The sequence below is a fragment of the Lissotriton helveticus genome, chromosome 2_1 (genome assembly GCF_964261635.1).
Source record: "Lissotriton helveticus chromosome 2_1, aLisHel1.1, whole genome shotgun sequence".
NCBI classification, from domain to species: Eukaryota; Metazoa; Chordata; class Amphibia; order Caudata; family Salamandridae; genus Lissotriton; species Lissotriton helveticus.
The window spans coordinates 1,057,003,253-1,058,156,685 of NC_136059.1; the positions used below are offsets into that span (position 1 = coordinate 1,057,003,253).

The following is a 1,153,433-nucleotide window of genomic DNA, read 5'->3' on the forward strand; positions in this document are numbered from 1 at the left end:
GCTGATGGCACAGCGTGCAGCAATATCCATTCCAATGCATATGCATTGTAGACTGTGCAGCCTGAACAATGTCATAAAAAAGCTGCTTGTGCAGAAACAGCACTTCACTAGAGTTACAAATTTGACTCCACACTTAAGGCACATAACTCGCTAGCCACAGATTTCATTACAATTCCAAGCTGTATTTTATGAAACTTACATGGCAATAACACTAATTGTAGTAGGAGTTCACCAACAAGGTGTAGCTTGCCTTTAAAGCACATTTCCAGAAGATGTAGGAACGTGCATAAGAGCACAACACGCCTGGAATGGGGCTGTCCGATTCGAGGGACACTGGTGGGGCTGCGAGGCGTGTTGCTCCAGTTTCTCTTGTTACTTGTGATGCTCCATTTCATTAGTTTCTTGTGTATCGTTTGCCTTCTGGGTCCACACTTCCTCCATTGTCTCTTTTGGACCATTTCCTCCAGGAAATGTACTTGCGCTGACTGTGTGGTCATTTGTAAACTACTACATTTTCCATGTGATCTCTGCGGTTCTAGTTTCTATAGGTTCCTTCCAACCTGAAGACATCCTTGGCATGTCATCTTTAACTTTCTTGAGACCACTTGTAGAGTGTGAATAAGTCTCCAAAATGTAGTAATGATGTTCCATGCATATACGTCATGAAGTAGATGTAGCCGAGTAGTGTCTTTATATGAAATTCACTAAGCCCATAAGAACAGTGGTATCAACCCCTCCAGGAGCAGCCTTCCTGCTGCTCAGCCCTTCTTCCAACTGTCAACACTCACACCAGGCACCCATGCATCCCACACATGTCCATCACACCAACATTCCATACAGAACACTCACAGTAGCTGAGCAGCTAGGAACCAAATAACAGGGGTCATTATAAACATAACAAGAAGATACTACATAACAACACACTGACTCACCCATGAAGACACTCCTTCAGCTACTTACCTTACTAAATATATATTTAACAATCAATAACTTCAGGAAAACACTAACAATCACTGGATGATGTCATACGTAAGGGTGGATGGAGCAGGCGTATTGCCTCTATGCAAAGTTCCACAGAGTTGGAAAACAACTCAGTGGAACTTCACTCCGCTCTGCTATGCACCCTCCCAAATTAATTATAATGTTTAAAAAAAGGCACTTACCTGCCGTGGCTGCCTCCGCCTTGCCATGGCTGCTCTCCTTCCTGGTCCTCGCCATCCTTCTTCTTAGGTAACCCCTACATTGTACGTCTTGCGGTTGCGCTTGCACAAGGGCACGAGGGACTCCGGAACGTGTAACCTGGTGAAATAACATTTTTAGGTGGTGAAACTTTACCCTGAGTGAGTGCCATTTTGGGGAAAAAATTGCCATTTGAAGGTCAGCGGGCTTCGCCGACATGACGCTCCAACTGCCACGGGTGAGAGAAGGGCAGTAGAAGCAAGCCGTATATATTACGCACACACACATATATATATATTTAAAATGTATTTATTATTCGGTGACAGGGATGTTATAGTTAGGAAATATGCAAGATGTCCGCACTCTGAGTGGGCTCTGCCGGCTAAGCTTGTCAATCCGCAATAATCCTGAAGGCATCCTCACCTTACCTGCACACCAACGCTGATTCCTGCCTCCCCTGCTTGCGAGGCGCCGGTTCATCGCACTGCTGTCCATCTGCGAGGTCCCGGGGTGGAGATATGCCATACTCGGCTGACGATGGGCCTGCGTTCCTGGGCCCGCGTGGGTCGGCCCTTCATGCTCCGGAGTGTGGAGGCCTCCTGTTGTCGCAGCTGTGGCGCATACCGGGGACGGTTACCGTCATCACCGGGTGAGTGGCGCCGCATCTGTGGCTTTATTGGCGGAGTAGAGGGCCCGCGGGCTGTTCTGTCCTGCCCGGGGTGCTGCGGCCTGGGCGCTAACGTCCTGACACCTCCACGCTCGCTGCCTGTTGCGGCTGCGGGCACCCGGGCTGGGCGACGTGAGCGGCGGGCCCCACGCGGTTCCCCGCTGGTTCTGCCTCTGTCTGGTGGGCACCCCCGCTAATCGGCCTCCCATCAGCCCAGCCGAGTGGGCGCGGCCTACGGCCGGCGCCCAACTGCCCAGATCCTGGCTCATCTGGAGTACCTGACTCCCCTGGGCTTTGGACCCTCCCCTGGGCGCTGTGTAGCGGGAATCGGGCTTTGGCCTGTGGCGGCCCAGCTGCACCCTCCACTGGACCGATACCTGCCTGGGGGGATGCCGCTGGAGCTTGGTCTTCCCCCCCTCATGGGAGCAGGTTCTTCATTCCCGCCATTGGGGCCTGTGCACCGCGCCCCCTTCCTGCTTGCTTCCCGCTGGGGGGGACACTGCTGGAGCCTGGTGCTCCCGCCTCTACGCCTGCGCTGCTCTTCTTCTGCCGCCATTGCTGCCTGCACACACGAGCTGCTGTTTGGAGCACCCTGCCTCCTTCACGGATGGGCACCTTGGTTCCTGTGAGTCCCTAGGGTGGCGCGGGACCCCGGGACTGCCCTGCAATCAATGCCGATGCCCGGAGGTGCCTTCCTTGACTTTGCCTGATCCCCTGAAGTTTGTGGAGCACCTAACATTATTCCGGCCCTCGGCGTGATGTGGCCCAGTCCTTCGGCCTAGTGCATGTCGAGCGGCCGTCTTCAAAACTCTCAAAAGCGTGCTGGCTGTTGGCTCCTCTGCACCCTCCATAATCTCTGTATTTGTGACTTTGGGGGGCTGGGGTCTGCCGGTGGTATACCTGTCTGACCCGGGCTTGGGCCCCTGCTCGCATTCCTTAGTTGCCGGTCGTTCCAGTGGGAGGCTGTAAAGAGGGGACACTGAATGCTCCACTAACTCACTACCTTGGAGGGCCATACTATCCCCGGGGCCTTTCTTCCGGACTGCAGCGGTCTTCATTGGGGGGGTTCTGTTTGACACTTATTTGCCTTCTAATGTCGGCTCTTGAAGGGCGGCATGCCCCTGTCCTTGTGATGTATTTCTATAGGAACTGTATCGATCCCCCTATTCCTGACCCTGGTTTGGTTAATAATTAACTAGCAGCCATCCAACGGTGCAAAAACCGTTATCTGATTAAGCCACACCACGGCACAGAAGCGCGTTATCTGATTAGGTCATAACGCATGCCATCTAATTAGACAAGCGATATTCCTCCAGCCCCTGATAAGGAATACGGAGTTCTCAAAACAAATCAAACCTACAGCGACCTGGGAAATTCCCGTAGCCATTGTTTTGATTTCACCGAGAACTTCAGTAAAAGAATGTGCGAACGAACCCGTTCGTATGACATCCTTATTGACGTATATATGTCCATCCTTACGTCAATCTCGGCACCTTTAAGGTATAAATATTACCAACATTGCCTTAAGCAAACACACGCGGTGGTGACGAGATTGGAGCAGCGAGACTTGCCGAGGAGCCCAGCAGAGAGCGAAGCCCACAGGCGCTGCCCCGCCTTCCTGACGCGCTGAGAACGAGACACTGCTTTTCTCCTGCCGAGAAATCCAGCTCCGGCGCTTCCACGCAGCCCTCGCAGGCAGCTAGAATATCAAGACCTGGGATAAGAGATACCAGCCCTCCACCATTCTAGATCTCAGGTACAGAACTGAATAACCCCTTGCAGAGAATTCTTGAGTCAGTCCCTTGGCAAAACAAACTTAACTGAAACTGCTACTTATCTACTACCGCCCACGTAGTAGGCTTAGGTCAGGTACACTGGGGTAGGCGTGGTTAGAAGCACCAGTTGAGTACGATTAGTCAAATGTATATATGTATGTATCTATTTTATCCATTTTAAAGTATCATATGGCTCAGAAACCATATCAATGCTTTTTCAGTATTATTTTATAATTCTGTCTTTACTGTATGCACTTTACTTAACTATAAGTATTGCAATAATAGCGATTCATTTCTCTTGTACGAGAAAAGAGACTGATCAATAAATACCATCTTTTATTGAACACGCCCGTCTCTTCCTTTTCTCTACAATCTGGTGAAACTAAGAATGCACTGAACTGACTGAGTAAAATAAGTTGTCTTTTGTTTTCACACGACTCTAGAGATACACTCTTGATTAGGGGAGAGCAAAGTTGTCATGTTCTATGGTTGTCAGAAACTAAATCCCTTCTTGTCCATCCAGGGAGGTTAAAATCCTCCTTGCCTATTCGAGAAAGTTTCTAGTGAACTCTGAGGTAGCTGGCAAACACAAAACTTTAAGTCTAATATCGTCAGTAGAAGACCTAGTTAACCTCCGTCCTAGGTCTATACTATTGAAGATATTATTCCAATGCGCAGAGCCTATTGGGATGATAGGAACTACACTACATGGCGCCCAACCGTTTGGATAGGCGATAAAACTAACGCAAGACACTAGAGTAACTCAGTCGTGCTTTTTCACACAGAACCCCTTTTTCCCCATAATACTCCAAAGACGTCTGGAGTGGGTGAAAGGTCATATCCGCCAAACTTCGCAGGAGGAGACTCCTATGTATGGTTCTTGGTTTATTCAACGTTGAAGGATATACTGTTCCAAAATATTGTGCATCTAATCTTTGTTTCCATAAAAACCTGATCTGCAAACAAACAAAAGAACCTTCCTGTCGGTAAAATGACAGACAGTGAAGAAGAAAGAGAGACAGTTAGAATAGCAGCTGAACTAGTAGCAGCTGATACTACTATGCAGGGAAATGACCCGGATATAATACTCATCTCGGTCAACATAAGAAAATCTATAACTTTAAAACTTATAGAAAATGGACTGACATCGAGAGGTGGTACAGTCATATTCGTAATTGAGGCACACGAATATCGGCAGACAGAGGTATTCTATTCATGGATAAATTTTCCAGCAGCAAACGCTGTAACAAAGGTCTTCCACTATTACAAAACAGAGGAACCTCCTGATGAGTACATTCCTTTTGAGGAGGTGGAAATACCACTCAAATTCCAAGAGCACCTGCTCTTGTTTAATGGCGCCCTAAAACATAATAATCACATCACAAGGCTCGGTCCACTAGGTAGACCAGGAGCAACGTGGCCGGTCCTAGCCGGATACACACCACATCCAGACATTGAAGAAATGTCTGCACCAAATCTTTTAGCACAGCTTAAACAACTAATTAAAATACATAGACAATTAGTCCAATATGTAATGCGGACTTCAACAGTCCAACCAGCAATTAAAATTCCACAGCTGACCCCTACTCAGGGGAACACAAATAAAATTACACCACAGAACATACAGTCCTGTCTAGGTAAAGTACCCGCAAAACGGGAACAAATACCTTTCTGGCTAGCACAAAAAATCACTCAAATAGAGGCTGTGTTTCCGGATACCACCTCTGTTGAGAAACACAGGATCCTGACTATCTGTCTTCCAATGGGAATCGCACCACACGTGGAGGACTGTGACACTTGGGGAACAGTCTTTGCTTCCATTTACACAAAAACACATGGTGTTCCATCCATGTCAGTAATACCAGATGTGCTAAAACAAATTCAAGATGAATACGGTCCAGAACCCGCTTTACTCTCGGTATGAAATTACTGAAAGACTTCAAGCAGGTCTCGGCAATATTACTAGCCAACATAAAGGGAGAAGCAGCAAATGTGGCGATCCGCCAGAGGTTAAAAGAGACAGATATAGCAGACCAACCATCTGAAATTGCCAGAATCATAGAAAAATCCTATGAAGAACTAGGAATAGATAGTTTGGGTGGAATACCAGTGAAACCCCAACTAGTTGAAAGTCCTGAAAAGGTATTTATCAAAAATAATCAGAACACTCAAAAAAAGAGCTGGGATGGAAATAAACAATCCAATCCTAAAGAAAAAAGATTCCAGTCCAGATGAAGGTCTCCTCGGCGGAGAGAAAGATCTCCTGACCAAGGACGCAAGTCTCCCCAAAGGGAGCCCTCTGTGAAAAAATACAACCTTAGAAATAGGGATAATATAAAAAAACCTGATAGATATCAAGATATTGATACACGTCCCTCTCAATCTTTTCAGACTTCCTCGCAGAAATCGGAAAGAAGAGGACGATCAGAACACAGGGAAGAGCACGTCAACTCCAAAGACAAGGAACCTGCTCATCAAAATAAAAAATTACAATTTCCAAAGAAGAAGGTAGCCAGTATTAAAGTAATAAATCATGCCGAGAATACTGAGGACACAGCTGAAAAACGGAGAATGGGCTCAGACAATGCTAGACAGCGCAGCAGAAGTGAGCATAGCAAGCAAAGTCCTTATGAATCATCTGGAGACAGTGGACACGAATGAATACATTCAAGTGGAAACTGCAGATACCAGAGTTAGCAAACCTCATAAAATATATGAAATAACATTGCGTATAGAGGGGGATAAGACTAGAAAAATAAGGGGTCTATTTTGGGATAATCTCTCCAAGGGCTATGACATCCTTCTAGCTGAACAAGACTGGCCACCCGAGTTTGTCAGGGAGTGCCCACATGGCGAAGAAATAATTATGCCTGCCTTCTCAAATCATATCCCAATTCATAAAAAATATACACTTGCAAGAAAGTGGGCAGTAGCTCAAGCCCCTGCCTTATATAAAAATCATGTGGGATGGGATGAGGACTCTCCTCCTCACAAAATCCAGTTAAAATCACAACCTACTGCACAGAGGCAGTACCCAATTAAGCAAGAATCTAAAAAACAGGTAAAAGAGATCCTAGATCAACTTGAATACCAGGGGGTGATTGAAACTTGCACCTCACAAATGAACAACCCTTTGTTTCCTGTCTCCAAACCAGACAATTCATATCGTCTTGTTTTGGACTACAGACACCTTAACTCATGTTGCAAAACCTTTGCAGTACAAAACTCGCATAGTGCTGCACTAATGAATAACATAGTGCGCAAAAAATACAAAACAACATTAGACATCTCTAATGGATTCTTTTGTCAAAATATAGCACCAGAGAGCAGATATTTGACGGCGTTCTCAATAAATGGCGCGCAAAAAAATGTTTGTCGTTTGCCCCAGGGGTTCAAGAACAGCCCAGGATTATTCTCAGCGAGAGTAACAGAATTACTACAAAAGTATGATGACGAGGCATTATCTTATGTCGACGACATTTATCTAACAGATGATGACTTGGATACTCACTTGAAGCGAGTGAACACCATAATACTTGGGTTCGCAGCAGAGGGTTACAAATTCAACTTTAAAAAGTCAAGAATTGCCCATCTAACAGTCCTATTTTTAGGATATGAACTATCAAGTGAATGCAAAAGCCTGGCTGACAATTTCCTAGAGAAATGTGCTGTAATCCAAGCACCTAGAACACTAAAAAACCTACAATCAATTCTAGGCTTCCTAAATTTCGGAAGAACATACATTATAAATTACGCAGAAAGGGTCAAACCCCTCTATGATCTAATAAAACCAGATTTTAAAAGAATCAATTGGACTCAAAAACACACAGAAATTTTGAGATCTTTACAAACAGACATGTTAATTAAAACAAAATTACAAACACGTGATAACACACGCAACCTTGTGATTCGAGTCATCCCAGGAAGATGCGGATTCACATACCTGACCTCTAATGAGGGAGAAAAGGTGCCAATTGCATACAAATCACACTTGTACACAAAAGCTGAAATGAAATTTAGCCCAACGGAAAAAATTCTGACCGCGGTACAGACTGCTGTGGCAAAGGAACGGGCCCTAGCACAAGGTAAACGAATAATCATCGTGACACCGATACCAGCCCTGGAGGCAGTAACAAAGGCAAGCATTCCGAATGCTAAAGCACTCCATCCAAGGTGGATACAGTGGGCTAACTCTCTTGCTGCAACAGACGTGGTATACGAATTTGATCCCAACTTAAAAACACAAGAATTTCTCCAATATGAATTTGAATGTCCTCCGCCAACCGAAATTCTGCCTCTAGAACATTACGGCTGTATAATATATACAGACAGATCAGCACAACCCGCAGTGGGGGGTAAACAAGCTTACAGTGCTGCGTGCGCGATTGTTAAAGGTCACTGGCACGAAGGAAAATTTAAACCACTGGTCACTAAAACGCAATCTCTAGGAGATTGTACAGCTCAGCGAGCAGAACTACTAGCATTTAAGATGGCGCTTGAAAATACCGATCGAGAATTCCCCACACTCATAATGTGTGATTCGTATTATTGCGTTCAATCATACAATGAATACTTGCAGATCTGGGTTCAGAATGGTTTTAAAGACGCAAAAGGTGGCACAACCAAGCATAAGATGCTTTGGGAACAAGTAGTTCTTTTACAAAAGGAACTACCAAAGACTCACGTGATACATACGCTGAGTCATCAACGTGATGTCGTTCACGTTGCAGGGAATTCATTGGCTGATGAGGCCGCGAAGGCAGCTGTGCAAACGGCTTCCGTAGCTGCCATCACCCGGTCAAAAACGAAAATAGACAGCAAAATATTACAGGCTGTCAGCGCTACAGTAAAAGAAGCTATAGAAACACTCCCCAAAGGCTTTCCAGTAAAGTACTCATACATAACTGATGCAAATAATGTTCTGTTTGCTCGAATCCCTGGAGTGGGGGATAGGGCAATTCCAAACATGGAACATAGGTTAGGACTCATCATAGCGGCACACGAAGGGCTTGCTTCTGTACATGCTGGCGTTTCAGCCACAGTATCATTATTAAAGCAGAGATACTGGTGGCCACAAATGAGAAGACAGACAAGGAACTATGTTCTAGAATGTGAAATATGTCAAAGAATGAAGGTATCAACAGTGAGACGACCAGCACAGACGCCCCTTCTAATCTCAGATAAACCATTAGCCTGTGTTTATCTGGACCATTGTGGTCCCTTACAAAGGGATGGTAACTATAAATATATCTTGGTCGCAGTGGATTCATGTACGAGATTCATATGGATGTGGCCCCAGCGATCGGCTGACGCCAGAACTGTTATAAAAGATTTGCGAGTCTTTATCGGCACATACGCAATTGGCATGCTACATTCTGACCAGGGTCCTGCTTTTAGCTCTCGAGCTTATAAGGAGGCCATGACCAGCATGGGCATTGCATTGCGGTACTCTTGTCCATTTCATCCTGAGGGAAACGGAATCGTAGAAAGAAAAAAACGTGACATAAAGCAATCTATAACAGCAAAGGTATTAGGTTCGGGAGCTGGGTGGGTCAAACATCTAATAAGTGTCCAACGTAGTCTAAATAACCTGCCAAGAGATTCTCTGAGGGGATTCAGTCCGTACGAACTATTGTTCGGGACTAGAATGATGATCCAAGATCTTGACAGTCAGACTTCAGTGGTTAAAGACAAAAGCTTTGATATCAAAGATCGTTTGGCTATTTTGCAGGACTTAAACGAAACAAGAAAAGACCTGAGCAACATAAAGCTGAAACAGCAGCCAAAGACCACTGAAGAGAAACCACCTGTCCCAGCAAGGCCTGTCTGGATTCCAAAAGTCGGGGATCTAGTCAGAGAAAAGATCGCGGTAAAGAAGGAATTTGGGCCTTCTTACAGAAAAGCAGTTCCTGTCTTGTCTGTCAACGGGACAAGATCAGTAGTACTACCGCCCCTTGCTGGTAAAAAGGAGAACCGAGTTGTATCCATCGACCTGGTAAAACCACAATCATGTGGCCGATAACAAACAGTAGGCCAAGTGGACTCCCAAGAAGTAGTAGAACACCAATGTTTGCTACAAATCCAGAGGTTCAAACTAAAAGGCTAATCACATTCGAAACGCCCACAGAACATCAACAAGGAATATGCAACAAAGCAATGGAACTTGAACCTCTAAAAGCCCAAATAAAAACATTTAGTCGAGACACACCAACCTACAATGAAGTAACATATGAGTATGCTGATAAAACAAAGGAAACTTCTAGAACAAAAAGTAATCCAGAAGCAATTGGAACAATTGACAGAACAGCATCCGGCTACTTCATCAACTTCGATGATTCATCTGAAGATCTGAGTGAATCTAAGAAACAGCCATCAACAAAAACTTTTAAAGATAAAGCTAAGGAACTTTTTCAACAGCTGAAAGAAACCTATCTGATTTCTCCATGGATTGAATTTTGGGTGGCATTAGGTGTATTTATCCTCATACTTTGGCTCATCATGGTACTATGCTTGGGACATTTCATTGAGGGAAAATATGCAACAATGGACACAGCAAGCCAGAAAATCAACTTGGTCCTTAAACCACACACATCTTCACACGTCAAGAAAAGAGAACTTTCTTCAGTGAACTTCACAGCCAATCCTATACCAGGCGGTGTAGCATGGGACAAAACTGATTATGAAATCTATGGTCCGGTTGAAATCCTGAAGTATCCACACCAATTCAAGATCTCATTGAGTGACTTTGTAAAACCAAGCACATTTGCTGATGATTGGGACTTTGAAAGTATTAATGATATGATGTCTGATCTAGTGATGTCAGCTAAATTTACAGAACATGATTATTTGCAGGGTTATTATGATCAAATGTTCTGCTACAACCACTATGGTAACCATTATCTACACAAATCTGCACAACCTAGAAATGTTTTAAATTATAACCAATGGGAACATTGTGCTACTCCTCCAAAAGGTAGCTCGAAAACATTTTGGGATAAATATTCATACTTTTCAGGGTTTAACACAAGTAACGCAGAAACATTTTATTTCAAATTGTCAAATAAGACAGGTATGAAGACCATGCTTACAAACACAAAATTGATATATTCAGATTCATTTTTTGAGCGAATGAATACATTTGGTTTTGATTTCTGGAACAATAATATTGAAGCAAAAACTGTTTGGGGTACAAGAGATTGGCAAGTACAAGGTATAGAATCATTGTTTAGAGCCTGTATGATCCCAGAACAAATTATATTTTTGAATGACACTATTCAACAAACTACCTGTCTTGGCTTAGCCAAAATCAAAGATTTAAACAAACCGTCTATTCCGAAGCCAACAGTGAATGATAATAGCTCTATAGATGTTGAGATAGACGTAAACCATATACTAAACCAAAACAGAACACATCCTGAATGGAAACAATGGTTGATCTGGCCCACAGATACAAATAACTGTCAAGACAGATTCCTGAACAAAATACCGGGGTTCACATTGACCAGGCCAGACCCTAGATATTCCCAAAGACAACATCCAGGGATAGTAACCACCTACAGCGTGGGCAAGCTCTGCCTTCAATGGCTACAAACGTCCACACTGGCAGAAATTAAGCAACACCTAACTTTACTTACAGAAGGTGCTGACTTGCGTGATTTCATTATGGGACCACGCAAACAGCGTCAAAAATGTTTCATAAGCGGCCTCTATATATGCAGCTTATAACGAAGCCTGGAAAGAAACTCAAATTGAGACAGCAGAGAAAATACGGGAAATTGACCGTATTAATTTGGAAAAATCACTTTCTGTGGTGGACAATGGGTTAATGACTCTGTCCTCCAGAATATATTCTCTAGACAGCATTGTGTCGTCAGCAATCGATATAATATCACAAGACTTACTGATGTTACAACACGGTCAGTCCCAATTGCGTTCTATTGTACAGCTTGGCTGGACGTTACAAAATCTGCGTTCAGGCTATGTGCCTTGGTGTTTAATCAACACAACGTCATTATTTTATATCTTTAACCTTACTGATAAACAAATCAGTTTGGCACAGAAGGGTGCTGACTATACAATTCTGAGCATTGAAAAACTTGAGAGATTACCATTGACAATGTCAGAACGACCTGTCATTGAATGGATAATACATGGAATTATAAATATTCCGATAACTACTTTCCGGTTTCAATACTGCCAAAAATATATACAGGCAGGCCAGTATGAAAGGTTGGGTAAAGGATACATTAAGTCAACATGGAACTTGCCCTATACACACGAATGTGTCAGTAATAAAGGCCAGAAAGTGTTTCTTAGTGGCGATAATTGTGCAAGATCACTAAGCGGTACACTTCTGTGTCAGGGTATTAGCTTGCATGGAGCCTGTGAAGGGACTTCAAATAACCTTTCATGTTACCAGCTAGGCACACCTGCAACACAAATAGAACCATCCTTTAGGAGACTCTCGAACGGGAGTTACATTCTAATAGTAGATCGCAGATGTTGTAGTTTGCTGCCCGGAAAACCTTATCTCATAACCGTGACTAGGAAGGTCATGTGCTGTGGACGGGTATTGTTCCCGAACGATTCCCCAGACAGGGAGGCAAGGTTATGGCCCGATTTGAAAATTGCTTCTATTCGAATTGATACTTTAAGCAGAATGAAGACAGTGCTCCTACAGACGCCGACCAGGCTAACGTCATCAAAAGAAACGTATGATCTCCAAGTTGCAAGGACAACGGCAGAGATTCATTTATTGTTATCAACAAATTCCCCCATACATTTCGCAGAAATCTTAAATATTTCTGATACCAGTGGTGTCTCAAGTGTATTTAAGACAGTGTTTTCTGGAATTTTGACACCATTCAAAGCCATCCTGGGTATTTTTCCAGACTTTGTCCATTCCATCTTTGGCGGACTTCCTCTCCTTTTGGGACTGGTGGCAGGCATCCTATTTTTGATCCTGTTATTTCGCTATGGCAAACCATGTCACAGACAAAACACCTGCGACAAGGGAAGAAACGATCCTAGCCATTGGCTACCGGGACCGCATAACTAGAGTCCTTGGACTAGCACGGCTACGGGACTTGAACATGACTTGGTTTCTTTCATTTAGACCAATGTGGCAACGTTGTGTTATGCCTGTATTAAGGTGCTTGCTATGCGGCGAAGAATGCGTGTTGGACACCTGTTTGACACTACAATCGGATGTGCCATTGGACGCAGAAACCTTGTTGGGTCCGGTAACGGCTCATGCATTGTGCTGCCCCCAGCGGCTACCTATCCTGATGACGGCATTCGTGGAGACTTCACCACTACGATTGAGGGGTAGTGAAGTATGAGATGAAAGCAGCATCGATCAGGTACGACCTTCAGTCAGCTATGCTGATCAAAACATCAATGAAGGCAATCATGCTCATGAATGCATGGTAACAACTTTTACAGACTTAGTGGAACTTTCGCAAGAAGCTGTTGACAGTTTTTTCAATAGTCTAAATGATATGATGTTTTCACCAGAGCAGAAGGAATGACTTTGAGCAAACTAGCACACGGAGTTCCCTGCAGACTTGAATTTGGCCTTCAACTTTAAAAATAGAGCAATGAAATGGAACAATTTTTTTTTTCCTCTCACCTCCCTCAATTCCAAAATATTTACAATTTTTTGGGACACTTATCTTCTGCTTAAAGTAGACATTATTCTTAGAGAACTGAATTTCTATTTTAGGTAGTCAAGAGACATTAGCTACCCTCTAGCATTTTCGTACAATACTTTATGATTGTGATGGAATGGTCTCGCACTTTTCTTCTGTATAAAAGAGCCATTTCATGTGTAGTTTTCGCAATTTATTCATGCTGGGTTGAAATATGCGTTATATGTTTAGCATTATTATACTGCTTATGCATACAGTACATGTGATTGTGTTTCGTATATTTCATAATTCCAAATTTTCAGAATGCATATGAATGTATTTTGGGGTGGTACGGTATACACATACGCTACTAGTTTCACTATGCCTAGATTTGTAAATATGGACATAGTCTACGTGGAGTGGGTGTGATGTATTTCTATAGGTACTGTATCGATCCCCCTATTCCTGACCCTGGTTTGGTTAATAATTAACTAGCAGCCATCCAACGGTGCAAAAACCGTTATCTGATTAAGCCACACCACGGCACAGAAGCGCGTTATCTGATTAGGTCATAACGCATGCCATCTAATTAGACAAGCGATATTCCTCCAGCCCCTGATAAGGAATACGGAGTTCTCAAAACAAATCAAACCTACAGCGACCTGGGAAATTCCCGTAGCCATTGTTTTGATTTCACCGAGAACTTCAGTAAAAGAATGTGCGAACGAACCCGTTCGTATGACATCCTTATTGACGTATATATGTCCATCCTTACGTCAATCTCGGCACCTTTAAGGTATAAATATTACCGACATTGCCTTAAGCAAACACACGCGGTGGTGACGAGATTGGAGCAGCGAGACTTGCCGAGGAGCCCAGCAGAGAGCGAAGCCCACAGGCGCTGCCCCGCCTTCCTGACGCGCTGAGAACAAGATGCTATTCGTACCACTCTGGCTAAGCTCGAGGAGGAAATTAAAGATCTGGATGCTGCCCAGGCGGCACCCCCAAGTCCTGAGACGCTGGCGTTACTATGCCAAAAACACACTGAATTCACGGATGAGGCTGGTTGTGAACTGTCTTTTTTGGGCAGAGTGGGTCGGGCGCATTCGCTTAGGGGAGGGGGACCGCCCGGGGTGTACTCTTGCCAACCTTCTTCGTCCACCGCGAGCTGCCTCCTATATAACGGCCCTCAGTGATGGTAGCCCGGATGGAACTACCTCCCCGGAGGACATAAAATCCTGCTGTCTCGATTTCTATTCACAACTCTATTCTGCCTGTACTCCTCTGCCACGGGAGGATTTTGATCAATACTTTGAATCTATTGCGCTGGTCTGGCTGGAAGACAACCACCATAAATTCCTTGATGAACCGTTTTCCAGGGAGGAAATACTGGCTGCCATCAGTAGTCTACCCGGAGACAAGGCCCCTGGCCTGGATGGCTTGCCAGCCTTGTTCTACAAAATGTTCACCCATCTCTTGGAACCACATCTGGCGGCTATGTACAACGAATCTTTTGATACCGGTCTCTTCCCGCCATCCTTGCGTGAGGCGATGATAACCTTGCTTCTCAAACCCGACAAGCCTGTCGACCGTCGCGACTCCTACTGCCCCCTTTCCCTTCTAAACATAGATAACAACATTTTTGCTAAATTGATCGCCTCCCGCCTTCTTTTACTTATGCCCCTCATTGCTCTCCCCGATCAATTAGATTTTATTCCTGGTAGGGCAACCTCGCACAACCTTCATACAATCTTCTCAGTTCTGCATCAAATTAATCCTAACCTACCGGCTGTAGATGCCCTGCTGGATGCCACTAAAGCGTTCGATACGCTGGAGTGGCCCTTTTTATTTTACATCTTGCCGCGTATGGGCTTCAGTGAAATCTTTCTGCGTAAGGTTAAACTCCTTTACACCAATCCCTCGGCAAGTCTCTGCATTAATGATCATGTCTCCGACCCTATTAGTATTGCTCGTGGCACACGCCAGGGGTGCCCGTTATCGCCCATGCCCTTTGCCATCGCAATGGAGCCACTGGCTGCCAGGCTTTGGCAGCACCACACTCACAGCGGTATTGGTTTCTCGTCCCGCTCCCTGCTCGTCTCAATGTACGCGGACGATTTTACCCTATGTGTCCACCATCCTTAGGAGAACCTCAGCCCCTTGGTCCGGGAAATCATACGCTTTGGCGGGCTTTTGGGCATCCAGGTGAACTAGAGCAAGTCTGTTCTATTCCCCTTGACGGATGCCACCATGCCATTCCCACCTGACTTTACGTCTGTGTGGGCTTCTGGCCCCACGTGCTATTTGGGCATCTGGCTAGGTAGGGATCTGGATGAACTGTGGAGGTCTAACTTTGGGTGTGCGGTAGACTGGCTGGAATCCAGGATTTCATAATGGAGTCGACTTCCGTTACCTCTGGCGGGCCAAATCGCAATCGCCAAAATGGTGGTCCTTCCTAAATTTCTCTGTCTGTTTTTAAACATCCTTATCACTTCTCATTTCTTTCGCAAAGTACGCTCCCTAATCATTTCGCTCATTTGGGCAGGTAAACAGCCAAGAGTAGCTTATGATATCCTTACTCTCCCCATGTCTGCCGGTGGTATGGGCGCGCCTGACTTCAGGATCTATGCCTTGTGTGCCCAGGCCAGCTTCCTGCATTTTTGGATTCACCCTACCCCTTATCAGCCTCACGTCGCAGTTGCGACAGACGTAGCTTCTCCGGGCGGAGGTGGAGATGCTGTGATGGGCCTGGTCTGGTCTGCGTCGGCTTTCCAGCATCCCTCGGCTTTCTGCCAACTCCGTGCCAATAGTGAATCACCCAGATTTCGCCTCACTTCAGTCTTCTAGCATGTCTAGACATGCGACGCGGTTGGGTTTGAGGACGGAGGTGGATCTATATCCAGAGAACACCTTCTACTCTCTTCCTGACTCCTCAGGGCCACTGGACATGCTGTTATTCTACCTGCTGCGTGCCACTTGCCGGAAACTTCATCCCACATTCCCTCAGAACTCGCCCACCATGTCGGCTCTGGATTTCGTATATACTTCCCCGTCGCCGCACAAATTGGGCACCAAATTATACGCTCTCACCCTAGTGTCCACACTCGTTTCCTTGGATCGTGCACGGGAGGCATGGGGTGCGGATCTCGGTATCGACATTTTGAAGGCCGACTGGCTATATTGCTGTAATCAGACGAAGAAGCTGTCACCGAACTACCGGCTCCGTCTTATCCATTTCAAGTATTTGCATAGGCTGTACCGCACCCCAGTGCAACTCCACAGGTTCGGGCTAATTCCTGGGGACAATTGTGTGCGTTGCGCTGCTCCTCCCGTGGACTTTGCCCATTTAGCGTGCCTATGCCCTAAGGTCTCTGAGTTCTGGTGGGCGGTGTGTTCCACCATTTCTGACATCACCGGTGCTGTAGTGCACCCCGATCCACCCCTGTGCCTTCTCGGCTTTGTTAAATTCTGTCCAAATGCTTCTCGACATCTGATCTCGATGCTGCTGGTCCTTGCTAGGTGCAGGGTGGCCATGTGTTGGGGTCATCGGCCTGCTCCCAAAGCCGAGAGTTGGCTGGAGGATGCCTTTCGCTGCCAGACTCTCCTATCGGAGTTCTGGGATTTAAGGCCTGCCAGGTCTCAAAATGTTGACATTTGGGGCCCTCTGCTTACCTATCTCCTTTCCCGTTCCCATCCAAGTGGCGCTGCCTCTCCGGCGCTCCCCGCCGGCCCTGTTTCCGCGGCGGCTGCCAGCGCTGGTCAGTGACTGCTCTCTCCAACTAATGTTGCTATTTTGTGTGTGTTCCCCCTGGGGGGGAGGGACCTCGGTGTAGTGGAGCTGTGATTTCAAATTTCACGTTTTTTCAATTTGCTGCAAGATGTAATCTACTTGTTACTAAACGCTTGACCTGCTCTGTATTATGTCGATTTGAGCTGCAGTATTGCACGGTGTATTGTGTCTGCCATGATTTTCCTCAATAAAGGTTTTTGAAAACTTAAAAAAAAGAAAAATCACTGGAAAAAAAGGTAACAGGGAAGCTAGAGTTAGGCTTAGATACATATATAGAATAGAGTGGAGTGGCGTTGCTTATAGTGGAGTAAGTGTTATACAGTGACGTGGCATTGTGTGTCGTACACTGGAGTAGAGTATCGTTGAGTGAAATGGCATGTTGTACTGTGGAGTGCTGTGCATTGCAGTACAGTTAAGTGTCCTACAGTGTAGTGCCACTGACTGCAGTGTTGAGGAGTCAAGTGTTGTGGAGTTTAGTAGAGTGAAGTGTTGTTGAGTATAGTGTCAACCAGTGGCATACAGTGGTGAAGAGTGTTGTACAATTTGGTGGCATAAAATGGAGTACAGTTCAGTAAAGTGTGGTACAGTTCAGTCTCGTGGAGTGGAGTGGAGTGTCCAGTAGAGTGGCAGTGAGCTTTGTACAGTGTAGTGTTATACTGTGGAGTGTTGTAGAGTGGTGTGCCATACAGTGGCCAGTGGTACAGTGCCGTACAGTATAGCAGAGTGGCATAGAGTGAAGTGCCTTGTTATATAGTGGAGGGGCATGTCATAGACAGTAGTAGAGTGGCGTTTGCTATAATGTCATACAGTGTAGTACACTGGCGTAGAGTGGAAGGGTATAGAGTGGAGTAAAGTGTCATAAAGTAGTATGGAGTGAAGTAGAGTCTTGTAGAGTGGAGTTGCATAAAGTACAGTAGGGTGTTGTATAGTAGACCGGCATAGAGTGGAGTGGTGAACAATGGCGTAGAATGGGCTAAGCTGCTGTGGAGTGGAATGGAGTTCAATGAAGTCCTGTAGGATACAGTGTATTAACCTGTACAGTGGAGCGTTATGTTGTACAGTACAGTGGCATGGAGTAGAGTAGAGTTGCCTGGCATATCATACAGTGTAGTAAAGTGTCACAGAGTGGAGTGCTATCTATGTGGTACAGTGGAGTGAAGTGGTGTGTTGTATACTGTTGGAAAGAGCTGTACAGGCAGAGTACAGTTGAGTGGCAAAGAGTGGAGTAGAGTGCTGTAGAGTGGAGTGGCATACAGTACAGTGTTGTAGAGTGTGGTAGACTGCAGTGGTTTAGTGTGTTGTAGAATGGAATAGCATAGAGTCTCATAGAATGGAGTGGCATACAGTTGAGTAGTGGAGTACAGAGGAGTAGAATGGAACAGTGTATCATAGAGTACAGTGGAGTTAGGTGTGGTGGAGTCGCCTAGACTTAGATGCGTAGAGCATCTTAGAATGGCATAGAGTTGAGGAGAGTGTTGTATTTTGGCACAGAGTAGAGTAGAGTATACAGTGGAGTTTAGAGGTATATAGTGTAGTACAGTGTCATACAGTGGCATAGAGTGTAGAATAGTGTTGTACAGTGCACTTTATAGAGTGTTGTAGAGTGGAGAAGAATACACTGGAGTGTGGTACAGTGGCGTAGAGTGGAGTAAACTGTTGTACAGTGGAGTTGAGTGGAGTGGCATAGCGTAAAGTGGATTAAAGTGTCAAATGCTGGAGTATGGTATAGTACAGTGACATGGATTGAAGTACAGTGTAGTGGCTTAGGATAGAGTGGAGTAAAGTGTTGTGGCGTTTCATACCGTGGAACGGTATGCCGTGTCGTAGAGTGTGGTAAACTGTCATATTTTGGATTTAAGTGGAGTGGCATAGAGTGGAGTAGAGTTGAGTGTCATACAGTGCCATTGAGTGGAGTGGTGTACAGTAGAGTGGTAGAATTGAGTGGAGTAGTGTGTTCTAGAGTAGAGTGGAGTAAATTCTAGTGGGGTGACGCAGAGGGTGTTGAGTAGAGTGTTGTAGAGTGGACCACAGTGTTGTATAGTGACAGACTGGAGTGCAGTGTTGCACAGGGGAGTATTTTAGAGTGGAAAATAGTTTGGTAGAGTAGAGGTTCATAGAGCAGAGTAGACTTGAGTGGCATAGACTGGAGTGGTGTAGAGTGCAGTGTTGTATAGTGTTGCATCGTAGAGTACTGTGGCATACAGTATCATGGTGCAGCGTGTTGTGGTGTAGAGTGTTGTGGCATACAGTGGAGTGGTGTAGACAGGAATGGCGTACACTGGAACAGGGTATAGTGGAGTGGCATACCGTTGAGTGACGTACAGTGCAGTGACATACAGTGGAATGGCACACAGTTTAGCAGCATAAAGTGAAATAGAGTAAAGTTGAGTAGCGTATAGTGGAGTGGTGTGCAGTGGAATGGGTTTCAGTGTGGTGGCATACACTGGAGTGGCATACAGGAGAGCGAGATAGAGTAAAATAGCATTGAGTGGAGCAGCGTAGAGTGGAGTTGCAGACAGTGAAATAGCATAGAGTAGATTGGCGCAGAGTGTAGTAATTTACAGTGGAGTAGCGTAAAGTGTAGAGGCATCAGTTGAGTGGCATCTAGTGCAGTGGCATACAGGGGAACAGCGTAGAATGTAGTGGCATACAGTGGAATAGCATAGAGTGGCCTGGAATACAGTTCAAAGACATAGAGTGGAATAGCAGAGTGCGAAGTACCATACAGTGAAGTGGCAGTGAAGTGGCATATACTGGACGTACCGAGAATGGAGTGGCGTACAGTGGAGTGGGAAATAGCGGAATAGCATAAAGAGGAGTGTTGTGCGGGTGCAAGCAATTTTTTCATCTTCACTGGGGGCAGGGAAAAAGAAGGAAAGTCGACAGATGGTAGCATTTTTTATCCTCCTGCCAACTGGGAGTGGACTTAATGTTTGCTCTCGTGTAGCGGGAGCTTAAAATTGCTCCCGCAAAGAAAGAGCAAACACAGGTTTCCCTGCCCATGCCTGTTCAGGCAGGGATACAGCTATGTCCCAGGGGTGGGGTTTATAAGCTACAACATGTACTGTTGAGTGGCACAATACTCTAACAAAAAAATGTGTAGGATGTTGAACTTTCAACATATGTACCAAAGGGTGGAAATACCATCCCTTTATCCAACATAAGAAGGAGGTTACTCTTATTCCTCCCCTGTCATCAAATGAAAACAACATGTACAGCACCTTTTTGAAAAAACACACAACACAACAACAAAAACTTGTTCTGATTTGGTATATTTAACGTCATATATCAAATACTGTTTCAAGCAAATCTTTTTTTTCATGTTTTTCTTATAAGCTGACCAAAGCACATTCAAAACATATAATAAATTAAACTACATGACTTAATCACATTGTGGGAGATTAAGCAATATTGTCTACGTTTCAACAACAAAGTATCCACAGGGACCTCGACCAGGGTTCGCTTAGAAAGCTCATGGGTAAATATATTCATCCAAGATGTCTTAAAGTAAAGTATCCTTCCAGTACATTTATAATTCTGCTCCCATCTTGCCAACACAACGCTTCTCTCCAGTAATTTTAAGATGCAGCTCTCAGCTTGCCAACACAACTCTTAACTTAGTCGGTAATCATCCTGGTCGGGGTCTCTGTGAATACTTTGTAATTGTTGATGTTGGATACATGTGGATCCTCTGGTAGGACCCCATTGTGGCTTAGAGGAATTGTTTTGTTCTCATAAATCACACATTTTAAAGGCTATCCTTTTTTCTCTTTAGTCCTGAGGAAAACCAGCCGTGATGCTTAGTCATTAAACACATACACATAGGGTTGGAACATTGATGGCATTGCTTCATGTTAGATGTCCCTATCAATAATCTTAGGAAAGTTTAGAAAACAAATTCAAAGGAAAGTTTCAACTTTGAATTTATGGGGAACAGACAGTTATGTTTTTCCATTGTTATTTGTATGTTCTCATATGTGCTATGTTGTTAATTATTCTTGTGTCTATATTGTCAATATTTCTTTTTTCACCATGCATCAAAATGCCATAATGTGGAAAATGAAAATGTATATGTACATAAGCGGCGTTCATTTGTGTTCACCCTCACCACTGTTGGAGTTAAAGCGAAAGTCACGGCACAGTGGCCCCACCATCTTGCCCCCTTTTAGGCCCCATCACGAACATAGATAGCAGCCATTTCGTGTGCCATTTCCTCTCTGATCACTGCCAATAGCCTACATCTCTCTGTCTCTCTCCCCCCCGCGCCCCGACAGCCCCCGGCCTCTCCTACTTGGGCCCTAAAACGCACCTCCAGCGCGGCCCTGCTTCCGAGCCACATCCCGCGCGGAACCCCCCCACACCCTTTTCATCTCATTCATAGAGCAGGCCCTTTTGGTAACCTCTTGCTCCCTGCCCGATTGCCCGGCCTGATCCCAGGCCATCACCTAGTCCAACAGATGCAGTTTATTGCTCCCTACAGTTGGACCTCGCATCACACTAGAGGAGCGGTGATTAATTAAGACCTTCACACCCATAGATTCGACCGACACCCCTGCTTTCCTCCCAGGAACATCCTTCCTCTCTTCTGATGACACCCCCCCCCCGGCTACACCTGGCCTCTCGACCCAGCCCCATGTCATAAACCTAGGTCTCGTGGATGTACCCCCCACAGCAATTACGGAGAATAGAGGACGATCGGGCGCTGGAAATGGAAGACGAGAAACTGTCCATACGGTCCGCGTAAGGTCGTGTATACACGACAAATTGCGAATTGATTGTTTGATTGTCATTGGAAAATACTAGTATTACGCGGTTGAATTGTTTCGTTCTGAGAGATTCTCTGTCTACAAACGGGGAAGGATAGGAGTATTCTCCCTTTGCAGATAGTGAAAGGTGGGTAGCGCAGGCTTTTGCCCCCGTTGTAACCCGTCGCGCCTACTTCCCTCTCCATTTGATTGATTGTTATCCAAGCATTTATTGTGTTGGAATTGATTCTCTTTGGATCATTCTCTATTTGCAAACAAGCACAGAGTCGCCATACTCTGTTTAGTCTTTGCAGATAGTGAAGGATAGGTAATGCAGGCTTTTGCCCCCGTTGTAATCCGTCGTGCCTATTTTTATCCCCCACTGATTGATTGTTTGACCGAACATTGATCGTTCGGAATTGGTTCTCGGAAAGGATCTTCTCTGCCTACAAACAGAGAGGAACAGGAAGACCTCTCTCTTTGCAGATAGTGAAGGGTAGGTAGCGCAGGCTTTTGCCCCCGTTGTAACCCGTCGCGCCTATTTTATTCTTCATTTGATTGATTGATTGTTTGTCCGAACTTGACTGTTTGGATTTGGTTCTCTCTTTGGGTATTCCCTATTTGCGAATACTGTAGAATAGAAAATTCTACCTAGTCTCCGCAAAATAGTGAAGGATAGGTAGTGCTGACTTTTGTCCCCGTTGTAACCCGTCATGCCTATCTTCCCCCCATTGCTCAGTAGTTGGTTCAGCCCGGACCATTTATTAGAGGCAGACCATCTGGCTCCACCGGAGGACACCCCTAATAGAAAGGACATATATAAAGAAAATGCGGATTAGCCGCTGTATTGTGCTAGCAAATAAAAGAACATAAAAATCGTTAGGAAAAACAAAAAGGAATCGAGTGAAATCAGTAGGCCACTGATGAGATCTCTTTTCAACCTCACTGAAATGGAAGCATTAGGAACAACCCCTCAGGGAAATATGAAACTAGTGAGGAAAATCGAACTCAATGTCATGATGACTGCGAGACAACTCGGCTCCACCGAACACCCCGCCCAATTAACGACAAACCCTAGACAAATATTAGAAATATACCACACGACAGCAAAATAACAGGTTAAAACGTTTTTATTTTTGAACAAAAATATATTAAACAACTATTTACATGACAAACGGCCGCAGCAACAAACCCACAATGCATTTCGCCGTCTGCTTGACGCCGTCCCTGTCCCTCCTTCCCCAAAGTAGCAATGTTGGGCTACTTTGGGCTGCTTTCTAGTAGGGTTTTTGGGCGTCAGAAAGTCTACAAAAGCCGCCGGCAACGGCCTGGGGTGGAGAACCATTACGCGAATAGTCCGGAGGCGACACCACGCGCCAAGGCCTGTCCCCAGGATGAACCAAGGGATCCGTTCCTGGGGCCGTGGGAAAGAGCGGCCGGCCGCCATCGGCCGGAGAAGGCATGGGCCCGACCCGAGATGTACTGGTCTTCCCATTCCCTTCCTCTTTCGGCGCCTTGCAGGCCATGAGGGGGGGATGTCTTGCATATGCCTCCGACCCCCCCCCTTCATCGCCTGGTCCGGCCATAACAAATGTCAGCAAGACGCCGTGGGGTGCACTGGGAGGGAGAGGCGGCGCGGACGAGCCTCTCCCGCCTCCCCAGGTGGAGGCCCCTCAGCTGCACCCCCAACGCTCCACGCACCCGACAAAGGGTTCGTCCACTGTGGCGGTATAGGGACGCTCCACGCGCCCGGCAAAGGACTCGTCCACTCTTGCGGTGCAGCGACGCTCCACTCACCCAGCAGGGTCTCGTCCACTGTGGCGGTGCAACGATGCTTCGCCCGACAGGCTGGAGTCCATCTGCTCTTGCAACCCAGTGACTGCCGGTGGTTGCAGATCTCCTAAAAATGGCGGTCGACTTTGCAGGAATGGGCCTGGCGTGAAAAGTTGGCCTGGTTGCCTGTTAACCAGAAAATGGGCCCCTGTCCAGAGGCGTTCTCCTCAACTTTGAAGATTCTACGAGAACTGCGGAGGGCCCTCGGCCTCAGCGGGCCTCCGACCGCCCCCGATGGGAAAGGACTGCCATGATTGCCCGCAGAACGACCAAAGCGTAGCCACGAGACGTTGGCGCTCTCATGCTGACGCCAGCCTCAGTTTGAATGACCAAAAATCCTGCAGACTACTGATTCGATCGGCTCCGGTGGAACATCAGTATGACCCGGTAGGAAAGATTGTTGCCCCTCCCTTTTCTTTGATTGATGGTTCATGTCACCGGTCCCTTCTGTTGCCCCTTAACGGAACTTCTGGACTGCCGAAAGAGATTCTGGTCCAACCCCGAGTTGGTGGAGACATTTTGACTATACTTGGGCCCGCCTGACCCCACCCAAAATGGCGCCGGTATAAACGAAACTCACAATTCCCCGTTGTGTTCCGGATGCTCAGACTTGAGATCATGAAATATGGATGCAGTTCTTGAAGCACATGGCGGGAGGGGATGAGTATTGCTTGAACATTTGGACAATTAATTGATATTAAGTTCTGACGCATCATTAATTTCAGTATTATTGAAAGGTCGATTTTTCAACACTGATGGTACTTGCCCACAATGAATTTTCGATATGATTCTATTGCACTTATCGTACCTTGATGAAATAAAATGACCACCGACTCAGTTATGTTTTCCTCAGATAAATATGCCCTCATGTACAGCCCCAGTCTGCTCCGTGGCTGGCCCACGTGGTTTTAGGCCTGCATTTGTGCGTCATCACTTACGTGGTTGTATGCCTGCATTTGTACGTCATCATTTTTAAATAAAGATTTTGTGAAAACCAAATATAATAGTAGCTCTTGGATTGGTAAGTTCGAATACATAGCCATTGTTTCCGATCTACGTAAAATACAGGCGAAATAAAGCAAGTCGGTTACTGAAAGGTCAAAAAGCAAAGTGCCCAGAAATAGTGAAAATGTGAATGATCCAAGTCTGTTACGTGTATTTTTTTTCTTTTGTGCAACATAAGGCAATCGGTAAAGGTCCCGGTGTTCTGTTTTACCTTGTATGCCACATATCTCAGGGAAATTGTTTCAGATGTCCCTAAACCAGACCCGGTACCACTGTAGACTGCCCCGCCTCCTCGAAGGAGAACACGAGTTCAACCCCACCCTACACTGACTGCCCTTTTGTGTCGAAGACCCCCCCCACACAAGATCCGCAATACCACACGTGGACGATCTATGCAATGTACAGTCCATCAATCATTATGCCCCCCCCCGCACTACCAGTCCCTCTAGGCTTAAAACGCCGAGATGGAAGAGACTGCACCCCGGGGAGATAGGTCGAGTACGCGGTAAGTAAAAACCTTTTTGGGTTTATGCGCGCGGATGTGTCTTAAAACGCTGCCCCCACCCCCTCTTGTTCCCCTACTCACTGCAGGTCACATCGGAACATCGACTAAGGTATGGAGAAGACCTAAGCAACGAGCCATGGTTCCGCGGGGAAAAATGATACATTATCCATGGGGACTGCCCCTGAGGACATGACGACTTTGGGTGATATGAATGCACGCGTGTATGACCAAATGTGTACAACTCGTTGACTCGATAAGAGAGATGTTTTTGTACGACTTGAGTGATGATCGAACGACCGATGGAATGGGGAAAGAGGGGGTCTGAACATGGTGCCTCTTTGTTTATGACGAACAAACATAGATATAACACTCCCTTACTTAGAAACGACTCTCTCTCTGAACCCCACGACTGGAAGGGGAGGCCGAAACAGAAACTTGACGGGTTACTACAGTATGACAAAATATGACTCCAACCGGCCCCCGAATATTGCAACCCAGAAGGACTTGCACCTACGAGTAGGATCATGCGATAACTAAATAGGGGAAGGTCCAGGGCTATTCCAGGGTGAGGTTTACCCATGTACCCTCCTCCTGGAAGATTAAGAAAATTGTCAATGTATAAGAATTGCCACCTCCTTCTTGCACCCTCATAGACATGAAACTCGAAGCCATCCCATTGTTCCCCCGACTAACACCCTCCGTTACCTCAGCCTGAATACCCACTCGCTAATAACGATTCCAAGATCCCACCGTAAGTACTAGCCCGACTAGGTTAGTTCCCGAACAATTACCGAAAGTGTAAGTATCTGCAGCAGAGGTCAACAGCCAAAGACAGCCAAACGAATTAAATAGGATACAAAGGATGCGCAGCATGCAGGAGGAAATATCTTTGGCCAAGTACTGTTCTATGTGTTGTCCGGAGTTCTGTGTATAATACATGTACCCCCCCCCCCCCGAATTATGTGTACGTAGTGTATGGATTTACGTTGTCCCTCAGTCTGTGTTTCTATATAACTTGACCCTACTGTTTTGTGTTGTGTGCGCATTAAATGACCTATTATTGTACACGTTTTCCTCTCACTCTCTCTCTCTCTCTCTTTTTCTCTCTTCATGTTCTACGTGTACCGAGTAGTTCATTTAAAGTGCGGACGACTCTCCCTCCGAGGGTCCCCCTGTTCCCTCTTTTTTTTATGGTAACATTGTGCCCCGCCGGCACAAGCTCAATTGGTTTTCCAACACATAGGTGTTCGGCAAAATTGACAGCAACTAAACAAATTGTAAAACTGCCATGTTACTACCTCTCCTTTCCGTAAAATGATGAAACTTGAATTGGTTAAGAAAGAAAGGACAGGTAAGACGACTGACGTCCCCTCATTTGGCCTTTTATAAAGGGACTATATGTCAGTGGCCCTCTGTTCTCAGTCCGTTAGAAAAACAACACCCAATGCTTAGGCTGCCCCACCCCTCTGCACCCCAGAACAGATGTCCAAAACGTCCTCGTTTCTCCCGATTGACCCCAGCTCCATGTCCCGAAGTGTAACTGATGTCCCTGAGCAACAATTGTTCCCCGAGAATAGAATGTTTAGCCTCTGTTCCTCTCATGAGGACAGAAGACTGCCAGGGCTTGTGTTAAGAAAGACGAGCCTCTACTGTAGGACCCGATTTTCGAGGTTGATGAAATGATAGGTCTGTTTTCTCTCCAATATACGTCATGAATGAACGCCAGATAGACTTAGAACAAACTCGGTAGGGATGTCCGCATACATACTCCATAATGATAACTTCTGACTGTGACCGATGAATGTATCCCCAACTACTTAAGGTTGAGGGTGGAATTGAAATGAATAAATGTATCTCCTGCCAGTTCTCTAAAGCTTGTTTTGTACCCATTCAAAGATACACAACCACCGGAGGGGAGGGGCCGGGCGAGACGCACAGCCTAGCCGCAGATTATGAAACACGTGTGACCTCGACCAAAGGTGGAGCTGCAGAACTACGAGACGCGGGACAAGGCACCACCCGTAAACGTGGGACATGAAAGGATAAGAGAGCTGTTTTGAAGCCCTCTGCTCGCTGACCCACGCGTGCCAGAAGTCCACGCCCCTCTTAGCCCGATCAATGGGCCTGCCTGCTCGTCACCTTTTGCTCCCTTGATCTGTCTTAAAGATCTGATCCCACTCCGCCCTCTCCTCCCTAGATTATCCGACAGAACCCTTTCTATCCTTTCCACATGGATTGTGACTCCGAGAAAGAAATACAGGTGCCCCGCATGAGGCACCCTTTAAAAGAGACTAACAGGACTGTGACCTAACGACAAAGGACAGATCACACCCTGCGACGTGTAAAGAAGGACCCGAGCTGGACTTATAGCTCCACAGCCGGTGCTCAACAGCGCCAACGAAAGAAAACGAACTACCAGAGCTTACCAGTGATGGCTCGCTACGGAACTTTCTGCACCCCCTTGACTAAATTGCTGGCATTGGACTAAATTCCTCCCTCGACCACTTTTTTTCCTGTAAAATGTTTCAGCTATGTCCCAGGGGTCCGCACCCTGGGACATAGCTGGAGCTGGCCCTGGGGGATGGGGTCTTCATAACCATTAATGGCTCTCCCTTTTGTTTGCCTTGGCTGGGCCTCAGCTGTGGTGGTCCTCGGGCCGAAATTGGTTCAGCAGGGGTTGTGCATGACCACCTTCCAATATTATAAAATGCTGGGCCCCAGGGGATGGGGTCTCCAGGGCCAAAATCAGCCAGGGGAGGGCATGTGATTCCACTTCCCTGGTAAATTACAGCTGTGCCCCGGGAGGGTGGCAGTCCCTGGGGCCAAAAGCAGCTGGGGGAGTGGGGATGCATCCACCCCATTTCCCCCAAATTTATAGAAAGAATTGTCCTTGTGACCTGGCCCGCCTAGAGAGCCAATTTAAAACAAGTGCAGGAGACAGCGCTTGTTTTTTAATTAATATTTGCCCGGATTCCCAGATCCTCAATGAATAAGTGGCAAATATTTTGTTTTTAAAGTTTTTGGCCCCCAACGGGTTTCTGTGGGATTTCACCACCTGGTCTGGGGGTCAGGATATTCCTAACAAACACCCTTTTGGTTGTTTAGAGTTTCTTTTGGGACTCGGGCTGAGTCCCGAAATTGCTGTCAATACTTCCTGGTTGAAGTGTTGGCAGCCAATCGGATCTCACCATGAGATCTGTCGAATCCACGGACGGTCCACATCCCTAGATATATTTAAATAGTTTTTCTTTAATTACTTAAAAACTGCTGACTGTAGTTACACCAAATTACAAAAAGCACTCTTTCTGGACCAAGATCCAGCTTTCAGCCAAATTTGGTGTAACTCCATTCAGCGGTTCGAGCTGTAGTCATGTCTAAAAGCCTTATGGAAAATTACATGGGGAAAACAGAATTTGGGACACCCCCCCATTTTCCTCGGCCCCCGCTAGATGAATCACCCCAAAACTTTCAGGACAGCAGCTAAAGTGTGGTCAAACTAGTGTTGAACATTTCGCCAGTGGGTAGTTACTACGTTTCCATAGAAAAAGCAATTTTTGTTTCGCTAATAACTTTTGCGCCGTTTGACAAATCTTCATGAAAGTTTACCAAAAAAAATCCTTTAACCTCAGCTCCTAGTTGGAGAGTTTCTGGAAGATCCATCAAGCAGGAGCCATGATAAAGGGGAATACCAGAGAGCATTTGCCCGATTACTTTTTCCATAGGAACTTTAGACATACCTACAGGCCAAATCCCTGAACGGATTTACACCAAATTTCTGAGAAAGCTACAGAGCTAGATCTTGGTCCAGCAAGAGTGCTTTTTGTGCTTTTTGAGTAAATCGGTTCAGTATTCTCAAAAACGTTGTATATATCACACAGCGGAGGATCTGCAGAGCTGACAGATCTCATGGAGAGATCCGATTGGCTGCCCCCACATCAGGATAAAAAACGTGGTATCCCATGCTACAACTAAAAAACAAAAGCCAGGGTGGGTCAAGGCCTGGGGGGTGGGGACCCAAACAATTCCTTAAGGATGGAAGGGGCATGGCCCTCTCCCCAATGCTCTCTGAGGCCCAGGGGCCTCATCCCCTAGAGCTGATGTGTGAAATGAGTGGAGAGGGATGCACGCCCCCCCCCCCAAGCCTTTCTTAGGCCCGGGGACCCTTCCTCGGAGGCTGGCTTACATACTGTGTCTTTGGGGAGCCCGCCCACCAGGAAACAGTAGTTTCCCTGCCAGTATCAGGGAGGGCAGGGAACCATCTGTTTGTTCCCAATCAGTTGACACATTTTTAAATCTCCTGACACATGTATTTCCTTCCTGCCGGAGCTTTGTAGGAGCAAACAAAAACAGCAGCTTCTGCAGGCAGGAGCAATGCTGGCTCTGCAGTGTGCTGGGAGCTGGTTGGTTTGGCTGGGGCAACGGGGCTCCATGAACGCCACTCAACTTGCTGTTTAGTGTGTCCCTTGGTGAGCACTGCGACATCCACCTAAAAAAACCTACAGGCCCCAGCGGATATGGGGCCACAATAGGCACAGGGAGGGGGGCTCAACGTCCTTGCTCAGGCCCCCTCTCTTTTTATATATCATTTGGTCCCAGGATATGGCATTCAGCCTAGGGGGATGGGGCCTGTGCGAGTAGATTAAGGCTCAGGGAGGGGTTGTAAGTCTCCCTTCCTTATATTTAAGTAATTGTCCTGGGTGATAGGGTCCCTGGGCCACTACTGGCATGAGGAGGGGGGCCATGAGCCCCTTCCCCTGAAAGCATCCAGCAGTTGAGTTCACTTGGGCCATTTGTGGCTCAGGAAGGGGTCCAGCTCCCACTCCCCTTTACAAATATCCTTTGGTCTCCGGGGATGTGGTCGCAGAGACCCAAAGTAGCTAGTTATGGGGGTTAGGTGCCTTCTTCCTTTTAAAAAGAAAGTCTTCTAGGTTTGGAGTCCCCAGGGCCTGAAGTGACTTTGGAAGGGGGGCTGCACTAAAGGGTTGGATGCCGGGCTCAGCGGCATGGAGTAGGTTGGCTGAGTGCGGGGGTTGGAAACTGGGTGTAGCCGCAGATCAGGCCTTGCTGCCAACCCATGCCTGCGACGTGAGGTTAGCTTTGCGTATCGTAATAAACCGCTGCTAACTACCTCACATACCCCACATGATACATCACTCATGACATCGTCTACATCATTAATAATATCACTGCAACTTTGCAGTGAAATTATTGATGTGAAAGCTGAGCATGAAGGGGGTGCAAGTAATAACTATTTTACGTCACAAGTTTTAGTTACTTGAGGTATAGCTATATATATATATATATATATATATAAATTCACTGAAAGAACCATAGGTTATAGACCATATATAGTTAGGAATTAGCATTTAAAAAACCTTATTTTACTCACACAAAACCATTGAAATTCCATATATAGTTAGTTGCACTAACTATATATCGCGCACCCGCAATCCACTGCTGATGATGTCACATATTACATCATTCATGACATGGTCAGTGACATCACTGATGACATCACTGATGACATCTCAAATGACATCACTGATGACATCACTGATGACAACTCATTTGACATCATTCTTGTGCTAATACGATAAACCTCTTCAGACTCTAATATAACCTTAGATACACTCAGTGTATACAGACACTCACACACTGTCACTCATCCATGGAGTTACTCACACACCTAGTCAGTCATGCAAAGAAACAATCTCACCTCCATTTCCTCAACTATACAGTTATACACACCTTACTTATTCAAACATATACTAACACATATTTACTCTCTTATACAATCCCTGATACAAGTTCACAATGATCCATACAGCCACTCACACATTCAGTGGCTCTCATGCACAGTTATTTATATATGCCAACTCTCACATGTACTGTGTTTTACATATGTACTTACTATGACATGTATCATTGAGATATCCATTCACTCATCAATACACTCATGCACACAGTCAACCGCCCATGTAGCTGTTTCCACATGCACTCTTGAACTCATACACCTAGTGAATCAACTGCTCACACATCTATGCACAGAGTCACACACCTCCCAGCCACCCCCACACAAACTCAATCTCCCATACAAATACTTGGGCAACCAATCAATAACACATATAACCTCTCGTATAGCTAATGATCAACACATGCAGCAGTTTACATCACAACAGACATACTGATGCACACATTCAGACAGTTTAGTCACTAACCCATGCATTTAGTACGACACATTTATTCACTCACTCATACAGTCAGTCACGCACCTACTAAATCCTTCATCCAGACACTTATACATCCACTCATTCTTCAATATATCAAACATATTTAAACTTTACAGAAACACACAGTCACTGGATGATGTCATCAGTGATGTCATCAGTGAGGTCATTTGAGATGTCATCAGTGATGTCATCAGTGATGTCATTTGAGATGTTATCAGTGATGTCATTTGAGATGTCATCAGTGATGTCATCAGTGATGTCATCAGTGATGTCACTGACCATGTCATGAATGATGTAATATGTGACATCATCAGCAGTGGATTGCGGGTGCGCGATATATAGTTAGTGCAACTAACTATATATGGAATTTCAATGGTTTTGTGTGAGTAAAATAAGGTTTTTTAAATGCTAATTCCTAACTATATATGGTCTATAACCTATGGTTTTTTCAGTGAATTTTCGAGGTTTTTTAAATGCTAATTCCTAACTATATATGGTCTCTAACCTATGGTTTTTTCAGTGAATATATATATATATATATATAACATCTCTATGGCAAAATGAAACCCCTCATTTTGTTCCTTTGCAAATTAAATGTTTTAAGTGTTAACACTTTATTCCAATCAAGATGACTTCAGGTGTGCCATACTTTTGTCATAAGTAAGACTGTTAGCGCTCTAGTTGTCCTTTAGAACACTCTGGGACATTCTGTCACTGAGCTATAGTTGGGCTACATCTGGCTGATATTTGGGCTACATTTGGGCTCTTTTGTCTCTGGTGGCCATCTTTGGGCTACATTGGGCTACATTGGGCTACATTGGGCTCCAACATATATATAGCCCAATGTAGCCCAATATATATTTTTCAAAGTTAATTTTCGTAAAAACCACTGGAGCATATATCTTGAGACATAGCAAAGGCACATCGGGCTACCAGTTCCTACAATTTTGCCAGGTTTTGTGGAAATCCATTCAGCCGTTCGAGCTAAAAGTGAGTCCAACCGCCCTATGGAAAACTCAATGTTAAAAACACGTTTTGGGACCCCCCTGTTTTCTCGGCCCCCGCTTGACGAAACCCCCCCAGATTTTTAGTGGCTGCTCAGAAACAAAATGTGCCATTTTCCTGAAAATTTCAGCCAATTCCATCAACAAACGCCAAAGTTATTAGACATAGAATTTTCAGAAATCCCATAGAGAAAAAAATCCTAACTATATATACCTACTGGCTATCGCCAGTAGGTAATATATAATATATATATATATATATATATATATATATATATATATATATATATATATATATATATATATATATATATATATATATATATATATATATATATATATATATATTTATCAAAATAATAACAACATTCAGCAAGAATGGCTGTGTAGGGGGGGAGGAGCCAAGCTCGCGACCGAGATGGCCGCTCTGTAACTCGGCTCCGCCAGCCTTCCTGCCCAACACACAAATCCTGTCTAATATCCTGCCTCGAGACGACACACCCTGGAAGGAAAAGGAAGGGGAAACAACGCTGGTACTCACCGTCTGGCCCGTGGGCCCATACGTGCTGTGGATCCGCTGCTGGGCTCTTGCTTGCTCCGGGGCCTTCGCGGTGTAGAGACCGGGGACTTGCCTGTGTGGGTCAGCCGGTGCTGCGGTGTCGGCGGCGGGCCCCGGTGCGGGGGCGGAGCCGGCTGTGAGGGCCATTGTGCGGATAGACCGGTGGATCCTGGCCGGGCCGGTCCTGTGGCCGGTGGACCCCTTGTTGGAGGACGGAGCACCGTGGCGGTGGGAGGTCTGTGCAGGATGACCCCCCTTTGATGCCTTGTCCGGCCATCTTGAAGCCCTGCGACCGGAGTCAGCGGGAGGCGCCCTCGGGTGCTCGAACAACGGGCCCCCGAATTTGATGGCGCTTTTTCTGCACCAAGATTGCCATTAGCGTGTCCCGGTGACCCCCGGCGGTGTCCCTGCGTGAGAGCCCGTCCCGGGCGTCGTGGAGTGTGGTGACGCAGCTGACCCCACAAGATGGCGGCTGACGCCCAGGAATACGGATTTCATCGGGGCTGCGGATCTGTGTCGCTGACGTGTGCGGGGGCCTGGTCATATGAACGTGAGCCCACGATCGGCGATGTCTTGGCTGCCCTGCAGTCTTTGCGTGCGGCCTTGGCCCCCGGTGCCCCTGTGGGGGTTGGACGGTCCGCCGCCATCTTTGAAGGACCGTTCTCCATGGTCTCCCCTCGACTTTGTGATGGCGTTGCTTTGTCCCCCTTGGTCACTACAAGGAGTGCTTCCGCTGTGCGTGGACAGGATTGCCGCCATACGGCCCGACTCTCCTGGCAGCTGTGAATGTGGAGTGCGAGGGCATGGGCTCCATGTCAGGCTCGTATGCTGCTCGAGGGTTCAAGGAACGTCATGGAGTGCTGATCCTATCTGCTATGGGGAGGCCCCGCTGTTGTGCTGCAGGGGGGACTCCACTTTCCTGTACTGCGAGGCGAGACTCCTACATCTTGCTGCTCATTGTGTTACTGTCGAGGGTCCTGGACTCCCGTGACTGGTCCTTGTTTTATTGCTGGCTGCCGGAACCCTTTGATCTGCGCCCTAGTCCTGGTCTGTTTCGACCGTGGAGCAGCTTCACTTTAAAATGCTTGCCTTTCCTTGCTATATCGCATATGGTGGTGAAGACGAAGACAGGCCAGGGATGAGCCGATGCTGCACCCGGAGGACTACCGGTTAATGGCTTGCTATGCTGATGGCCCCCGCTTGTGATACTGTGGTCGGTTTCCTTTACAAGTTTATAATACCTAAGGTTGTGTCGATCTCGTCTGGACGTTGCATATTCGTATGGGTGGGCGGGAGGCTGGGGCTCACCAACTTGCCTTATGTTCTCCACCCCCCCCTTTTTGGGTTCTTTCCCCCCTCTTTTTTGCCTTCTTATTCCTTTCTCTTTTCTTGACTTCTCTATATTTCGGGTTCTGATTTAGGGCGGCTGGCACGCTGCTGGGGGGGTAGGCCGTAGCCTTCTGCAGGGGTGCAGGGTGGGGTGGCTGGGGTAGGGCTTTTTTCTCTTCTTCCTTTTCCTTTAGTTCTATGGCTCTTTTGTATCCCTTTATCGGAGCGCCGCGTCTGTGCTTGTCTCCCGTGGTATGATTGCGGGTGGTAACTGGGGATGTGTTGTTCTCCCTTCTACTGCATTGTCACGTTGCTATTGCGACTCGCGTGTTCACCTCGCTGGCTGTACCCTCACTCTTTTTGCATGCTCCGTTGCTGTGGGGCGCGTGCCGCAGCGCGGCGTTCTCCCCCTTTCTGATTTATTTTATTTTTCCCCCTTTATTCTCTTCTTTTCTTATTATTTGGGTTAGTATGGCGGATGATTGTATTTCTTGCTGCTGTTCTGGTTCCTCCGTTCACTCTCAGTATGTGCCTGGTTGGTGGGGTGACTAAAGGCGGGCCAAGGTGACCATTGATTTCTTATATGGCGTATATATCCTAATTGATGTACACTGTTGCTGATGATAGTTTTCTCTGCTGCCTTTCTGTTTTGCTGTCTGATTTGTGTCCCGCTATGGGAATTCGGATGACCATACACTGCAATTAATCCTGCTATACTTCCTAATATAAAATTAACCTTCTTTGCTCCTGCTTTCGGTTGTCGTATATGGCCGTTCTCATATTGACTGCTTACCTACATAATGTAATGTACATCCCGGCACACTTCCCTTCGGATATATTGGCTTATTGTATTGTGTCGTGGCCTACCTGAGCGGTTGTTGGCCCCGTATTTGTATATCCTTAACTGTACAATAAAGGTTTTAAAAAAAAAAAAAAAGAATGGCTGTGTAACCCCCTGCCCCCTGATACCACCCAGCAGTAAGGCGTGCACAACGACGAGTCAGAGGACCTGGCCCGTGCAGCTAGAAGACTGTGGAGGAGTGAGGTATGAGTGGGTTGGAAGGTTTTCCCTGAGAAATTGTATGTTGAAGTGGGATCAATAATTGGAGCACAGTGACTGCCCAATGCACTGCGGATAACGTATTTGATTATGTACCTGAAACCGGCAGTGGTAATCAGCTGTGTACAGCGATGGCAGTCTCAAGTGGAGAAAATATTAAGGTCAAATTAAGACTATTGTAAAAAGTGTTGAAATGTCAAATGGTAGGAGCGGAAATCACTGCAAAAATACCTTGAAGTATGTTGCAGCCCCCAGGATTTAAAGATTTTAATAGCCCCAAACTTTGAAAATCCTAATCCGCAAATGTTAAAGGAATGGGGGGATAGCAATATTAAAGTCTCAACCTGTTTTGTGCAAATCTTAGTGAAGTATGCGGAAATAGATCGGAGTGCCCTACAAGAACAAATAGTTCAACTTAATGGGGAGATTAATGCACAAGAACAGCAGGACACAGGCCCACATACATCAAGCATTTTTGGAGTCGCAAACGGTGCGATTCCTTAAAATCGGCCGTTTGCGAATGCAAAAGTGCTGTTTGGGATGCATCATGCTATTTTAGAAATTGCAATTTTTTTGCAAATTCTAAAATTGCGATAGCACATAAGAAATCGCAATTGTGCAATTTCTAAAATGCTATGCATCATTTCATAAAAATGTGCGATATTTCAAATTGGAAGTGCAAATTACCATGAAGTTCAACCTCGTGGTAATTTGCGAAATTGTTCAAAAATGCACAAAAATGCATTTTTTAAACTGTTAAGTTACAGTCACACATGTCCTTAGGACATGTGTGTATGTAACTTATACTGAAAAGTACATTTCATGGGTGCAGGGGGGGGTCATTTGCACCCCCCTCTCCACCCTTGAAATGCATTGATGAATTTCGATTTCAAATTGCGAATTCGCAATTCCCATTCATTCCTATGGGCATTTTGGCCCATAGGAATGAATGGGAATTGTGAATTCGCAATTGAAAATTTGCATTTTTTATGCAATTCGGTAAAAATAGTGATTTTTACCGACTTGCAAAAAAAAAGCTAAAATATTCAGGCATAGGCTTTGCGATTTCTAAATTGCGAATCGTTATTTTTCGCAATTTAGAAATCGCAAAAGCCGATATTGATGCATGTGGGCCACAGTGCCTAAATACTGAAAAGAAATGGTTGCTCGCCTAAAAACACAAGAAGAAATTATGAAGTCCAGAAAAGCACAAAAATTCCATCGAAACAAAATTGATTATGAGCAGGGCCAGATATTTATGTTTGCAAGGCAGGTTGACAACCTGACAAGGCAAAGGATGACGGAAGGTAGCAGGGCACTCTAGGACAACAAACTTAGTGAAATGGACTTAGACCAGATCTCTGAAATTGAGAGTGATTCAGATGATGGAAGAGCTACAGCAAGCTCATTAAGTGGACTCAGCAAGCGATCTCTTATTGAGGAATTTGATTTTTTACAGCTAGTTCGACTCGAAATGCTCAGGCTGAGGGGTAAAAAATTCAAGCTCCATACAGAAGGAACAAAAGAAGACAAGAGTGCAGGAGGCACAGTAGAGGACTCAAAGCAAAAATGGAAGAGAAAGTGGTTTATGGGAACTCAAAGTCTGTCATCAATCTTTCAGGAATTGTGCTTAAAAAGGCGGAACAACAAATACTATTGCTTGGCTTGTCCTTTTGACCGGAAAGTTTGCTCAATTATTGTCGAGCAAAAGTTAACATATATTCAGAAGTTAAACTGGCAAAGTATCACCTTCAAAGAGTCAAGCGTAATACTATTCATGCATCAGTTAGTAAAACTGATCAGGAGCACTTAAAGATTTCAGATATACGAATTATGCAAGAACAATCGGAGAATGAGACTTTGAATATATTTGAACCAGACTCGTAGCAATACATTATTGACACTATGGATCCCCATTCAAACCTACTTCATGCTTTGCACCTATACCTTTCAAGGACACCATAGATCTGTTCAATGAGCGGGTTGTTGATGAACTGAAAAACTGAATAAAACAATGAGTAAAGTACATAAAAAGTATGATCATCAAGAGAAATTGTATTATGATCTAATTAAAAAACTACAATCCCAGGAGCAAGTAGTAATCCGCAATTCAGACAAAGTAGGCAACAGTGTTTTATGGTCCATCGAGATGTATAAAATAGAAGCATACAAAGAGTTGAATGATGAGCAATGTTATGCCAAGAGCAATTGGGAGTGTATGCGCCAAGTTAGGATCCAATGCCAATCAGAAATATTAGAATGGATAAGTGTAGGTTTGTTAAACCTGGATGAGTACTTTTTCTATGGAATGATTTTACAAACACACCAACTTTATATTTGATTCCAAACATATTTAAACATCTGTCACAGCCATTGGGATGGCCTATCACTTCAGCTAAAGAAAGCCTTTTTGCAGCACATACATCGAGGTATATCAATTTTTTTCTGCAAGAACATGTGCGTAACTTACTGTCATTCATTAAAGATACTGGAGGTTTCCTTAAAAAAATATATATGACATACCATGGAATGAGGACTACTCTTACTTTTGCTTGATGTGAGTTCTCTATACACCAGCATTAGGCACAATGATCGATTACAGGCGGTTGAGCATTATCTGAGAGGCAGACCTCTCAGATTGTACAAAGACACACACGTTTTACTATCCATGTGTTGCGGGGCAGGCTGGGCTATTGGAACTGACGCAGATGCTACAGAGGGATGCGGGGCAGGCTGGGTTATAGGAACTGACGCAGATGCTACAGAGGGATGCTTAAGAGAAGGTTTTATTTTGATGAGTACACGTTTCTGTCTTTGCTGCCTGCTGGTCAGTCTTTCACGAGCAAACTTTGCAGGGTCCATCGTGGGGTGCGGATGGGGCTCCTGGCCCTGAAAGGCTTACTGGGACGTCTTTCTTCTTCTCTGTGTTAGCGTCCTAGGACCTCCGGTGTTTGATGCCCCAAAGAGAGAAATGAAACCAAGAATTAGGACAACCGTCCTCTAATGTACAACTCAGGGGCCGGGGGTGAGGGAAACCAAGTGTTCAAGTGCTCCGGGAAACTAGTGAGGACAAATGCGGTCTGGTGCTCGTGCAGCGATATTCACACTAGTACATGCAGCGGGAAATTGCAGCGTATAACGATATGCTCACTGGCACTAGATATCAGGATACGGGAAATTACAGTGGGGGTTGCCTCCTCCCCACCCAGCCCGCTACTTTCCCCCGTACCTGCTCAAGCAACGCTCCTCCCGTGGGAACGTGGCAGGGCGGCTCGTGGATACGTTGGGATCCTGGCTTGTTGCGGACGCTCTTCCCGGCTTCACTCTCGATCACGCCTTCTTCCTTCGGTCTCGCTCCTCTCTCCGTCCTCTCACCTTCCGCCTCCAGGGAAACGCCGTCCGCCATCTTCCAGGTTCCGTCTTCCTTTGAGTCGTCCTGCGCGATGACGTCCCAGGAAGGGGGTGGGGCCTGCTTAAAGGCGCCGTACTGTTTTGCCGCTTCTTCTTCGTGACCGCAAGGGAACTGCTGACTCCACTCGTCCACGAGTGCTGGAGGCTGCTGTATAGAGAGCACAGAGGTGGGTGAGAAGGGGACGGGAGACCACCAGTCCTGCAGACCTTCCGATGACTCGCCTGTCCATCCCGCCCCGTCACACCATGATTATATGGTGCCTTGATGTATCCTTTTTAATAAGGAGATTCCCTCCCCCCCCCCCCGCTACGCGGTACAGCGATGGGCACCTGTTTCGTCCCCAGCTATGCTTTTTTAGTATATGGGCTGGTGGGAGCAGCAGGTGCTTATCAACAAAAATTGGCACTACGTGGGGTGGACATGTTATATGTTTGTTGACTAATATTGACGATCTAGTCATGTTTTGGAAGGGCACACAATAAACAGCTGAGGCATTTGTAGAGGTAATCAACCATAACATCATCAACTTGCATTTCAGAAGTGACATTAGCAAGGCACAAATAGATTTCTTAGATCTGCAAATGTTCATTCAGGATAATAAAATAGAAACAGGACTATTTAGGAACAAAGTGCTGGTAATTCTACTCTAAGTGCATGTAGTTTCCATCCCTGCCACCTGAAATCCATCATCCCCTATGGGGAAATGCTTTGATTGAAAAGAAATTGTAGTTGCACCACAGATTTGGAGAGATTTCAGGAAGAGTCGGTTAATAGATTCTTAGAACGGGGATAAACAAAAGAGTCCTTAAAGAAAACAGTGGCCATCGTAAACCAAGAGTAGAGAATCCTTACTCCTCTGTAATAAGCAAAGGAGGGAAGATAAACCAGTTATCAGGCTAATAACAACATACAGTAAGCATGAAAAGGAATTGGGAGCCATCATTTGGAAGCACTGGCTCTTAATCCATGGGGATCCAATACTAAGGGCCTGATGTTCCTAGTTCACCTTCCATTACATACAGGAGAGCTTATTCTATAAGGGATGCCATGGTTAAGAGTAGTCCAGAGGATATTAGGCAGAAAAACTGGTTACATCAAGCTAAAGGCTTCCGTAAATGCAATAAGTGCAAAGCTTGTGGCTTTAGGGTGAATACTTTTTAAAAATATTGTGGGGGCTGCAGGGATTGTAAACAACTCCCAACAACATTAAAAAACATATTAAGTATCCTAGGTCATTGAATCCATGACCCCCGGAGAGCTTACCATATCATATGCTTTTTAAAACACACCGAGCTGGAGCTGCATGCGCTTCAGCTCTAGTGCAGAGATCTCTGGTGGTTGGTTTGATGGTTGCACTTTGTGGCCTTTTTTTAAAAACCCTCAAACATATTAAAGAATTTTTTTAGATGGCTTTATTGATAACATTTTTTCACAATCACTATTATTAGTCATTGCAATGTGTTATACATTTGATAATGGTTATTAGTGACTTTTTGACAAAGCTACGCGGTATGCTTCAAATATGTTAATGTGCTGATCCCTGGATAAAGCCAATAGGCCCTGCCAACATGGTTCACTGACAAAATATCAATGTTAAAAAATAGAAGAAAAAAATGTATTCAAAAATATAGAATGTAAAAATATTGCCTATATCCCTATACTTAAACAGGTAAGTACAAAAATATCAGGAAAGAAATATCAATGTAAAAAATATAGTTGGTCAATGTATCAAATTTTATATATGTAGCTAAAATAAATAAATAATATTAAATGTTAAATAATAAAATGTATATAAAAAATAAAGTAGATTTAATATAAATTACAAAAATATAATAAATAGACATAATAAAATAATAATTCCTATATACTTACTTTAAAACAATTAATAAACTATTAATTTTTAATCATTTTTATAATTTTAAAATGATATACAATTTACAAATATATATATATATGTGTGTGTGTGTACCAATAACATAAAATCTAATTAAAAAACATTCTAATATACATTAAAACATTAAACTATTTGAAAATCTTCAAACTTAAATTTCCCACTCCAGTGAGTGCAACAGTAGGGAAAGTGTTGGATAGCGGAGGGGTAAAAATTACTATTCCCACTCCAGTGAGTGCAATAGTAGGGAAATTGTTGGATAGCGGAGGAGTACAAATTACTATTTCCTCTCCAATGAGTGTAACAGTAGAGAACGTTTTGGATAGCGGAGGGGTAAAAATTACTATTCCCAATCTAGTGAGTGTAACAGTAAGGAAAGTGTTAGACAGCGTAGGGGTACAAATTGCTATTCCCACTCCAGTGAGTGCAACAGTGGAGAAAGTGTTGGATAGCAGTGGGATCAAATTTACTATTACCACTCAAATAATTGTAGGGAAAGTGTTAGATAGCGGAGGGGTAAAAATTACTTTTCAAACAACAGTGAGTGCAACAGTAGGAAAAGCGTTGGATCACAGAGGAGTAACAATTAATATTCTCACTCCAGTCAGTTCCAAATTAAAAACAAACAATATTTTAATAACAATAAAATATTTAAATTAAAAAATACATAAATATGTTAAAATTCTAATACAAATATATTTAATATTACAAATTTAAAAAAGCATACTATAATGTTAAATACATATAACAAATACCTACAAATATTATATTAAATAAAATAAAAAATAATTTCCCCCAAAAAATACAAATTTTGAATTTAAAATTATTTGGAAACAAAAACATCGCATAAATATACTTTTTTAACACTTAAATACATATTTTTATTTAATAAATAAATTAAAACGTATAAAAATGATTTAACTTCCCACACTTTACCCCTATAATCCCCACAACCCACAGTTAAAATTAAACTGTAAAAAAATTACTGGAACATGGCGGCCGTGAGGTAAACGGCCGTGGACTGCCGGAGTGAGGAGCGACGGAGAAAAGCAGTCGTGCAAATGTGGCCCCCCCCCCGCTCTCCTGCCAGTAAAAATGTACCGCATTGTGGACCAGCTTGAACCCGACTATGGATCTATGCCGCTTCCCCTGCCTCCTTCGACACCATACGGGAGCCCACTGCAAGAAGACGCCGCTTTGACGTGAGCAGAGCGGCAGCTGAGCTGCGTCGTGTATGGGCAGTTCGTGTTTTCACATGCAGAGGCAGCACAGGTCGGTCAGTGGGTTATGAAGGTAGCGTTTCCAACCACCAGGACTGTCAGGATCACACTCCACAGGATCCGCACGCAGCAACAATGCTCCACCTCCGGACCCTCCGAACACCCTGAAGTATAAACACAGGGTGTTCAGACGATACGGCGAGGGAAAAAACCCCAAAAGGGGAAAAACCCAAAAGAATAAAGAGGAGAAGGAAAGGGCAGCAGGGATAAAGAAACTGGAAGACAAAAACACAAAGGTTAATACATTCCTTAAGTACTACACTCATTAATGTCTCACTAAAATGTAACCGTAGATTCACCTGATAAGAAATGTGCCCATACACCTAACTGCTGATCCTCTCCTTCCTTTCACCCTAGAGAAAACAAATAAACACATAAGGTATGAACATGAAGTGTGGCCCACCATCTGCCTACAATATGTTAACCCTATCTAGTAACATACCCTATGGCCTAGACAGCAACCTCTAAAGAAAACAGGTTCATGGCAGATGAATGGAAGCACCAACAGAAGAAAAACAGCGTTGTTGGAAAGGTAGAGAGGCTCCCCTTTTAAGTAGATCCATACTCCTATGCTTCCACAAAGGTGAATAAAGTTCCTTTAAACAAAACGTTATTCCTTGTAATATAAACCAAATACGGTATGATGTAGTTCCTTCACTACCATCATCCGCTTTGGTATTTGCAAAATCCAATATAAACCAATGGTACTCCAAATGTCACTTTTCGTGACGGTAGTGTGGAGGTCCTTCAATTCCCCCCCTACACTCCGCCACTGCCAAACAGATAGGGAAATAAGAATGGCAGAACGTCAGCTGATAGCGGTATCAGCGCGAGACCAAACAAGCCTCTGGCCCCCAACACAGAAAGTAATCCTCGCAGCCGCGAGGCATACACAAACACGGAGAACTCCGGTAATAATTCAAATGAACGCGCTAGCCAGCGTGTTTAACACAAATACCAGGACGAAAGAGCTTTTCTCCTCCAAACTTGACTCTCAGCTGGGGAATCACTGGAAACGGACTGGAACGAACAGAGGAGCAGCCGCGCCTCCGCACACAGAATCACGAGCACTGGGTTCCTGGCTCTACCCCGTGATATCCTGCTCGCCGGGGATTCTGGGTACTGTAGTTCCTGGCCCAGTAAAGCTGGGTGATGTAGTCTATTGCAGGCGTGGTGACCTGCTACCTGACAGCAGGCCCTCCTCCCAAGCGCCTGCTAGGCCCCGGCTTCGCAGGAAACCGAGAATGGAATGACCGGATCGCCCTGGGTGCATTAATATTACTCACAGGTTCCCACGAGTCTTCCTCTGGCCCATATCCTTTCCATGAAACCAGATACCACAACTCCCCCCTGCGGACCTTGGAGTCACGGATAGACCGTACCTCATACTCCTGACTCCCATCACCAGCGACGGCAGGAGGACCAGAGCGACGCGAAGTTAGGGCTTTCTTCAACAGTTGTACATGAAATACTGGATGGATTCTCAATGCCGCAGGCAGCTTCAATTTATATGCGACTGGATTGATGCGTCGCACCACTGGGTAGGGCCCTATGAATCTCGGATGAAATATGCTCCTCAGCCTGAAACGTATGTACCTGGTCGACAGCCACACCTTATCCCCTGCTTTGAACTGAGGACCAGGTGCTCAATGTCTGTCCTCCCATCTTTTGTACACTTCCTTGGCCTTAAGCAAGTGTTTCTGCACACCTCTATGCACCTTCCTTAGAATCCGTACATGTTCTTTAACAGAGGGCTGATTACTCAGGTCGGCAGGGATAGTGATCGGCAATGTGCTAGCATCATAACCAAAGTTGGCTTTGAAAGGAGACATGCCTATGGAACTGTGCCAGGCATTGTTGTATGCCAACTCTGCCATCCACAAGAGATCCACCCAGGATTCGTGTGCTTCCTTGGAGTAGCAGCGCAGATACTTTTTTAGGGTCTGGTTCAGCCGTTCAGTCTGTCCATCAGTCTGAGGATGGAAGCTGGTAGATAGCGCCGACTCAATTCCTAACGCCTTGCACCACATGCGCCAAAAATGGGCGATAAATTGAGGCCCCCTATCCGACACGATAACTCTTGGAACGCCATGCAAACGTATAACGTGAGAGGCTAATAACTGAGCTGTCTGGCTAGCAGTGGGAAGGTTCACACATGGTATAAAGTGTCCCATCTTTGTCAGGTTATCTACCACCACCAGCACTGCGGTTTTTCCCTGGTCAGATGACAGACCCGTAATGAAATCTAAACTGATGTTCTGCCATGGCCGATCAGGTGTGGGCATAGGCATCAACAGACCTTTCCTTTTGGTATTTTCCCCTTTTGCTCTTGCGCAGGTATCGCACTTCGCTACCGACTGGTTTACATCCTTAGCCAAGGACTCCCACCAGAAATGTCTCCTAAGCAAACACACAGTCTTGGTCACCCCAGGATGTCCGGCTGCCGGAGCTTCATGACACCACCGGAAGGCTTTCCTTCGAATCTCTTCAGTCGGCAGGAACAAACACTCCCCCTGGAAAGGCAAGCCCTGTCTCATCTTCCGACCTGATTTGGCCGCTGCCCACTGGGCCCAAGAACCCAATGATCTGGAGCCCTTAATGTCATCCAGGAATTGCTCGGCCCTGACCACACACACCACCTTAGTCAAAGGGATAATGGATTGCTCATCTTCCTTCGGTTTCGTGGGACTCTCCTGTCTGGAAAGGGCATCCGCCTTCCTATTTTCCGAGCCAGGACGGAAAGTAACCACAAAGTTATACTCAGAGAAAAACAACATCCACCTCATTTGTCTTTGTGTCAAATGCCTAGCGGAGGACATATATTGAAGGTTCCTATGATCGGTGTATACCGTCACCGCATGACAAGCCCCCCACAGGTAAGGTCTCCACTCTTGAAAAGCCTTCTTGATGGCCAGGAGTTCCTTTTCTGCGATAGAATAGTTGACCTCCGCCGAGCTCAACTTCTGTGACAGATAGGCGACGGGATGAAGCTGACCCGTGTGTGCGTCCCTCTGGGACAGAACAGCCCCTATGGCCTCATCTGAAGCATCCGCCTCAACTATGAATGGATGTTCCATCACTGGATGGGCTAACACGGGTGCTGTTATAAACGCCTTTTTTAGTTCTTGAAACGCTTCCTCTGCCTCCCCTGTCCACACAAACGGCTTCCCCTTTCTTAGCAACCTGGTGATGGGAACAGCTGTCAGGGAAAAATGTGAGATAAACCGACGGTAGTAATTGGCGAACCCCAAGAAGCTTTGCACCTCCTTTACACTCCTTGGGGCTGGCCAATCCCTCACCGCCCGGACCTTTCTCTCGGACATCTGTAAGCCATTGGGACTAAGGTTTACTCCCAAGAATTCCACCTCTGGTACCCCAAACTCGCATTTACTCAGTTTTACAAATAAACTGTATTCTCTCAGTTTCTCCAGTACCATGCAAACATGACGTCGATGACAAGAGACGTCTTGTGAGTATATTAAGATGTCATCGATGTACATCACAACAAACTGATCCACGTATTCCTCCATAACATCATTAATAAAAAACTGAAAAGCTGCTGGAGCGTTACAAAGCCCGAAAGGCATCACCAGGTACTCGTATAGACCAAATCGCGTCTTGAATGCCGTCTTCCACTCATCCCCTTCTCTTACTCTGACCAGGTGATACGCCCCACGGAGGTCCAAACGAGTGTAGATGTTAGCCTCCCTCACCTGATCAAGCAATACTGAGATGAGGGGAAGAGGGTAACGATTACGGATGGTGTTCTTGTTCAAGACGCGATAGTCTACACAAGCCCTCAAGTCACCATTAGCCTTAGCTATGAAAAAGAGAGGAGAAGCAGCTGGAGAGCGGGAGGGACGGCTGAATCCCAACTTGGAGTAATGCTCTATGTATTCTTTTAAATGTGTGGTTTCGGGCACTGACAATGCATATACTCTACAGGACGGAAGAGTAGCCCCCTCCACCAAATCAATGCGGCAATCGTACTCCCTGTGAGGGGGTAATGTTTCTGCCTTTGCCTCACTGAACACATCACTATAGGCCAAATACTCGACAGGTAATGTGACGTTCTTCTCCACAGCAGTAGCTGCCAAAAAAGGGGTGGCTAACACCGTGACATTGGCAGATACACATGGGGTCAAATGATCTTTACAATGCTCTGGAGAAAACCTAACCGTTTTCGACTGCCAATCCACCGCAGGGTTGCTTTTACGTAGCCAAGGCATACCCAGAATGACTTCGTACTGCGGGGCAGCAATGATGTTCAACGACAAAACTTCAGAATGCACACAGCCTTGTACCACCAACGACAATCCCAACTCTCCGGTTCTCTCAGTGATCTGTCCGGACGTTAATGGTTTCCCGTCAACTGCCAACACTACCTCAGGCTTCTCCCTAGAGACTCTAGGCGAAGCTAATCTTCGTACTAATCCTTCATCCACGAAATTACCAGTAGCCCCGGAATCTACCATCACCAATACCTTACTTCTTTCTAGTTCATGCTCCAGCGTCATGACAATTACCAAGTGCGGCTCCGATTCCACATCACCCAAAGAGGCCAAGGATGTGAGTTTCCACTCCTGCCTCTCTTCGGTACTGGCCTGACTTTCTTCCTTACGCATACCGTCCTGCCCTGTCGTGGATACAGCAACCCGTTTGAACCTACCGACAGTCCCTGAAGATTTTGGTTTAGAAGGGCATTCCCTAACGTAATGTCCCTTCTTCCCACAGTACATACATAAACCCTGTACTCTTCTGGATTTCCTCTCTTCCCTTGACAAAGGCGCTCTAAGCGCTCCTATCTCCATTGGTTCTGGAGGAGAACTTTCAAGTCCCCCCGTAGTTTTACGCTGGGATTTGTCGCCACCATAAAACCCTTTTTCCCATCTTCTCCTGTTGCTACCTCTGTCTCACAGACGACTGTCCAACCGCAACACCAAATTCACCATATCAACAAAGGAAGTGGGCTGAGGGTCAACCTGGGCCACTACGTCTTTTAATTCATCATGTAACCCCTGATAGAAGAGGGACATCCTTTTTTCCTCAGGCCATCCTGTTTCGGCCACTAGTCTATTGAAAGCAGTCAGATAAGTGACCAGTTCACCTCTTCCCTGTCTTAAAGTTAACAGTTCCCGATCAGCGCTAAAAGTTGTAGCCCTTCGGTCGAAAACCCTCTCGAATTCTGTTTTAAATGCAGACCAATCCGATAAAATGGCATTGTCACGTTTGACCAATGGCACTGCCCAATCAGCCGCATCCCCCACCAAATAGGAAATCAAAAAGGCCACTCTTGAATGGTTAGTAGGAAACGACGAGGGTTTACAAGAAAAGTGCATTAGGATCTGCGTCATGAACACATGTACCTTACGGGGGTCCCCTGAGAACCTCTCAGGAGTAGCCAGTGGAATGGGTGGAGGCACATTGACTTGAACATTAGAAGAAGGGGCGGAAGCACTGAAAGGGTTACTACTCAAACGTTCCACCTTTTCCCGTAAAGCAGCGGTCTCTGCTTTAGAGGAGGCTAACTCCTGCTGCACCAAGACTAAGGCATGTAACACATCCTCCATAGACGCCATTGTTGCTGCACATGGATCGGGCAGAGTGAAAATCTTGGGCTCGTGATTCTGTCAGGATCACACTCCACAGGATCCGCACGCAGCAACAATGCTCCACCTCCGGACCCTCCGAACACCCTGAAGTATAAACACAGGGTGTTCAGACGATACGGCGCGGGAAAAAACCCCAAAAGGGGAAAAACCCAAAAGAATAAAGAGGAGAAGGAAAGGGCAGCAGGGATAAAGAAAGTGGAAGACAAAAACACAAAGGTTAATATATTCCTTAAGTACTACACTCATTAATGTCTCACTAAAATGTAACCGTAGGTTCACCTGATAAGAAATGTGCCCATACACCTAACTGCTGATCCTCTCCTTCCTTTCACCCTAGAGAACACAAATAAACACATAAGGTATGAACATGAAGTGTGGCCCACCATCTGCCTACAATATGTTAACCCTATCTAGTAACATACCCTATGGCCTAGACAGCAACCTCTAAAGAAAACAGGTTCATGGCAGATGAATGGAAGCACCAACAGAAGAAAAACAGCGTTGTTGGAAAGGTAGAGAGGCTCCCCTTTTAAGTAGATCCATACTCCTATGCTTCCACAAAGGTGAATAAAGTTCCTTTAAACAAAACGTTATTCCTTGTAATATAAACCAAATACGGTATGATGTAGTTCCTTCACTACCATCATCCGCTTTGGTATTTGCAAAATCCAATATAAACCAATGGTACTCCAAATGTCACTTTTCGTGACGGTAGTGTGGAGGTCCTTCAATTCCCCCCCTACACTCCGCCACTGCCAAACAGATAGGGAAATAAGAATGGCAGAACGTCAGCTGATAGCGGTATCAGCGTGAGACCAAACAAGCCTCTGGCCCCCAACACAGAAAGTAATCCTCGCAGCCGCGAGGCATACACAAACACGGAGAACTCCGGTAATAATTCAAATGAACGCGCTAGCCAGCGTGTTTAACACAAATACCAGGACGAAAGAGCTTTTCTCCTCCAAACTTGACTCTCAGCTGGGGAATCACTGGAAACGGACCGGAACGAACAGAGGAGCAGCCGCGCCTCCGCACACAGAATCACGAGCACTGGGTTCCTGGCTCTACCCCGTGATATCCTGCTCGCCGGGGATTCTGGGTACTGTAGTTCCTGGCCCAGTAAAGCTGGGTGATGTAGTTTATTGCAGGCGCGGTGACCTGCTACCTGACAAGGACAGCAGGAATTTGGAGGTACAGAGGGTCGAGGTCGTTTTTGAGGTGAGAGATGGACATTTTTGTGAATGCTATATTTAAGCAGCAGCACAGCGATTTAAGGGGCTCAGGTCATTTTAGTGGAGAGGGGAGAACTTACATGGAGGAATACACAGGGCCACTGGATAAAACTGACGCCCTACCAGAGAAAATCTCTAAATATACTCTCTGCGCTCGTGCAGTGGGAAAACCTGGACCAGGCACGGACCTGTTTACACCAATAACCTTAGAAGCTCAAACTGCGTCGGGTGTAAAAGGGGTGGTGCAACCCAAAATGTCAAAAACAGGAAGGCCAGAAAACAACAGGGGAAGAGCCCCCGGGGTAGGGGGAAGAAAATCTCACCCCCCAGGTCAGAGTAACCCCCTCGCTTAAAACGTTTTATAAAGTCATGTCCCACTCTACTTCTCTTCCAACCTCGCCTCCTACCTCAAATGGGGTTTGTAAGGAGAACCTGGTGGCTAAGATCCAGGAGAGATTAGGAGGGGAAGAAAATACAGGCAAAGCCCCCGAAAAGTCCATCTCAATGCCAGTAAGTGGAGGTGATGAGGAAGTTAGGAATGTTCTCAAGGACTCCATTCGAGGTAATTTCCAGCTATCAACCCAAAATAGGGTTGCCGCCCTTGAAATTGGGGAGGAAGCCGAAGATGGAGAAGAGGAAGTGAATGTGGGCAGGAATACCGATGGAAGCCCTGCCCAAGAGAGCTATCTTCAGGCAGCACTATCTACATCGATTATATCGGTTACATCAGACTCAGCAGTCACATCAGGCACTGAATTCGAGACTGAAGCTGGGTATGGGTCTGGGAACCCAAACCTATCCACAGAAACTAGCTTGGAAACTAACCTGGCCACCATACTACTAGGATTGAAAGAGGAGATTAGCTCCAGATTCAAGAAATCGGAAGCAAACCAAGTCGACATTCAAGCTTCCTGTACTTCCTTGGCATAGAAATTGGATGAAGTTGCAGTACGTACCAAAGTACTGGAGGAGGAAGTAGAGATGCTGAGACACGACATTGCCATAAACTCTGAGGAGGTGGGAGAGCTAACTAAGGAAAATGTAAGACTCAGGGCAGATCTAGTGAGAATAGAGAACCATACCCGGAGAAATAATCTGAGACTCTTAAATATCCACGAGGCAGAAGAAGGGATATATATTAAGGGCTTTGTAATTAAAATGCTCCGTGAAACAGCTTTAAAAGATAGGCCAGATATTAATCTGGAATGCGAGATTCAGTGAGTTCATCGTGATCCCTTCAGACGGAATTCTCAGAGGCAGAGGCTGAGGAAAATTCTCATAAATTTTCTCTTGTATTCTGTTAAGGAGTTAATACTATCGGTAGCCCTCAGAAGCGGCACACACTCATATCACCATTTTTCTTTCAGTCTCAGGTCAGATGTTTGTCGTGCCACGGACTTGAAACAATGGGAACTTGGCAAAAGGATGGATGAACTGAACAAACTTGGGGCTAAGGCCCAGCTAAACTTCCCGGCAATGCTGAGAGTAATGTTGGACAATCAAAAGCAGAATTTTAGGTCAGTGGAAGTGGCAGATGATCTAATAGCCACTATAAAAAAGAGGGGCACACTCTGAAAAATCCCTGGAAGGCGTATAATTGACTAAATTGAGTAAAAGAAAGTGCACGACTCTAGAATTGAATATAGGGCAGTATAACTAGAGGAGCACTTCATATTGCAAGGGGCGGGTAACAAAAGGATGGGGCAGGGTGAAGGGGAACCACTTACTTACTTTTTGAGTTTGTTTTTCTATTTTTCTCTTTCCCTTTTTTAGTTTTTCATATCGTTAATCTGGAAAATCCTCACTCCGGAGGTTCAAATAGGCATTTGTATGCCTGAAGAGCAAGGGAGGGTTCCCAAGGGTAGGAGAAGGGGGAGGGAAAGGGGTGGGGGGGGTACAGGGTGGGTAGCAGGGGGAGAAAAAAAAAATAGATCCTCATGACAATTTTCTAGTTTTAAATAAGGACATGTCTCATAATCCATACAGAGATGAGTGGCCGTGAGACTATTCTACGGGCGTTAACTTGGAACGTAAATGGTCTTAGATCCAAGGCTAGGCTGAGGTTAGTTTTGAAATATTTGGAGGAGGAGTCTGAAGCACAAGTCACTCACCTAATTGCAAGCGAAAGTAGGGAAGTGTATGCCAAGACAAAGTGGATTGAGGGCTTCGCAGTTTCAGATCAAGTATTGTAAGGGAGTGTCTATTATGATCAGGGCGGGCTCGGGAAATGATTTAATAGCCTCAAAAAACGATAGTTCAGGTAGGTGGGTTATAGCGGCTATAAGATGTGCTGGCATAGTATTCACATGAGTGTGGCCTATTACGAGCCAAATTTGGATGACCCCCAATATATAATTAATCTGCATCTGCTATTAGCTGGAGCTTCCACTCCCATTATTATCGGAGGAGATTTTAGCACCCTACTGGATCCCTTATCAGATAGATACACCTACAGGGCTAATGGACAGACTCAGGCACCTAGAACAAGGCAGGCATTGAAACTTATGATCTATAAAAATGAGTTTGGTGGACGTATGGAGACAGTTAAAAGGGCAAAAAATAGGGTACACCTTCCATAGTAAAAAATACTCCCACTACTCCCGATTAGACTACCTATTTGTAGACCGAGTTTGATCGGTGAAACTAAAAGACATAAACATATTACCAGCTCATATCTCAGATCACGCCCCGGTAAGCATTATATTAGTTGGAGTGAGAGTAGGTTTAAGCACAAGATGGACCTTAAAAAGGTCGATTTTATTAAAGGCAGAGTTGTCCACCATTGTGAGAGAAAGGGCTATGGAGTTCTTTTTAGAGAATGCCCGGTCTGCCCCCTTAAATATAATATGGGACGCCTTTAAGGCATACATGCGAGGGATATTACAAAATCAAGTATCGTACCTTAATAAATGCGATAAAGCTGAACTGAAATATCAGGAAGGAATTGTTGTAGACGAATCTAGGACCCTATTTAAATATTCCCGATTTATGCCCTTATGTGGTTATATCAAATCATATCCTTATAAAGGCATAAGAATCATACCCTTATTAAGTCATAGCCAATGCAGTCCAAATACGGCAAGGCTACTCCCATAGACTCCTAGAAAGCACAACGCGTTCTTAAACAAACCAAGACTCCAGCAGCCCGGGAATTCCCCCTGCTTCTGTATTGATTTGTCCTAGAACTCCTGGAGTCCTGTAAGAACTGCGAGTTCTTAGTGACGTCTTATGTCCAACCTTACGTCAAACTCTGCACCTTTCAGGTATAAATATACCAGCATCTGCCCTAGCAAAAGACACAGTGGTTTGGAGCAGATGGGCTATCTACTTGCCTGACACCCTGCTGAAGCGAGTGCCGAAGGAAGCCGACCCTCCCATTGACGCACTGAGAGAGACGCTGTCTTTTCTCCTGCCGTGAAATCCAGCTCCAGTGTTTCCCTGTCACCCTTGCGGGTTGCTGGGAGATCGAGTCCTGAGAGAGAGATACAAGACCTCCTTCATTCTATAACCAAGGTACAGAGCCGATTAGACCCTTAGAGAATTCTTGATCTAGATTCTTGGCAGAAACTATCTTAACTCAAACTACAACTCATTTACTCCTTCCCATGTACTAGGCTTAGGTTAGGTACACCAGGGTAGGCGTATCTTAGAAGCACCAGTTGAGTACATTTAGTCATTATTTTATCATTGCATGCATTTTATCCATTTTAAGTATCTTATGGCTTAGAAACCATATAAATGCTTTTACAGTATTATTTCATAATACTCCTTTTACTGTACGCACTTTACTTTATGACAAGTATTACAATTGTGGCAATCCACTTCTCTTGCATGAGAAAGAAGACTGCTCAATAAATAAGCACTTTTATTGAAAACGCCCGTCTCTCTATTGCTCTGCACTTCTGGTGAAACTAAGCATGCACGATTGACTGAGTGAAATAGCCATCTATTGTTTCCGCGACTCTGGAGATATACTCCTTATTCTTGGGGGAGCAAAGTTGTCATGTTTATGCGATTGTCAGAAACTAATCCCTTCTTGTGAATTCGAGAATGTTTCTAGTGACCTCTGAGCAGGCTGGCATTCACAATTAAGTCTAACATATTTAATAGAGACCTAGTCGAACTAAGTCCTACGTCTAAACTATTGTTTATGTTATTCCAATGCGCAGAGCCTATTGGGATATAGGAACTACATTACAGAATAGTGGCGGAGCTGTAAATAAAGATGCAGTCTCTTGATCCCTCTCAAAATGCAGAGTCCTTAATTAAACAATTGGAAGAGGCAAGACTAAATTATAGGATAACCATTGAGATTAAGGGGCCGATTCCGATCTGGGTCGGAAAGCACTCCGACCGAGCCGGATCCGGGGTGTTTTCCGATCGATCCGGACTCCTTCAGTCCGACCGAGCGAGTACGATGCGGCTGTATGTTGTTGGACATAGAAGTCAATGGGAGCCGGTCTTACGACGCATACACGGGCTCCCATTGACTGAATGGGTACGTCGCGGACAAGTGCGCCCCCTACAGTGGGTACGCGTTGGTGCCATCTGCACCGTACACGGCTGTATTGGTGAGACCCATGGGTCTCCCCCTGTGTCCGAGTTGTAAGGCTGCGGGTAACAGGGGATCCGACGTGGACTCCCGTAGTCCAACTCCGGGAGCGATTGCGAGCCGGATGCTCCGCCTCGATCCGGCTGTCCGAATCGAGCATCGTACTAGCTCGGTCGTGAAACGTCTCCATCCATGCTTGTGACCGAGTCGTACGGAGCGGTTCGGATCTGGAAACGATTCTGATGGAGATTTTGCACTTGTTCGCATCGTACTTCAACGTCCGGACCCGTATACGACTCGGACGGAAATCTAGCCTCCGAATCGGATCCGCTAATGCCGAACCCGATTCGGTGCCCTTCCGACTGAGATCAGAATCGGCCCCACAGTGCCGGGAGAAGTGGGTGACTGGTAACATGGATTTATTTGAGTATGGGGAGAAGGCCGGCGCACTGTTAGCCTGGAAGTCCAGGGCCGACAGGCCTCGGAATCATATTAAAGAACTGGTCTCTCTCTTTTCTGTGCTAATTAAATATAAATTAACTAATTAATATTAATGATCAACACATTTTTTATTAAATAAACAAAAATGACTTCCCACCCTTCACCCCTATAAACCCCACACCTAAAATTAATTACAGAAATTCCATATTAAATTTTCAATTAATTTATTAATATTAATTAACAACTAATTATTAATTAAACATAAATTTCTTCCCACCCTTTGCCCCATAAACCCCACAACCCACACATAAAAAGAATCACACAATTACCATAAATAATTATCAATTAATTAGTTAATTTAAATTAACAACTAATCGTTAATTGATTAAACATTAATTACTTCCCACCCTTTACCCCTATAAGCCCCACAATCTGCACCTAAAATTAATAACACAGTTTCCATAATCAATGTTCAATACATAATTAATATAAATGAACAACTAATTATTAATTAATCAAAAATAAATTACTTCCCATCCTTTACCCCTATAAACCCTACAACCTGCACCCAAAAAAATATTACACAATTACCATAATTAATCAATTAAGTAATATTAATTAACAACCAATTAATAATTAATTACAAATAAATGACTTCCCATAAATAATACTATAAAATCTAAATTAAATAAATAAAAAATAATAATTTATAATAATTAAATTACTTCCCACCCTATTCCCCTATAAACCGACAACCCACTACGCAACTAAAAAATGCAAAATGTAATTCAAATAAAATTCATAACTACTAAAAATGTAACACATATATTAAAAAACATAAACAATACTTATACAAAGAACATACATCACATACATTTAAAATATAAACTAAAATACATAACACTAATTAAAAAATCGATATTTTAAACATCGAAATTTTTGCAAACAATATTAATGACTTCTATATTTGTAAAAAACGATCTTTTTTTCCTTAAATTCGATATTCTTGACCACAATATTCTTGCCGTCGATATTTCTGAATCACGATATTTTCAACTCGATATTTGTGTAAGTCGACATTTCCAACTCAATATGATGCCCCAGCACCTTAAATGATATAGACAGCCATGCATGGGGGGAGGTGGGCGTTGGGCCTGGCCACAGAATATGCCCTATGCCCAACCACATGCCATGCATGAAAATGGACATCTTGCTTTACATTACAAAAACCACATTAATTCACTGAAGAAAACAAAGGTTAAAATGATGTTATATTTAGGTAGAAATGTCAGTTAAAGTATACTGTTTTAACTTGACAAAACCACTGAAATTCATCAATAATATAACAGAAACCAGTGCCCTAAAGTAACTCAATCAAATGCTGGATCATTGGCCCCAGAACAGGATGAAGCTCTCCTTGACTTTGCATCAAAACTGTAGCCTCTTGTGCATTTTTTGGTATGGGGAGAGGGCCACAGACTGACTGTTCCCTATGGGCTCACCATAGGTATGTCTTGAGGGAATCCTGAGACCCCACCACTTCCGCAAATGTGATGCCACTTCAGCAGGGATACTCCAGTCCTGCTTACTGTTTGTAGTCCTGGGAAGTAGAGCATCACCTAGTGCCTCACAGGAACATGTTTACTATGAAGTCCTGCTTGCATTACCCACAAAGCACATTATATGTTACTGTGATTTTGTAATACTAATTAATAGTCCTATTGCAGCCCAGCAGCTTCTGCAAATATATTTCAGGCTATAACATTTTGGCTCTTGCTTCTTAGATGGTGGGCTGCAGCTTGGTCTTGAAGGAAGTGGCCCAAAAATTGGTTCACCTGGGTCACTGATGACCACCTCTTTGCCTTCCAAACAATGAGGAGTCTGTCAGACAGTAGAGAATACAAACCAAGGATATTTATTAATAATAGACAGCTGTGGAGCCCGATCTGACCAGCCTCATGAAAAGACCGTAAAGGAACTACCTTTTACAAGTATAAAGGTGACAATTATACATTTCAGCATGAGCACAAGTCACACCCACCCAGTAACTTTCCACAGTGAACAGCATAGAACAAAGGGGCACACAGAGATAAGCTAAGAGTCTGAGACCAGGCACATACTATCTGTGTGCCAAGGTCATTTTGTCTGCCTTCACAGAAGAGTCAGGGAAGCAAGCTTCTGTCTCATGGGGAAGGTATGCAGAAGTACTAACAATGTATTATTCAGAACAGCGAAGCCCAACATTGGAGAGAAAATGCATCATAGCAGTTTTCTAGCTGTGAGAGCAGAAGAGAGACAGAAGTTTAGTTTCAATCATAGAGCAACATGGTGGCTACTAATAAAATGGCGCCATGAATGCTAACATAACATAGTAATAAGCATGGACAAGGGGCAATACCATTTTCAATTCCAACAGTCTTCGTCTGCCAGTCTTCCCCTCCTCTGAAATACTTCTTTGGTCTATATATATAAACTCATTATTATGCTCTCTTGTTCTGCAGCCACTACTACCACAAAATGCACTTCTCACTACTTATACTCTCTGACTGTATACCTCTACTTCCCTGTGTATCTGACTTTTACCCCAACTATATCCCTTCCACTTTCATCTCTTTGTACTTTGTACTTTATTTATGACAATGTCACCTGCTTCTCTAAACCTGATGTCTCTCCTTACATCACATGCTTCTCATTCTCAACTCTAGCTCCCTTTCCCTCTACTTCATCTCATTTGCTGTACAATTCCATTTTCCATTACCTCTCTAATCTCTGTCCTCCCCGTCACTCATACCATCACATTTTTCTTACTCCGCAGTGGCCGCTGTGTATGTTGTACGTGCTGTGTATGTAATGTGTAGAAAACAGGAGACAAGGGATAAAACTGGAAAAGAGAAATAAAGTGAAAATTGCCCGAGTGGTGAACATCCTCTGAGCGGTGTTTTAATTTTCACTACTGCAGAGAGAATGGCAATTGTGGGAGGTATTTGTGATTTATGGATATCCAGCAATTAAACATACAGTTGTAGCACTTGGGCCCAGATGTACGAAGCAATTTAGCATTTCTTAACAGGTTGAATCATTATTGTTGAGAAATGCTAAATGGCCTTTTCAGAAGTGCAAAGGTACAAAACCGGTCGCAATTGCAACCGCGATATAGGAATCGCAAATAGGGATTACCTATTTGCGATTCCTAAAGTACATGTACAAAGCATTTCTTAAATACGACTTGGGGCATTTAGGAAATGCAATTACCATCAACTTCAAGTCGATGGTAACCATGTGCAAAATAAAAAAATGCATTAAAAAAATATATATATTGTAACATGAAGCACACATTTGCCCCTACGGCATATGTGCACTTACATAAACACTAGGAAATTCAGGGTGACTCCAGGGGGGCCTTCAGCCCAGAGATTCCTATTAGGAAATCGCAATTTAGGATATGCAAACCATTTCCCATTTTGCCCATAGCCTCTAATGCAATCGCCTTTCCTATTTGCGATTTCCTAATAGCGATTCCTAATCTGTCAGAAACACTATTAAGGAATTGCAAATGTTGTACATATCCTTTTGCATTTCTTAAATAGCGATTCCTACGGAGTCGCTATTTAAGAAATGCAAAAGGGAACATTATTAAATCTTGCCCTTGGTGCTTATGTATTTTTGTATTAGGCAACAGTTCACTAAACATCCACTAGGCCACCCATAACGTATCTTTCCCACAATAGGAGGGCAGTCAAGAACTGAATTCCTTCTAAAATGCTGTTGCGAGACACAAAAAAAAAATCTAGATTCAAGTACAAAAAATAATTGGCTTTATTAAGGCTTGCTCAAGTTTTCTTTTCATACTATTTGGCTGGTGCACACTGATCAACTTGAGCTTTTTGCTGTTTTTGACTGCCACTGTCTCCGATAGTTTAATGTATTACTGAATATTGTTTGGCACCATAAGGGCTTTAATTAACTGAGAAAGGTTAATAAATGTGAAGTTCTTCCAAACAGAGGCCTGAAATATGACTTGGCCAGGGCCACAAAAGTCCTTAAGATGGAGCATTGGTAACATTAAGTCATATATCTTAAGGTGATATCCGTGGTGGATATCCACTTAATTAGGGAATGTTTCAATACACACAAAAAAGTTCCTTAAGTGGATCCATCTAAAAACGATGTTCTGTTGTTCAATATTTGACTGTCTTGACTGTCTAGGCAAGCCTAGCTTTCCTCTACTTCATGTCACCACTGCTCTCATTCCAGTCTCTCATACTGTTGGGCTTTACCCTCTATTCTACTGTGAACATGTGAACATTAATTCACATGTTGCTAAGCTGAAGAAGCTTGGTGCTACCAACTTGGATTTGGATGTTAAAGCAAACCTTTTCTTCTTTTCTACTCGGATATGTTTTCTCTATGAATTTCTACACAGGACTGCAAAAATTCACTTTTTAGGTCTGGCTTGACATCGCAGCTGTCTGCATGACCGATTGTTACCAATTCTTCAAAATATATGCATATTGGACATTGGTTTCACACTGAGGAAAATGTACCTCTCCCCTCATGTTGTTAGCTGTTTGGTGTATCATTCTACTTCCTATGTTGTACTGTCATAACACTACATGAGGGACTATTTCACATCTCAAAAACACACCTTGTTATCACAAATTAGATTTTTTATATTTCGGTGCAGTATACTTTTTTAGTGTTTAAGGCCATATGTAGGTAGCCCCATTGTGATCGCAAATGCTGAAATTCGCAGAATTTCAGCGTTTGCAATCGCAATTTGGGCTATGTAGCACACAAAAAGCCACAAAATAAGGAATCGCTAAATTTGTGATTCCTTATTTTGCGATTGCATTTAAGGAATTGCAAATTGCGATTCCTTAAATGCAATGTAGGAAGCACCCAAGTTGTGCGAATTGTGGGTTAAGGAATCGCAAAATACCACCAACTTCAGGTTGGTGGTAAATTGCGATTTCTTTGAAAAATGCACATTTTTCAAAGTGCCATGTGGGTCACATACATGCCCTTAGGGCATGTATGTGGGCCACATGTGCACACATGTTAATTTCAGGGGTGCAACAGGGTGTCCTATTGACACCCTTGCAACCCGGAAATTGCATTCTCAATTTGCTATTCTCTAATTGAGAATCGCAAATTGAGAATGTCTTCCAATTCAATCCTATGGGCCTTCTAGTCTCCTACTCTTTCAAGTTTAATAGAACGTTATTATGATATAAATAATTCAAATAAAGTCACAGATACAGTCACAATAAAAGGTGAATAAATCGTAAGTGAATACAATTAGTTCTATATGAGTAACTGAATTAAATGTGATATAATTAAACACAAAATAAACAATAAAAGAAAAAGAAAGTAAACGCGAAAATAAAAACATTCCTTGTTCCATAGAAATATAATGACAATGTGGGTTAAAGTATACCTATTGTACAATTAATATTAGATTAATTAAAATGGAAGGAAAATTAAGGAGGTTTGGGAACTTCTTCAGTACTGGATTGATACAAGTTAGTCACTAAAGCTTAAGAATTTAGTATAGCAGTTACAGGCGACCAAAGAACATCCCTCTTAATAGCCAGAGACATTGGAGTAACAAAATTCCTGTCTAGCTTGTGGTTATAACAAACACCATACCACCAATCTTATAAGGAGATATTAAGAGCATTTTTCCTGTTCTTTGTTATCTGTTGAAATGCTACAGCAATTAATAAGTCTATCATTTATATATTAGGATTACAATTCTTCTATGCTTCAGAAAGACTCCCTAAAAATACATTTAAGAATGAAAAAGGGACATGCATATGGAAAATTCAGTTGATTTGTGACCTTACTTGAAACCAGAATTGGTATGGGTGAGGGGATTCAAATTACATAAGTTTCAATGTTCAGTTAGATCATGGGTACTCACAAACTTTCTCTCGGGGCCAAATTTACAGTGTGGTTTGTGGCCAAGGGCCGCACCGGTGGGGGCAGGGTCAGAGGGGGAGGAGGCAGGGCTAAAGCAAAAAACAATTGTGACCATGAGGTTGAACACAGGTCCCTGCAGCAGACGCCTTTGTCCACTGAGGCACCTGACCTGGTATACACATCTCTCTCTCTCTCTCTCTCTCTCTCTCCCCCTCTCTCTCTCTCCCTCTCTCTCTCTCTCCCGCTCCCTCTCTCCCTCTCTCTCTCCCTCTCTCTCCCACCCTCTCATCCCCCCCTCTCCCTCCCTCTCTCTCTCTCCCTCTCTGTCTCCCTCTCTCTCCCTCCCTCCAACCGTCTCCCTCCCTCTGTCTCCCTCCATCTGTCTCCCTCCGTTTGTCTCCCTCTGTCTGTCTCCTTCCATTGCCCTCCCTCCCTCCGTCGCCCTCCCTCTTTCGCCTTCCTCTCTCTGTCTCTCTCTCTCTGTCTCCCTCTCTCTGTCTCCCTCTCTCTGTCTCATCCCTCGCTGTCTCCCTCTCTCACTGTCTCCCTCCCTCAGTCTCCCTCCCTCTCTGTCTCCCTCGCTCTATGTCTCCCTCCCTCTCTGTCTCCCTCTCTCTGTCTCCCACTCTCTCTGTCTCCCACTCTCTCTGTCTCCCTCCGTCTCTGTCTCCCTCCTTCTGTCTCCCTCCGTCTCCCTCCCTCTGTCTCCCTCCCTCTGTCTCCCTCCCTGTCTCCCTTTCCCTCCCCCCTCTGTCTCCCACTCTCTCTGTCTCCCACTCTCTGTCTCCCACTCTCTCTGTCTCCCTCCCCCTCTCTCCCTCCCTCTGTGTCTCTCTCCCTCTGTCTCCCTCCCTCTGTCTCCCTCCTTCTGTCTCCCTCCCTCTGCCTCCCTCTCTCTCTGTCTCCCTCTCTCTGTCTCCCTCTGTCTCCTTCCCTCTGTCTCCCTCTGTCTCTCTCCCTGTCTCTCTCCCTGTCTCTCTCCCTCCCTCTCTCCCTCCCTCTGTCTCCCTCCCTCTCCCTCCGTCTCTCTCCCTCCCTCCCTGTCTCCCTGTCTCCCTCCCTCTGTCTCCCTCTGTCTGTCTCCCTCCCTCTCCCTCCCTCCTTCTCCCTCCCTCTGTCTTCCTCCCCCTCTGCCTCCCTCTCTCTGTCTCTCTGTTTCCCTTCCTCTTCCTCCCTCTGTCACCCTGTCTCCCTCCCTCCCTCTGTCACCCTCTGTCTCCCTCCCTCTGTCACCCTCTGTCTCCCTCCCTCTCCTTCTGTGTCCCTCCCTCGGTCTCCCCCTGACTGCCTCTCTCTGTCTCCCTCTCTGTCTCCCTCTCTTGGTCACCCTCTATCAACCTCTGTCTCCCTTCCTCCCTCCCTCTCCCTCTGTCTCTCTCTCTCTCCTTCCCTTTGTCACCCTCTGTCATCTCATCCCCTGTGTGTGTCAGCCCTCAGCCCGGCCGAGACAGCTTCCCTGCGCACACACACAGCCACACCCGAGTACTTCACAGGTCTTTAAAAGACCATTTACATGTTAATGAGGCTTTGTTGTGTTTCACCTCTTAGCACCCCTGCATCTCCACTCTGACAATCACTGGAATCCCCCGCCCCCACAGAGCAGAGTCTCTCAGATTCCGTTCAGCTGCAACCAGCAGTGTTAGCTAACACTATTTAATTATTTTTTTTAAAACACAGGTAGGATGTCTGCAAGGTCCCCGGGCCACCAAGAAAGGCTTGCCAGGCCGCTGGCGGCCCGCTGGCCGTACTATGAGTACCCGTGAGTTCAATAAATGATATGTGCAACAAGTTGATGATATGTTAAAATTAATTTTACCTAAGTATCTGGAATAAACATTAATCTGTTATATATGAAGAATAATGTTTGAGTAGCATTAGAAGCACTGGAAGTTTTACGAATCTTTATCCAAATCTTATTCCATAAAGGAATATAGAGAGAAGTTTGCAAATCAGTTTCCCATTGTAGTTCCAAGGACGTTTTCTGCCTAGGCTGGGGTGAGGCAGTGAGATGTGCATATATTTTGGAAGCAGAGGAAAATGTTGGCAATAATTGTTGTTAGGAGAGGTTATAGGAGTTTGGGAACTATTGGAAGAGAGGGAATTGTAAGATTCAAAAAGGGTTGCGCATAAGATTTGATATTTGGATCGATATGAATTATGAAAATTGACTGTTGCTTTGGCTTGAGAGAAAGAAATCACTGAACGGTTTTGCAATAACTGATAGGTCCATAACAAACTGTTATTAATCTTAATGAGTTTATTGTGCTAGATGGCTGATTGAAGAAATTGTACTAAAGTGGAGAGAGTAGAAATGTGGATGGGTTGTAATATCTTAGAAGCGTTTTTTTAAATGGGTAATGACATGTTAGAGGTACAATGAGTGAAAGACAAAAATTCAGAAAAAGTAAAAGGATGAATAAAGGATAGTTCTAAATCCACCCACAAAAGGACAATAATGTAAATTATCTTCATGATAAAAATGCAGTATGATAAGATTGAAGCTTTGGAGAGTTAATCCCTTCTTGTTGCTTAGTACATTGAAGTTTGATAAATGACATTCAAGATTAAAAAGGGGATTAAGATAGAAATATATTTTTTAAAGATGAAAGTCAGAATATCAATGGGAATGGTCCGTCAGTCAAACAAGCATTATTGGATTTAAATAAATCAGAAAAACTCACAACACAAAAATTCATCATAAAATCACAATAAGTATTTAAATAACATCACCCCAACTTGTTCAATGCAATTTGGATCACCCATAGAGAAAACACCAAACCTTCCTGTACCATATTTCTTTCTTATTACAATTGCTACTCTTATAAAATGTAAAACTGCACAGCAGACCACCATTGAGTCCAAAGAGAATAGAAACATATAACCTTTTATATATGAGCACGGTCGGAGAGACTTTAATATTGGAAGTGGATATTTAGCTCTAACTGACTTGTATAAAGGACAAAAGAGAATAAAGTACAAAGTGCTCTGTGCTGTGAAATGATCACAGGGGCATTGACAAACGGAATTGGAACAAATACATTGCTAAGGGAAAGCAACCAGAAAATGAACCTAGCCAGTGTGGTCTAATAAAATCTTTATTGAGAATTCATCAGACATATAAGGTAAAAATGGGGATGATTGGTCACATTAGTTACATCTAAATTACTTAGTGATTTCTGCTGATTCAGCACCTGCAAGTGGCGTCATTTTTCCCTAGTCAAAAAATCTGTTTTAATAATAACTTTAGCTTGATGGGGCATATATGTAGGATTATTAAACAAATCAATCAGATCCAGCTCCTGAAACAGATGCTTGAAGTAGTTAGACCACAGAATATTATAAACGTGGTCGTGAGAAAAACAGTCCAATATAATGGATCTAGTAAATTCCAATTCAGGTATATTCCACATCTTACCCCATAGCAATAAAGAAGCAAGACCTACTTGATCATCCACTAACTCCAGGCCCAGTTCTAAATGAAAAAAGAGAGTTCACACACTTTTTTGTACCATCACAAGTCTCCTGATAAAGTTATTCTCTATTATCTGGAGCTTGGAGTAGTTAGTATGTTCCCATCCCCTACACCATAAGAAGTAATTGCAAAACACTTTGCCCTGCAGAGAGTCAAAAACTCTTTCACTGGCTTCTGACCCAATTGGGCTGCTAATCTAAAAAGTGCCTCCACTACTCTTGAAGTTTGCAGTGCTCTTGGGTGAGTAAAGAGTTCCAGGAATGCTGAGAGTTAAAAAAAAATTCTAAATAGGAAAAGCTGCTGACCTTCTCAACCTCATTCCCCTGGACCACAAATACTTTAGACTTTGTTATTTTGGGTCCACACACCACAACATATGATGTTTTATAATTTACTTTAAGATCGAAAGAAGCCATAAAACCTACAAAAGCGTCCAGGGATTTCTGTAGACTGTTTGCTGTCCTTGCAATGAGGATGGCAGTGTGTGTGTATAATAAGGGTGCAATAACATTTTCCCAACCATAGGAAAATCAAGATTTTTTCCAAACACATGCGCATCTAACCCTTTTATATAAATGAGAAACATGGGGAAAGGATACATCCTTGACAGACTACTTCCATAGATAATATGGACCTCGTTTTCTCCCCAGTAATGCCACAGCGAATTTTAACTGTGGCGTTTGAATTAAGCCTACGTAATAAAATGACTGAGGTGCCTCAACACCCATATCCCTCAACATGGCCCACAATCTGTCACGATTGACAGAGTCAAACGAACAGGATGTACTGAGCACTTCATCGACTTAGTGTACTTGCTGTCAATCAGTGACAAATTGAGCCACTGTTGTACTGTGCCCATTCCTCATCTAAAACCATATTGGGTTTTTGACAATGTATTATTCTCAGCAGCCTAATCTTTCAATAGTTGAAAGGTAAAAAAGAATTATGGAAACTAACATGATTTTTTTGGGGGTAAAATTTTTATTTTGTATTTTGTGGAGAAAAACAGAAAAAAAAACAAGCGACAGTCCCGCAGTGCTTCCCACACAGGGGTATTGAAGAGGCATAAAGCATAGGCAAGGCGTTATAGAGAGTTACCACAGTGCAGTTCGAAAGAGCAGTCCCTGAGGGCAGTAAGACAGGTGTTCAAAGTCAATCCCCCTCCAGAATCCCGGAGGAGTAGAAGCTCTGCGAAGAAGGGGTAGTGGAATCAAGGTGAGTGATTCAGTGCAGAAGATTTTCGAGGCCTCCAAGTGCCCTGTGGGCATCGCAACAATAACACAACTACATTACCCCACCCAACCCCCCGCCCTACCCACCCACCAGGTGGTGGTGACAACCATATACATTCATTCCTACATTCATATGACCGTGGTTATATCTGAAAGAGGTGGAGCGCGCGTACTGAGGATGGGCAGACTGCAGATGGTAATCCCCGTGAGAGAAAGCGGACCAAGGGACCCCATCGGAACATGACATTTTTGAAGTTGCCTAGAATGATGTCCGCCACTCGTTCCACGCTCAGTAATCTCCACAGTCTCGCGTGCCACAGGGATATTGCCGGGGCGTCCGGCTTCTTCCAGGCTGCTGCCAAGGTGAGTTTGGCCGCTCCAAGACAGAGCCACAAGATCTGTTTGTCAGCTCTGGTTTGATGTTCGAGAACTGGGTCCCGGAGACCCAGTAGGACGTGGGCCATGGAATCAGCTAACGGGTATCCGAGAATGTCTTTGATATGGGACAAAATCTCTTCCCAGTATGGGCGGATGACCGGGCAATCCCACCAGATGTGGCAGAAGTCTCCTAACAGACCACAGCCCCTCCAACATCGGTCCGAGGAGGCCGGGAATATGCGATGTAACTTGGACGGGTACAAGTACCAATCCATAAGGGTCTTAAGATGGGCCTCCCGCAAATCTACTGAGTGGTTGTGCGCCGTAATGTCTCGCCAGAGGCCCGACCACTCTTCATCTGTATATCCCTCCCGAGAAGTTCCTCCCAGTGCCCCATTTAACGGGGACGGGGTGCCACAGCAGTGGTAAGCAGCAGATTATAAAGGAAGGAAATAGTATCTTTCATAGTGTTGGTTCGCAGGATGAAGGCCGCAAATGGGGACGGAGGTCTGGTGGCTGCGTCGCCAACCCCAGATGAGGTAGCCCAGTGGAGGAGCTGGACGTGGTGAAACCGCTCAGAGGCCAGGACCCCATAGTCCCTCATGCAGTTGGCAAAAGTGAGCGGCGTGGAACAAGTGTGTAAGGGCCCTACAGCCCCCCTCTCTCCACAGTTGAAAGGGGCCTTCCTGCATCGCCGGCGGGAAGGCCGGGTTGAAGTGTATTGGTGTAAAGGGGGATGGAAACGTAGTCCAGCGATCATCACCAGAGACCGTGTCCCAGACTTTCAGGACAGTGCTAGTGGGTGTACTGATGTATGCGTTCTTGGGCCTATCTACCTTAGGTTTCCAAGCCAGGTCCCAAATGGACCTCCCTGCGACACTCAGTGTTTTTTTCCGAGAGTTGCTGGGACCACTCCACCAGAACCCGTAGTTGCGCAGCTTTATAGTACAGGTGCATATCGGGGAAGCCCACCCCCCCCCCTCCTTCCGTGGCCGCCATAGAGTAGTGAAGGAGAAGCGCGCTCGTCCCCCCTGCCAGATGAAGCGCAGCATCAAGGACTTGAGGTGTAGGAAGAAGTCCATGTCTATCGGAATGGGAAGAGCTTGGAAGAGGTATACAAATTTGGGGAGGAGAACCATCTTTAGAGCGTGGATCCTACCCAGCCACGAGATATACTTTGGTTTCCAACGATCCAAGTCTGCCCGCACTGACGCCAGCAGCGGGGGGTAGTTCGCGGAGAACAGTTTCTCTATGGAAGGCGTCAGCCGAACTCCCAGATATAAGAGAGAGGCGGTCGTCCAAGACAGCGGTGTTAGTAGCCGCACACGATCCACCTCAGCAGGAGGAAGAGTGAGATTGAGGATATATGATATATCAAAGTTGACTCTGAAACCGGCCACCCCCTCAAAGCGAGATAGGACTGCTTGAATGTGCGGGAGTGAGTGAGCCGGATCCCCAACGGATAACAAAACGTCATCCGCAAACAGGGAGATTTTGTACTGCTCACCGGTAAAGGGGAGACCCCGGATCTCCTCGTGCTCCCTCACCGGCAGTGCCAACGGCTCAATGCTCAGCGCGAAGAGCAGGGGGGAGAGGGGACAGCCCTGTCTGGTACCCCGGGAGTGCGAGAAAAAGGTGGATAGGTGTCCATTAACCATCACTCTAGAGCGGGGATCGCTATAGTTTGCCCTTATCATTGTTATAAACTTATCCGAAAAGCCAAAGGCGACCAGGGTGTGGAACAGTGATCCCCAGTCAACGCGGTCGAAGGCCTTTTCCGCGTCAAGGCCCACCAGCACTGCTGGTATGCGAAACCTATTGGCCTTTTCTATCAGGTGGATCACTTGTCTCATATTATCATGGGTCTGCCGGCCCTTGATGAAGCCAGACTGGTCCGGATGAATGAGGACCGGCATTAAGTCCTGGAGTCTACGTGCAATGATAGAAGATTATAACTTAGCATCAATATTGAGGAGGGCTATCGGGCGATACGAGGAGCATTTGGACGGGTCTTTCCCCGCTTTAGGAATAACGGAGATCACCGCCTCAGCCATAGATCCCGAAGTTCTCCCAGTCTCTGCCATTTCATTAAAGAGGGAGACCAGATAGTCACACACCTCTGCCGCGGACGTCTGATAGAAAAGGGCGGTATAGCCATCTGGACCCGGTGCTTTATGGAGTTTCAGGGCTTTGATAGCATCCAGCACTTCTGTTCTGGAGATGGGGGCAGCTAAGAGATCATTCCATTCCTTCGAAACCTGGGGTATGGGAAGTTCTGCCAGATATCTCTTCTGGGCCTCATGATCGAGGGCAAGAGCGGCATAAAAGCGGCCAAAAAGGGCTGCCTTATCCCCATCCCGGTGTTGCAGGTCCCCTGTCGAATCTCAGATACCCCCAATGTAATCCCTTTCTCTCTTGTCCCGAAGCTGGCGGGCCAAGTGCCTTCTCACTTTGTTCCCCTGAGAGTACGAGAGGTTCCGCAGCCTCAGCAGGGTGAACTCTGCTTGGTTATTGTAGTGGGCCTTCAGTTTTCCCCTGACCGCCGTCAGCGGGCGAAGGGTAAGTCTAGACGGGTGCAATTTGTGCGCTCGTTCCAAAGTGGCGAGCTCCGCCTCCAACCCTTCCCGCTCCCTCCTCCTCAGGCAGGTGCCCCACAGTGAAGCTTTGCATGCGTCCCAGGTAGTGAATCCGGACGTGTCCGAAACGGGGTTGAGGGCCAGGAAGTCCCGAATGGCTTTCCGCAGTTCCTTACATGATGTGTCGTCTCGGACTAGCGCGGCTGGAAAGTACCATTTGCGCAGGCCGTCACCTTTCGCCGACCAGTGTAACCCGAGGACTAGCAAGCTATGATCAGACACAGAGAGTGGAAAAACGCTGGAGTCGCGGACATCTCCCCTGAGGGCTTGGCTCAAAAAAATGTGGTCTAGGCGGGAATAGGAATGGTGGACATGAGAGAAGAAGGTGTAATCCCGGGACTGGGGGTGCAGAGAACGCCAGCCATCAATCAAGCCCAATTCACCCACCATTCGCTGCGTTTCAGTGGAGAACAGACCGGCATCGGGTCTTTGAGTGCGGGAGCTATCCAGATACCTGTCCAAAACCAAATTAAAGTCTCCCAGAAGAAACAAGTGCCCCTCAACAAAGTCCCCAACCCTATGTAGCAGACCCTGTAGAAAGCTATTCTGTCCCGCATTGGGGACATACACCACCACAAAAGTGCACAGCCTACCATGCAGCATCCCCTTAACCATCAACCAGCGGCCTTCCTTATCGCAACTCACCCCTATAGGCTGAAAGTGAAGGGACGCACGGAACAAAAGGGCCACCCCCCGGTGTTTAGTGGAGGCAGAGGACCTGTAAATGAGGGGGAAATGTCTGTGTCTAAGGCGAAGTTCATCCTTGCGCGCCAAAAGGGTCTCCTGGAGGCCCACCACATCCAGTTGATGATCAGTCAGGTATTTCCAAATTTTCTGGCGCTTTTGCGGGGAGTTCAGACCTTTCACATTCCAAGTACTAATACTAAGTGGCATTGCAACACAGTGAGTCCACTCTCGCTACCCCCACCTTGTCAATGGGCTCCAGCGTTCCTCCCACCTCCCATGACCGAACCCCCCCCAGCACCCCATCCCCACATCCCGTCCCGCTGGTATGCCACGTCCCCCTCCTGAGCAACTTCCAGATCCAGTCCTCAAGGCTCACCGGAGACCCTGCCAACAGCAGCGCCAAATCGACACCATCAGAACGAGGAGCGCAGCTAACACCACGGCCGAGGCCCAAGTCAAGAGAACGCATACATAGCACAAATTCAGAAGCAACAGTCACATCAAACCACGCTTTCCGGTCACCACCACCCCCTAGTGCAGCCCCCCCCCCCTTCCCCATGTCCCCCCCTCCCCATTCCCTCAACACACCATCCCGGATCCCATCCCTCCCAAAAAACTGCAAGGATCTCCATCACATTGTAAGCAATGGAAAAAAGTAAAACAAACAATACTGGCAAACATGACAGTCCCCATGTGTGGACATTCGTAGTCGCCCTTAAGGGGCGGGGGACAGGGCACCAGGAGGTGTGCTCTCCGAAGGCCGGATCGGGGTGTCTTCTCAAAAGTACAAAATTACCCACAGTACCTGATGGAGAAGGGCCCCTCTGGCGCCATGCAAGCTCCGCTGCAAGGCTCAAGCTGCCCCAGAGCTATCTTGTGATGATGGCACCATCACAGATGCGACAGATGCAACCGCTGCCCCCCGTTCCTGCAAGCTAGTCGTACGATCAGGCCTCCTCAGATCCGTCTCTCGCCCCACTCTCTGCCAGGACGGCGACCGCCGTCTCCGCCTCGAAGGGGAGCCCCCGTCACCCGGGGCGGGGGCCGCATCATCAAGGCCCAGGATGTCCCTCGCCGCTTGAAGAGACCGGACCTGCACCAATCTGTTCTGCCACCTGAAGATGAGGCGAAAGTGGAGGCCCCAGGAGTAGGATACATTTTGTTCTCGCAGATAGGAGGTGACAGGGTGAAACTTGCGTCTCTTCTGGAGCGTCGAAGCCGCCAAGTCCTGGAATAACTGGGGGCGGTGGTCTCGGAATTGCAAAGATGGGATCTCCCGTGCCTTCCGGAGAATGCGCTCCTTCAGTTGGAAGTCGTGGACGCAAACCAAAATATCGGGGGGAGGGCCCCCTCCGCGTCTAGGCAGGCCGACCCTGTGGACCCTGTCCATCCTGATTTCGCTCACGTCCTCGTCATTGAGGATCTGCAAGAAGAGCGCTCCTACATACTCCCTTAGATCACCAGCTTCCCCGTCCCATGGCACAGCTCGGATGCGGATGTTGTTCCGGCAGGAACGGTTCTCCAAGTCCTCCGTGTGTGCCTGGAGGTCCAGGTTCTGTTCCGTGAGTCGGATCACATCTTGCTGCAGCTGGTGCACATCGCCCGCCATGCTCAGGTCATGATCCTCCAGAGTAGCTACCCGCTCTCCGATGCCATCCACATCTCTCCGCACCTCGCAAAGGTCCGAAGCCAACTGAGAGCGGAGTTCAGAGATGTCCTCTTTAATGGAAGCGAAAGTTCCATCATAAAGGCCTTAGTGGCGGGAGCCTCATCGTCCTTTGGCTTAGGGGAAACGCTGGGCCCCGGAGATGCCGGCTGCTGGGTCCCATTCTGAGGTGCATCCTTACCAGGATTTCCTTTACGCTGTGATGCGGACATTGTGGCGTCGCTGGGCCTCCCACCCTCCGAAGGCGGCACTGCAGCGCCGGAGCGGTGCGTCGCGGGTCTTCTCGTAAATACCGTCGCTTCAGCAGCGATGGAAACCAGCTCCAGCCCGGGGAACAATCCCTCCGCGACCACAGCAGCGGTCTCCCCGGGCCTGTCCCCAATGGCTAATCCTCTCACCGTCTCAAGTCAGCTTCTGGCCCCGGCGCAAGCCGTAAGTGCTCCGCGGTCCGCCGGCTGGTATCGTGCTCCCCACGCGGCATAGGCCGCTCGTCACCACTCACACTGCCCAGGCACCTGCGCAAGTCCACCACTCCGCGTGTGCAGCCAGGCCTCTGCGTCGGGAGCCGGTCCAAGCACAGTCCGCCGGGGGATGCTGGGGGGGGCCGCTAGGATACGACCACCCAGCGAGAGCTCTCCTGCAAACTAGTCGGGCCAGGGCCCCGAGCCAACGTCCTGGCACAGTCACCTGCAGCCGGGGCCCACAACTCGCCTCTACGTCCCCCGCTCTTCAAACTGTGTCCATCCGGGCACCCCGACAGGTAGGGCAGCCACGAGGAATCAGCCCCCAGGGAGGATCTGCAATGCTGGGTAGGTCACAGCTCTCCCGCGGTGATCTGGAAGGCCCTCCGCCGGCCCTCAGGTATGCCAGACGCTCTCAGGGCCAGGCTCTCCAACGGCGGCTCCCCTCAGCAAGGCAGCCCACTGACTACCGGAGGGGGAAGGGCGGCGAAGGGCACCTCTGGCCGCCCCCAGCAGGACACCTCCGCAGTGGGGCCGCCGCAAGATGTAGCAGGGCCGCTCCGGCCGCAAAATCAGCCCACTTGATCGAGGAATGGGGGAGGGGCAGCGCGGCAGCGGCTCCGGCCGTCCCCAGCAGGCCTCCGGTCTCAGCTCCTTCTCACCGGGCCCCGGTGCAGCCGTCCGGCAGCTCCCCACGCTTCCAGGAGCACTCCGCAGCAGCCGCCGCGGAAAGGCGATCACAGCGCTGGCTGGTCCGGGGACACCGCAGCGCTCAGCTCCTCGACAGCGCCCGCTCTCCGTGCCGTCACGCTCATTCCCCGGCCACTCCCCCAACTCCAGGCCGGGGATCTCAGGGCCTCACCACGCCTCAACGCTGCCTGCAAAGCTCCGCCGCCACAGCGCGTCCGTTGGGCAAACCCCGTCACCGGACCGTGCCCTCACGCCCCGGGAAGCACAGCGGGCAGGAAGGGGGCTAAAAGCACACTGCTCTGGGGGCTATATCAAGGCGAAGCTAATTTCGGCGCCGGAGGGACTCTGCAACACGTCTCACTCCGACGCCATCTTGGCCACGCCCCACTAACATGACTTTTATTGAATCTAATCTACCCCATCATGAAAGAAACAAGAGATGCCATCGCATTGTGAGAAGTGGAAAAGGGAGTCGTGAACTTAACAGAAACCGTATCTTTCACAAAATTAGTGAGCCAAAGACCTAAATATTTAATTTCGACAGGGTTGCAAAGAAAATGTGATGATTTGAATTCATGTTTAACATACCATTTATTGGGGGCGTTGCTAACCGCCGATCAAGGCGGACGCTGCTTAGGAGAGCTCCGGAGCCGGGGCACATTTGTCCTGAATAATCACAGTGTGCCGGGCCCATCGAGCTGTGCTGTGCGACCAGAGTGGAGGACAGACAATAAACAACATGATCTGGCACTGGGAGGCTGTGGTGCCAAAGCTGCACATTGAAAATCGTAACACGGCCTTCCGCCCACTACTGAAACCTGTGTGCCGCTGCGGCTGTCCCGTGTTGCCTGCGCTGCGCCCTGTGGAGTCGGCTGGACGCCCTGTGCCGTCGCTTCACCCTGCTGCTCCTGGACTACTTGGCTGGGCGCTTGAAGTGGCGCTGGGAGTCCCCGGGCGCTCTGATCCCAGAGTTGCGCGTGCAAGGCCGCTCCTATAACTGAGTATCCCGGCGGCAGCACCGCATCCCAAGCGGAGGATACTGAAAGGCGGAGCGCCCATGGAGGCAGTCGGGCACCCCAGCGCACCCCTGGTAAATCCTGTGCTGAGCCTTGGCGGGCCTTGTGGCCATGGCCCTTGCTTTCCTTGGAGTCCTCATCATTCCCCACCTCACTGCAGACAGGGTGAGGGGTGCGTTACAGGTAGCGGCTGGGAACACATAGGAGGTCCACCCTGTGTGCTCGCAGTTCGGTGGCCAGTATCTACTCTGCCTACACCTCCCCATACAACCAGAAGCAGCGGGTGCCCCGGGGGCATGTGGATGAGAACATGATGGATGGTGCACACGTCGTGGATCAAGTTACGGCCTACGGGGCAGCAGCGATGGTGTTTAGAGCTCCAAGTGAATTTTCCCGATTCATGCCCTTATACAGGTACAATTCACATTGCCCTTATATAGGCATAGAAATCAATCCCTTATTTAGGCATAGCCCATGTTCCCCAAATACTGGCATGGCTACTTCCACCCGTACCAAACGTCACAATGATTTCGTGGAAAATCGGCTTAAGCAGTTAGGGAACTTCCCCTTGCTTGAATATTGATTTGTCCAAGAACTCATGTACTTTGCAAAGAACAACTATTCCCTAGGGGTTCTTTCCTGCCGTTCATATGCCCGACTTTACGTCAAACTATGGCATTCCTAAACACCTTCAAGTATAAATATACCTTCTCTTGCTCTAGCAAGACACGGGGGTTCGGAGCAGTTCGACTATCTACTTGCCCGACGCAGCTCGCTACAGCAAGTGCCGAAGGAAGCCGACTCTCCAGCTGACGCACTGATTAAGAGGCTGTCCTTCTCTTGCCGAGACTCCAGCTCCAGTGTTTCCAAGCTCCCCTTGCGGGGTGTTGGGAAATCGAGTCCCTAGACTGAGACACCAGACCTCCTTCATTCTAACTAAGGTATGGAGCTGATTAGAACCTAGAGAAACCTTTGGTAGATTCTTGGCAAAAACAACTAAACCTATGCTACACAATACTTACTTCTTCCCGCGTACTAGACTTAAGTTAGGTACATTGGGGTAGGCGTATTTTAGAAGAACCAGTTGAGTATTTTAGCCTGTATATTTATGTATGTATTTTTATATGGCTATATTCTCGCTGGACGCATTATACTTTGCAGTCTGCATAACGATTGTAGCAGTTCACTTCTCTTGTATGAGAAAGAAGACTGTTCAATAAACTGTTTCTATTGAAAACGCCCATCTCTCTATTTCTCTACAACTCTGTTGAAACGAAGCATGCACGATTGACTGAGTAAAATACTTATCTATTGTTTCTACGACTCTGAGAGATATATTTCTTATTCTTGGGAAACAAAGTTGTCATGTTTATGCGGTTGTCAGAAACGAATCCCTTCTTGTGAATTCGAGAAAGTTTCTAGTGACCTCTGAGCTAGCTGGCACTCACTATTAAGTTTAGTATATCCGATAGAGACCTAGTCGACCTCAGTCCTACGTCAAATCTATAGGATATTATTCCAATGCGCAGAGCCTATTGGGAATATAGAAAGTACACTACATGGCACCCAACGTTTGGTAAGGCACTAATTTAACGCTAGATACTAAAGTAACTCAGTTGTGCTTTTCTCAGTGACCCCTTTTCCCGTAAAATACTCCAATAGATGTCTGGAGTGGGTAAAGGGATAAAATATCAGCCATAGCTGAGTCGGACGAAAATCCTATGTATTAGTTTTTGCTTTTTCAACGTTGAAGGATACAGTGTTCCAAAATATTGTGCACCTTATCTTTGTTTCCTTGAAAACTTGCTCTGCAACTTTCATTAAGCAATGTCGAATAACGGCAACAGCACCGAGGCCGGTGGAGCTACAGATGAAAACACTGTACGAGCTCTTAATGCATCAGGGCTTAATGAAGCCGACGACGATGATGCTATAGGCATTCCAGAAAATCTAAGGAGAGCCATCACTATGAAACTTATAAGAACTGGCCTATCAGCAAGAGGTGGTAGGGTAGTTTTTGTGATAGAGGCACATGAATATCATAAGACAGAGGTATTCTATTCATGGATAGTCTTCCCTGAAGCAAATCCAGTAACTAAATTGTTTCACTTCTACAAAGAAGATGAACCTACAACGGAATACATTCCTTTCGAGGATGTTGAAATTCCACTAACACACCAAGAGCATGCGCTCTGGTTTAAAGGCACCCTAAATCATATTAAACACGTTACCAGGCTCAGTCCACTAGGTAGACCAGGAGCAAAATGGCCGGTATTAGCCAGCTATACACCACATCCTGCCATTGAAGAAATGACAAATGAGGAACTATTAGTTCAACTAAAGGAGCTAATTAAAATTCACAGACAATTGGTCCAATATGTCATGCGGACTCTTACAACCCAGCCGGCAATTAGGATTCCGCAACACACCCCTTACCAGGGAACACAAATAAAATTACACCACAGACTATACAATCGATCATTGGTAAATTACCCGCAAAACGGGAACAAATTCCATTCTGGATAGCTCCAAAAATGACTCAAATCGCGGCAGTATTTCTTGATACTACCCCTCATGAGAAACACAGAATTCTAACAATCTGTTTACCAACAGGGATCGCACCACATCTGGAGGACTGCAACACGTGGGGTACAGTCTTTGCTGCAATATACACCAAAAACACATGGTATTCCGTCCTGAAACAGATTCAAAGTGAATACGGGGCACAGCCTGCTTTAAATCTAGGTATGAAATTACTGAAGGATTTTAAACAGGTCTCAACAATAATATTAGCTAATATTAAAGGTGAAGCAGCATCCGTGGCGATCTGCCAAAAGTTAAGAGAATTTGATGTAACTGAGCAACCTCAGGAACTAGCCAGAATAATTGAAAAATCCTATGAAGAACTAGGTAGAGACAGTTTGGGTGGTAAACCAGTGAAACCACAACTGACTGAAAGTCCTGTAAAAGGTCTTTATTAAAAACACTCCTACTCCCAAGAAGAAGGGGGAGAACACTAAACAAACTTCTAAAGAGAAGAGTTCTCAATCTGGAGGTAGGTCTCCTCAAAAGGAGCCCTCCGAAAGGAGGTATAACCCCAGGAATAGGGATAATTTGAGAAAACCTAATAGATATCAAGATACTGATACACGTTCCTCTCGTACCTTTCAGACTTCCTCACAGAAATCTGAAAGAAGAGGACGATCAGAACACAAGGAAGAACGTGTGAAGTCCAAAGACGATAAACACGTTCCAAAAAATAAGAAAACTCAATTCACCAAGAAAAAGGTAGCGGGTCTAAAAATCAGACATGCCGAGGATCTTAAGGACACAACTCAAGAACGGGGAATGGGCTCAAACGATGTTGGACAGCGCAGCAGACGTCCCCATAGCTCGCAAGAACATGAAGGATCATCTGGAGACAGTGGCCTTGAATGAGTACATCCAAGTTGAAACTGCAAAACACCAGGGTTAGTGTCCCACTTAAGTTGTATGAAGTAGCACTCCGGATGTAGGGGGACATAACTAGACAAATTAGGGCACTCTTTTGGGTGAAGCTCTCTCAGGGTCATGACTTCCTTCTAGCTGAACAAGACTGGCCACCTGAATTTGTCACGGAGTGCCCACGTGGCAAAAACGGTACAAAAGGGGGTGGCAGTTCGGGCTGGACTGTTCCCATGAGGCACAGGGTCAGACTGATTTGCATATAGCCATGTCTGAACTGGGGTGGCAGAGTGGGCTAAAGAACGGCGATAGATTAAACCCAGATCTTTAGACTGGGTGTGAGTGTTTGATTGATTCAGATGCTCCGTCCATCACCACCCCCTTTTGTACCGCTTTTGGCCGCCATAAGTGTGGCAGGGTATGCTCAGATGTGAGTCCCTTGCTCACTTTGCCACTGGATTCAAGCAAGCCGGGCTGAAGACGGCTGGAATGCCAGAAACCGGTCCTCGGAAGCTTGTTTCCGGTCCAGGGAAGACATGGCTTGGCAGTTCGGGCTGGACTGTTCCCATGAGGCACAGGGTCAGACTGATTTGCATATAGCCATGTCTGAACTGGGGTGGCAGAGTGGGCTAAAGAACGGTGATGGATTAAACCCAGATCTTTTGACTGGGTGTGAGTGTTTGATTGATTCAGATGCTCCGTCCATCACCACCCCCTTTTGTACCGCTTTTGGCTGCCATAAGTGTGGCAGGGTATGCTCAGACGTGAGTCCCTTGCTCACTTTGCCACTGGATTCCAGCAAGCTGGGCTGAAGACGGCTGGAATGCCAGAAACCGGTCCTCGGAAGCTTGTTTCCGGTCCAGGGAAGACATGGCTTGGCAGTTCGGGCTGGACTGTTCCCATGAGGCACAGGGTCAGACTGATTTGCATGTAGCCATGTCGCTGAGTCCCACGCTTTTTAATCTGTACGTGCAGCCGCTGGCTGAAGTCGCCAGGCAATGGGGCCTAACCATGGTCTCCTATGCCGACGACACTCAGCTGGCGGTTACGATCAGCGGGGATGCCAAGAAGGATGCCCTCAGGTTCCGCAGTGGACTGAGAGAGGTGGCCAGCTGGATGAATAACAACTGTCTCCAGCTGAACGCATCAAAAACGGAGGTGATGATCGTTGGAAGGGATGCGGACCTCTGGGGAGATGGATGGTGGCCTTCTGAGCTGGGAACAGCGCCAGCCCCTGTCCTGGAACTCAGGAATTTGGGAGTATGGCTTGACCATACGTTAAGCTTTGTGACTCACACGAAGAGAGTGGCGGCCTGCTGTTTTGGAGTATTACGTGGGCTAAGACCCCTGCTCAAATTCTTCGATGCTCCTACAAGACAGCTGGTCATTCAAGCGATGATTATTTCTCGCCTGGACTATGCTAGTTCACTCCTTTTAGGAGCGAACCAAGCTGAGATTCTCCGTTTACAGCGAGTCCAGAATGCTGCGGCTAGGGCGGTGGTCGGCTTGCCTCGGGCTTGCCCTACCTCCAACACTCTGCGGTCCCTACATTGGCTCCCGATGAATAAGCGAATCCAATTTAAAGCCCTCAGCATGGTTTTTAAAATTCTTCGTGAGTCGGCACCTTTGCTACTTAATAATTTGATTTCTCCTTATGTGCCAACTCGCTCACTTCGCTCCCTTGGACAATCCTTGGTGGTTGTGCCTCGGTTCAGACTCAGCCGGATGGGAGGACGCTCCTTCCGAGTGAAAGCTGCAGTTCTCTGGAATGCGCTCCCCCTGGAAATCCGTCTTCTGGATGATCTAACATCTTTCCGTAGGGCCTTGAAAACTTTTCTGTTTTAAACTCCCCCTGTTTTAAGTGCTCTGTTTTTGGTGCTGGTTTTAGTGTTGTGTTGTGTCTGCCTTTCCCTGCGCCAGGACGCTCCTTTGCTGGAGCATCTGTGCGCATTAAAAATGTTACAAAAAAAAAAAAAAAACTGGGGTGGCAGAGTGGGCTAAAGAACGGTGATGGATTAAACCCAGATCTTTTGACTGGGTGTGAGTGTTTGATTGATTCAGATGCTCCGTCCATCACCACCCCCTTTTGTACCGCTTTTGGCTGCCATAAGTGTGGCAGGGTATGCTCAGACGTGAGTCCCTTGCTCACTTTGCCACTGGATTCAAGCAAGCTGGGCTGAAGACGGCTGGAATGCCAGAAACCGGTCCTCGGAAGCTTGTTTCCGGTCCAGGGAAGACATAGCTTGGCAGTTCGGGCTGGACTGTTCCCATGAGGCACAGGGTCAGACTGATTTGCATATAGCCATGTCTGAACTGGGGTGGCAGAGTGAGCTAAAGAATGGTGATGGATTAAACCCAGATCTTTTGACTGGGTGTGAGTGTTTGATTGATTCAGATGCTCCGTCCATCACCACCCCCTTTTGTACCGCTTTTGGCCGCCATAAGTGTGGCAGGCTATGCTCAGACGTGAGTCCCTTGCTCATTTTGCCACTGGATTCAAGCAAGCCGGGCTGAAGGCGGCTGGAATGCCAGAAACCGGTCCTCGGAAGCTTGTTTCCGGTCCAGGGAAGACATGGCTTGGCAGTTCGGGCTGGACTGTTTCCATGAGGCACAGGGTCAGACTGATTTGCATATAGCCATGTCTGAACTGGGGTGGCAGAGTGGGCTAAAGAACGGTGATGGATTAAACCCAGATCTTTTGACTGGGTGTGAGTGTTTGATTGATTCAGATGCTCCGTCCATCACCACCCCCTTTTGTACCGCTTTTGGCCGCCATAAGTGTGGCAGGGTATGCTCAGACGTGAGTCCCTTGCTCACTTTGCCACTGGATTCAAGCAAGCCGGGCTGAAGACGGCTGTAATAACAGAAACCGGTCCTCGGAAGCTTGTTTCCGGTCCAGGGAAGACATGGCTTGGCAGTTCGGGATGGACTGTTCCCATGAGGCACAGGGTCAGACTGATTTGCATATAGCCATGTCTGAACTGGGGTGGCAGAGTGGGCTAAAGAACGGTGATGGATTAAACCCAGATCTTTTGACTAGGTGTGAGTGTTTGTTTGATTCAGATGCTCCGTCCATCAACACCCCCTTTTGTACCGCTTTTGGCCGCCATAAGTGTTGCAGGGTATGCTCAGACGTGAGTCCCTTGCTCACTTTGCCACTGGATTCAAGCAAGCCGGGCTGAAGACGGCTGGAATGCCAGAAACCGGTCCGCGGAAGCTTGTTTCCGGTCCAGGGAAGACATGGCTTGGCAGTTCGGGCTGGACTGTTCCCATGAGGCACAGGGTCAGACTGATTTGCATATAGACATGTCTGAACTGGGGTGGCAGAGTGGTCTAAAGAACGGTGATGGATTAAACCCAGATCTTTTGACTGGGTGTGAGTGTTTGATTGATTCAGATGCTCCGTCCATCACCACCCCCTTTTGTACCGCTTTTGGCCGCCCTAAGTGTGGCAGGGTATGCTCAGACGTGAGTCCCTTGCTCACTTTGCCACTGGATTCAAGCAAGCCGGGCTGAAGACGGCTGGAATGCCAGAAACCGGTCCTCGGAAGCTTGTTTCCGGTCCAGGGAAGACATGGCTTGGCAGTTCGGGCTGGACTGTTCCCATGAGGCACAGGGTCAGACTGATTTGCATATAGCCATGTATGAACTGGGGTGGCAGAGAGGGCTAAAGAACGGTGATGGATTAAACCCAGATCTTTTGACTGGTGCGTGAGTGTTTGATTGATTCAGATCTTCCGTCCATCACCACCCCCTTTTGTACCACATGGCAAAAACATCATTATGCCAGCTTTCTCCAACCATATTCCAATTCATTTAAAATACACTTATGCCAGGAAATGGGCAGTAGCCCAGGCTCCAGCATTATACAAAAATCATGTAGGATGGGATGAGGATTCTCCTCAACATAAAATCCAGTTAAAAAATCAACCAACTGCACAAAGGCAGTATCCAGTTAAGCAAGAAGCAAAAAACAGGTCATGGAGATATTAGATCAACTTGAATACCAAGGGGTGATTGAAACACCTCGTCCATGAACAATCCTTTGTTTCCTGTCTCCAAACCAGACAATACATATCGTCTAGTTTTGGATTACAGACATTTAAACTCTTGTTGCAAAACTTTTGCAGTACAAAATGCACACAGTGCAGCACTAATGAATAACATTGTGCATAAAAAATATAAAACTACATTAGATATTTCTAAAGGTTTCTTCTGTCAAAACATTGCAAATGAAAGTAGGTATTTGACCACTTTCTCAATTATGGGGACACAGCGTCAATTCTGTCGTTCAGGGTTATTTTCAGCCAGAGTAACAGAGTTACTACAAACCTATGATGATGAGGCATTATCATATGTCGGTGACATCTATCTAACAGACGATGACTTGGATAGGCACTTGAACAGGGTGAACACCATAATTTTGGGGTTCGCCTCTGAAGGGTACAAATTCAATTTTAAGAAATCAAGAATTTCCCACCTCAAAGTCCTTTTCCTAGGATATGAGTTATCAAGTGAAGGCAGAAGCCTGGCAGCCAACTTTTTAGAAAAGTGTGCACTGCTCCAACTTCTAAAAACGCTGAAAAACTTACAGTCAATTTTAGGTTTCCTAAATTTCGGAAGAACATACATTCTAAATTACGCAGAAAGGGTCAAACCTCTCTACGAATTAATCAAACCTGATTTTAAAATGTATTTATTTATTTATTTTATTTATTTTACGTAATTTGTATTGCGCAACAAATACCCTAAGGTGTCTCAGCGCATTAAGGACTTCATGGGACAAGAGCCAACTGGAGGAATCATTGGTCAAATAACCAGGTCTTCAATGATCTGCGGAAGGAGATGAGAGTGGGGCAGGTTTTGATTGATATGGGTAGGGAGTTCCAGAGTCTGGGGGTTGCCACCAAGAAACGTCTGTCTCCCCAGGTGACAGTTCTGGTGCGAGGGACAGGTATTAGAAAGGTGGAGGCTGATCGCAACGATCTTCTAGGCACATAGATCCGGAAGGCTTTCCTAAGAAAACCAGGTCCAGTCTCGTGTATGGCCTTATAGGCAATACAGAGTGCCTTGAACTTAATCCTGCTTCTGATTCGCAGCCAGTGGAGGTGGCGTATGGCCAAGGAGGTAGAATGATGTTTAGGAATACCGAGCAGGACCAGGGCCGCTGCATTCTGAATAGACTGCAGCTTATTTAGGATTTGTTCTTGTGAGTTGAGGAAGAGGGCATTACTATAATCAATTTTAGAAAAGACCAGGGTGGTTATCAGTGTTTTACCTGCTGAGGCTGGAAGATATGGAAGCAGCTTTTTAATTTTTCTCAGCATGAAAAAAGATGACGAGACCATTGTGTTCACGTGCTGTTTAAAAGACAATTTGTTGTCAAACAGGACTCCTAGGTTTCTGACCTTGGTCACCGGGACCGGAGGGGGTCCCATTTGCTTTGGCCACCAAATGGGAGACCAGTCCGGAGAGAGGTTGCCAAAGGTCATCACCTCGGTCTTATCAGAGTTTAGTTTCAAGCAGTTCCTCGACATCCAGGAGCAGATGGCTAGCATCCCCTCCTGGAATCTCGAGGCAACTGCTGGACCATCCAGACCAAAACAGTTAATTGGACTAAAAAACACACAGAAATGTTGCGTTCAGTCGAAACAGACATGTTAGCAACACAACATTTACAAACACGTGTAAACGTACGCACCTTAGTGATCCGAATTATTCCAGGAAGATGCGGATTCACATACTGAACCTTGAATGAAAGAGAAAAAGTACCAAAAGAGAGAGCCCTCGCACAGAGTTAGCGCATTATGGTCGTTATACCTGTACCTGCCTTAGAGGCAGTGACAAAAGCGAGCATTCCGAATGCTAGGGCTTTACATCCGAGATGGATACAATGGGTTAATTCTCTTGCTGCAACAGACGTTGAATATGTTTTTTGACCCATATTTGAAAACACAAGAATTTCTACAATATGAACAAGAATGTTCTCTGCCTACTGAGATTCTGCCTCTAGAGCAGTATGAATGTATCATTTATACTGACAGATTAGCACAGCCCGCTATTGGGGGTAAACAAGCCTATAGTGCTGCGTGCGCGATTGTTAAAGGTCGCTGGCGCGATGGTAAATTCCGACCTATGGTCACTAAAACACAATCTCTAGGAGATTGTACAGCTCAGCGAGCTGAACTACAAGCCTTCAAGATGACGCTTGAAAATACTGATTGCGAATTCCCCACACTTATAATGTGCGATTCATATTATTGCGTTCAATCTTACAATGAATACTTGCAGAACTGGATTGAAAACGGTTTCAAAGATGCAAAAGGTGGCACAATCAAGCATAAGTTGCTTTGGGAACAAGTAGTTCAGTTACGACAAGAACTACAAAAGGCTCACGTGATACATACACTGAGTCATCAACGTGATGGCGTTCACATTGCAAGGAATTCATTGGCTGATGAAGCCAAGAAGTCAGCTGTGCAAACGGCTTCCGTAGCTGCAATCACTCTTTCAAAAAACGAAAATAGACAGCAAAATATTGCTAGCTGTCAATGCTTCGTGCAAATGCAGCGGTGCAGCGTTACCTAATAAATTTCCACTAAAATATTCATACATAATTGATGCAAACTCTGTTTCTTTTGCTCGAATTCCTGGAGTGGGGGATAGAGTGATTCCAAACAGTAAATGTAGAGTAGCTTTGATGCACGAAGCACATTTGGGAGAGGGTCTGATACATCAAGGGATTTCTAAATCTATACTAGAATTAAAAGAGACGTACTGGTGGCCAGGGATCAATGGTCACATTCACACATTTGAAATTAATTGCCACAACTGCAACAGAGATCGCAACAGAGAACGCCGCCAGATACCTGACTACAGTGTAGCCAGCCCAGTACAGACACCGTTGTTAGACAGCATTAGACTTTCTACACGCAGACGTCTCTATGGACAAGTGCGGTCCCACAAATATTAAAACAAGATTCATTTGGATGTGGCCTCATCGCTCGGCTGACGCTCGAACTGTTATAAAAGATTTGTGAGTCTTTATCGACACATATGCAGTCGGCACGCTAGATTCGGACCAGGGGCCTGCATTTAGCTCTCGAGCTTACAAGGAGGCCATGGCCAATATGGGCGTTGCATTGTGGTACTCTAGTCCATTCCATCCTGAGGGAAATTCGGCGGTGGAGAGAAAAAAATGTGACATAAAGCAATCTATAACAGCAGCTAGGATATAAGGCTCGGGTGATGGGTGGGTCAAACATCAATTAAGTGTCCAACGTACTCTTAACAATCTGCCAAGAAGTTCTCTATGGGGTATCACTCCATATGAAATCCTCTTTGGTACCAGAATGATTGTGCCAGACCTCGATTTTCACACTTCAGTGGTAGAACAAAAACCCTTTGATATCAAAGAACGTTTGTCTGTTTTGCAGGACTTAAATGAAACAAGATCCAGACAAAGTAACCTACTCCTGAAGCCAACAACCACTGAAGAAAAACCATCCGTCCCAGCAAGACCTGACTCGATTCCAAAGACTGGGGATCTAGTCAGAGTAAAGATCGCAGACAAGAAGGAATTTGGGCCTTCTTACAGACAACCAGTATCTGTACTAGCCATCCACGGATCCAGATCAGTATTACTGCCGCCCCTTGCTGGTAAAAAAGAGAACAGGTTTGTGTCCATTGATCTGGTAAAACCACATCATGTGGCCAATCATAAGCAGTGGGCCAAGTGGACTCCAAAGATGTAGCAGACGCCCGAATCTAGCTACCATCCAAGAGGTTCAAACTGAGAGACTCATCACCTTTGAAGAATCTGCAGTACGAAAAGAAGGACTATGCAACAAAGCCATGGAACTTGTACCCCTTGAGACCCAAATAACAGTTCGTCAAGAAACGCCTGTCTACAATGAAATAGCATCTGACTATACAAATGTAACAAGTGATCGAGTGGTTCCCGCGATTTCAACAAATCCTGATGTAATCCCTAGAATTTACAGAACTACCTCTGGCTATTTCATTAGCTTTGATACATTTTCCGTGGATCCCAGCGAACCTGAAACGACGCCAGCTGAAAAACTTTTAAAGAACAAGCAACAGAACGTTTTCATCAACTGGAAAAGACTTATCTGGTTTCACCATGGATTGAACTTTGGATTGTGTTGGGTGTACTTTTTCTTCTACTTTGGTTGACTATTGTATTTTCTTTGGGAATGCTGATAAATGGAAGATATGTTAAAAAGGACACAGCAAGTAAGAACATCAACTTACTCCTCAAGCCACACAAATCATCTCATCGTGAACAAAGAAACTTGTCATCAGTAAACATCACAGCTGTTCTTATACCTGATGGTATAGCTTGGGACAGAACTGAATATGACATTCTTGGTCCGGCGGAGCTGTTGAAAATACCACACCAATCAACATTTCCTTGAGTGACTTTGTTTCATCTAGTACCTTTTCTGATGATTGGGACTTCGAGACTGTTAATAATATGATGTCAGACTTAGAAATGTCTGCAAAATTTACAAATCATGAATACTTACAAGGTTCATCTGATTATGAACAAATGTACTGTTATAATCACTACGGTCATCATTTCTTGCATAAATCTGCAAATCCTAGAAATGTATTAACTTATAACCAATGGGAACATTGTCTACGCCACCAAAGGGTAGCTCAAAAACATTTTTTGGCAAATTTCCATACTTTTCAGGGGATAATGTTTCAAACCAGAATCATTTTACTTTAAAAATGTTAAGAGGACAGGAATTAAAAGTATGTTGACAAATACAAAGCAAATGTATTCTGCGGCCTTTTATGCTCAGCTGTCTAAATTAGGTTTTGATTTTTGGAAAGACACCATTGAGACAAAAACTGTCTGGGGCACAAAAGACTGGCAGGTGCAGGGATTAGAAGCTTTATTTAGGTCCTGCATCCTCCGAGAGCAAATAATGTTTTTGAATGACACTGTCCAACAGACATCTTGTCTTAGGTGAGCCAAGATAATAGATTTACACAAACCATCAATACCTACACCTGATAGCAGTAACACTTCAGAGGGGGAGGTCGACATACATACTATTTTGCTTCAAAATAAAACAGATCCTGATTGGAAAAAATGGTTAATCTGACCCACAGACACAAACACCTGTCAAGATAGATTCCTGAATAAGACACAAGGGTTCACATTCACTAGGCCAGATCCAAGATATTTTAAGAGACAGTATCCAGGGATAGTAACAACATACAGTGTAGGAAAACTGTGCCTTGAGTGGCTACACAAGTCTAAGTTAAAGATGGCGCTGACCTGAGGTACTTCTTACAAGGACCTACTAAACCTCGTCATAAACGTTTTATATACGCTGGTATCTATGCTCTATATAACGAAGTGTGTAAGATTACGTAAGCAGAGACTGCAGAACTGATACGAGAAACTGATCGTATTAATTTAGAGAAATCGCTCTCTGTAGTTGACAATGGGTTAACGACTCAGTCATCCAGGATATATTCTTTGGACAGCATAGTATCCTCTATCATAGAAATAATGGAATAGGACGTGGTCATGTTACAACATGGTCAGTCGCAATTATGTTCCATAATGCTATTAGGCTGGACGTTACAAAACCTTTGTTCAGGCAATGTGCCTTGGCGCTTAATCAACACAACGTCACTGTTTTCTGAATTTAATCTCACAGATAAACAAATCAAATTGGCACAGCGGGGAGCAGACTATACGGTGCTGAGCATTGAAAAACTGGAAAGATTGCCATTTACAGTCGCTGAAAAACCAGCTATTGAATGGATAATACACGGTACAATCACTCTGCCTGTTACAATTTTCCCTTTTCAGTATTGCTTAAAACGTATACCAGCAGGCCTATGTGAAAGGTTGGGTAAAGAATACATCAAGACATCCTGGGATTTACCTTACACACACAGATGTTGTAGTGGGGGAAAGAACTGTTTCTTAGTGGTATTAATTGTGAAAACGAACTAAGCGGTTCTCTCCTATGTCAGGGTATAAACGTACACGGGGCCTGCCATGGTTCCTCTAACAATTTATCCTGCCACCTGCAAGGTTCACCAGCTGCAGTGATTGATCCAGTTTTTAGGCAACTTTCTAAGTTACATTATGTTGAATGATCACAGTTGCTGTGGCATGTTGCCAGGTTTAGCCTATTGTGTAACTGTGTCAGCCAGGGTCACTTGCTGTATGCAAGTATTGTTTCCAAAAACCAAGACAGACCGCGATTTGCCGTTATGGCCTTCACTGAACATCTCTTCTATACGAATTGATACTTTAAGCAGAATGAAAGCCGTTCTTTTACAAAAATCTGTGCCTTTGACCTAGGCCAAAGAAACCTATGATCGCAAGGACTTCTGCAGAGATACACACCCTATTAACTACAAACTGCCCTGTACATTTCTCAGAAATGTTAGGTCATATCTTAAACATGTCTGATACAAGTGGTATTGCACATGTATTTAAGACGATTTTTTCGGGACTGTTAGCACCCTTTGAAGCAGTCCTTGGAATATTTCCAAACTTCGTGCACTCTGTGTTTGGCGGACTGCCTCTCGTTTTGGGACTCGCAGCAGGGATACTATTTTTGCTCCTTCTGCTCCGATATGGCAAGCCAAATCACCAGCGATACCCAGTTCACCGTGGAGAACACTCTTCTGGCGATGAAGTGTCGTGAGCGCATAGTCCAAATTTTGGGATTAACTCGTTTGAGGGAATTGAATACCACATGGTTTATGTCATTCAGACCGACCTGGCAAGATTGCATCTTACCTCTTCTACGATGCTTGCTATGTGGAGAAGAATGCGTGTTAGACATCTGTCTCACACTCCCATCAGTCATGCCAACGAATGTTAATACTTTGCTGGACCCGGTAAAGGCCCATGCGCAGTGTTGTCCCCAGGGGCTACCAATTGTGATGACGGCATTCATACATATTTCAGTTCATCTATATACAAAGCATACTCATTGTATTTCTTATAGCACAGCTAAAAACCAATTCGAAAACACACAACTTGTGCTATAAGAAATACAATGAGTATGCTTTGTATATAGATGCCCAAGAAAGTTTGGAACAAATCTGATTATGAGAATTGATACGTGGAATAGTGTGTATAAATAGTTGTTTTTTTATATTGTAGGTTTTGCATATATAATTGTTGATCGGAAGCCCTAGTCCTGATGAGGCTCGCAAGTTGATGGGTTGAAACGCGTCCACATTATTTTCATGGACACCCAATGAACTGAAATATCTGTGAAATCCATCTGTGGCGCCGGTACATTGATGATATTCTACTAATTTGGAACGGAACATCAGACACTCTTGTACTTTTTGTCGACTGGTTGAATACTGCCCAGGAACACTTAAAATTCACCAGCGAATGGACCAAGAATGACCTACCATTCCTTGATGTCACCATTCATGCCGAAGACGGCGCCCTTGGTACAATGCTTTTTCGAAAACCCACGGAACGCAATACTCTTTTGCATTACTCAAGCTACCACCCTAGAGGCTTACGAGACGGCCTACCCTACGGACAGTTCCTAAGAATTCGCCTCAATTGTAAATGGCGTAAAGACTATTTTCGGGAGGCAGACATACTGGTCACCAAATTAACCAACAGAGGCTACCCCAGACGCCTTGTCACCAAAGCCAAGAAGCGAGCCTGGTACAATCATCGCGAGGATCTACTAGTTCCCAACATCAACAAGAAGACCATGACCCGAATTCCCTTCGTGTCTGTATACAGCCCGGACAGCAACAAAGTGTCCAAAATAATTAAGAAGAACTGGCCGATTTTACGCTCTGAGGAACAATTTCGGGAGCCCCCCCTTTTTTCCTACCAGAGGGGCAACAACATCGCCAACCACCTGGTACGAGCAATCACATGGGCGACCACCTCAACCCATAGACACACCATCACCGCTGCATGGGGACTGGATCCAGTTATTGGACATTTCAAATGCCAATCCTGCAGTGTATGTGAGTTGACTGCAAACACTAAAGAATTCCTGTTCAATGGACAGAGCCATCAACTCACACACCATTCTAACTGCAAAACCCAGAATGTCATCTATGCCATCCGTTGTCCGTGTGACCTACTCTACATCGGCCAAACCACCCAAATGGTCAAACAACGCATAATCCAACACAAAAGTAGGATAAATTGCAAGGTACTAACAGCTCCCCTAGTTGCGCATTTTTTGGAGAAATCACATGCGGACACAGATCTTAGATGGACGGTCATCGAGAAACCTACACTACCTGTTAGAGGTGGCAACATGACCGCCCTCCTCAACAGAGCGGAATGCAAATGGATCTCAAAAGTGGACTCGGTGAACCATGGGTTGAACACCTTTGATGAGTGGAACAATACAATTCTCATCTGAAGTGTAGCACGAGTCCTTGGCATCCTGTAAATCCCCATGTCCATTCCTCTGAAAAGTATAATTAGGCATCCTGTCTCAAATGTTTAAATGTTTAAATGTTTAAATCTTGCCTGTCTATCCGAAATTTCCACAATATAATGGTGCCTGCATGGGTCCAACATGACTGTTGACTCTGCTTTCCCTCACACTCAAGACTTGATGCGGAAAACTGTACCTTCATCTATATAGCTGCTCACCGCTTGCGCATGGTTGAAATTAATGCAATTGACTGATGCTAACAAGTACAAATGCCTGAGTCTAGGAGGTGTCTATACAAGAAGACTTGATGCCTTTAACAACTGTACCTTCACTTACATTGCTTTTAAAATCAATGCTTTTTACCTGATGTCTACAAATGTAAATGTTTCATAGTAATTATGCACCGTTTTTCATGGGTTTTGCTCTTACTTTGGCTGTATAACCCTCGATGCATACCAATTGCATCTGACTAACTTCTGCCCCGTTTCATCTTAATACTGGCATTACGCCCCGGCACCTTTTCCTGTTTCCTTGGTTGTCATACCAACCGACACGCCTCTGCCCTGAGAGTGCGCGCGGTTTTCCTCTTCCTGTTTACTCGAGTTGCCGCGGAAACCGGCAGTCACACCCCTAACCCCGCCTCTCCACAGTGCGCGCGCAGTGCCTCGCCCCCGCCCCGCCCCCTTCCCACGGCTACTTTCCGCAGCGCTGTCGTCCGACCGCGCTCAGCTCCCGCATTCACTGCTAGAAGCTGTCCTTCGGATTAGCCCACCAGTAGAACTCCTGATTCAATCAGGTAAGCCGCTCACATGCCCTGTGAAACCCCCCCCCCCGCTCGTGACTCTACCACCCGAGTTACCCGTATTCTAATGATCCTCAACTTTTCACAGACGCAGATCATCCCCGCTGACTCAAGCCACTCAAATCTTCTTTCAGGTAAATTTCGATGCCACCTGGGGTTAACTTTTTTCCCCGCTGTACCGCTTGCTCTAATATTAATTCCCTTTCTGTGCAGCAATTGGATCCACCAATCCAGCCCCTCCATCCGCACGAAATTGATAGTGGCGGACATGTAAGTCTACCATCATTATCTACCCGCTGTAGAGCCAGGCGCCAGTGTATTGCCACACGCTTCTCCTCCTGCTCAGCTCCCGTGCCTGTCCCTTAGTGTTTATTGTAGCGCAATATCTGGGCTTTAACTCTAGCCGTCTGCCGCCCTGCAGAGACCACAGCTAGTTTAACTTGCTTATTATCCTGTTAGACCCCTTAGCTAGCCTCTATAGTGGTTCTAGTTACCTACCTGCAACCCACGCTGGTCCCTCTCTCAGTCAGTAGCTAACCGACTGCTAGCCACTCGCGCGTCCTTAAGTTCATAGGTCCATCCTTGATTCGTCCTTTTCCTTACCCTACAGCACTGTTTTTCCCCGACAACTCAGTCCTGATGATGATCCCGATTGATGAGGATCGAAACGCCGTCGACCACACAGCCTAATTTTATGGCGCCCTACTTGTTTTGTACTCCTGAAATTGACTCACTCTTGTTTTAAGTGATTATAACTTAATCCCTGGAGCCATTACTCTGTATTTTTCACTGTCACTACGCGCTGACCACGCTGTTTTCACCCCAGCACTTGCACCACCATCACTATTCACTGTATATATTCATCTATATATCACCTTCACCAAGTGCCACCGGGTTGTCACCCCATTTATTGTGTACAGTGCTGTTTAACTGTATAATTTTGCAATAGACCCGCCTTGCTTTCTAAATGGTGAATAATACCCGTTTTTGCAAAAAATTGCAGTGACTCCTTATTTTCTTTCTTTTGTAATGCATATTGCATACATCCGTTGAAATTGCCTTCCTATTGAAACCTGTTGGGAATTGTTTATATTTACTGAAATATGTAAACATTTACAACAGCAGTTGGTAAAAGAAAAGGATAGAATTGTTGATCTGGTAATACTGCTGATATAGGGTGATCCTATAGGGTAGGAATGCTCAGTTGTAATATATGGTAGAGCATCCGGTTAGACTAATAGGGGCTACGAGAAACAATACGTGAAATTATAACTTTTTGTTTCTATTTTTCAGTTTTCAGATGAAATGATAAATGGTTGTATATGTTTGTAAATGGTTGTATATGTTTGTATATGTTCATGTATATATATGCAAAACAGTAGAACCCACAGATTTTGGGTTCAGAGACCTAGCTCGTGTAGTGGCCCCTGATCAAATTAATCAGTAGTGACCATAAAGAAAGAAAAATTTCTTTCTAGTGTCCCCTCACTCACCGGGGTTGCCCCACGGTGACATGCTTCATCATTGGGGCCATCCCAGTTCTCTACGAAAAGGGGCGTGCTACGACTCGCGGACTACGCAGGAGCACTTAGTAGTGAAGGACTATATGTAGTGCAAGTGAGAATGGTGGAGTGGGTGTGGGTGATTAAAAATACCGTGCTAGTGGGCCTCAACAAATTTATTTAATGCTCCTAGGTAGGTATATTAAAAGGGGTGACACTGTTTTTAACCTACAATGATGGCTAAATCAGTGTTTGGTCGACATGTTTCAAGCTCCCCAAGCTTTTCTTCAGGACCATACAGGGACCCGCCCTGTATATGCCACTCCTGTCAATTCTTACATTTAAGAGGTGATTTTTGCATATGTTAATAATATTAAACGCTGTCTAAATAAAACATGCATATCATACATACGTTTTGTACTATTCTCTGGTTTACTTTGTAAGGCTTATTCGCACTTCATGATCACTGGAGGGGGGGCAGGGTCACCTAATGGAATCATTGTTCCTTCGCGGTGAGACCGCACGGAGTTACCTATGTGGTTCCCCTCCGGACCGGTATACCTACCTAGGAGCATTAAATAAATTTGTTGAGGCCCACTAGCACGGTATTTTTAATCACCCACACCCACTCCACCATTCTCACTTGCACCACACATAGTCCTTCACTACTAAGTGATCCTGCGTAGTCCGCGAGTCGTAGCACGCACCTTTTCGTAGAGAACTGGGATGGCCCCAATGATGAAGCATGTCACCGTGGGGCAACCCCGGTGAGTGAGGGGACACTAGAAATAAATTTTTCTTTCTTTATGGTCACTACTGATTAATTTGATCAGGGGCCACTACACGAGCTAGGTCTCTGAACCCAAAATCTGTGGGTTCTACTGTTTTGAATACGTACTTGGAGGTCGACCTAGTCTTATGTTCCTCCTTCTCTCCCCCCTTTTTTTGACTACTCATGTATATATATGTAAATGTCATTTTCATATGCATTTTAAATAATAGTCTGATAAAAATAGAAAAAGCAAAGTGATAATAAATGATACACTTGCAAACAAAGAAAGGAACTGTATTCTTATAAAGATTTGCTTTTGAGGTAACGTTTGGGGAGTGACTAAAACCAGAAGATTAATGTTCATATCATTAATAGGTTCGGATATGTAGTTAACAAACCTGTCCGTCCTAGTTTGATTTAATTTGTCCCGAGGCATCATTGTGTTTTGTTGTATTATGGTTATCCCAGATGCCTATAGGGGTATATAGGGAATCCCCTGTTGAAATATACATTTGATAACACTTCTTCAAGTGTGAGGGTTATAGATTTAAGGATCTAGTTTCAGTAACAACACAAAAATATACGATTGTGGTGTTCATTACCCAAGGTTGCCCCAATGAAATAATTGGTAGCTGACGGTACCTTGGGGTCTATATGCAAAGTTAATGTAATGACTATAGCTTATTGTGGATGTATTGTTGATTTGTTTAATTTTTTAATTTTTTTTTTTAGTGTTTGGAGATGTCAGAACCAGTAACAGTTACTTACACTGAAGAGGAAATCAGTAATTTATGTAAAATTCCATCGCTTCTGAGCGGTGAACAACAAGCAACACAAGTAATGAATGTTGACAAAGTCGAAAGACTTAAACAACTTAAAAAGAAGAACATTAGAACACAATTATGTGCATAGGTTTTACTAGAACACCTTAAAAACCACACTATCCCCGTGGGACTCCAAGTCAAAAACATACCAGTGATATTTACAACTGATAAAGCGTATTTGGGCAAGTTCGGAGGGGTAGGTACTAAATGCTTCATGGATTGGATGGCACTGTCTATAGAAACTGCATTAAGACTGAATGACGAAGAGCTGAGGGAAATTCAGGATTTGGAACAAGAAATATTGGGTGATAATACTATTAAAGACTCGAAGAATGTAATAGAGTCTGTGCAAAAGACTATGGCAGATTTTGAAACACACACTACCAATGTTAAGATTTCCAAGGTTGCACGAGACATTAAAAACTTTAAACTAGAGGAAATTTACCACTACCTCAAGGAAGAATTTTCTGTAAAAAATAATCCGAGTTCTTTAAATTTACAATATAGGGGCAGATCACAGAATAAATGTATCACCTTCTCGGATACTTCTTCCGACTCAGATCAAGGATCAAATAGTGGATACCATCCATATTTTCACTACCCATGAGCGCAACCACCTTTTTTTGGCAGAGGCGGGTACAGAGACAGAGGGGTGGACAAATATGGAGAGGATACAACCAACAAGGAGGTCATTTCCCACAACAAGGACAGTACCAACCCCCAGTAGCATATCAGAACCAAGACCAAGAACCCTTCCGTACACGGAGGAGGACATACAGACGTTGAGCACAAATAGAATAAATGAGATGGATAAATCGGGATTTGTTGCCATTTATAACCTATCCAATTACTTACAGAAACTGAAATATCAGTATTGTCCAAAGGACTCTCATTCGTACCTACCAATTTACAAAATCCGGTAGATACCAAGACCGAAAGATTAAATTTCCTGAGAAAAGTGTGGTTAAAAGCTTTCTTTTTAGCTAAAGTAATGCCAGAACAAACCAATATTAGTGGCTTGCGAAACAAATCAACCTTTATCCCAGAAAGTATCACATTACCAACAGAAATTTTAGTGTTTGAAGATCAAGTATTGAGGGAATTAGATACTTTGCATAAACAGAAAATTTACTACAATGACAACTGTAGTAAACAAGAAAAAATGGCACTTAAAGATTTATCTGAGAACCCAGCCATTATAATTAAACCAGCAGACAAGGGGGGAGGGATTGTGCTTTGGGACGGGGACGAAATGATGAAGAGGTTACTCGTCAATTGTCCAACCCCATTCATTATAGAGTTTTACAACATAATCCAACACGAGAATTACAATCGGAAATCCAAGAAATAACTAAAGAGGGACTTGAAGAAGGTTGGATTTGTCGTAATGAGTACGATTTTCTGAACAGTAATAACAATAAAACCCCTAATATTTATGTCCTACCAAAGGTGCACAAGTCCACTAATAAGCCACCGGGTAGACCGATAGTATCGGCATGTAGTAAGCTTTTGGAACCACTAGCCAAATACATCGACACCTTTTTGTTGCCATTGGTTAAAGAAACTCGATCATATGTCCGTGATACAATGGACTTTATTGCACAAATTGAAGGCATGCCGTTCAATCATCAAAAACAGTGGTTGGTATCTTACGATATAGAATCGTTATATACCAATATTCCCCAAGACGAGGCATTGGCAGTGTTGAAACAAGCCTTAGAGATTCGAGAACGTCCCCACCAAGTGCCCACGGACTTTATTACATCATTAGCATATTTATGTTTGAAGAATAATTTCTTTAATTTTAAAGGCACTTTGTTTTTGCAAGTTTCGGGAGTGGCAATGGGTTGTAGCTTCTCACCAGAAATAGCGAATTTGGTTATGTCGGAATTTGAAGAAAAGTAGATCTATGGCGACACCAACCCTTTTAAATCCAAAGTGGGATATTGGTGTCGTTACATAGATGATATTTTTCTAATTTGGGATGGAGATGAAACTGACCTTAATGAGTTTCACATGTGGCTTAATCAAAGGATTATGGAGTTTAAGTTTACGGTTTCCAAAAATCAAGAGAAATTAAATTTCCTGGACATTAATGTCCAGCATGACAATGGTTGTTTATCCGTCAGTTTATATACTAAACCGACCGATCGGAACACTCTTTTGCATTTTAGGAGCAGTCACCCCAGGACATTGAAAGAATATCTGCCATATGGCCAGTTCCTCCGGATTAGGAGGAACTATACCCACAAGGATGACTAATTCTACAATGCTTACATTTTAAATGACAAATTAGTGTCACGAGGCTATCCGAAGAAGTTAGTAAAATCAGCCCTCAAGAGAGTGTGGTACACGCCGAGAGAGACACTTCTCATACCAAAAGAGTCTAATAAAGAAACACCTTTGACATGCGTCCTTACCTTTGATCCCAAAGCGAACAGAGTTAAAAAAATAATCCAAAACAATTGAAAGTTGATTGAACCACTAGGCCTAGAGAAACCTCTTTTTGCATTTAAAAAAGGTAGAAACATTAGGCAACAATTGGTTAAAGCAGACACACAAAAAGAATCCTCCAATAAAGATCTGAGAAGTCTACTGTGTCTACCACCAGCCACTGGACATTATCGCTGTCATACTTGTACAGCATGTAGATTTACTGCTGATACTAAACAACTTAATATAAATGGACAAACTCACCATCAAAAAGTCTTTTCAAATTGTAACACGAACAATACCGTGTACTGTATAAAATGCCCATATGAGAAATATTATATAGGGCAAACAACACCAAATGTTAAAAAACGAGTGCTACAACACAAATCCAGAATTAAATGTAAAGTACATGGGGCTCCATTGGTACAACATTTTATTGATGCAGGTCATTCGGAAAATAAAATTCACTGGTCAATCCTAAGTGTAATATCTAACACTATGGGAGAAGACTTACAGAGGAAATTAAACAAACTGAAAGCGAGATTCATAGAGAAATTTCATACAGCTAGCGAAGGGCTCAATGATAAGGATGAGATGTGGGCCTTAATACAAACGTAAAACTCGACTAGGATTAACTTACTGTTTTGAATGATTCTGTGGATTTGTATATATACGGCTAACTATTACTGTTTCTCATTGACACATTTTCTTTAAAAAAATCTGTTTTCTTTAAAAAAATCTGTTTATTAGTTTCATTTTTTATTTGTTACATTAGAATGTGAGGAGTGACGGCATGTGCACTGGGTGTCTTTGGTCTTGCCTGAGTGGAATCTATAAGAAAGAAATGTTGTTTCAAAATTGTTTCAGGAATTTATAGTGTATTCTTATGCCCCAGTACATTGTAATATACCTACTAGGAGACGTGGTTTGAAAACAGAGATTTTCGTTCAATATTTTGGATTCAGTTTCGGGTTTGTGTGACTCGGAATTATTACCCAATCTACCTAGCTTGGGCCATTGATGATCGGGACCACTAGGTTGTTTTTCAAATAGGTCATTGTGTTGACCCTGTTTTTTTCCGTTCTCCACTCGGATTAGTGTTTATTCACTGTATTTTCGAATTAATAGTAATTTTAATATGACAATATAGATTTAAAATATACCCAGTTGGAGGATACTGGCATACCTCTTTGTTTATAGCCACGGTTTAGCAACGCTGTAGTATTTTGTCTATGTCTCACGCAGTTGTATTTAATCGCCGCTTCCGCGTCACGTGATTTGACGTGTATGCGGAAGACGGCTATGGTGTTCTTTTGAAACAGTGTTGAGCATCGCGTTAGACTCGAAAAGTGAGCTACGCTGATTTCTCTCAGGTCCGGTTTGAAATTACAATGATGTGGAGTAACTTACACAAAAATGCACGAACAGCGCCAAAATAATGAGTGGCCTTCCCTTTATTTTAGAGTATCCTACTTAGACGGGGAGAACGAGAATTTAAATTGGAAGAGTGGAATGTTTCATTCTTGACTCGGTGTACAAGTAAGTACGCATAGCTATATTTGAGGACTCAAGAGACTAGCGATGATAGCTTTTGGCTATTAGATAAATAGTTATAACATTAGAATTTACTTTTGCCTCTTCAGTTAACAGAGGAGAATTCATTGGGAAGGGCTGCATTATATTTTAACTGAGACAGCCCATTATCGACAGGATTTGCAACCTGGGACCTAGGATACCAATAGGAACGTGGATAGAGGTAACCCCCAAATTTGAATGAGTTTTCTCTTGGTTTTGGTAGTGCATGGTACTTTGGAAATTGGCGTTTTATTCTATTATGCACGGGGAGCACTTTCCATTGAACCACACAGTGTGTTTAGGATAAAACCACATTTGGGACACCTAGAGAAAGAGAGATTTTTCAAGTGTAAGCACATTTATTAATAGTTTCTTGCTGCCGTCACTTCAGGTTGTGTGTTTTCGAATTGGTTTTTAGCTGTGCTATAAGAAATACAATCAGTATGCTTTGTATATAGATGCCCAAGAAAGTTTGGAACAAATCTGATTATGAGAATTGATACGTGGAATAGTGTGTATAAATAGATGTTTTTTTATATTGTAGGTTTTGCATATATAATTGTTGATCGGAAGCCCTAGGCCTGATGAGGCGCACAAGTTGATGGGCTGAAACGCGTCGACATTATTTTCATTCATAAAAGGGGGTGGTGATGGACAGAGCATCTGAATTAAGCAGAACACTCCTACCCAGTCAAAAGATCAGGGCTAGATCCATCACCGTTTTTTAGCTCACTGCACCATCCCAGTTCAGAACCTGGCTACATGCAAATTAGTCTGTCCCTGGCCCAGTGCATCATGGGAACAGGGCAGACCAAACTACCAAGCCAATTCTTTACTGGAAAGGAAACAAGCTTCCGGGGACCGGTTTCTGGCATTGCAGCCGTCTTCGGCCCGGCTTGCTTGAATCCTGATGGTGCAGTGAGCAAGGGACTCATGTCTGAGCATACCCTTCCACTCCTATAGTGGCCAAAACGATTCATAAAAGGGGGTGGTGATGGACAGAGCATCTGAATTAAGCAGAACACTCCTACCCAGTCAAAAGATCAGGGCTAGATCCATCACCGTTTTTTAGCTCACTGCACCATCCCAGTTCAGAACCTGGCTACATGCAAATTAGTCTGTCCCTGGCCCAGTGCATCATGGGAACAGGGCAGACCAAACTACCAAGCCAATTCTTTACTGGAAAGGAAACAAGCTTCCGGGGACCGGTTTCTGGCATTGCAGCCGTCTTCGGCCCGGCTTGCTTGAATCCTGATGGTGCAGTGAGCAAGGGACTCATGTCTGAGCATACCTTTCCACTCCTATAGTGGCCAAAACGATTCATAAAAGGGGGTGGTGATGGACAGAGCATCTGAATTAAGCAGAACACTCCTACCCAGTCAAAAGATCAGGGCTAGATCCATCACCGACATTATTTTCATGGACACCCAATGAACTGAAATATGTAAACATTTACAACAGCAGTTGGTAAAAGAAAAGGATAGAATTGTTGATCTGGTAATACTGCTGATATAGGGTGATCTTACAGGGAAGGAATGCTCAGTTGTAATATATGGTAGAGCATCCGGTTAGACTAATAGGGGCTACGAGAAACAATATGTGAAATTATAACTTTACCTGATATTGTGCAAGGTCCAGGAATCTAGAAGAGCGATAGAGCAACAACTTGGAACATTAACGACTGGCTTTACCTGCTCAAAGCAAACCACGCCAAGCTGGCAACTACAGTAAAGGATAATACCACAGCACTGGAAGAACTACTGCCTCAAAATAAAGAACATACGGTGCAAATCCAAATGCTACAGAGGCAAGTCACAGTTCTCCTGGACAGGGTTGAAGACGTGGAGGGCAGAGCAAGAAGGAATAATATACACGTGATTGGGCTCCCGGAACGAAGAGAGGGGTCAGACGCCACTGCCTTCATGGAACGCTGGTTCTGCACACATATAGCCCCTGATGGTCTATCGGATTTTTCTGCATCGACGGGGCTCACAGAATCCCTACTGGGCGACCGGAGGTTGGAAATCCGCCGAGGCCACTCAACGTCAGGGTCCTAAATTACTAGGATCGAGATGTCCTCCTCCAGACAGCACATGAGCGGTCCCAGATCCATATCAAGATCAGCCAGATCTCCCTGTATCCTGAATACACACTGATGGTCCAATACCATAGATCCCCTTATTAAGCGGTTAAAAAAAAGCAACAAGACCTGAACTTAAAATATGCACCGCTGTTCCCTGCCCGCGTGAAAATAATTTATGACCAAAAGACATACTTCTTTGAGAGTCCGGAAGATGTGGAGGAGTGGATCAAAGTCATGGATCGGACCTACTGTCTGGGCAGACCACACAGATGCCACCCAACAGTCTCAAACGATCACAAGGCCGACGTTCACTTCGAAACACAAAGGCTCCTGGTAACTCGTCACTCCCTGGCCCCACTCAAGAGCAGGTGCAGAGAATCAAGGACGTTGCCCTGGCAGCCGCAACTACATACAGAGACAAGGTCATACGATGGGACTCAGAATCTTTGGAGGACAGCACAGTTTGTTCCGACTCGGAAAACAGCTTGACGTCGATCCCCACAGTAACACCACAAACTGAATATGATCTGCTGGGACCATGAATGGAAAAATCGATTATTCAGCTCATACCCAAGGCATGGGGCTTGTTGGCGCCAGCAAGAGAACTCATGGACACGTATATCCTTTTTACTCTCTGAAAATGTGATAGGATAATGATAAAAGTATTAGCTCGGGCTCAGATGAGCTGTTACATGTGATTGTTTTGACATGTTTGGCGTGGAATCTAGTCCCCTACTTGTGAGTGCTAGAGTTTACTATATCAAAGATCAATGTAATTTGGTTTTGGTTAGGCTTTGTTTAGTTCCCAAACAGGGCCTTATATTAACGTTTAAATGGGAATTTACAGGCTCTGGCAGGCAACAGTTAACATGTCTTGTTTGGGGTTGGTATCCCCCAGACCCAGATGACTACACCACATTTAACACGCAATGCACACGCTAGACAAGTATAACTTAATCACATCGAATGCCTGAGGCCTGGGCTCAGTGCAGAAACGACACTGGGTACACTAACAATTACTGCAAAGACAGGCACACATTGTCTTTCTTCAGGAATCACATCTGATGGACACAGAAGCTGCAAAGATGTAAAAGAAATGAAGGTCAGATCTTTACTACTAATTACTTGGCCTCTGCTAGGGGAGTGACAATATGGGTTAGATACGGCGTCCCGTTCGCAATGCTGGATAACTGTATAGATGCGCAGGGCAGATACATATTTTTACGTGGCACACTGGACGGAGTGCCCATAGTGTCAGGGTCTTTATATGCTCCAAATTTTGATCAGAAGAAATATTTCTTGGGACTAAACAAGATACTGGCAGGCTGGGAGTCATAACCATGGATCTTGGGGGGAGATTTTAATGTGGTCATGGATATTGGGCTTTACCGGTCACATCCTCCTCTCCATGGCACTTTGGCTAGTAAACAAGTGGCAACGCTGCTCAGTTGGGTGGAGGGGTGGTCCCTCTGTGATATGTGGATACGACACAATCAAATGACCAAAGAATACTCCTATTACTACCCGATGCACCATTTTCATACCAGGATTGATAGAACCCTATGCTCTCTCTCCATAGCAGATCAGGTCACTCACACCACATATTTACCAAAAATGTTCTCAGATCACAACCCACTGGAGATTTCCCTCACTGGGGCAGGATACCCACCCCGTGCCCATGTGGAAGCTCCGGCCCCAACTATTGGAGGACACATTGTTCTGCAGTACGCTGTCAAATTCACACACCCATTACTTCTCTGAAAATAGAAACACTGCATCCACAATGCTGATTGAATGGTACGCATTACAGGCAGTAATGCGAGGCACAGCGATCAGCGCCATGGTGGAAGCAAGGCAGGAGGTACACAAGAACCTAAAAACTGTTGAGGACACCATGGGAGGACTTGAACAAGAAGCAGCAATAAATCCCACCAAACTGGCTGCGTTACAGGAGGCACGCATACAACACGCGGAGCTATTGGAAACCCTTAGAATAATCGATCACAGGACACACCCAGACAAAACACTGAGAAGCAGACAAATCGGGGGCACTGTTGGCTAAGATTTTTTGGGATGATCCACTGGCCACTGTCATCAGCCAGATCATCACCCCCGTGGGTGGTGTGGAGTACACACAATATGATATTAATGAGCCTTCAGCTCATACTATGAAACACTGTACAAGTAGCCGCCGATGCTGGACGAAGCCTTAATGGATATATTTCTTGAAAACCTACCTTACCAGCAAGCCCCTGCGGACATGGAAGACGCCTTGGCGGGCCCTATCACCAGGGCCAAAATAAAGGCAGCTATTAATGGACTCCCGCGTAATAAAGCACCGGGACTAGATGGCTTGCCGGTGGAATTCTTCGACACTTACTCGGAGATTCTTTTGTCTCATTTTCGTTATTGGCAACCGAGTACAAAATATTGAGTACAATTTTGGCGAATAGATTACAACCTTACTTAAACAGGTTAATACATAATGACCAGTGTGTTTTTCTACCAGCCCGCAGCACATCATTAAATATAAGAAGGTCACACCATATAATGGCATCAGACCTAGAGAGATTCCACCATGCTAGCTGTATTGCACTAGACCTAAGACAGGCGTTTGACACTCTATTCTGGGATTATTTGTTTAAGGCAATTGCTCAATTTGGGCTGCCCCCGACTATATTAGATGGCTACGCTTACTCTATGATACCCCGGCGGCGAGGGTTAGGACTGGTATGCACATCTCTTGGGAATATCCAATATACAGGGGCTTGAGACAAGTACTAGCCCTGGAGCCATTGGCTCTCCATCTGAAGCAGGACGCCATACAATGTGGGATATCAAAAGGCACAACCACACATCTGATCTCTGTGCATGATATCATTATTTATGTGAAGGATCTTCTGAGGGGCCTAGACCTGATTCCGGAAATATTGGCTGACTTTGGACATGCTGGAAGGAAATCTAAACAAGGCCATCAGGGGAATACGCTCACAGGTTGCTTTCTGGACTACGTTGCCTCTTTCAGCAATGGGTCGAATTGCAGTGTCTAAGATGGTGGTGCTACCAAGGCTTCATTATTATTTTACCAATTTGCCAATTTTAGTATTCCCAATAATTTTAATGCACTCAATACCATACTAACAGATCTCATTTGGGGTACAGGTCGTCACAGAGTGAGACTTAAGAAATGACAAATAGACATGAGGGGAGGGGGCCTGTGCACGCTGGACTTCCGGGCCTAGTATTATGCGAGTCAACTGCAGTGGCGCCCCACTGTCCTACTGGACGGTGGGGCGCAACTTGCAAGAGATCGGCTTCACTAACAGAAATATTGAACAAGGACAGCTACACGCAATGTTATTGCCACAATGTAAAATCCCCATGACAGTACCGCCTTTATTGCACGCCGCACTGACATGCTGAAAGAAAGCTCTGAAATACGCGTCTCGTTGCAGCCCTTACGCAGGTAACATCCCGTTAGTGGAGATCCCCACGAAACACAAAACTCGGACCGTAGCTAGATGCTAGGGTGAGTAAATTAGGGACACTCTTTAGCAGGGAGACCCTGATGGACCACAATAATTTCATACAGGAAACGGGGGCGCCAAACACATTGTATATGGTTCACGCTGGTATACTGCAATATGTTAAGAAACACTGGTCTCCACACCGGGAACAACCCAAGACGCACAAATTAGTTAAATCACTCAGAAGGGTAGCCTGGATGCTATTTTTGAGCATCCGGGCACACGTTAAACTGCCCCTGGTCGCCCTTCGGGCTCATTGGGTGGCAGATGCAGACAGGGAACTCACGGATAGGGAATGGATGGATATCCTGGAGCACCCACGGAAGGTGTCCCATAATGCCAAGTTTAAGTTCATACAATATATGGTCCTGCACAGAGCTTACTTAAAACCACGCCTCTTACAGAAGATGTACCCAGACACAACACATCCCTGTCTCTGTTGCAAATTAATGGAAGTGGACCTCATACATATGCTATGGGCTTGCCTGTGCCTTGAAAAGTTCAGGGGTGGGGTTAAACAAATAATAGAAGAGACCACGCACCTTTCAATAGAGGGCTCGATACTGGAGTGCTTATTGGGCCTCCAGAATCGTAGGAAGTCGCAGAAGAATTTAACATTTATAGTAGCCAAGAGATCCATCACCATGCGCTGGAAATCAGCTAAACCTCCTGCGCGTGTGAGGCTGCTCCTATCACCGAGTGTGCCGGCGGCACAGCAAACTCATGAGCTGGGGGAAGCCGAAAGTATTACTCTGCATAGGGAGGAGGACCAAGGGCTTAGGAAGAACCCGATTTCATTGGACTAGAACACACTGCTAGAAGCCTTCAAAGGCACTAACCGGGCAGACATTTCTGACACCCCGAACACACACTAGGCTTTGACAATGAGGAAGTGTACATAGTTCCTGTATAATAGGTGAGCAGGGGTTCGAAGTACAAGTTTGTGCCCAGCACTGGATGAACAACATGTATACAGGACGAAATAGTAGTCTATTATGCGAAAACGACTGCCAGGGCCTGGGCGGGAGGGAGTGGGATATGTAGGATGGGGTTAGATGTTCAAAGTTAATGATCACTGTACATACTTGTTGTTGATACTGCACACAGATATATTCAGATTAAATACCTGTGTTTCTTTTTTTTTTACTGCATCAGGCAAAAAGTTATGAACGCAATGTATACAATGCCATGTTGAAAATTGCAATTGCACAACTGAACCAAGTTGATAGTATGTAAAGGTATGAAATGAAAGTATTTTTAGGAAGAAAAAAAACACAATTTATTAGGGGGAAGAATTGCACTCACACTTCTCTGCATTACGTTTGTAGTCGGAAAGTTTTGCAAAATTAGAAACAGTATCTAAGAAAGATTTAGAGAGGAAGCAAGAGAAGACAAATAAAAAAGAATATCAGCCGCATACAACGAACATTTGATATGTATCAAACACCAAACCTTCAATTTGCAGGCGACACCCTTTTAGTCTCCATGACCCGCGCGACCTCCAGAAGCTTCTGGTATGCTTCAAGACATTTGTACTGCTAGGGGTCTGGGGATCAATACACCTAAAACTAAGTTAATGACAATTTACCCCACAATTCCTTTAAAAGAGCTTAACACTTGGGGGGGGACACCCCTCGAACCTGTTCACAACTTTAGCTACCTGGGCATTACTTTTAGCAGAAACATGTCTTGGAAGCCTCACTTGATTAAAGCAGCTTTAAAACTCAAGCAACTAATGGGAGCACTTCATAAAGAGTGCAAAGCCTTTTATACCAAACCTACACGGCCTGCCCTCTATCTATACGAGGTTAGGGTATTGGGTTTAGCTCTTCACAGGGCTGAGTTGTGGGGACATACAAAACACTGACATACTTACAGCCACTGAAAATAAATTATTTTCTAAACTTGTCTCCCTTTCTCCTAGTATGCCCTTGGTAACACTCTTTATGGATCTGAGTGTAAGAAGTCTCCACCACAAAGCTATACTCCGTCCCCTGTTATATTGGAGGGAGTTATGGTCTTCCCAGAACTTGCACACTACTCTTCAGCCCTTCAGGAGGTCATGCTAGCAGTAAATTCAGTTAAAATTCCTTGGCTCTTGCACTTTAAAGAGATGTCATACTGCATGGCGGCCCCTGGACTTTGAACCCATGCAGCTACTACTTCCTTCCCACTAAAAAAAGTCTCTAAAAAAATCTCTATTGGTCAGCGTTGAGGCAAAGATTCTAACCAGAGCTGATCTTCCCATATTAGTTCGAGAACTTCTTGACTTTAAGCCTCGGATTGGTTACAGTCCTTATTGAGACCAACTGACAGTATTGCATTTCCAATTTAGAGTAGGCACCCTTCCCCTGAGAGCAAAAGAGCTGGTCCATTGAGGCTACCGATACACATCCTCTATGCTTGTCTATGGTTGAGACTGTTTTGTAAGTCTTCTTTGTTTCTCCCACTCACGCTCGCCCTTGCAGGCATCTATGTCAGTGCAGTCAATTAGTTGCACTCTATATTCAGAGGTCTGACTATAGCTTACCACTTACCATACATGCTGCTAAGATTCACGGGGTTATGTGGACTCTGCGCAGAAAGCTCTTACCCCCTGTTTAACTTCCTGAGATTTTTTACCTTATGGGGTTTGCACTTAGAATGTATTGTGCCAACTTTTAACATCAACATTTATATGTGTTATATTTTACATTTTTATCATTCATTTGCGATATTTTAAGATAAACTGTATTGTATTGGAATGCTTTTATCTCTTATATATTGTTCTTTATTTGTGTACTGCATTTGTAATTTTATGGCCTGGTGACCAAAATAAAGTTATCTTGAATTGAATTGGTATGTCAAACCCCTCCAGGAGAAAGAGAAGAGGAAGTTAAACCATTAGCAAAGACTGATGCCTTAGGAGACAAATATAAAATATAAATTAAGTTAGCACATTTTTTACCAAATCCAAACCAAGAGAGAGTAGAAAAAAGTAATTTCCAGTGAACATGATCTAAAGCCTTCTCAGCGTCCAGAGATATAGCTGCGAATGATTGTAAGTATGTTTTGAATTTGCTTAAAATGTTAACTAAACCAGATTGTTCTTTACTTATTAAAGTAGGAAGGAGTCAGAGTTAACACGAGAAATCAGCTGATAATTTTTAAATGATTTAATGTCTTTATCTTCTTCGGAATAAAACAAATTAAAGTGTCTTGAAATGTACCAGAGGTGGGAGTAGCAGTAGTGAAGGATGTAAAGAGTTTGTGTAATTGAGGGACTAATATTTTTGCAAAGTGTATGGAAAATTAAATGGGGAACCAATTTGGCCCCGGCGCTTTATTTATTTTTTATGGAATGAATTGCTTTGTGAATATCCTGGATCAATATATCAGGATCAAGAGAAGAAAAATCTTTATGTCGAATTCTTTTTAAATAGATGACAAATATTGATCAATATCAACAGAAGATCGGTTAACTTCCGGAGTATAATGATTTTTCAAATACTCTGAGAATTCTTCTAAAATGTATCTATCTTTAGTTACCAGAATTTAACCATCACAAAATATTGTTTCAATGTTCACCCATTCTTTTTAAACTTTCAAATATTTTGCTAAGAGTTTGCCAGCTTTGTTTTGCCCATAATATTTAGTGCTTGGCCCAAGGAGGTAAGAAGCAGCATTATCTGTGGAGATTCTATTAAATTCAAATTTAGCTTTAACTAACTCATGACTTATATTTGAATGCATAATAAGTTAATTCAAAGAGTTTAATATGTTTTATAATGCCTAAGGCTTTTTAATCCACATTTTCTTTTTATTAGGGCATATGATAAAATAAAGTCAAGTGAAGTAGCTTTAAAAGTGTCCCAAATAATTGTAAAGGATAATTCTGGTGATTCAATTAAAAGTAAAATATTCTTGAATAATATTTTGAAGATATTGAGTAAAATTAGTGTCTAATGAAAGATTTGTATTAAAACACCAATGCCTAATCTTGGGAGCAATGGGAAACAATTCTAAATCTAAAGTAACTGGAGCATGATCTGAAATTAAAATTGCTCCAATATCTGCATGTAAGATGTGTTAAGATAATGATTTGGAAAAGGATAAACAATCCTGGATTGGGAGAAATGGACAGGAGAAAATAAGGTTTATTCTTGTAGACAGGGATTACTAAGCCTCTATGTCTCTATAAGGGCTCACTGTTTGATATTCGTAGTGAATTGCCTATGCATGGACGAAGGGATAAAATTAGCTTTTGAAGAGCAATCCGAAAATGGGGCGAAAACAAGATTACAATCTCCCCAAATATTTAGATAATCAGCGGTAATAGACATAGATGTATTTGTAATGGTGGGCCAGAAGGACATGTCTAAATGTGTAGGTGCATAAACATTGAAGATTGTTATTGGTTTGTTATTATGGTGAGCTGTAAAAGGAGTCATAAACCTGCTGTGTCCAATACCAACTTAACATCTAAGGTTTTTTACACAGGACAACTCCATTACGTTTACAAATTCCTGGCAAAGATAAAGATAGATATATGTATCGACATGAAGTTTCAACAAGTATCACTGATGACATCACTGATGACATCATCCAGTGACTGTGTGTTTCTGTAAAGTTTAAATATGTTTGATATATTGAAGAATGAGTGGATGTATAAGTGTCTGGATGAAGGATTTAGTAGGTGCGTGACTGACTGTATGAGTGAGTGAATAAATGTGTCGTACTAAATGCATGGGTTAGTGACTAAACTGTCTGAATGTGTGCATCAGTATGTCTGTTGTGATGTAAACTGCTGCATGTGTTGATCATTAGCTATACGAGAGGCTATATGTGTTATTGATTGGTTGCCCAAGTATTTGTATGGGAGATTGAGTTTGTGTGGGGGTGGCTGGGAGGTGTGTGACTCTGTGCATAGATGTGTGAGCAGTTGATTCACTAGGTGTATGAGTTCAAGAGTGCATGTGGAAACAGCTACATGGGCGGTTGAGTGTATTGATGAGTGAATGGATATCTCAATGCTACATGTCATAGTAAGTACATATGTAAAACACAGTACATGTGAGAGTTGGCATATATAAATAACTGTGCATGAGAGCCACTGAATGTGTGAGTGGCTGTATGGATCATTGTGAACTTGTATCAGGGATTGTATAAGAGAGTAAATATGTGTTAGTATATGTTTGAATAAGTAAGGTGTGTATAACTGTATAGTTGAGGAAATGGAGGTGAGATTGTTTCTTTGCATGACTGACTAGGTGTGTGAGTAACTCCATGGATGAGTGACAGTGTGTGAGTGTCTGTATACACTGAGTGTATCTAAGGTTATATTAGAGTCTGAAGAGGTTCATCGTATTAGCACAAGAATGATGTCAAATGAGATGTCATCAGTGATGTCATTTGAGATGTCATCAGTGATGTCATCAGTGATGTCACTGACCATGTCATGAATGATGTAATATGTGACATCATCAGCAGTGGATTGCGGGTGCGCGATATATAGTTAGCGCAACTAACTATATATGCGAATTTCAATGGTTTTGTGCGAGTAAAATAAGGTTTTGTAAATGCTAATCCCTAACTATATATGGTCTATAACCTATGGTTTTTTCAGTGAATTTTCAAGGTTTTGTAAATGCTAATTCCTAACTATATATGGTCTCTAACCTATGGTTTTTTCAGTGAATTTCAATGGTTTTTTAATAGCAAATATCATAAGCTGTCGAATGTCAAGTATGTGGTAAGTAAAAACATTTTCGTGTTTATGCACACTGATCTGCTTTGAATGCTGCCCCCCCCTTCTCATTTCTATTAGGAGTACTCTCTCTTTGCAGATAGTGAAGGGTAGTTAACGCAGGCCTTTGCCCCCGTTGTAATCCGTCGTGCCTGCTTCTCTCTCCATTTGATTGATTGTTATCCAAGCATTTACTGTTTTAGAATTGGTTCTCTTTGGTTCATTCTCTATTTACAAACAAGCACAGAGTCGCAATACTCTGTTTAGTCTTTGCAGATAGTGAAAAATCGTGTAAAAAAACAAAAGGAATCGAGCAAAATCAGTAGGCCACTAATGGGATCTCTTTTTGACCTCGCTAAAATAGAAACATTAGGAACAACCCCTCATGAGAAATACGAAACTAGTGAGATGAACTGAGCTCCACACCATGATGGCTGCAAGACAGCTCGGCTCCGCCACCCCCCCGCCCAAAATAACGATAAACTCTATGCAAATATTACAAATATATACAACACACCAGCAAAGTAACAGGGTAAAACATTTTATTAAATAACTATTTACATAACTATTTTATACTTTTTGTTGCCCGATCCGGCTAGCTCAATCGATAGAGCATGAAACTCATGCACTCTGATAGTTCAAAGTTTTGAGGAGTGCTTGTTAGACTGTCTGAAGCTTATTTGCACATGCTACAGCTTCACTATTCTCAATGTAAGTGGGGGCTGTTTGAGGACGTGACTGCATTTGAAAACAATGTGATGCGGTGCCTCCCTGAACCGCTTGACGGAGGCCCCCGAGGGACGGTGTGATGGCGCGGACTCGGAGGGGGCGCTTGGCTCCGGCCCCCTCCCCAAGTCGTGTTGCCCTGGTGTGGCCTGAGATCGCCCCCGACATAGGTGGCCGGCTCCCGGGGTCAAGCGGAACTTTTTGCCTTTTGGTGACTCTTCCATTCTTGACCTTGTCCCACAATCCGTTTGACCTAAAGACACGCTGTAGTGGGACGCCCCTTTACCGTTTCAGTTGCCATTCCGCCCGCTTTTGCTACACTGTGCCTCTTCCGCTATTCAGCTGTTGCGACTACAGCGTCTCGCTCACCATGTAGTTGAGTTGCTCCCGCTCTTGCGGTGCAGCGATAGGCGGCTGCCACAGGACTCTCAAAATGGCGGCCGGCTCTTCAGATTTGGGCGTGGTCCACTAAAATGGCCCTGCGACACCTTGGAACTCGGACGCTTGTCTGCTAGGGCTTGGGCTCCATTCTCGAAAGCGTCCCCTCAGCCTTGAAGATTCTACAAAAGTCTTGGGGGCCCCCGACTCCCGCAGGCTTCTGGTGGGGATCGGCTGCCATGATTGCTCGTGGAATGGCCACGACGGAGCTACGAGATGGTGGTGCTCTCATGCTGACGCCAGCTTCAGTCTGAAACATCCAGAAACAAGGTGGGGCTTTCATCGTTTGGGAAAAAAAAAAATTTTAATCCAATGAAAAGTGTTATTTTTAGGTCATATGATCAAGCCTTCCATCATTAGGAAACCAAAAGTAAAATGAACCAATGAAAAGTTTTATAAACAAGTCACATGACCTGTTATGCGGCATAGGGCTATAAAAAGCGTAGAAAATCCGTTGGCACGTGAGGCGGCGTCAGTAGCGGACCGATGTGCGAATAGGCCGAAGGCAGCACAACGCGCCAAGATCCGGATGGCACCGAGGTGGTGTCCAGCAAGTTGCCGCACTGGTGTGGCCATCCTACAATGCTGCGCCGAAAGTCGGCGTGGGGCGCCCTGTTGGCCTGTGAGTTCGCGTCAGTCAGTGGGGGCTGTTTGAGGATCTGACTGCATTGGAAAGCAATGTGATGCTGTGCGTCGCCCCCAAGATGGAGGTTCCTCGGCTGCAGTGGTTGCCCCTTGGTGTTTCACTCGCTATGCAGCTGAGTTGCGTGCGCACTTGCGGCGAATAGGCCGAAGGCAGCACAACGCGCCGATATATATATATATATATATATATATATATATATATATATATATATATATATATATATATATATATATATATATATATATATATATATATTACCTACTGGCGATAGTTAGGATTTTTTCTCTATGGGATTTCTGAAAATTCTATGTCTAATAACATTGGCGTTTGTGGACGGAATTGGCTGAAATTTCCTGGAAAATGGCACATTTTGTTTCTGAGCAGCCCCTGAAAATTTAGGGGGGTTTCGTCAAGCGGGGGCCGAGAAAAAAGGGGGGTCCCAAAACGTGTTTTTAACATTGAGTTTTCCATAGGGCGGTTGGACTCACTTTTAGCTCGAATGGCTGAATGGATTTCCACAAAACTTGGCAAAATTGTAGGGACTGGTAGCCCGATGTGCCTTTGCTATGTCTCAAGATATATGCTCCAGTGGTTTTTACGAAAATTAACTTTGAAAAATATATATTGGGCTACATTGGGCTATATATATGTTGGAGCCCAATGTAGCCCAATGTAGCCCAATGTAGCCCAAAGATGGCCACCAGAGACAAAAGAGCCCAAATGTAGCCCAAATAACAGCCAGATGTAGCCCAACTATAGCCCAGTGAAAGTATGTCCCAGAGTGTTCTAAAGAACAACTAGAGCGCTAACAGTCTTACTTATGACAAAAGTATGGCACACCTGAAGTCATCTTGATTGAAATAAAGTGTTAACACTTAAAACATTTAATTTGCAAAGGAACAAAATGAGGGGTTTCATTTTGCCATAGAAATGTTATATATATATATATATATATATATATATATATATATATATATATATATATATATATATATATATATAAAAATATATATACATATATATATATACATATATATATATATATATATATATATATATATATATATATATATATATATATATATATATATTCACTGAAAAAACCATAGGTTATAGACCATATATAGTTAGGAATTAGCATTTACAAAACCTTGAAAATTCACTGAAAAAACCATAGGTTATACACCATATATAGTTAGGAATTAGCATTTAAAAAACCTTATTTTACTCACACAAAACCATTGAAATTCCATATATAGTTAGTTGTACTAACTATATATCGCGCACCCGCAATCCACTGCTGATCATGTCACATATTACATCATTCATGACATGGTCAGTGACATCACTGATGACATCACTGATGACATCTCAAATGACATCACTGATGACATCACTGATGACATCTCAAATGACATCACTGATGACATCACTGATGACAACTCAAATGACATCACTGATGACATCACTGATGACATCTCAAATGACATCACTGATGACATCACTGATGACATCTCAAATGACATCACTGATGACATCACTGATGACATCTCATTTGACATTACTGATCACATCACTGATGACATCATTCATGTGATAATACGATGAACCTCTTCAGACTCTAATATAACCTTAGATACACTCAGTGTAAACACAGACTCGCAGATTGTCACTCATCCATGAAGTTACACACACACCTAGTCAGTCATGCAAACAATCAATCACACCTCCATTTCCTTAACTATACAGTTAAACACACCTTACTTATTCAAACATATACTAAAACATATTTACTCACTTATACAATCCTGGATACAAGTTCACAATGATCCATACAGCCACTCACACATTCACTGGCTCTTATGCACAGTTATTTATATATGTCAACTCTCACATGTACTGTATTTTACATATGTACTTACTTTGACATGTAGCACTGAGATATCTATTCACTCACCAATACAGTCATGCACACAGTCAACCGCCCATACAGCTGTTTCCACATGCACTTTTGAACCCATACATCTATGCAGAGAGTCATGCACCTCCCAGCCACCCATACACACTCTCAGTCTCCCATACAAATACTTGGGCAACCAATCAATAACCCATATAGTTAATCATATAGCTACTGATCAACACATGCAGCAGTTTACAGAACAACAGACATAATGATGCACAAATTAAGACAGTTTAGTCACTAACCCATGCACTCAGTGAGACACATTTAATCACTCACTCATACAGTCAGTCATGCACCTACTAAATCCTTTGTTCAGACACTTCTACATCCACTCATTCTTCAATATGTAAGACATATTTTAACTTTACAGAAACATACAGTCACTGGATGTTGTCATCAGTGATGTCATCAGTGATGTCATTTGAGATGTCATCAGTGATGTCATCAATGATGTCATTTAAGATGTCATCAGTGATGTCATCAGTGATGTCACTGACCATGTCATGAATGATGTAATATGTGACATGATCAGCAGTGGATTGCGGGTGCGCGATATATAGTTAGTACAACTAACTATATATGGAATTTCAATGGTTTTGTGTGAGTAAAATAAGGTTTTTTAAATGCTAATTCCTAACTATATATGGTGTATAACCTATGGTTTTTTCAGTGAATTTTCAAGGTTTTGTAAATGCTAATTGCTAACTATATATGGTCTATAACCTATGGTTTTTTCAGTGAATTTCATTGGTTTTTTAAAAGCTAATATCTATAGCTGTAAAATGTATTCTTCTTTAAATCCAAAAATATATTTTATATGTTTATTAATAATTTTTTTTAAATATTTTTTTTGTTTAGCTCCCGGTCCGCGAACCGGGAAGCTTCCCGTTAGCTCAATTTGATGCCGCGACCCGGTCCGCGAACCGGTAAGAAATCAACATAGTGACGGTATCGCGTTGCCGCGTAATGCGTCTTATGACGTACTGCGTTAGCGCACCCGGAAGTGCCCCGGGGCGCGGACCGAGGCGCGAAACGCAGCTCCCCGGAAGCGATCCGCGGCGCGTCGCGAAAGCGCGACGTATCGCGTTGCCGCGTAATGCGTCTTGTGACGTACCGCGTTACGCACCCGGAAGTGTCCCGGGGCGCGGACCGAGGCGCGAAGCTCAGCGACCCGGAAGCTAACCGGGGCGCGTTCCGCAGCGCGTAACATGAGCGTGAGAGGTCATGTGACTTGTTAATAAAACTTTTCATTGGTTCATTTCACTTTTGGTTTCATAATGATGTAAGGCTAGGTCAGGTGACCTAAAAATAACACTTTTCATTGGTTGAGAAGTATTGTTTTTCCCAAATGATGAAAACCCCTCCTTCTTTCCTCACTCTGACTTTCATCATTGTGAGAGGAAGACCTTCATTACTATATCAGAAATGGCTTCATTGGTAGCTTCAGCTGGTGGACCCCCACCACCACCACCACCTCCTCATGGGAAGAGAGGACCACCTCCCCAGGTCATGACCAACACTGAGGAGGAAGAGGAAGAAATGGATGAGGAGGGAGAAGAACCACAGTTCTTAGAAGAGGTGCCCCGGGTTTCCAGAAAGAAAGCCAGTTTCATCTGGCAGTTTTATTCGATCCCTCGTGGCCAAAAAAAAGTCAATGCGAGGTATGTCACCTGCCTCATATGCAAAGAACAATTATCCAGAGGGACGGACAAGAAATATAGTTACGGAAATCACACAATGCACAGGCACATGACAAGGAAGCATCCACTCAATTACAGCCGGGCGGAAATAAGGGATTTGCAGGACAATCCAAGATCAACTCCTGTGGCCAGACCAAGAATACCAATTTCATTAACACCAGAAGAGGCACGGGAAACTGTGCCAAATATACAAGAAAATTTTGGCCACATGATACACTCTTGTATGCACTGTCGTGCGTTGTTAGCATGTGGCAACATGAGCATAAATGCTATAAACCTGGCGTATGAACACCATAATTGCCCTAACCGCCCCCAGTAATTTTTTTTTTGCTCCTGTTGAGCCCTTTTCAACGCCTGTTTTTTGTTGTTTCCCCCCCCCAAAAAAAACCAAAAAAAATATAAAATCGTTCAAAAAATACAAAAAAAACAAAAAATGTTAAAAAAATATATATATATAAAACAACAAAAATATTTTTTAAAAAGTTCTTTTCAGAACTACCTTCCCTTTCAAAAAAAATTGCTAGAATGTTTAGCACTCTGGCAAGCTCTATTTCTATTTTGGTTCGCTCCCCGGTTAGCTTCCCGGTACGCGGACCGGGAGCTAACCAAAAAAAAAAAAAAAAAAAAGAGTAAGTATAAGGAAAGTAAACAGAGAGTGATGTTAAAAGAAAGACAGCTATAGGGAGTAAAGAAGACATACTGTTTAATAGATCTATTTACCGAAGAAAAGACGGAAGAGGGTATAATTGTGAAAAACAAAATAGATAACGAAGTGAAAGAAAAAAAAAGAGAGTATAACATTAACAAAGAAGAGTTTCTTGGAGAATGTGAGTGAATGTTCAAAATAAGATTAAAACATGAGGAATAACAGAGAGAAAAAATAGAAAACAGAAAACAAAAAATAACAGAAAAAGATTAATTGAAACAGCAAAGAAATGTAAGTAACATAGAGCCATATCATCAACATAGGCAATAAAAGTTTTGCAGCTTTTATTGGCAGAAATGTGTCGCTAAAGCTGCTTTTGCGGCAGAAAACTGCCGCTAAAACTACTTTTGCACCAGTTTTCTGCCAATAAAAAGAGCAATAATTTTATTGGCTGTGTTCATAATATGCCCCTTAGTGTGCTTCAACTACACAGAGAAAGCATTATGAACAAGTAGTGATAGAGTGATCAGTCAAAGACACTAAGAGTAATAGAGACGGAGTGAGTGAACAAGAGTGAGGAACTATGAGAAGAGAGGGACTGAGAAAAAGAGTGGAAGGAGTTGAGTAAGTAGGTAATAGAGAAAGGAATGAGGGAAGTAGCAAAGGCAGGAAACTGAGGGTTAAAGAAATGAAGCAGTGGAACTAATAGTAGGTGAATGTGATAGAAATGTAACGAAAAGAGTACAAAGCATTTACCTTATAATTGTCGTTAAATTACTCACTTTTTGTTTTTATACTTTCAATCTGTGAAAGAGAGAACAAACATTTCAAAAATATTAAAACATGTATTTAAAAATTACAAAAGACAAGGGAAAAGATTGAAGGACAAACAGTTTTTCAACAACTTTGACACTTACAGAAGCTTCTGCTTCTCCAGGCCCCCTACACAGTCCTAAAGATATACATTTTAAACTAACAGTATCTTGATGCAGATGAAGTGGGGCCTATCTTAAAACATGGTGCATCTTTTGCATTGCTGTTGTCTCAGAAAAGTGTCGCAAGACACTAAAATTTTAAATAATTGCTTCAGGATGCCAATAAGATGTGTCCTATCCAGAGGTTTGTTTGAGGTGAGGCCTACTCAGGGTTGCAGATGAAATTTCGAGTTGTTGAAGAGAATAGAGGACATAATACCTGTGAAGGTCTACCAATGAAGTGAGTCATGTCCACTGCACTCTTGAACAAAGTCCAAACCTCCTATGTTTCCCTGGACAGACCTAAACTTGATCTGCACAATGTGATTCGTAATGATAGGAAACACAGGTGATGTAATTGAAATACGTGCAATTTATTTTGCTCATTTCACAATCACATCACTTGTGTTTCCTTTGCTTAGGTATCTCATTGTGCAGATGTAGTCTAGCATATGAAAGAATACGCAGAAGTGCAGCACTGCATGCAACAACTTTGACACTTACAGAAGCCTCACCTTCTCCATGCCTCCTACACAGTTCTACATATACATCATAAATGCAAACAGTACAGAATTAATTATACATGTTAAATGGTTTATTTTTGCTGTTCTCAGAATGTATCAAAATTCACTAAAAACAGTGACTTGAAGGTATTCATCATATAACAGCGGGGAAAAAAAAACACAATCAAAATGATTGTGTTTAAAAAACCCATACAACATAAGAAATCAGAATTCAGAACTCCTTAAAGTTAACTTACTTTCCATGACGTCAAAGGATGTCCTATGAACAGCTTACACTCTTTTGTGCTGTTATTACTTTCAGCCCGCCACTTTCTGAAAGAAAATCTCCATCGTTTTTAAAAACATGTTACATGCAATAAATGACTTCTTGCTCTCTACCACAAGTTTCCACAAGGCCAAATCTTGTCAGACCCATTTATAACTCTTGGATTTCTTGTAAGCCAATCCCGTCATTTGGCATTTCCGCAACTTTCAGAATTAAAATGTTGAAGATCATTTTCACAATCCTGGAATAGTAATATCTTCCCCTTCTTGCTCAGTCATGTTCTACATTTCCTATGACACTGATACTGCTTACTATGAAGCAGACTTACACTAACTCTATGACTACTACAATTATTTAATTCTCTACATCACTTTCAATCACAAAGCAATGTAAAACAGTAGACAGCGTTGCAGACTTACATTCCCTCTACTCTATGTTTTGATTGGCTGCTTCAATTAGCTTATAAAAAGAAATAGTTTTTCTGAACTCATTCAAAGTGCACTTATTTCTCCATGACGTCCAGTCTTATGGTTAGAAGTTATGTCTCTGAACTACACTTATCCTCAAGGCCAAATTGTGTAGGAGCCATTAGAACTTCTTGAAATTCCACAGAGCACATCCCGAGATTATTTCCCTAAAATTTTGGTTTTAAAAACACCAGGTAAGAGTTTTTAAGGTCATACGGCAATTTGTTTTTTGAAAATTAAAACAGAATCGTTGCAGAATGACCAGCCATTTCTAGACTTTAAATAAGCTGTGTAATGTCCTGATGTTATTGAAGGGCCGTCATGATATATAATTGCTGCAGTTACAAAAGTCCTTCCTGATATTGACAACTGCGAAGCTACAACATTTTTAATTAAAGTTGTCAATTTTGTTCCATCAGGCCTACATCGTTGGAACATTAAAATGACATACTGGCCATATGTTCGTATAAATAATGTGGACATCATTTCAGATTTACATTGGCTACACTCCATGTTGTGATCAGCTGCTTTTACTAGCTTATTAAAGGAGACTGATTTACTGTCTGGCAAAGTTAAATATATAAATCTTTCTGAGTCTACACTAGTAGTACTTGATACCATACAGTTCTCGCAGTCATGCTGCCATTGATAAGAAAGCCCAAACAGCTGATCTACATCTACACCTTCAGCATGCAATACATCAAGCATATACATTAAAAACTCCTGACAATCTTGCTGAATATTTTGAGAGAATTGTGTTTGGCCTGAACATCTGTCTAACAGATTTCGAATTTCAGACACACTTTCTATGTTTCTTCTATCAGTGCTACATTTCTCTAACACAGAATTTAACAAACTGCAAAATCTTTGATCAGAATTGACCACAATCTCTTCTTTTACATTTTCTAGAGAAAACAAAACATTAACCACTACATTAGCATAGCAGTTGACACCTGAACTGTTTTCAAATTGAAAACCAACAACATCTTCAACAGAATCCTTTTTGTTTCTGCTTGTAATTTTAGGTTCATCGACTTTTCGTCTTTTTGCTACAACCTCCCCAGTATTGGTCACATTTCTTCGTTTCCGGCCTACCACACGTTTCTCAAACAAAGGATACTGAAGCAAATGTGGCGCATACTCTCTTCTTAACCTATTGTATTCCTTAACACAATCTAGATCCGCACAAATGTTTGTGACATCACACTCAATCAAGTACAATCCCGATAAAGTTCTAACTCGTGACAATGCCACATATGCCATACCCTCCTTGAACACAGAACTGCCAATATTCACCAATGCACAGTCTACACTTAAACCTTGCGATTTATGGATTGTCACCGCATATGCCAAGCAAACAGGAAACTGCTTACGGCGAACATATAAGTCTTTTACAAGCAAAAATCTAGCAGAGCAACGACCAATTAGCTGTACTTCCTCAATGCCAACAAATTTAATTTTTAAAAATTCAATTCCATCTCTATTTCTGTATTTCACAAAATCAACAACATTACCCATTGATCCATTTACCAGACCTCTTTCAACATGTAAATTCCTTCTTAAAATTATACGGCAGTTTAAGCACACATTCAGAGTCTTTTCAAAACCTGCAGTTTTAGATATACTCTTCTCTAATGAATCCAATTTTGTTTTCAGATTCTCAGACAAAATAATTGTTGATCCCATATGCTCTACTCTGTCAATAGCTTCCAGTTTCACAATCTCTTGCTTTTCTAAATGCAACATTTTGTTGTTAAATTTGGCACATTCTGCAAGAGTTGGCATCAAACATATTCCAGATTTCTTCACAGTAATTTTCTGAAAAATATTCTCAGGCACAACATCTTGTTCTGGATATAAATTTGACAGTAATCGTGCATGTAAAGCTTCTTTCCCATGCTCGGTCACTTTTCCAATTCTAACATCTTGTAGAATAGTCTTGTAAACTTCATCCTTCGCCTGACGCATATTTTCATGCAGTTCAGCATAATTGAAGTTTAACCATATATTGACGTTGCCAATGCTGCCTAGGCACTTCCTGGTATCTTCATGCGTGAGCATTTTGAACACAGGTTGCCCTTTCACTGGTGTCAGCTGCAGAAGATCTCCGAAAACAATGATGTGTTTGCCACCAAATAACACATCATACTCTGTTTTGAGAACTTCTTGCATTCTCAAATGCACAAAGGCAAGCATGACATTGGAAACCATGCTTACTTCGTCAATGATAAGAAGTTTCATTTTCCTCAAGATTCTTGAAACTTCAAAACAAGCATCTCCAGATAGCTTGTGATATTGTAATTTGTTGTCATGCTCCACTGGCAGCATCAGTAAACGATGTAAAGTAATCCCTTTAATATTATGTGCTGCCAGTCCAGTTGGAGCAGTGACAACACAAGACAGCGATGACTCTGTCCTTTCCTGCAAATAGCATGAAATTGCTTTAATGAGGAAACTTTTTCCAGTTCCCGCTTCTCCACTCACGTACAGTCGGACAGGCTTCAACGACGTACATGAGCACTCTTTCTTATCATGACTTAATCCATGATCAATTTGCATGGTAACTTCGTCATATATTTTCCTCTGCTCAACGTTGAGTTGTCTTTCCAACTCTTCTAAGTTAACCGCATCCTCTTGAGCATGTGCCATGGCTCTTTCCACTTCATTCATAGCAGTGGCAGCTTCATTTTCAATAACAGGTCCTCCTAGTGGATCCTGACTCAATGAAGCAGAACTCTGACTGTCCTGAGAACTGTCTCTGGCAATCTCGGCTGCAATCGTTGCTTCCTGCTCAATTTCCGCATTCAACATTTCTACATATTTGGGAAAAGCAGGACATTCTATGGTCTCCTTGGCGGCATTGAAAGAGTCTTCGTAACAGAGAAAATCTCCAAGCAGTTCCTCTTCTGCACGCCAAGGCTTGAAAAGTTGCAAAAGTGCTAAATAGAAAAACTCCTTTTTTTCAGGAGATTCGCCACTCAATTTTCGATGGTTTACCAAGTGGCATTTTCTTTGCTTGACCAGACATCCCTCACTTCCTATTACAGCATACACTCCTTTCTCAGTATCTTCTTTGATGTTCCTCTTGAATATGTAATTTTGAAGAACCTCATACAGACAAACATTCTCGAGGTGAATGCTTCGATTTGGATAATATGTATCCAACATGTTGGTCTTCAAAATGTCGGTACTGTTTGGCTCCTTTTCCGCCAAATACTCAATTTCCCGGACAGGTTTGAGAACTCGATTACGCGTTGCAGCAAGACCAAGACTCGCCCAAACGATACTCCTGGACTTGGCATAGAGACTTGCTGAAGACAACCGGTCAGAACATTCGTACGCTCCGATTTCTCGATGCGACAACATCTTCAGACTGAAACTGTACAACTTCTTGCTGAGGCTCTTTTCATGGGAAATGTCCTCCCACATATCCTTCAATTCTGTCTTCTCTTTTTTGGTGATGTAAGACGTCACATACCGAGCCACAGCCATACAGTTATCAGCCACAAACTGTATATCCATGTTAGCATTCCACATGGACAAAATCACCGGGTTGTAGTCATTGATGTACTTGGACTCTTCGTTCCTCTTCAAATTGTATGTGTTTTTAGGTGATTTCTTCATGACATTGTGTCGCAGCGAAGACATCAAACTGTTTACTCTTCCTTTAGAAATCACCGGTCGTGGAAAGCCGAAACGACATTTGGTGTAGAACTTGTCCTTGTTTCGGAATTTACGACGGCAGTACTTTCCACATCGATGGCTTTGGAAACGCAGAACTTTTTCTCTTAGGCTTTTCTTCTCCTTTGCGTTTGGAACAACACACGTAGAATACTGTTGGATGAAACTCATCACTGAGTCTTCTGGATCCGTTCCAAATTTAGGTGCATCCTTGATCCACAGCAACATATGTATATGAGGAGCACCTCTTGCTTGGTACTCCTTTCTCCAGAAGAAATCCAACACCTCTCCAAGAGGTGGATTCTTCTTATTCATGATGAAAGACATCATAGCTTCAAATCTATGATTGAAGTACCTACATACATTGACTGGATCCAAAGAGCACAGTTCTCCGGGTGTCTTGAATTCGATGTTATCTACGTTAGCATTTGCCTCTCGTAGAAATTCAAGTAAGTCTTCCCAGCCATACTCGGCACAGCTCAGAGTGAGGAACCATGTGGGAGTACCTAAGTTCCTCAGCATACATTTTAAATCACCATGACGACGGTACCAGTACTCATTAGTACCACGCTGACACGCCATGAGATTAATCAGGTGAGAATCCAAAATACTGTCTTGGACATTGACTTTATCCATAAAGTCACTTGCCGAGATGTTTTGCATGTGTATACCACTTTTCAAGATGTGGTTCACTGCATATGACAGTCCAGACAGATCGCTTTCAAACAGGAGATGAAACAAATAAGGAATGCATTGTCGAAACCTAGCATCTCCTGCATACAATCGCAAAGTCCGGTATTCAGAAGCAGGAATTTGATGAGGTCGCTCATCATATCTTCCTCCCTGACCTGTTGGAAAAAGCTGTGGGAAACACCGAGCTTCCAAACTTTCCTCCCAAACACTAATGGGACTCCCTTTGGCTTGTTTCATTTGAAACAACTCAATAGCATTCCCCATGACTTCCTTGGAATGCAAAGGATGAACACTATAATGTTCATATATTTCTTCACTAGTAGAGGGTTCTACTTTCTCAATTTGACCAGCACACAAATCGCTATCCTCTTCCTCACTTACTTCCTCTTCTGCAACATATACATTCTTATAGTATTTATTTTTTTTTTTCAAATACAATGTTGCCTTTTTAACTTTCCTAACATCTACTAAATCTTGCCATATTTTCTTATTCTTTGTCGGAACCCCATTAACTAAGATAACCAGAGGTTCCTCTTCCACTTTTTTTACTCCAATTGTGTTAATGTTTTTCTTCAAATCTAGAGGCAAATAAACAACTCTTCCCTTTAATCCTCTCTGTAAATCTGATGGAGGCAATTTCCCTGTCTTTGGCTCCATTCTTACAATAGCCTGAAAGGGATGGATACTTTGAATCAAAATAGATTCATAAGTATTTAAATCCTTCAATTCAGAAGGAATCTCAACCAATTCCAGATTATTATGAACTGCTCTAGCAGGCATCTGGTTTTGATTTAATTTGCAACAACAATAAGTACACACACGTTGATCGAATCCCAAATCAAAACAATTTTCTACCATCAAGTATGTTGCAAAATCCTTCCATTCACTATTATTTTCCCTTTCACTTTTTGCATATAAATCCACTAACTTAGTCTGATTCTTATAATAAGTGCGTCGACAACACACACAAGTGAAATTAGGCCTCTCACTTGATTTCACCTGAAACGTCGCAATTTCCCTCTGGAAATTATCTGTACTGGAAACCTGTACACTATCTTCCACATTACCCTCTTCTTCTGGGTCAATTTCAACATTCTCCTCTTTACTTCCAAAGTAACAAAACTCAATTTCTTCACATATGTTCTTCACATCTATTTCAGAACCATGCAAAAGAGCAGCGCATAATTGTTTAAGCATAATTGCTGGACTCTTAGCATAATACAACATTCTAACTAATTTCCTCACTTTATTATGATGCACTGCTAGCATCCTGAAATGATGAAAAACACTCTGGCATACTCTCCTGGAAAGACAAGCCAGTGAATGACCATGCAAACCTGTCACTTCTCTCACTCTGCAAGGATCTAATTCTTGCAACAACCTTATTTTCTGCTTCAAACTTTTCTTATTAAATGACCGTACAAAATCACAAAGCAAATTGATGGAATCCTGTCGCACACTACAAATACTACTACACTTCCAGGTGTACACAGGACCCTTAGCACGTCTTCCTAAAACCTCATTACCTAACACCTCTTCTGTCTCTGTTGTCACAAGTTTTTCTTTTTCAACTGGACAACCATCTTTCACTTCATAAGCACGACCACTGGTGTCAACTGCATGCACCAAATCATTATCCTGGAAATAACTCTCCTCATTAAAAAATGCCTCACAGCTTGAACTATGCATCCATTCTCCAGAAAAAACTTCACAAAAATTACTACGATTAACTATTCTCTTCCATCTACTATTTCTTTTGAAATCATAAATTGCCTTGTTTAGCTTCCTAATTCTATTGATTATCAAAATAAATAACTTACGTTTAATTTCAAATGCCTGATCAATAACTTTCTCAACTTTTTTTTTTCTCTTATAAAAAACCAGTTTCTGTTGACCTTTCTTAATATTTTTTAACAAATTGCCAATTATCCTGTTGCGGAACATTCGTTTACGAATGTCCCTAAACTGTTGTTTCCTTCTACTATCATGCACAGAGTTATCTCTTGCTCTAGCAGTAACATTTTTGATTGGCCTTTCCTTTCCATTTGAATTGCTTCTCTTTTTATGGACTGAAACATTTTCTGTACTAATATTTTTTTTACTACACATATTTCTTATGAAATATTTTGTGCTCTTACCCGGTGCTTTCTTCGTGACTTGACAAATCTTTTTGTTAGAGGACTGCTGCTTATTTTGTTTCACCTGCTGTCTTTGACGTTTTGCAGCCTTTCTCTGTCTTTCTATTGTTGGCATGGTGAAATCTTGAAATGATCTGCAGTTGAATCTGTGGTAAAATATAATAAAAAATGTTATTAACCATTATTACCAAACAGTAAATCAATAACAGTGATCAAAAACTTAACACACTACTTGACATTTTAAATAGAAGATTTTTTAGTCCTTGGCAAATTTACAATACAGAAATAGCAGAAAAGAAATGACATTTATATTTATGTTACCTGTGCTATTTTATATGTGAATCTGATCTAATTTTATGAGCATATTTTAATATTTTATTGAAGACACTACACATAACCTGTTTTTGAAGGTGTCTTTATTTTTAAATTAAACGGTTTACATTTTTACTTTTATTAATTATAAATTTTAAAAATAAATGTTTATATTTCCATAGGCTCAAGCAGGTCAGCTTCCCACCCTATGTCATATAATTCGGACAAATCTGCATCCTCATCACGCTCTTCTTCATCCTCAGGATTTAAATCATCCAATGGATCAACATCCACTGATGTTTCAATTACAAGTTCAATGATGAGGTCAAAATCAACTGATTGCAGATTGTCGCTCATGTTGATGTTGTCTTTATCTTTAAAGAAAGATAACAACAATGAGATGTTGCAGAGTAAGAGACAAATCTCAGAGATTATAATAGTAAAATTGTTTAACAAGAGTAATATTTTGCAGCTATTATTTAGCCATGTCCAGCAATGCTGATCAGGGGAAGACTATGTCTAATTTTTCAGTGAACAGGACTCATCTCTTCTTAACCTTGGATAAGCCTCACCGACTCTGTGTGTCCTGCACATACTTAAATGTAAAGGGGCAGATTTATGTTAAATGGCACATCCCCAGGCATGCACCAGTTAACGTGCACCGCTGCTCTGCCACCCATGGTGTGCCGTATTTACAATCAGATAGGAGAAAGCTGCATCAAAACCCTGCGCCTGCTTTAAGCAGGCATAGGTCTTGACGCAACATGGTGGAGATGGGGCACCCCTGAGCCTTGCTTGAGCTGCATCGCACTTGCGATACAACTCCAGCAATCACTACCTTTACAGCACAGATACATCACGCATCTGTGCCATTTTTGCCCCATGATGCCCCGCATTGTAAATGCAGCACACCATGGGTGGCGGAACAGCGGCGCAGGATGACTGACACATCCCTGGTGATGCACCAGTCATCATAAATCTATCCCTAAGCTTCTTATCTTGTTACAGATGAACCGCCATATGTACCATCAAACTATTTTGCATTTCCTAAATAGCGAATTTTAAGGAATAAATAGCAATTCTTTACCATTCCTAATTTGCAATGAGCAAATTGCTAATTGCAAGTTACCCATTCATTTCCATGGGCTAGGAGGCTCATAGGAATGAAGGTTTAATTTGCGATTAGCAATTTGCTCATCACAAATTAGGAATTTTTCCAAGGGTGCAGGGGTGTCTCAAGAACACCCTGCTGCACCCCTGAAAAAGAAATTTGGGGGCATATGGCACACATACATGCCCTAAGGGCATGTGTTGGCGTCATATGGGACCTTTTGTTTTTTTGAAAAAAAGCTTTTTGAAAAGAATTCACAAATTACCACCAATTTACCACAATAGTTTCCAAATCCTTAATGTCATTTTTTACATATTTTTTGTTTGATACATTGCATTTAAGTAATCGCAAAATTTGCAAATCCTTCAGTGCAATCGCAAAATAAGGAATAGCAAATTTTGCTACTCCTTATTTTGCATCAAACTTGTTTGATACATACCATTTGTCTAATTAACATTCGCAAAGGCCGAAATTCGCAGAATTTTGATCTTTGCGAATGCTAATTAGCTTGATACATATGGCCCCAAGTGAGGCCTGCCTTGCAACATGGTGCATCTTTTGCATCACTGCTGCATTGGTTTCATGTGGTACGTTTTTTTTACACCATGACATATCTGCCTAAATGCATCAATTTGTAATTTTGTCGCCTCATAGCAAATCTTTTGCACCGCCGCTGCATCATAAAAGTGACGCACAGTGGCGCAAAAGAGGCATACACCTATCATAAATCTGTCCCTAGCATTTTAAATGATTAATCCAGGATGACGATAAGGTGTGGCCTACCCAAAGGTTTGTTTAAGGTGAGGCCTACTCAGGATTGCAGATTAAAGTTACGCTTGATGAAGAATACAGAGGAGATAATACATGTAAAGGCCTACCAATGAAGTAAGTAATGTGCACTTTATTTCGCCAGTCATCATAAATGTATCCCTAAGCTTCTTATCTTGTTACAGATGAACCACCATATGTACCATCAAACTATTTTGCATTTCCTAAATAGCGAATTTTAAGGAATAAATAGCAATTCTTTACCATTCCTAATTTGCAATGAGCAAATTGCTAATTGCAAATTACCCATTCATTTCCATGGGCTAGGAGGCTCATAGGAATGAAGGTATAATTTGCGATTAGCAATTTGCTCATCACAAATTAGGAATTTTTTCAAGGGTGCAGAGGTATCTCAAGAACACCCTGCTGCACCCCTGAAAAAGAAATTTGGGGGCATATGGCGCACATACATGCCCTAAGGACATGTATTGGCGTCAAATGGTACCTTTTGTTTTTTGGAAAAAAATGCTTTTTGAAAAGAATTCGCAAATTACCACAAACTAGAAGTTGGTGGTAGTTTCCAAATCCTTAATGTTATTTTTTACATATTTTTTGTTTGATACATTGCATTTAAGGAATCGCAAAATTTGCAAATCTTTCAGTGCAATCGCAAAATAAGGAATAGCAAATTTTGAATTAAGGACATTTTAAGTCATTTCCACATGTGCAGTGTTTTCAAATTATGATTTGAAAATCGTTTTTGGGGAAAAGTAATGGTTTGCAAATTTATGACAAGGACATAATGGTGTATGCTTCTCTATAAGGCATTTCAGTGTCTCTGATGTCATTTTTCCCATATTACATTATAAGACCTTTCCCCATGGAGCACATTCCTTGTAAATATGCTCCCACCTGTGCATGGTGAATTTAGATTTTGACTGTTTGAGTCACATAGCCATGTTAAAAGTGACCCAAAAAAATTGGAAACGCTTTAAAAAAACACATTCATGTGTCTTAAGGACATTTTAAGTCATTTCCCCGTGGACAGTGTTTTGTAAGTGGCGCAAAAGAGTCATACACCTATCATAAATCTGTCCCTAGCATTTTAAATGATTAATTCATGATGACGATAAGGTGTGGCCTATCCAGAGGTTTGTTTAAGGTGAGGCCTACTCAGGATTGCAGATTAAAGTTACGCTTGATGAAGAATTCAGAGGAGATAATACATGTAAAGGCCTACCAATGAAGTAAGTGATTTGCACTTTATTTCGCCAGTCATCATAAATGTATCCCTAAGCTTCTTATCTTGTTACAGATGAACCACCATATGTACCATCAAACTATTTTGCATTTCCTAAATAGCGAATTTTAAGGAATAAATAGCAATTCTTTACCATTCCTAATTTGCAATGAGCAAATTGCTAATTGCAAATTACCCATTCATTTCCATGGGCTAGGAGGCTCATAGGAATGAAGGTGCAATTTGCGATTAGCAATTAGCTCATCACAAAATAGGAATTTTTCCAAGGGTGCAGGGGTGTCTCAAGAACACCCTGCTGCACCCCCTGAAAAAGAAATTTGGGGGCATATGGCGCACATACATGCCCTAAGGGCATGTATGGGCGTCATATGGCACCTTTTGTTTTTTGGAAAAAAAGCTTTTTGAAAAGAATTCACAAATTACCACCAACTAGAAGTTGGTGGTAGTTTCCAAATCCTTAATGTCATTTTTTTACATATTTTTTGTTTGATACATTGCATTTAAGTAATCGCAAAATTTGCAAATCCTTCAGTGCAATCGCAAAATAAGGAATAGCAAATTTTGCTATTCCTTATTTTGCATCAAACTTGTTTGATACATACCATTTGTCTAATTAGCATTCGCAAAGGCCGAAATTCGCAGAATTTTGATCTTTGCGAATGCTAATTAGCTTGATACATATGTCCCCAAGTGAGGCCTGTCTTGCAACATGGTGCATCTTTTGCATCACTGCTGCATCGGTTTCATGTGGTACGTTTTTTTTACACCATGACATATCTGCCTAAATGCATCAATTTGTAATTTTGTCGCCTCATAGCAAATCTTTTGCACCGCCGCTGCATCATAAAAGTGACGCACAGTGGCGCAAAAGAGGCATACACCTATCATAAATCTGTCCCTAGCATTTTAAATGATTAATCCAGGATGACGATAAGGTGTGGCCTATCCAGAGGTTTGTTTAAGGTGAGGCCTACTCAGGATTGCAGATTAAAGTTACGCTTGATGAAGAATACAGAAGAGATAATACATGTAAAGGCCTACCAATGAAGTAAGTGATTTGCACTTTATTTTGCCAGTCATCATAAATGTATCCCTAAGCTTCTTATCTTGTTACAGATGAACCACCATATGTACCATCAAACTATTTTGCATTTCCTAAATAGCAAATTTTAAGGAATAAATAGCAATTCTTTACCATTCCTAATTTGCAATGAGCAAATTGCTAATTGCAAATTACCCATTCATTTCCATGGGCTAGGAGGCTCATAGGAATGAAGGTTGCAATTTGCGATTAGCAATTAGCTCATCACAAAATAGGAATTTTTTCAAGGGTGCAGGGGTATCTCAAGAACACCCTGCTGCACCCCTGAAAAAGAAATTTGGGGGCATATGGCACACATACATGCCCTAAGGACATGTATTGGCGTCATATGGCACCTTTTGTTTTTTGGAAAAAAATGCTTTTTGAAAAGAATTCGCAAATTACCACAAACTAGAAGTTGGTGGTAGTTTCCAAATCCTTAATGTCATTTTTTACATATTTTTTGTTTGATACATTGCATTTAAGGAATCGCAAAATTTGCAAATCCTTCAGTGCAATCGCAAAATAAGGAATAGCAAATTTTGAATTAAGGACATTTTAAGTCATTTCCACATGTGCAGTGTTTTCAAATTATGATTTGAAAATCGTTTTTGGGGAAAAGTAATGGTTTGCAAATTTATGACAAGGACATAATGGTGTATGCTTCTCTATAAGGCATTTCAGTGTCTCTGATGTCATTTTTCCCATATTACATTATAAGACCTTTCCCCATGGAGCACATTCCTTGTAAATATGCTCCAACCTGTGCATGGTGAATTTAGATTTTGACTGTTTGAGTCACATAGCCATGTTAAAAGTGACCCAAAAAAATTGCAATCGCTTTAAAAAAACACATTCATGTGTCTTAAGGACATTTTAAGTCATTTCCCCATGGACAGTGTTTTGTAAGTGGCGCAAAAGAGGCATACACCTATCATAAATCTGTCCCTAGCATTTTAAATGATTAATTCAGGATGACGATAAGATGTGGCCTATCCAGAGGTTTGTTTAAGGTGAGGCCTACTCAGGATTGCAGATTAAAGTTACGCTTGATGAAGAATACAGAGGACATAATACATGTAAAGCTCTACCAATGAAGTAAGTGATGTCCACTTCATTGCGCCAGTCATCATAAATGTATCCCTAAGCTTCTTATCTTGTTAGACATCAACCGCCATATGTATCATATAACTATTTTGCATTTCCAAAATAGCGAATTTTAAGGAATAAATAGCGATTCTTTACCATTCCAAATTTGCGATGAGCAAATTGCTAATTGCAAATTACCCATTCATTTCCATGCGCCAGGATGCCCATATGAAAGAAGGTGCAATTTGCGATTAGCAATTAGCTCATCGCAAATTAGGAATTTTTCCAAAGGTGCAGGGGTGTCTCAATAACACCCTGCTGCACCCCTGAAAAAGAAATTTGGGGGCATATGGCGCACATAAATTTTAACAACATTCCTTTACCTCAAAAACGATTTTCAATTCATAATTTGAAAACACTGCCCACAGGGAAATTACTTAAAATGTCCTTAAGACACATGAAAGTGTTTTTTTATTGCCTTTCCAGCATGGTTGGGTCACTTTTAACATGGCTATGTAACACAAACATTTAAAATCTAAATTTGCCATGCACAGGTGGGAGCATATTTACAAGCAATTTGCGCCACAGAGAAAGGTCTTACATTAAAATGGGAAAAATAACATCAGGGACAGTCAATTGCCTTATAAAGAAGCATACACCATTATGTCCTTCTCATAAATTTAAAAACAATTCCTTTTCCCCAAAAACGATTTTCAAATCATAATTTCAAAACACTGCACATGGGAAAATTACTTAAAATGTCCTTAAGACACATAAAAACGTTTTTTAATTGCCTTTGCAGCATGTTTGTATCACTTTTAACATGGCTATGTAACACAAACATTCAAAATCTAAATTTTCCATGCACAGGTGGGAGCATATTTACAAGCAATTTGCGCCACATAATTCATAATTTTCTCCTTAAAGCACACTATTCTCTATCTAAATTAAAGAAATATTTTCTCACCTTAGCAAATACTTTGAGTTTGAAAACAGTCTCAGAAACACACCAATTTGTCTTCAGCAGAGCAAAAGGTATGCACTCCAGAGTCTGCAGCTATCAAAAGCACAGAAATGCTGTAATTCTTCACACATATCTCTCATGTCACCCAATCAAAACTCTTCCCTCACTTTTTTTCAAATGAAAACCCTTCCCCCCTCTGCCCTTTCTGCCTTTTTTGCATAGCAACCACCTCTTGGAAGACCTCTAGTGTTTGCAAGTTCACACAACAATGTTGCAATTGAACTCTGAACTCTCAGTGCACCTGCATATCCAGTGCATTCTTTCATTTAATGATTTTTTATTGACCATTCAAAATACATCTTTCAAATAACTCATCCGTGCACCCTAACTTTCTGTTTTCAGCAATCAAAATCCACCAATCACTGTTACTGCTTCATGAACACAGAAACTCCACAGTTTTTTTCATTTTAAACTCTCATTTTTTCAACTGCCATTTCATTGCCACACTTCATCTGACTGCAGGAGAACCTTCTCTCACCATGTTTTCTGTCTGGATTGTTGGACATAGTTATATTCACTGGGCTCAAAGGTACGCTGAAAACAGGAATTTACCTAACCTCAATTTACAAGATGTGGAAATTAAGTGGTTTGGCCACAGAGGATTAAAATGTCACCAATTGATACCATTGGTGAAAACCTTTATGCATTTGCCCAAACCTGACCTGTTAATTGTGCACTGTGGAGGTAATGATTTGGGCACTTTGACTGGGGTAGGTCTGGAAATGCTTTTAAAGGACACCTTTGAGCAATTGATGGCACTTTTTCCTCAGACTGCCTTGGTATATTCAAATATATGCCAAAGACAGAAATGGAGGTGGTCAAACCAATTTTGTCCACAAATTGAGAAGTCGAGGAAGCATGTAAACAAATCTGTTTCAGCTTACATGAGAGACCATGGAATGGGCTCCATGTACAACAATAACTTGCGTTACTACATGCAAGATATCTACAGAGGAGATGGAGTTCACTTCTCAGATGAGGGCAACAGAATTTTCACTCTGAATTTAAGACTGTGCATTGGTACCTACTTATAAGTACCTAAATGTACCATAAACCCAAAAGCTCTTCTCAGAGCTACCCTACATCTGATCACTCACAATTATTATTTTACTCTAACATTTTTCACTAATTTTCAACAAAGTACGCTCCCTGGGGCGCTACCCGGTACGCGAACCGGGAGCTAACCTCGCGAAATTTTTAAAAAAAATGTTTTTTTTTCGCACATATAAGCCTCCTCAGCCACCCTCACAAAACCTAGGGGGTCAAGATAAGTCTACCGTGCCCCCTTCTACCCATTCTGAACATTATTTGCCCTCCATCTTGTATCTTAATTCGACCGAAACACAAAATGGTGGACTCCCGTAACGCTTAAGGTTCGCGAACCGGGGCGCTCAACGGTTCGCGTACCGGGTCGCTCCCTGGGAAGCGCACCATCAAAAAAGGTGGGAAAGTAGTTCACAGAAAAGCCACTGGAGACAATTTCACCAAATATAGATTAGCTCATACTACATACCAATCCCTACCATTTTCACAAATTTGATTGGAATTCCATTTAGCCATTTAGCCTGTAGACCTCTCTAAATACCGTGAGGTAAATTACTTCACAAAACACATCTGAAGTGTTGGAATTGACAACCAATTAATATGTTACTTTCATTTTCTACTTTTTTTACCTGACATTTCATTGGTTATATACCTGAATATATATAAAGGAAGAGAAGAAAACACAGCCATTTTGACTACTACTTCTTGGTGTACATTTCAATAGGATTTTCACTAATTCCTTCAACTTCTTTCTAAAGGTAAGTTTTTATTTTTAAAACTGAAGTATATTGTGCACTATAAGTTAATATGGTAAACTTTTTCTGATAGTTATATACTATCCCTCTGTAGTAGTTATAGATTTAGATAGACTTCTCTGTTATAGTTATGGATGGAGTTAGGCTTCTCTTGTATAATTATGAATTTACTTACGTTAAATCACATACACTTTTTTATATTCCTACTTCCACTCTGATACTATACACTGCCCAAAGATAAATTCACTGATAAAAACTGCCTATCTAAAATTAATCCCAACAGTGCCCTATCTCTACTAATATATATTTTTTTAATCTAAATTTCAGGCAAAATGGAAGGCGAACAGAAAGTTGAATTTCAAATTGTCCTGCAAGAGAGCAGCCAAGAAATCATTGATGAAAATGATATTGAATTTTTCGATGAAACTTTAGACAAAGAACTACTGCAATGTGTACAAGCAGTAGATAACCTCCTTGAAAATGAGGACATTTTACACCCTCAGAGACTACAATGTATATTCAATGATAATTATGAAATTTCTGACAATGAAATGTTAGAAAGTTTAATAAATTATGAAACACAATCACAATAAAAAAAAATGCTTAAAAAATAAAGAATATAAAAAATATTCAACAAAACCAACAATCAATTAACATACAGCATTTGAAAAGTCTATCATTCATTTTTCATTGTAGTACGCTGCCTAGAACGCTTCCTGGTTCGCGGACCGGGCGCTACCCACGCAAAAAAAAGCCTCCACATTAAACCTAGGGGGTCAGGGAGGATCTACTATGCCCCCTTATGGTTATTTCCCCCTTTGTTTTGGCCTCCTCTTGTCTCTCAATCCTACCGAGAGACAAGATGGCGGCCGCTCCGGACTGTTTAGAATGTTGACAGACACCGGAGAGCCAATCAGCTTCGCTACGCGAAGTTCCGGTACGCGCCCCGGTCCGCGAACCGGGGCGCTGCCCGGTCCGCTGTTACAGATATATATCTTTTTTTAAACGTTAATTTCTCAAAATCCACTGGAGCACATATATTGAGACCTACAAAAGGCACATCGGGCTACCAGTCCCTACAATTTTGCCAAGTTTCGTGCAAATCCATTCAGCCGTTCGGCCTAAAAGTGAGGCCAACCGCCCTATGGAAAACTCAATGTTAAAAACACGTTTTGGGACCCCCCTTTTTTCTGGGCCCCCCCTTGACGAAACCCCCCCAAATTTTCAAGGGCTGCTCAGAAACAAAATGTTCCATTTTCCAGAAAATTTCAGCCAATTCCGTCCACAAACGCAAAAGTTATTAGACATAGAATTTTCAAAAATCCCATAGGGAAAAAATCCTAACTATATATACCTACTGGCCACCGCCAGTAGGTAATATATATATATATATATATATATATATATATATATATATATATATATATATATATATATATATATAACCTACTGGCGGTGGCCAGTAGGTATATATAGTTAGGATTTTTTTGAATAGGGATGTCTGAAAATTCTATGTTGAATAACTTTGGCGAAAATGGCACATTTTGTTTCTGAGCGTCCCCTGAAAGTTTGGGGGGGTTTCGTCAAGCGGGGGCCGAGAAAAAGGGGGGTCCCAAAACGTGTTTTTAACATTGAGTTTTCCATAGGGCGGTTGGACTCACTTTTAGCTCGAACGGCTGAATGGATTTCTATGAAACTTGGCAAAATTGTAGAGACTGTTTGCCCGATGTGCCTTTGCTAGGTCTCAAGATATGTGCTCCAGTGGAGTTTGAGAAATTAACGTTAAAAAAAATATATATATCTGTGACAGCGTCCCGGTTAGCGCCCCGGTTCGCGTACCAGACGCGAAACGGAACTTCGCGAGGAGAAGCGGATTGGCTCTCCGGTGACTCTCAACATTCTAAACAGTCCGGAGCGGCCGCCATCTTGTCTCTCGGTAGGATCGAGAGACAAGAGGTGGAAATAAACAAAGGGGGAAATGAATGAAAGGGGCAGGGTAGACCCCTCCTGACCCCCTAGGATTGATGTGGGGGCTATTAAAGGGCCCCGCGGGGCAAAAGAATAAAATACATTTTTTTTCGATTTTTCGCGGTGGAAGCGCTACCCGGTACGCGAACCGGGTAGCTCACCGGTAGCGTAACGGGAGTCCGCCATCTTGTGTTTCGGACGAATTTAGTCACAAGACGGAGGATAAACAATGTTGGGAATGGGTATAAGGGGGCACGGGAGACATATCCTGACCCCCTAGGTTTTCTGAGGGTGGCTGAGGAGGCCCATATATGTTAAAAAAACAACACTTTTTTTCCCAAATTTTCGCACGGTTAGCGCCCGGACCGCGCACCGGGTAGCGATCCGGAAAGCGTAACAAGGGGAAAACCAAGGGAAATAGTAAAATAATATTTTAGAGTGCTTTGAGGTAGGGTAGCTCTGAATAGAGCTGTTGTGTTGTGTGGGTGATGTAAGTACCAACATGTGGGTACCAATGAAGAGTCTAAAATTCAATGTACACCGTCTCCTCTGTAGATATTTTGTATGTTCTAATATGGGTTATTTAAATGTAAATGTGTGGAAAAGCACTTCATGCTTTAAAGCAATTGTATTTTTGAACTGATTGTTCTTTCCTCTTAGTCCTCCTCTTTGTTTTTTTTTCCCCACACTCTTCTTCAGCATGATAGTTGATAAATTCGTTCCCTCAAAAAATGTATATACATAAAAAAATTATATTAAATACATATAAAATATATTTTTCCTTTAAAAGAAGAATACATTGTACAGCTTTTGATATTTGCTATTAAAAAACCATTGAAATTCACTGAAAAAACCATAGGTTATAGACCATATATAGTTAGGAATTAGCATTTACAAAACCTTGAAAATTCACTGAAAAAACCATAGGTTATAGACCATATATAGTTAGGAATTAGCATTTACAAAACCTTATTTTACTCACACAACACCATTGAAATTCGCATATATAGTTAGTTGCACTAACTATATATCGCGCACCCGCAATCCCCTGCTGATCATGTCACATATTACATCATTCATGACATGGTCAGTGACATCACTGATGACATCACTGATGACATCTCAAATGACATCACTGATGACATCACTGATGACAACATCCAGTGACTGTATGTTTCTGTAAAGTTAAAATATGTCTTACATATTGAAGAATGAGTGGATGTATAAGTGTCTGGATGAAGGATTTAGTAGGTGCATGACTGACTGTATGAGTGAGTGATTAAATGTGTCTCACTGAGTGCATGGGTTAGTGACTAAACTGTCTCAATTTGTGCATCATTATGTCTGTTGTTCTGTAAACTGCTGCATGTGTTGATCATTAGCTATATGATTAACTATATGGGTTATTGATTGGTTGCCCAAGTATTTGTATGGGAGACTGAGAGTGTGTATGGGTGGCTGGGAGGTGTATGACTCTGTGCATAGATGTGTGAGCAGTTGATTCCCTAGATGTATGGGTTCAAAAGTGCATGTGGAAACAACTGTATGGGCGGTTGACTGTGTGCATGAGTGTATTGGTGAGTGAATGGATATCTCAGTGCTACATGTCAAAGTAAGTACATATGTAAAACACAGTACATGTGAGAGTTGACATATATAAATAACTGTTCATAAGAGCAAGTGAATGTGTGAGTGGCTGTATGGATCATTCTGAACTTGTATCAGGGATTGTATAAGAGAGTAAATATGTGTTAGTATATGTTTGAATAAGTAAGGTGTGTATAACTGTATAGTTGAGGAAATGGAGGTGTGATTGATTCTTTGCATGACTGACTAGGTGTGTGAGTAACTCCATGGATGAGTGACAATCTGTGAGTGTATGTTTACACTGAGTGTATCTAAGGTTATATTAGAGTCTGAAGAGGTTCATCGTATTATCACATGAATGATGTCATCAGTGATGTGATCAGTAATGTCAAATGAGATGTCATCAGTGATGTCATCAGTGATGTCATTTGAGATGTCATCAGTGATGTCATCAGTGATGTCATTTGAGATGTCATCAGTGATGTCATCAGTGATGTCACTGACCATGTCATGAATGATGTAATATGTGACATGATCAGCAGTGGATTGCGGGTGCGCGATATATAGTTAGTGCAACTAACTATATATGCGAATTTCAATGGTTTTGTGTGAGTAAAATAAGGTTTTGTAAATGCTAATTCCTAACTATATATGGTCTATAACCTATGGTTTTTTCAGTGAATATATATATATATACAAGCACTCCGCCGCCGCTGCTGCTAAGGCACTTCAATTTCCAGAAGAAAGGAGCACGGACCACATCTTTGCGCGTTCAAATATTTTTATTTTCCGTGAGGTAAGTCAGCCATAACGCGTTTCAACTCCGTAGAGCCTTGATCACATGGTACGCTTTTAGAAGTCACATGACTGTTTAAATTCCATTTCGTGTGTTTTTTTCCCTCTTTTTTCTCTGTGGGTATTAAAGTGACAGTGCTTGTGATGTATTTCTATAGGTACTGTATCGATTCCCCTATTCCTGACCCTGGTTTGGTTAATAATTAACTAGCAGCCATCCAACGGTGCAAAAACCGTTATCTGATTAAGCCACACCACGGCACAGAAGCGCGTTATCTGATTAGGTCATAATGCATGCCATCTAATTAGGCAAGCGATATTCCTCCAGCCCCTGATAAGGAATACGGAGTTCTCAAAACAAATCAAACCTACAGCGACCTGGGAAATTCCCGTAGCCATTGTTTTGATTTCACCGAGAACTTCAGTAAAAGAATGTGCGAACGAACCCGTTCGTATGACATCCTTATTGACGTATATATGTCCATCCTTACGTCAATCTCGGCACCTTTCAGGTATAAATATTACCGACATTGCCTTAAGCAAACACACGCGGTGGTGACGAGATTGGAGCAGCGAGACTTGCCGAGGAGACCAGCAGAGAGCGAAGCCCACAGGCGCTGCCCCGCCTTCCTGACGCGCTGAGAACGAGACGCTGCCTTTCTCCTGCCGAGAAATCCAGCTCCGGCGCTTCCAAGCAGCCCTCGCAGGCAGCTGGAATATCAAGACCTGGGATAAGAGATACCAGCCCTCCACCATTCTAGATCTCAGGTACAGAACTGAATAACCCCTTGCAGAGAATTCTTGAGTCAGTCCCTTGGCAAAACAAACTTAACTTAAAACTGCTACTTATCTACTCCCGCCCACGTATTAGGCTTAGGTCAGGTACACTGGGGTAGGCGTGGTTAGAAGCACCAGTTGAGTACGATTAGTCAAATGTATATATGTATGTATCTATTTTATCCATTTTAAAGTATCATATGGCTCAGAAACCATATCAATGCTTTTTCAGTATTATTTTATAATTCTGTCTTTACTGTATGCACTTTACTTAACTATAAGTATTGCAATAATAGCGATTCATTTCTCTTGTACGAGAAAAGAGACTGATCAATAAATACCATCTTTTATTGAACACGCCCGTCTCTTCTTTTTCTCTACAATCTGGTGAAATTAAGAATGCACTGAACTGACTGAGTAAAATAAGTTGTCTTTTGTTTTCACACGACTCTAGAGATACACTCTTGATTAGGGGAGAGCAAAGTTGTCATGTTCTATGGTTGTCAGAAACTAAATCCCATCTTGTCCATCCAGGGAGGTTAAAATCCTCCTTGCCTATTCGAGAAAGTTTCTAGTGAACTCTGAGCTAGCTGGCAAACACAAAACTTTAAGTCTAATATCGTCAGTAGAAGACCTAGTTAACCTCCGTCCTAGGTCTATACTATTGAAGATATTATTCCAATGCGCAGAGCCTATTGGGATGATAGGAACTACACTACATGGCGCCCAACGGTTTGGATAGGCGATAAAACTAATGCAAGACATTAGAGTAACTCAGTCGTGCTTTTTCACACAGAGCCCCTTTTTTCCCATAATACTCCAAAGACGTCTGGAGTGGGTGAAAGGTCATATCCGCCAAACTTCGCAGGAGGAGACTCCTATGTATGATTCTTGGTTTATTCAACGTTGAAGGATACACTGTTCCAAAATATTGTGCATCTAATCTTTGTTTCCGTAGAAACCTGATCTGTAAACAAACAGAAGAACCTTCCTGTCGGTAAAATGACAGACAGTGAAGAAGAAAGAGAGACAGTTAGAATAGCAGCTGAACTAGTAGCAGCTGATACTACTATGCAGGGAAATGACCCGGATTTAATACTCATCCCGGTCAACATAAGAAAATCTATAACTTTAAAACGTATAGAAAATGGACTGACATCGAGAGGTGGTACAGTCATATTCGTAATTGAGGCACACGAATATCGGCAGACAGAGGTATTCTATTCATGGATAAATTTTCCAGCAGCTAACGCTGTAACAAAGGTCTTCCACTATTACAAAACAGAGGAACCTCCTCTTGTCTCTCAATCCTACCGAGAGACAAGATGGCGGCCGCTCCGGACTGTTTAGAATGTTGACAGACACCGGAGAGCCAATCAGCTTCGCTACGCGAAGTTCCGGTACGCGCCCCGGTCCGCGAACCGGGGCGCTGCCCGGTCCGCTGTTACAGATATATATCTTTTTTTAAACGTTAATTTCTCAAAATCCACTGGAGCACATATATTGAGACCTACAAAAGGCACATCGGGCTACCAGTCCCTACAATTTTACCAAGTTTCGTGCAAATCCATTCAGCCGTTCGGCCTAAAAGTGAGGCCAACCGCCCTATGGAAAACTCAATGTTAAAAACACGTTTTGGGACCCCCCTTTTTTCTGGGCCCCCCCTTGACGAAACCCCCCCAAATTTTCAAGGGCTGCTCAGAAACAAAATGTTCCATTTTCCAGAAAATTTCAGCCAATTCCGTCCACAAACGCAAAAGTTATTAGACATAGAATTTTCAAAAATCCCATAGGGAAAAAATCCTAACTATATATACCTACTGGCCACCGCCAGTAGGTAATATATATATATATATATATATATATATATATATATTCACTGAAAAAACCATAGGTTATAGACCATATATAGTTAGGAATTAGCATTTAAAAAACCTTATTTTACTCACACAAAACCATTGAAATTCCATATATAGTTAGTTGCACTAACTATATATCGCGCACCTGCAATCCACTGCTGATGATGTCACATATTACATCATTCATGACATGGTCAGTGACATCACTGATGACATCACTGATGACATCTCAAATGACATCACTGATGACATCACTGATGACATCTCATTTGACATCATTCTTGTGCTAATACGATAAACCTCTTCAGACTCTAATATAACCTTAGATGCACTCAGTGTATACAGACACTCACACACTGTCACTCATCCATGGAGTTACTCACACACCTAGTCAGTCATGCAAAGAAACAATCTCACCTCCATTTCTTCAACTATACAGTTATACACACCTTACTTATTCAAACATATACTAACACATATTTACTCTCTTATACAATCCCTGATACAAGTTCACAATGATCCATACAACCACTCACACATTCAGTGGCTCTCATGCACAGTTATTTATATATGCCAACTCTCACATGTACTGTGTTTTACATATGTACTTACTATGACATGTAGCATTGAGATATCCATTCACTCATCAATACACTCATGCACACAGTCAACTGCCCATGTAGCTGTTTCCACATGCACTCTTGAACTCATACACCTAGTGAATCAACTGCTCACACATCTATGCACAGAGTCACACACCTCCCAGCCACCCCCACACAAACTCAATCTCCCATACAAATACTTGGGCAACCAATCAATAACACATATAGCCTCTCGTATAGCTAATGATCAACACATGCAGCAGTTTACATCACAACAGACATAATGATGCACAAATTAAGACAGTTTAGTCACTAACCCATGCATTCAGTGAGACACATTTAATCACTCACTCATACAGTCAGTCACGCACCTACTAAATCCTTCATCCAGACACTTATACATCCACTCATTCTTCAATATGTAAGACATATTTTAACTTTACAGAAACATACAGTCACTGGATGTTGTCATCAGTGATGTCATCAGTGATGTCATTTGAGATGTCATCAGTGATGTCATCAGTGATGTCACTGACCATGTCATGAATGATGTAATATGTGACATCATCAGCAGTGGATTGCAGGTGCGCGATATATAGTTAGTGCAACTAACTATATATGGAATTTCAATGGTTTTGTGTGAGTAAAATAAGGTTTTTTAAATGCTAATTCCTAACTATATATGGTCTATAACCTATGGTTTTTTCAGTGAATTTTCAAGGTTTTGTAAATGCTAATTCCTAACTATATATGGTCTATAACCTATGGTTTTTTCAGTGAATTTCAATGGTTTTTTAATAGCAAATATCATAAGCTGTCGAATGTCAAGTACGTGGTAAGTGAAAACATTTTCGTGTTTATGCACACTGATCTGCTTTGAATGGTGCCCCCCCCCCTCATTTCTATTAGGAGTACTCTCTCTTTGCAGATAGTGAAAGGTAGTTAACGCAGGTCTTTGCCCCCATTGTAATCCGTCGTGCCTGCTTCTCTCTCCATTTGATTCATTGTTATCCAAGTATTTACTGTTTTAGAATTAGTTCTCTTTGGTTCATTCTCTATTTACAAACAAACACAGAGTCGCAATACTCTGTTTAGTCTTTGCAGATAACGAAAAATCGTGTAAAAAAAAAGAAAAAGAATCGAGCAAAATCAGTAGGCCACTAATGGGATCTCTTTTTGACCTCGCAAAAATAGAAACATTAGGAACAACCCCTCATGACAAATACAAAACTAGTGAGATGAACTGAACTCCACACAATGATGGCTGCAAAACAGCTCGGCTCCGCCACCCACCCCGCCCAAAATAACGATAAAGAACGGCTGCCATGATTGGTTGCGGAATGACCACGACGGAGCTACGAAATGGTGCTGCTCTCATGCTAACCCCAGCTTCAGTCTGAAACATCCAGAAACACTGTAGACTACCAATTCGATCAGTTCCGGTAGCGCCCCAATGTAACCCGGTAGAGAAGAACTAGCCCTCCCCTCTTTGACTGATGGTTCTTGTTGCCTGTCCCTTCTGTTGTCATTTAACAGAACTATTTAGCCTGCTGAAAGGGGTTGTGTTCCGACCGCTGGTTGGTGGAGACATTTTGACTATATTCTGTACCTGCGTTGTCGCGTAATGCGTCATATGACGCGCCGCGTTAGCGCATCCGGAAGTCATCCGGGGCGCGCAGCGCGTAACGTAAGCATAACAAGTCATGTGACTTGTTAATAAAACTTTTCATTGGTTCATTTTACTTTTCTTATTGTAATGATGAAAGGCTTGATCATATGACCTAAAAATTACGCTTTTCATTACTTCCGAACATTATTTTTTCTTAAATATATGTTATAATGTTCCAGGCTAATGTACTTTCCCGGAAATTTTACAACTGTCCTGCAAGTAAAATATATTCTTTTTTCGAGAAAAAGAGCGTTTCTTCGTCCCATGACGGAGCCGTTGAGCAAAAGAGGGTCGACCTGCTGTCTTAGTCGCCGATACGCCTGAATATGAGATTCTTATCGATCACTTTATGTTGCAGGAATAGAAAACACAACAGCCCTTGACCATTTATCTTTACTGCGTTCCTTCGTATTATACCTTTTACCCTTCATGTAATTGGTCTGCTTTATTTCACTTGCCTTTTAATGATTCTAAAACAGTGACTATTATTAAAAACTTTACCAATGTATATACTACTACCATGTTTTCTTTTAAAAACCTTTATTGTGAAAATTTCATTATACAAATACGAGCCTATAACCACGTGGGCCGGCCACGGAGCAAACTGTAATCGTATATGATGAATAGACATTTACACTGTAGAGGAACGTAACGGGCGGGCCATTAGGTTGCAAGAACTAAGGTGTCTAACAGTTACGGAATCGGTGGACGTACATTTTATAATTAAAATACGACAGGGCCAGTTACAATAAAATTATCTAGATATACATTTGCGGGCAAGTACCATGGGTGACGTTAATTCGAACTTTCAACAGTACAGTAATCAATAACACATCAGAACTTAATATCAATAGGGATGTCGAAATATTCAATCAATTCTCGTCCCCGCCCGCCATGTGCTTCAAAACTGCATACGTATCTCGTGATTTCAAGGTTCTGCAACCAGTACACAACAAGGAGTTACGAGTCCCATTTATTCTGGCGCCATTTTGGGCGAGGACGGGCAGGTCCAGGATATAGTCAAAATGTCTCTACCAACCATCGACTATGATGATGTTCATATGCTGTATTTATTAGAGTAACACTCAGATGTCCACATGAAATAAATTTGCCACAATCTAAACATGTCATTTTAATCTTTCCAAAGTTCTTCTAAATATTTGGGACCGTTTCCCTTGCCTCTGAAGCTCTCAGTGCCACTTCTTTGATGAATATACTAGCAGGTCAGGGGTTCTCCTCCAAATCTCTCTTTTATGCAGCACTATAATTAATTGTTGCCACCTCTCCATATGACGATGCATGGTATAGTTACCACAACTATATTTTTTTTCGGTTCCTCTAGAGAGTTCATCGTGGCAGATGAAGCGTGTAACGTACCGGGCATTTACCTTTTTTTGCATGTACAGGAAAGGAAAAAAAAATCGAGCGTCCGAGTTCTAAGGTGTCCCAGGGCCATTTTAGTGGACCAGGCCCAAATCCAAAGAACAGGCCGCCATTTTGAGAGTCCTGTTGCAGCCGCCTGTCGCTGTAGCATCAAGAGCAGCCGAAACTCAGCTGAATGGCAACTGAAACGGTAAAGGGGCGCCCCACTACAGCAGACGAGCCAGGCCCAAATCCAAAGAACTGCTATCTCACAGGCTAATGGGGCGACCCACGCCGAGTTTCAGCATTGTAGGATGACCACACAAGTACAGCAACTTGCTAGACATCACCTCGGTGCCATCCGGATCTCGGCGCCCCACTGCAGATGAAGTGCCTCTCAACTATGAAACCACCACGGTGACATCCGGATCTTGGCGCGTTGTGCTGCCTTCGGCCTATTCGCACATCGGTCCGCTACTGACGCCATCTCACAGGCTAATGGGGTGACCCACGCCGAGTTTCAGCATTGTAGGATGACCACAGCAACTTGCTAGACATCACCTCAGTGCCATCCGAATCTTGGCATCTCAACGCCTAGTGGTATCTTCCATACAAAAAATATTGTTACGCTGCCTTTGGCCCCATTCGCACACCAGTCCGCAACTTAGACATCACCTCGGTGCCATCCGGATCTTGGCATCTCAGCGCCTTGTGGTGTCAGTCAGAAAATATTGTTGTGCTGCCTTCGGCCTATTCGCAAATCCAAAGAACTGCTATCTCACAGGCTAATGGGGCGACCCACGCCGAGTTTCAGCATTGTAGGATGACCACACAAGTACAGCAACTTGCTAGACATCACCTCGGTGCCATCCGGATCTCGGCGCCCCACTGCAGATGAAGTGCCTCTCAACTATGAAACCACCACGGTGACATCCGGATCTTGGCGCGTTGTGCTGCCTTCGGCCTATTCGCACATCGGTCCGCTACTGACGCCATCTCACAGGCTAATGGGGTGACCCACGCCGAGTTTCAGCATTGTAGGATGACCACACCAACTTGCTAGACATCACCTCAGTGCCATCCGAATCTTGGCATCTCAACGCCTAGTGGTATCTTCCATACAAAAAATATTGTTACGCTGCCTTTGGCCCCATTCGCACACCAGTCCGCAACTTAGACATCACCTCGGTGCCATCCGGATCTTGGCATCTCAGCGCCTTGTGGTGTCAGTCAGAAAATATTGTTGTGCTGCCTTCGGCCTATTCGCACATCGGTCCGCTACTGACGCCATCTCACAGGCCAACGGGGCGCCCCACGCCGACTTTCAGCATTGTAGGATGGCCACACCAGTACCACAACTTGCAAGACACCACCTCGGTGCCATCCGGATCTTGGCATCTCAGCGCCTTGTGGTCTCTTCTACACCGGAAATATAGTAGAAAATATTGTTGCGCTGCCTTTAGCCCCATTCACACATCAGTCCGCTACTGACACCATCTCACAGGCCAACGGGGCGCCCCACGCCGACTTTCAACATTGTAGGATGGCCACAGAAGTGCGACAACTTACTAGACACCACCTCGGTGCCATCCGGATCTTGGCGCGTTGTGCTGCCTTCGGCCTATTCGCACATCGGTCCGCTACTGACGCAAACTCACAGGCCAACGGGGCGCCCCACGCCGACTTTCAGCATTGTAGGATGGCCACACCAGTGCGGCAACTTCCTACACACCACCTCGGTGCCATCCGGATCTTCGCGCGTAGTGAAGCTGCAGCAGCTGCAAATAAGCTTCAGACAGTGTTACAACCGCTGCTCAGAACTCTCAACTATGACACCACCTCGATGCCATCCGGATCTTGGCGCGTTGTGTTGCCTTCGGCCTATTCGCACATCGGTCCGCTACTGACACCGCCTCACGTGCCAACGTATTTTCTCCACATTTTATACCCTATGCCGCATAACAGGTCATGTGACTTCTTTATAAAACTTTTCATTGGTTCATTTTACTTTTGGTTTCCTAATGATGGAAGGCTTGATCATATGACCTAAAAACAACACTTTTCATTGGATGAAAACTTTTTTTTCCCCCCAAACGATGAAAGCCCCACCTTGTTTCTGGATGTTTCAGACTGAAGCTGGCGTCACCATGAGAGCACCACCATCTCGTAGCTCCGTCGTGGTCATTCCGCGAGCAATCATGGCAGCCGCTCCCCACCAGAAGCCTGCAGGAGTCGGGGCCCCCAAAACTTTTGATGAATTCTCAAGGCGGAGGGGACGCTTTCGAGAATGGGGTCCAAGACCTAGCAGACAAGCGTCCGATTTCCAAGGTGTCCCAGGGCCATTTCAGTGGACCAGGCCCAAAAAGGAAACAGCCTGCCGCCATTTTGAGAGTCCTGTGGCAGCCGCCTATCGCTGCACCGCAAGAGTGGGCGCAACTCAGCTGAATGGCGGATTTTGACACAGTGGACCAAAAGCGGACGGAATGGCAACTGAAACGGTAAAGGGGCGCCCCACTACAACAGATGACACTCCACCTGGAGAGGCCCGTTCACGCCGCCTCCCCCGGGGCGCCCCACGCCGTTATTCGGAGCAGCATTGTAGGATACCAAAACCAGTGCGGCAACTTACTGGACATCACCTTGGTGCCATCGTTCTGCTGCCTTGGAACTATTCGCACAACAGTTTGCTACTGATGACCCACCCCCCGCGACGCCCCACGCCGTTATTTGCTGGGTGGCAACTTACTAGACATCACTTTTGTGTCATCTAGATTTCGGCGCGTTCTGCTGCCTTGGAACTATTCGCACAACAGTTTGCTACTGATCACCCACCCCCCGCGACGCCCCACGCCGGAAATCTGGACGTTGTGCTGCGTTGGGACTATTCGCACAGCCGACCGCTACTTCGTTGTTTTTCTCTAAAAATGTTTATATGTTATTACTATTTTTGTTTTCTTGTATATATTTATAAATTATTAAAGTTTTATAATCTTACTACTTTGTCGGAGTGCTATATATTTTTAATGTGACACATAATTGTAAAAACTTTGATGTACAAAGAGTCATCCCTGGAATCTTCCGCTTCACGCTCGGTCCCCTCCCCAATCACAATACAGGATGGTTTTCAGATAATAGCAACGCTTCTGCTGTGACGGATCTCATCGAGTGTGGGCCTTGATCTACTATAACTCCTTTGAAGACGGGTGATTCTTTACAGCTGTGGCCATAAACTACATCTGCAGGGCTAGCTGATAGCCTAGGACCGGCCTGGACAATCGGACACAGAGGAAAAGGAGTGTCAGAGGGTGCGGTAGTGAATAGGGCGAAAGGGAGGTGTCGGGCGGGCACAGGGTGTGATTCTCAGGGAAGAACAGCGCAGATGGGGGGAGGTTTATTACCCATGCATAAAACAGAGAGCGGGGGTGACCACTGCCTGGGGGAGATGCTTGCGAGGGTGGGGAGCCATGGTAAGGATCGACAGCGTTCACAGAGTGGATCTGGTCAAGGCATCTAAAATGGCTGCCGTGCACGACAAAAGTGTGGCATTTGAAAAAAGACAAGATGGCGCACACAATGTTTTTCAACAATTCCTGATTTCCTTCGAATCGAACGTTAACAGACGTTGGGGCATATTACCAAAGTTAAGCGATATTTATCCCTAACGATGCATTGCAAAGATTTTTTTACCGTCAGAAATTATCGCAGATAAACCTTGCTATTATCAAGGTTTATCGCAAATACGATAAAAAACGAGCGCAATGCATTAATGTCGCTGAAAACTCCGCGATATTCATGCATTACCGAGCTAATGCTCTTAGCCATGTTATCCACCTCCCATTGGATAACATGGCTAAGAACTGCTCAGGGCAGCTGTTACTTTTTGGAGATATTCGCGCTTATCTCGAATATTTCCAAAAGTTGATAATAGGAGATAGCGATGTTAGCGACTGTTTCCAGTCGCTAACATCTTGGCATGCCCACTTTGCATGTCATTAGTGATAAATATCACTCACATGCAAAGTGGGACCCAAGATGGTCGCTATCTCCTACTAGCCGTCGCTAACTGGTGTTAGCAACAGCTAGGTAATACACATATAATTTTATCTCCGCGAAGCGGAGCGCTGTTACAGATATATATCTTGTTTTTGAACGTTAATTTCTCAAAATGCACTGAAGCACATATATTGAGACATAGCAAAGGCACATCGGGCTACCAGTCCCTAATATTTTACCAAGTTTCGTGCAAATCCATTCAGCCGTTCGATTATTATTATTATTATTTTTTTTTGCCCCGCGGGGCCCTTTTAAAACCTCCACATCAAACCTAGGGGGTCAGCGAGGATCTACTATGCCCCCTTATGGTCATCAGCCGTTCGATTATTATTATTATTTTTTTTTTTGCCCCGCGGGGCCCTTTTAAAACCTCCACATCAAACCTAGGGGGTCAGCGAGGATCTACTATGCCCCCTTATGGTCATTTGCCCCTTCGCTTTGGCCTCCTCTTGTCTCTCGATCCTACCGAGAGACAAGATGGCGGCCGCTACGTACTGTTTGGAATGTTTACAGACACCGGAGAGCCAATCAGCTTCGCTTCGCAAAGCTCCGTAACGCGAAAAGTACGCGAAGCGGTGCGCTGTTACAGATATATATCTTTTTTTGAACGTTAATTTCTCAAAATCCACTGAAGCACATATATTGAGACCTAGCAAAGGCACATCGGGCTACCAGTCCCTACAATTTTGCCAAGTTTCGTGCAAATCCATTCAGCCGTTCGATTATTATTATTATTATTTTTTTTTGCCCCGCGGGGCCCTTTTAAAACCTCCACATCAAACCTAGGGGGTCAGCGAGGATCTACTATGCCCCCTTATAGTTATTTCCCCCTTTGTTTTGACCTCCTCTTGTCTCTCGATCCTACCGAGAGACAAGATGGCGGCCGCTACGGACTGTTTGGAATGTTGACAGACGCCGGAGAACCAATCAGCTTCGCTTCACAAAGCTCCGTTGCGCGAAAAGTACGCGTCCTGGGCCGCTGCCCAGTCCGCTGTTACAGATATATATCTTTTTTTAAACGTTAATTTCTCAAAATCCACTGGAGCACATATATTGAGACCTACAAAAGGCACATCGGGCTACCAGTCCCTACAATTTTGCCAAGTTTCGTGCAAATCCATTCAGCCGTTCGGGCTAAAAGTGAGGCCAACCGCCCTATGGAAAACTCAATGTTAAAAACACGTTTTGGGACCCCCCTTTTTTCTCGACCCCCCCTGGACGAAACCCCCCCCAATTTTCAGGGGCTGCTCAGAAACAAAATGTGCCATTTTCCTGAAAATTTCAGCCAATTCCGTCCACAAACGCCAAAGTTATTAGACATAGAATTTTCAAAAAACCCATAGAGAAAAAATCCTAACTATATATACCTACTGGCGACCGCCAGTAGGTAATATATATATATATATATATATATATATATATATATATATATATATATATATATATATATATATATAACCTACTGGCGGTGGCCAGTAGGTATATATAGTTAGGATTTTTTTGAATAGGGATGTCTGAAAATTCTATGTTGAATAACTTTGGCGAAAATGGCACATTTTGTTTCTGAGCGTCCCCTGAAAGTTTGGGGGGGTTTCGTCAAGCGGGGGCCGAGAAAAAGGGGGGTCCCAAAACGTGTTTTTAACATTGAGTTTTCCATAGGGCGGTTGGACTCACTTTTAGCTCGAACGGCTGAATGGATTTCTATGAAACTTGGCAAAATTGTAGAGACTGTTTGCCCGATGTGCCTTTGCTAGGTCTCAAGATATGTGCTCCAGTGGAGTTTGAGAAATTAACGTTAAAAAAAATATATATATCTGTGACAGCGTCCCGGTTAGCGCCCCGGTTCGCGTACCAGACGCGAAACGGAACTTCGCGAGGAGAAGCGGATTGGCTCTCCGGTGACTCTCAACATTCTAAACAGTCCGGAGCGGCCGCCATCTTGTCTCTCGGTAGGATCGAGAGACAAGAGGTGGAAATAAACAAAGGGGGAAATGAATGAAAGGGGCAGGGTAGACCCCTCCTGACCCCCTAGGATTGATGTGGGGGCTATTAAAGGGCCCCGCGGGGCAAAAGAATAAAATACATTTTTTTTCGATTTTTCGCGGTGGAAGCGCTACCCGGTACGCGAACCGGGTAGCTCACCGGTAGCGTAACGGGAGTCCGCCATCTTGTGTTTCGGACGAATTTAGTCACAAGACGGAGGATAAACAATGTTGGGAATGGGTATAAGGGGGCACGGGAGACATATCCTGACCCCCTAGGTTTTCTGAGGGTGGCTGAGGAGGCCCATATATGTTAAAAAAACAACACTTTTTTTCCCAAATTTTCGCACGGTTAGCGCCCGGACCGCGCACCGGGTAGCGATCCGGAAAGCGTAACAAGGGGAAAACCAAGGGAAATAGTAAAATAATATTTTAGAGTGCTTTGAGGTAGGGTAGCTCTGAATAGAGCTGTTGTGTTGTGTGGGTGATGTAAGTACCAACATGTGGGTACCAATGAAGAGTCTAAAATTCAATGTACACCGTCTCCTCTGTAGATATTTTGTATGTTCTAATATGGGTTATTTAAATGTAAATGTGTGGAAAAGCACTTCATGCTTTAAAGCAATTGTATTTTTGAACTGATTGTTCTTTCCTCTTAGTCCTCCTCTTTGTTTTTTTTTCCCCACACTCTTCTTCAGCATGATAGTTGATAAATTCGTTCCCTCAAAAAATTTATATACATAAAAAAATTATATTAAATACATATAAAATATATTTTTCCTTTAAAAGAAGAATACATTGTACAGCTTTTGATATTTGCTATTAAAAAACCATTGAAATTCACTGAAAAAACCATAGGTTATAGACCATATATAGTTAGGAATTAGCATTTACAAAACCTTGAAAATTCACTGAAAAAACCATAGGTTATAGACCATATATAGTTAGGAATTAGCATTTACAAAACCTTATTTTACTCACACAACACCATTGAAATTCGCATATATAGTTAGTTGCACTAACTATATATCGCGCACCCGCAATCCACTGCTGATCATGTCACATATTACATCATTCATGACATGGTCAGTGACATCACTGATGACATCACTGATGACATCTCAAATGACATCACTGATGACATCACTGATGACAACATCCAGTGACTGTATGTTTCTGTAAAGTTAAAATATGTCTTACATATTGAAGAATGAGTGGATGTATAAGTGTCTGGATGAAGGATTTAGTAGGTGCATGACTGACTGTATGAGTGAGTGATTAAATGTGTCTCACTGAGTGCATGGGTTAGTGACTAAACTGTCTCAATTTGTGCATCATTATGTCTGTTGTTCTGTAAACTGCTGCATGTGTTGATCATTAGCTATATGATTAACTATATGGGTTATTGATTGGTTGCCCAAGTATTTGTATGGGAGACTGAGAGTGTGTATGGGTGGCTGGGAGGTGTATGACTCTGTGCATAGATGTGTGAGCAGTTGATTCCCTAGATGTATGGGTTCAAAAGTGCATGTGGAAACAACTGTATGGGCGGTTGACTGTGTGCATGAGTGTATTGGTGAGTGAATGGATATCTCAGTGCTACATGTCAAAGTAAGTACATATGTAAAACACAGTACATGTGAGAGTTGACATATATAAATAACTGTTCATAAGAGCAAGTGAATGTGTGAGTGGCTGTATGGATCATTCTGAACTTGTATCAGGGATTGTATAAGAGAGTAAATATGTGTTAGTATATGTTTGAATAAGTAAGGTGTGTATAACTGTATAGTTGAGGAAATGGAGGTGTGATTGATTCTTTGCATGACTGACTAGGTGTGTGAGTAACTCCATGGATGAGTGACAATCTGTGAGTGTATGTTTACACTGAGTGTATCTAAGGTTATATTAGAGTCTGAAGAGGTTCATCGTATTATCACATGAATGATGTCATCAGTGATGTGATCAGTAATGTCAAATGAGATGTCATCAGTGATGTCATCAGTGATGTCATTTGAGATGTCATCAGTGATGTCATCAGTGATGTCATTTGAGATGTCATCAGTGATGTCATCAGTGATGTCACTGACCATGTCATGAATGATGTAATATGTGACATGATCAGCAGTGGATTGCGGGTGCGCGATATATAGTTAGTGCAACTAACTATATATGCGAATTTCAATGGTTTTGTGTGAGTAAAATAAGGTTTTGTAAATGCTAATTCCTAACTATATATGGTCTATAACCTATGGTTTTTTCAGTGAATATATATATATATACAAGCACTCCGCCGCCGCTGCTGCTAAGGCACTTCAATTTCCAGAAGAAAGGAGCACGGACCACATCTTTGCGCGTTCAAATATTTTTATTTTCCGTGAGGTAAGTCAGCCATAACGCGTTTCAACTCCGTAGAGCCTTGATCACATGGTACGCTTTTAGAAGTCACATGACTGTTTAAATTCCATTTCGTGTGTTTTTTTCCCTCTTTTTTCTCTGTGGGTATTAAAGTGACAGTGCTTGTGATGTATTTCTATAGGTACTGTATCGATTCCCCTATTCCTGACCCTGGTTTGGTTAATAATTAACTAGCAGCCATCCAACGGTGCAAAAACCGTTATCTGATTAAGCCACACCACGGCACAGAAGCGCGTTATCTGATTAGGTCATAATGCATGCCATCTAATTAGGCAAGCGATATTCCTCCAGCCCCTGATAAGGAATACGGAGTTCTCAAAACAAATCAAACCTACAGCGACCTGGGAAATTCCCGTAGCCATTGTTTTGATTTCACCGAGAACTTCAGTAAAAGAATGTGCGAACGAACCCGTTCGTATGACATCCTTATTGACGTATATATGTCCATCCTTACGTCAATCTCGGCACCTTTCAGGTATAAATATTACCGACATTGCCTTAAGCAAACACACGCGGTGGTGACGAGATTGGAGCAGCGAGACTTGCCGAGGAGACCAGCAGAGAGCGAAGCCCACAGGCGCTGCCCCGCCTTCCTGACGCGCTGAGAACGAGACGCTGCCTTTCTCCTGCCGAGAAATCCAGCTCCGGCGCTTCCAAGCAGCCCTCGCAGGCAGCTGGAATATCAAGACCTGGGATAAGAGATACCAGCCCTCCACCATTCTAGATCTCAGGTACAGAACTGAATAACCCCTTGCAGAGAATTCTTGAGTCAGTCCCTTGGCAAAACAAACTTAACTTAAAACTGCTACTTATCTACTCCCGCCCACGTATTAGGCTTAGGTCAGGTACACTGGGGTAGGCGTGGTTAGAAGCACCAGTTGAGTACGATTAGTCAAATGTATATATGTATGTATCTATTTTATCCATTTTAAAGTATCATATGGCTCAGAAACCATATCAATGCTTTTTCAGTATTATTTTATAATTCTGTCTTTACTGTATGCACTTTACTTAACTATAAGTATTGCAATAATAGCGATTCATTTCTCTTGTACGAGAAAAGAGACTGATCAATAAATACCATCTTTTATTGAACACGCCCGTCTCTTCTTTTTCTCTACAATCTGGTGAAATTAAGAATGCACTGAACTGACTGAGTAAAATAAGTTGTCTTTTGTTTTCACACGACTCTAGAGATACACTCTTGATTAGGGGAGAGCAAAGTTGTCATGTTCTATGGTTGTCAGAAACTAAATCCCATCTTGTCCATCCAGGGAGGTTAAAATCCTCCTTGCCTATTCGAGAAAGTTTCTAGTGAACTCTGAGCTAGCTGGCAAACACAAAACTTTAAGTCTAATATCGTCAGTAGAAGACCTAGTTAACCTCCGTCCTAGGTCTATACTATTGAAGATATTATTCCAATGCGCAGAGCCTATTGGGATGATAGGAACTACACTACATGGCGCCCAACGGTTTGGATAGGCGATAAAACTAATGCAAGACATTAGAGTAACTCAGTCGTGCTTTTTCACACAGAGCCCCTTTTTTCCCATAATACTCCAAAGACGTCTGGAGTGGGTGAAAGGTCATATCCGCCAAACTTCGCAGGAGGAGACTCCTATGTATGATTCTTGGTTTATTCAACGTTGAAGGATACACTGTTCCAAAATATTGTGCATCTAATCTTTGTTTCCGTAGAAACCTGATCTGTAAACAAACAGAAGAACCTTCCTGTCGGTAAAATGACAGACAGTGAAGAAGAAAGAGAGACAGTTAGAATAGCAGCTGAACTAGTAGCAGCTGATACTACTATGCAGGGAAATGACCCGGATTTAATACTCATCCCGGTCAACATAAGAAAATCTATAACTTTAAAACGTATAGAAAATGGACTGACATCGAGAGGTGGTACAGTCATATTCGTAATTGAGGCACACGAATATCGGCAGACAGAGGTATTCTATTCATGGATAAATTTTCCAGCAGCTAACGCTGTAACAAAGGTCTTCCACTATTACAAAACAGAGGAACCTCCTAATGAGTACATTCCTTTTGAGGAGGTGGAAATACCACTCAAATTCCAAGAGCACCTGCTCTTGTTTAATGGCGCCCTAAAACATAATAATCCCATCACCAGGCTCGGTCCACTAGGTAGACCAGGAGCAACGTGGCCGGTCCTAGCCGGATACACACCACATCCAGACATTGAAGAAATGCCTGCAGCAGACCTTTTAGCACAGCTAAAACAATTAATAAAAATACATAGTCCAATATGTAATGCGGACTTCAACAGTCCAACCAGCAATTAAAATTCCACAGCTGACCCCTCATCAGGGGAACACAAATAAAATTACACCACAGAACAGACAGTCCTGTCTAGGTAAAGTGCCCGCAAAACGGGAACAAATACCTTTCTGGCTAGCACAAAAAATCACTCAAATAGAGGCTGTGTTCCCAGATACCACCTCTGTTGAGAAACACAGGATTCTGACTATCTGTCTTCCAATGGGAATCGCACCACATGTGGAGGACTGTGACACTTGGGGAACAGTCTTTGCTTCCATTTACACAAAAACACATGGTCTACCATCCATGTCAGTAATTCCAGATGTGCTAAAACAAATTCAAGATGAATACGGTCCAGAACCCGCTTTAACTCTCGGTATGAAATTACTGAAAGACTTCAAGCAGGTCTCGGCAATATTACTAGCCAACATATAGGGAGAAGCAGCAAATGTGGCGAGCAAAAAGAGACAAATATAGCAGACCAACCATCTGAAATTGCCAGAATCATAGAAAAATCCTATGAAGAACTAGGAAGAGATAGTTTGGGTGGAATACCAGTGAAACCCCAACTAGTTGAAAGTCCTGAAAAGGTATTTATTAAAAATAATTTAAACACTCAAAAAGAGAACTGGGATTTAAATAAACAATCCAATCCTAAAGAAAAAAGATTCCAGTCCAGAGGAAGGTCTCCTCGGCGGAGAGAAAGATCTCCTGACCAAGGACGCAAGTCTCCCCAAAGGGAGCCCTCTGTGAAAAAATACAACCTTAGAAATAGGGATAATATAAAAAAAACTGATAGATATCAAGATATTGATACACGTCCCTCTCAATCTTTTCAGACTTCCTCGCAGAAATCGGAAAGAAAAGGACGATCAGAACACAGGGAAGAGCACGTCAAGTCCAAGGACAAGGAACCTGCTCATCTGAATAAAAAATTACAATTTCCAAAAAAGAAGGTAGCCAGTATTAAAGTAATCAACAATGCCGAGAATACTGAGGACACAGCTGAAAAACGGAGAATGGGCTCAGACAATGCTAGACAGCGCAGCAGAAGTGAGCATAGCTCGCAAAGTCCTTATGAATCATCTGGAGACAGTGGACACGAATGAATACATTCTGGTGGAAACTGCCGATACCAGAGTTAGCAAACCTCATAAAATATATGAAATAACATTACGTATAGAGGGGGATAAGACTAGAAAAATAAGGGGTCTATTTTGGGATAATCTCTCCGAGGGCTATGACATCCTTCTAGCTGAACGAGACTGGCCACCCGAGTTTGTCAGGGAGTGCCCACATGGCGAAGAAATAATTATGCCTGCCTTCTCAAATCATATTCCAATTCATAAAAAATATACACTTGCAAGAAAGTGGGCAGTAGCTCAAGCTCCTGCTTTATATAAAAATCATGTGGGATGGGATGAGGACTCTCCTCCTCACAAAATCCAGTTAAAATCACAACCTACTGCACAGAGGCAGTACCCGATTAAGCAAGAAGCTAAAAAACAGGTAAAAGAGATCCTAGATCAACTTGAATACCAGGGGGTGATTGAAACTTGCACCTCACAAATGAACAACCCTTTGTTTCCTGTCTCCAAACCAGACAATTCATATCGTCTTGTTTTGGACTACAGACACCTGAACTCATGTTGCAAAACCTTTGCAGTACAAAACTCGCATAGTGCTGCACTAATGAATAACATAGTGCGCAAAAAATACAAAACAACATTAGACATCTCTAATGGATTCTTTTGTCAGAATATAGCACCAGAAAGCAGATATTTGACCGCGTTCTCAATAAATGGCGCGCAAAAAAAATTCTGTCGTTTACCCCAGGGGTTCAAGAACAGCCCAGGATTATTCTCAGCGAGAGTAACAGAATTACTACAAACATATGATGACGAGGCATTATCTTATGTCGACGACATCTATCTAACAGACGATGACTTGGATACTCACTTGAAGAGAGTGAACACCATAATACTTGGGTTCGCAGCAGAGGGTTACAAATTCAACTTTAAAAAATCAAGAATTGCCCATCTAACAGTCCTGTTTTTAGGATATGAACTATCAAGTGAAGGCAAAAGCCTGGCTGACAATTTCCTAGAGAAATGTGCTGTAATCCAAGCACCTAGAACACTAAAAAACCTACAATCAATTCTAGGCTTCCTAAATTTCGGAAGAACTTACATTATAAATTACGCAGAAAGGGTCAAACCCCTTTATGATCTAATAAAACCAGATTTTAAAAGAATCGATTGGACTCAATAACACACAGAAATTTTGAGATCTTTACAAACAGACATGTTAATTAAAACAAAATTACAAACACGTGATAACACACGCAACCTTGTGATTCGAGTCATCCCAGGAAGATGTGGATTCACATACCTGACCTCTAATGAGGGAGAAAAGGTACCAATTGCATACAAATCACACTTATACACAGAAGCGGAAAAAACGTTCAGCATAAAAGAAAACATTGTTCATGCGGTTCAAACGGCTGTAGCAAGAGAAAAAGACAAAGCTGACGGTAGACGTATTACAGTCAGAACAGCAGAATCAGCCTTTGAGGCATTAACAACCCCATGTAATTTACCGACTACAGCATTGAATCCAGAATGGATACAATGGGTAAATTCAATTGCTACGGACAAAATAAAATACTATTTCGATCCAGAACTGAAAGAATTAAAATATCTAGAATATGAGAGACAATACCCTCTGCCAATCAACATTCTGCCCTTACAACAGTACGCCTGTGTAATTTATACAGACGGCCATGCTCAACCACCTGGGTGGGGAGAACAAGCGTACAACCCCACATGTGAAATTACAAAAGAAGTATGGCGTGGAGGAAAACTGAGACCTCTATTAATAAAAACACACTCAGTAGAAACTAATTCAGAACAACAGACTGAAATAATAGCATTGAAAATGGCGCTATATAATGCCGATCGCGAATTCCCGACACTTATAGTGTCCAATTCGCATTACTGCGTCAAATCATACAATAACGATTTGCAGAAATGGATTCTGAATGGTTACAAAGATGACACAGGTGCCACAATAAAGCAGAAAGCGCTTTGGGAACAAGTAGTTCTTTTAAAGAAAGAACTACCAAAAACTCACGTGATACATTCAGTGAGTCATCAGCGTGATGGCGTTCACGTTGCAGGGAATTCATTGGCTGAGACAGCCACAGCGGGAGCAACTAAACCGGCTTCCGTAGCTACAAAAAAGCGTACAGTAAAAAACATTGACGGTGAAACAGTGCTGGCGGTGAAAACGTCATCAAAGGGCGACTGCTCAGCGCTACCGATCAATTACCCACTCAACTATACATACGTAATCGATGCAAACTCCGTTCCTTTTGCTCGAATCCCTGGAGTGGGGTATAGAGTAATTCCAAACACGGACAGGAGAAGCTTGTTAATAGCGGACGCACACATGGGTGAGGGTCTTAGTCACCTCAAGCTTAAAGATTCTCTGGAAGAATTACAAACAGTGTACTGGTGGCCAGGCATGAGCCTGCATCACCACATTTTTGTAAAAAACTGCCCAGACTGCAACAGAGATCGCAGCGGCGAGAGAAACGGTGTATTAACATGGCGTTTCGCTCCAGACGGGCTAGACAATAGTCAATAAAACCAACAAAAAAGAATATATATAAAAAAAAAAAAAGCGTCAGATTAACATAAAAAGACTAACTTTCACTTATAATGTAGACCCCAGCGCTCGGCTGACGTCTGGACTGTTATAAAAAGATTTGCGAGTTTATAATGGCATATACGCTAGGAGCATGCTACGTTTTGACTAATAATTTCCCTTTAGCCCTGAAGCTTATGGGGAAGCATGGCCAAATGAGCATTGCATAGCGGGACTATTCTCACTTCCTTCCTGAGGGATACGGGATGGTGTAAAGAAAAAACCAAGGCATAAAGCTATCTATAATGGAAAAGGTATTAGGTTCGGGAGCTGGGTGGGTCAAACATCAAATAAGTGTCCAACGTAGTCTAAATAACCTGCCAAGAGATTCTCTGAGGGGATTCAGTCTGTACGAACTACTGTTCGGGACTAGAATGATGATCCAAGATCTTGACAGTCAGACTTCAGTGGTTAAAGATAAATGCTTTGACATCAAAGATCGTTAGGCTATTTTGCAGGACTTAAATGAAACAAGAAAAGACCTGAGCAACATAAAGTTGAAACAACAGCCAACAACCACTGAAGAGAAACCACCTGTCCCAGCAAGACCTGTCTGGATTCCAAAAGTCGGGGATCTAGTCAGAGAGAAGATCGCGGTAAAGAAGGAATTTGGGCCTTCTTACAGGAAAACAGTTCCTGTCTTGTCTATCAACGGGACAAGATCAGTAGTACTACCGCCCCTTGCTGGTAAAAAGGAGAACAGAGTTGTATCCATCGACTTCGTAAAACCACAATCATGTGGCCGATAACAAACAGTAGGCCAAGTGGACTCCCAAGAAGTAGTAGAACACCGATGTTTGCTACAAATCCAGAGGTTCAAACTAAGAGGCTAATCACATTCGAAATGCCCACAGAACATCAACAAGGAATATGCAACAAAGCAATGGAACTTGAACCTCTAAAAACCCAAATAAAAACATTTAGTCGAGACACACAAACCTACAATGAAGTAACATATGAGTATGCTGATAAAACAAAGGAAACTTCTAGAACAAAAAGTAATCCAGAAGCAATTGGAACAATTGACAGAACAGCATCCGGCTACTTCATCAACTTCGATGATTCATCTGAAGATCTGAGTGAATCTAAGAAACAGCCATCAACAAAAACTTTTAAAGATAAAGCTAAGGAACTTTTTCAACAGCTGAAAGAAACCTATCTGATTTCCCCATGGATTGAATTTTGGGTGGCCTTAGGTGCATTTATCCTCATACTTTGGCTCATCATGGTACTATGCTTGGGACATTTCATTGAAGGAAAATATGCTAAAATGGACACAGCAAGCCAGAAAATCAACTTGGTCCTTAAACCACAAACATCTTCACACGTCGAGAAAAGAGAACTTTCTTCAGTGAACTTCACAGCCAATCCTATACCAGGCGGTGTAGCATGGGACAAAACTGATTATGAAATCTATGGTCCGGTTGAAATCCTGAAGTATCCACACCAATTCAAGATCTCATTGAGTGACTTTGTAAAACCAAGCACATTTGCTTATGATTGGGACTTTGAAAGTATTAATGATATGATGTCTGATCTTGTGATGTCTGCTAAATTTACAGAACATGATTATTTGCAGGGTTCGTCTAATTATGATCAAATGTTCTGCTACAACCACTATGGTAACCATTATCTACACAAATCTGCACAACCTAGAAATGTTTTAAATTATAACCAATGGGAACATTGTGCTACTCCTCCAAAAGGTAGCTCGAAAACATTTTATGATAAATATTCATACTTTTCAGGGTTTAACACAAGTAATGCAGAAACATTTTATTTCAAATTGTCAAATAAGACAGGTATGAAGACCATGCTTACAAACACAAAATGGATATATTCAGATTCATTTTTTGAGCGAATGAATACATTTGGTTTTGATTTCTGGAACAATAATATTGAAGCAAAAACTGTTTGGGGTACAAGAGATTGGCAAGTACAAGGTATAGAATCATTGTTTAGAGCCTGTATGATCCCAGAACAAATTATATTTTTGAATGACACTATTCAACAAACTACCTGTCTTGGCTTAGCCAAAATCAAAGATTTAAACAAACCGTCTATTCCAAAGCCAACAGTGAACGATAATAGCTCTATAGATGTTGAGATAGACGTAAACCATATACTAAACCAAAACAGAACACATCCTGAATGGAAACAATGGTTGATCTGGCCCACAGATACAAATAACTGTCAAGACAGATTCCTGAACAAAATACAGGGGTTCACATTGACCAGGCCAGACCCTAGATATTCCCAAAGACAACATCCAGGGATAGTAACCACCTACAGCGTGGGCAAGCTCTGCCTTCCATGGCTGCAAACGTCCACACTGGCAGAAATTAAGCAACACCTAACTTTACTTACAGAAGGTGCTGACTTGCGTGATTTCATTATGGGACCACGCAAACAGCGTCAAAAACTTTTTATAGCGGCCTCTATATATGCAGCTTATAACGAAGCCTGGAAAGAAACTCAAATTGAGACAGCAGAGAAAATACGGGAAATTGACCGTATTAATTTGGAAAAATCACTTTCTGTGGTGGACAATGGGTTAATGACTCTGTCCTTCAGAATATATTCTCTGGACAGCATTGTGTCTTCAGCAATCGATATAATATCGCAAGACTTACTGTTGTTACAACACAGTCAGTCCCAGCTGCGTTCTATTGTACAGCTTGGCTGGACGTTACAAAATCTGCGTTCAGGCTATGTGCCTTGGCGTTTAATCAACACAACGTCATTATTTTATATCTTTAACCTTACTGATAAACAAATCAGTTTGGCACAGAAGGGTGCTGACTATACAATTCTGAGCATTGAAAAACTTGAGAGATTACCATTGACAATGTCAGAACGACCTGTCATTGAATGGATAATACATGGAATAATAAATATTCCGATAACTAATTTCCAGTTTCAATACTGCCAAAAATATATACAGGCAGGCCAGTAAGAAAGGTTGGGTAAAGGGTACATTAAGTCAACATGGAACTTGCCCTATACACACGAATGTGTCAGTAATAAAGGCCAGAAAGTGTTTCTTAGTGGCGATAATTGTGCAAGATCACTAAGCGGTACACTTCTGTGTCAGGGTATTAGCTTGCATGGAGCCTGTGAAGGGACTTCAAATAACCTTTCATGTTACCAGCTAGGCACACCTGCAACACAAATAGAACCATTCTTTAGGAGACTCTCGAACGGGAGTTACATTCTAATAGTAGATCGCAGATGTTGTAGTTTGCTGCCCGGAAAACCTTATCTCATAACCGTGACTAGGAAGGTCATGTGCTGTGAACAGGTATTGTTCCCGAATGATTCCCCAGACAGGGGGGCAAGGTTATGGCCCGATTTGAAAATTGCTTCTATTCGAATTGATACTTTAAGCAGAATGAAGACAGTGCTCCTACAGACGCCGACCAGGCTAACGTCATCAAAAGAAACGTATGATCTCCAAGTTGCAAGGACAACGGCAGAGATTCATTTATTGTTATCAACAAATTCCCCCATACATTTCGCAGAAATACTGAACGAAATCTTAAATATTTCTGATACCAGTGGTGTCTCAAGTGTATTTAAGACAGTGTTTTCAGGAATTTTGACACCATTCAAAGCCATCCTGGGTATTTTTCCAGACTTTGTCCATTTCATCTTTGGCGGACTTCCTCTCCTTTTGGGACTAGTGGCAGGCATCCTATTTTTGATCCTGTTATTTCGCTATGGCAAACCATGTCACACACAAAACACCTGCGACAAGGGAAGAAACGATCCTAGCCATTGGCTACCGGGACCGCATAACTAGAGTCCTTGGACTCGCACGGCTACGGGACTTGAACATGACTTGGTTTCTTTCATTTAGACCAATGTGGCAACGTTGTGTTATGCCTGTATTAAGGTGCTTGCTATGCGGCGAAGAATGCGTGTTGGACACCTGTTTGACACTACAATCGGATGTGCCATTGGACGCAGAAACCTTGTTGGGTCCGGTAACGGCTCATGCATTGTGCTGCCCCCAGCGGCTACCTATCCTGATGACGGCATTCGTGGAGACTTCACCACTACGATTGAGGGGTAGTGAAGTACGGGATGAAAGCAGCATCGATCAGGTACGACCTTCAGTCAGCTATGCTGATCAAAACATCAATGAAGGCAATCATGCTCATGAATGCATGGTAACAACTTTTTCAGACTTAGTGGAACTTTCGCAAGAAGCTGTTGACAGTTTTTTCAACAGTCTAAATGATATGATGTTTTCACCAGAGCAGAAGGAATGACTTTGAGCGAGCTAGCACACGGAGTTCCCTGCAGACTTGAATTTGGCCTTCAACTTTAAAAGTAGAGCAATGAAATGGAACAATTTTTTTTTCCTCTCACCTCCCTCAATTCCAAAATATTTACAATTTTTTGGGACACTTATCTTCTGCTTAAAGTAGACATTATTCTTAGAGAACTGAATTTCTATTTTAGGTAGTCAAGAGACATTAGCTACCCTCTAGCATTTTCATACAAAACTTTATGATTGTGATGAAATGGTATCGCACTTTTCTTCTGTATTAAGAGCCATTTCATGTGTAGTTTTCGCATTTATTCATGCTGAGTTTGAAATATGCGTTATATGTTTAGCATTATTATACTGCTTATGCATACAGTACATGTGATTGTGTTTCGTATATTTCATAAATCCAAATTTTCAGAATGCATATGAATGTATTTTGGGGTGGTACGGTATACACAAACGCTACTAGTTTCACTATGCCTAGATTTGTAAATATGGACATAGTCTACGTGGAGTGGGTGTGATGTATTTCTATAGGTACTGTATCGATTCCCCTATTCCTGACCCTGGTTTGGTTAATAATTAACTAGCAGCCATCCAACGGTGCAAAAACCGTTATCTGATTAAGCCACACCACGGCACAGAAGCGCGTTATCTGATTAGGTCATAACGCATGCCATCTAATTAGGCAAGCGATATTCCTCCAGCCCCTGATAAGGAATACGGAGTTCTCAAAACAAATCAAACCTACAGCGACCTGGGAAATTCCCGTAGCCATTGTTTTGATTTCACCGAGAACTTCAGTAAAAGAATGTGCGAACGAACCCGTTCGTATGACATCCTTATTGACGTATATATGTCCATCCTTACGTCAATCTCGGCACCTTTCAGGTATAAATATTACCGACATTGCCTTAAGCAAACACACGCGGTGGTGACGAGATTGGAGCAGCGAGACTTGCCGAGGAGCCCAGCAGAGAGCGAAGCCCACAGGCGCTGCCCCGCCTTCCTGACGCGCTGAGAACGAGACGCTGCCTTTCTCCTGCCGAGAAATCCAGCTCCGGCGCTTCCAAGCAGCCCTCGCAGGCAGCTGGAATATCAAGACCTGGGATAAGAGATACCAGCCCTCCACCATTCTAGATCTCAGGTACAGAACTGAATAACCCCTTGCAGAGAATTCTTGAGTCAGTCCCTTGGCAAAACAAACTTAACTTAAAACTGCTACTTATCTACTCCCGCCCACGTATTAGGCTTAGGTCAGGTACACTGGGGTAGGCGTGGTTAGAAGCACCAGTTGAGTACGATTAGTCAAATGTATATATGTATGTATCTATTTATCCATTTTAAAGTATCATATGGCTCAGAAACCATATCAATGCTTTTTCAGTATTATTTTATAATTCTGTCTTTACTGTATGCACTTTACTTAACTATAAGTATTGCAATAATAGCGATTCATTTCTCTTGTACGAGAAAAGAGACTGATCAATAAATACCATCTTTTATTGAACACGCCCGTCTCTTCCTTTTCTCTACAATCTGGTGAAACTAAGAATGCACTGAACTGACTGAGTAAAATAAGTTGTCTTTTGTTTTCACACGACTCTAGAGATACACTCTTGATTAGGGGAGAGCAAAGTTGTCATGTTCTATGGTTGTCAGAAACTAAATCCCTTCTTGTCTATCCAGGGAGGTTAAAATCCTCCTTGCCTATTCGAGAAAGTTTCTAGTGAACTCTGAGCTATCTGGCAAACACAAAACTTTAAGTCTAATATCGTCAGTAGAAGACCTAGTTAACCTCCGTCCTAGGTCTATACTATTGAAGATATTATTCCAATGCGCAGAGCCTATTGGGATGATAGGAACTACACTACATGCTCAAAAATCTATTTCTTTTGTTTGTTCACATTGCCTAGTTGTTCATTATGTGGTTAGTTGTATCTTGGTATAAATACCTGGACATTGCATTGCCCCTTCGTTTTCTGCACAATGTTAACGGTATGCGTAACTTATATCATCTGTTTTGTTTACAGTCATTTGTGCAAAATAGTGCAAACAGTATATTCATTTACTTAAATACATAAATAAATACATATGTATATAAATATAAACACTATAATGTATATATCACAATAGGGTATATTATATAAAAATACAGATTTTAGCATTTATAAAATCCAGAAATAGAAACAAGAAAAAATGTATTAAAAAACAATCCTGGTATAAATACCTCGTTGATTCAATTTTTTCAATGTTTGTCTCTTTAGCTGTCGCACTGTTTAGACAGATGATAATTATACCCAACATTTTCTTAAAACATTTGCTGAAGGGACATGCGACCTCATGAGTCCTACCATCTTTGTGTTCTACAATGGTGTCTCTGAAACATCCATTGGGTATCTGAGCTTAACAAACAATTTTTGTGCAAATTAGTGCAAAGTGTGTGCAAGTCACCCCAAAAAACTCAAAAATATCTGTAAAATGTTAAAAACACACCGAGATATAACTTATATCTTGTGTCAACTCCTGTATTTTGTGGGGTTCAATTTGGCTGCTGTATAACAGTTTGTAGCTCAGATATGTTACTAGTTACATTTCTTAAAAATAAAAAAGAATGTTTTCCTTTTATAATGAAATCAATACTAGATTAGCAGTCATAAAATAGAAGAAGAGAGAGAGAGAGGGAGAGTATACATGTTGAAAAGTAAAGTAAAATGGATGTGATTTTAGAAGTCCAAACCTCGTTAATTTTAATGTTTTAGGCATTTTATAGATAGGTGTGCAGATCTTCTGTGACGTTGAGCCCGTTAGGATTTTTTTAAATCTAATTCTAAGATGTAGCGGATTTCTAACTGTCTTAGTGTCTTTTCTCTGTTGCCGCCACGCCTGCTGAATGGAACACAATCTGTAATGTAATATTTGAGATGTTTTGGGTCTGATTGATGGTGTTCCATAAAATGCCGAGCCACAGGATATACAGGGTCTTTATTGGTTATAGCTCTTATGTGTTGTAAAATCCTCTTGTGCCCCTGCCGCTTAGTACTTCCCACGTACTTGAGTCCGCAGGAGCACAAGAAAACATACACTACATATTCAGTTTTACATGAAAGGGCTTTATCAATCGTGTATTCCTGATCACTAAATGCAGTTTTGTATGTTGATGTATTAGTGCCAAATTGTCACGCCTTGCAAGTTCTGCATTTAAAAAAACCTTTCATTGGCTTAACCAATGACCTTGTGGTTTGTCTACCGGATTATTCTGTACCATCTTGTCTTGCATGCTAGGAGCTCTTCTGTGAGTGATGGAGAGTCTGGTTGGTAATGTGGGGCCCAAGATGGGATCGTTTTTTACTAAGGGCCATTTTTTTTGTATAATGCGGTTGACTTCCCTGCTTTGTTTACTGTATCCGATTATCATCCGAAATTGATAATTTGGTATAGATTTTGGTTCGCATAGTGTCATAGGTGGCTCTGTGGTATTGGCTTTCAGAAGGGTATTCCTGTCCACTAGCCTACTTTTCTGAATTGCTGCATCTATACATTTTTAGTGTATCCTCATTGGAGGAATCGCGACTGACTAATCTGTTGGGCCTTTACTAGTTCAGCTTCCGTACTACAGATTCTTTTTAGTCGGATCATCTAACCGTAGGGGATACTTTGTATAAGATGTTTGGGGTGCAGGCTGGTTGCAAGAAGCACCGAATTTACTGCTGTGGGTTTTCTGTGGATTTTAGTTTCAATTTGTCCCTTCTCAATGTATACTTCTACATCTAAGAATGTAACCTTTTTTTATTTTTTTTATTTTTTTTATTTTTGTGAAACCTTTATAGGCAACAAGGAAAAAGCAATACACAGCTTCACGCCTACAACCTGTGACATCAGGCCGGCAGCAACTATGAAATCGGTTTATAATATGGTCAGCATTAGAAGGATACTACTACAGAAGTTAGACACAGCATGCCGCCTACAACTCTACCGGGCCGGCCGCGATAAAAACTGGCAGAATTTGATGACATGCAAAGTAGAAAAAAAAACTCTGGAAGCACCGTATATTCGGGCAACCTGCTTTGAGGTTTCGTTTGTAATTTTTTGTAAAACACTCAACATAAACATCAAACGAAACTAAACTCCCACATGATATACCACCATATCTTGTGTGTGGACAGGGGGGGGCAATGAGGCGGGGCGGGCTATGCGATTGTCTTAAGGAGAAGGCGATGCCGTCGTCACCAGGGTTAGTGTCGCTTCACACCAGTGTTGTGCATCAGGCTGATACGGGAGGAGGACGGACAGGGAGGGAGAGGAGGGGGGGGGGGGGGGGAAAATCGATGGAACGCTGAAAGTCCAGCTCACGAGGTGGAAACAGTTCCAAGGTCGCAACGGTGGTGATCTGTGCAACGTGTCTGTGAGACGAGTATGAAATCATGCAAGGGGAACGTGTCGCAGGGCCTCTCGGGGCTAGGCGTTATAATCGGACAGGGTATGCAGTGCAGCGCTCTGCGCGTTAGAACGTCTCAAGTATCCGAAGAGTCGTCACATTGCTCACGAAGAAGATAGGCTAACAGGGGTCCCCAGAGATCTTTGGGGCGGGACATGTGTGGCAGGAGGTCAGCATAATTGTGTATATTTTCTTGCCATGTGATCATTGTATTGAGCCATATTTTGAACTTAGGCGCGCGGCCTCTGCCCCATTTACACGCCACTTGGCGTTTAGCTAACAAGAGTCCTAGTGCAAAAAATTTCCTATGTGATTTCAGCGTCGGGGCTGAGTGACCCAGCAGAGCTATCTTGGGACAGGGAGCGATATCTGCCCCGACCATGTTGGACAGCGCCTCGAAAACTTCACGCCAGTATTTCGCCACAGCGGGACAAGTCCATGCTAGGTGAAGAAAGTCAGCCCCATCGCCTCTGCATCGGAGGCAGCAATCGTCAGCGCGCAGTCCGAGTCGGAACAATTTAGAGGGAGTGAAATAGATTCGGTGCAAGAATTTGAAATGCAGCATACTGAGACGGGCATTACCGGTGACTGCATTAGTGTGGGAGCAACTTTCCTCCCACTGTTCGTCCGAAAGCGGGGCGTCCAGATCGGCACCCCAGTCTCTGCGGGATCTGAGTGGGAGGGGGGGATGGAGCTGGCTGTGCATGTCGGTATAGCATAGACACAACGTGCTTCGGGGAGTCTGCCTGTAGGAGCGTGTGGAGGGGGGCCAGTGTATCTGGCTCCTCAGGGAAAGAAGGCGTAACCGCCTTAACATTTTGACGAAGCCGCACATAAAGGAAGGTGTCCATTACAGAGGGGGTATGTCGCCGTTCGGAATTGCCCCTGGAGGTAAAGGTCACCCCATGCGTTGATTGCCAGTTTCACTAGCAATTTACGGCCGATCTCTTCACAAGCCACACGTAACCGCGGATCGTGTGCTAGGGGCATAAGCGGAGAGTAGAGAAATGCGATTCCCATGTGTTTTGCTAATCGCTGCCAAGCTAGAACCGTGCAGTCAACCGTGGTCGGGTCACGGTCAGTGACCCGGGGCGAGGTGTATAAGTAACCCGATGGCTGCTCAGGTCTCATATAACCGTCCTCAACCGCCAAGCGGGCCATAAAGGGGGGGGGGGGCGAAGCCAGTAGGCGGCAAAGTGACCCTGGGCGCAATCGTAGTAGCGCTGAAAGTTTGGCACATCGAACCCGCCTTGGTGGTATGGTAGCATGAGTGTCTGTAAACTAATCCTGGGCTGCTTTCCGCCCCATATGAGGCGTGATAATTGGGAGGTAAGGGAACGGAAAAAATGTGGTCCCGGACTGTACGGAATGTTGGTGAAGAAATACAGAAATTTGGGAAGGATGACCATCTTGATGAGGGATATACGCCCTGCCATGGAAAGTGGAAGATGAATCCACCTAGTGATAGTATCAGTCAATTTATCCAGGACCGTACCATAGTTAGCCCTGATGAGTTCCTCTCGGTTTCGGGAGACGATGACGCCCAGGTATTTAAGCTCCTCCGATTCCCACACCAGGGGGTAGTCAAGGGGGAACTCCACAGTCTTGTCCGTCAAGGGGAAGAGAGCGGATTTCGACCAGTTGATCTGTACGCCCGATATGGCTCCAAATTTAGTAATTTCGCGCAGGACAGGGTTAAGGTTCTCGCGCGGTTTGTGTATGTACTGAGTTATATCATCCGCATACAGTGCCACTAGCAGCTGACGCTCTGGATATATCAGGGAGCGGTGATTGTGGTGTTGCCGAAGTTTAGCCGCTAGCGGTTCAATGGCGAGCGCAAAGAGGACAGGGGAAAGGGGGCAGCCCTGTCTAGTGCCTCTATGAATGACGAAGGGAGCCGACCTAGCACCGTTCAGTGGGACTGAGGCACATGGGTTATTATATAGTAGTTTGATCCAATCTAAAAAGCTGTACGGAATCCCCATCCGCTCAAGAAGAGACAGGAGGTAGTCCCATTCAAGAGAATCAAACGCTTTGGTAGCGTCGAGGAACACAGCAGCTGCTTCGCAACGGGGAGTAATGTCCTGGAGGACAGCATGAAGGGTACGTAAGTTATGGGAGGTCGCCCTGTTGGGGACAAGCCCTGCTTGGTCCGGTAAGACCAGGCGCTCCATCAGCAGGTTGAGGCGCGTTGCAAGCACTTTTGCTAATATTTTAACATCAGTATTGAGCAGCGAGAGAGGCCTGTAAGAGTCACAGCTATCAGGCGGCTTGCCAGGCTTCAAAAGAGATGCTATAAGGGCTTCGCGCATAGAGGGCGGCAGGGTACCGTCTTCGAGGGCAGCGTAATACACCTGTTGTAAGAGTGGGGCAAGTAAATGAATGTAGGCCTTGTAAAAGTCGATTGGTAACCCGTCAGAACCGGGTGCTTTGCCCGACTTCATGGACATGATAGCGTCTTTTATCTCATCTAGTTCAAGAGTGTGGTGTAGAAATTTTTGCTGGGTTGGGCCTAGCCATGCGATGGCGGTGTCATCTAGGTATTGGTGTAGGTCTATAGGTGTCGATCTATGAGACGTGTATAGCGTGGAATAGTGATGTGTGAGTATGCGGAGTTGTTCTGTGAGGTCTCTTTGTGGAGTGTGGTGTTCATCCAATAGGGTGGCAACAAAGTTGTTGTACCTAGGGGGTTTGACAGCCGATGCGAGTGCCTTGCCAGGCCTGTCTCCCTCGCCGTAAATGCGCGCAGTATGCTGTTTGCCGAGGAACTTGCACTCCTTATCTGCCGCCTCCGTATATTCGGATAGTTTTTCCCTAAGCAGGGCATCAGCAGCATTATCGCGGGAGTTGCGGGTTCTACTCCGTTCTAGGTCTCGAAGCTCGGACTCAAGTTTACGTAATTCGCCCCGTAGTGATTTAAGAACGCCACCTCCCTTCGCGATGCACCAACCTCGCACCGTAACTTTAAAGGCCTCCCAGACTGTAGTGAGATCTGAAACCGACCCCACATTACGCTCAAAGAAGTCCTGAATGTCTTGTTCCAGTTCAGCTCGGAAAACAGAGTCTGTGAGGTGGGCAGGGTTGAGGCGCCAGCTCAGGTAGGGGGAGCTCAATGGGTATACGCAGCGATATGAGGACTGGGGAATGGTCAGAGAAAGTCCTAGCCAGGTGTAGGGTGCTGGTTAGCCAGGAAGTGAGACCAGCCAAGAGGAACACATAGTCCAGCCGAGCCCAAGTGGAGTGTACAGCAGAGTGATGAGTACCCTGCTTGAGGGAAGGGTGCAAGTGTCGCCATGCATCTACATAATGGTGTTCAGCAGTGATAGAGGCCAGTGCGCGTTGGGTATGGGAGAAGTGCGCTGCCTGGGGGTGAGACCTATCGTGGGACGGATCAATTGCAGTATTATAGTCTCCACCCAGTATGACGTGGCCTATTCCCAGTGTTTGAATCTTGCCCCACATTGTGAGCAGAGGGGAGGTGTCATCAGTGTTGGGGCCGTAATAGCATGCAAACAGGACGGTATGTGAATATAATTGCCCCCAGATCATGCAGTATCTGCCACTGGAATCCGCCTCCGTCCCGGCAGGTGTAAACTTTAGCCCTCGCCTAACAAGGATCGTGACCCCCCCTGGCATAGTTAGAGTAGGAAGAAAAAACTTTGCAGGAGGCCCACCTGGACGCAAAGAGGGGAGAGCTATCTGGCAGTAAATGAGTTTCCTGAAGCATGGCGACTGACACCCCTTGTCTGTCTACATATCCCAAGATTTGCCTCTTCTTTCTCGGGTTATTCAATCCGTGAATGTTCCACGACACTAGCCTTAACTGTTGTGATGGTTGCAGGTTGTCTACGTCACCCATTCAAAAACATAACAGATTCTATGACATGTTATACTGTAGATAAGTACCTTGGCACAGTTAGCGATATGGCAATGAACCCTCCCTCCCAGTACCCCCCCAAGTAGCCCTCCCAACGACCACACATTGAGTACATTAAGGACAGTGGTACATGTGTTGAGGTTCGTCCCACCCACACCGGCAACCCCAACTCGCCGGGAATACATCACCCACCCTTCTACCCAAACCCATAATAAACCAACAACTAAAACTAGTTCGACATCAGCCCCTACCCGCAGGTGGGAGGGGGCGTGCAGGGGGTCGCCCAGTGGAGAACACAGAACTAGGGGGCACCAGACCCACCAACCACCTCCTTACTTGCACCCACAGACACCAGGTAGTCCTGGGTATCCCTCGTGGGACGGAGGTGGGTGACCAAGCACTCAGTATGTCCATGGACCGGTAAGTGTAGTACAGTCAGAGCACCACAGCTGCTGTATGGAAGGAGCCTGGAAGTGCACAGCCAGTAGCCAAGAGCGGAAGGTGACAAGGGTTAGTGTCTCGCTGTTCCCACTCAGTCTTGTTGCGAAAGGGGTGAGTGAGATCTGGAGCGGCGGTCGTGAGGGTCAGCAGTGTCATCATCGCCCCGATCTCTCCCGCCACGTTTGAGAAAGTCCTCCACTTGTTGCGGGTTTTGGAAGAAATGCTGCCTACCCTGACACGTCACCTTCAATTTGGCCGGGTATAACATGGCATATGGGAGCTCCAGCGCCTGAAGTTTCTTTTTTACCACTGAAAATTTGCGTCTGGCGTCCTGGACGGTGGCAGTAAAGTCCGGAAAGAAGGAGAGAGACGTGTTGCAGTAGTTCACAGTACCCAATTCTCTCGAACGCTTCAGCACCGCATCACGGTCTCTATAATTCAGAAAGCGCGCAATAATAGGGCGCGGTGGAGCCCCAGTGGGTGGGCGCGCTGCCAGAGACCTGTGGGCCCTTTCAACAATGAAGTGCGGAGAAAAGGATTCTTTCCCAAAGAGTTCTATGAGGAGATTCTCCACAAACGTCTCCATTTTGGCAGTGTTGGTGGTCTCCGCAAGGCCCAAAATGCAGACATTGTTGCGGAGGGACCGCACTTCTAGGTCCTCGTTCTTGTCGGCGATGATTTTGAGCAGCCTGTCCATCTGGGTGACCTGTTTATGGGAGGAAGTGGCTCCGTCCTCCAGACTAGATATCCTGTCCTCAGCCTCCTTGATGCGAGTGTCGTGCTGACCCAGCTTGGCCACTACGCTGTCCATGCGCAAGTTCATGGTGTCTATTTTGGCGTCAATCGAGGAGAGACTTTGTTTCATGCCCAGTAGTAAAGCCTTCCAGTCCTCCTCCTGAGGGGCCGAGGCCGCAGAACCACCCTCCGACTCCCGCGTCGCTCCGGTGGACTTTTTGGATTCGAATGGAATCTTGGACTGTCGGGCATCGGCGCGCCCCATGTTGCGTCTGGGCGTCAGCGATGCAGGTGGGGAAATGGGCGCCAGCTCGTTGTAGTGCCGATGTGGATATAAGGGGGAAGGAGCGCCCCAGGAAACTTCACCGGAGGTGGTACAGAATCGAAAGCAGCTGCAGCCGTAGAAGTCCAACCGTCAAGGCCCCAGGCAGGGGGAGGGCAGACCACCCTGCAGGCACTGGTACCAGGACCGCTGTGGCTCCCCACGTCGCAGGGTGGTCTCATATGGCGCAGGACATGGGCAGCGCCGCAGTGATCGAGCGGTCCCGGGGCAGCAGGCAGGAGAGAGTCCGGAAAACAATGTGGCGCCTTCCGTGGGAAGAGAGGGAGACCACGGGCCAGTGCGCCGTCGGAGGGGGGGGGGGCAACCACAGCCCTCGGGACCCAACACAGGTGGACAGTGCAGCCACGGAGCTTCGCTGTGCATACGATGGCACAGGTGGCTGTGAGGTAGAAGGCATGCGATGGTAAGTCCCCGAGGTCGAGGAAGCAGGCACCAGGTGTATTGCCGCCCCGGCGGACAAGAAAGTGGTGGGAGCGTTGCCGTGGGGGTGGTGGGGGGCGCCGCCGCTCCCCGCAGTGTCTGACCGGGCAGTGCGTGGGTCAACGGCGGCGGCGTTTACACAGCCGGCGTCCGCCTTTCCACTGCAGCACAGCTTGTGCGGCCGTTAAGCGAGCCTCTCAAGATGGCGGTTAGCGGGAGAATCCCTCAGACCGTTGGTGCGTCAATGTGGTGGCCTTGTGCTGGAGGGACAAGGGCAGGGATGCAGCGGCACCCCGCAGGCAGCGCTCACCTGGTGCTAGTAGCGTGGAGTCTCCCTCAGGCACACGATGCGGTCTCTGGCCGTCCGAAGACGGATCACCCCAGCGATCTGGGCTCCACCAGCAGTGTCGGAGAAGGCCTCTGAGCACCGGCCTTTCCCAGTAGGGCGAGCCGGCGGGCGAGGGCTGCCGGGGCAGCGATGGGCCCGCTCAGATTTCCGCGGCCGCTAGCTCCGCGCTCAATGGTGCTCTCCGGGAAAGATAGACACCGCCGTGATCAGCTCGGCAGTGCGAGGGCAGGCAGTCGGTTTTTGGGGCTATGCGCCCGGTCAGGATCGCTGCAGGATAGGGGAGAGTGCTCGGTCGAGCGGGAGCCTCACTCCAGTGCGGCAATCTTGGTCCGGCGCCACCTAGCGCCCCTCTAAGAATGTAACCTTTTCAGCACTGATGTCAGATGTAAAATTCAAATTAATGTCATTCACGTTCAGTTCATCAATAATTTGTTTGGCCTCAGTTTCTGAACCATCCCATATAGAAACAGGTCATCGATGTAACGCCACCAACATTTCACTTTCTCTTGTAGGGTGTTAGCGAAATTTCTATGGAGGACCAGATCCTCCCACCAACCCATATGAAGGCAGGCGTAACTGGGGGAGAAACTGGCTCCCATAGCTACACCCCGCAACTGTTGGTAAACCGTATTCTGAAACAAAAACAAATTATTGTGTAGACAAAAGTCAATTATTTCAATTAGCATCCGATTGTGTGGTTCATGCTTGACATCCCTTTTTCCCAGGTAGTATTTTATTGCTCGCAGACCATCCTTATGATTGATGCTCGTATATAAAGCAGAGATGTCCATAGTTATCAATAAGTACCCCTGTTGCCATTGAAAATTCTGTATCTTTGTTAATAAATCACCAGTGTCTCTCAAATATGATGGCAATGCTTGGACGTAATCCTGGAGAAAATAATCTATGTACTGCGATGTATTTGATGTCAGGCTGTTGATAGCAGAGATGATCGGACGTCCGGGAGGGTTAGTAGGGTTTTTGTGTAATTTGGGTATGAAGTAGATGACTGGGGTAGTAGGTGTGTTGTTCCTAAAAAATCCATATTCGTCTTTGTTGATTAGCCCCAGGCTCCTTCAGGCCAGAAGTTTACTGTAATAGCTATCGTATGTTGCCTTCAGCATTAGTTGGTCACTTCTACGATAGCATTGATGGTCTGTGAGTTGACTTAGTGCTTCTTTATTATAATCTTCCTTTGCCCAAAATACTAAATTTCCACCCTTGTCTGCATTCCTTATAATGATGTCTTTATTGCTTGCCAGTTTTTCCATTAGTTGTTGGTATTGAATTCTCTGTTTGTTCCTTTTTGTCCTCTGGGTTTCTTTATTCATTTTCTTGACTTTGATGTTTAGATCCTTAAGTCCCATTATAATTTGCTCATGGCATGCGTCTATGGCATCGATAGGCATGACTGGAACATAGGTCGAACGTGGTTTGAACTTGGTATTTGAATCTGCATCTTCTGTGCGTGTTGCTTTGGTTACCGTCTGTCCATTTTGTTATGAAGGAGCGGATGCCAACACTTGCATGTCTTTAAAGAGTGGCATGTCTTCATCGGTTAGTCCATAAATCGAGGGAGAACAACTGGGAGGAGAAGATGTAGTTGCATTTTTAGCAGCGCTTGCTGCTTTTATTAATTGATATTTTTTTAGCTTTAGCTTTCTTATTGCCTTCTATACATCTATCCTGGTTGCAGCGTAGTTGAATGAACTTTCTGGGCAAAATGAGAGTCCTAGTGAGAGCAACTGATTTTCTGCTGAGTTTAAAGTCATCGTTGTCAAATTAGTTACCGTGATGTTCTTTATATTGCCCTGCGTCTCATTCATTTGCGGTTCGTTCGACGTGTCTGATACCGTCTGGTTTGTTCTCCTTTGTTTTGCCCTTCTCCTTTCTCTTCGCTTGGCTGTTTTCTTGTTGGTTGTTGTTGTTGCTGACTTTTTGGTCGAAGTGTTTGTTTTCTTTCTTCGACTAAAAAAATCAAGTTCTTCAGCGAGAGAAATGGCAACTGGGACTCTCTTGTCTCTAGTTTCTGCTTCAGTTTCACTTTCGATTGCTGAGCTTAAGTCTGAAACTGATTACATGATTTGCTTGGAACTGGTTTTACCTTTGGGTGGCAGCTGCGAATTTCCACTGTATTTTTATATTTTCATATCTTCATATATTTTTTGGCAAAGGTACAAATGCATCCACATTCATAATCGGCTTTGTCCCGATGATATTTGTATGTTTTGTGCTCCCTTATTTTGTCTTCTTCTATCTTTAAGCGTTGTGTCCTCGCCTCTTTCAGTTTTCCCTTTCTTCACTCTGCCCCATGGTTTCTATTTCTTTGGTTAGAGTGTCTATCTGTTCTTGCAGCTTCAGACGATCCGACTGAGTATTTTACTAGCAAAATCACTAGTCTCCTTGATGATTCCAGATTCGTCTCTGCCCACTTCTTCATCATCTGTGGGTCTGGCGTCTCGTAGCTTGGGGCAATTAGTATGCGCAATCCGCGCGGAATCCTTCTGACATCTAAATATCGTTGGAGGAACCGACCCTCCCACCACTTGCTCTGCTCGCTCTTCATCAATATATCCGAATTCCAGTATTTGTCTCGGAGACTTGTATTCCTAGCCACTGTTGGTGCATTCTGGGATGTGTAGTTCATGCTTGGCGTGTTGAATTCATCAAACATTGCTGTTGCAGCCGCCTCACGATCTCTAAGTGTATCGGCTGACAGTGCCTCAAGGTTTTAATGTAAATGTCTATAATGTTAAACAGACTATAGAGTTAGTAGAGTCTTTACTTCAAAAATTAATTCGTTTCAGTTAGCATTCTCTGACTCTGACTCGAGTCTGTAGCGCACCCCTCTACCCAGCTATTTCTCTTGCTTTGCCATTCCTACATCCAGCCTCCGTCTTCAGCACTTCCTGAATCCTCCGACCTGGGTCCGTCCTGCTTGGCTTAGGCTTTACTTCCGTAGGTCACAGCATCCGTTTCTGCGCTGCTGGGGGGCTGAACATGCAGTAATCCTCCTGGAGTCAAACAATGGCGTCTGTTGCCAGACAGTGTCTTCCTTTTGCTCTGTCAGCCCACGTTGAGGGGGGGGGTCCGTGTATAACCGGGGAAGGCGAAAAAATGGTTCAGAATATCCAAGCACTCTGCTGCTGCTAAGGCACTTCAATTTCCAGAAGAAAGAAGCACGGACCACATCTCTGCGCATTCAAATATTTTTATTTTCCGTGAGGTAAGTCAGCCATAACGCGTTTCAACTCCGTAGAGTCTTGATCACATGGTACGCTTTTAGAAGTCACATGACTGTTTAAATACCCTTTTGTGTGTTTTTTCCCTCTTTTTTCTCTGTGGATATTAAAGTGACAGTGCTCAAAAATCAATTTCATTTCTTTGTTTACATTGCCTAGTTGCTCAGTATGTGGTTAGTTGTATCTTGGTATAAATACCTGGATTTTGCATTGCCCCTTCGTTTTCTGCACAATGTTAACGGTATGTGTAACTTATATCATCTGTTTGTTTACATCTATTTCTGCAAAATAGTGCAAACAGTACATTCATTTACTTAAATACACAACTAAATAAATAAATATGTATATAAATGTAAACACTATAATGGCGGTCACCAGTTATAGTCATAGTTACAGTTAGGACCTAGTTTCCATAGTAAAAGCGTTTTTTGTTTTCCCATTAACTTTGGTTGACGAATCTTCGCGAAATTTTCAAAACTAGTTGGACGCTCTGGTCTGCTCTTATCTCGAAAATTTCAATGATTCGGCAAGCGGGGGCTGAGAAAAAACGTGTTTTCTCCATGTCAATCCCCATAGGAAACTTTAGACACGGCTACAGCCCGAACTGCTGAACGGAATTACACCAAATTTGGCAAAAAGGTCGCCCTTGGTTCAGAAATAACTTTTTTTGTTAAATGGTGTAAATCCGTTCAGTAGTTCCTGAGAAATAAAAAAAAGAGGTCAACAATGCATTTACCATAGCAAACTTTAGACATGGCTACAGCTCGAACTGCTGAACGGAATTACACCAAATTTGGCATAAAGGTAGCCTTTGCCTCAGAAAGAACTCTTTTTCTTAAATGGTGTAAATCCATTCAGTAGTTGCTGAGAAAATCAAAAAATTAAAATATCGCTATATAGAGGCACGGTGGACCCGCGCACACTGCCGATCGCAAGCTGCATTCTAATTGGCTGTCAACCCTCCAAACCAGGAAGTGTTGGCAGCCATCTTGTGCCTTGGTAGAACCGAGGCACAAGAAAACAGAAAAAGAAACGAGCAAAACAAGAAAAGAGGGCAGGTTAGAAACACCATGACCCACTAGGCCTGCTCAGGGGGCCCCACAAGGACCTTTCAAAGGTTTTTTTAATGATCATTTCTAATTATACTGTTCATTAAGCCTATAGTTTTTCGACTGATTTTAAATTATCATTCCATTCTCAACCTGGTGAAAACAGCCAATATCGCCAGTTTTCCAGCAATAGCTTCCACAAAAAAATTGCCACAAATGAGTGCACCAAGTAACACTAACAAAATGAAGAGTAGGTGTTCCTGTGCAACAATAACACAAAACCACCACTTCCGGATATTTTCAACGAGCAGACAAATCTGCGGTGCGATCCAAAAACAGGCGATAAGCTGCGTCAGCAGTAGGAATGTAACATCTGCATTTTACTAGTGTAAAGTAGGACGACTACCTACAGTGTGAAAAGGAGCCCAGCCCAGAATCACATCTGAAGACCAACACGTCATAGAGCTACTGATCATGCACCTCCGACCCCCAAGAAGGCCACAAAACCCACTGCCAGCACCCTCAGGACCTCCCCCTGGACCACCCCCCCTACCACCGAGGCAGCGCAGAACAAGACAGCAGGCTTTCCAAAAACAGCATGGCCCCTCAGCCACACAATAGCTGAATGTTGCGAGATGTGGCAACCAAACATGTGTGAAGGATGCAAGTCACCCACCAATAATAATGCACATAATACCAAGTGTAGCTGTGATGTGCTGGAAAGTGGACGCAACCATGTTACCTCAGGCAGTGGGAAGATCTCGGTCATGTACCTGTGTCGTTGTCCCCTGTAAGCGGAAGCACAGTGGGCTGGTCCAACGTATGCCACTCCAGCGTAGAAGCGTGAATAAATAGGTCGGGGCTCTGGGCGTGGTTCACTGGTGTGAAGGCCAACGTGTCTGCCAGAGCCGCAGCCTGCACCCTACAACTTGGCTGCAGCCATGACCGCGCACCTCCTCTACACAGGCCCCCTGCGAACACAGCGGCACAGCACCGCAGACTTTTGTCTGTACAGACCACTGCCTTCGATCTACACTGCGGACAGCAGGGCTCACAATTCAGATGGAGTGGCGATTGCAGATGACGCAGTCCAGTAGGCAAGACACATTGCTCCCAGTGCGGTCCGCCCGGACCACGCATCATTGCAGGGTGCGCACACGCTGAGTTTTCCAGGTGCCACTAACTCAGTACACCATAAGTCATCACCACTTACCCTTACTAAGGCAGAATTCATTAGACAAAAGACATTGCTAATAGTGCGGCCTGCCCGGACCGCGCATCATTGCAGGGTGTGCACACGCTGTGTGCTTCAGGTGCCACTAACTCAGTGCACCATGAGTCATCACCACATACCCTTATTAAGGCAGAATTCATTAGACAAAAGACATTGCTACTAGTGCGGCCCTCCCGGACCACGCATTATCGCAGGACTCGGCACACACTGAATGCTTCTGATGCCACTAACTCTGCAGCTCAACTCAATGCCGCGTGGCTGTGGGCCCTTGCTGACCACTGCCTCCAGTCTACACTGTGGTCAGCAGAGCTCACAATTAAAATTGAGTCTTGATTCATTAAGTACAGAGTCCAGTAGGCAACTAACTACAATGTCCCAAAAACCTACATAATATCCTTTTAGTATCCTTGCTTCAAGAACTTTTTTTTAATCAATTATAGCTTTAGTACAATGACCAAATTCAATGGAACACTTAATGGCAGTCTACACTGCGGACAGCAGAGCTCACAATTTGAATTCAGTTTTGATTTATTTATTGAAGAGTGAACTGTAATCTATATTGTTGGAATTTCTCAAGAGGAAGTCACAAAAAGCATTCCTCGATGTCTGTGCTGACTACTGCCTTCGATCTACACTGTGGACAGCAGGGTTCACAATTCAGTTCAGATGGATTCGCGATTGCAGATGACACAGTCCAGTAGGCAAGAGACATTGCTCCCAGTGCGGCCCGCCCACACCACGCATCATCGCTGGCTGTGCACACGCTGAGCGCCACACCTACCACTAACTCTATACAGCTCAACTCAACACCACTTGGCTGTGGGCTCTTCCTGACCACTGCCTCATGTCTACATTGTGGTCAGCAGGGCTCACAATTCAAGATTAGTACCGATGCAAATTGTGTAAGCGACTATAATCGGTTAAGAAAATCAAATGCTCCCAATCTGTGCAGCTCAAATGAACGCCACATGGCTGTGGGTCTTCACTGACCGCTGCCTCCCGCCTACACTGTGGTCAGCAGGGCTCACAATTTAAATTCCGTCTTGATTCACTAATTTCAGAGTCCAGTAGGCAACTAACTATAACATCCCCGAAACCTACACATTTCGACAATGTATTCCATACATATTTAATCTTTTATTACCTACACTGCAGTCAGCAGAGCTCACAATTTGAATTCAGTCTTGATTTATTACTTGCAGACAGAATTGTACTCTATATCCTTGGATTTTGTCAAGAGGAAGTGACAAAAGGCATTCCTCGATGTCTGTGCTGACTACTGCCTTCCATCTACATTGCAGGCTGCAGGGCTCACAATTCAGATCGAGTTGTGATTGCAGATGACCCAGTCCAGTAGGCAACTGACATTGCTACCAGTGCAGCCCTCCCGGACCACGCATCATCGCTAGCTATGCAAGCGTAGAATGCTTCTGATGCCCCTATCTCAGTGCACCACAACTCATGGATCCTTTATGATAGAATCTTTTGTGTAGGATTTTACATCTGCTGCCCCTATCTCAGTGTACCACAAGTCATGAACCATTTACGATAGAACCTTTGGTGTATTATTTCACATCTAGTGCCCCTAACTTAGTGCAGCACAAGTCATGGACCCTTTATGATTGAATCTCTGTGTGTGATCCGATGATTACTGTTGTACTTGTTGCCGGCACCAGCCATTCCCTTAGGGGTGACTTACACTCCCACACGCATCCAGCACAGACGTCACTGGACATGAAAAGGGGCAGAGTGCACGGGCCCGTACCCAGTTCCACTATCTATCTAACTGTGTCTTTGTGTTCATTATGTTTGCATGATGCTGCCCCTGGGCCCTACCACATTACATTCTGATGTGCACAGCGCTCGTAACCATGTTACCTCTGGCAGTGGTGGAAAACTTTGGTTATGTAACTTTGTCTCGGAGGCGTGGCTTGGATGCCGAGGAGGTAGGCTGCGTGAGCTCGGAGCTCCGTGCCCGATCCCGGATAATATCCTGATAATTCATTTGAACCCCGAGATACAGAACATAATCCGATACTAGACGATACTGCGGAGGGTCCGGAACCCACGGAGGGCGACACCGAGCCTTCCCACAGCAGTAACTCGACTCTGAAAGCTAAACTTGGCCGGGAAGTCGCGGACCCCAAAATGGCGGCGAGGGCAGGAGATAGCTAGAGACGGAGACGTCTGCTCGGAGACCCACCGCAGATTATTCCTACCCACGCTAGAGGCGTTGGTGGCTGCATCGCGCCCCTCCCCGGGTGCCAGTTGGACAATAGGCGCGCCCTTGGACGGTGGTTGAGGACCGTCTCAGGCTTGGGGCAATAGCGGTGCGGCAGTGACCCGGAGGAGAGGACCCCGGCCCTCTAGCGCGACGGGCGCGGGCTGGGCCGCGGACGCTTGGTGCTGCCTGCTTCTTGGTGACATTTCTGGGCCTGAGCACTAGGCCGGAGATCGGTGCCCGGCGACGTTCGGAGGAAGACCTGGTGCGCACTTGCAGACCGTCACCCGTCCAGGCCCCAATGGGGAAGCCGAAGGGGAAGAGTGATGGCGTGACTGACGCTGAGACGGCGGACGGAGCGGAGAGAGACCAAGCGGCGTTACAGCGGATGCAGGACCGTATCTTGGAAGCCATCGCTACCACGAAGGATGCCCTGCAGCGAGATATAGCTCAGGTGGCAACGGGCTTGGGTCTCTTGAAGGCCGACCACGACAAACTGAAGGACAGGGTGAAATCTGTGGAATCTACGATCAAAGACTTGGCCCCGGCCCAGGCAACGGTGAAGGCCCAGATGGCCGACGTGATGGACCGTCTGAAGGTGTTAGAAAGGAGGGCCGAGGATGCGGAAAACAGGAACAGGCGCAACAACGTACGCCTGGTGGGCCTGCCGGAGAAAATTGAGGGCGACGACATGGTGGGCTATTTAGATAACTGGCTGCGGACGGAGGTGGCGCCTGAAGGTCTGTCCCCCTTCTTCTCCCTGGAGCGGGCGCATAGAGTTCCGGCGCGTCCGCCAGCATTGGGCCTTCCACCTCGCCCGGTGGTGTTCAAGTTGCTCCATTACCGGGACAGGGACTGGCTTCTGCAGAGGGCGAGAGAGGCAGGGCCCTTCCAAGTGGAAAATAGCAGAGTCACCATGTTCCCGGACTACACATTTGAGACTCAGCGACTCCGGGCAAACTTCCTGTCCCTCAAGCGGGAGCTCCGCCAGGAAGGCATCAAGTACTCCCTGTTTTTCCCTGCCAAGCTCAGAGTGGTGGTGGATGAAAAATCTTTATTCTTCACGTCTTCCGCGGACGCATGGGAATGGTGGGACACTTATAAGGCTGGTACGGACGGTGCTAAGGCCAGGGAGGAAGAGGCTAAGATGGACAGGCCGATCAGGCAATCGCAACGGATCAGGAGGAACCGCAAGAGGACCGGGAAACCATCGATGTCGCAGACGGAGGCGGAGAGGCAGGCGGCCCTGCAGGCGGTGGTGGACTTATCCAGAGCCGCCAGAACTCAGTCTGAGAAGGGTACGGATTCGGAGGCCCCGGGCACGGGCTCAGAGACAGGACAATCGGAATTTGGCGGAGCCCGGGGCCCTAGTGTGACGCCGCAGACCTCGGGAGAAATCCTGGAGGCGTGCTGAACTGGTTTGGCGGAATGGACTAGCTGGATGGACACCGGGGCGATGGACCCGCATCGGATGTTGACTGAGGTTTTGGGGGGCTGTAATGTGGGGATTGTGGGATGGAGATCGCGGGGCTGATTTGTTGGAAGTTTTCTAGCATTGAGCCGCGCCTTACTGGCCCCTAAGGTCATCGCAGTGGAGACTGCGAACATTACCACCTTTCCTTGAGGGGTGGTCGGGAGTGTTGGTTTGGATGGGGGTACTTCCAGCTGTGGGGGGGCCTGTCCTGGGGGGGTGGGAGTTGCGAGCGGTTGGGGTTGCTCGGGGGGTTGTGGTTCTTGGAGGGGTATGGCTTCCTGTTTGGGGGGGATGGGGGGAGGGCCCGTGGTCGCGGGATTTATACGACCACTGTTCTTTACTGTTTGGTCCGGTTGTGTAGGGGGAAATGGCTAGTACCGGAGCGTTGAAATGTGTGACCTGGAATGTGCGGGGTATGCAGTCCATGACGCGCAGGCATAAGATTCAGGCGTACCTCAAGCGTAGGGGGGTTCACATAGCGTTCCTGCAGGAGACGCACCTAAATAAGCAAGAGGGGGCGGCTCTCCAAAGGCGCTGGAGGGGGCAGTTATTCTATACGACATTCTCGGCATTTGCGAGGGGGACTTTGATTTGGATACGGGCGGGGGTCCCCTTCCAGGTATCGAAGTCGTCGATAGACCCAGAGGGCAGGTATGTGGCGGTGGAGGGACGGCTGAGAGGCAGGATGATTTCTCTCTGTAATGTGTATGCTCCTAATGTAGATCTGCCTGCTTTCTTGTCTACCATATCGGGCAAATTGGCGGGTTATTTGGCGGGGCCGGTCCTCTTGGGGGGAGACTTCAACTCAGTTGAGGATGTGCTACTAGATAGATCCCATCCCCCGCTGCGCGCGTCCCCGGCACATAGGATCGCCAAGCGTAGAATGGAATGGCGGGAGAGCTGGGCCCTTACGGATGCATGGAGGGCGTTGCACCCCACCGTTAGGGACTACTCCTTTCACTCGCACCTACATGATTTGCATGTGAGGCTGGATGCGTTTCTGTGTGCGGAATGTGTGCTCCCAGCGGTGGGAGGGGCGGAATACTTGGCCAGGACGATATCAGACCACAACCCCTTGTTGATGTCTCTGGACTGGATGGTGACTGTTAACTGCGTGCCAACCTGGCGCCTGCAACCTGATACCCTGGACGACCTGTTGTTCAGGGAGGCCCTGAGTGAACGTATTGAGGGGTACTTTGAGGAGAACGGTGGCTCGGCTTCCACGAGGGCGGTTGAATGGGACACTTTCAAGGTGGTGGTGCGGGGACACTGTATAGGGCACACGGCGGGAGCGCGGAAGACTCTGTTGGATGATTTAGACAAGGCTGAGACGCGGCTGAGAGATTTTGAGAGGAGACGCCCGAATCACCCTGAACTGCAGGAGGAGCTTAGCGGGGCGCGGGAAGGGATGGCGGTGGAGCTGGAGCGGCTGCGTAGCTTCGACCATAAGGCGTACGTGACGAGGGCGCATGCGGAAGGTGATAAGGCGGGGGCGATGTTGGCTTGGCTTGCTAACCCTATCCGGGGGGGAGGGCCGATCATGAGGATCCAGGAGCCAGGGGAGGAGCCTTGCCACTCCCAACCCGGGATCCTGAACAAGTTCCGAGCTTATTATGAAGGGCTTTATCTAAGTGGTGAAACGGGTGGGACGGATGAGCTTGGGGAGTTTTTAGACGGGTTGGAGTTGCCACGAGTGGAGGACTCGGAGGCAGAAGAATTAGGACGGCCCATCTCCCTCGGAGAAATAGGCTGTGCTGTAAAACAGATGGCTAGGAACAAGACCCCGGGCCTCGACGGTCTACCGATCGAATTTTATGGCAAATTCCTAGAACGTCTTGCTCCACGGCTGCGCGAGGTATATAATGAGGCGCAGGAGATAGGCCGACTCCCGGGCTCTATGCGCGAGGCCCTCATGATTCCACTATTAAAGCCGGGCAGGGAGAGTGCGGCACTGTCCTCGTATCGTCCGTTATCTATGTTGACGACGGACTATAAGATCCTCAGTAAAATTCTGGCCAACAGATTACTAGTGCACATGACGAGCCTGGTTCATGGTGACCAGTGCGGTTTCATACCAACGCGCAATACCACTCATAACATCCGTAGACTCACGAGACTGATGGGTGCGGAGTGGCCGGACACCGTCTCCCCATTTGTCCTATCCATCGATATTGAGAAGGCATTTGACAGCCTCGAATGGGGATATCTGTATGAGGTGATGCGTCGCTTTGGGTTGGGTGACGGTTATATACGGTGGACCAAGGTACTCTACACTGAGGCGGTAGCTAGGGTCCGGGTGGGGGCACTGATCTCGAGCCAATACCCGATTAGGCGTGGTACTAGACAGGGTTGCTCCCTGTCCCCGCTGCTGTTTGCGTTGGCAATGGAACCCTTCGCTGCGGTAGCCAGACTGGGCCGCCACTATGCAGGCCTGTCTTTTAGGGGGAGGCCACACCTCATATCCCTATATGCGGATGACTTGTTGATGTTTTTGGCCGATGCCGGCGCCGACCTTCAGGGGGCACGGAAGCTACTGGAGCAGTTCGGTGGGCTGTCGGGACTGAGGGTCAACTGGCCCAAATCCTGTCTATTTCCCCTGAGGTCGGGAGAGCTGTGTCCACTCACTGCTCAGGAACTCCGTTGGGAGCCGCGCTGCCTACATTATCTAGGGGTTTATGTTTACCACACCCCATCCGACCTGCTGGAAGGCAACATAATTCGCTGTATTAACGCCTTGCGTGGGTCTATGGACTTCTGGGCGTCTCTACCGCTCTCCCTGGCTGGTAGAATTTCCCTGCTTAAAATGGTAGCTCTACCCAGGCTACTATATTATTTTAGGACACTGCCGGTATGGATCCCGAGTTCGATTTTCAAACGTCTGAGGTCACTGGTTATAGCGTTCCTGTGGGGCACGGGTAGGAGACGCATAGCGCTCGATACGCTGTTGCGCCCCAAAGATGAGGGAGGTATGGCAGTGCCCGACTTCGAGGGCTATTACCTCGCCGCGCAGCTGCAGACTTTTACTCAGGAAGTGGCTAGAGCGTATAGAGGCCCCGAAGACATGAGAGCCGTAGGCACCCCACGACACGTTCTAGCTTATATTACGCTACACCAGAAACTCCGAGTGGGAGACCTGACGACAGAGGAACGGACTTTCCGTCTATGTTGGGATCGAGCCCGTAAACGGGCGGGTGTCCGCCTTATGTATGCCCCCGAAATACCGCTGGGAATGGTCACTGCCCTCCCACATGGAGGTGATTGGTCACGCTTGTTAGAGTGGGAGGAGGCGGGAGTGCACGTGCTCGGAGACCTCTACGAAGATGGGGTGTTACTCCCATTTCAGGACCTGCAGGAGAGATTTGACCTACCGAGGGGCGACTACCTGCTGCATGCGGCAGTCACGGGCGCCATGCGAGCCCATTGGGGGGATGGGCTGAAAGAACCGGGCACCGCGATGGCCTGCCAGTACGCCATGATGGCAGCCGGAACCTTTAAGGCCGTCACGTGCCTGTACTCGAGAATGCAGCGGGAGGCCTTACAGCCTTTAGCAGCTCTAAAAGCCAAGTGGGAGCTGGACCTCCAGATGGAGATACCAGACACGACCTGGGGCCAACTGCTGAGGAGAGCGCGGAAGAGCTCGAGGAATGCAAGGTTTCAATTGATCCACTTTTATGTTGTCCACAGGGCGTATCTCACGCCCGGGAAACTCCGCCAGTACTTTGGGACGACCGACGCTGCTTGCCCCAGGTGTACTACAGCGGGGGCGGACCTATGTCATATGCTGTGGGACTGCCCTACGTTGGGCGACTATTGGCAGGAAGTTGGGCGGGCCCTTAACGGCGCGACGGACAGGAATATCCACTATACCAAAGCTGTTGGCATCCTTCACTGGTTCCCACACACACCTAGGAATACGCTGTCGAGTAAATTCATAGACTTAGGGCTTATCTTAGCCAAGCGGGAGATCACACGTAATTGGAAGTCCAAAGTGGGGCCCACGTATAAAAGATGGTATGGGGAGTGTCTGAGATGGGCCGCGTGTGATAGTACCTTACGATACCAGATGGCTTGGAGGTCGAATGACGAGAAAGCGCTGGAAAGGGCGACTGCATGGGAGGTGATGGTGCAGGCGCTCAGGGATGTAGACGATGGGGGGCAGGAAGGCGAAAGCGAACTAGATGGAGCGGACCCTGACACTACACAGGAGAACACATCTTAGTGAATGTTTGCTTCCTCCTTGACACACCGGGCACTAATGCATGGTTACCCAAGCGCAACGCGACCACGGGGGAGGGTGGGTAGGAAGCTAGATTGGAGGGTTGTTGGGGTACCGAAATTAAGAGTGGTGGGGGGGAGTAAATTGCGAAAGCATTCCAGGGATGTATGCATAATGAAGCGGTCAGACACTGTAAAAGAACGGAACCAGAATGGTTATGGAGCCACACATTTCAAGAGCGGGATGACTTCCCCGGATGGAGAACAATTGTCTTTAATGATGTCGGCTCTTGTCATGCTACTTTTGATGCATACCATGTCTGTACATTTATACTGGTGATGCAATAAAAATGATGTTATAAAAAAAATGTAACTTTGTCTCGGTCATTGTATAAATAGCTAGAGACTGGATCATTAGACTACTGCAAGGAGAGTGTATAGTGAATTTATAAGTGCTTAAGAATTGGCATATATATATATATATATATTACCTACTGGCGGTCGCCAGTAGGTAGTTATAGTTAGGATTGATTTCCATAGGGAAATCGCAACATTCTATTGGGAATAACTTTGGCGCCGGTTGAGGAATCTGCCTGAAATTTTGGGGGGGATCCGTCAAGCGGGGGCCGAGATAAAAGAGGGGTCCCAAAACGTGTTTCCCCATGTTAATTTCCATAGGGCGGTCGGTCTCACTTTTAGCTCGAACGGCTGAATGGATTTTCACCAAACTTGGCAAAATTGTAGGGACTGGTAGCCCTTTGCTATGTCTCAAGATATGTGCTCCAGAGGATTTTGAGTAATTTAGGTTCCCAAAAATTTATATATCTATAGCCACGCCCCGGTACGCGCACTGGGGAGCGCTCCGGGCGCGCCACGCGACTTGCGCACGGAAAGCTGATTGGCTCTCGGGTGTCTGTAAACATTCGAAACAGTCCGGAGCGGCCGCCATCTTGTGTCTCGGTAGGATCGAGACACAAGAGGTGGTAAAAACAAAGGGGGAAATAATCAAAAGGGGGCAGGGTAGACCCCCCCCCCTGACCCCCTAGGTTTGATGTGGGGGCCATAAAAGGGTCCCTCGGGTAAAAAAATTGTTTTTATTTTTTTCCGATTTTCGCGGGGGGAGCGCCCGGTACGCGCACCGGGGAGCGTACCAGGGAGCGTACTTTGGTGAAAAATTGTTAAAATAATAGTGTAAAATAATCATTTTGAGTGATTACAGGTAGGGTAGCTCTGAAAAGAGCTTTTGGGTTCTGTGGCTGTTTTAGGTATCTACAAGTACGTCCCACACACACCCACACGCCCACAACCCCACACCCCCACACCCACACAGTCCCCACACACACCTCACACATGCACACCTCCACCTACACTCAAACACCCCACACACCCACACACACACCTTACACCCCCACACCCCCACCCACATACCCCATACACCTACATACACCTATACACCCCACCCCCCCAGACACATACACACACACACACCTCACAGACACACCCCACCATCCCCCACACACACCTCCCCCCCCACACATGGGGAAAACTCAGTGAAACAGTAAAATGATAATTTAAAGTGCTTAGAGGTAGGGTAGCTCTGAATAGAGTTGTTGTGTTGTGTGGGTGATTTAAGTACCAACATGTAGGTACCAATGCAGAGTTTTAAATTCAATGTACACCTTTTTTATGTAGATATCTAGCATGTTGTTACAGAAGTTATTGTAGTATATGGAATCCATACCATAGTCTGTCAGGAAAGCAGAAATAGATCCTTTAAGTACTCCCTGAGAAGACCTAGGGGATCATGGGTAGTCTACCCTGCTCCCTTATGATGTTTTAAAATTGCACAGTATACTGTAAGTTTCACTTTATACTATAATATAAACATAATTATTTTGGTAGTACTTCATGAATTAGATATAAAAATGAATAATGTCTCAAACAATTTTTAATTATTAAATAAAAATGTATTGGTTAGAGTTTTCATAGTTCAATAAAACTTCCAGCATTAGATCATCTGGAATCTCCTCAAAAATGCATGTTTCTATATCTTGTAAACATTCAATAAATTGTTGATCCAAAGACTGATCCATAAAATCTTCTTCAACAAAATCTTCGTTAAGAATCTCTTCATATGTAATCTCGAAGGAAACATTGATATTTTCTTGCTACCCTTCCATTTTTTTGCTGTAAATTGCATAAAAAATAACTATATCAGTAGAGTTAGGGCACTGTTGGGTTTAAGTTCAGACAGGTAGTTCTGATTTTTTAACAGTGAAGTTAACTTTGGGCAGTGTATGGTAACAGGCAGGAAGTAGAAATATAAAAAAGTGCCTGTGAAGAAGCGTAAGTAAATTCATAATTATAGCAGAGAAGCCTAAGTCAATCCATAAATATAACAGAGGAGCCTATCTCTATCTATAACTATAGCAGAGGGACAGTAAATAATTATCAGAAAACGTTTTTACAAATTAACTTAAAGTGCCCCTTACAATTTATCAACTTACTTTACAGAGAGGTGAAGAAGAAAAAATGCGAAAATCCTTTCAAGATGTACCTCAGGTAGTTGTAGTCAAAATGGCCGTGTTTCCCTCTCATTTTTCATTTATATTCATGTATATAACCAATCAAATGTCAGGAAAAAAAGTAGAAAATGAAAGTAACATTTTAATTGGTTGTAAATTCTAACACTTCAGATGTGTTTTTGTCATGTAATTTACCTCAGGATATTTAGACAGTGCTACAGCTCAAATGGCTCAATGGAATTCCACCAAATTTGGGAAAATGGTTGGGACTGGTATGTAGTATGGCCTATTCGATATGTGGTGAAAGTGTCTCCAGTGGTTTTTATGTAAATTAACTTTTAACATTTTTGGGAGCGCTTCCCGGTGCGCGCCCCGGTACGCGTACCAGCAGCGCTACGGCAGTCCTCCATTTTGTGTTTGGGTAGATTTGAGACAGAAAATGGAGGAGAAACAACGTTGGGAATGGGTATAAGGGGGCATGGTAGGCACTCCCAGACCCTCTAGGTTTTCTAAGGGGGTCTTAGGAGGCCCATATAGGCGAAAAATTATTATTATTTTTTTCGCGGGGGGAGCGCCCGGTACGCGCACCAGGAAGCGTACCGGGGAGCGTACTTTGGTGAGAAAAGTTAGAAAAAGATAATCATTTAGAGTGATCAGAGGTAGGGTAGCCCTGAAAAGAGCTTTTGGGTTCTGTGGCTGATTTAGGTACCTACAAGTAGGTACCAATGCACAGTCTTAAATTCAGGAGCAATATTCTATTCCCCTCATCTGAGAAGTGCATACCATCTCCTCTGTAGATATCTTGCATGTTGTAACGCAAGTTGTTGTTGTATATTGAACCCATTCCATAGTCTCTCATGTAAGCAGAAACAGATTTATTCACATGTTTCCGTGCTTTCTCAAATTGTGGACAAAATTGGTTGGACCACTTCCATTTCTGTCCTTGGCATATATTGGAATATACCATGGCAGTTTGTTGAAAAAGTGTCATCAATTGCCCAAAGGTGTCCTTTAAAACCATCTCCAGACCTACCCCAGTCAAAGTGCCTAGGTCATTTCCACCACAGTGCAAAATTATGAGGTCAGGGTGCGGCAGATGGTAAAAGGTTTTCACCAATGGTATCAATTGATGACATCTCAATCCTCTTTGGCCAATCCATTTTATGTGCACATTTGGTAAATCAAGGTTGTGGAAATTTCTGGTAGCTGCATACCTTTGAGCCCAGTGGATATAGCTATGTCCAATAATCCAGACAGAGTACATGGTGAGAGGAGGTTCTGGTGCAGTCAGATAAAGTGTAGGAATGAAATGGCAGTTGGAACAGTTTTGCAAAACAAAAACTGTGGAGTTTCAGTGCTCGTGAATCACAAGCAATGATTGATGGATTCAGATAGTTGAAAACTGAAAGTTAGGGTGCATGGTTCTGTTATGTGAAAGAAGTACTTTGAGTGGTTAAGAAAAAGTAATTTAAAGAAAGATTGCAGTGGATAAGCTGGTGTATTGAGAGGTCAAACATGCTTGCTGATTTGATTTGCAACATTGTAGAATACACTTTTAACCCTGGGAGCTCAGTGAGGAGGGAGTGGCTATGGTAACAGGTAGAAAGGGCTGAGGGAGGGAAGGGTGTTGGTTTGAAAATACAGAGGGAAGAGTTTTGATTGGTTACCATGAGCAATATGTGTGTAGAATTAGAGGTTTTCTGTGTCATTAATGGTTGCAGTGCCTGGAGAACATACCTTTTGCTCTGCTAAAGAAATATTGGTGTGTGTATCTGACACTGTTCTGAATCTCCTAAAGCATTTGTAAAGGTGAGTTATGATTCATTTAGATAGAGAGTTCAGATTAAGAAGCAGATTGATTTTCTTTGCTGTTGGTTTGTGTGATGCTTTTTGAAAATGCAGTGTTTCTATATTTGTAAAATAGAGGATTTGTATTTTGTGAAATAGTGATGTTTCAGTAGTGAAGTTGAATGGTTGTACATAGGACTTGCACTGTGTATCTAAAATGTTATTTTAAAAATCAATTTTAGGGTAAATGAATGGGTTTCAGTAGTGAAAATGAATGCTTGTACATAGGACCTGTGTTGTGTTCCTAAAATGGTAATTGAAAAATGATTTTAGTGCAAATCAATGGGTTTCAGTAGTGAAAATGAATGCTTGTATATAGGATCTGTGCAGTGTTTCTAAAATGTTAATTGAAAACGATTTTAGTGCAAAACAATGGGTTTTAGTAGTGAAAATGAATGCTTGTAAATAGGATCTGTGCTCTGTTCATAAAATATTAAATAAAAAACGATTTTAGGGCAAATTAATGGCTTTCAGTAGTGAAAATGAATGCTTGTACATAGGACCTGTGTTCTGTTCATAAAATGGTAATTGAAAAAGATTTTAGTGCAAATCAATGGCTTTAACATTTTTAAGAAGGAATAAATAGTGTGTGCATAATTATATAAAAATATTTGAATCTTTTACAAACATGTTACGTGTTTTACCTCAGATTGGGAAGCAGACTGAGTTTCTTTGCTGTTGGCTTGTTTAATTTTTTGGGTAATGCTTGGTAGGAATGTTTGCAAGAGATAGGAAATGTATTTTGTAAAATAGTGACTTTTCAAGACTGAAATGGAATGATTGTACATAGGACCTGCACTGTGTTTCTAAAATGTTATTGAAAAATCGATTTTGGTGCAAATTAATAGCTTTTACATTTTTGAGAAAGAATAAAAAGTGTGTGCATGATTAAATAAAAAAATTTGAAGCTTTCACAATCATGTCACCTGTGTTACCTCAGATTAGGAAGCACACTGAGAGCCTTATTTATGAAAACAGCGATGCGTCACTTTTAACTGTGCACTCCTTGTGACACCAATGGTGCATTATATTTAATGTATGACGCATCATGTTTCTAGGACTTACAGATAAGTCAGTATTTCTGATGTATCTGTAAGCGCAAAAGTGACGAATTGCTGGAGTGTGTCACAAAAATGACGCAACTCTAGCAATGCATCCTTTCACATGGGGAAAGCCCCATGTGAAAGCGTTTGCCTCAGTCTTACGCCTGCTGTGAGGCAGGTGCAAGATTTTGACGTAACAGTGTCCTAAAAGTGATGCAGTGAAATCTCATAGATTTCACTGCGTCACTATTACGAGGCTTTTTGCGGGGGAATGCCCACTCTGTGTACATTACACCTGACAGAGGTATAATGTGGCGCAGAGGTTTAAAAAGTGACGCATCTACCTACATGCGTCACTTTTTAAATATGGCGCAAAAAGGTACATGTTTTATGCCGCCGATGCGTCACGAAAAAGTGACGCATCAGCAGTGCAAAACTGACGCAGGGCCTCATAAATGAGGTTCATCTTTTTTTGCACACTACTCCAGTGTAGTCCTGTCCACTGCACTCTTGGACACAAGCCTCACCTTTTGTGCTCCCCTGGACAGGCTTCATCTCATCTGCACTCCTGCTTAGGTGTCAGAATCCTATCACATGGGGAAAGCCCCATGTGAAAGCGTTTGCCTCAGTCTTATGCCTGCTGTGAGGCAGGTGCAAGATTTTGATGTAACAGTGTCCTAAAAGTGACGCAGTGAAATCTCATAGATTTCACTGTGTCACTATTACGAGGCTTTTTGCGGAGAAATGACCCCTCTGTGTACATTACACCTGACAGAGGTATAATGTGGCGCAGAGGTTTAAAAAATCTACCTACATGCGTCACTTTTTAAATATGGTGCAACAAGGCACATGTTTTATGCCGCCAATGCGTCACAAAAAGTGACGCATCAGTAGCGCCAAACTGACGCAGGGCTTTATAAATGAGGCTCATCTTTATTTTGCACACTACTCCAGTTTAGTCCTGTCCACTGCACTCTTGGACACAAGCCTCACGTTTTGTGCTCCCCTGGACAGGCTTCATCACATGAGCACTCCTGCTTAGGCCTTATAATCTTTTATTAGAATAACATTTGAAAAACAAAGAAAAGGTCATATGTATAAGCTTTTCATTACACTACTAAAATATTTTTGCTGCAAATTAATGAGTTTTACATTTTTGAGAACGTTTAAATAGTAGGACCTGCACTGTGTTTCTAAAATGTTATTCAAAAATCGATTTTGGGACTAATCAATGAATTCTACATTTTTGAGAAAGAATAAATAGTGTGTGCATGATTACATAAAACAAATGGAACTTTTCACAATCATGTCACCTGTGTTACCTCAGATTAGGAAGCACACTGATCTTCTTTGCTGTTGGTTTGTGTTATTTTTTTGGTAATGCTTGGTAGCATTGTTTGCAAGAGAGAGGAAATGTATTTTGTAAAATAGTGAGTTTTCAGTAATGAAATGGAATGCTTGTACTCCAGCAATGCATCCTTTCACATGGGGAAAGCTGCATGTGAAAGCGTTTGCCTCAGTCTTATATCTGCTGTGAGGCAGGCGCAAGATTTTGACGTAACAGAGTCCTAAAAGTGACGCAGTCAAATCTCATAGATTTCACTGCGTCACTATTAAGAGGCTTTTGGTGGAGAAATGACCCCTCTGTATACATTACATCTGACAGAGGTATAATGTGGTGCAGAGGTTTAAAAAATCTACCTACATGCGTCACTTTTTAAATATAGCGCAACAAGGCACATGTTTTATGCCACCAATGCGTCACAAAAAGTGACGCATCAGTAGCGCCAAACTGACGCAGGGCTTTATAAATGAGGCACATCTTTATTTTGCACACTACTCCAGTTTAGTCCTGTCCACTGCACTCTTGGACACAAGCCTCACGTTTTGTGCTCCCCTGGACAGGCTTCATCACATGAGCACTCCTGCTTAGGCCTTATAATCTTTTTTTAGAATAACATTTGAAAAACAAAGAAAAGGTCATATGTATAAGCTTTTCATTACACTACTAAAATATTTTTGCTGCAAATTAATGAGTTTTACATTTTTGAGAACGTTTAAATAGTAGGACCTGCACTGTGTTTCTAAAATGTTATTGAAAAATCGTTTTTGGGACTAATCAATGAATTCTACATTTTTTAGAAAGAATAAATAGTGTGTGCATGATTACATAAACAAATTTGAACTTTTCACAATCATGTCACCTGTGTTACCTCAGATTAGGAAGCACACTGAGCTTCTTTGCTGTTGGTTTGTGTTATTTTTTTGGTAATGCTTGGTAGGATTGTTTGCAAGAGAGAGGAAATGTATTTTGTAAAATAGTGAGTTTTCAGTAATGAAATGGAATGCTTGTACTCCAGCAATGCATCCTTTCACATGGGGAAAGCTGCATGTGAAAGCGTTTGCCTCAGTCTTATATCTGCTGTGAGGCAGGCGCAAGATTTTGACGTAACAGTTTCCTAAAAGTGACGCAGTCAAATCTCATAGATTTCACTGCGTCACTATTAAGAGGCTTTTGGTGGAGAAACGACCCCTCTGTGTACATTACACCTGACAGAGGTATAATGTGGTGCAGAGGTTTAAAAAATCTACCTACATGCGTCACTTTTTAAATATGGCGCAACAAGGCACATGTTTTATGCCGCCAATGCGTCACAAAAAGTGACGCATCAGTTGCGCAAAACTGAGGCAGGGCTTTATAAATGAGGCTCATCTTTTTTTTGCACACTACTCCAGTTTAGTCCTGTCCACTGCACTCTTGGACACAAGCCTCATGTTTTGTGCTCCCCTGGACAGGCTTCATCACATGAGCACTCCTGCTTAGGCCTCATAATCTTTTTTTAGAATAAAATTTGAAAAACAGAGAAAAGGTCATATGTATAAGCTTTTCATTACACTACTGAAACATTTTTGGGGCAAATTAATGTCTTTTACATTTTTGAGAAAGAATAAATTGTGTGTGCATGATTACATAAAAAAGTGACCTTTTCACAATCATGTCACCTGTGTTACCTGAGATTAGGAAGTAGATTGTGCAGATGAGGTGAGGCATGTCCAGAGGGACAGAGGAGGTGAGGTCTATGTTCAAGACTGTAGTGGGAGAGAGGCCTTTCCTGGGAAGCATAGGTGGTGAAGCCTGTGTATAAGAGTGCAGTGGACTAGACTTCATGATGTCTATCCCCTACTGGACTCTTAGGCACAGGTCTCATCTTCTTTGTACCTGTGGACAGAGCTGTCTTCCACTACACTCTTCAATACAGGCCTCACCTCTTCTGCACCCCTGGAGAATCCTCACCTGATCTGTAACCCTGAATAGACCGTTTGCTTTTTGTCATTGCTTTGTTGTTTGGTAATAGTGGTCTATAATGTGCTATTTTTTTCTTTAACACAGATTGAAATCAAGATTTCAAGAGTAAGGAAAGATGCCCTCAAGGGAAAGGAGAAGAAAACAAGATAACCGCCAAAAAACAAAAACAGCAACGGAATTACAGCACTCTTCCACAACAAATACTTCAAAAAACAGGAACAAAGCTCCTGGTAAGACAACTAAGTCTTTCTTACGGAACATATGTAGATCAAAACAAAATGTTGGACAGCATGTAGAAAAAGAGAATGAGAGAGTAAATTTGAAAAGGAAGGAGAGAACCTCAGAAAATCCTACAACTGGAGCAGGAGAGAATAATATGTATAGGAATAGAAGGCAGAATCAGTTTAGACACATTCGTAAACTAATGTTTCGCAATAGGGTGGTTTTAAATTTGTTAAAAAACATTAGGAAAGGTAAACAGGGAGCTCCTTTTTATAAGAAAAAGAAAAGTGTAGAGAAGATTGTTGATCAGGCTTTTGAAGTTAAGAAAAAATTATTTATTTTAATAATCAATAGAATTAGGACACTTAACAAGACAATTGATGTTTTCAAATCAAACAGTAGATGGAAAAGAGTAATTAATCGGACTAATTTTTGTAAAGTTTTTTCAGGAGAATGGATGCACAGTTCAAGTTGTGAGCCTTTTTTTAATGAGGAGAGTTACTTCCAGGAGAATGATTTAGTGCATGCAGTTGACACCAGTGGTCGAGCGAATGAAGTGAAAGACGGTTGTCCGATTGAAAAAGAGAAACTTGTGCCTAGAGAACCAGAAGAGGTGTTAACTGATGAAGTTTTAGGGAGACGTACTAAGGGTCCAGTGTACACTTGAAAGTGTAGTCGTATTTGTAGTGTGCGACAGGAATCAATTGATTTGTTTTGTAATTTCTTACGTACATATAGTAAGAAAAGTCTGAAGCAGAAAGTGAAGTTGTTGCAAGACTTAGATCCTTGCAGAGTGAGAGAAAACACAGGTTTGCAAGGGCATTCACTGGCTTGTCTTTCTAGAAAAGTCTGTCAGAGTGTTTTCATCATTTTAGGATGTTAGCAGTGCATCATACCAAAATGAGGAAATTAGTGAGAATGTTGTATTATGCAAAAAGTCTAGCACTTAAGCTTAAACAATTAAACAGTGCTCTTTTGCATGGAACTGAATTAGATGTGAAGAAGATTTGTGAAGAAATTGAGATTTGTTATTTTGGTGAAAAAGAGGACAGTGTAGAAATTGACACAGCAATTCAAGGTAATGTGGAAGACAATGTACAGATTTCAAGTACAGAAATTTTTGAGCAGGAAATTACCAGGTTTAAGGTGAAATCAAGTGAAAGGCCGAATTTTACTTGTGTGTGTTGTCGACGAACTCATTATAAGCATCAAACTAGATTAGTTGATTTATACGTAAAAAGTGAAAAGATGAATAATTATGAGTGGAAGGATTTTGCAACTTATTTGTGGGTGGAGAATTGTTTTGATTTGAGTTCTGATCAGTGTATTTGTAAATATTGTTATGATAAATTAAATCAAAACAGAATGCCTGCTAGAGGTGTTCATAATAATCTGGAGTTGGTAGACATTCCCCGTGAATTGATGGATTTAAATACATATGAGTCTATTTTGATTCAATGTGTCCATCCTTTTCAGGCAATTGTTCGCATGGAGCCTAAGATAGGGAAATTGCCTCCTACAGATTTGCAGAGAGGATTAAAGGGAAGAGTTGTTTATTTGCCTCTTGATTTAAAAAAAAATATTGATACAATTGGTATAGAAAAAGTAGAAGAGGAACCTTTAGTTATTCTAGTTAATGGGGTTCCGACAAAGAGTAAGAAAATCTGGCAAGATTTAGTGGATGTTAGGAAAGTCAAAAAGGCAACGTTGTATTTAGTCAAAAACAATGAGTATTACAAAGATGTATGTGTTGCAGCAGAGGAAACAGCTGCAGATGAAGACAGTGATTGTTCAGGCGGCCAAATTGAAAAGGTTGATGTGTCTAGAAGTGAAGAAATATATGAACATTATACTGTTCATCCTTTGCATTCCAAAGAAGTAATGGGGGATGCAATTGAATTGTTTCAAATGAAAGCAGAAAAAGGAAGTCCCATTAGTGTATGGGAAGATATGACGATCGACCACTTCAAATTCCTGCATCTGAATATCGAACTGTAAGATTATATGCTGAAGATCCAAGGTTTCGTCAATGCATTCCCTATTTGTTTCATTTACTGTATGAAAGTGACTTGTCTGGGCTTTCTTATGCAGTAAACCATATACTGAAAAGTGGAGCACATCTGCAAAATGTTTCGGCGAGGGACTTTATGGAGAAAGTGAATCTGCAAGATAATATTTTGGACTCTCATTTAATCAATCTCATGGCATATCAGCGTGGTACAAACGAGTATTGGTACCGTCGTCATGGGGAATTGAAATGTATGCTAAGAAACTTAGGAACTCCTACATGGTTCCTCACTCTTAGCTGTGCCGAGTATGCATGGGACGACTTACTTCAATTTCTACGAGAGGCTAATGCAAATATACAAAATATAGAATTCAAAACACCTGGAGAACTGTGTTCTTTGGATCCAGTGAATGTATGCAGATATTTCAATCATAGATTTGAAGCTATGATGTCTTTTATTACCAACAAAAAAAAATCCTCCCCTTGGAGAGGTTTTGGATTTCTTTTGGAGAAAGGAGTATCAAGCGAGAGGTGCTCCTCACATACATATGTTGTTGTGGATTAAAGATGCACCCAAATTTGGAACAGATTCGGATGAGACAGTGATGAGCTTCATTGAAGAGTATTCAACATGTGCTGTTCCGAAAACTACCGAAGAAAACAGTTTAAGGCAACAAGTTTTACGCTTTTAATCCCATCGTTGTGGAAAGTAGTTTCGTCGAAAATTCAGAAACAAGGACAAGTTCTACACAAAATGTCGTTTCGGCTTCCCACGACCAGTGATTTCTAAAGGAAGAGTAAATAATTTGATGTCTTCTCTGCGACATACTGTGACGAGGAAATCACCAAAAAATACATACAATTTAAAAAGAAACGAAGAGTCCAAGTACATCAACGACTACAACCCAGTGATTTTGTCCATGTGGAATGCTAACATGGATATTCAATTCGTTGCTGACAACTCTATTGCTGTGGCTCGATATGTGACGTCTTACATCACAAAAAAGAAAAGACAGAACTGAAGGAAATGTGGGAGGACATTTCACATGAAAAGAGTCTAAGCAAGAAATTATACAGTTACAGTCTGAAGATGTTGTCGCATCGAGAAATTGGAGCATATGAATGTTCTGATCGATTGTCATCAGCAAGTCTCTATGCCAAATCTAGAACCATCATTTGGGTGAGTCTAGGTCTTGCTGCAACACGAAATCGAGTTTTGAAATCTGTACAAGAAATAGAGTATTTGGCTGAGAAAGAACCAGAAAGTACAGATATTTTGAAGACAAACATGTTGGATACACCTGGACCACCTGGATCTGATTCCAGACGGTCGCTCCCCCCACGCTCCCTGGCCATTGAGATCTGCTGCACGCTGGTATTGTAGAAATTTGAGCATCACGCTCACTTGCAATTACTCTATTTCATCGCGCATAGCTGTAAAGCAGCATTTGTAACTCGCGCTCGACTGCATTAGCATACTAAACATAGCGCGTGATTGTAAGGAGCTCTGAACATCGGGTTCGAGTCAATTAGCTTTTAAAGTGCATTCTGAACATCGCGCTCGACATTGAAGCACAGCGCCTGAGAGAAACTGACCTGGCATCATCGCGCACGATAGAAATTGTTATTTTATACATAGCACTTTGACTACTTAATAGCGCCGTACCTCGCATCATTTTCTGCATTGTGGTTTAACTTCACGTGATTGTAGCTACTGCTGACATTGTTTAATCTGCATTCTTGTGCTGCCTCGACTGTGCATTCATTGTGGTATTAGCTTTGCACTAAACATAGTCTGTCCCAGTTTCACTTTCCAAACTCCATTTTGTAACCTGGCTTGTTGTTTACTCGATTGTCCCGCCTACCCTCCCAGCTAACGCCTCCCTGCTGACCCTCCCACGCTCCGCCCCCTCAACTATCCATTTAAGTCGAATGCCCCAACGCGCAGCGTCCACGCGCTACGGCCGCGCCGAAGGTGTGCCAAAGGTAAGCCCGTCTACGCCCGTCCGCGCCAAGACCGCGCCCAGCGCCAGACCCCCTGGTCCCCGCAGCCCCCACCCCTCCCGCATTACATACAACTCATCCACCCTCTTAGCCCTTAACCCCGGCCGACTCCCCAACTGCGCCCAAGCCGCTCCTGGACACACCCATAAACCCTTCACATGCATCTCCTGCAAATTTGACGTCACCAAGACCAACTCCTCACTCACTAACACCAAACAGAGACCTGTCACCAACCACCTTAAATGCATCCTGCTCAACACCCGCTCGATCCACAGACACGCCATCGACCTCTGGAATCTACTAGACACCATCTCTCCGGACGTCGCCTTCCTAACAGAAACATGGATGAACGCCTCCTCAGCCCCAGACATCACCATTGCCATCCCGGAAGGCTACAAGATCATCCGAAAAGACTGCACCAAGCAAACAGGAGGAGGCATCGCTATCGTCCACAAGAACTCCATCCGCATCTCAACCAGCCCAGACGTCAACCTCTCTACCGCCGAGCACCTTCACTTCCAGATCCACACCGACCCTAAGACCACACTCAGAGGCACCCTCCTCTACAGGCCTCCAGGACCCCGTGCACAATTCTGTGAAGACATCACTGACTTTATCACCCCACACGCCCTCCCCTCCGAGGACTACATTCTATTGGGAGATCTCAATTTTCACCTGGAAAAGAGCAACAACAGCAACACCACCACCCTTCTGGACAATCTCTCCAACCTCGGACTCAAACAACTTGTTAATACCCCCACCCACAATGCAGGTCACACACTCGACCCTATCTTCACCTCCAGCAAACATATTTCCTTCAGTCACACGCACCACAACCCTCCATTGGACGGACCACAGCTGCGTTCACTTTATCTACAAAAAAAACACAACCCACAACCACCCTCAACCTACCCTGCGAAGAAACTGGAACAAAATCACCATCGACCAGATCTCCTCATCGCTTCTTCAAAACCCCCCTGCCCACTCTTCGAACCCCAACCAAGCAGCCTTTAACCTCTCTCAATGGCTAACCAACTGCGCCGACAACCTGGCACCCCTGAAAAAACGTCAAATTAAACTGAGCAACAAAAACGCCCCCTGGTTCAACGATGAGCTTAAGAAATCCAAGAAACTCTGTCGCTCACTTGAGAAGGCCTGGAAAAAAGACCCAAACACCAGCACCAGGGACGCCTTCAAAAACGCCACCCGCATACACCACCAACTGATCCGGACTGCCAAGAAAGCCGCTTTCAAAGACCGACTTGACAACAACGCCCACAATAGCAAGGAATTATTCAACATCGTCAAAGAGTTTACCAACCCCACTGCCAACTCCAACGACATCACTCCATCTCAAGTCCTCTGTGACTCCCTAGCTTCGTTCTTCCACGACAAAATCGCAGACATCCACAACAGTTTCGACAACCAACCCGAAGACCAACCCACCCAACCTTCTGCCGTACCTTCACCCCCCTTGAACATCCTTAATGACTGGAACCCAATCTCCACTGAGGACACCATCCGCCTGATGAACTCCATCCACTCAGGATCCCCCACTGACCCATGCCCTCACCACATCTTCAACAAAGCAGATTCCATCATTGCACCACACCTCCGAGACGTCATCAACTGCTCCCTCAAATCCGCCACCTTCCAGGAAAGCTGGAAACACGCCGAACTCAGCGCCCTTCTGAAAAAACCCACAGCAGACCCCACCGAACTCAAAAACTACCGCCCCATCTCGCTCCTTCCATTCCCGGCCAAAGTCATCGAGAAAGCTGTCAACAACCAGCTCTCCGCCTTCCTCGAAACCAACAAATCCCTCGACTTCTCACAGTCCGGCTTCCGAGCCAAACACAGCACTGAGACCGCACTCATCGCAGCAACGGACGACATCCGAACTCTACTGGACAATTGAGACACAGTCGCCCTCATCCTACTCGACCTCTCCGCAGCCTTCGACACAGTCTGTCATAGCACCCTGTTACAACGCCTCAGAAACATCGGAATCCAAGGAAAAGCACTGGATTGGATCACCTCGTTCCTTGCCGGAAGAACCCAAAGAGTCCGCCTCCCACCATTCAAGTCAGAGGCCACTGAAGTCATCTGCGGCGTGCCACAAGGATCCTCACTCAGTCCCACTCTCTTCGACGTATACATGAGCCCCCTCGCGGCCATCGCACGCCAACACAACCTCAACATCATCTCCTACGCTGATGACACTCAACTGATCCTATCACTCACCAAAGACCCTAACACCGCCAAAACCAACCTGCATGAAGGAATGAATGAAGTAGCCGAGTGGATGAAGCACAGCCGTCTGAAACTGAATTCCGACAAAACAGAAGTCCTTATCCTAGGCACCTCCCCCTCTGCCTGGGACGACTCTTGGTGGCCAGTATCCCTTGGAAAAGCACCCATCCCGACAGACCACGCACGGAACCTAGGCGTCATTCTGGACTCCTCACTCTCAATGACCAAACAAGTTAACGCTGTTTCATCTTCTTGCTTCAACATTCTTCGCATGCTCAAAAAAACATTTCGCTGGATCCCCACCGAAACTAGAAAAACGGTCACCCACGCACTGGTTACAAGCCGACTGGACTACGGAAACACCCTATACGCCGGCACCACCGCAAAAATTCAGAAAAAACTCCAACGCATCCAGAATGCTTCAGCCAGACTCATACTAGACATCCCGCGTAATGAACACATTTCTGACCACCTGAAAAACCTCCACTGGCTCCCCGTCAATAAGAGGATAACATTCCGCCTCCTAACCCACGCACACAAAGCACTTTACGAACTTGGACCCGAATGCCTAAATACACGACTTTCCTTCTACACCCCCTCCCGCCAACTACGCTCCTCCAACCAAGCCCTTGCTGCTGTACCTCGCATCAACAAAACCACCATGGGTGGAAGATCCTTCTCCTACCTGGCGGCTAAAACCTGGAACTCACTCCCCACTCACCTTCGCCTCACTCAGAACCACCTAGCTTTCAGAAAGCAACTTAAAACCTGGATATTCGACAAGTACTTCCCCACCCTCCTCCAAGCGCCTTGAGACCCTCTGGGTATGTAGCGCGCTATATAAATTATTTGAATTGAATTGAATTGAATACATACTATCCAAATAGAAGTAGTCATCTTGAGAACAGTTGTTTGTATGAAGTTCTGCAAAACTATATTTATAAGAGAACCATCAGAGAAGATATTAACAATGGAATATATGCTATCATTGAGTGTGAAGGATGTCTAGTGAGACAGAAAAAAGGCCATTTGATTAATCATGGAAAATTGAGTTGTGAAAATCCAGAGAAAAGGGAATTTTACTATTTAGCTCTTTTGCAACTCTTTAAGCCATGGCATACAGAAGAGGAACTACTTGGAGATTTTCTCTGTTACGAAGATTCTTTTAATGCAACCAAGGATACAATAGAATGTCCTGTTTTTCCAAATTATCTGCAAATGTTGAATAAAGAAATAGAGCAAGAAGCCACAATTGCTGCAGAGATTGCTAGAGACAGTTCCCAAGACAGTCAGAGTTCTGCTTCATTGAGTCAGGATCCACTTGGAGGACCAATTATTCAAAATGAAGCTGCCACTGCCATGGATGAGGTGGAAGGAGCTATGGAACAAGCTCAAGATGATGTAGTTAACTTAGAAGATTTGGTGAAACAACTAAACCTTGAGCAGAAACAGATATATGACGAAGTCACAGATCAGATTGAACATGGATTCAGTCATGAGAAAAAAGAGTGCTCATGTACATCATTTAAACCAGTACAACTGTACGTAAGTGGAGAAGCGGGAACTGGAAAAAGTTTCCTGATTAAAGCAATTGCAACTTATCTGCATAAAAGGACTGAAGCTATCTTGTGTTGTTACCGCTCCAACTGGGCTGGCTGCACATAACATTAAAGGGATTACTTTACATCGTTTACTGATGCTGCCAGTGGAGCATGATAACAAATTGCAATATCACAAGCTATCTGGAGATGCGTGTTCCGAAGTTTCGAGAGTCCTGAAGAAAATGAAACTTCTTATTGTTGATGAAGTAAGCATGGTGTCAAATATAATGCTTGCTTTTGTGCATTTGAGAATGCAAGAAATTCTTAGAACAGACTATGATGTCTTATTTGGAGGAAAACATATTATTGTTTTTGGAGATCTACTGCAGTTGACTCCAGTGAAAGGACAACCTGTGTTCAAAATGCTCACGCATGAAGATACCAAGAAGTGCCTAGGAAGCATTGGAAACGTTAATATATGGTTAAACTTCAAATATGCAGAACTGCTTCAAAATATGCGGCAGGCAAAGGATGAAGATTATAAAAATATTCTACAAGATGTAAGAATCGGAAAAGTAAGTCAGCAAGGGAAAGAAGCTTTACATGGATGATTAATTTCAAATTTGTACCGAAATGAAAACATTCTTCCAGAGAATATTTTTAAGAAAATTAACGAGAAGAAATCTAGCATATGTTTGATGCCAACTCTGAAAGAATGTTCCATGTTCAACAACAAAATGTTAAAGTTAGAAAATGAAGAGATAGTGAAACTGGAAGCTACAGATAAAATAGAGCATATGGGAGCAACAATTATTTTGTCTGAAAATTTGAAATCAAAATTGGATTCATTAGAGAAGACTATATCTAAAACTGCTGGTTTTGAAAAGACTCTGAATGTGTGTTTAAATTGTCGTATCATTTTGAGAAGGAATTTAAATGTTGAAAGAGGTCTGGTAAATGGAGCAATGGGTCATGTTGTTGGTTTTGTGAATTACAAAAATAGAGATGGAATTGAAATTTTAAAAATTTAATTTGATGGCATTGATGAAATAGAACAAATTTGTCGTTGTTCAGCTAGATTTTTGCTTGTGAAAGACTTATATGTTTGCTGAAAACAGTTTCCTATTTGTTTGGCATATGCGGTGACAATTCATAAATCTCAAGGTGTAAGTGTAGATAGCGCTTTGGTGAACATTGGAAGTTCTGTGTTTAAAGAGGGTATGGCATATGTGGCATTATCACGAGTCAGAACTTTATCAGGATTGTACTTGATTGAGTGTGATGAAACAAAGATTTGTGCAGATCTACATTGTGGTTTTTTTTCGTCCTCATATTCGCCCTTGGTGACCATATAGTAACAGAAAGATAGAGGAGATGACAGGAACACTGACCCAGATATACTGGGGGAGGGGATATTAACGATTCCTACCGGAGTACCCCGCAGTGCAAAGCATCAACCTCTTATTCGTCACGTGGTACCATCTAGGCTAACATGCTGCTATATTATACCCACTTTGTAACCGAAATCACCCTTGTAGGGTATGTGTAGCCAAAGGGGACCAGTTGAGGAGACCCTTCCAAGCAGCGTAATCATAGGACATGGGGGGCGGGAGGGGGGGACCCATGCTATTATATTCCATGATTACCAATTCAATAGAAGCCAAAATCTTCTCTTATTTGGGTTCCCAGCTCTGATCATATCTAATTTTGACGTCTGTAGCATAGACGCACGCCAATCTGTTAAAAGTGGAGGTGCCTTATCTTTCCATTGTTTACATATTTCTCTTCTAGCCAGCAAACAGCCATAGAAGACCAATTTTTTACCCATGCCACAAAGCTCTGGTAAAATGCCAAAAAAGACTAACACTGGGCAAGGACTGACTTGAGACCCTACCGCCAAGGAGAGGGACACGCAGATCTCATTCCAGAATGATGTTAGGGATGGACACTCAAAAAACATATGTACATCTGATGCGGCTACCAAACCGCATCTGGGACAAGCAACCAGAGCGTTATTAGGAAATTTTGATAAACGTAATGAAGAATAGTACGCCCTATGCAATGTGAACAGATGGTTGCGACGAAGCCATGAACGTTTCACAATGTCCCCCAAAATTTTAAACGATTCTAGCCACAGACTCTCCATATCAATATTAGTGATATATGTTTCCCAGAGCGAGTGGGGGAGCAAAAATTCACCATCAGTCTCGTCTATCATGAGGTTATACCAAAATGTGATCTCTTTCTTAAAAGGTAATTTATCTATCAGATGGGATACCAGATTACTCTCAGCACCTATTTTAAATCTGCCCCTACCCTGACTTTGAGCATGAGCCCAGCTCTGAATTTGAAGGTATTTAAATCTTGAGAAACGCGTTCCTATTATTGAACTCAAAGCCTCCCATGAAAATAAAGTACCTTCGACAAACAGGTCCCCCCATGATGTAAGACCTGCCTCTCTAACAGGTAGAGCTAGACTATCCAAGAGCCCGGAGAATCCCAAAGTGGAGCCCTACTATGATAGTAATCAAGTTTGAGTGCACGTCTAAAATTACCCCATGTTCTAGCTAGATCCCTCAATACCTTTAACTTGACTTTCTTAAAATATTTGGGGTCACCAAACTTTAATAAAAAATTCGCAGGTCTAACTTTTTCCCCTTTAAGAAGTGCTGAAAATAGTTTCCCACACCCAGTGCAATTAGGGGTCTTTAAAAGCATCCTGACGTGAGAGAGTTGAAAGGCCCAACCATAATACTGCAAATCTGGTGCCGCAAGGCCCCCTTTTTCTCGGCGACGTCTTATCTTCTTCCAGGCCAATCTGGGTGTATGACGGTTCCATATAAATGTGTTTATTTCGGCTTGGAGTTTTGCAATCATGGATGGATCAAAAAAGAGAGGGATAGTGCTAAACAGAAACATAATCTTAGGTAAAATAGTCATTTTAACCAGGTTGGACCTGCCTAACAGGGAGATAGGGAGAGCTGACCATGTTCTCATCAACCTACGACACTCCTTAGCCACGAGAGCGAAATTTATGGGGACGATCTTATAAATATCTGCATAGATGTTTAAACCCAAATACCTCAGGATAGAGTTAGGCTGTGCCCCTGCCACCGGCACAGGATGATTCCAAACCATGATATCAGTTTTAGAAGAGTTGACTTCATAGCCGGATACTGCCCCAAACTCTTCTGCAATGGCTATCACTGTTGGAAACGCCGAGCTCAACTCGGATGAGAAAATGAGAACATCATCCGCATATAATGCGACTTTCCGCTCCCACCCTTCAAAAATAAAAGGTTTAATATTAGGGTTGTCACGAATTAATTGGGCAAAAGGTTCTATATATAAATCAAACAAAAGAGGGGAAAGGGGACACCCTTGGCGGGTTCCGCGCGTAATACTAAATGGCTCTGTTAGTTCCCAATTAACCAATAATGAGGCGGAAGGGTCTTTGTATAAAAGTTTTACAGCCCGCCTAAAATTATCACCTAAGTTAAACTTTTCCAGGACCTCCGATAGGTATACCCAATTTAACCTATCAAAGGCCTTTGTGGCATCGAGCGTGAGAACTGCCAGAGGAAGAGATGCAGACGTGGCCATGTCTATTGCGCCGATGAGGTCGTATGTCAGCTCATATAGCTGCCGGTCCTTTACAAATCCCTTCTGGTCCAAGTGCAGGATGTTGTTTGCCACCGCTCCCAATCTATTTGCTAGCACCGAAGCAAAGATTTTATAATCTGTGTTGAGAATTGAAATCGGCCTATATGACCCACAGTTAGTTGCTGGTTTGCCCGGCTTTAGGATCAAAGTTATGGAGGCCCTATCCCAAGAAGTGGGGGGCAAAGCACCTTCCAGCAGGATATTATTAAACAGGTCCGTTAGGTAGGGAAGAATTGTTGAACAGATTACTTTATAGATTTCGGATGGTAACCCGTCGGGTCCTCAAGCCCTACCTTTTTTGCTATTAAGAACAGCCGACCGTACTTCCTCCAATGAGAAAGGGCACTCCAGGGCGTTTCTTTGTTCTGGTGATAAGGCAGGAAGGGAAATCCCAGACAACCATTCCATTGCTTGATTTGGTTGTACATTCTTGTCCTCACGATATATTTCGCTAAAAAAGCTCCTAAAAGCCCCACTAATTCCCTCATCAGTAGAGTGTTTTACACCATCCTTACTAATGGAACTAATATTATTTCGGACCCTATCTGTCTTCGCCTTCCAGGCCAGGAGCTTACCCGCGCCTTCCCCATATTCAAAATGGGCCAATTTACTGGCCTCCCATCTCTCCAGGACCCGCACATTCAAGACTGAGGAAAGATCTCCTTTTAAAACCGTTAGCTTACCCTGCAAGTCCTCTAATGTGGCCCCAGATGCTACTGGGTACCTATCGATTTCTGCTTGAACTCCCTCAATCTCCAATTCAAGCGAGGCTACTGATTCCCTGTATATCTTGTTTTTATATGCAGTTTTATTGGTTAGATACCCCCTTAATGTAGATTTAAACGCATCCCATGTGATGCCAGGTGGGGCAGAGCCCTGATTAATCTCCCAAAAAAACTTAACTTCCTGGTTTAGTGCCTCTATAATGTCAAATGAGGCGAGGATTGATCTATCGAAGGACCAGTTTCTTAGAGAGGCCCTGGACATGGCCTCGAGCTCAAGAAGGATGGCTGTATGGTCAGAAAGATGGAAAGGTAAATGACACACTGATTTAACCTGTTTAACCAAGATATGACTAATCAAAATGAAATCAATACGAGACTGGTGGTGAAATTTATAGTTCCTGAAAGTGACCCCCCTTTGAGACCCATGAAGTGTCCTCCATATATCATTGTAATTTAGTGCTTTCATGTTGTCTAACAAAAAAATCCTAGTTTTAGATAAAGTTTGGCCCTATTGGAAGGTGATTTATCCAGCACAGGGTCAAGGACTACATTGTAATCACCTGCCAAGATAACCGGCTCTGGGAATAGGTATAGTTGTGAGAAGAGTGTGGATAGAACTGATGGATCATCCTGATTCGGGCCATAGTATCCTACTATAGTAAATGGCGAACCTGAGATAATGACTGAGGCTATGGCCCATCGGCCGTATGGGTCCACCTGCTTAGAAACCAACCTCGCCCTAAAAGATTTTTTAAAAAGGATGGCCACTCCCCTAATATGTGATGATTGTGATGTGACAACACCGAAGTCTATCCACCTATTCTTACCCAACAGATTTAGTATTTCGGCTTCTGCCAAATGTGTCTCTGGAGCACTATTATTTGCGCTGCCGAGTCTCGTAAATTTTGCATTATAATATTTCTTCTTGGACAAGTTCGAAGACCATTAGTGTTCCAGGACAGAATGCGGAGTTTATTCATTGTGATAGAGTTCCCACCCGAGCAACAAAATCACAAGGACCAAAGACCAATCTTGCCATACTACCGTACATAAGTTATGTAATAGCTTACACCTGTCTTTCACCTCTCGAGGATGTTTTGGAGGACGTTTTAGAGGACAAAAAGATCTACATTGTGTTAAAGAATACAATAGGTTAAGAAGAGAGTATGCTCCACATTTGCCTCAATATCCTCTGATTGAAAAATGTGTGGTAGGCCGAAAAAGAAGAAATGAGAGTAATTGCAGTGAGGTAGTAGCAAAAAGACAAAAAGTAGATGAAACTGTAATTGTAAGCAGAAGGAAAAAGAATTCTGTTGAAGATGTTGTTGGATTTCAATTTGAAAACAGTTCTGGTGTCAACTGCTATGCTAATGTAGTGGTTAATGTTGTTTTTTTTCTTCAAAATATACAAGAACAGATTGTTGAAAATCGGGATCAAAGATTCTGTTGTTTGTTGAATTCCGTGTTTGAGAAATGTACCAGTGATAGAGCAAAAATAGAGAGTGTTTCAGAAATTCGAAATCTTCTAGACATATGTTCTGGTCAAAAATCAATTTTGACAGAATATTCAGCAGGATTGTCAGGAATTTTTAATGTATATGTTTGATGTATTGGAAGATGAAGGTGTAGATATAAAAAATCTTTTTACCCGTTCTTATCAATGGCAGCATGACTGCGACAACTGTAGTTTATCAAGTACTACTAGAATAGACACTGAAAGATTTATATATTTGACTTTACCAGACTGCAAATCAGTGCCTTTTAATAATCTAGTTAAAGCAGCGGATCACAATATGGTGTGTACCCAATGTAAGTCTACAATGCTGTCCACATTATTTCTACAAAATTATGGTCAGTATGTCATTTTAATGTTCCAACGATGTAGACCTGATGGAACTAAATTGACAACTTCTATTAAAAATTTCGTGGCTTCACAGTTATCAATATCAGGAAGAACCTTTGCAACTGTAGCTATTATTTTTCATGACGGTCCTTCTACAACATCAGGGCATTACACATGCTATTTAAAAAGTTGTAAAGGTTGGACCCACTGTAACAACACTCATTTGACTTTCAAACAATGTTTGCCTTTTGGCTTTAAAAATTCATACCTAGTGTTTTTACAACCAAACTTTAGGTAAAGGTAATTGGCCTATGAAGACGGGAGCAGTTAATAAAGGTTATTTTGCTGTTTAAAAATATATTCTGAGAAAAAGTGATCCAGGTAATATAAAAAATTTACTTGTCATATAGGTACTGTAAGTGGATCTCATAGTAAGTGATATTAGTATTATACAAAATGATGAACATGAGTGAGTCAGAGATGGTTTTACAAATACTTAAATATTGTGAAAATGTTGTAGAGCCTTTCTTTCAGAACGTCGGAAAAAAGGTAATTTCAGAGTTTCTTAGAATTCATTTGAAAATATACTAATACATCTGACACTATTTGGACAAAAGGAAAGGTACAGGCATGAGTAAAGAGTCATGACTGAAAAAAAGGAGTATATGAAAGTAATGAAAATACTTAAGATGTTCTTGGAGCTTTTCTTCTAGAAAGTCGATGAAATGGATTTTTTTGTGAACAGCAGAGTACTTTGCAACGGGAAAAGGACCTCCATGATATACTATTTGGCCTCAAGGAAAAGTAAGTCAATCAAAGATTAGTGTACATTTGTCATTTATCAGTATCTAAGGTTTTTTTTTTAAACACAATCTTTTAGATTGTGGTTTTTTTTCCCGCTGTCATATGATGAGTAATTTGAACTCACTGTTTTAAGTGAAATTCAATAGCAAAAATAAACTATGTAACATGTTATACAAGTTATTCTATACTTTGGATTGTGTAAATTAAATTGTATTCCCATTCTCTGACACTCACTTTCCTTTTTCCTCTCTCTTTCAGCTCTCTTAACTCACTCACACTGCCTTTCTCTCACTCTGTTTCACACCCATTCGTTTACTCCACTCCTTTCACAACCCCTCATTCTCATTTCAACTGTCTGCATCCCTTCTCTCCCTTGCACCACTTTTCAGCTTTCAGTCTCTCTGCTTTACTTCCCTTTTCCGTCTTTTCCTCCTTTGCTCTTTTAATAATTCCTCTTTACTCACTGAGCAGTATTGTTGCACTCTATCACTATAACTCACCCACTTTCCCTCGCTTATCTTTGTTTGCTCCTTTCTTTTGACCTCTTCTCTCTATTTTTCGTTCACTACCTCTATGTCCTCAGTGCCTCACTCTCCTTGTGTTATGTTCACTTGTGTTTATCTACCTTCCATCATTTCTTTTACAACAACTTCACTGCTCCTCTGTCATCGTTCTTCATCCTATTTCTTTTACTCTGGTTCCATTAGTATCCCTCATTTCCTTTCTTTCAATGTCCTTCTCCTTACTTTCATCACCAAATTAGTTTCTCTCATTACCACTGTTTTAGTCGTTTTCTCCTCTGTTTTCTTTTTTTGCTCCCTTACTCATTTCCTTTGCTCACTCATTGTACTCCACCTCACTCAGTATTTCTCTTAGTGTGTCTCTTTACTAACTTCCTTACTCCATTTCCCTCAATCATTGTATATTATTCTCTCTCTCTTCATCCCTTCACTCTATGACTGTTCTTCACTTACTCTCAGTTATCTTCTATTCCTCATTCTTCTAAATGCATCCTTATTAGACTCTTTTCCGTCTCTGTTATTATCTTTTTACTTACTAATGTTTCCTGACTTAGTTTTGCTAACTCACATTGTTTTAGTATCTTTCTTACCTTCAGTTCATTTCTCTGTTCTTCTCTTCCTCTGTGTCAGTGAATCTATATGCCTTACTCTTAATAATTTGCTCTCATTCTATTTCTTTTTTTCTCTTTTTATCCTTCTGCCTTACTTTATTTCCCTTTCTGTGTCCTTCACTCTTACTTTATTTCTAAATACACTGTTATGATTTTGAACCTCTTCATTTGTATCTTTTAATTTAAAATACTAATTATAACTTATTTTTTCTTCTCTCTTTCACAGAGACATAGTGTAGTAAAAAAATTTAATTACAGTTACATTAATTATATGGTAAGTGTCACTACAAAAATGTAGTTTGTCATCACCCTTTGCTTTAAGCTCACTAATATTTTCTCAACCAACCTCACTCCTGTTTCTTTACTCTGCTTCCCTCACTTATTCTTATTCTCCATGTTTACTCCCCTTTCCCTATTTCCCCTCTCGTATTCAACTTCTTTCAGTCCCTATTCTTTATTTCACTTACCCTCTGTTCCCTTCCTTTGCTTCTTCACTCATTCTGTTTTTCTTAATTATTTACTTCACTCCTACACACACACCTCATCCCCCTCCCAACACATACACACACCTCTGACATACACCCCACATACACACCCCACACACACCTCATACATACACACACCTCCCCCACATACACTACTCTCTCACACACACACATTCCATACACACACATACATCCCACACACATACCCCTACACCCATACACCTCTCACACACCCTCACCTCCACTCACACCGAAATACCCCACACACCCACACCCATAGACACACCTTACACACCCACACCACGTCCTACACCCACTGACTCCCTATAAGTCACACATACTGCATTACTTACCTTTCTTTGCTGTGTCACTCAGACCCATTCTGACAGTCTTTCCTTTACTGTCTCTGTCCTTTCTTTTTATCACTCCCCATGTGTTATCCTAATTCAATTTTTCACCCTCTTTCACCCCTCTTTACTTATACTCACTGCTCTTTCCTTACCCTCTCTCACCGTTGTTCATTTATCCTGGATCCGTCACTACTCTTCATTCCCCATTTTTTACTGTTCTTTCTTTGTCTTTCAACACCCATTCACATTCTCTCACTATGTCTACTTTAGTCTTCTTCCTCTCTCTTCCCTTCTTTCGCTTCCTTATTCATTTTCCTTTTCTCACTTTCACCCTATTACACTTTCTCTGTTTTTTACTATGTAATAAACAATCCCTCTGTGTTTCTCCCTCTAGCTCTCTTTCTCTTAACATTACTCTCTTTGTGTTCTTCCCTCATGCTAACTTCTTCATTCATTTTTTTTTCTTTTTTTTTTTGGTGCGCTCCCCGGTGCGCGCCCCGGTGCACGTACCGGTACGCGTACCCTGCAGAAAAAAGATTGACACAGATTCATTAAAAATATAGGTTTATTTTTATAAAGTAAAGGTACTTCTAAAAAGAACTGTTTTTTTTCTTCTTTTTGTTGTTTTATATTTTTTTATGTTTTTTTGAACATTTTGTACTTTTTTTGGCTTTTCTGAACACTTTTATATTTTTTTTGTATTTTTTTATGGGGAGAAACAAAAAACAGGGAATTGTAAATGGCTCAACTGGAGCATAAAAAAACCAGGAAAAATGAGGGTTTTTTGGACACTTATGGTTATCACCAGCAACCATGATACGTTTGATGCTTTGCTCACCATAGCAAAGTGTCTTGTTACAATATTTGCATAAAATGTTGTAATCGCCAAACTTAGGTTGGATAGTAGCCAATGTGTCTCTTGCCCCCGAACCCGATGGAGTGGGTTGTTTTGATGTTGAGGGTCTAGACGTTGATGGGGGTAGCTTACTGCAGATGTCCCTTAACTGTGCATTAGAAAAATTGTTTGGATGCAAACGCATCATGTGGCGAATCATGGTATGATTCCCGAAGGAATACTTTTTGTTAGGGTTCCCCCTAGACAGTTCAGCACCACAAATTAAACAAGTCACCTTTGCAGCGTTGACTTTCTTAAAACCCCTTGGGATTTTATAGAACTCCCATATAAAGTGTTCTTTCGGTTTGTAGGGCTGTTTATTGTCAGGCAGGAACTGCCTTGTCTGTGCCTCCTCTTCATCATCCTCCTCCTCTTCCTCTTGACCACCAATGAAATCTCCTGGTGGTCTTTTAGATGGTGGTGGTGGTGGGGCAGATGCTCCAGCTGTTGCTGCTACTGTAGCCATGTTATACAAGTAAAGAGTACAGATAGAACTCCAAACAGGTCTTCCTCAGTCAAAGGACAAAGTCAGAATAAGGAAAAAAGGTGGGGCTTTCATTATTTGGAAAACAAAACTGTTCTAAACCAATGAAAAGTGTTATTTTCAAGTCACATGATCCAGGCTTTAATCATTTGGAAACCAAAACTGATTTGCACCAATGAAAAGTGTTATTTTCAGATCACATGACCCGACGCGCTTACGCTACGCGCCCCGGGGCGCGCCCCGGGGCGCGTGGCGTAAGCGCGTCGAGACATTGCGCAATCGTATGCGATCGCGTGCTTCCGGGTGCGCTTACGCAGTGCGTCATATGGCGCATCACGCGACTGCGCTATACGTCACGATGTTGTTTTCGTTCGCGGCAATAGCACTATCGGGACGCTCACCGGTACGTGCCCCGGGGCGCGCCGTAACATTGCGCTTACCTGTGCGTTCACCGGTACGCGCCCCGGAAGCGCTTCGGGCAAAAAATATAATTTTTTTTTTTTTAAATAAATAATTTTTTTTTTACATATTTATACAATATAAAATTTGTTATAAAAAATATTACTTTTCATACCTATAGAGATTTGCTATTAAAAAACCATTGTAATTCACTGAAAAAACCATAGGTTTCACATCAGTTATAGTTAGGAATTAGCATTAAAAAAACCTATGAAATTCACTGAAAAAACCATAGGTTTGACACCAGGTATAGTTAGCTGGAAATTTTACTCGCATAAAACCATTGAAATTCCCACGTTATAGTTAGTTGGACTCACTATAACTTGCGCGTGCAATGCACTGCTGATGACGTCACATATTACATCACTCATGACATGGTCAGTGACATCACTCATGACATCACTGATGACACCATCCTTGTGACAGACTGACGGACCTCCTTTCACTGTAATGTAACCCTTGAAGCACATATTCAATAATAGAAACTAAAATTTTCAAAAAAATGGAGATACCCATACTAGTAACAACAACCAATTCAATAATTCCACCATCTATATACACATCCACTTATTCACCAACAGTTCTATATAGTCACTCATACATATACTCACTCATTATATGTAGTGATACACCTATACATCCTGTTACACACCAACAGTCATCTAAAAGACACATACTCACACATGCAAATAAACTATTAAACATCCATTTATTTGCATATACAGCTATACACACACTACCACTTTACTTCTAAAGAAACTTACACATACTCACTGTCTTAAACAATCACTTATAGAAACACATATTAATTTAAACAGGAACTCTTACAATCTCTTACTCTCACATATACTCACTTATATGCATTAATATTCACATACACTAGATTAATACATATGTAGTCACTGATAAAGACACTAGTGAGACACTCATTCACTCACTAACACACACATATACACACTCATCCACCCATACAGTCCTGCACATATGCTGTCTTTAAAACACATACAAAGAGAGAGTCAGTCATTCATGCATCTATGTGCTAGGTATGTAATACCCCCACCAAACCATACAAACACTCATACTGATACTAAGAAAAACATGTAATAACCCATATACATACACATGTAGCTACTCACCATCCCATGCAGCCACTTATACACAAAGTGGAACAATAATATATATATTTAAATATTTAAACATTACTCACATTCTTTTGTTGACCTCTGAGGCGGAAAGCCGGAGGACTGTATTTTGCTCTGTGTTTTAAAACTTACTTGTCACTTGCACTGCTTTTAAAAACCTACTCACTTGTTTCAGAAGCACTTGCCTAACGCGCCGAGCTGCCCTCCTGCACCCCCTGACACAGCGGAACGTAGCGCTGATACAGGGAAACCCCTCAAACCGCCATCGCGGCTCGAAGGCGTAAACACGCCCACAACGAGGCCACGCCCACGTGCAAGACTACTTAACGCTGATTGAAAAGCGTCTCGCATTATTCTTTTGTTGACCTCTGAGGCGGAAAGCCGGAGGACTGTATTTTGCTCTGTGTTTTAAAACTTACTTGTCACTTGCACTGCTTTTAAAAACCTACTCACTTGTTTCAGAAGCGCTTGCCTAACGCGCCGAGCAGCCCTCCTGACACCCCTGACACAGCGGAACGTAGCGCTGATACAGGGAAACCCCTCAAACCGCCATCGCGGCTCGAAGGCGTAGACACGCCCACGCCCACGTGCAAGACTACTTAACGCTGATTGAAAAGCGTCTCGCATTATTCTTTTGTTGACCTCTGAGGCGGAAAGCCGGAGGACTGTATTTTGCTCTGTGTTTTAAAACTTACTTGTCACTTGCACTGCTTTTAAAAACCTACTCACTTGTTTCAGAAGCGCTTGCCTAACGCGCCGAGCAGCCCTCCTGACACCCCCTGACACAGCGGAACGTAGCGCTGATACAGGGAAACCCCTCAAACCGCCATCGCGGCTCGAAGGCGTAGACACGCCCACAACGAGGCCACGCCCACGTGCAAGACTACTTAACGCTGATTGAAAAGCGTCTCGCATTATTCTTTTGTTGACCTCTGAGGCGGAAAGCCGGAGGACTGTATTTTGCTCTGTGTTTTAAAACTTACTTGTCACTTGCACTGCTTTTAAAAACCTACTCACTTGTTTCAGAAGCGCTTGCCTAACGCGCCGAGCAGCCCTCCTGACACCCCCTGACACAGCGGAACGTAGCGCTGATACAGGGAAACCCCTCAAACCGCCATCGCGGCTCGAAGGCGTAGACACGCCCACAACGAGGCCACGCCCATGTCCCACGCCTCAAAGGTGTCGGCCATACCAGCGCAGCGGACGAGCGCAGCGGGAGCGCCTAAGGCAAGCCCGTCTGCGCCCGTCCGCGCACGGCTGGGCTCAGGGCCAGAACCCATGCCGGACCCAGCTTCCCCTAGGGTAAGCTACTCGCGTCGGGACCTCCTCAGTCTCAGACCCACCAATGATAGCTCATGTAACTATGTCCATGATCTTGACGGACCATTTACCAGCTGCACACTCTGCTGCCCAGTTCAGCTACAACCCCACAGTCGACCCGCCATTCCTTCGGCTCTTAAACTGGCCACTCTGATCTGTCGCTCACTCCCTATGCACGCGCTGTTCATTAATCACCTAATAGAAGACCACGAGATCGACATTTTGTTCCTCTCTGAAACATGGCTTACCGACCACTCGGACTCAGACGTTGTTCTAGCCCTCCCTCCGGGCTTCCTTATCCAGTCCCAACCTCGTCCTTCAGGCAGAGGAGGAGGACTGGCCATCATCTACCGGGACTACCTCTCCTGCAGAGCCAACGACGCTCATATCCTGGACTCCGAAAGCCTCTATTTTACCATCCAGTTAGCGCCGACTAGCTCACTGTCAGGCCTCCTAGTTTATCGTCCCCCTGGCCACTCTGGCCCTTTTGCCAGCGCTCTCTTAGAAGCCATAGCGTCTCAGGCCCACTCCACATCTAACTTCGCGATACTAGGAGACCGCAACATCCACTTCGATGACCCCCTAGATACAGGGGCAGTCGACTTGATTGCAGAACTGGCTGCCTACGGTCTCCACCTTACCAACTCCGGAGCCACACACACTAAAGGTCATTTGCTCGATCCAGTGTTTACCAACATCCCACCCTTCAAGCCAAAGAGTCCCTACCCCTTCCGTGGACGGACCACTTCATGGTCCCTCTCCGCCTACCAGGAGCCTTCAAGAAACTCCACAAACCCACCACCTATACCAGGGACAGGGCATGGTCCAGACTCTCCGCACAGGAATGGGCCAGAACCCTGAACTCTACCACCCCTACCCCTTCGGAAGATCCGGTCACCGCAGATAGCAAATTCAAGGAGTGGATCTCCATGTCACTCGACTCTATCCTCCCCATAAAAACCCGTGAGGATAAAAACGGGAAATTAGGATCTGCCCCATGATACACCCCGGAACTCCGGACTCTCCGCAAAGACTGCAAAAAAGCAGAGCAACTATGGAGGAAAGACTGGTTGCACGCCAGCAAGGAAGCCTATCAGAGGTCGGTGAGAATCTACAAATCAACCCTGAAGCTCACTAAAGCCTCACACTACGACACTAGAATAAAAAACTCCACCAACTCGGCAAGAGAATCCTTTCTCATCGCCAAAGAGCTATTGAAAATACCAGCTCCCCCCTCATCCATCACTCCCCCGGCGGACAGAAGTGACGAATTGGCTACCTACTTCAACTCCAAAATCGCCCGTATTCTAGTCTCCCTCCCCCATCCCTGCCTGCCGAACCACATGGACAATGATGCATCTACCAACCTCTGAGGAAACATCATGCATCCTCAGCTGACCGCTTTCAGAGCAGTAACACTGGACGAAGTAGGCACAACCATGGCCAAAATGAAAAGCGGCTCCCCTCTGGATCCTGCCCCCATTAGATTCCTGAAAACAGTAGCCCCTGTCATCGTGCCTACGATCACGGAGCTGATAAACATCTCGCTATCTCAAGGCTCTGTCCCCCCAAGCTGGAAGAGTGCAGTAGTCAAGGGACTCCTAAAACAAACCTCATTTGGACCCCGCCGACATGGCGAACTACCGGCCAATCTCACTCCTCCCATGCGTCAGCAAAATGGCCGAGAAACTGGTCAATGGGCAACTGTCACAGTTCCTTGAATCAAACAACCTTCTGCGGCAGTCACAAACTGGTTCGCTGTCATCGAGGAGGCAAGGTGCATCCTGGATTCAGGAGGGTCAGTGGCAGTGGTCAGTGGCAGTGATCCTCCTGGACCTCAGCGCAGCCTTTGACACGGTTAACCACCGTGTCCTACTCCATCGGCTGGCCGTGGCAGGGCTCGCAGGTTCGGCGCTCACATGGATAGAATGCTTCCTTTCAGGGCGCTCGTTCCAGGTATGGGATGGCAACTCCCACTCTGCCTCCCTCCCCCTTGCGAGCGGCATCCCCCAGGGGTCATCACTAAGCCCCACTTTATTTAATGCTTACATGGCCCCCCTCGAGGATGTCGTCGCCCCCTTCGGGATCAAGATAGTGAGCTATGCGGACGACACGCAATTGGTCGTCTCACTCTCACATCTGGATAATCACCCAGACAATCTGCCGAACTGCCTCCAGCAAATTCACCACTAGATGTGCGAGTCATCGCTCAAGCTAAACGGATCAAAGACAGAAGTCATGCTTTTGGGCAAGCAATGGACCACCATCCCCTCATCGGTCTGGCCAGACGTCTTCGGGGAAGTACCCACCCCGAAACAAGTAATTAAGACCTTAGGAGTCTGGCTGGAACCCGAGCTGTCTCTGAAAACCCAAGCAGCCAAAACAGCAGGCACCTGTTTTGGTCTCATGCGCTCCATCCGCAGGATCCTCCCACTACTTCCGCCCCTATCTAGGAAACTCTTGGTCCAAGGTCTGATCCTTGCGCGGCTAGACTACAGTAACACGGTCGATCTGGGAGCTCCTGAAGCCACTATGGCTAAACTTCAGCGTACGCAAAACGCAGCTGCCCGGCTCCTTATGAATCTCCCTTCCAGAGTCTCAGCCAGACCAGCGATCAAGGCCCTCCACTGGCTTCCAATACGACAAAGGGTAGAATTCAAGGCCCTGTGCACCGCACACAAACTTCTCAACGGTCTCGGCCCTGCTATCCTGAGAGACCTGGTCACCCCCTACAAGGCCCCCAGGTCCCTACGCTCGGACAATGAGCGTCTGGCCAACGTCCCCAGATACAGGAAGGCACGCACCGGCGGTCGACGCTTTTCTGTAAAAGCATCCTCAGGATGGAACTCACTTCCTCGCCCCCTGAGGCTGGAACCCAGCCATCTCCTTTTCCGGAAAAAATTGAAAACGCTGCTGTTCCCAAAATAAAGTCCCCTCTCCCCTCTGGTCTCCACAAATGCTACAGCGCGGGGATGCCTCCGGGTCACCAGGCGCTCTATAAATCGCTAAATAAATAAATAAATAAAATAATATATGTATTCACTAAGGTACACTCAATAAGCCAGTTAACCAATCAACATGTAAACACTTATTTAAACTTTTATTTTTCCATCAACTTTTACATATACATATATAAAACATATTTATTTTTTCAGAAAAACACACATTCACTGGATGGTGTCATCAGTGATGTCATGAGTGATGTCACTGACCATGTCATGAGTGATGTAATATGTGACGTCATCAGCAGTGCATTGCACGCGCAAGTTATAGTGAGTCCAACTAACTATAACGTGGGAATTTCAATGGTTTTATGCGAGTAAAATTGCCAGCTAACTATAACTGGTGTCAAACCTACGGTTTTTTCAGTTTTTCGGTTTTATGTATATATATATATATATGAATCACCAAATGCCCGAAGCTTTAGGAAGGCACACGACTGGAAGCCCACCATCCGGTCTGCAATTACGGCTCTCCTCAATGTGCCTCAGTTATCTGTTGTTGCCTGACGCGTTTCGATGCCTTCAGCATCTCATCAGAGGCTTGCTTCATACATTTCCCTCGAATAGGCTCTCTTTTATTTCTGTTGCATGCATGCATCGTTCGCATAGTGCTAGTTTCATGATGCATGCTGGGGGATGAAGTCCACACCTGAGCCATGAAGTATTCCCTAAGTGGGTTTCTGTCGGAAATGTATCTATTAAAAGCAAAAACTTCTCCTTGGTAGGATTCGACAAATATTAGAAAGTCTCCGTGTTTGGATTCCAGTGCCGTACTGCCGCCGATCAGTTCCGCGGCACGGCCCCTCTTGGAACAACAATGAGGTGGTGCTCCTCCTACGACGAAGGCCGCCGTTAGAAAAATGAATCACCAAATGCCCGAAGCTTTGGGAAGGCACACGACTGGAAGCCCACCATCCGGTCTGCAATTACGGCTCTCCTCAATGTGCCTCAGTTATCTGTTGTTGCCTGACGCGTTTCGATGCCTTCAGCATCTCATCAGAGGCTTGCTTCATACATTTCCCTCGAATAGGCTCTCTTTTATTTCTGTTGCATGCATGCATTGTTCGCATAGTGCTAGTTTCATGATGCATGCTGGGGGATGAAGTCCACACCTGAGCCATGAAACTAGCACTATGCGAACGATGCATGCATGCAGCAGAAATAAAAGAGAGCCTATTCGAGGGAAATGTATGAAGCAAGCCTCTGATGAGATGCTGAAGGCATCGAAACGCGTCAGGCAACAACAGATAACTGAGGCACATTGAGGAGAGCCGTAATTGCAGACCGGATGGTGGGCTTCCAGTCGTGTGCCTTCCTAAAGCTTCGGGCATTTGGTGATTCATATATACATATATATATATATGTATATATATATATATATATATATATATATATAATCAGCATGTATATAAGCAAGCAAAGTAATAGTAGAATTAGACCAGAAGAGAAGAAAACTTATAAAGTATACACAAAATAACCATTGAGCAGTAATATTTAAAATATTAATTTAAACCTAAGATAGCATATATTAACTCTCCATATTAACTGGTAATAGATGGGAAAAGAAAGGAAAGTAAAATCATTAAAGTAGGAAAGCGAATAAGTATAGTAGGATGAAATAGGAAATCTATCAAATAAGCAGGTAAGGAAAAAGAAAGGAAAGAAGAGACAAGAGAGATAGTGATGAAGAAAGGATAGGGATAGAAAACATAAAAAACACAATAACAAAGTTAACATATCTAAGAAACACGCAACAAGTTGAGGGTGGTGACGGCTCATAAGAGAAATGGCATGACAGGAACCCCGATGCAGCCCACAAAGGGGAAATCAGACCACAAAAAACAATAATGGTGCAGGCCTGGGGATGCATGTCAAACAATACCTGGAATAAAATAATAAAAACAAAATCTTAACTAGGAAACAGATTACATGAGGAAAGAGACACACAAATAGATTATACAAACAATAACATTTAACTTGAGTAACAGAATTATCTCAGAGCAATCTCAGTGCATAGCGAGAGTCAGGTTGAAGAAATCTTTGAGGTACCCATCTCTTCTCCTCTACATTTATTGATAAAACACTGCAATAATATAGGATTCTTATAAGTCATGGTTTAGGTTTTTATATATTACTGTAAACAGGCAGGGATGAAAAAGTCCAAATCTTCTGTCCAGAGCACGAAGGGCCAGTCTCATATCCAGGAATGCTTTCCTCCTGTCTGCTATGCCTTTAGCAAAACACTGTGCAAAAGATAACTGCAAACCGGACCAAGAAATTCTCCCTTGGGCCTTAGCTTCTTTAATAACTTGAAGAAGCACAACATACTCAGTAAATGATGCTTCATCTTGGTTTTTGTGACGACGAAGGATGACGAGCAGAATGTCCCAGTCGATGCACTCACTGAATATTCAATAATGGAGAGGCAGGAAGATCCTGGATCTTAAGGAAATTAGCAAAAAAATTATATAGGATCCCTATCTTCCACCCCTTCCGCCAAACCATAAATGCGAAGGTTGTTTCATCTGCTCCGATTTTCTAAGTCTTCAGCATGCCTTTTAAGTTGGGATACCTCAGATTGTAGACTTCTAAGAGTTTGCATAGTAGCCTTGATATCTCTAACTCTTTGTTCCACATGCGTACCACTGTCATCTATGAGAGACCAATTATTCTTTAAAATCTACAACTTATTGTTAGTATCTTCCATATAAGACTTAAGAGCTTGGATTTCAACAAGCAAAAGTTCCATGGAGATAACGTTGAAAAGTGTTATGGGTAAGGGAGGATATTTTTTTACTCTTTTAGTAACCTGAGGAGTACTTGAGCTTTGTTTGGAGGCCATTTTACGGCAAGTTCCATTATAAGATGCAGTGGATGTCGACGCTGACTTTTGACAACTACCCTCCATGGTTTCCGTCAGCACAGAAAATTAATTAGCAGTGCGCATGCAGTAATTATGTGAGGAGTTGCTTGTATAGGATGTGAGAGACCTCAATCCTTTGGTTCGTCCCATAGCATAAGTGGAGAAAATTTGTCAAAACAATTATAGGAGAAAATGAAGACAGTGTCAGTAATATATACATCCAAAGCAGAGAGAAAAAGAATGCCAGACAGCAGACAGGAAAAGTCTTGGTTTATACTGATAATATATTACGTACTACAGCAAGATCCATTTGAAACGAGACACATAGGGAAGGAGGCAAGATGGCAGCTGAGTAAAGAGGTAGCTTATCTCCACATCACTCCAACCCTCAAACGAGTGCTTGCTGGGAATGCGCCCTGGCACTGAAAGGTGGTTTCGCTGGCGTGAAGGAGAGCGGGGCTGATCGTGAAACGAGGAGTTTGTAAAGCGGAGTTTTTGTATACATGAGGGAAGGGGGGTGTGGAGAGTGGGTGAGGTTGGTTAGACGCTATCACACAGGCTCAGGATTGAGCCTGGTGGCTTAGATAATGGTGGGGAGTGGGAAGGAGAGAGGGCAAGACCAAGGGGTTTTTTAGACACAAGGTGTACTTGATAGGTGCCGGGTGGGGGGTCTATAGAAAATAGAAATATCAGAGAATGGCCAGCATGGTTTAAATTGAAGGATACTACTACAGTTAAGGATGGATGGGGTGAACAAGCACTATCATGGCTGGGTTGAAAATTGTGTTGGTTAATATATGTGGCCTTAATGACGTAAAGAAAAGACAGAAAGTAGCTGTTGGATTACAGATGACCGGGGCTAACATCATATGTCTACAAGAGACACATATCGAGGGCTCGCAACGATATTTGCTTAATTCACTAGGGTATTGGCTTATCACAGCTTCAACACAGTTGGTGCGAGCCAGGGGGGTGACCATCTTGGCAAAAGGGGGTGGTCTACAATTTACACGGTCACTAGCTGATAAATTTGTATTGTGGGGAATCACTGAATGCCACTACGACAATGGGGAAAGTAAAATGACACTATGGACTATCTATGGCAATGTCAGCGATGACCCAGATGTGTTGTTTAGCGTGGCTAATGAACTGGTTCACTGGCCCTTCCAGCTGATAGTGTATGGGGATCTCAATTTACATTTGCCAGGGGACTGGTCTTTAGATCCAGGCTTTAAATATCAAGGTAGGAAACCGTAAGTCTTCCAGGCACTGAAAGATATGTGTGTGTCACAGGGGTTGATTGATGGCTGGCAATTAAAACACTCTGGTGATCCGGGATATACGTATTACTCTTATCCGCATTCTCGGCATGCGCTGCTAGACTATATGCTCATATCTAGCTTCCTGAGGTCTGCCACTATAATAGAAAAGTTACCACAGGTCTTATCGGACCATAATCCTCTAGTATTAAACCTAGAATGTGGAATAAATAAATCCATTACAAGGATATGGACATTCGAAAGAGCACTACTGGGTAATTAGAAATTTTGTCAACATATGAGGAGCTGGATCCCGGGCTTCTTGGCGGATAGCCTGGGTAGTGCAGCAATTGATGTGGTGTGGGACGCCCTAAAGGCGGGTATCAGAGGGGAGACGCTGCAATTCTCTCTTAGCTCTAACAAAGAGGCCAAGCAAAAGATGGTCTCTTTACAGCATAATTTGGGTACGGCTGAGGGAGATTTGATTAAAGCTGTTCAGGAGGGACGAGTAACTGATAGCGAATTTGGGGCCAGATGTAGGTCACCCAATATCGGTCGGTAACGGCCAAAATTACCGAATTTCGGCCGTTACCGACCGGTATTAGGCTACTGAGATGTAGGTGGCCTAAATTGCAAATTCGGTAATTATAGGATTCGTTATTTACCACCAACTATAAGTTGGTGGTAAATAACGAATACCTTTGAAAATGCAAATCTGTGCATTTTCAACTGTGCCATGTGGCAGACATTCATGCCACATCTGCACACAAGCACGATTCAGGGGTGCAACAGGGTGTCAAAGTGACACCTTGGCACCCTTGAATGTTTCCCCCATTTTACCGAATCGGTATTTAATGATTCGGTAATTGCCATTCATTCCTCTGGGCCTCCATAATGTTTACCGATTTTTTTGCTACATAGCATTTACCGATTCTAAAATACCGAATCGGTAAAATTCTGTATTTTAGAATCGGTAAATGTACTTTACCTACATCTGGCCCTAAGTCGGGTGGCAATCGCAAAAAATTATATTATTGAAATATTAACGGAGAAAGCGGTAGCCAACGCAACAAAATATAAAGAGAAAATCCATGAATTGAATAAACAAGTGGGCCATCAACTGGTGGTTTGCACCGAGAAGAAAATTCAGCTAATATAGTAAAGGAAATCAAGGATCCAGAACTCGGCCTAAAATCTGAATCCTCTGAAATACAAAAGACCTAGCGGTGAAGAATCGGGTTTATTCACCAGGATCTTAAAATTTTAAATTGGAAAGCATAACAATAAATTAATAAATCTGGTAAGGCTAACCCACCCACCTTAAGGCCTCTTCTTAATTTTTTCCAGGCTATCCTGGAGCTTTTTCTTGCCCATATAAAGGTGCCTATTTTACCTTGCAATTTAGCTAAGTCTTCTGGCTTAAAAGTTAAGGGAATCGTGTTGTATAAAAAGGTAATTTTCGGCAAAATGATCATTTTTACAAGATTAACTCTCCCATAGATGTTTAAAGGAAGATTAGCCCATCTTGTAAGTAAGCTAGCAACCTCTTTCGAGGTCCTCCTCCATTTGACTTTTGGAATATCCTCTAGGCTCTGCACTAGCTGAACCCCTAAATACCTAATTTGAAACTTTGCCCCTTGATGACTGTTGGGTTGATTCCACTTCATTATTTCCGTCTTATCTTTATTAATTGTATAACATAACCAGAGGCCTGACCAAATTTTTCCACCATCTCAAATAACCGTGGTATGGTCTCTGTTGGATTAATTGTGTATAGGAGTGAAGGACTGGACTATTTAAGGCCAGGTGCCAGGGGACAACACCTAAAACCTTCGTGGGTTACCTGTTCTGGCGCACTAAAGACAGAGACACGGGAGACTTCCTTCGGCGTCAAAGATCAGCGTTTATTACTGCAGGGAGGCAAAAGTCACAAGAAGTACAACAGAGTGTAGGTTCTGAGAGTCTGCTTCAAATTGTAAATGTGGATCGCTCCTTTTTATACACTGGTTCGTCTTTGTACAGCATACGAACAAACGGTTACAACGTAGTTCCCATAATAAACTTCAAAAGAGCTTTCTGAAACCCGGAACATAATTACAGTAACATTGCCGGTTCCCAACTGTAAAAGCACATCTTCTTACCATTAGGCGCATTCCACTCTAGTTGTAAACAAGCAAGAGAAAGAGACAAGAACAGCTGCAAGGAAGACAGACAACAGTAGAGAAAAAGAGTGTGAGGGTAATATCGGAAGCATGATCACAGGATCAAAGGATTCGATCCTAGCATATGCACGGCTGAAACAATAGACCGGCACGGCAAGATTACCCTCAAGCGGAGCCATCTGCCTTTGCAGTGTCATTCCCCTGATCATAAAAGATGCATGAAGGGAAAATGCGTCTTCCGTGAAGCTTGAGAACTAAGGGTCATGATGCGGACATTTGCCTGTTCGCTGACTACGTGAGGGCAAGAAACAAAATGGATGCCGTATCTAAAATGGAACCCGAGGGTTCGGATGTAGAAACACGTAAATAAGGCGAACCCTGCCAAGTAGTGTAGCGAAAAACGCGTACACTCACTAAACTCGTCATTTACGGTCCATAGATACCAAACTTGCCCATATTCGTTCATGTCCAGAACATCATAACGATTCTCACGGAACCTCAGACGCTCCTTTTGCCCTCATGTAGGCAAGCACTAGTCGAAATCAGAATCGATCTCAATATTCATCAGATCATTCAGGTGTTGCTGGAACATTATCTTATCCATCAATGCCTCTTTGGTAACAGATGGTCTTCTTATACACGTAGTAGCACAAAGGCCACATAAGGCAGGACCACACTGCACACAAAGACAACACGTGAACAGAAACATCACAACAATCCCTATAATCATCAGAATCTTCCAACCCCAGGTCGACATCAGGCCCCAAAACCATCCTAGAAGCGTCCAATCTCCCTCGTCCACGTGTATGGACTCTGAGATTTTATGCAAATTTGAGATGGCTTGATAGACAGTTGGAGCATTATCTGGTATAAAAATGCAACAACTCGAATGGATGACCTTACACACACCACCTCTATCTGCTAGTACAACGTCTAGAACCATACGGTTCTGTAACGTCATAAGCCTATCCGCTTGAAGCTCTGCTGTCAGGTTACCAAGGGCATTTGCAGTTATGTTGGCAGTCGACTCTACCACGCGAGTTAACTGTCTCAGATTCCTGCTATTAACCATAGGGCCCCAAAACGGGAGGAAACCCTTAAAGAAGTCTCCTGCTTCTTGACCGGAAGTATCTTCTTTATTAACAACGCCTCTCACAACTCTAGTCTTGTGATAATCTGAGGCAACAGTAAAAGTCGGAGGTAAAAGATTCGCGATATAACATGTACCCGAAAAGTCATGGGGTAACCAAGTATATGCGCGATCATAACACACAAAATAGGTACCCTTGGCAGTCAGGAAGACAGGGGAAGAGAGCATTGGTAGTACGTAAGTATCAACACAAGCGCTCTTCCCGAGCTGAGCTCTCGGATTTTGGCCACGACCTTGCAGACAAAAGCGGCCTAGCTGAGGTACGATCCAGATTGGAGATGAGCTCTTAAGCTGTCTATCACCCACTGATACACTATACTCAGCCTCACTAAGGTGTTTGTAGGCTTGCACTTCCTCCTCTGGGATAAGCGATGCATCAAAAATGTCTCTATCTAAATAAGAAATCGCTGTCGCCAGAGACTTGTGGTACGGGCCAGGACCAAAGCTTGCTGAGCGTGGCTCTCGATGGGGGTAGGAATCTAGTGCACTACGGAACATGGTTTGGAATGCTCGTGCTGACCCTTGGGAGCTGTAAGGTAGAACCAAATATGGAATACCCCTATCCATGGTATGTGGCATTAACCCACACACCCAACAATTGGTAGTATTTACCACCAACTGATGCTGATGCAGAAGTTGAACGAAGGAATTGTTCCTAAATTCCGCACGTCTGACTTGTTCATGTTGGGGCAAAAGATGAAAGGAATGTGGAGAAACAGTGGAGGCGAAATTCAGACTATGGGAAGGAGGAGTAGGTGGAATGGACGGCAATAATAATTGAATCCCAAAGTACACTCCACCCACCAGTAGCATAGACACAGTTAGGAACAACATAAACATCTGAAATAAAAACATTTTGTGAGAAACACCTTTGATCTTTGCGCCGACATTTCCTCTCTTTCCGACAGCTTTGAAAAGTCCATCCTCTAAAGACCGTCCGTGACGTTCTTGACGCAATTTGTTCTGAATAGCGATTATCAATTCCCAGGAGTTCCCAGAAATCAACAAAAGAAATCGACCTAGTGTCAATAACTGCTAAACAGAAGGAAGTACCCGCACGGCCCTACGGCCAACCCAGATGATAGGTTTTAAATGAATTGAGTATTCAATTTAATATATGTCTTTTGGCTGCACGAAAAGAAAAAAAAAAGGTACACACAATATAAAATGTCCACAATGTTCATGGCAACAGTAAGGGGTACTGTAAATTCAAAGGGAAATAAAAACAGGACTTTTTTATTAATGGTTATCACGCGGCCGAAGAAAATATCGACTTCTCCCAGGTTGAGTCTGCTCTTCAAACAAGTGTTCTGATGGCAAAGCAGTGTTCGAGTGCTTGGGTAACAGTTCAGAGCTGGAATTCTCCAATACTGATGACGAGGACAAAGTTTCTGATAATTTAACAGGAATGTCTGATTGCACTGATTTGTTCTTCATAAATTGAGCATCGCTAAATGGCACAAACCGCAGAGGAACATCAGTCTGAGACGAGGCAATTCCTTTCTTCACCCATGTATCAGCTGGCAAGGGAAGCGGAATCTTCTTGGTGTGGGTGGCATGCACCCAATGCTTCCTGCCTTCCAGCCGAACTGCTGTCCTCGTCGCTAATAGCACCTAAAGGGGGCCCACAAACCTTGGCTCAAGATTCCGTTTCCGTCCGAAATTGCGGGTAAGTACCCAGTCACCTGGTTGGAGCCGATGACCAGGACCCTCTGTTTGTGCCGGTAGTGCCTCAAAGACCTGTTGATGAATCAAACTCAATTTAGCAGTCAGATCGTAAAGATAGTCAATCAACATTGGATATTCAATTCTATCAAACTCTTTAGGCCTCGGAACCCCCCAAATATTAGCAGGACGGCCGAACACAATTTCATATGGGCTAAGCCCTACTCGAGAGTGCACAGTCGCCCTAGTCGATAAGAGAGCTAGAGGCAAAGCGTCAGGCCATGATAAACCAGTTGTTGCCTGTATTTTGGCAAGTTTTAGTTTCAGGGTACCATTGTATCCTTCCACCAAACCCGCTGATTGTGGATGATTAGCACTGTGAAATTTCTGACATATCCCAAGACCCCGACAAACACTCTTCATCACACTTCCCACAAACTCACTTCCGTTGTCTGACCATACGACCCGAGGCATTCCATACCTAGGGAAATACTCTTTGAGCAGAACTTTTGCTGTGGACAGGGCAGTATTATCCTTAAGAGGGTAGGCTTCAATCCATCTGGAGAACGCACAAACCACAACTAAAACATATTTCAGATTATTGCATCTCTCCATGTGGATGAAGTCCAATTGGATAACTTCAAAGGGACATGTAGGGGGAGCAAAGTGACCAGGTGGAGTGGGAGTGCCCTTACCAGGATTATACATCAAACACACCATACAATTCTTAACCACTCTCTCCGCACACTTAGTAATCCCATCATTCTTCCATACAGGAGACAACAACTTGCATATGCCTTTCGAGCTAATATGTGCTGTGCCATGGGCCATTGTAACAACGGCAAGCACATATGCATCCGGCAACATCCATCTCTGCTTTTCTGACAAATCAACCCAACATCCATTCTCGTCTAACTTCCCAGTGCTTTCTTTCCACTGAATCTTTTCCATATCAGTAGCCTCATTCTGTATCTCCTTCACACTCTCAACTGTGTCCTCACAAATACTAGTTTCTGCCGGCCATCTTACTGAACTCGCAACATACATTCGATTTGTCAGATCTCTAGCTGTCTCCTTAGCAGTCTCATCTGCAAACGCATTACCACGACCAACATCATCTGTCACTTTCCGGTGCGCACTGCATTTAATTATGGCCACCTGCTTAGGCAATGTAAGTGCATCTAAAAGGTCATTCACAAGCTGTCCATGCTGAATCTTCGTGCCATGCGACGTAAAGAATCCTCTTTCTCTCCACAATCGACCAAAACTATGCGCTACTCCAAACGCATACTGGCTATCGGTAAACACATTCACCCGCTTTCCTCTAGATAACACACACGCTCTCGTCAATGCAATTAACTCGGCCGCTTGGGCCGAATTCTGACTCAATCTCGCAGTCTCCACAACCGTACTCAATGTCACTACAGCATACGCAGTCGTTACATCACCATTCGGCAACTTAAAGCATGAACCATCCACATACAAAGTACCATCGGGATCTACCAATGGAGTGTTTTTCAGGTCAATACGACCCTTCGTCTCTTCTTCAGTTCTCAAGTAGCAATCATGTGGTGCTACATCACCCAATTCCATGTTGATTGGCAACAATGTTGCTGGATTCAACACATTGCAACGTTTTATCCGAATATGACTTGCCAAGAGCGTCAGCTCATAGCCAGACAACCTTGCACTCGTCAGGTGCTGAGTTTTTGTCCGGTTCAAGAGAGTATCGACTGCATGTGGGACCATTACCGTAAGCATATTATCCATGACTAGACCTGCGGACTGTCGAATAGACACCGCAGCTGCCGCTGTTGCTCTTAAACAACTCGGCAAAGCTCTAGCCACTGGATCTAAGGTTGATGAGAAATATGCACATGGACGTTGTTTGTCGCCAAATTGTTGCGTCAAAACACTCAACGCACAACCATCCCTCTCGTGAACGTATAGTGTAAACGGCTTACTGTAGTCAGGAGTACCTAACACAGGAGCTGAACACAACGCATCACGTAATTCAGAAAAACCTTTCTGACACTCTTCAGTCCAAGGCAAAGGAGTCGGAACATCCTTGCACGTAAGAGCTAACAATGGTTTCACCAATAATGAAAAATTCGGAATCCATTGTCTGCAGTATGATGTAATACCTAGAAAGGCACGTACATCTCTCTGAGTTTTTGGCACAGTCATTCGAGCAATCGCTGCTATTCTTTCTGGGGTCAACCTTCTCCCTTCTTTTGACAATAAGTGACCTAAGTAGGTTACTTCTTGACAACAATATTGCAGCTTAGAAGGTGACACTTTATGATGTAAGTCACACAAATGGTGTAACAATGAAACGGTAGCAGTTCTGCAAATAATCTCAGTATCAGCAGCTACTAATAGATCATCAACGTACTGAATCAAAGCCGCACCTGTCGGTAACACAAATGCATCAAGCTGACTTTTAAGGGCTTGACTGTAGATCGAAGGACTCTCACAATAGCCCTGTGGTGCGCGTTTCAGTCTAAAACTGCGACCACCTAATGTGAATCCGAATAGGTCTCTGCTTTCCTCAGAGATCGGGATACTAAAGAACGCATTCTTTAGATCGATCACCGTGAACCAGGAGGCAGAAGCTGGAATCAGGGTCAACAAAGCCGTGATGTCAGGGACCACGGGAAACTGTGGAATCACGATTTTATTCACTTCTCTCAAATCGATTATAAAACGGTACACAGGAGGTTTAGATGGATCTGTTTGTTTTAAAATGGGCAACACAGGACTATTACACACATTTCCCCGAGTTTCTTCAATGACATCCTTTTGAATCAGGTCGTGGATGATCGCTAATAGCGCTCGCTCACCATCAAGAGAGATACGAGACTGAGGTATACGGGGTAATCGCACATTTGGTTTCAGTTTGATCACATAAGGTGGGATGTCCAATAGACCCACATCATTGGGACCTGTGGCCCATAGAGACGCAGGAAGAGAACTCAATTCCGGTGGGAACTTATCGATCGACAAATACATAGGAGAGATTAGTCTCCGACCTAATGTAAGCTCCACTCCTTCAGGAGAGCAATACAAAGTCGCATATAACCGTTTTAACAAATCCAGACCCAAAAGATTCTCTCCACAACCAGTAGATAGAATCAATGGAGCCTCTAGCTCACGAGGACCAATCGTAAGGGGCAAAGGGCTAGAGACAGGATTGCTAACCGGGGCGCCAGAGAATCCAATAGAAACATTTGTTAAGCCAGACAAAGGTGCGCCAGGGAGTTTTGAATGCATGATGGAACTTTTTGCTGCACCAGTGTCCAACAGAAAAGGCTCAACTACGCCAGATGTGTCAACCGCGACGTAAGGCCCTCTCTGATCAACCGGAACTAACACTACTCCCTCTCTTTGTCGATGGCTATCCTAGTAACGGTCGTCTGCCACGATCTCATGTTCAGTGTAATAGTCGTCCACATAGTACTGTGCTGATATATCGGACCTCGCATTTGGCTGGTCAAAACAATTATTCGCGTTCGATGAAACAGTAGAGCGCTCATTATTTTGAACAAAACCTCGACCTCTACCTCGAGAGGCCTGTTGAGGACCACCACGACCTCCCCGAGCCGAAACATTATTATAACGATCACGTAAAGCGGGGCAATCGAATTTGATATGGCCCTCTCTTCTACAATATGCACACTGATTATACCCAATCGTAGATCTAAAGTCAGAGGAGTCAGAGCGCGACTGCATCCTAGTGGACTGGGCTCGTGGTCGATACTGCTGTTGCAAATCATTTTGATTTGAGCGTGGAGGATACGCTTGCTGCAACAAAACCTTCGTTTTGAGCTCCTTCGTTTTCTTATCTGCACGATCACTTTCTTCCTTTTCCCTATTCTCATAATATTGAGCCGTCGCTAATATCTGTGCAGTGGTTGAAACAGCCCATGCACTTTCTGAATTCTTCAATTTGTTGCATAGTTCAGGCAACAAATTCAACACGAACTTATCAACAAATAACCGCTGACCTCCCTCAGTGCTCATATCCTGACACTATGGTCGACAAACGCTTCCTCAAACCTAGTAAAGAAATCCGAGACACTCTCGTCTTTCTTTTGCTTACAGGCCGATAATTTATCCCAGTTCACCCTCATCGCTGGCATGAGAGTTTTCATAAGTGTAATGATTTTCTGAGGTAGATCCAAAATTAACTGCTCAGGCTTAGCTCCACCAACTTGTAGCCCATCAGCCGCTATCAGTGCAGCCCAGTCACCACCTAACTCATTCGCATGATTCGCTTGGCGAATTTTCGCCCAAATTGGTTGCGGTACGACATTACCAAACAACATGTCGATGTCAGCAAGGTTCATAATAGAAGCCTCCACCAATTGGGATAACTCCTTATAATAACCTGCCGGATTCTTACGCGGATCAGGCAAAGATTGTTTCACCTGCAAAACTTCTGATCGCTTCCATGGGAGGTGTATCCAAACACGTTGGAAATGTGGAAGAATCGGAGGATTAGCAGCAGGAGCACCTGGCATCCATACAGGCGGAACCTCTCTCATAGGATACTGACCAGAGTTCGTTTTCGTATTGTCAGTGTCATCATTAAAAGACACACGAGAAGGCACTGTGGATCTAAAGGCTAACAATCGCTCTAGTGCACGTCGTACATCTCCACCTACTATCATACCGCTCGAAAATTGACTCTGAAGTTCAGTCATGTCGGACGGTACATTATCTAAATCATCATTATACCATTCTTCCCTCAAAAAGTTACACATTTCTTCAAACACGAATCTCTGCGTAGGCTCATTAAACTGAGAAAACGTGTCGAAAACCATGCGCGGAGTGTAGTTAGCAGGGTGTCTTATCCACCTATGTGCCATAGTCACTAACGTCTCTTTTTCCCTTCCACTAGGGATCTGACTCCGTCTTTGAGGAGTTTCAGAAACATCGGATGGAAATAACTGTCCAGAAAGCGGTGAATAAAGGGTAGCAACAGCGTTAGGGATACGATTACGAACAGAAGGAGAAGAAGAAAGAAGAACAGGAGCAACAACATTAGAAGTGAAGGTAGGCACAGCAGAAGCAGGCAAGATAGTCGGGGTAGCAAGGACAAGGGGCTGAGGAGGTACAGGCAAGGGAGCAGTTGGAGGGACAAATACAGGAACAACAACAGGTTGACCAGCAGCCGCCGGAACAACAGGAGGGAGAACAGGAGGAACTACAGGAGGAACTACAGGGGCTGTAGCACCCTGTGCATACGGAGGTGGCGATTTCATCAAATACGCTAACAGGGGATCCTCCTTTGAATCCTCTTCTTTCTTATCAAGACTCGTTGGTAAAACCGGATAACATTTGTCTATCCTCATGTGATGTAGTCTAGTAGAAACTTCTATGTCTTTTTCTTGTTTATCTCGCTGACACTGTTGTACAACTTGCATTATCGGGGCGATACCTTCTCTTCGATTCTTTTTAAGCTGTTTGATTTCTTTCTGCTTGGCCTCTTTACGCCACAACCGAAAGGAGTCAAACATAGCTGGCCTAGCTTTCTTTTTAAACAATTTAGCTTCAAGATTATCTAAAATCGTAAGGTCAAAACTTCCATGTGGTGGCCAACTAAGGACACCATCTTTTTTCGTATAACGGACCCAATATTCATTATATATAATAGGGCCCACACCATGTCGACTATAGAGCTCATATATCGGAGTTCCAACTGGAGGTATCGGACACGAGTCCTCCAACCGGGAATCCATATTGCAACATTTGAAGAAACCAAGAAAACCACTATGGCTAGGCATCGTGCACACTAACCTAGTATCAAACTTCAAGGGTTACCGAAGTGCTAAATCTTCGTGAAAGACCAAAACCCTCGGTTTTTGGCAATTGCAACTGTCAAATAACAACTAAGAACCAACAACTAAGAACCACAAATGCAATGGAACCATGCAAACAACTAAGCACCAACAACTAAGGACTGGGAGCGACCCACAAATACTTAACTGAGAGCACAATGGCGTCACCAGGAAGGCCCGTCTATCGTCTCGCCGTACGAAAGGACTACGCCAGGCGCCGAAAACAGGTCGACAGTCAGGGCATCAACCCGTCGCAGCCGTCAGGAGGCGGGAATCTTCGCGGGAAAAATCTTCGGACCACTTATTTCGATAACAGGATCGATGAAGCGGGGTGCACCTTTTCCTCGGAGATTTCACACGAAGTTCCTCACAATCGTCAGGCTTTGGACCGGTACCACTGATGTCGCCCAACGTTGGGCGCCAACTGAAAGACTGGACTATTTAAGGCCCAGTGGTGCCAGGGGACAACACCTAAAACCTTCGTGGGTTACCTGTTCTGGCGCACTAAAGACAGAGACACGGGAGACTTCCTTCGGCGTCAAAGATCAGCGTTTATTACTGCAGGGAGGCAAAAGTCACAACAGAGTGTAGGTTCTGAGAGTCTGCTTCAAATTGTAAATGTGGATCGCTCCTTTTTATACACTGGTTCGTCTTTGTACAGCATACGAACAAACGGTTACAACGTAGTTCCCATAATAAACTTCAAAAGGGCTTTCTGAAACCCGGAACATAATTACAGTAACATTGCTGGTTCCCAACTGTAAAAGCACATCTTCTTACCATTAGGCGCATTCCACTCTAGTTGTAAACAAGCAAGAGAAAGAGACAAGAACAGCTGCAAGGAAGACAGACAACAGTAGAGAAAAAGAGTGTGAGGGTAATATCAGAAGCATAATCACAGGATCAAAGGATTCGATCCTCGCATATGCACGGCTGAAACAATAGACCGGCACGGCAAGATTACCCTCAAGCGGAGCCATCTGCCTTTGCAGTGTCATTCCCCTGATCATAAAAGATGCATGAAGGGAAAATGCGTCTTCCGTGAAGCTTGAGAACTAAGGGTCATGATGCGGACATTTGCCTGTTCGCTGACTACGTGAGTGCAAGAAACAAAATGGATGCCGTATCTAAAATGGAACCCGAGGGTTCGGATGTAGAAACACGTAAATAAGGCGAACCCTGCCAAGTAGTGTAGCGAAAAACGCGTACACTCACTAAACTCGTCATTTACGGTCCATAGATACCAAACTTGCCCATATTCGTTCATGTCCAGAACATCATAACGATTCTCACGGAACCTCAGGAGCAAGTCGTCTGCGTAGAGAGCAGTTTTAAGTTCTAACCCTCCCATGCTATAGGGCTGAATAACAATATCCTGCCTGAGCTTGCTAACAAAAGGTTCAATGTAAAGATTGAATAGAAGTGGTGACAGAGGGCACCCCTGCCTTGTACCTCTCCCTATGTTAAACCAGTCTGTCAAGACTCCGTTCACCAAAACCTTAGCTTTAGGGCAGAGATAAACACTCTTAATTGCTTGAACAAAGTTATAGGGAAAGCCAAATCTTTTTAAGGTCCCCCAAAGATTTAGGGCCCGATGTAGGTGGCAAATACCGGTCGGAAACGGCCGAATTCGGCCGTTTCCGACCGGCATTTGGCATCTTGAGATGTAGGGGGCCAGATTTTACAGATTCTGTAAATTGACCGAATCGGTAAATTTACAGAATCTGTAAAATACCGAATCAGTATTTTTACCGATTCGGTACCTTCCAGATGTAGGTGGGACTCTTCTGAGTCCCTAAGGCCTTACAGAATCGGTATTTTACCACCCAATCCAATTGGGTGGTAAAATACCGATTCCAGGTGTGCATGCACATGTGTGCATGCACACCTAGCCATGTGACAGACAGACATGCCCTTAGGGCATGTCTGTGTGTCACATGGCACACATGCCCGTCTTTGGGGTGCTAGAGGGTGTCAAAGTGACACCCCCTGCACCCTTGCTAAAATCGGTATTTACCGATTCTGTAATTACAGAATCTGTATTGCCCATTGATTCCTATGGGCTTCCAGCCCCATAGGAATCAATGGGCAATACCGATTCGGTATTTACAGAATCGGTAAATACAGAATCTTAAAGATTCGGTATTTACAGATTACAGTAAAAAGTTTGATATGGGTCTGTAGGACTCTATCGATTGTGGATCTTTATTAGGTTTTAATATTAATGTAACTGTGGCTTCTGCCCATGTACCCGGGGTATTTTCGCCATCAACGTAAATTTTGTTAAATAAAGTTTTCAAAATTGGTATTAAGCTCTCCAACACCCCAAGGTAAAACTCACTAGGGAGCCCATCTGGACCTGCAGCTTTTCCCCTGGTCATTCTTCTACATTGGGCTCGGATCTCTTCTTCTATAATTCCGGTTTGTAAAGGGGCGTAAAATTCTTCTGGCAACTTGGGAAGCGGATCAGGACGAATCTGGTTGGTGTATCCTACCCATGCTTTATCACAGTTGGTCTCAAACTGTGGTGAGGATCCAGTCTACTATTGACTATCATTGACACCTTACATTGAGCCTGAGGAAACAAAATACCTAGACAGTAACTTTATGAATACCTTTCGAATGGGTAGACTGCAAGATCTAATTTGCAGCTAGAGCCTCTTTGCTTTTAAAAAAAAATGTATAACAAACTTTATTGAGTTTTTATATGTGACATGGTACAGCTGGGTACAACATCAATTGAATAATGTGCCAGTATATAAATCATTTTGTGCCAAAATAACCCCCACAAAGCTTTGTGCTTGTGATATCATTGAAGACAGTTTATAGATCCTAGAAAGCATTAGTTCACTTGTGACATCCTCATAGGAGAACTGTCATGTTTGTTCCACAATGATAATAGCAACTTAAAACACCTGTCCCCCCTTCCCCCTATTGACGGCAGACATATATGAGATCTGGTAGGTACTGATTGAGGAGCATTCCTTGTTCAATTACTACATTCTTTGATATAGCTATTCCACCGAGTCCCCCACATTGTCCAGACGCAGGGATCCTGCATTATCCTTTTCTTGTCTATGCTATGTTTGTGTACTTATTGATCTAGTCACCTACCAGCCATAACATCTTGCCGAATATAGACCATGTCCTGTATATATAGGCATTTTCATCCCCCTGAGTGCCTCAACCATAGTTGATCATTGGTCTGTGCCCTAGCCTTGTATATTTCCAATATAGCATTCCAATCCAATGTGATTGGCGTCCTTCGTAGCCCACAATATTCCTCCAGATGGAGTGCCCCACTCGCCGCCCTTCCCTATCTATCCAACTCCTCCCTCCATGACATTACAGTGGGGGAAGCTGGAGACTTCCATCTCCCAGTAAAGAGTCGTTTTGCCAGGGTTTGCAAATCTTATAGTCCTTGGCGTGAGGGTACAACCCTAAAAGACAGTTGTCAGCCTTTCACCATTCAGTGCCTCCAACTGCTTCCACCAGTGGAGTACCGACTTAAACCCAGGAAAATGCAAGGGTCGGACAGCTCCATAGCATGTGTAGTTGATTGGCATCTTGTTCAGAGCACCTAGGGCATGTCTCAGTAATGGCGGCAACATGCATGTAGTCTGTGTGGTGTAAGGCAGTGGCGTCACCAGGGGGGAGGGGCGGGGGGGATGCGGACCGCACAGGGTGACACCCATCACATGGGGTGACACCAATCTGACTGACTGGTTATGCTGTGTAACACAGCTCTGCAGCCTCCCATCTGCCCTGCTTTATAATTAGGAGGAACCCAGACTCTGAGCAGTCAGTGGAATAAGGAAATAGTTTCATACGGGCATGATTTCACTACACAGTCTCTCTGTTTCAAATTCACTTGCATTTTGGAACAACCATGACGATGTGACAGTCGCAGGGTTGGACTGGTGATGAATCAACATAAAAGGCTCCAAGCGGACGCCCCGCTGCCACACATGCAGATGCACTGCCCTCCACCCGACACTCACACAGGAACACAGAAAGGCACCCCATGGTTAGCACAAGCCGGGACCGTTGTTAAGTCGCCCCGTTTAAGAAGCGTTCCACGATGTATGTCGCAACAACTATTGGTGTAACTGAGGGAAGAAGACAAATGCAATGATCAGCAATAATGAAAAACGGCGGCGCGACACGACAATCCAGTTCAGTGGCGTCACTAGGGTTGGTGTCACCCGGTGCGGGTAACTCATGGTGTCACGCCCTCACGACTTACCGCATGGACCTCCTCCGGTGGAACTGCACTGAACAACACAACACCAAGCCTGACACTGTGGTCACACCACACCAGACTACATGGTGGCACTGCACTGAACAACATACCAGAGCATGGCACTTCGGTCTCACAACACTGCATGGTGGCACTGTACTTAACAACACAACACCAGAGCATGGCACTGCGGTCACACCTCACCGGACTGCATGGTGGCATGCACTGAACAATACAACACCAGAGCATGGCACTGCAGTCTCACCACATTGGACTACATGGTGGCACTGCACTGAACAACATGACACCCGAGCATGGCACTGCGGTCTCACCAGACTGGGCTGCATGGTGGCACTGCACTGAACAACATGGAACCACAACAGACAACAAGACATCACATTAATCAACATAATGGAATTTTAGAAAACATGACGTAACACTGCAGTATGGTACTAAAGTGCGCACAGCATGGCAGCTCCACAGAGGACTACATAACAGCACAACACAGGACAAGATACAACATGGTACTATGCTGAACAACATGACCTAATACAATGCCATCACACTAGACAACATGATACCACACAAGACAACACAGGACAACACAACATGGCAGCATGCCACCAAGGTCAACACCAGAGATCCACATTATAGCATTGCTTTGGACAACTTAAAACATGGAGCCACAACGCAAAACACAACATGGACATTACACTAGAAAGTAGGAAGCCATAGTGGGAAACGTGATGGCACCATATTAAACAACAGGGCACAACTTTGGTAAAATGGCATCGCAATGAACAGCACAGCATCACACTAGAGAGAAGGACACCACAATAGACAAAATGTCACCACACAAAACGCAATGGCCCAGCAATGGATGATATGACACCAGCTTAGCAACATGACACCATTCTGGATACCCCGATGGCGCAACACTGGTCAATATGGCACCAGACTAAACAGTGTGGTACAAAACTAAGTAATACAGACCCACAGTAGGCCTCAAGAACCCTCACTAAACCATAACACTAGACTGCACCCCATGTTATGTGGCACTAGTAAAGAAAAAAAGCACCACACTGCACAGGCAGGCGCAAGACTAGACTGAAAGACACTGCACCTAACAACATGGCAGCAACACACTTGACAATATGATGACACAGTCTGGCTTAACAACACGGCACACTCTGGGCAAAACTAACTGCCATGTTAAAATGTTGAGAAAGCTCCTTATACAGTACCTCGAGACTGCAAAGCAAATAGGTATGTTACTGTTCTTAGTACAGCAGGTGCAGTGGCACCGGGGCTCTGGGGTGTAAAGTGCCAAATCTCACGTCAATTGTCACTATGTTTTGCTCTCGCACACAGAGGTGGTGGTCACATTTCCTCCTGCTTGCACTAGGGCCCATAGTGCCCCACTAAAGCAACAAAAAATTGTCATTTCAAAAAAGTCCTGATTTTCAAAGTGCAGGCCTTCCTGCGGATTGAACACACACTTTGCAACCGCTGTTTGTGGAAACCAATATCTATCTAAAACTGTTTCTTTTCTAATCACTTTGTTAATAGTCTAATCACACGACATGCTGCAAAAACTGCAAGTCAATGGGTGCCCTGTCTGAGTGTATTTGCGTGCGGAAAAAAACACCCACACATCACAGAGGGCAAAGAGAGAGAGAGAGAGGGGTGGGGAGGCGCACAGGGCTCGAGCCACCAGGATCCTGAAAGTAGCCCAGGCTGCCCCCTCCCGCTCTTCAACGAACCCCACAGCGCACCAGGACAGAAACTGGGAGGCAGGCGGGGGTACCGTGCGCACACAAGAGAACTTCCCACGCACTCTAGATGGATGTTGTGTGCAAGAGGGGAGGAATCTTATTGCCCCATGTATATGCACCATACTGAGAAATACTAATATTTGCTAAGAGAAAACATTATGTGTATACAAAATAAGTTGCCACAAAAAAAGAGGAGTCCAGTTCAAGAGTATCAATCTGCATCACGCAGGCATTTTTTCAGTCACACAACCTGCCAATCTGCCAATCTGAAATAGACCATAAAACAGGCCACATGCTGACCTGTCAGAGCAGCCTCTGGGTCACTGCCTGATTGCCCTTTAGCAAAAGACACACAGATGATGGACGGAATGCAGAGCAAATCAAACATTCACCCCTAGTCAAGAGATCTGTGCTAAATCCATCATACTTTTGCTTACTGAGACTTCGGATTTCTTAGCTGTTTTAATTTTAGCACTGTATGCATTTGTTTACTGGGGCTCTTGGACAATAAACTTGCTTCACTGTCCAGGACCGGGAGTTCGGACCGGCAGTTACTTCCTGGCTCTCACCACTCGACAACTAGCAGCGCGTAGCTAGGGGTGGCGGTGGGGGCGGTCCGCCCCAGGCCACAGTGCAGCACTATTTTGGGGGCGGCGGCGGCACAGTGCAAACATTTCGTGCAGTTATAAGTGCACTGTGCAAGCGCACCTGCTTACAACAAATACTGCAGTGCACACAAAGCATGCACGCACCACCTACTAGCATAGTGGTGATGGTGCGATGCATGGCGGCAGCGTACCCTGTTTGTGGGTCCCAGGGCCGTCGATCTTATAGCGCTACCAATGAAGGCCCTGGGCCAGCCCCTGCGATGTCCTCCTCTGACGCGCGCCACCACCACGTGCTTAGACTGAGTGGAGACAGTCTCATCAGGGGAGTGCTGCTGGGCAATTTGCAGAACCCCTACGGTAGGTGCCCAGCCACCACCACAGTGGAGTCTAAAGAAAAGGTAAGATGTCACTGTGAGTTGAGCAAGAGTTTTGCCGCACTCTTTAAAACTTTTCTACAGCGATATGTATACCATGTGAAGGGTAATTTATCGGACTTCAGTGCCTTTCATAGGATAGTACCGCCATTTCAGAATGGCAGGTTGTGTGACTGAAAAAATGCCTGTGTGATGCAGATTTATACTCTTGAACTGGACTCCTCGTTTTTGTGGCAACTTATTTTGTATAAACATAATGTTTTCTCTTGGCAAATATTAGTATTTCTCTTTATGGTGCATATACATGGGGCAATAAGATTCCTCCCCTCTTGCACACAACATCTGTCTAGAGTGTGTGGGAAGTTCTCTCGAGGGCGCACGGTACCCCCGGCCCGCCTCCCAGTTTCTGTCCTGGTGCATTGTGGGGTTCGTTGAAGAGCGGGAGGGGGGCAGCCTGGGCTCCTTTCCGGATGCTGGCGGATCGAGCCCTCTGCGCCTCCCCACCCCTCTCTCTCTTTGCCCTCTGTGATGTGTGTGTTTTTTTTCTGCACGCAATACACTCAGACAGGGCACCCATTAGCTTGCAGTTTTTGCAGCACGCCGTGTTATTAGACTATTAGCTGAGTGATTAGAAAAGAAAACGTTTTAGATGGATATTGGTTTCCACAAACAGCGGTTGCAAAGTGTGTGTTCCACCCGCAGGAAGGGCTGCACTTTGAAACTCAGGACTTTTTTGCAATGGCTATTTTTTGTTGCTTTCGTGGGGCACTATGGACCCTAGTGCAAGCAGGAGGAAATGTGACCACCACCTTGGTGTGCGAGAGCAAAAAATAGTGACAATTGACTTGAGATTGGGCACTTTACACCCCAGAGACCCGGTGCCACTGCACCTGCTGTACTAAGAACAGCTACATACCTATTTGCTTTGTCAGTCTCGAGGTACTGTATTAAGAGCTTTCTCAACATTTTTACATGGCAGTTAGTTTCGCCCAGAGTGTGCCGTGTTGTTAAGCCAGACTGTGTCATCATATTGTCAAGTGTGTTGCTGCCGTGTTGTTCAGTGCAGTGTCTTTCAGTCTAGTCTCGCGCCTGCCTGTGCAGTATGGTGCTGTTTTTCTTGACTAGTGCCACATAACATGGGGTGCAGTCTAGTGTTATGGTTTAGTGAGGGTTCTTGAGGCCTACTGTGGGTCTGTATTACTTAGTTTTGTACCACACTGTTTAGTCTGGTGCCATATTGACCAGTGTTGCGCCATCGGGGTATCCATAGTGGTGCCATTTTGTCTAGTGTGGTGTCATGTTGCTTAGCTGGTGTCATATCATCCATTGCTGGGCCATTGCATTTTGTGTGGTGACGTTTTGTCTATTGTGGTGTCCTTCTCTCTAGTGTGATGCTGTGCTGTTCATTGTGATGCCATGTTAACCAAAGTTGTGCCATGTTGTTTAATATGGTGCCATCAAGTTTCCCAGTGTGGCTTCCTACTTTCTAGTGTAATGCCCATGTTATGTTTTGCGTTGTGGCTCCATGTTTTAAGTTGTCCAAAGCAATGCTATAATGTGAATCTCTGGTATTGACCTTGGTGGCATGCTGCCATGTTGTGTTGTCCTGTGTTGTCTTGTGTGGTATCATGTTGTCTAGTGTGATGGCATTGTATTAGGTCATGTTGTTCAGCACAGTACCATGTTGTATGTTGTCCTGTGTTGTGCTGTTGTGAAGTCCTCTGTGGAGCTGCCATGCTGTGCGCACTTTAGTACCATACTGCACAGTGTTACGTCATGTTTTCAAAAATTCCATTCTGTTGATTAATGTGATGTCTTGTTGTCTGTTGTGGTACCATGTTGTTCAGTGCAGTGCCACCATGCAGTTCAGTGTGGTGAGACCGCAGTGCCATGCTCGGGTGTTATGTTGTTCAGTGCAGTGCCACCATGTAGTCCAGTGTGGTGAGACTGCAGTGCCATACTCTGGTGTTGTGTTGTTCAGTGCAGTGCCACCATGCAGTCCAGTGTGTTGTGACCGCAGTGCCATGCTCTGGTGTTGTGTTGTTAAGTACAGTGCCACCATGCAGTGTTGTGAGACCGAAGTGCCATGCTCTGGTATGTTGTTCAGTGCAGTGCCACCATGTAGTCTGGTGTGGTGTGACCACAGTGCCAGGCTTGGTGTTGTGTTGTTCAGTGCAGTTCCACCGGAGGAGATCCATGCGGTAAGTCGTGAGGGGGTGACACCATGAGTTACCCGCACCGGGTGACACCAACCCTAGTGACGCCACTGGTGTAAGGTAGGCTCTATGGACAGTTGAATATTTAATGAATTTCCATCTCGTATTCCGGGAGATTTTCTTGGCAAAGCAAATATGGAATTCCATTCTTTGTCCCGAAATTCTCTGCCTATGTCTAGTTCCCATTAAGTGCGTAGGTGTGTCAGTAAGATTGTTAGATGCACATGCAAGCCTTGATATAGCCACCTTACCAGATGCCTTCCGGTGCTCATGAGCTAGAGTGAATATACAAATTCATGTGTGCGTGGGGGGGTCTAGCTCCCTCCGGTGCACAGTGGTATTTGGCATATCTACTAATATTAGCATGTAGTAGGAACATTGAGTCAGAAAGCCCCTGCTCATTTACAAGATCTGCATAGGTGGACAGTGCCAAACAGTGCCCCAACTGTCACCACTCCAGCCTGTTCCCATTTGTGTAGTCGTTACTGCATCAATGTCCCGGTTGGGGTAGGGAGTCCCACCAGAGGTATGTTGGAGTCAAATGGGGAACGTTTTTGTCATGTATTTCAAGGCCAGTTTCCAGTACGTGACAGCCAGTTTTAATTGTGAAGGGATCTCTGGGGGGATTTCTATCCCAGAGCAAAGCAGTCTGTGTAATGTGCCCCGTGTAAGCATCTGAGGTGTGGAGGCTATCTTTTTCAAGTACAACCTGCAGGCCAGTAGGAGAACCACTGTGATTGACCAGCCAGGCAATAAGCTTTAAAGGCTTGTGCTCCATCCCCCAACCCCCCCCCCCCCACTATGCGGTGGTTGTTGTCATTTTACTACACTTAAGAGTCTTCAGCCATTTACCATATTAAATCCGTCAGTATGGTGTTTAGTGCAGTATAGTATTGCGTCAGGACTACCACCGGCAGGTTAACAAAGAAATATAATAGGCGTAAGGGCATCACCATTTTGGAAATGGCGAAGCATCCGGTCAAAGAGAATGACAGCAAGGTCCAGAAGGATACCTGAGCGTGCAGCGCATTGATCGCTTTTTGCAGGTTTACTTACAATAGGTTTCGTGGATCTCTATATATCTGTACACCTAAGTATTTGTTACTCTTATGGTTTTTGTGCCGAATGGGACTGATGTGACTTGGTGGTCCTCCACAAAGAAAAATGCATGGGATTTGTTCACATTAACCGTCAATCCTGATATGGATTCAAAGAGTGTTTAAGCTTGCGCTACTGTCTGTAGGTTATTTTGTAAATCCCTAGAGTATAAGATTATATCATCTGTGTATAGCGACAATGCATGGGTCACCTGTCCCACTGTGGTACCCCACTCATTAGCGCTCCACCGGAGTCGGTGAGCTAGGGGCTCTAGTGCGAGTACAAATAACATTGGGAACAGTGGGCACCCCTCTCTTGTGCCACGATGTATGGAGTAGGCATCTGACATGTGGATCCAGTGTGAGCTCTCACTGTGGGGGAGGTGTATAGCAGCACCATCAATTTAATAAATGCTTGGGGGAAGCAGCCAGCCTTATGACGTGGTACCATAAGGCCATCCATTACTTGATATAGCCGCCATGTATTTAGTGAGGTACTACGGCCGAGTATAAAGCCGCACTGGTCTGTGAGTAAGAGTTTCAGCAAGAGGGTGAGCACTCTCCGGTCCAGGACCTTGCTCAGTATTTTATACTAAGTCGATAACATCGATGAAGATCTATAAGATGTAATTCACGCCACCTACTATTTATGCACTCTTCTCTAATAATTAAGCTTTCATCAGTTCTTTGTGTTCCTGTTCCATGGTTTCTCAACCCTCCCGCTCTACTCTGACACTCTCTGACTACACTTGTTCACTATCTTGACTGTGGAGTCCGAGCATTATGTCCAACGCCGGTGGAGCTGCTTGGTTCAGCTATTGAGGAGATTGGCCCTGGTCCATCACTTCGCCCTTCACCTACCCAGCCGGACATTGAGCACAGTTTCTCCCTGTCTTCCTGTTTCTCCCTTCCCTACCCCTCCCACTATGAATTTTCTTGAACTCTGCCCGTTTCTTTGGTTACTAAGTTTTGATTCCTTTAACAAATGTAACATGTTAGCCTGTAACTCTGATCCTCATTGTGTAACTTATGTAAAATGTGTAACTTGCAATTTGCTGTTCCTTATGTAAAGCGCTTTATTACCTACGGGACTAGCCAGCGCTATATAAAACTCAAGATAAATAAATAAATAAATGACGGTAAGGTCCCTCCCTGGTTTTGGCAGTGATGTCACTAAGGCCTGTACAGTGGCAGGAGGCAGTGCTTCTCTATCCAGCGAGGATTGGTATAGATGCCCTAATTGGGGAACCAAATGTGTGGTGAAGGTGGCGTAAAATTCAGCCGGTAGGCCATTAATCTAGGGGTTTTATTTTGGGGAGTTCCTATGGACTCACGAATTTCAGCGGCTGTCACTGGTGCTACTAGTGATTCGCAGTCCGTATCTGGGACCTGTGGCATGGGCAGGGCATCTAAAAAGTCTGCAGCTGCCTGGGTCCCGGCACCTGGGGGATCTGTGTATAAGAGTTTGCTGTAGTCATAAAATGCTCTGTTTATGTTGCTCTGGGTGGTCACATATTCCATCAACTGTGTGTTTATTTCAAGTGTGGGGGCTGCGGGGGGCGTTTCGAAGTAGCTGGACTAGAAATGTGCCCCCCCCCCATCTGCCTTTGCTTGGGATTTTTGAATATATGACTGCTGATCTATTACCCTCAATCGCTCCATGAGTTTTGGATATTTGATCCGAGCCTCCTGTAGCGCTGGTGCCCTGTCCTTGTCCATCACTGCGGCTCGCTCCAGCCACCCAGCCCGGACTCCACCCTCGTCAGTTCACAGTGAACCTCTTGTCATGCCCCTACCACTGTGCAAATTGAAGTGCCTCTGGCCACTACTTTGATTGCCTCCCACTCTGTCAGTGGGGTGGGGGCTGTGCCTGCGTTATCCGTGAAGTAGTTATGTATTGTGGTTGCTAGAGTGTTGCAGAATAACCCATCATCTAGTAGGTGGGGTCCAGTCTCTGTGTAGGAACTGGGGTAGGCATCTGTTCCCAAGAAAGTGTTAGCTCCACAGGATTGTGATCTGAGAGCGTTTTCCCAAGATATGTGGTATGTGTGACCTGAGTGAGGAATGTAGTGGTGCACAGGATACGGTCCAGTCATGTGTGCAACGCATTGGGTGGGGCGTAATATGAGTATTCGTGCAGGCCCTCATTTCGGCTATGCTGAGCATCCAAAAGTGACCATCCCTGGATCCAGCTTTGTAAGGCTTTTGCTTGGCGAATGGGGGTCATGCCCAGAAGAGGAAGATGGAAGCTATCTAGGTCCACATCTAACACAGCATTAAAATCTCCCCCACCCGGTATCCACAGGTATATTGTCCAATCAGACAGTGCTGAGTTCAGTTGTGCCAACAAGACATTGTGCTCTGTATTAGGTGCATAGATACTTCCAAGCACCACATGTTTGCCATTGAGTTTGCCCCTCAAGAGGGTGTATTTGCCATGTGTATCTTTACATTTATCCAGGACTTCAAAGGGGACCGCATGCTTTATCCAGACAGCCGTCCCTTGTGCGAATGCGGAGCACGGTGCATTGCATATTTGCCCCCTCCATTTCTTGTGACGTTTACGAGCTTCAGAGTTGGTTAGGTGTGTCTCCTGCAGATATGCTCTTTGTGACTTGCGCCTACACTATTGGGCATAGATTCTATGTTGTTTGTGGATGGAACGAATTCCCTGGACATTCCAGGTAGTTATGTTATAGCGACTTTTAATAACCATGTGTGTACTCCCCAATGTATGTGTGGACTAGCAGGGTTAGGAGGCAACAATCCTGTTAGGATCAAATAGTGTGCAGAGGCCTGCTTGTCAGTCTAAAAAGTAACAATTAGTTTAACCCTCAATATACAGTCCAACATCAAAAAAGTGTTGACGAAATATTAAAATGGGGTTTCTCTAGGCATATCAGATTTGGTCCATGCCAGCAGTTCCTGGCTGCCGTCCGCCACCTGTGAGCGCATGCCGGGCCTACCACCGATCACCCACACCACCAGCCGCGACTCCTACATCTAAGAGCGGTGGGTCGGTGGGGCCGGCCGGGTGGGGGGTGTTTTGATCGTCTGTCGAATCCCCCCACTGCTATAATCCGCTCTAACCTGCACAGGCTGCGGCTGCCCACCATAACATATATACATAAGAGTGGACCTACTCAGGCCATCATGTACCCAATATTATTATATGCAGTAGAGCGTGTACAATCTGTTGAGTTCCCTGTATACCAGCAGGACTATGAGGCAGGTTCACATATATAGATGATACCTATAACAGTCACACAGTGCAGTGGATCATTTACTTCACCTTATCACCCAATGTCCAGCATACATTTATATGACATATTTCTTACGCCCAAATAGTCATCCGCTGTTTGTGGGGTTATAGAGGGGAAGAGGACCATGCCGGTCTTTGAATCGAAGTGCTTTGCGGCATCGGTGGAGGATTTGTCCATGGAGGGTGGGTTTGAGTTTTGGAGGGCCGTCGCTAATGTGATGACTGCTTGGCGGCCCTTCTGTACTTGTTCTTGGGTTGGGGCCACCTCACCCTCAGATGCCGTTTTATCGTACATTTTCTCCAGTCCTGTGGTTTTCGGTGCTTCTGTGCAGGAGGAGGTCCCCGATCCTGCGAGAGTGGAAGATTTGGGAAGGTGCTTTCCAGCCATGCCCATACATCTTCTGGGGTATCAGAGAAGTAACTGTTGTGGACTTTATGTCTGGCAGGGATCAGCAGAGGGTATTTGAGGTTCAACTTTCGGAGTTGGGTTTTCACTTCTTGGTAAGAGGCCCACTGGTGCTAAACCAGGAGTGTGTAGTTTAGAAAGAGTGAGATACAGGTGTTTTCATAAGTTACAGGACCATTTTTGCGGACACTATGGAGAAGAGCATTTTGCTCTTTGTAATTCAGGAGCTGAGCCTCTATCGGTTGCGGTGAGGCACCAGGACCAGGTCTCCTAGTGGAGACCCTGTGTGCTCTTTCCACACAAAATATGTCCAAGAGTTCTTCTGGGGACACTACTTAGCCCAACCATTTTTCAATAAATTGTGTGGCATGCGTTCCTTCACTATTCTCTGGTAGGCCAATGATACGCATGTTGTTTAGGCAGGATCGCCCTTTGGCATCCTCCACTCTACCCTGCAACATATTCACTTGGCGTTGTAGTTACGTCACCGTGTCTGTGTGTTCTTTCCTCCATGGGGCCAAATCCATCAGTGTGGTAGTGTAATCTTTGTCGGTGTCCGGAAGGTTCTTGTGATCTGCACTCAGGAGAAAAACGGCTGTGGTCGGAACCCCAAATTCTTACTCCATTGCCGCTCGAGAGTCTCTTACTTCCATATGGATAATGTTCAGTTTATCAAGGGGGGGGTCACCCTGGTGAGAGGCACACATTGCTCCCCAAACATTTCTGATATACCCCGATCCACTGGGACGTGGCTGACCAATATCCCCATGGTCTGCCACTCTTCACCTCATGCAACCCATAGTTGAGTCTCAACCAGGACCCAGGGGGGGAGACAACACCAGTTCCTGCACTTGTGCCTTATTGTTTGTCGGTATACCCCAGGGCCGCTGTGCTATAGGCATTCAAAGGGCTCCCACCTTTTGTTACCCTCTAGGCAACACACTCTCAGACACGGTTCTGGCCAATATAATGGTACTAGCCCCAGAGATTACCACACCAGCAGGACTCTTGCCGCTCTGCCCTTGGCTCCTGCGATCTTCACCTCACAAGGGCCGTTGGTGCACACTCCAACACAGGCCCCTCCTGGGCCAGACCACACAATGGTGGATATTGCAGCCCCTTCCAAGTAATATAGGCCGCAGGGTCGCCCCCTCCGCTCCGGTTTGTCGCGCCTGCCTGGTACACCACCATCAGTAGGGGTGCCAAGTACTTTTCTGGTAAACTGTCAATGAGGGTCTGCACCGGTGGAGGGCACCAGCTCGACCACCCCCATTCACTTTCCCAAATTTTACTTCGGAAGTGGTGCGGCGAGTGCCCGCTGAAGGGCCTATCTGCGGATCGTCCTTCCCCCGCACTGTTCCTCACCTTCGTCCAGGTCTGGTATCTCCTGGTGTATGTCCTGTGGGCATCAGCATGTAGTCAGGCCCCCTAGTGGCTGAGGGCCAGCCAGCAGTCCCAGGTCTGCTACCGTCAGTGATCCTCACTTCTGGCACCAGTATGGGCTCTCAGCGCCCCAATGCCCAACTCTCAGGTGGGTAGCCAGCCGCAGCCACTCCTATTCACCTATCCCACAGGACCGTCCACGGGGGGCATGCATCATCCAGTAGCCCAGTGCCGGTCTGAGCTTCACTGCTCCCTCCATCGAGTCACAAAATCCCATTGCCCTGTTATTCCACCTCACCTAGCCTCACTGTACTATTTCAAATGTTGTTTGGGCCGTTGGTTGCTGAACAGTGTTGAAATGGTGTGATCGTCGAGCCCGTGCCCTGGAGCACAGCGTCCATGCAACCACCATCTTCAGCAGTTAGACACGCCACCCACTGAAGCTAGAAATCATACATAGACTTCCAGGGTGCTAAATAAAGTTGCCATAAAGAACTGTTATCCCTTACCTCTCATTAACGACATCAGTGAGAGGAACAGCGGTCTTCACTAAATTGGACATTTGTGGGGATTACCATCTTCCCTGCATCAAAGAAGGAGATAAAGGGAAGAGGCCTTTCAAACACCATTTCATCACTTTGAGTATAGACCGGTGTTCTTTGAGCTTTGTAATGCTCCAGTCATCTTCTAGACTATCCTGAATAGTTCTTTTTTAGATTTATTGAACCACTACTTAGTGATCTATCTGGACAACATATTGAATGAACGAATATCAATAAAAATACCCTGTCCTCTCCCCCAACAGCCTTGCTCTAGGGTGCCTGCATATATAATTCCCTAATGTAGTCAATCAATAATTGGATATTTTTGTTTGATCTTTCCTAACCAAACGGTTCAGTGGCTGCACAGATAGCATCTTATAGGACAAAGTCTCTCAGGTCTGTGAATGACTTACCTTATAAGTTCGGAAAGTAAGTGGCCTCAGTTGGCAGACGGCCAGCAAAGTTTATTTTTTAATTATGGGTTGTAAGAAAGAAGTGAACATGTCCTTGTTCCCCCATAGCAGGCTTAGCCACTGTTTCCGCACTGATTTGCCTACTAGCATGTTTCTAGCCTTGGAATGTATTCTATGTAGAACAGCACAAAGGAAAAGAAGCAGGCATTATATAAGTAGGGGGTAAAACACCCACAAATTAATTAAATAAAGTGCACTTGTAATCTCCTGGCAACCTGGACACAAACGAAAATTTTCAGAGAAAACGTGGTTAAAAATGGAAAAATACACAATAGAATAATCTAGAGTTATTTGAATTTGTACTTTCAGAAATGCTTGAAACAAAATAGCAATACATGTATTAATTTCAATGGTGGCAGTTGCCAATAATATGCTTTCACATTCCTACAGAGACAATTGTTTAATTTTGTATTTTAGTTATAGTTTTATATAGTTGAGGACCAAGCTCACAAGTATCAGAGTGCTGCGGAGTAGGATTGGGGATTCCAGGTATTTGTTCAGAATTAACAAAGAAACATGTGTTTTGCACATAGAGAAATGGGCAGGAGGCTAAAAATAAGGCGTGGAGTAAGGAAGAGTACCACCTTGGAGGATGGTGAATTATAAGCCAAACAAATGTCATGCACTTAGACATCATGGTGAACCATGGTTCTGGTGGTAAGAGGAGCATGAAGGGGTGAAAACGGACAGATTACAGTCTCATCTAGATGGATTGGAGTAATGTAAGAGCACTAAAAGTACCACCACATAGGATGCCGTTTTCTAAACAGGTTGAGTTGTGCACCTTGAATCCAGACAGAACCTCATGCTACAGTAAAAAAGTAGCAAGATAGGGGGGTATATAGGTAGTTTGCACAAATATGCCATTCTACGTGGGTTGGCAAAATTCACCTTTCTAGGAAGGCTCTGAGCTCTTTTTTTGTAAGATGTGCGAACAAGCTGTTTTCCTTATGGAAAGTGGCAGAAAGTTCCATAGTTTGATGCGGCTCTGAAGAAAGTTTGTCTGAGAGTCCTTTTCTTTTGAGTGTTTGTGGTCTTTAGAAGCAGGGAGCTTTTGCCTCTATGTTCCAGGTGCCCCAAAAATGTTAACCTTGTTATGAAGATCACAAACCCCCGGGAGACTAACCTGGCACTGAGCACGTATTTTTCTACCCAAACCTAGGCACAAGTGGGACCACTCAAAAAGCTATGGGCCCGATTTTGAGTCTGGTGGTCTTGCGAACGCCAGACTTGCGGTGGTCTGTCCACCACAATACAACTTGTAAAGTCATTTTGGCGGAGGACCACCGGCTGCACCAGTGAAAAGTTGTTCCCTGGCGGTGGCGCGCCACAATGTAATATGCTCAGCTGGACTAGCGCAGTCCCGCTGAGCATATTACGAGTTCCTGCACCGTCAGCCATTTCATAGGCAGAGAACCGCCATGAAAAGGCTGATGGTGCAAGATCACAGGGGCCCTACAGGGCACACATGCCACCCCCACCATGGGAATACATTGAGAGGGCACAACATGTGCCCCCCCTGTCTGTATTCCTCCAAGATCCAGCACAGCATGGATGTTACCGTCCATGCCGTGCTGGAACATTTTTGCCGTTCCCATTGCAGAGCCTGTTTTCCAGACACTGCCATGGGCAGGGGCAAGGACCGTCCACCATACACGAGTTAAACTTGCAATACGGCCAGCAGTCCTTGGGCGGCTTTGGCGCAGCTGTGCCAGTTCTCCACCGGCGCAACTGTGCCAAAGCCAAAAAGAGGCCCTATGTCTTCTGCTTCTTGCGAAATTCAAGAAGTGATGATACCCTTATGTGTAGCAGCAGGTTGTTCCATGCTTTAAGAGCAATGTAGGAGACGGCTTGACCGCCAGATCTGGTATTCAATATGTGTGGGATGTGGGCACGTAGGAGTCCAGACAAGCGGAGATGTCTGGAAGATTCGTGAAAGCAGATATCGTTGTTGTGGTATGCTGGGCTAGTGTTGTGTTAATGTTTATATATTTCATTCATCTGTATATTTGTGAGGTTTTATTTAAGCCGTATTTGGGAGGTTTAGCGGTGTATTCCTTTTTAAATTATTGTTTGTGTTATCCATTTATGCTCAGTGACATATTTATTTGGCTATTATCCAATGTAGATATGTTTTAGATGATAATGTTGAATATATGACATTAAATCTCTGCGTAACTTTTAGACCATGGTGGTACTTTTGATTTGTGATTTAGAGAATCTGGTTTGAAAACATATGTGTAATAACAGAGTTGTGTGACTGATTGTATAAATCTGTGTTGCGAGATATGGATTCTCCAAAGGGAACCTCGTGGTGCCCTGTCTCCTTGGTTAGAGGGACCCTCTCGTTCTCTCATTAACTGTTGTTATGTAGTGCCTTGAAAGTGTGGGAGAGAAGTTTGAAATGTGCTCGTTTGTGTGTTGGGAGCCAGTGGAGTTCCTTCAGGTGTGGACTGATGTCAGAGCAGCTTGGGAGGTTGCGAGTAATTCTGACTGCCGAGTTCTGAATGGTCTGCAGCCTTCTGGTGAGTTTTTTGTTACTCTCTGCATAGAGGGTGCTCCTGTGGTCCAACTTGCTTGTGACGAGGACGTACATGATAGCTTTCCGGAGACTGATTGGGAGTCAGTGAAAATCCTCCTCAGCATCTTCAGAGTATGGGAGCATGAGGCGCTGACGGTGTTGACTTGGGTGGTTATGTTAACCCCTTCGATGCTCATGACGAGCTCAGCTCGTCATGAGGTATACCTCTTGTGTGCTCATGACGAGCTGAGCTCGTCATGACCACACCCATTTCCATTATGGCCCAGCACAGGAGAGGATGTTCTAAAGCACCCAAGGTGTTAAGTTTGCTGTTGATAACGATCCCCAGGTTCTTGGCAAGGGTGGTGGGGGTGGCTCTGATGGCCACAAGTGTAGTCAAATGGTGAAGTGCCCTTACCGAAGATCACGATTTAGGTCTTGTCGGGGTCCAGGTTTCAGATAGTTGGTCTTCATCCAATTGGTGATTTAAGTCGTGCAGCCACTGAACTTGATTCAGGTACTTGTTCATGAGGTAGAAAATGAGTCCTGTGTTTTTGGCGTGAGAGGACATTTATGTTGAGAGCGGATGATGCTGACTGGAGGGATCATGTATAAGCTTGTGAGCTACATAAGGAGGGATTTCTGCTTTTTGTAGGCTATGCAATCAAGTTTCATTCGACATCTGGAGTCCAATGGGAGCCATTTTAGCTATTTAAGTATTGGTGATATACAGTTTCTGCTGCTCACTCCAGTTACCAGTCAGGTGGATGCATGCAGGTCCCATTTGGGTAGACACTAGACGAGTAGAGTGTATTCCCATAATCCATCCTGTTTAGGACAAGGGCTTAAACAGTGAGTTTTAGTTTGGATTTTGGATTAAATGCTTCCGTTTTCTAATGTTCAGTGGACAATGGGCACCTTTTACTAAATGTTAAGAGATTTTCGTTTACAAGTAAACGACTGCTCAATATGAACCCCAGTAATTTCTCTTTGTGTTATCAGGTGACTCGTGTGTACGCTCCAACTCTGATTATAACCTCTCACTTATAAAATATTAGCAAAAACTAACAACATTTGTCCATTTTAAATGGAAAGTCCATGCTGACAAAGCAGGTCAGTGTGAAAGGGCCGCATCACAACTCTGACAGGTGCACAGGTGCGCACTTCTAACAGAGAGTCTGCAACTCACTCCTCACTGGCTGTCGGTGAGGGCCCTGCACACCTCACCCGTGGCCGCCGGGGAACGTGTAAGGAGAGGCGGCCGGTCCCGCCTCCCAGTTCACCCCTCCTTCTCCCGCAAGAAAGCACAACGTTTCCCATGACAGTTCGGTGAACCGGACTGCAGGCGGGACCGCCCATTCCCGCTACACTCCTCGCCTCTACGCCCCCTCACACTCCTGAGGAACCTGTGAGAGCGGCCCGGCCTCCGACCCGTCCCTCCGACTTCCTGCAGGAGGAGCAGCCCCACCACAGACCTGAGCCTGGAGCCCACCTCCGCCGCAGCGCTCTGGGAAGCACACGGCGCCTCTCTCCGCTCCTCACCAGGGGGTTTGCTGTGACTTTTCTGGGCTGGAGCGCGAGGAGGCTGGGAGAGCACGCGCCTCCGCGAGCGTGGCGGAGGTCCCAGCCGGAGTCAAGGCCGTTCTGCACGCGCACCTTTTTTTTCGGGCAAGGGACTGCGGGGTTTGGTGTTAACTGTGTCGGAGCTGGTTTTGCTGGGCGGAGGGGGAAGGAGCCAGGTGCTGGTCCCGCGTTGGCACACTTGCTGCTGCTGTAGTCGGGCAGGATGGCGGGCTGCTGCCTTTCGGCGGAGGAGAAGGAGCAGCACAGGATCAACACGGAGATCGAGCGGCGGATCAAGAAGGACAAGCAGAACGCCCGCCGCGAGCTCAAGCTGCTGCTGCTTGGTGAGTGGCCGCGGGCTTCGAGGCGCTGCTCTGTTACTTCTCGCGTGTCTCGCTGATCCCAGTAACTCTCTGGAAACACAGAGGGTGCGCCTCCTGCTCCCCGGCCCTAGTTAAATTGTTTATTTATCTTCCTACTCTGACAGTTCGTATATTATTTTTTTAACTTCCCCAAGGCAATTTGTTTTATTTTCTCTCTCTCCTCTTCTCCATGGCACGCATGTCCTCTTTTTTTTTTTTTTTTTTTTTTTTTTAATCTCTTCTCCATTGCACTTCTGTTATTTATTTTCATTTTTTCCTCGCCCTCTCTTGTAATACACTCGGAGACTCAGTTTTTCCTGTCTTTTTCTTTTGCTCCAAGGCAGCTTTTTCCTTCCCCATTGCACTTTTGTTCTTTCTTTCTGCTTTATGCCCTCTAACTCCATGCTGACAATGTGAGGCCGGACACAGAAGGGGCAGTGGCTGGGGAGTTAGCACAGAAAGGATCCGTTGTTCCAGTGGCTGGAACCGGTCGGGCAGGGCTGCCCTTGTCACTGCGTGGAGGGCAGCTCAGAAGTGCCTGTAATTGCCCCGGGGCGACAGTGGAACCCGATCCCCGCCTTCGCGGAGCCTCACTGGCTCGGCAGAGCTGCTGCCTTCCAGGATATTGCAGACTTTGCTGTCGGGGGCTCTTTCACACTGAGAGTGTTTGTTTCTTTTGTTACAATCCAGTGCTCTGATTTTATTGTGGTTATTAAACGGCTTTGCCCGGTCCGACGGAGTCCAGAAGCTAGTGTACCCCAAACCTGCAGTCACACTGTCTGGGTGAAGTCGGGCAGGTTTCTTTCAGTCTGCACAAGTGTCTGTGTATATTGTTTATTCGATCTGTTCGCCTCTGCCCTTGCCTTTTTTGATCTCCACTTTCGTTCTCTTGCTGCACTTCTTTCTATTGGCCAACTTACAACATTCTCTTGTCCATCTCTCACTAACTTTGTAGGTGCTTTTGACTTGCATGTACCTTTCAGTTCGTTATGATTCTTTGTTTCCCAGCTCTTGGGTGCCTTTTTTTCCTCTTTTTGTTTGGTGCTTGTCTATCTGTGTTTCATTGTGTGTGTTTATTTTGTTCCTTGTGTCGCTGTCTAATCATCTCTGTCACCTTTCACGATGGTCCTGTGTGGCTCTCTCATTTTCTTTCCTGGTGCTCTCCCTTTCCAGGGCATAGGCCCTGCACGTGCCAGGGCTGTTTATATGATCTGCTAATGAGCCCTCCCTCCGGTATAAGTTTCCAAGCTGGTATCTATCTGCCTGTATTTTCTTTTCTTTGTTTGGGCCGGGCTTTCTGTTTTACTTATTTAAGCAACACGCCCTGTGATTTATAGATGAGAAATCTGTCACTTTAAGGTGAAAATGTGCGTTTGCACGTTCTGTTTACACTTCCTCATTCACTTTCTCCCCAAGTCCTAAGGGCCTCTGGGGTCTCAGAACCTATATTTTTTCGTAAATAGAACTGACCACGATTTCATAAAATATTTCATCCGTGCTCAGCGTGCTGTTTTCATGTTGTGAAAGAGGCTGTTAGTGTTTTATTTACAAAGGGGAGAGGATTGGTTGGAATAGTTCGGAAGAGTCTTTAAAAATGAGTAACAAAATCCGATAGCATCTTTTGTGTTTGTGTCCTATGTCACAATCTACTCGTTTTTTTCATTTTTAGGTATTGTATCAGCTAAGGTGTTTTTAATTTCACTAAAATTATATGAATACTATACTTAGTTATAGGGGCTTTCAGTCATCCAACTTAATCCGTAGGACTGTTATTGTATGATTCTTATTTTTCTTCTGCCCATCTACAGCATTGCATAGCTTCAGCTATAGGTTAACTTCACTATGAGTGATGCTTTATGCCCTTTCAAAAGGGGCACATCCACCCACAATGTCATTCCCTTCAGTGCCAAGAACGTCTGTGGAAATCTATGCCTTTTGAGACCAGAACAAATATTTTTGCTTTTAGACCTTTTTTAAGATCGTTGGAGTCTGAGCAGCTTCATCAACAGTAATGTTAAAAAAATGACAAAACAAGCATTGACAAAGCCAAAACCACACATATTGACTTTACCAATGCTTGTTAGGTATGTCTTGAGAACCCAGCTGTTTGGAAGACATTGTTAACTGTTTTTCAAAATATGCTTAGAGTGGGCTTTGGCTCCACTTGGAGAAGTATTATTCTTTCGCCTCAGGCGATTGGCTGTATGGTATGTCGTTCCTTCTTTTACCAGTGCTTACACTTGAATGTGTGATGCTCTATTTATGATATGATATTTCTTCTATGCTGAAAGCAGTCCTTGTTTTTTTTAAGCATTGGCAAAGCCAGTAGTGCATACTTTAATGCATCCCATGTAAAGAACATTTGTGAATGCCTGTGACATGCATTGGCAAATTAAAAGAGACTTATTGATTGTGTCAATGCTTGTTCCAGCAGAGCCTAAAGACCGAGCTGCCTATCATACTTCTCTGCAATTACCGCCTACGGTGAAACCCGTTTTCATGAAAAGTTACAGGATTGCACTTAGGACTTTTCATTGTAGGGTGCACACACTCTAGTTCATACCTGCTACAGACCAGGGATTTGTGCCTGAATACAAAACAAACAAATCCAGGGCAAATAGTTAATGGGCTGCAGGTGATCCATGACCCTCGTCTCTAGTGTACTAACTGTGTTCAAATTATGTTGTGGCACACAGGTATTCTACTTCTTGAGGTCATTCTTACTTCTATTCCGACATCTGTAATATGACACAGCCATGCATGCTAAGACATTGACTCATTTGCATCGGTCCATGTCGCTTGCTATACTATTAAGGAAATAACCCAGTTTCTACATTGCAGGTTTGCAAATTTGCATCTGCATGATGTGTATTGCAGACCTGTCTGAAGCCCCTTCTGTAATACCAAAGGTTTGTCAGGAGTGCAAATAAAGGTCCAAACTTATTTTGCTGTCCTGGACAACTTGATTAATACGCACCTATCGGTAGCAGATGCTGAGCCCATTGTTTGATTGTGCTCGCTGAACACTGTGAGGATGTGCATTTTCGCTGCAGTTGGATAACTGTGTCAGCTCTGCCCTATAATATATCTCCAGAATAAAACGGGCCACAAGAAAATTGTTCACTACATACAAGCACCACCTTTTAAGGAAGCAGTTTTAACTATCACTTTCCAAAAAAGTCTCCCTCTATTATACACACTCCAATTTTTGAGTGCTTTACACAAACACGAGAATCTGATTTTTTTAACCCGCAAACAGCCAACCGTACCAACTGGTCAAATTCAAAATATTAGCTCATTCATTTCTCATTGGTCTTTTCAATGTATTATCCCATAATCGCTGAAGCCTACTGAGCCCCAAGATGGAATGTCCTATTGGCTTGTTCCCATGGCAAATCACTGAAGTGTGTGTTGAAGCCCTATTGAGTGTGGTCCATGTTAAATAGAACTTTTCAACAGATGCAAATATATAACTATACTTTTTGCTTATTTGCATGTCTTGCAGTCGAACTACACAAACCATTCCAATGTCCATAATGTTTAAATGGACACACACATTCTTGAAGTTCAAAGGAATAGATGCAGGGGTGTACCTGAACACTTTTTCTTTGCGGTTCATCAGGAGTTTTGTTACCAAACAACGAATGTACTCGAGCTATAATTTTGGATTTAATCCTTGGAGGTGTTAGGAGCCAGTGAAGTCCTTTTACTATTGGGAAAAAATGTTGTCTCTTTATAACGTTAGCCACCATTCTAGCAGCGGATTCTGCATTGTCTGCAGATGGTTTGCAATTTTGTTCTGCCCCAGTTCCATTCAATATTGGCTCCCCCTATTAAGGCTGTTGTCTTCTGATGAGCTTAAAAGAAAGTGAAACCCTGTGTCAAGAGATAAGTTAAAAAATTAAGGTCTAGACTAACCACAAAGCAATTGGAGAAATGACTCCATAAAGGATCACAGTTACCCAGTTGTACTGAAAGCACACAACTGTGAATTGTTACGTTCCAATTTATTAGATTGTGACCGCAACTCTTTCTGTGTGAACAAAAAGCCAGAACCAGTAATTAATGCAGGATCCTATGAATGTTCCAGTAGTCACTCCCTCTTCTTTCTCTTCAGAATGGTCTTATCTGGTGTTCTGATGTAATAGGCCCAGTTTGTTGTTAATTTTACATCCTTCTCGTTTGAAAAGAGCTGGTCAAAGTAGACCCTGAATGTAGTCCTTTTAGGAGTATGTTGATGTTGCCTATTTTTAAATAGTTAAGTCTGCTTTAGTTTATTTATTGAATTTGTAGGGGCAGTTAGCATTAATAAGATTCAATGCTGTTATTTATCCGTAAATTCTATTATTTCTAGCCCTTGATTATCTGGACAGCTTTTGTGAAGGTGTCTGGTCCTGTGACGGCATAGGCGTAGAAACACATATTGCAATCCTGCAGTAAACTATGTAGGGATTGTTTATACGGTTATGATTAAGTTACAAAGTAATCCTAACAACAAAAGAACCGGGGGTCTATAACGAAGCTTCAAGTACTCCGAGCTGCTGCAAAACTCCTACATAAGTGAGTTAGGCGCTAATAGAGCTACATAAGTCTCTATATCTGAATGTGTGCCAGGACAAACATGTCGAAGGACCTACTGAGATTGTTGGTAAGACCCGTACAGAGATGTGTTGGATTCCCATCAAATAGGTATGTAGATCCAATGTTCTCATTTGGTCATCCAAAAATGGGGTGGTATGTCTCTTGATCAATGAGACCCATCCATCGCCCTTACTCAATTGGGTCGCACCATCAATCGCTAAGGTACCCATGAACAAATGATAAAGATGGGATCGAGTGCAGTGCAAAAATCAAAAGATGTGGGAGTTTAAAACAAGGGGTAAAAGGATCAATAGGCGAAAAACTCTAATGTAATTTGTCCTTTCCCTCAAACAAACAAGAACAATGCAGAGGAAGCAGTCTAAACATATAACTGCATTTACAAGGCCAACATGTTTCAGCCGGTAGGGACAAGATCCCATGGCTTTCTTCAGGGCCAGAGTTCTAAGCATTAGCTACTGCATACATAAAGTGAACGTAACGACAATCTGTAAAGGATATACATAAATAGTCCAAAATCGTGTTCCTCTGTACCAAACGGTGTCTCTTACATCTGAATAGTACAGGGAGTGTACCTCACCTCTCCTGGAACCCAGCTCAGGAAGAAGGAGGCCCCGCTCTGTCCGGCGTTGTCTCATCGCAGGACCCGAGCTTGGTGGAAGGCTCATGAACCTCCAAACATATCCCAAATCTACATTACTTCCCATTCAAATATGACTCCAGTTGTGGTTTGATTCTGGGGCACAAATAATTGGTTAATTTCAGATGTTCTTATTGTTGTCAATAAACCTGGGACTTTTATTTGTGATTATATTTCTGGGGTTTTGTTATGATCACCTTTCAACTATTTTCGTGGTGGTTCTGTTGATTTGCTCCTCTACTGCTTATTCTTTCTGCCCTTTCTTTGATTCTTGAATTGGGTGTTGTTGTTCAAAAAGCAATATTGGGAGATCCTGATGGATACAGGGAGATGTTCCAGATCCTGGGTGCATAGATAGAAAAGGCCTGCTGCCTCGTTTTTCTTTTTTTACACTTAGTGTGCAGTCTGATAGTGTGCAGTCTGATGGTGTGCCGAGAATCTTCAGAGTTGGTGAGCTGATTTTTAAGATCAGCGGGGATGATAGTCGTGATGGCTTTGTAAATGATGCAATTGGTTTTGAACATGGGGAGCCAAAGGAATTTAATCAAGATGGTAATGATGTGGGCATATTTCTTCAGACAATGGATGAGACATGTGCTGGCATGTAGGAAATCCTTGGAGGGTGCCAGTGTGGAGACTGGGAGGCCTTCGGATCCAGGCATTGCCACCATACAGGTGGGAAAGTATAAGGGCTGGAAGAGCAGTTCAGTAGGCACTTTCTGTAAGAAACTGTTTCGCCTTCTTTAGAAGTGGTGCTGGCCAGTCTGCCTTAGTTTTTTTGGCAGTGATTTAGCTGAGGGCGAGGTTGGTGTCCACGGTGAATCTAAGTAATGAAGCATTCAGTGAAAGTTGGAATGTCAAGGTGCATGTTGTTGAGACAGGTTGTACTGTTTCTTGTTTGTCTTGATGGTGAATGGTGAAGGCATCACTAGAGGGTTATTTAACAGTTAAAAGGCCCCTAAAACAAGAACCTCAGTTTTTGATGCACATATTTTTAAAAGATAAACAGAGCAACATTGTGGGACCCCAATTTTTTACTTTTTCCCAAATGTTTCACAAGTATATCTTCCTGGCCTTTTTAAGTGCAGCAATTCTGGGCAATACTTGTCTGAAAAATATGGGGTGTATACCTTCAAAAAAGAAATCCTGGGAACCATTGTTTTACTGAATTAGGTCTAGATGCTTGAGTACTAAATGCCATGAAGGCTCAGTACCATACTATTCATTTTATCAACCTTACATATGAGTCTGTGATGTGAATCTAGCGACTGGCATGCAGCCTACTAAGATATTCGATCAGCCGTATGGTGAAAAAGGTTTTCTGCCTCTGCTCTATTGAAGACACTTAAAATACAATTATTCCCATTTTAAATAAATATATTATTATGGAAATTGTGAAATTTCGTCTAATTGCATTTCCCTGAAATTCTTTTCATTCCAGGTTTTTCATGTCAAATCGAGAATTGGCTATTTCGTTGAAAAAAAATGCTCTCAGACAATAGTAGTGTATTCTAGCACTGAGTTGCAGCCTTACACTTCAACTGAAAGGGCGACAGTTTGTTGCATGGCTAAATGCTTAGGCCCCAAAGGCGAGACTGATTGCATTGCAAATGCTTGTTCTAGTTTTACCTCGCTTAACCATGGGAATACTTCTGGAGACGCCAAAATGGCTGACTCCACATACCATGTTTTAGCCAGACTAATGGGTGCCTACGCCCTTTAAAAGAAGGCTAGCCTACATCCCAGACAATAGGGATTTCTTTGACTTGTATGCTCATTTTTGTTGAAATCTGATTCTGCCAGCTTCGCTTTTTTTAAGGATTGCTGGGGGATCAATGCCTGGTGTGAGAATATTGCTGAGTGATGTCTAGATTTACTTATAAAGCTGTAAATTCCAAGAAAACTGCATGTCTTGCCTAAAGGCGACATTTTTCATGAAGCAATTTAAAAGTAGAAATCTTCTCATCAGAGTTTCTTTTAAACAATTTCGGAGTACATTTTTTTCTCTTGTAAATAATCTCCTGTTTAACTTCTGGGAGGCCGTCATGTCAACATTCTTTAAAATGGACATCTACTTCTGAACCTCTGTGTAAATACATTTTCAAGGCCCCAGAACCCAAATCCTCAAGAATAAGTTATGATTGATTTTTGTGGATTTCGTTCCCTGTCAGAGTTCAGCTAACAGGAGGCATTTGGCTTGGAGTTGAATTTTCAGCTGATTTCTCCTTTTTCTCTATGAATGGTTCTAAATGGTTCATTTATAAATGCCTTACACTGAATGAATGAAGTTAAATTGTAAAGCGTACGGCTACTCGGAGTGTCCTTGCGCAAGAGCAAAAAGGTATGCACACACACAGAATACCTTAAACCATGGAAGAAAAGAGCCAAGTTTCCAGTTTCCTTTGGAAGCCACCCTCCAAGAGAAGCGTCCGAAGGTCCATCGGAAGCTGATTCCATGCTTTGCTACTAAGAATGGAAATTCTTTGCCTCCCTTCCTTATTCTCTTCATGCGTTGCACTACCAACAAAGCAGCAGATGCAGAACTCAATGCTCTAGTAGGGCAGAAAGGCATGAACTGCTAGATATACTAGGCTGAACTGAAATACTGCCTTAGGAACAAACAAAACAGATTTAAATAATAGCCGTTTTCTAATGGGCAGCCAATGCAAAACGTGTAGGGAATGCGTGATCGACATCCGACTAGGCAGATGCAGTATGAACTGACCAGCAGCATTCTTAACCACCTGAAAACGACCAAGTAGGATCTCGGACACCTCAAGGTAGACTGCCTTAAAATAATCCAACCGCGATGTGATCAAAGAATGGATCACCGTCCTCCCACAGTGCAAAGGCTGGAGATACAGGAATTTTCTAGGAGTACAAAGCAGCCCAAACACTGGCCACCAATACCAAAATCTGGGGTTTCATGGACAGTTGGTTATCCAATTTAAGACCCAGATTTATTTTACCAATGGAGAAGGAGGGGGAGCCGGTAGGGCGCAGGCCAGATATCCCCACCAGTTGGTCAAAGTAGAACCAAAAAGACAAATTTCATTTTTATCCGTGTTACGTTTTAGATGGCAGCTCTGCCTCCACTCAAAGACTACAAGCATGCAGTCCTTGAACGTCTTTCAGCCGAGGGGAGGTCCCTCAAACGTGTAAAGCAGTTGGGTGTCATCTGTGTAGAAAATAATTTTACAAGCAAAAGATTGAACTAATGAGGCCAAAGGTGACATAAAAACTTTAAAAACGGTCAGGTAGGAGCCATGGGGTAACACCCTGCTTCACTGCTTTGACTTAGGAAGTAAAAGGCGCCACACACACTGACTGCCCCTAAAATCCTGGTACTTACTTCAGCCAATCCCACACAGAGCCTCCCACTCCCAGGTTGGTAAGATGTTGTAAGAGCATCGTGTGGGGGACGGTATCAAACGCCTCAGATAGATTATGCTACTAAAGCACCGTTGAGTGCACCTTTAGGGTTTTAGTTCCACACATCTTTCTACTCTTTGGCCAGCATATACCCACTCATAAAAGGTGGTACGTTCGGCATTAGATGATTCTCATTGATGTTGTAAAACTTGTGAGTTACATTGCACATTTGATATACTCCTCAATGGCTGACATGCTAATACCGCCAGCATCTAAGTATGTTTGCCTGGGGTTTTGGTGTTTTTACTTTGGATGGATGCAGAAGGTTGTGGTGGCACAGCACCTTGTTCATAGCTCCCTGCTTGTTCATTTGCTGTAAAGCCCACAGATGGCTATATTGTTTTTCTTATCTGAGGTGATAAGCGTTCACACAGTAGCTACCAGGACTGTCGATCTTTGAAAGGTTGGATTTCCTGTACTGAGCCTTTTTACTCTAACCTATCTGTCCCCTCTCAGTGCCCTGTGCTTAACAGGGCAACCCTGTCGACTTTACTCTGTTTTACAAGGGGCTGTTGGTATACCATTGCATTGTTGGTGATTGATTACCCTTGTTTCCACTCCATTGTTTGTGCTAGTACACATTGTATATCTATGACTTCCAAGAAACTGTTAGTGAAAGCTTTAAGCATCTGTATTAGGGGAGCAAAAAATTGTGTTTTTGTTTTTTAATTCTTTTTTTTCCCTCCCATAATCTTTGTGAAAGTTACTCAGATTATGTGAAATACATTATGCTGGACATGTGCCTGAAGATTGTACGTGAAGACATATGTCGATTAGGAAAATTGTAAGATTCTCATAAAAGACTCGTTTGAGCAGAACATGTGCTATTGCCATGGACCGATCCCTTTCATGGTTCCTGCAAGACCATTTCTGCTTTTACCCATCTTGTGTGGGTGAAAGTTAAGCCAAAAAGAAAACTGGGAGAAGAACAAAAATGATACAAAAAAATACACAAAATGCAGCAATTGGAAATTACACAAAATATTTTAGTTTTTTAAAAGTGTGACTAACAATGTAATTCCAACCTTGCCATGGAACTTCTTGTGTTTGAGAAAGCAATCCAATATATATTACCTACTGGCAGTCGCCAGTAGGTAGTTCTAGTTAGGAACTAGTTTCCATAGGAAAAGCGTTTTTTCATTTCCCAATAACTTTGGCGCCGGTTGATGAATCTTTGCGAAAGTTTCAAAAAAAATGTCCAGCTCCAGTCAGCTTCTGTCTTGAAAGTTTCAGGGTTATTCGTCAAGCAGGGGCTGAGAAAAAAGGGGGGTCCCAAAACACGTTTTTCCCATGTTAATTTCCATAGGAAACTTTAGACAATGCTACAGCCCGAACTGCTGAATGGAATTACACCAAATTTGGCAACAAGCTAGCTCTTGCTCCGTTCAGTAGTTGCTGAGAAATTAGAAAGACAAAGTTTTGGTATCTGAGCACCCAGGAGGGATTGCGAACCCTCCCGGGAACGATCTTCACTCTGATTGGCTGCCAACACTCCAAACCAGAAAGTGTTGGTAACCCAAGTCACAAGAAAGCAGTAAAACAAATATAAAAAACAAGAAAAGGGAGCAGGGTATAAACACCCTGACCCCTTAGGCCTGCTCTCCCAAAAAGATATATATATTTTAAATATTTCGGCCGGGTTGCTATGGGTGCGCGAACCCGGTCGTAAATGGAAAAAAGTAGAAGCGCGGGCTCCAGCGCTTAGTTTTTTAAAGCCCCCTGGTGGGCTAGGTCCCGGGGGCAATCCTCATTATTGTAGCGGGGGCAGCCCCTGGGACCGCCACCTCCCCGGGGCTATGTTGATTATGTGCGGGGGGCACGCCGCCCCCCGCAGCCCCGGGGACCGCCACCTCCCTGGGGCTTTTAAAAAAAAAAAAAAAAAAAAGGATGCGTAGGGGGTCTGTGACGGACCCCCCTGCCCGAGCCAACCACCTCCCTGGGGCTTCAAACGTTGGGAGGGGGCCGCGCGGCCCCCCTCCTGGAGCCTCTGATGGCCCTGGGGACCGCCACCCGGGGCCACCTCGGGATACTGCTGTTTGCTATGGCAGGGCGGGAGCCTGCAGTAGCAAACGCTGCTTTGCTTCATTGAAGTGAGAGCAGGGAAACCTGCTCTGGCTTCAATGAAGCAAAGCAGAATTGATTTTGAGCAAGGGGAGCTGCATGTCAGCAGCTCCCCTGGTGGAAAAGCTATGCCGGCTCCCGCAGGAGGCAGGGAGCCGGCGGGACCATGGGGGGTATTGAAGCTCCCTCCCCCCACGGTCCCAGTCTCAGAGGCCAGGCCCTGGGGGATGGGGTCCCCGGGGCCAATAGAGCCCTCAGGAAGGGGTCACGCAGCCCCCTCCTTAAAAAAATATATATATATGTGGCTATGCCCCGGGGATGGGGTCCCCGGGGCAAAAATTGGCCTCGGGAGGGGGTCCGCGCAGCCTCCTTACTGTTTTTTTTTGTTTTTTGAAGAATAAAGGATCAGACCCTTGGGGATGGGGTCCCCAGGTCCCAAAAATATTGTAATCAAATGCTTACTTACTCTCTTATACAATCACTTATACAAGTACACACTCATCCATACAGTCACTCTCACAATCAATTACTCTAACGTATAGTTATTCATATACTCCAACTCTCACATACACTGCCTTTTACATATGTAGTTACTTGGACATGCACCACTGAGACACCCATTCACTCACCAATACACCCATACACACACTCACCCACCCATACAGCTGTTTCCACATGCACTCTTGAACCCGTACACCCAGTGAATCAACCACTCACATCTATGTACAGTCACACACCTCCCACCCACCCACCCACCCACACACACACTCAGCCACCCATACAAATACTCAAGCAAACAATCGATAACCCATATAGACACTCATGTAGCTACTGACCAACCCATGCAGCAGCTTATAAAACAGACAGACTGATACAGACATTTACACAGTTTAGTCACTAACCCATGCATTCAGTAAGACACATGTAATCACTCACTTGAACAATCAGTCACGTACCTACTAAATCCAACATCCAGACACTTGTACACCCACTCATTCTCAATACACCATGGCATGTATATAATATATATTTAAAATTTAAAGAAATACAGTCACTGGATGATGTCATCAGTGATGTCACTGACCATGTCCTGAATGATGCAATATGTGACGTCTTCAGCAGTGCATTGCTGGGGCGCGAGTTATAGCTACTTGAACTAACTATAACGGCCGAATTTCTGTGGTTTTGTATGAGTGAAATTTCCAACTAATTATGATGTCCCTGAAACCTATGTTTTTTTCAGTGAATTTGTAAGGTTTTTTTAAATGCTAATTTCTAAATATAACGTGCCTGAAACCTATGGTTTTTTTCAGTGAAAATATATAATTTTTGTTTGCCATTGATAATGATGATAAGGATTCAGATCCTCAGCTGCCAATGTTCTCCTTTATCACCATCAAGTTTGGTGTCTTCATTCCCCAATAACACATTCTCAGCCACTTTTACTCCTGTGTAGTCATCCAATGGTTATGGCTGCCAGCATGTGCACTGCCTGTTGACCTTTTGTTGCTGATTGTGAAAGTTTGCAACAGTATTTTTACTACACTAGCGTCTTTTGACTCATGGATGTGTACAATCTGTCTTTCTGCTGCTGCTTCAGCTGATTCTTCACTAACCTTGTAGTAATTCTTGCTACTCAGTTGATAGTCTTTAGAAATTTAGAATTCAGATACTCTGCAACAGTTGAGTCCTCCTCTGACAAAGTATTTTTTCTTGCCTGAAAAGACACGGATCAGATTTGTTATCAGGCCAGTATCATTAGTGCCTTCTTTCCCGACTTGCTGAGCTTATGGTTTGCGTGTTGTTGATGACTGCTGTTGTGGTGCAATTTCTTTTCTGTATTTGTTTGCTTCTCAACGTGTGTGTATTGCTTCTCACACATGAACAATGTGCTGGACACCACAAAACCACCCAAATGGCCCTCTTGGATTTGGCTTTCCCACCACGTCTCACTTTACCTAACGTATATTATGTGGGGTTTATTGATGCCCCTCCATATTCCTGTGCCTAACAAAATATACATGGGTGATCTGACACCACCAACGTGTTCAGTGATGTCTCCTGCTCACTGTGCCTGACTGAATTCAAGTGGATATACTCAACCCAAAGTGTTTATTTTAGTATGTTCATTTCTACCATCTCACGAAAGCTTAGCCATGATGACAGTGTACTTTGCAAAAATTAACTGGGTACTGTGAATTTATTTACTTTAAATGTGACCATCTCTGCCTCCCAGGCTTGACCTCTTTCACTGTCCTTGACAATGTGGCGTGAGGTCTGATTCACAATGAGTCCTAAATCTAAGATTTTAGAAATAGGTCTGCTCCAGTTTTATATTGATAGCTTTTTGACTGTTCACAAAATAAAGATAATACGTGTGGAGATCTACTATGCTTGCATTTATTTCAGGCTGAACACTGGTCCCAAACACATAGGCCTGGCAGATGTTCCACCTGCAGAAAACCTGCCAAGTTTATGATTAGTGCAACATGCTCTCTGAGCTTTACTTTTTATCTAATGTTAATCGGGGACTGGGATTGATGGCGGGAAACATGATAACTGGAGTTCCGGGATAGGATGTATAGTAAAATATGACCAGTTCCAGCAATGAAGCTAGCCTTTTGTGCTAGTATAGGAAACATGTGAGTTACCTCAGCACAGGAGGTGCTGCTGTAAATTTTATTACTGCTGACTCAGCCTCTCATCTGTAATTAATCCATAAAATGGAAGCCACCTTTGTTTGCAAGTCTATGCAATGTAAATATTACAGTTGTGAGTATTATATGAAAATAAGTTATTATAATTCAAGTTCTTGGTATTTGGGGTATGTAACCGGACAACAGTGATAGGAGGTGCTGTAGAGTTACACGTCCCTTTCAGAATTAAATACCCCCAGCGTTATTAAAATATTATATTGAGATCTTGATTTTATCACTTCAGAATTCCAGAGATACTTTAAATACGCTTGACCTACCGCTCCTCAATACCTTGCTCAATCCTTCTAGTTGTACCTTTTTTAGCTATTTAATGTTCATGCTTATTCAGTACTCAATAAAAAAGTGTGTGAATGTATTTTGGGAAAATGAGCTATGTCCTACATGGAAGCACTCTTGATTGTACCGCAGAATGAAGGAATGCATGTTATGCTTGCAGCAATAACCTATGATTTTGGCGACCTTGGAAAAGGGTGAGACTCGAAAATCTACTCAAGAGAGATGCATTCATTGGATAAATCACAAAGCACTGTCATATACCGGAAAAATAAGAGAGGTTATTTCCTACTTGTAAATAATTGAATTATTAATTAGGGTGAGCGACTACCCAGCTCAAAAAATATTCACAACCCTTGTCAGGGTGAGTCGTTAAAGTCACTAAATTAACCTGAACTGAATCCCCCAGTAGCTTTCGCACAGAGCAGACAGGCTTCATTTAGAGTCTGTGTGCACAGAATCTATGCAGCACTAAAACAGTAATAAAGTTGAAATGCAAAACAATACAAAAATTATATTAATAGCACCAAGAAGCACAAAGTGCCAAAGACAGTCCATGGTTGTGGCAGACCGGAAAAGGAGGTGCAATTTGAAACCAATTGCAGTGCAGTATGGGTCAAGTACACCAACCAAATTTGTACAAATATTCTACATTGTGACTGTTGGACTTGGCCCTTTTTGCAGAGTCATCCCTAAACTTTTTGCCTTCCTCCTACCCTTTTTGCTGACGTAGTGTTGGTGGTTTTAGGAGTCTGGGCACTTTAGCATTGGTTAGCAGTGCAGAGTGCATGCACTCTCTGCCCTCCATAGGCTAACATTGGGAACTCCTCCCTTATGGGATAATTCCTAAATAAAACAAAATAAGTATGGCATGTTTGGTATGTGTGGAATGGAATTGATAAATGCTGCGCAATGGTGTGCGCAGATTTACTTTTACTATTTTAGGAATGCCACTTTTAGAAGTTGGCATTTCTGTGTGCTGTGTTCCTTCCTGCATGTCTGTTTCTAGAAGTGACCGGGGCTGGTGAGGAGTGGGTGGCTCCAGGGAGGCAGGGTCAGGCTGAGTGGGAAGTCTGCAACTGGAGTAGTGGGCGGAGAAATCCCCTGTCCCTAATTAGGTCAGTGCCTGCCCTGTACAAGGCTAGCTTCGCCCCCTACTAACACCCCTGCCAGTGCCAGTGGGGACTGGAACTTCCAAGACCCTTCCGGAAACCCCTACCCCTGGACCCTTGCAGAAACTTCTACCTCCTTCCAGGCGCAGGGCAGGGAGGTGTATAAATACAGAGGCTGTCTGCCCGTGTGGGTGTGTGCTTTTGCTGACGTGGAGGGGACACTCTGCCAGGAGGAACCGCCGTTGGACCTTGCGTGCTGGCCCCTGTGCCCCATTTTTCCCCTCTGCCTTTCTACTGGACCTGAAAGAGACTTTTGCTGGAGTAAAGACTGCTGCGCCAGGAGGATTGCCACCTGACTGAGTTTGACTGCTCCTAGGAACTGCTACTCTGTTTTGGCTGCGCTGCCCTACTGCCTGCTGATCCTTGCCCATCCTGAGCCCTTGACCTGTGCTTCAGGAGAAGAGGAACACTAACTTTTCATCCCTAGAGCTCTGGAGCCCTAGTACCTTGTGAGCACTACGACTGGATTCTGCATCCTCCATTTCTGCACTATAGTCTAGCTGCCCAGGAGGCAAGGGCCGTCTATCTCTTGCAGCGCTGTGCTGCGTGGTGTTCCCTGGAGGAAACCCCCGGCGTGGGAATCCCCTTGTGTGCTACAAGGAGCGGATGCCCACCCCGCAGTTTCTGTGCTTTGTATGCCTTCTACAACAGCGGGAGCCCACCCCGCCTGCTGCCAGGGAGAGTTGCTGATTTAAAAAGACCACGAAAGCCCACCTCGCATTTACATCCTCGCGTGTGCCCACCCCGCATGTGGCCACTTTTTAAAGTAAAGTGGATGCCCACCCCATGTTTCCTGCAGTTTTCTCACGGGTGCCCACCCCGCAATTGTTTTTATTTGAAAGTGGGTTCCCACCCCGCGAATCACCGCCACAGCCCGATCCGCGAGAAGGAAAGCGAGGGCTTCCCCTGTGATGCCGGGGGAGCCGCACTGTAATTGGCGCCAGAAATAGGAAGCCTGGATGTGAGGCAGGGACCGGCCAATCAGGGAACGGCCTGAGCAGAAAGCAGCCGGAGTACGGGGCTCCCGTAGCCACGAGGAGAGCCCCGGTTGCTGTGCCCAGTGAGGTGTTTCCTGGTGAGTGGAGGAGGGAAGTCGCGAAGCAAGGAGAGGCCTGGAGGCGGCCTTTTGTGGTGCGGGGCTCCCGTGAGCGTGGGAGAGCTCTGCGGGTCTGGCCGCAAGATGAAAGCCCCCGGAGTAGCACGAGGAGACCGCCGATGAGTGGGGGCTGGCCTGGGGAGCGGGAGCCGATGCCTAATGCAGAGACCCTGAGGGAGTCTCTGGTGGGAGGGACTTCGCCGGTGCCTGTCATGCATGAGCGGTCCCATGGGAAAGCGGTCCGCTCCAACGTCCTGGGGGCACCTTTTGAATTCAGAGTCCCAGAGGGGGCTTCAATCTTGGCAGTGCTTTTTGGTTTGCACAGCTGCGCTGCAGGAGCGGGCCGCTGTAACTCCTTGGGCATAACCATTTCTAGAGTCCCAAAGGGGGACTCCAACGTGTCAAACTCTTTTGGGCTTCACAGATATGCCGCACCAGCGCGGGCAGCTGCAACGACGGGGCTCTCCTTGATTTCAGAGTCCCAGCGGGGACTCCAATTTACAAGTACTGGTTTTTGGTCACAGCTGCACCGCAGGAGCCGGCAGCTGCAACGGTGTGGGCACTTTGGTACTCTCAAGCCCCAGAGTAGGGGCTCCCCTGGCGCAGGGGCGCCACAGGCTAATCTACACCGTGCATGGCAATTAAACTGTGAGCAGTCTTTTCCCCCAGGTTTTGCATTGCTAATATTATGCCGAATTTGTGTCTGAGGCCTAATGAGAATACCTGATATGTTTTTATGCCTAATGCTAACTTGATTTATGCTCATCCTAATATGGTTATGCATAATGTCTTTTTACCCTAATGATGTTGCATTTATGCTATAAGGAGGCCTAACGTCAGGGTATGAGGTTCTAGGTTTGAGCCAGATCTAATGTCCTCCTATGGTGCTTTCTTTCTATGCCTGAGCTAATGGGGTCATGGCAATTGGATTTATGACTAACATGATAATGCTCAGTTCACTATTTTACCAGTAGCTACTGGCTGTTATTACTGGTTGTTTTGCATGTATTCCTTGTGCTGGTGATGGTTCTGGCAGCGACCCGATTAGCGCTGCCTTGTACATAATCCCCTGTAAATAGTGTCCTGGTGCCTGTAAGCATGGTGTATATGTCTGTGATTTTAATGTGTTTTTATAATACAAAGGCTATTTTCATATAACCTTGTGTAGTCTTTTTGTTGTTGTTTGTAGTGTGCCTAGTGTGTCGCCACTGTGTGTGTGTGTGTGTGTGTGTTGCGCAAACGTTTTACACATTGCCTCTGGGATAAGCCTGACTGCTCGTGCCAAGCTACCAAAGGGGTGAGCAGGGGTTATCCTCAGGGTGTAGCTCTCTCGTCCTGACTAGACCGGGGGTTTCTGCCTGGCTTTGGTGCGTGCCCTAGCCTACCGGGAACCCCCATTTCTAACAGTGACTCTAGTCCTTTCCACCACAGGATCATGCTTCTTAAGCCCCAGGATTTCTGGGGAAGCTCACCAACTCAAAGGTTGTCAAAGCAGAGTCCAACAACATGCCCAGTTGTCAGTGTTGTCAACAGTGCAGTTGCAGGAAAAGGCCTTTTGTAGCTTGTTGTGTCCCTATAGCTGTAACCGGTCAGCCATGTGACCTTTGGAGTCCACTTCTTTGTCCTGTCTACAACAGGGAGCAGTTATAATCTTCTGGGCTTATCTCAGGTCACAGACAGCTGGTCCAGTCCTCTTCTGTTTTTCCTCACTTACTGGAATGTTCTGAAGTGGGTGCCTGGAGAGGCCACCTGGATGTCTGGTATGAGCTAGTGGGTGGGAATTGCTCCTGGCAAGCCCGAACTAATGGGGTAAAATCTTCTGGGGGCAACATTACCCACTTTGGGTATTTTCCAGATGGCAAAAGCCATTTGTCAACACTAAACTTGGGCCTCGAGGGCTGTGGTGTGTGTCTGGAGCATACAGTGGTAAACCTAGTGTCGTCCCACATCTAACACTAAACTCCAGTTTGGGGGAGTCACTCTACCCACAATAAACTCTGAGACAGAAATCTGGTAGAACAACTGTAGGCTTTTCCAACAACCAGACAGTGTATCCACAACAATTGTTTTGGTATCCTGTTTTTCTTCCTTTCAATTGTGCCCCCAGGGTTGTGTAAAAACCCAGAAACGGAAGTCTGGTTGAACAAAAGGAGGGGTTTCAGCAACCGGACAGTTGATACACAAAAATTGTTTGGGCATCCTGTTTCCCTTTCTTTCAAGTGCACCCCACGTGTTATAAGCAAACCCAGCAGACGTTTCAAGCAGGATTTGACATTCAAGCAGGATTTGACATTATAATGTCAAAAAGATGCTCTCAGCCCCACACTGCATAATCTGTCGTGCTCAGGTCAGCCCTTTCAGGTCCGCATAATATTTGCTCATGGGATGCACATTGCACCTGTTCCTCACCAATATAAATGCTAATTACTGGCTGGCAAAAGTGGGAAAGCAAATTCATATTTGCCTCCAGGAGCCTCAGGCAGGGAAAGGGTAACTTTCTGAATGTTACTTTTCTTTAATATTTATTGAAAATCTGCATTTACCATTGAATTGGATTTTTAATAGCGATTTAGAAATTGTGGAAAATAGTTTTTTGGTGCTAGTCAGTTTAAGGACAAGTTAACATTATATTGCTAAATATCCTACTTTTAAATACTATTCACTGCCTACTTTTAAATACTATTCACTGTGCCTTGTGAGGAACAAGGCCTAAATATGTGTGACTTACTAATATTTAGAAGGGAGATTCTGGCCTGTTTTGACAGGTTGATTTGAGTGTTTACACTGCTACAGTCGGGCTACACAGGGTATGCCTGAAACCTTATGTTTGCTCCTTTGCTTTAGTGCATGGTGCAGTAGGTGCTTCACTCCACTGGTTGCATTTATTTCCAGGCCCTTGGTATGCCTTGGACCATATAATAGGGGCTTAGAGTTAAGATATATATATATCCAGCAATTTATCACTGGTTCGCAGGGGTAAAGAGTACTGAGTTCTAAAATCAGTAAAAATATGGTGTCTGGTAAAAGACACACAATATGGAATGATCACTCAGAAAGGCAGACTCCCTACACGGTGTATTCAGTGTAGTTGGTTTTCTAGTCTCTGCATTCTTTTCTTGAATATTTGATTGTATTCTGGATGAATTTATATGCCCCCTATTGAGTAGAAACAGTGGATCTTTAAAGCATTGCATAGATATAAAATAGCTTTTCTTTGTCGGGGGAGGTGGGAAAACAAACCATGGTGCGCATTCTGATGCCTACCATGCCACTTGCTCCTGAAGACCAAAATGATTGAAATAACTCCATTTGACAGGCAGTGGGGGGTCATGGCTTGCGTCAATCCCTGGGGAGCAAAGCCTTTAAGCCCCTCCTCACCAGGGGTAACAGGATATCCAGGGTTGCCTTTGACCGCTGGGAGACAGCCCACTCCCTGTTCATGCACACCACCTCAAGGTAGGCCAGCAAAATACTGGTCAACTTTGGAAAGGTGTACAGTCTTAAATGATGATTCAGTAGTGTTAGCCTACAGGGAAAGGCAGTGGGATTGTATTTGCATGGAGATGCCCCATCTGTTATTTCTGAAGTTTGGATATGATGCAGTTTCTCAAACGTGATGGTGTCTCTGCCTATTGCTGACGGGAAAGACTGTTCATGTATGTGCGACAGCCAATTACATAGCACACACCATGTATCCATCAAAACACTACTTATGCTCTGCTATATTTGTTTATGCTCACTGCCCATCCTAACCTCTTCCTCCAGGGTTCCACCTCCCTGATAAAGGTTCACTCGCTTAAATTAATTTCTGAAAAACGAAGGCTCTGTAGGTGGGCCTTAATCCCCTCTTCCTGTGCTCTTCAGTAACTGTCAAGTCAACATGGAATGAACACGAGCTTTGGGGCATGAATTGGAGAGGAAATTAATTTAGAAGCCTCAAATTGGTGACTTAGTCCAGCCCGGCCTATTTCAGACTCAAGCCCTAAAAAAGATTTTCCATAAGTGATTTTATAATTAGTAGTGCAGATCTACCGCCTTAAGGATAATTTACTCTGTGGTGCTCTTTCTAAGAAACATCCCAGACTCTGAGAATTCTGTACTTTGCAATTTATCTCATTCCAGCAACCCCGGGTAGTTTTTTTAACATTTGTTATGCGCCTGCACACACCTTGTGATCGTGGGACTGATTGTGTGTCCCCCAGGTTAATATTCGGTTTGAAGAGCGTCATATGACATTCCATTGCACTCTTCCTGAGTATGTTAATGAAAACACCTGTTCATTCGTACCTCCTACCCATCTGGATTAGGATAAATGTAGGTTTCTTAATGTTTTGCGACAGATCATTACATTGCATTAATCTTCTACATATTTAACATTAAGCTTAATCTAATTATTGCCTAAAAGTTTCTCTGCACGGTGTGGAATCAGTTTGACTCTACCACTGTTTGCCAGCACAGGATTCGCGACTGTAGGTGGGCAGAACATTGAACCCAAAGGGCAAAATGACTGATTCTCATTGATTCATCTCCGTCCATCCCTCTGTGGAATGCATCGCTGTTTCTCATTTCATTTCTGCTTCTGTCCAGTCAAACGCAGGGTAGGGAGCATGCACAACCTCTCCAAAATATTTTTCATTCCTCCATTTTCAGGTGACCATGCCAATCTGACCAGTGCCAGTGACCTCCATGCGGGAGGGCCCATTGTGTGCCACTTTACAGCAAACCCGGCTCAGTTTTGGGTTACCCCATGTGACAAAATGGCTTTTAAACCAGGAGTTAATAAGCACAGCTTATCAATTACGCACCGCTTTTGGAGATCGTGTCTAAATCCATTTAGAACACCAAGTATGAGTTCAATGTTAGTGAAGCAACTGGATGTGGGCCGCTCCTGGTGGGCGTTTCAAGAGCTGATGATCTCTATGAAGTCCACACATACTATTTGCACATCAATTTAGGAATACAGAGTGTACTGCCTCTGCTGCATAGCTATGGTACGGTCTGTAATTACAGATGTATACTCTTATACAGATATTTATTAATTATAGGAATGTGATAATGTTATTATAGACTGCCCTATTAATAAGATGATTTTTGTTAATCAAGTAATAAAGAACTCATTCATTCATTCAGCCTCTGCTGGTCTTCTCTGCTTCGCAGATCCTTATTTAATGAAGTAGTAGGAAGAGGTCTTGTTTGGTACATGCGCCTCTGAAAGCGATAAAGGCCCTTTCTTTTACCCACGGGTACTTCTTTAGGAGCTAGTCTCCGAATAGGGTGTCTTTCACTCATATAATGTGGTACTGATCGCATTTACAATGTGATATTCTTAAGAAAAAATAATTGTGACGTTTCAAAGTATTTGCATACAAGTATGAGGTGTCTGAATCTTTTCCTTCTGGCCTTTAACTGAAAGGATGCAAGTGTCTGCATATCTGTAGGCGATAATGCTTTACAGCCGGTTTGCTCTTGCAATCCGTAATCCGCACAAGCTACATTTGAATGAGGTGGAATGGCTGAGGAAGCTAGTTTGTCCATGAAATATTGATCTGTATGTGACTTTTGTTAGTATAACTACCTTGCTACATGTATGTTCTACCTATCTATGTAGTGTGGATTTAACCATTAAATGATTATTGAGGTCATATACATTCTTCTCTTGATTTCATAGATTTCGACATAGATATATGTATGGTTGAGTTTATCAGATGTACCTTCTGCAGTTTGCTTGTAGTTCTATTGCAGTAGGTGTTTAAATAATTAATAGGTTATGGAGATTAAATGGGTGTGTCGTCTAAATTGTTTGGTTGCCCACTGGGTTAGTTAGAATTCCCATTACTTGACTTGTTACTATCTGAGTGGTTAAACTGGAGTTAATACATTGATACATTTTCACGTTAGCTTTTGAGTGGTGGCTAACTTTTTCTAGGCTCCTGTGCTGAAAGGTTTTATGGCCACTGCCGCCCTGGTCATTTTGAAATACATTACACATTTAGTTTCCGTTTTAATCTTCTTGTTTACTTAGCAAAGCCCGCGCCTTTACAGTTTGTGTACCCATTGCCTTCTGAATGCCTAACATGCGCAGACTTATTGAGCGTGGGAGATCACCGAAACTATTCGTCAACTTATGGCCTTCTTAGCCCGAAACACAATGAGCATAGGAAGGGAAACCCACAAATTTCCCTTGCAAATAGGATGCACCCTATTGTGAGTAGTCGCTCAGTTCATATATTGTATTGGTAAAAATTCAGTCTAACTTTGAGAACACGATACAGAAAAGGGGGTGGTGATGAACAGAGTGTCTGAATTAAGCAGACCACTCTTACCCAGTCCAAAGATCAGGGCTTGATCCATCACCGTTATTTATCTCACTGCCCCATCCCAGCTCAGAACCTGGCTATATGCAAATTAGTCTGTCCCTGGCCCAGTGCATCATGGGAACAGGGCAGACCAAACTACCAAGCCAATTCTTCACCAGAAAGGAGACAAGCTACCGGGGACCGGTTTCTGGCATTTCAGCCTCTTCGGCCCGGCTTGCTTGAATCCTGATGGAGCAGTGAGAAAGGGACTCATGTCTGAGTATACCCTGCCACACCTATAGTGGCCAAAAACGATACAGAAAAGGGGGTGGTGATGAACAGAGTGTCTGAATTAAGCAGACCACTCTTACCCAGTCCAAAGATCAGGGCTTGATCCATCACCGTTATTTATCTCACTGCCCCATCCCAGCTCAGAACCTGGCTATATGCAAATTAGTCTGTCCCTGGCCCAGTGCATCATGGGAACAGGGCAGACCAAACTACCAAGCCAATTCTTCACCAGAAAGGAGACAAGCTACCGGGGACCGGTTTCTGGCATTTCAGCCTCTTCGGACCGGCTTGCTTGAATCCTGATGGAGCAGTGAGAAAGGGACTCATGTCTGAGTATACCCTGCCACACCTATAGTGGCCAAAAACGATACAGAAAAGGGGGTGGTGATGAACAGAGTGTCTGAATTAAGCAGACCACTCTTACCCAGTCCAAAGATCAGGGCTTGATCCATCACCGTTATTTATCTCACTGCCCCATCCCAGCTCAGAACCTGGCTATATGCAAATTAGTCTGTCCCTGGCCCAGTGCATCATGGGAACAGGGCAGACCAAACTACCAAGCCAATTCTTCACCAGAAAGGAGACAAGCTACCGGGGACCGGTTTCTGGCATTTCAGCCTCTTCGGCCCGGCTTGCTTGAATCCTGATGGAGCAGTGAGAAAGGGACTCATGTCTGAGTATACCCTGCCACACCTATAGTGGCCAAAAACGATACAGAAAAGGGGGTGGTGATGAACAGAGTGTCTGAATTAAGCAGACCACTCTTACCCAGTCCAAAGATCAGGGCTTGATCCATCACCGTTATTTATCTCACTGCCCCATCCCAGCTCAGAACCTGGCTATATGCAAATTAGTCTGTCCCTGGCCCAGTGCATCATGGGATACAGCCAGGTTCTGAAACTGGGATGGTGCAATGAGCTAAAAAACGGTGTTGGATCTAGCCCTGATCTCTTGACTGGGTGAGAGTACTCTGCTTAATTCAGAGACTCTGTCCATCACCACCCCTTGTTGTAAATAATTTTGTCCACCCTAAGCGTGGAAGGGTATACTCAGATGTGAGTCCCTTGCTCATTGCACCATCAGGATTCAAGCAAGCCGGGCCGAAGACGCCTGAAATGGCAGAAACCGGTCCCCGGAAGCTTGTTTCCTTCCCAGTGTAAGAATTGGCTTTTGTAGTCTGGTCTGCCCTGTTCCCATGATGCACTGGGCCAGGGACAGACTAATTTGCATACAGCCAGGTTCTGAAACTGGGATGGTGCAATGAGCTAAAAAACGGTGTTGGATCTAGCCCTGATCTCTTGACTGGGTGAGAGTACTCTGCTTAATTCAGAGACTCTGTCCATCACCACCCCTTGTTGTAAATAATTTTGTCCACCCTAAGCGTGGAAGGGTATACTCAGATGTGAGTCCCTTGCTCATTGCACCATCAGGATTCAAGCAAGCCGGGCCGAAGACGCCTGAAATGGCAGAAACCGGTCCCCGGAAGCTTGTTTCCTTCCCAGTGTAAGAATTGGCTTTTGTAGTCTGGTCTGCCCTGTTCCCATGATGCACTGGGCCAGGGACAGACTAATTTGCATACAGCCAGGTTCTGAAACTGGGATGGTGCAATGAGCTAAAAAACGGTGTTGGATCTAGCCCTGATCTCTTGACTGGGTGAGAGTACTCTGCTTAATTCAGAGACTCTGTCCATCACCACCCCTTGTTGTAAATAACTTTGAGAACAGACCTTCTCGAAGCAATGTAACAAGACCTCCGTTGGTGACATGCGTAGTATAATATAGGCTGCCACCACACATGGTTGCATCCAGCCGAGAGCGCAATAATGCTCAACCATCCCCATGCCTGATGACCGTTATCCGTGTTGACCAGATGTTAGACCTGTATGTTGTTTGATCCAAGGCACCCCCATTCGTCTTTGCATAACTGAGATGCGAGTCTCGGCGGCCCATCAGCCCAATCTGTAGTGTAGGGGGCGAGCGGCAGGGGGGCTGGGATCATTTTGCGTTACCGCGCTGCTTATGCTTCTTTGCAAGTGGCCTTGGGGGTTTAGCTAGGAATATGTTTAAGTAAACAATGATTTCTTTTGAATGCACGGATGCTGGCATGTCCTGACTCGGTGCCTGCTTGGAGACAGCGCATCAGTAAGGTGGGGCAGTAGGTGGTAGGTATATCCTCAACTTCTAATGATGCCTTGATCACGGAATACAAACTATGGCTAAAAGGCCCCAGAGGTGTACAAACGATACCAAGATGGGTTGCTTTTGTGACTCCCTTTAACTGTATTGCAAGATGGACAAGAAAGTACTGCGAGTGTAAAGGTTGTTGCAGAGTGCGTAAACTCGAATATTACTTTATTGTTCTTTCTTTGGCTTTGAGTGCAAGCATTACTTTAGGTTTATGGGAGCTTAGATGTATGCTAATTAAAAAAAAAAATCGGTGGGTGCGGTGATATCGGACTGCCATTGCACACTCAGGTGGCATTATGGCACCCAGGTACGTATGCATGAGCATCATCATTTGGTTGGGCGCTGTTTCAGGTAATAATTTGGTAGGTTTGCAGTTTTGAAGTAGCTTAGTGGCTACTAAATAGCATGCAATAACGCTTTCCCAATCTATTGTTTATCTTTTATAAAAGTCCAGTACTATTTTAAACTACAACAAAGTATCACACAAAGGAACAGGTTCATGGGCACAGGGTTCTTCAACAGCTACTACTGGGAAAAACAGAAATAAATGTTTCTGCCTTCGAATAATCTCACAATTGCAAGCTCACTGCGATTAGCATAAGAAAACATCTGTGATGGTGGTCCAAAAGGTGGATCTTTAATACCCCAGTCACAAGAAAGCCTCATTGTAGAGTGTAGTGGCAGTGAGACCCCCAGAGCGAAGTCCTCACTGTGGACTGCTCTTGCAACAGCACCATTTGGGAGCACCTTGCAGACCATGATTAGTCAGCAGTAGGGGAACAGCCCCACAGCTAAAGCTCTTCACCCAAACAAGAGTCCACCCTCTACTTCCACATATTCTCCAGTCTTTGCCAGTGAGCAGAGGATTGGCTAAGTCAAAATAGGATGTTGGGTGTTGGGCACAGTCTTTTGAGACTACTCATGCTGTATCCTCCTTGTTTGTTACAGAGCACTGCTTATGGGTTAAGCAGTGATTGGGTGGCAGGGAGACCTATTTACAGTGCACCCGCATCGGCTCCTACATTGCTCCCTTTCCATCTTTGACATAGAGGGCAAATTGTGATTTACCAGCGATTGGGGAGGCAGGAAGGCCTGCTCTAGCACTTCGACCATCTCCTGTATCGCTTCAATGGTAGTTCACCCTTCTGGGCTGTCCTTTCCTCTTGGACACAGTGGCTGGGCTCCTCTGGGCTGCTTTACCCCTGCAATGGTATCTTCTGTTTCCTTCTCTCAGCAAGCCAAAAAGAGAAGTTCCTGGAATTTCACCTAGGGTTATTGCCGTCCACGAACCACCTACCCCCTTGGTTACGCCCTCCACTACCAACAAAATGGCGTATTTGCGGGAACGGCAAAGAAAACACCTTACATCTCATCGCCATGTGCAGCAAACCTATACAAGAACGCCGCTCCCTCTTGAGATCGCTTTTTAATAACTGCATTATACGGACCTGCAGGCAAGCGGTGCTGGCTTGCTTCCAAGGCGACGACATCCAACTGAGCTGCCGAATGGTAAAATTCCTTGAAGCTGCGGGAATCTGCTTTAAAATCCTGAAAGATAGCCAAAAATCTAGACGCAACGTGAAGGACGAGAGGAACAATTCACTCTAATCCTCAAAGAGAAAGCACCAGCTTGCACTAGCAAAGAAACAGGTGGCACAATGTCGGCACGCGATGCGTCCAATGCTCCTAAGCAAGCACAAACCAACTTTGAGTGTGTGGCCCCAGCAGGGAAACTGACAGTCACCAACGTTTACTGCTTTAACCATCAGGAAAGACAATAGTAGCACCCCCACCGAGAGAGTGGAACAAACTAGCAGCCCACCTATGATGCCAGCGGGCAGGGGCCTAACAGATGGGCCATGCAGATTCCACCAAACCATCTGCTGAGAATGCCCAGAAACACCGCATCGCACTTAAGTATCGAGATTCAAAGCGCGCTTGCACTAAGTTCTAGCCTGCGTCAACCATTGATTGCTCCTATTCAGCTCTAGCACTGCTCCAGACATTTGGTGAGGGCGAATAACATGCTGCATCTTCCGGACCAATTCAATCAGAAGGGCCGCCGTCAAGGCTCCTGAATTTTACCCAAATTTCATGCTGCCACCACACGAGCCTTGATTTTCACTCAGTGGAGCACAGTGTTGAAATCAATCAGCCAATTGAACTATACTGATTAAGACTAACCACATCATGGGGATATCCCGAACTGTCAACTTGACTAATCACCTTTATAACACAAATATGTTTTTATTGTATTGGCACTTTCTCAACTCCTAAATGCTCTTATTGCTCCGGCACCTTACTAGATTACCACTCTGTTGGTAACAGGGATCCACATACTGCACATCTTACTCTGTAAAATAAGCTGTCTAACTGTATTCGTACTTTATTTTAACCCTGAAGCTGCTACCTTAGTATGTGTTTTACTGCTGGATTTATTGTCTTACCATGTATGAACTTAACCTTTGTTTTATTAATTGAATTGAATCCTTTTCTACATTGTAAAGGTTTTAAATAACCAAGTACAATAAACGCATTACCTTACCCTTACCCTCAGCAGGCCAGTCAAACTTAAACACTGAGCCTTTCTCAAAGCATCTCCACTGGTTCCTTGCAGACTTTCCAAGGGCTGTCCCCTCACCTCTGGGAGACTGGTCATCGGCAAGACTAGCCCTTCAATTCAGGAACTCCTTTGTGGTGTACGATTACTTAATTCATGGGGGAAATCTGGAACCTAGTGGAGAAGTTTCTGTCCCACTTTTATAGTCCTGTTTCAGGCAGGAAGTGCTGATTCCACTATTGGGGTCCTCGAACCAGTTCAAAGTGACTCCCTATCTTCATATATATTCCCTCTGCAAAACAGATACAGTCTTTGTTTCAGGTGATGGTATCCACTGCAGATAAAGACAACGTGTGTATCAAACTGAAGCAAACAAAATGTGAGCAAAATCAAATGGGAAGCCTTTGTACCCGACAGCATCTATCTTTGGGAGAAGCAGTCCCTACCTGAATGATTCCATAAGCATGACTAAGGTGACCACAGTCTTAGCCTCCTCATACCCTCTAGCAAGCCAAATGCTGGTGCTCAGGAAGAGACAATCCACAGGCCTCTACTTAAGTTGAACTGCTGCAAACCTAAAGCATCACTGTATCTGTCCCCCCCTCACCTTACAGTCTAGTACTGAACCCAAATCTCAACAATGGCAGTAAAACATTTTGCCTGTCTGAAGTGGCTGACCATGAGCTTCCATGTGTCATGCTTTAGCAGTGGGGGTCCAAAATGGATACTACTGGCTTTGCGCTCAGATTTTTGCAATCAACATAGCTGCATTCCCCATCACCATCAAATATACACCTCCTCAGAGTGCAGGTTTCAGGCACATCATGGTTGCAGAAATTTGCCTGAGTGAGGCCTATAGACCTCTCCATGATCAAGGACAGTAAAAAGGCTTGTCCAGTACTATAGGTTAGAAAACATGAAGCTGTGAAGGTAGCTTCAAGTCTTTAATGATTATATCCCAGGACAGGCACAGTAGTCTTTTGTGCCAGGAAGGCAAGCTGGGTGATCTCCTCCTTACCAGAGAGCCACACTCTGGGTCTTTAGCCTTTCACATAGACTAGGCTTCAGCTCATGTACAGGCTGTTGTGGTATGGAGGAGCGAGTGCGACAGCCATATCACACAAGGCACAGGCGCACTGGGCCACTTCTGTTAAAAGGTCGGGGTTTACAAGGGTTCCTTTCCAGAAGTGCAACAAATGTATCAGAGGACTACTAACCAGCAGACAAAATCTGGCTGCCGCAGCATCTCCTGGCAACGTCTCGGGCACAGCACTTCCAAAGCAACCTTCTCTTGCACTTCGACTTGACAAATTACAACCACAGCAATACACATCCACAACTTTGTTCATTTAACAAACTATCTTTTTAAGAAATAAATAAGTTAAATGTTGCCACGTTTTCTGTTTACCCATTACCTTCTCATAGTTTCTTTAAAAAAAAAAAGGCAAACAAATTTAAAAAAACAAGACTCAGTAAGGCGAAAAAGTGACCACAGCATGGTATACAAGCAGGTCACCGCAGATTGAACAGGAGCTCTGAGCTCTATCTGTACACCGTGTTGACCTATCCAAATCCGTATTGAAAGTGGGTGGTACCACTGGTGATGGTGAGAAGGAAATAACAGAAGGCATTGCTGCCAGAGACGGTGAAGACAGAAGACATGGAGGCTCCAAACATGCAATGGCTCAGAAGGATGGCGAAGATGGCAAGCCATATTGTGAAGTGACCACCAATGGGGAACGAGAGGTGTGAGCTGAGGACTTGTGAAGGCTCATGAGCGTTGAGGGAGAGGCTGGAGAGTACGCTGATGTTTGTAAAGGTGGGGAAGGCAGGACGGGAAGCCTCTGCAGCAACAACATCACTAACACATGGCCAGTGGCCTGAAGATCAGGCAGATGCAATGTCCCTGCAGAACGTGGAGGAAAGAAACATGAAAGCATTGTCCACATTGAAAAAGGGCACAAGTAATTACCTTGAGCTTGTGAAGTAAACAGTATGGTTCTGAAGATATTAACTAAGATGTCAACCTCCATGCAGTCAGCCAGAATATCATGAGATTGGTATCCCCTTGGGTACGAAGAGAATGAGACGAATTACATAAATAATTGCAACAGGAAGGAACCCAAGATGATTGGGATTACACCAAAGAGGTATTTGAAGACATGTTGAAGTTGTGAGCCAATGATTTTTTGAAGCTGTTTGGTCACCCCTGTAGCCTAGGAGGCTTGGAAGAAAGAAAGCAACAAACTGTTTTAGATATTGAGTATTTAGCAAGTGAACCATTTCAGCTACACAATGGACAGTCGGTAGGTAATAAAACTGAGTTACCGTAGTAAAATGCTGTTTTCTAGAATTAAAATCCTAATGATGGTTGCCAAAGTACAAAGTGGTAATTTTTGGCATGAAAGAAATTCTGAAGCCCAATGAGGAAGTGGGAAAAAGCTACGCCACAGTATTTAGTAGACAAATAGCCAAAACACGTACACTTGGCGCATCCCACAGCAAGAAGAATTTGGTTCAAAATGCAACTCCTGCTCTCTACGAGAAACTGGGGTAAGAGGGAGTAAGGACTGCTACTTAATTGGCAAGCCAGAACAGGCTTCACAAAATCACAGGGACTGTGCACTGAAAATAAATCATTTAATAAACAAAGGCCTAAAGATCTAGTGTGCTGAAGCAAAGAAGAACATCCTCAAGTAATCAGTGAGCTTCCCTTTATGTAAAATATATCTGTTATAAAAGGGCTAAAACGGTCCCACGGCCCAGAGTTTGCAACTGCAAAAGATGAGCACCCACTGGCCTGACCTGTGATTCTGTTCATCCAAAAGGACCGAATAAAGATTGAAGCTCTTGCTTGTAGTCCGGCACCCCTCCAGAAGATGCCACTGGCTTGAATCCAACATATGTACCATCTGGCTTCGCCAAAGGCTGCATCCCTCGAGAACATGTAAAAAGCGGCCTGGAAATGAAAGACTGTGACCGGAACTGCAAGGATAAGCCTGCTGTTAGGAAGTTACAAGGCTAGCATGAACTCTTTGAGCTCAAGATCAGCCAAACAGACAGGGAGTTGCCTAACATGGTCGTCGCTTGGTAAACTCGCACTGGTGTCTGTCGTTATTTATGACTTGTTCTTTTTGTTAGATTCCTCAGGCATTGGGGACACCACAGGAACCAAGAATAGGGCCTGAGAGGTGGTCGGACGCTTAGCTAAAACCCATAGATAGGGTAATTGAACCCTGTAGTGATAAACCCCATTAGTGTATGTAGTATTATGTTTTGCTGTGCCATTAAAGTTCTTCTCTCTTTATTACACGCGGCCGGGACTAAGGCTAGCCACGCTGTTCAACCCTCGTCCACCATAGCGAAAATTCCGATCCTCACCAGGGAAGAGATTCTCTCCTTAAACTGCCAGACTAAACATTGCCATACGTTCATAAATGTTGATAACTGGCTAGGACCAATCTGCTGTTGCAAGTGTAGATCATACCTTACCCCAGAGCCGTGGTCATCTAATACGGGAAAAAACATCTTCCTTTAGGGAGGACTGATCAATGCCAGATCTATGTGCAAAAATGGGGCGCATATTTATGATTTAATCACTGAGACTGATCTCGACATGCTCTTCGTGACAGAAACATGGCTTAAAGCCTGGTGTAACCCGGTAATTGCCCTAACAGTTCCTCAAGGCTATCTTATTCAGAGGGTGGACAGACAGGAACAGAGAGGGGGTGGTCTTGCCATCATTTACCGGGACTCTATTAAATGCACCATGTTTGAACTCTCTGACATTAAGGGGGCAGAAAGCATGGGCTTCTGCATCCAGATAAATGAGGAGACTACCTTTTCAGGAGCTCTAATTTATCGCCCACCAGGACCACAGAATGACTTCCTGGAAAGTCTTGGGGAAGCACTCAGCAACCTCACTCTCAAATTTGCTAATTTTACATTACTAGGCGACTTAAATCTCCACCTTGATGAGGCCGTAGACCCTAACGCAGTATGGCTGAGAGATCTAACTAGTGTCCTGGGACTCACAATATTGACTAAAGAACCCACACACAAAGCAGGGCACATCTTAGACTGCATCTGCACCAATACCAAATTTATGAAAGTTTATTCCCCCCGTATCCAGACCTGGACTGAACATTTACTGGTCCCCTTTAAACTGACTGTAGAAAGGAAAGGGATCAAAACGGACCATATGAAAATCGAAGTCCATACAAAGAAAGACTGGAAGAAGATTAGGGATACTCCTAATCTGCATTTAATTGCCGAGGAAAGTAAACCCCCTTTGACTGGCAGATTATAATAGCTTCTGTAAGTGGGTCACAGGATTCTGCGGGCCAGTGGATACCAGTAAAGTGAGCAAAAAGCGGAATAAAAGGTCCGCTCCCTGGTTCTCCCTCCCCCTAAAGGAAAAACAAAAAGAGGTCAGAATCCTGGAAAGGAAATGGCGTCGTGTATATGGAAAGGAAGAACTCATCATCTATAAAACATCTAGAAGGCAGTACCATGCAATGATTAAAATTGCTAAAAAAGACCACTTTTTAGAAGCCATAAACTCCTCAAACAACCAACAAAAAGAAATCTTTAAAATAGTTGATGATTTCATGAATCCTAAGATTCTTAGACAAGATATCCCCCCCCCTTCGCTCCCATTATGTAATTTAATCGCTAATTACTTTGAACAGAAAATATCTGATCTCACCAAAGATTTCCCAGATCCGCCAGCACTCCCCCTCGTAGAGGCCATAAGACTTGACATTGAAAAGACCCAGCTTAACAAATTCGCCCATGTTAGTCTGGAAGAAACCCGCCAGGCTATCCTATCCAGCAAATCCGGCTCCCCATTTGATCCCTGCCCTCCCATGCTGCTACATGCTCTAGTGGACACAGTAAACCCGAGCATAAATGCCATCATTAATTCATCCCTGGCTACTGCCGTCATTCCATCCGAGTGGAAATTAGCCGCTGTCAAACCTCTGCAAAAGAAATCCCTAGTAGACCCCACTACGCTTTCAAACCTCCGTCCTATTTCGCTGCTCTTTAAACTTACGGAAGCAGCAGTGAATAAACAACTGACTAGGTATCTGGAGGAAAATGACATCTTGCATCCCAACCAAGCGGGGTTCAGGGCTAAACCCTCCACGGAGTCGGCACTATTGCACACTGTGGAGCCCCTGAAGACTGCTATGGATCAAGGAAAAAAGGCTGTTCTGGTTCTGCTTGACTTATCGGCGGCCTTTGATACGGTCTCACACTCCGTATTGATTGGCCGCCTAGCAGAATCAGGAATAGCAGGACTTGCTCTTGAATGGCTAAAAAACTTTCTCAGCCACAGGAAGCAAGTCACGGTACTAGGGAAATACCGCTCAGAGGAGAAAGCATTAAAAACAGGGGTACCACAGGGCTCAAGCCTGAGCCCAATACTATTCAACCTTTACATGACCCCCCTGATAGAGCTTATTACATCTTTTCACATCAGCACTATATCTTATGCTGATGATACTCAGCTTATCCTCGTATTAGACAGCAATACAACAAAGGCAGAGGAAAATCTAAGAGATTGTCTTACCGCCACATTCGACTGGATGAGAAAACACCATCTCAAATGTAATTCGGGTAAGACCGAAATTTTACCATTCGGACAACAAAACCTTCTTTCCCCCAAATCATGGTGGCCACAAGATGCAGACGTCCCCCCAAACACCATTACTACGGCTCGCAACCTTGGGATTAGGTTTGACGAGGCCTTGTCATTTAGGCAACAAGCAGGTACTGTGGCAGGGTCCTGATTTAGCATATTCAAAGGCCTCAAAAGATTCTTCGACCTTCTCCCGTTGACAGCCAGAAAGACGGTGGCGGTGGCTCTTATTACATCTCGTCTGGACTACTGCAACAGTCTATATGCAGGCTCTAGTTAAGCAGTACTGCATCGACTGCAGATGGTCCAGAATGCCACCGCCCGCCTTGTACTGAGATGGCCCAGGAAGTCGTCGGCATCAGCAGCACTTAAGACCTTGCACTGGCTGCCCATTCATAAAAGGGTGCTATTTAAAATCCTAGTAATCACCTTTAGGTCCTACTACCAGATGGGACCTACCTACCTGTCAAAAAGGTTCAGAAGATACGTACCCTCCCGCTCACTAAGATCTTCCAACCTGAACCTGCTGGTGACTCCCAAATTCAGACTAGCCACAAAAGGAGGAAAGTCCCTTGGAGTGCTGGGTGCCAGGGCCTGGAATAAACTACCACTCCAATTGCGCCAGATCCCGTCAGAGAACCTTTTTCGAAAGGCTCTAAAGACATGGATTTTTAAACTCACAGACTCAGCCTGTTTAGCCCTAGTCTAACCCCAATCCCTAGAGATATCAGATACTGTCTTACCGGTGCCCCACTAGCTCCCCGGCCAAACACCTTCTAGGCACGGGGGGTGAGCGCCAAGATGCTCCGTGGACAGGGGCGTAGCTAGAGCTTGTGGCGCCCGGAGCTACCCCTCAGATTGCCGCCCCCTCCTTTGCTGGGGAAAAAGGACGGTGCGCACTTGAAAGATGTCCGAGTCTCCGAGAGACACGTAGTATTGCTGCTAACAGTTACCTCGATCATGCAAGTTACATGCACATACATGACACGGTCATTGGCAAAGCCAATAGCTCTGGCGAAATACGTGACCTATTGGCTATGCCAATGGTTGTTTTGTTTTTTATAGGCACTGTGAGATCAAATGATTTGCCCAGAATCACAGGATGTTAATTGCAACCACTGGCAAGCTGCTAATATATAAAAGTGGTGGGGTTCCTATGGAATTCCTGGAGTGAAAATACCAGGAGAATGCAGCTCAGCAATTCAACTGCATCACGGAAAAACAGCAGCAGTGTAATTTACTAAAGGGAATGTTTTCTATCATCTACTATTTCCATTCATTTCTAATCAGTATGGCAATGGGTAACAGGGTCTACAGAACGAAGAGTGGGTCCAAGTGAGACTAGATTAGCTGGAAGTGGAGAATATTCCCTAAACACTATTATCTGTACATAGCTGCCAAGGTTTCAGATTGCCATGTGTGACATTTTCATAATTTCAGTAAAATTATGGGTGACATTTCAACGACTATGAGTGACACTTTCTGGCGAGCAAAATCATGCAATGAAAACGAGGGAAACTTATAAATATGAGAAATTATAGCAATTTGAGCAACAAGAAACTCCAAGAAGTTCTTGAAACTGCCGCAGAGCACCAGAAATGGAAAGGCATTAACACTAGTGCTCCCTCCTGTAACCTGACAAATGTAACAACACTACTAAAGTCAGTGGCAGGCTGGCTGCCTGACAAAAACTTTGCAAAGATGCATAACCTGGAGAAAGTTTGGAACTTCAGTAGGCAGGCCTAATTAAAATGATGTATTGGCTCGTTAGCTACACAACGTATTCATCAAAGTGACCAGGGTAGCCCAGGTTGAAATTCAGGCGGATATTCCCACGGTGGATTTTGTAATTTCATTTATTTTGCTCTGTATTCATGACAGAGTATTGCTGGACAACTTAAAGAATATTTGGTGTGTCTTCTGTCTGTGTTTCAAGTTTTCAGTGATTATAGAATTTGGTTGTTAATGCTTTAAAAGATTGTATGTAAACTCTGGTGGCCCTGCATGCTAAACGCTCGATTCACATGCTATCGGATCCCATCTGCACCGTGGGATTAAGTCGATGCCGGTCCACCTCACTTCCTGGCTGTCCTGACAGCCCTGTTACATCAAGGGAAGCACGCACTGCTCGGCAACGCCTCGGAGGCCTCATGGCGACAGGGGCCGCAAGTGAGCCTGAGGCAGAGGCTATTGATTTATTTATTTATATATGCGGTTTTTATATAGCGCGAACTTTACCCGAAGCATCAGAGCGCTTCACAATAGGACCAGTAATGATACATGAGGAGAAAATAATTAAAAGTGAACAAATTACAAATGCTGACGTTAAGTTACGAGGTAAAAGTGACAATTGTGAGCAAACAAAATTCATGAGGCAGCAAACAGTGCATTACAGGAGGAAAAAGTGACATGTGTGCAGGTTACAAAAGAGTACAAAGTACAATTAGAGGTGGTAATACTGCAATATATGCTAGAGACACTCAAGCACCAGAAGTGTGCCCCACATTGCAGTACTGTACTGGAACCCTCGGCTGCTATTCTCATTGTGCCTGCCTGCAGCGAACACCACTCACCGCACTATGGAGCTATCGGGTTAAGCTTTGACCTTTGAGTCATCGGCTTCTGCCGCCAACCCTGCTGGACAGCCAGCGAGTGCAACCCACCCCACCTAGGACTCACTCAGCTGGGGGGCGAATGGCATTGCTGCCTGCGAATGCTTCTTGCACAATCTGCCCCGATACAACGCGGCTGGTGCAGATCGGCCCACAGCTGAGGTCTGACTGCGTCCTCCTTTCCATCGGCTCCCTGAAGCACAGCGAAGGCAACACTGTGCCTCCCTCCTGCCATCATTGCCTACCGGAGACCCGACCCCCCCACTTCTACTACTTTTATCTCCTCATGCTATATCTGCTCGGCTAGGAAAATGAGCAAAAGTAAAACTGCAGGAATGCCGGAATCCTGAGTACAGTAAGCAGTACAGATAGGTTCCAAATAAATTAGGGTTTAATTCATACTAAAATGAAACTCACAACTTACATGACAGGTAAGTCTCTGTGAGCAGGGGCCCGGTCCGGCGGCCGCGGCGGACAGAACGCCAGCAGACCCGGCGATGATCATTCATGCCTCGCCCTCAAGCACACTAACATGATGCCGCGCGGCCATGATGCTGACCAGTCAGTGGTCGGACCGACGACACAGGCCGCGGCGGCACATCTAGTCCGACCCCGGTCCCGCCACTTCTTCTCCAGCCTCACTTTCAGTTCCAGAACGGACGTGACGTCACATCCGACCCCGGTGGCGCCACAGAGCTGCCCATCTGCACACGCAACGAGTCACTGCAAATGTGTTACATTGTAGCAGAGCACCAAGGCACTGAGATCTTTTCTTTAACTCTTAGTAGTCTGAGCCTGCCTGGCAAGAAATCTTTGTGCTGCCTGGGGCCCGGATCGGCCGGGTGCACGGTGCACAGCCAACAAATGACAAGGCACCAGTCTGTGCTAGAGCCTGCCGCGGCCCGTTGGCCTCGGCCTCCAGTCAGTCAGTGCCGGCCGCCTCCAAAAAGGTGCCGCCTGGGGCGGACCGCCCCCCCCCCCCGCACCCCCCTAGCTACGCGGGTGTCCGTGGAGTGTGAGTCGCGCTTTACAAAAATAAAATTACATTACATTTTACATTACATCTAGAACTGGTATGTGCAGTGAATTACTGTGTCTCTTGTTTGACTGAGTTTTGAGTCTTTACCCCGCAAACTACTTTCCTCAGAAACAGCTGACTATTCACTCTTGTAACTCTGACAGTCAAGTGCAGAACTAGTTACTTGGCCCAATTTGCAGAGCCATTGTAGGATGAACACCAGGGCACCAAAAGCAAATAACCCAAACACACAGCGGTGGCCCAGTTGCCGTGTGCCTAGGCCACCCACCCTCCCGGAAGGACGTCTGAAACAGGCTATGCACACTATCGCCATTGAGATGGGAGGCAGTCAAATTACAAGGACCTCACAGAAACAACACCACCATGCAGGGAGTGGAAGCCACTGGCAAGTAAGCTCTTCTTTTATAGTGTATGCACTCTGATGGGGCTCGTTCTCTCACACTCCCAGCCAGGACACCCGGAACCAATTTCAAATAATGGAAAAGACCTATATTAAGGCACAGCCACAGAAGGGCAGTGCCTCAGCAACTCCATCAGTACAAGACACTACCTGTTTGCCCAGATTTGCGCTTGTCTTTCTGTCTTTACCGCTTGCATGTTTAGACTTTTCACTGACTTTGTAACAGCACCTACCTTCCTTAACTTCCACTTTGAGGAGAGTTTCCTCATTCTTGTAGGAATTTTTATTGTCAATCGGTTCCTTTACAGCATTTAAATTTTATGTATTGGCAAAGTGAATTGGAGAGACAATATCCTCTAAGGAAACATGAAGAATAAGTGAAATATAAATCATTCTCATTATTCCCAATATTTGATATTCAGCTTTCCTTCAAGTGACAGGTATGCAGTGATACCGGTTAACTGATAACTTGGAGCCACGCAACAAGAGATTGAGGGTTGTAGCATCCATCGCATAACAGGAGCCTTTGGCAAGTGGTCTGTAACAAAGTGCCTGTAAACCATCTGTATTTAGACAAACAGCATTGTTAATCTACAAAACAATTATGTCCCGTGCACATCAACCCAGAAATGGGAACAAGGCGATTGTTTCACAAAGTGGCAATCCATGTGTCCATCACAGTATGAGAAGCAGGTTTATAACCTATATGAGAAAGGTGGATGCAACTCGATCTGGAGAGCCCTGCCTCTGTGGATGAATGATGAATTATGATGGGTTGTAGTACCCACCTAATCGTGCACTGTTCACCTGGTGCTCCGCACCTTATTTACTTAATAGTTTAGACCTCTTGTCGACCAAATGATTTACCATAGTTCTCTGTTTAACTTTTAATCATTATTTTTCTCTTATGCATTTCATCTTGTTATTCATATTCATAGCAATTTACATTCTTACATTGCATTATACTTTTGTCATGTTAGTTTTCAGAGCATTTCAACATTGTGCATAGCATTTCAAATTAGTTGTATCTTGAGGAGCCCAATGCATTTCGGCACCTAGTGGTGCCTTCCTCAGGGGCAATTCTTATCTCTCCTGTCATTGAATGATGATTCTGTGTATATACTGAAACAGAAGCGTCCATAGGATTGCGTATTATTGTTGGAGGGAAAGAGCAAGGAATACCAGAAACGCGAACCATAGCGAAGATAAGAAACCTCATTGAAGATCAGCACGAGAACATTGGCTGTTTGGTCGACAAGAGGTCTAAACTATTAAGTAAATAAGGTGCGGAGCACCAGGTGAACAGTGCACGATTAGGTGGGTACTACAACCCATCATAATTCATTGATAATATAGGGATTGACAACCCTTGATAATCGCAGCACCAGTGGACAAGAGTCTAAGTAAAAGTTTCAAACGGAGTGCTCCTTACAACCCCAACCAATTTATACTAATTCTGTGGATGAATGAAGCAGGATCGAGTTGGGGGGAATTGGGGGCGATTGGCTGTCCATATACTTCAAGGGGCCATCTTTCGCCTATCTTCTATACCCTAGGCCTAGAGCCTGGTCCACTACAGTGGAGCTTGTGAATTCTTTGGACAAGCCCTGCAATTCACACTGCTGTTTGAAAGGCTCTCTCCAACCACATATGTGAGATCCAAAAAGGATTCCTTATGCTGTATAAATCATATTCTGCACACTCCATGTCTATCCTACTACACATACATAAGATAAACACACATGCGATATCCATATCCCACATTGATGGAGTGAAGGATCTGGAATTCAGGGCAAGGTTGTAGGCTCTCTGGAGCTCTTTCCATCCAAGTAAAGATCATATTCTAGTTGTGTGTCTGAAGATGACAGAGTCACTGCTTGTTGCATTCAATGCTGCAACATCGGTGTGTGTTAAAACCTAACCTTCATAATGAATGAAGAAGTGCAATTTCAGAATCTCCCAAATGTATTTTACAGCAAATTTTCCACAGGAAAATTTAAATGTTATCACCCCTGCTTAGATGCTCTTCTAAATTGCCATCCATAATATCACTAGTGTAAGATATATTCCTTTTTGATCCTTTTGATGCCTTGATCTGAGCTGAAAACGAAATGGCTATTCTTATAGCTTTGTGAATGGTATTGTATGTACATGTTTGGTACCTCTGAATTTAATAGTGGTCAAATGTTGTCACTCTGGTACTACATTTTGACTGAAGAACCGTTCCATTATGTTAAGTATAGTTTAGAACTTTGGGTCCGATTTGGAGTTTGGCAGGCGAGTATTCAGTCACAAACATGACTTATGCCCCGTCAATTTTATTACAAGTGCGATAGGATATGATCCACAGGATATCCGCTATGTTTGTGATGGTAACCTGTCCGTCAAACTCTAAATCAGATGCTTTCTTCTTATTTAATTTGTCACCAGTTCAGTACCGTGAGTATTTTGCACACCATAGGGGTGGTATGAAAGTTGAGATTTTTATAATCAGTATCGCAATGGCCCATCAGGGATTTTCTTTTTTTTCTTTTTTTTGGGGAGAACCTTTATTATCACGTTCAATGAAAATACAAGCTTGGGCCTACAACCACTTGGGCCGGCCGCTAGACAACAAAAGACCAACTACGTTATGGCATAGCACAGCTCATCAGCCGACGACCCAAGGTCCGGCAGCGAATCAGGATGATACTTGTATCGGAACGCATAATTCAGTCACAGGATGAGACAGAGGTTTCATTTTATAATAGTAAATGAACGGATCAGGTGCCATATAATCAAACAAAATACTACAAAGGACAGGTCGAGAAGCAGGATATACATCGTAAAAACTGCTATCACCGGGACGCTGGCGCCAATGCATACGCATCAATACAGACAGCAACACAGTGTATATTCTACGTTAAGCGTCAGGTCTCTGGGCCCGCCCACCGAAAGTAAGATGACAGAATCAGAAGCACTAAGTATCATAGAACAATAAAAATCAGGATGATTAGTCAACAACACTGATCCAAGAGGAAAGAAAAGGAAGGAAAGAAGAAAAAAAAAGGGCCATAGAAATTAATAAAGACAACTACCCCCCACCCTGCACCCCTGCAGATGGCTACAGCCTAACCCCACTAGCAGCGTGCCTGTCGCCCCAACGAAACTAAAACCCTAACAGTAGGAAAAATGGAGGAGGGCATCTCCATACATGCCCCCGGAACCCCCCCCCCCGCTAGAACCAAGAATCCCCAAATATGGTCAAAAAATCTATTGGTACAAAATACGTAATGCTACAGGGGAAACTTAAAAACATCGCCCAGCCTTCCGTTAATTGTATACTGGCAAACCCCATGTCCAGCAAGACTCGGTGCCGTCGACGGTTACTCAATCTCATCCTTGACCCTTCCGCACTGAGATACGAACCCCTCCCGGACGAGTCATCACTTCCTCAGGATAATCAGAACCCCGCAGAGTTCGAACCAAAACTTAGTAGGGAGATGAAAATGGAGAAAACGCCATCAGGTGCAGAGATACAGTCCCCCACTATAGTCTCACAATGGTGTGTCACCAACCATCTTGGTGGTATCGATGTGTGGGGGAGAGCTGCAGTCCCCCGCCAGTCGCAGTTCCCATCGAAAGGCTCCGGAAAGGGAGTATCCAGTGTTCGTCCCACAATAATCAAGGATCGTGGGCCAAACAAACAAAATGTGGCACCAAGCTCACTACTGTCACACCAAACTCTTGTTAGGGGTTTCGAAACTTCCCACAGTGGGGAATCTGCTTTCTCCATCGATGCGGCCATCTGCGTGTCACGAGTCTTTCCCCTTCTCTTAGTGGAGCAGGGTCCGGCCTGACTTGCACAAGTTCGGACAGTCTGTCCATCACACCCTGAAAGCGGTCTTCCAGACAAACATGAAGCGATCGTAAGGCCGCCAGTACAGTTCTTAGTGACGGTTCGGTCTCGGTCTGTTCCACCATGTCTTGATCGGTCTCAGGCCAATTCACGTCCCCCGAGAGCATGGTCTCCCCGTGGGAAACAGGTAACTGTGGAACGGAGCACTGCCGAGAGGGACTAAGCATGTGTGACTGTGGGTTTCCGGGCGTCGCCACAGCAAATCAGAGATCCCAGCCCAGCAAGCGCCAGTGGGGGCCGTTCCGGGCCACCGGGCCAGGGACCTCCTTCCACCACTCCAGTCGTGTACCGTCACCCCTCCGTTGATATTCGCCAAGGATACAGACCGTCAATCACAATGATCCGAAAAAATTTTTTTTTGCTTCGGCAGACCGAACCCTGCCGCTCCACCACAGCCGATGTTGTTCAACTGAGCCCTGGCTGGGCCAGTAATTGAGACCCAGGCTTCAAAGTTGGATTAGGCCACAAACTTCCACACACCGTATCATTGTACTCCGAACCGGTAGAAAGCTCAGGATAGCAGCGTTCCGTTCTAGACCGGTTCATAGACGCGAAGGCAGGGCGAGAAATCAGGATGAAAGACAGGATCTTCAGGCTGGAATCGGAGGTCGGAGGAGCCGGGAGTTTATGCGGCCATCTTGGTTGCTAGCGTAGCTCCTCTCCCCCCCCCATCAGGGTTTTTCAACTCGGAAAGCGTATTTGTTGTGGAGTTACAGGGTACAGTCACTCACTTCCACTGTAGTTCAGTAAGAATGACTTTTCTGTCATGCTGGATGTCTGGCTTTAAAAGGCATGCAACTTGAACCTGTATAGGTATTGCATGGGTAATATATCCTCTTGCCCACCCTATTTGAGTCTTATACAAAGCAGGAGCATTTTGAGATCCTATTCATTTGCATATTTGTCCCAGTATCATGACTATAAGAAAGAACAGCTCTTCTTTTACTTCCTTATCACTAGATGTATCTCGTACAAAGGATGGAGGCCAGTCACCATCAGCTAGGTTGTTAGAATGAAAATACTTTATTTGGATATTATGTTTTTAATCCGATGTGCTAGTATGCACTTTTATAGCTATCTGAGCCGCAATAAAGTTGATTGACTGTTTTGTTAGCATGCAATATGGTACTCTCTATTTGGAAATACATTTTTGTAAACTCTGTCAAGGGAATTTAAGTGTCTTCAGGAGTTTCAACTTGAATGTATTGATCCATCATTGTAATTGCTAGAAGCTCCCGCAGATTCTGCTGGATTTTGTTTCTGCTGTCTAGAAACGCCCCCACCCATGTGCCAGTTAATATAAGCAGTCTTCATTTTTAGTAAGTCTTTAGGTCGGATTTTTTTTTGTCTTGTTTGTCACTCTGATCAGCAGTACTTAATTTGAGCCTGTGGTTCCCGGTGCTCAAACATGGCACTTAATTGTCAACACCGGCACTTATGGAGGTCTGCCACATGGTGGCGCTGTTTGTCTAATTCAGGGATGAGCACCACAACAGCTGTTGATTAATTAAATATATATAAACATGGCTAAAACATAGTAGTTGTGTTGGTACTGTCATTGGCAGTGCTTGCGAGGGCAGTGGGTGGTAGAAGCTGCAGTAGTCTCATAGTAGGGCCCGTGCACTTATTTATTTACAAATTAAGCACTGCTGACCAGAGTCTTGTTGATTGACTGCTCTTTGTTAGAAGCGTTGTTTCTTGAATAATATTGAATTCTGACAATTAATGCTTCCATTCTATTTTGTGAACAATAGGAAGAGTGATTATCAATATATTGAACCTATCTATTGTTTTCCAACTTGCATGGTCTCTGTTGATTGACTTCTCCCAGATACTTCCTGATAGTAAGGATATGTATGATTCTTGGTAGTTCTTCCTCCCTGTGGTATCATGATATAGTAACAGTAAGGAGAACAGCATCACTTTAATATAACTGGGAATTATTTCTGTTACCATCACATCGTGATTTTCATCCCCAAAACTACACCTGGGGATGCTTGTCCAGAATTTGTCACAGGACATCAACTGCTATAGAAGGAGTCTCTTTTACAGTTCTGTAAATGGCAGCAAATACGCGCTACCAAACAGTACAATCCTAAATGGGTGGTACCATACTTCTGAGAAGACTCATGGTCAATATTAAATGTTTCTCTTTGGACTTCATCTGAAGGTATACCTGATCAAGTTTATTAGCCTTCCAGGTAACCAGACAGGAATTTCATCCTGTTTGCATTAATGGTCTATGGATTAATGGTCCCATCCTAATCAACCCTAAAACATAGAGTATTTCCCAATCAAACTATTCAGTTTTGTCCTGAAACTCAAAAGGTACCTGTTGTTGGTATGGAACATATCTCGCTGGCGGATCTATATGCTTTTGCCTAACCAAATGTTCTGTGGCAGGGCCCACTGAATCAAACTCTTACCATGAATAAGATGTCTCTGTGGTGTATGCAGTGCTAGCAAAGACTATCGGTATTCCTTCCTCCTCCCCCTACTGAAGACGACACATGATGTTACGTGGTTGGCCAAAGGAACCTTCACATTAAGCCTCATAGTAACTGCTGGGAATATTACATTACAGCAACGTCTGCACTACCAGCCTTCACAAGGTCATGTTTGGCTTCAATCAGAAAAGTGCTGGAAAACTCAAAAGGGGTAACCAAAAACAGAAACCTACTTTGGTAACCTACATAATGTAGTACAAGGTCCATGTGTGTCCCACTGAAGGTGAATGCTTCATTATTATATGTACATATATTATTTAAAATCTGCTCCCACAATTTCTTCACCAAGTCTGTCACCACCTGTACGCAACAGTGCAGAAGTGGATTTAAGTGTTATCCTTCAGATGGTCAAGCACAAATGGTTACACCTATCTAAGATTTGACCTTCAGAATTCTTAACACCCAAGAGGTAGCTGACAGAATTGGGCACAATATGGTGCTGGTGGCCTCTGGAATTTGAAACAGTGCTACACTGGTGACCTCTAGAACTAGGCATAGTATGACAGATGGATATAGCCTCAAAAACTCTCCACAATAATCCCGATGCAGCCTTAAGAACTGGAAACAATGCTTTCGATGTGGCATTCAGAACTGAACACAAAACACCAGGCTTTGGTTCTAGAACTAGGCACTGTACTGTAAATGACACCTCCTGATATGACACAATATAAATGAGGCCTACGCAACTGGACACACTTCAAGTGTGTTCAACTAACCTGAACACAGTACATTTAATGCTTTACCAATGATTTGCACGCTGTAGATCATCACGTCCCTCTTCTACTAGTATAAACTACAGTTCTTATGTGCAGCAACACTCAAAGCATCAAGTACCACTATGCCATCATACTCCACGCACTGGATTAAGCATATCCAATATAAGTCAGTCCATATAAACACCCTTTCAACCATGAACTACGAAGCGTGCACAAGAAACTATGCAGTGCTATATAAATTTTGCAAGCAGTCCACCCAGGAGTGTGCTTTAGGCTTCGTAAGGGGTATGGCATCCCTTTATAAATGGCATAAAATATAATGAAATAAAATATCTCGCCCTCTACACTCCACATTCCCGTGCAAAATGTGAAATTTAAAATGCTATAGAAAGAGGGGAGCGTGTGCTGTACCCAGTGGTGGTCCTAGACTACCTGCCAATAACTGGTGCCCTAACCAAATCCAGCAGATGTTCATCCTCCACTAAAACCCATATTATAGGTCTCTAGAACAATAATGTATTCACGTTTCTTTTTTTTTTTATTGAAAAGTTCTTGCTTTCGATTTGCCATGTATCTCACTTGGCACCCTAAGCAAACAACTATTTGCGTAACTGTGTCCCCTGAGGGTAACTACCTGTGTGCGAGTGAAGCTTGTGGTACTGCTGCCTGGTCAGTATCTATTGCCTGTAAGATAGCTTCACTTTTTAGATACAACAGCACTGTTTTCTGCGAATCTTGAGTGCATGCTGTCAATCTGAAAAGAAAAATTAGAAGTCTCAGAATGCAACGTAACACACACAGTTGGTACTAGGGTTGCAATTTGAATGAATCTCGCTCTCTCTATATACATTTTTACATTTTGTTATAAGATGGCAAGAGCTCTCCGTATTCATTTGATTCATTCCTCTATGCCTCCTTTTGCTTTCATAATGATGTGGATATTATTTATAAGGATCTCAAATGTAGGAGTGATTTCTTCGTGTGTGCGCTGTTCAAGGTTTATATTTCAAAAGGAAAAAATACAGGATTTTGTAGCTTTTGACATTTACTTTATTGGCACGGGCATAAAAATACACAGCAGGCTGGTAAGTTACCAGTAAGGTGGCAACCTTAGCACTGTACACATTTAACGAAACATGCATAGCTGTTGCACTCTGTGTCCCACTTCGATGTCCGTTAACAAAGCGTTTACCATTTTCTTTGTATAAAAGCCAAAACATTTAACGTATCCATTTCCTCTTTTACTTTTTCTCATTTCCTTTTCCTTTTCCTCACCCTTCTTCTCTCATTGAATTCCTTCTTCTTCTGTCATTTGTGTTTGTCATTCATTATTTCCGTTTCCTGCAGCTAAGATTGTTTTCTTCCTTTCACTGTCCCTTTGTCTCAGTGCCTCCGTTTACATTTCATATGTATATATAATTTTATTTTATGTACTATCACTCTCTTCTTGTGCATCAGTGACCCTCCGCAGCATGAGACAAGTCGGTTAATTTATAGCCTGAGCTGCTTTTGATAAGCCACAGAATCGTGCCTGGGGAAGTGTTCTGCTGCTTTCGTCTGTTCCTCCCAGCCGAAGAGCAGGGGATACAGCATTGCAGGGGTATACCAAATATTACACAACACCGGAACCGCAGGTCTGTGAAGCTTGTCCTGACGTGAACCTGTGTAAATTAGCAGTGGGCTGACATAAGACAACAGAGGGCTGAATGCTCTAGGTGGCCGCGTGTTTGGTAGCCTTCTGTATCATACTTGGGGGTGGAATTCTCGGTGCCCACCTGAGTGCAAACCTCGGGATCTGTCAGCGAGTATCTTCTATTGCTGCTGTTGCACTGCAGCCTTTGTTTGGGGCACACCAGTAGGTGAGGGGGGGGGGGGGGGAAGCATAGACACAGACACCAGAAGTGTGTGAAAAAGGCCGCTTTTATTGGAATCAGGTGCACGTATAAAACATCCCCCTTGGCCTGTGCCGCACAAAACTACTGCTCACTAATTAACAACTGCCTAACAGCCCCCCACCCCCACCCCTAAATGTAAGCCCGAACATTGCAACAGTAATACAACAACATACGCTCATCAACCTGCCCCTCTACTAGATGCCCCTAATGACCTCCATGACCCCAAACCCCCGCTACCATGCAGTCCCAGGCCTCCAGCCAACCACCCTATTTCCTTAGGACAGCGCCCCACAACGCACCTGTTCCAGCGACAAAAAACACAACCTCAAACCTAAATAGTGCACCATCAACCAAAAAAGCCCCTCGGGACCAAATCCTCGACCACCCCCCCCCCCCCCCACCCCGCAAAGGGAAAAAACAACCTTGGGCCTAACCAAGCCGAAAAAACCCTGCAAAAAAGGGAGGGAGGGAGGGACAAAATCCGACTGCGACCTGGCTGCTGTGTCACCGCACCACAAACGTGCGCGGTGACACAAAATGGCCGGCTATATAGCCCCACGTCCATAGGCAGCCCAAAAGGAGCCCAAACCGCCCAACCAGCCCAAAAAACGCCGCTACGGCGATCCCCGTGTGTCAAACTTCCCCTCCCCCCCCCCCCCTCCCCTGGTGCCCCAAACTTCCCCGGGGGGGCGAGCCTCCCGTTGGTCGGCCACCCCCCCAAATCCCCATTGGGGCACACCAGTAGGTGAGGGGGGGGGGGGGGGGAAGCATAGACACAGACACCAGAAGTGTGTGAAAAAGGCCGCTTTTATTGGAATCAGGTGCACGTATAAAACATCCCCCTTGGCCTGTGCCGCACAAAACTACTGCTCACTAATTAACAACTGCCTAACAGCCCCCCACCCCCACCCCTAAATGTAAGCCCGAACATTGCAACAGTAATACAACAACATACGCTCATCAACCTGCCCCTCTACTAGATGCCCCTAATGACCTCCATGACCCCAAACCCCCGCTACCATGCAGTCCCAGGCCTCCAGCCAACCACCCTATTTCCTTAGGACAGCGCCACTCGGAAGTCGCTTACGACTTTCGACCCCCCCACTAGGACTCCTGTCTCCTGGGATACCTGACCACCCCCAGGGCCCCATCTAAAGCCTCCTTTAACTGCACTATATACAGCTCCATGCCGTACCTGGACAGGTGGACCCCATCCTCCAAGAAGAAATAGTTTGCACCATAGCGCAACTCCGGGTGCTCCATCCTCCCCACCCCTTCCTTGGCGCAGAAAGCGCGCATCTCACGATTGATCTTCCTACGAGCCCTATCTATGGCCCCTGGGCGCTCAGCTCCCCTCCACACCCGCCTGGGAATAAACTCCGACCATATGACATGGCAGCCCGCCCATTGCCTCCTGATTTCCTGCAGGTCCTGTCTCATTTGCTTGAGCAGAGCCAAACCCTTGCACTGCACCAAGTCGTTCTCGCCCAGGTGAATTACCACCACGTCCGGGCACACCCCCCCTTTTACCAACGTGTTTAACAATGGCAATAACTCATGCCAACGCCTACCCCCTCTCCCCCTCCAATGACATCTATACAACCCCTGATCCAATCCCAAATTGAGAGCCTGATGCCTGTCCCACTCCGCTCGTTCAGCCCGCTTGACGAACGAATGTCCCACAATATACAAATTCAGGACAGCCACATCCGGCCCCGCCACAGCACCTGCAAAGACACATATATGAGAATCGGGAATCATTGCGACAAAGCACCATCCGCCTCCCTCAACCTCACATACGTCCTGTAAGCGTCCGATTTCCACCGACCCAGCCTCTGAATCTCTTCCTTACCCCAACCCCTCCGTGCCGCCTCCGTCGCCGCCCCAATCCGAAAGGAATGCGTCCCGAACGCCAGGGGATCCTCCCCCAAGACCCGCAGTGCCCGCCGCAAGACCCACAAAGCTTGAGACGCCGTCACCCCTCCCCCCCCCCACCCCGCCCAAAAACCTCCCCCTCCGACACGCCACTTTCAGCCATCAACCTCCTGCCCCAAACCGCCGGGCACACCCCCTCCTTGTCGCCCGGCCCCAGCACCACCCAAGTACCAACCCCCCGCTGGTCTGTCTTCGAGCGTCTCAAACACACTGCCACTTCCCGGGCCCGCACCTCCACCTCTCCCCACAACACCCCCCGCCGCCCCCTCGCGCCCAGCAGCTCCGACACTCGGAAAGCCCCAAAGAAAAGCCATGACATCAACGTAGAGAAACGCACCGTCTCGCCCACATCCCTGCACACCTCTGGTAGCGCGCCAATCACTCCTGCCAACAAAACCGCCGAAATGGGACGGCGCAGCCGCACCGTCGCCCCACTCTCCCTCGCCCACCCCTCCAGCAGCCTGGTTCCCAACTCCCCCGCCGTCGGAGGGTAACTTCACCACATCTTCCCCATGAAGGCCACCGCCGACAACTTTCCCGCAATTGACACCCGCGACAAGCCCCTGTCCATAAGCGCCAGCATGAATCTTACCACCTGTTCCTCGCGCTGCCACCTGTCCCCACACCGCACCGCACCTGACTGCAGAAATTCCTCCCACGCTAGCTCGTAAGCCTTCCACGTCGACACAGCCACAGACGTCTTCACCAACTGAAAGACCCGGCCTCGCCTACCGACCACAGTTCTTCCGGCACCGGCGTCCTGACTTCCTCCGCCGCCGTGGCTAGCCCATGGAACCTCTCCCACTGTGAACGAGACAAGGCATCCGCAATGTCATTGTCCACACCGGGAACGTGGCGCGCCTGAAACAGTATGTCATTTTCCAAGCACCGCAAGACAAACACCCGCATCAGTTTCAGCACCTGCGGATCCCGAGCCGACTGCCTGTTCACTACCTGCACGACGGCCATGTTGTCCACTCGAAAAAGCACCCTCTTGTGTGCCAACGCCCCCGCCCACACCGTGACTGCCACCACCAAGGGGAACAACTCCAGGAACGCAATGCTCCTCCCGCCCGCCTGCCAGTGGTCCGGCCACTGCTCCGCACACCATCTTCCCTCCCAGTACAGGCCGAAACCACCGACGCCCGCCGCATCCGAGTACATGGTGACCTCCCACTCCCAGTCCTCCGCCGGCGCCATCGGGACCCCATTGAAACGCACCAAGAAAGCCCGCCACATGCGCAGGTCCTCCTTCATCCCTGCCGAGAGGCGCACATGGTGATGTGGCAATGGCAAACCCGACAGTGCCAGCCCCAGACGCCGGCAAAACGTCCGTCCGGCCCGCACCACGCGGCAAGCAAAATTCAAATGTCCCAACAACACCTGTACGTCCCGCACCGTCACCTTCCTCCTCGCCAACATGTCATCCACCAGACCCAACATCGCCACCCGTTTGTCTTCTGGCAGGCGTGCTTCCATGGCGACCGAGTCGAGCTCGATACCGAGAAAGGACAACACCGTACTGGGACCGCACGTCTTCTCTGGCGCCAGGGGAACCCCAAATTCCCCCATCAACCCGGCCAAACCATCCAGCAGCCGCTGACAGTCCGCCGCACCGGGCCGCCCCACCAGGAAGAAATCATCCAGATAGTGTGTCACTGACTCCGAGCCTGTGCGCCTGGAAAAAACCCACTGAATGAAGGAGCTGAAACGCTCAAATAGTGCGCATGAAATGGAACACCCCATCGGCAGCGCCTTATCCACAAAGATGTGACCTTGAAACTGGATCCCCAGCAACTGGTAATCCGCCGGGTGCACCGGAAGGAGTCGGAAAGCCGACTTGATGTCGCATTTTGCCAACAGCGCACCCTGCCCCGCCGCCGCAACCAGACGTCGCGCCACGTCCACCGACGAATACGTCACAGACGCCAAATCCGCGGAAATGTACGCATTGACCGACTCCCCCTCCGGCCAGGACAAGTGCTGTATCAGTCGGAACTGCCCTTCCTCCTTCTTAGGCACCACCCCGATGGGGGAAATGATCAAACCTGGCAGCGGCGGCGCCGTAAAGGGGCCCGCCATCCGCCCTTCCCTGACCTCCTTGAACAGTTTCTCTCTCACTATGCCCCTGTGCGCGTTCACTGATTTTAGATTTTCCGCCCAGCGAGCAATCCGGGGACCTTCGTACCCCAACCGGAAACCCTCCCGAAAACCCCGGCGCAGCACTGCAGCATCCTCCGCCCGCGGATACGCCGCCAACCAGGGCGCCATCCGCTCGATCCTAACCGGCGTACGAGCCTTTTCCCAGAGCCCCTGCTCCCCCCCCCTCTACCCCCACCCCTCCCCCCGCCCGAACCTCCTCTGGCAAATCCACCACCCTGCGGAGGCAGCTGGCCCGGGGGGCCCCCGGTGCCCCAACACCGCAGCGCCGGATGGTTCCGTCCGCACGAAGAGCACTCATGCCGGAAACGGCCCGCCGCCCGCCCGCAGACACCCCTGTTGAAATCCCAACAGGCCCCGACCGCAGCCTGGCTGCCGGAGGCGCCCGGACCCACCCCCCCACGGGTGGGGCGCGCCGAAAAGGGGGGGGACGCCAGCGGCAGACCGCTGGCCGTGTAGATGGTGCGGCCAAACTTGGCCCCTCCCATCGTCTGCTGGTATAAATCAGAATCCAGTTCCCCCCACTGGGCCTCGGGGTCCCCCGCCAAGCGTGCCCGAAACTCCTCGTCGTAGTGCGACCACGCATACCCGCCGTATGTCACCTGCGCCCTCCGGACCACATCCATGTACTTAAAGAGCGCGACGCACCTGTCCGGGAATTTCTCGCAATACACGCTCGCGTAAATGAGGAAAGCCGCAGACCAATTGTCCAGCGTCAGGGGCACCTTTGGGCGCCTAGCCAACTCCTGCTCCTCCTCCTTTGACCCTTCCTTCGATGTCAACTCCCTATGCAGCAACTTCAAAATATCGATGTACTCCCCCTTCCAAATCTTCTCCTTCGTAGCCGCGGAAAGATGTGCCCCCAGCGGCTTGGTCAACCCCATGTACGGCAGCTTCCGCACCGGAATCACACAACTCTCCTTGCTTCCCCCCGCCGCCTCCTTTCCGCCCGACGCCTTGTCGCCCGCCGCCTCAACCCCGCTTCCTTCGCCCGGCGCAGCCCCGCCCGACCCCGCGCCGTCGGTACCGACTCCCGCGTCCTGTACATACCGTCCCCGCACCAGCCGCCACCCATCCTCCCCCTCGCCCCCAGACCCCACGGACACCAGCACACAACGCCTCTTAGCGCTCCCCGCGCCGTCACCTGTCTTACCTGGCGTCAAGGTCGGCGTCCTTGCTGGATCCCGCCGCCTAACCAGTGGAGCCGAGGGGGCCGTCACTCTGGGCGCTTCTTGCCGTGCTGGCACCTGAAATACACTTCCAACACCATTACCAGCCCCCCCATCCTCCCGAATCTCACCCTCCTCCTCAGACTCACCATCCACCGGTATCACCCCACCTTGGCCCCCCAGCTGGAGTTCCGCCCGGCTCAAACCCGCTCGCTCACGACACACCCGCATTAACTCCATCAAGTCCACACTCCCCCTCCTATGCACCACACTCGCAGGCAACTCAGAAATAGTCGTGTCCATCCGTACTCCCCCAACCCCGGCGGCCGTAGAGACCCATCGGGGAGGGGCCGGCGGAGACGCGTCTCGTCTCCATTCGCCCAGTCCTTGCGCCAGGTCCCTCGCTGGAGCTCGGCCGTCCGCACCAAACAGAGCCGGCCCATCCACTCGGTGGGTGGGAGCCGCATGCTGCTCCCCCGAGCGCCTTACCAACAGCTCCTGCCAAGGAAAAAAGGTGGAGTCCAGCATGCCAGGGTAAAAACCACCCCCGTCTCCCCCCCACGCGCTGCCCCCTCCGCCAAACCCCCACCCCATCGCCGCACCCCTCCCCCATCCCGCCGAATGGCCACCGCGCCGCGACGGGACACTCCCCCCTCCTAACTCCCAACCCCCTTCCCCTGCCCATCCCCCCGGCCCGCCCCACCCCCCGAAACCCCAACTCGGCCCCACCCCCCTTCCACGCCCCACTCCCCCTGCCTCCCCCCAGGCCGCGCCACTGCCCCCCGCACCCCCCCCAAAACTCGCCGCCCGCCCGGGCCCCCAGCCCTGCTCCCAGCCCCCCCTCAAACCCGCCCCTCCCAAACGCCCACCCCGACCCACCCCCCTCGCCGGTCGAGCCGCCGCCTCCCCTCCCGCCTCCCAGCGCCTCCGACACACCCCGCCCTCTACCCCGGCCCCTCTCCCCCTCCCGGCCCCTCTCCCCCCCCCGGCCCCCCTGCCCCGGCGCCGACCGCCCCCACTCCCCCCTCCTCCTCCGATGACTCACCCCAGTCCAGCTCCGTGTCCTCCCCCCCCCACCCCCCACCTCCTCCTCCTCCACATCTGTCTCCTCAATGAGAAGCGGCGAAACAGCCCCCCCCAGCCCTACCCCCACCAACTCCCCGCGCTCCCCACCGCCACTTGTGCCCTCCCCTCCCGCAGGCCCCTCCGCACTTACACCCCCCCGCCCCCCCTCTCCAGAGCTCGCGCCCTCCCCATCCACAACTAACCGTGCCCCACCCCCCTCCCCCACACCTCCCAGGCCCCCCGGCCGTGCTTCCAACGCTCCACTCCCCTCCTCCCGTCCTCCCCCCACCCCCCCCTCCCTACCGGTCACAAAAACGAGCGGCCTCTTCCGCCCCGCCTGCCGGGCCTTCCGCGCCCCCCCCCTCGACTTAGCCGTGGCCTTTGCCGGAGCCTTGGTCACCACCCGGCCTCCCCCCTCCGTCCCCCCGCCCCCCCTCCCCCCCCCTCCCCCCCCGCTGAACAACCCGCGGCGCGCTGCCATCGGCGCCGCGGCAGCTGTGGCGCACGCCGCCACAGCTGCCGCGGCGCCGATGGCAGCGCGCCGCGGCGGCCTCACCTTCACGTCGGGCCGCATCAAGTCCATGCGGCCCGCTTCCTCCAAAAGCCTCAGCGCCTCCACGACACGCGGGTCCGTCGCCGCCATCACAGTCCGCACGCCCCCTACCGCCGACACAGCTCACCGCACCTCAAACCGCCTGAGCGCCTCACACGCCTCCGCCTGCTACAACGGCTCGGAAAAACCGCGCACCGCCGCTACACAACCGCTGGGCCCTGAAATCCCAACTATGTCTGCCACAAAATCCGACTGCGACCTGGCTGCTGTGTCACCGCACCACAAACGTGCGCGGTGACACAAAATGGCCGGCTATATAGCCCCACGTCCATAGGCAGCCCAAAAGGAGCCCAAACCGCCCAACCAGCCCAAAAAACGCCGCTACGGCGATCCCCGTGTGTCAAACTTCCCCCTCCCCCCCCCCCCCCTCCCCTGGTGCCCCAAACTTCCCCGGGGGGGCGAGCCTCCCGTTGGTCGGCCACCCCCCCAAATCCCCATTGTCCTGGTGATTGGTTTCTGTGTGTCAGTCAGAGTTGAAGAGGAGCCAGAGAGCCTCTTCCCTCGGGCCCTTTCCGAATTGGCAGCAAGCTCCGCCAGGGCAGAAGGCCGTCCAATTGTTGTTTGTTTTATAGTAAGGTGTAGGTTTTATATATTTGCTTATCTAATTAAAGATTTAATTTTGCAAGCTCTGAATGCAAACTCCACTTCATTTTTAGGTTGAACCTACCGGACATCCTAAGCTGTCTACAGGCCTCGAAAATCATAAAAATGTATAATCTACTCGACCTAATTATAATGCACTTGACCCCTAAACTGGTTTCAAATTATGTAATCCTGGGCAAATATTTAATTTACTAAGCTGCTATTTTTTCTTTATCACATAGGAGAGCACCTTCAAAGTTTAGTACATCTGCTGTACAGAAAACACTTTTGTTTGATTTAATAGACTAAAATGTTTGCTCTATATATAATACAAATCTAGCCACATATAGGATACACGTGGCTGCTGACTTACCATAGCTCATTAATCGCATTCTCATCAGGAATGTTTCTCAAATCTTGTTTAAAACCTATCACAATTAATAAATACCTGAAGCATGAAGTGGTAGCACACTTATTTGCTATCAGATTTGCATTGAAATAGCCACAACATTTACTACTAACGTGGTTTTACTGATAAAACGGTATAGTTTACAATGTTTGGAAATCGAGTTTCTCTAATTATTTGTCATCACCAAGTGTTTTGATTTGTTTTGCTCCCACTTAAGTCTTTGTTTGCATCACACTTCTAAATTACAAATAAAATGTTCTTTCGTAATAAATGTTGTGTGTTAGAAAAAAACTGACATCTTTTAGCAGTTTGTTTCACAATTATTGTCAAACGCCTCACTTGACAAAAATGTTCAGGATAAGATGAGAAACAATTAAAAGAAAAACTGACATTTTACCTCTGTCCTTGAACAGACAGCAAATGTATCAAGATAAAAAGAAAATGACCATCTTTACCTCCTGATCAGGCCATAAGGAGGAAGCTCTCGTCCCTTTTTGGATCTCTTCCTGTTTCCCGGCTTAGGATTCCCCTATGCTGGGCACTATATACTGTCTGCTTTTGCAGCATAGAGAGGACTATTGCAAAGATTCATCAGCTCTGAAGGCCGCTCACCTTAATACCCAAGTGGTTCTCCGTAAACTATCTAAAACATGGATATTTTTAATTCATGACTAGGAATAGTGGAATCCTCTCAGGTGGCTCTCTAGAAGGAAGTGGTAGCTAATAGCTCGGGGATTAGCCTGCATGAACAGAATATTACCACTTTGTCATCAAGGGTCAAAGACTTAGAGAACAGATTGCATCAGAATAATCTTTGTATTCTTGAGGTTCCAGAAGGGGATGATCCCCACGATTTTGTTGTCTGTCTGTTCCTTGAGGCTTTTTTCCACTCTGGGCGATTGGGATATGGACTGTAGGGTACAACATGCCCATTGTTCTCCTTTTAGGCCTCAAAGTAAGCTGCCCCGGTACCCCTGGGCCATATTTATCTATTTTGGGAATTTTATCCTCTTGCAAGAGATCTCCCGGACTGCAACCCCTAAGCTGCTGGTCAAATCTAGTGGCATCGACTTCTTCGTCCATTCAGATTTTTGCCATCAAACAGTTGAGAGGCATTGGCAGCTCCGGGAGCACATTCCAAAACTTCAGAAGCTTGGGGCTTTTTGCCCCTCTCATGGAACCTCCAACTCTGCGAACTTGTAAGGATGGCCAGACTATCTACTGCTATGGCACCCTAAAAGTCCAGAAACTGTTAATTAAGTGAGTCAAGGAACTGTTAATTAAGTGGCAACAGGGGTGCTGATGTTGCTTTACTTTCGATGCTTGTGTGGATCAAGCCAAAAGGGCTCCTTGTATGTTTGTTCGCTGTGGTCCATATCTGGGGATGGGAGCAACTGGCCTTTGGGTTTTGTTCGGGGTAGGAGGATTTGGCCTGTGGGTTGGATTGTTAAAGGCAGTCATGGTGGGGTAGGTTGTTTGATGGTTTTGTCTTTCGATGGTTTTGTCTTTCTTCCCCTTGTAGGCATTATCTCTTCTCCATATTCTGGCCTTTTCTTTTTTTGGGGGGGGTGGAGGGACTATCCTACCTTGGAGTGGCTGTCTATCTTATGTTAGACTTGCTGGTGTGTTTGGGGGTGAGCCTCGTGCTTATGTGGCAACGGGCCTCATTGGGAATAACCCCAGGAGAAGGGGCCTGTGCCCTAGGTGTATTGGGCATAGCATTGAGGGGGAGGGGGAGGATGGCGTGCCCTTAAGGGAGCCAGGAGGTGGAGTATGGGCGGGTTTGGAGGTGGTGGATGGGGATTACTTGTTTGTATTACTTAGTATTAGGGGAATTTTTTCAGGCAATTCGATTTGGAGTAAGGATGTTTATGGTTACGAAATTTGAATATCTTGGTTTGGCAATTCATTTATCGATATGGTGTATCTCAAATTGCCAGGTGGGGGAGAAGCTTGTGGACTTTGCCACCTTTACTTGCTTTTGCCATTATGATGTAGTCTTGTGCAGAAGTTGCATATTCTTTCAAGGAACATTAACAAGGTCAAATCGCCACATAAATTCAAACTAGATTGGGAAGAAATTAACGTACTTATGCCCCAAACCCTTTGTCTCCAGGAGAAACACTTATCTCGGATTGAGGGGTCATTGGTAAGAGAACTATTCAATGCTTTCCCTTTCCTGTTATTCTTCTGCCTGTCACGTGATAGTAGGTGGGAGGTATTGCGACAAAAGACAGATCGGGGTGGTGTTTGCTAGCGACGATTCAGAAGGATGGAGATCACTTTACTATTTGTGTCTATATGGACCGAACACAGATTATCAAAGGTCCTGGATTTTGTTTTTTGCAACATGCATGTTTGGGTCCACCTTATATTATAAGTGGTGACTTCTATATGAAGCTGTGCCCCGAAAAGGATTCAGCATCCCAGTGGTTGTCCCTAGACCAGTATTCGGATGATCCAGCCCAGCAGGGCTAGACTCCTTTTCGGGGGCTGTCCATAAATTAATCTCCTCATATGCCCTGCTCCATCTCAGGAACCACAAGTATCCTAAGAACATGGGGTTCAGGTTTTATTCTGTGCCTCATAAAGCTATGTCAAGGCTCGACATGTTCTTGGTGAGTAATACTCTGGTTTCTTCTTCAAGTATTGCACAGAACCTAAATGTTCTTTTGGATTTTAACGTCTTGTCTCTGCCTATCCAAATGGGAGGAGGAGGTTAGGTTGGCCAGTTCAGGCCTTTGGAGATGGACTTTTGAATGAAGACTACTGCTGGAAGATGTGGCTATGTTAGTTCTATGTATGATCACTTAAGGTAATTTCTCTAACTCAACATCTGATCAGCTCCACTCCCGGTGGTCTGGGATACTCTGAAGGCCTCGTGTTGCGGACAAACCCTCCAATTTGCCTCTCGTAGACTGAGGATTGCATTGGCAGAGGAAACTGTGACTCGACGAAACCTCAGCTTCATAGAATCCGATTTGGGTTAGTGTCTCATGGTGAATGATGGGCCTCGGGCCGATTGGCTTTTGCAGCAGTTTATTGTTCTTAGAGCTTCCCTAAGGGAACACATTTGGGATATGGTGGTTAAAAATGGAAGGGCCAAGCAGATGACTTTCTTTGAAAATAGTGAGGAAATGGGGCACATTTTATCATTCAGTGTTAGAGAGAGATCTAGTCTGAACAGCATCCAGCAGATCAGGGATGAGATGGGTCTCTAGTTACTGATTCAGCTTCAGTTTATGAAGTCTTTCGTAGGTTCTATCAGGACCTCTACAGCAAGGATTTCTATTCTTTCGTAGAGGACATTTCTCGATTTAATTAACAATATTTAGTTCATAGTGCAACCATAACTCGGCGGTCTAAGCTGGAGGCACCTATTACTCTTTTTAAGGCTCAAGATGCTATTCGTTCCGTGGCTAGTGGGAAGGCTTCTGGTCCTGGTCAGATATCTTTAGAGTTCTATTCTTATTGCAGACTCTGGCTTTGGTGTTAAGGGATTTGTTTAATTCTTTTGATCTGTTCGATAGGTTTCCTGAGTCCTGGAGGTAGACCAACATTGTCATCTTTCCTAAACAGGGGAAAGATCCTATACCAAGAGGTGTGGTGCAGCGAGGAAGAGATGTGGTGCAGCGGCCAGGGCGGCTGAATCTGGAACAGGGGGGCTCACTGTTCGATCCCCATCACCAGTAGCAGGTCAGCCCAGTACCTTGTGACTCTGGGCAATAGCTCGCTTAATCTTCTTGAAAACCCCCAGCACTGGAACACCTCGCCTGAGGTAGCTGCGCACTTTACAAATGCTGGAATTATTATTATTTGTAGGTCATACAGCCCAATTACTTTAATGGCGATTCTAAGATATATATATATATATACACACATGTTCTCGCTAATTGGCTGTCTGTGATCATCTCAGGAATTGGTTGACCCAAACCAGCATGGTTTAATTCCTTGGCCGAGATATGACATTGCATGTAACACAGCAATCACCGACCCTGTTCAACCTAGTCATGGAGCCACTCGCCGCATTGCTTCAGGCCTCGAATGTGCAATTCCACACGTATGCGGACGACACGCAACTTTACCTCAAATTACAATCCCCTGAAGACCTCAAACTTCTCAATTCAACACTTAAGGACACACAAACATGGCTGGCAGAGAACCATCTCAAACTCTGCTCTAAAAACAGAATTCCTCCTAATAGCACCCCCCGCCAAAATCCTCATCGCTCAGGACTGGCTGAAACACCTCACTGCATACTATGCCCAACCTATCATTGTAGACTCGGCTAAATTTCTAGGTTTCACCCTCAACTCCAATCTAAATATGCAACAACATATTGGCAATGCAACCAAGGGTGCTAATTTCCAAATCAATATCTTGAGAAAGTTGAAACCCTTCCTCCCAGCCAACGACTTTAGAACTGCAGTTCAAGCACTAATTATACCTCGGATTGACTATGGTAGTACTGACCTCTGTGGTCTCCCTCTTTCAACAACCGCTCCATTAAGAGCTTCCATCAATGCTGCAGCAAGGCTCATAACTGGATCAAAAAAACGCTCACACATCTCTCCGGACTTAATATCTCTGAATTGGCTACCGCTCGAAGCCAGAATACACCTGAAAATCGCCTGCATTACGCACAAAGCCCTACATCACAGCATGCCCAGCTACATTGCTCAGAAACTGACACTCTCAGGAGGCTCAAGATCCACAAGAAGCACAGAAACTCTCCTTTTGAAACCACAAAGATTCCACAAGAAAAAAACTTAGCGGGAGAGGTGTGGCGCCGCGGCCAGGGCGACTGACGCTGGAATCTGGGGATCAGGGTTCGATCCCCGGCTCCGGCGGCAGGTTAGCCCAGCACCATGTGACTCTGGGCAATAGCTCGCTTAATCTTCCCGACGGCCCCCAGCGCCTAGAGACCCTTACGGGTGATTGTGCGCTTTACAAATGTGGATTATTATTATTACAAGCGTTCCTTCTCAGGGATGGCCCCCAGGATCTGGAATGCCCTCCGGCCAGAAACGAGACTCCTCTCATCCACTACCTCCTTCAAAAAAGAAGTCAAATCTATCCTTATGGCTAAATTCACTTGAACGTTAAATACGCATTTACTGTATGCCTATTTGCCTCCCCCTTCTATCTCAATGCCGTAATTGACCACACAATCATTCTCGACTACCTGACATTGTACGCTCCATGCACATATTACTTTATTAACTTTTCTTCTACGTTTGCCGCTCAATTGTACTATGATCTCTGTATTGCGTTCTTCTCTCATATGTATGTAAAGCGCTCTGATATCTGCAAGGATCTAGTTCGCGCTATACAAAACTCTGAAAATAAATAAGATCAACTTTCAGATATTATTTCTATTTTCTGTGGTACCCGGTAGGTGTGTCCTCTTTCCCCCTCAGTTGTTCGCCCTCTACATTGAACCGTTTATTCAGTCTCTCAAATGGACAGAAGAAATACATACTCTGAGACTTCACCACTATGAAATAAAAGTACCTGCATATGCGGACGACATCACTGCTCTAACCCCTGCTCTGAGTAGGGGTTTACATGCCATAGTGGCAGTAGTCCACTCATTTGGGGAAGTTGCAGGCTATAAGTTAAATTTGGATAAGACTCTGATCTTATCTAACCTGGCTTCTCCTGACCAGGATCAGGGGTGGGCAAGGTCTCTGGTTTATCTTGGGGTCTTTTTTTAACAATTAATACTCCAAAGAACTTGAATAGTTATGGGAAGCTGTTTAAACAGCCAGTAGAACCGTAGAGTTGTTTTTAAATGGAATCGTATGCATCTGGAGCTTTTAGGTCACTGCAGTCTCATCAAGAGTATTACTCTTCCTTGGTATCTTTATTATTTTTATTGTATCCCACTTTTTAGGATTCGCCTGCACAGCGCTTACGCTGTGTTTTGAGAAATCTATTGTTTTAATATAAACTTTAAAGGGACTTGCATACCGCCTCCTCTCTTTTCTGGCTTCTAACTGGTTTCTGCCACTTACTTTTCCTCCATTTCTATTGGCTGCAGCATATTTTACTGCATTTATCAATACTTGTTCCTCATCTGCTTCTCTTATCAGTTAACGTAGCCGAATCAAATTGCAGCCCTGCTTTATAACGGCCTAAACAAGACTACAAGTTCCAGCATGCAGAGCAAACCGCTGGTTTGGAAGAAGCACTCTCTGGCAGAGGCCTGGACTGTCATGCCACAGCGTCAGTCCTGGTCTTTGAGTCAAAAGGTGTTGTATTTTGGGATAAGCAGTTTTGCTTTGCACACAGTAAAAATGGATTCGGAAAACTCAGGAAAGAGATGTTGCTACAAATAGGTGAAACGGACCACTCTGGCTTTATGAAATTTTTAGGATGTGCTGACATTTATTGCACGCTTGACTGGAATTCATGCTAAAGGTATTGGTGCAGTTTTCACACAAACATGAAGCATTTTTGCAATGCAACTAAAACGAGCTTCCGTGTGTGTTTATATGCTGGAAACAGCGAGGGAACACACTACTACCCTCTCAGCCGGATCGCCCCTTTGCATTCTGCCGTTTTAGCAATCTAGATGCAGTAACCGACAAGAACACATGCACACTTTACAAGTGGGCAGCAGTTCAGAAGGGCGTTGCCAGCTGAACCTTACCTGTGAGTGGCAGCAGGCGCTTCTGCAATTTGTAGCGCCTTGTGAATGTGAACGATATTTGAGGCGCTGGAGTATCAGTATGTAAACATCTTGGCTTGTTGGAGCTTGCCCCCCCCCCCCCCCCCCCAACCACCCACCCACCCCGCTGTCCCCGCGAGGCTAGGTCAGGCGTCGGCGGGAGGGACACCTGCACAGCTTGCACCAGGAGAGGTGTTGTGACAAGTCCATGCAGTTATGCAGTTGTGCAGGTATTTATGTTTTTATAAAGATTCACATGTTACTCTGGGGTTAGTCTGAATATTAGTGGTTCTTTTTATAGCTCCACATTGAGCTCATCTCAGAGCGCTGCAGAGTGCATGCTTACTCTGCAAGGTTACAGTCTTAGGGCTATTGCCATCAGATGAACCACGAGATTACGCAAGGTATAGTGGTGTACGCTCAAATTTTCTTTGTATTAACTGTGGTGGGAAGGTCCCTCACAGAGGGTCACTGTCTTTAAATGAGATATAATATGAAATCCATTAATTAATGTTCAGGATCTATTCATTGAAATTCTTTTTAATTAATGTTGTCGCATTAAATGTGATAGACATAAAAAATGAATCTGGATGATCTCACGCACCTTGGAATATGTAATCTGTTTGGTTATATTCAATATCACATAGTGCAAATTAATGTGCGTGAAGTCGTATACTTGAATAGAATGTACTTAGGTTGCCAAGCTTTGGAAAAGCAAACCTGAATGGTGTAAGTCAAACAATTTACTGTTCCTTTCAGATTTATATTGCTACTGATGGCTCTCCTTGGCCGTGCTTTAACTAGAGGCCCTGGCTGTGTGTGTGCCCCTCTGCACTTGCTCTTCCATTTCAAACCCCTACTCCCACCACCAACCACCCTTGGTGCCCAATTGACATAAAACAGAGAGAAAAAAGATTGATGTCCATCTTTACTGAGCCATGTCTAGCCTAAAAATGATTCAGGTTCAGATCATACATTTGTTGGCTCTGGCTAAACACTTATAAGGTCCCAAAGGCGAGACCTATTGGCTATGCCAATTCTTGTTATTGCAATGCAGTGGGTCTCCCATTTGCGAGAGTTTAAGCTATTGACATTGTAAATGACGAGGCCTTTTATCTGTTTTAAAAACAACACATAAATACAAGGCATTGTCATTTACAATGTCAATAGCTCAAACTCTCATAAATGTGAGACCTGGTGCATTGCAAATGCTTGTTCTCATTTGCCATCCATTACAACCAGAGTTGTTATCTTCCTGAATGGAGTCAGCATTGTGCTGGTCTGTCTCTGCTGTAAACAAAGCAAGCTTCTTTGATCTGTATCTCCCTTTTATTACAATGGCTTTAGTGTTTGTTTTATGTAAGCAGCACGACTACTGATTCATAACCTGCACTTATTTAATATGAATTATGTGCAGTTCATAAAACCAGCTTTATGGCTAACACCTAAGAGCTAGAACCATGGACCTACCTCTGGAAGCGGGTGGCTAACTAATGACACAGCTTCCATTTACATGTTGGTATAGTTTGGAAAGTGACCTGCCTCTAATCATCTAGGTAGCATAACTCTCCCATGGTTCCATGGAAAGCTTGTCTGCATTAACATATTACATGAGTTGACTTTCCTAAGCACCCAGAGAAGACTAAGAAGGGCACATCCAGTCAAACTAAATTCACACACTGCAGCAGTCCAGCAGCAGGCAGAGGTGTTTCACCTTACAACATGTCCGCCACTATGTTTTCAGACACCCAAGCATTGCTCAGGTAGGCAGAGGCCATGCTAAGACTTTGTGTTTCAAACTGCCAATGCCACACACATGATGGCAAGAGAGTGGAGGGCAAATTAGTGTTGCTCCACAGCCCTTGCACAGTCTCTTCTCTAGCTTCTCTCCATAAATAGGGTACACTTGTAACAAAAGAAAGCCAGATAAGGATTACTAATCCCCCATTATCAATTTCTTCATGATTGAATGCAGGCCAATGTGGTTCAAATTCAGCAGTCTTCTGGTAGGGCTTTGACCGACTGGCCTCCAGGTCAGCATAAAGCCACTGAAGATCACTGGTGAACTTAGGGAGCAATCCTAAAACAGAGCAGCAGCTAACCAATCAGTTAACACAAGGAGGGAGCAAAAGGTATACCTCTGCTCTGCCGTGGGCCCTGAAATAATTGCAATGGTGCTGCACAATCATTCAGAACCATTCAAAAATCTTGAGCCGCTGTTGGTCTTGCCTGGTGGGACTTGGGCTTTTGCGAGTGCTTCTGACTGGAATAAAACCCATGAAAAAGAAGAAAAAAAACTACGGCCTCCCACTGCCTCTCAACCGTCCTCTTCCATTCTGCCTGTCTTCAGTCCCGGCGGTAGCAGGAAGCACCCAGTCTCCCCTAAACCAATCTCAACACTGCAATGCAGCATTGCGATTGGTCTGATTCCCGTGGTTCGACGCTCAGACGGGGAATGGGTGTCTGGCCTTGTTCTCTATCCAGGCTGTAATGCAGCCCGGCCTGAGATGGCTGGCCAAACATTCATGCGCACTTTGAGTGGGCAAACCACTCCTCCCCCTGGCCCCTGCACTATCAGCAGAGCAGCCCTGCACCAGGAAATGGAAAACTAAAATGTTAATAACGTTGGTTATTATCATTTTAGTTTTCCTTTAACTACTGCTCGCAGAGCAGTGGAGCAACCCTCCTATGCCTTAGCGGAGGAGCAGCTGCTGACTATTGTATATATTAAACATACATGCTGCACAGTGGCGTAGCTAGGCACATTGCCGCCCGTGGCCCTGCCTTTGCCACCCGCGGATCTGCTGAAGAGCGGGGGTGGGGGGGTGCTGGCGATGTTTCCAGCATTTGCCGCCCTTGGAGCAAACTCATATAAGAGCAGGGGAGTCCCGCCCTGTAAACTCATGCCGCCCGGGGCGGACCGCAATCACCCCCACTTTCTACGCCACTGATGCTGCAGATTTGACTAGGTTAGCTAGTGAGGCTTCATATTTTTGCTTTAAAATCATGTGCTGTTCTGCTTGAGGGGGCAGAATACTCTATCAAAAGTGTTCTGGTAGAACTGGGGACGAAGATGGTCCTAAGCATAAAGGAGCGAGTAAAGAAAACAGGTGGTAGGGAAAGGAGGTAGCAAAATCCGAATTACATAAGATGTGAGGCCCTGGGATCTATATTAGAATAATTTGGAGGACATGCCAAGGGCATTAAAACCAGTACTTCCAAGTTCTGACCGATAAAATGATGTCATCATAACATGTTTTAGTGATAGCATGCTACAACTTAAATATGTTCTGAGGACTCCTCAACTGATTGCAGCCATACCCTCCACACAGATGAACAGTTGATTGCTCCTTTTAGTTGCATCCAGTACAAAGAAGGCACACCTGCCAGCAAGGTTTTTCTGTTCTTAGGTTGGGACAAAGGCAGGGAAGAGGTAAATTTTCTCTCTCTTACTGGGGTATAATGGCTTGTGCTTTGAGTGGGCAATCACTGCTTCCTGCTAATAAGATTTTATGGATTATGCAAAGGGCCTTGATGTTTATTCATTTCTCAGTGAGGACCTCGAGTAGGGCAGCGATAATGTGTTCATAGTGCTTTATAATCTGTGTTCTGTATTCTTTTTATTCTTGTGATTAGATATTTGGGAAGGCCCAGGTACAACCTATTGTTCGCACATGAGACGGTACCAGTGTGGTACTGGTTTGCATTGTGAGGGAATGAGCAAAACTTAGCAAATAGTGCCCCAAGGTCCTTAATTTGAAGAAACCTTGTGTTACTACTGCAAAGGTTTGGGAATTGGTCAAATCTCAATCCAGAAGGACTCCTAGATGTTCCACAAATTGGATTGAGGGCCTCTAATGTTTTAGGCCTGAGGGATTCAGGAGAAGCATAGATTGGGGTACTGAAACCAAAATATCAGGTGATTGAATCACCTGTAGATTGTTCTGTTGCATCAGTTGGTCGATTCATACCAGGCATTCGGAGATGTGGGCTGATGATGTTTCTGGTGATGGAGTAAGCCTTCTCAGAAAGCATCTCATCAGTGTAGTTGTAAAATCTCATGCTGAGGCTACAAGTGAGAACTGGGAGTGATGTGGCGTACATATTAAAAGCCATAAGCTGCAGAGCTGTAACCCGGTGAATATGTTATGGTGACCAACCTTGATTAAGAATGGAGCTCTGAGTACTTTGGAATTGGCCGCATGAAATGATCGGATCCACTGAAGGGCTCTTCCTGTGACTAGAGTTTCTTGGACACTGATGAGGAGATAGTTGTGACTGACAGTGTCAATGTAAGTCATTAGTTTTTAAAAAAAAACTTTTTATTTGACAGATTTAAGCATAATTCGTACATTAATTTGTGCATGACATAACTACAGATCACAAGAGCACACATAGATACATTTACTCCTCCAAATGTAAGGGCCCTCCTCCAGGGTATTTTGGTCCACAAACCCTCCCTTGCACTGCGTGGTGGCCCGGTCTCCTGATATACAAGGCATTCAGTTGCTCCCATCTGAATCACTGTCCTCTGGGAGCGCTGACTCGCAGAGCCCACCCCTATAGGAGTTCCAACTACCCCACACTTTTTCCCACTTTTTGGGACATCCCCTGTACACAAAAACAGATCTCTCCGCAACCATTGCAAGGTCCATGTCAGCGCACCACTGGGTTAGGGTCGGACTGGTCCCGGAGCCCCATCGCTGCCCAATGTTCCGCTTTGCCACTGTTACTCCCAGGGTCACCCATCCTTGCATCGTCACATTCAAATCTGTCGGTTCCCAGATGTTCAATAAGCAATATTTTGGCTCAGGCAATATCGTGAGTTCTGTAACTTGGGATAGTGTCCTCATCACTGCCATCCAGTTTCTTTCTATTGCGGGGCAGGCCCACATCGTGTGAAAAAATGTTCCTGGTTCCCCACACCCTCTCAAGCACTGTGGAGTATCTGCTCTCCCTATTTTACGTAACAGCACCCTCGTGTAGTATGTGCGGTGTAGTATTTTAAGCTGCACCAGCCGAAGTCTGGACGGAATTGCAGCCTCTTTCGGGGAGGCGAGTGCGTCTCGACAATTCGCCTCATCAATGTCCCCTACATCCTTTTCCCATGCCGCCTTCACTGTTCCTGTGGGGTCAGGTCTATTGTTAATAATTTTCTTGTAAGTCATCGAGATCGCCTTTTTTTGAAGGTGGTCCGTCAGAAGCCTATCCTCTAATGGCGAGGATTCCTCTGGGGTTGCGCCGACCGGTAGGGCTGATTGCAGGGCATGCCTGATCTGCATATAATGGAACCGCTCCGTCTCAGCGAGGCCATAAGTGGTCTGTAGTTGCGCGAATTGAATTACCGTTCCCTTCTGCCACAAGTCTCCCACTGATGAGATCCCAATGTTGTCCCAATTCCGAAACCCCTTGGAGTTGCCAAGCCTGCCTAGCTTTTGGGTATCCCACAGTGGCGTTGCCAATGTAATCACTCCCTCCCATCCCAATGCGTGCTGCGCCATAAACCAAATGTTAATCGTATGGAGTGTCGGTCTGGTGGCCGATTGCTTTCGCCTCTTATTATATAGGGCAGCCATGATACCCGCTTGCTCCAGGATATGCCTGTCCAACCTAAACGCTGGCTCATCTTGGTGGACATGTAGCCATTGGTTGATCGGGACAAGGTGCGAGGCCCAATAATAGGCCCTAATATCAGGAAAAGCTATCCCTCCGTCGTACCAACTTCTGTATAGTTTCTTCATAGCAATACGAGGTGCCTTCCCCTCCCACAGGAGAGTGGTTATCTCTGCCTCCATCGCTCTAAGGTACGTAGACGGGACCAGGAACGGGGTGTTTTGCAGTGCGTAGAGAAATCTCGGCAGCGCCATCATCTTTAAGTCATTAGTTTAATGGAATTATTGCCTTGACACCCCTCTCTATAGAGGTTATCCAGCAAAGAGTAGAAAATGGGTGGTGACCCACTGAGGCAGCATAATCCGTCTTTACAGTTTAAAGGAAATTATTGGCTTTATTAAATGGCTGCTGTAGGCCATTGACTAACCACATAATGTTGGCTTCCCTGAGAAAGAGAGTTATTTGATATGAGGAGAATTTTCCATATCTGGAGGATCTAAGAGAGGTGTTACAGATGCTACTTGCAAGTAACTAGAAACGATCCCCATTGTAACTGCCAAGTTACAAGTGGAAAAAATGGCTCCTTAGTTGAAATTCAAGGCTGGAACAACGCCCTACATGAAGATAGACATTTTTTGTTGGACTATGTGTCGATTGCATTAAAAAAAAAACAGGTGGAACTTCAAGTAGACTTTAGCAAACACCAAGAGCAGGCTGTCGATATTTCCTATATTTAGGTTTTATATCTTGGATTGTTTGATTTTTATCCTACACTTAATCACTGATTGACAATGTCCAATTTAGCAGCTGTGGCAACAACAGTAACGGCACTCTGTAGGACAGTCTGTTGCAATGTCCCGATGGGTATCTCCCAACAGTACCCATCTGCAAAGGAAACTGCTGCCATTTAGTGCAGATTAATCAAAGGTAATCAGTACACACAATTAAAAAATAAATCAAGGCATGAGCTCTCCTATCCAGTTTAAAATATGTTATTCTTCATTTCATGAATCGTAAAAATCAGCCAGAACTTTTAATGGTCTCTCTTCCTCACTGATAATGTGTAGGACTGCACTGTTGACAGGAACTGACCGCCGAGTTATCAGTAAATGAGAAAGGAGCTAAGCTCAAGAGGAAGCTCGCCTACACAAATGACTGAGAGGACACAAAGGAGGAAAAAAAGTGTGGTGTTCATGTTTGATCACCTGCCAGACTAGAGTTGAATCCAAAAAACACCTTAGAAAGAGTGGAAAACATTTTCAGAAATTCATTGGGAATTCAGGTTAGAGACTAAAAATATAATCCGTAATCTGCACCCATTTTCTGACAGACTAATTGTGGAACTAAAATGTTGGGGGATTTTACGTGGGGAACGAGTGGAGAAACTGCCTTACTAATGCTTTCACAGAAGTAAATTCCTTCTTCGCAAATGACGCACCCTGACTAAGTGCTTACAATTTGCATTGCTTTAAAGTTCAACTCTGTGTTAATCCTGTACTTCCCTGTACCCCTCCTCAGCCAGAATGCATCTCTATCTGTCACCATCTTTGAGCTCAATAGAAGGTTTATTTGTAAGCAGGGCAACAACGGAGCCGGACTGGAAAACCCCAGTAGACTGGCGGATGTTGACCTGTTCTCAAGACTGGGTTTTGAAGAATCTTAGCTCATCCTTCCCTGAAAGAACCCTAGCGGAATAACATGCTGTTTTTAAGAGCACACACTTGATTTAATATCACAGTGTTAAGGATTCTTGTCATTACTCTGCCCGATCAATAATTACTGGCAAATTTCACAAATTTCTGTTCAGAACTTCCAACAAATCTATGGCATTTGGGAATAATTACTTTTGAAATTTGTGATGTGGATTCAATTCCGGAGTTCTATCTTTAAAAAAAAAAAAATCTTGTTTGAGAACATTTCCCAAATCCTTCTGAAGAGATTTGTATTTTGCATTTTTTATCAAATCTTTCTTTATTGCTTTTCGCAACAACAGAATCGACCAAATGCACATGCAATTGCCAAGTGTACTTGTAGTCTGATACGTACTGTTTAAGTCTAACTGGTTATAATTTAACAGTGAAACAACTCGCTTATCTTCATAGCAGACCTATATAGTGCAAGCAGTTGTGCTTGAGATACCTGAACAATCGACTGTACAGAACATACTCTGGGAGCAGGGACATGTTACAGCATAACATGAGAGCAAGAGAAAGCGACCAGCCACAGTGACCCTTCATTTATTGTGCATTCACCTGTGTCTAGCATAATACTCGCCCACAACCCATGAGTCACCCGGAGACACCTCTCCAGCCATACCTCTGCCCCTGACAACTGTACAGAAAAACAGCAGACATTCCCAAGGTTACTAATCCCTAACATTTTGGAATTACATTTGGTGGTAAATACTACTAGTGGTATTTATCGCAGTAGTAAAAAAAAAAGAACCATTGAAACACCTAATTTCCTGAATTTCTGACAACTAATCAAATGATGCAGGCTGTAAAAATTGCCTCTGAAAGCCTGTTTACAAATCAGAAACAGGGTAGGAAGTGGCACCAGGCCCAGAGGTGTGAGGGCTTTTCTCCACCTCAATTTTAACTGTGCTTTACTACCCAACTGGGGACATAAGGACCATTTTCTTGGTTTGTAGTATGTCCTTTAGGACACTTGCTATGGCACTACACAGCTGATCCTATTTTGTGCAATAATCTTAAGCATTGAAGTACTTTATTCTGTAATACAACTACTGGCGCTAATACAGTTGTTCCCGACTGTGATACATTTACCAACATTAATAATTTTCCGTCTAATTGTAACTTGCAAGAGTATATTGGTTTTGGCAGGCGATATGGTCCCCTTTTCTAGCTGGTGTGGTACTCCCCAACTACCACAGGCAGCATCCTTGCCCTCTTTTCTATACTGAGCACTAATGTATCCACAGCACAGTTGATAATGATTTTCAGCTTTAATACCTTAATATGAAAGGAATCCTAGCAGAGTACTTAATTGTAGAAGAAGCGACGATCACGGCATATCAAGGAAAGAATGGGATTATGGAACAAAAAAACAGCAGTGACATTTTGAAAGTATGCAAATCAGATGACTGCATGCCATCCTCGAATACGTCACGTGCAAGGGCATTATGCCAACCTAAACGGAATCTTCTTACTCCATGACATATCCTCTAGCTTCATCCTTTTAATGACAGGGAGTTTCTTTGCCATAGCAGTTCAGTAATTAGCAGGGATGGCCTTAGGCATGTGCAAGCTGTGTACCTGCACAGGACCGCCAAACCCCAGGGGCCGCCTCGCCAATATATATCCTTACTATAATAATCCTCTGGGGCTGGATACATATTTGCGTGGCGGCCCCTGGCAGGGGTTTGGCGGCCTCCGGCTCTGTTCCACTTCCAAACACCCTGACCCCCCCCCCCCTCTTCACTGGCCTCCACGCCTGCATTTCTCCGGGGGGCCCCCTACCTATGCTCCCTGCCCAGGGACGCCATGAGCCTAGAGCCGCCCCTGTAATTGGGGAGGGTCCACAATAGGAAAACATCTGGAGTGTGGTGTAATATTTACCTAAATAGTAAAATAGACGTCTTAAAAGACGGGGTTTGGAGATGCACTTTAGTTTTAGAGAAGCCAGATACTCGGGGATTTATGTCCGAAATGTTTCTGGGTATTCAGCAAAAGAAAACTCATGAGTGGGCCTGGATACATTCATATGGTACAGTGTACACAATATACATTTGTTTTTTTGGTGCTGTTCCATACTAGAGGTATTATTGCTGTGCTCTGCAACTTGAAGGGGGACAATTGCTTCCACGAACAGAGTGTTCTTAGTAGCTTCACTGGTGGTCACAAAGTACCATTTCTTGGACTGGACAAAGTATGGTGTAGGGGCCCACACAGCCCTCTCCTGAATTTACAGTCTTCTGACAAGGGTGTGGTTAATGGTTGACTGTGCTGGTGGTGGATGCTTAGCGTATGCAACAGAAAGCCAAACAGAAGGTTTCAGTGACCTGTTAATTGGCTTGTCGTGGTTCTCACACATTGTGGTCTATATTGTGGAAATGCTGTAGTGCTTTTCGAAGCTGCTTGGGTCTCGAGATGGTTTAACACAAAGCTAGCAAAAACCTTTCTCTACGTGTATATATTTTGGAGACCAGAAGCACTCTTCCCTTATCGGACTGCAGTCTTCGTTTGAGGAAAATATTATGTTGGTCTTTGGAGAGAATGCTTGTGGGACACAAACCATCCCCTTTGGAGCAGATTCCAGTGAGGTCTCCTGCCACCTTTTGAGCCCCGCTTCCTCTCTCTAGAGTTCCTCCTGCCTTCCTTGTGCAAGTGCCACCCTCGATGGCATGTGGTACGACCCTCTGTTTCGCCTCTTCTGCACAGGACAGGGTGGGCCGATGCAGTACTGGCAATGTAGTCTGGTGGCGTCATTTATTTTTTTATTTTTTTTAAAATGTATTTTTATTGCAGATTTCAGAAAACATACAATCATTTGTTCCATGTCCCGCCATTCGCAAATATCCCACAGATATCGTAAATTAAGCAACACACAGCCATTTAGCCCACATCCCGGAGGCCGGGCGGCGATAGCTAAAGAGTGCAAAAAAGTGACTATCACATTAGAGGCCAGGACAGCTACATGCCATGATGAACTTGTATCTGCTTTTCGTTTTTACTCCCCCATACCCTAGTCCCAACAAATAACCTGTCCTATGGCTTAGACTGTGAGTACTGGTGGTTACCGCCAGTATAGTTCGGCGGCCCACCACCAACCATCTAGTCGCCTTTAATAAGCATCGTATGGAAACTACTACTCTTGTATCATCCCCTAAATGGGAAATACCTGACCATTCGTACTACAAAAAGATCAACACATTCCTGTCACAACGGTCAGGTAGTCTGGTGGCGTCATGTGCTTAAACACGTCAACTCATAGACGCCAGACTGGAAAATTCAGCATGGCAGGAGGACCAGCCCTTGCATCCTCCGCCCACTTTACCCATACAGCAGCCCCCTGGAATTTGTGCCCAGCTGGAGCATTACCTGTATTGTTTGGATTTTCGTGAGCTTGGAGGTAGCTGACACCCATTTGCTGAAGGGAATTTTTGCGTACACAGAAATTTTCTTTGAATGATTCAAAAGAGAAAGTAATTTGATTGAGAATGATTAGCATGCTGACATTAAGGATTTTTCCTATCTAGTGAAACAGTCATCTTCTTACATAATGTACACTGTACAGCACTGAAGAGAGATGTGAAAAATGCAACAAGAAGTTTTAACTTACAACAATGAACTTTTAAAACTCCGCATCCTGTGAGCATTTTCAATAGTATTTTATACATGACACTTAATGGTTGTTTAGGCATATTTTTTTTATCTATTTGCTGCACATGGTCTGGAGCTGTGGAATGAAGAAAATGTTTGTGTGTTCCTGAAAACGAAGATGAGCGTATTGCTCGTACATTTTTAAATCGTGCAAATGAAAGTACAAAAACATTCCCGCGTAAAAAATTGTCAGGAGGGGAAATAAGCTCAAGTGGATGAGTACAAAGTTGCCACATAGAAGGGAAACATTAAAATACTGATCTTCCTCCTCTGGAGTTCCTTTTTTGGGAAAGTTATTGAGTTTATGTGGAGCACAAATTAAAAAAATGTAATTTTGATACAACAATGGAAGCTATAACTCACGAGGGACCCTGTTGCCAGAGCATATATCCATTTAAGACAGCACCATGTTTGCTAAGCATCCATTGCCATTTTTGCGGATGGTTTTAGGTGAGGTTGGGCTGTTCTTGCTGTTAGAGACTTTCTTCTAACCTCGAGCCCCATGTGTGACGTTTCACGTGCCGCGCATTTGCACCCCTCTTATGTAACACGAGCACGACAAGTTTTAAAACTCTTGCCTGCAACCAACAGACTTTGTAGAAAAATCTGTCCACCTGCTAGACTGAGGGACATTTGATATTCTTCACGCACCAGCAGTCCCTGGAAATTTATTGACTGCTTGGAGCAATTAAACAACCCACAAACCAGTTTTGCAGCTTGTTGCGTATTTAGGAAAACACAGCATCGCGTAGTAAATTCCCCAGCAATGCGGCAGGGCAGGTAGAGCAGAGCGCGACGTGACATCAAGGGAAAAGTCGTCGAAGGCGAGCCTTACTACGTTTGAGAAAGAAAAGATCAAATGCTGTTTATCACAGACGCCCACCCAAGGAAACTGTGCATTCCGTTCCTTCACGGATATATTCTACAGAAGTTTCTTTCTAATTTTCACGGTTTTTATTTTTGCACAACGTGATTTGCATTTGAAAACAACGCTATTAGTTGTTTTCAAGGAATGTAACACAGCATGCTGGTGTGGCGTGCTTGCTGCTAACTAGTACGTTGCTGAAATATTGTGTAGCACTTATTGTGATTTCCGGACCATTAGAGAAGCCTTTTGTATTACATAGTTCATATTTTTAGGTCTCCTGGCGTTTAACAGCGCGTCAGCGCTGTGTCCGCCAGGAGATCTATTGTTGCTGACTCTGCTCCCCAGGAGACAGCACCTGCCGCGCGCATTTCGCAAAAGGCGATCGGCGCAGGCCACGCGCGCGCGAACGCGCTCGCCGTGGCTGTCTCCTGGGAAGCGCAAGCATACCCAGGCACACCTCCCCCTGCACGCATGCGCAAACACGCACACATACACGCACGGAGAGACATCCCCCCCCCCCCCGCCGTTGCACACACAGACACACACACACGCACACATACACGCACACATACAGGCATCCCCCCCTTCCCCGCTCACCGGCACTACGTTCTGTTGCAGCCTCCGACCGACCGACCGCGGGGCTCTCCCATGCCCCGCGTCACCACTGCTCCTCCAGGCACTCCGTGGGCGCGGGCTTCACAAAACGGAAGTCCCGCCCCACCATAGGTTTCGTTTTGCGCGCACGTCTTGTTTTTGTACTCGTGCGTGGTGACGTGCCCTCGGGGGAGGAGGAGGTCGTTGTTTTGGGTTTGCGGACAGTCGCAGAATCGAAAGCAGACTTTCAGTGAGTGTTTTTTTTCATTTATTGCCTACCTCTGCCTATCGTTGCCTCTTCTTGCACCTCCTCTTCCTCTCTCTGCACGGCACCTCCCTTTCCCCTCCCACTTCCTCCGATCTTGCTAGGTGTCTATCCTCTCCCCCTGCCATCTCTGAACTCAGACTGGATCGCAGTTTTCCCGTTTTATATATATGGTCATTACTACTACCTTCTGGTGGGCTTCCCCACTCCATGCTCTCTTCGGTGTTGCTCATTTTATTGATCCTCGTCCCACTGGGTCTCTTCCTGCCTCGTCTCCCACCAATTCACTCTTCTCATCACCCTATTTTCCTTTACTTTTTCCGTGACCTACATGTATAGCCCACATTTATTTACCTTAATGTGTAGCTTTCTTATTCTACCTACTCTTGCCTCATCTAACATCCTCGCTTCTTACTTAGTTTTAACCCCCATTCTTCCCACTCCCCGCTTCTCTCTGTGCTTCCTTCTGCGCACCCCATGCCATGTTCCATTTTGTCCAGATATGATCTGTGTTATCAGGCCGACTGTGCTGTTTTGAGTAATCAAAGGTATGTGCTTTTTACTGACATATGATTAAAAAAAACGTCGTTTAGAGAATTCAAGTCGGTGTCAAGTGTTGTCCATGTTTATACCCCCTGGTTGTTGGGTTCTCGTCGACTCTAGTTTTAAAGGTGGCAAACTTTTGAATACCTTTCCATTCACTTTCAGTATTGACTTTAGTTTAACGGCTTTCAGGAGGTTCTGAAGAGCACATTAGTTAGGCTGCTGAAACTTTATTTGACCATAGGTAATCCTCCCGTTTTGTTTTTTCAGTCGCATGTACTATGAGAGTGACTTTAACGTACCAATCATGGTACACTTTTTGAATGCCTCTGTGGCAAATGTACAGATCGCTCGTTTGTATGGCATCGACAGACTGGATTAAATTGGCTGACTGGATAGGCCTTTCGGTCAGTCCGAATCCCCATTTGTGAGGAGTGTATTCTTTTGTACAATAAATGCCCAAGCGCATGTCTGTAGAGTGTGGCAAGCATAGTGGCCTTGTCGCTAAAGATGTGAAGGAGCAAAAGGACGGACTGGAGGGACCCGGTTTTCAATTAATTGTCAGGCTGCATACAACTGGGCTTTCTGCACTTCGTCTAGGAATTTGACTGCTGCATAGTACTGAAGATGTTTTCCTGTTAACTGTTCGTATTTTCGTTTGCTTGAAACGCCCTCTGCGTTTTTTATATAGCTCAAGCAGGCTGTGTATCCGGATCAAGGATCTGGCAAATACTATTGTACTGGGTGGTTGTCAGAGCTTGGCACTCAGCCGGTCTCCTGCGAACTGGCATGACCCTGCCTTTGGGTGGGACGGGCAGGGTGGGACGGGCAGGACCAAGATATGACAAGGAACCATACACACCCGGAAAGGGTCAAGTACTGTCTGCACTTCAATTATCAGTAGATGTTAAAATAGGTGTTACATTTCTGGCGCCTTTTTGTACTTAAACTGTGCAACAAGAGAGCTCTCCGAAATTGGGAGCAAAGCTTTCATCTCTTAACAGTCTCTAAATGAAAGTCAATTTTTCTTTCCTTTCATAGGGTTGCATTGATTCTTTTAAAGTACTTTGTCACACAAAGGCTCCTGTTTTTCCCTATTGCACCGAGCTATATAAAGCATGTGATATTTATTTTTGGATTGGGAATCAGCAATTGTTATGCAAAAAAATGTGATACATGTCAGTGCAGTTTGAGATGTCCAGCTGTTTGTTGCAAAGGCGCTGCGTACTGACTTACTACTATACATTTTAGGTCTGGCGTTAGCCAAGTGCAGCTGACTTTACTACCTTGAGATATATTATATATATTTATTCCGGCCAGCCCTCTTCATCCAATGCTCTGTTATTATGGTAGTGAGTGCAGAGTAGTGAGTGCAGAGTATTGAGTAGTGAGTGCAGAGTAGTGAGTGCAGAGTAGTGAGTGCAGAGTAGTGAGTGCAGAGTAGTGAGTGCAGAGTAGTGAATGCAGAGTAGTGAGTGCAGAGTAGTGAGTGCAGAGTAGTGAGTGCAGAGTAGTGAGTAGTGAGTGCAGAGTAGTGAGTAGTGAGTGCAGAGTAGTGAGTGCAGAGTAGTGAGTGCAGAGTAGTGAGTGCAGAGTAGTGAGTGCAGAGTAGTGAGTGCAGAGTAGTGAGTGCAGAGTAGTGAGTGCAGAGTAGTGAGTGCAGAGTAGTGAGTGCAGAGTAGTGAGTGCAGAGTAGTGAGTGCAGAGTAGTGAGTGCAGAGTAGTGAGTGCAGAGTAGTGAGTGCAGAGTAGTGAGTGCAGAGTAGTGAGTGCAGAGTAGTGAGTGCAGAGTAGTGAGTGCAGAGTAGTGAGTGCAGAGTAGTGAGTGCAGAGTAGTGAGTGCAGAGTAGTGAGTGCAGAGTAGTGAGTGCAGAGTAGTGAGTGCAGAGTAGTGAGTGCAGAGTAGTGAGTGCAGAGTAGTGAGTGCAGAGTAGTGAGTGCAGAGTAGTGAGTGCAGAGTAGTGAGTGCAGAGTAGTGAGTGCAGAGTAGTGAGTGCAGAGTAGTGAGTGCAGAGTAGTGAGTGCAGAGTAGTGAGTGCAGAGTAGTGAGTGCAGAGTAGTGAGTGCAGCGTAGTGAGTGCAGAGTAGTGAGTGCAGAGTAGTGAGTGCAGCGTAGTGAGTGCAGCGTAGTGAGTGCAGAGTAGTGAGTGCAGCGTAGTGAGTAGTGAGTGCAAAGTAGTGAATAGTGAGTGCAAAGTAGTGAATAGTGAGTGCAAAGTAGTGAATAGTGAGTGCAAAGTAGTGAATAGTGAGTGCAAAGTAGTGAATAGTGAGTGCAAAGTAGTGAATAGTGAGTGCAAAGTAGTGAATAGTGAGTGCAAAGTAGTGAATAGTGAGAGCAAAGTAGTGAGTAGTGAGTGCAGAGTAGTGAGTGCAGAGTAGTGAGTGCAGAGTAGTGAGTGCAGAGTAGTGAGTGCAGAGTAGTGAGTAGTGAGTGCAGAGTAGTGAGTGCAGAGTAGTGAGTGCAGAGTAGTGAGTAGTGAGTGCAGAGTAGTGAGTGCAGAGTAGTGAGTAGTGAGTGCAGAGTAGTGAGTAGTGAGTGCAGAGTAGTGAGTGCAGAGTAGTGAGTGCAGAGTAGTGAGTGCAGAGTAGTGAGTGCAGAGTAGTGAGTGCAGAGTAGTGAGTGCAGAGTAGTGAGTGCAGAGTAGTGAGTGCAGAGTAGTGAGTGCAGAGTAGTGAGTGCAGAGTAGTGAGTGCAGAGTAGTGAGTGCAGAGTAGTGAGTGCAGAGTAGTGAGTGCAGAGTAGTGAGTGCAGAGTAGTGAGTGCAGAGTAGTGAGTGCAGAGTAGTGAGTGCAGAGTAGTGAGTGCAAAGTAGTGAGTAGTGAGTGCAGCGTAGTGAGTAGTGAGTGCAGAGTAGTGAGTAGTGAGTGCAAAGTAGTGAGTAGTGAGTGCAAAGTAGTGAATAGTGAGTGCAAAGTAGTGAATAGTGAGTGCAAAGTAGTGAGTGCAGAGTAGTGAGTGCAGAGTAGTGAGTGCAGAGTAGTGAGTGCAGAGTAGTGAGTGCAGAGTAGTGAGTGCAGAGTAGTGAGTGCAGAGTAGTGAGTGCAGAGTAGTGAGTGCAGAGTAGTGAGTGCAGAGTAGTGAGTGCAGAGTAGTGAGTGCAGAGTAGTGAGTGCAGAGTAGTGAGTGCAGAGTAGTGAGTGCAGAGTAGTGAGTGCAGAGTAGTGAGTGCAGAGTAGTGAGTGCAGAGTAGTGAGTGCAGAGTAGTGAGTGCAGAGTAGTGAGTGCAGAGTAGTGAGTGCAGAGTAGTGAGTGCAGAGTAGTGAGTGCAGAGTAGTGAGTGCAGAGTAGTGAGTGCAGAGTAGTGAGTGCAGAGTAGTGAGTGCAGAGTAGTGAGTGCAGAGTAGTGAGTGCAGAGTAGTGAGTGCAGAGTAGTGAGTGCAGAGTAGTGAGTGCAGAGTAGTGAGTGCAGAGTAGTGAGTGCAGCGTAGTGAGTGCAGCGTAGTGAGTAGTGAGTGCAGCGTAGTGAGTAGTGAGTGCAGCGTAGTGAGTAGTGAGTGCAGCGTAGTGAGTAGTGAGTGCAGAGTAGTGAGTAGTGAGTGCAGAGTAGTGAGTAGTGAGTGCAAAGTAGTGAATAGTGAGTGCAGAGTAGTGAGTGCAGAGTAGTGAGTGCAGAGTAGTGAGTGCAGAGTAGTGAGTGCAGAGTAGTGAGTGCAGAGTAGTGAGTGCAGAGTAGTGAGTGCAGAGTAGTGAGTGCAGAGTAGTGAGTGCAGAGTAGTGAGTGCAGAGTAGTGAGTGCAGAGTAGTGAGTGCAGAGTAGTGAGTGCAGAGTAGTGAGTGCAGAGTAGTGAGTGCAGAGTAGTGAGTGCAGAGTAGTGAGTGCAGAGTAGTGAGTGCAGAGTAGTGAGTGCAGAGTAGTGAGTGCAGAGTAGTGAGTGCAGAGTAGTGAGTGCAGAGTAGTGAGTGCAGAGTAGTGAGTGCAGAGTAGTGAGTAGTGAGTGCAGAGTAGTGAGTGCAGAGTAGTGAGCTGCCTCAAGTGAAGTACTCTGGTACCCAAGGATGACTAGCAAACAATATTATTCACAACATTGCTTACTATTCAGCAACATTTGACAGTTTGCAACTCATCTTTATACAACAATTCAGAGTTTGATAACAAATTAATGTAACACATTGTAATGTACAATGCCAATAGCTCAAACTTTAAAGCTGGGAGACCTATTGCATTGTAAATGCTTGTTTAGTAGGCCTTTGTTTAGGTGGTGAGGTTAAAAAGGTAGTTTTAAAAAGACATACGTGAACATGATATACTAGAACATCCGTACAAATTTACAACAAATTGGTCTGTATAGATTATTTTTCGGAGCATAAGTGCATACACATTTTTATGGAAAAATTTTCAAATAAAATAAATGCCATTCTAATTTCACTGCAAGTATTTATCAGCAAATATCAAGAAGCCAAGATCCAGAAATAACGATACAGCCCGTTGAGTGACCGAGATGTCCCATTTCACCTTCTGGTACTTTGGTGCTTGAAGATGCCCATCTTGATCGGACGGGAGTACTGGGTTGCACCTAGGAGCACGTTGAAGAGTATTTGCAGGTTTAGCGATAGCACAGAAAGGGAAACTTCCAGCCTGGCCTGTAAGTGAGCAGTTGATATTGCTTCAGCTTGTGCAATGGTGGTGTTGGCCTGCTTGTGATGCATGGTTGGTGACTTCAGGCATGGCTTAGTGCTTCTGTAGAGGCATAGGTGTCTTTAGTCTTTCAATATATTGTGACTGCTGAAGTTATGGCATTCTTTTCCTTTTTGGTAATCAATAGTGGTGTACTAATCTAAGGTGCAGTTAAGTAACTAGAAATTGCTATTATATGTAACTGTTTTTCAGAAATCTTTTTTATATTTAATTCCTGTTGCAGCGGAAGCTTTTTTCTTTCCTGCTGAAAGTTTGTCATAGAGAACAATTCTAATTTGCACCTGTTTTTCGTTTGCTATGGTGAATTACAATGAAGATGCTAAGTGTCATCATTAATATTCACACAATCGTGTGTAAGACTCATTTGTTACATATATACTGCTTCATATTAATAATGTGTAATTTTGCATCATAGAAAGCTTTTCCATTATTAATCTTTCATAACGACTTTGTTAAAATGTAAGGTAATCAGTTTATAAACATATAAACTCATTATTCTAAAAATCTTCTATTTCTATCAATCTAATTGCACTTTTACGATGCTGGTACTTAAACTTTTCTCAGTTTCAGTGTTCTTTTTCTAGACGTGTGCACATTATAATTTCATTGTCCGGATCAGTTTTTATGTCGTGCAGAGAATGATCAGCTTTTACGATGCATCACCCTCAAAAGCAAGTAAATTATTTTGCGGTGTTCCTTGTCATGCTGGGTCCTTCTTCACTTTATTGTGTTCCGCTTTAGCTCTACTTATTGCGTTGATATTGCAGAATGGGACAGGAACTGTCCTAGCACACTATGCTTTCTTCCTGTGCTGAAGAGTGCATTCATTGTTGTACATGATTGCAAACGGCATTATGTTGTTAGCTTGGTACACTGATCTATTTTATACATTTCAATTCTAACAAATGCAAACCTTTGTTCTGTTCTAATTATTTCACAAACAATAACAGGAATGTTGTGAAAGCATGTGGTAATAAAGATTGGACCCTTCATTAGATTTCACCATGTTAAACCTGCCAGAATTTATTAAGGGAAAAGACCTTGTATTTTCGGGAACGTGTGGATTTTGGCTCAGCAAGCACCAACATCTGCATGTTAGTCACCTAAAAGTCTTCATCAGTGATAATTATTGTATACTCATGCTCCTTGCCCATGCCACTCATTCCGAGTCAAGCCAGGAACCCATGGAAGGGGAGGAGGTGAGTGGCTATCCCGTGCCTTAGTGCCAGCACCAGCTCAAGGTGTCCCAAGTGTTGCGTTGGCGAGAAAGACTTGGCTAGGGATCTAAGTTGAACTGATTTGCCCTTTATTCATAGCTTTTACATGGACCTCATTTAGGCTCAACTTGAAACACCATAACCAAGCTTGAAAAGCATGGTTATCCAGGCTCGGCCAAGAAGAGAGTTAATGCCCCAGTGACTTTGATGTTGAATGTAAAATTTCCATTGCTCCTACCGAGGTATGACTAGAACAACCCCAATAATATTTAGTTATATAAAAGCTAAAACCTTTAGGTTTGTCCAATGCATTTTTTTAAGCTGAATCGGCGTTTGACAAGTCCGGGTTGTAACCATTTGCTTCGGCTCGCTAATCCCAAAGCTAATCAGCCGAATATCTGTCTTTTGTTTTCTTAACCTCGTCCGAATACCTGTTAGTCTGTCCTTCTGGCACACTCTTGCACCCTAATGGTTTTGTGGGGCCAGAGAATCGTTGGTTGAAAAAAACCGAAGTAAAGAATTTGTTTGCAATTCTGAAGATTATTTTCCCATTCATTGCATTATACGTTAGTATATTTTGTCAGTTAATGGAAATGCCCCATGGCGGGTCGAAGCCAGATTAATGCTGTGCTTCCTCTGTGGTGCCTGAAAAGTAGGTCATTGTTTTATAGATAAAATGCTTTGAATATTTGGGGAATTCATGTGTACACATATGCAGTTAGCTGTATTTCTGCACCCGCGGTGGGCAGGGCAATTGCTGTCTAACGACCAGATGCATCAAGCACCCATTTTGCGATTCCTTATTAGCGAAAAATAAGGATTCGCTAATAAGGAATAGCAAAATGCTATGCATGAAGATCTCGCTTAAAAAATAGCGATTTCTTAAAATTCCTTAATTGCGACTCGCAAATTGCGACTCGCAATTAAGGAATACCTCCCCATTCATTCCTATGGGCCTAGAGGCCCATAGGAATGAATGGGAAGACCATCTCAATTTGCGATTCTCAATTAGAGAATCGCAAATTGAGAGTGCAATTTCAAGGGTGCCAGGGTGTCAAAAGGACACCCTGTTGCACCCCTGAAATCTGCATATGGGTACATCTCAGGGGCGTAACATAGGCCCCTGCAGCCCACGCGGTGCGGGGGGGGCCCCTAGCTCCAAGAGGCCCCCTCAGCACTGAACTCTGGCCGGGAGAGCTCCTGATTGAGCCAGGAGGGGGCCCCCCGAAGTAACGTGCAGGGAGGCCCCCTCACTTTTCGTTACGCCAGTGGTACATCTTGCACACACACATGCCCTAATGGCATGTTTGTGTGTAAAATGGAACTTTTAAAAATGCACTATTTTTCCAAGTTTTTGCAAATTACCATGAAGTTCAACTTCATGGTACTTTGTGCCCCCTATTGGCGAAATCGCTAATTTTTTAACTTTAATGCATTGCATTTAAAGAATCTCAATTTGAGATTCCTTAAATGCAATAGCAATTTAAGTAATCACAATTTTGCGATTTCTTAAATTGCGATTTTTGCATTTGGGATGATGCATCCCAAATGCAAAAATACCGGTCGCAAAGGGGCAGTTTCTGAGAATTTGCCCCTTTGCAAGCGGATTTTAGCTTGATGCATCTGGGCCTAAATGTGTTCAATTCAGTAAACTAACTTTTGCAGGGATGCAGTTGTGCTATAGCTTAACCGCCAATAACGTTAAAAGGACGGTGCTGCATTCCAGATTGCTTTCTCTCAGTCCTCACGGCACTTAAGACTGATACATTGCTGAAGTAGTTTTGCATACTGTTGGAACCTGGGATGTCAGGTCACCTAGGGTAGCCTGGCCTAGGGTAAGACATGCAATTCTAGAGGCACAAGTGTGAAGGTTGCAAACCACCCAACAGTAATTCCACTCAATAACACTTAAAAAGGACACTACACCAAATTGTTAGAAAAATATGTGCTGGTTTATAAAAATAGTATCTCTGCTCTTTTGTTTCAAAATTTACAACTTAGGTATTTCAGTTTGTCTTCAAAGCAATAACTATATTTTTAAGCTGCTAAAACATATTATCAACCAGCATTTACAGTACATTACATTTAAACTCTACTATTTTGCCTTTCTATAACTTTCATCACAACATCACTTTAGAAGAGGCAGTGTCAGCACTTTATATTTAGTCAGGCAAGCAATAACCATTTCATTGTTAACCTTACACTGCCCCTGCTTAGCTTGTTACCTCCCCATCAAAGGACGAGAGTTTCCCTGCAGAAAAGCCTATACTCCTCTAGGGAAGGTTACACTTTTCTTTCCCATTCACTAATGACCACAGAAGTTCTGGCTATAACAGATTAAACCAGCATACATTGAAGCCCTGTCAGGGATTCCTCAAGGACACTGTACTCCTGGGGACAGATTCACTGTTAATTCATTTGTTAGGTCTCAATCTCTGGCACCAGTTTTACTCTTGTAGGAGTCACTTCCCCCTCGTGTTTATCTCCTTACTTGTGATTACAACGATGCTGAAATCTTCCTGCACCAGAAGCAAGGGGGAATTCACAGCCGATACGACCAAGAAACCGAGTGTGGGAAAGGCTCTCTCGCCTCTGAAGGCTCCTCAGCTCTCCCTCCCCACTCGGCCCAGCTTCTTTGCGGGGCGCTCGAGCGGAAGGAAAAGGCCGTTAAAACAATGCCCCCAGGCCGCTACCGGGCCCTTCAGCTCTCCCTCCCTGCTCGGGCCAGCTCCTCCGTGTGGCGCGCGAGCAGAGGGAAAAGGCGGGACACTCGCTCTGGCTGCTGTGGTACCCGGCGCTCCTCCTCAGCGTCGATCGGCGGGGCCACTACACTAGCTGTCATGCGCGGTAGCGCTCGCGTTGGTGCCGCCTCCCACTGCGCCCGCTCACAGGAAGGATGCTTCACTACCAGGCCTGCTCGATCCTAGGCCCCTCCTGTGCCAGCCACGGCTCAGCTGGGATCATGCGCGGTGGCGCTCGAAAGCCAGTCAATACACCGACTCCTCTCACTCCTGGGGAGGCGCTGCCACAGAGCGCGATCGGTGCCCCAGGGGTCCCGCTCCCAATTCAATGAAGGGAACGAGTTCCTAGCCCCTCACTTTCCCCCTAGCAGGCTGAAAGGCTTGCCACACACCACAGGACCAGCCAGTAGTAAGGAAATCCTGTTGTTATACCGAGGAAGTGCTTCCTTTCCACACTATAGAGAGGAGGGGGGGTAAAAGGGGCTCCTTCAGAGTAGAGCCACAGAGCTCTTCTTCAGCACTAATCCCCTATCCCTCCTTACTGGACAGACTTAGGGGCACAGGGGAACTCTTACTTCAGCTCCCAGGGCAGGGTCCTTCTCAGCTCCAAAGACTACCGGAATTAACCCCTTCACCTAACTGTCCAGGGTCAGCAGGATGAACTAGCTTGGCTAGGACAACAGGAAATGGGAGGTGGAAAAGCCTTGACAGAGGGCTACCCTTGTAGAGCAATCCACCCTTCAGGATCCTACCCCTACCAGACCTCAGCCTTCACTCTAGCTGCTCCTCACTGACAGACAAAATGGCTGTCCAGCATTCCGCCTTTTATAGGCTGACCCTCAGGAGTCCAGAAGGGACCAGAAGGTTCTGGAACGCCCTATACTTCTCTATGGGACAGGTTCCAGGTGTATCAGTTAGGGCAGTTGGTAGCCACCATTGTGTGACTCCAACTATTCCTGTCAGAACAGGCCTCTAGGCCCGAGGTGAAAAACTATGAGGGGGGGAAAGAACACCTATCCCCTTGACCAACACCTAGAAAAAGTTAGTGGACAAAAATTATTAAAGGTATGAGGGCAAAAAGGGGACAAAATAAATAATAAATTGGAGGGACTACGCAAAAGGCCAGACAGGTCTAACACGCGTCCCCCCCAGCTGAAAGTGGGGAGAACTACCCAACCCCTTGGGAGTCCTCATCACTAAGGCGGAAGTACCTGGAGAGACCGTCTGCATTGGCGTGGTCCACTCCAGGCCGATGTTCCACCCGGAAGTCCATTCCCTGTAGGGAAATGGACCACCTCAACAGCTTGGGATTTTCCCCCTTCATTTGCATCAGCCAACGAAGGGGTCGGTGGTCAGTCTGAACCAGGAAGTGCGAGCCAAAGAGGTATGGTCGCAGCTTCTTCAGAGCCCACACCACCGCAAAAGCTTCCCTCTCAATTGCACTCCACTTCTGTTCCCGGGGAAGCAGTCTTCTGGATAAGAAGACCACAGGCTGATCCAGGCCCTCTTCATTTAGTTGCGATAACACTGCCCCAATGCCATGTTCTGATGCATCTGTCTGGACAATGAACTCCTTGGAGAAGTCTGGGGCCCTCGGGACCGGTGCTGCACACATTGCCTGCTTTAGTTTCTCAAAAGCTTGCTGACAAGCTCCTGTCCAGACTACCCGTCGAGTTTTTTTCCTTGAGGTGAGCTCTGTGAGGGGCGCTACAATAGTGCCATACCCCTCCACAAAGCGACGGTAGTAACCTGTGAGGCCCAGGAAAGCTCAGACCTCAGTCTGTGTCTTGGGGGGTTCCCAGGCCATGATTGCCTCAATCTTCGCCTGCAGGGGCTGCACAGTCCCCCTACCCACCAAGTGTCCAAGGTACACAACCGACCCCTGCCCAATCTGGCATTTGCTGGCCTTGATGGTCAATCCAGCTTGCTTCAGGGCCTGGAGAACTGCTTGCAAATGTTGCAAATGATCCTCCCAACTACTACTGAAGACAGCAATGTCATCCAGGTAAGCAGCAGAGAAACTCTCCATCCCAGAGAGGACCTGGTTCACCAGCTGCTGAAATGTGGCAGGGGCATTTTTGAGCCCAAAGGGCATCACGTAAAATTGGAAGTGTCCCTCAGGTGTGGAGAAGGCTGACCTTTCCTTTGCTCCATATGTCAAGGAGATCTGCCAGTACCCTGAAGTGAGGTCAAAGGTACTTAGATATTGGGCAGCTCCTAGCCGGTCAATTAATTCATCCGCCCTAGGGATCGGATGAGCATCAGTCTTTGTAACTGAGTTCAGTCCCCGGTAATCCACACAGAACCTCAGTTCTGGCGTGGTGCCCGGTGGAGCGGCTTTTGGCACTAGCACCACCGGACTGGACCAAGGGCTGTTGGAAGGTTCTATCACTCCTAGCTCTAGCATCTTGGCAACCTCTCCATGGATGCTAGCCTTCATCTTGTCTGACAGCCGGTAGGTCTTTGATTTCACTGGTGGGCTGTCTCCTGTGTCCACATCATGGGTACACAGGTGGGTTCTTCCCGGGACAAGGGAGAACAACGAAGAGTACTGCTCCAATACCTGGCGGCAATCCTCTCGCTGCTCAGGAGTTAGGGATGGGGAGAGAATCACTCCCTCCACCGACCCATCCTTCTCTTGAGACGAGAAGAGATCAGGGAGAGGCTCGCTTTCTGCTTCCTCGGCACCATCAGTCACCATCATCAGGATGACCTCTGGCCTCTCATGGTGGGGTTTGAGGCGATTGGCATGCAGCACCCGTAGAGGCTGTCGAGGGGTCTTAAGATCCACCAAGTAAGTGGCCTTACCCTTCTTTTCCAACACCTCAAACGGGCCTGTCCAACGATCTTGAAGGGCACTTAGCTCTCCAGTTTCCATCACCCACACTTTCTGGCCAGGCTCCAACTCCACCGGGTGAGCATTGTGGTCGTACCATTCCTTCATTACTGCCTGGCTGGCCTCCAAGTTGTCAGAAGCTTGCTTCCACAACTTTGCCATTTGGCTCCGGATGGCCAGCATGTAACTCACCACATCCTGAGGAGGCTTTCTGGGAGACTTTTCCCATCCATCCTTCACCAGGCTAAGAGGTCCACGCACAGGGTGCCCGTACAACAGTTCAAAAGGGCTGAAGCCCACTCCCTTCTGCGGCACTTCTCGGTAGGAGAACAGCAAACAGGGCAGGAGGACGTCCCATTTCCTCCGTAGGCTCTCAGGCAGACTTCTTATCATGCCCTTCAGGGTCTTATTGAACCTCTCTACCAGTCCATTGGACTGGGGGTGGTATGGAGTGGTGAACCGGTAGGTCACTCCGCACTCCTTCCACATTGCCCGCATGTACGCTGACATAAAGTCGGTCCCCCTGTCGGACACAACTTCCTTGGAGAATCCCACTCGGGTAAAGATCCCCATCAGGGCCCTAGCCACCACAGGTGCAGTGACAGTCCTCAGAGGAATGGCCTCTGGATACCGTGTGGCATGATCCACCAGCACCAGGATAAACCTGTGACCAGCTGTTGTTGGTGGATCCAATGGCCCTACAATGTCGATGCCCACCCTTTCAAAGGGGGTGCTAACGACTGGAAGTGGTTCCAGGGGAGCTTTCAGCTTCACCCCTGTTTTCCCACTGGCCTGGCAGGATACACATGTCCGACAGTAAGTGTTGGACGCCACTTTCATTTGAGGCCAATAAAAGTGGAGGACAAGCCGAGCAAAGGTCTTGTCCTGACCTAAGTGTCCTGCCAAGGGTATAGCATGAGCCAATTCCAGCAGAAAGGCTCGGTATTGTTGCGGGACTACCAAGGCCCTTGATGAGCCAGGTAAGGGTACCTTGGGTTCACTGTAGAGGAGTCCATCCTCCCAGTAAATATGGTAGTATCCCGTAACATCACCTGCTGCCTGGGCTTCAGCCTGACACCTCAGTCCCTGAAGGGTAGGGCACTCCCTCTGCCCCTTACAGAATTCCTCTCTGGTAGGTCCTCCCTCCACATGCCACTCAGCAGGGATGGGTAAATCCTCCAGAGAGTCTACTTCCCCCTCCACAGACTCCTGGTCCACCACTGCAGGTGGCCGATCCGTCACATGGGGTGCGGAAGCCGAAGCAGGTTCTTCCTGTCTTCGGATCTGTCCCTTTTTGGCAGCGGGTTGGGCCATTGTTCCAGGCTCCAACCCAGGCGAACTCCCTCTCCGGGCAGCCGCAGACCGTGTGCTCACACAGGCCCAGTCAGGTGTACCCAGCATCGCAGAGTGCGTCAGGTATTCCACCTCTCTCCAAGTGTTGTGCTCCATGTCATTCCCCAGCAGACAATCAACTGGCACGGCAGGGCTTACGGCAACTCGAAGTGAACCTGCAACCCCTTCCCACTCAAAGGGAACCTCAGCCACTGGATAGTGGCCCATTCTGCCGTCAGCCATCGCGGCGGGGTGGAGTACATTGGGAACCACCTGCTCTGGAGACACCAGTTGACTTCTCACCATAGTCATACTGGCTCCTGTATCTCTCAGAGCCTCCCCTCTCTGGCCATTGATGGTGACCGATTGCCCATACTTTGTAGTATTTGGGGGCACCTGGATCTTTGGAACCATCTCCCGCTCTCCCAGGGACACTAAGGTGACACCCGCCCACTCACCCCCCTTATCTAAGGGCAACTCCTCCCCGAGCGCTACACTAGCTACTCCCGGTGGTTTTCCTCCGGTGGGAGGGGGTGGTCTCTTTGGGCATCTGACATCTCCCTTATAATGTCCAACACCACCACACTCAAAGCAGTGGAGAACCCTTGGCTGCTGGCTTTGGCCAGGATTAGGGTTTCTGGGCGGGTTTGCCCTAGGGGTGAAACCTGTTCCCTTCCCTTGGAAATTGTTTTGGGGACCTTTAGTGAACTCCCTCTTTTTATCTCCCCCCCTCCTTCTTCTGGGGGGCGCCCTGTCCGGCCTTTTGGGAATCCCCTCCAGTCCCCTTTGAGGACACCCGGGTACTTGCCCAGATGTCCGCCTCCTCTGCAAGCTTCCGGGGATTGGTTAGCTTGCTGTCCACCAGGTGTTAGCGCAGCTCGGGAAAACACTTCTCGAGGAGGTGCTCTTTCAAAAATAGATCATACAACCCCTCATAGTCCTTCACCTCACTGCCCTTGACCCAGCCCTCCAATGCCTTATGTGCGTAGTCAAGGAAGTCCACCCAGTTCTGGGTACCCAACTTGTGGCTCCCCCTGAACTTCTGACGGTACCTTTCTGGGGTAAGCCCAAACTTCCTTACTAATGCTAGCTTCATGATGGGGTAGTTGGTTTGCTCCTCTGATTCCAGGGCCAGCAAGGTGTCCCGACCAGCAGGAGGCATGTATCTATACAAACCACCCCCCCAGTGCTTCTCCTGCACCCCATGGGCTCTTAAGGAGACCTCATAGGCAGCCAACCACTTGGCTATGTCATCTCCCTGACTAAAGCTAGCAATAAGGTCTTTTGGCAAATAGGGTCTGGACTCCCTAGCCGTTTCTTTGGATTCACTGCCACCATTTATTACAGGAGAGGGCCCCCTTTGCAGGGCCTGGAGTTCCAACTCTTTCAACCTGAACTCATGAACCATCCTCTTCTCTTCCTTCTCCTGCTCCAGCTTAGCCAACTCCCATTTTAATTGCCTCTTTTCCCTCCTGTCAGCGAGCTCTGCTTCGGTTAAGCTTCCCCCGGAGACACTACTGCCTTTCCTGGAGTAGGACCCTGGTCCTGGGAGTAGGTTTTCCCCCTCCGAGTGGAATAATCCATTTATCTCCACAACCGGGTCCCGGTCTGCCCCTTCATCCTCCTCCTTCCCTTCTTTGTGTGCCTCCACCCAAGCCCTTAGACTGGTCTGGAGTTCCCCCTTCTTGGCACCATGTTTAAAAAATACCCCCATTTTCTGGCAGAAATCTTTCAGCTGAGCCACAGAATAGGTATCTAGGTTTTCTAATGCAAACTCCATTTTACAATAGGCAATACCAAGTTATACACACAAGGAAATTAGAGTTGCAAGGGCAACCTAAAGCCACCTCCACCCCACCACCAGGAACAAATTTGGAAAAACAAAAGGACAAATTAGGAGGGCCGCTAGGAGAAAACTCCTGGTGTAGGCTAGTGTATTACGTTTAATTACTACTGAGTAGCTGCAACCACAGTCAGGATCCCACCGCTAGACACCAATCTGTTGGAACCTGGGATGTCAGGTCACCTAGGGTAGCCTGGCCTAGGGTAAGACATGCAATTCTAGAGGCACAAGTGTGAAGGTTGCAAACCACCCAACAGTAATTCCACACAATAACACTTAAAAAGGACACTACACCAAATTGTTAGAAAAATATGTGCTGGTTTATAAAAATAGTATCTCTGCTCTTTTGTTTCAAAATTTACAACTTAGGTATTTCAGTTTGTCTTGGAAGCAATAACTATATTTTTAAGCTGCTAAAACATATTATCAACCAGCATTTACAGTACATTACATTTAAACTCTACTATTTTGCCTTTCTATAACTTTCATCACAACATCACTTTAGAAGAGGCAGTGTCAGCACTTTATATTTAGTCAGGCAAGCAATAACCATTTCATTGTTAACCTTACACTGCCCCTGCTTAGCTTGTTACCTCCCCATCAAAGGACGAGAGTTTCCCTGCAGAAAAGCCTATACTCCTCTAGGGAAGGTTACACTTTTCTTTCCCATTCACTACTGACCACAGAAGTTCTGGCTAGAACAGATTAAACCAGCATACATTGAAGCCCTGTCAGGGATTCCTCAAGGACACTGTACTCCTGGGGACAGATTCACTGTTAATTCATTTGTTAGGTCTCAATCTCTGGCACCAGTTTTACTCTTGTAGGAGTCACTTCCCCCTCGTGTTTATCTTCTTACTTGTGATTACAACGATGCTGAAATCTTCCTGCACCAGAAGCAAGGGGGAATTCACAGCCGATACGACCAAGAAACCGAGTGTGGGAAAGGCTCTCTCGCCTCTGAAGGCTCCTCAGCTCTCCCTCCCCACTCGGCCCAGCTCCTTTGCGGGGCGCTGGAGCGGAAGGAAAAGGCCGTTAAAACAATGCCCCCAGGCCGCTACCGGGCCCTTCAGCTCTCCCTCCCTGCTCGGGCCAGCTCCTCCGTGTGGCGCGCGAGCAGAGGGAAAAGGCGGGACACTCGCTCTGGCTGCTGTGGCACCCGGCGCTCCTCCTCAGCGTCGATCGGCGGGGCCAATACACTAGCTGTCATGCGCGGTAGCGCTCGCGTTGGTGCCGCCTCCCACTGCGCCCGCTCACAGGAAGGATGCTTCACTCCCAGGCCTGCTCGATCCTAGGCCCCTCCTGTGCCAGCCACGGCTCAGCTGGGATCATGCGCGGTAGCGCTCGAAAGCCAGTCAATACACCGACTCCTCTCACTCCTGGGGAGGCGCTGCCACAGAGCGCGATCGGTGCCCCAGGGGTCCCGCTCCCAATTCAATGAAGGGAACGAGTTCCTAGCCCCTCACTTTCCCCCTAGCAGGCTGAAAGGCTTGCCACACACCACAGGACCAGCCAGTAGTAAGGAAATCCTGTTGTTATACCGAGGAAGTGCTTCCTTTCCACACTATAGAGAGGAGGGGGGGGTAAAAGGGGCTCCTTCAGAGTAGAGCCACAGAGCTCTTCTTCAGCACTAATCCCCTATCCCTCCTTACTGGACAGACTTAGGGGCACAGGGGAACTCTTACTTCAGCTCCCAGGGCAGGGTCCTTCTCAGCTCCAAAGACTACCGGAATTAACCCCTTCACCTAACTGTCCAGGTCAGCAGGATGAACTAGCTTGGCTAGGACAACAGGAAATGGGAGGTGGAAAAGCCTTGACAGAGGGCTACCCTTGTAGAGCAATCCACCCTTCAGGATCCTACCCCTACCAGACCTCAGCCTTCACTCTAGCTGCTCCTCACTGACAGACAAAATGGCTGTCCAGCATTCCGCCTTTTATAGGCTGACCCTCAGGAGTCCAGAAGGGACCAGAAGGTTCTGGAACGCCCTATACTTCTCTATGGGACAGGTTCCAGGTGTATCAGTTAGGGCAGTTGGTAGCCACCATTTTGTGACTCCAACTGTCAGAACAGGCCTCTAGGCCCGAGGTGAAAAACTATGAGGGGGGAAAGAACACCTAACCCCTTGACCAACACCTAGAAAAAGTTAGTGGACAAAAATTATTAAAGGTATGAGGGCAAAAAGGGGACAAAATAAATAATAAATTGGAGGGACTACGCAAAAAGCCAGACAGGTCTAACACATACTTATTTTTATGATGTAGGAAAGATAGAGAGGTCTTTAAGTCGCATCAGTGATAAATGAATACTGTTTCTTGTTTAAGAGTTTTGATCTAGTTAAACATATACTCTTTGCACATAGTAGTTTGGTGCTGCAGTGATTTGTTTGGTGTACCTTGATATGCATAACGGTGGATTAAAAAAATAAAGGTTATCTTCATTGAACTTTCTGTTCAGTATTAACTTAATTTAACCCTTTTTAAAATCTTATGTTCATAAGTCTACGCATTTTAGACCTCGTGTTTTGAAAGTAAATGTGCTGATACTTACCACACTTTCCTTGTATTCTTCATACATGGTTGTATCTTAATAACATTGATTCGCCTGAGATTCACCATGTATTTGATTAATCAGGCTCATATGGCTAAGATTCGCAAACCTGCCTCCTTCAACACACCTACCAAATTATCTAATGGTCATAGAAATGTATACACTGGCCAGCTTGTGGCAGTTTTCCAGCTTTGTGGTCTTAAAGATGAAATCGGTTGTACTGGTTTTGATACTTTATTCTGAAACATTTTGAAATCATCTGGAACACTTCACCAAAACAAGATTGGTGATGCTTAACACAAAACTGTCCACATCTTCTGCATACATCATTGGCAAGTCAATGAAATAAGGACGATTGAGTGACGTCTTAAGTATGTGCTAGTTTTAAGGTCAATCAATCAGCTCAAAGAACAAGCCCTACAATATGCAACACAACGATCAGCTTAAATTAAAACGGCTTATAACAATAATTGGATCTCCGTACACAAATTTGAGAGCCCCGTATAAATCTAATATTTAAATATACAGCCAGCTAATAAAGTGCTGTGTATATAAAACAGCTGTGTAATAAAGTGCTAGTTTATATCACTAGTACATAAACGAGAACCTGGAAAAAAATACCATCTACCCGGCTTGCTAACCACAATTCAAAACACATAAGTGCCTTATTGAACTAGGGCTTAGGGAAATCTGTGCTGGGAAAGTTTAAGTGCTATTGGTTGGAATGGTCAAACCAGTTGTAAAACAGTTGCCTGGATAATCATTAAAGGAATATCCCACGGCATGGAATCTGCGCATCAAGAAGTCAACATAAAAATAATAACCGCATGATGAAACTTGAATGATGCAACAACATAGCCAGGAAAAACAAGACTCTTATCATATGCCCAAGACATTACTATTTGTGGTGATTAGCGGTCTAATGGCCTTCCACGCTACAGATATATAGGAAGAAACCTGGTTGAAGATTTGTTCAGAGTCTGTGGACATGTATAGACCCAAAGCATCCTTGCAACGTCTAATGTTGTCAGTAATAAAAAGAGGGTGGTGATAAGATCTTCTCTCCTTCAAAGTAAATAAAAGAGCAAAACAACATGAAATGCATGATCGATTCTCTTCCCCCCCCCCCAAACTCACAACTGCAGGTGGGTGAGCTTCTGCCCCCTATTTTCCAGGTGCTAGTAAAAGGTTTCACTGGCAAAACGCTTAGAATAAATCTGATATATAGAGCCCTTTTTATTAGTTATGACGAGCTTGTCCAAGTATGATTCAAATTTAGGAAATGTTTTGAAGACTTTAAAATGAGCTGCCATTTTCCCTCTCAGATGATTGAGATTGTAATCCCCGATCTTTGTATTTACCAGGTACACACTTGCCGCAGTCAGGCTCTCAGGTTTGAAACAGAATTCTGAGCTGCCTACGGCGTTCAATGTGACAGCCAAATTATTGTACCAAGGTAGTTTGGCTGACTTGGCATAAGACCAGAGTTCACGCATGATATCCAAATAGTTCTTCTACTCCAGTTTTGTACAAATTCTTATCCAATATAGGAGTGGTCGTGGAGTTATATGCTGCTCAACGGATTTAAGGCCCAGCTCAAGCCTCGATGGATCCTTTGGAGTCCCTGAGTTAAGATGAAGGAGGTGGTGTAAAACCCGGTTCTTTGCGCTTACAAGGCTTGCCAGGCCCTTGGACGACTTATAGCCCCACAACTCTGCCCCTAGAGTCCCGCCACCATGGCTTGTTCTGGATATGCCTCAAAGGCAGGGCCTGTTAATCTGCAGTCCTGACTTTTAGCAAAATAGAGAACTACACTGGCACACTGGCTCAGCGTGTCACAGCGTTTTAGTAAGTGGAAGAACCAGGACAACTTTGCGTCGGATCTCAACCCAAGGTAGCCATAATGATCCACACGCTCTAGAGAAATTCCATACATTTTGAAAGCACTCCTAGGTTTAGCACTGCTTTTAAGGGCCAAAAATAATTTTGTTTTTGAGGTGTTGATCAGAAGGTTCTTAGTGTTACAGTTGTCCTCATATGCCTCAAGGAGTTTATGCGTAGTGATCTCTGTGTGTGACAAAAGCACTGCGTTATCAGTAAGTAGCAGGATTGCCATTTTCTGACCCCCAGAGATTGGCACATCGAGATTTAGAGACTTCAAATAGCTATGAACATCATTCTTGAAGATATTAAACAAGGTTGGGGCCAAGACCCAAACCTGCTTGACCCCGACATGGATGTCAAAGTTGGCAGTTACTTCTCCTCTCAGGCCATATCTAACTGTAGACTTCTTGTGATTATAGAGGACTTTGATTGCTGATCCTGGTTTTTCTGGGCAACTCAATGATGATCAAGTCTGCCAGAGCAACTCGTGGTCGAAAGATTCAAAGGCCATTTTAAGGTCAATAAATGTCATATACATCCTTGACTTTTTGATGCAGGTGTATTTTAGACCAATCTTGTATAGCCACATGGTTAGGCCTGCTGTGCCTTGGCCTTTTCTAAAGCCTACCGTCAGGGCCTGACTGGGAAACAAAACCGGCCACTGCAAAGTGCTCGGCTGGCCCCCCTCCCCACTCGGGGGGTTGGGGGTGCCGCCGAGCTCTTTGACGGGGCCGGGTATGGCCGATTTTGGTACCGGGCCGATTTTGCAGCTATGCTGCAAAAACAACCCTGTAACAAAAACGGCCCCAGGGGCCCAAAACCGGCCCCCACCCGTGCGGCGCACCGGGGGATTGCCCGGTGCCCGCTATGGCCAGTCTGGGCCTGCCTACCTGTGAGACTTTGATGGTCCCATCATCACTCATCCAATTAGCCAAGCAGGTATGTAGAAATAGACGTTCCATGGTTGGCAGTGCTGTACAATGATGAGAAGTAACTGAGACGAGAGTTGAGAGAGATATTGGTTTCCATATTTCTTGGCCTCCCTTTACGAGCTCCTTCTGACTAGTTCCCAAAAGTGCCTGACGTTCTTGCTTCTAAGTGCTTCCATAAGTGCCCATCAAGCTTTTTCATGGAGGTGAAATTTTTCAATGTTTCAAGACACTTGTACACCTGCCAGCGAGTTGTTAGAAGAAGTTTGCCATCTAAATTGCTGTGCCTCGTTTTTAGAGAGATGGATAGGGATTGTTTTAACTTGCTGCACTCCATATCATGCCAATCAATGTGTGTGAAGTTAGTGCTGTAAGTAAGCCTATAAGAGTGAACAGGTTTTGGGGCACTTATCGATCGGGATAGTTTAACTAGAGTTTCAAACTTTGGAATTGCCTTTGGATCATGGAGATTTCTGTTCTCCAAGTATTCTTTGCTCTTGAATTGCCAGTGAAGGAAAGCTGGACCTCGAGCAAGGTTAACTCTATTACTGTGCCGCCAGGCAATGAATTTCCTAATCTGTATGTATACTGTGTGGGAGAATCTGAAGACATAGATCTGTTTAGGAAACGTAAGTAGTTGAGCATAAAAGACGAAAAATCGGCCCCTCTCCTTGAACTAAGAATTGGCAAAGTTGCTCGAAAAACTGGGCTATGGACCAGGGACTTGCAGAGAGCATCTACATTAAGCAGTGTGACATTCGGTTTGGCGTCAAAATCCCAACACAACAAACTGATGTGGTGCCTTTCCCCTGACAGAATGGGTTGTGCTAGAGGCATATAGTTGCAATGGATTGTGGCAACTAGTTTGTCTAGCTCATCAAGCTTTTTGTATAAATCTGGTGTGTGCCCCGGCAGAAAATATATATTCAGAATGACTATTTGGCCATAGATTTTGTGAAGGCCATATGAGATTCTTGAGCATTCTAGTTTGGGAAGACTCGTGGAATCTCCGGAAACGAATTAAACTTAGACTCGCTACTTGTTGTTGACGGAGCCTTGCACCCTCTTCCATCAGCTTCATCGCTTTTTAGTGCATGTGGACTGACACTGGGAGAGAGGTAACAATCTTGATTGTCGGCCTAATACCAGTAGGAAATCTCTATATGCATGTTCTCCCAGCAGGAAGCATCACACTTCAAACTTTGGATTCTTGGTGGCAGTTTTTCCATATTTATGCTTTTCTCAGTTTATTCTAGGCCTTTTTTGTCTTGCACTTTGGGATTAGCGGGCTCTTCTGACTTGGATATTGTTTCCTCTTTTCATAACTAATTCCCTACACTGGGAGTTCTAAGTAATTTTGATTGAGTCTTTCAAAGATCTTTCCTTTGAGGCTTTTTAAAGATCGCGTACAAACGGTGTTAACAGGGTGGCCTCCTTTTAAATGTTTCTAAAGAACAACTTGTAGTTTTAGATTTATTAAAATTTGCAGAAGTATCTTTGGATGGTTTACCTATGGTACCATCTGGTGGTAAAGTTGAAACCTGAGCATCAGGTTCTGAACATGCTAGATTCATCAGTTAGATGGTTGTTCTAGGGCTATTTATATTTCATTTGGAATTTTCTTCTATATGCACTCCATTTATATTTTATATTATGTGTAGAGCTGTTGAGTTCCAGGACCTAGGCGAGCTTTCTGACAATCTTCCTATCTCACTTGGGAAGGTGTCTCTTTTGAGAGATTTCTTTACCGCGCTCCCTATTGCAAAGTGAGTCAATGGTTGCGATATTTGATGACATTTCGCAAATAATTTTTGTTTGGTCATCCAGCTTTAGAATGTGAGCTGCTAGATATTGTTCACCATGAGATCCAAAGTAATGCACTTAATGTGCATGATGGCAAGGATCGTTGAACCGTTGGGGATTCCGCTTGTTAGGTGCCTTATATCTTTATTGTCCTTATGCCAAAATGGTGGACTTAATTTAGTCCCTGATTTCTGAGTACTATTTAGACATGCATTATCCGACCCATAGGGGCCATGGGAGGAGTCCACCTGGCCAAGAATCTCTTCGTCCAGCTCAAAAGGCAGGCCAAGAACCTCTTTGTTCGGCTCAAAAGAAATGTCTGGCTCCCCTCTGGAAGAATTTGTAGCTGGTCTATGAATTAGAGTGGTGCCAGTGTGCAAGCACTAGCTATGCCTTTCAGTTGTGTCCAATGGGCTAGAACGTATTTGCACTGTTGGCAGAAGGCTGCTCTTTGACCTTCCTCATAATCCTTGTGGACTGCTTCAACAATTGATTCTTGACCAGTTCACTTTTAACCTCAGTTGAAGGCTGACCGCCCCACTGGTGCAAATATCAATTTCAAGTAATTGCTTAAGAGGCAGGTGGATATCAATTCTGGACACTGCTGGGTGCGTTCCGCCTGGTCCTGCTTTCAATTCTAGACTGTACTTGATCTTCGTTCAATTTGTTGCCAGGGTTTTATGGGTAGTGCATTGGGTCCCAGTGCGCTTTGTTTGTGAGCAATTCAGGGGGCACAGTCCACATGCCCTATCTAACTGCTGGTCAACAACTGCTATATTTGCAAAGTAATTAGTGCTCCTGTTCGCTAGGGGTTGCGCTGGTACAGAGTGGGTTAGTGCTTGTCCATGCACACTAGGTGGATGGATCAAATAGTCACTGCTAGCAGCCTCTTGCTGCTTTCGTTTCATTAACATGGCCCCCCTTGGGTCTGACCACCCATGTAACTCGGACTCTGTCATCAGGCAAACAAGGGTATATGTTGATGGGGCAAGAATGGAAATGTTCCCTTTACCTGCTTTTCTTGGGAGTACTTTTTTGACATCAGGCGCCAATAAGTACCTTTTTCCACATGAGCGTGTATAATAGCTCCCTCTGCATCAACCATAGATTGCCTTAGATGGTTATCTCCCACCACCATAGGACCAGCTCTCACCTCAAGGACACCCTTGGTAGGCGAGCTGATATCAAATGAGCCTTGTTTTTAAAACCCTGTTGTTTAGCATTTTGTCTCTAGCTCCTGTTAATTCTTGTCATTATCCCGGTTGCCTTGATTGTTTCTCACCTGCCTGTACTGGTGTGGTGAGCTTTCTGAGTTTATTGGTCCCACCACCCAGGAGCACGAGGACGCCCAGACATTAACCTGCCCTACCAGGCCCCCAAATCATAGGTAACAACAAGAGTTAAACAAGGGTTCCAGAGCACGAGCACGTTCAGCCACTTCAGCTCAATCAAAAGACTGTTTGCTAGGTGGCAACAAAATCTGCCTCTCGAGAAGTGATTGAGGAAAGGTCCTAATTGTGCTTCTATTTACTCCTGTTTACTCCAGTTGCTCTAATGTCGCAGTTTTCCCATATGTTTCTTTTTTCCTAGTTATTAGGAATTTGCCTTTAATTCTTGCCCCTTTCCGTCACTATGCTCCTGGATAACGGAGGTATGGGGGTTTACCATGCCCAAAGTTGAAAGCCACACCAATACCTAGAACGTCTGCTTCCGCGTGCTTCCCGGGCTCGGTCCCAACACTGCCAGTGCCTAATGCACTGGAGATCGCAGTCGCCTACAACATTCGCATTGTGCACAGTCTACTTTCATTATCCGGGCTACTCTTCTGCGTTGCTATGCTCCCTCAGCTTGACTTGCTGTCTCTGTTCCACTCCCGCCTCTTCTGCTCCTTCCTAGTTGAGTCAAAGCTTAGGGTTGGGTGCCAGTAGGTGAGGGGGTTCTGTGGGTGGTGGCCGGGCAGAGACAGGACAGTGGCAAAGCAAGGCTGTGGACTGGTCCTGGCGGTGGACTGGTGCCAGACAAGCTCCCTGTGCGTCCTCCATAGCCGGCGGTGGCAAGAGCAAGAGCACTCTGCATGTGCTCTCTGTAGCGCAAGGTTTCCGCAGGTCTTCCACGGCAGACGAAGGCCCCTGGGGCGTAACTCCACTTTGACAACGCTCAGTGCCTCCGTGTAAAGTGGTTAACTTTATATTAAATAATTGACATGAAGAGGAAATAGTGGTAGAACAAATCCTTGAGGTTTTATTCATAAGTAAAGCGGCATATATACAGGAGCGCATCTGAACCAGTTGAAGCCGAACAGCTGAATGCCCAATACAGCAGTTGGAATACATAAGTTAACATACTCCACGAGCGATGCACTTTTGAAGACAAACACGGTCTTCAAAAGTGCGCGCCATGGAATCAAACACTACATCACCAAGTACATCACACTATATTGAAACAGGTAGAAGCCACTGGGATGGGGGCGGGTGGGAGGAGACGGGAACACGAATGCTCATGTGGAATGCTCAAACACAAATAAATAAGTAACTCCTAAAACAAGAGCAGTGGATGGACACAAGCATTTGGTCCATGTTCTAGGGGAGGGGTAAACACAAGAAGAGGCATGATGCATGCATGACAAAGGTGGACAATAGATAGAAGAGCGATGTTTAAGTGAGCAAATTGTATGCCTATGGGCACGCTGGAGCCCACAGATTGAACACAACATGTCTCTTTGAGCGCATGCGCTGTCTAGCCGAGACCTAAAAAATGATTTGAAAGAAGAGGTTAACTCTCCAATATTTGCTCTGAAGTGGATTTTGTTTAGAGCAGGTGTGCACAAAGAAAATGCGATCAGTCACAGTCAGCAGAGCCAATGGCTGAATTGGGCTGACCACTGCCTCATTCATTGTTCTGTGTTGAGTGGAAGGAAAATATGAATGACACTTGAACAGACCAATGGATGAAGAGGTGTGAGAGAGAGCGACAAATGTAAATGTAAATGTAAATGTGGGATGCTTGTAAAGCGCACTGTTACTCTACCCGAGTGTCCTGGCGCTGTAGACCGCTGGGGAACCCGTCCTGGTTTTCCCTGTGAGATGGTCCCTTTCTGGGTATCTCCAGGGTGAAACCAGGTATCCCCGGCGTCTGTGGGGGGCCGTTGTAGAGATGAGGCAAGCTTAATGCCCAGAGTTACCGAGTGTGTTCCCTGGTTAGAGTAGGCACTGAGGCGAGAATTATCGAGTTCGTTGACCCTGGTCCAAGACCCTGCCGCATCGGGAATTGAACCCTGGTCCCGGGCCGTTCTCTGCTTACAGGTCTGCTTCCTCTAAACAGTGAGCCACACCTCTCCACTAAAACAGACCTAAGGAAACCAAAAAGCACATTTGTGTTTGTAGTATATTTTTTGTTTCTCTCCCCCTCTATTACCCCATTAAAAATTGAGTTGGGCGATCCCCATTCCAACTCTGGAAACAATTTCCCTCTTGCCCTTGACATGACTAAATTTGCATGAGTTTCCAGTGTTCAAAGTACCCGCAAGTTGATAAATATCCTCAGATGTACATGTGTGGAAGTTAACCAAATGTGAGCTAACCCAAATACCCCTACAAACCCACCCTAACTACTACGCAAATTTCAACATAGTGGCAGAATTTCTGCATCTAACATTTTACGTTTAGAAAAAGTGCAAATCCGAAAACTTGTGAATTCATCTTGGGAATTACAAAGAGGAAATAGAATTTTGATCTACACGATATTTTTAAGATTCAGACCTTCTAACTCCTGAGAAGGTAACCTACATGCTAGGAGGCGAGTTAATGGAGTCCACTGTTTAATGCAGGTCTAGTGTACTCCAACTTTCTCGTTTTATTACCACACTTTTTTTGGTGCCGTGACAAAAGGTTCCTGGAAACAAGAAAAGAAATGTGGTCTTTTAGCACTGACGTTCAATATCCTTAGCTCATTTAGGAAAATGGAAATTCCACTTAGAAGCATGTTTTGATTATTTGAAAGTTCACGTCACGTTTGTACTAGAAGAAAATCCCTTTCAAATAGCTCAGCTATTTGATTTGCCTGTTTTAAGCCTGCATGCATGAAATCGTTTGTTTGCTCCACACGAAGGTGTGCCTAGCGCTCGGGTGTTTTGGGACTGTTAATTAGATTGTCAGTAAAGCTGAAGTATTTCGTGACTGAGAGGTCTGTTTGAACAGCTCATGTTAAACGTTGAGTTTTGAACGTGGCTGAACAACGGTTTTTGTAGTTACAAATAGTACAGAAAACCCAATGAGCGAGACTGCCTGAGAGATTACAAGAAAGGAAAGACGTAAAGCGTAGGCGTGCGTGACGCAGAACGCTCGAAAGCAAGGAAGGGTCGAGGAGAACAAAGATGGAGGAGAATGTTTGAAGTTACAAGAAAAAGTTCAGTTGCACAGAGAGAGGAAAGTGGTGTACTGCTGCCACTTTGACTTCTAAGTGTACCTGTCATAGGTTGCCATTAAAAACATCCTTATCTTATAAAGATAAAAATGAATTGTGTGACAGGTTGCCCGATTAAATTCACTTTGTACTTTAAAACACATTTTTGCAATATGAGCATGAAGAATTAGGAAAATGTTGATATTGCTACTGCTGTGATGTCTTTTTTCGTTGCTTGCTAGAATTCTAGGAATTTGGATACATTATTACAGCTACCTCCAAAATAAATATAGACTGAAAATGAAAATAACTTAAATTAAAGAGAAGCCAAGCACATTAACAAAGTAAGTAGAGCCATTAATGTGATTAAAACAAAAAAATCTTGCTGCCTGGCCAAAGATTTTAAGTTGCAAACATTTCAAGAAGGGAGAAGAAAAATGAGAGATTTAGCTTCAGGGACAAGAATAGAAATACTCAAGATCCAGATGAAGAGAGTAGCTCGTCAAAATAGAGAGGAACACAAATCATGTTTTTTTATGTCTGACTTAAAGACTGCTTTAGCTGTTTGCAAGCAGTGGTTATGAAGAATATAATATAGCTTAAAAATGGCATGAACCAGCTTCGGAAGCCGTCTCCTTTTGCTATTTGAATTTTTGATTGGGAATCCTATTTTGCCAGCGCTTGGCTTTACATTGACCATTGGCAACCTGATCAGGTTCTTAAGAAAGTTCTTGTTCAGCAAAACAGCGAAGGTTATTTTCTGAGTACTTTTCATAAGAGAGCTCAGGCTCTGATAGGCTTGTACCTCTTAGGACTGCTTTTATCTAGCAGCCTGGATTGCAAATGAGGGGGATCCCTGAAAGATGGAGTTGACTGTTGAGGAGACTTTGATCATTTCTTTCATATTTTCTAAGTGGATTTCCTTAACTGAGAGTGGGTTTGATATTCGGTTTTAAATATTGGATCTTTCACTTCTTAACCGTTTTGCTCAATGCATTCAGTTTAACCACACTTCATCAGAAACTCGCAAGGTAAACCATTACCGCTAGATGAGACTGAATTAACCAAATCTGAACTGATTTTGAAATGATTAAAATTCCTGTGTGCTCATGTTTGTAATTTTTTGTTATTAAGTATATCTATCTTCTGGTGAAGTGCAGATGCGTGAAATGCATTGAGCATAATGATGAAGAAGTGAGCGTATGCAACAATAGTACACTAAATACATAAAAAGAAAAGTATTTGAAGAGGGATAACAACATTAAATCTATGAAAAAATAAATGGGTCTGCACTATTCTTATTTGATTGATTCTAATGTTTATGAAGTATGATTACACCTTTTACCGAACAAGCACATACTAGAGATAAAGTTGAGAACACTGGACATATTTGGACAAGCGCCTTTAAGAAAGTTTCAGAGAAACACCTTCTATGCAGTTATTAGCCTGGCCAAAGGGCAATGTAGAGACGTTCTGGTTGATGCTCTATGATACTTAATGGTCAGGGATGCAGGACTTCTGGTTTTGGTAGACCTCTTAGCAACATTCAGTTGCTTCACTGGTGGCAGGTGCATGAACTCTGCTAAGTCCATGATTAGGGTCTGCCCCTTCTAACAATTCCCGCTCAATGCAATGGTATAATTTAATATACTAATCTGAAATGTTGCAACTGTCACGTTATGAAGAAATAAACTATTTTGAATATTGACAAGACTTTATCAGATATATCTACTGGACTCTTTGATCCAAAAAAGCCGCAGACTTCTCACTCCCTTCCCCCGAAGGTCAGCACTGCTGTCACAAATCTCGAGGGCACAAGAACAAACCAAATGGCAAAACAAATGGTTTTAAAGCGAACATGGTCTGTCTGGGCATGCTTTAAAAAATATGTATTTTGCATTATTTGTAAATTGCTGTAGCGCTGCAGTATGGGAAAGCGGCCAGACCGTGCTCCAGCCGGAGGATCTCGGGTGCGTGCAGCAGGCATCCATCCGATCCTGTCTGGCAGTCGATTGATGGAGGATCCTGCTGCAAATTTGGTCGTGCCTGGCGAGATGTAGGGAACAAAAACTGTCCTCTTCGGTGCTCCTAAATGGAAATGTCTAGTCCTCTTTGTTTGCTGGGGACGTGGGCGCTCGCACTTGCAGTCCCAAAGAAGGAAGAGAAAGCCATTGCACATTTTTCCCTTTAAAGGGGTTTCTTTCCTTCCTGACACAATGCAACGTCAAGGGTGATGACACTCATCATGTTTATGGCACTGGCTCCTCACTGAAAAATGGTCATGAAAACATGTGCTTAAGAATAGAAAAGCTGTACCTGCTACTCGCATGACAATTGCACCCAAAGCCCGACATGTGCCAGTGAAGACCAGATCTCTCCTCAGACATTGAAGTTCTAGTACTCACAAGGAAAAAAAAATCCAAAGGGCTGGTACTCCGTTCCAGTGAGTACCGGCCCACTTAAAACACTGCTTGTCCTCAGTATTACAGAATGTCCTCAAGATCCCTCCAACTATTAAGGCAAATCAGAACTACTGTCTTCTGCCAAAGGTTTAAATCCTATGACTTTACAAAGTAACGGGAGGGACTGTTATATCTTTTGTTATGTTATAGGCCTTGTTGTATTTTGTTTCAAACTTTTATTTTGCATGTTCTTCTATGATGAATTTTAGAATGTGGGATCATGAAGGAGCCCTGCAGTTTATCTGGTTAGTCTTTGCTGAAGGTACTGCGCTGCAGCAATAATTCCTGTTCACCATATCTGCCTTTAGTTTTATTTGCAATCAGCGGAGATGAATGGAGAAGTAGTACCTGCTTCTCAGCACAGAAGCAGTACTCTCCTTATGGAATTTTTCTCATTGGTAGAAGTACCCCTATTGGGACAGCATTTATATGCGATAATGGAAATATTGCTGCCGCTACTATTATTGATATGGCATATATTCGTCGAGGCAGTAATTTTATGGCATTTAATACATTTATGAATGTATTGTTAATGGATGTTACTGCATTATTTGATGCATGCTGCACACATTTCCGTTCTGGTGTGCATCAGCGCCATCTTCGTTTGTGCCTGGATGTGTCCAAGCCAATAATCATGCAAGGGGGGTTAACGGCGCGCACAAACAATTTACATCTTGCATAGCTTTTGTGTGCAGCAGGTTTCCCCGCATTTTTAAATCACAAGGAAATATTGACATAAGGAAGTCTTATGTTTGATATTTCTTTTGAGTGATAGGCAATATGATCCGCCAGCAAAACTTTCTCATCATAAGGTCCACCAATTTCCTGGACAATGTGGAAAGAAGAATTTTTTTTTACCTTTATAAAAGCCATCGAATGGGGCAAGATGTCTTCAGAAAAGAAAAAGAACATCTTATTGCACGGCTTACGTTCAGAAGGACAACTTGTCTTCAGGACTTTGCTGCCAGTTATGCCTCAGGATGGTCAAGGAGACATTGGCTTCTTTGAAGAGGTGTTTTTAGAATGGATTCAAACCTACTTAAAGGACAGCGTTAAATAGGTTTAAAATTTACACAATGGGGCGACATTTGATAAATTCCTCACAGCTTTGAGAGGTCTTTCCATGAATTGTAATTTTGAGAAAACGTCTGACAAGATGATTAGAGGCCAGATTATTGTTCATGTTAAAAGCAGGAAAATTACGGAGCAACTTTTGGTGATGGGTGATCCAAAGTTATAGGAATGTCAAAACAACTGCCAAAGCTTTAGCGCCATCTGAGAGGTGGATGATGTCTGAACATGATGGTTGTAGGAAGTGTGGGAGTGAAGAAGTGTTTGTTTCCAACATCTATTTTGCGTGTTCTTCTGTGATGAATTCTGAATGTGGGATCTTGGAGGAGCCTTGCAGGGTATCTGGTTAGTCTTTGCTGGGGAAGGTTACTGTGCTGTATCAATAAATCCTGTTCCTCAAGTCTGCCTTGAGTTATATTTGCAACAGGGAGTGCTGTTCTTTCCAGACTACCAACAGCTTTCTCTTGATTCACTCAAAGGAACCTTCCATTCTGCAGCTCGACTGACAAATGGAGCAAAGAATGGAGATTTACCATTCCTGTCCTTATTGGTCATCTTTAGATAACTCTCAAAACTGGGATTGCTTATAAAATCTTTTGCATTACGCGCAAGGCAGACACCTCAATCAACCAACCTGCGTCCACAAAAAACTCCCCACAGCAGTACGTGCTCTAACTACTGCTCCACCACTACAATGATTAAATCCAGCATGATGCTTGAAAACCCTAGAATCACCAAACCTAATATGGCTATTCCCGCACTGTCATGCTTTGCACTGAAGCCATGGAATTTTTTACAGAAGGTCATCTGAGCTCGCCATCATGGATTACCATTTGTAACTCCTCAGAGTCACTCCGTGGCCTTCTTTCGCTCTAGAAATCTGTCCTTTTAATATCCTTTTGTTAAAAATAGTTTACTTTTGATTGCTGGCAAATATTTCCGGTACCGTCTAAATCAGGAAAGCTCTACAAACACTTAAGCAAGGAAAAAAAATAAAGAACCCAAACGGGTATCAGGGTGCATAAAAGACACCATTTTTGTTCCCTTCGATTTCGTGCCTACGCCTTAGGGCCCACAGCATTTGATCTAATTGATTTGTGCTGCAGTGTTTTAATCCATGTATTATTTTAATCTTATCCTGAGCAAATAGGTGCTTTCTGAGCAGGGTCAAGTATATTAAATTTTTCTCTGTCTCTGGCTGTTGTAGATTCCCATTTTCTCATTGGTATTTTTTCAGTTGACGCAGATTTTAGGAAAGGTCTTATTTTTTGTTTTAAAGGCAAGAATTTATTTTCTTATGTGAATGTGAAAGAGACTTAGAAGGAGACATAATCTTTTCTTTAACGCAGTGAGGCATTTATAGTGTAATGTGTCTGTATGCATAAAGTTTTCGTTGGGTGAGGTTGAGTTGTGCTTCTAAAGCACTAGGTATTTTTGTGTTTATTGCGTGTATGTTTTCGTCGTAATCAATGCCCATGTGTTCATGTTTTCGTTAATCCTGTACAGTTTATATGGATTGCATATCCGCATTTATCTTTAAATTAATATCAACATTAATCCATTTGGGATGTGAACATGTACAAATTAATAATGCTGTGAATTTGTACAGGCACTATTTCCAACAAACAACTCCGCCATCTTAAAATTATTTTTGATAGGGATGGTCTTAACTTGTACGTTCATCCATTCAACCTTCTGAGTTGGATAAAATGAGATCCCTTTGAGTTGGGTTGTAAGAATAAAACATTATTTGTCAAGAAACACTTTGCGATCGAAAATGCACAATTTATTAACTTTAGGACTGCAAACTGAAGGAGATTCTCCTTGCATGATTAGCAAGTTTGAGTTCCCAAAGTACGTTCATTTATGGATATTAGCTGTATTGTAAACGTTCTGCTTTTCTGTCGGTGACTTCAAAAGGAAGATTTTGCAAATTCACTTTGCACAATTGTTTGCAGAAATAAAACATTTACAAAATGCTGTATTTCTTGGATTTTCACAACGTTCTCAATTCGGCAATGATGTTGCAGAATACTTTTCAGTAAAATTAAGACCTGAGTATTTCATTTTGCAGAAAATGCTGTCGCTTACATTTTGCCTCAAATTCTTTGTAAAGCATCTACTCAAGGTGGAATAGTTTGCTTTGGAGTAATTGAATAAAACAATCAGCAGTGTCCTACAATGTGAATTCTACCAATTCCCCTGGGTAGATTTTAAACTATTCATTATATTCCTCAGCACTGGAATTCCTTCCTGGCATCACAAGCAGAATAAGCTGCTCCAATCTAGAAAGTATCGTTTTGAGTTCTTTCATTGATTCATCAGAGTGGGGTGGGGAAAATGCTTGATATTTCTTGAAACATACTTGCAAGTTTCTCGTGTGAAAATTGAACATTAGGGCACACCTCATATTTAAATGTTACATGAGATATATGCGGGAGACTGGTTTATGTATAAAATGTCTCCCCGAAGTGGCTAAACGGCATCTTCTGAACAATTAGTCTTCCTTTGTTTAAAATCAATCAATTTTCACAAAATTCACACATTTTGCAACATTTTGCCTGCGTAAAACAGAATGTCTGGCCTGACAAATGGTGCGTTCTAAGTGGTGCATCCACCCCAAACCACCACCTGGCTGCAAAAAGTGGATAGATTGAATGACCAATGGATTCGACATGCTTGAGTTCTTCCCTCTCCTCATTTCCTCTACCCTTCACTAATTGTCTCTCTTTTCTTTAGTTCTCTTCCCCTCATGGGTTCCTTTTTCTCTTAACCCACTTTTGAGATATGGTCCATAAATTGCTGCAAACAAAAGACATTTTTAGATACCAATTGAAGAAATTATGTAACGGTTAAATCCTTAACTTTGATTGTTGAGACTTAGGGGCCCATTATGATGTCGGGCGGATTGCCCCCGCCAGGCTGGCGGTAGCCACCGCCGGCCTGGTGGGGGCAATCCGCCTGACATCCTCTCCAGAATCCCCCCGCCATATTAGAATGGCGGGGGGGGGGACCGCGGGAGACAGAAAGACCGTCCGTCGCTTTTCCGCCCCGGTCGCCTTGCGGCCGTGGCGGAAAATGTTTATTGCGGTGTCTATTAGACACCGCCAGCCATATTAGCATGGGCTTTCAGACATGCCTTTCCGTGGCGTCAATGCCGCCATGGAAAGGCATGCGGTCTTCACTCTGGGGGCCCCCTGTGGGCCCCCAGAGGGAAGGAGGGGTGGTGGTTGCACACGGGGGGGTACCTGTGGTACCCCACTTCATTTGCATAAACAAAGCAGCAGGCACCGCGCGGTGCCTGCCGCTTTGTTTATGCAAATGCTGTAATGCATTTTTCGCATTGTGGCGGGCGGTCCTGAGAGCACTGCCCGCCACAATGCGGTCCCGAATTCCGATAGGATGGCGGGCGGACTAAGTCCGCCCGTCATCCTAATGACCCCCTTATAGTCTAATCTTGCCCCCAATGCGGTCATTGTTAAATTACATAATTTCCTTTTTTCTTCAGTTGCTATAGCTATCTTCTAAGTTAATAAGCAGACATTCACAATCAATGCTACTGACCACATATTGTTAATTATAAGCTGATATTCCAGTGATAAGGAGACCTTGAATGTTTATACCCTGCGGGCATGCAATCTCACAATGCCAACCCTGGATCGGGAACCGTGAAACCCATGTCAAGGAGGGAGATTCTCTTTGCTTGGACTTGGCTCTTGATGGGTGTTCATTGCTCCTGGCTCCACTTAACTGGGTTTCCGGACCAGTTTCTTCAGCTATAATGAGTCGAAACATGAGACGAAGCTGCAGAAAATTTGATAGGATATTAGTACTGGCAGCCACAAAAACCATTGCACAGGACTACTATATTTTGCTATGGCAAAAATTGAGCTTGGTAGTGCTGGTCAGATTAGAGCAAACTGACAAAACTAGGGGATAAGGTAATGAAACTGCCACTGCCACTTCCGCGGGGCTTACGCCCATCCAGCGATTTTGGGTTGTTGTATGGAAAGTATCCGGTACTGGAAAGGTAATTTAATCTATCCCCTTGCATCAGACAAAGATATAATTCTGCCATCACAAGACATAGTTGCTTCCACTCTTCTGTTTTACATTTAAAAAGTTGTTGAGAACATGTTTATAGGCAATGTGCTGGTGCTTCTGAGGATTGAAGCTAGGGAAAGATTGTGCCCAAATGGAAGAGACCGCTCCTATTTACTCTTGGATTTCTAATGTCAAATATTGTATATTGTTGCTAGATTGTTTACTAGGCATTTTAAAATAGACCCTTTTAAGGTTAACCTAACCTAACCCTAGACGGAGGGAAGCCCAGCAATAGAACTTTTTTTTAAATGGAACATGACAATGGTTTGCTGAAAGTTTGATAAACCAGTTGAGCAGGACCCAGTGAAACTGTGCATAATGCAACCAGTTTACTCCAGTGTCATCAGGAACCCAATGTTACATTCCAAGGCTTTTCGTTTACAAATCCTTGTCCAGTAAGTTGATTTGACATGGACCACGAATATAACTCCCAGAATACAATAAGATTTTAACGGAATGCTCTGGGCGGGACTGTGGCTCACCAGATGAAATATCACCTGGCCCGGGCAGAAGGACTTTCTTATTATTTGAAATTTAGTAGTAATAAACAAGACACTGTATTCATATACAGTAATTTACAATGTTCGATCACAGATAATCCTGTAATATTCCATGGTTCGTATTGGTGGATATGCCACTTTCTTTTTTCTTACTTATGTTACACCTTCTTACCTGTCCTTTGTTATTTTTGTCTTGTTTGTGACTATAAAACACTACTTGCTGATGAGAAGCTTTGCACGCTGGCTCGTGTTTTTATCGGCATATGGCTTGCATTGTTCTGCAAAGCACTGCAAGCCTTTTTATGTGTTGTAATTTTATTTTAACCATTATTCCAATTAGATTAAGCCCTTTAAAATTAGGCTGGACTATCTATTTAAGTTTTTGATGTATAATCTAGTGTTGTATGTAATCAAAGTAGTTTCATTCCATGCCAAGGACTTCAATGGCAATGTGTGTTTTGTGAAATAAATTATATTTTACTTTCAGACATTTGTATTGTAGAAAGACGAGGGCCCAGCATCCTCCATAGCAATAATGGTTTGCAAAAACAAGGGCGAAAAATATTGACAACACTTTAAGGCTGGTAAACCAATATCAGACCTTTTTTGCTTTGCCAGTGCTTGTATTTTTGAAGGAAGTGGGAAGGTTACAACAACCTGTCATAAAATTAAAAGAAGGTTGCCAGCACCTGTCGAAAAGGCGGGGGTTGAAGTCAAGAGAAGCCAACAGAGAATGGGCTATCATTTGCTGTCTGTCTCTGGAACCCTGGCAATTGATTTACTCCGCTGTTTTGAGACCTATGGGTCGGTGCTTACACGCTGCTCTCATCTCTGCGTAAACCAGCAGTCGGCCGGGGTTATTTGTGCGTTCTTTTTACTCCGCCTCAAAACCCGTGACAAGTGTGTCGGTGAAAGCGACTCCTGTTTCAGGCACGCAAAACATGTGATTGATCTGGTTTTCATTTTACTCCTTTGAGGAAGGTGCATTCCTCTTCCCGTCATCTGTCCGTGCGAAGAGGCCCTCACGTGCTTAAGTTTGAGAGTGCAAGGGGTGAAAGAAAGCTGGACGGTTGGGCCAATATGCAAATTTTGGCACACAGCAGACATTGGTCTAAAAACATCAAATTTCAGTTAGGCTACTTTTGACATACCTGGAGCACACTGCTGGGCCCCCGGGACCCAGCATTTCTGTCGTGACTGGCTTGCAGGTGTTAAAGTCTGCTTTTTTGAGACCGTAACAATCCCCTCTCACCTGAAACACTGGCAGTAAAAGAAGTTGGGGTGTTGGGTGCACAGCATGAAACAGAAAACTCATTTTTCCAGTCTTTGGATGCTGCAAAGTAGATGTTGATTTATCTTTACCAATCAGAATATTAAATTATTGGCAAAGCCAACATCTCTGGTGCCGGCTGCAAGAATTTTAGCTTTGTCAATGCTTATTTTGTCATGTGATTTGTAAAATGTTATTGCTGAATGGGCTGTCAGGTCACTGCCAAGTTAAAAATGTTGGCGAATAAAAAAAAGAAAGCCCACATTGCCATAGTAGCCCTTGGCACTTAAAGGAACTGCTTTGTGTGTGGATGTGCTCCTTGTGAAAGAGCAGAATGTTGTCACTCACAGCAAAGTTAGCGAGTGGCTGAAGTGGGCAGAACCACTGCCCCATGCTCTATGCTTTAGTAGGCAGAAGAAAAATGTGAATGACACAACATAGTACCAGTGGATAAAGAGGGTCGGTTGAATGCCACTGAAAAAAGTATATTAGAATAAATGTGTATATGTAAATATTAAAATCGAAACCTCTTTGCTAACCCACGACCTACAAAGTTTGCGTACCTCTTAATGATAGCCCCTAATGGAAAGACCGGCAGTAGTGTAACTTCTCAAATGTTTTTAATCATTATAAAGCATGGTAGGATAGCTTTAACTCTGATGTTAATTCTTAAGTGATCCATTATAAAAAATTCCAACTTTTGTAGTTGGAATGATGAGGATTTCTTAACATGGAGAAAATTATTTGTTTGTTTTGTAGTTCGTTATTTGTGTTTAGAGGTGTATACAGTTTTAGTATATTTTTCTATTTAGACAATAGAACACCCCTTATGTCTGTTAGCTAACTGTAACCAAGTCCATTGTCCAGAAATCCATATACCACAGCTAGGACAGTTGGAATACTTTCCTGTCCTGAACTTGAATTTCAACCATACTTCAACAAGGGGGCATCTCCTTGATGGCCGACAATCGTTGCACTGCTGAAACGGGTTGGGCATGTGAGAATTTGTTTTGTCAGAAATGCATTCTAAATATTGGGTAAATAAAACACATTATTGGAGTGAATACTGTGCAGGATGTTATATTTGTCTAAGGCATACTGTAATACCCGTAGGCTAGAATGGTTCAAAGGCAACTTTGTTCATCAGGGTCAAGGCCCTTTTCTGTGTACTTTTCTCCTTTATATAGAATTTTCTTCTGTCTTGTTCCGCACCAACATGCCACCTTACACTGCTCCACAGTTCTTTTCAAATAAAGAAAAGTGATTAGCTCTCTATCAGTGAGGTAAATGGCCTCAATTAATTTACATATATGTGCATTTGATAAGTTACGGTGTCTGCTCTTGTACTATGGGCAGAAGAGAAAATATTTGAATCCTGGATATGGGTTATGGGTCCAGCTTATTTTAGAATCGATTGACAGGATTTGGGAGTCTTCCTCATACCACTCCCTGTTGACCTGTCTGGTAGCTCTCATAGAGAGCTGGCCTTCGAGGATACTTCTTGAGTTTCAGGTCTCTTGCAGCATACCGGCGTTCAAGAAATAATTGATGCTATGGGGGAATAAAGTGGTCTTCAGGATTGTGTGGTCAGTTTACTGTTTTACAATTGGTTTGTGGGGGTCCCAGATTAAAATAATAGATAATAATGGTGGATGAGCAATATCTGCCGCTGCGGACATCAGTGATGTAGTGCTACTGTTTTTATTGAATTGTGAGTATATCCCATGAGAGTTCAAAATTATATAAAATGTGTGTAGTCTACAATATTGGTGTTAAAGGTGAGTGGCAGTGATGGACTTCCCCTGTGACCGAATAGGCATGAAAGTTATCACTATTCACCCATATTGATGTACGGACGGATACTTAAGTAAGAATGTTGAGATAATGTTTCTGCTAATCCACACATTGTGCAAGTGATTGCATCGTATAGAAACCGAAATAGAACAATAGCAAATGAAAAATAATAGTATATTTTGGGACCATGAAAGCAAAATAATTTCAAAAAGGTGATTGGTGTGGATATTTTGGTGGGGGAGTGTGCGGCGTGGTATGGAAACCTCCCACAATGGGTTGGATTTGGTATACTAGAAAATATCTCGCAAACGTGACTGCTAGTGTCGTACCATTCAGGACTCTATTCCCATAGGAGAAATGGTGCTAAATTAAATAATTCTAAAATATTTCACTTAATATAAGAGTTGAATGGAGCCATGTGTAATTGTGTAATATCGTCTTATATTTTTATTTAGGGGTTCTAGTGGCGTAAACCATGAGTCCGTTTATTTAAGTCCATTTTAATTTGGTGTTCTTAACATGAACAGTGTTTTTTAAAAGAAGGACTTGTTTATTGAGAAAAGTTAGAGAAATGCTGGGCTATATTGGTTGTTGTCTGTTGTAAAACATAAGAGAGAGAAACCTATTTGAATATGTAGTTAAGGGTGTGATTTTGTTCTGGTTTTTTTTTTTTTTTTTGAAAACTTTTTATTGATTTTATAACACAAACAACTTGCAAGGAAGAAGAAAAAGAGACATCAATATACACAACGTTGCATTACATGGTGCTGGGGCGGGAAGGACAATCCAATGAGCGTTCGTTCTATCGAGAAAGAGTTACACAGTGGGGGGGGCAGAAGAAACAAATTGCAATCAGTATACAATAGTGTGTGGAGGAACCCTCGGGTTACGGGGACATAGGTGCAACATCAGGGTCAGGGAGAGGAGAGGCACATATATCACCACGATAAGTGTTCCACTGAGTCCATATCTTTCCCCATTTCCGGGGGGTACCACGAGAAATATACACAGTTTTTTCTCTGAACATGCACCAGTCCATGTTTTGTTTCCATTTCTGAAGTCTGGGCGGGCCCTGAGCGCCCCACAATTGCGCAATGTCTCTTTTGGCAATCATGTTGCCCAAGGTCACCCACCGAAGCTGCGACACGGAGTAATCATTCGGTTCCCATACGTTCAGCAGGCATCTCCTAGCTTCCGGCATCGATCGCACCCCGGTAACCTCACTCATCACCTCGTGCACACGGGTCCAGAATCGCACTATCTCAGGGCACTCCCAGATGATATGTAAAAAGGTGCCCAGGAGACCACAGCCACGCCGACACAAACCATCCACAGAGAAGCCCATATGCACCAAACGGGGACCAGTGACATACACTCTATGCAGGATTTTAAGTTGCACAAATCTAAGGCGCGCCTGGATGGCCACCTCTTTAGGGGAGGAGATCGCCGCCTGCCAGTCCTCATCGTCCAGCTCCAGCCCATCACCAGTCCAGACCTCTCTAAGTCGAGACAGGAGGTCAGACCTGGAGTTGATTAACTTTTTATAAATAAGCGAAATCGTACTATCAGGAACATGTCCGTCCAGTACCCTGTCCTCAAGCGGGGACGACTCCGGAATCTCCACACCCGAAGGGAAGACCGAGAGCACCGCGTGGCGGATCTGTGCATAGCGAAAGAATTCGCGATCGCTCAAAGCGTACTCGGTTTTCAATTCCTCAAACGTCTTCATTCTCCCCTTAGTCCAAACATCATCAATCCTGCTGATACCAATCAAGTCCCACCTATCAAACCCCCGGGACTGCCAAAGTGAGCCAAGTCTATCAGAGGCGTACAGGGGGGTGGCACGAGTCAATTTATCAGTCCACCCAAGCGCCATGGAAGCATGTCGCCATACCTGGACGGCCGTCCTAGTGGGGCCCGTCACGTTGCGAGGGGTGAGTTTCGAGTAGAGGGCTCTATTGTAGTCGCCCCCCGGTAACAACCATTTGTCCATCGCGAAGGCCGGATTTGGCAAAGGGCCATACATGCAATGATTTATTGCCCCCAGTTGAGACGCCCAATAATAGCGACGAATATCAGGCAAAGCAATTCCACCGTCGTACCACGGGAGCGACAATTTAGCAATGGCAATCCGGGGCCTACCCCCCCACACCAGTCGTCTCTGTAAACTCTCGACCTCACGGAAATATGTAGCCGGGACAACGTCAAGCGTGTTTTGCAATGCGTAGAGGAATCGGGGCAGTGACATCATCTTAAACAATGCCGCTCTACCCAGGGGAGAGAGAGGAAGTTTCCCCCAGGCGACCACATCCGCCCGAAGGCGCTGAAGAGGGGGCAGTAAATTACGGTCGAACCGCAGTGCAGGGCTCAGCGAGATAAAAATGCCCAGATATTTAAATCCATCTTCCACAATCGCGATAGGACAGCCGCTTGGCAGAAGGGGGGCGGTACCCGACAGGACGTATACACAGGACTTCGACCAGTTGATGACAAGACCTGAGTTTTTGCGGAAGGACGTCAAGACATCAAACAGCACAATGAGGGATTTACGGGGTGATGTAAGATAAAGCAGAATATAATCAGCGTAGAGAGATACACGGTCCTCAAACCCCGAATTCCATCTAATGCCCTTCAGGGACGGTTCCCACCGCAACCAGGCCGCCAGCGGTTCCAAGGCAAGAGCAAACAACAAGGGGGACAGGGGACAGCCCTGTCGCGTCCCTCTGCTCAGTGCAAAGGGCGCAGAGACCCGACCATTGACCACCACCTGGGCCATGGGACCGGCGTAGAGCAATTTGACCCATCGAACGAAGTCCGAACCGAAACCAAACTTAGCAAGAACCGCCCACAAATACGGCCATTCTATTGTATCAAACGCCATCGTAGCGTCCAAGGACGCCAAGATGGCGGGCTCACGCAGCGTCTCAGCCCGTGCCAGAACTCCGTGCAACCTTCGGAGGTTAAGCGCCGTGTTACGATGCGGTATAAAGCCGGATTGATCAGGGTTAACCAGGTCCCCAATAACGGACGCCAAACGTGTCGCCAGCAGCTTGGCCAAGATTTTAGGTTCCGCATTAATCAACGAAATGGGTCGAAAAGAGGCGCAGCGATCCCGAGGTTTACCATCCTTGTGGATGACAACAATAGTGGCCAGTCTCTGGTCTGGCGGGAGAAACCCCACCTCCAAAGACTCAAGAAACATAGAGCGCAAATGAGGAGCTAGCGAATCCGGGCGCAATTTATATAGCTCAATGGGGAGCCCATTAGGGCCCGAGGCCTTGCCGGATCGGACCGAACGGACAGCAGCGGCAATCTCGTCCACAGTAGGCGGAGCATCCAGAGCATCCCTATCAATATCAGACAATCGGGGAAGTGCAATATCACGCAATAACAGGTGGGAGTCCTGCTCCGATCGATCAGACACCTGGGAGTACACCTCGCGGAAATAATCGGCAAAACATGCGACAATATCAACAGGGTCCGTACAACACTCTCCATTCTCCGCAACAATCACAGGGACGACACGACTCGCACTTTCCCTCTTATCCAACCAAGCAAGCAGTTTCCCAGCCTTATCACCCACATCATACAGGCGTCCCTGCTGTTCCCGCCCCATTTCCTTAGCAGCTTCAGTGACCAGAGCTCTGTATTCATGTTGTTTCAACTCCAGTAGATGTAACACCTCAGCGGTAACCCCAGATTCCAAGCCCTCCTCCAGGGCCGTGACCTCCCCCTCAAGTCGAACCGTCTCCGCACGGTTGGCCAACTTTACGCTACCAATCAATGAGAGGGCCTGGCCACGAATGACAGTCTTGTAAGCTTCCCAAAGTACACTAGGGGAGGAAACAGAGCCCACATTTTCCTCAAAATAACAATCGTGTGCTTTAACCAGCTCATCCCTGACCCTGGGGTCCTTCAAATACCAGGGGTTGATCGGGGCCACTCGGCCCGCCGAACCCTGCCGTGCATCAACCACCAGCCAAAGCGGAGAATGGTCCGAGATACCCCGTGCCAGATGTTTAACTTCCCGTATGAGGGATGCATGGGCCGAGGGCAGTAAAACGTGATCTAGCCTCGAGAGACTACCATGAGCACCAGAATGATAGGTATATTGCAACTGTCCCGGGTGAAGCAACCGCCAGCAATCAGTGAGCCCCAACGTCTCCAGGAAGTCGCTCAACCAAGTCTGGGCCCTCGGCAGTTCCCTGGGAGGGTGACGATCATGCATTCCCGAGACCACCGCATTAAAGTCACCCCCAACCAAAAGCAAACCCTCAGGGAGGCCCAGGATAAGTCCACTCAGATCAGCAAAGGTGGTGGCCTGGAGGCCCGGGGGCACGTAGACAGAAATCAGAATAAGAACCTTCCCCTCCCAGCGCCCCACAATGGCGGCATATCGTCCCTTATCATCCAATATGACATCATCAATGGCCAAGGGGAGGGAGGCCCGAACCAGAATGCCCGCCCCCCTAGAGCCCGAAGTGAAACCCGAGTGCGCCGCAAGGCGATAACCACGCCTATTCAAAGCGTAGCACTTGTTGCCGAGCAAATGAGTCTCCTGCAGTAAGACAACATCTGGAGTCAAACGTTTCAGCAATTGTAACACCACCCTCCTCTTAATCCCATCCCCCAACCCGTTCACGTTCCAACACAATAACCGAAGTCCCCTACCCCCCATCCCCGTGCCCAGCCCCTCCCCGGCCCCACACCCAGAGCAACTGCAAAAAACAGGAGAGCGCCTTTCCTTCGCCTTGCAAGTAACAAGAAAATTCAAACAAACAACCCAGCCCCCCCAACAATGTCAAAACAACTATACCCCCCACCCCGCACCCCTGCTGAAGACCAAAGAGCCCCATAAACTCGCAGTGTGCCTGTCGCCCAACCACCCAACTAATCTACGAAAAGAAAACCCAGGAGGAGAAAGGACCCGTTCACCCCCCACCCACCCCCAAAAAAGAGACTATTACTTGCAAACATTAAGAACACAGCATAGCACAGTTCAAAGCCAACGGGAAGGGTACGGGGTCAAAGTCAACAGTTACTCTTGCTCCGTCGGTCCACCTTCCGCCCGATCCGACTTGCCAGAGTCCTCAAAAGGTTCATGATCCATAGGCAGCGTGTCAAGCCAGTCACTCACAACCCCAGGATGGTCGAAGAAAAAAGTACGATCCTTATGTACCACCCGCAGACGGGCCGGAAAGAGCATGGCATATACTTCATTGACCTTTCCCGGAGTCTCTTCTTGACCCCCTGAAACCCCAGCCTCTGTTTCTGGACCTGTTGTGTAAAGTCCGGATAGAAGCTGACAGTAGAGTTCTCAAAGGCAATGGGACCTGACTGCCGCGAAGCCTGCAGGATAGCGTCTCTGTCCCGGAAATGAAAAATCCTCGCAATGATAGGTTGAGGGTTAGCACCCGATTTAGGTGTGCCGCCTGGGATCCTATGTGCACGTTCGACAGCGAAAAACTTGCTGAGACCCTTGGGCGCCAGGTGATTCAGCACCAGGTCTTCCACCAATAGGTCCGTCGAGGCAGCAGTCGATGATTCCGGGACCCCAATCAGGCGGATGTTATTGCGCCTGGCACGGCTTTCATAGTCCTCTAGGCGCCCAGAGTAATACTCATTGGCTTTCCTCAGATTCCCGACTTCAGCCTGCAAATCAGAGACGTCGGTGACCAGGCTAGAGGTCATAAGATCCAAGGATTTGACCTTTTCGTTTGTCTTCGCCAAGTCCGCCCTAATCAGATTGACGTCAATCGCCACCGTATCCAGTTTGAGAGTCAAGGCCTCATATTGTTGCCCCAATGAGGCCTTCATACCAGTGATGGCGCCCATGAGATCTCGCAGCGAGGGCTCGTCCTCAATCGATGAGTCCTCCGGCATTGTCGTCGAGGTTTTAGCTGCTGCTCCCGGCGATCCCTTAGCTTGGGTGTACCGGTCCATAATGTTCGTTTGCAGAGCACTCCCTCGAACGCCTGGTTTAGGCCCGCGCTTCCCACCCTCAGGCTTGGTGGCCATCTTGGATCCTGGACCCGCACGGGTCGCCCGTTGACGGGTAAAAATGGTGACTGCGGTGGCAAATGTAGGACCAAAAGGGCGAAGGTGGTGCCAGTCTCAGATCTGGAAACCGCTACAGATCGGCAGTAGGAACGGAGAGACCAAGGGTGCAGGAGTGTCCGGCCGCCCACGGAGCCGACAAAGTCAGGTTGAGCTCCGGACAGAAATCGAAACCGAAAGCAATCGCCAGCCCACGCAAGTCTGGCAGTCCGTTGTTGTTCACTTACTGAACGGCAAGCGAGACAAGAGAGCGCGGGGCGTCGCCATGGAGCAGGCCTGAAAACTGCGACAGTCTGTAGCTCTGGACCCCGAAGTCCAAAAAAGTTCGTTGAAACAAATAAATGAGCAGTAGAACTGTGCCAATAAACACCCGTCGTCTGAACCAGGATAAAGGACAGGATAGTCGATGGAGGTGGCGAGGGTCCGGGAGCCCTGTGCTCACGCGACCATCTTGGGTGCGCGCGAAGCTTCTCCCTCGATTTTGTTCTGTTTTAAATATATTTTATGGGCTTATTCCAGTATTAACTTAGGACAGTGCTGGCAAACCCATCACTGTACAAGACTCACACTACATTCAAGATGGTCCACCGGGCCTTTTCAAATTTTACATAATCCAGTCACAGACCAATGAGATAGGAAAAGGAAAGTTGAGGGACAACAGCAGAAAAAAAAACCACACGCCAGATAATTAGCATTTAAGAAACTCACAGGCACACGTCTCGTTCCTCCAGATAGGTGCACTCCACACCGCTCATCCTCCCAGTGCTCCCCCATCCTACCGAGTGCTTACCCAGCCCAGTAGGACACTATAGAGGCCCATAAAGTAGACAAATCATCCAGTGTCCAATTGCAGTATTTCCAAAAAAAGCTCATGCTTAGTCAGCATGTCCAAAAATGTACCTATTCCCTGATGTTCCTCCATGAGCTTCACTGGAATGCCCACAGCGGGAGTGATACCCCTAGCCACCTTGTCCTTTGTCCCCATAAGTACCTTATTTCTCATTATGTTGTTGGTGCTAGGGTCAGGAAAAAATATGTTTGTTTTCTCCAGCCGCAATCACCCTCTTTCGGATGACTGCCTTCAGAATCCAGTCAACCCAATCTAAGACTGTACCACAGCTGTTAATGTGCCTTCTCCTGTGTGTGTACACCCCAGAGTGCCTAGCATTTTCTGTAAAGTCTCACTATCACTCTTTTGTCTGAACTTCCAGCACCGCTAGCAGTTTGTGAAATACATTGTCCAATCAATTAAGAAGTATGCCTAGCACCCGCCAGACGTCCCTAACGCTTGCCCGATACAGGTCGCCCCGCATGGTTTCAAGTATTTGGGATCTATCTCCCCTTAGATCCTAAACTCCGCTATGCCAGGAACTTGTCTCCCCCGCTCTTGCGATTTAGAAATGATGTGGCGCGATGGAAGGCGCTCCCACTCTCCCTTCTAGGGAGGGCGGTACTCTTTAAAATGTTGGCCTTGCCCCGGTTCCTGTATGCACTGCAGAATGCAATGGACCCCGTTCCAGCGGCCTATTTCAAGGAGATAGATTCCCTTCAGAGGCAGTTACTTTCGAAAAGTAAACCTCGAATTGCGTTTCTTAAACTTACTCTTCCCTGGTATGACGGGGCATAGGCTTGCCAGACCGCAAGAAATATTATTGGACCTCACAGCTGGCGGCAGTAAACCACGGGATATCCGGTGCTCCGAATGACCCCGGATATGGCATGGACCGTTAGTTAATGCCAGGAGGCGACTACACTAGTGCGCTCTATGCTAAACCCCACAGATTTCCCCTCAAAGGGCCTACGGCACATGCCGTCCAGGTATGGCACGTGGCTAATAGGCACCTTAAATGGGAAGGGAAGCTCACACTCGCCACTCCATTATGGAGTTCAGAGAAGTTGGGTAGCCTGTGGAAGTCGAAAGGCTTTGACAAGTGGGGCCTCATTGGTATCCCACACGTGCGGGATGTTTGGGTGGAAGGCACGATACACCCGTTTGCTTCCCTTAAGCTACAATATCACCTGAGTGACGGTGAATATTTCCGTTATTTACAGGTGCTGCATGCACTGCTTACTCATATTCCTAGGGGCACGGCGCTTCCCGAGGCCTCTTCCCTCGAAGACAGAGTATTAGACGGCCATCTCCCTGAGAAGGCTATCTCTTTGCTATACAAGAAGCTTGTCAACAATATGTAAAACCCACTGGTAGATCTTAGACGGCATTGGCAGGAGGATGGGCTGGAGCTAAATGATGGAGGCAGTGCCGTCCCCGAAGGTGGTCTCAATTCCAATGCGACTCCGACTGGTGCAACTAAAGATCTTACATAGGTCGTACGTCACAGGGCCCCGACTGATCCATATGGGCCGCTCGGAAACCGGGGAATGCATGAGGGGGTGTGGGGAACTGGGGAGCTTTATGCACATCCTGTGGCAATGTACGAGAGTGCAGGAGTATTGGGGTAAGATCCACAGCACGTTGCGCACAGTCCTAAGTACAGAAATGCAGTTGGAAGCCAGCAGGTGTATTCTGAATATATGGGAACCAACCAACCTTAATTCATACAAGAAGCAATGGGCAAAACTGGCATTCATGAGCTATATAGCGCAACGGTGGGGAGCTCGCCAGCCGCCTGGGGTGGAAAAGAGGAGGGAGGATTTGGACTGGTGTATGTTTAGGGAAAGGGCGGTGTATTCCACCAGGGGCTGCCCGTGAAAGTGGGGTAAGATCTGGGGGTCATGGAATCACTATAGAGCGGATATCTGTACCCCACCCACAGGTCCCGAGGATACTGAAGAGCACACGTCCCCTTGATCCATTCACTGGTATATCCGCACAATATTTTGATGGTATGGAATGTCTGTTACTGTCCGATATTATTCTGTAATGTGTTCCCTGATGTTTTTTGCTTTTGATTTAATGAAAAGAAATTTAAAAAAAAGTATGCCTAGAGAGATCTTGGGTGCCTCCAGTATTGTGATATTGGCACTGTACCTCATGTTCAACTTAGTGCCCAAATCTTAATCATTGCCTCTTTGTCACCCTTTTTAAAGGTGGCAGCTTTGCTAATCTCCCTGGTCATTCTAGAGTGTGGGAGCAAAAATACTTTCACTCAGTTCATGTTGATCTCCACAGCTTATTCTTCTTCAAGAACTCAGCAACTAACGCCTTCCAAGGGGCGCTCTATCTTTTTCACTGCAGCCACAGTGGGGTCTTTCGACTTCACCAGGTTGTAGCGTAACGCCAAAATGGTTCTCCTCTTGTTATGCCCTCTTCCTCTGGCACCAGGTCTTTCTGGTACACACAATCACCTAAAATCTAGTGCTGGAAAGGCATGGACACCCGATAACATGCGTTATGCTCTTGATGGGGAATAAAAACCCCGTTAAGTGAGGATCCCCTTGTTAGGTCAAAGTTGTTGGCTACTTCCTCGCTTAGTACTGTATTCTGAATGTATTGTGTAACTGCACTGGCAGTCAGTAGGGATGACTTAGCAACTGCGTAATATGACTTTGGTTTGATGGGGATTAAAAACTGCTGTTGTAGCTGAACGTTTTTAATTATTTTTATTTTAAATATTCCTGCCAATCGCACATTTCCTTAGTCAAATTGGCATCAATGATTGCCTTAGTTAGCCATGTTGCTTTAGCCTTCTCCTATTAAAGAAATCTGTTTTTCCTCATCTTCAGCTGAAAGTGTCATGGAGAAATTGTTATTGCTGTGACTGTCAGTGAATAATAACCTTATCACGAACTGCAAGACCCGAGGTCCTAACTCTGAACGAGGGACACTTTGTCCTATTTTCTTTAGGCAAGCCTCTATACCTGATGAGCTGAAATTTTGTTTTCGCTGAATTTTATCAAACACCCCAGTGTCTTGCACCCAATCCTACATTTGTTTTTTTTGGGGGGGGGGATGAAAAACTATTTTTGTGATGTCAACGTAGTGTTTTTTTTGTTTTGTTTTGTTTTAAGAAGCCCACCTCAACATCTACATTGAATACTAATGGAAGCTGGCATAACCTCACTGAGATCTCATTGTCCGCCATCAAAGTCTCTGCCCTGTCAAGCCCAGCCACCTCTTTGGCCTTTCCTTTCCAGAGGACCGATTCAAGCAAGTAGACTGGTAATGCCTGACACTCTCAGCACTCCTAATCCAAGTCAAGAGGGTGGCTACTAATCTGTAGCTCGGGCCCTTAGTGCAGTTTTCAACTTATTGTGCCAGGACACCATTTGGTAACCGTTGCGGTCTAGAAATCCTTCTTATATAGCATATGAGCCAAAGTGTTGCACGTCATCAACCTTTACAACAGCTTATGCAAATGGCTGCCCATATCTACCACTTTAGGGGCACTGTGTTGTGTATGTATCAAGGTGGTTTCTTTCCCTCTGTTCAGGAAAATGCCTGTCTCCGACATATCAATTTTCTCAACAGTGCTCGGCAAATCCAGGCTGGCGACGTTTCCAGCATCTACATCAACCAGGGAATAGTACAGCCTTGGCGGTCATTCTTAGGGTCAGACCTGTTGTGTAGTATTATCTTTCCAGAAATCTGTGACCTATACCTCTGTAAGGAGGTAAAGAAAATGATATATGTACTCAACGCTGCTGCCCTGTAATGCAAAATGTCATGACGGAGTTCACAGGCTGCCTTTGGATTTCAGAAACAAGACTCCGTGCAAATCATACTCACGGGGTACAATATGGTGATAAGCATGAGTGAAATGTGACTTTTATTTTTATTATTTTGTTTCTTATGTTGCACGCATTTTTTTGTCTATGAAAAATGAAGTTACATACTTGCAGATGAATCGCTTGCTCTTATTTGCGCTGCCCAGACATATTACTCTGTTTAATTCCTTAAAAGGTTTGAATACCTGCAGTAATCGTGTTATGAGACACTTGTGAAGAGAAGGCCTCTGGTGCCCTTTCCTGCTGCACAGGCGGTGGCCTGCCCCCGTTACAGCCGCCTGCCTTCGCCGGTTCGACCTGTTTGTAAACAATGTGGCCCCGCGCACGTGAGGCCGTGTCATACACATATCGGATGTCCTCGGCCACCGTAGCTGTGTTTGGAAGGAAGCGCTCCAGTCAATTGCTAGCTCTACTGCGCCGACCTGATTGCGTGACTTGAATTACTGCAGAATTCTCTGGAAGGAGATGCATTTTTAACCATATCTCGAATGAAAACATATTGGAATAGAAATCGAGTCTGCCGCGTCGGTGGGTGGGCCCAGCCACACACTATATGATGCTGTGTGAATTGATTTGTGCGTCGTGTTTGTGCTTGATATGAAGAGGCTTTACTCTAAAGTAGATTTTTTTTTAAATTGTGTAAAAATGAGTAACTTGGGGCCATATGCATGAACACATTTTCCCATAGACACAGAATGGGCAAACCCCTTTGATGCATCTGGCCCTTAGCTGCTTCAGTTGTAGACTTGACTTACCCATTGACAATACAAAAGCTTCATGTAATTGCAAGTAGAACACGAATTGCTTGAAATGTGAACGGAGATGAGCACGAGTTTTCTAAATGCAAAAAAACCTGCCGTCCCTGCACAGACTTCACTTGGTTACAATTGTAATCTGCTAAATCGCAGCCGTCCCTGCATAGACTTCACTTGGTTACAATTGTAATCTGCTAAATCGCAGCCGTCCCTGCATAGACTTCACTTGGTTACAATTGTAATCTGCTAAATCGCAGTTTGGTATTTCCGAAAACCACTTATTCTGGTGTCAAATCCACGGCCACTTCAATGCATCTGAGCGTTCAGAATGGGCACTGCCTGGTTTGCATGCATGTAGACCAGCTTCTTGCTGCTGGAACTAGTTGGCACCGAGTGAGGTGTAACATGTCGACCATTGAGGACGGTTACTTCAATAAAAACCCTCTCGCTCCTTCGTTAAGGTGCAGATATGCTCCGTCCTCCTGTTTAAGAGGCGGGAGATGATTCCGTTCCGAAGGTGGAACTCATGCAAAACTAGACTGCACACAGAGGGGTGCGTAGCCTGGCTTTGCACTAGTGATCACAGCGCCCTCTCTTTTAAGATGGCGGTCAGAGAGTGGATCAAGGATTGAGCCAGTTGTGGATTCCATCAGGTGCTCCTTTAAAATACTGCACACTGTACACAGAGCTGCTGTGCGGTGCACTCTTTGCAATACCATAGATCAGCGTTCTCCAAAGTAGGTCCTGGTGGGCCGGATCCACACCAGGTTTTTTAGCGTGTCTCCGTTTAGATAAATGTAGTTATCTCAAAAATCTGGCATGGATCCGGCCCTCCAGGACCGACTTTAGGGAACCCTGCCATAAAATATAGGTAACTGCGTGGGCACATGAAAGCCCCTTACAGGGCACCTGCTGCCTTAGCCGGTATGCCTATGTTTTCATCATGTAGTCTCTGGTACATAAATGGCCTTTTGGATTCATACCCAAATGTCTTATAGTGCAAGAAACCGTGATTAATTTTCTTTATGCAAGAAGCAAGTTTCTTTTAAATAAAACAGCTTGTGCATGGTGAAACAATCATCAGATTGCCTGTGACATTTCTGTCTCAATGCATGAAATTAACTAAAGAGAGGTGTATTTTTACATGGATCACATCAATTTGTCCCTTCAATATTTGAAGGCGGGTATCCGGTGTTGGCCCTTTTGCTTAGACATTGCACACCTGATGGCTTTTGGGAATCACTCTTCCATTGGTTCAGAAAGAAAGCAAACCTTTCGAAAGCTTGGAGGCCTGGGCTTGTAAGAGAACCTCCCAACCGAGCACAATAGGGATCTTCTTCCATAGACTGGGAGCTCTCCAGACACTTCTAGTCTGGTCATAAATGGTAACTTGAGAATGTTGTCACTGTTATGGTGGCAGTTGTCAGTGCCTAGGATGAGGAGTTGAATGAATGAATGCCATTTATAAAGCGCAAACATCTGCCCAAAATGGCCTCCTGGCACTACAAACAATGAGTTAGGTTAATTAATTATTCTGGAAGCATTACAAAGAAGTAAATAGCCAAGTTTTAAAATAGTTTCTGAACTGAGATTCACCATTCATCTCTGAAGCACTCATTTCTAGTCTCAGTTCTTCAGTGATGCGTGGGGTGGGTTTAGTTTTTGGATGTGTGACTTTCTCTTTCTGGTCTTCCCTGTAGTGCAGTGGCTCTTAACCTGTGGTCCTAGGACCTCCTGGAATCCCCGAGACCTGCTTACGGGGGTCCGTGTCTATTCTTTAAAATTAATATTAAAATCAATGCATGGAAATGATTAAAGTATATACAAATAAAGAAGAAAAATTGAAAATGTGAAACTTTGTATATATTTGTGAATTAAACAAAATATTTCAATATTAGAGCAGTTTTATTTTGTATACTTGTTTTTGCATTTTATTGTATTGTTTTGAGGTTCAAATCAAAGATATTGCTTAGGCCGGGGGTCTCCAGTTCCAATAATTACTCAGCAGGGCGTCTCCGGATTCCAATAATGAAGCAGTGGGGGTCCACGGAAGTCAAAAGGTTAAGTTAGAACCACTGGTGTAGTGCATACCTTTAAATTACTGTTTATGGCATGATAGCGAAGTTTGCATTGCAAAGGTTGGAACAAAACTCATTTATCAGATGTCGGGCCAGAACTGTGTTGACTGTTCTAGCGTACTATATGAAATGTTTAGTCTCTGACCCTCATAGAGTGCTCGGATCCATTTGGTCTGTGAATATCTCTATGCATGGTTGTCGTTTGAGTTTTGTGTGGCTCTCTGCCAGGCATAGTACTTCCTCTATAGCATACACTCTTGAGGGTCGTCCAGCCTCCCCCATACCTCGGGCACACAGAGGTATGGGAATCCCAGGTTTGAGAGGCACAATCTGACATTTAGGAACAGCCATGAAGCGTGCAGAGTCCACACCAAAGTGCCAGTAGCGCGTATTTGAAACAGTAATTGCTGTCTAGTATTGATATGCTTATCAGATAATTTTGACGTATACTTCGATACCCTGCAAGCATCAGCAGGTGTTATGTGCAGTGATTGCAAACCTGACAAGAAATTATCATTAGAAGAGGTGCTCCCAACTATTATCTGCTACACTGTTTGGATTTCGGCAGTGGGAAAAAGTCCACAATTTTTTTTTTCAGTAGGACTTTTTCTTGTTTTCACTGTCATAGTTGCCAACCTCCAGCACAGTTTGGGGCAAAAACATCTGGGAAGGCAAACCCACCAACCAAGTCAGAAATTCAGACGTGGATACTGGCCGCTTTCAAGACTTGTGTTTAGGGTTCAGACCAGTCTATAAGGACCATGTGAAGGCTGGTAAAAATGCTCGGAATTAGGATGATCTATTAATGCACTACTCTTCCATGGCACCTTCCTAACATTGGCTCAAAATAATGGAGGATCCCCTAATGACGGATGTCAGGGAGGGGGAATTAGAATTGTCACAAAAAATCCCTGTATTATGTAGCAGCCTTAAATTACTGAGGGAAATAATCCCTAAGGGGTTTCTACAAAAAATATATTAAGGGGCGAACTCAACAATGCACCAATTGCAGTAAGCAACAAAATTTAACTGTGATTAAGTAATAAGCATATACAAATGAATAAAAATCAATTTGTGATTTATTAGAACCTCCCAACTGGGTTACAATCTAAAATAAATTAAAAACAACTAAAAAAACCTTTTTGTGAAAAGGTCAGAAATTCAATCTATTTACACTATAAAAGTTTTATCAAGACAAATCAATGTACAAAACCTTCCTAACATTCACATTTCCAATTTCAGCATCAGTGTACACAATCCAGAGCACCACAGGCCACCAAATTCTTCCCTTTTAGCCTGGCCTGTATCCACGGATCTAACCATGAATGCATGCTCTGGCCTGCAACAAACTGGGCGAAGAAGAGCACCAAGACCACAAGAAAAGCAGACACACTATACAAATGTCAAATAGCTATAATTAGTGGAATCCCAGACTGGCAGCCTTGTTTGTGAAACCCATATATTTCTTTATTTTCTGTAAATACACGTTTTTATTTTTGTTGTATTATTCACTTGATCAAAAGTTTGATACAGTGATTAAAGCCAGAGCAGCACCTTGCATCCTGACCACAGGGCACAAGGAGAAGCTAATTAAATACAGACTTTCATTCTGTCCTTTATCCAATCAAAGTGCACTTTGTAGACACCATAAAACTAATACATCTGTGTCTAGTGTTTCTGCCGTTTTCCGCAATCTTCAGTAGTTTGGTTTGTTGTTTGTTTTAAATAAATGCACCTGGATTGCTTTAACAGTGTACAAATTGCTTTTATACAAAGATAAAATCGTATGAAGTGAAATGAGGTACAAACCTGAGGGGGTTCAAAGAGACATGGAAAGGTGTTGTGGCGCTCCAATCAGCCTTTTCTTCCTTCCTGACAATTACTTCCTGAAGGTAAATTATCGGCTATTTGAAAAATTTACAAATTGTTATGGGATTTTTTTTTTATTAAACCTTTTCCAAGAAGTTCCAAGCCTATTTTGATCACTTATTCAATTAACCTCTTTAAAGAAATTCCCAAACTTTTTTTGTAAATATTTCAAATAGTGGTTTATATGCCTACAGAAAGTAAAAGCTGACTTATTGTCTCCTATGCACATAATGTAGAGAAGGCTTTGGGCTTTGGTCAACCCCTTATTCATTTTTGAGTGCCTTTGTTTTCTCTCTCAGGTGTTTGCTCTTGATTTAATTTTCCTTCAAGTTCTTGTTTGTCTTGCCCAGAAACAATTTCGGTCTTTAAGTGTTCTAACAGTGCGAGTTCTACCCTTGCACCTCTGCTTTGAGTGGACTCTTTTTTTCACTCTTTCCCCCCCATTTATGTCTTATCAGCACTCCAAAGGAGTGCATGAGTTTGCTTGCCCTCTTTCACACACTTTTTTTTATTGTTCCCCCACTCCTTGTCCTATTTACTGCCCTCTATTTTAAAGGGTTTTTAAAATGTATATATTTAGTTATTTTTATATGGCCTTTTTTCTTTTTTGTTTGCTGTTTTGCAGTGTGTTTTTAAAATTTTTGTTTTCCTTTATTTTACTCTTAATGTACCATTCTAAAATGGCTGCCTGCTATATTAGAATGGTAAATTAATGTTTCGTAGAAAAACCATTGGAAAATTGCTGTACATACATGGACATCCATCCTGACTCATACATGTGCCTGCAAATGTATGCCAGTCAAAAAAGCATTTGCAAAGCCTATTGTCAGGGCACCTGGAATTACAAGGCAGGAGAGGGCCAAATTATGCGGCATGGTTGAGTAAATTATGCAGCAAGAAAAGGCAAATTATGTGGAATAATGTGGCACATTTTGTAACAGTGTTCATTATTTTGTAATTGTTTAACTTGGTAACACTCTCTGAGCATTGGTTGCACCTCATTAGTTCCAGTTTAACACCCAAACATACCAATAAGCAACAGAAAGGTGACCAGTCCAGCTTTGCACTACGCGGCAACTTGTGTCGTCGCATTTTTAGTAACTTTTAAACTGCTTGAGCTAGAAGCAATTTTTTTGTGTTAAAATCTGCAGATTATGACTGTAGATAACTGATTATGTGGCAAATGCAGCAAATCCATAATTATGGGGAAATCGCCCCGGCCGCACAATTGCATAATTCCAGTGGCCCTGCCTGCAGTTCAGTCTTATGGAGGTGAGAGGTGTTGGCTTTGGCAATTCCTGTATAATAACTGGGCTGATTTACTCTTTTTTTCTTGGTGGGGATTTGACATCTAGCGTTTCAATCAAAGCATCGTGCAAGGTTATGAATTGTCAAATTCCTGGTTGCAGACATTGTTGCATCGGAGACATTTCAGTTAGTTAGATCTGGATTGGCCAATACATTCTTTGATCTCTATACAGTGTAGGTGTTTGGAATTTGTTTTACAATATTTTTGTAGTTTACTTCTTCTATTTCCTTCATAATTCTCTTTATTTAGCTTTACCTTTCCCTTTCGTTTACAATTTTGACTGCAGTTCCAAAAACATCACAGACACTTAAAATCAATCCATTGGGATTATGGTAATTTGTAGTACTTGGTTTTTATGCCAAAATAACGTTGATCATTTTAAAAAACGTGATTGAAAGTCTGAGACCTACTACATAGGCAATTGCCTTAATTTCATTTAGGGTGAACCTTAGCATTATAATAATTAAAAAAATATTGCTATTATTTTATAATCCAGGTCTCTTCGTTAGAGACCTCACTGGGACTATAGTTCTTTTAACCACCTGTTAAATCCGAATCTTCTGCATTTCCACAAATAGCAGTGAGGCCGCGTGATCCTGGGGTCTAAAGCTGCAGCATGCCAGGTTCAGAAACTGGCACAGTGGCATCACAACTGCCCCAGAACACTTTCAATTTACATTTTAAGTCTTGCTAAGTTCCTAAATTAATACCCTAAGTGGTGTGTTAAATGAAGACTGTTTTTTTAATTCTGTCTGGAGATCCCTTTTAAGAGTTGTTCTCAGTTTCGTTTAACACATTCCACTCCAATTCAGCAGCAGAACCAGTCAGACCAGCCTAAGCAGAAGCTTTTGCTGTTGGGTTACTGGATTCCATGCATTGCACCTGTGACTGAGCAGTCGTGTACGGGCTGTCGGGCAATCTTGTATCTGTGTTAGAACTGCTCAGCTAGTGCATAATGATTTGTCAGTTGCTATAGATGTGGATCTTGCACGGATTGGTCAGTGAAAATGTCATTCTTCCTAGTCACTCAGTGCAAATGACAGTGCAAATTTGTGAGTTCAAAGGGCAAAAAGGTCCACTATGTAATCCAGCCCATGATCTTTTTGACCTGTCGCTGCGCCCCATGGATGGAAAAGGCTGATTGAGCTCATCAAGGTTATATGTCTATAATCAATTTTATTTCTGATGGTTTAGAGCACGTTTCAAAATCGATATAGTAATACACAAAAACAGCTGATTGCCAACACGTGTTTTACAACTTTAAATATTCAGTTGTTACTTCTTCAGGGCACAATTTGTGTGATTACAAATACGGTATAAGTCACTTAACAAACTGGATGATTTGGCTGCTTTTTGAAGGCTTACTTAAATATTTGCTTTTAGCGAAACAGATTTATGATGGCCAGTATCAGAAGCCTATTGGATTATTCTCTTAAATGAAAACACAATTATCAGAGGGGCAGTGTAGCTCGTTGTCAAGGCAAATTCCCTATATAAACTTGTACAGTCACAGGTCTATAATTGTACAATTTTCTGTGTCGTGTATTTCTATAGGTTCTGAATCGATCCCCCTATTCCTGACCCTATTCTGGTTAAACTTACTAGCTAGTTAACTAACAGTCAGCCCATGAGGCAAGAAATCCCCCATGATGCAGATACCGTTATCTGACGCAGTCACACTACGGCACAGGAACGTGTTATCTGATTAGGTCATAACGCTTGAGATCTAATTAGACAAGCGATATTCCTCCAGCCCCTGATAAGGCATACGACGTTCTCATAACAAATCAAACCTATGACAACCTGGATAATCCGTGCGGCCATTGTTTTGATTTCACAGAGAACTTTAGTAAAGAATGTGCTAACGAGCAAGTCGTATGACATCTTTATTGACGTACCTATGTCCATCCTTACGTCAATCCCGGCACCTTTAAGGTATAAATATTGCCGACCTTGCCCTATGCAAAACACACGCGTGGTGACAAGACGGAGCAGCCATACTTGCCGAAGCAGAGAGCCGAAGCAGACCCCGCAGGCAGCAGCCCCGCCTTCCTGACGCGCTGAGAGACGCGCTGCTATCTCAAGCCGAGAGACCCAGCACCGGCGCTTCCGGGTAGCCCTCGCAGGCAGCCTGGAATATCGAGAGCAGAGAAAGAGATACCATTCCTCATTCATCCTAAATTCCAGGTACAGAACTGAATAACCCCTCCTAGAGAATTCTTTAGTTATTCACTTGGCAAAAACAAACTTAACTTAAACTGTAACTTTCTATTCCCGCCCACGTATTAGACTTAGGTCAGGTACACGGGGTAGGCGTATTTAGAAACACCAGTTGAGTACGTTTAGTCAAATGTATATGTGTATGTAAATATATTTTAATCATTTTAAACATCATATGGCTCAGAAACCATATCAATGTTTTTACAGTATTATTTTATACTATTGCTTCTAATGTATGCACTTTACTTAACTATAAGTATTGCAATAATATCGATCCATTTCTCTTGTACGAGAAAAGAGACTGATCAATAAATAACATCTTTTATTGAACACGCCCGTCTCTTCCTTTTCTCTACATTCTGATGAGACTAAGAATGCACGTACTGACTGAGTAAAATAATTGCCTTGTGCTCACACGCCTCTTGAGATTGACTCTTGATTAGGGGAGAGCAAAGTTGTCATGTTCTATGGTTGTCAGAAACTAAATCCCTTCTTGTCTAATCAGGGAAGTTAATCCTTCCTTGAACATTCGAGAAAGTTTCTAGCGAACTCTGAGCTTAGCTGGCAAACCCAAAAATTAAGTCTAGTATCGACAGTAGTAGACCTAGTTAACGTCTGGCCTAGGCCTTTACTGCTGTAGGTACTATTCCAATGCGCAGAGCCTATTGGGAAAATAGGAGCTACACTACATGGCGCCCAACGCGTTTGGAAAGGGCGATAAAACTAACGTAAGACATTTAGAGTAACTCAGTCGTGCTTTCTCACTCAGACCCCTTTTCCCAAATACTCCAAAGACGTCTGGAGTGGGTGAAAGGTTATAATATCCTCCAAAACCTCGCAGGAGGGAACTCCTATGTATGGTTCTTGGTCTAGTCAACGTTGAAGGATAAAACAGTTCCAAAATATTGTGCACCTAATCTCTGTTTCCATAAAGAAACCTGATCTGCAAATAAACATAATACCATCCTGTCAGCAAAATGGACAGCGATGAAGAACGAGAGGTTACTAGATTAGCTACTGAAATAGCAGATGCTGATGCTACCATGCAAGCAGCAGACGCGGATATAATACTCATTCCGGTCGCCAAAAGGAGATCTATAACCTTAAAACTTATAGAAAATGGACTGACACCTAGAGGTGGCACAGTCATATTCGTAATCGAGGCACACGAATATCGGCAGACAGAGGTATACTATACATGGATACATTTTCCAGCAGCTAATACTATAACAAAGTACTTCCACTATTACAAAGTAGAGGAACCTCCTAATGAGTACACTCCTTTCGAGGAGGTGGAAGTACCACTCAAATTCCAAGAGCATTTGCTCTTATTTGATGGCGCCCTAAAACATAATAATCACATTACAAGGCTCGGTCCTTTAGGAAGACCAGGAGCAACGTGGCCGGTCTTAGCCGGATACACACCATATCCAGACATCGAAAGAATGCCTGCAGCAGAGCTGTTAATACAGCTAAAACAACTACTAAAAATTCACAGACAATTAGTTCAGTATGTAATGCGGACTTCAACAATTCAGCCAGCGATTAAACTTCCACAGCTGACCCCTCACCAGGGGAACACAAATAAAATTACACCACAGAACATCCAATCCTGCCTAGGTAAAGTTCCAGCTAAACGGGAACAAATACCATTCTGGTTGGCACAGAAAATTACCCAAATAGAGGCGGTGTTTCCTGACACCACCCCGCTGGAAAAACACAGGATTCTGACTATATGTCTCCCAATGGGAATCGCACCACACATTGAGGACTGTGACACTTGGGGTACAGTCTTTGCTTCCATCTATACAAAAACGCACGGTGTTCCATCCATTTCGGTGATACCAGATGTGCTAAAACAAATTCAAGATGAATACGGTCCAGAACCTGCTTTAACTCTTGGTATGAAATTACTGAAAGACTTCAAACAGGTCTCGGCTATATTATTAGCCAACATAAAAGGGGAAGCAGCAAACGTGGCGATCCGCCAGAGGTTAAAAGAGACAGATATAGCAGACCAACCAGCTGAAATTGCCAGAATCATAGAAAAATCCTATGAAGAACTAGGCAGAGATAGTCTAGGTGGAATACCAGTAAAACCGCAACTGACTACAAGTCCAGAAAAAATGTTTTTTAATAATAATAATAATTCACCAAAAAAGAACTGGGATGGAAACAAACAATCCAATCCAAAAGAAAAGAAATTCCAGTCCAGAGGAAGGTCTCCTAGGCGAAGAGAGAAATCTCCAAACCCGAGACAAAGGTCACCTCAGAGTGAACCCTCTGGGAATAGATATAACCTTAGAAATAGGGATAATATTAAAAAACCTGATAGATATCAAGACATTGATACACGTCCCTCTCAATCTTTTCAGAATTCCTCGCAGAAATCGGAAAGAAGAGGACGATCAGAAGAGCACGCCAAGTCCAAAGACAAGGAACCTGCTCAACTGAAAAAGAAATCACAATTTCCAAAAAAGAAGGTAGCCAGTATCAAGGTAGTTAACAATGCCGAGAATACTGAGGACACAACTGAAAAACGGAGAATGGGCTCAGACAATGCTAGACAGCGCAGCAGAGGTGAGCATAGCTCGCAAAGTCCTTATGGATCATCTGGAGACAGTGGACACGAATGAATACCTTCAAGTGGAAACTGCAGATACCAGAGTTAGCAAGCCCCACAAAATATACGAGATCACATTACGTATAGAGGGAGATAAGACTAGGAAAATAAGGGGACTATTTTGGGATAACCTATCCAAAGGCTATGACATCCTTCTAGCTGAAAAAGACTGGCCACCAGAGTTTGTCAGGGAGTGCCCTCACGGCGAAGAAGTAATTATGCCTGCCTTCTCGAATCAAATACCGATTCATAAAAAATATACACTTGCTAGAAAGTGGGCAGTGGCCTTAGCACCTGCTTTATATAAAAATCATGTAGGATGGGATGAGGATTCTCCTCCTCACAAAATCCAGTTAAAATCACAACCTACTGCACAAAGGCAGTACCCAATTAAGCAAGAAGCTAAAAAACAAGTAAATGAAATACTAGATCAGCTAGAATACCAGGGGTTGATTGAAACTTGCACCTCACAAATGAACAATCCTTTGTTTCCGGTCTCCAAACCAGACAATTCGTACCGTCTAGTTTTGGATTACCGACACCTTAACACATGTTGCAAAACTTTTGCAGTGCAAAACTCACACAGTGCTGCACTAATGAATAACATAGTGCGCAAAAAATACAAAACAACCTTGGACATCTCCAACGGATTCTTTTGTCAAAACATAGCACCAGAGAGCAGATATTTAACTGCATTCTCAGTAAATGGCACTCAAAAACAATTCTGTCGGTTAGCCCAGGGGTACAAGAACAGCCCGGGGGTATTCTCAGCGAGAGTAACAGAATTACTACAACAATATGATGATGAAGCATTATCTTATGTCGATGACATTTACTTAACAGATGATGACTTGGATACTCACTTGAAAAGAGTGAACACCATAATACTTGGGTTCGCTGCAGAGGGTTACAAATTCAACTTCAAAAAGTCCAGAATTGCCCATCTGACGGTCCTATTCTTAGGATATGAGTTATCAAGTGAAGGCAAAAGCCTGGCAGACAATTTCCTAGAGAAATGTGCCGTAATCCAAGCTCCTAAAACACTAAAAAACCTACAGTCAATTCTAGGCTTCCTAAATTTCGGAAGAACATATATTGCAAATTACGCAGAAAGGGTCAAACCCCTTTATGATCTAATTAAACCAGACTTTAAAAGATCCAGTTGGACTCAAGCACACACAGAAATTTTGAGATCCTTACAAACAGACATGCTAATTAAAACAAAATTAGAAACCCGTGATAATACACGCAACCTTGTGATCCGAGTCATCCCAGGGAGATACGGATTCACATACCTGACTTCTAATGAAGGAGATAAGGTACCAATTGCATTCAAATCACATTTGTACACAAAAGCTGAACAGAGATTCAACAACAAAGGAAAAATTGGTCAAGCAGTTCAAACCACAATAGCTAGAGAAAAAGACATAGCTGACGGTAGACATATCACAGTCAGAACAGCAGAATCAGCCTTTGAGGCATTAACAACACCGTGTAATTTACCAACAACAACATTGGATCCAGAATGGTTACAATGGGTAAATTCAATCACAACGGACAAAGTATATTACTTCTTTGATCCAGAACTAGAAGAATTAAAAAATCTAAAATATGAAAAAACGTATCCTCTGCCAATCGACATTCTGCCTCTACGACATTACGCCTGTGTAATCTATACAGACGGACATGCTCAACCCTCCGTTTGGGGAGAACATGCATACAATCCCACATGTGAGATTACAAAAGAAGTGTGGCACGGAGGTAAACTAAGACCTCTATTAACAAAATCACACTCAGTAGAAACTAATTCAGAACTACAAACTGAAATATTAGCTTTGAAAATGGCGCTAGATAATGCGGATCGCGAATTCCCGACACTTATAGTGTCAGATTCATATTTCTGCGTCAAAGCATATAACAAGGATTTGCAGACCTGGATTCAGAACGATTACAAAGATGACACGGATGCACCAATAAAGCAGAGACTGCTCTGGGAACAGGTAGCTCTTTTGAAAAAAGAACTACCAAAGACTCACGTGACACACTCACTGAGTCACCAGCGTGATGGCGTTCACGTTGTAGGGAATTCATTGGCTGAAACAGCCGCAGCGGCAGCCAGTAAACCGGCTCCCGTAGATCGAAAAAAGCGTACATTAAAATACATTGACGGCGAAACATTGCTGGCAGTAAAAACGTCATCAAAAGGCGACTGCTCGGCGTTACCGATCAACTATCCACTCAATTACACATACATCATAGATGCAAACTCCATTCCTTTTGCTCGAATCCCTGGAGTGGGGGATAGAGTGATTCCAAACATGGACAGGAGAAACTTGTTAATCGCAGACGCACACATGGGCGAGGGTCTAAGACACCTTAAATTAAAAGATTCTCTGGAAGAATTACAATCACGGTACTGGTGGCCAGGCATGAGCCTGCACTACACCATGTTTGTAAAAAACTGCCCAAACTGCAACAGAGATCGCAGTGGGGAGAGAAGCAGTTTAATACCTCGTCGTATCAGGGCAGATAACATCACCACTAAAAAGAATGGCTTGCGATTAACATATACAGGCTAGTTCCCACTTATAATGTAGATCCACAGCACTCGGCTGACGTCCGGACTGTTATACAAGATTTGCGAGTCTAAATGGCATATACGCTAAGAGCATGCTACGTTCGACCAATTTTTTCTTTTTCTCAGGCAATCCAGCCTGGGGGGGGGAAAGAATGGCCAAATGAGCACAGCCCAGCGGGAATCTTCTCACTTCCTTCCTGAGGGTATGGGATGGTGTAAAGAAAAAACCAAGACAGAAAGCAATCTATAATAGAAAGGATATTAGGTTCGGGAGCTGGGTGGGTCAAACACCTAATAAGTGTCCAACGTAGTCTAAATAACTTGCCAAGAAATTCTCTGAAGGGATTCAGTCCGTACGAATTATTATTCGGAACTAGGATGTTGATCTCTGACCTTGATAGTCAGACTTCAGTGGTAACAGAAAAAAGCTTTGATGTCAAAGACCGTTTGGCTATTTTGCAGGACTTAAACAAAACAAGAAAAGACCTGAGCAACATACAGTTGAAAGAACAGCCAACGACCACTGAAGATTCACCACCTGTCCCAGCAAGACCTGTCTGGATTCCAAAAGTCGGGGATCTAGTCAGGGAGAAGATCGCGGTAAAGAAGGAATTTGGGCCTTCTTACAGAAAAGCAGTTCCTGTATTGTCTGTCAACGGGACAAGATCAGTTGTACTACCGCCACTTGCTGGAAAAAAGGAGAACCGAGTTGTATCCATCGACCTGGTAAAACCACAACATGTGGCCGATAACCAACGGTAGGCCAAGTGGACTCCCAATAAGTAGCAGAACACCAAGGTTTGCTACCAGTACAGAGGTCCTATCAAAGAGGCTCATCACATTCGAAACGCCTACAGAAGAACAACAAGGACTATGCAACAATGCAATAGAACTAAGACCTCTGAAAACCCAAATAAAGACATTTAGCAGAGACACACCAATCTATACAGAAGTACCAAGTGAAAATGCAAGAAACAAAAATCCTGAACCAATTGGAACAATTGACAGAACTGCATCCGGTTACTTCATCAACTTCGATGATTCCTCTGACTGTTTCAGCGAACAAAAGACACAGCCATCATCAAAATCCTTTAAAGACAAAGCGAAGGAACTTTTGAAACAACTAAAAGAAACATATCTGATTTCTCCATGGATTGAATTTTGGGTGGGTTTTGGTGCATTTATCCTCATACTTTGGCTCATCATGGTATTTACCTTGGGACGCTTCATTGAGGGAAAATATGCTAAAATGGACACAGCAAGTCAGAACATCAACTTGGTCCTCAAACCACACACATCTTCACACGTCGAGAAACGAGAACTTTCTTCAGAACTTTCTTCAGAACTTTCTTCAGCCAACTTCACAGCAATTCCAATACCTGGTGGGGTAGCCTGGGACAACACTGACTATGAAATTTATGGTCCGGTCGAGATCCTGAAATATCCACACCAAATCAAGATCTCCTTGAGTGACTTTGCAAAACCAAACTCATTTGCTGATGATTGGGACTTTGAAAGTATTAACAATATGATGTCTGACTTAGTAATGTCTGCTAAATTTACAAAACATGATTATTTGCAGGGTTCTACAAATTATGACAGCATGTACTGCTATAACCATTATGGTAACCATTTCGTGCATAAATCTGCACAACCTAGAAATATTTTAAGTTATAATCAATGGGAACATTGTGCTACACCTCCAAAAGGGAGCTCTAGAACCGTTTATGACAAATATTCATATTTTTCAGGTTTTAACATAACTAATGCTGAAACATTTTATTTCAAATTGTCAAACAAGACAGGGATGAAAACCATGATAACCAACACAAAATTGATATATTCAGATTCTTTCTTTGAAAAAATGAATACTTTTGGATTTGATTATTGGGACAAAAATGTTGATTTGAAAAGTGTTTGGGGTACAAAAGAATGGCAAGTACAGGGTTTAGAAGCTTTGTTTAGAGCCTGCATGATCCCAGAACAAATGATATTTTTAAATGACACCGTTCAACAAACCACCTGTCTTGGCCTAGCAAAAATCAAAGATTTAAATAACCTGTCTATTCCAAAGCCAACAATGTTTAGCAATAACTCTGATATAGACATAAACCATATACTTAACCAAAACAGAACACATCCTGATTGGAAACAATGGTTGATCTGGCCCACAGATACAAATAACTGTCAAGATAGATTCCTGAATAAAACACAGGGTTACAAAATGAACAGGCCAGACCCTAGATATCCTCAAAGACATCACCCAGGGATAATAACAACCTACAGTGTGGGCAAATTATGCCTTCAATGGCTACAAACTTCCACACTGCCTGAAATTAAGCAACACCTAACTTTACTTACTGATGGTGCTGACTTGCGTGATTTCATACTGGGACCACGCAAACAGCGTCATAAGCGTTTCATAGCAGCCTCTGTATATGCAGCATACAATGAGGCCTGGAAGGTTACTCAAATTGAGACAGCAGAAAGAATACGGGAAATTGACCGTATTAATTTGGAAAAATCACTTTCTGTAGTGGACAATGGGTTAATGACTCTGTCCTCCAGAATTTTTTCATTGGACAGCATTGTGTCTTCAGCAATCGATATATTATCGCAAGACTTACTGTTATTACAACATGGTCAGTCACAATTGCGTTCTATTGTACAGCTTGGCTGGACGTTACAAAATCTGCGTTCAGGCTACGTGCCTTGGCGTTTAATCAACACAACGTCACTATTCCAAATCTTTAACCTTACTGATAGACAAATCGGTATGGCGCAGAAGGGTGCTGATTATACAATCTTGAGCATTGAAAAACTAGAAAGATTACCAATGACAATGTCAGAACGACCTGTCAGTGAATGGATAATCCACGGAATCATAAATATTCCAATCTCAACCTTCAGGTTTCAATACTGCCAAAAATATATACAGGCTGGCATGTACGAGAAATTGGGAAAGGGGTACCTTAAAACAACTTGGAACCTGCCCTATTCACATGCATGTGTCAGTAACAAAGGACAGAAAGTGTTTCTTAGTGGCAACAATTGTGCTATGTCACTAAGCGGCACGCTTCTGTGTAACGGTATTAGTTTGCACGGAGCCTGTGAAGGGAATTCATACAACCTTTCATGTCACCAGCAAGGCGCACCTGCAACTGAAATAGAACCATTCTTTCAAAGACTCTATAATGGGAGTTACATTCTTATTGTAGACCGCAGATGCTGTAGTCTTATGCCCGGGACTCCTTATCTCGTCACTACGACGGCGAAGGTCAAGTGCTGTGGACGTTCTTTGTTCCCCAGCTCCTTTCCAGACAGGGAGGCAAGGGCATGGCCCGGTCTGAAAATTACTTCTATTCGAATAGACACTTTAAGCAGAATGAAAACAGTGCTTCTTCAGACGCCTACAAGGCTCACGTCATCTAAAGAAACGTATGATCTACAAGTCGCAAGGACGACTGCAGAGATACATACATTATTATCAACCAATTCCCCCGCACATTTCGCGGAAATCCTGAGCGAAATCTTAAATATTTCTGATACCACTGGGGTCTCAAAGGTATTTAAGACAGTATTCTCGATGGCATTAACACCATTCAAAGCCATACTGGGTATTTTTCCAGATTTCGTCCATTCGATTTTTGGCGGACTTCCCCTGATCCTAGGACTAATTGCAGGAATCCTATTCCTGGTCCTTATTTTTCGTTATGGCAACCCATGTCACAGAACAAAATCTCACGACAATGGAAGATACGATCCTAGCCATTGGATACCGGGACCGGATATCAAAAATCCTGGGACTCTCCCGGCTTAGAGACCTAAACATGACTTGGTTTCTATCATTTCGACCAATGTGGCAAAGGTGTGTTTTACCTGTACTAAGGTGTCTGCTATGCGGAGAAGAATGCGTGTTAGACACCTGTCTGACGCTACAATCGGATGCGCCGGTGGATGCAGATACACTGTTGGTTCCTACCAAGGTTCACGCACTGTGCTGCCCTCAAAGGCTGCCAATTCTGATGACGGCATTCCTGGAATCTTCACCACTGCGATTGAAGAGTAGTGAAGTTCAAGATGAAAGCAGCATCGAACAGGTACGACCTTCTGTCAGCAATGCAAATCAGAATGTCAATGGAGACAATCATGCGCACGAATGCATGGTTACCCCTATTTCCGACTTAGAGGAACTTTCCCATGAAGCTGTTGACAGTTTTTTCGAAAGCCTGAATGATATGATGTTCTCTCCGGAACAGAAATAGAGACTTTTGAGTAAACTCGCACACGGCGTTCCCTGAATTCGGCCTTCAACTTTAAAAATAAAGTCACATGAACAATTACAATCCAGTTCACGGACAGCAACTTTTTTCAGCAAGCCCCTAAAATATTTTTCTATATATTTTTTCCCGGGACACTGATCTTCTGCTTAAAGTAAGAAACTATTCCTAGAGAACTAAGATTTCTATTTTTTTAGATACTTTATAGACTTTATATAGACTTTAGCTGCCCACTGGTATGTTCACAATAGATTTAATGTGATGAAATGGTTTCGACTTTTTTTCTGTATAGCCATATTAAGAGCCATTTCATGTGTATTTCTCATATACCAACAAGCAATAATGCATAACAATGCGTGTTTACTTTTGCATTTAATTCATAGCTTAAGTGCATACAATATATATGACTGCAATTTTTCAGTATATTTGAAAATTTCAAAATGCATTTATGTATTTTGGGGTGGTAAGGTATACACTATACTCTATAGTATGTTGTACTATGTTATACTATGCATAGATTAGTAGATATGACCATAGTTAGCGTGGAGTGGGTGTCGTGTATTTCTATAGGTTCTGAATCGATCCCCCTATTCCTGACCCTATTCTGGTTAAACTTACTAGCTAGTTAACTAACAGTCAGCCCATGAGGCAAGAAATCCCCCATGATGCAGATACCGTTATCTGACGCAGTCACACTACGGCACAGGAACGTGTTATCTGATTAGGTCATAACGCTTGAGATCTAATTAGACAAGCGATATTCCTCCAGCCCCTGATAAGGCATACGACGTTCTCATAACAAATCAAACCTATGACAACCTGGATAATCCGTGCGGCCATTGTTTTGATTTCACAGAGAACTTTAGTAAAGAATGTGCTAACGAGCAAGTCGTATGACATCTTTATTGACGTACCTATGTCCATCCTTACGTCAATCCCGGCACCTTTAAGGTATAAATATTGCCGACCTTGCCCTATGCAAAACACACGCGTGGTGACAAGACGGAGCAGCCATACTTGCCGAAGCAGAGAGCCGAAGCAGACCCCGCAGGCAGCAGCCCCGCCTTCCTGACGCGCTGAGAGACGCGCTGCTATCTCAAGCCGAGAGACCCAGCACCGGCGCTTCCGGGTAGCCCTCGCAGGCAGCCTGGAATATCGAGAGCAGAGAAAGAGATACCATTCCTCATTCATCCTAAATTCCAGGTACAGAACTGAATAACCCCTCCTAGAGAATTCTTTAGTTATTCACTTGGCAAAAACAAACTTAACTTAAACTGTAACTTTCTATTCCCGCCCACGTATTAGACTTAGGTCAGGTACACGGGGTAGGCGTATTTAGAAACACCAGTTGAGTACGTTTAGTCAAATGTATATGTGTATGTAAATATATTTTAATCATTTTAAACATCATATGGCTCAGAAACCATATCAATGTTTTTACAGTATTATTTTATACTATTGCTTCTAATGTATGCACTTTACTTAACTATAAGTATTGCAATAATATCGATCCATTTCTCTTGTACGAGAAAAGAGACTGATCAATAAATAACATCTTTTATTGAACACGCCCGTCTCTTCCTTTTCTCTACATTCTGATGAGACTAAGAATGCACGTACTGACTGAGTAAAATAATTGCCTTGTGCTCACACGACTCTTGAGATTGACTCTTGATTAGGGGAGAGCAAAGTTGTCATGTTCTATGGTTGTCAGAAACTAAATCCCTTCTTGTCTAATCAGGGAAGTTAATCCTTCCTTGAACATTCGAGAAAGTTTCTAGCGAACTCTGAGCTTAGCTGGCAAACCCAAAAATTAAGTCTAGTATCGACAGTAGTAGACCTAGTTAACGTCTGGCCTAGGCCTTTACTGCTGTAGGTACTATTCCAATGCGCAGAGCCTATTGGGAAAATAGGAGCTACACTACATCTGCAGTGTCAGGAGTGGCACTGCCCTTCCGTGGGCATTGAATACCAGTCAGACTGTGAGATTAACACCCAACTAGATATATTGGCCCCCATTCATGAAAAAAGTAAAATGACAGGTGGAGATTTACATTTCAGTGTGTGTGTACTTTTACTTTTTTCTGTTCACAAACATTGTGACACGTAGGGCTAGAAATCTGCACCAAGTGCAGGTTCCAAGTGTTTTTGTGGTAATGTCCTGTGACATTTACCTTGGTCCAATTTCACCCAGTGTGGAATTCTGCATCTGGCAGAGTCTGGCATAGGGGAATCCAAGCTCATTGTGGCAAGCCCTTTTTTTCCTCTAAGGAGGAATCATTCGTCCCTGTGGAGAGGGCCTATCGGACACTGTTAAGGGGCTACAGTGCCCGCAGGGAATAGTGGGCCTCACCTGTTGAGGCTGGATTTGTTTTTCCTCTGATGTCTTGGGGCCTATCCTAGTATGGTTCTGCATACTGGGCCAAATACAACCCCTTGTACGCCTGACTCCATGGTAGTGACGGTGAGCTGTCACAGATTTTCACGGAGGTAGTGGGATTGTGCATTAAATCTCACGACTTCACAATCAGCCACTGGCACAATAGTTTATGTGCCCAACGCGGTGCTTGTCTTTGTTAAAAAGAACATTCATTAATACACACAGAAAGCATTACACTGCACACCACAGCATATGGGTATGGGCATTTCACTGGCACGTGGTCACTGTACCCACGAATATGAACTCATCCCCACCCTTTCGCTCCTCCCAGGTTCAAATCTGTCTGTAAGCCTGTGTAGTTATCAAGCTCAGGTGCAGTGCTTTCCATCTCTAAAGTTAATGTGCTTAGTTACTCCTAATGGTCTCACGACTTCATAGCTTTGTTAAAGTACTGTCCATAGCACAGACCAGAAGCACACATCTGACTCTCACTCCCTCTTTTGAGAAGAGATGTGCTAGATGCGAGTGCTCCTGGCAAAGTCCACTGAGGTCAGCAGTAGATACCACCACCCAGAATCTGTGCCTCAAGGATCTTTTACAGCAAGAGTCATGACCTCAGCTCATGCTGCAGTCAATTTCGGTTCCGCTATAGGGTCAGCTGCTTCTGGCTCACTCCAGACTATCACACCTCTTGCAGGGTTGGTGCACTCATTTCCTCTCAGTTTAGCTTCCAGTGGCTTCGTGACAGTGAGGCAGTGCTTCCTTTCAAGTTAGGCTCAAGCCATGTCCTTGCATATCTGGGAAGCTGGCTGTCAGGCAGACAGCAGCCCTGGTTGCACAACAATCCTCCGAGTACTCTGTGAAGCACTCCGTTGCATGTTAAAAAAAAACCTGAAACTGCAGAACAATTGACCAGAGCCTCCTACTTTTATTGAGTCAAAGCATGCAGGTTGTGTGGATTCTCTGCAGTTAAAGAACCGGTTTAAGGCCTTTCTTCTTTCATTTGTCCTCCCTATGCTGTTCTCCAGACATAGCCTTTGTGTTGAGTGATGCTTCTCAGAACAGGGTCATCTCCAACATGAAGCAACCACAATGTACAACGAGGCGGAAGCTTTCTACTACTGGCTATGAGAAGCCACACAGAATAGTAATCAGGAAAAAGACAGAAGGCTAGCCTAAAATACATTTTACACTGTGAACAACTGAGACTGCAATTCCACCCTTCATGCCCACCATCTACCACGGCAGTGCTTAGGGAGAATTATCAGCAGCTCCTCTAAAAAAAAGGACCTAATCAGGACCTGTAAAGGGAGCCCTGCCTCCTCTTTCCCCACTTCAATGTTTAGGTCTCCTGCCTCCAGCTTCAGTAATGTCAGCACTACACTCCTACTGTATGGGAAAACCATCTCAACTCCATGTAGTGCACACGGACATGAATCTGGGATTACAAAATGGAACTCACAGGCCTTCCTTACTTTGGTTCACACTTACATGCAACACATGCGCCACATAGGTTTGCACATACCCACATGCATATCATGTACTGGGATGTTAGCACTATGACCAGGAACTTTCCATGAGTGGACCAGTAGGCCTGATCTCCAATAACACAAACAAAAAGGTATGGGCACAATTATTGACTCACAAACCATAGTATGCAGCCAACACTGCTCTACATGCTAAATCCATGAGAGGAAGACTAGTCCACTATTAAACAAATGAGCGCCTGCTTGGTGGAGCTTACTCCTGTTCAGGCCTAGTTCTTCAGGCATACTCTATATTAGTGTGAGTCTGGGGCAAAAATCAAAGCCAGGATACCAGGTACTTTAAGTCTGGCACTCAGGGCAGGAGAGCACGACTCTCTACACCTTGTAAGGGGGTAGTCCATCCCACAGAGCTCCTCACGGACACCCCCACCAAATCTCTAGGTGATCTGTTCTCCTTTCTATTCTTGAATGAGCGTACTCAGGCTTTTGCTGGCCTAAATTCACAAACTGTTTCAAGAGGAGAAGGGTTGGATCAAGTTTAAAAATGCCCACAATAGCATTTTTTGGGGCATTCCCAAACTTACTGGGTAACCTATGGCTTGGAAATGCCCTCTTTCCACCCATTGAATGGGATTTTCTGTTGTACCTATAACCAATCAATTTGCAGTAGTAAATCCAATTATTCTTGCCAAGAATCCATTTGTAAATTCTTGGCAGCCCTAAGTGGAAGCACTTTTAGCTGTAATGTGCATTTATGGTTGAATATATAATTGTGAATAGAGCCTATGGTATATGTGTACCTGTAGTATCAAGGTAACTCACTATTATTTTGTGTTGCAACACCCAACACACCCTTGTTCTTTTCGGAATGTGTGGAAAAGTAAATTTTGCCATGTTCTGTGTCCCTACGCCCCATCCATCATATGTTATGTGTGCATGACCAATATGCATATGTTATTCCCCATTTCTGATTAAAGACGCAATTACAGTTGTGTCCACCTCTAGTATGTTAGTTTCCAGTCCTCGTGAATACTACGAATATCAGGCCTATGTAAGTAATGTTGCCACGTTTCTCAGTGTGCACGTTATTCAATTATAAAGTCCCCGTTTCCAGGCCTCAAAAGGGCCCGGACCACAGATTCAGCTCCTGTCTCCTGAAAGCCTCGCTGAGGAGCGATACAGCCCCCACCTGTATCCTCGACCCCTCACTTACTTCCTGCCTTGCAGTGCCCGGTGCACCCCGGCTCTGCCTCTGAGTCTGCCAAAAGTATGTTATAGTTCCTGCTATCAGTTCAGTCCTCCTCCTCTGCATTCCTAAGCTACTGAACTGCATCAATAGTTTCCGTCATTGTCTAGCCTTCTCGTCTCCATGTTAGAGAAATACTGTATTTAATGGTCATTTAGTATTCTTCATCACGCACTACATGTAGAATAATGCATGGTCCAGTCTTAGAGTCAGGTTAGCTTTTCCCCTCATGACTTCTAGTTTATATCAACATGTTCCCTAAAACATTAGATACCAGATAGGGTTTAGGTACATGTCGCTCCGACCCTTCAGACTCTAGTCTCTGCTCCTAGCACAGAGTTCGTAGCCCCCAGCTTCTCCTAGTAACACGTCATTGCCAGTTTTCGCGCACCATTAGGTTAGAGGTCCCGGCTCCTTAGGTAGCCCCCTCCTATGTTTCCGCCCCTTCATGACATATTCTGTTACGTTCGCATCACATGTCTATGTATACTCCCAGTTACACCTCTTTTTACTGTTATCTCTCGCGACTGCTACGCGTCACGCCTTCTACTCCACCCACTGTTACGCCTACTGCAATGTAATGCTATGTGTTTGCGCTATGTATATAAGTCAATGTTTGGTTATTAAATGTTAGCGCGCTCATCCCAGACCCAGCCCCGGCAGCTGCCGGGCCTTATTGTCCTATTCCCATGCAGGTTGTCCTGATCCTGTCCTTATGCTGTAATAAACCTGCAGAAACTCCTACTACCTCGAATCTTGACTCTTATTTATTGAGCTATCTGTTATGCTATCAAAAATAGGGTATTATTTATTTATTTACCACATAATGGCGCCCGAATAGGGACTTGCCCTTTCCCCACGCGTCGGTGAGGCCACGCCGACCCCCTGACCCTCTGCAGTCGTGACGGAACCATACCGTGCACTGGCAGATATTTCTGCTCCAAGTATCCCTCAGGCCCACGGAGGAGACGGAGGAGGCGGTCCAGCATCCGAACGAGACGGTGGAGGAACGCGGCGAGTCCCGACCAGAGCCCAAGCCGAGAGTCCAAGGTCCGAGGTATCCGGAGGCCCACCCGTAACTGAAGTCCGAAGTCCGAAGTCCGTCGTAGTCCAGTCCCGTCCGAGGCCTTCCGTTCCGTGCTGCCCGGTGAGTACCATTGCTGGGGTAGTGTCTAGACAGGGTCAGTCTAAATTGACTCCTGGTCCGTGGGTTGGTGGTACCCAAGCCCACAAACGAAGTGTTCACCTTGGTGGATACGGGTCTTGATGCGTTCCTTTATGGGACCGGTATGTTCCGTACTGTTACAGCAGTGCATCCAGTAACTCTAGTCTGTTCCGTTCTCGAGAAATTCTGTTCTGTTTCTGTTTTCAGTATTTTCAGGTAGTATTCTGTTCGAACTGTTATGTTATGATATTGTTTAATGTATTTCCAATGTCGTGGTATGCCTGAATTGTTTTCCCAATTGTTATTGTTTTTCGTGTATTGTATTGTGTTCCGATTCAAGTTTAGAATGCCGCTCTTTTCCAAGTTACGTCAGTTAAAAACTAGAAAGGGTCTGCTGGAAGCAGCAGTTCCTGTTCCGCCTAGGGACAGTCCAGGTCACTTTATGTATCAGAAACATGGCATAAGCGCCATATTGTATCTAGATTTATGGGTAGAGTATACCAAACAGTTAGAAGAAAAGTATAGATGGCCCGTATCGGGTACATGGGATGCCGAATGTATCATGCGAGTAGAAGAAGCATTATGGAAAAAGAAAGCCAGACAGTCACAGAAAGATGCCATCGAGTTATGGCGTAAGGAAGCGCATAGAAGAACGGAAAAGGAAGTCAGAAAGTCAGAGTTAAGTAGAGAATCCCAAGAACGAGCCCAAGAAAGAGAATTAATCGAGATAGGTGAACAAGTCAAAGCCGAACAGTCAGACAGACAGAGGCATGCCCTTATTAAGGGTATGTATCCTCTCCTTGCCGAAGGTTTGCCAAAAGCGACCCCAGAGGCACCCAGTAATTTCCCACCACCATTAGTTCCGACCAAGCTACGTCACAAACCGACCGCAGCTGATATTTTTATTTCGTCCTATTTGGATGATACAGTTCCAGAATATGCAAATCCAGTTCGCGCTCCACCTGTCCCTGTAAATCAGGCACTTCCTGTTCCTCCAGACACCGGGGTACCTGTTACGGTACCCCCGGGTCAGCCTGCCATACAAGTTCAGCCCACGTTACAATTACCGACCCTGCAAGCACGAAGAATGTCAGTCGACGATTCTAGTCTAGGGGCCGCAGGAGGAGGTCCTCCTCAAACCCCGCCGCCACACAAACGTTTATCAGCACTCGAATTACATGCTCAAGCATCACAGCGTACTCCTAAAAGTAATAAGTCTGTTACAGAAATCAGACAAGCCCTTGCCGAATGTGTCTATGACGCAGTCCCAGGCGAGTATAATATGGTTTTATATTCCGTACGTGTAAGGAGGGTGACCGAGTATCTAGTCACCTTGCCGAATATGAAAGAAGATCTAGACAGAATATATCGTTTCATCCGTACAGGGGATGATCCAGAAAGTATTGGCGAGATTATGTCTCAAAGGAAAGCCGAGATTCAGCTCATGATATTAAAGTTCCTGATCAATTGTCTAATAAGAGAACAAGATTACCCGTCTAAAGATCCCGCCGAAATGAGAATTCTAACAAGGTGGAGTGATAATATAGCCGAGGGTAAGCACAAGACCATTAGTGCCATGGAAAGTATGTACAAGAAAATTCGTAAAGAAATAATAAGGTTACACGAACAGCGTAAAGCAGCACAAGTAAGCGAGAAAGAAAGTATCTCTGATCCTGAAGAGGAAGACGAGAATCCCGCCAGAATAGCGTATGTAGGAAAATCCAGATTTCCAGATCGCCATTTACGTCCAGAACCTAAGTCTATTTTTCATCATCCAGCACCAGAACGAGGTTCTCTAGAACAAGTATTTCAAGCTACCGATCACATTCTGAAATCACGAGTCGGATATAGCGAATTAAGTACCATGCACGAACAAGAACTAGCCCGATCAGCAGTCCGATGGATTACTGATTCTACCACTTTTCCAGACGAAATAGTGGCACAAATGTTTCTGAAACTGCCCCCAGCCGAGCAACGACTGGTGGGTATGTATATGATCCAGCACCTCATTACCCTGTGTGAGGGTCAACATTCTGATCCAGGCCCGTTACATGATATCCTGAACGAGTTACTCCAGTACAGATGGAGAGGTCTAGGTACCGATTTAATTAGTGTCATTCTAGAACAGCGCCACAAGTATAGAACGTTCCTGAACCCGCATTTTGTTCATGTCTCACCCCCAGAAAGTAAACCATTCTACATAGATAGACAGAATCCGCTACGAGAAGTCCACCCAGTCCAAGGGGCGGGTGGCGTAATGCAGCGAGTGTTTGTATACACTCCGATATCAAAGATGGAACTTCTTGAAATGAAGAAATTAATTCCCTGTCATGACAAAGATCCAGCAGGGTTCCATAGAGAATTAAAAGACATGCTCCGTATGGGAGAATACACTTACCCAGATATCATTAAAATGTTAAAGGTCCTGCTACCCGCAGGGGTGTATGAAAAGTTAAAGGAAAAAGAATGGGAGGTGGGAGAGAAAAAGATCGATTGGGCAGCTCTAGAAGCTGAAGACAAGGCACGAGTACCAGGTACCGGTCTTGGAGATAAATGTAAAGAATTACCAGAATTATTGATTCAAGTTTTACCCAGATTATTGACAACTAGGAAAGAAGACTGGGATGCAATCTCAGCCTGTAAACAGAAACAAGATGAGGATATTAGTGATTTTTATTCTAGATTTGAGAAATGTTTCAGTATTAACAGTGGTCTCAAGACAAGTAGTGAGTCATACCCTCATCTTTTCGTTACCAAATTAGTCGAGAATTCAAGTCCACAAATTAAAAACCGAGTTTTGAAAGTCGAAAGCACCTGGCAAGCAAATACTCCGTCCCAGATGCTCCAGATGCTCCAGTATCACCAGAATAGAATCAGAGAAGAGCAAGAACACGAAAGAAAACGTATGAAAGACACGAAAATGAAAGTGCTAGTTGCACAGTCTATTCCTCAAGACAGTCAGAAGAGAGGTCCGAATCAAGCCAGTCACCCTGCGGCTCCCGTTAAAGGGAACTGCAATTATTGTAAACAGCCAGGTCATTTTATAAACGAGTGTGCAGTTCTGAAACACAACATAGCTACTGGTAAGACTAAAGAAAGACCACGTCCGCCGAGACAAGAACAAGTTTCACAGACTCCTCAGTCACAGAATGCACAACAGACAGTTTCCGCACCGCAGCCTATTGCTGCAACACAGCACGTTACATCGCAGATGTACCAGTATGCACAGTCTGAGTATCCAGAGTATCAGTCATATTCATGAAACAGCCTAGAGAGGGAGGTAGGCTTGCCTCTCATCGAGATACCTGTAGACCAAGAAGGTCCCTATGTTCACAGTCAAGTATTAGGGAAAGACAGAAAGTTTTTGATCGATACAGGGGCAAGTAGGACCACGATTAGTCACGCCGAAGTTCCAGGGGCTCCGCTCTCAGGCTCAAGAAATGTTTCCCTTGGATTTTCAGGAAAACCCATAGTTAATGAAATATCTAAGCCAGTTACTCTAGAAGTAGGTCCATTGTCCCGTACTACTGATCTGTTACTTACTAAGTCATGTCCAGAAAATCTATTAGGCATTAAGACATTGAAAGAATTAGGTGCAGTTATTTGCTGTTCCCCAGAGGGAATACGTCTGTTCCTACGTGACTTTAAGGGTCACTATGTATTACGAGATTTTGATTCAAGATTGTCTAATGTTCCGCAGCATTTATGGGCGCAAGGTCCAACTGATGTAGGTTACATGCAAATCACACCCCATCGTGTGACTCTCAAACCAGGTGTAGTGTTACCACGAATCAGACAGTACAGACTGCCACCTGAGGCTGTAGCAGCCTTATCCAAAATTATTGACGATCTCATGGCTCAAGGAGTAGTTGTAGAAACTGACTCCAATGTATGTAATTCTCCGATCATTCCAGTCATGAAACGTACTGATCCAAATGCACCCCCAGTATATCGATTAGTGATTGATTTACGAGAGCTTAATAAATGTATTATTCCTCAGTACCCAGTTGTCCCAGACATTTCTTCCCTGTTAACAGCCATTGATTCCGAAGCCATGTTTTTCACTGTTATTGACCTCAAGAATGCATTTTTTAGTGTTCCAATTCATCCAGACAGTCAGTTTCTTTTCGGATTTTGTTTAAATGGAAGGAGCTATATGTTTACACGCGCTCCTCAAGGTTTCACAGAAAGCCCTAGTATTTACAGTCAAGCACTCAAGAGACAACTAGACAACATTCACATGCCAACTGACACTGCCCTGCTCCAGTATGTCGATGATCTACTGATCACAGCCCGTTCTGAACGTGCTTGCGAGCGAGCATCACTTACAGTTCTGTATTTTCTAGCCGAGATGGGGCACAAGGTGTCACCTTCGAAGCTTCAATTCTGTGTCCAGCAAGTGGTATACTTAGGACACTTGCTGTCCAAGAGGGGTAGGCAGTTGACACCCGACCGTATCCAGTTAATAGCGAGTCTTCCCCAGCCAAGAACCCAGAAGGAGGTACGTGCCTTTATCGGCCTTACTTCTTATTGTAGACAATGGATTCCCCAGTATGCATTCCTAGCCAAGCCACTGATACAGTTAACGACACAGGAGGCAGCCGTATCGACTGTCCTCCCTTGGACATCTGACCATACACTTAGTTTCAACGAGTTAAAGAAAGCCCTATGCCAAGCTCCAGTTCTAGCTACACCGAACTACAGTAAGCCTTTTACACTTTTCGTTACTGAACGCGAAGGTACAGCATTATCTGTCCTCACACAAGATCAAGCAGGTCAATACAAGCCCTGTGCTTATTTTTCGAGCACATTAGATCCAGTCGCCCAGGCGTTGCCTGCGTGCCTCAAGTCAGTTGCAGCCACAGCACTAGCTATCAGACAAAGTGATTCTATAGTTTTAGGACATTCCCTGACAGTACAAGTTCCACATTCAGTAGAAGTTCTTTTAAACCGAACACAAACTCAGCACTTGACAATTGCACGTTTAACAGGTTATGAATTGACACTGTTCCAGCCACACATAGAAATTAGACGCTGCAACGTCCTGAATCCTGCTACACTGTTACCATCAGTTAGTTCAAATCCAGACACACATGATTGTGTGGAAGTAGTTAACATTACGACAAAGCCAAGACAAGACCTGACAGATATTCCGTTACCAGATCCTGACCTGACACTTTATGTGGATGGTTCATGTATGAGAACTAGTACAGGAGAACTAGTCGCCGCATATGCAGTGACTACTGACACCGAAGTTATTGAAACACACCGTATTGATACTCTGTCCGCTCAAGCAGCAGAGCTAGTTGCTCTGACACAAGCCTGTATACATGCCAAGAACCTGAAGGTTAATGTTTACACAGATTCACGTTACGCATTCGGAGTTGTACACGACTTCGGAGTGCTCTGGCAGGAGAGAGGTTTTATGACTTCTCATGGAACCAAGATTCAGCATGGTCTCCTTATTCAAGCCCTGTTAGATGCCATACATTTACCGACGTCTATTGCTATCATGAAGTGCAAAGCACATACGAAAGTCACTGACATTATTTCCCAAGGTAATGATTTAGCAGACCGCACAGCCAAGCTTACAGCACAGACTCCAGACATTCCAGTTAATCAGACACAGACACATACTCCAGATCCGATTACATGCATGACAGTTAAGGACCCTACTCAAGATGTCATAGATATCCAGTTACATGCTACTCCCGATGAAATCAAGAAATGGTCTGTACAAGGAGGGGTCCAGACAGATCAAGGATGGTTAACGAAGGGTAGAGCCACATGGTTTCTCCCCGATTCTATGGTTCAAGTCATTATCAATACCGCACATAGTCCAGCACATTTAGGAGAAAAAGCTATGTTAGACAGTATCCAGAACATTTGGTTCAACAAGCATTTACGAGCTGCAGCCAAGCAGAAAGTCCGTACCTGTATGATATGTTGTCAGTTTAATCCAGGTAAAAGTGTCCCGGTGGAACAAGGTGGTTTCCAGCCCCCTGACCACCCTTTTGAGGTTCTCCAGATGGATTATATTCAAATGGAGCGATGTCGAGGTTTCAAGTATGTCCTTGTAGTTGTATGCGCCTTGTCCAGGTGGACAGAAGCATATCCAGTCCCAGATTACACAGCCGCGACCACTGCCAAGCAGTTGGTTCGTGAATTTTTCCCTAGATACGGACTCCCTAGAGTCGTATATTCTGATAACGGCCAGCCATTCTCATCTGAACTCATGAAACACGTTTCCCTTTTGTTAGGGTACCAGTGGAAGTTCCATTGTGTACGCCATCCAGAAGCAGCTGGACTAGTCGAAAGGCATAATCAGACTCTGAAAATCCGTATAGCAAAAGTCTGTAAAGACAAGGGTGTGGACTGGTTAGTAGCCTTGCCAGTCGCTCTGTTTTACATGCGTATGGTCGCACATTCCAGATCAGGTCTGTCCCCGTATGAGGTCGTTTTCGGCCGCCCCCCTAATATGTGGGGTACTCCTAGACCCCGAAGTATTACCGATGTTTCATGTAATATGCTGACAGATTACCTAGCTTCCTTGATGTCTGCCCTCAACTCATGTCGTTCACAGGTTGCCGCCGCATTTCCAGACAATACCGAGGTGGCACCGCACGAGATCGTTCCAGGTTCCTTGGTGATGATCAGAAATTTTGACAGATCAAGTCCGCTGGAACCACGTTGGAAAGAGCCACGTCAGGTCCTCTTGACCACCCGAACTGCCGTCAAGTTGGAAGGCAGGAAGGGGTGGGTCCACCTTTCTCATGTAAAACTTTTCAAAGGACCGAAGTCAGCCTACAAAGACATTTCCAAGAACATTTCCCAGGATTCAAAGGATTGCCAGAACATTGTTTTAAAGGACTGTCCCGCACAAAACATTATTACAACCCCTCCCTTGTTAGAGAAAACTCCGCAACAGGAGTATAAGTTAAAGCTCAGGTCTAATAAGTCAGCCAGTTTGATTGTATAAGTCCTCCCCTAGGTGAAACGGTTAAATTGTTTCTGACATGTATAAAATAGACCCCCATAGTGAGAGAGTCAGTCGAAGTTCACTTCAATGTATCGTTTTTCTGAGTTTCATATTATTTCTCAGCATAATGATTTCCTGCACCAGCTATGCTTTCTATCTGTATTTACCAGTTCCTCATGTAAATATGTCTGCTAATGCTACAGTAGAGCACACGTTTAGTGATCTGCCTCCTCACGAATATTCATACCGCCTCGCCATGCGTAATAATACATTTATCCGTATGTTACATTATTCACACCAGACCAGCAATGCCACTAATTGTTGGGTGTGTGGTCGACTCCCCCCTTTCCAGACATCGAAGGGAGTTCTGCCACTCTTTCCCTATCCATTCTCACACAATGGTTCGTGTGGAGCATGGTCCACGTTAACGTCATCCTCAACAGATATGTCTTTTCTTAACAGTACATGTTCCCCAGACAAGCAAGGTTTCCCCCACAGAACAGGTTTAGATTTAGAAAATGAAGTATATAATTTAGGAAATTATTCGTCGAATTTCATGGTCCTGAATGTTCAGTCTGATACTACTCCAGACTCACCCGCTATTTCAGTACTACCAGTCAAAGGCGAATTATGTGTCCGTAGTTATGGTTCTGTACATATAGGTCATAGTGAATGTACTACTGTTATCCAGTATAGTGACAGTGGGAAATCAATTTTCAAAGCTTCACGTCATTCTTATTTTATTTGTGGTCAAACTGCATATGTCCGTCTGCCCCTCGATTGGGAGGGAACCTGTTACATTGCTTTCCTACTGCCACCTGTTTTTCTAGCCCCACCTAACTATCATAGGAATTCTTTCTTAGTACACACTAGACACAAGAGAAATCTCCCGATTGTCGATTATACTGAAACCGCCGCAGAGCAATTCATTGATATAGATAAAGGTGTTTTCCCTTATTTAGGTACGGTTGTAAATAGTAAGCTTATTCGTAGGTTAACAAGAACCCTTGAAGCAGTAGTAGATGAGACTGCCTCCGCTCTAGGTAACTTAACTGAAGAGCAATCCTTTATGAGAATTGTCGTTTTACAGAATCGTCTCGTCCTTGACGTCATACTGGCCGATAGGGGCGGGGCCTGTAGAATTCTCGGATCCAGTTGTTGTATTTTCATTCCAAATAACGCGCCGTCTGTTTATTCAGCTATAACCAGACTCCATAAAATTGCTCATCTGTTACATCAAGATCCAGGCACCTGGACATGGTCCGGTTGGTTCTGGAATATAATTTCCGCATGGGGATGGAAAGTCCTGTCCTTTTTAGGTATTGCAGTAGCGATCATATTTAGCTGCTGCCTCTGTATACAATGTGGCCCTGCGATTTGCAGCATGTGTGCTACCTCTTGTACTCCCCGTCCCAAGCCCTGTTCTAAATCCCGTTCCAAGACAATTCGAGACGAGCAAATGGTACTGTATGAAATGATAGACGGTATCATGAATATTGATGTTTCCTGATGGAAACGTAGTGACAAGGAGGGAATGTGGAAAAGTAAATTTTGCCATGTTCTGTGTCCCTACGCCCCATCCATCATATGTTATGTGTGCATGACCAATATGCATATGTTATTCCCCATTTCTGATTAAAGACGCAATTACAGTTGTGTCCACCTCTAGTATGTTAGTTTCCAGTCCTCGTGAATACTACGAATATCAGGCCTATGTAAGTAATGTTGCCACGTTTCTCAGTGTGCACGTTATTCAATTATAAAGTCCCCGTTTCCAGGCCTCAAAAGGGCCCGGACCACAGATTCAGCTCCTGTCTCCTGAAAGCCTCGCTGAGGAGCGATACAGCCCCCACCTGTATCCTCGACCCCTCACTTACTTCCTGCCTTGCAGTGCCCGGTGCACCCCGGCTCTGCCTCTGAGTCTGCCAAAAGTATGTTGTAGTTCCTGCTATCAGTTCAGTCCTCCTCCTCTGCATTCCTAAGCTACTGAACTGCATCAATAGTTTCCGTCATTGTCTAGCCTTCTCGTCTCCATGTTAGAGAAATACTGTATTTAATGGTCATTTAGTATTCTTCATCACGCACTACATGTAGAATAATGCATGGTCCAGTCTTAGAGTCAGGTTAGCTTTTCCCCTCATGACTTCTAGTTTATATCAACATGTTCCCTAAAACATTAGATACCAGATAGGGTTTAGGTACATGTCGCTCCGACCCTTCAGACTCTAGTCTCTGCTCCTAGCACAGAGTTCGTAGCCCCCAGCTTCTCCTAGTAACACGTCATTGCCAGTTTTCGCGCACCATTAGGTTAGAGGTCCCGGCTCCTTAGGTAGCCCCCTCCTATGTTTCCGCCCCTTCATGACATATTCTGTTACGTTCGCATCACATGTCTATGTATACTCCCAGTTACACCTCTTTTTACTGTTATCTCTCGCGACTGCTACGCGTCACGCCTTCTACTCCACCCACTGTTACGCCTACTGCAATGTAATGCTATGTGTTTGCGCTATGTATATAAGTCAATGTTTGGTTATTAAATGTTAGCGCGCTCATCCCAGACCCAGCCCCGGCAGCTGCCGGGCCTTATTGTCCTATTCCCATGCAGGTTGTCCTGATCCTGTCCTTATGCTGTAATAAACCTGCAGAAACTCCTACTACCTCGAATCTTGACTCTTATTTATTGAGCTATCTGTTATGCTATCAAAAATAGGGTATTATTTATTTATTTACCACAAATGCCACCATGTCTATGCTCTGAATAGAGAATGCACGAAACCCAGTGGAAGCGGACATGTAAACAGTCCATTCAGGTCACGAGCTCTCTCATCCCTGATACAGGTCGGATGAGCGGAGTTGTTGTCTTCCGTATCTGGGTCATGCGATTAACCTCACCTGGCTGCACCAGCGTTTTCCTGCTTTCCTCCACCCTCGCCCCCACCTCACTGGCCCCTATGCCTAGCTTTGTTTCTGGCTGGCACGATCAGCACAGTGTTCGTCCTGGCACCAGTGTCAACATCTCTATTGGAGTTTGCTCCTGTCATGCATTTGTTTACCCACTGCAGCACTGTGGGAAACTCCGGAAAGGAGCATGTGCAAAAAATAAGGTCGACCACATTTAATCTGTTTAGTACAATGAAAGTGAAGAATAATCTGTATTTTTGCATCTTAACCTGCGTCTTTGTCCTTTTTTACAAAACTTGTTTTGTTTCCTGCTCTGGAAGTCCAATATTTCTTTTGATAAAAACCCTCCATGGTATCCTGAACAGTGAATCGATCTTCCTATCTATTTTGCATGCCAATATCTCCAAGTTCATAGTACTTGGCAGGCATTATAAATGATATAGCAGTAGAAGGTTGTGAATTCGAGATGACAGTCCAGTTGATATGTGAGCCGAGATTAACATTTCAAATGTACTTACATTTCTGTAGCTAATTAGACATGCCTGTAAAACATTAGAAACGGAGCATGCATGATCTCTTAATGAGATGTATGTTTTAACTCAGAGCTGACCTTTGATGGTTGTTCCATGATAGATTTTTACCACCTTCCTTGAGTATCAATTCTATTTCGATTCATTGTACATTAACATTATTTTACGTGGCTGTCCTGAAAAACTGGAATGAATGAAGCCATTGGATACCTTTGCTTTACCTCACCCTTTAAAGGTGAGAATTTGATTTGATCAAGAAATATCCTATATTGTAAGGCATTTAAGTGGGAATAAAATATAACACTTCTTTAAGAAGTAACTTTGATCCTTTCCGGAGATGTAATAAAACTATTACCCATGGTCTTCATTAAAATATAAATTCAATGTTGAAAAGTAACCTAATAGTTTGTTTTCATTGTAATCATTAGCTTTGGCAATTGCTTGAGAGCAGTTGACCCATTTTTGTATCTTCTGAAAACTTTAGAACTGCTGAATTATCAGCCATTGTTCTCTTGCCCAGGTATATCGTGTTAGCATAGTGATTCTAGAGTATTGGGTCACAATGGTGATACTCCATACTGCTAATTCCCTTAATTACACCAAGACCTATATGACACAAAACACTCACATAACACCATCAAATCACAACGAACAACGATATACTTTTCCCACTAACCACCACTCACCTCAAACTACAGAACACACATTTCAACTTATTGTCATTAATGCTCACTCTGCAGTACACCATGCACCAGACATCACAGGCCTTGCCGCCTATCACAAGCTTGATATCCTCTTCATCACAGAAACATGGCTCATCCCCAAGTACTGCATGTCTTTCTTCATTGAGGCTAGTTACTTGATTGACGCTGGGTTTGAACTGGATCCAACGACTAGGAGTTACTGAGATTAACTGATTTCTGTACTCACCTGGACACAAACTCAAGGTTTAATATTGGACTAGACTATGCAACAACACTTTAATGACTGTGCAAAAGAGTCTCCCTATTAGGATTCGTGGATTTTATCTTGCTATTTAAATAGCCTTGTTGTTTTTGTACATCTAGGGTAGGGGTTTGGATATTGCACTTTACACAAATTGTTTGTTATCTATTGTGCTATTTACTTTGGCTAGATATTTCTCAGAAAAACCTTGGTGGCTCTTATGCCCGCTTCTTTAAGGACTCTCTCCAACAAATGTCTGCGGGTGAACTATGGGATCTTAACCCCAGTAAGGCAGTTTTTAAAATCAGTATTAACGCATACGAATGAGGTCCCTAATTACTGATAAAGCTCTCTTTGCTAAACGTAGACACGCATGGGCAATAATGAATTCTTATGGACTGGTCTCCCCTTCCACTTATCTGTCCTGCACTTATTCCCTGAACTTAAAACTTAGCTTTATGGCTCTTAGACTGGGAGACTGACAATTTTTAAAAGATTTACCATCCTGGCGTCGAACGTCAGATGATCTATTGTGCAGAGGGTGTGGTAAGACGGCTGAAAGCTTGGAGCATGTAGTATGTCTTTGCCCTGCTCTACTACCACAGCGCAGACTAAAGTTGAAAAGTGAGTGGAATAAGCTAGGAATTCAGACCTGTAGACAGGCAATTATTGCAGCTTTGACTCCAGAAAATACAGTTTTAAACATAGGCTTCACAATTTTTATTCGCCATGCATATCGTAATTTCACTCAGCAGCCGGAAGGGCCCCCCCCAATGTTTTTTTTAATGAAATTAATCTGTAACAAAGTAAGATTTTAGTCCCAATATTGATATATTGTTCTATTACATTGAGTTATTTCAAGTGTTTATTCATGTATATGCTTCTATGTACTCCACTTTTATGATTATAACTTTTTAATCAAATAAAGTATATATTGTACTAGGTGGAAAAAAATATTGTGCTATTTAGAAAATTAGCAGCATCAACTCTTTTATGATATAATACTTTTTAATTAAAGCCTTTGAGGTCATATTTCAAATTTGGTGACATATGAGTGAATTTTTTGGAAGGGTATTTATGGGCACAAATGCATGAGAGGGGGAGTGAATGTTTGACTCCAATGGTGAATGTTATTTTAGTGTATTTGATTATTTTTATCTGATTCCAAGGTGAAGTACAATTTTCCTACTGTTTCTTCAGAGAGGCTACAGCAACCATTGCGCGGATAGCGCACATGTGATGGGAGGAGGCATCACTGTCATTCATAAGTCATCCCGTTCCTGCATCCTAGGCAAGCAGGGGACACTCAGCCGTATGGAACTCTTGCCATTTCCAAGCTTTCAGGGCAGAACAAGGCCTTTATTGATGAATTCTTGAATTTCTTGGCCACCTCATCCATCCAACACACCCACACTTTCTTTACTTCGTGGAGTTTTATGTCGCGCGTACTTAACCCGAAGGTATCAGAACGCTTTACATGAGCAGCGATTATGTTACAGATGAACACATTCATTTTTTGTTAGGCTCGGGGAGATTAAGTGATTTGCCCAGAATCGCAGAATGTTGAGCATCCCTGCCGAGACTCGAACACGGTTCCCCAGCTCCGAGGTCGACCGCCCTAGCCGTTAGGCCACTTTTGCTCCCCTAGAAAGACACTACCCTCGTGGGTGTCTTTAACCTCCCTAACAAGACACAAGCTCACAGAAAACAAGAGACCTCCTCCTGAACCATATCAACGTACTCCGTGTGGGACAGCACACGACCCAGTCCACAAACTCCAAAGGCCATACCCTAGGCTTCTCAACATCACAATGTAAGCAAACCACCCACACCCCTGGACTAGACCGATCACCTCACCATCCTTATCTTCTTCCTCAGCATCCTACCAACACACAAAGGTCAGCTCAAAAGAGAAGACCAAACCATCACAACCTTTAAAGACTTCTCCATCGACAACCCGATGGTTGAACTTTTCTCTCACGCATCCAATTCCTTGTCCTATGCCAGTAACCTTCTAAATGACCAAAACCTTTTGGAAATACTAAGTGAACATCAACATTTCATATTGTACAGGGAAGAACATACTAAAATCTTCGGTACTCTGTTAATCTGAAGATTGTGCTTCTCATAAATGCTGCATCCTCCTAAAGGAATGAAAATGGAAGAAAAACAGAACTCTGATGACCCATGATATTGAAGTCACTCCATGCAACAGGCATGCAGCTCATTCTTCAGCCAAAGCAAAGTACTATGCCAGCACCATCAGTGAAGTAATCAACTAAAGCAGAACGTTCTTGAACACAGTCATGCACTTCATCAACCCCTGTCTGACCCTCCTATCCCATGCTCCACAGAGAAGTGCAGTGCCATCAACCTCTCCAATAGCACATTGGCAAAACCAAGTATTCATCTCCCCTTAGACCAACCCCTTTTCAAAATCCCCCAATGGCCATCTTTTAAAGCCCTATCTCTTGCAGATGTTGCTGACATACTCTACTCCCTCAAAGCCACTTGTTATGAATGATTACCCATGCCTTACATCAAAGCTTCATGGAGTAGCTCCCTCACCCCTACTCACTATCGTCATCGCCTATGTCACTCTGTGCCTCAAAACAAGCCAGATCCTCCCACCTATAATTAAATCTATACTGGACCTTGATGACCTTGACAACTACAGGCCCATCGGTCACCTGTCATTCATTAGCAGGTTCATCAAAAAAGCAGTCTGTGCTCAACTCCACAACCACATCAGTGATCACCATCTCCTGCATGACTACCAATCTGGCTTCAGATCATGTTGCAGAATCGAGACAGCTACCCTAAGTCATCTGATGAAACCATCAAAACCTCAAAACAAGCCAGCTAGTACATCCCAGAACCACCAAGAGCAATTGCTACCGACTTGAGAAACGATGGCATGCCACTAGGAACCCCTCTGACAGCGCCGCTCACAAAGCAGTCCTTAACAATTACCACCGCTGCGTCAAGGAAGCCAGGAGAGCAGCCATCACAGCCTGCATCGACACAGCAGCCAGTCATACGAAGGAACTTTTCAAAATCGTCAAGAAATTCTCCCACTCAGCAGCCACAGAGAACACAATCCACCCCTCCCAAGAACTCTGCGGCACCCTCTCAAACTACTTCTACAGCAAGATTGCCACCATCTACAATAACTTCGACCCCCAACCCACTGCTCGCAATTGCCTCGGCCAATCGGCACACGCGAGTCGAACGATCACAACATGGTCTCCACTCACCACACAGACCACCACTGCCATAATGTCATCCATTCAATCTGGGGCACCCACCAACGTCTGCCCCACCGTCTTTTCAACCTCAGAACCAACTAAATCAGCACAGAATTCACCAACATCATGAACACCTCCATCTCCACAGTAGCTTTCCTGGACAGATGGAAACATGCGTAGGTCAGACCCCTCCTAAAGAAACCCTCCTCTGACCCCAGCAAACCTAAAAATTATCGACTGAGCTCCTTACTACCTTACCCTGCCAAAGTACTTAAGAAGGCCATCAACCAACACCTCCCTGAATACCTCTAACAAAACCACCTGCTTGATGCCTCCCAATCAGGATTCCGAGCAAACCACAGCACGGAGACTGTGCTGATTGCCGCCACAGACGACATCGAAACCCTCCTCGTCCACAGTGAGACTGTAGCCCTGATCCTTCTAGACTTTTCTGCTGCTTTAAACACCGTATACCACCACACCCTCATCAACAGACTCCACAATATCGGCATACAGCATAACACCCTCCAGTGGATCGCCTCCTTCCTTACAGGATGCACACAGAGCATCCAGCTGCCTTCCTTCTCCTCCGAACCTTAGAACATCATATGCGGCATACCCCAAGGATCATCCTTCAGCCCAACTTTGTTCAACACCTACATGACCCCCCTAGCAGACCTAGTCGGATCCTGTGGCCTCAGCATACTTTTCTATGCAGACAACACTCAACTTAACCTCTCGCTCATATCGAAGACCCCTCCAACACCAGAAAAAACTTTCACGACGCCATAACCAATGTAGTTAAATGGATGAGAGTCAATTTCCTTAAATTCAACTCCAACAAGACAGAAGTACTGATCTTCAGGAAAAACACATCCATTTGGGACCACAGGTGATGGCAAGCAGAGCTCGTACCCACACCTGTGCCAAAAGACCACGCACACAATATAGGCATCATCCTCAACAGCAAACTGATCATGAAACAACAAGTAAACACAGTTGTCTCCTGCTTCCACACACTCCGCGCACTCCACAGAACCTTCAGATGGATCCCAGTCAGCACCAGAAAAACAGCCACTTAGATCCTTGTCACGAGCTGCCTCGATTATGGCAGTGCACTCTGTGCAGGCATCTCCACCCAGCTCCTCAGAAGACTCCAGACCATACAGAATGCTTTAGCCAGACTCGTGCTGGAACTCCCCAAACAGGCCAACATCACCCCCTGCCTCAAATCTCCAATGGCTCCCCATCTGGAAGAGATGCCAGTTCAAGATCCTCATGCATGCCTACAAAGCCCTACAAGATCAAGGACCGGCCTACATGAACCACTGACTTTGCTTCCATCTAACCACAAGACACCTGCGCTCCTCCTCACTAGCCTTTGGGCACATGCCCTGCATCTGTTGCTGACACAGCGGGACGCTCCTTCTCCCACATTGCCACCAAGACCTGGAACAACTTGCCCCTCCACCTTCGAACAGCAACCTTCCTGGTGGACTTCAGAAAGAAACTCAAGACCTGGCTTTTCAATGGAGACCTCGCACCCTAGTGCCCAGATACCTCTAGGGGTGTCAGTGCTGCACTCTACAAATGCTGATTGATTGATTGATCCATCCAGTGACTGGCCAATTGGCTTTGCCAATGCTGGTTTTGTTTGCAGCACTGTGCATGCTGTTTTTTAGTTGGGCTTTTGTAAGGAAGCATTCCAAGGCTGCATTAATTGTTCGTGTCCTTGCTTTGAGGAATCTTATTGTTCTTAAACTGCAATTCATCTAAGTAGTTTTTGGTTCCAAGTTTTAGCAGAGGAGAGGCTTATTCTGGAACTCGCCTTCAGGCAATATTTTCACAAACAACAAGAGAACATCAAAGATGTTATAAGAGAAAATGAAACAGTCACAGTAAATTCAGTCACTGTAAATGAAGGACTGTGAGACATTTTACAGTACATTTTTACACTACACATGGCACTAGACCTGTTTGTCCTAGTCATGCGTTGTTTACCTTTCGATGGGTTTAGTTTTATTTAGTGATGCCTGTATACATTACTTGTGTAAAAATGTTTTATGGTCCTACTGTTCATCTAGCTCGATGTGTTCCTGCTTTCCCACGTTGTTGAAAAGTTTACGTTTCATACCCTGTAGAGTATGTTATGCCAGTGAAATTATGTGAAACCTGACGTTATGCGGACTTTACGAGAAAAAAAATGAGTAAATCTACCTTTATCTTAACAACTAAACAGAACGGTTGGTAGCATAGCAAGGATGCAGTGGCCCTGGTGCAAGCTCGGAAAATGCACCTTTGACTGCTGTTGGGGTAGTAAAATACCACAATTACACGGGTTCATACCAATTGCCAGAGTTCAATGGGCCTTCGAGGTCTCGGTGCCACTGCACCTGCTGCACCAATACATCTTCCCTTGAGAATTGTACCGTGCAATATTTCAGTGATAGATTTTACTCCAGGTTTCCGGAAATGCACTTACCACTGTTTGTAAGCGCTGGTGAAGTGACCAGGAACATATGAAGAGAATGTCTGAATTTCTCTCTATCTGCTCGGGCCAACTTTGGCGGTAGGAGGCTAGACATGTTATTTGCGGTGCTTTGCACATATGTGCATATGACTGAATCGTCTCTTCTGAAGGGCAACGCACACCGATGTTGTCAATGTGGAAACTGTTTCTCAAGATATGTCAAAGGCGGGTTTTCAGCGTGTCTGAAACTCCTAAAGCTGTGCAGTCTTTACTCCACAGATGGATGCAACCGTTTGCTAATTTTTGCACATGCAAAATCTGATTTAACATGCAAATATAGTTTCCACTTGGCAATGCGCTAGTAGTTTACCCATCATTTGAATTACTTTGTTGTGCTTCCTAGCTTCAGAACGTGTCATCTTTAAACAGTCTACACGCCAGAAGTTCTGAAACGTGTCTGCATGCCAGCGGTGCAGGGTGCGATTGAAAAAGTGTCTTCGCATCACGCCATGGCCCTCCGATGGCAATCCGAATTACTGGAGGGGACATGCTTGTTTTGTGTCCGTATTGGTCTTATTGTCCATTCAGACATTAGGACAATGTAGGCATAGGCTAGGATTCTCTCCTGGCGTTCACACCATTTAGCAAATGAAGGCAACAATACTGTATGTTCTTTGAACCCCTAAATGGCCGCTTGACCAGCACCAGTCACCATTTTGGCGATTTACTGCTGTTTGATGGCACCTTCTGAGGGAATACATTTTAAGTAGTGCCTAAAAGCTATTTAACACAGTTGGAAAATGAATTATTGTAATTAGCATGTTTGGAGTGCTGCATGGAGTACAGCTTAGGATGAGGGCTTGCTAATTACTTTAAAACCAATGAAGGTTAAGGTTGAACTATTAATAACAGAGCTATTTTTCTGCATATGTGTATACTATGCAGAAGAGAGAAAAACAAGTGATGGGTGGAATGCTTAAATTCATCTCAGCTAGTGGTAATTACTTGTCGACATTCCAGTCTATAATTTTTTGCCTGTTATGCCACTGCCGGCAGAGACCACATGCACTCTCATCCTCGGGGTTTGGGGCTTTAGTAGTACCCTCAAGGATAGGGATGGCATCTAATCTACAATACAGCAGAGGTCAACTAATGATTCGTGTCTGTACAGGGTACACTCTTCAACGCATGCACTTTACTGTATTACTTATTGAAGGGACCAAAAATGGTTATAGGGATGCTGGCAGTTTTTTTTCCGCACCAGTGCTAGTACTTGCCTTCCATGGCTCGTAACGCGCCCAGCCCTTCCTTCATGCGAGATTTGTGTGCTCACACCCACGTAAATTCAGTTCAATCTGCAGACCATAAGCTCTGGAGCCTGTGCTCTAGTCAGATGCTGATGAGGTGATGTTGTGGCCTATGTGATAACCACGTGACATATATGATAACCATGTGACATATATGATAACCATGTGACATATGTGATAACCACGTGACTTTACGCTGTGCAGAATAGAATATGGAGAACACTGTAGAAAAACGCAGTGTTTTAAAAAAATATTTTTTATAGAAGGTCAGACAGTTTCTCTGCAGTCGGCTCCTTAAAGCCCCCCCCCCTCCTAACTCAATTGTCTATCTTACAAGAATACTATTGATGAAGGTTAAAATACTATTTGATATGATGTCACAGGGATAGCAATAATGATGTTCAATGAGACTAGATTATTTTGTTTTAGCAGCTGATGCTGCTGCTTCCCTTCCCACTTTTCCCCAATCCCCAAAAGAGTTAGTTAACCCCATGGATGCTTATGTCGAGCCCAGCTCGTCATGAGGCACAGTGGAGCAGTGCTCATAACGATCTGGGCTCGTCATAACGGCCGCACCACTCCCCCACACGGTGAATTCCATGCCCGTGTGGGCGTTCTATTGGAGTGGGCGGAGTCATGACAAGTCCAGCTCGTCATGAGCCCAGCTCCACTGGGCAGTATGACGAGCTGGACTCGTCGTGGGCACCGCGGCCCCCCCCCCCCGCACTGCGGAGGAATTACCCCCGCTGCGAAGGGGCTAAGTTTGATAGAAAAGCACTTTAATCATGTGGAAAATGTAAGGAAATCAAAACTATAATCATTGGCCAATGAGCAATGTAGAAGAGATAAGTTATGGCCCCTAATGTGGTCATGTCAAAGTTATCTCTTAGGATGGCAACAGCAGATGTTTGAAGGAACAAAGTGTATTTATGTTGACAACAAATGAGCAATGCGTATCGTTTAAAAATACGACAAAATAAATATGCATATATGTAAAGGGAAAGGAGAGGCTCTTAAACAAAAGAATTGATGTATAAATGTAGATTTACATTTTACCTACTGGCAAGTTATTATTAGCTCAGCTAACTATAACGGCTGAATTTCACTGGTTTTGTACAAGTAAAATCTGACCTTAACTATAACGTCCCTGTAACCTTTGGCTTTTTTAGTGAATATATATATATATATATATATATATATATATATATCTTTATAGACATCTTGGTGATTAGAAAAAAAAAGAATAAAATCAGTCATCAAAGATGGGAGGAACCGTTTAACACTGAGAGAACAAAATGTGTTTGTTAGGTTCACTGGTAGCTTTTTTCCCGCAGATGTGATACCCAACAACTCAGTATTACAGAATTTAAGGAACACTCAGTGCACAAATTCCAGGTCCTCCAAAAGTACCCAATAAATGCATCTTTGGGTGAGGTACCCGCACATACAGGCCAACTAATTTACCATGCTAGTAGGGCAATGACAAAACATCACAAAGTACCCTTGGGTGTCAGGAACAATGCCTTTAGCTCATCATTGGTTACTTTGGGGTGTTTAATGAGCGAAAAGCAGAAACAACTTTTTATATAAAAAAGGGCTATCTACTTTTATAAACCTTATATTATGTTCATTACATTCACCGATGAGCGATCCCTCCCCTACAACCCCAAATTACTTAGAGAACTTTTTTAACCTCCTTCTTTTTAAGTTCAAGAAAATGTTATTATAAGAAGAAAGAAAAGGGTGTCAATACATATTCTACAATGTCAAAATCATGTCATTACAATACACATTAACAGTAATAAAAAATCATACACAAGTCAGACTTAATAATAGGAGGAGAAAGAACAAAACTAAATATGCGAAACATGAATAACATTATACTGAATAAAGATTAGGAACAATTCGCATATTCAAGGGGGTTTAAGAACTTCTTGCTGAGCTGGTTGGAGTTGGGAATATCGTTTGGCACTGGCATCAATATACATTGTTACAGGTGACCATAAATGTAAGCGTTTTGTCGCCATTTGTATAGGGAATACAAAAGAAGTGTCTAGCCTGTGGTTATGGTATTTCATGTACCACCAAGCCTTATAAGACATTTTTGTGAAGTCTTTCCAATTTGTGGTAATTTGTTGGAATGCTAGTATTAAGTGTAACGTTATCCCAAATGGATGATAAGCTTCCTAAAAAAAATAACAAAATAGAGGAAATTTAGTGGCAAAAATTAGATTAATTTGGGTTCAGACTTGTTCCCAGAAAATGTGGACATGTATGCATGAGAACAACATATGAAAGAAGTCAGCGTTTGGAGCGGAGCATGTCCAACAAATATCAGGAACTGCCATGAACTTTCTCTTAAAATTTTCGGTGTGAGCAAAAGTCAATTATAAACAAAAAACAATGTTTGCATTGTATTGGCTGCCCTTGAGGATTTGCGGATTTTGGTCCAGAGATTCGTCCATAATGACGGTGGCCATTAAGTTCCAAAATCATGTTGCCAAGCTAACTCCGTTTTTGATTTCTGTATAACTGTGTTGATGTCAAATAGATGGCGATATAAAGTAGAAGCTCTGGGAGAACTTTATAAAAGAGTAAGAGTCTATGAGGAAATATCCAACCCTGTGGGGGGAATCTGGGAAGTAGGCAATTGAGAGTAAGTATCCATTACTGTCTTCTTGAGGAGAATATATTTATTGTTAAATGATTTAGGTAAATCGTATGGTTTACTGAGCGAAGCAAAAGATAAGAAGTTTGATTGTGAAAACAATTGATGTATCCAGAGAAGGCCCTTTTGTCTCCACGTTTTCCAATAAATGGTTTTGATTTTAATGTGCAGGTTTTTATTGTGCCAGATTGTTGAGTTAAGAAAAAAGTCTGTGGTAATAGGAGTTGGAGTAAGAAAAACCTCCAAAACTTTGGAAGTTAATTTAATTATAAGAGTGGAAAGGGACTGTAGTTTGCGTGAGAAGGATAGATATTCGGAAAAAGGGATCAAGAAAAGACACTCCACTGAGGTCCATAGAGGTTCATTATCTGTAGAAACGAGCAACCAACGAGAGGCTTGGCCCAAGAGGAAGGCCTTATGGTAAAAATAAAAATTGGGAAAGTTGACTCCACCCTGTATTACGATTTGATAATCTTAATATGGACATACAGGGTTTCTTGTGTTGCCATAAGAAGGAGGAGAGAATGGAGTTAATCTTCTTGAACCATTTATTGGATATAGGGACTGGTATGTTGGAAATAGAATACATACATTTAAGGTGATAGCATAATTTTTATTGTGTCTAAACGACCCCACCAAGATAAATAGAGAGGATGCCATTTAGAAGTTGTCTGAAATTTTTTGTATGCATTTATTCATGCATAAAGAGACTGTGTCCGGGATGGAAGACTTAAAGTATAGGCCTAAATATTTATTCTGTTGGGGGCTCCAAGTGAAATAAGAAGCGCTAAAATCAGATTTAAAGGTATATTTGGTAAAGGGCAGAATCTCGCATTTGTCGTTATCCAATTTATAACCAGAAATGAGAGAATATGAACGTACTGCTGCTAGGAAGGCAGGAATAGATTCAGCTGGCTGTGACATGAGGAGTAAAATATCATCGGCATAAGCTGCAAGTTTAATGTGAATATGTGGGGTTTGGAAGCCATGTAGACATGGATTTTGATGCAATTTGGAGAGAAAAGGTTCTAGTGCCAGATTAAATAAGAAAGGAGAAAGAGGACAGCCTTGACGAACTCCTCTGCCCAAATCAAAAAATGAGGAGATCAAACCATTAGCATAAACTGCTGCACATGGGTTGGAGTGAAGGAGAGAAATCAATGATATAAATTTGGGGCCAAACCATCTGAGGGCATAAAACAGATAAATCCATTCCACTCTATCAAATGCTTTTTCAGCGTCTAAAGCAATTGCCACAAGCGGATGTTTTAGATGGGTGGATTAAGATAAAAGTTGTGTGTTATCTGTTATAAAGTGCCCCTTAACAAATCCAGATTGGTTTTTGTCCAGCAAATTTGGTAAAACGGAATCTAAACGTATGGCTAATGTTTTGGAAAAGATTTTATAATCGATATTGACTAGAGATATAGGCCTGTCATTTTTACAGTGTTTGGCGTCTTTGCCTTCTCTAGGGATAAGGCAAATGTGTGCTTCTGAAAAAGAGGCGGAGGAACTGTCTAGGGAGGAAAAATGATGTATTAGAGAATGTAATTTGGGAATCAAAAGTGTGTGCAAAATTCGACAGTAAAACCAACTGGACCTGGTGCCTTGTCCTTTTTGAGACTGTGAAGTGCCTTCAAGAGTTATTTCTGTGATATGTCTTACTCTAAGGGGATCAGATCAGGGATGTTGTGTTGGGGTTTCTGAATGGTGGAGAAGAAGGAATATAGGGAGTGTTCCGTGGGTTGTGTTTCAGATGTGTATAGTGATTTGTAGAAGAGAGAAAATTTGTCTAAAATGTCAGTGTCCTTAAATTTTAAAACGGTGTTTCCGTCCAAGATAGAATCAATATTCAACTTATTCTGTCGTACTTTTAAATAATTGGCTAGTATTTTCCCAGCTTTATTTTTCCCTCCATAGAATTTTGCGCTAGATTTTAGTAAGTATAAGGAGGCATCCCCTGTCGATTATTATTTTTTTTTGTTTTGTTTGTTGGTTTGTTTGTTTTTTTTGTTTTTGTTTTGTTGAATTGCCGCTTTGCATTTATAAGCGCCTTAAGGGATTCCTTTGAATGGAATGTACAATAAGAATGCTCCAGTTTCTTAATGTTTTCTAATAATTTAATACTGTGTCTACGCGCAATTTTTCATTTTTTAGCTACAAAATTAATAATAAAATCTCTTGCCGAGGCTTTAAATGCATCTCAAATAGTTGAAAATGGTAGAGATTCTGTATTATTTATCATGAAATATTCGTTAGAAAAGGTAGTGAAGGAAGCAGTAAACTCTGGATTTAAAAGAAGAGCGTTGTTAAAACGCCATCTTCGATGACCAGTGAGTTTAGGCAAAATATCAAGACAAACTGAGACAGGGGCATGATCTGACATAAAAATGGGGCCAATTGCTGCATTAGTGAGAGATTGTGAGAAACGAAAATATAATCCATTCTTGACTGAGACTGATGTGTTGGAGAATAAAATGAATATTCTCTAGTAGTTGGGTTACACAATCGCCACGCATCAAGGAGTTTGTTGAGTGAAGGCGTGAGTAAACGCTTTATGAAGTTTATTAGGGACAAAAGAGGATTTAGAGTTTCTGTTCGTGAACGGATCAAAAACTTGGTTTCAATCTCCAGCTAATATAAAATTCTCTTCTATGCAATGGGAAATTTGCTTTGCAAATGTAGACCAAAATGTAGTATTGTCAGAAGTGGGGGCATAAACATTAAGAAGAGAAACTGGAACATTCTTTAGTAACAATTTAACATTTACCTATCTGCCCTCGGTGTCTGACTCTTGTGACAACAATGTCATCGGAAGTGATTTACGACACAATATCATCACCCCATTGCGTTTGCCATCCCCTCGAGAAAAGAAAACGTTTCCTACCCAACCCCTCTTTAATTTAGCAGATTCAGAATCCGTGAGGTACGTTTCCTGCAAGAATGCAATGTCAGCATTAAGTTTTGCCAAATTAGATAAAACCCTCTGTTGTTTGGGAGAATTTAAACCCCTAACGTTCCATGTAATCCATCTTAACGACATAAGCTATAAGTACAATTTTGAGCATAAAATATGAGGCATAAGTCCAAATCATTAAACCGACAGCAAGGAAAACACATGAAGAAAGAAAGAAGATGGATAAGTCGTTGCATCACATAGTAGGAAAAGTTAGCAAAAGTGAGCAAATGGATAGAAGAGTGCAAAACAAGCATGCTTAGAAAAGGAGAAATGAATGATTCAAGTGGATGATAAAAAAGTGCAAAGAGGTAAGGAATGAAGTGTGTATTGACAAAGGAAGATTTGCACCAAAGGGAGAAAAGTGAAGCCGAGATATGCGAGACCCCAAAGTGAAGAATGGAAAAAGGCTTTGGAACAGAACAAAAAACAAGAGACAAAACAATTAACATACCTACAAAAGAGAAACGTGAATGCGAGGGTGTGGAATTTTAGATCGTGAACTAAACATCATCTGCGCCATCTTGTCCACTCCTCAGACTCACGTATGAACATACACGACAGCCATTTTAGGTACCATAATCTCCCTGTTCACGATCGATCACCAGCGCACTTCCCTGACCCTGCAAGCCTCCCCCATGCACTTTGGCTGACCCCGCATCCACATGCGTAAGTCATGAACCCTCCTCTTCCACATGACTCTGTCTCTAGGAAGCACGCCCCGCGCCTGACCAACACCTCCTTCCGATTATCCACACTAGTCACACTGATCCTTTCCTTCCATGAATACCTCTCCTTTGATGACCCCTTCCTCCGAGCCCGATTGTCTGTACGAACCGCTGCTCATCCCTTGGCCTGAGGATACAGTTTATTGCCCACTACTGTATGCACTCGACCCTTTTCAAAGAAGCTACTATTGATCATGGCCTCCCCACCCCTTGTGATTCGATCAGGCACACACATTCCAAAGGAATCGGCGAAACACTCAGCTGCGTGATAGCCCCCTCCTGTTGCATGGGGGGTGAGGACCTCTACTGTAGCCACATGTTGGAATGAGCCGGAACTGGGGAGGGGGGGGGGGGGGGGGTACCGGGGATGTCATCTTTCACTACTTCACAATGTCTTTATTGTAATAATGAACGGTCTCATTCATAAACCAGTGTATAAAAGATCAGGCCTCAGAGAGGCTTACAGAGAGCACCTCGAGACGATACCTTGTTGTCCGATCTGATGTGTTCTGCTCCGTCGGAATAAAACGTGTTTCCTGTCTTCCTGTCTCCAGCGCCTGCCTCTTTATTTTGATAAATCTTCATAAGGTATTAGAGGCGTTTAACGCCGGGCAAAATTGCTTAAGAAACATCGACTAAATCGCCTGACCATTTTTGCTGACCTTCAACAATTGGCGTCCCAACGTGTGGGGCCCATCAGCGACACGTGGATCCGGTGGGAGAGGTCCCAACGACAGAGTGAACGACTGCAACGGTCGGAAGAGCTCCTGTCCAATAGACCCTCGTCTGACAGCCGATCATCTGAACTTCACTGGTTCCGAGCAGACCTCTCCCTGAGTGATCTTCGGTCCTGACTGGGAACCATCAGGAGTGCCACGGTAGCAGCAGAGAGTAGAGGACGATCGGGCGCTGGAAGCGGAAGACAAGAAACTGTCCATGCGGTCCGGGTAAGGTCGTGTAACACGACAAACTAAGAAATATTTGATTGTTTGATTGAAAATACTAGTATTACTCTCCGAATTGTTGGTTCTCTTGGAGATTCTCTGTCTGCAAACTGAGAGGGATAAAAGTATTCTCTCTTCCTTTGCATGCAGCGAAGGGTAGGTAACGCAGGCTTTTGCCCCCGTTGTAATCCGTCGTGCCTATCTTTTCTCCCCCACTGATTGATTGTTTGCCCGAACATTGTTTGTTCGAGAATTGTTTTTCTCAAGAATTCTCTGTCTACAAACGGGGAAGGGTAAAAAGTATTCTGTCCTCCTTTGCAGATAGTGAAGAATAGGTAGTGCAGGCTTTTGCCCCCGTTGTAACCCGTCGCGCCTATTTCTTTCTCGCCATTGATTGTTTGATTGAACGAACATTAATTGTTCGATATTGGTTCTCTCTTTGGGTATTCCCTATTTGCGAATACTGCAGAATAAAAATATTCTGTCTAGTCTTCACGAAGTAGTGAAGGATAGGTAGTGCAGACTTTTGTCCCCGTTGTAACCCGTCATGCCTATCTTCTCCCCATTGGTCAGTAGTTGGATCAACCCGGACCGCTTATTAGAGATGAACCATCCAGCTCCATTGGAAGGCACCCCTAATAAGGACATGTTCACTAAACAAGGACTAGTCGCCATAGCTTATAGTAAACTATGGCATAAATATACGAAAAGGGACCCCAAAAATCAGTGGCCACTGATAGGTTCCTTTGATGATCATAAAATAAAAGCGCTAGAAGCAGCTGTTAGAATAAATAAGGCAACACCCACTATGCTCGATAGTATCGGCATGTGGCGCAAAGAAGCAGAGCAACGAAGGAAAAGAGAAGAAACAAAAATAGGGAAAGAATTGCGAAAGGCAGCCCACCTGGCAGCGAAGGAACTAGATGAAGAGATAAAAAGGAGAGAGGAAGTTAGACAATTGCAAGAATCAGGGTCGACAGGCCAATGCCCTGTTAGGACCCCCTCTACGCTCTACCCAGAGATGCCCTCCAAACAACGGGCAAATGACGAGTTACTGCTAGGTCCTCCGATCATCTACATGCCCCCTCCTTATGCCCCCTGCCAGCCACTGGCACAGCACCTACCAGTCCTGAGCACGGGCGAGGGTGACCCTAGCGCTAGTGCCCCGGCCCTTACGGCCTCGCACCAGCCACATCGGTAACAACATCAAATGAACTTGAGACTAGCAAGCAACTAACGGCCAGACCAAATAGGTTGAGCAAAGACGAACGGGATGGGATTGATAAGATAGCAAAGACACTGGTAGAACGGAAAGAGAGCGAAGAATATGCGATGGATATGTGCAATTCACATGCCGGTAGCCACAAACGGCATTTCATTTTACGGTTCAGCTTCCACACCCTGAACGCATATGAGGATAGGTATCAAACTAAGGGTCCTGCTAAGCTGACGACTCTATATAGAAAGATCGATGTTGGAGATGGGACTGAGCATGACGTGACGGACCTCTTCATGCAAACGCTTGAGGTCTTCCGCCACATCACTGAACAGAAATCAGAGGTTAAGCTTACTGTCTCAGTCCCGGATGAGCCCCCATTAGAAGTAGCCAACGCTATGATGCCTATCAGAGAAGCCGCCCCCTGCTGGGTTCCCCCAAGAGGTGAGGGAACAAACGACGATATTAACCACGCAGATGCAAAAGGGAGGGTTGTGTACAACTGGGTTTATCAACCATGGGATCGACAAGATATTTTAACCTTTAGGCAAACCCTGCCCGATTTAAGAAAGAACCCGACAGCCTTTTATACCGAACTAAGTACAGCCTTGGGCTCAACCATAATGACTCTAGCGGACATTGATTTGTTTTTTGGGTTATGTCTGCCGGCTGACGTGTGGAAGCAAATCCGGAAGGCCAACCACACAGATCTGTTTGGACATACCTGGAATCAACTCTGTGAACTAGATAGGCAGCGAGAGCCCGGTAGGAAACCTGTAAAAGACATACTGGAACTCCCGGACAAAATAGTGCAGAAGTTAAAGACATTGATCCCAGAGAGAAAGGTAGACTGGTCGATAGTCACGGCTTGCCGTCAGAAACCCCAGGAAGATGTATCAGAATATTTCTCCTGATTTGAGACAGTGTTCTCCGACTACAGTGGCCAAGACATGACCACCGCAACCGGACAACACCTATTCGTGCAAAACTACGTAAAGGGGCTATTACAAGAGGTCTCCCAGAAGTTACAGACAAGCGAGAGTAGTTGGGGGGGGGCCTCAAAACCTGCAGCTATCCTTCAGATGGCTCAGTATTACGAACACCAAAAGAACGAGAACGAGAGGGCAACAGAGAAAAAGAAAAAGGACTTAAAAGAACGAGTGATGATTGCCCAATTACAGGGAGTGACTCGAGGAAGGGAACAGTATAGGGGAAACTACCAGTCGAATGCCCCTAGGAATTCACGCCCTAGAGACCGCACACCCACACCTGGCGCTCCACGAACAGACCTCGATGAGAACCAGTGTGCGTTTTGCAAAGGATTTGGCCACTGGAAATCTCAATGCCCGGTCCTCCGAGAAATGCTTAAGAATAACGAGACAAGGGACATGACAAATGGCCCCAGGACTAGAGGGCAGGGACGAGGGCACACCCACGACACCAACAGCAACCAACCTGACAGACCGAACACATTGACCGCCCCCGACAGAATCAGTGCCAACAGTCCGGCTGCGACAATGCTCACGACTTTGCATAGGACTGCCAAGGGCGAGGGAGGGATCCAGTCGAGCTCTGTGTTGACCAGCAAGGTCCTTACGTCACCGCTAAGGTCCTGGGTACAAAGTCTCCATTCTTGGTAGACACTGGAGCGACACGTAGTGTATTATCAAAGCGACTGATTCCAAGGGCACCCTTGTCTGGCTCACACATTACATCGATAGGTTTCGATGGAACGCCCTCCACCAATCCCCTGTCTGTACCTATCTCCTTTGACCTAGGAAACAACCCCACGGACACAACATTTCTGCTTTCCTCCAACTCCCCTGACGCCATTATGGGTATTGACTTGCTAAAACATTTCCGAGCTACTATTAGATGTTCCCCAGATGGAGTCCGAGTCATCCTGTACGACAACCCGAGCATGTCCAGATCCTGCCCCGCACGACATATGTACTCTATCACTGATGCTGACCTAACCTTGCTCGACACCCTACCCCTGTATCTATGGGCCAGAAACGATTCGGATGTAGGACGAATGATGATCGACCCTGTGCACATAACTGTTCGACCAGACGCAATGCTCCCGAAACTCCCACAATACCGGATATCGCCCGAAGGCGAGAAGGCATTGGTAGCGATTATTCAGTCCCTGGTAGATGCAGGAGTGGTAGAGGAGGTGGTTAGTAATGTGTGCAACAGCCCTATCCTACCCATTGTTAAGAAGCAAGGTGAGGGAGATGAGAAAGCGTACCGCTTCATCATCGACCTGCGAGAAGTCAACAAAGTGGTGGTACCACAGTACCCCGTAGTCTCAGACATCACCACCATTCTGACCCTCATCCCGTCCACTGCCACCACCTTCACGGTTATCGATCTCAAGAATGCATTTTTCTCTATCCCCATCCATCCAGACAGCCGTTATCTCTTCGGCTTCACATTAAAAAACCGTTCGTACCGATTTTGTAGAGCTCCTCAGGGCTACACTGAAAGTCCCAGCATTTACAGCCAGGCCCTCAAAAGACAGCTGGACGCCGTCCAGCTACCAGATGGAGTGGTGTTGATCCAATATGTCGATGATATCCTTTTGGCGGCCGACACCACTCCTCTTGCAATCACGGCCACTATCCAACTCTTGCACTTTCTTGCGGAGAATGGCCACAAAGTCTCCAAGAAGAAACTGCAGTTCTGCCAACCTCAAGTAACCTACCTAGGCCATCTCCTGTCCAAAGAAGGGAGGAAACTTACACCCGACCGAATCCAAACCATCCTAGACACCCCCATCCCGAAAACACAGAAGCAAGTCCGTTCATTGGTGGGCCTTACCTCTTTTTGCCGACAATGGTTACCAAATTTCAGTCTCATTATAAAGCCCCTACTTTCCCTGTTGGCCAAAGATGTACCCTTCCCACTCCCTTGGACCCCCGAATGCCAAGCGTCCTTTAAGGAGTTGCGAGATGCCCTTTGCTCGGCACCCGTCCTAGGAACACCAGATTACTCCAAGCCCTTCTCTCTCTTCACTCACGAAAGGGAGGGATGCGCATTGTCTGTTCTAACTCAGCCCATCGGCTCCAAACAACGCCCTTGTGCCTACTTCTCTGCCACTCTCGACCCAGTCGCCAGAGCTTTACCTGCCTGCCTTCGAGCAGTAGCCGCCGCTGCTGTCTCTATCCGTCAGAGTGAGGGAATTGTACTTTCAAACTCTCTCACGGTGCTAGTACCCCACGCAGTTGACACCCTCTTGAACCAGACCAAGACCCAACACCTGACTAGTGCACGACTGACTGGGTACGAATTGACTCTACTTGCACCCCACATCACTCTGAAGAGATGCACGACTTTGAATCCTGCCACACTGCTGCCCTTGCCTGAAAATGACCCCGATGTGCCCCCTATACACGACTGTGTGACCCTCACGGACGAACAGACCAGAAGTAGAATTGACCTTAGAGACACTGCCTTTACAGACCCTGATGGAGAACTATGGGTAGACGGCTCTTGTATCAAACTCCCAGATGGCACCACTTCAGCTGCCTATGCGGTGACGACAGCCCGAACAGTAGTTGAAACCGCCCGCATCACACAACGATCCGCACAGGCGGCCGAGCTAATTGCCCTCACACGAGCATGTATCATAGCGGCAGGAACCACAGCGAACATTTACACGGACAGCCAGTATGCCTTCGGGGTGGTTCATCATTTTGGGCTCTTATGGAGGGAAAGGGGATTCCTGACGTCCCATGGCACACCCATTCTCCACGGAGATCTAGTCTCCGCCCTGATTGAAGCAGTTCTCCTCCCCGAACGATTAGCAGTGATCAAATGCCAGGCACACAAGAAGGTGACGGACTTAGTTGGACAGGGAAACGCACTGGCCGACATCACTGCCCGAACCACAGCTGAGAATAGGACAACGACACGCATGTATGTGACCAGGTCACAAGCAGAAAAATGGACTGACGCTAGGGAAACGATTAGGGACATCCAGTCGGCCAGCACACCTCACGAACTGACTGAGTGGGCACGGGTGGGTTTGAAGGACGACGAAGGTTGCTGGCGGACAAAAGACACAAACAAATGGTTGCTGCCTGACTCATACTTTATCCCCATACTGACTATGGCACACTCCCCTGCACACATAGGTTCTGCCCCCATGATTGAACTCATTTCCAAAGTCTGGCACAACAACAAAATCTCCGACTCAGCCAAACGCCTGGTCCAGCAGTGCCTTATCTGCCTACAACACAACCCCGGGAAAGGAACTGTGGTACCCCGGGGAGGGTTTGGGACCCCCGACCACCCCTTTGAAGTCCTTCAGATGGATTACATCCAGCTGGAGAGATGCCAAGGCTTAAAGTATGTACTAGTCATTGTATGCGCCTTCAGCAAATGGGTGGAAGCCTATCCAACCCGTGATAACACAGCCATGACTACTGCCAAAGTACTACTGAAAGAGTTTTTCCCTCGCTACGGCCTTTGTCGAATTTTATGGAGCGACAATGGCCCCCACTTCATAGCTGAAGTTATCCAACTAATCCTGAAGGGGCTGGGGGTAAAACAAAGGTTTCATGCGGTCTTCCACCCCCAATCCGCTGGCCTAGTTGAGCGACACAATGCTACACTGAAGCTGAAACTGTCAAAAATAGTGGCCACCACAGGGCTTAAGTGGCCAGATGCCCTCCCACTGGCATTGCTATCGATGCGCTCCACTCCCACTAAGCACCACTTTACCCCCTACGAGGTGGTGTTTGGACGACCAATGAACCTCTGGACCGCCCCCAAACCAACCTCCATTCACGACGTCCCCGACGTCCTGCTGTCAGATTATTTGTGCAAATTAACTAAAACGTTGTCTGTCATTCATCAACAGGTGCAGCAGGCCATCCCCGATGCTTCCAGGGGCCCCGGTCACGATATCCAACCGGGAGATTATGTTCTAGTCCGGAACTTTCAACGAGCTAAGAGTCTGGAACCCCGGTGGACGGGCCCCTGGCAAGTACTGATCACCACTCGGACGGCTCTTCGAGTGGAGGGAAAGAGGCACTGGCTGCACGGCCATCACTGCAAGAAGGTCTCCTCGACCCTGGCCACGACAGAAAACGTCGACACCCAAGAAGAGCTCCTGAACAAAGACCGACCATCACTGAACTGCTATCCTGATACAGAGGCACTTGAACTTGCAAAATTCTCTGATCCCACTGTGGCATCCCGGGAAGGGTATTTCCTGCGTCGAAAGGAGGGAGCTTCGGCTAAGTAGGCCACTGACTAAGTTAAAATCTCAGAACGGTGACCTAAAACAACTAAGGGTCACCCGGAGAGAAGCTAAACAAAGTCTGTGGTTCTGCCCACTACCGAGCACCTTGAAGATGAAGATGAAGATGATGGAAGCGCCAGATCAGAAGATGATGGAAGCGCCAGATAAGAAGATAATGAAAGCAACAGGAAATACCCACTACAGAAACCCAAAGACTGACAATTTGCACAAATCAAAGACAATCGCCTTCTTCATTGTCTTCCTCTTCTGCCTCCTCCTCATGACTTCCTTCTGGATCTTGGAGGACAGCTCACCTGCTCACCAGACATTGCTGGCCACTGTACAGCCAACCACCATGAGAGAGCATCATTTGATCCCCCTTTCGCCTTAGCTCCGAGAGAGGCGTAGGGAGTTCTGGAACAATTCCTTCGTGCAACTGCTGCACCAGCACAACCTTGCTACAAATGCCACGAACTGCTGGATCTGCGGGTTGCTCCCGCATGCCACTGAACACTCTATACCTTTCATCCCTTCTCCTTTCTCAGTTCATGGCTCCTGCCTCGCCTGGTTGATCCTCTTGCAGGAGAGCAACAAGGACAACGCCGCTTCCGGTCAGACAGTGTCACACTTCTACTATGGGTTCTGGCTGAACAAAACAGGAAGAACGTCTGCCCCCCTTTGTCCTGCGGTCTCAGGTTCCGCCTTCCTTATGAACATTCCTGCCAAAGAAAGAGTCGAAGTGCAAGTACTCCACAATCCAGCCAGACCCACCTTCTCCCACCTGCGGAAGCAAACAGCTGCCACCCTGACCGTGGCTCTGTCTGTCATCAATGTCACAGGACTTGTGTGTCTCGAAGGCCAGGGAACGCAGCTGGTGGGACACAGTTCCTGCCGCATCACCAGAACATTGGTCTCAGCTGATCCTCCTTCCTTTGTTGCTTCTCCGAATATGTACTTTGTTTGTGGTACCAAAGCTTACACCTGGCTCCCGAGAGGTTGGAGGGGTACGTGCTATATCGCCTTCATTCTTCCTCCCATGTATGTGGCCTCAGCCTACCATCACCGGCAAAAGCGCGCCGGAGACATTGAACACGCCGACTCCACCGGAGCACAGTTCCTGGATGCAGCAAAGGGACTTGTTCCTCTGTGGGGACCAATGGCAAACAGCCGCGCTATCCGACACCTAACTCAGGCAATAGAAACAACCATTAACATCACGGCTGGCGTCCTTGCTAACAACACGGCTGAGCTTCAGGCAGTCCGCCTGGTGGCTCTCCAAAACCGCCTTGTCCTAGATGTGATTCTGGCCGACCGTGGAGGAGCATGCCGCATCATCGGCTCCAGCTGTTGCACCTACGTGCCAGATAACTCGCCTTCAGTCTACAAAGCAATTGAACACCTCCACAGACTATCCTCAGAGGTTCACCAAGAGCAAGAAGGATGGTCGCTTGGAAGCTGGTTTTGGGACACTTTGAAGGACTGGGGATGGAGATTGTTTACATTTATACTGATACCAGTTGTGGTACTGTGTGGATGCTGCTTAGGTATCCAATGTCTGCCACCTTTGTGTTCACTCATTTCTAGCTATATGTGCCCTAAGACTTTGGAATTCAGAACTGAGCACATGAGTCCCCTCTATGAGATAGAAATACGTGGTCTTATGGGGATAGATCCGAATTGACAAACTGGCGAGACATGTTAAAAGGGAGGACTGTGGAATTTTAGATCGTGAACTAAACATCATCTGCGCCATCTTGTCCACTCCTCAGACTCACGTATGAACATACACGACAGCCATTTTAGGTACCATAATCTCCCTGTTCACGATCGATCACCAGCGCACTTCCCTGACCCTGCAAGCCTCCCCAATGCACTTTGGCTGACCCCGCATCCACATGCGTAAGTCATGAACCCTCCTCTTCCACATGACTCTGTCTCTAGGAATCACGCCCCGCGCCTGACCAACACCTCCTTCCGATTATCCACACTGGTCACACTGATCCTTTCCTTCCATGAATACCTCTCCTTTGATGACCCCTTCCTCCGAGCCCGATTGTCTGTACGAACCGCTGCTCATCCCTTGGCCTGAGGATACAGTTTATTGCCCACTACTGTATGCACTCGACCCTTTTCAAAGAAGCTACTATTGATCATGGCCTCCCCACCCCTTGTGATTCGATCAGGCACACACATTCCAAAGGAATCGGCGAAACACTCAGCTGCGTGATAGCCCCCTCCTGTTGCACGGGGGGTGAGGACCTCTACTGTAGCCACATGTTGGAATGAGCCGGAACTGGGGGGGGGGTGGGGGGTACCGGGGATGTCATCTTTCACTACTTCACAATGTCTTTATTGTAATAAAGAACGGTCTCATTCATAAACCAGTGTATAAAAGATCAGGCCTCAGAGAGGCTTACAGAGAGCACCTCGAGACGATACCTTGTTGTCCGATCTGATGTGTTCTGCTCCGTCGGAATAAAACGTGTTTCCTGTCTTCCTGTCTCCAGCGCCTGCCTCTTTATTTTGATAAATCTTCATAAGGTATTAGAGGCGTTTAACGCCGGGCAAAATTGCTTAAGAAACATCGACTAAATCGCCTGACCATTTTTGCTGACCTTCAACAAGGGTGGGTGAAACCACATGGAACAGACAAAAGCGAGGATCCAAACAGAGATTAGTAGTAAGCAGGGTCCGTTGTGAGCTTTGTTGCAAATAAAACACCTTAAGCTGGGATGTGTCCGTCTCCTTATTTGATACAATGTCAGTAGGTATACCACTTCAGCCTAAATTCACAAAAATATGTAGGTGAAGCTATATATATATATATATATATATATATATATATATATATATATATATATCAAAAAGGAGAAGCAAAAGCACCTTCAAAAATCATAATGCTCATATATCTCCTCAGAGGGTTTTGTTGTGAAGGTCAGGAACAGCTTTTAAAATGGCCGCCTCATCCACAAGCAGTAAAGTATGTTGCAAAGTCGACAAACTGCAGCGTGCACAGAGGGTTATGCATAATAATTGTGGAAGAAGCACCAGAAGAGAATGAAAATCTTTGCTGCCTTTGACATGCTGTAAACGCTCTTGGCGAAGTTGGCACACAAAATGGCGGCCGTGAGATCGCGGGTCCGCCTCCGAGCGTTTACCTGGAAATTATCACCGTTAGCTGTGTCAGGAGCCGGCGGAAAAACGCACAGCAGCTTCGGGCATCATTCATGTAGAGGCTCCGTCGTTTTTCTTCGCGCAATGTATCCTGAAGGCGCGTCTTCAAATCCTCGGAGCGGGAGCCTCACGAAGGTGACGCCATGTCCGTTGGTGTCAAGCCACACCCCCCCCTTTAACCTCCTTCTTAATTGTAAAGGAGTTCACAAAAAAAGAAGTCGGGGAGGAGGTGGAAAGGAATGCTAGAATTGTTTCCAAATGCCGGCAAGCATTTAATTGTGAATCGTTGGGATTCTGTTGCATGATTTCTTTCTTAAATTAAAACAAAAAGAAATACATTACTCATGCTTGAGCCTCTACTTCCTATTACTAACCTTGCCATTAGCAGAGAGAGTAATAGAGTTTGTTTGACTGAACTTTGTGTTTCTTTTCTGTATCTTCGTTGTTGCTGAGAGATTCCCCCCCCCCCGCATCACTAGTCTTCCAAGGCTCAGTAGATGAAGTAGGAAAAAGTGAAGGCAATAAAGATGGTTGAACTGCATAGTCCATGGTGCCCACACCAGTATTAGTTACTCCTTTGAATTCGCCCTCTGTCTTAGAGCTTTTGCTTCTTTTAGCTTATGCCTGCTATCCACGTGGGTTGTCTCGTAGAGCATTTATTGCATAGCATATTGCAGTGTATGTAGTAATTGTATAGCTTGAAGGTCTGTACATGGTCAAAGGCAAGCATACAGTCAATGTTTGTTGCAGAAGTAGCTATGTTTTTCGAGGATTACATGTGTTACTGTCTTGTGAACTACTACTCTTTCAACAGGTGCTTCTTCAATGCTTTCGTGGAGTTGAGAAGGGTGCGCGCAGTCCTTATAGCGGTGGGTTGTTGTTCCATATCCTGGGTGTAAGGATAGAAAAGGCCTGTTAGTTTTTCTTTTTTTAAACACTTCTTTGTCTGCAATCTGATGGAGTCTTGGCTATGAGTGCCACAATCGATGGTGGGCATGTTAGCCAGATAGGCGAGGTTGCAGGTCACTATGGCTTAGTAAATGATGCCCCTGGTTTTGGAGATGGCATGCAGGAGTTCTTAATACTCTGAATGAAAGATCCTGAACCTCAAAACGTGCAAGTATAGAAAATCCTGCATAGAAGAGATTGCACTCTGATCCGAATACCTCAATTTTACTTAATTTGAAGTGTGCAAAAGCAGAGCACCATGGCTACCTATTCCTGGATGCAGGGTCAGTGGTGTAGCAACGGGGGGTGGTTCACCACTGGTGGCACGAGTTTTGGGGGTGGCGAAACACCCCGTGTTTACCTGCGACCGTTGCTGGACCTTCGCCATGCCTCCTCCTGCTGTTACCTGTGGCCGTCGCGGGACCATAGCATCCCCTCTCCCCCTTGCTCTTACCTGCGGCTGTCGCCGGACCATGGCGTCCCCCCTACTCTTGCTCTTACCTGTGGCCGTTGCAGGACCATGGCATCCCCCTGCCCTCTCGCTCTAACGTGAGGCCGTCACAGGACCATAGTATCCCCCATCGCTCTTACTTGCTGCCTACGCAGGACCCTCACCACCATCTCCCACCCCCGTTACCTGCAGCCTTCGCAGAGTGGCTCAAGGTCTAGCTACGCCACTGTACATGGTTACTAAATACATCTTTCCAGCCTTGTCTGGACTTCAAAAATATACGATTTTTTAAGTGGACTATTTTAATAAATTAAAAAGAGCTTGATGTTTCTTTAAATATCTTACATAGTCAAAACTAGGAGAAGAGTTGGAAATGGTAGCCATTGCCATTCAGAGTATGGATGGATCCTGTTAGAGCGGAAATAAAGTGTTAACTGCATCACCTTCTTCATTAATGCGTTCTCAGACCTGAAAGAACGGTTGCTAAAGACAAACCCTCAAAAACTGAAGCAAAGATTTAGGTGTCAGATTAAGGGTAGCATTGCACACTCCCCGCCATTAAAAGTCTTTGATCTAAGGGATGACGGGTTTCCTTTAACCTTAATTTCATTTATTATAGATTCAGTTGAATTTTTGTTGCTTTGAAGCCCAATACATTTTAAATCTATGTAATTAAAAAAAAAAGTTGTTACACAGTTATATATGCATTTGAAAAAAACTTACTACATGTAGGGATTCCTTGATGTCTGAAAGATTTTTTTTAAAGCCAATAAAATATAAACAAACCTCTGTTCAGTATAAAAAAAAGATATGAGTGAATTCAGTGCTTGTTTTCGCACCATACAGACATTCCCGTCTGCACTTAGTTACAATTGAGGCATTGCAGCTGCGGTGCATATTTCTCGTTGTCTGAACTGAGGCAGTGCCAACATCCGAAGTACAGTATGTCTTGTGTTACAGCACTAATTTTGAATTGTAAAGCCACCTTTTTGCATTTTATATGGTGTTGGAAAGCCTCAGCAATTGCACTGTTTCTTAGAAGCGGTGATTAAAATAATAATTTAAGTTTTTGCAGCTGAGTCCAAGCACAGGGAGCCTTTCTTTCGAGTAGTTTCCTGGAAGGCGGATTGCTGTGAGGATTATTTGTAATTTCTTTTATTAAAGCTGTAAGTGAATATTTTTCCTTAAAAATCATAGAAACCCCCCAAAAATAGGTACTAACAGATTAATGAAATGTTCCCTGAAAGCATCATGGATTTACCCAAAATCAAATGCGTCACTTTGTTATAAAAACACACCAGATCAAAAACGTATTTTTACTCAACTTCTTTTTTATTAAGTAAGGACACATATCGGATGATAAGTGATGGAGCAGAGACTTCATCTAACAAATTTAGTGACAAAAAGAAATGATTGACATTTTACACAAATGCTGACAAACGTGTGTTAAAGTTCCATGTTTCTGAAAATGATCTACAACAAATGATTCAGACACTACTTCGTAAAAGCATGCAAATAGGAAGATAGTTTGAGATATTTTGCGTTTTAAAATTTTATGGATGTGGTTATTAAACGGGTAATAATGGGATTCATCTTCATTATTCTGAACGTGATATTGATAAGACTAAAGAAAATAAATGTGTAATAGATCGATTACCATGAGAAGAGTACGGTTATTTGTACGTGTTATAATAACGTGTGCACCGAAAATGACATGAAAAGTAGGTTTTATTTAAGAGTTTTCGTGAAACGTTTCCTAAAATGCGTATGTATGTAAACCCTGAATGACATTTATATGATGACATTAACAACTATTTTTCTATAAGTGAAACATTGATACATACAAAATGTACATGAGTACCCTATACTTACATGTATTAAGCTTGTTCAGAATTGAAATGTTTATTAATGTCTTCTGAAAGTTATATGCTCATTTCCTACTAAGGAGTGAATCACAATTTAGCATGGACATTGTCGTATATTAGTTGAATTTCATGTAGGCCTCATACTTTTCCCCCTCCCCCTTTTCTCCCAATTAAGTCATAGACTGAATGTTTCAAAGCACATTGGAAAACTCACCAGAATTGCGAATTGTATTTGAACCAGTAACTGTTTTCTTTGACGTCCTTTGGACAGAATGTTATGTTATGTTACAATGTTTTTGTATAGCGCATATCACCACTGGTCTCTAAGCGCTTTCACAGAAAAAGTACATAACCTGCTGTAGCCCAGGACGCCATTCCGCCATCAAAACCCATTAGGGTGTTGATGTTACCTTTTTAAACAAGTAGGTCTTTAAATTCTTTCTAAAGGAAAGTAATGTTGAGTCTCCCTGCAAAATTGCAGGTAGCTCGTTCCAGATTTGTGGAAGGAGTACAGACAGAGCTCTGCCACCTTTAGATTTCAGCTTAAATCTAGGTTGAATTAATTTACAGGCTTTACCAGAGCGCAGAGCTCTACCCGGGGTGTACTTCCTCAAGCGCTCTTTGATATAATTAGGAGCCTTTCCAAAAATGGCTTTATGGGCCATACAAAGACATTTGAACTGCACTCTATTTTAATGGGCAGCCAGTGCAGCTTCAAGAGAAGGGGGGTCGCATGAGAGCTCCTTGGCAGAGAAAAGATCAACCTAGCTGCATCGTTCTGCACAACCTGCAATTTCCTGAGGAGTTTCTGCGGGAGGCCCAGGTACAGAGCATTACCATAGTCCAGCCGAGAGATGACAGTGGCGGACACTATGGATTGCAATGTAGAGGTGGACAAAATGGGTACCAGCTTCCGGAGTTGCCTGAGCACTCCCACACAGGAGCCTACCACCGCCGAGACTTGGGGGGCCATAGATAGATCTGCGTCAATCTTCAGGCCTAGACTTTTTACCACTGTTCCGGGAGTTGGCATAGTCCCTAATTCTGGAGACCAGAACAGCTCACACCAAGGATTTCCTTGATTGGTAATAACCAGCACCTCCGTTTTCTCAGCGTTGACTTTCAGGAGGTTGCTGGTCATCCAATTTACAGTGAAACTAAGCAAGTTCTTTACCGAATCCTGTGCCTCCCTGGAATTCTCCAACTGAACCAGCAGTTGGGTGTCATCGGCGTAATTAAAAACTTGGCAGTTTCTGTGTGTTAGCTCCTCCATAAGATGGATGTTAAATAACACGGGAGATAGTGCAGACTCCTGGGGGACACCCCAGGTCACAGCACTGACCTCGGATAGTTGGTCTCCCAGCTGCACTCTTTGGGTCCGGCCAGTAAGAAAGGACTTAAGCCACTTGAAAGCTTGTCCTGTTATTCCCAACTTCGCGATGCGGTCAAGCAGAATAGTATGGCTGACCGTATCAAATGCTGCTGACAGATCCAATAGAATCAGGGCACATGGCTGTTTACTGTCTGCCCTGATTCTCAGATCGTCAGCAACCGTGGCCATGACCAATTCCGTGCTATGCTGTGGTGGGAAGCCCGCCTGCCTTGGGTGAAGTAAACCGTTTTCCTCCAAATAGCCCGCCAGCGTCGTCGGAACTTGTTTTTCCAGGATCTTTCCTAGAAATGGGAGTTGGGAAATAGGCCTGTAGTTCTTTGGAGCCTTGATGTCTGCTCCTGCTTTCTTCAGGAGGGAGATGACCCTATCCTTCCTTCAGATTCGCTGGGTGGTATCCCGACCCTAGGGACCTGTTTAATAAGCTCAGCAGGTGTCTTTCCAGGCCGGGCAAGGCCATTTGAAATATTCAGGGGGGGGGGGGGTGGCACGGATCCATACTTGATCCTGATTTGATTTGGCAGGCGATAGCTGACAAACTCCCTACATCCAAACATGGGAAGCTATTCAAGTTACAGGTCAACTCCCGGGAGATAGGGGCCGCTAAGAGAGTGGGATCAACTGAGCTTTTTGTAGTGTCCCCAATGATATCTTGTACTTTTTGGAGAAAGAAACTCTGGAAGGTGTCGCAGTCCGGGCGGTCATTTACTGGGGCTTTACTATCCCTCTGTGTTAATTCCCTAAGAATAGCAAAGATCTCCCTTTGCTTGTTTCCTGCACGTCCAATTCTGTCTTCATAAAATGTTGCCTTCCTAAGCAGTATGTCAGTCTTGTATTCTGACAGAAGTGCTTTATAAATTACAGACTCTGCCTGGCTATAATTGAGTCTCCACCTCCGCTCCGCTTGCCGGAGAACTTGTTTTTTTCCTCTTAGTGAGGCATTGAACCAAGGGGCTCCCTTCCCTTTTTCTCTGGTCCTCTCCATCCGCTCAGGGATCAGAGTGTCCAGGGCAGCTCGAAACCAGGCCACCAGGGCTGCGATGTCTGAGTCTAGGCTTCCCTCGTCCCTCTCTAACGGTGGAAGGGAGAGTAACGTGGAAATCAGAGACTCAGAATGGTACGATTAAAACAATTTAGCAACATCCTAGAACAGATGCTTGGGAAAGTGAATTATTCTTCTGATCCTCTGAAATATTTCATTGTTTAATGTGTGTTATGCTTAAATGACTTTGCAAAACTGGCAAACAATTTACCTTAGTTTTTCCAGATTTGTATCTTCTTTCTTGATACATCAACCTTGTCTCATTCCTGATTGTCCAATGAAAAACAAGTGGTTTGACATTTTTGGTAATGCTAGTGGGTGTCAACCCCGAAACATATGGGTATAAATGCTAAAAATTTTGGAACAGCAGGACGGTAGGTGGATCTTAGACATCTGAAGACAGAAGCAACTTGTGACTTAACACTGCGTTTTGCTGCTGATCGGTGTGTGAACGCAGTTTTAAGCTTTCGGCTGAAGGGTTCATGTCATGCAGCTGTGACTTTGCTGTTGCAGTGACAGACTAAGACAGATTGCTGCTTTAACGAACTGGAACTGGTCAATTGGAACTTTTCTGAACTCTCCTCGGGGTTTGTATAAGTTTCGACTGATTTAACTATCATCATATCCTGTATGAGACCATACCTGCCTCAGCCGAGGAAGCTTTCTCCTTTTGACTCTGGGGGCCTGATATTACTTTATTAAACCACTCACTAATTTGATATTAGGGCTGTGGTTAAATTATTTAATGCTAATGTTCTTTTCTTCTAAGTTAATAACTAAACTTTAAAATTTAAGTGGAATTCTGCTGATTCTGTCTCATCATTCTTTGTGGGTAAATCATTGAGTTTTGAATTATTTACCAATTGCTGTGCAGTATTACTGACTAAAAAGGTAGAGATAAAGATAGAAATGATCCTATTCCTGGTCCTCATTGGATAATTGTTTATTCTCGGAAAAGCCAGTCCTTATCAGCTTTGAACAAGATCGATCGGAGAATGAAGTGAGAGTAGTAGGTAGCAAGGGGTTTGAGACAAAATTTTATGAAACAAAAGTTGTTTAAAGATATATTGATTTGGGGCCCAGCAGACATTACAGCAATTGTTAAAAGTAGTAGGGTGGTTATGAAAGAGGGAACTTCAATAGGAAATATTGAGGTTTTAACTCAACAAATATGTTTTTCTTTGGGATCTCTAACTGTGTAGCATGGGTATATGGGTTACTTTGAGAAATGTACCTTCATCGTTCGAGGTCTCTGATAAAGTCTAGCGACTCTTAAGGTTTTTGTGCAAATTTCCTGTCACCAAGGGAAGGCATGATTTTTTGATCTTCACAGAGTTTGGGGTCTCTACAGAGAACTATGATTCTTGCAGATTCTGGTTTTAATCTCCCTGTTGAGAGTAAAATTGGATTAAACCTAAAGGATTTGAATTGTTTACTGTGCCTCAAACAGACAATGAGGAAGGACCAAGAAATGGATGATTTGTTTCTATGTGCAATTGGCACTCAATATTTGAATGTTGTCTTATTTTTTAGTCCAGACCACAGGAGTTGAGGCCATTGAGTTCTTCTCACCCTACATTCTTAAATCTGGAGACAGCACTTTTGTTTCACCCTAAATAAAATATATCAAGATTCGGGTTCTAGATAACCAACAAAAATTGGAGGTTCAGTGTAGCACCAATCATATTCACTTATCTACTTCTTATTAATTTTCTCATTGACAAAGGTATTTTCCTATTGTGACAAAGGCAAACTTCCTTGATTGTTGTGAGTAATCCATAGTTGTCAAAATATATGTTGAATTAAAAGTGACATGAATTTATAGAACGATATAGAGAAATCACAAAGTACATAACATCAAGTGGTTTAATGAAGTACTGTTGGTAACCATAAATAGAATACATAAAAAAGTGTGTACAATTTCAGAAAGGGGCGCACCTCTGATAGATTTTTCAGTTGGCTAGTTACAATTTTCTTCTCCTGGAACATGTTTTAGGCTGTGGCGTTTTAGACCTCTACTGAACTGCAGCTTATAAAATAGCACTTGGTTCAAGTTCACCATGAAAATGGTCAGTGTTGTATAAAGGTGTCTCTTGGTTCAGTCAGTGTTACATTTCTTTGTTTTTCATTATGGGCATACATGTACTGTACTGTTCAAAAACCTAAGTATCACAAGGGTTTAATATAGTCAAATTAAATGCTAACCTTATTATTCCAATTCAAATAGATTATATTTTACATTAAATAAAACAATATACTACTTTTCTAGAAAAGTATACAATTAGCATATCAATGCATATACAGAACACCTCACATAGAATGATGAGGTATGGCTGTAAAGAAACAACCCACGCTGTGGACATCAATTTCTTATTTAAGACCAGACAAGAATTTGAGTTGCTTACATAATTTGTTGAATATGAACAACTATCTTATCTGAAAATTAGCATTAATCAACCACCAGTCATTGGATTGGCCTTTTTGTGGCGCAGCTGAGCAAAGATGGAGTACGCATGCAAATTGTGTGGACCAGTGTGACACTCATGAATGCAATTGACAACTTTGTTAAGATGTGCCCAATAAAGAAATACTCATTTAATAAGGTTTTGTCATCCCCTGAAATAATGAAAAAACACAACATTTTTAGTTCTTTATTGAACCTCATTAGACATAGTGTTTGCTATCAGATTGCCGTTGCATATAAAGATATGGTTAGAAGTCTGTGTTAAATTCAAGAAGTGTGAATAATTTTGAAGGCAAGAAAACCGCAGAATGCAATCCCCAAAATAAATCATTAAAAAAAAGAGAAAAATGTAAATGCACAAAGAAAACCAAAACGATTCAATATGATAATGGGAACAAGAGATATGAATTTTGAAAAGTTTTTTACATTTTTATTTTATTTTTATTTTTATTATTAATCCATACAAAGTACAACTTTTGACAACTCAATACATATGGAACTACAAGTGCCTAATGTTCGTGTACATACACATTCACCCCCCATGTGAGCTTCCAACACACGGAATGCCTCGTAGTGGCCACCTATTTGTGTGATTCACACGGACCATCTCCAGTAGGTGTGAGAATGGTTGAGCCATTTTTTAAGTTCCCTTCTGAGACTGGGTCTAATAGTTCTCATAGCGTTCCCACCCATTTAAAACATTGTTCCTCTGCCTTTCTGTCCGTTCTAATGGATAGCATTAGTTGCTCTTCAGCCAAGGCCCACTCTCCCATAACCCTGTTCCAATGTTTGTATGTGGGCCCTATGGGCGACATCCAACTAACAGCTATTTTTCTGGTGGCCAATACAAGACCCAACAATGCAAATATATAATGGACCTTACTCCCTCTAGAGCTTGGTATGACGTGTACGAGACAGTGATGGACCGTGTTAACTATGTTTATATCCGTCACCTCCCGGAGTCTGCGTGTGATGGTACCCCAGTAGTACACCAACACCTCACACACCCAAGCCATGTGCAGAAAATCTCCCCCCCCCCCCTCATTCCACACTAGGGCATGCATCTGACCTAGTTCTTTATATGCTGTGTAGTCTCTTCAGTGATGGGTGAGCACGAGGCAGGACATAGTAGTGCGCTAACTTAAAACACGCATGACATGAAACTCCCTGCACTAATACACAGGCTTTTGCCCATCTTCCAAGTGGTCCCCGAAGTTCTCTCCTCAACACAATCGAGGCTCTGCGCCTATCCTGCCTCAGCACACCATATAACCAGGAGGCCAATCTCCAGTGAGAACCCATGCCCAGCAGCTCCTCTAATGTGTGCGAGTGATCGTTGGAAAGACTGTCCAAATTTTGGGGGCTGCCTTAGTTAATTTTGGGAATTTCAAAAAGTGGCCAGGGCCACCTCGAATGCCTCTAGAGCCTATGCGAACATAATGCACCTCTCCCCTGGTTACAGGTCCCCTAAGGCCTCACAGCCACCATCTTTCCAGTCTGATATTTCCATATTGTGCTTGACATGCAAGAAGGGTTATAACCACCAAATCAGATTTTATTGACAAACACCGCCTAGAAAAAATAAAGCGCCTATCAGGAGTAAATGTTCATAGTTGCCTGGGACCTGGGTATGATAGCAGCCAACCGCAATGGAGTGGAGATCAGATAAACAAGACTGGTCATCCCGATGAAGGTTTTTACCGTCTTAGTCCTTTTTTTGTTTTTTAAAAGTCAAAATCTTCCATTGTGGTAAGTTCCAGGGTTGAAGCTGGAGACTGCCCCTAGACTTTGGATGTCTTGTCCTTGAGCTCCCTCTGAAGCTGTTGGTTTTGGCTCCAAAAGCTCAGAGCAGGAGGAACCTGGATTTCTTAGTTGCTGAGGTTGCATCACAAGTTTCTCACCTTGGCCTAGTCTAGGGTTTATGCCTTTGGACTTTATTGGTTCTCAGAATCCTTGGGCATGACCACAGCTAAAGCTGTAGCCAGGTAGGGTTCCACAAGGCCAAATACCCTTACTGCAAGGTCCTGCCAAACCCATTTCTTTTCAGTGCAGGAAAAAGCTCTGAGTGGGACAAACCTGGTTTTCTTGCTCACACAAGTTAAAGCATTTCTGGGCAAGCCTCAGTATCTAGTTATAATCAGAGCTGGAAAAATAATTTAAACCCCAGTTTGCTCTACATGCTGGGAACATTTCTAATTGCCACTTGTGCAGCTATCAGGTCATCAGGGCAGGCTTCTAATCATGAGGTCTCTGTTCATGCATTTTTGGAGTCAGAAGTCCTTCTACCTTGCATCCCTAAAGCAGGCAAACAGGAGGTCGGTCACTTCACCATTCGAGGGCAATTCTTGTGCCTGGGCCCCAGGAGTTCCTTTTTCCTAGCAGGATTTTCTGCAGATGGACTCTCTCAAGGTTCACAAATGTTTAGAGGAGATGATGGTGAAGTACGAATCTTATTCTGTGCACGCACACCAGGGATTGGAGAACGTGTCGTACCTACATATTTCTAGATACCGTTTTCAACCATATAACACTACACTCCAACCTGTCCAATCTCTGAGACCTAACATTTGGTTTGACAATCCCAATATGCCCCATCCAAAAACTATCAACACTGGCTACGTCATTCTGACGCTACATCAGATCGTGTACAAATCCACACACATCGCTGGACACATCCTAGATGTAATGTTTGCAAATCCAGAACTAGTTACCTTCAAAGGGATACACATTGATATGGTCAGACCACCATTTGGTAGCTTTCCAACATAAAACACCACAGATCCACACACCTGAGACCACCTTGCATGCATCCACCTATCGACCACGGAACAAACTACATTTTGAATACTTAAAAATACAGCTAATGTCCAACACCGTTCTAGACACAATGCTATTTCATTGAAAAACTGAGTGGCTACAGGAAGGTTTTGATATTTTAACACTACTAAGAACAACAAAACAGGACAAAAGAAAACAAACAACTTAGAGAAAAACAGGACTAAAAAAGAAAAACAACAAATTGGAAAGCTGCAACGTACCATGCTTAAAACAAACTGCAATCAAGACAAACTTCACCAACGCAAACGTAACAGAATGTACAAGTCAACATTCAAAACAGCTAAAAAATAAAAAGGTACCATTCAGACAGAATTCAAAATGCTAAATGTGCAAATTAAGAATTTTAACAAAAATCTCACCAAATTTAGTAAACATAAATGCACAGAAGGAATTCATCCCATTATGCAAGTATTCACTGGCAAACTGCCAGATTATTACACAACCAATGCAGACATGTTGGGCTCCTATTTAAAACAAAGGAAAACCACCAGCACCAACCCATTTCCAAATCTCCCCTCCAAGACTAGGCTAACCCAGCCTCTGCATTCCTTCAAACAAATATCACAAAGTGAATTTGTAGATCTGGTCAAAGCAAGCAGGCCAGCCGGCTGCCTTTCTGACTCTTCACCACCACAAATCTTCAGGAGCATTCTTTTAACTACTTCTGCTGCCAGTAAGAAGAATCATCAATAATTCTTCAACTCCTGAAATCTTTCCAGAAGACATACAAAAAGGTATACATATGCCCATTATTAAAGAAAATTAACCTGGACTCGCATGATCCCTACAAGTACAGACCAGTTACAAATGTGATTTTCCTGGGCAAACTGATAGAAAGAGCAGCATTCGCCCAGATGTCACAATTCAGTGACTATAACTCCATACTTTTAGACTGCCAAATTGGATTCCACCTAGAAAGAAGCACAGAATGTACCCTCATTGCATCTGGGTTGACCTTAAAAATACAGTATACCAGAACAGGGTTGCTGCATTACTTCTCTTGAACCTCTCAGCTGCCTTCAACACAGTTGACCATGACACTTCAATCAAAGACTCCATGAACCCAGCGTAGAGGGGGCAATTCTCAACAGAACAAATGTCATCCATACCCCCCCTTTCTCATCCAAACCGCACTGCACAAAATTAGGGGTCCCTAAAGGCTTAATCATCTCATCCATGTTTTTTCCACATCACGTCATTACCTACAATGATCAAATACATTTCAGCTCATATACTATAACTATGCAGATGACACATAAATACTACTTAAACTGGAAAGCCCCAAGGACATTGGAAATTCAAACATCTTTAGTTGCCTCAGTGGATGACATAGAGCCATCTCAAATGGAATGCTTCTAAAACTGAAAACTCATGTGGTGATTGGAAAAATTATGACCCACTCAGCGCCTGACCTGACAATCTGGGACCACCTACTAAAGTATCTAAGGAAGTAAGAAATCTTGGAATTACTGTGGACTTAAGTCATCAGTGAATGCCCAAATGGATAAATTAGCAAGCTCAAGCTTCATTACAATGAAAACTCTGCAACATATTTTCACCCACCTTGGATTTCCACACAAGACCCAGGCTGCTCTCTCTCTTGTACTGTCTAGACTTGATTATGCCAATGGCCTGTAACACAGATCATCTCTATCAATTATGAAAAGACTGCTGTGGATTCAGAACTCTGCTGCCAGACTACTCCTACACGTACAGTCACAAGCCCCCATCTCCCCTGCCATGAGGGCCCTATATTGGTTACTAGTTGCCAGATGATCCACCTTCAAGCGGCTTTGTATCACGGACAAAGCAATATATGTAATAGTACTGCATTTCATTAGGAATAAAATCACCAAATACATTCAACAAAGGAACATCTTTCTCTATTCAAGCAGCCAAACTAAGGAATTCATTACCCCTAAACATAATATCCTCGAATAACTATCTTATCTTCAGAAGATTATTCAAGAGTTGGATCTTTACTACATAACCATCACACTCAAACACTAATGTACAGCATATCTCTGTGTTTCTAACATTTTTAATTTGTTTGTTTGTATGAATCTAGATGTTCATTTCTTTGTACAAATATGTAAAATAAATAGGGTTTTTGCAATATATAGATATTATTTAGGTCTGCTTAACAATGTATATATTACTTTTGATTTTTATATACACATATATTCTATGCTTTACATGTTTATAGATCACTGTAGAGTTTTCAAATGTTTGATTAGATGCTTATGGGTCTCAATTTTATTTATCTATTGTTGTTGTAATACTTTATTCGACAAATATTCATCATAAAAGTACAGACATACATACAAAAATACATAAAAAGCAGTCCGTCCTAAAGTACTACATCCCAAACAAATAATGCTAAAAGTTGAAAGAGTAAAATAGTATAACTAAATAATCAGTTCAGATGGGTTTACTGGATTGCCTAGCAATCTAGATCGAATTATCCAGGCACCCCCAAGATATTTTGACACCCCACAAACAATATACAATGAGGTAGTATTGGTTGTCATAATACGCAAGGCAGATCTATGGTCTTTCACCCCCAAGGACTTACACACTGGTTTCAGCCATTTGTTTCTGACATATTTATAGGCTGAACATGCAAATATGAAATGGCCCAAAGATTCCTTCGGGCAGCTGCAACCTGGGCAATTTAGGTCTTTCCCCTCCATGCTTTTCCAGCCTGCCGTATTTTCTCTAACAGGCAAGGTTCCATATCTAAATTTCAAAAACAAAGTCCTATCTCTAGGCAATTGGATAAAGTCCAAAAAGGGCTCAATCTTACACAATACTTTGTGTTCTAGGAAGTTACTCGTCAGGGGGCCTAAATTCGGATTAGCATGCACCTTGGAATCAACCCATTCCCAATATAACTTTTTTACTTGTTGTTTAGTAGGTGGGCATTGCAAAATCCAAGACTCCCCCTGACCTATCGAGTTTACCAAAAGTTTGAGTTTGTTAAGCCACTTTATCTTATTATTCACATTAAGGGTGATTAACTCGTCCAGGACTCGAGCATAATCTTTTAATTCTTCAGTCCTTCTAAGTCGCACCCAGAATAATAGAGGCCTAAGATGGACTTTATCAGCAATACATTTCTTGCCCATGTCAAAAAATAACGGTAACAGGGGTGTTGACATAGGAAGTGATACCAAGTCTCTGACAAACTTATTCTCTATGACTGTCAGGGCTCTAGTGTTTTCAGCGCCCCAAATTTCAGAACCGTAGACAGCCGAAGCTACCGCCTTCCCCTCATAGACTGAAAGGGCTGGAGCAACAGGTCTACTGATGGACTGGCGCAGATTTTTTAGTATGGCTCCAGAAACCCTTTTAAGATTGAGTATCATTTTGGATATATGTGGCCCCCAGGACATGTTATTAGATAGTCTAACCCCTAAATAATCAAATTCGTTTACAACCTCCAAGGGAGACCCGAAGAGTGAAATATGTACCTTCCTAGACTTCCTTTTTGACGAAAAAACCATTAACTTTGTTTTTGAAGTGTTTATTGTTAAGCCTCGCTCCTTGCAGAAAAGCGAGAAACGGTCAAGCAATTTCTGCAAACCCTGCGGGGTCTTGGACATCAGGAGGGTATCGTCCGCAAAGAGGAGTGTAGGGGTCTTCTCACCGGCAAGGACGGGCGCATCCGCAGGGTCCTCCCTCAAATGGTCTACCACCCCATTTATAAAGAGGGAGAACAGCGTCAGTGCCATCACACATCCTTGCCTCACTCCTCTGTTGACTGGTACCCTCCCTGTCAATTGCCCTTGGCTCCCCCACCGTATCCTCGCAAAGTTGTTCTCATGGAGCTTAATGATAAATTGCAGGAGGTAGCTAGGAAACCCCATTGTCAATAAAACTTCCCACAATTTAGAGCGAGGAATGACATCAAATGCGGTTTTGAGGTCTATGAAAGCCAGATACAAACTGCCTTTGTTAATAGATACTGACTTCCAATAGACCGCACAGAACCGGAACACCTGGTCTATTGCTCCAACATTCTGTCTGAACCCTGCCTGGAAGTGTGTAAGTACCTCTTCTTCCATGAGCCATGTCTCAATTCTATTTACAATTACCCTGCCAACTACCTTTTGTATAGTGTCAATTAAACTGATTGGCCTGTAGTTTGCAGGGTCCTCTCTGTCACCTTTTTTGTATATCGTGATTACCTCCGCCCCTTTCCAAGAATCTGGAACGGGGAGACCCAATTGGATTAAATTCATTATACTGGCTATAAAATCTGCCCATATCAAAGGATCATGAGCTAACAAGTCTCCAGGCAGGCCGTCTGGACCAGCTGCTTTGCCAGGGCGGATTTTGGAGATAGCGTCTTTAACCTCTCTTACTTCGAAAGGGACTGCCTCCGTTATTAAATCTGAACTTAAAAAGGACGATATTGCTGGAAATAGATGGGCTTGAGTCTCATCTTCACAATATAACTTTAAAAAGTGGGCATGCCATTGCTGATCATTTATGTGATTTAAAATGGGATCAACTCCTCTTCGATCTAAAATATTAATTAGTTTCCAAAAGGACACAGAGTTCTTATCCCATGCTGCAATTTTAAGTTGCTGCCAATGATCTTCCTCCCAATTTTTTGGGATAGTGCCAAAATTTTACGATAGTCCCCCCTAGCCAATCTTACTGCTCTAGGGTCTTTTAGCTTTATTGCGGATGCAATTGCCTTTCTCTTTTCCCTGCAGTCGGCAGTGTACCAAAGATTCGTTTTTAAAGTTTGCTTCTCAGCAGATTGATTCCCCTTAGTAGTTTTTTTAAAAACCTTGCCTATTTTATCTACAAGATCTTGATAGTGGGTTAATAATTGTGGCCCATAAGAATTAAAATTAGCCAAATCCATCTTTATTGCTGACAAAATAGAAGATTCCCCAATAACTAACTCTCTGATGTGATGAAGAATCCCCTCTTCAAACTTGATCGCCTCCCATCTCAGTTTCCTATTACAGTTGGATGGGATAGCCTCCTTAGTGATCAATTTCGGTCCTGTAGACTCTCTTTGCCCAATACGCCAGTTCATTGCCATACATAGAGGATTATGGTCACTGTCTGTGGACTGCCTAATCTCCATATCTATAAGGTTGGACCAAGAGTTGATATCTAAAAAAATGTAATCAATTCGCGATGGGGAGACTAGCTTATTTATTGTATGTCATCGCCCCATTGCGATCAGAAATGGTCCGCCCATTCAAAGCTCGTAATTTGTGGGCCAAGTCTAGGGCATTCAACTGTATTGCTCTGGGGTACCATTTCTTAATAGGTGCCAGATCTAGGGTGGGTATAGAGTACTTCCAATCCTCCGAGGTCCAGCCCAGAATGTCCTCATCATCCAGAGGTTCGAAAGTACAATTAAAATCTCCGCCCACCAAGATTTTTGATCCCGGAGCCAGTTCTAATAACTTGGAATCCAATAGCTCTATTGTTTGTGAGATTTGGCAGCCCTGCGATCATCTTGCATAAATGCAGAAAATATGTATTTTGCCCCCTATTGGGGTTTTCAGAGAGATATACAGGATGTCGTCTGAGTGAACATTGAACACGTTAACAACATAATTTAGGTTTACTTTCACCCATATATGCAGGCCACCAGATGGGCGGCCTTTCCCTGAGGAAACAGCCGGGACATGATAAGTAGAGTACCCATTTTTATATTGTGGAGACAGACACAATGTTTCCTGAAACATGCATATATCGAATGGTTCAATAAAATCATTCCATTCTGGAATTGCAAGATTTTTTTGGAGCCCTGCTATATTCCAGGAAAGGATATTAATAGGGGTGCCGTCTACAGTCGGTGCTATTAGTAAATGGGTAGGGGCAGTTTCCATTTCAATACAACTAGGTTCACCAGGTTCCAGGAATAACTTGTTCAGCTTGACATTACCTATGTCAGCAACAATCCGTTCTGGCTTTACCCCTACTACTGCCTTTTCTGTTCCTTTTAAGTTTGAAGGGTCGGCTAACATGTTTTCAAACCCAGAGTTATAGGTTTTTAGATAAACTTGAGTCTCTCCTGACATAGAAACTTCTGAACCTGGAGGTTCTATCATATCCCTTAGTATTATTTCCCCCGATGAAGTAACTGGGAGTCAATCTACATTTTCCAACCCGCTGTAACGATTGAAACAAGGTATAGGCGGAGGGTTGTATTGTGGTCCTGGCCATACTCCATTAAGTTAGATCTAGGAAAACAGTGGCCTACCCGTTCTCCTCGGAACTAGACTCCACCCTTCATTAGCACCACCATCCCACTGACTGATGGTATTATGACTAAGATTACCAGACCATGTCCCATTTTGCTGGTTGATGTCGTGGAAACGACTACCCCTTATAGGATGTATTGGATTCCTCCCAGTCCACTGGATTGAATTGTGATCCTGCCAAGAATTCCCTCTTGTTCCCCTTCCTCTCAGCCAGCTCCATCTATTACCACGATAGTCTGAGACCATGTAGAAATAGGATAGGGGTTTGGCTGAAATTGAAGAGTTAGTAATACATGGGGGCCCTGCAGTTATATGTTCCACCGGCGCGAATCCTCAAAGGACACAACAACACAGTCCCCCTGTATGTTTTTTTTGTTCTCGCCTACCCAGGGTGCTCTCTCTACCATGAGTAATTTACTGTTGACATTTGCGGGTAGAGGATGATTTTGGTCTAACCAATGGCAGACTTTGTTCTTGAGAGCCCAAAAAGATTCAGATGTTAAAGGGGCGAGCTCAGGGACGCCTGTTAGCACTATTACATAAGGGCAAGCGTCAGGTGGTAAATTAATATTGCGGCGAACCTTAGATTTTGCTGGTCTGAGGATCGATGTTTTAGACACTGGAATTTGGGGTTTATCAGAGGTCTGGATTTTATTGGGAACATTAGATGTTAGATTAGGTGTGTTACTATTGGTGCTCTTAGAGGTGGGTGTTTTAGATGGAAGTGATTTAGAAATCACAGGTCCCCCTATTATCTGCTTAGGGGGTACTAAAGGTTTAATACTAGGCAATGCTGGAGTACTCAAGGCTATATTGACAGGATTGTTGGAGTTGTTTTTCCCCTCTTGATATATAGCCTACAACTGTAGTTCAATCCCTGTAGTCTAGTTTCCAGAGGTGCAAGTAGGGATTTAATGAGCTTTGCTAGGGTACTCATAAATATACCATTTCTGTCTTCTAAGCCCTCTGTTGTCTCATCCAAGCTGCTTGACTCTAAGAGACTCGCAAGACTGATATTAGAATCTGAATTGTCGGGGATGCCCAATGGGAGGGAATGGGGCCCATTGGTAACCTCTACTCTATCAGTACTTTGAACTGAGATGGCCATACTATCCCTTCCTTCCTGAATGCCACTGATGTTACTGGCAGTCTCTATAGGGCCTCCCGCACCGTCAACACCCATTGTGATATCACCAGTACTTATACTAGATGGTTTAGAGTTTTTCGGGACTGCGCCCTCCCTTACACCCCTTAGATAAGTTGACTCATCCTGACAAGGGATGACTACCTGGGGGGTTACAAAGGGTATGGGGAGAGTTACAGGTGACGGGTTCGGAATATAGGGATCAAGTAGGGCAGCCTGGTCGTCGTTGGTAGAGGGACAAATGGATGGCAAAACAGTTAGATTAGAATCAGGGTTGGGAGGAATTTTTGTGGGCGTGCGTGCAGATGCGATAATACCTAAAGAGGACCTTCTTGCGTTAGCGAGGTCCTGGGAAACCCTCCTTTCCATGAGGATGATGCCTTCGTCAATTAATTGATTGGTACGTACAATAAAATTATCTAAAGTACCAGTTAGTTTCGACTTGCTACGTGTTTCCCGGGTACACATTCCTGATAATAAATTAAGCCTAGCTGGCGAACTAATCCCAAAGAAAAATAGAACCATGTACAAAATAGATGCAACAAAGTGAAATAAAGGACTTACAATGGTAATTGCCCCAATAATAACACCAGCGGAACACAAATAACACTGCCAAGGGGTCTGGCCCAGACCAGAATCTCCAGGCCTCGGAGGGCCACAGAGGGCCCGCCCTTTGCCCCGGGCGCTCCCGCGCAGCGATGCTCTCTAGTACTTATATGATAAGGGCCGTGAGGACGTGAGGGTGGAGATGGGGCGGGGCGGGGCGGACAGGGAGAGCGGGCCAGGTGACTCGGCCACTGGAATACCGGGACTCATGGGAAAGCGAGTCCCGGTTCCACGCTCGCAGCCCTGCAGCCAGTCACACACCCCACAGAAACCACAGGAGCCAAACAGTCAGAGCAGAAGGGCGAAGCGGGACCCGCGGAGCGGGTACCGCGAGGCGTGGGTTTGGAGTCCTTGTGGATAGCAGCAACAGCGGAAGGTAAAAACAAAAGGTGTCCCACGAAGCAGCAGCGTCCTGGCCTTTTTGAATGGGTGGAGGTGGGGCGGGGCGGACAGGGAGAGCGGGCCAGGTGACTCGGCCACTGGAATACCGGGACTCCTGGGAAAGCGAGTCCCGGTTCCACACTCGCAGCCCTGCAGCCAGTCACACACCCCACAGAAACCACAGGAGCCAAACAGTCAGAGCAGCAGGGCGAAGCGGGACCCGCGGAGCGGGTACCGCGAGGCATGGGTTTGGAGTCCTTGTGGATAGCAGCAACAGCGGAAGGTAAAAACAAAAGGTGTATTTATCTATTACAAGTGCTTCACTATTAAAATATTAAGGAAAATACTAAATAAAAAAATAGTTACAAAAATACACAAATTATTTTCAAGTGCAGCAAAACTTGAAAGTCTGTTTATTCAATATAGCTTTAAATCTCAATAAACTATCTTTATTTTACATGTATACCCTTTCTATGTAACAATGTATCTATATATGTCTTACTCTATTCCTACTGTAGAACAAGACAAAACACATGTGACTCTCTACAATGCAATACTTTTCTAAATATATCCTCTAACTCCACTCCCTGACTCTTCCCAAACCTTATTGTACTAGTATGATCTCCAAAATAACCCTTTGTAGATGCTTCCCTTCTCTATCCCTTCTTGGCTCACCTCAAACCTCATTTTACTACTATGATCTCCCAAACAACCCTTTCTAAATTCTTCACCCATGTATCCCTCATTTGATTCATCCCAAATCTCATTTTACTATTCAGATTCCCTAATCCCATTCTAGAGACTCTTCCATCCTTCCTCTATCTTTTTACTCATCCCAAACCTCGTCTTACTATAATGCTCTTCCAAGTAAAAATTTCTAGACTCTTCCCTCTCTCGTCCCTCCATAATCCTATTCAATCCAAATAATAGACTTGCATGTTCACCGCTCAAATGAACTCCTATTTGTCTATACAGATTCGCCACTAATTCTTTTTGGGGTCCAGCAGCAGTGTGCTACTCAACGAAAAGACTCATTAGGAGTTGTAAGTGGTATATAAGTACAATTATGATTGAGAATTTTTATTATATTGAGGCCTTTTTTCTCAGGGAATGTAGCCTAAATATTTAGTGGGACACTTTAAAAAACAAAAAAAACTTGGCTATGGCCTTTGAAGGCACACTTTAAGAGTGACACAATATAATACCAATGAAATAAATTATAAAGAAAGATTCTGAGCCAGAGGCTATTCATAGTAGGTGCAACTCTGTCCAGTTAATTACGAGTATGCATAGAAAAGACTTGTTAAAACAATTAAAGTAAAGCTAAGCAAAACAGATTCACCTTTGTATCAAAACTTTCCACAACAAAAAAAACATAATCCGTAAAGATTATAAACAAGCAATATGAGAGTCACCAAAAGGAGAATGATTTTGGTAAATCTTTCAAAGAGCATACGCTTTTTGCTTTCAAACATTCTCATACCATCAGAGAGATTCTTTAAAAAACTGCAGAAAACAACTTAAGATAGATAGATATAGAGGTATGATGAAATGCATAAATTGTATACATTGCAAGAATGTGATCACTGGGGACAGTGCCACCCATCCGCATAAGGGTTATAAGATTCCTTTGAAACATTCCTCTACTTGAGGTAGCAAGGATTGTAGTTAAATGTTCAAATGTCTGTGTGAATTATGTATTATATGGCGGAAAAACGGAAAGATCAAAACGTGAATAACAGAACATAAAAGGGATATACACAATGTGAATGAAAAGTATTGGTTGTAACCAAAACATACCATCAGTCAATTGTAGTTTCAATTACTGGAAGTGGTAAAACAGACCACTGGCAAAAGTATGAGAGACTTATGAAGATAAACACTTTGGCTCAACTAAATGCCTACAACCAATGGGGATGAACAATTGCTTGGAACTGTCATGAGTTTTGTAAATAGATTATGAACATGGTGCTTTTGGTTCTTATGTAGTCTTGACACCGAGTGTGCTACATAGGATTTTTTAAGTTATCTTGCAGATGCAGCAGCATATTCAAACTGCTGTAAAGAAACAACTATTGTATATATGGTATTGGTTTTTACAAGTATCTGATATTATATTTATTTACAACATTGCTCATTGTTTTTTAACACATTTTCTCAGATCCTGCGCACTGTTTTGCCAGTAGTGTTGTGTATGAGGTCACCGTAATAAATCTGGCCCCCAATGTGTTGACACTCTTGTCTTGTATTTCTGATGTGTTTTTTGATACAGAGCTTGGGTTGACCCTCACACTTACTAAAACATATGTTTAGCATCATTAGAGACGTTACATGCAAGACAGTGTTCAGATGATTTAATTATGTTGTTTGTGATGTCTTTAGTACACATACCCATGAGTTAACTTTTATAAATATGGTGCCTGCAGGTCTAGCGTCTTTGCCTACCAATCTTATGTATGAGTAGAAGTAGGAGGCAAGTTGTCCATTTTGTTTTACTCCATAATTAGTTCATAATAGGCATGGACAGTATTGTTGCACTTAGACCTACTAGAATATACGTTGCCCAGAGTGACGGAGTCACGTGATCTGGATTTGCATGTATAGACGCTTCCAACTAGGTTGATTTGTTGTCATAAACTGACATTCATGCATGTTGAAATCCTCACCTTATACGTTTTCATACTGGTTGGAAGGCAAGACCTGATATCAACTTGTTCAGTATTAAGTTACTTAACATTTTGGTTTTTTCTGCTTCGTCCAACATTTTTCCAACATTTGTCAGAGTTTGACGTATTTTTCTTCGGTACGTGATCTAGATGTGTGTGCACATGTGCTGCTTGAATGGCTGACTTTGAGGCGCACGCTGGCATACACGCTAGCATTATGGTGTGTCCAAACCAGTCAACAGGAGAGACTGCTTCGTACATTCACTCACATATTTATGAAAATCGACTGGCATTTTTATTTATTTTCTATTTTCTGAGATTTTATGGTAGATTGAACATCTGGCTGACCGCAGGGATTATTTGCATTGTTTACTATCAGTGAAAGCTGTAATTCTTTGTGAGGGCCTTGTGAACCCAGTTTACTGTGGATTGCTACAGAGCTGTTGTACAAGTGACAGGCTACATGTAATAAATAGTACTTGGAGAACATCCCTAAGATTCTGTCGTCGGATTGCAGAAGAACCAGCTGAGAATAATTTAGTCTTCTGGCATAAGAGGACGGTTGTGAAATATACCAGTGTACATGATGAATTGACATTGTTTTATTCAGGCTTTTGATGTCATACCAACGCACATTCAGTTGTGCAATAATCTTTGCCTGTGTATTGTATGATTCTATGGATGTTTTATAATGATTTTCCAGTAATGTAGGACTATTTTAAGGTCCAAAATGCATTAATTGGGGATATGAAGAAATAATGTGAATGTATTGGAGACCAGGATTAATCCATTGTGGTATATTGAATAAATTGTAAATATTTATCAGTGACTTGCGTTTTTTTCCGATGAGGATAAAGCAATTAATATTTATGATTTGACATATTAACTTGAGCACTGATTGATTTCAAGACAGGGGTCTCCATGCTTTTCTGTACCGAGCGCTACTTCTGATCTGGGAAAATCACTGTGAGCTACTGAAGGCTAAACAACTCGGCCATAGTTACCAGACACCCCCACGCCCAGCTTCATTGATTTTAAGCCTAATGACCGCAGAGCCAGGTACTATGTTTTGAAGTAAATACTTTCACTAGGGGCACTATGACAGAGCTGCCATGGGTGTCAGTGATAGTGTGGTCTTTGGGGATGTATGATCATTTGTGCGAATGAATGGGATATATTTGTATGGGTGACTGAAAACCTTTATTGTATGTACTTGCAGCACAGGACAAACCATTCACCATATGTGGCACTATTACATATATGTGGCACTATTTCATATGAGGAAAAAAGAGCATGGGAAATCTTACTAGATTTTTAGAAAGCCCTCACTCACCAACCTACTTGGTGACATGCTTCATCATCGGGCCCCACCGGGAGAGGCCGAGTGCCTCCCCGGTGTGCTGCGACGCCAGATTACTGCGGAGCTGTTTTTTTGGTGAAGGTGTAGTGAAGTGATTTAAAAGTGTCTAGATTGTGTCCAAAATAACTTTAATAAGTGGCCAATCAGACACATTAACAAGAATTTACAGTGCAACGGTCTCGCCTTTGCAAAAGTTAGAGCTATTGGCATTGTAAATGGCAAAATTGTTATTTATGTGTTGGTTTTGAAAACAGATAAATAAATGGCATTGTCATTTACAATGCCAATAGCTTAATCTCTCGCAAATGTGAGACCTATTGCATTTGCACCTACACACTCGGAGCCACACACACTCAGAGCCACACACACTCAGAGCCACACACACACAGAGCCACACACACACAGAGCCACACACACTCAGAGCCACACACACTCAGAGCCACACACACTCAGAGCCACACACACTCAGAGCCACACACACTCAGAGCCACACACACTCAGAGCCACACACAGAGCCACACACGGAGCCACACACGGAGCCACACACACACACACACAGAGCCACACACACACACAGAGCCACACACACACAGAGCCACACACACACAGAGCCACACACACACACAGAGCCACACACACACACACACAGAGCCACACACACACACACACAGAGCCACACACACACACAGAGCCACACACACACAGAGCCACACACACACACAGAGCCACACACACACACAGAGCAACACACACACACACAGAGCCACACACACACACAGAGCCACACACACACACAGAGCCACACACACACACAGAGCCACACACACACACAGAGCCACACACACACACAGAGCCACACACACACACACACAGAGCCACACACACACACACACAGAGCCACACACACACACAGAGCCACACACACACACAGACACACACAGAGCCACACACACACACACACAGAGCCACACACACACACAGAGCCACACACACACACACACACACAGAGCCACACACACACACAGAGCCACACACAGAGCCACACACACACACAGAGCCACACACACACAGAGCCACACACACACACAGAGCCACACACAGAGCCGCACACACACACAGAGCCACACACACACACAGAGCCACACACACACACAGAGCCACACACACACACAGAGCCACACACACACACAGAGCCACACACACACACAGAGCCACACACACACACAGAGCCACACACACACAGCCACACACACACACACAGCCACACAAACACACAGAGCCACACACACAGAGCCACACACACACACACACACACACACACAGAGCCACACACACACAGACACACAGCCACACAGACACACAGCCACACACACAAACAGCCACACACACACAAACAGCCACACACACACAAACAGCCACACACACAGCCACACACACAGCCACACACACACACACACAGCCACACACACAGCCACACAGCCACACACACAGCCACACAGCCACACACACAGCCACACAGCCACACACACACACACACAGCCACACACACACACACACAGCCACACACACAGAGCCACTCACTCACACAGAGCCACTCACTCACACAGAGCCACTCACTCACACAGAGCCACTCACTCACACAGAGCCACTCACTCACACAGAGCCACTCACTCACACAGAGCCACTCACTCACACAGAGCCACTCACACACACAGAGCCACTCACACACACAGAGCCACTCACACACACAGAGCCACTCACACACACAGAGCCACACACACACACAGAGCGACAGACACAGAGCCACAAACACATACACAGAGCCCCAGAGCATAATTCCAAGAGCCAGCAAAGGCTCGAAGCATTGGAACCAGGTTACACAGTATTCCCTTTTCATGGCTGCCTGCCCCCTCCTTCCTCCTGCCCCCTCCCTCCTCTCGGCAGCATGTTCTGCTCTCTGGATCAATGATCAGTGAGATTTCCAAAGCTGTTCAGTCAGCATTCGGGCAGTCCGTTCCCAGTTTAGGCCGATCACCTACTTACCTACTCATTGCCCGAGTTGTCTAACCTCGTTCCCACAGCTGCCCTGCCTCTGCACATCTACTGAATAACACAGCAGCACTGCACATTCCCAAACAGCTGCACTAACACCCCATGGGTCGCCAGAAATGTACAATAGCTGCTTAAGAGGCATCTGCAATTACATTCCTTGGTTGTGTAACAGTCTTTAATGACATTTCCACAATCGTAAAGAATCTAGAATTATGCAGTTGGGCTTCATTGTAACCTTTGACATTGGTAGTCACACTGCAAGAGTAGCAGGATTTATACAGCTACACACTACAGGGCCATTTACACACCTACATTTCCTGGCTGTGAAGGTTACATCATCTAGTAATTCCAGTGTGTACACATGTATGGTTACATTCCACAGTCAAACCCTTGTATTAAGACATCTGGGACGGTACTTTCAGGGCATTCAGGCATCTACAGCAACAATGCTTTGGCAGGCAGCCATCTAGGCTTACATTCCCTTTGTAGGCAGGCCTCTTGGCACTGTCCCCCGTGAGAACAGACGTCTAAGGTTACACCCCCTTAGTAGGGAGCCTCACTGGTTACATTCTCTGGGTATGCCGGCATCCTCCGCTACCCTCCTGGGGTATTGTGGTCCCTACACTGAAGGAGACCCCGAGCCCTTTATAAGTCTGGGGCTGAGACCCCACAGGGTCACCTTGGAGGGGACAAGGTGTCGACCACCTTCTGCATATTTGCGACTGTGAATAACAATCCCGTTGCTGTTTTGGGGGGAGGGGTGAAGACTTGGAGCATATGAGAGTGGGGTGGGGTGTCAAAGCAAGAGCACACGCTTCAGTGGGAGAAAGCCTTGTGGCAGATTAGGAAGTGGGCGTGACCGGGTCACTGGCGAGAGGCGTCCACTGCAGGGTAAGAGGGGACTGTACTCCCTTTAGCGGTGAGAAGGTGGCAAAAATTAGTCCGTACATGTGAAGGCAAAGGTGTAAATTAGGACCATCAGACTTTGGATCAATCAGAGTCTGACAATGGGAGGGGGTGCTATCTGGGACATATGTCTGGATGGAGAGAGATAATCCTCGAGAAGGCGGGACAGCGAACAGTGAAGGCACGCTATAAACCACCCCCTACAGCCCTGCAGAATGGACCAGCCGCAGCGCCTAGATGCGACTTCAGAGACCATGGGAACGAAACACACCCTATGCTCTCCAAGTGAAATCATAAACACACCCCGCGCTCTCCAAGTGAAATACACAACATTTTCAGAGAGCGGTAAAACTGTTTTGCGAGCCCAACTCTCCCCTCACGAGTCAGGAGTTTACAAGGGAAGTCGTCACCCCAGGCAAGCCATGTCCGTGAGGGTGATGAGGGTGTGTGAGGGTAAGTGAGGGAGTATGAGGGGGTGTGAGGGTGAGGGGGTGTGTGAGGGTGAGGGGGTGTGTGAGGGTGAGGGTGAGGGGGTGGGTGGGGGTGAGGGGGGGTGAGGGTGATGTGGTGTGAGGTTGATGGGGTGTGAGGGAGGGTGTGTGAGGGCGAGAGGGTGTGTGAGGGTGAGAGGGTGTGTGAGGGTGAGAGGGTGTGTGAGGGTGTGAGAGTGTGTGAGGGTGTGAGGGTGAGTGAGGGTGTGAGGGTGAGTGAGGGTGTGAGGGTGAGTGAGGGTGTGAGGGTGAGTGAGGGTGAGTGAGGGTGAGTGAGGGTGAGTGAGGGTGAGTGAGGGTGAGTGAGGGTGAGTGAGGGTGAGTGAGGGTGAGTGAGGGTGAGTGGGTGAGAGGGTGAGAGGGTGAGGGGGTGAGGGGGTGAGGGGGTGAGGGGGTGAGATGGTGACAGGGGTGTGAGATTGAGGGGGTGTGAGATTGAGGGGGTGTGAGCATGAGGGGATGGGAGTGTGAGGGTGAGGGGGTGGAGAGGGTGAGGGGGTGTGAGGGTGAGGGGGTTTGAGGGTGAGGGGGTTTGAGGGGGTGAGGGTGAGAGGGGGTGAGAGGGGGTGTGAGGGGGTGTGGGTAAGAGGGGGTGTGAGGGTGTGATGGTGATGGTGAGGGTGTGTGAAGGTCCCTTGGGGAGGCCTTGTGTTTCTTTCTGCAGTTTACAGTGAAGTCCGCGCTGGGGGAATCAGGTGGTTTTAAATTCATTGTTAATTCCGATTTTCCAAGGTAAAGGAGCGTAGGGTTGTGGGGCTTGTGTGCGCTGAGCTCCCGCCTGCGTCCCGTGATGCGCACATGCTTCACGGTTCCCTTGGGGAGGCCCCGGGTGTTTCGTCCGTTACATACTTGGTTTGAAACACTGCATTAACATTTATGTGTTTCGATTTTCCAAAATAAAATAAGCATATGGTAACAGGGTTCAGGTGGTCAATGCGCCTGCCCTGCACCGGGTGATGGATCACAGTTTTGGAATGAATGAGGCGTGCCTTGTCCCAGGGGAGGCCTTGTACGTTTCTCTTAACATTTGACAGTGAAACCGACCCGGTTCGGAATACAGTGCTTCAAACACAGTGTACGTATGTAAAACCGCGCAGAAACAGGCACAAAGGAAACACACGGGGTGTGTTTTATGCGAAGGGGCAGAGATAAGGACACATCTAGGTGCACAAAGACAAGAGAGGCAGCGCTGTGTGTGAGTAGAGCCAGTACCCACAGGAAAGGTGAAACTGGACTGCAGAAACTGTGCAGCGAGGGAAGAGGGGGGCAGGTGAGAAGACGGGAGGGGGAGAGGGAAGAGGACGGCGAAGAGAGAGAAAGCGCTACCTTTAATCTTTTAGCCTCGTCCCTTTCAAACTGAACGCCCTGACTTCCTGCTGGCATAAAAGGTTCTTTATCTTCTTTATGGGGCCATCTGGACCCATAAAGAAGATAAGAAACCTTTTACTTCAGCAGTAAGTCAAGGAACCCAATCTGAAAAGGACGGGGCAAAAAGAGAAAGGAGAACGTCACTAGGACCTTTTCTCCAATGGCTGGCCACGTTTAGGAGGCCAGCCAATGGAGAAGAGGGGCGGGGCTTAACCCTCGCTAGTGAAGTTCTCCTTAAAACATAAAATCTCGCTAGCTCGACTGCTCATGTGCGCAGTACGCCACGTGAGACCTAAAAACAAGGTGTAGGAAACAAATCTGAATGAATTGTTCAGCTATTTCCATTTAGTGGGGTCAACATGTTTCTGCCATCGTGGTGTGAATTAGCTGGAATTCTTCAGGACCTATGCGCTAAACCTCTGCGTTGTTGGAGCACTAAGGCACACCCTGACCTGAGGGCCTGAATTTGAAAAACATCTTCCCCCCTGAGAGCCGGGTTGTCCAAGTCTCTGCGTCCCCAAGCACGTTCCCTTCCTCAGTAATGGACAGGGAATACAAGGAACTGGAGCAGTTTGGGAAGAAGATTTTTTCTTTCGCTAGTTCAGGACTCTCTTAGGCCGTTATTCCCATTCTGTGTGGGATAGGGTTGCGCAAATGCTGCCTCAGTGTCCGCTGGAGGCTCAGACAGTACTCTTCCAAGCTATTACTGAGGGAAAGAGATGCAGCCAAGTTCACGATCCGTTGTGGTCTTGACACTGCTGACTCGCTGGGCAGGGTGATTTCCACGACAGTGGTGCTATGCCGCTATGCCTGGCTGAGCACAACTGGCTTTTCTGGGTATGTCCAGAACACATTGATGGACATGCCCTTTGATGGCACTCGCCTGTTTGGTGATAAGGCGGATTGCGCGTTGGAGCGTTTTAAGGACTCGCAGGCTGTGGCCAAGTCCTTGGGCCTTTCGGCCACAAGCACTCCTTCCGCTTCTGCTTTTTGCTTCTTCGTGGTCAAGGAAGGGGCGCCCAAGCACATTTGTTTCAGAGCCACAGGCCTGCGCAGCAATAGTCTCCGCGCAGCCACGGACTTGGAACCCGCGGAGGCGGGTCATGGGGCCAGCCTGCAGGTCAGTCCACCACTCCCCTGCTGCCTCTGCCTCCAAACCTTCCTAGTCTGGTGTTTCAGGCTCACCAGATGCCAGTGGGTGGTAGGATTCGCCATAACCTTCACCACTCGCGCACCATCACATTGGACAGGTGGGTTCTGCAAATTGTCCGAAGGGGTTACACCCTCCCCTTCGAGACAACCCCCGCCATGCCACCACAGTATCACAGCATGTCGGGGGATCACTTGGCACTTCTCCAGCAGGAAGTTACGGCCTTCTTGGCCAAGGTAGCCATCGAGCGCGTTCCGACGCCAGAAGTAGGACATGGTTGTTACTCCCACTACTACTTGGTTCCGAAGAAGGACAGAGGGCTGCCTCTCCTCTTAGACCTTCGAAACGTCAATCGCTTCCTCTGGAAGGAGAAGTTCAAGATGCTCACACTCGCTCAGGTCTTGTCTGCCCTTGACCCGCAAGACTGGATGGTAGCGTTGGACCTGCAGGACGTGCATTTCCATATCCCCGTCCTGCCGGCCCGCCTGCGTTACCTGCAATTCACGGTAGGGCAGGAGCATTTTCAGTTCACCGTGCTCCCCTTTTGCCTTACCAGCGCCCCTCGGGTGTTCACCAAAGTGATGGCGGTGGTCGCAGCTCATCTGCGCAGATCAGGGCATTCAGTCTTCCCCTATGTCGACGACTGGTTGCTGAAGGTGGGCTCGCCCCAAACAGTCATCTCTTACCTCCAGACTACGGTCAACCTCCTGCATTTGCTGGGGTTCTCCATCAACTTCCCGAAGTCGCACCTGATTCCCTCTCAGAACCTCCTCTTCATCGGAGCGGTTCTGGACACAGCACAATTGCAGGTTTATCCTCCCGAACATCGAGTCCGGGACATTCGGGCTATGATTTCGATTTTTCAGCCCTTGTCTTGGGTTTCGGTCAGGACGACCTTGAGGCTGCTGGTCTCCGGCGGAGTCCCGGCTCCTTATCAACCTTCTGGAGCTTCGAGCGATCCTTCTTGCACTAAGAGCATTCCTCCCCTCTGTCAAGGGAAGGTGGTGCAGGTGTTCAGACAACACCACCGCCATGTGGTATTGCACCAAACAAGACGGGTGGGGTCATGGACCCTATGTTAGGATGCATCAAGCCTCTGGACATGGCTGGAACGTCAAGGCATTTCCTTGACGGTTCAACACCTGGCAGGTTCTTTGAACGCCAGGGTGGATGATCTCAGCCGCCGGTGTCTGATGGAACACGAATGGCGTCTTCACTCGGAGGTGGCGCAAGGTCTCTTTCAACAGTGGGGAGAGCCTTGGTTAGATCGATTCGCCACCGAAGAAAACACGCAATGTCATCACTTCTGCGCGTTGGAATTTCCAAGGCAGCACTCGCTCGGCGACGCTTTTCGTCACGAGTGAAGCTGCAGTCTATTGTACGCCTTTCCGCCTATACCACTTCTACCCAGATGCTGAAGGTGATCAGGGGCGACCAGGCCCAAGTCATTCTTGTAGCTCCGGACTGCGCTCGAAGAGTTTGGTATCCCAAGCTACTCAGTATGAGCACAGGTCCCCCCAATCCGACTGCCTGTTTGGGAGGATCTTCTGTCGCAGCAGAAGGGGACGGTCCTCCACCTAAACCTGTCCAGTCTCCACCTACTTGCATGGAGATTGAGTGGCGACAGTTAATTCCTTTCAGAAGTTCTTGTGTTTCTTCTTTCTCTGGCCCAGCAAGGATCTGCTCTGGGCACTATCAAGGGCTGTATTTCTGAGATTTTGGCCATTCTCAGGCTCCCTGATCTTTTCAAGTCCCCTGTTGTGAATAGATTTCTCAAAGGCATTTCTCACCTTTTCCCTCTTATTACGTTTGTGATGCCGCAGTGGGACTTGAATCTGGTTCTTACTTTTCTGATGTGCACTCCTTTTGAGCCGCTTTACAACTGTCCTCTTGATTTATTAACTTTGAAGACTGCTTTCCTGGTTGTCATTACCTCCGCTAGGCGCGTGATTGAGCTCCATGCTCTTTCCTGTAAGCCACCTTTTCTGTCGGTTCATCCGGACAAGATTGTGCTTCCCACTCGTCCTTCCTTCTTGCCAAAGGTTGTCACTACCTTCCACATTGGGCAAACTATCACCTTGTCCACTTTCTTAACGCCACGCACCCTTCCAGAGAGGAAGAGAGGCTCCACCGTCTGGACCCAAAACGTGCGCTTTCATTTTATTTGAATCTCACACAACAGTTCCGGGTGGATGACCAGCTCTTTGTTCGCTACGTAGGCCCCAAGAAAAGCCGGGCTGTACACAAGAGGACTATCTCCAGCTGGGTCTTCTTGTGTATCAAAGCCTGTTATTCTCTGGCAAACAAGGAACCTCCGTGGGGTTGCGTGCCCATTCTACCAGGGCGACAGCAGCTACTACTGCATTGGGACGTGGTGTCCACCTGCAAGACATCTGTCAGGCAGCCACGTGGGCCTCGTTGGACACTTTTACCAAGCATTATTGCCTTGAAAGTCGAGTACGGAGAGACTACGTCTCCGTGACTTTCTGTTGTGATCTTGGTTTGCAGACCCACCACCGGGGTTTGTATTGCTGGGGTATCTATTGTAAGGTAAGGAATCTATCATTAATGTGTCTCTTTCAGATGCACAAGTTACTTACTTGTGTAAAGATATATCTGTAAGAGACATTAGTTAGTGACAGATTCCTTACCGCCCCTCCCATCCTCCCCGTTCTGCGAACTGATTTCTAGGGTTAAGGTCATCCCTTTCATGGCCCTAGTTTCAATGCACCAGTGGTCAGTATCTTGCATTGCTCTGCGTTCCTGGCGCGGAAAGTCATGTACAGAACTGTCGACAAAGCACGTGGGCGCGTCGAAGTAGCTCCAGCGAGATCATCTCGGCAACTACTACGCCAACACGTACGCGGAGCTGTAAAACGACGCCTACCGACGTGCAGGGGTACTGTTGATGAAAACTTTCCAGATCCAGTCTGACGCCTGGGGATATTCTTAGGTAAGGAATCTATCACTAACTAATGTATCTTACAGATGCATTGTTACACAAGTAAGTAACTTGTGCTATTGGGTTTTTCAATTTTTAACATTACAATTTTAGGGTCAGAGCGCACTCACCGTGGCACTAAACAGCAGTGTTACAGTGGTCCTAATAACCGCGATCTTAGGGTCCAGAAAAAGGTGAAGAATCTGAAGTAAGCTGACATAAAATGCAGATTCCCTACTAACACCCATTCATCATTTTATTTCAGTGGAGATGTTCGTGCTAAACACACTTTCATACCCTTACTGTTCAAATACCAACACTATTGTTGATGTAAAGCGGGTGTCTTTGCATGTGTTCATCAGTCATAATTACATCCATCAGTCATAATTACATCCATCACCTGTGAAGATTAGTCGTCGGCGTTTTTCAGTGTGCTTCCTGTGGTCCTGTGTATCCCGAAATGTATTTGAAACTTTGGGCTTAAGGTCCCTGCCGAAGCTGCTCCTCTGACCTCACTTCAGATTTGTTTTTTTGGAAGTGTGTTTAACCCCAGCATTTGTGTTGAGTTAACCATACCTTGTACATAAAGGATTTGCTAAAGGCAACAGAAACTCAAATATACGTCAGAGGGATAAAATCCAAATTCATACAAATGAGGTACACCTTGCTCAAGGCATGGGAATGTATGCAAGCAAATCCAGGGTATGGCAAACTGACTGTCCCTTTTTGCACTTATGGAAAGGTTCTTTCTTACACGGGCGGTCTCGATGAATGCAAATGCATAAAAAAATCGTGTGTTGTATTATTTCTGTGTTGGCCTTTTCCTTTTAAGCTAATGTGTGAGAATTGACAGCTTTGATTATTTGCAAAGATTATATACTTGGCAAGGCCATGCCATAAGTACAATATAACTCCAGAATGGACAAGGCCAAATCAATAAAATGCATGTTTACTTGAGAAATAAAATATACCCCTGATTAGATTACATCAAATTAATTCTTTGAGTCTAACCATCTGGTTATCTTGATTTGTAAGGTTTTTTATTTCAGTTAAAAAAACAAACACAAAGACTTAAAACTGTATTTCATTATTATGCTGCTTGCAAGTGCATGGAGACCCTGGTCAAAGGATGGCACATCGTTTTACGAAATGACATAGCTAGTAATGAACAAACATACTATAAAACTTCTAAGTAAGTGTTTATAGAAGATGGTACTCTTCTGGCAAGGGGTCGTGGAGACCAGGTGCGATAGATGGCTACTGATTTTAATTACTATGTAAGAAGATGACTATTGAAAGTGCTATGTACTCATAGTGGTACAGATGAAATGTATTTCTCTCTGTTCTTTTTTTATTTTAATTTTTCCAAATGAAAAAAAATGATGTAACAATTCGTTTTGTTCCTCTCGCAGTATGAGCTTAAAGCATATGACTAAATTACCCCACTACCACCAGACACGTGATCTGTAAATTGATTCATAGAGAGCTTGCTGGTAAAACTATGTGCATTTAATGTACTTTAAGCCAGTATCCGCTTTGGGAAAGGAGTTATTCAAGCTCTTTACCGGTGCAAATCTATGACCATTTCGGAGTGGACGTCGACTAGTTTGTGAATGTCCACAGAAATGTCTGTGTGTGAGCATTCCCAAATTCACAAGGCTAGTTACATTTCTATCGCTTACTTCCCAGCTCTTGTGTGGGAATTACTCTTTCCCGATTGAATGCAGCCAAATGTGTCTTTGTACAATGGGATCATATGCTTACCATACGCATTATCAATTGGCCTGTTAAGTTGGCAGCCATTTTAGCGTGGGGCCTGCTATGTAAAACTTGTCCCCTGTGTATAGATATTAATTTGATAGTAAAGCCGATCTGTTGATCTGTCCAGTATCCTCTTTTTCAGAATCCACCTGATCGTTCATTGATTACCCTTTACTTATAAATATATTTCTATGCTTACTCGTGAACCTGACCCCTCCCTCCATCACACACAATGCTGTTCTGTGTAATAGCATCTGTTTGACCTGCTCATGATGCAAGAAAGATAACTGGCAATAGGTCTGCCTTGCATTTTGAGTCCTGACCAAATATTACCATAAACCTGCTGCAGTAAAAACACAAGTAAAAAAACTATTACTTTCGTATATACAGCAACTGTGCAATGTGGAATTTAACCATGTGCTGATTCAGTGAACTTTTGAGATAAAAATAGTCCCTCGTGCATTCCTGTACAAACACTCCGTATGAGGCAGGATAGTACATCAAACAACCAACAGCATGAGAGAAGACAGAAATATTTCCGGATTTAGCTAAAGCCCACTCTGAATATTTTAAAGGATTGGTAACAATAGGTTATGTATTTAATTGTGCTGTCAAGCCAGGCCTAAAATTGTTATTGATGACCAGCCTCTTGCAAATTGTAAAATATTGGCTATAGTTTTGTTATTTTCGTGGGTACCATTCTTCTTTGTTGCCGCACAGAATTAATAGAGAGTTGCACACTTTCTTCTTTATTGGCATATTTAAATAGAAATATCAGTGTTAATTTATCGTTGATTAACCACAAGCAGCTAGCCGTTCCTCTTTTCAAAGATGTGTGTACAGAATGAATTCCAGTGACAGGACCAGTATTCGCAGTGCAACCACTAGGCCACCAGTGAAGTGAGTTAGGGAAGATGCACTCCTATTAGATTAACCAACTCCCCATATAAGCCACTAGACCCGTCTCCACACCACCCCACCCCATAACGTCTATCAGAGGACAGCCTTGTAAATTCCTATGAGGTTGGGCGCTATGGGCGTGGGAGTTAGGCAAGCAGAATGTTACCTTCTGGCCTTCCCCATCAAGGAAGGATAATCCCACGTGACACCTGGAATAGAATATTTGGGATCTGGGTGGGTAGACCTCTGTGACATGGATCGTGAATCCCCCGGACACTCCTGGGGGAAAATTTGTTTTCTTTTTTCCCAAGTTAAGGGTTGGGAAGCCTGCTACGACTTCAGGGTTCTTTTTTGTTAACAATACTATGCATTGGAGCCTTTCAACCATTGAACCTCTAACTTTTTAAACATATTTGTTTTCCAGCAGATTATCTCAAAGCTTTCGTAAAAAAAGAAAAAAGTCCATTTACTTCAGATACTAAATTATACATTTAAATTGAATTCCAAAAGGATGTTGATAACCAAATGGTATGCCAATTGTTGCAGGAGTTCAGGTTCAGGTTTTAGTGTCTTTATTTCGATAATAAAATCATAAAAGACAAAATGAAAACATTACAAAACAAAACAACCACTATACAATAGGTTATATAAAAAACCAATAAACATATTATTATTTTTACACTAAAATCACAGTTAAAACTAATTATTAAACTTTGTTAGTTTTACAAGACATATATAAACCTGGAGCTAAAAAGGCAAAATTAGCACATTTAAAAAGATAAGATCTTACATGATACAATTAGGATAAAGATAAATTCCTTCTAGCCCTAATTGCCCATGCCCAGCCTAAAAATTTGGCCAAGCATATCACAAAAGTTTCCGAGGTATTAGTTTTCAAGACCCAGATTGCCTCGGAAGACTTTCTACAAGAAAGGCGTTTGAACAGGGGTTTTAGCCATATTAAACGAGGTTCTGAATACTGTGGACAAGCAAACAATAGATGACCCTCTGTTTCTTTATGATCTGGGCACCAGCTACAGGAGCTAGAAGAAGTTTTACCCCAGGATGAAGTAAATGAATTCAAAGGTAAGGCACCCACTCGAAACTGATGATAAAGTTTCTTATCCAATGGTCTAGTGATGGTGTCCCAGTAAATCTCACGGGAGGGATCTAGCTTAAAGCTTAGAAATCTTCCCGTTAGACTTCCAGAACTGGAGGCGGTTACCAAGGAGAGACGGGTTGAAGCCCAAAATAGTTCTTTGAATTCTTTTTTAGATGGGAAAGTATTGGTACCTGGGGAGACCCACAGATGTATTAAACCCATGTCATGAAGGCTCTTTTTCACCGAACGAAGCCATGGGATTCGTTCAGAACCCCCCATGGACCTCACTTCTGCTAACTCCTTTGCAAAGAGTGTGAGATCCTCGGAGGTCCACAAGCGCCTCCAAGTAGCCACCACTCTAAATCTAGCCATGTCCATGATTGGTGGGCAACCCATATCATGGCAAAGGGGTATCGATGGGGAGGATTGTGGTAACCCTACCAGGTTCCGAAGGAATTTGCACTGGATTCTATAAAGACTAGAAAGATCCATAAATCCTCATAACTCGGCCCCATAAAGTATGGCGGCGTTTATTTTAGTGTCATATATTCTCAAGGCAGGGATGACCCGTTTTGTAATATATCTCTTCTGCTCACTCAAAAGACATCCGGTCAATTGGGCGAATTTTAACTGCTGGGTCACTATTTGATCTTTCCACGACAGACGGCGATCCAAGGTGACCCCCAGATAACTACGTACGATGTTATTCCTGGTTAAAACCATGATCTTGGTTTTGCCCACATTTATCTGGAGATCATTTTTCACACAAAACTCCTCAAAACGGTTCAAGGCCCGCTGTAGGCCTCCCCGGGTCTTGGATAGGAGTAAGGTGTCGTCGGCGAAGATTAGCATGGGGAATTTGGTCCCTGCCAAGGATGGGGCATCAGTATGGGTGGCCAAGAAGAATTTTGCTACTTGGTCTATAAAGAGTAGGAAGAGAGTGGGCGCGAGAACGCACCCCTGTCGGACTCCTCGGGTTACAGGGAAGGAATCCGTGTCTTGTCCTTGTTCTCCCCACCTTACCCTAGCGTAGTTCTCTTCGTGTAATCTGATAATCATCTCTAGTAATTCTCCAGGCATACCCAGGTCCCTCAATACCTGCCATAATTTTCCCCTAGGTACCAGATCGAAGGCTGACTTCAGGTCTATAAATGCGGCAAAGATGGTACCACCGCCTAGCGTAACAACCTTCCGAAAGATCATACAAAATCGTAGCACCTGATCAATGGTACTCGTACCAGATCTGAAGCCTGCTTGCATGGGAGACAGTATGTTTTCAGAGTCCATCCACCCTTGCACTCTGGCCAAGATCATACGGGCAATGACTTTTTGGAGGCAGTCGATTAAACTAATCGGGCGATAGTTGCCCGGATTAGACCTGTCTCCTTTTTTATATATAGGAAGGATCTCAGCCCCCTTCCATGTTTTGGGGATGCATGCACCCTTTGCTATAGCATTAGCTATGTTTGTTAAATATGGCACCCAGAGAGCAGTATTGGTTTTAAACAAATCGGCTGGTATTTGGTCCAACCCAGGAGCTTTCCCCCGCTGAGTTAAACCAAGGGCTAACTCTGTCTCGATATTGGTGAAGGTCAGGATCGTATCACAAGTGGGCATTACATGCAACTGATTCAAAATAGGGGGAGAGTCAATGCCTTCTGAGCTAAATTGGGATGAATAATAAGTTATCCAGGCTTCTGGGGACACATGATTAATTGGAGTACGGGAGTCACCATCCTTCCCCCATTTTACAATGTCCCAGAATTTAGTCTGGTTGTTTGACCTGGTGGCATCCAAGAGATCAGCCCAATAATCATCCTCCCACACCCTCTTTGCTTCCCACTGTACTCTTTTGTACCGTTTCCTGGCCTCCTTTACAGCACACATATTTCTAGATTTAACTTTCTCAACTAGCATACTGTGAGCCTCCCTACAATCTTTGTTATACCATTTTGCTCGAATGGCTAGCGGTCGCCCAACGCCCTTCTTACATGGTTTGGAGAGGAGTAGCTTAAGCTCAGCAAAACATTGTTCATGCAAGTCCATAATTTTGTTTGGTTCAATGGTACCCCTCCCAATGTCCTCTGTCATCATTTTGTTTGAAGCGAGCTTCACCACATTCTCTATATTAGTCTGTATGATTTCATCACCTGATATTTTAGACCATTTCAATCTCCTCCGATCGTTTGATAAGATTACAGCCCCTTGCCCCTTAGGAGCTGGACCTTCCAATCTTACCACATCGTACAACTTTAGTTTCAGAGACAGAGGGTTATGATCGCTTTCAGGGCGAGAGACAATTTCCATATCGACCATCAGACTCCAGAATTCCATTTTTAAGAAGATATAGTCTATACGACTTTTTCTCAGGCCATTGTCAAAGGTAAAATTGGCACCAAGGTCGGATGGGGTGCGTCCGTTTGCAGCCCTTAATCCCCAGGTGAGACAAAAAGCAGTCCAGTTCAGGGCAGCCTCCGTTGCTTTGACAGGTTTACTATTCAATAGTTCCGGTATATTCCAAGTTGCATCCTCTGCGGACCCCCAGCTATCCCCCGCTAAATAAAGCGGCTCAATGGTGCAATTTAAGTCGCCAGCTAACAGGATCAATGTTCCTTTGTTCCACCCTGCCAAAAGATTGTCCAAGGCACCCACCATCAAGGGACATCGACCACCAGGGAGGCCACGAGAGTAAATATTAATAATAAGCATGTCCTGACCACCTTCCTTACTCAACCTAATAGCCAAGATATCGGGATTGTCCTCATAGAGTTCTGTGGTTGTGTATCCCCATGCCTGTTTGACCCACGTTGTCAAACCCCCCGAAGCGCGCCCTTCATTGCTCTTTATTGCAGGTTTGAAAAAGTTTATGAAGCCAGCTTTGTGTATAGGTGCAGTAGCCCAAGTTTCTTGTAGTAACACTACGTCATATTTGTCGATAAACTCCAGCCAATCCTCAGAATCCAAACGAGCCTTTGCTCCAGCTACATTCCAGGACACAATATTAAATGTCGCTGTGGCGAGTTCTGCAGGGTTATTACCTAGATGGGGAGGGGAGGGGGAATTAGATAGGGTGGTGCTTATGGGCATATTTCTAACCCCTTTTTCTTCAGTGTTAGTTTTTAGCACGCTTTCCCCTTCTGCCGGGACCATCATATTTGCCTTTTTATAGGGCATAAACTGATTACCCAGTGTAGGTGTCATAGAGTGTTTAAGTGGAGTTTGTACTTCTTCCCTGCTATCATCGGTTAGATTATTCGTCGGACTGGGTAAACACAGTCAATCTACCAATTCCAAATCAGACAGCGGTCCAAAATGATTAAAAAGTAGGGGGTACTGTTGTGGGTGGGGTGTTCTAGGCCCTTGAAACCTCCCATCTCTCACTCTCCACAGGTTTGGGCCTATGGGATAGTTGGTATGTGTATGAGGATAGAAGTAGGCAAGGTCCAGTGTTTGGACGTCGCCCTGACGGGCAAATCTAGCTTTCCGTCGTATTCGGTCGACCACCCAGGGGTCTTTAAATGATATCAAGATACAGTCCCCTTCTAAATCTTTTGTGCCATTACCCACCCAGTCTACTCTCCTTACATAAAGGATTTCTGTAGGGGATGATGGTGGGAGTGGGCGATGTTTGTTTAACCAGTATATTACTTTATTCCGCAATTCCCCTTGGGTCTCCTTGATGCCGTCCCTTAGGGGAGCCACACCAGTTAAAACTATAGTATATTGGGACGCTTCTGGGGGTAGGTTGACTCGAGGTGAGGGGCGCATCTTTGGTTTACCCACCAGCTGAGTCCTAGAGGATTGAGGGTTAGTTTTACCCATACTAAGTGATTGTACTGGGGTACTATTAGATTGTTTTGACAAACCTTTTGACATAGACTGCTTCGCTATAGCTGAGTTAGATGTGGGTAGGTATTTATCCCTTGGTAAGTTCTTTGCGGGACCTCTACTAGCGGTGGTTGTAGTAACAGCGGGCTTTGCCCCTACTATGGGTTTGTTAATATCAGCGGTTGCCCCTGGCAGTACGGACTTGGTTACCTGGATCACTGAGGGGTTACCTGCTGTTTGTTTTTTACCCTGTGTCGAATTACGAACCCCCACCCCGGGATTAGGCGTTGTTAATTTTTGCAGGAGACCCAAATTGGTGTTTACTACTGTTTCCAGTGCGTCAATTTTAGCGGTGATCAGCCTTGTTCTCTCCAAAACCGGGAGCAGAATGGTTTTTAGCATAGCCTCAATTTTGACCAACAAAATGTCATCACTATTGAGGCATGTTGGACAGGGATTGGATGACCCCAGGGGAGCTAATGATGGGCAATACACAGTTGGGAAACCATGGGGGGAATGAGGGAGTGATATACTCACACTACATGTATCATCCAATTTGGGCTGTTTTTGATCTTTTTCCCCCTGTGGACTCGAAACATATTTTCTCTTCCGGGATATCGATTTTAGACTTGTTTGAGTCAACTCAGTCAAATTAGGTGGGATAGAATCAATAGATTGGGGTGAGTTGACCAAACTATATTTGTCATCCCCGGTATTCTGGCTTTCATCCCCATCCCTTGTCTGATTAACGTAGGATTTCTGGGCCCTGTTGTCTAGGGATGGGGATAAGGTAACCCCATCTCCATCCACATGAACTATTGCCTCTGTCTCAATGGTAGAAATGCAGTTAAATGCTGCATGAGAGACAGGGCTTTTGGCAAAAGCTAAAGCACCCATTGAGGAGCGCTTTCCGGTAATTAAGTCAAGGGACAGCCTTTGTTCCACCATTTCTATTTCTTTTTCCAAAAATCCAGTAGCTCTAGTGATAAAGGCGTCTAGGGGACCAGAGACTACGCCCTTAGAAGTTTGTATGTGGACTAAACGTTCTTTCCCTGATCTCAATGGCATGGTGAGATTCTAAATGGAAAAGTATATAAAAAAGTAAATAAATCCACTATGCTTTGGGTACCATGTATCCCCCTCCCTTGTGAAGGCTGATAATAACAAAATGCCTTTTGGTACCGTACAAGGAGAATAACATAGATCAGATGGTAATTTTTGGCAGGGGTCCGGGCCCAACCCAACCTTGTTCGACCGCGGACGGCCACAGACGGTCCCGCCCTTGTCCCGGGCTTTCCCCGGCGCGCTCCCGCGAGGCGGAAACACTGGTCACATATAAGCAAAAAGTACAGCAGTCTCATACGCTGATAGGCGGGTGGGCGTGGCCAGCGGGGAGAGCAGCCCAGGTGTGGCAGATTGGGCGCGCAGGGACTCCTGGACACTGGAGTCCCTGCCTGTGTGCTCGCAGCCCCGCCGACGCTCTCACCTGTCCCGCGCTCCTCACCGAAGAGCTCCCAACAGCCAGCAGCTTCTGATGATAAAAGGCGCTGCGGGACCCACGAAGCGGGTCCGGCGAGGCGCTGGGGTTTTCCTCACTGCACAGGCACGCAGAGTAACGTCAAGGAACCAAGGACCAGGTAGGGGCTGTAGCAAACACCAAAAGGGTCCCGATAGGCCGATGGCAAGGTGTTTTTCAGTCCGTTGGCGGGGGGCGTGGCCAGCGGGGAGAGCAGCCCAGGTGTGGCAGATTGGGCGCGCAGGGACTCCTGGACACTGGAGTCCCTGCCTGTGTGCTCGCAGCCCCGCCGACGCTCTCACCTGCCCCGTGCTCCTCACCGAAGAGCTCCCAACAGCCAGCAGCTTCTGATGATAAAAGGCGCTGCGGGTTTCCTCACTGCACAGGCACGCAGAGTAACGTCAAGGAACCAAGGACCAGGTAGGGGCTGTAGCAAACACCAAAAGGGTCCCGATAGGCCGATGGCAAGGTCCGCATTTCAGTCCGTTGGCGGGGGGCGTGGCCAGCGGGGAGAGCAGCCCAGGTGTGGCAGATTGGGCGCGCAGGGACTCCTGGACACTGGAGTCCCTGCCTGTGTGCTCGCAGCCCCGCCGACGCTCTCACCTGCCCCGCGCTCCTCACCGAAGAGCTCCCAACAGCTAGCAGCTTCTGATGATAAAAGGCGCTGGGGGACCCGCAAAGCGGGTCCGGCGAGGCGCTGGGGTTTTCCTCACTGCACAGGCACGCAGAGTAACGTCAAGGAACCAAGGACCAGGTAGGGGCTGTAGCAAACACCAAAAGGGTCCCGATAGGCCGATGGCAAGGTCCGCTTTTCAGTCCGTTGGCGGGGGGCGTGGCCAGCGGGGAGAGCAGCCCAGGTGTGGCAGATTGGGCGCGCAGGGACTCCTGGACACTGGAGTCCCTGCCTGTGTGCTCGCAGCCCCGCCGACGCTCTCACCTGCCCCGCGCTCCTCACCGAAGAGCTCCCAACAGCCAGCAGCTTCTGATGATAAAAGGTGCTGCGGGACCCGCGAAGCGGGTCCGGCGAGGCGCTGGGGTTTTCCTCACTGCACAGGCACGCAGAGTAACGTCAAGGAACCAAGGACGAGGTAGGGGCTGTAGCAAACACCAAAAGGGTCCCAGGAGTTATTTAGGCATGCATATAAATACCTGCATTAAATCTGGAAATGTAACCCATCTGGTTCAGATGTCATTTGCCGCAATGTACTCGTATAAATAGTTTTCACACATTTCTGTTTACCATGTGATCGCTCCAGCAGAGTATAGGTTTGTTATCCTGCAGCAGGGTCCAGATTCCATGCCAGGCACTCTTTGAAGCCTACATATTGATGTTCAACACCAGTTTAAATATTGGGCTGCTAGCTAAAATGTTAATTCTCTGCATCTGGCCTCAGCCATATAGGGCTGCGGTACAGCTGGCTTAACAAACTGCTCTATGATTGTTTCTTAGCTGGAGTTATATGAAAACCAAATATATTTTGAAATGTTTGTAGTTGTAGACATCATCTTGATAGTCTTTGCCCTCAAATGTCATATAACTAAGTAAGCAACCAATTGGACCATTTAATTTCAATGGAATTGCTGTCTGCTATCATCCATTCTCTCAAAAGTGGATTGATGCTGGAAATACCCAGTTGTGGACCAACAGATCAATTTCGTGTGCCCGGGGGAACAATCGTTCAGGATTGCAAGGAAGCACCAAATCTTTAGAAATGTACAGAACTCATTCATTGTAATACTAAATTTGGATATGGATGTCTGCATAGCTTTTAAGGAATATTTCATCAAATAGTTGGTGTACACACTGCAGATTAGCAGCTCCCTAACCACTGTGACAGCTAGCTCCGAAATGGGCAGACAGGACCACTCTGCCATGCACTTTGGGAACTTTCTGGCCTTTTGAAATATACCTTATATTCTTCTAGCTGCCTCAGTGTACTTAAACCACAAATATCTGAGATGAATGCTGGGTTTCCTAAACTGCAGAAATAAAATGGCTGGGAGGTAGTAAAAAAAACTCCTAGGAAATAATTTGGCAAGCCTTTGTCCACAGGCTCTCCAAATTGTTAGATATAGCCCTGTCCCCATGGTTTATGGTGCCCGGAAGTATGACATTGCTCTGCAGGAATTCCGATGTTCCCAGATGAAGGTAGAATCTGCTTTTTCGAGCCGTAACAAAAAGACACTTTGCACATACATTGCTAGTGCTCTAAACAAGTATATTATTTTGGGGAGAGTCCTCATTTCAACTATTTTTACCCTGCCAAGTGTAGCCAACTGTGGGTGCTTCAAGTTCTTCACAACCTTGACACACTCTTTGTGTCGGGTAGTAGTTAGTGTTTTGGTTAGTATGATGCCATGGGATCCAGCCTGGTTAGTTATTCTGGCATCTGTATTATTGGACAAACACTTAGCCTTGACCTTTGTTTTGTCCAAATTCAGACAATATCCAGAAACATCACTAAATTATGCTGCTAGCAGTTTCATTTTGTTTCGGATCACTGTAACCAATTCATTTGGACATACAAGTACCTCTTCCAGATGCACAAATATCTTACAGGAGCAGCCACATGTGACAATAGGAGAAATTTACAAGTGTTTGCATCATGTGTTGTAAGAAAGAATCTGTACATAAAACATACGCAAGAGAGGACATATGTGATGCCTTCCTCTACGTATATGAAATTGTACAGATGACTGTGCGTTTACCAAGACTGAAGAGTTATTGTTTAAATAGTCAAGGTCAAGAGTATACATTGTTTAGGGATATTGAAGTCCTCCATATCTGTCCACAGAAAATGCCTTTAAATAATCAAATGCAATTTTGGCACCAGATAGGACCACTGCTGTTGGTGTTTTGTTGTACTAAGCCCAATCAATTGATGCACTGCAGTATTACTATCATCTGTCAGATGATGATCAGATATGAAACTGTGAATGTGAAATTATAATAAGGAAATGGCCACAGTTTCTAAGCGCTTAGTCAACACATTCATGTGCCCTAGGTTCCAAATCATTTGAAAACACTTTTTCCTTGAAATGTGATGTTTGTTATGGAAGAAAACATTTGGAAGTGGGTGGGTGGGTATGTTAGGTAGCTCGTGTGATGGGAGATAGCGATTCCCTAATTAAAATATATATTGTTAGGATTGTTTACTTGATCTGGTTGAGAGTGTTTAACCCCTTCGACGCTCATGATGAGCTGGGCTCGTCATGGCGTAGCTTCCTCGCACGCTGATGACGAGCCCAGCTCGTCACGTAAAGTGCGCTTTCGCAAAACCCAGCGTACGGGCGGAATTCCGCCCGCACGCATGCGGTTAAAATAATATAAAGTTTATCCACTATCGAGCAAAGGGTTACTTCAAGCAAATTAATGACATCTGATTAATTGTATAGTCCTCTGAAAGGCTTGAACAGATAACTTGCAAGTCTGCGGTCAGATAGGAAAATAGTTTCCGGTATAAATTTGATTTATATTGATTTACTTTAATCTCCTACTACCAAACCGATGAGGGCTATGAACTCTGGTTTCCGTATGTTTGGTTCAAGTATTTATCAGGACAAAACATTAAAGAGCCTGTCTTGTTCTATAAGCCCTATGTGAAAGATGAACCAGAAACATAAATACATTCATTTACACAACAGCTAATCCTATTGCTATGATAGCAGTATGGAGATGCTCTATTAACATTGTTGGCAGTGAAGGAGCAAATGCAACCCAGTGCAGAGCACAAAATGTTATGCCAGTTGCAAAAGACGAGTTTATAGTAACTGTCTTGGTAAAGTTACATGAAATTTCAGAAATTTAAATTGTGTGCATAAATGTGAATGTTGCTGCAATCAGAGAGGTTGGCCAGAATGATACCAGTAGCTTTATAGGTTTCCCTGAGTTATGATAAATCCTAATGTTAGCAAAGTCCGTAGCCTAGGGTTGACTATCATCAATCTCAATCCCAAATAACTTCAAGAGCATATAGGGCTAGTAGAAAATGTGAATGTGTGATATGCCTGCTGGGGTATGGTGTGGCCTTTCTGCTCTGATGTTTGTCTAATTTGACAGCATTCTGAACTTTCTGTATTGTTACAGGGCAATCAGTGTTGCTGCTTGCTCGAAGGTGAGCTTAGTGAGTTACATTTTCCCAACATAGGCAGGAGGTTTGAGTATTTGATATCACAGTTGAGAAATGTAGATGTTGGTAGTATGTTTATAATACAACTGCTGTTCTCTTGCTTTAGGTGTGGGACACCCAAGCAGAATCAAAAGGCATATCATAACAATCTGACAAAAGTTTTTTTCTCTTGTAATCACATCTATTGGTGATTATTTTCTCCTTATAAATCTGATTTGTAGTGGATGACTTTGTTATCTTAATGCGATGAAGCGCATTTAGCTATGAACAGTGGCCCCTGGGGTGCTCTGCAATTTGATTGCATAGGTATTGTCTACCTATGAACCATTTGCAGGTTGTCTTTCTGAGATTACTACAGAATTACTTCCCAAACTTTTTAGAACCACCGCGCAATTTTTAGAATGACAAACTTTCGCCACCCACTTAGGTTTAATGGACATGAGGCAGGAGATATTTTAATTTAACTAAAGAATTGTGTAGTGGCGTGCTGTCATTTACAGACAGCACATTTTTCATTGAAATGGTTTCAATGTGCACAGACCTATAGTTTTACTCATACAACTATTATGTACACAAATGATAATATGTGGAAATCTGGGTGTAGTGAATAGTTATCATTTGTGCATTACCAAGTAAAATGTCTTGATTTGTTTTGATCCTATTACAATCTTTGTTGCCATCACACTTAAGAATAGTAAAACTATGCTACATTTTTGCTTTCCCAACTACTGAATGTGTACAGTTCATTTATAGGAGTTTACATTTTGTTTTATTACAAAATAATGACTTCCTACAGTTGTTCATTTCACGCTCCCTATAGCCCAGCATGATTGTCACATAATTCGCTTTTCTTTCTCTGCCTGCACAGTGAGAGGAGTTTGTAAACACCAAGCCCAGTGTTAAAAAGATAAGTAGCAATTTGTCAGAAGGCCTTACCTGACATTTGACCTCTGTCTTTAAATTCTGTATTTATCTGGTCACATTTGCTGCACTTTAAAGTCATCCTTATTTATTGCTTGGACTTTTGTGACCCACAGTTTGAGAAGCACTGTACTAGAACCTTCAATTATAGAAAGAGCATATTACCCCCACAACCCTCTGTCTCCAATCTTGGCATTCATTTCCTATTTTACTATACATTCCTGCTACTTTCTTAAACCAAATTGCTACGATTTGCACCACAAAATGTCATTTAACATGGCCACTATTTTCGCACAAATAAGAGGGGTGCAGGGGGATGGGGATGTGCGAGGCAGCCCCCCACTCAAAAGTCCTCAAACAATTGGTGCCTCGCCCATGTAGACATCCTTATTTACCGTGGACCGGGTAGGGATATAAATTATCACTCCTACCTTGGATATGTCCAATAACATATACAAAAGGGTCTGGATGTACTCTTTTCACTTAAAAATACTAAATCACACAGGACCAAGTCATTCACCAACAGAAAAGTTGTGAAGAATAGAGAGAGTACCTCACGGTAGAACAACCCGAGGGGGTTCCCGGTCAGTGATTCCCGGTTTACCCACTTCTCATCATCGGCGACTCTCTCTATTTGTGAAAAAACAAACGTGCACTTGACAGGAAGGTAGTGCAGACTTGAGAATAGTGAGAAAAATATGAAGAAAGAACACAAATAGTGATCAACAAAGAGAAGTGTCCACATACACGTAACGAACCCCAAACAAACCACACCATAAACAAATAAAGTGGGTGGTGGTGCTTTGCTTGCTAGTACCGTTTTATTCTGATGCAGCAAAGCACTACCAAATAAAATTGGTTATTTGTATACCAACACAGATTATCTCCTCAAGCCGACATGTTTCATCGCTCCTTCTTGTGGCGATTTCATCAGGGCAACTGAGGGGTTTGTTATTCTCAAGCTTTTCACTTTAAAAATGGACCTCTGTGAAACAAAAACACGCTCAGGGCGGGAATCCAGTCCCTCATCCCAGGGACACTACTGCTGCAGCACATATAAACACACATTTTTCAGACTATTTTACCTGGAGTGCGCTATGTCAGCACATACCAGCATCACTCCTCAGGACTCCGTGCCAATTGTCCACGTGTCCGTGACCGTGACCTGGACAATTCACAGTCACCTATGTGAATTTAAAAAGAGAGACAATAGCAACATTTTCAGGGTCCCCACAGGTGTGTACATACAGACCATGTCTATCACCAACCAGGAGTTTGTGCCCTATAGTGCAAACACCAGCCTATTCCGTCTACATTGCTATGTCAATGCTGTCTTGCGATAAGGTAAAAAGGTAAAAACACCCAACAGACATCTCGTCCCTTGTTGTAGTTCCCATTCGCCATCCCCCGCACTTTCATACACCTCGGGCAGCGTCTATTCCCGTGGGCTTCTTAGTACTTAAATATACATGGAGTGATGCAAACCGAACACCATCCCCCCAAAAATCCCTTTCATACTCGCAGCAGATACCGCATTTGTGCCCAAGCTGGGAGCATACTAAAAAGGAATCGGTGGCGCGGCCCAACGTCCCCGCACTCATTCAGTCGATTACAGACACACTCTCACTTGTGCCGCGTCCCTCCGGCGCTTCCGACGGTCCACACCCGCGAACTGCATGTCGGGCAGGATATGACCTGCGAGGGCGGAGCCCGCCCCTCGCGCCTATGCGTGGCGGCCATCTTGGAACAGGTTAGTTTCAACAACAAGCCTGACATACTAAATGCCTGCAGCTGTTACGAGGGCTCGTGAACCTGTACACCAAAGAGGGGATCCCAGTCCCAGTATACACAACACTGTTCATAAGGTGATATTATGCATGATGGAGCTGGAGATACACTAACCAAATGCGAAGCATAAATGCACGGAAAACAGAAAGGCTGAATGCAGAGTACATGCGCAAGGAAGGGCACCAATATGTATCTATATATGTATGCCTGTAGGTGTGTCGCTAAACAAGCGAGGAAAAACACTAGCAGTGGTGATTCACGGTGGGGGCACAGCAAAGACATAGACGTATCAGGGGTGCCAGCACATTCCAATAAAATGGGGCTGCTGTTCATGAAGGCTGGACTTACCATACTACTGAAGCACAAGGCAATGTTACCGAGGGGCTAGAGGTTGAAACAGGAGGCCTATGACAGAGCCCTGTCAGCGCCTGCTGATCTTGTTCCACTCAATATTTTCGTTGAGTCCCTCCCGATCTGCCCTTTCCAAATATATCCATTTGGCCTCTTTTTTCGCCAAGATGTTCTCCAAATTGTGCTAGTCACCCACCACCTTTTCAAGGACAGTCCACCTTAGGTCCCTAGGGTCATGTCCAGATGTGTTGAAATGTTGTACCAACCGCGTGGTCAACTTCTTGGCGCGGATGGTGCTCAGATGTTCCTGCACACGTATTTTTATTTTCCGAGTAGTCAGGCCAATGTAATAGAGACCGCAACTGCACATCAATCTGTAAATGACGTGTGTCGTATTGCAGTTGCTGAATCTATTAAGGAACCATGTCCTACCACCACGTAGATTTACCGTCTTGGTGGCCTCTGTGAGCCCACAGACAGAACAGTTTCCACAGGGGTAGTGTCCAGCAGGTACAGTGCTGGTATTGACAATGTCCCTATTGCGTGTGTGAACCAATTTATCTCGTAAGTTAGGGGCTCTCCTGAAGGCAAATCGTGGCAAGGGCATTTTATTCTCAGTTGTGTCAAGAATGGACCAGTTCTTCCGTATGATCTGTCTGATTTTGCTCGATAGAGGATCAAAAGTAGTCACTACTGGTAAACACACTTGCTTCTCTTTTGTGTTCCGCTCCAGTAGGGCTTCTCTAGGGGTGTTCAAGGCCCTCTTCCGTGCGTGTCTGATGACTTTGGCTGGGTAGTCCGGCTGTTGTAATTTGTTCACAAGTTCAGAGGACTGCTCCAGAAAGGTTTCTGTAGAGGAGCAGTTCCGGCGGTAACGCAAAAATTGTCCCACCGGGAGGTTATCACGTAACGACCTCGGATGGAAAGAATGGTAATGGAGGAGGGAATTCCTATCCATGGCCTTATGATGAACACTGGTAACCAACTTGGAATCAGTGACAGTGATATCTACATCCAAATACACCGCAGAGGCATTGCTGATAGACCAAGTGAATCGCAGGCTGGGGTCCACCTGGTTGAGCCATTGTAAGAATATATTGAGCCGGTCCCCTGTACCTGTCCAGATACAGAGGACGTCGTCAATATAACGTCTCCACAAAGAGATATTATCTCTGTAGGGATTGGACTCATGGAGGACCACATTCTTCTCCACCTGACCCACATAGATGCAGGCCAGGCTAGGAGCGAATGTGGCCCTCATCGAAGTTCCAGACGTCTGCAAGTATAATTGTCCCCGATACTCAAAGAAATTTCTCGTGAGCGCTAACTCAATACATTGAATGACGAAGGTTTGGGGGGTGTCGTAAAACCACTCCATCGACCCCAGGGCCCGTGCTGCTGCCACCAGCGTGGCGTCCTGGGGGATGCTGGTATACAATGACTCAATGTCAAATTGTAACCAGAAGTTGGTTATCGGAGTCAAAGGATATGTCTTTCAAGATATTGAGGATGTCAGTCGTGTCTTGTACATATGACTCTTGGGTGACCACCGCCTCTCTCAAAAAGAAATCGGCAAACTGGGAGAGGGGTTCCAAGATAGATTGAATCCCTGAAACGATAGGACGTCCAGGGGGGAGGGCGTTGAGGCTTATGGATCTTTGGCAAGATATAGAATGCCGGCACCCTCGGGTTGCTATTGATGATAAAGTCCGCCTCTTTGGGTGAGATCCATTTTTTGGCGACGGCGTCTGCAACCAACTGCTTGATTGTGTTAGCAAGTTCAGGTGTGGGGTCCCGTGTGAGAGGCTGGTAATTTGTTCGGACACTCAACAATTTGAGTATTTCCGTCTCGTAGTCAATGGTGTTGAGTACTACTACGGCCCCACCCTTGTCGGCCGGCTTGATGGTAATGGCCACATTTTTTTGTAAAGTCGCAACCGCATGCCACTCTATTTTCGTCATATTGTGACCAGATGTATGTCCAGAAGTTTGTTCCAGAGCTTCAATTTCAGGCTTGTTGTTGAAACTAACCTGTTCCAAGATGGCCGCCACGCATAGGCGCGAGGGGCGGGTCTCCGCCCTCGCAGGTCATATCCTGCCCGACATGCAGTTCGCGGGTGTGGACCGTCGGAAGCGCCGGATGGACGCGGCACAAGTGAGAGTGTGTCTGTAATCGACTGAATGAGTGCGGGGACGTTGGGCCGCGCCACTGATTCCTTTTTAGTATGCTCCCAGCTTGGGCACAAATGCGGTATCTGCTGCGAGTATGAAAGGGATTTTTGGGGGGATGGTGTTCGGTTTGCATCACTCCATGTATATTTAAGTACTAAGAAGCCCACGGGAATAGACGCTGCCCGAGGTGTATGAAAGTGCGGGGGATGGCGAATGGGAACTACAACAAGGGACGAGATGTCTGTTGGGTGTTTTTACCTTTTTACCTTATCGCAAGACAGCATTGACATAGCAATGTAGACGGAATAGGCTGGTGTTTGCACTATAGGGCACAAACTCCTGGTTGGTGATAGACATGGTCTGTATGTACACACCTGTGGGGACCCTGAAAATGTTGCTATTGTCTCTCTTTTTAAATTCACATAGGTGACTGTGAATTGTCCAGGTCACGGTCACGGACACGTGGACAATTGGCACGGAGTCCTGAGGAGTGACGCTGGTATGTGCTGACATAGCGCACTCCAGGTAAAATAGTCTGAAAAATGTGTGTTTATATGTGCTGCAGCAGTAGTGTCCCTGGGATGAGGGACTGGATTCACGCCCTGAGCGTGTTTTTGTTTCACACAGGTCCATTTTTAAAGTGAAAAGCTTGAGAATAACAAACCCCTCAGTTGCCCTGATGAAATCGCCACAAGAAGGAGCGATGAAACATGTCGGCTTGAGGAGATAATCTGTGTTGGTATACAAATAACCAATTTTATTTGGTAGTGCTTTGCTGCATCAGAATAAAACGGTACTAGCAAGCAAAGCACCACCACCCACTTTATTTGTTTATGGTGTGGTTTGTTTGGGGTTCGTTACGTGTATGTGGACACTTCTCTTTGTTGATCACTATTTGTGTTCTTTCTTCATATTTTTCTCACTATTCTCAAGTCTGCACTACCTTCCTGTCAAGTGCACGTTTGTTTTTTCACAAATAGAGAGAGTCGCCGATGATGAGAAGTGGGTAAACCGGGAATCACTGACCGGGAACCCCCTCGGGTTGTTCTACCGTGCGGTACTCTCTCTATTCTTCACAACTTATCTGTTGGTGAATGACTTGGTCCTGTGTGATTTAGTATTTTTAAGTGAAAAGAGTACTTCCAGACCCTTTTGTATATGTTATTGGACATATCCAAGGTAGGAGTGATAATTTATATCCCTACCCGGTCCACGGTAAATAAGGATGTCTACATGGGCGAGGCACCAATTGTTTGATGGCCACTATTTTCCCCTGTTCGTTTTTAGTACAATATGATCACCTATTTATGCATTGTACAGCTTTTTTTTTTTTTAGCAAAGTGTGGGAATGCAGGTTGATGTACATTTGCTGTTATCTTTGATGTGCACAAAACATGTAAGATCTTATTGTGGGAGATCAAAAAAAGAAAAGCCTTTAGCAAAACAAATAAATACCTTAGTCATATCAATGTAGGTATTTAACAATTCTAGGTGGCTTGACCAACACCAACCTGGGTGTAATTAAAATGTGTGTAGCTGTCAATGATACCTAATTTATATTTATTTATACATATAATTTTAAGTGATGCTTGGTAGACTGCATTGTAAAAATAATTTTAACCACTCCTTATTGGCTCTTAGTATTACCTGTTTTAGGACAAATTTGGAAAGTTCTGTATCTATGTAACTCAATGGGTCGTGGGCACATATCATTGTTACTTTTGTAACTCAGTCTTCAGTACAATATGTTAGTTGTGAACTTTGTGAAGAAGTTATATTTTTTCCCCATTCACAGTCCCTGTTTTGATATTTTATTGATTATTGTTTTGGGGAAACCTGTTATCAATTTATACAGAGGATCCCCTGATGAATTTTGTTTAGGTTTCATAAATTGATTGCTTTCTGGTGTCATTTAGGGGTTTTACAACCATTTTCCCCAGCAATTGGAAGAATGTTGAAACCTCAACAAAAGCAAATATTGGTCAGCACTTAAAGTACAAAGATAATGGGGTAAAAGTGTTTTCCTCTGTTTTGGAAAGCTGGAAACGTAGACAATTTTATAGAACAGCCGACGTTTTATTGATCAGTTTTTTAGAAATAAAAATACTTAAATGGCATTTTATGGTACAGTTACTGAAAAAAAGAAATGATTAATGTTGTGACTCTTTTAGGAGACCCCTCCAGAGTTAATATGTAATCCTGAGTATCATTAAAATATCAGGATGGACGCACATATGGCTTGAATGTTATTTGCGAAAAGAAGTTGTGAAATCTTGATCGTCAACTGTTCCAAAGGTAAAAAAAAAAAAAAGGCAGCATTAACCCTCAGGTTAAAACCTTTAGCACTTTAGGAGTTAAACACAAGCAATTCTTTGAATAACGCATACACTTGCTTTATTTCTGCTCTGTGAGAGTATATGTAATAGCAAGGTTAGCACAAATCATTTGGAACTCAATTCTTGCAGAGTAACCTTACCTCATTTGTAAAGTAATCCTTATGCAAAATGTAGTTTGCATGTCATCTCACCATGTACTAGGCTCACCTTGCTAGGTGCAGGGTATCTCATATCATTTCAGTGGCTTAAACTTAAACTCTCACGTTTCATAGCCATCAATCCGAAAAAAACGAACTTTTCATTGGCCAGAAAACAAGCACTGCCATTCCCAAAACACATTTTTAAGTGCTAATATGTTCTTTTGCAAGTGCTCCCATTTGATTCTTGTGAGAAATGCTGGGGAGGCAGTGATATGGCGGAATAATTTTTTTTAAGTGAACTGTACGTTGATAAAGGCAATTCAGATTTCTGAAATTTCATGTAACTTTACCCAGACAGTTACTATAAACTCGTCTTTTGCAACTGGCATAACATTTTGTGCTCTGCACTTGGTTGTATATGCTCCTTCACTGCCAACAATGTTAATAGAGCATCTCCATACTGCTATCATAGCAATAGGATTAGCTGTTGTGTAAGTGAATGTATTTATGTTCCTGGTTCATCTTTCACATAGGGCTTATAGAACAAGAGAGGCTCTTTAATGTTTTGTCCTGATAAATACTTGAACCAAACATAAGGAAACCAGAGTTCATAGCCCTCATCTGTTTGGTAGTAGGAGATTAAAGTAAATCAATATAAATCAAAATTATTCCGGCAACTATTTTCCTATCTGACCGCAGACTTGCAAGTTATCTGTTCAAGTCTTTCAGAGGACTATACAATTAATCAGATGTCATTAATTTGCTTTAAGTAACCCTTTGCTCGATAGTGGATAGACTTTATATTATTTTAAACACTTTCAGCCAGATCAAGTAAACAATCCTAACAATATATATTTTAATTAGGGAATCACTATCTCCAATCACACGAGCTACTTAACATACCCACCCACCCACTTCCAAATGTTTTTTTCCATAACAAACAGCACATTTCAAGGAAAAAGTGTTTTCAAATGATTTGGAACCTAGGGCACATGAATGTGTCCCCAAGAACTTGTGAAGGATTTGAATGTTCAACAGAGATTAGTGAGATTTTTATGCATTTTCCTGATATATGGTAAAGTTGGACCATAGACAGTATTTGTATATATGTCTTAGATTAGCACCCCTGAGACTAGCTTATGTAAATTTAGAAGAATTTCCCTATTGGACATTAGTGAGTATAATGCCTAACTTCTTTTTCTATTCATAATGTGTTTTCCATTCTGTAAGGTACATTTAACAGCCCATCAGTTTGGAATTTCCTTACCAATATTTGGAGAAACAAAAACTGTAGTAGTACTTTCCTGCATATATTGAAATTCACTGCTTTCTACTAAGCTGCAAAGTTGCACGTTTCAAGAAAAAAGTCCTTGATGCACAATACCAAGTGACAATGTTCAATTCGTTGACAACTTTTATGTCTTCGAAATCAATAAGATATCCAAATCCCATATCCAGATACTGTGTTATCCTGTTTGTATAACCTCACACTGAGAATTCTTCTGGCAGTACAACCTTATGGAGTTAATTCATGAAGGCTATAATGTGATGCCCCTGACAGTCGTTTCCCAGTTATCCTAAAATGATCATCAACTTAAAATATATAGATTTTTTTTAAGTATGTATTGAAATGTAAGTACAATACTCAGCAGAAAATGTGGTACAGACAGTAACCCAAGTAATGTGTAATAATATATTTGTTTCAATTTGACTACGCTTTGAATTAGCAGTTTCAGAATACTGTTTTTTCAAGGCTTAGAGCTATTGTTTAGTCTTTGCCTATAAAAGTTAATGCATTGATCAGCCCATCTCCTTGCTCTGAATGGAAACATAAATACATTGATTCTCCTAGGTGAGTTAATATCTGCCGTATATAGCAAACACGCAAAAAGTGACTGGGGGAATGCTAGTAATACGTTTAACCACAGCAATAGCTCAGGGTAAAATTCTAACCCATAATTCTTTTGCCTACCATACCGCTTCAGTTTGTATCCAAACATATGCATATCAGTCTTGAACAGTCCAACCAGAGCTGCCAGGCCAGGTGCTCCTTGAACCAAAATACAAGTAACCTAAGACCTGTTTTGCCCAGTTTGGGGCTCTCCAGTTGGGTGCTAGCTTAGTTCCAGGGGTACAGTGAGCATGGGAACATGTATGGGCATACCCTGGCCACTTGGAGCGGTACATCAAACACACAAAAGTGATGGGATGAATGTTTGCAATAAGGTTAACCACTAGGAATCACTCAGGGAAGCATTCCAACCCGTTGTTCTTTTGCCCTCCAAGCCACCTTAGTTTGGATTCAACTTTTTTGTGTATGATGTAACGTCAATTACAAGGCTGACAGAAATTGCATATGAATACATATTTGTTTAGTATTTGAGATATTCATTTTAGCCAGATAGTTACAATTGTAAATGTTCCTTAATATAGACTTTAGGGGCCTACAAAAAGAGAAGCTTGGAAATTACCTGATCTAATATGGAAGAAATGTATTACATCTCAGTAGTTCTAAATTGCTAATGATTGCATTTGCAAGTGGATCTGTATTCTCTGCCCTAAGCATGACATTAGGTAGTTCTGCTTTCTCCACCTAAATTATACTTGTACATTAATTATTCATTATTGATTCTGCATAGACATATGGCTGATGTAAAGACCTGATGAGTTAGTAATGTGTTTTCGTAGCTTGCAAAGGTTTTAATAAAAATACATAATCTAGCTTCATCCAAAAACATTGTCACACAGGACTCCTTGTTTCCTTGTGAATATTATTTTGTTTCAAGAAAATAAGAGTTTAAGTATGATATCTTCCCAGTATGAGACTGGGTTGTCCTCTAGGATTCCGAAGAGGACCCTTTTCACACCTGGTTGAGATTAGCAAAACAATTTTATTTCACTTTTTTCCCTGGTCATTTCTGTTGCCTGATGATGGCTTACATATGGTGATTTACATGTGAAGACGTCCTGCTTGACTCTAGCCATCTTACTTTAATTTTCCTTGCAAGACATGATGTTCCTTTAGAAAGTGACCTCACTTCCCTGTCCTTTGGGCAACCCTCATCAGCTGGAAAAGTCACCATAATCTGTGAAAAGACATTGGTATCTAGTTGCAGTCTTACTGCCCCATGCCCTTCAGCGTCACACTTGCAACACATTTTTCCCATATTCTCAATGCGAGCTGCAGATTTCTCAACGCGAGTGGTTGCGACCTGACGCGACCGCCTGCATTGAGCAGTCTCGCCAGGAGGAGATCTAGTGTGCAATTTTGTTTTTTCTTGCGAGCACATGCCAACTTAATGTTGGCGAGCCGTACAAGAGAAAAAACTCAGCATCACTTAGTCTTTCGGAACTCTGCGTTGAGTGGGTAAAACTCTGCCAATTCTGTCGACCGAGAGGAATTGTTTGCCCACCCTACAAACTTTGACCCAGGGGAAGGGCTCTCATGGGCCTATAATGGCTTGGGGAGGTTGGCACACAGCCTTCCCCTTAATTAAATTGGCCCTGGGGATGGGGTCCCTGAGGCTTTTGGAGACTTGGGGGAGGGAGTGCACTCAGCCTCTTCTCCTTTTGCTGACATTTCTGCCACAGAGCTGGGCTCCCCAGGGAATATAACAGCTCTGGGAGATTGACCTTATGCTCCCCATCCTTTATAAAATGTTGTCCCGGTGGTTGGCTCGCCGAGGTCTATCATGGCTTGGGGAGGGGTGGCCCTGGGCCGCCATTTTGCTTTTGCTCTGTATTTTATTTCGATTTCACAGGGTTACTGCAAAAATATCAATTTTTTTCCTTGAATTGTTTGTTTTTCTTTTGTGTATTTTGGCCGGGGGGGGGGGAGGTCGAGGGGGAATCCCTCTGGGTCTCCTGCTCACCATCCCCCGCAATGGGGCATAAGGGGTCAGGACATCCCTACCCTGCCCCCTTATATCTTTAAAACATTTTTATTTACCTTCATGACAGAGGACGAAGTCCCCCAAATCCTATAATGGCTTCCAAAAACATTTTTCTCATGTACAGCTACAGTGAGAAATAGAAGATTCACCGCCTTCAGAGGCTTCTTACTGCAAAAAAGCTCATTAGCTTAAATGGATCCAAGAAATTCCACAAAAAGTTCCAGTAAATCACAAATGGGACGGATTAGCCCGGTCTCATATGGAACATGGTTGCCTCTGCTGATAAGCCAGTGCTATGCCCAGTGGGTACGGGGGTAAGGTTTATGGCGAGCCCATGGGGTATGCTGAGGCTGTAAGCAATGTGGCATCTTTGAACCATCACCTACTTTTATGTACATTTAAATTATAAACTGAAAGGGAGTGCAGTTTACCTCCGGTTGGTTTTCAGTTCAGTTTCCACACTTTATTTGCTTTGGATTTAATTTTTCTGTTGCAGCAACATCTAACTTTATGGAAACATAGAATCGTGTCCAGATGTGAGTGAAGCTGTAAGCACCCCAGTACCAGGGCTCCCAACTTAATCATATTGTGTTCCCGGTTCTCCCTTTGCAAACTACATACTTTTCTGAGTGGATTTATTTGAAAAGTAAGAGACAGAAAGAAAAATGATTAGATTTAAATCATTTAAGCCACCTTGTTTGTATTGTTATTTAAGACTGTTTTCAGTGGTGTACTGCTACTGACGCTCTATAGCAGTAAGATTGCAATTAGCTAGCCAGTAAACGTGGTGCCTTTGTATGTGAGCACAATTGATGTCTGAGTGCAAAATAGTGACACATTATACTGTGTATTTCTGTAAACGCTGACCGATTCCATGAAAGTATAGAATTTGACTCCACTTTGTCTGACCTTCGAGGTAACACGAATGAACAGCTTTTAGTTGTTAACAGGTTCGGTTTGTGATCTGATTAACTATTTTATATCTGCAAAAAAATCTAAACTGAAATGTTTTTGAGATGTCAGAAAATTAGCTGTCTCCAAAACTAATTTGAATAAAGTACCTAACAATGCACCTAAGATTGTGCTAGGTCATTTCTTCTCACTCCAAATACCTGTAGAATGGCAAACGTGGAAAAAGGCTATGGTAATTGACAGGGCTGATAACTGGTTTGCTGCAGCTTAAAACAAGCATTATCAAAACCAGTAGGCCTGTCTTTAATGGCCGTGTGCATCTTAATGTGAGCATTAACAAATTATGTTTACATATTTAGTATGCACAAATGATGCTTATCACATTAGAACATTTCCTTTTGGCTTTGACCGTGCTGGGGAAAAAAGTAGCAAAAAATTATTGCTTTCTGTGTAGCATACATATAAGAGATATATAGTTGGTTGCAAACAGCATAAAGATTGAGTGTACTTTTCAGATGTAAAAAAACCTCCTTCATTCATACAATGAGAGCACTTTTCTGGAAGGCGTAATGATACTCTAGACACCCAATTGCATGATGTGAGAGAGTACAATGATATAGGTGGAGTCAAAGCGTGCCATACGCATATTTGAAAGAATTGGCAACAGTATGCCAACTGTCAGCTGCACTGTCACAAAAGACCTACAGATTGCACCAAGAATACATTGCATGCACACATCTTCCATTAGCCACTGGCTTCCCCCATCAGCCACTGGCTTCCCCCATCATATGCACCCTGCACATCCCTCAATAAGAGTCAGATGTACAAACCAGTTTTGTGGTCACAAAGGGTCTGATTCACAGAATCAGGTGGCTTATGACCGCAAAAAGGCTTTTTCTTATGTACAAAACTATGGGGCACATTAGCATGGCGGGGGTACCGCGGTGGAAGGAAAGACCGGCCGCCGCTTTTTCGACGGTAGGCAATAGTCACGATTGCCTACCGGGCGGAAAAGGCCCATAATGTGGTGTGCGGAGAAATGCCTTTCCATAGCGGAGACTCCACCATGGAAAGGCATGCAGTGTTTACTTTGGGGACCCCCAGGCTGCACCTGGGGGGGGGGGGGGGGCCCGTGTTGCACAAATACTTTACACATTGCCTCTGAAGTTAAGCCTTCCTGCTCTGAGCCAAGCTACTCTGTCAGAGCGGTGGTCCCTACTTGCACTAGAGTACAAACCCCATACAGTTGTACATTTTGAGGATACATCTATATTTGCACAGGTCTAGACTAATAACTCCCAATCCGAGAGCTAGAGGGAAGGCGATGGGTGGTAAAATGTATATTATCTCTTTGTTGTAAATATGGGTTCACTTTTCAACATGGCACAGTTGGAACCTTTCTAGACCTTTTCCTGATAAATTCCCAGATGGCCCATGGTATTCGTTCTCAATGGCGTTTGTAGCCGGCTCAAACTGTGTTCCATAAGGCATTTCATACCTGGAATCCTGACTCCAATCCACTTTTCCAAACACAGCTATAGTGCATCATAGGCTCCCTGGTATCTTGCGAATCAGTTATAGTTTGTCATATGAGAAAATACGCGGGGGAACAAGCAAGCACTTTGTTGTAACGTTAGTGGGTGTTTCCGCATATTAGCTAAATAAATAATGGATCACTCAAAAAAAGCATGCATGACGTAATCCTTTAGAATCAAGGTTTAATTTAGTTATAGTTTCAATTGTTCTTTTAAGCTACTCTTAATGGATCTTAATTATGTCATAATTTGATTTAGTTGTAAATATTGTTTGATTACTCTGTGAAGTAATTAGTACATTTCAAGGGTAACCACTTTCTGATGTGCATCCCTTATATTCATGGCAAATGTGCTGCATGTTTGTTTTCATCTAAAAGTGTGTTTTGTTTGTGTGGGTAGGTTTGCATGTAATGTCTATGCAAAGGCAGCTTTCATTTCCGCCACAGGTTTCCCTCAACAAAAACATTCATGTGGAAGGTCTCTCTTAACTGTTAAGCGTTTTAACTCTTTAATGCCAATGCAATGGGTAGGTACAAAAAAAAAAATACAGGAAAGGTGAAACGTCCTTTTGGACTAAGCCGGAATCACGCTGTGCCAACACAGCCCGGCATGCTACATTAGCACAAATTCGTTCAGCACGAAAGACTTGGATTTAGGGAGGTGAAAAGGTGTTTATTTAAAGTCCAACACCATCCCTACTGTTGCACTGACTGGAGTTGGAATAGTAAATTAAACTATTCCAACATCCAGCACCACCATAAGGCATGTCGTTAAAATGACTTAAGTGCTGAACAAATGCGTTCTAAAGACACGTTTGTTAAAAAGATTGCGTTCTAATGCATGAGGAATCCCGTCATACATTCCCAAGAACAAGTGGTGCTCATGGATTTCTAGCTAATGTATGCATATTTTATGCAATTTGAAAAAAGATAATTTTTCGTGCTTTGTGTTGATTGTCATAGTTTGTGTACAATATAAAGGGATACCATGTGTTTTCCAAAAGTTTATATTTGTTGAGACAACATAACTGGCAGATCCAGATAGTGAGAAAAAAATGTGATACAGGTAAATTCTAAAAACTGGACAGGTTTTGCAGCAATAAATGTAGAGACCATGTGCGTTTGTCAAAACCAGCTATATATTATCCAAATAACTGTGCTAGGGCTATAACTATGTTTTTTTTTTACGTGTACCAATCTGTGAATTGTATTCATGCTTACGGGATCAACCTTCTGTGCAGTTTGGAGAATATCTCCGATTCAAAAGCCTTGAAATCTGTAAACATATGAAAAATAACAAATATTCATCTCAAAATTGAATAGAATTTAAGTGCTGTTTCCATTGTAGAAGGCAGGTGTGGTCCCTATTTGTAAAATTAATCATATGTACTATACATGACAACAATTTACTAACTGACTTTGCTCAAAGGATGAAATTCCATGTGGATCAACGGAAATTAAAGGTAAAACCAATAAGTACAGAATGTGGGGTATGTTAGGTCTCTCCACTTACCAAAACATCTGCAGAGAAGCTATGAATCCATCTTTGACCAGGATAAAAACGTGTTGCCATGTTGAGGAAGGTGTAATCAATAGAACCATGGTGTAATTTTATGATAGCGTTTTTTTCGGTGTCTCCTTAAAATCGATCTAGTGCTCCCTGAATCAAGAATCATCTGACGTGGGCTATTGGAGAAGTGGGGTTTGCTAATCTTGTGAAAATTGAGTGGAAACTGTAGTTGAAGGATAATTGGCAGCCCACCATTTTGTAGATGGTCATGATAGTAAGTTTACTTACATACATTCCAGTTAGTTGAACAATTAAAAATAAAAATCTTGCACAATTGAAAAACAAAAAGCCACCAAAACTGCAGATCTCTATTGAAATTCCTAACAAGGCCAATCAGCTTTTATTTTCTACAGAACGTGTGATGGGCCAGCTGAAGTCACAAAGACGAGTAATAAAATATTGTGCGTTGTTGGAAGTTGTCAGTCTGTTAGAAGTGGAGTGAAAGCAGAAGAAAACTTGCTGCATATGTGGAGACTTGACCTTTGAGGAATTCAGACCAAATCCCAAACACTGATCTCAGTCAATAGTAATCTTTGGGACAAGTTCATGAGCCCAGCCAGCAACACGGTCTGGAGCTATTATTGTGAGCTTTACTGCTGTCATATGCAAAACGTTGAAGGAGATTTCCACCCCTCCCCTACCTCCGAAGAGAAAGCATTCTATATAGAATCCCAAGTTTGCATGTTCCATAATTTACCACACTATGCTACAGTGGCTGTTTTCTCTCAAGTAGGTTTCTATATTTTGCTTGCTGATTCTTGTTCAGGACTACATTTTTCCCCTATCATTTAAAATCAAAGTACCCTTTGTTTCCTATTAATAGTATTATTGTGATTAATCATTATTTTGGCAGTAAATCACTTTTTAATTTCTCGTCTGTATTCCAGTACAGAGGTGTCCTATCACTTTAAAGGCTGGTTGGTTGTGGAATAATAGTGTTTCCATCTATATGTTCTCATAACATGTTACCAAATGGAATTGAACCCAGATAGGGCACAAATGAATGCTAATTTCAAGAACATATCAGAGGTTTGTTATTTCTTCCAATACAGTCAGTACCTGCCAGCAATAGAGCATTTGAACCTGAAGGATGGGAGTGGAGCACTATATATTCAAGAGTCCCTGTTTCCAAGAAGCATCAGTTCTCGCCCACTGAAAGAACATCTCTCTTGCACAGCAGCTCCCACACTCTTCTTTTCAAATAAAATATGTGCCTGCCCACTTAGAGCTAGGATATTTAGAGATAAGACCGCAAAAAGGCATTTTTGAATAATTCTGTATTTCTGTTCTGATTGTGTATTCCTAACCAAATTATCTGAGGGAATGGTTCACTTACCAGTTTCTCTTATCTAAGTTATTCAAAGAGCGCACTGCAGACCGCAGAGGGGGAATATTCATGCAAATATTTTAGTTGAACGTAGGTGATTAGGACCAAAACGTGTCCAAAAAAGCAATAGCCTGCATTGATCATGATTATTCAGCTGCACATTCTGAGCATGTGAACAGGTGAGTCGCTGTTTATCAGCAGCCGTGGAAACCAACAAGCATTGGTGCATCATGCAACACCTCCCCCACAGCTTGTGATAATTCTAGAAATATTCAGGTTATCTGTACTCCACCGTGGATACAATAAACAAGCCTAGTTTCGATTTTGTAGTTGAATTATTTGTCAGATTTGAAGAACATTACGGACCTTTTGACTATAAAAGGTACTTTGAGTGCAGAAAAAAAACTTCTCAGGAAGTATTCCACTTTGGACTTGGAGAGACCAATTTGCAAAGGTATTTTTACACATGAATAAATATACATGTGTAAATGTACTCTTACAATTAGGAGTAAGTTACTACGATTACCCTAGAACTAGTAAAGTAAAATGTTACAGCACATTACCTCTTTAAAATAAAAGTGTTTTGCTGTCCCTCTGAGTGACCTTGTGTGGTGCTTAGTGCAAGTCTGGGGTGGAGTATATATACTACTGTTTTCTCACCTTTGAAGTTAGTAGTAACTGTGAATAGTAATGGTCCACCCCCTCCTCCACCCTGGTACCTCCCACAATCTCTTCACAAACCTATGAGTGGAAAGCTATACACCACCACCACCACCACCTCTCCTAAATTTCCTAAAAGGATTTCTCATCACGTTTAAGTTTACTACTATGTAATAAACTTAAATGTACATGGATCTCCCCATAGCAGATACAGAAGGTGGTGGTGGTGTGGCTGTCCACTCCTCGGTTTGTGAATTGCTTTTTGTGGTAAGTAAACCGTACTACTGTAGTACTACCTTACATAGTGCAAAATGCAATTCATGAAAAAGGCTCTGAGCTGCAAAGCCTCTGGCCTTTAAATACCAAAGCTCAATCATGAACTGCTGGAATAAGACATGGTGTACTCCAGAATATTCAAGAGCCAAGTTTGAAATATCAAGAACGAAATAAATATGCTCTCCCATAATTTCCTGCATGGTCATAACTGGTTGATATGGAAGCCTGCAAGGGACATCAGATTTCATTGCCAGATTCAGTAGTACAGTGGCGCATGAGATGGTGGTTGTGGTAATGTAACTCATTCCAGTGTGTTGGATTGATTTGGAAAGAACTGTGAGACAACTGCATGTGCACATGTCTGTTTTGCTTAGCATCTGCAAAGTGATGCACACTGCTGTCACAGATAACCATGTGTGTGCCATAATAGTCTAATATTTTAATCCCTGCCTGTTTGCTCTAGCGACAGACCAAGGAAGTGAACAGTGTTATCTGTTGTTCAGAGCAAAGGAAGGTAGGGAGCTAGGTGGGTTGGAGGTGGAGCTTAGTGTATACTAGACATACCACGAATAGAATTAAATACTACAAAGGAAAGCTGCAAAGCCTAATTTGAAAGGCCAATTTAGGGCAAAAAAGTTCATTATCTGTAGTTTGGGAAAATACATTGCATGATTAGAAGCCATGATGGGAGTGGTGTTCTTAAACTAAGGACCCATACTGAGTTGTGGCTGCATGCAGTTGGATCAGCTTCCATTTATGGTGTGAGCTTGTTAGAAGAGTCAAAGACGGCACAAGATCAGCATTATCTCAAAGAATATACAACACATATTAAGATAAGCATATGATCAATCATGAGCCCATATAACCGAGGAATGTGACATAAGAGCGGTTTATCAACATATCAAGTAGCATAAATCCTCTACCGTGTGATGTCGGCACTACATTTTAAGGAGCGGGGCAGCGGTTAGAAGAGCTCCCCCATATAAAGCTCATGCACTAGATATTTTTAGGTTGAAAGAATTTTGCTGGGTTTGAGGCAAAAGAGCTCCAAAATGCAGGTCTGCAAGAGCAAACACTTTCTGCTTCAAAGTGTACGTGGGAGAACAAAGCAGTGAATGTGAACAAAGCAGTGAATGTGAAAACGCTGGCAGAAGTTCAAGGTTTTAGAGCCGTGTACAGCTTTTGCCAAGCACCGTTGGCAAGATCTAAAAATGAGCTTCCAGCCCATTTACACCCTTAAATAGTAGGTCCGCAAAATGCTAGTGTTTCTAGTTGGAGTGCAGATATTTTATGTAAAGTATTTCACACTATATAGCAAATGCAGACGCATGCATTTCACATGCAAAGTATCCAGTTAACGCCTTCGCAGATGCCTATGCTGTGGCATCTTGTAGATAGATGCCTGCGATTACGCTATATGTCCTCTTCCATTAATAAGGAGCTTTTGGTGATATATTAGGGTAAGTATATACCAAATAAATTGTCACATATGTCCCGACGTGCAAATCTTTGCAAACTACATGAAGTTTTGGAAGATTTCTGTGCACTTTTGGCAACAAAAGAGAACAACTTTGCCGCACAAAAGTGTATCGCATTCTGTTCGTTGCACATTGCAAAAGTTAACTGGTCACCTTTCACACTATTTACTGCTGTGTCAGATATTAAAGAGGTGAGGATCTTGCCCAGTTGTGCATGCTGGAACAAGAGGAGTTTTGCTCTGCTATAGGAAATAACCATTTCCCTACCCCAGCATTTTTAACCCTATTCAAACAAGGTAAGCAGTTCATCCTTTTGTTGTCATGAAAATGTTTTGTTTCCTTATTTAAGCAAATTCATATTTACAACAGTTTTGCAAAGCAGTGGTTCCATCAAGGAAGCATTCAGTAATCCGGGGAATCACAAGCTTTTAGCCTCTATTGTAAAGGTCTGCTATATTGTAACTAAACATTCTTCTCATGAGATAGTTTAACCATGCACATGTAATGTACTCTACTGTAATGCAGGGACGTGTCTCGTTGGTAATAGGGGCTTCCAGAGGCCTAGTAACGAGCAATGTGAACTGAATACTGGTTTAACACGAATCTGTATTACAAGAAGTATATTCATGTTAGCTTGTTTTGTGCTGAGTATATTTGTTTTTCACGAACCCTTTTTTCTTCATATGATCTTCAGTTCAAGGCTACAGTCGTAAGAGGTGGTTACTCCCGTGACCACTTTTCTGTCGACAAGGGGAGTTTTATTTGGGAAATATTACTTTGGCTCATCTGATCTTGGCTCTGGTGTCCATGATTCATCAGGAACCACTTCTAAATTTAATTCTGGAAGGGGCGGTCCTACGACTGTTCAAATTCTTTCCCCAGGAATCTCTCCTCATGAAATTACCTTTTTTTCCCCTCCAAATTATGTATTTACTATTCAGTGCAATTTTAGTTTTGGTCGTTATTCTGGCGCTGAGTGGTTTTGGAGGTCTCAACATTTTCATGGTTTTAGAATCATTTTAATCTTTCCTGATATGTATCAAGCATTGATTTTCACCAGAATAAACTCTGTCCTCGCTTTCATACGTCTCCAAAGTGGTTGAATCCCTGGAAATTTCAGCCTCCCACAAAAGCATATGTATTTAGTTTCAGGTTTTTACTCCTCAAATTCATGGAAAAATGTCATGCTGGGGAACTTGGCAGTTGTGTAGACTGATGTTTCTGGCTTTGCTACAGTTTTAAATGATTTGATGCATTGCTACTGGGTCACCAAAAGAGCAATAATTGGATGATCTGAGTCAGATGTATGCCTATGTCAATTTACATGTAATGTCCAATGAAGCTCAAGCGCCGCTCTCAACATGCACTAGGAACAACTGAGTTTAAGGAGAATCTGCACAATATGCCGCTGCCTAAATAGGTTTCTTTCCAGTTCTTGGGTCAGTTACTTGAACAGCAGGTATAACAACATTTTAAAGATTTTTCGAGTAATTACTTGACAGCCAACCACAAAGAATGTCATCAAGACTTAAGATTCGAAAGGGGGGGGGCTAAATTAACAAGCATTGGCAAAGCCAAATAGTTCTTGTTGGCGTAATTAACTTTTGCTCAATCTTGTGCACAGAAACCATTTTATTTTTTGCCACATTGTTTATTGATTTTAAGGGAAACGATGAGAAGCCATTTCAAAACAGAACTGCCATCACAATACAGTTTAGCATCATACCCAATCAAACAGATTAGCATATCAAATACTACAGGTAAGCGGTACCATGTAGTATCCATTATTATGGATCTTGAATGCTCCAAAGGGAGTCTGGCTAAGTTTTGTATGGAGAGGGTGCAGCTGAAAGGTAAAGGGAATTCTAACTGGATCTCTATATTAAGCCAGCGAGGAGGACAAGTCTTGTGCATTCGGAACCACCAGGACCCTTGAGAGGCCAGGAATGCTTGTTGGTATCGTGAGTAGTCCGGAAGGTTCAGACCCCCAAAGGTTTTACTCCTCTTCAATGTAATCATGGAGATTCTTGCTTTCTTGCCCTTCCATAAAAATTCATATATATAATTATCCATTCTTTCAAAAAAGGAGGAGGAAAGGGACACCGGAGGCATACTGGCAAAAAAATTGACTAAAGGTGCTACCATCATTTTAACACCGTCCATTCCACCCCACCAGGTGATATATGGGTGGGTACCATGTGTTGAGTAGGTCTTTTATTTTGGTGAGGGTTTTATGTTCATTAATGGAGACGGAGTGTTTGAGATCCTTACCAAACTAGATACCTAAGTATTAGCATCTGATTGCCACTTCAGGACCAAATCACCAATCGCCACAGGAGTGCAGTGGACATTTAGGGGAAGACCTTGGTTTTGTCCTAGCTTAAAGAATCACCCGCCACTATTGAGTATCTCTTTGTCTCCTTCATAATGATGGGAATAGGTTGTGGAGCTTACGCATGAATAAAAGCACTTAGTTGTCATAGGCTTCCACCACTTGTCAGATAGGTGGCCATTGACCCAGACCAGATAAACAAAAAAAGAGAGGTTATGTGAGTCTCAAAAGCCACAAAGGAGGAGCGATGCAACTGGGAAATCACACACCCGCTTTGGGTGGTTTAGAAGGCCCTCACACACCGACCTGGTCAGTGTCATGCTTCATCATCGGGCCCCACCAAAGAGGCCGAGTGCCTCTTTGGTGTGCTACGACGCCAGGAGACTGCGGAGCTGGTTGTGTGGAAAGGGCGTGCAGTGAGGTATATATTAAGTGTCTAAAGGGTATCTAAAAAAATTATTTTTAATGTGTGATCCCTAAGACACGAATAAAATGAATTAAGTGTCTGAATAAGTTGCCAAAGGTAATGGATTGGTTAATTCAGAATATTTAATTTAGTCAGTCAACATGTTTCTGCCTTTACATTGGTTTTAATTTACCTAGGTATTCGTCAGGACTAGATAAACCCCGGCGGTATGGACTCTCTAATCATCCACCCTGACCTGGGGACGTGAAAGTAAAAAAATTCAAAAAGGTGATAAAGTGCATGAAAAAGTGGGGAAGAGCGGTTCGCTCATTCCAAAAAACTCCAAAATCTGGAGTATATCTGCACCTGTAAATGAAACAATACAGACAAACACAAAGAAGACATACACACATCCAATTAATCCAATGTATAGGTCATAACGTTTGTCCAAGGTGCTCCATAGTTGTGGCATAGATAGTGTTCCCAAGTAGACACTAAAGTTAACATCATCCATATAGCCCTGCAGGGATATTACCACTAGCTCTGGGTTGGTGAAGTGGAAAATCTTGTGCCTAAAACAAATAGTGAGGCTAGAAGGGGTTAAAAACATGATAAAACACTCCATAGGAGGGATCAATGGACCAAAGGTCTGTGACCCCACCGCGATAGTTAAGGATATGATGAATATCTCACTTTATAGGATGGCGCTATTTGCACCATGGGTCTCGGTAGGGGGGTTGGAGCGTACCTGGCACATCCTGAAAAGAAAGCGAAGGATATTACTACATGCGATCAGATTTTACTTAGCTCGATCATGTCGATGTTGGTACTGCAAGCAGGGTCAGAACTCACGCCCTCAACGCTTTCAACCCGCATCTGCCACCTAGCATACCCTCAGAACCGGACCCCGACGATGGTGAGCGGGGCCGGTAACTGAGTGATAAATGTTTTGCCGCTGGGTGCTGCTCTTCCAGGTGGGCGTGGCCGGCACCAGAGAGAGGCTTGGGGCGCGTCTGCCCTGGAGAACTGGGCGTGACGTGCCTGAGACAGAGGCTTGGTTTGCAATGCTGTCCGTTGCCATAGTAGCGCAATTGCTACCTAAAAAAACACAGGCTCGCTTCGTGAGTTAGTGAACACCGCGACGTAATACGCTACTGGGGTACAAGGATATTTGACCAGGGGAGAGCGATAGTAAGGGAATAATTCCGCCCCCGGTTGTGCAATTCTGTAGTTGGAACGCATGGAAGATTACCCCAGATGTGGTGTTTATCAATGTTCGCTAGGGGCGATTAAGGCAATGGGTATCAGAACGCGGTTGGAATTTGTTGGGCACATGCAACTAATAATTAATAGGGGTGGGAAGAAACCCCAGGGGTTGATACATTCCACTGGAAATCAATGACTTTGCTGACATATTCAGATACTGCTGAGGCCATACCATGAACAGAAGAGTGGATGGAAGTGACAGATAGTTAATCTGCGTAGGTCAAGGGGCAACGTCATTATTACCCCAGGACAGTATTCCATGGGATGTCATCATTTAAGCCTGCCGTGTTTGTCCCTAGACGGTACACCCAGCGTTGCTCTTTCTCAACGAGTCTCCTGGAGATGTTAGTTGTACCCGTGACTGATTCAATGACTGTCCATCTCATGTCGTTGGTGGTGTGGTTACAGTCCAGGAAATGGCGACTCAATTTCGTTGTCGCCTTTTTGCACCGGATATTGCTTCGGTGCTCACAGATACGCTGTTTAACCTTGCGTGTGGTCATGCCAACATATCGTAAGGCGCAAGGGCATGTGATTAAATACACCACGTTCGTAGAGTTGCAGTTCGTGTGTGTCAACTGGGTCCAGATTTTACCTGGCTCCAACGAGAGTGATTTTGAGGCCTCCGTCAGGTGACAAACACTGCAATCTGAACAAGGGTAATGACCCATAACTTTGGGTAAGCCCCAAGCAGCCGTTACAGTTGGGATTTCCAGAGGTGTCTTTTCTTTCGGTCGGGTATGGACTAGAGCATCCTTCAGACTGCTGCCCTTTTTGAATGAAAAGAGGGGCTTTTCCCAATCTTCTTTGGAGGATTTTATTATGTTCCAATGTTTGTTTATTGTCTTTTTCATGTAGTTAGACAAGCTATTGAAAGTAGTGACGCAAGTGAGTGGAATTGGTGCCTGAATCTTTGTTTTTTCTTCCAGTAAGGCCTCTCTCGTCTGGTTTCTTGCTCTCTTGTAACCTTTGTTGAGGATTGGTGTCGGGTAGCCTCTCTCTCTGTTTTACAGTCAGATCAGAGGATTGCTCTTTGAAGTCCTTGATGGTGCTACAATTTCTTCTCAATCTGAGATATTGCCCATAAGGGAGGTTTTCCTTGAGGGGGCGTGGGTGAAAGCTACTGAACTCCAATAGATTGTTCCTGGCTGTTGGTTTTTGGTGAGTCTTTGTGCTCAAACACGTGCCAGATACAGAGATTACTACGTCCAGAAAGATAATGTCTGATTTGCTGGTGGTGTGGGTGAACCTAAGGTTGCTGTCAAGAGTATTGATCCAAACCAGGAACGACTCAAGATCACTGTCACTGCCAGTCCAAAGGAGCAGAACATCGTCAATATAACGCTTCCATAGCAACATTGAGCGAGAGAAGGTGGTGGATGGTGGCAAGATGTACTTAGCTTCGAAATCAGCCACATAGTGTCCAGCCACACTTGGGGCAAAAGTACTGCCCATAGATGTCCCTGAGCATTGGAGGAACAGCTTATTCTTGAAGGAAAAGAAATTTTCTTTTAGTGCTATGGTAGCACAGTCAATGATAAATGATTTGGGTGTCTGATATTCCCACTCGATCGTGTCCAATGACTCAGCCAGGACCCTGATGGTGTCGTCCTGGTGGATGCTCGTATATAGACTTTCGACATCCAGAGTCACTAGGGTGACTGAGTTTTCACTGAAGGTGATATCTGCTAGGAGTCGTAATAGACTCTTAGTGTCTTGTAGATAGGTTGGAGTAGCCTGCACTAATGGTTTAAGAAATTGATCGCAGAATCGCGATAGAGGCTCTAAGAGGGAGCCTATCCCTAACACTATGGGACGTCAAGGTGGTGGTAACCTGTTTTTATGCATCTTGGGCAATGTGTAAAAGTACGGTATGATGTTACTACTACTGTTCAAGAAATCCGCGTCATTTTTAGACACATGTCCATTATCTTCTGCTTGTCTAACTAACGTCGTGATCTTTTTGGTTAGGTCAGCAGTTGGGTCTTGATTCAGAGGGGTATAGTTCCTGATGTCTTGTAGTAGTATCTCACAAGTTTGTTCATAGTCTGCAGTGTTTTGGATGACAATTCCTCCACCTTTATCTGCAGGTTTGATAGTTATTGTCGTGTCATCCTGTAGTTGTTGGAGAGCTTGGTACTCTGCCGTGGAAAAATTGCCAAATGTTCTAAGGTTCTGACAGGACTCATGATCTTTAAAAACCGCTTGCTCAAAAGCCGTGATTGCAGCTGGTATAGTGTTTGGAGGCGGGATGAACGTGGAACTAGGTCTCAATCCGGTATCGCCATTTCGAACAGACTCATTAGGATCTGTTTTGCCTTCAAAGAAAGCCTTCAGCTTTAGCTTCCGAAAAAAGCCGGCCAGTTCACAATGTAATTTAAACTTATCTGGTCTTGCAGTGGGGACAAACCCCAAACCTTTTTCTAGAACCTGAACCTCAATCGGTGTTAGTACTCTAGTGGAGAGATTGGTCACTAGGCTCATAGCCCGCTCGTTCCTGGTTGGGGATTGTTGCTGCGGGTGTTGCTTGCCACTGAGTCGTCCTCTGCCCAGGACACCCGGTTGCTGCCTCTCCTCTTTCCTCTCCCCCTCCGGCCATTCTCTAAAAAAGGCGGTCTGTATTGGTTCTGGAAGTTGATTGGGGGCATGAAGCCTGGATTCCAGCCCATGAAGGGATATTGAGGTTGTTGATATGGGTAGGGCGGAGGACCCATACCCATTGGAGGTTGTTGCCATTGCTGATGGTGGCTCTGGTTCCCTGGTCTCCCTCTGTTGTTCCTATTGCCGCGATTCCCTCTTCTTCGGGTTTGTTTAAAGGAGTCATTGCTTGACCCACTGCTGTGAGCGGAGTCATCGTCTGAATAATCAGATTTGCTTGCACCTTTTGCCGGGGGTGTAAAGGTTGTAGCAGAGTAAGGGTAAACTTTTTCGAACTCAAATTTCTTTTGGTCCTTTTGAAGCTTTTGTGCTTTAGATTGCATTAAGTTCTCCTTATACTCGGCGAGTTCCTTATTCAACTCATCTAATCTTTTTTTATATCCAGTTATCGTGGCTTTGAAATGAGATTCTGTTTCTTTAATTTCCACCATTAATGCTTCGGAGAGTCTCAGGGCTGTTTTTATGATAAGGACGAGCCAGTCACACGTGCAGTGCCACGCGATCATGGCCCAGTCTTTTCTAAAGGTTGCATCATTTAAAAAGATGCGTGGGGCATTGGTGACTAGCAATCCCCGTGGGGCTGTATCTGAGAGGAGGTATTGTTTGAGGATTGTGCCATGTAAAATGGTACGGATATGTTCACGTTTCTTTTCAGTGAGGTTCTCCCACTCTGTGGTATTGGCTATAGCTTGTGAGATGTGAGGGTCTGCGAATAGAGTGGGATCCGCCATGAGTGCCTCCACTTCAGATTCGGAGTATGTCAGGCCCAAGTTCGCCATGGTGAGACCAGAAAAGGAGATAGGAGTGGATAGAATTTAAAACAGGCAGTGGTAGGAAATTGGTACCTCGCCTAAGATAAGATCAATCTCTCACAGCTGCGCGCTGCTAAGTTACAAAACAACAATGGGAGAGGCAGGGAGATTTTAGGAACTCTCTCTTAGTCCCCGATTTAGTACAGATAAACAAAAAAAGAGAGGTTATGTGAGTCTCAAAAGCCACAAAGGAGGAGCGATGCAACTGGGAAATCACACACCCGCTTTGGGTGGTTTAGAAGGCCCTCACACACCGACCTGGTCAGTGTCATGCTTCATCATCGGGCCCCACCAAAGAGGCCGAGTGCCTCTTTGGTGTGCTATGACGCCAGGAGACTGCGGAGCTGGTTGTGTGGAAAGGGCGTGCAGTGAGGTATATATTAAAAGTGTCTAAAGGGTATCTAAAAAAATTATTTTTAATGTGTGATCCCTAAGACACGAATAAAATGAATTAAGTATCTGAATAAGTTGCCAAAGGTAATGGATTGGTTAATTCAGGATATTTAATTTAGTCAGTCAACATGTTTCTGCCTTTACAATGGTTTTAATTTACCTAGGCATTCGTCAGGACTAGATAAACCCCAGCGGTATGGACTCTCTAATCATCCACCCTGACCTGGGGACGTGAAAGTAAAAAAATTCAAAAAGGTGATAAAGTGCATGAAAAAGTGGGGAAGAGTGGTTCGCTCATTCCAAAAAACTCCAAAATCGGGAGTATATCTGCACCTGTAAATGAAACAATACAGACAAACACAAAGAAGACATACACGGGGGGGCGTGGCTAGCCAACAGCCAAGATGGCCGCACTCTGAGAGAGCTCTGTAACTAACGAGCCTTCCTCTCAATATCCGACCTGTTATCCGCTTCTGCAGCAGTAGCCTCATAGCGCGACCCTGTGCAGCTGGTTCCCCGGTCCACTCGGTTGTTCTCCGGATCTCCCGACGACCTTCCCTTGTGGAGCGGCACCGAGGGGAAAGTTGCGGCCTGGTTTGGCACCAAAGACCGGGGGCTCGAGTGCGAGACGTTCCTGATAGCGTCCCGGCACCTCGGCGACTGACAGCCCGGTTCCAAGAACGGTGCCCCCGGGACATCAATTAAACGTCTGCTGCTCTGTGTACCTGCTGGGGGCCCTATCCTGCTATAAACCACTCACAGAGCCTGGCGGGCGCCTTGAGGTACCAGCGCACCCCCGACAAGGTACAACGCACTCCGCTAGCCTACCGTGCACACTCCTTCTATACCCGTGATACGGCGTGGTAATCGGCCAACCTCGCAGCCCATCGCGGGGACCCTCCGCAGCGGTGACGCACGGCCTGAAGCCTTCCCTCCCGCTCTCTCCCAGGATTACCAGCCGCCGGCGCCAGGATCGCGCAACCCTCCGATACCCCCCCCTGAGGCGCCGCACCAGCATGAGAGCTGCATCCCGCTCCTGCGCTACACGCCGAGACTTGATTGATTGCTGGGTAGGCAGACCCAGCAGCGAGTGCACTGCACCCAGGGTAAGAGGAGAGAGGCACCTCACATCGGACGGCCAGCCGTGAGCCCCAACCAGACAGTGGCCACACTCCAACAGCGGGAGCAGCGGGAGAGAACAGTTAACGCTGCCTACTCACGAGGTTCTCAGTGCCACAGTCCTACCTGCCAGCTACGGTAAACGCAGCGCTGTTGATGTCCGTTCCCAGCTACTGTGGCCCCCTGCGCGCTAATTCCACTCTACGTGCAGGGGGAGGCTGCGACGGTGGGTAGGGCGGGAGAGCGCCGCAACGCTACCGGGGAGCACTCTAACTGGCTCCCTCCGCTGCGCGCCGGTCACCAGAGGGGCAGCGCCACGAGACCCGAGCTGAAGACCCACGACTGCCACGTACTGCCAGCCATTGCGGCCGCCTGCACCGGTAAACGACCAGCTTGTCGCTACTAGGTGGCCGCGGAGGACACAACCCACGCAGAAGGTGGCAAGAAACGCGGTTAAGCCGACCGCCACACCACACCGTTCGAGATGAATGGCAGGGGGACCAGAGGCCAGCAGACTTCAAAACTCGACAAATTCGCCTACCACAAGGACCCACCGGACACGGCGAAAGGGGACCAGGCCAAAACGCCGCCGCACCCGGCTGGGGACGCGACTGCAGCGGACAGAGTCACTCTACACGACGTCATGGCGGCCCTGAAGACGATGCAGGCATCTATGGGTTCGATCTCCACGGAGGTATCTCTGATTAGAGCGGACTTCGCCAAAATGTCTGACCACGTGCTGGAGGTCGAAAAAACGACTACCGACCTTGTGGGGGACACGACTGATCTGCAGCGGAGAGTCCAAAAGCTGGAAGATGATAACCTCGTACTCAGGGCGAAGCTGGATGACCAAGAAGGCCGCTCAAGACGCAATAATATCCGCCTGGTTGGTGTGCCAGAATCTATACGCGGGCTGGCCCTGGACCTCTACGTGGAGGACCTCATCTACAAACAGCTGCAACCCAAAGGTCTGTCGAACTATTTTTCAGTAGAACGCACTCATCGCGTCCCTGGGGGCCAGCCGAAACCTGGGGCCCCACCTCGCCCTATACTCGCTCGCATCTTCAATTTTAGGGACCGCGACACGATATTACAAGCGGCTCGCACGAAACCACCGATCAAAATTGAGAATACAGAGATCCACCTCTATCCAGACTACACGGCGGCTGTAGCCCAACAAAGACGTGGCTTTACAGAGGTGAAGAAAGAACTGTGCGCCCGAGACCTCAAGTACTCGATGATGTTTCCTGCGAAACTACGTGTAGAGGCAGAAGATAAAGTATGGTTTTTTGACACGCCGCAGGCAACCCAGGAATGGCTGGACGGATGGAGACCGGCAAAGGGACCTAAGCACCGCGACAGGCAGCGACATCGCGAGAACGGAAGCCCACGAATGCGGGAGGAAGCGGACCATGGCCAGGATCATGACCTATAGGCAAGGCGGTTTGGACACATTGCTTGAGCTGCTGCTCCTAACCATTTCCCCACTCCTCCCTACTGAAGATGAGACTTCCTAGACAAATGAGGGGGAGCTGGGACAGCGTGACAGCAACTGCGGTTGATGGTAAGAGGCTGGTCGCATGCGGTTGACTCCATACAGGTATGACATCTAATTAAACGAGGCTCTGCATGTTCGCTACCTGAGGGGGGGCTTTCTAATGGACACAAAAGTTTCACCCCCAGGAACAATGTTCAACAGTTGGGACTCTAAGCACTCTGCTCAGTTGGGGAGGTGGAAGGTTCAATGTCCGCCGGGCAGGGAGGCAGGGTGGGGGGCCGGGGTTTACAGCGTTCTTAGTTTTAGTTCTTTGTTACGGCAAGGTTTGGCTTTTCCTGAACACACACCATATTCACCGGGATTCCGTGTTACGCACACGGGCACACGCCCCAGGCGAAGGCTACTGAACGAGTGCGAATGTCCATGGTGGGGTCGTTCTAGATTGTATCAGATCTGTCCGTTGCGGCAGGCCTTGGGAGGTCTTTCCGCAATAGCCAACGACCTGGTCTCGGACCTGATCATTGCCCAGTCGGAGCAGATATGCCCTTTTGATGGAGAGTATGGCTGATCCGGACACTTTGTCCACAGACTCACCATTACAAACTTTGACATCCCCCCCCTGACGATTATCTCGTGGAATGTGAACGGACTGGGAAATAAAATTAAAAGGGGGCTGGTTTTACAATATTTAAAGAGGAAGGCGCCCACTCTGGTTCTGTTACAGGAAACGCATTTAGTAGGGACTGCCTGCAAAGCACTTAATCGATGGGGCTTCAAAATGGTCGCCCATGCAGAATTCTCCTCCGGCTCCCGCGGAGTGGGCATTCTAGTTCAAAAAAGCGCCCCTTTTCTTATTAAACACACTTGGACTGATGATAGGGGACGCTTCACAGCAGTTAATGGTCAATGGGAGGGCAAACCCTACAATATTCTGTCGATCTATGTCCCCCCAACGCTACACCAGGACACTCTCCAGGACCTTGGGAAACTACTGCTCGAACTCCCCGAAGGGGAACTAATCATGGGGGGCGATTTCAATACAGTCTTAGACACGGCGGTTGACCGAAACCCTCCGCGTGAGCCCACTAGACTCCATCACCTACTTAAAGATTTCCTGGAGGCCCTGGGACTGGTGGATATGTGGAGACTAAAACATCCCTATGACCGCCAATACACCTTCCACTCGGGAGCACACAATAGTCTCTCTAGGATTGACTATATACTGACTCAGACAGTCCCCCCGGAGAAAGTGATGGCCATAGAGCACCTCCCCCGAGGGATCTCGGATCATTCCCCCATACAATTCAGTTACACGGTGCAGCCCTCTAGACGGCAGAGAATATTCCCGATCTATCCGGGATATTTGAAAAATAGGCCAATTCTGAAGACCATTAAGGCCTCCACCACTCACTTTTTTGACGAAAACACTGACTCAGTGGACTCCCCCTCCACCCTTTGGGAGGCATACAAATCGGTGATTAGAGGGCAGGCCATCTCCTCGATCACTAACCACAAGAGAGAACAGAGAGCAACCATAGAGTCCCTAGGAACAGTTTTACACACTGCTGAAAGGACGCACGCCTTAGACACCACAGACGACACGACCCACACCCTTGAGCTAGCGAAGCACGAATACAGGGCATACGCAGAAGCGATGACCAGAACGAGACTAACTGACACGATGCATAGGGTATATGAACTGGGGGACAAAACTGGGAGAATGCTCGCTTGGCTTGAACGAAAGGACAGGGCGAGTCGATGGATTGCAACGATGGAACTCCCAGACGGCACGCACACGACCTCTCCCGCACACATAGTGGAAGTACTGGCTACCCACTATGAAACTGTATACACTGCGCGTGATGAGGTAACAGAGGAAGCCGGCATGACATTCCTCCAAGACATTCCCTTGACCACATTAGCTCCAGAGGACACGCAGGCACTAGAGAAGGACCTAACGGGGGAGGAAGTGGGGAAGGCACTAGCAGCACTGCACACCGGTAAAGCCATGGGTCCGAACGGACTGCCAGTTGAACTCTATAAGGCACTATCAACAGCTCACTCCACACATGCTTAACATGTATAATGAATGTATGGCAAAGGGTACACTCACACCGGACCAGAGACTAGCTACCATCATCTCGGTGCACAAACCGGGCAAACCCCCTGACCGACCGTCCTCCTATAGACCTATCTCCCTGATGAATGTTGATGCGAAAGTCCTCACAAAGATCCTAGCCCTCCGCCTACAGCCCCACCTCACGACTTTAGTTCACCCGGATCAATCCGGCTTCATGCCAGGAAGAAACACATCCCTTAACCTGAGGCGTATTCACGGGGTCATGCACCGTATACCTCTACTGCGGGAGGATGCGGCCGTTCTTTCCCTTGACGCGACAATGGCATTTGACCTTGTAGAGTGGCCATTCCTCTTTGCTGTCTTAGGGAAACTGGGGTTTGGTCCAAGGTTCTGTGGATGGGTCAGACTTCTTTACACTGCCCCCCAGGCACAGGTAGTTGCAAACGGCCATACGTCGCGTATAATCACACCGGGGCGGGGAACGAGGCAGGGATGCCCGCTCTCCCCACTCCTATTTGCGTTACTTCTGGAACCACTGGCAGTGAAAATCCGGCTGGACACTCACATCAGGGGGATAGCCTGGGAGGTGGGTTGGGAGGACCGCATTTCCTTGTATGCGGACGATGTATTAATCTACCTGACATCCCCTTCCGCGTCCCTGGCCGTCCTGCTAGACATACTCAACGTCTATGGTGAGGTATCGGGCTACACCATTAATTGGACAAAATCACTGCTCTACGTCCTACGGGGTGACCCACCCATACTGCCCCCAGATTGCGCTCTACAAATAGTCACCAGAGGGTTTAAATACCTAGGAATCTACATAACATCTCAAGAATCGATTTTTATGGACGAAAATCTGCAGAAGCCTCTGTTGAGGCTGAAAGCTGATGTTTCCCATTGGAGATCTCTACCGCTGACACTACTGGGGAGGGCCGCGCTCTTTAAGATGCTGGCACTCCCCAGGTTCCTATACGTTCTACAGAACACGCCATTCCCTGTCCCATTGCAATATTTCAAATCAATAGACGCAGAGGTCTCTTCGCTCCTGTGGGACGGAAAACCGCCTCGCATTTCCCACGCTAAACTATCCCGTTCTTGGTACGATGGGGGTATCGCTCTGCCCAACACGAAACTATACTACTGGGCGGCACAGTTGATGATAGTTAATCGATGGATACATGCCCCACAACAGGACCCAGCCTTCCGTCTTGACAGAGCGATCCTGCCCACGGATCAACTACTGAAGGCGCTATATTCTAACAAAAGAGGTCACACACTGACAGGCCCAACAGCCCACACGGTCAAAATTTGGCATGCAGCGCAAAGGGCGCTGGGATGGGACGGAGTGCTCACACTAGCCACACCCCTTTGGGACACACGCCGTCTCGGCACCCTAGCGAACACTAAGGGCTTCCGCCAATGGGACCTTATTGGCATTTCTAAGATAGGTGACCTGTGGAAAAGGGGGGTAGTTGTCTCTTTCCCAGCCCTTCAGGAGCAATACGGAATGGCGGACACAGAGAAATATAGATACATGCAAATCACGCATGCACTTCAGAGCGCCATACCGACAGGTTCTACACTTGCGGAATCATCTCCACAAGAAGACAGACTCCTTACGGACCAAATAGATAAGAAAGCTATATCGCTTACATACCAGAAACTGGTCAACAATCTCCCGGACCCTACAGTAGTGCTCCGTAGCAGATGGGAGGTTGAACTAGGAGACATAGAGGACGAAGACTGGTTACATGCCCTGGCATCGGCCAGAGAGGCCTCCATACCGCCACGACTCAAACTGATTCAACTCAAAATAGTACACAGAGTTTACTATTCCCGTACACTCCTACACAAACTGGGCCGTACCCTAGACCCTCATTGCATGCGCGGTTGTGGCTCCCCTGGCACATTCTATCATATCCTGTGGGACTGTCCAAAGATAGAGAGATACTGGGACCACATACTATCAGAAATATCCGATGCTACAGGGGTGGAACTGCTAAGGGAACCCAGATGTTGTTTGTTGAATATATGGTCACCAACTGATATGAACCGGGGATTGCAAATGTGGGCTACTATCTCGCATTGGCGAAACGAAACATCGCAAAAAAGTGGGGATCTGGAGTGGTACCGTCCCGTGCGCAATGGGAAAAGGACATGGACACAGCTATGGTTGCTGAAAGGGCTGTTTATGTGCATAGGGGATGCCCCAAGAAATGGTCCAGGATCTGGGGAAAGTGGAACGAACACAGAGGACAGATATGTGATCCCCCACCGGAATTGTCGGAAACAGAACCTAGTCCATAAGGGGGTGGAGGGAGAAGCAGCATATTACGAATGTGTAGGATTTGTGTGGCTGTAGAAGGGAGGGAAGGGATGTGATCCATCACTGCTGGGGTCTAGTACTGAGAAATGTTTAACGTGAGACCTGACGGAGGGTTGAGAACGACCATGCAAGACTGACCACCTCCCGTAGGACATCACGGGATCCCAAACAATGTACATATACAGGATACTAGTCATGATTGATGTACCTATAATGTCTTGAGAAGTTTGAAAGCGACCTAACGTATAAAATGTATAATTGATCACTTGATTGTGAATGTAATTGGTGCTGTGTAATTTGATGAAAAGCTAAATAAAAGTTTAAAAAAAAAAAAAGAAAAAAAAAAAAAAAGACATACACACATCCAATTAATCCAATGTATAGGTCATAACGTTTGTCCAAGGTGCTCCATAGTTGTGGCATAGATAGTGTTCCCAAGTAGACACTAAAGTTAACACCATCCATATAGCCCTGCAGGGATATTACCACTAGCTCTGGGTTGGTGAAGTGGAAAATCTTGTGCCTAAAACAAATAGTGAGGCTAGAAGGGGTTAAAAACATGATAAAACACTTCATAGGAGGGATCAATGGACCAAAGGTCTGTGACCCCACCGCGATAGTTAAGGATATGATGAATATCTCACTTTATAGGATGGCGCTATTTGCACCATTGGTCTCGGGAGGGGGGTTGGAGCGTACCTGGCACATCCTGAAAAGAGAGCGAAGGATATTACTACATGCGATCAGATTTTACTTAGCTCGATCATGTCGATGTTGGTACTGCAAGCAGGGTCAGAACTCACGCCCTCAACGCTCTCAGCCCGCGTCTGCCACCTAGCATACCCTCAGAACCGGACCCCGACGATGGTGAGCGGGGCCGGTAACTGAGTGATAAATGTTTTGCCGCTGGGTGCTGCTCTTCCGGGTGGGCGTGGCCGGCACCAGAGAGGCTTGGGGCGCGTCGGCCCTGGAGAACTGGGCGTGACGTGCCTGAGACAGAGGCTTGGTTTGCAATGCTGTCCGTTGCCATAGTAGCGCAATTGCTACCTAAAAAAACACAGGCTCGCTTCGTGAGTTAGTGAACACCGCGACGTAATACGCTACTGAGGTACAAGGATATTTGACCAGGGGAGAGCGATAGTAAGGGAATAATACCGCCCCGGTTGTGCAAATCTGTAGTTAGAACGCATGGAAGATTACCCCAGATGTGGTGTTTATCAATGTTCGCTAGGGGCGATTAAGGCAATGGGTATCAGAACGCGGTTGGAATTTGTTGGGCACATGCAACTAATAATTAATAGGGGTGGGAAGAAACCCCAGGGGGTGATACATTCCACTGGAAATCAATGACTTTGCTGACATATTCAGATACTGCGGAGGCCATACCATGAACAGAAGAGTGGATGGAAGTGACAGATAGTTAATCTGCGTAGGTCAAGGGGCAACGTCATTATTACCCCAGGACAGTATTCCATGGGATGTCATCATTTAAGCCTGCCGTGTTTGTCCCTAGACGGTACACCCAGCGTTGCTCTTTCTCAAAGAGTCTCCTGGAGATATTAGTTGTACCCGTGACTGATTCAATGGCTGTCCATCTCATGTCGTTGGTGGTGTGGTTACAGTCCAGGAAATGGCGACTCAATTTCGTTGTCGCCTTTTTGCACCGGATATTGCTTCGGTGCTCACAGATACGCTGTTTGACCTTGCGTGTGGTCATGCCAACATATCGTGAGGCGCAAGGGCATGTGATTAAATACACCACGTTCGTAGAGTTGCAGTTTGTGTGTGTCAACTGGGTCCAGATTTTACCTGGCTCCAACGAGAGTGATTTTGAGGCCTCCGTCAGGTGACAAACACTGCAATCTGAACAAGGGTAATGACCCGTTACTTTGGGTAAGCCCCAAGCAGCCGTTACAGTTGGGATTTCCAGAGGTGTCTTTTCTTTCGGCCGGGTATGGACTAGAGCATCCTTCAGACTGCAGCCCTTTTTTAATGAAAAGAGGGGCTTTTCCCAATCTTCTTTGGAGGATTTTATTATGTTCCAATGTTTGTTTATTGTCTTTTTCATGTAGTTAGACAAGCTATTGACAGTAGTGACGCAAGTGAGTGGAATTGGTGCCTGAATCTTTGTTTTTTCTTCCAGTAAGGCCTCTCTCGTCTGGTTTCTTGCTCTCTTGTAACCTTTGTTGAGGATTGGTGTCGGGTAGCCTCTCTCTCTCAGTTATACAGTCAGATCAGAGGATTGCTCTTTGAAGTCCGTGATGGTGCTACAATTTCTTCTCAATCTGAGCTATTGCCCATAAGGGAGGTTTTCCTTGAGGGGGCGTGGGTGAAAAAGACCTTCACCGTCGGATTGGAATAAAGTGCAATGGTTATACATACAAAATTCTCCCCATGTGTGTAGGGCTGCTTGCAAAAATGAACAGGAGACCTTGATGAAGGTCCTTTTCTGCATCTATGTCAAGTGCAGCTGTTGGTGTATGGATGAGTTTCACTTTTTCAAAGACATGCCAAAACGTTCTAATATTGTCTGAGGCGAGCCTACCTTTTAAAAACCCAGTTTGCAAGGTGATGACAAATTTCAGTATCTCTGCCTCCAGTCTACGGGGTACACTCTTTGCATATATTTTGCAATCAAGGTAGATGAGAGATCGGTCTATAGTTTTCAACATCCAGGTGGTCCTTCCATTCCTTCAGAATGACCGCGATTTTAGCTTCAGTAGCGAAGCCAGAGATAGAGCCTCACGTTCCATAATGTTGAAAGTCCGCGTGTAAACGCTTCACCACTCTTTCCGCATAAAGTATGTAGAATCTGGCTGAATAACCATCTGGACTGGGTGCTTTTCCAGATCTGAGACTGTGTTTAACGGATATAATTTCTTCCTCCACAATCAGCGCTTTAAGATTAAGTGCGTCTTCCTGCGAGACCTGAGGAAGGTCACACGAGTCAAGATATTCATTAGTTATGGAGAGGGGGAGCAGGCTGATTAGTGTTTTGTAGGTTAGAGTAGAATGTTCTGAAAACATCAAGAATACCCTGAGTTGAGGATATAACCTCCCCTGCCGAGTTTCTTAATGCATGTGGGTGTGATTTGTTGTTTGTATGTTTCTGATAGTTAGCCAGGGTTTTTCCAGCTCTGTTTCTATTGCATAATTTTACAGCATTGGAGACTTCGACCCATTTCTGGGGTCTTTCACTTAATTTTTGGTTGTACTCTTATTGTAAACCACCCAATTTAGATAATGTTTCTGAGCCCTTAGAATGTCTGAGCAGCTTGTTCAGTTCCCGAATGTCCGCTTCTAACCCTGCGAGTTGTTCGGATACAGATTTGTTAATGATTGCCATTTGTTGAATTATGAGTCCTATAAGTGTGGCTTTGAGTGCATCCCATCTTGTGTTTGGGGAAGTGTCAGCAATATGATTCTCTTCTAAGAAGTGGTCAATAGCCTCTGCAGTTTCCTCTTTGCTGCTATGATCCTCAAGAAGGCGCAATTGTCGAGAGAGGGGAAGGGGTCGTTCAGGTTAAGGTCCATAGATATTCATGCATGGTCCGTTTATATTACTATCAGCTCTATTTTATGGGAATGAGACATATGAAGCAGACATTTACTGACTATTATGTAGTCTATCCTGGAGAAGGAGTTATTGGGGATGAGTAGAATGTGTTATCGATGCCTGAGGGGTTATATAGCTGCCATATGTCCGTTAAATTATTATTGTTGCAACAAATTCTCATTTGAGCGTTATTGCTCATAAACTTATGTGAAGATAGTCTATTGAGATTGCCATTCATTGGAAGATTGAAGTCTCCTTCCAATATTACCTCACGTTTGTCAGGTAGGTCAGTTAGTTGCTTGTCTAGATCCTTCAAAAATTCTACGGCGTTGTCATTGGGATCATAGACATTAACAATATAGAATTCTAAGTCCCTCTTTCTAACCCTAGAGATAAGCCATCTGCCATATTGGTCATGTTTATGGGATATCAAAGGAATGTCAGACTTTTTTTATATTAAGGTGAAAACCCCAATCTTTTTCACATTGCCAGGGAGATGCCAATCTCCGCAATTCACGTACTGTAAAAATTGGTATCCAGCTATGTCTCTTGTAACAAAGTAGGGCCTAATTATGATGTCGGTCAGACAAGCTCCCGACCGACATCGTAGTGGAAACGGACCGCCCCAACAAGGAGCTGACAGTCCCACTTCCACAAATAGGATGCAACCACCTGTATATTTTCTATTGAGGCTTGTGCGGTGGGTTGCAGCACCAGCCTCAATATAAAATAAACACTTTTCCCTCCGACCGGCGATATTGTAATACGGCGGTTGGAGGGAAACCATCGATGTCTGGCGAAAAGCCTCCGACAAGCTGTCAGATGACTTTCCTCCCGACATCGAAATCGGGCCCCATGATGTCTCCCTTCAACTTATTACAATAGTCTGTGGTCGCTCTGCATTTAACCGATGGGTGAGACCTTTGGTATTTAAAGAGAGTATTTTAATGGGTAGAGACACTATGTTGATGTGTATTGCGGAGGTAAAGTGGAGTAGACATCTAGGATAGGTATATGTAGGGAAAACCCCCACAACGGTTTTGTTTACGCTTATGTGTGAGGGTAGGTGTATTGAGGTAAGGATAACCGGGGCTGAAGTGCAATGTGATGCAGTTTCTGCTTTTTAACAGAGTTGTGGTGCAGTGGACCTGTCAAGTTGCATAAGAGAAGAGAAGAATAGAGATAGGAGAGAGATAAAGACAAAGTACCAACTTAATAATAAACCAACAATATCAAAAGAAAAAACCTGAACAATACCCATCCATTCCCTTAAATGCAGCTGGGACGCATTTCCTCACCCTTTATCTAATTGGGACGTGAGGAGCCACAAGTGGGCCTTTCCCAAGCCAACTAAGGAAGGGGAAAAAGAAATGAACAACCTCCTTGCAATCCTTCGAACAAAAGAAAAAAGACTTACATCAGCCAGATACAGCGAAGCACATCAATATATAAAATTTGACCACATAAGGCAGCTGTGATAACAGTATTTGATAATGAGTAACCAAAAAGCTTAATTATGATAACTGTGGATAGGGGTTAAGGCTGCAAACCAGGTGTATAGATCTTAGGGTGTCCTAGTAGGTGCAATATCACAAACACCTGCCACTTCTATGCACCATGTAGCGGCTTAGCAAGAACCCCATTGCTAGCTAGAAAAATGTAATGTTCTTTCCTGGACAGGGTAGTAGGACAGGCATAATTGGTGTGCAAAGAGTCTTTTGCACCTATATCCGCTGCTTCCACTGTATCTCCTGCTCCATTGACAGCAGGCTTGTCAGGGGTGTTTTACGGGACTTTGATAGAAAATTTTACACAGGGACACACATAGTATGAGCACTTGATTCTAAGTTTTAAAAAATATATATATATCTTCCAGGGAATGAGAAATTACTGTAGCTTCAGAATATTTTGCCATTTAGTGTTTTAGTATTCTTATCCTCCCCATTATTAATAATCAGGCAGTCTTTCTTCAAAATCTATAAATACATTTTGGAGCACAAGTGAGGGGCCTGGGGAAATAATGCCATCTCTATTGGCTCTCATTGATAGCTACCTCGCTGGCATCTTCGTCTCTGAAGAAGGCCCGTGCAACAGCAATGGACCAGGGCTCAGCTCTAGCACATAGAGACCACTGTCTCAGTGTTTCTATCTAACCCTCATTACGCGAGTCTCTTCCTCATGGCCTGATTGGCTGGCTCAAAAGCCAATGACCGAGCAGAACTCCCATGACATCTCGTCCTCCTGCTCTACCACAACCCTCTTTTTTTTTTTTTTATCCGCGCACAAAAACCTTTATAACTCAGTATTCTTGCAAAACTGTTTTATAGGTGTGCAGAAAGCAATATGTAAGAGACATTACTTTGTTTTTAAAGGACTGCTTTTACAGAATAGTGCTCTGTTGCCTTAAGTACCACTACATCGCTGAGATTTTATACAAGTAAATGTCCTGTCTGCATATTTAAACTTTTTTGAAAGAGGCACCTTTAATTGTCTTTACATATACTGTCTCCGAATTGCATCCTGTCCTGTAACTCTTATTTATTTTTTGTCTTTAACTTGCAAGATCCTATTTCAGTTATACTTGTCGGGGATTTTCAATGAATAGTGTCCTACATGTTTTAAATATAAGTCTTATGCTGAATACCGTACAGAATGAGAGAGATCGCAAATTACTTAATAGCAAAATTGCACATAATCCAGATTACAGAGCAAGGGCCAATTTACAAAGGTCTTTGAGTACCTGAACTCGTATTTCAGGTATCGATAAAGGCCTCTGTGGATTGGACCTGTGATTAAGAAAATATAGGAGTATGAAAAATGGTTTTCATGTGTGTCACTAGTGTTTTTTCTAGGACGGAGCTTGTGTTAAGGAAATGTCACTATTTATTTTAAATATACTTTCTCCTAAAGTGCAATGGAGTGGGGATCAATGTTGTGCACATATTTCAACTCTGAGTTGTCAAACCTAATCATGTCATTCATTCGATCTGGGATCAGTATGTATCTGGTACTTTTTTTTTTCACTTCCAAAGGAAAAAAGCATAAAGCGTAAATTCAGATCTGCCCGTCTTCGTCAATTTGTTTCCTAATATCTGTTTAGTCAGATACAGCGATTTCTTACATTAAAAATATTTTTCAATTAAAGTTTACTAGATGTTCCATGACCAATTATCTTCACTTGATCTTTTTTTTAAGTCTGGCGTGACAGTTCTGCTTTTTGTTTTTTATCTGATGTTAACCGTTCTTTAAAATATCGAAGTTGCCTTTCCATTGCCAAGAGGAGTATTTTCCTCTAACCTCAAGCAACTTATGTTTGGTGTAACATGTGCCTGCTATGGAGTGCTTGCATTGTAATGCATGCAGGATTATTTTACTTCAGAAAAGTATACTGAATGATCATACATTAAAGTGTTTATAACCTACAAGCTTGGTATACAGAAAACAATCTTTTGTTTTGCTTTTTCACTGAAGCCGACTTCTTTAATATTTTAGTTGAGTACGTGTGTCTGTGTGTTTTGCCTGGTTTTCCTCTTAATTTTTTCCCTTCTGTTTTTCTTATTTATTTTTCATATGTTTGTTCCCATTGTTTTTGTCCATATGAATGTTCCCATTTTTTTTTACACTGTCCCTGATCCATTGTTCTTCCTCCTCCATTTTCTTGAAAGAAATACAGTTTTTCAAAAGCCTATAAGTTTTGCTTTAATGAGCGAACACAAATACAGTTGTTCAAAAATGTTGTTTCCATGTGTTAGACCATGAAAGTCAGTACGGTTGTCTTTAACAATGCTTTTTAAAGAAATGCTTTGCGGTTACATTCTGTTTACCCAGTTTGTTAACCACTTTCCACTACCTCGTTTGTGATTAGATCGTCCAAGCAAGTTTAAATACATTAGTTTTAAGGGAAAGGTTTATTTGATTAAAAGTATGGTATGAGTAACTTAAACTAAGGGGTTGGCGTTCCAATGTAATGACAGATGATGAAGTGGAGGCGCTTTACTAGTAAATTGATACAGTGGCAGGAGACTTACTAACATAAACCCCCCTCTCCCACTAGCTTTTGCAAAATCTGAGTACACTACAAAACTCTGTTATAAGTTCATATTCCCTTTTGCAGATGCTTTTGTTTGTAATTTTGAGTTCAAGTGTATTTCAAACTATGGCTCTCCATTTGAAATTCAGTGTACGTTATAGAATAATATCAAGGGCCAACTGCCTGTGAGGTCCTTGTAAATATCTACATGGTCTTTGCCTGCTTCCTTTGGCAGCGGACCATAGGTCACAGCCTTTTAGCGAGATGTACTATTTGTCTTTACTCATGAGAGACACTTCTCTATCTCCCTGCACATCCTTTTAGTTTCACAAGAAGAAGCCATTTTCCTATGTGTGTGGCTGTTCCTCAGTTGGAGATCAACCTTCTTTCTTTAGAAAGTGCACTCAAGATTAAAACAAACATTGGCAAAGCCAATAGGTCTGGTATTGGCTGTGAGCCTTTTGCTTTGACATTGCTTGTTTTGTTATTGTGTTTGCAAAATGTGATTATTGACAAAGCTGCTACAGCCTCACCAATTAAAAAAAATTCTAAAAGCAGAAGTCTTTTTTGGTCTTGAAAGGTACATTTTTCCATAGTAGCCCCTAACATTTAGGGAACTAAATTTGTGTACGAATGTGTTCTTTGTGAAAGAGGAGAAAGCCAACTCTCGTAGTGCAGTTAGTCAGTGTCTGAAGTGGGCTGACCCCCATGCTATATGCTGTAGTGGGCAAGAGAAAAATGTGAATGACACAACCGACCAGTGGGTGAAGAGGGCTGAGTGAAAACCTCATATTATTGAGTATATATAAGTTGGGTAAAATGCAAACGACTTGGCCAATGCTACACATAAAAATGAAAGGCAATAAGTAATAAACAAGTAGTAGGAGTTAAATATCTTCACAAAGAAGTAAAAACTTTCTGACTTGCTTTACTTCATGGTCCCATGGAACTACTTAGTGGCTGCGGTGTAGTTAACCACCACACGGTTTGCGTCAAAACTAAAAGCAAGATATCTTAACAGGTGATTGGCATGTTCCAGGTAGCATGATTTGTTGGTCTGGTAAATTGTTTCAAGTGCCTGAAGAGCACATTCTCCCACCACATAAGTCAGTTGTGGGACAGACACAAGAGTGCACCTACTGTTCATGCGCAGTACCAGACCCAGAGAACTCCAGCTAGCCAGGCGCACACGCCTGAATGCCCTTGAAGACATGAATCCAGAACACTGATAAAGGCTAAACTAGTTTGTGTGTGTGTTTTTTTTAATGGTGCATTATTGCAATAGCTGCATTTACTTCACTGCCTTGTAAATGTCTTCCATATTGAACATGTGGCTCTGTACATCAGTCATGTCTAATTCATACTGAAATGATGTATAAATATTCTTCCTAGACGTTTTATGAAAGAGCCATGGCTTCTGTAGTGGACTGATGTGAAATCCTTGGAATGACACTATTTGTTCGATTTTACCGACATCCGTCACCCCACAGCGGCCTGTGGTCTCTCTAGGAAAGACTATCACATATAAAAATGTTAATAGTAAAAGCAACACTTAATATATTGCAAAAGCAAATTTAAAAATGTAAAGCGATCCCTTCTAAATGAAAATTGGGCCATAGCGAGCCTTCAAACTAATTGTTTCCAAGTTCTTCATATTCGTTTGCTGAAAAGAAGGGACCGGTAGAAAAAACACTAAACAATTAATGAGTGGTCCACGAAATGAAGATGAAATATTGGCCGATTCATTCATATACGACTTTAAGTTTTGCATATTAATTTTCTTAACACGCGTGCCATCTAGCACAAGATTGCCCGAAAGTAACGTTTAACTAATATTTTACTAAAACGCATTTATGGGCGTACAAAAGCTGCAGTATGAAGCAGCTGCGCCCAGTGACCACATCTAGCCCGGTCATGGAAGTCTGTCTGACTGATGAGCTATTTTCCAAGATCTGAAGGGCTGGTAAGAACAGCCTTTGTCGCAGTGGCACAGAGAGTGGCCCCTAGCTTGGGGCATCTCCTGCGAGGCTGCATCTGCAGGGAACACAGGAAGCTTGTGCATTGGAACCAGAGGTCACAGCGGGGAGCGCGAGCGTGGCTCATCAGCTCGTGGCCCTCGCGTGAGGGAGGTCAGAGGTTAGCTTCGGGTGGTGGAACAAAGTATACTGGTATTGAACTACTCTTTCAGTCTCCAACGATAGATGGCAGTCAGAAAGAAATTAGCGACAACCCGATGCACTGTGATAGCTTGGGTGATTAATGGGCCCTTGTCTGTAGTCAGTTTTACTGCTACTTCGATTTAAAGATACATACTAGAGAAAATGGTCCACAGCCTCCATCCCTGTTTTCACAATAGCTGCATTTATTCTTTTTTTCCTATACTGATGGCTATGTAAAGCGGCATAGTTGGGTATTGAAATAAGGTAAAAACTCGCATTTAAACCCCCCCAAAAAACCCTGAAGATCTCCATGTGTGGTTTACTGAGCTAGCTATAACTTGCACTCACAGAGTGCTATGCTTATGGCTTAACATATTACATCACTTGTGACCTGTTAAGTTGCAGCATTGATGACATGACTAATGACTTCTCAAATTACACCATTTAATATGTCACAAGTGATGAAAGATGCAAGGTTATAAGAAGTGCATGGCATGGGTGCAAGTTCTAGTTAGCTCGGTGAACTATACGTGGCAAACTTCAGAGTTTTTTTTTTTAAATGTAGTTTTTACTTTTTACCCTATTTTAATACCCAACTATAAACATCACTTTAAGCTTTGGCTTGCTTTTTTCAGCGAATTCTAGTTTTTTTAATGTAATTTATTAGCATACCTAACTTTAACAAACTTTTAACTATCGAAATGTTACTATTTTAAAATTAGGAAACAGTTAGACGACTAAGAAGATGGGTAGGTCGAGTAAACAGATGTGGGAAGTGAATGTTGTACTTTTAAGCAGCCATCTCTTGCTTTACCTATTTTTAACCACTTTGAAAATATATTGTGCCTCAAATTACTAAAGGCTCACACAACTCCCATCACATTTTAACTCATTAGGTTCAGGCTTGCATTATCTTCTTTATGCCATTTACTTCAGCCTGCTCTTCAGGAAAGGCTTTGAATGCAACAGCTATTCCAAAACAAGCATTGGCATAGCCAATAGGTCTCGCCTTTGGGACCTTATAAGTGTTTAGCCATCACTTGATGTTGTTGCACCAAGGATATTGTGCTGGATAACTAAACACTTATAAGGCCCCAAAGGTCAGACCTATTGGCTATGCCAATACTTGTTTTTGAAGCTGTCCATACCTAGATGACTATCTCAATCTGAAGTCCATATAAATTACTTTGCTCTCATTACCCCCCCCCCCCATACCCCAATTCACAACTATGACCTTGTTCAGTCTGTTTGGGATACTTTCCTTTCTTGACTTTAAACCATGACCATTGGATGTACTAGATTCCTAAGATTCTCACTCAATGGTACACTAAATATACTTATTCACAACAAAGCCCAAGCTAATAAGAGCCCAAGATGAGGGAGTCCAACACGTACTCTCACTTGTTTGAGGGATTACATCCTTCCTCACAGAATGTGATTTTTTTTTAAAAAGTAGCAAAGTCCCAAATATTACCACGGTAGAACTGTGGCAGTTTCCTTCAGCTATCCTGAATATCTACCTTGCACCTCATTAAACAGAGGTACATGGCGTAGCACGTCTGATGTCCAGAAATAAACATTCTGGCCGCACGTTTCCTCTATGCGCTCTCTATAGAAGTCACAAGCTTATTTAAACATTCATGTGTTGGACACAAAGCCCTACGTTCAAGGGCCATTCGTAAGTGTCTGTTGTAAAAAAAAAAAGATGATTTCTGGAGGCCTTTGTTTCCACGGAGCGCCATCACTCTTCTGGTAAGGCAAATATTCAATAAACAGAGAACTTTTTAACCCTTAATTTAGAGGAAGTTTCTGTGTGATCATGAACTCTACCACCACAGAGTTGCAGACTAACCCTTTGCATGGAAATTTCAAGTAAGACCTGAAATACCTCAGAGTCCAATGCCACTCTCCGCTCTAAATCTGTTCTTTCTGCCCTACCACTCTTTGGCACTGAAGGTTCTCTGAAATAGTTCTAATGAATAGTAAACACAATTAAAAGTTATTAATGAATTTGAAAACCGAGTAGTTCAGTGTTCTTCTTTGAAAGGCTAATGAATGGCTCAATACATTTGAACCTTATGTAACTAATGTCAAGAAGCATTAAAGCGCCTGCAGGAACAATGGGTCTAAAAACGTAATCGATTGCAGAAAAAGGAATCTTCGCCGATCACTGTCCCTTTTGCAATCTATGCCCATGAGTGCCACTCAACACATCGATTTTTGCAACAAAACTCCTAATTGAGACTGGAAGGGAGGAGTACCTTACATTGTGGGTATGTTCACATGAACTATTTGAGTTCCTGTTCTGTGGCACACAAAGCAATCGTTTTCTCTTCGTTTGAATATATTTGCATATGCCGCTTGCCTATCTTCAATAGTTATGGGAGTAATCGGTATCTGTTGCCCTGAAGGCATGTTGTGCTTTTTTTATATAAAAGATTTATTGCAGCTGCGTCTCATCTTTAGAATACAAGCAATGCATTGAATCAACACTAGAATAGTACCTAATCCTGCCAGTACAAAATGCTCTCACTCATTGTAGGTTGAAGCCTTCGAGAATATTCTGTGCCACCTAAGCGCCCTTAACTTCCTTCCTTGGTCACACTTGCACTCCAAATGCGTGGGGCACACTTTTACTTAAGCGTCGTGCTGTTTCTCAATCCACTGTGTTGTGTGGTGCCTTGAAATTGCAAAAGGATTTCATTATGATTCTATAACGGAACTAAATTAGTAAGTGTCCGACTTGAACCCCGAACCTAGAATTCCAAATCGGGGTTATCATGTCCGCCCTGTCATGTTATCGTTTATTAATGTTTCTTGAGGCCAGCGCTACAGAAGAAAGTTCAGCCAGTTCATGGGAACAGAGGGTTTAAACCAGCAGGGTCCAACTTGGGTCAAGAAGGGCTGGATCATTGCAAGATGTTCATTAAAGCCGCTGACGATGCAAATCCGTTCCATTTAGAATAATCAAATGGAAATGTATTTGATTTAAGCATCCAGAAAACCTGGTATCAAATGGCATGCTTGAACTTAAATTGGAAGCCGCGGTGAGCATCCCAGAGTGGCTGCAACACTAAATCCCTTTGACCCTGTGACACGGTACGGCAGACGGTGGAAACACCCCTCTGTGCTGGCTTGGTGCTCTTTCCAAAGAGATGTGACGGGATCACCGTATGTATGGGCAAAAATGCTGTTATCAACGGCGCACTTCCGTCCAATGGCAGGCAACATATTTGTTGTTTATAATTTACTTCCAATCAGCATCAACGCCATTCATAAAACAATAAAAGTGCTTGTGTATATTCATAACGGTAGTTATATTGTCTTATACCTGTATTATTTTAGGTTTTACTTTGCTTATTTTAATGAGGACCCTTTTTGTAACTAAAACATTGATGGCAGAGAACTGAAGTGTTTTTAGGTTAAAGAAAACTGTTTTTACTTTTTTATTTTTTATTGTAATCGCAGTTGAAACTCAAACGACTATTCAAATTCGGACGTCTTCGCATTTCTCATTTTAAAGGAAGGCACGTCGAACACAATTTTTTAAAGGGTATATTTATGTTATTGCTGCGTAAAAAATCTTTGAGTGTAGTGCTTTGAAAATTGCAGTGCTTGCCGTCTAAGCTGTATGGCAGAGGTTGGGATCTAACCATTGATGATTGAGCTGTTTATTCTTCGAGGTGGATAAAATAAATACTTTGGAGTTGGGCAATAACTCGGGTGAAAATGCAGCTTTGTTTGTATTGATTGTGCACTGTATATGATTTTTTTTAGATTGGTATGGATACCCACAATGCCTTTGGTAGGTGCCATCTCCTAAGAAATATAGTGACGTGAAGTTAGGGTGCAGGAATCACTGGCCACCACTGAGGCTTATGGGGTTCTCACAATGACCAGGGAGTGTGTCCAAGATCAACAAGACGTGAAAGTGGCGCGGCCGTGAAAGTGAAAGTAATGGCGGCCACGAAAGTGAAAGTAATGCGGAGGAAGAGATAAAACAGGCAGATGGCAGCTGCGCGCATGCTCGCAAGCTTGAGGCCAGCAAAAGCTTGTGGGTAGCACTTTGAAAACGCACTTACTAAATGTCTTGCACCGCATGCGCTGGCTCAGGCGAGACCTAAAAATGGCATTCAGTAGTGCCACTCTTTTGTCTTGAATACAAAACGTTAGCGCTCTAGTTGTTAATAAGAGCTGAACTCCGTGGTGACACTGCAGTTGTTTATCAAGGAGTTAATTGACAGAACGCTACTGGTGTTTGAAGTACATGTTTGACTCTGCATGTCAGAATGCTTTACAAAAATGGACAAGAAAGATATTTGAGAACTCTAACCATACTTTCTACCATAACAAGAAATGCCTAATTTCTTAATATATGGCATTGTCCTCTGTATGAAATGCTTTCAGTATTATGGCTTGGATTCTGGTGTGACAAACGTTTGTCATAAATTAAGAAAGTTAGCACTCTAGTTTCTCATTAGACGCTTGTGGTAAAACTGAAGTTGATCACTAAGGTATTAACAGACAGGCTGCTGCTGGTGTTGGAATGACGTTTCACTCTGCATGTCAGAATGTTTTACTGAAATGATTGAGGAAAATGTTTAGACTTGTACGATCAACAAACAATTTATATTGTGACTAAAATCTGCTATCATCCTTTATTTTTGCTCCTTTATGTCCCCGTCAAAAACAGGCTTTTGCCAAATGCATTGCAGTGGGAACCATATTCTGAGCCCTTGTTGACCATGTTGTGGCTAGCCAATCAGTTGCCCCTTGGTGTCCAGGTTTGCTGATCTGCCCCCTTAAATATTTGTTTTAATTCATTTTCCGGATGCAGGGACCATGTCCTGTAAATGGCTGGCCCAACATATTGTTCAGGCTGTGGAAAGCCAATCTGGATTGAATGGTCCCCTTTACAATGGCCAGTCGGAGCATAACTGGACACCAACGATTCAGACATATTTATTTATTTATTAAATCCTTCATGGCCATTCTCAGCACCTCTTTAAATACAAATTTCGAAAACCTCTGAACAGATCGATCTACACTAAATCACAAAAAGTCTGTTTGTGTGTGGGTACACGCACACTCTTTGCATGTCTCAAATATAAGTGGTAAAATATAAGATGCACAGTGCATGAATTCAACAAATGTCCACAAAGTTTCTTGAGTGTAAAATATTATTTTATATACTAACTTTTAAACAGTGACCTGAACATACAGGTCACAGTGTCTGCTGGAGAAAGCCTTTATTTATATTTCTCAGTTACTCAATCTATACACAATCTTGATAAGCTTAGCACTTGTTATTATTAATGGCTCAAATTAAAACCTTACTAACTTGTTTTAAGTTTACTTTGAACGCGTGGCTTCCCAATAAAATATGCTTCCTTCACCAGTTATTGGTGATGTAAACTGCTTCACCTTGAAATAATATTTACTTCCTTGTGACTGGGGAATTTATGAGTGAATGTAAGAGCAGGTGTTTCCCGTGAGGTTGCACTACTGTAGTCTACTCAACATTGGCTCTGCACCATTTTGTCAGTCACGCCCGACAGTCCTGTTTACCTCAATGGATTGATGGTGTCACAGGCGCTTCGGCATTGGGTGACAACCCATTTTTCTTTGCGCGTATACTCGGAGACATCTGTCATACAGACAAATCATAAAAAAGCAAATAAAAACACTGAGACATTCAACTTTCAATTGATAAACAATCCACACTTGTACTAAAGTCTGTCTTTGAAAAAAAAAAAAGGCACTTATGCTCTTTGTGCCATCTGTATGTAATACTGCCCCTGGTTTGGAATGCCAGCGCATAGGAAGGACTGAACAGTAATACTAATTTGCATCACTACATAGACAGTGCAGCACCACAGATTCTGGGCAATGTCATACTCCTGAAGTGAGCAGGAGAGGCTGAATTTTTGTCTCAAGGCTGCTCACTCCTCTTGGACATTGCCACCATTTTCAGATTTGGCCCATCGGCCAGCCCATGGTGCACTTCAGTGGGTGCCATCTACAAGGGTGTCTCTAGGTAGGGACAGTTTAATGGCCCCTCTCATTCTCAGCAATAGCTTGGCGGTTGGGCTTAAGAGTCAGTGGAATGATCCTTGTCTGGACAGCCAAGCCACCTGGCATTCATGAATGGTGCATTGTCATTCTCGCCCGGCGGACCTCGCGCTTTGCATCAGTGGGCCATGGGAGGATGGGGCTGGGCGTTGCTTTAGTCTTTCCTTTGAAAGGGCGGGTGCCATTTTGTCGTCTGATACTTGGCCTACCAACAACATGAAACCTCTCCTGTAAACTGCTCACCTGTCACTCTGGCTGAAGCTGCTGCTTTATAAGGCATGTTCTTTACAGGCGGTGCTGCTCTAGGTTTGTTGTGAGTTGTAGAATCTAGGTTTCTGCCAGCAATTTCACTACTTCCAGGAACAGTGTCCTCTCGTTCAACTCGCCTCTGCAAATCACTTTGCAAACTTCATTACTTCAATAATGAAGGCAAAGAAAACAGCCCTACATAGCTTCATTACCAGTGGAAGAAAAAAATTTCTTTTCTGCTACAACTATTGCTACTTTCAGGTCTGAAATGCGTCAAACATTTTTTGATGGCTATGTGATCTCATTTTGTTGCTTAAAAATAAGGTCACTGAATCATTTAATTGGGCCAATAAGTAACTTCTTGCAATACTTAGAATATTCTATTAACAGCTAATATTCTATAACGACCATCTTTCCTGCGCTGCCTCCCCTCTGGTATGATGTATGGCCTGCTGGATGGGCCCATGCAAAGTTATTCAGGGCGAAAGGACCTTTTGTGCAAACTTTTTCATGGTAATCCAATTTTACAGTGTGTGCTAACTCCCTAGCCTTTGTGAGGGATACAGGCAGTGCTTAACCTGAGCCGGTGGCTGCAGCTGGAGCGCCAATTTTGGGGGACCGGCGCTTCATTTTTCTCATCAGACGTTCACCCAAAGCAAGAGAGAAAAAAACATAAAGGGGGAAGAAAGAGGAAGAGAAAGATGGAAAACCAGCAACTAAGGGGAAAACTGGTATGAAAAAAAATCTGTAGAGTGAGATAAAGGGGTAGGTAGTGTCAGCTTCTGAGTGAAATAGAGGTGGGCGAATCACAAATTAACAGGAAAAGCCAAGGGTCTGGCCCGGATCTTGGAGGTTGTGCACCAGCGGAAACCCTGCAAATATTGGCCATGTAAATCATACAGCAAACATCATGTAAAATTTGATCAAGTGTCTTCAAAAAGGTGTATTTCTATAACATGTGGAAGCCTTGACATCAATAAGGCACATTGTAGCACCAGGCGCGGTGCGTCCATTGGGGCGTAGGGGCGAAGCCCCACTAAGCCCCATGGACCCACCACGTCCTCACTAGAAGCCAAACACAATTATTTTTGATAATCGCGCTATCTGCAGGCCGGGAAACCGGGAGACACCCGACCTTCCCGGAGTGCGCAAGGGGGGGGGGGGGGGGGGGGAAGGATCGGGCTGCTGCAGCTGCGCAAGTGTATTTTTGGGCACAAACATGCCCGCGCATGCGCAGATCGTTTTCTTGCGAATTCCCCCTTAGAGAGAGGACCAGGGGGCGGGCCGCAGCCCCCGGGGTTACACAGGGCGACTGGGCGAGGAGTCATGGTGCCCCCCCAGCCAATCCTGGCGCAGGATTGGCTGGTCACTATATAGCCCAGTTACATAACCCCTGACGGATAGCACGGCCGACTTTGGTGCTGGGAAACCAGGTTCGAGACTCTTATCGAACCATAAAAATGTATACATGACTTACTTTGGTGTTAAATAAATAGATATTTAAAAAAAACTAATAAAAATGATGTTCCGACTAAGGTGTGAAATTGGTGTCGAATAAATACATGTTTTTAAAAACAATTAATATTAATCATGTATCATTGGTGCTGGAGTACAAGGTTCGAGACTGGTATTAAACACTGACAAGCTGTGTGCAAGTTATATGGTCATAAAAATACATGAATGATGGATGCAGGATGGGTGGATGCATGAATGGATGCAGGATGAATGATGGGTGGATGAATGGATGGGTGGATGCATGAATGAATGATGGATGCAGGATGGATGCAGGATGGGTGGATGGGTAGATGAATGAATGATGGATGCAGGATGGATGCAGGGTGGATGGATGGGTGCATGAATGAATGATGGATGCAGGATGGGTGGATGGATGATGGATGAATGATGGGTGGATGCATGAATGAATGATGGATGCAGGATGGGTGGATGAATGATGGATGCAGGGTGGATGGATGGGTGCATGAATGAATGAATGATGGATGGATGGGTGGATGCAGGAATGGATGCTGGATGGATGGGTGGATGCAGGAATGGATGCAGGATGGATGGGTGGGTGGATGGATGGATGCATGAATGAATGAATGAATGATGGATGCTGGATGGGTGGATGGATGGGTGGATGAATGAATGATGGATGCAGGATGGATGGGTGCATGAATGATGGATGCAGTATGGATGGATGGGTGCATGAATGAATGATGGGTGCATGAATGAATGATGGATGCAGGATGGATGCAGGATGGGTGGATGGGTAGATGAATGAATGATGGATGCAGGATGGATGCAGGGTGGATGGATGGGTGCACGAATGAATGATGGATGCAGGATGGGTGGATGGATGGATGATGGATGAATGATGGGTGGATGCATGAATGAATGATGGATGCAGGATGGGTGGATGAATGATGGATGCAGGGTGGATGGATGGGTGCATGAATGAATGATGGATGGGTGGGTGGATGCAGGAATGGATGCAGGATGGATGGGTGGGTGGATGGATGGGTGCATGAATGAATGATGGGTGCATGAATGAATGATGGATGCAGGATGGGTGGATGGATGGGTGGATGGGTGGACACATGAATGGATGCAGGATGAATGATGGGTGGGTGAATGGATGGGTGGATGCATGAATGGATGCAGAATGGGTGGATGAATGATGGATGCAGGATGGATGCAGGGTGGATGGATGGGTGCATGAATGAATGATGGATGCAGGATGGATGGATGGGTGCATGAATGAATGATGGGTGCATGAATGAATGATGGATGCAGGATGGGTGGATGGATGGGTGGACACATGAATGGATGCAGGATGAATGATGGGTGGATGAATGGATGGGTGGATGCATGAATGAATGATGGATGCAGGATGGGTGGATGAATGGATGGGTGGATGCAGGATAGATGCAGGGTGGATGGATGGGTGCATGAATGAATGATGGATGCAGGATGGATGGGTGGATGCAGGAATGGATGATGGATGGGTGGATGGGTGGGTGGATGGATGGATGCATGCATGCATGAATGAATGATGGATGGATGGGTGGATGAATGAATGATGGATGCAGGATGGATGGATGGGTGGATGGGTGCATGAATGAATGATGAATGCAGGATGGGTGGATGGATGGGTGGACACATGAATGGATGCAGGAATGGATGCAGGATGGATGGTGGATGGATGGATGGATGGATGGGTGGATGCATGAATGAATGATGGATGCAGGATGGATGGGTAGATGCATGAATGAATGATGGATGCAGGATGGATGGGTGGATGCATGAATGAATGATGGATGCAGGATGGATGCAGAATTGGTGGATGGATGGGTGGGTGGGTGGATGCATGAATGATGTATGGATGGATGCAAGGTGGTTCGGGCTCGTTCGCTCGCTGCGGTGCAATATGCAAATTAGTTTACGGCCCACCACTTTCAAATGTCACCAGCCGCCCCTGTGTAGCACTGCACTGAGACATGCTTACTAAATTCACATATTTGAAAGTGCTTTCCTGTGCGATAATGATCTAGAAAGTTTTGGTGAAATAAAATATGTGCCTAAGATCACACAATTTAAGGGGGGACGCTGGGAATACACTTTATACAAATCACTCAGTAAATCAATATCTTGTTGTCCTTCCTTATGTTAAGGCTTTGTTTTTAGCTCTTCTTGCAATTTTTAAATATAGCGTGAACACGGCAGAGCACTTTACATGAACACCGGTTACATTACACAAGTTCGCATGCATTATTTATAGGCATGAGAAGATTAATTGATTTGCTTAGGATCAGGGGATGTTGAGCAGACGCTGAGACTCAAACCTGGTTTCCCAGTTCCACAGTAGCAGCTCTGACCATAACTCCACATTGGCCAGTGGCGTAGCAAAGTAAGGGGGTACCTAGTGCGGAAAATTGCTTTTCACCCCTGGCTTGACAAAATGGCAAAAATATGTGTTTAAAACACATATTTTTGTCATTTTGTCAAGCCCGGGGTGACTAGTGTAATCACTGAGGGGGCTGACAAAATGGCAAAAATATGTGTTTAAAACACATATTTTAGCCATTTTGTCAGCCGCCTCAGTGATGACACCCAGGGCGGCCCGCACCCACCACGCCTCCCCTCCCCCCTTCCTACGTCCCTGGCTGCACCGCGGCACAACAAGTTGCCTCAAAGTACAAAATTAATTTGCTCTGGGTGGACACGGCAAATGAACCATATGAAGGCATGGCTGTGGTCATGTAAATGAAATTGCACTGTGTGAGTTTACATTTGTTGGGCGACATTTTCCTAACACTATATCATCCAGCACGGGAAAACAGTGAAAAAACCTCTGTTGAAGAGATGTTCTCTGTCTATTTCCATACAGCATCCAACAAGATTTTCCCCTGCATCCTCCCCACCTTGAACCGTGAGCAGAAGATGACTGCTCAATGTGGTCTGGTTACTAAGCCACTGACCTAAACACTTTGAGGCCTGGATTCCCTTCCAAGCAAGTGCACTTGACCATGACCGTGTATGATGCTGTTTACATCTCAATTTGCTACATATATTTAATGACTACTGTGAAAATACAACTGAACATTATGATGTCTGATCCTGTAGCGGTTATGTATTCTCACTCACCTTCAACAACACATCATGCCTTCTGTAATCCAATTTTATCAGGACCCTCATATATTGTGCTTTACCGTGCAATACACACCATCTCTCTGCTGCACTAAGATACCTCTCGTGCTTTGTTCTGTAGCACCTCTGAGCTAGTTTCCCACTGTACCGTGACGTGAAAAATAAGGTGGTCCTGTCCCTTATCATCCAAGCAGCAAATGGATGAACTTCAAATTTTTCTACATCGAGAACATTTGTTATGGAGATTGAATGTTGCTATTGCTGTGAAATTGGCGAAGGGACTTGGAGATTCATTGAGTTGGCATCTGTAGCCTATCGACATTTAATGAAAATTCTTATATGTATTCCCCTGCCTGAGCAATATTTTAATTACAGCTCAAACACATGCCAAGCCCGCCTACTACCGTTCATATGCCATGTCTGGTCAGTTATCCATTCGGCAATTGACATGCTGTTTTTGTTTTCTACACAGATGTCCATTTTTCTTTGGTACGGTGTAAGTGGAAAATGTGCCTTTTAAAAATTTTGCACTTTTGAATTTGGACATAACATTTTAATATCAGAGGATGTTGCACCATCCTTTTTAAGCAGATGGTGGTGTACCTGAAGAGAAGCTTGGTAGATTTTGTGTTATTTCAGAAATCTTTACCTTTCTCAATATAGCTTTCCTGATGCATTATATACACGTTTGATTTTGGGGCAGATTATCCATGTATATCCACTACCATTCCTACTTTGAATTAGTCAAGGGTAAAGATCCATCGGTTAGCTTAGAAGAAACTGGAGATGCTCAGAAAATGTAAATAGTGGGCTAGAAGGTGGGCAAGATACCAGATTGGAGGCGAGGAGACCCTGAGAAGTGAGTTGGTGATCGTGGATTCCATTTTAAAGAGTAAGATTTATAAGGAAAAATCTTATGGCTTAACCTGCTTGTTAAACTTCTATGGGCTCGCCACCGGCATTATTTCGTTGACTTGGTAGGTGCATGTTTGTCCCGTTTTAGGCCGATTGTGTTTACATGTATGGCTCCCAGGATGTTTATGCATGCTTCTAGTAAAAACTGCTGCATTTGTTATTGTTGTATTAGTTACTTTATATATGGAACCTTCCGCCACCCCTTCCCTCTTTTCATAATGGAATCTTCTGAAGAAGCTTACCTTAGAATGTTGAGTGAGGTGAAGCGTAGTTGGAGAGTGGATGGTCAAATAAAGAAGTCTTCACAGTTACCTGGTGTCCTGTATTCTTCTAAACCGTTATTCATTTTGTTGATGTGCCCAGGGTGTTGGATGGTGGGATAATCCAATCACTTTCCCCTCGTTATGCTCAGTTGATTGCTTGCTTTTATGTCTTCTGTATGTATTGCTTTTGTGCTCATTTGAGCCACCTCCATCTTTGTACAGTACATACAGTGGATTCCAGGGTCTGACTGGGACAGAAAATTCGCCCCGGGCACCAAAGTAAAACTGTCCCCCATTATTAAATTAGAATGCTAAAAAAGTCGCCCTTGTCTCCAGATTGGGGCAGTTTGAACTTGTAAAGACATTCTGTATACTTTTTGCAAGGTATAGGAAGCTGCATGGATTTGAGCTTGCTCCAGACAGTGTTTGTGCTTAATGACCGCTGAGGTGCGGTTATCTTGTTATGGGACACAGTGCATATCCTTGTAGTGGATGATAAAGTGCGAGAGACAGTTGGATAGTTTTATGATGTTCAGTATGCTGGCAGCTTGGAATAGCTCTGCATGCACCTAATGTTATTTCATATGATATAGTCTGCTCAGCTGCTTACTGTCCTTGGTTGTCCAGTTGATTTTGTGTATTGTTGTGGTCCTGAGCTGGCATGATTGGAGGGAGAGAGAAGTGGAGAGACCTGTTGGGATGGGCATTTATATCATCCCATATCTGAGTGTCATTGTGAGATGTAAAGAAGCGGGTAGAGTGTATAAATGTTTGCAACCTGCAGTGGTGGACTATCCTAAAGCCTCTGAAGTCCCCTGAATAGTCCAGCAGTTGTGACCTCTCTCTTCAGTTATTCCATGCTTGTTCATTTGATGAAGCCTGTTTTATTGGCAGTACAGTACTGGTGATGGACATTCCTCATAGCAGATATGTGTTAAGTGAATATAAGAGGTATAAGTTACAATTCTGTAGTAGGGGATCTCTGTGTATAGTCATAATCTAGTGAATAGTCCCGCCCATGTGCGTGGACCCCGGAGCAATCAAAAATAATCTCTTACAGTGTCAAAAAATGCAGAAAATGCATAGACACTTAAGAGAGAATTTAAAGACAGATAATGCAGCCAAAAAGGCTACACTGTCCAGTACTTCAACTAGAAATTCCACCATAAAATCCACAAAACAGCAAAGCCTGTACAGATTTCCCTTGCTTAACAGCAAAATCCCTCAGGAATGATAGAGAGAAGAACCTGGACAGACAAGCCCCATAGGCTGCCATTATGTGGCTTAATTAGGATACTGTGCCTTTAAGGAACCTTCCAGAACCTTCTCCCAGTATCCCAGAATGCATAGCAGGTCCAACTTAGTTTCAGTTCTTTTTTCCGGCTCCTGCAAGCAGGACCCTGGAGCATTGAGCTCTCCCTTTTCAAGGGTTTTTGTTAGTGTTTTACACTGATTTCGATTTTTGGTGCTTTTAAAGTACTTTAGTGACTTTCTTTCTGTGTTTCTGCACTCTTTTTTTGTCCATAATGCCTGCATTATTCGACAAATGCCCCGAGTGCTCAAGGAAGAAGGCCAAGTCAGACTCCCATGAGGTCTGTATTCTCTGCCTTCCCTCTTCCCACATTCCTGAGGACTGTGTGATCTGCAGAGGCTTCTCTGGAAGGACCCTGAAGGAGAGGAAGAAGATCAGGCTTCAGGGACTTGAAGAGAGAAGGTTGAAGGCACGAGGTGGGTCAGGAGGGGCTCCTTCTACCCATGCTGAGGCCTCTGGGGGGCTCCCCAGGGGCAGGAAGACCAGCCCTCGCCCAAGATCTCCGTCTGGGTCAGTTGCGCTGACCACGACGTCGAGGGGGCGGTCAACGGCCAGTTCCAGGTCTCCCCAGGGCTCTGGGTCGAGAAAACGTCGCCCGTCGAGGAACGTGTTCCGACCGCCGTCGAAGCCGGTGTCGATCTCCTCGTCGTCGGTGTTGGCGTCGAGTGGTCGACATCGGAGGGCCCGGCGTCGGCGCTCGCCGTTGAGGCGACACCGCCGTTCGCCGTCGAGGACATCGTCGTCGAGGGGATCCTCGTCGTCGAGGCCGCCGTCGAGACGGAAGGCGTCTCCGGCGCCGAAGAGGTCGACGTCGAAGCATTCTAAAAGACTGACGTCGAGACGGTCAAGGAGATCGACGTCGAGAAGGTCCGAGAGGTCGACGTCGAGAAGGTCCAAAGGGTCGACGTCGAAGCGGTCCAAGAGGTCGACGTCGAGGCCGGCGAAGAGGTCGAGGTCGCCGTCGAGGCACCATCGCCCGTCGTCAAGGTTTCGTGGTTCGTCGATCTGGTCGGGGTCGACGTCGAGACGGAGACACGGTTCGACGTCGAGAAGTGTGAATCGGTCGACGCCGAAGGAACGTTCGACGTCGAGGGGCCATCGGTCGTCGTCTGGGCAACGATCTTCAGCGTCTGGAGGTCCTAAGGACAGGCCCAGGACTGTGGGGGGCTCCCCACGCTCCGGAAGGGATGGTGGCTCGCCGGGAACGGCGCATTCCGGGGTGGATACTCCGATGAAGCCTTCTACACCTCCTTCGCGGCCGGCTGTGCCGAAGGGTCCGCCTCCGAAGGCCCCGACCCCACCTCCGAAGCCGGCTCCGCAGACCCCGCGTCAGGTTACTCCTCCACCCCCGGTCCCGCCGAGGGCGGTGTCGATGCCTAAGTTTCCGACGCCTCCGAAGAAGACGCCTAAGAAGCCTAGGACTCCTGACCCTGGGAGGCCGAAGGAGCGTCCGAGGCCCAAGAGGTCGAGGTCTTGCTCGGGGAGACGGGACAGATCGAGGAGTGGGCATGGATCTTCCTCACGATCCAGGCGTCACCACAAGAGATGTCGGTCCAGGTCACGTTCTGCCTCTGGGACCCGTTCCTACTCGCCCACGCTGTCCGATTCGCCGGAGACTAGGGTGTCTCCGATAGACGATATAGGCACGTTTCAGGAGGTTCTCCTGCGTGGAGCGGCGAAGTTGGGCATCAAGGTTGAAGCGCCTACGACTTCTACCTCGGTGATATTTGAGACGTTACACAAAAGGCACTTGTCTCGCCCCCTGTTACCTTTGGTGCCGGGGCTCCTGGAGCCCGCCGAACAGCTATTCCTGACGCCGGCAGCGGTGAAGTCTGCGCCTTCCAGGATCCTAAAAAAGTACAGGGCTCCGGACTCAGACCCAGCCTTCTTGAGGAAGGACCCGGTACCGGATTCAGTCATCGTGACTGCTGCACGAAAGCTTCATGCCACCTCCCCTGCGTCCACGGTGCCTCCGGACAAGGAGAGCCGCTGGATCGATTCTGCTGGTCGTAAGGCGTGTGGGACATCCGCCTCGTCGATGAAGGCCGCCAGTGACTCGGCGTTGCTGGGGCGTTACGACCGGTCCCTGTGGGACTCGATGGAGCAGTTCGCAGACCTTGTCCCTCGAGACCGCAAGGAGGACTTCATGGAGATCGTCCAGGAGGGGATGCTGGTCTCTAACCAGGCCATCGGCGCCGCAGCGGACATATCCTTGCTGTCCGCGCACGGATATTGCCACGGGATTCACCAGAGACGCCATGCTTGGCGCAGGTTGACGTCACTGAAACCGGAAGCACAGCAACGCGTGGCGAATCTCCCGTTTTCCGGAGATACCCTCTTCGGGAAACACGCGGATGACAAGATGGCCAGGATGAAGGCCGAGGCGGAGACCCTGACGGCAGTGGGCTTGGAGAAGCCCAAGGAGAAGAAACCCTTCCGACAGTACCAACGTCGGTTTGGGTCGCAGGGTCGTGGAAGGGGTCAGTCTGCTGGACAACATCAACAGCAGCAACAGCAGCAGCAGTACAGGCGGCCCTTCCAGAAACGCCAAGGTGGTAGAGGTCGTCAACAGTCCTCTACCGCGACCAAGGGCCCGGCCGGGTCCCGTCCCTGAGCTGTTAATTAATTAATTAATAATTAATTAATTAATTAATTAATTGTGGGTTTCTAAAGCGCTAGAATCGACTCCCGAAGGAGTATCTCTGCGCTGTAGACCGCTGGGGAACCCGTCCTGGCTTTCCCTGTGAGATGGTCCCTACTGGGTATCTCCATGGTGAAACCAGGCATCCCCGGCGTATGTGGGGGGCTGTTGTGGAGATAAGGCAAGCTAATGCCCAGAGTTGCCGAGTGTGATCCCTGGTTAGAGTAGGCACCGAGGCGAGAATTATCAAGTCCGCTGACCCTGGTCCACGACCCTGCCGCGTCGGGAATTGAACCCTGGTCCCGGGCTGTCCTCTGCTTCTGGGTCTGCCGCCTCTAACCAGTGAGCCACACCACTCCACTCCCTCGTCCGTTACCCGCTCCGGTGGGGGGAAGCGTTCAATTTTTTCTGGCAGAGTGGAGAAAAATTACTCAGGACAAGTGGGTGCTGAATATTGTTTGCAATGGATACAGTCTACGTTTCACCAGCCCTCCTCCATCGATTCCTCCCGTCAGCTCGCAGTATCAACTGCGCGAGCTTCAGGCGGAGGCGGACATTCTGCTAAGGAAGAGGGCGATCGAAGGCGTACCTCTGTCTCAAAGAGGAAGAGGTCTTTACTCTCGGTTCTTTCTTGTCCGCAAGAAGGACAAAAACGAGTTCAGGCCCATTCTGGATTTGCGACAGGCAAACAAGTGGATTCGCAGAGAAAAGTTTCGCATGCTGTCGTTGCATCAGATCTACCCTCAGCTGCAACGAGGAGATTGGATGTGTGCCATAGATCTACAGGACGCATACTTCCACGTGCCCATTGCATGCAAACACAGAAAGTTTCTGCGATTTCAAGTCGGCGCCAATCACTATCAGTACACGGTGCTACCCTTCGGGCTGAAGTCTGCACCCAGGACATTCTCGAAATGTATGGCAGTGGTAGCAGCACACCTGCGGAAGAACAAGGTGTTTGTCTACCCGTAACCTGGACGATTGGTTGATCAAGGCCTCCTCCTTCTCGGAAGCTCAAGCACACTTCCAGAAGACGTGCGTTCTCTTGAACAAGCTGGGGTTGCACATCAACATGTCCAAGTCGGTCCCGATTCCGGTCCAGTGCATCCAGTACTTGGGAGCCTCCATCAATACGCTGTCAGCAAGCGTGTCTCCTTCGGAAGAGCGGCGTTTATCGCTCGTTCGGAAGGCTCGGGCTCTCATGGACACTCCGTCTACGACGGTGAGGACGGTGTCTTCTCTGCTGGGATCGATGGCCTCTTGCATCTTCCTCACTCCTCACGCACGGCTACAGATGAGACCTCTGCAGGAGTGCTTGGAGGATCAGTGGGACCAGAGGAGAGGTTCTTGGGACGACAAGATACGACTGTCTCTACATGCTCTTCAGTCTCTGAAGTGGTGGTGCTCGAAGGAGAATCTCCTCAGAGGGGTTCCCTTCCACAAGGACATTCCCACACAGACCATCGTGACGGATGCGTCTCTCCAAGGCTGGGGGGCGCACTCCGGAGACCTGCAAATTCAAGGGACGTGGTCCCCGACGGAGTCCACGTACCACATCAATTTCCTGGAACTGAGAGCTGTTCACTTGGCACTGAAGGCCTTTCATCCGTCCTTTCAGACCAACTCTCTGCTTGTTCAGACGGACAACACGACGACGATGTATTACCTCAACAAGCAGGGGGGCTCGAGATCGCGCACTCTGTCGCAGGAGGCGCAGGCGATCTGGCACTGGCTTCTGGCTCGAGGACTGTCGATAACGGCCACCCATCTGCCAGGTGTGCAGAATGTTCAGGCAGACGAACTGAGCAGACTCATGCAGGAAAACCACGAATGGGTCATAAACGACGAAGTACTAGGAGAAGTCTTCGCAAGGTGGGGAACTCCAGACGTAGATCTGTTCGCCACCGCCGAAAACAGCAAATGCCGAGGCTTCGCCGCCAGGTACTACCAGCCGGGGACGCTGGGGAACGCGTTATGGATCAACTGGTCGGACAGCTTTCTGTACGCTTTTCCACCAATTCCCCTGATTCCGGCGGTTCTCATCAAGCTGTCTCAATCCAGGGCGAGAATGATTCTGATTGCCCCGGAATGGCCCAGACAGTGGTGGTTCACGGACCTGCTTCACCGATCTCTCCTTCCTCACATGAAGCTGCCGTGCAGGCCGGACCTTCTCACGAAGTTCGGGGGGCGGATGGTGCACCCCAACCTCTCGTCTTTGAGTTTGGCGGCATGGCTCCTGAAATAGTGCAATATGGCCATCTGAATCTCCCAGAGGATTGTATGGACATACTGAAGGAGGCTAAGCGACCTTCCACTAGGACGTCTTATGCTTACAAGTGGAAGAGGTTTTGCATCTGGTGCAAGTCTAAGAACTATGACCCTACGACATGCAAGGAAGATGTCATCCTTCCATATCTGCTTCATCTGGCGCAGTCGGGCCTTAATGTCCATTCCATTAAGGTTCATCTGGCTGCTTTGACTGCCTACAGGAAAGGCCCTTCACAGACTTCCTTTTTCCAGATCCCTGTGATCAAAGATTTTTTGGAAGGCTTGAAGAAAGTGTTCCCTCCTGTCAGGCTTCCTTCGCCTTCATGGGACCTGAATGTGGTGCTGTCCAGATTGATGAAGGAGCCTTTTGAACCCATTCATAAGGCTTCGTTGCAGCACCTGTCCTGGAAGGCGGCGTTCCTCGTGGCCATTACATCGGCCCGCAGGGTGAGTGAGATTCAGGCATTGTGTTGCCATGAACCTTATACTGTATTTCATAATGCTAAAGTTGTTATGCGTACTCACCCTAAGTTTCTTCCCAAGGTTGTTTCTGATTTTCATATCAATCAGACTATCACTTTGCCTACGTTCTTTCAGAACCCTTCGTCTCCAGCGGAAAGGTCTTTGCATTCCCTGGATGTGCGGAGGGTGCTGAAGTTTTATCTTGATAAGACTAAAGATATTCGTAGGTCAGACCAATTGTTCATCAATTATGGCTCAGTCAGGACTGGTCTTGCTACCTCTAAACAGTCCATCTCGAGGTGGATTGTGTCCTGCATACAGTTGTGTTACTACAAAGCTAATAAGACCTTAGGGGGCAAACCTAAGGCTCATTCCACCAGGGGCAAAGCTGCTACGACAGCTATGCTCCGTAATGTTCCCATTGCAGAGATCTGCAAGGCGGCCAGTTGGAAGTCGGTCCATACCTTTGCTAAGCATTACTGCCTGGACTCTGATGCCAGGGCAGACGCTCAGGTTGGGCAGGCTTCGCTGCGGAATCTGTTCGCACAGTAGTGGCGTTATTTTATTCTCCACCGCCGCTTGGTGTGGGGATGGGCTTGCCATTCTATTCACTAGATTATGACTATACACAGAGATCCCCTACTACAGAAGGAGTAGTTTCTGTCCTGTAACTCCAGTTCTGTAGTAGGGGTATCTCTGGTATAGTCATAAGCGCCCTCCCGCCTCCCCGGTGGAGAGTTATTCATGTTCATAATGCTACAGGTCTGGCGTTTTCTACGCCTTCAAAAAGAACTGAAACTAAGTTGGACCTGCTATGCATTCTGGGATACTGGGAGAAGGTTCTGGAAGGTTCCTTAAAGGCACAGTATCCTAATTAAGCCACTTAATGGCAGCCTATGGGGCTTGTCTGTCCAGGTTCTTCTCTCTATCATTCCTGAGGGATTTTGCTGTTAAGCAAGGGAAATCTGTACAGGCTTTGCTGTTTTGTGGATTTTATGGTGGAATTTCTAGTTGAAGTACTGGACAGTGTAGCCTTTTTGGCTGCATTATCTGTCTTTAAATTCTCTCTTAAGTGTCTATGCATTTTCTGCATTTTTTGACACTGTAAGAGATTATTTTTGATTGCTCCGGGGTCAACGCACATGGGCGGGACTATTCACTGGATTATGACTATAACAGAGATACCCCTACTACAGAACTGGAGTTACAGGACAGAAACTACTCCTTTTCTGCTGACCGCTGCATGTTATTGTCTTAGTTTTATTGTGGGCCATAACTATTATATATGCGAGTAGATAACTATAAAATGTCATGGCAAAGCCATAGGTTAGTCCTTCTTAGCTGACCTGCAGATCAAAGCAGTTTGGTGGTAGGGTTGGTTTCAATCTGTGGGTTGTAAGCTGAGGATTGCACTTGAGGGTGTTACTGTCTTTCAGGGCTCTGTTGCCAGTCCGTGCGGTGTAGCTCTTATCTAGGGAATATCCATGTTTTCAACTATCTTCTGAAGTGTATATACTCCTCAGTGCTTCTAATGCTGTCTGGATCGAGTTCCAGAGCTTGGTGGCTTGTATTGAGAAAGCAGTGCCTTCTACAGATATCTTATGATAAGGTGGTATAATAAGTGGTGCAAGCCTGGAGAGCAGTGTGCTGTTTTGTTTGTATTGCTTTAACCCGTTCCATGCTGCCGTTTGACGTCGCGAGCGCTACCTCGCTGGTGCTGCGCACGTCCAACGACCGACGCAGCCCCGCCTGCTCTTTAGAAGGATCGCACCGCGGCGGAAAAACCGCCGCGGTTAAAGCGTTAAATAAATGTTTTGGGTGTCATCGGTATTGTAACAGGTGAGGTTGAGATACTCAGTTTTGGAAGGGAGTTAGTTAGAGGTTGAATAATAGAGGGGCCATGATGGACCCTTGAGGAAAGCAACATTGTTGTTGGTGAGGAGGTGATGTGAAAAGTGGGTAGGTATAATACACTTCGTCTTCCTGTGAGATAAGAAGCAATCCATTTTAGAACATTTTCATGGGCGCCAACATAGCGGAGTCTTTGTAGTAGTGTTTGAGGGTGGACTGTGTCAAATGCATCTTCTAAATTAATACTACCATTTAATATAATGGGGTTACTGCGTGTCCCTCAGAACCTGGGTATACAGTTAAAGGCTACAAACAGTTCTGTCGTGTGAACAAAATCTCAAGGGGAATTGTAAAATAATGTTTTTCATTAAACATTGAATACTAAAAAAGATCTAATCAAAATGTCCCAAAAATGTTTTGTTCAATGTATCCTTCTAGTTGGTTCCAAGGTCTCATGTTTGTGTATGTGATCACTGGGAGATTTTTGATTTTCACTATGCATATGTTAATGTGATGTATTGTTCTTTATGTTCTCTGGACAGCCGTTTAAAAGAGAAATATACAAATAGATATACATCTTTTGATATATGAAAAATAATATATTCAAAACAAGTTAATGGTTGTGTTGTCAGTGGTTTTTAGATATCATTTTCTTGAAAGAGTTGTTTTATTTGAGTCAGGAAATGTTTCACATGTTTGAGGGATCATTTATAGGCCCTTCTAGTATTTATTGTTTAATGAAAAACATTATTTTACAATTCACCTTGAGGAGATTTTGTTCACCTGACAGAACTGTTTGTAGCTCATAACTAGATAAATCAACAAGGCAGCGGCTCTGTTCTTGTCCACTGTGAGTTTTAGATCATCCCCGATGGTTAGGATGGCTGACTTTCAGCTCAAGTGGGTATGAACCTAGTTCCAGGGACTTGATGACTAGACATCTGGCTACCTTCCCTGCACAGGCTGAGTGAATGATATCTTTAAAAGATTTTTGGGGTACTGGATATGAAGTTGATCCTGCTGGTCTGGCTGCAATGATACTATCGAGGAAAGCTTTTTGTGATCGGGTATTGAAAGTATGCATTGATGATGATTATTGTTCTCTCTTGCTATGGTGGTTTGATCATGTGTTGTTCCTGGAAAGGAATTTACTCCTGCTCTTGCCACGTACTTATAACCACTACCAGGGCAGGAAGGGGTCAAAGAAGGTTTTGCGAATACGCACCAGTGCATAAGTGTGTAAATTAGTGGCGAGTCACAACGTTCCAGGTTCTTTTGGCCACTGAGAGTCTACTCCCCACCAAGGAAGTCTGTTTACGCACAGGGAAACCGCCATGTGAATAGGTTTATTCACAGGTCTGAACACATTTTTTTTTATTATTTACAAACGTTCATTGGTTTGTGCTCATAATTGATTTGCATATAAAAATCAAACTTTCAAGTGCAAATAGCTTTGTGAAGGAGGCCCAATGTAATGGCAGTCTTGCAACATACCCTAAAGGTTTGAGGGAAACAGTTAATACTATCCCCATCAAACAATTAAGCAAAGTATTATATGGCTTTGTAGGGATTTCAATATGTTTGGTAATACCACTTATAACACTGTTCATTTGTGTATGCATTTATGTACATTTCAGACCTGGCCTTTGCAACAGAGGACAGAACACATTGTGTCCTCATTTCAAGTGTTGGTGCTGGGGTAAGATTTACAAGTTATGCAACTGTTGCCACACCAAGTAACTATGGAGTGCGAAAATGTTTGCCTACTGTGTTCAATTTCAAGGTCAAGCTCACTGTACCTTAACAGGGGGGGAAATGCCCCATTAATTGTTGGAACATTTTTTATTTTGGTGCAGTACGGATCATAGGTTGCATCATACGCTGCATGATATTCCCATTTATTGTAGCTGGAGGGAATTTGGAATTGGAGCTCTCTATAGCACACAATTAATTCCACCCCCGTGGTGTTTGGTTTTTTCATTTGCAGTAAATATTGCGCCATTATCCAGGCTACTTTCAGTGAGGGCCTTTGCGATTATAAATGAACAGGACTGATCATTTAGTTCAGATTTTATTAAGGTCATTCCTTAGGCTTACTTAGAACTTTCAAAGCACCTTTCAGCCAGTCTACACTCATGGGAATTATATAATGAGAAATCAGTTCTCTTCCAGCTGATAAGAATAGTGTATCGATATGTAGTCACAAATGCCACATTAACATCTGAGGCGAGGAACTTGCAGTTGAAGTAAAACTAGAGAAATTAAACAGATTCAACATACTGGGTTAAAGGAGGTTGTGATTAGCATGCGGAGGAATACGTTCTCTGGCTTGTGCGCTCCATTCATATGTGACATACAGGAAATAATAGGATAAGTGTGCTTGTAAGCAGGCTAATGGGAGGTCTCTTCCAATGAGATTGCCCCCAATGATGTGGAAAAAATTGAAGGCCTACTCACTAGAGTTGTCAACAGAAGGTAGCTTAGGACCAGATCCTATTAGATGGGAAGAAATGCACTTAAGTGTGTGGATAACCTTAGTAGCAGTACCTAAAATAAAGTAAAGTGAAGTGTGAAAGATCACCAACCAGCGGGGGTTTTATCCTGTTGTAACTTTTTCTTTGCTTTGAGGTGATTCAAGCCGGTGAGAACATACACAGACAGAGTTGGGATGCAACATATTAGCATTATCTGCTACCAAATGAGGTTGTTTCGTCCCTGCACACGACTAGTAAGGCCTGATCTCAAACGTTGTCTGTTCCTTAGAAAGGATAAATAGAAATGGTGGAAACCCATGATGGGATGAACAAATGATAACTTGTCAGGGGTGTGGAATTTAATAAAATATCCACTTGTCCATAGGACAGGTTACTACAGGTTACTTCCTAAATCTACTTGTCCTGTAACAAAATCTACTCGTCCCTTTGTTGCCATGTAGTGCGGCCATAAATGATGGCAGCAATCTCATTACACAAGAGCTCTGATATAGCCTCTCTGATTATGCCTGGGCTCATACCATAGTAGTGTTTGAATACTTGCAATCCCCTTATTTTGCCACGTTTCCACAGATCTACATACAGGGGCTGAATGTAGTGGTAAACAATAGCTCCAGGGTTGGGTTAGAATGCCTTCTTACCCAACTCTTCGCTAATCTGTTCCCTCTATCCCTCTCTCCCTCTCTCCCTCCCTCTCTCCCTCCCTCCCTCCCTTCCCCTTCTCCCTCCCCTCCTCCCCACAAATAAGGTTTTACAAAAACCATGCCAAAACATGTCACACATTCACAAAACTAAAAAGATGACCACCAATTTCAGACCTACTGGCTTTGCCAGTGCTTGTTTATTTTTGCTTGCCATAATTTTATTGAAACTGGTTACACTGATTTTCCATTATGAAGATTTTTGGCAAATACTAGTATGCATCAACACATTATTAAATGATGATGCAAAGAAATGGTACCGCCAATTCTACAGTAGTTTAGCAAAATAACATTTTTCCTGCTTTCATTTTTTTATCAACATTTTATTTTGAAAGCAAAGAATCACCAAACTTGCTTTCAAGCTTGTGCAAACATTTGCATCAAATCTGCATTCTGGGAGCATTATACATAGCCTCATATTGCTAAACTTTGAAAACGTGTGTACACATTTTTATACTGGAACCACTGTCAGTAGTGCAGTCAGAGAAGGTGGTGAACAGACAACTCACGGAATTTGTTGAGAGAGAGGGCGTGCTGCATCCAGCCCTGTCAGGGTTCAGAGTCTCCAACAGTACCGAGTCCGCACTAGTGGAGGTTTTGGAGGCAATTGGGGAGTGTCTGGACGCCGTTGGGAAGGCGGCATTAATTATGCTTGACCTGTTGGCGGCGTTCGACACTGTCCCCCACTCCGGTCTCCTCTCGCGTCTAACCGAGATCGGGGTGTCTGGTGCTGTTTGGGACTGGCTCAGATCCTTCTTGGAAGGACGGGCTCAGCAGATATGGCTTCCACCGTCTTCTTCTTCTCAGGCAGTGACCTCACTTCTGTAAAAAAAAAAAAAAAAAAAAAAAAGAGGGCCCCAGAAATTCACAAGAAACAGGTTAAAGTGATGCTCTAGGTGTTGCAATAAGATAACGTTAAAAAAAACCTGAAATACGCTAGTTATAGTTTGCGCCCCAGTCATGCACTGCTTATTATCTCACATATTACATTACTCATCACTCATGATTTGTTAACAATCATTAGAGATTACTCAAGACATCTCAGCTTTGGTTCTAGGTTTTTTGAAAATGTGGTGCCAATAAAAGGACTCTTTTCATTTAAAAAAACATGTTTTAATTAATTTTATTTTTGCTGCAGTTAGAATTCGTAGTTCCTCTGTGCTTCCTACCATACATACAGTACTACAGGATCTGATGCTTCCTTCACCTGTGTAGAAAGTTGACTTTTCCAAGTTCCACAAATCCAAAATTGAGTAGTGTAAAGCCTGTAATTGAAAAAGTTGTATTGGTTATGAAAATTAATTGTAACGTTGTTAAAAGTTGGAGTTCTCTTACGTCAACTAAAAATCCTCCGATGTAGTGTCACTTTTCAGTTTATTCCATCTTTTAACCCTTCTGGTATTTCTGGTAGTCAAAAATGGAGTTGGGAATCCAGGGTTTGCCAAATCCACCCATGCCTATTTCTTGGGAACTGCATAGCAAACGCGGGCATTGTAGTCCATTTCAGAGATTTAATTGGTTCCCGGGCCAGTTTATTCCATATGAAAATAGTTTTTTACTTTTTTACACTGATCATTCTATTCCTTTCCATGGGAGAGCTCTGCAGCAAAGTAGAGTGGCTACTTTAATGCTGTAAAGAAAGCAGAATAAATGTTTTGTTTTGTAAGTGAGTGAGAGAAAGGTGATGGACGGTAGCATAGATGAGTGATTGAAGCTGTGAATTAGCAAGATAGTGAATGAGAAAGTGTGTTAAAGTGAGAATGCAGGTGAGCGAGATTGTGCAGTGGACGTATACCTAGGAGTGGCCTCCAGCTAGGCCATCTTGGCCGGTCCGCACCTGCTGCACAAGGCTCTAAGGTGTGCGCAGCGGGTGATGGCTGCAGGGTATGTCCTCGACCATGCCGTGCCCTTAAGCTGCTACTGGCAACCAACCAACCAACCAACCAACCAACCAACCACCACTATGCGCATCCTTTGCCTGTGGGCGGGGGGGGGGGGTGGAGCTGATTCTGCATTCAATCAACTAAGGGCGGCCAGCACCCTGCTGCACAAACGGCTCAGACAACACCACTTGGCCGTTTTTTAGTTTTTTGGTACTGCAGATAGAGTTCATGAACTCAGGACAAGCTTCACTGGCCTATGTTTTGGGAAGCTTACCAACCAGGCGGAAGTCTTGCGACTTCAACGGGTGCAGAATGCGGCAGCCAGGGTCTTGGTGGGTCTGCCGCGTTTCTGCTCAGCCCGTAGTACAATCCTCAACCTGCACTGGCTCCCAGTCATCAGGCGCATAGAGTTCAAGGCCCTTTGTTTTGCCTTTAAAATTCTTAGATCTGATACCCCTGCCATCCTTCAGCACCTTCTGTCCCTGTACACCCCTTCGCGCAGCCTTCGCTCTGCCGGTCAAAATTTGGCACTTGTTCCTCGTTTCCAAAAATGTAGGCAGGGTGGTCGATCGTTTACGGTCTTGGCCCCTAAATTATGGAATGCACTTCCTGCCTTTGTTTGCTCTTTGGATGACATTTTTGCTTTTAGGAAAGCTGTTAAAACACATTTCTTTCCTCTGCCCTATTAATCACCCCCACTTTTCTCTGCGATATTAGTTATGTTACCTTTTGATACAGCGCCGGGATGCCCCTTAGCTGGGGCAGCTGTGCGCTTAAAAAATCCAAATAACATAACATAACATTCGCAATACCAGGCCGTAATGTTTGACCTATATCTGCAATACCTTCTCAGGGATCCCCAAATCTCCCACACCTTGTTTGTCAGCTGAGATCTGTGGCAAGCAATCTGATTATTTGGATCTGCACATCAAATTTTGGACCGCTGATCTGAAAGGGGGGTGGGAGAAAATGTTTCCTAACCCTATTGCATTCCTTTTCCTTTTGACAGATGCCACTTCTATTGTAAATATGCTGGGAGGTGTTTCTCAACCCCTCAGTCCCCCACCCCAAGTACTAATCACAAGAGGAGAGGTACCATTGGAAAGGGGAGAATATCCCCTTTCCAGCAGCACCTCTCCCTAGTGATCCCTGCTTGGGGAGTACCACAAGACGGCAAGCCCCAAGTGGAGAATCACCCACTAAACCACCAGGGATTTCAGAGGTGGGGAGAGCGCCCCACCCAAGGCATGGCTAATTGCTCCACCACCCCCCCCCCGTGCCTCTGAGGAGTAGATTGGGGATTTATCTCCCAATCTTTCTCTGGGGTGTGTGGGGTGGGGGGATTCACGAAATCCACTAGACATGAGGGCTATTCTTCTTTTTTGTTTTTTTAAACCAGAATGGGGTGAGGACTGGACCATCTTCGCATCAGGCTATGCCACCCTCTCGAAATGGCCTTTCAGTCTTTCTGCCCACTTGGGAGTGGGTGTTAAGTTGTGGGATTAACTTCAATGCTTTCCTCCACAGTAATGGAAAGGTTTTTGTTGATTTATTTTTGACAAGCTCGGGCCTGCCTGTCCTGGAGTCAGGCCATAGCCCATGCCCCTAAACAGCAGGCAGTGTTTCTGCCATGAGCAATCTACACAAATGCCCCTTGCTGAATTCAGAATTTTGTCTGCTTTTCAGAAATGTGCAACCTTCTGGGTTCCCCCTGCAGGTTTCGCACCTCTTTCTCCCACAAAATGCAACTAGGCAGAAACCACTAAAATATAAAATATTAACTACTGGTTAGAAAATTGGAAAAAACTATGGTAAACATTTTTTGTTTTTTTTGTGCAACTCTACATGTTTGTGAATGCGGGGTAGAAAGCACTCTAATCACAGCAAACCCTTGGTTGATGCCGTTGTCATGAAAAAAAGCCACAAATTATTGCACTAATTTGTGACAAAAGAAAGGGTTGATGGGTGAAGTACTTGTAAAAGTCTCACTGGCCGAGACCTTTGGAAACATTCTACCCAACACATTTTGTTGTCTTAAAAATTACGAGACATAGGACAGGAGGCATTATTTTCCTCTACTAGGTATAACATGGGTCAGGGAGAATTCGAGGAGAACATGTGCTACTAATAAAAAATCAACTCATTTTTATGAAACCTAGAAGGACTGGGTGTCGGACATATTCTTGGCTCTCACCATTAAGTTAGCGTTCAAGGTTCTGTTATGATCAAATTAATTTTCCAAATTCTTTCTTACATATATACCAAAAATGGTATGAAACTGTTAGCGCTTTTATAAAAAATACAATGATTAGTTGCCTTTTGTGTACTCTTTACTGTCAACTGGCCTTCACCGTCTGTTTTCTATTCACCGTCTGTTTTCTATTCGGATACTGTTCCTCCAAGACCCATTGTGGAATGTACAAAAACCTACTGTGGGCTATTGGGCAGGTCATTGCTTAACACTAGTTAGCTTTTTTATCAATCTCATTAGCTTGCTTCCTAGTGGATGGCTTTCTGTTCTCTACTCGTATTCATCCCTTCCATAGAGCATGGATTCTTTCCAATATTTTGATTGGATGACTTGTATCATTCCACTGCTTGAATTCAGGGTCCTTCTTTTGCCTTTAGCACTGCCTGGGAGTGCATGTGTTTTCATGCTCTCGCCTCTTCTCCTTTGTGAACTACTTTCCATTCTTACCCACACACCCTACTCTGTTCATGTTGCTCTTCCACCCCCAGCTCACCAATTGCTTTCTCACTGTTCTGAGGCTTTCCTTTCTTAAAATGTGCTTTTGCGCTCATTCTATTTATTTTAGGTTTGACCTGACGTTGCTTGTCTTTCTGACCTGTTGTTACCAATTGTTTAATATATACGCAGAGGGGTCTTGGCGCTTTCCTATAGGGGCATTTGTTTCCCCATATGCTATTGGTGGTTTAGTGTTTTATTCCACCTCACACGTCAGTCTTTTGTTTACATTTATTGCATGAAGCTGAAGTGTGCTGATATTTGTTCACAGTTGCTGGCATTTTATTTCTCCTATTTTTAGCTATTCCATCACAATCTTTTCTAAAGCTCTTCAGTTTTCGTCACTACATACATATCTTATCAAAGCACACTTCAGATTTCCCGCTAACTCCGTAAGCATCATGCATTTATTGACATGTCCGCACTAAGAGAGTTTACTGCAGGTTGGAAATCTGCTGGGGATTTTCACTGTGCGCAGAAACACCCTTTACATTTTGTTTTCTCTTGGAGGGCTTCCACACAGCGAACTTGCAAGCAATTCCTGCTAGTTTTCCTGATGTTGCTTCACCGTTGATTTTTCTATTATTACATTTGGTAATGAAAATTATACTGGATCTTGCTGTATACAGGAAGTTTCTATGTAGGAATCTTCTGTAAGAACATGGAATGTGAGACTAGCCTCCTTTCCATGATCCTGATGACTCGCAAGCGTTCCGGTTAAGTCGGTTACTTTAGAGCTGGCTGAAGGTTAGCTGCGCTCTTGCTGTAGGGAGGAAACCTAAGCAAATAAACCATCCAACTCCCCGAGTCTGCAGTGTCGTTCTTCCAGGGTGCTGGAATGATCCCATCCTCGTCGTCAATTCTTGCTGCCAGCTCCTCCCCTGGGTGCAATTTGATCGAGGTGCATATGGGATCAGGAAGTAAAACGAGCATTGGCAAAGTTAACAGGGCTTACTTTTGGGTGCCTACTGGCTTCGGTTTTTAGTCTTTCTGCACAGCATCCCCAATGATGGGCTGAATGGCGAAAGAATTACATATTATATATTGTATTTAATTATATTGGCGAGAATGTAGGATCGTTAGTGAATCCCATCGATTTTACAGATGATGATAAAGGGTAAAAACGATGACTTAGGGTTAGTCAGTGCTGGTTGTTTTTGCAACTGAAAAGCAGAAGTTCAGTTTTCAACCGGTTTAGCTATATGGAGTTGTCGGTCATAAAGATATCGATTGTAAATATCATAAAGTGATTGTTATGATCTTGCGCGGTCTGCATGGATGGACACAACCGTTCCTTCAAAGCTCGAGGCTTCCGGTACAGGTTTCCATTCCTTCCCATTGCCCAGCACCAAGTACACCGCGGCAGTGTAACCGTTTCTAGGATATCCTTCCACAGGGTGTAGACATCCTGTCGAACTCTTCTAAAATGTACAGTGGTGGCAAGGGGGTTGCAGAAATCTATCCAAAGCTAAGAAGTAGCAACGTGACCTATTTTTTTTCTCATTGGTTCTTAGAATACATGGAACAGATGCATTTTCGTGAAACACTGTAAGAAAGCTGTGTGACAATCCATTTGTGCATTCAATCTAATTGACTTCTAAAGACTATTGGAAGTTCCTCCTCCAATGCTTCTCTTAAAATCCAGTTGGAACTTGTCAACTGTGCTATGTATGGAGATCTTTACAGAGGTGGAACTCTGGCCAGCACTAATCTAATCATCTCTATGCACACGTCGAAGGTGACACCGAGATTTCTGGTTGTGTCACCATGTAAAAAGGGCAATTGTTTCCTTTAAGGCTCTATTTGTACAGATAACAATGTTACAAAAAACATTGAGCAGGGATATCTTTCGGTATGGTATATCAGTTTTGTTTTTGCCCTTTTTAAGAAAAAACATAACCAGCAGTAGGATTTCTCCCTGGCAGAGGTTCTGTTGACTCCCTTTTTTCGTTACCCTAGGACTACGTTAGTTTATACAGTGATCTGGGACATTGTTCCCGAGGAACAAGGCCCAAAATTGTTCATTAAAGAAGGGTCAACAAGCTCATGGGTAATCCTGTGGTAATATATTCGAATTAGTGGCTAGTGTTCCTAAAAAATCAGCTAACCCTATATATTCCAATCTTAGGGCATGATTTATATTTCGGCGGACCGGATACTTCATCACAAACGTGACGGATATCCCGTCCGCCGTACTACAAGTGCCATAGGATATAATGCAGTTGTACTACAGCGGACAGGTTATCCGCCATGTTTGTGATGGAGTATCCTGTCCGCGTATTATGAATCGGGCCCTTATTCATTTTGCACATTGCTTTCACACAGATTTAGCATATGGGACACACCCTTCTGAAATAAGTATTTTTCATATTTGCTGTGTCCAGCATTGTTTTCATTTGTATCACATGGGCATGTTCTATAAATATTTTTAAAACTAAAACAAAGTTGCATTGGTGCTGCCAGAAAGAAATGCTTTAACACGGAGGTAACTAAAGCACCCATTCATTACCAAGAGTCCATTTGCAAAAGCCGTTTGCAGCTTGTTCTATGATCCATGAGCTTAATTTGTCTTCAGTGTGTCCTAAGTAAATCCGTGATTTCAGGATAAATGCCACTCAATAGAATATTGTCAGACTATATACTATCTTTGCACCACGTCACCTTTGGCATTTACAGCATTTCTTGCCGAAATTGGTTCTCTCTTCACTCAGTGCTGGACTGGGAACCAAAACCGGCCCTGGCAAACAGCTCGGCTGTCCTTGAGGGGGTGGGCGGGATGGAGGTGCTAGTGGAAAGCACTACTCCTGTCTCACCGCTGCCGCTTTTGTTACTGGGGGCCGATATTGCAGCTATGCTGCAAAACCTGCCTAAACAAAAACTGTAACAAAAACGGCCCCCACCCTGGCGGCTCACCCAGGTAACGCCCGGTGCCAGCTATGGCCAGCCTGGCCCTGTTTTGACCCAAGTATGTGAACATACGGAAAAACCAGGTTATGGGTATGCTTAAAGGGTTAGCTCTGTCGAGAGAGGGTTCGGTTGCTTGAGCCCAGACATACTCGTATACTGCGAACTGTATACAGGGCCATTCTGCTGGCATCATGTTAAAATTATGTGTTAAAAACATAAGCATCAGTTTGTCAGAAGGCATAGCCTGAATTTTTGCAGCAAATGTGACAAGATAAATTGAGCACATAAAAGCAACTTTATGTATTGCTTAGGCTTTTACGACTAACCAGAAATCAGCACATGACCCACCAGTTGGTCACGACCCACAGTTTGAGAAATGCTGACCAGGGCCGGACTGGGAACCAAAAACCGGCCCTGGCAAAGTGCTCGGCCACCGCCCCCCCCCCCCTCCCCCTGGGGGAGGGGGGGGCCGGCCACGCTCTTTTCCAGGGCCGGTTTTCGGCCGATTTCGTTACAGGGCCCTGTAACAAAAAGGGCCCCCAGGGGCCCCAAACCGGCCCCCACCCGTGAGGCCCACCGGGGGATTGCCCAGTGCCCGCAACGGCCAGTCTGGGCATGATGCTGACCTAGAGAAGTGTTTGGAGAGATGGTGCTAGATAGCTGAGAACAATAATAATCAGACAAAACCAGAAAAAAGTTCCAAAGTAGCAAGTCATTAAAGTAACAGTAGTTATCAGAGATTCTAATGCACGAAGTGAGGCAATTACTCATGTTGTAGTTGCGGCTAGTAGGGAATGGTGGTTGCAGAGGTTTGAAAATATATATTTTTTTAACGCACTTACCTTTTTCACCGGCCGCATCTCTCCTCTGCTTCTCTGCTTGTTCGGATACAAGTCTAGAAGAAGCTGCAGGAAGCACCAGGGCACACAGGCTCCCCAGAGCCAATCACAACGCTATAATGCACCGTTGTGATTGATATGGGCGCCATGGATTTGCGCTCAGATCGGGTTAAGGTGAATGTGCATATTCCCTACCAAGCTGTCCATTACAACTGTGGAAATTTAGTTCGTGTACTGAACATTATCTACGCCATCTTGCAGACTCACGTATGAGAATACACGACAGCCATTTTAGGTACCATGGTCTCCCTGTTCACGATCGCCCGTCAGCACATTTCCCTGACCATGCAAGCCTTCCCCGCGCACCCTGGCTGCCCCCGCGCTCACATGCACAAGCCATGAAACCCCCCCATGACTCTGTCTCAGGGAATCACACCCCGCGCCTGACCAACACCTCCTTCCCGTCCATGAATACCCCTCTGTGGATAAACCCTTCCACCACGCTCGATTGTCCACACCAGTCCTTTCCGTCCATGAATACCCCTCCTTTGATGTCCCCTTCCTCTGAGCCTGAACGTCAGCACTGACTGCTGGTCATCCTTTAGCCCGAAGATACAGTTTATTGCCCATTACCGTACGCCCTCGCCTCTCCTGAAAGAGGCCACTATTGATCATGACATCCCTGCCCCCGGAGATTCGATCAGGCGCACACATTCCAAAGAGATCGGCAGAACACTCAGCTGCGTGATAGCCCCTCCCAATCATATGAGGGGAAAGGGTCTCTACTGTTGTCATGTGTTAGAAGGGGTTGGAACTGGGGGGTGTCGGAGATATCGTTCTGATGTCATTCTCATGCTCTACAATGTCCCTGTTGTAATAAAGGACGTTCACATGTCTTAAACCAGTGTATAAAAGACCAGGTCTCAGAGAGGTTGAGAGAGCACCTCGAGACGATACCTCGTTGTCCGATCTGATGTGTTCTACTCCGTCGGAATAAAACTTGTTTCCTGTCTTCCAGTCTCCAGCGCCTGCCTCTTTATTTAGTAACTTCGTATGGTATTAGAGGCGTTCCACGCCGGGCAAATTTAACTTAGGAAACAACTTCTGAAATCGCCTGACCATTGTAAATTGATCTTTATCAATTGGCGCCCAACGTGGGGCCCATCAGCGACACGTGGATCCAGTGGGAGAGGTCCCGACGACAGAGTGAACGACTGCAACGATCGGAAGAGCTCCTGTCCGATAGACCCTCGTCTGACAGCCGATCATCTGAACTTCACTGATTCCGAGCAGACCTCTCCCGAGTGATCTACGGTCCTGACTGGGAACCACCAGGAGTGCCGCGATAGCAACAGAGAATAGAGGACGATCGGGCGCTGGAAGGGGAAGACGAGAAACTGTCCATGCGGTCCGGGTAAGGTCGTGACACACGACAAATTGCGAAATTGATTGATTGATTGTTTGAAAATACTAGTATTACTTATTGACCGTTTCTGAGAAATTCTCTATTTGCAAACAAACACAGAATCGCCATACTCTGTTTAGTCTTTGCAGATAGTGAAGGGTAGGCAACGCAAAACTTTAACACGTCGTGCCTATTCTTTTTTTCTCCCCATTGATTGATTGATTGAATCGAGCATTGAATTGTTCGAAGTTGGTTCTCTTAAGGATCTTCTCTGTCTACAAACGGGGAAGAATAGGAATATTCTCTCTCCCTTTGCCGATAGTGAAGGGTAGGTAACGCAAAACTTTAACACGTCGTACCTATTCCACTCCTTCATTGATTGATTGTTTGCCCAAACATTGACTGTTTTGGGAATTGGTTCTTTCTGGAGGTATTCCCTGTTTGCAAATAGCGTAGAATAGAATATTCTGTCCAGTCTTTGCAAATAGTGAAAAGATAGGTAGTGCAGGCTTTTGCCCCCCATTGTAATCCGTCATGCCTATCTTCTCCCCATTGGCTCATAGTTGGGTCAACCCGGACCGCTTATTAGAGATGAACCATCCAGCTCCACTGGAGGGCACCCCTAATAAGGACATGTTTACTAAACAAGGACTAGTCGCTATAGCTTATAGTAAGTTATGGCATAAATATACAAAAAGGGATCCTAAAAACCAGTGGCCACTGATAGGTTCTTTTGATGAAAATAAAATAAAAACACTAGAAGCAGCTGTAAAAATAAATAAGGTAACGCCCACTATGCTTGTTAGTATTGGCATGTGGCGCAAAGAAGCAGACCATCGCAAAAAAAAGGAAGAAGCAAAAACAGTGAAAGAATTACGCAAAGCAGCCCATCTGGCTGCAAAAGAACTAGATGAAGAAATAAGAAGAAGAGAGGAAGTTAAACAAACGCAAGAACCAGGAGTGACAGGTCAATGCCCTGTCAGGACCACCTCTGCGCTCTACCCGGAGATTCCCTCCAAACAGCGGGCAAATGACGAGTTACTGCTCGGTCCTCCAATTATCTACATGCCTCCTCCATATGCTCCCTGCCAACCTCTAGCACAACACTCACCAGTTCAAAGTGCAGGCATGGGTGACCATAGAGCTAGTGCCCCGGCTCTTACGGCCTTCGCACCAGCCGCGTTGGTAACAATAGCAGATGAGCATGAGACCAACAGGCATCTAACAGCTAGACCAAACAGGTTGAGCAAAGATGAGCGGGATGGAATCGACCAAATAGCAAAAACCCTGGTAGAACGAAAAGAGAGCGAAGAATATACGATGAATATGCACAACTCGCATGCCGGTAGTCACAGACGGCATTTTATTTTACGGTTCAGCTACCACACCCTGAACGCGTATGAGGATAGGTACCAGACTAAGGGTCCTGCTAAAGTGACGGCTCTATATAGAAGGGTCGATGTCGGAGATGGGGCTGAAAGCGATGTGACGGACCTCTTCATGCAGACGCTTGAGGTCTTCCGCCACCTCGCGGAACAGAAACCAGAAGTCAAGATCACAGTCCCTGAGACGATTGGGCCCTCATTAGAAGCAGCCAACACCATGATGCCTATCAGAGAAGCCGCCCCCTATTGGGTTCCCCCAAGAGGTCAGGGAACGAACGATGATATCAACCATGTAGATGCCAAAGGGAGGGTTGTCTACAACTGGGTTTACCTACCATGGGATCGGCAAGATATTTTAACTTTTAGACAAACCCTGCCCGATTTAAGAAAGAACCCTACAGCATTTTATACTGAATTAGGCACAGCCTTGGGCTCAACCATAATGACTCTAGCGGACATGGATTTGTTTTTCGGGTTGTGTCTGCCGGCTGATGTGTGGAAGCAAATCCGGAGAGCCGACCACACAGATCTGTTCGGACACACCTGGACAAAACTCGATGAACTAGATAGGCAGCGAGAGCCCGGAAAGAAACCTGTAAAAGACATATTGGAACTCCCCGACAAAATAGTGCAGAAGCTAAAAACGTTGATCCCAGAAAAGAAGGTAGACTGGTCGATAGTCACAGCCTGCCGCCAGAAACCTCAAGAGGACGTATCAGAATACTTCTCACGATTTGAAACAGTGTTCTCCGACTACAGTGGCCAAGACATGACCACCGCAACCGGACAACACCTATTCGTGCAGAACTACGTAAAGGGGCTATCGCAAGAGGTCTCCCAAAAGTTACAGACTAGCGAAAGTAGTTGGGGAGCCTCTAAACCTACAGCTATCCTTCAGATGGCTCAGTATTACGAACACCAAAAGAACGAGAACGAAAGGGCAACTGAGAAAAAGAAAAAGGACCTAAAGGAACGAGTAATGATTGCACAACTACAGGGAGTGACCACAGGGAGGGAACAGTATAGGGGAAATTACCAGTCAAATACCCCTAGGAATTCGACCCCTAGAGACCGCAACCCCACCCCTGGCGCTCCACAAACCGACCTTGATGAGAACCAATGTGCATTTTGTAAAGAATTTGGACATTGGGAGTCTCAATGCCTAGCCCTTCGGGAACTGATTAAAAATAAGGAGACAAGGGACATGGCAAATGGCCCCAAAACTGGAGGGCAGGGATGAGGACAGACCCACGACACCACCAATGACCGATCTGGTAAATCAAACACATTTGACCGCCCCCGACAGAATCAGTACCAGCAGTCCGATGGCAACAATGCTCACGACTCTGCATAGGACTGCCAGGGGCAAGGGAGGGATCCAGTCGAGCTCTGTGTTGACCAGCAAGGTCCTTATGTCACTGCTAAGGTCCTGGGTACAAAGTCTCCATTTTTGGTAGACACTGGAGCGACACGTAGTGTGTTATCAAAACGACTGATTCCAAGGGCGCCCTTGTCTGGCTCGCACATTACCTCGATAGGTTTCGATGGGACGCCCTCCACTAATCCCCTGTCGGTACCTATCTCCTTTGACCTAGGAAACAATCCCACTGACACGACGTTTCTGCTCTCCTCCAACTCCCCTGACGCTATTATGGGTATTGATTTACTGAAACATTTCCGAGCTACTATTAGGTGTTCCCCGGAAGGAGTCCGAGTCATCCTGTACGACAACCCGAACTTGACCGGACCCTACCCCGCACGACATATGTGCACTTTAACAGATGTTGACCTATCCTTGCTCGATTCGCTACCCCTGCACCTATGGGCCAGAAACGACTCGGATGTAGGACGAATGATGATCGATCCTGTACACATAACTGTTCGACCAGATGCAATACTCCCGAAACTCCCACAGTACCGGATATCGCCCGAAGGCGAGAAGGCGTTGGTAGCGATTATTCAGTCCTTGGTAGATGCAGGAGTGGTAGAGGACGTGGTTAGTAATGTCTGCAATAGTCCAATCCTACCCATTGTTAAGAAGCAAGGTGAGGGGGATGAGAAAGCGTACCGCTTCATCATCGACCTGCGAGAAGTCAACAAAGTGGTGGTGCCACAGTACCCCGTAGTCTCAGACATCGCCACCATTCCGACTCTCGTCCCGTCCACTGCCACCACCTTCACCGTTAAAGATCTTAAAAATGCATTTTTCTCTATCCCCATCCATCCAGACAGCCGTTATCTCTTCGGTTTTACTTTAAAAAAACGTTCATACCGATTTTGTAGAGCTCCCCAGGGCTACACTGAAAGTCCCAGCATTTACAGCCAGGCCCTAAAAAGGCAGCTGGACGCCGTCCAGCTACCAGATGGAGTGGTGTTGATCCAATATGTCGATGATATCCTTTTGGCGGCCGACACCACTCCACTTGCAATCACAGCCACTATCCAACTCTTGCACTTTCTCGCGGAGAACGGCCACAAAGTCTCCAAAAAGAAACTGCAGTTCTGTCAGTCCCAAGTAACATACCTGGGTCATCTCCTGTCCAAAGAAGGGAGAAAACTTACACCCGACCGAATCCAAACCATCCTAGACACCCCTATTCCAAAAACACAGAAGCAAGTCCGTTCATTAGTAGGCCTTACTTCTTTCTGCCGACAATGGCTACCAAATTTCAGTCTCATTATAAAACCCCTACTTTCCCTGTTGACCAAAGATGTTCCGTTCCCACTCCCGTGGACCCCTGAATGCCAAGCATCCTTTAAGGAGTTGCGGGATGCCCTTTGCTCGGCACCCGTTCTAGGAACACCAGATTACTCCAAGCCCTTCTCCCTCTACACTCACGAAAGGGAGGGATGCGCATTGTCTGTTCTGACTCAGCCCATCGGCGCCAAACAGCGCCCTTGTGCCTACTTTTCTGCCACTCTTGATCCAGTCGCCAGAGCTCTACCAGCCTGCCTTCGAGCAGTAGCCGCTGCTGCTGTCTCTATCCAACAGAGTGAGGGAATTGTACTTTCGAACTCCCTCACAGTATTAGTACCCCATGCAGTTGACACGCTTTTGAACCAGACAAAGACTCAACACCTGACTAGTGCACGACTGACAGGATACGAATTGACTTTGCTTGCGCCCCACATCACCCTGAAGAGATGCACGACATTGAATCCTGCTACACTGTTACCCTTGCCTGAAAATGACCCCGATGTGCCCCCTATACACGACTGTGTGACCCTCACGGACGAACAGACTAGGAGTAGAGTTGACCTCCGAGACATTGCTTTCACAGACCCTGACGGAGAACTATGGGTAGATGGCTCTTGCATCAAACTCCCAGACGGCACCACTTCTGCTGCCTATGCGGTAACGACTGCTCGAACAGTAGTTGAAACAGCTTGCATCACACAACGATCCGCACAGGCAGCAGAACTAATTGCCCTCACACGAGCATGTATCATAGCAGCAGGAACCACGGCAAACATTTACACGGACAGCCAGTACGCCTTCGGGGTAGTTCATCATTTTGGGATCCTTTGGAGGGAAAGGGGATTCCTGACGTCCCATGGTACACCCATCCTTCACGGAGATTTAGTCTCCGCCCTGATTGAAGCAGTCCTTCTCCCCACACGATTAGCAGTGATCAAATGTCAGGCACACAAGAAGGTGACAGATTTAGTTGGACAGGGAAACGCACTAGCCGACATCACTGCCCGAACCACAGCTGAGAATAGGGCCACGACACGCATGTATGTGACCAGGTCACAAGCAGAAAAATGGACCAACGCTAGGGAAACGATCAGGGCTATCCAATCGGCCAACACACCACACGAACTGACTGAGTGGGCACGGGTGGGTCTAAGGGATGACGAAGGCTGCTGGCGGACAAAGGACACAAACAAATGGTTACTGCCTGATGCATACTTGATCCCCATACTGACAATGGCACATTCCCCTGCACACATAGGTTCTGCCCCCATGATCGAACTCATTTCCAAAGTCTGGCACAACGGCAAGATCCCCGACTCAGCCAAACGCCTAGTCCAACAGTGCCTTATCTGCTTACAACACAACCCCGGGAAAGGAACTGTAGTACCCCGGGGAGGGTTTGGGATCCCCGACCACCCCTTTGAGGTCCTCCAGATGGATTACATCCAATTAGAGAGGTGCCAAGGCTTGAAGTACGTATTAGTCATTGTATGTGCCTTCAGCAAATGGGTGGAAGCCTATCCGACCCGTGATAACACTGCCATGACTACTGCCAAAGTACTACTGAAGGAGTTTTTTCCTCGCTACGGCCTTTGTCGAATTTTATGGAGCGACAATGGCCCCCACTTCATAGCTGAAGTTATCCAACTCATCCTGAAGGGGTTGGGGGTCAAACAAAGGTTCCATGCGGTCTTCCACCCCCAATCCGCTGGCCTGGTTGAACGACACAACGCTACACTGAAACTGAAACTGTCAAAAATAGTGGCCACCACAGGACTTAAGTGGCCAGATGCCCTTCCACTGGCATTGCTATCGATGCGCTCCACCCCCACTAAGCATCACTTGACCCCCTACGAGGTTGTGTTTGGACGGCCTATGAACCTCTGGACTGCCCCCAAACCAACCTCCATCCATGACGTCCCCGACGTCCTGCTGTCAGATTATTTGTACAAGTTAACTAAGACATTGTCTGTCATTCATCAACAGGTGCAGCAGGCCATCCCCGATACTTCCAGGGGTCCCGGTCACGATATCCAACCGGGTGACTATATCTTGATCCGGAACTTTCAACGAGCGAAGAGTCTGGAACCCCGGTGGACGGGCCCCTGGCAAGTACTGATCACCACTCGGACGGCTCTTCGAGTGGAGGGGAAAAAGAATTGGCTGCATGCGCACCACTGCAAGAAGATTTCCTCGACCCTGGCCACGACAGACAACGTCAGCACCCAGGAAGAGCTCCTGAACAAAGACCGACCGTCACTGAACTGCTATCCTGATACCGAGGCACTTGAACTTGTAAAACACTCTGATCCCACTGTGCCATCTCGAGAAGGGTATTTCCTGCGTCGAAAGGAGGGAGCTTCGGCTAAGTAGGCCACTGACTAAGTTAAAAATCTCAGAACGGTGACCCAAAGCAACCAAGGGTTACCTGGAGAGAAGCTAAACTAAGTCTGTGGTTCTGCCCACTACCGAGCACCTTGAAGATGAAGATGATGGAAGCGCCAGATAAGAAGATGATGGAAGCGCCAGATAAGAAGACGTCGAAAGCAACAGGAAATACCCACTATAGGAATCCAAAAACTGACAATTTGCACAAATCAAAGACAATTGCTTTCTTCATTATCTCCCTGTTCTGCCTCCTCCTCATGACTTCCTTCTGGATCCTGGAGGAAAGCACGCCCGCTCACCAGATGTTGCCAACAACTGTCCAGCCAACAACCGTGAAAGAGCACCACCTGATCACCCTTTCACCTCAGCTTCGAGAAAGGCGTAGGGAATTCTGGAACAATTCCTTTGTACAACTGTTGCACCAGCACAACCTTGCTGCAAATGCCACAAACTGCTGGATCTGTGGGTTGCTCCCACATGCTACCGGACACTCCATCCCCTTTATTCCTTCACCTTTTTCAGTTCACGGCTCTTGCCTCGCCTGGTTGATCCTCATGCAAGAAAGCCACAAGGACAATGCTGCTTCTGGTCAGACAGTGTCGCACTTCTACTATGGGTTCTGGCCGAACAACACAGGAAAGCCCTTTTGTCCCGCAATTTCAGGTTCAACCTTTCTTACGAACATCCCTGCCAACGAAAGGGTCGAAATGCAGGTGCTCCACAATCCAGCCAGATCCACCTTCTCCCACCTGCGGAAACAAACGGCTGCCACCCTGACTGCAGCCCTGTCTGTCATCAATGTCACAGGGCTCGTATGCCTCGAAGGACAAGGAACGCAGCTGGTGGGTCACAGCTCTTGCCGCATCACCAAAACATTGGCCTCAGCTAACACCCCCTCCTTTGTTGCTTCCCCGAATATGTACTTTGTTTGTGGCACCAAAGCTTACACGTGGCTCCCAAAAGGCTGGAAGGGTACGTGCTACATCGCCTTCATTCTTCCTCCCACGTATGTGGCTCCAGCCAACCACCACCGGCAAAAGCGCGCTGGAGATGTTGAACAAGCCGACTCCACCGGAGCACAGTTCCTAGATGCAGCAAAGGGACTTGTTCCTCTGTGGGGACCAATGGCAAATAGCCGCGCTATCCGACACCTGACTCAGGCATTAGAAACAACCATTAACATCACCGCTGGCGTCCTCGCCAACAACACGGCTGAGCTTCAGGCAGTCCGCCTGGTGGCTCTTCAAAACCGTCTTGTTCTAGATGTGGTTCTGGCCGACCGTGGAGGTGCATGCCGCATCATCGGCTCCAGCTGTTGCACCTATGTGCCAGATAACTCACCTTCAGTCTACAAAGCAATCGAACACCTCCACAGACTGTCCTCGGAGGTTCACCAGGAACAGGAAGGATGGTCGCTTGGAGGCTGGTTCTGGGACACTTTAAAGAACTGGGGATGGAGAGTGTTAACGTTTTTATTGATACCAATCATGATACTATGTGGGTGTTGTTTAGGTATTCAATGTTTACCATCTTTATGTGCACTCGTTTCCAACTGTATGTGCCCGAAGACTTTGAACTTTAAACCAGAGCACATGAGTCCCCTATACGAAATAGAAGTGCGTGGTCTCATGGGGATTGATCCGAACTGACAAGCTGGCGAGACATGTTAAAGGGAGGACTGTGGAAATTTAGTTAGTGTACTGAACATTATCTACGCCATCTTGCAGACTCACGTATGAGAATACACGACAGCCATTTTAGGTACCATGGTCTCCCTGTTCACGATCGCCCGTCAGCACATTTCCCTGACCATGCAAGCCTTCCCCGCGCACCCTGGCTGCCCCCGCGCTCACATGCACAAGCCATGAAACCCCCCCATGACTCTGTCTCAGGGAATCACACCCCGCGTCTGACCAACACCTCCTTCCCGTCCATGAATACCCCTCTGTGGATAAACCCTTCCACCACGCTCGATTGTCCACACCAGTCCTTTCCGTCCATGAATACCCCTCCTTTGATGTCCCCTTCCTCTGAGCCTGAACGTCAGCACTGACTGCTGGTCATCCTTTAGCCCGAAGATACAGTTTATTGCCCATTACCGTACGCCCTCGCCTCTCCTGAAAGAGGCCACTATTGATCATGACATCCCCGCCCCCGGAGATTCGATCAGGCGCACACATTCCAAAGAGATCGGCAGAACACTCAGCTGCGTGATAGCCCCTCCCAATCATATGAGGGGAAAGGGTCTCTACTGTTGTCATGTGTTAGAAGGGGTTGGAACTGGGGGGTGTCGGAGATATCGTTCTGATGTCATTCTCATGCTCTACAATGTCCCTGTTGTAATAAAGGACGTTCACATGTCTTAAACCAGTGTATAAAAGACCAGGTCTCAGAGAGGTTGAGAGAGCACCTCGAGACGATACCTCGTTGTCCGATCTGATGTGTTCTACTCCGTCGGAATAAAACTTGTTTCCTGTCTTCCAGTCTCCAGCGCCTGCCTCTTTATTTAGTAACTTCGTATGGTATTAGAGGCGTTCCACGCCGGGCAAATTTAACTTAGGAAACAACTTCTGAAATCGCCTGACCATTGTAAATTGATCTTTATCACAGCCTGGTGGAGAATATGCAAAGTGCACATGACTGCTTGGCTGGCCAAAACAGCTGTCCAAGCCATCATGCGTACTCAGTGTGCTTCGTCCACTCCTCCTCCCTGAGCCACCAGCCCCGCCCACCCTAATCAAGCCCCGCAGCAACCAAAAATAAAATGATAACGTTCAGTTATCATTTTATTTTTCCCTCTTTCACTGCTCTAAGAGCAGTGGGGCACCTATGCCTTAGCTGAGGAGCCGCCCCTGAGTAGTAACTGTCCAAGTCATGAAGAATCGGCAGCTGGATAAGCATCTCTTGGGCACAATTGGGCTTATATTTGAGTTTCCTAGAAAAAAAGATTTTTAGGACAGCAGACGTGCCAGTCCTGGATTAAATATATAAAATTACAGAGTTAATTTCGGTAATGGAGATGGATACAAGTAGTGTGCTGCCAACATACCAGGCCCAGTGGTGAGCAGCAATATGAAGAAAGGTAACCGCCATCAATGTTCAAGATCAAACTTTGACTACGCCCAGAAGGTGAGATATAGGGGTTGAGAAGAAAAGAGTTTAGATCCATTTTTTTAAACAGTCAAGGCCAAAGTGGTACAAATGGCAGGAGGGCACACACAAGGAGAAGGACTAGATAGAGATGCATTTGTTGTTGAAGGCCAATATTTCCAGTAATAGGGAGTCAGAAGTGTGGAGATGCCATGTTCCTCCAGAGATTTCGTTTTTTAGGTCTCGCCTGTCGATGCGCATGCGCATCGAGCTTGCGAGACTATTGGGGCTTAACCACTCTTTAACTAACTTGCAAGGAATCGTGGCGATTCCTTGCAGTGCCCGTGACTTTTAAGCTCAATGCGCATGCGCATTGAGCTTAAAAGTGCGTGCACATCAGTTCCCTCAGCCGCACTCCAGGCCACTGCTGCTTTCACACCCTCTCCCCGCTCCGCCCCCTCCCCTGCCCGCCGTGTCGCATTTCTTTTCTCCTCTTTGCTCCTCCAGCAGTTCTCTGTCACCTTTCCTTCTCGGTGGCAAGTTTGCAATTCATGAAAGGGGGAACGGGAAGTCACCAAACATATGCTTTACTTGAAGTTTGACTTATTTTTACTTAGCTTGGGGCTGTCGATTATTTGACCGTGAGCGCGACACGCATGAAAGGGTCTCCTTGAAGGAAATTCAGTTTCTTCAACAGGCACTCTGCTCAGCACACCACCCTTCCCCCACACGTGACTGCTGCCTTCTTTTAAGCTACAAATGAAGCGTACTTACTCCCCTCACGACGCTCCTCCCGCTCCGCCCCCTCCCCACTCTCTCTCCCAGCACACCTCCCCCTCCAGCATACAACACGAAATTCAGGCTCCGCCAGCTCGTCGATTTATTTTAGTACCAACCAATTGAAAAGTCGCCAAACATATGCTTTACTTGAAGTTTGAATTATTTTACTTAGCTTGGGGCTGACGATTATTTGACAGTGAGCGCGACACGCATGAAAGGGTCTCCTTGAAGGAAATTCAGTTTCTTCAACAGGCACTCCGCTCCGCCCGCCCTCCCCTGCCTGCCGTGTCGCATTTGTTCAGGGCACCTCCCCTCATCACTTCCCCAGCAGCATCTGTTCCCCAGCCTGCCTAGAGCAGCTCTTCCTGCTCCGCCCTCTCCCCACTCTCTCTCCCCTCACGACGCTCCGCCCCCTCCCCACTCTCTCTCCCAGCACACCTCCCCCTCCAGCATACAACACGGAATTCAGGCTCCGCCAGCTCGTCGATTTATTTTAGTACCAACCAATTGACATGTTCCTGTAACTTATTTAAAACTACCATATTTTATAAAACACAATTACGCCCAAATTATTTACTCATCACTTTCGCGGTGGCAAGTTTGCAATTCATGAAAGGGGGAATGGGAAGTCACCAAACATATGCTTTACTTGAAGTTCGACTTATTTTACTTAGCTTGGGGCTGTCGATTATTTGACAGTGAGCGCGACACGCATGAAAGGGTCTCCTTGAAGGAAATTCAGTTTCTTCAACAGGCACTCTGCTCAGCACACCACCCTTCCCCCACACGTGACTGCTGCCTTCTTTTAAGCTACAAATGAAGCGTACTTACTAACACTCAAACCTTCCTGCCTGAACAATTACCTTAACCGGCATATTACACCAGGCTCCAGCACGTGTGACGTGTGGAGTTCAATCTCTTACCTAAATGTCTTTTCAAAGTCACATCTGAAAAGAGCTTGCTTATAATGTATAATGGCGCTGACGCATGGCTGATATAGTTCACGTGATAAATAATGATAAACTTGTAACTTTCATTGTTTTACGCACAATTTCCGCAGGAGCATGATAAAAATTAAAACATAGGAATTTTTTTTAGGCTAACTGATCTATTTCACCCTCCCACCTCCAATTGATGGGCCAACAAATGACTATTAAAACACGGACTGAATTATCTCATTTTGTATAATTATAGTCACAATCCAAATGCTGGATTTAATGCGAGCAGCTTAACAAATCTACAAGAACCGCATTTTCGAATTGGAGTAGTGGGTCTCAATTTCGCATATGCACTAAAGGCACAGTGCTCACAAACTCTCAAAGGTTATCACGAACAGTAATAATCAATTTTTTTTAGGCTAACTGATCTATTTCACCCTCCCACCTCCAATTGATGGGCCAACAAATGACTATTAAAACACGGACTGAATTATCTCATTTTGTATAATTATAGTCACAATCCAAATGCTGGATTTAATGCGAGCAGCTTAACAAATCTACAAGAACCGCATTTTCGAATTGGAGTAGTGGGTCTCAATTTCGCATATGCACTAAAGGCACAGTGCTCACAAACTCTCAAAGGTTATCACGAACAGTAATAATCCTAATAAATATGAGGTCACAAGGGGAAATAGGAAATGGGGTCCTTTTCGTTCAGTCATTTCTTTCTGGCTGGCTGGCCTGCACTACAACAGTACCCAGTTCTTTTTAAGTCCTGCTAATAATCGTTTCCACGTGCTAACTTTAACTGATGTGCAACTTCACATGAGTAAATGGAACACAGCTGTGCAATTGCTCATTAAACATCCACCACCACCACATCCACCATCAACTCCAAATCCACCTCCACATGCACCACCACATCCACCACCACATCCACCATCACATTCACTGCCACATCCACCGCCACATCCACCGCCACATCCACCACACCCACCACCACCACATCCACCACACCCACCACCACTACATCCACCACCACCACCCCATCCACCACCACCACCGCATCCACCATCACCACATCCACCACCACATCCACCACCACCACATCCACCATCAACTCCAAATCCACCTCCACATGCACCACCACAACCACTGCCACATACACTGCCACATCCACATCCACCGCCACCAGATCCACCACAGCCACCACCACTACATCCACCACCCCATCCACCACCACCACATCCACCACCACATCCACCACCACATCCACCACCACATCCACCACCACATCCACCACCACATCCACCACCACCACCACATCCAACACCACATCCACCACCACCACATCCACCACCACATCCACCACCACATCCACATCCACCGCCACATCCACCACCACATTCACCGCATGCACCACCACCACATCCACCACATCCACATCCACCGCATCCACCACATCCACATCCACCGCATCCACCACCACCACATCCACCACCACCACACCCACCACCACCGCACCCACCACCACCGCACCCACCACCACCGCATCCACCACCACCACATCCACCACCACATCCACCACCACATCCACCACCACCACATACACCACCACATACACCACCACATACACCACCACATACACCACCACATACACCACCACATACACCACCACAAACACCACCACATACACCACCACATACACCACCACATACACCACCACATACACCACCACATACACCACCACATACACCACCACCACTTTCACCACACCCACCACCACCACATCCACCACACCCACCACCACTACATCCACCACTACATCCACCACACATCCACAAACACATCCACAAACACATCCACCAACACTTCCAACACCACCGCATCCACCACCACTGCATCCACCAACACCACATCCATGACCACCACCGCATCCACCACCACATCCACCAACACATCCACCACCACCATATCCCCCAGATCCACCACATCTATGTGTGTGTGTGTGTGTGTGGCTCTGTGTGTGTGTAGGTGCAAATGCAATGTGCTTGGATTTTCGTCACAATAAAATACACTGAACATAATCTTCACAAAACTTATTTACAAACCTTTAAGGTATTGCCATTATAAATTAAAATAACTTTTAATTAAGTATTAATCATTTACAAAAATAAAAGCCATTGTGATTTGTAATATCAATACATCTAAGTCACGTAAATACAACACACATTGCATTACAAATGCTATAGGTGTCACATTTGCGAAAGTTAAAACTATTGACATTGTAACTGACAAAGCTATTAATTTTGCTATTTTAAAAACCAACACATAAATAAAAAAGTGTCATATACAATAACAATCGCTCAAACTTTCCTAATGCGAGACCTATTGCATTTCCAATGCTTGTTTGTTCAGACGGCATTTGTGAACTATACATGCAATTATATAGGTGATATGCTTTAAGTGGACAGCCAACCTAAAGAGCGCTGAACTGGAGTAATGTGGTCAGAATGCCTAACCCCCCAGATCAGTCAGCAGCTATGTGCTAGGAGACTTTAAGTGATGCAAGATTCATTTTAGGGATGCCAGAGAGGACACAGTTCCCATTGTCTAATCTAGCAAAGACTAGAGATTGGGTATGAGCTGTGTTACTTGGATTAGAGAACACTGGCTGTGGGCCTGTAGTTACATGTGCTCAGTTGTTGAAGTATGATAAATTGATGTGAAATGGATCCCTTTGGATTTCAAGGCATGGCACAGTAATCATAATACAATGCATTTTCTGTTAGCATCGGAGGTTTTAGAATAGTTCTGCCCGAGCTGAGAAATCAGAAGTTTAATTGACTTGTATATAGCATGTAGTGCACTCTTTGGTTTTTTTTCTTCCTTTTTTCGGGCACATTGTTGCATTCAGGGTGATGAGAAGTGCCTTGTTATCATTTGTTTTTTTATTGGGTGGAACTAATGAGTCTCTCATTGGTGGGGGGGGAGTGGTACGGGGTAGGGAGGGTTGCCTGGACCACAGAACTAAGCGGTAGACTTCTGCTTGGTGCTGCATTGTGGTCAAGCCGTGCAGCAGTCAAAGGCATGGTATTTCCTGAGTGTTGCCCAGACCTGTAAATTTAAGTGCGATGTTGGAACCACTAATTCTGTCACCCATCCATCAGCGGCGGGCGGCGCAACTCGCGGGTGGGGGGGGGGGGGCGGGAGCCGGGGGGGGGGGAGTTGTGGTTCGTGGGATGCTAAAAATATTAAATTAAAACTTACCTTACCGCCACCAGGTCCCGCGTCTTCTGTCCTGCTGCCTGTGTCAAACTCCAGATCGGAACAGGAAGCAGGCAGCCAGGCTCCCACCATATAGCCAATCACAATGCTCCAATGGAGCGTTGTGAATGGTCTGAGCACTGTGACACGGCGCTCAGCCAGGGGCTGAAGGGGTGCTAATGTTCTTCATGCAGGCTGTGATGCAGCCGGCATGGAGAACCGGGAAGTGCGCATGACTGTTTGGGCCAACCAAACAGTCACTGCGCACAGGAGTGTCTACCACTCCTCCCCTGCAGCTCCGGCACGCCCCCTCATGCACTGCTGCAGCAGGAGGAAAAAATTAAATGATAATAAAATTCAGTTATCATTTTATTTTTTCCTTTCTTTGCTGCTCCTGACATTGGGATAATGCTCCTCCGCCTTAGTGGAGGAGCCGCCACTGCCTTCAGGGGTCATATTCCCTCACTAGTTGCTCGGTGTAGTAAGGGGCTGGTATTGCATCATCTTGTGCGGCTGATTTTTGCTTTCCGTCTGACCCTGCTCACTCTGTGAGAAACAGCAAATGCTTAAGCGAAATTGTGCCTTTTTATGCCTGGATGTAATTGTGAGCTCACTTGCATGTCTTTGTGCCTGTATAAGGGCATGCTTATACTGGATTTTTAATGTGGTGCCAGCACATATTTCTTTGAGCTCTTTTGTGCACCTGGGGCTAAGAAAGGCAATCTTGCACACGAGTTTCGCTCATTGGCATTGTTCTCTTGTACAATAATAATATCCATTGACTTCAGCTGAGATAGTGGTTGAACTTTGCAGGAACAATTCATGAGGCCTGGAGCCTTGAGGCTGCAAGCAGTTTAATTTCTTACTTTTGTTAAAAATCAGGTGTAACTTGAGGACAGCAAAACAATTCTTGCCAGTCTAGAGACTCAGGAAACGCATACTCTCAGCATCCACTTCCCTTATTCGCCCATATTAAGGTATTCCACTTTGCTGCATTAACTAAGTTTCAGAAGCAAGTATTGTGGCATTAGTTTTCTATTTTGATGAGTAGCATTGTAGAAAAATTGCCGAAGGACGGAATGTTCTAGAAAGATTTTGTGACATGTAGTGTATGTGTGCTTTTAATTTGTCTCTGTTCTGCGGTCTTTTTTGATGGTTTAACAAGAAGCTGAAAATGGTATCTAATAAATGCCTTTGCCAGTATAAAAAAGGCATTTTTAAACAGCTGCCTAAAAAGTAGCATAAAATGTCTAATGTTGAGGTTTAAAATATAGATTTAACTGTGCTTCTCACTAGTTCTTACAATCCTTTATTTTCTGCCTGGTAGGGAAAAATCACTTGAGCAATGAAGATACGTTCACCTCCCAATACGTTTATTGGAGGTTTGGAAATGTGTGCTATGCTACCAACACCAAAATCAACGAAGATTATAAAACACCCTACAAAAATAAGGTCTGTGTTATTTTAAAAATTGTGCGAGGATGGTGGCTTGGGAAGTATTGTTCTGGAGGGTAAGCTTTCGTCGTGGTATGTGCCTCAGTGTGTCTAAACGTTGTCTGTGGCTGCGCTTGCAGCGTCCTGACATCCTGAACCTTCCCTTTGAGCGGCGGTTGTGTCACTACATTTACCATGGAAATTTGCAAGTTGTAGTAACGATTTTCCATAAATTGGTCATTTAATAACATGCTAGGGGCTGGTAGAAGTGTCAGCCTGCAGAGATGTGATGGGGGAGCATGTTTTTGAGTTTAAATAAAACTCTTTATCAGTGGTGATTGGTGACCGGTGTCACTGATACCTTGGCCAACTGATTACCTGGCACATTCTCTGCTAGCTTGACCTGGTTCTGTCTACAATACCTCCTGGAGGAGATGAGCATTTGTCTCCTGCTAAAAACTCTTGAATACGGATGGATGCCTGTTAGCTATTCGCATGCTTGTATGATATTGCATCCCCTGCCCCTACATTGCCTCCACTTTATTGCCTTGCATTACACCATTCTGGGTGAGACCTTTTTTTAATTAATCTTTACCCTATTTTTATTCAAATACCCTTTAACATATTTTATATAACTTTGCTCTGATGGTGTAGTGTCAAGGAGTGCAGTGGTGATGTACCCCTCATACCAGTCCCTGTTCTTAACAGGCTCCACAGATTCCTGTCCTCATTCTCCTGACTGCACTCTTAGTGCCATACATTGCATAGTTATGAGTAGGCTGGCTACACTTTCCTACTGCTGGTACGTTCTGGACCAGGAATTCTTGGTTTAAGTGAATGTTGGCTCCCAACCCCACTAACAGCTAAGGTCTCCCTTCATTGAATGATTTGATTGAATTTAGGGCTCAGTTTACAGCTTTATTTGTAGGGCCTCACAGTAAGAAAGATATAAACAATATTCCCTGGTGTCGGGAGTGATTCTCCAGACCCACGGACACTAAAGAGGGTCTGTGCTATTAAAAGAAATCTTGGTGTGTAACTGCCCGCCAAAGGAGTCTGTTGGTGATTTTTCCACCTTAGTGTATTATATTCTGTTGCTCCAATAAAGATTTTTGAGACATGTATTTTTTTAAATGGCAAAGAGCTTTTCTTATTCTTCATCTTGCGCTAAAAAGTAGGAGGATCCTCTTTCTGAATGCAAAGAATTTGCTGCTTTGTTATTCTCATGGTTATGTCATGGGGAACGCCTTCTAAATATGGGGATTATGTAGGGCTCCCAGCTAAGGATATGTGTAATATTTCCTGCTTCTTTATTTCATCTTGTGTTGATATTTCGTTTTGTGATTTTAACCATCACTGGGCTTTCTGCTCAATGTTATTCTTAATCACCTTCATTTAAGACAGCATGGCTTGTCCCTGATGTTAAAGGTATTGGTTGTTGGCAGAAGTGAGGACAGGTGAAGGGTTGTGGATGGGACACATGTCTGTGGACTTAACATCCAGGGCGCAGAGCATAGGCCTAGGGGCCCGGTGGAACGACAGTGTTTGGGTCGGTGATTCATGGGTCCCACCACGTTTCCTTGAATTTGTTGTGGTGGTAATTCAGCTTGGCTATTAGTTGTTTATAGGCAACCACTTTGTATATTTCCTAGAGCCATATTTCAGGTGTTGGACATGTCACTTGCCATAGTCTCAAGATCCTATTTCTGCTTGAACGCCGAATAATACTGGTCCTTTATGACCACTCGTTCTGCTATTGATTGAGCTGCGCTACACTTTACTTCAAATTCCCTGCCTCACTTTACAAAGGTTCTTTCATGCACTGACTGACCTGTTTGTCCCACAGAGACCCCTTGGCAACCCAGGTTGTTAGTTTCCAATTCCACCAGGATGCCCGAGCCCCATTCACGGTGGAACATGTCTAGTGCTGGGACAGTCTGGGGGAAAGGGGATGGAATATGAGAGGGATGTTGTTGTCACATGGCTAAGTTCTGTAAATAGTGTCGGCATTGGATGGGATAGCGTCGTCGTTGGATGTTCACCGGACAGTTGTGACAGGCTTACATTTTCTAAAAGATCACTTGGTTATTACCTTGGCCTAACTCCATTTTCCCTATTCAACCAGCTATGCCTGTATTTGCCCCTTTCCCATCTCTGTGGCTCTTTTCTCTCTCTCTCTGGATGTGTGCGGCTAATTTGTGATCCCTGGAAGTAAGGAGGAAGTGGTTAGTAGAAACGCTGTACTAAATGTGGAGTGTTTAATCCCCTTTTATCCTTTCACCTACCTATGTAAACCCAGTAGCAGATAGTCCATTATTTTTACTGGAAGAGCAATATGGTCCTATCCCACTGTACCCGAGATTGGATAACAGTGGCAGACACATATGAGAACTCAAGAGAATATCTAAATACAGATACAATTGTCCATTACATACATGTCAACAGTTGAGGTGATTGACCGATATATACACAGGATATTATTGACATGTGATAGTTTACATCATCGATCAGTGCAATAGCCATGGATTAGCAGAACAACACAGAGAACAATGGTATCACTCCAGGGTTCACATGTGGTCACATATGACATGCCATAACATCACGCTAATAACAAGTACATTACAAGTAATATTGTATGTGCAGAAGTTTTCATGTTACAGTCAATACATGAGAATTAGTACTACTCCTTATACATGTCGGGAACAAGTTATGGAGCGCAGTGTAGACGCTCTTACTTCACAGCGTTATGCAGCATTTGGTCTTTGATATGCTCCTCTTAAATCTACCTTCAAAATTGTAGCAACTGATGCCTATTGTAGAGCGGTTTTCTAAAACACAAATCCTAAATCAGAGCTTAAAACCTAAGTATTTATGAGAGAGTTCTATTTGGTTTAACGGGGGCCCTGAATAGCACAGCACGGGGGCCCTGAATAGCACAGAACGGCGCATGCGTTACAACGAAGTTGTTCTCTTCTCGTGGAGTAAAAATTCTTCGCAAAAGTCTGAAAATGTGACCTGCGTCTTCACACTGTTCGTGGTCCTTGTCTCGGCTGTTACCGTAAGGAAGTCTTCTTTGTACAGCAAGCATGAGTGCTGAGGGTGACATTCCTTTTATAGTCACTAATGTCAGCCACGCCCCTCTTCTAGCTTCTGGAACATGCTGGAAACCTTTGAACTCTCTAGACCTAGGGGAAAACCCCTTGCTGGAAAGTCCCTGACTTCAGGAACTTGCTGGAAACCTTCCAACTCTCTAGGACCAGGGGAAAAACCCTTGTTGGAAAAACCCCACAAGCCTTAGGGTGTTATCACTGGTGGAAGTAAATTGAAACATACTCAGTAAATACAATATGGTAAATTACCAGAGTACATGTCTAAGACTTCAACCAGTATTCCTAGTCATAAATTGGGAGGCACCTTAATGTTTTTGATTGTTTTTTTTTACAGCCACAACAAGTTCGAGGATAGCAAGGCCAAGGAAGAATTTCCAAGGTAGTTGTATTACATATATTTCCACCCATCTCTGTCGAGGAAGCTGCCATACTCCATACAGCCTTCGATCAGTCATGACTTAGTTATGGCAAAGGGTCTCCTGCCTTCTTCTGTGCAAGGAAGATGATCAACCAGATATACCTGCTCAGAATAACGTGGTAATGCTTTGTCCCCTGACCTGATGGCCCCTATAGTTGATGAAAAGAAGGTGCCAGATGAAGTAGGAAGTAAGTTCTAGATAAAAGAACAAAGCTGCATGGATACCCAAAAATGTAAAACAAGCTATTTGGGGGGAAAGGGAAAACCTAGCCAGTCTAATGTCCTGTTCCTTGTGGAAGGAAGAACAGACTTTAGAGATAAATCTTGTATCCAAGAAAACAACCTCTCGGTCTTGGAGAAACCTCTGTTAAGGCTCCTGACCTTGCCTGACTGATGACTCTCCATTCTACCTCCTGAAGTGAAAGCTATTGGAATTGGTTCAGAAATTTAGGGTTAACAGTACTTGATAGATTAAAAGAGAGAGACTGGAGAGCCCACAAGATGTGAGGGATGTACTATTATAGAGAGACGTGAACGCTGATCACTTATTCTCAAAGTTGTGAAGTAGATAGGAAACCAAGGTATCTATTTTAGATATATTCATACATACCTTCTAAAATGCTTGCACGTAAGCTGATTGACCACACAGGGAGGAGACCTCCAGACCTATCAAGAACCTCCAAATTTCCAAAGTCCTAAAAGGACTGCAAAATCTAGCATTGAACCCCTTCCAGTCACATCAGAGTGAGAAGTAGTTCATTGAAGAGAATACCCTTCTATCATAAATGAACCATGAGATCGCCGGAAGCAGAGGGCCACCTCCCTACAGCAGCTTTCACACTGGAGGCCTATTTTGCCTGCCTATAGGGCACCAAATTAAGTCTTTGCAAAGCTGTAAGATATAGGAGAGGGTGAGACAGAGTAACTGGTGTCACTGAGAACTGTCATGGGGAAGTCGGTGTTGTGGGGAGGAGATGTTACCTGGCTGCTGATGATACCAAGCAAGGCTTGTGTTGCCATAAGGAACCAATAACAAGACCTCTGCCTCCTCTCTAAATCTTCACTAAAACCTTGGTGATCAGCGGAATGAGGAAATGTGTAAAACAGTCTGGCTGTCACCAGAAGGACAGAGTATTTTCAATCAAAAGTCTGAATGCTGGCAGGAGTGTGTTTTCCCATTACAAAGAAGCCTGCCCAAACCTTTTACCTGCTTAGCCGGTCTGCTTGCTTATTCTACCACCTCAGAGCATATTCGGTCTTCATGGAGTGGAAATTCTAATTGGACCTGGATCCGATCTTCACAACAACATCCATCAGCCAAGAATTTGTTAAGCAATTTTAGAGATCTTTGTAATGAGAGGAATGACAGTTGGGAGACAGAGAGGAGGAGGTTCCTTTTCCAAGGGAATAAAAAAGAAATATAGGAGAATTGGCATTTTGACCTGTCTCAGAGGTGAGTCCTTGTATCTTATATTGACTGGCATCAGGAAAATGAACATAGCGGTAGTGAGGAGAACAGGTCAGGGGGAAAGCGGAGCGAGGAACAGACTTTTGGAAGAGTTTGTGTGAGTTGTGTGGTCACATAAGTCCATACATACGAATGGATACTTTAATATAAGGTTTATTTCAATGACGTTCTCTGTCTCCTTTTAATCTAAGCCACCCATCCGTTTCTCTGTCAGTCCTATTGCAGTTCTGCTGAGTGCATAGAGTTCAGCGTCTCTTCTACCATTCTACTTTACTGCCTTCTGTCCTTTGATGATTTTAGACCTTAACTTCACCCTCCTCATCTTTCATTAACCCCTTGCATGCTGGTGACGAACCCCAGCCATTACACTCCACTGTGCTCGTGTGCTGATGACAGCTGGGGTTCGTCACGGCCCCGCCCTGTTCGTTTGTTTACCGCACAGCGGCGGAAACGGGCCAGCAGCGAAGGGGTTAATTAAATGACAGTGTTTATATGAAAAGTTCTGTAATTTTACAATTGTTAGTGCCTGTTTCAAGTATGTTCACCCACTTTTTGGCTGCAAGGGTTACTGAAAAAATCAGAATCCACATCAGTTTTTGTTTTGTGTGCCATTCCTGTCAGCCATTCCGTGATCACCAGGCCAAGAAAGAGAGAGAGCGCTCTGTGGCTGCACCTATAACATTAAATGTGTCTTTGGCAATGCTGCACCTATTTCCCTCTGGGTGAACGTCTTGCTGATAACCCGTGTTTATGCTTTTTTTGCAGGCACAGGAGAGAGTGGGAAGAGCACCTTCATTAAGCAGATGAGGATCATTCATGGATCAGGGTACACAGACGAAGACAGAAGAGGCTTCACAAAGTTGGTTTACCAGAACATATTTACCTCCATGCAGTCGATGATCCGAGCAATGGACACCTTAAGAATACAGTACGACTCTGAGCAGAACATGGTAAGATGATCAATTGCTATTTCCAGAAGTCGTTGTTTTTTTAAAGACCTTTCTTTGAGTTGCTATATGTCCAGGTGGATAGTAAATAGTAAACCTATTGTTGTTGACGGGAATGGTGATAACACCCTTTGTATCTTTCCCAGAGTGTTTATTTAACATGGTTTTATTGGTTGATTTGAGGCGACTTTAAAGCGAAATGTCTCTTTGCAAGTTTTTCATTTTAGCGGATGAGTAGCATGGGTTGAGCTCCATTATTTCTATCCTGTGTAGGTTGGTGCATTTTGGGCTACTGTTCTCGGATAAAATTGTTTTTCCAAAGGTTTTTTTTTGCATTAAAATGCTTTGTTTGTATTTTTGTGAGTGCAACCTCCATATGAGCAAGATTGGTGAGCTATAGGATTGATGTACCAGGTGTCCTATAGTTAAGATTGCCGGTACATGTCATTGGCGGTATTGCTTTAAAAGTGAGATTATCCTCACATTCATATAAAAAAGATTTTCAACCTCACTTTGTTTTCTGAAAAAAGCCCAGGAACGATTGATCCTGAGATACTGAAATGTTATGTTAAACCCTTGTACTTTAGTTAATTTCACCATTCGTAAATGATTTAACTGGTCATAGACGTTCACTCATCTTACACCATTATTGTGTAAAGATTGAATGAGTGGCCACTATCCGGAATAAGAGATTCAAATCTGGGTATTTTCTGATGTAAAAGAAGGGAAAAGCAAAACCTATTTGTTGGGATGTTAGTGGCATAACTGCTTCTTCGGTCTTACTGTGCCTTGTACGGACCCCTTTCTACCAGAGAGGAGTAGGGGAAGTGGAGATCGACCACCATGCTAGATGCCCAGAGACCCACCAAAAAACTGAGAAAGGTGATGTGATTTTGTGCTTTTGCCTCCCACTTTTTCCCCCCTACCTCTCATAAGGTCTGTGTAGACCAGCTCAAAAGAAGTTTTTGGTACACTTGGAAGCTTCTCTTGATGAGGAAGACCATAGTGTGCATGGCTCCCTCAAATCTCTGCTCTACGCTTGCATATATGATCCATGGGATACATTTTCAGAACTAGGGATCATGGGAGGATGGTGGAGGAAAAGCCATGCGCAACATGAAGTGGAAGATGGATAGATATTAATAGCTGTTAGTTTTCCACCTCCTTTTTTGCTATCATTGTCTTTGTAGTTACTTAGTACCACTTGGTAGAAAACACGCCGTATTTTTACCTGTTCACCTGGAATTTCAAAATAGATGAAGATTATTAAAGTGAGTTTTTCACAGACAGTATGCATACTTACAAGAGAAAGCTTGCAAAATTGCATATTGGTATATCCCAAAAAATTATACCCAGATCTAAAACTGTCTTGCACTTTCTGAAATGACTGGACGCAAGAGGCTTTTTAGTGCATGAATATTGTGGGTACCTTTGAACTATTTGTCAGCCTGAAAGACACAGGCACTCCAATGTACCCACCCCAACTTGCTGCCCATGTCAGTCTTATTACAAACTTAGCCTACTCCCACACATTGCCAGGCTCCTAAGTAGATATACAAACAAAAATTGAAAATGTATGTTTTAAAATTCTTTGTAAATGTGTAGGAATTTTAAATTGGAAACTAACATCTAAGATGGCATCCTTATCTTGAATTGTGGGAGCAACTCCAGTACAGCACAATGGAATCTAGTCTGGACGATTGGTGGCTTAAATTAAAGCAGCCCTGGTATACGCGGACAAAAAGAGTGCGTGTATTTAGAGCAAAAAATAAAGTAATATGGTAGAATCTAGCATATCGCGTTCTTCCCTTTCAAATGTTCATATAGTTTTCTTTGTGAATTAAATGCAATATTTCATAATTTGTGTATTGATTGGATGTAGACTTGTTTCTCTATTTTTGTAAATTATTTTGAGGTTAAAATCCTAGAAATGTTTAGGGGCGGGCCCATGGTTTCCAGTAGTGATTCACTGGGGCGGGGGCATTGAAGTCAAACTGTTAGAAACCATTGTAGTAGAATATTTGATTTTTTTTTTTTTAAAGGCTTTTCATGAGTAGAGGAGAAAAAGTTTTGGCAGAGCAGTTTCTAAATCATTGTTGCAGCACAAATGAGGATAGAGTAGAGCAAAAAGGATTGAGCTAGGATTACCTACATGTTTAAGAAAAAGTATATTCAAGCACTAGAATGAAACGGTGGAACTATTGACCTTTGTGATGCATAAAATTAGGTAAAAAATGAAAATTCTGCCATAATTTTTTAAGATTGTCTTCCATTGCTTATGTTCTTCCTAGGAGGCCTTTTTCTTTGCCACTCCGGCGGTCTCTTTAATGGAAACAAAACCTCCGTTTACCGGCAACCACCCTACCTTATTTGTTGCGTTCAACACCACTATAGGTTGTTTTTTTCGGTCGAGCAGGAGTAGTTCATGCGCTGCTCTACGGCATGCTGTTTTGGAGTAATGAAGCCCCGCCCACTCTCCGCCCATATCAGTCCTGCCAAGCGTCACGCAACAGGTGTGACGCTCACGCATTTCAGTGCGGTGATCCGCATCACCGCACTGAAATGCATTGTCACGCATTTTCGACCTGTGCTGCTAGGCCGCGTGCCAGCGGCGCTCCTGTGCCCGGGCTCTGTGTTCTAAGAGGTGCTGCCAGCCGCCCGAGTGCCTAACACTAACAGTGAGACGCACGCTGAGAGCGCGGCGCCGCGCGCTACAATGTTTCTTGCCAGCAGCTGCCCAGTGTCCGACTGAGAGGCTCCTGACTGTTACCCTGGTAACATAATGCGCAATCAGGGAGGCCGGCGCCGGCGCGGCTAGTAGTCTGCAGGGAGGCCGGGCTGCCCACAGACTCTCAGTGAGTCGGATACTCTTATGTCAATCACCACACGTGTGCCCGCCGCAAAGTTCCACCACGTCCGGAGGAAGTGGTGCTCGGCGGGGGATTTAGCGAGTGCAGGCTGTGCCTCACCGTTCCTCGCACTCCGCTTTCTTTGTGGAAATACGTCCCTGCTACCGTCCGGGGCTGCTGGAGACTTCTCGTCGTCGCTTGGCTCTCCGTGACACTCAGGTCAGACTGTAATAATATCAGACTTTAAAAATATTTAATTTTGGAGCGTCACTGAGCAGCGTCCGCTCAGCTGACGCATAATGACGATGGTACCACTTCACCGCCGGCTGCTGGTGAGTGTGGACCACACGGAGCAGGCTCAGAATGTAGCCCGCCCTTCTGAGTTTGTGTATTTCATCGAGGGCCCAGCCCGCCGAGGCTCCATGGTATTGCAGGCTTCGCATATCAGCGGTGGGAGAGGCACTAGGGGCACGAGGCTGAATGGATTTCTCAAGGAGTGCGAGACACGAGACTGGAGCCAGTTGCTGCTTCAGGTTGTATCCTAAAAGAAACTCACTCCCCTGACGCTCGCCGAGTTGCGATTTTAGTTGCACTGAAAGGACAAGCATGTAATAAAAGTCCAGTTGCAGCAACTCAAACTAGCATCACGAATAATCATTTAATACAGTCCTCTGTGCAGCTCTCTACTTTGCTCAGCTGAAAGTATGACCACTGCCGGAGACATCGCGCCGTGGCACACATTTACTTAATGTACAGCGGAGCGTGGTTGGCATTAGCCTTTCGCTCACTGCTTGTATCCTCGGGCTACACCGAAATGATGCCTCTGCAGGCTGGGCACTGGGCAGCGAGGTCAGCTACAGTGGCTCTACATAACTGTTTTATATTCTAGCAGCTGAGATCTTTTACTGTGTGATATGATGACTTTTGGGAGCAAAGCTAAAGTACTGCTTAAGACAACTTATAAAATATGTTAGCAACCTTCCATTGTTCCTGCTTTACAACACTTTGTACAGCTTCTTAGAATTTCCTGTTGTTCAAATGGATACAATTAGTGATATTTATATATTAGCCTAGTCTTCATTGCTTGATTTGGCACGCGAAAAAGTGTCACTCGTACTTGTTGAAATGTCACTCATAATTACACTGAATTTATGAAAACGTCACTCATAGCAATCTGAAACCTTGGCAGCTATGCCATATTTGTCATTGGCTAGCATCATTGTCCTTCATAAATGCTGGCTTCTGATTCGTTAACAGGCTTGTTAGTCCCTCCTTAGTACCGCCTTGTCTTCATTTGTAACCTCCCATGAGGACTGGCCATTTCACTTCGTCTTTTTTAGTCTGTAAGCACTATTTTCTTTAATGAGTTTCTCCTACCGCAGGCACGTTATGCTTTCCTGCAACATTCAGCGTGCCATGTGCGCTTTCACTTTCTGAACAGACGGGACAATGGCGGCCTCTTCTTTGAATAAGTCTTGCATTTACAAGAGCTTGATCTATTGGCATTGTAAATGACAATGTATTTTATTCATGTGTTAAGTAGAAAAACAGAGAAAAAGCATTATCATTTACAATGTCAATAGCTTAAACTCTTGCAAATGCTAGACCTATTGCATTACAAATGCTTGTTTCCTTCGGTTTGGACACTGTTTATTTCTTTATATGTGCTCTGAAGTAACTGTAAATTTACACAAGCCGCACTGTAAAATTCCTCAAAATAAATAACTTGTCTTGCTTTGTCCTGCAACACTATTCTGTACTGTAGGTTGTAGTTCCCGAATTTAGTAACCTTGTACCTATAATTACTACAATTTAGGGGTCTTTGGCCTTTAGGGGTTTATCTGAGAGATCCTTCCTGGACATCTAAAGCGTAAAGTTTACCTCCACTTAGGTTCATTTGGCTGCTGTAGCATCATATCAGAACTTTCCAAACAAGACCTCCTCCAAAGCTGATTACGCTGTTGAGATACTGATGTAAGCCCCTCTGTTTCTTTTATTCGCTTTAAACTTGCGGTCTAACACCTTCAACATGCAAGACTGTTTATGCTGTCCCTCAGATCTCTGTGGAGGATCAGCAAACGCTAAGCGCCTCTTATATAAACAATCCCGGCGCACAGAAGAACCATATTGCTGAGAGTGCAACAGTCAATACCTTCAAAAGGATGAGGATGTTGCACATTTTAAAGCGATGGTACAGTAATCGAAACTGGAGTTTGACTTCAGCTTCAACTACAGCATCTCTCTTTCAGTCTTGCTTGAACAAGCACACTGCTACTGGGACCATAAAAGGGTTTATGCAATGAAATCTGTCAGTATCTAATGTTGGTCATGTCTTTTTTATTTTAGAAAAATATGTTGCGCTCAAGTTCAGGAACACCTAAGCACTGATACTTATCATAAGGTTCAGTCATTAGTTAGTTGACTAAATGGAACAGATGTCCTTTTTTTGTCTACTTAAGTCAGATAGGTCACTTATGTGAAGCGATGTGATGTAAGTTGACTCACATACAAACCATTCTTATGTAATGGGGGAGGTCCGTGGGCTCTGGTCCGTGTGCGGGCTGGATGGTCGGAGCGAGGGGCTGAGGGTGTGAGCGCAGTGTAGAACTGCACCACCATTAGCGGCGCAACGGAAGCAAAACCGGAAGAGGCAGCGAGGGAGGAGGTGAAGGAGGTGAAGGAGCGGAATAATCCGCGGAATCTCGAATCCTGACCCCCCCCCCCCCCCCCCCCCCCCCACACCCAGATTCACCATTGAGGGACAGGCACAGAGTTCTGCAAGGGGGCTTGAACAGGCAATCAGACAAGGCCCAAGGAGCTAGGAGCTAGGAGCAAGCTTGACTGAACAGCACGTTTTGGTGCACGAACGCAGAGTAAAGCGCTGTGAAAGCGCTGGGAACCACCGATCTACTGATCCACTGAACCACTGAACCCCGCTACAGTCTCCTCGGCGTTGAACCCAGCCGTTTGGAAATCGCAGGAGCAGATGCGGAGTAGAGGCATTGCGGAGCACCGATCCAGAACGCAGAGTCCAGAGTGACCTGAGAAACCGAGCCCTGAGAAACAGAGCCGGGGGACCGGTTACATCGGGACCATACAGGTGAGGCAAGGCGATTAAGCTATAGACTTGCTTGAAACCCTCTGAAAACACTTGCGCCTTGGCCTTTAGGCAGCCTCCCTCACAGTGCGAGCTGCTAAATTCCACAGAAAATAATGTGAACATAGCTCACACAGCGTGATAGTGACTTTGAAGGACTGCAGCTACAGGCTGAGGTCTTGACTGCATTACTGAACATTGCTACCAAGCACGGGCAGAGGCGTAGGATCATACAAGCTGATCATTGCGCGCTGATCATTGCGCGCTGTGTTTTTCTGGTACAGAATCTCTATCTACCTGCCTCCTGTGTGTTTGTTGTTTGTGTTGCTACTGCATCATTGCTCTATCCCCCCTGCAAGAGTAGAGGCACAAGGAGGCTAACTACTAAGCTAACTACTAAGCAACAAACCAACTTCGCACCATTGGGCCCTGATTTGAGTGTTGTTTGTGCTGCTATTGCATCATTGCTCTATCCCCCCTGCAAGAGTAGAGGCACAAGGAGGCTAACTACTAAGCAACAAACCAACTTCGCACCATTGGGCCCTGATTTGGAAGCATAAGCCCAATCAAACTCAATGTAATAATTATAATCAATAAATCAATAAAATATAAATTGGCCCTGGCACGATCTGGATCACTTTTGAAAAGTTACCTATAGTAATTTGCACTCATTGCCACCCATCATCACGCAATCACCACAACGTTCCTTCCTGACGGCAGCTGCACCAGTCTCGATGTGTGTGGTATCCCTGTAGGGGGTGCTACCCCACGGTAGAGAAGGAGGAAGCAGACGGGCTTGGGAGGGCGTGCGGATTGTGAGGATCCGTGCCACAGACCGAGGAGGGGAATCTCAATAAAAACAAAATTTAAAAAAAATTAAAATTGTCTCAGTTTGACTTTGACAGTCACAAGGAAACTATAAATTATAAAATCAAGTGATATAACAGCAAATAATATGAGATCAGGAAGGGAAAGGACTGTAGGTACTTCAACAAAACGTACTAAAAGAATGCAGCAATCATCGGCATCAAAAAAGTTAAAAACTAATGCACCGGGGACAACCCAGTCCCTTATATCCCCAATTGCGAGGATGTTTGAGAAAGCCGGTAAAATACCAGACAAATTCCAATTTGCGAAGGATCCAACAGGAGCTTTCATGTCAATGAAACTGGAAGCAATTAAAGATAACTTACAGACACCCATGAAACCAATGAGCAGTGAAATACATAATACGCTACAAACTTGTAACCATCTGGAGCAATCAGAGCAAAACTCCGAAAAAAACCACCTTGCAAACTTAGACACATCAATTGGAGACCGTTCCCAAAAGACAACACAGCAAGAACCCGTAATAAGGTTACAAAATTGTAATATAAAGACAGAATCTGAAACTATGGGAAATATAACTTTAAACAAATCACAACCACAAGTGCTGGATACTAATCAACATAGTTATGATGATGGAACGGAACTGAAGGCACTAAGTTGCCCAATTGAAGTTAATGTTAAAATTAACAAACGTTCGTGTGTGCCCGCCGAGCTAGGGGAACCACACTTAAGTCAACATGGGGAAGACCAAGAGTGTAATAACAGATCTGATATGCTCAGTGAAATATCAGTAAAAGAAATCAAACTGTTGGGGGAATACTTTGAAGCACCGCAGGAAAACATTGACTTGCCTTCTCTTACTACTTTATTTCCTACTGATAACAAAATGGCAGAACAAAAAAAAGCCGGGGGTAATAAACAAACTAAGTCGGAAATGGCTCACACTCCAGAACCTGGAAAAAAGCATCAAGAAGCAGCAATAACTTGGGATATATTCTATCAAACATCAACCCTTACGCTTGAGGCACTCCAGTACCAATCAAACAAAATGGACATACAAATCGATCTTCTAAAAATGATGGCAAATAATGTAGCTGGAATTAACAACAAACTTGCCCAATTAAATGACCTGGTAATTCGAGCTCAAAAAGAAAACGAAAAAACGTCCGTCTATGTACCTATTATGGATAAACTAGCAGTACTACCGGCAGTTTTAACTAGTATAATAGAAGATACCAAAAGAAACATCAGAACCAACCAGGAGAAAGCTATGACGGATAATACCCTTATGAAAAAAGAGGAAATAACCAAAACTGAGAATGCTACTGATAACCTTAATGGAACAGAGTTACAAGAACCAATAAAATTTCCAGATAAAACAGGTAATCCATCGGCCAATCGAACCCGGGAGCTATTGGGAAATGAAGGTAGAACTATAATTAATCATGAGGATCAAAGTGACAATCATACTGATTCAGACGGATTCACGACAATGACAAAACGACAAAAGAAAAAACTTCGTAAAGCAAGGAAAAAAGATAAATCGAAATTAAATCATACAATAAAGACAGACAACAATCCGATATCAGTAACTATTGAAGATACAGCAAAAGGTAGAAATAATTACTTTCCAATCTTTGAGAAAAAATCAACAAGTGACCCAATACAACCAATATAGTAAAGGAAACACAAATTCCAAGGAGAAATGACAATGGACTGGTAAAAGGACAAATAGGTAACGATTCCCTAGATAAACCGCAACAGATAACAATTCTGGACACAATTCTAAAAGAAGAAGAAAGAGTGCCCAGTAACTGTAATCCAGATAAAACAAACAGAAGCAGTCCAACTAAAACACCTAAAACAACTTTAAAAACGACTCCTCACCAAATTTGTGATATTGATGAAAAAATAAAGAAAGACTGGGCCACTACAGTGTCGAAGGTAGTGAATGGTCCCACAAATACGACAGAATGGGACCACTTACAGATCAAAAGCAGGGAAGGAAAAAAGTCTATTACCTTCATACCCAAGCAGCCCGAGAAAAAAAGTGTCCTTACTGAACAATGCCCTATAAACCCTGAAAAAATTATATTTACACCACAATTTCAATCTAGAGGTAGGCAAGATATACTTAATAGGGGGAATATACTTAGACTCTTTAAATCAATTCCGGCACTGACCAATATCGTCAGTGAGGATATTATCTCTGTCGAGTTTATGGAGGTGAATCATAATATTCAAACCTCTACTCTAATAACATTAATGTCGCAAATAATAGCTGACCAGATAATGAATGAGCAAATGACATTCAAATCCTGGGGCATATTAGTTACCAAATAATTACCAGAGGTTTACCCCACCCCCTTCATTGGGGAGGAAATAACACCAAAATATAAAAAGGTAGACACACAGATCATTTCAGTCCTAAAAAATGCACTTGGCAGGTCCCCGATAAAAAACATATGTAGAATGTCACACAACACCATAAATAGAAACTCCAACATTAATGAAAAATGGGTAAATATGGCACTCCACAGTAACCAGAAACAATGATATCCTACCATACTACAAATAAGAGACAAAAGTAATGAAAGTGAAATGGTAAAAGTATGCTCATGGAATATAAACGGTCTGAGAGCTAAGATCTTAAACGCTCAGATAGACTCCATTGAGGGAAACCCCCACATTATAGCACTACAAGAAACTTGGGAAAGTAATCCATTTATGCTACATGGATATGCCGGTTAGGATGAACACGCAAAAAAAGAGAAAAGGTTCGGCCGAGCCAGTGGAGGACAGGCAATATTTATTTCTAATTCATTACAAGTACAGCACGAACAAATAATAGTTGATAGCACTAATATCCTGATAGTCAAACTAACCTATAATATAACTACCCGAGAATCTAAAACACTATATCTGATTACAGTATATATTTTGCCTACCAATCGGAGCAGGGAAGAAACTGCTAGAACCCTGGTCAATGCTCTTATTAATATAATGATAGAGGATCCCCTAGCAGATTTCCTTATTACAGGGGATTTTAATTTAAATCTCATGTCATCTCACATAAGAGACGACACCATAATATCCCAAAACCACCAATGGTTCATTCCTGAGCAAGATTTAGGGATAGACAATAATGCCGATGAGAATAGAAAGGGAAAGAAACTTGTGATGGATATTGGAGCAATGGGACTCAGAGTACTTAACGGTAGAATAAAAACAGACGTTCCACCATTAAACAGTTATTTCGGGTCTAACAGATTCTCCAGGATCGATTATACCATGACTTCGCTATATATGTTCCACAATATCACCTCGTACCAACTAAAGAAAGTAAACGAAAGTGATCATGCCCAACAGATAATTACAATGAACATCCGAGTAAATAGAAATAAGGAATACCTTTCCGCTCAAGGACATATTGGTACAACAAACTATAAAAAATTGTTTTGGAATGTGGAAAACAAAGAAATAATGAATGAAGAAGTGGAAAAGATCTTGGAAGTATGCTTTGAAGACACGGTAGCAAAAACAGTGATAGAGCAATGGGAATATTTCACTGGGAGACTGACCACAACGCAAACTAAAATAAATAGCAAGAAGAAGCAAAAACATAAAGTACCAGTCAGGGACAAGGAACATCACCTAAACCTGCCGTATACAATAAGGACATTGAAGAAAGAATGAAACAGGATTGTCAGGTTACTAAAGAAACCAGGGAAAAAAGTGGAAAATCTGGGAAATCTAAAGTTATTAAATCAAAATCTTAAGAAACTAATATGGGGTGAAATGAATCAGGCAAAACAAGCGACCTGGGCAAAAGTATTCCACGCCAGCAAGCAAAAGAATTCAAGAAACTTCTGGAAGATAATCAATAGTCTTGCCAGACCTAACAAGCAGGTAATATCATCACCATTAACTGAGCAGGAATGGGATACTTTTCTGAGGAGACACTTAAATCAGGATATATCACAGTCAAAATCCCTCGAAAAGACACACGGGTGTAACAAAGACAAATCTCCCTTTAAGAATAAGGAACTGGATACGCCAATAGCTATAGAAAAGGAAGAGCTAATCAAACTTATTAAAAAACAGAAAAACGGCGCACCCGGACCGAACGGGATACCTTTTGCTCTCTACAAAGAAAATCCAGAACTATGGGCGACCGTCTTAGAAAAACTATATCCAGAAGTCATTACAACCGGAACTGTTCCTAAGTCATGGCGAGGATCATTAACAATTCCAATTTTTAAAAAAGGAGACTGGGCTCTTGCCGAAAACTACAGATTGATTACTCTGCAAGACACGGACGCCAAGCTATTTGCAAGAATGTTGTTAACAAAACTATCTGAATGGGTAAGGGAAACAAAGAAATTGCCCTTAAACCAAACAGGCTTTATCCAAGGCCTAGGAACAACAACAAACATAATGGTTCTTGCACTATTAATGGATAAATCAATTAGACTCAAACAACCCCTGTACCTATGCTTCATAGATTTTAAATCAGCATTTGACTGTGTTAAAAGCAATCTTCTTTGGAATAAACTTGAAAAAATGAATATTCCACTCCCCCTCCTAAAGTTGATTCGCCTTCTATATACAGAGACATGGGTAAGTGTGAGGATGGGGGACGGTCAAACGCTATCAAAGGAGATTCCAGCAAAGGATGGCCTGAAACAAGGCTGTGTTCTCGCCCCTCTACTTTTTAATTTGTTTCTCGCAGACCTAACGGAAATACTGGACGAAGAGAATGCGCTCCCCCCGAAACTAGCTGATAAACGCCTCACAAATCTGATGTATGCGGATGATGTCATACTACTGAGCCATACCAAAGTGGGATTACAGCGTCTTATTAGGCGGACACACATATACTCAAAGGAGAGTGCAATGGTCATAAATGAGTCTAAAACTAAGATTATGGTAGTGACCAAAAAAACCAAGAGAAAATATAAAAGTAAATGGTTTATGGATGCTAACGAGTTGGAGCAAGTAGAAGTATACAAATACTTGGGTGTTCTTTTTGATGCGAATGGAAGCTATCAACTCCAAAAAAGTGAGATACAAAGAAAAGCAAACTCATTAACTGCAGCATACAGAATTGTGCAAAAGTCACTTCCTAGCCTAACTTATGGGCCACTTCTGAATGTAATCGGTGCAAAACTCCTACCGACTATTACGTATGGTAGTGAAGTGGTAATGGGCAAGGATAGTGAGACTCTGAACAAGAGCATAACAAGAGTCTATCGAGCTATATTCCGTCTACCGGTAAACGCATCCCCAGCCCAAGTAAGGTTGGAGTTTGGACTGACCAATCAGCGATATGCAAGGCAAGGCCACTTTATTAAAGTTTGGAATCAAATAAAAAATGACCACCAAAACGAAATATCCCAACTGTTATGGAGAGAAATAAATAAGGACACAAACTCTACTGCGGGGACCTACCTTAGGGAAGCAATAAAGGATTTTGCGATCACGTCAATATGCCTTCGACACGGTCAATCATGTTGTCCTGATTGACCGTGTCGAGGAAATGGGCATTTGCTCAAGGGCTAAGGAGCTTCTGGCCTCATTTCTGTCCAACAGAACGCAAGCAGTGACACTGGGCGCATTTCAATCCACCGAGCTCGCCCTCCCATGTGGTGTTCCGCAAGGCTCATCCCTAAGTCCGACACTTTTTAACATCTATGTGTCGGACTTAGCAAGGGTAATCAAGAACTACCGGATGAGCCTTACCTCATACGCCGACGACACCCAACTGGTGATCGCAATTAAGAATGATGGTGAGGAGGTTGCCGCCAGATTTCAAGAAGGCATGCTGGCCATCAAGGAATGGATGTCTGAGAACTGCTTGCGTCTAAACTCTGATAAAACTGAGGTAATGATTTTTGGAAAACTATCGCCACAGTGGTCCACTTTCTGGTGGCCGACCCCACTTGGAGCCCCCCCAGAACCTGTGCAAAAGGTCAGGAATTTGGGAATTATATTAGACGACAATCTTAACTTCTCCAGCCATGCTAATCAGGTTGCGTCGTCTGCCTTCTATAAGCTAAAGATCATCAGGAAAATCCTGCCCTATCTTCCTGAGAGTACAAGGAAAACAGTGGTGAGTTCCTTAGTACTCTCATCACTTGATTATTGCAATGGATTATTTGTAAATGCTCAGGCACGGGTGGTGGCCAAACTGCAGCTTATACAAAACGCTGCCGCAAGGCTTCTAGCTGGCATTCCCAAGTTTCAGTCCACCAAGCAAGCGATAAGGAACTACCACTGGTTAACAGTGAGAAATCGCATTAGATTCAAGACCTTATGTCTCACCTATAAAGCTCTCATGGGTCTTGGACCAGCATTTCTCAGACAGAAACTTTTTTACTATTTACCGAAAAGATCCTTACGATCTGAACAGAGACATCTACTGGTAGTGCCACGCACTAGGACGGTGACATGGGGCGATAGATGCTTCACCAACTCTGCAGCAAGACTGTGGAACACGCTTCCAGGGGAAATAAAATTGGCACCCTCGCTACTTCAATTCAGAAAATTGGTAAAAACCTGGTTATTTGACCAATAAACTGATCAGCATAATACTTTTTAAGGTAGACATATGCTCCATCTGAGATTTCCAGCTAAGTCATAGCGCCAAGACACCCACGGGTATATGCTGCGCTCTATAAATTTTTAAAAAAAATAAATAAATAATCAAGTCTTCCTTCAAGAAAATAATCAATAAAACTGTAATCCATTTATCCATTTTAAACGATAAAGCAATCCTCACCAAAAGAAAACACGCATGGACGGTAATTAACGGATACACAAAGAAGGAAATCCAACAATACTTGGTAACACCATGGACAGAAAAAAACAAACAGGCCCTCCTTAAAGCCAGATTTGGAACTATGCCAGGCCTGTGCCACCTTCCCCCATGGGAAAGACCGGAATCCCAAATGAAATGCAGACTGTGCAATAATGGTGAGGAGGATATGCTTCACCTTCTCTGCACCTGCCCAACGCTTCTACAGGAGAGAAAATCTCTACTAAAACTTCCCTTCAAAGTACGAGACATAAGGACACGTAGGCAGGCCTTGATTAATTGTATGAACTCCAATGACATTATTCTAAATGCTATCTTTGTAAAGTTTTTAATGATAGTCAAAAGGAAATTAGACCTTATACCTATTTTAAATATTTAATCATCTATAATTTCGATGCAATGACATTTTAAGTGTTTTAATGTAGAAAGTAGTTTTTTTAGTCTGTGACTGAGATGTGTAATATTGTAAGATTTTAAATAATCATCACAATAAACTATTTACCTTACCTAATGGGGGAGGTTTAGGAGAACAACAGAAAATACAATAGCCACTGCCAGTGGTGGCTGGTCAACTTTGAATGTGGTGAGGCCCTCCTCGAATTGAAGAGAGCGAGCAAAGTAAGCAAACCCTACTTTCATGGTGTGACAGGAAACCCTACCCTCCTTAAGACTGTTTGTGGCTAAGAAAACTTAATAGAAATAGTGGCAAGGCAATGCGTTTTAGCAGTTATTATATTTTTTTCAGCTTACTGATTTTAGAAATATTCATGTCCTTCTTCTCTCCACTTATAATGCCAGTAGTTAACAAAGAGGGTGAGCAAGAGGAAAGTCAGTTGTCATGCGCACCCTAAATGTGCTCCAGTTATTATGCATGGGGGTAGTATTAAGGTTTATTAAAGACCAGAAAGGTTTTTACAGCACACATCATGAATTTATGTTTGAAAATGTTCTCATATGTGATAATGAAGAAAAAGGAGGCATGTCAAAATAAAATAACTGCATAGGAACACACAATTTGATCAAGCATGGGGCCAGGATTGGTAACAGTTTTTAGGTCTCGCCTGGGCAGCGCATGCGCTCACTCTTCGAGACATGCTGTATTTAGGATATGGGGTTTTAAAAAACACCCATATTGTTCATAGGTTCCTTTTGCTGTCCTTTAGAAATGCTGGCTTTTTCATTGGAAAATACACTTAGTAGTCCCATCTTTTGGAATGTTGTATCCTCCCATGAGGACTGCCCCTGTTACATGTGTTCTTACTCTTCAGGTTATTTATTCTTTGAGAGCTCTCTTTTTTTGGTTGGCCTGCTTCTGCTTGTTAAGTGTTATGTTTACTTGTGCAATGTAACTTTGGTCCCCTTCATTTGCTTGCCGTCCTTTAACCTCCCCAGGCCTCCCTCAACACTGCTCGTGGGCCCCCACCACCACTCTGAGGCCACTGTTCATTGTTTCGTTTGTTTAATATACACATGATTTGCAGTGCAGTGCCCTCATTTAATCTCGTTTTGCCGTCTTACCCCAGAACCCTTGCACAACGCTGCTTGCCCGCCCCCACCTCCAAGATCGCTGCATTGCTTTATTTTGATTATTTTAAATTAGTAGATTTCATTTATATAGCGCAGCTAGCCAGGCGCTCGGGGGAATTTAAAGGATCAGCCCATAATCACAGGATGTTGTGCCAACACCAGACTTAGATATGGATCCCAGCTTATGTGGCCAAAAGAAGTCCCAAGGGACACCTAGTGAAAGCCTGTGGTACTGCACCCTTTCACTGTTTTGTGCACAGTTGAACATTAAATGTTGCTGTAACCACAATAATGTGCAGGATAGCTAAATACTTATAAGGTCCCAAAGGCGACACCGATTGCATTACAAATCCTAGTTCAGTTTTGACACTGCCATTCAGGCACTAGATTGTTATCTCGTTCTCTCCCATTCTGTATTAAAGGTTAATCCTCTAGCTTTCATTTTGGGACATAAGGTGAGATCGTAGGTGGGAAGCAGAAGCCACACACACTTTTCCTCGGTTGTTGATAAAGGGTTTCAAATGTGTCTTTTCCCCTCACATTTACACGGTAGCGACAGTGAGATAACTTCCAGAATGAAACGTTTCGTCTATAGTTATTTTTTCACACAAGTGCTCCAGTACCATTTTACCATTACCTGCATATTTGCCTCATGCAGCAGCCTTGAAACATGCCGCATTCACAAATACCCACCTTCATTGTGATCAGTTTAGGTAACAGCATCAGGAAGAGGAGCCATTAGTAGTCTTTTATCTGATGATGAGTGTGGAAGCGTCTGACGTCATCCATATGACACTGAGTTGTAAGGCCAGGCACGTGCTTACATCCACTCCTACGTGTGACGAATGGGAATGGGTGGGGACTATGCCTGTGAATGACAGACTGCTGCTCTCACGCTGTGATGGAGACTCCAACGCCTGAAGCCATGACGCTGAATGCATCACTGGCCGATAATGGATATTGCCATAGACCACAATGGCAATGAAGAGCTTTAGAAGAGTAAGCTATGCGTCACAGTTCAGAAAGCCGATTTACTGCATGGCTTCAGTCTCCTGCTTTAGTGTGAGGCGGGGCAGGCAGCCTGGGACAGACATCCCAGACTTGAATACAACGATTTGTTCAGAGGTACAATCGTATCTCTAAATAAATCGATTAATTTATTATTTGTACAGGAATGTGTAGAAATTTCAGTTTGGCACAGCCCCAGAGCCCTAATAGAGAAACAGACGCTGCCTCCTATGACCACTCCACAGTGTCCTAAACCTGCATGTACCAAGCCTCCTAAACTATGTAAACCTCTAACACCAGAAACAAAGCATGTTCCCCATTGCCAGACTTGACCTGCTGAAACACATCTGTCAAGACCACTAGACAGATAGCTAAACTGATCCAAAACCCTCCTAAAATTATCTCTATCTACCTATTGCCCAAATATTTGGGGTCGAGGGTAAAAAAAAGGAAACGTTAAAATCTCCAGGTATGCAGGTGAAAGCAAAAGGAGGGAGGTCTTGTCCTGCACACTGCCCTTTCCTCCTACTGTCCCTTTTCAGTCTTAGACCCCTGCTTATATTGTGTCATACACACAGATGAATTATACAGAGCTATTCTCCAACTTTCTGTGCAGTAAAGCCAGTGGCCGATCAATCTTCAGATCAAGACAGGTGATGAATAAAGCTAAATTATTAGGTTATCCGTAGGTCAAAAGGACCTGCAGCCCTCCCCTCTCATATTGATTTCTTCAATTTCATTCTTGCTACCTATGGCATCACTTTCACTGACCTCCTGTTTCTCTTCCTATCACCTTTCCCTTTCACCCACATTCCCTAACTAATTTAAATCCCTCCTTAATTAAACCTGCTGCTTCCTGTCTGGGTAAACTGCCAGCCAGTGTTGCCAAACGTGCACCTTAACTGGGTACGAGCCATTTCCCATTTTACCTTAGTATACCATGACCATGCACTCCACCTATAATCTTCCCAAAGCATTGATTGGCAGGGTGTTTTGGCACAACCCTTGCCACTAAGGCCTACGTTTACAGAACGCTCTGTTACAAAGCCATCTGTTAAAAGTTTTTTTTTTTTAAACACTCGGGTAAAGCTTCCTTGTAGCAATTTCACCCCGTATGGAGTGCAATGCCCCAGAAAGGGCCAGTTCAACACCAGCAAAGCACATGGTGTATGTGTAGCAAGTACTACTCGGTGTGCTATCCATTGAAGCCATAATTTCAACCAACCTCTCTTCAAAATCTTCTGACAAACTTGCTAGATTCTTCATCTTGCCTGACACCCCTATGACTGCAAAATGAACCTGCTGTTTCCAGATGACATAAGCAGAGTGCGAAACACAGCTCTTGGCAACTTTCACAATAGATGCTAGGGTTAGTGAGGAAACAACGCCTTATTCACTATGATTACTGGTACGCTGGGCCTTTTCGCAAACTGCTGGTTCTCCTCTTTCGAACCCTCACTACTCTATGCAGCAACCTGAGGACCTTAAAAATCTCCCGGACCAAAAATTCTTTAATAGGCAACTTGAGATGTGCCTCAAGAGCCTTAAAGCCCATACAAGATAATTTTGCCATTATCACGAATTCAAAACATTCTGCGTCTTTAATCTTCTGCTGTTTGTCCCTCTGTACCCAAGGCCACCCCTCCGCAAGTGCTTTCAGCCCATCTGATTTCATGTTAACTCCAGCTGTCCTTTCATCAATAAACCTTCGTCCCTCTGCCTTCTTCTCAAACCAAAACATCCTAAACTCCCACAACCTCCGCACTCCTCCTCGAACCATCCCCAATTAATGCCCCCTACTTTCACCTTGATGTGCTTTTGGTCAACCTTGATTTTACTTGGCCTTATCCAGGCCTCTCACTCCTTCGGTCTTTATGCTCTTTTCTGTATGATACAATTCGCCCTCCATTTATGACCTGTGGATTTGTTCTGTGATTCTTATTCTGTAAAACGCCAATCTCCACTACCTGCATACCCGTACAAGCTCATGTTAATTTTGTAGGTCTCCTACTGTTCCCAAGTTCTGTTATTCGCTCCTTTATTTATTTTTAGAACTGCTAACATCTGCTGGAATTTCATCTTCCTCCTATTCTTGCTCATGATTCAAAATGTCTTCCATCATTCCATCCCAGCTTCCGTCAGGTTGCCAGCTCCACTCATCCCTGGGATCTTGCCATATTCAACACCTCTAGTATTCGCTACTGAAGTAAGACCAGCTGACCTGTACAACGCTCAACTTTACTAGCTTTGGGAACCTCTCATTGGCCTCCACTGGCAACAGACTTGCATGGGCACTGGACAGGCCTGCGGACAGCCTCTGAGACGTTCAATAGTCCTCCACCCATGCCTCATTCAAAACTTCCATGACCAACAATGTCCTCTCTTCCAGCCTCTCAGAATGCTTAAAGCACCATTGCTACCACACTGACAAGTTTGATCGTCTTCCCCTCACCTCTACCCGAACTATACGAAAATCTACCTATGCTGTCCTGTACTCTGCCTTACTCTTTCCATTATCCCACCTGGCCTTCATCAAAAACCTTAACTGCGGGCCACCCTGGTGCACAGGTGAAATGAAGCCTTCTCCTTAGCGCCGTCCTTTAAACTCTGCTGCCCTACCCCTGCCTTTGCTTGCTCAATACCAAGGTACCACGTCCTGTCTAGTAACACTACTTGCCAGAAAGATTGGGGTGAGACTTCAGAGGCCTTATCTCTGCCCAAGCACCCATGTGAAAATAGGAGGAACCTGTAGATGGTATACACATTGTGCTGCTTTACATACATGCACAGGCAACCCAGTAGATGGTTTTGTGTGTATCAGAGTGGATTTTGACCTCTTTGCTGGATGTGTTGGTAGCCAATGAGAATGCTTTAGTGCTCTGGGGAAGTAGTTACTGCGTCCACCTTTTGTGGGTCCTGGGATGAAGTATTGCAATAGTTAAGCCTGACTTTCAGCTTTTGTATGGGCTACATTGTCAGTGGCTCCTTGTTATGGAAAGTTTTGATTTTTTTCTGAAATGTACATAGACCTAAATCCAATAGATGAAGTAAAGGGGTGGGCGGCTCGCAGGGTCTTTCTGTGGCGTGTAAAGGGAGTTTCTGCTAATTCCCAGATAATGCTGAACGACAAGCGAGGGTAATTGATTTGGATTGTCATGCGTTTCTTTTAATGTGTCTTAATGTTAAAATTGATTTTTAATTTCTGATTCTGCTATAACTTTCTAGAATCCTAGCCTGTTTGGTGAATGTTTCTACCGCCCTACGTTGTACCCCATCAGTTATAAATTTGAACAAATAATCTTTCTTCCTGACTTTCTCAGATCTTTAGGAAGGGTGTGGGAAATCCTATATTTCAAAGCACCAGAACTGAACCTAGGAGATTGGAATTTACACCTCTGGGAGGTTTATGGTTCTTGACTTTAGCTACTTCGTATTTTGTTGAAGTAACTACTCGAGTAGTCGATTTACACTTCTTTTCTCAGCTGAACTGGATTACTTGTTACCTTTAATGTGCTGGGTACTTTCATTTGGGTTCCTCTGATCTCATTAGACGAAAGTTAGATTTCCTTCTTGAAGGGAGAGAGAGAGATGCATTTACTTCATTTTCCATTGCTCTTCATTTTCAAGAGAACCTGTGCTCCATGCGAGTTTTCAGAGCCCTTAGTTAATTTCAGATGTTTTCTGTGTCTTACTGGTGGTAACCTTCTCCAGAATGAAGGACCAGTTCGTTTGTAATCTGTGCTCTAATATTTTACCATAAAACACAAAACGTCTTCCCCTGCAATGGAGCATTGTTCACATTTTTACTGGCTGTGAATGTTTCCTCAGAGCTCCTGAACATATCATAGTGTATAAAGAGGCCTGAGTGCGTGAAATCAATGCCCCGCTTCGATACAGGTGGCCATTACTGGCCCGTTACTACTAGCCGGGTGTCAGTTGTGCTGCTTCATACCAACATACATGTTGAGCTCTGTGGCCCAGGCTGTTCAGGTGTATAAAAGCGAAAGTGTGCTCTTTGTTGGGTGGTTACCTTGATTTACCTCCAATGTGCTCATTCTAGATGAATTAATCTTGTACCCTTCTCCTAACCCCGTTTGTTTCTTGACGTTTTATATTTTTTTAAGTGACATATCTTTTCAAATAAGCAAGTTTTGAGAAGGATGCTACACAGAAAATACAAAAGTGACATTAAGTTTGAAGGGCTTGGTGAATGGCAGAGTTTAAAAAAAAAAAGACATGACACTGATATCCAGACAGTTGGGAATATTCCCTCAATCTGGCCACCGGGTTGTTCTACTCGTTCATTTTTACTGAATTATAACATACAAATATTCCTCTCTGAGTTGGGAACACAGCATGTCACCTGTTCTTGGGGGTTGGGGTGCGGAGGAGTCCTAAAGGTGTATGTTCCTTCAGCCTCAGCACAGTTGGAGCAATACTACAAGGCTGTGTGGGTAGAATACATCCCTGAGGGATGTCATGTCATAGGTGTGTCATGTCATAGGTGTGTAAGAAAGACCCAGAGCCGGAGATAGGGAGCATCAGAAACCCCTGGTTTTACTGAGATACGAGTGCTGTGCCGTGGTAGGGAGCGTGTGCTTAAAGGCGCTTGGCGAAGATTATGCATCAGTGCTTTGGATGGGTTATTGGGGGTGTGTAGCGTTTTCCAGTTAGATGATCAATAAACCACTGTCCAGTAATTTTGGTGCAGTGCCACACAGTAGGATAGGTCTGACACATGTATAGGGTTCTGTTATCCTGTGTTATGGATTTTCATTCTCTTGTTAACTGATGTCTTGATAAGACCAGCGCTTCAAGGCCGCCTGTGGCCTATAAGAGCTGCACTGTACGTTTCGGGACGTCCTTCATTTTTAGTGCTTGCTTATACCATGCAGCCCCTAATCCAAAGATTTCTGCTCTGTACATAAACAGCCGGGGCTGTAACACAAACACACGGATTCCTGCGCGCCCACGGAATGTACACAGAGCTCTGGCAGGGCCCTCCCCGGGCTCCGGATCACCAGCTGACGAGCCCCGCCGGAACGGGTCACCGTACCGGGGACACTTTCAGTGTTTAACACCCGGGGATGGACGGACTGACTCCATGTGCGGGCAAGGACGCCACAGTTCATTCTTTTTATTTTAAAACGCCTCACTGCTTCCAGAAGAAGGTATAGGTTTTACAAATGCGTCATCCGCACGCCTCCTGCGCAAGTGATGTCATTACGTAATTGGGGATCTGGGCACGAGGCTGGGGTGACCGGTTTCACGTGGTGGTTGCATCTTGCAGAGGCGCACTGTTTGAAAAACTGCCCTCACGGGATGCGTTACAGTGGTAGCAATATTCACCATTGTGACTGACAGACAGACAGACCTGTGTGTTTTGACTGCAAATATTTAGAGTCTGAAACCATCTTGTAGTACGATCAAAAGAGCATTGGCACCGTTGACCAGTTACAAATGGTTTGGGCAGGATCCATATGTGCTTTTTGGGCATTGCTCAATGTCTGCCCCGCAGTAAGAACAAGTACAGTGCCACTGTTTCCAACTTGTATTGTCGCCCGTGCATTTTATTGGAAATCCAAAAAGCCAACTAGATATAGTGGAAGACATTTGTAAGTGGTGGACTGGAATTTCTATCACGGATAAGAATGAAGTTTTATGGCACGGAAACAATAGGGCATCCCGATATACCGACACTGGACGAGCCAAAGAAAGGCCATGATTTTAATTTTGCGCCAGAGGCAAACTTGAAATATTTTTAAATGAATGACTATACAAACGGAGAAAATGAAGATTCACATATTGATACAGGTCAAGTAATTTGTGTTTTGCTTTGTATGACCACAGAGTCACCTCACAGTGCTGAGTGGTGACCATGACCGACATGGAAGAGAGACCAAAAGAAAGTCAACAAAGGATTAAGATGGAGAGAATGCTCAGTTGGCCTGGCTGATGGAGCATGATTTTAGAAAACGCTAGTATGGCAGTGGATAACTCGGTGCTGCGTTGGAAGTAGTCGGTCTGGAACATCCGATGGGCAGTTAGGGTAACAAGGAGGAAAGGGCAGAAGAGAAGATGAGTGGAAGGGCGGTATCGGAGGGGAAAGGGAGAGCAATGAGTGATGGTGAGCAGAATCAGGTGTGAAAGGGTTGGGAACCGCTATACAGGATTCCAGAGGTACCAGGCTACAGCAAACAGATCCCATGGAGGTCCGGAGACTGCTGCCTAACCTTTCCCATAATGTTTGTCAGATCATTCATGCAGCATCTCCTTAATAATTATCGCCAACTTTGAGTCAGGCAAAACATTTTTTGTTGTTGCTTAGTTCTGTAGTGTTTTACATCACTGAAGTTGATACAAATCACAGGAATGATGGACAGAAGAGATAGAAAGAGGGCATTTTCCTTTTCAATACCCCTGGACCCCTTAAAGGGACTACGCTGCTCTCCCAAGCTTGCCATCTTTTACCACACTGCTGTTACCCATAGTGGGCCTTACTGTTCTCGTCTTGGTCTTATATAGACTGGTATGTTCTGACATTTGTTACCTTTCCTGTTACTCAAAAGGCCCGTTCAAGTCATCCGGTACTAGTGAGATGCCAGATATTATGTATCCAATGCACTAGTGTAGTACTGGTATTTTTTTCAGATTAAAACGGTTTTCAACTAAAAATAAAAAAGTAAGAAACGTGTTGACTCAACTTTCAAAATACACTGAAGATGACTTCGTTAGGCCAATAATCTCTCTTCAGATCAGTTAAAGGTACAGAGTCTGTCATCATATCCGTTTAGGATGATCTCCGACTCACGGTGGGGAAGGATGTAGCCGCCAACCTATTGCTTCTAGATTTATCAGCTGCATTTGAGATTGTCCACCACCACATACTAGTACAAAAACGTGATCTTTCAATACATGAAGATGTTTAAAAACGGATTGCTTCTAACTCCGAGGTGAAGTTTAATTTAGCTATGACCTTTCGCATTGGCTCCTCACACACAACACTGTGTGAAGAGCTGATATGAAGCCCTCAGGGGTCCATAAAGTGCCCTCTCTCATATTCAACATCCACCTACCACCCTTCCTAAACCTGAGTAAATCATTCAATGTTACTTTTTAGAACTATGAGAATGACAATACAAATGGTACGAATAATGAATGGCCCTGAAAACCTCTGCAACTTAAAACTGGATGACGCGCTTAGTGCCATAAACACATAGATGAGGATTAACCACCTAAAGCTTAACACCACAAAGACAGAAATAATTACCTGTGGATAATGGTAAAAAATACAAACCTACTGCTACGTAGTCCAAGGAACTCGGGACCCCTTCAACAATATTAGGAGAAGTCGAAAACCTTGGAGCAACCTTGGATTCAGAACTATCCTTGACACCACTTGTCAAGTATGTTACAAAGAGCACCTTCTACACAATGAAAACACTGTCATGTCTTCAAATAACTTGGATACCAACAAAACCTACAAGCCAAATGCGCTGTCATAATCCCTAGGCTCGACCTTGCCAACAGCCTATACCTTGGCACGCCCAGGTCCATCAAACACAAAATACAACTAATCCAAAAATGCTTTTGCAAGACTCATTTTCTGTCTTCACGCAAGAGGGTGCCTGGCTCCAGTCCTGCAGTCACTCCAATGTATGTATGTATGTATGCATGTATGTATGTAGAGAATTTATAGAGCGCAGGTATCACCCCCGGAGGGGTATCTCCGCGCTAACATAGAAAACAAGTCAGACAGGCACTGATTCCCATAACTCAAGCCTTGAATAATACTGTCTTCAGGAGTTTCCTGAAGCGAGCAAGGCTAGGACATTTCTGTAAAACCTCTGGCAGAGAATTCCAGTATTTAGGAGCAAATAGGCTACAGTTTTGCCTCCAGATCGTATTTTCTTAACATGAGGGACCATCGGCAACCCTTTGCCTTCCAATCTGAGTCACCGGGTCGGGCAGTACACTTTAAACTTATTCAACAGATAGCTCGGGTTTGCACCATAAAAAGCTCTTTGGGCAAGACAAGAGAGCTTGAACATGATTCTCTGGCGGATAGGAAGCCAATGGAGAAAATTCAGTAATGGCCCAGGAGAAGTGCTGGGTGGTTTATTCAGAGCTAGGCGCGCTGCCACATTCTGAGCAATCTGCAATCTGCTGAGAAGAGACTTGTTCGCGTATGCCAATAAAGCATTTCAATAGTCCAGGCGACCAATGATCAAAGCCTGAATTAAGGTTCTACATACAGTGAGGGGCAGCCACATAAACACTCTGAGCAAAAGACTCCAGGTATGATAGCAGGTCCCTGCAGTTGTCATTACTTGATCCTTCATGGATAGCCGTACATCCAGCCGGACCCCTAGATTTTTGGCCACAGAGGTTGAAGAGGGGGCAGGACCTAACGCTGTCAGCCACCACTCAGGGGACCAGGAAGTTAGTGCAGCAACAAACAGCAAGATTTCTGTTTTAGGTGCATTTAACTGCAAAAAAGTATTCAGATACCCATTCTGCTATGGCTGACATGCCCTTAGCAAAACGCTGATCGACTGACTCCGTGTCCTTATCAAAATACAGGAGTATTTGTGTGTCGTCAGTGTAGGAGAACGGCATAAAGCCATACTCTCGAATGACTTTAGCAAGGGGGGCCACATAGATGTTAAACAAAGTGGGACTCAAACAAGAGCCCTGGGGCATCCCCTTAGTGAGCATCACAGTTTGAGATCGAAAAGGGCCCAGATTGATGGTTTGCGTGTGCTGATCTAAAAAACTGACAAGCCAATCAAGAGCCAGCCCCTGCAGACCAGCCTCTCTGTCTAAATATCAGTGTCTGATGAGAGACCGTGCGAAGTCTCCTGTTAGATCCAACAAGACTAAGATCACTCCTTTGTTATCATCCAAGGCCATTTTAATATAATCAGTGACCCAGATGAGAATTGTCTCTGTGAAGTAGTTGGATCTAAACCCAGACTGTGAAGGATCAAAGATGCCTTTGGCCTCAAGATAGTCCATTAATTTAGTATTGACATAGGCCTCTGCCATTTTGCTCATGAGCAAAATGGGACAGTAATTGGGGAGCACTTATGCCGGCACCTGGTCTTTCTTCTTGAAAGGTAGCACTTGTGCGACCTTCCAATCTAGAGGCACACTACCTTCCCTTAACGGATGATTCAGGATCTCCCCAATAGGGGCGGCCAGGCGAGGGGCAAGGAGAGCAAATTTGTGGGCGGGCATTATATCCAAAGGAGATCCGGATTTCGCCTTTTTTAGAATGACTTCTACTTGCGAAATCTCAATACCCTTGAAATGTTTCAAACCTTCACCTGAGCCTGCTGGTGGTACAGATTCGGATTTCGTACATAACAGCTGGCAAGCGTTTTGAGGAAATTGTTTATAAATCAAGTTGATTTTTTCATCTAAGTATACAGCTTTATTATCACATAGTCCCTGAGAGAGGGTAACCAGCTGTGCACATGCCGTGGGATTTGTGAGGGAGTTGAGAATTTTGTAGAGATCCTTTGCCGATCAAGGTCTACCTATAGGTAGAAAGACCATGCTCAAGTAACTCTGCATTGTCTTCAGAGCTTCCCAATAAAAAGGACTTCTATACCTATGAGTTAAATTCAAGAAAATAAAGCAGGACACTGCGCTCAAGACTTGCACCACAAATCTTCATACTACCTTGCCATACGAAATCCGTAGGAGGCACTGCTTTTTCAGTGCAAGCTGACGATCGCTAAACCTGGCTACTAGCCAAGATTCAAAGCATCCAGAACATATACACTTCAGGAGACCAGTAAAAAATGGTTATTTCCAAGAAAATGGTATCATCTCACAATCCTGGAATTGAACCCAGAAAGATAATCCTTCAAGTTAAATCTACAGTTTACAACCCACATATATGGAACGATGACATTCCTTCCTGGACTGATGGCAATAAAGCCCATCCCAGCAGATCTCCTTCACCATTTCTCTGTCCAACCGTGTCTGCTCAGGACCAAAAACTTGAAACAAAATAGCAGGTTGGCCAACCCAGTGCACTAACTAAGTGGACTGTGATCACAACAAATACCATAAAAAGACATGCAGAGCTATAACACAATAACCACACCTCTGTGATCCTCCCGCATCATGTGGAAACACTTCCACATAGAATCAAAAAAACGAAGACGACAACCTTCCAACCACACAGTAGGTTGCTTCCCGTATAGACAAGTGTTTTGGTGCCACACATATGGGCAGTAAGCCCTATATAAATACTTCAGTACAATACAGTGTATCCCTCTTCCTTATGTCTTGTAGTTTGGCTACACCTGTGTTCTTGTGTGTCACTTTGCTTGGTGGCTTAGTGACTTGGAACGGAGGTATCCTGCAGGGTATTTTTACACTTGCACAACATGGGAAAACACTGTCCCTTACCAGGCCTGATCTGCTGCTGTTGTATTTCTCCCTGGCAGCAGATTGTGAAACTGTTTACTTAAGGCCACGGGCAGTGTGAGGGCGAATGTTATTCCCGTTTGATATTCTTTCTAACAAGTAACAAGAAACGTATTTCAAATGCAAGTTTCAGACGTGCTTTTGTGCCGAAATAGAACTGGTATGTTTTTGGGAAGCAGTGTCAGTAATGTTTTGACAACACACTATTTGCTATTTGTTGTTGTTGTCAAGCAAGGATGTGTTTTGGAAGCGGCCATTATCTTTAAGCAAACAGGCATGTGTTGACTCAATGCCATCACAGCTAGGCGTCTTTCTTAATATGTTATGCTTCACGTAACAACGAAATGACATAAAATGCACAACCAACATTAGTGAAACATGATCACAGTGCAGAATAGAAAGACACCAGCGTCAAACAAGATTCGAATCTGCAGGAGAAGAACACTGGGAATAATACTCTGCAAAAACAAACACAAAAAAACGGAATCCGACATTACTGAGTGAACAGAAATCAAACGGACAAAGAACACCATGTCGACATGGAGTATTCTCTGCAAACGCTGTTAGTGTTCCCTTTATTTAAACACATTTTTCAGGTCTTTGCCATGGACATCTTTGGCTTTTTATTTCATACCTATTCTTTCAAATATATTATACTTGGAATAGTCTTTGGGTTAACCAACCCCTTGCTCATGGCTGCATGGCTTTGCTGTCCATCTAACTTTCTTGGTCGCGATTCAGTGGTTTTCCTCCCCCCTCATAGCATTTGGATCTCATTATTTTGATGGTTAATGCAACCTTCCACTGCTTCCACCAGACTTCACTTTGCCGTGCATGTGAGGTACTCTGTTCTCTTCCTCTCTGTTCCCTTTACTCTCTCTGTTCCCTTTCCTCCGCTCTTCTCTCTCTCTAACTTCCTCTCTCATCCCCACTCAACATACCCCGTCTACCCTCTATTGCCCTTTGTGCACTTCCTGCCATGCTTTTGGCAGATGACAATTCTAAAAAAAAATTGAGCATTCAAAAAATTGCTGGCCACTGATAGAGTGGGCCTCTTTTGTTTTTATTATGGGAATTGATTCTTTTAATTTTTCATTATTTTCTTTTTTTCATGTTAGAAGTTTGGCTTTTAGTAGGTGATTGAACTTGTTTTGGGCTTCTCTTCAAGAGGTGGTGTGCTTGATTTGGACTACCTGCTTGGCAATACTGTTGGTGATTCCTTGCCGGCTAGTGGCAGCTGGAAGACTTTGGTGGCCCATAGGAATGGGACCAGTGACGTTGAAGACTTTGTCAATCAAATCTTAGCATGATGAGTTTCTCAACTGCTCTTGCAATACTCTCCGTGACGCCACTCGGCACTGTGCATAACCCAGCCATCAATTACATGATGAGCACCTCCCCTCCTGCGGTTCAGGGCAGTCACTCTTTCTTGAGAACCGGCGTTATGTGCCTACACTGCGGATGGTATTGCTACATGGATGTGAGTGTTCGTGCAGGACTGACCTAGACCTATCTGTTTGCGAGATTATGCTCCACACTCACTATTCCACAGTGGTCTAAGCTAGCTAGCGTTCTCTGTAACCACATTAGCTCAGTCTTGGGTGCTTATGATTTAGACTTCTTAAAGCGCATGATGCCGGCTTGCTGACTTAAGCTCTCAAGACGACCTACTGTTACATTTACAAACCTTGGACATAAGGGGTTGTGTTTTTTGGCACATGTGTGAATTCTTTAATTAAATAACTCTTGTGCTTTAGCCCACTGGATTATCCAACTTGAAAAGACAGTAAATGCAGTAGATAGTGGTTTAGGTATTGAACCAGGTGAGAATTTAGTTTTCTGAAGTTATTTTCCCTTTACTTAGTACAAATATAGCAAAAATTGTAAATCCTGGGTTCGATTCACAAAGTCAAAGTAAACTTATTTGGTAATAAAAACCATATTATGTTAGACAACATGATCAGAAGAATGTTAAAAATCACCTAATCGCTAGGTACTGAGAACGGACTTCTTTCTGACATTAAAATGTATAATTTTAAACAATTTCTGTTTAAAATACGTAGGCTAAAAATTGTATATAAATACAAATACCAGCGTGAGCGCCATCCTGTCCTTATTTCTTTAAAATGAAAAAGTGTAGATTGGTGTACTAATGGCCCTTCAAAAATTATAACCGAATTCCTATCGAAATACAGTAGCAGTGGGTTCGACAGAATACCAGTGCTCTCTTTTCCTGACTAGTTGTTACCCTGTGGCTCGGGTTTAACCTTTACCACTCCAGCCACCAATTAATTCCTGATTAAATGAGTGCATGATGTTCAGCACTGTCCTAGGGGGGTGAAGGTACGGTGGACCTTCCTAGGACTGAGTATAAGGCACTGCACATACAGCAGCAAGGTGGCATGCTGCCTCCGGGTCCTTGTGACGGCGGTAGTGTCTGTGGGGAGTCTGAGGGTGGTGTGCAGAGTACAGTGGTACCACATGCTGCTGTTTCAGATCTGTTCCTAGAAAGGACAGCTCTCTCTGGTCCTGCGACTCCTGGCATCTGTCAAGCATCAGCAGCTCTCATAATGCACTCACAGGCCTACCCTTCTGGCAGCCCGACTCTAAACAGACTTGCCTTGTAAAAGTTAATGAGTAGCAAATAAAATGCACTTTCAGATCTGCCTTAGTGAATCTGCACATGCTGTACACCAATTCTTTTTTAGGTCTCGCCTAGCGTTGCAGTGCGCATGCGCTGCTCGCTTTCTGAGAGCTATAGTAATTGATATTTCAGAAGGGGACTTTAAGCCACGCCCCTGTTTTCAATTGGCTTGCGTCATCGTTTAGGCTAAACGCTGGCTCGTGATTAGCAATCAGGCTGTTTTGTTACCTCCCTGTTGCCTTTTGGGACGGCCCATCTGGACTGGCCCACGCCATCTTTGTTTCCAATGACGTAGGAGGGTGTGCTGGTAGCTTGTTTACAGGCTCCTGATTGGCAATCCTACCTGCTCCTCCCTTCCCTTCCCCTATCCCAAAGCAAACATCCCAGAGTTGCTCTCTTCTCATTGTTCATGGGCTTCCCGAGGCGGAGGGCAAAACAGATGCTTGGGAAAGGGGTATACCTTATTATACTGTGTTTTCCTTAAAATCCCGTCATTTGTAGACCGAAAAAAACTATTGTTGCCGATTGTAAATCTTGTGTTATGGTGACCTTCACAGACCACTTGAGTCCCCTTCTAGCTTGGTACCCTGTCACCGAATGCCATGGACGGCCACAGTATATGGCTATGGTGCGCACAGAGGCCACCGAAAGTGATTACAGCCAGTGAATGTTATGTTCTAATGTACATGCCACATATGTATTTTGTTGGTAATGTGTGTAGTTGTGAGAGATATTGGACTTGGGCGCTTATGTGAACTGTGCGGTGTATAGGGCATGCACCCATGATATTGAATGCATGGATGATGTATGTTTTACGCACGTTACATAGTTATGATCCTGGATTTATTAGGCATGGTATGTCTGTGTGGTAACTGAACTAGAGGCATTCTGTGGCTGTATGGCTGCTATAATTAGGGTACTTTGAGCAGCTCAGACCCGGTACTACTGCACACGCTGCACCATTGAGAGCTCTGCTGCTGCCCGAATTGGAGCCCCGCTTGTGACTTTACGGCGTCTGCGTGTGCAGCACCTGTCCACCCCAGGCTCTGTTCCATAAACGAACTTGCAAATGCTTGGTTGCCGCCCTGTCGCCTTTTGGGACAGCCCGTCGGGACTGGCCCACGCCATCTTTGTTTGGCGTGACATAGGAGGGAAAATCACAAAAAGGAGAGACAAGGGAATGGCCTTTTCTAGCTCCCCCTCCAGGATTTATTACTCACAACGAAGAAAAGGGCAACAACCAGAGAAAACAAGAAAAACTAGGGACTTCGGACTCCAACTTGGATATCTACCAAAGGCATGCTAGTGCTAATGAATACTACCACTATGGAATTCTCTAAGTGTCCAGTCTGGAAGGGAAAAGAGACGAGGGAAAGAAATCTAATTTCTTAATACTGCCCTCACACACTTTTCAGTGTCAGGCTTCATCATTGGGCCGCAAGAAACGCCCAGGAGCAGACCAACTCACTGGGCGGAGCGCAAAATACATTTTTTAAGAATATAGTGATGAAGATGGAAAATGTGGAAATACACAAAAGAAATAGGGAAAGAATTGTTCCCTCAAGAAGGGATCAGAAAGTGCAAAACCCAAATAGTTTTAACATTATTATCTATGGGGAACCAAATGTTACCTTTATTCCTGGTCACCCTCGATAGGGTTAAAAGTTTGATCATATATGCTGGGGAATTTAATGCCCCTATATCCTGTTTGCAGGAACCAACATCTTTTGGCCTTTAATTGCCCCCACGGGTCATAGCGGCCTTCGTCAGGGTATTGATCCCTTTAGAAATTTTTGGTCTTGCCCCACACTCGGGTCTACAGATTTACTTGGTTTCAGGTTAATCACCAGTTCGCAATCTACACTAATACATAGAGGAGCCAAATACCGAGTTTATATACTAATTGCTAAACCCGGTACAGTCGTGGGATTGTGGTCTGTGCGTCACCCTTTCTCCAAGACCAGCGGGGGTCTCCTTCCCAATTTGGGTCCACCGACGACGTAGGAGGGTGCTGTTTATGTTAAACGCTGGCTCACAATTGCAATTTGTTTCCATTGATCGTGCATGCCCACTTTCTCTTTTAAGGAGCATCCGGGACAATGCGACCGTTTGCATATGTCTCGCATTTAAATGCGAGACATATAGCATTACAAATATTTTTATTTTACGGCGCGGTCCGCTATCAAGCAGCCACGCAACTTTGGGAGACTCTCACCCCCCCGTTCCATTTTTTTCATCCCACTTAAAGCCCTATTTGAGTGTGAGCTCAGTGTTCCTGACAACATGGTGTGAGCTAAGGCGGAAATATGTAACATTTCTAGGGCTACTTCATGACCATTAGCAAATTCCTATTGCTTAATTAAGGGAAACACAACAGTGACACTCAAAACAAAACAAAAATATGTTAGAAAAATAAAAAATATTTATTAATTTTTTGATATTAGTTAATTATCGGATATATTATACACAGTCCTATAAATACATTGGAAAACTAAAATGACCGATCTTACCACAGAGACTTTCACAGGTGCACAACATTCTTACAGCTTTCACTCAATACCATATACCCTTCAAACATACACACAAAATTAGATATCATAAGTACTTTATCACACCAAAAGTGATATGGATGGTATCTGATATACAATGACCACAGATAAACACACAATGATAATTTTGTGTAGATGGATTGTCAGGTCTTTAAGTTGGACCAGGTGTACGGCTGACTCAACGCGCGTTTCAACAGAAACACTGTCTTCATCAGGAGTTTTTACCTCTGAAAGCTGTGCTCACATGAAAGAAGACGTCTCCAAGAAAAAGGTACATAAAACAAGATGATCTTCCGTAGGAAGCAGAGACTATTATGACACTAGATTCCACAGAGATGCGGGAATCAGAACAAACGACGAGGTCCTTGAAACGTAAGTCCAATATGCTACCAGGAGGTGCATTAATATAAAAAGATATGTTTACACTAGTCGGACGATGATAAATGGCTCTAATGATGTTTTAATCTATCTTGAGCCCGAGATAGCAGTACACGACCCTGTCAAGATGCAGGGTACAACGCCTTAGATTGAAAATGTGATGAAGGGTGAGGCTCAAAACAGGACATATGGCGCTCGATATATTGATACAGCGTATGCTCGTCGGATAGACTGTATTGATGTACGAAGAGGCTGCTCGGCAGGATAAAATGCAACGCCGTGGACGAACTAAGGCGGATACTGTCAGTAATACCGGTAGCTACCGCAAAGGTAAGCTCCTTTGTTGACTTTCGGATGGCGGAGTGGGAGTGGCGCTTTGACACCCAACCCCCAAAAAAGTAGGTACAACATTAACTAAGGTAATAGAATTTCCACGGGAAGGATTACCCATGAGAGTGGATTCTGTTGCCGATGAGCATTGTTGCCGATCTTGGTAAATGATATGGGGGGGGGGGGGGCATGCTATAATGTAACAAGGTATCATAATGTAAGAATCGTACGCAAGGTCGAAGTAGTTTCTAGGGCAATAAGGCAGCACCCGATGGGCTGGTCTAAAAGCTCTGCTAGTAGCTTTGTTTTGAATTCTCCTGGAGCAGTTAATATTGTTGATTTCACCAATATTAAAGCAAACTTTACTTGCAGCAAGCTTAAATCCATGTATCAACCCAGGAGTCCCTCTACAAATTGTCCCGTGAGTCTTGGGGTCTGCTAGCCAGCTTTTCCTAGAATTGTTGTCCCCTGAGGCGGAAAGCCGGGGGTTAGGCTCAGAATTTTAAAAACGCTACTTTTTAAAAATTCTTATTTGTGTGCAAGATTGTGATTGTGATTACTACAATCCTTTTTAATCCTCACTTACTTCCTTGTTCCCTCGCCGGGGCTCGAACCCCGCTTTCACGCAGGCGCGCACAGTGGTAGACGCGATCTTAGGCGTGAAAGAGGTGAGCGCACCAGCTGTTCCCTGCAGCCCGCCCCTCTCAACTACTTAAGGCGCTTTGAGGTGCAGGCGCTTATTACTAGAATTGTTGTCCCCTGAGGCGGAAAGCCGGGGTTTAGGCTCAGAATTTTAAAAACGCTACTTTTTAAAAATTATTATTTGTGTGCAAGATTGTGATTGTGATTACTACATTCCTTTTTAATCCTCACTTTCTTCCTTGTTCCCTCGCCGGGGCTCGAACCCCGCTTTCACGCAGGCGCGCACAGTGGTAGACGTCATCTTAGGCGTGAAAGAGGTGAGCGCACCAGCTGTTCCCTGCAGCCCGCCCCTCTCAACTACTTAAGGCGCATTGAGGTGCAGGCGCTTATTACTAGAATTGTTGTCCCCTGAGGCGGAAAGCCGGGGGTTAGGCTCAGAATTTTAAAAACGCAACTTTTTAAAAATTATTATTTGTGTGCAAGATTGTGATTGTGATTACTACAATCCTTTTTAATCCTCACTTACTTCCTTGTTCCCTCGCCGGGGCTCGAACCCCGCTTTCACGCAGGCGCGCACAGTGGTAGACGCCATCTTAGGCGTGAAAGAGGTGAGCGCACCAGCTGTTCCCTGCAGCCCCACCCCTCTTCTGCCCTATATAATGGAATCCCTTCCCCGCCGGCGCAGCGGGCGGGCGCAGCGGGCGCGCCGGCGGCGCAAGCCCGTCTGCGCCCAACCGGGTCCAGGGGCCACCACCCCTGCTCCTTTCCTGGAAAACAGGATGTCGTATAACAGGGACCTGTTACACCAATTACGTCCATCCACATTAGCAAGTTGCTGCCATCACTTTCACCCCTTGGAAACCCCCCGCCGTTGCCCTTACTGTAAAACTGAGATTACTAACCACTCGACTAAACCTGCCTTGAGAGATTACCGCATGTTTCTTCTTAACTGCAGGTCTCTCCCAAAACACAGCCTAGAAATAGCCTTGCTGTTGGACGATCTCGCCCCTGACGCTATCTTTATGACCGAAACTTGGCTAACTCCAGACACCGAGCCAGACGTGGTCCAAGCCCTTATACCAGGCTACCAGATAGCACGTCTAGATCGTCCTCAGGGAAAAGGCGGCGGTGTCGCTATTATATATAAGGACACTTATACATGTCGTTACTCCCCGGAGCCTATTGCTGACTGTGAAAGCCTATCCTTTACTATCGAATTTTCTCCCAACGATAGTTTTACCGGGATTCTTATTTACCGCCCCCCGGGATCAAGCAAAACCTTTCAAACAGCCCTCCCCACTGTAGTGGCAGAACTGGTCATCTCCCCCTCGAATTTTACTTTGCTCGGAGACTTTAATGTCCACTTCGACAACATCTCAGATACCATCGCCTCAGAAATTACAGCAAGCTTAGCTGCAATGCAACTGGAGCAATTTGTTCCATCTTCAACACATATCAAGGGTCATCTTTTGGACCCGATATTTAGCAATTGCAAATATCTTAAAGTGGGCAGAATCAACCGTCTCCCTTGGACAGACCACTTTTTGGTGCCCTTTAGCTGGACCACACATAAAGCTCCCCCTTCTATCCCTACCTCGTGTAAAATACGCAATTGGCCCAAGCTTCACATAGACAATTGGTCCAACATTCTTAACACCACTAGACCCGTACTTATCGGTGACCCTTCCGCCAATAATAATCTATTTGGCAAATGGATTACAAGCTCTTTGGACACCGTCCTTCCCCTTCGCACATCAGGCCCTAAAAGGCAGAAAAAAACTGCGCCTTGGTATTCAGAGGAGCTTAGGGAGAGGAAACGGGTCTGTAAGAGACTGGAGAGGAGGTGGCGCATGACCTTCGATGAGGTTGACAAAGTCACTTACAGGGAAGCCATTAGGACGTATAAATCTGAACTCAAAGCCACCCAATCGGCTTTTTACAATGGAAAAATAATGATGGCTAAATCCAAACCCAAGGAGATCTATAGGATATTAAAAACCTTGACCACGCTTCCATCTCCCACGGCAGGCAACCAGAATCCACTCTCCCGATGTAATGAACTGGCCGACTTCTTTTATCATAAGGTAAATACAATTTACCTATCCTTCCCAGATCCTGTAACATAATCCTCTATTCAAAACTCGAACCTGGAAATAAAAACTGGAAACTCTCTTCAGAATAGCTTAGCCAATCTTACTTTGATGAATCCTGAAACACTCAGGCTCCTGATGCTTCAAATAAGGTCTGGCTCTCCACTGGACTCTGCTCCCCCTAGCACATTGATCTTGGCTGACACAGCCATTCTTCCCACACTTCTGGAGCTTTTGAATTCTTTCATAAAGACGGGGATAGTGCCTCCGGCCTGGAAACATGCCATGGTTCGGGCACTATTGAAGAAAACCACCTTAGATCCGGCCAATCTGAACAACTACCGCCCGATCTCATTGCTTCCCTGGACCACCAAAATTCTAGAGAAACATATTAACATGCTTCTGACTGAGTTTATCGAGCGTAACCATCTGCTTGACATCTCCCAGACGGGCTTCCGCCCTAAACATGGGACGGAAACTGCATTGTTAGCAGTGACAGAGGAGGCAAGGCGGATCTTGGATCGGGGAGGATCAGTGGCAGTGATCCTCCTCGATCTGAGCGCCGCCTTTGATACGGTAAACCACAAAATCCTCATAAACGGTCTCTCTGATCTGGGAATCTCAGGAGAAGCCTTGGGCTGGTTTAAGTCCTTCCTGTGCGATCGCACTTTTCAGGTGTTTGAAAGCTCGGCCGTCTCTTCAAGCTGGCCTTTGGGCTGTGGGGTGCCGCAGGGCTCTTCGTTAAGCCCTACGCTTTTTAATGCATATATGAGGCACTGGCTGGGATTGTTCGTCCGCATGGTATTAACATCATTACCTATGCGGACGATACCCAGCTAGTGGTCTCCCTTGTGCAGGGGAACGACGGGCAGCCACAGACCAACCTAACAACATGCTTGGAGGAGGTTAAGAGCTGGATGACGGGGTCTTGTCTGAAGCTCAATGATGACAAAACGGAGCTCATGCTACTAGGCCCTGCAGCACCCACCACCTTGGAGCTGCTATGGCCTTTGAGCATGGGCGCTCCTCCCACTCCCAGAGATAATATAAAGAGTCTGGGAGTGTGGTTGGACAAATCGCTGACCTTCAACACACAGGCAACCAAGGTATCGGCAGTTTGCGTTGGCCTTCTTAGGATGATCAAAAAAATCCTTCCTCTTCTTCCCTTTGAGGCCAAGCAGATAGTGATACAAGGTTTAATTCAATCACGCCTTGATTTCAGCAACTCCCTGTACCTCGGGGCCCCGGAGTACAGTTTGCAAAAACTACAGCGAACACAAAACTGTGCAGCCCGCACTTTGTTGGGAGTCTCGCGTAGAGCTTCGATAAAGTCTGGCCTAAGAACTCTGCATTGGCTCCCCATTAGGGATAGAATTAAGTTTAAAACATTGTGTATAGCCCACCAAGCCTTTTGGAGAACCGGTCCAGAAATTAATCACCCCCTGATTCTACCCTACCAGCCTAATAAATCGCTTCGCTCATCTAATGCCTTCTTGGCTAAAGTCCCTAGGATTCAGAGAGCTAGATCAGGAGGCCGCTCTTTTGCCTATAATGCTTCCAATCTATGGAATACTCTTCCCTGTCATCTAAGAAGCAATCCCAATCTGATGAGCTTTCGTAAGCAACTCAAGACTTTTCTGTTTAAATAATCTCTGACCTTCCCGGGTTCTTCTACTTGGAAGACTCTGTTCTAGTTATAGCGCCTGGACGCCTCAGGGCAGCTGTTGCGCTCAATAAAAACGCTTTTCATTTCATTTCATTCATTTCATTTCATTTAATTTCATTTCCGCCATGGTACACGCAAGGTATTACTCAATCCGTGGTCAGGGGAACATTTTCAGTGTATTTACACATCACAATTGTGTAAACTGTCCCTTTTTTCTTAAAACTAGCCATTTCTAAGCAGGAATTGAAATTCTATCATTTGACTAGCACTAAGTTGGGGGTCCTTATGTCCTGCAACCGTAGTTTGCTTTCCTTTAGCCCAAGCTTTCTCAATTCATGTGGAGGTTGTTTCGCAGGCCCAGTTGTCTGGGGCATTTTTAATAAAATATTTAAAGCTGCTGTTATATTATATTACCTGTATTATTTAAATGTGCATAGCTGCCATTTTGTTATCGTTCCTGTTTTTTTTCCTGAGTAGTGTATGTCCCCGTCCCCCTTCTCTTTGCTCTGCTGATGTCCATCTCTTGTTTCTTTTTGCCGTGGCTTGTTTATTTATAATTCCCCTCAACGCCTCTCCCCTCAGTTGTGCTTAGCCCCTGGCTGGCCCTCCAAACTGACACCACAGGCTGATCACTCAGCTTGGGTAAGGTGGTGTAATCACCCCTTACTTAGATAAAGTATACCTAGATCTACCTTATATATAGACACATATGCACCTATAAGTCACTCCTATGGCCTCGACAATCCTGGAGGCAGAGTGCTTGGTTTTATGTGAGAGGGTTCCCTAGCATGAGCTGAGCCCCTCTGCAGCTTTCGAACCATCTCCTTATAGCTGTTCTATGACCATTCTAATGCACTTTATCTGGGCTCCCCTCAAGGAACAATCAGGACATTGCAGACTGTTCAGAATTGTGCTGCACGCATGCTGCTGAACATTCCACGAAGAACTTCCGCCAAACCCGCACTCCGTCAGTTGCACTGGCTTCCAGTGCAACAGAGGATCGAATTTAAAACCTTGGTGACGGTCCACAAAGTAATTCATAAAAAAGCACCCCTACTGGTACAATAATTTTTTTGTCCCCACCTCCCTAGCCGGGAATTAAGATCCTCCAACAAGAACCCGCTCTCAATCCCTAAAACTAAAAAGGTGCGGATGGGTGGCCGACGTTTCTCCCTACAGGCTTCAAGACTCTGGAACAATCTGCCACTCGATTTGAGAATTGAAAGTAACCATCTTAGTTTCAGGAAGTCGCTGAAAACCCTGTTGTTTCTCTAAATTGGGTGAATGAACGTTTGATACATAAAGAGCAGATCAGGTCTGAGAAAGGCGTGTAGCTATGCCGGAAATCACGAAACAGTTAGGTGTATGTGTGTAGACAAGTTACTGAGTGATAGATACTAGGACAGTGGCTAGGACACGTCCCATCAGACCAACCTCATGGTGGAATATCATCATGTGGGAGGTGGTAGACACTCACAACCTCGTCCGACCATATAGTGCCGGAGATCAAAGCCGAAAAACTAGCCCTGATGTCAAAACAGTGAAAATGAAAAATGGAAATACAAATAAATGTGCAGTGCTAAAGTAATCGTGATAAATAAAATTAACTACTAAGACTCAGGACACGTTCAAGCTGAATTCTCAGTGTCAAAGATTAAAAACACGCCAAGTAGTTGAAAACTGAAACTACTCAATGGCGATGATCAAAAAAGGGTCGACATGTTTCAGCCTTTGGGGGAATTACCCCGGCTTTCTTCAGGACCTATTGTGTAAAATTGCTACTGCAACTAACCGTGAATTGTGAACTCACAAGTAACATAACATGTACATATCTACCAGGAACTTGACACTCCAATGTTCACTGGAGAAAGAGACGTAACTTGTTCCTGTCAAGAGACACAAGAAATATATATATATATAGTAATACCTCACTCGTATAGGGTTAACCACATACACCTGCATGAATACACAATCGCCGTACATTCAAACACACTTGCGTAAATAATTTACATTCCGCATAGCATAAAAAAGCATAATAGCTTAATCACATAGAGGCATTTCCTCATAGTGATACTCACCCAGCTTTGTGTGGGTGAAGACCTCACCTCGCCCGGCAACCGCTCGGGAGAATGAGGCCCCGCTCTGCAGTGTAGAAATAGGACATAGTTAGCACACAATCTATACTGTGCCCAGCCAAATTGCTCTACACCTAAACCCAACAAACGTGTGATAGATACCCATCTGTCCGACCAAGAAATTGCACACACACACAGATATTTCCCAAGTCCCCAAGGTGAAGTGTGGGCGCTGGTATGTGCCTCTAACTAGTTAACTTAAAGATCCACTGGAGGACACTCTTTCGCAAAACATGAGTGAGATGTATGAGGGATCTTAACTCTAGATGACTGTAGTTAGAGTTGGGGAGGAAACTGATCAAAACTCCAAAAAAGACTCTCTAAATGACTGATATTGGGTTGTGCCCATATAATAAAGACTTCTAGTTTCTAACATCTTGTTTGCACGATCTCAATAGTACAAAACCTCTCTAGGCTCCTGCAAGCACATCTATCAAATAATGCTACCTCGAAAAAGCTTAAGAAGGCTAAGTCGCAGTAGTAATGGCATTCAGCGTCTCACCTATCCGTCGGTGCCCCTCGTTGTGACCAAGCGGAAGTGGAGGTGCGGATGGTACCGCCCTCCTTCTATTTATATCCGCTAAGAGAATTTGTCGAATAAAAAACCATTAATCAGCCACATGGGGCTCCACGTCATGCTAGGACGGCTGCCGAGGAGTTGGCGTGGGTTCAAAAGCATGAAAAAGTGGGCAGCAAGAGTAGCTGGAAATAATGCTGCTTTACCGGTTAGTTGCAGTAGCAATTTTACACAATAGGTCCTGAAGAAAGCCGGGGTAATTCCCCCAAAGGCTGAAACATGTCGACCCTTTTTTGATCATCGCCATTGAGTCGTTTCAGTTTTCAACTACTCGGCGTGTTTTTAATCTTTGACACTGAGAATTCAGCTTGAACGTGTCCTGAGTCTTAGTAGTTAATTTTATTTATCACGATTACTTTAGCACTGCACATTTATTTGTATTTCCATTTTTCATTTTCACTGTTTTGACATCAGGGCTAGTTTTTCGGCTTTGATCTCCGGCACTATATGGTCGGACGAGGTTGTGAGTGTCTACCACCTCCCACATGATGATATTCCACCATGAGGGTGGTCTGATGGGACGTGTCCTAGCCACTGTCCTAGTATCTATCACTCAGTAACTTGTCTACACACATACACCTAACTGTTTCGTGATTTCCGGCATAGCTACACGCCTTTCTCAGACCTGATCTGCTCTTTATGTATTATATATTGAGAGTAGGGGTGCGAGCAGACAGGTCGTTAAATATTCCCCTTGACCCTCCACACATTTATATTTCTTGAATGAACGTTTGTCCAAAGCGCTGGGATGCCTTCGGGTAGCCATGCGCGATACAAATGAGTAATCATTCATTCATTCATGATATAGCCATACCATATACTCTTAAGTGCATTATAATCCTCGCGGTTAATGCTAACTTTGGTTTGGCTTTATCAAAACATGTTGTGTAAGGTGTCAAACACTTTGGAACACTACCCCCCCTCCCCTGCGGGGGTAGCATTGCACCCTTCTAGAGGGAAAAGACATGTATGTTACTGCTTTACCCGGTTAAAGTTAAACAGAGCCTCAGCATCACAAAATGGATGCTGCTGTCACAGACACGAGTCTGACCACCTGGTGCTGGGGGAAACTCCAGCAAGGGCGGCCTGGACAATAGGTTTCCTGTCCAGGGAGGTTCCAGCACCTCCCCAGACAGGGGTTATGTGTATTGGGGCAGGGAGGGCTGCATTCAGTGAATGCATCTAGACACTGCCTGGGGCACACAAGGTGCTCCATGCATAGCCCGGTTCAAATCAGTTGCTGGGGCACTCCAGCCCCAGCTCTGGCGTGAAACTGGACAAAGGGAAAGGGGTGTAACCACCCCCTTCTCAGGTCCACCCATAGGAGGGACCTAGGCAGGTAATCCAGCACCTTAGCTTAGGTAAGTATAGGAGCTGTGTCCCCAGGACTTTAGATTATCCTGGAAAGAAACTTTGATACAGAGCTCTTGGACCTTCGACATTCAATTCTGACTAGAAGACGGAAGACATCTCCCTTGTGGTCAAGGAGTGACCACCCTGTGCAAACAGGCACCACCAGTCACTTGCCGGTCTGCTTTGTCGACGCTCCTGCCGGAACCCGAAGACTCAGCGACACAGGAACTGGACTCTCAGACTTCTCCAACTCCGATCCACAGCAAAGCTGAGACCCGTGGCGGACACGAGAGACGTGGGACCGGACACCCTAGACATTCTGCATTTTGCTAACTGCTCGACTACCGAGGTACCCTCGCAGTTGTGCATTGGGGTACGAGAAGCCCCAGACCCGAGCGCCATTTGCACCGAAGCTCATCCCTCCACACTCCACGAGTGCCACGTGGGGCCTGCTCTGGCATTTCAGCTCGACGCGTCTTCCCGGTTCCTTGCCCGTTGGCTGGTGAGCCCCCTGAAGACTTTTCTGTTTAACTAAACTGCTTTCCTGATTGCTCCAGGCTTGCTCCAGCTTCTCTTCAAAGGAGAAGCGCCACAGACTTTGCTGGTCTGCAACAGAGCCAATCTCGACATCCTGTGTGGGTTGCGGTTGCCAAGGCTTGTTGGGTCCAATCCAGATACCGACACCGCAGTCAACTAGATCCATCGTGGGACAGCTCGTATCCAGCTCCTGGATCTCATGGCTGAAGAGACAAACTCACCTTCTTCACCTTCAAGCACGCAACATCGTCTGGTTACTTCCTAGTTCCTTCCTGGTCACTGGCTAGTGACCCAGACTCTGTCCCCTCTGCTTTCAGGTTCTTCACATCACCGATCCACCCGGACACTTGTCCTCTGGTCACCTGCAGCACTTCTTTGCAGATCTCCATAGAAAACACCTATGCACCCGGCTTTCCTGGGTGAGGTAACACGAGTACTCCGGTGCTCCCGTGGGTCTTGACTCTCGAAGTGTCCTAGTTTTAAAGGGTTTCATCCTAGTCCATCGGAAGTGTCCTTAAACAGTAACTTTGTAACTTCTTAGTTTCTCATTATAAGTCAATGGTAACTCGCGACTGTGTTTAGACACTGCACGCGTCTCTCGTGGGCCTCCTACTTCCTAACCTTTGGTTGTTTAGTGTAGTCCCAGCGATTCTACAGGCCCTAGACCTGCTGTCTAACTCTCACATGGTTCTTCTACCACTTCTATAGTATATGGTTTGTGAGGCCCTTAGGGCATAACTGTATTTGTGCAACTTATCATATGCTAATTGAGTAACTTGTGATGTACTTTGACCTCTGACCTCATACAGAATGCAGAGGGGTTGTGTTAGAAATAAATACATATATATTTTATATATACCTTGTGTGGTGTCCTTTCATTTGGTATTCAAGGGATTATAATTGGTAGAATAGCTTGCTTCACATGTTCACTGAAGTCTTAGCCTAAGACTGCTGGTCCATGCTACCACTAGGATAGCTTCTCTATATGGTTGACTTTACAACCACCATCAATAAGGGTCGATTAGACTGTTGCAAGGTGCCCACTAGAATAGTGGACATCATATGCCAGGCTAACTTCTCACAATGTTCTTCCTTGATCTTCAGTTGTTCAGTTGCTGTTGATCTACAGCGCCTGCTTCTTTTCCATTCAGTACTTCATGGGAGCGTGTGTTTCCTTGCGCAATCCTCCACTTGTTCCTCTGCCCTCTCTTGTCACCTTCTTTTTACTCTCCTTCCACAAAGCCCTCTTTCCCTCTTCTCGTTCTCAATCATTTTTTATTCATTTATATTATGAGGACCCAACAGCTGTAAAGTAACACTGGCTTCCTTGTTTTTGCTGCTACATTATATCTTTTAATTTACTGTCTTAACATGGACACCTGCCACGTTAGAACAGTAAACTGATAAGCATTGGCAAAGCCAAAAGTTCTCACCTATGTGACATCTATTGGCTTTGCCAATTTTTTATTTTTTTCAACTTTCAGCCATTACTTTATAGCATGGTTAAAAAAATATTGATAAAGCCAAATAGCTCTACCTGCAAGACTAGTGCCTACAGTCATCGGAAATGTGCAGCAGCATTATTGCCGAGGACACCTCATTCAATTAGGAGATCCCAGCAGTGCTAGTGGTCCTCAGACTTTCCCTACTAGAAGCAGGGAGGGCGAGGCCAGGCAGAGACGAACCTAGGTGTATCCCAAACAAACTGATCCACCTGTGGAGGTAAGAACCTAGCAATCAAACATATGGAAAGACCTGAACAATTGAACTGTGAGAGACTGAACACAACTTACAGTATTGGAGGTATTTTGCAGATTGTGTTTGGAAGGTTGACTGGAATATATGGTATTGCAGTAGTCTAGTTTCAAGTTTAGCACTGAAAAACGATTACTGTTTTATGTGGAAGGGTTTGTAGTTCTAACATTCTCCCTTGAGACATCTAATTGGTGGAAAATTGGTAACTCCGTGTTTTGCAGATTGTTGTATAGTTGGTGCTTTAGTCCCATGTTTAATGGCTAGTTAAGTGTGAATCTGCTGGAATTTGGCCCATAAGGAGGAACCCAGTTTTCCAAGCAGAATATGTTTTCATCGATCCAGTATTGACTATTCGTTCAGTAAAGATCAATGTTATGGAGGTCACTAGGATTTTCTTGAAGTTTCTGATACAGATGTCCTCTCCATCCAGTGGAATCCAGTGTCGTATGATTCTGCAATCTGGTATAAAGACCTTGAACGTCTTGAATAAACTAGGAGAGATTTAGGAGTTCTGTGCCATCCCACATGTTATAGGCGTAGATTTAAAGAGGAAGTGTCATAGCTTGATGGGCCCGATTTTCTGTAGGAAACCCATTTGTGAGCAATCCCACCAGTTGAGACCTATGCAAGCTATCATTTTATGGGCTGCAGCTATTTGAGAGTCCATTAAAATTAGAGCTCTGGTATGTCCCGGAGGGGTGTTGATGTGTATTTGTGTGTCTGTGCATCTGTGTGTCTGTGTATCTTGCGATCTTCTGTAGTGTGCTGGTGAGTGGACTCTCCATCGCAAAATGTTTTGCTGCATGTGTAGTTATTGATCTTTACTTTTACACATATTTGAGAACTAGGTGTCGCTTGTCATTTCTAAGATAAAGTCCTCTCCAGATTAAGCAGCCGGTTAACAATCACAGATGACAAGCAGGATTGTGGAGAGGAGACCCTTTGATGCTAACTCCAGTTGATCAATTACTAATGGTTTGCACTTTTGAATATTGAACAGCATACACCATCGAAACAAACAAAGGAAATGTTACTACTTGCATAAAAACACTAACTGAACCCAATAGACACCAGTTAGGAGAAAGACAGAAAGATGAGGAGGGAACAGAGTTGGATCCTCATGAACCTTCTGGACAGATTTGTCATTACGTTTTTCCTGCAAGAACAGTAGGGCAGGGTCGAGCCTTAGTTCATTTGGTAGGTGGTACCCAAGTCTTACTGCTGGTTATGGGAAGAATTATTTCATAGTCTTTTTCTTTTGTTGCTCCTGTCTGTTTTATTTTGGCCACTGAACTACCCCAGAAAAGCTGTTGCTCGACTTTTTGCATCCTCCCCATGGGGGACCTAACCACATAACTCGATAATCCGTTAAATAAACCAGCCCTATATTTTATCACCATCCTGTACTACGTGAAAATTGCCCAACTATTTTGTGTGCCTACTCCCATAGTGGGCCAAAAAGACAACTTTGCTTTTAGCAGCTGTGGAAGTGAGAGATGTTTAAATGTTCTGCAGTTCTGGCCAAGGTACTTCAAAATAACCTGCTAACGTCCACACTTATACCCCCAAATCTACCTATAAAGAAGTACATACTCCTCCAATGTAGGCCTTTGAAAGTGCTCCACTTAACACCTTTTTGTTTCCATTCACCTCTTTGCTTTCTATTCCCCTTGCTGAATGAACTCTTGAAAGAATTCTGCATGCAGCCATCCAGAACCTTGAATGCAGTGGCCTTATTAAAAAGGATGGCTTAAATACAACATCTTGAATCCTATAAAACAGCTAACAAACAGCAGTAGAAAAAGCAAGTTGAAGGAAAAAGACCAAGTGGAAAGCAAAGCAGAACAGGCATGAAAAATCAGTCCTATGACGGGCTGTATGAAAGCTCTAACATCCATTTGGCAGACACCTATAACAAAATGTCTGAGCTCTTCAGAGTATTGACAGAAGTTGTGAAGAATTCAAACTTGTATCTAAAAGCTTGTCAGATGGTCTATATAATTGAAATCATCAAGCATCAAATTTGCCAACCAATCTCCCATAATGGCTATTGCGCCGATACCACCTCCTGACAATACTATTATTCCACAACATTTCCCTGAAAATCCTATAGCGAGTTCCACCAAAAACAAGGTTAATACCCGAAGCAAGACATGGAATAAGTTAAGCCCTACTGTAAGACTCGAACAAGACTTAAATGTATTTTCTTCCAGAATTAGTGCACATTTAGGACACCATGAATCTGCGTGACCCACAGGCCAATGGATCCTGAAGGAAATCCCTCAACCTCATGATAGGAGTTCAGCCAACCTATCCCGATCAGCTGTTTTAAAAAATGGACTGGAATGTGACACATCAAATCTGTGACATGAACGGCCCTATTTCCTTTCGCATGCTTCACACCCTTTCCCCCTATATTTCCCACTAAGCACTTCAAATGACTTTGCAAGAGGTGTGTAGCGTCTGAAGATCTCAATAAACAAATACATTGCTATAAAACGCATAAGCAATGACAGAACATCTTTTGCCTTTATATGGACAAACTATACATGGTTTCATGTGGATGATCTAAACTGCTGATAAAAATGATGTATATAAGCAATACAAATATTAATTGGTACGTCTGCAACGAATTGTGACATTTCATGCTCCCAGGAACCGCTTAGATTCCAAGGTCAGCATGACACAATTGATAAAGCTTTTCAAAAGAGGGCTGAGGTGAGGGGACCTTATTCCCCTAGAACAAGGGCCACGTTCTTTTTCAACAAAATGTATTTGTACATTTTAATTTAAAGCACGTCTGCCATCTTCATTAATAATGAGACTGGAATTGCTCCCTAGTGTGCATTTAAAAAAAATAATTTAGAAACCAATGCTTAATGCACCTGTCAAAAATGAGAGCAGCATCCACAGGGCCCCTGTTAAGTTTGTTAACCTAGACTTCGCAAAAACGTCCAACAAGCCTTCAAGTAATACTGGCTCTTAGAAAACATAGGTATTCATTTTAAACCCATACTTTATTTACCTTAAATAGCACATATTTGGTATTGGTGTGGACATGTATCACTTTTGGTAATCCAGGGACTTTTAGCGGGGTTACCGTTGTAGACCAGAGTCTGATTCAGGCTGTGATGTGTTACGGGTATTCTGTTCTGCCTGTAGATTCACTTATCTTGTCCTTTGAGGTGAATGTTTAATGGATGTTGGTTCTGTCCAATGTGCTCTTTTGGATATTACTGTATGTCGGATCGCTGTAGGAAGTGCTGTTCTGAGCAGGATTCAAGTAAACAATGTGGCACATGTCTGCTGTGAATATATGCATAATGTTTTGTCCAACGTGTTCTGTTGGAAGTTTGGATTTGTGTTATTTTGTAGTTTAGTGTTCTTGTGAGCCCCATGCTAGCCAACTAAATGGCATACATGTGCTGTGCTGTGCTTATGAGAGAGTTTGTTTCTAAAGCAATCCTACATTAAAAAAATGTTTACCAGGCCATGGCGGTGTTCTCGGGTGTGGGAGAGAAGCCTCTGTTTCCTGAAGGCTTTCGGTAAGGAAGGGACGGAAGGAACATCCTGCTGCCTCCTCTCATTGGCTGACCCTGTCATTGGTCAACCAATAAGAGGAATTCCTTCACTACCTTGTCACAAAGTGGGATGGGGTCAGTGAGAGTTGCTGACCCCACTTCACTCTGTAACAAGCGTCACTGATGGACACTTGACCCTGGGCACTTCAGGGCTTAAAACGGAAGTGCCCAGGCCCGAGCCAGTCAGTGATGCTCCCCCACGTCATAAGGGAAGGCTCACAGAAGATGTTGCCATGCTGAGGAGGTCATGCCAATTGGGCTGTGAAATCTTCAGCCCTGCCAGTTTTACTTCAGCAGCGAGGTGCCTGCACATTTAGCGCATGTACCGGACGCCTGACTTGAACATGAAGAGTCTGTCAGGCTGACCTTTGCTCAGCTTGACAGACGCTCTTCCTGCGTTGGGCAAAGGTGGTTGGGCGGTGCCCCTACTCCCTTAACGATGGGCAGTGGCTGGTTGCTTCACCCATTGTGGAAGTAGCCCACGCCAGTGAAGGAAGTAGAGCACACCAGTGGGGAATAGGTGTCAGACTCCGAAGAAAACTTTGTGCCAGGCACCTATTTTTAACAAATTATGGACTGTTGAAAGAAAAGTATGCTTTGAGAAGAATTTCTAGCGAAAGTGGAGTTCTGCTTTCAATTGGACTACTGGACAAGGAAGAATTGTATTTCTGTGGTTTGAGAAAATTATCACAAAACAAATCTACATTTTCTGCATAATTCCACATTTTTCATCTTGGAAGGATGAGGATAGATACATGAAAACATAGCGTGCGATGTACACACCTGTGGGTGAAAGGTAGGAAGGGTGGGGTGCATGTTATTAAGAGCATTTGTAAGCTTTTTAGATAAAATGAAGGAGAAAAAGGTATACAATTTCAATATATTTTTTTAATTTACCTTTTTTTTTAAATTTCATAGTATTTTATTAATTTTTTATAAACAGATACATTAGCATTTCTGTCACGGGTTAGCCAAATGTAGTATGTATTGAAGTGATTACAGGTACATGAGGTATAAGTTTAGCTAATCCCCTAATTAGGCAAAGGATGATAGAAAGAAACAGAAAAGAAAGGGGTGAAAGGAGGATACGAGAGAGGCGCTGTAGCCATGAGTCTGCTTGGGGTTATAGTCTTCTGACACCCACTAGTTAACCTGTGGCAGGGATGGCAGTCCAACAAGGCCTCCCGATGTCTCCACGGCACACGGTGGCTGCATTCCAACTCGCTCTGTCCCCCCCTTCCCCAGGGGGAGGAGGGAGCCAGAATGGACTCGGCCTACTTATCTAAATCATGCAATATTTATTTATTTATTTATTTATTGAAGTTTTGTATAGCGCTAGCTGGACCCAGAGGTATCAGAGCGCTTCACAGCAAATATACATAGAACAACAACAAGCAGGAAATAGAGTCACTTTTGAATGACAATACATCTCATAAAATGAGCCACAACAGGAGTTATCAGAGCTAATTCAGGACACTAATAATGACAATAACGTGAGAAGGCAACCAGAGAATGGCTTCAGTTAAGTTCTGGTTTCTATTGGCAAGTTTCAAGCTTATAGGGGCCTGATGGAGGGGATTGTTGGAGGGGGAGTAGGGTGAAGGATTCCAGTCTGTTGCATCAGGTTGACATGACCTGGATGCAAAATATTTGAGAAGTAGTTTGTCCAAATGTAGCGACCACTATTCATGTGACTCAGAAGGAATTTGCTTGTGAAACTTTTGTTTTTAGAGGATGAATTGAATGCCTCGGTTTCGCTAGAGTATGTGTGTGTGTGTGATTTCTCCAAGTACTCAAAAAACGGAAACAACTTGCTCTTTGTTTTTCTAAACTATGTACTTTTTGAATTACTCTCTTAAACCATGAAGCTATTTTACTACGGACAAAGTTCTTAGTACCCCAACAGTTATAGACTGGTATATTTTCAGTTACACCCAGTACTGTTATTATGCTGGCATGTGTGTTATTGTTGTACATTCTTTTTACGATGGAGTGCACTTGAGGTACATAGTAGATGATTATAAATCCTAAGGTGGACACCAGAGTTTACATAACTCAAAAATACACTCTACAGGACACAGATGGTTCTCTGGATAATGCAGTGCATAAAAAAACATCTGGGGATGGAACCTGAAAGTGACTGAGATGGCTGCTTTCTTTGTTGCTTCTAACGCCGATCCTGGTTCCTGACACTCAGAACACTTCATCAACCGCGATTTGTTCATTTAGAATGTAAACCGCGAGGAGACAGTTGGTATCTTTAGTTGAATCTGATGTATGAACTTCTAGGAGAGGTCTAAAAAAACCTCCTCCTCAGCAGAGCACTGGAGTTTCTCAAGATGTTTTTTGTCAGTCTGAGGAAGCTCCATGTGCATGTTCACTGCTAGTGAATGGGGTGTTGATTGCCTTCCGCAGGCTGATGACTGGCAGCGTGTACATGTGGAAAGTGAGGATCTGTTGCCACCTGACGGGCAGGGTGGTATTTGAATCCGTAGCTTCCAGTGATAGAGGGATGCGTGAGAGTGCATTGCCCACAGGAGTGGGTTTTGCCATGGTTTGTGGAGATCACCTTCTGAGTGAAAGTAGTACAGGAGAGTGAAACACTGTTGATGTGTGGACAGCAATCCAGAAGAGACCAGAAAGATGTATTTGCCCCTTGGGCATGCAGACATGTGAAGCAGATGATGGTGTTTCAGTATCTGGAGTACTAATGGGGCAAAATGAGACTGGCTGCACTGGGCAATACCACAGAAAGCTGCCTCAGCCATTTAAACCAGGATGGAAGGCAGAATTACCACAGCGGAATCTTTGGTGGCATGTGAGTACTACAGATTGGGTATTATTGAAACTCTGTTGCATGGTTTGGTGCATGGTTTGTAGGATTTTAATCATGGTGTTTCAGGGGTGATATTGCAGCGGATGGCAGATTTGAACTTCTGTATAATACTGAGAGAACTACAAATCTGCAGAAGTTGAGCCCCCACCTGTCTCTCCTTACCTCACCCATTACACAAGTCCTTCCTTTCTTTCAGCACCCAGTGCAGCTTTAGGATGACCTCGCAGGCCAAGGAAAAGCAACAAGACTTACAGCGATAGGAGTCTGATGCTCTAACTTACTTCCTTTACTACAGAGAGTGGAGGTTGTGGAAACCCCACGTGAAAGCCACATTGTTAATTTGTATGCACACAGCACATTACTTTAAAAAGGGGTGTGACACACCAGGCCAAGATGGAAGATGAGGTTTAGAGGAGCTCCTGCCCAGCATTGATGTAATCCATCATTTTTTTTTATTTTTTTTTTTTTATTATTAAATCTGTTTTATTGGTACACGTGGCATACAATTACATTTCTTGTGCGCTTAATTCAAAGGGGAAACAACAAATGGAATAGGTCTTACATCATCAATGTGAACGTTGGCGACTATAGAAAACCAATAAATGCACTCACTGTTAATAAATACCATCCGCTATCTTGGCGCGGTCCCTGCATTCACCAAATCATTCGCTCCATTGCTTCTATACTGTGTAATGCGCTCTGTTCGCCTTACTATGGTGCCAGACCTCACCCGTCAGGGCGGGCAGCCTGATGGCCAGCCGCGCCCCCGGTGCTCGCGACCCACTGGTTGGTGACGTAGCAAGTTGTCTCTCAGTAGTGTGAATAACCAGCCGGGCCCGGTTCCAAGCAACCTGCATATGTACCGTGGCCGGCTAGGAGGTTTAGTAGTCCGCCTCCGTGAGGCAGAAGGTTGCGGTCGTGGCTTGCATGTGAGCTGCACTCCTGTGTGTCGTCGCCGTGTGTCGGAAGTGAGAGGTGTAGGTGGGAAAGGTAGATCCGGCGTGGACAACTGGGGGGTGTCCCGTGCCGCTAACGCCACCAATTCAAACTGGGGAAAACAGGAGAGTAGGTGAGGGTGTGAAGAGTCCGATCTCGGAGTAAGGGGGGGAGGGTGCTGCAGTATTGGTTCTGCCTAGGCATCTTCGGGTGTGGTAGACTTGCGGGGTGCTGGCCCTGAGTGTGCTCGGGGGAGGAGGCATCGGCGGTGTGTAGTGGCTCTGGGTCTCGGGTGTGGGCGCACCTGTGGGGTCGAGGGTATATGTGGGCTCCGCTGATCAGTGGGGGGGGGGGTAGGTCGTGTGGGTGGGCGGTGGGTCGCTGGGGTGGTATTTCATGCCCATATATGTGTGGCTCCCGATACTCCCCTCTCTCGCCACTCAGTCTGTGATTTGGACCTGACCCCCCCCTGTCCACTGGGGAGGAGCCATCTCCTTACAATATCCCTTTATCGTGGCAAGCTCTGGTGAATGCTCTCAGGAAGCCCTCCCATACCTGAGCTATCGGTATGGCCCTCCGCCCCGCCGTTTCCTCCCTACATAGCACCGTGCCTTCTGCGGTCGCCCAATAGATGAGAGAGGCGCACCAATGTTTCGGCAGGGGCGGTTCCACGGCTTTCCAGTGGCGGGTTATGAGTCTCTTGGCGGTTATCAGCCCCAGATCCCAGAACCTCATATGTGCTTTGTTATGTTTGGTCCTGGTGAGAAGGCCCAGTACACAGGTGTCCCAGTCGTGTCGTTGGCCCAGCGCAGTCCCTTTTGTCAACAGCGCGGTAACATCGTGCCAGTACGTCCGGAGCTTGGGACATGCCCACAGCATATGCAGGAGATCCGCGTCTAGGAGCGCGCATCACGGGCATTTGGAGGTATTCAAACCAAAGTAGCGGTTAACCTTGTCCGGGGACAAGTATGCTCTATGCATGATATAGAACTGTATGATTCTGAATCTCGAGTTGCGAGGGACGTGTTGCGGCCCCTTTAGGATCCTTTCCCATTCTTTATCCGACCAGTCCCTCCCCCTGTCAGTGGTCCATCTATCCCTGAGCGACTGAAGGGAGGCCGTCGTGTGGGACCTCAGTGCCTGCGTTAGCCAGTGCACAACGTGTGACCCCGCCCCCATTACGTGCAGGTATTGTATTAAGAGGTGGGTCTCGGGTTCCACGGACATATCGCCCCAGTGTTCCGTGAGGACTCGCATCATTGATGCATGCATCAGGAAGTGTCCCGCTGGCAGTCCCGGATTCTCCACCAGCCCCTCGAACCGTACCATGGCCCCGTCGTCATACAAGTCCGCCAGTGTCTCGAGCCCCACCTGCGCCCAGTCATGTAGGTGTGTTGCTGTCACCACTCCCCCAGGCCTTGGCAGTCCCTCCAGCGGCAGGGCTGGTGCGTAGGGGGCAGTTTCCCTGGTCAATCGCAGTGCACGCCTGTAGCATCGCAGTGCCACTGCTAGGTGCAGCTGCGTCTCGCGTGTCGCTCCTCTGAGTGGGTGGAATAGTGCGAGGGCTTCTGCATGGGTCAGGGCCGGGACTGTCGAGGCCGTGTCGTTTAGGTTCCTACCCGCAAGCCAGGCCACCACCCACTGGAGTTGCGCGGCAAGGTAGTAATGCTCTTGATTCGGGACCGCGAGTCCCCCCGAGCATACAATTTCTTCAGGGCCACCCTTGGTCTCCCCACATTCCAGATCAGTGTTCGTGTAAGGGTCTCCAAGTCTCTAAAGACCCGAGCCGGGACATACACTGGTATATTCGAAAAATAGTACAGTAGTCTAGGCAGGACTATCATTTTAGTCAGGGTGATTCTGGCCGGGACATTGAGCGGGAGCGTGCCCCAAAATTGGATCTGGGCCCGCAAGGAATTTATGGCTCGAATCAGGTTGCCATCCAGTATATCTGCTGCATTCCTGTATATGTGGATGCCCAGATACTTAAAAGTGCCAGCATACCATGTCAGTGTCGTGTCCCCTAGTTGCACTGCGCATTCCTGCATATCTGGGTGAAAGGGGAAGACCCCAGATTTACCCCAGTTGACCCTCAGTCCCGAGTGTGTTGAGAATTCGCGGAGGGCGCCGGTTAGTCCCGGCGGTATCCGTGTTAGGTCCCTGACGTAGAGGAGTAGGTCGTCGGCATACAGGGAAACTGCGTGTACCCCATCTATCAACGGGATGCCCCACTCGGCGCCTTGCATCCGCAGTATCTCCGCCAGCGGTTCCATGGCCAACGAGAAGAGTAGAGGTGATAACGGGCAGCCTTGCCGTGTGCCCCGCCTCACCCGTATGGCCTCCGATAGCAGGCCCCCTATCCGGACCCGAACTGTTGGCGTTTGATATAGGAGACCCACCATGTCCAGAAAAGCGTCTCCCAGGTCAAACTTTTGCATAACCGCCCTAAGAAACGGCCACTCCACCGAGTCGAATGCTTTCTCCAGGTCCAATACTATGCAACCTGATAGTGGCCAAGGGCCTCTCGCGTACTCCTGCACTCTAAATAGCCGGCGGATGTTATGTGACGTGCTGCGTGTGGGTACGAACCCGTTCTGGTCAGGGTGGACCAGGGTAGGCGTGTATTGGGCCAGTCTCCTCGCTAGCATAGAAGCTAGTATTTTGTAGTCCGTGTTTAAGAGGGCAAGGGGCCTATATGAGCCCATGAGTGCCCCGTCCTTACCCGGTTTCAGGAGGGAGACCAGTGTAGCCTCACTCAGAGATGGGGGCAGGGAGGAGTCGTCCAGTGCTGTCTCATACAGTTTTACGAGTTCAGGGACCAGGAGGTCTTGGTATGCTTTATAAAACTCCGCTGGGAGTCCGTCTGGGCCGGGGGACTTTCCGTTGGAGAGCGCCGCTATGACTTCCCGGAGCTCCTCGGGAGCTATGGGTGCCGTTAGGACGGCACGTTGGGCATCAGTGAGTGTCGGCAGCAGTATCTGATTAAGATACTCCTCCGTGTCCGGGGCGGGCGTGGGTAGGCAAGAGCGATATAGTGCTTTGTAGTGTGCGGTGAACGCTCCGTGTATCTCTGACTGTGTGTGTAAGGGCACTCCATTCGCGCCTAGTACTTTCGTGACTGGCTGATGTAATCCATCATAATCCGACCCTCAAGCTGGAAGATGCAGACAGGAGCTGGCCTGCAGGCGGCGGCTAATCATGTTCCTGACCTTGTGTGACTATTCAGCTGCTGTCCCACTGGTTCAGCTGGACCCGTGGGGGCTGAGCTTCTCCTAGGGTGCACATGCAGGCTCCTGGCTGCCAGTGTTAACGACTCTCCTGACTTCCATGGCTTTCTGCACTGGATGAGTTGGGCTGTGACTCCCTCCTGGACCACCCCATGGGGCAAACTGGAACAAGTGTGGGCTGGGAGGCTACAGTACAGATGTAGCAGTCTAGGCCTCTTCTGAGGAGGTGTACCCTGATCCGGCATTGACACTGTCAGCTGCTGTAATGAAGTGGGGCCTTGCCGTTGTGGACAGCTTCTAGCCCAAATGTTGTGCTCTGTGATGAATGTGCCGGTATTGGCGTATTGCTTGCTGTGGTTGCTGCTCTTTTCTGGGTCGGATGACTTATCAAGTGAAACACCAGCATGGAGATCAGGCAGGAGATGGGCCTTGCATCTCTGCATACCTTTGTGCCAGGTCCGCGCCCAAGCCAGACACATCAGACATCTAGAAAAGATGAGTTTCACAGCGTGGTGATGGTTTTGGGAGTGCTCGATGGGGTGAGGAATGATGGAGCCAGTATGGGTGTGATGTTGGTGGCCACGAATCCCAGTGACGTTAAGAAGTTCCTTGTACAGAAGGGGTGAAACACTTGCAGCTGGTCCATCCCCGCACGGGTTGTGCTTGGGAAGGGCAGCATTGTGAGTTTAATTGCTTCTTTGGTTGGCTCAGCAGCCGCCTCCAGACATGCTGCCCAGGGCCCACAGTGGCCTCCTCGCTCCACTTCAAGGTCCTTGATATCATCCTGCAAGCGGGCTGTGATCAGCAGTAAAGTCCTAAATGTTCCCGAATACCCTCTCGCGGAGCATCACCATAAAGCCTCTTTTATGGGAGTGCATTTTAAACTCAGAGAAAGGGGACTCTAATGTTCCCTACTCTTCCAATCCAAACTTAAAATCCTGATGGACTATTAAGCCTTATTTTTCACATATCCAGAGGCAGCATGAGGTTGGGCAGAAATCATCGCCCAAGTAGGGAAACTATACGACTCTGAGACCCAAATGACATTTGCAGAAATGAGTCGAGAATATGATCTGTCCACTGATCACTTCCTAACACATGCAGCCCTCTGGAAAGCGGTGATTGCTACTTGGAATAACTATAATAGCTAATACAAACTAAGGCAAACTTACAAACATTGTTGATATGGAGCACCCTCCCCCTTAGAATAACATGCATATTCAAGGCACTTAGGATGAAACCGAAGGTGGACCTAATGGGCTTTAGGAACAAATGGAAATATGGGATCTTGCAGTAGAAGTAACGAATGGTGACTGGTCAGTGATTCTCCGTTACATTTCCAAGGTATCCAGGAATGCACACCTTAACTTGCTACAATTTATTTTTTCCATCGCACATATCTTGTACCTGCTAGATTACACTCTGTTTCCTAGTGTTTAACATGGATGCCCCGTATGTGTTGTCAATTATGCTGCCTTCTGTCACTTGAACTGGGCTTCTACAGTGATTCAGACCTTCTAGGGTGTAAAGTATGTGATCAGGTAAAGAAACTGACCCACAAACACCACATCCAAATCCCAATGGCCTGTCTACTGGGGTTGGTAACTGAGCCTATGGCTGACACATCCAACAGAAAATGTATTGTTTTAATGATGCCCTTCGCAGATATAGCCATTGCCATCAAATGGAAATGACCGACCCACTTACGTTTGAGGCATGGAAGTCCGAAATATACAAATTGGTGCAAATGGAAAAAGACGCCAACAGGTGCATTAGCTATAAGGCTGGAAGACCCAATGCTGTGATGTGATGGACTGTTTTACTGACATCAGCATCTAACTACAGTGATGTACCGCCATAAAACTGGTCAGAATACAATCATACTTGCTAAATAATCACATGATCTCATAAACTAACCATGTGACCCATTCTTGCCTGAAAGCCGTGCACTTTGAATCTCTGTTGAATAGATGAGACCATTATGATGTGATCACGGCTGTAGCTCGATGTCCACATGCAATTGTACCCATGTCTGTTGAATTTTGCATGTAGCTCTTTTTGTTAGTGCTACCTTGTCCTTTCGGCCGTTAACCTGTGCCTCACAAATGTATCTCTGTTATAAGCGGGGAGATGTACAACACAGCATCTTTGATTGCCTGAAAGTATGTGAATATAGCCAACACAGAGGAATTAAAAAAAATACATTAGTAAGTGCAGACTCATTTAAACCCATTCTCTTCCTTTGATGAGCATCTTTGTTGTTCAATCCATACTAAGAGAGATGATTGCTGGTGCTAATGTAGGCAAGTGTTTTAACAAGCAAATAGTCCTGTATTTTTGTGGGGGGCTTTTTGTGCTGCTGGCGTGTGAGATTGGTTCCTGATTGAGAATTGGTGGATCATGGTTGGAATTTTCTTTTGTTAGATTTCTGTAATTTTCATTCTACTGCTGGACGATGTGTATGCTGTGTAAGTACAATGTGCAGCCTGTCGTCGCGACTTGTGCATTGATTATTAATACAGAATGGAGATATGCAGCTCCCTGTGCCTTGTGTGTCCTGCTGCTCTATCGTGTTGTCGAGGAAGAAATTGTGATGCCTCTCAACATGCATAGAGCGTTCTGTTTCCTCCACCCCATCACTTATTTGTGTTTTCTTTGTGAAGGAGGGAGCTGTGCGACTTGTCTTGCTGAGATTTCACTGTGATTGTGCTCAGCTTTCTAATGGCCCTGTTCTCAGAATGTTTACCTTGCACTGTTGATGAAAGATTGACATGCAGACTTAGAATCTGGACATTGGTGGGATGTTGCTGATGCTGCCTTGGACCTAGCTTGAGCCTGCATAGCACCGTGGCACATTCTTTTATTGATGCTCCACCATACTTGCCTATGTTGTTTTGTGGCTCTCGCCTTTAGTGCTTAGGCCATCCCAGGGACTCGTGTTAACGAATCCTGGGTGCATATATCTAGGGGCGCTCCATTTATTTGTATTCGTCCTCCCTCATCTTGGGACTCAGCACTTTCCAAACATCCTTCTACCACTAGAGCCTGCCAGAGTTCACGTGGTCACATGAGAAAGGGATGAACACTATTTGCCTTCTAGTGTATGAGATTGTTATCTCTGCTGTTTACGAGAGAGTCTTAGTTTCTGGCTGTGCTCCATATTGTGCTCAATGGTCTTCGTCGTTTATCTTATTAGACGTCTGCCCAGACTGATCAGGAAAGATATGAGATCCATGAGTTAATTTTGATGTGCTGTTGAATTTACCATCTGTCTTTGTTTCTAGTACGAGGTAGTTTAGTTAGATTGGTTTTCTTTATTATTCCTCCTTGGCCTTCTGAATTAGTTTTTCTCATCATGAGTGGAAACTCTCCTTAGCATCCCTCAGCACATCTTGCTTTTGTTCTCTTTTTTCATGGTACTTCTCATCCATTCGCCGCTCTGGTGCTCTTATTTCATCTGTGCTTTGCAGCCTTTGGTTTTTAGTTAGCCACTCAAAAATAGTAGGTGTTAGCTGTGTCTCCTCCTTACCTTCCTTAACTGCCTTTTGACTGTCTACAAACGAATGTCATGTTTGAAGAGGGGGATTGAGACTTCTACAACAGCGGCAATGATGGATTCCGAAATTAATTTCCTAATTATTGTAAATTTTTCAAGTTTTTGTGAAAACGGATTTACGAGAATCTCTTTTGTGTTATTTTCGGTGCGATGGAGCACTTCAGAAACCACTCTATGCATTAACCCCTTGCATGCTGATGACGGCCCCCATCCGTCATGCACTACGGCGCTCGTGTGCTGATGACGGCTGGGGGCCGTTATGATCCCACCCACTCGCGATTCTGCCGCACAGGCGCAGAATCGCGGCAGCATGCAAGGGGTTAAAGTGTGTGTCAAAAAGGTCGCTTTAATGAGACCGCTGTATATATCAATAATCACTAAACACCCTTGCACTTTACCGTTCAAATTAACCTTAAGGCCTTCCTATACATAATTCAAACCTGCGCCTTACACCCCTACCACTAAATAACCACCTTCAATGTTCCCCAAAGTTTAGCGCACCTTCTGTCGCTCATACCCTGCATTACCCAATTTAGTAACATCCCAAGGCTTTGTGTCTCTTGTCCCATGAACTCTGAATTCTCCCAACCATATATCCCCTAAGCTGATCAGCCCACCCAATAGCGCAACCAACCTTCCTCAAATCCTAAAAATGCGTGCAAACCTGCCACCCAAAAAAACGCTTCCTAAAGCAGTGTTCGAGGCATGTGTGGCTATAGATACACATGCTGTGCATCTGGTGTTGGGCCCTGATGTGTGCAAGTTGTTTTTCTTTGACGAAGACTTTGTAGTCCCAAGGACTAGTGACTCCTCCTCTTACTGGTAATACAGGGTCGCCAGCTCCATTGTAGATTGTTTTCTTTCTGCAGTCTAGTAGTTCGGACGTGTGCTCCGGGGCGACACCATCATGGTGATCTTTTTTGGTTCACACAAGTTCCTTCCCTCCGTTGGTATTGTATTTTGATCATGTATCTCTTACTCTCTGTCTCAGGTCATTGGTTGTTTGCTTTGTTAAGGCGGGGTCCGGGTCGTCCGTGGCCCCTCCTGGTTGTGCCTTTTGTGGCCTACTCCCGTCTCTCAATCGCCTCTCTCCATCATGCCTCGATGGTGATGAAACGGACACCATTCCGATATTTTCCTCGCTGTCACGTGAAATATCCTCGGACCGATCTCCATCAGGTCTGAAATTTGTGCCTGTCGCCCATGCACAATGAAGCCGCCTGCGATGCCTGCTGCTTCCTCTGCTCCAAGAAGACTCTTTACGACCGCCTGGTACGCCAACAAGAGATGTTGTGCAGGAGCGGCACAACACCCTAGATCTCTTCGGTCCCAAGGACATTGAGGGGGAACATCATCCACAACAGTCTGCTGCAGATATAGAGACTTTCTCCCCTGAGGAAAGCTCAGTCTGATCTGAAGATCGAGGACCCTCTGCCAGCCCAGCAGTCTGTGAGTACAGCACCCCCTGCCCCTCGACACCATTCTCAATCCGGGCAGCCCACTGCCAAAGGGCACATAGCCACTCTGGAGTGCCAGAGACAGGCCTTCGGATCACTACTGCCTTAGAGTCTTGATCAGCACCGGCAAACTACTTCCACTGCTCCACCCAGCTCTGGCTTAGAGCCAAAGAAACCTTCTAGACTGGCTGCTTTGGTACTGGCTAATCTGACACCTGCATCAGGTTGACCCTCAGCACTGGCCACATCTGTCTTGGCGCTGACCAGAACCTGGAAGCCGAAACCAAAGCTGAAGAATTTGGCATCAACAGGCAGGACCGACACCAGCACAACCTAAATGATTCTCCACAAACTCCAGGAGGATATCGACACAAGACAGAAACACCTGTACATCCACTCACATACGGGCAGGATCCTTGCCTGCTCTCCGGACTCTGCTATTGTTCCACCCTCTAAATGTCAGCTGTCCTACAAGAACGCCTTGGACATTTCGAATCCATCAAAGCAGCGCAAGAAGGCAGACAAGGCTACCAGTGCCTTAACCCTTGCACAACGATCTCCTCACCTTGTTCCTCAGCCTTAATCTTCCTAACCTACTTTTCCAGTGGACCCCCTTGACCTCACACCTCCGGGGTCTCTTCACTCTGACATGAGTGGGCATGGGGGAGGGGTCGACACATTTAACACCTTTACGAGGGGTCTCATGGGACTCCTATGATGCAGACCCACCAGGGGACACAGACCCTGACCTGCACACTGTCCATTACTCCCCTCTGGATGATTCAACATCCTTTTAAGAACTCATTGGTAGGGCTGTATTATTTCACAAGGTGGATCTGCAGACAGCGCCTCTAGAGAAGAACTTCGTTTTTGAAACCATCTCCTTCACTCACCGATCTACTCCGCACCTTCCCTTGCTTAGGGGCATGCTATGCCACACGCCCAACAATTTCAATGACCCAGTCCGAGTCAATGTTATAACATTGAGGGTGGATAACAAATCTAAAGCCTCCCCTACTGACCCATTTACATTTGTGGCCAGCTCCCTCGTACTCTCTAGTGGTCACTACTGCTTGAAGGAGAGCCAACTCCCAGGCCAGCGGGGATGCCCCGCCACTGTAGAAAGAGAGTAAGCGCAAAGATGCGGTGGGCAAAAGGGTGGCTGTGCAATCAGCCAATCAATGGCGTAACGCCAATTCTATCTGCCTTCTTTAAAGATTTGGTTGTCCCCACTGGTATGAAATGAAAGAGCTCTTCCAAAACCTCCCAGAGAAGCACAGAAAGGGGGGGACATGAAATAGTCTCAGAGGGTAAGCAGATTTTGGCCACCACTATTCGATGTGCCCTAGATGACACAGACACTGCAGCCATGGGGGTCACCTCCAGCATCCTTCTACGCAGGCACGTCTGGCTCCGTATCTCCGCTTCAAGTCAGAAATTCAGCTGAATTTGCTGAACATGCCTTTTGATGGCCAGCATCTCTTTGGGTGGATAATGGGTTGTACTGCGCACACCTATTTTTTGATTTGTTAGGTAAGCCTCAATTTTTGTTTTGACTAAGTTTCAATCAAGCGTCCTAGGAGGGGAGGAGCTAGCTGCCCTCCACCATAAAAATAGACCTGTGCTACAAGTGACACCCAGACACTTGTCCCTGCCTGCACTGCACCTGCAAACCCTATCGTTTCCCTTTATCAAAAACACTTTTACTCTCACTTTACAATATAACTTTGTTTACAAAAGTTCAATTACAACAAATAAACATTTGCAATATTTATTCTCTCCTGATTCACACTCATATCAGTGTTATTGTTACAATTGCCACAAAAAAATAGCATATCTGTATCATGCATTCATAAATCATGATCAATTTCCATTAACGCCGTTGTAGATCCCTAACGCTGTTGTAGATCCCAATGCATTTCGGAATGCATGATCCCTTCTTCAGGGGAACTGTAAACATAAAATGCGTTTCATCACTCTTCTATCATGTAAACAAGGTGGGTCAGAACAGAATCTTTTTTAAACAATCACAAATACTTAGTCTGAACATTACATGAATTCTCCATTTGATCAACAATGGTATGTATAGTACCTTCACCAGAAAAGAAAAAACTCTCACACCCAGGAGTGATATCAGTGACTATAGTGTAAACATTAACAAACACCGGCTTACCAACATGTTCGGATTTGTGTCACCTGAAAAGGTAACTCTGTTCACAATAAATATTGCAAGTGTTTATTTGTTGTAATTGAACTTTTGTAAACAAAGATATATTGTAAAGTAAGAGTAAAAGTGTTTTTGATGAAAGGGACTGTGGATTAAAAAGAGCAAACAATAGGGTTTGCAGGTGCAGTGCAGGCAGGGACAAGTGTCTGGGTGTCACTTGTAGCACAGCATCTCTTTGAGCCACAAGTGGGCCAAATGCTATAAAAGATCAAGAAAGACATGGAGAGAGCTAAGGCGATGAGCGCACTTCAAATACCTGCTTCCCGCATCTCCTTTTACCGCACTCCCTATCATGGAGGCTCAAAGACCACCTCCTCCACAGCCACCACACCCAGCCTGTGAACCAATGGACAGCAATCCTCTCCGCTGGGTTTCTTTAGAGGGTACTACAGGGGCAACATTTCTATTGACAGAGGTAAAGGTGGCTCCCTAAAAGAAGCTGCAATGACAAACCCTGACTTGCCTCTTTTCGCCTCCCCCCCACCCCCCCTCTCCCCCAGCCCCAACTAGATAAAACAAGTCAGGGTGAGCCTAAAAGGCATCTTTCCCACATGGCAGACCGTCACCTCAGACCCGGTGATGTTGAATATTTTCCAGCTTGGTTTGTTTGGAGCTAACTTCCGCGCCTCCCACCATTACACTCCATAAACACAGACCCTCTCCAGAACACCAAAGGCTTCTCAGAGAGGCGGTCCTAGCGATCCTTCTTTCAGGGGCTTTGTAACCCATCCCCTATTGTCAGCAGGGCAAGGGAGTGTACTTGCTCAGACCCATTCTGGACCTCAGGCCCCTAAACGAATACATCCTTTCAGAGCACTTCCATATGTTCACTCTCAAGGATGTCATTCTGCGTCTCCAAAAGGCGACTTCATGACTGCGCTCGACCTAAAGGACGCCTATTTCCACATGCCAATATATTCAGCCCATCGACGATATCTCCAGTTTGTGGTCAGTGGAAAACCTTACCAATTCAGAGTGCTCCGATTCAGGGTTGCTACTGCACCTTGGGTGTTCACCAAGTGCCTTGCGGTGGTGGCAATACACCTGTGCAGACAGGGCATCCATGCCTTAGCTCATCTGGATGACTGGCTGATCAAGAGGGCCAGCAGGTGCCACAAAAACACACACAGTTCACAATAGACCTTCACGTGTTAGGGTTTGCCATCAATGCAACATAATCCCTCCTCCAACCCCTCCAGATCCAACCCTACGAGGAGACCATTCTCAACTCGGAAGTAGGCATGACCTATCTGAACCCTGCCAGAATCCAGTACTCTCAGGAACTGCTCCACCTGTTCCAACCAAATCAACAAGTCATGGTCTGAACAGTCATGCACCTCCTAGACATGATGGCCTCCTGCATTGCCATAGTACCCCATGCCAACTTACACATGTGTCCATTGCAGGAATGCCTAGCACAACAGTGGTCTCAGATGGAGAGCTATTGGGATGATCTAGTGCTGATCAGCCACCCACTTGTTGCTCCTTAAAGTGGTGGTACACCAACAACCTGTTGCAGGGGCTGCATTTCCTTCACCTAGTTCCATAGAGGGCTGTTAGAATGGATGCCTCTCTTATGGGATGGGGTGCGCACTTACAGGACCTGACTCTCCAAGGTCAATGGGAATCCAGACACCAGGGTCGCCATATAAACTACCTGGAAATCCTAGCTGTCCACCTAGCATTGAAGGCTTTCCTATCTCACCTGATCGGCAAGGTTGTTCTTGTCTGGACAGACAATTTGTCTGCCATGCATTATATTCGGAAGCAGGGGATGCACACTCTTCACAACTTTTGAAGCTATCCCAGAACATTTGGAGGTGGGCTCTCTGCCACAAAATCCAGTTGCTAGCAGAGTGCCTTTGGGGGATGGACAGCGATTATGCCGACCTCCTCAGCAGGATGCAGCAACCCGTCCATGAGTGGGAACTCCAACCACAAGTCCTCCTCCGCTACTTCTAGAGATAGGGCTTCCCGGAATTCGCACCAGCAGAAAATGCCAAATGGCAAAACTTCGCCTTCAGGTTCCCACATTCACAGTTCAGTGGAGACGCACTATGGATGAACTGGGCAGGGATATTTGCCTTTCCTTTTCCACCTCTCCCTTGCCTTCCTTATGTGGTTTGGAGGCTTTGTAAGACATCCCTCATGCTCATCCTGGTGTCTCCCACATGGGCCCACCAGCCCTGGTTCACAACTCTGCTCGAATTCTCTCTGGTTCCCCATGAGAGGCTTCCCAACACACTGGATAGTCTCACGCAGTACCATTGAAAAATCAGGCACCCAGACCCCAGGTCTCTCAACCTTGCGATCTGGCTCATGAGGTCATAGAATTTGGTTACCTTAATCTGCCACTTGAATGCATGAGCATTCTCAAGGAAGCGTGCAGGCCTATCACCTGGGCCTGCTATGTGGCCAAGTTCAAGAGCTTGTGTATTACTGTCAATCAAAAGAGAGTCATCCTTTTAAAACCATAACGTAGGACATAGTCTGCTACTTACTCCACTTGAAGGTTTCTGGTCTAGCCTTCACCTCCATACACCTGGCTGCCGTGGCTAGCTACCTTCAGAATAAACACATCTCTCTCTCCTGGATCCCGGTCATAAAAGCTTTAATGTAGGGTCTCAAGATGGTCATTCCTCTTTGGGACCCATCGGCCCGGCAAGACATCTTAATACTGTGCTCACAAGAGTCATGTGTCCTCTGTAAGAGTCATGTGTCCTCTGTTTGAGCCACTCATTCCTGTCCCCTTCAGTTCCTCTCTTGAAAGGTGGCATTTCTGGTTACTATCACTTCACTCAGGCGTGTGGGTGAGCATCAGGCATTAACCCTGGAAGAACCCTTCTTCCAAGTTCATAGGGCTAGGGTTGTCCTCCTTACCAACCCCAAATTCCTCCCTCAGGTGGTCTTTCACTTCCACCTTAACCAGTCCATTGAACTTTCTGTCTATTTTCCCACAACTTGATTTAATTGTGGAACAGGCTCTCCTTACTTGATATGTAAAATGACGTTCATGTACTATATTGATAAAACCAAACCAATTAGAAAGACATAACAACTCTTTGTTGCTTTCTCCAAACCCCATAAAGGGGAAGGCTCTATCCAAGTCAAGCATTGCCAGATGGATCATTAGATGCGTCCAGACATGCTAAGCTAAAGCTACTCCTCCTAGAGCCCACTCCACTCGGAAGAAAGGAACCTCTATGCAGTGGTGTAGTTAGTGGGGTCGGTCCACCAAGGATGGCACTTTTTTGGGGACAGAGTCATTTCACTTGAAATGAGCAATTTTCCGTGGCCGGGGAGCAGATCCAGTGGTCGAGGAAGAGGCAGGCCTTTTGGTGTGTATGAGGGGTGGCAACAGTGAAGACTGGTGCAGGTAAGAATGGCGGAGGTGGGGGGAGTCGACAGACGATGACAAGGGAAAATTTACATAAAAAGAAAAATACCTTGTGCTCGCCTCATCACTGATACGGTGAGCACAAGGTAAGTGTTTTTTTAAAAATATATATTTTTCCTCGTTGTATGTCGACTATCCTCGTCCACCTCCCCTTCCTGCACCAGCCATCACTGGGCGGCAAACTCAGGGACTGCCCTGGGCGGCAAAAGCTCTAGCTACGCCACTGCCTCTATGCTGGCCTTCCTGGGTAACATCACAATAGCTGACATATGCAACGAAGATACTTGGTCCACACCACACTTTCACAAAGCATTACTGTGTGGATGTGCTAACCCGCTACCAAGCTAATGTTGGTTACGCAGTGCTCTGTACACTCCTTCAGTCTGCTGCAACACCCACAGGTTAGCCACCGCTTTTGGGGAGGACTGATTACAGTCTGTGCACAGCATGTGTATCTACAGCCATGCATGACTAGAACAGACTATTTTACTTACCCTGCAGGCATCTGTTCGGGGCTTCTTGCTTTATCTATTGCTGTGAGCTTCCTTCCACCCTTTCAGTCACTTTGTGGAATATGCTCTGTACACATTTTGGCTGTACCCGACCATAGTCTTCTTATCTCTCCAAACTCCCTTTTAGCAACGCCAGACCTTTACGTTGACCTACATTCTTTTTCCCAAGGTGAATTAGTAAAACATCAGGTGATTTTCAGACGGCAAATAACTGTGCCAATGGGGGAAATAATGCCCCCCCATCCATCCCATCCTTTCTCTGCCATTTCAATTGATTTCTGGTGTCATCGAATCCCAGTTGCCCAGTTTCCTTCTAGCTCGACGTTGCTCAGCCTTCCTTGCTGTAATTTTTACAATACCGTCATGTAGCCCTCTCTGGGCATGTGATGTAACCTGAAAAACAACCAGCAACAGAATAACATTAATGCCTCCACCCTCAGAGAAATAAAGTTTCAGGCACATGTACTGCTTATACAAATCCTACCTCCAGCTCGTTTTCCTTTCCACAAAACATCCTCTTGCCTCCACTTCCCTCGCTACGGTAATTATAAATGACTGCGTGCCAAAGTCCTCCATTGACCCATCCAACACCTCCGGTGCCTTACACCAACAGCAACTGAAAGACACACAGCTTATAGCCATTCCTGTGCCGAAAACCCCACTCTCTCCCTGTTAAATTGCAAGCCACATACCTCTGCTAACAATATATCGGACATACCTGTATTATTGGATATTTACTCAATGCCACTCAGTGCCTACTACTCTGATCTGTTTTATATTTCCTCACACACTTCTTCCTGCACCACTACCTTGTATTGTCTCAAACCAACCCCTGTTCTGACACCCCAAATCTCCCAAAACACCCCTAAAAAGGGCCACATCATCTCCAGAGAGAACTGTACTACTTCCCCTTCCTCTGTGCAGACATCTATCAACATCACCAAAACCTTCTGCGACAGAGCCTTTGTAAATTGCCTCCTCATCCTCTGCCTCCTCCCCACTATCTTGCCCACCTTTCCACAAACCTTCTCATCATTTCACCGGCTGTCGGTTCATAGCTCCATGGTCACGTACCATAAAAGGCTATTCCAGCTAGCTTGCCAGCTCTGGGGACAAACCTTTTTGAACCATCACCATAATCAACCTAACTACATCTCTCTTCGACTCCCACCATTCTCATCATCATATGGCCTCCTTCTTGCTTCTGATGCCGAAAACTCCTCCCAAGATTGCAAATGTATTCTTTGTGTCAAATCTTCTAAGGAACCCCATTCTTCTTCCCCATATTCTCCACATGTCTTACAGCATTGGAAACTTCATCCAGTCTACTTCTGATGCAAGCCTACGAAATCTCCTCCCCTGTGAACGCGATAATGCATCCGAAATGCCATTGTCAACACTTGGGACATGCTTGGTCCTAAAAATTATATTATGATGCAAGCAGCGTAGTGCAAACATCTGCACCAGCTGTAACACTTTCACAACGTAATAGACTACTTATTAACTATGTGCACTACTGACATATTGTCAACAATAAACAGAACTCATTTGTTCACGAATTGTTTGGCCCACAATGTTAGTGCCACCCCACCACCAATTGAAAGAATTTCTAATTTAAAAAAAAAAAAACTATCCTACGCCCTTCCTTCTCCTATTTTGCCAACCATGTCACCTGGCAAAACAGGCCAAAGCCTGATCCTCCTCCTACATCGGAGTAAATCTGAATAGCACTTTTGTTCCGCTTTGCCCAGATCCCATGTATAGATACTATTGAAAATGTTCAACAACACTCTCCTGACTCTCAGACCAGTTTGCACACCTGCTGACAGTCTCACCATGTGGTATGCAAGCCTTGCCCTGAAAATGCCAAACCAAGAACTGTACGAAATGTCCTTCCTGCCCGCACCACACTCCATTCAAAGTTCAAATTGCCCTAGCAACACCTGAATGTCCTTCACCTTTACTTTCCTCTTTTCCAACATTTGGTTCAACAAATTCAGCATAACCATTTTCTCATTCTCTAGCAACCTAGCTTCCATCTTGATTGAATCATGCTAGATGCAAAAAAGTCAAGTCCATGCTTAGACACTTTTTTTTTTTTGGTGCGAAAGAAACTCCTCATTCTTATATCAAATGTTGAAAAGCCCCAGACACGGTCTACAAATATTTGGATCTTCTAGGCCGACAAAAAAAGAAGTCTCCTACATAATGTGTCGCAGATAACACACCTGATGTAAAAGTAAACAACCACTGTAAAAATGACTAAACTTAATCAATAAATGTGCAGGTAATGGAACAGCCCATTGGAAAAGCATTATCTACAAAATCCTCCTACTGAATATCAAGCAGCTCAAAATCTTCTGAATGCAGTGGTCTTAACTCTGACTTTGTCATTCTTTGCATGCACGCCCCAACACCTGCTTTTTGCAGTAGCTCAATAGCTACATCCAAAGAAGAATAAATCAGGGCCCAGTTCCTCAGATCTAAAGTAAATCACTGACTGACCTTCAGGCCATGGCCGGTGCTTAATTATTTAAATTCTTCCTTCTCCCTGTACAGAACCACTCATTTGGGTAAAATGATTAACCTCTCCAGTGACCATGACTCAGACTGATCCTCCAATTTGCCTTCCCCGATTACCTTCATCAGCTTCTGTCACAGTTCTTTTGTATTCTCTTTGGGGAGAGCATAAATTCTCAGCCCATCTTCTCTCATACCCCAAATGAAATCCCACTTCAAAACCCTATAACAATATCCGTGAATACTCTCTCTTCATCCAGTTGGAAGCTGTCATAACAAACCCAGGCATAGCCCCCAAAGGTTACTTGTTCCTTCCTTATTACATCAATGTAATTGAATAGCACAACAAATCTTTCTAGTGCTTCCCACAGTGACAGGGACCTTAGGCCTCATTGACAGCTAAAACTCCTCTTCATTTGACCCAGCTTTGGTTCTCACTTCCCTGTGAAGTAACTTAAATACTTCAACATGCTCCCCTTTCCATATGTTCTCCTTTGTTGTCACCATGAAATATGCCCCGATTGGCATATTAATCCCCGTATAAGGTAACCTCTTGTGTTTTATCTCCTTACTCTCCTTCACTGTATCTCCTGTGTCCCCTGCTCGGGCCACTGTATCACTTACCAACTCTTCCCCCACTTTCCCCTTACTCTTGCTCTCCTCCTTACCATGCATGGTTTGGTTCTTCATCTGAGACATACTACCCTTTCATCAAGTATACTTCCTTCTACAAGCCATTGCTACCACCACAACTGGCACCACTCCAGAACGTTTCTCCATCATTTTACATGGCCTTCAGATCGGGGTCCGCACTGATGCCTGCCATCATGCTGACAGCCTCCTCCCTTTCACAACAACTTTTCAAGAAGTCGGCTCCAGACATGACTTTTGTGCCTGCAAAACACCAAGTTCCTTCAAACCTTGGTTAACCCCAGCCCTCACTAGCCCCCTCCGGTTCTCACGCCACCAGTGCCACTCCTCCTGCTTTCCTTCCTTTGCTTTGTAAACCACATCTTCAATCTCCCCATCTTCCATCCCATCCTCTGGCCAATCATAATCCAGATCTGTCTCCTACAGTCCCCTACCCAATACTCAAGTCTCCTTATAACCATTCTACTGAGAACTGGCAAATTCCCATTATACACTCGTGCATCATGGTGTTCTAATGTGTGTATTCTCAACATCCTACTCAAGGTGGCTGCTCCAAATGATCCTTGCCCGTTTCTGTACTGGTTCTTCTCTGCCACTAGGTCAGCCACACTGACTTGTACTCTGCCTTCCTTCCAGGCTAGTTGAGCTGCACAACAATGTCCTGGGTGTGCAACTCTGTTCTACCGACCACCTGGTGTAATCCTCACTCCCCTTGTAAAACCAATCTGGTCACTTCTCCCACACTCGGCCTTTTACTTTTCCCCTTCTGATCCACTCTCCACTCACTTCCCCGCATTTCTTCTGCCTCCTTTACCTTGATCATGCCTCTCCTCTTCCCAAACACTTTACTGTCAGGAACTTGTGTCATAAATCAGTCTAGATTCCCCACTTTTTCTTTACCCTGTGTTTTCTTCCCATAAACACCCCCCCTCTCTCTATACATTTGCCTACTCTCACCTGGCCTCTGTTACACTCCTCCGAGTCCATTGCCTTCTGTTTGTGGCCAACTAACTCTGCCCTCCTTTTTAGGTTTTGCCTGCACCGGTTGAGAAATCTGCTATTTTTACTATAAACTTAAAAGGGGCTTACATCCCGCCTCCTTTCTTTCCTGGCATCTTATTGGTTCCTGTTTGTGGCACTTACTTTTCCTCCATTTCTATTGGAGGTAGCATATCTGCCTGCATTTACCAATGCTTGTTACTCATCTGCTTCTCTTATCAGTTTCCCGTAGCTGAAATACTGTTAACATCCGCTTTGGAACTATTTTTTCATAAAGTTTTGCATCTTTTTGCTTTTGCAGCAATTTATACAGCAATTTTTCACCCGGAGAAAACCAGTGATTTGCATAGAATCAGAGGATGTTGCACCATGGAGACTCTAACCGGGGTCCCCAGCTCTCGAATCAGCAGCTCTGGGTGCTGCTCCAGATCCTCTCCACTGACGTGCTATTTGTCAGGGAGCTCTTTCCTTCGTCCCCGGCGATGACTGATAAAAACATTCCTCATCCCATAGGCAAAACCGATGCATTACCAATGCGTGTTAAATTCTGTCTCTCTCCATGCCCCTTCCTCCCTCTTCCTCACCATTGGAATTCTCATCTTAACGGCTCCAAAGGAGTACCTTTTCTAGCTGGATTTCTCATCCCATTGTACCCTTTCTGACAGGGATCACAGTCCTTCTCTTTTCCTCCCTTCCTGGTGGCCCTGCCCTGACATCATTCCATGCAGCATCTGAACGTCAGCCGGGGGCCAAATGCTTACTGTGGAACCATGCCGTCTTGCACCCTAACGGAGCACTGCTGCCTCTCTTCCCAGCTCCTGCTGTTGTGGTTCCTCGTTTGACATTTGTCCCCCTCTTGAAGCCACTGCCAACTCCTGACACAGAGCCATGAACTCAGGTAAGCCTGAGCAGTTAAGTGGTGCCAGGCCCTTCCCCTGCTTCCCACCTTCCCCTTAGCCACGTGATGTGGCCTGTGAGCTCATGAAGTGTATATTCTATGGTCCCTTCCACAGATTTTGCCCTACCTCCACAGAGGGCTCTGCAATCTCTGTCCTTTTAACTTTTCTCCGTGGGCCTTGCAGGCCACAGCTGCTGACACAAAACCCTTCACGAATCCCCGAATCTATGACCTACACCTTCCTCCATACATACGTTGGGGTAAAACGTGTTCCCTCCCTTCCTTCGTCACCACCTGCAATGCTGGTAAACCTTGATCGTGTGTGCCTGCCATATCTACTCTGCCCAGCCCTACACAACTTCTCACTAACCACCACCACCACAAAAACCTCCCTGTCCTACCTGTTGACCCAGTGCCCACCTACTGGAAAGAGAGTCCTAACTTCCTGACCCCACCCTTATCTACTCCTAGAAATCCTGCCCCAAAGGCTTCTAGGAAATATGATACCCCACAGTCCTTTGGACTGCACTGCCGGCCTAAAAATTCCAGGGGGTAGAACTTAAAATCACCTGCCCACCAAACCTCATTGGTATAAGTTGTTTTTGTTCTGAAAGGTTGTACTGAAATATTTTAATAAGGCTAGTTCTGGGTTTTATAGATCAGCCCCGCCAAGTGTCAAGCATCACGAGTTAGAGTATCATATTTTAAGTTACTTCTCGCACTACCTCATGGTCAATCAGTTGTGAAACATCAGCTGATCTCTGCTGACAGCGTGTTTGTTTAGAATGTCATTCTTTCCTGTTTCAGTTTCCATTATACTGTCTCAAGGCAGAGAACATTCTGTGTCCCTCGAATTGCCTCATGTCCCCTCACCATACAGCAGAAATTAATTATCTGAAGGTCCGGCGTGTATCTGCCTGGAGACCCTCTTGCATAAATTAGTGGAGTGGCCTTTGTATGATGCAGCCTGACACACATTAGCGCCTGCTGTGCGAGTATAGTGGTGGGGTGGGGTGGCTTTTCGGGGGACGATGGCAAGGTGGGGAAACGATAGCATTAAAAGAAAAAAAAGTACCTATTGCTTGCTACCCGACGCTGTTCTCCGTGTCCTCCCCTCGCTGCAGCACAGTCTCCCATCCTCTCTTGCGGCCAATCCTGACACTGCTTTTATGCTAGAAAGTAGCATCTGGATTGGCCTTAGTGCTGGAAATTTCCGCTCCCAGAGAGACTGAGAGCCTCTGCCTGCTCTCTCTCCAACCCAGCAATGCAGCTTGGTTGGAGACAGCTCAGTGCGCATGTGTTTGGCTGGCCTGAAACGGCCGGTTAAACCCACATGCGCACTGATAGCAGTGCTGCCCACCGCTCCCTCTCCTGACTACCCCGAAATTACCCGTCCCCAGGACACAGCAGGGAGAAGTTGAACATTAAAACGATAATAAACTTGTTTTATTATCATTATATTTTTCAACTTTTGAGGGTGGCGGGGGGGGGGGGGGCGACGCTCCACCGCCATAGCAGAGTAGCCGCCGCTGCTGACACAGGTAAAGAAGCTGCACCCCAAATCATCCCGACCGTACTATGATGGCAGCTTTCAGCTCATTTTGTTTTTTTAATTCCTTCCACGGGAGGGTTAATTCCCCCCGCGGTGCGGGGAGAGGGGCCGTGCGTGGTGCTTGTGACTAGCCCAGCTCGTCACGACTCCGCCAACTCCCGTAGAACGCCCGCACAGGCAGGGAATTAGCCCCGCGTGGGCCGTCCGCGGCCGTTATGACGAGCTCAGCTCGTCATGACCACAGCTCCACTGTGCCTCATGACGAGCTGAGCTCGTCATAAGCACGCAAGGGGTTAAGCCAGGGCTAACATACAACTGTTTCTTGGACTTTACACCCACCAAAACTTGGATTTGACTCTTAAGTGTAGCTTGTATTGGTCCTGCGGTGTTTAGCTAAGGTGGTGAAACAGGCAGTCTTTCACTGTGCTACTGAAGCACCTGGCCATATCAGTCAAGTCAGCAACGGCCTGGAGGGCGGTCATGCAATGATGCTGCATTTAGGAGCCTGATTAAAGGGTGTGTGTCGGGTGCTTCAAACACAGCTGCCAACTAATCAAATGAAAAAGGGTAACATTTTAAGCAACCTCAATTTTTCTCCAGCAGCAGTAGGCATTGGCTTGTAGATTCACTTTTCCATGTTTGCATATGCCGAAGGATGCTGGCTAAAAGACAGCATCAGGTGAAGCTGCCCTCATAGTATAGAGTCAACTGAACACTTTGCAGAATGGAAGGAGTGGTGGAATTTCGCCAAAGAAGGGCTGCATGAACGCAGATGGAGAGAATGGGTCAGGAGCCTGAATGGAAGGAGTTATTCAGGATTCTGAAGGAAGGAAATATTGCAGGGTCATGAAAGTTACAACAGGAGCATTGTGTTCTGGAGTACGGCAAGTGCGAGGGAAGAGCGAGAGCCATAGTAGCTAGAGTGCCACATGGTCTGAAGTGTGTTTTAGGAGCTTGGAGTTAGTGATAGAGTCCAAAGGAACATGGAGGGAGAGAACGCAAGTGTAAGAGCCTGAAAGGATGGAACAGTGGAAGGTCATGATTAGAGTGAGCTCCTCCGCAGCCTTGAAGGAGGCAGTCAGTGCTGAGGGAATGCATACATTATGTGCCTAAAAGTAGTAGAAGGGTCATTGATGGAGGGCATTCTGAGCAGGCAAGGGCAGATTCTTCTGCCAGTGTGAAGGGAAAGGAGGCTGGCTGATGGCTGTGGTGCAGTAAGGGAAAGTGAGGATCTAGCCTTACGCCCAGAGCGGTTGACCAGGAAGCTGTGGAACCGGGTTTGAGGTTCTGCAACCACGCTCCACATCCTGTGATTCTGGGCACATCACTTAATCTACCCGTGCCTAACAAAAATGAATGTTCCTGGTGTAACGAAACTGGTGCTTGTGTAAAGTGCTCTGATACTCAATACCTTCGGATCTAGTTTGCGCTATATAAAAACTCTAAAAAAAAAAATTTTTTTAAAGTTGTGGTTCTGACTATAGTCCTTTGGGGGTTAGATAGTTCAACATTAATAGTGACAGAGCTCACAAGTTTTCCAATTCCATGCATGAGTAGTGCATCTTGTTTTTTTTGTTTTTTTTGCATTCTGTTACCAGTAGCCATTAAATGGCATTATAAATTCAGGACCATAAAGTATAAAGATTGAAAGAAATCATCTGGCGTGGATGAAATCCTTAAGTAAAAAGCAGGAAACTTGACTGCTCTTGTCGGTGTCTCATCTACAAGCCATCCTCTTAGGCCTAATTTAATGCTAGGTATATTTCGCGTACATTCAAACATGCAAAAAAAATAGTTTTAACTCCTCAAAATAGATTAAGCCAAATACATCCATCCAGCTGTACATTTTGTAGAATAGTAATACCAAAACGAGAAAAAAACTTTTAAGGAACCAAATTTCGTCATGTAATAAAAAGTATCTAATAGGTAGCCACATAAGTTACAGTCGGCGCCAGAGGGAAAAATACAATTCGGCATCCAGTGTGTTTTTCCAAATAACGATGGATTAATTGCACTTGCCACATATTCCATTAGAAGTGTCATAATTTGCAGATTCTGGAAAAACGTCTCTAGATCAAATGGATTAATAAAAATCACAAAAAAGCAGCATGTGTTGTGCAGCGCCATGACTGACCATTTGTAAAGAATTGCAGGTCACCTCTCAGTTGCTGACTGCTGTATTCAGGTGTAAAACTAATGAGGAACTTTGCCCACATAGTAGGGAACTCTTCAAAATTGTCAAGGAGTTTGTAGATCCTGCTGTAGGAGCTCGCCCACACTCCCACACGGAAGGGTGGATTAGACAGCTTGCTGACTTCTTTGTCACAAAGATCAAAACCATTCAGGATTCCTTTCCCCCTGTGGATTCTCCAGGGGCAGCTGATGTTTTTGTCCATAACGGACAGATACCATCTTTAGAAGCAGAAGGTGAGCCCATACTATCGGTCTTTCCGCAGCTGTCCTGTGCAACTTCCCTGGAACTCCTGTCCCAGCTTCAATCCGGCTCACCGCTGGACGTATGTCCAGCAAGGTGTCTGGGCAGGGTGGCTCCGGCACTTAACAACTTGCTGAACCCCCTGCTCAATTTATCCTTAAATTCCGGAGTGGTGCCTCGGGATTGGAAACATGCACTTATTCTGCCGCTGATCAAAAAGCCTCAGTTAGATCCGTTGCAGCTGGCTAACTATAGACCGATCTCCCTCCTCCCTGCTCTGGCGAAGGTGGTTGAGAAGCATGTCCAACTCACACTGACCACCTTTATTGAGAAGAATAACATTCTCCATGACTCTCAATCTGGTTTCCGTGCGAATTACAGCACGGAGACGGCCCTCTTGGAGGTGACCGACGCCATCAGGGAGACGCTTGATCTTGGGGGTAAGGCTATGTTAGTCCTTTTGGACTTGTCGGCGGCCTTTGACACCGTCCCTCATGCTGGTCTCCTTTTAAGACTCAGGGAGATCGGCCTGCGGGGGACGGTGCTGGACTGGTTCCATTCTTTCCTATCGGACCGCCGGCAGGTGATCTGGGCTCCTCCTTTCTCCGCCGAAATGCAATCGCTAGAGGTTGGGGTTCCTCAAGGGTCCATTCTGAGCCCCACCATTTTTAATATCTATATGGCCCCTCTGGCGATTGTAGCGGAGGCTTATGGGGCCCGGGTCATCTCATACGCTGATGACACCCAGCTTTTGTTCACATGCAGCAAAGGTGAGGCTTTTGACGGCGACAGGATTAAGAGCTGTTTGAGCGCAGTTTTTGCGTGGTTTCAGCGGCACAGCCTGAAGTGCAACTCGGATAAGTCTGAGCTGCTTTTCTTCGGCTGTGCCCCTGACCCGGCCTGGAAGTCCTGGTGGCCCCAGGATATGTTCCCCCCGGAGAAATCATCTTCCCAAGTGAAAAATCTGGGAGTGGTGCTTGATGATGATCTCTCCTTTCGCCCACACATCATGGGGATATCCGGGAAATGTTTTGGCATCCTCAAGATGCTGAGGAAGTTTCTTCCTCTGCTGTCCCTACAATATCGGAAGACAGTAGTCCAGGCGTTAGTGGGATCTAGGCTAGATTACGCTAATGCGCTCTTTGCGGGTCTGCCCAAGTATCTCCTGGCCAGACTGCAAATTGTCCAAAATTCGGCGGCCAGAGCTATCTTCGGCCTGCCGAGGAGAGCCAGCGCTCAACTGCTTCTGAATAGGTTGCATTGGCTGCCTATTTCTAAAAGAATTAGATTTAAAATTCTTACGCTGGCCTTCAAAGCCATTCAATCGGCCCTAATTATATTAGGAAGCGGACTGCCTTCTATGTGCCGCGGAGGTTGTTACGTTCCGCCGACTTGGCTAAATTGGAGGTGCCCCCGGCCAAGCGTATCCGGATGGGAGAACGATCCTTTCAGTTTGTGGCAGCTCGATGCTGGAACGAGCTCCCTCTCTCCCTACGCAAAGCTACGAGTCTCCTGGCTTTCAGGAAAGAGCTGAAGACCCTGCTCTTCTCCGCGTAATCATTGTGACTGTAGTGCTGCTGCCTTTTGTGTTTTTAGGTTTCAGGTCTCTTTGCCAAAGCGCCGGGACGCCCTCTTGGGCAGCCGTGCGCTCTAAAAGTACGGCCTTAACATAACATAACATAACATAGTATTAATGCATGTTAAAATAGAGAAGTTCTACAGCAACCCAATGTCCTGCATTGTGCATCATAATGTCTTTCCTTGTTTCATAATGTAAGTGAAATCTAAATAATGTGTCACAAAGCGTGGGCCTGCCTCCTCTGCAAATATTTGGGAATGGTTTATGGCATCCTGGGAGAGACCGAGTCCCTGCCTTTTTTTTTCTCTAAGAAGTTTACACAAAAATTCTTCTGAGCTGGCCTTTTGTGAGAGCAGCATGTGAAATCTAGGCCCGGCGTTAGTCAGACTTGTGGCTCCCAGAGTTGTGTTTCTGGCTTGTTTGTTTCAAGGGTGTAAAGTTACACTGTGGTCAGTGTTTGTTTAAGCAAATGCGGCAGATGCTTTGTGTAGTCACTGCTGCCAGAAAGGCACGTTGCTTCATCGAGGGAAACCCCTGGCTGTAATGACTTTTACTGCTTCGGTTTTACAGACAAGGCTGGCCGACATTGATGACCTGCGCTTTTATTCATGTTTTTCTAAGGGTGTGCCTTATTTCGTATTTGCAGAACGTGTTAGCCTGGCGAGTACAAGGGCAACCTTGCATAACTAATTAGGTCGCAGTGTACTGTCAGCGGTGGCCCATTTGCTACTGTAACATTTGGCTTACGCTGAATGCAAGCAGCTATGGTTTGTGCCCATTTGAGAAGGCTTAGACAATCCTGAATGAACAGGTTATGTTAATTTGTTCTTGATCTGGGCTGATATTCGTATTTAATATGCTTTGCATTTGATTTATTTTAATAAACCGGGATTTGATTTTATATATATAATATTTTCAGCCGTGCTAGTTAGCCGAGGAAACAATAACACGCGCCCCAGAAATGCACTGCTTATGACCTCCTGTATTTCATCACTCATGACATGGCCAGTGACATCACTGATGACATCTCAAATGACATCTGTGTTGACATCATCCAATGACTGAGTGTTTTTTTTTTAAGTTTGAGTGTTAAATATATATATACACCAAGGTGTTTTGGTGAATCAGTGGGTTTATGAGTGACTATATTGATGACTCAGTGAGTGCATGACTGACTGTATAAGCGATTGATTAGGTGTCTTAGTGAATATATGGGTGAGTGACTGGTTGTGTGTGTGTATCTGTCTGTCAGTTACTGTCTGGGTGTATGAGTGTGTTAGTGGGTACGTGAATGGTTATATGGGTGATTGATTGGTTGTCTGGCTATGTCTATGGTTGTCTGGGTGTCTGTGTTTGTGGGTGAAGAGGTGTGTGACTGCCTTTATGGATCAGTAAGTGGGTGAGTCAGTGGCTGTATGGATACTGTTGCACAAGTGAAAAGTTGTATGAGTGAGTGTATATGGCTGTGTCTGTGATTGAGTGCATGTGTCAGTATGGGTGATTAACTGAGTATGTGAAAGGCCATATATGTGAGTGAGGGGGTATATGAGTGACTATACGTGAGTGGGTGCATGTGAGTGGCTGTATAGAGGAGTGCATGCTTCTGTCCGTGGCTGTATAACGGACTGAATATGGGCGGTATGTAGGAACACGTTTTCCCATAGACACAGAATGGGTAAAAACCTTTGATACATCTGGCCCTTAGTGTTTCTGTTTGTATGAGTAAGTAATGGGTGTGTGTGTGTAACTGTTTGGGTGAGTAAGTGGCTGTATAATTCACTGTATGGGTGAGTGTCTAGGTGTGTGAATAGTTCTATGGGTGACTCGCTCAGTGTGTATGTATGAGTGGATCTGTTAATGGCTGTATTAGTGATTGAGTGGGTCTATGAGTGGCAGTATGGGTGAGCAAGTGGATGTGTGTATAGATCAATGAATCAGTAGGGGGGTTTGTAAGTACTGGTATGGCTCTGTGAATGGGTTTGTGAATGGTTGTGTGGGAGCGGCAGTGGGTCTATAAAAGATTCTACAGAGGTGTGAGTAGGTGCATCAGAGATGCTGTGGATGATGTCACCAGTCATCAGTGATGTCATTTGAGATGTCATCAGTGATGACACTGACCATGTCATGAGTGGTGTAATATATGAGGTCCTAAGCAGTGCATTGCAGGGCGCGAGTTATAGTTACTTCAGCTAACTATATCAGCTGAATTTCTCTGGTTTTGTACGAGTGAAATGTCAGACTAACTATAATGTCCCTCTAACCTTTAGTTTTTTCCTTGAATATCTAAGACTATATCTAACTATAACCTCCCTGAAACCTGTGTTTTTTTCAGTGAATTTCTAAGATTTTAAGTAGGAGTCATGTTTGCAGAGTGGTGGAGAAAGGGGGCTGGGCCTCCAACCAGCGCTCAGGAATTCGGATGCATAGGACTTACAGGAGCTACCAGGAGGGCTTCTTGGCCCCCAAGGCCCCTCATGAGTAACGAGGACTTCATACCCCCAACCAGTAGTTCGCCAGGAGGCGTGTTTGCAGAGTGGTGGAGAGAGGGTGGCGTGGTCTCCGAAGACATCTTGGCAATCCCACTGTGTGTGATTTACTGGAGGTAACAATTACCCTTCCTATTAGCTCCTGTAAGTCCCACACAGCAGGATTGCTGAGTTCTGATAGCCGGCCATGCCCCCTTTATCCACCACTCTAAACGCACTTCCTGGCACGCTGTTGGTTGGGGGATGAAGTCCCCTTCACTGCTAGGGGTCCTTAAGGGCCAACTAGCCTACCTGTTACCTCCAGTAAGCCCTACACAGTGGGATTGCTGAGAGGTGGTCCAAGGCCACGGCCCCTTTCTCCACCACTCTGCAAATGCACCTCCTGACACACTGCCGTTTGGGGGATGAAGTCCACTTTAGTCCTGAGGCTCTCCGGACACAAAGGGACCTCACCCCACCCCCACCAGCAGTGCAACCAGAGGTCAGTTTGCAGAGTTTTGTAAAAAGGGGCGTGGCCGTTGACCACCTCTCAGCAATCCCATTGCGTAGGGCTTACTGGAGGTACCTGGTGGGCTACTTGGCTCCTTAGGACCCTTAGCTGCGATAGGTCCTTCATCCCCCAATCAAAAGCGCGCCAGGAGGTGCGTTTGCAGAGTTGTGGCGAAAGAGTGTGAGGCCTCCGGCGAGTTGCCGGTTCCTATATATTTTTTACATTTAGGAATGGGCTTCCCTTAGCGCTATTGGGAACTGTGGACCCCAACTCCGGGACCTGACCCATTTTTTTCTTTTTATTTAATTTAAAAGGCAGGAGGGGGCGCGTGGCCCTCCTCCTGAGGCCGATATATGTTCCGGAGACCCAATCCCTCGGGTCTGGGTCTTTGTGTGTATTTATTTTTTTATGGGGAGAGGGGCCCTTTTTACCCCGTCCCCCAGCTTACCGTTTCTTTTATTTGTTTTTTAAATTTATTTTAAAGGAGGGGCCCGTGGCCCCCCTCCCGGGCCATTTTCGGCCCGGGGACCCCATCCCCCAGGGCTTGGCCTCTTGTTGGGGACCACGGGGAGCCCCAAGGCCCCCGTGGTCCCTGCCAGCTCCCCTCCTGCGGGAACCAGCATTGCTTTTGGGCAGAGGGAGCTGCAAACATGCACTCCCCCTGCCCAAAAGCAATTTTGCTACGCTTCATGTAAGCGAAAGCATTTTCAATGCTTTCGCTTCCATGAAGTGAAGCAGTGTTTGCTATGGCATGACGGGGAGCAGTGCTCGAGCCAAGCCATAGCAAATTGCAATGTCCCGGGGGTGGGCACCCCGGGACATTACTGGAGCTGGCCCTGGGGGGGTGGCGGTCCCCAGAGCCATGGAAGACTCCTGGAGGGGGAGCTGCGCAGCCCCCCTCCCACCTTCTGTGTAGCCCCAGGGAGGTGGTGGGCTGGGGGTCTGCAACGGATCCCCGCACTTCATTTTTAAAGATAGCCCCCGGGCGGTGGGGACTTGGTGGTGCCCTAGGCTGCGTGGGGGGCAGGAGCCCCCGCATAGTTTTTAATAAATAAGCCCTGGGGAGTGGTGGTCCCCTGCATCATTATTTGTAAGAGACCTAGCCCACCCTGGGGCTTAAAGAAAACGGCCTGAGCCTGCACATGCGCTACTCTGGCGAGACATTTAGAAGTGGAGTTTTAAAAGTCTGACCACAGCTTTGTGTGGCATACAGTGTGCGGTTACGCAAACAGGCACAACCAGAGGCGCCATCTGACTTTCCGCTCGCTCGGCCAAGCTTGCGCGCCTCGCTTCAATGCCCCTCCCCCACCACAGAGCGCATCTCACAGCTTGTTTTCCTTCTGCGCGAGGCGCGCTCCTTTCATGCCAGGCATGCATTGTCTAACTTCCCACAAACTTGCATCCCCTGTGTACACGCACCCATATGTAGCCCCCACTCACAACTTTTAGATAGGACACATTTTGCTTTCCCGGCCTCGTTACTTTCATGGTCGAGCGGCCAATGCTTGTTATATCTTGCCTTGTTATCTGCATACGCCACCTCCTACTTTGCCCATGTGCAGGAGAATCGCATCATTGAAGTTACGTTTTTTCGAGCGAACCCTAAAGCCTGTGTGAGTGGTTTGTCCTGTTAAATACCGACTAACTTTACTGTCTAGTGCATTTTAAATGCACTATTCCACACATATCACCAACAGGAAACTCGAGCATTTCTTCTCCTACATGGACTTGCTCACTCACAGTCAATCGTCTTTCAGAGTCGTTGAATGGGTGGCTCTAACTGGTCCATACCAAATCTATATGTGCGGGAAGATAATAAGCTTCTTTTCATCCGCATTTACTATCACAGCATGCCTCTTTGTGAATGTTAATCATATAGATAGATACACGTCAATTAAAAGGCAACAAACTTGTGTCCTTGGTCAAAGGGGAGCAGTATTTTTAGCGGACTATTGGAGCATCAGCATTTCACCTCCGCATTAGTCTCCCAGCATTGGTAGATCCCGCAGCCCGCCCTCTTCTTCTGGGGACCTCTGGATCAGAAAGTGGCAGCTGGATAGTGTAGGCTGACTTGAGTTTCTAGGCTGGGCTCTCACTTCTGTTGTTGCTCGAAGGTCTTTGTCACATATAAAGGATTCAGAGCGTTTTGATTCCTCACCTTCCAACCCACCGCAGCCTCTGGCGAGTGGCAGTAAGGGTCAGCTGGAGAAAGCGCCGCCTTGTCATAGGTCCGTCCGAAAAGGCGTCTTAATGGTTTTTTTAATCAGAATTCTCCTGCAAGACTAATTGTAATCTACATTAACTGGGTTATTTTGGTTGATGGTCGTTCGAAGGTTTGGGGGCTAATTTGATCTTTGCTTGCAAACTGGCATTTTGCTTTGATCCGAGCTGCGCTCTCTGGGGTTGGCCTGGCACAGTTGTTGGGTGTGGCCAGCTCCTGCGTTGTGTGCCATAACAGCAGTAGAATTAGGAGAGACTTCCTTTGATTCTAGTTTCCATCATTGTTCCCACTTATTTGCATCTAAGTTGATTATTTTTTTAAGCAAGAGAATGCTGATATAGTATGTTTGCTTGCTTTGCGATTCCACAGCATCACTCCGCACCACCACAACATCACTCAGCGCCACCACAGCATCACTCAGCACCACCACAGCATTACTCAGCACCACCACAGTATCACTCAGCACCACAATAACATCACTCAGGGGCACCACTATAACATCACTCAGCGCCACCACAGCATCACTCAGCACCACCACAGCATTACTCAGCACCACCACAGTATCACTCAGCACCACAATAACATCAAGTATCACTCAGCACCACAATAACATCACTCAGGGGCACCACTATAACATCACTCAGGGGCACCACTATAACATCACTCAGGGGCACCACAACATCACTCAGCGCCACCACAACATCACTCAGCGCCACCACAACATCACTCAGCGCCACCACAACATCACTCAGCGCCACCACAACATCACTCAGCCCAACTACAGCAACACTCAGCACCACCACAGCGTCACTCAAGCACACAACAATATCGCTCAGGGCCACAACAGCATAACTCAGCACCACCACAGCATCGCTCTACGGAACCACAGCAACACTCAGCACCAGCACAGCATCACTTCGCACCACCACAGCATCTCTCAGCAACACCACATCATCACTCAGGGTCACCACAGCTTCAGTCAGCACCACCGCAGCATCACTCAGGACCACCACAGCATCACTCACCTTAACCACGTCATCACTCGGCACCACCACAGCATCACTCAGGAAAACCAAAGCTTCACTTAGTACCACCACAGCATCGCTCTGCAGCTCCACAGCATCAATCAGCATCACCACAGCATCACTCAGGGCCATGTTTGCTTGCTTTGCGATTCAGGAGATTCCACAACATCACTCAGCGCCACCACAGCATCACTCAGCGCCACCACAGCATCACTCAGGGCCACCACAGCGTCACTCAGGGCCAGCACAGCACCACTTAACGCCACCACAGCATCACTCAGCGCCGCCACAGCATCACTCAGCGCCGCCACAGCATCACTCAGCGCCGCCACAGCATCACTCAGCGCCGCCACAGCATCACTCAGCGCCGCCACAGCATCACTCAGCGCCGCCACAGCATCACTCAGCGCCGCCACAGCATCACTCAGCGCCGCCACAGCATCACTCAGCGCCGCCACAGCATCACTCAGCGCCGCCACAGCATCACTCAGCGCCGCCACAGCATCACTCAGCGCCGCCACACCATCACTCAACACCACCACAGCATCACTCAGCACCACCACAGCATCACTCAGCACCACAACATCATCAATCAGGGCCACCACAGCATCACTCAGCGCAGCTACAGCAACATTTAGTACCACCACAGCGTCACTCAGCACCACCACACCATCACTCAGCGACACCACATAATTACTCAGGGTCACCACAGCATCACTCAGCACCACCGCATTATCACTCAGCACCACCACACCATCACTCAGCGACACCACATCATCACTCAGGGTCACCACCGCATCATCACTCAGCACCACCGCATCATCACTCAGCACCACCGCATCATCACTCAGCACCACCGCATCATCACTCAGCACCACCGCATCATCACTCAGCACCACCGCATCATCACTCAGCACCACCACAGCATCACTCAGGGCCACCACAGCATCACTCACATTCACCACAACATCACTCGGCACCACCACAGCATCACTCAGGAAAACCACAGCATCACTCAGGGCCACCACAGCATCACTCAGGAAAACCACAGCATCACTCAGGGCCACCACAGCATCACTCAACTCCACCACGGCATCAGTCATCACCACCACAGTGTCACTCAGCACCACCATAGTGTCACTCAGCCCCACCACATCGTCACTCGGCACCACCACATCGTCACTCAGCACCACCACATCGTCACTCAGCACCACCACAGCGTCACTCAGCACCACCACAGCGTCACTCAGCGCCACCACAGCGTCACTCGGCACTACCACAGCGTCACTCGGGGCCAGCACAGCATCACTCAGGGCCAGCACAGCTTCACTCAGGGCCAGCACAGCTTCACTCAGGGCCAGCACAGCTTCCCTCAGGGCCAGCACAGCTTCCCTCAGGGCCAGCACAGCTTCCCTCAGGGCCAGCACAGCTTCCCTCAGGGCCAGCACAGCTTCCCTCAGGGCCAGCACAGCTTCACTCAGGGCCAGCACAGCTTCACTCAGGGCCAGCACAGCTTCACTCAGGGCCAGCACAGCTTCACTCAGGGCCAGCACAGCTTCACTCAGGGCCAGCACAGCTTCACTCAGGGCCAGCACAGCTTCACTCAGGGCCAGCACAGCTTCACTCAGGGCCAGCACAGCTTCACTCAGGGCCAGCACAGCTTCACTCAGGGCCAGCACAGCTTCACTCAGGGCCAGCACAGCTTCACTCAGGGCCAGCACAGCTTCACTCAGGGCCAGCACCAACACAGCATCACTCAGCACCAACACAGCATCACTCAGGGCCACCACCAACACAGCATCACTCAGCACCAACACAGCATCACTCGGCACCAACACAGCATCACTCGGCACCAACACAGCATCACTCAGCACCAACACAGCATCACTCAGCACCAACACAGCATCACTCAGCACCACCACAGCATCACTCAGCACCACCACAGCATCACTCAGCACCACCACAGCATCACTCAGCACCACCACAGCATCACTCAGCACCACCACAGCATCACTCAGCACCACCACAGCATCACTCAGCACCACCACAGCATCACTCAGCACCACCACAGCATCACTCAGCACCACCACAGCATCACTCAGCACCACCACAGCATCACTCAGCACCACCACAGCATCACTCAGCACCACCACAGCATCACTCAGCACCCCCACAGCATCACTCAGCACCACCACAGCATCACTCAGGGGCACCATGATAACATCATCACTCAGGGGCACCATGACAACATCATCACTCAGGGGCACCATGACAACATCACTCGGCGGCACCACAACAGCATCAGTCAGCACCACCACAGCATCACTCAGGGCCACCACAGCGTCACTCAGGGCCAGCACAGCACCACTTAACGCCACCACAGCATAACTCAGGGTCCGCACAGCATCACTCAACGACAGCACAGCATCACTCAGTGCTTCTTACACTTTTTAATTACAACTTCTCAGCATGCTGCACAGCAGCCAAACATCTCTACCGCACAGCTTAGAAACATTGCCACAGTCAATAGCTCTACCTAAATACTTATAAGGCCCCCCCAATGCATAGCCAATAGGTCTCGCCTTTGGGACATTATAAATGTTTAGTCATCCAGCACAATATTCTAGATTAGAGAACATCAAGTGTTGCATGGCTATTCACTTATAAGGTCCCAAAAGCGAGACCTATTGGCTGTGCCAATGCTTGTTTTCTTTCTTATTTTGGTGGGATTTGCGCAACCAACGCAAATGCCGCCAATTTATTTTGCTTTTTTGGGCCCTGGGGACCCTATGGGACCCTCTTAGCAGGCCCAGGGTATCAGGGTGCTTCTACATTGCACTGCGCCCTTTTCTTGTTTTTAACATTTTTTTTAACCTTTTTTCTTGTGACTCGGTTCAACTGAGTCACAAGATGGCTGCCAACACTTCCTGGTTGGACCTGTTGGCAGCCAATCTATCGCAGACTTGAGATATATGGATATCTGAGAAATGTTCACATTTCTCAGCAACTACTGAACGGATCTACACATTTAACAAAAAGAGTGCTTTCAGAACCCAAAGCAACCTTTTTGCCAAATGTGGTGCAATTCCGTTCAGCAGTTTGGGCTGTAGCCATGTCTAAAGTTTCCTTTGGAAATTAACATGGAGAAAACGTGTTTTGGAACCCCCACCCCCTTTTTCTCGACCCCTGCTTGACGATTCACCCTGAAACTTTCAACACAGGAGCTGATCTGACCTCTCCATTAGTTTTGAAAATTTCACGAAGATTCGTGAAATGACCCCACAGATATTGGCAAAAGAAAAACGCTTTTTGAATAGAAACTAGGTCCGCCAGTAGGTTATATACATATATGCAGAATTGCTCCTTACAAACAACCCAATGCGTTTCAGCAAACACGTCGCTGTGATCAAGGCGACGTGTTTGCCAAAACGCGTTGGGTTGTTTGTGCATATCCACTGGCACGAATGAAATTATTAGATTAAACCAGTAAGCAAGCAAATTTTGGAGTGCTCATCTTTCTTACTAGCGCTAAGAAAGGAGCAATTCTGCAAATTGACAAGTTTCCACAACCTTATGTGCACTGCTGCCGCCAGGGTTAGGGGTTCTCTGTGGACTTGTGGTGTTGAGATTATATATATATATATATATATATATATATATATATATATATATATATATATATATATATATATATATATATATATATATATATATATATATATTCCACAGAGTGCTTCAAAGCAACACGCGCACTCGGCAATATATATATATATATATTCCACAGAGTGCTTCAAAGCAACACGCGCACTCGGCAATAGCGATGCTCAAATTTCTTTTATTGCTCAAATAACGCTACGCGTTTCGACACCAAAGTGTCTTGATCACACGTTACCAAACATAACATTACGCTTGCTTAAATACACAAACATAAACAAGGGAAAAGTCAACTAAACATAGAGGAAGTACAATCCCTCCAGTCTTACTTTTGCTGGATGTAAAAAGATCCGCCATTTTTGACTAGTGTACTGAACATTGTTGACACTTCATACGGCAGCTTTCAAAACTTAAATTGTATTATTACAATTATAAAAAACGCAATTGCATATCTTTTCCTTCTTACATTTAAATGTAGTAAGAACATATGAACTGGGAAGGCAGAAATTGATCAACTGTGGTGACAACAATGTGCCCACTTGTTTGTTTGATGGGTTCCTTATGTATATTGGAGACATCGTATTTACAAGGTCTAGTGCCTTTACCCATTTATAACGATCTTCATTTGATCTGTAAAGTATATGAGGTATATCTAATTCAACATTTCATGAGGTCTAGTGCCTCTATTTTCATTAATTAATACCTTACACAGATCACATCATATAACTATTATGCTTCTTCTCTTGATGCAATCCTCCATATATTTTTGTGCTACATCCCCCATGTATGTTATTACTGCGCAAGCATCAGGACTCTCAATGGAAATAAAACAATTGAAGACCTCAATAATGTTCAACAAAAAAACAGTGAAAAGTGAATATTCTTATCTCAATCAAGTGAAGTGCAAGTTCATTCGCCAAAGAAAAGGGTAGGGAAGATGTGCAGTGCTTAGGAAAAATTATATTTCCGGTGTCTCCCTTCCTTTTCTCCTAAAAGAAACGCATTTAAAATATGCATTAAAATAATACAAAGGTAATATAAGCAATCATCTTATATATGCAGTTCAGAACAAAAAATCATCAATCCCATTTCCACAGGTTAGACTTATTCTTCATACAAATGGGTTGCAAGCTCCTCATCTAAGTTGTGCCCACCGGGATATCTACTTTCTAGCTCCATAATCCATTTGGAATCTTTTTTCCTGAGTTCTAGTACCCGATTACCTCCTCTTTTGCCCACATTGACTTGTTCCACTGCAAAATATCTGAGTAGCGAGGTATTAGATTGGTGGAATTGCTGAAAATGTCTAGCAACGGGGTATCGTGTATCAACATTAGTTATTGCTCCTAGGTGTTCTTGTATGCGTTTCTTGGCCATGCAGGTTGTGCTGCCTACATATTTCATGTCACATGGACATTCCAATACGTATATAACAAAACTTGTATTACACGTAAGGAATTGTTTGATTTTATGTGGTTCTTTTTGTCCTGGAATACTAAATTCTTTGACCATGTAACTGGATTTGCAGGCAACACAATATCCGCATGGATAGAATCCTTTGAGGCCTTGTATGTGCTGTTTTTTAGTGTCTGATATGTCTCCTCTCACCAGAATATCCCTTAAGTTTCTCCCCCTTCTATACGTGATTTGGGGTCTATCAGATAACTCAGGTCCTATAGTGTTGTCAGACTGGAGAATATTCCAGTTGTCTACAACAATTTTGCGGACTTGTTGTGATCTTTCATGATACGTTGTTATAATTCTGGTTGGTTCGGTAACATTATCTTTTTCAGATTTGGGGGTGAGGGTTTCTCCTCTTTCTACCTCAGCCACCTTTCTCACTGCCTTCGTCAGCACCCATTCAGGATAACCTCGTTCACGGAATCGGGATATCATACAATCTTGTTCCACCAGAAACCCCTCATTGTCGCTACAATTCCTCTTAGCCCTGAGTAGTTCCCCATAGGGGATGCTCCATTTCAACGGTTCAGGGTGTGCACTCAGAGCGTGCAGGAGACTGTTCCCCGACGTCTCTTTTCTATGAAGTACAGAGATAAGTCTTCCTTCGACTATTCTTATCTCAGTATCCAAAAATTCTACATGAGATCTGTTTATAGTATGGGTCAGCTGTATATTATATGCATTTCTATTGAGTTTCTCAATGAATTTAAATGCTTCATCTTTAGTGCCACACCATACTAAGAACAGATCATCAATGTACCTGATCCATGTTTGTACCTTAGTAAAATCTTCAATCGGTGTCACATCATTTCTCAATTCCTCTTCCCACTTCCCTACAAAGAGATTCGCGAAACTAGGCACGAAGGCCGAACCCATAGCTGCCCCACGGGTCTGTTTGTAAATTTCCCCATCGAACATGAAAATGTTATTTTTTAGACACAGTTTCATCATTTGGATTAGCATGGCAGTGTGTTCCCGAAAGCCTATTTCTCTCTTTTTAAGGTAGTGGTAACTAGCTTCCATTCCTTGTGTGTGGTCTATGATAGTGTACAGGGCACTCACATCCATGGTAATTAATAGAGAGCCTTCAGCCCATACAATATTTTCAAGTTTCTTTAGAAAAGCTGTTGTATCTTTCGTATAAGAGGGTAGTTGACAAACAAATTCTCTTAAAAAATGATCGACATATTTAGAAAGGTTTTCATTGACGCTACCTATGGAAGAAATAATAGGTCTCCCAGGCGGTTCTTGTGGATCTTTGTGAACCTTCGGTAGAAGGTAAAAGATGGGGAGTTTTGGATAGTCTTTCTTTAAAAAACGAAATTCTTGCCATGAAAGTAATCCCCCATTGTGCCACTCAGTGAGGTATTCCCATGTTTCAATAATACTTTTGTTGTACTCATTCATATTGCTGGTACAATAGAACAATCCACCTTGCAATTGAAACAATGCTTCCTTTATATATAATTCCCTACCCCACAACACGATATTTCCACCCTTGTCGGAGGGTCTCAGAATCACATTATGATATATATATATATATATATATATATATATATATATATATATATATTACTTGAAAATTAAAAATTTTTATATATTGGAAAACCAATTGGGGTACCCAAGTATCAATGAATTAAAGACAAAATACAGAATGAAACAATTATAAAGCATTGTTGGCGCCAATAGGATAGGGCATGGGTAGATACCAACAACAGGATTATTTTCCACTGGCAGTTTTCAAAGAACATCATAGGCTAGAGCAAACCATGGCACTGCTTTTCTGCCATGGGACGCGGAGCACTAAACGGAGTTTGGATTTTCCTTGCTGTGATGTCACTGCAGTAGGTACCAGGGACACATTGTTTATCTTCTAGCAAACATCTTCCAATAAGCCATGCTAAACAGGTGGGTTATGGCCGTTTGACTAACGATTCTTTATCAGTTATTGTAGGTCATAGAAATTATTTTTGGCAGGATGTGTTTGCCAGCTGACCCTTTGCATCTTGTAAGAATGGTGTATGTTTCATACTATTATAAGTTAGTTTATTTAGGACACATCTATTATTTGAATATCTTCTTGGCGTCATAAACTGTTCACTTTCCTTTATCTAGACTATTTTACCAACCCAGTACTTGTCCAGCAAGCCTGGATGTTAACGTTCTACTGTCAACTTCTGTTGAGAGTTAGAATATCTTACTTGATATATAAAGCAATTTTTCCCTCAGACCCCTTTCATTACTACTTGTCCACACAGCATAGTTTTTTTTTTTTGTTGTTTTTTTGTTCCTCATCTCAACCATGGCTGGCCCATCAGTACCGTGGGCTCGAAAAGTATGTGACCTGGAGAAAAAAGACTTGCTGTCACAGTACAGGACTGGTAGAGGTCAATCGTTATGGAGGAGTGCCAGGACCCTACAGCCTAGTCAGTTTCACGCTTAGTCACAGGCCCTTAAGTACTCTTAAGACGGAACTTGCCATTAGCCAAATTACACCACTGCTTATACCACCAAGTGACCTTAATTATGAAGGACAGACATGAATAAGCGAAAGGAGTACGACATGGCTTCGTAATCATTGGAACTGGGGGGGAAAAAAAAAGAAGAAAAAAAAACCCCAGCTTCGAATCATTGAGACCAATCGAGTTTCATCCAAAAAGCTCTTTTTTCTGGTTTTCCTCCTCTGGAAAGATCAAGTTTCGATATAGAGAGCATAGAGGAGCTCCAATCTTGTAGTGTCGGGGGGGAGGCCTCTTTCCAACGCCTACAAATCTCACGTCGAGCTACCAAAAATGAGTAAAACAGAAGATTGTTATTTGCAGTGCGTTTTTTATCCTGTACTCCAAGAATTGCCAGGCCTAGGTCTATATTCACAGTGGTGCCTGTAGAAGATGTTAGTTTGTTGCTTATTGATTGCCAATAAGACATTAAATGTGGGCAATCATAAAACATATGTGCGTCAGAAGCCGCAACTAGACCACACCGTGGGCAAGCTACTGGTGTACCGGATGAAAATTTGGACAACCTTTTAGGAGAATAGTAAGCCCTGTGAAGAGTGAAAAGGTGGTTTCTTCGCAGCCAAGCTGGTTTGACAATATCCCATAACACAGTAAAAGATATCTCCCATAGTTCATTCATATTTAATGTCGGCAGAAGAGAACCCCAAAGTTGATCTGGAAGGTGGAATACTCCATCTATTTCCTCTAGATTAAGTTATAGAAATGGGAAACCTCTTTAGTCTTTAGGGTATTGTCAAGTAGAGAAGATTCTAGTTGACTGCTGCCTCCCAGTAATCCTTTTGGACGACGAGTGGTGTCAGAATTTTGTGCAATCGCCCAACTAGAGATCTGAAGAAATTTAAGTCTTGATAGATTGGGGCCTACCTTTCTAGCTAAATGTTCCCAAGAGAACATTTCCCCTTCAAAGAAGAGATCTCCCCAAGTTATGATCCCAGCTTCTTTTAACGGGCTTATCAATGCATCTTTAGTCCATTCTGGTGGGTCCGGAAGGTCCCATATAGGAGAACCGTTTGAATAATACCCTATTTTGGTAGTTGTTCTAAGATTATACCAAGTTCTCGCTAGACCCTGTAGTATCTTCAACTTAATCTTCTTAAAAAAATTTGGATCTCCAAACTTGAACAAGAATCCCACCTGATTTAAACCTTCTCATTTTAGTAGTGTTGAAAACATAAGGCCGGTACCCTGATCAGCTAGAGTTTTAAATAAGATTCGGGCATGTCATCTGAAATGCCCAGGCATAAATTTGAATATCTGGGCCGGCCAAACCTCCCTTCTCCCTGCGACGCCTTAATTTATTCCAAGAAATTCTTGCTATCTTGTTCCTCCATATAAATGAGGTGATGTCGCTCTGCATCTTTTTTTATCATTTTCTTTTCAAAGTAAAGTGGTAAACTATTGAAAACAAAGGTCAACTTGGGTAAAATGGACATCTTGACCAAATTTGATCGACCTAAGAGAGTCAATGGAAGATGTCTCCAAGAATTCATTAAGTTCCTGCAGTCTTTGGCTACCTGAGTAAAATTTGTATGGGCGATCTGATTGATATCTTTTAAGATTTTTATACCCAAATATCTCATACTATCACAAGGTTGTACTGGAAGTAGCGTATTAACGATATTCCATGTCATAATTTCAGTTTTTGTGGCATTAATTTCATAGCCAGAAATATTGCCGAATTCTTGTGCCAATTTAATAACTGACGGAAACGCTGCTTTGATATCAGATGTTAAGATCATGAGATCATCAGCGTACAGAGATACTTTTTTTTCCCAATCTCTGTAACTAAATGGAGTGATATTAATATCTTCACGAATCAGTTGGGCGAATGGCTCCATATAGATATCAAAGAGTAAGGGCGAAAGCGGACAGCCTTGCCGGGTGCCTCTTGTAATAGCAAAAGGCTCCGACAGTCCACCATTAACCAAGACCGATGCTGAAGGTTCGTGGTACAATAGTGCCACCGCTCTACGAAAAGCTCGGCCCACCCCAAATTGTTCCAAGGCCCCCGAAAGATAATTCCAATTAACCCTGTCGAAGGCCTTGGCTGCGTCTAAGGTGAGAATGGCCAAGGGCAGTGATGAAGTAGTTGCCAAGTCTATTGCACCAATTAAGTCATAGATTAACTCATAAAGTTGACGGCCCTTTACGAAACCCTTTTGGTTAGGATGTAAGATTAAGGGAACTACCTGTCCCAATCGTTTGGCTAGTATAGATGCAAAAATCTTATAGTCCGCATTGAGAACTGAAATTGGGCGATATGAACCACAGGCCGTACCTATTTTGCCTGGTTTCAAGATTAACGTAATGGAAGCTTTGCTCCACGATGTAGGAGGTAGATCCCCTTCTATCAGTATCAGATTAAATAACATGGTAAGAAAAGGGGCGATGTTGGGTGCAATATATTTATAAATCTCGACCGGAAGACCATCCGGGCCAGCTGCCTTACCAGATTTAGTATTTGATATTGCTGATAGTACCTCCTCTACCGTAATTGGGTGGTCTAATAAGTTCGCCTGTTCTTTAGAGAGTGCCGGTAGGGTGGTTTTGTTAAGCCAATTTTCTACATCAATAGAGGTAATGTTGTTATCCTCTCTATAAATTGCCTGGAAAAAATCTTTGAAAGTTGACCTTATTTCAAGATCTGAAGATGCTGTACCAGAATCCGATATAATAGAGCCAATGTTATTACGTGTTTGGTCTGTTCTGGACTTCCAGGCTAATAATTTGCCTGCCCCTTCACCAAATTCAAAATTAGCTAGTTTACTAGCTTCCCACCTCTGCAAAATGCGCTGATTCAATATAGAAGCCATTTGTCCTTTAAGTTTTGTAAGCTCCTCCTGTTTAATCAGTATAACATGGTCTGGACAGTTATTTGAATTTTCTAAATCTGATTGAGCTTTTAGTATATTGGTCTCTATCAGTGCAACCTCTTGAGTGTATTGTTTCTTACGATATAAGGTTTTATTTTTGATGATCCCTCTCAAAGAGCATTTAAAAGCATCCCATACTACACTAGATGTCGCCGTTCCAATGTTAATTTTAAAGAATTCCTGCGTCTCCACCTTTAAGTAGTCCAGATCCTCAGGAGAAGTAAGAAAGGATCTGTCGATTGTCCATGACCTTGTCACGTTTTGGAACTGAAGTTCAAGGTCTAACAGTATTGCCGAATGATCGGACAGGTGTGAGGGTAAGTAAGTTATATCCCTTACTGACTTTTCCAAAGACTTGTTAACCAATATAAAATCTATCCTTGATCTATGACGGTATTTATAATTTCTAAAAGAAAAACCAGATTTCAGACCCGACCTTGCCCTCCAAATATCTATAAATCCGTATTGATGCATATTTTTAATTAGAAGATCTCTTGATTTAGAATGTACCTGTTGTCTGCTAGAGGTGGATTTGTCCAACTTTGGATCAAGCACGATGTTAAAGTCACCCGCTATTATCATGGGTTCAGGAAAATGTAAGTGCTCGGAGAACATCGTGGCCAGGACAGATGGATCATCGCAGTTAGGCCCATAATAACCTACCAGTGTAATACTTGACCCTCCAATCATTACAGTCGCGATTGCCCATCTACCGTGAGGGTCGACCTTTTGTTTCAAGAGCATTGTAGTAATAGTTTTTTTAAATAGTATGGCCACCCCTCTTGTATTAACTGTCTGGGAAGTGGGAACTGATAGGTCTATCCATCTATTCTTTTTTACCAAATCTAATATTTTCGCTTCTACCAGATGTGTCTCCTGGAGAATAATGACCTGGGCACCAAAGTCACAGATATATTGTACTATTGTGCTAGCTCTAGGTTTGGTGCGCAAGCCATTAACGTTCCAGGAGAGAATCTTAATGGTATTCATACATCACATATCTACTGAAATTGGTTAAGAGTCCTGACAATACTTTCTCCTTGATATTGCTAAAATACTTAAGATTCGCCCATTTTTTATTTGTGAAATTTTCAGCCGCCATTTTAGAAATGAGAAACATTTTATTTTTTATTCCCCTAACCCCTTTCCTTGTGATCACCTCCCCCCACCCCTGAGGAACCCTTGATTATCCAACCGGAAAGATCCGGTTTGTGATACCCCTGATGCTCTATCTGGGCTCAGGCGGGGCGTTGTTAAATTGGGATAATGGAGGGCCGAATTCGCCTAAATCTAATAAACCTCAGTGCAGAGTTTTAACTAGATGGATAACTTATAGTGGTGTCTGTGTGTTATGTGGTTTTGTGTAAGGAGAGTGGAGTTCATACATTCATATTTTTTATTTTATTTATTTTTTATTTCCTTTTCTCTCCCTTCTCCCTCTCTTTTTTTCTTCTTTTTTTTTCTTTTCTTCCTTCTCCGCCCTTCCCCCTTACCCCCTTTTCTTTTCCTTTTTTTTTATCTTGCCGAAATTTTTTTTTTTCTCTTCTTTTTTTTTTTTTATATTAGTAAAGGTTATCGTGATAGTGATCCCCCTTTCCCTTTTTTCCTTCTTACCTAAATTAAACTATTAAATTTCCTTTCTATTTTTCTTCTATTAGGGAGGATCTTTTTCAGTTAAGATTTTTTATACAGTCACTCAAATGCACTATACACTCTATGTATCTATGAGCTTAATTGTATAAAAGCAGCTGGAATTACTTTTTAGAGGCACCTAAAGTTAGCAATAGTTCATCTGCTGCTTGTACTGTATGGACGTTGAACATTTTGTTGTTTAGCAAGATCTTAAGAGCTGCGGGGAAGTTCAGCTGGACAGATGCACCTAAACTCCTGAAAGCCTCCATCCTCCGACCCAATTCCCATTGTCTGTCCAGGGTCGCCCGCGACAAGTCTGAACGCACTTGGAAAGAGAAGCCGTCGCCTGCCAAGGATTTTTGTTTTAAAGCTAAGTTTAAGATATGATCCTTGAGTTGAAATGTGTGAAAGTTCACTAGTATCTTACGGGGCTTTGTACGTTGCGGGTTGCGCCTGAATGGATCTCTATGAATGCGCTGAATGTCCAGATTAAGCTCCTCCTCTGTGTTTTTTAGATTTAAGGTTTTAATTAGGAGTCGGATAATGTATGTCTTAATATCAGTGCCTTCATTTGCTTCTGGTATATTTAGGATGCAGATATTACACCGCCTCGCGTTGTTTTCCAAATGCTCTATTCTTTCCGCCAATGCAGTGTCTACTTCTTTAAGCTTCAATATCTCCTCTTTGGCATTATCAAGTTCTATGGACATTACTGCTGTTGTCTCTTCCAAGGCTCCCGTCCTTGAGTATAACCCATCAATTTTACTGTCTAATGATTCGCAGTAGGACCTTATCTCTCTTTGGATTTTAGATGACTCCTCAAATCCACGTTTGATGTCAACTGTTAAATTTGTAACCATAGTTAGTAATGCGGAGAGATCTGAAGTTGGAGTAGAGACAGCAGCTTCTGGTAGCTCTTGCTCTATACCGGCATGCTCTTTGGAGCTTAAAGATTTGGAAAGTTGACTTAGTTGCTGTATATTGTCTTGAGCGTATTGATCTGAAGTCAGGAGGACTTCAAGTTCCTGAGATATATTATCTGTTTTAGATGCCTGGTTTTCATTTGTTTCAAGACTGTTACTGATAACAGAAAGGGCAGGGTCTACCTGTCCTATGTGATTCATGTTGGGTTTTAGGGCATTAATAGTGGCATTAATAATGTCATTGTCACCTGTTTGTATGCTTTCCATGACCGGGGGAGCTGAAACAGTAGCCATATTTCCGACTAATGTTGAACTAAAGACTGCCTCAGGAGATGTTTCTGTAGAGGAATGTGCAAGGTTCAAGATTTGGGGAATTGCCTTGAAATAAGAGCGCAGAGAGGGTGTTATCTTAGTACCAGGATCTAGGACTGATTTTTTTGCCTTAGACCTTTTAGATAGTTTAGGTTTAGGTTCTACTGAAAGGTATGATGAGGACTTGGAAAATGACTTTTTTACGCTTCCACTAGTGCCTGGGGTCCTAGTGGGTGCCTCAGCAGTATTGCCTCGTACCTCCTGCTCGGATATCTGAGAAGTGTCCAGTATTGGGGCAGAGAACAGATTAGACTTATCTGAAATTAACCTCCCTTGGTTATATAGTGCACCTCCCCCTTTAGCTGCTTTTTTGCCTCTACGTCCTCTTCTTGATGTTATTGGGGCTAAGTTAGTCACTATCTCGGAATGAGTAGTAACTCTACCCCTACTCCTGAGAGAGTATGGATTATTCTCAGTAGCCTGCACTGTAATAGTTGAATTTATGCCCCCCTCAAGATCAAAATGTAGTGCATCAGAACTCTCAACCTGTGGTACCAAATTAGTAATAACAAATTGCTGAACAACTGGCTCCTCCACCGCCCTTTGCAACCCCTTCACCTCGTTTGTGGACTGCTTCTGCCGACCAGGCTCCTTGTGCGGCGCTGAATCGAATGCCGAGGAATGTTCAGAGGTGTCCACGCCTCCGCCTCCTTTCACCGCTGTTTGCTGTCTTTCTGTGTCTGTTCCTATGGCCGCCGATAGAGCGTCTCTATGGAGAGAGAGAGCAAGCCAGCCTCTCTCGGCGGTGCTCCAGGGCGGCTTGATCCCACCTCCAGAAAACCGACTTGGAAGCAGTCAGCAAGTGCAGAGCCGGCTGGGTCAGTAGCGCGTGAGCAATCCCCGAGTGAGACCCGGCACAGAACACGCCCCCAGCGATCCCGAGCATGGAGGAGCAACAGACTATCCGTGAACATGGTAAACACGATAACAACAACGTTTTTACCGTTATGACTAAAACAGCAAAATAATGCCCTCCGCTTCTAAGGTAGATTCGGCCTAGAAAATAAACCCTAGGGTTTGGACCATCGAAGAGGGTTTAGATGGAAAACGCCCGCCTGAACCCAGAGCGGAGTATCGCGGCCGCTAGCCTGCCGCCGCCATGTTCCTCCCGAGCGTACATGTGGGTTATGGCCGTTTGACTAACGATTCTTTATCAGTTATTGTAGGTCATAGAAATTATTTTTGGCAGGATGTGTTTGCCAGCTGACCCTTTGCATCTTGTAAGAATGGTGTATGTTTCATACTATTATAAGTTAGTTTATTTAGGACACATCTGTTATTTGAATGTCTTCTTGGCGTCATAAACTGTTCACTTTCCTTTATCTAGACTATTTTACCAACCCAGTACTTGTCCAGCAAGCCTGGATGTTAACGTTCTACTGTCAACTTCTGTTGAGAGTTAGAATATCTTACTTGATATATAAAGCAATTTTTCCCTCAGACCCCTTTCATTACTACTTGTCCACACAGCATAGTTTTGCTTATAAATTATCACGCTTCAGTTTTCCATTCTATTTCCCTATCTCTATTTTAAGCTTTTACTTTCTTCATATGGTAAACCATCCAGCTATTTAAATGTCAACCACACCAGTACGGCTACAGTATGTACTGGGTTAGTAGCCACAACTTTGACCTCTGTTACATGGTGACAGGGCCTCCTGCCCCTGATTTAGAGGTCTATCACTGGTGGCCCTACTTGGGTGATTGACTCTTGGTCTTTTCGCTGTAGCTCAATGTCCCTGCCTACAGCAGAGGAAACATTTTACTGTCTGTAAACTGTTGAAAATACGTTCAAGATTCAAAGGTGCATTAAGATGCCTTTTACAGGAGACGATTTTACGTTTTTTTTTAGCCTGTTAAAATCTCTCCATCTCCCTTCAGAAACAGCTTTGGGAACTAGTAATGGACCACAAGCCTACTCTTCCAAACAGCGCTGTCATTCGAGTTGATAATGAAGCCTTTGATCTGGTGTAGACATATACAGCCAACCTTAAACCCATAATGACTTAAATTCACTGCAGCTGGGCTCCAATTAGTTTTGTCAGGCTGATTTCTATTTGAAAATATATTTGGTTTTAAATTGCACGCGTAAACTGCATTCCACGATGCAAATCCAAATAATCAAACCCCCCCAAACATATGCACAGTAACCCACACTCAAACTGCAAGGAAAGTTAAAGAAAAAATCCAACATGAATATCTTGGCAATGCATAGTGAGAGCCCAGCTAAGGGATGCATTTCAACAAATGAAATAATGTTATCTGTACAGGTCAACCAATTTTATATTTATTTTATTCATTTATCCATTTATAGAGCGCATGGTTACACCACCAGTGTTTCCCTGCGCTAATAGCAGACTTTCCGATGGCAGGAGTTCAAAGTAAGGCATATTACACCCAGCCTATGGGCATGTATCAGGTGGTCTCTGGAGTCTATTTTAATTTACCGGTGGGGAAAAGCCAGGTCTTCAGCTTTTTACGTAAGGTAGCTTCACAGTGCTCTGTTTTTATGTCACCAGGTAATGTGTTCCAGTGTTTAGCTGCCACGTATCTAAAAGACCGACCACCCATCCTAGCCTTCCTTATTCTTGGTACATTTGCTAGCTCCTTTCCTTCGGATCTCGGGTATCTGCTGGATGTGTAGGCTGTTATCATTGTTTGAAGGTACCGTGGACCTTTTTTTGACAAGATTCATTGGCAGTAGCACATTGACTAGAACAATATTCTTTTCTACACAGATACCCAATGCAGGTTGGCTAGGGCTTTTGTTATAGATGTTCTTTTAGGGAGATTCAGCACTAGGCGGGCTGCTGCGTTTTCTATTGATTGCAGCTTCATTAGCCTTTTTTTGGTATGCGCCTAAATATAGGACATTGCCGTCGTTGATCTGAGAGGTGACCACGGCATGTACTATAGTTTTCCTGGCGTTGACTGGTAATAGGTCGGGGACCTTCCTCAAGACTTTCAATGTCCCGAAGCATTTACCTGTTACTTTCAGGATTTGACTCTCAAAGTTAATTTGGAGTCACGCCATGCTCCAAGGTTTTTGACTTCTGTTTGGGGGTTGGAAGTTGGCCAAGCGTCTCAGGCCACCATGCAGATGTCCAGACAGATGGAGCCCTTCCCACTATCATCACCTCTGTTTTACTGCCATTGAGTTTCAGGCAATGGTTTGACATCCATGCTGTTACCTCCTTCAGGCATTGTGAAAATTGGTGGGCAGTGCGTTCTAGGTTTTGAGACAGTATGACAATTAGCTGAGTATCATCAGCGTATGATACAATGGACACCTTATGTCCTTCCACTAAGCCGGTGAGTGGCCCCATGTAGAAGTTGAACAACGTGGGGCTCAGGATTGAGCCCTGAGGGACTCCTTGTAATAGGGAAAAACTCTTGCATGACCTGGAAACGTGTCGACAGGAAGGATACCATCCAGCATAGGGCCATGCCCCTGACACCACACGTCTCTAATCTTTGGAGAAGGAGACCGCGGGAGACGGTGTCAAATGCTGCACTGAGATCCAGCAGGATCAGTGCAACTGTATGTCCTTCGTCCGCGTGTTGTCTTAGGGTTTCTGTGGCAAGCACCAGAGCTGTCACAGTGGAATGTACAGCTCGGAAACCTGATTATGAGGGGTGCAATAGGGTATTTCTGTCGCTATGATTGGTAAGCTGTATGTTTACTACTTTTTCTGCAATTTTTGCAAATAAGGGTAGAAGCGAGATGGGGCGTAGGTTCTCTAGCACAGAATCATCTATTTGCGGTTTTTTCCTTAGTGGGTGAACCATGGCTTGCTCCCATTCATAAGGGACTTCTCCGGATTGGAAGGAGCGGGTGATTAGCTCCGAAATTAATGGCATAGTGCTGTTATCTCCTTGCATCAGGATTTCTGGGCGTGCTGGGTCCCTTGGGGATCCAGATTTTATTCCGTTAGCTAGTTTCCTCATCTCAACTGGCTCTAGCACCCTAAATTCATGTAGGGTTTCTCCCTTAAATACTGTGTCCGAAGTGCATTCAGTCTTCTGCCCTGACATGCTTCCTTTGGGAAGGTGTCATAAATCTTTGCCACTTTTTCAGCAAAATAATCAGCGATTCTATTGCAAGGCTCCTCCGGGGTAGTAGGAGGCTCCGTTAATTTTTCAGTAGACTGTAGGGATTTTAGTATGGCGAGCATTTCTTTTGAGGAGTTTTTGCCCTTTGAATCTTTCCGAATAGAATTCACAGTGATTTTTTTTTAATCAGTGTATGGTATATTTTTTGTTCTATTTTATACTCCCCCCTTAAGTTTGATACAGTAGTTCTTACGCCATCTGCGTTCCAACTGTTTACACTTTTGTTTGGCCCTTAGTAATGTCTCATTGAACCAAGGTGCTGATGCCTTCGCCCTCTTAGTATCTATTGTGGTCCATGGTGCTACTTGATTCAGTGCTTCTGTTATCCATGCTCCCACTTGTCCGTTGGCTATATTTATGTCCTTATCTATTTTGGGCTCATTTTTTAGCAGTGCCTGTGTAAACAAATTCAGGTTAAAATTGACCCATTTCCTATGGGTGGCTGTCTGTTTAGGTTTCTCGACAGATGGACCCTGAAGCAGAATTAGGAAGGGGATGTGGCCCGCTTGGTGTGTTGGAGCGCTAACCTTTTGCGCTAAGCTAAGCATCATGAGATCTTTACAAACAGTTTGTACCTCCAGATTCTCCGTTTTATCAAAATATATGATGAGGTCACCTAAAACGAGGAGTTTGTTGTAACGTATCGCTGTATATATCACTTTTTCCCCCAAGCTAGTTATGACCTGTGTTTCTGGGCCAGGTGGATGGTAAATAAGATAACCCGCTATCGTGTCATTTTCTGCTACCGAGAGAGTAAAAAAGAGACCCTCACACACTTCTCTGGATTGATTCATTTATACAGCATTTCATTAGCAGTTTATACATTATTGTGATTTGCCCCCCTCTTTGTCTAACCTGGTCTTGTTTTACTATCCCATAACCTCCTGGTAGTGCATCCAGGATATCAGGAGTAGAGCTATCATTGAGCCATGTTTCAGTGAGAAACATGGCGTCGGGCACTTTTTTCCTTCAATACTTCAGAGCTCTCGTATTTGTGTTTAGTTAAGGACCTACAATTCAACAGGAGGAAGGACAGTTTTACCCCCTGCTGTATGTTCGTTTTTATTGCTGTGAAGTCCTTGTTGCAGTTTTTACATGTCAGCACCTCCGTATCTACATAGCTGTTGTGCTTACAGGCATCCATAATAGGCGGCATCAATCTCAAAAGTTCATTTGCCGGGTATTTAAATCTTTGGCGGAACTCCCAACCGGCAGGGGTACTGGCCCCTGGTACCGGCCAGGCGCAGACGGGCTTGCCTTTGGCACATCTGCTGCAGCATGTGTAATTTGAAGCGTCTTTCTTTTTGGATGATACCACCACCACCATGGATGCAGTAGACCTCACTGATTGGTTCATGTGTATCTAAGGGATCCTACACTGTCCCTTGGATTTTCTGACTCTGTTCCGACATTAAAATCTACCTGTAAGATTGTAAAATGATCTATGAGTTGGACCTTTACTGCAACCACTAGATCCTGTATATCACTGCTACAAACGGCTGCAAGGCAGCCATAGTTGAGGCTCATGTTAACTTTTACAAGGATAAAATTGAGTTCTGCATCTAACTATTCAAAAGAGCTATTTAAGATTGGGAAAGAACTTCTGGATCCCCAAGTGGGGATATCTACTATTTTTAGAATCTCTATAATGAGCTGTCACAATACTGTTTTTGTAAAACAAAAAATATTAGATCTTTTTCCTTTTCCCTTGAAAAATAGATTTCCTTATTACTGATGCATATCACAGTCTAGCTCTGTTATGTAATACTACCTTCTCATTGGAAAAGGCCATTATCTCCCCCTAGCAAGAGCTGATCTTGCTAGCTAACATATCCATTATATATGGCCAATCTCTTTACTACTTTTACGTCCTTAATTACAGAATCAGCAGTAATTCATCAGTTGTCCAACTTTCTGAAATATAATGGAATCCTAGATGAAGCGCAAGCAAGATTCTGTCCTGCGCATGGCTCAATTAGTTTTGTTAGCTTTACTAAATGGCATCCATATTGCTCCTGATTCAGAAGGACAGACAGCACTGATCCTCCTGATTCTGTTTTTGACTCATTTGTTGATCTTAAGCAAGGGCGACCGGCATAGCTCTCAGCTGCGGGGGTGTCATGGGCGGGGGTCAAGGGAGGGGGATGTCGCGCAGTGGGGGGGAGCGGGTGTTTAGAAATATATATTTTTTTTTAATTACATCGAGGCCGGGTCCCATGTCTTCTGCTCTCTTGAGTCCACGTCCCGAAACTGGAAGCATGCAGTCCGGCTACCACCCCTAAGCCAATCACAATGCTCCAATGGAGCGTTGTGATAGGTCTGAGCGCTGTGACACGGCACTCAGCCAGGGGCTGTAGGGGTGGGCATTTCCATACAGGCTGTAATGCAGCCTGCATGGAGAACAGGGAACTGCGCATTACTGCTTTGGGTCGCCCAAGAGGGCCAACCAAACAGCCATTGCGCACTTGAGCGGGCAAACTACTCTGCCCATGCCCTGTTCTGTGAGCAGAGCAGCCCCGACCACCCTCCCACCCGCAAAGGAAACATAACATGATCAAAACTGAAAGTTATTTTCATGTTATGTTTCCTCTTCTCACACTGCTTGAAAGCAGTGGGGCAACACTCCTCCGCCATAGTGGAGGAGCCGCCACTGATTTTAAGGCTCTGAGAGGAAATTCTCTTTTCTGTGCGTTAAACACCAGACAATAGCCTTTCTCCTTTTCCTAACACCTTTCAAGTTTTACTTTGTGGGGTGCCTCTGGGCTCTGCACTCAATCTCACTCTTTAATGTCTATATACAATCACTTGCTAAGCTCATTTGATCCTTTACAAATTTTAAATTAGGGTAATCGGCAGTATACCGAACACTTGACATAGGTATATCTGATGCAGGATATGGATTGCCCTATTCGCATTATTTAGATGCTCAGTTAATGTTTCCCAGTAGATTTCGGTTATTTTTCTGGGTTGTTTCAGGATGATGTGCCAGTGATGTGCACAGATTAGGTCTACATCATACAAGATATACAATCTATCTCGTCATACTTGACGTATTAGAGAACTGATGTCTCTTATATTGTAGTGAAACTGAGACACCTTGCATCCTACTAGAGGCTGCCGTTTGAATGCTCTGTAGGAAGATGTCATCATTTATACATCAAGTGATTAACATCTTGTTAGATTTCTCTAGAGGTTTTTGTCTAATACTATATACTCTTTAGTCAAAATTACTAAGAAAGATAAATGATTTACTCTGTAATTGGATCAGTTAAAAATAAATGGATCAGTTAAAATTAAATGTTTTATATTTGTAAGAAGTGAGTATTTTTTGCATTTTGTAGATAGTATGTGTTAAAAACGATTTAAACACTACTAAAGTACAGAATGTAATGTATATATGTAACTTGCAAATTATGAGCGGGATCTACTTCGATTTAAAGTACAACTCTTAATGTTTAAAATTGAACTACATAAGGATGTACAGAATTTAGGTTCCATATGCAGAATGTGTTAATGGTAAAAAGCTGTAGGTCTCTGTGTTTTGGTCCGAAAATCTTTAACCTGGTGAAGTGTTAGAGTGTATGGTAAAGTGATTTTTTTTTCTTTTATTAATTATTTTCGGTTTTCCCTGCTAGTGCATCAAGTGATCAAATAGTTTCTTGATTTTTCTTGTTTTAGAGACTTATCTTATGTTATTGTTTAGAGACATATGTATAATATGTGATTGCCCCTGATGAGGCGACATGCTAGTCGCGTAACACGTGCGGACCATTTGTGAAACTCTAAAGTGAAAGAAACAGATGAAATAAAAGAGAACAATTGGAACATGAAATATCCACAAGCCCTATAATCCTCATTTTGAGTATGTGATTGGCTACGCTAGGTTGGGCATACCTATTCTAAGAAGGTATACATGCTAGTCTAATAATTTAATGAGCTGCTGCATGCAACATAACGCAGTCAGTCGTTGGGCTTCTTTTTGTACTGCTATGCTGATCATACACTCCTCATTCTCAATACAGGGACAGATGGAGCACAACAGAGATTCTCAGCTTCTTGAAAGCTACTACGGGATAGATTTCCTCAAATCATCCAAATTGAATGGAGAAATGATGGAAGAGATTTTTTAGATTCTCTCCTGCCTGGGACCACATGCGGTCACTACCAAATGTGGACTGTCCACTTATTTCAGTGAGTGATGCTAGAAATCTTGGCGTAATGTTTGATCAAAATTTATTTTTCAGACCTCAAATTGTGAAATTCGTATCCAGTTGTGTATTTATCCTGCATAAGAGAAGTAAGAATTTCTATTAAGTCGTGATTATATTAATGTTGCTTAGTTTGGCTATTGGACTATCAGCTGCAGTATTTATAGTAGTTATAGGTAATCCAAAATTCAGCGACTCGTCCGGTCCTAGGCTTCTCTAAGAAAGAGGACATTTGAGGACATCTGAGAAATCTACATTGGCTGTCAGTGAGGAGCGCATTTCATTTAGAACTGTGTATCTGCCGTAAAGGAGTGCAGGAAACTGGCACGAACTCCTATGTACTGACCTAGTCCTATGTTGAGATCAAAAAATCTTGCAATGTAGAAAGATCATTTTCTTACAAAGATTTTGACCTTTTTAAGAAGTGAGAAGGTTTTTGGATTGATGCACATGACCACCTGTGCCTGGATTCCTTTCGAAATTGCTATTCTTACTCTGTAAATGACCATTCATTCATCGGCAATTGTGTCCAGTGCCCCTGGCGCCAATCAACGGATCCCCTGTGGGCCTGATAGTTGCACTCACCATCTTTGGCTTTCAACACAATTATTTGGCACCCTAAAATTGCACATTGTTTTGGGTTTTGAATCCCAGTTCAGTTTTAGGGGGTGAGGTTTAGGGTTTCAGCCACCTGAGCTCAACCTCACTTAATTTTCCCACCTTGCACCCACAACAACAGAGAAACTAAGAAAAGCGGCAACCTTTATTGAGATATTTGTAGCAATTCTTGGATACTTCTTTCAATTGAGAAACACTGCGATAGTCCAAGAACTGGGGAAAGAATCCAGTAGCGACCAAAACTGCTGATGACTTGTGATTTCCACGTTGTCGGTGGGCCTCCCATATTTGTGCAGTTGCCTTTTCTCCAAAACTGTGGTTACACCTTCACCAAAGAGGTTGCTAGAACCTTCTGTTTTATTTTATTTATTTTGCATGCCATGCATTTCTTGAAGATTCATAAATCAAGGCCCTTTATCCTTAAAATACACAGCTCTATTGCGTATTGTTATACTCGGTGTAATTATTGTATCTGAATGCCAAATGTGCTGCCACCTCCTTGAGTAAGCCTTGACTAGTCACCTAGCTAGCTGTCAGTTAAGTGTACAAATGGAGAAACTTGGTTCTCCAGTTAGAGTGTCAGGTAATTTTGGGATTTTTCTTTCAAGATATCGCCTCCAAACACTATTGATTTAGTCTGTTAGAATGTTTAACCTTGTATATATGTTTTGGTTACATTGTTTTTAAATATGGAGTTCACATTCAAAAGTACAGTGTTTGAGCTCGCTCGTGATATTTAAATGTGTATATTTAAAATGTAAGAAATGGTTCATGCCGTTTCATCTGGGAGTGACAAATCCTTACTGCTGTGACTCTTGGCTTGTTGCCTCCTTGATTACCAGCGTGTCTCGGCGACTGACCATGCTTGTTTTTGGGTTCAAACAGAACAACGTTCCACGTGTGCCACTTTATCTGTGGATTGTAAAAGCTGCAGAGAAGATTTCACCGAATATTCACACCTCCATTCTTCAGCTCAAAGCTTTATTTAGTAAATCGTTAATCTTTTGTACTTGTATTCTTGTGGTTGATTACAGTTTTGTTAGCTAGGCCCCAGCAAAAAAAATTCTTATACAGGCAAAATTTAGCGTAATTTGTCGGTTTTGTTACTTGAGTTTAGCTAATTGTTTGCAATGCCAGATTTGCCCTGACGTTTTCATCCAGCGGAGACTATTTTGGATAGTTAAAACTATGGCCCAAAAAATATTTAGCAATTTAGCCCAACTCTAATAGAGGTGCTTTGTCTCCCTTAGCAGTTTGGGTTGAAATTCGTTCAAAAGAGTGCCTTACCATAAAGCACTCTACAGAAGAAGCACCTGCTTGGGAGGTGACTAAATAGGGCCTCGCATTGTTTTAAATAAGCAGTGTTTGGTCAGACAAATACCCCCGTATGATTTGCACACCCCAGCCTTTGACTGAATGCTTTTCCGATTAAGTGCTAACATCATTTGCATGCTCACACTCAAACAAATGTGCTTCTGCAGTCTAGATTTAGAAGTCTGGCAAGGTCTCTACCCCCCATGTTTGGTTGCATGGCTGAGCAAATATAACCTGAAGGTCATACTGTACATATGCACGCACAGAGCAGGAATGGCAAACATTTATTTCAAGGCACCTATGATGGATTCCTTAAAAGGGCTAATTACCAACAGGCTCACTGGAACTATGCAGCAGAGAAGGAACAAATTATACAGCAAGTTTGACTAAATTATGAGGCAAGAAAAGGCAAATTATGCTGAATAATGTGGAACGTTTTGTGATTGTAGTACTTCATTTTATTTTTACCCATGGTAACGTTGTCTGGGAAAAGATGAGATCTTATTAATACCAATTCAACACCCAAATAGAGCAATAGGCAACTGAAGTACAACCAATCAGTCTTAGTGAAGGGCCTTCCAGTGAGCAGCAACATATGATGTCATGTTTGTTGTAACTTTTGATCTGTTTGAATTAGAAACAACATTTTTGGGGGTATAATCTGCAGACTATGCAGCAGATGATGGATTGCATGGCAAGTACAGAATATCCATAATTATGCAAGAAAACGCGGTAACCACAGAATTGCATAATTCTAGTAGCCCTGATTATACAGCACTTTGCTGGATATTTTAGGGGTCATGTAATTCCCATGCCTTAGCTAGTTAGTTTAAAACATATACATTGTGGTTGTGAGGCTGAAGCATAAGTTCATTTGAAAAAGTATCATCTACTTTACAAGAGCATCATCGTAGGCCCTATGTGCTACTGCTCGAAAGTACTCCATAGCCAGGGTTCCCCCAATGTAAATGGTTCAAAGGGGACCTGAGGGTGAGATTGGCGGAAAACGACAATAGACCTTCAGGGGATTCACGCACAAGTGCACTGCTTACACTCTGGAATATAAAGGGGAAAGACCCATAGACCAGAGTCCTTCAACCACAGTGATAGAAGAGGACATGGGCCCCACCTGAATCCAGGTATGATGGTTGCTTGTTGTGTGTGTCCCATTTGAGAGCAATTCAGGTAATGTGAGCACATGAATACTGAGTGCTTAATTTGTAAAATAATAAGTGCCGGGGCCCTGACCAGGATGTTACTGCAGCTTGCACCACACATTGCCCCTCCCAGTGCTGCCAAGGACAGTACCAAAACAACTACTAACCGTGCAACAGTTCCAATTATTCCAGGTCCCCAAAGCTAAAAGAATGACTGGGTAGACAGGTATTAGTTATTTGTAGTGTAATTGTATTCATAAACAACTGTTGTTCTGCTCCTCTCTAAATAAGATGAGCAGTGCCACCATGTGGCAGACTGTCATAAGTAAGGTGTTGACAATTAAGTGCTGGTGCTGAGTACCGGAAACCACCGGCTCAAATTAAGCACTTATGAATAATCAGCTGCAGGACATTAATTATGTATTTATTAGATTACCAGGACTGTATTACTGAAAACAGAGCAGACGGAGATCCTGCACCATATAACAAAAAAAGCACTACCCCAGTTCAGACACAAACTCGCACCTGCCCTTCGGAAAGAGAAGCATTGAAAGACGGTGCGGGGTTTCAATCATACTTTCAAGGAAGAGTATCAGCAGGACTTGATAGACGGGGCAGGTATTAACCTCCCCCCCCCCCCCCCCGCCCTCCCACCCTCTTTTGCTTTGCCTGCGAAGAAATACCTGGAGCGTCCCTATGACCCCTGTGTCCTGCCCTTGACCAAAAGGCGCACTGGAGAAGCACATTAACTATATGGCTCTTTTTATGTGGCATAGTGAGATCCCAAGAGCCGGTGCACCCCTGCATCTGTTGTAAAATGTGGACCCAGTGGCAGACACATTCCCTCATTTGGGTGGCGCCACACGAATGTAAATGAGGGAGCAGCACTTCCAATTGCAGGAGCACAATATGTATGCCTGCTCCATTGGTATTCGCGAGGTGTTGCACAAGCCTCTGCAGCCCTCTCTGTAATATGGATGCGCCTCGGTGAAGCACCTGCTCGTTGTGCCCCAGGAGCACTTTTGTAATGTGGACCTTGTTGCTATTAACAATAGGACATGAATAGATTCAAACCAAGAGACACAAAACTATAAGACAGCCTACATTGATTAAACATGGCCCCCACACTAAGCAAAAATTGGCTCAAACCTGTAACCATTAAATAAATTATCTATAGTCAACGGGATGACCGTATTACAGTGTGATATACCATTGGTGAGTTGAGTGCGAGTCAACGCTTCTCAATCCATGCACTATTCCACTATGTGCCTGTTCAGTATCTCACTGAAACTGAGCCATATCTCAGTAGTTCGAAGTTCTGAATCCAAATCAGCTGACCACGTTATTCTTTAGAGAATTTGCTGAATTTACATTTACTTTAAAGAGCCTAGGGAGTTATGTGGTGGCAGTCCGAGGGGGCCTGGACAAAAGGAGTGGGTGGTGCAAGGTTCAGGAAATCTTTTGCAGCTATTTTTCCATGCCACAGAAACGATGCTAACATTGTGTGTTGCTCTGGTCCACATCTGGCCTGCGGTTGGAATGGAGACACTCGAGTGAATCTAATTGGTGTACAGTAAAGGCAAATTTTGCTGAGCAAACTCCATTTCAGGCACGGTAGAATTCCATAAACCAGACATGAAGGGCTTTAATAGCCCAAATATAAAACTGGATTAAGAATTTGAGTTTAATAAAGAATCAGATCTCTTTTGCGAAGGGTCCACTCATGCTGCTACCTCTGTTAGATGGCTTTGTAGGCAAAAGTATTGCGAATCAAGCTGTTACAAGCATAAAGTTTTATATTGCCAGTATATAAATAACACAATCTGACGTTTGCATGGCCTTGCAGTGCTGTGGGTGGTCTGTATTGTGCCTTTTATGCAGCTCAGTATTTAAGAGTCTGGGTTGCCTAAATCTGTTCTGGTTTGGCTGGGGTGAATGACGCGTTGGTGTTTGATGCAGGGCCCAACCAAGAATGCAGTGTATAACAGCTTACTGACTGATCCTCTGAACAAAAAAGAAGTTTATTGTAGTATGCATAGTATGAACGGTTTTGGTGTTCACAATTTGCAAACATAGAACTTTCAAAGGCAATCTAATGTTTGCTTGACTCATTAATATTAATAATACCGCTGTATAATACCCCAGTGCCCCGATTACAGATTAGTCGCACTGTCCTGGTCTGTGTCAGGTGCACTTTTCTAAAGGTACACCTGGCACATACTGGGACTGCACACCCACCCTAATATCATGAAATGTGCTGCCCCTACGGCAGCTGCAAACCTGCACCTCTCCTGGGGGGTGAGGGAGACCGAGATCCCCCTCTGCAGGTGGGTGCAGTGAGTGGCTGCAAACGCCTTGCAGTGTGCATATCTGGGGGGCTCTATGGGACCGTCTCCTCTTGAGGACTGCCCTCTAAAAATGTACCACCTAAAATAGTAACTAAAAACATTCTCTATGCATGTTAGTGCCTTCCTTTCCTCACGGTCATCTCAGTCCTTGGACATGACCTTCAGGAGCTCCATCCACCCTTGTGTGGTGAAAGATGCATGTTGCGCACATTTGCGCTTCCCTCCTTGCTCGCCTTGGTTTCAATGTCAATTTTCACCTTATTGAATAGCCACTCGGCCATTGCATATTGTTGTTACCAACTATCCCTTAATTTGATGTCTTCTCATTACAGTAAAACCCTTTTCCATCTAATAGCGTTGCACAGATAGATGTGCCAGCGACGTGGACAAGGTCAGTCTCCAGTCACCACCGCCTGACTTCAGTGATCCTACTTCACCACCGCCTATAAAGGTTTATGGCCCAGTTGTCATATTTTGACCCATCTTGATGATTCCTAAATTCATTTGATTGCAACGCTGCAAAACGTCTTCTGTTTACTTCCTTGTGTACGTGTAGTATGTTTTATTCACATAAAAGGTTGAATGTCTTGATTAAAAGCTGCATTAATGGGAGAGCAGCCACCAGTGAGTTCTGGTGTTTACTGAAAATATCCACATGTTTCTCAATGCTCCCATATGTGAAGGGAGTAACCATGTTCTTCTGACCCAGGTCGTCGTCCCAGGTGTGAGCGAACATGTCAACCCAAGCATTTTCTTTTTGATATACTTTCCCAAGTTGTCCACGCTGAGATCTTTCTCAGGAGCCTTCTCCATTATCGAACTTTGTCAACCAGGTTAGCGTTGGGAAGTGCATAGGGGCGTTTGGGTGGTAGCCCTTCTGGAAAGCATTAGTTCAGCACCAGATCCACTGTAGCCCAACACCAGCAGCCTCAACTGTTCCGCTAACTAGCAGGTTGCAGATTGCCTCAGAACCCTGGAACCTGAACAGGGACTCCCGGGACAGTGTCTGAGAATGTGGCTAGCGTTTGAGAACCAGGCACAGATCCACACGGGGTCCTGGTGGCAGGGAACCTAATTCTGTGATGCCTCATTTTTCGTTATGTCCACTCATTCTCATCCTCTGTCTTCCTGAAGATGGTAACGGAACAAAGGAGGCCTATTACCCTGTCTCCTCTTTCCTGATTGCAACTTTGATTGTAAAGCAGCTTTCTGTCTCAGGAAGAGTAGGTTGAATGGCTGAGCGTATTCAATTTAAGACGCTGTGTCTCTCTTTTAAGATTCTGAAGCTGGCTTCGCCTAGCCTGTTAGCTAATCTGCTTACCCCGTATGTTCCTTCGCGCCAGCTGCGCTGCTTGGGGCAGCACCTGGTTATTGTTCCCTGTGTGAAACGTCTTCGCGCTGGGGGCCGCTCCTTCCGCTGCTTGGCAGCCAAGTTATGGAACTCCCTGCCTTTTCAGATCTGCAGAATGGAATGTCTGCTGGACTTTAGGAAAGCAATGAAAACTTTCCTCTTTCCTTTAGTTTAGTTTCTTCTGGACTTCTCTTCAATTCTCGGCGTCTTACTGTCCTGGTGTCTAGGTCTGTTATTCTGATGCTGGCAGCGTCGGGACGCCTCTTCACTGGGGCAGCTGTGCGCTATACGAATCCGGGTAACATACCATAACATAAATAAAAAAAATCACCTTTCTCTTAAAAAGATTACAGTCTGTGTTTATCCAGGTCTGGCCAAGACCATAAAGAGCACACTTACTTTAATATCTCATTCCTACTACTACAGCACGCTTTCTTCCGTCGATGATCCAATTTAAGAGGAAATGTGCCCCACTGCACCACCAAATTGTAAAACCTTTGCTTTTCAAATTCCAGGCAGTTCTGGGTACACCACCTGGTTGAAACATTGTGTTCTACTTGAACTGCTCATGCTTTAGAGTTATTGTGTACAATGGGATGGGTGAGATGCAGGATATACTGAAGCTGGCTATAGGGTCACTTAACTGAGCAGCATGAATGTGATTGGGCGTAGGGTAAATGAATAGTGCCAATCTGAATTGGGCCATCTGTGGTCAGGCCATTCCATTAGCTTCCAAATATAGGTTTGGTATATTGCAGCCCAGCATAGAGCCTTTTTAAGGCATGGATAAAGAAGGCAATTGCCCAGGGCCTCCCAGATTCAAGAGCCACCCTCTGTAAAGTGATCTGTTTTTCGCTTCTGTCTCTTTCTCTGTCTCAACATCTCTGACTAGGTCTACCTCAGACTTTGTCTTTCTGTACCTAGCTCTACCTCTACCCTTGCTACTGCACTTTCTTTCCTCACCTAACTCTTGCGATGTCACCTCTCTCTGTGCCCCACTCCTTTTAGCGCTCTTTCTAACCCTCTGTCTACTGTGCTCTAACTTACTCTTCATCTCACTGTCTTCAGTGGCTATCTGTTCTTATTCTTCTCTTTCTACCATTCTAGCTTCTTATATCTCACCAATCACAGAGTCCTTCCACTATCTTGCGGTAAATGTTTACCATTCTGAGCGTGACCTGACGGAGGATTATCTGCGGGTTGCGATGACCATCGTACGTTGCTTCACGACATTATGAAACTTCTTGCCGCTCACCCCAATGGGTAGAGTTGCAATCACGAAAATGCTGATACTGCTCCCTCTACTTGATCACTTTTCACCACTTTTGATCTTCCTCCCCCAACATGTCTTCCGGGAACTAAATACAATCCCCTCCGATCTGATATAGGGCAAGGGGAGGAAGAGAGTAGCTCTTCATACGCTATATGTCCCACTGGAGAGAGGAGTACTGTGGGGGCCCCTCACTACGAACTGTACAATTAAGCGTTGCAGCTACAGTGGCATATACAATGGCTGTCTAGGGCACCCAATCCCGAGTGGTCATATCATCCGAGCCATTAATGGCTGTGGCATACTAGACAGGCTTATGGACCCCAGAAGAAATGCCCCAAATGTAGGACATCTTGACAAAGTAGCTGAACTTTGTTAGGGCAAGTATGTGATGCCAAGGCATGACCCCCACGCCGTACACACCCACTCTGCAACTGTGGGTGCTTCCTGCACTTCGTAAGGTGGTGGACTGTCACCACACAGAACCCCGGGCAAAGGCAGGTATCTAGAGGTGGGCGTCTAGTAAGAACACAAATACTTGCTGTTCTTCCAGACCTCAGAGAGCGCTATGACATTTATGAGGACCAGTTCTTGACCCACAAAACACTGACGGTCACAATAGGCTCTCTATGGGGCCTTGGATAACTGAACCCACCACCTCTCCAATGTTACAATTAATGTTAGAGCACAGCAAGGGCAAACGTGCAATTACACTGCTAAATACTGGGTTGTTGGAGCCCCCCAGCTAGAACCTCTACGCTCGATGGTAAAATGGGCCCTCTCCAATGGGCAGGACCTTACAGACAGACCATGGTCCCATGTGTTGGAACAGATCTATGTGTCTCCAGGAATTCACAACTGAAGTATGGAGAAGGGAACCAACTGCGGACAACATGACCACCCTCAAGTTCGCCACCCGGAAACACCACCAACTGATCCGCGCCACCAAGAAAAATACTTACAAGGACCGGCTGGACAACAACGCACACAACTGCAAGGAACTCTTCAACATCGTGAAAGAGCTCTCCAACCCCAACGCCGGAAACAATGACATCACCCCGTCGGAAGACCTCTGCAACTCCCTCGCGTCCTACTTCCACAACAAGATCGCGGACATACACAACAGCTTCAGCAACCAACCAACGCACGCCACAACCGCAACCACGCCACCCACCACCACCCTCCGCACCTGGACTCCGATCAGCACCGAAGACACCATCCACACAATGAACTCCGTCCACTCCGGATCTCCGACTGACCCCTGCCGTCACCACATCTTCAACAAGGCCGACGCTGTCATCGCACCCCACCTGCGGGACATTATCAACACCTCCTTCGACACCGCCACCTTCCCGGAGAGCTGGAAGCACGCAGAACTCAGCGCTCTTCTCAAGAAACCTACAGCAGACCCCACCGAACTCAAGAATTACCGTCCCATCTCGCTCCTCCCGTTCCCGGCCAAAGTCATCGAGAAGACCGTCAACAAACAGCTGGCCGCCTTCCTCGAGACGAATGGATCCCTCGACCCCTCACAGTCTGGCTTCCGAGCGAACCACAGCACCGAGACCGCCCTCATCGCTGCCACCGATGACATCCGAACCCTGATGGACAACGGAGAAACAGCGGCCCTCATCCTCTTGGACCTCTCCGCGGCTTTCGACACTGTCTGCCACCGCACCCTAGTACAGCGCCTCGGCAACATCGGAATCCAGGAGAAGGCACTGGAATGGATCACCTCCTTCCTCGACGGAAGAACACAGAGAGCCCGCCTACCACCGTACAAGTCAGAGGCCACCGAAGTCATCTGCGGCGTCCCTCAAGGATCCTCGCTGAGCCCCACCCTCTTCAACGTCTACATGAGCCCCCTCGCGGCCATCGCACGCCAACACAACCTCAACATAATCTCCTACGCCGACGACACCCAGCTGATCCTCTCCCTGACCAACGACCCCGCCGCCGCCAGAGCCAACCTGCACGAAGGGATGAGAGATGTAGCCAAATGGATGACGACCAGCCGCCTGAAACTGAACTCAGACAAGACGGAGGTCCTCATCCTGGGCTCCTCGCCCTCCGCCTGGGACGACTCCTGGTGGCCCCCCGCCCTGGACACCGCACCCAAACCGACGGACCACGCACGCAACCTGGGCTTCATCCTGGACTCCTCCCTCTCCATGACCAGACAAGTCAACGCCGTCTCCTCGTCATGCTTCAACATCCTACGCATGCTACGGAAGATCTTCTGGTGGATCCCCACTGAGACCAGGAAGACTGTCACCCAGGCCCTCGTCACTAGCCGACTGGACTACGGCAACGCCCTCTACGCCGGAACCACCGCCAAGCTCCAGAAGAGACTCCAGCGGATCCAGAACGCCTCAGCCAGACTCATCCTCGACATCCCACGAAACAGCCACATCTCCGGACATCTGAGAGACCTGCACTGGCTCCCCGTCAACAAAAGAATCACCTTCCGTCTCCTCACCCACGCGCACAAAGCCCTACACGACCAAGGCCCGAGCTACCTCAACAACCGAATCAACTTCTACACTCCCAAGTGCCACCTCAGATCAACCAGCCACGCCCTCGCCGCCGTCCCCCGCATCCGAAGAGCGACAACAGGAGGAAGGTCCTTCTCCTACCTGGCCGCCAAGACCTGGAACTCACTCCCGACCGACCTGCGCCTGACCCAAGACCACCTCTCCTTCAGGAAGAAGCTCAAGACCTGGCTGTTCGAGCAGTAACGGCACCCCCCCGCCCCCACCTAGCGCCTTGAGACCCTACGGGTGAGTAGTGCGCTCTATAAATGACTTGATTGATGCAGTTTAATTACGTGTACCAAACATATCTCACCCCTATTCGACTCCACTGCTTCTTTCCAGGACTGTCCCAAAATGCCCATGATGCAAAAACAAATATGCCACTAAGATTATGGACCTAGAATTCATTCTACTAAAGCATCACATAGCAATGGCCTGGAAGTCTGCTGTGGCATCCCCACTGTCCATTTGGCGAGAGCTCTGCATGAATGGGCATCTGCCTAGACTACTATCTGGCGCTCACTCCCTCTGCGGTGAGGTGCAACGGCTCCGTGGGAGGCCTGGGACACCTACCTTGACAACTTAACAGCAAAAATAGACTAGAGACCACCCGGAAACCAAGCACACACAGATCGATGCTTATTAGCATAGCTGGGCATTACCGTCGGAGGGAATCTTTCTGATGACTCGCAACAGGACTGTAGGAAGCTGGCTCTCTATATAGTGCACTAAAATGAAGTACACTGTGTAGAGAGTCCAGTGCGGCCCCAATTGACTTTCGGAGGCTAAAGCATATAATACTAACGCTCTCTTTGTGGTAGTGTGGGCGAGCAGAGAGTAGTGCTAAGCATTTTTTGTACTCACTGAGGCAATAAATGAGACACACACTCAAAGAGTAAATCTGAGACCAAGTTAGATAAATAGCACTTCTTTTTATATATTTATGAAGCCAAGAACTTAATTCAAAAGTAAGTAATGTTTTGTTAGCAATTTGTACAGGTACGTATATCTTCTAACCCTGTGCGCCTTTACGCACAATACAATCCTATAGAAGGAAAAGGTATAAATACATAACGGTAAGTATAGTCGGTTTCGGGGGTTCACCTTCTGGGTTTCGAGCTGTAGTGGGCCAAGGTCCAAAGTACCATCAGCAGTTCGTCGGGGACTGCCCGGGTTTCATCAGGAGGAGGTTGCTGGTGAGGTTGGCACCTGGAAACAGGCTTCGCTGAAGGACTTGGAGACAAGTCAGAAAGCTCCTAAATGGGGACTTGGGTGACAGGGGGGTCTTGTAGCAGGAGTGCGCAGCTGTTCTTCTGCACTGCCTGTTCGTGGTGCAGTGAGAATCCAGACTGGACTCTTACCCTTTGGTGTTTGGTGGCGGGCATCCGGTACCCTGGGGATTAGTGCTGCATGGCTCCAGTTGGTCCTGGTGTCTTCACACTAGGGGTGGGGAGACCAATCTGACCTTCCAGAGCACGAGTACCGTCCCCACATCGTCTGCAGAATTGGTTGGGTCGGGGAGCTGCAAGTCGGTGGATTGGACTCTGCTTGTCGGTGCCTGCGAGCTGCAGGGGAGTAGCTCCTCTACTCTCAGGGAGACTGTGGGTGATGTTTGAAGTGCTGGAAGGCTACCCAAGGCTTTGGGTGTTCTCCAGTTTGCAGGATAAGTCACTCTGTCGCAATCGGTGAGACAGGTGCAAGCAGGCAGGGTTTTACACCACAAGTTCTCAACTCTGCTGCAATTCTCGCCAGGCAGTGGCTCGTCTTCATCCTCCTTCTCTTGATCCATTGAATCTAATTTCTTAGGTTCAGGCATACCACCTAAATAGTAAATTTCGAGGGGGGTTACAAGTAGTAGCCAATGGGCTACCTACTTTTAGGGTGTCTACACCCTCTATATGATTACTTCCTGTGGGAAGTGGACATAACCCTGACAATAGAAGGCTAATTATGTCCAAAGAAAGACGAAGGAATTGAAAAGATGGTGTCCACCTCAGCTAGTCCACCTTAGGGGTTGTGCTCGCTTGGTGTGGGCACACCTTCTAATCTTACTAGTTTACCAATCTGTCTTGACACCAAAAAGGGGTGTCAGTACAGGAGGGGTCGCATTTTCGCTATCTGGAGAGGCCTGCGTGGCGCAACAAAGGTGGCCAGGGAGTTTGAATCTTCCCACCCTAGAATGAAGTTCCTGCGTGGAGGAGGTGTAAACACCTCAGACCAGAGCAGGCTTTGTGCATGGCCTCTGAGAGTGATGGCTGTCACCTCAGAAGGTCAGAAACGTGTCTAGGGTATCTGATTGGTAGAGACTAGTCAGTCAACACACTAGTGGTCAGTAGGTTTTCAGGGGGTACCTCTAAGGTGCCCTCTGGGTGCATTTGTTAATAAATCCAACACTTGCATCAGTGTGGGTTTATTAATATGAGGTGTTTGGTATCCCATTTCTGCGGGTACAGTGAAGCCGTCATGTAGCCTATATACTCTGTATGGCTTCCCTGTGCACTTAGATATCACAGGGACACAACCACTCATGCAGATACGCCCACACATGGTTATAGTGCACCCTGTCTTCGAGATGTATTAAGGCCTGCTGTAGGGGGTGACTTACCTATACCATATGCAGTGCTTTGTGGGCATGGCACACAGAAATGTGTGCATGTCGACTTGTGTCTTTTCTCTGCACCAAGACACGGAGGCTGTTATGGTCGTTTGCATGAGCTTGTTGAAGGGTCCCTTAGGTGCCACAATTCATGCTGCAGCCTCTTTAGACCCAATGACCTAGGCCCCAGGGGTACCATTTACTAGGGACTAGGATAGAGTCTAAAGTGGTGCCAACTGTGGAACAATGGTACAGTTTAGGGCAAGGCCACTGGTACTTGAGACCTGGTTAGCAGGGACTCAGTACACTTTCAAAGTTGCATTATCTTTCAGGCAAAAAGTGGGTTGTAACCATGTCAAAAAGGGCCACTTTCCTACAACTATGAATATACACGTGGCCGTATCCTTGTTCCCCTACCCCACTCTACCCCCACACCACCTATTGATTCCACGGAATCTGCGCTACTGGAGATATCGGACACTCTGAAATTTATTACAGACAATGGCAGGAAGGCAGTGTTGATCCTTTTGGATCTGTCTGCCGCTTTTGATACCATCTCTCATAACATCCTCCTAACCAGACTAAAATCTTGCGGCATCTCCAACACGGCATTGGCCTACATCACGTCCTTCCTGTCTAATAAGAGGCAAGCAGTCTCCCTTGGCACCTTTCTCTCCTCAGAACGCACCATCACCACTGGAGTCCCACAGGGTGCCTCACTTAGTCCACTCCTCTTTAATATATACATGGCCCTGCTTATCTCCCTCATTTCGGCTTATGGGATTAAAACAACATCTTACGCTGATGATACTCAGCTGATCCTGTCCCTTGATAAAAACTCTATGGAAGCTGAAGAAAATGTCAAAGCCTGTCTTACGACAGTCATCAAATGGATGAAAAACAGTCACCTCCGTTGTAACACGGATAAGACAGAAATCTTGCTGATTGGGGAAAAAATAACCCCTTTTAACCCAAGGACTGGTGGCCGATAGAGGCAGCAGCCCCTCCATCCACTGTGGGGGTGGATAAAAACCTGGGGGTGTGGTTTGACTCCTCCCTCTCCTTCAAACCCCATGCTTCAAACCCCATGCACTCAAGGTGGTGGGTACATGCTTTGGCCTAATTAAAACCATGAAAAAATTATTTCATTTGATTCTGCTTGCTGTAAGGAAAACAGTGGCAGTGGCACTAATACTCTCATGGCTAGACTACTGTAATAGCCTCCTGGCAGGGGTCAATAAATCAACCCTGAGGAGGCTACAGGTAGTGCAACACGCAGCAGCCAGATTGGTCTTAAAGCTTCCCCGTAGGGCATCCGCCTCAGCGGCTTTGAAAACTCTTCATTGGCTCCTGTTACACAAGAGAATTTTATTCAAACTCCTTCTCACCACCTTCAGAGCTACTCGCCGACTAGGGCCAGTATATCTCTCCACAAGATTTACACCATACACTACAATGAGGACACTCAGATCCACTTCTGCAAACCTACTCAAATTGCCTGGTTTCAAACTTAAAACCAGGGGAGGAAAGTCGGCTACTGTGTTAGGGGCAAAGGCTTGGAATTTTATGCCAAACAAATTAAGATCGATGGAATCTGAAATGCAGTTTAGGAAGGTCTTAAAGACCTGGATCTATGGAACACCTGATGAATCTTGCTTTGCCCTCATCTAGATCTTCCTTCTCCACTGCTAAGTTCATTATCTGTATAGCGCTAGGAGGCTCCTCTGGGATTGAAAGTTTGCGCTTTATAAATGCCACATTTAATTTAATTTCACATAGTTCTATTTTCCCCTAGACCCCCTTAAGGGCTTGATGTTGCCCCCCACCACCCCACCCCACTGTGTGGCTGGGACTCATAGCGATGAATCACTCCTTCACGAGACGCCAAGGAACGGTTTCCACACTATAGATATTAACGGTTCACCTCTATTGGGAAATTGTTGAAATGTTTCTGCTTTACTTCTTTCACTACTGTAAAAATACTGTAGTAGTTAAACAGAGACACAATGCATGGATGCCCAACACTTTGTCCACCTGATGACCGGATTTCGCCTGGACATGGGAATGACCAAACAAACATACCTGTGCATATCAGAGGTGCATTAACCTAGGGAGTGCCTGGAGGTCAAAACTGTTCTGTACTATTGTACGAAATTATCACAGGTCGCTCTGACACAAATCACTGAATGTATTTCTCCATTATGTGTAAAACCTTAATAAAGGTTACTGTGGAAAAATCACATTTTATTTCAATACAACAAAGCCAATGCCTATAATCTTTCCATTTCGTGGGAGGCCCACCTGTTCATCTGAGTCGCTGCTGTATTTTTCCTTTTACCTCATCCTGTTCCTCTGTCTCCAAGTCAAGCTTGGCTTGTTCTACACTACGTGTGTAAATAACAGAGAGAGACCCCTTGTGGGCCAAAGGGATGAGGTACTCTTAGCAAGTTAGATAGATCCACACGGAGGGGACACACTCTGCAGGACTGAGGCTGCACTTGAAAAGCACAACGCGGAGGAGGAACACATATTGGCCCCTGGAAGTTGTAAAGAACGTCGCCCTAGAAAGTGCTGAGTGAACTTATAAGTATACCGGGCGAAAGTTCACACCCTATTCAGTGGAGCTACTGATAGAATAAAAGAATACTCTTTCGAGTGCTACCTAAGAAACAGCAAGGATTTTAAAAGAGAATAATTTAGAGATAACTGAATCAATCTGAGTCTTGATAAAGATGGAATACAAATGAAATAACCATCGAAACGTGTTGACACTACTCTGATGACATAATCCCTTTTGGAACGCAGTTTTAGGATTTTACAATTACAAGTTTAACCAGACCGCACCCCATCATATATATAGGGGATATGTGAAAATAATGACAAACTTGAGGGTCTAAAATTGTGTTTTCTCTTTTATGTGTGTATGTATCTTCATGTCCTGTATTATTTTGTGATATATATGTCGAATTGATCCTATGGAGTATATGATTTGTACTGATGATTTTTAAGATTATATGAACTATTTGTTTTTATATTTTGTGATGTTAATATAGTAGATATTTGCAATTTTCTAATTTTACGTGTTATAAGGCAATTTTATTTGCTTATTTGAGTAGAGTAATTGTATCTTAAATGTGCGGGTATTAGAACCTCTAATTAGATGTTTTGATCCAACTATGATGTAAATTTTATTCATGTTTCTGCCTGAAGGGAACCTTATCTAACTTGTTATACACTATGGCCGGCTCCTTGTGAAATATAAATCTTCTCAGTGTATAGTATTATTTGATCTTCCTCTATACTTTTTTTCCTGTGTGTTGAATTAGTATGTTACCACCCATGCACTGTATTGTTTCTTGACCCTCTTCGGTGGCCAATCTTATTCAAGCTGTATTGATGTAATCCTTCTTGAAAGTGTACCTGTTTTGTTCTTTACTTAACTCAGTCTGTTTGTTTTCATTTTCCATTTGTCCTCTTATTTTACATGTCCACCAGCGTGTTGAGAGTGAACTGTGGTTTGAGTCGCCTCATAAATTCAGAGGGTGGGAAATCGAGTTTCTTTAGATGATGTTTTATGAGCTCTCCCCATTTACATTTTTCTTCTTCTATGTTCATGTTATTTAATACCGGCAACCGTACGGTGCCTTTTATTGTATGATTAATACTTTAGACCAGTCAGTTCCATGTGGGTGGTAAGGGGGCGATTTTAAAATGCTTATATATATATATATATATATATATATATATATATATATATGTATATATATATATGTTTTAAGCAGTCCTTCCCTGTTACTTCACTCATGAATGCAATTTTACTTCCAGTTATTTCATTCGCAAACAGTACAATACATTTGCTCCTGTATTCCACCATCACCATTGTCTATATTTGACCTAAGGGCAAGGCAAATTTTGGTCCTATGAAATTTAAACTACACTTTTGCCATACTTCGGGGACCTCAACTGCAGTGTATGGTGCTTTGTGTGCACAGCCGTTTCTCACTTTTCATGCACACTATCCACTTATTAGTCTACTACTCTATCCATTCCAAACTATCAATAACTTTCCTTTAGTCTGTGTCTTTTAGCGTTTTTCCTAGGTGGCCTTGATGTACCAAATCTATTGATTCGCTCTTCATTGCCTTTGGAAGGACTAATTACTCTCTTCCTGCACCAACGATTCGGCTTATATTTCCCATATAGTTGCATACCCCATTCTGTTTTTATTTTCTTCTGCAGAGCTTCCTTGTATTATTTTATCTGTTAATCCATCTACTGATCTTCTGCCATTTCTTTTTCCCGTTCGTTTCAAGAAGTTGCACCTTCATCACCGCTTCAAGAAGGTGCATCTTCATCATTTCCAGTTTACATCGCCACAGTTTCATAGTCCGTCATTTTCCTTCTCTTATTTTTCCTTTAAATATGGCAATTGTGACAAACAATCTGCCAATGTATTCTTCCATCTGGGTAGCAATTCAGTGTGGTACATGAATTCTTGCATTCTAGCACCCAAGCTTTGTTACTCTGGGAGATACCTTATCTGTTCCCTCTATTTCCAGTACCCTAAGTAAGGGTTTGTGGTTGGTGTGAATATTGAACTTCCTTCCCCACATGTAAATATGTAAATGTGCAAATCCCTGCACACATCCTCATATTTCCTTTTAGATGATTGCATGTATTTTTTCTGAAGGGGGTCAATGTTCTTGAACTGAAAGCTATTACTACTACTTCTTCGGTGCTGCCTTTTTGACAAAGGACAGCCCTTAAACAACAATTGCTTGCATCCATGATTAGTATTATGGTTTTGTTAGGATCAAATAATTCTAAAATGTTCCCTTGTAATATTTGTTCCTTCACATCTTCAACAGCCTCGTTTTGTTCTTGGCCCCACTCAAATACTTGCCTTTCTCTGAGGAGGTTGTTTTGATTCTGTAATGAAAAAACAAACTTAGCATAGTATTCTGTTAATCCTTAATAGGACTTTAACTGCTTTTTATTTTCAGGTTCAGGTGCTGTTTTAATTGCTCTTACTATGTCTGTGTTTGTTTTTATGCTGTGCTCAAATGATGTCTTAAATATTCTACCCTGTACATTCTAATTTGACATTTTTTATGTATTTATTTATTTTAGAGTGAAGCCAGCTTTTTTCCAGGATGCTTACTATGTTTATTAATGCCTTATTGTGTTCCTTTCGTATAATAATAAATCATCTTGAAAATACTGAACACATTTTTCGTCTCGGAACAGATTATGCACAAGTTTATGGAATATGAATGTAACAGTTGCTAAACCGAAAAGAAGTCTCTTAAACTGAAACGTATCTTCTGATGTTAAATAAAGTTGTGATGTCTTTTGAAGCCGGGTGGAACTGTATCTGTGACATTCTGATATTAAGTCCAGTTTGCTATGGATATTAATTCTTTCCATCTCCTTGATATTTGGTACTGGAAAGATGTCTTAAACTATATTGTTGGTTATTGTGCGTAAGTCGATAAACACATTTCCATCTCTTCTCAGTCGCAGCCTGTCGCCTTCTAAAGTGGTGGGGCGGGGTAGGTGGGGGAGCTCGGGGGACGAAATTAAAAAAATTGTAAAAAAAAGAAACTTACCTGGTCGCTGCCTCCGCCGTCTGCTTCATCCCGCTCTTCCTGCTTCTGGGGCAGGCTCCCAGATTGCACTGCAGTCAATCATGATGCTGCATGGTAGCAGAGTCAGGATTGGCCTGAGTGCTACAACTTTGCCCACCCAGGCAGACTGGGAGCCCGTGTCTGCTTTCTCCAGCCCCAAAAACGCAGCTGGGTCTGGAGAAATAGTCAGGCCGGCCAAACATAAAAAGGTGTTTTTAAATGTATATAGTATTAATTTGTATATATTGGTATATAAAAAAAAGATTTTGTATACATTGTCTAAAATTGTGTTTATATATATATATATATATATTTGATTGTAGCCCTGAAGAAGTCCGCATGGACAAAACGCGCTGGCTACCTCGTGTAATTTTTAAAGAAGAATTTTGAATAAAGAAGTTACACAACGACCTGCTGATCTGTGTTTGAAAATGTGTTCTCTATAACATATGTATTACTGAGTGGAGTGCCTGATTATTGTTTGTTTATAATTGTTTTTGTGGAGTGTTCCATAGGGGACGAAGGGGTATTGCGTCTCAGGTCCTTGGCACCCAAATAAATCACCTTAACCCAATTAGGGGATAGGTGCAGTCGCTGCTGCCCCATACCCTGTGAATTTTTGTAATATTACTTGTTCAATTATGTCTTTCTCTTCCAACTGTTTAAGCAAATCCTTTACTTCTTTTCATTCTGATACTAGTACTGGTCTCATACTATGGGATACGGGTGCTCAACCTGCCTTTTTGATCTTGTGTTCATAGCGGTTTCATTTTCCTATTTTTTTTCAAATAGTTTGTGTCTTAACTAACTTGTCCATTTCTTTTTCCACAATTAGCACCAGTTCAATATATCCTTGCGTTAAAGTTCTGTCCAATTCATACTGCTATTTCCACTCTGATATTTCTACTCGGGTTTCTACTATATGAACCTCAGACTAAACATCTGTCCTTAAATTCAATTTTCCATTTCTAAAAACCAAGCAGATCTAAACTTCTGCCACTATATCCATCCAATCGGATATCACTTTTGTACATTTCTTTTCTGGCCACGATATTTTGCTATTTGTTTTGGTAGAGTTGTATCTAGCAAGCCAGAATCTCCTTCTTATCACTTGCCTGTTACTTCACAGCTAGATTTATTTTTAATTATGGTACTGTATTTTTGTTCTATATTGATCTCATTAGTGATGCTCAAAACCATGTTCTAGAAAACAAGTACCAAGTCATCTTCTTTATTTGCATCTGTATAATTAATTCTCGTTTAATTTTGTTCGTATTTCTACACATACGTGCGAAGTGGCCTCTTCCATTACATTTGTCGCATTTCTTGTCTGCTGCTGGGAAGTTTTACTATATGCTTGATGACTAATACGACCACACATTTAACTGCATTTGTTTTCTTGTTTGCCATTAAATCCTTGCTTGTTATGCAACCTATTCTATTCTTTGAAATTTTCTTTTCATATTTGTTTCTAAACATTTTTATTCATTTTTATATAAGCAGTAAGGCGAATTTCATGACTGTGATATTTGCAATGCAGCACAGCTCAACAGCGCCAATGGCAAATATACATACTAATTAGGCAGATCATCGGGAATAAAATCATGAGGCTAAGTAAGATATATTGAAGAGAGCAGAAAGGGCCTAGTGAGTCAAGCCTTTATCTATTCCCCCACCTCCCGTTTGCCAGGGTGGTCTGAATGACTGTGCTGCGATACGCTTATGAGAAATAGGTGATGTATAATGCCTTGGCCTTTATAGCAGAGAGTAGTCCTACCAGGGTTCCCATATTTCGTCATGCTTGGAAGGGTAGCCGCTGGCCCTATAAACCTCCCACTCTGATTGCACAGTGATTTATTCCAGTTTTCCATTATCTCAGGAACGGTGGGGTAGTGGAGCCCTATCTATGCACAATTTCCCTCTTGACAAGAATGCAGGCCATTCCCGCTAACATTCGCCGACAGTGTGGGACACCCTCCTCTTCCGACAAATCCAATAGGTTCAACTTAGGGGAAAGTCCCAGGAGCCTACCCATTGTAGAAGTTAACGTCCCCTCCACCCTGGATCAGAAAAGTATCACAGGACATGACCAAGTCATGTGAAGGAACCCTTCTCAACGGAGCAGCAAGGGCATAGAGTTTTTTGCCTAAAACCCATTTGCCGTATTCTGTTAGGGCTATTGTATTTTCTCTGCAGGTATTATTTTGTATCGGGCAGAGGTGTGCCGATACCACCAGGGTTTGTGGTGTCATTTCATATCTTCCCATCAGTCCCAGATCCTCCACCTATGACAGGGTGCACGCAATAGGTCTGGGTAGTTCAAGATCAAAGAGCAATATATACATATGATTCCCCTTTCCCCAAAGGTTCTAGCGTCAACTTGACCTCCAGCGGGTTATATTCCATCAAGGAATTTGTAAGTGTTCGCTGGAGTTCCTAGAGGCTCCTAAGTTGTAGTGAATGAAAATTTTAACTATTTAAATAATATGAGATAGGTGTTTAATCATCAAAACCACTCCTCAGTTACCGCCTTCTTCTTGGTAAAATTCCTCAGCCCTACCTCCTGTGCATGCCTCATGTGTAAAAATTTCAAAAAGGGGGTGGTGATGGACAGAGTATCTGAGTTAATCAGAACACTCCTACCCAGTCAACAGATCAGGGCTTGATCCATCACCGTTTTTTAGCTCACTGCACCATCCCAGTTCAGAACCTGGCTATATGCAAATTAGTCTGTCCCTGGCCCAGTGCATCATGGGAACAGGGCAGACCAAACTACCAAGCCAATTCTTCACTGGAAAGGAAACAAGCTTCCGGGGACCGGTTTCTGGCATTACAGCCGTCTTCGGCCAGGCTTGCTTGAATCCTGATGGTGCAATGAGCAAGGGACTCATGTCTGAGCATACCCTTCCACACTCATGGTGGCCAAAATAATTTCAAAAGGGGGGTGGTGATGGACAGAGTATCTGAGTTAATCAGAACACTCCTACCCAGTCAACAGATCAGGGTTTGATCCATCACCGTTTTTTAGCTCACTGCACCATCCCAGTTCAGAACCTGGCTATATGCAAATTAGTCTGTCCCTGGCCCAGTGCATCATGGGAACAGGGCAGACCAAACTACCAAGCCAATTCTTCACTGGAAAGGAAACAAGCTTCCAGGTTCTGAGCTGGGATGGTGCAGTGAGCTAAAAAAACGGTGATGGATCAAGCCCTGATCTTTTGACTGGGTATGAGTGTTCTGTTTAACTCAGATGCTCTGTCCATCACCACCCCCTTTTCTGAATCATTTTGGCCACTATAGGAGTGGCAGGGTATGCTCAGATGTGAGTCCCTTGCTCACTGCACCATCAGGATTCAAGCAAGCCGGGCCGAAGACGGCTGTAATGCCAGAAACCGGTCCCCGGAAGCTTGTTTCCTTTCCAGTAAAGAACTGGCTTGGTAGTTTGGTCTGCCCTGTTCCCATGATGCACTGGGCCAGGGTCAGACTAATTTGCATATAGCCAGGTTCTGAGCTGGGATGGGGCAGTGAGCTAAAAAACGGTGATGGATCAAGCCCTGATCTTTTGACTGGGTATGAGTGTTCTGTTTAACTCAGATGCTCTGTCCATCACCACCCCCTTTTCTGAATCGTTTTGGCCACTATAGGAGTGGCAGGGTATGCTCAGATGTGAGTCCCTTGCTCACTGCACCATCAGGATTCAAGCAAGCCGGGCCGAAGACGGCTGTAATGCCAGAAACCGGTCCCCGGAAGCTTGTTTCCTTTCCAGTAAAGAATTGGCTTGGTAGTTTGGTCTGCCCTGTTCCCATGATGCACTGGGCCAGGGTCAGACTAATTTGCATATAGCCAGGTTCTGAGCTGGGATGGTGCAGTGAGCTAAAAAACGGTGATGGATCAAGCCCTGATCTTTTGACTGGGTATGAGTGTTCTGTTTAACTCAGATGCTCTGTCCATCACCACCCCCTTTTCTGAATCATGTGTAAAAATGCCTCAGCCTTCCTAGACGTGAACATGGTTAAGACCAAATATTGTTCCCCCTCTAAAGGTGGTATGTTACTCACCTCCAAGCAGACCACACCTCTTTTGTCTTGTCTGCTTTCTTGGCTGCATGGAATTGAGTCCGCATATCACATCGCAACACCATGAATGCACACTCTGGCGCTGGCCTCCTCACATTGCCTTTGATCATGCTGGGGGGAGGGGGGATCACATCTTCTGTTGCCAAGAATTAAGCAACAACTTTGAGGCACTATGAGAGATTTATGTACATTACCATTGTATCAAAGAAGACCAGTGGGCAGGCTCTGTACTGTCAGGTAACCGGTTTCCAGCGGCCACTAGCTGGATGGTAAACTCCTTTCATCTAAAGCATTTCAAGATTTGAAGTCTGATAGGCATTGGCATGAGAGGTCAGTCACTACAGTCTGCTTATGCCAACCGTCTCACTGTGGCTGAAGTGAAAGGACAAGTAATGTATTAATCTTTAGAAATCTCAGTAATGTTATTAAATACTCGAGTTATCAAGGTTAGAAGAAACATCTGTCAGACAATGAGCTACAGAAACTTCCTACAAAAATCGATAATTACATGATATGTAGATTTAATTATTCACAGTAGGCACAAGACGCACAGGGAATCTAATAAGGGCTTCACTAGTAATGTGCAGAATCCTTTTGGCTGACATAAGTACATGTGCTTGTTCGTCCGTGTTTTACATTTAGTATTGTTTTTAAATGCGAAAGGTGAATGTTTGGGTGTGATATAATAATTTTACTTCAAACAATTCAAGCAACTGAACATATTTCTGATTGTTATTTATATTGTATTTGAGTACAATAAAGAAAGCCAGTAGTCCCAAAACAGGAGTTCTTTTACTTGCAAGGAGCGACAGTCCGCCACATCGAGATTGTTCATATTACGTATCATACCTCCGTCAAAGGTCACTCCCTTTTCACTTCTCTTTGTATCAGAACCTTTAAGCCCCCACCATCGCTCCTGCGCATGTTCATTGAGGTGCAGCTCTGGGCTTCCATTTTCTTTGGTGTTACACATGTTCTTGCCCATTGAGCTCAGGCAAACATCCAATATATAATAAATTGGGCTCATTCTGCCACTTGCGGAAAATATGTAGTCACATTAGCCTTTCCCATTGGCCGCTGAATGAGATTTGTATTTCATAGTTCATAAATCTGAGGCCCATTTCCTCTTAAGTGCATAGCTAGCAGTTTCTCGTATATATCCCATGCTGTTAATACGATTCTGTTGTTGACTCTGTTCTTTTTGAAACTGTGGAAAACTCTAAAGACTAGTTTGGGATGTACACAGTTTCCCTCATGTGTATGTTCTGTCAAGAATGAAGTGATGTGTGTTCATTTGTCATGTACACATGTACAAGACCACATCATGTCTGCATTTAGTCTGCTGATTTGCACTTTACTAGACCCCTCCAGGGGATCTGTCTACTAGACCCCTTTAGGGGATCTGTCTACTAAACACATCCAGGGGACCTGTCTACTAAACCCATCCAGGGGACCTGTCTACTAAACACATCCAGGGGACCTGTCTACTAAACACTTCCAGGGGGCCTGTCTACTAAACCCATCCAGGGGACCTGTCTACTAAACCCATCCAGGGGACCTGTCTACTAAACCCATCCAGGGGACCTGTCTACTAAACACATCCAGGGTACCTGTCTACTAAACACTTCCAGGGGACCTGTCTACTAAACCCATCCAGGGGACCTGTCTACTAAACCCATCCAGGGGACCTGTCTACTAAACCCATCCAGGGGACCTGTCTACTAAACCCATCCAGGGGACCTGTCTACTAAACCCATCCAAGGGACCTGTCTACTAAACCCATCCAGGGGACCTGTCTACTAGACACATCCAGGGGATCTATCTACTAAACCCATCCAGGTGATCTGTCTAGACTAAATGTATGAATCCTGCTTGAGGTAAAGTTGGTCCAAATTGAGAAACCTGAAGTAAAGTAATTTGAAGAGGACATTGCAGTGTGCTGTAACATTTTCTGCCACTCCTGTGTTCAGTTTGAAATCTACTCCAGTATCTGTTTTATCCCTAAATGTGAAATGATCTGTTTAAGGACAAGCGTTCAGGGCATTTTATATGACAGCACTTTTTCCTCTTGACCTACGTACAATATTCCTCCTAATGTGCAAGTCCTGTCCCTTGACGTTTATGTTCTCTTTAAAGTCACTGTGCACCTTATGAAGTCTATCGCTGTTCTTTTGCATGAAATTGAGTTGCCATAATAATAATTCTGTTTGTAGCAGAACTTGACGGTCATACTGTGAACCTCGGAAGGTGGGAAATAGAGAAGGCTCGCTCTTTTCCCTTGCCCACTGCTTCTGCCTCGCTCATTGCCCTGCACAATGCACGTATTCTGAAGAGAGAATGGGGAGAGGGAGAATTAGAAGTTGTAGATTAGGGCATTTTAATACTGATGATACCATACTTATACGTGGCTCTCTAGCCTTCTGCTGCTCCATTGTCTTCAATCAAGCTGTTAACATTCCTGAGTTTTAACATAGATTGTTCTATTAGGTTATGTGCATTTGTAAAGCACACTAGCGCCCGTGAGGGTATCCTGCTGCTGAGCAGGTGTGTGTCTAGCCCTGCCTATGGTAGGTTGGGTAATTGAAAAGGCAAGTCTTTAGCTCCTTGCGGATATTAAGAAGAGAGAACGATTTTCTGATGTGGGGTGGGGGGTCATGCCATGCTTTAAGAATGATATAATAGAGCGCCCAATCTCCTGGTCTCTTTCCGTATTGGGTTTGGAGAGAAGGAGTCCTGCAGAGCGTAGGCTTATGAGTGGTTGGTTGAAGGAGATGTGACTGTTCAGGTAGGTGGAGCCCAAGTTGTGTAGTGCTTTGAATATGTGTATGAAGAGTTTGAAATTAGCATGTTTGTGTATTGGGAGTCAGTGGAACTCCCTGAGTTGTGGTGTGAGTTCCATGTGGGAGACTGAAGAGGGGTCTGGCTGCCGACTTCTGAATGATTTGTAGTTTTCTGGTGAATTGCTTCATGATCCCAGTGTGAAGGGGGTTCCCGTAGGCCAACTTGCTGGTGACTAGTGTGTGAGGGGCCGTTTTTTTTAGTGTTCTTTGGGAGCCATTTGAAGATTTTCCTCAGCATCTTCAGGGTGTGGAAACAATATGCAGTGATGGCTTTGACTTGTGAGGTCATGTCCAGTTTGTTGTTGATGATTTAGAGGTTCTTGGCGTGGGTGCTGGGTGTGAGTTTGGATTCGGTTTGGCTGGTCACTGGTTGGAGTCCCATTGTGAGGAGTTCTTGCCAAAGATCACTTCTGATGTCTTTTCCGTATTGAGCTTGTTACAGTTTGCTTTCATCCATATAGCGACTTGAGTTGTGCAGACATTGAACTTCTTTCTTGTGCTAGGGATCTTGTCCGTGAGGGAGAGTATGAGGTGCGTGTCATCGACATAGGGGAAGATGATAATGTCATGTGTGTGGATGACATTGGTCAGAGAGATCATGTATGCATTGAAGAATGTGGGGCTGAGCGATTAACCTTGAGGCACTTTGCAGATGAGTTTGCGTGCTTCTGTGGTAAAGTGCCGGCCTTACAGCATATGTTCTATCCTTTAAGATGGAGCATATACAACAGAGTGTGGGTCCTTGGATGCCAATCTTGTGCAGGTGCCCAGTTAGGGGGCGTGAGACCTGTCAAATGCTGCAGAGAGGTCAAGGAGAATGAGGACTGTTGTGTCTCCTATGTCAAGGATCAGGCAATTGTCATCTGAGACGGCGATGAGTGCTGTTTCTTTACTGTGTTTGAGCCAGAATCCAGACTGTGTGGCGTCTAGGAACTGGTGGTTCCTGAGGTGGTCGATGAGGCTTCGGTTGATTAGTTTCTCAAACACCTTTGCTCGCTTTGGTAGGAGGGTGGTCGATCTGTAGTTGGAAAGTGTGGCTGGGTTAGTAGATGGTTTCCTGCGCAGGGGCATGACGGGCTTGTTTTCAGGTCTCTGGGAATGTAGCTGAGTCGATGGAGGCATTTAGGAGGGGTGTTAGTGCTTTGCTGATTAGTAGCAGTCATTTGGTGACTGTGATTAGGGTATGGGTCAGATGGGGGCACCCAAGTGGAATTTCATTGTAGAAGCGGTTTCAAAAGTGATGATGGTGGGCCTCTGGTAAGGGTTCATTCTCCAGCCGCAATAGGAAGTTTAGTAGCATTATTATTTATTATTATTATTATTATTATTTAATGGTTTTATAAAGCGCGTAGTAACTCGAAGAGCATCCCAGCGCTAAAACCTGCTTCTCCAAAGGTTTCTGCCATCTGACGGGATTATATTTGTGGGAAAAGAAGAGTTTTTAAAGTTTTTCTGAACTGGAGGTAGTTCAGTTCTGTCCTTAGTCTCCGTGGTAGTTGGTTCCAATGTTTGGCCGTGTGGACCGAAAAACGACGGCCACCGGTCCTGGCCTTTTTGACTCTTGGGACCGAGATCAGATTTTCTCCACTAGAGCGGAGATCTCTCTCCGCTTTGTAGGGAATTAGGAGTTCTTTCAGGAGGGGGGGGGCATTGTTGTTAAGGGTTTTATGGGCCAAACAGAGGGCCTTGAGGACCACCCTTTCTCTGACTGGGAGCCAGTGGAGGGACTTCAGCGCTGGCCTAGCAGAGGATCTTGCCGGTGTGTCCGTAAGTAGACGGGCAGCGGCATTTTGGACTTTCTGAAGAGTGTTAAGGGTGGTTTCGGGAGCTCCCAGGTAGATGGCGTTACAGTAGTCCAATCTTGCCAGAATTAGACCCTGGATGAGGAGCCTCCTTGCGGTTTCGGGGAGCAAGGGAAAGATCTTCCTGCAGGCTCTGAGTAAGCCAAAGCATGTCCCTGCCGTCCTTTTTGCTTGAGTTTTAAAGCTCATGTCCTTCTCGATCCATACACCTAGGCTTTTGACCTCATCCTTGGGTGCGGGAGGGTTACCTAGGCAGCTGGGCCAAAGGTTAGGTGACAGTAGCATAGGTAATGGGGTCCAGTTGAGGGTCGAAGTTGCCATGTATGGAGGTGATTTTCTTACAGAAGAATTCAGAGAGCTTGTTAAAAAGGTCTTGCGAAGGGTAGATGGTGCTGGAGGCGGCAGGAGGCGTGTGAAATATTTGATGGCAAAGATTTCCTTGCTCCGGTTAGTGCCAGCGTCAAAGCGATCTGCAAGAGCTTTGCACTTAGTGTTCCATATCTTCTGGTGGTAGTGTCTTACGGCGTTTTTGAAGATGTCTTTATCTGTGGTGTCTTGACTTGTTCTCCATTTGTGCTTCATTCTCTTCTCTTGCTGACTCTGTACTGGGAGGTATGCCTATCTGTTAGAACGTGGTTCTGACACTATGGGCCGCCCAGATTTTTCGCTTTTTGAGCACCTAATTGTTGAGCTTTTACTGTGGGGGAGCACAATAATCTGGGCCTCGCCCACAGTGAACTCATAATGGAGACTGCTTGGAGATTTTACTGGTGTACCCCTGGCTTGACTAGGCCGCTGTTCAGCAGCTGGAGAATGGGACACCGTGCTGGTTACATGCAGACACAGGTGTACATTCGTGTGCACACGTGTAAGGGCTGCGCAGGGGAGATTACTAGCATGCGCAGTCCAGGAGCGGGCACAAATTGAATGGTGTGGCAGGACTCATGCAGGTTTGGGTGGTGACATGGAATAGGCTTTATACCCTGGGAAGGAACATGCCAGGGAAAGTCAGTGTGTTTTACTGTGTTTTCACTTCATTATTCCCCAATGGGGATGTAGGGCCCATGGCTAAAATGACTTCCACAAAGCCTACAGATTCCAGACACGCACTAATGTACAGTGTAGCAGATGTGAAAATTAGTATTCTGCAGAGTCCAAAGTCATATTTGTACTGCTTTTGGGTCGTCCAGAAATGTCATATTTCTCTGAGTCCCTGGCTGGGGTCTGGCCCTGGCAGGTTAGATTAATGACTTTTCTTCCCAGAGCGAAGATCTTCCCTTCAAGGAGAAAAGATAGGTGGAGCTACAAGCCAATCCATCAACTGCTGTCGCTGGGTGCCAGGCACCAAGCTTAACCACAGTGAGGGCAGTGAGGGGGGAAGGAGTTAAGTTTCAGAGGTCATGTGGCCAGACACTGGACAATGCCATTTTGATCAAACCCAGGGGCTGGACAAAAAGAAGGGAGCAGGGGCAGGGAAGTGATGTCGCTGTTTGATAGGACACACAGAGACTTCCTGCCAGCCCCCTACTCAACTTTTAAAAAGTACTTGCACAGGAAGAGAAGCTCTCTCTGGGGTGTGGTCTGCTGAGGCGAAAGGTGTTGGAGCCTGGCGCAATGGGCAGTTGGAAGGGCGACACACCTGACTGCCCCCAGGCCCCTAACAGCGCCAGAAGAAGAGCCCAGGACCGGTGCGCAGAAGCAGGGGCCTCTGCGCAGGGAGAAAAGAGGCGCAGGGAGCCAGTGAAAACCGCTCCCTGCAGGATGCACCCTTTTGGAGACACGGAGGATAGTGCGCCCAGTGGCTGTGAAGCGCCACCAGGAGAAAGAAGATGCAAAAATGGGGCAGATCGGACCGCCAGGGGCTGAGAACTGGCCCCCGGAAGGTAAGCGACCTTTGACCCGTAAGAAGGCCGACGACGAAGCGCGTGGGGCTCTGCTGCCGGTCTCAGAGATGCCCCGGGGTGGGTCAGGTCCCGGGGGCTGCCCCCCCAAAGTAAAGCCGTGGTGCGCTGTCGTGCACCCTGTGAAGATGCCCCCCGCGGGGTGCCAGGAGCCCACCCAATGTTAAAATCAAAGTCGTGAAGGGGGAAGCCACCAGACAATGCACGGAGACGAGAGCGACTTTGGGCACTACCGCAGAAGACTGGGCTTGGATTTCAATGGCTCTACACTCTAAAGGGAGGACAAATCCCCAGCATTGAAGTAGTAAAAACAAGAACAACGCTCAGACTTATATGCTGGAACGTGGCAGGCCTCAAATCAACGTTCACAAACAAGGAAGCCTCAAGCCTCCTTAAATCAGGAGACATCTTATGTTTACAGGAAACATGGATGACATCTCCAACACCCATCAAAGGCTATCAGGCAATCCACACCTTAGCAATCAAGAGGAACTTATTCGGAAGACCTATTGGTGGGGTATCAATCTATGTAAACCTGAATTTGCAAGTTCAGATGGAGGAATGGCCCACGAATTCACCCGACATCCTGATTGTTAGACTAAAGGGGGTAAGGATAGAGAGAATTCCAACCACAATTGCAGTAATTAACCTATACATCAATCCAAATAATAAGACAAAAACTGCAAGCTCAAGGTTGGTTACTGGTCTAATTAGAGAATATCTCTACGAAAATCCAAGTCATGAATGCCTCATTACTGGGGACTTCAATATGAGAGACCTGTGCAATTCACCTGGACACCGTGGAGACAATGCCCTGAATATTATGGAAGCCTGCATCAACGAATTCAGCTTGGAACTTGCAAATCAAGCGGTGCCGTCAAATATGAAGCTACAACCGACCTTTAAGAAAATCTCAACGCTGGACTACATCTTTTTGAGCCAGAACCTTCAGAGGAGGTGCAAAGAATATAAGGTGGCTAACACCACCGCAAGTGACCACAATCCACTATCAATTATGGTCAATATAAACACACTAATGCATTTTGAACATCTAACGGCGGGCAAAATGATCAATACGAACACGGATACCGCACGGATAAAGCGTATAAAATGGGGTCCTATTAACCAAGAGAAATATAATGCCTGGAAAAAGGCAACACGCATAATTAATCCACATACGAATTGGCCGGAAATCATTTTGTCAATATCCAACGCTATGACTACAGGAAAACAATTGCCACGCAAAGGAAAACATCGTAGTAGTGGGCCTGTCATTCTTTCCGACCTTAAAGAATTCAAAGAGAGCAAAAAGCAGTGTCACTTGGCTGAGCAACAGTATCGGAGGAAAAAATGTCCAAAGTCCGAATTACGTCTGAAAGCAGTAAGAAGAGCGCATAAAAACATAGTCTGGGAACTGAAACAGAGAATCATTGAAGACAAATGGAAATGTATTTATGCATTGCTTGCCCCCAGCAAGAGCAGGGGATTCTGGAATTACGCTAATAATCTCAATGGTAGAAGCAATATACACAATGCAATACCTGCCAAGGAATGGGCAGCCTATGCTACTAAGTTGTATGTCGACCAGGAAAAATCTAGTCGAAAAACAGTGGCAGCTGCAAACCATTGTCTAGAGGGAAACGAGAATAAGGCCCTCGCTCTCAGCGAAAAAGAAACCCTGCTCACATTGAAAGGCATAAGGAAGGATGGGGCCCCAGGACCAAACAGCTTACCAGGCAGTGTTTTTAATGAAGATCGTGCCTTCTGGGCACCTCATACGTACTGTCTATTCAACCATTGCTTCAATACCTCAGGAGTACCAGACTTGTGGAAGAGCTCCATTCTGCAACCAATCTATAAGAAAGGCAACATCTTACAACCTGAGAATTACAGACTAATCGCCCTACTTGACGTGGACGGGAAGGCATACGCGAAAGTCCTACTAAAAGCGTTAGAGGAATGGATAACAGACAACCAAATAATACCATACTACCAGACTGGATTTCGGGCGAACTCGTCAACAATGGATAACGCCCTAGCATTATCATACCTGGTAACTAAGGCTACAGAGGGGATAAACCCACCTCTGTACGCCTGTTTTGTTGACTACAGCGCTGCCTTCGATGGCATTGACCGCAATATACTGTGGGAAAAGCTTGCAAAGTGGGGGATTCCAGGGAAACTACTGGCAGCCATCATGTCCCTCCATACTGGCACATGGGTCCGCACGAAGCTCACACAGTCACACACAACTGCCAAATTCTATACAAATAAAGGGCTAAAACAGGGCTGTGTGATTGCGTCAACACTGTTTAACCTATACACCGCGGACCTGGGAGCGGCACTTTGTAAAACCAATATTTTTCCACCTAAACTGGGTCACCTTAGAATACCCATCATGCAATATGCGGACGATCTTGTCATCTTGGACCAAATCAGAGTAAGCATCAAAAGGGCATTTGAGACTCTCCATTTATATAACTTAGAAAACAAGCTCCAAACTAATGCAAATAAAACCAAGGTATTGGTCTTTGGACATCAAGCAAAAAATCTCTGTTGGGTTGGAACATCGGACCACTCAGAATTTCTACTGAAAATAAATACACCTACTTGGGTGTACAATTCTTAGACACCGGCAGAACAACATCTCAGGCCAAATCATGGGAGACAAAATCTGCTAAGGTCACACACGCCTTATGTAAAATCCACCAGAACCTTGTGAGTTACTCAACTAAGGGCATTCGAAGAGTAACACAAGTCAAGCTTTTTTCAACAATCAGTTATGGCCACCTGGCTTTCCCGGGCTTATTGTCCGATAAACTGGAGCATCTACATATTATGGCTTTCAGGAAAATATTCAGGTTACCATTCTCGACAAGGCGCACACTGATCAGACTTGAGTTTAACTTAACATCAATGTACATAGAATGCAAAAAAGACATAGTGAAATTGTACCACTGTGTGTACAAGGCTAGCCCGGGTACCCTAAGGGAAGCACTTCAAACACTCTTCATAGATCAAACCAGCCGTTGGGCTAGGTACCTTGTTTTAGCTAATAAAACACCATGCCTGACAAATGATCAAATATTAAATCTGCCAACAGTTAGCCTAAAAAACCTGTTAAAAAACAGGGAAAGACCATCTCAAGGCTCCGGGATATAGATACGATCAGAACAATTCGTGGCGCTGAGGGCCTCACAAAATCACATGAAGCCACTCAATGCCTACCATACCTTAATGTCGGCCTGGGGAGATATGCTCTTCAAAATGTCTTGAAGACCAGGCTGCTAACCCTTCCAATAAAGGGCTATAGGGCTCACTGGTCATCCACACTAAGTGGAAATAGAGGATGTCGACTGTGTCAATACCACAGAGAATCGGCAGAGCATATCATCTGTTGTTGCCCAGCGTTGGTAAGTCCGAGGCACAAATACTTAAGGGCAATATTCAATCTTAATAAAGTAAGAACATGTAAGGAGGCCTTAACGCACATTTATACCACAACAGTGCCAATGGAGCTGGCACGTGCCGGGAATTTCTTTGTCTCTGCTGGACAGATCTTATGTCAAACGCAAAGTCTAGAAAAATGACAGCTTAACTATAATTTGCACATGGACAAGCATCCATAGTATTAATAGTGATGCTTCACTAATTCCTATGGTCATGAACATTGCCACCCTAATTGAACAGACAAATAAAGTATTACATGGCCATTGGTGACTCAGTACCAATCTTGATAAGGTAAGATGATCTGACATTAGGGTACTGATTATCCAACCCGATGTATATGTATACGGTTTTTTTTTTACTTCTTTTAATCTCATTGCATTTTAAATGTTTTGTTTTTGTTTGTTTTTTACCATGGTCGTAATATGCTTTGCTTTTTGTAAATGATTTTAGGTAATCATACAATAAAGTATTTCACCCTGGCCCCCGCTGAATCCTGCGTCACGCTCCCCGTGAAGAGATGCCCGGGAGCCCAACTCCGGGCCCCGTGTGAGGATGCGGGGGCAGGAGGCGCCGTCAAACGCCCCCCCCCCGCAAAGAAGACGGGAGGAGGGACCCGGGACCTCATCCCCGGATCCCACAGTGTCCAGGATGGGGGGAGCGCCGTCGCACCCCCCCCCCCACCGCCTGAATATGTCCAGGGGCCCGGGGCCCACACCCAGGCCCCGAAATGGAGGAGGAGGCCGGGGGAGTGCCCCTGCACTCCCCCCGAGGGCCGGAGAAGCCTCAGGTGCTGAGTGGCCGGCAGAACGCGAGGGTGCTGGCTGGGCGGCGAGCAGGCGAGGGCAGCCGGGGGTGGGCTCCCCAGGCTGCCCCCCAACGATTCGACATGCGGTGGTCCCGGAGGGGACCGGGCCCTCCCAAGAGGAGCGAGAGAGGTGCCAGGGGCCCGGGCGGGGCCAGGCCCTAGAAAATCGGCGGATCGGCCGGGGGTGGGCTTCCCGAGCCGAATGACTCACATGAGGGTCCAGGTGGGGCTGGACCCTCCCACCAACGTCCGCAGCAGCGTGGGACACACATCGCGGCTCTCCCCGGCACAGCGGGAGAGCCGCTCATCTATTATGCAACAATAGGAGCACAATCGCCCCATAATGCCTTGCCAGGCATTTGGAAATCTGCTGTTCTGGTGCTGGTGGCCCTCAGAGGAGGGGGGGGTCACCCTCATTTGTTGAAAGAGGGGCAGGGGGAGCTGCAGGAGCAACACAGCCCAAAGAAGAAAAGTCCCACCCTAAGTGTCTTGGGGAATTGGAGAGAATAACCCCTCAAGGTTTCAGCATGCATTTTAAACCTTCTGGGCTGGAACTTTTGTTCAGCTGAGAGTGATTGAAAAGTACTTGTGGAAGTGAAAGGCTGAGGTGGTGGATGTCTGGAAGAAGGCATCCCCTGGAGGTGAAGAGGTGTAATTGCACCACAAATGCTTTTACTAACATTATTCTATTAGAGGGACTGACTTCAATGTGAAGTATTGGTGTAAAGTGATGTCATAAGCAAAGTGGATTTAAGTGGCTAGACACTCCTGCTAGGGTGTCTGACTGTATTTATAACTTAATCCTGTGATCATCTATGATGCCTTTAGGGGCTGTAATTGCAATGCATTTTAATGATATCCAAATGTGCTGAGTACTGTCATTCTAAAGTGTGCGTAAACATGTATTCTTGCTGCTGCGCTTAGGGGAAGACCCCAGACTATTAGCCCTTAAGATGTAGAGGTATATAATGTATGGTCAGTAGGAGATGCTCAGTCAGGGTCATGTGTCACCAAGGCAGGTGTAGCCTGTTTAATGCTTGTTGAGCTAATGGGGGGTGTGGGGGGTCGCCACTGGGATGGTGCCAGTGAGCAGGGCCCACGCTCCAGGTTAAGACCAATTCACTGCATTGGGGGCAAGATGATGTGCATACATGGGGGTGGTTGTACTAGACCCCACCCCCCTGCGGGAGGGGTGGAGATGTTATGCAATGTCCCAAAGTAATTCCATCAGCTTATGTATATTTGTAAATTAATGTATAGTATTGAGTGGTGTGTTTAATAAATCTACTCTTACTTTTATAAAGCAAAGTACAGACTGGACAATCAATTATTGAGTGTTATTTTTGCGCACCTGCAAATGGCGATTACTAGCCCACACCACCTCCCTTGAGTAAGCCTCAGACTGCTCTGAAACGCTACCCTCTGAGAGTTAGGCGCTGCCCTAGGGTGTTTTGTTCCCAGTGAAGGACAAATGTGTCATGTTATTTGTGCAGGCCTCATAGATGCTGCCTCGTTTTCCAACACTATCATTTCAGCATTCTAGAGACAATTTTCACACTTCTTGGTGTCCAATCCGGTTGAGTCAGAGAAGGTATTCACAGAGCTAACCATATAATTTACTTGCCAGCATGTTAACCTTTCTCTAATGGAATTGTGGTGCACTGTAATAATTCTCAAGAACTCCAAGATCCTACCTTTTCATTGGGCAGTATAACCTTTTCGTAAGTCACTTTGGGCACTTTTAGCCCGATCAAGGTGATTAGCAGTTTATCTAGGTTATAAAAAATTACTAAAATACAAATTAGCAAAAAAAAGCTTTGATGAAAGAAGTATTGGCTTCTCGAAAGACATGTAAAAGCCTAGGAAGCATGATCATTTTGCTGTTCATTATTTATCTGTTACAGTAGAATTGTAAACTAGGATTCCGCAGATTTCTTAAGTGCCTCAAGGCTGTCAGATGCTTACCGTTTCTGTATTTCTTCATGGTTGTAATAGATGTGTAGTTCTAGATATTAAAAGATGTCTGAAGTTATCAACTGCATGGAATTTCTGTTCAGTTTGAAAAAAATGTGGGTGAGGCACCTGCCTGGGATGCCCCTTGCCCCCACTGTTGTTCCACATGGTGCTAGAACCCCTGTGTGGCTATACTGCAATCTGCTGAAATCCAGCCGATTCACGCACAAGCTGACAAGATTGAGTTGCGTTTGTGCACAGATGATATTATACCCACTATCCCCAGATGAAACATCGCAATATCATCAGTGATGTATTTGATCCCGTTAAGATGTGAAATGTTGGCAATGTCCCACTTCACTACTAGGCATAGTCTTTTCAGATATGACCTGGAATGGGTCCCCAAGGGGCTCTAGTATCTGGGCGTGTGTGTCAACATGGATCTGGAGAGATTGGTGGAAGACAATCTTATGCCATCAATATCCAAAACTAAAAACAGCTTTGCGAAGTTGGAGCACTTCGAACTATCAATGTGGGGCATTTCTTTGCTGATTCGCAGAGACCTATTAACTCTGACATCCAATCTTAATGCAGACATGGTCCTGCTGGGATAAACCTGGACCACAGTGGCATAATAAATCAGTTAAAAAAAATCTACGTTTTTCAACTCCCAAATCTCGGTTCTCACATACAAGATGAAATCCCCAACATCAGCTGAGTCTCTGCTTGAGGCTTTATACATGCACTAGTAGCCATGGGCGTGGTTGGCTTGTCGGCATTCACATAATCCTCCACCTGAAGAGGTTCAAACCTATTTGTACAATGAATGGCTGGAGTTAAATGAGTGGTGTATTTTGGTTCTATACAGCTCATTGACCGCGTGGAGTTGCACCGACTCGCATGCTGGTCAGTAAAGGGGATTGTATGGTCTGTGGGGGGCTTTTTCTTAGCCTCAAAAAATGTTTGAATGTTTGCCAGATTTTTTGGTTTTGCTTTCTGCTCTTCCATTGTATATCTATCACCTAACAAAGCCCCCAGCCCCATGAAATTGTCTAATAGGTGCAGTTTTCTGATGCATGAGCTATGCGCTTTTTGCTCATTTGGATTGGACACCATGAGGACGATGCAGCAATTCTTTTCTCCACAGCAGAACCCACCTAATTGCACAAGTTCCAAAATGACCACACGACAAAGACGCTTTTTCCGCACGAGTATCGGTTTCGTTCATCTAAATAAAACTAAAAAAAAGTACATTGACCAAATGATTCTGACAGAAAGAGTTAGATGGCAAAGCCAAGAGGGATGGCAGAGTCCAACAAAGCCTCTTCTGGGTGAAGACAGGCCTGTCCATGGCCCGGGCTGTGCCCGATCGCAACCATCATGCATCCCACACAAAGGGAGGACTTGGCGCTCTTTATAGCGCACAGGTAATCAGGCGAGAGAGCGCGGGCACTCCAGTGGTGGATTGTGGGACTTTGAGTCCAGCTCACCCCAACAGCACCTGTCCTTCCTTCATGTGTCCTAACAATTTACAATGCTTGCCAGACTTTACAATGCACAGGTGTTCAGGAAGAAGATCGTGGATACTCCTTCAGGGGTAAATTGTGGGGCTAGGAGTCCCAGAGCACCCCCAGCAGCACTTGTCATTCCATGATGGGTTCCATGCAGCAGGAGTGCTTGTCGTGCTATATAGCACACAGATATTCAGGCCGGAGAGTGCGGGCAGTCTTTAAGTGGTGGATGATGGTGCCATGAGTCTCAGAACTCCTCAGCTACACAGATCCTTCCTATAGTACACCTTGGCCATTGTTGCTGCTGTTGTGCATCATGACTCGCAGTGTAATCTACAATGAATCCGGAGATTTCAGACATCCCAAATCACTTTGTTTTTAGTTCATTTAAGGGGAACTACTGTTTAGGCAAATTGGACCATGGAATAGACTAGCAACTACTAGACTGATCACTTCGGAATGTATCTTCTTGCATCACAAGAATCCCTTGTGACTCACTACCTCAAGTTCTGGGCTCCAACCGTGATGTGTGTACGGAGTCTATGAGGCCGTCTTCATCGACTTGTTATCGAAACCCACCCAGTCTGTTCCAGGCTATGCCAATAGACAGTGCTAAAATTCGACTTTTCTCTGAAAGACTGGTCTTTAGTAGCAAACCATGATGGGGTAGAGAAAGACGCAACCCTAAACTTCCTTTATTTCAAAGTGTTGAATGGCAGGTACTGATCTCCAAGGAGGTTGTACTATTCAGCATTTTTCCCACTCTAATTGTTGGCGGTGTTGTCAAGAGAACTGCAATTTATTTTATATTCTGTTGGAATGTGAGTCCATAGAGCCATACTGGGAAGCAGTTTGGACAAATCTGTCTATGGTATTGGACACATTCCCCCGTCTGCTCATTTAACCATCTTACATGATTTGGCTGACCTTATCGGGCAACTAATCGTACTCTCAGATGACCAGCAACAGGCCTAGTGGCAGCCAAGAACTGCATATTTTGACATTGGCACCACAGTTCTGTGCCCACTGTGGAGGAATGGCTGCTCAAGCGTCCACATATAGTCCACTGTGAAAGAGTAGAGTATAAACCACAGGACTCATTGGATACCATTGCTCAATTATGGATAACTCCTTAATGACCAGCCACCAAATTGACCATGATAACCATCCTTTGATTGAGAGTGAAATTGGACACAATATGTTGGGTGTTATTACAAAGAGATGGATGCTGGGCTATTATTCTTTCTTCCTCTTGCCCTATTTCTAATATATGTCCTTTCCATATTGGGGGACCATCTTTTTACCTTCTGGGCTTATCACTAGACACCAGAGCATTTGATTGAAAGGGGACAGAAAGATGAGGCCTGGGAGTCTCTGTACATGGTGGCAATCGCATATAACCGTACATGCTATCCATGCGATAACTCATATTGGGTGCCAGATTTCACCCTGCTGGAACTACTGCATGCCAACCTCCTACACTTCCAGTAATATACCACCCTGGGAGTGAATGTCTGACCCGGCGAGTGCTTTATTATTAAAACCTGATCGCCCTCCTTCGTAGGCTTGCCCTACACTACCTTTCCCTTCTTCCTGACTCTAGTGTCGACCTACCAGGTACGAAACCCCTGCATAAAATTCAGGAAACGTGTTGAGCTGGATAGTATTGAAAACCCCAGACTGAAAAGCTATTTCTCTTCTGCCCCTAACACTCCCAAACAATTTGTTGTTGTTGTGTTTGATTGTGAGGGCTAGATCAAGTGTTAATGTTGTTGACACCAGAAGATGACCCTAGGTCAGATGCTAAATGTATCACGTGACATCAAACCTGCTCACTGACTGCCTCTACCTTTCTAAATCTTGGACCGGAAAATAGCTATACCCTTTGTCCAACTTATCCTGTACTTTACATTCAAATGTGTACCCTAATGCACTTTTATTATACACCATACCTTCTACCTACTGCTTTGCGAACCATATGCCTTGAATACGATTTCACTAAATTAAATAAAATGATGCAAAAAATTGGCATAGGTCCATTGAAGGTTCAAACCTAATCTGACCTCTTTCTTCTTAGTGGAAATTGGCCTGATTTACTCAAATGAACGTGAAAGCCAAAGGAACAGCCATAGTTCTCAATTGCCTTCAACATCCTGGACACTGTGGCCTCATGGTCAATAATACATAGAAGCAGATAATATGCATCCACATTTAGCACCTGTGGCTCCTGTGCTTGCTCCTTACCAGTGTTATAACATGTGAAAGATAATGTAGTGGTAAATGGCAGGGCCAGCCTCATTCTTTACTTCACCTTCCATTCACCAGCATGTACCTCTCTTGTTTACACATTGGATTGTGGTGTCTGAAAAAGCTGTTGAACTGAAATGTTTAATCTAGGAAAGAGACTAAATATAGCCAGAACCTAAAAACTATAAGAACCCGCCTCAAACTTTTTCAAGTATTGCAAATAATTGCTGGAGGTTAATTGCTGCATTTTTGGTTAGACATGAAAAAATAGTGGTGGTGACCCTTTCTTGCTATGGATGTACTTCGAATGAAAAATCCTTTCTAAGTAGGGCTAACGGTCTATACAATAGGGTCAACGGTCCATTCCCCCACATTGTGGAAAGACCGTGTTAAAACGAATGTTCTAAGAGTTAATCAAGATGTCCTATTCAATATCCTTTGAATACACTTACAAGAGTAACAAAGCAACAAGTGTGTGTGTACAGGACATGGCCTTCAGCTGGGGTGTCATTACCTTATGCCTCCACACTATTCAATGATATAGCTCTTCTAAGCTGATTGTGTTATATAGGCTCCTCCAGTGCAATCCTAATATTGTTTGCTAATGTTCAGAGATGTTTCTCCCGTAAAAGATGGCCACCATTTACTGGAGCAATGGTAGTTAGTGATATGCATAATATTTATAAACTGTGCAATTGATGTGCAGTGGGATATAACTTACAATCCCATCCTCTCAACTGTCAATACAAGTGCCTTGATACCCGGTGCTCTCTAAAGTAACAAGTCAATGTTTTACCCATTTTGTCTCCCTATTTTTCCTAGCGAGAATAGGATTACCACCCAGCCCATGCCATGTTTCCAATCCTGGTCTTTTGCGTTACAAATTATTATCGGGTGTTTTCATCTTATTGCTTCAATGGCAGCAGCCCCTTACTTCATTTCAAAGAACACATTAGGCTGTCAAAAAGCCAGAAGTGGTTACATGGTGTAATGAGAACATGAAAGCAAGTAGGAGGCAACGTTGTGAAGGAACGCATCATCTGCCAATTTCCTACAGCTCCATCCAGCCTGTTTGTGTTCCTTTCTCTAGTCATAGAATTCCTATAACTCCTCCTTGAATGTTTGCTCTCTTGCCGTACATAGTGTCTGATTGTATTTCTCCATGCGCCCCCTCAATCACAATATTAAACCAGACATTTCAACTTCATGTATACTTTGAATGCTTCCCAAATCACATATAGTCTATCTTCCTATGCTTCATAGCAAAATACCATAGATAACACATCACAGAGAACATCCATGTGGATTTTCCATTTTGAGACTTTGCGATGGTATTGTATTGCAACATTATTATAGCACCTACTACCTCTGTGTGGGGATGCTGAAGCATTTGCCTACTTGCACACTACACTATGCACTGTGTAGAATGTGTGGTTGGAAGTGTGTTGTCTTTGTTTTGACCCTATGTGGGACCTGTATGGTGTGCGTGATGAACACTGAGGTGTGGTTGTCATGTCATAGGATACATTGCTTAGCAGTGTGATGAATGAAGAAGTGTGAGAGGGAGGCATACAGTTTTCAGTAGACTGGTGTCTTTTAGCATCTCTGCAGTTTATGATATTTCTTATGATCATAGTCCACTTAGCTGGTTTCTTCACTATCTTGTCCATTCTGAAATATATATATAAATATTTTAAGCTCATGGTCCTGAGCAGGGAAAGGTTGATAGGAGAAATGATGGTGAGGTCTGCTTAGAGAGACTTTGTTAATATCATCCCATATCTGATTGTCATTGTGAGTTGGCAAGAGGCCGTCATAGTGTGTAGCTTGTTGCGACCTGCAATGGTGAACTAAACTAAATTGAATTCATCTGTTGGACAGCGACGTGACAGATCCCTTCAGTTACTCCATGCCTGTTCTGTTAGTGATGGGTTGTTTAATGCGGTGGACACTACTGGGCGATGGATAGGACCCATTGCAATTTTGTCTTATAAGAATATAAGACTGTCAAGCAGTATTGGGAAATTAATATGCAACTTGTGTAAACTACAATGGATTCTCCGGACTCCGAATGTTAACGTGATGGTTGTATATTGTGTTGTAGTTGTATTTATATAGCAATTGCTCCCCTTGATGCAGCACTAGACTGCCATGGCAGTCAGCACGCTGCTCTAGAGCCCAAGTTAGTCTTTTTTCCCATTGGTTGTTGTTGCTTATTGGGATTAGTCTTGTCCCCTTGAGGAAATTATTCTGTGCATTTACACCAGTTTCTATGTGGTAAATTAGTAGGAGTTAACCGTGATCTTCAGTGCCGGGGATTATGTCAATTCATGATTGTGCTTCGCGGTATTAATAGATGAGCAACAGGGGATTCGTTACTTTTCGGTTGCAGGGGTATGTCTTTTTAAAAGATAGGTTGTGTTCTTTGAAATTAGCTGTGGTCAGTTTGCAGAAATGCAATAATAGGGACACAGGCAAACAATGCATGTGACTTAAAGTAAGGTCTACTAAGAAAGAGGAGGCATGTTGGGGTAGAAAGTAAGTAGGGGGACTATTTAAAAAAAAAACAGCAATAATTAGAAGTTTAAAGAAAACAATAATTTCCCCATGAAAGCAGAGAAGCCATTTTTGAGACTGCAATCTGATGTAAAAACTGTAAAAGGAAACATGTATGTAAGAAAGTACAATATTAGTTACTTTGGATAAGCACTAGAATCAGGAAAACATTTTATCCACGGAAAGGGTACAGCTAAATTACTGTTTAACAAAAAACAGCTAATCAGCTCTAGGGCTGAAAGCATAAAGTAATGGTTGCCCACAAATATTGGGAAATTTCAGGAGGTTTACGCCACACTCAAAGGCAATGTGAAAGAGTATATGGGATAAAAAATGCAGACATTGAAATGAAGATTCTGCAAATGCCGGATGTGTGTCTTCTGATATTCAACCTTAAAGTTTGGCTCAGAATATTAATTACAAAAGGAAAGTGGGATCTAATTTCTATTCCCCTGATAGTGGCATGGCACATCATTGGAGTGAGGAAAGCTTTCTAGACAATGGAAGTGTATTTCCTATATTCTTGTTCCTGGAAAGTGGAGACCTAGATAATGAAATGCAGAGGATGTAGGATTTGTTTTTGTTTTTTAGCAATTTCAACACTAACATTGGGGCCGGGTTTGTGATATGTTACTTGCTTCTGTCTACTCTGCCAAGTCATGGGGGTATCCTTCCCCTGTGCTGCCTTCTACTTGGACCTTTTGAGACCCTCCTTGGATGTCTGCCCTGCCATGTTGTGGCACTGTACTCTTATCTGGAGGTAAGTCATGGATAACTGACAGACTCTGCCACCCTCGCATCTCTTCCAGTTGGCTGTAAGTCACACCCACAGCATAGATGTATTCTTTAAAGTTTTCCAATAAGTAGTTTTTGGTCTGATTGTGATATACTCACCAACACATTATTCTGCATTCCATATGTCAGAAGTGTTGAGCTACCCTTACATTGAGAATTTCCCTTTCTTGAAAAAGTAGCCAACATTATCCAGTTTTCCTCTAAAACGAGCTGATGTTTGTTCAGCTACTTCATTTGACTTGCTTCTCTTAGGTTATGATACCAAAATGAACAAAGTCTACCTCCTAAATCAAATCAAAATAAGCAGTAGGTCTTTTTAGCAATTTAGCGAGACACTTAACATAAAAGTCATGCACTCCATTTGTAACCGACAGTGAATAAGGAAATTCATGTTTATACAATAATCCACCTGTATTGATACTGCTTCAGGTGGGTAAAGGTAGAATAACTTCAGATTGTTTTTTTGCTTAATGGATTACTCAAATATATTTTGCTTAATGGATCATGCAAATTCCTGTGTCCCATCCTCCGATGGTCTGTTTTCTTGTGTAATTGCAGATGATTGTATAATGGTCGGCCCTCTTTTGGTGCATGCTTGCTTTGGAGACCATCCTTGCTGTTTCCTTGCAAACCTGAAGCAAGTCACTTAAATCACATTTGTTCTTGACGATCCAACCTCCGCTTTGTGACACGAAAAAGCATGCTCCATGGCCTCACATTATCTTAGACATTTTTGAACTTGTTGTTTTTATATTCTCATATTCCCCTCTTCTCAGCAGAAGTGGAAATCGGTTGCGCTGTTTTCAAGTTGACAATTGAATTGACCTGAGTGTGCATTGTTTGTTGGATGTACAACACAGGTGTCATCTAGCAGCAGTACATACTTTTATACAGACATAGCAACTGCGTTCTAAATTAAATAGTATGGGGATGCATACTTTTAAATCACTGTTTATATGACCGCTTAGCATGTCTCTGGGGACGTGATATGTTTGGCAAACCATGATTTGCAAAGACGGAATTTCCTGAACAATTTTATGTCACAAGTTTCATGGAATTGTTTTCTTTCATTTGGTGGGTGGGCATGGACAAAGGTAAATTTGTGATCGGGTCCATGGGCTTAGGGCAGTGTGCCTGGAGAATGGAAGAACCTTGCAGGGCAATGAACATTTTAGAAAGAAGATTTGCGAGTTGAGGCAGCCTGGGCTGTGGGTCTTTTGTGTTACTCGTGTCCCGTGGACTAGGGATTGCCACTCAAAGTAGTGCAGAACATTCAAAACCGTGAATATATTTGTTTAGTTCACCTTATCAGGCCACCGGGTCCTTGTCCTTTTCTGCTACAAACATAGCTGATAGTCTGTCTTCTATGTCAACACTACATAGGCGATGACAACCTTTCTTCTTTGCTTTTTGCTGTGCTTGGAACCCTTGGCAAGGTTTGCACATAATGCATGAGCACAAATTGAGCTGAAAGTATTTGTGGGTCACCCAAACCTCCGGGAGAAACCTGCAAATGCACAGCGTTCAACTTTGGAAAGTGTGCCCAGGAGGAATGGAGTGAAGTATTTCTCCAAATAAAATGCTAAGAGAGTTGTTGAATGAAGGTTTGCTATCAAATTCAGGAGTGCCACATAATAGCAGGAGCGAACCACCATCGGTTTACACAAATATACATGTATAGATCGGCTTTATAAGGGGATTGCTGAAAGATCTTTATGCCTTTGATTACAAAAGAAATCACAACCGGCCAGTGTCGCTGCACTGGAATTGCACAATGAGGTAACATCAGGCCCAATTTAACCAACAGGAAAAGCCGGCCGGTATCATCATTGGTGGGCCTTGATGGGGGCTGCAGGCACAAATGCAGCCTGGTCACAGTGCATCCCTCTCTATCTGCATTGGGTGTAGCATCCTGCTACAATAAACACAAACACTTATTGCTATATAACTTGGAGCTTTATTTTAGTGCATCCAACCTGTCTCCTGTCCCTACTCTAACTGCCCTAGTTCCTGTCCCCAGCTCCTCCCGTTCCTGCTCCTCCCCTTAGCTCCACCCCCCAACCACTAGACTACATCATACACAATCCCACATCTCCCCCTTTCTTAACAAAATGAACTTAATTTCCACAGTGTTCTCACTTCTTCAATCCACCACACGGGTCGGCGGACGGCCTGTCCTTCAAGCCTCAGTAGTGTCGAATCAGTGGTGGGCTTGGCTTTGGTCAAACTTTCCGTTGTCTTAATCAGGGCATCCTTGACGACGTTGCGTGTGAACTGTTTATTCTCACATCCCGCAGTCAACATGTTTCCTTCTTGTGGGGTAACTGCTGTTGGCTCACATGCTCGATCTCTTCCATGAGTGGATAATGTTCTTGTTCTCTCCCGAGCACCCAAATCTACTTTTACTTCCTTTTGTCTTGTCCGGTCGAGGGCAACACTGCCCTCCAGTTCAGGGTCATGTGTACCAGACTGTACGGTAGTATCTGAGGAGATTGTCTTGGTTCGGTTCAGTACCTCATTCGCGGCCTCGGGTTGTCTGGCGAACTCTTGGGCTATCTGTGCAATTGCATGTTTCTCTCTCATCCGATGAGGATCTCTCTCAACTGACACGTCCGGCTTTCCTTGCAGAGTGACTGGCCGGTCCCGTCCCATACGATGACTAAGGTCCACTATCTCCGTTTCCATTTTGTAGGCCCTTCGAGTCAGCCTCGCGGACCCCTTCAGAGGGGACGGTGTATGATCTATGTCTGGATATACTTGTGACTGACAGGACAGGTTGTCTTGTGGAGTGACTGAGTATTCAGAGACCTTGGTGTGGGACATGTTGCTCTTGACAGGAAGAATGTCCTTTGGTTCCACGGTGCGTTCGGGTGGTTGATGCCATGGCTGTTGTCGGGACCATGACTCAGTCGACTCAAGGGATTGGACAGACATGCTTCCTGAGACAGAGAAGTCCTTTGTCGACCTCTCGGATCGGACAGACGCGCTCTCTGAGTCAGAGGAGTTCCTAGCCATATTCTCTTTAGAATGTTTCCTTGAGAGTGTATCGAGTAATGGATTTCTGAAATGAGTAGGCCGTGACACGTTGTTCTTTAACTCAGGGTTGTCTTTGAGACACTCCTCCGGGCGCCTTTGTCGACTTGTCTTTGATGTTGTCTCATTTGAGAAGTTGTTCAACAACCACGTGCTTGTTCTTTGTGTGTGATCCCGAGGTTTTTTTTCTTTGCCCTTCTCACACGATGTCAACGACTTCTTCTCAGTTTCTTCATTGGCACAGGTGCCATTGATGCGTTGGTCTTTTCCTGTCCGTTGTTGGGGAGGATCAGTTTGTCTTATGCGACATGTTTCTTCTTCCCCTTTGTTTGGTGCGCGGACACCTATGGTCCGGGTGTGATGTGTTCTCCTGCTGGATGTTCCCTCGGACTCATCTTCATAACTTGACGAAGAGTATGACGAAGAGTGTTCCTGCGCCGATTTCCAGTGTTGACCATTTTGATCTCTTCTTCTATAGTTTGTCTTCCTTACCCTCCTGTTGTGCAGGTTGCCATCTTGTCCAGGAGTGCGATCTGTCTCACTTGACGCTCCCTCCTCGTCAGACTTTGAATGACATCTTGAGGGTGAAGAACTCCTTGGGGTTGTCCTTTGACTGGTTGACTCGGAGTACTCCTTGTCGCTTCCCTTGTCACTTTCTCTCCCGTTGTCTCTTCACTGGTCTGCCTTCCCTCTCTCTCCTGTTTGTTTTGTTGGTTGTCCGAGTTTTGTCTGTCCAAGCATCTTGACATTTTGCCTTCAGAGCTAGGTCCTTTGATTTGTCACTTGCCTTGATGTGCATTCCCATTTCGGCCTTCCTAATGATTTCTTCTAACGACCAATGCTCTCACAGGATCTTGTGCTTTGTGTCAGGGTTTGCGCAGCCTTCAATTATCCGGAGACGAATTGCGTCCTCATCCGTGAAGGTGTTGAAATGGCAGCCTCGTACCAGTGTTTGCAACCGAATGATGAAAGTTGGCAATGGTTCGCCTGGTTCCTGCCGAGCTGTGTTGAAAACGATGCGATCATGGTCTACGTCTGCTTGTGCGGAGAGATGGGCACCCAGCTTCTCTTGGAGTCTTTCATAGATTTCTGTGTCTTTTTTGGAAAATGTTCTGATTGGACATCGGCCCTCAGGACCCACCAGATGGAGGAGTAGCATTAGACATTTTCTCTCTCTTTGTTCACCATTGGCGTCCAGAAAGTCACCCAATGTTGCCAGCCATTGGTTCCGTTGGAGACACAGACTCCAAGTATCATACTGCATCCCTGGGGGTGGTGTTTTACTGCAGGGGTCGGCCCGTTGTGCTACTCCTTCCCCCGCCATGAGAGGAGGATTCTGACCTATTGTCCTCTCGGGGCACTGAGTTGTTCACTGTGCTTCTCGTCTTCCTAGCAGTCTCTCTTTAGCCGGGGTCTTTGGTCCGGCCAATTTGCTTGGACGTTGATAATCTTTGCGACTGTCACAGTATGCACCAGTGAATAGAGCTTAGCTTTCTTGAGTTTGGAATGTCCACCACTCAGCTGCACTGTACTAGACACAGGGCTCCCTCCCTTTAGCGTCGCATGCTAGTCGCTGGTGGTCGGTAACTCCTCTGCGGTGATGCTGGGCACGTTTGACATCATTGTTCGTTCGGACTTTTCCTTTACACTAGTGCAAGTCCTCCAGTCACTTCATTGACGCGAGAAGTCTAGTGCATGTTGTGCTGGTTTCCGCGACTGTCTTTTGTCGTCTTGCCCTCTTCTGAATTCTTCTGCAATTCTGCCCAGCAGCCCTTCTCCCTTTTGCGCTCTTTGATATGTGCTCACGATCACCTTTACCTATTGATCGTATTTGCCTACGCTTGTTAGCTTACTGCACCTCAGGCAGGTATCCGTGCTTGTTCGGTGTCAGTCTCTTGCGTTCACTCGTGCTTGTTTTCTTGTCGCGCCTCTTGCGCTCGCTCGTGTTTGTTTTGTGTCGACTCTTGTGTTTGCTTGTGCTTATTTATTAGCTTAGCCTCTTGCGTTGGCTCGTGCTTGTTGTGTTGCTGTGACTTTGTACTTGTCAACGTTTGTTTGTTTCTTCTTGCCAATGTTTGCTTGTTTGCTTTCGTCAATGCTTGGTTGTTTCTTCTTGCCAATGCTTGTTTGTTTGCTCTCGTCAATGCTTGTTTGTTTCTTCTTGCCAATGCTTGTTGCTAAACTCAGCTCGCCTGACCTCAAAATGGCCGCCTGCCGTTTGCATAGAGAGGATGGCCCAAAAGTTGCCTGACTCAAAGATGGCCGCCGTGGTTATCTGCAGGCACTACTTTCTCTCTCTTCATTCGACCTGATTCTTCACACAGGACTCACCGGCAGTTGCTCCTAGGGTCAGCATGCTCCGGATTTGGCTCCCTCTGGTCAAGGCTGCAGTCAGGTGAGGTTGGAGTGGGCTCCCGCCTTGCTTTGCAGAGTCCTTCGGCAGCGGCTTGCCAAAACCCACGCATCCGGCGTGAGGTTTTCCGACGCCGGGCACAATTTTACCGTGCTCAGCAGCGCTTGATAGTGGACCTTCGCGGGGGCAGTCCACACCAGGATGCACTCTCTTTCGGCCACAGCAGGCCACAGCAGTCCTCAGGTGAGCTTGGGGTGGGCTCCCAGCTCACTGTCACAGTTCCCGCTCTCACTTACGCCGACAGCATGCCAAACCTCACGCATCGGGCGTGAGGTTTTACTTTCACCGGTATTCAGGCTCCGGTTTGGCGCGTTTAGCCGCGCTTGGCTGCAAGGTTATCGGGGCAGCGTCCTCTCCTCCAAGACACCTCTTCACTCGCCGTGTGGCGCTGGACAGGGTCGGAGTGGGCTCCCGACTCGTGTCTCTTCACGGTTGCTGGGTCACCCACACACCCGGCGGGACTCGCGCATTCAGCGCTCAAGGGTTTCTTCGACCGAGCGTTTCAGCGCTCGCAGGTCGGGATTTCTTCAGGGTTCCCCGACTTGTCTAGGGTCGTAGTCACTTGCTCTCGGCCACAAACACCAGGCCTTAGCTTTACTCGGCAGCGGAGCTCTTCCCTCGACGCTGCCGGAGACAGGGTGCCTTTCTGTGATCCTGTGGGCTGCAGTCAGTGCAATCCCACCCTCGTCGCCAGTTGTAGCATCCTGCTACAATAAACACAAACACTTATTGCTATATAACTTGGAGCTTTATTTTAGTGCATCCAACCTGTCTCCTGTCCCTACTCTAACTGCCCTAGTTCCTGTCTCCAGCTCCTCCCGTTCCTGCTCCTCCCCTTAGCTCCACCCCCCAACCACTAGACTACATCATACACAATCCCACATTGGGGTGTGGGGTTTTAATGCTTTCCACTATTCGCCCACAGCTTGCCCTGCCACTATCCTTACTCTGTGCCCCATGCCCTACAACACGCTTCAATCCGACCCACTACCATTTTACACCCACTGGTATCTAGGCATATTTTAGTTTACTCATGACCCACTGTATATACTTCAGTGGCTTTTCCACTTGCAGACTGTCCACTGGAGTATGTATGGCAGAATGTGTGAAAGCAATTTTTCTTTTTCTGCAGAGATCATTTTTCCCTATGCAGAAGCCCTTTCATATTGTACCCATGAAATATATCGGAATGTAGGTGTTCTTTTCCACCCTGCACTTATATGTGCTCTTAAAAGGGTTCCCTTTTGAGATGGGAAAGGACTTCTAATCAATTTGTGAACATACCTAAATCTATGATTGTTTATTGACTCTTTGCGGTGGAATTGCCAATAATTTGCCACCTTTCCGATCCTTGTATAGAGATTTACTCCAGTGGACGCACTGCATATCTCTGTATATTTCAAAGCATCAGTTATCCCAACCCAATAAATAATCAGCAGTAACCACTATTGCGTTTTAATGGTCCAAAAAGGTTCTTGTTTTTAGTGCTGTTTGACAAATATTAGGCAGGCAAAACACCATTGGATGAAATCTGTAATGCTTAACTCACTTGGACTCAGTGTCAAGAACAACATGAATGAATACAGTACAGTGTAATAAAACATTGCACGCCTAACATTTTTAACGCAATGAAATTCATCACCTCAGATATTTGGTATTAATGGATCTAATTCATCAATCAACTAATCCTGATGTTCCAACACAGCCTGATTCTGACATTAATCATCAAAACATCTTCTTACTTGAGAGGAATGCACTCTTCTCCTAATACTAAGTGTCTCTTCCCAAAGCTTCCCACAGCATGTTAAGGCATCACTGAGCAGATTTTGAGGCCATCTCACTTTTCAACAGCAGTAAAAAACTAAAAATGAGGCCTGACTTGGTCAGCCACATCTCTATCCTAAACCTGGGTGCAGTTCAACACAGATGTATTTTGTATCCTATGTTTGTGTGGACTTAACTAATTTGCTTATTAGGTTTCACCAACTAGTGTGCACTTAGCATCCGACTTCTGGGTGAACTGACTGGTGTACTAGCCCAGAGTTGTTTCTCTACCACGTCTCGTCGCATATTTGAGTGGACCAGGGTGGGATTTCACCCCAGTGGACCAACTGGGGAGTTGGGCCTGAGCAAATCTCGGCTGGATTGTTTTGTTTAGCCTGTCAGGGCTGAGTAGCCCTCGGTTTCTACTGCATCTTGAATTTGGAAGGACTAGACTTGAGTACTGAGCAGGACTAATTTCTCTGCCACCTATGCGTAATATCTCCAGATGGGCCTGTCTTGATATTCCAGTTTCAGTAACCTCTCAGGTGACTTCTGTTTTTATTTTAAGTGTGGCATTTTTCTGGATATCTAGCTTAAACACTTATTCTGCTGCCTTTGCTTCCGTGTTTGGGTGGATCATCTGGAGCAGTAGGTCTGGCTATTTTTCAGCCAGTTCTTCACCTTACATGGACTTTCCAGAGCTTTACTCCAGCTGAACCCACCTGTGGTATTAACCCGGTGATCAACCTTTATAACGAAACTATTACAACGCACTACCATTACAACGCGGTCATTACAACGCAAACCATTACAACGCATTGCGCTGGGAGGCGCTCTAGGATAGGGAATACGTTTAATTTTCTATCCAACATCTTCCCTAGTGTCCACGGGGACTGGAGTTGGAATAGAAAATTATACTTACAACTATCCAGCACCTCTAAGCGCTATGCGTTGTAAAGGTTTGCGATGTAAAAACCGCGTTGTAAAGGCAGGCGTTGTAATAGCCTGCGTTGTAACGTCATACATCCTATTAAACCTGTGCAGCAGATATCCATCCTTGCTACTCACGTTTGGGTGGAGGTGTCTGGGGTTTACACTTGAGTGATCCTCCTTGCATCTGGGTGTACTTGGCTGTGGTGTCAGACCAGGGTTACCTTCATTGTCTTCTGCATATTACATCTGGTCACATCTTATCGGATTTAGTACTCCCACTGAGAGTCAATGTTTCATCAGGAAATCTACCAAACACAGGCATTCTTTATTCTCTAAAATTGACTCATGGAGACCGAATTAAGGTATATAGAAAACGTTCTCAACCTGTAACAATCTAACATCCATCTTTGCCTCCTCTTCATGCTATGTTTCATGCACATCTTCAATGTCACATGGTTGAAGCACATCTCTGGCCTCCACTAATCACAGCAAAGTATTCCCACTAGGACACCTTCTACTCTGTCAGCTCTCCAGTCACACTTGGAGGCTTGTACTTGCTCTTGGGTAAGGTCACATGAATGGCAGTTGTGCACCATACAAGCAGAAACACATTTGTTATTCTTTCTAAAAATATTTTCAACAAACAAAATGTTGAATGCCATATATGAGTGCATGACCCAGTCATGAAAGAACATCATTATTCATCAGGATTCAATTTAGGAAGGAAAGCCAGTTCAGGGTAGAAAATATTATTTATTGATTTCGTTCATGAATTCACTATTGCTGTCCCTGTGCAGGGATACGTGAACACTATTGGTAAGGTGCCTGCATGATATCCTAGTCGACCGGAGCACAGCTAATTAACCATACATTAGAGTGGTGCTTAGAAATACTGCAGTATTGAGGTGCAGTGCCTTATCTATGGGTGCATGTTGCCCACGGCTTATATATTCCAGTGCCCCTGCAGCTGCTGTTGGGGTCGTACACTGTGCTGTAGGCCACGTACAAGGTCTCTAGTCCAATCGGTAACAATGGGTGGATTTTCACATTATAATAGTTCTGCACTTGACAATTAACATTGTCAGTGGGAGAACCCTGCATATCTGTTTTGTGACCTAATGGTGGGCTGTCAGGCCAAGATTACACATCCCAAGTTAAAACAAATTTGGTTTCCTAGTTGGGGTGTACACTTTGCCACCTGCTTTCAGAATGACTATTGATGCAGGCCTGGCCAAATCATATACAAAAGGTCAGCACTCAGACCTACACCTGTGCCTAGATTCCAGTTGAGTTCCATATAGTCTACAGAGACCATGAGGTGCAGTGCAGCCATTTCAACTGCAGAACTGGGAAACCATGGATGTCCTCGTCTAAAAGGTCCATTCCTGCCTATTCACATCAGATGGTTCATAGGTTGTCACATTTCAGGCTCTACAATACTATCATTAATTGGACCAGAGTGTGATCATTCTTCCACCTGTTTCCTATGTAGTGTCTGTCACATGACAGAGGCATTTGGCTCTAGCACACGCCACTATTCCACGTCCGACGAGCCACTCATGTTTTGCATGCCCATAGGGCAGGAGCTAACCAACGGGGAGATGTAGTAATTCTGTCTCCCCTCAGCAAGAGTATGCCTTGCATCTGAGTTATCCAGGCGTACTGCCCAATCATTTGACACCAGTGCGTATCCATGGGGACTTGTCAATCCCTTGGATAATATTAGCACAATGGAGGTAGTCCCATCAGGGGACACGATGTATAGGTTTGTACAAGTGTTGTTTTCTTCAAGTACCTCATCAGTTTAAGGCAAGATGTGTATGGTTCCTGAGCAGAGTTGCTGCATTGTGGGCATGCCACCATCTACCCACAGCTTCTTTTCCAAAGATGTGCCATCACATGTCCTTCTCACAACAAGTTGGAGCTGCTGTGCCATGTAATATAGCTCCACGTTAGGGACACTCAAAAGTGCAAAATAACATTATTATTAAAACTGCGTTTACAAACCAACCGAACGCAATAAGTGTGCCTCTTCAGATTAAAGTCTGAGCTAGAGCTATCACCTCTTGTCTAAAAGAAATCCTTAATCAAGACCAAAAAAGCATTTTCTTAAATCCAAATTAATTGCACTACAACTTGCGCTGCTGTTCAGCATGCCTTAAAAACATTGACAAAGCTATTAGATCTTACGCTGGCAATACCTATTGGCTTTGTCAATGGTTTTCTTCTGGTTGGCCCCTGAAATGGGGCATTGCACACAGCTCACGTGCTGCGCATCCTCGAGGACGATCGAGCTGGATGAGAGCGAGAGTTTCTGTATATTGTAGCATAACGAGGATTTTTCTAAACACTGCACACGATCATTATTTAACTGAAGATAAAAAGTAAACCAGCCTCTTTTATCTCAGCGTGTGGTACCAAGATGCCGTCTAGCACTAGAAGATTCAGTCATCAGTGTCCCTTTTCTTCATCTGAAGCTTGCTGCAGAAACTAACAGTTTTATACAAGGACAAGGGAACCCAAAGGTAATTCGGTAGGGACCTTGGGTAGCATCATATTATAGAGAACAGTGGTCCCTATTGTAAAAAAATAATAAACAAAGGGAGATAATCATACACTAGATAGAAAGTATGACTTTTGTCCAGCCAGACAAGAATTTATTTTCATAATATATTTCAATAAGTAGCGTTTAAGAAACAATTAATAACAAGTGGGCACAGCCGTGACCCACAAAACACAAGACTGAACAACGAAAGGGATTGGCCAAAAGGCAAGCCAAAATGGGTCTGTATACTTGTACTCAGTTTACACAGACATATATCACCTTGTGAGGTGTTCTGCCCGTTTATATATCGAGATATAGGGAGTCTTGTGTGTTTTTTTTTTGTTTTATTGTCATACCCCCGTCCTTTGTGTTGAAAATAGGGGTATCTCCCTTTCCTTACTAGTAAAGTTTACCCAAACACTTTCCAAACCTTCAAATCTGCCGTCACCAATTTTGACCGTCTTATTCTGTTATACGGCTAACTCTGACCTGATGATGCCAGTCCAAGCCAACTGCAAAATGTCTTCCTGCAGGAACTGCACATAAATGGCGTAGCAAAACCTGAATGCCACAAACTTTCACTTTCCTCCTTTCCAACGTCTCATCCAACAGCTGTACCATCACCCTCCCTTGTCCTCAAGCAACCTCGCCTCTTTCTTCACACAATCAATTTCAGTACCAAAGAATATCAACACCGAATCAGGCCCCACAATCCGTCTCGTGCTAGCAGGACTCACAAATCCAACTTCAGCTCTTGAAAGCCTGCCAATAACTGCTGGAAATAAACTCCACAGAAAAGATCCAAATGGTGTGTAACATAAACAACTTCAGATGCAAATATAAATAACCACTGGAAGAACATAATTTGTCAGTGCACTTGAAAAAGGACTCACCAGTAAACCTTATGCACAAGCAAAAACTCTGTGTGTCCCTAACAGCGCACATAGTCCATACACATTGATAAAGTTCTCAATACTGCCTTGATGTCACTCTTAGCCATGTCCACACCCACTCTGCCTTCAGCACCAACTATGTGGCCACATCCACTAAAGAGTACCTGTTGAGTTTAGTTCCTCTAATATAAAATCATTGACAGACTGTCACTAGGGAGAGGGTAAATCTTGCATCAATCTCCGTTCATCTTTTACTTTTTTTGGGACCTCCGCTACTAATTAAATAATTAACCTCTTAGTGGCCATTATTCAGAAAGTGCCACCGTCCTAACTTCTCTTATTTCCTTTATCAGTTTCTGCCACATCACCTCAGGATGCTCTCTTTCCAAAGCAAGTACTACGTCTACCTTCTCACCCATGTCCCTTATAACCCAACCTGAATCTATACTGAAAATCGTACAGCAGTAAGTGTGCCATTTCTCTTATAAAATTGTAACCAAAATTATGTTAACTGGCATGTGTGCCTTTTCCCCAACAGATCTGGTTTCCTCCATCCCCAGCCCTTTGCTGCTGTATCTACCATATCATCCCTGACTTCCTCCACTGTGGTTCACACAATGCATAAGTGAGTGTCCACCTCCACATTTTGAACAATCGTGTTTAAATCTGCAATATTCTTTACTGCAGAATCGCTCATTATAGATCCAGCAAGTGCCTGTTTGCCCTGTCAGCGATTTGTCTGTACGGCCCACCCCTAGCCTCTCTGGGCCTCCCCCGAAAGGGCCAATAAACCACCGGCAAACTGCTTGCAGCATAAACTGTGGATGCAGGCTCGCTGGTGCCATCCATTTAAAGCACGGACACCAGTACTGCAACTCAACAGATCAGCATGGCGGAGGGAGGAGAGACACACACAACCGAGGCAACTGGGCTTGACAATTTGTAGTTCGGGCTGAGAGTGGGCTTCAGGGTGCTAAACACCTGCTTTGATGCCCTGGACAGGAGGTTGGAATCTATGGGGGCCTGGCTGGATCAGTAGAAAGGGCGTCTGACCACGGCAGAGAGCAGAATTTCTGACCAGGAAGATGGCGCTGTTCAGACCACCAAAAAGTATGAAAGAATGGAGAAGCTCCTCAAGCCGTAGCCATTAAGAATGAGGATTTAGAGGCACGTGGGCGGCGAAATAACATTCGTATTATGGGGGTACCCGAATCTACTAATACCGGGTGGCTGGACCGATTTGTGGAAACACTTCTTACAGATCTATTTGGCGGTGAGTCCTTTACTACTACATTCGTAGTTAAATATGCACATCGCATTCTGGGACAACAACCTAATCCGGGGTCCCTGCCAAGACCGATCATAGCCCGGTTATTGAACTTTAGAGACGGGGATACAGCCCTATGGATGGCGCGTGAGAAGAGCCAACTTGAATGGCAGGTATCGACCATATCCATGTACCCAGACTTCACTGCCATGGTACAGGAAGCCCGCAGAAAGTATGCCGGGGTGAAGGCGACCCTACGGAAGAAAAGGTTTCGGTACGGAATGTTATATCCAGTGCGGTAGACGTTGACAGACGGTCTCGAGTCTTAGACTCTCCTCATAACGCCCAGGAGTTCTGCCAGAAATATTCTAATGTGGGAAGAAGCACGGCCCAACTTCCCAACAGCGGTCTCAGAGCATACCAGACTCCGGTGCAGGTGCTGATCTCTTCTCTGCCAGCTAAGTTACACTGAGGTTAATATTCAAGAGCAGTGGTCCGGTGATGATATGTTTGATATAACATTTTAATTGCATTGCTGTATATCTGTGCTAGTGGCATGCTGGACACTTCCAGGGATGAATACAATGCACAAATGCAAGCACCTGGTGCCAAGATTAAGGGGAAGCTGCGGGGTGTGTCCGCCTCTCAAGTGCTGATGCACCTGTTTAAGTCTATGCAGGTTTACAGTATAATGCTTTTTTGTTTGCATGTTCATTCAAACATGGTTATAAGGGATGGCGATTCCCCCCTAGAGTTAGGTAAGGGGGATGTGGGGTGAGAGGGGGTACTGTGTTCTTAGGCAACAGTTTATAGTATGGTTCTGTTACAGTCGTCATTTGCAGTGCAGCAATAATGGTCCAGGTGCCAGTAAATTGGAAATGCAAGATGTAGATAATGGTTAATAAGGTGGTGGAAGAGGCCAGTGTGGAATGATCTCCTGGAATGTCGGGGCCTCAATAATACCCGTAAATTTAAACAAGTGACCAATTACATGCAACACCATCAGGTGGACATTGCCTTTCTACAAGAGACTCATTTGGCAACTAATGTCAGGACGTCACTGGCCTCAAGCTGGGGGGGCACATAAATATTTTGCTGGATATAGTTCATATGCCGGGGGGAGGTGGGGTTGCAGTGTTGATACATAAACGGGTGCTGTTCCGGGAGGAGGAGGTCTGTTGGGATGCAGGGGAGCGTTATTTATTGGTGAAGGGCTGTCTGCTTGAGTACTCTGTCTTGTTCGTTAATGTATATGCGCCAAATGTTGATGACCCCAACTTCTTTGACACTATTCATAATGACATGGAGCGCATGGGTGCAGCTTACATATGCAGGGGGGGGTAATTTACTACGCGATCCGTAGAGTGATAGCACAGCACACATGATAGCTACAAAATCCAGGGTAAGACGGGTGGTGCTGGACATTATAGGAAAGTTTGGGCTAGTGGATGCATGGAAATAGTACAGTACGAATCGTGAGGGGTACACACATTACTCTTCACCCCACAACACCTGAACACACTTGGATTACTGGTGCCTGTATGCTGGGGTGGCAATATGGATAAACACAGTTACCCACCTGCCGTGCACATTATCCGATCATTCACCTGTTTTGGTAAAACTAAGGGTCCCTAGAGCAGGGGGTGAAGAGCATCCATGAAGATTTCCTGATATGGCCTTGAGAGATGCCGTCTTTGCAACTGAATTGGGGGAAGCAATCACTGAGTACTTTGCAATAAATATAGGTTCAGTGGAATCCAAGGCCACACTATTGGAAGCCTTTAAGGCATACACAAGGGGGGTGGGTGTATCTCAAAAAGCACTGGGGTGCTCAGGGATTTGCGACTAACACTAGCACAGATAGTCTCAGCTCACCGAACTAGACCGTATAGAAGCAAACACCACAGGCCCCCACATCTGCAAAGATGCCCAATGCTCCTGAAAGAATTTCGGGAAGCAGCAGAAAGTGAGGCACACTTCCTAGGCAAATATGCAGTGGCTAGGCGGTATGGGGAGGGCGAGAGGCCTGGGAGAACGTTCGCTCGACGGATGCAACAGTCCCGTATGCCAGCCTATGTATCCGAACTAACTAGACATGATGAAGAGTGGAAACTGGTAATGTTGGGATCCTAGAGGAGGTACTTAAGTACTATACAGCACTATACACCTCAAGAGCTACCGGACGCCCTGCAGGCTACAGTGACTACCTTGAGGAGGTATCACTGGTATGGATGGAAATGGCGTATCAGGAGTTTCCAGGCAAGCCCTTTTCGGAGGATGAAGTAACTGAGGCTATCAACGCCCTGGATGGCTCCACAGCACAAGGACTTGATGGGTTTACAGGCTGTTTTTTATAATCAATATTAAAACCTCATTACACCCCATCTTACAGACCTGTATCAGGTGGCAGTTGAGGCAGTGGTACTCCGACCCACTTTGAGAGAAGCTGTTATAATCTTGCTTCCAAAGCCCGGGAAGGATGCTCGGAAGTGTAGCTCATACTGACCACGTTCTCTTTGAAATTTCGACAATAAGATTCTAGCTAAAATATTGGCAACAAGGCTTGCATTAATTGTGGAGAAAGTGATCTCTCCAGCACAATCTGGTTTTATTCCCCACAAGTCAACAGCTCTTAATTGTCGCATGTTATGGGCCACACTGCTCAGAATATCACCGACAATTCCGGCGGCCACTGTCCTCGTCGATGTGCAGAAAGCTTTTGACTTGCTTGAGTGACTTTCTTATACGCTACAATGGGACGGCTGGGGGTACCTGAATTTTTTCTTGCTAGTTGTCAGGTTATTGTACACGTTGCCCACAGCATGTATTTGACTTAATGGCACATTGATTAACGCGTTTCAACTCACTTGAGGAACGCGTTAGGGGTGACCACTATCTCCCCTGTTATTTGTAGTGGCACTCGATCCATTGATGCGGAATCTATTAGAAAGGCATACTCATCAGGGGCTACAATTTAACACTGGTCCCCTATTACTAACGCAGTAGGCCGATGATAATATATTATATGTACGGCACTCGGACGATAATTTAACACCACTGCTCTGAGAGGTGATGAGATATGGTACTATGTCGGGCTTACATATTAAGTGGGAGAAGTCTGAGGTCTTTCAGTTGACAGAGGCTACGGTGCACTACCCACTGACTTGGTGTGATGAATCTGTGAGGTACCTTGGACTCCACATCCACAGAGAAAAGGATCGTATTCTCCAGCTGGGACGAAATATCGATCGTTGGTTGAAACTGCCCCTGTCAATGGCTGGAAGAATAGCTATAATTAAAATGGTGGTACTTCCACAGTTTCTATATCTCTTCCAAAACATTCCTATACCGTTCTATAACAGTCTTCACAGACCTTCGTACGTTGCGGATACGACTTGTGTGGGTTGGTAAGCAACCCGCACTTGTTGGCATACCTTAATGCTGCCATAAAAGAAGGGTGGGTTTGAGGTACCAAACTTTCAGATTTACTATCTGGTAGCGCAGGCTAGCTTTGCCCGACACTGGTATCATGTAGATGTGAGGATCCCATATCACAGACCAGAGGTCGATCCGGTGCTTTCGGCACCACTCAACACCCTGCTGCCCGGTGGGTTCCCCCGAGACCCGCACGACATCCAGACACTGTCCAACCAGCTGGGCATGGCATAAGTTACTACGATTCATGGGATCCCGTATATTATACTCACCAGCACTGCCACTCACACAAGAGCCCTTAGTAAAGCGCACATTGGCCAAGTGATACCACTATAATGGACCACTGTGTGCTGCAAAGGTTGCATAGGGCAATTCGTGCAAGCATGTATAACTATCTTTTGGAGCCTACTGAATTTCCAATCCTGACAGGGGTAATTAAGAATGGGGATGGGAACCATTTGATGGAGTGGATGTACAAGGCAGCAGTGGCAATGCTTCCTTGTCATGATACAGGTGTGTGGGCAGCTTGGGAACGTGACCTTGGTTACCCACTTAGATGCGCAGTGGGGTCGGTGCTGTAGGCAAATACACCGGGTCTCACCTAATCCCTGGCATAGGTTGCTGCATTTTAAATTTTTCGTGGAGGGCATACATGACACCTAACAAACTGCATTGTATGGTCCCCACGCGTCCATACGAATGCCCGAAGTGCCGCTCCCCAGTGGCCGATTATGCACATATGACATGGATCTGTATCAAGATAGAGTGCTATTGGAGATCGGTCTTTTGGGAAATCTCTTGTATGGTTGAAATGGAGGTTACACCCTGGCCCCCGATGGCGTTGCTGGGGCACATGCAAGATTTCCCCAATCCAAACGTTGATTTGTTGCAATTGCACTCCTTATCGCTAAACGCGAAGTGGCTATTAAATGGGCCCCGCACTGCATGCATGGCTTCACAGTATGATATACTGCAATACCACTAGAGATAACTATGCAAAACTGCAGCCATCTGCTGCCAGACCCTTAGATATTTGGCAGCCATTCCAATCCTACCTCCTAGCAATGCGGGATGGCAACGATGCCCCTAGACAGGTGCATATTACTCCCATTGGAACTGAAGTAAATAGGGGCATATCTGGTGTAAATGTACCGTTGTAGAGATCACTGTGTACATAACTGGACGCTGTGCCTGATCTAATACAGTACAGACTTTGTATCTAATGTTGTACAGGTCTAGATATGCATGTACGTAGATATGTGACTGTCATTTTTGTTTTAATTTGTTGCTTAACACTGCACTGTAATGCCATGCTTTCTCTTTTCTTTTTTTCTTGATGTAACCTTAATAAAAACCTTATTAAAAAAGCTATTTTTCTGTCCTCCATACCTTTGTCTTCATCCTCATAGTCAAGCAACATCTCCTCAACCTTCTTGCAGACAGTTCACTGCACATTCACACCACTGAAGATTGGTATCTCCCCATCATCTCTGCACCGACGTCTTCATCAAACATACCATGCCAGAAGTTCCTTTCACTACTTTTCCGTGGTCCAGGGCAGTCATAGGGCAATCCACCCAAAGACCGTACTCTACCTTTTGTGCGAGGTGCAGGAGCCACCCAAAACTTTCCCAACAGCAGTAAATGTATACTTGTAAAGCACACTGTTACTCCATCTCAGAGTGTCCTGGCGCTGTATACCGCTGGGGAACCCGTCCTGGCTTTCCCTGTGAGATGGTCCCTCCTGGGCACCCCAAGGTGAAGCCAGGCATCCCCGGCGCTGATAGGGCCGTTGTGGAGATTAAGCAAGCTATTGCCCAGAGTTGCAGAGTGGGACCCATGGTTAGCTTAGGCACCTAGGCTAGAATTATTGAGTCCGCCGACATTAACCCAAGACCCTGCCGCGACGGGAATTGAACCCTGGTCCCGGGCCGACCTCTGCTTCAGGGTCTGCCGCTTCTAACCAGTGAGCCACACTTCTCCACGCTTCTTTTTTCATTCCTCGCACTCCACCCTAAATCCCTGCTTCAATCTCCACCAAAAACTCAGTTACCTTTCTTTTCTTTTATTCTCCTCCTTTCATCTGACCCTTTCCTTCCCTTCCTGCCTGTGTTCCCAACTTCCTTCACCCTGAAAATCGTACAGCCCCACCCCCCTCGTGCACTGTTTTGGACCCCAGCCCTTCTGCCCTCTGCAAATCTTTTTTCTCTCTGCCCATCCCCCACGTTTTTCTTTCAGGCCTTTTATTGCTTGACCCACACTCCCATCACTTGAGCCTTTATTAAGCATCTCTTCACTCCCCCCTCACTACGCCATTTTGCCTGCCTAACATCCAGTTCCTAATTCGCCTCAACCATGGAAGAAGCCTGTCCCTGAAGTGGGCCTGGTGAGAAACAGTGCCGTTTTTCCTCAGTGCCCTTCTTTGTTTTGACAAGGGCCTCATGAAGCTGGTGTCTGTGCCGGGGCCAAGCTCACTCTAGCCAACAGCACCAGCTGCTGCAAACCTCTGGGCCCCACAAATGTCTTGCCTGCACCTCATAGTGAAGGTGCACGGTGGCTTTTATTGCATCATCACGCTCCTAGCCTGTTGCTCCCAACACAGACTCGCCAACTCCGGTTAATCTACAATGGCGGCCCATGCTGCCGGCCTCCTCTTCTCATCGCTGCCTGCACCACCACCCTCTGCGCCCCCTCTAACCACGCCCCTCTATACCTCATGCCCAGTGCAAGCCCCAGCCATCCTTGGACCCCACCACCCACACGAAAAGCCTGGAGGAGAGACCCACAAGGTCACCTGCCCTCCAGACCTCCATCCCATGTAATTATTACGGGTGCTTTGCTACATGAGTGCTCTTGGTTAAACAAGAGACCATGCTTTTACCTTAGCATAGGGGCCAATTATATGTTATGAAGCTGGCCATGCAGCTCGGGCTACTATAGCCCTCAATTCCATGTCTTGATTTTAATACATCTTGAGTCAGATAGATTTATGAACAAACGTTACAAGCTTTCATTTATAAACCTTTTATTAAAAATGAATTAAAAAATATTAAAAATGTTAAATTAATTAAAAAATATTTAACATTATTATTAAAAAAGTATTTAAAATGTTGCATTTATTATAGCAAAGAATAATCAGTGCTATAATGACAGCACTAATAGAACAGCCCAACTTGGTAGTGGTTTGGGTAGAAACTGTGAATTTCTGTAATGTACCCAGGCTAAAAGACAACAATGAGCACCAAATGAGTGGTACTGGACATCGCAGGAGGCAGTGGGCTGAGGGGTGGTGTAAATCCGATCTTGGACCCTTCAGTAGAGTGGCATCTCCTGACCTTTTTAGGTCGAGCCTGGGCGCTAGGCATACAGTAGTGGAGTATTGCTTTGAAGCCCTGCCCATATTTTTAATTGGCTTGTGTCATTATCCTTCATAAACGCTGGCTTTTGAGTCGTTATTAAGCTTGTCAGTTCCTCCTTAGTACCGCCTTGTTTACATTTGTTACCTCCCATAACGACTGGACCTTTTACTGGTGGTGTTAAATGGTCTGCTATATAAGTTGGTGAGCACTATTTTCTTTAATGCTCCTCCTATTCCACCGACAACATTGCAGCACCCGCCTGCTTTTATTGTAATAGTACAGTTTTTATTCAAATTACAGCACGGTCCGCTTTTACTTTAGTGGCCGTGCTTATTTAATTATTTAACATACGACGCGGTCCGCTTTCACTTTAGCGGCTGCGCTTATTTAATAATTAAATTACCAGCGCAGCCGCTTTCACTTTAGCGGCCGCGCTACAGAAGCTTTAGGAAATTAATTTTAAAAGTATCACTTTGGGTGCACCATACGTGCTTTCACTTTAATGTTGGCCGCACTCCTTTGCTGAGAAGCTGTTCACTGTAACCCGGTTATGCACGCTGCGTTAAAAAAGGGGCGTGGCCACACTAAAGCGCGCTTGCATTTGCGAGAGTTTGAGCTAGTCATTCAAAATAACAATGCCTTTTATATATGTGTTGCTTTTAAAAACACATAAATAAAAGGCATTGTCATTTACAATGCCAATAGCTTAGACGCTCGCAAGTGCGAGACCTATTGCCTTGAAAATGCTTGTTTATGTTGTTGAAAGGGCAAAGATTTAGAACTCATATTAGTGATGCGCTGAATCCGCATCCTCCAACTCAGTTTGAGAATCAGTTCCTCGTGCTACTAGATATATAAGTACCTATTTTGACTTTGGAGCATGCAGACCTAAGTTATAATCCTTGTTTCCTCAGTTGATCAGATCTCATTCTGTCTCCTTGATATTGTAAATAGCAACTTGTTACTGGGATCTCGCTTAGCAGCATACCATACAACTCCTATCTCACACATTATCACAGTGTGGTTTTTGATATCTGGTTTTAATCCACCATACCCTATATATGTGAGCCAACACACTATCGCTCATTCTCACTTACACACTCATTCAGACTCACACCGTCTCTCACAGGATCACACACTCACAGAGACTTGGCCTCAGGGTTGTAGGCAAACAGCTGTGTAAATTGTGGACTATGCAATAAAACTTTAAAACTATAAAAAAAAAAAAAACACTCACGAGGCTCAGACTCAGTCATGCACTCACAAAAATTCTTAAACTCTTTTTAAATGTTTCTTCATTGAGTTTTCATGAAAACATCATTCAGTTTTAAAACAGTTGAATATCCGGGATACACCGTACATCATATGTTTTGTTAATGTTTTCATTGCGGTTTTACATTTGTACAGCTACATTGTGCTGGTGCAGTACAACGTAGTGAATATCGAAAGCCTTGTTAGCATGGATGGTTAGCAAGAAGTACAAATAGGAAGAAAAAAGGTAATTAATCCATTAAGTAAGTTAAGGATGCAGCATATAGCAAATATGTTCCATACTAAGCTATTAGCTGATTTAGTTAGTAGTAGCACACTGATGCATGGAGAGTATTTTGTGGCAGCAGAATAAAATACAGTCCTAACCAGAAATAAGCAAAATAGGTAGCAAACAGCAAGGGGGGCACAATTTTAGGGGAGATTGCTTGTCCTGGGATGTGTGCTAGGGAATGTACAGTTTGGAATGGGGTACCATTTAGGGTATCAGCGGGCAGAGATTAAAAGCAGCTGTGTGCCCTATGTGGCGTTTATTAGGGGGTCTCATACATGTGGTAAACCGGGGGAGGGGGGAGAGGGGGCCACAAAGGATGGAGTGGGCAATTGAAGGGCAGAGCCGACAGAGTAGAGCCTGCTGGGGTGCCGCTGATTGCAGGGAGCAGTTCTTAGGCGCACAGTCCAGGGATAACAGGGCGGTGGTGTGCAAATGCAGAGCTATGGTGAATGTCCATTGTCCTTGATGTGGGATTGAATTCGGATCATTAGCTCATTCTTCCCAGTCCGAGGACAATGGGTGCTTTCAAAGTCCTCTTGGCTTTCCGTGTCAGAGGACCACGCTTTCCAACTTAGCCCATGTTATGTTATGTTAATTGAATTTATAAAAGCGCACGATTACCCTTGTGTGTCCTGGCGCTGAGCTCTGCCTGAACGATAATCGGAGGGGGTTCAGTGAGTAAAGAGTCAGGTCTTCAGACCCTCTCTAAAAGAAAGAAGGTCTACGGCATTCCTCAGGTAGAACTGTAGCTCATTCCATGCGTTGGACGTGCAGCTAATGAAGCTCCTACCTCCCCAACAGTTTTTTTTAAGGTGGGTATTTGGACATTTTTTGCTCCTTTGGACCGCAGGGTCCTGACGGGGGCTTACCATTCAAACCTTTACCTCCGGTGGTCAGGGCCAATACCATTGAGAGCCTTAAACGCTATCTATCGAGCCTTAAAACAAACCCTTTGTTTCACCGGGAGCCAGTGTAGCCGAATTCTCTTTTTCCGAAAAAATTTCGGTGTACCTGTCAATTACCTGGCGGCTGCATTTTGAGCTATCTGAAGCCTATTGACATGTTGATTTTGGGCATTCAGATAAATGCTGTTACAGTAGTCCAAGCGTGACATAACAAGGACTGTAACTACCGTCCTAAAGTCCACTTCTGAGAAATAGGGTTTAATTTTCCTCAGAATTCGCAAGATCAAGAAACAAGAAGATACTACTGACCTTATGTGGTCATTGAGGGTCAATCTGTTGTCCACTATGACCCCTAAATTTTTTACTTTCAGAGTTGGAATGGGATGATTTCCCAACTTTGTCGGCCACCAGTCCGGGATCCAAATATGAGGATTGCTTGAGTTTAATTTTAGACAGTTCATCTACATCCATCCTGCTATGGCCTGCATACAGTCATGAAAGCGTGCTCCAGTTTCTTTTTCATGACCGTTTTTGAGGGATAGAACAATTTGAGTATCATCAGCATACGAGGTTAGCTGGAAACCGAAGGATCTGATCAGTGCTGCCAAGGATATCACATAGACATAAAAAAGGGTGGGGCTCAGCAAGGACCCCTGAGGAACCTCACAGGGAAGGCTAAAAGGCTTTGATTTATAGTTATCCAGGTCGACAGTTTGGGTTCTATCGGATAGGAAGGATTGAAGGAGTTTTCAAGCAACCCCACGTACCCCAACCCCAGACAGCCGATCCATCAACACCTTATGGTGAACCGTGTCGAAGGCTGCTGACAAATCCAACATTATCAAAACAGCCTTCCCACCACAGTCCAGAGCCTCCCTTATCTCATCAAAAGATTTAATTAGGGCAAGTTCCGTGCTGTGCTCAGCTCTGAAACCATATTGAGTCTTGTCAAAAACATGATTGTTATTGCAAAAGGTGCTAAGTTGAATGTTCATGGCCTTTTCTATGATTTTTGCGGGCAACGGCAGCAGAGAAATTGGCCGATAACTGCCAGGATCAGAAGGGTCTAAGGTAGGTTTTTTAAGAGAGGAAAAATTGAAGCCTTCTTCAAATCTATTGGAAAGATCCCAGTGGCAAAAATATTGTTAATCAGTGGATTTAGAGCAGAGCATATGGTTTCCGGAATAGATTTAAGTATTGGAACTGGGCAGGGGTCAATAGGGGAACCCGAGCGTGCAGAGCTAAGAAGTTTAACAGTTTCTTCTAGTCCAAGAGGTAAGAAATGGTCAAAGACTGGTCCGGAATAGGGATTTACTTGGATTTTGAGTTCCCTGGAAGTAACCCTACTTCATGCGATTGCGGGGAGAAAGTGGAAAAAATACCTTCCACTTTTTGTAGAAAAAAGGTAGCCAGAGTTTCACACAATTCTGGACTGCTAGTCTTCTTAGTAACATTAGGCTAGGCTAATTTTTTCACTGTTTTAAAAAAGCTCTTTAGGGTTTGATCTAGCAAGGAGGATTTTATTAGAGAAAAAGCTCTTTTTTGATTCCGTCAACATCTCTTTATAATATTTAAGACTGTGCTTATAATTCACTTTGTCAATGTTGTTGTATCCACCTCTCCAGGTTCGTTCAAGTTTTTTGCAGGCCAGTTTCTGATGTTTGAGCTTGTCAGAGAACCACGGGGCCGATGGGTGGGCTCGCTTAGGAATCCATTTTTTAATTGGAACCAGTTTTTTGCAAGCTATATCTATCCAGTCAGTATAAGCCTTAGCAGCTTTATCAATGTCCAGAGTAGAAGGGAGTAAGGTACTCTTTAGCTCCTCCTCTAATTGTGTTCCCTCGAAGTCTTTCCATACCCTTTTTTCCAGTGTCTTAAAAGGGGCCATTTTGGAAGTTGGGTCTAATGGCTCCTTCAACTCAAAAATTATGGCACTGTGGTCGGACCAAGCCAGGGGGAATACCTCTAAGCAGGATAGATGAGCGTTATTAGAGAATATCCCATCTAAAGTGTGTCCTTTCAGATGCGTGGGATCCACTACCAACTACTTGAGTTCCCCAACTTTCATTATTCTATTCAGGCAGGTTGTGTCTGGGTCATTGAGGTCCTCAAGATAGAAATTGAAGTCACCAAGTACCGTGAAAGAATTTAAGCTCATACCATCTTCGAGAAGGGTGCCTATCGATTCCAGGAACCCCAGTCTAGGACCAGGAGGACGATGTAAGTACCATGCGTGGACTTGCCACTGTGGAAGGTTGTGCAGTAGCTTTCACATTAATCTAGATCAATTTCACTGAATCCCAACATTGTTTCTGTATGTCCTGAAGATTTCCTGACCCAGTCTGGCCTCAAGCCAGTCTTTAAACATTATGTTTTTCATTTGTTGTATTGCCTGGTAGAACGATGTTGGCACCGTCCTGCTGTGGCCGTGCGTCGGCATAACACTCAACGTGGGCAGCTGGATGGGTATTTCTCATCCTTCACCCTACATTTGGTGCATCAGGCGAGTCAGTGTTGTGTAAAGTAAAAAGTGCTCTAGCCCTAATTTGTACATGTCGGTCAGGTTAGCCAAGGAGCGCAGCCACCCATCTTCAGCCTAATATCCCCACCACACATTCAAACCTGCCACTGACCACACGTCTACGCTATCAGGTCTCTGCATTTAGGAACTGACCATATGAGTAGTTTAGGCGTGTAGGGAACTGCTACAAGATCTTTGTGTTTGCAGGATTTCCAGCACCACTTAGCCACTGCCAGGAGTTTGTTTCGTTCTCCAGGCGACACGGACAACGTGCCCAAGAGCCAGTCTAGGAAGTTGTGGCCCTTGAGGTCTGACAACACATCTTTTTCAGAGGTGTCCCACTTCGCCCAACCACTTCATCGGCCACTGTAGCTGTGCTGCAGCAAAATAAAGTTTGAAATTAGCCCCCCTCAGCCCTCCCTTCACCTGCGGGGCAAATATGTTTCCCAGCTCAACTCTGTCTACTGGACCCTCAAATCAGGGATGACAACGGGCAGAACTGCAAAGAAATCTACAAAGGCTTACCAATAAACTTGGTTATAGTTCGACCGTGTCTTTGGTGTGTTCTCAAGTCACTAATTTCTGACCTAATTCTATAAAATACAAATAGACTTTAATGATTAAATACATGTATAAGGCTTCAAGAAAGTTAAATACTTCTCAGAATGCTGTGCTTTGTCCCACTGGCAAACCACTCAACGTAATACCTTAATGCCCATCACGAGAGCATACCCCTATGTTATGTTTGCTTGTGAACAATTGCATCACTGGTTTCTCAGTGTTGCTGGTAGAATGTAACTATGTAAAATGAAATGTGTAGATTTCATATAGAACGCTACATGCGGCAGTTGAAGTTACCGGTCAGTGGTAGCAGTTGTGTTGGCTCGGGCTTATGGAAATAGACACCGGTATACATCTATTTGTGTTGTATTTTAACAAAATAATGTTGGCAACGAGGGACCAATTCTTGAGGACAATGCCAACTGATATGTACTATTAGCCATGGATTATTTCTTCATGGATGAGTTGTTTCAAAGGGAAGGTCTGCCTAAGAGAGTGTTAATTGACAATGAATGGGGTGCGGTGTAAGAGTGAGGAAAAGGAGAAGAATTTGAAGGGTAATGACATTGAACATAAAGTAACCTCAGTTTATCACCCTATTGGAAATGGAGAGATTTAATCAGGTGATTAAGGAATATTTGCAGTTAGCCTAAAGTAAAAACCTTAATTGGAAAACAAGGGTAAAAAAAATGATATGGATATATCGGCTACCCCTACAGTGACAGAATAAAGTCCATTTAACTATTATGAGTGGGAGGGTTCTGTTTACTAAGGATAATCAGGGATGGTTAATCATTTCAAGACTTAAACAACGGTCCCCTAAGGAGGTAAAGTGGTATATTTTAGAGAATCAAGAAAAATGCAAGAGGTATAAGGATTCTAAGTCTGGAACAAAAGAGTCTTGTTTGAAGGAAGATGTGGTATGTGTCAACCTACCATTTAAGGTGAAAAAGGGATAATGGAAAAATTCTGCTCCTTTGAAGGTCTTTGAAACTTTTATTAATTCAGCGAGATTAAGTGATGGACGTGTATGGCATTTTAGCCGGTTTGTGAAATGCAGCGAAAATGTGAGTGATGAGATTGTGAATAAAGGAAGGGATTACAAATGGTTGGAGTTGCATATGGTGGACAATGGTGAGGGTTCACACCAGGGCAGGAGAGAAGAAGGGGCATCCAATGATATGAGTCAGGAGAGTGGTGTGAATGAAAGTGAAGTTCACAAGTCAGCTGAGAAGCAAGTCCACACTAATTCAGGGTCTTTCTCCAGTAGTAGATATGGTAGGGAAAGTAAATGTCCAAGATATTTGCAAAAATATGTGACTTAAGTTCCGTTCATATATGTACAGTAGAGAATGGTTTAGAGAATTTTGTAACATAAGTAAATGTTTTATTGTAATATGTCCTTGCTTTATCTACTGTGCTGTTTCCTTATTGTCCTTATTGCAAGGAAGTTTGTTAGTTTTAACTGTTGATGGAAAGCGTAATCATCTTCATTAAGGAAGGAGATGTGTTATGCTCAATTGTGAACAATCGCATCACTGGTTTCTGAGTTTTGATGGTAGAATTAACCTATTTAAGATGGAATGTGTAGACGTCGTATACAACGCTCCATGTAGCAGTAGGAGACCCTGTCGACCGTAGGGGTTTGTGTTGGCTCGTACTTAAGGAAATAAAGATGCTTGCATACATCTATTTGTGTTGGAATGTAACACAACACTGTACAGGAGACATTTTTACTTTGTACCCGCACCGGGCATCCTTGCAACTTTGTACCGCCTTATCTGCCAACAACTGCATTTCATGTCAAAAGTCCGTAGTTGCGGGTGCTGGTATGTGATCCTCGTCAATTCCCTCAGCATCACGGCCACTTCCAATGCCAGAAGGTAGGCTGTGCACACGCTGAAGCTGAACAGTTGCAGTCGTCCGGCACATCAGGAGTGGATCTTCTGTTGGGTGTGGCTGCATGGATCATGAGTCTGTACTCTATAGAGGAGTCTGTGATGCAGTTTGGGACCATATGTTTGCAGAGCACAGACCTATGCTGTATACTGTCACAGAATTCCTAAGTAATGCACATCCAAGCCCCTTCCTCCTTCCTGCTCCAGTGTAATATCTATTGAGACAGTACAGTATCTTAGTTCCCTCCACCTTGCGGCCTGCATGGTGACATTTTTAAACGACCAGTGAGAGGGGAACTCATAAAGAGTGTCTACTGTTCGCCCAACCATTGAGCCTCTCCGCAGATGTTTGAGAGCTGGTGATGTTATACACAATTTCCCTAGTTGGTGGAAATTGATGACCGGTTCAGCCTGTATTTTGATGCCTTGTCGACATTAACCACCCTCTTACCTCTGGCTTTTAAGAAATGCAGCACTGTAACTGGTTCATCCAGATTTCAGGTCCAGAGATGAACAGATTCAGCCTTATTTCCGATCCGAGACTCACCTAACCCTTCATAACCATTTTAAAATGATTTGCACCCTCGCAATACAGACATAGCACAGCAAATGAGTGTTTCCCGACACAGACGAGAAAGGGAAGCTTGGTAGTTGGTGTTGCTCTCCAGCAAGTATCTCAGCTTCATTGTCACTGGCTCAACAGGTGGGGTAAGATGTGTGCAGTACGTGTAAGACCAGCGTTTTTAGCAATTTAACAAGTATCGGCAAAGCCAGTAGGTCTTTACTTTAAAAGGCTGAGCTATTGGCTGTGACAGTGATTTTTACAGTGCCATGATCGCACTTGTACATGCCTGACTGGCAATTTTGTAATGGGTTTTCTATTAAGTAAAATCTTTTTCAGTATGGCCGTCGGTGTATATGCATGCATCACGATACACATGTGTGAATGCATCGTGAAATGTGCGCATTCGTGCATTGTGATGCATGCTTGCAACCTGATGCTTGTGTTCGCTGGATTCATGATGCACAGCAGCCATTTTGTTGTTTAGTATTGCACCATTCTAACGTGGCAGAGTACGGTAAATTAAAAGTGAAAAACACAGCTTGCACCAGTACAAAGAAAGCAAGTCAACAGCTTGGTGTAACTTTGCGGTTGTCAGACCCTCGAAAAAGAATCTGTAAATAAATACTATATTTAAAACGGGGAGTGCTTTGCGGAGAGTGGAGTAAACAAAAAATGCACTCGGGCAGAGGAGTGAGATGGGTAGAGAGCAAGAAAAAATCTGCACTGCTATAAAGAGTCAGGTGCTAAAGAAACAGTTCCTCGAAGTTAGCAATGGAAGGATACAGCGCATCCAATCAAAACACTTTAACCCGAAATGCTTCAGGGCGGGACAAACAGAAGATTAGTAGGAAAACCATTAAATCAAGAGCAGACACCTGAGGTAGGTAACCAGTTCACCCAGTCATGAGCAAGGGCCTGAGCAAAATCTCACTCATAATATGTTATTGGAAACAGAAGGTAGAAAACCTCTGTGCAGACCCAAAGCGGTTTGTTGCCAAAACCGTAAAAGAAACCTGCAATTATGATTGTTCAAGATGTTGAAAATGTTTAGTAGAGGGTGAAAGAGATTCTCTAAAGAATTTTAAGTGTCACACCGTTTTCACCAAAAATAAAACTAGGTTCCTGCTTTCCCTGAGGCTTGGGATTTTGTAGTTGAAAATTTAGTGTTTGCTACTTCGGTTTTTAAAATCTGTAGCATTTAAGAAACAAGTGGTTTTCTGCCAAGTGAAGCAGCCCATATTTAATACATTGTTGATGATTGCATATACACTACATTTCTAATCCAAAAATGCAGGATTATGGACCCCAGCAATGTGGAAAAGAAGAGAGTGTGCTACCTTTCACAGTTTGCACATTTGTACATGAACTAGGGCGAGGGAGCTTGGAAAGGTATTTGCCCTCCCAAAATATCTTTCGGATCTTGATTAATTGTACTGCAATGTTGGGTCTTCACATCCTCCAGTGCAATATGGCGACGTGCTGAAGAGGGATGCCACATCAAAAATATTGCCTCACAGAAATCTCAACGCTAAAATATTGCTATTAAAAACAGTCTCTCATTGGGTGTACATTTTCTATAATGAACTCCGATGAGTCAATATTTTAGTAAACTATATTTTGGACGCAGTCTTTTAGTCTGGTTAGGATATTCTGGTGCTATACCATTCTGCGTGGTGGTCTTTTCCCTCTTGGGTTAAGGACCCATATTATACATAGCCTTGCTTTATTTATCCTCGCAGTTTCTTCGAACTTGCACTGAAAGAATTCAACTGCAGAAAGCGAGGACTTTACGTAAAAAAAAAACCTGTTTCTAAAAAGGGAATAATGCAACGATTGTAATATCCTCTTTCATGCAAGTGCTTTTCATTATGTAAAAAAATGGAGCACATTATGTTCTGCGTCTCAACTTGTGGGAATGAGAAAGGCACATGCTGTTTTAACAGATGCCATGCGGCATCCAGCAAAACATAAACATATTTTTAAGTGCATTTAATTGTTTTAGCCCTCTTTCTGGGGTTTTCACGCCATTGCTAATTATGGAAGCATTTCATCTAAGAAGCACCCGCCCTGCCAAGCCCCAGTGACTTCCCCTGCCTCCAGTTCTCCTAATTTAGTCTAGCTGGGACGTTAAAGGATCATGATATCCGGTCTGTAGGAGAGGGACAACGTGGTCTCTATGAAGAGATAGATCTGGGAAAGACAGTCATTTGCAATAAAGGTGATGGGATTGTCTACACAACCAAGCAAACATTGTGCATTGTATGCTTGTCACAAACTGCTGGGTAAGCAGACAACTTTACAATACACCAGGCATAGTGGTAGTGGATAAGAAAATGTTTGCTTTTGACTAAGGAGGACTAAGGAGCTGATTGTCGTGTCTTCGACCCAATAACCACAGACACGATAGGTACTTCTTACACAGAGCTTTATTACTTGCTTCTTACCCAGTCCCTGTCCCTACTCTAACTAACCCCATCCTGTCGATACTCCGCTTCTTCCCCTCCACCCCACTAGCTCCAGCCACCCAGCTACTAGACCGCTGACTACACAACATCTCCCCCTTTCTTAACAAAATAGCAAAACAGCAAGAGACTCCTATTTCTTCAATAAGTCTCTTTGGTCGCTGGATATCTCGGCGGGGTCGCATGGACATGCCTCCAGTGATATCATCAATCAAGGATTTACTTGGTGGACCCCGACTCCCTTGGTTAACTTGGTCAGGCTCTTCAGGAGTAAGCAGTTAATTCACATTCAGCAGGGGTCCTGTCGAGTCTCGAGGACATTTCTTGAAGTGTGATACATTCCTGGTAACTCACCTTTGATCAGATTCCGCGGTCAGCATGGTACCCTTCTGGTGGGTAACCAGCAGGGGTTCATCTCGGAACCGACAGTCAGTCTTACGTTGCTGGTCTTGTTTGACAATAACGTAGTCTCCTTCATGCACAGATGGTGATCTCGCTCTCCTTTTGGCGTCGGCATATGATTTCATTTTGTCCTTGTTGCATCTATCGGTCGCCATTATCTCTTGATGACTGCGGAGCGGCGACACTGCCCGTAGAGCCCCTTCCCAGGTCGGGATGCGATTTCTCATGGGGCGCCCCAACATCAGTGTTGCAGGGCACTTTCCGGTGGTTGAGTGAGGAGTTGTCCTATAGGCTCTGAGAACCTCATTGAGGGCCACTTGCAAATCTTTCTTTTCAGCAGTGGCTTGTTGGAATGTCTTCTTGAGAGTAGCCATAAATCTTTCTGTGGTGCCGTTCGCTTGTGGCCACAGGGGCGTAATCTTCCTGTGAGTGAAATCCAGGTGCTTTGCAAAGGCACTGAACTCATGTCCATTGAATGGGGGACCATTGTCCGTTTTCACCTCTCTGGGAACACCCCATGTTGCGAACACTTCATCTAGCACTTTGAGAGTGCTGGACACACTTGTGGATGACGCAAATTGTGCGATGGGGAATCGCGAATACTCATCAATTATGGCTACCACGTATTTCCCGGATTGGAGTGGTCCGTAGAAATCCATGGCCAGTTCTTGCCATACTCCACTGGGCAGGGCGGTCATTTGTAGTGGGGCCGGTGGATCACCTTTGTTGGTTAGCTGGCGTAGATGACAGTCTTTCAGGGTAGACTCTACCATTTGGTCGAGGAGAGGAAACCACACACGTTCTCGGAGGGCTCGTTTTGTTGCCACTACTCCTCTGTGGCCTTCATGGGCAAGGTTGATGACACCTTGCCGTAGTTGGCTGGGAACCACGATCCGTTGGCCTCGCAATATCACTCCATCAGCAGTAACAGACAGCTCGTCACAGACGTGTCGGAAGGCTTGCATCTCCTGCTTGACAGCCAGATCGTTGTCATCTTCTTGAGGATTGTGTCTCCACCGGTTGGTTCGAATCCTATGAAGTACTTTCTGCAAGACGACATCTTGCGTGGTGACTTCTCGAATGACTTCCATGGGAATGGCCGGTGGCAATGCTTGATCAGCCACGAAGTGGATGTACTCCTCGGCAATGGATGGGTTGGAGTCCGACGATGGATGAGGGTGTCGTGACATGTAATCAGCCGGGTTCTCCGCCTTCCCGGGTTTGTGGACAATAGTGAAAGTATACTCCTGCAGTCTCAGGCCCCATCTCTCAATCCTCGGAGGCATCTTGGATCGAGGGTTGCCGTAGATGGTAACTAGCGCCTGATGATCCGTGATCAGAGTAAAGTGCTTGCCATAAACAAAGACATGAAAATGTTCACATGCCCAAACCACCGCAAGACTCTCCTTCTCAGGTTGTGAATATACTTTTTCAGGATCAGACAAACTGCGACTGGCATAGGCAACGATGCGTCTCTGGTCGGAGTCATTGTCGTATTGCGCCAAGATGGCCCCTAATCCCACAGGGCTGGCATCTACGGTGATTTTGGTCTTTCGATGAGGATTGAAGTACGAGAGGTTCTCAGCTGACTCCACCGCTCGCTTGATCTCTCTGAACGCTTGATCACACTGGGGTGTCCAGTCAAATGGCTGGCCTTGCTTGGTAAGGATGCGAAGGGGATGGCTGATGGTCGCATAGTCCCTGATGTAACGGGCACAGTAGCTGGCCATCCCTAGGAACGATCTCAGTTCACTGACATCCTGTGGGCTCTTGGTGTCGTTCAGAGTCGCTATCTTGTCAGGGTCAGGTTTCATGCCAGCACCTGAGAAAATTGAGAAAATGTGGCCAAAGAAGTTTAAAGAGGACTGGTGGATCTCACACTTCTCTTTGTTTAGTGTCAGGTTTGCGTCTAGCAGGGCGTGACAGACGCGGTCAAGTGCCATATCATGCTCACAGACATCGGAGCCAAATACAAGGATATCGTCACTATAATTTAGAGTGTTGGGGATGTGCTGAATGATTTGCCGGATTGCCTCTTGAAACATTTCTGCGGCCGATGAGATCCCGAAACTCAGCCTCTTGTATCTGAAAAGCCCCATGTGAGTTGCAAATGTCGTAATGTAGCGGGACCTGACATCCAACTCCAGCTGGTGGTAACCTTTGTTTAAATCCAGCTTCGAGAATACTCTTGCCCCGTTCAATGCAGAGATCATGTCACTTAGGTGTGGCCCAGGGTGACGCTCCCTTTCTATCGCTGTGTTAGGTAGGCGCATGTCAACGCAAAGGTCTCACCTTGCTGGTGGTGCCTTTCTTTGGTACGATGACCACTGGCGATACCCACGGGGTTGGACCATCCGTCCGTTCAATGATGTCTGCAGACAGGAGATCTTGAAGTTCATCTTCAACAGCTTTCTGGAGATGAAATGGTACCCGGCGAGGGTGCTGTGCCACAGGCCTGACCTGTTCATTGATGTGCAGATGTATTTGACATCCCTTCATCTTCCCGAGACCTTGGAACAGCCTGGGGAACTTGCTGACAATGTCTTGGTCATCACTGACTTTGAACAGGATTTCAACGAGGCGAAGACGCTCAGCCGTTGGTAAGCTGAGTAGGCAGTCGGCTTCTGGGCCTTTGATGACATGTATGACAGCTGGAATGGAAGTGTTGTCGTGTGTGAGGGTAGTCGGGAATTTTCCCAGACAAAGGAGTGGCTTCTTGGACATTCAAGTGAAGACTCGGACCGGTGCATAAGTCAATGTGGGCTTAGGATTCATTCTCTCGTATTCTGTGACTGGGATATAGTTCAGCGAAGCTCCGCTGTCCAACACGAACTTAGTGTCATGGTTCCCCACTTTTATATCTAAGCGTGGATATTTCTTGAGTTGGTCAGGATCCGCGATCATGTTCACATATTCCACTGTATATTCAGAGTCTTTGGACGACTATCTGGAGTCCCGGGGCGATGATCTGCGCTCCCATCGGTATCTGCGTGACTCTCTGCTGGAGTGTGAGGAGCCGGAGGACAATGCAGCCTTTCCTTGGACAGCCCGAATGTGATGTTTTCCGGTGTCAGAGCGGGATGACCTCCTCGTGTCGCTTCGTCTCTCCTTGTGATAGTCCCCACACATCGCTTCGAAGTGATTCGTTCGCCCACATTCCCTACATCGCTGACCCATGGCAGGACAGGTGTCCACATGAGGATAGTCATATCCACACCTGTAGCATCGTTTTGTTCTTTCTGGTCTCCTTTCTCTCCGCCCGGGTTCTCGCCTCCTGTACTCTGGATGTCTTCGACGAGATGACGGTCGGGGTTGCCATTGTCTTTCTTTCGAGGTCCTTCGGCTGCTGCCTTTGGCTTGGACTCGACGCACTTGTTCGTGACTCACATTTCGTCCCGTCTCAATGGTGGTGGCATGTTCCTCAGCTTGATCATAGACACGAGTCATTTCTTCAATGTCGTCTAATTCATGAGGTTTTCTCAGCAGCCGCCTCCTGAGGGTTTCCGAGTGGCATCCGTCAATGATTTGTGACTTTATGGCGGCATCGGTTGAGAAGGTATCGAATTCACAGTGTCTCGATAGTCGCCTCAGTCGGGCGATGAACGCACTCATCGCTTCGTCCTTTCCTTGGCGTGCTTGATGAAACGCATGACGTTCATAGTCCACATTTCTTTTATGAAGGATTTTTTTGTTCAATGCCTCACGTACCTTGTCATAGGTTCCAGCGTCTGCAGGTGGGAGGTCTTTAATTATCTTACTTATTTCTCGGCCTGCTAAATTGCGGAGGACAATCAGTTTTTCTTTGTCAACAGTTACCTTGGACCCCTCAATGTAGTCTTCGAAATCTTCAAGCCATTCTTGCCATTTGGGGCCCATTCTTCCTCCTGTGGTCAGTGGTAATGGTTCCGGAGCCCGCAGATGTGACGCCCCAGCAATGAGGGGCTTGACTTCATTGCGCTGTGGGGATACATTTGGGGTCACCATCGTGATGTCACGTGTTTCTCACCCTGTTCTCTGACTCGGCACGACCTGTCGCTTCTCACTCGCAGGTGCTTTGGCTGGTTAGTCGCGGTCACCTTGTACTCAAAGTATTTGCCTTTACTCATGCTTGTTTATTCAATCACATTTACAGCAATCGGCGTTTGTTTGTCACTCTTGTTTGTCTTGCCTTGTGTTCGTTTACTCTTTCATGCATAGGCCTGCTGGTGCCTGACTCCAATATGGCCGCCCATAGGTTTCATAGGTGTGTCCCTCTAGGCTGCCTGACTCGAAGATGGCCGCCCCTTGGCAATCTATTCTCTCCCACGAGGTTCGATCGTGCTCCCCAACAGGCTCACAGGGCTTCAGCTGCCACTCACCAGCAGTCGGTCGCTCGCAGGCAGCAACGTTTCTTTGCTTCCTCCTGCGTTCTGTTGCAGAGGAGCGATCGGGTAGGGTCGAGGTGGGCTCTCGACTGCACTCCGTCACTAGCGTGCCATTCCTCACGCATCGGGGGTGGGCCTTTCCCTTTGCCGGCTTCTCTCTTGGCGCGCAGCAGCGCTCTTTCTTCGGAATGCTTTCTCGGGTCTCGGGCGGCACCTCCAGCGCTCCCTGGTCACCGGAGCGGTCAATGGAGTCTGGGTGAGCACCCGACTTCCGTCTTTGGATCGCGTGCCGATTTGCACGCCTTGGGGGTGAGTTGCGGTTTTGGCGCGAAGCAGCGTACCGCTTTGAGAGCCCTCAGCGCTCAGTGGCGCGTTCTTCCTCGGGGCTCCACGCGACGGACAGGTCGCGGAGCAGGGGCAATAGCCGCTGGCCTCGTCCTGGGCGGCGGACTTGCTTCCACCACATGTGGCTCAACAGCGTCTTCTCTCTTCACGCTGTTTGGGACAAGGACGCTTCTCCTTGGGGTCCTGTGGGTGGCTGACCGCACCATCCCACCCTCGTCGCCAGTTGTCGTGTCTTCGACCCAATAACCACAGACACGATAGGTACTTCTTACACAGAGCATTATTACTTGCTTCTTACCCAGTCCCTGTCCCTACTCTAACCCCATCCTGTCGATACTCCGCCTCTTCCCCTCCACCCCACTAGCTCCACCCACCCAGCTACTAGACCGCTGACTACACAACACTGATTATGAGTAAGTGTCTGTCTGTCTGTCTGTCTGTCTTACCAGGGGGGCTGAAAACACAGATTCTGGCAGGAAATGCTTCCCTGCATCTTGCTATTGGGCACGCCAGAAATAACAACCCCTTTTTTACATGTCGGGTATTAGGAATCCCTGTGTAGCAACAAAGGAGCAGATATTGGGTGTGATTTACCATTTTTAATTTTGTAAAATTTTTTTAATTTGTTTTATTAAACATACGGGTGTGATTTACTTTTAACTTGGGGTGACAGGCTACTGCCTCTCATGCCTTTACCATCTCCCTGAAAAATATCACTAGGCCCAAACGCAATCAGCCCTAGCATGGTGAAAAGCACATCAAAAGTTTTTAAACATTCCTTGCTGGGATTGGTCATCAAGAACCTGATTTACAGCTTTTCGAGTGTTTCTAACAAGCCTAAAAATTGGATTTCCACACGCTAAACAGTAACCCCGTTTCACATAATTAGCATCTCTTTGCAGAAATTCACATGCTCCTGCAGAAACGTCCACTTTTATGGCGGGACGTTCCTGTATGTGCACAAGAGTAGTGGTGTCCAGTGGTATATATATTTAAAAAAAACTTTGAATAATCAGGAAGGCAACACACCATAAAAGCCCCGTGTAGCTCTTAGACGTATTTACTCTTTCCAAGATGGGATAGAACCTACACTCCAACAGTAACTAAACTCTGTCCCCAAAAGAAGAAAACGTCTTGGTGAAACATTATTTACCACAGCGGGTACTAAAGTAGAGAATTAACTGTCTCTCAAATGCAAAAATGCTCCATCTCAAGTCTTATGAAGCCAACCTGAAGAAGGCATCTGGTAAAAATACTCTCTCCAGGTACCTAATAATCGGATCGGTTTGTAAGGTTCCTTAGTGTATTCTTTTCCCTCCACGTATGCCACACCCTTCTCCCTCCTCTGCATCTTCCTCTCCACCCTATGCACCTTGAAATTAGATTCTTCCGGTATGTTCTCTACACTCTAAATAAACACAAACACAATGTTCAGTTTTGGTTAAAGAAACTAAAAGATTCTGATTTCTTTGTGAGTAAAACGAGTGCCCTGGTAGTATTAGGGTAAGATAGACCGGATGAGTTTACAAGGTTGTTGGTCATTTCGTTTTCAGGCTTTGAAACCTGGTGTTTCGTGCTCTGAGGTTCGAACAGAGAAAAACCAAAGGACTTGTAAAAGGTAAACCTTTATTAATACATTTAGGGCCTGATTAAGTGAACACAAAATTTTTTGCTCGAGACAGTCTCTGTACTGTCCTCAAGGTAGAGAAAAGCATTAGTAAACCAGGTCTTCAGCATGTAATGCTCCTCAATACACAAAAAATATTTTTTTTCTTGATAAAAGCAATGACCGGTAAGAATACTTCCCACAAAGAAACAGATTAATACTGCAGACAAATTCCCGATCTTCGTTCTAATTTGGTTTTTGGTCAGTAATTGGAATTGAGGTTCACAATCTGAACTCTTAGGCAGGTGTGTGGGGATTAGGAATAAAACAACTAGTGAGTGTGGATCTATGCATTTATATATATTAAATGGCAGGACTATCAACAACTATACGGTGTAACCACAACAGACATTGGTATAGTGTTTAAAATTTCACTTTAATTGGACAGATCTGTGCTTATATAATAATTAACTAATCACTGGCAACACCTTAAATACTAAAGCCATCCTTCCTCCCTAATACAATATCATTTCCTTGCAACAGTCCACCCTCAAATCACACCACATAAACCCTCTTCACTTTACAATGTTTTCCAGTCCCTTGACCTCAACATTTGTCACTGTACGCATTCAGCTCCACCCTGACTAATCCACTGACTGTTGAAGCCAACCTTCCTGTCAGCTATCCAACTTGTCACCAACCTGCACCAGACTTAAAACAACAATCCGCCACAGGGGCAGCTAGCAACTTTAACAAGCATTTACAATGCAATGGTCTCGGCATTATTAAAGTTAGAGCTATTGGCATTGCTCATGACATTATTTTTATTTATGTTTTTAAAACATAAATAAATGGCATTGTCATTTACAATGCCAATAGCTTCATCTCTCGCAAATGTGAGACCTACTGCATTTGCAGCCACACACACAAAGCCACCCACACACACATACAGAGCCACCCACACAGAGCCACCCACACAGAGCCACCCACACAGAGCCATTCACATAGAGCCACCCACATAGAGCCACCCACACACACACAGAGCCACCTACACACACACACACAGAGCCACCCTCACACAGACCCACCTACCTACACACACACACACACACACACACAGACCCCCCTACAAAAAAAGCTACACACACAGAGCCCAACACACACACACACACACAGAGCCCAACACAGACACACAGAGCCCAACACATGTGCAAAAAATTCAAAGTAATGAAGTAATACTACCTAAAAATGGGCCACTTTTCTTGCAGCATCATTTGGTGCTCCCCTGCTGCATGATTCCACTGGCACTATTCAAATTGCCCTGCAAGGAATCGACATGATATCCCAGTGCTATTATCAAATCTCAGGGATGCTTATCTTATTCACGGATATCTACTAGAAGTCACTGTGACCACCGTATGCCATGGGTAAGAAGCCTAACGCTTTGATGCACAAAATATGTCAATGACAATTCCATAGTGACTCGAACCAAAACAACAATATACCAATAAGAACCACCTTATGCACAATATGCCTTGAGGTCACTTTTTGCCGGTACCACCTTAATGACTAAAATGCACACTGTATGCCAAGACAACCAAAATGCCTAGGATACATGAAATATCTCAAGGTGTGTCAGCCAGCAAATGTCAGGGGCCCCCACCTGCTGACCATCCTTTATCTACAAACAAAATCTTACCAGCTTGGCCAGAGCCCTCCCTTCAATAGAGGAAACGGAAAACTAAAAATTATTCTGAGGATTCTGGAATGCCTACGAATAGTCATGCTCCATACTAGTGTTTAATAGAATACAATAGAATCTCTTCTTTAGCTATACATCTGTGCCACCTGCCAGGGTTCACCACTGCTACCATTGTTACCAGTGCCAGGGCATTTATCAGGAGGGAACAGCAACATTTTGCACCCATGCAGTGTGAGAATCAGTTCATGCCTTCAGCACACTGGCAAATTGCCATGTAAGCTGCAGGCTAGTGTTGGCATGCACACCAAAAAGTATGTACTTTTGGGCATCAGCAGCAAGCCACAACTACACATGTATTAAAAATAAGGGTTATTCTGTGGATGGGAAGTATATGGTTGAGCTGGTATGCTGGACATGTCTCGATTCTCAGGAGCTTCTTAACACATCGTTAAGTGGGACCCCTCATGTTGCCTTAGGCCTTTGAAAATGAATTTGTTTATTCTAGTAACAGGAGTTCCCATTTTGTACTAATAGTTTCAGGAATCTATTGTCCACCCAGACCTCTACACCTCATGAGATTTAATGATATAGTTTTGCTTTGTCTTGAATAGTGCTCGGATTTCAGAACACTGTTGATCGCGTCCTGATACTTTAAAGTCAATTGCAAATTGTTATGTTAAAGATTATTTGTTAAGCATGACGTCCACCCAAGGGCAGGAGCGGCTGGAGGGAATGATGGAGGGGGCGGGCGGGGGTTCTCCTAGTGCTGGAGCGTCAGACAAGAGAAGAACGAACGAGGGCGGAGCAGCACAACGAATGAGGGAGCAGGACAGCAAGCACAACGAACGAGGGGGGGCAGCACAACGAACGAGGGGGGTCAGCACAACGAACGAGGGGGCAGGACAGCAAGCACAACGAACGAGGGGGGGCAGCACAACGAACGAGGGGGCAGGACAGCAAGCACAGCGAACAAGGGGGGGCCGGATATCGAACAAGCGGGGGGCAGCACAACGAACGAGGGGGGTTGGCAGCACAACGAACGAGGGGGGGCAGCACAACGAACGAGGGGGGGCAGCACAACGAACGAGGGGGGAGCAGCAAGCACAACGAACGAGGGGTATTTAGTCGCTGAGCAAATTTGAAAACTAGAAACAAAAAACAAAAAGACACTGCAGACCTGAGAAGTGAACTGTTACCATTAAAATTATACTAATTATGTAGAGGTTCTGCAAAGGTGTTCCAAAAGTGAAGGAGGATGTGCACATGATTGAAATGAACAGATAATGCAACATGACCTTTTGCGACAGTCAGGCCAAACGATAAAGGAAACAACGGCAGCAACCAGCGCGGGGACACACCTGCTGGTGTAACCAAGCGCTTTATAAACTATATATAATAATGTAATAATAATAATATTAATAATAATAATAATGCAATGTACAGCTTCCTTCAACCGCCACTGATCCGATATGGGGGCGAAAATACACAAGCCATCCTACGGAGATGGCATTCTGGAAGACAGCTGAACACAAACTTCGCCACAGAGTAGATTGGCACGAAAAATCATGCCCCCTTTTAAAACTTCGTAACAGACTATGCAAACCCTCGGGTACACAAGAGGCACCGCAAATACGTCAGTCTAGGCAGCTAGTACTATACAGATGTACCACCGTTCATAATACCGCCTGGATTTATGATTTGCAGTCAAGAAGCCAGAACGTTCTGCTACCGGTGCTGTTGATAACTTTACAGTCTTCCCAACAAATTATTCCAAATATTACTTGCACAGCGGACATGACGAGTTCTGCCTTGCACGTCATAAAAGCAAGCATTGGCAAACTCAGAAGACATTGCCGTTGAAAGTTATTAGCCAACCTGTAGACTTAGCCAATGCTTGTTGCTGAATATCGGAAATAAAAACAAGCAGTGCAAGCATGATTACGGATGCATTAAGGTGCTACAGCTACTATTTTTAAAATTAAGCAGGTCTCGGAGCAGTACATTATAAAGGTGCATGTATTATCAGAAATAAATGTTCCAAATAAAAAGCTGCTAGGACCACCAAAAGAAACGAATGGGGGTGGGGGTGGGGGAGGCAGCACAACGAACAAAGGGGGGGCTGCACAAAGAACTTGGGGGGGCAGCACAACTAACGAGGGGGGTAGCAAGCACAACGAACGAGGGGAGACAGCAAGCACAACGAACAAGGGGGGGGCAGGACAGCAAAGAGTACTCACCGGAGGACTCGGCAGCTTCTCGACTACTTCCAGCGGCGGTCGGTCAGAAATGGCGTCAGGAAAGCGGCGCCATTTTTGCATTCGGGGACGTGTTTTTTGCGGTTGAGTGACGGATGACGTCAGACTTAATAACTGCAAAAAACACGCCCCCTAATCCGAAAAAGAGGGGGCTTGAACGGAGTGACGCCCCTCTCCTCCAATGGCTGGCCTTCGTTTAGGAAGCCAGCCAATGGAGAAGAGGGGCGGGTTCAAGCTCCCACGCTGTGTTTACATTAAATCTCGGCTGCGCGAACACTGCTGCGCAGTGTAACGCTAGGCCGAGACCTAAAAATCAGAGGGGCGCAGCACGCCGTAAAACTCATTGATATGTTGCCTGTTGCCATTCCCAATGAAGACGAGCAGGAAAGAAAGGTGGTTTACTCCCTGTTTCCGCAGGCTAACCCAGTGCTCACTTTGAGGCTGTGAGCCTGAGCCTTGGATCCCTCTGCTGTTTTACAGCACTGGGATTGCAGGCTCTGAAGTGCGCAGGACAGCTTGGCCGGCTGTAGACACACATCAATACACTTGTGCTAGCACAGCCGGTGGCACAAAAAAAAAAATGAAATGGTGCGGGTATGACCATTTTATTATTCTGTGTGCACCCGCTGTGCTTGCAGCACGTGGGGCGAGGTTCCTCTGCCTTAATGGAGGAGCCGCCGCTGGTCCTCCACCAGGAAATGTTTTGCAACAGAGTCCCTCAATGTCAGCCTTTAAACACCTGACATCCCTCAAATGCCCAGGCAAAGGCAAAAGAGGAAGCCTTCATGTGTGCCCGCTTAGCAAGCCACCAGCCCCACCCTCGCATCAGCCCTCCAGAGGGCCCCTTCATGTCACCTGGGCTACACCACACCACCCAAATGCCTGGTGGTGACCTCTGCATCCTCCCCACCCCCCAGGAAGGCATTGTTTCATAGTTTCACATTTGAATTGCTTAGGGACTCTGGATATTGATGGGGTGTTTATGATAGCATGAACAAATCTGGTGCCTTAAGGAGCTCTGGCATGGAAGCGTGTGAGGTTGAATCTGTCATCTAATGTGTGTGTTTATCCACCGGACCAGACGACGTGTCTCGTACTCTTTCTCTTCCCTCCATGAACAAGCTATTCTTCTTGTGCTGGACCGATTTCACCTCCTTGGGTGGGGGATTAATCTAATCCCCTTGTTTATCTGCGCCAGGCTCTCCTGCAGAAGAAGTACTGCCAACCTATTCAATGCTGGCCAACATTCCTGATCCATTTCAGGGAGCAAAATGATCACTTCTAGGAACAGTTTGTCAGAAAACTACCAGTCTAAAGTTTACAGATGCAATGGGGCCTCTTGCGAGTTTACATACTTGTAGATCCGAGCCATCAATTTACACAAGCACTTTTGTCCTTCCAAGCAGTCTCCACACACTTCTCCTGGGGCTGGCTGCTCCTCATGTATTAAACAACCACACAAACCATGTGATCTGCACCACAGTTCTGTTCATAGCGCCTGCTGAGCATGGTGTGTTTTGTTATATTTGAACACTGGATGGATTAATTGGGAAATATTAAACTGGGGAAAAGGAATGTCTTTAGACACATGGAATCACTTACAGGTTTTTGCTGCTTTAGACCCGCCTGTTACTTAAATTAGAAGTTTAGTTTGAAATGCTGCACGTTTTTAATAAGTGGCTCTGGATCTAATGCTCTATTTCTGAGTTTGAATTTAAATATTTGTTTTTTTAAGGGGCTGCCAGAACAGAGCTATTTCGTTGGCCCTATAAAGGATTAGCAACAAATTGTTGTAGTCATGAGTTCTTAAATGAAACACGATACTGAGGTATTTTCAGAATATAGTTGTGCTGTACTAATTTGAATGGGGACGCCAGACATAAGGGGTTCATTTACAACACCCTCAAGGGCTCACTCAGGTGGAGGGGGTTACACAAGGGCTTGAAATATTAAATATTGGGGCTGTGGGGACATCAGTAGACAAATGGACAAAAGGGTCTTTAACCAGTACCACGTTTTATCACTGGGGTAGATGCAAGGACGTCAGCACGAAAGAACAAACTTTCAAAGCAAATAAAGGCACTTTTAAACAAGAATTCGGCCAGGAACTAATTCGCTCTAAGTCTGCCCCTTAGGCCAGAGCCATCTCAGTGAATTAGGTATGATCCCACTATGGATTCTTCATATCTCATACGATATTTGTTTTCAATATTTCTGCTAAACTGATAAAAACAAATCAATAGATAATATCCATGGGTTTTGCTGGTGAAACATGATAATCAGTTTACTGTAGCCACCTATGAGAAATTGGTACCACATGGATATTTAATGATGCCCATATCCTGGAAACCTAAACTTGAATTTTTAAGGCTGCGTTTGGGCCAATTTTATGTCAGCGAAAGTGCACAAAACTTGAAAATATATTGGAACCAGCAAAGCTTTACGCTTTTGACATTACTGCAAAGAAATATTGTGTCCCAGGCCTTCATTTGTGAAAGAAGGATTTTTTAAATGAATTAAGTATATATTCTTGGCGACATGCCATATCGCATTGGTTTCAAGAGCTGAGTGTAGGCTAACGGCTAGATTTCTTATATTCATAGATAAAAATGTAGATGCAATCCCCAAATAGCAGGACAGTTATCAAATGATTAATGTGCAGAGGCTGCTGGCTCTAGCCGCTAGGCTATCAAGACCACTTAGATTGCCAATTCATTAAAAAGGCAAACAAATGAGATACCAAGCCAAAAATGTAAATTACTTATTGACTGAGATTTAAATATACCTATGCACCATAATTTTAAGTACTTACTGAGGATCAACTTTGAGTGTCTCTGACAACGATGGCATTGCACCACTACTCACTTGGGCAACACTGCTTACTTGGGTTACATATCTGTTTTACATTGATGGCTTCAGGTTTTCTAGCATAGAGAGCGATAACATCTTGTATTGATTGTTTTATTTAATTTTATGAGTTTTATGTCTTTTTTTATGTATTCCTACAGTTATTATAATTGATACATTGAACGATGAACTTTATTGCTGATTTGGAATCGAACAGCATTTGTAAAGCTCAACGCGGTCACCCTTAGGGGTATCTGGGCGCTGTCACCCCGTCAAAGAGCCAGGTCTTGAGTCTCTTTCTGAAGGCTGCAAGTGTGGGGGCTGTACGGAGATGGAGGGGATGGTTGTTCCAAGTCTTGACAGTGATGTAGGAGAAGGAGCTGCCACCTCTGCGAGGCATGCAGAGTGTGTGTGTGAGGGCGAGTGAAAAAGAGCACAGGTGTCCAGCACGTTGGTGGAGGTTTAGTCGGTGGTTTAGGTAGGCTGGTCCTAGGTCATGGAGGGCTTTGTAGGCATGTGTGAGGATTTTGAACCGGCATCTTTTCTGGATGGTTAGACAGTGGAGGTCGCTCAGGTGGGTGTGTTGCATGTTAGTTTGGGGAGGTTCAAGATGAGTCTGGCTGCAGCATTCTGTATGGTCTGGAGTCTTCGGAGGAGCTGGGTGGAGATGTCGGTGTAGAGGGCACATTGCCGTAGTTGAGGCGGCTGGTGACAAAGGCCTGGGTGATCGTTTTTCTGGTGTTTGTTGGAATCCATTTGAAGATTCTGTGGAGTATGCAAAGTGTGTGGAAACAGGAGGAGGTGAGTGCGTTAACTTGTCGTTTCATGGTCGGTTGGCTGTTGAGGATGATTCCAAGGTTGCGTGCTTAGTCGGTTAGTGTGGGTCTGAGTTCAGCAGGCCACCAGCTGTGGTCCCATGCGGAGGTGTTCTTCCCAAAGATCAGCACTTTGGTTTCGTCGGAGTTGAGTTGGAGGCAGTTGTTGCTCATCCATTTGACTGCATTGGTCATGGCATTGCCAAAGTTGGTTTTACAGTTGGAGGGGTCCTCAGTGAGCGAGAGGATCAGTTGAGTATCATCTGTGTAGGAGATTATGTTGAGTCCGTGGGATCGGACAATGTCTGTGCGGGGATTGTGTAGATGTTGAACAGGATGGGGCTGAGGGATGGTCCTTGTGGTACTCCGCATTGGATGTCTTTGTGTGCAGAGGTGAAGGGAGGCAGTCGGATGCTCTGTGTGCGTCCTGTGAGGAAGGAATAGTTTTAATTAACTAACCAAATAAAGATTTCTACTGGAGAACAAGTGGCAACAAAGTCGAGCAGTTTTCCATGTTGTATGGTGGAAAGGTTTGCTCAAGCTTCAGTTACAATCACAAGGAAGGGAGAGTATGGCCAGCAGAAATGTATGCTTCCCAAACAACCAAAAAGGTACACTGTGTTCAGTGGCAGTAAATGATGGATGGAATGCTTGAATTAATAGCGATGGACTGGGACCCCCCACCCACCAAGCTCCACAGTCCCTGTAAAGGGAAATCGGTTAATGGCTAAAACATCCCCTATAAAGTATTGGAAGCATATTGGTTACAAAGGGAGCCAAGTAGGGTGTAGTCTTCCATTCAAAATGTTGTGAAGGGAAAGAGTTGCTGATGTCTTGCAGAACCTGCTTTGTCAAGGTAGGCTTCCAACCTGGTGTAGTGTTAGTGTATGTTTCTGGTGTGAGTTTGTTGCTCCTACCAGGATCTCCTCTGTCAACTCCAGCTTTCGACACATTCTCTGCTGATCATGTTGCCTATTTCTTGTTCCTGAGCCTTTTCACTGTGTGGTCATGTTGGACCCACAATGCCAACATGTTCTGCAGCCCAGTCACAGGCTGAGTCCAAGGTGTCAAAGAACAGGGTCTTGGGTATGTGTGTTACCTTAAGTATGACCAGGTGCAGGAGCATATATTAGGGCTGCTCTGCCCTCGTTGTCTGCTTTACCTGCATAAAGAACTCCTTCTGTTCTCATACCAGTTTGGTAAAGCCCCTGAAGAACATCATACAAATCGACTCAAAGTTGACATTTCTCTTCTCGTAGCCATTTTTATGGCAACATCTTAGTGTATATAATTGAGGACTTAAGCAATGAAGCATAGCTGGGGGCATCCGGCAGCAGTCTGTCCATCAGGGCACTGTCACAAAACCAGCAGATAGGTCTTCTCCTGGGACTAGTGTCTGGATCCAGTCCTCCAAGAAGTTTTCTTTGTGTTTACCCGTAGATCTCTGGGATATTGATAATTCACGGGTTTCTGTGCAGACACTAGGGAAGGTGTTGGATTTTAAATCTAACACCTCCCCCCCTACCCTCCTCCCCGCCCTCCGCAAGTCGTTGTTACGACTTGCGGAGTAATGGTATGCGGAATCACAACGCGGTCGTGATAACAACCGCGTTGTGATTCCCCGCGGAGAGAAAGTTTCGTTGTTACCATTGTTTACCCTCAGGGATATTGGGAGCTCCCTCCCCTAGTACAGATGCAGAATAGTGGAACAGGCCCATCGCCACCTGGGCCCAGTGTTGTTTGCCTACAGTTTCTGGCCTCCTTTCACAACCCAGTTCACCATGACCCTCCCTAACATCCTAGGCTTCTACCTGCGCAAGGCGTGTTCCATTAATTTCTCCAGCTGGAGACTGCCACTTTTGTACCCAGCGGTTCTCGGGTGCCCTGCACTGCACCACAGCATCACCTGCTCATCCCGCTATCTGCCGTCACTGCTCAGGGTGATCAGCAACCGTGCTCTTCAATCCTAGGAGCATCTAAGAGTGGGCTCTGAGCTCCCCTTTGAGGGAGCTTCCATTTCAGCATTGTTAAGTTACTGTTGCCATCTCCAATTTGTCCCTTTGCCCCGATTGTGTTCCAATGATTGCCCCACCTCAAGCACTGGCACCCAGCCACTTCCTCAGTAACAACAAGCATGGCCTGGGCCCCTGGAGTCCATCCGAACCCCAGGGCTGCCATGGGAGTGTGGATATGCAAGTAAAGACAAGTCTCGCCATCCAAAACCCCACCTTTCAGTTGCTTCTTTGTGGGCTTGTGAATTTTGTTTGGTCAAAGTTGGCCCCATCGACCTGCTGCCGTGGCTCTTGCAGGTGTTCAGGCTCTAAGGGTAACAGCATCAGTATACAGACACCTGGCGGGACAGTCAGTATAAGACCCTTTAGTTACTGTCAGCGTTGTACTCATTCATTGTTGGCTGTCAATGGTATGATTGCAGCAGGACAATGCTAGACAGATTGGGAAGTCGGTTTGAGTCTCACAGTGGCCCGTCCGCCATGTTGCCTATCAAGCACGTCCCCGTGGAACCCTGTTTTGAACATGACGCTGGCAAATGAACAGTCCGGAATAATGGGGTAATAAAAGTAGATGGCCATCCTCAGTAGATCAGTTCCTCCTTGAATTGTACTCCATACAAGGGTTGTCCCAATAACATGGCATGCTGTTATCATACCCTAATCACTCATTACATCTACACTTACTTAAAAGTAGCGTGGCCGGTTTAGAAGAATATCTCATGCCTGAAAATCAAGATATCAGTTATTGTGCTACTCTGTGTTCCAATATACAAGTTATTGCGACAAGTTATTTTATGATGAAAACATGAGTTTAAATTGAAAATTATAAGAAACAACGCCTACATCCGACCTGAGCGAAGCAAATCTAACCTTCGCTTGTTATTCCACAAAGCAGTCATATTGTGTTCAGTTTGCTGCTGTTGACTGAAGATGACAGTATTTGCTCACTTGCTATAGACCCTGATTTGCTTTACCATGGAACCCGTTCGACAAGACAAAAACCCCTTCTATCCTGTATGTTGTCATTTGAAGATTAGATGCCATTTATCCGTCACTTGGCTTTCATAAAGGTAAACAATTCTGATAGAATAGTCGTCTAGATAGCTGCGTAGCGTAGGAATCAACATGAGTGACGGGCCAGGATGACGGAAGCCAGACAGCGACACTGTTCAATCAACACTCCATACAGACACTAAATGCAGGAAATGGGAAATAATACCTGTAGGCAGCACAGTCCTGATGTGTCGCAGTGGTAACCTTCTCTATTGTGGTGTGGGCTAGATTAAACACACCCCTGTAAGTGGTTGAGTGCAATGACAAAAAAATGCCACCTGACGACATCTGGTGTTTAAACAGGGGCGGCTCTTCCGTTATGGCGGAGGAGCGTCGCCTCCTCCTTGCTGAAAATCAGAAGAGGCAACGAACAAAAATAAAATGATGATAAAAATGTTTCATTATCCTTTTATTTTTAGACTTCCAGGGTGTGAGCCGAGGGAGGGGTGTGGCCTTGGATCCTGACTCTGCAGCACCAGGGAGGAGGGGGGGGAGGGGGGGGGCACTCCCAAGTTTTCATGACTGTTTGGCTGGCCCTCTGGGTCCTACCACACACTTACCCTTTCTCCACCTAGCTGCGTTGTACTGCGTTGTACAGCTGGGTGGAGAAACCAACACAGGCTCCTAATCTATGTCTGAGTACCGAACCAAAGCGCTCAGACCAATCCAGTCACAATAGCATTCCCAGCACGTGAGCAGCGCTGGGATTAGGAGCTGAGAGCCTGCACAGTGTAAAGCAGGCTCCTCGTAGGGAAGCAGGGATCGGGAGCAAGGCGGCGGACGTCGGAGCAGGTAAGGTTTTTTGGGGGGGCGGGGTTTGTGTTCTCCCCTCCCCCTGCCTCACCACTTCGTAGCACAAGTGGCTGCTACTGTGTTTAAATCGTAATGTCACCAACATGTTATATATCAGAATATAGAACAGAAGGTTCAGACTGTGCTGACCAATAAGCAGAGTTCATGAAAGGGCTCTAACTAGCAGTTAAAAAGTACTTTCTGGCTCTTTTGGTACACCACTAGACAATCAGAGCATGCCATCTAGAAATGACATCAGGAACTTCAGCTATGTGAAATGCTAGACCTGTTGGCTTTCCCAATGCTTGTTTTAAAAAGGGACTTGTTTTGTGTATCGTTTCTCAGTATTAACAAAACGATTACCTTTTAAAAAAAAAATACTACATTTTATTTACTCCCTGATTGCACCCCTAACAAGCATTTACAATGCAATGGTCTCGGCATTGCTAAAGTTAGAGCTATTGGCATTGCTCATGACATTATTTTTATTTATTTTTTTGTTTTTAAAACATAAATAAATGGCATTGTCATTTACAATGCCAATAGCTTAATCGCTTGCAAATGCGAGACCTATTGCATTTGCACTCACACAGAGCCACCCACACAGAGCCACCCACACACAGAGCCACCCACATACACCCACAGAGCCACCCCCACACACACACACAGAGCCACCTACAAAAAAAGCTACCCACAGAGCCACACACACACAGAGCCACACACACACAGAGCCACACACACACACAGAGCCACAGACAGAGCCACCCACCCACAGACAGAGCCACCCACACACAGACAGAGCCACCCACACACAGACAGAGCCACCCACACACAGACAGAGCCACCCACAGACACACACAGCCACCCACACACACACAGCCACCTACAAAAAAAGCTACCCACGGAGCCACACACACACATAGCCACACACACACACAGCCACACACACACACACAGCCACACACACACACACACACAGAGCCACCCACACACACAGACGGAGCCACCCACACACACAGACGGAGCCACCCACACACACGGACGGAGCCACCCACACACACGGACGGAGCCACCCACACACACGGACGGAGCCACCCACACACACGGACGGAGCCACCCACACACACGGACGGAGCCACCCACACACACAGACGGAGCCACCCACACACACAGACGGAGCCACCCACACACACAGACGGAGCCACCCACACACACAGACGGAGCCACCCACACACACGGACGGAGCCACCCACACACACGGACGGAGCCACCCACACACACGGACGGAGCCACCCACACACACGGACGGAGCCACCCACACACACGGACGGAGCCACCCACACACACGGACGGAGCCACCCACACACACGGACGGAGCCACCCACACACACACAGACGGAGCCACCCACACACACACAGACGGAGCCACCCACACACACAGACGGAGCCACCCACACACACGGACGGAGCCACCCACACACACGGACGGAGCCACCCACACACACGGACGGAGCCACCCACACACACGGACGGAGCCACCCACACACACAGACGGAGCCACCCACACACACAGACGGAGCCACCCACACACACAGACGGAGCCACCCACAAACACAGACAGACGGAGCCACACACACAGACGGAGCCACCCACACACACAGACAGAGCCACACACACACAGACAGAGCCACCCACCCGCACACACCCCCACACACACAGACAGCCACCCCCACACACACAGACAGCCACCCCCACACACAGACGGAGCCACCCCCACACACACACAGTCGCTCACACAGAGCCACCCACACACACACACAGAGCCACCCACACACACACAGAGCCACCCACACACACAAGCCAGTGGAGGGGGGTGTTAAGGTTGGCAGAGGGCACAGAAAGGACAGGGGTGACTGGCACGAGTGGTGGAGGGAGGATGCTAGGGTTGGAAGAGGGCACAGATGACATTAAGGGGATGTACGTGTGCGGCTGGGTATGTGGGACTCGGCCTGGTGACTCTGCCAGCAGCCAGCCCCCTCCGGCCTCCCTTGTGCCACAGTTGGCAGGCACACACTCTCCTTCCGCCCTCCCCCCGCGGCGGCGCCCTCAGCAGTGACAGTGTTAATGCGCAGAGGCCGGAAGGAAAGGCCTGGAAAGCCGAGCCCCGGCGTGTCGCGGCCCAGCGGGCCCTGCTTTATTTATAACCACAGGAACATTTGAAATGTGTGCACGCTGCTTCCTCGCACCCCCGCCTGCTGCTGCGCTCCAGACCGCAGCACTGGACCCAAAACAACAAACACACCAGCAGAGCTGCAGCAGTCCACGGGCACACCTATGCACGAGTCCCGGCACCGCATGCACACCTATGCACAAGTACCAGCACAGCGGGCACACCTATGCACGAGTAGGGGCACCGCGTGCTCTGTAGGAGCCCACGTGCACACCTCTGGGGACTTCACCCGTGGACTTCCTGCCTCGAGGTAAGGAAGGCTTGGTAAATCTACAATAAAGTCTTACGGTGGCAGTGCGTTGCAGATTTTAAGACCCTCACCTGCACGTTTCGGAACGTCCTTAAGTTACTTGTGGCGGAGACGAGCGACACTGCACACTGACTGAAGCAACGCGTGGGGCGCCTTGAAGTTACGATTCTGCTTTCTAGGCGTTTCAGGGCTTTAGATGCTGTTTCCCGACTAGCTGCTGGTACAATGCCTTGCGTAAGGGTATCAGAGATTTTAGATTCCTCACAAAATTAAAATGGCTTTCTTAGATTAATAAAGTGCATAATATTAGAGCGAGACTATAGGAAGCGAATGTCAAGGGGATTTGATTCAAAGTCATTTGCGCATGCATATCTAACTATCTGACCACTAAAAAGGCAACTTTCAAGACAGAAGGACAGAAGGACAGAAGGGCCGACTCACAGATAAAAGCGATCTCATGCCACGCCACGTCTATCACTGAATGCTCCTTAACGAGTGAACATCACGCGAGGGACACAGGTCGGCTCACGCTGCCTGCACGCGCCAGTCGGACCTCTGATTGGTTAATAAGGAACACCAATCAGAGAGCCGACTTGCGCGTGCAGGCAGCGTGATGAGGGGCGTGCTCTCTACCGATGACATCAGGTAGAGAAAAAACAGCAAAAACACACTCCTCTATCGCAAAAACACAGGGCTTGAACGGAGTGATGCCCCTCTCCTCGAATGGCTGGCCTCCGTTTAGGAAGCCAGCCAATGGAGAAGAGGGGTGGGTTCAAGCCCCCTATACTGTAAACATAAAATCTCGGCTGCGCGACACTGGTACGCTAGGCCGAGACCTAAAAAGGAGGGAGTCATATGTGAGTGGGAGATTGGGAATTTGTACCTAATATACCAAAACCGCTATGGCTGGCATTGACCACAAACACAATAGAAAGTAACCAGGCTTAGATGCAATGAGTAATGAACTCCTAGAAGGCAATAATGAATGGTAATGGAGGCCAGCAGCCCTACATCTCAAAGATTGCAAATTCTAACCAAAGGGGGGTCTGGCTCTGGCCCGAAACATCCCTTGAAATAGAAACCTAAATCTAAGTGAAAACTATCACTGATCAAGAAATTTCTGTGTGGCAGAGGAGAAGCAGCCCTCCTTCAACGCAAACTTAAACCTGAATGATGTTAGCAAAGGTACCTGTGAAAATGACTGACTCATACCAACATACAAAGAAAATGCCATATTCCTGGTGAGCGCTATGCAATGAAAGGATGAGCGAAAAGCGATGCCTCCGCGTAACTGCTTCTGGAAAGACGAGGACTAGCGAAAAAAAAGCGGAACATATTCCGTTTTTTGCTTTTCCCTCTTTTCCTTTATTCTCATATCCAATCTTTTCTGTTTCCCCCTTTAAAAGTTAGTTTTTTTTCAAATGTAAATTTTAAATATAAAGCATATGTTTTTAATAGCCTAAAGGAGGAATTTCAAGCAAAAACATGTTTTTTACAGATATTCTAAACCTTTTCCCCAGCAAATGTTGTGGGGGTTGGTATAAAGCTTGAATTTGATTCTGACGTTTACTGGAATTCAGTGGACAGCTTTGAAGGCAGACTTGGGGATATTCTGAGGATAAACTTGTAAAAAAATAAAAATAACAACACCACTTCTGTTCTTTTCCTTCCTCCTTTACATGCATAACAGTTTAGGGATGCACCTGCTGCCCAAGTCTCGTCTGAATGGCTGTCCAGCAGCCAATCAGATAAGTGTAAATCCGTGCACCAACTCTGGTTGAAAGGCACCCAATACATATAGTTGAAATGGCATGAGGTTTCTCTAGTTCTTATCGGGTCACCTTTCAAATCATCAGAAGTCGTCTCTGTTTTTTGAACCGTTATATTGTTTTATCTGCTTGGTAAGCTTTTACAGGGGCGCTATTACAGGCCCTGTCCCAGCCCACAAACTTATCCCATCAGTGACTGTTAGCGTCAGAATGATCAGGCTGAAAACTACGGGTGGGTGGAATTTGCGTAATAGCGTTACGCAAATCTCCGCGAAACTGTAAAAATCTCCGCGAACACGCAGAAATTCCACGAACATGCGGAATTGCTTGTTCGCTGAGCTTTTTTTACTGTTCGCAATCGCTGTTTGCGTGCTCGGCGGGAAAATAGCTCGCGAACAGGCATTTGAGAACACGACTTAAAAATTTCACAAAGTTGCGGAACGCAGAATTTTGGGCAATTTCGCATTCTCCGCGGAACGCGAAATTACCCAAATTACACAGATTCCGCGAGCGGAACGGAATCTACCGCCCAGGCCTACTGCAAGCTCACAGTGGTCGCTGTCCTAATGCGTCATTGCTTTTGCGACAATCTTGGCTCTCAGTGTGGGTGTGAAAGTTAACCCTGCAAATGAGGTATTCCCTTCTGTGTGCCGCCAACCTAAACCCCACCTACCCGCATTGTGTGGCAACAGGCGCAAGGTAGCAAAGACATCCAGTGTCCGAGCACATTTTGTAACTTTATTTTAACTTAAGACTAATGCGGTAGGTTTCTAAAACTGTGCTGCTCCCAGCAGGGGCGCTGGAACAATTTTCATACTGGAGGTGCTACCATCAATGTTAAATCACTGAAGTCATAGGGATTGTTAAAATCCAAGCGTCACAGAGAGTGTAACAAATGAGGCACGCCCATTCATTAGGAGCGTGGCAAGCATGTAACCCTGGTGAATTTTGGAGCCCACTGTTGCAAATATATTCCTGAACCATTATGTGGTTGCACACTATCCTTTACTGGCAACGCATTGCCCATTGAATTGACTACTTTAGTGTCAAGATTTTTTTATATTATATTAAAATATTTGTTTCCATCACACTTCCGAATTACAAGAAAAATATGCTTTCTTTGTGCTTTCTTAATTGTTGATATATTGTACAGTTCATTTACAGGTATTTACAAAAATGTGTGCGTTGCAAACAAATTCACTTCCTGCAGTCTTTTCCTTCAAACTCCCTGTACCCTTCCTGAAAGGTTGGGGCACAGTTCACTTTAAAAAAAAAATCCTCTGACTTTACAGCGTGAGAAAGCAAAGTAAACACTGGTTTCCATGTTAAAAGAATAAACAGCAATTTGTCAGAAGACATTGCCTGACATTTGACCGCTATATTTCAACTCGCAGCAAATGCAACAAAATAAAAACAACATTTGAAGACATCTTTATTGCTCATTCGCCTTTAGAACTCCAGCATGGTTATTTTGGGGCCCCTGCAGCCCTCTCCACACCCCTACCTTGAACGCCTATGGCTTCCTGTGTAATGTTATTATAACATTACTGGCTGCAAAGTTGGCGTGATTATCAACAAGAAAACCTTGTTCGATTGCGTGCAATACACGTGACTTAAAACGAATATATGATTATACCACGATTTCAATTACCACGCATGGCTTTACCACGCGAATTTTACATCGCAAGTGGCTTTACCACGCTGGTATTTACAACGTAGGATTTTACTACGCCTAGAAACGTCTTACCTGCACGTCTTTCTCTACGAGCCCTTACTTCCATCCTCCATTGAAACAAGCGTCAAAACACGTATACCAAAATAAAAAAAGGACTGCTTTTTTGACGTACACGGCACGTCTTTGGGGGAGGCTCTTTCCTTTTTCTTTTAAATTTATGTTCGTTTTTTTTTAAAGTAACCTGCTTGTTATTTTTGGAGGGGGAGACCCCCCCAGCCCCCCTCCGAGCCCCCCCCAGAATCCCCCCCCCTCTGCCCCCCAAGCCCACGCAGAACGACTTGAAGGAATACCACGTCTCCCCCCCAGCCCGTGGTAAAGACGTCGTGGAAGGCACCCTGCGTGGAAGGCACCCTGCGTGGTAAGTGTCACGTGGTAAACGTTAGTAGTTGTAATGCCTTCGTGGTAAATGATGTTTCCCACTTAAAACAATTCTATTCAGGAATCTCCCAAAGTGGAAAGTTGTGGCCTAGAGGTAAGACTTGTGCTGCATGCCTTTAAATCATGGTTTTATCTCTGTGCCATACCTGGCACTATGTGGTTATGTGCAGATCAGTTGTGAGACTCCTTCAGTTACTGAATTGTAATTCCACCGGTGTGTGTAGTGTGTACCATGGAGTCTTCTCACTTCTATAAAAGAAACCGCAAACTATAGTGTGAACGATAAAACGTAAAATGATTGATAGCGCACGTCAGAGTTATCATACATGGGTCTTTAGAACCGCATTCCGTCTGACCTTTTATTTGTGCCAATAATACCACATCAGGCACATAGTAATTCCATAGCGAGGTAAGACCTCCTCCATTCCTCAGAACGAGAAATAACACAGTAATCCTACTTGTTTCCCTTGTTACAGCTGTGAAACTCGAAATAATGCTATTATCCCCCATGCCCCAACAACTACTCCAGGTATAACCTGCCAAAATTTGAGTCGGGAAAAATACTGCGAAATTTGTGGAATACCTGTAATATCTGTGCGGACCTAAACACGAAGCCATACATAGTGGGGGTTGTCATTCAAGTGATTTAAGATCCAATAATACTTAAAATATGTCCCAAAGCGCAATTCATAGTTCATACTTTATTTCTAACCTGTTCTCTCGAATGTTCTTTGTTTCAAACGTTGTTTGTGTGAACTTGCTATCATTTTGGACTAATTTTGGCATTGGGAATTCGATTGTCACGTCCCAACTGACGTAATTTTCTGCATACATGGTATAGGAAGGAGAATTAGGTAGATTTTCTGTGCCCTCTTTATTCTTCTCTCTCAACCCTTCTGCATCTGCCAGGTGGGAAGGTGATCTCTGTGCAAGTTAGTTATTTTCCTGTCTATGCTCTTTTTTTGGAAGGAAGGCCAATGAGCATTGCCTCAGTGGAGGGACTGTGCACAGCTAGGTTTTCCGAGGAGTTCAACAGAAACTGACATTCTCCCATGTTTGTGTTCCTTTTGTGCCTGCCTAAACTTTGAGACTCATTTGAGATTTTCTTTTCTGCAAAGTCAAATTTCTCTGGTGACTGTGGATATTGTATCGAAAGGTTGCTTGAAAAGAAATTCTCTAGTAGAGACTGACCTCTGGTATTAGTAATAGATAAAAGAGCCGCACCCATAATGACACCCCATGACAGAGCTGACCACTCTATTGACAGGCTTCCATGTGCAAGTCTATCTGATCGAGACTCAAAACATGTTCCAACTCGGTTTTAAAAGAGGGGGCATCTTTTATATCTAATACTTCAGATTGCCCATTGTTGTGTCCACCATGACTGTGACCAGATTATAAAATATAGTGATCCTTGCTCAAAAGAGATGCAGAGTATTGCTGATATTGCACTGTACTTAAGTGAATAGCTTTATATGAAACAAGACTGGAAGGGAAGGAGGCCGAGTTCAAGAAATATGCCCAGAGGGCTTTGCAGCAAGCAGCTGTGCAAACCTGTTCTGCACAAAGGAGCTCTCTGTGGAGCACTTAAGATCGGTTTGAATATTGCAATTTCTCGTCTGCTGTACATGGGCGAATATTGCTCGATGAAGGGACTGAGAAAGGTGATCTTGGCAAGGAGCAAGTGGAAGAAACCCTGCAAAGTCTCGTTAATAAAATGTTTTCAGCAAATGGAGACCTGTACACAGCAGTGTCCTGAATAGATGTGGTCACATGGCATTTCAAGCAGTTTGTGGTGCAGCCATACTGTGGGAATTATGAGAGAGGGCGTAACGCAAACCACTTTCAAGGAATTTCTTTCCACATTTGTTAAATGAGCATTGGCAAAGCCAGAAGGTCTTGCATTGACTGCCAGCAGTTGTTCTAAACGTGTGCTTGCTTTCCCATGGTTTTTGTAAAACGTTATTGTTGGGGTAACTGCCAAGCTCTCACCAACATATTAAAAGAAAATGCCTAAAAGCAAAAATATTTTTTGGCCTCAAAATGCATACATTGCCATTGTAGTCCGTGCCACCGAAGGGAACTACTTTGTGTATGAATGTGCTAGGCAGATAGCAGGGCCTATCCTAGTGGTGGCTTATATGGATTAAAAAGGTTTAGGCATGGCAAGCTTTATTTTGCCAGTTCGAGATGACCGTTTAAAACTGCGCGCACAGGCTGCAGTGGCAGACCTGAGGCATGTTTAATGGGCCACTTAAGTGGGTGGCACAAAGATTGCTCCAGGCATTTAATTTATCAGGCCCGGGCTACAGGTAGGACCACTTTACAAGTAAAATAAATGTGCAAATTGGGTGTAAGCCAGTTTCACCAGGTTTGAAGGAGAGCTCGCAAGCACTTTAGCACTAGTTAGTGGTGGTAAAGTGTGCAGAGTCCAAAGACCAACAAAACCATGGAGGATGGATGCCAAAAAGCTGGGGGAAACCATGTCCATGATGACCAGTCTAACAGGTGGCACCAGCATTTTTGTTTCACTGATTTGCAGAAGCTGAAAAGAAAAGCATCACTGAGTATTAACTCTTAACTGGCCTATCTTTATACACTTCCTATGTGGAGGGTATGCACATAACAAGTGTCAATCAGATGGTTTCAGCAAGTAAGGGCCTCTGACAGAAGGGCTAGAGAGAAGTTATCTGCCATTACCCCACTCTGCTAAAGCAAGATATCTTGGATACTGCATGGTGATTCATTTGCACAGATTCAGAAATCTCTCAAGACTTGGTTATTTTGACTCCGTGAATGGCTTTACTGGGCCCTAGAACCGCTAGAGCTGGGAAACTCCATTGGGGTAGCTATGTGCTCTAAAATTCTGATTTGATTTGTGTAAGGTTTCGAGTGTTGAACACAATTGCACTTTCAGGTTCATAGAGCGTTGGTCTCAATATCAACAGAGCGATTTATGACATCTCTTAAATTTCTTGTACGTTATTGGGAAATTCAGTTGGCATGGTAGACAATTCATGAGGTTGAGTGCAATATCTTTCCAGAACAGGTTATTGATGCAATAGGTCAAGACTTGTAGTAGGTTCAAGATTATCTTTATGGTTTAGCCTGGTCTGGGCAGCTTAGAAAACCGGTTGTGATTCCCCCTCAGATAAAGGGGGTAGATTAGCAGGGTCTTGCACCCTGAGCTAATCTGCAGCCTACACTTTTTATAAAGGGACTTTGTGAGCATCCTCTTTTGGATTCTCAGAGTCCTTATTTCTCTTATGCTCATAGGTTGACTGACTTCATGGAAACATTTTGTTCCCTATCCCCTTTATATTCGTACTTGCATTAGAACCTTTGGCCATTAAGTTACGGTCCTCTACAGAACAAATAGGCATCCGGTTGGGTAACTTGACACCGTCTCCCATTCCATCTTGTTGTCCACTCTGAGAGAGGCGGGTGTCGATGGTTCTGCCCTGGCCTGGATCTCTAACTTTCTGTCTAATCGTACGTTTCAAGTTTTTTCGTCTACTTCTGTCTCATCAACTTTTCCCTCTAATCACGGTGTCCCACAAGGTTCTATTCTCAGTCCTCTTTTTTTCAATTTATATGTGAGACCTCTTGCTTTTTTGGCGGAACAGGTAGGTCTCTCTATTTATTCTTATGCTGATGACACACAAGTCATCTACTCTCTTTCCACCAACAAGCACCTCCCCTTCTCCTCCCTTCAAGCTGGACTAAAACAGATTTCGGCATGGATGTTGGAGCACAAATTAAAACTAAACGGGGAGAAAACAGAACTGCTCCTGTTTGGCTCTGACATCTCGCTCTGGGGCCCACAACATTGGCCGCCGGAGATGGGCCCTCTTCCCATTCCAACTCCTTCTGCTCGTAACCTTGGGGTCCTCCTGGACAATCAACTGTCCTTCAGGCAGCACGTCGTGAAAGTCTCTGCCACCTGTACCACCATCTTGAGGTGGCTAAGGAAAATCTCGTGGATGCTGCCTGTTGACACCCTGAGATCTGTAGTTCAGGCTCTTGTCATCTCACGCCTGGACTATGGTAACATCTTACTTCTGGGTGCTTGCAAGGAGGTAACTAAGAAGTACCAGGTAGTACAAAATATGGCTGTTCGTCTTATTTGTAATCTACCCGCCAGAACCTCAGCCTCTTCCCACATGCGTAATCTACACTGGCTGCGGATCGAGAGCAGGGTCAAATTTAAGGCATTATGTTTCATGCATAAAATCATGACCGGAAAAGCTCCACTTTACTTATCTGTTCTGGTGCAGCAATACCTCCCACCGCGTACACTTAGGTCTTCCACCCAGAATAAGTTCAGGATACCGCGTATCAAGAGAGCAAAAATGGGAGGTCGCTCATTTTCTTTGTTGGCCCCCTCTCTTTGGAACTCTTTACCCCCCCCTTTGCGTTCTGAAATGTGCTTCCTTACTTTCCGTAAGGGAATTAAGACCTGGCTTTTCAATATGTAAAACTGCTGATTAGACTCCTCCCTCACTTTGTATACTGTTTTATATTCCCAGCGCCGGGAAACCTACGGGTAGCTGTGCGCTTAAGAAATGTAATAATAATAATAACTTCACGTATGTGATATCCGCCTATGCAGACTACATAATTATTTATGCTAATGACCTGACCAACGTTCTGGAGCAGACACCAGAGATTTTCTCACAATTTTCACAGATCTTGGGCCTCACCATAAACGAGACAAAGTCTCAAGCCCTTTTCATCTGCCCTGGTGAACATCCAGACGTGATCCAGTTCGGGCAACTCTTCCTCTCCGTAGCACAACACACCTTTAAATACCTAGGCATCCAAATGTATAGAAGCTCGCAAGATTTTCACCTCAGGGTTCTGGGTGCCCTCATAGACATCTCACAGTTTCTCTTGTCACTCAGAACCTCTCAGTGGAAAACATCCCCATAAAACAGTTAGCCATCTATAATTAAAATGTTAATGTATGGCTCTCACTGACGGCCAGTAGCTTGGGTACCAGATTCTAGATCTAGGTATTCACTGCTATGACTTGGAATTCCAGGCCATGCTGACAGGGTGCTTAAAAGGGGTGTGGCTGTCAGTGTTGCAGCTGTTGGAATGGCACTGGGACCCAATTTGACCAGAAAAAGCTGCTAATAATTAACAGTCCGCTCAGCAGTTCATATTTCTTTCTTTTCTTGCCAGTTCCTGCCTGGGGACTATCTCAAGGTTTGCTCTTGCAGGATTAAGGGGAGGTGCGTTGGTTAAGGGCATTGAAACTGAGAACCGCAGGCATGCTTGGCATGCATGCATGCATTACATCAGGGGCATGTTTTGAGAGCCTGGCCCGAGTCTGATGTGGGACTTGTGGAAGTTGCTGGATGGCTCTTGGAGCTGCGCATCAGGGACAGCCGTTTCAAGACTTGACAGAGCCCGCCTGCCTGTGACATCATAGTGTGATAACAAACAGTCCGTGTAATATGCAGCAGCGACCTGTGCAGTTGCGAAACACAGGCCCCGCAGGCCGGGGAGGGGGCAAATTTCAGGGGGCCCCCTCAGCACAGTACATTGCCCGGAGAGCTCCTTTATGGGTCCGGAGCAGGGCCGGACTGGGAACAGAAAGCAGCCCTGGCAAACTGCTCAGCTGGGCCCCCCTGAGGTGAGAGGGAGTGCAGCCAAACAGTTTGCGATGGCCGGTTTTGGCCGATTTTGTTACAGGGGGCCGATATTGCTGATACCCGGTTAGAAAACGGCCCCCAGGTTCCCAAAACTGGCCCCCAACCTAGCGGCCTACCGGGAAAATGCCCGGTGCCCACTATGGCCAGTCCGGCCCTGGTCCGGAGGGGGGCCCTCTAGATACCTTGCAGGGGTGGCCCTCAAGTTTCGCTATGCCAGTAGACCTGCGACGTGAGTTGGAGAGGTGAGTGTCTCAGAGCGGGGTTTGTGTATTTGGCCCAAACCCAGCGCAGACCTGAGATGATGCTGTGTGCAGTTTGTCTGTGTCACCCCAGCCACTGTCGTGCCCGGATCATCCTGGTATGCGGTCTCTATCCTCGCAACTAAGCTTGACTTCTGAGCCTCTGTGCGCCGCAAGTGAACCAAGCTGTTGAGCTGGTTAAGAAAACACCATGATTCGCCCATGTGCCTTTGCATTCCAGGTAAATCAAATGATTCCTTTTCAGAGACTGGGCAGTGTTGAAAACTGTACCAACACTCTAGGAAACCTGGCCATTCTGACCTACTTATTTGTCGTCGTAGAGGATTTAATGCTTTCCGCAGGGGGAGCGACACATCCCAGAAGTTCCCTCCTTCATCCAGTGTGCATTGTAAATCCATTTCTACCCATAGCCTCAGTGAACCATTCCCTGCAGGAGGTGCACATTGGATCTGTAACTCAGCCATTCCTTGCTCGTGAAAATATTTGCCTTTGGGTGGGATGCAAAGAATATAACATGAATGGGGCTAGTGCATGTGTATTTTCAGCAACACAATTGTGCCAAGGAAGGCAAAGCAAATGTGTGTTAATGAGAACCGGACATCATGATAGGAGGTCGGTGAGAGAGAGATGTGTGATACTTCGACATCAGTTCCTGGAGACGACTTGTAGTATTTGCACTGCTAATTGTCCTAGTTTCCTGCCACCGACCTCTTTCTGGTTGTGAATTTCATTGTGAGTCTCTTGTTGGTTTACCATTAATTGATTCCTTTAGTGATGGTTTTGTAGATTAGACCATTTAGAGTGGTTAGGTCTTCTTGAACAATACAGTTTGGAGACGCGGAAGAAGACTATGGGCTTGCTTTTTCCTTGGTGTGGGCCAGGGGTTGGTGTTGGGGCAACTTCCTATTGCTGTTCATTGCTGTGAATGGTATGGTCTAGGTCAGTGCTTCCTAAACATTTTAGACCCATGACCCATTTTTAGAATGAAAAACTTTTGCGACCGACCTAACATCAATGGATACAAGCAAGCATTGTGTGGCAGCAGACTGTCATGTACAGTTCATTTACAGCCTTTCCTTTCACACTCTGTACCCCAGCAAGATTGTCACATTATTCACTTTAGTTTTCTTTCTCTGACTGTAAAGTGAGAAGAGTTTGTAAAACCCAATCCCCATGTTAAGAAAAAAAAGCAGCCATTTGCCAGAAAACATAACCTGCCATTTGACCTCTGTCTTTGAAGCTCAGCAAATGTGACAAGATAAATGCAGAATTTAAAGGCATCTACATTTAGTGCTTGGACTTTCAGGACCCCCCAACAATTGGCTTGATGAGCCACCAGTGGGACTCTACCCACACCTAGGGAAACACTGGTCTTAAGAGTTGGGGGAAGAGTCGGAGCTTGGGTGTCTACTTTTTTTTCGGTTTTCCTGGAGCATCCCCCTAACAGGTGCACAGCAACCACTTGGGCACAATCTCACATAATTTTTTATATCATTTGTGAGAGTCAGTCAATCAATCGAGGTTTTGCAGAGCTTCTGCACTTCTCACTTGTTAGAGTCTCAAGGCGTTGAGGGGTGGGTGTGATCAGCTCCGTTGTGGTCATTCGAAGAGCCAGGTCCTGAGGTCCCTCCTGAATTGGTGCAGTGTCGGGCTTCCCCGGAGGTGGAGATGGAGATTTGTTCCAGGTCTTGGCTGCCAGTTAGGAGATGGACCTTCCACCCGATCTGGTTCTGTAGAAACGTGGGACTGGCTAAGGAGAGGTCGGCTGAGGTTTCTCTTGGGGGCATGGAAGGAGAGGCGTTCGATGAGGTATTGAGGACCGATGTTGTTGAGGGCCTTGTAGGCGTGCGTGAGCAGCTTGAAAGTTATTCTTTTTTTGATACGGAGCCAGTGGAGGTCACTGAGGTGTGGGGTGATGTGGTTGTGCTGTGGGATATCGAGAACAAGTCTGGCTGCGGTGTTCTGGGCTGCCTGGAATTTTGTGGAGGAGTTTTTGTTGATTCCGGGGTAGAGGATGTTGCCATAGTCCAGTCTGCTGGTGATGAGGGCATGAGTTACAGTCTATGAATGCAGTGCTGGCTTTCTGCTCCAAGGGAGAGCAGGGCACACAGATGTAGGAAGGGAGGGCAGGCCCACAGGTGGTGAGAGTGTGTGGCAGGAGACCAGTTTATTTTCTAAAGTTGCGGGTGGTGGTAAATGCAATGGGTGAAGTGGCTAGGTGGTAGGACACCACATACTTTGTAAACTTTCGTTTAGAAGGTAATGCTGAGGGTGGTTTAGAAGGGTGACAAATAAACATATATTTTTTGGGTGGTATGGTTGGGAGTCCTGGCCATAGAGTGGTGGGGAGGGCCGCAGGACCCTAGGTGTAACATGGGGCACAGGGGCTAAGACTGGTGAGGATCACGTTGCATATGGCCCCCTTATGACTGCTCTGCCCCTGCATAGCTGTTTTAAATTGTAGACGGTAACTGTGAATAACACGGATGTTTCTCACCTTGGGCTTCTAAGTGACATAATTGACAACTCAAGGCAATTTGGCTCTATGAGAAGGACTAAGTTCTCCTCAATTGCAGAATGGAATTGGGCCCCGGTTTTTATAACTCGCACTCCGCGCTTTATTGAATGGTGTAACTCTGAAGGTCCTAGAATTCAGTAACACTACAAGTGAATCAAGGACTACACCCCGTCCACTAGCACCTTGCATTTAAGCCATGGCCACATATGCTTCACAAAATCACTAAGACCCAGCACGAAACTTCTCATATGTTGCACTATAAACTTTCGGAGGTGGGCGCCACCATTTGCCATGCATTACAACTATGACCCCCAACTCGTACTCCTGTGCGCTCAGCTGAATGCAAAAAAATGGCAACAGCAAAGCAGATTAGGCCCGGTCGCAATATAAGGTCCTGCGCACCCAGCCGGTTACCCGAAGCCACAAAAGCACTGCATCTGCTCAACAGACTTGGAATGGCTTGCATAGTAACTCACCTTACAGCATGGTGCTCTTATAGATGTGGCCCCTCAAAGTACGCTCAACCTTGTGGCGTCTGTCAGCAGCCATTGTGTATTAGCAGCTTCCATTGACAAGTACTTCTCTTGTTTTTACACGGTTCATATAAAAGGTATTTTCATAAGCTCACTTCACGGGCACACCAGACAACGTCCCTGCTAGTATTTTACTTCATGGCACCAAAGACCATGCCCAAAGCCTCTCCAGGTCCACCATCTGTTTTACTCGGATTTTATGTCTAATGCTATTTTTTATAACAATTTTGATTAATTGAATCAAATAAAGTATACTTGTGACAACTCAAGGTTCAACCTCTGTGTGTGTGTGTGTATATTTGTATGTGTATATATAGTTAGTAAGTATTGTTGTATTACCAGATCAAACCCTTCGTCAAAGAATCATGATGATGCAAATTGGCAAATTGCTGAATACCTTATGACTAATATTAAGTACAAAATGTATATTAATTTATGCACAAATATGTATTTATTTATATATTTAAATATATTTATGGTGCTCTCTCGTGAGAAAAAAACATATGGAAAAAACATAAAATATAAAAAATATACATCATTGTTTTGTTTATTAGTAGATGGTTAGTCTCCCCGGTTTGTATAACTGAGATCATGGCACAGAATAATATGTTTACTATGCCTGTGCTCCTGTATTTCAGGTGAGGGGATCACATGTTATGTTTAAATATTGGCATTGTATAGCGTTTCACTGTGTGAACAAGGTCACTTGGTGACCGAAACGGGTAATGATGTTTTGGCAAGGGTTAACAAATGATCATTGCAAGGAAAGAGGAGTTTGTGCTCTGTTGGGACCGTCGCAACGGGGACGGCAAGGAGGATCCGGAAATCTGATATAAATATATATATCCCACTCACAACACCCCAGTGAAAAACATCTTTTATCCAGTGTCACCCATGTATAATTCCATATGTCATTCATATTAATATAAATAATGTATATTGTGAATCAGCTAGACTTATTACCCGAATGAAGACGTCCCTGGGATTCTGTCGTATTTTAAATGCATTTATATAGTGCTTCTTGTCCCTTTCGAGGTGCTGAAGCGCTAGCCTTGAAACTTGGTTGGGATGTAGGCAAGTGTTGGTGAAGTACCATTTGAGGCTTTCACGTAAAATATAAATCTAACATATGCTGTGCCAATTCTGTCCAGAGACTGCAATTTGAATCAACTTTGAGAGATGGCTACTTGAACCTTTCAGTTGCATCTGCAAGTTACAATGCCAGATTCCAGAAGAACATAAAGAAATCCTTTAATGTTCAAGCTTCTGAAAAGAACAACAATGAATGCAAGAACAAAAATCAAATATTGTTCCAGAAATATTTGTACTGAAGCTCCAACATAAAGAATAGCTATCTAAACAATCCATGATAGTCTAAGTTGAAATATATAACCTCTGTTTGTAGCAAATAAGACGAACTAAGAGTCCGTTGAGTTCTATTTTTTGTGTTGGTGGACACAATTTTTCAAAATATATTTACTGCTTTGTAAATACATAAAGCTATAAACCTAGAGCCCGGGTCATAATGTGTTTTGCGCAGTAGGAAACATTTAAGTCGGCAAAAAACTCTTTAAATGAAAAATGTGCTGCTCAAAGCGGGTTTTATTGACAACTGTGTTCCTACGTTGCTTTCCCAAATTTTGGGTCTCGGTAGGAACGTTGCTGTTCCAGGGAGTTGTTTTATACTAACCACCCTTGTGCATGCGGGTTGTTTTCTAGTGTGGATACCCATGCAAAGCGACTCCTCTCCAGGACAGGAGTACCTGATTTTCTAGAGAGGAAAATTGTAGTGGGTAACCGCCTCATATTTTGTGGAGTTATATTGGAAGCCATTTCTATGTGGGGGAAAATATTTTAGCTGTGGATCAATAAATACAACATTTCATTGGCAAATGCACATTTGGGTTAAATTTACAGATGCAGAGTGGTACACCTGGTTACAAATGCACATATGGAAATGGTATGCATGGCTAACCATGGAAAGCCGCGACTGCTGTAGATTATGTCGACTACTCCTGGATTGCTCTGAATACTATTGTTAAAAAAAGTTGTCTATTTGGTCTTAATATAGGAGTAATCCTCTGGGGACAAATTTCTAACATGTCCCTGTCTTTAATGAATGATATATGTAATTCATGATAAGCCTATTGACGACACCCAACTTTTGCTGACATTTGACTAGCCCTAGGCCGATCCTCCAAGCAGCAGTGGTGGTGCCGGACAGCCATTCCAAATTGGCTGTGAATGTCCTCAGAGTGAATGGTGAGGACAGTTCTTTTTGCTATGGGAACGGCATGCATTATTGGTCAAATATGCTTGCGGGCCTTTCGTCAGCTCTGGTGCCCAAAGCGAAGAACCTGAACTTCTTTTGTGACAGATTTTTTTCTTTTGACGTCCGTGGTCAAAAAATGTGGTCTAGCTGCTTTCTACAGGTGCCGAACATCTTGTGTTTTGTCCTCTGTGAAATGCATGTTCCTGTAATTGGTATGCGCATTCTTTCACAGACTGACTACAGATGGTAATGCTCAGACCCTGAGCTACATGAACATGTAATAAATGCAGAGTTTGGTTGTGAGGCTGGCCCGTGGGTTGGGCAAACAAAATCAGTTCTTGGCAGGCAGACATTCTGTAAATTGACGGCCAATGAAACAAAGATTTTGCTTTAAGATATTATGCGCTGTTCATGATGCCATCTGTGGGACCAGCCAGTCTTTCTGTTTAACTTGCTGGTCCTAGGGTTGTCAATGAGGCCATCTTTTTCTATTCTAGATCCAAAGCTGTGGAATCATCTCACTTTGGAACTCTAATGTGTTTTAGACCATCTACATTTTCGTCAGGCTCTGAAAACCTTTTGTTATTTGAGGAATGAGGCTAAAGGCAGAGTTCCTTTATAAGGTCATGGACCTCCGAAGTGACTTGCAATCTCTTTCCCATGCGGCACAGGGTATCTTATTCCTTATAATACATGGTCACACCATCACCATTCCCTCTTAACTCCTTGGTACCTTGGTCTTTCATGTGCATTTCAGACAAGACAAGAAGCAGATTTTGTAGTGTGAAATTTACACCCCAAAAATCGGCCAGTATTTTTTTGCTAAAAAAGTAAGATTTAAAAAAAATGCCATACCTCAGAATTTTTGCAAACATGCAGACATTCCATCTTTCCTTCAACAACCTATAGCATGAACAAAATTCCACATTTTGCCATAAATATCTCCTTTCTGTTGATTAATTTTTAGAAGAAGATATCAAATGAAGGAAAAGGCAGTGCCCGTTTTCCTTGATGTAATCATGCCTTCCACTCTGGCTGCTGGCTCCTGACATTGTGATGTCGGAAGTCAACTGTAATAACTTATCGCGCAATAAACAGACCACGCAGTGTCAGCGTAAAAGGCCATTTTATTAGACCAGAAACTGCGTAATCTGTACAAAAACAGTAAACATAACAGTATATAACATCAAACTCACACTCCCCTCTCATTCGTTTCACTCGTTCCACCTCATCACAAAGCCCTGGAGGCTCCATACCATGCTTTCTTCCTGCCCCTCAATCATTTGTCATCCATCCCACTCATTGCGTCCTGCCATTCACGCTTCTATCCCCCCTAAGAACTCCCCCCCCCCCCCCAAGGGATGGGTGTGCCCGCTCTTGACCCCCTAGTCCCTTCAAGTACCGCCTAACGCAGCTCTGGCCTAAACTGGCAACGCCAACGACCAGCCCAAACGCCACCTCCAACTGCCGGGTGGGTGGGCGGCCTTTCGTAACCCTCCCGATGGTGCCAGGCGCAGGAAGAGGAAGTTCCCTTCCTCCCCTGCGCCTATATACCCCACCCCCTAACTCCTCCCTTCCCCCTACCTGGCCTATCAGCGCGAATGACCCCGGGGGAAGACTAGTCTGCGACTTTGCTTCCCCGGGGGCCCGGCATCGCGCAATAAACAGACCACGCAGTGTCAGCGTAAAAGGCCATTTTATTAGACCAGAAACTGCGTAATCTGTACAAAAACAGTAAACATAACAGTATATAACATCAAACCCCCACTCACACTCCCCTCTCATTCGTTTCACTCGTTCCACCTCATCACAAAGCCCTGGAGGCTCCATACCATGCTTTCTTCCTGCCCCTCAATCATTTGTCATCCATCCCACTCATTGCGTCCTGCCATTCACGCTTCTATCCCCCCTAAGAACTCCCCCCCAAGGGATGGGTGTGCCCGCTCTTGACCCCCTAGTCCCTTCAAGTACCGCCAACCAGTGAAACCCCTCGTAGGGTGGTTCACTGCCTCACCCCCCTCCCAAGGGGTACCGGTCCTCCGCACTCGCCAGCACTCATACCCTGGGACACCAGATAGCCTCATTCCACAACTCACTCACAACGTCTCGCATCTCCATCATGTAATACGCATTGCCCAACTGTGACAAGTGCACCCCGTCATCCCTAAAAACTAACGGCTCCGTAAGTCGAATCCCCGCATGTGCAATCACTTTAATGTCCTTGTCACCACAATAAAGTCTCATGGCCCTGTTGAGCTTCCTTCGTGCCTTCTCGATCGCCCCATGTTTCATAGCCCCTCTCCACACTTTTCTGGGGACCAACTCCGTCCAGGCAATGCAGGTCCCTGCAAGCCTGCTTTTCAACACATCCAGATCCCGTTGCATGAGTTGCAAAAGAGCCAAACCTGACAGCTGCACAAGGTCGTTCTCCCCCAGATGTATGATCAACAAATCAGGGCATCCCCTCTGTGGGACCATCTTCGCGAGCCAGGGCAGTAGTGCCCCCCATCGCATGCCACCTTTGCCCCACCATTGTACCTCGTGCAAATGTCCTTTCAGTCCCAGGTTACGGCCGTAAACCTGTCGCTCCGCATATTTGGATGCCCAATGCACGAAGGAGTGCCCAACAATCCACGTCACCGTCCTACTGCCCGGTCCACCCACGCAACCTACGAAGAAAAAGATGTTAGAAACAGGAACACAACGACATGCTCAACAACAACCGCCAGGCACCCTTACTTCCTCACGTACTTCTCGCAACAGCGGGACTTCCAACGCCCAATCCTCCTTATCCTGTCCCAGGACCACCCCAGCCTGGCCGCAGCTGTCGCAGCCCCAATCCTGAATGAATGAGTCCCGAAACCAGATGCATCCAGTCCCAGACTCCGCAGAGCCTTGCGCAACACAGCCAGCAACTGGCCCGACGTCACTCTCGCGCCAGATGCATGAACAAAAATCTCCCCCTGCTCCACACTCACCGACCGCAAGAAAGACCGCCACTCAAAAACTGGGCACACCGCCCCGCCCCCAGTCTCATTCAGCCATACCCATTTACCCCTGCCCAACTGGTCAGTCTTCGAGCACCGCAACCAAATCCCCAGGCGGCCCCCATCCACCCGGACCTCTTCAAACAACCGGCCAGACATTCTCCTCGAACCCAACAACTCCGATACCCGAAAAGCCCCGAAAAACATCCACACCATACACAAACGGAAAAGGCCGGCCTCAACCAGGTCGTAACAACAATCCGGCAACACCCCAACCAGCCGAACCAGCAACTCAAAAGTGATTGCTTCACGCAGCCTACCCCCCCCCCCCCACTCCCACGCTCCCTGCCCCAACCCCGCAACATCCTGCGCACGATCACATCCTTGGTCGGATCAAACCCCAGAAACAGCACACAGTAAAAGGATATCCCCGCCAATTTACCAGAGATCGTAGCCGCAGACAAACCCCTGTCAACACAAACCAACACGAAACGTCTCAGCCCTTGCCTCACATCAGACTCGGTTCCCACCACACTATCCACGTTCCAGCCCATGAAAACACTAAATTCCGACCATGCCAAACGATAGGACCTCCTCGTAGTTGCAGCCAGCGAACCCTCCACCAGTCCAATCATCCTCACTCCCCCAAGGCCCACATGCCGGCCGGCAGCTCGGTCTTGCAAGTATCCGCTCCCGGTGCCAGGCGTCGAAACCGCTGCCACTGCGAACAAGACAAAGCATCCGCAATGTCATTATTCGCTCCAGGAACATGCTTAGCCCGAAACACCACATTCAACCGCAGACAGGCCAACATGAAGCTCCGCAACAGACGCAGCACTCTCAGGTCCCGAGCCCTCTGATGATTCACCAACTCCACCACAGTCATGTTGTCCACATGGAAGAGCACAGATCTGTTCCGAAACTCCTCCCCCCAAACCTCCAGCACCACCAGCAAAGGGAAGAACTCCAAAAAGGCAATGCTCCTCCCCTGTCTCAACTAAGGAGCCGGCCAGACCTCCGCACACCACCTCCCGTCCCAGAAAACACCAAACCCCGCCGAGCCAGCCGCATCGGAGTAAATTTGGCATTGCCAGACCGCCCTCTCCTCATCAAAATCCAAGGACACACCATTGAAATCCTGCAAGAAAGTAATCCATGTCCTCAAGTCTGCCCTCACTCCCATGGAAATCCTGACTCTGTGATGTGGAAGTACTGCCCCCAACATGGCCATGCCGAGCCGCCTGCAGAACGTCCGTCCTGCCCGCACAACCCTACACGCAAAGTTGAGAAGGCCGAGAAGTCTCTGAACTGCCCGCAAAGGAATCCGCTTCTCCCCCACCGCCCAGTCCAGGCATGCCAGTATCTCCGTCACCTTGGCCGCAGGGAGGCGCGCCATCCATTGCACCGAATCCAACTCAATCCCCAGGAAAGTGAGGCAACAGCTAGGACCAGCTGTCTTCTCCGGCGCCAGAGGCACCCCGAAACGAAAGGCCACCTCCTGGAAACGCGACAGGGCCCTGCCGCAATCCCCGGAGTCCGCCTTCCCCAGAAAGAGGAAATCGTCCAAGTAGTGAGTAACCTCACGGGACCCACTGACCCGGACCATGACCCACTGCAGAAAAGTGCTAAAGAGCTCAAAGAGAGCACAGGAAATGGCACACCCCATGGGCAAAACCTTGTCCACGTAGATGTCCCCCCCAAACTGCATGCCCAGGAGCGAAAAATCCGCCGGGTTAATAGGCAGTAGACGGAAGGCCGACTTGATGTCGCATTTCGCCAATTCCGCCCCCGGACCACAAACCCTCACCAGTCGGATCGCATCGTCCACTGACGCATAGAGCACCCTAGAGTCCTCCTCCGCAATAAAGTCATTCACTGACCTGCCTTCCGGCCAAGACAGATGGTGGATCAACCTGAACTCCCCTTCTTCCTTCTTCGGCACCACCCCCAACGGAGAGACAATCAGATCGCTCAAAGGCCAGTCCGGAAACGGGCCAGCCACCCTGCCCTCCAACACCTCCTTCTGCAGTTTCGCAGCCACAACACTCGGCAGTTCCTTCGCTGATCTCAAATTGTCAGCCCAACGTCGCTCCCTAGGACCCTGATAGCCCACTCTAAAACCCTCCGTGAACCCCCAGAAAAGCCGCGCAGCAGCCTCCCGATCCGGGTAACAAGAGAGCCAAGGGGCCATCGCCTCACCCTAACCGGAGTAGGCGCCCTTCTGTCCAGGGTGCCCACGCCCCCTAGCGTTCCTCCACTGCTCCAAGGGCGTGGTAAGGGTAAGACACTGGGTAAGGGAATGCTTCCCACAGCATTTGGAGCACTCGTGTTTGAATTTACAGGGGTACCGGGAACAATACCCTCTGCTGTAGCTCCAACAGACTCCCGAGGAAACACCTCCCGGCTTGGACTGTTGCCCAGAGACGATGTTGCTGGGCACAGAGCCTCCCCCCGCCCCACCCTGGGCGGGACGCGGCTGAAAGGACCGATACACCACCGACAGGCCACTGGCCGTATGCGTGGACGCCGTGGAGTGCGACGACGCCATCCACTGCATCCAAAGTTCCTGATCCACTTCCCCCCAGCACTTCTCCGGATTCGCACTGACCCTGGCCCGAAACTCCTCATCGTAGCTAAGCCACGCAAACCCCCCGAACTGCATCTGGGCCTTACGAATGACATCCATGTATTTGAACAGCGCAATCGCCCTATCCGAATACTTCTGGCAATAGACACTGGCAAAGATTAAGAAAGCCGACGTCCAATTCTCCATCGTCACCGGCACCCTAGGGCGCCGAGTCAGCTCCCACTCCTCCTCTTTGGACCCCTCCTTCGCCTGCACCTCCCTATGGAGCAACTTAAAGACGTCCACAAACTCATGCTTCCAAATCCGCTCCCTCAACTTCTCCGAGAGGTGTGACCCCAGCGGCATAGCCAGCCCCATGTATGGCAGTTTCTTCGGGACCTTCACCCCTTTGTCCTCCTTCTCCCCAGCCTTGTCCGTCTGCACCCCCAGCGTCACCAACTTACCGTCCACCTGTTTACCCTCCGCAGGAGGACTGCCTGATGGCCCCTGCCCCCCCCCCGCACAGACCCATCACCAACCCCCACAGACCTGCAAGGCCTCTTGCGCCCCTCCCCGCTCCGGGGACCATCACCCCAGGCAGCCCACCATGCACCCTCACCTGTGAGCGTCTCCGTCCGTCCCTCGGGCCGTCCTCTGGGCGCCGTCACCTGGGCCACCGTCGTCCGAGCCTTAGTCTGCGTCGACGCCGGGGCCTGTAAAACACCAAGGTCGCCGTTGTCCGCAGCGCTCCCTACGCCTGCCAAGTCATCCCGCACCTCCCCTTCCTCCAAGTCATCACTCTCCGTGCCATAATCCAATTCAAGCACCGGTTCCTGATCCACACGCACAGTCTCAACCTCCTTCACCGCTCTCTTCACACCTTTCTGCACACCCTTCCGAACTTGCACACCCACTTCCACACGCGCCGCAGGGGCCCGAGCCCTCGATGGAGGGACAGCCGCCGCAGACTGCCCTGCTACTTCAGTCCTGCGTTTCGGAGCCGTCTTGCGCTCCGCCAGGCACCCCCGGGCTCTGCCAGCAGCCGCCGGCTTGGATCCCCTCCCACCCCTCAGGTCGCTCCAGCCTGAGCGGGCCCCGGCACCATCGGGCCTCAAAGCCGTCCCGGCCGTCCCTACACCTGCCTCAACCTTCTGCGGAGGGGGGGCCTCCACAGACTTCTTGGCCCTGACCCTCCTGAGATCCTCCTCCTTCTCAGCCTCCCGTTCCTCCTCAGAGGTCGGGGAGGGGCACTCATCATAATCACGGTGCCAAACTGCACTCACGCCGGCCCCGGACTGTTCAGCCCGCCTGGCCTCCCTAATCTGCTCCAAGATCCTCTCCCCCCTCGCTCTCTCCTCCCAGGAAGCAGCACCCCAGATCTGTGGTGGCGGGGGCGGGCAGTAACCATAAAAATCAGCCCCCGGGGGGAAGAAACCCCCCTGGTAGAAACCCGGGGCCCAGCCGGGCCCTCCAGTCATAGGAAACATGGTGGGCCGACCAGCCCCGCCCCCCGTGGCCCCCCCCACCACCGCCTGCCCTGCCGGGGCGGGTGTGCCCGCCCTAGACCCAGTGGACAGGTCGATAGGGGCCACCTCCCCCAGGCCCCCGTCCTCCCCAGTGATAACCCCTGTAAAGCCAGCCCCAGTGATGGCGGCAGAAACCTGCAACCCAGACCCAGATGCCACGGCCCCACCCGGGGCTCCCTCCACCTCCAGAGAGGGCCCAGGAGAAATGTCCTCCCGCCCCACCTCCTGCTCGGCACCAGCCGGCACCTGCAGGGGGTCCAGAAGTGAAAACGCGGGGGGCGCGGGCCCCACAGCGGCCCCTGTCGCCCCAGGCACAAAAGTGATCGGAGGGAAAACACGCGGGGGCAGGCTCTTGCGTTTCCCGCCCCTCGCCGTGTCCCTGGGCGCTCCGCCCCCCCTCCGCTCGACACCGCGTTCAACCGTGTCAGGCTCGTCCTCCTGACACGCTACCACCGCGGCCGAGACCCCGGCCGAGGCAGCGCGTGTGCCTCTGTTGGCCCCCACCCAGGCCTGGCCCAGAACCCCCGGCCGCAGCAGGTCCTCCCGCCCGGCCCTCGCTAACAACAGTAAGGCCTCCCGGACCTCCTGCGATGAAACGCCCGACATCGTGCTGAATTGCACGCTTCCGGCGGGCGAAAACTGAAACCGGCTGCCGTGAAACAGCCCCCGACGACCAACAAACCGACCCAAACCCCCCGGCTACACTACCAAGCAGGGCCCGACTACCACTAACCTCCCTTTCGTAACCCTCCCGATGGTGCCAGGCGCAGGAAGAGGAAGTTCCCTTCCTCCCCTGCGCCTATATACCCCACCCCCTAACTCCTCCCTTTCCCCTACCTGGCCTATCAGCGCGAATGACCCCGGGGGAAGACTAGTCTGCGACTTTGCTTCCCCCGGGGCCCGGCATCACAGTTGAGCTTCTACCTAATTTTTTTTGCAGGTGACTGGAGACATCACAAGTCGCTTGTAATAAGGAAATTGGAGACTTGCTCATAAAAGGAGTGCAGTCTCCGCTGTACTATAAATATATAATGAGCAAATACATTTCAAGTATACAGATAAGTTACGTTCTGAAAATTCTCAGGAGTATGAACTAATTAGTGTGTCTGATGACATTGAAAGAAGTGATATTACACACAATTTGTGACAATATAGGAAGTGACATCCGTGAAATCATAAAAAAACAAAATATAGCTAAAATAAATAGAATAACACCTACACCTCACTAACGTGTGCTCATGATTTTCAAATGTATTGGATCACTCTGATGTGTCCAAAATGTTTCCTTCAGTCAGTAACGTATACGAAGTTCCAACTTGTGGGGTTGCTTCCTCAACCCTGTATAGTTTCCAGAAGCTGCTGTGCTCCCAGCAGAGCTCTGGACATGGCTGCTTTACCTTCCTTCTCCATCTTCCGCATCACAGTCACCGCTGAGCACCATGTGCTTGTGGCACTATGACTCGGAGTAATGAAGATTACCGGCAAATAACCGAGTCATTTAGAGTTCTGTGTCTATCCCTTATCAGCAGATAATATATTTAAGGCTTTACCAACCTCCAAATGTGTGTCTCACTCACAATGTGTGAGACTTCAGATCTCTTGAATGTGTGTATATATACACGTCACTCGTTTTTTTTTTATATTACATGATTCATTACCTGATTTTAGTACTATTTTGAAAGATTTGAGCCTCATGCTTTTAGTGTACATTGTTTACCCGAACCTGCAGATATGTTTGCCAATGTTTTGAGAAATGAGTACTTTTGTTGGGTAATGTGTTAATATTCAAAAGGCGGTTTATGCAGCAATGCGTGTCAGTAATATTCTGAATTCAAAGGGCAATGTAACGGAATTAAAAACATGCATTCTAAAATGTGATTTTTTTTGTAATAGATGTAAAGCTAAAGAATATATAGTGCAATGTGGGACAGGGTAATGTTTTGCTGACAGGTTTCTGCATTTTCACTGTTTTTATTTCAAACACGGGAGGATTTATTGGTAGAGCTATTTGTGTTTATGTATGTATACATATATATTATATATTTGTCTATACATCTGCCTGAATGTTCCTATTTCCGGACTAATTGGTATTAGTTTAAATGCGGCACTTAATGAGTGGCTGATACTGTGAAGTGCTTTCTAGCTTTTTAGGTCAAACAGAATGAGTGGAGGAGTATTGTGAAAAGTTGTGTTCTTTACTCCAATGTTCCCCCCTGGTAAAATATTGCCATGTAACTCTTTATTTTCTCGTTTGAGACATACATCTCATATAAGCGTTTTCTTCCCGGTACAACTTTCACGAACAGTCGCACCATCTTCTCCCCTTTAATTCCTGTAGTGACACGTGCTCCCCTTTTTACCGAGCAAAGGAATTGCTTGTATTTGAATTGTAAAAATTATTTCTTTGGTTTGATTTATTTTCTCGGTCTCATTTGTGGTAACTTTACTTCACCTTGTGTATGTTTTATTATTTCAATTAAGTCCCATCTGAAAAAAAAGACAGGACCAAATAACAGGTTGTTTGGTGAACACGTACTGTAGTGCATAATATGGAGGTGTGATTGCTAAATCCATGCTGCCACCTAGTGGATTGATTTTAAAGTAATGAAAACTGCTCAACCCCCGAAACATAAGGAATAAAGAATGGTTTACTTACTGCCGGTTACAATTTCAGATTTGTGTTGCTTACTTGCTTTGTTTAAGGGTGTCTTCTTGTCATGGTGGGAACGCTTGTACATTGTTTTTAGCCACAAACGCAGTTGTATTCAGTTATTCTCAGCCCATCCTGTCCACAGTGGAGTGGCAAACAAATTATTACAATGGCCCATACATAAATAGCGTGTTTTGAGAAAGCGCAGCCTTAGCAATCACAACTGTTGCTGCTTTTTCTGAGTAATAACGGAGTATAGAATGGATGTTCGGAGATTGCGACGGCTCGTGTGATTACACTCTCTATTAATGTCTCTCGGGTGAAATAGGCTGCAATGTGTCAATTACTTACAAGTAATATTTATTGCTCCGAATTCCATTTCTGGTCCCAGTACTTACAACATCAGCCCACATCAATCAGAAAGAGACAGTGTTCCTTTTGGGAGGTTCTGGTTCTATTTGTCAGAGATAACTGTATACAGTGCCCATGAATGATAACGACGCCTGTGTTCCAAAATTCTTATTTATTAAATTTTGTATATAGCAATTACATGCGTATGTTGAAATATATAAGCATGAATGGGTCATTACGTAAACCTCACGAATGGCAAATGGTTCAGTGAATAGTGATGTAAATAGTTTAAAAATGGCACAATTGATTTTATGTTAAAGAACTCGGCTGAACCCCACAGGCAACGCATGTTCTAATTAAAACACACAAAAACAAATCTCCTCCTCCCGACAGATGCCCTAGGACCCACCCGTTAATGGGACCATATGGAATTCCCCATTCCATCCCATCCTGTCACTAAGACTGTTGCCCCCAAGCATGAGGGATCTGTGAACAGGAACTAGAGGGTGGAGACGTAAATACTGGGATAAAATAAAAATACTACAAGTTCATTGGTAACGTGAAAACAAATCTTGTCCTATAAAGGTAAGGAGCCTTCATTGATGGAGAAGACAATTCTCCAGGGTCTACGGGATGAAGGAACGGCTAACAAAAGGACTATCAATGTCTACAGCTGTGCATGTGCTTCTCCTAAAGGTTCAAATGGAGCACAGTGTACAGCCTTAAAAACTAACGTCGGGTCCCAAGGAGGAACTATTTACTTTACAGGAGGCCTTGGTAAAGGCAGTAAATACCCTTCAACAGCAGAACTCCCAACTCTTCCATATTTTCTGTGTACGCCCAAGGAGCAAAGACTGTTTTAACCGCAGTCGACTGACTTAAGCCTTAAGGTCCATACTGCCAGTTCTAGATTAAAGTGGTTACTAAGAGCAACTATGCAAGGTACTGGTTAGAAAGATTGAACAAGCAGAATCCAACAATTCTTAGTGGTTGTGGACAAGCGTGGACGTTCATACTCGTTATTTGGCGGTGTCCCAAGCTCAGACCAATCCGGGAAATAGCATTTAATTGCACAGGGAGGCTAGCTGGAGTTCCTATGACACCCAAAATTAAGCTATGCATCGTGGGGTTTCAGAGGGATGAAGCTGTCACATTAAAGACACGCCACTGCTGACCAAGTAGACGTCACAAATCCAATAAAATATCTAGTAATAACTCTTGTCAGGAGACAAATCACCTCAACCAATCAAAACAAGTCCTTTCATTCAATGTTAATTTCTCTTGATAGTACAATCCATTCGTTTTGTTCTGAAAATAGTTGTAGCAGATAATGTTGATGTTTCGCTTTGTTTCATCAGCATAAAGTACATGAGACCATCCTCAGGACAAAGGGTTCATCATCGACATATGTTAGCAGAATGTATTGTAGTAACATATAAACAGAATCTGGACTAAAACAAATGGTAAAAAACTAGTATGCCTCAAGTGAATACATGCTGTGGACCATCCACCCCAAGCGACACCCCAACTAGACTACTTGACTCATGTGCTGATATCTCATCACCCAAGAATGAAACCAGGCAGAGACAAATCCCAAGTGATATGTGAGAAATGTATCACCAACCCCAGAAAGAAAACCGTAACAGACTGTACTACATACCTAAAAAAAATATCTATATATATGTCACTAAAACCCCAAAGGTTATAGGGACGTCATAGTTAGGTTCAGATTTTATACACACAGAACCATAGAAATTCAGCAGTTCTAGTTGGTTATCTCAAGTAACTGACCCGCACCCTCGCCAAGTACAGTTTTTTTTATGAATTTGACAGCAAATGTTGCCGCGATATTATCAATGATGTAATGAGTGATATAATATGTGGGGTAATTAGCAGTGCGTGGCAAGGGTGCAAGTTATAGTTACCTTAGGTCACAAGTCCCTAAGACGACCCCCCCCCCTTCCCCGGTTTAGTTCTTGGGCAATGGCATTTCAGCATGTCACTAGTGGTCTGGTTTAGTTGGCATGTGGCTTGGAGTTGTTAGTCCACAGCATGTTTTCTCTTGAGGCATACTAGTTTTTTGTTGTTTTTTTTACAGTTTTTTGATTCTGATTCTGTTTATATTTTCCTACAGTACATTCAGCAAACACAAGACCATCCTTAGAACAAAGTGTTCCTAATGGACCAGTTTCCTTTATGCTGCATTTTGGATGTTATCCGGTCTATTAGTTAAATGGCTGTTTTAAGTTTTTATTTTATTGTATTTCTGCAAATGGCCCATACTTCTGTCATAGATAACTACTTCTCCTCCTTTGAAACCATATTCCTGCAGCTTAACAATACCTAACATACGCTAGTCTATCAATTTATCCCACCAACCACTTGCAAGAACTTGCATACCCCAACTAGTTGTCACACTTTACTCCTATTAATTTAATATACCACAAATAAACTGAAGTGTATGCATGGAATCATTTCCTTGAGAGTATTGCCAGTCACCAGTAACTACTGAATTAAATACTAACCTTGGGTTCCAGGGTAGTTTGGTACTTACCTTATTGGGGGTTTTAAGTGCTTTATAAATGGAATTACAATACAATACACTTCTTTTGCGATTAATAACTAGGAGACTCTGTTATACTTATACTTTCAGAAGTGTTTTGAAAAAAACCCACAGTAAATATAATTTTGAATTACTATAATATCGTTATAGCAATAGTTATTACAGAAACTGGCTCTGAATTAGGTAATTTGTTACAGCAAAATACAGCTCCTCCTCGTGAAAATGTGGTCATCTTCGTTCTCCAGGTCGCTTTCCTTGGTCTCTACCTCTCAAACCTATTGACATGCTCTCATTTCTGTTTGTCTCCTTTGTGCAGTCTCTGCATGGGGTACTCTTTCTCACACTCACCGTTCTTGTTTAGCACCTGTGTCCCTGCTGGAACTCACTTTAGCTTGACCCTTTACTGTTTGTTGATGATCTGCCGCTCTTTATTTCTATTTCTCATGATCTCTATTTTTGTAGTCTTGTGTCCTTTCTTGGTCTCGTTGCCCAATTTGAATACCTGCTTCTCTTATAATTTTAGTCCATGTTTATAGTTTATTGAATTGGATTGATTTCACACAAAAAACAAACAGCAGTTATTAAGTATGAATTTTCTTGAACTATTACGCGTTATATCAGGACGGCGATTTTGGGCCTACTGCCAACTCCTAAAAATAAAAACTTGAGCAGGCAATTTGTAAACCTGGGTCTAGTGTTGGCTAAGAGACGGGTGATAATTGCATGGATGCAACCAAGACCCCCGAAACATCCAGACTGGGTACGAGATATAAATGAGTGGGCAACGGCAGAGTTGGTCCGGATGCACTCTGTCAGGAATGAGAAAAGCAGAGGAAGACAGATAGCCTGGGCATCCATGATTACTGAGTCACAGGGAGATCAGAGTCCTCCCACACAATGCTCTCAAGACCGGGAGGAGGCTCAGGGGGGGTAACTCCGGGAGGAACTCGGACAGACACACCTGAATAACTGATACCTTATATTGAACTAATGGTAGACGCAAACACGACTGGCATAATATGGATCAGAAGGAAGATGGGGAGGGGGGGGGGGAGGTTATTGGGTATTGTTTAGTTTCTCCTAAAGTTCTTTTGACCGTTATTTAATATTGTAGACACTGCTGCTGGAAATGCACACCATAAGAGGGATATCAGAGGGATCACATTTATGGTCCGACACACGATTTTGTATAAATACTGATTCCAAATGTGTCTTACACCGTCAAATGTACGTATTGTGCAGACTGTTTTATGTTTATGGTAGAAAATGCTAATAAAACACATTAAAAAAGTATGAATTTTCTTTTATTTCATTAGGAAAACGCGATGATGATCCGAGAAGTGGAGGTAGCTAAAGTGTGCTCATTGGAAAGGAAGCAAGTCGAAGCAATCAAGAAGCTCTGGGAAGATCCTGGAATCCAGGAATGCTATGACAGACGGAGAGAATATCAACTCTCAGATTCAACAAAATAGTAAGCATTGATGAGTAATGGCCATCTGTACACCCCTCCCTACCTTACCACTTAAGGGCTAGAAAAATCCACTCAACCACTTGCTACGGCGAGCCAGATTAAATCAGGACTAGCTATTTCTAGGGCCAACTCCCCATTCTGGCGAGATGACAATAGGCGTTCTGCTTGCTCACAAACTGAATGAGCAATAAAGATGCCTTGAAATGCTGTTATCTTGTCACAATTGCTCAGCTTTCAGAGACAGAGGTCAAAAGTCAGTTTGTCTTCCTACATTTACTTTTCCTTCTGGGACTCAAATTTGAGGACTTTGTAAAGTGAACTGGGACCATTGTGCTGTGTAAAGCATGTGAAATGAAAGGCTTGAAGATTTCAGGCTTTTTTTTCTAACACAATATTGAAATAGCAAATAAGTGAACTGTTAACATTTTTCAAATATATTTCACTTGTTATGAAGACACATTTTTGCAATTCTGTGGTGGAAAAAAAAGATTTTTTATAGGATTAAAACAAATCAGAACACTCTACTTGATGATGTGCAAATGAAAAATATTTTGTCTGAAACCCAATTTCCAAACATTGTTTATGCATGATATGGTTTTTTTCAGTAAAACTACATGTTAGTGGCAACGTTTTATGGCCATTTCAATGGGAAATGTGCTATCTGTAAATTATAGTGCACTATCACATCATGTTTTAGGAATATATTTATGAAAAGTGAGTTTTTAAACATCAACTGGGAAATGTTCCTGCTCCTGCCCAGATGATAATGCTATTAGTGAACTAAGAGGCAAGCCAGGGATCATTTGTACCTTATATGTGGGATCAATTCTTATTATACATAGAGCAAACATTTAGTCTTGTAAATAAAGAGTTTTTTTGTACAGCAGAAATAGTGAACCTTCATATTGGAAGGTGATCTCGTATGTGATAATGAAGAATAAGGCATCTCTGTAAGACAAAATATTTGCCTAAGATCACACATTTTTAGACCAGTTCATGGGTCAAGTACATAACATTTAGGTTGAGTAGGTTATTCAAGTTACTAGACCTGCAGGTCTAGTAACATTTGAATGATTTTTCGAGCCCTGCACTTGTTACTGTGCCGCTACAACCCCCATTCCAGAGGCGGACCGATACAAATACTAGCATTACAACCAAGCGTTTTTAGTAGGGTTTGCACTTGCAACTAATTGAGCTCCACCAGTTTCAGTGAGTAGTGAGTTTTTTTTAGTTCATATGCAAGAGTAGTACACAATAGAAATATTGCAAGGACATCCACAAGGTGCTCCTATTGTCACACTATCACAATCTTCGCCACAAACAGGTTCCACATAGTTAGATCAGCCTTCCATATCTCACTAGATCTGGTGACTTTTGCCTTTTGAGTAGAATTAGAACTTGAAGATTATCATACCGCTTATCATGTTGATTAACTTGTCAACTCCCTTTTAGCAGTCCATGATTAAATGAGTTTTGAAAAGGTCATATAAAATTTGTGCCTATTCCCCCAAAAAATATCATTTATACTCGCGGTATTCTTTGAATATTATGGAATAAATATTGAATCTACACTGCATGCAATATGTAATATTCACTGAAACACTTGAAATAGTAATGGTTAAGGACTCAGAAGATGAAAAATAAAAGTTAAAAAAATGGATTTCCCTCAAAATAAGTTCAGTTGAAGGAATATTATAGCCTTATAGCCCGCCGGAGCGGGCTATACCGGCTATTAGAGGCCCGCTGCAGTGTTAAAGGCCCGAGTCGAAGGCGGGGTACTTTAACAAGGCAGCAGGACTTTAATCGCCGTATAGCCCAGCTACGAAGGGCTATAAGGCTATTAGAACATTCTGCCACTAGAGGGCAGAATGCTCTAGCAAATTAAACAAAGGCTTTAGAGAGCGCGAGGGGAATGAAATCCCTTCAGGCTCCCTGAAGCCTTTGTTCACTGCCAGAGCTGTGAACAAATAAGCATTGGAATGTTGGAGCTCGGGCTTATACCAGTCATTATAAGCCCGGAGCTACTCCATTGTTTTCAATGCTGCTTCCAACATTCCAATGTTCTAATATAGTTTCAACCTAAAACCACTTTTAGTAACAGATATAGCATAATTTATGTGACTTCACAGGAAGACATCACAAGTCATCTAAACATTTACATCACTTTGGCTCCACAATTGTTTGCGTATGTGTGTTATTTACAGATTCTCTGTCGTAATGTATTATTTATTGATGTCAAGTAGGATTTCAACTTCTGAAAAGTAGTACGCCCAGCACCTATATTGACATAACTCTCTGTGCATGGACTTCAGCTCTGTGCAGCAAGGGTTGGCCACCGGATCCGGCCCGTTCCCCATCTGGTTACAACCTGCAGCAGAAGGACTTCAGCCATGTGTATCGGGTGCACAGTTTGGCTTAAATCCTGGACCTGAGCCAAGACTGCATAATATCTAATTCCACTGCAAATTACCTTCAACCGTTCTCAGAAATAGGCACAAGTCCTAGTTAAGCCATGTGCCTGGCCCTACACCTAACACCTGCAGGGACGTGGACTCCTAAGCGCTACTACTGATATCCATTTACACCGGCATCACTTTCCCCCATTAACCCTGCATCCCTTTCACTGTCATTCAGCAGCAGGTTGAAGTACATTCTTTGCATTCCTAGTCTGTTCAATAGAGCAATTATGGTTTCTAGTTTCATAACCGGTTGACCTTCATTGTAGTGCCTGCTCAAATTTAAATTGCTGTGCCTAGAGATGTTGTTTGTACACTCTCTTGGTCTTCCATAGTGGTATCATTAGTTAAATCACTTGCAAAGTCATCTGCGACATGTTAGGTCATAAGCAGTGTTTTTTTAGCAATGCTTTTTATCTTCTGGGTCTTTTATCATAACTCTCCTTTAAGAATTGTTTTCAGTGATTTTTTGGGGGGATTGTGAACGATATACATGATCTCCTTGACAAAGGAAATACATACCATGAATGGTCTTTGGTCATACGCAGTTGACTCTGTGCCTAGAACTAGCCTATGAACAGATTCAGCTTCCATCCTCCATCTCACACAAACAAATTGGCTCACGCCTTCAACAGTGTGCAGCAGCCTGTGGACAGAGAACCTGTCCCACTGAATGAGGGGACGTCTGGTTACAGGGCATAACCGTAGACCAGGATATGTACCAGCCTCGTCCCAGCCAGACCAGCCGAGTATAGCCTTCAGCCATGCACAGCGGATCTGGATGGTGGGCCTGGGTCCGATGCACTGTACTTTTCCTACCCACACCATTAGTGCCCTTCCCTACTGTCCAAAGTGCTGTCTGTGCAGACACCTTGAGTCTGTACATGTGCAGGGTGCATTTAATTTTTTGTTTGTTTTTTGATGAATTTGTGAATCAGCAGGCCATAAATAATTTCCATGACTCAAACTTAAAATCCACAAACAGCACGCAAAAAAACAGGGGAATCTGTTGAGGTAGGAGTAGGATCTGTCCCTTTGGAACCACCCACATTTCTCCTGGGGTTAGGAGGTGCTCCTCCTGCTCATTAAGGACCCTAGGGATGCAGGCTTCGTTACCTGGCATCTGATAATGGCTATTGCAACAAATACCATCTGATCATCACACATGCAAGTTCTCCGAAGATCTCTGGCTACCATTTTTGGTAATGGGGAAAAAGTCTTTGTTCAATCCGATTTCTTTAATTTTTGAAATTAGAGTTTTCAACCAGTCCCAGTTTGCACACCTACGGGGAAGATATCTCAAATTCTGCCATTCAACGTCTCCTGAACACCTTTTTGCAACTAAAATATTGCAAAAACAAGTGAACAGATGTACACCAAATCACAAGAAAGCCCTATGCTGACTAAAGCTGTGGTTTCATGCCACGCGTGGTGCAATTTCATAAAGCAGTCTATGCTGTAATGGAGACCAATATTTGTTGGGGCACCACAGTTTCAGGTTTTTTTCCTCCACTCATACCTTTCAAGTTACCCCCTGTCCCTTAAGAACCAGTGCAAGTAAACTTATGTACAAGGAACGTGCCATTTCCAGGGTTTGGGTTTTGGGGAGAGGGTTGGACAAGGTGAAATCTAATACATCTGTAAATGCTTGTTTTCTATGATGGGTGGTGAGGATTTTCCATTGTCTCCAGATTACTGTTTACAACTAATGCTGGTCTCCCGAGGATCAGTTTTTTTGCATGAATTAGCCTTAATACAATTTAAACATGTTGGGTACTTTAATTTACTAATTGGAAGAACTTCAAACAACCACTTTTCAAGACATTTAAGTTCATTGTACATGTCTCTACTTTAGCATCAGACGTGTATTGGTGTGAGCTGCCCTCCGCATTAGTCACATGACCAGCCGGTAGAGGAGAGTGTACAGTGTTGACTGAAAATATATGTTGATTTTATTTTTCAGCTTTTAAATCTCATACTCAATAGTGGCTTATCTGTGATGTCACCTTAATTCTTATGTCTGCTTTTTCACCCACACAATCCTACCGTGGAAAACTGTATGAGACTAGGCCATAAAACAATTTCATTGCTGGCAATAGATGCTTACTTAGATTTACTTTAATTGTACAATTTTTCTTTAAGGTAAACCCTTCCTGGTAAAGTAGATGATGCAAAGTGTCCCCTTCCTTTATAGCTAAATATTTTGGGGCCCACTTTACGCCAGTATTTTAGGCGTTGTTCCAGAAGCTTGAGGCCTTTCTGTTGTGCTTACTACTTTGCTAATTGTGGCAGAGCTGTTGACAATCAATGGTTTTTTTCAGAGCTAGAGTTGATACCAGCATCCTCCAAGCAAAACTATTGAAAACACCCTCAAACTGCAGGAGTGCGCAAATAGAAGGGGGCAATAGGGCAAGGTGGGTCATGGCACCTCATCCTACTCTGGAAGAAGCAAGCCCCTGTACCTGAAGCCCAGTGGGAAAATGACAGAAAGTGACAGAAAAACATGACCAGCCCAGACCGGTTTTCCTGTCCCTTATGAAAAGGACTCTCAGCTTTGTATTTGTCCAAAGCTAATCTGTCTGTTGCATTTATTGGCATCATACTTAATAGGCTGAAATGGTTTCTTCACGCCAAATTATTCAGTCGTGGACACCCTGCCGGCTTGAGAAGCCCTGGCGTAGCTAGACCTTGTGCCGCCTGTGGTAGTCCTCACGTTTGCTGCCTGCATGTAAGATGGTTGGGGGGTGTCGGGTGCTGCTGATTCCTGCTACTGCTGCAGGTAAGGGGGGAGGTGGCCGCCACCCCCAAAACTTGTGCCGCCCAGGGTGGAGCACCCTCTCCCTACTACATCACTGCCCTTTAGCCTGATACTTCACTCCCCAGGTAGGTTCAAGGATTTAAAGCTCCCCACTAATTTACTCTTACAGTGTAGAACGTACCTGCTTTTGGGTCTCAGTTACTATCTCTTCCTGGAGCAAATTGTAGATGCTGTCCCACTGCTCCATTGCTTTCATGTGGGCTCAGCCTGTGGGGCACCCACGCTGCAAGCAGCTCGACCCACTAAAGTACAAAAAGTACCCACCCAAACGGGGATGGGATTCTGTTGACCGACTGTGCGACACCAGAACGTGGTGGATGTTGTGGTCCTTTCTGCACGCAAAGATGGAAAAGCTAGAAAAGATGTTAGCCCTATTCAGTGTTACCCATGGTTCAAGTATATGGACCTGGGTGGAGATAAACTGAAAAAGGTGAGCTCTTCTTGAACAGCCTTGTTCCCATAATATCTGTGATAGAGGCCTGATGTTCCACGTAAGCATTTATTGCTGACAGCGGAGATGGGAATTAGTGCACATCACCCAGGTATACGTCTACCTCATGCCTGCTGTGCCCCCGGCTACGTTCAATCTTTTGTGACTTAGGGCATTGTACAGAATAAATAAAGCGCAGGTGACGATTCCTACTTATGTTTATCACACTACATTTGTGTATGATTTTGGTTTGACCGTGCCTATCTTTATAGGAATTCTGTTTAGATGGTTTACTAAGAAGCTTCAGGCGCTTATGTTGATGAGTGGCGATCCAATGAAATGTAGTTCCACCAAGAGTGATGTTTTATTTAGCTTTTTTAGAAGATATTTAAAGTTTAAAAAGAAAACATCTTTCAACATACAGTATGTTATGTTAGATAGTGAAAGGCATTCATCAATCAGGGATTCTTTTAAGCGCGCCACTCACCCATTAGGGTCTCAAGGCACCAGGAGGGGGCAGCTCCGGTCTGTTGAAGAGCCAGGTCTTGAGGGTCTTCTTGACGATGTGCAGGGTGGGGGCGCATCTGATGTCAATCAGGAGTTCGTACCTGGTCTTGTCCGCGATGTAGGAGAATGTTCTGACACCCATTCTTGCTCTGCAAATGCACGGGGGTTCAGCGCGGGCGAGGTCGGCCAATCAGAGGTTCCTCTTGGGTATGTGGAAGGAGATTCTGTTGTAGAGATATTTGGGTCCTGTGTTGTGGAGGTATTTGTAGGCGTGGGTGAGTATCTTGAAAGTTACTCTCTTCTCAACATTGAGCCAGTGGAGGTTACGCAGGTGTTGGGTGATGTGTTCGTGTCGAGGGATGCCAAGGACGAGTCTGGCTGCGGTGTTCTGGATGGTCTGGAGTTTGCGGAGCAGAGACTTGTTGATCCCGGCGTAGAGGGCGTTTCCGTAGTCCAGCCTGCTGGTTATGGGTGCATGGGTGATGGTATTCCTTGATTCGGGGGGATCCATTTGAATGTCTCTCAGAGGATGCAGATGGTGGTGAAGCAGGTGGAGTTAAGGGTGCTGACCTGTCAGGGCGTGGAGAGGGAGGAGCTGAGTACGATGCTGAGGGTGCGGGCATGGTCAGTGGGGGCGGGGGATGGCGAGGGTGGTGGGCCACCAGGTGTTGTCCCATGAGAGGGTGAGGGTCCGAGGACGAGGATCTCTGTCTTCTCGGAGTTGAGCTTCAGGCAGCTGCTGCTCCTCCAGGATGTGACGTCCTTCATTACTTCCTGGAAGTTGAGTCTGGTGGTGGTGGGGTCCTTGGTGATGTGATGTGATGTGAAAGGCATTTGTAAAGCGCAGCGTACACTATACAGTTTCTTGGCGCTTGGTGAGGGAGAGGATGAGCTGGGTGTCCTCTCCGTAGGATACTATGCTGAGTCTGTACTGTCTGACGATGGCAGCAAGGGGTGCCATGTAGACGTTGAAAAGCGTGGAGCTGAGTGACGACCCTTGGGGTACTCCGCAGTTGATTTCTGTGGGTTCAGAGAGAAAGGGTGGTAGTCTGATTCTTTGGGTTCTGCCGGTGAGGAAGGAGCAGAGCCAGTCGAGGGCGGTTCCCTGTATGCCGGCATCACGGAGTCTGTCAGCGAGTGGGTGGTGGAGACTGTGTTGAAGGCTGCAGAGAGGTTGAATAGGATCAGGGCTGTGGTGTGTCTTTGGTCGAGGAGGGTGCGGATGTCGTCTGTGGTGGCGAGTAGAGTGGTCTCAGTGCTGTGGTTGCTGCAGAATCCGGATTGGGAGGGGTTGAGGATGGAGTATTTTGTGATGAATTTTGTTAGTTGGACGTTGACGGTCTTCTCAGTGAACTTGGCTGTGAAGGGGAGGAGGGAGATGGGTCGGTAGTTCTTGAGGTCCCTGGGGTCTGCTGAGGGCTTCTATAGTAGGGGTCTGACGTCTGCTCATTTCCAGTCGTCTGGAAAGATGCAGTTTTTGAAGGTGGCATTTATGGTGCGTCGTAGTTCTGGAGTGATGGCTGCTCTGTGGAAGATGTGCAGGAGGCAGGGGTCCATGCGGGCTCCTGAGTGGATGCTTTTCATGGTCGCTGTGGTATCTTCGGTGGTGACTGGGGTCCAGGAGGAGATGGTGAGCTGGCTAGCGGTGCTGGAGGAGGGAGTGGTTTCGGAGTCAGACGTCTGGTCGTTGAAGTTGTTGTAGAGACCCTTGATCTTCAGATGGAAGTAGGGGCTGAGCTTGTTGCAGAAGTCCTGAGAGGGGGCGATGTCTGTGGTTTTGCTGGGGGTGGTTGGTGAATTCCTGGATGACGCTTAAGAGTTCCTTGGGGTTGAGGGAGTTGGCGAGGATTGTGTTCTGGCTGAAGGTCCTTTTGGTGGATTTGATATGTTGGTGGTATTCCATCATGGCGTTCTTGTAGGTGGTGCGGGCTTCAGTGGATTTGCTGTTTCTTCAGTTGTTTTTGAGACGTCTGCAGGTGCGTCTGGCTTCTTGGAGGTTGGTGGTGAACCAGATGGCCTTTCTTGGGCACTGTCTGTCTGGGTTATGTAGGGGTGTGAGCTCGTCTGTGCAGGTGGTGATCCATCTGTGGAGTTCTTTGGCTGTGAGGTTGGCATCGGTCAGGGTGGTGAGGGAATCGCGGTTGAGGGTGGAATTGAGCTGCTCCTCGATGTCCTTGCTCCAGTTTTTTCGTGGAGAGCGTGGTGCAGGTTTGGGTGGCTTGGGTTTATTGACAAAGAACAGTACGCAGTGGTGGTCCATCCATGGGCGTTGCGTGATGTGGCTGAAGCGGCTGTTGTTCCCACCTGCGAAGATGGGATCGAGGGTGTGTCCTGCCTTGTGGGTAGGGGTGTGATGAGCTATTTCAGTCCGATGTAGTCCAGGAGGGTGGCGGAATTGGGGTCAATGGGGTTGTCGAGGTAGAAGTTCCGGTCTCCGATGAGTATGTAGTCTGTGGAGGTGCTGGCGTGGGGTGCAATGAGGTCAGCTATGGTAGTGGTGAATGAAGCGCGAGGTCCGGGGCAGCCAGCAAGTCACAGAGGATTAGCACGGTAGCTAAAGGACTGAGGTTGTCAAAGATCTTGCGGACAATATAGGTGATCTTAAATGTATAATTGCCCTTACCAGAGCCAGTGCAGAGGCTATGAAGAGTTTGCACAATACAAATTGCACCTAAGTGCAGCTGAATGGAAGGGACTTTTTTGCAAGTGTTGGAAGAAATTGTAATTTTGTATTGGGGATACTTGGATGTGTTGTTATACTGTTATGACATTAGTATGAAATGTACCAGTATTTGGTGGCAATAAACACTGCGAATAAATGTCAAACAATTAAAGGTTATCGGGACCAATATTTTTCTTTTACAACCTTGGCAGGAATGTGGAACAATTTTAACAGTATTAATATTGAATGGCAAAATGTTGTCAAAGACCTGATTTAACACTTGTTGGCAAAATTTCAAAAGAAGAGTACTACATTAACCCAACGAAACATGAATCCTGCATATAGTTTCACATTTCTAGCTGCTAAAGTTTAAGTAGGTGATTACTGTAGAGTAGAAGTGGTATGGTGTATCACCAGGGCACTACTTCTGGTTTGAATAAATATATTACTTAAATGTCAGTAGTTGTCCTTGTTGATCTAGAACTTTTCATTGAATTACATCTAGCAACGGTGCGTTCCACTGATTTTTTTTTTTGGGGGGAGGAAGGGGGTTTAATCTATTTATTTATTTTTTCTTTAGTACATGCAACCCAAGATTAACTGGATTTCTGCTGTTTGGTTCAAGTTATAAAAGCTAATGATGCTAGTTAAAATGCTGACCATGAAATTAAAATGAACAGTGCCATCTACATATATCTGCTTAGTCCCTTTTAAAGTATTATATGCATTTTTAGGATCATAAGTAAGTTTCATAAAATCCCCCTTTTAATTTTTTGCACTCTGTGTTTGGTCCCTTCAATTGTAGAAGAATCCACTAACCTTGCCTGGTATGATCCACTTACATACCTAAAATGTTGCTCTCGGTGCCTTCACCATGCTTTGTGTAGAAGTGTAATTTTCACTTTAATTGCTGTGATTACTTTTTGATTGAAACACAAATGCATTGTATATTTTGTTGCAGCTATCTTACCAATTTAGACCGCGTTTCTGTACCAGCGTACGTTCCAACTCAGCAAGATGTACTAAGAGTGAGAGTTCCCACAACTGGCATCATTGAATATCCCTTTGATTTAGAAGACATTATTTTCAGGTACGTTGACGCAAGAATGTAATTTAGAAACTTAAGTTATGCATGTGAGGGCCTTTACAGAAGAATTGAGCTACACATCTAGTGGGCAATTGGGATCACTTGGTGGTTCAAGGGAACTCATCTGTGGTGGGGCTGATAACCTTTGAAACTGATGGTCATAAGTACCTGTGCATCTGCGTTTGGTCTAATAACCTTTGAAACAGATGGGGCATACGTACCTGTTCATCTGCTGTGGGTCTGATAACCTTTGAAACCGATGGGCATAAGTACCTGTGCATCTGCGGTGGGTCTGGTAACCTTTGAAACAAAGGAGGCATAAGTACCTGTGCATCTGCAGTGGGTCTGGTAACCTTTGAAACAGATGGGGCATAAGTACCTGTGCATCTCCGGTGGGTCTCGTAACCTTTGAAACAGATGGGGCATAAGTACCTGTGCATACTTGCGAATTGAGGGAGCCCAATCATCTGCTTCAGCCCATCAAGTGTGTCTGTGGTCTGAGTTGGGTGGATATGTTCTGTAGTTGTGAAAGAGCACTCATGAAATAGTCCAATATCTATTAGTTTGCTTTGCAAGGATAATACTGACCAGTTAGGCATGAAGGTTTCTTTCCTCAAGAACACCCTAAAGGAAATGGGCCCAAATGGCCCATTTTACAACAAAATTTCCCAAGTAATTTGGCTAAAGTCACAGTTCTTTAAACCATCCGCGATAACACAGGTGTGCAATTTACATGGCCTCCTGTCTTATGAAAGAAACTCACATATGTCTCTTAAATTCTACCTCATACTTTCTTTTGTCTAACCCCCTTCACATTTTGGATGGCAAGACGGGAAAATTGAATTATATAGATTTCACAATCATCTGTCTCGAATATCAGAGCTATCTTAAAAAATAATAGATATAACCCTGGCTGAGGCAGCTGATCTAGATTGCACCAATCACACTTATTCAGTCATCAGTAATTCCATATAATGAATAATTGATCATGAAACAACGCCCAATGAGACCTGAAACAACTGCTGTAGCAGCAAGAATATGCCATGCGGTATTAACCAAATTATTCCATAACATCAATAATTAATGTTCCCAATTGAGCGTAAATTATCACTCAGATGTCTGCTTCAAACATTCATTTTTTGCCAGGTAAATAAATCATTTAACCAATACCAAATAAACTCAACTTAATCCAACTATCAATAGCCCCCCCATCGAGAATAAGTCCCATGACTATTAAGCTACTTACACGATCAGCAACCAGTACGTTAATGCACCCTTCCATGTGCCTCAAATATCCATCACAGTCGATCTCTTCACAACCATTCAGAGCCTCAGAAATTATAGTGGTTGGGTCACCCCACCTTACCAAATCATGCTCAGTGCCCCAATACATTTACACCATGCTGCCCCCTCCCTATCTCTTCCACCTTGCTGCTGTCACATTTATCCATCTTACTTCAGGGTAGTACTTGTTCCCTCTCTGATATTAGATTAGTTGTGCGTCCCAAATTTGCTTCTTATGTGTTAGTCTCCATCTTGAAACGTTTTATCGTTTTTGCCATCTAGCACGTACTCCAAGGGGTTCGTTCCTCTGAAATCAAGTCTCCGGATAGCTGATGTTTGGCTCATAACAGTGTTCTGCAATTGAACTTTGTCTCGACCCTGGGCTGTTTCAATCTAGATCTCTCCCTCAGTAGACAGATCTCAGGGTCATGTAAATGAGCCCTCTCCATTACTTTCAATAGTATTGTAGTCTGAGCCGTCAGATAGGGCTCTGGGCTGTAACTTGACCATGCTATATGGAAGATCCTTTCTAAACCCAACCGACCAGTGGCGAGTGCTCGGGATGCCTTGGTTGATATGGTTTGTTCAGCACAATTCACCTGTGGCAATTTGAATGGAGCGCACTCATTTTCAGGCTCTCAGTCCCATCCGGCCAAACAGCTCAAAATGATTAATTGTGTACTTTCTTTTCCAGGTTCTGCTCAGCTTTAAGTACAAACCCATTTTTGGGGAATGTAATACCTTGCATGAACCGCGACATGGGATTGCTTTTTCTGTGCCAGTCTTATCACGTTTGAAGCTGGGCTCTGTATTCTACTAGTATAATCAAGATTCCCTAGACTTACAATTAACATTAAAGCATATTCCAAATATTTCTACTGGAGGAAGTACTCCTTTCGCACTCCCTGGCTGTTGGCAAGAAGTAGTATGACGCCACACAATTTGCCTTGACTTAAACCTTCCCATATACCCTAGTTATGACAGAGATCCTTCTAGGATTTCCTGTCCTTTGCTGCCGTTTACCTTTTTAAAATAAAATTAAAGCTCCTTGTAAGTTTTGGCCACCGATTTTGCCACCCTTTTTGAGTGCTTCCCCATGTCCCAGCCTCTGGCACCCCCTACTCACAAGGATCCATTGGAGCCCTCTCCATACTGCTCCTCCTGCTGGGCCTAGATATTGGAATCAGGAAATATGGTCAACTAAGTCCACAGAGGGCCCAGGGCTTCAGTGCAGCTGGGCAGTAGGAGTGCTGGTGTTAGCATACAGGCAGCTATTTAGGTGAGATATGCACTGTTGGGTGGGTGGAGCACCAGAGTCTCCAGCAGAGTAGAAAGGGGTGTTGGGTATTTCTCCAGAACTGTCAGTTGAGCGATGGGTGGAGGGGAAGGGCAGTTCAATGTGCAGCCTGGAGGAGTGCCTGCAAAAATAGTAGAGCATTCCCTTGCAGGTCACAGAAAGGAAAATTAAAAACTCTCTTGCATGCATGTGATTACGTACTCCATGACCACACCTTATCTATGGCTTCTGCTCGTTTTGTAGACTATGGGTTCACATGTTTTGATATTTGATATTTTCTAATTACAAAGCAATGGCATAACGAAGGTGCCTTCGGCCCTAAGGCAAGCAAGGAAAATAGTTCCACAAACAGTGGAGGCCACTAGCTAGGGAAATAGGTGCGGCAGCGCTGGGGGAAAAAAAAAAAAAAAAAAAAAAAAAACTTGCCTGACGTCCGCCGCCTCTTCAGATGATGCTCACACAGGCTCCCAGAGTCCCATGGCGCCCATCCAGACGCTACTCTCATTCTGGTATTACCCACCATGAGAGAAGCATAGGGATTGGGTGGAGCGGGCTTGTTCCACGCTTCAGCAGGGACTAGGAGCCTGTGCTCCTCCGCCCTGCCGACATTTCCAAGCAATAGCCTGGAGATATCCAATTGTGCATGTCGGTTTGGTACAGTGGGAGTAACGAAAAGAGACAATTATGTCAGTTTAATTTCTGTCCATTGTACCGGACAGGATAGCAGGGACAGAACAGCAATCACTTGACAAAAAAGTGTAGAAACGGATTGGGTTGCTGCAACCCTAACATCAAGTACTTCATTTTGATAGCAACAGATATGTGCATGTCTTTCAATTCGTGTGCTCTCTCAGTGGAGTTGGTTAAGTATATTTTAGGAACCCATCTTTCTTATGAATGCTATACCGAGCATTGCAGGAAGAGAAACTAGTGATACTTTATTTCACTTCCATTTCATATAGACCGATTTATTTTCACTCCTGTTTATTGGCTCATATTTTCAGCGTCTCAAGTCGACCATGTGTAACTGTTCCCTTTTCCTTCTCAACAGAATGGTGGACGTGGGTGGTCAGAGGTCAGAAAGACGAAAATGGATTCACTGTTTTGAAAATGTTACCTCCATTATTTTCTTAGTTGCATTAAGTGAATATGATCAAGTCCTTGCTGAGTGTGACAACGAGGTAAGGCACGCAATGCATTGAGTATAAAGCAAATTTACTTGTTTATCTGTACGTTATAATTGTAGATAACATAGAAACCTGGATGTTACAGCAAATGTTTAAATTGTTCATTTTATGATCAGCAATTTCAGCTTATTTTTGCATGCTGAACTAGTGGAAGTGAGAATTAAAGGGCAGAGGGGGAATTAAGCCTCAGACCCCATGTTATTTTTCAGGGCCCTGGGTAACAACTGCAGAATTAATTTATAGATTGTAAATCAAAACTCCCTATTTATTATCTGACGAGGCAGCTAAGCATGAGACACCACTAGGTAGCGCAAGTGGTGTAGTTGCCTCTTTTACTCTTTAGCTTAAGGATACCTATTTATACTTACAAGCAAGCGCTCCGGCCATGTGGCATAAACACAAGAAGTGTGAAGTGGGCCCTGCATTACATTTTTGACCTTGGCCCCACAAAAACCGTTGACTGGCCTGAATGTTTGATTCATTTCACAACAATATCAGTTATTTAGGTATTGTGCTCTCATCAACAATTTAATGTAGACTCTATAGGTCACAAAAAGATTAATTAAAAAATTCAAAAGAACAACAGAAGTTCTCCTGAGGTTTGCTTGTAAGTGAATGGGCCTTCCATTATCGGCAAAACATTCTATATTACACTCAATTGTTGATGAGATGCAATCAATTTACTGAGCAGGTTAACAGCATGCCAAGGCTGCGAATTTCTGCTACTTACAATGGTCTTTTGCATATGGATTACACAGGAGACCAGAAATGGGCAACAGACTTTACCATGTATACATTATCATGCATGCCTGTACCATGCAGGTATGCATGTCTAACTTTACCATTAAGTACATTATCATGCAAATAAGAATATATTTGAAAATAACATAATTTTTGTTATTTAGAAAAAGTGGTTTGGGAGCGGATAGAGGTAAAGACAGCTAAGGGTGATATTAGGGTTAAGGGGTGGGAAGAGGTGAAGGAAGGTAAGGGTTATTTTAGGTTTTTAGGGTGGGTAGAGGTATGGTAGATTTTAAGGTTATAGGGTGGTGTAAGGAAATGCTTCTTTTTGTATGTTCACCTCCACTTTTTGGACTGATGCTGCTGGTTTTTCGACTCAGAGTGCACTGAGGCCAGACCTCCGTGCCAGTAGAAAATGGATGTTGAATTGCCTATCCTTAATTGGCATGTAATTACTTAATTCTTCAAAACGTCCTCATGTAACGTAACTGGTGCTATGTAAAGCGCTCTGATACCTGATTCGGTTCGGGTCTAGTTCGCGCTATATAAAACTCTGCCAAAAAAAAAATCTAAATCCCTACTATATGGAACCCACGGTACCCGTGACATGTAAGGCAGAGTTTCCACCCAGAGCTGCAGCACTGATTGAGCCACCGTGAGTATGTCAAGTACAAAAAAGCTCCCAGCCAGCCACTGCTGGGGAAATGTTAGTAGCCTCATTGGCTAACACAGGGTTTCTGGCTGGCATTCCAGCCTGGCTAACTTCTAAATGGAACTACCTAACTGGGTACTGAAAGGTATACATTAATTGTGGCATTAAACGCAACCTGATACCCAGGTTAAATTTAATGTCACTTCTAAAGTTAGGCAACTTTTAGAAATGTGCCACTCTGTGCCCCTGTTGTCCAGTAGCCTCACACTTGCTGGGGCCCACAGACAGCTTTCTCCCCACCTGGGGAGTCGTTTTAATGACTCCAGTCTTATGATCAAACAGCCTGCTGAAGGTTGAGGCGCGTTTGTCCAAAAGGCACGCTTCCAAGGGGAAGCTACCTTTAATGGGCAAATGGTGAAAACTCCCTATAGGGGTTGCTCTTTGTTTAGGTAGACAAGCTGGAGACAGGACAGAGAGGGAAGACCAGTGCCCGAACCATTATTTTTTCTGTGGGCGTGTAGCCCCCAGGTAGCCTCACTTCTAGGGTGGGCTACTGAGCTCCTTATATCAAAGGAAGGGTCTCATCATCCAGATGCCACACATCACTGGAAAGTAGTCACCCAAAGGGAGAAGATCTGACAGCCCATTGGCTAGTGACCGGGTGGTCCCGTCAGCGCTCTTTAACAGGATAAAAAGGTACCTCTGGCAACCTGGATGCTTAGATCACACTGGATTTGGAAAGGGCACCAAAGGAGAACTGCCCTGCTGCCTTTGGAATCGCAGAAAGAGAAGCTGTGCCGTCGGCTGGACTACACATGCTGCACTTTGAGCTAGCGAAGTTTGGACTGTGTCTGTGACTCCTTGTTAGTCTACAGCCCCAGACCAAAGCAGTGACTTGGAGGATCAGTCTGCTGATCTCCTGGAACCAGCTCCAGGGACAAAAGAGTATCTCAAGCCAGCAAGTTGCTAGCCACTGAAGAAGATGTGCTACTAGCTGCTGCTGCTGAGAACCTTGAGAGACTGATTTCGACCTCCAAATGTTGCAGCCGAGTCTCCTGGAGGAGTGTCGTTCAAGTCCTGATTGGTCGCCCCAAAAGGACACTAGCACCCACTAAAGGATTTTGCTTCAACCGCTGTATCCAGAGACCACAAGCCCAGCTGCGGCTGTCCTTCTACTCCTGGAAAGAGGACTTTGTGAGACCCAGATCTCTGTGGCCAAAGTGGCCCCACATCACTTTGTTTTTGTGTGTTTTCAGTATTAAGTAAAACACAGGTGTAACTGGATGATCTTTCGAACTGAAATTCATCCTGGCCGAGGAGGCCCTGATCTCTCCACTGTTGCAACTCAGAATAAACTTTAGTCCATGAGCCTTCCATAATTTGTCTGTCCACTCGACAGTAACATGTAGCATCATTCAATTGAATATTGATAAATATCTATCAGGCAGCATCCAGCAGAGCAGGTCAGGTGTGATAAGGGTGCAGGTCTCTTTTCAATATCAAAGCAAACCAGAGTGAAAATTATAGACCCAGGAAGACTCGCACTCCACAGTTCAAATTCCCAAAGTAGTTTATCCGGTTATGCTATTCACAGACCCACAGGGCCTTCGTCATGGCCAGTACGGTACTGGCCATGACGAGCCCCTGTGTATGCTTTGTGTCCCTCCCACCATGTGGGGGCAGATGTTAGGTAAATACCTTAATTTGTCCCAAGGGTGCAGATAAACATTGGGCTTTAGGGGTATAGGCTGTTGGTAGGATGGGGCGATCCTTGTCTTATAAATTTTACTCTATCTCTCAAGCCTAGTGGGCTTTCTGTTCACACCTCTGCCCTGGAGAGGACTGATTGGGGGCAAATCTGCCCCTGCCGCTCAGAGGGGCAGAAAGACTATTGGGGCCTTTACGGGTGAGGTCAGGCACAATGCCAGTGCAGGCCTCCCCACCTGTGCATTAATTAAAAAAATATACATATATATGAACAGCACAGTGAATAATTAATTACAAAACCGGATTAGCAATCTGAGGCCCACTGGGGCTGTTTATATTTTAAAAGAAATTACTGAAAGGACACAGAACCCACTGAAGGGAAGAGTCTGCGCAAACACGTACTACAACTCCCAGCATGCAAAAACATCTGTGAGGCCCACCAAAGGGTAAATATTCATTGGCATGCAGAGAAGAGAAAATGCATGTGAACTGACAGTCTGACTATGATTAAAGAGCAGATGTCGAGTCCACTCCACTAATACAGTTATATAGGCCGCAGTGCTAAACAAGATGAAGTTTATTTTGAACACATTTTCAAGATGGCATTGCCTCAAAGCTGAACATTACATTATTTGTGTTTCCATAAATAGAGCCAAAAACTATCCTGAATCCACCCCAGGTCTAAATAATTTGCTCGAATATTCTAGTGCTTTGGTTTGGCAATCGTGCACCAAACTGACGAAGTGGCTGCTAAAAAGGACATACCATGGCTTGGTGTCAACCATCCCAGAGGGTCATGAGAGCAGGAGACTTGACTACATAGTCAGGAAAGAGGAATCGGTCATATAATCGTCATTGAATGAACTAAATGCCTCTTTATGGCAGACCAAATACTATAGTCAAAGTGAGGCTGAAATAAAAACCGTATTGGAACAAATGCATTGACAGAGTTTAAGATAAAGGAACAGTGGAAGAAGTGAAGATAGCTGCATGTTAAGAGTCTCTGAGTGTTATTTAGTGCTAGGATTCAAAGGTATATAAGCCCATGAGTGATATAGACTTGCAGAGGCTTGAATGAGAATTTGAGTGAATGGATCAACTAGTTACTTGCCGTCAGTAATGATCTTTGTGGTGAATACACTTTCTAATCGCAGATCCAGTTTGATGCCAAGATAATATTCGCAAGGTGAGGAATCTTTGGTTAGAATCATCTATTAGAACTAACGTCTACCATAGTTAAGTGCCAAGCTTACTTTAACCAGCAACACTTTGCCAACGTGAACTTATATTTTTTTCTTCAAAGTTTGCTCAGAAGAAAGGGGTTTTTAAAAATCCAAGATCCATCAGTGAGATTTTCAGAACGCTAGGTTTGGATTTGGATTGCATGTAGGCTCATATTCCACTGTAATATAACCCTGATTATTCTGTTTCTAAATCCCTCAACCTAGAAACAACTAAATTATCAGAACCACCAGGCTTCTTCATTATTGACGTTGGCTTCAGTGCACAAACAAGATTGTCCATGCAGCTGATGGTTAGCGAATGCAACAATTTCAGCTATCTGAAAAGACGGAAACAGCAGCAGCCATAGGCAGCGTTTAATTTGTGATAAAATCTGCAGGACAGTAATCCCCCCTAATTTCATACGTTCTCCAAGCATTACCATCTTTAGTCCGAATCGAGGACTGATGCTGTATGTTAAAGCAAACTCACACATTTCTTTAGGTTAGAACTAGTTTTGTCTGGCTTGTATTCTTAAAGGGCTATATTAATTTCAAGTTTCATGCTGCTACTTACTGCAAACCTTTATCCACAATCCATTGTTGAATGACACAAAAAGTGACTTGCCCATTGCATTACTTCTCCAGGATCTGTGCACCTTCCATAGGTTGATGTGTGGTCTCTGTACCCCTCGTTGTTTCTGTTTTAGTTGGACTTTGTGTTAAATCGAATCGCTGCTGCGAAGTAGAACTGGTTTAGGATATCATCAGTAGAGTTGGTAAACGAGCTCTAATGATGCTGAAGGGTAACTAAGTTTGCCTTTTTGAAAGTGTCCAGGGTTCTCAAGAATGAAAGGTTTTAGCAATCCAGTCTAAATTGGGATGATGTCAATGGTGTAACTTTTTTATTGAAAGTTTAGAAACTGGGGGAAAACCAACTACAGCCTGCTTTATTTAGGGGCTTAATTTGAAATATATTACCAGTTTGAAATTGTGAACCTGTTGACAAAAAGTTTGAAGTTGAAAGATTACATTTGATTTTCAACCTTTATTTCAGTTTATGTATGTTTTTATCTAAACCTCCTGTGTTTAAGGTTTCACATGTCTGGTGAAGAATGCCCTCTAAATGTTCTTTTTCTGCTTTATCCCATGTGTATGCATGCTTACATTGTTTTGTAAATCTCCTCCCCATAGAATCGAATGGAAGAAAGCAAGGCCTTGTTCAAAACAATTATCACGTACCCATGGTTTTTGAACTCTTCAGTCATTCTGTTCTTGAACAAAAAGGATCTTCTAGAGGAGAAAATCCAGAACTCTCATTTAATTGATTATTTTCCAGAATATGCAGGTAAGAATTAACACAAGAGTTGAGATATTTTTTTGTTAAAAAGATGATTGTTACAGCATTGTTTGAATTAAAACTCATGAAACTATCCGGAGATAAGGAGTTTTCGTCGTACCACTGGGCTTGGCTGCCCTTGAAAAATGCCTAATGAGCTGTCATGTGGGAACTGAGTTTTACAATGGGAGTTTCATCCCAGATAGCGTGGTTTGAGTATGACCTGTGATTAAGGGTGTGTGAAGATGGCAGACCTAGGTTCAACAAAGGCGATGAGGTTTTAATAAAAAGTGGATGAATCACCTGCAAAAGGTCAGTTTCAGAGGAGAAATCCCAAAGAAAACCTACTTTTAAGAAAACAGTTCACACAAAAAGGTTAGTACTATTTTTATTTGCTGGAAATTTTGCAACAGGCCAGGTGTGAAAAGTAAAAAAACAAAACTTCACAACTTCTCAAAGTTGAAGAGTTTCTAATTTGGCACAATTCTGTCAATGGAATTCCCTTTTTTTTTTTAACTAAAAAAAAAAAATTGTAAAAGGGTGGGTCTTAACAGAGTGGATGAATCACCTGCAAAAGGTCAGTTTCAGAGGAGAAATCCCAAAGAAAACCTACTTTTAAGAAAACAGTTCACACAAAAAGGTTAGTACTATTTTTATTTGCTGGAAATTTTGCAACAGGCCAGGTGTGAAAAGTAAAAAAACAAAACTTCACAACTTCTCAAAGTTGAAGAGTTTCTAATTTGGCACAATTCTGTCAATGGAATTCCCTTTTTTTTTTTAACTAAAAAAAAAAAATTGTAAAAGGGTGGGTCTTAACAGGCTTTTTTCCTGTTTATAATATCACCTAGAAAACGGAAGAAAAATTGATTGGGGCTAGACTGACAGGAGCGGGGAAGATGAATAATGTATAAAGGTGTTATTGCACCTCTGTAGTTCGACACTTCAGTACATAGAACATCCTTTATACTTTTTATCTCCCAGTGCCTGATTTGCACCGAACTTTGGGGGAAACGGTCTTCAAACCTCAAGCTGTGAACTTCTAAAATTTGGTCAAGTATGTTAAAAGTTCAAATGTGAAATGGGGGGTGGGGCCCAAAACTTCCCTTTTTATTTAAATTTCTATTAATTTCCCATAGGAAACCTTATGCGCGCTAAACGTGAAGTGTGTTGGGCAAAGGTTCACCAAATTTTAGTAGGATGCCTGCTTTTCTGTCATTTGGTGTCATGTCTTGGTTTGTTAAAATGTCATCTAAACGTTCCTTACATATATGGCAACATGTGAGTGCGGACTGTGTATGCTCCAGGATCATTCTTTCTGGATCGTGATCTCTGAATAAAAAAAAAGCCTGACTCATGATGTGATATTTCTCAACTGCAACTTTGATCTTGTGTAACTCTGAGATGTGTTTGGAGAGGAGTGCAATTGGATATCAATTGATTAAAGCTGCACAGGGATAACCCAAAATTGCATCCTTCTGAGGTCGATTCAGGAAGTATGTCCGTTTTTTATTTTGCTTTCTTTATAAGGTGCTCTCAAGAAACAAAATTGTTTCTGAGCGCCATGCCATTACTAAGGAATTAGACCACTGAAAATAGAAATCTTATAGTTTGAGAGATGTCCACCTGGACAATGGATGCTGTTTACTTTAATATGTGAAAAGGAGGGATTTTGACAGCTTTTCTGAAGCTCATCCTTATTTCCCAGTCTTTAGCACCCAAAGGTAACAGGTTCCAATGCATGAAACTAGTGATCATATGTTCTTCATTCATATTTCGTACTCAGTCAAGTTGTGTGTATCTCTGAGAAAACAAGATTAGGGTGAGATGGTCAAACTTGATGGTTCGAAAGTTAATTTGTTGCCACCGGTGCAGTTTCATTGATACATTTTTATGCCAAACATAATAATGTAAAAGCCTTCATTTTTAAACCCAGTGAAGCTGCAGCATTCTGAACCTACTGTAAGCATGAGTACCATCAAGGTGGCCACCACAGTCTAGAGCAAGAAAAGTCTGGCTCGTGGCCCATGCAGGTGGCAAGCTCAAGTGGTGGCCCCTTTGTCCATAAGCCAAACAACGCAGGCCTTCCTGGCAGAGACCCTAAACATAAACTCCACCTCACAGCACTTGTACTCAGTGAGTAGAACCGAAAGGATACTAAGGTATATTAAAAAAAATATATAAAAAGGTGATGGATGGAATGCCTGAATTGATCTCAGCCGCTTGTAAATACTCCGGCCACATCTCAGTCCATCGTAATCTTGAACACCATGACATCTCACTTTGGACCCAAACATATGCAAATCAGTCTTGATCTGTTCCAATGGGCACAGTCCAGCCTAGGCTAAAAAGAACAAATGTAGAACCGTAGATATTAAGCAGTTATAGTTAGTTATCCCAAGAAAATCTAACTCGTGCCCTAAGGTAAAACTATATCTCGCGCCTCCACCTTGCACGCTTTTTTCATCAATAATTTTACAACAAATGTTTCACTGATATTATCAATGATGTCATAGAAGAGGTCATGAGTGACTCATGTGGGGTAATTAGCAGTGCGTGGCGCGGGTGCGAGTTATAGTTTCCTTGGGGCACGAGTTACAGTTTCTTGAGATGACTAACTAGAACTGCTGCATTTCTATGGTGATATGTATCCCCCACTCCCTGAAAATAGTAGATGCACGGCTATTGGTATTTTACAATAAGAGGTTATTTATTATGCACATAAATGTTATGTATGAATTACGATGATTTTACAGTAATCTCCGCAATCCTATTATAAAACTAAATGAACATTAGGAAACCCCAACAATTTTTACATCACCTTTCCCTAGTTCTAATGGATTAGTCTAATCCCTAGCGCGCACACACACACACACGCACGCACGCACACACACACACACACACACATATATTCGCTCACCCCAATTTCTTGGTCTCTATAGCTTACTTCCCAGTAATTCTCTATGGAGGTGAGGGTGCTCCTGTGCACTCTCTTATATCTGTACGTGAGACCATGAATAATGCATCTGTTAGAGACACTTGAACAGAGAGCAACTATAACAAATCTGCTTCATTCTAAATTTAATCTGTGCAAGGCCAGATGGCATTGCAGTGCAAATCGCTCCATGTAGTACTATTGACAGGAGATTGGAAGATTCCTTTCTGCTGCAATTCTGTTATTTTTGTTATTGCAATTAATGTCAACCTGCAGATTAATTAATGACATCTGTGCAAACGCTCTAACCATCACTATTTATTATTTCTCTAGGCCCGAAGACTTACACATACACACTCCAAAAAGTGTATACCCTTCATTTTAGCATACAGTTAGGCCTGGTTGTATGTAACATGTATGTATTACCAGGAAAGGCCTGCCACACATGACAATACATTCTGAGATGCTTTCCCGAAAATGTCTTCTCTGTGAATAATAAAAAGTCCACATTTTGTCCAACCTCTTTAACTAGCAGTTTTCTAAGGCTGCATCCTATCTACAATACTGTTCAGTCTATACCTGGGACTTTTTGTTTCGCTCCAGAGATGAGTCAATGCCCGTTATCCTTTTGCTAATGACTGCTTTATATGAAAATCTCCTCTCTGGAAGACATTATGTACCTTACACAGACCCTTTGAGGGCCTTCAGTCTTGCCCATCCCTTCAACGTCTCAAATTGAATCCGCTCAATATGAAGTTCCATCTCACCTCACCGCAGTTGATTATTAACAGTACAATCTTGACTTGATTACCTAAACCTGTTTGACTGCTAGCCATCCATCCCTGAATTATCTAAATCCTGGGCTTCAGCTTGGACATTAATCTGAATCTATTTGACCCAAATAGATGCTTTCGCCAGAGAAGCACTATACCAAACCATACTCCTCTGTTAAACAAAAGAATAAATTCTAGTTAAATGGCTTCACATTAATGTTTCATGCTCTAGTCCTGTCTGTGGAATCGCCTCACATATTGGCTTATTCAAAATACACCTTGCCCTCGAAGGGTCTAGTGCCTGCCTACTTTCACGAAGCAGAAGATTAGAACACTTACTGGTCTGTAGTGTGACTAGTGCAGTGGTCAGTCATGTACAGTCCATGCATCTGAAGGGTTTGACTGTATGCAAACTCCTTTTAATGATACTGTGCATACACTTAATCGCTGTTCATCGTCATGGTAGCTGTGTTTTATATGCTGTCTATCTTCTTTGAAGTCACAAAGTTGTTTATATACAAAAAAAGTACATTGTCTATGATTTTACAATGACATTTTTATACTCTTGACTAGGACCTAAGAAAGATGCCAAAGCTGCCCGGGAGTTCATCCTGAAGCTGTACCAGGACCAGAATCCAGATAAAGAGAAAGTTGTTTACTCCCATTTCACGTGTGCCACAGACACCGAGAACATCCGTTTTGTCTTTGCGGCCGTCAAGGACACCATACTTCAGCTGAATCTGCGGGAGTTCAACTTGGTGTAGGGCTGATCCCATCTGTCACAACCGTACGACGACCCCCCCCCCCCAACAATGTCTTCTGCGTATACTAAAGTCTTAATTTCACAAGCGAGTACTGTGAGATAGAAACATGTCTAGACATGTCTTTGAGACTCTTCTGATTGCATATTCCTTTCATTTATGTAGAATACATATTGGTTTGCAAAATATGGTTTGTAGAAAATATTTTCTATATGAAAAAAAAAGGTTTACTGATTTTCTTTTCTGAAGGTATATGTTGACATCTGTTTTTTTTATATAGTTTTTCCCTTGTCGGATTTTGGTTGAGAACTCTTTTTTGCCACTTCTTTGAGAATAGGAATATTTAAGGATGTTTTATAGAGCTATATTTGAATCTGGGCAAACATGCATTTTATTCATTTTTTTTATTGTTTGGTATCCATTTTTTAACTATTCGTGTGGTATATGTTCTAACCAAAGTTGCCTTAGGTATGGTAAAACAGTGCTGCTTTTGTACTGTAAATAATTCCCATCATTAAACTAGGGAAACTTTTGTAATGTTTGTAATTGATTGGGGGATATTCATAATATTTAATAATGTTAGATTTTTTGCATCGGAAATGTATCTCCTAGCAATGACAAGCCAAAAATGGTTTCATGACAAGCCAAAAATGGTTTATTTTAAATTCTCTTAAATCTATAGTATGTAGTTATTTTGCCTGCAATATATTTGTGTGAACAATAAAAACACTCACTTTGGCCAATACCAACACTACTCACGTTGTCCGTGAATGCCAACCCAAAACCAAAATTGATAATCGTGTAGCAAAGAGTAATGCGTAATGGAACCACAGGCGTCAAGGAGTGTGAAACTAAATGGAATGATAAATGTAAATATGTATTTTTATATACATGTATGTATATATGGCAGTGACTTTTTAAAACATGTCTAGCCCTTTTATTAGAAAAAATAAACAGCTATGCAATTAATAGTGACACCAAAATATGGCAACATGTTCGACTGCTAGACTATTAAAACTGGGGTTGCAGTTACGAGTCTAGTAATGCGCATTGTCCTCCTTTGCTCTAGTTCCTGGCTCTAATTTATTAACGTCAGCAGTCTACTCCGGTAAAAGGCAGTATGCTTGTGGCAAAGGGCTCTGACACATTCTGTTGACTGTCATCTGAAATTGAGCCTTCACTCCATGGCTTCAGAGACACTTGCACACAGACAATCCTTGTTGAATTTCTGGATGTATTAGCTTGCTACTGGGGTACTCCTAGCTAACATATTCATTCATCTAGCTTCTGGTTTGGAATATGAGCAGTGATGATTAACCTAGATTCTTCCCCAACGAGTTGCACCAATTTATGTCCAATAAATGACAGAAGTCAATGTTTTTTCCCTCTTATCACAAGGGAAATGTCTGGAATTGCAACAAAATAGAGACAATTATTGGCAAAGCGAGCAGGCCTGTCTTGTGTAGCTGGCACAGCGTGGTGCCATTTTCTCATGCATGTGCAATTGTGATGTAGAAAATGACCCATCCTGATTTCCAGTGGCGTAATGGAACATCAGTGGCACAGTGTAACTATTCATGATGTGGCCTGGCCTTGTATTAATATGAGCACTGACGAAAGATGACTAAAGTAGTACATCACAAGAAACTGAACACGGAAAAGCTTAAAGTATATAGTATTTCGTGACCAGTCAATCAATTTTCAATACCTGTTGAATTTCTGAATTACCGTATAACTTGGTCCACCCAAGAATTTTATCATGGATATCTGCGACTCTAGAAAAGATATGAAGCAGAATCTTGCCACATGCTCACGTTTTCAATCAAATCCTTATTCGAGAAGGGAAAGCAGACTTTCTAGCATCTTCCTTAGAACTGGGGTTTCAGTTAAGATTATCCATTATAAAATTGTTCACCATAGAAAGCAATCAATTTGTGGTGCTTAATCCCATTGAGTGTCAATACCGCTTTAGGCTGCAATAAATCTGCATTTTAGACTCACTTAAGTAGAACAATTTGGCAGAAAGACTTGACTCGGCACTATGAACCCATTGTGATGGCACTCTAAAAAGTGGTACAAAATAACTCTTTCGTAATCAGAATGGTCTAATGTGTAATTTTTTTTAAATGCTTCTGTCCATTTTTAAGAATGTTTTTGGAACAATGCCCATAAACTACAATAAAGTGGTGTTGCCTACCTATCCATCTAGGGAGACTTTTGAGGACTTTGTATTGGTTTTGTCATAATCCTCTATTTCGTTGCATGTATCGATCAGGTCCTCCGTTTCCCCATAATGAGACATGCAGCATATCGCTGAGGAATAATGAAGGAAAAGACAAACTATTTTCAATATTTTACTTGTCACGACAATAAACAAATTGCACTTTGTGTAGATTTGCAGGCATTTGTAAGTTTTTTGTTCCTATTAGTGAATTGTGGCCACTGGTTTCTGTGTGTATGACACTATTTATCTAATGGCATCAGGGCTCCAGATAACTGGAGTACCGTTTAGTGTGATTTGTACAATCGTGTCAGTACCCCAACATTAATCAAATGGGGATCACACGGTATTCTGCCGCTGCACTACATTGTTGATCTGTGCATCTACAACTCTCTTCTTCAGCCAAAGTAGGTCTTTAAGGTAAAAATGTATCTTAATTTTGTATCTTATTTAAGCATATTAAAGGTTACATTTGTTGCAACTTTGTGCTAATTTTTTTAATCCTGTTTATTCACCTAAAAGTACACTTTTTACTTTCAAAAGTCAGAAGCACAGAACTCGATCTTAAAAACTTTGTCTGGAGCCCTGAGCAGAGTGCTATCGTTTCTTTACACTGTATTTTTTTAGTTGTTGCAAAATAACACATTTTTTTGTATGTTTTGACAATGTAAAATCCACTGGGAGGAAGGATGCCCGAAATAAAATGTCAGAAGTGGGTATGATGGCAGATGGTTTTATGAAGTTTGCACTTTTTTGTTGTTGCTGTGTTAAATATTTAAGGGCACCCCTGATCTCTTCCCTCTCGTTTTAGCACATTGTGATATTAGTGATGCTGTTTAGTGAGCGACACTCCCCACTTTAGATCATAGACAGCAAAACTGCTAAGCACCAATAGGAATCACCTATTCTAACTGGAATGCTGGTTTAATGCATATACATGTAAGGAAGCCTAAAAAAGGGGGGGGGTATAAGAGCCTTTAACTTAAAACAGCCACTCCCTAAAATTGCCAGAAAGCCACCTTGTCATTACCTGGAAGCCAACACCTCTTTTAGTGAACATATCCTTTGTACTAACTATCTTCTTATTAGATGTCCATCATTTATTTCTAAGCAAGTGGGGCAGTTAGTTTAATTGTTGCTTTATTACTCCAAGAAATATAATTCTGTAGTATTCAATTACCTAACTCCTTTGGTTACTACTCTGTCCAATTCTCCCTATGGGCTCCATCGACTGTGTTTATAACCATTGCATCTGTGACTTGTTAAAGCCATCTTATGCCCCAACCCACCATGACATTTTTCTTGATAACATAACCCATAAGTGGAAACATGTTTTTTTCCTGTTAAAATTAAATGTAAATATGTTTTTCACCTGGTGAATGTTTCCAATTAAACGGCATCTGTACTTCTTTGATTTATGAATAAATGTTCATATTTTCTCCTAGAAACTGCCTTCAAGAATTAATTTTTCACACTAGAGTTCGTTATATCCTCAGTATTACATTTACTTGTAATCAGCCTAGGTCCTCCTAGCTGCTCAGCCAGAGTGAGAGATGGTAAGGGAATGTTGGTGTGAATGTGATGTATGTAATGCCTGAGTGGATGAGTGGTGACAGTTAGAGATGGGCTGAGCCGCTAGGCAGGCTGCTTCTGGTGGGGCTGGTATGTGGCTAGTACTTGACCAGGGCTGGCTGGACAGAGATTGATGCTACCTTGACATGGAACCAATAAAGAAGACTTGGATAATACAATTCAATTTCAATTCTTAGTCTTTATTTCGATAAAAATCATAAAAGACACATTTTACATAACAATTTACATTTGTGGCTAGTTTAAACAATGTCCAGCAGCAAAGGGCATCCAAAGAGCAGTAATACATACACAAAATCAATCACCATCATTAGATATATAAATAATTCATTTAAAAAGTAGTTATGAGTTTTATAACCAATTAAGGTAAAATCAAATTTTTTGAAACTATTAAAATACAGATGGTTTAAAAGCACAGAAGTAATTTCAGCTCTGTATAAAGAGGAAAACTCTCAATACACATTATATACAGAGACCTCGGACTCGTATAATCCACATCCAATGGAGGAACTTTGCGACAGCAATGACCACAGGCTGCGAGTTGTTTGTTCGTAAAATCCTCAGTGCCTCACAACCTGTTTGAATACCCAACTGAAGACAAATAGGTCTCAACCATGACCTTCTAGGTATTTGATATTCGGGGCATACAAATAGTATGTGGCCAATGCTTTCCCTTTCAGAGGGAGAAAAAGGACATGTGGCTCAGGAACCACTGCGCCACTTGGCAGTGTAAGTGTTGATAGGTAACGTACCGACCCTAAACTGGTGGTATCTTTTCCTATCCTCAGGAGCAGTTATATAGTCCCAGTAGCCCTCAAAAGCTGCTATATGTTTGATGTCTAAAAAAGCAGCAGTCGGGGAAGAGCCACTACAACGACCAAATCTTTTCTGGGCTACCAGACTCCAGTACAGTTCTCTAAATCGATTCCTTGGTGGGAATACATTAGCCTCAGGGTCTTGCCAAAGAGGCAATAACCCCATTGCTTTATACGTTATCCCAACCTCCCTCATCCATGAAATATTTTGTGCCCTATCAGCATTTCGTACATCCGTGAAAGCCCTAGCATACTGGAGGAGTTCAGGGGTAACCCACAATCTTCTCCAGTATGCTATCGTTCTATAACGAGCCATGTCCTCCAGATGCAGACATCCCAAGTCATAGAACAAAGGTGTCAGGGGGGTTGAAGCCGGGAGACCTGTAATTCTTCGTAGAAATTTATTTTGGGCTGTAGTTAGACAACTGAGGTTACTAAGTCCCCACAGTTCTGCGCCATAAAGAACCGCTGAGCCAATTTTTGCATCATAGATCTTGAGAACTGGATTAACCGGCCTGGTATGGGAAAGATAGAATTCCTTTGTTAGGGCCCCAGCCAATTGTGCATGATTAATAGCCATTTGGTTGGTATGGTGTTTCCAATCCATTTTAGAGGCCATGGTAATACCTAGATATGAAACGACCTTTGTCTGCTCTAGCTGAGACCCGCTCACTGATGCCCTCCCTCTACCATGCTTAGATTTATGTAGGACCATAAACTTAGTTTTATTAACGTTTATAACGAGACCGTGATCCTTGCAAAATAATTCAAAGACATCTATGGCCTTCTGTAGGCCCTGCTGAGTTTTAGAAATTAAAAGGGTGTAGTCGGCAAACATCAACAGGGGGATCAGCTTGCCATCCAATTTGGGGGCGTCTGTGGGTTGGTTTTTGTAATAGCTGATCACCCTGTTGATGTATAGCGAAAAAAGGGTCGGTGCCAAAACGCACCCTTGGCGTACACCCCTAGCGATTGGGAATTTGTCTGTAACCCCCCCCCCTGCCGATTCCAGCGGACTTGGGCGTAGTTACCCTCGTGTAGCTTTATTAGTAAAGCAAGAATGTTCGAGGGCATACCCTGCTCCAAAAAGACAGTCCACATTTTATGTCGTGGCACCAGGTCGAACGCTGATTTAAAATCAATAAAAGCAGCGTACAGAGTGCCCCCCCCCCCCCTAGTACCACCACCCGCCAGTAAATTAGAACAAATCTGAAGACTTGGTCGATCGTACTGGTGTGTGTACGGAACCCAGCCTGGAGCGGTGAGAGTACCTCTTCCTCCTCAATCCATGATTGTATCCTCTGAAGGACAAGCCTTGCTACTGCCTTTTGGATGCAATCGATTAAACTGATGGGCCTGTAATTTCCCGGATCTGATGGATCCCCTTTTTTATGTATGGGAATTATCACAGCGCCCTTCCAGGTTTCGGGTATAGGTGAACCTCTTGCAATACTGTTTATTAGTGCTAGAATATAAGATGCCCACACCTCCTTATCGTGCATGAATAAATCAGCAGGGATTGAGTCCAGACCAGGTGCCCTGCCTTTGGGGATATTGTCCAGCACCCTTCTAACTTCAACTCTAGTGAAGCATAGGGGGGTGATATCTTGCTCAACACTAATCGGGCATCACTATCACCCATCAGCTCATAGGATGCAAACTGGGTGGCATAATGAGAAGCCCATAGGTTCGGGGGAACATAATTGGTTGGTTCAGCCCTTTTGAGCCCCCTGCCCCACCTGGCAATGTCCCAAAAGGTACACATAGAGCGTTCTTTACTAGCTCCCAAGAGTTCTGCCCAGTAGTCCTCATCCCATGTACGTTTGGCATCGTGTTGTGTTTTCTTATATAACTCTCTAGCGCTCTTAATGTTTTTCCTATCTTTTAATTTGACGGCTTCCGCTAGACCTTTATATGCGGCCCTACAGGACTTCCCATACCACTGTTCCTCTTTTCTAATGCTCCTATGCGGATTGTTTGAGACCTTCTTTAAAAAATAACCGCTCAAGTGATTACAAAATTTCGAGTGAATGAGGTGAACATTAGACACAATTTCCTGCTTAGTGAAACATTTTTGGATATCCTCTGTTGCCTGAATAGCTAACTCTAACATAGCAGCTGTGTTTTCTTCAATCGCCACACAGTCAGTCCATTTAATTCGCCTAAAATCATTGGAAAGGCCTATTTCCACACAGCTTAACGGGTCATCCTGGGCTTTGGACTTGACCAACGAAAAAGACATTAGTAACGGGTCGTGATCACTCTCGACCCTCTTTTCGATCTTCATATCCTTAATATGTTGCCAATGCTCCTTGTTAGTAAGAATGTAATCGATTCGGCTGCTTGAAATCCCATTGTTAAAAGTAAACGCTCCCTGCATATCAGAGGCAGTGCGACCATTAGTTGCGCGGAGCCCATGCTCTACACAGAGTGTTTTAAGCTGGAGCGCAGCCTCCGTCCATTTTTTAATTGGGACCAATGACAGCGAGGGGATATTCCAAGCTATGTCTTCTTCTGTGGTCAGGTCAATATCGTTCCTGTCCAGTGGTTCAAAGCAGTAGTTGAAGTCCCCTCCTACAATAATATTTCCTTTGCTGCGGTAGTTCTCAAGAAGAGCATCTAATTGGTCAACCGTTAGGGAGGATTTGCCCCCCAGTTGTCCCCGTGAGTAAATATTAAAAATATAAAGATATTTGAAATCAACACTAGTAACACAAATTAAAAGAATGTTATTACTTTTAGTGTCTAGTTGATGAAAACTATATCTACTATCCTGCTTAATCCAAGTTGTTAGATCCCCCTTTGGTCTACCCTTTACGCTTGGAATAGCTGGGATGGAGACATTTAAATATCCAACTCTATACTCTGATTCCAATAGCCAGGTTTCTTGTAGCAAAATAAAATCCGCAGTATCTACAAAAACCAACCAATCTGACGAGTTTATCTTGCTTCGCAACCCAGCAATATTCCACGAAATCAGTAATGCATGAGGTATAGCTGTTTCTGTGATGTTTACTATACCCACTATTCCGTTCTCACCTATCCCTATAGTGTCCCTGGCTTTACTACTGATATCCGACTGGATTTGATTAGTAATGACCCCTGAAGTACTTCCTAACTCTTTTTCAGCACATGGAGAGACCTTTAGTAGTGGACAGTATAGTGTGCCAGATTCTTCTGTAGTAACATTATGGGCCAAAGAGTTTCCCGTCGTTACCCTACTTTCCTTAAAGGAAAGTCAATCGTTATCATTCAGGGAGCTCAAAATGTCATATCTATTGCTTGTTGGGAACAGGCTAGGTGTTGGGGCTACCTCTAATGCATAATTTCTAGGATCATGGGTTCCAAAGTAAACGGGTGGTTGATAGAAGTACCCCAATGGTAAGACATTGACACTATCATGATGGATCCTAACAGATCCTGCCTGCTTCAAAATGTGACTCACTAACTCAGGGGAACTAAAACTCACTACCACACAATCTCCCTCCATTCTTTTCTTGGTTCGTCCCACCCAAGTGACCCTTCTAACCATCTTAAATTTGCTATACAGCTGCTCACCTAACACAGTTTTGTTATTTAAGTAGTGGAGGGCCTTGTTCTTTAGTGTTGACCAATGCTCCTCCTCTGTGTCCGGTATTTTGGGAACATTAGCCAGTATGATGGAGTAGGGGCATGCCTCGGGGGGGGGGAGATGGAGGGAGATATTCCTGGGAGAGTAATTGCCTGTCGTCTGAAGCCTTCCAACGATGCCCTTTTGGCCAATTTTTGCCCCTAGAGTAGCATTGACAGGTGGGACCATCTGTTTGGGTGCTTGACTATTATGGTCAACAGAAGAACCTCCCGTGTCCATGGGCACTTGTGCTATGACACTAGCAGGACATGCACTAGTTGGTTGGGACTCTATGGTGTTAACAGTGTGTTGAGTAGCGATACATTTTTCTAAGTTGCCCAGTCTTCGGTCTAAGGATTCTAATTTGTCCATCACTGGGAATATAAATACTTTAAACATATCCTCGATATGCCCCAATAACTCTGATCTGACAGCCACACTATAAGGATCAGCATTGGGTGTCATGGACTTACTGCTTCCTAGGTTAGGTAGACATCTACTCAGGGTATTACCTGTCTCTGTATGGTTACCCAGCCCAGATGTGACATTTTTGCCCCTTGACATTTTTGCTGGTTGACGACTACCGTTTGGGGCACATTTTGCTTTCCTTTTTCCTATAGGATCTTTGAGTTTGGTCACAGCTGAGGAAACGCGGGAGTGGCTATAGTGTGACACCCGTGATGAGGGAGTAGGAATCAGTTCAGGAGAACTGGTTAAACCGGTCGTATCACCTACTGACCCCGGGTTATCCATTTCTGGCAGGACAGCTACCAGTGATGGTTCAGTAAAGACGGGGACACTAACACAGGTGTGTCATGAACTAGAGCTTGGACCAATGAGTCCCTGGGTTGTTCTAGTGATAGCCTTTTCTCTGCGCGCTCAATCTCTTTGGACAGTTCAGTTTCAGCCCGTTTCAGATAGTCTTCCATTGTCCTCACTCCCCCCTTGACTACACCCCCTCTGTGAGTAAGCTTGCTCATAATCGTAGGTCGTCAGTACTAAGCTAGCAATTGAAAACAAAGCCGGAAATAAGTATAAGGAGACTGAATGTTGTATACGCACAGTAGTATGATTTAGTAATGTCTCAGGGATGAAGGACGGTCAGCGATGTTGGGGGGGTGGCCCAGCCCGGCCTCCTCTGGCCTCTGAGGGCCTAAGAGGGCCCGCCCTTTGACCGGGCTTAGCCCCAAGCTTCGACCCACGTGCGTCCCGTGTGCGCGTGATGGGCACTCCTTTAAGGGCGGAGAGGAAGGAGGGGGCGGGAAGAGGACCAGCTGCGGCCAAACAGCGCCGCTAGGCAAGCTGGTCCTCGCAGTCCCGCCTCTGTCCGTAGATGTCTCCAAACAAATCCTTGGGGTTCTAAATCCCGATGTAACACTGCCACAGGGTCCAAGTTCCACGAGCGGCTCCCGCGAGGGGTGGCGTAGTGGTTGAACACTGCAAAGGAAGCAAGAGGGTCCGCAATAGGGTTTATCACAGCAGCAACCCTTCATCGGAACAGCAGAAAGAAAGAGACTCCCAAGCCAGAACACTCACTGCAGAGTCTTATTGGCAGGAGGGGGCGGGAAGAGGACCAGCTGCGGCCAAACAGCGCCGCTAGGCAAGCTGGTCCTCGCAGTCCCGCCTCTGTCCGTAGATGTCTCCAAACAAATCCTTGGGGTTCTAAATCCTGATGTAACACTGCCACAGGGTCCATGTTTCGCGAGGGGTGGCGTAGTGGTCGAGCACTGCAGAGGAAGCAAGAGGGTCCGCAATAGGGTTTATCACAGCAGCAACCCTTCGTCGGAACAGCAGAAAGAAAGAGACTTGGATAATACTACATGTCTACTAGTGTCTCTATGTACAGGGTACAACAGAGTTGTTCTTCGTTACTCTGCTTGCAGAACTCCGTATCCATTGCAACAGGAATGCACTGCTGCTGAACAGTCTGCGTTTTATATATCGTGACATCGTTCTGACTTAAAAACAAATTTGGTAATGATGACACACTTGTGGAAGTTCCTCTTAGAAAGACCAGTTGCTTTGAAGGGAGTAAGAAGGGTGAACGGTGACCAGGCACTGCAGGGTTGAGCAGACGTAACAAATATCAAGGTGGTATTTGACATACTGAAAGGGGGCTGAGGGGTTGATCGTTGTGGTGTCCAGGACACAATTGGTAGTTTAGCAGAGACAAGAGTCTCACAGGGAGTCTCCGTGCCACTCCCATAGCAAGATGGCAGCCGCAACACATCTTGTTCATTGTTCCCTCTACCACATAACCATTCAAGGTGGCTGCCAAAGAAGGATCTGGGTAAGCTACATGAAGTGTACTTGCTTGCAGTGATGTAGAACAGCAGGAACAGGAAACGATGTCTTCAATTCAATGTGAAGTTTATTAGCGATCAAGAAGAATCAGCATAACAGTCTTGAGGGCTCAGGTTATCAGATACAACTGCCACAAGAACATTCTATTTTCATAAGCCAACATTCTCAGCAAGTAATACATAGAATATATGAGCAACTACAAAGAAACATTCTAATTTAACCTTACTCTATAAAAGAGGAGCACTTGTGCATAAAGTGTAGATACCACATATCTCCCTCTTTTTAATAAAAAGAAATAAAACTTATCATTGAAGATATCTACTGGGAGTTTTTTTTACTCTACAACTTTTTCTAACATCACTAATATTCTGTAAACTTTTGTTATTAGAATCATCAATATTTTGCAAATCCTTGTCAATTGAATCAAACTGTGTTTTGATTTTTGCAATGCAACCCATGTTCCACCATTGGCCATTATCTAATTTCACAGCATTACCTCTAATATTAACAATACTAGCCGGTTATCTGAATTTAGACTTCCCTTTTTGCAAGAGGAAAGGATCTTTGACACATACCTTGTCACCAATAGTGAAATGAATTGTTCTTTGTTTAGTTGCAGACGAAACACTCTTTTGACATCTGCGAATGCTAGCTGCATCACTAGAGTTTTTTGCTTTATTAGACTCTTCAGCTACATTACAATCACTTTTTAAAGAATTCACTTTCCAAAATGGATTGAGAGTAGAAACCACTTTTCTGCCTGTCATCAGTTCAAAAGGAACACATCCTGAAATAGAATGAGGTGTGGTCCTATATGCCCCCACAACATCCCTTATGGCAGACTCACAGTCTACCTGTGCTTTTAATGCACTTTGAATGCATTCTACTAAAACTCTATTGAATCTTTCAACTTTGCCATTGGCTTGCGGAAAATACAATGGAGTGCGTAAATGTTGAATACCCATCTTTGCCAAAAAATCTTGCATAACTTGTTAAGTAAATTGAACTCCATTATCAGTGAGTAATACCTCCGGAGTGCCTTCCTTACTGAACACATCTTGAAGAAAACGAATCAAGGATTTAGTATTAGGCTCAAACACCTGACTTCTACCCACCTTGATAAATGGTCAATTAAAACAATAAAATACTTCATACAATTAGGAAGTACATGAAAAGGTCCTAAAAAAATCAACAGCCACTTTTTGCCAAACCCTGTCAGGAGAGATCGTAGGTTTGATAGGTGCAGAAGAGTTAGATAAATGTTCATCACTATATAAACATTGAGTACAATGGTTAATTAGGGCTTCCACCTCACGATCAACCGAAGGCCACCAAACATCGTAACATATCCTGCGCTTGGTGGCAGTCATCTCTAAATTACCAGAGTGCGCAGTTTCTAATATTTTTCTTCTGAAACATGAAGGTGGGATCAGTTTACCTTCCTTGACTAAAAGTTTACCCTCAAAAGATAACTCATTTGCAATTTTACAAAAAGGTTGTAAATCGGAATCAATAGACCTTTCTTTAGGCCAACCATTAGTCACACAGTACATAACTTGTTTTAACACAGAATCATTCTCCAAAGCTTTACACCATTCTTCCATGTCACTACAAATTACGTTATCTTCTATGGTAGCAATGATACATTCCTCAATGTCTTCCTCTTCTTTCTCACTAGAATTGTCAGTTTGAACAGGAAGTCCGGATACAAAGTCAGCTTTTACATTTCTGCCATCGGCTATATACTGAACTGTAAAATCAAATTCCAACAATTTAGTAGAAAGTCTTGCTAGCCTATCAGTGGCTTTCTTGATTTTGGTACCAGACATAATAGCAACAAGAGGTTGATCTGTTCTGAGATAAAATTTCCTCCCCCAGAGATAAGGCTTGAACTTTTCAATTCCCCACACACATGCAAGCATTTCTTTCTCAATAACAGAATATCTCAATTCTACCTCCTTCGTCCTTCTAGAGGCAAAGCCTATGGTAACTTCTTTATTGCCCACTATCTGTGACAAAACTGCACCCATACCATATGAGCTGGCATCAACAGTTATATACGTATCATGACCCTCTACATAAGCTTGGAGAGCGGGTGCAGAAAGTATGCTAATTATGATGCGCTGGAAATGATCTTGGCAAGTGGAAGTCCAAACAAAATCAGAACCCTTTTTCAACAAACTCCTAAAACATTCAGTAAGACCTGCAAAAGTTTCGATAAACTTGGAGTAAAACTCACAAAGACCAATGAAGGATCGGAATTGTTCTTTGTCTGTGGGTGAGGAGCGTTAATTATACCATCAACAATGCTAGGTTTAGGTTTTACCCCATCTTTGGACGGAACATGACCTAGATACTCAATTTCATTGACTTCAAATACACATTTGTCTTCTCTAACAGTGATATGATTATTCTGTAATATGGTAAGAACTTGTTGAAGAACCTTATTGTGTTCATCCTTAGACTTAGTATGAACCAAAATATCGTCCTGGAACACCACTACATGAGGAGTGTTGCTAAACATATTACTCATTACTTTTTGAAAAACTGACGCTGCAGACGCCAGTCCAAATGGCATTCTGCGAAACTGGAACGTACCATCAGGTGTAACGAATGCCGTAAGATGACTTGAAGCTTCATCCAATTCCACCTGATGGTAGGTAGCTCGTAAATCCAATTTTGAAAACCACTTGGACAGCAGTAATGAGATCCTCAATGCGAGGTAAGGGGAAGCTTTCTACCCAAATTGCGTTGGTGATGGTGCGCAAGTCCACACATAAGCGGAGCTCACCATTCCTTTTTTTGGCCAGAACAATGGGGGAAAGCTATAGAGTAGCGTCTACTTTTTCTATAATACCATTGTCTTGCATATTTTTCAACATAGTAGTTAATTCATGCCTTATACTGTGAGGTATTACGTAACCTGTGTTTCACAGGAGTTACACCTTCTTTAACTTTGATAGTGTGAGAATTGTTTTTTATCAGGCCAATTTTTTGTGAAAACACACCCTTAAATTTATCTTTCCAGAGAGTATGATGAGAAGGTGAATGATCAGCAACAGAATTAGTGAGGGAAACCGGATGCTTAAGACCAGGTTTGCTGACCATGCCAAATTCAGCTTGATGCCACCAACCCAACACATTTATACTTTTAAATGCAGCATAGATTTTTCCTTGAATGGTTTTAGTTTCAAAGGTAATATTGCCACAAAAGTATCCAGCCAACTCAATTTGTGTTCCATTAAATGCAGTGGTAATAACATCTGGTGGAAGAAGCATTGTATGTGCCCAGTTTTGTTTATATCTGTCAATAGAAATGATAGTAATTCTGGCACCAAAAATCAATAAGAAGAGGAATGCTTATGTTATCTATAGAAATCTGCACTGGAGGATCTGTTACAGTCTTAAATGTATCTTTCCAGAGAGTATGATGAGAAGGTGAATGATCAGCAACAGAATTAGTGAGGAAAACCGGATGCTTAAGACCAGGTTTGATGACCATGCCAAATTCAGCTTGATGCCACCAACCCAACACATTTATACCTTTAAATGCAGCATAGATTTTTCTTTGAATGGTTTTAGTTTCAAAGGTAATATTGCCACAAAAGTATCCAGCCAACTCAATTTTTGTTCCATGAAATGCAGTGGTAATAACATCTGGTGGAAGAAGCATTGTATGTCCCCAGTTTTGTTTATATCTGTCAATAGAAATGATAGTAATTCTGGCACCAAAATCAATAAGAAGAGGAATGCTTACGTTATCTATAGAAATCTGCACTAGAGGATCTGTTACAGCCTTATCAGAATGTACAACATTAACATCAACACAATCTATAGCTAATAATAGTTCTTCAAGTTTGTTTTCCACTAAAGCTTGGTCAGAGTCAACATCACTATTTTGAACATACTGAATAGAATGACGTTTGCCACCTCTACATACATTGCCAAAATGGCTAACTTTCTTACACTTCCAACACTCTTGTGTAATAGCTGGACAGTTCTTGAAATTTGAAACGTGAGAATTTGACCCACATCTGAAGCATTGTATTCTGCCACGACCCAAAGTTGCACCTCTACCACCTCTGAAATAAGAATTGCCTCTGAACTTATTGCTGTAAGAATTAGAAGTCGGTGGAATTTGTTGAATTTTAGTAGAAGCAGTGGTAGTGCTGGTATTAGAAGAAGGTTGAGTTTCCAGAATTTTAGAGTCAATTTCAGAACTTTCTAAACTCTTTGCTATATCGATAGCCTCATCTAATGAAGAATTCTTGCAGGAAAGTAGTCTTTGTTGAATTTTTTTAGAAAAACATCTCGAAACCAGTTGATCACGAATTAACTGTGACGTAAAGTAATCAAAATCACAATAGTTCGCTAAAACTTTTAGTGCAGTTATGTAGGTGTCAATTGACTCATTTGGAGCTTGAACACGAGTAAAACATTTATGGTGGTGTACAACTAAGTTAACTTTCCCTTTAAAATGAATAGACAATTTTTTGACAGCAAGTTGAAATTCGTCAAGATCTCCTAAATCTTGACCTAAATAAACAGGTAAATGTTCAAAAGTATTTTGACCCTCAACACCTAGGTAATAGTATAAAAGACTTCGTTTTCTATCAGGTTTGATTTTTAAACCATCAATTGCACCAAGTTATGCTTCAAAGGATTTGTACCAATTATGCCAAGAGGAGATTCCCCAGGTTCTTGCAAAAATAATGCTGGAGGTGTTAGACTGCATCTTTTCTTAAATCACACACACAAAAGAAAGCAAAAAAAAAAATATTTTGAGCTTTAACTGTGGATTAGCGTGTTAATCGCTGATGTGAAAGAAAACAAGCATTTACAATGCAACGGTCTCGACTTTGCAAAAGTTAGAGGTATTGGCATTGTAAATGACAATTTTTTTATTTATGTGTTGGTTTTGAAAACAGATAAATAAATGGCTTTGTCATTTACATTGCCAATAGCTTTTCTCGCTGCCTAACTTAGTCAACTATGTCGCATAATTTGGTCCTCCTCCGCCACATAATTCAAGGAGGCCTTGCTTAGTGGTGCCTTAAACCAGTCACCTTCGTGCATTGATCTAATTTTGTGTCATTCCCATTTTTCTTTCATTCACTACTGGTACAGCATAGTGCAACGTGTCAGCCCACTTCAGCCATTGGCTAACTTCAGTGAGAGCTCCTGCACGATGTGCACTAATTTAGAAAAAGTAAGGTCCTGTAATCTCAGCGACTAGTGGCTCGGTGTAGGCTTTTTATTAACAAGATCGATGAAGCAAAAAGGGTTATCTAAATAAAGTTTTACAAAACCCAACAAAAAAAGTAAGCATTCGCTAAAACAAAAGGTTGGAAGCAACGGCAATGGGCTTTGCCAATGCTTGATTTTATTAACACGTTCTTCTTTAGTCTACGAGGAATAACCATGCCGGGGAGCAGCCAGTCTACTCCAGCTCTCGGCCTGCAGCACGTGCTGAAAATGCTGGTACCACATTTTAGTGACTTTCTAATATCTTACAGGACTACACTTGAAGAGATATGCTAGCACTGCCACCTCTCAAATTAAATAACAAAATGGTGCTGCATCCACATCTTTTCAAAACATAAATGTGTGTACATTAACCGAGGGCAGTGACTACGAAGAAGGAACTTTCTACTAGAGTACAATATGGCCTAATGTTTATGTTTAAAGTGGCGACGTAAGAATACTAAGGTATTTTAGATGATAAAAGAGGCATGTGAACTGCAAGAACGAAACAATGGTGCATTTCTTCTTCGTACTGCCATGGGCTGAAAAATAATTAAAAAAATCACATAAATCCCTAATGGGCATATGATTTGAATAAGCGTTATCCTGTTTCGAATTAGCGACACCCAAGAAAGACTATTTCAATATGGCAGCCATGTTTATAGCGATTAGTACATATGGTATTTTTGACTCTCGCTCCGTTTTTGGCGCTGTGTGTTGGAGGGGCTCAGCTCCTGCATAAGTCTCTGTCTCAAATCTTCTGCACTGCCCGGTCACAGCTCAGAGCTGAGGATGCAGCACAACCCTACAGTATTTTCAATTAGGCGCCAATAAATACATGAACACATTCACTGAATATTGACCACAGAATGCCATGACGAAAAAAGGGGCGGGACTTAAAAAAAGACACAAACACCCACGAATCGCATCTAGCCGGTGTAAAATCTCGGCTCCCCCACTTCTACATATTGCGTGATCCTGAGAGCACCGCGAGCTCAAAAACAAACTAAATGCCGATTTGTACATGTTATCAGAGCAGGGCTCAGGCCGGTGCGGGCTGTGCCACTCGCCCGGGTGGTGTCACCAATCGGGAGGCGAGGGGGGGGGGGCGGCCGTGCAGGGCCTGCACACAGCGGGATTAAGAAGTTTACAAACGCCCACAGAATGCCATGTCGAAAGAAGGGGCAGGACTTAAAAAAAGACACAAACGCCCACGAATCGCATCCAGCTGGGGGAAAGAGTAATTGAAATGCCCACGAATCGCATCCAGCCGGTGTAAAATCTCGGCTCCCCCACTTCTACACATTGCGTGATCCTGAGAGCACAGTGAGCTCAAAAACAAACTAAATGCCGATTTGTACATGTTATCAGAGCAGGGCTCGGGCCGGTGCGGGCTGTGCCACTCGCACGGGCGTTGTCACCAATCGGGAGGCGAGGGGGGGGAGCGGCCATGCAGGGCCTGCCCACAGCGGGATTAAGAAGCTTACAAACGCCCACAGAATGCCATGGCGAAAAAAGGGGCGGGACGTAAAAAAAGACACAAACGCCCACGAATCGCATCCAGCCGGGGGAAAGAGTAATTGACACCCATCTCTTCCAATGGCTAGCCTCCATTTATGGAGCTAGCCAATGGAAGAAGGGGCGGGTTCAAGTACACAGTATTGAGATAACATAAAATCTCGGCCTGCGCCAACACTGCTGCGCAGTGTACGCTAGGTCGAGACCTAATAAAAAAAAATAATAATATGGTAATTAAAGAAGCAGTTCCGAAGATGTCCTGTAGATGGTGCTGTGGTAAAAGTAGAGAAGACGACTCTCTGTATACAATGCACGTCATTGGAACCAAGTTGACGAAGTGGCTGTGAAGAAGATCCAGACCGTCTTGCCACAGTAAGTTAATTAAAAAATGGGTGAAGATGTGTTGATTTGCCTGAAACGCGCCGACATGCGTGCCTAAAATCAGACGTGTGACGGAAAATACTTCGTTTTGACTTGGTGAGAAAATAATCATGCGCTGTTTAGACGTAGGCAGCTGCAGGGTTTACTTTAAATCTTGACGTATGATAAGCAGGCGACAGCGCATGTACAGATATACACGAGCCTCTGCAGGAATATTAAGTTAACGAAGTAGTTTGGATAATTATGTGCCTCAATGTTGTATCCAATGCGGTTACTCATGCGACAACGCGTGTGGATATGATAATAAACACGGGCCTTAGCGCATGCAGAAACAAAGACAAGGAGCAAGCGGTTGTCAAGGAAACGAACAACGCGCTCGAGCAGAGAAAGACGGCACATCCAAAACGAGACGAAATCTTGCAAATAGTTCCATAGAATTAGTTCAAGATCGAAGAAACATGAAGATGTTTAAACGGAATGTTTAAACATGATCCCTGAGCCTTCGGAACATCAATAATGTGAGATTACAGTACCTTAGGAACAACTTGGGCAGCGAAGTAGGCAAGAAAAAAAAAATTATCCCAATCTTGTCACCAAATTTGAAGTGTACTTGGTTGCAGTGATGTAGAACAGCAGGAACAGGAAACAGATGTCTTCAATTCAATGTGAAGTTTATTAGCAATCAAGAAGAATCAGTATAACAGTCTTGAGGGCTCAGGTTATCAGATACAACTGCCACACGAACATTCTATTTTCATAAGCAAACATTCTCAGCAAGTAATACATAGATTATATGAGAAACTACAAAGAAACATTCTAATTTAACCTTACTCTATAAAAGAGGCGCACTACACTAGATACCACACTACACTTTTGGGTTATACTAGTCAAGGGCTATATTAAATCATGTCTTTTCCTACCTCATCTTGACTGGAAACATTGATTATGGGTTTTCTTCTCCTGATTTGCTCCACTCCAGTGGTTTTATTTTTTGCTTGCTTGACTCTGCGAGGCATGCTGTAATGTACACTGTGGGTTGAAGCCCCTTCTCTTTTTAGGTCTCGCCTGAGCCAGTGCATGCGCTGCTCTGCGAGACATTTAGTAAGTGGGCTTTTAAAAGTCCTACCACACGCTTTTGCTGGCCTCAAGCTTGCGGTTACGCGTGCAGCCGCCATCTGGCTTTCTGCCATGGCTCATTAAGCCTTACAGCATGTGAATCATGCCCCTCCACCCCCTTGCTCTCTGCTCTCACTACCCTCTCCCTTCTCCCCCTCCCTCCTTGGCTCGCTCTCTTCTTTCTCCAACAGCACAGGATACTTTTCGTCTTCCTCTTTACCCGGACGCATCTCTGATGTTTCCGGCTCCCCAACGGATTCTAGCAGCTCAGATGGCCGCTGGAAGTGCGCTCGCGACTGCCTGGTGTGCGACTAGAGTGAGGTGATCGTCGCCCTGGTACCTTGGGGGCCACAACTTCTTCTGCATGGAGTGCGCCATCCGGATCTGCGAACGGCCCACTCCAGAGTGCCCTGCCTGCCACACTCCAGTCACCCAAGCCATACGCATCTTCTTCTAGACCGACAACTTCAGGAAGGGCTACGATCCAAGGGTCAATGCTTGCTTCGCCCTACCCCCTAGAACACGTTTTAAGAACTACTACAATATGCGTAGTAGACCAACGCGTGTCTCACTGGAGACTGCCCACGCCCGCTCGCGCTCCCCCACCTTGCTCGCGCAACCCACCCTGCTCGTGGAGCTGCCCACCTCCAGAGCGCCCCTCTTGAGTGCGTCTCCGGGACAGAGGGGAGTACAGGCCTTTGGGTTGCAGCGGAGTGTGCTTGATGTTTACTGACACAAATGCCCACCAGGAATCGTGACCTTTGGCTGTTGCATAGCTGAGGCTCACCCAGCTGTCAACAGCGCCTTGCTCCTCCCTGCGCAGTCAGACGGTGCCCGCGCGCAGCTCCCCCGGGCCAGCCGCGGTAAACTCCCCATGAACCCCTTGCTCCTCAAGACACCCCCCTCCGTCACAAAATCAAGCAGGCACAGCACAGGGACACAGCAGTGGTCGTGCTTCATCCTGTCAAGGGTCCCCTTAAGTACATAGGTTAGCAGGTCAGCTCACAGTGACTTGGGGTTTGTCCCTCAGTTGAGGTCTGCAGCAATGGGGTGACAGAAATGTTTCTGACAACAGATGACTCCTCACGGGTCACCACCGAGGGTGTTTTTATTAATGATATGTGAAATTTGCATCATTTGTTTTAATGTAATCAAGTGACATTTTGCAACATATCTTAAAATATGTGAAACTCAACACCAGTATTTAGTGCAATATTTAGCGCCTTGTTGTTTTCGTTTAAACTAAATGCCTCTCTCACTTTCACTAAATAACTCTATCACTCTCTCTATAACTCTCACTATCTCAATTATGGACTAACTCTCTCTCACTAATACACTAACTAACTGTCTCACTAAAACACTAACTCTCACTAAAACACTAACTAACTCTCTCTCACTTACTAACTCTAACTAAATAACTAACAAACTAACCTTCACCGTCCTGTTCTTTATGCCCACCCAAAAAAACATTAGCATAGCCAATAGGTCTCGCCTTGGGGACTTTATAACGGTTTAGCCATGCAACAATTAATATTGTTGCACCAATGATATAATGCTGCATAACTAAATACTTATAAGGTCTTATATGGGGAGAGGGGTTGGCTAACGGCTAAGGCGCTCGACCTCGGACCTGGGGATCTGGGTTCGAGTCTCGGTAACGACGCCAAAAACCTCCTGTGATTCTGGGCAAATCACTTAATCTCCCCATGCCTAAAAAAAAAAAAAATGAAAGTGTGTCCTCATGTAACGTAACTGGTGCTATGTAAAGCGCTCTGATACCTGATTCGGTTCGGGTCTAGTTCGCGCTATATAAAACTCTGCCAAAAAAAAAAAAAAAGTCAATAAAGCAAGGCCTATTGGCTGTGCCAGTGCTTGTTTTCATTTGTTCCCATTCATGCCTTTTAGAAATGCATGCTTTTGTTTGGTCAGCATGTGTAATTATTAACACTTTTTTTGTTGTAGATCCTCTTTGTGGGCTGCTCTACTACATGTGGTCTTAAATTGTTTTTAATTTATGTATCTTCCTGGTACTATTTTTTTGTTTGGTTCTGCCTCGGGATAATTTGCACTGCATCCTGACTTTCGGCTTGTAGATTTGGTGCACTTAGATTTGACAATTAATTTAAGCTCATTGCCTAACTCTTTGACCTCCCACAAAGTAGGCGTAGTGGGCTGGAATGTAGATGGCTCAGATGTGGGATTCCAACAACAAGCATAAGCGGTATTTTAACAGGCAGTTACATCACTTCCTGAGTTTCCGCTCATGTTGCTGAATAATTTGTACAAAATGTGTTGATTTATAACATTTTGAATGACACGCAGCTTTTATTTTAACAACATGGTGCCCGCTTCGGTGACGCTGCTCTTTACATTATTGTGTTATTTCCTAACGGGTGCTGTGGGGAGGTATGGCTGCTTCATGTACATTTCCCTGTTACTGCAAAATTCCTCTCTTGTTGCTGTTTAAATTGTACAAAATGTGTCTTTTTATATACTCTTAGACGCTATGCAGCTTTTAATTTAACACTGTGCCCGCTTCAGGGACGCTGCGCTTTAGATTGTGTTCTTTGGTCACAGGCGCTATGGGGTAGGGACATGGCTGCATCATGTACATTCTACAGCGAAGTTAAATGAACGAAACAACAGCTCCATCACCGCTGAACACGCTATGGTCAGGGACTACTGACCATCCCCCTCCCCTGCCTTGTGTTTCCTCCACAATTTAAAATTGGACACAAGAGGATATTTCAACCCCCCGGCCGTATTTATTATAACATAAAAGCAAATAAAAATCTTTTAAATAAACAATATTTACACAATTATTTATGCAGAAAACGTAATTGGCATTAGATTACAATCAAGGGCTAACCTTAACATACTTCTAATACAAAGTATTCCTATCCGAAGCTAATATTTTGAATCATAATCACACATTAATACTTTTCTGCATTTCCTATTTGGGCCTACGGCAAGGTCGCTAACCGGTGTCAGATTCTTATTAATCAGCCACGCCCTCACGTATGAGTGCGCATGTGCAGAGGGAACCCCCCCGATTACCCCCGTACACTCCCTGAACTCCATTAACAAAGGGGGGCCCTTGCACTCTGCGCCGTTTAGTGACGTCATAGTGCACTGGCCAACCAGCCTTAAGAAAGCGTGACTCCCCCCTCCCCCGCCCATCGATCTAACAGGATGTACCGCCCCTGGAGTTCTAGGAGAGACCACTTGCCCCTCACCCTGGGCGACCCCATTCAAGAATGGCGCCACCCCCTGGGGACCTTAAATTGACTGCTCACCAATCATGACCTTACCGCCTGACCAAGAATATCAATAAAGACGATTGATGACCTGCAAACGGGGAAAAAAGTCCTAAGCATAAAATTCAGACCACAACCAAGGTACTTTGGACCTAAAACCAAATTATACAAACCACATTATCACTCAAGAATGCCTATCTGCTTCAGGGGATGGTGGGTGCGGAAAAAAGATAACAGCCTCCTAGAAGGCTGGGGGGCAAAGGGCAGGCCTGAGGAGCACGGGAACAAGAGGACGCCTCCCACGCTCTCCAGCCTTATAACCCGTACCAGTCAGACCAGTTCTAACTGGTCTGACCTCAGCTCCCCACTTTGACCCGGAAGCGATCCAATCGCTTCCGGGTCAACTGGGGGGCTCTGCACCAATCGATGGTGAGGCGCGCCCACCGCGTCATGATGACGCGGCGGGGGCGTGCCCTACCATGGACCGACGACACAAGGGGGAGAGGGGGGCGGCGCCCTGCCATACCTGCGGGGGGGCGATGCGGCCCCGCCTTTCCCTTCTCTCTTAGCTGACGCTGAATTAATCCTGCAAATCTCGCTTGTTGCCCACAGTACACATCAAGGAGTACAATAAGCGTCACTTCCTCATAATTCAGCATCCCGACATGTCGAGGGTGCGTGAGTGAAGTAGGATTCAGAAATAAGTGCGCCTGGTAAAACTGCATTGAGTTTACAAGTCAGACTCTTGTGATTGGCAGCTTTTAAAAGCCTTATTCGGTCTAGACCCCTGCCAGTCAGGATAAGTTCTGAGCCCTGACACACGGCACTTGTTTTTAATCCTGCTCCATCTTACTTAAACTCCAAGCCGTGTATGTAGCCACCTTCTCCCCATGCCCCCTTATCTCAACTATGATTCCCTTATCTGATTTCACCATGCTTCATCCCCATATTGTTCCCTCTTGCCATGCGTTTTCCCTCATCCCGCTTCCGAAGTCAGGTCTTTAAATAACTTTCATTTTCCCTCATCTTGCACTCCCTTCCTTTTGCATTGGTAAATCTAAAACCCAAATGAATCCATCCTAGTCAGAATAAGTTTCACTGCAATTGGATCTATACACCCTCGCCCCCCACCAGTAGTTGCCCGTGCAGGTAAGAGCGGTGGAGCGGGGTGAGGAGGGATACTTGACAGACGACGGCGAGGGAAAACTGAAATATTTAATTTTCCCTCGTTTGTCGAGTCCACCCCTGCCCCAGCGCTCTTACCTGCATGGGCCGCTCCTGCCCCCCACCCCTCCAAATCCTCTCCGGCCAGCCTAGCCAACCAGCTGCATACATTGGGAGGCCTTTATTTTGGTTTTCCTTTCTCCCTCAACAACAGTGTGGGCTACTACCGCCTGTCCATTTTAAAACCGCCATCCCTAAGTAGTCTAGTTCGCTCGGCTTGGCGTACAGAACGTCTAAATGCCATGGAATATCGTCTATATGACACCAGTAGATAAAGCCACACTCTACTATTATAGGTCAGAGAGAATCGTAGAAAAATAAATTATCAACACTTATGATTTATTTAGCCTGCCAAATGCCCTCCTGCTTTGTTACTCTCTCCCTCGGTTTGCAAGCTCTCTTGTGTGCCTCTTATGCGCCAAACTATCTCCCCCTGTCCTCCATGTTGCTATGTCACATGTTCTTCTCCCCCCATGTTGCTCTCCATTGTGTGCTTCTTTACTCCTTCCCAATTATACCTCCACCCGCTCCTCCAATACCCCAAACTCCATCTTTAAAAAAAAATATTTGAATCTTTTTGGGGTGGTGGGGTTAGGGTGTTTTGTTTAATATATTTTTATTTGGCAAATATAGCCATACAAATGCCACAATACAGCGTACAGTTAAAATGTGAATTATACAAAACTTGCAACCATAAAACTCTATAAAACATAATAAAATACTATTAAAATATAAGGTAGAAGCAGTACCACTCTATAAAATAGCTCTTAATTCACAACCAAATAGGGAAAGGGTCATCTATACATTAAATATACATTTCTGCATGCAAACGGGCTTCCAGAGCTCCAAAATGTCCTCAAGGGGTTGATAAAATCGCATTTCTGCCCCATAACCCATTTTGGATTATATTACCAATACATTCAGCGACTCCTGTATTACAATTAAAAATCTTCCTATTGCACATGCCACATTTAAAAAACTCATATTTATAAAAAAGCTGAGGGCTTGATCCCTGTTATCAATTTAATAGGCAATAAAAAGAGGTTTTAATAATTACTTCCGTTCTTCTAGAAATCACAAACAGTCCAGCAAAATATGTGGGCCACTGCATTTTACTTGTAGTCCACTTGTTCACAGACCCTGTTTATTAGTCATTGCAGTTTTTATCTTCCTATCTGCATTACATGTGCTCAGGCCAACTCTAAATTTCAATACCGCATTTCTAAGTTTAGGATTAGGCCTAGTCTCGATATAGGAGAGCAGGCCTGTCTCCTGCTTCACGAGCCTGCGAGGAAGTCTATGCCTGTGGCCAGCGACTTCCAAGAACCCCAGGAAGACTGCCATTTTTCAACAAAGACCAGATCTCCCGAAGACCGCGGCCCTGTCCAGAAAACTCCAACTCCAAAGACTCCGGATCAAGGCTGATCCGCGACCCCTGCCCACTCTGCACCTGATGCCATGACCTGAGTCTGAGTGGCTTGCCTGTCCAGTGACACCTCCCCAGTGATCCAGACCTTGACTCAATCAGTGGCTAACCTCTCCTGGACCCACAAAGTTGCTGCAGCCTCAACACCAAGGGTCTTCCTGGCTGCGACCGGCTCCAGTAAAGAAAATCTGACACCAAAAGGCACCCCTGCATCCTCAGCCCCCCGACCTTGGGGAGCACAGCCGACAGTACCCAGACCTTCCCCAACATTCTAACTTACCTGTCCAGCTGGTGGTCATCTTCATCTAGCCTCCTGGCCCAAGCCTGCAGCCTCTGTGCGACAGAGATCCTCCATTCGCTTGCATTGGGCACCAGACGCTGTTTTGCACATTGCACTCGGCCGCCCCTGAGCTGCTGATGGTGGAGCTTTGGTGCTGGCTTGTGGCCCTCCCTGTGCTTGCCTTATCCCCAGGGGCCTGTGCCTTGAAACCGTGGACACCTACCTGCAACCAGCACCTCTTGTGGGTGCCCCCAGTCTCTATTGACTAACATTGGGCCCAGTGACCTCTGCACCCAGAGACGTTTTAAGGCATGGGCAAAGTGGGCTCTAGCCCAGGGCCTCATCCTTTCAGTGGGCCCCTGATAGGTCTGGCTCCGTTCTCCACACAGTCCTGCACTGATGACTGTGTATGATTTTTAAATGCAGATTGTTTTAAATACCATTTTCATAAAAAAAAATAATAATATAGGTAATATGTGAGAGTTTGTTACAGACATTTTGGAGAAAGATTTTGTTTGTTTTTCAATATCATGCAACAGTCATAAAAAGTCCCTTTTAGGTCAAAATGGGACCTTGCATATGAGAAATGGCAATGGGTGGCAGGTATTATTTGCAATAGTATTAGTGAGCTGCTGCTGCTGTGTTACAGTATTGAAAAGACAAATCACTAGCCCTGAACATAAGATGGAAACCCATTTAGAACTTGGACATATGTGCCTCTGCAGTGTCGGTGACATGGACAACAAGAGTATGAAAGACCTGAAATTGGACCATAAATTCAGAGTTGTTCTGAACAGAGGGCCCCAAAATATGTTTGGCCTAGGGACCCCAAAATCCTTAAGATGTCTCTGCTGCGCCTGGCCACCCCAGTGCTGCTGATGGTGCAGTACATACCTTAAACTGAACCTTGCCAGTGTTGGTGTAAACTTACAAAGAATGGAGGAGAAAGTTGTATATTTACCTGTTAATGCATATACATGTTTTCCTTCCACAGGATTGCATTGCATTTCTCCTATTGCATTTGAGTGTCTATCTTTTACACTGCTAGTTTGATACTGTTTTTAATTGACATCCTAAAAGTATTTATATACTTCTATAAAGTAATTCTATTGCTTTCTGCAACACAATACCTACTATATCTGAAAAGTATTACTCATCTTAGAAACTGTTACCTGCAACCGAGTTGTTCTTGGTTCTAAAAAAAAACTATTGGTCTCGGATTCAGCCTTTGAGTGTGTGTAATCATTTCTTGCCTGAGTTTGTACAACAAATGCTTAACACAGCTCTCTGATCAGCCTAACTGCTCGACCACACTAGCACAAATGGAGCTTTTAATATTATCTACTTAAGCCTCTGTAAGTTTCTGGGGATCCACTGGACTCTGTGCACACTATACCTTACTTTGGTATAGTATATACAGAGCCAGCTTCCTACAATACCGTCTTGGTGGAGGGACTCCGAGCTGCCAAAATAACATTAAACTACCGGCAGAAGATCAAAAGCTTCACAGCGCTCGGAGAGACATTGTCACTGAGACGGACTTACCTTGATGAATGTGTGACTACAGGGAACTGCCCTCGCTCATAGCTTTTTCAAGCACAAACTGCAGTCAAACTATTTTATCCAACGTGTGATTACATGATCTACTTGTGAGTACAGGTTCAGTCCTCAATCCTCTTATTAAGGTAGGAAAGGAGGGTATAATTACGGGGAACTAGTAGTCCTGATGAAAGCCGGAGAAGACACAACAACCGGCTGAAACATGTCGACTCGATTGCAGAGAGGAGGGGTGAATGTTTCATATTCTACCCTGCTCACCACCATCCTCTGGTTTGCGATACCTTTTTAATCCTGGCCAGGTAATCCATGAATTAAATAGGAATTTGGATATCCCTGAGTTATTTGTACATCTGATTTTCTGCACTTATTCTTTGCTTGATCCCTACTCTTCTTTGTGTTTGTATTGTTTCCCCCCACCCTATTGCCCCACCCCGTGCGTTGGTCTGCGCAGGGATGTGCTCAGCAGCCCAATGAGGAAGCATGCCACAATTTATTGTCGGTGAGGTCAGTTTTTCAAACATATTCACTTTGCCATAAAAACTCTAAAACGCGATTTCTTCACTCCTACTTCTCTGTGTGTGATTGGAAGATCAAAAGCTGCCAAATGTCTCTGCTCAACCTTCCCACATGAAGGCAAAGCATTGACAGGTTCAGGTGGAGAACCCTTCCCTGCTGATGTGACAGAATATCCTCCCAAAAGGACAAGCCTGATCGAAGGACCAATGTACATGATCAACAGTTTGGGATACCAGACTTTCCGAACCCAGTCCATAGCCACACAGATGACTTGGGCCCAGTCATTCCTGATCTTCTAGAGATTTCTGGGAAGGAGTGGTATTGTTGGAAAGGCATACAGGAGTTGTGGCTCCACACACGATGAAAAGCGTCTCTGAGCGAGAGCCACCTTGAAAACTTCAGCGTGTAGAACTGCTGACATTGTGTGCTCTTGGTGGTTGTGGATAGATCTAACCAAAGCTCTCGCCACTGCTGAAAGAGACCTTGCTCCATCGCTTGTTGGAGATGCCATTTGTGATCCTTTTGGCATCTTCGGCTGAGTTTTTCCGCTCTGGCATTCAGAGAGCCAGCCAGATGTTGAACCACCATGGAAATGCTCCGATGTTCTAGCAATGTCCAGAGGTGCAGGGCCTCTTAACAGAGGGTCCACAACCGCACCCCACTCTGTTTGTTGCCGCACCACATGGCAGTGGTTTTGTCCATGAACAACTGCACTAGCCTTTCCTTGATGGAGAGTAGAACAGCTTTCAATGCCAATCAGATCACACAGAGCTTCAAAATGTTCATGTGGAGTACACATTCTGCCTGAGACAAAAGTCCTCTGATCTCCACCTCTCCCAGATGGCAGCCCCATCCCTGGAGTGACACGTCTGTCACCACCGTCGGAACTGGTTGGGAAAGGGTGAGGAGTCTACGGCTTACCCAATCGTGGTCTGTCAGCCACCACAGCAGTTCTTTGGCAGTGCCCTTGAGATCTGGACCATGTCATGGAGATTCCCCATATGCTGCGCCCACTGGAACTCATGGTCCCACTGCAGATCCTACATATGCCAACGGTCATGTGTCGCTTGCAGGAGGCAATGACGCTCTACAGCCTCAGAATCAATCTTACTAAAACCCAGTATAGTGGCTGAAATATCGGTATCATATACTGAATGTCCTGGACCCGCTGCTTCTCCAAGAGGATAAGCCTGAAACTGCAATGTGTCGAGAACAGCTCAGATGATATGGAGTGTTGGAGTAGAGATCAGGCATGTTTATACTAAACCCCAGCAAGTGCAACAGGTCCCTTGTAATCTGGAGGTGGGAGTCGACTGCCTGGAGTGAGCTCGCTTTCAATAGCCAATCATACAGATAGGGAAAGACTGGTACCCCTGATCTCCGCAGAAGTGATGCACAAGTTACTACTTGTGTAAAAATATATCTGTAAGAGACATTAGTTAGTGATAGATTATTTACCTTAGAATATGATTTGATCTTTATTTCGGCCATACATAAAAGATTTGCATAAAAAACACATTTCATTTACAAAATGCATATCAAGCACCATTTATGATTGTGGTAAAAAAATGAAAGCAGTTTAAAAAAACGAAAAGGGAAAAATAAAAACATGGTGGCATACCTGGTAAGAAATACATTTGGAAAGGGAGCTGGAAAGTAAACCATAGAAATACATACTATAAAACCAATGGACAAATAAAACCAAATGGGCAAGTGATATACAATATTGACCTTATAGCTTTAGACCTTTTTTCCTGCGCACAAAGTGGATGGAAAGCAACAATCTACTGACACTGAATACTATTGTTCGGGTTGTGTCGAATTTGATCATTCTTAGTGCCGTCTTACATGACCTTATTCCCAAAAGATTGCATAAAGGTTTAATCCACTTTCTTCTGGCCGGCGCATAGGCTGGGCAAAAAAGAAGGATATGCTGGTCATCCTCCTTAAAATTGCCCTCGCACATAGTACAGATTTCGCTGGTCGTTGTATCGTCAGCATTACCCCTTCTAGACCAGCGTGCCAGAGTTGAATTAGTCAAAAGGTTACCATATCTTAATTTCATAAATAGGGTTTTAGCTAGCGGGGGCTCGACTTCATCAAGGAGACTCTCAAAAAGAGGCTCATCCTTGAAGTTTAAAAAGTTGTTTACCAAAGTCGCACCACTATTTCCATCAGTTATTTGGTTGTTCATAAAACCCCAAAAAGCCGTTTTCACCATTTATTTTTTAATTGAACGGTAACCTTTCCGGATTCTCCCAAAATTGAGATAAACCTATTTTATTCAACCATAATTTAACATGTTTTAGCCAAATGTTGGAATTCAGTACATCCAAATTCATTACCTCTTTTAACCTATTCCTGTAGTCAAGCAGTTCTGGTGTTTGCCAGAGTCTCACCCAAAACATTAGGGGCCGAACGATAGTGTGATGGTCGGTCCTTTTAAAGTTTAGGTCCAACTGAAGAGGTACTAAAGGGGTGCCTTTTGGGGCCCTTACAAGGCTTCTCATAAATTTGTTCTCCAGGGTTGTGAAAGCATCCTTAGACATTGGCCCCCAGATCTCAGCACCATAGAGAACTGCCAATTGGACTTTAAATTTAAATAGCTCTAGTGCTGGTGACCCAGCTTTACTAGTGCTTGCACCCTGCTTTCTTAGGATGGGTATGGTGTTTTGAGTAAACAATAACTTACTTTTCTCAATCTGGGGCCTCCACATGAAATTGGAATCGAGGGAAACCCCCAGGTACGAAAATTTTTGGACCAATTCCAATTTTTGGCCATTTAATGTTAGGCAACCTTTTTGTGGTTTGATAGGGTTTAAGGCCATGCATTTGGTTTTTTGGCATTAATTTCCAGACCTTTTCTGTTGCAATAGTCACTAAATGAGGGAATTAGTGCCTGGAGACCTTTCTTAGTTTGAGAGATTAATATGGTATCATCCGCGAATAGTAACGCGGGTACCCTTTCCCCATTTAGTTTTGGGGAGTCATTTTTACAACCCTCTAAATACGCAGGGATATCATTCACAAAAAGTGAGAATAAAGTGGGGGCCAGGACGCAGCCCTGGCGAGCGCCACGCTCAATAGGTATATTCTGGGTTAATTCCCCATGGGGGCCCCATCTCACTTTAGCAAAATTCTTAGCATGCAAACCAACTATCTGGAACAACAGACAGCTGGGTAACCCTGCCCTATGGAGTGACCTCCATAGAAGATCTCGTGGCACTAGGTCAAATGCTGCTCTAAGGTCTACAAAAGCAACGTATAGGTGACCCTTTTTGATGTGAACATATTTCCAGTAAAGGCAGCAAAATCTAAAGACTTGGTTGACGGTACTCACTTTATTCCTAAACCCAGCTTGAAACTTCGTGAGGACCGAATTATCTTCCAACCACAAGTTCATACGAGATAAAATATGCCTAGAATACATTTTTGGGAAAATGTCCATTAGGCTAATTGTTCGGTAATTTGAGGGTTCAGATCGATCACACTTTTTAAAAATTAAAACAATCTCAGCTCCCCGCCAACTTTCTGGAAAATCTATACTAGAAGCTAGCGTATTGCACAAATTATTTATATAAGGTACCCACACCTTTAAATCATGCTTGTAGAGGTCCCCGGGAATTTTGTCTAAGCCGGGTGCTTTGCCATTTTTCACTGCGTTAATGGCCGCTTCAGTCTCCTCTAATGTGAATTCCAGATTAACTTTGGGAGGTGTGAGCCATGGGACTTCTTCACTGATATCGTTAGTAACTTTGTCATATTTTTTATATAGAGTGGTGAAGTGGTTAACCCACGTGAGCTCGTCAAGATAAACATCCTTGACAACTCTCCCTACGTGGTTCCCGTTAGCAACTAACCTCCAGAAGCCTACGTTGTCTTTAGCCTTTGCAGCTACCAGCATGTCCGCCCAACTATCTTCCTCCTAAGCTTTCCTTGAGACAGCCTGCACCTGCTTATAAACTTTTCGTGCCAGCCTAACATCGTCCGAAGATTTAGTTTTAATTGCCAACAGGAGGCTTTCCTTAGACTGCCTACATATCTGGTCATACCATGGCTTACTATGGCCCAGATTTGACAGTTTCTGATGTCTTTTTTGGCATTTTTGTAACTAGGCTTTTCAGGGTTTTGAAGAACTCGTTATGGAGTGCAATAAAGCATCCGGAATTGTCAACCTCAGATGGAGAACCTGTGAAAGCTGAAAATGACTTTGCAAATTGTGAATAGATTTCCGCAAGGATATCTCCATGCTCCAGTATGTGCGACCACTTTAGGGCTCGTCTGTTGTTGCTAACCAAAATCTCATTGCAGGAACCGCTATGGGCATCGGTTGACTTGGTACTCCCGGCCCCCTTAACCAAGCATACTTCTAGCAGTAAGTCCAAATAACGATGATCACTCTCTAGCCTGTCCTTTACCTCAAGGTCGATCATATACTGCCAGATACTCAAGGAAACAATTACATAGTCTAAATTGCTTTTGCATTTGTTCCTAAAAAATGTTGGCTTTTTGGAGGTATCCGACGGGAGACGTCCGTTACAAGCCCTGAGACCGTGTTCCGCAGAGAGCTTCACTAGTTGAACTGCCAGAACTGAGCAATGTACAGGGTCAATATCATCCAACATAGGAATGTTATTTGCCTGGTCTTCTTCGTCAAAAACATCGCCCAGCCCTAGAATTGGTTCATAGTTGCAGTTTAGGTCACCAGCTATAATAACCGCTTCTTTATCGACTATTCTATTTAAGAAGGAGTCCAGTTTTACCAAAGTCAATGATTCTTCAGATACTGGAGCAGGTCTATTATAGACATTAATTAGGTAGAATATTTTCCCTTCACAGGTTGTAATTTTTAGTGCAAATATGTCTAACGAGCTTGTGTCTATAACTTATACCTGGATCCTTAAAGTTACTTTGACCCAGGTGATTAAACTGCCTGATGGCCTTCCCCTTGCAGAGGGTATGGCACCAATTCCAAAAGACTTGTAGCCTACCCTATGTGGCATATCGAGTGCCCATGATTCTTGTAGAAGGCAAAAATCACCGACTCAATATAATTTGCCCAATCGGGGTCCCTCAGGTTTTTTGTTACGCCGGCTATGTTCCACGATATTAGTTTCAAAACCTTATCATTACTGCTACTCGTGGGTAATTGTTCTAGAGTTGAAGACCTGGTATTTAAACTAATACCTCCCGTGGATAACTTTCCCAGACAGTTCTGACCTTCCAGTGATTTGGTTCACTCTCCCTGTATGGTGACAATGTTTGCATACACTGGGGTTTGTATTAGTGAATTCTGTATGCCGTTCCCCTGGGGACAAGCGGCAACTACTGTACCTTCGCTGCTAGTGATACTCCGGACTCCCACGCCCACAGATTGAGCACGGTCACTAAGGCCAATTTCAATTTTTTTCACCCACAATCACTTCTAAGGGTCCTTTCCTATGGTCATAATTGAGGATAGGACTCATCATACATAGTTTCCCCTTGGTGCTGGTTATAGGACCCACAATTGGCTTCAGTCAGTCTACTTCTTCTAAGCAGCTAAATCTATTGAAAGTTGGTACCCCTGCCCATTGGTTTGAATTGGTAAACATCGTTTACAACGATGTTTTCAAACGCGGTACCTTTACACCGCGGCTGTGACAACGCAAGTCGTTACCACGACTTGCGCTGGAGGGCGCTCAAGGTCTAAAAATAGTTAATTTACTATCCTAACACCTTCCCTAGGGTCCACGGGGACTGGTGTTAGAATAGTAAATTAAACTATTCGAAATCCGCGCCCCCCCAACGCAAGTCGTGGTAACGACTTGCGTTGTCACGGCCGCGTTGTAAAGGTATGCGTTGTGACGGTACGCGTTGTACCGTCATATATCCATTTGAATTACCCAGACCCCTGTCACTGGGCCGACCCATGCATGAAAGTTGACCCTAGCCCAACTTCCGCCACCTTCAGGTCGCGTCCTGGGTGGGTAGAAGAACAGGAGTGGTCTAGTTTCAATTGCAGAGTTCCCTCCTGAAGAGTTCCATGAGCATATATGGTGCACAGTTTGTGGGTCTTCAAAGTTTACTATCACACAATCACCAGTGGTTGATTTTCTTGTGGAGCCTATCCATGGGACCCTTCGAACCATTAAAATTTTACTCTTTAAATGAGTAGGTAAGGGCCTGTTTTCATTTAGCCATTGTGATACTTTATTTTTAAGTGACCAAAAGGATTATTCGTGTTGGTTGCCTAGCTCAGGGACCCCTGTCAGGACAATTACATAGGGACTAACGTCTGGTGGCAGATTGATATGACCTCCCCTTGATTTCCTCCCTGATTGATACCCTTTCTGGTCCTGATGGGTGGGCTTAATAACCTTAGTGCCTTGTGCTGGGGTTTCTTTAGCTATTGCAACAGTACTTGCTAGATTAACCATAGTTGCATTTTTTGTATTCTTACTAGTCCTCTCGGTCGATGACCGGGAATTGTCCACATCTGCCGCCGGTGCTATTAGGGCAGTACCCGAGGATGGTTTAGGTGGTATTCCAGACTTGCCAATGTTATATTACTTTTTTCAACCTCAAGTAACTGATTTTCTATTCGTGTTAATCTGGTTTCTAGTGGGGTTAGAAGCTTTATTAAAATTTCCCCTATGTTCTTTAGCAGGGTTGAGGTCCCATCGACAACCCTCCTAACGCTACTGCCTCCCACCTCATCTCTAATTGAAGAATCCTGTGATTCATCTGGTATCTCTAGATTAACAATACTTTGAACAACATCCTGCCCTCCCTGCGCTACCTCTGAAACAAGCCCTAATTCCTCCCCTTCTTTATTCATTGTGTCCCTATTCGCCTGTATTTTTGGAACTTTTCCTTTTTTTCTGGCGCGTGCAAAAACGGTCGGGCGTTTCCGTTTCAATATGGCTCCCTCCCGCCTCCCACGTAGTTGTGTTGTGTTAGTCTCATCTTCCAGGGCCTCTGCCTCTATAGATTCGTTTATGGTGTCATCCACTACAACTGACCCTGTAAGAGCTATGGTGTCATTAAGCAATTGCATTGGACTTGGGTAAGAATAGGTGCCTGAAGATGTAGACTTGGGATCTGGTGAACATCTGCTAGCGTCTCAATAAGAGCGAGACCGTCTGTGCGTTCTGGGGTTCTAGCAGATGCTATATGGCCCAAGGACGATCTTTTGGCCATTACAGGGTCCTGAGACAATCTTCTTGCCATTGCTAAGTCCTGGGAAACTCTTCGCTCCATTATACTTATGCCCTGGTGTATTACCGAATTAGCTCTGGTAATAAAGTTGTCAAGGGTACCTGTTAGCTGTCCTCCCGCCTTTGCAGCCCTACTCCTACTTTCACGAGTGGCCATCCTGAAAGACGCTTGATCTATGATGGTACACAGGCACTCGTAATCAATAAATTAATATAGAGTACATACAGTTTTTAGTCCCACGAGGATTTAAACGCAGGGGGGGGTGGCCCGGTTCGGTCTGTAACGGGCCCGCCCTTGGCCCGGGCGCGTCCCGTGGGCGCGGTAGTGGGTGTGCTAAATAGGAGGAGGTGAAGTCGGGAAGAGGACCAGCTGCGGCAGGTGAGGGGCCGCTAGGCACGCTGGTCCTCGCAGTCCCGTAATTGTAGGCACCACAGTGTCCGGCCCAGGAACAGCACAGGCAAAGGCACAGATTCAGCCCTCCGCCCCGTCGGCAAAGCACCCGGTCAAAGTTCATAGGGTCCTCCAATGTCCGCAATCTCCAGGCAGTGAGCGGCACCTTAGAATATCACCAGGCGTCAGACTGGATCCGGAAAGTTTTGCTTAGCAGTACCCTTGCGCATCAGTAGGTGGCGTCCTGCGGCTCCGTGTCCGTCACTGGCGTCGTCAGCGCCGAGATGACGTCACGGAGAGTACTTAGGCACCACCCATGCTCGCAGACGTCAGTTCTGTACATGACTTTCTGCGCCAGGAACGCAGAGCCATGCAAGATACTGACCATTGGTGCGGAAAACTAGGGCCCTGAAAGGGGATGACCTTAACCCTAGTAATCAGTTCGCAGAACGGGGAGGATGGGCGTGGTGGTAAGGAATCTATCACTTAGATATATCTTACAGATATATCGTTACACAAGTAGTAACTTGTGCATCTGAAAAAGAAACGTTAGTGATAGATTCCTTACCGTAGAATAGATACCCCAGCAATACCAACCCCGGTGGAGGGCCTGCAAACAAAATTACACCAGGAAGTCACGGAGAACAGAACGGCCAAATAAGCCTTCTCTCCGGACTTGACTGTCAAGGCAGTAGTGCTTTGCAAACGTGTGCAAAGAGGCCCAGGTAGCTGCTTGACAAATCTCCTGCAAGGGAATGCCGCACCCCAAGGCAGTAGTGGCTGCAGTTGCCCTGGTTGAATGGGCACGCATCCCCACAGGAGGCTCCTTCTTGGCCAAAGAGTAACATGCTTTGATCCACAGAATGACCCACCAGGAAATGGTCCGTTTGTGCACAGCCCGACCTTTTTTGGTGCCCACTTAGCCAACAAAGAGCTGATCATCCACCCAGAACTGTTGTGTACGCTGCAGATAGAAAGCATGCGCACATTTTGGGTCCAGACGGTGGAGCCTCTCCTCTTCCCTGGAAGGATGCGGAGGCGGAAAGAAGGTGGGCAAAGTGATGGTCTGCCCAATGTGGAAGGGCGTGACAACCTTTGGCAGGAAAGAAGGACTGGTCCTTAAAACCACCTTGTCCGGATGAACAGAAAGGAAAGGAGGTTTAGAAGAAAAAGCTTGGAGCTCACTCACTCTTCTGGCAGAGGTGATAGCTACCAGGAAAGCCGTCTTTAGAGTAAGAAGACGTAAAGGACAGTTATGAAGGGGCTCAAAAGGAGCGCACATCAGAAAAGTCAAGACAAGATTTAAGTCCCATTGAGGTATTATGAAAGGCACGGGGAGGGAACGTGTGTGTGTGTGTGTGTAATGCCTCTGAGGAAACGGTTGACAACCGGGGACTTAGAAAGAGAAGGCTGATCAGGAAGCCTCAGGAAGGCGGAAGTGGCAGAAAGATAACCTTTAATAGTTCCCAGAGCAGAGCCCTACTGGGCCAAAGATAGAAGAAACAGAGAAACATCAGACAGAGGGTCCGAAAGGGAATCCACAGCTTTTGCTGTGCACCATGCCACAAAATTGTTCCATCGGCAGGCGTATACAGTTTTAGTGGAGGGACCCCTGGCTGCCAGAATGATATTACAGACTTCGGGAGGAAGGTCAAAAGCCGTCAACTGTTGCCGCTCAATCTCCACGCATGGAGGTGGAGGCTGGACAGGTTCGGGTGGAGGAACGTCCCCTGCTGCTGCGACAGAAGATCCTCCCGAAGAGGCAGGCGGATCGGGGGATCGATGCTCATACTGAGTAGCTCGGGATACCAAACTCTTTGAGCCCAGTCCGGAGCCACAAGAATGACCTGGGCCCGATCGCGCCTGGTCTTCTTTAGCACTCTGGGCAGAAGTGGTATAGGCGGAAAAGGGTTCAATAGACTGCAGCTCCACTCGAGACAAAAAACGTCTCTGAGCGAGTGCCGCCTTGGAAATTCCAATGCGCAGAACTGATGACATTACGCGTTCTCTTCAGTGGCGATAGGCTCTCCCCACTGTTGAAAGAGGCCTTGCGCCATGTCCAAGTCCAGACGCCATTCATGATCCATCAAGCACCGGCGGCTGAGTTTGTCTGCCCTGGCGTTCAGAGAACCTGCCAGGTGTTGAACCATGTTCCAGCCATGTCCAGAGGCTCAGAGCCTCCTGACATAGGGTCCAGGACCCCACCCCGCCCTGTTTGTTGCAATACCACATGGCGGTCGTGTTGTCCATGAACACCTGCACTACACTGCCCCGGACAGAGGGAAGGAATGCCTTCAGTGAAAGTCGGATTGTCCCCAGCTCCTGATGGTTGATATGGAGCCGGGACTCTGCCCGAGACCAGAGGCCTCTGATCTCCGCCTCTCCCAAGTAGCCTCCCCATCCTAGGAGGTATGCATCCGTCACTACTGTGTGCTCCCGTTGGGGAAGGGAGAGGGATCTTCCATTGACCCAATCGCGATTCGTGAGCCACCACTGCAAGTGTCATGCAGTGCCCTCCGAGATCTGGACATGATCGGACAGGTTGCCCTGATGCTGCGCTCACTGGAACTTCAGGTCCCACTACAGAGGCCGCAGATGCCATCTGGCATGTTGCACTAGCAGGATGCAGGAGGCCATCAGGCCCAGGAGCCCGAGGGTCATCCTGACTGAAACCCGGGATAGAGGCTGAAAGATCGGAATCATAACCTGAATATCCCGGAATCGCTAGTCGGGAGGATAGACCTGAAACTGCGTCGAATCCAGAACCCCTCCGATGAAGGAGAGCTTCTGAGAGGGACTCAGGTGCGACTTCGGCACGTTGATGGAAAATCCCAGCAAATGCAGGAGGTCGGCCGTAGTCTGAAGGTGGGTGACGACTGCCTGGGGCGAGCCCGCCTTCAACAACCAGTCATCGAGGTGGGGAAAGACTGAGACCCCTGACCTGCGCAGATGAGCTGCGACCACCGCCATCACTTTTGTGAACACCCGAGGGGCGCTGGTAAGGCCGAAGCGAGCACAGTAAACTGAAAATGCTCCTGGCCTACCATGAACCGCAGGTAACGCCGGTGGCCCGGCAGGACGGGGATGTGAAAATATGCGTCCTGCAAGTCCAACGCCACCATCCAGTCTCCAGGGTTGAGGGCAGCCAAGACCTGAGCCAGAGTTAGCATCTTGAACTTCTCCTTCCGGAGGAAGCGATTTACGCCCCGGAGGTCCAAGATAGGACACAGACCCCCTTTGTCCTTATTGGGGACCAGAAAGTAGTGGGAATAACAACCACTCTCTACTTCTGGTCCAGGAACGTACTTGATGGCCCCCTTGGCCAAGAGGGCCACAACTTCCTGTTGGAGAAGAGCCACATGATCCCCCGACATGCGGCGACACCGAGGTGGCATGGTGGGGGGGGGGGGGGGCTGAAAGGGAAGGGAGTAACCATGGCAGATTATCTGCAGCACCCATTTATCTGATTTAATCTCGAGCCAGCGGGGGAGGTGGTGGTGGATCCTGCCATCAACCTATGTGGGGTGCTCCCTGAACTCAGATTAGGAGGGTTTGAGGCAGTAACAGCGGGGGTGGAGGTGGACGTGGACGGACCCGTCTGCTGGTTCCCCGACCCGCCCCTGCGGAAACCATTGCCTCGCTGGGGCTGGTTCTGCACAGGCTTGTCCATGAGTGAGCTCTGGACATCGGGCGAAAACCCAGTCAAACGCAACCCGGTGTGGCGCCGCAGCGCCACAGTTGTAGAAATGCCCTTGCCCAAGGAGTCGGAGGTGTCCAACCCACACCGAATGGCGCTTTTAGCCGCATCCTTGCCTTCAGCAATCGCCTGAGAAAGGACAGCCTGCACCTCCTCAGATAACTGAGGCAATACCTGCACTACAGCATCCCACACTGTGTGCGAATAGTGGCCCAACAAGCAGGCGGTGTTCACCGACCGCAGCCCGAAGTTGGCCGAAGAGAACAACCGCTTCCCAAACTGGTCCAGCCTCTTAGAGTCTTTATCCAGCGGGGCTATGGGAAAGGCACTCTGCGACGTCGAGGCCTGAATGACCAGGCTCTACGGCGTAGGGTGAGTGGTTAAAAAAGCAGGGGCGCCGGTCGGTGGCGTCTGGCGACGTTTTTATCCACCAGGGCCCCCATGGCTGGCCTCAACTAAGTGCAAAAGAGAACCTCTGTAAGGGCGTCATTAAAGGGAAGCAGCGGCTCTGATGAAGTGGACGCTGTCTGGAGCACCTCAGTGAGGAGGTTGATCTTGAGGGCCACTGTGAGGAGCTCAAGGTTGAGGGCCTCAGCAGCCCGATGGAGCACCATCATGTAGGAGGCACCCTCCTCCAGGTAGGCGGGGGGAGGTGAACCCCAGGTCAGAGGAGACATCGAGGTTACCTGCATCCTCCAAGTAGTCTACCCAATCTTGTTCGGAGTCGCAATGCCGAGCAAGTGGGTCCTCAGACCCTTCCCAGTTGTCGTCCGCCTCTGGTGTAGAGGTGGCCGGTTGCGGTGGCAGAGCTGGAGAAGGAATGAACGGCATCGGGAACGCAGGAATGCGGATCCCAGGCCAGAACAAAATGGTCCGGCAACCGGGGCAAGGGTGGGATAAACGGCGCCCAGTGCGGCGCCAGGGGTGGCGCCGGTGCTGGAGCCTGGGGTGGCGCCGGTGCTGGAGCCTGGGGTGGCGCCAGTGCTGGAGCTTAGTGTGGCGCCAGGGCCGGAGCCAAGGGTGGCGCCAGGGCCGGAGCCAAGGGTGGCGCCGGGGCCGGAACCGAGGGTGGTGCCGGGGCCAGAGCCGGCAACGCTGCACCTCGTGGCGCCGGAGCCAACGGTGCAGGATCCTGTGGCGCCGAGGCTGGAGCTGGTGGCGGAGCTGCCGGGCTAGCAGGATCTGGACACCGGACCGCTGGGCCTGAGGCCTGTAAAGGCGGTCCATAGCAGCAAGGAACTCTTGCATCTGTTCGGGAGTCGCCGATGGACCCGGATGTGGCAGGTAGACCATGGGACTCCCCGACTCCAGAGGAGCTGCAGGGGCAAGGCCCCTGTCCCCCTCGTCCACCTCCGAGGAGCGACGTGGGGACGTCGGAGAGCGAACATGCTTCTTTGACTTCTTTTTATAGCGATGCTTACCGGAATCCGAAGGTGAAGACTTTGAGTCCAAGGAGCGATGGTGTCAGCCCCGCGAGCAGTCCCGGGAACGGACCCTAGACCCGGAGCGACGACGTGACGAATGCTGGACCTCCAGCAACTTCTGACGCCGCTCCTGCAAGGCCTTGGGGGCCATGGCACGGCAATCACAGGAGTCGGGGTTGATCTCCAGGCAGTAGAGGCAAACATTGTGGGGGTCCGGTACCGATATATTTCGGTGACAGGCCCCACAAGACTTAAAGCCGGGCATCCCTACGTGCACCAGGAGAAAAGTGGGGAGACAAAAGTCTCAAAACAGTGGTCAAAAAGTGACCAAGGTACGTGCTCAATCTGGATCTGTGCTTACTGGCGTGGAAAAAGAAAGAACTGACGTCAGCGTGCATGGGTGGCACCTAAGTACTCTCCGTGACATCATCTCGGCGCTGATGACGCTAGTGACTGACGCGGAGCCGCAGGACGCCACCTACTGACGCGCACGGGTACTGCTAAGCAAAACTTTCCGGATCCAGTCTGATGCCTGGGAATATTCTTATTTAAGGAATCTATCACTAACGTGTCTCTTTCAGATGTGACCACTACCATCACCTGGGTGTAGGCGCTCCAGCGAAGACAGGCGTCCCAAAATTAGGTGCATGGCCTCATAAAATTCACAGAGTTGGGCGGGTGTCACTCCAACTCCTGGAAACTCTGGGAGGCGTGGAGATGGCCCAGGCTCAACCGCAAAGCCAGGCCTTGAATGTTGAAGCTCCCTAATCTTGTCAGATGACAGACGGGGCAAGAAGAAGACCTCTTGGATTCTTGTTCTTTTAGTGCTTGTGAGACTTACCCGAACGACTGTGAGTGCGACAATGAGCGCTTTGAGTGGCTCCATGACTGGCAGTAGCAGCAACATCAAGCAACACGAAGCTTGAGAGACCGCTCTTTCAAGGCCTTGGGGTACATGGCTTGACAATCAACTCCGGTCTTGGCGTCATGGTTGAGCTGGAGCCACCAGAGGCAGACTAGGTGTGGGTCCGTCACTGACATTTGCCGCTGACCATTGCCACATGGTTTGAAAGCAGTCTTCCTCACCGACATCCATGCCACACCAGTAGACAATGTCTCAAAAATCTTTTAGAAAAGGATCAAAAAAAGGTTAGTCAGAAAGTGACCTGGTGGAGTTCTCCTCTAGATCGGGGCCGATTGTCATGAAAAGAAAATAACTGACTTCAGCGCACTGGGGTGGTACCTATATAGGCATCATGCATGTCACTTCTGGCACGCAGAGGTACTGTTCACGAAAAATTTCCGGATCCAGTCTGGCGCCTGGGGATAGTTCTAAGGTAAGAAATCTGCAGCTAGAAGTCTCTATCATATATTATATACTGTATGTTCATCACCGATGTCTACTGTTATTGTTTAGTGCTGCCAATTGCTTTAAAAATTAAATTGCTCCAATTACTTGTGTTGTATTATTCATCTTCCTTGGCTCCACATGGTGCTACTGAACTCTGTTAAAAGCTGCTGAATGTTAAAATGGTGAAATGTAACAAGGTTCTATTTAAACAACAATTTAAATTTTGTCAAAGGCATTAGGAGATTTCCTTTATTTCATCAGAGACTTCCCAGCCAGCTTTTTTGCTGGTGTCACACTCCCATTGACACAGCTTTCACGCCAAATATTTTGATGAAACCAACAGTCCAGTAATTCACAAGAAGCTTCCCTACAGCTCTTCATACCCTTAGCAAAGAATAAGTACAATGGTTCCTTGGGTCTCATTCATTAGTTCCCATGAAGTTAGGATACAAGGATCCACCCATGCTTTTGATATCAACGTGATTACAGTGAGCTCCTAGCATGGTTCAATAGCCCCAAATGGATTGAAAGTCTCGGAAAGTGAGGCAATAGTGGTGGTAAAAGCAGAATATATGCAGTTCTATGCAGAGAAATTGCTCCTAATCAAGCAAGGTAAGATTGTGTCTAGGATTGGCAATGTAGGTGGCTAGGGAGAAATATGGCATCGACGCTTGAGGATGACTTGAAGGAGGATGTACAGCTTCACTCACTCATTTACAATAAGGGAAAACCTGAGGCCCTGCAGAATTCCTAAATAAACTATCAAGAAAGATGATTGCACTGCTGCACAAGCTGTACATTGAGGCTTCTCAAAGAGGAGAGCTCCCCAGAGACCTATGCACTGCAACAGTTATACTCCTTACCAAAGCAGGGAACCCCCAGATAGATGGGACTCCTACTGACTGAAATTGCTCCTTTAACAAATAACAAATAAAAAATCCAAATTCCTAAAAAAAATCAGTAGTAGTGAGTGATCTCGGATCTATTACACCCAGACCAGAATGTCTTCATGACCCACTGATCTACTAAACTGAACCTTCGCCAGCTATGTTGTATGTAAAAATGTTGCCTCAGCAGAGGTGGGAACGTACCATTAGCTGTGATCTTGTTAGACACAAGCAAGGCCTTTGATTCAGTGGAATGGCCCTTCCTGTTCGCAATTAAGGGTAGAACGGAGGTTGGGCCTAAAATTCTTACCTGGATCAAACCGCTGTATATGAACCTCAGGGCACAACTCAGTCAACGGGCCAGTTCCCAGGAATTCTACATAAAGAGGGGCACAGGAGAAGGCTGCCTGGTGACAGAGGCCCTGGCTCAATGGATATGGGTAGATGCACAGATATGGGGCTGGTGATGGGAAACCACATGGGAAGAATGCATATTTCTATATGTAGACTATATCCTACTATAACTGTTGGGAAATCAAGAGATATCCCTCCAAGAATAGACAGTGACAGCCACTTGGCGCAAGCTACACAGAGAATTGGGATGGGGAAAAAGGACTGACACCAAAGTTTGTCCCCCCTCACCCCCACTGGTTGGTTACACAATGTGGCCTGGTGACAGATTTACTGGGCTTCAAAAAATGGCACCCACACAAATGTTTAAATATCTACAATTACCCATGCGTTGCAAGCTAAGATCATAGCAGGATAAGAGACTAAGGAGGACTCCCCCTTGGAAAGAATGGTACTTGATGGCCACATAACCTCAAATGCAAATTCCCTCACATACAACTCACTGATGAGAAACACGCAGGGTGAACTAGATCAGTTGCAAGTACATTGGCCTATTTAGGAGAACTAGATGATGATTGGATGGAATTGCAATGTCCTCCTCTATAGAGAAGTACCAATAAAGGCACATTTCCATGTGATCCAATTGAAAATACTGCATAGAGTATATTTCACCAGAGTCCTCCTGCACAGAATTGATCAAGCCACGGTCGAGATGTGCCTGCCTACCTACCTATGGCCAGAAGGGTACCTTCCTTCTTACATTATGGGAGTACCCAAAACTCCAAGCATTTTGGGAGGGAGTCACAAAAAGATTAGAGGCCACCACTGGAGCACATGTTGATATGTAGGCACTACTAGGGATATGGAGAGAATCAAATGCTACACATCAGATTCCTGATTAACCTACATTTTCTAATGGCAAAAAAGAGAAATTCTACAGAAATGATGAAGCTCTGAGGCAGAGCGACTGGGGGCAGGAAATGAATGTATGCTATGACTGGGGGGGAAATGATACACAAGGGTAGAGGAAGCCCCAAGAAGTTTAAAACAAACTGTGGGAAGAATGATCCGTGGAGAGCTAGAGATACAGACCTCTTGGAAAGAGATGGCGGGAACGGAGAGAAGTAGTACTGTGGTGAGGTTGACCGAGGGCAGACTCAAAGATAGTAAGTACTCCAGAATCAACAATCTGCAATAAAATGGGCTCATCAAACTGTGTGTAATATATACTCCAGGGCTATGCTAATGCTCGAGTTTGTTGCAATTGATTACCTGTTTGTTAACCTCAGGTCTATTTCAAATTCAAATAAATGCTATTAAAAAAAATGATTGTGTTTATTCTTCCAACAGGTGATTTGAAACTCAAAATAGTGCAGCTCTCCTAGGTGCAGTGATGTGAACAATAAAAATAAAATATGCTACACAAATAACAGGGATATCCACGATTATGTGTGATGGCTAATTCAGTACAACTATGGCATAGGATAATCCCTGCTACAGTGTTGTTGTTTCAACCCACACCCTAATTTCAATAGGTCTCTTCAGGACAAAGCATGCCACCTGGCACAACACTTCAAAGCCGCAACTAGCAGTCTACCTCAACCAAGCGTAGCGTCAAAGGGCTACCGACATGGAAATTGTCCTGCCTAGTGAGTATGCGGTATCCAGCCCACAACGGATAGTAAACTTCGCTGCATCTCTCCCTTCGGTAACTGCACGAGAGAGTACAGCCCGGGCCACCTCTGGGCACTGAGGCAGCACTTGCGCAACCGTATCCCACATGGAGTGGGTGTAACGGCCCAACAGACATGCAGTGTTTACCGACCGCAGTCCCAAGCTGGAGGAAGAAAACATCTTCCCAAGATGATCCAGCTTTTTGGATTCCCTATCAGGTGTAGCGTTGGGGAATGTGCCCTTGGAGGTAGAGGCTTGGACCACTAAGCTCTCGGTCGGGTTTTGGGAGAGGAAAGATGGGTCGCTCGGAGCTTGGCAGTGGTGTCGGGCAATCAACCTATCCACAGGATTAGGGTTGGGTTGGGCTTGGACCAGGTGCCCAAACGGATGTCAGTGAGGGCTTCATTAAACAGAAGCATGGGCTCTGAAGAGCTCGCTGCCAGCTAAGGCACCTCTGTCAGGAGGTTAGTCCTGACTGCCATCGTAGGTAGCTCGAGGTGAAGAGCCTTGTCCGCCTTATGCAACACCACAGCGAAAGACGCTCCCTCCTCCGTAGCCACGGTAGGAGGAGACAACATGCAAAGGTCTGGTGAGGTATCCAGACCACTAGTTTCCCCAAGTTCCGATCGCTAATCCGTTTCATAGCCTAACTGGTCAGTTAGAGGGTCTCCAAACCCCTTCCATTCCTCCTCACCCTCTTCTGGCTGCCAATCTGGTCTAAAACAAGGGTACAAAAGTACCTGTTAGAGCCAGACTGACGCCGGATCCGGTGCTATGTCTACATTGAGGTGGAGGCCAGGGTCGACGTCGGCTGGGGACACAGCCGACGCCAGTTGCAGGCGTGACGCCGGTGGTGTCACAAGGTCGACTGGCACTGATCCGGATCCAGGCCTGGATCCAAGGGGACCCTGTAGCGCCGTGCCGGAGTCACCGGCATCGAAGGCCCAGGACCCCCAGCTGAGTCTGCGGGGCCTGAAAGCGCGCCGGCGGAGTCAGGCTGCCCAAAGATGGCATGCATAACGTCGTAAAATTGTTAAGCTGGGCAGGAGTCGCTCCTAGTCTCAGGAAGGGGGAAATGCCGGAGTCGAGGCTCCGCACGCGGAGCCGTGGGAGGGGCTCCACCCACACCCCGTCGCGTGTTGGCTGACAGACGTGGAGAAGTCGAAGAGCGACAATGCTTTTTTTTTTTAATCTGTTTTTATTATTTGCAATTACAACATTGGCAAGGAAATCAAAATAGAGAGTAACTGCTGTTACAATCAACATACACTTTCGCTTTGAAAATTCAGCAATAAATTGTATAATAGTCCGGCCGGCTGCAATAAAGACTTTAGAAATTAGATTTAACACATTTCCCCCACATGCCTCACAGGTCATCGTCAGAACTGTCTTCTTCATAGTGAGGTATAGGTTCACAGATGTTCCCCCGATAAACGTTCCATGCCTTCCATATTTTGGTCCATTTTTGAGGACAACCCCAGTTTATGTAGACCGTCCTTTCGACCATCATGGCTAGGTCTATGTCCTTACACCAGGCCGTTAGTGAGGGCAAATCCTCGGCTCCCCATTTCTGCGCTATATTGCGCTATGCCACCATGAGCCCTAGTGTAGCCCATGTTTGCGCCAGGCGTGTGAGGTCATTGGGTTCCCACATGTTTAGTAAGCACTTTTGGGGCTCAGGAACCAGTGACAAACCTGTGACTTGTGACAGCGTCCTCAGTACCCTCCTCCAGAAATCAGCTATCTTGGGACAGTCCCATAGTGTATGCAAGAAGGATCCCTCCTCCCCACATCCCCTAATGCAGTATGGATGCTGTATTCTACCCATTTTATGTAGGGTGCGTCTAGTGTGGTATGTGCGGTGCAGAATTTTAAGCTGAATGAGCCGGAGCCGTGCTGGTATATCTACCTCCTTAGGAGAGGCCAGTGCTTCCTGCCACTCCGACTCGTCTATGTCCCCCACGTCAACCATCCATTTTTCCCTCAGCGGCGTTGTAGGGTCCGGCAGGTTATAGATCAATTTACGGTAAGTAAACGACGTGGCGCGTTTCTGCAGATAGTCTGTGAGCAACCTGTCTTCCAGCGGGGAAGCCTCAGGGACCTCCGTACCCTGTGGCAGCGCCGCCAGCAGTGCATGTCTGATTTGCGTGTATCGGAAGGCCTCAGATGGAGCGAGGTCATACTGTTGTCGGAGCTGGGAAAACGGAATCACATTTCCTTTATCCCACAGGTCGCCTATCGTGGAGATACCAATGTTGTCCCATTGGTCGAATCCCTTGCTGTTGCGCAAACGTCCCAATTTTTTTGTATTCCATAGCGGGGTAAGTCGGGTTAGAGTCCCCCTCCGCCCAAGTCGTGTCTGTGCTGTGTACCATAATGTAGCCGTGTGTTTTGTCGGTCCTAATAATTTCGGAACTTGGTCTTTGTTGTAGCGCACTGAACGCATAGCTCCTGTGCCCATCTGGGCCCTGCCTGCCCTATAGGCTGGGTCATCTTGTGGGGCGTGTATCCATTGGTTAATAATTTTGAGGTGAGCCGCCCAATAGTACAATTGGACATTAGGGAGCGCTATTCCTCCGTCATACCAACTGCGACTCAGTTTCGCCTGCGATATGCGGGCCGGCTTATTGCCCCACAGTAGTGTGGACACGTGTGGGGCTATTTGCTTAAAATATTTTAAAGGTACTGGGTACGGCATGTTTTCAAGGGCGTATAAAAAACGGGGTAAGGCCATCATTTTAAACAATGCTGCTTTACCCAACAGTGTTAGCGAAAGCAGCTCCCAATGTGCCACATCCCTCCTCAACCGCTCCAGTGGGGGTGTCAAATTTTTGGTGAAGAAATCTGCAGGTCCAGCTGTGACATGAATGCCTAGGTATTTAAAGGAACTATGGGAGACCAGAAGTGGACAATTTTCAGGGAGACGTGGCGTGGGTCCCTGCAGTACGTACAGGACAGACTTGGACCAGTTGATGGTGTAGCCTGAGACTTTCCCGTAATTGTCACAGATCTCAAGGAGCACTTGTAGGGAGCGTTCAGAGTCTGTCAAGTATACCAGGATATCATCAGCATAGAGAGACAGGCGAACCTCCCAGCCTTCCGCCCATCGGATCCCTTTCAGAAAGGGGGTCTCCTCTGATCTGAGTAGCCAAGGGCTCCAGCACCAACGCGCAAAGGAGCGGTGACAGGGGGCACCCCTGGCGTGTCCCTCTTGTCAGCGGTATGCTGTCCGATATGTGCCCGTTGGCCGTCACATGCGCTCGAGGGCTATTATATAAGAGGCGGATCCAGCTGCAGAATTTGGGGCCGAACCCTAGGTGGCTAAGGACTGCAAAAAGAAAACTCCACTCCACCATGTCAAAAGCCATTCTTGCATCTAAGGATAGAACCACTGCCGGCTCCGTCAGGGCCTGCGCTTTGGCCATCACCCTGTGTAGGCGCCTGAGATTCAGCGCGGTGTTCCTATTTGGCATGAAGCCTGATTGATCGGGATGGATTAAGTGCGGGAGGTGTGCTACTAGTCTGTTGGCCAAAGTTTTAGCCAGAATTTTGGCCTCTGCATTTACCAGGGAGATGGGACTATAGGAGGCGCATTCGGTCAGGGGCTTCCCGGGTTTCGGAATAGCCACTATGGTGGCTAGCTGCTGATCATGTGGCAGTTCGCCTTTTCCTAGGCTGTCGTACATATTTAATAAGTGGGGGGTGAGGACGTCCGCCATCTGTTTGTACAACTCTATTGGGACACCATTAGGCCCCAGTGCCTTCCCGGACTGTAATGAACGTATCGCGGTGTGTAACTCTTCCTCTCCGAGATCTGCCTCCAACTCCATGGAGGCCTCTTGAGTGAGCTTGGGCATTACTATGTCTTGTATGGAAGCCGCCGCCTCCTCTTCTGACACGAGCAACGTCGACGTGTAAGCGTCTCGGAAGTGTCGCGCCAGAGCGTTTACTATCTCCCGTGGGTCTGATGTCAGTTGTCCCTCGTCCGTCCGCATCTGTGCTATGCCCCTAATACCTTGCTCCCGCCTATCTAGCCGCGCCAAGAGCTTCCCAGCCTTGTCACCTACGTCGTATACCTTGTGCCTAGTGGCAGTGAGGTTGGACACGGTCTCCTTTCGCAGGTAATCTCTATATTGTTGTTGTTTAAGGTGTAATGCGTGCGCCGAGGATGAGGAGTGATCTGCTGAGTGTTGTCTCGGCCGATTGTAGTTCCAATTCTAGGTCTAGTTAATCTTTGTTTGTCTCGCTTATAGCCCGTGATGGAGCATATGGCTTGCCCCCTAATAACCGCTTTATAAGCTTCCCACAAAACTGACGGGGAGCTGGCGGATGCGTTTTTTGTAAAAAATATTTTGTAGCTTTTCGGATTTCTTTTCGAATTTTTGGAACCTGTAGGTATCCGGGTAGATGGGGTATGTCTGCCTGCGGGTCACGTGGTGAAGTGAAAAAGTCAGCATTACCGGTGAGTGGTCAGAGATGCCTCTAGGTTTGATCGTTACATCTATAATGTTTTGTAAACTATTAGTGGAGGTCAGCAAATAGTCTATTCTGGAGAGACTGTTGTGTGCGTTTGAATGAAACGTATATTGTCGTGTGGTGCAGTGTTGGTGCCTCCAGATGTCAATCAGCCCAAGTGCCTCCGTGAAACTTTGTAGGCGGGAGATGCCAGGTGTCTGTGTTTTTACTGGGTATCTGTCCCAGTCAGCACTCATCGTGGCATTAAAGTCTCTCCCGATGATTAGGTCCCCCTCCGGCAGTGCAAGTAGAAATTCACTAAGAGCTGGAAGCGCTACTGTATGGAGCGCCGGGGGAATGTATACCGACACTACATTAATAATCCTCCCCTCCCACTGACCCCGCACCGTTGCAAATCTCCCCTGATCCTCCTTCGTACTCCTGCAGACAAAAAAAGGATGAAGACTTCCGTATCAATATACCCACTCCCCTGGAACCTGAGGAAAACTCGGAGTGTACTGCCATTTTATATCCCCACCTGTCCAGTGCTTTACACGCCATGCCTGTGAGGTGCTTTTCTTGTAGGAGTGCTAACATTGGGGCCTGACGTTTGAGAGCCTGCAGTACCAGACCCTTCTTAATTTTGTCTCCCAAGCCGTGTATGTTCCATGTGAGTAGTGTCAGGGGGGTGACCGGCGCCCCGGGGGTCGCCTCTGGAGTACCCTCAACTGGGGTCAGTGTCGCCATAGGTGCGGTAAGTAGGGGGTGTGTATTTTGCATCAGCCATGTAGTGTGAAAGTCTAGCAGCCAGCGAGTGCGATGTACTTATGTCATTGCCATTACAAACTAAAACCAAAAAACTCAGAGCCCAAACTCCCCAACCTTGTGTCCCTCCCCCCGTCCTGCCTCCCTGCCCGACGGACTTTGAACTGCCCGCCACCCCAACATAGCAGAGTGCTCAATCCCAACCCCGAACAATGTACTTGCGTGAGGGGGGTAAGAGGTCTAGTGAGAAGTGCAGTCCTTCCCTTTCCCCCTTAGACTGCCTCAGCCCGGTGCTCAAAGACGGCCAAGGCTGCATCTTTGTCCAGGTGAGTGCTCTGATTTCCAATTATTCTCAGGTCGCCAGCGCTATCCGTGACCGAGGCCCTCATCTTGAGTGTGTTGCAGGTCGTCCTCGTCTGGCCGCCGCTGTTCCTGCCCGCTCATGTCTCCACTCTCTCTTTAGTGGCGTTGGTCCCCAGTCCCGCGTCGTGGTCCCTCCGCTCGGCGCCAGCCCTCCATCCAGTCGTGTGCTTCCTCCGGCATCTCGAAAAACCATGTTTTGCCCTCCGCCACTACTCTGAGTTTCGCTGGGAATAACATTGCGTAGGGTAAACCTTTGGCTCGTAGGTCTTTTTTGACTTCCAAGAAGCTGCGGCGGCGTCTTGAGACCGCCGTAGTGTAATCAGGGAAAAAGGATACTGCTGAGTTCTGGACTCGGATCGGCGGGGAAACTCTGGCCGTTTGCAATATGGCATCGCGATCACGAAAGTTAAATAGGCGGGCAAGCGCGGGTCTGGGGGGTGCCCCCGGCCTGGGTCTTCCCCCTGGCACCCAGTGGGCTCTTTCCACAGAGAATAAGGCTGATAGCCCCTTTGGTTGTAGCCGAGTCCACGTAGAGGTCCATCGCTTGATTCCCTTCACTATCCGAAATTCCGTCCTTCTTGGTTGTCCAGCTTCTCCGCCAACAATTTATTCTCAGTTTCGAGCCGGGATACTGTTTTCCGCAAAGCAGCAATGTCGGACGTCACAGTTCTGGTGACCTGTTCGACTTCCGTGACACGGGCTGACATTTTTTGAAAGTCAGCTCTTAAGAGGGAGACATCGGTGGAGATTGTACCCACCGTGGTCTGGACACTGGTAAGGGCTGCCATAATGTCCTCCAATGTAACTTTTTTGGCGCCGTCGCCCCCGGGGACTTTCTCAGAGGAATCACTTTTTTCCAGCAGAGGCGGGAAGCTTTGCCGTAGGCATATTTGTCCAGCCTAGTTTGCGTGGTCTGGTTACACGGACCCCTGCCCGCCATGGCATCTTAAGTGTTCGGCCGGTCACTCTGCCTTGAAGCACAGTGTTGGTGCTGGGATAAGTAGTTCTTGCAGCCCGGCAGGATACTCAGGGCCTCTGTGTAGAGTGGTGCTGCCCCAGGTTTATATGTTGCAAGTAGGAGGTGGTGGAGGGGGTCCTTTGTTGTGCAGGCCAGCCACTGCAGGCCTCTGGGTATTTTCCCCCCTCCGGGGGGGGGGGGGGGCGCTGTTCTACTTGGTACCACCACTGGCGCAGGTGCTGCCGCTCCCGAGCACCGCCGGGGGACGGGCCACTGTATCTCCGGCCCGATGAGGCCCAGGGGACCTAGACACTCCAGTCCCCGGTCGTCCCACCGGCAGTAGGCCTCACCTTCTCTTTTTAAGTCCCCGGTTTTTAACCGTTTTCTTAAAGGCATTACGCATACGTTTCCACCCGTACCTTTCATTATGCCTCAGTGGGACTTGAATCTTGTCTTGACATTTCTGATGTGTGCTCCCTTTGAGCCCCTTCATAACTGTCCCTTATGTCTTCTCACTCTAAAGACGGCTTTCCTGGTTGCTTTCACCTCTGCCAGAAAAGTGAGTGAGCTCCAGGCCCTTCCTTCCAACCCTCCTTTCCTTTCTGTTCATCCGGACAAGGTGGTTTTACGGACCCGTCCTTCTTATCTGCCAAAGGTTGTCACGCCCTTCCACATTGGGCAGACCATCACTTTGCCCACCTTCTTTCCGCTTCCGCATCCTTCAACGGAAGAGGAGAGGCTCCACCGTCTGGACCCAAAACGTGCGCTCGCATTCTATCTGCAGCGTACACAGCAGTTCTGGGTGGATGATCAGCTTTTTGTTGGCTACGTGGGCGCCAAAAATGGTCAGGCTGTGAACGAACGGCCCATCTCCCGGTGGGTCGTTCTGTGCATCAAAGCATGTAACTCCTTGGTCAAGAAGGAGCCTCCTGTGGGGCTGGGTGCCCATTCAACCAGGGCAACTGCAGTCACTACTGCTTTGGGACGCGGTGTTCCCTTGCAGGACATTTGTTAGGCAGCTACGTGGGCCCTGCTGCACACGTTTACCAAGCACTACTGCTTGACAGTCAGGTTCGGAGAGACGGCTTCTATGGCCGCTCTGTGATCCGGGACTTTGTGGTATAATCTTGTTCGCAGTCCCACCACCGGGGTTGGTGTTGCTGGGGTATCTATTCTAAGGTCAGGAATCTATCACTAACGTGTCTCTTTCAGATGCACAAGTTACCACTTGTGTAATGATATATCTGTAAGAGACATTAGTTAGTGATATATTCCTTACCCCCCACTCCCCCCACCCATCCTCCCCATTCTGTGCACTGATTACTAGTGTTCAGGTCATCCCTTTTAGGGCCCTAGTTTTATGCACCAATGGTCAGGATCTTGCATGGCTCTGCGTTTCGGCACGGAAAGTTGTGTACAGAACTGACGTCAGCGCACATGGGTGGCGTCTAAGTACCCTCCGTGACATAATCTCGGTGCTCACGACGGCAGTGACGGATGCGGAGCTGCACAACGCCACCTACCGACACGCAGGGGTACTGCTAAGCAAAACTTTCCGGATCCAGTCTGACGCCTGGGGAATATTCTAAGGTAAGGAATCTATCACTAACGTGTCAGTTTCAGATGTTTGGTGCACTCACATTGCAAAGTTGGAGTTTGTTCCTGTAGAACCAAAGAACAATGGTCCTGATGTGCAGGAAATATTGTGTGCATATAGGCTATAGTTTTATTTGCATATCCAGGAGCTCTATTTTTTTTGTTTCACAATTCTTTATTTCCATGGGGATGGGGGACAACAACAGGGTACAACAGGCAATACAGTGCTTCAACCCGGCTGCCCTTTGTCGTCAGAAAAAGGGCTTGTATGGTACATAAACAGTACTTAGAACAACAATTAGGTCCGGGCCCTGGTTAATCGAGGAAGGATAGGTGGGGGAGAAGGGGGTGGCAAAAGGGGATGGGGTAGAGGGCACTGGGTGGTAGAAAGGGGGTAAAGAAGACGGGGAGTGAGAGAGATAGATGGATGAGGGATTGGAGTGGAGGAAGAAGAAGGGGGGAAGCAGAGGGACATAGGGGAATAAAGAAAATCTATGTCTAACATGGCATCCCTAGTTAGGGAGATGAGCCATGCTTGTACCCCCCACTCGCCCCCATACAGGGACAGGGCGACCCTCACTGTGGTTTGAAGGATCTGCAGTAGACAGGCTGATAGGCCAGGCATCAAATGGCAGGGCCAGTTGAGGTTCCCCATAAAAAAAAACTATGGTTCCCACACCACTAAATGTGGGGGAACTGTTGTAGGAGGCTGGCTTAGCACTAATCCAGACAACCCTTATGGTGATTTTTGTGGTCTTAGACAACCTTAGAAAGCTCTTTAAGTGGTAGCTGTGGAAAGCAGCCTTCAGGTTTAGTCCAGATGGAGTGTAAAGCAGCTTGTTTTACCAGAACATACTCTTATTGGTATAAATTAAGTGAAAATGAACCGCACAGTGTATTTATAAAAATATGTTTTTTATTATAGGACACTCACTAACACATACAGATATCTCCTTCCCGGAGATATACACAATGCATACAATACTTTGTAAATAAAACCGGTAAGTAGCACGTATACACAGTGGTCGCCAGGGGGAGACGAAACCATATACTAAAATAGTGGGATGTGAACAACGACTCAAGTCAACGCTGTACCCAGAATACGTAGAAGTGCTGGGGACCCAAGAAACCACCCGAGGTAAGTAACGAGGAACCTCGCGGAGGCTGTGTGCAGAGTGAGAACACGACTGCGTACTCAATTCAAGTCAATGGTGAAGTTGTGGTTGCAAATTTAAAGAAGGACCCTTCCCAGTGGACCCAGAAGAAACCCAGTGGAAGACAGAAGGCTGGAGAGCCACCCCACCCGTGTATACCATAGGAACCAGGATACCTATACAAGGGAAGCCGGGTGCATAGGGGCAAATTAGTGTCGGAAACCGCTGTCGAACTTAATGGAGGATTTCAGGAAAATGCCTCTGGGAAGAAGGTGAAAGGGTCTGGTGGAATCTAAGAGGATAAGTACCTGCAAGCAGAGGGTACAGAGTCTATGCCACTCAGCAGCGAACAGGAGGCATGGAAGACGAATGCCCACCAATGTCATGGGTTGCAGGAGAGTTGACAGTGACCTTGGAGCAGCAGCTGTGTGAAACAGGTGATGCTGTGGAAGCCCAGGAGCCGTTCACAAGCTGTCCAATGTCGAGAGCTGAGGGATCGGTGTCGGTCGAGAGCACCAACAAGCCTTGGAAACTGCCACCAACGTGGAAAGCGAAAATGGTGCAGTGTCGGGACCAGCAAGGTCACCACAAACAGGGGAGTCATAGTAGGCCCCGAGCAATCAGGTGAGCTCACTGAGTTAAAGAAGACCCTCAACAGGGCCTGAAGATCTCTGGAGATGAGTCACCCAGCCTTAGCAACGGCCAGCCAACACGGTGCACAGATGTCGACGAGGGATCCTGGTCTCACTCGGTCTGAAGACAGTGCAGGCCTCGAGTAGGTCATAGAACCGTCGTACAAGTTACTTACCTTCGGTAAGGATGTATCTGATAGAGACTATTCTAGCAGCAGATTCCTTAACGTAGAATTATCCCCAGGTGTGAGACTGGATCCGGAAAACTTTTTGCCACAGCATCCCTGCACTCCGGGGGGACGGCTTCACACTCACTGAGTTAAAGAAGACCCTTAACAGGGCCTGAAGATCTCTGGAGATGAGTCGCCCAGCCTTAGCAAAGGCCAGCCAACATGGTGCACAGATGTCGGCGAGGGATCCTGGTATCAGACTCTGTCTGAAGACAGTGCAGGCCTCGAGTAGGTCATAGAACCGTCTTACGAGTTACTTACCTTTGGTAACGATGTATCTGGTAGAGACGATTCTAGCAGCAGATTCCTTAACGTAGAATTATCCCCAGGCGTGGACGGCATCACGCGACTCCGCCCAGGTCTCGTCCGCGCACGTGACATCAGCGAGTTCACATAAGTCCTGCATCAGTTTTCTTTGGAGAACTTTTCCGCGACACAACGCGGAGCCAGCAGAGAAACTGTGGAAGCATGGGAACAGTGTGCGAAACAGCAGAAAAATGGAAAGGAAAAAGGGATGGTGACGAAGGACACCATAAGGAGCAGTGCCAACACTGCAGTACCCAAAAGCAGGGAAAGAAGAAAGAACAGAGCACAGTCCTGAGCAGCCACCCTGCCAGTAATGAAAACAGTACCCCCTTAAGACAAGGAACATATGCAAAATGTCATGACAACATGTAGCAGGTCTAAAACCCCGACCAAGACCCATGAAGGGGAGCCAATTCCAAGACAAACAGGGAACGATACCTCCAAGGTAACCCCAGCACAGAGTGTGACAACCCCCCCCCCCCCTTCCCAAGGGAGCAAGGGCAGGGCACGGCCAAATGACCCAAACCCAGAGGGTAGCGGAGGGGCCAGGACATTCAGAAACAAGAGGGAGGGATAGGAGGGACGAAGGAAGGCCATCCTCAATCCTGGAGCAACCAGAGCAGAGGAACACAGGAGTACCTATAGATCCAGCCTCTACAGTGCCAAAGAAGAGGAAGGAACAAAAAGCAAGACGTCTTGTCAAAAGAGCGAAAGAATGCATGCACTCATCATAGCCATCCACCGGGAGGCGATTGCAGAAGGGCAAGCCAAAGGGTCCCCGCAGAGTGGGAGGAAGGGCGGGCCATGAAGGAATCTGCGGCTAGTATCTTCTCTACCAGATACATTGTTACCGAAGGTAACTCGTACATCTGATAGACTACTAGCCGGAGATTCCTTAACGTAGAATAGATACCCTAGCCATACCCATGGGGAAGGAGGGTCTGCGGAAGGACCCCACCAGCCTGGACATAACAGAGGGTCCCATAGGGGACTAGTCCAACGGACAGGGCAAAGAGCCCCATCCTCCCAGGCAATGGGGGAAACTCCCACAAGCAGAACACCACCAACCCCAAGAGGGATGTGGGAAGAAGAAAGAATTAGAAGAAGCCTGTTCACTCTCAACAGAGAAACCAAGGCCAATGCCAGGGAGGCCGAAGCACCCCACGCCCCTTCAAGGCATCAGAGCTTCCATCCAATGCTAGGACAAGGAAGAGGAAGAAGAAAAGCCTAGCGGGCCCAAGGAAACGAGGGAAAAGAAGGCGAGCCCACCATAGACGGAAGGCAACAGACCAGACAGAGCGGCGCCAGCAGTAATAAACTGCCGGAAGCAGGAAGAACAGCTCGGGCCCCAGGATGACCGGGCAGGCTACGCCTGACAAAGGGAGAAAACACAGAACCATCCCAGCCTCCAGAACAGGAGCATGAAGGCGAGGAAATGGCCGGACACACTACTACGAGGGGTCAGTGCACACGACCTAAAGAAGTATCGGCAACATACATAAACGCCATGGAGAGCAGAGGCCCAAAGGCGACCAGGACTCCCCAGCAGAGCGCAAGCTATATAACAGCTACCAGTACCCCATATAGGGTACGTTAAGTCCCAAGAAATGGGAACCCTTTTTGGAAGAAACTTCCGTAGCAGAGGAAACAAACGAAAGAGCCACGGGGGAAAAAAAACTTGCGGAAGGCTTGTCAAGCAGCCCAAGAGGAAAACAGAAGGCCTAATCTCAGGGCCAATTCTGTGCAGACAACTTAAGCAAAACACACAGTCAACAAAGGGCCGACCAGCAGCCAACAAAGCCACAGTCCCAGCAAGGAGGACTCGAGTGGCCATAAAACACCTCACAGCAAGGGCAACCGGCCCAAAAGAAGGTCCAAGATCCAGATCAACTCAGCAGTCACTGAGGGGGAAAAGGGGGAGGAGTAGGGCAGAGCCCTGCCAAGACCCTCTGGATGGCGGAGTCTGCCGGGGCATGGAATAACAGAGTGCCATCGAATGGAAGATCAACCAGCCGCTCCGCACATTTTCAGGGAACACACCGTCCCGAAGCCAAGCATGGTGACAGAGAGCGACCGAGGAAGCCCTGGCAAGGCCCAGCACCTCCCAGATGTCCAGAGCGGAGCGGAGAATAAACATTGCTAGCTCCCGGCCATCCAACGCATGATGCCGTAAGTGAACCTGAACAGTCTCCTGTGAAGCTGCAGATCCCAAGGACTCAGCAGAGTCCCACAAAGAGGTGGCCCTAGCCAACACACATAAGGTGTTAAGTGCCCAGATAGCAGCGTTGGTCGAGGCGAACATGTTGCGCCCCCAAGAGTCCATCCAGCGGGCCTCCCGTGTTGGTGGAGACAAAAGTGGACTGGAGGCAGAGGGGTGGAGGGAAAGACACACCGTGTCACGTGGCGCCGGTGCAGGAGGTGTTGGGGCACCGGGTCCCCTGTGGCGGGGCGCCCCCAAGTCCCCATTAGGGAAGAAAGAAGCAAACCATCAAAGGGATGCAATAGCTCCCTCCCACCAGAGCCCTGGTGGAGAACCTCCAAAAGATGGTCGGCCGGAAAATGAGCCACCAGGTAACCCATGAGCGAAGGCTGCACCCGCCTCCGTAGGGTCCCGTGGTGGAGAAAGCAGCTCCTCCTTGGGCGACGGCTGTAAACTAAGGTGGCCGTCCCCGAGGCCAAGCAGGGCGGGCAAAGGCCAGACCTGGAAGTTAGAAGGAGGAACCGAAGAGTGGGGGACCTGTTGCTCCTCCGGTGAACACCGTGGCGTCGGGAATGGTGGGGAGCCGCGCTTTGATGGCGCCGGTGAAAAAGCCACCACACGACGGCCCGTCTCCAGGGAGGATGACACCGGCAGGCACCCAACCTCTGGAGAAGAGGGAGCGTCCCAAGACATATCCGCGTCTTGACGCCTGTCCGGCGCCGTAGAGTCTGCAGCCTGAGTCAGGACATCATCACCATCTGGCGCCGAAGGAGACGCCGTACAGGGCTCCTCCAAGTCACGCAGCGCCGGGGCCGGAACCGAGCCGAAGTGGCCAAGGGGCGGTGCCGAAACGGCACCGACTCGACCTCCGACGAGACAGCCGCCTGCGTGGAGGGACAAGAGGGACCAGGGGGAGTGACAAGAAGCCCTTCGTCAGCCTCAGCCCAGAATGTGATGGAGGTGGTCCACGGACCCAAGCGGCGCCGCCAGGGCCGATTCGACCTCCGATGAGGCAGCCGCCTGCGTGGAGGGACGAGGAGTCTCCATCCAGCCTCGACCCAGAGTGGGACGAGGGGATCCACCGACCTCTGTGGCGCCGCCTGGGCCAGCAGGCGCCGGCGCCGTAACGGCATCAGCTGAGCCGTGGACAAGGCCGCCACCTGTCCAGAGGGTCAAGAGGTGTTCGGGGATGCAACCCGATCCCCGGCGACCTCCCGCGACACCACAGGGACTCCCGCAGGAGTTTGCGGCGAAGCAGAAACGCCGTGGTCCGAAGGAGGGACCCCTGAAGGCCCGCACTCCAACAGCACCACATCCTCCGAGCCTGGAGCCACCGGCAACGCGGCGGAGGGCACCGCGCAATGCAAGGGATCCGCCGACATCCCAGGAGGGGAAGGAGGAGAAGCCAGCGAGGCCTGCAAAGCCACTGCATATGTCTCCATCTGGGCTCTCGACAACCCCACACCGGGAAACAATGATAGGACGACGGGGCCGCATCACCCACGGAGAGCCCACGCCCCCGCCAGGCCGAACAACAGCCCCGGGGACAAGGTACGACACTTGCCCACAGGGGAGCAACGCTCGTGCGACATCAGAGAGGGATGAGGACGCCTACGATGACGGTTGCTTCTGAAACCTTCTGCCGAGGCTGATCAAGAGGATGAAGCCGACCTGGAGAGATGTGCCGAGAGCAGTTTCATCCGGCGCTCCCGCCGCGACTTCGGCTTCAACTGTTGGCACACTTCACAATGAGTGGTGCCATGATCTTCCCCTAAACACCACATGCAAACGAGGTAAGGGTCCGTCGCCGACATAAGGCGCCCACACGATGTGCAAGTCTTAAAGCCCAAAGGCATTCGCACACTGTTCCACCAAAGATATCACGAGGAAAGAAAAAAGAGCCCGACAGGCTCGAACAGAGACCGGATCCGCTTGCACGCGGAAAAGGATAAAACTGGCGTAGGCGTGCCGGGGTGGGACTTATGTGACCTCGCTGACGTCACGTGCGTGGACGGCGCCTGGGCGGAGTCGCGTGATGTCGTCCCACCGGTGTGCAGGGATGCTGCGGCTAAAAGGTTTCCGGATCCAGTCTCACACCTGGGGATAATTCTACGTTAAGGAATCTGTGGCTAGTAGTCTATCAGATACCTGTCTTACCGACAGAGGTTGGAGACCAGGTTCAGCAATCGGTCAGCTTGTGTTGCGGTACCTACGGATGCAGGAGAGTGACTCTTTTACTCCAGGGAAGATTCCTTCGGGTGGCTTTGGATGTTCACAGGTCCTGGAAGGGACCTGTATGGAGCACTGACACTGACAGTGCAGCGGGTTTGCAGGACGAAGCAATCAGGAGCAGAAAGTCTTCCCGGTTCCAAAGGCGAAGTCCGATGCGGTCTGCACAAATCAGTTAGAATGTCCAGACGGTTGAAGAGGATGCAGAGTTTGATCTGAATCGAATCCCACAACTAATCTAGGGACCTACCCTCAGGTAAGCCCTTAAGTACCCTAAAGAAAGGATTGGCATGATTCAAGGGTCCCTCCCACAGGAGGAGCTTGACAGTGGGGAGGATACTCCCATGTCCTTTGTCCAGTTTTGCGCCAGAGCAGGCGCCAACGGCTCCCCGAACTAGTTTGAGCTGGAGTATGCAAGGAGGGCATCAAATGAGCCTCTCAAGCAGTCTGGGTGGCGCTGGCAAGCGCCCCCACCCTATCTCAATACACTAAACCCTGTCTGGGAGGTGGTCACACCTCCCTGTGACAGGATACCCATCGTTCTGCCTTCCCCCACTTGAGCTTAGCTCAGCAGCAGGCGGGCAGAATCGTATCTCTGGTCGGCAGCAGCCATGTTGTGCTGTCCAGGTCTAGACGACTGGTACCGGGAGCACTGAGGGCCTAACGGAGGAGCTTTACACTGCATGGAATACCACACACAAAAGTAATCAGGCAAATACAACAAAATTCAGTGGTCTCTGGGGGAGACCAAACCATGTACTGAGAAAGTGGAATGCAAGCTGCAAAGGAGAACGGGACTTGGACCAGAAGACCCATAGAAGCCGGGGACACAAGGAACCACCCAAGGTAAGTACCCAGTAACCCCACGGAGAATGTGTGCAGAGGGGAAACACAGCAGAGTGCCCAATGGAAGTCACAGTTGCAAATTTGAAGAAGGATCCTTCCCAGAGGACTCCAAGGAAACCGTTTGGAGACAGAAGGCTGGAGAGCCACTTCACCCGTGGATGACCCGGGAACCAGGTTAACTACACCAGGGAAGCCGGGTGCATTGGAGTGAAGTGATGTCAGAACCTGCCGTAGACCACAATGGATGACTTCAATGAAGATGCCTCTGGAGAAGTCTGTAAAGGAGTCCGGTGGAATCCAAGGGTGGATTCTGGAAGTGAAGAACCTGCAAGCAGAGGGGAAAGAGTCTATGCTACTCTGAGGTGACCAGGAGGCACAGAGACACAATGCCCACCGCTGTTGGGAGGTTCTGAAGAGTTAACTGTGACCTTATTGCTGCAGCCGTGAGGACCAGGTGACGTTGAGGAAGACCAGGAGCCGTACACGAGCTGTCCCATGTCGGTGACTAGGTGGTCGTGTCCGATGGGAACACAAACGAGCCTTGTTAGCTGCAACTGGCATGGAAGTCGAAAAAGGAGCAACGTTGGCACCAACAAGGTCCAAGGGACACACCAACAGCAGGAGAGTCAGAGCATACCTGAGCAAGCAGGGGAGACCACTGAAGCAAGAGAAGACCCACAGGCTGTCGGCACAGGAGTCGCAAGAGGACCTCGAGCAGCTCACCAAAGATGAAGGCCCACATTGCAGGATGCGATGAGGATGCTGATCTTGGAGGGAAGAGATGCTGGAGCTTCTTGTAGCCCAAAGATCTCTGGAGTGCAGAGCCAACAAGCTTTGGCAACAGCAAGTCAACGTGGTGTACTGGGGTTTGGTCCAAGCAGTTCAGACGAGGGATACTGGCCACAAAATTGCAAAGAGGACAGGTCATGCATCAAGGAGGTTGCAGAACCACAATCTGTGTGGTTGGGCCTTAGTAAGTCCGTAAGATGACAGGAGCAGCAGACGGTCAGCTTCCTTGCGGTGCCTGCAGATGCTGGGAAGTGACTCCCTTACTCTAAGGGAGATTTCTTCGGATGTCCTTGATGCCCACAGGTCTGTTGAAGTACCTGGATGAAGCCCAGACGACAAAGAAGGCTTGAAGAACAGCAAGACCAGGAGCAGCAGGAGTCTTCCTGGGTACAGTCTCAGTACCAGTCGAAGTCCAAGTGTCGAGACGATTGAAGAGTGACGTAGTTTCAGGGTTGAGTCTTGTCCCACAACGAATCTGAGGACCCATCCACAGGGGAACCCTATAATACCCTAAGGAAAGGGTTAGTATGACTCAGGGGTCCCTCCCACAGGAGGGGCTGGACAAGAGGGCATGATACTCCCATGTCCTTTGTCCAGTTTCACGGCAGAGCAGGAGTCAATTGCTCCCTAAACTGGTTCAAAATATGTATGCAGAGAGGGCACCAAATGTGCCCTTCAAAGCAATCTGGTGGTGCTGGCAAGTGCCCGCCCCCAAACCAATTCACTAAGTCCTGTCTGGGGAGGTGGTCACACCTCCCTGTGACAGGAAACATTGTTCTACCTTCCCCTGCTCGAGCGTGGCTCAGCAGCAGGAGGGAAGACTTGTGTTGGTGATCGCAGCAGCGCTAGCTTGCTGTCATACCCTGAAAAGATGTAATTGGGAGTACAGTGGGGTACCCCAAGGGAGCCCCCCAATAGATGGGATCATACTTCCAACACTGGAATCAGTGTTGGGGTATGAGTCCAACATGTTTGATAACAAACATGACCGGGTTCAGTGCAATCACATAGAAGATGATCCTTGAGGAATCATTCACCTTAATATTTCTTATTCAAGTATTGTCACAATCGTGAACACACAATTCATTAGAACACAGGACAAGGTTATATCAAAAATGCTTCTTTAATCAAAAACCTTTTTTCTCAGTTCAGTATTTTTGTGAAGAACATACATATACATAAATTCATATAAGGCAACCTAATGACTACTGTCTTAATTTTTCCAGTAATTTTTTCAGTATCTACAGTAGTGTCTTACACCCTTTGTACATTCGTATGGACTAAATAAGTGGTTTGCCATACATTATCAACCGTTCACGATGTTTTCTAAATTATTCAGTTTCCATCAATAATTTCATGCAAACAAATGGTGTAATGGCGTCGACGTTTCGGTCTCCAACACAATTAATTCCACAAGACCATCCTCAGGATGATAGATGTTGCACCATAAATTCAAAGCGCTAGTTGTCACTACGTTGCTTAATCCTCCAGCAAGTAACCACTTGCTAGAAATGTCCTCTTCACTAGGCACCGATTGCTCTCTTCATAGTATATAGTTTCTTTTTAAATACGGCAACTTTGATTAATCAGTCGTCCGGCATAACGGCGGGTTCAGTGCAGCCACTATATAGTTAGACATCTCATAATGACTGATGTCCACTATATGTATTAAAATAGCTGACCACACTTTCAAAGCCTGCTGAACCGAATCATGTAGGGGAGTCCTGCTCATGTAGGGGAGTTTTCACACTTATAACCAAGCACCCTGCCCTCAGGACTAAAGAGCCTGCGGCTTAGATATTTTAAGTGCAGAGACCTCAGATATAAGGAAACTTAGATCTGTTGTGAGAGGTGCAAGCACAAACTCACACAGACTCCAATGGCAGGCCTGTAGTCACAGTTTAAGTGGACTCCCATGGGTGGCAGAATACATACTGCAGCCAATGGGAGACCCCTGGTGTATCTATTTCCTGGGTACCCTTGTACCATATACCAGGGACTTATAAGGGTACACCAGTAGCCAATTGTAGTGGTACAGAAGTACTTACCATGTCAATTTAGTGAAGAAAGCACAGTTAATTGGGTTCCGATTAGCAGGATCCCAGCAGAGTAGTCATGAACACACTGACACCAAGCAAAAAGTGTGAGTAATCATGATAGCAGATCCTACTTTCCTACACCATGGTTGTGATATTAGGCCCGTATATTATGCGTGCTGACGTCGGTTTCTTTCTGGTCTCCTGTTTGTGCCATCGGATGCAGAGCCATAAAATCAGAAGTGCATAGGTTTTAGATTTGCCATCTTATTAAAGGACAAAGCAAATCGATTCCACAAAACAGATTCCCCACCAACCCACTCTCCTCCCTGTTAGTCTCTACCAGAAAAGGAGTTACCGAAGGTAAGTAACTTGTTCTTCTGCTGGAGACCTCTGACAGCAGGCTATTCACCTTGTGAATCAATACCAAAGCAGTACACCCTCTGGCAGTGGGTTTGTGGAGTGGCTCAGACCAGGAAATCCTGCAGGACAGATCAGAAGAAGAGCTGGTCTCGCCGGACCTGGCCATTTAGGCAGTAATGCTTTGTGAATGTGTGGAGAGAGGCCCATGTCGCAGCTTGGCAAATGTGATGACTTGCACGCTGCACACCAGCACAGTGGTGGCAGCCTTCTGTCTGGTGGAATGAGTGCACAAGCCTTCGGGGGCTATTGCTTTGCTAGCCCATAGCAGATCCTAATGCATAGCCCAATCCATAATGAGATGGTACTCTTTAGCACCATTTTGCCTTTCTTAGCCCCAGAGAAACTGCCATGTTAGTTATCCTGTTTGTTTGATTTGGGGGTCTCTGGTTGGCACAGATACGAACTTGTGACAAGCAGGGACCCTCTCCTCTAGTCAGGATAAGGGGATCACCCTTCAGAATAACCTCTGCTCACCCTCTAGGTAGTGTGGCGCAAGCAGACAAGGCTAATTCCAGGGTGTCAGTTAGTTAAGCATTTATGACCATATACAACAATATACAGACCCACCACAAATGGGCACCAGGCGTAGTTATGTAAAAATACGTCTTCTTTATAAAAAAATATGGCAGTAGATAATTGCAGGCTTAATACAAGACCAATGTAACGTTAAATGGGGCCACAGTACTTTTGGTATCAAAAGGTTTCTTTAAAGTTCTTTAGAAAGGTTGCACTCGCAAGTTCAATTAGCTTTAAAAACAGCTCTACACTCTTGCTTGGCAATGCTTTTCCCTGTTGTGCGCTTCGTGCGGTTGAAAAATGAAAGACCCTCCCGATGCTCAAGCGCCTCGCGGCACGGTGCGTGCGGCGCGGCCGGTTTTACCCAGGGGCACGAGACGCAACGTTGCAGTGCGACCTGTTCGTGTCTTTAGAAATGCGGGGAAAACAAACGTTGCGGACCCCGAGTCCGATGCAAACTCCTGCTTGAGTTCAAATGGTACAGTACCTTTTGTTTGGGAGGTTCGCAGCAGTCAGATGCGGCCACTGATGCGGGCAGGACGGGGACGGCGGTTCTCCACGTGTTGGTCCGGTTCGTGGTCAGCCTCGAGGTGCGGGGCAGAGGAGCGGGACTCGTGGGGAGAGGTGCGGGCGGTCCGGGACTGGATGCGGCTCACTGGGCGAGGCGTATTTCTGGCTTGCGAGGCATACGGCTTCCGTACGCTTAGGGGTTCGCAGTGTACCTTCAATGCCGGTGTGCGCAGCGTACTTCGTCCGTATGCTAGGAGGTTTGCAGCGTTCCTTTGGATCTGCTGGGGGGCTGTGGGGAGATGCGGGCAGGTGCGTCACGGGCCTCTCTGTACGGACCGTACCAGAGGCTCTATGGGGTGCGGCGCGGCCCTTCAGGTGCAGAAGTGCAGAGTGGGGCGGCCGGGTACGTCCGGGGCTTCGATCACACTTTGAGCTGATTACGGCAGGAGTGGTGAGGTGCGCCCAGCGCGCTCCAAGGCGGTGAGGTGAACAGGGCTGCGGGCGGCCCTGCGAGGCGTAGGGAGAGCGGCTCGAACATGAGCAGGGGCTCTCTCAAAGCAGGGACGGCCAGGCACAAGGTATCACGGCCCACGGAGGGGGCGAGGGGTACAAAAAGTCACGGCTCCGGCGGGTGGGGGAGGACACAGCAGCCCAGCAGCAGACGGGCAAAGGCAGGTTGAGCCCAATGGTCCTGGGGCTCAGGTCAGGGGGCAAGCTTGCTCTCAAGCTCTTGGAGATCGTTTTAGGCACAAGTTTTCCAAAGTCCCTCTGGTCTTTTCCTCTCCTTTTCCTCAGCAAGGCAGCTTCTGCAGCGAGGTTCGTCGTGGTCAAAACAGGATCTAATGTTTAGGAGCAGGGCTCCTACTTTTATACACAGTTTCTTTTGTCTTTGCAGGCCAGGGGGCCTGAGCCTGGTTCAGCCCAGTTTTGGAGCACTTTGTTTTGGAGACTCTTGCTGTTTCTTTCAGGGTGCAGGGCAGAGACATCAGATGCTCCGCATGAGGTGGAGCCAGCATTGTGGTGGCAGAGCACAGCCCTATTCAGAGTCAAGGGGCACTCCCCCCACCCATCCTGGTGTAATCTCCCTATCCACCACCTGGCAGCCCAGACTGTCTCCTGGAATGCCCCAGCCCTGTCACACACAGAAACTAAACAGCAGATACACATCCTAGCAGAGGCGGGCTGAAATGGTCAGGCAAGCAAATGCTAACTTTCTAAAAGTAGCATTTGCAAACACAGGATATTAAAATAAACTTTACAAAAAGAAGTATTTTATTATTCTGAATTCAGGCATACTAAACTTGACTTTCTACCATGTTCCCTGAGCCTGCTGGGATTATAGGGTGTAATAATTCCAGCAGCGCATTCTGGCCTATGAGAACAGGTAGCCTTGCAATAGTGAAAAACGAAAATGGCTGTAATTCACTATTAGGACATGCCACACACATCAGGGCTTGTCCTACCACACAAGTTACTACTTGTGTAACGATATATCTGTAAGAGACATTAGTTAGTGATAGATTCCTTACCTTAGAATATCCCCAGGCGTCAACTTGTGCATCTGAAAGAGACACGTTAGTGATAGATTCCTTACCTTAGAATAGATACCCCAGCAATACCAACCCCGGTGGTGGGTCTGCGAACCAATAATCACCCCAGAAAGTCCTGGAGGACAGAACGGCCAAAGAAGCCATCCCTCCGGACTTGACTGTCCAGGCAGTAGTGTCTTGCAAACGTGTGCAGCGAGGCCCACGTAGCTCCCTGGCAAATGTCCTGCAAGGGCACTCCCGGCCCAGGGCAGGGGTAGTCGCCGTGGCCCGAGTGGAATGAGCCCTCAATCCAACAGGGGGCTCCTTCTTAGCCAAGGAGTAACATGCCTGGATACACAAAATGATCCACCGGGAGATGGTCCGCTTGTGCACCGCCTTTCCCTTCTTAGCGCCCACGTAACCAACAAAGAGTTGGTCATCCACCGGGAACTGGCGTGTGCGATCCAAGTAGTAAGAGACCGCACGTTTTGGGTCCAGACGGTGGAGCCTCTCTTCCTCTTTTGAGGGAAGCGGAGGCGGAAAGAAGGTGGGCAAAGTAATGGACTGCCCGATGTGGAAGGCCGTGACAACCTTGGGCAGGAAAGAAGGTCTTGTCCGCAACACAACCTTGTCCGGATGAACAGAGAGGAAAGGAGGTGTGGAAGAAAGAGCCTGGAGCTCACTCACTCTCCTGGCAGAGGTGATGGCCACCAGGAAGGCAGTCTTCAAAGTAAGAAGACGGAGAGGACAGTTATGGAGTGGCTCAAAGGGAGCACACATCAGGTAAGTAAGAACAAGGTTCAAGTCCCACTGGGGCATCACGAAAGGAACAGGAGGGAACATGTGTGTGATGCCCTTAAAAAACCTATTTACAATAGGGGACTTGAACAAAGAAGGCTGATCAGGTAGCCTTAAGAAGGCGGAAAGGGCAGAAAGGTACCCCTTGATAGTGCCCAGAGCAAGAGAAAGAAGGAAGAGGAGAACCTCAGAAAGGGGTGCAGAGAGAGAGGGTCCACAGCCTTTGCTGTGCACCATGCCACAAATCTGTTCCACCTGCAGGTGTATACTGACTTTGTGGAGGGACGCCTGGCTGCCAGAATGACATTACAGACTTCAGGAGGCAAGTCAAATGGCCTCAACTGCCGCCGCTCAATCTCCAAGCTTGTAGGTGGAGACTGGACAGGTTCGGGTGGAGGACCGTGTCCTGCTGCTGCGACAGAAGGTCCTCCCGAAGAGGCAGACGAATCGGGGGATCTACTGACATGCTGAGTAGCTCAGGATACCAGTATCTGCGTGCCCAGTCCGGAGCCACAAGGATAACCTGGGCCCGGTCGCGCCTGATCTTCTTCAGCACTCTGGGCAGAAATGGTATAGGCGGAAAGGCGTACAATAGACCACAACTCCACTCGCGATGAAAAGCGTCTCTGAGCGAGTGCCGCCTTGGAAATTCAAACGCGCAGAACTGATGACATTGCGCGTTCTCTTCGGTGGCGAATAGATCTAACCAAGGCTCTCCCCACTGCTGAAAGAGGCCTTGCGCCACGTCCGAGCTCAGACGCCATTCGTGATCTATCATGCACTGACGGCTGAGTTGGTCCGCCCTGGCATTCAGAGAACCTGCCAGGTGTTGAACCACCAGGGTTATGCCCTGATGTTCCAGCCACTGCCAGAGGCGCAGAGCCTCCTGGCATAGGGTCCATGACCCCACCCCGCCCTGTTTGTTGCAGTACCACATGGCGGTGGTGTTGTCCGTGAACACCTGCACTACACTCCCCCGGACAGAGGGGAGGAATGCCTTCAGTGCTAGACGAATCGCCCGCAACTCCAAAAGGTTGATATGGAGTCGGGCCTCCGCCGGAGACCAGAGGCCTCTGATCTCCGCCTCTCCCATGTGGCCAACCCAGCCCTGGAGGGACGCGTCCGTCACAACCACGTGCTCCGGGTGGGGTAGGGAGAGGGATCTGCCACTGACCCAATCGCGGTCCGTGAGCCACCACTGCAACTGTCTTGCAGGTCCCTCCGAGATCAAGACATGATCGGACAAGTTGCCCTGATGCTGGGCCCACTGAAACTTTAGGTCCCACTGCAGAGCCCGCATCCGCCACCGGACGTGATGCACCAGAAGGATCCAGGAGGCCATCAGCCCCAGAAGCAGCAGCGTCAACCTGACCGAGACTCGGGATAAAGGCTGAAAGATCAGAATCAGAGCCTGAATATCCCGAACCCGCTGTTCGGGAGGATAAACCCGAAACTGCGCCGAGTCTAGAACCGCTCCGATGAAGAGGAGCTTCTGAGAGGGACACAGGTGCGACTTCGGCACATTGATGGAGAACCCCAGCAAGTGCAGGAGGTCGGCCGTAGTCTGGAGGTGGCTGACGACTGTCTGGGGCGAGCCCACCTTCAACAACCAGTCGTCGAGGTAGGGGAAGACCGACACCCCTAACCTGTGCAGATGAGCTGCGACCACCGCCATCACCTTCGTGAACACCCGTGGGGCGCTTGTAAGGCCGAAGGGGAGCACGGTAAACTGAAAGTTCCCGTGGCCTACCGTGAACCGCAGGTAACGCCGGTGGGCCAGCAGGTCGGGGATGTGAAAATAAGCATCCTGCAAGTCCAACGCTACCATCCAGTCTCCGGGGTCCAGGGCAGCTAAGACCTGAGCCAAATTCAGCATCTTGAACTTCTCCTTCCGGAGGAAGCCGTTGACGTTCCATAGGTCCAAGATAGGGCGTAGGCCCCCTTTGCCCTTCTTGGGTACCAGAAAGTAGTGGGAGTAACAACCACACCCGCTCGATGGCCCCCTTGGCCTAGAGGGCCGTGACTTCCTCTTGCAGAAGTTGCAAGTGATCCCCCGACACGCGGTGGAATTGCGGTGGCATGGCTGGAGGGGTCGCCTCGAAGGGGAGGGAGTAGCCCCTTCGGACGATTTGCAGCACCCACCTGTCCGTCGTGACAGTGCACCAGTGGAAGAGGTGATGGCGAACCCTGCCCCCCACTGGCGTCACATGGGCCTGAAAACACGGACTACGAAGGTTTTGAGGCAGGTGCTGCGGAGGGAGGTGTGGACTGTCCTCGCCGTTGTCCCGGACCGCCGCCACGGCGGTTTCCACGGCCGCCACCGCGCGGTTGAACATTCTGCGGTGCGTGGCTGGCAGCACGTGTGGGGACGCCCCTTCCGTGGCCACAAAAGGAGCGAAAGGCACCCGATTGCTGGCGTGCGGCCGAGAGGCCCAAGGACTTGGCCGTAGCCCTGGAGTCCTTAAAACGCTCCAGGGCATGGTCTGCCTTGTCGCCAAAGAGGCGACGGCCATCGAACGGCATGTCCAGAAGTGTGGCCTGGACATTGGCCAAAAAGTTGGCGGACCTCATCCAGGCGTGGCATCGAACCGCCACCGTCGTTGCCATAGCCCTGCCCAGTGAGTCCGTGGTATCCAGCCCACACCGGATGGAATATCGCGCTGCATCTCGGCCCTCCACAAGAGCTCGGGGGAGTTTAGCCCGGACCTCCTCCGGGCATTGTGGCAGCACGTCCGCGACCGTGTCCCACAGGGTGTGGGTGTAGCGACCCAAGAGACACGTGGTATTGACAGACCGCAGCCCCAAACTCAGGGACGAGAACACTTTCTTCCCGAATTGTTCATATCTTTTGGATTCTCAATCGGGCGGAGCCGTCGGAAATGCGGTCTGGGAAGGGGAGGCCTGGATAACCAGGCTCTCGGGGGGTGGGATGGGTGGACAAAAAACAAGGGTCGCCCGGAGCCGGGCGGTAGCATCTGGCCACGTTCCTATCCACAGGCAGACCTGTGGCGTGCTTGGACCAAGTGCCCACAAGAACGTCACACAAGGCCTCGTTAAACGGCAGCAGAGGCAAACTGGAGCTTGCCTGCAGTTTAAGGACCTCAGTGAGGAGGTTAGTCCTCACGGCCGCAACGGGGAGCTCAAGGTTTAAGGCCTTGGCCGCTCGTCAACACTACACTGTAAGCAGCCCCCTCCTCCGTAGCCACGGTGGGAGGGGAGACAAATCCAGTGTTTGGCGAAGTGTCAATACCACTGGCCTCCCCAAGCTCATATGTCCAGTCCTCTTGAGACTGGCACTCCTGTGCCAGAGGGTCCTCAGACCCCTCCCAGTCACCCTCGTCACCCGCCTCCTGTAAAACAGGGTCAACAGACGGGGCCTCCTCATGGAAATAAAAATCTCCAAAGGCCGTCGGTAGCGGTGCCCAGCGGCGCCGCTCCGGCGCCAGAGTCGGACCTAAGGGAAGATTGGGGACGGCGTCCACAGAGGGCGCCGGGGGCGACACCCGTGGGGCCGGCGCCGGTGAGGTCGTGAGGTCGACCGGCGACGACCCGCATCCGGAAGCGGATCCGGTGAGGTCCTGCGGCGCCGGGACCGAAGTCACCGGCGGCGCCGGGGCCGAAGCACCCGACGGCGTCGGGCCGAAGCACCCGACCCGCTAGGGCCTCCAGCCGGGACCGGAGGCGCCACAGTGTCCGGCGGAGGAGGGAGGGACCTCAAGGCCATGAGGTACCGCTCTATCTCCTCGGGCGACGGGCCGTGCCCAGGGACCCAAAGGTGTGGGGCAGGCGGCGACGCTTGGGACTCCGTCGGAGCCGCGTGGGTGGTGTCACCCGAACCCCAGGCCGCATTGTGCGAGCGTCGGGGTGGGTCGGAGAAACGATGACGTCTCTCCGACCTCTCATGCCTCTTACCTGAGGACTTGGATCCTGGCGACCGATGTCCACTCCCGGAGCTGCGATGACTCCAACCCCGCGACCGGTCACTCGACCTCCCGTGGGACCGGAACCTAGAACGGCGCGGGCCGACTGCCGGAGCTCGAGTCGCTTGCGGGACCGCTCCCGCCTAGCTTTAGACGTCAAGGCCCGGCAGTCGGAGCAGGTGCGGTCATCGTGGTCGAGGCCTAAACACTTCAGGCACCGGCGATGGGGGTCCGTAACCGACATCAGTCGGTCGCACTTCGAACAGGGTTTGAACCCTGGCATCCCTACCGGCACCGTTGGAGTAAAGAAGTTTAGTCAAAAAATGACTAAGGGGTAGAGCTTCTCCGGATCTGCGCTAGCTGGCGCGGAAAAAAGAAGAACTGACGTCAGCGCGCATGGGCGGCGTCTAAGTACGCCGACGACGTCATTCTGGCTCTAACGACGCCGCCGACGGACGCGGAGCTGCGGACGACGCCTACCGGCGCACAGGGGTATTGCTACGCAAAAATTTCCGGATCCAGTCTGACGCCTGGGGATATTCTACGGTAAGGAATCTATCACTAACGTGTCTCTTTCAGATTTATGCTTACAATGCACCCTGCCCTTGGGCCTACCATAGGGGTGACTAATATGAAGTTATTGGAAGGTTTAGGGACTGGCAAGTAGGTGTACTTGCGCAGTCAGCATGACAGTGCCAGACTGCACGCAGGTAATGCAATGGCAGACCTTAGACACATTCTACCAGGCCGCTTCTGTGGGTGGCACAACTAGTGCTGCAAGCCCAACAGCAGTATTTGAAATCACAAGCCCTGGCACTCCTGGTGTACTTGACTGGGGACTGACAGTAAACCAAATAAGCCAATCATGGAAGTCAATTACATGTATACATTTTGTAGGAAGGTGGATATCTGACTATGGTTGCCCCCAACTTTTTGCCTGGTGTTTTGCTGGTTTTTTACTTAGTTGGCCTGGGATCCTGCTATTCAGGACCCCAGGCTTCCTGCTCTCCCTGTTGAAATGGACTCCATGTACCCTAGGTACATATCTAATTGGATACTGAGTCACCTTATCAGTCCCTGTACAGTATACCTTAGGTATCCAGGGAATAGGTGTACCCAGGGCCTACCAGGGGCTGAAGCATGTATTATGCCACCCCTGGCTGGCCATCCAAAACTGACACAACTGGCTGCAAGACAGCTGGGGCAAGGTGGTGTAATCACCCTTTGCTGTAGATATAGTATACCTATATCTAACCCTAAAATGGACACATATATTCCTATCAGTCACTCCTATGGAAGGCCTTATCAATCCTGAAGGCAGAGTGCTTGGAATTATGTGAGATGGTGCTCTGGCATGAGCTGAGCCCGTTTGCAGCTTGCGGAACCAAGTCCTAATAGCTGTTCCATGATAACGCTATACCATATACTCTTAAGTGCATTATCAACCTCGCGGTTAAATGCTAACTCTGGTATAACATTATCAAAACATGTCGAGTAAGGTGTCATACGATTTGGAATACTACCCCCTCGCCAATTCTGGCGACGGGGGTAGCATTCCACCTTTCTAGAGGGACACGACATGTATGTAACTGAGAACCCCGGTTAAAGTTAACTCGAGCCTTGGCATCACAAAATGGATGCTGCCACCACAGACACAAGTCTGACCTCCTGCTGCTGGGAGTCCTTCCAGCGAGGACGGCTTGGACAAAGGGTTTCCTGCCTTGGGAGGTGCTAGCACCACCCCAGACAGGATTTTGTGTATTGGGAAGGACAGGCCTGAAAGGAATGAGACATGCCTGGGGCACACAAGGTGTCCTGTGCATACACCGGTTCAAACCAGTTGCTGGGGCATCCCTGCCCCAGCTCTGGCGGGAAACCGGACAAAGGATAGGGGGTGTAACCACCCCCCTTCCTGGTCCCACCCAGGGGAGGGACCTAGTCAGTAGTGCAGCCCCCTTTATCAGGATAAAGGTAGGAGCTGGTCCCATTCCAAATTAGATTATCCTGAACAATTCTACAAGAAGAAACTCTGGACTTCGACGTTCTGCTCCACAGAAGACTGAAGAATCTCCCTTGTGGGCAAGGAGTGTCCACCCTGCAACTGCAGGCACCATCAAGCGTCAAGCGGCTTCACTTTGTCGTCTTCCCTCGAGGATCCAGACTTCAGAGCCCGACGAGACCCGGATTCCCAGACCTCTCCGACCTCAACTCACATCTGCAGCAAAGCTGAGACCCGTGGGACTGGCCATCTTGAACGAACCTGCACTTCGCTTCCAGCACGACTCCCGGGGTAAACTCGACCAAGTGCTTTGGGGACTGAGAAGCCCCAGCCCCGAGCAGCCCCTGCACCGAAGATCAGCCCTCCAGCATCCACGAGATCTGCGTGGGGCCCTTCTGCTTGTTTGCTGCTCGACGCGTTGTCTGGTCACTTGCCGGCTGGCTAGTGGCCTCCTAGACGACGAACCTTTGAATCTTTGCTGCTGGTCTGGTTGCTCCAGACTGGCCCTTGCTCCCTTCCAAAAGAGGGGCACCCCGGACTCTCCTAGTCCGCACCAGACGTCTTTTCCCTTCACCGCGTGGGTTGCCTTTGCCAAGGCCTGTTGACTCCAATCCCGGATCCGACACAGCCGACAGCGAGAGCCTGCGTGGGACAGCTCGTGCCTCCATCCTGGTCGTCGAAGACATCTCCTGGTCCACGTGGCTGCAGAGTCAAACGTCCACTCTTCACCTGATCGCGACGAAAGCACCTGGTTCCCTCCTGGTTCCACACCGGTCACTGGCTAGTGACTTTGAACACTGTCCCCTCTGCTTTCAGGTCCTCTTCTTCACCGATCCACCCTTGGATCGCACAGGACATCTTCCTCCTGGTCGCCTGCAGCATCTTTTCTTTCAGGCTCCATTGACTTCAACGCGAGAACCCGACACACTTTTGGCACCTATGCACCCGCAGCCCGTGGGTGAGGTAACGAGAGCATTTCGGTGCTCAAGGGTAGTCTAACTGTCCTAGTGTCCAGTTCCACAGTCGTTTTTGTCATAACTAGTCAGGATTGTCCGTACTCACCTTTAACTTGAACTGTACTGTCCATAGACGTTGTTACGCATCTCGCGTGTGAGTTCACACTCTGCACACGCGTTCCGTGGGCCTCCTATTACTTACCTGAAGTTAGTGTAGCGTGGTCCCATCGATCCTACAGCCTCTGGACAGCTCCATTCCTTTTATCGACTCTCACATTCCACTTACTTAGTATATGGTTTGTTGTGCCCCTAGGGCACCATTGTAATTTCGTGCAACTTGTCGTATTTTTCTTAAGAGATTGTCATGTGCTTAGCCCTCTGACCTCATAAAGAGTTCAGAGGTGTTGTTATTAATAAATATACTGTTTATTTTCATAACAACCTGTGTGGTGTCCTTTCATCTGGTATTCAAGGGGTTATATTGTGGTAAAACAGCTGGCTTCACATGCCAAAAGAGTTTAGCCTAAGACTGTTTTGTCCATGCTACCATTAGGATAGCTGGTCTATAAGGTTGACTTACAACCAATCACCATAAGGGTTGTTTGGACTGATACAAGGTGATCACTAGAACTAGTGAACATCATATATCAGGCCAACTTCCCACACATTTTTCATAGGGAGCACTTGCACTGATTGGCAGTGACACAGTGCCCTGAGCAGCTAACACCAGCAAAACATCTGAGGCACATCAGCAAAAAGTGGAAGAGAGATTCACGCCAAGGTGCCAGGTCTAACACTGTGGATAGTCTCTCATTTGATCAACATAGAAGCTAAGTGCCTATTTAGGGCCAAGGTGAGAAAGCCATTCTTCCTCCTTTGAGGGATGAGTCGGTGCATAGAAAATAGGCAAGAGACTTTGTCGAGAGGACAAATTTGTCCTGTAAGAAAAATGTATTAGGGGATCCATAGATGCGAGTTCACTCACTCATCTAACGGATTAGGAATGCTGCTTGAGCGCTCCAGTGGGATTTGGTGGGGTACCAAAAACTGAGTCTGTGGACTCTTTCAGGAGTCGTATTTGATCCTTCGCTGCTGTCTGCTGAGGGTAAAGGAGAGCGAGCAACAGTGGATCAGAAGCACACTCCACAGAGCAGCCATGAGGCCTAGAAGTAACCAAGTCATCATACAACTCCAAGTGGTGTGAAGTTTGTGAACCAAGCTTGGACTGCTTATGTTTTTTTGTGCAAATGTTTTGACATACCTGTACATCAAGGTGAAACAGCCTTGAGATGCGTCAGTGACCTCCTCCAACTTCTTTTGGAGCTCAGCGACAGCAAGCTTGGTTTTACAGTCTCGGATTGCTTCCTTATTCATATTTCAACAACACAAACAACACTGTCATGGCCGAGGCACCATAAGCAGACATCATGGTGTCTGTCACCTATATTTACCAGAGACAGTTCCAACATGGTTTCAAACTGGTCATTTAGGGCCAATATCTGCACACTTGTAAGAGAATGTAGAGTCCAATTTAGAGATTGCCGGACGAATTATTCAGTCACAAACGTGACGGATAGCCAGCCTGCCTTATTACAAGTTCCCTAGGATATAATGCACTATGGTGGAATGGATATCCGCCACATGTGTGACGGAGTAGCCAGTGCCAAACTCTAAATCAGGTCCCTAGTGTGGAAAAAATAATTTTCCTGCGTGAAAGGACTAACAAAAAGACAGCAGTGCTAGCTCCGGATCCGCATTGGAAGGTGCAGAAAGAAAAGAACGGACGTCAGCACACGGAGGAGGTGCGTATATAAGGGCCCAGACATCATGGTTGATGCAGGATGGAGCCGATAAAGATGGGGACCCCCTCTCAAATTCACTTAAAGGTCAGGGAGTAGAGGGGAAGAAATAAACAATAACAAAAAGGAAACTCCCTCATGACCTATATGTACTTTCTAACAGGGTATAACCTCTGACAGCACCGGCATACACAAAACATATCTTCACTTTTTATTTATTTATTCGTTTATTGTATTTTAAAGTCTTTTTTCTCATTTCTTTATATCATTTTCTAAATTAGATCCAACTATTATGGTTGTATATTGGACAACGGATACAATACGACAGGATGCTTTTTGTCTGTATTGAAGTTATGCATGTTTAGGATGAGTGTGTGAGTATGTGTGGATGTGGTTCTCTACCTGGTATATTAGAATTGTCTCTGCTTATAGAATATATGTTTTTTTGTAACTAATGTATTATAAATGTATTTATGGACTGAATTCGATGATATGTATCTAAAAAAACTTTGTGTGATGTATATGGAATAATTTTCTACATTTAGAAAAATGATATAAAGAAATGAGAAAAAAGACTTTAAAATACAATAAACGAATAAAAAAAAAAAAGTGAAGATATGTTTTGTGTATGCCGGTGCTGTCAGAGGTTATACCCTGTTAGAAAGTACATATAGGTCATGAGGGAGTTTCATTTTTGTTGATGCAGGATGGAGCCGCACAAAGCCAACTTCACACACACAAGGAAATTGCTGTCGTTTCCAATCTTGCGCCTGGGTAAATGCAGACGATGAGGAATCTGTGGTTAGAAGTCTTTAACAGAATTGCGCTGTTGTCATAATCTTTGCCACCTGCTTATGTGCACCAGCTGAGCTAAAATCTAAATGACCACATATAATGTGGGACCCTTAACCTAATTAAGAACATAATTTCAAACTGATCATAGATTTTTCACGCATCCATGTTAACGTGTATACATTTCCAAATCAATAACATTGCTGCTCCACAAAGAACAAACTGGACAACAGAAGTGAATATGAGACGTTGAATTTTATTCAAATGATTCACTATTAAGGATGTCGTTTTCCAGAAATAAAATAAGTTAAAAATTGAGGCGAGCAGAGCAAGGTAACATTACAAGCAAATTAGAATAGCGAATAAAAACCAAGATGAACCCGGAGTTTAGAAAAGAGTAAGTATCACTGTGTTGGTTTCCACGTCACCAGAGGTGAGCGTTCCAAATAATTGCCTTGCATGAAACCTGGAGCACAATCAATGTGATTTTTTACTATTTCTGCCTCACAGGAAAAAAAAACTAACTTCATTACCAATAACCCTTCCATATATGTTACTTCATACGTCATAAAAAGAATAACATGGTGCAAATGACTATACAAGGATAAAGGCGTGCATTCTGTCATAAAAGTAAGGCGTTATACGATCTGTTAAATAAAATATCAAAATACTAATATCGTTGTGCAGCATTCTGTTTTGTCAGTGTAAGTTCTTAGAATTAACAGCATCCTCAGTGCACATACTTCCAAGCATTAAGAAGCCGTGAGGTCAAGTGCATGCATGCATTAAAGTGTTACAGTCAAGCAAGATTCTGTGCACACATAGGTAGGTGATCTTGCCTGACACACAATGTGAAATTTAGGAAGTAGTTTGGCGAAGGACAGGATACGTTTCTTGCTCCCCTTTCAACTTCAGTGACCGATACTGAAGGGCCTAGTAGTTAAACTGTTTTGAACACAAATTTAGGATTTCATCATACAGTGTCAACATTTCTGAAAAGTGTTTTCTGAAGAGCAATTTGAATGCAAAGCACTTCTGGACTTAAGTGTTGGAAAAAGTGAATATGCGTTTCTTACAATGCTACAGTGTTACATGTGAGGGAGTTTGAACCCATCAAAAAACTTGAACAATCCAAGAGTTCACATTTAAACTCCGCTCTAATCTAACGAAGTTTCATCAATTCTGCCATCGGGTTAATTTGCCAGGAGACGCAAACAGGCTGCACAAAGGAAAATAGCACCATTTTAAAGGAAACTGGCTGAAGCTGTGTTGCTATTGAGCCACTCTACTTCAAAAGTATACGTAACCCTAACTTATTTGGGATTTATTTCAGGGTGGCTCTGTCGTCACATGCCCCTGGTAACGCAGACCATTCATTAGGTCAGCATTTGGCATCCAATGACTTAATGCAAATGTGTGCTTTCATTTTTATCACTCGCCTTTCTCCTCCAATTTGTCTTATGTTTCCTACATACAAGACATCATTATATCTTTTTTCAGGGAATTAACATATTTTGGCTACATTAAATCTCCCATCAGCTATAGCACCTTGTTACTCATAAAACTGATCTGCTAAATGGTTTGGAATACAATATAAGAGAAGCCCAACATACTAAAGGCCTGATTAGACAAGAGTGTAATGTATAATCCTCCTAAAAGCAGTGTTAATGTATTTTAGGGCATAAATGTAATTTCTACTAGACAATTCTCCATGGGGGAATTACCATATTTAAATATTTCTACAGTGGAGAAGCTTCCTTTGGAATTCAGATATGTAGAGGTAATTATGTAACCGCTACTTTTTGGCAAAGTATACTCTACTACGTATTGCTAAACCAGACCTTAAACCATAAATAGAAGCTATCAAGTTCTGCAGCTTTTCCCCAGAACCGGTCACCTCTGTACAGTTTGCTCTATTTGGTAGTACTTTCCCAATACACTGGATTGAGTTGGATCCGAGAACTCAGCATGTTTTGTTAAAAGGTTTGTGTTTATGAAATATATATCAACTTTCATTAAATGGTTGTACATCTTCTAACAGACTGACTAGGTGTAGGTAGCTGTCAAAATACTTGCTAAACAGTATGTTGAGTGAACGGGGGGCAGTAGTCACTGAGGTATGGCATACATTAACAAAAAAGGCACAAAAGTAAACAAGATTGTAGGGGTAGTGTGTGTTTAATAACAATTACATTGGGGAGAACTTTTTTTCAAGTCATTGGATAATGACTAAAACATGACACAGCAAGTAGGGTTGCCACCTGCTGGTTTAGGCTGGTACAAAAATTCTGAAAATCACCTAAAACTCGTATTTTCCCCCCTATCAATACATAATTTAAACAGTAGCAATAATAATAAGTAGGTCACCTTCAAATGTGTTCCATAACTTAATGATCCTTGACTGCCAATTTGTAAACAAAGAAAATCCACGTAAAAAATGAATACATACAATTTTATATAAAGTTCTGTTATAGTTTCATAGCCTGCCGTAGCAGGCTATACTGGCCATTAAAAACACACTTCAGTGTTTAAAGCCTGAGCTGAAGGCGAGGGCCTTTAACAAGGGAGCAGGCCTTCAATGGCCGATATAGCCCAGATACAGCGGCTATAATGCTATTCGAACATTCTACCCCTAGAGGGCAGAATGTCTTAATTATAAACAGAAAGGCTTTGGAGCTCGAAAGAGTTGAAATCCCCGAAGCTCCACGCCTTTGATTCACAGCTGTTGCTCTGATTGTTCAATATCTAAAAGCCGCTCGCAGGGCCACGGCTGTTAGCTGTTGAACATTCACAGCAAGAGCTGTGAAAGGGGGCTGAAGTCAGGCCCTGGTTCTACCCAGCTTGGCTAAACTGCTTTCATTAATTTTTTTAAGTTCAGCTGAGCCAGGGATACCCAGGAGCTGAGCAGCATTACCCCTCCCTCCCTCTGAGGCTCCAGTGACTCTGAGCTAGGGAGGTAGGCTCTGGTGTGCTCTGCGGCACAGCCGCTGCCTTTTCACTTTCCCCTGGCCAGTCCATGCATTTTGGAAAGGAAAGAGAAAGACAGAGGCTGTTTATTAGTACATTGAAATGTTGAGAGCAGCAGGCCTATAACAGTTTATATAGGCCGTTGCTGCTCCATTGTCTTCAACGAAGCTCTCAACATTCCAAGGTTCTAATTAAGTATCTAGTCCCCGCCTTTGCCTAATGCTAACACATGAACAAATGGTCGGTATTTTTCTCTGGGAAAGGGGGCATCCCTCGGAGTGCCCTGTGCTCATCACATGACTTTAATTCAAGCTGGTAACACAAGCAAGAAAAAAGCTGATGCCACACTTACACAACCGAGAATGTTGAAATAATCAAACAGAGCCACCAAGTACACCAGACAAACGTATCCAATCAAGCAAACAGGTGACTGTATCAGAAGCAACTGCCGAGATGTTTCTTCTCCAACTTGCGATGTTGTACACGCGGAGGGCCTTTTGTCACCAGTCACCTTCCCCATGTATCAACATGGTCTAATTTGTTGGGTTTGATCATCTTTCCTACTGCAGAGTAAGTGCATGGCTAGTGCTGATGCTGTCAGCTTCAAGAGGAGATGTCAGCTTTACATATAGCTCATTTTGGTCAGGTTTTGCTTAATAATTAACACGGTCCACAAAGTGCATTTCAAAAAGTAAGGCAACGGGGTGCGTAGCCGGTTCTGCGTTTCCACCGTGCTTCTCAGAGCCGTTGAAAACCCCCTGCAGTTTTTCTTCGAGTGGCACGAGTGAAGTGATGGGGAAAGATACTGGCAAAAACAACTGGGAAGTCACCTGAAGTCAGAAGAGGCTACTTCCTGCAATGGAGGAAGCCCGACAGGCGGCCGAGCCTCACCCTGTACCACTGAGCAAGGCACCGGGTGTACATGACAAGTCCACTCTGCTGAACTCATCGCACATAGCCCTTACCAGAACCGCCAAAGTTAAAGACACAAGTGAAAAAAGTCAATTCAGGTTAGTGCTCGTTTCTCAAGTGAACCATTTTTTGTTTTAACATTAAATAGTACTAAAAAGTGGAAGATGGCAATCGCCATCTTTTACATGGCACTGAAATATTAAGCATATACTTTTCATATATATTAATAATTATACAACATGCTTAAAGAAGGTACAATAATGTCTTATGTGGGCATGTTTCTCCTCCTCTTGTTGAGCAACGGTTATTTTACACTTTGAAATATACACTATGTGCAAGGATGGCAAAATCCAGTGGGGTTGACATTCCGAGCGCTCCTCCCACTGCTACACCTTGGACTGCAAATCTCTCATTTCATCAAGCTTAGAAAGAATCCACTGAAAAATAAAAAGGAAATGGTATTGTTAATATTAAATACGTGCACAAAATGGCAATGCTACACATTACCCAAAAAAGGACTAGAGTACCAACTTATGGACATTTCATTCTAAGGTTATGATGAACAAGTTACTTACCTTTGGTAACGCCTTATCTGGTAGAGACTCTATTTAGCCACAGATTCCTTACCTTAGAATTCCCTCCAGGCATCAGACTGGCTTTTTTCATGAGCAGTACCACTGTGCACTGGTAGGCGGTATCGATGTGCCAGATGTGACGTGCACGGTGCCTATATAGCTGCTACACCAGCATGCTGATATCAGTTTCTTTTTACAACTTTCCACAACAGGAGCATGGAGCCACGAAGAACAATGACCACTGATGTGACTGAAATGGGAACAGCCCTGTCCTTAGAAATCAGTTTGTAGAGCAGTTAGGATGGGTGGGTCAGTAAGGAATCTGTGGCTAGATAGAGTCTCCACCAGATAAGGTGTTACTGAAGGTAATGAACTTATTCATCTGACACAGACTTTTATTCGCAGATTCCTCATCTTAGAAAAGATACTCAAGCAACACCTCCCCGGATGTGGGTCTTTGAAACAATTTCATACCAAAAATTCCAAAAGAAGAACTCTCAGAACTCATTCCATTATACCAAGATGAATGAACACCAAAAGAAAGATGAACAACAATACCTCCATGGTATTGAGGATTTTGTTTGAACAAAATGACCACTCATAAGTTACATAATGCACTGTAAAGAGACTAAAATGACACTAATCAGTGTGAATGTAATATTGATGTTCATCAATGATGCCATTTGTAAAAAAAATTCCCACAAAGGTTTATCACCTCGACATATACAAAATATCTACAAAATTGTGTCACAATTGACTCCGAGTGGTTTGACAACACATAGAGCCCACATTTACTGAAAGACGGCAGGTATCTACAAAGCCTGCTCCTACATGGCCTTCAGTGTTACGGTCCGAAAGTCTGAACATGACTTCGAGCCGTGGGTACGCTCAAAATATCAAGGCAAGCAAAAGAAGAAAAGGGAACGCACCTATTAGTGCAGTATCAAACGGGCACATGCATCATTGTCAATTGCATTCGCAAACGTTGCAAATCGCAATTTTCGGCCGTTTGCGAATGCAATTGACAAAATTGGGATACATCATGTTTTTCGCAATTTTAGAAATCGCAATCATATTGCGATTTCTAAAATTGCGATTGCATTTAAGAAATCGCAATTTCAGATTTCTTAAATGCAATGCATGAAAATTTTAAATTTGCGAATTCGCAAATAGGGAGAGGTAAATTACCATGAAGTTGACCTTCATGGTAATTTGCGAAAACTTTCAAAAGTGCACAAAGTGCATTTTTGAAAGTTTCATTTTACACACACACATGCCCTTGGGGCATGTGTGTGTGAAAAATGCACCTAAAGTTATATTTTAGGGGTGCAGGGTGGTGTCCTTTGGACCCCCTCCTTGCACCCTTGAAATTGCATTAAATAAGGAATACCTTCCCATTCATTCCTATGGGCTAGGTGGCCATAGGAATGAAAGGGAAGACATTCTCAAATTGCGATTACCAATTAGAGAATCGCAAATTGAGAATGCAATTTCAAGGTTGCAAGGGTGCCAAAAGGACACCCTGTTGCACTCCTGAAATATGCATGTGTTCACATTTTGCACACATACATGCCCCTAAGGGCATGTATGTGCAAATAACCACTAACTTGTAGTTGGTGGTAATTTGCAATTCCTTAAGGCCAAATAGCAAATTTCTGGTGCTTCCAGAATTGTATTTAAGGAATCACAATTTGCAATTCCTTAATTGCATTCGCAAAATAGAGAATCGGAAATTTAGCAATTCTCTATTTTGCGATGGCATTTTGGGATGATACATCCCAAAAGGCTTTTTCCAATTAGCAAACGGGCTAAATCTGAGAATCTGCCCGTTTGCAAATGGGAAAAAGGCTTGATACATATGGCCCATAGTCCGAGAGGACTTTAATGAAGGATGAAGGATGAAGAACATGTATTCAAAAGAACGTAGGCCCTGAACCCACCCTCACCATAATAAATATGCACACCACCAGAGTAGTGAGAACTTACTAAGCAGATTACTCTAACGAGTAAAGACCAGAGCATCCCTATATACCAGGCTTACTACTGGCATGCCAACATGTCCCTATGAGAGACAACGAAAGGTCGGAAACATGCACATCTTAGCACACTGGACTGCTTCAAAGAAGCTTGCATAAGAAAATCTTTCATTTAAGAAGAGACGTGTCTTTACATCATTTTCAGATGCTCAGGTTTAAACACATGCTCATGTGCCCAGGTGTTGACCTTATATTCCAGGATCAGCTTGACATGCCCAGTCACAGGCTCACATGTCCAAGAGTAGCCATATATGAGTATGCACTGCTTCTTATGCTCAGTTACCACCCTTTAATGCCAAGTCCAGCTTTACACACATGCATACAGTCTCATACGCACATGTACTTTAATCATATTTGAAGATTAACTTGTGTTAGAAATGGGGTAGTGTGGTGCAGAGCGGGCACATCAAACTCCAGAGGACATGTACAAAGCATCCATGCAGTACACACAGACGACACACAAGGCACACTCCAAAAAGAGACACAACACAAGATTAGGTGAAAACAGTAAGTGTATTATAAGATAAACACCTTGGAACGTAATCACAGTTCAAATAACCTACGCCAGCCGGCACTAGGTAAGGATTTATACGGGGACTATTTACAGGGCAGTGCCAATCGGGCCGCTGCCAGGACCATTACTGGTACAGTTTGGAGAAAGGTAAGGGTAAAGGGCACATAAAAAATGAAAGAGGTAAGTCCGTCAGTTCCAATGCTGCAAGAAAGACATAAGCATTAACTTTTGGCATAACACATTAGGCAGAAACCGATCAGGCCTATAACATTAGGTGAAAAACCATGAGTGGGGGCCACACCCCCATTAGCATAAGAGCATGGACAACGCACTAGGCGAGACATTAGGTATGAACCAAAACATCAGGTTAGGCATAGGAGCAACAATACCGTGAGCCCACCCCAGGCATATAACATATCGGGGTATAAGGCCTTAACCATGAGTCTCGCACATTAGGCGCACAACCCTCCCTGGCATACGTGCATGAACATGGGCCACCTAAACCAGTAGCCTGACCTTAGCAATCAGTATCCGCATCAGGGGGGAACCATTACCAGTGGCGTATACATAAACATGCGAGCATAAGTCACATCTGCGCACTGCAAAGGGGGCATGAAGGCATCAGGCACAACAAATCATGAGCAGGGGGTGCATTATGCATTTTATCAGCCTGCAGTCATTCCTCTGGGGCCTCGCAAGCCTAGACACTGAGTCCCCCAACCGTTGCCACTGCCCACTGTCCAGCGGGGCAGCGGTGTCACGTAAAGTTAGTCCCGGCCTGACACTGTTCCGTGGGGAGCCCCTCTCTGGGACTTAAAAGTCAAGAATGCCCTCGTGGGGCGTTGCTAGCGACCAGCCAAGATGGCCGCAGCTTAACAGAGCTCCGTGGCCAGCGGAGCCTTCCCATCAATATCCGGGCACTTATCCTGACAGAAGACAGTGCTGCACCAAAGAATCTCCTGCAGGAGAACCTCCAACACACGAAGAGACACACGAAGAGCCAACCCAGATCGCTGGACTCTCCAAGATCGGCGAGTTCGGCTGCCGAGAAAACAGCGGCCGGGGGCAAGCGCTGGAGCCGGGGCCTGAAGTTTACATCGAACCCTGATGTGCGGAACTTACTACGGCGGTGAGATCGCCGACTACGAAAGCTACAGGCCGATATACTCGACCCTAAGCATACTGCTGCCGTGGTGTGGGGGCTCCTGCACGCGGCTGATGGGGACAGATACCGATTAGGACTGCTGTGGGGAGGATTCCAGGCGTGACCTCATACGCCATCGGCCAACAGGGTGTAGCGCGTGGGCCCCGGTAGTCCAGAAGAGAGAGGCGCGCGAGTGGAGAGACTCATGTAAATGTAAATGTAGGTGTACTTATATAGCGCAAACCTGTCACCCAAAGGGCATCCTGGCGCTTGCTTAGGGAACCCGTCCTGGTATTCCCCTGTGAGAAACCCCGGCAGGGTGTCCACAAGGTGAAAGCCAGGCATTCCGCCGCGAAGGGCTGTAGTGGAGATTAAGCAAGCTATTGCCCAGAGTTGCAGAGTGTGACCCCGTGATTCGAGTAGGCACTGTACCCGCCATACCCGTGTCGGGCTCGGGCGCTGAGGCGGGGGGAAGAGCACCACCCCCTGGGGACTGAGAGCGGCTCAGACGCCTGACAGAGACCGGTGGACCCGGCTGCGTCGCTGCAGGGCCCACATAGATTACACAGAGAACTGGCCTGTGGGTGATGCTGGCAGGCTAAAACGCGACAGTCCGGCCTGATAAGACGACGGCCGCCAGCCCTACACTACCGAGGGATTAACAAGGAAGGGGCACTGTGGCGGCGGCCCAGCCGGATGATTCTGGCTAACAACGTAGTGCCAACAGAAAGACTTTTGCGAAGACAAGCAGATGCCAGAACAGAACCCCCGTAATACGTAAAGCCATACTTGCTTGAAGGTAAACCGACAGACAACAAATAAAGAACATCAAACTATACTAATATCCACATACCAGTGTTTCAGAGCGATAAACAATTAGGCGGAGGTCCCTGGCTTGGAATACGAAATAAGAATGTTTGTATAAAGAAATGAGTCTTCTGCAATTAAACCAAGACACTGTGATAGGTCAATATACAGTAGTGAAAATAGAGAATATCTCCAGCTTCTCATCCTGAAGGTCTATATATAAAATTGTACCTACAAACAACTAAGACTTGTAACAGATCCTTCCAAGCACAATTGAAACTTTGTTAATGGAATCAATAAGTTTTTGAAATCAGTAGAGTGAAGTACCACAAAATATCACATCTGTCTTTTTTGCACATTGTATGTCTTTTACTTGCGAATGACGGACACTGGCCGAAACGCGCGTAGTTCAATTCCACCGCATTGCCTTCTACACATTTTCCACCGACCGAATATATCGTACTGCACTTTTCTTTTTCTTTGATTATGGTGTTATGTAAATATATGTAATGTATGTATTTAAATGAAATGTATGTAAATAATATATATTCTGACATATATAAAAAAAACAGTCAAAAATGACAAAAAAATATAGAAGAAGAGAAAAAAATATATAAATAAAATGGTCTCTTAAGTTTGATATATCATTTTGTCTTAGTCAATAAATATTTAAGGTCGCTCAATATTGTGTGTTCATGAATTAGGGCAGTACAACAATAAGTGGTTTGCTATTTAGTCTCTTTTCCTACATAACAACGTAGTGCCCCCAGGCTATAGGCCCCCAGTGTGCCACGGGGGCGACACGAGGACCCACTTGAAGGCGGATTGCTACCTAAAACACCGCGCTGCACTTACCAGTGAATACCCGCAGTAAGGAACAATGAGTCAAAGAGGGCCAAGAGTGCAACAGGCCCCCAGATTGGACAAATTCGCATACACTAAGGATCCTTCGGACAACCCCATGGGTGATATGTCGCAAACAACAGCCCGACCGGCTGACCAACCGGCGGATGCCGAAGGGGTCACGCTACAGGATGTAATGGCGGCCCTAAAAACAATGGAGTCCTCCATGGGCACAATATCCACGGACATTTCCCTCATAAGCGCGGACTTCGCCAAAATGTCAGATTGCTTGATAGACGTTGAGAAGACGACGAAGGGGCTCACAGCGGATACGGCGGAACTACGGCAAAAAGTACAGAAGCTGGAAGACGACAATACCCTGCTAACGGCAAAGCTTGATGAGCAAGAAGGTCGGTCCAGGCGCAATAATGTACGCCTAGTGGGTGTGCCGGAGACAAAAGGGGGCCCAGCCCTAGATCTTTTTGTAGAAGATCTCATCCAGAACCAACTTCAACCGAGGGGTCTATCTAACTATTTGTCGGTGGAGCGGGCTCACAGAGTGCCCGGAGGCAAACCGCGTCCGGGAGTACCGCCACGTCCAATTTTGGCATACATCTTCAAATTTCGAGACCGAGACGCCATTTTATAGGCCGCACGTATTGTCCCACCGATAAAAATCTACAACTCTGAAGTCACCTTCTACCCTGACTACACCGCGGCAGTCGCACAACAAAGGCGAAGTTTAACAGAAGTAAAAAAGGAACTACGCGTCAGAGAATTGAAATACTCAATGATCTTTCCAGCGAGATTACGCGTCGAATCAGAAGGGAAAACATGGTTCTTCGAGTCACCAGGTGAAGCAAGAGACTGGCTCGAGGGCTGGAGACCGGCTAGAGGACACAGGAACAGAGACACGGCGCGGAATAATCGTTGAGGAGACTACAGAGAGCTGGTATATATCGACGAAATTTGAACACTGGACGTCTACGGACCTCGGAGCACGAAACCTTCAAAACATATATGACTCTGGAACATTGCAATGATATTGTTGGCACGACCCATGGTTGGACGCGGGAAAAAAAGGGGGGCGGGTTAAAACAACGATTGCAGACACTGAGACATACACTTGACGTGAGGTAGTGGGAGTAGGGACAGAGGCTCCCGCAGGTAGGATTTAACATATTATAAGCAGCACTGTATGACCTGCACCTAAGGGGGGGGGGCTTTGTGATGGTCACGGAAGATTCACCCTCAAGAGCGATGCTGTTTGTTGGGGTTTGTAAGCGCTCTGCTCAGTTGCGGTGGTGGACGGTTCTGGATCCGCCGGGCAGGGAGGCAGGGTGGGGGGTATGGATCTTGGGTACTGGGGAGTTTACTTGGTTATGTTACAAGTTTATTGCTCTACAATCTCTCTGATGGCACAGAAAGTACACACACAACAAGGACGGTTGTCGGTAACGGTACAATGTATTTATGCGTATGGCATGCACCTCAGATCAGACTATTCAGGGAATACAATGGCTTTAATGACTTCTAACTACACACACTATGTCTCGGTATAGGAATCAACACACCAGCTCTCAGTGGCTACGATCGCCAGGCCCCCCTGTCCATAATATCGTGGAATGTAAATGGGCTTGGACACAAGATCAAGAGGGGACTAGTGCTGCAATATTTAAAGCGCAAAGACCCTACAGTGGCTTTACTCCAAGAGACACATTTAATAGGAACAGCCTGCAAAGCACTAGACCATTGGGGATTCAAAATGGTTGCTCACGCGGAGTTCACATCGGGATCCCGAGGGGTCAGTATACTGGTACATAAGAACTCTCCGTTGGTGGTAAAGAAAACTTGGACTGATGACCAGGGACGATTTGCCCAATGTCCTGCCAATGGGAGGGACGAATGTACAACTTGGTCTCAGTATATATCCCCTGACTCTTCACCAGTCAGCCTTTCATGACCTTGAGAAACTCCTACTTGACCTTCCTGAGGGAGAACTGATCGTAGGCGGGGATTTTAAAACAGTAGTAGATGTTACTATAGACTGCAAACCACTCAGGGAGGCAAACAGATCCAATCAGGCCCTGAGGGACTTTATAGACGCAATGGGACTAACGGACATTTGGAGACTTAAACACCCTACAGAACACCAATACACCTTTCACTCAGGGGCACACAACAGACTCTCCTGCATAGATTACGTCCTGACTCTAGCGAGAACACCTGATCGGGTGAGTGAGATTGAACACTTACCGAGAGGCATTTCTGACCACTCACCTTTGCAACTCATATACAATACACAGCTTCCCGGAAGGCAGAGAGTTTACCCGCTCCACCCGCGATACCTGAAGAATCTTAAGATAGCCAAGGCCCTTGTAAAATCTACTATCCAATATTTCGCAGAAAACACCCAATCAGTAGATTCGCCATGCACTTTATGGGAGGCGTGCAAGACAGTAATTAGGGGTCAGGCCATCTCGACCATTACCAGTCACAAACAAGAAAACAGGAGACACCTAGACACCCTAGAAGAAGCAACACAGAGAGCGGAGGTGGCAATCCTACTGATACCACAACACAGCCCTGACATTGGCATCCCAAGAATTTAGAGCTTATGCATGGGAAATGGAAAAAACAAGATACACTGATACCCTACATAGAGTATACGAACTGGGTGATAAGACGGGGAAAATGATAGCATGGTTGGAGAAGAGGGAGAAGGCGAATAGGTGGATTGCACAGTTGACATTAGAGGACAACAAGGTCACGACTGATCCCCAACTCATAGGGTAGGAGCCGGCAACATATTACGAAAAGGTATATACACCACGCGCCACAGCCACAGTCGAGGAAAACATGCAATTCTTACACGATATAGTAATGCCTACACTGCCACTAGACGATACGCACGAACTGGAAGCAGACTTCACGGCCGAGGAATTGGGGACGGCACTGAGAGCACTTCACACGGGGAAGGCAATGGGACCTAATGGTCTGCCAGTAGAGCTATACAAAAAGGTTGCAGACACCATCACGCCCCATTTACTTAATATGTATAACGACTGCCTAGAGCAAGGGATGCTACCCAGAAACCAAAGGTTAGCTACGATTGTGGCAATTCACAAACCCGGTAAACCTGCGATGGCGACTTCTTCCTACTGTCCGATATCCCTAATAAACACAGAGGCCAAGTTATTGGCTAAAGCATTGGCACTCCGACTACAGCCCCACCTTAAGTTACTGGTTCATACAGACCAATCTGGCTTCATGCCTGGACGAAACACCTCCCTTAACTTACGCCGTCTACATGGGGTACCTGCCCGGACGCCAATGGTCCAGGAAGATGCGGCCATCCTCTCGTTAGACGCCACTATGGCGTTTGACCATGTGGAATGGCCGTTCCTATTGCGGTACTCGGAAAGATGGGGTTTGCCCCAAAATTCTGTGGTTGAATCAAATTATTATACACAGCACCCCTATCACATGTGATAGCGAATGGCCACGTATCAAGGGAATTCACATTGGGGAAAGGCACGAGGCAAGGCTGCCCTCTGTCTCCGCTCCTCTTTGCTCTGTACTAGAACCACTTGCGGCATGGATACGGCAAGATTCTTCGATCCGCGGGATAAAATGGGAGGCAGATTGGGAAGACCAGATCTCGCTATACGCGGACGACGTACTAATATATATAACGACCCAGACAGAGTGTCTGGAAGCCCTGCTCGGCATCCTTACAGAGTACGGGAAAATGTCAGGATACACTATTAACTGGACAAAATCACTGCTCTATATATTGCATGGCCCTATACCCAGGCTCCCTCCGGGCTGCGAACTACAAATTGCAACCAGAGAATTTAAATATTTGGGAATCTATGTCAACCCACAAGACCCAATATTTATGGAAGAAAACCTGATGAGACCCCTAGCGAGACTCAAGGCAGATGTTAAACACTGGAGATCCCTTCCGTTGACACTGATGGGGCGAGCTGCACTATTCAAAATGTTGGCGCTCCCCAGATTCCTCTACACACTCCAAAATACCCTATTTCAGGTCCCCCCCTCATACTTTAAAGCAATTGAAGCAGAAGTCTCCTCACTGCTATGGGACGGTAAACCAGCCCGAATAGCGCAACACAAACTAGTGCGTAGTTGGTATGACGGGATAATTGCCTTGCCAAACGTTAAATTGTATTATTGGGCCTCACAACTAATGATAATAAATCAATGGCTTCATGTCCCGCAGGATAAACCAGCGTTCAGACTAGACAGCAATCTGCTACCCGTAGACCGTTTGATGAAGGCCCTTTACACCAACAAGAGGCGACACAGGCTCACAGGTCCAACGGCACACACGGTTAAAATTTGGCACACTGCACAAAGGGCGCTGGGTTGGGAAGGAGTACTGACACTAGCCACCCTACTATGGGAGACTCGTCGTTTGGGAACCCTGGCAAAAACTAAAGGATTCAGGCAGTGCGACCTCATAGGTATCACTAAAATCGGTGATCTTTGGGTGAAGGGAGAGATCCTTACCTTTGCAAATCTAAAAAAAAAAGTATGGGATGGCAGAAACTGAACTCTACCGCTATGGCCAAATTAGACACGCTCTTCAGAGCGCTATCCCCCTAGGCGCCGAACTAGCAGAGTCTTCCCCCCTAGAAGACAGACTACTCACGGATTACATGGACAAAAAAGCCATATCACAGACCTACCGTGAACTGGTTAATAACCAACCTGACCCCATGGTAGCACTGAAGGGAAAATGGCAAACAGACTTAGGAGACAAGGAGGATTCAGACTGGAAGGTCGCACTGGCGTCGGCCCGAGAGGCAGCAATCCCATCTAGGTTAAAACTCCTACAACTCAAAGTGCTCCATCGCGTATATAACCCTCGCACCACATTACACAAACTCGGGCACACACTCGATTCACTCTGCCTCAGAGGCTGTGGACAAATTGGAACATTTTATCATATAAGATGGGACTGTCCAAACATTTAAACCAACTGGGAAAGGGCGATGAATGAGATCTCGGAAGTGGGGGGGGGGCAGAGGTCCAGCAAGACCCCAGATGCTGTCTCTTAAATATTTGGCAACCTACTGACCTAAACTTGGCACTACAGAACTGGGCTACACTCGGGATGACGATTGCTAAGCGCAATATAGCAAGGAACTGGGGATCCGGGGTATCGCCTACACGGCAGCAATGGGAAAATGACATGGATCCCGCCATGGTGGCAGAAAAAGCAGTGTACACACACACAGAGGGTGTCCTAAAAAATGGTCTAGAATATGGGGAAAGTGGAATGAATTCCGAGGAAATATATGTGAACCTCCGCAAACAACATCTACTCCGGAAGATAGTCCATGAATACAGAGGGGGACGAGAGGGTTGGGCAATGAGTATATCTGGATGATGTAGACATGGGAGAGATACTGGGAGAAATGGTGTCACCTGTTGTAGTGTACTATTTGGGGGCTGAGACGGAACTGTTGTGTATGCAATGCAATGTGATGTGTACCAATTACTTGCAGATGGAGATCATTATTGATGTATAAACACTTATGATAATGAAATAACAATAAAAAAAGTTTTAAAAAAAGTTTGAAAAAAAGTTTGAAAAAAAAAAGAATGCCCTCGTGGGATTATGCTGGCGCGGGGGCAGCAGCTAGCCACGGAATGCTAGCACCGGGGGCAGGCCCCGACAATGTGCCTCGAGGCCCCCTTCCATACTGGGACTCTAGGTATGGAAAATGCCCACTGTCGCAGGTGCCCGCTGACAGACGGGGCACCTGTAAAATCAACCCGGTCACCGGGGGCGGGCACCGGCCATGTGGCCCGACGCGCCCCCCCAACCACAGACATACAGCTACGGGCACTGCGGGGCTCTCCTCTTCAACGTGGGAGCCCCGCCAGCAGCACCCTTCTGGCGGCAGTTGCGGGGGAGGGGGCGTACCGCTTTGCCTCTTCGAGGGCTGCAGGGCTCTCCTATGCACCTGGGAACCCCGCCTGCGGCAGCGCCTCAAACGACTACACCCGGGCCCCCTCCTGGGACCCGCGACTTCGATACGGCCTCCAAGAGGCTGCAGACGTCCTCGCGGGGTAGGCTCCCGCCTGGCTCCTTTGTCCACACGGGGCTCCCTTGTCACCACGGGAGCCCCGCACCGCCGCCACTTGCTTCAGGTTTCTTCCTGCCTCCCGACAGCGGCTTCTGTTGTGCGGGCCCCGCCCACCTCCAGGCGGCTCGTAGGTCTTCCAGGTCACTGCAGGCAGAGCAGCTGCCGCAGCTTCTCCCTAGGTCGTGGCGGTGATCTTCCTTTGGCGCTAGTGCGGGGTGGGCACCCGCAGAGTTAATCAAGCACTACGTCGCGGCACACCCGTGGTAGGCACCTGCTTATCAATTATTCATGAAGTGGGGTAGGCACCCGTGAAAGGGGGCATTACATACAATGCGGGGTAGGCACCCGCGGGTTTTAATTATGCAAAAGTGCGGTAACATTGGTATAAGGCGGGGTAGGCCCCCGCCAGGGTTAATTAGTCAAAAGCGCAACAAAACGCGGAGTAGGCTCCCACGACGCTTCACAATAAAACCGTTCTCTTTGGCCCCACAGCGCTTCTAGATCCTGCAGTATAGCACTTAACAGGCGCTAAGCAGCCTCACCAACTTCAGGGGCAGTAGGCAGTTCTCTCGGGCAGCACCACCTCCTAGCACTACACAGCAGCCGATTCTTGTGAGACAGCGCAGGCAGCAGGATCCCTCAGGGCAGCGTTGGTGGGCCCCGCGCTTATTATTTAGTGTACAGTCCACAGAAATATAGCGCTTCCACAGCCCAGCGCTGCGGAGGGGAGACACTCCTCTTCCCCGGACACTTAAGGCAACGCCCACGTGGCGCCAGGTCCCACCATCAGCCGCAGGGACCCCAGGGTAGGGCTCCTCACCTCCTGGGGGGTCCAGTCCAGCCCAGTACAGCGCTCCTCTTCTTCTGGCACTTGTATTAGCGCTCCCTTCTTCTTCAGGGGCCAGAGAGCAGAGCAGCAAGCACTACTGGGCAAGGTTAGCAGTCAGTGGGTACTCATCAAGACAGGGCGGTAGGCTTTACAAACCATCCTCCACTGTGGCGTGGCACTCCTCCTGTACAGCAGCCTGTACTCCTGCAGTGGGGCTTCCTCTAGCCCTGTGGACAGCGGAGGGGTTTCAGCTGGGTGCAGGGTCCAGCACACAGGCCCAAGTGGCAGTACCCCCGGCAGCAGGTCCCCTCACGTTTATTTATTTATTTATTTTATTTATGAAGTTTTATATAGCGCGAACTTGATCCCGAAGGATATCAGAGCGCTTTATAATTTGAGGGAAAGGTAACAAATCAAAACATGAGTCTAACATGGGGAATCTAATAGACATTGAACCAAATAGTGCACATATAACAGCTCATTTATAAAACCTGAGTGAACGAAGAATGGGCTATCTGCGACACTCCCTCTTTGCCTGTCCCACAGGGGTAATGCGTTATTCCAGGATGATTTAAATGGTTTGGTGCCTCAGAACTGTTTCGAGTGCACGGATGTATCTAAAGAAACCCATAGGCATTATTGGCCATACAATTAGAACCCATACACCAAAGGAGAAAGAAGCCCCATAACCTGCCTTTAAGGCCCCTTACCAGTCTTGCTGCTTGTAAGTGTTATAAATAAGGAAATACTACTACCCAAGTTACAAATGCTCAGTGTACCCACCCAAAGAACATAATGCTTACTCTGATGTGTTGTATTCGAACTAAAGTCTTGAAGGTCGGAACAACAGATACTGTTTTCAGCTTAGTAAGTACACTATCTTTTCTAAAGGCAAAGCGCTTACCTGATAAATGTATTTAGGTCACTGTATGAACCTTGGAGGACTTTACTCAACAGCATCCCTATTATTGCTTAGTGACATGTGCCCATCACAGATTCTAGCTTATTAAGAGTGACTGGAAAACAACCAGTCGTGACGGTACACTAAATATTTATTTTTTAACCGGACCGGTCAAAGAGCTGATGGGGATATGACGTTTAGAGTGTCCAGTACAGCATGGAACACCAATGCAAAAGTTTCATTTATAATCCCTTCCCCCATCTCACTACTGTATAACTAACCTCAGGGTAGTTTCTGCAGAAAAATGCAAACAAGCCCTAATATCCTTACTGAAATGTTGCATAATTAATCAAAACATTTTGCCTACTATAAGTGCCAAAGTCATGAGTTACTACTGATCTGCTTACAAGGAGGAGGAGTACTCTTCTCCTGTTGATGCCCTGCCTGCAAGCTGTCTTTTTTAATTAATTTATTTTGTGTTATTGAACCCCTCACCATTCCAATTACTCTCGACTTAAATAAAATGTTGTTTAAGAATGAGAAAGTGAAAATGTAACAAAGCCAGGCCCCCAAATTTGAAGATAGGAGTTTGGCTTTAAGATGCATAGTAGGGAATGTACCTTAATACCTTAAACTTAAAACTTGGATATTCGACAAGTAATTCCCCACCCTTCCACAAGCGCCTTGAGACCCTCTGGGTATGTAGCGCGCTATATAAATTATTTGACTTTGACTTTGACAGTGGGGACTATGCATGTCCCTGCTCTGTCTGAGCACATGGTGGTACAGCCCCGTACTTATATGCTCCTCACCCACCTACCAGACAGTGCCAGAAGCTTCTAGAAGCCTCTGGTTCTAAGTGGCTCTAACTGGCTCAGGGGGGGGAGCAGAGCACCCTGGGTGCCAGGCTTTCACTCCACAAGCTGGGATGGCTGAGAACCGAACATCTAGACTGCTAACCCACTGCAGTCAGGTAGCACAACACACAGCCATGGAATCCATTTTAAACGCATGTTACCAGGGTACATTTTTACAATGGGGGGGTTAACAAGTGCACACCAATGCATTACATTTAACATGGCGTCTCACACCACACATGGCCTATACAGTTTTCTATTTATATTTATATTTAGTGTGTTTTATATAGCGCACAGCTACCCCAACGGGGTGTCCCGGCGCTTCTGCAGGTGTGCTATCTCGAACAACAGTGATTCTTAACAAAAGAGGAAAGTCTTCAGTGCTTTCCGGAAGGGCATCTCTTCCTGAATCATCCGGAGGGAGAGTGGAAGTTTATTCCATTGAGAGGAGGAGCATACCTGGAATGTTTTTCCTCCTGAGTGCGCCTTTCTGAACCTCGGGGTAGCAATCAGATTTTTTGAGTTGGACCGGAGGTGTCTGGCGTTGCTATAGGGGCGGAGACAAGAAGAAAGGTAGGCAGAGCCTTTCCCCTTGATAGCGCGATGGGCCTGGGTGAGGGCCTTGAACTCGGCCCTTTTTTGGATGGGGAGCCAGTGAAGTCTACGACGGTGAGGAGAAATGTGTTCTCGGAGAGAGACACCACAGACCAGTCGGACTGCCGCATTCTGGACTGTCTGCAGTCGGTGACACAATCCGGAGGCGAGCCCTAAGTACAGGCCATTAGCATAGTCCAGCTGTGAAGTTATTAATATACAGTTTTCTACCATGGGGGAGACATCCTAAAACAGGGGGGTGAAAAGCAAAAATCTTTGGGAAAATGGGCCAAGCCCAACAACTTGATAGGTCCATGCTCAGACCCAATGCTCATAAATGGACTCATGCAGCATTTACTACTTATTTTGCCCACTTATGTCTTCATGTGCCCATTTACTTTCTTTGCAATATAATATAAACAGATTCAAGAACCTATACCCTATATATATGCACAATGTCATGTACACAACTTGGAGTACCTCACAACTTGCAGTCACTCAACATCACTCCACACTGACAGTGAAAAGCACTTTGGACAAACTGCACGTAGCCTGACAGCATGTAGCATTTCCCATTTTATCAATCTTTGTTGAGGTGTTGTAGTGGAACTAAATTGGAAGATTTTAAATGAGACTTCTGTACCTTCAAATTGTGATTTCATTTATAGCTACATGGGCAACAGTATTTCACAATAAGTGATGCAATTGCATTTAGTAGATTTTAACGTTCTTGAGTAACATGGTACTAGGTATATCTAGTCATCATATCTATGACTAGAACCCTTTCCTAATCACAATAAGGGATAGATCTGTTTAGTAATGGAATTGCTCATATCGATCTGTTTACTGTGAAATAGCAGATGAATAAAGTAATTAAAGTACTAAAATGCCACATCCTCTTGCTCTTTGTATCTAAATGACAGTCATTTGAGTTAATTTCCTTGAAAGCGCCACCGATATCTAATAAGATATTAATCACGTGTAGGCATTTGTCTAGCCCATAAACATCTGGATTACATCTAGGATGAGCCCATTCTTGAATTGCTTGTACTTTGTACTCAGCAGTAGCTATTTTACCAGGTGAAATTACATTCACTAAAAACTCCTCAAGCTGAATATATAACTCAGGAGCTCTGCGGTTCCGACAGCTTCGGGCATCTACTGACCTCCAAGAGCTTTGCTGCTCTGGTTCTGGGGCTTTATAGCTCTGCTCCTCTCGGTTATATTAGGGATACATAGCTCTGACGGCTTTAAGGTTCTCAGAGTGTTGCTCATCCTGGAATCTTAGTTCCACAGCTCTGTAACTTGAAAGCAGATCTGTGCAGGTGGTGCTTGTTTCATTCCGTGTCCCAAGCATCAATTGGAGTGCAATAAAAAAGTATGGGAACGGGGTGGCCTAGAATTTGCAAGCACCTTTGTAAAAAGCGCAGGCATTTTACTAAACTGCAGATTTGGTGTGCAAATAGAAATCTTTGTTGGTCGGAGGCAAGATGGCCGCGGGTGGATTGTGTTGAGAGGTCGCATCAACTCCTCTCTCCCATCGTCAACATCATGATCAGAGCCAGATTCTGCACGGGTTGAGTGATAACCCCTGATGGCCCCTGAACTTTGGCGGCAATCCCGAGTTGCACTATCTGTTGGAGCAGCTTTGAAAATTCGCCTAGTAGCAGAATTTTTCTGGCTGAGGACGAAGCTACGAGAGCTGATGAGTACCATCAGCTCCAAAAGATCGGCACAGCTACAGCGGCAGCTACAGTCACAGCCGCAGCCGCAGACACAGCCGGCTAAAATGCCTTCACGCGCGGCGAAGAACGAAAGAAAGGATAAAGACAAAAGCAAAGATCAGCCGCAGCCGGACTCAGCAAAAAAGGTATCGACACAAGAGGCTATGCTGCCAGCAAAAAACCCAGGCGCTGTACAAAAAGTAGCGGCCCCGCAGCAGAGAACGAGGACGGAGCAGCGGGGAAAGTCTAGCGCGATACCCGACATCAGTGTGAGCAGCCCTGATATGCTCTCAAGAAATACAGGCAAAGTAAAAGAAACACCATTTAGGCAGCCTACCTTAACGGAGGTCTTCATCGCTCGATCGGTAGCGCAAAGTATCAGTCACAGTGGCAGTAATTCTGGAGGGCCGAGTAATGGTGGAGCCAGCCTCGAGGACGCCGCTGATGCACCGAAAGCGACACCGGTGGTTGCTAAGCAACAGCCCGAGCAGAGCGTTGGGAGCGAAGAGATTACCGATTCTGTGGCACAGGCAGCAGGCATGGCTCGGGAGCAAGAGCAGAAAGAAACAGCTCCTGATTCTATCTCGGGGGGCGCAGCAGCGGCACATGCAGAGACAGAGACAATGACTATACACAAGGGTGAGATTGGAACTGGAAGCGCTGATATGATGAGCGCTATTATCTCACTTGAGAAGGAATTAGCTGTTGCAAATAACGCCAAGCCCACATGGGGGAGCTCAGTTAGCCTGGTGAATAATGATCTGTTTTCTGGAGGAGGCACAAGGGCCCAGGAGCTGATGAGAGTGGGAGATGTCACATCAGTGGAAGGGGAGCACTTCTACTCCGTGAATGAGGATTCTGATTCAGTAATGCCTACTGAAGAGTCATCTGAGGAACAGGGTGACGATGATGAGGGCGAGATTACTGGCTTTAGCTCCAACTCCTCAGACATGGATATGGGCAAAGATACTACACAGAAGAAAAGACAGGGTAAAACTAGTAAAGGGGTGAAAGGCTCCCCTGCGGGTGCAGATAAAAGACTCCTTTGGGACTATTCAGCAACTTCGCAGACTTATCAGGAAGAGGATACAGCCAGTCCCTCTAAGCATAGTGCCCCACTTGATCTTGTATTTAATATGTTGAAGCAAATACAGACCGAGGCCAGAGCAGTAAGTCGGAAAGCAAGACAGGATGCTAAAAAAATTCAATTGGCATTGAAAAAAACAAATAAACTCTATGATGATTTGGTAGGGAGGGTGACAGAGGTGGAAGAGAGAACTGGCAAATTAGAAGATGATCTTGGGAGCTGGCAATCTTTTAAGTCAACACAGGAAAAGTTATCAGAAGACCTCCAGTGGAAGATGGAAGATTTCGAAAATCGCCAAAGGCGCAACAACGTTAGACTCTTGGGCATGGCAGAAGGGCTGGGGGGCCAGGACACTAGGCGTTTTGTGATAAACCTACTGAAGGGGGCATTTCCTGAGTCCGAGTGGCAGTGGGACAGGGAAATTCAGAGGGCGCACAGGTTCCCTTTTAAACAGAAAAAGTCGTATGGCGCAGAAGGAGGTCGCCAGGCTCCCCTTCCTAGAGCTATCCTAGTTCATATTGGGAACTTTTTGCTGAGGCAAGAAATTATTGATAAGGCTAGACCCGACAGTAAAAGAACATTTGAGGGTTCCACTTTTTTCGCCAGACCAGACTTTTGCCATGTGACAGTCGAGAGAAGGTGGAGGTTGAGGCAGCTGATTACGCAGTTTCAGGCTCTGGGATCAGAGGCTTACCTGCTTTTTCCTGCTAAATTGAAAGTGGTCACAAAAGGGGGGGTTAGAATGTTCCTCTCAGAAATTAAGGCACAGCAGTACTTGGAAGAGTTAAAGAGGGATAAGGAATAATTGACATAAGTATGTATCGGTTTGTGTAGTGTAGGGATAGTAACAGGGCTCACATGAGTGTTAAAAGGGTTATTACTAGGTTTATTGGTGGAGGGGTGAATGGTGAGAGATGATGGGAGGGGGGTGCGACTGTCACAATTCAGGAACGGCCATACATAGGTCATTCATGACCTATTTGCCTGTAAAGGGGGGGAGGGAGAGAGGGGGTGGGCAAGCTAGGGGAGGGGTAGGGGGTGGGGGTTTTTAAACATGGCTAAAATTGTTGTTTATTCGATTGCAATAACACACATTTTCATTGAAGTTCAGTCACAGTATAAACAGTTTAGACTATACGCGAAGAAGGTAGAATATGTTTGTATTTTCTATAACTTCTACTATGAAGGATGGTTTATAATAAGAAGGAAATCTGATATGCTTTAATGTCTTGTAAAATTGCTTCAATCAATATATGTGGACTTAACGATCCTAATAAGAGGCTGAAAGTTGCAGGATTATTGAGAACTCTCCATTTAGATCTGGTGTGCCTCCAGGAGACCCATATCGAAACCGCACAGGTGCATCTTCTGGATCAGTTGGGGCTCAAGGTATTAGCAGCTAGCAAACAAGGAACTAGGACCAGAGGGGTGGCAATTCTGGGGAGAAATAGAGATGTCGTGGTCCATAGAAAAAAGGAGGATCTCTGGGGTAGGTGGGCCATAGTGGAAATTTTCTACAAAGGGGTGAAATTTACATTAGTTACAATTTATGGGTCCACTGACGACGACCCAGATCTATGGCAGTTTTTGGACACCGAACTTGCCCACTGGCCTGAGCCCATTGTATGCTGCGGGGATTTTAATATTCATGACCCAAAAAGCTCGTTTGTGATATGGGGGGGTAGATATATGGGGAGGAAGAAAAAGACATACAGGGCGTTAGCCGACATGGTACAACACAATTCGTTAGCTGATCCTTGGAGGGAGCAACATCCTCATTTGGATAGCAGCACTTTCTATTCGGCTCCTCACAAAATCCTGGTCAGACTGGATTATTTTTTAGTCTCCAACACATTAATCACTGGGGTGCAAGTGGAAAAACATCCTAGGATTGTCTCAGATCACAGTCCCCTGGTGTTAACATTTAAGATGCCTATAGCTGAAACTAGTAAAACACGGTGGACTTTTGAACGTATCCTCCTAAAGGATGGGGCATATCCGAAACATATGGAAGCCTGGATAAAATTCTATTGGGATATAAATAGAGGTTCAGCATCTCCAGGGGTGGTTTGGGACTGCTTTAAAGCTGGCATAAGAGGAGAGACAATGAGCTATGTATTAGCTAAGCGAAAGAGGGAAAGAATTAGAAATGAAGAAATCCGACAAAGGTTGGCTGTAGAGGAAGAGATATTAGCTGCAGCTATAAGTCAGAATATTGCAGTGGAGTCAATCTTACTTAAAATCATAGCCCTCAAAGGACAGGCCATAGAAGGTTTCAGTAGGAAAACGGCCGAGAACTATATGGCCAAAAAACAGGATGCGTATGAACTAAGTGAGAGGGTTGGACACGTCTTAGCGGTGCGAACTAGGCAGCGCACTGCTGCAGCCGATATAAAAGAGATTCATGATCCACAGGGGGTGTCTGTTACAGATCCAGATTTGATAAGGGAAGTTTTTAGGAAATTTTATGATGATTTATACTCCTTGGATGAATCAATAAGTCAGAATCAGATAGACAGCTATCTCTGTGATATTCCTCCCCCCTGCCTATCACCGGAAGAAAGGGAGAGGTTAGATGTCCCTCTCTGTCTGCAGGAGTTTACCTGGGCTTTGGGGAGTCTCCCCTTAGGGAAAGCAGCCGGGCCTGATCAAATTCCGATTGAATTTTATAAAGTATTCCAAAATGTTCTCCTGGCTGACATGTTTGAAATTATGGATTATACACAACGGGGAGGGATACCTCCTGAGTCCTGGGGCGGGGCAGATATTATTGTTATAGCAAAAAAAGGTAAACCTACAACACTTCCCGGCTCATACAGACCTATTACTCTTATGAACGCAGATGTCAAAGTTTACTCCAAGATTCTAGCAAAAAGGCTAGCTGGGAGTATCGAACATCTGGTAAGCACATCGCAGCATGGCTTTATACCTGGGAAGGGCACGACCCAGCATGTTAGAATGGTGATTACGATGTTCGATGCTGCCGGGGGTCTAGGCGACCCTATCGCGGCACTATTTTTAGATGCCGAGAAGGCCTTTGATAGGGTCGCCTAGAAATTCTTATGGGCAGTACTGAGGTGGAGTGGTATTGGAGAAGGGTTTTTAAAAGCCATACAAGTTCTGTATAATAATCCTACTGCAAGCATCAGAGTAAACAGAGGGCATTCAAATATGGTAAAAATTTTAAGGGGGACAAAGCAAGGGTGTCCCGCAAGTCCACTGCTGTTTGCATTATATTTGGAGCCATTTTTACGAAAATTAGAAAGAAATGGGATTCCACCAATGAAATTGAATGGATCTACAGTTAAATCGTTAGCCTACGCAGACGATGTGGCTATATTAACTCCAAGTCCAGATATTGCTATCAAGGGGGTGGAATTGGAAGCCCAATGATTTGGTCAAGTCCCAGGATACAGGTTAAACAAATCTAAGACGCAAATTGTTATAAATCAATTCACGAGGTGTGCCGATAATAGGGTGGTTAGCTCAGCAACATATTTGGGGATCATAATTACTGTGAATTTGGACACGGTGGTGGAGGTAAACACGGCTCCTATAATGGCCAAAGTTAAGAAGGATTTGGAGAGGTTGAATAATCTGCATTTTTCCTTGGTCGGTTGTACAAATGTGCTAAAAATGTTGATCCTACCGAAGTTTCTTTATTTATTCCGCTCAATCCCCCTTTTGTTTGATGCTAAATGGTTTAACACACTGGAAGGCACTTTAAATAGGTTTTTGTGGGCTCATGGAAAAACTCGGAGGGCCTATAGATTTATGTCGCTGCCTAGAGAAAGAGGGGGTTGGGGAGCGCCAGATTTTAGGCTATATTATTTGGCGGCGGCACTACAATATATGCAGGGATTGATTGGAGGGGGTGGTCAGCTACAGAAAATAACAAATATGTCAACAGAAATATATGCAGTAGTGTTAGGACAGGAGGCAGAAAACTGTTTCTTATATCATACTGACCTAGGATATTTGAGACGGAAACAATCAAAGACCGTAAATGCCGCCCTCAAAATTTGGAATATCTTTTTGAAGAAGTCAGGTATGGGCAGATATAATAGATATATTAAAATTTGTAACAATAAGTCATTTCCCCCTGAAATATTTTCTGACTCGGTAATGGTTGCCTGGGAGGATAAAGGAATCAGACAGATAGGGGACTTAAGGAATCAGGAGGGAATAGTGCAATTTGAGGACCTTGTAAGGAAATATAGTATAGATAGAAGAGATTTTTTCAAGTTTCTACAAGTCAGGAGTTTTCTGGGTAATAAACAGGGGGGCCCAGCAGGATATAATGGTAATGATCTTATGGAGAATATAGGTGGTGGAGGTGAATTAACTATTAGGTCAGGGTATGCTTTCTTGGTGAGGGGCAAACCGGACGATATGGCTAAGTATAGCAACAAATGGATGGAGAAAATAGGGGTGGATCCTGAAGCCTTCAAGGCGTCATTGGACCTGGGTCGCACTACTCTGTGCTCAGCTCCTCTACAATCTCAGCATTACAAAACTCTATATTCACTGTACCACACACCAGCTAGAATTGCTAAATGGGGGGGCTCTGAGGGGACCACGTGTCCTAGGTGTAATTCACCTAATGCTGATATCGTACATATGTTTGCTATCTGTCCTCAGTTATACACTTTAATTAAAGACATTAAGGGCTTTCTGGATATGTCCTTAGGGATACAGATAACTTTAACCCCTACTTGGATTTTGCTGGGAATCGGTCCAGAAGGGAGTAATCTTGGACAGGCCGACTCCTTTATGTTTATGGCAGTTTTTAGATTAATGATAGCAAGGGCCTGGTTGGACAAGACTCCTCCAGTGATGCAAGTCTGGTTGGCGAACTTAATAGCTGCACATAACCTGGAGAAACCTATATATGCCAGGAAGGGAAGGATCAGGAGAGTACGAGGAGATAGAATCTGGGAGCCCTTAGCTCGCTGGAGGGATGGGATAGGGTAATATGTTTAGGATTGTTTAGGAATGTGACTTAGTATTACATTCGATTTTGAATCATAACAGAGGGACCTCTGATTCATGTAAAGTATCACGATACGTTTTTTTTTCTTATTTTTATTTAATTCGGATTTATTTGGCTCTTGTTTTGCCTTCTGATGACAAATTATCCATGTTCATGTATATTATTAATGTTATAATATTATAAGACTACCTTGATTTGATTGTGTTGCTGTATGAACAAACTGTTGATAGTATAATATGTGTGAGCAGAAGTATAATAAAAAACATATATAAAAAAAAAAAAAAAAGAAATCTTTGTTGGTCTGTAGAGTACATCAATTATACTGTGCTGGGTAGTGAGTGCATGTTAATTGCAAGTGCTAGTAGCATGTGTGCCTCTGAATGGTACAGTACATGGAGGATACAGTACTGTGCAGTGTGGGTATGAACCGGGTGTATGTGTGCCTGTGGATGGTACAATACAGGAGGGCCCTGGGTTCCATTTTGGGAGACCCACTCCTGAAAGGTGAAACATGGAGTGGTGTTAGAGAGATTCCCAGATAGATCTGTGGGTTGCTGCATTCCAGTAGGATAAGTGGGAGACACACTGGAGAGGGGATGAGTAGGCCTCCCCTGCACCATTCAAAGGGTGCTCTTTGATTCAGTGAGAGGTCACATGGAAGAGATCTGGCCACATCTCAGGAAGGAGATGGGCTGATAAGAGAATCATAACAAGTAAAGCTTGGAGTCTTGGCCTAACCTTTTGATGCACTTATCATTGTGACTGACATCCAGGTGTGAACTCTAGTCACTCCCATGCCCTGTGTTGTGGGACTATCAGCTTTGGAGACACTCCTGCTGTGACAGACTGCTTTTCAGGAGGAAGAGGAAGGAGAAAACGATGCACTTCAAAACGAGAGGAATCCCAACATAAAACTTCAACTTCAGAAATACACTATAAGAAGGGGAAGTTGAGACCCCTTAAATGTTCATCTGCGAAGCAGCCAGACTGGATGTGAGGAGGGTAAGCTCTGTAAGACTTCTGCCTGTGACCAGGACTGGGGGGGCCAAGGCCTGCTCGTCTCACTGCTGGGCGAGGGGACGTCACACAGGCAACCCAAGACCACCTAACCCGGAGCGCAAGGGCCTGCCTGCTTGCCCAGCCAAGTGTATCCTGTGAGAAAGATGACACCATTAGAGGGAGCAAGGTCCTGTAGGGAGCCCTGTTAAGTGGACTTCCTGAGCAAGGTGTGAGGAAACGGCTGCTGCACTGATTCGTCCGTTGCCCGTACTGAGTCAGCGACCCACATATGCCAGGAGATGGCAGCTGTAGTAAAGACTGTGGTGTGGTAAGGGCCGAAGCCTTGAGCGGTAACAGTGCGGTGACTCTGTAGGCCAGGAGGGCAGCTGAGTTAAAAGACTGTCGTGTGCTACGGCGTGAAGCCTTGTGCAGAAGTGGTGCGGCAATCCCATACGCCAGTAGGTGCTGTCGTGAATAACTTATCAGTGTTGACTGGGCTGTAGCATGTAGACAGTGAGTGGTCATGACCCCTAGGTCACTGAAAGCAACACGGACTGCGACTCGTTTGACCCTCATTGGATGAGTGAGGATGCCATAGGAGCATTGCCACCCAAGTGTAGAACCAAGAAGAGGTTCATCTTAGCCAAACACCCCCCCCCCCCCACCCCCCTCGGCACCTTCCCCCCGGGAGCTCGTAAACAAATACCCCGCAGGAGAAACCACAGAAAACCTCCAATCACTGCAGAAGCATGACCATGAGGGAGAGAGCCTGTGCCCGCCAAGTGCCGGTGTTAGGTCTGCGGGTGGCCGGCTCACTTGACTTGTACTGGAGCTGTTGTCGCTCACCCGGCACACTCCAGGACTCCGAGCACTTTATTTCTGTAGGAGCAAGTAAGACTATTTTCCGGCTTGGTGCCCCTCGGGGGAAATTACAGCTAAATCAAGCACATGTGCTCGGGAACACTATTGACTTTTTTTACATTACCAGTCTCTTTTTGTCACCTCAATGTAGTTTTGGTTCTTCAAGTTTTCTGTCCAGACATTCTGCACTAGAAGTAAAATGCTCTACTGAAGGTAATGTGCTAGACACCTTTAAAACTCCATTCAATGCTTTGTGACTGAAACCTTTAATTTAGATTTATGTAGCCTGAGACTTGCATTTGGTAGTAAAGAACAAGTTACTTGCCTTCAGTAACCAAATATCTGGTAGAGACCATCTAGTGGCAGATTCCTTACCCATAATCCCCAGGTGTCAGACTGGACCCGAAAATGTTTTGTGAGCTGTAGGTGGCGTTGTTTGTCTCTGCGTGGTATCATCCACTCTGAAAGTGATGTGCAATATGCCTATATAGGCGCCACCCCTGCGAGGTGACATCAGTTTTTTTTCACGACTTTCCACACTAGAAGCGTGGAGCCACGAAGAACACTGAGCACTGGTGCGTAGGGCGAGGGCCCTTCAAAGGGAACCAGCTGTTTAGTTTGAAATCCGTTCGAGAAGCGGTACTCCGCGAGCAAAGGCAGTGATTGCACTTTGGCTATGTTGGAGTGAGCAAACAAACCTTCAGGAAGTTGCTTTTTAGCCAGGGCGTAGCAGATTTTGATGCAAAGCACTATCCATCGTGAGATGATCTGCTTATGCACCGCCTTTCCTTTTTTGGTCAACAACGCCCTTTTTGGGTACAACCAATGGAATCTCTCTTCTTTTTTAAAATGGTGAGGTGGAGCATAAAAGATGGGTAGGGTGATAGATTGACCAACATGAAAAGGATGCGCGAGTCCGAAGGGCTAGTTCGTCTGTGTAGAAGGTAAGGTATAGAGGCTGAGATGACAAAGCCTGTAGCTCACTGTGCCTGCAGGCAGATGTTATAGCCACTAGGAAGGCCATCTTGATGGTAAGGAGCCCGATAGAGCAGTTGTGTAATGGCTCAAAAGGAGCACACATTACAAATGTGAGTACTAAATGCACAAGTTACTACTTGTGTAACGATATATCTGTAAGAGACATTAGTTAGTGATAGATTCATTACCTTAGACTATCCTGAGGCGTCAGACTGGATCAGAAACGTTTTGCTTAGCAGTACCCCTGCGCGTCAGTAGGTGACGTCCTGCGTCTCCGCATCCGTCACTGGCATCATCAGCGCCGGGACGACGTCATGCGCGCTGACATCAGTTCTGTACACAACTTTCCATGGCGAAACACAGAGCCATGCAAGATACTGACCATTGGTGCATAAAACTAGGGCCCTAAAAGGGGATGACCATAACCCTAGTAATCAGTTCGCAGAACGGGGAAGATGGGTGGGGCGGTAAGGAATCTATCACTAACTAATGTCTCTTACAGATATATCGTTACACAAGTAGTAACTTGTGCATCTGAAAGAGACACGTTAGTGATAGATTCCTTACCTTAGAATAGATACCCCAGCAATACCAACCCCGGTGGAGGGTGTGCGAACCAAATGACACCAGAAAGTCACGGAGCACAGAATGGCCAAAGAAGCCGTCTCTCCAGACCTGACTGTCAAGGCAGTAGTGCTTGGTAAACATGTGCAGCGCGGCCCACATAGCTGCCTGACAAATGTCATGCAAGGGAACGCCCCAAGGCAGTAGTGGCTGCAGTTGCCCTGGTAGAGGCACGCAGTCCCACTGGAGGCTCCTTCTTGGTCAAGGAGTAACATGTTTGATGAACAGAACGACCCACTGGGAGATGGTCAGTTTGTTCACAGCCTGACCTTTCTTGGCTCCCACATAGCCAACAAAAATCTGATCATCCATCCGGAACTGCTGTGTACGCTGCAGATAGAATGCAAGCGCACGTTTTGGGTCCAGACGGTGGAGCCTCTCCTCTTCCCTTGAAAGATGCGGAGGCGGAAAGAAGGTGGGCAAAGTGATGGTCTGCCCAATGTGGAAGGGTGTGACAACCTTCGGCAGAAAAGAAGGACGGGTCCTTAACACCACCTTGTCCGGATGAACAGAAAGGAAAGGAGGTTTGGAAGAAAGGGCCTGGAGCTCACTCACTCTTCTGGCAGAGGTGATAGCAACCAGGAAAGCCGTCTTCAGAGTGAGAAGACATAAGGGAAAGTTATGATGGTGCTCAAAGGGAGTGCATATCAGAAAAGTCAAGACAAGATTTAAGTTCCACTGAGGCATTATGAAGGGTACGAGTGGAAACGTATGCGTAATGCCTTTAAGAAAATAGTTAACAACTGGGGACTTAAAAAGAGAAGGCTGATCTGAAAGCCGTAGGAAGGCTGAGATGGCTGACAGATAACCTTTGATAGTGCCCAGAGCAGAGCGCTGCTGGGCCAAAGAGAGAAGGAAAAAAAGAACCTCCGAAAGAGGGGTAGAACGGGGATCCACAGCTTTCGCTGTGCACCATACCACAAATCTGTTCTACCTGCAGGCGTATACCGTTTTGGTGGAGGGACGCCTGGCTGCATCACAGACTTCGGGATGAAGATCGAAAGGTGTCAACTGTCGCTGCACAATCTCCATGCATGGAGATGGAGGCTGGACAGGTTCGGGTGGAGGACCGCCCCCTGCTCCCGAAGAGGCAGACGGATCGGGGATTGATGCTCATACTGAGTAGCTCAGGATACCATAATCTTCGAACCCAGTCCGGAGCCACAAGAATCACTTGGGCCCGGTGGCGCCTGATCTTCTTTAGCACTCTGGGCAGTAGTGGTGTAGGCGGAAAGGTGTACAATAGACCGCAGCTCCACTTGCGACGAAAAGCGTCTCTGAGCGAGTGCCGCATTGGAAATTCCAACGCGCAGAACTGATGACATTGCGCGTTCTCTTCGGTGGCAAATAGATCTAACCAAGGCGTACCCCACTGCAGAAAGAGACCTTGCACCATGCTCGAGTTCAGATGCCATTCGTGATCCACCATGCACCGGCGGCTGAGTTTGTCCGCCCTGGCGTTCAGAGAACCTGCTAGGTGTTGAACCACCAAGGTAATGCCTTGATGTTCCAGCCATGTCCAGAGGCGCAGAGCCTCCTGACATAGGGTCCACAACCCCACCCAGCCCTGTTTATTGCAATACCACATGGCGGTGGTGTTGTCCATGAATACTTGCACTACACTTCCCCGGACAGAGGGAAGAAATGCCTTCAGTGGAAGCCAGATAGCCCGCAGCTCCAGAAGGTTGATATGGAGCCGGGACTGCGCCGGAGACCAGAGGCCTTTGATATGGAGCCGGGACTCCGCCGGAGACCAGAGTCCTCTGATCTCTGCCTCTTGCATGTGATCTCCCCATCCCAGGAGGGGTGCATCCGTCACCACTGTGTGCTCCATTGGGGAAGGGAGAGGGATCTGCCACTGACTCAATCGCGATTCGTGAGCAACCACTGCAACTGTCGTGCAGCGCCCTCCGAGATCTGGACGTGATCGAACAGGTTGCCCTAATGCTGTGCCCACTGGAACTTCAGGTCCCACTGCAGAGCCCGCATATGCCATCTGGCATGTGTCACATGCAGGATGCAGGAGGCCATCAGGCCCACAAGCGGGAGTGTCAGCCTGACAGAAACATGGGATAGAGGCTGAAAGAGCGGAATCATAGCCTGAATATTCCGGACCCGCTGCTCGGAAGGATAAACCCGAACCAGCGTCGAATCCAGAACCGCTCCGATGAAGGGGAGCTTCTGAGAGGGACTCAGGTGCGACTTCGGCAAATTGATGGCGAACCCCAGCAAATGCAAGAGGTCGGTCATAGTCTGGAGGCGGGTGACGACTACCTGGGGCGAACCTGCCTTCAACAGCCAGTCGTCGAGGTAGGGGAAGACTGACACCCCAGACCAGGGCAGATGAGCTGCGACCACCGCCATCACCTTCGTGAACACCCACGGGGCACTGGTAAGACCTAAGGGGAGCACGGGATACTGAAAATGCTCCTGACCTACGGTGAACCGCAGGTATCGCTGGAGGGCCGGCAGGACAGGGATGTGAAAATAAGGTTCTGCAAGTCCAACACTACCATCCAGTCTCCAGGGTCCAGGGCAGCCAGGACCTGAGCCAGAGTCAACATCTTGAACTTCTCCTTCCAGAGGAAGCGATTGACATCCCAAGATGGGGTGCAGGCCCCCTTGTCCTTCTTGGGAACCAGAAAGTAGTGGGAATAACAACTACTCCCTACTTCCTGACCGGTAACGCACTCGATGACTCCCTTGGCCAAGATGGCTATGACTTCCTGACGGAGAAGAGCCAAATGATCCCCCGACATGCTGTGGTACCGAGGTGGCATGGCCGGAGGAGAGGACAGATAGGGGAGTGCGTAACCTTGGCAGATTATCTGCAGCACTCACTTGTCCAATGTAATTTCGCCCCAGTGGTGGAGGTGGTGGTGGACCCTGCCACCCACTGGCATAGGGTGATCCCTGAAGCTCGGATTAGGAAGGCTTAGTGGCGGAAGCAGCGGGGGGGAGGTGGACTGACCCGCGTGCTGGTTACCAGACCCGTCCCTACGGAATTGACGGCCGTGGCGAGGCTGGTTCTGCACAGGCTTGCTAGAGGAGCGTGCTTGGGTGACCCTGCCCTGGCCACGAAAGGAACAAAACCCCAGCGTGGCAGGGTTCTTTGTGGAACGACCCAAAGACTTGGCCGTGGCCCAAGAGTCTTTAAAGCGATTCAGGGCATTGTCGGCCTTATCACCAAAGAGGCGGGAGCCATCAAAGGGCATGTCCATGAGCAAGCCCTGGACATCGGACGAGAACCCATTGGAACGCAACAAGGCATGGCGCTGCAACGCCACAGTCGTGGAAATTGCCCTGCCCAACGAAACAGTGGTGTCCAAACCACACCTGATGGCAAACTTTGCCACATTCTTTTTTTTTAATTTCAAAGTATGTTTATTGAATTTTTCAGAACAGAAAAAGAAGGCATGGCATAGCTAAGCACAATCAACAGGCAGGTTAAGCGAGCGAGACAGACAGACACGTCTTCTCTTAATAAGCGTTAGATGAGCAGGGTGAGCATGCTCAGATGTAAAGGTAGTGCCCGGAGGTCGAAAGACGCCCCTAGTCGGGGCAACAAGTAAACAAGCCAGCCTTAAGAACCCGCCCCCCCCCCCTAACACCCCAAAGCAACACCCCCCCCCCCCACCCCACCAGTACGCCAGTCTTCCATAGTAGTCTTGTGAGGTATTGCAAGACTAAATGTATCAGGGTGCCTCTGTTTGCGTTCGGTCTATCATGCAGTCCGTAAGTCGTAGGATACGAAGGTACTTCGGGCAGGTGATTTCGTGGAATTCCCTGGAGAGCAACGCTAGGAGTGGCTGCCAAGTGGTGCGAAATGCGTCAGTGGTATGTGTTAGTGTGGCCTGAATCCGTTCCATGCCCAAGGTGAACCACAGTTTGTGTAACCAGCCAGTGTGGGTGGGTGGGGTAGTAGAGCCCCATAGCGACAAGATGTGTTGCGACGCTGCCTGCATGGCGATGCCCATCTGTTTGCCGCGAGCTGATCGTAGGGGGAATGTAAGTGCGTTTGGAAGTCCTAGGAGTGTGTATGCTGGGAAACGTGGGATCTCAGTATCGAACGTGGAGTCAATATCGTCCAGGACGACCTTCCAGTACTCCTGCAGGGCGGGACAGTCCCATAGGAGGTGAGTCAGTGTACCCCGGCTGCCACATCCTCTCCAACACAGCGCACTACGGGTCGGGTTGCTTTGGTTGAGTCTCGCTGGGGTAAGGTGGCAATATATAGCCAATTTTATCGCCGATTCCCTGGCTTTGGTGTTCATTCTTTTTTTTTATATAAATCTTTTTATTATTTTTAAAACAAGAAAATAAACAGACATATCTAGTGCCATACATGCATACAATGATAATAGGGTGGGGCGGTACAAAAACAGGATAGTCGTAGAGCGACGTAGAATCCTCAAGAGGTCAGCAGAATTGTGTACAAAATAAGATTGGCATCAGTATAATCGAGAAACATTTTAGATGCGGATCCTCAAAACCCTCCCACCCATTAAATCAGAGCAACAGGAGAGTCATAGCAACTAGTTACTAGAATTAAGGACCAAAGTCAAGAGATTGTGCAAATATTACGAATAAAGGAAAGGCTAGGAAAAAAAAGGAGAAAAAGGGAAAAAAAAACATATAGGCGATAACAAAAAGAAAACAAAAAACCCATCCCCCCCACCCTGCCCCCCTGCAAACGGCTATCGCCTAACCCCCAGTAGCAGCGTTCCTGTCGCCCCAACTAACCAAGTTCTAAAAGAAGAGAACTACAATAGCAGAGAAGTGGAGGAGGGCAGATTCGTACGGGCTCCCGGTCACCTCTCCCCCCGCCAGAACCAGAATCCCCGGAATGAAGTAAAGATCTATCTGACAACTAATATTATCGCAATAAGGACAACTTCAAACACCGCCCAGCCACCCGAAAGCATAAGTTTAGCAAATCCCGTGTCCATATTACTTGAAGTCAAACCCAGTCTTTCAATCTCATCCTTGCCCCTTTCGATCGAACGTGTGAGCCTCCTCCGGACAAACCCCTTCTTCAACAGGACAGTCCGAGTACAAAGAAACTGTAATAATAATCAGAGCAGGACACAGCAGAAGTACGAAAGTGCCGTGAACATCGTCAGGGCCAGAGACTCCACTCTCCGTTATGTACTCCCGACGTAGAGCCGTCCGCCATCTTAGCGGCGCCGATGTAGAGGGAAGTGACGCAGTTTGAGTCCGATTACAGTTCTCATCAAAAGTCTCTGGAGGGGGAACATCAATTAATCCTTCCATTGTTGGCAACGATCGTAGGCTTAACAATCCACGTGTGGCATCGAGCTTGGTCTCACCGCCCAAAATACTGGCCAAAGACACCGACACCTCCCATAGTACGGGGTCTGCTTCCTCCATCAATGCGGCCATCTTGGGTATCTCGGTCTTTCCCATTTCTGGTGGAGGAGTAGGGTCCGGTCCAATTCGTACGATCTCAGACAAGCGCGCTATCATCTTGTGAATGCGGTCTTCGACGTACACATGAATTGACTCTATGGCTGCCAACACAGTCCGTAGTGACGGGTCACTCGCGGTCAGTGCCTCCGCTCTTCGCTCGGTGTCGGTCATGATGGCTTCCCCCAGCAAGCTCTACTCTCAGAGGGGGGCAGTTGAATAGGGAACAGACGACAGCAGATGGGGACCTAACGATTGTTTCGACAATATCCTGGGTCCGCCACTGTAGGTGGAGATCCCAACCCAGCGAACACCAGCGGGCCCGTTACCGGGTCACCAGGCAGGACCCCCGTCCACAACTGCAATCGTAGGCCGTCACTTCTCCTTCTACTTTCACCAAGGCAGCCAAACGCCATACACATCAGTCCGAAAGAATTAAAAAAAAAAAAAAAATTCCTTTCACCTCGGTTGTCCGGACCCAATCACACCACCACAGCCGATGTTGTTGAACTGTAACCCGGGTGGGCCAGTACTCGAGACCCCGGCTTCCAAGCAGATCTAGGCCGCAAACTTCCAGTCCACATATCTCCGTCTGCCGAACAGGTAGAAATCCCGAAATAGCACCGTTAGTGTCACGGCAGGTTCATACACACGGTGGCTGGGCGCAAAAACAGGATAAATGACAGGATTTTCAGGCGGGCGACGGAGGGCGGTGGAGCCGGGAGCCTACGCCATCTTGGTTGCTAGCGTAGCTCTTCTTCCTTTGCCGCATTCTTACCCTCCGCAATCGCTTGGGAAAGGACAGCTTGGACCTCCGCAGAACACTGAGGCAAGACCTGAGCTACAGAATCCCACACTGCGTGTGAGTAACGGCCCAATAAGCAGGCTGTGTTAACCGACCGCAGCCCCAAGCTGGATGAGGAGATCAACCTCTTTCCAAATTGGTCTAGCCTTTTAGAGTCCTTATCCGGTGGAGCCGTGGGAAAGGCACTCTACGACGTTGGGGCCTGAATGACCAGGCTCTCAGGAGTGGGGTGAGTTAGGCGACGGGTGATGACGCCTAGTGATGTTTTTATCCACCGGCGCCCCCGTGGCAGGTCGCAACCAAGTGCCCAAAAGGACTTCGGTGAGGGCCTCATTGAAAGGGAGCAACGGCTCGAATGACGCGGATGCCGACTGGAGCACCTCCGTAAGGAGGTTTGTCTTAAGGGCCACTGTAGGGAGGTCGAGATTGAGAGCCTCCGCAGCCCGCGCAGCACCACAGTGTAGGAAGCCCCTTCCTCCATAGTAGGTGGAGGAGAGGCAAACCCCGGGTCAGAAGACACATCAAGTTCGCCTGCATCTTCAAGTTGGTCCACCCAATCTTGCTCGGAGTCACATTGCCGGGCAAGGGGGTCCTCTGACCCATCCCTGTCCTCGTCCGGCTCCGGTGTAGAGGGAGCCGGTCTGGGCGCAGGGCCGGAGCCGGAGAAGGGACAAGCGGCGTCGGGAACGCCGCTGTAAACAGCCCTGACCGGGGCCGAGCCACAGCCGCATCCCAATTCGGATCCCATGCCGGAACAATATGGTCCGAGAACAGGGCAGAGGAACCGCAGGGATGGAGCCCCTGTCCCCCTCGTACACCTCATGGGAGCTACGGGGGGACGTCGGAGAGCGAACACGCTTCTTCAACTTCTTTTTATGGCGACGCTTACCAGAATCTGAAGGCGAAGACTTAGAGCCCAAGGAGCGACGGCTCCGGTCCCGCGAGCGGTCCCGTGAACGGCCCCTAGACCCGGAGCAGCGGTGAGAGGAATGCTGGACTTCCAGTAACTTTCGGCGCCGCTCCCGCAAAGCCTTCGGGCTATGGCTCGACAGTCTCGAAAGTCCCGGGAGTCATGATCGGTCTCCAGGCATTAGAGGCACACAGTGGGGGTCCGCCACCGACATTGTACGGCAGCACGACCCACATGACTTAAATGCGAGCATCCCTACGTGCACCAGGAGACAAGAGGAGGAGACAATAAGTCTCAAATAGAGTAGTCAAAAAATGACTGAGGTACGTGCTCAATCCGGATCTGTGCTTTTGGCGCGGAAAAAGAAAGAACTGACGTCAGAGGGCCTGGGTGGCGCCTAAGTACCCTCCGTGAGGTCGTCCCGGCGCTGGCGATGCCAGTGACGGATGCGGAGCCGTAGGACGCCATCTACTGACGCACAGGGGTACTGCTAAGCAAAATTTTCCAGATTCAGTCTCACGCCTGGGGATATTCTAAGGTAAGGAATCTATCCCTAACGTGTCACTTTCAGATTGAGGTCCCACTGTGGCATAATGAAGGGTGTGGATGGGAACACATGCTAGAGACCTTTAAAAAACCCATGTACAATAGGGGACTTGAAAAGGGATGGCTGGTCTGGCAACCGCAGAAATGCCGAGATGGCAGAAAGATAGCCATTGCCAGAGGCGCAGAGCCTCCTGGCAAAGGGTCCACGACCCCACCCCGCCCTGTTTGTTGCAGTACCACATGGCGGTGGTGTTGTCCGTGAACACCTGCACCACACTTCCCCGGACAGAGGGAAGGAATGCCTTCAGTGCAAGCTGGATCGCCCGCAGCTCCAGAAGATTGATGTGGAACCGGGACTCCGCCGGAGACCAGCGGCCTCTGATCTCCGCCTCTCCCATGTGGCCCCCCAAGTCCAGGAGGGACGCATCCATCATAACTACGTGCTCCATTTGGGGTAGGGAGAGGGATCTGCCGCAGACCCAATCGCGGTCCGTGAGCCACCACTGCAACTGTCTTGCAGTGCCCACCGAGATCAGGACATGGTCGGACAGGTTGCCCTGATGCTGGGCCCACTGAAACTTCAGGTCCCACTGCAGAGCCCGCATCCGCCACCTGGCGGGATGCACCAGAAGGATGCAGGAGGCCATCAGCCCCAGAAGCCGCAGCGTCAACCTGACCGAGACCCGGTATAAAGGCTCAAAGATCGGAATCAGAGCCTGAATATCCCGAACCTCTGTTCGGGAGGATAAACCCGAAACTGCGCCGAATCCAGAACCGCTCCGATGAAGAGGAGTTTTTGAGAGGGACACAGGTGTGACTTCGGCACATTGATGGAAAACCCCAGCAAGTGCAGGAGGTCGGCCGTAGTCTGGAGGTGGCTGACGACTGTCTGGGGCGAGCCCCCCTTCAACAACCAGTCGTTGAGATAGGGGAAGACTAGCACCCCTAATCTGAGCAGATGAGCTGCGACCAACGCCATCACTTTCGTGAACACCCGTGGGGCGCTGGTAAGGCCGAAAGGAGAGCACGTGAACTGAAAGTGCTCGTGGCCTACCGTGAACCGCAGGTAACGCCGGTGAACCGGCAGGACGGGGATGTGGAAATAAGCGTCCTGCAAGTCCAACGCTACCATCCAGTCACCGGGTTCCAGGGCAGCTAAGACCTGAGCCAAAGTCAGCATCTTGAACTTCTCCTTCCGGAGGAAGCAGTTGACGTTCCGCAGGTCCAAGATAGGGCGTAGGCCCCCTTTGCCCTTCTTGGGAACCAAGTAGTGGGAATAGCAACCACACCCTACTTCTGGCCCAGGAACACGCTCTATGGCCCCCTTGGCCAAGAGGGCCGATACTTCCTCTTGCAGAAGTTGCAAGTGATCCCCGACACGCCGTGGTACTGCGGTGGCATGGCTGGAGGGGTCGCCTCGAAGGGGAGGGAGCAGCCACTTCGGACGATTTGCAGCACCCACCTGTCCGAAGTGATGTCGCGCCAGTGGAGGAGGTGATGGCGGACCCTGCCCCCCACTGGCGTCAAATGGGCCTGAAAGCACGGACTAAGAGGGCTTTGAGGCAGATGCTGCGGGGGTGGATGTGGACTGGCCTTCTCGTTGTCCCCTGGCACCGACACGGCGGTTACCACGTCCGCCGCCGCGCTGGATGTTAGACTGCGGCCTGTGGCTGGCAGGACGTGAAGGGGCGCCCCTTCCTTGGCCACGAAAGGAGCGAAAGGCAGAAGATGGCTGACGCTTGCCTGACAGGCCCAAGGACTTGGCCGTTGCCCTCAAGTCCTTGAAGCGTTCAAGCGCATGATCTGCCTTGCCACCAAAGAGGTGGCTGCCATTGAATGGCATGTCTATGAGGGTGTTTTGAACATCAGCCGAGAAGTTGGCGGACCTCAGCCAGGCGTGGCGGCGAACCGCCACCGTCGTTGACATCGCCCTGCCCAGCGAGTCCGTGGTATCCAGCCCACATCGAATAGAATACCGCGCTGCGTCTCGTCCCTCCGCAAGGGCTTGAACGAGTTTTGCCCGGGCCCCCTCCGGGCACTCCGGCAGCACGGCCGCAACCGTATCCCACAGAGAGTGGGTGTAATGGCCCAAAAGGCAAGCGGAGTTGACTGACCGCAACCCCAAACTGAGGAAGGAGAACAGTTTCTTGCCAAACTGTTCATACTTTTTGGATTCCCGATCTGGAGGTGCAGTCGGGAATGCGGACTGGGAAGTAGAGGCCTGGATGACCAGGCTCTCGAGGTCGGGGTGGGTGGACAGAAAACTAGGGTCGCCCGGAGCCAGGCGGTGGCGCCTGGCGACGTTCCTATCTATAGGGGAAATTGTAGCGGGCCTGGACCAGGTACCCAACAGGACGTCCGTGAGAGCCTCATTAAAAGGCAGTAGAGGCTCCGGAGAGCCTGCCTGCGGTTTAAGGACCTCAGTGAGGATGTTAGATCTCACAGTCGCGACGGGGAGCTCAAGAGCCAAGGCCTTGGCCGCCCTCGTCAGCACCACACTATAAGCAGCCCCCTCCTCCGTAGCCACGGTAGGAGGGGAGACAAAGCCAGTGTTAGGTGAAGTGTTGAGACCATTGGCTTGCCCTAGCTCGTCTATCCAGTCCTGAAACGACTGACATGCCTGTGTCAGAGGGTCCTCAGACCCCTCCCAGTCACCCTCGCCCTCCATCTCCTGAAAATCAGGTGCATAGGATGGAGCCGGATCATAGAAGAATTGCTCTTCTGCCGGCGTCGAATGCGGCGTTGAGTGACGCCGGTCCGATGCCGGATCCGGACCGAGGGAAGAACCAGGGACGGCGCCGTGCGGGGACGGCGCCGGGGGCGACACCCTAGGGGTCGACGCCGGCGGGGTCGTAAGGTCGACCAGCGGCGACCCGGATCTGGAACCGGATCCAGCGGGGCCCTGCGGCGCCAGGACCGAAGTCGCCGCCGGCGCCGGGGCCCAAGCACCCGGCCCGCCTGGGCTCCCAGCCGGGACCGTGGGGCCAGAAGGCGCCGCGGAACCCGACGGAGGAGAGAGCGACCTCATGGCCATGAGGAGGGCAGTTTTTGTCCTTCTACAGGTCAAACCGAGAACCGTGAGAGCCTCCAACACAAGTGGCAAGATGGCCAAACACTTCTGCAACTGATTACCCCAGCCCGGGTTCAAATCAACAGACTGCACCCCCTTGCTCTAAAGACCCCCCACAAGCTGTGCCCCCCTTTGGGTTATGCTAGACTTGTCCTCAAGACCCCCCTTGCAGCCTTTGTTTTCAGGTGCTCAATGCTTTCAATGGTGTAGCGCTCGAGGCTACCAACCCCATCAGCACCTCTGCACCAAAACACAGCAGGGCAGGTAAACTAAAACTGCTGGGGGTTCTTTGGTTTTTGGGCCTCTAGCACCCTAAGTTCCAAAGGGCACCCCAAACTTTCACAACAAGTATATGTCATTCCTCCCCTAGGATAACATTCCAGCATTCAAGGCTCATAACTCAAACAGTTATTTGGCTATATTACTGTTTTCTTCTAAAATCCATAAGTCCGAAAGTACTTACCTGATTCCGATGATATATAAAAATCTGTGTTATTTTTCTAAATTGGTCTCATATTTCTTCTTAAGTGTGTCTTTTTTGAGACCATGGGAGGCACTTGCACAACCGAGTCCCAAATAGATGGGAGTATTTGCCAGAGAGGCACGCGATGTTCACCGACCGCAGTGCCAGATAGGCAGAAGAGAACATCCACTTCTCAAAGGTATGCAGCCTTATGGATTCCCTGTCCAGGGAGTGGTAGGGAATGCGCCCGGATTGACTTCGGAGGTAGAGGCCTGGACCAACAAGTTCTCTGAAGTGGGGTACTGGGTGTGGAAACTGGGGTCCCTGGAATGGGGCAATGGTGGCGGGCAACTGTCCTATACAGACGCCCTTGTGCAGGGCTTGGACCAAGCCCTGAGTTCGACTTTAGGAAGGGCTTCATTGAATGGGAGTAGTGGTTTGATGGGGTAAACTGCTAGCTGAAGCACCTAGCATCAAGACGTTTGCCTTGACTGCCACTGAAGGCAGCTTAAGGTTCAGGACCTCAGCTGCCTTCCGCACCACAATTGTAAATGAGGCACTCTCCTCAGTACCCACAGCAGGGGGGAGACCAGACCATTGTCTGGGAAGGACAGGGTGCCCAAATATGAGGACCATGGCCTCGCAAAATTTGTGTGACTGGGTGGGGTCGCTCTGGTAGCTGGAAATTCTGGGAGACCCAGAGATGGCCCAGGCTCCACAACAGAACTAGGTCTTGAGTGCTGGTGCTCCCTCATCTGGTCAGTCGACGTCAACAGATTTAGCGAAGTCAAAGATGTCTTCAGCTTCTTGCACCAGTGGGATGTATCCAATTTTCCTGGCGACCTCGATTGAGACAACGGGTGCTTAGAGTGGCTCCATAAGTGATCTAGAGAACTTCCTCTCAACCGAGATCATGAACTTTGTGGCGTTGTGGAGCTTGAGGGTCCACTCCCTCAAGGCCTTGGTGTGCATGTTGCAGCAATCAATGCAGGTGCTGGTGTTGTGACTACGCTCCAAACAGCAGAGGCACACCAAATTTGGGTTTGTCACCGACATCTGAAACCAGCATTCCTAGCCGACACCCTGACGCATCAGGAAACAAAGGGCCTTATTTAGATCTTGGCGGAGGGGTTACTCTGTCACAACGGTGACGGATATCTCGTCTGCCGAAATACAAATCCCATAGGATATAATGGGATTTATATTTAGGCGGCTAGGGTATCCGTCACTGTTGTGACGGAGTAACCTGTCCACTGAGATCTAAATCAGGACCAAAGTCTTGAAAAACTCTAGAGAAAAAGTTGAAAAAAGGTCAGTCAAAAATACTGGTGTTAGCTCTTCTACGGATCTGACCTTTCTGGTGTGGAAAGAAAAGAACTGACATCAGTGCGGTCGGGTGGCATCTATATAGGCACCGTGCATGTCCCTTCAGGCACGGGTGATGCCATGCGGAGTCAAACAATGATATCTATCAGCGTGCAGGGGTACTGCTCATGAGAAATTTCCAGTTCCAGTCTGATGTCTGGGGATTATACTAAGGTAAGGAATCTGCGGCTAGAAGTCTCTATCAGATAAGCAAAACATTCTCCAAAAACAAAAACACGGTAAACATTACAACTTTAATTCAAACACCATGCACTGATATGCTTACCGTGGCTTCCTCTGGAGTTCTAAAATTGATTATTTTTCCAAATTCTTTGGCATGAAACACGGACTTCACTCTTTCCTACAGAACAAAGAATTTTTCATTTAAGAAGGAGGAACTCATTTGGCTAAAAATGGCATTTATACTAGTCCTGTCGAGTGTATGGTTCTGGACTTCAAAGTTGTTTTCAGTCAAACATGGGACAAGACAGACATTATTACCTAGTTTCCCATTTCCTGTCCCTTTCCTTACAGTATGAGGTTTTTCATATCATAAAGGAAACACCATTTTTGTTTCCTAAAATAAACAACATCAGCTCCATTTTGTTTCTCTCCCAAACTGTACCGGCCTTTACTGGGAGGCACCAGGTAGAAATTACAATGGCGTTTTTACATAGAAAAAGGCCATTTACCATTTCTTAACGGGTTGAAATAGCAATTTGACCCGTTAACAAATGCTAAATGACTGTACATCTGGCCCTTGGAGACTGAAATGTATGCAGTGATTGCAGAATCTGATGCATTATATATTGGACTAAGTATTACTTGCCAAACATGAAAGGATATTGAAAGTGACTGACAAGTTCCATGACTATATAGAGGGAGGAGGTCGAAGGCAGAGTGCCTTTATAAGGTTAAGAACTCCAAAGTGCCTTGAAATATCCTTATCATGTACGGAAAGGGGTACTTTATTTTAAATACATTGGTGCACTGTCACCTTCCCCACAAACCACTTAAATCATTGGTGCGTAGTTCTTTCATATGAAAGATAGAGAGCATGTTTGCATACATGAAGAATACAAATAGAATCTCTAGAACAAAATAAACACTTCAAAAAAGCTGTTAAATATTTGTTGCAAAATGATATTAGAAGAAGTTAAATACAAGTTAGTTTTTTTGTAAACAAAAAAGAAAATAAGGCATAGTAGAAACACGCAAAAAGATTTTAACCCTTCTATAATTATCTAAGGAGTGTAAAAGTACAAGTTACTTACCTTCGGTAACGATGTATCTGGAAGAGACAGTTCTAGCCACAGATTCCTTCACGTAGAATTATCCTGACGGTTGAGACTGGATTCGGAAACCTTATGCCACAGCATCCCTGCGCCCCGGGGGCGGGGCGGCATCACGCGACTCCACCCAGGCGTTGTCCGCGTACGTGACGTCAGCGAGGTCACACAGGCCCCACCTCGGCGCGCCAGTTTTCTTCTGAGAACTTTTCCGCATCCAAACGCGGAGCCACCAAACAAAAAACTGTGGGAGCATGGGAACAGTGTGCGAAAGAGTATAAAAAAGAGGAAGACACCATAAGGAACAGTGCAACACTGCAGTGTCCAAGGGCAGGGGCAGAAGGAAGAACAGAGCAGAGCCCTGAGCAGCCATCCTGCCAGTATGTAGACAGCCCCCCCCCCCTTTCCCACAGAGACAAGGAACCTGCCTAAAAAGTCATGACACATGTAGCAGGCCTACAACCCTCATCCCGAAACAAGGAAGGGGAGCCAGTCCCAAAACAGACAGGAACCACCAAGCCATCCCGGCATAGAGGGCAACCATCCCCCAAGGAACAAGGGTGAGGCACGACCAGAAGACCCCAACTCAGAGGTTAGCAGAGGGGCCAGGACCCCTAGCAGCAAGAGGAAGGGAAGGGAGGGGAGGGCAGAGATGGAAGGCAAACCTCCCCAACCTAGAGCAGCCAGCGCAGCGGGGCACAGGAGCACTGTAACTCCATCGTCCAAAGAACCAAAGAGGAGGAATGAACAGCAACAAGACGGAGCCACCGCCAAGAGAAAAGAAGGCACTCACAGGAGACATAGCCCCCACCGGGAGTCGAGTACCGAAGACCAGCCCAGGGGTCCTCCCAGAACGGGGAGGAAGGGCAGGCTGTGAAGGAATCTGCGGCTAGAATCGTCTCTACCAGATACATTGTTACCGAAGGTAAGTAGCTTGTACATCTGATAGAGACTACTAGCCGCAGATTCCTTCACTTAGAATAGATACCCTAGCAATACCCACGGGGAAGGAGGGTCCGAGAAAGGATCCCACCAGGCAGACAGGACAGAGGGTTCCACAGGAGATCAGACCTGCAGACCAGGGAAGTAACCTTGTCCAGGCAAAAGGACCCCCACAAGCCGAACACCAGCAACCCCAAGATGGATGTAGGAGGAAGAAGGGAGACTGAAGAGGCCCGTACATTCACAACAGAGGAACGAAGGGCAAGGCCGGAGAAGCCGAAGCACCCCACTCCACCTCCAAGGTAACAGAACTTACATCCAATGCCAGGACAGGCAGAGAAACAAGAAGAAGAAAAAGCCTAGAGGGCCCAAGGAAAAAAGGGAAAGAAGGTGAGCCCACCCAGAGGGAAGGCAACAGGCCAGCCAGAATGGCATCGATAGCCATAAGCCGCCAGAAGCAAGAAGAACACAGAAGCATCCCAGCTCTCAGGACAAGAGCAAGAAGGAGAGGAAATGCCCGGACACACCACTACAAGGAGCCGCGCACACGACCTCAAGAAGCAAAAGCAACATACAGAAACGCCATAGAGAACAGGCACCCGAAGGCGACCAGAACTCCCAAGTAGAGCTTAGCTATATTACAGCTACCACTACCCCACATAGGGTTCGTTAAGCCCCAAGACATGGGAACCCTCTTTGGAAGAACTTCCGCAGCAGAGGAAAAAACAAAAGAGTCACGGGGAAAAACACCCCCGCGGAAGGCTTGACAAGCCGCCCAAAGAAAAAAAACAGACGGCCTAATCTCAGGGCCAAGTCTGTGTAACAACTCTAGCAAAAACACACCTAGTCAACAAGGGGCCGTCCAGCAGTCAACAATGCCAACGCCCCAGCAAGGCAACCGGCCCAAGAAGGTCCAGAACCAGCTCAACTCAGCAGTCACTGAGGAGGAGAAGGAGGAGGAGGAGAAGGGAGAGGAGGACGGAGCCCTGCCAGGAACCTTTGGATGGCAGAGTCAGCCGGGGCATGGAACAACAGGCTGCCATTAAACGGAAGATCAATTAGCCGTTCCCGAATATTTTCAGGGAACATGCCGTCCTGAGGCCAAGCATGTCGACGGAGGGTGACTGAGGAAGACATGGCCCGGCCCAGCACCTCCGAGATGTCCAGAGCGGAGCGGAGAATAAATGACGCTAGCTCCCGGCCATCCAACGCATGATGCCGTAAGTCCACCTGAACAGTCTCTTGAGAAGCTTAAGATCCCAGAGACTCAGCTGAGTTCCACAAACAAGAGGAGGCTCTAGCCAATACACACAAGGTGTTAAGGGCCTGCAGGGCAGCGCTGGTTGAGGCGAACATGTTGCACCCCCAAGAGTCCAGCCATCGAGCCTCACGGGATGGCGGGGTCAACAGCGGCGGAAGGGAGGGAAAAGCAGTCCACAAAAGTGGACTGGAGGCAGAGGGGTGGAGGGAAAGGCACGGCGGATCACGTGGTGCCGGGAGATGCCGGTGCAGAAGATGTTGAGGCACCGGGTCCCCTGAGGCAGGATGCCTCCAAGCCCCCGTCAAGGAAGAAAGGATGGAACCTTCAAAGGGAAGCAAGATTTCCCTCCCACCCGAGCCCTGGTGGAGGACCTCCAATACATTGTCTGCCGGAAGAGAGCCACCGGGTCACCCATACGCAGGATGCACGCAGCCGGGGACACTGCATGAGCTAAGGCCGCACCTGGCTCCGTAGGGCCCCACGGTGGGGAAAGCAGCTCCTCCGTGGGTGACGGCTGCAACCTAAGACGGCCGTCCCCGAGACCAAGCGGAACGGTCAAGGACCAGACCTGAAAGTCAGAAGGAGCCGCAGAATGAGGGACCTGCCGCTCTTCTGACGAACACTTCTGCCTCAGGAAGGGCAGGGAGCTGGTGAAAAAGACACCACATGGCGACCAGTCTCCGGGGAGGACGACACCAAAATACAGGCCGCCTCCGGAGAAGAAGGAGCGTCTGAAGACAAATCCGCGATATGACCCCTGCGCTGAGCCGTAGAGTCCGCAGCCTGAGGCAGGTTGTCTGCACCATCTGGCATTACCGGACACGTTTCCTCCAAGTCACCCCGGAGTGGAGACCGGAGTGGAGCCGGAGTCGAACTGGCTCAGGGGCCACTGTCAAGGTTGACAACTGCGCGTGGGAACGAGACGTGCTTGGGGAGTGGCACGAAGCCCTCCGCCAGCCGCGGCCCTGAATGAGGCGTAGCTCGCTCGGCAACCCATGAGGCAGTGCCAGGGACGATTCAACCTCCGACTCGCCCTCTGTTGAGGCAGCCGCCTCTGGGGAGTGACAAGAGGGGCCCAGGGAGGGGCGAGGGGTCCGCACCCAGCCACGACCAGGAGTGGGACGAGGAGGGTGCACCGACCCCTGTGGCTCCACACAGACCAGCTGCTGCCGGTGCCGGTCACCTCGGCCTTAGACAGGACCACCTTGTCATAGGACCGAGAGGGGCTCGGGGATGCGACCTGAGCCCCGGCGACCTCCTGCGACACCACAGGGACTCCTGCAAGAGTTTGCGGGGAGGCAGAGATGCCGTGGACTGAAGGCAGTGCCCCAGAGGAGCTGCAACCCAACAGCACCACATCCTCCAAGCCTGGATCTGAATCAGTCAGCGCCGGGGCCGGAGTCACCGGCTGCGTCACGGAGGGCCCTGCGAGAAGCGAGGGGTCCGCCGATGCCCCAGGAGGGGAAGGAGGAGAGATGCGAGCGAGGCCTGCAAAGCCGCCGCGTTTGTCTCCAACTGGACTCTCGACGCCCCAACATCGGGAAAAGGTGGATAGGACGACACTTGGGGCCGCTTCACCCGCGGAGAGTCCCTGCCCCCAGAAGGCCGGAACCCAGCCCCCGGGGACAAACTGTGACACTTACCCACCGGGGAGCGACGCTCATGTGACATCGGAGAAGGGAGGGGACCACAACCACGGCCGAACCTGAAGCCATCCGCCGAAGCAGACCGAGGGGAGGACGTTGACCTGGAGAGACGCGCCGAGAGAAGTTTCATGCGGCACTCCTGCCGTGACTTCGGCTTCAACTGCTGACAGGCCTCGCAGTCGGTGGTGCCGTGATTCACCCCCAAACACCACATACAAATGAGTGAGGGTCCGTTGCCGACATAAGACGCCTACAAAACGTACAAGTTTTGAAGCCCGAAGGCATTCGCACACTGTTCCACCAAAAGAATAGAGATAAAAGGGGCCCGAAACAGGCCAGTAGCAAGGACCGGATCGGAAAAGAAAAAAACTGACATAGGCAGGTCTGGGCGGGTCTTCTGTGACCTGGCAGACGTCATGTGTGCGGATGACGCCTGGGCAAAGTCGCGTGTTGTTGTCCCGCCTCCGGCGCGCAGGGATGCTGTGGCAAAAGTTTCCCGGATCCAGTCTCACGCCTGGGGATAATTCTACCTGAAGGAATCTGCAGCTAATAGTCTCTATCAGATGCAGGATTCAGTGAAGCACTTTTTTCAGATGCAGTTGCTTGGAAGTATGGAAGTGGTCCTGATGCAAAGGATAAAGGATGCTGAAGATGCTATGGATGTGATGCGATCGACGAGGTCTTCCTGCAGCTACTCCTTGGTCCACGAAGAGAGTGAGTCAGTCCTGGTCACAGGGTCAACATCCCTCGAGGTCTTGTTGCTGCTGGTAGGAATCCAGTTGCCTCTGGGCTACCATTCACCCAGTAGCACGGTAACAGCCAAATCCTTCCCTGGGGAATAACTCAGCTTCTGGGCAACCAAGCTGCACTCTGACTACTATCCCGGACTCAGCTAACGCGGGTGTTGTTTTGAGGGTTGGGTCCAGCCCTTTCTGGGAGTTGTTAGCACATCCCCTTAGGAGGGCAGGACGCTGCTCTGGCTCAAGATCCTTGTGTAACCTTTAAGGGCACAAGAGACTGAAGGTAACAAAGTACCAACTTTATAAAAGATGCACACTGTTGCTTGTTACATTAATTTTGACCTGAAAATCAAGTTGTGCTTAATGTAATGAACTGTTTGATACCTTGGACTATCAACTTTGGTTGCATCGTTCAGGAGATAGCACAGCTGAGGGGTCACAGTGTAACCTTGTACTAAAAGGATGAGCAAATCCTTCCACAGTAAAGAATACAAATTAACGGTTTCACGTTTTTACTGCTAAACATTCAAACCTCAAGTTCTGCCTGTGAAATGTGCCGCACCCTGCCTTAGCTTTAGGTAGGCCTATCATAAGGGTGACTTACATATTGTGGAGGGAGGTTTGGTTTTCTATTGCTTTAAATGGCAAAGTCGGTCTAGCAGTTTAAAACTGCTGTTCCTGTCAGCAATTGCAGACTGGGAGACTCGTTTTCCCTGTGTCACACCCAGGGTAGCAGAACCAGTGCTGCAATCCTGTGGTGACTCTCTTACTTACATGCCCTGAATATCATACTCAAGGTAAGTTAGCCTATGCCAATTGGGTATAGCCAATGTAACATATACGTTTTGGTGTCAGGACACTGGAAATGAGGTCTGGTAAGCAGGCTTCAGTGCTTTCTCAGAGTTGAAAACCCAGCAGCATTAGTCAGAAAACTTGGGGGTGGCCGTACAAAAGAGGCATTTACTTACATTATTATTGGCATCCAAGCCTGATTCCAAACACTTTACAGATCCACAGATTATCTCAGCAATTGGTCTATCAAACTTCTTCCCTATGGAACCAGACATTTTTAAACAACTAGCTTTATCCATAAAATTAGGATCACTGCTTGCTCCTTGCCCCACTGAGGTCTTCAATCAGGCCATTGATACTGTAGGTTCTGCTTTAACAAACTTTTGTAATTTATCTTTTATGGAAGATGAGGTCCCCCCACATTGGATATCAAGTTTGGAAGCAAGCTCTAGTCTTGTCCCTTCTAAACAAACTATTTACCGATAGTATTTCTGTCAATTACAACTGTCCGATCTTGTTACTTGCCTTTCTCATCAGGGTATTAGAAAAGGAGGTAAACGCACAATTTTTTACCTTTCTAGAACTGAATGACATTTTTGATTTGACACAATCTGGTTTCAAGGATATTACAGCCCTAATGTCCATCCGTGATGACATTTGTACACTGCACCCTTGTCCTACTTGACCTTTCGCAAGCCTTCAACATGGTGACCCATAAAATCCTTATGAAGTGTCTCTCCCAGGCAACTTTAAAAGGCAAGGCCGTGGACTATCATTATTATTTAGTTCACTTTACTTTTGACGCTGCTAATGAACAAAAACAGGAATAGAATCAATGGCACTTTAAAGGAAGGCTGATGCTGCACAAAGAAAGAGGTGGCCAAAGACAAGTTTCAGGCATGTCATCAGGATAATGCACTGTGATTGCTTACTTTTTGGACTACACTTTTCCCGATGTTGTTAAGAAATGTCGTTTCCGTTTTTCTCTGTTGGCTGCTGTAGGAGAATAAAACGAAGATAGGCAGCATTCTTGCCTCGTTTCCTTAACAGACAACTTTCCTTCGCAACAGCTAGTAAATTTTGCATTCCCTTGGCATTCAAAATACGATTTTAATATGTAGAAGCCCAATAGACTTGCAAGTCAATCAGATTTTTGGAATTCTGACTAAGTATTCATACTACAGCATGGTCATTAGGAATTATTAATCTAAGAAAATGAAAAGACACTGATGTTCTCACTTGAATTTCCCTCACCCCGGTACTCAACATCGTGCTTCGCTGGTAGTGAGCTCAACCACTTTCTTTAAGCTTGTGTTGATTCTCAAATGATGTGAATGCAGACAGAATAAAATTGTCTCTATGCAAAACCTGCACATGATCACTAAAGATTAGTTGAACAGCTCAAATTAAGGCGAATGATCCTCTCCAATATTGGTGGGTTTTATGTCCTCTAATTTCATGTCTCTTCCTCTAGCCTAATTTCTTTTTGTTATATCTAAAAACTATTACACCACTTTCCCTGTTTGTTTTGTACTCTTGCAGATGTAGGTTTCTATATGGGTAATCTGCCACAGCTGCAGGTAAGTTTGTTACGTAGACTTTGAGAGGCAATTCATGGTGGACCATGAAAGGGAGAAAAACAGATTTCCCCAGCGATCACAGGACTGGAGACCATATGAATGTAATCCACACTGTATCACAGCCAGATCTGTTCTTTTGCTATTAAATGACATTCACCTACCCTAGAACTGCTCACATTATGTTTCAAGATTGATTCGTTAAGTCCTAGCAAGCTATTTCTCCCACCTTACCACACACATTCATCACTGAATGTCGCTCCTGTCCTTGCCCATTCGTTCTTCTTGGTCTTGTGTGAGGACAGGCTCTGTATAAGCTCCCTGATCCCTCACTCATTATGTAGAAAATGTCCCTTTCTTGCCCTTGTCTTCTTCTTGTGCTTGTGTCCCTGTTCTCTTTGTCTCCATGAAATGTGTTTTCCCACAGGCTCGCCATTTCAACCTCTCACTTATAAACAGATTGGAGAAGGCAACGTATACATCGGATAGTATTTGGTAAGGGAAAGACAACCTCAAACTGTGATTAATGTGCGAATTACTTACCTTCGGTAATGATGTATCTGGTAGAAACGATTCTAGCCGCAGATTCCTTAACAGAATTATCCCCAGGCGTGAGCCTGGATCTGGAAACTTTTTTGCCCAGCATCCCTGTGCGACGGGGGAACGGCATCACGTGGCTCCACCCACGTACTTGACGTCAGCAAGGTCACATAAGTCCCGTCCCCAGCACGCCTAAGTCAGTTTTCTTCGGAGAACTTTTCCGCGCCACAACACGGAGTCATCAGACAAAACTGTGGGAGGAGAAGAGGAAGAAGAAGGAGGAGGAAGAAGAAGAAGAGGAAGAAGAAGGAGAAGGAAGAAGAGGAAGAGGAGGAAGAGGAGGAGGAGGAGGAGGAGGAGGAGGAGGAGGAGGAGGAGGAAGAGGAGGAAGATGTGGAGGAGGAGGAGGAGGAGGAAGAGGAGGAGGAGGAGGAAGAGGAAAAGGAAGAGGAGGAGGAGCAGCCAACAGAACCACAGCCTCCACAATGAGAACTCGAGTGGCCATAAAACACACAGAACTAGAACCACAAGGGCGACTTGGCCCAAAGAGAAGAGAATCACAAAAGCTAGCGAATCTCACCAGTCACTGAGGGGGAGAAGGAGGGGGAGGCCTAAGCCCCTCCAAAAACCTCCAGATGGCCGATTCCGCCGGGGCATGGAACAAAAGGGAACCAACAAAAGGAAGATCCACCAGCCGTTTCCACACATTTTCAGGGAACACACTGTCCCTAAGCTAAGCATGGCGGCGAAGGGCCACTGACTAAGCCATGGCACGACCCAACACCTCCGAGATATCCAGAGCGGAGCGAAGAATAAACACCGCCAGCTCCCGACCATCCAACGTATGGTGCCACAAATCAATGCCAGCACCCTCTTGAGAAGTTGCGGATCCAAGGGACTCCGCCAAGTCCCACAAACACAAGGTGGTAGTGAGCTCAACCACTTTCTTTAAGCTTGTGTTCATTCTCAAATGATGTGAATGCAGACAGAATAAAATTGTCTCTATGCAAAGCCTGCACATGATCACGGCCCTCAAAGCCGCACCGGTTAAAGCAAACATATTGCGGCCCCAAGAGTCCAGCCAATGGGCCTCCCGGGAAGGTGGAGCCATCAGCGACGGCAAGGAAGGAAAGGTGGCCCGCAACAAGGGCCGACTAGCAGATGGGTGGAGGGAAAGACACGCTGGGTCATGCAGCGCCGGAAGGTGTAGATGAAGAAGGTGTTGGGGCACCGGATACCCCGTGGCGGGGCGTCCCCAAGTCCCCGTCAGAGAGGAAGTGAGCGCACCTGCCTCCGTAGAGCCCCGTGGAGGAGAAAGCAGCTCCTCTGTGGGCGATGGCAGTAGGCTAAGACAGCCGTCTCCGAAGCCAACCGGAGTGGACAAGGGCCAAGCCTGAAAGGGAGAGACAGGAGCCGAAGAGTGGGGGACCTGTGGTTACTCTGGCGAAGGCCGCGGCGACAACAAGGAGCCTTCTTTTGATGACGCCAGGGAGAATGCCACGACGGGGCAGCCCGTCTCCGGTGAGCACGACACCAGCAGGCGCACAGCCTCTGGAGAAGAGGGAACGTCCAAGGACGAATCCACAATTTGACGCCTGTCCAGTACAGTAGAATCCGCAACCTGGAGCGAGGCGTCGTCGTCGTCGTCATCCAACACCACAGGAGACACTGGACAGGCCACCACCTCTCCACCCGACACCGGGGACTGGGGTTGGGACGGAGCAGAGGTGGTCAAAGGGCGGCGCCGGAACGGCGCCGACTCAACCTCCAACGAGACAGCTGCCTGCGTGGAGGAACGAGAAGCCACTGGAGAGCGACAAGGAGTCCCCCACCAGCCTCGCCCCATGGGGTGACGAGAGAGGGTCACCAACCCCCAAGGCTGCGCCAGGTCCGACTCAACCTCCGGCGAGACATCCGCCTGCACGGAGGGACGAGAGGGACCAGGGGACTCACAAGGAGTCCCCCACCAGCCCCATCCACGAGGGGACAAGAGGGGCCCACTGACCCCTGTGGCGTCGCCGGCCCGACTCAACCTCTGACGAGGCAGCCGCCTGCGTAGAGGTACGAGAAGGCCCCGGAGAGGAGCGAGAGGTCCCCTTTCAGCCACGACCCAAAACGGGTCGCGAGGTGTCCGCCAACCCCTGTGGTGCCACCAGGGCCAGCAGCTGCCGGCGCCGTAGTGGCGTCACCTTGGCCTTAGACAGGACCACCTTGTTAAAGAACCGAGAGGGTCTCGGGGAAGCGACACGAGTCCCTGGGACACCACAGGGATACCCGTAGGAGTTTGCGGTGAACCAGAGGCGCCGTGGTCTGAAGGTGGGAACCCCGAGGGGCCGCACCCCATTAGCACCACATCCTCCGAGCCTGGATCTGGACTAGCCGGCACTGGGGCCGAAGCTACCGGCGATGCCGCAGAGGGCCCCGCACCACGCAAGGAGGAGGAGGAGGAGAAGCCAGCGAGGCATGCAAAGCCGCCTCATATGTCTCCATTTGGGCTCTCGATGCCCTCTCACTGGGGAACGGTGGATAGGGGGATGACACACGGGCCACATCACCCGTGGAGAGCCCACGCCCCCAACAGGCCGGAAACCAGCCCTCGGGGACAAGCTGCGACACTTACCCACCGGCGAGAGACGCTCTTGCCGCACTGGAGAGGGATGAGGACGACAACGATGCCGGACGCTCCGAGAACTGTCCGCAGAGGCTGAGCGAGGCGGCGAAGCCGATCTGGACATGCAAGCCGACAGAAGTTTCAATCGGAGTTCCCACCGCGACTTCAATCGCTGGCAAGCCTCCCAGTCAGTAGAGCCGTGGTCCACCCCCAAACACCACATGCAAATGAGGTGAGGGTCCGTCGCCAACATCAAGCGCCCACAAGACTTGAAGCCCGAAGTCATTTGCACACTGTTCCCACAACACACGAGGGAAAGAAGGGAAAAGCCCAAACAAGCCTGAGCATGAACCGGATCCACGTTGCACGCGGAAAAGGAAAGAACTGTTGTAGGCGCGCTGGGGCGGGTATTTTGTGACCTCGCTGACGTTATGTACGCGGGCGACGCCCTCCAGGAAATAGGGTGGACGACGAGTCGCCTAGATCGAGGGGAACTGCATGCCCTACTGCTACCCAAAAGTAAAGTCCCGCGTGAGTGTCACCCATTGCTCCGGGTCGCCCTCCTCTGCTGGAAGAAGGCTTTGGCTTACACGTCCGCAGCCCCGCCATATGCAGACAACATACCACTGCTCGGTATCCCGACACCACAGGGAAGACTCACTAGGCACGCCCTTAGAAACTGGACAACAACTGGAATCGAAGAGGTGGGTAGCTTCTTCGGTGACGACTTGCTGCTTGACCACCACACTTTCGTGCAAGTGACTGGGACTTCGGACAGACACTCCCTACTACACGCCACGATCTCACACTACATTAGGACGACTTGGGCGCCTCAACGCAATCGCCCAAAGCAACATGAACTAGTACATTTAATGCACTACATGGGAACTGGCGGGCATCTGGTACGGTGGCTGTATACCGGAATTAGGGCCCAGGCCGCAAAATCCATTGACACCCTACGAGAGCGCTGGTCCCGGGATACTGGGGAGGACTTCACGGACACAACGTGGAGGGTGGCTCTAGAACACCCAAGGAGGGTTTCCAGAAACGCGAAATTTAAATACATCCAGGCCATGATCCTCCATAGGGCATACCTCACCCCGAAGAGAATACACAAGATGTTCCCCAATGCCTCCCACCAATGCCCGAGATGTGGAACGGACGAGGCAGACTTCCTTCATATGCTTTGGTCATGCCCGAGATTGCGAGGGTATTGGAGTGAGGTCTGCCAGACGCTACGGGAGGTAACTCAGATACAGGTAAAGGAAAGTGCATTGTGTTGTCTGATTGGAGCCAGGACTCGCCCTAAGACATTGAAGCCTAAACTGAGATTTGTAGACTTGGCCCTACTCATAGCGATCAGAAAAATCACAATGCAATGGAAATCCCTGAGAGCGCCTAGGGAGGAGACATGGCGAACAGAAGTAGTGAAATGGGGTAGAGCGGAAAGCGCCACCCTCCGAAAGGAGGAAGAAAGAGGGAGGAGGAAAATCCCGCTGGCACTGGACTGGGAGACTATGCTCATTGCACTAGAGGGTGTCGACCAACCCCAGTCCCAGGACACTTGAACGCATCGAGGCCTGGGGACTTATATTAGAATGTGGGAAATGTTGAGATGTGCGGGGGTTGGATGGAGAACGTTTTCATGCAAATCCTGGCAGAGAGAGAACTGTGCTGGGGAGCACAGACCGACAGGACAGGAGGCTTTAAGCACCGAAGTTGGACGGGAGGGGGTGGGTTAGTTGGGGAGGACGGGGTGGGATGGGTCATTTTATGAAGCTCATTAATGTTACTGGGCTGGGAAGCAACGCCGAGCTATACACACCAAGGTTACAGCTGTTGAAATATAAGTACAGGTTGGGAGGAAAAAGAAAACCGTGATGTATGTCATGCTTATAGTAAATGTATGTTATGATGTAAATGTACACTCACGAATAAAGTTCTTTTAAAAAAAATTTATGCGGGCGAAGCCTGGGCGGAGCCGCGTGATGCCGTCCCCCTGGCGCGTAAAGATGCTGGCCAAAAAAGTTTCCGGATCCAGTCTCACGTCTGGGGATAATTCTACGTTAAGGAATCTGTGGCTAGTAGCTTCTATCAGATTGATGAGTTTTCTGGTTATTGGTTATCACTCTAATACCATCGAGCCATGATCATAGCATCAGCCTTACCTTGGCTTCAATCCGTAGTCTTCTTCCGCTAACAATGAAGGGTTCTTTGGTAAACTCATCAAAGGTGTATTGCCACTCACAGGTGAGCTGTCCAAACGTTCCTCTTGTCACGAACAAAACACCACTGGTATAATAATGAAAAACAAGGGAGACAAAACAGAACAGTGTATCAGAAAGCATCTAGTGCAGTTGTGCATTTGAACATGACAGGCTTAGGGCAGACAAAGCAAAAGAGAACCAACTACAGCATTCCCATCCCCTCTGAGATGAAATGCTGCAGTGAAGAAAGAACAGGAAGACGATTAGCCTGTGCATTTGCCTGGAAGTGGCAGGCAAAGTATGAGATAATAGGGAGTTACAAGTTGATTCTGCCCTGGGTATAAATTACTTGACGAGGATGTGATCTATAAACAAGCAAGTCTGGAGAAAACAGCAATTTACAACTGGTGAGGGTGCAATGGCCTACGACAGCTCAACCAGGCACCAGGCCTTAAACCTCAAGGTGAGCATAGTATAACATTTAAAAAGGCTTGTGCATTTAATCTATTATGAAAGATTAAAAACCTCCATTGCATACCAGAAGCAAGGTATGCGTGCTGACATTTTTTGCATTACAATCTCTTGACTTCATCCTAACTAGTTGTTAGGAAGGAGCCAATTATGAATAGAAGAGAAAGGCTAATATTGTCAGTAGTGTAAAACCATTTAGTTCGCCCATCTCCTTTTTGTCATTACCATCTGCCCATCTCTCTCTCTCTCTCTCTCTCTCTCTCCCTATTGAACTGATGGATCTCACTCTGAAACTCATAATGGTGCCAGCTATGACTTTTTCACAGATTGAGGCACTGTTTAAAATATGTACTGCACTACATGTTTGAAGTTGGCCTGGCATATGCTGTCCACTATTCTAGTGGGCACCTTGCATCAGTCCAAACGACCCTTATTGATGGTAGGTTTAAAGACAACCTATATAGAAAGCTATCCTAGTGGTAGCTGTGGAGAGAAGCCTTCTGGCTAAGTCTTGAAGGAATGTAAAGCAGCTTGTTTTACCAGCCTATAATCTTGTGAATTACCAAATGAAAGGAGAACCACACCAGGTATATATATATATATAAAATATATGTATTTAATCTAAACGCACAAGTTACTACTTGTGTAACGATATATCTGTAAGAGACATTAGTTAGTATTAGATTCCCTACCTTAGAATATCCCCAGGCGTCAGACTGGATCCGGAATTTTTTGCGTAGCAGTACCCTTGCGCGTCGGTAGGCGTTGTCTGCGGCTCCGCGTCCGTCGTCGGCGCCGTGATGACGTCGTCGGAGTACTTATACGCCGCCTCCGCGTGCTGACGTCAGTTCTTAGACACAGCTTTTCCGCGCCAGAAACGCATAGCCATGTTAAAAACCAACACTGGTGCCATTGAAACTAGGGCCCTGAAAGGGGACAACCCTAACCCTAGATATTGGTTCGCAGAACGGGGAGGATGGGTGGGTCGGTAAGGAATCTAATACTAACTAATGTCTCTTACAGATATATCGTTACACAAGTAGTAACTTGTGCATCTGAAAGAGACACGTTAGTATTAGATTCCTTACCTTAGAATAGATACCCCAGCAATACCAACCCCGGTGGTGGGTCTGTGTGAGAAGTTGGCCTGATATGCAGTGCTCACTATTCTAGTGATCACTATGTATCAGTCCAAACGACCCTTATTGATGATTGGTTGTAAGTCAACCTGATAGACCAGCTATCCTAGTAGCATGGACAAGAGCAGTCTTTAGGCTAAACTCTAGAGGGCGTGTTAAGCCAGCTGTTTTACCATCACATTTACCCCTTGAACACCAAGTGAAAGGACACCACACAAGTTGTTATGAAAATAAAGTATATTTATTTATAACAAGACTACCCTGAACTCTTTATGAGTCAGGGAGCTAAGCACAATACAAAACTCTTAAGAAAACACTTTAAGTTGCACAATTTACACAAATGCCCGAGGGGCACGAAAAACCATATACTACAAAAGTGGAATGCGAATTACTAGCAGGTAAGTAACTATTTTCAGAGGCTTTGGGATCGCTAGGACTAGACTACTGAACCTTTAGATTACAAGCAGGAGGCCTAGGGAGATCGGGTGCAGAGTGTGCACTCTCACGCGGGATGCGGAACAAAGTCTATGGAGGCTAGTAAATGCAAAGTTACAGTTATCGGACGAATCCGACTAGATAGGCTGAAAACGAAAAAGGATCTGGACACTTAGATAGTTAAGCTATGCTGGAGCACCGAAATGCTCAGGTTACCTAGCCCAGGGGCTGCGGCTGCATAGGTCTGAAAAGACGTCGGGAATCCTCGTTACAGTCTATGGAGCCTGAAAGAAGAAGTTGCTGGCAGGTGACCAGTGATGAAGTTCGATGTGATCCAAGCCTGGATCGATGAAGATGGATACCTGTAAGCAGAGGGGACCAAGTCCTGAATCACTAGCCAGTGATTAGGTGGGCACCAGGATGGCACCGGGCGAAGTCACCTCGACCAGGTGAGTGGGCGACGCTGGGCTCTGCAGTCTCTCGGACCAGGAGGCGTTGTCGGCGACCAGGATGGAGGTGCAAGCTGTCCCACGAAGGTGTCTGCTGTCGACCTCGCTGGACCCAGGATTGGGGCAACAACTCTTGGCAAATGCAAGCCCACGCGGTGGACTCAAAATGGCGTCTGGAGTGGACCAGGAGGGTCCGGGGTGCTCCTCTGTTGGAGGGGAGAAAGGGCCAGTCTGGAGCAACCAGACCAGCGGTGTTGTCGTCGTGGTTCGTCGTCAGAAGGGCCACTAGCCAACGGGCAAGTGACCTGGACAACGCGGTGAGCAGCAAAGAGCAGAAGGGCCCCATGCAGATCTCGTGGATGCTGGAGGGCTGGACTTCGGTGCTGGAGCTGCTCAGGGTTGGGGCTTCTCAAACCCCAAAGCACTCACTCGAGGATCCCTCTGTGGTCGTGCTGGGCAAGCGTCGTGCAGTCTTGAAGATGGCCGGTCCCTCGAGGTCTCGTCACACCCACGAATCTCAGCTGGGCTGATGATGCAGGTAAAGGTCAGAGGTGCCAGGGAAGCCGGTTCTCGTCGAGCTGGGCAGTCTTGATCCTGAGGAGAGACTTACAGCAAACCGCGATGCTTGGATGGTGCATGCGGGTGCAGGGTGGCTACTCCTTAGCCACAAGGGAGAGTCTTCAGAAGTAGTTCAAGAGTCCTTTCGTGGAAAGTAGTCAAGATTCAGAATTATCTAATTTGGAAGGGGGCCTGCTCCTACCTTTATTCTCAAAAAGTGGGCTGGCACGCGACTAGGTCCTGCCCATGGGTGGGACCAGGAAGGGGGGTGGTTACACCCCTCTCCCCTGCCGGACTTTCCCCAGCTCAGGGGCTGGTGTGCCCCTGGAACTGGTTCAAACCGGCCTATGCATAGTGAGCACCGGGGTGCCACTTGCAGTCACCTTCCTCTATAGCCCTGCCTACCTGGGATACACATAACCCTGTCTGGGATGGTGCTAGCACCGCCCCTTACAGGAAACCCTTTGTCCAAGCCTCCCGCGCTGGGAGGACTCCCAGCAGCAGGAGGGCAGACTTGTGTCTCGGTGGCAGCATCCATTTTGTGGAGCTGAGGCTATGTTCAACTTTAACCGGGGTTACAGGCTACCAACATGTCTTCTCCCTCTAGAGGGGTGGAATGCTACCCCCGTCGGCAGAACTGGCGAGGGGGTAGTATTCCAAAGCGTATGACACCTTACACGACATGTTTAGATAATGTCAGACCAAAGTTACCATAACCGCGAGGATTATAAGGCACTTAAGAGTATATGGTCTGACGCTATCATGGAAACGGCTACGGGATAGATCCCGAAAGCCGCAGACAGGCTCAGCTCATGCCAGAGCACCATCTCACACGATTCCAAGCACTCTGCCTTCAGGATTGTTAAGGCCTGCCATAGGAGTGACTGATAGGAGATCTGTGTGCCCATTCTAGGGTTTAGATATAGGTATACTATATCTAAAGCAAGGGGTGATTACACCACCTTGCCCCCAGCTGTCAAGCAGCCAGTTGTGTGTTTAGTCAGTCAGCCCAGGGGTGGCATAATACATGCTGCAGCCCCTGGGAGACTTCTGGGTGCACCTCTGCCCTGGGTACAGGGACTTGGAGAGGGCCCAGTGCCAATTTAGTACCTGGGTACAATTTGGAATAGAGAGAACAGCTAGGCTGTGGGTCTGATTAGCAGGCCCACAGCCAGGAAAAGTCGTAAACCAGTGAAGCAAAAAGCAAAAATCTGGGTGAACATAGGATTGCAGACCCTACTCTCCTACAGTCTGCAAGCCAATAATCACACCAGAAAGTCCCGGAGGACGGAACGGCCAAAGAAGCCATCCCTCCGGACTTGGCTGTCCAGGCAGTAGTGTCTTGCAAACGTGTGCAGCGATGCCCACGTAGCTGCCTGACAGATGTCTTGTAAGGGCACTCCCCTGCCCAGGGCAGTGGTAGTCGCCGTGGCTCGGGTAGAATGAGCCCGCAATCCAGCAGGAGGCTCCTCCCTAGCCAAGGAGTAGCATGCCTGGATACACAGGATGATCCACCGAGAGATGGTCCTCTTGTGCACCGCTTTCCCCTTCTTCGCGCCCACGTAACCAACAAAGAGTTGGTCATCCACCCGGAACTGGCGTGTGCGATCCAAGTAAAAAGAGAGCGCACGTTTTGGGTCCAGACGGTGGAGCCGCTCTTCCTCTTTAGAGGGATGCGGTGGCGGGAAGAAGGTTGGCAAGGTGATAGACTGCCGGATGTGGAAGGCCGTGACAACCTTGGGCAGGAAAGAAGGTTTGGTACGCAGCACCACTTTGTCCGGATGGACAGAAAGGAAAGGTGGAGTACAGGAAAGGGCCTGGAGCTCACTCACTCTCCTGGCAGAGGTGATGGCAACCAGGAAAGCAGTCTTCAAAGTCAGAAGGCGAAGAGGACAGTTGTGAAGTGGCTCAAAGGGAGCGCACATCAGAAATGTAAGAACCAGGTTCAAGTCCCACTGAGGCATCACAAACGGAACAGGAGGAAACGTGTGTGTGATGCCCTTAAGAAATCTGTTAACAATAGGGGACTTGAACAAAGAAGGTTGATCAGGCAGCCTGAGAAAGGCTGAAAGAGCAGAAAAGTAGCCCTTGATAGTGCCCAGAGCAGAGCCCTGCTGGGCAAGAGAAAGAAGGAAGAGAAGGACCTCAGAAAGAGGGGCATTGAGGGGATCCCAGCCTTTGCTGTGCACCATGCCACAAATCTGTTCCACCTGCAGGCGTATACCGACTTTGTGGAGGGACGCCTGGCTGCCAGAATGATGTTACAAACTTCAGGAGGCAAGTCAAATGGCCTCAACTGTCGCCGCTCAATCTCCAAGCATGGAGGTGGAGACTGGACAGGTTCGGGTGGAGGACCGTCCCCTGCTGCTGCGACAGAAGGTCCTCCTGAAGAGGCAGACGAACCGGGGGATCGACTGACATACTGAGTAGCTCTGGATACCAGTACCTTCTTGCCCAGTCCGGAGCCACAAGGATGACTTGGGCCCGGTCGCGCTTGATCTTCTTCAGCACTCTGGGCAGAATTGGTATTGGCGGAAAGGCGCACAATAGACCGCAACTCCACTCGCGACGAAAAGCGTCTCCGAGCGAGTGCCGCCTTGGAAATTCCAACGCGCAGAACTGATGACATTGCGCGTTCTCTTCTGTGGCGAATAGATCTAACCAAGGCTCTCCCCATCGCTGAAAGAGGCCTTGCGCCACGTCCGAGTGCAGACGCCATTCGTGATCCATCATGCACCGACGGCTGAGCTCGTCCACCCTGGCGTTCAGAGAACCTGCCAGGTGTTGAGCCACCAGGGTCACGCCCTGGCGTTCCAGCCATTGCCAAAGGCGAGGAGCCTCTTGACAAAGGATCCACGACCCCACCCCGCCTTGTTTGTTGCAGTACCACATGGCGGTGGTGTTGTCCGTGAACACCTGCACTACACTCCCCCGGACAGAGGGGAGGAATGCCTTCAGTGCTAGACGAATCGCCCTGAGCTCCAACAGGTTGATGTGGAGCCGGGTCTCCGCCGGAGACCAGAGGCCTCTGATCTCCGCCTCTCCCATGTGGCCTCCCCAGCCCTGGAGGGACGCGTCCGTCACAACTACGTGCTCCGGTTGGGAAAGGGAGAGGGATCTGCCGCTGACCCAATCGCGGTCCGTAAGCCACCACTGCAGCTGTCTCGCAGTGCCCTCCGAGATCAGGACGTGGTCGGACGGTTGCCCTGATGCTGGGCCCACTGAAACTTCAGGCCCCACTGCAGAGCCCGCATCCGCCACCTGGCGTGCTGCACCAGTAGGATGCAGGAGGCCATCAGCCCCAGAAGCCGCAGCGTCAACCTGACCGAAACCCGGGATAACGGTTGAAAGATGGGAATCAGAGCCTAAATATCCCGGACCCGCTGTTCGGGCGGATAAACCCGAAACCGCACCGAGTCCAGAACCGCTCCGATGAGAGGAGCTTCTGAGAGGGGCACAGGTGTGACTTCGGCACATTGATGGAGAACCCCAGCTGGTGCAGGAGGTCTGCCGTCGTCTGGAGGTGGCTGACGACTGTCTGGGGCGAGCCCGCCTTCAACAACCAGTCGTCGAGGTAGGGGAAGACTGAAACCCCTAACCTGCGCAGATGAGCTGCGACCACCGCCATCACCTTTGTGAACACCCGTGGGGCGCTGGTAAGGCCAAAGGGGAGCACGGTAAATTGAAAGTGCTCGTGGCCAACCATGAACCGCAGGTAGCGCCGGTGGGCAGGCAGGACGGGGATATGAAAGTAAGCGTCCTTCAAGTCCAACGCTACCATCCAGTCTCCTGGGTCCAGGGCAGCCAGGACCTGAGCCAGCATCTTGAACTTCTCCTTCCGGAGGAAGCCGTTGACGTTCCTTAGGTCCAAGATAGGGCGTAGGCCCCCTTTGCCCTTCTTGGGTACCAGAAAGTAGTGGGAGTAGCAATCACACCCTACTTCTGGCCCAGGAACGCGCTCGATGGCCCCCTTGGCCAAGAGGGCCGTAACTTCCTCCTGCAGAAGTCGCAAATGATCCCCCGATACACGGTGGTTCTGCGGTGGCATGGCTGGAGGAGTCGCCTCGAAGGGGAGGGAGTAGCCCCTTCGGACGATTTGCAGCACCCACCTGTCCGATGTGACAGTGCGCCAGTGGAGGTGGTGATGGCGAACCCTGCCCCCCACTGGCGTCACATGGGCCTGAAAGCACGGACTAGGAGGGTTTTGAGGCGGATGCTGCGGGGGAAGGTGTGGACTGACCTCGCCGCTGCCCCCGACCGCCCGGACGGCGGTTCCCACGGCCGCCACCACGTTGGGTATTGCCCTGCGGAGCGTGGCTGGCGGCGCGTGTGGGCGCACCCCTTCCGAGGCCACGAAAGGGGTGAAAGGCAGCCGATTGCTGGCGCTGGCCCGAGAGGCCCAAGGACTTGGCCGTAGCCCTGGAGTCCTTAAAGCGCTCAAGCGCATGGTCTGCCTTGTCGCCAAAGAGGCGACGGCCATCGAACGGCATGTCCATGAGCGTGCTCTGAACATCTGCCGAGAAGTTGGCGGACCTCAGCCAGGCGTGGCGTCTGACCGCCACCGTCGTTGCCATCGCTCTACCCAGCGAGTCAATGGTATCCAGCCCACACCGGATGGAATACTTGGCTGCATCCAGGCCCTCCACAAGGGCTTGGCCGAGTTTGGCCCGTACCTCCAACGGACACTGTGGCAGCACTTCCGCGACCTTATCCCACACAGAGTGGGTGTAACGTCCCAAGAGGCAGGCGGTGTTGGAAGACCGCAGTCCTAGACTAAGGGATGAGAAGATGTTCTTCCCATACTGGTCATACCTCTTGGATTCCCGGTCCGGCGGGGCAGACGGGAATGCGGTCTGGGAATTGGAGGCCTGGATGACCAGGCTCTCGGGGGTAGGGTGGGAGGACAGGAAACATGGGTCACCCGGGGCCGGGCGGTGGCGTCTGGCCACGTTCCTATCTACGGGCGAACCCGTAGCGGGCTTGGACCAAGTGCCCAGAAGAACGTCGGTCAAGGCCTCATTAAAGGGCAGCAGAGGCTCGGCCGAGCTTGACTGCGGTTTAAGGACCTCAGTGAGGAGGTTAGTCCTCACGGCCGCGACAGGGAGCTCAAGGCCCAAGGCGTTGGCAGCCCTCATCAGCACCGCACTATATGTAGCCCCCTCCTCCGAAGCCACGGTAGGAGGGGTGACAAACCCAGTGTCTGGAGAGGTGTCCAGGCCACTGGCCTCCCCAAGGTCTTCTGTCCAGTCCTCCTGAGACTGACACTCCCTGGTCAGAGGGTCCTCCGACCCCTCCCAGTCCTCTTCATCACCCATCTCCTGAAATTCAGGGTTTTCAACGAATGGGGCCTGTTCATAAAAGTGAAATTCACCAAACGACTTCTGGAGCGGCGCCCAACGGGGCCGTTCCGACGGCTGAATAGGAACGAAGGTAGGACCGGGGCCGCCCGAGGACGGCGCCGGAGGTGACACCTGAGGGTCCGACGCCGGGGAGGTCGTCAGATCCACCGGCGACGATCCCGAAGGAGGACCAGCGGCGTCCTGTGGCGCCTGACCCGAAGGCGCCGGCGGCGTCGGAACAACTGGACCCCTCGGCGCAGGGCCCAGAGGCGCCGGTGGCGTCGGGAGAACGGGGGCCTGCGGCGCGGGGCCCGAAGGCCGACCCGCTAGGGCCCCCAGACGGGTCCGCTGGGCCCGAAGGCGCTGCGGAGCCCGTCGGAGGAGAGAGTTTCCTCATGGCCATGAGGAAGCGCTCGATGTCCTCCGGCGTCGTGTTTAGCCCAGGGACCAGAGGGTGTGGAGCTGCACGCGGCGCCCGCGACTCCGACGGAGCCGCGTGGGCGGTGTCACCCGAACCCCCGGCCGCATCGCGCGAGCGTCGGGGGGAGTCCGAGGAGCGATGACGCCGCTTGGACTTCTTGTGCCTCTTACCTGACGACGACTTCGACCCGGAGGAGTGCGGCCTACTCTCGGAGCTGTGGTGGCTCCGAGCCCACGCCCTGTCCCTCGACCTCCCATGGGATCGGGACCTCGCACGGCGCGGGGCCGACTGCCGGAGTTCGAGGCGCCTACGGGACCGCTCCCGCCTGGCTTTCGACGAGAGGGCCCGGCAGTCGGAGCAGGCCTTGTCGTCGTGGTCGACACCCAAACAAGACAAACACACGCGGTGAGGATCCGTGACCGACATCAGACGGTCGCAATCGTCACAGTGCTTGAAGCCGGGCATCCCTACGGCACCGTTCGGAGTCGAGAGACTTCGAAAAGCAATAAAAAATTATCAAAAAAGTTAGTCAAAAAATGACTAGGGTTACTGCTTTTTTCAGATCTGCGCTTGCTGGCGTGGAAAAAAGAAGAACTGGCGTCAGCACGCGGAGGCGGCGTCTAAGTACTCCGAGGACGTCATCACGGCGCCCACGACGCCGACGACGGACGCGGAGCCGCAGACGACGCCTACCGACGCGCAAGGGTACTGCTACGCAAAAATTTCCGGATCCAGTCTGACGCCTGGGGATATTCTAAGGTAAGGAATCTAATACTAACGTGTCTCTTTCAGATACATCCCTCTAGTCTCTTGATGAGGCTAGAGGCAAAAGTACATACAGTAAACGTATTTAGCACACAGTAAATTAGCACAGTATATGATTAGCCCTAGGGGCGTCACAAACCATATACTAAGAAAGTGGTATAACAACCACATAGAAACAAGGCCTAGGGCATGTAGAACCGCTGGGGCAACCAGGAACCACCCAAGGTAGTGACGCAGGAGACCCACAGGGGACGCGTGCAGTGTCTAAACACAGCCGCGAATCACCACTGACTTCAATGGTGAAAGTTACGATCAGAATTTTAAAGATAGGGACACTTAGGAGTGGACTTGGAGCAAACCCATTTAGAACTAGACAGTTCGAGAGTCAAGACCCACGGGAGCACCGAAGTACTCGTGTTACCTCACCCACGGAAGCCGGGTGCATAGGTGTCTTTTCGTGTCGGGTTTCGTCGTCGTTTTCTATGGCGAGATGCGGAAAAGGGCTGCAGGCTTCTAAGTGGAAAGTGCCCGGATGGATCCAAGGGTGGGTCAGAGATCTGAAGTACCTGAAAACAGAGGGGACAGAAGGCGATGAGCAGATGCCCACCGATGTCGGATGATTTCAGGTGCAAAAGGTGAATTTTAACTCTTCAGCCACGAGGACCAGGAGGCGTCGACGACAACCAGGAGCTGGATTCGAGCTGTCCCACGTCGGATGTCGGGTGCTGCGATGTCGGCATCCCAATTAGACCCAACAAGCCTTGGCAACAGCAATCCAAGCAGAATGCAAAGATTGATTTTGGAGCAGACCAGCAAGGTCTGAGGGACTCACCCTTTGGAGGGGAGTCAGGGCACGTCTGGAGCAACCAGGGAAGCCCAAGAAACAAAAGAGTTACCATCGTCGGGACCCACCAGTCAATAGACCAGGGATCGTGAAGGGGCCTTGAGAAGAAATGCTAGAAGCGGGCCCATGGAACACTTGTGGAGTGTAGGCCCACAAGCTTCGGTGCAGATGGTGCTCAGGGCTTGGACTACGAGTAGCCCAATACACATCTTCGGGAAAGCTTGAGAAGTAGGTGCACTAGCAAATGTGCACGGTGTCCAGGAGTTCTGGTTCCACGTCTCTTGTGATGGCTGCGGGTCTCAGCTTTGCTGGGATCTCGGGTCGGCCTTGGAGATGTCTGGAAGCCCATGTCCTGTGTCGCAATCCCTTCGGGATCCGGCGGGAGCCTTGGAAATGCAGACCGGCAAGATGCTTATTTGGTGCCTGTTTGAACAGGGGAGTCACTCCTTGACCTCAAGGAAGATTCTTCCGTCTTCTAGTCGAAATAGAATGTCGAAGTTCAAGGATATATGTTGCAGAGTTTCGTCCAGGTATAATCTAAAGTTCTAAGGACTGAGTTCCTATACTTATACTAAGTTTAGGGGTTGGACTTACTCTAGAGTCCCACCTATGGGAGAACCCAGGGTGGGGGTGGGTACACCCCTTCCCCTTTGTCCAGGATTGCGCCATAGCAGGGGCTGAGTGACCCTGCAATCGGTTAGAACTGGGGAATGCACAGGGACACCAAGTGTGCCCCCAGCACTGTCGGAAAAGCATTCACTGAATGCACCCACCCAGCCCCAATAAACTAAAGCCTGTCTGGGGACGTGGTTACATCTCCCTGTGACAGGAAACCTTTGTCCAGGCCTCCCCTGCCGGAGTTTTGTCCAGCAGCAGGAGGTCAGACTCGTGTCTGTGGCTGCATTATCCATTTTGTGATGCTGGGGCTCTTTTAAACTATTACCGGTCAGGTGAGTGTGTACATGTCTTCTCCCTCTAGAAGGGTGGAATTCTACCCCTTCCGCCAGGACTGGCGGAGGGTTGGGATTCCAAAGTGTTTGACCCCAAACAGGAAATGTTTTGATATAGCCATTCCAAAGTTAGAATTTACAACGAGATCATAATGTACTCAAGAGTATATGGTATGGCTGTATCACAGAACAGCCTCAGAGAATAGATTCCGAAAGCTGCAGTGGGGTCCTGCTCATGCATGGACACCCTCTCACACAAAACCAAGCACTCTGCCTTCAGGATTGTTAAGGCCTGCCCTAGGAGTGACTTATAGGTTTATATCTGTCTGTCATTAAAGGTAGATATGGGTAACCTATATCTTAGTAAGGGGTGCAAGCACCACCTTACCCAGGCTGCAGTAGCAGACCTGTGGTGGCATTTTGGAAGGCTTCCCCTGGGTGGCATAATACATGCTTCAGCCACTGGTAGCAATCAATATAGAGAGAAAGCAGCAAGGCTGGGGTCCTGAATAGCAGGGCCCCAGCCAGACTAAAGTCGAAAAACAGCAAAAAGTGGGGGTAACCATAGTAAGCAGATCCTACTCTCCTACACATTCCATAACATAATATACACTATCTCTGGGTTGCCAAACTATGCCCCCACTGTACTGCAGATAATGGTGGACACTAAACTACCTTGTGTGCAATAAACATTAAGGGGGTTCTCTGCGCATTCAAGGGAGAGACCAATTTTAGATAATTTAGTGAAACGTTTGGAGAGGATATTTATCCTTCATCAGGCTAGACGCATATTTGAAAGTGTAGCATTAGAGACAAAACTTACTTAAACGCAGTCTATTTTTGAATAGTATCACAAAAATGTTTTGCCCTGTTAAGATAAGAGGTATTTTTCAAAGCTGGGTGAAAATCAGTCAGTTAACCTGTTAACAGTTTGCATTTTCCTAAATCTTATTCCTTTGCAATATGTATCTATCCACACACATCCAAGTTTAGTACATACAATGTAATACGCTTTTATTTGGTCACACGAGGTGCCTGGAGGAACATAAACACACTGTCCCAAAACCAAAGATTCAAGGGTTGGCAATTTTGCTGATGGGCACGCTCCTGGAAATTGTTATCCCACTTTGCTTACGTCTTACTTATTTAAAAAGGACGTAACAGCGTTGCTTTGAAGTTATGTTATGTTATGTTATCTGGATTTATTGAGCGCACAGATGCCCCAGCAAAGGGGCGTCCTGGCGCTAGTACAGAACAAAAAACCGGACAAAGGTGAGAGACAAAACACAACACAGCAGAACTAAGGAGCTAAGGGGAAGAGAAAGGTTTTGACAGCCTTCCTAAAAGCAAGGAGCCCGTCGATGGCACGAATATGGATAGGCAGGGAATTCCATAGTTTGGCGGCAAGAACTCGGAAAGAGCGTCCGCCAATCCTGGATCTCTTAAAGCGAGGCACTATGGTAAGGTGGAGAGCAGAGGACCTCAGAGAGCGAGCTGGAACGTAGGGGGAGATAAGATGCTCCAGAATCTGAGGGGATGACAATTTGAGAATTTTAAATGTCAGAGTCAATGATTTAAACATTATTCTCTGTGCCACCGGAAGCCAATGGAGATTATAAATGGTTTTCCTAGCTGAACAAAATTTGGGTAAGCCGACCAGAGCCCTGGCGGCAGCGTTCTGGACGCGTTGAAGACGGGAGAGTTCAGCCTGATTGGCTCCAAGAAAAAGAGAGCTAGCATAATCTAGTTTAGACAAGATCATGGCTTGCACAATGAGTTGTCGAGTGGGAGCGTCAAAGTATTTGAAGGTGGACCGAAGCTGACGCAAAATCCCAAAACATGCTGCAGCAATCTTTTTAGTATGGACGGAAAAACTCAGTTGGGAGTCAAACCATACCCCAAGGTTTTTAACTTCAGTGACGGGGGTAGGAGTAGGACCGAGCTCATGCGGCCACCAGTTATCGCCCCACAGATGTGATTGTTTCCCCACAATAAGCACCTCGGTTTTCTTGGCGTTTAATTGCAGGAAATTGTCATTCATCCAGTGGGCCACGGATATAAGTCCCTCACGGAACTTGACTGCCTCAAGATCGGAAGCCCCACTAATAGCAACCGCCAGCTGAGTGTCGTCTGCGTAGGATACGATGGAAAGGTTCCCATGCATGGCGACAGCAGCTAGCGGTTGGACATATAGATTAAATAAAGTGGGGCTGAGAGCCGATCCCTGTGGAACTCCCTGGGCAATCGCATTTGGTTTGGATTCGAAAGGGGGGGGGGTGACCCTGAAGGAGCGATCAGATAAAAAAGATCTGAACCATTCAAGAGCGATATTATCCACCCCGGCTTCAACCAGACGTTGGAGTAGAATGTCATGGGAGACAGTGTCGAAGGTGGCACTTAGATCAAGGAGCACCAGTGCCGCCGTATGACCTGAATCCACCAACATGCGAAGATGTTCAGCCATATACAGGAGCGCGGTCTCGGTGCTGTGACCGGGCCTAAAGCCATTCTGCGAGGGATCTAAAATATTCGCAGAATGGAGATGGTTAGCTAAGATGGTGTTAACATGGGCCTCAGTCAGTTTAGCAGCCCACGGGAGGAGAGAGATGGGGCGATATTTTTCCGCTTTTTTAGGGTCTAGAGCAGGTTTTTTTTAGAATAGGGATTACCTGCGCCTGTTTCCAGGCACAGGGAACAGAGCCTGAGGACAGGGACAGATTAATAAGCTTACAAAGCGGGGGAAGGCAAAAAGAGGGAGATTCTCTAGATTGAGAAGGCCGCAAAGGGTCTTTAGGGGAGCCTGACTTCACTCGAATAACGAGTTTGTTGAACTCCTCCTTAGAAAGCTCCGGAAAATGGGATAGCGTGGTGGAAGTTTTCGGAGTGGCTATATTGCACTGCCGAGATCCTGTGGAGCTGGGGAAAGCTCGATAAATACCTTCCACTTTACTAACAAAAAAGGCAGCTAAGTCCTCGCAATGGGAGGAAGAACAAATCTCAGCGGTAGAAGTTCTACAGGTAGTGAGCTCTTTCAGTGCCTTAAAAATAAGTTTAGTAGGGTTGGTGCTAGCACTGAACTCACGGGAAAAGTAGGAGGCCCGGGCCCTGCAAATGGCTCTGTGGTACTTCTTGATGGTGGCGAGGTACAAAGCTTTCCTGACCGGATCGTATGACTTACGCCAGACTCTTTCGGCTAGTTTACAGGATTTTTTTAGAAGCCGAAGAGAGTCATCATACCAGGGACTGGAGTGGGAGCGCTGTTGTTTAGTCAAGGTAGCAGGAATAAGCTTGTCCAACGCATTAGTGAGCCAGTTGCAATAAAGATCATAGCCCGATTCCACATCAAAAAAAGGGGCCAAAGGGACCTCGCTCAAAAGCTGATGGAAATCGCTAAGTTTCAATTTTTTTCCATGGGCGCCTGAGAATGGCAGGGATAGGGGCAACTACAAGAGGATTTTCAAGTAAGAGATGACATTCAATAAGGTGGTGGTCTGTCCAGGCCATAGGTCTAGGGAGCAGGACTTTGGCCGATGTAAGGGAGGTGAAAAAAGGGTCTAGGATGTGACCACCAATATGTGTATTATGTTGAACTAATTGAAAGAGTTGGAAAGCCTCCAGGTCAGCACAAGTACTACTGGCCACCGAGGGACAAGGGGAATCAAAATGGAGGTTGAGATCTCCAATTATGTTGAAATTGGCAGTTTTCAGAGCCAAAGAGCTTACTACATCGGGAAGGGCGGCCCTGAAGGCAGCATCAGGGCCCGGAGGCCGATAAATGAGTAAGCCAGAAAAAGCAAAGTGCGGATTAACAGAAACTGAAAAATAAGCACTTTCGCATCCCGCGATATCCATAGCCTTCCATGTACATGGATAACTGGTTTTAATAACGGCTGCAATACCACCCCCTCTAGAGTCACGGTTAAAAGTGTAGATTGTATAGTCCGGAGGGAGTGCTAAGTTGATGACAGCCGAGGCGTCATTGTGGAGCCAAGTTTCAGACATGAAAAGAATATCGGGAGCTTCATCAAGTAAGTCATGGACATCAAGATGGTGCTTGACCAAAGATCTAACATTGAGATGGTAGATCTTAAATAATGTAGGATCTGGTGACTTACGGAGAGCAGAACAAGGAGTAGGAATCAGGGTAGGTATGGAAAGCGTAAAGGCGCAGCCGGGGCACCTGAAAGGGCCACACAGAGGGTGGAGATGTGTCTCAGAGCAAGGGGGAAGGGTAAGACGGAGGCGAAGTAAGTCTGTTCTAGAATACATGCCTAATGACTGCTAAAGGCGAAACAGGTAAACGTACCAGCCAAAGTGCAGAGCCCTGCCCTAGCGCTTCCTCTGCGCTGACGGGCGCAGACAGGCAGGACTCTGGCACGACTCAGGCGCAGTGAAGGCGCGACCCGCTGCGCGTCACCGCTGCGCGCTAAGGCAAAGTTTAAGTAGGGCGGGCGGAGGAGGGCTGCAAGGCTAGAGCGCTCGGTCCGGCGCCTCTAGAACGGCGCGTCCTCACCCAAGATGGCGCCTATTAAACTACTGGCGAGCTAAGAGTCCACAGAACCCAAACCCGCAAAGTAGCGGTGCAGGAACCAATTATGGTGCAAGTGGGGGCCAGGAGTCCCTATTAAAATCAGGGTACAAAGCAAATGAAAATAAAACAAGAATAGAAAAAGCGGTAAGTTTAAAAAGCGCGAAGCGCTATGCAGCAAAGTGTTGCAGCGTGTGGGTCTCAGCCACGCTGTTTATCCAGTAGAGAGTTCTGGCAAGCCAGGCGATGACCAGCCTTAAGTAGGGCGGGCGGAGGAGGGCCGCAAGGCTAGAGCGCTCGGTCCGGCGCCTCTAGAACGGCGCGTCCTCACCCAAGATGGCGCCTATTAAACTACCGGCGAGCTAAGAGTCCACAGAACCCAAACCCGCAAAGTAGCGGTGCAGGAACCAATTATGGTGCAAGTGGGGGCCAGGAGTCCCTATTAAAATCAGGGTACAAAGCAAATGAAAATAAGTGGGATGACTCTTGAGGCTTTAATATAATTAGTAATCTCGACCAGATACAGACTGGCTCAGTTTAAATATCGCCATCGGATTTACTGGACTCCACATCGCCTATAGAAAGTGCACAGACGTGACAGCCACAACTGCAATGGAGGGCCGAGGATACCCTTGGGCAGGGTATGGGATGGCTGGAGGGAGTACAAGGAGGCGGGAACTTGACTCTGTAGGGTAGACTCTAATTGTGTGGCAACCCTGTGCTTCATTTGATATTGTGGTCCACTGTGTGAACATCATACTGGTATGGGCAAGAAAGGATGGCATGGTCTGCATACTGTCAGAGCGATGGACGTACAGGTGGCTGTTTCTATTTGATGTACTCCAGATTCCAAGTTTCTCACGTAAGGTACTTAAACTCCATAAAAGGATATATAAAAATATATTATGAGTATATATATTGTGTGATCCTAGGTATGTTTAGAAATATTAGATGTAAGTCTGCAATGTGCCTTGGCAACGCAGTATCCGATGAGAAGATATTTTAAATGCCTTATTTGTTAAGAATTGTTTCTCAAATATTTGATCACCAAGAAGGGAAGGGGTTTTAGGCATATTCACCAGTTTGATTCTAGCAGATTTGGTCACTCAATGATGACTCGACTGCTTATGAGGATTGGAATATATTATTGCAAATCTGATTAAACCCTTTTCTTGAATCTAGACTGAGTCATGTGTTTTACAAGAGGCATTTGCGTCACTGGGCTCAGGCCTTGGCAGTGAAAATTACACATTTTACTCCGTGTTATATCCACAGCATTACAGCTACAATACTATGAAGAAGGCATTATACAGTGTCTTGCGATCAGTTTCCTTCTGTTTGCCCCGATTATAATCAATGTTTGCGGAAAGCCACTCCCAATCACATCTTTGCCCAGAATAGGAATCTGAGTGAATGTTGTCACAAAGAGATCTGATGTCCTCAAAGAAATAGTAAAGCCATCTATCCTGGATGAGAACCAAAAAAGGATACCAGCGAAGGAATTTCTTTTGCATCCCATGCTACAAAGTTGGAGTTATCCTACTCCACCAGAACATTAAGGAAGGGTCATATATCAACTTCCGAACTTGGTTGGTCACCTTTTGAGAACAATTTATAGTGTTTTAATATTATTTGGATGCATTTGTATGATTGTATTGAATATCTTTGAGTTTAGGCTTATGCACGGATATAAATACTTTAGGGTACTTAAGTAAAGCTGTTCCACCTTTCTTAGGAAGATTGTAGAAAATGATTTTAAGTGCAGTGTTGGAAGACTTGTATGGGAGATTATATAATAAATTAGCCTCCTGTATTTACTTCCGTTAAAAGAAAAAGAAAAAACAGTTGGAATGCCCCTTTAATAAATATACAAATAACAGTGGCGTAGGGAGGGGGGTGAGGTGGGTGCAGGCCGCCCAGGAGTCATCACTGAGGGGGGTGACAAAATGGCAAAAATGTGTTTTAAACACATGTTTTTGCCATTTTGTCAAGCCGGCAGTGACCAGAAATGTTCTGCACCGGGTACCACCTGACCTTACTACGCCACTCCAAAAGACAAGTTACCTTCAGTAACGCTCTTTCTGGTAGATACTCTCATCACAGTTTCCTCACGTTTTGAATATTCCCCAGGTGTCAGACTAGATCTGGAAACTTTCTAAGCAGTACCTCTGCGGGCTGGTAGGTGGTGCGAAATGGCTCTGCGCAACTTTCGTTCCGCTCTGGAAGTAATGCGGGGGAATTTCATAAAGAATCCACTCTCATGTGGTGACATCATTTACTCTGTGCCTCAAGAGGCAGATCCCAATAATCAAACTGACTTTGACCAGTGTGCAGATCTCTATATTTTGGACCTTCTTGCATGGAAAAGAGCCCAGTTCACAGAACAGGGAGGATAGGAGGGCCGGTGAGGTATCTGCAGTTAGATTAGGTGTGTGTCAGAAAGAGCTTTACAGAAGGTAAGCAACTTATTCTTCTGATGGATACTTCTAACAGCAGATTCGTCATCTTTTGAGTAGATGTCCGCCAGGACCGAGTGGGCAAAATGCTTGTCTCGATGGACCAGGCTTTGTGAACGTATGGAGTGACACCCAAGTACCAGCCTTGCAAATACACAGAATAGGCACTCCATATGCCAACTGAGTGATAGCAGTCTTAGCCATGTCGAATGAGCCCATAAACCATCTGGGGGCTGCTTCTTAACCAGTGTGTAGCAAATTTGATTTCAGAGCATGATACACTGATAGAAGAATCTCTTGTGCACTGCCTTGCCCTTCATCTCTCCAGTGAATTTCGTAAAGAGCTGATCGTTCATACAATATTCCCTGACTCGATCGATGTAATAGCGGAGTCAACTTAGGGTCCACCAATGTAATCTCTCCTCTGCCTTAGAGAGATGAAGTGGAGTGCAGAATGAGGGTAGAGTGATGTTTTCCCAACATGAAAAGGAGTTAACACTTTTGGAAGAAAGGAAGCTCGGGTTCTCAGGACAAGCTTGTCTGGAAAGAAAGTAGTGTAGGCCAGGTTGATGGGACAGGGCTTGCAGCTCACTCAACCACCACTCTGATGAGGTTACAAGCTGTAGTGGGCAGCTATGTAGCGTTTCAAAAGCAGCACATATCAGGAAGGTGAGAACCAAGTTAAGGTTCTACTGAGGAATGATAAAAAGCAGAGGGCTTAAACCAAGGTTGCAAACCCTTCACAAAACGCAACACAATGGGTGGTTTAAACAACGAGGATTGATCCGGCAACAGCATTAAGGGAAAAAGAGCAGACAGGTCCCCATAGACTATGCCCAAAACAAGTCCTTGCTGGACTACGAATAACATAAAAAGTAATTGTTCGGTTAACCTAGCTTGAAGTGGGTCAATCTGCTGAGTACTGCACCAAACCACAAACTTGTCCCAACAGCAGGGGTATACTGATTTTGGCAAGGGATGCATAGCAGCCAAGATAACATCTACAACCTCAGGAGGGAGATTGAAGGCAGTCTGTTGTAGCAGCTCACTCTCAAAGCACGGAGGTGCAAAACGTGCAGGCCTGGGTGCAGGATCTTGCCTGCTGCTGCAACAGAAGATCCTCCTGAAGCGGCAGCCTGATAATAAGACAGATGCTCCTTCCCAGGCTTTCTGGATACCACATGATCCTTGCCCAAACCGGTGCCACCAAGATGACTTGACTCTGGTCGTACTTGATCTTTTTCAGAACACTGGGCAAGAGAGGTATCGGCAGGAAGGAATACAGGAGTCCCTAGTTCCACTCTAATTAGAATACGCCCCCGAGGGAGAGATGCCTTGGAAACTCCAACAAGAAAAAGTGTTGAAATTGCACTTTCTCTACGGTGGGAATAAATTGAGCTAAGTTTCTCGGGTTTCATGGAAGAGAAAAACTATCACCTCCAGGTATAAGTGCCAGTCATGATCCGCCGGGCTTCAAAGGCTAAGGTTCGTTCGCCTAGGCATTTTGAGATCCCGCCAGTTCGTGTACCACCAGGATTATCTCCCGGTGTCCCAGCCACTTCCAGAGATGTAGTGCAGTCTGACACAGGGTCGAACTTTTCATCCCACCATGTTTGTTGCAATACCATATGGTGCTGGTGCTGTCCGTCAGAACGTGTACGCACCTCTCTCTCTGATGGACAGTTGGAAGACCTGCAATGCCAAGCGATGACCCGCAGTGACCTAAGGTTGACGGGGAGCCAGGACTCTGCCAGAGACCACATGGTTCTGATATTGACTGTTAGCTCTTGGTGGGGTAGGGAGGAGGAGCCTGCCACTGACTCAATTGCATTCCAGCAATCACCACTACAGGTATTCTGCAGTTGCCTCCAAAATCCGGACGAGATCGTAGAGGTCCCCCTGATGATGTGCCCATTGGGACTTCAGATCCCACTGCAGAGTCCGCATATGCCACCTGGCGTGCTTGACCAACAGGATGCAGAAGGCCATCAGTTCCACAACCTTACAGTAATTACGACTCTCAGTTCTTGGGTGGGAAGGCACAAAACTACTCCATGCTCAGAATGGCTCAGATGAAGGGGAGCATATGTAAAGGAGTCGAGTGTGACTTCAGAAGGTTGATAGTGGACCTCAATGAAGAGGGGTGGTTCACTGTGGGTTGAAGGGGGGACAACTACCTATAGCGGGCCCGCCTTCAGAAGCCATTCATCGAGGTACTGGGAAGTCTGGTACCTAGATGTCTGAAGATGTGCTCCAGCCATCGCCTTCACTTTTGTGAACACCTGAGGGGCACTGGTGAGGCCAAAGAGGAGCACAGCAAACTGAAAATGTTCCTGCCCCACCTTGAACCGCAGATAGCATCTGTGGGACTGAAAGAAAGGAATGTGGAAATAGGCATACCACAGGCCCAACAAAACTATCCAGTCTCCACTGTAGAGGGCAGACAAGACTTGGGCCAGGCTAAGCATCTTGAATTTTTTCTTCCACTGGAAGGCATTTAAAGGGCAAAGGTCTGAGGCCTCCCTTCTTCTTTGTGATCAGAAAGCAAGGAGTAACAGCTAAAGCCTACCCTTTCTATGGCTCCAAAGCCAACAGGACCTCCACTTCCTGTAGTAAGAGGGACAGATGGTCTCTGTCAGCCATTCAAGGATGGTGGAATGTGCTGCGGGGTAAGAAGAAATGGTAAGGTGTAACCCAGAAGGACAATCTGTGGGACCCACTTGATTGAAGTTGTTGCCTGCCACCCTGTCAGAAAATGTCGGATCCTGCCTACGACACGGTGTGACTCGAAGGGCCCACTAAAGAGGTTTAGCAGATGAAGCAGCAGGTGGGGTAGAAGGCTGTGCTGCAACTGCCCCTGCTGTCTAAGCCATCTGTGGGTATCACAGCTTCGGCCACAAAAAGGCTGATGAATTTGCTGGATAGGCTGAACTGAATGGTAATATTGGAAGTCCCTAACATAGCGACGGAGGGCGCAAAGCTGTTGGTGTGGCTGCGCAGCAGGGCAGACGGGCCCCAATAGAGCAGCTTGGCCGTATTATCCTACAATTCGCTCAAGGACCGAGACTGCTTTCTCCTCAAAAAGTCAGACCCCATCAAAAGGCATGTCCTTCAAAGTGGACTGGAGATCGGTGGAGAAGCCTGTGGACCACATCCAGGTGTGGTGCCTGAGAGCCACAATGGTACCAATTGACCTGCCTAGGCAATCCATGGTGTCCAAGTCATAGTAGATGGTAGATTTAGCCAAATTGCGACCATCTCAATAGCTAGCATAAGGAAGGGACACAAAAATTATGTAATAGAGTCCCCAAGGGCATGGGAATAATACCCTAAGAGGCAGCTGGCATTAACAGGACATAGTGCCAAACTGGTCAAAGAAAACATGCGCTTCCCAAAGATTTCTATGCATTTTAATTCCCTGTCTGGTGGTGTGGTAGACAATGCATTAGGGATGACCTTTCTCATTGAGGCCTGCATAACAAGGCTCTTAGGCATGGGAAGCAGAGTCAGAAGGTCTGGGTCACCCGAGGCTGGGCAATGGAGCCATGCTATCTGCCTAGTCATCAGAGGTCCGGGACAGGGTTTTGCCCAAGCCCTGAGAAGGGTGTCTGTGAGGGCTTTACTGTGTGGAAGCAGGGGCTCAGTATCTGTTCACCCAGGCTGAAGCCTTCAAGTAAGGACATTAGTCTTCACCTCCTTAGTGGGTGGCTGGCCTTATGACCCTGGTGAAAGAGGCAAATATGTACGTTTACCCCACAGGGAATCACAACGCGGTCGTTACAACGACCGCATTGTGATTCCGCATACCATTACTCCGCAAGTCGGAACAACGGCTTGCGAAGGGGGGGGGGCGCTGGATGTTGGAATAGTATAATTTACTACTCCAACTCCAGTCTGTGCGGACACTGGGGAAGGTGTTGGATTTTAAATCCAACATCTCCCACCCCCCCTCCGCAAGTCGTTGTTCCGACTTGCGGAGTAATGGTATGCGGAATCACAACGCAGTCGTTGTAACGACCGCGTTGTGATTCCCTGCGGGGAGAAAGTTTCGGGGTAAACATTGTTTACCAAAAGAGGCATTTTTTGCCATGGAAGGTCCAGGCATTGGAATTAGCCCAGTGTCTAGTGAGGTGTCCAGGCCTCTGGTGTCCTAAAGGTCCTCATACAAATTGCCTTCATTATATGATTGGGCAACTTCATCCCCAGCATCATATGCATGGTTGTCAGAATTCTTTCCAAGGAAGTATGAAGAGTTAGACCCTTCCTGTAGGAAGGGGCAAAGATTATGGAATCGACTAACCATACTTTAGTTCCTTCAGCTTTTATATGATGATGCCAATGCGTTATTCACTCTTTCCCCAACCCTGATTGTCCTTCAGAGGGTACCTCTCGTAGGGAATGCTGTGGTAGCAAGTAGCCCTATGTTCCATGTGACGGCACCTTTAGCCTGTACACGATTTTTGGCCAGTATCACCCAACATTCTGGCACCTGAGGTCTAGTTTTTCGTATTATAAATATGGATTCCATAAATTAAGGATGCTATCTGCTATTGAATAAAAAGCCAAGATCGGCTGAGCGTGTCATACATGGTAAGGGACCACTTGGCATTTTTGTTATCAGCGTTCCCCAGCCCTGTTATTCACATGGGAAAGCAGGCAAGTATTTTCAAAGTAAGCATATGAAGTTCTAAAGTCATACGGAAATTACAATTTGGGGCATTGGATTTCAAGGCATTGACCGATCTGATTCATAAGTACAGGCAAAATTTATACACACACACACAGAAGAGATCAAATGTACCTTTCCAAGAAATTAGAGATAATAACACATATGGTGGAGTGGGCTTCATGTGTACTGCACATTTGTTGGCATCGGACCTCAATGGTCAATTCGAGGGAGGAGTTGATGTATGCTGCCAGCACGGATATTGTTACATATTTACTACTGAACAGCATATTCCCTCTAATCCGCTCAGTCTTGGAGCTTAAGCGTAATATTTCTCTACATTCTCAGTGTCATCAACATTTAACCACATTGTCATTTTGTCCATATCCCTGAGGTAGTCGTCATCATCATCATAATCTTTATTTCAAATTCAAAAAGGAATTCATAAAAGCAACACATAAAAATATTTGAAATTCCAATAGGAATAAAATACGACTCCATATAAATAAAATGAGTGAGCCCCGCAAGACTTCATTCTCATCACACAATAACTAACATGCCTGGTACATCTTACTAAGATTACATTTAACAGCAAGCTATTCATCTTCGAGGTGTACATCACACCTCCATTCTTTGCCTTATCTTGACTGCCTCTTTAGGAAAACGTACAATAGAATAACATCTAAACTCATTATTTAAAACATTTGTAAAAAAAACAACCAAACCAACAACAACAAAAAAAAGAGCAGGACGGACTTGTCTAAAACCCAAGTTTTTAAGGAGCTTTTTATTAAAAAGTAAGCGAGCTGTCAATACAATTTACAAAACTTTAAAAAGTGAAGAGTATTCAATTTCTGAGGAGACACAAGGTCGAAGCCACAGGAACAAGGATCTTAATTGAGTTCTACCTCCTAGATACCGCCAGCAGACAATGTAACAGACTCAGCCTGAACTTTTACAACAAATAGTGATGATCACCACTTGTTATAAATGTAAAGTAAGGCTCAGATGTATTGTCTTTAAGAAGATGTACCCACGGAAGGGATTATCTGACATTACGGAATATTCTCTTTCCGAAGCTCTGAAGGCAAGAAATGATTTACTGGTTCCCTCTATATGTTTCTTAGTTAGTGACCCTTAGTTGCTAAATGCCTCGGGACACCATAAGGCGACAAAAGGATTCTAAATATATTTCAACCAACGAACGTTCATAGCCTTTCCAGATTTAAACAATCCTCTGTTATTACTCTATTGAGCTTCGGCTCAGGATTAACCCAAGTCATGATCCATCTAATCAGGGGTTGCAAGGCCAACACGTCAGAGAGATATTATTGTAAGACTAAATCCTGGGGTGTGATATAGCATTGGGCAATCACAACAAACGTTGTGTAAATTGTTTTCTCCACAACTTGGAACCTTGCAGGAGTCCTGAGGTGAGGGTCCCAGTGAGGCGCAAGAGATCGCAGCAGATCCCCATGACCCCCGGAGCGGGTGGAGAATACCTGTTGCCTCCTTTCTTTCTCCACGAGACCAAAGGCTGGCTGGTCTCCTACTTGAGTCCCGAGAGTGCCCCTTTCTCTATGCTGCACGTGTCCCTTCACTCGCTCGGGACACAGCAGGGGGTGTCTCTTATGTGCTGAGGCCTGTTGATCCTGTAGATGGCCCTCCATATTGTCTGTGCCTTCCCCCCATGGCCTCATTAGTATTATTTTTCTTCAAAATGGTCTCTCCTACTTAACCATGAAAACAAAGGATGGACTTCCAGGAGCCTTCACGCTGGTTAAGCAATCACGCCGGCCATCTTGGAATGGTACTGGATTACCACTGTTTTTGGACTAATCTGCTACGCTTGCCCACAGGTTCACTTCTGGTCCTAATCTATTTGAACTTTTGGAACTTTAACGATGCCCCCTGGACTGAAACCAAAACTGTCTGTACTTACCGCGGTGCCCGAGCAAATTTGGCTGATGCCCGGTGGAGCGGTCATATACAGCGATAGAGGAGTTTGGGTCTGGTTCACCGCTTGGCCGGCACCTACCCACCCGGACATCGTTTTCCTCGCCTCCCCGTTGTGTTTTCCTACCTGCATTCCCTACCCCCGTTTACCATTCCTCCTCTACCTCTTCACTCCCCACAAGACGTGTGTACGCGCTAATAATCTCACATTATTGTGTAATCTCGTGTTTTTTCTTTTCTCCTATGTCTATACTTGTCTATGTAAATATGGAACCTGTAACTCACTGATCCTCATGTAAAGCGCTCTGATACCTCCGGGTCTAGCCAGCACTATATAAATCTTTGCAAATAAATAAACTTGTAGAGAATGGATCTTATACGCCCAGATATCACTACTTAGGTTAAGGCAGACACACACTTAGCCTGCTAGACTTTCATCATGGATAAGTTTGTGTCAAACTCAAAAACTCTTTTGATGGACTTTGAAAAAGACTTCTTCTTGGCAGCTAACAAAGGGACCTACAAGGTCAGAAAAATCAAACAAAATGCCTAGATATGGAAGGCATCCACCCTTGAAAGAACTCTGCCTTGCAGGCTGAAATGCCTAGTCTTCATTGATTGTGAGCCAGCCACCGTAACCCAAGATTTTGAATCGTTTGTCACTAACTCCAGCGAGTTCGTAAACTTAACAAGGTAGTTGCGTGGTTTTATATCCCCTCTCACTTGATTCATGCGGATCTCTTCTCCAACCAGCCGTTCCCTTGTTTCTTTCTTCCATGCTCCAAAAAGTGGTCCAGACGGTTCTAACCAATGTATCATCATATACCTTTTTGCCAGTAGTACGGAAAGGGCCCCAAATATATATCAGATATTCTATTTTGGGTCTAGGATGTAATCCTAAAATTCAGTATCTAAGGAACTGCAAGACTATCGGTTCTACTACATAACTGAGTGCATATTTCACGTTTCTCGAGTATTCAGCTCCTTCTGGCCATACTAAATGAAGCAAGTCAGCGCTATCCCACTGGCATCTGGTGCAGTTATATAAGCTTGCTCACTACTACTGGGGTAATATAGGCACTGTGAAGTATTTGAACTGGATGAGTCGGAACCTCACATCACTGGTTGACTTTTTTCCACTAAATTCAGTTAAGTTTGACCTCAATAACTTTTCTCACTTCCATGGGCAGACAGCACCGCAGCCGGACGATCCAATGTGAGGGTCTATGCATTGTAGGTAAAGGTTTACCCTCTAAGATTGTATACGGCTGATATTGTAGCTGAGATAGGTGCACAGCCCAAATCCTTCCCAGTTGAGGCCATGGCACTGGTAATGCGAGCAAATGTCAGGAATCTATCTGCTTGATATACAAGTCTCCTATTCACAGCCCTTCAGTCCATCTAAACACCACTGCTTTGTAGCGCATTTAATGAAAGTGTGGAAGGCCGTGTCCCTTAGCATGGTGTTAAAATCTTGGTTGTAAGAACTTGCCATAGGGGCCTTGACTGTGGTGCTTTAAAGGGGCTTTGGTCCTCACAAGGGGTAAAAAGTACTACACAAATACCAGTATAATGCATTATAATACATACCAACTATCTGATATATATATATATATATATATATATATATACAATATGATTTTAACAACCATGCTGATTGTCCTTTGCTTGCAAAATTGCCATGTGCATTAATTTTGAAGAGAACTCAATGCACCTTGCCCATTTTAATATTGGTTCAGAAATATCTCTGAAAGCCCTAAATTCACAATACAAATTAATGATTGTGATGCATCTAACTTAAGTGAACCTATTAACCATGTTGAAGAACCTTGCTAAGTTTACAATTAGACAGAGGCAACAATGTACAAATATACTTAGATTAAAAAAAATAGGTGATTATAAACATTAACAAAATAATAGTTTATTGAAGGTTTTAGTTGCTCGATTTGTGGGATAATAAAAATAACAATGTCTCTTTGTAGTTATGTACAGATAGAACACATAAAATTACCTTTTTGTTATCATTAACAGGTCAGTAGAATTGACCATGGCATGGGCAAAGTATCTGTATTTTGAAAATCTTCCATTTTCAATTTTCTAAAAGTGAAAAAAATCAATATTTTATTATTTATATCTCTTATTAAAGTACATACGTGAGCATATGCTCAAACATATTTTAACCAAGTGCGTCACATGTCACCGAGGTGGAGGTTTGTCTTCCATCTCTTCTGGCTGCAATAAACAGTCATATATGGATGCTTTTTATATAGCTTTGCAACAATAAATTTTTGAATTAATGACAAAAGATAAACCAAAAAATCAGAGAGAGAAAACAGACCAGAAAACAAAGGTAAATTCAACAATTGCACTTGACGGTAAAAATCACTTGCCTGATACTTCAGAGACAAGAGTAACTTTGACAAGCACCAGAAAGATAATGTACTCCTGTAGGTGAACAAAAACTCCATGTAAAGAGGTGACTTATAGATGAAATATTGGGCCAATTACTTTGAATGTCTTTATCAGAATCACAATAGCAGGGCAAAATGTAAAGATATAGTGTTATTTTATGTCTCTTTCTTTTTTAATTTGTATGCTTTGTTTTGTTGTGCATTTTCTGGGGCTGTGTTAAAATATTGATGTGGGGTTTTCTGCATACCAGAGTCCATTAAGGTTTATGCTACCGCCTCTCCCCCCTGTGTCCATGTCTACCAGTGTCCATAACTCAAACGTTTTCCCAGCAGAAGAACCAAATGTGAAAATGTAGGAACTAATATTCAAAGGACACACTATTTGTTGGTGACCTACATAAAAGAACAGGATATTGAACTGGAAAAACAGTTATCTCCCTGTCAAACTGTGAAGCGCACTATCCACACCAAACAAACTGCTTCATGCATGCAACTTGTTCATAATACAATTCACCATCAACAAGCCCGGCAAAGGGGAATACCCCAGCTCAGTTCCAAGTATAAAAGGTCTATGACCCTCACTAGAGTCTCATTTGCCCCCAACTGTCAGTCTCACCCTGGCCGGTATGCAGTAGCTAACTTCTCCCATGGGTGGAGGTACAAATTGGGTGGCCCTGGGGCAGTAGAGCACTGTCCTCTGCTGGTGGAACATCAGAAAAAGCAGAGCCCACATAACAGACTCACAGGCTGTTGAACAGAGTGAATTGGAAACAGGGCTGGTCAGGAAAACGTGGAAAATAAAAAGAGGTGGACCTGTTTGAACGATGTGGTGACTTTCCTCTACAAGGACTTTGGCAACAAACGTCCTAAAATGAAGTCAAAGGGGGTCCGGCAATGGCAATCAACAATGGTGGTATTTCAAAAGAAGGAAGTCAAACTACGAATCCTGAATGGTCACGGAGGTTAGCATCTTACCGTAGAGTGGTCAACCACACCAAACTGCGTTTAGCATTTTGAACTTTCATGTGGCAGCAAGGCATTTAAATTGCAAAGGTCCAACAGCTAAATGGCTGGAACTCTCATTATCTCTCTTAACAGAAAAGCAAAAATAGCTAAATTCTAGTTGTTATAACACTCTACTACAATTTTAGTCAGTTTCAGAAGCAGAAGTCTCTGCATCTCTATACTCCGAGGTTCTAACTTATGTAGACAAGGATAATGCGTTAAGCACCTGGTTTTATACTATGGAGAGCACCCATGGTCTATGGAAATGAGCGTCTGTGAGGAAATGGGGTCCTTATATGGTGTGGTTGTTAGACCGCACCGTGTTATACATGTACCTTCTAGTACTAGTTCGGTTTTGCTTGTCAAAACTTAGCTCAACCCTTGGTAGCTGTAGCTGCGAGCAGTCCGGTTTCAACAAAGGAACATGTGTACAGCATTTAAACAGCGCCAAAACAATTGAAGGAAGGAACTCGACACTCAAGAAATCCGAAACCAATTTATAAAAATACTTATATTTTTATGTATTTATGGACACCAAAAATTAACAAGATACATAAGAGGGCTCCAGAGATATAGATTTTACAAGGAACAATAAATCAAGACTTTTCACTTATGCACAAACTAGCACTGGCAAATTCAACGAATTTGACACTTAGAAACTCCTTCAAGAAAACCTTTTTAAGAGTGAAATGGGGTTACTTATAGTACATTTGAGCACCAACACAGGTAGTGAGCCAGTCAGGAGGTCTGGCAAGGTCTAAAAAAACACCTCAACAAGTAAAGTAGTCTTCAGTCCAGTTTCAGTGGACCTTTGCCGTTGACTTCTATGGAGTCCTGATACAAGGGATACAAGCTGATGAAGATGATCAAAGATGTTGAAGATGCTGTGCAGTCAACAAAGGTCATCCTGGGGTTACTGATTGGCCCACGGTCTTGATGAGGTGATTCTGGCCACAGGGATTGACGTCCCTCTAAGCCTGCTATGGTTCAGCAGGAGTCCAGTTGCCCGGCACAGCAAAGTCAGTGGTTTCCTTCATTTGGTGATAACTCTACCTCTGGGTGGCCAAACTGCACTCTGACGAGTCTCTCAGGTAAATCAGACTCAGGTGCAACTTTTGAGCATGGTGTCTCGGTATCCTGGACTGCACTATGACGAAGAGCAATGATCCGATGATCAGGGCTACTAACTCTCCCAGGCAAGCTTCTTCAGCTTTTAGTGGCTCTGTGCTGTGAACAGGAAGTCAGCCAACTGACTCAGATTCTCTGTTTATGGCTGGGCTCAAAGGATGATTTAAGGCACCCTAGAGTTGTACCTACCTGGAGGCTACACGCTGATGGAAAACCCGGTTTGGCCAGCGTTTCCCCCCCTCTGTCCCTTAAGCCAACCTGTGTTTCTGAATAAAAGAGCAGCCCCTCTCAAGTGTGCTCACTATTTGCCCTTCAAAGGCAGCTTCCCCTTTTGAAGTCCGCCTTTTGGTGATAACACCCCATGTGGCTTCCTTCCAGGAGGAGGTAATACCTCCTCCATCAGTAGGCCTTTGTTGTTACCTGCCCTGTGAGTCATTTACATGTCTGCCCAGGTGGGCAGAAGTCTGTCTCGTGGCCAGCCTCTGCAAAAGGGTAATAGTAGACTTGGGAAGCTGAGTGGCAACTTTCTAAAAGTTGCATATGGCAACAAGGTACATTATTTTCCGCTTGGGCATACATATATACAGTTCTACTGTGATATGATAAAACTATATTGCACACAAGTCATAATGTGAGGATTTCCAGCAAATATTTAGCATTTCTGCATCATCAAGTAAGTGTCTTGAACTGTTTTGATCCTATTTAAATCTGTGTTCCCATCATACCTCAGAAATACAAAACATTCGCTTCATTTCTGCTTTCCCAACTAACTGTGTACAGTTTATTTACAAGTATATACATGTTCTTGTATTTTACAATAAATGACATCTTGCAGACTTTTCCTTTCACACACCCCAGTTCCCCAGCAAGATGGTCACATAATACACTTTATTTTTCTTTCTCTGACGGTAAACTGAGAGGAGTTAGTAGACACCAAACATCTGTGTTAAAAAAAGCTGCAATTTGTCAGAAAACATAGCCTGACATTTGACCTTTGTCTCTGAAGTGCAGCAAACTTTGACAAGACAAATACAAAATTTAAAGGCATCTTTATGTATTGCGTGGATTTTCACAACCCACCAAAAATCAGCTCACGACCCACCAGCGAGTCTCAAACCAGTTTGGGAAACACTAGATTAAAATATGGTTGGGTTCAGCGTTAGTAATAATGGATCATAATAAAATTATGATTTTAGTTTAAAGTTGGTATTAGCTTTAGTGTTATACTAAGATAACTTATTATTTTTAAAAGGCAAATTTCTTTTAATTTAGAGTTCGAGTAAACATATTTAAAAAAATGAACGTAAATAAATTTGATTAAAAATATGATTAAGGAAACAGCATTATTATAAAAAATAAGGTTAGTGTTAAGGGACTGAGTAAAAGCGAGACATAGCTTTTAAATAATCGAGATCGATCCGCAAAGTAAAGGTAGGTTCAAAGCAATGGTTTGGAAAAGTGAAGGTTACAGAAGTAAGTAAAAAGGCGTAATTGTGACAGATACACATGCCCAACAAGAAACTTACAAAAGGTTAATTTATTGGACAAACGAAGATTTATTTTTGAACATTAACCCCAGCACTTTACAGTTCAGGTTGTCCAATGGCTGTGCCGGCAACCAGATGGAAAATAGTAAACAGCTCAATGAGTTGCTGGTGCTTAAGGACACTTAAAATGTTAAAGCCACTTATGTTGCAGATGTTGTCAAAGATTTAAAGGATTGATATGCTATAATAGTTTTCATCCGCATATGAACTTCTCATTTCTAGCACTTTTGATGCTTATTGCTCACTCTATTCTTCCACTGCTGAAATAGCCTTCTAAATTATTCTTGAATTGAAAGCCTGACAGCATATAAACTGCACGTCTCTTAGAAATATGGGACTATCTTTAATTTATTTGAGTTTGCTTGATATCTGCTATTATCTGGACAGTAATAAGTAATATATGCTCATTACAGGTGTAGACTAGTGAGTCCCTTTCCCTAACGTATATTCACTCACTCAAACATTAATTAAATATTCATTTCCTGTTAAACAAGTTATTTACCTTCAGCAACGCCTTATCTGGTAGAGACTATCAGACTGGATCCAAAAACTATTCTTGAGCAGTACCGCTGTGCGCAGGTAGGTGGCGTAGTTTGGCTCCGCATGATATCGACGTCCGCACCAGAAGTGATGTGGATGGTGCCTATTTTCATCACTTTCCATGCTAGGAGCGCAGAGCCACAAAGAACACTGACCACTGGTGTGGAAAGCTAGGACCCTGAAAGAGGAACAGCCTTGACCATAGAAATCTGTTTGCAGAGCCGGGAAGATGGGAGGGTCGGTTAAGATACTGAAGCTAAACAGACGCTCTACAAGATAAGGCGCTACCGAAAGTGAGTAACTTATTCATCTGGTAGAGACTTCTAGCCACAGATTCCTTACCTTAGAATAGATACCAAAGCAATGACTCCCCGGGGGTGGGTCTATAAACATGACTTAAACTAAAAAGTCCTGTAGGGCCAAAAGGGCAAACAGCCCATTCTGCCGGCCAGCGGTGCAGCCTGGTATGTGTCCTTCACCAGAACTCCGCGTGCTACTGCAGTGGTCGCAGCCTTTGCTCTGGTGGAATGAGCATGCAAACCCTCTGGGTTTTAGTTTTTGGCCAATGTGTCGCAAATTTTAATGCAGAGCACGGTACATCGGGAGATGCTCTGTTTCTGAACGGCCTTCCCTTTTTTGGCCCGCCATATCCCATTAAGAGTTAATTGTCTACCTCAAACATTTTTGTCCCATCAAGGTAGAACGACAATGTTCTTTTTTGGGTGCAGCCTGTGGAGTCTCTCCTCTTCTTTGGAGGGATGAGGTGGAGCGAAAAAATTAGGCAAGGTTCTGGACTGGCCTACATGCAACAGGGTGACTATCTTCGGCGGGAAGGATGCTTGAGTTCAAAGGAACAGTTTGTCGGGGAATAAGGAAATGTAGGGAGGCTGAGAAGACGGTGCATGTAGCTGACTGATTCTCTGGACAGATGTGATCCCAACCAGAAAACTTGATGGTTGGGATCAAGAGGACAAGAATGGAGCGGCTCAAAGGGAGTGCACATTAAGAAGGTAAGAACAACATTAAGGTCCCATTGAGGCATAACAAAGGGAGATGGGGGAATGAGTTGTAGACCTTTAAGGAACCTATATACAATAAGGGATTTGAAGAGAGAGTGCTGATCTGGCGGCCGCAGTGTTATGTTTCATAGAGTATCCCAATATAGGCCTGAGTTGTCTCCTGACCCTTCACCTATATTTACCGTACTATTACACTACATAACAGGTTTTGGTATTGACCTTTTACCTAGTTAAGCACTGCATAAAATGTAGTGTGGTTTTCCCCCGAAAACTAGCCTAATTAATTATGCATTACGAATCTCAGAATCACAGCAGGATTACCATCTTCGGCATATAACTATGTATAAGGGTCATCCCTTCCATCATCATAGACCGACATGACACAACAAGGTAGATTCCCCTAAGGGTACCTTTTGGGTATATATACACCATATCTTTGTCAAGGCAGATAGAGGAGAAAGACTTCCATGCTGACACACTGACGTGAGGTGAGGTTCCTGCACGCAGACACTCCAGCTTGCAGTGGTCTAACATCCCTTGCGGGGTGTCGAGCTGGAAACCAAGTTGGGGTCCCACAGTCTCTTATTTCAGGTAATGGGGTTGGCTTCCGCCTAGGGGGATTCTTGTTTACAACAAGGGGTGGTGAGGGACAGAGTCTCTGAATTAAGCAGAATACTCTCACCCAGTCAAAAGATCAGGGCTAGATCCAACACCGTTTTTTAGCTCATTGCACCATCCCAGTTTCAGAACCTGGCTGTATGCAAATTAGTCTGTTCCTGTCCCAGTGCATGATGGGAACAGGGCAAACCAAACTACAAAAGCCAATTCTTACACTGGGAAGGAAACAAGCTTCCGGGGACCGGTTTCTGGCATTACAGCCGTCTTCGGCCCGGCTTGCTTGAATCCTGATCGTGCAATGAGCAAGGGACTCATGTCTGAGTATACCCTTCCACGCTTAGGGTGGACAGAAATATTTACAACAAGGGGTGGTGAGGGACAGAGTCTCTGAATTAAGCAGAATACTCTCACCCAGTCAAAAGATCAGGGCTAGATCCAACATCGTAGGGGGATTCTTGGCTCTACACCAACTTACATGCAAGGTACACTTAGATACATCTAGTTAGGGTCACATCGTAGGAGTACGCATTATTTCTGTCATGCATTTTTATACCTGCCTGTATTCTCTCTTTTTAGCACTATAGTAGAAATCTACCATCCATTTACTCTGTTAATGTTCATGATCATTTAGATCTGTTTCTGTCTTATGGTGGTTTTAGCAAACCTGTTTTTCACTAGAATGACTCTAGTTCAATAAATACTTATTGAAAATATCTCCACTGTTTATTCCTATGTGTCTCTCTCTCTGAGATAAAGTGAGCATGTGTGACTGAGGAAAAAGTACTGAACTGTTTCCACGATCCCTGATGGGTCAGAGTTGTCATGTTCGAAAGTTGCCAAGAACTATTCTCTCCTTGGTAAGAGGAGTTTACAGTGGCACTGTGAGCTAGCTGATATACAGGCAAACATACCCAGTGGGGGTGTCTGGATTCAGTCTGGACACCAATCTCGCTGTCTATGTTGTCTAAATGGGCAGATCCTATATGAATGAATAAATGAATGAATACACAGTTGTATAGCGCATGGCTACCCAAGGGCATCCCAGCACTTCCTATGACACCTCATCATTCACCACTACTCATGGAAAAAGAAAAATTTCCAACTGCTTCCTGAACCGGAGATAGTTATGCTCAAGACGAATATGGTCCGGAAGCTGGTTCCAAAATGTTGCCACGTTGTAAGTGAACCGTCGACCTCCCATCCGTGACCGTTTGATCCTAGGGATTACCAGAAGTTGTTTGGTATTAGATCTAAGTGTCCGTGTGGTGCGATATAAATTGCAAAAAGGCTGAATCAACGGGGGGCCATTACCAGAATCGGACTTATGGACAATGCACATAGCCTTAAACCGAATTCTTTCCTGAACAGGAAGCCAATGCAACTGGCGAAGCGCTAACTTAGCAGAGTTACGTTTTGGAACATTCATTAAAATACGGGCCGCACAGTTCTGGACAGTCTGTAAGATCTTAGTCATTCTTTGTGGCACGCCCAAGTAGACTGCGTTTGCATAGTCTAGCCATGATAAAATAAGGGCTTGGACAAGCATACGCCTAGCTTTAAAAGGCACAAGAGGCAGAATCTTCCTTATCGATCTAAGCAGACCATAACAGTTAGCGGCGACTTTACGTGCTTGAACTGTGAAATTAAGGTTCGCGTCAAACCATACACCCAAACTCTTAATTTTTTTCTTTGGTGCAGGAGAAGGGCCAAGACAGCTAGGCCACATGGGATCTAAATTCATGGGGGCAGCATGGTCTAGTATCATAATTTCTGTTTTGGGACCATTCAGTTTAAGAAAAGACAGATCCATCCACTCAGACATCTTCACCAGACAAGAATTAAGGTTCAGTTCAGTTTTATCATGTTGGCTAAGGGACACCACCAGCTGGATGTCATAAGCGTAGGTGGCCATCTGGATCCCCCAGGGGAGCACCACATCCGCAAGGGACCTCATGTAGATGTTAAACTTGGTGGGACTCAATGAAGATCCCTGGGGGACTCCATACTGCAGAGGAATCAGCTTCGAGAGAACATCCTCTTCAAAGACCGCAAATGATCTATCTGAGATGAAGGACTGCAACCATTTAAAGGCGGTACCTGCTACTCCCACCTCCCTGTGTCTTTGGATCATAATTTGATGGTTTACCGTGTCAAAGGCTGCACTGAGATCTAACAAACTGATCGCAGCGCAGCCTCCATTGTCCATGATTTTTCTAGTTTCCGGCACGGACACCACCAACGATGTCTTGATGAATAAAAACAATGCCACCTACCCGCATGCAGGGTTACTGCTCACAAAAATGTTCTGGATCAAGTCTGACACCTGGGAATAATTCTAAAGTATGGAAGCTGCCGCTAGAAGTCTCATTATTATATGTAAGGTTGATATAATATTTAGAATGGTTCCAAGCAATATGAAAGTAGAAACGTCATTTGGGTGGAATGATGTGGGATTGATGTTTTACAGAGAAGTGGGTTTTCCTCTGACGGCTGTTGTATGACTAAAAGATGACATGTTGCATTTCCCTGATTATTGATTCTGACATGTATTATGAGTACATAATGAAAACAAATAAAGATATTCAAACAAAAACTGAGAGTAGAAACGTCAGTAAAAATAATTCTGATCTAAGATCATTCATGTAGAATTATTAAACTATGTATTTTTTGTAATTTATTTTTATTTAAGTTTGTACACAATAAACAACATATAAAAGAAATTAAATGGAAACAAAACCTTACCCCTTCAGTCCGATCCTGTTCCTATGCCACCTCTTTACCAACCATAACATTGCTTAATAATGCAATTCAAACTGACCACCAGGTGCAAATATAAAACAATGATGTTTAGTACATTTTCTTGGGTGTAGGAAAGTAAGATCTACTTTCATGGTCACCCCCACTTTTTTCTGGTGTCATTATGTTTTTCTGACTAGTCTGACTGGGATCCTGCTAATTAGGACCCCAGTCTCTGTGCTTCTTCCCCAAATTGGACATGCAGAGTACTTAGGTACCCTCAAGATTGGCTACTGGTGTACCCTGATAAGTACCCAGTATATGGTACTATGGTACCCAGGGCATAGGAACACCAGGGGTCCCCGATGGGCTGAAACATGTATTATGCTACCCATGAGAGATCACTCAAATTGTGACTCCAGGCCTGCCATTGCAGCCTGTGTAAGCTGGTGCTAGCACCACTTATGACAGAGATAGGTTTCCCTATATCTAAGGTCACTACACTTAAAACCTATAAGTCATCCCTAAGGCAGGCCTTTCAATCCTGAAGGCAGGGTGCTGGGTCCTAAGTGTGAGGATGCCCCTGTATGAGCGGGGCACCCAAGGAACCTTCGGAGTCCATTCTCACAGGTTACAGGTACATCAGCCATTACGACATATAGAGTGGCCATGTGTCATTACGCGATGACCATCTCTAAACTGGCTGTAACAAACCCTGTATGTTTGGTATCAAACATGTTTGAATCATACCTCCGTCACCGTAAATGGTGTGAGAGGTATGATTCCACGCACTATAAAGCTCCTACGGGAGGCCCTCAGTGCTCCCGGTAGCAGTCTTCCAGACCCGGAAAGCAAGCTAGGGCTGCTGCCAACCAGAGTCACAATTCTGCCCTCCTGCTGCTAATCCAAGCTCGAGCAGGGGAAGGCAGAACTAGAGGTATTCTGTCACAGGGAGGTGTGACCACCTCCGAGACCGGGTTTAGTGTACTGGGACAGGGTGGGGGCGCTTGCTAGCACCACTGAGACTGCCTGAAGGGCACTTTTGGTGACCTCCTTGCATTATCCAGTTCAAACCAGTTCAGGGAGTCATTGGCTACCGCTCTGGGGTGAAACTGGACAAAGAACATGGATTATCCACCCCACTGTCCAGCCCCTCCTCTGGGAGGGACCCCTGACTCGTCCCAAACCTTTCCTAAGTGTACTTAAGGGCTTACCTGTGGGTGGGTCCCTAGATTTGTCTTGGGGCAAGATTCAGAACGCATACCACTTCAACTTTGACTGTCTGGACACTCTGGACTTCTCTTCGGGAACCAAGACTACAACGGGGAAGATTCCTGCTGCTCCTGGTGTCGTCGTCCTGCTTGTCTTCTGCAACGTCTGTGCCTGTGCTCCATACAGGTTCTTCACCAGGCCTGTGGACAGGCCTGTGGACATACAAGATACCTGAAGGAATCTCCCTTGGAGTGAAGGAGTCACTCTCCTTCATCTGTAGTCACCACAACACAGCTGACTGGTCTGCTGATCCTCGGCTCCCACGGACTCTGAAAGGCTCAGCAATACAGGTGGTGGATCTGCAACTACCTCGAGGCCTGCACTGTTTCTATACCGAGTTTGAGGCCAGTATACCTCGTCAGAACCGCTGGAACAGAACCCCTGTGCACTGCGTCAACTTGCCACTACCACCTAGAGAGCTTACTAAGGTTGCCTAGGACCACTAAAATCTCCATAACGGTTGTCTGGATTAGTGCAGGGTGCTACACTTACATAAGCGAGCACCATATACTAAGCCAGCTCTCACATCGGGTTTTCTTTATCTCCCCAAGATTCTGCCTTGGTTCCTCCGAACTGCCCCATAAAAACAGTTGGAGGACTAATTAAACCAAGCAGTATCTTTTACTAGGGTTCCATATTATTAGGAATTTAACTTCCAAGCCATTCTGGTTTCCTGTGAGTATTTCCATCGCTAGTAATATTCACCTACGACACCAAATGGCATTGCACAGTGCAACTCTCTTTCCAATGAAAGACCTACGATAATTTTTTCAGAAGCAGGGCCCATTTCATCTTACTCACATTCGCTAATAGAGGAACGCCCATTTCCAGTAGGAATGTCCCATGGTCCTCTGGTATGGGACAGCTCAAGATACCCTTAACATATCCTAGTATCACCATCCAAAACGTCTGTATCACTGCACATTTCCACCAGACGACCATGAACATTCCTATAGCCCTATTGTACCAGCAGCATTTATCTGTTAGCCTCATGAAGATTTTATAAAGGACCTGCTGGGCTCTGAATCACTGACCCATAATATTTTATATGCAAATGCCCTGTATGGGATGCATTTATAATCTTTTGGTATTGCACACCATATATTATCCAATTCTTTCTCACCTGGTGATTTTTTTAGTGAGGCTTCTGGGGAACCATCATATTTTCTAATGTATATTTTGAATGGTGTGGGGGATCTCATTGCAGTTTTTCTGTGTATTGATGAAACCCCAGAATGACTTAACTTAAAGTACTTCAAACTATCATGCATTTGTATGCCAAATTTGGAGTTACATCTCTCAAATGACCTGATTTGCCTACCTTTGAAAATGTCTGACAATAACGTGCAGCCTTCCATTTTCAAATATTTAAATGTTTCTACTATTAAACCAGGAGTGAATGCTGGATGTGTACTGGTTGAAGGGAACAATGATAGGCTTCCCTTCTCGGATACTCTTCTCCAAATCTTCAGCACTTTTACTGTGATTGCTAAAAATGCATTCTTTGGTTTGTGCCCATTTTCTATTTATTCTTCCTACCACTGCCCAGCCCATCAACAGTTACCTCTTATTTGTTTCCATAGCTGCCCATTCTGTAATCACCTGTACACGTCCTGCCTGGTAGTATTTATTTTTCTTTGCACCCTGCAAATGTTTAACAAAGAGCAAGAAAACAGGGTATGAGGCAATTTGGACTGCACTTATCACTATAGTAAGGTCATATATTATGTTAGCTCCCTTGGTGCATCGGACCTGAGGCTCAATACCCTTAAACCTCCTAGGGTTAAAAACCCTACAAATATCATAACAGCTATACAGTCCAGCACTCTATTACAGTTTTCAATAATGTATCACATAGTTATGAAAAGACACTGATTCAGCAGGTATTCCAATCTTTCTTTAATTGGTGAATTCTTCTTCACAACAAGATAAAACCGTAGCCAATGCGTTTTGTCCTCCCGGACTTCTCCAGGGCGGGGAAGGTGTATTTTGGCCTACTATTGTATGTGTGGTCTAGCGTGTAGCCAGTTATCTTAAAAAGAGTTGTCTTACTGAGCCTGCCTTGGCAAGTTAGTCTTTTCTTGAGTAAGTCGATACCTTTCTAGAGACCAATATTCCGTTCAGTTGATGATATTTAGGCAAAGTCTGTAATAGGAAGATGGGTATTATCGCATTACAACTTTTTCGAGCTGTAACGTGTCACCTGCATCGTATTTGCAAAACCATTTCCAATCGTTTGAAGGTACTTTTTAAATAAAACTGGGTATTGAGGTTTGTCAATAAAACAGGAATACAGCAGTAAAATCCCCTGGGTACGGAGTCACCAAAGTGGGCAATAATTGTTCAATACATTAACATTGGCACGTGTGAAACTTTTGATAGTAATAGGTGCAGGAGTAGCCTTGTAGTGGAACGGAGTATTGCCAGCAGAAACATAAAAGCAATGACCGAACAGATTGGACATTTTAAACTGGAGGGACAAAAAGCAGGCCAGGGTAGGTCAGGCTGTGTACTGTGATGCCCAGCGTGTAGCTGTAGGGGTGATGTGATGGCGTTTAAATCTGGCTACGGAAATGTATGGTGTTTGGCTCTATTCAACTGGTGAGTGAATTAGGATAAAGGGGTAGGTGTTAGACTGGATCTGGAAGATTTTCGAGCTGTACCCCGGTCTGCCAGTAGGTGTCGTTGTTTGGCTCCACGTCTGTAATGTCCACACTGGAAGGGACGTGCATGGTACCTATATAGGCGCCGCCTTGGATCGCTAACGTCACTTACTTTCGCGACCTTCCAAGCCAGGAGTGCGGAGCCACAATGCGATCTGATCACTGGTGTGGAAAAGACTAAGGCCCTGAAAACAGTGGACTTTATACCGGTTCGCAGAGCGAGGAGGAACCGTAAAGAATCTGCGGCTAGATAAAGTCTCAACCAGATAAGGCATTACCGAGGGTAAGTAACTTGCTCATCTGATACAGACCTCTAGTTGCAGATTCCTTACCTTTGAATAAATATCCAAGCAGTGTTTCCCCTGGTTCTGAGACATTGATTAAACCTAAATGCCCTGCAGGACCGATCGGGTTAAGTGCCCGCCACAACAGACTTGACTGTCCAGGCAGTAATATTAGGTGAATGTATGAAGTGATGCTCACGTCAATGCCTGACAGATGTCCAGGAGAGGAAAGCTGTGCGCTAACGCAGTGATCGCAGTTTTGGCTCAGGTGGAGTGAGCCCGAGAGTCCTCAGGGGGCTGTTTCTCGGCCAATGCGTAGCAGATCTTAATACACATGACAATCCATCAAGAGATAGTTCTCTTCCATACAGCTTTCCTTTTTTATGCTCCCACATAGCCCATCAAGAGTTGATCATCCACCCGGAACTCTCTTGTATGGTCAAGGTAGAATGTCAACGCTCTTTTTGGGTCCAGGTGGTGGAGTCTCTCATCCTCTTTGGAGGGATGAGGAAAGAAAGTAGGCAGGGTGATGTTCTGGCCTACGTGGAATGGAGCCACAACCTTTGGAAGGAGGCACGCATCCAGAGTACCAGCTTGTCTAGGTAAAAGGTGGTATAAGGAGCATTCACAGAGAGCACCTGCAGTTTGCTAACCCTCCAGCCTGATGTTTTGGCCATAAAAATGGCAGTTTTGAAGGTTAATTGTGCATGAGTACAAATGGTGCACCTCTGAGAAAGGTGAGGACCAGGTTGAGGTTCCATTGAGGCATGATATGATGAAGGACGTAGGTGTGAACATATGTTGAAGGTCTTTAAGGAACCTAGCCACAACAGATGTCTTAAAGAGAGAAAGTTGGTCCTGCAACTGCAAGAACGCCTTGACGGCAGACAGGCAACCATTATAAGCGCCCAAAGCAAAGCCCTGCTGGGCCAAAGACAATACAAACAAGAGCACTAGTGAGAGAGAGGTGCAGCCAGGGGAGTCAATGCTGTGGGAAGAATACCATGAAACAAATGTATCCAACTGCAGGTGTATACCGACATGGCAGAGGGGCATCTGGGTACCAGAATACCATCAAAGACTTCGGGAAGAAGGTCAAAAGCTATCAACTATCAATATTCGAGCAAGTTGGTGGAAGGTGCGCAGATTCGGCTGCAGAACCCTGCCCTGTTACTGCAACAGAAGATCCTCCCAAAAGAGCCAACCTGACTGGAGGACTGATGGTCATGCTCAACAGGTTGGGATACCAGACTCTCCGTGCCCAATCTGGACCCACATGAATGACATGGGCCAGATCATTCCTGAACGTCTTGAGATCTCTGGGCAGGAGTGGGCAGAAAGGCGGCCAGAGATCCACTTGAGATGAAAGGAGCCTCCGAATGAGAGCTGCCTTGAAAACTTCAGCACGCAGAACTGCTGACATTGAGCGTTCCTGGTGGTGGTGAACAGATCTAACTAAGCCTCAACCCACTGCTGAAAGAGACCTTGCACCACCTGTGGGTGGTGATGCTATTTGTGATCCGCTCATAAATCTTGGCTGACTTTGCCTGCTCTGGGGTTCAGAGATCCCACCAGATGCTGCACAAACAGGGAAATGCTCTGATGTTCTAGTAATGTCCAGAGGTACAGAGTCTCTTGACACAGGGTTTGCGACACAACCCTGCACTGTTTGTTGCAGTATCACATGGCGGTGGTGTTGTTCGTGAGGACCTGCACCAGCCTTCCATTGATCGAAGGAAGAAAAGCTTTTAACTCCAAGCGAATCACGCAATACAGGTTTATGTGAAGCTGGAACTCTCCTTGAGAACAGAGTCCTCTGATTTCCAGCTCTCTCAGGTGCCCCCCTCCCCCGCCCCCCAGCCCAGGAGTGATGTAGCTGTCACCACTGTTAGAACTGGTTGGGGAATGGAGAGGTGTCTGCCACTGACCCAATCGTGATTTGTTAGCTATCACTCTAGGTCTTTTGCAGTGAACTCCAAGATCTGGACCATGTCGGAGAGTTTCCCTGATGTGCCCACTGAGCCTACAGGTCCTACTGCAGAGCCCGCATGTACAACTGGACTCGCCACTCAGGAGGACAAGCCTAAAACTGCACTCTGTTGAGAACAGCTAAGATGACAGAGAACATCTGAGAGGTAGTGAGGTGTGACTTCGGCACATTGATAGTAAACCCCAATGAGTACAGGAGCTTCGCCGTAGTCTGAAGGTGGCTGACAACTGCCAGGGGCGAGAGCGCCTTCAACAACCAGTCGTCGAGGTAGGGGAAGACTGAAATCCCTGACCTCTGCAGAGGAGTTGGAACCACTTCCATCACTTTGGTGAAAACCTGAGGGGCACTGGTAAGGTCAAAAGGTATCACAGCAAACTGAAAGTGATTGTTGGCAGTATGAGGAAGTGGAAATATGAAACCTGCAAGTTCAACGCTACCATCCAGTATCCCGGATCGAGGACAGACAAAACTTGGCAAACATGAGCATTTTGAATTTCTCCTTCTTCAAGAATAGGTTGCAAAAGTGCAGATCTAGGATAGGACAATGTTCTACATTATTCTTTGGCACCAGATAGTAGCGGGAATAACAACCATGCCCTAATTCTGATACAGGCACCCTCTCTATGGCCACCTTGGCTAAGAGAGCCAGTACTTCTTCACAGAGCATTGAGAAATGGTCCTCCATCAGCCGATCGTGAGTGGGTGGGTGCATGGGTGGTGGGGGGTGTCACAAAGGGGAGGGAGTAGCCCCTCTGGACTATCTGGAGTACCCAACGGTCTGATGTTACTGAGCACCAATGGGGGAGGTGATAGAATATCCTGCCTCCCATTGGGTCCCCATGATGCTCTGACGGCGGACTAAAGATGCTTGGAGGCAGCAGCTACCAAGGGGGTGGTGGGCTGATCTGATTGCATGTCCCACAGGGTCTCTGGGACCTGTGCCCTCGACCACGTAAATGCTGGGTAGCCTGCAAGCCCCTGGGGGCTGGGAGGGTATAGCCACATTTGGGGACCCCTTCTGTAGCCGCGATAGGGGTTGATGAAGGGCCATAGACAAACCCAACGACCTGGCCGTTGCCCTGCTGTCCTTGAAACACCCCAGTGCTGAATCTGCCTGGTTTCCAAAGAGGCAAGAGCTATCAAAGGACATGTCAACGAGGGAAGCCTGGACATCCCCTGAAAAAAGCTGATGTTCTAAGCCAGGTATGGCGCCACAAAGCCACCAACAATAATATTGCTCTACCCAGTGAGTCAGTTGTGTCAAATGGACTGATGGAGAACTTTGCTGCATCTCTCCCATCATCAACAGATTGAGAGAGTAGGACGACGCCAGTGATGGATGCGGAGCTGCAGGACGCCACCTACTGACGTGCAGGGGTACTGCTAAGCAAAACTTTCCGGATCCAGTCTGACACTTGGCCCGGGCCTCCTCCGGGACCATAGATAGTACTTGTGCAACCAAATCCCTTTGTGTATGGGAATAAGTGCACAATTGGCACATGGTGCTCACTGACCGCAATGCCAGGCTGGTGGAAGAGAGCCGAAGGTGTCCAGGGAATGTGCCAGGGAGAATGTGGGTTAAGGAGGCTTGGACCACAAAGCTCTCCAGATTTGGATGCTGGGTAGGAAAACTGGGATCCTCCGAAGCGAGGCGATGGCATAAGGCAATCATCCTATTGACAAGAACCCCTGTGCAGGGTTTGGACCAGGCCCCAAGTAGGACGTCAGTAAGGGCTTCATTGAATGGAAGTAAGGTCTCTGAGGGGGCGACTCCCTGCTAAAGCACCTCTCTCAAGTCAATAGTCTTGACTGCCACTGAGGGTAGGTTAAGGTCCAGGACCTCAAGTGCCCTGAGCACAACCGCTACAAAAGAGGCTCAGCAGCCACAGTACGATGGGAAACCAGGCTAGTGTCAGATGAGGTGTCTAACCTGCTGGCCTCATCCAGTTCTTCCTACAAGTTGTAATCCTCAACTGGGCTTTTCCATAAGGGTCCACAGAACCCTCCCAAACATCACTGGCTGCACTCCAGAAAGGATGTCCTCAGTCGGCGCCACAATACACCCATTTGACTCTGTGTTGAAGTTGGGAATGAAGATGGGGATGGAGTCGCCTAGGGGCAGTGCTGGCTCTGGAGCAGGCACAGAGGAAGGACTCTGTCTCGCCATCAACTTTGCTCCAGATCCAGGGAGCGAAGGCACTCCAGAAGGGCCAGAATGTCAAAAGATGAGGCACATGGCCTCAAAACTCCTTCAGATGGGTGGGGGGTCACTTGGGGACTGGGAAAATCGGGGAACTGCAGAGCGAACCCAGAGTCAGGCCCTGCTGACCTGGAGTGCTGACTTTCCCTCGTCTTGTCGGATGACTTCAATGGATGCGGTAGTCAAATCAAATCAGGTGTTTGTTAAGGGCGACGCACAAGTTACTACTTGTGTAACGATATATTTGTAAGAGACATTTGATAGTGATAGATTCTTTACCTTAGAATATCCCCAAGTGTCAGACTGGATCCGGAAAGTTTTGCTTAGCAGTACCCCTGCACGTCAGTAGGTGGCGTCCTGCAGCTCCGCGTCCATCACTGGCGTCGTCAGTGCCGAGATGACGTCACGGAGGGTACTTAGGCGCCACCCATGCGAGCTGTCGGCAGTTCTGCAAACGACTTTCCGCGCCAGGAACGCAAAGCCATGCAAGATACTGACCATTGGTGCATAATACTAGGGCCCTAAAGGGATGACCCTAATCCTAGTAATCAGTTCACAGAACGGTGAGGATGGGAGGGGCGGTAAGGAATCTATCACTAACTAATGTCTCTTACAGATATCTCATTACACAAGTAGTAACTTGTGCATCTGAAAGAGACCGAGTGATAGATTTTTTAACCTTAGAATAGATACCCCAGCAATACAAACCCCGGTGAAGGGTCTGCAAACAAAATTACACCAGAAAGTCACGGAGAACAGAATGGCCAAAGAAGCAGTCTCTCTGGACTTGACTTTTAAGGCAGGAATGTTTTGTAAACGTGTGCAGCGAGGCCCACGTAGCTGCCTGACAGATGTCCTGCAAGGGAACGCCACGTCCCAAGGTAGTAGTGGCTGCCGTTGCCCTGATTTGAATGGGCACGCAGTCCCATAGGAGGCTCCTTCTTGGCCAAGGAGTAACATGCTTTGATGCACAGAACGACCCACTGGGAGATGGTCCATATGTGCACGGCCTGACCTTTTTTGGCGCCCCCGTAGACAACAAAGAGCTGATCGTCCACCCGGAACTGTTCTGTACACTGCAGATAGAATGCGAGCACACGTTTTGGGCCTAGACGGTGGAGCCTCCCCTCCTCCCTGGAAGGATGCAGAGGCGGAAAGAAGGTGGGCAAAGTGATGGTCTGCCCGATGTGGAAGGGCGTGACAACCTTTGGCAAGAACGAAGGACGGGTCCTTAGAACCAACTTGTCCGGATGAACTGAAAGGAAAGGAGGTTTGGAAGAAAGAGCTTGGAGCTCACTCACTCTTCTGGCAGAGGTGATAGCTACCAGGAAAGCCGTCTGTGAAGTAAGACGATGTAAGGGACAGTTATGAAGGGGCTCAAAGGGAGAGCACATCAAATAAGTCAAGACAAGATTCAAGTCCCACTGAGGCATTATGAAAGGCACGGGAGGGAACGTGTGTGTAATGCCTTTGAAGAAACGGTTAACAACCGGGGTCTTAAAAAGAGAAGGCTGATCAGGAAGCCGTAAAAAGGCAGAGATGGCAGAAAGATAACCTTTGAGAGTGACCAGAGCAGAGCCTTGCTGGGCCAAAGACAAAAGAAACAGAAAAACCTCAGAAAGAGGGGCAGAAAGGGGATCCACAGCCTTTGCTGTGCACCATGCCACAAATTTGCTCCATCGGCCCGTGTATACCATTTTAGTGGAGGGACGCCAGGCTGACAGAATGACATTACAGACCTCGGGAGGAAGGTCGAAAGCCGTCAACTGTTGCTGCTCAATCTCCACGCATGGAGGTGGAGGCTGGACAGGTTCGGTGGAGGACCGTCCCCTGCTGCTGCGACAGAAGAACCTCCAGAAGAGCCAGACGGATCGGGGGATCTATGCTCATACTGAGTAGCTCGGGATACCATACCCTTGGAGCCCAGTCCAGAGCCACCAGAATGACTTGGGCCCGGTCACTCCTGATCTTCCTCAGCACTCTGGGCAGAAGTGGTATAGGTGGAAAGGCGTACAACAGACCGCAGCTCCACTCGCGACAAAAAGTGTCTCTGAGCGAGTGCCGCCTTGGAAATTCCAACGTGCAGAACTGATGACATTGCGCACTCTCTTAGGTGGCGAATAGATCAAACCAAGGCTCTCCCCAACGCAGAAAGAGACCTTGTGCAACGTCCGAGTTCAGACACCATTCGTGATCCATCAAGCACCAGCGGGTGAGTTCGTCCGCCCTGGCGTTCAGAGAACCTGCCAGGTGTTGAACCACCAGGGAAATGCCTTGATATTCCAGCCATGTCCAGAGGCGCAGAGCCTCCTGACATAGGGTCCAGGACCCCACCCCGCCCTGTTTGTTGCAATACCACATGGCAGTTTGATATGGAGCCGGGACTCTGCCGGAGACCAGAGGCCTCCCCATCCCAGGAGGGACGCATGCGTCACTACTGTGTGCTCCGGTTAGGGAAGGGAGAGGGATCTGCCATTGACCCAATCGCAATTCGTGAGCCACCATGCCCTCTGAGACCTGAACATGATCGGACAGGTTGGCCTAATGTTGCGCCCACTGGAACTTCAGGACCCACTGCAAAGCCTGCATATGCAATCTAGCATGTGTCACCAGCAGGATGCAAGAGGCTATCAGGCCCAGGAGCCAGAGGGTCACCCTGACCAAAACCCAGGATAGAGGCTGAAAGATCAGAATCATAGCCTGAATATCCCGGACTCGTTGCTCGGGAGGATATACCCGAAACAACGCCGAATCCAGAACCGCTCCGATAAAGGGGAGCTTCTGAGAGGGACTCAGGTGCGACTTCGGCCTATTGATGGAGAACCCCAGCAAGTGCAGGAGGTCGGCCGTAGTCTGGAGGTGGTTGATGACTGCCTGGAGCGAGCCCGCCTTCAACAACCAGCAGTCGAGGTAGGGGAAGACTGACACCCCAGACCTGCGCAGATGAGCTGCAACTACTGCCATCACCTTCGTGAACACCCGAGGAGCACTGGTAAGGCCAAAGGGAGCACAGCAAACTGAAAATGCTCCCGGCCTACCGTGAACCGCAGGTAGCGCCGGTGGGCCGGCAGGACGGGGATGAGTAAATAAGCGTCTGCAAGTCCAACGCCACCATCCAGTCTCCAGGGTCGATAGCAGTCAGGACCTGAGCCAGAGTTAGCATTTTGAACGTCTTTTTCCGGTGGAAGCAATTCATGTCCCGGAGGTCCAAGATGGGGCGAAGGCCCCCTTGTCCTTCTTGGGAACCAGAAAGTAGTGGGAATAACAACCACTCCCTACTTCATTCCCGGGAACGCACTGAATGGCCCCCTTGGCCAAGAGGGCTGTGACTTCCTGTCGGAGAAGAACCAAATGATCCCCCGACATGCGGTGGCACCGAGGTAGCATGGCTGGAGAGGAGGACTGACAATTAAGGGAGTAACCTCGGCAAATTATCTGCAGCAGCCCCTTGTCCAATGTAATTTCACGCCAGTGGGGGAGGTGGTCGCGGATCCTGCCACCCACTGGCGTGGGGTGCTCACTGAAGCTCAGATTAGGAAGGTTTGGAAGCGGAAGCAGTGGGGGCAGAGGTGGACGGACCTGCACACTGGTTCCCCGCCCCGCCCCTGTGGAAACCCCAACCACGGCCGCGCTGAGGCTGTTCGGTACAGGCTTGGTGGATGTGCATGCCTGGGCGCCTCTACCTTGGCCACGAAAGGAACGAAAACCAGGAGTGGCCTGGTTCTTAGCAGAAAGACCCAGGGACTTGGCCGTAGCCCGCAAGTCCTTAAAGCGCTCCAGGGCACTGGCAGCCTTGTCGCCAAACAGGCGGGTCCCATCAAAAGGCATGTCCATGAGTGAGCTCTGGACATAAGGCGAGAACCCAGTCGAACGCAACCAGGCGTGGCGCGGCAATGCCACAGTCATAGAAATTGCCCTGCCCAATGAGTCAGCGGTGTCCAACCCACACCGAATGGCACACTTAGCCGCATCCTTACCCTCAGCAATCGCCAGAGAAGTACGACTTCCTTACCTTCGGTAATTATGTATCTGGTAGAGACGATTCTAGCCGCAGATTCCTTAACGTAGAATTATCCCCAGGCGTGAGACTGGATCCGGAAACTTTTTTGCCCAGCATCCCTGCGCGCCGGGTGGACGGCATCACGTTACTCCGCCCAGGGGTAGTCCACTTACGTGACGTCAACGAGGTCACATAAGTCCCACCCCGGCGCGCCTAGTCAGTTTTCTTCGGAGAACTTTTCCGCGCCACAACGCGGAGCCATCAGACAAAACTGTGGGAGTATGGGAACAGTGTGCGGAAGAGCAGAAAAAGGAATGGTGACGAACAACACCGTAAGGAGCAGTGCCAGACACTGCAGTGCCCAAAGGCAGGGAAAAGAATAAAGAATAGAGCACAGCCCTAAGCAGCTACCCAGCTAGTATGTAGGCAGCCCCCCCTGGAGACAGGGAACATATATAAAAATGTCAATACAACATGTAGCAGGACTACAACCCCCACCAAGAACAATGAAGGGAAACCAGTCCCAAGACAAGCAGGAGTAACAATCTCCAAGGCAAACCCAGCACAGAGTGCGACAACCCCCCAAGGGGACATAGTGCAAAGGCACGGCCAGATGATCCCAATCCAGGGGACAGCAGAGGGGTCAGAACCCTTAGCAACAAAGGGAGGGGAGGGAGTGAGTGAGTGAGTGAAGGCAACCCCCAATCCAGGAGCAACCAGAGCAGAGGGGTACAGGAGAACCTATAAACACATCCTCCAATGCGTCAAGGAGGAGGAAAGGAACCTAAGAGACAAGACGAATCAACCTGACAGAAAGAGCGAAAGAAATCACTCACAGAATACACAGCCACCCACCGGAGGCGAGTGCAGAAGACCAACCAAGGGTCCTCGCAGAACGGGGAGGAAGGGCCGGCCGTGAAGGAATCTGCAGCTAGAATCGTCTCTATCAGATACATCGTTACCGAAGGTAAGTGACTCGTACATCTGATAGAGACTACTATACGCAGATTCCTTAACGTAGAATAGATACCCTAGCTATACCCAAGGGGAAGGAGGGTCTGCGAGAGGAACCCACCAGCCTGGACAGCACAGAGGGTCTCCCCTGGGACTAGGCCAACGGACAGGGCGAGGAGCCCCATTCCCCCAGGCAAGGGGAATCCCTACAAGCAGAACACCACCCACCCCAAGGAGGGGTTGTGGGAAGAAGGAAGAAGAGGAAGTCCGTCCACCCTCAACAGAGGAAACAAGACAAGGCAAGGGGAGGCCGAAGCACCCCACACCCGTACAAGGCAACAGAACCTCCATCTAAGGCCAAGGCAAGGAAGAGAAAGAAGAGCAACCTAAAGGCTCCAAGGAGATGAGGGAAAGAGAAGGCAGCCAAGCCCACCATAGCCAGAAGTCAAGAGACCAGACAGAATGGCGCAGACAGCAAGAAAGCAGTCAGAAACAGAGAGAGAGTAGCCCGGGGCACCCAGGAAAACCGGGCAGGCTGCGCCTGAAAGAAGAAGGAGCACAAAAGCCATGTCTACCCCCAGGACAGAGAACATGAAGGTAAAGAAGGGCCCGGACACCCCTCAGAGAGGGGCCCGCACACACAACCCAAAAAGAAGTAGAACCAGAGACAGGACGCCAGGACGCAGACAGCAGGCAGAGCAGGCGAACAGCGTGGCGACCCCGGAGAAGACCACCCAGGGGCGCCACCGAGGCATACCAATCCAGCAAAAGGAAATTGCAACATACGTAAATGCCATGGAGAGCAGAAGCCTGCAGGTGACCACAACTCCCCAGCATAGAACCAGCTATATAACAGCTACAACCACCCCACATAGGGTATGTTAAGTCCCAAAACATGGGAACCCTCTTAGGAAGAAACTTCCACAGCAGAGGACAACAGAAAGGACCATGGGTAAAAAACCCCGCAGAAGACTTGTCAATCAGCCAAAGAGAAAAAGCAGAAGGCCCAATCTCAGGGTCTACCTGGTGCAGATAACCCAAAGCAAAAACACACAGTCAAGGAGGGCCGTCCAACAGCCAACGGAACCACAGCCTCATCAAGGAGGACTCAAGCGGCCACGAAGCACACAGAACAACAACTAGGGCGACCCATCCAAAAGGAGGAACACCTCCAAAAATTAGATCAACCTACAGGTCACTGAGGGGGAGAAGAAGGAGGAGGAGGAGGAGGAGGCAGCTGTAGCCCTGCCAAGAAACTCCGGATGGCCGAGTCTGCCGGGGCATGGAACAAAAGAGTGCCATCGAAGGGAAGATCAACCAGCCGTTCACGAACATTTTCCGGAAACACACTGTCCCGAAGCCAAGCATGGCGTCGAAGGGCAACTGAAGAAGCCATGGCACGACCAAGCACCTCCGAGATGTCCAAAGCTGATCGAAGAATAAACGCCACCAGCTCCCGGGCATCCAACGCATAGTGCCGCAAATCAACCGGAGCATCCACCTGTGAAGTGGCAGATCCCAGGGACTCAGCCTAGTCCCACAAACAAGAGGTGGCCCTACCAACATACACAAAGTGTTAAGGGCCCGCAGAGCCGCACTGGTCGATGCAAACATATTGCGACCCCAAGAGTCCAGCCAACGAGCCTCCCGTGATGGTGGAGACAACAGCGGCGGCAGGGAGAAACAGACCGGCCGCGAAAAGCCCCCACAAAAGGGGGCTTGAGGCAGAGGTGTGGAAGGAAAGACACACCGGGTCACACGGTGCCAGTGCCGAAGGTGTTGGGGCACCAGATCCGCGTTACGGGGCGCCCCCAAGTCCCCGTAAGGGAAGTATGGAGCGAACCCTCAAAAGCAAGCGATACAAAAGGGGATGATGGATGGAGCATTTGAGCAAATCAAACACTCACCCCAGTCAACTGATCTGGGTTTAATCCATCACCATTCTTTAGCTCACTCGGCCACCCCAGTTCAGACATGGCTTTATGCAAATCAGTCTGACCCTGTGCCTCATGGGAACAGTCCAGCCTGAACTGCCAAGCCATGCCTTCCCTGGACCGGAAACAAGCATCCTGGGACCGGTTTCGGATTCATAATCCTCATCAGCCAGGCTATCTTGAATCCAGTGGCCAAGTGAGCAAGGGACTCACGTCTGAGCATACCCTGCCATACTTACGGTGAACAAAGCAATACAAAAGGGGATGATGGATGGAGCATTTGAACAAATCAAACACTCACCCCCAGTCAACTGATCTGGGTTTAATCCATCACCATTCTTTAGCTCACTCGGCCACCCCAGTTCAGACATGGCTATATGCAAATCAGTCTGACCCTGTGCATCATGGGAACAGTCCAGCCCGAACTGCCAAGCCATGCCTTCCCTGGACCGGAAACAAGCATCCTGGGACTGGTTTCGGATTCATAATCCTCATCAGCCAGGCTATCTTGAATCCAGTGGCCAAGTGAGCAAGGGACTCACGTCTGAGCATACCCTGCCACACTTAGGGCGAACAAAGCGATACAAAAGGGGATGATGGATAGAGCATTTGAGCAAATCAAACACTCACCCTCAAAAGCAAGCAGCAGCTCTCTCCCCCCAGAGCCCTGGTGGTTAACTTCCAGAAGATATCTGCAGGAAAATGGGCAACCGGATCACCCATGCGCAAAATACCCACAGCCGTGGACACAGCGCGAGCGAAGGCCGCATCCGCCTCCGTAGGGCCCCGCGGTGGGGAAAGCAGCTCCTCCGTGGGCGACGGCTGAAAGCTGAGGCGGCCGTCCCGAAGCCATTCGGGGTGGTCAAAGGCCAGGCCCGGATGTGAGAAAGAGGGACTGAGGAGTGGGGGACCTGTGGCTCCACTGGCGAAAACCGCGGCAACGGCGAGGAACCCTCCTTTGATGACGTCAGGGAAAAAGCCACGATGCTGCGGCCTGTCTGCGGCGAAGACAACACCAGCAGGCGTCCAACCTCCGGGGAAGAGGGGGTGTCCGAAGACGAGTCCATGACTCGACGCCTGTCCGGCGCCGTAGAGTCTGCAACCCGAGGCAGGACGTCATCATCGTCCGGCGTCAAGGAGACGCCGGACAGGCTTCCTCCATACCACACAGCGCAGGGGGGCTGGGCTGGAGCCGTAGTGGCTAGGGGAAGGCGTTGGTATGGCGCCGACTTGACCTCCAACGAGGCAGCCGCCTGCGTGGAGGGACGAGAGGGACCCGGGGAGTGACAAGGAGCCCCCCGCCAGCCACGACCCATTATGGGATGAGGGGGGTCCGCCGACCCATGTGGCGTCACAAAGGTTGACTCCGCCTCTGACGAGGCAGCTGCCTGCCCGGAGGGACAAGAGGGGACCGGAGGAGGACGATGGGGTCCCCCGCCAGCCTCGACCCATGACTGGACGAGGGGGGTCCGCTGACCCCTGTGGCGCCGCCAGGGCCAGCAGCTGCCGGTGCCGTAGCGGCGTCACCTCGGCCTCAGACAAGGCCGTCGCCTGGCAAGAGGGCCGAAAGGGGCTCGGGGATGCGGCCTGAGCCCCAGGGACCTCCCGGGACACCACAGGGACTCCGGCTGGAGTTTGAGGTGAGGCAGAGGAGCCGTGCTCCGAAGGAGGGACCCACGAAGGACCGCACCCCAACTGCACCACATCCTCCAAGCCTGGAGCCGAGCCAATTGGCACCGGGGCCGGAGCTGCCGGCGACGCCACGGAGTACCCCGCACAACGCAAGGGGTCTGCCGACATCCCAGAAGGGGAAGGAGGAGGGGGAGAAGCCAGCGAGGCCAAAGCGGCCGCATATGTCTCTATCTGGGCTCTCGAGCCCCCCCTGCCTGGGGGACGATACGCGGGGTCGCTTCACCGGCAGAGAGCCCATGCCCCCAACGGGCCGTAAACCAGCCCTCGGGGACAAACTGCGACAATTACCGACAGGGAAGTGACGCTCTTGTGGCATAGGAGAGGGATGAGGATGCCGACGACGATGGTTGCTTCGAAAACCTTCCGCAGAAGCTGATTGAGGTGACGAAGCCGATATGGACAAGCGAGCCGAGAGAAATTTCATCTGGCGCTCCCGCCGCGACTTCAACTGTTGGCATGCCTCGCAATCAGTGGAGCCGTGATCCTCCCCCAAACACCACATACAAATGAGGTGAGGCTCCGTCGCCGACACAAGGCGTCCACACGACGAGCACGTCTTAAAGCCCGAAGACATCCGCACACTGTTCCCACAAACACACCGCAACAGGGTAGGCGTGACAAATGCTGGACCTCCAGCAATTTCCTACACCGCTCCCGCATGGCCTTGGAGGACATGGCCCGACAATCCCGGGAGTCGTGATCGGTCTCAAGGCAGTAGAGGCAAATTTTGTGGGGGTCCGCCACCGACATATTATGGCAACAGAACCCACAAGACTTAAAGCCGGGCATCCCTATGTGCACCAGGAGAAAAAAGGGGGGAGACAAAAGTGCCAAATAGCAGTCAAAAAGTGACTTAGGTATGTGCTCAATCCGGATCTGCGCTTACTGGCGCGGAAAAAGAAAGAACTGCCGTCAGCGCGTATGGGTGGCGCCTTAGTACCATCCGTGACGTTATCTCGGCGCGGACGACGCCAGTGACGGACGCTGAGCCGCAGGATGCCACCTACTGACGCGCAGGGGTACTGCTAAGCAAAACTTTCTGGATCCAATCTGACGCCTGGGGATATTCTAAGGTAAGGAATCTATCCCTAACGTGTCTCTTTCAGATTACTCACCCGTAAGGGTCTCAAGGAGCTGGGGGTGAGGGGTTCACAGGTTCCAGCCCATCAAAGAGGGGGTCTGTCGAAGAGCCAGGTTTTGAGATTTACCCAACTTCCACGTTGACTTTGAGGGCAACGAAGAACGTCGTGAGGGGCTCTGCGAATGGTCCTGGGACCTCCCACACAAACATTACCTTGGGATTTTCAGAGTCCACCAACGTCAGACGGCAGGAAGCTTGAGGGATTGCTCCCTCTGCGCTTTTAGGTGCTTGCCGTGGCAGTTCTCACATGCTTTGAGTTGCGTCCTGGCTCCAGGAATCACAAACAGATCAAGTTGAGGGTCTGTCACCGACATTTGCAGATGACAGGCCTCACATGGTTTGAAACCAGCCGGTTTCTTGGGTGACATCCTCACACCAAGAGATGAAATCGCGAAAAAGTTGACAAAAAGTCAAAAAAGGCCGGTCAAAAAGTGACTGAGGGGTAGTTCAATCCAGATCAGCACTATCTGGAGAGGAAAGGACAGAACTGACATCAGCGCCACTGAGGTGGCACCTATATCGGTACTGCCCATGTCACTTCAGACGCTACCAACCAGCATTTAGAGGTGCTGCTCGGTAATCTTCTGGATCCAGTCTGATGCCCAGGGATATTAAAAGTTAAGGAATCTGCGGCTAGAAGTCTCTATGAGATATTCATTTTGAGGGCATGTACTCAACCGATACATGATATGTTCAAGAGCTGTAACCTTCTTAAGTCTTCAAGCAGTTGATTCTTCAAAGACGGCCAGTTAGCTGCACTCCACCTTTCAAGCTTCCCTGTGAGATAAATGCTTAGGCATTTTCATTTTGACTCATTCCATGACAGCCCGAAGCTTTCTTTAAGGTACTCCATCCCCTATTTGGGGGTTGATTTCTAGCATTGCTCATTGCTTTATTCGGTACCTGCCACTTTTTCGAACTGGTTGAGTGGCTTAAATAAGGAAGTTGGGAATAGTCAATAGAATGCCATTCACAAAGAGGCACAGATGATATATGCCCCCCACTACTCTGAATTCCAACCCCTTGATGTGTTGGTGTCCTCTTATAGCTATTACTATGAGTTCCACTGCAAAGACAAACAACGGGCTGGACAGTGGGAAATATTCTGTATTTTAACAGTGTGGTGCTTGTGCTTCCCATTTTAAAATGGAGGCTGCTATATTTTTCTGCTAATCTAAGACCAGCAGCATTCTCCCCTTCTATGAGGATCTCAGGACCAATTTTTGTCAGGAGTAGCAAGTGTACTGCATGACTATATTTTTCCATGGCATGACAGTATGATAAGACTTCGTAGCGTAAGACAGCAAGTATGCATCCAATAAATTCTCTTTTACTGGTATAATGCATTGATGATAAGAGGGTGATATTACTTTTGTTCAGTGTAGAGACAGACCTACATAAGACTCAGCTTCATGCTGAATAGAAAACGCAGGGTGTGCCGTATTGTGCCCTGACCCGGATATGGCGGTCTACAATCACAAGACACAGGAAGTAATGTCACTACTCAATTGTTCAAAATGTCTCATTCTGTATTGTTAACAAGATGGTTTCATAACTCTAGTAGTGCACACCCTCCCATATGTTGTTCTGCCTGCCAGCTCAGGCAGTGCTTAATTTGTAAAATAATGAGATCTGCTCAGAAGCCAGTAGTTGGCGCTATTAAAAGGTCAGAGTGCCAAATAGCAAGGCTGTGTGTAGGAAGCTGGCTTTTTATGTAGTGGGGAAATGTAAGGGTACACCATGCAAAATGTCCAGGTGACCCTTATTGGTTTACATGGCTTAATTTAATAATCCCAAGTGTTTTATTTGTGGTAGTGTGGTCCAGCAGCTTATGCTTCTCAGAGTGGAGTGTTAAGTATTTGTTGGACACACAGAGTAAATAAATGGTACACACACTCCAGAAGGAATCTGAGACCAACTTATAAACACATTTTTATATAAATTTAGACACCAAGATTATCGGAATCAGGTGAGTACGTTTCGAGTTATGGATTTTACAGGAAAACAGTAAAATACACGAATAATGATTTTTGAGGTATGAGCCTTAAATGCAGTAATGTTATCCTATGGGAAGAAAGACAAATACTGCAAAAACATACTTATAGTCGAAGTTCGTGAGTGCCCTTTGAAACTTAAGGTGCTAGAGGGCCAAGGTCCAAAAAACTACCAGTAGTTTTAGTCTACCAGCCCCAGAAAGCAATGGGCACGTGAAAACAAAGTCTGCAAGGGGGGACAAGTCCAAAAGAACTCAAAGGAGGACTAGGCTAGTGAGGGTCTTTAAAACAAGGGGGCGCAGTCGGTTGCTGTGAACGTGGGCTGTGGGGCTTGGGTCCAGAGGTGTTTGGCCTGCTGGCCACTTGCCTTGGAGGTTCTCGGTTTGACCTGTAGAGGGGAGGAAAATACGACAGCAGGGCCACTCTCAGTGTGAGCCTCACCAGTCCTGAAGTCCCTCGCCATGCATGTCAGCTTTCGGTGGTGGGGCCCGGGCTGGACATTAACAAGCCTTGGTTGCTGCAAGTGCTCCTGTACCCAGGATATTGGTGCAAGGGGGCTTCTGGATGGTCTAGCGCCTCGAAACTCGGTGGAGGGACAGGACTGACCTTATGGAACCATGAAAACATCTACATGGCCAGCAAAATGATGTACCAGACAAGCGTGGTTTGTGCCTGTAGATTTAGGGGATTGGCTCCTCTACCCCAAGGGAGATGCTAAGTGGTTGTTGAAGCGCTGGAAAGTCCTTCAAGGGTTTGGTGAGTATGTGCATCTTCTGGAACAGTCAGTCTTTGTGACTGTCGATGAGCAAGCAGCCAGGCAGGGTTTGGCACCATGTTCAGTGCAGGTATTCTGTTCTCATCGTTGTCGATTCACTTAGTCTTTATTCAGTTCCAATGTAGATGAATCTGTTGGTCTGGTGTTGGGGACCCTCTAAACACTGAATTTAGGGGCATTTAGGGTAGTAGTCAAGGTCCAAAGACTTACCCCTGGGGTGTTTACACCCCTTATATCACCACTTCCTGCCAGGATAACCCTGACCCAGAGTTCCAAGTTTCACAAAAACCAAGATAATAAACCCCTTCGTTGGTGTACCTAGCCTGTGTGACACACCTTCTGACTATCTAATTTCCCTCCTGCTCTGGTGCTAAACGGGCCCCAGAGGAAGGGTAGCGTTCCTCAGGTCAGGGGGGAAGCTGTTGTCACATATCACAGGCGGCATAGACTTTGAAGCCTCAGGCCTTGATACACTAAAAGACTAGCCATCCTGCTGGAGGTGTGAACACCTTCCAACAGAGCAGGCATTGTGTTTGACCTCTAAAGAGCATGGGCTTTCCCGTGAAGGGAGGCAGAAATTCATCTGTGGTGGCAGACTGGAAGACTTGTGGTACACAAAGCAAGCGAGAGAAGTTGCTCGCTCGTTGAAGGGCCGAGAGAACTTCAAGAGGGGAGTGCACCCTCATGTGTTGAAGCACTATTTCACAAAAAGTACTTCCCTGGTTACTTAACTGTTGGGACAGGTTAAGTTTTGAGGACAATTCCTGAACTAACACTGGTGGAAAACCCTACGTGAAACTATGAATATTACACCACTATGAAGTGGGGCTCCAGCAGACTGAAACATGTTGGCAATAGGGTCTTAGGACCATAATATCCCATTTGACCCAAATTTTCCTTTTTAATATCCCTGGCAGATCCTGGAATAAAGGGAAACTGGGATCTGACAGTGGATTTTTAAATCTTTATCCCCCTGGCCAAAAACATCTTACTAAGTGCTCCCTGAAATATGGTCGAGACCACCCTGACTTCTAGGCGTCAGAGTGTCCCGATGATGAAGCATGACACCGCTAGGGTGTGTGAGGGAATATAAAACAAAAGGACGTGCCTCCTTTCCCACTTCATAGTGGTGTAATATGCATAGCTTCACGTAGGGTTTTCCACCAGTGTTAGTTCAGGAATTGTCCTCAAAACCTAACCTGTCCCAACGGTTAAGTAACCAGGGGAGTACTTTTTTGTGAAATAGTGGCAGACTGGAAGACACCAGTCAGCCAGCACACTATGTGACTAGTAGGATTTTAGGACGTACCTCTAATGTGCCCTCTGGGTGCATGCCATAATAAATCCGATACAGGCATCAGCATAGATGTATTAAGACAATCTGTTTGATACCCAAAACCATTATTCTCAGTGAAGCCATCATGTAGCTGGGTAAGACGTAATGACCAGTGCCCAGTAAATGCCCTTAAGAGGGCGTGCTGATCACTTGTCTAGCAATAGAACCAGGCATTATAGGGACACATCTGCTCATACATATGGGCTGTCGAACAAGTTACTTACCTTTGGTATTGATATATCTGTAAGAAACATAGGTTAATTATGAATTCCTTACATTAGAATATTCCCCAGGCATCAGACTGGATCCCGAAAGTTTTTCGTCAGCAGGCACTGGATTACTCCGCGGCCGTCGTGGTCGCCAGAACAATGTCCCGGAAGTTACTTACACGCCGCCCTTGCGCGTTGATGTCAGTTCTGTACTAGACTTTCCACGCCAGGAACGGAGAGCCATGCAAGACACTGACTACTGGTGCACAAAACTAGGGCCCTGAAAGGATGTCCTTAACCCTAGTCCGGCTGAACAGCCAGAAAGCGAGGCTTGGAAGACAGAGCTTGGAGCTTACTCACCCTGCACGCAGAGGTGATGGCCACCAGAAAGGCAGTTTTGAGAGTTAAGTCTGAGAGGACAGATATGTACCAGCTCGAAGGGAGCGCACATAAGATAGGTTAACACCAAGTTCAAGTCCCACTGAGGCATTACGAAGGGAACAGGAGGAAACAGATGACTAATGCCCTTAAGAAATCTATTTGCAACAGGGGACTTGAAAAGAGAAGGCTGATCAGAAAGCCTGAGAAAGGCTGAAATGGCCGAGAGGTAGCCTTTAAGAGTGCCCAGAGCAGAGCCCTGATGGGCCAAAGAAGGAGGAACAAGACAACCTCAGAAAGCGCGGCAGAAAGGGGATCCACAGCCTTTGCTGTGCACCATGACGCAAACTTATTCTATTTGCAGGTGTATACCGTCTTAGTGGAGGGACGCCTGGCTGCCAAGATTACATCACAGACTTCGGGAGGCAAGTCAAATGACGTCAATTACCCCCGCTCAATCTCCACGCATGGAGGTGGAGGCTGGACAGGTTCGGGTGGAGGACCGTCCCCTGCTGCTGCGACAAAAGATCCTACCGTAGAGGCAGTCGGATCGGAGGATCGATGGCCATGTTGAGCAGCTCGGGATACCAGACTCTCCATGCCCAATCCAGAGCCACAAGAATGACTTGGGCCCAGTCGTGCTTGATCTTCTTCAGCACTCTGGGCAGAAGTGGTATAGGCTGAAAGGAGTATAGAAGACCGCAACTCCACTTGCGACAAAAAGCGTCGCCTAGCGAGTGCCGCCTTGAGAATTCTAACGCGCAGAACTGCTGACATTGCGCATTCTCTTTGGTGGCGAATAGATCTAACCAAGGCTCTCCCCACTGCAGAAAGAGACCTTGCACCACCTCCGAGTGAAGACGCCATTCGTGTTCCATCACGCACCTGTGGCTGAGTTTGTCCGCCCTGGTGTTCAGTGAACCTGCCAGGTGTTGAACCACCAGGGATATGCCCTGATGTTCCAGCCATGTTCACAGGCAGAGAGCCTCCTGACATAGGGTCCACGACCCCACCCCGCCCTGTTTGTTGCAGTACCACATGGCGGTGTTGTTGTCCGTGAACACCAGCACTACTCTTCCCCAGACAGAGGGAAGGAGTGCCTTTAGTGCAAGATGGATCGCCCGAAGCTCCAAAAGGTTGATGTGGAGCTCGGACTCCGCCTTAGACCAGAGGCCTCTGATCCCTGCCTCTCCCATATGGCCGCCCCATCCCAGAAGGGATGCGTCTGTCACCACTGTGTGATCTGGTTGGGAAAGGGAGAGGGATCTGCTGTTGACCCAATCCTGTTTAGTGAGCCACCACTGCAATTGTCGCGCAGTGCGCTCCGAGATCTAGATGTAATCGGACAGATTCTCCTGATGTTGCGCCCACTGGAACTTCAGGTCCCACTGCAAAGCCCGCATATGCCATATGGCATGATCCACAAGCAGGATGTAGGAGGCCATGAGGCCCTGCAGCCTCAGGGTCATCCGGACCGAAACCTGGGATAGAGGCTTAAAGATCGGAATCATAGCCTGAATATCCCAGAGTCGCTGTTCGGGAGGATAAATCCCAAACTGCTTTGTGTCCAGAACAGCTCTGATGAAAAGGAGCTTCTGAGAGGGAATCAGGTGCGACTTTGGCACGTTGATGGAGAACCCTAGCAAATACAGGAGGTTGGCCATAGTCTGGGGGTGGGAGACGACTGCCTGGGCAGAGCCCACCTTCAACAACTGATCTGTGCAGATGAGTTGCAATCACCGCCATTACTTTCGTGAACACCCGAGGGGTGCTTGTAAGGCCAAAGGGGATCACAGTAAACTGAAAGTGATCGTGGCCTATTGTGAACCGCAGGTAACGCCGGTGGGCTGGCAGGACGAGGACGTGAAAATAAGCATTCTGCAAGTCCAACGCTACTAACCAGTCTCCAGGGTCGAGGGCAGACAGGAGCTGAGCGAGAGTCAACATTTTGAACTTCTCCTTCCGGAAGAAGCGGTTGACGTTCCTGAGGTGCAAGATAGGACGCAGGCCTTTGTCCTTCTTGGGCATCAGAAAGTAGTGGGAACAGCAACCCGACCTACTTCTGGGGCAGGAACGCACTTGATGGCCTCCTTAACCAAGAGGGACGAAATTTTCTGTTGGAGAAGGGCCAGGAGATCCTCCGACATGCGATGGTACTGGGGTGGCAAGGAGGGAGGGGTAGTCTCGAAGGGGAGGGAGTAGTCCCGTCGGACTATCTATAAAACCCACCTGTACGACATGATGGTGCACCAGTGGGGGAGGTGATGTCAAATCCTGCCACCCACTGGCATTTGGTGGCCCTGGAAGGTCGGACTAGGAGGGTTTGGAGGCGGATGCAGAGGGGGATGTGGTGGACTGGCCCGCTTGGTGGCCCCCAGAACCACGCCGGTGGTTTCCACATCGACAGCTGCGCTGGGTCTAAACAGCCTGCCCCGGCCTGTGTCTCTGGGCGGGATGTAGTGGGGCACACCTTCCGCAGCCACCAAAGGGGCAAAAGGCAGACTGCATAGGGCGGGCGATGGAGAGGCCCAAAGACCTGGCCGTGGCCCGAGAGTCTTTAAAGCGCTCTAGTGCGTTGTCTGCCTTGTCGCCGAAAAGGCGTCGGCCATAAGTGTGGCTGGGACATCCCCGGAAAAAAACAGTTGGACGTAACCATGCATAGTGCCGAAGGGATACTGGCGTGGTAATCATCTTGCCAAGTGCGTCGGTGGTATCCAACCCACAGTGGATGGTAAACTTCGCTGCGTCTCTCCCCTCGATGACTGCACAGGAGAGCACGGCCAGGCCCTCCTCCGGGCACTGAGGCAGCACTTGGCCATCGTATCTCACACAGAGTGGGAATAACGGCCCAACACACATGCAGTGTTTACCACTTGCAGCCCAAAGCTGGAGGAAGAAAACATCTTCTTCCCAAGTTGGTCCAGCTTCTTGGAATCTCTTTCAGGTGAAGCTGTAGGGAAGGCGCCTTTGGACGTAGAGGCTTGTACCACCAAGCTCTCAGGGGTAGGGTGTTGGGAGAGGAAAGGGGGGTTCCCAGGGGCCGGGCGGTGGCGTTGGGCAACCATCCTATTCATAGGAGCCTCTGTGTTGGGCCTGGACCAGGTGCCCAAAAGGATGTCCGTTAGGGATTCATTGAATGCAGCAGGGGCTCCGAAGAGCTCGCTGCCAGCTGAAGCATCTCTGTCAGGAGGTTAGTACTGACTGCCACCGTAGGAAGCAAGAGGTGGAGAGCCTTGGCCGCCTTACCCAACAACACTGTGTATGACGGTCCCTTCTCTGTAGCCACGATAGGAGGAGGCAACATGCCTAGGTTTGGGGAGGTAACCAGACAACTGGCATCCCCTGGTTCCTCTCTCCTGTCCGGCGCATACTCCAGCTGGTCTGTCAAAGGGTCACCACACCCCTCCCAGTCTTCCTCACCCTCCTCTGGCTGCCAATCTGGATGAAAATGGTCAGGGTGGAACACAGGGACAAAAGTACCCATTGGCACCGCATCTGGCATCAGTCGACGCCGGTCCGACTCTGTGTTCACATCGGGGTGGAAGCCGGGGTCGATGCCAGCTGAGGGTCCACCCGGCGTCTAACGTGGTGCCAGTAGATACGGTGCCGGTGTAGGTGTAACACCGATCCGGATCCGGAGCCAGGCCTGGATCCAAGGGGGCCCTGCAGTGCAGAGGCAGGATCTGCCGGCATCAAAGGCCGAGGGCCCCTAACCAAGTCCACAGGGCCCGATAGCGCGCCGGCAGAGTTGGGCTGCCCAAAGATGGCCTGCATCGCTTTGTAAAATTTACGAAGCTGGACAGGGGTCGCTCCCGGTCCCGGAAAGGCAGAAGTCAACCCTGAACGCTCCGCATGTGGATATGGTGGTCCATAGTGAGTGATGCGTCCCGTATGATGCCAAGGTTTTGTGGGTGGTCCGTCGGGGTGGGAGGAGTTCCTAGCGCAGGGAGTCACTAGATATCTTTAATGCGGAGGGGTGGATCCAAGCATGAGGACTTATGTCTTGTCTGAGTTGAGCTTAAGGCAGCTGTTCTTCATCCATGTGGCAACGGCTTTCATTCCTTCTTGGAAGTTGTGCCCAGTGACGTTGGGTTCGTTGCTGAGGGAGAGGCTCAACTGTGTGTTGTTGGTGTTGAGTCCATGGTTCAGGGCGATGGTTGCGAGGGGGCCATGTAGACACTGAAGAGGGTGAGGCTGAGAGAGGAGCCGTTGGGCAGTCCGCATTTGGTCTCTGTCGGTTCCGAGAGGTATGGCGGAAGTCTGACCCATTGTGTTCTGCCTGTGAGGGATACAGTTAAAACTAAGAACAGGTGGATACGCTTGAAAAATCTATAGAATAAAGTCTGCCAGGCCTGAAAAAATTTGAGGGAGTGAGTTCTGGATCTGCATCAGAAAGCACAAAATCAAAGGAACTGACAACGTGCAATGGTGGCGTTTAAGAAGGGGCACTGACATTACATCCAGGGCTGGATGGATCAGAAGTAGAGCTGTACAACACCACCTATTGATGTGCAAGGGAATTGCAGTCTGGCACCTGGGAGCTTTAACAAGGTGAAAAACCTGCAATTGGGAGCATTAATCAGAAATGAACCAGTTACCTTCGATAATGCCTTTTCTGAGAGATACTCTATCTCATCGCAGAATCCTTATTTTTGAACAGACCACACGCCTCAGCCTGGATATGGAAAATCTAGGGCAACACCTCGGTCAGGTAGGTGGTGTCGAAGGTTTCATGTCGATCACACCGAATGTGACAACCAAAGTGCCTATATAGACGCCACATTAGTGTGCTGCCATCAGTTTCTTTAGTGACTTATTCCGCTCCCATGGACACTGAGCAATGTCAGAATGGTTGTGACCAGTGCTGAAGCTAAGATGGACCTCCCAGAGGAGGGAGTGCAGTTCATAGAACGGGGAGGAAGGGAGGGTCAAAAGGAATCTGCAGTTAGATTACGTTTCTACCAGAAAAGGTGTTACTTTCACCGAAGTTAAGTAACTTGTTCTTATGGAAGAGACATCAAGCCACAAATTCCTTACCTTAAACTAGATACCACACCAATAACCTCCCCGGAGGAGGGACCACGAATGGACTAAAAGCTCAATTCTAGCAGGACAGAGCAGGCAAATGTCCCTCTCAACAGACTGGACTGTCTAAAAGTAGGGAAGTGTCCCTTTTTGACATGGTCACCCCTACTTTTTGCCCACTGGTACTGATGTTCTTGACTGGATGTCCACTGGATCCCTGCTAAATAGGCTCCAGTGCCAGGGCTCCTTTCCCTAAAAACTAGAACTAGAACAATTGTACCCCAATTGGAAAGGACGCTAGCACTCTTGTGAGTCCCTGATAAATGATACCTATGCTATCCAAGGCATGGATACTAAAAAGGGTCCCTATGGGGTGCAGCATGTATTAAGCCACCCAAAGGGTCCCAAACAAAAATTGCAAGCAGACTGCTATTGAAGGAAACCACATGAAAACACAACATTGCACACTCCCTGTATGCAAGGCCCAAGTACACTACATGTTTTATATGCAAGTCACACCCTACAGCAGGACTTAGGGCCCTAAGGGAGGGCGCAATATATTACTTGTGAGGGCACATCTGCATGAGCAGATATGCCCCTGTGATGTCTAGTTCATTCCTAATGTATAACAAAAACAATTTCTCAACAGGTAATGTTTAATTAGACCGAAGTATCAGCACTGTTTTCAATAAATGGGGGTTTAACCCGAAAGAACTTGTGCATGAGTGCTCGTGAGACTTACGGTGATACTGTTCCTTGTATTACTTTGCCCTAAATACAAATTACTTCGTGCATCTTTCACCAATCCTTGAGTCTCTCTTCTCCTCCCATTTTGCAATTTGACGTGCATGTTTTTATTTAACGGTCTTATAAACACTTCCTGTTGAGACATTGTTTTTTTTATACACTATTATCACTCAGGTCTCAACTGGGTATACGGGAGATCTCCTGTTGGTTGATTTTAGTTAATTACTAAGACATTGAAAGTGATCAGTAAGCCATTTTAAAGGTATGTACTGGGCACTAGCAACAACAAAACAAGTATCCCCTGGTGGGTAATGGTATTCAAGGTGCAGGGAGTTGGTTCAGTGTGATGTGCGGTCAAGCAACACTGCATTGCCACACATAACAATGCTAACCCAACTTGTTCCCTCGCTGGGAGGAGCTGTTGGTATTTGGGAACACCTTTGAAAGAAGGGTTATTAGTCAAAGCCTGTAATGTATGGATGATGACGAGTGTGTTAGTGAGGCCAAGTAGTATGGTCATCACTGCACAGTATGTAAAAGAAACATGCAACTAATACCAGTACTATTCATTTTCTTCCTACTCACTCGCTCTAGTACATGAGGAACTCCTCGTGTACGATCTACTAGGTACTGTTGAAGCCTGGTTAGTCCGAATTATTGGGTGAGTACCCAGAGTCTCTCTGCTACTTTGTTACGTGCCACAAGGGCTGAAGTTCACGCTAGTTCACCTCGTACACTCACCATGTGGCACCAATTTTAACTGATTTGTATGTGTTTTTATTTCATGTACACCACTGAGTATTAAGAGTCACCTTCACAAGGGAAACGAGAAGATACACACACTTGAAATTGTATTGATTTAATCAGTGTCACATTTTCTCCCCTCACAGGCAGTTCCAGTACTACCAGGTACTCGACTAGTTAGTTGTATGGTTGATGTGAGAATGCATCCACGTCACGATTTCTGAGTTGTCGATAGATTTCTTTTCTGGCCCTGATGAATCGCCTGTAGACTATACACCGAGCGAGACACATGTTGACCTGTAACCAATAAGTTTATCCTAAGACATAAGCTTAGCCGAGCGCCTTATTATTTGTTTTTATTTAGGGTTGGAGACCCTTTGATTAAAAGCTGCTGTCGCTGGTACTCCCAACCCTATTTTAGATTCACTCAAAAAATATTCATCTACACATACTTGGCCCCTCACCCCCACTTCCCCTTACAGCTGTTGGAAAAAGATCTCCGCTAAAGTGCCCCTACTATAGGGAGCCCGTCGGGGATTGCACCACCGACCTGACAAGGAGCAGCCCAATGATGAAGCATGACACCCTACTGGGTGTGTGAGGGTGTTATAATCCAATAAATGGATTCCCAACTTTGAACCACACTGGTCGGGTTGGTTTAGGTTCCCTTCTTTCTGACTCTCATCCCTTAGGAACAGCATCAACTTTTCTTTATACAATATTTGGGGTGGTCAAAGTCGCCTTAACTACACAGCTCCTAGTAGAGGAATGTCTAAGGAGAAAGAAGGCATCCCCCGGGGCCAGGCAATGCCTGTGATAAATAGAGCACAGGGGGCCCTGTTTCAGGTTTAGCCCAAGCACCCAGTAGGACAACGAAAAGAGTGTCACTATAAGGAAGTACAGGCTCAACGTTAGACTGGTCAGGATGTAGAATGCCAATTAAAGGGGTTTTTGACAATTCCACAGATGAAAGTTGTAAATCCAGTATGACCAAAACTCGATTGAGCAAGTCCGCCAAAGAGCAGATCACCTCCTCAGCTAAACCACCAGGAGACAGGAGGCTGGAGAAGATTCCAAGCCACGGGCATCACCCAAGTCAAGTAACCGGTTAGACTGCATAGGGAGGGGAGCAGTCTCTGAAATAGGAGGGGGACACACCTCACCATCTCACCTCCACAACCATGGTCCTCAGAAGGAAAAACTAGAGAAAGGGAGTCTGAGACAGCTGGCTACACTGCCGCCAGATCCGATGCCGTAACAGAAACCAGTCAATGTTGAGAAGGCGACGCCTCAACAGCAGAAGGTGCATCGATCGGCACCACTATGACAGCCGGCAGACAAGAGCCTGACACCAACATCCAAGTCGACAGACCAGAAGGTGAGGCCTCAACGGGCTGTGCACCAGAGTCGCTAAGAAGTCAGACACAGGAAGCCGACCTGAAGTCGGGGGAGAACCCGCTAGCAAGGTCACAGGCACAACCTCATGCACTTCTGTTGGGCCCAAGTGCACTCTAGAGGGAAGTGACGATCCAAGAATAGAATTAAGAGTTTGAGAATATTGCCTCATCTGGATCAAAGATGCCCCGACCCCAGGATAGATGGAGAGACGCATGGCAGATCCATGCTGCAACACTTCAACAGAAGAGTGCGGACCAGCAGAAGGCAACAAATGTGGACAGCGCCGCAACTTCGACCGCCAACACCGAGACTTACGTCCGGACGTCAAGGGGAATTATGCCCGTGGGAACGGCTCCTAGCGCGGACATTCCGTCATTCCATAGATTGTGTAGGGAATTGAGGACGACGAGAAGACTCTGATGACTGTGACATTTGCGCTGCAAGGAGCTTCACGTGACGTTCCCTGTGCGCGTTCGGTTGGAGTTGGCGACAGAGGTCGCACTCTTTGGACTTATTGTCCTCACCCAGGCACCACATGCAAACTGAGTGAGGGTCCGTGGCAGACATCTGTTGTCCACAGGACTCACAAGGCTTTAACCCCAAGGACACTGAAGAAGGGCAGAAAAAGGGCACACTGCTCCATTGACGAAAAAACATCAAGTAGGCTGAAAAACAGCAGGAGGGCTGCCTTATAGGGACTCCGTTGACGTCACATTCGGAGACAACGTTGCAATGGAGTTGCTCTACGCCCTCTACCGACGAGCAGAAGTATTGCTGAAAAAAAAATCTAGATCCAGTCTGGCGACTGGGGAGGATCCTAAGATAAGGAATCTGTGGCTAGATGTCTCTATCAGATAAAACAAATATGCTGAATGGTGGCTTATCCTTTATCAAGCAGACTTTGACTGAATAACCCATGTACATAGTGAATATCTATCTTACAAACAAGTCACTCATTCGAAAAAGATCTGCAACATTAAGTAAGAGAAAATAATCCCGGTACACGTAAAACACGAATACAATTCAATGCACATAAAAAGCCTCCACATGAAATCCAGTTACAAATATGCATGTGAAAAAAATAATACGCAAAATAAGTAAAAATATGAAAAAACCCACTAAACTAACCTTTCTAGGAAAAAGCATACATGAATGAGGGCAACAAAAAATACAACTGTAATAAAAGGTGCTTCACAATTTTGTGCAATAAATGTGCTGTTTATTATTGTTGAAATAATAGTTATAAATATAATCAATTGTTTAAAAGCTCGAATAAAAATATCTTTAAATCTTTAATATCTTTTTTCAGTTCATTAACAGTCATTACACTCCGGCCCAGAAAGGTTAAATGAAAGACAGTTACAAAAATACTCTAGCAAATAAACATAGTGATAAAAAACATAATATGCTTTAAAAGAAATTCTTAGTACCTCATGCAATATATTCAACTACAAATACAAAAAGAATCAGGCATTGGGTGACCTCTTCAAATAAGTCATGTTTCAGAAACCAATTACCATTCATGTTGCACTAGATGTTGTGACATTTAATGCACACGTCCTCGCACAAATACACGGAAAGGAAAACTTTGTCGTTCACAGAATGAGTAAACTTATTTTGACTATCGCAATACCCAAAATGTCATTAAAATGTAAACAAATTGTAAATAATTAGCTGTAATTTCTGGATCAAGTTGCACACAAAAAATAATTTTTAAATAATTATTTACAAAAATAATGTGCCTGAATTTCTGGTGGAAAGTCAAGGCGGATACAAAAAGAACAGTAAAATGAACGGCAGTGCTACAGCCTTGTACATTATCAAGAGCATGCCTTTAATTTCTATATGGATTCATCATCATCACTATCAGGTGTCCTAGTCCATTTACTGTAAGCAATTCTTTTCTGCAAGCATGATAGGAGGAAAAAAACACAAACAAAGCAGAAACGTTAGTCCGAGCACAAACTTGATGACTGGTTAAGAAAATAAACAACAGTTGAAAACAAGCATTTGTAATGCAATTGGTCTCGCCTTTGGGACCTTATATGTATTTAGCTATGCAGCACATTAGCCTAGGTGCTGAAACATATACTGTTCTTTAACATGTAGGGAATGTAAGCACCAAACTGCATGACACCCCGGGTATGGGAACACATGAAGAGAGAAATATTGCCTTTCAGCAGAAAATGGTATAGTCCAAAGCTCTGTTTTTAATATAAAATCAGGGCCTTCGGTGGTCATAGCACTGAAAATACAAGATTCGAAAAAAATATTCTTGTCTATGGGTGCACATGGAATACAATTTCTATGGACTAGAATCTAGAGAATGCTAAAGTGATTCTGGTATTTTACTGACCTCTGCTGGTTGTTTTCTATCAAGAAAGTTAAATGGAGACAGTTGCCAGAAATTTTAAAAAAAAGTCTCTCAGCAGAAATCACTTCTGGTATTTTACTGACCTCTGCTGGTCGTTTTCTATCAAGACAGTTAAATAAAGTCAGTTGAACAGAAAAAAAGTCCCTAAGCAGAAGCAGACAAGTCCTAGGGCTGATCTCCAGAGCCCACATAGTACATACACATATAAGTATATAATAAGTATATACTAAAGTATATATAAGAGGTCTCAAATGCTCGACCTAAGAACAGGGAAAGCAATAGCATCAAAAAGACATATTCAATTTCTAATGCTCAGCTGTGTAGAGGACTACGAACAAAAAGTCCTCTCTTTAGCTGAGCAGTATCTGGCTATGGTGATAAAAAGAGCCCATTATGAAACAATATTTCCGTGCACGTCAGTGTATGCATTTTTGCACTGTTTGCTAGTGGTGGCTACACAAACATTCAATGTCACTATCGGAATTCATAGCAAAATATTGACAGTGTCCAATTTGCAATTATATGTTCTCCTCTCTCTTTAATTAGTCAGTCCTACCCAGTGCAACTAATCGTCAAATGAGAGCATTTCTTTGCAAATCGTCCATTAGCCTGGAGTGTCCTGACTGATAAACGTGAACTGGACAAGCGTACTGTATAGACGGTACGAACTGATTGGTCCTAATGGCATGCCGATTGGCTGAACATGTAGAACATCGGGTTTTTAATAGATGGTAATGTGTCAGTGAAAAACAGACACTATAAGGGATGTATTGCACACATTTTTACTAATCTGCATACGGGTTGCACACAGAGTTGCGTTTCTGATACCTGTAATATGAAAGCGATCCAAGTTGCATGTTAAACAATGCAGGTACTCTAACCCAGACTTCATCTCACTACTCAACTTTTTAAGAATTCTGCCTGCCAGGTAGGTATCACACATTGATACTATGCATGGACCAGAGTCTTGGAACCTCATGTGCTCAAACGACTGTAAGTCTCACTCCTCTAATGCGTATATTATGCCTGTTCCCAACTCAGTCTTCCTGACCTGTACACAACATAAGGGAAGCACTTGTCCTAGAACTACGAAGTCATGGAAGGACAAAGCGGGAGGTCATTGAATGGGCGCCACTCATCCTTCCTCTGCTGACTGTGTCCCACTCGGGGCCATGCAGATTTACAACTCAAACCAAGAGATATTATTCAAATGCTATTGGGTCTTGGAACAGAGGTGTTCAGCCTAGGCCTAATGCTTCCATTACTAGCCACAGCATGGAAGTTACTGTAGACGTTGAGCTCTTGAATTGGTTGTGTGGAAGTTTCTTGGAGAATTTACAAGATGTTTGGAAACCCTATGGAAGGAGGACCCTGTGGTCACCCTCCAGCAGAGCTCTACGCTCAGAACTTGCTGTAGTTGGCTTTATGTCTTCTAGAGGCCAAGGCAGTGGAGCATTTTGGTACAATATATGGGTTAATTGGTAACCCAAGTGAATAAAAGACTCAACAGAAAGCATTATGTTTAGTTTTGCGATAGCCTCCATATGGATACAACTCAAAACTGGTCCATCTTTTCTGACCAGCCTATTTTGAGCCCTCACATTGTAATTTTCATGTTGCAGAACACTTAATTGGATGTTCTGGTTAAAAATAACAAGTTACTTACCTTCAGTAATGCGTTATTTCTTAGAAACTATCTAGCCGCAGATTCCTTGCCATAGAATATTTTCCTAAGGTGTCAGACTAGATCTGGAAAATCTTGAGCAGTACCTCTGTGTGCCGGTAGGTGTTGTTGGTCGGCTCCGCATTGGCGCCAAAAGGGACGTGTGTGGTGCCTATATAGGTACAAAAGATAATGTATAGGGAGCTACCCTTTCTGGCAGGAAAAGGATTGGGTCAACAATCTTATAAAAAACAGAGTTCCTTCTCCTGAGTTCAATGAGTCATAGGTGGTGTTAGAATCCCACAGGGGACGTTCACATCACTGGGAGGGATTAAGACGTTACACCGGTTACCAAATTTACAACTTAGTGCTAGTGGGGCCCAAAAGTAACATAAAAAACATGAAACTATTTTTATAAAAACATTTGTTCATTCATTTATTTGTGAATTTTTTTTAAAAAATTGATCATAACATATTAATGCAATTAAAAACATATACACAAACGTTTTTCGTGAGGTTCAGACATTTAAAAAAACATACAATATTCTTTAAAAATTGCTATTCTAGCAATGTCTCATACAGATATTACAACATCAAGTTTACTAATCAAAAAGGATTTCTATAGGAACGAAATTGTCGACGCGGCGTTTCGGTGCCTCTTTATTATCTTGCACCTTCTTCAAGGACTCGTTCACAGCTTTATTTTATCCAGGTTGGTTCTTCCCTGGTTTTGTTTTACAGGTCTTTCTGAGCACGTATACATCCGCTCATGTTTCTGTTATCCCAGTGATGTAAACGTCCCCTGTGGGATTCTAACACCACCTATGACTCACTGAACTCAGGAGAAGGAACTCTGTTTTTTATAAGATTGTGCCTATATAGGTGCCACCCCAGGATGTTGACATCACTTTCTTTTTGTGAAATTTCCGCACCAGAAGCACGGAGCCACGACAGAATGCTGATAGACCAGTGTGCAGACACTAAGGACCTACAAGGGAATGACTAGATGGAAATATCAGTGTGCAGCAGTGGGGAGAATGAGATAATCAGTAAGGAATCTGCGGCTAGATGGAGTCTTTGCCAGATAAAGCGTTACCAAAGTGTTCATCTGAAAGAGACATCAATCTGCAGATTCCTTAACTTAGATTAGATACCCAAGAATTACCTCCCCGGAGAAGGGTCTACAAACAGATTTAGACCAAGAAGTCCTTGAGGACCAAACTGTCAAAGTGCCTGACACAACAGATCTAACTGCCCAGGCCATGGTGCTTAGTAAACGTGTGCAGAGATGCCCACGCGGCAACCGGACGGATACTCAGGACAGGGGCTCCCCAAGCTAGTGCAGTTGTCGCAGCCTTAGCTCTGGTGGAATGAGCCCGCACACCCTCTGGGGGCGGCTTCTTGGCCAGTGTGTAGCATATTTTAATGCAGAGTACAATCATTCTGGAGATGGTCCATTTATTCCTTCTGCTAATAAAAGCTACGTATTGATCCTGCCCCACTGCATTAAGTTGTGATAATATTGCACCTACCCCTATCTCAGAAGCATCTGTCTGGACAATATGGACAATAAACCTTTTGGATGAATCAGGACTTTGGAGAATTGGAAGAGAGCACATAGCTTGCTTCAGGTCATCAAATGCCTTCTGACAGCTAACTGTCCACTGAACTTTCTTAGGCATCGCTTTGGAGGTGAGATCACTGAGCGGTGTCACTGTTGATCCATAGCCCTTTACAAACCTCCCGTAGTACTCTGTCACGCCCAAGAATATTTTGACTTGAGTCTGGATAGTGGAAGCATTCCAGCCCACGATGGTCTGAATTTTGCTCTCCAAGGGTTGAACCTGGCCTCCACCTACAAGGTGGCCCAAGTGCACTATCTTATTCTACCATACCTGGCACTTTGTGGCCTTGATAGTGAGGCCTGTCTTCTGCAGGACCTCAAGTACATTTCTGAGGTGGACCAGGTGATCTTCCCAGGTGGAGCTAAAGACAGCTATATCATCTAAATATGCTGCACTATAGGCTTACAGCATTAAGACTTTGTTTACCAGCCTCTGGAATGTAGCAGGTGCATTCTTCAAACCAAAATCTAACACAATAAATTGATAATGCCCACTGAGGGTTGAAAATGCTGTTTTTGTTTTGGCGTCCTCAGAAAGTTTAATTTGCCAGGAACCAGCAGTCGGTCAAATGTACTGAGATACTTGGCAGAGGCCAGAGTATCAATCAGCTCATCTGCTCTTGGAATTAGAGGGGCTTGAGTCCTAGTGACTACTTTGAAGCCTCTATAGTCAATGCAAAACCTCATCTTTCTCTTACCATCCTGGGTGTGAGGTTTTGGTACAAGGACTGTAGGACGAGTCCAAGGGCTAACCAAAGGTTCAATAACCCCCAACTCCAGCATCTTTTGGACCTCTATCCTGATGCAATCTCTGACATGGTCAGGCTGTCTGTAGATTTTACTCTTCACAGACAGACTGTCATCTGTGTCCACTTCGTAGGTACACCAAGTGGGTGTCAGAGAAAAAAAGATGGTGAAACTGACTGAGAACTTGACTACAATCAGCTTGCTGCTGGTCAATAAGGTTGCCTGCCAGGGCTACTCCTTCAACTGATCCATCAACAGGGTCTTGTGAGCGCAGATCACAGAGAGGGTCACTCTCTTCCTCCTGTCCTCCATTAGTGGTCATTAGCATGCTCATGTCAGCCCTGTCAATAAAAGGTTTAAGGCAGTTTACACAAAGTACCCTGGAGGACTTCTGGGAGTACCTAATTGCACCAAGTAAGTAACTTCACCGTTCTTCTCAAGTATGGTGTGGGGGCCACTGCACTTGTCCTGGTAAACTGCTTGGGCTACAGTCTCCAACACCCACACTTTCTGTCAGGTCTGATAAACAGTCAGTATGGCCCTTTGGTTCATGCCAAGCTTTCTGAAGCTCCTGACTGGGCTCGAGGATTTTGCTGGCCTTCTCTATGTACTCAGTCATATGAGAACGCCGACCAAGTACATAGTAAACTATGTCCTATTTAGGGGGATTGAAAGGTTACTCCCATCCCTCCTTAACCAGACACAATAGACCCCTAATTAGAAGTTCAAACAGAAGTTCAAATGGGCAGTAGCCCACCCCCCTCTGAAGAACCTCTCTGTAGGAAAAGAGAAGGCAGGGCAGTAGGACATCCCGTTTTCACCTGAGTTTTTCAGGGAGTCCCATGATCACACCCTTTAAGTTCTTGTAGAACCTTTCAACAAGCCCATTGCCCTGTGCATTTTAGGATATGGTAAACTCATACTTAACAATTCACTCTTTCCACATAGCAGTGATGTAGCAAGACATGAAGTTAGTACCTCTATGTGACAAGACCTCCTAGGGGAAGCCAACCCTGGAAAAGAATATCAGGAGGGTCCTGGTCACAACAGAGCTGTAGTTCTACTAAGGGGAATAGCCTCTGGTTACTTAACGGCATGGTCCACCACCACCCAGATGTTACTGTGTACAGATGCAGTTATAGGATTTAAGGGACCTACAAAGTCTATCCCTCCCTCTCAAAGGGAACCCCAACATCTGGGAGTGGAATTACGAGGGCCTTTGTAGTGCAACCTGACTTAACAGTGGCTTGGCAGGGGACACAGGAGCAACACAATTTCTTGGTTTCTTCTAACATGTGGGGCCAGTGAAAGTGGGAGACAAGCCTTCCCCAAGTCTTGCTTTGCCCAAGATGTCCTGCAAGGGGAATGGGGTGTGCTAGGGTCAATAGAAAACCCCTAAATTTCTGAGGTATGACCAGCCTCCTAGTGGCATCGGGCTTGAGGTCTCTACGCTCAGAAAACAACAGCCCATCTTCCCAATAAGTCTTATGGGAGCCACTGACATTCCCTGCCTTCTCAGCAACAGCTTGCGGCCTGAGTTGTTTGAGAGAGGTGCAGGTTTTTTCTCCAGACTCAAGTTTGCCCTGGAGGATCCACCCGCCCCTATAACTCTGAAGTATCAGACTTATGTTCCCCTGGGACAGTTCCTTCACAAGGGCTAAGGTCATCTCCGTCAGGAGACTGATCCTCACTGGGAGAAGCATACATCCTTACTCTTCCTGCGCCTTCTCTTGGGAGCTGGCTGTTCCATTCTTTCAGGATCAAGGGCTCCCTCCAAGCCTAGTCTCATGCCCTGAGCCCTAGTGACAGCTAAGGCACTAGCTGAAATGCCCTTCATTTCTGTATGTGTACAGAACTCCACTTCAGACCAGGCTGAAGTCTTTGCCCAGCAGACAGTCCACAGGTAGGTCAGGGGATACCACAACTCTCTTTGGGACAGTTACCCCTCCCCAACCGAGAGTAACAACTGCCAAGGAATGATCTGTCCTGACATTGATAGCACTGGTCACTTGGTAAACATAACCAAGTAGAATCTGTTCAGGGGACATAAGCTTCTCTGCCACCATAGTGATACTGGCCCCTGTGCACCTGCAAGCCACAGATTCCTGACCATCAATGAGAGGCTGTTGTCTGTACTTGCCCAAGTTAGTGGGACTTACAAGTAAGGTGGCAAGCTCCATGCCACCTTCACAGATCAAAACAGCCTGAGTGGTTGTCCTGACTAGGCCAGAATCCACTTCAATACCGAAGGTTAACCCTACTAATCCCTTGGGGGCAGTACCACTACTTGTACTAGTGCTAGGGGCACTAGGTGCTTTAGGGGCAGTAGTAGTAGTATCCTTGATGCCAGACTTAGAGCAATTGGCATCTCTTGCTCAATGGCCTTTTTCCATATAGAGATAGCACAAAGGTGTCTAGTTGAAAGAAGAAGAGGTTTGGGACCCACCCCCAATGGAGGACTTTTGGGGGACCTAATGAAGACTCTTTCTTGCCCTTACCTTTCACCCCAGCCTTTTCTTAGGCCTTAGAAGAATCTTGCTTCCTCTGGTCACCATCGTGAGATTGCTGGTTCACTCAGATGCGGACCCACTTTGCCTTCTTTCCCAATTCTTGGGGAGAGGTCAGATCTGAGTCCACCAGGTACTGGTGCAGTTGCTGATTTTGACAGTTATTAAGGATGTGCTCCCTCATCAATAAATCGTGTAGTCTCCCATAGTCATGTACATTGCTTCCATAAAGCCAGTCTTCCAGAGCCTTATTAGCACTGTCTACAAAATCTAACTAGTCTTCAGGGTGTGCCTTCTGTGTGTCCCAAAACATAACCCTGTATTGTTCACTCGCTCAAGAAACCCCATCTATGAGGGCACTCTTCAAGACTGTGTAATTATCTGCATCTTCCTCCCTATCAGTGAGATGTTTGTCTCTACCTTTGTTAGCAAAGTCTCTATTTTGTCTAGAGCAGTGATCTATTTATGGATGATATCCTCATCCTGATAAGAAGGGAATACCCTGCTCAAGTTCGTAGTGTCAAAGGAATGTTTCCTAACCCTAGGTTTACTAGTGTTGCCACCATTGAATCCTAATCCTGAATTATTCCTAGCCCTCTGAAATTCCAAGGTCTCCTTATCTAGGGCTACTATTCCTTCTTAATTCTGAGTTTGGCTCTCTCAAACTTGAGCAGATGGTATTCCCTTTCTAAGGCGTACTCCCTCTTGCAAGAGATGGAGGTCCTTATGGAATGGTTTATAGGAGGTTGAATTTACGGCGGAGGACCTAGACCTCCATTGGACTCTTTGCACCTTCCCAGGAGGAATAAAGGGGGACCTGCCTCTAGGGCGCCCCTCTGTGTCACTAGAACTGTTTCCTGAGAGATGCGAGTTCACCAGTGAGGGTTCTTTACACTCCTCCTGGTCAGGCTCAGAATTGGGGTCTCTGGGGTGAAACACCCCTGACTCTTCTTCTGAGCCACACCATCCATACCCACATTGTTCTACCCTTCTGACCTATCAGGATTCAGGAGGTCATCCTGCAAGAGCAACTCTAAGAGCTGCTTTGTGGTAGGGTTGCTACCTGTCTTATGATTTCTGGATGCAGCCAGAGTCCTAAGTTCCTGGAACTTAAGACCACTAGAACGGTGACGTCGGCCCCGCGTGTTGTCTGAAGGCTTGAATTGATGTGGCAAAGTCAAGAAGCGCGTCAACTTCTTAGATTTTTTTGTGTGCCTTACCAGACGAAGACTTTGAGTGCGATGATGAGCGCCGTGAACGGCTTCAAGAAGGGGCCTTGGATCTTCCTCGGGATCTAGTGCGTCGTGGAGTTAACTGGCGATGAGGAGCTTCAGAAATTGCTCCTGAAAAGCCTAAGAATTCAAGGCACGATAGTCTTCACAGGCCTTGGCGTGGTGGCCCGGCTCAAGGAACCAGAGGCAAACCAGGTGGGGGGTATGTCACAGACATCTGCCTGTGACAGAAACCACAGTTTTAAAACTCCAAGTTTTTTTTAGAGGATATCCCTAACACACTGGGAGAGAAGTCTCAAAAAAGTTCGCCAAAATGTCAAAACAATTGTCCAAATAGTGGATTGAGGTACCTCTCTCAGGATCTGTGCTGATGGCACTGAAAGAAAAGAACTGATGTCAGTGCGCTGTGTGGCACATACATAGGCACCGCACATGTAGCTTCCAGCACGGCCAACAAAGAGTTGAATGACGCCACCTACCAGCATGCAAATGTATTGCCCAAGATTTTTCGGATCCAGTCTGATGTCTGGAGGATATTCTAAGGTAAGGAACCTGCAGCTAGAAGTCTCTGTCAGCTAGAAGCTCTATCAAGCCAAACAAATAAATCCTCAGAAAAATAGATATACAAACTATTTATTGATAACATTTGAAGCACACTTTCTTTGAGGGGCATGAGCAAAGCAAATAATATGGATGTTTTCCTTAATAGTTTTATATCTGACCAGATCAGAATATTAATATGCACTGGCTTTTCGTATACTGCCAGATGCCACCGGTGGCAACTTCAGTGTGGTTATAACTGAGCAAAACCAAAACATTACAAGTCAGGTATAAAGCAGAGCGAGAAGAAGGCACCATAGCTAAATAGGACCGTAAATCGTACCTCAACTCAGAAGTCAAAGTATTTTTGAAATGAGAAGGGATTTTTTATTTTATTTCAGTAGGCGAAAATATTAATCCAAATAAAAGTAATCCAAGCCATCATGGTACTTCAGTAAATAATAGTCTCCTAAATAATCGATTCTCATTCATGGAACGCAAGCTTCTTTATGGATTGTACCAGAGTTATCCTATGTACTAATAATGCTAAGTAAAAACTCACAAGGTTCACCCTAGTGAAGAAAGTCTTTACTGCTGCCCTACAGAATGTATTTTATTTACAATTTTTAGGCATATATGACATTTGTTCAGTGCAAATAAACCCATGTCAATCCTCGGAACACTTTACATAACTCGGTGCCTCACAACAATTGTTATTGTGCCATAAATATCAAAAAGGGAGTTGCATTCTGATCAGTAGTTTCCAGGGTGCTGTATCATATTATAGTGCAAAATAATAGTTCTGAAAAATGAAGCTTGGACTGACAAATGATAATTCAGTATGGAAAACTATGTACGGATTAGAGGCAAGCATATAGCAACACCACTATTAAAAAATAAATGTCCCAGTATCATACAGGCTTAAGCATTGATATATGCCAATATTTACATTTCAAACAGTAGTTGTACTGATCATATACAGTGAGATTGTTGTGTGTAGAAAGGAATGATGCATACATGTCTCAAATTTCCTAAAGTATTTATTTCTTGTCCCAAACAATCGTAGTTTACACCTTGCATGTGGTACCAAGCTTGTTTCCAGGCTTACTTTTAGGAATGTCAGATAACATCTATTGTGGGGCTCTATTTTTCCAGTGCAGAATTTTAGTGTAAAATGCCATATGGTGGGAATAAAGCCCATTATGCAAACAAAGACTCCCGCTTTTTTCTTTTTCAGGCATGGGAAAAAAAAATTCCCTCTGAAGAGTGGACTACCCCTATTCCCTTACTAATGCCGGGGTCACACGTCCTCTTTACTTTCATTGAATGGATAGAATGACTGACTATTTCTAGGATGGAAAAGTGTCAGATCAGAGTTTAAGAATATGCACAAATTTACAAGCCAAACCTTGTCTTAGAAAGCCCCTTACTCTTGAAAGGAATTTACAACAGCATTTCCACGGATTTGAGGAAGAGAAATGAACAGTTCTTAATCCATATAAGCATGTTAGGGAACATTTTGTGAACTCATGTCAGGAGTAAATGTGGGTTTTTGTGACAGAAAGCGTAATGTTTCTTGCAGAACATTTCTTTGCGATAATTTGCCCTGAATCCCATGATTTTTGGTCAAGTGTCAAAGTCTAGAATTAAAAACTTGGAATCATATCACAAAAAAAGCTTCATGGGTGCAAAAAAAGGGGCAAATCTTTATAGACCCTTTCCGCAGCTTGTGTAACACAAATGGAGTCCATACGACAGAAAGATTTATGTGGATTCGTTTTTTAAATATTTTTACTTGAGCCAGTAACAACAGATGTTAAAAATAACTGCTAGTCATTGATTTACAATTTAAAAGAAAAGAAACATTAAGGGAACTCAATTGACACTATTTAACAACAATGTATTAAGCTCATTTTACTATTAAACACTGACCATATTTCAAATTTTAAAAATAAAGTAAAAGTATTTTATCCACACCTTTTGAGGTAAAAGACAAAAATAGTTTGAAACCATGTTTCTGTATGTTTTGCCTTAAGCTATATATGCAAATACTATTTGCAACATTCTGTATTACAAAAACAGCACATACTATGCAAAATGGATTTGTACTGGCTTCTGTGATATGGCCTCAAGTTTTCACGCACCAAACTCACCAATTTAGTCGCTGTCCCTAATATGTAAAAACGCATTTTTAAAAATTATATATTAATATACCATGGTTTATTTTAATATCATCCTCACCCAACATCATCCTCAAAAACATTTAGCTTTTTACAACTTTACCTGAATGAAGAATAGATTGGAAATTCAACTTTTTCCCCAGTGTTCTCTATCAAGATGAACAGTGGCAGTCTACGTTGACTAGGAATGCACTCATGTCAGAATTTCAGTATAGTCGCATACAATAAATGTTCATAAAATGAATCTAAAGGGGCCTAATTCACCTACTCAGTTGTAATCCTAGACAGCTGACACAGATTCGAATCTCCTAGACATACCATGGGCACTTGTGAGTTAGAATAATTAATTGAAACCCATACTATAAGATGTATTTACAAATCTAATGCATTGAAAAGTCATCCTTCCACTCCAACTTACATTCAGCATCCATACATCATTCAGATGGTGTCACTAAGCTCTACGTTATGAAACAACAACACACTGATCCACAGTAAACTAATTTCAAAACATAAAAACCCTGTTTCAAATACTTTTCCATGATATTTCTTGGACTCAGTGAACATTCTCACTGTTTATATAAGATTTTCATTTACTTTTTATGTAGGATGCAGGTTAATCCAGCCTTTCAAAATGTGATGCGTAGCAAAAAGGTAAATATATCTGTTGTAAACCTTTGGGTCACGGAAGAGCAAAAACATCAAACTACGTTATACATCAAGTATATACTAAAAGTATGCATAAAGTTTCAGGTGGGATGCGTCAAAATCAAAGCTGATAGCAGGCACAGGGGAGATGAAGCACCAAAAAACAAAGCGATGCGTTGATTCTTTACGTGCAGGGGAGGTGATGCGTCGATTCCTCGCTGCTAGGGGAGGTGATGCATCGATTCCTTACTGCCGCACAGGGGAGGTGATGCTTCAATTCCTTACTGAAAGAGGAGGTGATGCGCTGGCGTCCGGACACGCAGCCTCAGTTCGGTACCATGGGGCTACGTCGATTAAGAACTTGGAGCACAGGTGCAATGCGCTGAAAATCCAGGTGCGCTGGGGCCGATGTGGCGGCTGCATCGAAGTCAGAGCAGGTGTCACGGACATCAGAGACAAGGTGCTCTGGACTTAGGCTGCGTCAATATTTTCAGCTCCACTGCAGGCGCTGCGTCCATTCTTCGGCTGCATTGGGGCAATGCGTTGATTTTTCAACCACATGGCAAGGCTGCGGTAGAAACAATAGGCGCTGAAGGTCGATGGGTGGATTTTTGGCTTCTTTGCAGAAGACTCACTTCCAAGGGCGCAGAACTGAAATTGGCACCACTTGGCAGGCCAGAACTCCCAGCTGAGGACTATAGAGCTGCAGGTGAAGTCTTTGATGGCCCTGAGACTTTGTAACAGGAGGCAAGCATACACAAAGCCTTGGAGAACCTTGGCAAGCAGGATACAGAAAGCAAAGTCCAGTCCTTTCGTTGTCCAAGACAGAAAAAACCAAGCAACAGCCAGCAGGTCAGCCCAACAGAGCAACAAGCAGAGTGGCAGTTCCTCTCCCACAGCTCATCTTCTTGGCAGAATCTCCTCTTAGTCCAGAAGTATTTTAAAAATGAGGGGTCACAGGTCCAATACTTCTACCCCTTTCTGCCTTTGAAGTAGGCATACTTCAAAGGGAATTCTTTTAGTGCACAAGATGCACAGACACAGCCCTTTTCAGGTGTCAATGACAACTCGTCTCACCACTCTAGCTCAGGAAAGCCCATCAGCCAGCCTGGTAATGGTCCATCAGGATATGCAGGGCACACCTCATCTTTGTGTGACTGTCTAGTGTGAATGCACAAACAGCCCAACTGTCAGAACTGCCAGTACAAACCAGACTTGGATTCCACAGGCAGGCAGAGGAACAGTGCAATTTAACAACCAACTTTACTAAAAGGTGTATTTTCTAATTGTGAGTTCCGGAACCACAAGCTCCAAATCTCTATCTCTTCTCAATTAAAAGTTACACTTGCAAGAGGTTACAAGGCAGCTTCAATGATAACCTATTGGAGAGATAGTCCTTGCAATAGTGAAAAACTAAACTGGCAGTATTTCACTATCAGGACATGTCAAACACACCAGTATATGTCCTACCTTTAGTTCATGACCTCCAAACATCTTAAAAGCTGTTGGATGACTAAATTACCCCCCTTTTTTGTTTATTTCACTTACTATGATAGCCTGTATAGGTGCAACAAGGTAGTGTTGGATAACACTATAGCTGTCTTACATATTACATCCATCGGATATCTACCTATATAGCAGTACTATCGGTAAGTACCCTAGTTACTGGCATGAACCACTTATTGGGGTTGGTATACAAGCACAATTTCTCTTTACAGACATAGAAAAGGCTGTTACTACATAATGAGTTTACTGTGGTCCCACAGCTTCATTTTCGTCTTTTGCACGGCATCTCTTCCATTTGGTGACTTTCTTAGGTGATGTTTGTAGTACTACTCCTAAGTCTCTTAGACCACTGTCTTTATTTTTATCCGATACTTCCCACAGAGAGTATGGGAAGCCTCAGGGATTCTCTCACTTAGAATCCTTATCTGGCGTTTTTTTTTCCTTTTAAATCTTGGTTCTTCTTTTTTCTCTATTCAATGTTCTGTGTGAAATTGGGAATTTTTTCCCATCCATGTCCTTAACTCTGGTCCAATCAATTCTCTAATATTTTTCAATGTATGTTTATGTTTTTGAGATTTTTATTGCGCGCAAATACCCGAGGGTGTCTCAGAGCAGATCATACTTCCTGAGATGAAGCTACCCTGTGAATCATTGATCGAATAGCCAGGTTTTCAGGAATTTGCAAAAGATAGTGAGAGTTGGACTGGTTTTGATGGTCAAAGGAAGAGAGTTCCACAGCCTGGGGGTGGCTACCAAAAAAACGTCTATCTCCTCAGCTGTAGGTTCTGGTACGCGGGACAGCAAGAAGATAGGTGCCAGCAGAGCGAAGAGATCTTTGGGGCGCATAAATACGAAAAGCATCTTTAAGGAACCTTGGTCCAGAGTCATGGATGGCTTTGTAGGCGATACAGAGTGCCTTGAATTTTATACGACTCTTAACTCGTAACCAGTGCAGCTGGCGTATGGCCGTGGAGGTGGAGCGGCGGCAGGGGATATCAAGCAGAATTCTGGCAGCTGCATTTTGCACAGATTGTAGTTTGGATAGAATCTGTTCTTGTGTGCCAAGGAAAAGGGCGTTACCATAATCTAATTTAGAGAAAACAAGAGTGGTAATCAAGGTTTTCCCTGCTCCTAGAGGGAGATATGGCAGCAGTTTTTTGATCTTCCTTAGCATGAAGAAAGATGAAGAGACCACCGTGTTCACGTGATGTTTGAACAACAGCTTCTCATCGAACACAACGCCGAGGTTTCTGACCTTGGCAACCGGGGTCGGTGGTGGTCCCATTTCACTGGGCCACCAGATGGAAGACCATTCCGGTGCAAGGTTGCCAAAGATCATAACCTCGGTCTTGTCCGAGTTTAACTTCAAGCAATTGCTTAACATCCATGAACTGATGGTCCTCATTCCTTTCTGACATCTTGCAGCCACAGCTGGTCCATCTTTGTGTATCGCCAGCACCAATTGGGTGTCATCCGCATAGGTGGTTAAGCGGAGACCCTGTGCTTTAATGACTCTCGCCAAGTCAGCCACATATATATTAAATAATGTGGGGCTTAGCGAGGAGCCCTGTGGCACCCCACAAGGGAGGGTAAATATTGGCGAGTAAAAGGTGCCTAGTTTTACTGCCTGGGTGCGATTTGCCAGAAAGGAAGCAATGAGGTCCCTGGCATGATGGGTCACACCCAGGGATGTGACACGGTCGATCAAGATGGAGTGATCGACCGTGTCAAAGGCGGCGGACAGATCTAAGAGTACTAGGACCGCTGCCCCACCCTGGTCCAGTATAGTCCTGATCTCATCCGAGGCCTTTATCAATGCCGTCTCTGTCCCATGGGCCTTCCTGAAACCGAACTGGGTGTCATCTAGGAGCTGATAGCGATCGATGAAGCTTGCCAGCTGTTTGTTCATAATGGCTTCGAATATTTTAGCCGGGAAAGGGAGGCAGGCAATTAGTCTGTAATTGACTGGATCTGCGGGTCCAGGGAAGGCTTTTTTAACAAGGGCTTGATTACCGCTATTTTCCAGATTTCGGGGTATATGCCTGTTTGGAAGATGGAGTTACACAGGTCTGTGAGAGGGGAACTGATAACCTCAGTTAGGGCACTGAGAATAGGAGGGGGACATGGATCTAAAGGAGACCCAGATTTGATAGACTTGATTAGCATGCTAATCTGCTCTGTCGTAACCAAATGGAAGTTAGGAAAGGCAGGAGTGGGAGGGGAGGGCTGAGGAAGAGGTTCAGCGTAATCCGAACTCACTGAAGGGGAAAAAGATGAGTAAATGTTCACGACCTTAGTGAGGAAAAAGTTTGCCAATGTGTTACATAGGTCTTGAGAAGGTTCGTTTAAAGGCCCTGTCGGAGGGTTGGAGAGAGACTCAACGACTTGAAAAAGCCTTCTAGACGAGTTCTGGGCAGACTCAATCTGATCGCGAAAGAAGGCACTTTTGTGCTTAATAATGGCCTTCTTATATAACGCAAGCGCGTTTTTATAAGTTTGTTTATCTGGGAGGCTGTAGTGCTTGCGCCATTGCCTTTCCAAATTCCTGCAGTACTGGCGTTGTAGCCGAAGATCCTCGGTGAACCATGGGGCAGATGGCTTTGCCCGGTTGGGGATAAAGGATTTAGCCGGGGCTACTTTATTAATGGCGTCCAGAATCCAGTCCTGATATCTATTGGACAATAACATAGGGTTTAGTGATGGCTCATAAGAGGATTCGGCCAGAATGTTGGACAAGAGTGGAAAGTCTATGTTTTTCCAAGCTCTGGTAGTAGTAGGGGTGCGGGAAATGTATTGCAGGGGGTTGGGATTATGGGTCAGAATAGTAAAAATAATTGCCGAGTGGTCTGACCATACTACAGGAAGAACTGTAGTTAATGCGATATTAGGATTGTTAGTGAAAACGCCATCGAGTGTGTGTCCTGCCTGGTGGGTGGGGGTTGCAACCAGCTGCTGTAGTCCTACAGCCCGTAAGTCGGAAATCAGTTGGGTGGTGTCTTTATCCCCCAGGACTTCGAGATGGAAGTTGAAGTCCCCCAACATAGTATAGTCCGGATGGCCCAGAGAAAGTTCAGTGAGATCATCAAGGGTAAACAGAAAGCTGCTGTGTGGGCCCGGAGGGCGGTATATGAGAGGTCCTTTGAAGACTTGGTTGTGATTCAGTTTGATGGAAAAGGTACAGGCTTCACAATTCAATCTGGGAATAGCTTCGATTTGAAAAATCCTTTTATAAATGATGGCTAAGCCTCCGCCTCTCCCCATCGTTCTGTCCTGTCTTACCACGCAGTAACCCTCGGGAGTGGCTGCGCAGAAATCCGGGCCGGAAGCCGCGTCACCCCAGGTTTCGGTTATAAATAGGATGTCAAGCTTATATTTAAAATTGTATTTGTTGTTTGTACTCTATAGGTACCCCTCTCCTTGTTTTGCGAAACAATACTATTTGGGAAGGTTCTGAGGATGGTGGTTTTCCATCTGTCATACCCCACCGAAACGTGCGTCGACATTATTTTTACAGACTCTGTTGAACAATTCCAACCAACATGGTCGTGGAGACTTATTAGTTCTATATCTCCGTCTGAACCAGATGTGTATGATTGAGCGTGTCTGAGAACTGTGATTTGTCTGCATTACTTTATTCATTTAGGGGTTCCAGAGCACAGTGTTGCATTTTTGCATAAGACTTCAATGCACTGGTTTATGTTTTATTTTATATAAAAAGAAAACTGTGTTAAAAATAAATATGTACTTTGTTCTATGAAAAAAAGAAAACGTTAATGGATTTTGATACAACTGCTTTGAATAATAAACTATGAAAAACAAAATACAATGTTGATTTGCTCAGATATTGCTTAATTACATGTTTAACCAATACTAGATTCATTCTATAAATCTAAAGAAATATAGGTCGTGAGGGAGTTTTCATTGTTTATTATATGTCCTACCTTTCACATAGACTGCACCCTGCCCATAGGGTTACTTTGTGCCTACTTAGGGGTGCCTTATATGTAGAAAAGGGAAGGTTAGGGCCTGATCAACAAGGCAGTTTAAAACTTCATACACAGACACTGCTGTGGCAGGCCTGGGACATGGTTTGCGGGCTAGTCATGTGGGTGACACAAATAGTGGGGTCGTGAACCCTTTGTCAAGAGGCACAGTGCCTCTGGACATGCCTGGAACATCAGGGCATATACTTTTTGTGAGAAGTACTCCTGAGCGCAGGTAGATGGCGTACTTCCGCTTCGCATGGCATCGTCGTACGCGCCAGAAGTGACGTGCGTGGTGCCTATATGGGCACTACCCCAGTGTGCTGGCACGGAACAGAAACTGCAATCGTGCAAATAAGGGAAAGGACACCATGGCAGAAGAATACGATGAGCTGGAAAGAACACTCCACATAAACATATTACTACAATACTCCCTGCAATGTGAACAGGGCGGAAGGCCAAGGATAATAGCTAAAATTACTGAGCCAAAGCTCTGAGCCATAGAAGTGGGCAAGGCAGAGAGCACCAACTGATAGTTAAAGAAACGCATTGCAAGCAAGAACAACAATCCTGGCCACAGACCATGCGTAGTCGGAGGAAACACTTTAAGAGGGGAGTAGGCTTCCTGGGACTATGTAATGTAGAATCCTCGTGGTGGAGGAGGCAACAAACGTCCATGACATGAGAAAAAGCGCAACAAACGCTAGCAAATACACACTCCGCCCTAGGGAAGCAGGAGAACATCATTAATTAAAAAGATATCTAATAAAAGATGGTATAAAATATAAATAGAAAGAGGTATGAATATATATATATATATATATATATATATATATATATATATATATATATATATGGACAAAACAATGTCCAGAGGAAGGGGTCGCGGAAATCAAAACCAAAACCAAGGAAGATGCAAACAAATATCAACACAAAAACCCGAAAAACCCGAAGAGGCAAAAGAAAAAAGAGTCTACCCTCTAAGAAATCGGAAGTAGAGAATTTAATCATAAATCTATCCAGCCATGTTCTGACAAAAGAAGAAACAACTCTTTTAAACAGAGGCCTTTCATTTTGTCCAGAAAAACACTTTGATGGAACTCAAATCAGAATCGACCTGTACAAATATGTACGCAAATTAAAATTGGCCAAAATCCATGCACGCCAATCAAGAACAAACATAAAACCTATTGGTGAAAATCAAACTAACGAAAATGACAACTGGAGAATAGAAGAAATACCGGACCTTCACAACATCTTTGGTCTGTTGTATGATTCAAATACTGATTGAAATCACGGAAACACAAATAGTAGAACATTTAGGCGAAAGATCTGATCAGAGGGTCGGGAGTGGCCTAAAGCGCAAATCTAGGTTCTGCCCCATACTGTCACCAGGAAATAAATTCGATCTATTCTCGGAAGCAGTCGTGGAAGACACTGAAAAAATCATGAATACACGAAACGCAAATAGAAGAGAAAATCTCTCGAAAGAAGAAAGAAAGGCGATAAAATCATTGAGAGATGATCTTATAATTAAACCTGCAGACAAGGGGGGCAATATAGTCCTGATGGATACTCAGGACTATGTGAAGGAAGCAATAAGACAACTTAATGAGCCAAAAAACGATCGAAAATTGGAAAATAATCCTATCAACACAATGACAATACAGCTAAATGGACGCCTACAAGACTGGCGCAATAAAGGATTACTCAATGAGGATGAGCTTAAATTCCTATCTAAAGATTTTCCGGTAATCCCAACCATTTATTTCCTACCAAAAATACACAAAACCTTAATTGATCCCCCGGGAAGGCCTATCGTGTCATCGTGTGATAGCCTCTATGAGAATGTCTCTCAATATGTCGACATCTATCTAGCACCAATTGCAAAGGACATGAGCTCCTATATTAAGGACACAAGTGACTTCCTAAGGATCCTAAATGACATTACGTGGGACAAAGAATACCTGCTGGCTACAATCGACGTTGTATTGTTGTACACGTCAATTGAACATGAAATTGGTTTGAAAGCCCGCAAATACTTTCTCAAACAACGGAACGTAAAGGAACTTCAACATACATGTATGCTCATGGACATGATTGAGCTTTGCCTTACCAATAATGTATTCTTATTCAATCAGCAGCTGTACAAATAGGAATGTGGCACGGCCAAGGGCATTTCCTTTTCGCCAAACTATGCGAACATTGCAATGGGCTGGTGGGAGAAGACAATTGCGTGGAACCCAATCAATCAAACTGACAAACAAAATCATTCTGTGGGTCCGTTATATAGACGATCTGTTTTTAATCTGGAACGGAACACTACAAGACTTCAATAACTATTTTTCCAAACTTTTCCAGAATGAAGTGGGCCTGGAATTTACATGCTCAACAAGCAAAAAAGAAATAGACCTTTTGGATTTAAAAATCTTTATTGAAAATGAAACAATTAATTCTACTCTATTTCGCAAGAAAACATTGACTAATAGTATACTCCACGGTACCATCTTCCACCCTCAACCATTAATTGCGAGTATACCCTATGGCGAGTTTATTCGCATGAAGCAAAACTGCTCAAAAGAATCGGATGCAATGGAAAAAATAGAAGAAACAGCAACCACATTAAAAGCTAGAGGCTACAATGAAAGGAGTCTGGAGAAAAGCAAAAAAGAGTGGCAAACAAATCGAGATCGGAGATCTTAAAACAGAAAGCAAACACGCAGAAAGACATACAAAGTCCACCACGATTCATAACCACGTACAACAAAGAAAGTGGGATAATTGCGACGAAAATCAGGAAATATTGGCATCTCATATCCAATGATCCGGATATTGGAGAAATGCTAGGGGATGGCCCATTGTTCAGCTACAGAAAAACGGAATCAATACGAGACCAACTAGTCAAAAGCCATTTTGAAACAAAAAATCCCAAATGAAAATCAAATTAGCTCACCACTCAACAAGAAGGCTTTAGAAAATGTAACGCATGCAAAGCCTGCAAAATTGGACAAAATAAAAATAGCTTTGAAAAACCAAATGGTAAAATCACTACAATAGAAGGAAAAATCAACTGAACATCCACACACGTGGTATACATTATTGAATGTGAATGCAAGAAGCAATACATTGGAAGCACGTAATGTATGTTGAAAAAGAGAATATTAGAGCACATAAGAGCAGTAAAGAACAAGGACATGTCCTATGCAACTGCCAATCATATGGCATCCTGTCAAAACAGCAATAGGAAAGCCATGACATATTATGGAATTCTCATGATAAAACCAAATGAAAGAGGAGGCGACAGACGGAAAAAGCTGAGACAGGCAGAGTCACGCCTCATCATTAGATTAAAAACCAAGGTGCCAAGAGGTATGAACAATGACGAAGAACTTAATGTACATCTCGAGTAATTAAAGAACAGCGACAACATCCAATCACAGGATTCTTGGTAGAGTGATAAGGTACTATACCCTTGGAAAACCCTTGAGAAAATAAAACAAAATGGGAAGAAATAAATCGAAAATATCACAGAACCAATTCAATACCAAGAACAAAGAAAAGGACTGTAAATAAGAGAAAAACATGCATTGCCGGTGACAAAAGCGCAGCATCACATCCAATAGACAATGTAATAACTATATCCACGAGTATAATTAATATTGAGTTTGCCGAGTAATCAAGAAAATGGGGTACTATACCCATGAATTATACAAATGTAAGCCAGAAAAAATCATGCATGTAAAAATAACCCGATGTCTGTCCAAAATTGTAAATAATTTGTATATATGTAACTGCACTACATATCCCACAATGCCCCATAATGGCATATGGGATATAAAAGTAAAAAGTAATGATTACTCACATACCGTGAACATAGCCGAGGTTAGGCCGAAACGCGTTGGTTTGAGTTGTTGCTATAATAAACCAAGCTGAAATCACCCAAGTCTGAAGTGCCGCATCATTGGAGTAAAATTGTTGTTTTGGGCCATGGTCCGGCCCCTATGCTGAGCACCAGTAGTCGAGCGCAAACAAGGTCTGAAGGATCACTTTGCATGCAATATATATATATATATGAACATAACTTATACAGAAACTTACACTGCATAATAAAATGTGCCTAAGAAAGTTGAGGAAAGTAAGATCCTTCATACTAGCATGGTTACCCCCACTCTTTGCCTGGTGTCAGTGTGTTTTTGACCTAGACTGACCGTGATCCTGCTAATCAGGACCCCAGTCACCGTGCTTTCTCCCTAAAATGACCATGCTAAGTACTTTTGTACCTCCACAATTGGCTACTGGTGTATCCTCCTAAGTTCCTAGTGTATGGTACTAAGGTACCCACGGCATAGGTACTCCAGGGGTCTCCCATGGGCTGTAGAATGACTGATATCCACTAAAAGTAATTAAAGAACAAGTTACTTACCTTCGGTAACGATATATCTGTAGGAAACATTAGTTAGTTAGATTCCTTCCCTTAGAATATCCCCAGGCGTCAGGCTGGATCAGGAAAGTTTTGCGTAGCAGTACCCCTGCGCGTCGGTAGATGTCGTCTGCGGCTCCGTGTCCATCGTCGTTGGTGCCAGGATGACGTTGGAGTACTTAGACGCCGCCCTCGCGCGCTAAAAAGAGTTCTTATACACAGCTTTTCCGTGCCAGAAACGCAGAGCCATGATAAAAACCGACACTGGGGCCATGAAACTAGGGCCCTCAAAGGGATGTACCTTAACCCTAGATATCGGTTCGCAGAATGGGGAGGATGGGTGGGGTGGTAAGGAATCTAACTAACTAATGTTTCTTACAGATATATCGATACCGAAGGTAAGTAACTTGTTCATCTGAAAGAAACACGTTAGTTAGATTCCTTACCTTAGAATAGATACCCCAGCAATACCATTCCCGGTGGTGGGTCTGCAAACCAAGATCACACCAGAAAGTCCTGGAGAACGGAACGGCCAAGGAAGCAATCTCTCCGGACTTGGCTGTCCAGGCAGTAGTGTCTAGCAAACGTGTGCAGCGAGGCCCAGGTAGGTGCCTGACAGATGTCCTGCAAGGGGACTCCCCGACCCAGGGCAGTAGTAGCCACCGTGGCCCGAGTGGAATGGGCCCTCAACCCAACAGGAGGCTCCTTTTTCGCCAAGGAGTAGCAAACCTTGACGCACAAGATGACCCATTGAGAGATGGTTCGTTTGTGCACCGCCCGTCCCTTCTTATCGCCCACGTAACTAACAAAGAGCTGGTCATCCACCTGGAATTGGCGTGTGCGGTCCAGATAGAATGAGAACACACGTTTTGGGTCCATACGGTGGAGCCTCTCTTCCTCTTTCGAGGGATGTGGAGGCGAAAAGAAGGTGGGCAAGGTGATAGACTGCCCGATGTGGAAGGCTGTGACTACCTTGGGCAGGAAAGAGGGACGCGTTCTTAAAACAACCTTATCCGGATGGACAGAAAGGAAAGGAGGCTTAGAAGAAAGAGCCTGGAGCTCACTCACTCTCCTGGCAGAGGTGATGGCAACCAGGAATGCAGTCTTAAGAGTTAGAAGACGAAGAGGGCAATTGTGAAGTGGCTCGAAAGGAGCGCACATCAAATAAGTCAGAACAAGGTTCAAGTCCCACTGAGGCATCACGAAAGGAACAGGAGGAAACATGTGAGTGATGCCCTTCAAGACTCTATTTACAATAGGGGACTTGAAAAGAGAAGGCTGATCAGGAAGCCTTAAGAAGGCCGAAATGGCAGAGAGGTAGCCCTTGATAGTGCCCATGAGCAGAGCCCTGCTGGGCAAGAGAAAGAAGAAAGAGGAGAACCTCTGAAAGAGGGGAAGAAAGGGGATCCACAGCCTTTGCTGTGCACCATGCCACAAATTTGTTCCACCTGCAGGCGTATACCGATTTTGTGGAGGGACGCCTGCCTGCCAGAATGACATTACAGACTTCAGGAGGCAAGTCAAATGGCCTCAACTGTCGCCGCTCAATCTTCACGCATGAAGGTGGAGACTGGACAGGTTCGGGTGGAGGACCGTCCCCTGTTGCTGCGACAGAAGGTCCTCCTGAAGGGGCAGACGAATCGGGGGATCGACAGACATGCTGAGTAGCTCGGGATACCAGAACCTCTGTGCCCAGTCAGGAGCCACAAGGATGACTTGGGCCCGGTCGCGCCTGATCTTCTTCAGCACTCTGGGCAGAAGTGGTGTAGGCGGAAAGGCGTACAACAGACCGCAACTCCACTCGCGACGAAAAGCGTCTCCGAGCGAGTGCCGCCTTGGAAATTCCAACCCGCAGAACTGAAGTTATTGAGCGTTCTCTTCTGTGGCGAATAGATCTAACCAAGGCTCTCCCCACTGCTGAAAGAGGCCTTGCGCCACGTCCGAGTTCAGACGCCATTCGTGATCCATCATGCACCGACGGCTGAGTTCGTCCGCCCTGGCGTTCAGGGAACCTGCCAGGTGTTGAACCACCAGGGTCACACCCTGATGTTCCAGCCACTGCCAGAGGTGCAGAGCCTCCTGGCATAGGGTCCACGACCCCACCCCGCCTTGTTTGTTGCAGTACCACATGGCGGTGGTGTTGTCCGTGAACACCTGCACTACACTCCCCCGGACAGAGGGGAGGAATGCCTTCAGTGCAAGTCGGATCGCCCGCAGCTCCAGAAGGTTGATATGGAGCTTGGACTCCGCCGGAGACCAGAGGCCTCTGATCTCCGCCTCTCCCATGTGGCCTCCCCAGCCCTGTACTGACGAGTCCGTTACAACTACGTGCTCCGGGTTGGGGTAGGGAGAGGGATCTGCCGCTGACATAATCGCGGTCCGTGAGCCACCACTGCAACTGTCTTGCAGTGCCCTCCGAGATCAAGACAAATGGTCGGACAAGTTGCCCTGATGCTGGACCCACTGAAACTTTAGGTCCCACTGCAGAGCCCGCATCCGCCACCTGGCGTCATGTATCAGAAGGATGCAGGAGGCCATCAGCCCCAGAAGCCGCAGTGTCAACCTGACCGAGACTCGGGATAAAGGCTGAAAGATCAGAATAAGAGCCTGAATATCCCGAACCCGCTGTTCGGTAGGATAAACCCGAAACTGCGCCGAGTCTAGAAACGCTCCGATGAAGAGGAGCTTCTGAGAGGGACACAGGTGTGACTTCGGCACATTGATGGAGAACCCCAGCAGGTGCAGGAGGTCGGATGTAGTCTGGAGGTGGCTGACGACTGTCTGGGGCGAGCCCGCCTTCAACAACCAGTCGTCGAGGTAGGGGAAGACTGACACCCCTAACCTGTGCAGATGAGCTGTGACTACCGCCATCACTTTCGTGAACACCCGTGGGGCACTGGTAAGGCCGAAGGGCAACACGGTAAACTGAAAGTGCTCGTGGCCTACCCTGAACCGCAGGTAGCGCCGGTGGGCCGGCAGGACGGGGATGTGGAAATAAGCGTCCTGCAAGTCCAACACTACCATCCAGTCACCTGGGTCCAGGGCAGCTAAGACCTGAGCTAGTGTCAGCATTTTGAACCTCTCCTTCCGGAGGAAGCCGTTGACGTTCCGCTGGTCCAAGATAGGGCGTAGGCCCCCTTTACCCTTCTTGGGAACCAGAAAGTAGTGGGAGTAACAACCACACCCTACTTCTGATCCAGGAACGCGCTTGATGGCCCCCTTGGCCAAGAGGGCCGCAACTTCCTCTCGCAGAAGATTCAAGTGATCCCCCGACACGCGGTGGTACTGCGTGGCATGGCTGGAGGGGTAGCCTCGAAGGGGAGGGAGTAGCCCCTTCGGATGATTTGCAGCGCCCACCTGTCCGATGTGATGTTGCGCCAGTGGAGGAGGTGATGGCGAACCCTGCCCCCCACTGGCATCTCGTGGGCCTGAAAGCTTGGACTAGGAGGGCTTTGAGGCAGATGCTGCGGGGGTGGATGTGGACTGGCCTCGCCGTTGTCCCCGGGCACCGCCACGACGGTTACCACGTCCGCCACCGCGTTGGATGTTAGTCTGCGGCCCATGGCTGGCAGGACGTGTGGGGGCGCCCCTTCCGTGGCCACGAAAGGGGCGAAAGGCAGCAGATTGCTGGCACGGGTCCGACAGGCCCAAGGACTTGCCGTAGCCCTGGAGTCCTTAAAGCGCTCAAGTGCACTGTCTGCCTTGTCGCCAAAGATGTGACGGCCATCAAACGGCATGTCCATATGAGTGTTTTTGACATCAGCTGAAAAGTTGGCGGACCTCAGCCAATCGTGACGACGGATTGCCACCGCCGTTGCCATTGCTCTACCCAGCGAGTCCGTTGTATCCAGCCCACATCTGATGGAGTACCGTGCCGCATCTCCACCCTCCGCAAGGGCTTGGGCGAGTTTAGTCCGGGCCTCCTCCGGACATTGTGGCAGCACGGCCGTGACCGTGTCCCACAGAGAGTGGTTATAATGGCCCAAGAGGCACGCGGTGTTAACTGACCGCAACCCCAAACTCAGGGAGGAGAACATCTTTTTGCCATACTGTTCGTACATCTCGGATTCCCGAACGGGGGGAGCCGTCGAGAATGCGGTCTGGGAGTTAGAGGCCTGGATGACCAGACTCTCGGGGGTGGGGTGGGTGGACAGGAAGCAAGGGTCGCCCGGAGCCAGGCGGTGGTGTCTGGCCACGTTACTATCTACAGGGGGACCTGTAGTGGGCCTGGACCAGGTGCCCAGAAGAACGTCAGACAAGGCCTCATTAAACAGCAACAGAGGCTCCGCTGAGCTTGCTTGCGGTTTAAGGACCTCAGGGAGGGATAAAGCCTTGGCTGCCCGCGGGGAGACAAAACCAGTGTCTGGCGAAGTGTCCAGACCACTGGCGTCCCCAAGCTCACCTGCCCAGTCCTGATAAGACTGGCACTCCCTCCCAATCCTCCTCGCCACCCATCTCCTGGTACTCAGGGTCAAAAGATGGGGCCGGGTCATAGAAGAAAAAATCTCCCCATCGGCGTCAAAAGCGGCGCCGGACCCGGACCGAGGGAGAACTGGGGACGGCTGTGAGAAGTTGGCCTGATATATGATATTCACTAGTTCTAGTGATCACCTTGTATCAGTCCAAACAACCCTAATGGTAATTGGTTGTAAGTCAACCTTATAGACCAGCTATCCTAATGGTAGCATGGACAAAACAGTCTTAGGCTGAACTCTTTTGGCATGTGAAGCCAGCTGTTTTACCACATATAATCCCTTGAATACCAGATGAAAGGACACCACACAGGTTGTTATGAAAATAAACAATTTATTTATTAATAACAAACACCTCTGAACTCTTTATGAGATCAGAGGGCTAAGCACATGACAGTCTCTTAGGAAAAATACGATAAGTTGCACAAAATTACAATGGTGCCCTAAGGGCACGGCAAACCATATATTAAATAAATGGGTTAAGTAGAACGATTTAGAAAATGAAGATGCCCAGAGGCTGCAGGTTCGCTGGGACTACCCTACCCTAACCTTAGGTAAGTATCAGGAGGCCCACAGGACGCGTGTGCAGAGTGTGAACTCACACGCGAGATGCGGAACAAAGTCAATGGGCAGAACAAATTACGAAAAGGTAAGTAATAGACAGTTCCTACTAGTTACGACTAAAACGACTGGATACCTGGACACTAGGAGAGTCAATCTACCCTTGAGCACCGAAATGCTCTTGTTACCTCACCCATGGGCTGCGGGTGCATAGGTGTCAAAGTGTGTCGGGTTTCCGCGTCGAAGTCAATGGAGTCTTGAAGAAAGATGCTGCAGGCGACCAGGAGGAAGATGTCCGGTGCGATCCACGGGTGGATCGAGGAAGAAGAGGACCTGAAAGCAGAGGGGACAGTGTTCAAAGTCACTAGCCAGTGACCGGTGTGGAACCAGGAGGGAACCAGATGCTGTCGTCGCGATCAGGTGAAGAGTGGACGCTTGTCTCTGCAGCCACGTGGACCAGAAGGTGTCTTCGACGACCAGGATGGAGGCACGAGCTGTCCCACGCAGGCTCTCGCTGTCGGCGGTGTCGGATCCGGATTTGGAGTCAACAGGCCTTGGCAAAGGCAACCCACGCGGTGAGTGGAAACGGCGTCTGGAGTGGACCAGGAGGGTGTGGGGTGCTCCTCTTTTGGAAGGGAGCAAGGGCCAGTCTGGAGCAACCAGACCAGCAGTGTAGATTTCTTGGATCGTCGTCTAGGAGGTCACTAGCCAGCCGGCAAGTGACCAGACAACGCGTCGAGCAGCAATCAAGCAAAAGGGCCCCACGCAGATCTCGTGGATGCTGGAGGGCTGGTCTTTGGTGCAGGAGCTGCCCGGGGATGGGGCTTCTCAATCCCCAAAGCACTTACTCGAGGATGCCTCAGAAGTCGTGCTGGAAGCGAAGTGCAGTCTCTTCAAGATGGCCGGTCCCACGTGTCTCGTCGCACCCACAGGTCTCAGCTGTGCTGCAGATGTGGGTAGAGGTCGGAGAGGTCTGGGAGTCCGGGTCTCGTCAGGCTCTGAAGTCTGGATCCGGCAGGAAGGACGACAAAGTGGACCGCTAGGACGCTTGATGGTGCCTGCAGTTGCAGGGTGGACACTCCTTGCCCACAAGGGAGATTCTTCAGTCTTCTGTGGAGCAGAACATCGAAGTCCAGAGTTTCTTCTTGTAAAGTTGTTCAGGATAATCTAATTTGGAATGGGTCCAGCTCCTACCTTTATTCTCCTAAAGGGGGCTGCACTAGTGACTAGGTCCCTCCCATGGGTGGGACCAGGAAACGGGGGTGGTTACACCCCCTATCCTTTGTCCGGTTTCGCGCCAGAGCTGGGGCTGGAGTGCCCCAGCAACTGGTTTGAACCGGGGTATGCACATGGACACCTTGTGTGCCCCAGGCATGTCTCATTCCTTTCAGGCCTCCCTACCTCAATACACAAAATCCTGTCTGGGGTGGTGCTAGCACCTCCCAAGGCAGGAAACCCTTTGTCCAGGCCTCCCTCGCTGGAAGGACTCCCAGCAGCAGGAGGTCATACTTATGTCTGAAGTGGCAGCATCCATTTTGTGATGCTGAGGCTCGAGTTAACTTTAACCGGGGTTCACAGTTACATACATGTCGTGTCCCTCTAAAAGGGTGGAATGCTACCCCCGTCGCCAGAACTGGCGAGGGGGTAATATTCCAATTCGTATGACACCTTACTCGACATGTTTTGATAATGCTATACCAAAGTTAGCAATAACCGCGATGATTATAATGCACTTAAAGAGTATATGGTATAGCGTTATCATGGAACAGCTATAAGAACTTGGTTCTGCAAGCTGCAGACAGGCTCAGCTCATGCTAGAGCACCATCTCACATAATTCCAAGCACTCTGCCTTCAGGATTGATAAGGCCTGCCATAGGAGTGACTGATAGGAGTATATGTGTCCATTTTGGGGTTAGATATAGGTATACTATATCTACAGCAAAGGGTGATTACACCACCTTGCCCCAGCTGTCTTACCAGCCAGTTGTGTCTGTTTAGATGGCCAGCCAGGGGTGGCATAATACATGCTTCAGCCCCTGGTAGGCCTTGGGTTCATCTATGCCCTGGGTACCTAAGGTACACTGTACAGGGGCTGATAAGGGGTCCCAATACCAAATTGGTAAACCCAAGAATCCACCAAGCACTCAAATTATCGAATAAAGTTCCAATTTATCAATGTCAAAAAGTCTCCCAGAGTTATCATGAAGTTTTCATTTCTTTGCTTTATTTCATATTTCAACGTAGTTTTCGAAGCACAGCCAACACGTGTTTCGTCTTGTCAGTCACAGACAAACAGACTTCTTCAGGGCTGTAAACGATACAGTAACCAATATTCAAATATCATTTCTATACTAAACGATATCATAATAAAACCAAAGTTCACCGAGTACTGTGAAAAAATAGTAAAACAGGAAAAACTTTCCACCAAGAAAAAGACTAGAATCACCTAAATTGTGATGAAAAAGGCCACAAAGGCAATGCCAAAGTTTATAGTTCTTAAATAAATTAAAGTGAATAATAACTGATATAACGTACCATCAACGAAATTTCAAAGGTATTCAATTCTTCTCATTGAGTACAGTAGGCTATTCAATATAGCGTATTCTAAAATAAAAAGGGGGGAGGGGGCCCCGATCACAAACAGACTCTTAGGAATATGAGGACTAGTATATATAAAGAGAGTAATGTAACTCACCATCATAATATGTCTTAAGTCATGTAGCACGAACAAACAATAGTAGTATCAAATTCCGTAGGTTGCAAGTAGTAAATAAACACTCCACTCTGTAAGCAAATAAGTATCATGTAACAACTAGGTAAAACGTGGAAAGCCAAAGTCCCATTTACATTCTAAGAAGATCGTAGTCTTACCCGATTCAATAGTTGAATCACTTAGTCATCAAAAATTAAGAGTAATCCGTCCACAAATCCAATTTCTAAAAGGGAAAATAATCAACTCCTTAGTATCAAATCCTCAAAATTATTCCTGGCGATGAAGTAAATAACACCGCGCACTACAAAAGAACTCACCGCATATCTGCTTGGAAATCGTCCTGAAAAGCTCCGTGTGCTACACGGGCGCCATCTTTCAATGGCAATTTATAGTAGAATACCAGGCGCGCCATCTTTGAACGGCTAAAATGTAGCATTATGTTCCAGCGCGCAGAAAAGTACGGCGTAATTAAGCTTTATGTGCACCAACGTAAATTAGTTAGTAAGACAATCATCGCATATCTGTTTATAAGTCATCATGAAAGTTCTCAGCGTACTGTACGGACGCCATCTCTCACTGGTAATTAAAAGTAAAAACTGGACGCGCCATCTTGGAATAGCTAAAGTGTAACATGATGTACCGATGCGCAAATACTACCACATGCGCGCCATCATAGAATGGTTAGTAGTTAGACTAAAATCATAACTTAGTGATGATAATGGATTATTTATCATCCCAAAATTCAAGAAAACATGTATGTACAGCTCAATACGTAACGAGTGATATTATGGTATATGTAAAACCATAATACCATGATAAGTATAATTGTGTGTTAAAGGGCAAAATAGGATTAGTGAAGTTACTGCGCGTTGGAATCGAGTAGTTAAATCAAGTGTGTACTCCGCATTAGGTTAGTGAGTTACCACAGTCTAAAGGTTGTCCCTAATATTCCGAAAATACATGCCTGCCCCGGGGTAAAAAGTATAATGAAAATAGTAAAAGCAAAATCAGAAAAGGGAAAGATAAGCAGAAGGGCAAGGGAAAGGCATAGATAACAGTATACATATAAGATCAGTTCAGACTAACAGCAATCAATAGCTATGGACATACAGTATGTGAGCTGTCACATATGACCATATACTTAAAATGGTATAATTCACAGTTTACAGTTTTAATCATTCCCTAGATAGTATTCAAATTCATGATCGATATTTAAACCCAGTTCAACCCTTTAAGTTTCATCAACCAAAGTACCTCTCTTCGTCTTAGTTGTAACTGTCTATTCCCACCTCTTGGATTTCTTTCAATATGATCAATACCATGATAACTGAACTTATGTTTCTCTTTCTCATTATAATGTCTAACAATGTGGGAAGCAATAGGATAACGGGTATCGCCTGTCTTTAATGCTCTAAAGTGTTCCATCATTCTCTCTTTCAGTTTCCTGATAGTGCTACCTACGTAAATTTGTTTACAGGAACACACTATAACGTAAACCACAAAGGTAGTATCACAGTTGATGAACATATTTATGGAGTAATCTCCGGTGTCATTATAATTAAAAGTCTTAACTTTAGTTTTCGCCCATCTACAGGAACTGCATTTACCACATTTGTGGAAACCTATCGTCCACAAATGTGGTAAATGTAGTTCCTGTAGATGGGCGAAAACTAAAACTAAACTAAAGTTAAGACTGTGATACTACCTTTGTGGTTTACGTTATAGTGTGTTCCTGTAAACAAATTTACGTTGGTAGCACTATCAGGAAACTGAAAGAGAGAATGATGGAACACTTTAGAGCATTAAAGACAGGCGATACCCGTTATCCTATTGCTTCCCACATTGTTAGACATTATAATGAGAAAGAGAAACATAAGTCCAGTTATCATGGTATTGATCATATTGAAAGAAATCCAAGAGGTGGGAATAGACAGTTACAACTAAGACGAAGAGAGGTACTTTGGTTGATGAAACTTAAAGGGTTGAACTGGGTTTAAATATCGATCATGAATTTGAATACTATCTAGGGAATGATTAAAACTGTAAACTGTGAATTATACCATTTTAAGTATATGGTCATATGTGACAGCTCACATACTGTATGTCCATAGCTATTGATTGCTGTTAGTCTGAACTGATCTTATATGTATACTGTTATCTATGCCTTTCCCTTGCCCTTCTGCTTATCCTTCCCTTTTCTGATTTTGCTTTTACTATTTTCATTATACTTTTTACCCCGGGGCAGGCATGTATTTTCGGAATATTAGGGACAACCTTTAGACTGTGGTAACTCACTAACCTAATGCGGAGTACACACTTGATTTAACTACTCGATTCCAACGCGCAGTAACTTCACTAATCCTATTTTGCCCTTTAACACACGATTATACTTATCATGGTATTATGGTTTTACATATACCATAATATCACTTGTTACGTATTGAACTGTACATACATGTTTTCTTGAATTTTGGGATGATAAATAATCCATTATCATCACTAAGTTATGATTTTAGTCTAACTACTAACCATTCTATGATGGCGCGCATGTGGTAGTATTTGCGCATCGGTACATCATGTTACACTTTAGCTATTCCAAGATGGCGCGTCCAGTTTTTACTTTTAATTACCAGTGAGAGATGGCGTCCGTACAGTACGCTGAGAACTTTCATGATGACTTATAAACAGATATGCGATGATTGTCTTACTAACTAATTTACGTTGGTGCACATAAAGCTTAATTACGCCGTACTTTTCTGCGCGCTGGAACATAATGCTATATTTTAGCCTGTTCAAAGATGGCGCGCCTGGTATTCTACTATAAATTGCCATTGAAAGATGGCGCCCGTGTAGCACGCGGAGCTTTTCAGGACGATTTCCAAGCAGATATGCGGTGAGTTCTTTTGTAGTGCGCGGTGTTATTTACTTCATCGCCAGGAATAATTTTGAGGATTTGATACTAAGGAGTTGATTATTTTCCCTTTTAGAAATTGGATTTGTGGACGGATTACTCTTAATTTTTGATGACTAAGTGATTCAACTATTGAATCGGGTAAGACTACGATCTTCTTAGAATGTAAATGGGACTTTGGCTTTCCACGTTTTACCTAGTTGTTACATGATACTTATTTGCTTACAGAGTGGAGTGTTTATTTACTACTTGCAACCTACGGAATTTGATACTACTATTGTTTGTTCGTGCTACATGACTTAAGACATATTATGATGGTGAGTTACATTACTCTCTTTATATATACTAGTCCTCATATTCCTAAGAGTCTGTTTGTGATCGGGGCCCCCTCCCCCCTTTTTATTTTAGAATACGCTATATTGAATAGCCTACTGTACTCAATGAGAAGAATTGAATACCTTTGAAATTTCGTTGATGGTACGTTATATCAGTTATTATTCACTTTAATTTATTTAAGAACTATAAACTTTGGCATTGCCTTTGTGGCCTTTTTCATCACAATTTAGGTGATTCTAGTCTTTTTCTTGGTGGAAAGTTTTTCCTGTTTTACTATTTTTTCACAGTACTCGGTGAACTTTGGTTTTATTATGATATCGTTTAGTATAGAAATGATATTTGAATATTGGTTACTGTATCGTTTACAGCCCTGAAGAAGTCTGTTTGTCTGTGACTGACAAGACGAAACACGTGTTGGCTGTGCTTCGAAAACTACGTTGAAATATGGAATAAAGCAAAGAAATGAAAACTTCATGATAACTCTGGGAGACTTTTTGACATTGATAAATTGGAACTTTATTCGATAATTTGAGTGCTTGGTGGATTCTTGGGACTTGCTTTAAAGCCTTTGGCTTTACATTTTGAGTAGTGGTAACCTACTCATTTCCACTTAGAGCACCAACTGGTTATTATATTTTCATATGTACAAACTTATACACGCTGTGCGCTCCTGCATAACCGTTACCATTGTTATTGTAGTTACCAAATTGTTAAATGCAGCTAAAGTACATGGATGTCAATTTAGAGAGAGTACAGCTAGGCTGTGGGTCTGATTAGCAGGCCCACAACCAGGGAAAGTCGTAAACCAGTGAAGCAAAAAGCAAAAATCTGGGGTGACCATAGGATTGCAGACCCTACTCTCCTACAACGGCGTCGGCCGTTGACGGCGCCGGGGGCGACACCCTAGGAGCCGGCGCCGGCGAGGTCGTAAGGTCGACCGGCGGTGACCCAGATCCAGCGGGGCCCTGCGGCCTCAGGACCGAAGGCGCCGAAGCCCCCGGCCCGCTTGGGCTCCCAGTCGGGGCCGCTTGGCCCGAAGGTGGCACGGAACCCGACGGAGGAGTGAGCGACCTCATGGCCATGAGGAAGGCTTCAATCTCCCCCGGCGTTGCGTTCTGCCCAGGGACCGGTGGGTATGGAGCAGGCCGCAATGCCTGCGGTTCCAGCAGAGCCACGTGGGCGGTGTCACCCGAACCCCTGGCCGCGTCGCGCGAGAGTCGGGGGAAGTCGGAAGAGCGATGTTGTCTCTTTGACTTCTTGTGCCTCTTACCTGAGGACTTGGAGCTCGAGGAGTGGTGTCGATCCTCCGAGCCGTGATGACTCCGGCCCCGCGACCGGTCCCTCGACTTCCTTCCGGACCGGGACCTCGAACGGCGCGGGGCCGTCTGCCGTAGCGCGAGGCGCTTGCGGGACCGCTCCCGCCTAGCCTTCGATGTCAAGGCCCGGCAGTCGGGGCACGACTTGTCATCGCGGTCGGGCCCCAGGCAATGAAGACACCGGCGATGGGGGTCGGTAACCGACATCAGTCGGTTGCAGCCGACCCAGGGCTTGAACCCGGGCATCCCTACCGGCACCGTCGGAGTCGTTCGACTTCCAAAAATGATCAAAAGAGATCGAAAAGTTTAGTCAAAAAGTGACTAAAGGTACCACTGTTCCAGGATCGGCGCTTGTTGGCGCGGAAAAAATAGGAACTGACGTCAGCGCGCAAGGGCGGCGACTAAGTACTCCGTCGACGTCATCCCGGCGCCGCCGCCGCCGGACGCGGAGCCGCAGACGACGGTACTGCTACGCAAAAGTTTCGGGATCCAGTCTGACGCCTGGGGGTATTTTAAAGTAAGGAATCTAATACTAGCCTGTTTCTTTCAGATATGACTGACACTCCCGTGTCAGAGGGTCCTCAGACCCCTCCCAATCCCCCTCGTCCTCCATCTCCTGAAATTCAGGGTCAAAGGATGGAGCCGGATCAAAGAAGAATTGCTCCTCAGCCGGACCCGGACCAAGAGAGGGATCAGGGGCGGCGCCGGGGGAGACACCCTGGGGGTCGACGCCGGCGGGGGTCGTGAGGTCGACCAGCGGCGACCCGGATCCGGAACCGGATCCAGCAGGAGCCTGCGGCGTCGGGACCAAAGTCGCTGACGGCGCCGGGGCCAAAGCACACAACGGCGCCGGGGCAGGAGCGCCCGGCCCGCTTGGACTCCCAGTCGGGACCGCGGGGTCCGGAGGCACAGCGGGACCCGACGGAGGAGAGAGGGACCTCATTGCCATGAGGAAGGCCTCGATCTCCTCCGGCATCGCGTTCAGCCCAGGGACCGGCGGGTATGGAGCTGGCCGCGGCACCTGCGGCACCTGCGGCTCCGGTGTCGCCCGAACCCCCGGCCGCGTTGCTCGAGCATCGGGGGGAGTCAGAAGAGCGATGGCGTCCCTTCGACTTCTTGTGCCTCTTACCTGAGGACTTGGAGCCCGACGAATGGTGTCGACTCGTCGAGCTTCGATGACTGTGGCCCCGCAACCGGTCCCTCGACCCCCTCCTGGACCGGGACCGTGAGCGGCGCGGGGCCGACTGCCGGAGCTTGAGGCGCTTACAGGACCGCTCCCGCCTACCCTTCGACATCAAGGCCCGGCAGTCGGGGCACGACCGGTCGTCGTGGTCGGCCCCAAGGCAATACAGGCACCGGCGGTGGGGATCGGTAACCGACATCAGTCGTTGCAGTCGTACATGGCTTGAACCCGGGCATTCCCTACCGGCACCGAGAGTCGTGAAGACTCGAGAAGAGATCAAAAATGATCAAAAAAGTTTTGTCAAAAAGTGACTAAGGTACTGCTTTCTCCGGACCTGCGCTAGCTGGCGCAGAAAAAAGAAGAACTGACGTCAGCGCGGGAGGGTGGCGTCTAAGTACTCCGACGATGTCATCCCGGCGCCAACTACGCCGACAATGGACGCGGAGCCACAGACGACGCATACCGACGCGCAAGGGTACTGCTAGGCAACATTTTCTGGATCCAGTCTGACGCCTGTGGGACATTCTAAGGTAAGGAATCTAACTAACGTGTTTCTTTCAGATATGGATTTTGCGCACCCAGAGCATAAAAAATGGACTGAACAAAAATGAGGATTGGACAACCTTACGGTGAACTCCCTTAGTATCAGTCCATTTTCATGTACTGCACGACATAATTTGCAACCTTGATTGTGATGACAATATGTCCTTCTCACACGCTTTCTGTCTGTCCCCGCTTTAAATCCTTATTATACTTTTCCATGACTGTCTTTTTCCTACACCTGCGCCGGCTTTCTTATCACGATAACTCCACATGCGCACGCATATCCCATGTGTTTCTCTTGTATTTTAACTTCCAATCGCACACCTATACCCAAGATGTCCGCCGCGGTCCACAGTCTAGTCCTTTTTTCCACCTCATGGCTTCACGCGTTACTTAAACTCACTCAGCTGGTGCCCTCTCCAGCTGCAACATCGAGCCATTGAGCTCCTCCCAGACTGCAGCTCACCGTCTCTGGACCCTCTGCCTCCCGGCACCGATTCAACCATTATCAATTAAGGTAACTCTCGCCTGCAACAAGCGTATCCCCTCGTTATCCCCCCATTTGCCCCCAACCATGATGCATCAGCTTACCCATTTTTACAGGCAACGTGCCTTCGCCAGCATCCGCCATACAAGTGAGCCTCTGAGCGGCTCTCAGTTGATTCCCGTATCCACCTGCCACGGACCCCATGCCATCGTCACTGCTCCGTTAGCCATTATTAAGGTAAGACTATGACGAGTCCTGTCCAGGTTGCACCCATTACTGCCACGACTCTCTAAACCACCGCTCCCTTCTTCCAGGCATCGAGCCGGAACAACCAGAGATCCTCCGTGTTCTTACTTAACACCACGTTCCCCTATTGACCCCTGCTTTCCACCAGTGCAATTGCTATTATAGGTAAGCCTCCTGCTGGCCCCCTCTTTCACCCAGCTCAGCCTCCCATGAGCTCACTTAATGCCCTGATTCTCTCTCATAGGCACTGACGGTTCTATATCCGGGACCTTGATACCTGCAAATCTTGACCCCAGTCCATGAGACTTACCTCTTCAGGTAATTTATTCCTTCCATCAGCAGGAATTATATTGCTGCTTCCCTCCCGGTTCCTTGGTCAGTTCAAGCCCAGCATGTACATTTCACTACTGTGCATGTTCACTACCGTTTTTATCCTTTTTGCAACCCCCCACATAGTTTCACTTTAAATCATACGCGCAACCACAACTGCATGTCTCTAGATCTTGACCTCCCACACCTACTCACCGCCCTGTTCTCTAACGCTAAATGATTTAGTCTTTATTCTTTCAATATAGGACTCACTGCGTTACCTGCACTATGCGTAATGGGAAGCTTCCCTCATTCATCATTATACTTTCTCCCCTATTTTTCCTTTTTTCCTTATATTCATATAATCAGTTGATTGCTCGTATTCGTGTACAGGCAAACATTATTTCTGACCTGATGATGATCCCAGTGACTATGTAAATGGGATTGAAACGTCGTCGACCTTTTAAACACCGTGCACACAAATTATTTATATACCATGTGTAACGGCTGTGTTAGTTATCACGCTTGTTTTATCTCTTACACCTTAGAACAAGCATCTCTGTGTTTCGCCTGACTGTGTTGTTTTTGTATTTTGTCACTTTGTCACTCCCTGGTTTACTTTTGTGATATTGGATACAGGACTGTATCTCACTATATATTGTGTTCTTGTTTTGATACCTACTATTAAATTGTACTATCCGGCTGGATAGCAATCATATAGAGTCGATTCTGTTCTATATTCATTTTTTGCTCCAATTTTCTCATAACAAGGACCATTGTTCTCCTTAAAAAACTGTTACCCAAGATCCTTGCCAACCTAATTGGGTCCATTGTCTTTTATTAAACTCATCTTTTTGAATACACACCTAAATCATACAGAGATTGCCTACCCTTCAACAGAAGAAAAGCACTAGCCCTGGGATCTGTACCATCTCATCCCAATGCAAACTGCGGAGATATGCTTGGCCAGTCTGAAATGGCTGTTGAATCTCAAATTGATGACAATGGTTGCCTCCATTGCTCAAAGTATGAAGTCATCTGCCAGTGTTAGAGCTCCTTCCTGGAGGACTTTTCAGCAGTAACCTTACTCCCACGTACCACTTCTTGGTGGTTAAAGGGGAAGATGTGTTATATATTTCCGTTAAGGATTAAAATTGATACACCTTGATATATTTCTTACCCTACCTTATTCTGCTTCCTGTTTTCTCACCCTTTTTTCCCCTCCCCTATGGTTTATTCATAGAACTTTGGGGCGTTGAAGGTTCGGAGGTAGTGACAATTGGGGAACAGGTGGATGGGACTCTCATTGCTGTAAGTCTCATAGGCATGCATGCTTTGAATAAACCCCATTCGATTAATCTTTGGCTCCGGCATTATATGTAACAAAGGGCCCGACTTGGAATCACATCTTGTTTCATCTTATCTAATTCATATTTTATTCTGCCCACTCTACAACAGGCAACCCTGCATTCAGGGACCTTAAACAAAAGATGCACAAAAATTGATGTTTGACTTTTGCCTTGTTTAACTTATTTAATGCGAAGATATGCTATAGATTACCATACCATGATATTAAAGTTATGCACTGTCCTGGGCACAAGTGGTGAGGGTATTACAAAGTTATTACAAATATTATCTCAGTTCAAACAAAGCGGCAGTAGACACCAGTGTAGGTTTGAAGAAACAGGTTTTTTTATGTAATCACAAAGCAACGACTGTGTTGAGCCAAACAACCAGCCGACACGTGTTTCATCACAAGGCCATGACTCTTCAAATGTGGCCCAATCAGATGAGTGAAGGACTGCCAATGGAAGATTAGCACCCAGGTGTGGGCGGGTGGGTGTCCAGTGTCAGCAGATGAATTGGGTTGAGAGTGCCAGGATGCGGCGAGTGTGGGGGGAGTGTGGGGTATGTCGGGGAATGGAACGGGTTAGGCAGTCCAGTTGGGGACGTCCAGTGCCAGCAAATGGAATCTAGGTGAGAGCGCCAGGATGAGGTGGGAAAATGGTGTGCTGGGATTGAGGCCGGTAAACAGGTCCGAGTAAGGACGCAGAGGTACGGCGGGTTCGCCTGAAGTCCAGGAGGATGCTCGGTGGACGACACTGGATCGCTATGAAGGGCCCGTACATTTGCCGACACTGCAGCCCACGGACATCACGTCCTTTTCTCAAACACGCCGCTACCGTAGACCGGGTTGGAATTATCACCGGTCACTAGGGGTATGCTCCCCTACTCTGTCCAACTCGGAACAGCCCTGAAGGATAACTCCTTGTGACCACACACGTGTCGGCTGGTTGTTTGGCTCAACACAGTTGTTGCTTTGTGATACACATAAAAAAAACCTGTTTCTTCATAACTACACTGGTGTCGACCGCCACTTTGTTTGAACTGAGATAATATTTGTAATAATTTTGTAATACCCTCACCACGTGTGCCCAGGACAGCGCATAATTTCCAGTGTGGATCTTTCGACCCACACAAATCTGGGGGTTATCGGGTAAATCCCCCAACCTGGCAGCCCAGTATCTACCCAGATTCTTAAGACCCTAACGCACATCAGACTGAGAGCCATTTCTTCCTGTCTTCACTAAAAACCCCACTCCTAGCTCTCACGTGATATTAAAGTTGCATGTACAAGTCAAACTCTCAAATACCCAAACACACAATTACATTTTTGGAAAAGTCATTCATCTCAATTTTTCTTCTATTTTAATTTATGAAATGGCATTAAAGAAACAACGAAGAAGCCTTTTCTTCATATTTCATTGATAATTAAAAAGAAACATCAGAGTTCAGTGTGCTGAGATAAATATGATTGTAATAACCAACAAATATCTATTGACTTATAAATGTTGGCCTAATTTACCTAAGCATACTCCTTTATAATCTATGCTTTTCTTTACAATACTTACTTCGCTGTTATAATTTCTAAAAAATGGCAGTGTAGAGTGACTTTTGCAGAATATCCAGCAGTTCCACATTTGAAAGACATGTTAACTACTAGCAAATAATAATATGAATGTTAGTAAATAATAAAGAAACATGCAGTTTTGCCTTAGTCAGTCTGCCTCTGCTAAAACTTTGCCACTGGATTCAAGCAAGCCGGGCTGAAGACGGCTGTAATGCCAGAAACCGGTCCTCGGAAGCTTGTTTCCGGTCCAGGGAAGGCATGGCTTGGCAGTTCGGGCTGGACTGTTCCCATGAGGCACAGGGTCAGACTGATTTGCATATAGCCATGTCTGAACTGGGGTGGCAGAGTGGGCTAAAGAACGGTGATGGATCAAACCCAGATCTTTTGACTGGGTGTGAGTGTTTGATTGGTTCTGATGCTCCATCCATCACCACCCTCTTTTGTACCATCTGCTAAAACTATTGTCAGAAACTATGCACTGCAGTAAAAAATATTCACAAAGAGTTGATCCAAGGACAAATAGGACAAGCTGAAAATTTCTCTATTGAATTTATCGCTCAAGAGGCCTTGTTTATGTTGCCCATTATTGCATCTGATGTCCGACAGGTGTGAAGCTTCAACTCAGATGATGAAGCTCCCACTTGACCGGAATATATACGGGGCTATTTTATCAATTCCCTCATTATAAACAGTACTTTTCTCAATGAGAACATGGAAAATGAACAGAGACATGGAGGCTAGGTAATTGTGCAAAAGAAATCTTGATGTTTAATGTTGTTCAAAGCAAAAACTTAAACCTTTTCTCACTTCACAGAGTATCATCTGGATAAACCACCGGTAACAGAACACAAGAAACAATAAAACTTGAAAACATTGCTGAAATAATCTATGGTGAGCTAATAACCACCAAGAGCCAATGTATATCATCAAGATGCAGAAAACAAATCTGTTTTATATGTTCAAGCTATACTTACATAGGCATTCAAATCTCACAAAAGAGTTTGTAAACAAAGAACCTACTTCCTCTAATGAGTATAGATAGTAAAATAAAAGTAATTGAGCTATATGACCACTAAGATCTAAACATTAAACTAAAACATTGTAAAAAGACCTGCAAGAAGTATGCCGCTCATATGACCTGAACCTTCTGTAGATTTAAAAAAACATATTAAACAAGAACAGTTATTCAAACTCTCAAAAGGCATACAGTACAATCCCAAACTCAATCAGATAGATGTTGGCCAAGTTGCTAAGCAACAGAGCATACATTTACATAATGTTAATCTGGAATTCTAAAAAGAGGTTTTGCCATGGAAGAAATCTCATAACCGACAAACATTTGAATCACTTGTCATGTAAAATTTAAAAATTCAAACGTTGGACATTTCATTAGATCATTACAGAATGGGGCCCACTTTGTATTAAAATGAACAGATCACATAATCAAAGTTTTCTGCATCAAAATTCAGCTCACTTCCTGTCTATGCATACCAATCGCCATTTTGACTTTTTAAAAAATAATGCCCATTTTTCCCACCATCTTCTAAAGTGCTATTGTAGTTTTGTAATATACTTATTAAATTATTTTGCTGTACATTATTAGGTATCTAAACAAGCTAGCTAGTTGTTTATAAAAACACAACCTTATTATAAATCTTTGAAAATTATATATTTTTGAATAAATATTATGATTCTCTTAATTTTACCTGTAACATCTGACTTCCAGAACCCTCCCTCAGTCTGTAAGGTCTGATGACACCATCTTCATGAATAAATCGCGGCGGTCGCAAACTTTGCACTTCATCAGAACTATCTGTAGCTCTAAAAGCAGGAAAATAAATCAATACACTACAATTAACCACAGAAACAATTGTAAACTAAACACATTAAACAATTAACGCTTCACTAAAGTGTTTGCATTTTCAATAAAATTGGCACCTCTTAAAAGTGTCATAAAGCAGTAGTTTATCACAGAATTACAAGTTTACATTTCAATAATATTTTCTTCTTCTAAAAGTAAAAATAAAAAATGATATAAAGACCAGGTGGAAAATGTGAGTCTTCCACCTGTTTCAGAACTTATGGGTATCTTTGGCGTATTACTATAACAAGGTGTGTAGGAGGATGGATATCTGACTATGGTTACCCCCAACTTTTTGCCTAGTGTTTAGCTGGTTTTCGACTTAGTTGGCCTGGGATCCTGCTATTCAGGGCCCCAGGTTATCTGCTCAATCTGTAAAATGGACTCCATGTACTTTAGGTACATACCTAATTGGATTTGGGTCACCTTGTGAGCCCCTGTATAGTGTACCATAGGTACCCAGGGCATAGGTGCATCCAAGGCCTACCAGGGGCTGCAGCATGAATTATGCCACCCCTGGCTGGCCATCCAAATTGACACAACTGGCTGATCACTCAGCTGGGGCAAGGTGATGTAATCACCCTTTGCTTTAGATATAGTATACCTATATCTAACCTTATATATAGACACATATGCACCTATAAGTCACTCCTATGGCAGGCCTTAACAATCCTGAAGGCAGAGTGCTTGGTTTTATGTGAGATGAGGCTCTAGCATGAGCTCAGCCTGTCTGCAGCTTTCGGAACCATGTCCTTATAACTGTTCTAGGATATAGCCATACCATATACTCTTAAGTGCATTATAATCCTCGCGGTTAATCCTAACTTTGGTTTGGCTTTATTAAAACATGTTGTGTAAGGTGTCATACGCTTTGGAATACTACCCTCTCACCAGGTCTGGCAACGGGGGTAGCATTCCACCCTTCTAGAGGGAGAAGACATGTTGTTCCTGTTAATCCCGGTTAAAGTTAACCAGAGCCTCAGCATCACAAAATGGATGTTGCTGCCACAGACACAAGTCTGACCTCCTGCTGATGGAAGTCCTTCCAGCGAGGGAGGCTTGGACAATAGATTTCCTGCCTTGGGAGGTGCTAGCACCAACCCAGACAGGCCTTAGTGTATTGGGGCAGGGAGGGCTGAATGAAATGAGGCACTGCCTGGGGCACACAAGGTGCTCCATGCATAGTCCGGTTCAAAACAGTTGCTGGGGCACTGCAGCCCCAGCTCTGGCCCGAAACTGGACAAAGGGAAAGGGGTGTAACCACCTTCTTCCCTGTTCCCACCCATAGGAGGGACCTAGCAGGTAATCCAGCCCCTTTGATTAGTATAAAGGTAGGAGCTGAGTCAAGAGACTTTAGATTTTATCCTGAACTGACACTTGAAACGAAACTCTGGACCTTCGACATTCTACTGCAACTAGAAGACTGAAGAATCTCCCTTGTGGTCAAGGAGTGACCACCCTGTACAAACAGGCACCATCCAGCGATCTGCGGTTTGCTTTGTCGATGCTCCCGCCGGAGCCCGAGCACAGAGCCTAACAAGAACTGGACTTCCAGACTTCCTTGTGCTCGATCCACAGCCACAGCAAAGCTGAGACCCGTGGAGGCGACGAGAGACGTGGGACCGGACATCTTGAAAAACCTGCTCATTGCTACTTGTGCAGCTTCTGAGGCACCCTCGAAGTTGTGCATTGGGGATTGAGAAGCCCCAGCCCCGAGCACCTTTTGCACCGACGCACAGCCCCCCACACTCTCAGAGTGCCGCGTGGGGCCTGCTAGTACTTTTGTGCTTGACGCGTCTGTCCGGTCACTTGCCCGTTGGCTAGTGGCCTCTGTGAAGACGAACCTTTGAATTTAAACCACCTGCCTGGTTGCTCCAGGTTGGCCCCTGCTTCCTTGAAAAGGAGAAGCCCCCTACACCTTGCTGGTCTAACTCGAAGCGAATATTCAATTCCAGCGTGGGTTGCAATTGCCAAGGCCTGTTGACTACAATCCGGAAGCCGACGCCGCCAACAGCGAGATCCTTCATGGGACAGTCCTTATCCAGCTCCTGGTCATCGTCGACACCTCCTGGTCCACGTGGCTGCAGAGTCAAGCTTCATGACATCACCTGATTGCTTCGCGACATCGCCTGCTTCCTTCCTGGTCACCGGCTAGTGACCCAGACTCTGTCCCTCCTGCTTTCAGGTACTCTTCATCCTCCATCCGCCCTTGGATCCAACGTGCAGCAACTTTTTACAGGTCTCCATGGGATTCAGCGACGAAACCAGAAACAACTTGACACCTATGCACCCGGCTCCTGTGGGTGAGGTAACGCGGGCACTCCGGTGCTCCTGTGGGTATTGACTATCCTAGTGTCCTAGTTTTCAGTAGCTTTCTCCTAGTTCATCCGGAAGTGTCCTAAATCAACTAGTTTCTAACTCTTACGTTCCCATTGTATTCCTATGGTAACTCGCGTGTGTGTATAGACACTGCACACGCATCCCGTGGGCCTCCTGCTTCCTAACTCTCGTTAGCTCAATGTAGCCCCAGCGATTCCCTGGGCCCTAGGCCTATTCTCTGTTCGTGACGTGGTTCTTATACCACTATTTTAGTATATGGTTTGCAACGCCCCTAGGGCTCGACTGTATTTTGTGCAACTTATTGTATGATAATTGAGTAACTTGTTATGTGCTTTAGCCTCTGACCTCATAAAGAGTTCAAAGGGGTTGTGTTTATAATAAATACATATATATTTTATATATAACCTGTGTGGTGTCCTTTCATTTGGTATTCAAGGGGTTACATATGGTAAAACAGCTGGCTTCACATGCTCTCTGAAGTTTTAGCCCAAGACTGCTTTGTCCATGCTACCACTAGGATAGCTGGTCTATAAGGTTGACTTTACAACCATCACCATAAGGGTTGTTTGGACTGATACAGGGTGCCCCCAAGAATAGTGGACATCAGATATCAGGCCAACTTCTCACATTGGTGTGCAGCGGTTGGGATAAGAGCTTGCTGTTGTTTTACCAATTGTAATCTTAAGATATCATTTGAAAGATCACATTAGGTACATATAACAAGTCTTATAATACTTAAGTTCTACTGAACTTAGTTGTTGTAGAGCAAAGGGCTTAGCACACCCTGACGACAACTCCTAGAGAGGTTTAGTAGGAAACACTTAGTGTAGGTAGGTGCACACACCACACCACACTAGATCATGTCTACCACAGGAGAGCCTAGTGTGACTCTCCCTGTGGGAAGTGACTCTGCCAGGGCACCTTCAAGATATGATACCCTAACCTTCCAAGACTTAAGGCACTTGTGCACATCTCGAAGGGTAAAACAGGGTTCCAACCCTACCCTCAAGCACCTTATAGAGCTCATAGAAGGATACGATGCTCAGAAAGCCTCTAACCCAGGCCCCTCAGGGAATGCAGATGAGGTCCTACCCTCAGCAGAAGATGCCACTGACCCTACAATCATAGATGATGAGTAAGAGATGGATTAGGAAGATTCTGGGGAAGAAGTAGACAGCCAGGTCCAAGTTAGAAGACTTAGCCAGGCTAACCTAAGCCTACATGGGGCTGCAGATGGGCTAGCCCCATACAGGCCTCTAAGTGGACTTGACCAGAGGTATAGGAGGAGAAGGTCCCACTCCAGGGACTCTCTCCACTCTAATGCTTCTAGAGGCTCGAATGCCTCTGCTCAGAGGGGAATTACTTCTCCTCAGAGAAGAGAGCATCAGGCAAGAATGAAGTAATGGGTAATTGTTGATACGGGAGGGAAATCGGCTCCCATCAGGGATGTCTAAATTCTATCCAATACATTGCTAGGAGGAGCATGCTTTGTGTACCCTCTCGGATAGGGGAGGTGTTGTGACTTGTTATTTGCGAGCTCCTCGGCAATGGTCTAATATGTTGTCAGTGTTTATTCCTTTCTTGGGTAAGTGTAACGGGGTGTACCGGAGGACTCAGGGATATGACTCATACCAGCCGCCTACCAGTCCCAGAAACCCTCGGGATGGTCCGAAAGACGGGGAAGAGAATGACATTGCACTTTTACCACCCCCCCCCCCTCTCTCTCTTCCCTCACCACAGGACGTGGAGTCAAGTATTGCCGATACGGCGGAAGGGGAATGGCCCTTTAATTCGTGGACAGAGAACGAGTGGGAGGAGCCGGCCAACGATGCATTCCCGTCAAAGGGAGGACCCACGGAGACGCAGGTGTGCTTGTTCACCCGGAGGTTAGTGGAGAGGAGCGGTTGGCGTGCGGAGATACAGGAGGCGAATACGGAGTACGGAGGAGAGGAAGTTGGAAGGAGAGGAACATCGGAGGGAGGATCGTGGTATACAGAGGGAGACGGAGAGCGGCGAGAAACATCCAAGGCCGGGGGAGACACGGAGAAGAGTCGTCAGAACGAGGCAGAGGCGGTGTCTGCCGAGGACGGAGGAAAGCCAGGAGGCCACCGTTCCCACGAGCCGCCCAGCCACTCACCCAGGGGAGGTGCGTGGCTTGTACAGGTGCGTGACCGGTTGCGGGGCTGGGTCGGCGGTAGGGGTACTCTAGGTACTAAGCCACGGGAAACCTGAATCCCGGTACCCTTTTCCCTGTGCACTTTCCCCTTCACTCACCACTAGTGCACTGTTAGTAAGTCGAGCACCGGTGACATCCCCTCACTCCCTTCCCCTGAACCACGTGACTGAACGGAAGTCTCACACAGCCCTTTTATTTTCTGTTTCCCTCATTGGGGAGCCCGAGCCCAGCAGCGACGGACTCCGAAGAGGAAGAGCCATCCCACAGAAGCCCGGAAGGGTTCCGCAAGGAGAAGGACCGCCAACGGAGACGAAGCCGAAGCAGATCCCCACAGAGGCGTACACCAGTCAGGAGGAGTTGTACTGACCATTTACTAGCATCAATAAAGCCTCAGTTAACCCGAGCCCGGTTGTTGCCCATCAATGCTGCGTCACTACCCGCTCCAAGCGTAACAGTAAGTATTGTGAAATGTGGTGTCTTTCTGGAACCTGAGAAAGGATGTGGTAAGTAATGACCTGGTGACTGAGAGAAGCACCAAAGCATACGGAGAAGTAGGTCATTACAAGGCCCTAGGCCTATTCTCTGTTCGTGACGTGGTTCTTATACCACTATTGTAGTATATGGTTTGCAACGCCCCTAGGGCTCGACTGTATTTTGTGCAACTTATTGTATGATAATTAGGCTTTCCTGTTTTCAGTTTCTATTTTTGGTAAATTCTGGTGGTGTTTTTTCAGTGCTTTCCAGTGATTTCCATACCTCAAAAAAACAGTGCTTTTCAGTGTTTACTCATTTTCGCGCCATAAAAAACAACTGAAACAGTGTTTTGCCAGTGTTTATGGAACGCTTTGCTTTTATGATTGCTTTTTTAATTTTTCTTCAGAAATTGTATACTGCTCTACATTTCAGAAGCTTAATAAAGTCATGAAATACTTTCCATTGTCCTTTGATTCTGCAGCTCAGATTTAACAAGCATTTGCAATGCAATAGGTCTCGCATTTATGCGAGTTTAAGCTATTGGCATTGTAAATGACAAAGCCTTCTATTTATGTTTTAAAAACAAAAATAAAAATAAAAGGCATCAGTATGATGGGGAGGAAGAGGCAGTGTATTACCATATTAGTTTACAGTTAATGCAGAGATGCATGCAGAACATGTAGATGTTTGTAGGATTTTGAACTGTGTGTAATTCCTCATAGATTGTTAATTCTACAGCAATACAATGAAAGCGGATGGATTTTCAAAATTCTCGTGGAATTAGCTTTGGCACCTGCTGCCCATGTGTACACCCTCACCAATTTTGTCTACCTCCGCACACCTCTTCGCCCTAAGACTCGAAAGACTCGTTTTAGAGGGTGAGCACAATGAAATCATGGAGGATGGACTAATTTATGTAATGTGCGGAAGGTTACCAGGTCAGGTGAGGTCAATGAAATTGATTTGAGGCATTTTGCTCATTTTGGATGGTGAAGATAAATCCAAGAAGGGGGATTCCCTCCAAAAGAGGGTGGGAGTTGCAAAGTATTTTCTACGGTTCAGGATAGAAGTGTAATTCACACAGAAATGATGCATCGCAGACTCTTAAATGCTGCACAACCACTACACAAAGAAAAAAAAAAGACCATAAACCCTAAAATCGGTCAAAGGTAAAACCAATTTTCTCCAAAGAAGCTCCTTTTCACATGCATTCTGCTATAACAATATTAACAAAAAATGACTATATGTGTGCGCACAAAACACACTGAATTGTCTTCTTGCCCTTTATAAATAACATTACTCGATGCAATAGTTAAGTTGGCCGTGCAGCAATTCACACCTCTTTGTCACCACGGTTCTCTGGAAGCGACGCTCAACCTGCTGAGGTGCTCAAGGATGCACCTGTTGATCCCGTGATCTGGTATCAATAGTAAAGCTCTGAACTCTGAGCCCGCGTGGTAACTCCCCATTAGTTTTGAAGGAAAAGCGCTACAGCCTAGTCCTTTATAACTGGCCTACGGCTGTGCTCCCCTCGCCTTGTACTTTCTGTCCACGGTACAAGCCACACTCCCCTGCCCACAGGTCACTGTTTACACAGGGTTCGAGTGTGGCTCGTGAGACATCTGTATTTTTTCAGGGGGTTTGTGTAAATGTGTATGCCGGGAATGTACAGTGCAGGGCGATGTCAGATAGCTGTTTATAGTCACCAAGCTGAACAGCCCAGGTATTGTTTCAACCAACGAGCTAGGAACGTGAATATTTATAGTGTACTGTTCACATAATTTAAACAAACACGGCCAAGATCGCGCAAGCAGACGGTTTTATGACTCGAGGTCAGCCTGTCAATGGGAGAAGAGAAATCAATTGCACTGAGGAAAAAAACGCTGTGATTACATAACTGCGGGGAATGTGTTGCATACATAGAGTGCCTCCTTAAACAAATATATGCATATCAAAATCTAGCAAAAAGAACAAGGGAAATAGATTTTGCTCTTTTGATTTTAAGAAAAGTTTACAAATAAGGCCGTTTTAATGATAGCGAAAAAAAAAAATAACTTGCCATGACTTTTTAGATTCCAGCAACATCTATACTACCCGTTTACTACTGCATAGCAGCAGCAGGCGTGCAACACCCATTGGACTCACGGGCTTCAGCCCCCCCTGACCCACCTGTTGTGTGTGTCACCCCGGGGGGAGGGCGTGGGGGGAGGGAGACAGCTTCGCAGGCTGGCAAGCATCAAATTCACCCGAGTACTTAACAGGTCTTTCAAAGACCATTTACTTGTAAATGAGGCTGATTTACTTGTAAATGAGGCTTCTTACAGCCACTCTGTCTGTGGTGGAAGAATCAGCCCCCCCCCCCCCCCCCGAAATATTTTCATGCCCCCCCCCGAAATTTGGCCGGTAGCAGGTAGAATTAAGAAGGAAGGGTCAGTAAACAAAGTTCCTTGTTTCCTCGCACAAATCAGACCATCGTTGTCAGTGCCTGCAGAACCCTAGAGTTTGGTCTTCATTTCTCCTAAGCACCTACGCATGTGCATCAGTTAACTGGCTGCTCAGATGCACCTTTGGTTGTGGTCTGAGCTGTAAACCATTAAAAACGGAGCACAACTTATTGAAATGTGTAGAAATTGCTTTTGGAGGAGGTTCCATCTCTCATTGTGGTGTACAAGAATAACTTAGATCCCTCAAAATACAAAAAAGGAAAAACACATTTCGATTCAATAGGAAGTCACAACACTTCTACTTCTCCTTTGTAAGGAATTCCTTCTGCCCCTTCTCGCCAAATCTACGAAACCCTGTAAATGGTCTCCACCTGTTTCTCAATTGTTTTAATAATGTCCACCTCATCGGGAATGTGAACATAGTGGACGTTCCGGCCTCTCACAAACAGGTCATCCAGCTCGGAAACACGTTCCTTCCGCTCTGTGTAGGTCACCTCCACGAGGCGGATGTTCATGAAGGTGTCCACATTGATGACGCGTCCCTTTGCGGTGCTCCACAGTGGTGACAAGCCCGTGAATGCCATGCAGCAGTATTATCAGGCTGTTCTCTGCAATAGTCCGTGTTCCTTGATGGAGTGAGTGACTTCCATTGTAGGGCAGCAAAGCTCACTCGTCCTGAGCTGGCGGTATCAGCCCTGGTGGGGTTTCAAGATCGCTCACCCGTCAGTCTCTCTTCTTCCTCCAAGGAATGAGCTTGCAGCATGGTCGTAAAAATATGCCGATCTGACTAACACTGCCAGATCCCAACTTCTCAGAAAGAACAAATCCGTATCCCGCGCCACCATTATTTATAGGCAGAGTATGTCATTGAAGCTCGAATTTGGAGATAATAGCAAACACACAGCACGTCTCTTTCTCCAGTGCCCGTGCCCCGGCGCCTCCTCCTTTATTAACATCTTGTTAAGTAAATGGTCTTTTTAAAGACCTGTGAAGTACTCAGGTGCGGTCCTATAAGACAGACGGCAGACCACAACAGCTCCTCTCCCCCCCCCACGTGAGCCAAGCAGGGGGCCTGGTGTAGCACCATATATATGCATGTCATTATTTATTTCCCAATCTGGGCAACACAGGATTACATTCTGAGACTGTCTGATTATTCAGTCATGTGCACTGGTCACATTAACTGACTGAGCAGAAATTCAAGATGTTATTTTTTTAAATTGCATGTACTTTTCATTGTCGGTATTTGTTTTAAATGTTTTACCTAGAAGTGAAAGGGTAACAAAATAGCTGTGGAATATTTTGTTGTGTCCTTTTCCGCTTGGATGCTGACGCTGACTTTGCACTCAAAATGTGTCATTTAACTGGTGCTGAGTTTTGTGTCTGATAATGTTTATGAAGGGCTGACTCGACCTAAAGGTATTGGAGTGCCACCAGTTACATTGCACAAGGCCACACACATTTTTGTGGTTTTTAGGCACGGGGAAATTAACTCATTTGCCTGGAATCACAGTATGTTGAGGGGGCGCCGAGATTCAAACCTGATTACCTGCTACAAAGAATGAAGCTCTGGCCGTTACACCACACATCCTCTCTCATTCCTGCTGTGGAACGCCGGTTGTTTTCTTCTAGTGAGGCTGCTCGTCCTCGGAGGGAATATCCGAATTTCAAAGTGGAATCTCTGCAATTTAGGGAGACCTGCTCCTGCTTTGCCTTCATCGGATCGCTTTCTAAAGTGTCTCTGCTTACCACCTGGTGTTGCTCTCGCCCTTGGCGGCTCCCCGGGTGCAGAAGCAGTGAAGCAGTGTTTTCCCCTGACACCTCCGTGCCAGGCGACCACAGGCAGGCCAATGCTTGTAATGCGTCGGCGCCATCTAGTGGCCAAGTGGCCAACAACTAGGAAAATCAGTGACACTCGGTTTCAAACGAGTCAGCTGATTTTCCTCCGGTAGTGTACTGTCAGTTACAGTCGGTTTAAACCGAATTCCGGACAGCCTAATGATAATTGAGTAACTTGTTATGTGCTTTAGCCTCTGACCTCATAAAGAGTTCAGAGGGGTTGTGTTTATAATAAATACATATATATTTTATATATAACCTGTCTGGTGTCCTTTCATTTGGTATTCAAGGGGTTACATATGGTAAAACAGCTGGCTTCACATGCTCTCTGAAGTTTTAGCCTAAGACTGCTTTGTCCATGCTACCACTAGGATAGCTGGCCTATAAGGTTGACTTTACAACCATCACCATAAGGGTTGTTTGGACTGATACCGGGTGCCCACTAGAATAGTGGACATCACATATCAGGCCAACTTCCCACAAGGTGCACTATCCGGCTACAGGCCAAGTGCATCCTTATAAGTTGCGCCTGATACAGATTGGGACCCTGCACTGTAGGAAGCTGGCTTTTTATGTGGTAGAGCCAATATAAGGACACCCGATGGGTTTAAATTAATAATCATAAAGTGCTCTATTTGTGGTAGTGTGGTCGGGCTGCTAAGGCTTATCAGAGGATAGTGTTAAGCATTTGTTGTACACAGAGTCAATAAATTAGAGTCACACTCAGGAAGAAAAACTGGGAACAGTTTAGAAAAATATCAATTTAATTTTCGACACCAAGATCATCAGAATCAGGTAAGTACTTTCGGAGATATGAATTTTTACAGTCAGAGAAAATATTCGAATAACGGTTTTAAGGTATGAGTCTCAAACACGGTAATATTATCCTATGGGAGAAACATACACCGCAAAGGTATACTTGGAAACGGTTTTGGAAGATACCTTTGGAGACTTAAGGTGCTTAGCGGCTAAGGTCCAAGAAACCACCAGCAGTTCGGTTTTACCTGAGCTGATGAGTGCAGAGTTGCTGGTCGCGTTGGTAGCCTTGAGCGCTAAGCAGTAAAGTCAATGACAACGGTACCTGCAAAAGATAGGCTACGAGTGGGGATTTGGACACAAGTCCGGCAGAACCCAAAGGGGGGCTTGGCTCCTGAGAGTCTCTATAGCATAGGGACACAGTTGGTTTGTGTACCTAGGCTGGGGGGCTTGGGTGCAAAGTTGGTTTAGCCAGCAGGAAGCTGGCGTTAAAAGCTATCACTTGACTTTGATGACTTGTAGAGGGAGAGAAAACAGGACAGCAGGGACATTCTCGATGTTGGCCTAGGTGATTCTGAAGTACCTCTGTATGAGGTTTGCTCAGTATATAGTGTCCATGTAGGAAGGTAGGATCCTTCTAGCATGGTTACCCCCACTTTTTGCCTGGTGGCAGTATGTTTCTGACTAGTCTGACTGGGATGGAGTAGTTTCTTACCTGTAACTCCAGTTCTGTAGTAGGGGTATCTCTGTTATAGTCATAATCTAGTGAATAGTCCCGTTCATGTGCGGGGACCCCGGAGCAATCAAAAATAACCTCTTAAGCTGTCTTCTTTGCAGTGCTGCATAGACACTTAAGAGAGAATTAAAGACAGAAAATTGTAGCCTATACATGCAAGGCTACACTGGCCAGTACTTCAACTAGAAATGCAAAGGATATTCCACCAATATCACATTTAAACCTGTCTGCCATGTTACACCATGGAAAACACTTCCCCCCTTCACCAAATCCTTGGAATGATAGAGAGGAAGGACAGGACAGACAAGCCCCCATAGGCTGCCATTAAGTGGCTTAAAAAGGGATACCGTGCCTTTAAGGAAACTTTCCAGAACTCTTCTGGTATCCCAGAATGCACAGCAACTCCCTCCACTTTCAGTTCTTTTTGGAGGTGTATACAGCTAGACCTGTAGCATTCATCATAGTATTCTTATCTCCACCGGGGAGGAGGGCGGGCGCTTATGACTATAACAGAGATACCCCTACTACAGAACTGGAGTTACAGGTAAGAAACTACTCCTTCTGTAGTAGGGGATCTCTGTGTATAGTCATAATCTAGTGGATAGAATGGCAAGCCCATCCAAACATAACCCGGCGGTGGAGAAAAAATAAGGCAACACCACTACTGTGCAAACAGATTTCTCAACGAAGCCTGCCCAACCTGAGCATCTGCTCTGGCATCCGAGTCCAGACAGTAATGCTTAGCAAAGGTATGGACCGACTTCCAAGTGGCAGCCTTGCAGATCTCTGCAATGGGAATATTACGAAGCAAAGCTGTTGTAGCCGCTTTGCCCCTGGTGGAATGAGCCTTAGGCTTACCCCCTAAGGTCTTATTCGCTTTCTGATAACAGAGCTGGATACAAGACACAATCCACCTAGAGATGGCTTGTTTCGAAGTAGCCAGACCAGTCCTAACCGATCCATAGTTGACAAACAATTGGTCGGATCAGCGAATGTCTTTTGTTTTATCCAGATAGAATTTCAACACCCTTCTGACATCCAGGGAATGAAGAGACCTTTCCGCTGGAGTGGAAGGATTCTGGAAAAAAGTCGGTAAAGTTATAGTCTGATTAACATGAAAATCAGAAATCACCTTGGGAAGGAACTTAGCGTGAGTACGCATAACAACCTTAGCAGCATGAAACACAGTATAAGGTTCTTGGCAACACAATGCCTGAATCTCACTCACCCTGCTGGCCGATGTAATGGCCACGAGGAACGCCGCCTTCCAAGACAGGTGCTGCAGTGAAGCCTTGTGAATAGGCTTGAAAGGTTCCTTCATCAGCCTGGACAGCACCACATTCAATTCCTATGCAGGTGAAGGCAGCCGAACAGGAGGGAACCCCTTCTTCAACCCTTCCAAAAAATCCTTAATCACAGGGATCTGGAAGAAGGATGTCTGCGAAGGGCCTTTTCTGTAAGCAGTCAATGCAGCCAGATGAACCTTAATGGAATGGAAATTAAGTCCAGACTGAGCTAGATCCAGAAGGTATGGAAGGATGACATCCTCCTTGCAGGTCGTCGGATCATAGGTCTTAGACATGCACCAGATGCAGAATCTCTTCATTTGTAAGCATAAGAGGTCCTAGTAGACGGCCTCTTAGCCTCCTTCAGTATGTCCATGCAATCCTCAGGAAGATTCAAATGGCCATATTGCACTATCTCAGGAGCCATGTCGCCAAACTCAACGACGAGAGGTTGGGGTGCACCATCTGCCCCCGAACTTCGTGAGAAGGTCCGGCCGACACGGCAGCCGCCGATGAGGTAGGATCGACCGGTGAAGCAGGTCCGTGAACCACCACTGCCTGGGCCATTCCGGAGCAATGAGGATCATCCGCGCCCGGGACTGGGCCAGCTTCATGAGCACCGCCGGAATCAGGGGAATGGGTGGAAAAGCGTACAGAAAGCTGTTCGACCAGCTGATCCATAACGCGTTCCCCAGAGTCCCCGGCTGATAATACCTCAAGGCGAAGTTGCGGCATTTTCTGTTTTCAACGGTGGCGAACAGAACCACGTCTGGAGTGCCCCACATGGCAAAGACGGCGCCGAGCACCTCGTCGTTTATGACCCACTCGTGGTTTTCCTGAAGCAGTCTGCTGAGGGCGTCCGGCTGAACATTCTGCACACCTGGCAGATGAGTCTCCGTTATCGTCAGTCCTCTGGCTAGCAGCCAGTGCCAGATCGCCTGCGCTTCCTGTGACAGTGTGCGCGATCTTGAGCCCCCCTGCTTGTTGAGGTAATACATCGTGGTCGTATTGTCCGTCTGTACAAGCAAGGAGTTGGTCTGGAAGGACGGATGAAAGGCCTTCAGTGCCAAGTGAACCGCTCTGAGTTCCAGGAAATTGATGTGATACGTGGACTCTGCTGGAGACCATGTTCCCTGGATTTGTAGATGGTCTGAATGCGCTCCCCAGCCCTGGAGAGATGCATCCGTCACGAAAGTCTGAGTCGGGATATCCTTGTGGAAAGGAACCCCCTTGAGTAGATTCTCTGCCGAGCACCACCATCTCAGGGACTGTTGGGCATGAAGAGACAACTGGATCCTGTCGCCCCAGAACCCTTTCCTCTGGTCCCATTGATCCTCCAAGCATTCCTGCAGCGGCCTCATGTGCAGGCGCGCATGTGGAGTGAGGAAGATGCAAGAGGCCATCGACCCCAGTAGAGAAGACACCGTCCTCACTGTTGTAGATGGAGCAGGTATGAGATCCTGAGCCTTCCGAAGGAGCGATAAGCGTCTCTCCTCCGAAGGAGACACGCTTGCTCACAGCGTATTGATGGAGGCTCCCAAGTACTGCAGGCACTGGACTGGAATCGGAACAGACTTGGACATATTTATGTGCAACCCCAGTTGATTCAGCAGGACGGCCGTCCAGTTGAAGTGCAGTTGTGCTTCCTGGAAGGTGGAGGCCTTGATCAACCAGTCGTCCGGATACGGGTAGACAAACATCTTGTTCTTTCGCAGGTGCGCTGCCACCACAGCCATGCACTTTGAAAACGTCCTGGGTGCAGACTTCAGTCCACACGGTAGTACGGTGTACTGATAGTGATTGGTGCCGACGAGCAAGCGCAGGAACTTCCGGTGTTTCTGTGCAATGGGCACATGGAAGTACGCATCTTGCAGATCTATCGCGCAAAGCCAGTCTCCCCTTTGCAACTGAGGGTAAATCTGGTGCAAAGACAGCATGCAAAACTTTTCCCTGCGAATCCACTTGTTTGCTTGTCACAAATCCAGAATGGGCCTGAACTCGTTCTTGTCTTTCTTGCGCACCAGAAAGAAGCGCGAGTAAAGACCCTTTCCCCTCTGAGACATAGGGACGTCGTCTATCGTTCCTTAACAGGGTATCGGCCTCCGCCTGGAGCTCGCGTAATTGGAACTGCGAGCAAACCGGTGGAATCGCTGGAGGCGGGCTGATGAAACGAAGACTGTATCCATTGCAAACAATATTCAGCACCCACTTGTCCTGAGTAATTTTTCTCCACTCTGCCAAGTAATGTTGGATGCTTCCCCCCACCAGAGCGGGTAACGGACGAGGGGGAAGTAGCACCTCAGGGCTTAGACCCGGCCGGGCCCTTATTCGCTGCGGAGGACTGCTGTCCACCTCTGCCCCTCTGGCGCTTCTGAACGGTCGCCGCTGGTATTGCTGCTGCTGTTGTTGCTGCTGTCCAGCCTCCGACCCTGTCCTCTGCCCTGCGCCCCGTACCGCCTCTGGAACGGGTGGTAGGCCTTCCTTTGTTCCTTCGGCTTCTCTAAGCCGACAACCGTCAGGGTCTCAGCCTCCGCCTTCATGCGGGCCATCTGCTCATCCGCATGTCTGCCGAACAGGGTCGCTCAAGAAAAGGGCAGATTGGCGACCCTCTGTTGAGCTTCGGGCTTCAGCGAAGTTAGACGCCGCCAGGCATGGCGGCGCAGGTTAATACCGTGGCAGTACCAGTGGGCTGCCAAAAGCGAGGAATCCGCCGCGGAGCTGATTATCTGGTTAGAGACCATCATCCCCTCCGTGATGATCTCCTGGAAGTCCTCTCTGCGTTCCCTGGGAAGATGTTCCGCGAACTGCTGCAGGGACTCCCACAATGCTCTATCGTACTGCCCCAATAACGCCGAGGCACTAGCGGCCTTCATGGACGTGGAGGCCGTACCACATACTCTCCTGTCCGCTGAATCCATTAATCGACTCTCCTTGTCAGGAGGCACCGTTGATGATGGCGCAGTGGAATGTTGTTTCCTGGCTGCCGTCACTATAACTGAGTCTGGTACAGGATCCGAACGCAGAAAGGCAGGGTCCGACTCAGGGGCCTTGTACTTCTTTTGTAGCCTTGACGGTGCAGACTTCGTAGAGGCAGGTGTAAGGAAGAGGTCCACGGCTGGCTCTTCTAGCCCTGGCACCAAAGGTATTAGAGGCCGAGACAGCTGTTTTTTATGTAGGGTCTCGAATATCACTGAGGTTGAGGGCGTAGGAACCATCAGCGTGATGCTCAGTTTTGCCGCTCCTCGCAACAAGACCTCCTGAAAGGACGCAATGTCGTCTACCGGAGACACCCTTGTCCGAGGGGAATCCGAGATCGTCGGGGAATAGTCCCTGGCACTGGATGACTCCGTGTGGCGGGACCTGGACCGGTCTCTCCTGCGGCATCGTCTGGATCTAGTAGACGACCGATGATCATCTCTGGACCTGCTCCGTCCGGAGCGGGACCTCGGTCTCCTTGGTCTTGGCCGCTCCACTGGCCGTACTGGCGTGGGTTGTGGAGGCTGAGACGGCAGCCTAGGCCTTGGAGGGCCTGAGGGTGGCGTAGGTAGATGTAACGAGTAAGACCTCGGAGGAGGAGGAGGAGGAGGAGTTGGAGTCCTCTGAGGAGGTGTAGGTGTCCTCGGAGACGGAGGAGGTGTAGGTATCCTCGGGGGAAGGCCCCGTGGTAACGGAGGGGGAGGTGTTCCATGCCTAGAGGGAGAGTAAACTTGTGAGTACCCTGAGCCCGGAGACTGCTCCACCCTCTTTCTCTTAGGCGTCCGTACCCTTGAAGGGGACCTTCAGGCCAACCGCTTCCTTGACGAGCGACGGCGTCGCCGCGACCGTGAGCTCGTGGTCGAAGAAGAAGAAAGGCTGATAACGGAGCCTTGGGAGTCTGTCCTGGCCTTAGAACGCCTTCGGGACCTGGATTCTCTTCTTCTCGACTCCGATCTGTTCCTTGACATCGAACGCGTCCACGCCGACCTCTTCGACGTCGAAGATCTCTTTCTCGACGCCGAGGAACGCCTCCTCGACGACGAATGCCGAGTCGACGGCGACCGGCGGTGTCGCCTCGACGGCGAGCGCCGGTGTCTGCTAGACCCCTCTCGACGTTGGTGGTACTTCGACGACAAAGTTGTCTTCGATGTCCACCTCGACGGAGGTCTCGACGTCAATCCCCTCGACGTCGAACGACGACGCCGCTTCGACCCAGAGCCCTGGGGAGATGGGGAACACGCCGCTGTCATTCCTCTCGACGCCGACGTCGAGGCCATCGACGCCGACGGAGAACGATGTCATTTTCTGGCCTTTTCTTTACTGGGGAGTCCCCCAGAGGCCTCAGCACGGGCAGAGGAAGGAGCCCCTTCATGCCCAGACCCACCTTGGTCACGCTGTCTTCGCTTCTCCAATCCTTGAAGCTGAGTCTTCTCCCTGTCCCTCAGGGTCCTGTTGGAGAACTGTTGGCAGATCTCACAATCCTCTGGGACATGAGAAGGGGGCAGACAATGAATGCACACCCTATGCTTGTCTGATTTGGCCTTCTTTCCAGCACACTCTGGACACCTACCAAACAGGGATGGCATATTTGATAGAAAGAGTGGCTAAACTTACTAGAAAAACACCAGCAAGAGCAGAAAAGGCCACAGGACATCGAGTGAAAGCACTCTGAACACTTTTAAAAGTGCAAAAAGATTAGAATAACACCCAAAAAGGGAGAGCTCAATGCTCCAGGGTCCTGCTAGCAGGAGCCGGAAAAAAGAACTGAAAGTGGAGGGAGTTGCTGTGCATTCTGGGATACCAGGAGAGTTCTGGAAAGTTTCCTTAAAGGCACGGTATCCCTTTTTAAGCCACATAATGGCAGCCTATGGGGGCTTGTCTGTTCTGTCCTTCCTCTCTATCATTCCAAGGATTTGGTGAAGGGGGGGGAAGTGTTTTCCATGGTGTAACATGGCAGACAGGTTTAAATGTGATATTGGTGGAATATCCTTTGCATTTCTAGTTGAAGTACTGGACAGTGTAGCCTTGCATGTATAGGCTGCATTATCTGTCTTTAATTCTCTCTTAAGTGTCTATGCAGTACTGCAAAGAAGACAGTTTAAGAGATTATTTTTGATTGCTCCGGGTCCCCGCACATGAGCGGGACTATTCACTAGATTAGGACTATACACAGAGATCACCTACTACAGAACCTGCTAATCACGACCCCATTCACTGTGCTTTCTTCCTAAATTGATCATGGTAAGCACTTCTGTACCTTCACAATTGGCTACTGGTGTACCCTTGTAACTCCCTAGTATATGGGACTAAGGTACCCAAGGCATAGGTACACCGGGGGTCTCCAATGGGCTGCAGCATGTACTGTACCACTCACGGGAGTCCACTTAAACTGTGACTACAGGCCTGCAATGGCAGCCGGTGTGAGTTTCCTTATATCAGAGGTCACTACACTTAAAACCTATAAGTCACCTCTATGGCAGGCTATTCAGTCGTAAGGGCAGGTGCTTGGTTATAAGCGTCAGGGTGCTCCTGTATGAGCAGGACACATCTACAAACCCCGTAGTCTATTCTCCATGCTCTGTAAGTGTTGTCAGCCATTTTAATACATATAGTGAACAACAGTCTTGTTTGGTGTCAAACATGTTAGAATCATACCCCAACACTGAATCCAGTGTTGGAAGTATGATCCCATGCACTCAGGGGCTCCATTGGGATACCCCCTGAACTACTGGTAACAGCCTTTCAAGGTCTGATAGCAAGCTAGTGTTACTGCCGTCCACACACACGATTCTGCCCTCCTGCAGATGAGCCAAGATCGAGTAAGGGAAGGTAGAACAATAGGTTTCCTGTCACAGGGAGTTGTGACCCATCTCCCAGACAGGGCTTGGTGTATTGGACTGAAATAGGGGCGCTTGCAAGGACAACCAGACTGCTTTGAAAGGCACATGTGGTGCCATTCTTGCATACTTTAGTTTGCACTAGTTCAGGGAGCCTTTGGGTCCCGCTCTGGTGGGAAACAGGACAAAGAACCTGGGATTATCTTCCCCTCTACCTAGTACCTCCTCTGGGAGGGACCCCTCAGTTGTTCCAACCCTTTCCCTAGGGTACTTAAGGACTAACCTGTGGGTGGCACTTCAGAATTTTCGTGGGTCAAGACTCAAGCCTGAAACCATGTCACTCTTTGACCATCTGGACATTTGGACTTCACCTGGAGCCAAGACTGCATCAAGGAAGACTCCTGCTGCTCTAGTTATTTACCTTCGGTAACGATATATCTGTAAGAAACAGTAGTTAGTGTTAGATTCCTTAGAATATCCCAAGGCGTCAGACTGGATCCGCAAAAGTTTTGCGTAGCAGTACCCCTGCGTATTGGTAGGCGTCGTCTGCGGCTCCGCATCCGTCGTCGGCGTCGGGATGACGTTGTCGGAGTACTTAGACGCCACCCTCGCTCGCTGATGTCAGTTCTTATACACAGCTTTTCCGCGCCAGGAACGCAGAGCCATGATAAAAACCGACACTGGTGCCATGAAACTAGGGCCCTCAAAGGGAAGAACCTTAACCCTAGATATCAGTTCGCAGAACGGGGAGGATGGGTGGGGCGGTAAGGAATCTAACACTAACTACTGTTTCTTACAGATATATCGTTACCGAAGGTAAGTAACTTGTGCATCCGAAAGAAACAGGTTAGTGTTAGATTCCTTACCTTGGAATAGATACCCCAGCAATACCAACCCCGGTGGTGGGTTGCGAACCAATGATCACACCAGAAAGTCCTGGAGAACAGAACGGCCGAAAAAGCCATCTCTCCAGACTTGGCTGTCCAGGCAGTAGTGTCTAGCTAACGTGTGCAGCGAGGCCCACGTAGCTGCCTGACAAATGTCCTGCAAGGGGACTCCCTGACCCAGGGCAGTAGTAGCCGCCGTGGCCCAATTGAATGGGCCCTCAGCCAAAGAGTAGCATACCTTGATGCACAACACGACCCAACGAGAGATGGTCCGTTTGTGCACCGACCGTCCCTTCTTAGCACCCACGTAACCAACAAAGAGCTGGTCGTCCACCCGGAACTGGCGTGTGCGGTCCAGATAGAATGAGAGTGCACGTTTTGGGTCCAGACGGTGGAGCCTCTCTTCCTCTTTTGAGGGATGCGGAGGCGGAAAGAAGGTGGGCAAGGTGATGGACTGCCCGATGTGGAAGGCTGTGACTACCTTGGGCAGGAAAGAGGGACGCGTTCTCAAGACAACTTTGTCTGGATGGACAGAAAGGAAAGGAGGTTTGGAAGAAAGAGCCTGGAGCTCACTCACTCTCCTGGCAGAGGTGATGGCAACCAGGAAGGCAGTCTTAAGAGTGAGAAGACGAAGAGGGCAATTGTGAAGTGGTTCGAAAGGAGCGCACATCAAATAAGTAAGAACAAGGTTCAAGTCCCACTGAGGCATTACGAAAGGAACAGGAGGAAACACGTGAGTGATGCCCTTCAAGAATCTATTTACAACAGGGGACTTGAAAAGAGAAGGCTGATCAGGTAGCCTTAAAAAGGCTGAAATGGCAGAGAGTTAGCCCTTGATAGTGCCCAGAGCAGAGCCCTGCTGGACAACAGAAAGAAGAAAGGGGAGAACCTCTGAAAGGGGTGCAGAAAGGGGATCCACAGCCTTTGCTGTGCACCATGCCACAAATTTGTTCCACCTGCAGGCGTATACCGATTTTGTGGAAGGACGCTTGGCTGCCAGAATCACATCACAGACCTCAGGAGGCAAGTCAAATGGCCTCAACTGTCGCCGCTCAATCTCCACGCATGGAGGTGGAGACTGGACAGGTTCGGGTGGAGGACCGTCCCCTGATGCTGCGACAGAAGGTCCTCCTGAAGAGGCAGACGAATCGGGGGATCGACTGACATGCTGATCCCCCGATACCCCAGCAATATCAACCCCGGTGGGGGGTCTGCGAACCAGATTACACCAGAAAGTCACGGAGCACAGAAAGGCCAAAGAAGCAGTCTCTCCGGACTTGACTGTCAAGGCAGTAATGCTTGGTAAACGTGTGCAGCGAGGCCCACGTAGCTGCCTGACAAATGTCCTGCAAGGGAACCCCGCATCCCAAGGCAGTAGTGGCTGCCGTTGCCCTGGTGGAATGGGCACGCAGCCCCACAGGAGGCTCCTTCTTAGCCAACGAGTTACATGCTTTGATGCAGAGAGCGACCCATCGAGAGATGGTCCGCTTGTGCACAGCCCGACCTTTTATTGGCACCCACGTAGCCAACAAAGTGCTGGTCATCCACCCGGAACTGTTGTATGCGCCCCAGATAGAACGAGAGCGCACGTTTTGAGTCCGGACAGTGGAGCCTCTCTTCCTCTTTCGAAGGATGTGGAGGCAGAAAAAAGGTGGGCAAAGTGATGGTCTGCTCGAAGTGGAAGGGCGTGACAACCTTTAGCAAGAAAGAAGGAGTAGCTCGGGATACCAGTATCTTCGTGCACAATCCGGAGCCACAAGAATGACTTGGGCCCGGTCGCACCTGATCTTCTTCAGCACTCTGGGCAGAAGTGGTATAGGCGGAGAGGCATTCAACAGACCGCAGCTCCACTCGCGACGAAAAGCGTCACCGAGCAAGTGCCGTCTTGGAAATTGCAATGCGCAGAATTGATGACATTGCACGTTCTCTTCGGTGGCGAATAGATCTAACCAAGGCTCTCCCCACTGCAGAAAGAGACCATGCGCCACGTCCGAGTTCAGATGCCATTCGTGATCCATCAAGCACTGGGGGCTGAGTTTGTACGCCTTGGCGTTCAGAGAACCTGCCAGGTGTTGAACCACCAGGGTAATTCCTTGATGTTCCAGCCATGTCCAGAGGCGCAGAGCCTCCTGACATATGGTCCAGGACCCCACCCCGCCCTGCTTGTTGCAATACCACATGGCGGTGGTATTGTCCTGGATGTATGTCATTACATCGCATTCTAATACCACGCATACCATTACAACGCGGGTATTACAACGTGATGACAATGACATCGCATACTTTTACCACGAGTAGGGTTTTACCACGCATGCCATTACAACGCAAAGGCATGCGTGGTAAAGCTATACTTATGGTAAAAGTATGCAATGTAAGTTACATCTCTATCCCTACACCTACACAACAAACTACTCCCACCCTTACACTACCCCAACCCAAAAACACTACCACACTACTCACACTAACCACACTACTCCCACCCTTACACTACCCTAAACCCTAAAACACTACTACGCTACCCACACTACTCCCACCCCTACACTACCCTAAACCCTAAAACACTACTACGCTACCCACACTACTCCCACCCCTACACTACCCTAAACCCTAAAACACTACTACGCTACCCACACTACTCCCACCCCTACACTACCCTAAACCCTAAAACACTACTACGCTACCCACACTACTCCCACCCCTACACTACCCTAAACCCTAAAACACTACTATGCTACCCACACTACTCCCACCCCTACAATACCCTAAACCCTAAAACACTACTACGCTACCCACACTACTCCCACCCTTACACTACCCTAAACCCTAAAACACTACTACGTTACCCACACTACTCCCACCCCTACACTACCCTAAACCCTAAAACACTACTACGTTACCCACACTACTCCCACCCCTACACTACCCTAAACCCTAAAACACTACTACGCTACCCACACTACTACCACCCTTACACTACCCTAAACCCTAAAACACTATTACGCTACCCACACTACTCCCACCCTTACACTACCCTAAACCCTAAAACACTACTACGTTACCCACACTACTCCCACCCCTACACTACCCTAAACCCTAAAACACTACTACGCTACCCACACTACTCCCACCCCTACACTACCCTAAACCCTAAAACACTACTACGCTACCCACACTACTCCCACCCTTACACTACCCTAAACCCTAAAACACTATTACGCTACCCACACTACTCCTACCCTTACACTACCCTAAACCCTAAAACACTACTACGTTACCCACACTACTCCCACCCCTACACTACCCTAAACCCTAAAACACTACTACGCTACCCACACTACTCCCACTTCTACACTACCCTAAACCCTAAAACACTACTACGCTACCCACACTACTCCCACCCTTACACTACCCTAAACCCTAAAACACTACTACGCTACCCACACTACTCCCACCCTTACACTACCCTAAACCCTAAAACACTACTACGCTACCCACACTACTCCCACCCCTACACTACCCTAAACCCTAAAACACTACTACGCTACCCACACTACTCCACCCCTACACTACCCTAAACCCTAAAACACTACTACGCTACCCACACTACTCCCACCCCTACACTACCCTAAACCCTAATACACTACAATAAACATACACTACAACACTACACTACCCTAAAACCTAAATCACTACACTACATAAACACTACACTACCCTCCCTAATACACTACACTAAATAAACACAACATCACAACACACACTAAAACGTTTTAAAAAAACACAAACATTACCACACTACTTTAAAACTGCCCTAAACCCTACATAAGTAACCCCCACCCCATGCGCAAAACCCCTTACCTGTCTCCTCTCCAACGTCGTTTACGGATCCTGCTTCCTCCTTCCTGCTGAGTTCACGTCGTTGTGACCCGGGGGTGGGCCGCAAGTGCGCAGAGTTTAAAAGCTACACGTACAAAACCATCAACCAAGGCAAATTTGAGACGGGGTCCACATGATAAACAGGGAAGAGCTCGCAAATCACATTTTTCACAATTAGCTGAACAACAACTGTGGCAGGTTCAGCGCGCCGCATTTTCATTTGTGAGCTCAAATTTGGTTATCCGTCCGCTTTTATGCAAATGTGATGTGACAGGTGAAGCTGGGAGCACTCAAGCAGCCCGATCACTCACCACGGGGGCTGCGGTCGCCGCAGCTGAGATGCCCGAATTAAATGGACTGAGCGCTGATGGATAAATGACACGCGCTGCCCCGAAAGGGGAACAACAATTACACATTACATCGCATGCGTTGTAACATCACATGCGTTGTAATGCATGCGATGTAAAAGCAACGCGTGGTAAAACCCGCGTTGTAATGGTTGTTCCCCGTTGTCCGTGAACACCTGCACTACACTTCCCCGGACAGAGGGAAAGAATGCCTTCAGTGCAAGTCGGATCGCCCGAAGCCCCAAAAGATTGATGTGGAGCAGGGCATCCACCGGAGACCAGAGGCCTCTAATATCCGCCTCTCCCAAGTGGCCTCCCCATCCCAGGAGGGAAGCGTCCGTCACCACTGTGTGCTCCGGTTGGTGAAGGGAGAGGGATCTGCCATGGACCCAATCGCGATTTGTGAGCCACCACTGAAAGTGTCATGCAGTGCCCTACGAGATCTGGATGTGATCGAACAGGTTGCCCTGATGCTGCGCCCACTGGAACTTCAGGTCCCACTGCAGAGCCCGCATATGCCATCTGGCATGTTGCACTAGCAGGATGCAGGAGGCCATCAGGCCCAGGAGCCTGAGGGTCATCCTCACTGAAACCTGGGATAGTGGCTGAATGATCGGAATCATAGCCTGAATATCCCGGACTTGCTGCTCAGGAGGATAAACCTGAAACCGCGTCGAATTCAGAACCGCTCCGATGAAAGGGAGCTTCTGAGAGGGACTGTGGGGCGACCTCTGCATGTTGATGGAGAACCCCAGTGATTGCAGGAGGACGACCGTAGTCAGAAGGTGGGTGACGACTGCCTGGTGCGAGCCCGTCTTCAACAACCAGTCGTCAAGGTAGGGGAAGACTGACACCCCTGACCTGCACAGATGAGCTGCAACCACCGCCATCATCTTGAACTTCTCCTTTAGGAGGAAGCGATTGACATTCCTGAGGTCCAAGATGGGGTGCAGGACCCCTTTGTCCTTCTTGGGGACCAGAAAGTAGTGCAAATAACAACCACGTCCTACTTGTGGCCCAGGAATGCACTCGATGGCCCCCTTGGCCAAGAGGGCCATAACTTCCTGCTGGAGAAGCGCGAAGTGATCCCCCGACATGTGGTGGAACGGAGGTGGCTTGGCGGTGGGGTAGACTCGAAGGGGAGGCAGTACCCCCTCCTGACGAGTTGAATCACCCACTTGTCAGAAGTGACAGAACGGCACTGGGGAAGGTGATGACGAACCCTGCCAACCACTGGCGTGGGGTGCGACTCAAAGCTCAGACTAGGAAGGCTTTGAGGGGGACATCGCTAGGGCGGAGGTGGACTGACCGTCACGCCAGCCCCCCGGAGCCACCTCAGTGGCCTCCGCAGCCACGCTGATTCTGGTTCAGCGCAGGCTTTTGACTAAGCGAGCGGGCCGGGCGCCCCTTCCATGGCCACGAAAGGAATAAAAAGTAGACGTGGCCGGGCGCGTGGAGGAAAGGCCCAAGGACTTGGCTGTAGCACGAGAGCCCTTAAAACACTCGCACTGTCGGCTTGATCACCAAACAGGCGAGTGCCATCAAAAGCGATGTCCATGAGCGAGCTCTGGATGTCCAGGGAGAACCCAGTGGATCTCAACCAGACGTGGCGACGAAGCGCCACAGTCGTGGAAATTGCCCTACCGAGGGAGTCCTCGGTATCTAAGCCACAACGAATGGCGAAACTAGCCGAATCCTTACCCTCAGCTACAGCCTGAGACAACACTGCCTGGACCTCCTCCGGGCACTGAGGTAACCCCCTGAGCAATGGTATCCCACACTGCGTGGGAGTAGCGTCCCTACAGACAAGCGGTGTTCACCGAACGCAGCCCCAGGCTGGCGAAGAGAACAACCGCTTTCCGAACTGCTCCAGCTTCTTAGAGTCCTTATCCGACAGAGCCGTGGGAAAGGCACTCTGGGACGTCGAAGATTGAATTACCAGACTCTCGGGCGTGGTCAGAAAAGCAGGGGCCCCGTGGCCGGCCGGGATCAAGTGCCCAACAAGACGTCAGTGAGAGCGTCATTAAAGGGCAGTAGTGGCTTCGAAGAAGTGGACCCCGAATGGAGCACCTCAGTGAGGAGATTAGTCTTGAGGGCCAACGTGGGGAGATCGAGGTTAAGGATCTCAGCTGCCCGACGGAGCACCACTGTGTACGAGGCACCTTCCTCCATAGTGGGCGGGAGAGAGGCAAACCCCGGATCAAAGGAGACGTCAAGGCCAACGGCCTCCTCTAAGTCGTTCAGCCAGTCCTGCTCAGAGTCACACCGAGGAGCAAGAGGGTCTTTGGACCCCTCCCAGTCGTCCTCCACCTCCGCCGTATGTGGCACAGACCACGGCAGCAGGGCAGGGATCGGGGAAAGAACAAACAGCGCCGGGAACGGCCCCGGCCGGGGCCGTGTCCTAATTTGGATCCCAGGTGGGGACAAAACCGTCCAGGAACCAGGGCAGAGGCGGAACCAACGGCATCCACTGCGGCGCTGCAGGCGGAGCAGAGGGTGGCGCTGGGGCCGGAGTTGGCAGTGTGGGACCTCCTGGCGCCATGGATGGAGCCAGTGGCGCAGGATCCTGCGGCACCGGGGCCGGAGCCACTGGCGGCGCCGGAGCTGGATCCGCCAGAGGTGTCGACGGACCAGCAGGATCCTGACACGGGACCGCGGGGCCCGAAGGCGCACCAGCAGGAGCCCGAGGCCTAAACAGGCGGTCCATGCAGCAAGAAACTCTTGCATCTGAGTGGGAGTCGCCGACGGACCTGGGTAAGGCGGGTAGGCCGCGGGACTCCCAGGCTCCAAAGGAGCCGCAGGGTTGGAACCCCGTACCCCTCGTCCGTATCCAGGGATCGACGGGGGTACGTCAGAGAGCGACAGCGCTTCTTTGACTTCTTTTTGTGTCGTCTCTTACCTGAATCCGAGGGAGAAGACTCGGATCCTGAGGAGCAGTGATGGTGGTCCCGCGAGCGTTCACAAGAACGGCCCCTGGACCACGAACGGTGCTGGGACGAGTGCCGAACTTCAAGCAACTTCCGGCGCCGCTCCCTCAAGGCCTTCCGGGCCATGGCCCGACAGTCCAGACAGGACCGGGAGTCGTGGTCGCGCTCCAGGCAGTAGAGGCAGACATCGTGGGGGTCTGCCACCGATATATTGCGATGGCAGGCCCGCACGACTTAAAACCAGGCACCAGCGAAGACCAACGAGAGACAAAAGTCCCAAAAAGATAGTCAAAAAGTGACTAAGGTACGTGCTCTAACCGGATCTGCGCTTACTGGCGCGGAAAAAGAAAGAACTGATGTCAGCGCGCAGGGGTGGCGCCTAAGTAGTCTCCGTGACGTCATCTCGGCGCATACACCGCCAGTGAGGGAAGCGGAGGCGCACAACGCCACCTAATGCCGCGCAGACATACTGCTAGCAAAGCTTTCCGGATCCAGTCTGATGCCTGGGGATATTCTAAGGTAAGGAATCTATCACTTACGTGTCTCTTTCAGATGTGTACTAAAATAGTGGAATGGGAAATGGTTACCAACACAAAACTACTACCCAAGGATGGAGGACCCCAGGGGTAGCATGGAACCACCCAAGCTGAGGATCCAGGGATCCCTATGTGCCTGGGTGCAGAGTCGTAACACCCGGTCAGACGTTGATAGGATAACACAGGGTAAGTTGCGGTTGGATTTGTACGGTTGTAGGACCCTTCCCAAAGCACCTCAAAGGAACCAATTGGATCAAGGACAGTTGGAGAGTCACCTCACCCATGGATACCTGCATCAGGGAGCCGGGGTGCATAGGGGTTAAGTGGTGTTCGAACCGCTTGTTGACGTCAATGGAGGATTGTGGAGGATCAGCAGCTACAGAGTCTCGGGGACCAGTGGAACCACAACATTAAATCCAGACGAGAAGAACCTGAAAGCAGAGGGGGCAGGGTCCAAACCTCCCAGCGGGGACCAGGAGGAACAGGAGCACAATACCAGCCTTTGTCGGAGGTTCTTGCTGTAGCAGTGAGTTTGAAGCAGCAGCTGTGGAGACCAAGCGACGATGCAGGAGCACAGGAGTCATCTTTAACTGTCCCACGCCGGTCAATGAGTGCAGGAAGGTCAGTGGCAGCTGGGCCACCAACAAGCCTTGGCAAATGCAAACAACAGTTTGCGGGAGACGATGCTGTGTTGCACACCAGCGAGTTCCGTGGGACTAACCCAGCCAGGGCCAGTCAGAGATGCCCTTAGCACGCACGAGAGCCAGCAGGAGTTGATGGAGCCCCCTCGAGGCCCCTCTTTCAACAGGCACAAGGAGTCACGGGGGAGCCTCAACAGCACACAGGAGATGAAGGACCCCGATGCAGAGGATGCAGGCAGGACTTTGTTCTTGGAGCTGTGCAATGCTGGAGGCTGGGGTGTCTTGGCGCTTGAAAATATTTCCTGAGGAAAGCCAGCAAGCCTTGGCAACGGCAAACAGATGCGGTGCACAGAGAGTCCGGTCACGCTGGCTGGAAAAGGATTACAGTTGCCCAAGATGCAGTGAAGACTTGACAGGCCTCTGGAGAACCACAAAACCACCACCTGTGTTGCAGTGCCGTCAGATGTCTATGTGACAACAGGATCAGCAAATCAGTCGTCAAAGTAGAGGTGTCTACAGATACAGAAAAGCGACTCTTTCACTCGAAAGGAGACAACTTCTTGCTTGGATGCAGGCTGAGTCCTTGGTGACTTGGAGGATACATTGCCATGGACTTGCAGAACTTAAAGAAGCAAAGGGACGAAGATGCAGCTGAATTTTCTCACTGAGAGTAGTCTTGTTTTGGGTCCTGGCTTGAAGTACAGCAGAGTTCAAGTGTTCACCAGCAGAAGAGTCTTTAAACAGACTTCAGATGATAGGCAGTTGGACCTTGAAGTTGTTGTTTTAACGAATCTAAGGACCCATCCTCAAGGGAGCCCTTAAGTAACCATGTGAAGGACTTCTACTGTGGAGCCCAGATATCAAGGGGGGGGTCAGGAGCGCTCCTAAGCTAGCTTAGCCAGTCTGATGCTCTCACGGGCCAAAATTCAACATAGAAGAATCAAGTGGTCACCCAGAGGAGCTCTAGGCAACTCCCTAGGGTGGAGCAGGACAGGGGGTGGAGACTACCCTGTCTTTTGTGTAGTTTAGAGCAAGAGCGGGAGCCAAGGGCTCCTGAACTGGACGAAACTAATTTATGCAATTAGGGCACCAAATGTGCCTTTCAATGCAGTCTGGAGGTGCCCTCACCCTACTTAATTGTAAAGGAGTGGTGGTAAGACCTCTCCTTTGCAGAAAAACCTTTGTTCAGCTTCCCCTGTCCAAGTTGAGCTCATCAGCAGGGAGGTAGAACACTGTCTAGGGTCGGCATCAGGGCTGGCAAGTAGACCCTGTAAGGCTACACAGGTAGTTATTGGGGTCCTCCAAGGAGCCCCTCAGTACATGGTATCATGCAACGTATGCTGGAATCGGTGTAGCTGCATGATTCCAACATGTTTGATACTAAACATGACCACTGAGCACTGCCACTGGCGTCCTGGGTAGCAATATCCCAGGGAACCACAGTCAGAATACACAGACACCAGGCAAAAAGTGGGGGTATCTATGCCAGAAAGATCCAACTTTCCTACACCCTCGTAGGCAGGGCGGGTTCGGCAGTGCCTGGACTGGACACAAAACAAGCCTTGGTTGCGACAAATGCTCCGTTAACCAGGGTATTGGTGATGGGTGACTCCTGGAAATCCAGGCGCCTACAAAATTGGCAGAGAGACAGATCTGACATCCTGGACCAGCAAAGACTTCTTCCTGGGGAGATGCTGCCTCATTGGACCCGATAGTCGACAAGTCAAAGTACAGGGCAAGTGCGGTTAGTGCCTTCCGCTTCAGGGGGATGGCTCCTCCACCCCAAGGGAGGTGCTGATTGATTGTTGAAGGGCTCGACAGTCCTCTACAGGCTAGGGAGGATGCCCAAGCTTGGGTGGTGCACTTGTCGAGGTGCCAGAAGCAGGGCAGGGTTTGGTGCTAAGTTCAGAAGAAGTTCTCAATTCTCGCGGTGACAACTCTCTTTTGTCGTCCTTCTGTTCCCAGGTAGATGAATCTGAGCTCCTGGTGTCAGGGGGACCCCTAAATACTGTATTTAGGGGAGTGTAGGGTGGTAGCCAATAGTCTACTTACCCCTGGAATGACTACACCCCCAAAATGGCCACTTCCTGTGAAAAGTAGGCATAATCCTGATCCAGAGTTCCTATTTTACACAAAAACAAGATGGTGAAACTCTTCCTCGACTGTCCACTTCAGGTTGCCCACCTTAAGTGTGTGCCCTGCTGTAACACTTTTTTCGCTCTAAGTTGGATGGGTATGCCCAGACGTGGGTCCCTTGCTCACTGTGCCACTGGATTCAAGCTAGCCTGGCTGAAGAAAGGTGAAACACCCTGAAACCGGTCCCAGAATGCTTGTTTACGGTCCAGGGAGGACCTGACCTGGCAGTTCGGTCAGGACTGATCCCATGGGGCACAGGGTCAAGACTGATTTGCATATGGCTGGGTCCAAACTGGGGTGGCATAGTGGGCAAAAGAACGATGGATTTAACCCAGATCTTTTGACGGGGGAGAATGTTTGCATTGTCAGCATTCCGTCCATCATTTGTTTGCTGTAACACTTTTCGCCCTAAGTGGGATGGCTATGCCCAGACGTGGGTCCCTTGCTCACTGTGCCACTGGATTCAAGCTAGCCTGGCTGAAGAAGGGTGACATACCCTGAAACTAGTCCCAGGATGCTTGTTTCCGTTCCAGGGAGGACCTGACCTGGCAGTTCGGTCTGGACGGTTCCCATGGGCACAGGGACAAGACTGATTTGCATATGGCTGGGTCCAAACTGGGGTGGCATAGTGGGCAAAAGAACGATGGATTTAACCCAGATCTTTTGACTTGGGGATAATGTTTGCATTATCAGCATTCTGTCCATCATTTGTTTGCTGTAACACTGCCTGTAAGTGTGACACACCTTCTGAGAAGCTAATTTTCCTGCCTACTCTGGTGCCAAATGGGCCTCAGGGCAGGGGCTGGCCTTCCCCAGGACTGAGGAAAGCCAGGGTTGCTAATCAAAGGCGGCAGTGGCTTTGAAGCTTCTGTCCCTAATATGCTAAATCACTAGTAATCCTGCAGAAGGTGTTAACACCTTCCTCTGGAGCAGGCATTGTTTCTGGCCCGTGAAAGCGCAGGCTCTCACCTCCAGAGGGTCAGAAACTTGTCTGTGGTGGCAGGTTGGATGATATGAGTCAGCCAGTACACTAGAAGCCTAGTAGGATTCAGGAGGTACCTCTAAGGTGCCCTCTGGATGCATTGCTTCATAAATCCAGCACTAACATTAGTATGGATTTATCAAGCCAAGATGTTTGATACCAACACCATGGTCTTCACTGGATCCATCATATAGCTGGGTAACTTGTAGTAACCAGTGCCCAGTAGAAGCTTTTAAGATGGCTTCCCTGTTCACTTGCAACAGCTCTCTACTTTGTTGGGTAAATGTTTGGACAAGACAGGATCTCAAGTTACATTGAATGATCCTTTCTGATTGCTTGGTACTGGAGGGTGCATCTAGAATTCCATAGATTGCCTATATTAAGTCAGCACTTATGGCATTAGGGAGAGCTGATGCCTATTTGACCCCTCATTCTCTGAGACCACGTGATTTACAGGGAATAAAGGCACTGTTCTTTAAGGGAGCATTGTCAAATAGAGAAGAGGTAGAAATGTTGAAACCTCTAGTGAGGGGGTCACATGCTTTTAAAGTCTGTTCTGGAAATGGAGCAGTATTTGGTGCAGGTTACCAGTAGGAATGCTAGTTTTCTCTTTGCCAGGTTTCGTTTTAATCAAATTCACCATTTACTTGCATCACGCATTGGTGGATGCACTCTGGTAATAGGTTGTCCTGCGGCTGCGACAAAATGTCTCCGCAGAACACCTTACACTTTGTTATGTTTTGCAATTACCACAGATGGCACAGAAAGAGGTTACTGCTCTTATGGACTTGCAATTGCTCCCCAACGAATATGTTTTACTTGCTGTGTCAAGCTTTCTACAGTAAGACTTGGCATCTAGATGCTCGAGGCCTGATTGATGACCTTGTTTATATAGCTGATTTCATTTTTTATTCTTGTTTTTTATCCTGTATCTTATGCTGAAATGGTGTCTTATTTGTAATTGTTATGGTAATGTATCCTGTTCTTTTGTGATTGTCCGACCGAATGAAGATTGTTATGGTGATGTTTCACTTGCAATATCTAGTAATCAAATTAGACATCACAGAGGCACATCTGCTCATGCAGATATGTCCTAACATATAATATAATGCACACTGCCTTCGGGCTCTTAGCCCTGCTGTAGGGGTGACTTTGGCATTCCATACAGGAAGTGTGGAATGTTGTGTTTTTGAAAATGGCTGGCACCGTTTCACAGGAAAAAATCAAGTGGGGAAGGATCACTTGTCCTGCATGAACCAGGGTATGCAGGAGATCTCACGAAGGCGTCTCCAGTAAAAAACCCTCATGCACGTGTTGGGTAGCGTGGTAAGCGGTATATCTTGGTTCTCCGCTCTTGGTACACGTGTGTGCATAATCATCGGGTTAGTTTTGGTATGCAGCCTCCACCAGGAGGATCTTACCCTTGGTTAAAAACAGTAGCGAGCCAGTGATGTGGACAAAGTGCAAAAGAAATGTTAAAAATCACCCGGATAACCAGAAAGTAACTTTTATTAAGTCTGGGTTCGGGTGAGTCCCATTAGGGAATGCTCAAAATCTGTGCGTTCTGTTGAAAAGTATTAGGTTTTCAGGACGCACGAGCAGTAGTAAGAATTAAAAATGGCCGACATGTTTCAGCCCTCTGCCGGGATTCAGACTTAGGGGCTTTCTTCAGGACCAATAGTGGTAGGTGAGGGTGATACTAGGTTACTAAATTTTAGCAAGCAAGTGTTTAGAAAAGGGAAATTATCAACCTTTTTCTGTTCTTCAAGGTCGTGATGTACCTGTAAATCAAATGTGATATATGTATACAGACAAAGGGAGAGAAAAGGGTAAGGGAGACATATAACGTAGTGAAATCACTACTTGACAAACGCAAATTGAAGCAACTTAAAATGGCAATACTTCATAACCCCCAGTAAATGGCAGTGTCAACTCTCTCTTTCTCCAACAAACGTGTGCCATGCAAAAAGAGGGTTTTGTAGTGATAGTACGTGCTACAGTCATGCACGACATGGTGGAGCTTAAAGGTCTCCTTTCAATCTCTTGACCACTTTTGTAGAAATAGTCATTAGGCTCATTATAAAATAGATACCGTGGTAAGATCTCATGCAATAACGTTTTAAATTATGTGCAATATCTAATCAATTTCACAGGGCCTGCAACGGCTGTCTGTGTCATTATCTGTGGGGTCCCTTTGGGTGGCATAATACATGCTGCAGCCCATAAACCTTCTTTAGTACCCCTGCCCTGGGTACCATAGGTATTATTTACCAGGGACTTACCAGGGTGCTAAAGTCTTTGCTAATTGGGTTACCATTAAACATATGTCTTGTTTTTAGGGAAAGAGCTATGGCACTGGGGCCTGTTTAGCAGGATCCCAGTGCACTTACCAATCGGACAAGTTACTTACCTTCGGTAAAACCTTATCTGGTGGAGACATGAACTAGCCGCAAATTCCTAACCTTTGAACTTCCAGGGGTCAGAATCAATGTTTCCTCTAATTTGTTTCCTCTGTGTATGGCAGAGTAAGGTCTCTGTGCGCTGCAGCAAAGACTGTGTGCGCCAAGAACCCAACCTCGTTTGTAGACCAGGGCTTTAAGTGGGATGAAAAAACTGGGGGTCTCTCAAAGGACAGTGACCGATTCAATTAAGGGCGTGGCTTAAAGGCTATTAAGCTAAAAATCTGTGCTTACCATAGTGTGCCACCCGACTGATATTTTGCTTCCTCTGTCAGTGCATTCAGATATATAATACAAGTAACATTACACCTACACGAAGCCAGGACTATTGGCTTTGCCAATGGTTGTTTGTGGCATAAAGTTGTATATAATTTTGAAAATAATTCTGTTCTTGTGGTAGAGGTTGTGGCTTAATGCTGGAGCTGGTGATTTAGGAGATAGGTTTTGAGTTTCGGGTCAGATTAACATCCTGTGATTCTCAGCAAATCAATAAATCTCCCCATGCATAAAATAAAAAAAATAAAAAATAATGTAAATCGCCCCAATACCTTTGGGTTGAGTTTGCACTATATAAAACTTGCTGCATTTCTTTTCTAAATGCGGGCCTGATGGTTTGCCTTTGATAGAATTTATGTTAAATGCAGCCCTTGACGGACGCTGGGATCAGGGGAGCAACAAGACCCGAACTTCAGGGGGGGATGTGGGGGGGGCGGGGGCTTACACTCCCAGCCAAAGCTTGCCCTAGCTCTGGTCGCGCACACTGTGCAACAGTGGCGCCCCTCTCCCATTTCCTCCTCCATGAATTCCCTCACTACCACTCACCAACAATGCACTTCCTCGCTCTATAGCACCTTTCTGACAAACATTTCCTTTTTTAATAGCGCTGCTCCTAGTTTACTCGCACTCAATTCTGTGATCTATATTGGTACACATGTTTTGTAGCAGGCAACTAACCCTCTGCACTGTGGAGGGCGAGAGTCACTTCGAGGAGGTCTGTCGCTGAACACAACAAATGCGCCAGCATGTGGAGATAGTTGCACGATGAGTGCCCAGGGACAAATCCTAAACTCTGCCCCGCCAGCAGTTTTGTCACTCCACGTTTCGACAAAACCTCTGCCTGCCTCTGCACAGCTGCGTTTAGCTGTGTGACCCCTTTTCTATGCCTACGATATTTTGGATGTATTGTACATTGACCACTAGAGAGAGCACCCAGATTGTAGAAACAATATACACTGCAAGGTTTACAGCAGGACACAGCAGAGTTGCAATGAACGAATTTAGCTGCAGCTTGAGTGACTAAGCAGAGATGACTTCTTGTCTCTGAAGTCCTACCTGTTTCTGAGTAGCCAGCAGGCTGCTGTCTGGCAAGCACCATGTCAGGCTCAACTGCCAGGGTTAATTTTCCTATCATGTATTATTTATACAGCAGTGAGGAGCTGATTGAGTAGCCACTTGTGTGGAAGTATCGGGGGCGGTGTTTATGAGAACATAGTCTACCACTATCACCAGGCCCCTCGTGATGTAGTAAACTAACGAGGCACTAGCAGGGGGTTATTCTGCACAGCATCACTGTGTGCTGAAGGAGTTAACTTGTGTTTGGTCTTGAGGTAGCCTTGCATTACAGGTTTGTAATGGTGTGAAAACAGTGCCGCTCACCATAAACCCACATCATTCCTCCCCCATCCACCCCCAGGGACTAATGTACAAGCAGGGGGTTCTCCATCAAAGACTCCTTGTGCGCTGAAGGGGTTAACTCTTATCCTAAGGGTCTGAGAAAGCCATGCTTTGCAACAATGGTCACTATTAACCACAGACCATTTTATCACCAGGGATTCTAATAACTATTCATGCACCAGCTGTAGTTTTTTCAGCCCATCTGAGATGTGCACGGTCATAAGGGCAGGAGCATTTCGTGGAAACAGTGGAGCCTTGTTTATGTCGAACTATGGGCCAACTGTGAGAAGTTGGCCTGATATGTGATGTCCACTATTCTAGTGGGCACCTTGTATCAGTCCAAACAACCCTTATGGTGATGGTTGTAAAGTCAACCTTATAGACCAGCTATCCTAGTGGTAGCATGGACAAAGCAGTCTTAGGCTAAACTCAAGAGGGCATGTGAAGCCAGCTGTTTTACCAAATGTAACCCCTTTTAATACCAAGTGAAAGGAGACCACACAGGTTGTATATCAAAATATATATGTATTTATTTCTAACACAATCCTCTGAACTCTTTATGAGGTCAGAAGCATAAGCACATAACAAGATACTCAATTATAATTAGGCTGTGGGGTTTTAGGTTTAAACCTATAATAACTGATAAAACCCCACTGAAATAAAAATAGCCCTCACCGGTGAAAACATATAAACACTGAAAAAACACCTGCACAACTACAAATTAAATGCCATTCAAAAAAAGGAAAAAGCAAGTGAAAGAGTCATTTTGTTCTTACTGAAGGGGTCAATTAAATGTAAGAATGACTGGCTAACATTATTCTGTTTGAGTTTTGTACTTTTGGGATGCCACTAAAATATTGTTTCTTCTTCCTTTTACTTTTTTTCAGTTTTATGGCCTTTGGTCTAAAGATGCAGGGTTTAGTTTCACGTTGTAGGTTTAGTTTAATTATTTTATAAACTGTAGAGAATCAGGACATATCAAACTCACATTTGATATTTTGGCTGCATTTGATTATTTCACTGATAGGTAAAATGGCTAGTTTCATAAAAATCTTTCCTAATATGTGTCATCACATTTGCCCACAGACAATGGGTAAAAACCCTTAATACATCAGACCACAGTTTCTAGTGGGTCAGTATTGATAGTAGGTGAATTGCCAACACCTCAGGCTTTAAACATTAAATCTAAGGTATAGTGACAAGTATATATATCACCAAGCATCTGGAATAGTGGTGAAAACGTGACACCAGACTTTTGGAAAACATGGAACGCAGTGTCACTTGTTATGCTCTGCAAAAAAGGTTCTTTCCAAGTTCAACAAAGATTGGAGTGATATTGTTTGTATTTGTAGTGATTCAGCTACGTATATAAAAAATTTGTGTGATGAACTGTCAAAATTGATACCCGAGCTGAAGTGATTCCCTGTAGGAGATCCTTGCCACTTGTTAGATGGTATGCTGAAAGCATCTTTACAATCTTCAGATTTAATGAGGGATGCTATTGGCTTTTTAGTCCATTCTGGTGCACTGTTTTCTTATGCCCAGGAACTAAAACGCAAATATTTATCATTTCGTGCTTTATGTGGCATCAAAGAAGGAGTCATCCAAACTGTGCCCCTTAGCTGACGGTTCTCAGCCCAAGGGGCTATGAATGCTGAGAGGGCCTTTTCACATAAGTTTACATGGGAAGGAAAGCGCGAGCGCACAGGACCAAAGACTCACTGAACAAGTATTGTATGGTGTACTACAATAAGATTAATTTGCAAAAATCTCTTTGGACCTCATCTACACTATACGTACACTGTCTATATACCATGTTCTTTCAGTGCAGAAGGCAAGCAATGATAAAAGCAAAACGTTCCATAAACACCGGAAAAACACTTTTTCTGTTGTTTTTAGTGGTGTGAAAAGGTGTAACCACTGATAACAACTGTTTTTTAAGATATTGAAAACACTGAAAAAACCCCACCAGAATTTACCAAAAATAGAAACTGAAAACAGGACAGCCTAATTATAATACAATAAGTTGCACAAAATACAGTAATGCCCTAGGGGCACTAAAATAGTGGTATAAGAACCATGTCACGAACAAAGGATAGGCCTAGGGCCTGAAGAATCGCTGGAGCTACGCTGTACTACCAAAGGATAGGGAGCAGGAGGCCCACGGGATGCGCGTGCAGTGTCATTACACGCACGCAAGTTACCATAGAGTTATAATGGGAACGAAAGAAATGGAAACTAGTTCTTTTAGGTCACTTCCGGATGGACAAGGAGAAAGCTACTTGAAAGTTAGACACTAGGATAGTAAATACCCACAGAAGCACCGAAGTACTCGCGTTACCTCACCCACAGGAAGCGGGTGCATAGGTGTCAAAGTGTGTCGGGTTTCATCGCTGAATCTTATGGAGCCTTGAAGAAAGATGCTGCAGGCGACCAGGAGGGAAGTGTCCGGGTGGATCCAAGGGCGGATCGAGGATGAAGAGTACCTGAAAGCAGAGGGAACAGAGTCTGGGTCACTAGCCAGTGACCAGGAAGGAACCAGGCGATGTCGCGAAGCAATCAGGTGATGTCGTGAAGTTTGTCTCTGAAGCCACGTGGACCAGGAGGTGTCGACGACGACCAGGAGCTGGATACGGACTGTCCCACGAAGGCTCTCGCTGTCGGCGGTGTCGGCTTCTGGTTTGGAGTCAACAAGCCTTGGCACAGGCAACCCACGCAGGAATCGAAGATGGCTTATGGATCAGACCAGCAAGGTCTGATGGACTTCTCCTTTTCAGGGAAGCAAGGGCCAGTCTGGAGCAACCAGACCAGTGGTATAAATCAAAAGGTTCGTCGTCACAGAGGCCACTAACCAACGGGCAAGTGACCAGACAGACGCATCGAGCAGGAAAATGCAGCAGAGCCCCACGCAGAACTCGTGGAGTGTGAAGGGCTGATATTCGGTGCAGTTGGTGCTCGGGGCTTCTCAATCCCCAATGCACAACTTCGAGGGTGCCTCAGAAGTTGCACGGAAAGCAATTCGCTGGCTTTCCAAGATGGCCGGTCCCACGTCTCTCGTCGCCTCCACGGGTCTCAGCTCTGCTGTGACTGTGGATCGGGCTGTTGGAAGTCTGGAAGTCCGGGTCTTGTCAGGCTCTGTGCTCGGGCTCTGGCAGGAGCGTCGACAAAGCAATCCGTTGATCGCTTGAAGGTGCCTGCTTGCACAGGGTGGTCACTCCTTGACCACAAGGGAGATTCTTCAGTCTTCTATGTCGAGTAGAATGTTGAAGGTCCAGAGTTTTGTTTCGAGTTTCAGTCAGAATAAAATCTAAAGTCTTGTGACTCAGCTCCTACCCATATACCAAATTTAGGGGCTGGATTAATTGCTAGGTCCCTCCTATGGGTGGGACCAGGGAAGGGGGTGGTTACACCCCTTTCCCTTTGTCCAGTTTCACGCCAGAGCTGGGGCTGGAGTGCCCCAGCACCGGTTTGGACTGGACTATGCATGGGACACCTTGTGTGCCCCAGGCAGTGTCTCATTTCATTCAGCCCTCCCTGCCCCAGTACACTATAGCCTGTCTGGGGTGGTGCTAGCACCTCCCAAGACAGGAAACCTATTGTCCAAGCCTCCCTCGCTGGAAGGACTCCCAGCAGCAGGAGGACAGACTTGTGTCTGTGGCAGCAGCATCCATTTTGTGATGCGGAGGCTCTGGTTAACTTTAACCGGGATTAGTAGGAACAACAGGTCTTCTCCCTCTAGAAGGGTGGAATGCTACCCCCGTCGCCAGAACTGGCGAGGGAGTAGTATTCAGGATTGTTAAGGCCTGCCATAGGAGTGACTTATAGGTGCATATGTGTCTATATATAATGCTAGGCATAGGAATACTATACCTAAGCAAGGGGTGATTACACAACCTTGCCCCAGCTGAGTGATCAGCCAGTTGTGTCAGTTGGATGGCCAGCCAGGGGTGGCAAAAGATATGCTGGATCCCCTGGTGGGCCTTGGGTGCACCTATGCCCTGGGTACCTATAGTACACTATACAGGGGCTCATAAGGTGACCCAATATCCAATTAGGTATGTACCTAAGGTACATGGAGTCCATTTTACAGAGAGAGCAGATAGCCTGGGGCCCTGATTAGCAGGATCCCAGGCCAACTAAGTCGAAACAAGGCAAAAAAATCTGGGGTAACCATAGTCAGGTATCCACCTTCCTACACCAACCATCATAAAGCACTAAGAACTAATCTAGACTCAATGTGCTTCTGTCGGGGCTAAATGTCAAATAGAGATAGGAAGATGGCAGTGCACTGCACACTTGTGTGGAAATAGATGAGGTGTTTGGGTGGAAACTAGTGCCCTAGCCTTGTGCTGCACCTGCCTCACCCTGCTGTGCAGAGTTTAGTTGCTATGTGGAGGTTAGCTGCTGTTCTAAAGGAACCAGGGAGCCAGTCATGCTCTGCAGACTTTTTGAGAAAGAGAGGTAGTGAAAACCAAGGCTCAGGCCTTGCGTTACATTTGCCTCGCTCTAGTGTGAAAGGGTTAGCTGCTGTGCAGGGTCTAGCTTTTGTGCAGGGTTTAGCTGCTGTGCTAAAGAGAGGAGGGCACTAGCTGTGCTCTGTGGACTTGTGTGGAAAAACAGGGGATGAAAACTAGTGCTCGGTCTTGCATTGTCCCTCTCCCGCTCTGCTGCGCGGAGGTGAGCGGCTGTGCAGGTTTTAGCTGCTGTGCTAATGGGACCAGGGTGCTAATAGTGCTCTGTAGGCCAGTCAGACAGATTTAGTGGAAAGTAGTGCCCAGGCCTTTCGCTGCACCTGCCCCACTCTGCTATGCAGTACATGGGATAGCTGCTGTGCAGGAGTTAGCTGCTGTGCTAAAGGGGCCAGTGCACCAATCATGCTCTGCAGACTTGTGTGGAAACAGAGGTAGTGAAAACGAGTGCTAAGCTTTGTTCTCCACCTGCTTCTCTTTGCTGTGCAGGAGTTAGTTGCTGTGCTGTCGGGGACCAGGCTGCTAGTCGTGCTCACAGACGTGCGTGGAAAAATGGAGTGCTTGTGTGTCAAAAGAGACATGCCTAATAACCAAGCACTGACCACCTTATCCCAGCTCTTCCAGTGAACCAGAGTTGCACCTACATGTTGTGCTACTGAAGGGGATAACTATTGAACCGCTTTTAGCCCTATGAGCGTTGCAGCAAGTTTAAAAGCATAACGTGTGCTTTCAGGGTCCAGGATCATCTGAAAGCACATGTTGTGCTTTCAAACTTGCTGCATTTCTTTTCCTAATGCAGCGCAACTGCGGGCTGATTGTAGGCCTTTGGAAAATATTTGTTAATCACAGCGCCCATCAAGGGCTGCATTTAACATGAATACTTTCAAAAGGCAATCAATCAGCCCCACAGCCACGCTCTATTTGGAAAACAAATGCATTAAGTTTAAAAGCACGAACGTGCGCTTTCAGAGGATTGTTTGTAAACTTGCTGCATTTCTTTTCTAAATAGAGCGTAGCTGTGGGGCAGATGGATTGACTTTTGAAAGTATTTATGTTAAATGCAGCCCTTGATGGGCGCTATGATTAACAAATACTTTCAAAAGGCCCACAATCGGCCCGGCAGCCACGCTCCAATTAGAATAGAAAGGCAGGAAGTGCATGAGCATTTTTGGCCAAGGATGTGCTGTGTGTGCGCGCTTCACACACATCGCTCTGGGAAACAGAGGTGCGCAGGCGCGCACCTTACTGGGAACAGTGGTCAGGATATTCAGGCTATGATATCGATATTTCAGCCTTTATCCTGGATTTAGGTGAGAATGACTCTGAGGCTGTTCGGCCTCCTGGCCTCTTGCATCCTTCTTGTGGACCATGCCAGATGGCACATGTGGGCCCTGCAATGGGACCTGAAGTTCCAATGGGTGCAGCATCGGGGAAATCTCACCGACCTGGTCCAGATCTCAGAGGGCACTGTGAGAGATCTGCAGTGGTGGTTATCAAACCGTGATCGGGTCAGAGACAGACCCTTTTCCCTTCCCCATCCAGACCTCATAGTAGTAACGGAGGCAATCCCTTCTGGGATGGGGCGGCCATCTGGGAGAGGTGGAGATCAGAGGACGCTGGTCTCCGGCAGATTATCGGCTCCATATAAACCTGTTGAAGCTTTGGGCGATCCGTCTGGAGGGTTCAAGGTGGCTCAGGCTCTGGAAACACTTTTTGTCACAAGTGGAGCTCCGGCCTCCTGTATGCCTTTCCACTCATAACATTCCAACCCAGAGTGCTCAAGAGCTTCTGGCAATGAGCATGGATCCTCCGATCAGGCTGCCCCTTCGGGAAGATCTCCTGTCGCAGCAGCAGTGGAAGGTTCTCCACCCAAACCTGACCACTTCACCTCCTTGCGTGGAGATTGAGCGGTGACAGCTGACAGCTTTTGACCTTCCTCCTGAAGTCAGTGGGGTTATTCTGGCAGCCAGGCATCCCTCTACGAAGTCGGTATGCATCTGCCGATGGTCCAAATTTTGTAAATTTTATACAGAACGATTTATTGACCCTCTATGTGCATATTTATCTGATATCCTCCTGCTCATTCTTTCCTTGGCCCAGCAGGGCACTGCTCTTCGCACCTTGAAGGCCTATCTTTGGGCCCTTTCCTCTTTTCTTCGTCTGCCTGATCAGCTTTCTCAGCTTTCTCTTTTCAAATCCCCTCTGGTGCAGAGATTCTTGAAGGGATTAACCTACATGATTCCCCCTTCACCCTTTATTATGCCTCAATGGGACCTTAATTTGGTTCTCACCTTTCTGATGTGTTCACCGTTGGAGCCGCTGCAAAACTACCCTCTACAGCTGCTCACCATAGATAGATATCCTTTATTGTTTGATTAATTAAAATCTTACAATAAAACAAATTCATACAGTAAACAATTATATACAATTTGATTAGCAGCAATTCCTTAAAATTCTGTACATCTTTTTAGTTAATATTTTCAATAAAATTCATTACAGTAAAATGTAAATCAAAAAAAGATTAAAAAAGGAAAAACACAGGGGTTTTTAGTTTGCCGTTTCTTGGACCTCTAATTTTTTCCAGACTTTAGTTAAAAATTTTACCAAAGCAGATTTCATAATTATATCATCTGAAGAAAGACATAGGATCAATGCCTGTCTACATGTTCGGACCCCTCTTTCGTTAAATAATCTCTTTAGTACAGTTGCTCTTTCATTTCTCATTTCAGAACAGACACAATAGATGGATAATGTTCTTCTCCCCAGATTTACACAGCCTACATACAGTGTCCTTTTCATACTTTTTCCATGGTGGTAAATGGCATAGTCCCGGCAATATACCAAATCGTGCTTTAATAAAGATTTGTTTGTTATTCAGTGACCATGGCGTGTTCAAGTATTGCTGTGCTGTCGGGGGCGCTAGAGGGTGCCTGGCAAGATGGCCGCACGTATGTGAGGCTCCGCCAGATCGGAATAAAATCCTTCATTTATCCTTTGTAATCTGCCCCAGTAACGTGCCAGAGTAGCGGCTACCTGTGAAGGAGTGCGAGGCTGCCCCGACTGGCACTGTTTTTGGCTGACCGGATCGTCTCTGGTGGCGAGCGCGGTGACTGGGTCTGCCGGCTGGTGTCCGCCATTGTGGTGCTCTAGAGCTGTGGCCGAGCTGAGGACTAGCGGCGGCGGAGGTCTATGGTAAACACTGGCGCTGCGGCTGGGAACGGATCAGACGTCGACACAGCGTCTTCGGACTGACGGAGGGGCGCTGCAGGACGTCGGAGGAGAGCGCTCGACTTCTGGGCTGTGTCCGGCCTCTGCCGGTTGTGGTGAGTGGGGTAGCGGCCTAGGACAGCCCGGGGCTGCGGAGGTGGCGCTAGGCCGCACTGGGCCGCTCCGCGCGAACTTTGGCTGGTGGGGGTGGGGCGGGTTCGGGAAAGTCAACGGGAGACGTGCTGAGTTATGGAGTGACCCGTTGGTGCCTGGAACATAATTGCCTGCTAGCGTGCATTGGAGGTGGGACTATATTTGGAACCAACTAGCCGCCCTGATCGCTATTTGCTGTGGGACTGTGGCTTGGAGCTCTACCTCCCGGACACTTGAGGCTATGTGTGGAGTGAGGTGCAACTGCGCCCGACCTGACCAGTGATTGGGCATAACTATTGCGGAGTGTGGACGTTTTGCGGATCGGTGGGGCCCGAGTTTGCACACATCTCTGTCCTGAAGGATACGCTTGGCGCCCTGAGAGCGTGGACTGGGCCTCTGCTGACTGCGAATTTTGGCGCGAGAAGCGGCCTGTGTGGCTTCTGGAGCACGCCCTTTTTTGGAGGCTGGCGTTGATCGACTTGCCACTAGAGTATCCTGGGGTGGCCTGTTGCTTACTTCTGGTACTGTTTGAAAACTGCGGTGGGTGTGGCTGGGTGTGCTGCGCTGCTGGCGTCATGGGCAGAACTGAAAGAAATCAACCCAAGTTGACTTTTGATTCGAAGAAAGCCACCATGTCAACCTCGCAGGCTCCACCGGACACTGAATCTGCTGGTGCATCTGGCGGCACGCCGAATTTGGAAGTGGTGCTAGTGGCTATGCAAAAGACTTTGCAATCCAACGCGAAATGCAGCAAAGCTGTGGAATGCCCTCTCGCTCCCACTTCGTCTAGAACCCAACTTGCTGGCATTTCGAAAACAACTTAAAACAGTACTGTTTCCCAAGGCATAGAGGAGTTAGTTTCCATCGCCCAGATCTTGTTTATTTCTTCTGATCGGCATCAAGCGCTGGGATGCTTTCGAGTAGCCATGCGCTATATAAGAGCCTTTTCAAATCAAAATTCAAATCAAATCCATTGAAGGTACCATGGAAGCAGTGAATCACAGACTAGATCACATGGCCACACAGTTTGATAGGCAGAACGAGCGGATGGGGGAGGTAGAGCAAAGAGTATCTGCTATGGAGGACGGTCTGACCACCGTGACTACAAAGGTGTTCAACATGGAGCGCGTCTTGGCGGTCATCCAGGCCAAGAATGAGGAGTTGGAAGGGAGGTCCAGACGCAACAACATCCGCGTCACGGGGCTGCCCGAGTCTACAAATGTTGGCCGCATGGAAGACTTCATGGAACGACTGATCACTGATATTTTTGGGGCAGATCAGTTGTCGCGAGTGTTCATTGTGGAACGCGCCCACCGCTCGTTAGCTAAACGACCGGTAGCTGGAGCGCCACCACAACCTATAATTGCCCGCATACTAAATTATAAAGACAGGGATGTGATCCTGCGCCTAGCACGGGAGAAGGGCACCAGAGACTGGCAAGGCAGTAAACTCGAATTCTACCCTGACTTTACAGTGGCGGTGCAAACGGCGAGAAAAGAATTCAATGCGGTGAAGCAACTTCTCAGGGCTGAGGACGTTCCATATGCTATGTTATATCCGGCGCGTCTCCGGATTGGACCGCCGTCGGATAATAAAATCTTTACCTCTTCTAAGGCAGCTATGGACTATGCGAAGAAGCAGAAAAAAAGAAAGCGAGACGCAAATGCAGCGCAGGACAGGGAGGACGAAGTGCTTGACGAAGCTGCGTGAGCATGCACTCTTTGTCAGCACGAACATTGCTCTTTCTATGCTCTGTTGGGGCGCTGTTACTCATTAACACTCTGTTATTGAGACTGACGATCTCGTCCTCCATGCCTGCTGATGTTTAGAGCTGGCCTGAATGAAAATGCGGTCCCGAGGATGCATTATGAACCCTGACTAACGATATATGACATTTGTGTACCACTTTACTGTTTATTAATGGGTTCAGCAGTTTGATGCTAGTTCTCCGGACTGGAAAGGGAGATGAGCCATTATTGTTGACATGGTCCAAGGATTGGATGTGGGAGGGGGTTACACTTTGATATTCTGTTTGCTGGAGAGTGGCTAAAAGCGGATATTGGTAACATTGCCTCCTCGGATATAGTATGCCCGCACCTTGTGATATGGGCCGTGATGCTGGGACGACTGGGGCGGATGTTTGAATGACTATTCCGATCCTCTCCTGCTTCACTTACTAGTGGGAGTTGGGCACCTCTATGCCCCCGCTTATGGGAGTTCCCCACGATTTGTTTGATGTAGGGATCAAGGTTGGGAGGCTGGGGGGTTGGGATAGGCTTTGGCAGGTTGGGGGTGCTGAAGTGGGTGGGGGGGCGGATGGTGGGATTTCGAGGGTTTCAGATATGTATATTGCTATTCAAGTATGTGAGTGAGGGGTTGAAGGTTGTGGACACTGTGATTCAGAACTATGGGTTGACACATTGCATTGCTCTTAGCATGACTTCTGCGGATGGGTATTTGTCAGACGACCATGTGATTGGCAGTTGGAATTGGGAGATTTGCTTTCTCCGCGTGCTTTCGGATTCTGGGACGGGTAGACCAGATGGCTGAGGGTGGGAGGATGAGTTGGATAACGTGGAATGTGCGAGGGCTGAATAGACCTCAGAAGACTAGACAGATGATGGCCTATCTTACTAAACATGGGGCTCAGGTGGTCTTCCTTCAGGAGACACACCTTCGGGGGAAGGCGGTCGAGGCAGTGGCTAAGCAGTGGGCGGGCGTTCGGGTGGCAACAGAATACTCCTCCTATGCTTGTGGGGTCATGATTTTGATTAAAAAAATTTGCAATTTGTTTTGATGCATGAAGACATTGATAAAGAAGGCAGGTACATTATATTGCAGGGGAAACTATATGGCACATTGATAACGATGGTGAATGTATATGGTCCAAATACAGACTATCCTGACTTTTATATCAATCTGTGGAACAAGGTGCATGCTTTGCCGCCTTCAGCGGTTGTTTGTGGAGGGGATTGGAACGTGACGCTGGATAAGAGGCTGGATAGGAAGGATGAAAGGCCCTATGAGCACAGAAAAGCGGCTGATGCGGTGCGTGATGGTATGTGTGGACTTGGACTGGTGGATGTGTGGCGGCTGGGGCACCCGGGTGCGAGAGAAGGCACTTGCTACACATCTGCGCATGACACATGGTCGAGGCTGGACTATTGGCTAGTGACGCGGGATGTTAGTGGGTGGGTCAGGAAGAATGGCCATTTACCTAGGACACTTTCAGATCACGCTCCTGTGCTTCTGGAGGTGGGTTGGCCATCACATACGCCGGCTCCATTTTCGTGGCGCCTATCCCCTGGTATGCTAACTGATCCTGTAATGCGTGAAGAACTGAGAACGAGTATCGAAGAATTTTTTGATAAGAATGTGGGGTCAGTGGAGAGCATAGGAACAGTGTGAGAAGCCTTTAAAGTAACAATTCGTGGTACGTGCATAGGCATGCAATCCGGAGTCCTTAAATCCTTGAGGACCTCCATGAGCAAACTGGAGGGTGACCTGTTATCATTAGAACGGCAGCAGGAGCAGCTACCGAACGATGCTAGGTTGGCGGAGATCCGGAAGAAAGTAACTGACTATAACGAACTTGCAGATCAGGAGATTAAATTCTTGTCCAAACGCACTAGAGCGCGGTATTACAGTGAGGGGGGACGGGCAGGCAGTGGGCTGGCTGATAGAATTAGAGAGCCCTGGGCTAGGCACTGTGGGGTTCAGGAGATAGTAAATGAGGGTGCTACCATAACTAGCGCGACGGGCGTCCTGGATTGTTTTGTACAGTACTATGAGCGGATGTATGGTTTCAGGGACACGGCAGGTGAGGAGGACTTGGCACATTATTTGGACGACATAGCGTTGGTTTGACTATCCAAGGGGCAGCAAGACTTCTTAATGCATCACATTACGGAGGGGGATCTTCGGGATGCAATTACCGCTCTGCCTAATGGCAAGGCGGCGGGCACAGACGGCTTGCCACCCGAATTTTATAAAGAGTACGCGGATCTGTTGTTGCCGCGATTGGCGAATGTCCTGGAGGAAGCGATGGAACAGGGACAGCTTCCGGCAACAATGAGAGAAACGCTGTTGGTGGCACTGCCGAAGCCGGGCAAGCCCTTGAATCTATGCGAGTCGTATCGGCCTCTGTCTCTGATGAACACAGACCTTAAGATCATTGCCACGGTGCTAGCGACGCGATTGCGACTTATTCTGCCGGTTATGGTCTTACCTGACCAGTCCGGTTTCGTACCCCTTCGTTCCACTACTCACAATTTGAGAGCTTTGTTCGCGGTTCTGCATCTTCTCAAGCCGGATCTTGCAGCAGTGGCGGTGCTCTTGGATGCGGCAAAAGCATTCGACTCTGTAGCTTGGAGATACATGATAGCAGTGCTGCATCGTATGGGTGTGCCGTATTTTTTCACGTCTTTGATTACTCTGTTGTACATAAAACCGATGGCGCGGGTGAGGATTAATGGGCATGTGTCGGCAACATTCCATATACAAAGGGAGACTAGACAGGGATGCCCTCTTTCGCCCCTGCTATTTGCTCTTATGCTGGAGCCCCTGGCTTGCATTCTACGACAAAGATATGCTGACGCAGAGTTGCGATTCCCACTCAGGTCACTGGCAGTGTCCATGTACGCGGATGACATGGTCTTGTACATACGAGATCCGGCTCAAAATCTGGAAAGAGTGCTTAGGGAATTCATCAGGTTCGGGCTCTTTTCTGGACTGTCTATCAATTGGAATAAGTCCATATTGCTTCCCCTTACGGATGCCGCGGTGCCCTTCCCACTAGAATTCCCATTAGAATGGGCGCTGGAACCGGTGCGCTATCTGGGGATCTGGGTGCACAGGGATTGCAATGAGACAATGCGGGCTAATTACGGAGTAGCCATCTCGAAATTGGAAGATCAGGTGAAGAGATGGATTAGACTGCCACTGTCATTTGCGGACAGGGTCTCTCTCATCAAAATGGTGGTACTCCCTAAGTTTTTGTACTATTTTGTTAATGTACCCATCACCCTGACATCCCATTTCTTTGCACAACTACAATCGTTACTTATCACGCTGGCTTGGGCCGGAAAGAAGTAGCGGGTGAGATGGGATGTGTTGACGAAACCATATGAACTGGGGGGTTTTGCGGTACCGGATATGAAGCTGTACTATCTTTGGGCTCAGGCCCATTTTGCTACTTACTGGTTATCGGCACCGCCGTATACACCACATGTGGCGCTCGAGGCTAGTGCTGTCACCCCACAACCACTAAAGGCAATGATAGTGAATAGGTATTCCGTGTTTGAGAAGGGGGAGGTAGATACGATACGCAGTACGTACCGCGCATGGCAGGAATTGGGCAAACAATCTAATAGATTGCCACTCTATGCCCCAGCTATGCCACTACTTTATCATGATGAGATATCGGTCTCGAGTGAAGTGGGGGCCTTACAGCTTTTACAGGGTGCAGGTATACTCACTATGGGAAATGTATTCCCTGTTGCTGCGTTCCTTCCTTTGCAGACTCTGTTAGATCAAACGAATAATCCTACTATGGCCACATTCATTTACGTTAGACTTCGTGCTGCGCTGCGTGCCTTGTATCCCTCCTTCCCGGAGGAACCTCCGGTGTTAGGTGCCTTACAATTGCTATATTAATCAACGGACCGAGCGAAATTGATCTCGCGTTTATATCGAGCCTCACAGGAGGATGAGGGAGGGGGAGGGGCGGTGGCCAAAGCGAGGTGGGACGCGTGCTTGCTGACTGATGACGAATGGGCCGAGTGCTGTTCTATGACTGGCGGCTTTGCAGCTAATGGGAATTTCCGTCTCATTCACTATAAATATTTACAGCAGTGGTACTATACGCCTGTTCAATTGATGAGATACGGCCTGCGAGACCAATCCAGATGCGTGAGGTGTGGTGGAGAGGATGCTGACTTTATACACTTGGCGTGGGGATGTGATCGGGTATATAAGTTCTGGACAGCTGTGACTGCGGCGTTGTCTGAGATGACGTCGATAGATCTACCTACCGATCCCCGTTTATGCTTGTTGGGTGTAGTCTCAGGAGTGCCTGCCGGGGTACGACGCTTGATAGTGCTGGCACTACAAATTGCTAAGCGCAGAGTGGCTGTGTCGTGGGGGGGGAAGCGAGCACCTGATGTCAAAATTTGGCTGCAAGACATGGCATATTGTCGAGACCAATTGACCTGTTACTATGAGGAACTGCCGGAAGCCTCAAGACCTCGAGATATATAGGGCCCGTAAACAGTATACATGTTGTCGAGGCTTGCGGAGGATGGGAGTCCCTAGTTTGTTTCATGTATGGATGTTGGAGTCTGTTGAGTGGTTGGGGCATGGGTAAGATTCTCCCTGCAAGGATTGATGATGGTGACATGCAGGTAGCTCATGGTTCTGCCATACCTTCAACATTGTCTCAAGACACGCTCTACGATCTGTTCTGTATACCTCTCTGGATGCATACTTGTCTACAAGACTCATCGCTGTTAGGCTCTGAGACCTGGGGTGTTGGGTGGGGGGTTGTTAAAAGGTTACTTAGTGTTAGGATATCTATAAATTGAGACTGCTTAAACTATGCATAAGAATTATCGCAAGACTCAGGTTCTGGATTGTTATCTGACAGTGCATTGCTCTTCATCTTGGATACAGTGATTGTACTATTGGGTGAGATGTATGAGTGACGTAATTTTGCGGCCGGCCCATTTATGGGTTGTAGGCCATTGGCTGTGTCCTTGTAATTTGTGTAATAAAAGTCTTTAATCAAAAAAAAAAAAAAAAAAGTATTGCTGTGCTGTCTTTTTTGAGTATCCTTTAACTATAGGCCAGGCATGTTTTCTTTTTGCAAACGTTGATTTGTCACTTATCAACGATAAGTGATCTGTTATCTTATTCATAATTTTCTTAAATGACTCCTGAGTTATGGGAGAATCCCAAAACGACCTAGCCTCAAATTCTTCCAGAGCTGCATCCAGATATTTCCAGGCTGGTGATTTGCTATTGCCACTAATTTCTTTCCAGATTAACTGGGACATTAGATTGTCTTGATCATCTTTTACTCTATTCCATACTTTAATTGCATGTCCCTTTTGTGCGTACAGCTGGTTATTTAAACCAAATTCCAGTCTAACTTGTGCTTGTGATGCATTCATAGGTAAATGGAAAAGGATTTAATTTTTTTTGCAGTAGCGTTGTTGATAATAACTGCATCTTTTCCATTTAAGGCCTCACTGCCGTATGTTAGAGAGGGAAGCAGTTTAGAAAAAATCACTTTTAGGAATGGACGATAGGTTAGTTGGCGTATTGATTTTTGGATAGTCCTAAACGCGGCTGTCAAAGCATTTGCCTTCCTATAGACATCAAGTTTTTGCGGAAGAAAATGTCCGTTATTAAATATAACACCCAAATATCTATAGGTTTCTACCTTTTCTAATTGCGACTTTCCCAGAAACCATTTAGATTTGTATTTCCATCGTGAGTTTTTTGCAATCACCATGACTTTGGATTTTGATTTATTATCATCATATTTTCTTTTGAATACTCAAATATTCGTGCTATTAGGCGCTGTAGTCCCACGTTTGTATTACTTAAAAGAACATCATCATCCGCATATAGGAGGTTTGATATATGTTTATCAGCAAGTTTAGGTGGATGGGTGTTTGCATCATTCAGTACCGCCGTTAGATCTGCTAAAAACAGGTTGAATAACAATGGGGCAAGTACGCACCCTTGCTTTAGGCCTTCTGATGTCGGTATTTCCTTAGTTAATGACCGGCCATCTCCCCTCCGCACTCTGACCCAAGTATGAGTGAGGAGGAGACAAATCAACTGTAGTAGTTGGGGTGGGATGCCTTGCAATCGTAACTTTTCCCACAGTAATTCTCAATCCACACAGTCGGAAGCTGATTTAAAATCAACAAAGCATAAATACAAAGGTTGTTTTATTGTACCGATAGGGCCAAGATGTTCGTTGCTGTTCCTAGGCCTTTAATAAAGCCTGTTTGGTTTGGCGGGAGAATATTATTGTCCTTTACCCAGTCTGATAAATTTGACAACAGAATCCTTGCGAACAGTTTTGCGTCCGTGTCTTGTAACGTAATTAAACGGTAGTTCTTTGGCCGAGCCCAATTTCCCTTTTTAAAGATGGGGGATATTAGTGACCCTCGCCAGGATTCAGGGATCTCCCCGCTCCGTACTACTTCGTTGAAGACCTTAGTTAGGTGTTCTGCCCATAAGGCTGGGTCCTCCTTATACAGTGCGAAAGGGATACCGTTAGGGCCCGGGGCCCTGTCTTTTTGTTTTTTTATTAGCTTATGCACTTGATCTTGTGATATGTCGATTACAGTATCCGATTCTGGGTTTGATGTTTTCTTCCTTTTGTGGTAATATCCACTTTTAGTTGTTTTGCAGTCCGGGTTTAGATGGTTCACCAAAAAATTAACCCATTCAGTCTCAGTTAAATATAGATGATACAACAGTTTTATCCGGTCTTGTTAGACTGTTAATCATTTTCCAAAGCTCCCTCAAGTTTGTTTGATTACTAGCATAGAAGATTTTCGTCCAAAGTTCATGATTGGCTTTGTTTTTTTCGTTCCAGATTAGTTTCCTCAGGTTTTGATTTAATGTTTTTATGCTGGCTATTATTTCTTTGTTGTTTGGGAGCTTAGTTAGATCTTTCCTGAGTTTATTTCAAGACGGTTTCATTTTTCGGACCGTACATGACAAATTAATTTTTGTTTCCATTTTTTTTTTCCGCAATATATTTTTATTCCTAATTGCAGTCGAGGGGTACTGAGATTCCACTATTTTGCGTGTAAAGCTTACCCAATGGTCAATTGCGGACACAGAGGTTTTTTCTTGAAAGCATTCGATAACCAGTTTTTGAGCTAGTTCACTGGTACGATCTTTGGTGTTCGGCTTCCAAATTAGTTTCCTGTAATTAATGGTTCCAATCTGACCTGGCATTGACAAATACAATTGTGGTTTCATGTTTTTAAGTGAGGTAGTAATTATTTGCTGGCTGTGATCGCTCTCAGGGAGCTTCCTTAAACAAAATGAAGTAAAGTTGTTAAAAATGCTCAGTGATGCCATCGTATAATTAATTCTTGATTTCGCATTTTGGGTGTGAAATGCCCATGCTGGGGGAGAGTCCGTCTGGAATCGCCAATTTAGTATTCGTAGCCCCAAAGCTTCTATGTCTTTCACAAAATTTAGACCCGTTTTAGTTTGCTTAGATTTCATTTTAGTGTCCATTGATTGCTCTGGTATAAGCCATTGTTGATCTTGCGACTGTGTGACATCGTCTCTTGTAAATGGTACTAGCAGATTTAAATTCAAGTCACCCATAACTATAAAGTCTACAAAGGGATCATCCACCATTTGTTCAAGTAGATAACTGGTAAGAGTAGCACACATAGTCTTCCTTGAGATCACTGTAGGGGGAATATATATATTAACCTAACCAACTTTAAGGATTTTTCATGATCATGGGTTTTGTATTTTAAGATTACCGTTTGAAGATTACAATTGTTCGTAACCAGTTGCTTATGTTCTGCTTTCAAGTCAACTGATATAAATATTGTTAAGCCTCCACAAGGGCGACCGTGTTTGTTTTGCTTAATTGCAGGTGTAAAGTATCCTGCATATCCATGTAGAATAAAAGGGTCCATTGCCCAAGTCTCTTGCAATAGTATGATCTGATAGGTATTAAATATCGAAGTTTGGTTGGTGTTATCTAGCTTTTTACTTATTCCATTAATGTTCCATGAGCAGATTGTTATTGTTTCACTTTCGTCCCTTAGTTTTTTATGTATCTTTTGTTGATTGTTTTGTCATTGTTTATCGTTCCCATGCAAGGCCATTGTTAACCATTTCTCATTTATCTCTCTTGTCTTCTCTATCTTTTTGTCCATCAGATGTTTTTCTACTTCTATGTTAGATTTTCCTAACTGATTTTTTAATACAGAGAAGACCTTGGTGCCATTATTTCCTTTTTCACCTATTAGTGGATTTTCGGCTTTTAAAAGTGGAGTGGGATATTCCTTTGGAGTAACTTTATTAATTAATATCCCCCAACTGAGGAAGATTTCTTGTTCATTCATAATTTGTTCCGCTATAGAGGGGGATGTTACGGTCATTAGTGTTAACGGCTGTGCACCTTCTGGATTTTGTGAGAAACCAACACATTCTATGTCGCTAGATGACACGTTGGCTAATGATGAAATAGATTTGAAGAGGCACAGAAGATTACCTCTATTCAACGTGTCTTGCTGCCCTTGGGAGTCATATACAGGTTTAAAAGTTAATTGTTCCGACCCCTCAACCGGCAGTTCCCTTACAAAGTTGTTTTCCGATTCTTGCTCCGTTTTGTGTATAACTCGTTTGTTCTCGCCATATCTTACTATAACTAAATGGTCCCATTTTGTTATGTGATTTTATCCTCTATTTGATCTTTCTGTTCAATGAGTTTCATAGGTTCTTGGTTTCCTTTATTATATGTTTGTATCCCAATTGCGAAGGCGGGGTTGCACGCTGATTGTTTTGAGCTCCAGTTTGGATTTAGGACTGTGTAGCACTCTATTTGAGGTGATTTATTTTTATTTATTTTTTATGTATCTCTTTATTTAAAGAAGAAAAACAAGAGGAAATAATACACATATCAGGTGTCGTACAATACGATACGTTTCAACAGTGCGTAGGAGGAGAGGCCAATGCGACACAGTCAATACAGTAAATGTGGGGCGTCAACATGAATAGGTATACTTAGAACAGAAATCAATATAATCAACAACCCCGTTGAGCTTGTACTAGCAAGGCCCGTCCACCCACGCATACAGGATAAACAGAACCAGAGTAGACACCCAGACCTGTGAGATATAGATTCAGAATGGTAAAGCCACCTCTCGTAAAAGGGGAAGGGAAAGAAAAAGGCCATAGAACTAAATAAGGAAAAATAAGCCCCCCCCATCCTGCACCCCTGCAATGGCTACGGCCTAACCCCACTAGCAGCGTGCCTGTCGCCCAAGAACTAAACCCTAAAGGAAGGAAAAGAGTGGAGGAGGAGACGTCATACAGGCTCCTGGTCCCCTTTAGTCCCCGCCAGAAGCAGACCCTCCGGGATATAGTCAAACAAATTGAAGCCGTAATTAAAAACAAACAGGGGGGTTTAAAAGAACCGTTGGACTCCCACATTAGTTTGGCTACAAGTCCCATGTCAAATAAAGCCTTTGTTTCAGACCCAGTCGATCACACTCAACCCTGGCCACTACGATTTTTCGTGCGAGGTCTCACCGCTCGTGCCGCCATCTCCAAAGGAAATTCAAAGAGTTCAAAAGAGTCAAAGTCAGTGTAGTAGGATCGAGTCCAAAGTAATGAGGTTCGGAAACCATGAGTCAAACGGAAATGTCCGTCCATAGACAATAAGGCACAACAACACATTAAAGCCAGCTGGTAAGAAAAGAATAAAAAATCACTCCGGAAATTGCTGTGGAGATTATCCTGGAGTGTGAGGTTAGCTGTGTCCCTCTCGGGCGGCATCGGGAGAGAGTATGGTGAATGTACGGCGGGTCCAGGCTCGCAGTCTGTTGTTCGCGGGCCATCAAAACACACCAGGTCCGGTTTCCGCTCGGGCCCTTTGTGTCAGGGATGTCCTGCATCGCGGTTAAAACAACATGTTTCAAGTCCATCGAGGGATCGGCGTCCGGTCTCAAATACATAGCATCAATTGTTACGACCATTCTATGGATGGCGGCGGCGACCTGCGAGTGAAGCGCCCCAATGGCGGCCATTACGGTCTGCAGCGACGGCGTACTTTTCTCGTGCTCCATCTCCTCCCACAAAGCGAAAATGCAACTTTTCCAACCCCGGCGGACAACCACTCCGGTGTGAGAGGCACATGCAGGGCCGACGGTAACGGCGGGCACTCATCAATGTCGCGTTATCAACACCATCGCCTCTTGCTGGGAGCCGCCGCGTGCGTGCAATCGACCCGGTCACCGCACGACCATCCAATTCGGTCAGGAAAGTCTTCCACTCCGAGCGACCGGACGCCGTCCAGGTCTCGCAGCCAATGTTGTTCAACTCCAACCCGGATGGGCTGGAAAGCGAGGCCCCGGCTTCCACACTGGAGTAGGCCGAGAATAAAAACACGGCATAACTTCGTCAATCGAGAAGATGGAAATCTCGGGATTGCATCCTTAGTCTCAGCGACCCATCAGCCATACGGGAGTCTGGTTAGAGTTCAGGATAGGTATCAGGATTCATGAGCTTCTGGCGAAGGTCGGCGGAGCCGGGAGCTTACGCGGCCATCTTTGTTGCTAGCGTAGCTCCTCCTTATTTGAGGTGATTTTTGAGTTGGGATACTGCTCTTTATTTGTTCTGCATCCATTATAGCAACAGGGACTTTAGCTTTTACCAAGTTGAGCAAACTCATTTTTTGCTCACCCTTTTTTTGTGGTACTCTTTGGGCTCTTTCCCTGGCTGGTTTTTCCTCACAGCTGTTTCCCTGCTGGCCAAGAATAATCTTCTCTGGTAGTGTTTGGTTCCACACATTGGTAGATTTGTCAGGGGAAAGCTCTATGGGATCACTAAGGGTTATTTCACTTTTATGGTTGATGTTTTTCATAGCTTTTTGAGCGATCGTAGGTTTGCCTGATTTCGTAAAAATATCGAAGTACTGAGTATTTGTTGTTGTTGCTGATATAGGCTGGTCCCTACTTATATTGGGTTTTAATTTCCCTATTGCTTCTTCCAGATGGTGTTTTACCTTAAGTGTAGTGGAGGGCATTTCCTCTTGAGAGTGTCTCTTTATTTGGTTTTCCCTCTTGGCTTTATATCTTGATTTGCACAATTTTTTTCTCTGTCTTTTTTCAATGTAAACGACGTCAAGTCCACTTCCTTGTCATCTTGTACTACAGATGGTTCATCTCCTGTTTGATTATTTTTCTCCGGTTGGTTATCCCAGGTTATTAGAGGGGGTGATCCGTCCTGGGCATCTAGATCAGTTTGAGCGATTAGCTCCTCCGCTATTGTAAAATTGTTTTCTGTTGCTAAGCCTGTACCTTATTTATTTTGTGGTTTCTTATTGTCTTTTCCTTGAAGGATTAGTTTTACATCCTCCAGTATACTGTTAATAACTTCGGGTATTGAAGCTAGTTTGTTAATAATTGATACACAGTGGCATTCCAAATAAGAAGTTGATGCATCGGTTTGTGCCCTAGTTATCAGACTGTTTAAGTCCTCTAGTTATGATCTATTCCAGTAACCGCATTTGCCATTGTAACCAATATTTCAATTTGAATATCTATTTTGTTCGACTGGAGTGACAATGCTTCAAGAGTTAGTGATGAAGTTTGATAAAAGATGTACCAGATAGATCCCAGATCCTGATTGACTATAGTTTTGGACGTTCGGTCCCTCTCAGGTTCCTGTTTAATATTGAGAGAATCGTTTAGAGTCGAGTCGATGTTTACTGGGATGTTACAATATTCCTTTATACCGGCCTCTACATTGTATTTCATCCTCTTATCGCTGTCAGATTGCACAATTTCCGATTTTTTATTTGAAATAGCACCAGGAGCTTGTGTGTTATCTTCGCTTATTCCGTTTACCCGTTTATAAGTTAGTGGTATTTTTTGTTGCCTGACTGATCGACTGGGTAATAAGATTAGAGGATTCATTTCTCAGTTTAGACTGTTCTAAACAAATTATTTCCGAATTTGTGACTTCATCGTTTTCTAACGTCATTGTATGCTCTGGGAAGGAAGAAGTTCTTTTATTCTAAATTGGCTATCCCGTCTGACTTTGTCCGAGTTTTCATGTAAATTTTCTCTTGTAAATCCTTCTACCATCAGATTGTCAGCTGTCTGGGCCATGCTTTGAACATTATTTTTTCGTATTTCGACCTTCACATCGATCGGAAACCTAGTAGAGGCTATTGTTTTTCCGGGTAACGTAGTCCTTTCTTCAAGCGACATCTCAGTGTTAGAATCCTCGACGGTCTCCAGTTCTTTTTGGACCATTTGACGATTGACCTTTGACGTAGGACAATATAATAATAATCCAAGGTCAGAAACTTCAGTAGACATTTGATCTATTGTTTGCATTGTTGTGTTGACCTCTACGTCCCCCTTATATGATATCATGTCACATACTTGCTTTTGCACAATTGGTAGTGAGATTACTTTCACATTACTAATAGGCTTGATAGGGGCCTGTAGAGTACTAATTTCCGGTTCAATTTGACCTGACATCATAGCCCCAGTTGGATCCGTCAAGAAATCAAATTTATGCGGGACTTTTAAGGATTTTTCGAACATCTGTTATATTAGGGTCTGGTTCGTTTCTTTTATTTGCGCTTTGGCTTTTTTTACTACCCTTGGTGCTTGAGCTTTTCGTGATCGTCGTATCGGAGGTCCAGTTGCCCTTTCCCTTCCTGAGCACATGCTTGATATCTCTTGATGTTACTTAGAATGCTGTTGCAGTGCTTGGGGCCCTCTAAGGGCTAAGGGCTAAAGTTGTTCCCGCCCCCTTCAGCGCAACTCAACACGTTCTAGGCAGCTTTAGTCACCCCCGAGTACTCCTCTAATGAACCAGCTCTTGTGGCTCTTCTGATGACCTAGGGCATGTGCATGAGGTTTAACAAGCTAGTTTTTACTCGGAGCTCTGAGCACCCAATGATGTCGCAAGAGCCTTTAGGTCCGGACCACACTTCAATCCCCGCTATGAGGGAGCTGCGGAGCAATATGAGACAATCTTGCTATTGATTGAGGGAGCCGCCACTTACTGGAGCATTACTGCAGACCTGCACCCCCACCGCTCCTGCTGCAGTTCCTTGCTGTGGCGTAGTTCACTCAAAACCGTTCTCAAAAACCTGCCGCTCTCCCTCCCCCTCTCTCTCTACTACTGCGGCCACCCAGGACTGGGTTTTCAGGTTGTTGGTCTGTGCCTCCTATGAGTTTCAGGTGTGGCTCGCAGTTCGTGGCTCACCGAAATTTATCACCACCGGGATCCCCACCAGGATTCCCCTCTGCACCGCCTCCACAACTGCCGCCTCGATTTTCTCCCCTTGTTTTTTTCACCGATACTCAGGTGAGGTGAGGCTTAAATAGGGCTCCCTGTGCAGAGAGGGCGAGCTCGCAGTCTAACTTTGACTGATTTGGCTGCTCGTCTCCCTTGCTTCACCGCCGCTGCCCTCACCTTGCTTTAAGGCTGTCTCTCACAGAACGGTCGCAGCTGCCTTGCCTTTTAACTGCGACGGTACTACGACGGCTCCCAGCACGGCGCGGCTCTCAAATCTCCGTACTGCAGTACCGCCGTACATCAGCGCCGCCGCCTCCTCCGCTACGACCACAGCCTTGGCTTTCACTGTGACGTTTCCCCGCGGCTCCCAAGCGTGAGCGACGCGGCTCTCAGCTCACAATACTCAGTGCCGCCGCTCTCTCTCCTCCCGCTGGGTCCACGGGTGCAACTGCTCCGCTCCGCTCTCTGCAAGACTGAAAATCAGGACTGGAACCATTACCACGAATATTAACATCCAGCTGCTCACCATCAAAACCACCTTCTTAGTGCTAATAACCTCTGCCAGGAGGGTGGGCGAACTGCAGGAACTGTCATCACAGCCTCCTTACCTGACGATCTTACCGGATAAAATGGTGCCCCGCACAAGGCATCTTTTCTACCTAAGGTGGTAACACCATTTCATTTGGGGCAGTTGGTTACTCTACCTACTTTCTATGCACCTCTGTACCCTTTTCTAAGTAAGAGGAGCGTCTCCATCATCTGGACCCAAAAAGAGCGTTGTCAATCTACCTCAATAGAACCAAAGAGTTCTGGCTGGATGACCAACTGCATGCTATCCAAAAGATGACTATAATCTGCTGGGTTATCCTCTGTATCAAAATCTGTTATGCCTTAGCGTAGAAAGATCCTCCTGAAGGGCTTAGGGCCCATTCCACCAGGGCAAAAGCGACCAACACGGCTCTCCAGCATGGTGTTACCGTTTCACATATCTGCCATGCGGTCAATTGGGCATCTCTGCACACATTTGTCAGACACTACTGCCTGTATTCCCTGGTTCACAGAGAAGGCCTGTTTGGTCGCTCTGTCTTGCAGGACTTCCTGGTCTAAAGCTTTCCACAGTCCCTCCTCCAGGAATGGCATTGCGTGGGTATCTGTTCAAAGGTAAGGAATCTGCGGCTAGACATCTCCATCACATGGACAAGTTAGTTAGTTTTGGAAGTGCCTTATATGGTAGAGACATGATCGAGCCGCAGATTCCTTACCAAGCCACCCACCCACCCTCACCGCGCTGCGTATTGGTTCTAGTGTCGAGAGCTTTTCCCTTCAGGGCCCTAGAAGTCTTTTTAACACACCACGGTCAGTCACTTCATGGCTCTGTGCTTCTGGCGTGGAAAGTCCTGAAAAGTACTGATATCAGCGCGCCAGAGAGGCGGTTATATTGATGACGTGGACATCACAACGAACACAGCCCCTACTGTGTCACGCAGAGTTGACCGACGCCACGTTCCGGTGCGCATGGGTGCTGCTATCAAAAATGTTCCGGATCCAGCCGGTCACCAGGAAGTTCAAAGGTAAGGAATCTATGGTTAGATGTCTCTATCCGATAACAACATTATAATCAGTGAGCAAAAATTGAGGGGGGGGGGGAATGTCAGAAAGGGCACTTTCCTGCATGCACCATATTATCAACATAAATGTGTTGTTACATATGCAGGTGGCTGCACTGGGACAGTACAGCAGTGAAAGATGGAGAGGGAGTTATTAATCACCTCTCTCTTTTGCTGAAACAGGATGCCCTGAATCTGAGAGGTCTTAACTTGTACAAAACATATAACCCAGGGTCCTTGTTAGAAGGCCTTTGCAGCTTGCACCATCCATGGCAATGACAGTCTCAACACAACCACTAACCATCACACACTTACAAGTGTGACAATTCAGACTATTTCAGACCCCCAAAGCTATAAAAATGGCTTGGGCAGGAGGTAGTGATAATTTTGTAAGTATATTGAATTAATAAACAACTGTTGCTGAGTTCATCTCTAAATTAGACAGACATTACCACCATGTGGCAGACTGTCATAAGTGCTGGTGCTGAGAACCGGAAACCACCAACTCAAATTAACAACCGCATATATCCAAAATCGGAACACCCCTAGGCAATGCTGTAGTGGCAACCTTCGGTCTGGTGGAATGTGACTGGAGGTCCTCAGAAGACTCCTTTCTGGCAACAGCACTGCATGAGTTTATGCACAGGATGCTGCATTTAAAGAAGGTTTGCTTCTGAATCACTTACAGCTACTTGGAACTAGCAAAGTCAATAAAAAGTTGGTATTCCACCCAATTATCCATAGTTTGCTCGAGGTAAAAGCTAAGGGCTATTCTGGGGTCCAACGGAAAAAGCTAAGCGGAGAGGGGCGGATCAGAGTGAAGAAGGCACAGAGATTGATGGACTGTCCTATATGGAAAGGCAACACCACTTTCAGCAGAAAGGAACCGTCAGTTCACAACTTAATTTGTCCATGAAGAAGGTGTAATATATTTTACTGATTTCGGAACCTACTCCGGATATACTATTAACTGGTTAAAATAGCTCATATTTGTACCAAAGGGAGGCCAGTCTGCTCTTCCTAGAGGATGCAAGATTACGATAGCTACAGAGGGATTCAAATATTTAGGACTGTTTATTACCAAAGACCCCAAATTACACTTCACATTTAATTTGTTACAGCCGTTACTGCGACTGAGACATGATGTGGAGCACTGGAATGCCCTACGGTTGTCATTACTGGGTAGAGCTGCACTCTTTAAAATGACCTTGCTGCCTCACTTCTTATATGTCCTTCAAAACTCGCCCGACCGCATCCCAGCGTCATACTTCGGAATGGTAGAAAGTGCACAGAGAACACTGCTCTGGGGGAATAGTCTCCCAAGAATGTAATTTCAAAAGTTGGTAAAGGGCTGCTATGATGGGGGAATCGGGCTGCCAAAGATTAAAAAATTATACTGGGCGGCGCAATGGCGGCCATTAATCAATTTATATACCGACCCCAGAACGACTTGGGATATGCCATGGATAGATGGCTCTTGCCCGGTAGCAATCACACACAGGCACTATATTTCAGACCCATGAAACTTCACCTTACCTGCCCCACAAAACACACAGTACAGGTGTGGCATTCAGTTCAGAAGAGTATGGGATGGAAAAAGACCATAATGCAAGCTACTCCGCTGTGGGACTCTGGAGAACAAAGGGCTTTGACAAGTGGGATACCATTGGGATCTCTAGGGTGAGAGACCTTTGGGAAAAGGGGGAGGTGGTGCCCTTCACGACTCTCCTGCGGAATCATGAACTGGCAGAAACAGAGAGATACCGATATCTACAGGTACGACATGCTTTACAGACAACGATCCCTACGGTAGAGAATCCCCCGACCCCCCCCCCCCAGAGGCCTCACCTCTCGAAGTACGAGTTACTTATCTACAGTAACTTTGTATCTGGTAGAGACGTTGTCTAGCCGCAGATTCCTTAACTTAGAATATCCCCAGGCGTCAGACTGGATCCAAATTCTTTTTTGCAGCAGCACCTCTGCGCGTTGGGGGACGTCGTCCATGTATGTGACGTCAGCGAGGTCATATAAGCCCCTCCCGGAACACTGGCATCAGTTTTCTTCTGAGAAACTTTTCCGCGGCACAACGCCGTGCCACCAACAACAAGCATTTGCAATGCAATAGGTCTCGCATTAGGAAAGTTTGAGCTATTGGTATTGTAAATTACAATTTTTTTTATTTATGTGTTGGTTTTGATAATAGCGAAATTAATAGCTTAGTCATTTACAATGCCAATAGTTTTAACTTTCGCAAATGTGACACCTATAGCATTTGTAAAGCAATATGTGTGGTATGTACGTGACTTAGATGTATTGGTATTACAAATAACAATGGCTTTTAATTTTTTTAATACTTACTACCTAAATAAAAGTTATTGGTATTTATAATGGCAATATCTTAAACTTTTGTAAATAACTTTTGTGAAGATTATGTTCAATGTATTTTACTGTGACGAAAATCCAAGAACAGAAGTGAAATATTACCATCTTTTTGTGACATTTGTAATAAAGCTTGAAAGATTGAGAGAACATATTTGAACCAGTTGTTGTTGAATGGTTGCACAGACTGATGCTGAGGTGGCACTGAAGGATGTTGTGGTAGCGACGAGTGATGCTGCGGCGTTCAGTGATGCTGTGGTAGCACATGGTGATGGGGTGCCCCTGAGTGATGCTGTGGTGGTGCTGAGTGATGCTGTGGTGATGCTATAGATAGATAGAGGGAGGGCGGTAGATAGATAGAGTGAGAGCATTAGGGCCATAGACAGATAGAGTGAGGGTGATAGACAGATAGATAGAGTGAAATAGATAGATAGAGTGAGATAGATAGATAGACAGACAGACAGACAGACAGACAGACAGATAGATAGATAGATAGATAGATAGATAGATAGATAGGGGGCGATAGACAGATAGAGTGAGGTCGATAGATGGATAGATAGAGTGAGGGCGATAGATGGATAGATAAATAGGAGTGAGGGCGATAGAGTGAGGGAGTGAGGGCGATAGAGTGAGGGCGATAGATAGATAGAGGGCGATAGACAGATAGATAGAATGAGGGCGATAGATGGAGAGATAGATAGAGTGAGGGCGATAGGAGTGAGGGCGAGGTTGGCGGCTTTTTGCTAAGTGTAATTGTCATCCAAAATTACCAATTCCAAGCGGTAGAAGAGGGCCGGTTTTACTAAAGTGCGAAGTCTGAAAAAGACACATTTATGACAGGTGCAATCTTCTAAGCCAATTGAAACTGGACATTCAGTATATACTGAAAACAATGGTTTACCTGGAATTCATTTATACCAACTCTACAGTGTAGCAAAGAAATAGGTTCATGCATGCAATTAGCGTGGTAAATCCACTAATAAACTCTAGCCTTAAGGGTGTATTTAATCAAAACAGAAAAGTAGAGTAAACTACACGTATTGTGTAGTAATTTGTGGACCACATAGAAATTGTACAAATGTCACATACAAAGTGCTATAAGCAGACAAATCAACGAATGTGCACTGTGTCCGAAGGTGACAAAACATACAGAACTGAACAGGTGACAATTTTAAGTACAGGCTACAGCTTTCAATATGTGTTTATAAATACATGCATAAGCTCATCAATTAAAAAGGAAAATTCTTTTAAGGCAGTGATAGTGTGCTTTGGTGTCGATGGCGTTTCAAACTCTTTAGAAATGTTGCGCTCTCTTCAGGACAATGAGATAACTGGAACACCTGATTAAAAGTATAGCCACAAGATTGTGATTGGATGATGTAACCAGGATGTGTTAGAGTTCCCGTGACACACAAACTGTGCCTCACTCGGCTGGGCTTGAAACTGAGCAGTGTCTCGATGGGCAATCGATGTGTACTTCAACCCTTTGGGTCGGTCATTAGGGGGACAAAAGTCCTCTTAGTAATGAATATATCCCGTGTGAAGCTGGTGCACAATCTAGGCTGCCTCTGGATACAAAAAATTAGTACAAAGGCGGAAGTGGGAGAACACTGAAAGCTCAAGATCTCTCCTTTTCCCACCTTGGGACACAGCGTACATTCGCTGATTTGTACGCTTATTGCACCTTGTATATTACATTTGTACAATGTCTATGTGGTCTAAAAACTACAACACTATAAGGGTACTTACTATACAGTTGTGGTTAAATTAAAAATACACATAAGGCTAGGTAGGGGTTATTATCGGTTTTACAACATTAATTGCATGCTTATAATACATTTCTTTCCTAATCTACATAACGTGCATGAATAATTTTCAATGATGTCATAAATATACCAATTAGTGGTTTTAAAAATTGGAAAATCCTCACTATTTTTGATCACAGAATGTTTGTAAATATGATCTTGAGATGGTAAAGAATAAACTAACGCAACTTAGTTTCTCGTTAACTAGGCAGACTCAATCTCCCATCCGGCTGACGTCAGTACATTGATAAGGACGGTTACACACAACTCGTGTCACCAAGGATGTAATACCCAGTCCTTGTGCTTTTTCTTTCACAAATTAATGCTTTCCGGTGTTTTATTTCAATTGAAGCAATCATAGCGAGCCGGGCTCTAATTCGGAGAATGCACCTGGTTGCTAAATTAGAACCTCAACAGGGTGACCGGTTGCGTCCACAATGACATGGAGTCATCTGAGAAAACACGTTCGAGTATCAGTGAATTACTGAACGAATGGGCAACTGGTAAAGAGAGCTGTAATGGATACATCAGATATTTATAGCGCTAAGAAACGACAAAAATACATTATATAGCACTATATAAAATGAGTTATAGTTATAACAGAAGGCATGAAATACACGCCTAATTGTATTTCTTACCTTGCACGAAGTCTCTCTAGCCTGGGCCCGTATACTAATGTAAAAAAAAAAAATTTATGCCACAGTAGTGATCAGACTCACCTGCCGTACCCCTTAGTATGCCCTTCTCATAGATTGCGAATCCATGGCTGACGTACCGCCTAGACTCTAGTGGGCGACTGAATGCGATAGGGACTGGTGAGATCCTCGAAAGCCACTCCGCACAAACACGTGACAAGCCGCACATTTGGCATTGAGCATTGCCAGATGTCACAACGTTCTGACTGTCGCCTGCATGCAGCATTAAAACATTAACCCACCAATCTGTTTTTTTGTTTCCATGGAGGTGGGATTAAAGTCCAAATCGACAGTCACGTGCAGTAGGGCGCAACATAACTACTATGCATGTATGTATGCTATAGGTATCAAAGGTGACCAATCTCAGATGCCCTTAAATTAACAGCCAATCAGATACCGTGACGCAATGTAAAGATAGATTTACAGAATGCATACAACCAATTAATTCACTATTTTGATGCCTGGCTAAGTCACGGAAACACATTAATACTGCATGGAAAGGTGAAAATCAAGTTCCAATGTGCTTTCGAACTAATGCAATATTTGGAAAATGTACCTGTATTGGACAGGTGTGACGACTCCTCTGAAAGCTCGTTTGCGCAACAAGAGGCTTTGGGCAGACAGAAGCAGCAGCTTCGCCGTGAAATGGATAAAAAAAAAACAAGCGGCGCAAGTGATATGTTGTAAGTGAAACCGATATTCCAACTTTGAAAGAGTAGTGATAGTTGCTTTGTGAAAATAACACAGTATTAGATCAGAGTTTGCAAACAGCCCAACGTTTTATGGTTAGAGCGGCTTGAGGGTCTTGTAAAAGCTCGTTTTAAACCCATGGCAATTACAACAAGCTCTCGGCAGTGTGTGGTGGGGGCGGGGGAGCGGCATTGCGTGGCGGGGGAGCGGCTTCCTTTGAAGTCAAATGGTTGCGATGTGCACACGCCCGGCTCACATGAACTGTAGGCAATCCGCCTAGAAAAGCCTATGGGTGCATTTATGAAAGCCCCTACATAATATCTCGCCAACAAGCATTGCTAAAGCAATGCCTGAGGCTCAACCTAAAAACTGTGAAAGTATGGGAACAGTGTGTGAAGGATGAAAATCAGTGAAATAAGAAGGAGGATGGTGCAAGACACCACCATAAAAGACAGAATCAGACACTGTCTACATATTAGTGAAAAAGCGAGAGTGGAAGCAAGCTGTGAGAAGAACCCCGCAAAGCGAAGCGTAGACCCTTCCCCAACTGCGAGCAACAAGGGAAGAATATCTCAATAGACATAAAGCACAAGTTACTACTTGTTTAACGATATATCTGTAAGAGACATTAGTTAGTATTAGATTCCTTACCTTAGAATATCCCCAGGCGTAAGACTGGATCCGGAAACTTGTACGCAGCAGTACCCTTGCGCGTCGGTAGGCGTCTTCTGCGGCTCCGCGTCCGTCGTCGGCGCCGTGATGACATCGTCGGAGTACTTAGACGCCGCCTCCGCGTGCTGACGTCAGTTCTTAGACACAGCTTTTCCGCGCCAGAAACGCAGAGCCATGTTAAAAACCAACACTGGTGCCATTGAAACTAGGGCCCTAAAGGGGAACAACCCTAGCCCTAGATATTGGTTCGCAGAACGGGGAGGATGGGTGGGTCGGTAAGGAATCTAATACTAACTAATGTCTCTTACAGATATATCGTTACACAAGTAGTAACTTGTGCATCTGAAAGAGACACGTTAGTATTAGATTCCATACCTTAGAATAGATACCCCAGCAATACCAACCCCGGTGGTGGGTCTGCGAACCAATAATCACACCAGAAAGTCCTGGAGGACGGAACGGCCAAAGAAGCCATCCTCCGGACTTGGCTGTCCAGGCAGTAGTGTCTTGCAAACGTGTGCAGCGATGCCCACGTAGCTGCCTGACAGATGTCTTGTAAGGGCACTCCCCGGCCCAGGGCAGTTGTAGTCGCCGTGGCTCGGGTGGAATCAGCCCGTAATCCAACAGGGGGCTTCTTTCTAGCCAAGGAGTAGCATGCCTGGATACACAAGATGATCCACCGGGAGATGGTCCTCTTGTGCACCGCTTTCCCCTTCTTAGTGCCCACGTAACCAACAAAGAGTTGGTCATCCACCCGGAACTGGCGTGTGCGGTCCAAGTAAAATGAGAGCGCACGTTTTGGGTCCGTGGTGGAGCCGCTCTTCCTCTTTAGAGGGATGCGGTGGTGGGAAGAGGGTTGCCAAGGTGATAGACTGCCCGATGTGGAAGGCCGTGACAACCTTGGGCAGGAAAGATGGCTTGGTACGCAACACCACTTTGTCCGGATGGACAGAAAGGAAAGGTGGAGTACAAGAAAGGGCCTGGAGCTCACTCACTCTCCTGGCAGAGGTGATTGCAACCAGGAAAGCAGTCTTCAAAGTAAGAAGGTGAAGAGGACAGTTGTGAAGTGGCTCAAAGGGAGCTCACATCAGAAACGTAAGAACCAGGTTCAAATCCCACTGAGGCATCACAAACGGAACAGGAGGGAATGTGTGAGTGATGCCCTTTAGAAATCTATTTACAATAGGGGACTTGAACAAAGAAGGTTGATCAGGCAGCCTCAGAAAGGCTGAAAGGGAAGAAAGGTAGCCCTTGATAGTGCCCAGAGCAGAGCCCTGCTGGGCAAGAGAAAGAAGGAAGAGAAGAACCTCAGAAAGAGGGGCAGCAAGAGGATCCACAGCCTTTGCTGTGCACCATGCCACAAATCTGTTCCACCTGCAGGCGTATACCGATTTTGTGGAGGGACGCCTGGCTGCCAGAATGACGTTACAGACTTCAGGAGGCAAGTCAAATGGCCTCAACTGTCGCCGCTCAATCTCCAAGCATGGAGGTGGAGACTGGACAGGTTCAGGTGGAGGACCGTCCCCTGCTGCTGCGACAGAAGGTCTTCCTGAAGAGGCAGACGAACCGGGGGATCGACTGACATACTGAGCAGCTCTGGATACCAGTACCTTCTCGCCCAGTCCGGAGCCACAAGGATGACTTGGGCCCGGTCGCGCTTGATCTTCTTCAGCACTCTGGGCAGAAGTGGTATAGGCGGAAAGGCGTACAGTAGACCGCAACTCCACTCGCGACGAAAAGCGTCTCAGAGCGAGTGCCGCCTTGGAAATTCTAACGCGCAGAACTGATGACATTGCGCGTTCTCTTCGGTGGCGAATAGATCTAATCAAGGCTCTCCCCATTGCTGAAAGAGGCCTTGCGCCACGTCCGAGTTCAGACGCCATTCGTGATCCATCATGCACCGACGGCTGAGCTCATCCGCCCTGGCGTTCAGAGAACCTGCCAGGTGTTGAGCCACCAGGGTCACGCCCTGGCGTTCCAGCCATTGCCAAAGGCGAAGACAAAGGATCCACGACCCCACCCCGCCTTGTTTGTTGCAGTACCACATGGCGGTGGTGTTGTCCGTGAACACCTGCACTACACTCCCCCGGACAGAGGGGAGGAATGCCTTCAGTGCCAGACGAATCGCCCTGAGCTCCAAAAGGTTGATGTGGAGCCGGGTCTCCGCCAGAGACCAGAGGCCTCTGATCTCTGCCTCTCCCAAGTGGCCTCCCCAGCCCTGGAGGGACGTGTCCGTCACAACTACGTGCTCCGGTTGGGGAAGGGAGAGGGATCTGCCGCTGACCCAATCGCGGTCCGAAAGCCACCACTGCAGCTGTCTCGGAGTGCCCTCCGAGATCAGGACGTGGTCGGATAGGTTGCCCTGATGCTGGGCCCACTGAAACTTCAGGTCCCACTGCAGAGCCCGCATCCGCCACCTGGCGTGATGCACCAGTAAGATGCAGGAGGCCATCAGCCCCAGAAGCCGCAGCGTCAACCTGACCGAAACCCGGGATAACGGCTGAAAGATGGGAATCAGAGCCTGAATATCCCGGACCCGCTGTTCGGGCGGATAAACCCGAAACCGCGCCGAGTCCAGAACCGCTCCGATGAAGAGGAGCTTCTGAGAGGGACACAGGCGTGACTTCGGTACATTGATGGAGAACCCCAGCTGGTGCAGGAGGTCTGCCGTCGTCTGGAGGTGGCTGACGACTGACTGGGGCGAGCCCGCCTTTAACAACCAGTCGTCGAGGTAGGGGAAGACTGAAACCCCTAACCTGCGCAGATGAGCTGCGACCACCGCCATCACCTTCGTGAACACCCGTGGGGCGCTGGTAAGGCCGAAGGGGAGCACGGTAAACTGAAAGTGCTCGTGGCCCACCATGAACCGCAGGTAGCGCCGGTGGGCAGGCAGGACGGGGATATGAAAGTAAGCGTCCTGCAAGTCCAACGCTACCATCCAGTCTCCTGGGTCCAGGGCAGCCAGGACCTGAGCCAGTGTCAGCATCATGAACTTCTCCTTCCGGAGGAAGCCGTTGACGTTCCGTAGGTCCAAGATAGGGCGTAGGCCCCATTTGCCCTTCTTGGGTACCAGAAAGTAGTGGGAGTAGCAACCACACCCTACTTCTGGCCCAGGAACGCGCTCGATGGCCCCCTTGGCCAAGAGGGCCGTAACTTCCTCCTGCAGAAGTCGCAAGTGATCCCCCGATACACGGTGGTTCTGCGGTGGCATGGCTGGAGGAGTCGCCTCGAAGGGGAGGGAGTAGCCCCTTCGGACGATTTGCAGCACCCACCTGTCCGACGTGACAGTGCGCCAGTGGAGGTGGTGATGGCGAACCCTGCCTCCCACTGGCGTCACATGGGCCTGAAAGCACGGACTAGGAGGGTTTTGAGGCGGATGCTGCGGGGCAAGGTGTGGACTGACCTCGCCGCTGCCCCCGACCACCAGGACGGCGGTTCCCACGGCCGCCACCGCGTTGGGTATTGCCCTGCGGTGCGTGGCTGGCGGCACGTGTGGGCGCACCCCTTCCGTGGCCACGAAAGGAGTGATAGGCAGCCGATTGCTGGCGCTGGCCCGAGAGGCCTAAGGACTTGGCCGTAGCCCTGGAGTCCTTAAAACGCTCAAGCGCATGGTCTGCCTTGTCGCCAAAGAGGCGACGGCCATCGAACGGCATGCCCATAAGCGTGTTCTGGACATCTGCCGAGAAGTTGGCGGACCTCAGCCAGGCGTGGCGTCTGACCGCCACCGTCGTTGCCATCGCTCTACCCAGCGAGTCAGTGGTATCCAGCCCACACCGGATGGAATACTTGGCTGCATCCCGGCCCTCCACAAGGGCTTGGCCGAGTTTGGCCCGTACCTCCAACGGACACTCTGGCAGCACTTCCGCGACCTTATCCCACACAGAGTGGGTGTAACGTCCCAAGAGGCAGGCGGTGTTAGAAGACCGCAGGCCTAGACTAAGGGATGAAAAGATCTTCTTCCCATACTGGTCATACCTCTTGGGTTCCCGGTCCGGGGGGCGGACGGGAATGCGGTCTGGGAATTGGAGGCCTGGATGACCAGGCTCTCGGGGGTAGGGTGGGAGGACAGGAAACATGGGTCGCCCGGGGCTGGGCGGTGGCGTCTGGCCACGTTCCTATCTACGGGCGAACCCGTAGCGGGCTTGGACCAAGTGCCCAGCAGAACGTCGGTCAAGGCCTCATTAAAGGGCAGCAGAGGCTCGGCCGAGCTTGACTGCGGTTTAAGGACCTCAGTGAGGAGGTTAGTCCTCACGGCCGCGACGGGGAGCTCAAGGCCCAAGGCCTTGGCAGCCCTCATCAGCACCACACCATAAGTTGCCCCCTCCTCCGATGCCACGGAAGGAGGGGAGACAAAACCAGTGTCTGGAGAGGTGTCCAGGCCACTGGCCTCCCCAAGGTCTCCTGCCCAGTCCTCATGAGACTGACACTCCCTGGTCAGAGGGTCCTCAGACCCCTCCCAGTCCTCTTCATCACCCATCTCCTGAAATTCAGGTTTCTCATCTAATGGGGCCTGTTCGTAGAGATGGAACTCTCCAACTGGCGTCTGGAGCAGCGCCCATCGGGGCCGTTCCGACGCCGGAACAGGAACGAAGGTGGAACCGGGGACGGCGCCGCCTGAGGCCGGTGCCGGAGGTGACACCTGAGGGTCCGACGCCGGGGAGGTCGTCAGATCCACCGGCAACGAACCAGATCCCGAAGGAGGACCAGCGGCATCCTGCGGCGCCGGGCCCGAAGGCGTCGGCGGCGTCGGAACAACTGGACCCCTTGGCGCCGGGCCCGAAGGCACCGGCGGCGTCGGGATAACGGGGACCTGCGGCGCCGGGCCCGAAGGCGTCAGGGCCGAAGCACCCGACGGCGTCGGGGCCGGATCCGCCGACCCGCTAGGGCTCCCAGACGGGTCCGCTGGGCCCGAAGGCGCCGCGGAGCCCGTCGGAGGAAAGAGTTTCCTCATGGCCATGAGGAAGCGCTCGATCTCCTCTGGCGACGCGTTCAGCCCAGGGACCGGAGGGTGTGGAGCTGCACGCGGCGCCCGCGACTCCGACGGAGCCGCGTGGGCGGTGTCACCCGAACCCCCGGCCGCATCGCGCGAGCGTCGGGGGGAGTCCGAGGAGCGATGACGCCGCTTGGACTTCTTGTGCCTCTTACCTGACGACGACTTCGACCCGGAGGAGTGCGGCCTACTCTCGGAGCTGTGGTGGCTCCGAGCCCGCGACCTGTCCCTCGACCTCCCATGGGATCGGGACCTCTCACGGCGCGGGGCCGACTGCCGGAGTTCGAGGCGCCTACGGGACCGCTCCCGCCTGGCTTTCGAAGAGAGGGGGCCCGGCAGTCGGAGCAGGCCTTGTCGTTGTGGTCGACGCCCATACACGACAAACAGACGCGGTGAGGATCCGTGACCGACATCAGCCGGTCGCAATCGTCACAATGCTTGAAGCCGGGCATCCCTAAAGGCACCGTTTCGGAGTCGAGAGACTCGAAATAGCAATCAAAAAGGATCAAAAAGTTAGTCAAAAAGTGACTAGGGTTACTGCTTTTTCCAGATCTGCGCTTGCTGGCGCGGAAAAAAGAAGAACTGACGTCAGCACGCGGAGGCGTCGTCTAAGTACTCCGACGACGTCATCACGGCGCCCACGACGCCGACGACGGACGCTGAGCCGCAGACGACGCCTACCGACGCGCAAGGGTACTGCTGCGCAAAAGTTTCCGGATCCAGTCTGACGCCTGGGGATATTCTAAGGTAAGGAATCTAATACTAACGTGTCTCTTTCAGAGTAGACTGTTATTAACATGTAGAACTGTGCCGTCCAGCAAGGACGGAGCCCAGAAAGAACAACAATCCACTGCAGGAAGGTATGAAAAGACTGACACTTCTCCTATAATAATGGAGGTCTGAAACAGAGCTCAACAGATCCCCAAAGAAGACGACTATAGAGGAGACAAGAGCCCTGAGTCAACAGAGAAGGCGGGAGGGAGAGAAGGCGGGAGGGAGAGAAGGCGAGAGGGAGGGAAGGCAGCAGGAGAAGAAGAGAAGAAAAAGATGAATCTCCCGAAGAAGGTGAATCAAAGGGCACCATCTTACAGGAAAGAAGCCCCTTGGAGGGAGTCAGCCGCATATGGCAATTCTTAAAGGGGCACAACAATGTGAGCACCCGTGAAAGAAAAACCAATGGCAACTGAAAAGAGGCAAATGGAGAAACCCACTTGGGAAGGTCCTCGCAGAACAGGGAGGATGGGTGGGCGTTAAGGAATCCGAGGCTAGACAATGTCTCTATCAGATACATGGTTACCGAAGGTAAGTAACTTGTATATCTGATAGAGACATCTAGCCGCAGATTCCTTAACTTAGAATAGATACCACTGCCATACCCCAGGGGGACGTGGGTCTGCGACAGAACAACAGAAAGTGCCCAAAGCACTGAGCCGACAACACAGTGACGGACAATGGGGAAGGCTGTGGCAGAACAGCCAGACAGCAACCCAAGTAGCTCGGAAGAGCAAAAGATAATGGGAGACAAGACGTCTAAAAAATGTCAGAATAGTGCTACATCATACTAGTACAAGTATGAGACGTAGAAACTGCACCAGCTATATACCAGAAGAAAAGAGACATATTCAGAGATCTCAAAGCCAAACTGGCAGAGAAAAAGATGTTTCCCCAATGTGTTAATGTGCCTCGATTCCCTGTCTGATGTCGCAGAAGGAAATGCATTGGGTTTAACTTTGCTGGTGGAAGCCTGAAACACCAATGTTTCAGGAATCAGGTGCTTGGTCAGAAAATCTGGGTCCCCAGGAGCAGGCCTCTGATATTTACAACTGAAAGACTTGCTGGGGGTCCCTAGGAAGTTTAGACTCGGTCACTAACAATATTTCTGCTAAAGCTTTGTTCAAATGCAGCGGGGCTCTGATGTCGCAGGCAAAGACTGCAAGATTTCAGTCAGTAATTCTGCCATAGTTACTATCATAGGTAGTTGAAGGTTCAGAATTTCAATTGCTCTGTAGATAACTAACTCAAAGGAGGCGCTCTTCTTTGAGTGGAACCCCAGTGGGGAGTACAGCTCTGTCTCAGGGAAGTATCCAGGCATTCTGTAAATCTAAATACAGGCCAGAATCAGTATAGTGAGGAGGGAGTAAGTTATCTGCCTTGTCTTTGCCATCCTCATCATGAGACATTTTGCAAATCTTGAATATTGTCCAAATATGATCGGTACAAGGCGACCAGCCTACTGAAGTTCTGGCATCGAGCAGGAGACTGGAGTCTTCCAAAGTTAGGGTCTGTGACTTATTAATAGTGTAACATGGTAGGCCTCGGAAAAAGGGGTTGTATTTGGAATAGGTGTCACAGGAGTGGAGTCCTGCACACTGGATCGGGTACAACTGACAAGGTATTTTGCATAGGAGTAGAGGCCCATGGAGACATGGGCCAGCCAAAGGCCCAATAGGGTTGTTCGATGCTGGAAAAGGCCCCGCCACCGGAAGTCCAACTGAGGACTCTTGCAGTTTCATAGAGCTCCGTGGCATTCCAGAGGGCATTGGCAATATCTGGGAAAGTTGCAGCTTGGCCTCCCTAAAGTCCTTTATCTGCTGCGGCATCAAAGAAGGCCTGGGGAACTACAGGCATCCTGTGAACAGCCTAACAGCAGTCGGACAACGAGGGCAGAGCAGAGTCTGTCAAGTGCAGACACGCACATTCGCTACAAAGCAGGAGCGAAAGGAAAGAGACAAATCCTATATGGACTTCTTCCTTTTGTGGTGACACTTGTCTCTTGACTGCATGTTTGACTTACCTGAAAATGGTGAGCTGGTGCAGGGCCAGCCCGCGACTTGGAGCAGGAGCAGGTCTGCTGTTTGGAGCAGGTCCTATGATAATTATTGCGCTCAGCAATGAACAGCTTTGCCTCTCATTTCCTGATGCCATTTGGGTACATGAGGAAGCATCTGTGACAGAACACTGAATCAATCAACATCTACTTCTTGCAGTAGCAGCACAGGTCGGAAGCCTGTGGTTTTTGGGGCAGACATTGTCTCTAGCATACTGTATGAGAAAACGAATGTGCTATTAGTGAAATACAGACAAAAGTTGGAAGACAAGCTCTGGATATGCGTTGAAGCGTGCAGAAAGAATGTTACTGATGTCAGTGTGCAGGAGTCGTACCTATATACAGCTCTGTGCCATCACTTCCAAAGGCGATGTGAAGCCGCTGGCTCCACGTATACGTGTGCAGGTGCAATTGCTGTCTAAAGTTCCTGATCAAGTCTGCCACTTGAAGAAATTAAAAAAGTTATGAATCTTTGATTAGAAATATCCATCAGAACAATTTTGTCAAACAGAAATAGTGGGTTTGTAGTGCTCAAATGTTTTCACAGTTGGCTTATATTAGTTAAAATTTCACCCTTTAATGAATCATAGTGAGTCATGGAAGGGACAGTCAGCACTGGGTGTGACTGTTGAAGCCATGTACGAGGGCCCTTGTATATAGCTCCCATTGATTCTAGAGTGCCAGCACATAGACGGGATAAGGGAACTGAATGAACTGGGCAAGTCCTTTTATGTAATCCACCTCACCACATTGGGTGGCGATGAGCAGTGACATATCTGTAAAATAAGTGCAATCCCTGCACCAATGGTCATCGCCCTAATAAAAGATGTGTACATCATTGCCACTGGATTCACAAAGCTCTGTCTATGACATTGTGACAAGTTATGCTATGGAAACGTTTTGTGGATTCATCCTGATGACTGGGAAGGGGTTCAAATGAAGAGGTGGCAAGAGCGAGTTTCTGAAAGACACTTTACATTCCCTGGTTACCCAAACCCACTTTCACAAATTCCCCATCTTTACAATTAAAATACAGAGACTGAAGTTATTTACTAGTTCCTAATGATTTAAGCGCCCACTGAAAGACAGTCATAAGACTCACAAATTAGATTAAAAAAATATATAAGCTGCAAAAGGGGCTTAAACCATAATCGACACCACATTAACAGGACAAATGACTTGGGGTAGAAACGTAGAGATAACTGAACAAATTAAACATAGGCAAAGAAACACTGATATGATGTTGAGGCTGTACAGAGAAATGTGATAGTGCTTTGATGCTGAATTTGATATACATGGACACAGAAACAAACATTCAAGCATATGAAACTGTGACACTTTTATACCAAATGACAACAGCAAAAGATATTACATATAAATCATATAAGTGAAGATAAAAAAGAAGCAACAAAAATCAAATGCAACCAATGTATGTTGTATAGGTTGTTGTTAGATTATTGATAATTTACAATAGAACTTATGCAACCAAAAGGGTACATTTAAAGACTTGAAGACAGGCAATACAACTTTGCTGTTGAAAATGGCAATGAATACTTTTTACCTTTTGATGCCTTGAAAAGTGCTGCTAGCCATGTCTATAATTCCACCAGTAGGCCTTGCCACTGCTCCCACCAAACCTTTCCCAACACCTTTGAAGAATCCAGCTGCTCCTCCTTTCTGTGCTCCTACATACACGTAAAACGAAAAAAGTAAGAAAAACCATTGAGAATGCTAATTAAGTGAAAATGTTTACCAGAAAAAAGTTAGACTGTAACACAGGTATTGCAAGCTTATCTAATTGACTTTAATCCTGTGCCTCCTGGCATTGTGATTTGTTTTCAAGACAGCATGTAGCTTTAACAATAGCTATGCAGCTGCATCATTTATAGATTCACTTTGTGTTTGTATTTCTGAAATTTTGTTATTGTATCATTGCAGTGATTGAAAAAGGGTATGCCAGAAATAAAACATCAACATGGTGTTTATGACAACACTTCAATGCTTCATGTGGCAGTGCTAACTTTGAACCAAAGTGTGTGTGTGGGGTGGGGGGGGGGGGGGAGTAGTGGTGTGTGTGTTTGTGTGTGGTTTTGAGGACTGTGTGGACAAACTCCACCTCTTTAGGTGGCGTCATAGATAACATCTGAATCTATAACTATGTAAGCACAAAGCATTTGCTACAGGTATTGAACAGTTGCACAAGTTACTTACCTTCGGTAACGATATATCTGTAAGGAACAGTAGTTAGTGTTAGATTCACAAGGATGACTTGAGCCCGGTCGCGACTGATCTTCTTCAGCAGTCTGGGCAGAAGTGGTATAGGCGGAAAGGCGTACAACAGGCTGCAGCTCCACTCTCAACGAAAAGCGTCTCCGAGCGAGTGCCGCTTTGGAAATTCCAACACGCAGAACTGAGGACATTGCGTGCTCTCTTCTGTGGCGAATAGATCTAACCAAGGCTCTCCCCACTGCTGAAAGAGACCTTGCGCCACGTCCGAGTTCAGACGCCATTCGTGATCCATCATGCACCGACGGCAGAGTTCGTCCGCCCCGGTGTTCAGAGAACCTGCCAGGTGTTGAACCACCAGGGAGACGCCCTGGTGTGCCAGCCATTGCCAGAGACGCAGAGCCTCCTGGCATAGGGTCCACGACCCCACCCGCCCTGTTTGTTGCAGTACCACATGGCGATGGGGTTGTCCGTGAACACCTGCACTACACTTCCCCGGACAGAGGGAAGGAAGGCTTTCAGTGCAAGCTGGATCGCCCGCAGTTCTAGAAGGTTGATATGGAGCCGGGACTCCACCGGAGACCAGAGGCCTCTGATCTCCGCTTCTCCCATGTGGCCCCCCCAACCCAGGAGAGGCGCATCAGTCACAGCTACGTGCTTCGGTTGGGGTAGGGAGAGGGATCTGCCGCTGACCCAATCGCGGTCCATGAGCCACCACTGCAAGTGCCTCGCAGTGCCCTCCGAGATCAGGACATGGTCGGACAGGTTGCACTGATGCGGGGCCCACTGAAACTTCAGGTCCCACTGCAGAGCACTCATCCGCCACCTGGCGTGATGCACCAGAAGGATGCAGGAGGCCATCAGCCCCAGAAGCCGCAGAGTCAACCTGACCGAGACTCGGGATAAAGGCTGAAGGATCGGAATCAGAGCCTGAATATCCTGAACCCGCTGTTCGGGAGGATAAACCCGAAACTGCGCCGAATCCAGAACCGCTCCGATGAAGAGGAGCTTCTGTGAGGGGCACAGGTGCGACTTCTGCACATTGATGGAGAACCCCAGCAGGTGCAGGAGGTCGGCCGTAGTCTGGAGGAGGCTGACGACTGTCTGAGGCGAGCCTGCCTTTAACAACCAGTCGTCGAGATAGGGGAAGACTGACACCCCTAATCTGAGCAGATGAGCTGCGACCACCACCATCACCTTTCGTGAACACCTGAGGGGCGCTGGTAAGGCCAAAGAGGAGCACGGTAAACTGAAAGTGCTTGTGGCCTACCGTGAACCGCAGGTAGCGCCGGTGGGCTGGCAGGACGGGGATGTGGAAATACGCGTCCTGCAAGTCCAACACTACCATCCAGTCTCCTGGGTCTAGAGCAGCTAAGACCTGAGCCAAAGTCAGCATCTTGAACTTCTCCTTCCGGAGGAAGCCGTTGACGTCCCAGAGGTCCAAGATAGGGCATAGGCCCCCTTTGCCCTTCTTGGGAACCAGAAAGTAGTGGGAATAGCAACCACACCCTACTTCTGGCCCAGGAACGTGCTCGATGGCCCCCTTGGCCAAGAGGGCCGTAACTTCCTCCTGCAGAAGACTCAAGTGATCCCCCGACACGCTGTGGTATTGCGGTGGCATGGCTGGAGGGGTCACCTCGAAGGGGAGGGAGTAGCCCCTTCGGACGATTTGCAGCACCCACCTGTCCGATGTGATGGTGCGCCAGTGAAGGAGGTGATGGCGAACCCTGCTCCCCACTGATGTCGAATGGGCCTGAAAGCTCGGACTAGGAGGGCTTTGAGGCGGATGCTGCGGGGGTGGATGTGGACTGGCCTCGCCGTTGTCCCCGGCCATCGCCACGGCGGTTACCATGTCCGCCGCCACGCTGGATGTTAGGCTGCGGCCCATGGCTGGCAAGACGTGTGGGGGCGCCCCTTCCTTGGCCACGAAAGGAGCGAAAGGCAGACTGCTGCTGACGCAGGGGCGACAGGCCCAAGGACTTGGCCGTAGCCCTGGAGTCCTTGAAGCCTTCAATCGCATGATCTGCATTGCCACCAAAGAGGTGGCTGCCATCAAACGGCATGTCCATGAGGGCGCTCTGGACATCAGCCGAAAAGTTGGCGGACCTCAACCAGGCGTGGCGGCGAACCGCCTCTGTCGTTGACATCGCCCTGCCCAGTGAGTCCATGGTATCCAATCCACATCGAATAGAATACCGCGCTGCGTCTCATCCCTCCGCGAGGGCTTGAGCGAGCTTCGCCTGGGCCCCTACCGGGCACTCTGGCAGCATGGCCGCAACCATAACCCACAGAAGAGTGGGTATAACGGCCCAAGAGGCAAGCGGTGTTGACTGACCGCAGTCCGCAGCTAAGGGACGAGAACAGTTTCTTACCAAACTGTTCGTACCTCTTGGATTCCCGATCCGTGGGTGCAGTCGGGAATGCGGATTGGGAAGTGGAGGCCTGGATAACCAGGGTCTCGGGGTGGGGTGGGAGGACAGGAAGCTAGGGTCGCCCGGAGCTGGGCGGTGGTGCCTGGCGACGTGCCTATCCACAGGAGGGCCTGTAGCGGGGAACAGCCATTACTACGCGGGTTTTACCACGTGTTGCTTTTACATCGCATGCGTTACAACGCATGCGATGTTACCACGCATACCATTACATCGCATGCGCTTTTACAACGCATGCAATGTAATGTGTAATGGCGGTGGCGGTGGCTATCCATGTCGTTGTGAGGAAACTTAGGCTGTTTCCTCACAACGACGTGAAGCAAGCAGGAAGGAGGAAGCAGGATCCGACGGCGACGCTGGAGAGGAGAGAGGCAAGGGGGTTTGTGCATGGGGTGGGGGTTACTTTTGTAGGGTTTAGGGTAGTTTAAAAGTAGTGTGGTAATGTTTGTGTTGTGTGTGTTTTTTTAAAACGTTTTAGCGTGTGTTGTGGTGTTGTCGTGTTTGTTTAGTGTAGTGTATTAGGGAGGGCAGTGTAGTGTTTATGTAGTGTAGTGATTTAGGTTTTAGGGTAGTGTGGTGTTGTAGTGTTTGTTTATTGTAGTGTATTAGGGTTTAGGGTATTGTAGGGGTGGGAGTAGTGTGGGTAGCGTATTAGTGTTTTAGGGTTTAGGGTAGTGTAGGGGTGGGAGTGGTGTGGGTAGTGTAGTAGTGTTTTAGGGTTTAGGGTAGTATAGGGGTGGGAGTAGTGTGGGTAGCGTAGTAGTGTTTTAGGGTTTAGGGTAGTGTAGGGTTGGGAGTAGTGTGGGCAGAGTAGTAGTGTTTTAGGGTTTAGGGTAGTGTAGGGTGGGAGTAGTGTGGGCAGCGTAGTAGTGTTTTAGGGTTTAGGGTAGTGTAGGGGTGGGAGTAGTGTGGGTAGCGTAGTAGTGTTTTAGGGTTTAAGGTAGTGTAGGGGTGGGGGTAGTGTGGGTAGTGTAGTAGTGTTTTTAGGGTTTAGGGTGGTGTAAGGGTGGGAGTAGTGTGGGTAGCGTAGTAGTGTTTTAGGGTTTAGTGTAGTGTAAGGCTGGGAGTAGTGTGGGTAGCGTAGTAGTGTTTTAGGGTAGTGTAGGGGTGGGAGTAGTGTGGGTAGTGTAGTAGTGTTTTAGGGTTTAGGGTAGTGTAGGGGTGGGAGTAGTGTGGGTAGCGTAGTAGTGTTTTAGGGTTTAGGGTAGTGTAAGGGTGGGAGTAGTGTGGGTAGCGTAGTAGTGTTTTAGGGTTTAGGGTAGTGTAGTGGTGGGAGTAGTGTGGGTAGCGTAGTAGTGTGGTAGTGTTTTTGGGTTGGGGTAGTGTAGGGGTGGGAGTAGTCTGTTGTGTAGCTGTAGGGGTAGGGATGAAACTCACCGTGCATACCTTTACCACAATTATAGCTTTACCACGCATGCCTTTGCGTTGTAATGGCATGCGTGGTAAAAGTATGCGATGTAATGGTATGCGATGTCATTGACATTGCGTAGTAATACCCGCGTTGTAATGACATGCGTGGTATTACTATGCGATGTATTGACATACATCCCCTGTAGCGGGCCTGGACCAAGTGCCCAACAGGACGTCCATGAGAGCCTCATTAAACAGCAGTAAAGGCTCCGGAGAGCCAGCCTGGGGTCTAAGGACCTCAGTGAGGATATTAGGCCTCACAGTAGCGACAGGGAGCGTAAGCGCCAAGGCCTTGGCTGCCTGCGTCAGCACCACGCTATAAGCAGCCCCCTCCTCCGTAGCCACGGTAGGAGGGGAGACAAAACCAGTGTCAGGTGAGGTGTCTAGACCACTGGCCTCCCCTAGCTCCTCTGTCCAGTCCTGAAAGGACTGAAACACACATGTCAGAGGGTCCTCAGACCCCTCCCAACCCTCCTCATCCTTCATCTCCTGAAATTCAGGGTCAAAGGATGGAGCCGGATCAAAGAAGAAAAGCTCTTCGGCCGGTGCCGAATGCGGCGTCGAGCGACGCCGGTCCGATGCACGATCCGGACCGAGGGAGGGATCGGGGACGACGTCGTCCGGGGACGGCGCCGGGGGCGACACCCTGGGGGTCGGCGCTGGCGGAGGGGTCGTGAGGTCGACCAGCGGCGACCCGGATACGGACCCGGATCTAGTGGGGCCTTGCGGCGTCAGGACCGAAGTCGCCGACGGCGCCAGGGCCGAAGCACCCGACGGCGCCGGGGCCAAAGCCGCCGGCCCGCCAAGGCCCCCGGTCGGGCTGTGGGGCCCGAAGGCGCGCCGACAACCCTCGACGGAGGGAAGTGAGTCCTCATGGCCACGAGGAAGTCACGAATCTCCTCCGGCGTTGCATTAAGCCCAGGGACCGGAGGGTGTGGGGCTGGCTGTGACGCCTGCGGCTCAGGTGGAGCCGCGTGGGCGGTGTCGCCCGAACCCCCGGCCACATCGCACGAGCGTTGGGGGGAGTCAGAAGAGCGGTGTCGCTGCTTTGACTTCTTGTGCATCTTACCTGAGGACTTGGAGCCCGACGAGTGGTGTTGACTCGACGAGCTGTGATGACTCCGGCCCCGCGACTAGTCCCTCGACCTCCTCCTGGACCGGGACTCCGAACGGCGCGGGCCGACTGCCGGAGCTCGAGGAGCTTACGGGACCGCTCCCGTCTAGCCTTCGACGTCAAGGCCCGGCAGTCGGGGCACGACTTGTCATCGTGGTCGAACTCCAAACAATGTAGGCACCGGCGATGGGGGTCGGTAACCGACATCAGTCGGTCGCAGTCGGCACAGGGCTTGAACCCGGGCATCCGTACCGGCACCGATGGAGTCGTTCGACTCGAAAACAGATCAAAAGATCGAAAAAGGTAGGTAAAAAAATGACTACGGGTATCACTTTTTCTGGATCAGCGCTTGCTGGCGCGGAAAAAAGAAAAACTGACGTCAGCGCGCGAGGGCGGTGTCTAAGTACTCCGACGACATCATCAAGGCGCGAACAACGCCGACGACGGACGCGGAGCCACGGTACTGCTACACAAAACTTTCCGGATCCAGTGTGACGCCTGGGAAAATTCTAAGGTAAGGAATCTAATACTAACCTGTTTCTTTCAGATGTAGAATTATCCCCAGGCGTGAGACTGGATCTGGAAAATCTTTTTTGCCATAGCATCTCTGCGCGCCGCCGGCGGTACCACGTGATTCCGTCCTGACGTCGTACGTGGGCGTGACGTCAGCGAGGTCACATAAGCCCCACCCCGGCGCGCCAACATCAGTTTTCTTCGGAGAACTTTTCTGCGCCACAACGCTGAGCCATCACAAACAAAAACTGTGAGAATATGGGAACAGTGTTCCAAATAGCAGATAAACAGAAAGGAAAGAAGCTGTCATGGGGATGAGCCTTGCATTTACACTGTGTTAAGTTGGTATGAGCTTATTAGAAGTTTAAATGCCATTTTTCCTTTCTGTTGCCTTTGCACACGGCACACATTATTATAAATGTTTAGAGTTTAGCAGAGTGTTTTGCTTCACACGAGAATAATATGTTTTTCTATATTAGCAGCCTTGCTTGGTAGGCTTTGTCTGAACAGTGAGTGCCGAGGCCTTCAAGGTTATTTCAACACAGTGGTTGTTGTTCGGGCTGATCAGCGCATGTTCTAGACATAACAGATATGCAGCTGTGGCCACCTCTGATTTTGGCGCGTTTAATAATGCACTGCGTAGGCATGATCGCACATACTTGGAGAACATTCGCATGCAGAGAGCTGGTGCAGAAATTGATGTGATGCATTTCTGCTAGGACCAGAGGTATGGGGCTGCCCTTGTAATCCCAAGAGACCTTCTGTAGATATAAAATAGCCTACTAGCTAGGGAGGGTGGGGTATAGGTGTAGTCTAAACTGTTTTCCATTTAGCATTGCAACATGCTTTCTTCCTTTGTATTTTATGGAATAGTAACTATGCTGATAATCTTGTTGATTATAATATGTCTGCTTGTATTAGCTAAAATACCGTGCATGAGAACACCGCATTAGAAATAAATATTTCAAACATGCACGTGTCTTTATTTACTCCCTGTTTTGGACTGTTATGAGAGTATGACGAAAGAGTGTTCATGTGTTCCACATTGCCTGAGGTATTCTAAGTTCCATGTTCTCGGTTGTCTAATCATTGGGGTTAAGCAAGAACCAATGAGACACTGATTGCTAGTCTGGTATGGGATTTTGGCTACTAAGGTGAGTTTTGGCACACCCTAATTCACTGAGGTTCCAAGTCTCTATGCACAGTTCTGTGTAGGAGCAGAATCCCTGCTACATGGCGCCCGTATGATGGTGGTCTTATTTCATGACGCTTGAGTAGTACTTCTATCAGTCCTTAGCCCCTTCACTATTGTTTCCGGTTAACAGTAGTGTTGGACAAACCTACCTATAGTTACACAGGTCCTTTCAAGCTTGAATCTTTCAAAACGGTTTCCTTTTCAATT

The 1,153,433-nt window shown here is 45.8% G+C and overlaps 2 protein-coding genes across 3 annotated transcripts in view; one reads left to right on the forward strand and one right to left on the reverse strand.

The window, feature by feature from the left end:
* The first annotated feature begins 251,910 nt into the window (after positions 1-251,910).
* Positions 251,911-832,766, forward strand: LOC144818439 (guanine nucleotide-binding protein subunit alpha-14). Its single transcript, XM_078675859.1, has 7 exons — positions 251,911-252,501; positions 578,739-578,923; positions 805,090-805,244; positions 815,079-815,207; positions 818,837-818,966; positions 824,487-824,640; positions 828,910-832,766. Exons 1-7 carry the CDS (start codon positions 252,381-252,383, stop codon positions 829,098-829,100), a joined length of 1,065 nt encoding a protein of 354 aa, XP_078531985.1. The 5' UTR covers positions 251,911-252,380; the 3' UTR covers positions 829,101-832,766.
* Positions 832,767-905,170: 72,404 nt separating this feature from the next.
* Positions 905,171-1,153,433, reverse strand: part of VPS13A (vacuolar protein sorting 13 homolog A) — a 2,196,319-nt gene continuing 1,948,056 nt past the window's right edge. Inside the window, exons 67-72 of one of the 2 annotated variants that reach the window (XM_078675860.1) lie at positions 1,145,901-1,146,024; positions 1,071,326-1,071,440; positions 988,481-988,566; positions 961,454-961,577; positions 948,174-948,248; positions 905,171-909,250 (exon numbers count right to left, since the gene is read on the reverse strand). In XM_078675860.1, coding sequence (XP_078531986.1) covers positions 909,200-909,250; positions 948,174-948,248; positions 961,454-961,577; positions 988,481-988,566; positions 1,071,326-1,071,440; positions 1,145,901-1,146,024 — 575 coding nt within the window. In that variant the 3' untranslated portion in view covers positions 905,171-909,199. Of the gene's footprint in view, positions 909,251-948,173; positions 948,249-961,453; positions 961,578-988,480; positions 988,567-1,029,406; positions 1,030,114-1,071,325; positions 1,071,441-1,145,900; positions 1,146,025-1,153,433 lie in introns of those variants that run through there. The other variant, XM_078675861.1, reaches the window with a different exon arrangement.

Bases quoted from the DNA above. Each gene is read 5' to 3' on its own strand.
- LOC144818439 (XM_078675859.1), top strand. From the start codon at position 252,381: ATGGCGGGCTGCTGCCTTTCGGCGGAGGAGAAGGAGCAGCACAGGATC. The intron at 252,502-578,738 runs GTGAGTGGCCGC...CTTTTTTTGCAG, and splicing joins GCTCAAGCTGCTGCTGCTTG to GCACAGGAGAGAGTGGGAAG. The intron at 818,967-824,486 runs GTAAGGCACGCA...TCCTCCCCATAG, and splicing joins TTGCTGAGTGTGACAACGAG to AATCGAATGGAAGAAAGCAA.